The sequence below is a fragment of the Typopeltis vanoorti genome, chromosome 10, assembly GCF_054136105.1.
Source record: "Typopeltis vanoorti isolate ZY-2024b chromosome 10, IOZ_Tvanoo_1.0, whole genome shotgun sequence".
Lineage (NCBI taxonomy): Eukaryota > Metazoa > Arthropoda > Arachnida > Uropygi > Thelyphonidae > Typopeltis > Typopeltis vanoorti.
Window position 1 is genome coordinate 128,107,563 of NC_143558.1, and position 1,086,232 is coordinate 129,193,794.

A 1,086,232-nucleotide genomic window follows, 5' to 3' on the forward strand; every position below is an offset into this window, starting at 1 on the left:
TCCACACAGCATCCAATTCCACTCAAGCAAGGAATGTTAAAGCAAATGTCAGTTGACTTGCAAAGTTCTGCGGACATTGTGCACCGGTAGTAGCAATATCTGTGGGGGGGGGGGGGAGTAGTTCCGAATTCACCACAAGGGGCATTGTAATCACTAAATACATAGAATGTACATATCATACAACTTGGCAGGTGCTAGGATTTAAAAAGATGGATACATAATTTTTCCCTTCATTCTGGTTGTTAATATTGTCCACAGTGATTGTGGTAACCTTGCCCCAACATGGTTTGCTTATGAAACTGTACTACCTAAGCAATTGCAATGCTGTTGCTGCACTCCCCGAATTTCACTGCCTGAACAAATGTCAATAAGGTCCACTATCTCCATGTGCTCCACAAAGAATAATCAGTCGTTTTGAAAAAAAAACAGGATTGTTGGAGGTTAGACCTGATAGAAGTCGCATACCAATCAGTTTACACCAAATGAAAAGTTGCTACTGTTGTTGTGGGACAGGCCATGAATAACACTGCTGGTTCCTGCAGTGCACATACTGTATCCAGACACATGGATGTGCCTTACACCACTGTACAGAAAATTCAATGCAAGATTCTGCATTTCTACCCATTATCTTGAATGGGTGGAAAAGTTAATAAATACACTGTGATACTGTTGGACTTTGGAAAGGCATTTAACAGGATGCTGTATGGAATTTTGATCCATAAATCATAGCAGATGGGTATAAACATAAAGTTCTGTTGATGACGTTAAGAGAATGGTTGGAGTAGTAGTCAAGTCTAGCAATAGTTTATTCAGAAGCAGTGTACCTTAGAAGACCTGTGAATAGTGGCATGCCACAGAGCTCTGTACTTAGTCCATTACTTTTTAATTAATTTGTTCACTAATAATATAGGAAATGTTCTAAGGGGAAATATTCAATTGCTTGTAGATGATGCAAAATTAGGTACATCAGTCATCAAGAATTACCAGCTGTGTACCATATTGATGGACTGTACTCCAGGAAATTGATGAAGCCAGAGATTTGAGGAAGTTGGTAGATGAGAAATTGAAATTCAAGTGTCTAAAAAAGCACATAGGATTACCTGGTTATTGAAGAATACTCTGAGAAGCAGAGTTAAGCAGATTATTGTTCCCTTTTATAAGGATTTGATAAGGCCTCATCTGGATTATTGTGCACAAATCTGGTTGCCTGGGTTTCTTGGAGATATGAAAGAAGTGGAACAGATTCGGAGGTGAGTGACCAAAATGGTGGCAAGCCTGCAGGATTTTTCTATATGAGGAGAGATCAAAGATTTGTGATTTACAGAGGAAGAAATATTTCAATACATGAATAAATGTGGGGAAAACCAGGGATCATCCATGGAAATTAAATAAGAGTGTTGTTAACATTATGTACAGATTTTTGGCTTGGAGATTGGTGAATGTGTGGAATGAATTGCCTGAGTCTATTATGAGTGCTTTGTTGCTTTTGTCGGTGAATGAATTCAAAGTGAAATATGACAGGTATTGATGTTCAGTGTAAATATAGTGGGCCTCTACAGACTCCATGGAGGTGCCCATATGTGATAATAATAATTATTTATTTATATCAAAAGACTGCTATGAAAAATTCTAAATGGGCTTGTGTTATTTAGAATCAAGCTGCAGTTAGTAAAACTTTAGTTTGGAAAAGAAATTTATCCTTTGTTATCTGTATAATAAAGGGGAAAAAAAAAATCCTTAAATTTTTCAAAGTTATGCATTACTTTTAAATAAAAATGAAATGTAGTGATCTTGTATAACCTTCGTATTATACAGGAAAATTTAGTTTTTCCATCTTTTGTTATTTACTCGAATAAGTTTATTTTATTTTATTTTTTTGTTCATGTGGGGGATTCCCCCATTCCTCGATCCCCCCTTAGGACTAGTTGAGCCCTCCTAATGAGAGATTAAATATGTATTTAAGTAAGTATGAAAGACAATTATGAGAGTGTGAATGTAGAAAGTGTGAATGATAGTATTAATGGTTTCTCAGAGAATAAAAAAGATGAGATAGATGCATTGAGTGAGATCGCGTTGTTGAATGGTGCGATAGAAAGGGCAAAACAGCAGCTAGAGTGCATGAACAAAAGTCGACTGAATGAACCAACCAATAATAAAAGGTATGACAGGAAAAATAGGCGTATGAATGTGAACATGAACAAAATGAAGGATAGAGTGCTGTATGGAGACTCGTTAGTACGAGGTGTGTTAGTAGAGGATTTGACAAAATCGTACCAACCTGGTGCGACCATAAAGGATGTAACTGAGTCTATTAGAGAGCAAAAGGAAAGGGTGAAAGAAATGATTGTTGTGGCAGGTACGAATGATTTGAAAGGAGATAAAATGGAAATGATAGAAGACCTGAATGAATTGTTTGAGGTAGCAAAAGAAAAGAGTGAGAGAGTTAGAATGATTAGTCTTTTGCCACGGTATGACAGTGAAATGTTTAAAAGGAGGGCCATAATTGCGAATGACTTTATGCGTGGGTTATGTATGACGAGTGGTGTGGAATTTGTGGACGTGTGGAGTGAGTTTGATGGGCGAAAGGATCTATATAAGATGGATGGCTTGCGTTTGAATGGTTACAGTGTAAGAAGACTTGAGAAAGAGTGAGAGAGTTAGAATGATTAGTCTTTTGCCACGGTATGACAGTGAAATGTTTAAAAGGAGGGCCATAATTGCGAATGACTTTATGCGTGGGTTATGTATGACGAGTGGTGTGGAATTTGTGGACGTGTGGAGTGAGTTTGATGGGCGAAAGGATCTATATAAGATGGATGGCTTGCGTTTGAATGGTTACAGTGTAAGAAGACTTGAGAAAGTATTGCTGAATGTAGTGGATGTGCAAATTCAGGGAAACTAGATTTGTTAAGGGGGGGGGGAGTAGATATACAGTCCTTAGGGAGGCAGTTGAATGTATGAATGAATATAATATGCTAGAGCAAATAAGGACAACAAACTAGAGTGGGATAGTTAATATAAGGCATCAAGGTAGGGTTGGGGCTAATGGGAGTCTTAAATTCATGTACACTAATACTAGGAGTATTAGGAACAAGAAGGAAGAGTTTTGGGCCATGGTTGGCACTTCCAGACCACAGGTTATTGGTATTAGTGAAACATGGCTGACTGTAGATGATATAGCTAGTGGGATTGAATGTGATGGGTATAGTGTGTTCAGGAATGACAAAGAGAATAAAATGGGGGGAGGAGTATTGTTGATGATAGCTGATGAGCTACAGCCAAGGAGAATAGAAGTTGAATTGCAGGATAGAGAAAGGAGCACATTTGAGGCCATTTGGTGTGAGATTGTGGCTAGCAGAACTAAATATACAATTGGGTGCTGCTATAGACCAGGTGATGGAAAAGATGGTGGTGACAGTATGCACAAGCAACTAGAAGAAATGAGTGGAAGGAGGGTGATTATTATGGGAGATTTCAACTATGGTTGCATTGATTGGAGTGAGGAGAGGACACATGGGAGGAAGGAATTGGATTTTATGCTGTTATTAAGGGATAACTATCTGCGACAGCATGTAATGGAAAATACTAGGGGTCAGAGAGTGCTTGACCTAGTAATTACATCTGAGGATTTGGCTGTAACAAATATGACCACATTGCCACCAATTGGTGAGAGTGATCATAAGGTCTTGACTTGGGAGGTGGCTAAAGGTGTAGAATTTTCAATTAAGACAGGGTACATGTGGAATTATCTGGCTGGAAAGTATGACAAGCTTAGGAGTTTGATTGGTTCAGTTCCATGGCATGTACAACTGCAAGGACTAGAAGTTGATAGTGCATGGGAGGCAGTTAAGAAGTGTTTGCATGAAGCAATGGCTGACTGTATACCCAGAGTCCGAATAATAAATCAAGTAGGGGTTAAATGGATGAATAACACCATTAAGTTTGAGCTGCAAAAAAAGAAACAATTGTGGAGGAAATTTAAGGAGAAAGGTGACCGGTAGGCACACGAACGGTATAAAGCGCAGGCCAGAAGGGTAACGAGTGTAGTAAGAAAAGCAAAAAAAGGATTACGAAAGAACATTGGCCATGCAGGCTAAAGAGAATCCTAAACAATTTTTTAGATATGTAGCAAGTAAAAGGAAAAATGTACATGGCAGAATGATTTTAAAGAATGCCGATGGTAGGGAGGTAACTGAATCAGTTGAGATAGCTGAGTTACTGAGTGAGCACTTTGTAAGAATATATCATCCAGGTGGTGACATTGCAGAAACGAATAAACCAGTAGATTATATGGGAATTGTGGTGAATGAAGTGGAGGTGAGTAGTCTATTGCATAACCTCAATGTCAGTACATCTGTGGGATTGGATGGTATACCAGCTCGTGTAGTACGAGAAGCAGCTAAAGAATTGTCAGTACCCTTGACCATTTTGTTTAATTTGAGTCTCGGGTCTGGGTTAGTCCCGAGCGGGTGGAAGGAGGGGAAAATAGTTCCACTGCATAAAGGTGGTTCCAAGACTGCTGTTGTAAATTACCGACTGATTAGCATATCAGGAATCATTGTCAAGGTCTTAGAGAAATTAGTCAAGAAAAGAATACAGGATTGGATAGATGAAAATGGGATATTGTATGGGGGACAACATGGTTTTGTGAAGGGTAGATCATGCCTCAGTAACTTGCTCACGTATTATAACACAGTGACGGCTGAACTGGATAGGGGTAATGGGTTTACAGTGATACTACTGGACCTTGCCAAGGCCTTTGACAGGATGCCACATGGAACCCTAATCAGTAAACTGGAGCAGATGGGGATAGATATAGGGTTGGTAAGATGGATAGGAGGGTGGTTGAAGGAGAGATACCAGAGAGTGGTTTATTCAGGAGTGGAGTCAAAAAGACGTCTTGTGACTAGTGGAGTGCCGCAGGGCTCTCTTCTTGGACCACTGCTTTTCAATTTGTTCATCAATGATATAGGAAAGGATCTGAGAGGAAGTGTTCACTTGTTTGCTGATGATGCAAAGTTGGGTAGAGCAATTGTGAGGGCACAGGATGTCAAAATTTTACAGGATAATTTGGATAGTTTGGAGGACTGGGCTAGGAAAAATGGATGTCAATTTAATGTGGCAAAGTGTAAGGTTATGCACTTTGGGGTGAAAAGAATAGCAGCAGTATATCACATTGGTGGAACCATACTCCAGGAGATTGATGAGGCCAGGGATTTGGGAGTGTTGGTGGATAGGGAGTTGAAGTTTAGGGATCACATTGCAAAAGTGACTAAAACAGCTCACCAAATCACTTGGCTTATGAAAAATACTTTAACATGCAGAGACAAACAAGTTGTTGTTCCTCTGTATCGAGCCTTGATAAGACCCCATCTGGACTTCTGTGCCCAGTTATGGGCACCAGGGTTTCTTCGTGATGGGGAGGAAGTGGAGAGAGTCCAGAGACAAGTGACCAAGATGATAGCAGGTCTGTGGAATGAACCTTATGAGAATAGGTTGAAGATTTGTGGGTTGCAGAAATTGGACGATAGGCGAAGGAGGGGTGATATGATTGAGACATTCAAATTACTGAAGGGTTTTTATAAGATTGATCCAGAAGATATTTTTGAAAATATGACTGGTGGTGGGAGGACTAGGGGCCATGCATGGAAGCTGGGCAAGAGCGTGGTTGACAAGGGTGTTAGAGCTAGGTTTTTTACTTGGAGAGTGGTGAATGAGTGAAATAAGCTTCTAGAGTCTGTTGTGGGTGCTACGACCGTGAATGAGTTCAAGGTAAGATATGATAGATACTGTGTGAATGTTGAATAGTTGTTCCAGACATGATGTTAGGGCCTCCATTGATGAGTCTGTCGACTCCTTGGAGTTTCCCGGAACAATAATAATAATAATTTTGACTGTAGCAGCATGTGTTCACGGGCTGGGTTGCCTGTTCTAACAGATGAAAAACCTGCGTTTCTGGGAGAAAATCCCTGTACCTCCATATGAGACTGGCTGACTCACCTTTAATCGAAAGAGACCAGATAAAGGATCCTCATGTCTGACTGAATAACTGACATGCATTTTCACTTATTTTTTATTATACCCCATCCCAAAGTCTGTTATGATTCTTTCCCTCATCAGATTGTGTGGGACAAATGGGCCTCTCCTTTGTGCCCCTAATATCCCAACATCACTTGAGGACAATTGCATCCGTTTTCTTTCTTGGAGGATGTTTTACTTTCAACTGAGAAATGGCAACAAAAAAAAAGTTACTGCCTCAATGACTCCTCATAAATGGCATTGTAGGAATGGGGGAAAAAACTGTTTTAACAAATACATTCATGCCATCAAAGGACAGTTTGTCCCTTTCTGCATTCCTATTTTGCATTTTGGTCTGGAATTTGATATATAGTTATTTGCCATTGATGCAAAGTTAGGGTTATTAGGGCCTTTCTGATATAGATACAAGATGTAGGTATGCAGGAATGAATGGGCTTATAAGTTTCATTTATAAATTTCATTTCTTCTTGGAGTGTTAGAAAGTTATGGCTCATCACAAAATTTTTGACATAAATAATATGCTTCCAAATGGATCTATTATTTCATAGTATCCAGTTTGATCCACTTTGTATTGGTCTCAGGATAATTACATGAATAGTTTATTCATGTAATTATCCTGATGAAGTAAAACAAAAGAATTTTCATGATACTAGTCAAGAAAAAAAAAGTTTCTTATTCTGTGTAATATTTTTTGGCAAAAAAAAATACTGGAAAACATATTTTTAGCAATTTGTATTAACTATCAGTATACTGAAGTGGTGAAACTGAACCAGATGAAAGGATAGAAGTGGATGAGTTGGAGGTATTAAAGCTACTGCAAGCGTTTGATTCAAACACACTACTGGGATTGGGTAAGATGTCAATGAGAGTGCTGAAGGAATGTACAAAAGAATTAGCATTGCTTATAACTTTGTTCAACTTGAGCCTCAGTACGATAGCAGTTGTGTTGAGGCCAAAACCCGATGCGAACAAATAATTATAAATGGAGAAAGGTTGATTAATTTTGGCTGCATCTAGAAATTTAATAAGCAGCATAATGATTATGAAGACAAATATACACAAAGAAAAATTAAAACATCCTGATGGAGATATTATTTTCTTCAGCCCTCCATGATTCATCATGGAAGGTCCCTCTGTCACATACACACACACACACACAGCTCATCATGCTGTGCGTAAGATGCATCCACTTTCTTAGACAATGCATTCCAATCATTTCATCACTCTCCATGCAAAAAAAAAACCCCTGATTCTCATTCCTTTTCCTTATAACTTCCATGCCAACCATGTTATAATCAGTAAAAGACAGGAATTGCATCCAAAATATTCAGAGTTGCAGAAGGCTGGGTGTCATAGTGACCATTTTCTAATTGGTGCTATTCTTAGGGTCAAAATAAGCACTAAGTATATTTCAGCACATGTGAATTATCTGAGATATAATATTAACAAACTAGATAAAACAGTAGTGAGAAGAAAATATGTCACTGAATTAAAACAAATGGGAAAATAAGCAGTGGAAAGAAAATGAAAATATTGAAAATATCTTGGAATCATATCAAGAACACCATAAAAATAGCAGTAGAAAACTCAGTTGGAATTCTAAATAAAATACATCAGAAAAAAAAGAAAATTGAATGAAGAATATGAACTGTGGCAGTAAAGAAAATGAACTAATTGGTTTATATAAAGAACACCATAAAAGTAGCAGCAGAAAACTCAATCGGAATTCTAAATAAAATACATCAAGAAAAAAAAGAAAATTGAATGAAGAATATAACTTGTGGCAGTAAAGAAAAAAAGTAATTGGCTTATATGTTGCTCAGAGATACAAAGAGAGCAGCAAGGAAGCCAGTACAGGTATCCCTTGCTTAACACGGGATTTGATTAATGCTGCGAAACTAATTGCGGCAAGAGTTTTGATTTACACGCCTTTAACCCTGCAGAGCTTGCCGCTGATCTGACAGATACGTGCAAAATGTTTAATGTAAATATTCTTACACAATTCAGTGTATAGCTTGAAGGTCATGAATAGCTGTGCATTCATATGTTACGAGTGATATTCCACACTGTTTTGCTGTCAGTTTGGTTTAACACATGTTATGTAAAGGTTTGTGATATTTGACAGTAAATTGTATCTGAGAAATACCACGACCTCTGATATCAGTATAGTATGGTTTAGTTGTTGTTTTTTATTCTTTGTTCAATGATTTCTAGATTGTAATTGAAAATAAATAAACCATCATGTACTGAAATAGAGAGCCAAAGGCTTATTTATCATACATGTCCTCTAGGAGATGTGCTTTACATTATGGAAAATACTAAGGCAAGTGATCTGGAACTTGCTCCACCTTTACTACGAGTTGTCCATAAGGTTACTTATGCTTGCATCTGCTGAAACTTTTAATTTCTATATATTCGGCACAAAACTCTTGTAGTTTCTCTATTCGACTATGAAATAATGTTGGATTCAATATCCACTTAATTTGTACCATCATGTATTATATTTGCAGTGTTTTTTCTTTGTTTTATTGCTTGTTTGCCGAGGTCTGGAGAATCATTTTGCTTGTTATCGTAGAATTTATGCCGATAAGAAAAAACTAAACTGTTCAAACGACTCTTGATAACTTCTTTTGATAAAAAAAAAAACTGCAGTAAATAATGTAGGTACAAGTATTTATTAAACATTTACTTTGCATTCACTTTTTATCTTTCCTAAAAGAGTTCCACATAAAACGAATTATTAATACAGTAATCGATCATGGACGAATTGTAATTTTTACCATTGATTATTAGATTTAGTATACGCGGTAACATCGAGGGATTAATTAACCGCATTAACCGAGGGATACCTGTATATAAAATAATCAGACAAAAAAAAAAGAAAATTTTTACATGAACAGATTAAAGAAATCCAGAAATACTTTTCATTAAATAAATCAAGAAAATTTTTCTGTGAAATTAGAAACCAAAAAACAGGTCCACATATGAAAACAACAATAGGAATTGACAGATGCTAGCCACAAGAGGTGAAATAACAAACAGATGGAGAGAGAGAGTACTTTAATGAATCTGCTGAGGCTTTTGAACAGAAAACATCATACCTGTCACTCTGAAATATTTAAACCTTCACTAGCCGAAGTAGAAGAAAATATAACAAAACACCAGGTACTGACCGAATAGTAACTGAATTAGTGTGGTATGGTGGTGGTGGTGAATTAAATACAGAAAGTGGTAAATTTAATATTGGAAAATGAAGAGATACTGTTCAGATGGAAAGAATCAGTTAATCGTACCCGTGGGTGGGAGGTGCTTTTTTCAAAGTTATATTTTAGCATCCCCATAATTTAGAATTTGCAAATTAAAATAAAATGTCACCCCTCCTGATCAGGTGCCTTTGTGTGGATCACAACTGCACACCCACATGGGGCAGCCCTGATCATACCTATATAATAAATAACATGAATGGATGTAAAATTGCAGAAGGTTTTTGCTCCTGTCTGCAGACTACAAAATTTTATATAATATTGTACTAAAAAGATCTTACCTATGCTGAAGACAATAAAGACAAAAAACGAGTACTGAAGAAATAGGTACAAGTTTGATCAAATTTTTACACTGACATGTCCTAGAGAAAAAATGGAAATATACTCAGCTGGTCTTTATTTTATTTTACGATGGCATTCATGGAGAGGATCATGTGGGTGTATTAAATAAACTTGGAATACCTCATAAAATAATTGAAATTTGCACCACTGACAGCCAAAGCATGGTATTGGCTATGGACTTAGATCCAAACCTTTTGCTGTTAAGACAGGATTGAATCAAGGAGATTCCTTTATGCCCCTATTTAACTTTTGTTTTATAAAATATAATTTTAGAAAAATGTATTCAAGAAACTAAAAGATAGCACAAGCAGAACTTAGTATTAAGATGTGCAGATATTATGCCTCATTAGAGAAAATGCTGAAGACACATTCAAAACTTCTAATGAAAAACTAAGATTACAAATCAACCAGGATAAAACAATATTTAAAAGGATGTAGAAACAACAATTAAGGGGAAAATGACTAGTTCATCATTGATATCTAAAATTTAAAAATGTAGCATTCTTCAAATATCTTGGAACATTCTTGTTCTTAATCCTTCCTCTTCTACCTTTACAGTGTCGAGGTTTTTTATTCTTGCAACTGTAACTTGAGGATAAAGTGGTTAGCCCTATGGCTCCCAGTCTGTAGATATGTGTGTTCGTGGGGCTGGTTTGCCTCTTCTGGGGGACGAAAAACCATCCCTACCTCTGTTTGAAACCAGCTAACTCACCTTTCGTCGAAAGAGACCAAATAAAGGTTCCTCGCATTGCTGACAGGAATCGAACCCAGGTCTTTCCAACCAAAGGGCTTTGTCTATAACGACTGAGCTATTAAGGCTTATCTTGGAACATTGATTATTCAAAATAATAAAATTATCTTGAGTTTGTTTTTTTCCTATCTGTATGTTAATGATATTGGGATAGGTTTAACTGGTGATATACAATTGTTTGCAGGTGATGCAAAACAGGGTAGAGTGATAAGGAATCATGTTGTGGCCTTACAGGAGGACTTGAATAGATTGTATGAGTGGGCAACAGTATGGAACTATGAATTCGATTTTGCAAAGTGTAAGGTTCTCCACATCATTGCCATCAGATTATGGTAATGATGTGGAGGACCTTGTAGAAATAAATAGGTTCTGGTACCATTGTATATTGCCCTGATCAGGCTTCTATGGATTATTGTACATAGTTCCCCCCCCCCCGGATTTAATGGTGATAAGGATATGTTGGAAAGGGTTCAGAGAAGACTGACTAAGGTCATAACTGATCTTTTGGATGTGGGATATGAGGATAGATTGAAGGAATGCAGTTAGCAAAGCCTTGTGAATGGGGGGATGGGATTATTTAAGTTCCAAAGGGTTATTACCAGGTTAATGTGGAAGAAATTTTTCATAGAATTGGGGGATGGGTGGTAGAGTATGAGGAAGGGGGTGAATAGGGGCATAAGGAGTAGGGTCTTTGCATGGAGAGTGATTGGTCAGCGGAATTCTTTGTTTGACATTGTGGTGAAAGCAGATATATTGAATGAGTTTAAAAAGCACAGTTTGATGGGTTTTGTGTGTAAGAGTGTTTGCAATGAAACTTTAGACTCCATTGTTAATAATAATAATTTCCAATAGATCATATCATTCACCAGATCATTTATTATCTTCCAAAATTCTGTCATGTAGAATAAAAATATACAATACAAAACCTATAGCGTAATAGACCAAGATGCAAAAGCTTTGGAGATCTTTTAGAATAAAATCCTCAGAAAAATCTCTGTACTTAAGAGATAACCTATTCACTTGTTGTGTTATCACACAACATAATAGAAGATGACATAATCAAGAATGATATGAACTCGGTAGGTTCCTATTTCTATGATGAAATCAGAGATTGCAGATGGAGATGGCTTGACAAATAGAATAGGTGAGGAGAAAATGGCTAAACATGCATTCAAGATACTGTAATGCCTGATGGAAAGTTACCTAGAGGAAAACGACAACAATGTTGGAAGGATAACATCTAAAAAGACTTAGTTCAAATGGAAATCCTAGACTGGACGTATAAAAGAATGGAAGAAGTTGTGCTTTCAAAAAGAACTTTAGATTCGGCAAGCTGAAGAAGAAGATATATTATTATTATTTACAGCATCTTCATAGAGTCCAGAGACTGATCGTGGAGACCCAAATCAACCATCATACACACAAATCCTATAATACCTCTCCTTTAATCCATTACATCACTCTCCACGATGTAATTGTGTTCTTTGAACAGGTTTTCTCTTTGCATCTTACATTCCTTTTCCATATTTAAAAAAAAATAATTAATTCTCCCTTCCTCATTTATTCCCTTTTTTATTGTTTGTCTGAAATTATATATATGGTTCTCAAATCTCTGTTTGCCATGAACACAGCTTGTTATTTTCAAGTTCATAACAGAATTCATACCATGAGTTCTGTACTCCATTCATGTGGGATTTAGCCTTCTGACTAGTCCTTTTAAATTATGTAGTTAACCAATGTAAAACATACATATATTTCAGCATTCCTGATCAGATATCATCTGCTATAGTTGCCATATCATCATATTATTATTATTATCATCTGAGACCTCCAGGGAGGCTATAAATCACCCAAACCAGCTGTCATACCTTCATTTAAAATCATTCACACATGCGCTCACTACTCCTAAAGGCAAACTATTCCACTCACTCACTGTTCTCTGAGACAGAAAAAACCTAGCTGTTACTCCTTTCTTGACTGTGAAGAAACTTAACTTCCATGGATGCCACCCCCCCACCCTTGTGTTCTCTCCCCACCTACCATATAACGAAAAATTTCAGTAGCTGATATCCTATAGCACCCATTCAAAAGTTTATAGACCTCTATAATATAATATCATCCCTCTTTCTCCTGTTAACCAGAGTGCAACCCACACACTTGCAATCTGTCCTCATAATCTAAATCTCATAATCCGGATATAATCTTTGTAACTCTTCTTTGTACCCTTTTCACAGCTTCTTTATCTCCTTGGAATCCAGGAGACCAAATCTGTGCACAAAATTCCAGGTGTGGTCTTATCGAAGCCTTATATAAAGAGGCAAAATGACTTCCTTATCCTTGCATGTCAAGTTCTCTTCAACATCGCAATTATCCTCTGAGTTGTATTTGCAACTTTTGCTATGTGACTTTTGAACTTCAAATTCCTATCCACGAATACACCAAGATCCCTTGCCTTCTCAGTTTCTTGTAGCATAACCCGTTAGATCTCTAATCATGACAAAGTGCATAAATTTACACTTATACACTGATAGCCATTTTTGTTTGCCCAAATATCCAGCCTCACACAGCATTTACACTGATAGCCATTTTTGTTTTCCCAAATTTTCAGCCTATTCAAATCATTTTGTAAGTGCTGAATATCAGTAGTATCCCTGATTGCCCTGCCTATCTTCGCATCATCCACTTTTTTCTAACTCCAGTACTGAAGTGGACTTGTGACAACATGTCAACCTGAATATTTTGTAGCACTAGTTTGTCACTGCCTGTGTCATTTAATTTTTTGGATTAGTTATTTATACCTAACATCCAAAATATTTTTGTCTTCAGTTTTATGTCATCTTGATCATATCCGATTCTTTTTAGAATATTCTTTCCTCCATTTCTTTTTGTAGTCTCCAGAATATTTTGTTGCTCTTAATGATATTCTTCCCTTGACTTTTTTGTTTAATTATGCTTACATATAACTTTTTTTTTTTAATCTATTCATAGAGAAAAATTCTCTATATATATTATCTTTTGCTGATCTGATTGCAGAGTAATGGCATATTTACTCTCAAACCAATAGATCATGGGTTTGAATCTTACAAAATCAGCCATGACGTGTTTGTAAATATCTTTAGGTCAGAGATAAATTTCATTACACTGTGTGAGACAGCCACCCTGCTTATTGGAGGTGTAAACTGGTTTAAAAAAAAAAAAAAAACATGTTTGGTCTCTTTAGCATAGTTTGTCTTCACTTTCAGATTTGATTTGTAGATTAGATTCTACAGAGTCTGCACAGTTAGCCTAGTGGCTGTGCGCTTCGCAACCATATGCCTGGGGAAGGAGTGTCCTAGGTTCGATTCCCATTAGTGACGTGAGGAGCTGAAGGATCTTCCTCAGCCATAGCCAAGTTAGCCGGTCTTGGGCATGGACAGTAGGGTTTTTTCCCCAGTTTATCCTGGGGTTTTTCATCCTGCAAAGTAGGCAAACTGGCTTTGAGAACTCAACACTACGAGACATAGGATACACTGGGGCATAGGGCTTGACCACCTTATCGTGTGAACGGATTGAGGCCTGATGATTAATAAACCCTCGACACTGCAAGGTAAAAGGGGTTAAAAAGAAGATGAGATGACTCTACAGTTCATGTCTAAAAATGCAACCGACAAAATGATCATGGGCCAAGTAAGTGTGATTATTAAATATCCTACTTGGAAATCTGTCCACATCCTGCCACTTAAATAGTTTATCCGTTTGTTTAGTGTTAAGTGTAGTTGCTCCTTCATTTCTTTGATCACATTTCTAAATCTAACATTTTATAGTTGTTTAGAAGTATCTCGCCCATTTTTACTTCGACAGCAATTATGTTTACTTGGTATTCTGTAATTCCTCTTCTCCTTTTCCATTTATACTAATGATGTTTATCTGGAACTCTGTTGAAATTCGAGTGGTTACAGTAGCTGATGTTCACTGTTATTCTGATTCCCTGATGAAAACTTCTCATCTGATCTAACATTTGATTATGTGCTGTTACATTTTTGTGTAGTTCAAGTCAGTGTAGAAAACAGTTTGGTTAGCTTGGTTCCAAATTTCCATTTAATTTTCATTTGTTTAGTTTGCAGTTGAATGCTTAGTAATGGGACACACCACAGAAAGATCAGGACTGGATTGGGTCAGAAGCCCAGTCACTTCTCTTTATTCCTTACAAACTGTGTGGACTTCTTCTATTTATCTAGTGTGACTGCGTAATGTAAGTTATATATTGTATTATATATCATCAAATGTCTGATATATACCCTCTAGAGCATACAACAGAAATTTGAAATACAATGATGTGTACAGGTTATTTTTATAGTAATACATGAAAAATTTACATTATTAACTTCTTACTAACTCTTTTCATCCAAATTGTCACTTTCAGAACTTCACTATTGTCAAATCTTATATTTTGCTCTCCTAAGGCAATTCCAACTTCATCACCTAGATCTTGGTCTTCTGTTTTTGTTTTTTTTTTCTCCTGGCTTCAAATTTTGCTAACCTTTCCTCCCCATTTAAGTGACAATACCACTTGAGATCAGCTCTGCTCATGCATTTCCGAATGCTAACAATGTCGAGTTCCTTCCTAATATTTTCATTTTTCAACATGATTCCGCAATTGATGCCATCTATTTGCTCCTTTAATTTTTTCAGTATGATCATGTCCATGGTCTCTAATCTCTGTTCAGCTGCTGTACTAATAATAGTAATATAAGGCAAGTGGGAGGTATGAGTGACTGAGGATGAGAATAATTCGATTGTAACAAGAAGAGTGAGCCCTTGTTTGATAGCTTAGAGATAAAAAAGGTATTAAAAATATGTGTAATTTAACAAATTAATGGAAATTAGCAGATAATGTGAAGGAGCAACAAGTAGACAAAAATTTTACAAATAAATATTGAGATTTTCAATATAACCATCAACTGCTTCTTTTTATAAAAAGCAGGTGAAAGAAGATGGTTATGTTTAAAATTTCAATATTTAATTGTAAAATTTTTGCATATGTATATTTACTGGCATTTCCATTACAGACATGTAACAGCAATTATACAAGAAAAATTCTAAAAAAGTGCTGCCGTAGTGGCTATATAGTTAGGTTACAAAATGGGTCAACATTTTCCTAACTTAGAAAAAAAAAAGCTATTAAAAATATATATAATTTAACAAATTATGAGAGATTAACAGATTGAAAAAGTACTATCTTCCATAAAGGAGATAAATGTGGACCATTTTCACAAGTTTCCTTGTAAAAATTTGTTCCATAAGAAACTTGCTCTTACGAAGGACTTGTCTTATTCCAGAGAACTGTGATTAGTGGAGATGGCATGTTCAGTAAGCCTTGACTGTTGAGATTATGGTATTTGATATAAGACCTATTTCTTTGCAGTCTTTCATATTGTTCATAATAAGATAAGCCACAGGGGCAAGAAATCTGATAATATATTGCAAACCAAGCAGAGGAAGGTTGTCCTTGGGAGATGAGACATTGTTGGAGATTTTGAAATTTTTACAATATGATCAGAAATTCCTTGCACTTAAGGCAGTGGAATATGAGTGATTTCTTTAGCAGAAGAAGAGGCAGAGATTCTATAGCTGCTGAATGCTCTATTGATGAAGACTTCACTGAAATCATTTGGTAAGAAAGTTGACTTAATATGTTACACTGTAGAGAAGAACATGAAAATTAATTGGGCAATGGTAAATTAGTCTTTTTTTTTTTTGACTAGGATTATTCTGCATGGCATATTTCAGAAGACTCACAACACAGGCAGGCTACTGTGTTGTGATTCTTCTGAAAGGATTCTGAAATTCAGGTTCACAAAGAATTAGCTGATTCAAAAAGGTTATTTGATTGTCTTTTTCTAAAATGAACTGAATTCTGGGATTAACTGCATTTATATTAGTTAGAAATTGCTGTAAGTCAGAAGAAAAACCATTCCAAATTGCAAAAACATCATTGACATATCTATATCAATGTGTAAGTTATGGTGAAATATTGAAAAATTGATTTCTTTCAAATTGTTCCAGAGCAAGAAGACTTCCCATCACCATCCCTTCAATCTGTTGGTAAAATTAGTAATTAGGTGAATAACCAAGTCAAAAAATTTTGACAATATTGGATAGAAATTCTTGATGGGGTAATTCAATGGTATCTGATAAAGGAATGTTAGTGAACATCATAATCACTGATTATAACCTTAGAGGGGATTAGATAAAGATCACAAATCTTGTTTTTAAAGCCCAAAGTGGTTTTAAGATTTTCCTGTAGAAGTAGCCAGTAAAGTGGACAAGATTTGTAATATTCATGCCATCTCCACCAGACAGAGAATTCTCTGCCTCAAAAAATCCTTCATAAGAGCAAGTTTCTTGTGGAATGTATAAGGAAACTTGTGAAACATTACTCTATTGTTATTTCTTGTTTTAGTCGTTTCCTTATGTCTTCGTTTCTTAGTCTATCCAGCAGAGATACTGCAAGTAATCTTAGCCAACCCATTTCAGTAGTTAATAATTTTTTCTCTTCAACTTTTTTGAGATTCCAGCATTCACTTCCATAGAGAAGTATTGGGAGAGCCATTGTCTCATAGATTCTTACTTTCGTTACTTGTTTGTTATCGCTTGACTTCCATATTTTATTTAATTATCCAAAAGTTTGGGACACTTGACTGATTTGTCTGTTTATATCTTTTGTAATTTCACTATTGTACTCAATTACTCCTCCAAGGTAGGTGAAGTTTTCTACCTGCTCTAGATTCTCACTATTAATTTCAATTTTCTTTCTCAATTTTGCATAATTTTTGTTTTGTCTGTATTTAGGTCTAATCCAAATTTTATACATTCTTCCATGCATGCAAGTAATGCAATTATATATATATGAAAAAAGAGAGCCAAAAGGCTTCACTTTGGCAATGCAAAAATTATTCAAATTAAATGGATATTGAATCCAACATTATTTCAAAGCTGAATATAGAAACTATAAATGTTTCGGCAGATCCAAGCATAAGCAAACCTTTCATGACAGGGTAAGCTCTGATCACTATCCTTAGTATTTCCCATAATACTAAGGATAGCGATCAGAGCTTACTCCACCTTTACTATGAGTTGCCCCTGTCATGAAAGGTTTGCTTACGCTTGGATCTGCCGAAACTTTTATAGTTTCTATATTCGGCACGAAACTCTTGTAGTTTCTCTATTTGGCTTTGAAATAATGTTGGATTCAATATCCACTTAATTTGAATATATATATATATATACATTTTTTTTACGTTAAGAAAATGTTGACCATTTTTGTTAACCTACTATAACTATTATGATGGTGCTTTTCAAAATTTTTCTATTATTTCTATATTGCTGTTCCATTTCTATTTTATACCGAACATGCCTGTGAAACATAGGCAAAAATTTTACAAATAAATATCATGATTTCTAGTGAGAATTTCTGTCTTGTATTATTATTAGTAGTAGTATGGCTACTCCCAATATTTTATTTTTTAAAACAAATAAATGACTTTATTTCTAACCATCTCTCAGAGCCATGCATTAGAATTGGTTTGAACACAAACTTATGTACTGCTTTTTTTTTTCTTTTCTTTTTGTCATTTCTCTCGTATTTCATGAGTATTTATTAATTTGCTTTCCTGCCATACCAACATTGCTTATTCTATTGTTTATTTACATATTTAATTTACCATCTTCACTGAAAATTGTGCATGGATTTCCCATTCAGGATACAGCTGTTTTCAATGTTCCTGCCAATTTTCATAGTCTTGTCTTGTTATTGTTGATTTTCATTCCACACAATACAGCAGTTATTAAATTTATTAATATCATCATCATCTGAGATCTTCAGTCCTGATATCACCTTTGTGACTCTTGTATGCACAAGAGTCACAAAGGTGACTCTTGTGCATACCTTTACACAGCTTTATTCTGTCTTACCCCCAGGAGATCAAATCTGTATGTAGTGTGCACTCATATCAAAACCTTGTAAAGATGCAAAATGACTTCCTTATCATTACATGTCAGGGTTTCAACATCACAGTTACCTACTGAGTTGTATTTGCAATTTTCTCTGTGTGACATTTACAGATTCTTATCCACCATGACTCCAAGATTCCTATCATCATCATAAGTGCATAACTTTGAACATTAATATTGAATTAACAGGCATTATCATTTGCCCACAGTTCTATCCTTTTGAAAGAATTTTTTAAGTGTTGTATATCAGTAGCATCATTGATTGCCTGACTAGCATCAATAGCAAACATTTGAACATCTCCTGTAAAGTCCCTTCCCAGTTTGGTTTTGAGAAGCACATATGCATAAATTAAAGAGCTCAGTTGAATATCTCAAATTTTGATATCAGGTGTCGTTCTACTTTCCTTTATTTTATTTGTTTATTTCGTATTGATGATACAACAGCCATGAACCCCTTCTACGGGGAGGTACGGCACCATCTCAATCTCCCCATTTTTATCTGGGCTTGGGACTGGCACAGCTGACAAATCAGTCCTATGGCTGGAGGTACCATCTTAAGTCTTCGTGACTATAATCTATGTGTGTTCATGAGGCCAGTTTACCTGTTCTGGGGAATTTAAAACGTGAGTTACCAGGTGAAAAAAACTTCCTCCGTATGAGACTGGCTAACTCACCTTCTGTCAAAAGAGACGACCAAATAAAGGTTCCTCACTTCATAGACGGAAATTGAACTGTTCTTTCTCACCAGAGGGCTTTGTCTATAATGACTGAGCTATGGAGACTCACTTCCCTTCATAATTCATCTAGATCAGGGTTTCCCAAACTGTGTTGAGTAAGTGTTCCGCGTTCTTCTGGAATTTGTCATTTTAGTTTTCTAAGCATTTTTCATGAATAAATATTTTATAGTGGAAATATTCTGAGGAGAATAATATTCGTGAATATGTCGAAAAGCTCAGACCCAGGACGCCTAATAACATCTGTGTAGCAAATGTTAATGACCAAGCTGTGTATTTTTAAACATGGAAATATTCATGAATTATTGTTAATTTTCACACATCGAAACCTTTCAACATTTGGGAAAGGGAATACCGATGTTTATGACCGGTCATAAAAATTGCCTGTAAGTCGATTATGTAAGCCGATTATAACAATGGGTGGCATATCCTCTGTTCTCAAAACTGAAGGAAATGACATCTGTGTAGCAAATGTCAGTGACCAAGCGGCATATTTTTAAACATTGATATATTCATGAATTATCGTTAATTCTCACACATCGAAATCTTTCAACAATCGGGAAAGAGAATACCGCTGTTTATGACCGATCATAAAAATTGCCTGTAAGCCGATTACAACAATGGACAGTGTATCCTCTGTTCTAAAAACTGAAAGAAATAACATCTGTGTTGCAAATGTTAGTGACAAATCAGTAAGGAAGTATAAAGAAAATTTTTCCACTAAAATTGAAGCTCAATGTAGTCTGTGTTCCGTGAAAATTTCAGGATTTTTGAAGTGTTCCATCGTAGGAAAAGTTTGGGAAATGCTGATCTAGATGATGAACAGAAAATATAATGTACATGCTTATCTTAACCTGATTTTACATCAAACCATCTTGTTATACCTTCTTTAATTCTATTTGCTGACTTACAATTACACCAAGTAATTATAGCATTTTGAACAGTTTTTCTCTTTGCAGTTTTCCAGATATACAAAACTCAAAAATAGATCTTTGTTATGTTATACTACCAAGATTTCTGAGCTGTTTGCCTTAGAGGTGACAAATCCTATGTGCTGTTCTGGACACTTTTTTACAATGTGCTCTCTAAACTTCAGTTCCCCATCTACCAAGACCCTAAAATATCTGACTTTATCAATTTCCTGGAGTACAGTTCCATCAATGTGGTATACAGCTGGTATAACCTTACAACCTTAAACTTTGCTACATAAAACTGACATCCATTCTCCTTTGCCCAGACTGCTAGTCTATCCAAATCATCCTTCAAAATTTTAACATCATCTGTATTAACTATTGCTAACTAATTTGGACACAGGAAGTTAATTCCTCTCAAATAAGTCAGCTTGTGCTCTTAGAGAATACAGAGACAAATGCAAGAATGCTAAACACTGTGAAACTAGCTAAACAAAAGTCATGGGAGGACTTTGGCAAGAATATAGAAAATAAATATCAAGAAGGTGGCAAAATATTCTGGAGATTGAAGAAGCTTAGGAATGGAGGAAAGAGTGCTGTAAAAGGAGTTAGAGATGATAATGGTGACATGAAAACGGGAGAAAAAGATATCCTTTGAGTATGGAGTAATTACTTTGAAAAACTGCTAAATGAAACAAGCAGTGATGATGGCACAGTGGTAAAAAAACACTGACCAGGCATGCAGTCAGGAATACATATCCATACTTGAAGTAGAAAAAGCCATCAAAGGCTTGAAATGTGGAAAGGCAGCAGAAGTAGATGATATTCGACCAGAAATGCTGAAGTATGGTGGTATAAGAGTCTTACAGTGGCTGCACTGCATAGTTCAGAAAGCCTGAACAGAGGGACGAATTCCTGATGATTGGAGTAGGGCTCTCATAGTACCCATATATAAAAAGGGAAATAAAACTGAATGTGAGAATTACAGAGGTATTTCCCTACTGAGTGTTCCTGTCAAGATCTATGCAAGTGTACTTGAGAAACAGTTGAGAAGAATTGTGGAAGAAAAGCTTGGGGAAGAACAAGCTGGATTTGGGCCAAATAGAGGCTGTCAGGATCAGATCTTCACTTTGTGACAAATAGTCGAGAAAGCATGGGAATATAACAAAGATCTGTATTTAAGTTTTGTCGATCTGGAAAAGGCATATGACAAGGTGCCAAGAAAGAAGCTTTTCAATACGCTGCAGTTATATGGTGTCAATGGGGCATTATATCAAGCAATAATTAGTCTTTATTTGAGTTTTAAGTCAGAGTTAGAATTGAAGGAAGTACAGGAAGATGGTTTAATGTTAAATCTGGTGTGAGACAAGGATGTACATTATCCCCTCTGTTATTCATTATGTATATGGATCACATTATGAAGGAAAGTGGTATTAAACATGATATCAAAATTGGAGATGTTAATGTCAGCTCTTTGCTTTATGCGGACAATCTTATACTTCTAAATAAATCTGCTATAAGTCTGCAAGGCTCTCTGACTAAATTGAATAGCTGTTGTAATAGATATGGTATGAAGGTCAGCAATAAAAAGACAAAGACAATGAAAATAGGCAGAATCATTGAAAATGTCAAGTGTGTTATGAATGGAGAACCTGTGGAACAAGTAAAACATTTCAGCTACTTAGGCATGATTTTTAGTGAAGATGGTAAATTAAATATGGAAATACACAACAGAATCAGCAAAGCTGGTATGGTAGAAAGTCAATTGAATAAATTCATATGGAATAAGAGAGAAATTAGAACACTAAATTAGCTGTATACAAGACAGTGGTCAAACCAGTTTTAACTTATGGATCTGAGAGCTGGGTCAGAAGTAAAACACTTGACCAAAGACTAGAGGCTGCAGATATGAGAGTGCTGAGAAACATTATAGGGGTGAACAGATGGCATCAATGGCAATATCATTAAAAACGATATTAGGAAAGAACTTGACATTGTCAGCATCCAGGAATGCGTTAGCAGAGCTAATTTCAGGTGGTATGGTCACTTAAACAGAATGGGCAAAGAAAGATTAGCAAAACAAGTGTTCTCTGCCAGGTTGGCAGCAAAACGACCCAGAGGAAGACCAAGATATAGGTGGATTGATAATGTACAAAGTGCCTTATACCAGCCCTTCCCAAACTGGGATCCGTAGGTTTTGTTGAGGGGGCCCGTGAAATCATGAAAACAAATTTAAAATGTTTTAAGACTAAGTAGATAAGTAGATTTTTTTTATTTTAAAAGAAACATATTTTAACTTTTATTATTTATTATTTCTTTTTTTTTTTGTTATTTTTTATATTTTAATGGACATTTTTGCTGCGTATTTCGAATGAATATTAGTAAATATTTCTTATTCATATTCATATGTTTCATTTCAAAGCAGTGGTTAATTGTATTTACTTCGAAAGCTCTCCAGGGAAGCTCCAAATCTTCCTGTCCCTTTCATTAATCAGGGACTGTTGATATTGACTTTATATACATATCAAAACTCGTTTTATATTATCACTGTCATCCGAGCTAGTTTTCTGTTACAAATAAAAGTTTCGCATATACTTCACACATGAAAAAAAAGCTTAAACAAGTTCATTTGGGACATAGTTACTCGCTTGCAGTGGTAAACAACACCCCCTCCCTAAAAGCCACTATACTGCAGAGGCAATAAAAACAAGTACTTTTATTATGCCAGTGAATAAGGTATGAGCAGTCTGTGTAATATATTTCTCAACAAATAGTGCAATTATAGACAACTGGGATAAAAACACACTAATTAATGAATCACATGTCCCCTCATACAGAAACTATGCTATATAGACTGAAACAAAACCATATGTTGCATGGGCAAACGCAGTATCTTAACTAAAAACTATTGTTATTAATTAAATGTGTGTGAGTTCGATTTCCCAAGGCAGCAATAAAATTCAACCGAACGTGTTAAAATTCGTGAAAGTGTTAAAACTAAGTAATATATATATAATGAATGTTATAGCAGTTTCACATATGGAATTCGGTTGAAGAGAGTTAGCATTTCAACTCAATTGTCAGCTATGCTTTTATCTTTCGGCTGTGCGATCTTTTGTTAATACCGCACCAATCATATGCACATTTTAAAAACCTGCCTTTGCTGTCTGTTTCGCGTTAGGCTTAATTACCGTAAAGGGAGAAAAGTCACAATAGAGAAAAATGTTCCTGGTCCGAGGATTCCCTTATTCAGGTAATATTCACTAATTTCATGTTATCAGTCTGCGATGTGCCAGTATCGGTAAGTGGTGATATTATTTGATCTATTCTACGTTAAAAAATTTAACCCTGAGATGGATAAGTGGTTGATAAAAAATTTTTAAAAAATCCCGCGAACAATCAGAAGAAGCAGAAACAGACTCAAAAAAAAAAGGACAGTATTTCATATTTTACCAGAACAGCCCGCATCGTCTTCAGAACCAAACGGTAAGAGGCAAAAAATGTAATATATGCATTTGATTTTTGCAATATTCGCTGTGTATGTTTTGTATTGAATATAAATACAATAAATATTATAATAATATATCTCTCTATTATGATTTTTTTTTTCGAGGGGGGCTGTGAAATATTTTAATTTTTGCAAAGGGGACCCTGACAGCCAGAAGTTTGGGAAGCACTGCCTTAGACGATAGAAATATAAGATCTGGTAATGTTGGAGTCTTGACAGGTAACAGACTGATTTGGAGAAAAATTGTGGATAGGAAGTTCATATCATATCTTGTACACCCCCCTGAGGGTACATGGCAGGAATTTGATGATAATGAACTTCCTATCCACAATTGTTCTCCAAATCAGTCTGTTACCTGAGAGGAACCATTCTGTTGTTTGCATCATTGTCAAACAACAGAATGGTTCCTCTCAGATACTTTCCTGTATTGTTAATAGTAGCCCAAGAACAGATCCCTGTGACACATCATTAGATGCAGGCCTTCTGTTGAATACTACTGAATAAACTACTCTCTGATACATCCCATCAACCACGCTTTTATCCACTTCACCAACTTTATAGCCATCCCATGTATTGTAATTTACTGAGGCATGACTACCCATCACAAGCCCATGTTGCTCACTCTATAGTATCCCATTTTTGTCTATCCATTCCTGTATTTTACTGTTGACAAACATTTCCAGTACCTTGATTGACTGACTTCTGATATGCTAATTGGTTAGTAATTTGTTACATCAGGCTTGGATCCTCCTTTATGCAATGGAACTATTTTTCCCGCATCCTTCCCCCCCCCCCCCTCCTTGGACAAATCCATAGCTGAGACTTGTATTAAACAATTTGGTTAGTCAAAGGCATTGCCAATTCCTTAGCATCTTGCAAAACTCAGCCTGGGATATCATCTAAACCCATATTTGTATTCACATCAAGTTAAAGATACCAAGAAATTATATTCTTGGTTTCATTCTTTATCCAAGTGTAAGCAAACAAAGTTTGCACGTGAAATCACTGCACAACGGGCTATTTGTATGTAGAGGCTAATGACTTCACATGAATACATGAATTGCCTTAGCTCAATTGCCAGTTGTGAAGTTACTTCAGGTGCAAACTTTGTTTGCTTACACTTGGATAAAGGATGAAACCAAGAATATAGTTTTTTGCAACATACCTTGCCATCTTGAATTTATAGTGTAACCAAGTAAAAAAACTTTCAATATTCACATCAAGGTTCTGTAATATGCCATCCACCTTCATTTCATTTACCCCAGTTTCCATATAAGACTTTGCCTGATTCAGTTACTTCCCTACTATCTGCATTCATTAAAATTATTCTGCCATAAATATTCTTCCTTTTACTTGCAACATACTAAAGAACTCTGTTACTCTCTTTGGCCTGCACTGCAGATTTCCTTTCATACTCTGCTTTTGCCCTTTTTACCATACTGGTTAACCTTCTGGCCTGTGCTTTGCACTGCTCATGTGCATGCTGGTCACCTTTCTCCTTGAATTCCCTCCACATTTTTTTATTTTTATTTTTTTTATTTAGCTCCAGCTACAAAAAAGAATGATGGTATTCATCCATCATTATTTGCAGCACACAAATCTGTACTTGTGTGAATATGTTCTATGTTTAAGTTTTATTTGTGGCCAGATTTTTTTTTTTTTTTTTTTTTCAGGGGGAGATGAAGATAACTTGGATGTGTCAGAAGTTGAGTAACTCCAGAATCAACTGAATTAAGGCATGTTACTTTTGTAGATCTAGTATCACAGAACCACCAGGCCATTCAAGTGCCACTCGGTTACCCTTCTGCGTGCAATTTATTTATTTTAAATCCCAGAATGACTACATTAAACTTGGTTATTCCCAAACGGAAGATCTTCAATTCTAACAGCTCACTCATTTCTGGTCAAATTTAACAACCAAAATTCATAATTATTAAGTTCTCCATTAAAATAAGCGGGCGTTATGGACGCTTCCTTCCCAAATATGTCCATTGCATGAATATGATTGAAGATATTCTCTGCAGTGGCACCGACATACACTCTTCACTACTGAAGAAATAAACCAGGAATAGTCAGCACCTCATAAACATATGCATGTACCTTCCTGTAGTCAAGCGCCCCCAGCCCAGCAGTATTAAAACTTAAGCTTGTAGATCTTGATATATTTGCTCAGATAAATTATGCTACCTGAAATACCTTGAGTTGCTTAAACCTTTCCATTAATACCGTATTAAATCCCCATCGCATCAAATAATAACGTGACTTATCTGTATTGGGACATTAGAAAAGATAGGAAAATCAGTTGGGAAATTCACTTTATTTATAAACCGCAGTCACATTTCAACACGATACACTCATCCTGAAGTATGTAATGTGTTATGTATGTATGAAAGTTTGAACAGATCTTTAAAGCTACCTGTGGCATGACTATAAACAAATTACATTACACGATAACAACAGTAATTAACTTTAATGAAATGAAAGTACAGATACAGGTAACCCTCGTATAACGCAGGTGTTAGGTTCCATAGAAATGCCGCGTTATGCGAGACTCGGATCACAGAGAATATAGGGTTATGTTCCTAAATCGTTTTTTTTTTTTTTTTTTTTTTTTTTTTTTTTTAAATTATATAAACAACAATGACATATCCAACAAAAATATATTTTTATTTAATTCAGTAAGTTAAGAAAACATAAGCTATGAACTTATAAAAATTATAAATTGTGCGTAAACTTCATTGCACATAGTGCATAAATGTTTTAGGCAAAATAAAACAAAGCGCATATTTTAAAATCATCACTGTCTTCAAAAATGACATTTCGGAGATGTTCTTTATTTACGAGTGGCCGGACGTCTCATCTCTTGGACATCATTTGCATAATTCTATCAGTGGGCACCCAGAGGGGGTGAAGGGGGCCCTGTCCCTCCAAAGAAAAAAGGAAAAACTAGAAAATTTTTCCAAATCTTTTCGTAATTAAAATTCTTTTTTTTTTTTTTTAATTTATGTTGTGTCGTGTCTTCTATTTCTATACTAGTTATCAATCAGCGATCATTGCAGATGCCCAGTCATAGGTCGTCACACTGTCTTCAAAAATGACATTTCGGAGATGTTCTTTATTTACGAGTGGCCGGACGTCTCATCTCTTGGACATCATTTGCATAATTCTATCAGTGGGCACCCAGAGGGGGTGAAGGGGGCCCTGTCCCTCCAAAGAAAAAAGGAAAAACTAGAAAATTTTTCCAAATCTTTTCGTAATTAAAATTCTTTTTTTTTTTTTTTTTTAATTTATGTTGTGTCGTGTCTTCTATTTCTATACTAGTTATCAATCAGCGATCATTGCAGATGCCCAGTCATAGGTCGTATGCGATGAGTAGTATGTATTCTCAAATCGTCTCCCCCCCCACACACACAACAGATTGAATATTGAGTGCGTGATTCTCATTGCCTACTTCGGTTGGTTTAGTTATCAAGAAGTCAGAAATAAGACCTTGCTTACCACTATTTTGCAATTTTTTTTATTAGGTTCATAATATGGAGCTAAACAAATATCCAATTATCTCGTGTATTTTCCAGAGCGCTCCATTGAGAGATCATTATCTGTAAAATAACTTCCTAACTTTCTTGCCAAGTCTAATCCTTCTGCTAATTTCTTTTAACGGATTCATCACAATCAGAATCTTCGACAGAACTTTTCCCGCCATTTTGTTCGACGCCATCTATTAACTGTACCAGTTCCTCCTTATTTAAATCTATTTTCACATCAATTAATTCACTAGATTCATTATCGACCATCGCAAAAGTCCTCTAAATGGCCATTAACATTAATATAAAAATAAATTTTTTACATAAAAAAACCATTACATATTGTATGTAACTCACCAGAAAATAAAGTGCTCAGCTTGAATTAACACACTTATGATTTTTAATGCACTTTCCTGGCAGAAAACGAAGACAGTTTTCAACAAAAAAACACTACTGTAAACAATTGACGTACATGCTGCTAAAGGGTATTTCCCCTTATATAAATTCGTTACTTATAACTACATGCGCGATACGGGTAGATGCAAATTTAACGAAGCTAATAATAAATTTAGTTTAATCCTTTATCCAAGTGTAAGCCAACAAAGTTTATGCCCGAAAATATCTTCAGGACTGAAGTAGTGCAACTCTAAACAAAGGTGGACCAAGCTTTCATCACTCCTTGTTTGCTTACACTTGGATAAAGAATTACACTAAATTTATTATAGTCTAACCAAGTGAAAAATAAACTTTCAACATCTTTCTCTAAATCCAGAGTAATTCAATAATAACGTGGTACATCTGTTGGCAACTCCTAATAAATATGACCTTCAATTGCTTCTGCCTTAGTATCTCCACGTTTTGGTCTGCCTCCCACTGACGAGACCTCAATAAAGATTGAAACTGGTCTGGGTAGTGGCCCTTCCCTTAATGCATAGCCATATACATGTCCGCAAGGAGATGTGCTTTGCATTATGGGAAAAACTGAGACAGGGAGTGATGAGAGCTTGGTCCACCTTTGCTCGGAGTTTCTTAGTGTTGCACTACCTTACCTCAGTCCTGAAGATATTTTCAGGCGTAAACTTTGTTTGCTTACACTTGGATAAAGGATTAAACTAAATTATTATAGTCTAACCAAGTGAAAAATAAACTTTTAACGAAGATAAAATTTGATTTTTAAGTCGCACGGTGAAAAATATATGAAAAGATAAAGGGTTACTACAATTTGTAAACCGCGTTATACGATGGTTACCTGTACTTAGTACTGAAAATAACTACATCATCAGTGCTTAGAAACAAGCAAATCAAAGAAATGGGAATAGAAGGTACATACAACAATCGGTTTACCAATTAAAAACTGCTGCTGCGTGCTAGAAATTAATATATTAAAACTATTTTTAGTTGTTACATAAAATGAGAACCCCCTAAACTTTTGTGGGAGAGAGACAATCATTCTGATTCAGATTTAGGTGATGTAAAAAAGGTTTTGCAACTTTCTTTGAAAAGGGGTTCATATTTAAAACTGCTTCTATGGAGGCGGATGCTGTGTTTAGTGTCAATACTATGTTGTGCCAGTCTAGACGAGGTTTAACGTATTCAAGATAATATAATATTGATGTTATTATTAATAATTATTATATAGTTATTATTGATTAATTATTTTTCCCACAGAACTTCCTGTCTGTCCAAAGTATAGCAGGTTACATTCACAAGGTATCTGGTAAATGCCAACTGATGATAGAAGTGCCAGTTTCTCTTTTGTAGATGGCAAACAGATGAGAAATTGTGTTAATGGGAAAATATCTGGGAACAAGGTGATACTTCAAAATTCTACAAATAGGTTCAGGGATACCAGAAATATAAGGGATTGGAACCCTGTGGTCTGTTGAATTTGATGAGGATTGTAACCGTTAAATTTCATTAATGTTTTGATAGCTTGAGAGAGAGAGAGAGAGAAGCATACGTTATGTGCTCTATTAAGTAAACACTGACCAATTTTTTTACAGGTGTGATGAGCAGACTTTTGTTAAATCTTCCAGTAAAGGTAGATTTTCGATAAACACCGGTTGCTAAATTACTGGAGGCTGTGTGTGTAAGAAGGATGTCCAATAATGGCAAAGTGCCTGTCTGTTCTTTTTCCATGGTGAATTGAATGCGTGGATGAAGGCTATTGATCCATTGTAGAAAAGTGGTAAGTCCATTTTCTGAATGAGGCCAAACAGCAAGAACATCATCAAAATAACGAAACTAATGAGAGGGTTGGGAATGAATGGATGAGTACAAGGTATCTTCCAAATGGTTCAAAAATAATTTGCCAAAGATGGATATAGAGGGCTACCCATGGCAGTGCCTTCAACCTGTCTATATAGAACTTGTTTTTCCAGCTGAAATATCCTGATTCTATAACAAATTCAAATTGACGATCAAGATGGGCAGTTAATAAACGTGACAGAAATTTAACAATTCTGTAGTTGGGAGAGTCAACACTATTCACGATGGGTTTTACTGGATAACCTTTATGAAAAATTTTGGGGGACCATATCATTGAGTTTTTCCAAAATGGGTGCACAACTTGTCCAAAGTATTTTGATCCATCACTAACAACTTCATCAAGCAGTTTGTTTAATTTGTGTTTTTGTAGAGTATAACTAATTTCTTGATAGGTGGAGGTATCCTGTAAAAGGCAGTCTATCTTCCTCTCATAGTTGGCCTTATCCATTGCCACTACAGCTTTTCCTTTATCTGCTTGCGAAATAGCTATAGCTTGTTCTTTTGTCTTAATGAAAACAGCACGTGAGTTTCAGCACCATACAGGATGGCTCAAAATTCCACATAGAATCTTTGAGGGGAGGTAGAGAACATCAAAATCAACCATATTCACGTAGGAAACTCCACCGGAAGGTACTAACAGGGGCACAGAGATACAGAAAAATAACACAGAGCAGTAAGTAGTGTAAAAAAACTGTTATACGTAACTGAACAGTTCAATAGTAGTTGATAGTTGATAAATAATATCGTAAACGAGGTGCATGTCTGCCATCTCAGTGTTCGTAAAACGCATGTTCTTCATACGACATCCAAAGCTTGAATGAGGAAGCCCCAATTGCTCACCTGGAGCATTCGCGAACAGCGCCACCTATCACTTTCGGGTGGCGTTTCCGGTCATGCTTACATATGTGAATATGGTTGATTTTGATGTTCTCTGCCTCCCCTCAAAGTTTGTACGTGGAATTTTGAACCAACCTGTATAAATTACAAGGAGGTAATTTGCTTTCAAAGAGTAAAGCAGTGTCTTCAAAACGTAGTTTATTAACATCGCTTGAAGTTCCCGACAGATTGCGTTCGATGTGAAAAAAATAAAGATACGGGATGTATTTAGGTACCAAATCAAAAGCATGGCCTTTAGCCAGTACACTAGTTTCATCATCAGACAACATGGTACAGAAATATTCACAACCCATTTATTAGTAGGGTGTTGTCAGAAGTAATTTTTTGCCCACTGTATAATGATATAATGATTAATTTTGCATCAGTCTGCACGAATGTCTTCCATAAGAGCGGGCTAAAGATTGTTTAGAAACACGTAGAACGATAACCAGTAATTCGTCATCCTTTAAATATAGCTGAAATCCTTTATTCCTTGTAGAGAGTCTTATACGCTGGTTAAACATGATAACTAATAATTAAGGTATATATTAAAGTTTATTTAATTTATATTTCTAGTGTACGCTGTCAATTCCTTAATTATTAGTTATCATGAAATCCTTTAAAGATCTAAAATAGACTGAATATTAGTTTTTAGATCTTTTTTAGTTGCTTGAACTATCAAAATTTCTTTCTGCCTCGGTCTCGTCAGTGGGAGGCAGACCCAAATGTGGAGATACTAAGGCAGAAGCAATTGCAGGTCATATTTACCTATAGGAGTTGCCAACAGATGTACCACGTTATTATTGAATTACTCTGGATTTAGAGAAAGATGTTGAAAGTTTATTTTTCACTTGGTTAGACTATAATAAATTTAGTATAATCCTTTATCCAAGTGTAAGCAAACAAGAAAGCCATTCTGTAGAAAAAAAGAATTAATGAACATCAATATTATATTAAATACATGATACCTGAAAAGTTTGATCTGGCACAACATAGTATTGATACTGAAGCTGGTCTATTTCATAGCAGTTCTAAATATGAATGCCTCTTCTTAGAAATTTGCAAATCCCTTTTACATTGACCAAATCTGAATCGGAACGATTCTCTCTCTCCCCCCAAAAAAAAGTTTGGAGGGTTCTCATTTCATGTGACAACCAAAAATAGTTTTTAATTGGTAAACCAATTGTTGTATGTACCATCTATTCCTGTTTCTTTGATTTGTTTGTTTCTACACACCGATGATGTACTGTTATTTTCAATACAAAATATCTGTACTTTCATTTCATTAAAGTTAATTACTGTTGTTATCGTGTAATTTGTTGTTTAAGTTTGAACAAAGAATTTCACCTGTACGTTTCTGTGGTCAAATTGAAAACTAACCATGAACACGTTGTCTATAATAGCATGAGTTATGGAGTTAATCTTCTGAGATGCAAAGTTAAAAGATGAGATTTTTGGTTTTTAACCTTGTTTAACTCAGGATCTGATGAGTACTCATATTCATCTGTGAATTTGACATGATTATATTTAAAGTTTGTTTAAGATGTGACAAAAATAATTTAATAGAGTTTGGTATATTTGTCACAAAGTTATCACACTAGAAGAATTATTGAGAAACTGATTTGCTATAAGCCTGTCTCAAGAACAAATAATAAATGTGAACACATAGACACGGAAATTTACTACTGAAATATATATTACCAAAAATTTCAATCTGCAAATTTACAGATCGCCTTTGTAACTGACAATTAAAAAAATTTTTTAAAAATGTAGAAAAACTATGGATTTCAAGAAATACGAGCCATTTGCTGAATCGATATAGTAAATACAGGGTCAATACATATGTAATTTTATTTTTTTAATTGCTGAGGATTACATAGTCCCATTTTTTTTAAATAAACAGTCATTAGTTTAAGTAGCATCACTAAATGCTGTACTCCCACTCTTTAAATAAATGCTCAAATATAAATATAGATAGTGGGTCTTTGACCAGAAGATTCTGTGGTTTATGCCGACTGCTGCACTGATAGTTCTTCAGGATGTATAATGAATTTTTTTACAACTGACCAGGAATGGCGAGTATCATGAGAGAAATTTCACTAAGCAGTGTATAGGAGAGAAGCGTGTGATTGGGCTAGGGGAACAGTTTTATGAATTTTTGGTAGACCATTGAAACTAGGGTCCACTGAAATGAGTGTCCAATTTTTTATTAGTATCTTCATCGCAGCTAACAAATTCATGAAGGAAATAATTATTTTTTCTTGCTTTGGTTCATTGTTGTGCTGTGCTGAATTTCTTCATAAACAGCTCTGTCATGTATTATTTTTCAGTTACAGTCAATCGTTTCCCCTAACTGGTACTACAGCTCTTCTCGTGACTTCCATCTCAGAGATTTTAAGGCATTACATTTGAGCAGCGAGTTTGGAGGAGGAAGCTTGTCTCTGAATGCAAAAGAAACAAAGAATTCATTGATATCATCACTTGAGGTACAGTTACTAAAAATGGTGGGTTGTACCAAAATGTTTTATTTCACCATAATATCGTACTCCACAATCAGATGAAATAAATAAACCATTAAATTTGCTGCCACCACCAAATGTCTGTCGACACAAGCCATTCCCTCATACTCAACTTCAAATTGCCAAATATGGTATCTCTCTCTCTTTATATTCATTACTTTTCTGAGTTACTAGACTGTAACCTTATTTGACAATACTGACCTCACTGGAGTCTATGCCCTTAAGTACATGTGTACTTTGCATGTCTGATTACATTCTGCTAGCCGAAACCAGTACTTAACACCAAATGTCCAGCCATAAGAGAATAGTCAACAGCTCTGAATACTCGTTATAAGGTTTAATGGGATGAATACAGCACATGTAAATGATTAAACACAGAACTTTAATGGAAAACAAAAATTGTAAAATGCTATACAAAAATGCAAAAAATAAGTGGAAAAAATTAGCCTAAAAACCAACAGTCCTATGAAGGGTGTCCTCTATGGATGCTGTTAGCTAGCCTTATATCTTGGGCGGTAAGCCTAAGTATTAGTTTCCCAAATCTTGGGAAACGACGCCTTACACAGAATCAAATGGAAGAACACTACTATGCTACAACACATCAAATACAAACGTGATTTTTTTTTTTTTAATTAGCAACATAATTTTTAAAAAAAAATAAATATAGTTGTGTCAAACTTCCCAAGATTTGGGAAACTTTACTACTTAGGCCTCTCACCCAACAACACCCATAAAGAGCCCCCCTCATGGGACTTTAGGCGTTAGTCTAATTATTACCACTTATTGTTTTGTGTATATTTTTGTGTGCAATTTTAATATTGTGTCCCTGACAATGTTCCAGTGATAAGAAATATAGGATGATTAAACTTGTGTTTAATTTATAAGCACCCTGTTCATTCCGTTATACTTATGAGATTAAACCAGCACATAATTATAAATAGTTACAGTAATCTCCAAATGCTATTGTTCTAAAGAATATAATTTTTTTTTCCTGATTTCCTCAGAACATCTCATGTGACTTGTTTCTTCTCTCTTAAGTGATGGCAATTGCTCCAGTACTACTCCAAATTTGTTGCTCTGATCTTTTTCCTTTCCAGTAATAGGCCTAGTGGCTATTACTGAGAAGGAAGTGAAGCAAAACATCTATATACAATAGACTCGACTTCAAAAGAAATAAAGATTGATGTAGTCTAAGACAGGTATCACTAAATTCCTTCAAGATATCACGATTTCTTTTGAAGCAGAGTCTATTGCATCCAGCTGTTTTGTACATGAATCTCATCTCAGAGCTTTTCAGTGTTTTTCTGTCTATTTGAGTTGTGGTCCAGGCTTCTGAACCATATGTTAGGATAAGTGTCCTTATTGAGTTATGGATTCTTATTCTTGTTTTCTTGCTTATTAAATTTCGATTGAATATCTGATTAAGAATGTTTGGATTCCTATATAATTGGTTATTTTATATATAGCATATTTTTCTCTCTTTCATAAGATAAGTGATAGCCTAGATATTTTAATAGAAATCTGTTCTATAATATAACATAGTTGACGCTGAGCTTATAGCCTTAAATTCTCTGAAGCAGAAGAGCCATCTAAGTATTACAAAAACTGACAAGGGTGGAGCTAAAGTAATTATGGATAGTGCCAATCTTAACAGGAAAATAACCTCTTACATAAAACTACTTACCATGAGGTTAAGCAAAGCTCTACACAGAGCCAAATCAAGAAAATGAATTCATTATTTTGAGAAAGCTAAGCTTTACACAAGAAATTGAGAATCATGGTATAGTCCCTCGTTTCTCTGGTCTATCAGAATTTCTGAACGTGCCAATCGTAGGCTGAATTGACTCTTCTGTGTTTTGTCATGTCTTACTGATCATTATGGGTATGCTATGCAGATGATGGCTTTGCTATATGGCCACATCTTACCTCACTAAATAAAAATTTCAGCATACAAAATAAAATAAAAAAACGTGGAAAATATGTTCGTGGACAACCTCCTCTCTGCTCCCCATCTAGAAAACGAACTTCTTAAGCTTACCTTCTTAGGCAAATAGATAAAACAAGATCTCTCTCTGAAGAAATGACATTAAAAAGCTGAAGACAGTACCCGTCTGCTCCAACCCTAATAATGACCTTGAATTTCACAATATTCACACGTAACAATGACTTTATCCTAAAGAAGACTGAAGGTATCATAAATAAGCTTGATCCTAAGATCAATGCTGTAGATAATGTACCAGTTCTGTACATCATTGGAATCCCTAAACCAATTTCAAAGATCCTAATGCATATTTACCATGTGCCTATGTTCTTTCAACTTAATAAACTAACTACTATGAATATAGCCTTCTCTTTCCATCTCAGGTGATTTCCAGGGTCAAACTAGTAAACAGGATGTTTCGTTGAGAAGAGGCTACGTGCACATTAGTCGGATATCCACTATATAAAAATCATTACAAAAAGCGGTGTGATGCAGCATGAGGTTTGATAGTAGAAACGTCTGTTTAAGAACCAGTTCCTTTGCCTATGTTGTTTTAAATTTCGGTGCTTATACATCAAGTCCTATTATCCACTTCTTGCATAGAAGTCAGCGGACACCATGGTGTGAGGGAAAAAACAGCCATGGCTCCCACCTTAATATGATGTAGGACCTCTTTTAGCTGTGATGACTGCAACCATTCTACCGGGCATGCTTTCCACAAACGCACAATAGCGATCAATGGGTAGTTTGGACCATTCTCCCTGTAGGCATATATTGGTCCCAGACTGTTGTGAGGCGGATGCCCCCTCGATCTCACTAGACTCCAATTCATCCCACAGATGTTCAATAGGGTTGATATTGGGCTCTGTGGAGACTAGTCAAGTGTCGTGATGCTCATGTTCACAAACTGCGCAGTTACAGCAACAGTGTTATGACATGGTACAATAATGTCTTGGAAAGAGACAATGGTCAGTTTGGTAGAAACGCCTGATACCTCTTTGAGTTCAATCTTCATGACATCACAGAGGTTCGAGGCCAAAACAGGACCACACATCACACTGCCACCTCAGAATTTCAATGTTGGGACAAGTGCTCTTGTAAGGGCATTCACCAGGCATCTGCCTGTCCACTCAAAGTGTGTGACGTGATTCTTCACTCTATAGCATGGCTTTGCAAGCCTCCACGTCCCACTGTACATTCATTGCACCACTGAAGACGACGTTGCATATTGTTTCGGTTAATGGAAACCCAGGATATGAGCCACGTGTCTGCAGACAAATTGCAATTTTTACATATCCTTCTTAGCACTCTACAGTGACTCAGTGAATGTGCTGGGTCGTGCAATGCAGGTAGCACTAGCAGTTGACTCCCTGCGCTTCCATCTCAGTATCGTATCACTGATTGTTGACGTTGGATGCCCTAATTTCTCAGGTAGGCTTGAAACATGGCATTCTGGCACAATGCCTATTTCAAACTCTGTGAGTTCCCATCTCACAGCTCTTTCACCCGGACACACACACAGATTGACTTGTAAGCATCATATTCGTCCAATTTATACCGATTCAAACACGTGACTCGTTATTTAGTACGATGTACCCTGCCCGTGAAGACCATCAATATTAGCATCATTTGGTGCAAAATATTTCTAATTGTTTAGGTGAATTTGTAATGAGTAATTCTTGATACGCCTAAAATTCAAAGTACTCTGGTAACCTTTTCAATAATTATATATTTCTTGCACTGTCTTACATAAGATTTACAAGTTATCCCTATGATAACGAAAATTGATACAAGTGTGGAAATCATAAGCATTCTGCGAAATGATGTCTGATTAGTGTTATGAATAAGAAGTAATTAATCTTGACCAAACTTCATTTTAAAGAAAATGTTGTGCATTTATTTTTAGTGCTAATACATTATATGTAAGAAATAAATTATTTCTGTCATTTCCTTCTCAGCAAGCCATACAGTTTTGCATTCACATGTGTAACATGTAAACTCTTCTCATTTTGTTCTTGCAGTACTCATAAGATATATAACTAAATCAGTTCATTTTTTTGTGGGGAGTTTGCTTTTCAGGATAATCAAAGCACAACCTTAGTTCTTTTTGTTGATGACCTGTTGTTTCCCTAAAATAAAGTTTTTGGTTTGCAGAAGGAATTCTTCAGATGCTTGGCATATTTTGTGAAAGTCGACTTTATTTTACTGACATGCTGAGATAATAGATGCATTTGACTGTCCTGTGTGGGTTTGCACTCTTCTTGGAATATTTAAATTGCATGAAATATCCCGTTTTTGGTCAAGGTTACTGGATGTTGAAAGCCTCATTGTAGTTGATTAACAAAAAAAAAAAAAAAAAGTCCAATTAGCTTACTAAGAGACCATTCGATCTATTGCTCAGTCAAATGATTCTAATTCATTTTAAAGATTAACTGAAGGCTTCTAAAAAAAAACACTTTTTCAGACAGTGTTGGGCGATCATTTAGCAAAACATATTTCCAACGAAAAACAGCAAATGGTGAATTAGTGGATAGAACATGGCTTGTATATTCAACCAAATTAGATAGTGTTCTGTTTTCGCTGAAAATATTTAGTAGTGATGAATTTACCTTAGATGATTGGAGACACATGACGTCGATTTTAAAGAAACATGAACGAAGCACTCAGCATTTTGATTATTATGGAAAGTGGATTGAGTTAAAAAAAAAACGACTTTCTGGTGGTCAAACCGTTGATTCTTTGATGAACAAATTCCATTTGAGTGAAGTAAAACATTGGGATGAAGTGCTGAAGAGAATAATTTCAATTATTTTAACGATGGCCTCAGAAAATATGGTATTTAGATGGTCTTCAGAAAAATTATTCACCGAAAATAATGGTAAATTTTTAAAGTTGGTCGAGTTGTTCTCAAAATTTGATCCATTCTTAGAAAAACGTAAAACGAGCAAAAGAAAATCCACACAAGACTCATTACTTGGGAAAAGATATCCAGAAGGAAATTATTTTATTGATCGCCAAAACTACAAAGGATAAGATTTTGGACATGGGAAAAAATGCAATGTATTTCTCAATTATTGTGGATTGTACACCTGATCAAAGTTAAAGAACAGATGTTCATTGTTGTGCGTTACCACATCGAAAAAGCAGCTGAGGGTCACAATGCCAATGTGGAAATTAAAGAAAGTTTTTTTGGAATTTATTAACGTTGTAGAAACAACGAGTAAAGATGACCGAAGAAATTTTAAATTCTTTGAGACAAAGTGATTTATCTATTATGAATCTTCGTGGTCAAGGCTACGACAATGGAGCCAACATGCGAGGTAAAAGAAACGATGTGCAGTCTTAAATTGCAAATATCAACCCAAGAGCCTTTTTCATTCCATGTGTGTGCCATTCCTTAAATTTAGTCGTTGATGCAGTAAATGAAGCTATTGAAATTGTTAATTTTTTTTTCAACCATTCAAATAATTTACAAGTTTTTCTCAGGATCGACAAAGCGTTGGCATATTTTTCAGTCCATGTGTTGTAAATTGACAGTGAAATCGTTAAGCAATACTAGATGGGAAAGCTATGTTAATGCCGTTAGTGCTTTGAAGACCGGATTGAAAGGTATTTATTCGGCATTAAAAAAATTCGTTCAACTGGAAAAATATTCGCTTACACGTATAACAGCGGAATCAATCGCATCAAAATTAGATAGTTTTGAATTCATTTGTGGATTAATGATCTGGCACGACGTACTTACAGAAATCAAATGTACAAGCAAGTTGTTACAATCACAAAGCATGAATGTTAAATCAGCAGCAACTGCGTTGAAAAGGACAACTGAATTTCCCATTTCCTGTAATTCTGAAGATTCATTCGAGAATTATATTTCCCAAGCAAAATGCATCGCAATAGATGCTGATTTAACAAACGATTTTTGTTCTGAGTTAAATAATCGGATCTGAAAGAAAAAGAAATTCTTTGACGTGGAACCAGATATCCCGGAGCCCGTTTATGCAAAAAGGAAATTCAAACCCAAATTTTTCGACATTTTGTTCACAACAGCAATTACTTCAATGAAGGAGCGTTTTGGAGCCCTTTGAATTTTTGTACAACATTACAGAATGTGATAACATGGAAGACCAAAAATTGGAAGAAATATGTAGATCATTAGAAAAAGCATTAAGTGACAAAGAAAACAAGGACATTGAAGCAGAATAACTGCAAATAGAGCTGAAATTATTATCTAGAAAAATTGAAGAAAATAATACACAAATGGTTTTGAAGTGGATTTATAACAACAACCTTGAAGAACTCTTGGCAACTTCACTAATTGCATTGAGAATACTATTGACTTTGCCCGTTTGAGTTGCTAAGGGAGAGGGAGAGAGAACATTTTCTAAATTATAATTAATAAAGAACTACCTGCGATCAAGCATGAGTCAAGAAAAACTAAATGATTTGGCACTAATTTCAATTGAAAGTAATATTGCTCAGTCTGTCATCAACATTGATGTACTGCGACAGGATTTCGCTAAAATGAAAGCCAGACGAGTCCCTTTTAGCAAAATTAATGTAAAGAATATTTGAATAAATCTCTTAACTTTATATTACTATTTTATATTATTTGAAAATTTATATAACTTGAAAAAATTTTGTATGCAGGACTAATCCGTTGGTAACATTATACTGTAAAGTGGTTTTCGTTTGTTTTTCATTTCCTATTCGTTTTATTCACACTTTATTCAAAAAAACTTTTTGGAAAGGCGCCGAACATTAATCGCGCACACAAAAAAAAAATACTATGCACTGGTTCTGCCAATATATATATAGTTCTTCCACGTGCTGATCATAACCACCTACTTAATCCAACCTCCATGGCTCTGTCAGTATCAATGGTGTCCTGTGGTTGAAAAATATCTGGGTTTCAATCCTATCTAGGACATAAAATCCCTTTATCAGGTGAAAGTGGATTAGATAGTTTCAATATGGTGGTAGTAAAGTCTTTACACCTGAAATCTCAGATTTTTCAATCCTCGATACAGGCAAACTGGTCAGAAAACATAATACACATTGATAGTGACTATGGACTCTAGATAGATGTTAACCTATTATAAACAGTAATCAGTAAATTGAGTTACTTGAGCTCCAAAGACGATTAACTCGGGAACCTACAAAAGGCCACAAAAAGTTTTGTTAGTCGTAAGCTTGAATAGAACTTATAGGTTTGTCTTTCAATTTTAGTATCACATGCTAGCATTATGGTAGAGCAAAAGAAAGACTGTTCGATTCTAGTCGTTGTCTAGAGAAACTATATCTAGACCTTATTTCATTTGGTCCTCAGCACAGGTTTTGTGTCTCAGAAACTTGAGGTTTTAATCACCAAAGTCGCTACTTTTGTCTGAAATAGCGGGAATTCACGATATTTATAGTGATCGGGTCAGGGCCCATGACATGCTGGCAGTTATCTGCAGTATTCCCTGAAAACCGGATGCATATGAAAATCATAGTCTTTTGCCAGATGTTAGTGAAGGATAACAGTGGAGACTAGCTCCAACCATTTCATATGGTTCGATGGAGCTGAACGGCCTTTTATACTTCCTTTGCAGTATAAAAAGTATTACAGGATTTATTTTTTTTTTACGTTTTTACATAACATTCTCTGTAGATAAGTTGATGTCGACGGTGCTCATCTGTTTGAAGGACCAGGGTTTGAAACTCCGAGGACACGACGAATCTTATACAATTTTTCAGTTCAAAGTGAATTGCCAGTTTCATACCAAAATAGTGTAGCTAAACGACTAAAAACACACCACCTGATGTAATTTTAAAAAAATCAGCTAACGCTTTTTATTCCCTCATAGGGAGTAAGCTCTATATTATCCCTATCTAACTTTCAAAGACGGGGGAGATAGTTCAATCTCCACTGGTAGCCAATCAGAGATAGCTGGTCCAAGACTATCACTAATTTTAAGCAGCAACAGATGAAGAGACTGGCAAACAAATGCTGCCATCTCATAGCAGCATTTATTGCCAGAATATATTGTATGAAAAACTGTGCGATCTACAGTCGATTTTTTTGTGTTTATGGGATGAAAGGCCCAAGTTTCTGGAGAAAAATCCCGCTTGCCTGTGCCAGAGATTGACTAACTGGTCGAAGAAATGATCACGAAAAGATCTACTGTGTGACTAGACTTGAAACTTCAGTCTATCTTCGAGCAGTCTAGCGTGGAGGATGCAAATACCCCACTCCCACTGAGCTACAAAGGGTCACCTATCATATTACGTTCTGTATTTTGTATTTCTCAACCCGCTTTGCCTCTGTGTTCTTTATTTTAAATTTCGCGAATTGTAAATGGTCGACTGCCACCACTTGTTTATTTCTACTAGATTTTATTTCTCACGCCCTATAGTCTAACAAATTTAGCTGTTATACGTTTGCACCAGTTAGACTATGTATTGAGTGTGAGATTATAAGATTTTAAACTAAACACAATGCAGATATTATTAGAATTCCCCGCTTATGTTAATCTTCACTGTTAATTAGTCGTGGCTTGATTATTGATCACCTAAATTTTATCTTATACAGGTTCGAATTTTTCAAGATTGTGCAAGAATCAGTCCAACGTGTTGTTCACAAACCATATAATCAAATCAAAGAGGAATATTTACTGTTTGATTCACATTAACACATATATACAGTTTATTACAATTCTTTGTTATTTTCAATTCTTTCTTATTCAAACTTAGTTCTAATTTACTTCACTTAAGCTAAATCACAATTTAGAATATCCTGCCAATCATGCACCACATGATTTTAACAAAGGCTTGTAGTTAATTTTTTACAAATATAAGATTATTACAGAAAAAATTTAACATTTCTTTAAGTGCAACTCTTTAGAGATATATGTAAAAGAGAACGTGATCAGTTACAGTCATATCATGAGAGATTTTATACACCAACTCTTACAAAGAAGTTAATATTATGTAGTTAACATTGAACGGGTTTTTAAAAATATTTCCACTTGAAAAAGGTTCTAAATATATGGCATACTAGTACCATGTGGTAGTGAAACCTCTATCTACAACCCAAGGAAATTATTTTAAGAACCTGCAGGTCACATTGTTGCTATATTCTGAGAAATGAGATTATGTAAGGCTGAAGATTTTAACTTTACATTTGCGAGTTGGAAAGCAAATAACGCTACATAATCCTCCAAATAAAAAAAAAAGAAGAGACGCCTTTTATTCCTCTTGGCAAGGCCTTTAGATAGCACAGTTATTGTAATACATACAGTTATTGTAATACATATACATATTAGTATAGGTATTACAATAAGTAATGCGTGTGTAGCTTAGTAGAAGAGAGTTGCATCCTCTGCACTAAACCACCTGAAGTAAGTTCAAGTCTAGTCGTGGACTGGAGGAACTTTTTCTGAGCAGTTTTTCGACCGGTTTCTGAGTTAATCGATCTCATGCACAGGCAAGCGTGTTTTTTTCCCAGAAACTCGAGTATTTTCTTCCCGTAAACTCAAGAAAATCGACCGTTTAACTCACAGTTTCAGATAATAGTATATAATTTTAGGGGTTGAGCATGTGAAATTGCAGCACTTGTTCACCAGTCTTGTCATCAGTTGCCGGTTATACTTAGTGATAGTTTTGGGCCAGCTGTCTCTTATTGGCTACTGGTGGAGATTGTAACTGCCTACACAGCCTTCAAAAGTTAGACAGGGCTGAAATCGCCTCGCCTACTCCCTATAAGGAATGAAAGGAGTTAACTGATTTTTTTCAATAACTGCTATCTGAGCATGATACTCACATACCAGAATAGTAAGAGATGCATTCCCTAGTATTTTGAAATTATTCCCTTAGGTAAAAAAATCTTAAGTGCCATTTACTTCCAGCTGCTATTTAGAACTGTGATATGGAGGCTCATCCAATCAACACAGCAAGCTGTTAAACAATTTGAAGCTTGATGGTCGCATGTGAAGGTGGAACTTTGGAACTCTCATCCCTATACTATAGACACAGTATCAGGAAACAGGAACCATTAATTTACAAGAAGAGCTCAAGGTTCTAACAGCAAGACATCCCTAGGATGCCCTATCACCAATTGTTTCTTGAAGTTGCTATGGTCACAGATGAAAACATTTTCAACTGGACTGTGTTGATAAGGATTGATTCAAATCGGTTCTATGCAAGTAAATCAGTGGATTGTATCGTATTATCGGAAAACCACCGCCAAAGTTTATACAATCTAGTGCCATGCATATATCACATGGAGCTCAAAAAAGGGGTATATTTCTCTCTGAGTTCTGTTTTAGCTGAAAAACAGATTCTAGACGTCAATTAATCTGGAGAGAATGAGTAATGTAGAACTTTCCTCAACATCAGAGAAAGGGACACTTATATTGGAGACAGGGTTCTCTCTCTCTCTCTCATGGAGTGGAATAATTATGAAAGGCAGTACCCATCTTCATGCTTTTGATAAGGATACCATTATTGCAGAGGTACTGAAAAAGATACTCAAAAACCCTATTTACTTGTAGTGGCGCTGTTGGCTTAGATTTTTCTTTCCCTGCATGACAGTGATACTGCCTATATTCTCCTAAAGGAAGGAATTGAGTTTGAATCTACTTTCCAGATACTGAAACTTTTTCTAATGCTTTCTTTGCTTAATTCTCAACTTAATTGGTCTCAAGCATGTGCAATAAGGTTTTCCTCTCAGAAAACTGGGTTGTCAGTTACATAAATTGAAAATCGACTGCAGAATCTACACTGTTTCAGACAATAATATGTTATGTCAATATTCGGAACAACTGCATGGCGGTAATTGTTTGCCTCTCTTCATTGGATGCTGATTATATAATTAGTGAGAGTTTGGCATATGCTATCTGGGATTTCCTATCACTTGTTGCACTGCCTTTTAGTGTCCAAACAGTTAGATAGTGGTAAAATGGCATCACCTGTTCCCTATTCTACCAAACTATTTATCCTCCTATTTTACACTATGTTACCAAATTTTTTCCAACTTCAACGCAAACTACAGGAGTTGTACCCTATTTACTAATTGTTTAATTCATGAATTTATTTATTTTAATGCCATGCTTGTGTTGCTCAGTTCCAGCAGTGGTTGCACTTCACATTGCTTGGCTTCCCAAAGAGGATTATTTTCTAAGCATTTCTTCGACCGGTTCCTGAGTTAGTCGAACTGTGGCATGGTGAAGTGGGTTTTTTTTCCTCCCAGAAACTAGGGCTTTTCATTCCGTTAATTCAAAAAATCTAATGTAGAATCCACACTATCGCAGACGATAAATATATAGTGTTGCAAGTAGGGACAATGAGAATGCAGCACTTGTCAGCCATCTCTTCACTAGATGTGGTTTATAATTATTGATAATCTTGGGCCAGATATCTGTGATTGGCTACTATGGCTTGAAGTTGAACTTCGTTTTAGACTCCAAAAGTTAGAAAGGGCGAAACGTTCTTGCCTAATGCTGATAACGGAAATAAAGGTGTTAGTGGCATGATGTGCTACCCGGAAATGGCATTTGCTTTCATATTGCTAGAATCCAGAAAAAAAGATTGTTATAAGTGCGATTTTAGTCGCCTAATAGAGGAAGTTTTCTGGGTGTTTTTCAGCAGGTTCCTGAATTACTTCATCTTTGGAATGGGCAGTAGGGTTTTTCCAAATAACTTGAGTTTTTTTAATACCAACCATCTCAAATAAAAAAAAAACAGGTAATGCTATTTCAGAGAGAGAGAGCGAGAGCCTTATTATTATGGACCATGAAATGATGGCAGCTATCAGCTCTCTCCGAACTGGATACTATGATAATTGTTAATGCCCTCGGGGAAGCAATCACTGACAGCTAAGGGTGGAGCTGGCTGCTTACCAGTAACATAAAGTTAATTAGGGATAAACGCTGTTGTCTTCTCTTGTGGGTAAATAAAAGGAAGGAGATTTATTATTTATTATTTAAAATAGCAGAATCTCTGTAGCTAAGCATGTATCGTTGGTACCTTTCGGCTTGCAAGGCCAGTTTCATGAATTTAGTGCTAAACGGCCTTTTTACTTCCTTATGAAAATGAAAGAAGTCAAATTTTTAATTTCCCTTTTCTAATAGCAAAGCACCTGTGTAGCTCAATGGAAGTGACATGTGCCATTCACGACGCTAGATACAAAGAAAGAGTGTCGTAAGTTCTATTCGAGTCTTCGACTAGAGGACTTTTTTACTAAGCTTTTTTTTCGACCGGTTCCCGAGTTAGACGATCTCTGGCACAGGCAAACTGGTTTTTCATCCCGTAAACTCAAGAAAATAGACTGTAGAATACATATTATTTTCAGACAGTAAAAAGATAGTATTGGGATTAGGGATGAAGAGATGGCAGCACTTCTCAGCTGCCTCTCTTCACCAGAGAGCATTTATAATTAGTGATAGTCTTGGGCTAGCTATCTCTGACTGGCTACCGCTAGAGATCGAAAGTCCCCTTAGTCTCCAAAAGTTAGATAGAACTAAAATGGCCTCGCCTACTCCCTGTACGGGAATAAAAGACGTTAGCTAATTTTTTAAATAGCAAAGCCTTTGTACATAAGTCAGTAATGATAATGCAAAATACCTGGGTTCAAATTCCTTCTAGATCCCAAAATCATAAGGACATTTCAATTGAAGGTGAGTTAGCCGATCTGACACGGAGAAAGAGCGGTTTCTCTCAACGATACTGGGGTTTTTCATTCCACAAAACAGGCAAACTGTCTGAACACATGCAACGTTCGAACACAACAAAGAACGCCAATGCGATTCACTACCCTATTGTAAGCAGTAAGCAGGTTTAAGTAGCCAAGTTCCTGGACATGTCATATTGTGTGTAACATGAGAGAAAAGATCAGATCATATGAAATAAAAGATTTTGCTGTAACCAACATATGAGTAAAACGCTGGGTTGCACACGCTGTACACCGGTTTTACTCTTCTATTAATTTTTAAGTTCTTATATCCTGTTCTCTATTTAACTTATTAGTATTTATGTAATCATTTTATAGTAACTGTAGCCCAATATATCTGTATTATTATTTATACAGGTCTTAAATTATTAGTTGTATTACTGCTAATTATTATTACTATAATGCTTGTATTATATCACTTCTGTGTGTTATATACCTGGTGTTTCAAATTAAAGTGCTCCTATTCAGAGACGACCAATAGTAGGAAAAAAAACCAAGAAATTTGTTGAGTAACCTAACCAGATCAGGGAGAAGAGATTTTTACAATCAAAAAATTCGTTCCAAAATGATGGATAGCGGAAATATATCGCTGTGAGTGAGAAAGGATTGTGAAATTTGCATAAATCGTGAGCCGTAATGTGGTATGAACCAGATATGTAACCTGTACGGTCACGGCGGCGCTTCATCGGACATTGTGAATATTTTCGTCATCATGCAACTGCAACAAAGAGGGTGCCCGAACCAGTTACTGCGATAGAGCAATTGGCGAACCCCCCAGAGGTTAGAGTAATCAGTCGTCCAAAAGTTACAGCGATTACCTCAAAAGCATTGTGCATTAGGTCAAAGTTATTCACCTGGCTTATCTGAAAGACAAAATCGCACATTATTTGCGAAACCTTTCGACAGATCAGTTGCGTTCTGCGTTAGACTCTACTATGACGGTGTCAGCTATTGGTCCTGTGCAAAAGTCAACACATTGAACACCACCTCCACTGATATTATCTGGATCTTCTTGACAGTTATATCATGTCACCTATATGTGATATGGTTTTTATATCACTCTCTCTCTCTCTCTTTTTCTCTCTCTCTTTCTCCCTCCCTCTCTCTTTGTCTCTCCTTCCCTTCCCCCTCTCTCTAAAGATTCCTCTGAATATGAGTACTTTAATATGAAACATGTCGTGTATTCAGATTTCTAATGTCAAATCTGAATACACGTCACTGAATACACACTATTCCATTTACCGCCCACAATAGTATTTTCTATATTAAAGGCGTTCATATGTCGCTGTTTTTCAGTATTGATCTTTCTTAAGCAACAGCATCCGTTTTTTGAGATTCTGTTAAGTAATTTTGAATGAATTTTTATTATGGACGCAGTAGCTGAAATTGTTAGTAATTATTATTATTATTATTATTACGGGCAACTCCAGGGAGTCAGACTCATCGAGGGAGGCCCAAATCATATTCATCACAACTATTTGACATTCATACAGTATCTATCATACTTCGCCTTAAACTCATTCACTATCACAGCATCCACCACAGACTCTGGCAGCCCATTCCACTCATTCACCACTCTAAAAGTAAAGAACCCAGCTCTAACACCTTTACTAACCACACTTTTGCCCAGTTTCCATGGATGTCCCCTAGTCCTCCCACAACCAGCCCTGTTCTCAAAAATATCTTCTGAATTAATTTTATAGAAACCCTTCAGTAATTTGAATGTCTCAATCATATCTCCCCTCCTCTGCCTATCAACCAATTTTTGCAACCCACAAATCCTCAACCTGTTCTCATAAGGTTCATTCCACAGACCTGCTATCATCTTGGTCACTCGCCTCTGGATCCTCTCAACCTCCTCCCCATCAAGAAGAAACCTAGGTGACCAAATCTGGACACAGTAGTCGAGATGGGGTCTTATCAAGGCTCGATACAGAGGAACAATAACCTGCTTGTCAACATATTCTTCAGCAACCAAGTAATTTGATGAGCTGATTTGGCCACTTTTGCTATGTGCCCCCTAAACTTCAACTCATCCACCAACACTCCTAAATCTCGTGCCTCATCAATTTCCTGGAGTACAGTTCCACCAATGTAGTAAACTGCTGCTAATCTTTTCACCCCAAAATGTATAACCTCACATTTTGCCACATGAAATTGACATCCATTCTCCTTAGCCCAGACCTCCAATCTATCCAAATCATCTTGCAAAATTTTGACATCATCTGCATTCACTATTTCATCCGCATCATCTTTGCATCATCCGCAAACAAATGAACTGTTCCTCTCAGATCCTTTCCTATATCATTAATGAACAAATTAAACAGCAGTGGTCCAAGAACAGATCCTTGTGGCACACCACTAGTCAAAGGCCATCTTGTGGACTCTACTCCTGAATAAACCACTCTCTGATATCTCTCTGTCAACCACCCTCCTATCCATCTCACCAACCCTATATCCATCCCCATATGCTGCAAATTACTGATTAGAATTCCATGTGGTATCCTGTCAAAGGCCTTAGCAAGGTCCAGCAGAATCACTGTAAACCCATTACCCTTATACAGTTCAGCTGTCACTGTGTTATAATACGTGAGCAAGTTACTGAGGCATGACCTACCCTTCACAAAACCATGCTGTCCCCGATACAGTATCCCATTTTCTTCTATCCAATCTTGTATTTTCCTCTTGACTATTTTCTCCAAGACCTTGATATTTTCTCCAAGACCTTGATAATGATTCCTGTCATGCTGATTGGCCGGTAATTTTCAACAGCCGCCTTGGAACCACCTTTATGCAGCAGAACTATTTTCCCCTCTTTCCACCCCGTTGGGACTGACCCAGACCCTAGGCTCAAATTAAACAAAATGGTCACGGGCACTGAAAATTCTTTAGCTGCTTGACGTACGACACGAGCTGGTATACCATCCAATCCCACAGATGTATTGACATTGAGGTTCTGTAATAGACTAGTTACCTCTACTTCATTCATCACAATTCCAGTATAAGCTGTTGGTTCTTTCATTCCTGCAATGTCACCACGCGGATGATATACGCTTGCAAAGTGCTCGCTCGGTAATTCCACTATATCGACTGATTCGGTTACCTCCCTACCCTCAGCATTTTTTAAGATTATTCTGCCATGAACATATTTCCTTTTACTTGCAACATATTGAAAAAAAAACTGTTTGGGATTCTCTTTAGCCTACATGGCTAATTTTCTTTCGTAATCCGCTTTTGTTTTTCTTACCACCCTTGTTACCATCCTGGCCTGAGCTTTATACTGTTCCTGCGCCTGCTGGTCACCTTTCTCCTTAAATTCCCTCCACAATTGTTCTTTTTTTGCAGCCCAAGCTTAATAGTGTTATTCATCCATTTAACCCCTACTTAATTTATTATTCGGGCTCTTGGTATACAGTCAACCATTGCCTCCTGCAAACACTTCTTAACCACCTCCCATGCACTATCAACATCCAGCCCTTGCAGTTTTACATGCCATGGCACTGAGCCAAGCACACACCTAAGCTTGTCATACTTACCAGCCCGGTAATTCCACATGTACCCTGTCTTAATTGTAAATTCCACTCCTTTAGCCACCTCCCAAGTCAAGACCTTATGGTCACTCTCACCAATTGGTGGCAACATGGTCATGTTCGTTACAGCCACATTCTCAGTTGCAATTACTATGTCAAGCAATCTCTTCCCCTTGGTATTTTCCACTACATGCTGTCGCAGATAGTTATCCCTTAATAACCGCATAAAATCCAATTCCTTCCTCCCATGTGCCCTCTCCTCTTTCCAGTCAATGTTACCATAATTGAAATCACCCATAATAATTACCTTCCTTCCACTTTTTTCTTCTGTTTGCCTATGCTAATTGTCCTCTATTTTTTGTTCGAACTGCAGTCTTTCGAAAGAAATCTTGTGTGTATTATTTTATAATGCATCACATAGGAAATGTAATTCAAAATAAATTCTCTTTTGGTTCACTGGGAAATTTTATCGCATTGAATAATACTCATTATTTCATTATGTAAATAATGAAATGTTTTCTGTTTGAAACGCTTTTCAGTTATATTTCTGTTTGCTCTCTCTCTCTCTCTCTCCACACACACATACACACTATATATATATATATATATATATATATTTTTTTTTTTTTTTATTTATTTATTTATTTATTTATTTATTTATTTATTTATTATTTTTTTTTAAAGTGATAACGAAGGCTGGTCTTGTTTATTTGTACAATCATATGTAGCTCAATCCCGTTAGGAGTCGCTATTGTCGGTACAGTTACATGAATCAGAATATTGTTCTAACGATCGTCGTCTGTCGAGTAGTGTGGTTATGGAACAGTGTGGCCAGTAAAATGCAGGTCACTTTATAGATGCAGTGCAATACGTAGTGGAAATATTGGAATTTTGCATCGTGTGGATAAAGAGTGGAAGTGAAGGCATATTTTCTGCGGTCCTCCTAACCTTCTGTGGTAAGAAACGCCGTTCGATATTTATCTGCTATATGTGCCATGTTTAGTTCCGCAGTTAGGGCAGACGTGCTTTCGAGAATTATTGATCTAGCGAGGGACAACGGTATTTCGTTGAGATAGAATATCAGGGGAAGAATGCATGTTGTAACGGACTTACTTGAAGTAATAATTTATTATTAGCAGGTTTCAATTTCTTAGTCATGGTCAATCGAAAGCGCCATTTTATTCTCTGAAGACATGATTTGTCTATTGGAAAAGCTTGCGACCTAAAGAAGAGAGTAAGTTCATCAACTGGCACTGAGCCATTTTTGGTATCGATTCAGTGTTTTAAGGTGTTCTATGAAGTCATTGTTTCTTTCTGCATTTTTTTGAACACGGCGCTTGTAAAAAAATTCAGAACAAAATAATTAGGAAGACAATTGTTAAATATTACCCACGAGAATTCATGTGGGCCATATTCAATATCATTTAATATCGAGAAATTAAATAACCCCTTAACAGTTGATATTGACTAAATACAATCTTGTAGATTATGAAATAGTGCTTTAATTATTATTATTTGCATTCTGTGTAGTTTAAATGTCTTCAATCATTCATTTTAGATAGGAGACTGAAAAAATGTTACAGAATAATTTTTGCATATAAAAATACTAATTTCCGGGGAAATTGTACTGTGCGAATATAAAATATCTAGGTATCAGTGAGATCGCGTTTATTAAGAAAGCAAGTATATTGACATAGATGCTGAACTACTTTATTTTAGAGAAGAAAACTGGTTGTCCTTAGTTTCAGACATTAACGAATGGATTATCTGGTAGTGTAGCTAAGGAGGCGCGTAGAAAATATGGAGGGGGCTATTAGTAGCAATAAGTGCAGATAGGTATCGTTTGAACATAGAGGTTAGGAAACGGGGTGCCCTGATATTATTTTGAAACACGATTTTGTATTAGTCTGATGTGGCTTTAAGTTAAATGTGATCATTTATAAATATATCCGTCTCAAGTATACTCAAATTGTAAAATGATGCATGTGGAATTTTCTCGCTGCTGTATTCACCTGCCATTCATGGACTTGTGTGTTTGGGGACGTTCTGTCATCAGTTGCATAAATAAAGTCGAGATAAATTGGCGCACTTAAATGAGCACGGGCCGGTGATAATTCTCATTGATATTGAAACTTTTTTTATTATTGCTATTGTTTGTTATCGTATGAATTCTGTAATTTTTTTTTAATAAATGAAATGGATGGTTTCTAATATTCAAGTATTTCCGTTGATTGTATATTAACGGATTATAATAACTAAATGAGGTACGTGTTGTTTCGCTCTCGGGAATTTACTTCCAGGTATTAAAACATGTATATTTAATTTATCTGTTTATAAATATAGATTTGCTGCTTACGTTTTTTTAAGTAAAACATCTCATTAAGCACAAATAAAATTCTGTTTATTTTATATAATTAATTTTTTTATTTCTAATTTTACAAAAAAAAAAAAAAAAAAAAAAAAATCCGACTAAGTACCATGCTTTTAAAATTATCCTTACACGAAGCTCTCCTTGTACAAATTGTTGAATCCCATTCGTTCTAGTAATAAAGGAAACAAAGTCTTTTTTGTAAACTAACTGGTAATTTATAATTATAATTTATGATTAGTAGATTCCAGGATTTCAGTGCTAGGAAGATCACTGGTTTCTGCAAAGTTTCGGATTTTAAATTGTCGATGTATCATTTATTTCTCTTATCGAAATCGATGTGGGCATTAATGATGGATGTGTTTATTAAGACTGCTATATATTCAGCTTGTGTGGTTAACCTGATGGAGATCATCGCTGTACTCCAACCGACTATAGTATGCGTTCGAATTCCGCTGCTGGAATGGATGACTGTAAATGTCTTCTGGCTATTTTCCTTGGTCAGTGTGAGACCACCTTCATTATTCAAGGTGAGAAGTGAATAAAAAAAAAAAAATCCATCTTTCTCTAGAACAAGATTTCGATGATCGAATCCTTTAATTAATAGAATAAAGGATTACATAATGCTTCACTAAATATTAATGTGACAATGTTTAGAGTCATGTGAGGAGGTTTATTAAAAAAAAATCTGAGTATCTGATTTCTTATGAGCTAATTAATCTTTATTTCAAACAATATAATTTTTGCATAAAATTAAATTGTCTGAAACGAAGATTAACTTTGATACACAAACTACCACCACCACCAAAAATTTTCTTTCGTGAAATGCATAATAGCTATTAACAATGTCCTAATTGGTACTAAATCTACAAAAAAAAAAAAAAAAAGCCTTTTAAATCTTGAAATCGTTGCATTTGAACAAAATGAATATGCAGAGAGTGCTACTGAAATGAAGATAGTATGTCATGAAGAGAACTATTTTAAGTTATTTTGAGGTGTAGTAAATTATGCATATTGATATGGAACATATTTTCCTTAATTAGCAATGAGAGAAAAATCACTCTATATATATATAGATGACCGAGCTCTACTTTTGTATGTAGTATCCTACTTGTATGATTCTGAGGCAACTTCTCCACCTGACACATATGACAACTATAAGCACTTACAACGCTTGGTACATGCTGAGCTTTTTCATAGTCGGACCCAATAACAGCATACTTTCAATAGTGTAATCAAATCTACAGTTCCTTTAGTGGACTGTCTCACTAAAAGCGATCTTGTATGGAAAATTCACATGGTAGTCTCAGTTAATGAGATTTTTAGTACTGATGTTTACTACACCATACCAACAGTTAAGTATGATTTGATTTTTTTTTCCCCCTTTGATATCGTATTCCAATCAGCAACACAAAGGATTTTAATACATTTATTCGTAATAAACGATTATAAGTATCGTATCACCTGTAAACAAGTGAGGGGAAAACACACGCCTTCGAGTTTCATCCTATTAGCATACATGTATTATAGTGATACGGTAGCTTTTTCTGCATTCCATGACGGGAATGCAGAAAAATTGAATTTATTACAAGATGGTGTATACCACCTATTTTGTATAGTGTGTGTAATTGAGATCTTGGATTCTAAATATCTCTACTTTAAAAAGACTTCGCATAATCTTCTTCGGCATGTAGATTTTTAACCAGCTCTAGTTTGAATTTACCTGTTAACTACGGTTACCAGTCCTGCTACATATCGGGGACGACTCGGTAGCAATATCAGGTAGAGAAGGCTAACTCAGTGTGGCTACTTTCTGAAAGGGGTTAACCACGTGGGTGTAGTCATCCCTTGGTCCCAGTCTGAGCTTTTCTGGTTTGCTGTTTCAAAACAGTGAAAACGAGAATAAAAATCACCTTTCGCCGTAAGATAAAAACAAGATCCCATTTCTTTTCTATAATTTACACTATTTCATTCTTTTACTATATATCTTGCTTAAAGATTAATATTGGCTTTATATTCTGGTTTATGTACTTATCGTATGTAGCTGGAGACAAACAAATCAGGAATGTATATTTTCCCAAGAAATTTAATGTTCATGATAATACAATTCAGATTTTTGTTGATGCAGAATTTCGCACAGCCAAAGCGAACATTCACGTGCGATGACATCGGCGCATGCAACCGAACATTTCTGTTGCAGTCGTTTTAAAATGCCTTGATATGAAATTTGGTTTGTATCTTATGACACGAATCTTTGAGTTATCCCTTCATCATCAAGGGTTGGGGGCGGGGAGAAAGAAGCAAATTTTAGTTTGCGATCTCTCTTAATTTCAACCATTGGAAATGGGGGGAGGGAGACATTCACCGCACTCAATCACCGTTTCGTTTCGAAATCGTTGCTGTGAGTTATGTATTTGATTCACACCTGCCTCTTGATCTTCATAAGAAGAATTTGAAATAGATGTAACAATCTAAGTGACATTACTTCGACCTGTAACAGTTCTTTGTATTGCTCAACCCGGCACTAATCGCCACGTAAATAGCCTCAAGTAGTCGAGCCTCAACAATTTTCACTGAAACGGAAGAAAGTAACGACAGTACAGTATACAGCAGTGTTGATTGGTTTATCACAACTAACTCGTTTTCAAAATCAATTCCCTGGTTGATTTGCGTTCGGCGAGAAACGTAAAAATTAACTTATCTTCCCTGCTGATCAGAGAAGTTGTGAACAATTAATAAACAACACCAGAAAAAACTAAATACCAAGTATGCAGCTTCTATGCGAAAATTAACGTCTACATCTTCAAGAAGTGCACCTTATACAGAAAATACTTGCTTCAGGAACTGACGCCCTTTTTAGTTGAGAGTTCCAGAGATGGAAGGGGCTTTAAGAGTAATTGTCAAATGGCTTGTTAAATTGAATGACTTTATTGAAATGCAGTTGTAAGGTTATTTCTCACGAGTATAATTGAATTTTAGATTTAGATAACGTTTACTATCCATTTTAGATTTAGATAACGTTTATTTTTGCTGAAGTTTGCATTTAATCACCATATGTTGATACACTCTACTTTCCGCCATTACAAACTGTGATTTGAAACCCATTCTGGCATCCATGTCTGTGATATCTTCAGTCACGCGCGTTTTTCAGACAATCGCTGCTTATTGGAGGCCTGAAGTAGCATGAACATTTTTTTTTTTTTCGGTTCTAAACCTTAGCCATACCCACTGTAATATGGGTTCAAATTCTTTTATGTGCTTCTTCCCCTCTTTTTACATTATTTTCTGACCTTTCTTTAATACGTGTGTCAGTTTTCTCGCTCATCGAATTAGTTGATTTTGGACTGCTTTGTCACGGATACTGAATGGCTTAGAAAATGCTTTAGACGAAGTTTTTCTCTTGTCTGTATTACCTTGGCAGTCGGCGCTTGTTTATCAGTAGATAGTTCGATTAGATGAATAAGCCTAATACCCGAATCATAGAAACTCGGGTTAATTTTATTCGAAATGCAAAGGTTTGCTGCGTAGACTTTTTAAAAGGTATACTGGTACGATGTTACCACCGTTTTTAGTTCATTTTTTGTATATATTTTATGAAGTTCGTATAAAACTAATGATATATTAGTTTATAATTAAATATGATTTAATTATATCGACTAATAATATAAGATTTAGTAACATCTCTGAAAACGAGTAATTCATTTCTCTTTATGTAGTTTTGTTTATTTGTGATGAAGTGCAGAAGTCGCGAGGACAACGAGGCATTTGTTCCCCATCGGTTGTAAAGATTAGTCTAGAATTTTATTTAGAACGCGAAAAACTTTACAAGACTTTTCAGTTGGTAGAGATTAAGCTGATCTCATAACGTCATGGAATGTACGTATGAGATCTTCAAACAGGGAAACCGGCTAAATGCATATATATCTGTTTATATGCGTTTAGCCGGTTTCCATAGCCTCGCTTCGGCCATGTCAACTAAATCAAAGAGTTATTTACAGAATTCTTTTGATTTTTGTTCATTTGACCTAAAGATGCTTCAAGTTCGGAAATATACTGAAATGTAGTTAGATGGATGGAAGCCGGAATTCGGTGAAAAGGAGTAATCCATCGGTAAGGTAACTTCAAAGTTAGTTTTGGGGAAATGATGGAATTGTCACTAGAATTGAATAGTTGCTGTTTCCATCCTTTATCCTTTCTTCCTATCTCTCTAACGTGTCTTGAGAGAGAGAGAAAATGGAAACGATGTGTATGTGACAGTGACGCTGAAAGGAGTTTGAAAAGTCAACGACTGAAGAAAAGAACCTTAGTGAATTTACTATTGGAAATTAAAGTAGAGAAACTAAATGTCCAAATTTCCTTTTGAAATCTTCGTCACGAGTTGCCCTGCTGCTGAAAACCAAGTAAAAGATGCTACGACTAGAACCCGTAGATTTGCGTTCTATTAGTGTACTTTTCTTCAACTTCAGAATTTTCAGTGCCATATTATAGATATTAGGGGCGATTTTCACATTGATTACGATGTGCACACCAATCGTAGCTTCACTTACGAAAAATTAAATTCTTATGGATTACAGCATTTTGGCGTTCTCTGTGTTGAGAGCTGATAGTTCGAAACAACGACTAGTCCAGTCCTTAATCATGAAAACTAATAAAAGGCAAATATGCGAGCTTCTAGATCAATTGCGTGTAATTTCGTATTACATTGTATGCTAAATAATACAGCAAGTTTTCAAATGGTAGTTAAATTTCATCACTCGATGTACGACTGTGATATTGATGACTGTATAAATGAAAAGGCTTGAAAAAGTTAAGTTTGTGGGGAAGAGATTATCATAATCAATTTCCTGATATGTACCCAAAAGCGATGTCTGGATTAAGTTTACGGTAGACAAAGTTTTGTCTCCTGCTGTCTATATTCTCTTTGTAGTCGACTCTTGCTATCAGTAGATAGTCCGATTAGATGGTTACCTAACGTCATGGAATCATAGATATTCGCTCATTTATTAAAATAAATGAGCGAATATGCAGATCTTATATTGCCAGATGATATATTTGTCCTTTGGGGCACTTCTGACTGTATCAATCTGTGTAGATCTTGGTCTTCGTCTGGGTGTTTTCATTCCATCTGGGCATTGAACACCTGTTAACACGTTCATTGCCTATCGCGCGATGCGAGTTCTCACCAAACGGCCGATCACGCGTTATCGCGTTGACGTCGCTAACTAAATAAAATAAAAAAAAATTTGGCCACCACACGAAATTCCAATTTTCAGCTTGACAATGAACGATATCGGGCGATCACGCGATGCGAGTTCTCACCAAACGGCCGATCATGCGTTATCGCGTGGATGTCGCTAACTAAATAAAAAAAAAAATAAAAATTTGGCCACCACACGAAATTCCAATTTTCACCTTGGCAATTAAAGTGTTAAACTAACCTTTCCTATCACATTTTGTTTAAGTGAATACACCTTTAGTTTAGCCCATAATACTCATTCATGAATGCTAAGAATGTCAGATTCCTCCCTAATATCGTTTTATTTTTAATGATTCATATCCCTAATTTTTCTCAGAATTAATGTCCGTGGTCTCCAGTGTTCGGTGCTGGGATTTTTAACCCAACTCTCAGATCCATCAGGCTAACATACTACTAGTTTAGAGTTTTTTAGCCAATTTCTTTCTCATTCCATATACGAAAAATACTTAAAATATTTCAAATTAAATACTCCTAGATAGAGCAATCTGTATAGAGAGAAAACGAATAAAACCACATCATGGAAAAGAGATTTTTACAACAAAAAAAAAATAATAATAATAAATTAAAAAATGACTGATAAGGGAACATGGCGCTGTGACAAGGAAATTACATTCATGTGAACCGAATGGTATGTGATTGTGAAATGATTCAGAGTCGATGACAAAAAAAGTTATTCGATGTTTATTGCGCTCATTACATAAAATATTGTGGTACAAAAAAATCACATGCAGCTAACGTTATGCAAAGAACTCTCAAGGAAATCCGGCTGATATCAGTGGTGGTGATGATGTTCAGTGTTGACTTTTGTACAGGACCAATAGCTGATACCGTCATAGCAGTGTCTAACGTGGGACGCAATGATCTGTCGAAAGGTTTCGCACATAAAGTACGATTTTTGCCTTGTAAATTTGCCATGTGAAGAATATGCCTCGAAACGATACACCATACTTTGGAAGTAACCTCCCCCCCCTCCTAACCTTAACCACTGTGACTGGGCGACTGATTACTCCATTTCTTATGGCTCACAGTATGCAAAATTCACTGCCTTTTCTCGCTGACAGTACCATATTTCCCCTATGAGTCATTTTTGAACTAATCTTTTATTATCAAAATCTCTCCCCGATGATCTTTTTAGGGCACCTATCAAATATGAATGTTTTTTTCGCCTAATGTTTTTCGGTTTATTCTCTTTCTCTACAGATTACTCTGAATAAGAATAGGCACTTTACTCGGAAACACCCTGTAAATTTATTCAGCTGGTTCTCCACCATGTCATCCTCTGCTTTCTATTGCCTGTTTCCATATTTAATATGCTAACTTCACTAAAAATGTGCCTTTAAATGTAGCTGCAAGTTCACCATTGAGAATACAGTTGAAATTTCCCTTGTTTCTGCCTATTTTCATAGTTTTGCCTTTTTTATTATTAGCAATTTTCGTGCTAAATATGTTACGTATGCTATTCAATTCAGTTAAAGATCTTGAAACCTTGCTCTGGGTTTGTTTATGGTTCAAAAAAGGCTGTTTATCACCGGATATCAGGTAAAATGCCACTTTCTTTCATGATGTGATCCATATAGATTATGATTAAGCGTGGTGATGGTGTTCACCCTTTTCTCACACCTGACTTACTTCAATTCTAACTAGTAATTAAATATGGACTGTATATAGCTCTTTGTAATGTTCCATTTACCCCACATGTAGCCTTTGTTTTCCGTTCATGATGCAGCTGATGTTTTCGATGATCCTATTTTCAGTCTTTTTATTATTATCGATTTTCATGCCAAATTTATCAACGCAGTTACCTCAGTTCAGTTAAATTCTTCGGACGTATACTGGATTTATTCTGGAGTATAATATATGCATAAAGTAGAGCTGAGATGAATATCCAATTTTGATATCATGCCTAATTCCACTTCATTATTTCGCGTATTCAACAAACACTAAATATTATTCATGTTTCATTATTTATAGCTTTTTTAGTTGCTTTCTTTCGCTACAGTATTTTATAACCAATTATTTCCCCAATTATTTAATCCAATATTTTTGTTTCTGTTATGGCGACTGTTTTTATTGATATTGTTTTGCTTATTTTCTCCAATTATTCCTCCTCGTAAGCTGTTCCTCTAACATTACATGTGAAAAACGTAATGTTTTGATGATAATACTAGATGGTATGTTTCCCTTGGTATCTCCAAACCTAGTATAAGAAAGAGAATGTTTGTAGAACTGTATTTGACTACGGAGCCATACTAAGGGAGAAAAATTACCTCAAAAGTTTGTGAACATCGAAATCGGTCTTTCTTAGCAACACTAAAGGATCATCAGAAGTGAACGAAACCAATGTAACAATCAACCAGAATGTAACATGCAAAAGAAAGCGGATTAAAAGGGAAAATTAAAGATGAAAAGGGAACAATAGAAAATAATACCGTGCAAGATCATTCGAAAGAAAGGATGAACTAACAAAAGAAGATTAAAAAAACAGATAGGAGAGAAACATAGGAGGAGGAAAAGGGGGAAAATATAAGGATGAGAGAAGACAGAATTGCCAAATCAAATGAGAATCTCAGATGTGCAAATAATAACTAAGTCAGCTTCTAATTAAATATGGTAATGAAATTGACCTTGTTTAATGTACGGTGATTCTCAGTCAGATAAACAAGTGGCGTTTTGTAGGCCTCACCATCAAGTTACCAGAACGCTCATTTTTATAGTCATCAAAATCGCAACTGACTGGTATGTGCTCCTATCATTTTAGAGCTTTGGAAGACCCACCAATCTATAGTAAGCGGCTTTATGCAATCTCTCACTTCGCCCTCCCAGGAGCTTTCCGTAACATTTGGAACTCTTGGGAGGGCTTCCCAAATGAAAGTGGAAGATGAATTTTGACATTAGATCGGAAATTTCGAAGGTATACAAGACTTAACGCAATTTTATGTTCCAGCCAAGCGAACACCTCCCCCCTCCTTCCCGAAATGTAGTTCCCGCCTCTCCTATGCCTATTATATCACATCAGTTGTAGAACTACATCGAGAAAAGCTTACGTTCTTACATCAAAAAAACTAGATGAATGTAGAGGAGGGAAAGCGTTATGCACAATTAAAGAAAATATGCGTTGATAATCCTATCAAAAAGATGTATAGATGATCCATAATATTGACCCCATACCTATATTTCTATGACACGAGGTATTGGATCGCAGCTTGATATAATTTACTTCACATAAATAGTAATAATTATTACTATACAAACACTTCGTGAACACTCTCTCATTGAGAGAAGCGATAGTAAGATGATAAAATAGTTAACAGGGATAATGTCTATCATACTGCATCTTAAATTGATTCATGTTTGTGCACTAACACCTTATTCGGCAAAGCATTCCACTCACCAACCACTCTCCATTCAAAAAAATGTCATACGTTACTCTTATGCACCACACCTTTTTATACACTTTCCAGTAATTACTTCTTATCTCTATTCTATTCTCTCCTTCAACCGTATCTATGTGGTAAGTTACTCCCAACAATTTGTCTTAATCATATCGCCCCTTCTCCACCTATTTAACAGATTGCAAATTAGCCTTCGTTGTTAGTGTTCCCCAAATCCGCTACTGTTTTTGTTATCCGTCTCTGAACTTTTTTTTTTCCAGTTTGCTTCTCACCTAAAAACGCAGGCGACCAAATCTGTGTACAAACGTGGTCTAATCAAACATTTCTCCAGTGGATTTGACCACGTCCTTACATCTACTGGTCAATATTCTTAATACAATGACATTTCTTTGCGCTGTTTTTATAACTTTTGCAGTATGTCCTTTCAGCTTCAATTTTCTATCTATCAATATCCTAAGATCCCTCACTTCCTTCACGTCCATTAATTACAACACCTTCGATATTAATACACAGCAATACATTTCCAAGTTCCAAAGTATATCAATATTATTCCTAATAATTTTGTCCAACTTTGCATCATCGGCAAATATCTGATGCAAGCAGCTCCCAGTATCATTAACTAACAGATTAAACAGCAGTGGTCCTAGGATAGAACCCTGTTAGGCTCCATTGGTAACTTCTCCTCAGACACATACACTGCTGAGAAAGAAGTCAACGGACACCATAGTGTGAGGAAGAAACAGCCTTGGCGTCCACCTTATAAGATGTAGGATCTCCTTTCGCTGCGATGATTGCAGCAATCCTACGGCATAATTTCCACAAGCGTACGATAGCGATCAATGGGAATTTTGGACCATTCTTCCTGTAGGCATGTCTGAGGTCCTGGACTGTTGTGAGGCAGACTTCCCTTGACCTCACCGGTTCATCCCGCAGATATTTAATACGGTTAAGATCAGGGCTCTGGAGTCAAGTGCAGTGACATCGTACCCACAAACCACGCATTTGCAACAGCAGCCTTATGACATAGTGCATTGAAAGAAACAATGACAAGTTTCGTAGATACTCCGAAAAGTAAGAAGCATTGAACGTATCTGCTGACAAATGGCAGTTTTTACATATTATCCTTCGTAGCATACGGACACTTCGGTGAGTGATTGTCCACTGCGGGTAGCACTTGCAGTTAACCCTGCGGATGTCGCGGTCGAAAAAATTGCAGCTTAGGTCGCATGTATATGAGAGATACATTCATTGCTATTATGTGCTAAAATGCGAAAAACTTAAAAAAACACTGCAAATGATGGTTTATTAATTTTCAGTTACAACCTAGAAATTATTGAACGAAGACATATAAGGAATAAAAATTTAGCCGATTGTTGCGATGTAAACCAGCTTGATATAAGAGGCCTAAAATGCTTCCAATTCTGTTTTGTCTATCCGTTTACCATCTCTTTCTATTGAATACTGGTTCGAAATAGAATCGATATATTTATTTGTATATAATAAGATTAGATCTGAAATATCATCTGTAATAAAGCAGTTTCAAGTTCTGTCTTGGCATTTTTTGCGTTTGGCTGAGCTAACGGAAGTTGACAAAATATTCTGCGGCTGTCTTCTAATTTGTCTTCTTATTGGATTTTTCCTCCATTTTGATTATTTATCCTTTCCAAGAAAATACTCTTCATTCATGTCTAATTCATCTTCACTTTCTTCACTAGAAATATTTAGTTCGATATCCGGATCTTCTGAATGAACTTTCACATAAGCATCATCTTCTAAATCACTTTCATCTTAGTATTCGACTCTATCGTTCTCATCATCTGATGGATTATCCAATCGATATATTTTTCCAGCCATGGAAAAAAAAAAAGAAAAAAGCTAAACCAATACTAACTGACATCGGAGGTCGCTTTATCTCTCAGATACAATTTACTATCAAATATCATCCACCTTTACATAACACGTTAAACCAAAACTAACCGCATAAACAGTGTGGAATATCCCTCGTAATATATGCATGCGCAGCTAGTCATGACCTCCAAGCTATACACTGGATATGTGTAAGAATATTAATATTAAACAATTTGTATCTGTCAGATCAGCCGCGACCTCCGCAGGGTTAACTCATTGCGTCTCATCTTCTATGTCAAACAACCGTTTGATATATCTATTAGAAAGCCCGTTTCTGATCCAGTCAACCGACCAAGTGATTATCCAACCTCATTTTGTCATAACTTATACACCAATTTATTATGCGATAGTCTGTCAAATGTTTTTGCAAAAGCCAGAAATATCGCTGTATAATATAATTGCCGCAATCCTGAAATGTAGTCACCGTCTTATAAAATATAAGTAAATTTACCGAAACAAAACCTATGTTTTGTTTCGGTAAATTTTAATAAACCCATGTTGAGCTTTATACAGAATCTTTTCCTTATCTTCTCAATTCTGTACACTATTCCTAACCAGTCCTTCCAAAACCTCAACAGCACTCTAGAAATGCGCACAAGGAATTTGAAACATCTATTTTGCTTCCGCCTTTATGCAGCGGTGCACGCTTTCTGCTCATTAGGAAGCGTACCAGATCCTCATTAAACAACCAGGTGACTGGAAATGTCAATCCTTATCGTATTCTTTCACAGCACGTGCTGAAATGCCATTTAATCTAACAGCCTTCTTCACATCAAGATGACTTAGACGTCATACTCATATTCACCTTCGAGGAACTGAGTTGAGGTATTGATTCCTCAACCTCCTACTTCCTTAGGATAGTATCATTACCATCATTAAAAACTTTAACATAATGATCACTGATAAGGCCCATTTATTGGAACTAGTAAGAATCAATTCCTGCTTGTCATGACTTGATCCAGACTTTTCATCAATATTCATAGCCAATCCACACATTCCGTACCAAGTGGGATATTGTTTTTTGGCACTGAAATACATGATCAAGATCTTAAGCAACATTAAAAGTATGATCGAATGGGTGCCTTACTGAAAAGGGCTACATTTAAGAGGCTTATTTGTTAGCAGACACGCACGCCAGTGTAAAATTGCTTTTAATCCTTGATCCAAGTGTGAGCAACCAAACGCTTCACGTTTAGTATTTTCATTACTAGATAGCTTGTATATAGAAGTTGACTTCACATAAAATTTACACTATAACCATATAGTGTTGATTCCATGTGAAACTGACACTATATGGTTCTCCTTGAAATATATTCCCCCCCCCTCCTTTGTGTATATTTCAAGAAGCAATTTACTAAGTTCCGAAAGAACTGTTACATAAATTAGTGTAGACGGAGAAGGCATCTCTACAACGTAATCTCCATACCCTCGATTCATTTTTAAGTGCGTGAGGACAATGGAGCCTCAAAAATTGACTTTCATACTCCTTAGCAGGATTTGATAGACCCATTACAGCAACTCAAATCACCATAGCCTATAAAGAATGCTGGAAAAGAAAATCCCCAGAATGTCTAGAAACAGTGTTTCGTGGTGCTTGAGATTGCAATCAGTGCTGTTAACTCAGCAGCTCCTTTGTATCTGTAGATAATATTGCGACGGAGTTTGTCACTTCACTTCCGCTTTCCGAAACCAAATATGTACCTTATCAGTACTTTGGAAATAAAATAAATCATCTGATTTCATTTTTATTTCCAAAACGCAGCCGAAGCACTCTAATGGTTGGAAGTCGGTTAGGTAGCCGGTCTCCTCTCTTCCTTTGTCGTCACTAATGGTTGAGTTCGTGGCTACCGATGATTTTGAAGACTGCGGTGATGTCCAACAGACAGTTACCGTCTCCTGAAACCTTAACGGATATTTTCTGAAATAGTGGAATTTTTAAGTTTTTTCCCCCTCTAAGTTGCGTGATAAATCCGTGTTTCCGGAAAGGGAAAAAGACCTTACACACGCCGAAGATAGATAAAGCACAAGTGTACGGAGTTCCAAGTCTTCATATTTAAACACTGTTTGCCAATATCCAGCTCTTTTCTTTTTTGTTCCATATCCTCAGACAGATAGGGTCAGTGGAGGACGGTTCTCAATCATCAAAGGATCGGCCTCCTATACAGCTGTCCGCATAGTCGGTGGATTTCTATCGGATTCGATGAGAATTCAAAAACAAAACATTAAAAAAATCAAACAAGGTTGCATTCTAGGTTCCTTGCTATTTTCCGTTGGTACTACAACCCTTTTATCTGGACGATTTATATGCTGTGCTAGAAATAACCTCCTAAACAACGAAAGAGAAAGCAGATATAGTGGGTACCTTAAAGGCGATTCGTTTCTTTGGCATTTCTGAATAAATTTCGTGAAGTCAGCATAACTGACAACGTTGACATGACAGAGATAAGAATGTCAAGGTGGGATATAAGGCACTTCATTCTGATTGATCCCCAAGTGGAATTCCTTGTGTATTTATCCAACTCTACAGTTTCAGGAACTTACAAAAGCACCAGTAGAACACTTAAAAAGTAAGACTACTTTCGTTTTCCTTCCCAGCTACAGTACTAAAAACTAATCTTTCTACCCATCTGTATGTAAATTAATATTACTCGCATCATGGAAGAGAAATGAAAAGTTTATATTGAACCCTTAGAATTTTTCTAGAATAGCCGAAGTAGGCAAGTTAAGAAAGAATTTCTTAAATTTGGAAAGAGTTACCGCGATCTACACACCTGTGTAGGTCAGTAAATATCGCGCTTGCATCTTCCTCGCTAGGTCACCCGAAAATAGATTTAAGTTCAAGTCTAGTCTCCGACTGGAGGAACTTTTTCTAAACCTGTCTTCGATTGGTTCCCGAGTTAGTCGATCTCTGGCGCGGGCAAGCAGATTTTTTTTCTCCCTGATACTTCGAGTTTTTGTCAGTAAACTCGAGAAAATCGACCGTAGAACCCACTTCAGGTTTTTTAGAAAACTTGAAGTAGGTATTACAGTGAATATTTAATAATTCGATGTGATTTTATGGTCACCCATAGAAGTGACTTGGACGCAATCAGACAAGACAACTCACAGTAGTTAATTTAGAAAAGGCTGATTACTTAGATACTATTCATGACTGGATTTCAATTTGATATTTTAGTATTTGTTCTTTCCGGGCCCCCGATTACAGATGAAAAGATAGCTGTTGGCTTTGTAATGAATTAAAGGAGCTGAAACCTTTCCTTTACTTTTGCTATCGCTCAACATTTCTTTCTAGTATATTTTTGGGCATTTTGTCTCCCCTTATTACATCAAGCTTATGATTTTTTCGCTGTGGAGACATTATAAAATTAGTTATGATTGGATACTATATTAGTGGCCTATTTGTTATTATTATATATTTGTTATTAAATCGACTGCATTAATATTACCGAACAAATATTGAAAATCTAAGAAATGTGACGTAATGGAAGATTGCTACTAAAATCTTGGCAACTCTAACGTGGAAACGAGTTGAAAGGCTTTAGAGGGATTCAGGTTAGTAGGACACTGCGTTTATATCTGCACGTTTTTGGTTTTTACGGAAGGACAGCTTCACTTAAGGGAAACGTCAGTCGTCGCAATCCACTCCGCAAAGTATGAAGAACATTCTGAATTATTCAGACGCATTGGAAGTCCTCTGTGGATAGACGAATCAATGCTCATACCCTTATTCCGATTGGAAGTGTGAGTATGGCGGATGCCTGGGGACTGTCTCTTGTCTAGAGTGTATAAATCCAACTGCAAAGTAGGTCTGAGGAAATGTAATCGCCCAAAGCTGCTGCTTTGTGAACTCTGATTTGTAGTGCTTGGAATGACAGAATAACGTGACAGACTTTTCTTTGCCATGTCGAAAGACAAACGACAGCGTAACATGGTAGAGAAAAATCTGGAAGAACTTGACTGACTTGATGGGGTTGAGTCCAGAATTAAGCATCGATCACCTTTGGAACAAACTGGAACTTCACGTGAGGGCTAGAGATACATTTAGTAATGGTACATAGACTGGTGATCACGTGAAAAGAAGAAAGGTCCAAAATTCATGAAGTCTATCACAAACTATTGGAGAGTATGCTTAATAGTGAAATCTGCTCAGCTCCAAATTTAGATATCTCGGAAATCCAGTGTGCTGTCGAAATATTTGTTTTAACATGTATCTTGATATGGGGAACTCATCTGCAGTGTTATATGTATTTTTCCTAACTTGTTTTTCCTTTACGCAATGCTTTTAAATTATTCCGTTCCAGCAGTTGATTCTTCATTTCATTTTACAGCAAAACGTTGATTAACTTGTTTAAATCAATGTTTTGATAACTAGTTTCAATCTTAGTAATACTGTTCTATGTCCATTTTGAATTTTCCATCTTGATTTTTTCTTGTGAAGTATGCATAAATTCTGCTACTTTCCTTAGCATTCTTAACAAAAACTTAGTTTTTTTTTATTCTTCTAGTCTATAAAATTTATTGCTACGTGAACCCCACTTAGTCTTATGATTGTCCCGAGTCGCATTGTTATCAAATTTATCGATTCCCTTGTCATTCATTTTGGTTTGAGCGATAATGTTCCTTGAGCGATAATGTTTGACTGGTATATAGTGCTAGCGTATGACAATATAACTTCCTTAAGCACTTGCCATTATCATTAGCACTTACATAACCACTATATTATCTGGTTAATTTCCCCTAAGGTGTATTCTTAAACCTTTCGTAATTTATCATGAAGAAATTAAAGTTTCGATATTCTCCTCTTCATCCTTGTAGTTTCATAATTCGTATTCCATATTAACATGTTTATTACTTATTTACAAGCAGCTGCTTGACCTGAAAATTAGTCGCGTAGGGTAATTCCCTAGTTCAGGACTCCACGTTTTCATGTTAGCTGAGATTGCAGAATGGAAATTGTCTAATGGATTACTAAATGTTCTATTTAGTTACCTGTCGAGAAATGAACTGAATGAAAATTTAATCAAAATAAAGAATACTATAAGAAAAGATAAACAATAGGATAACTTTGATATAACATTTCCTCACCTGCAAAGCAAACCACGATGTTATAAACGAGTGATGACGCCATACCAGCAGAATTTGTCAGATTTGTCTTTAATATATTTAAACTCCATCAGTTTAAATACATAACATGCTGACTTCCATAAATAGATTAAGTATGTTTATATTGAAGGTCACCCACAAGGTATCGCATCTTGATCTCTCTTACTAGCCACAGACAGTTTTGCAATACACAGTATGTTATCCACCGGCGAGTGTTGTCTAGGTTAGCTTCCGGTGGTAAACTTCGAGGGCAGCGTGTATGTCGGTAGCTTAGCAGTTGAACTGTTAACTCTGAGAGACGATAATATCTTAAAGTGTAGCAAAATATATTACAGTTCTCCATTTTTTGCAGAATGAAAGTAAATAAAGTGGGCTCATAACATCAAAATGACTGCATTTTGTATGATGAGCAATTATTAGGGCATGGAATTGTCTCATGAAATCTAAAGGAATGTGCATTAGGTAAAAAAAAAAAAAAAAAAAAAAAAAAAACACCTATTTTCCAGACAAGTTGTTTAAATACTAATATTTGCAGTACTTTCCAGGTTTTATTCTACGACAGTAGCTATCAATGTATATTAAACTAGTTACGTTACGATTAATAAATCGCAACCTATGAAACTCACATATTCCAGATAATAATCTAAAATTCATGCCTAGATTACTATCTACTCCTGTGGTCTGGTCTTAGGCATTTTTAATTAAAACTAAGTCCACAAAGAACCATTTCAACGAATTAGGGTAAAAAGAATTAATCGAAAATTATCGGTAATTATTTTTACAAAAATTTCATTTAACGAATTGTTATTCGGTGATTTTTCTTTAGTAATTGCCATTCTATAAATTTTCGTGCAATAAACATAACACCGACGTTTCCAAGTCATGAGTAGCCTTTTTTTTTTTTTTTTAATGAAATTGCAATAAACTGTTGCAAGCGAGGTCGAAATTTCAGTGATGAGAACTCAATAAATTGTATGCATCTTATGTGGCTCTCGTTCACGAAAGATTTTTGCAAACCTATAGTACATTCATACCAAGGGTGGGCTAAGGGACTCTCTCTCTCTATCATTCTATCTATCTATATGTATTTTTGTTTAACTTTTTCAAGCTGCTTCAAGCCTCCAGTAAGGTGGTCTCAAGCGGTCCATCTTCCTAATGACAATCATAATTGCACACGCCCACGAGGGGATTCGAACCCGCTGCCTATTGATTGGAGAGAGGATACGTTAACCAGTCGGCCAAGCAGGACGGCTTAAAATAGCTTCTTATATAATGAAATTTCTAATGATAATTCAGTAAAAGTCTCGTTAATTGCATACTGTTAGTAAGGTTATTATGAGTAATTGCTTGCTCATAATAACCTTACTATATCTTGTTCATATCTGTGTGGTGTCTGAATAGCGTAGTATCAGCAGTATTACACAGTTTAATTTGCAGTACTGTGAAGTCTTGTGAACACATTTATCCTTTTCTACGAAATTTCGGCATATTAATGCATAGCACTCCAATCGTATAACACTGTATTTTACTTCGTGAATTACGTGTTTGTAAGCCGCTACATTTTTTTAAGGGAGAAGAGCAAGTAATTCATGTTGTCCACTGAGTGATCCTTTTAGTTATCGTGATAGTAGTCTGGCTCGGTGTAGCTGTTTCTTGATCGATTTACGGGAAGAAAATCGCGTGAGCCATCTGGACTGTAGTAGCCACGTGTCGCCATTCCTGGGGTGTGGTGATAGTCTTGTCAGAAAGTAGCGAATATAGCAACGGGCAGATAAAGTACACCATGTACTGCGATTCATAAAAGATCGAGATACGAATTGCTGTAAAAATCAAAAGCAGCAGACCCGAACTATTTTGGACTAGAGTGGGAAGGAGATAATTTCGATTATTTTGAATTTTGGAGAGAGTAAATGTTTCCTGAAGTATAAAAATCCCACACTAGAATAAGTTATCCAGCTACCTCTTTGTACTTCTTAACATAACAGTAAGGAAATGAACTCGAGGTCATTCGTTCGATAAACATTTCTGTAATTTCATCTGAAACATTTCTTTCATCGTCGGAACTTTAGCAGCGCGAGGACGCGCCACATTTCATTTGGAAAGAACTGGATTTGCAATGAGTTACTTCCCTCGAAACTAGCCCGAAAGTACACTCAATTAAGACATGCTGCAACTGCGTTTACAACGAAACCCAACACACCGAGATATATAGTCTAATCTCATTTAATAAAAACTAATGAAAAATAAATCATCTAATTAACTGTTAGATATTGCATGTTTCATATATGATGCAATATAAGACAAATCAGTAAACTGCCGAAATTAAAGCAGTCTGAGACAAATACGTAAGGTATTGGGCTCTGTTCTTGAATCTGACTCGAACTAAATCTGTAAATTACCAGCTTGTTGATAACACTTACAATAGATCGAAGAAACTAGTTTAATATATTCATACTGCTATCATATTAATTTACCAATGAAAACGTGATCACTGCTTTTTTTTTTTTTTTGGACTAAATTCATTAATGTTCAGTCATCTGTATTAAAATTTTTTTCCAATACCTTAGAATTTATGTAAATCGTACCAGTCAGTGCCTGTGTATTCATAAAATTTCAGAAGATTCTAACAAGTAAGCCCTTCTTATTTGGAGTTACTTACTCCAAATAAGGAGGGGGTAAGTAAGTACTTACTTGGAGTTACTCTATCCTTCATCGTGCTATGTGTTATAGCACGAACTTCTAGTTTACTCACCAAGTTTATTCCTAAAACCCGCTAAAAGTTTCGTAATAAATTTACGAGCTCGAGTATGACGTAACCTAATAATTTGATACATCAAATTGTCAAGGTAATAGAAAGAAAATTCAAGTCGAAAGAGAAAAATCAAGGCCTTAATGATATTATTAATCGGCGGGTGCTTAAGTTTCATTTCACACCTGTATGTAAACTGTTTATGAATTTAGAAATTTTACCGGTGTACTCGTCTGTTAATCATAATTGATAGTGAACTAATGAATTCTTATTCCTCCCCAAAAAGAGCATTCTTAGATTTTTTTTTTCCCATAATATATGCCCCACTAAAAGCGAATAGCAATGATATGGACACAAATGCTTGAGTAGTATTGCAACCCGGATTTTTTTTCGTGATTAATGCCAGTCTGATTAAGCAAAACTTATGTGATCACTGTTTTGCATATAGCATATTCTAAAGCTATAACAAACAGGATTTCAACAACAGAATACCATCTTACATTTTTTTTACTTTGAAAGTCATAGTTATCTCCTTACTAGTAATTAGAAACAGTGCGATTTGAAGGACAAAAAAGAGATGAGGTTACCAAAAACGAAATATCAGAAACTATCTTTATTGAAGGCAATTTTCTGATATTTCGTGGGGGGGGGGACAGGGATGAATATATATATATATTGAAAAAATTTGCCACCTACAAATGGTGGCCAACCAGGCCGGCACTGTAAAGATTACTTTATTTTTTAGTAGACAGTTACAATTATCTAGAATGTGATGGATTTTAATAATTAACAACTAAGCAGTCATCGTATAACAAAACGAAAAACATGGTAGAGGTTGCATGTGAAAGAAAAATACTCTTGTTAATTCAAACCGCGGATCACGTTACGCTGTTTGATTCCTTTCGCTGGAATCAGTTTATTACATTCAACTACGTAAATAGTTGGTTTAGTCCCCAGTTTTAGTTCCTTTTCGTCTGTCCACTTAGGAAATGCCATTTAGTTTCCATCGAACATTGACTCATTGAGAATTAGACATGATTCAAAATGGCGATTCTCCGCATTCTTAAAAGAAACGTGGAGATATTTAAAGTTTTATTTAAGTAGTTCAAGGTTAATGCTATAAGAAAAAGAACTTAAATCAATAAACATCGTATTCAAATGAAGAAAACGGCTGTCAGTGTGTGTGTGTGTGTGTGTATGTATCCTCCCCCCCGTCTTTTTGCGTACAGAGAGAGGATTCGCAAGAAGAGTAACTGTGCCATGGGTGGGTAAATGTTCAACGAGAAAGAAATAAACTATTAAGAAGTTTCTACAAGGTAGGTGCTGGGAAAACGTATGGGGGAAGATCATGCAAAAGGTGGATGAAATTATGGAAGATTAGTTCGTTCGGTATGTTTATAGTTAGACTCTGTGCATATGCGACCAGTGGCTGCTCTAATTCTTACATAAGGCAAGTGGAGGAATGATAGTGGCTGGTTCAGCGGAGCAACGCCCATGAAAGTACCTATAAAATTGCATAATGAAAAACAGTGCCTATAGGAAAGTGACTGCATGGAGTCTATGTGTAAGAGAGATCCCCCTATTGGGCATTACCCTCTTCTATATACAATCAAGAATTCTTAGGGACTGTTTGGGTGCATCACCCTAAATGTGAGAATAATATTGTATGGTAGGTCGAATTTGAGGTTCAGAGTGTTTTCGGAATTGAGCTGGAGAGAAGTTCCGCTGTGATAAATAGTACTAAGTTTTTTAGAGGCAATTCACATGATATGTTTATACCTGGATGTGAAAACTATCTCATGAAGGAAAACTGATCTCGAAATAATATCGAAATTTTAAAAAAAAAAGTAACGTTCAAGTTTCTGTAATTGTTATACATTTTATAACCTAGATGAGGTTATGCTCTTGGGTTATACATATTTGTCATTGTTAAATTATTTGTATTAAATAAATTTGGTCCATAAAAAAAATAAAGGGCAGAATGGTTGTCCGAATTAGGAGAGCGGTAAAGGCGGCAAATGAAGACTATGAAGAGAGTTAAGGAAGTTTTGAGATAGAGCAGATCGAAAAGCGGAGATTCCAGGCTTGATTACCTTCAGCAAGGAATGTCTGATCTGACTGAAGCGCACATTCCTCTCTTTTTGCGGATATCAAGATGTTGTTGAGATATCTGTGGGATGGTAGTTGGATTTCTGTTAAGGAATAGCAGATAGGGGTTTTGATGCCTTCAAGTGGTGGTAGTATATATATCACTAATGTTTATACTGATTAACGGTTGTTGAACTGAATGTGGAAGTGTTTTTATTGTAAATGCCCTTTAAAACGTATTTTTATAGTTGAAATGGAAGTCCAAAATATTGTGAATACTATTTATATCTGAACTTGGACATGCAGGCGCAATCATACAGCAAGACTGGAAATAAAGTTCGTGATGAATTCGTCATCGCGATATTTTATTTAATTTTAAAATGAGTAATGTATGAGTAAATTATTTTAGAATGATTTTTAGAACATTAGTTTGATCCTTTTAATATTTCTTATGCCTCCACGCTCACAAACAGCAAGCAACCTTATATTCGAGGTCACTCATTTCAAAGAGTGAAAATATTGCAATAAATTTATTTTTTAAATAGTAAAAATATGATGAAGTATGTTAAATTATATTTTAGTTAGTGATAACTTAAAACATCAAATCTTTAACACGAAGAGACAGGAGTGTTGAAATCGTTCCTGTCTGCCTACTTTAGAATACGAGTCAGCATTGTCACGCGTGGGCAAGTAATTTAGAAAGGAACCTTTGGATATATTTTCCAAATCCTGGAGGTTTTATTTCTTTTGCATCATTTAGAATATACATACTGCTAAAAGGAACCATTTTTTAGTACCACATTATTTTACGGTATTCGCATATTCATTGTTATAACATACTCTACATTAGCCAGCGCTATCAGCCCGGGGGGGGGGAGGAACTTTTGGCCTCAAGCACCACATGTCTCCTCTGGGCACGGTCCTCTGCGACTGTCCGCCACGTTCTGGTCTCCAGCCCGACAGTCTGCAGGTCTTCCTTCTCCTGATCCGCCCATCTCTCTCTCTCCCCGATCAGGGAGGCCGCCAGGTCTCCCTGGCGGCCTCCCTGATCGGGGTCGGGCCTTCCACACTTGTATCACAGTCCTTTCGGGACCCATACGGTACAGGTGTCCCAGCTACTGAAGACGCCGGGCTCGCAGCTCCATCAAGACGTCTGCCGAATTGTATAAAGCGTGTATGGCAGCATTGGATTGCCTCCTCCAGACTCCGTCTGCGATGACCCCTCCATTGATACGTCGTAGCATCTTGTTCTCGAATACTCTCAGGTGATCGGCTTGTCTCGCCGTGAGAGTCCACGCTTCAGCACCGTAGAGGAGAACAGGCCTGATCAAAGTCTTGTATAGTCCCACCTTTTGTAGTCCAAGACAGCAAGCGTGAGGCGAAAAGGGGACGCACCTGATAATAGGACACATTCGCAGCATTTACCCGACTCTGGACATCAGCCTCAACTTTGTTGTCTTCAGTCACGAAAGAACCCAAGCACCTAAATACCTTCAACTTCTCAAACTTTGCAGCTCCCTCTGGATCTTGAGCAGCATGGCGACTCATAAAAAGGTATTTTGTCTTCTCGGCGTTTATCTTCAGGCCAACTTCTTCTGCAGCTTCCTCAATGGCAGTAACCAATGCCACTGCGTCATCCCGTTGATGCGCCATGACGTTCAGGTCGTCCGCGTAGCCAAGAATCCTAACTTGCATCCCCATGTCGACTCCACCTGCCACTTGCTGTGTGTTTCTAGTTACTTTTTCCAACACTGGATTGAAGAGAATCGGAGAAAGCCCATCACCCTGCTTCACACCGGTCTGTACTTGAAACGGGTCCGACAGGTCACCTTCTGCTTTCTCTTGCTCTCGAACCATCTATGCACACTGCACCATTTTTCGGAGTTTTCGAGGATTTCCCAGCTCTTCTAACATCTGTCATATTTTTAGGCGTATTATTGAGTCATAGGCTTTAGAAAAGTCTATGAAAATATTATGAACTTCCCGGTTATATTCCCAGCACTTTTCAAAAACTTAGCGCAGCGTGAAGAGTTGGTCTATTGTAGAATGGTTCCTCCTGAAGCCCGTCTGGTAGTCACCAAGGCACTCTTCTGCATATGGTGTGAGGCGTATTAGTATGATGTTAGACAGCACCCTGTAGCCAGTTGACAGCAGTGAGATGCCCCATTGAGCCTTATCTCCTTTCTTATATACTGGGGTGATCAGCGACTCCATACATAACATAACATACTCTATATGAACGAATTCCTCCACGCTCAAACTTACTAAATGAACTGAGGGTATACAAAATCATTTCACTTGTCGAATATGTGGAGACAGACCGGTCAGAACATGTCGAGGACGTAGAGTAAAAAAAGAAGAAAAAAGACTAGCAACACATACAACAGAACATGGAGTACTGTGGCAACTTACTGCAAACAATTAACTACAATTTCTATGCTAGAGCATTCAGAGTCTTCCGAAATGCTAAATAAACCCCCACACCAGTGCAACAAGAAACAAGGTATGATCCCGCATGAGGTTTGGTCATCTTTCATTAAAAACCTGGCTCAGACCTGGGACGCTCTCATCATATCGCTAAAAATTGCTCTACCAACTATCTGCATGTGCACTTAATACTATATTTAAAACAAAATTAGTTTTCCACATGAAAATTAGGGTGAATTTTTGCCCTTATGTGCATCTCCTGGTTGTAAAAATTAAACTAATAATTATGAAGGAGATATAAATCTTTTGATGTTTAACTGCCAGTAAGCGAAACTCTAAGAACTCGGACTAAGATCAATGAGTTTCATACCGAAAAAACTCGGCAAATCCAAGTGTAAGTAACCATTTGGTAGTGCAACACCAAGGCAACTCGAATCAAAGGTGGAGCAAGCTCCCTCACTATCCTTGATATTTTCTCACAATGTAAAAACACAGCCCCTAGGGTATGTAATACTGTAATTACATTATGAGGAGAGGTCACTACCCAGACCGGTTTCAACCTTTTTTTGAGGTCTCATCAGTGAGTAGGTAGACCTGGAAGATAACATTTTAAACATCAAAAGATTTATCTTCTTCATTATTATTAAGGTTGCCAGAAAAATAGCCATTTGGCTTTCATTCTATGTTATAATATACAAGCACACACATCTTTATGGCATTCGTATAGTGAAGGTATGTAAGTGCTTTTCACTTAAACCTTGTTATCTTCCAGGTCTACCTACTCACTGATGAGACCTCAAAAAAAAGGTTGAAACCGGTCTGGGTAATGACATCTCCTCATAATGTAATTACATACCCTAGGGGCTGTGTTTTTACATTGTGAGAAAATATCAAGGATAGTGAGGGAGCTTGCTCCACCTTTGATTCGAGTTGCCTTGGTGTTGCACTACCAAGCGGTTACTTACACTTGGATTTGCCGATAGTTTTTTCGGTATGAAACTCATAGATCTTAGTCCGAGTTCTTAGAGTTTCGCTTACTAGCAGTTAAACATCAAAAGATTTATATCTCCTTCATTATGATTAAGGTTGTCAGAAAAATAGCCATTTGGCTTTCAATATATGTTATAAACTAATAATTATTCTATCCTCAGTTTCATGCTACTTTTGAAAAATTGAAGTTGCTGTTCTTTCTATACGACTCTGTTGTACTGACAGCCAATAAATGACAGATAAGCAGAATCCAGGATAACGACTTTAATTACATTATGGTACTTATCCTGAATCATGCTTATCTACCATTTAATGGTTGTCAGTTAATTCCAGAATCATCGAGTTTGAGTGTACGATTAATTTTCTTCTTTCCCTTTTTAATTGGGCGTTGGATGAACCTTTATTTGAATGCTGGAAACTTATTTGCATGCGAGTCTCATACGGAGTACAGTTTATCAAATTGCTGCTAATAATTGCAGTAAGTGTTGTGAAAAAAAATCCCGCCCCACACACACCCAAGAGTGTTTTATATTGAAGATGGGATGCATGATCGCAGTCGATTTGCATTCAGTAAAATAAAATGCAAAGAGAACTACACGAAAATCGAAAGGTTGAAATGTCTCTAGATTTTCGAAGAAAATTCTTTTACACTTCAGCATTACCCTCTCCATATTTCAAGACAAGATACAAATACGGCTGTCAGTTCAAAGCAGAACAGCGACTTGGTTATCAGAGAATGGCTAGCTGTAAGGAAATGCAAAATTTTAATTTAAATACAGCAACAAACAGCCGCATCCAAAATAATTAAAAAAATCGGTATTTCATTCGGTAGCAAAACTGACATTGTTTTTCTGATTATGGGTGGACCCTAATATATATAGAAATTAATTTGAAAACATGATAGAAAATAAATTTCTGTGAACAAATTTACTGCTTTACAAATTAAAACTGATAACTAAACTGCATCATTTCAAGCATGTGAGAACTTGGATTACAGACCCAATTGAAAACACGACTGAAAAACATTCTTGTAAAACTTCTCATATTTGTCGAAGTATTTTTTTCGCATATAATTTTTTCAGACCTCTTGACCTGTTTGTGTTTTTTTTTTAATCTCTTCACCTCGTTTTCAGCTGAAGAATATAAATAAAAGGAAGGACATGCGTTCACATGCGCATGTTTGGTCTAGTGGAAAGCGTCTCCTCTCCCTAATAGGCTGTAAACTCGATCCCGCTATAGTGTAAATATTTTTGAAAGTTTTTAGGGGGAGGGGGGATGGACGTTTTCCATTGCACAGTGTGAGACCACACCACTCGTTTCTTAATGGGATTGTTGAAGTGGTTGAAAAAGTTCTATGTTTGTCTCTAGCGTTAGATTTCTGGATTATTTAACCTTTAGTCTTCCACTGTACCAAATGTCCCATTGATTGACAGCTTTTTATTAGTGAGTTGAACATAAAAAGTAACGTTTTTAATTAGTTCACAATAAGATGCAACTGATGTTTGATGTCATTCTTTCTTTGAATGCATCGCATTAATGTAACTGCTTCCTATACTCGGCAAAGGTTGGTCGATTGGTAGAGCCTCTGCTACTAATGGCTCAGTTAAGTAAGTTTGAGCGCGGTTAGTAGTTGGAAGGGTTAATCGTTCGATGCTGTTGGCACTCTCCCTCGATGAGTCTTTGGACTCCCTGGAGGTGTCAAATAATAATATAATATGCGTGTTTTTAGTAAAGCAGTCCCGACAGTTTGATCGGAAAAACCCGGCTCCGAATTTCTGTTTTATGGATTCATGTACCATAATTCGTGAGTCATAATTTTTATATAGACTAGATACTTGATCTAAAACTCGAAGTCCTAAGTATTATATATATTAACGATGAAAAAAACAACGAATTTCGTGGATTTTATTACTTCTAGTTTACGTTTACTGATAATCCTCTGTTCATTGTCATAACTGCAATTCTAACGCTACACATCATTACTTAGATATATTTTTCTAAATATAAATTAACTTTGTTTCGCTTTTTATAATTTCACACGTTCATGATTTAACTACTGGATTAATAAAAGTTAATTTTCTGGACATTTAAAACCAAATTAACAAAATTAATCTACTGTATGACGGTAGTTTGTGGCGATAATGTTTCCAGCCTGCGCGCTGCAGAAACGAAATTCAAGCATATGTGCGCCGTGTGGTTGTGAACGAGTTAACTTTATTAAGTAGGTTTCCATCTTTATTTTAAGTTTGATAATTTTTACAATTTATGAATTTCAAAAGGGATAAGCAAATAAAAAGTTAAATATGCCATAGAAATCAAAAGATGGGAAAATTTTCAAGTCAAACTCCAACGGTGTATTCAGTGTTTCAATGATGATAAAACATTTAACAACTAAACATGACATTATTTTCACAGTGATACTGAAACAGAAGGCAGTTCTTGGAAACAATAAAACCATTCATAGCTATTTCGTAAAAAAAAAAAAAAAAAAAAAAAAAAAAAAAACTTTACATCAAATTGTTTCTGAAATGTATAATATAATGTTATTCGAGAAGTTATAACAGTTAGCTTACAAGCTTCTTAAGGGTTGAAAGAGATGTGGTGAGGTTGATTTAACGATTTTTATGCGAAGATGAAAACAGTGTAATTACGAGCAAAATGGGAAGGTCCGATATTGTCTCACCTTCGATAAATGGACTAGTACAAAGATGATGAGACGTTATTTAAAAGTTAATCTGCATGGAAATGATACCGAATTTAAAATCTCTGTTGGTTCGAATTTATAATTCCTGTTCAGCATTTTAACTGGTAGAAGTGTTCAGGAATCATTTCAGCACTTTCACTATTAATTTGAGAAGCATAATTGTTAGATCAACTAGTAAAGTTGCTTGCTCATGATCAGTTATGGTCGTGAATTGCCAGTTATGTAACATTCATTAATTAAAAAATACGTTCAGCTCTTGTGATATTCTGTATTGGGAAGACAGCTTTTGATAAAAATGGACTTTGAGCACAGCATTGATTTAGATTTCCCAATGACGAGAAAGAATTAGAAATTGGCAAATTCGAATTAGAAAAAGTCTCATGATTTAAATGAAATAGTTTGGTATTTTAAGACTTCAGGTGTGCAATAGTCTTTTACAAGAAAAGTGAATTGAAGTATAAGGCGGAATTAGTTACCAGTGTTAAAAGTTAGATGTTTTTAAACATATTTGTAGTGCACATTTAATCAAATACCTGAAACATTCAGTTGTCCCACGATTTGTATAATTTGCTAAAGCCGATTACATTAACGGGCGAACGGTATACAAGATGCAACTCTTTGTTAAGAAGATTTGGTAGTTAACTTCCTGTAAAAAGTTGAAGGAAACTGACTTACGACGAGAATGTTACGTAAAATGGAAACTTGGATTAAAGAGCGGAGAAAAATAGACTTAGAGTTTTCAGGATGTCTTATAAACGCAGAAAACAATGAGGATTTTTTTTTTTTTTTTTGCGGTGAAAGTACTGAACGGCAAAGTAACGAGTATATCGTAGTCGTTATTTTAGTATATTTAAGTTAAGGGATATTACATCCCATATTGTTTCATAGCCGAATAAGAAACTCAGAGTTTCATGCCGAATATAGTAAATATATAAAGTTCGGCGAGTCCAAGCTTAAGCAAATACCTGGATAGTGTTACAACTGACCCTTGAGGGAGTGCAACACTGAGGCAACTCATGGTAAGGGTGGAGCAAGCTCCGTGCTCTTGATATTTCCCCATAATGTGAAACCCAGCTCCTAGGAGCTGTATTACTGTTGTACATTATGAGTGAGAGAAGGTCATTACCCAGACCGGTTTCAACCTTTATTGAGGTCTCATCAGTGAGTAGGTAGACCTAGAAATACCGATATAAATACTAGAAATAGGTATTTCTAGGTCTACCTACTCACTGATGAGACCTCAATAAAGGTTGAAACCGGTCTGGGTAATGACCTTCTCTCACTCATAATGTACAACAGTAATACAGCTCCTAGAAGCTGGGTTTCACATTATGGGAAATATCAAGAGTAGTGACCGGAGCTTGCTCCACCCTTACCATGAGTTGCCTCAGTGTTGCACTCCCTCAAAGGTCAGTTGTAACGCTATCCAGGTATTTGCTTACGCTTGGACTCGCCGAACTTTATATATTTACTATATTCGGCATGAAACTCTGAGTTTCTTATTCGGCTATGAAGCAATATGGGATGTAATATCCCTTAACTTAAATAAGTTTATATGTCACCGAATTGAAGCCTTTGGCTCTATATATAATTAATAAGTTATTTAAGTATTTGTGATTTTATGCAACTAATAAAATAACAAGAGTACATTTTTTCATGATTCTACACCGTCTTTCTGCTATGAAACCATATGGCTTTTAATGAGAATTTCCTCCAATAAACGCTAGTTTCACTTTTGATATTACTTTGGCATTTGGTAAATACACCTAACCAGTTCTATTCATTTACATAGAGTAAATGGGATACATACATATCAGAACTTTCATTATAATTATATAATTACTTTATTTATTTATTTTGTGGCTGAGTAACCTGCCAGATAAATTTACATAATTTTATTGCTGCTTTCTCGTGCACACATAAAAGCGTGTTTTTGATGCTCTCCTATGTTAAAAACATTATTTTAACTGTTGCATAAAATATAACAAAATGCCCCTTTGATGTTGCCGTGAAGTAGTAGTAGTAGTATAATCGTCTCAGTATTTGCCAACTGAACCACGACATAAGAGCTGCAGTACCTACAGCTATTTTGAGGCGTCGTTTTCTTGAGCCTTGTGGTCAATCATCGATCGCTTTCTGGCCCTGCTGTCAGAAAAGTACTGCTTTCTTGTAATGATTCCCGACATTGTATCGAATATAACCGTGTGGATGGCACGACTCAGAAAAATTGACACCGCGACTGCCGAGATAGGTAGTCACTTTTTTGTAGTTGATGTATCCAAATTGATATAAAGAAACATCCTGATATAGAAATTATCAGATGATGATAAAAAAAGAGTGTATTTTTAAGAGCATTCTACTCTGTTGACGTCATTCTTTATCCCATAAACTAGCGTTTGGTTACGATACGATATGATCTTGTTTTGCCACCAAAATTGGTTTGACGCGATACATTTTAATGGAGTTTATAATTATAAATTCATTAAAATCCATCCAGCCAGCGTAGAATTATTACCATAATTTTAAATTAGTTTGTTCAGTGAAAAAGATTCGATCGAAACGACAATTTAAGATTGCTCTACAAAGGGAAAACGCAGAATTCTGTATCTAAATGGAAATCACTGCAGCCAAAGCAGAATATGATTATGGATGGACAGAACAAATCTAATATTTTGAGAAACGTACCTAAACTAGTAATTAAATGACTTTTTAATTATAGACAAGTTTGCTAAAATATATTAATTTGGTTTATTTCTATTTGAGTTTTATTTTGGTGTTTTGACCTGGAATTTAATTTTAATGACGCCATTTGAAGAATAAAAGAAAACTCAACAATCTAAATATGGTACGTGAAATCTGTTTCTCTCTTTAATATTGTTTTAAATTTAGGCAGTCTTCAATTTTCTGTTATTCATAGCGGTTTGTATTGCGATAAATAAAAAAAATAATAATAATAAACACGATTGTTAGTGAACGTCATATGCCCATTTCTGTTCTTGCGATCTTTCAAATCATGAACCATCTTATTTTGATTATTTTCTCAGAGAAATTCACTTCTGAAATGATATTGATCAGATATTCCCTGGAGGATACCCGGCCTTCAATGTCAGGCAATTGGCAATATCAGGGAACTAGTTCCATAAAAGTAGAACATACCCGACACCACCTCCAGCACCTTGTGTTTACAATCAAGCTGGGTTCATTACTTCGTGAGGCTGCCCCCCCGAACTCTCTACCTACGTACCGTGACTCGTCGGATCACATGATTTTTTTCCAGTCTTCGAGTGTCCAGTCACTGTGTTCCTGACTCCACTATAGAACTTTCCGGTTCTTCGCAGAAACCATTTGTTTCCGCATATGCATGCGACTGGCAACACCAATCCTCTTCAATTCCTTGTGCATAGTTCAGTTGGATATGGGTCCGGAACAGCCTTAATTAAATGCTTCGGTCAATTAATGCACGCAGGAAGTCTCCTAGACAAGCAATGTAGGTTATTTTATCACTGATTAAACACCGGATATCTCCCCTTTTAAGAAACAGTCGTCTTTGCTGTTTCAAAATCGTGGCTCCAGACAGAGCGGCATCCAAAATAAGCCCTTTCGAACTCCGAAAGATAATTTCTTTTTCCCATTGTACACTATTGACGACTACTGACTAGCTACATTCTTAAATAATTGCCTAGAACACGTGATGACGCACGTGACCAAGTATTTTGCATTTGCACTGCGTCAGTGACTTTTACGCATATCTACATAAAGGGTTCTAATTTAGTGGCCGGTATGTGTATAACTGCGATCCTCTTTGAGTGGCCTGCTTTTCAATTTAACTTCTTTTTTCTAATTTCTGGAATCCTTCAAGATTAGCAAAGAGAATATTGTTTTCTCTCGCTGAACAAGATTTAAAATCTGGTTTGCGAGGATACCAAACAAGATTAAAATTTTTGTTTGGTACGGTACCCTCGCAAACCTTTATATTCTTCACTTAAAACCGGAAATATACACACTCACTTCGTATGGAATTTACTATGTAGGACAGGTGGGATGGTCAGATATACGCATGTCAGAACACCAAGGACTTGAGGGGGAAAAAATCATGACGTATAGCACTTACAACAGAAAAAACTTCAAGTGCTATGGCAGCTTACAGAAACGGCCTGTTTTGACTACAGTGATTTTGTCAGAGCATCCATTCATCGGAAATGTTAACCCCGTATCAATTCACGAAGAAATTAGGTATGATCTTACATGAGGTTTGGTCATCTTTCATCAAATAACTGACGTTCTTCACACTACTAGGCTTTGTTAGCCATTTTCCTCTCCAAATATTATTATTTATTTTAATTTGTTTCCTAGCTTAGTCATTGACTTTTTTTTTTAATTTCACTCGCCTGATGAAGTGTACTGCACCGAGTTAGCTTTGCATTAAGAACATCCACCTAATAAAGCATTGCTTCACTTCTGTACAACCACAGCTCACAGAAGCCTAGGAACAGATTCCATAATGTGGCAAACATTCTCCAGGCGTAACTTGATCCATATTTGCTGTAGCAACTCCGTCAATTCACGCTTATTCCATGAACATTCAGTTGGCTAACAGGTCCCTGTAGCGTTCACCATCCAGTGTTTGTGGGATGATAACCAACTCACCTAGGGCGTGCCAGCAAAAAGCTCTTCAGACTATAACATCACCTCCACCTGCATGTCGAATCCCAACTGTGTAACCAGGGTATAGTTATAGTGCTTCATGCTGTTAACGCGAAATGCAATAAGCATGGTGCAGAGGAAACTGGACTTTTCACTCTAGGCAACTTTCTTCCATCTATCGAGGGTATATTGCCGACGTTCCTTGGCCCATGCGAGCGTTGTTTGCGATGTCCGGCCATCATCATCATCATGGGCGTGCATGTTGGTTTCTGGCTGTGGAACTCCAGACAAAGCAAACTATGATGCATGTGGCAATGGGTCGAACTTCTCCATTGTTGTACTGGTGGGTGAGCTGTGTGACTGTTGAAAGTCATTGCTGAGATATCAGTCGTGACACCCGACGCTCACCTCTAGGATCAACCACGTGTAGCTGACTAATGTGAGCCCTTCTGCTGGATGTCTGTTCATTGTTAATCCAGTCCTGATACTGTAGTACAGAAGCGACCAACACGTGCCGCTGTTTTCGAAATACTGGCATCTACCCTCCAGGCCAAGACAAATTGGCTTATATCGCCACGTTTCCCCATTACTGGCAACGTTTACTCATTACGTACACAGTATAGGTGTACGTAATCAGTAAACGTTGCTGATTACGTACACAGGATAGGTGTGCCCATTTATAGTAACTGCACGTGACGTTGGTATCACGTGTTACTTCGTTATTGCGCAGAATATGTAAATCTGGGGGGGGGGGTATCTAATGCAAAGGTAACTCGGTGTGTAATGCACGCGAAAGTAGAAGAGGTTTAAACTCAAAAATTATTTGTCAACAAAGTCTTCGTGTGAAATGTATACTAAACTTATGTTTATCATTTGGTTCCTATCCATAGAAGCCTCGTAAGTAGAAAGAGTTTTAGTTCAAATTAACGTTTATACAAACAAACGATTATACATGGTTCACTTGGTATGTTTAAAACGAAGTAAACTTGTAGTAGCTGGTTGTCCTTTCAAGTTTTTTCGCTTGTGTTGGTATTAGTTTCATCCTGTTCCTGTTGAAGAGTCACTTCTGTGTAAAATAATTAAACTATGTAAATGCATATTGTGCTTTTAAAATTTCAATACAAGGTTTTGTTGCTTATATCCTCCAGTCATTTTGGAATTAGAATCCAAAATTAAATCTCGATGAAATCTACATTGATGTAATTAACAGTTAAACTGCAAACAGACAACTGTGTGTGTGTGTTAATTTATGTTAGATTATCAGAATAACTGAAGTGTGTGTAAGCAATTATAATTTTCCCACCTACTTGGTCGAGTGGATAATGCTTGGGTTCTTCAACACGTAAGTTCTAATCCACTGCGTGTGGGCGCGCGCGAACACACACACACCAGTTGGTAGGAAACACCACCTTTTATTTAGTGCACTCGACGACAGCGACGATCACGATCTACTTAATATGGAGGAATGAAAAAGTCATTAAAGGATGTATTTTCTTTATTTTTTACATTACCCATCAACTGGGTACAAACTTATCTCTTACGTTTACACCTCATGAACTTGCAAAAAGATAGATTGGGGCTGCCTATTCTGTTTTCAGGAGAGGAGAACCTTCTTCATAATGATGAAGAAATAGATGATTTGAGCTGAAGCTGTTTTAATGTGTGTTGCTGTTGTCAATACTTCTAATTTGCTAAAAATATTTGTTGCTATTTCACCTCTTAAAACTGGCAATATAACTAGTTTTTTACTTTGCATATTGATATCTTTTCTCCTTGAAAAAAAGATAGTTAAGGGGTTGGAATTAGATTCCATTCTTGTGAATTAGTCTTCAGTTTTCATTTAAAAATTCTACCTTGACCTAGGTGTAATGATGTCGGATTATGTTTTGTTTGTTGCAGTACCTTGCTTAAGTCCTGAAATATGCTAAATTTCGAGATCCTTCCTCACATAAGTGGTCTGGAAGGTCACATAGGATAATAAAAGCATATTGGGGATAATATAAACTTCGCTGTGATCAAGTTCCTTCTTCTTGAAATGGTTAAATAATCATTATTCTTGTGAAGCGAGTCGAGTTGATTTACCTTTGTGGCACAGAAGTGCTACCCTAAGCTAAATGAACGATAGAATATTCATGCATTTTGTAACCGTATAAAAACCGACTTGTCGAAAGCTGTGAATCAATTATAGTATGATTTATTTTGAATTTTGCATATTTAACCACTTGTCCATCAAGAAAGCGTTTAGATAAAATACGAAACAGTTATACCAAGATGACAGTGATGTCATAACTGAAGAATAGTATCAATTAACAAAACTGTCAGTACTTGCATATGAGCTATGTATATGGCTATCTTATATAACAAACAGGTGCGTGTATGATGAGAGAGATTTTTCACGTAGATTTCGCTAAAGTTTGAAACTATAGAGCATTTTAGTACTAAGAGCTTGATAATGGAGAACCCTGCTCTAGCCTACTAAACAAGGGGTTTTTCTCAAGCCATTTGAGATTTCCAATAAGCGTGATGGTGATGTCATAAAAAAGTTTAATCTTTCAACGGAAGACTTTCACACACATCCATGCCGTGGGTATTTTAATAAGAACTAAACTTTTCTGCATTTCAAATATTACTGCATAATATCTGCCACTATTTCGTGATTGCTGGACTCACAAAACCAATGATTTTCATACGGTTATTTTTCACGTCGACATTAAAAATTTACTCTTTTCGTTACTTGCAATTCCCCTGAGTTTAAACATGGATTTCATATTTAAGTTTGCACTTATCGATCATCAAGCGTTAAAACTCAAATTGTAAAATACAACTAAGTTTTGGAAATTGCTCGTTTGCATTCTGTTAACAACGACCGAACATTTGCGTGATGCATTAGTTTGAAGGCTTCCCATTTATTCTTCTTCGCTGTGTCATGTTCTGCATTGTATTTCTTGTTATCGCTCTATGCACGCTATAAACAAAATTGTTTATTCAGTTGATATTATGCCCTGCTTTAAAACGCATTAGGGAGAGCTTTTTGCGCAATCTTTAGTGATTCTTGAGTTTTGAGTCGGTATAATACTAGTGGTATTTAGAACAAAACTTCCTCTTACCGAAACTTCTACTGCATGGATCATCCATTAACCTTAAAGCATTTGCCTGCATTCTTAATTCATGACTCGTGATATCGGATTGTAAATCCGATACACTATAACAAAGTTAATTTATTGGAACTTCAGTTGTTGAATGAGAGATTGTGCTAGTCTATAAGGTATTTAAACGTTGATTAGAAATTTTTAAAAAAAATCGTATTGAACCTTGTTAACATTTAAGAGCTTCTCACCAAATACATAAGTATTTGTTATATTCGTTTTGTCCGTCTGTATACAAGATATTCTGACTTGTCGGATTTTATCGATATTAGGTATTTAACATTCTCGAATATATCAAGCCCTATACTTTATTTTTAGTCTTCAATTTCGTAATAATTTCGTAATAAAGTTGCCCTGATCTTGGATTGAGTGAAATTTAGGATCTACAGAAGATTGTCTACAATTCAATTTTAATTTCATTGATAGTATGGAATTTCAGTTATATATATCAGCCATACACACGAGAATGTGCCTTATTAAGGAAAATGAATTGCTGATTTTTGAACCGTTAAGGTGTAGTAGGGAAAAACGGTGTGGTAGGCTGTTTTAAAGAAGAGCGAGATATTAGTTAAGTCTGAAGCTGAACTGTGTGTGGATGTTGACCAACTCGGTGTTTCACATGATTATACTATAACAGAGGAATGGTGGTGGAAGTTTGGGAACAGCGTCCATGAAGATACTTCTGGAAAAGATAATGTAGAGACAGCATCGATGAGAAGAAAGGGATTGGAGTGCGTATGTGTGTAGTGGAATTAATTTAATAAACGGAAGGCGTTTTCATAAACAGAAGGACCAGCCTAAAGCCAAAGGGTTTTAGACAATTATTTCGATGCATCATTCCAAATGTTAAGTATTCTAAGGCGGGCGAATTTGAATTTTTTTAGTCATAGAATTAGTAGAAGTGAAAAGACTTTACTTGAGTGGTAAAGGACAGTTTTCGGGAGGCTGAACATAGTGTGCTATTGATGCGCTTTTCTCAAAAAGGTAGAGGCATAAAGTCAGTTCAATAAGAAAGAAATTGGATCTTGACAGATCCGAGTAATATCAAAAGTAAAAGCGAAATATCTTTCTTACGAGAAATAAGACAGGTCTGTGTTTTCATAACATTTGAAGTTCACTGGGTTGTATCCACTTAATGGAGAATAAAAACGAGGTCACTGTCATACAGTGATCTCCTTTTCATTCTTTTGTGAAGCGAAAGATCTTGAAGATTGAATGAATTGAGCACCACAAGATTTGTGAAATTAGACGACGAATTGTGTTTTCCTTAGCAGAACTATGGATATGATGTTTTGGGTTCGGATTAAAATTAAGAGTAATATCAGTTTTTGTTTTATTCGGACCGTTTTTAATGACAAAAGTAAACAGCTACATGTTTAAAATATGTAAACCTTATAATGGGTCAAGTTTCTTTAGACGGGCTCTAAAGTTTGACGCACTTACTGATTTTTCACAAGTACCATAGTTCGATGGCCCCTTTACTGTGAAACAAAAATTGAGAAATCAATGGTATCTTAACAAATACCATAATGAAAGAATTAAAATGTAACGAAGGTGACATATCATGAAATGTTCTTGAATATTATTTTTTAAGAAAGAATAAGAAATAGTATATAAATGAGCAGTAAACTTCAAATATTGAAATACATTTATACGGATTTAAAATCAAAATAATGCTCACAAGGAATGATTTTTTTGTGTGTTCATTTAGTCAGAATTGCAATAATATCATGAAAATGATATGATTTTAAGTGCTCGACATATGTTTGCACAGCATTGCCTTAAATGAGAACGTTTTAATGTTATTACCTGAAATAGTTTGAATAACTTCTGGAGCACATTGGGAAATTGCATTAATATTAACTGTTACAAGGAAAATTTACGTAACGGGAAATAAATATAAAAAAAGTAAAAGATTAAATGAAAACATTTTATACTGAATAAAAATTTTATTGAAATGAATTTTCTTAAGATGTCTCAGCTGTGCATTCTAGCTTGGAAGATTTCATTCTAATAGGAAAATACATTTCAAAGGATTTATAATTGAACGTCATATCTTGCGAGGCGAGTATAGAACAAAATGGAAAAGATTTGTATTATCCGCATGAATTTCCAAGAGACGTTCCGAAGTTGTTTTTGAAATGTCCCTTCTGTTTTGGGATATGTCAGAATATCATTTCCAACATGATTTCCCAATGAGGCACTGGGAAATTCAGACATGAATTGACTTTTAAAGTGATGCCTGTTTCTTTTTGGAAGAAAAAGAAATACTGCAAATTCCTTTACTTCTTCGCTACTACCTGTACTGCGCACATGTTATGTATATCATAATTGAGGTCAGGATACCATTGAAATATTAAAAATATTAAATTTGATTCTTAGAGCATTTATTTCAAAACTGTCAATGAATAGTTCATTAGTTAAACCTCCTCATATTTTCAATCCGTCACCAAAATTTCAACGTAAAGATAAAAACTAATAGAATATTTTTAGAAACCAGCCTTTTTCAGTTAGGTTGTTTGAGTAGCGAGGAATTGCAATAGAGGACAAGTAAACTGCTGCAAAACGTATTTTTATTGCAGCGGTCATGCATTTTGTCTGTTCAGGCTTTAATGTAAAGTGAACATAAAGGTATGCATTTTAAGTGCGTAACGATATTTTTATTTATATTTAACGGTACAATTAAAATAATTTAATGACGCTACTAGTTAATTGTTGTTCACAGGTTTGTGAATTCAGGCTATGTGGAGCGTTTCGGTCTGAGGTCAGTACTCTCCTTTGATCACCTTGTTTGTTATATATAACACGATGCAAGGGCTGTTAAACCGTATCCTGTTTTAAAGTCAGTTTGACAGTATTTTTATTCCCCACCCTCATGTACACTCTTTCGTCTGAATTCCATGGTGATCTTCTCTTCTCTGGTATAGAGAAACGTGTTTTTTTTAAGTGCATCATGTTCATTTTTTTAAAAAAAATCGTAGTCCCCCAAATATTGCATGATTCTTCACCACACACGCGCGCGCGCGCACGAGAATTAACATCACCTACAACACAACTCGTGTTGTAGGTGATGTCGAAAAAACTCGTGTTTCTTTAACAGCTGTATTAATTAATCCTTGTGCAAAACACTGTAAGGAAGGTTGATACGAAGAAGAAACATAGATGGAGTATGAGGAACAGAATGAGATGATTTTGTAAATTTCTAGCTCAACTATTGATGAATGTTGACAAGCAGCTAGTTATGTTTTTTACAAATTGGAGCAGTGCCCATAAAATGCCTAAGGCAAACGGAAGACGGATCATCTATCAAGTAGACAATCCGCTTCTAGATAGCATTAAAAGTTTTAGGGAGGTTTTGTTTGCCACGAAGAAAAGTATTCTATTATTAGATGAATTTGAAATTTATACGGTATTAGAAATTTTTCAGGTGAAAAGTTGTTTTGAATGGAAAAGAGTTTTTCGGATGCCGATTCTTGGACTACGTTGTGTTTGTGGCAAGGAAGTTGAATGGCAAGCCGTTACGAGAAAGAGAAATTTGATCCTGGTGAGATCAGAGTAATATTGAAAGTAAGGAGACAGTAGTGATCCTTCTTTCTTAGAAGAAATAAAGTCGAACTGTTTTGAAAACAGTGAAGTTCACTTAGTTATTCTCACTCCGCTGGGGAATGGCAAAGTGGTCACTGTTTAGGACATAGGTTATCGAAGTACAGAAGAACAGATCATTAAAACACTGCGTGGTTTGTGAAATAAAGAAAGATCAAGTGTACTGTCAGCAAAATTAGAATGAATTTGAGATCACTGTAAAGTCATTGATGTTCAGGAGGAAGAATGTGGGCTAATGTAAAGAAGCGTGGGATATTCTGGCATTGGTGGAAAAATGAAAAGAGGACATCTTACACCATGACACGTAAGGAACAACGAAAGAAGAAAATGTCAATCCATTTGCAAAGAATGGACGATATATAATAATGACAGTTATGTAAATAGAGCCTGACGCCATCATATATTCTACATAAGGATGTCGAGCGCTACCATTCGAGTTTCACCAAACCTTTCATAGCTTGCATCCAAATAGGAGAAACGTTGGCTGGGCGATTTGCTGTGGAACCCATAATTAGGGTCGCTGATTAATCCGGGATTCCAGGTAGTGAAGAAATTAGCTGATGACTTGTACTGTTTTCGAGAGAGCGGATGATAGTTCGTTGGATCTTCCCATTTTTGATGACTAGCTATATGCGAAGATATTTCTATCCTCATGGGATTTACTGGAGGGTTGTTGAGAGCTTGTATAGATGATATAGGATGAATATTACGGAGTCCAAATCATGGACACAGTTTGTGAAATAGCATTTGGACTTGTTAATCTAAGACTCTTAAGATTTTTTTCTTTCCGGCTGTAGATTAGAGGAGTTATGCTGTGAAATATTCTTGATTATATCATGATGTTATTTGCTTTTGCTTTGATCGTCTATACCTGGGGCCGGGAGCTTAACTTTATTTTTCGCTGCTATTATTACATTGGTAAGATTATATTGTGAGAGAGAGAGTGAAGTAATAGGGCAAAAATTGTGCTGGGCGAGGAACCAGAAAGATTGACTGCTGTTTTAGCTAGAAGCACTTCATATAGGATAAATACGAAACTGGAAATTTTGATCGTAGTTGGTGAGGATGTTCGCTGTGGTTCTGTAAGAAATAGGCCATTAAAAACTTAAATCATTCAACAGAAATAGACGTATATTACAAAAATAGTATAATTGCAAGATTTCTAAAAAAAAAATTCAGAAGCCAAATTTAAACATGCATTTGCTGATCTTTAGGGAAATTTTTAAAAATTGGAAAGTCGGAACTCGCAACTAGAAACGTTGAAATCGTGCAGAGATATCATTGGTTATAACATGTTCAATGATATCTCTGCATGATTTCAACGTTTCTAGTCGCGCGTTCCGACTCCTTTTCGATTTATTTTTAAACAACTTAAGACAATGCACACCATGATGCTATTAAGTATTCGTTTCCATTATTCTAACAAAGACCTTTTTTCCCTGAAACCTAAGTACATTGAGTGACAAGCGTGATGAACCGTTCTATCAGGACATTATAGTAATAAACCAATTGCAGCTGGAGTATCGAATGTTAATATGATACTCTTAGTTTTTGACTTATAAGAACTTAAATTGGTATTTTTAAACAATTATTATCTTATGGTATAAATTGCGTAGTGTTCGAATTTTGGCAGTGTGTATTTGTCTATAATATAATTATTCACTCTTTCCAAAGCTTAATTTTAGGATGGGGGGTAGTCTTATTTTTAAATATATATTTTTGTGTGTAAATTTTCCTGTCCTGTTTGCCTGGTTGCCATCTCACTTCCGTATGATACGGTCTAATTCACTGTCACTTGAAGCCCTTAAGAAGGTTCTTTGCGCTAGGTTTGATAATTTGCAGAAAGACCCAGGTCGTTCTGTCCAAAGGGCGTCGTCGAAACCGACTAAGCTACGAAGGCTTTGTATGTTTAGAATTGGTATATTACTGATTAAAATTAGTATAAAAAATTGTATGAGATACACCGATGAGATAGTTCGAAACAATAATCATTATAAGCTGTTATACTCAAGCAATAATGACCTTGGAAGGTAAGGAGCAGCTAGAGTATTCAACATTGAACACGAACATAAACATGTTGAATGGCAGTCGGGTTAAGTAAAGTGCGCTGGGAAAATTTCAAAATGGAAAATTGAACATGTTTATACGTATAGTCCTACATAGGGTTCTAGCAGAGAAACAGAATAGAATACTTTGAGTCAGAGAGCCACTGACGAGAAAAAACAAAGTTCTTTTGGAGACCTTAACAACAGAGTAGGCAATAAATCCCACATGTGTCAAGCTTTCCGGATTATGTAAAGAAAAATGAAACTATTAAAACATACAAAATATGAAACAGCGAAAATCTTAGTCCAGCTAGGGTTCTAATTAATAATGAAAGCCTGCTGAATTTCTTCTCAGGATGTGGACTAATTACGAACATCATGTAGGATGAATTACATTGAAATGTGTCTAAATTCAAATAGATGATACACGAAATCATTTTATTGATTCAATTATTGTGGATTATAATCTGACACCTCTTAGAGGGTTCTAAATAAAAGAGCACCGGAAATTTGAAAGGAAGTAAACACCAGCACTAGGATAAAAATGACTGTCTCACTGAAAAGAAAAATGTGTGCTAAGTTTTAAAAAGAATTGGTCGAGCAATTTTCAGAGGTCAGAACTCTGGACTGAAATATGTGAATGTTATTGGAGAAAAAGTGAATGAGTAGAAAACAAACTCGTCCTGGTTGGCTGAGTGATTTAACAAACCCGCTTTCTAACCAACAGGCTGTTTGAATCGCACCACACAAGGATTTGAATTTGGCAACAGCTTTTGGCTTTAGGTAAGAGATGAATTTCATCGGCTGGTGTGAGAGCACCTGAACTGGCTTAAAAAGTTTTATGTTTGGTCTCTGGAACAAGGTTTATGGTAAACATTAAAAAAAAATCATCGTGGTCCACCAGCGGATTATAAAACATTAGACCAATAGATAATATGAAGAAAGCAGTGTTAACTGAGAAAGCTTGTAAAGTTGTCGGCAAGGGTGGTAAAATAGAACTTTTGTAGTATATTGAATAAATTAAAGGCGGTCTTAGAAAAAATTGAAATCATATGGAAAGTAAATCAGCACGTTCCCTAGAAAAATGTAAGAAAGCTATGTTACGTATACAAGTAACTAAATAAGGGCCATGAGAAGACTTAGGGAAGAATATAGATGCTAAACATCAGGTGCGAAATGTGCCTGATAATGTTTAAAAGACTGGTAAATTGCCGGAAATGGTGGTGTACAAGTAATGTGAAATAAAAGCGATATAAAAATTATATATTCTTGATTTTCTGAGAGCCTGTGTAGCTCAGTGGATGTGGCGTTTGCACACCACCGCGCTTGGCCGCACGAAGGAAGACTTGGCTTCGAGTCTAGTCGCCGACTAGAGGAAATTTTTCTAAGCCTTTTTTCGACCGGTTCCCGAGTTAGTCGATCTCTGGCGCTGGCAAGCAGGTTTTTCCTCCCGGAAACTCGGGTTTTTCGTCCTGTAAACTCAAGAAAATCGACCGTAGAACCCACATTATTTCAGACATTAAATATATTGTGTTAGGGTTAGGGACCACGAGATGGCGGCACATTTGGGCCGTCTCTCTTCACTGCGTACCGCTTAATTAGTGATAGCCTTGGGCCATCTGTCTCTGATTGGGTACCAGTGGAGATTGAACTGCCCACTCAGTCTCCAAAAGTTAGATAGGGCTAAATGGCCTCGCCTACTCCCCATATACGGGAATGAAAAAGCGTTAGCTGATTTTTTTTTTTTGATTTTCTGATTAATTATATTAAAAAATCCTTAAATTAGACACAGTAATAGAACATCATTGGTCATAACAGGCTCTTTAAAGTTGACGACTTACAAATTCTTGGATTTCTTAACCATAATTCTAGAATAAGATGGCTAACCCTATGCTTATGAATATATTTTGTATGCAAAATTGCATTTTTTTTCTCCTAGTCAGTTTGCCTGGTTTAGGGATGAAAAAACCAGTTTCAGGGAGAAAAACTCTCCACCGCCGTGTGAGTCTGGCTAACTCGACTTCATTTGAAAAGCCTTTAATAGGTTCTGCACATCGACTAGACGACATTCGAAAAAGACAGAATGCAATTAGAACTACATTCTAATTGCAGATAAGAATTATTCGAGTATACTTAAGAGGATGAGAACTTATGGAAGAGAAACTTGGAAATCATAAGATGAGTTCATACCCAATCGTCGTTCTGAGAACAAGATTTTTTACTTCGAGAAAAATAGTGCATAAGAGATTAAGAATATAACTGCAATCTGGATTTGTTTTATAAAGCCGGAAAAGGCATATGTTGAAGTGCGAAGAGAAAAGATGTTCAAAACACCCTTCAAGTAAATTATCTAAATAGGACATTATACTGAGTGACATGCAGTCTGCCTGTTAAATGTAAGTCAGTAGTTAGAACTAGATGTACACGAAAATGATGTAAAATTGGCGTTCACCCTTTTCTTTAACTAATACCACTGTTATTCGCCTACATGGATCACATTACGAAGGAAAGTGATGTTAAATCCGATATCAAAATTGAAGAGGAATTCCAAATAAATGCACAACGTTTTCCGGACGCTTTGCTGCGGTTATAAATTTGGTATAAAAATCAGCGCAAGATGAATTACCAAAGCAAAACATGAAAACATGGAAGATATGAACGGCGTTCTCTTTGTGACGTAATCATAAAAAAATTAAGATATTCTAAAGGAACATTACTCATTAACTTTGCTCACATATTTCAATGCTAATCAAAGGTGGAATGGCTGTCAGTTAAACAGAACGAAATAGAACGAGCTGGCCAATGTGGTTTCGATGCTACAATGGAAGGGAAAAAAACGGAGGAAGACGAACATCTAGGTGGATTGATGCGGTTGGTAGTGCTCCAGAAGACTGAGTTAAGATTTGGCAGTACTGGAGATTGTCAATTAACTGATTTTGTAAGAAAATTGTTGATAGGACGCTAATGCTTAAGTTTACATTAAGTACTCATCCTAAATGTACACATCAGAAACGAATGTTCATTTTATAATTTTTTTAAATTGATATTTTTTTTTATCATTGAACAACATTTAACCAATCTTATATATTTGTATTTTTAACAAAGAACTCCTATGCTGAGGGGATGAAGAAAAGTTCCGTCAACCATACACATTTTATTGTTATTCGATATTTCGTTCTTCTTACTGTACGTAATAATAAATTTGCCGTAGATCATATTTTTACTCAATATCCCTATACATCTTGAAACATTTCTCTCATAAGTCCATTTGAGTGTTTGCTTTGCTGTTCTTTTCAGTTTAACAAGATGTTAATTTTTTCCTTTACAGTACATATATATAAAATTCTGTTTTAGCTATTAGTTGGTTCGTTTTAGTGATTTTGTTTCTTCGTATGTACTTATGCGCCCTTTCCTTATCTAAAAATTAAAGGATGCTCGTTGCTTTCTGCATTCCAAAAAAAATATTAATGCCTTATTTAGTATTCCTTTCATTATGTTCTTCCTTCCGTGACGTTCAGATTACCTGCTTTTTGGGAGGCTCCTCCGTTACGCACTCGCAAGACGACGCAGCATTTTCCCTTCAGTGTAAAGACAGATTCGAAACTCGTCTGAAACACGAGGAACCTTTAGAAGAATTTAAATTTTGAAGGCGAGTTAGTTGGTCTCATTAGGAGGCTTCCCCCCCCCCCCCCCTCTTTCTCTCTGTTGTGGATAAGGTTTTCCTCTGTCAGTTAAAAATGAGAGAGAGAGAGAGAAATTCATTTGTTTCCATAAGTATGGCTTCTTATCTATTTTAGACATTGCTCTTTTACTGCTATTGGGTTTTTATTAACTAATCAGCTAATCTTTCAATTTTGCGTCTATCGCAGTTTGAAATCTGTATTCTCTATTTTTATTTCTTAAATCCTCTTGTATCCTTAGTTCTACGACGTATCTTTCTCTTTCTCTCTCTCTCTCTTGGTCCTAACTACGAATGAGAGGGGAAAAATTCTTATTCGCAACTAACACTTGATTTTATTTATTGTTATGTTGTGTGTATGGTGGCGGAGAAACTGAGAGATTCGTTATGTACAACTGTTTCATACTCCAAATTGTATTTTCATACATTTTCATATACGAGTATATCTAATTTTCTTAACCTAAGGTTATTCGTATAAATTAAATTTTAGTATTTGTTACTCGGTACTCGTGTTATCTTCTTGAGCCCCCATATTGCCATCTAGAGGACGACGCGACCGTTTGAAATTTCGAGTGAGAAGACTTGGATTTAATTCCGTCCAGAAGGCGACGAATATCTGTGATCTTTTCAAAATGAGTTAGCCGGTATCTTGTAGGAACGCAGAATCTTCAATTAGTTTATAAGAAATTTTAGTTTACTTAAAATTAATTTTAGTTTATAAGAAATGAAATTGCCTGACAATATCCATTGAACTTAATACATACGAGAGATGAAATGATCGATGCAGAATTCAGACTGCATCCCGATTACAATCCAAATTGTACAAAGATAACATCTCCTAAAGATAAGGCAGACCTGTTAGCATCAATTTTCCCCTTCAACTCTTGTATACATGACCTTGGCGAAATCTCCTCTCACTATTCCACGAACTATTCACAGTATGTCTTCTCTGAATCTTCGCCAGAAGGACATGATCCTTGATACCAATGTCTGCTTTCCCTGATGGGACTCCTTCATTTATAATTTCTGCTTCAGAACTTACACCAGTATTCTCTTCAAACCATTATATACATTTGGCACCTATCCTACAACTTGTAAGCAAGTTTTTATCCAGCCATCGAACTATCTTCCTATTCTTCAAGTGTCATCCCCTAGAAGGAGGTTGGCAACCATGTCATGGAACTTTTTTCTTTCTTTTGCTGCTCTGGAACATTTATGGTAGTTCAAGGCCAGTCCAGTCCTTAATGTCTTCAAACCACATTCTCCTGGGTCTACCTCTCCCTCTTTTTTCATCCAATTTCCCTTCTAATATTAATTTCTGAATGCCTTATTGTCTAGTTAGATGTCCAAAATATTTAAGTTTTCATTCTTTAATTATTTTCATTAATGTTCTTTTCATTTTTGCTTTGTTTAAAACATCTTCGTTTTTCATTTTCTCTGTCCATGGTATTTTCAACATTCTTCTGATGGTCCACATTTCGAAAGCTTTTAATTTTTTCTCTGCTTCTTTATTTAGAGTCCAAGTTTCACTGTTGTAGAGAAGGCTTGACCAGATATAGCATTTTATTAATATTTTTCTTGTGTCTATATTAATAATCTTCCTATCTTATATTATATTCCTATATTAATAATCTTCCTATTGCTCTAACTTTAATACTCTCAGAAATAATGGGAAAGGTCATCATCAGCCAATGGCTTCTCTATTTGGAGATTCGCAATTTCCATGGCCACTATGGATTGTCATTCTCGTGTCACTGCAAATCTCCTGGCCAACCTGACCTTCCTTTGAACACAAGCCATGGAAAAGTTTGGAGTAATCAAGTGCCCCCCTCCCTCTTGATATTTCTAAGGCATTAGATTCCTGATTGAGTCTCGCGTAAGAGTCTTCTTACCAAGCCACCATCTTATGATATTCTTGTTTTTTGTTAATTGCCAGCTTCCTGTCCGTCGTCCACTGTAGATCATAGAAGATATTTTCCTTTCATCACATTTTTCAATTATTGTGCACCTTAGGGCTCAATGCTATCACCTGCACTATTCTTCCTATATATTAATGATCTTTTCTTTCTGAAATCGAACCACATTCAGAGCTTAGCTGATAATGCCCTCCACTCCACTTTTTCAATCCTTGTAGTGCTCAGGTAATTCGCTCTTCAAGATCTCCTTTAACCACTGGTTTAAACACTAATCTCTTTGCCATTCTCAATTGAGGAGAGTATAACCTACTGAAACAATTGTCTCATTTCTTCGAAGAAAAACCATGTTTTCTGTCCCTCACTTTGCCAATAACCTGCTCAGCAACCTGGGCACGCTAGTTTTCTCTTCTTGGGATGATTTTAACGTCTAGCGTATCATAAGTATATCAGGTCCATGGTCCGTTCTCCTTCCAAAAAGGTTTCCTAACAGCACTTCTTTCCTAATATTTTGTAAAATTCAAATATGCTCGACCTTAGAATATTTCCCCACATTTGGGAATACATCTAAGATCTCCCTCAGAATGATCGATTGTATTAAGAGAGCAGTCTGCTTAATGGATGACCCCCTCTCCAGTCGCTTCCCATAGACGCTCTGTTTCCGCTTTTTTTTTATTTATTTTTTAATTTTTTAATAATATGCACTGCTTGACCGAACTGGCTATTTCCATTTCTCCACTTTCCACTAATCGTGCAAGAACACAAGAAGCTGCTTGTTCATACCCATATACAGTGTTAAGCTCCAAACTTATCGAACCAATTTCTCATTCTCCTTTTTTATTCCCTACAACGTCGGCTCTTTGAAACATCCCCCATACTGTTTTTCCCAATGATTACAAACCTGAGATTTTCAAGAAACACATTCAAAAAATTCCTTTCTTCTTTTAATTATTTATCTACACACACGCGCGCGTGCGCGACCCTTTAATGTCAGAGGTCTTGGGAATTCTTGTGTGTGTGTGTGGGGGGGGAAACTGATAAATAATTACCACGATTTTTGAATAATATTCACATAAAGCTACTAAAACTTATACAGAATAGTTGCGGTACGTAGAAGCTCAAAGCATATATTTTACTTACTTTTTACAAAAATGGTGTTTATGCGATGGTGAGAAGCAAATTGGACAGATCCTATTTCACTTAGCGTTTTAACTTTAAGCTAGGTTTGGAGTGTTCACAAATTCTCATTGATTAACTGGAACGTTTGTGTTTCGCTGCTATTGAGTTCATGTGGAGATTAAGCTTCTTATTAGTGCGATGATCGAGAATAAGCCACCTTTTATTCGTGTGTTTAAGCACACGAATAAAATTTGTGTGTTTAAAACTGGGGAAACATTTTTTTTTTTTTACTTATAATTAACCACGAAATTCGTACATGGTTTCGGTTTTGCTAAGCCAGTATTTTTAAATTGCAGGAACAGTTATAAGGAAACTTTTTGGACAAGCGCCACTCTCAGAATATACTAACCTTGCAACTGTTTAGAATGATTCAAATCTTCTATTCTTAATTCGTTTCCAGCTCCGTATATCTAATCGGAGTAATTTGGTTTATTTTTCCTTTGGAAATTGGTTTTCCTCCACAAAACGAACAACTGGCTAGACACGTCACTCATTCACTTCATGGTCTTGGCTCTAAGTAAATCAAGTAAACCCAATCTAAACATGTTCACTTACTTGCTTCTTGATTTTGGTCAGTTATGAAGACAGTCTAGTGGACTTCTTGATTTCTTATACCATCCTATGCCAATTCGAACAAGAAACTTTAAAGTCTCGATGGTTACTTTTTTCTAGTTTATAGTTTAGTTTCGGCCTTCTCCGCTATTTCACAACTTACAGTTAATAATTAATGTTTATATGTAAACACTAGTATTTGTTTACGGTTAAACAACTGGTCTCATAGCCCTTAGCTGCTTCTGTCACAATATACTTAGAATTCTGTAAAAACATTCCTTCTGAATTTCTGTACATTTATATCTTTCTTGCCTTGATACTCCAAAAGCTCCATCATAGTACACTGCGATTTTTCTTCTAATAATAAATACTGTATAACAGAAGAAATTTTTTTACGCAATGATAGCCTTATTTCCCCCCCACATTTTGATGTTATCCGAAATTGTAAAGAAAGCTTGCAAATTGCTTTATTATTAAATGCTCTCTGGTTCTTGAGAGAACTTAATATCATTGATAATATATAACGTGCTTCTGAGAGCGAGAAAATATTTTACCACAAAACATTTTAAACACAAATGCTGTATATACTCATTTGAATTCCACAGTTTTGAGTGTGTTGAACAGTGATAATGTCATTGGTTCGAAAGTTCCTGGAGCCATAGAAGTATTTATTTTGGCATTGACATTCTCTTTATTATCACGAATTTAGGACCTTTGGCTTAATTCATTGGGTCAGTAATATAAGGTTATCTACAAGTTTACAACTGGTGACTTAATTACGTGCGGGTTAAATTCTCTGTTCTACTTTATTAAAGGCTCGCGAAATTTGAATTCACATATTACAATAGTCTGCATCGGTGCTTAAGCGGAACCTTGATATACTCAACATGAAATGCAGGTATTGATTCGTAAGCGAGCCGCCATTTAGCGCAAGCAGATTATATAATGCTGACACCACACTTGACGCAACGTTTTAATTTGATCTGAATGGAGGAGGCATTTGCTCAAAGCATATTAAAAAGGTGTCACTTTGAAAGAGAAAGTTGTGAATATTTACTACCATGATATATTGCACCGTATATGAAAAGGTGCATGACAAATTTGAATAGCATGAAGTTATGCGTTTAGCTATAAAATTTGAACTGTTTATATATTTGTACATTGAACTGTTTGTAATTATGTATATGCAATTATATTAAAATATAATTCAAATTAAATTTTGATCCAGCTTAAAATTTAAGTTAAAAGTTAGGTTTTACAATGCTCTAAATTAAAACAATTTTAATTTTAACCTGCGTAATTGATTTCTAGTATTTATTACTTTCGAAATATATATTATTCGAAGATCGTGGTTTGGATGCAAACGATAGTTAAAAACATTTCAACGCTAGGTATACTCCATGGCCACGGTTTATACATACGTAGTGAACTAAGACGTTGAAACTCTGCCCGCAAATAAATATTCAGGTATTATTTCTAATGATTATTTGCATATTAGTTTCGTCTAATACAAGCACTTGGAATTTAATTAAACTGAAGACCAGCTAATGTAAATAATAACCTAAGTGTTTGAAAAACTAGCGGAACTGAATTAATGGTGTATCTCATTATGCTGTAATGCGTTGTGCTTTGCTCCCTTCAAAATGAAAACCAGCGTGTAAATGATTATGAAACCTAGTATGAATGGTAAGTATTGCGAACACCCCTCTGTCTCTCCAGGGAATTGAGAGTAGAGAAATGGTCACACGCAACTGTGTCCGTTGTAATCTATGTTCGTTACATTTCATCGTTGTACGAGACTCGGCTGTCGTTTAGGAAATCGTCCTTAAGTATCCTGGATAACGTCAGTAAATCATCTTGCCTTACACTGGACTTCCATTTGGCTGTTCAGGTAAGCCAGAGCATTTGTCAAAATTTGTCAGGCAGTCGGAAAACTGAAGGCTGATATTTATCTTCAGCTGTATATTTTCTTTTATATTAATTCTTTATTTCCTACTACGAAACATTGCTTGACATCTTTATAAAAACAGGGCGTGGTCTGCTTGATGACAACATTTGCCAGCTTCGATCAAGTGTAGTTACTTTTATCCACAAGGCATTTTAAAATAACTGAGCGGTGTTATTATATGTAGCATTGAATGTATTCATTACGTTAATCCTTTGCCATAATCGAACATGTTTACAGTAATAATTTTGATTGTAGATCTCGTGAAAGTGTCAAATTAACAACTTCAGATTTATTTTAACCCAAACAGTTTAAGAATGAATTGTTTGCTGAAGAATAAACAGAAGAGAATATAATGATTGTGTGGTTCACATTTATTGTGGGAAGTTGTTTGGGAGATGGGGAAAGAAGTTGATTATAAAATAATGCAATTTCATGATTTTTTTCGTACCACGTGTCCTAGCTAAAACCCAGGATTTCCCTTGGATTTCTGTGTAACCGTGAGTTATTGCACGATCCTAGAAATAAATAAAAAAAATCGCTAGCGATTCAACAGTGAATGAATTTAAGTATGGAGTGATATCCAGTTTCCGACAGATTGTACTAGATTGCTGTCGTAAACCACGTGCTGTCTTGTATTTATTTATTTAAAAAAACTAAGTAGAAGACAGTACTGAACAATAAATAATGTACTTAGTGGCTCCTTGAAAACCAGAAAATTAATTTCGGTAAAAATTCAGTTTATTAACAAAGCAAATAGTACGTTATTTTTTCCAGATGTGAACGCATGGTCTGTTTACGCTAGTAATGTAAAGCCATGTTAAGTACATGCACTGCGCCATAAGAGCTAATCAATAGGTCATAATTCTTAGTTATCTCTCAACATTAAACTTTTCACTAGCTTGTAAAGAATTAAATGTTAAGAAATATAGAACAGGTTTCATTTGCTGCCCATCGATGTGTATGGGCTGATTAATATGGATTTATCTGCATTGAACCGAACGATATTAACTTTAAGGATGACATTTATTCAATTAATTCATAACTGGATTTCGGTCGATAATACAATCAAGAAAACCTTAATTATATTTTTAAAATGCTCTCCCGTTGACTATACATCATACCAAAAATAATATGTAGCATCTTTCTTTTGGAAAAGCACCATAGGAGTTTTTATTACATGCTTTTTATGGTCCAAAATACCTTGGTGGATGAAGAAATTTTCTTCGTTCAGCTCTGTATCTGAATAAACATTGATTTTCTTTTCTTGATTTTCCTTTTGTTATATTTCAGTCAGATAAACTCTGGCCTTTTGTTATGCGTCATGATTTTAGCGCTAAAGTATCAGGCTTTTTTTTATTTACTTTATTGATCGAATCGTTTTATTGATTTCCTGTTTTTATCGCAGTATATAAATTATTCTTTCTTTTCGCCCCTCTAAGATCGATATACACAGAATGTGCTGACTACCAAATATTCTTGGCATTTATCTTCGCTAAGATATTGACTAAGGCGTTGATTTCTTGGCCATTTAACGCGCATGTTCCCTTCCACTGTAGAGAAATTCAAGAATGTTTATTGGGCAGAGAAGAAGTTAAATATGTCTCGAATTAAGATCACAAGAAAAGCTATTTAAGGTATCAGATACGGAGGTGAAAATTTATGAGTGGCGATGAAAGTTTTCTTGAACTAAAAATGAAAGATGTTGGAATTACGCATTTATAGTGATGAAAACAGTTTGCCTGATGGCATAATGCAGCCATTAATATTCCAACACTTGATAAAACTTTTAAAAGATAGCAGAGAATCAGTGCTGCTGTTTTTTCTATCCCTTTCTAGAAGTTTAAGAAATTTTGACTATTGATCTACATTCAAAAACAAAACAACGAAGGAAAAAAAACCTTCCGTTCTGTTAACAACAAAATGTGGAGCCTTTCTCTCCAGATTAAACTGTTGGTCTTTTATTTCTCTCAGTAGTCAATTTATACCACTCAATGTCCATTTCACAGGGAGAGAAGGACCAATCGGAGAGTCAATTATCCTCAGACTTACAAATTCTGTAGTAATGAAACTAAATAGTAATATAATTTCAAAAATTCGTTATAATTTCAAATATTGTTATCTATTAGTGAACTTGTAGATAACAATATTCATCTAATTTCGCATTTTTTGTACATTTTTCGCTGACACCTAGGAAAATGTCATAAAAACAGTGAATAGAACGATGGCACTGAAAGAAGCATTTTTCGAGAAACTTCTGTTAACATAACCGTATGTCAAAGCATGCTATTGAAGTCATTTCAATCATCTGTCTTGAAATATGATTTACAGTTTCCCAATCTTTGATTTTCAAGAAATTCGATGCGAGTCCACCAAGATCTGTTTATCTAGTCATATTCAAATTAATGTTTGATTCAAAAATGTTTATAAATGATAGTTTTTCTCAAGTATTTTTACTCTGAATTTCCCTATTTCCTTATATACGCGTGTGTCATTTAAATTTGAAGCCAAATATGCTCCTAGGTAATTAAAACCATTAACTTGTTCTGTGGTTTCCTGATTTTAAGTGTTATCTTCCGGATGTCTTCCAATTTTCGTTATCTATGTTTTACTTGAATTTATAATCATAATTTCTGCAGGTTTCTTGACATTTCGCAAGCTGGTATTTGAAAATTGATTTATCTGTCATAATTACATCATTGCGTATATGATATGTGCGAATAGTCTTCCAATTGACTTTTACTCCTTTTGTTGAGGACAGTGACTTTTAATGAGTTCTTGAACGAAAATATTAAAAGCATGAGGAGAAGGGGCATTCTTACAGAACTCCACGTTTGATTTCAAGATTTTTAATTGTGATATTTTTATATTGAACTACTGCACTTGTATTCTTATGGTAGTTTGAAACAAATTTTAGTATTTTTCTATGTTTTTCTTTGTTAATATTTGAATAAGTTTTCCTCTGTTGACAGAATCAAATGCTTGTTTAAAATCCCAAGAAATCCTTGGTCCCATGCGATTTCACCAGAATAAAAAGCAAAGATGTTTAAGTGTTGGCCTGTTTTTTTTTTCTAAAGCTACATTGTTCTTCTATTATCTCTTTTAAATGTTATTTAAAAGATTCTGTATTACCTTTACAAAGATTTGTAAGAGTGGTAAAGAGCAATTTTATTACATGTTTGAACATCACCCTTTTTAAAATAAAGTACGTATATTAGGTCCACATTGTCGTAAAGCTCCAAGGGTATTTCATCAATCACAGATGCTTTTGATGATTTCATTTGATTAAGTGGAAGAATTACTTCTTCCTCTATGATTATGGGTGCTGTATCTTTCTCACTGGTCTGTATATACGTGAGTGAAAGCTTTAGTCTTTAAAGATAATAGAGAAGTCATTTTACCAGATACGTTCCATATTTCTAATATTTCCTTTTACCTCGTCTTGAATCTTTCATGGCGAGAGGAAGGAATGTAGTCTTTGGTAATCCCTTAAACTGTCGAGTAGAGACATCTGGAGTCGTGACATAGCTAGGTGTCTGTATATTTGTCTGCTTTATCATTTATTCAATCTTTTTTTGCATTTCGGAACATCTTGTCTAGCTGGTTTTGCAGTCTAAAGTAATATATTCTATTTTGGTCATTATATAGTTAATTCAGATGTTCGTTAGCCTGTATTTTCTTCTCCCATAATCTTATTATCTCAGGTGTTATCCAGTGATTATTTGTTTTCATTACCCTTTTCTAAACATCTGTCAGCTGAACTGGTTATATTTTTCAGAAAGTTCCATTTATTCTCAACGTTATCTTCTTTGTTGGGTCCTCCTTTTATATGCCGACTTATCTCATTTTTTACCAGTATCCAAGTGGAATTTTTTCAGATTTCGTGTGGAATGCTTTACTTCTTTTTGCGAAATTTTAATCGGATCTTGACAAGATAAAAGTTTATGATATGTATCGAGTTCAGCACACTACGAAGAGTTTTGATATTCAAAACAATGGAGTTTACAGTTTCGCGAATTAAGAAGTGATATATGAAGATTTTTAATATTTGAGTCTGAAGTCTAGGTGTATTTGTGGTTGGGTCTATGATAAAACAGACAGCTATTCCATCTACCAGTAATATTGAATATTTCAGATTTTTATGGCCTTGTCCAGTCCAGTGTTTTTCCGAAAGACCCATGACACTCCATTTAATTCTCTCCAGGTCTTTCTCCGTCAAATACCTCTTCCCAGATTTGTAAAAGTCCGAATGTTTACAGTAAGTATGTAGTGAGATTTCACCGACCACTTAACCAATTTCTCACCGCATCTCTATGACATAAGATTCAGTCCGACGGCTTTCCCCTTAAGCAGAAGCATTATTGACACTTCTTTTAGCAATATAATCCATATGGGTTTGAGGCAATTTAATTAAATTTAGTGAAGAAGAAATTGCAGTAAGAAGATAGGAAAAATTCACCTCCAGCCTCCAATACTCTAATATCATTGGGAGGAAGGAGTGAGATAAAAAGGAAGTAGATAGAACGAAGAGGAGGGGCCAGTCTACAGATAATATATTAATACATATATTTCCTTCAATTATCGACGCAAATACTCAACTCATCCGTTATAAAAATTGGTCTTTGTTAGAATTTCACGTTGCTTATTTGGCGCACCATATGTTTTCCAAACATTTATAAGATACTTTTATAGCAACATTGTTCTTACAGAAAATTTTAACAACCGTTCTTAAATTGCAGTTGCAGCTGATTACTGCACAAGTCCTATGACCGAAAGAATATATATTAAAGAGAAAAACGCAAGTTCTCTAAAGTTTTCTAATTTCTGTAGGAAGTTTATAAGCTATTAAAAAGTAAGATGCCAACCCATTAGTGCTTTGCACGTAGGGAAATTCAAATACACTGCTTGGAAAAAGTCAACGGACATCCCCTGGGCAAAGTGCATCGTGCTGTAAAAAGCATGTTTGTAGTCGGTATAAAGTGGAGGAGTATGATGCACCCAAGTCAGTGCAACTGTGTCCGGGTGACATTGGCTGCGAGAACGGAACTGACGAATTGGGCCATTCCACGTACAATCAGTGATACCATACTGAGATGGAAGCGCAAGGAGTCAGCTGCAAGTGCTACCCGCTGTGGACAACTCACCAAACCTGACCGCGCAGTGCTACGAAGGATAACATTTAAAAACCACCATTTGGTAGTTTTTAAATTTTCCGGACATCGACTGGAACACGAATCTGCACAAAAACGTTTAGAACCGAGGACAACATGTATTCCCAAGGTAGGACCGGAATATGCAAGCCCGACATTACCCGAATCAACATGCAGCGTCGTCTTTTGTGTGTAAAGGAGCGACAAATCCCGCTATCTTCTACTGAGTAGATGGATGGTGTGGATGTGGCAGATGCTCGGTGAACGGCTCTTACCAGATTGCGTAACCGGAACTATGAAATTCGAAGATAGTATCGTCCTGGTTTGGCCTCGGACTTCTGTTTGTTGTGCCTTGAACATTGAATTCCGACTGAACATTGTGGACAATGCAATGCTTTCTAGAGTTGTTACGGAACTCCAGAAAGGGTTCCGTAACACTCTTTGTGGACGTGAACATCACGACACTTGACTGGCTTCCACAGAGTCCTGATCTCAACCCTATTGGACATCTATGGAATGAACTGTAGCATCGGGTGAAGTCAAGAGACGTCTGCCCCGTAACAGTACAGGACCTCGTTATATGCCTACAAAAAGAATGGTCCAAAATTCCAATTGATGGCTATCGCACGCTTGTGGAAAGTATGCCCCGTAGGTTTGCTGCAGTCATCGCAGCGAAAGGAGGTCCTACATCTTATTAAGGTGGGCGCCATGGCTGTACATTAAGTGTACATTAATATTATTTCATAAAGATCATATTAGGAACAATATCCCGGATGTAAATGCCTCTGTAAACTATCTGTCGTTCATTGCTTTAACAACTATTGCAATTTGTATTCCTCAGTTCATCTTGCAATAGTTTTCAAATGGCATTGTTGTATTTGGGTTTCTGGCTGTGACGACAATGATTTGGTTAAACTTTACTATGTAATAACTCAGTCAATGTATGAGTATGATCTTCTACAGAAAAAAAAAAAACAACTAAAAACTGACTACCAACAAAATATTAGGAAACAGAGAAACATAAAAATTAATCGGTGAGGACTGAAATGCACAAATTAGATTCTTTGCTACTCGCAACTGAAAATAATTTGATATCTTGATTATTCAAAAGTAATCATTTTGGCCGATCTAACAGCGTGCATGTAAAGTTCCGAGTTAATATTTAGTTAATATTTTAAAATATATAAAAATCCAAAAAATCTATAGGAAGCCATAATTAAGTAAAGGGAATTTTCCAGTCAAATTAAACGTCCCGTGAAAAGTAACAGTCGGTGTAAGACAAATTACTGACAGCACCAACATTTTACACAGAAGAAGGAACTGCTTGTAATCACAGTCGTAAGTACACATTACAGATCAGTCTAAAATTAGTATTATTCTAAAAACATTAAAATCGTCAATCACTACCTACTTTTGTTGTGCAGCTTAGGGAAAATCACATAATGTTAAAGAAAACGTTAAAGATGTTTTGGAGAAAAAGATTTCGAGGAAATTATGAAAAGGTGCATCGAAAATTAATGTAGAATTGTCTTTGAAAGAATGGCAATTCAATGAACTATTTCGATTAACTATTTTCATGATGTGAATTTTTGTATTGTATTTACGCATTGATCTCCGATTTAATTGGATATTAAAAATAAAATTGCTCAGTCAGTTGGTCAGTTTCCCAAAATAATTTGATTTTAAATTCTTTGTAAAATCGTAAATAGTTATTATAGTTATTACGATACTGTAGACGTAAAGCATTGTCGATATGTATGCCGATACACTGAATATTTCCTCATTTTATCCACTTTTTCATTTCAAAGGTTTTCCGAAATGTAGTCATCCTACAGCTGTTCACATTAACAGCTTTCTCTTTTTTTTTGACCTGTCGTATGTGAGGTTGATATAAAATATATAACAAAAGTTTGCTCACCGCTTTCAGTAGATGTAACTTCAACTACTATTGCCCAGAATGACGCAGTCGTATACTTCTTTCTGTTTCACCAATGAACACTCCCCAACCCCCCATGAGTAAGAAATTCTATATAGTCTTGGTTTCGTCAATGGCTCATTATTTGCTTTACTGATTTTAACTTTATTTCGACCCTTCCCACCAAATCATGTCTAAAGCAGATGGTTTTGTTCATTTGTATTTTTTTATCGCAATTCTGTAACCTTTGCTAACTTCAACCGTGGCTGTTCCATCTCATTCTGTTACCATCGCATGTCATTTCCCCTTTTCTACTGTCTTCAAATCCTGTTGGTGTATTTACAGATGTCTGCACGCTTCCTTTCGGATGCCCAACAACATTCAAATATATTTTAAGAATGTTTACAATTTCCGTGAATGACGATCTTCATATATTCTAAAAGGGAAAATGTACCCCAATAGGATATAATCCCTTCAAATTTAAAGCTGCCCGAAATCCACTTCTCGCTTTTAATATTACTTAATGTCCAATTGATAAAATTTATAACTGATTAAATCAAAATATACAGAATTGCATCTCTTGCCAGATTTTTTACGAGTAGCATTATCCGGAAAGTATAAATATGAAACAATATGGGATGTAATATCCCTTAACTCAAATAAGCTTGTCCTGTATACTCAAGAAAAATCAAATACTGTTTTTTTATCTTTCTCATATATCTCGAAATATTTTTTGTAGGTTTGTAGATAGTTATATTATAATGTTTTAAAATATTTGCATATTTTTCGTTTCCTTTTAAATGTAGTTCTGTTTTGTAACCCAAAGATGAGGAGGAAATAATTTCGGACAATTTCTGGCATCATGAACAGATGATAAATATATGTTCGTCATATACCATCCATAATTGGAGTTTTAATGTTTTGTCAAAGGAGTTTCTGAAGACATGCAATTAATGAAGCCCACTACGAGCAATGCAGCATTAATTTATTGCATATATCAAAATTCCGATCAGAATGACTTTCTTTAAGCAGCAGAGCTACTGAAATATCCAGTTAATAATGTGATGAAATTACAAAAATATAGCAGTTTGTGATGTGTACAAAAATGTGAATTTTTTTATTTTGAATAAATGACGTCTCCAAAGTGCATCGGATGCATTAGGATGTCGTGTTTAACTTCTGTACCTTTTGTGGTGTCATGCAATTGATAATGCTAGTTGTTTTATTAGTAGCAAAAGGTTTGGTTCTTTATATATATATATATATATATATACACACACACATTGATTAATCAATTATTCAATTCATTTTATATATTTGCCTTCTTGTTACGAAGGGGTTGAATTCTGGATATATGAATGTTTCTAGAAACCACAACAATCTTCTTCCGGTATAAATTTAATCATAACAGCTTATCCTCTATAAATTCATCCTAGTATAATATTGGTATATAATACGTCTTTTAGTAAAGCTGCCTTCAAAAGCTTAAGATTCCAGACTCTTCAGTAGAGTACTCGTATTGGTCAATGACAGTCCTTTTGCCAGTTCACCCAATTCGCTGGTACACATAGGTGCAAAGTTTGCCCTGTGCCGCTTTTATGACCTCTTCATCAGAACTTGCCTCTATATCACTCCACTCCTCTTAAAACATGTCCGAACTTGAGCAGAAACCAGTTCACACCATTCTACATTTCAAGTCTTGGACGCATCATCGTACTCACTAAGCATCCCGTTTATCTCCTCCTCTCACTCGTTTATTGCTCCTGTGGAGAAAGCTTCTAGTAGTATTCCCAAGCAACTACAGTTTTACAGGAACTCAAAGAACGCTATCCTTTTTACTTCACCTTGCCCCACTCATGGCTCTGCTGCGTTATTGAATTTGTATTATATTTGTATTAAACTGCATTGGTTTATTCGAGATCGAAAGAATTTAAATTTATCATCAGTCAATTTTAGAATGTTATTTCAGCACACATTGTACTTGAAAATTCTGTATATTTCTGTTACTGATACCGAGGTTTTATTTACCTGTCGTGTTTTGTTTGATATTCAAATACCATTTATCGCCTTTATTGATCTCACCCAAGGTTATGAGAGGGGCATCAAGAGCGTCCTGTGTGAGCAACTTTTAAAGAGTTAGACTGAACATGATGATATGTTTTTGGGACAAATGGAGATGCTCGGACAAGGAACACAGTGTAAAAGGGTTGTTTCACAGTACAGTGGTAGATGCACTGAAACAGATGTGAAGTTAGTTGTTAGATTTGAAACAGGGAATGTAAGAGTGCTGACCACCAGATGCATGTCTTTATGCGCTTAGAGGACAGTGGATAATTTGAGAAAAAACAATTCAGTTAAGTACAGCACGTAAGAAAGTTCTTAATGTTTGTGTTTTCTATAAGAAATTGTGTGGGTGAGAGAGAGAGAAGGATTTATTAATCAGTGGCCAAAGGATGGAATGGAATCACCGTTTTTAGGGAAGTTTTGGTCATATCACCCAATGTGAGATATTTCTAAATCCTTCTAACCTGAAGGATTTAGAAATAGCGTCTTGAGTGTCAAGTTAGTCGCTAAACCCTCAAAACTCCTCTCACCCAGACAGGTGTAAGAAGTGTCTGGGAGGCTATGCATATAATGTTCTTCTTCTTCTTCCAGGAAAGGATAAATTTATGTGAGCGCAAGAAGAGAAATCTAATCATATCTAATCTAAGTATCAAATGTAAGATGAAGCTAATTGAATCTTCAAGATAAACAGGCTCTTGTTATGTATTTCTTGACAAAATTGTTCTCGCTACTATTGGTCAGCATTAATGTTGACAGCGCTGTCTGGCATTGAGTTTCTACCCTCCATCCACATGTTTCTAACCAACCAGAACAACTTGATTGGAACTCTTGAATCGCACAATAAATCTTAAGATTGCTGCTCCAACATGTATGTCTGTACTGTTACTCTTTTGAATAGGACTGGTTGGTAGAAACTTAAATAATTGCGTCTAGTAATTTAAAAGCTAAGATGTGTTGGTATAATTTAGGTCTCGCATAGTATAACTAACTGTAGTTACCTTGAAGTGAGTGCCAAAGAAGGTTTGCTCATTTACATGTTTTCATGAATGCGAATGTAGAAACTAGCTGGGAGCGTGCTGTTAACAGTGGACAATACGAGCATGTACAATCGGGTAAACTCCGAGTTGTCCGTTAGGTATCGTATTTGAAATTTGTTTTGTTTTATAGGTTAATAATCCTTCACTTTTCTCCCAACACTAAAGATAAAGAAACTCTTTTAGAAAAAAACGTTAAAAAGGTATTGATGTTCTGAATTGTAATATTAACAAGGCAGTACGTCTGTGTTCATATCTCTCATACAGTGGCTGATAAACTGGATTAGGGTTTGGCTGGATGAGTTTTATTAATAATTTTCTAAATGAATAAAAATGTTTGATTAATAAATCAACTATTCGTGGATAAGATTGCCACAGAAAAGAACAAGGTTTCAGTTTTAAATGATTTTTTTATAGATGGCCCAAATCAAACCATTGCGGAGAAAAAGAGAGGTAGAAAAACATGCGAACCTCGCAAACTGATCATCTTTTTTTGTTGTTTTTCGCTATTTCAGCCTTTAAAATGACAAAGGGTCCTTTCTTTTTGTAACAAGCGGAACATAAATATGTTCACTTTAGTATGTTTGAAATTAAAAGCTGAAAGTGTTTCAGCCCTCAATTTCAAGCAAAGTAAAACACTAAATGTTTATAATTTCTCTTCAACTGCATTTGTTATTCTCGAAATTCATTAAATTAAGGTGGAAGTGGTTAATGTTATTGAGAATAATCTTCATATCCCATTTAATATGAGTGATGTCAAAAACAAAACATGGACTTGCTCCAGTTTTATACTTGAATGTTCTACCACTTGCCATACCTTATCTCGTCAAGAACTGAATGGAGAAATAATTACGTTCTTTCAGAAGTCAAGATGGTGTTCAAGAAAGCAGCACACTTATTGCAATTTATTATTCATATACTGATCTTTCCCTTGGTGGAGATATAATCTTCGTACAACTCTTGTATATTATCTCATTCAACCTTTATGCTTCACTGCAGGAGGCGCATGCTGTTCTGTCAATTTACTCTGAAGTCCACTTCAGTTTTCTTAATGTAAATTTGGTTTAGAAAGTTGGAATTCTCGCCTCCTTGATGCAGTTGCATCGTTCCTTTTCTTATTACAGAATAAGAAACAAAATGTGGGGAATTACATGACTTTAGTTTACTAAGGTAAATAATGGAAAAGGGAACCAAAAAAACAAATCACTGACAATTTTACAGCAGTTAAAAAAAAAAGCAGGCAGGAGCAAATTGTTCCGAACTAGAAACAGTCACTGCATTAACTCACGTCAGTAGTAATGGTATTATTGCTTTAGCTGTATTGTAGGTGATAACAGTATTTGAATTTCTCAATGAGGTTTATTTTACTTCAGATATATTTCACATTGAATAACAAACGTTTAAAAAAAGTTGGATGGAACCACATTTGGACTGTATGACCAAAATCAAGAAAACCCGGATGGTGAATGTCTGAAAAAGTCCATGCGCTTGTGAGTGCGGCTCTACATTCTCGGCAGAAAGCTGCTGCATTGCTAGATTAATTCCTCCAGTCCATGCTTTCAGTGTTGCATTGTTCCAACATAGCGAAACATAAGGGTTTTACAACCGGAGACCAGCTGGTCAATATCATCAGGCATTAACTGCAAAATAGACAAACGGTTTGACAGTACGTCTCTCTCTCTCTCTCACAATTAGTCTGTCATGTTTGTACATTGGTTTCTCGACCATAGAGATACACATGAAAAAATTGTCAAATAATACAATAAATAATCAAAATCGCAAATGCAGTTACATGTTCTACTTTAGGTAAGCAAAATAATAAAAACTATTTTCTGAATTTTTATAATCAGAAGTAGTGCGTGTACTCGTGAGAATAAAAATTGACCACAGCACAAATGTTTGTAAATATTTAATCAGAACGATAGCAGTTTATGGTGCTATGAAATGTCACTAAGTGCTGTATTTTTAAGATTACTTCATTCTAGTTAGTCACGTTCTGGGTAAAGAGTCTCAAAGTTAAGTTTAAATTCTTGAAACATATGAACCGAATATCTAGTCAGATTTATTTACACCTGGATGGTGCAGTGAGCTGGCACTCAGCCAATTAAATTACAAGAACAGTTACAACGTATGGTGAATAAACAGGACTTGTTGCTTCAACCATGAAATTTCTTAAATGATTTAACTTGCTTTCACGTTTACAAGTTTATATAATCCATGCTCCACTTATGATAATCGAGGCGCTGGAATAGATCAGGATCACTTATTAGTTGCTGACTCTTAATCCTGAGTTTTAGAAATATCGAACGGTTCTTGTTGCTTGAGAACAGTAGGCTAAGTTATTCAGAACTGAGAAATATTGTATCATGTTGAGGCTAAATATCGAAAAATATCTTAGTCCTAGAATAGAAATTTATTATTTTAATATTTAAAGTAACTTGTACATGCACAATAGATGAGTTCTTATTGAGCTGGTGCACATCGTAATTTTCTTTATTCCACTAGCAGCGTTATAAACTGAGTGCATTTGCTAAATCCGCTTTTTTTTTGTATGAAACTAGCTTTAAAATACGAAAGCTATCTTCGCCTGAAAACACATGTTGATAAAAACAGAATCACACCATCCATGCACAAACTTTACCTGCAGTTTACTTATTTATTTGGACACATGATTGCACTTCGTGTAAACATAAAAGAAAGAAACTTTCAATTATAAGAATTTCAATAACAAAGAAAAGTTAAATGAAAAAAAAAACATTATAGATAACTTTCTGACTACACGAGAAACATGCGCTGTTTGTCTTTAAGTTATCTATGAAAATATGGACGAAATTATGGGAACCGGATACTCTGGTGCACTACCAAATAGGTCAGATGTTGCACTATCCAGGTATTTGCTTACGCTTGGACTCGTCGAACTTTATATAGTTTGTATATGCGGCATAAAACTCTGAGTTTCTTATTTGGCTATGAAACAATATGGGATGTATACATATCTCTTAACTTAAATAAGTTCATGTCGCCGAATTGAAGCCTTTGGCTCTTCATATAATTAATAACCATTCGTACCTATTTACTGACTATTTTGTAGCTGATGTTGACTACTTTGATCAGTTGGTTACGCACGTTTACAAAATTTATCTTAGCTCCATATCATTCTCATACTAAGCCATGGATTTCTGACTCCTTTGTTATTCTGGAACTTTCAGAACTTTCGTAGGTACAATTGATACCCCTTAAAATACTCTGAAATCTTATTGCATTTTAATTACTTGCCAATTTTAATTAAGTTTTGAAGAGGAATATTAGACTGATTTCTCCTCTCGGGATTATTTAGTTTTAACTAAATACTAATTTTCGTAAATGACAAAGTTTAGCACATTGTTATGTATTCGTTGCCATTTATTATGATAGGAAGACCGATTTTTTTTTAAAATTAGATCCCCGCCGCCTAAGGATACCAAAGCCAGTAGACCCTCTCCTTAAGCATACACCACCTCTAGAGTAGACTTTGGTATGTTGCAGGTGATACGCCCAGGTGTGTGGCCATATATATCAGTGCACAAAATAGTCCTTGTGTTTAGACAGTCACTTTATCACTAAATTCATCGGGTTGCAGTAAATGTGTGATCAGTGCCATATTCTTAAAAAGCCACTACCGATGCCATTCAGATGACCCCCCTGTCTTTTAAGATCGGAATTCTGATTAATGCATAAAGAAGCGAAGCTTTGTAGAGGAAGCCATCGTGACTTCCAGTTTTACATGCGAAACTCCTTCCGGAAACCTTACAAGGTGCAATGAAGACTTTTGTTAAGTCTGTTTAATCTTGAATTCATGTAATTCAGATTCCGCATAGAACTCCGTTATAAGCTGCACAGGATTTTCTTTTCCACACGACGTATGTGAAACCTCCTCAGTGAGCATTTTGATATCACGGTCAAATTTAATACAGATTCTGCTACATTGTGAATTTTATTCACTCGTCTAATTGAAGAATATTTATATACATGTGCTGTGTGTTGGGAGGAGGTATTGATAGTCATTTTAATCATGCAACTGATTGAAATAGTATTGAGTTATTTGAATGAAAAGAGGCAAGTGGAAATTGTAATTATCAAGCAATTCAAAATATATTTCTGATTTCTTGATAAATCTCGCCAGCTTCATGCATTTATTCATGTGTATTAGTTTTGAAAGAGTAAAATCTGCAGATCTTTCTCAAATAAGTGTAAATAATAAATGCAGTTTATCTACAAAGAACAACTTTCCGATCAAACACAATTTTCATCTTCTAATGATAATTTGCCGCGCCAATAACGTTCGCAAGTGTAAATATTAAGTGACGGGATATCAACGCATGAGGCAATAAAGGAAATTCAGTAGCGCTCCCTATAAATCATTCATCCCCAGTAGGGCGTGTTACGTTTTATTCAGAAGCTATTGTACTTATGCAGACGTGTATTAAATACGATACAAATGAAACAGAGGATTCAAAAGAAGTTACTCAAGAGATTAGCAGTGACCTATTCAGTGTGATTGATGATGTCGCGAATCAATACAAGATGGGATATTGTTAATAGGATTAAGCACTGTGAGCGGTGAGAAGGGTTGCGATATGTACATCGACTTAGTATTATCATTCATAGTGCGGTGATTTTCATGTCTTGTTGTTATGATCTGTTTATTAATTGACTTTATGGGATTCAATTAATAAATAGCAACCAGAATTATCACCGGGAGATCTCTATTAATGCCAAAGAGTAAGTTTAAGAATCAGTCATACAGAACTGGGATGACGGAGCAGAAACGATACTAAAACAAGTGCTTCAGTAATAGATGCGCGGGATACAAAATTGTATCTCGTTCATCTATTAAGTGTAGTTTTTCGTTACTGTTATTTTTATTATTAATCTCATTTATCTGTGGTCAAAAAGCTTATAGTATGCGCTTGCTGGCAAGAAGAAAGAGGCGAATCTGTTCAGGTATTTCTTGACAGGCGGAGATCTTTGTCCTTCGAGGAAACAGTGTTAGAGATGGCTGTCTCAACGAACTGAGGTTGATGGAATGAAAAAGAACGATGAGAAGTTGCTTCCGAAGGGTTTAAAGTTGGATTTTTACCGACATTGAGCAAACATAGACAACTTAAGGTTGTCTCGAGACACATCGATCTTACCTGAAGATTTTTTTATTTCTAGAAATAAGGCAGTGTTTTGTTAGCATTGTACCACACTAGGTTAAAAGAAGGACTAAGAGGTCAGTGCTTAAATGCAGTAGTTAGGGAAATTCTTGAAGTTTGGAATGCCTAGGCACTACAAAGTTTATCAAACGAAAAGGGATAAAGTATGCTGCTTACCAATAAAACAATTACGAACCGAATTTGAGCTCACTGAGACAAGAGTATGGATGTATAAAAGGAAAACTGAGCTCAAGAGAGGTTAAGTTATAAGTGAGGAAGTCTGAAGGATCCACCATGTTTAGTGGATTCCTAGATGAAAGTGGCCACCTAGTGGAAAGAGTGAATGAGAAACCATAAGAAACTACTTATGACTTGTGCCTAAAGGTTTGTGGTGATGTTGGCTATGAGACCTGCTGTGGAACGAACTTCGCAGAACTCATATTGCTGAACGTTAATTAATTGGTGAGCCTCAAAGTGATGAAGCTAACTTGCTTTTTTCCATTCTTTTTTAAAGGATAAAAAATCAAGGTGATGGTGCATTAGTCTGATAGCCGGCTCTTATCTTGCTCCACTTTGGAAACCACTTTCTAGTTTCATTTGTTGAAGATAATTATCATAATATAGTTCAAGAAAACCCTGAGGTAACCATCAGTCTATACCCTTTATACTCGATCACATATTTCTTTGAATACTTGTTTGATGCACATCCTATAGAAATATCTTACGAAATAGCTTACAGTTGATAGGCTATGGATGTGCTGCAATGAAAGTATCGACGGAAAGCGAAATTTATTTACTGTTATGGCACGAACATGATAGGAAATAAAACAAAATGAAAATTGTAGCCACTGCTGGAACTGTGGTTCTTTCGAAAGTATATGGTGAAGTATGTCCGATCTTAACGTAGCAGTGATTCCGATAGTGTAGTCTGTGTGCGGAATTTTCACTTACAAATCTTTTAAGGTGTGGAATTAATGTAACTAATACACTTGTTCTGTGGACTTCAGTTTTAAAACACGAATATAAAATATTCCATGTTTTCTGTTTATTCCTACTTTGATTTAATGGAGTTAAATAATTCGAAGAAAGATCTTTAAACGATGTAATTTTTTTTTTCATTTTTAAGCAAAGTGCTGAAGTCTGATTTTATTTTATCACTTCGATTCTCAAATTCCATGTAACATCTAATCGAAATATATTTTTCCCATCTTAACAATTATCCCGATAAGCCCATCACAGTGTCTTAATTACTATGAAATGTTAATGTTTTTATTTATTTTAAAAACTACAAATCTCTCATACCGATGGATCGATAGTTAGCATATCAGCTCTCCAACTGGCTACGGATTTTAATCCTGCCTCAGACATGGATGTGAATATCTTTAATGTGAGAGATTTGAACTTGAAAAGTTAAAATTGTGGTCTTGCAGCAAGGTTTCCAATATCCTGAGTTTTTTAAATTTATTTCTGATTTCTTCAGTTAATCGAGCTATAATTGATGTGAAATAATCTATTTTGGCAAATACAGGATGGCCATAAAATAACTTCCCCTCTTTGGAGGCATCTGTAGCTAAAACCAATAAACGGAATGAGACCAAATTTTATATTGAGACCATTGAAGGCATGGGGAGATAATTTCCGCGAAAAAAAAAGATTTAGTATCAAAACTTGACGGTAGGGGAAATTTTGGCGATGGCGGAGCCGAAAACAAGCGGATAATTACATTAAAGGCAGATGAAATGGAATAATAACATATCGACGGTGTAAGCGACAGTCTCGTCACTCGTTCCAGCTGGATGTGGGGCGCGTTACAATGATGATGATAATAATAATTAAACCAAAACAACTTTTGAGAGACACAGAAATTCATGTAGTAATTGAACTCGCAGGAAATAATGTTTTATTCATCAGAATCAGGGTCCCCTGGACCACACGATTTTCAATGTGCTGACCTTTCTTGTGTACAACAAATTGCATGTGGTGTGCAACACGCTCTCCAGCTGAGCGTAAGGAGTCGTATTGGATGTTCATAACAGCCCGTTTTATGTTACTGTCTCTTCCTGCATTGCTTTCCATCCTCTGCTAGGTCTAACTCCTAGTGATCCAGTTTCTTCAAACTTCTTAATCATAGCTCTCAGTGCTACAACTGACATAGGACCTGTATGCAGGTTATGAAGCCTTCTAAATTCCCGAAGGGTCGCTACGGCATTGCACCGTTTAAGGTAAAACAACTTAAAGTAAAGCACGCTGAGGCAAGGTATGCATACTGAGCACAATTCATCAGTCATTCGAATAACTGCCTGAACGTTCCCAATCCCTTTTTAAGTGGAATTGGTGGCGCTGCTGTCACGTATGCACAGTACATTTGCATAATCCTTTTTACCAGCGTTTACTGCAAATATTTGCTTTCGGATACGCCAGCGCCAAAATTTCCCCTATCTGCGACTTTTGGTACTACATCTTTTTTTCGCGGAATTCATTTCCCCATGCCTTCGAAAGTCTCAATTAAAAATGTGATCCCGTGTATTAGTTTTAGCTACAGATACCTCCAAAGAGGGAAAGTTAATTTATGGCCACCCTGTATATTCTTCAGGACTTTTTGGTTCGCTTACCTCTTTCTTTAAATCGATGATCGCACCAGTGGACTCGGCGATAGATATAGTAGCAGTGGTATGAGGGTTGAATGATTTGTCTTCGAGCGCTGGTCAACACAGAAATGTCTTCCGTGGTGAGACAAAGGACTTGCATGCTGTATTTATGCTTTATTGGACTGAAGTAGTTGTTTGAATTGGCGTTAACGTAGGTCTGTGTGGTGAAAATAATAGTCTATTATAATTCAAGTTTACGCACTTAACAATATTAACGGTTATCTCCACGCATACCTTACAGCGATCCACCCTTTTTCAGATTAGCCCTATATAATTGTCACTTTGTTCTAGTTTACTCACGTTCTATGTCTCTCTGTAGGCGATGGCAGCTGTTAGTATTCCATGGGTGGACGTGAAGAGGGTTTTTTTACGTTGCATGTAGAATACTTTTATTAAGATATTTCAACAATAAATATAAGTTTAAAATGGCGCCGAAAACGCACAAGAAAAATAATGCTAAAAGGAGCATTGTAGGCGACAACAAGAGGGCTAGCCCCGCTAACGAGGTTATTGGAGTTGTGGAGATAACCGTTAATATTGTTATTAAGTGCGTAAACTTTAATGAAAATGAATTAACCTACAAAATATCAATATTAAAGCAGGTCATTAGAAAAACGACGCGGGAATTGCAAAAAGTCGAGAGGCGTTTAAATGAGCATTGGGAGAAAGTGAAAACTAAGCAGTAAGATAAGAAAGAACAAAGCACTGAGACAGGCAAGTGAGGAAGTAACGGAAATCAGGTAAGTGATGGTGTTAGTAAAAAGAAACAAGTTGTTTGGTAGGGTGACTATAATAAAACATGCTATTGATGAGCGAGTTAACTTCGACTTTTCCTGGAGCGAACATTAAGAATATAAACGAGAGTGAAGAGCGAGAAAGTGAAAATCGTCAGTATTTTACCTCGATATGATAAAAAAAAAATGAATTAAGAAGGAGGGCTATGATGACAAACGATTCGATGCATAGGCGATGTAGAAGGAATAGATGCTAGGAGTATCAGAAACAAAGGAGTAGAGTTTGTTGTCTTAGTCAATATGTTGGGACCTCAGACTGCAGGCATTAGTGAGACCTGGCTATCAGAATCAGACATACATACTAACTGGTATCGAGTGTCAAGGGTACAGTATTTTTAGGCAGAGTAGAGAGGAGAGGAGTGGATGCGGTATGTGCTGCTAATGATATTGGATGACTTGAATCCAGTTAGAGTTGAGACCTATGACTGTAGCACTTCTACTAACAGTATTTCATGTGGCAATAAGTTCGCAAGCCATCTGGTGTGAGGTGGAATCTAACAAGATCAATTACATAGTGGGGTGTTGTTAAAAATATGGTGGATCGGTAGCTGGTGATGAAGTAATGCATCACCAAATAGAAAAGATGAGCGCGAAAAAAGTAATCATAATGGGAGACTTCAGTTATCCAAATATTGATTGGGTAACAGTAGAATCTCATGAGAAGAATGAAAATGCATTTATTGAGCTGTTGCGGGACAACTTCCACAAGCAGCATGTGACAGAAGGAACTCGAGGTCAAAGAGTGTTAGATTTGATCATATGTTCAGAGAGCGTTTCAGTTAAAGATGTAACTATTCTGCCTCCGGTTGGTGACAGTGAATCATTACTTGGGAAGTGAGTAGGTTTATGAATGTCCCATTCAGAAAAGGTTGCATGTTGAACTACAAAGCAGGAAATTATGACCAACTGAGGAGTATACTGAGTTCAGTGGAATGGGATCGGTTGATGAATGGGAAGCATTTAAACAATATTTAAAAGATGCAATATCAGAGTGTGTCCCGAGAGTTCCAAGAGTAAATAGGGTAGGAGTCAAATGGACGTTTAATCTTATGTAAGAGATTCATTCCAAGTGCATAAGGAATGTGCATTATGAAAATTATAAACAGCAAGCTAGAATACTAACAACTGTACGGAAAGCAAGGTCTGAGTATGAAAAAAAAAACTGGCTCCACATGCTAAAGACAACTCAAGAATTCAAACGATATGCTGCAAGTAAAAGAAAGAATGAAGATGAAAGAATAACTTTTCTAAATGCAGGTGATGTGAGAGTTATAGATGCAGAAGATGTTGTTCAATTAATGAGTATTTTGTTAAAGCTATCAGCCTGGTGTATGCAACATTGAGCTTACTGCTACCTCTTCACGGGATGAAGAAATGCAGGTGTATGAGGACGAGGTATTAGAGTTGTTGCAAAAATTGAATAAGAATTCAGCGATAGGGACTGATGGGATATCTCTTTTAGCACACGTGCTGAAAGCACGTGTGCTAAAAGAGTGTTCAACTGAACTGGCTATTCCTTTGACCAGGCTGTTTAATATGAGTCTCAGAACAGGGAAGATTTCGCAGGAATGGAAAGTAAGTATGGTAATTCCATTACACAAGGGTGGTGCAAAGACCGATGTATCCAACTATCAACCAGTTATTATCTCAGGAGTGGTAGTGAAGATTTTGGAAAAATTGGTTAGGGATCGCATTCAGAAATGGATCGACAGTGAATTAATACTTTGCAATGAGCAACATGGTTTTACAAAGGGAAGGCCATGTTTAGCAACTTTTTCACATTCTATAACACTGTTACCATTGAACTAGACAAGGAATATGGATACATCACGATACTTTTGGATTTTGCTAAAGTTTTTGACAGAATACAGCATGGTAGACTGTTGCATAAATTGGAGAAAATAGGTTTGGGTTATAAAATATTAGCATGGATAAGAGGATGGTTGACTGACAGATCAAAAAGTGGTACACGGGGGATATGAGTCTGCAAGATTTAAGGTAACTAGTGGTGTACCACAAGGATCAGTGCTTGGTCCACTGTTATTCAATGTATACATTAATGATATTGGGAAGGATTTGACAAGCGACATACAACTATTTGCTGATGATGCAAAGATAGGTAGGGTAATCAGGAATTCTGCTGCTATGCAGTACTTGCAGAATGATTTGAATAGGATGGAACTGTGGCATGGGAAAATGGGTGTCAGTTCAGTGTTAGTAAATGTAAAGTCATTCACTTCGGCGTGATTAGATATCCAATGTCGTATTATATTGGTGGGATTAGGCTAGAAGAAATGAGATTATGGATCTTGTAGTTAGTAGATAGGAATTTGAAGTTTAGGGGCCATGTAGCAAAGATTGCAAATACAACTCAAAAGATAATTGTAATGCTCAATCGAAACTTCACGTGTAGAGATAAGGATGTCATTTTTCCTCTTTACAAGGCCTTGATAAGACCTCATGTGGACTATTGTGCGCAGGTCTGGTCTCCTGGTTTCCGTTGTGATTCTGATATATTGGAGAGAGTTAAAAATGGTCTCAGAAATTCTGAAAGGGTCATACAAGATTTTAGTTGAAAGTTTTCATTCTATGGAGAAAAGGACAAGAGGGCATCCTTGAAAGCTGAGAATGAATACCACTAAAAAAAGGGGAGGGATAGATTTTTCTCTCATAGGGTGATGCGTGATTGGAATGGATTGCCATTGGATGTTGTAAATGAAGTCACGAATATGTATGATAGCTGGTGTGTGTGTGTGTGTGTGTGTGTGTGTGTGTGTATAGTATGTGGCCTCCCTCGATGAGTCCCTGACTCCCTGGAGGTCTCTCTTAATAATAATAATACAAAGGGTACGCAATTGTGAGGCATATCGTTCTGTAGGAGAGTTGATGGGACACAGGAGACAGCTAAATAGGGAGACACAAAATTTGGAGGTGGCCCATCCAATAATTGTAACATAAGCCGAAAATCACATAAATTAGAAAGCAACTATCCCCCATGGAAATTTTATTAAATATTCTGATTAACTGCAATTGCCATCGGACTTTGGTATGTCTAACAGTTCTCGAGTATAAATTGGATCTGAAATAGTCTTTCATTCACGTGGGAAGTGTAGATATCAGTAGAAGTTCACTTTGAAAGTAGGCCTAGGAATTTTTGCGATATAAGCATGTAGAATAATATAACTGGAATACATAACTGAAAGGAAGGAAAGTAAGTTTTGAATCCCGATACGATCTGTGGTATGGACCGAGTCAAACGGGTAGGCTGAATAGTTTTAATTACAGGGAACCAACGAAGGTTATAATGTCAGTATATTGTCTTTTTATTGCGTGTGTTTTGCTTAACGAAAACCTGAAGGTCCGTGAAGAAATTTTCTCTAAGATGAATAACACAGTTCAGAGTGGGATTTCCATATCCTATCAATTGTATTAATATACTTCGTATTTAAAACCATTTATGGACACGGTTGACATTTAAAAAGAGAAAAAAAAATTCCATTGCAATTGAGCTTTTCATTTACATTAATCATAAAATGCCTTTTTAAACACCGATAATAGTACGTCATCACTTTCCTATTCAGTTGACTTTATAGTTTGTGCAAGTCCAGTCTCTTAATGAAACATTGGTTGTTTGGCCCGTATTAATACGGGTCTTACTTTGTAAGTATTCGGAAAAAATTGTATTTAATTGAACAAACGATAACACTGCCATTCTTAGTGTAAATGATCGAAACTGCTTTCACCTCCTCCAGAAATACATGAGTATCAATAAGAATGGATATTAATCTTCTCATTAATACTGTACAATGCATTTGTCAGCTATTGAGAACCTTTAAAAAGTATTTAAATCCGAATGACGTCTTTGCTTGAATAATCAACACAGTTATATTATTGTACCTACGCCGATACAAAGTACAACGAAATTCGTTTGTTATTGCTTCTTAGGTGTACAACGGCATTTCAAATGCGTGTATTTTATTTTTATTTTGAACGAGGATTTATCGAAAACATGCCAGAAGAAAACTATTTTATTAGTTTAAATTGTAAGCAGCTGATTCGTTTTCAACAGCTGTGGCAGAAACAATTTGCAATCGATGGAATTCATTTTTGGCGTGGTTATAAAACTTCTCAATTCAAGATATCGTTTTTGTATTGCGGTGTTTCCAAAGGATTATGGAACTATTTTAGCACATGCATTTGTTTTTAGTGTTGCTAATAATAGTGGAAATAATTTAACAGTTAATCATTGGAATGAATTAAAACTATTTTAAATATTAGAAATAGCAGTAGAACCGAGATGAAATTAATAAAAGGTAAAAAAAAGATGCAAATATGCACAGACTTACTATAGGTAGATGTAAATCGATGAGAGTAATGCAAGGACACTATCACTCCTCGACACATGCGGAGTGTAATTTTTTGAATCAGTGAGATATAATGTTCATCTCTCTCTCTCTCAGCTTTATTGATCTGTTTTCTTTTGCGATGCTGCTTTTACTACGCGACGCCTACACAAGAAAAGCTCACGTGCTGCCTCCTTCAGCGAGAGTAAATCAGAAGCTGAAGCTTAATAAAGGTCACCTTGTTTGTTTCCTGTATTCCTGCGTCTTTGAAGTTCTAGAGATTCCTTCAAGAACTGATGGAATGCGTATGGTTTACATTGGTTAATGGCACTTGGGATTGAAATTTGTTCATCGCAGTCTGGAAGCAATAGATTGCGGCTACTGTTGTATTTCCTAGATCCGTGAGATTCTTCACATTTATTAGAGAATCACACGAGAGATGAAGTTTGATTTTGTTAGGAAGTTTGCTTTACCCACTCCGTGTTAAGGAATTAAAGTTTAGAGCATCTGTTGCAAGCTGTTAATTTAGCACTAGAGCTATTCCATCGTTTATTTACGTCCCAATGGAACCTACACAAGAAACATGAACAGAGATGAGTTTGTAGAAATTTAAGGCAAAAATTCAGGTCTGCTTTATTAATAACATACCCGAGTGTAAACAACCCTGAAGCAAAATAGGATAAATCAGAACAGGTTTCTCATGCAAGTGAAGCAATATAAGTGGATTATCGCGAATGGAGTTCTTAATGTTATAATGGATGTTCTGGAAGCAGCAAAATGTAGTACGCAAAAGGAACATCCATTTTAACGGAGAAAGCTGTGAAGCATGTTGGTGGGTCACGGACGAAAACCGAGAATGAAGTTTTTTTTTTTTTTTTTTTTTTTTTGAAAACTAGGGAGTTGTTTATTCGCTTGCTTTTTTAGTATGCATCTTAATGTTGCCATACGAGTTTCAAGCTTCCCTTATTCTGTATATAATCTTTAATGTTTGAAATATGATTGAAAATCTTATTTCAAACATAAGCTGTTTCCAACTCGCATTGGAAACAGTTTATAATATTGAGTTATCGCTTTGTTTATTTTGTACTGATTACAGTATATAATATCTTTCAGAAATCAAAGAAAATGTAATATTGAAATTAATAAATAAACTTAAGTTTAGCAGGATTTCTGAAGTTAACAATCCTCAGCTAATTTATGCTTTTACTAATTGCTCCAAGGGCAACGAATTGCATACTGTCCCCTCTAAATAATATAGCATTTTTTGTGTATACTATATGCACAGTCCTCTCTCTTTAATGTAACTTTTATACTTTAATTACAGGGATCATTACCGAAACCTATTTCTGAGACGTAGTTTGCAACAAATATTAGCAGAAAAAATTTTTCAAAGGGGTAAGCTGCTTAATTTTAATTTCTTAAGTATGAGATGAGTGTAGTATCTTAGAATTTATAATAATTGTATGTTCGATTTTCAATTATGACTATTTTGCAATACCGATACATTTTAAGAAAATGTTCTTGTGAATTTGTTTATTATATAAAGAAATTAACGCTGCCGTTAGTTGGCAGTTCTTATATATAAGAAGAATTGCAAATTATTTTTCCCCTAACGAGTGATCAGTAACCTCCAACAACCACCCACCATATGCATGCTTAATATAAATAACATCGCTGGAAACTTGAACTAAACATTGCACTTAAAAATAATTAAAAAGGGTTTCAAAAAGATCGCGAGACAAACGATATAAGTGCATAATAATAAAAACAATGACAATAGCAGCTTCCCCCACCCCCATAAAAATGCTAGCGCAGATATTGCCAATAATATCACATCCATGTTTCAAAGAAAGCAACAAAAATTAATGGAGCAAAAATTAGTAACATTCAATTATAAATCTCCATCAGAGAGAAAACGGCAACGAAAAAATAACTTAAACAAGGTCACAAAATTACAAACGCCAGTACCAGAAATACCTGTTGACCTATTAAAGCATTAATACTTCAGACACGAAAATAGCCATGCCAGGGCTTCAAAGATTGATACCAAGAAGCAACACTATGCTACTACCAAAAACCCATGGCCTGCGGCCTCTCGAAAGCTTAAACAACCTCTTGAAGTCGGTGAAATCAAAGAGATCAACACATGGTCTCTTTGCCCACGAAAATGCGTATGAAGTACTAAAAGCACGGTACTAGAAACTACAGTAGAACACCAGAAATACAACCAATGAGGCCTTAATCATAATAGCAAGCAACCAAAACATCACCTTCTGTGACTCATTGCGTCACCGAATTATTATTGCAGTAGTTCCGTAAGATTTTGCAGCATGTTGCTGAAACTAATGCTGGCTAAAGACACTGAAAATGCAAATGGAGAACACCATCCCGTGTAAGCATTCTAGATAGTTATGTTCGGGAGTTAAACGAACGCTATAGGGGAGGGAAAAAACTTTTAGACGGATCTCTCCAAATTATACAGACAGAGTAATATTGATAAAACACAATCCCCTTCGTTTTTATACAGATTCGAACTACACTTTAAGAACGTTAATTGAAACTTACTGTTCATAATCAAATTGGAATGAAAATGACGTGATTGTTGAAACGAATGTATCTTGCAAGCCTTGCAGATAGATGAGGAACAAACACTGAATATGCGCTGTGGATGCATTATTCTGAACTGCTAGATTCAAGTTGCAATTTTCAGTTCTGTGCACTGATAGCTTATAGTGGAATCTTTTTTTTTTCTTATTTTGTTGTGTTACCTTGATAAACTATTATAGATTTAGAAAAATGAATGATTAGGTGTGTGATCTTACTCGTTGATTCAATAAACTATTTTATAAATCTCGATACGAGTCTTAACATTGGATCAATGAAAAGCACAACACACGTGAACCTTATTAATTCAACTCACGGCAGTAAACCATGCACAATAATGCAAGGTCAGGCAAAAAAAAAGCACAATTTGATCACGAGATTTTTTAGTAAAGCAGTTGGCCTTGATTTGGTTCGTCGTTTTTGTTGGCTTGAAAAATAATCGAAAACTGCGCATGCTCATTTGATTGCTAGACTACATCGTAAAAATCGACAGGCTTATTTTATTTTGCCGTATGGTTATCCATTACATTTGTTATCGATTATTGTTAGAAATCACAACTGATGTGTTTATTTTTCTCCTTCATACGAATAATATCCTTCTTTCTTGAATTATTCAAAACTTTCTTAGCATTTTGTCACAACGAGATAAAGCTTCATGTAATCGTTATTTTTTCATTAATACTGTCATTACTCTTCGCACCTGAAGCATTGGGAAAACTTAATGCCAAAGCGAATATATTCTTCACTTTGCGCTGGAGTTATTTCGACTTGCTGTTAATCAAGAATCCTGAATAACTCTGGAGATATCTGGAAGCAATTCAGAAACTTAAAGTGAAAAATACTTTTACGAGTATTTCATAGATGAATACAGGCTGGAGAATTTCATATGCGGATGCAGTTTACATCCGCCATAAACTACATCCGCCCAATGCGGATGTAGTTTTTAAACTACATCCGCATTGGGCGGATGTAGTTTAAACTGGTGAGATTTTTACAGGGTAGTTCACCATTGCTCCCCCCCCCCCCTCAATTTTATCCGTGCTCGGGACCGGCATATGGCTGAGACGCATTCATGACCATAATCCATGTGTGTTCACGGGGACCCGGTGTGCCCCTGGGTTTTTCTGGGGACGAAAAACCAGAGTTTCCGGGTGAAAACCCCACCTACCTCCGTATAAGACCGGCTAACTCACCTTTAATCGAAAGAGATCAGATTAAGGTTCCTCACGTCGTTGACGGGAATCGAACCCAGGACTTTCCGACCAAAGGGTTTTGTCTATACTGACAGAGCTAAGGAGGCACATTAGATGCAAAACAAGACTAAAGCGAAAATTTCTGCGCAATTTTCTGATCCGTTATGCAAAACTTTCCGCAAAAAAAAAAATATTCTAAAGCAATTACAATTGTATGACGCTCGTGATACCATTTTTGTCGGTCCCTCACGGGGAGATTGAAGCGTCTAGAAATCTTGCATGTTATAGAACTGTTGATCTCCATAAAAGAATGGAAACAGTGATGGAAATTAACAGTGGACTGAAAATAACAATCACTTTGATTTCGTTTTTCAAAGTTTTTCATTCCAAGTGTGAACAAAAATTACATTAAGATAGTGATGAAAAGTTAAAGTGACTACTTTGGCGTATGAGCGATCATTTAAATTACAACACTGGTTTGTATTTCACCTTAACTGAAAGGTTACGTGTTGAAGATAAGAAATATCGTTTCAAAACTCGAATCTATAGTCACTAGCAAACAGGGTCTTATATAAGACTAGTCAGTATCAGTGGATTTTATGAATTTTGGGAAGAATTTTTTTTACAGTTTGTACCTGGATGCTGCAATACGTGATGTATAAAATGTCACACTAGTTTAAAAAATCGCAGAATAACAAAATACCGCAACAGTTGCGCTGAGTTATTACAAAATTAGCAGCATTCTGTTGAAATTTATGTGTGTTACTTTAGTGTCTTTTATATCTTTATTATTTATGGCTTCATTAGTCCTTTAAAGATTTGAAAAAAAGATGTTAACCCGATTTTGTTTTTAAATTCCAGACAGTTAATGCACTCAGCGCTTATCACTCCACGATCTTATCTTGTTTTAATCAAAAATGATTCCTAGCGTTGAGATTGCTATTCTCCATAGCAATCGCAGTATAGAAATGCGATGTGCAGAAATTACCTCTTAAAGTACTAAGATAATTGCGAATCTGACAGATACAAATACTCGTTATTTCCCGTCTAGCAACAGGAACGTTTAGAAAAATAATTAAATCACTCCTTTACCTCTTAAATGAATAAGTAAATAGAGGAAATGTAGCGTATTACATGCTTCCATCTTGATGTCAAAATACAATGAAAAAGACGGCAAAATACGATTCATATTAATTACGAAACATTGACGAAAATGTATTTCAATATTAATGCACAGATGTTTGCATCAAAACATGAATAATAACCGTTAGGCAGAGAAAAATATTTCTGCCTTAATAGAATGCCAAAATAAATGCACCATCAAATAAGCTTGCACATCACGCAAAAATGAACTTCACATCATCTCAATATGTGTGAATAAAACATTGAGATGAGATCATACAACCTAACACTCTTAAAATGTACGCATTGATGAAGAATTCATAAGTTATGCAGCACAAATTAATTTTCCTAGTGAATTGTTAATATCACAATCTTTAATTTACAAAGTAAATTGCGTTAATTTGAATTTATAAAAATGATTCTCATTTATTGTTTATTACGAAACTAAACTCCTTTAATGGGAAGCTTGAATGATTATTAACTGAAACTCAAATGCAGCTCAAGATCCAGAGGGAGCTGCAAAGTTTGAGAGGTTGAAGGTATTTAGGTGCTTGGGTTCTTTCGTGACTGAAGACAACAAAGTTGAGGCTGATGTCCAGAGTCGGGTAAATGCTGCGAATGTGTCCTATTATCAGGTGCGTCCCCTTTTCGCCTCGCGCTTGCTGTCTTGGACTACAAAAGGTGGGACTATACAAGACTTTGATCAGGCCTGTTCTCCTCTACGGTGCTGAAGCGTGGACTCTCACGGCGAGACAAGCCGATCACCTGAGAGTATTCGAGAACAAGATGCTACGACGTATCTATGGAGGGGTCATCGCAGACGGAGTCTGGAGGAGGCAATCCAATGCTGCCATACACGCTTTATACAATTCGGCAGACGTCTTGATGGAGCTGCGAGCCCGCCGTCTTCAGTAGCTGGGACACCTGTACCGTATTGGTCCCGTAAGGACTGTGATACAAGTGTGGAAGGCCCGACCTCGATCAGGGAGATGGGCGGATCAGGAGAAGGAAGACCTGCAGACTGTCGGGCTGGAGACCAGAACGTGGCGGACAGTCGCAGAGGACCGTGCCCAGTGGCGACATGTGGTGCTTGAGGCCAAAAGTTCCTCCCCCCCCCGGGCTGATAGCGCTGGCTAATGTAGAGTATGTTATAACAATGAATATGCGAATACCGTAAAATAATGTGGTACTAAAAAATGGTTCCTGGTTCCTTTTAGCAGTATGTATATTCTAAATGATGCAAAAGAAATAAAACCTCCAGGATTTGGAAAATATATCCAAAGGTTCCTTTCTAAATTACTTGCCCACGCGTGACAATGCTGACTCGTATTCTAAAGTAGGCAGACAGGAACGATTTCAACACTCCTGTCTCTTCGTGTTAAAGATTTGATGTTTTAAGTTATCACTAACTAAAATATACAGGGTGTTCGGGATAAATTTGACAGTTTCGTAAGGAAAAAGAAAATCTTCTTTGTATCTATTAAATTTAATGAATTGACAAAAAAACATTACAGGCAGAGTTAATTACAATACTATCAACAAGATTTACTCAAAATAACCACCATTAGCATCGATCACAGCTTCAATTCTGCTTCGGAACCTCGAACAAGCTGATGCTACAGTCTCCCTGGGAAGGGCCGCAAAAACTGTTTTAATTTTATCCATTAACTGGGCTTTTGTATTACTGGAAGTGCGATTGGTGTCTTTTTCAACTGCGCCCCATACAAAATAATCCATGGGGTTAAGGTCTGGGGAGTTTGGAGGCCAAACATTTGGACTGGTGAAGTCGTAGAAATTTTCAGACAACCATTTTTGACTTTTCCCAGAGGTGTGGCAAGGGGCCGAATCCTGCTGCCATACATACGGCCTACCATTGGCTACCCTTGTTATCCAGGGCTTGACTACAGTTAGCAACTCCACGAACAAAGCCCGAATTCCAATGCCAGGGTTCTTCAACACCTGTTCCTGCAGATTTGCGAGGAATTCTGCTGTACGAACGCAATCAGATCGTCTGCTAGGGATCTTTCTTCTTGCTACATCCTCGTAGTCACCATTGCAAGTCTCTAGTTCATGCCTGATTGTTTTTACTGTATTCAGGGAGCATTGGGCAGCAGTCGTAATATCCTTATTTTGATGGCGGGCACGAATCATCATGATACAAGTTATTCTCTTCCATGATTCAGGTGGGTTCCAGCTATCCATCCTTTCTGACATCTTGTATGTGAATGAAGAAGGGTCCAAACTTTTAAATGAAGAGAAGTGTGTGTTAATACATGTAACTTACGGAAAAATATAATTAATTATAAATATGTCAAATTTATACCGAACACCCTGTATATTCATAGTTTAAAATATTAACTGAGTCTTGTTCTCATGTTATTAAGGTGCCCACATTGCTTGAAACGGCTCCATGAAAATTCATCGTGAACATTTTTCAGTGCAAGTTTCTCGAATGGTAATTCGTCAAATGTCAATTTGTGAATACTTTTCGATGAAATCTTTTTTTATAAGTCACTGAAACACTTTTCTTGCAAATTTAATGTTTCCATTAATATCTAAGAGATACAGAAACGCGATTAAGAAACTATCCATGATTTTCCTAACTGCTTTTTGCTCATTACCGAATAATATGTAGACTATAAACATGGCAGAATCATGTTCTTTTTCTAGTGTATGGCCTACTTTTAAAGCGAACTTGGTGATTCATTCTTTAATAGCGACAGTATCTTGACTTGTATTGATCTCTGTTGTCATGGCAATGAATGCGAAAAGCATCATGTATAAATAAGTATTTAATCAACTTGACTAGAAAATATTCTTCACCTATTACAGATTCTTATATATTTTGTTTTTCTTCCACAAATCTGTACATATATTAGGATTGAAAAACCAATAGTAAATCCAAGTAGCTCGCGGATTAAGCACCAAGCAAAAATGAAGCTCAAACTATTGTTTCTTCAATCAAATGTATCCCAAGAGTCACTTTGAGTTTTGGTGAAATAGTGTAGGTTTGAAGCAAATATCTAAATAACATGATTATGTATATTTTATGCAAAATAGAGCACTTCAGTTGCGAATAAATTTAAAATAACTGGATCTGTGCATGACGAAAAGATCTGGATTCCCAAAGATAGTACGAGAAAGCACTGAATCTCTTCCCAAGTCCTCGAAAAGCATCAGAAATGATCACTTAGGAATGTATCCTGCAGAGATTAAACATGCCCACCATAGCAGTTCAGGGAATCTTGAATTGGTTTGAGTATGTTCAGTTTGCAAGACGAATTGCTAACCGATCATTTCTAATCTTCGAACTCGACATACAGATTCAATGTATTCTCGTACTGTCCCTTGGCGGCCAGATCTCTCTTCGTCATGCTCATATCCGCTTTTTAAATTTACGTTATTTTATATAAAAATATATAATCATGCCATTAAGACATTGGTTTGATTGAAATTTGCTCTATTTCCCCCGAAATACGCAGTGACTTTTGGAAACCCTGAATTAAATGGTCATTCATGACATATTTATTGTGACTAATTACATATATTTAATCTGCAATTTTTTGTTGACGAAAATTTTATTCCTGAATAATCCAGTCCAACGAAGTTATATTCGTCTCAATTGCCAGCAACAAAAGAATATAATAATGCATTTTGACTATAATTTCAGTTTTCCTTTCTTTCCATACAGTCTCAAAGCCGACATATACTGAAATCGAATTGTTAATTATAACAAAGCAACAGAGCGCAAGACAATTTTTTTTAAAAAAATTCACAATTAAACAATATGAGTTGTAAAAGGCGTAACATCTTCATTGATTTAAATAGCACTGGAAAGCTTTTAGGTCTCATTCAGTCACTATTTGGAAACTCAATTTCTTTTTCCTTGAACCGTTTTAGATAATTTGATTTGACAACAGATTCTGGTGAATTGTTTTATCGATTATTTCTGATTCGATTCATTGTTTTTCGGTCAATTGTTGGTTGAATTGCTTTTTCGGTCAATTGTTGGTTGAATTGCTTTTTCGGCCAATTGTTGTCGACGAATTGTATGTGCTGGATTTTTCTGCATGCCATCGGTCACTAGAGCAAGTGACCAACTGAAATATAGCAGTTATTGTTTGCTTCAAAACTATTTGCGTTCATCATTCCATTACTAATAGACAAACTTGGATTTTATGTAAGATACATAGTGAAACAGTCGACAAAGAGAAGCTAAAGAGATTTTTAAAAACTATTCGTACACTATTCCTCGTCTGTTTGCTTACGGCACATTGCTCAGTTCCATAAGAACACACACGCAAATAACAGTATAACACACTGGCCTTCATAGCTTGGGTTGCTTCGGCTGTAAATTCAAAACAATAAAAAACCCAAAGAGTGGAAGCTATGGGTTATTGCAAATTAACAAGCGTATTTAGATCATGAAAGCTTACAGCTGTTTTGCTCAAATAACACAGTGATCTCTCTCATTCAGTCACTCTCTCTCTCTCTTTCTCATTCAGTCACTTTTGTTTTAATGTGATAAATGGGTAAAGTAAGACTTCTTTTTGTTGGCAGTGAGAATTGAAGGTCTTAAAAACTAACCTTCAGGCATAATTGGGTTTATCAGAAACGTAATTCCGAAATTGCCTTCGTTCATCATTTTTATAAGCCAAAAACGGAAATAATTATGACTTAAGTTTGTACAGAGTAAGACATTAGGTAATAGTTGTGGTTTCGACAAGATGTCATATATTAACCCCCTAATCAGTGCCTTCCTTGACTGGTAGAAAAATTTCCTAATCATCCTATCAGTTAGATAAATTAGCAGCTTAATTTTAGTCTCTGTAATTTCGGATCTTCTCGCTTATCTACGGGATTCATTATTTTGCTGTATTTAAAAGAAATTGTTTCACTTCGAACCACTCATTTACTGATCTGTAAGATAAGTGCTGAAATTATCTATAGCGTTCGAGAAGATTAGTTTTATCAATGGAATGATGCCTGTAAGAAATCTATAATATGGAGGTTTATTGTGTTCTAATTTTAATATTAAAAGTATTAAAATTTAGGACTCTAAATAAAGTACTTTTTGTCACTGATGTCGAATTCACGTGCCTTTTGAATTATTTAGGTTTTTCGAAACTCTAGCTCAGTGCATAACTCGATAGCGTCGTATTCCCTGTATACCAAACTACTTGATTTCAGAATTATTTATAATAGAAATAATGACCATTTTATAGTGTTACTGACAGCGAAAATTCTGCCACCTGGTGAGAACAGACAGATCCAGATTTATAGTTAATGCAAGTTCATTTGATGGTTTAGCTATTTTTAATTCCACAAGAGGATGATGTTATTTAGTTTAGGAAATTCCTTATACATTCCAAAAAAAACGCCATCAACAAATTTTAAATTCTTTCAGCTGCATCTGTAAACAGGCTCAGATGAAAGCGTCAGGGGGTTTTCTTTCAGAAAGCTTGGATTTTTTTCCTCCTCATTTTTTTCTGAGTAAACGGATTCGATGAAAAGTATACATGATTTTTCTGTGATAAAATGTGCATATTAACATATGTATGGGTAACTGTGGTAGAAAAGCACTTCCCATTTCTGTAAGAAATACATCAATATCGTATTCGGTTTAATGAATTAAAAAATAATAGATTCCATTTTAATTAGTATTATTCTCTGACCACCCCTCCTGTGATCTACAGTTTTCTACCTACCATGAAGTCAACCAAAAGAAATTGTCTTCCTGTTCACTCCCCTTCCCCCCACCTTTTCTTCACAATACCTAAAACAATGAGTTCATTGTTCCGGTACAATTCAAAGAAAACCATTTGCTTTCCAAAAGCAACCTATGATTATTAAACTACGTCATGTCTGACACCAGATATTAACAATTGACTAATTCTATGATTTCTATTGGTGTGTACTTAATTTACAGTTGACACTATAATATAAATAATCATTTGAAATAATCCGCACTCATAGGGCGTTGCAATATCACCCTATCATCTATAAACAATATACAAGTGTGTGCGTGTACCTACACACACTCGTATATCCTCTGCTGGAAGAAAAACGATCCATCGGTCTTACTAACGAACGAAATTATTTATGTTGTATATAGGGGAGGGGACGATATCGATTTAACCACCGAGTCCTACATATTAAAGTACAACATCTCGTGGCATTTATCTCATTTTTTTTCCTCTTATTTACTTGCAGTTTTAGCGGTGCATTCCAGAGATTTGAACATTGCTGAAACGTAACTGCTGATGAGAAGATAAAAGCGAACATAAGGGAAACGCAGAGCTATGGAGTGTATTCTGTTATCTTAGTCTCACAGCTCCGTTGAGTCTGCACAGGTAATTTTCTCACCTAATTCTCTAAATCACACTGAACTAAGTTTCCTTTGCGAAAGGTCATAATCTTCTCATAGCCGCGACCTCTTCTCGTGACTTTAGTAGTAGCGAGGAATTTGCATATTTAAAGAAGCGCACTGGTCGCACACTTCTTGTAAAACTAACCTCAGTGGAAAGTTAGTCAATTAACATAATTTTCTCGAGGTATCATAATTATCTTGGTCTTTGGGTCCTTAACTGTCTTCGCCTAATGCCTTGTCGACGAGACTCTAAATTCTGAACTGGGGAATTTCGTCAAAATTGTTCGCCGACCTTTTCCAGAATGTTTATGAAGATTACATTACGGATCTGATTGCTTCAAAATTGTTAAATTAATGTAGCGATATAAAAACGGCTTTGAGAAATAGAATTGCGCTTAAGTAGCTAGAAACTACGCATCTCTAAGGATGACCGTTCTAATTACATCTGTTTCATATTCATGAAATTCTACATATTCACATAGGGTAGAAATAAATTAAGATCTCTCTTTCTGTGAATAAATTATCACTACAATTGGATTTATATTATTCAGTTTATAACGCAGACTATCCTACTCGGTAACAATACTGATTAACAACAATGATTCTGCTTCTATTGTATATTACTGTATTATTGAGAAAAAAAACAACTAATTCAAATCGCTCGAATTTGACTCTTTTCCAAACTACAGCCGAAGCCCTAATTAAAGCAGCAAGACAAGACTGAGCGTGGTGGTCTATTTTGTAGATAATATTCCACCATGTCAAACTTCATGGCTGTTAAATGCACTTGAAAAACGCACATTATATTAGGTGTAGACCCAAACGGAATCATGGATCTAGTTTACGTCATCAATAGCCGTACAACCAACCAACTCAGAAGTAATATATTGGATTAAATCGGGAGAAAAATGAAAGGCGAAAGCTTTTCCTCGGAAAGAAGCAATAACTTCTTATCCTGAATCTTTGACGCTCAAACAGACAAGCTTGATTTCTCTTCGAATGGGCTAGAAACAACAATAAGTCATTAAGAAGGAATTGAAAATAGCACTCCTGTGTAAGTGCCGTACGACTTGACGTTATTCATTATGGAATGATAAAACAACCTTTCATGAATGCACTATTTTTACGTTGTAATAGAATTCGAACAGAGGAGAGCTTTTCAAACAAAAAAGGCAATTGTTATTGACTTCGGAAAATCTGGAAATGATCCAAAACTGGCAGACAATTATAGTTCTATTGCTTTGGTCTCTCTCTCTCTCTCTGTGCGTGTGTGAGATCCTAGAAGAAATGGCTATGCTTTTCTGTGGGACATCCTGAGGGACATCCTACTTTTTTTCCAGCACTCAATGTGGCTTTCCATAGACTTTTTATTTCGACATTCTACTATAGTTTATATAAACGAAAGAGAAGAAAACATTGCGTAGCTTCATGGAACGGCACATTGAAATGAGGAAAACCAATTTCTTGGTTTTCCTCATTTCCTCTTGTTACATAGTGACACGAGGAGGCTGTTCGCCAAGGATGAGTGTTAATTTCGATAGCAAAAACCGTGATTCATCTTCTTAGATGTTTCTAGCTGTCTACAATGTTCTTTATGTTAATGTGTAGCACTAGGATCTGAGACATATGGTTGCAAAAAATCAATTGATAATTGCAATTTTTTCGCTAATAGGCTGAAATTTTCAACAGAAAAGAAAACCAAAAGAAACAAAAGTCAAATTTAAATAACCATTGATTTTGCTCTGAATATGCTTAATTATGAAAATAATTAAAATTAGCTGATGTAATTAAAATGCATTCAATGTTTTGGATGTGCTAGCATTTTTATGTAAAGAATAAGAATTACTGAAATAGTTATGTAAACGTATTTCAGGTTCGGCGTCTAATTTATTTGTAGTTTGATCTTTTTCCGGTACTGAAACAATCTCAAAGATGTGACAAAAGGCGTAACAAAATTTCCAGCATGATCAGAAAATTCGGGATATTCTTTGTAAACAGTACACGGCCATCAAGGAGTTCTCGTTCATATTCCACTTTTAGAGTAGAATCGTTTGATGCATCAATCAAATATTCTCTCTCATTCTGCTGAAATTTGTCCATCGAAATATCTTCGATGAACAAAATACATTTTGAATTCCGTTATCATTTTTGGTGCTGGAAAATCTTCTGTGAAGGTTTCGCGCAGATTCGATGATTGTCGCCTAATGCATCTTAGAACAGTTGTATCAAAAGACGTCATGTCAGGATTAAAAAAAAAAAAAAAAAAAAAAAAAATTAACTTCCAAAAAACACATTTCGCTTCATTTTTGCGCATATATTTTCCAAAGATTAAGCGTTTTAAAATTATCGTATCTGTGTTTTGCTTAATTTTAAAAATGCGTTTTAATTACTTAGAGTGAAATATTAAGTTAATTTAAAAGTTTAAAAACCGCAAGTCTTTTTTAATGTCATAATTTGCATCTAAATATACTTTTTTTGAGGGACAGTACTCGTGTACTTGTTCAGACAAAAAAAAATCGTACCTCTTTCCTAAAATCATAAAATTGACTTTACTTCCTACGAAATCGGATATCCGTATCCGTATAAACCATCGGATATCCGTATGCAAGAGTAGTTCTATTCCTGCCCCCCCCCCCCCCCCGAAAAAAAAAACTAAATAATTCTTCGCAAACTAATGAAAATAATCTGGAATTTAATTCCCTTTATTAATAAAATTGACTGTTTTAACTAGATTATCGACAACCCCTTTCGATTCATTTTGCATTCTTTTCCCATCAAAGGCGTGGAGGTGAAGCAGCAGTGGAGGGTTGAATGTGAAGAACTTTGGCTTTTATTCGTGATTCTGCATCTTATTTGCGCTGAACAGAGATTTTGCTCCATTATTTCAAATAAGAAAATATAAATTTCAAGATAATTCGTTTTTCCTGGTAGGTATTCAGTATCAAAAATTGTTTCGTGATCCCACTGGGAGAGGCAAATTAAAATATTCTCTTACACAGTTGAGCCAAATGCATGGCGTTCATTTCTAAATCAGCAAAATCACTTTTAATTATAATGACAAGCGATCTAGAGAATTTTAAGCGCCTTATTCCTCACAAAAAATGCAATATATTTGTAATGCAGCGGTTTTATAAGAAAACAGAACGCTCTTGATTTTTTTTTAATATCACCGATCATACAAACAAACATTTAGTTCATCTTATGTACACGTTATCCTTTGGCCCGGCGTAATATGACCTCAGTTGCATATGATCCTATAAGTCCCAACCAACCATCTGAAACCAAAAAAAAAAAATCGCAGATTATTTCGTTGTTTATCTGCAATGGATACACGGCCAGAGAGACATTGAAGGAATCGAATGACAGTAACATCCAATGCAGTATCCATTGACTAAAGTAAACGAGAATAGAATCTCAGGGTTCATATCAGAAGTTCCCCCCCCCCCACCTTTTTTGGGTGAGGACCTACCAATTGAAAAAGCACATTTTTTTCTGGTGTTTAAGTCACGCGAAATAAGAATTTTCGCATAACTTAAAACGGTCTTGTATATTTGAGTTCAAGCAAGCGGTATATTTTAAATCCAACAATATATTTCTCTCAAATTAATTTGCTGACATTTGATACATTCGATTAAATTCTCTTTTTGCATTTTAACATCGTGGTTGATTTTCATGAATTGACGAAATGTAAACACTAATGAACAGTTCCCATTGTTCTTTGCATCTGATTCTGCTCTATAGGAACATTCTCGGCAAGTTTAATTAACTTGTGTACGTGCTGATCATTAAATCTACCTCATTTATTCTTTTTAAATGGCATCAAGTGTTTACTGATGCTTACTCTTCAACTTTTAAAAAGCTGAAAAACAAAACAACCCTTCCTCAGCGAGTTTTTTTTTTCTATTTTTTTTTTTTTGTTATCGATTCTTTCTTTTTTATACATACTGTTAAAAGTCGGTTTATCCATAATAACTTAATTGTTTTTTTTTGTTTGTTTTTGAATCAGTTATGTGCAAAATTTACAACATAATTAAAATTCTGAATTTCTACCCAGCAGCAGCGCATTTAATAAGATTTCGAGGGACAATAAAAAGGCAAAACAGCTCTTATTTCCCTAATCTCTTTAACAGAAAAAGTAATTAGATGTTGATTACAGTGCTGCCTTTCTTGTTCGCGACTATTTTTCCATTTGAATTAAGTCTTTATGGCATTCTTTACTTATTTGCTTTTAGTTAATTCTGTAATATTAAATGCGTTCAGTCCATTATGCATAAGAAATAAAGTTCGAATGAATGTAATGATGATCCGAATATCGAACTAGTAGTGTCAATAAGGAAACGCATACGTTTTTGATATTATGATTTCACCGTACAAATTTTCCGCCAAACTTCTGCAAAAGAAATGGAAAAAATTGAAATTTATGGCTTACTAAGGCGATTTGCTGCCACCTATCGTTCACACGTGGATTGTGCTGCCATCTGTCGTTGCAGTACTGGACCATACATTAGTAACAAAGTATGAAAAATATAAGTTGCAAACGTAAGTTTCTGTGGGTAATTTCTTGTATTGAGACCACATTATGATGTAAATAAAGAGTTTAATAAAAATAAGCAATTAAAATTCGACACGTTTCGTAAGGCATGAGACTTACATCATCAGGGGTACTGGTACAGAAAAGTTTTACATAACAAAAGCCTATTAACAATTAAATTACATATATTAGATGCTTTGTTAACTTAATAATTGTTAAATATAATTGATTAACCAGAATACAAACATTAAATAGGATATAGCACGCGTGATCCCACAGAACGTGATAGCAACAACTAGCAATGTTCCAACACGCATACAGTAACGAATTTTATCATTTGTATTCTGGTTTATCAATTATATGTAACAGGTATGAAGTTATTAATTTTTTGTTTCAGTTTTCTGAAGACTTCATAAATGAGGCGGTGTTAAAGAAACGAAGCAGGCACTCTTCTCGAGGGTCCTCCAAAATAGGCAAGTCAGCTTGTTTTGTTAATTTTTTTTTTTAAATCGTTTCAATAGTTTAAAACATTTGCAGCAGTTTTAATAAACTTAATTAGTTCACGCCCCGAAGGTTTGTCAAAATTTGAAAGGCTTAATTATTATCCAATTCCTGGTTTGTATTCTATAGTATTTAAAATATTTCAGTATACCGAAGCTTCACTAACCTATAACCTATGAAAGATAGGCGACACATCGTTTGCTTAAAATCGAAAAGCATTTTATGTTTTCAAGCTTGTTTGTAATGTGAAGACATCAGAAGACAAATAAGCCAACGCCCTCAAGTGTGCAACTTCCTTATAATTATTCGCGCGAGTACTCTCTCGTACTGAAACCAAATAAACGTATCTGATGATTACTGCATTCTGGTATACTTAGAAGAGTGATAATTTATTCAGAGTAGGGTAGGGTAGGTGCGCATTTAGTAATCAGAGTCAGCTTGAGATGTGTCAGAGATAAATCCATATAACGAGGAGGTGTTGGCAACTTATTTCGCATTTATAATAGATCCATCCACGACGTAGTTGTGTTCACCAATAATTATTTTGAAGTCAATACAGAAAAGTTTTTTTTTTTGGATTTTGAGTGATATTTGTTGAACATAGGTTACTTTATACACTTAATACAACCCATATTGGTACACGGTTTGTGTGTACCAATACGGGTTGTACCACAGTTAAAATAATCGTATGCTATGCTGAATAAACATCCTGATAACAAACGCATCACCTTAAAAGCAAAGTGACAGAAGTATCAGAATTTCCCATGGTTTTGGGATCGCTTACTAAAATATATACCTCGGTTTTTTTTTTCCAATTCAGACTGGCTTGTTCCTGTTTACATATACTAAAGTGTGTAGGTAATAGTGCATAATAATAAACTGTCTGTTGTTGATTTGTTATTGATGTCTCGGTTAGCATGCATGAGCCACTAGTAGCATATGGATCGTGCACTCGGGTGTCTGATAAATATTTGCGATTGCCTTTGCATTATGGATTAGCTTCCGAAATGAATGTAAGGATTGTATATTAAAATAAATCAATAGTTTTACTTTTTCAGCTCTTTCTTATTAATGCCGTAATCGGAATAAATTTTAAACTTTGGATTCGCTAATGTAAGATTCTTTATTATTAGTCAATTTCTTTAAGGTACATTCACAACACCAAAGAAAGCAAACAAATATAGACTTGTTTGTTTTGCTGTTGTCTGTTTTTGTATGTAATTGCACGCTACTGCTGTCAGCATGCATAATGTTTATGTTTCTTACTTGTTGAGTTTTTGTTATTATACACCATTTTATTATGCCCGAGTTGTTGATGGTTTATCTGTCACGTGGTTTATTTTGTAATATACTAAAACGTCCTAAATTTCAAGTACGTCCATATTTTTGGCATATACGTATTTCACACAGTATTTGGAAATATATTTTACGAAGAAAATATCAGTAATATCATCTAAAGTGTACAACTGGAGATACCTCAGAGCGAAGCGTGTATTGGACAGTACTCCTTCAGCGTGAACGTTAACAAGACTTCTTGAAATTGGGATCATTAAGCATTTAAAAGTAGTGTATAATTATTTCTAACATACTTATTAAATAGCATAGCAGTGAGGTATATTACTTTGAAAGTATTGCCATTTTTTTTACCTTCCTTTAAGCCACTAGGCTCAATGGGCTGTTACTTGGAAGTTTTCACGAATGTCAATTCAACTAGAAGAGTAACGAATCCTGTCGTACTTCACGGGATTAGAAACAAATTGATGAATTTTTATCCCATAAACCAACTGCACAACTGTAATTTATTGGCGAATTGTTTGCGTATCATCTGAGAATGAAGTGGACTTGTCGTGACTTGCATACTTATAAATTACTGCCATTAGAATAGTGCAATGCATTTTAAATGAAGTGATTAATGTTGGAAATCGGAGAATTAATCTACTTTGGTATGAACCGGTATGTCTGTTTTGCTATGGTTAGATGAAACGAAAGAAATGTTTCAGTGCTCTTACCTGAACGCAAGACCATGAAAGTAAGTGTTAGCCTGTCAGCAAATTGCTCACCTCAAACATAAATAGGAAAACGTTTTTGTAGATGTTATTCGTATATTTCAGAAAACTTGCTAAATCTAAAGTAAATAAACCATACTTTTAGAAGATGAGGTAAAAATCCTATAAATCGATATGGACACAAGTACTGAGATGAACTGAGGACTTCTAGGAACTTTTTCTGAGCATGCACTGTTTCTTTTCGCATTGAAGATTTTGTTGTTACATAGAATTTGCATTACATGAAAGGTCGGGCCTGTAGTGAGGTAGTTATTGGTATTTTAATGGCACTCTGAGTGGAAATATTGATTCGCAAGAAGGCGCAATATCTGCGAATAGCCCTAGATATGCGGACTTCTTCGAGTGAAACAGATGTTTTGACAGAAGTGTGTGCGCTGCTAGAAGTTCTAAGGTGTTTTCTTGGTGTTAATGATGCTAGTTTCTCTGTACTTCCATTGAATTTTCTTTCGTCTATTTAAAGAAGTTTTATCGTTATGATAATTGAATGCAGTTGGCCTATTCTGCTCCCATAGTTCTGGGAATAGATAACCGTCTCTTGCTGTTGCCAGCATTTTCGCGCTGATGTTAAAACAGCATATATTGAAGATGGAATGATGAATAATCTCGTCTTGCAGTTCATCTGGTGCTAAATTTATAAATATCGATTGTGTTTCTGCAGCTGACATGAATTGATAATTTTTGTGAGATTCACTGAAAGTAACTAAGGTTGTGTATAAACAAATTGACAATTAGCGAAGACAGCTGTTCACTTACTGATAATATTGAGAAACCACTGTATATGAGACACCTGAGAAATTCTCTGACGTTAATTACGGCTGACCAAATTCCTGGCCAGCTTGCAGTTGAGACCATCAGGGTATGTCTCCCCCCCCTCCCCCTAGGTTAATGTATACATATTAAAAGTAATTTTATTCCAAATAAATAAACTAAACATAATAAGAGTCGAATTACAAGTTTCGTGTGTAGTTAAGCTCTACGTGGTGCTCACACTAAATTTGTTCACCCTAAAATGAAAACCTTTTTAACTTCAAGTTGTCTTTAATGAAAATTACCGTATTATTCCTAACCATGAAAGTTATAGGAATAGCGAATAGTTGTACTTGAAAATCTCAGTTTATCAATTTGCTACTTGCATTAACTTCAGAGCGACTTTAGTTAACATAGCATCATATTAAGATGTTATAATTATTTAATGCTATTGTATAAGATTTCCTTGTCACATCCTAGTCTGGTCTAGGAAGTAAAACTGTAAATCAGGGCCGACAAGAGGGATTCAGAACCCAGTGGAAAAAAAATTGTGGGCTCCCTTCATAAAGGACAGACTGGTTAGTCCGATGAAGACAAAAACATGCAACGTAATTGGACCATGCCCCCCCCCCCCACACACACACCCTTCACAGTGATTTGTGAAGGGTGGGGGGGGGGGGGCATCACCAGCCGAGCACAGTGATTTGTCTCGGCATTTCTCCTCTCCAATCACAATGCAAGAATTCGTTCACCTTTTGTCCTGAGTGTTTTGAATATGTATTTTACTGTAAATGCATGTCAAAACACTCAGGGACAAATGCAAAAATCTCAACCAATCTTACCGCTTTCTTTTTAAAAAACTAGATAAAGCACTTGGAAAAGTAAATTTATGAAATTACATGCCTTTCTAACGTTCGAAATTAGGTTATATAATAAAAAGGCTGACTTAGATGCTTATTTATTTGAATTTTGGGGTAATTTCTTATTTACTATTGCGTGTGCCAAATTGTTTTCGTGGCTTGGGAGTTAGACAGTGCACGATGAATAAAGAAACAGAGCAAAGCATTTCGAGACATCGAAAACAAATTCCAAAAGGTAATAAGACCGCAAATTTTAAATTTTGGGACAAACCGAAAATAAATTAAAGAGCTATGTAGTTAAGGTCGCCGAGATTTATTGAAAAAGTAGGGAAGCTATTGAACGATGTGATTAAAGCACGCTAGGAGAATGGACTTTGATGTTCCAAAACTGGACAGGTAATATCACAGTTTCTACTATTTTTGTCTTGTAATAAAGGAAGTAATCTCCATTTTGACTGAGATTGGAGAGATAAACATACAGAAACTCATAAACTTTCTTGTTTTGGGTGCAGCAAGTAACTCATCTACTCACTTCAAAATTTAAAATGAGCATTGCAACTCAGAATTGTCCGATTCGCCAGTTACGCAAATTCATGTATACCTTTTGATGCACGCGAAGAAGACTGTTTTTAAATCATACGTTTTGCATTCTGTATTTTTCAAACACTAAGTCTCGAAGACTTTGATCCCTTTCTCATCAATAACATCGCGAGGAAACGAAATTAGTTTTCTGAAATTTAATTCATCTTGGTTTAAAAATAATAATCAAAAAGTGAATCTTTGCTGTGTATATTAAGTAATAAAATCCAACTCAATAGTGCGCGTATGGGCAAGTGGTTATGAAGAAGGAAGGAACTGTTAATGTTTTTTTTTTTAAGAGCTGAAGAAGGCTGTTTCAAAGAAGGGAGAAAGATGGCCTGAATGAAGAGGACGAGAAGTAGTTTCCATTAAGTTTGTAGGTGAGTGGAGAAGGTAGATATTTTGACCAGCGGCTGCACACGTTTCGTGAGAAGCAAACAGACGTGGTCATTTCAGTGAGGCAGCACCAATGGGGAAAAAAACTATAAAAATATACTGCAGAAACAAAAAAATCTATTTAAAAGCATAAGCCAAGCGATTGGGCGAGTCCGTGAACAAGAGATTATCCACTAAGTGAATTGCTTTCTTCTGGATACAATTTGACATTAGTGTGAAGTGATGTCAGTCAACCCTAGAGAAACTGGTCTGGTGACCGGGATATTATCAGAAGGGGGAGTGAAAAAAGTTTACTTCCAAGAAAGAAGACAATTTTTTTTTCAAATAGAATTTAAATTCACTTTTTTTTTAAAGTCATATAGTGAACTTTTCAAGACAATTTTGCCTTCCAATATGCGGGACTACAATTTCCCCATCAAGCTTAAGTTCATATACTACCTAAAGACTGATTTTTATAGCCGAACTGTACCATCTCTTTCTGTCTTCCCGATTTACAAGATGTCCCATCTCATTATTCTTTACATAGCACCATCTATTGATCTATCGGTCAAGCTAAGTAAACTGGAATTTTTAATTAATTTTGGTAATAAGGGGAGAGGTCGATGAATTCTGTTTGCATTGTCTATCAATAAACGTGTTCTCATCGCTTCAGTATTTCAGTCACGAAACGGTTGAAAGACCACCCGGGTTCGAACCTTATCTGGGTCAGGACGGGCTTTCAAGTGAAGGTAAGGTAGCCAGTTTCATAAAGACAAAAGGGAGGGAATTTTCCACATAAAAGCCGAAAGTCTCCCCACCCCATGAAAAACACACACTCCGGTAGGAGTTAATAGAATATGCTTGTACTCACTTGACGACTTTGGCTCTGCTGTAAATGCAGAGCCAAAGTCGTCAACACAGGCCCTCTTTCATGTTTTCTGGAGTTTTTCGGCGGATCAAGCCATCGCAACAGACGAAGGCTTTATCCATAAATATATAAAATGAGAAAATGATGCACTTGTTTCAGTATAATTAGCGACACATTCCTTAATTAAGACTTCATGCTGAACTCTTTAGTTCAACTGTTACAAGCAGGTAATGCCATTTAGTTTGTCTTATGATAATGGAATTCGATTTACTTGCGTTTGTGTCAAATGCAAATCTATCCCAGTGAAGAATACTCGGCATAAATTTACACTAACCGAATACAAATCTCAGCAGGGCGACAGTTCGGATTGCTCTGTTTCCGGAAAGCGTGATCAACAGAAATTAATACTGCCGACGAATGAAACTCAGTGTGTGTGTGTGTATATATATGCAGAAATGACTCCATAAATGTGACCTACATATCTGGCTGTTTGGTCCTGTCGCCGGAAGAGATCTACGAGCTGATTAAATACGCCTACATACAGTTGCTTTCACTATCGCAGTGAACAGCAACACTATCGCAAGCAACACATTTTGCTTACCAGGAGGTGTGTCAGCCAACACATGGGGAAACATCTCATTAAAGCCTTAATTAGATTATTTGAATGAGGTGCAATAAACACTTAGTGTTATTTTATTTAGAACATACCGACTTTTATAGTCGATACGAGCTGCATGACTTGAAGTCATAATGACATTCAGATATCTGCTTTTCTCTCATTTAAAATACGTTGATGAAGCATAAAGGCAAAGATAAGTTGCTGTTGGCACTACATGACTACTACTATTAAATCCTTGACTTTTCGAATGTACACTGGTATCCAAAAGCTAAGGACGAACTATATTTTTACCTGTATATGAAAAAATTTTCATGACTAGCGCAAAAAGGTGGACATAAATTTATTGCCAGCATACTAATAAATTACATTACACAAAAATGTGTTATAAATTTAGTGGAAATTAAGTTGCAGTACGTTTTAGGCAAAAAGTTACAAATTTCTTGAGGACGTAGTTAAGAAATTAATGTATAGTGCTTACAGGGAACTTTACGGAGAGATATTAAAATATGGAATATGTCCGCCACAAACTGCGTTGCAGCTCTCACAACGTCGTACCATGATTAGCACCAAGCGATTCAAGAGTTCTTGAAGCCAACTGGCCCACTCCTCCTTCAGAGCGAAGGAGGAATCCTTGTTTTTTCTGGAGGAGAATTTTAAGCAGCAGTGCATCTCCCTGTTGCGTCCCAAACACGTTCTTTGGAGTTGAGATCTGTGGAGCGTGCTGTCCACTCGATTCAATTAATATCTTTGGTTCCAGAAGTATCTCCACTGCTCGTGTACAAAGTGGTGTCGCATTGTCATCTGTAAAAAAATAAATAAATAAATAAATAAAAAATAATAATTCTACGCCTCCAGCACACCACGGAATAATTGAAAATGATTGAAGAACTTCGTTTTAATGTCCTTAACCAGTCATAGTCCCTTTTTCCAGCACTAGTAGCTCTGTGCGTCTATTAAGCATAATGCCTACCCCACACCATGACCTCAGCACCTCTGTATCTGCCTTTCAAGAACATTCTTGCGAGTAAGCAGTACCACTTTCAGCCAGCCAGAACAGTGTAGAACTGGAGGAAAGACTAAGACGACTCTCATCTCTGAAGAGTACATTAGTCCATTGGTGTGTTGTCCAATTTTTATGGATACAGCACCACTGAAAAAACGTGCTTTACGATGAGTGGATAAAGAGACGCAGACTGGAGATATTTGGGCGTATAGGCCTACTTGTCGCACGTCTTGCCACAGTTTGTCGAGATATCCGCTCACCTGTGCATAAATGGCGCCGTCTTGCAAGCTGACCTGCCGTGGTGCGTCGATTACGTTTTGCTGTTATAACCAGTACCCTGTCTTCACGCTCAGTGGTAGAGCGAGGGCGATCTTTGAGCAAACATCTAGAACACATTCTGTTGGTTTGAAACGCTGCCCAGAGCCTGGATATAACGCTATGTGCGATTCCAAACTCTCTGACAGTATCAGTAATGGTATTCTAAGGACTTAAAGTTTTCCAGTAATTCTTTCCAGTGTGAAATCATCCAGATGATGTGTTTGAGACATCCAAGTTTGTAACTTTATTCCTTCACAAGAAGAACTTCCTTCCTACATACTCTGCAGTGCGTTGATTGGTTGTTGAAGCAGTCGTCCCAAATTCAAGACTGCTAAATGAAAGTTTTTTCTTTTTTAGGATTCCAGTTGTGAATCAGTTTCATTTCTTCCTTCACTTTTATACTAATCAGACATTTCGTTATTTCTTCGATTTAAAACTTCGCTGGTTTTATGCGTTCATTTATAATCTCAACCAGTGATTGCCCCTTTATAGAATAGTTAAATAACAATACTTAACTGTACCTCACATCAAATGGTAAACTTTACCCACAGAATAAAAAAAAGCTGTTTACTTTGCTTATCTCGCCTTTCATATTTCTTCTTCATTACTGACAGACCGATTCTGAGAGTTCTAAAATTGTTCAAGCCGTTTTGAGAGAATAAACCGTAATTTATTCTCTCAAAACGGCTTTTGGGTTATTGAATCAGTTCCATTAGGAGTTGTGCAGGGAGATATCGTTTTAGCACTCGGCATTCATAGACAAGGCCTTTAACAAGGCCCATACTTCGCTTCTGACGCAATGTTTTTCGTAACAAATGACAATCAACTTTCGTCATAAAAAAAGCTTTGCACTCGATCTTGACAATTTCATTTTTTCTTTACTTTATCGAAAACATTGCAGTTGAAATTGGGTTTATTACTGGATTGTTTTCTCACAATATGATGGCTTAAAAATCTAAATAAACTCTTAACTGTCGCGAATGTCTTATATTACGTGCAAAAGATAGTTTTACAATTTGGGTTTTTATATTTTTGGACCCTAGTGTCGAATCATATCCACTTTATCCTCTGCTTGTCATTATGTGCATCTAGTTCTGCTGCTTATATCAACTCAGGTATGTTTCCTTCGGGTCTGTTTTCGCTCATAACTGCGCTTTTCATTCCACCTGTGACTTTTCAATCTGTAGATTTTATTACATACTTGTCAACAACTGTTTTATCACCCCCCCCCCCGTTTTCTCCATGTGTGTGCATAGTGTTTGATTGCTCAACGTGATATCTTTAAAGACACAACTAGCTTTGTTCAGATGAAAGATGCACGCTTATTTAATTATGGCCCACACAAGCCATAATTCGGTCCTCATTGGATGCTACTTCCGCCTCATTCTGTTAACGGTAGTGATTGTTCAGAGATCTTCAAAGATTTTTTTTTTTCTCATATTTTAAGATTTCGGTGCCTAATAGGTATTGAAAACTAGACTTCCTGGCTTGGATTTGAAATCCCTAATGTTTGCAGCGGGGATCTCGCATGAATGCTGATAAACTCGCTACTCTTGTTTCCATCCGGGAACACTGTCTCTTATATAATTGTCCATCGGGATGCTCTGCTTTCTTCAGACTTCGTCGAACTTAATGCAGCTTATCGCTTGTCATGACTGAAAATACAACTTCAAAAATCCCACATGGTAATAATTTGATTTGCATGCTCCATTCCGAGAAATTGGATTCGTTCAAGTTTACTGATAATTTACGGTACCTAACGTTCCAACTAATGAGCATGCAAACTGTGGCGATATCGATCGTGCGCTAACGTGCTTATTTCGCACACCTGTAATACAAAGTGGAACATTCATTGCGACATAACTTACACTTAGTACAATCAATTGTTTGTCAGTTTAGAAATGAACCATACCTAATAGAAAACTATCTGCAAGATTTCTCAAGTTTTCTTCATTTAAGATGCACCTAAATGAAGGGAATAAACATTGATTAAAGCCTTTGCATATTTAAGAGCTTTTAACCATTATAAGTATCTCTCTGATACAGGAATGAGATTCGAACCCAGGACTTTATACCAAGAGGATATTCTCACTATCGATCGAGCTATCAATACAATGTTTCTACACAGGTGGAATGTATTGTACTGCCTAAAACCCTTCCCTGAGTGTTTCTCCACTACCACAATGCGAGCTATTGTGAATACTTGTAGTCTGAGAACTAGACTTAGTTGGGCAGAAAGTGTCAGTGATGATAGATCAACAGTTACTGTCTATTGAACATCCAAATAAAACAGTTTATAATAGACTAGAAGAGTTTTTTGTCTCGTAAAACCGAAAATAAAAACAGCCAAAAGAACATAAATTAAGACTTAATATACACCTGCTGATAGCTTTAGTTCGTTCGGCCATAACCCCCCAGTGACCTCAAAATAGCCAGGAATGAAAGACCTAGACGAATGCTCAGACAGCAAGAAGGTTAAAGAGGGATCATACGTAAATTTCCATATTTATTCCGCTTATCTCTAATTTGCTTGTCCTCTTAAAAGTTCATTTTCTGATTGTTTTTCAAAATCTGAATTATATTTAAATATCCTATCGCAGAAAGTATTTCGTTTCCTCATCATTTTAAAGAAGCTACAAAATCTTCGCAAATCTGTTCCTATATCGACCTTATTTCTTTATTAATTGGAAAATGCAGTTTACCTCGGCAGAGAATTAATAAGTCATTCATTCAGGTTGTAATCATTCTATTATTCTTATTTCCCTTAAAGTTTTGTAATCACAAAAAAAAAGTAGTACTCTTAAGCACCGTCTCTGCGCATTATTATAACCGAAATAACTTTCCAAACGTCTACAAATGCCTCTGGCTGCAATTCTTAACTTGTTTTAATCACCGAAAGAATTCTACTTCGACTTACTCTGCTTGAGCTTTTATGATCAGCTAGGAAACCATATCCTCAGATCACAGGATACTGTTCACTGCTCAAGAAATACATAAACATATACTTCATCGATGTTTCGTCTAGCAAATGGTAGTTAAATCAGACATCTAAAAATTAAAAGTATAGAAGTTTAACAAATAACTAAAACCAGAATGTGTTCAGTTTTATGTTTTTGACTGGGAAACCGGTGCATCCAGAGGAGAACCAATCTTATAGTCTGAGCCCGACTAGCTCGATGATGGGGAGGGAAAAATGAGCGACTGGGAAACTCGATGGTGAAAAAAAAAAATGAAAGAACAACAACTCTTATACATCTGGAAATTACCAGATGAGGAGAGTGTTAAAAATTATATCAGGATTGTGGAATACTGATTGTGAAGACAGATTGAGAATTTGTAAACTGCAGACACTAGCAAACAGGAGAAAGAGGGGTGATATGATTGAGACTTACAAACTTCTGAAAGGGTCATACAGGATTTCAATTGATGGACTTTTTCAATTTATGGAGGGTGGGGAAAGGACGAGAGGGCATCCTTGGAAGCTGAGAATGAAGGCCGACAAGAAGGTTGTGAGGGCGTGATTTTTCTCTCAGGGTGGTGCGTGTTGGAATACTTTGCCGTTAGGGATAGTGAGTGCATCTAGTGTAAATGAATTTAAGGGAAGGTATGATAGCTGGTGTGTGCAGTATGTGGCCTCCCTCGATGAGTCTGACTCCCTGGAGGTCTCTCTTAATAATAATAATAATTGCGATAAAATTAGTCGGCCTTCTTTATTCCTTGAATAAGCCGCTAACTATTTTAATGCCAGGACAGCAAATATTAAGTAGTAAATTTAATTCCTCAGTTGAAGTGAAGAATGGATTCTAGTCATTGATTAGAGAAACACTTCCCCCCCCCCCACTTTTTGTGTGCCAATTCCCGGGATCGATGTGTTGCTTGGGTAATTAGTTTTCCTGTCAGAATAAATTTGTATTTTTTACTCCACAACTCATAGAAAACTACCGGTAGAAATCTTATTTGTATATGTCTACTAATTATAATTGGAAAACGATGTTGAAGATGTCTGTCGTGTTCCTGTCTCTTTTGATTTCACAGCAATCTACCCTTTTTCAGGAAAAGCAAGAGCTGAAAACATGACACCTACACCCTTTGGGAAAAGAAAATACCTTAAAATAATTGTTTAATAATTATTTTTACTAAAAATTAATTACAAATAAACAACACTGTTACGGTGTTGAACACCATGCTTGATTAGCTGAAGAAGTGTCCAAACTGGAGCGTGCTAATCTTCAGATATATCAGGTGGGCCCCGTGGGATACAACTGTGGTGGAACGAATTTTTGAATCGGTAAAAAAAAAAAAAAAAAAAAAAAACTTGTTCACACAGTTTGGAGTAAGTAGACGAGGTTTCCGTCAAATATTCTAATATGTCAGAGAAATTTGGGTTAAAGTTTGAACCACATTCATAAGACTTCTTTGTTCACAGCAGCTTAGTTGGCTGATTAGCCTTCATCTATGTGTGTGTGTGTGTGTGTGTGTTAAGAAAAAAGGAGAATGGAAAGGTAATATTTTTAATTTTGCCCTATTTCCCCTTCCGCACATTTTCAAAATTCACATAAACGCTGCTATATTTACTTTTGTTGGCCAATTTACTGACATGTTTGAGTTTCAACACTTATTCTGCTTCATATTCATTTATAATTATGAAGAAAAGCTATGTATGTTTTAGCAGATATGAAAAGAAAATCTACAAAACATATATTAACGAAACTTGCTTTTATTTGTTTCACTGTTTAACTGTTTGGTTTTCAAACAGTTAACGGCGCTTGCACATTAAGATAGCTTGTGGTACACGTAGAAAAATGGATAAGAAGAGAAGGGGAGCTAAACAAGCATCCTGATGGAAAGCGATCTAGAGCAAGGCTGGGAGAATAATATTCAAAAAGACTTAGCTGAGACGAGAATGCTGAATTGGGTGCTCAAGACAAAAGAGAGTGAAAGAAGTTGGTAGAAGTCTTCTTGTAACAAAGAAGGACCTTATTGGTTCAATCAGCGAAAGAAGAAAGAGTTCATCCCGAATTAAGTGATATCGAACGAATTCAACGTACTGCCGAAATGCGACTGAAGCAACTTAAACGTCACTTTATGCTAAATATTTCAAAATTAATTGAAATATTAAGCGAAAAATTTTTTGAATTATTTTACTTAAAGCAGATCTCATGATCTAAATCCTTAAATTTCATACCCCCCCCCAGAGTATCAGATTTCCCATGATGTAAATTTTAAATTAAGCATCTGTTGATTTCAAATCTTTAACAAGTTAGATAAGTAATATTCACAACTTGAGATTTTAATTTTTATTGCATTTCTATGAACACTTCATTAACAAACTAAATTGTACTTTATTTTTAGGTCATACACACGTGCAACTGTGGAAAAATCACAGATGTATTCATCTGGTTAAAGGGAGTGTGGAAAATTAGTGAAGATATGACATCAGAGTCCATGAGCAAGGTATTTCATCGCGGCTTTATTATTCCGATTTTGTTTAAATCGGACATTGGACTTGTTAGGAATTTAACTGCATTTAGGTGAAATTTCTCAAAAATCTCTTGAAAGAAATTATGGAATAAAATATATTTCGCTCGTTTATTTGAACTATTTATTAACTTTATATTAATACCAAAATATTTGTGAGACTATTTGGATAAAGTACTTTTACTTCATGTAAACATTCAGTTTTTTTATTGCACTGGAGGCAAAAAAAGCCTATTTTTTATTATGTCAAGTTCGAAATCTGAAAACATATTGAACTAATAACTTCAAGAGGCAGGCAGTAATTATATAAGCATACTCTTCGCAAACACCAAGAAAAAACACTAAAAAATTCCCGACATCGAAGACAAGATGTGCTGATATTTTCATTAAATATATATTAAAGTATCTTTTTTCTGTGTAAATCAGAATGCACGAAAAAAAAATCGGTGTTTAACCAAAGCTATGTATTTGAGTACCGTTTCTGGAGTTACAAGCAGGTAAAAAAGTTTCCAAGTTAAAAAAACAACACGGAAGCATTTCTGCTTAAGTATGTATGGCAATATCTTATCGACTCATGTTAATTTCCATGCATAGTTGAGAGATAATTTTGTTATCACAGTAGTATTTATGTTTGCCTTTGCGAGAGGGTCGATTTTTCTGTTGTTGCATTAATTAAGTGTGTCTTGTGAGTATAAATTAGGTCTATAAATGTCAGATTGGCTTTTTCGTGTCATTGCCGCATAAAATATGTCGACTGTATTTCTGCTTTAATTGAATTTTTAATTTCATGTGCCGAAAATTAAAAAGAAAAACAGCTTTACAGCTACTCTATCGATTAACTTGCAAATGCTTTTTACCTCGTGATGTACAGTGATTTTTAAAATGTCTGCTTTTTTGTTCGCTACTTCCTGTGCCATGTCAGTTGTTTCTAACACGGTTATTTTAGGCACGTAATTAGTGCTGTAACTGTTAGAGAACCTTTAGGTGCTTAGCAAGAAGAAATATCTACTACGTTGTGGAGCAGAGGCCTGTCTGATTACTAGTATATGAAATTTGACTTGGTTATGAGTAAAAATTATTGGTTTTTCGCTGACGATTAATAATCTACATGAACGTGGAATTTTTCGAAAGTATGTTTCGTAGCTTGGCATCAGTACTTTTATATTTTTTGACATCACGAAATAGTCGTTCATCCTTATTACTCACAATTGGTATGACTTGAAGTGAGCTGTTTTAAATTCACTTTTGGAAATCTTGTTTTTATCCAATACTGGTAAGTGTGCTAACTCAGACTTTTTGTATACTGTTTCTTATTTCTATTTTATATCTATTTTTATTTTATTTCTATATTAGTATTAATGCAGGATCCATATCAGTTTTATTTTATTTGCCCAAATGGTTTAAAAACAATTGGCGTAACAGGACATTTTATAATTTACAACTACGATTATAATATAATTTGAACGTCACATTTTTGGGGGGTGGAATGCAAATTAATTTTTGCAGTATTTAAGTCGAGCATTTTTTAAAAGAAAAATATATCGGCCCATGTTTCTGTCTGAGTACTGAATTTCTAATGCAACAGTCTTAATGTCTGACGTCCTTGTTTGGTGTCTTGGATTCTGGACTGTGAAAAATTAAATTTAAAAAATACAAAAGTATTAGGGGGGAAAAACCTTATCTGTTCATGGTACTAATGTACTATAAGTTTTCAAAGCCTTTCGTGGATGTTTTTTTTTTCCTTTTATTTTCACATTTGACGTCCGTAGACGCCTTCTGGTCACTGCCGTACCTCACATGGTTTAGGCAGTCATGTCTTCTGCTAGAATAAGTGGTAGGGTCGCAGATTCCTTTTCCACTCAAAGTTTGTAGGACAATCACAAACATCCATGCCCACGGCGGGATTCGAACCTGCCTGCAACTTCTTGGCTGGAGAGCGGACATGCCAACCACTCGGACAATTAGGCTGGCATGGGAGTGACATCAGTATAAATGACATTTATATTTTTATGTTTATACCCATTCCTGTATTGAGAATTTAAATGTTGTCACCAGTTCGTTTTGCCTTTTTCCCGAATGAAGCTCACGACATATTGAGCGAAATATATAGGAGTAACAAATTATATTTAGTTTTCTCTTACACGTCTGAAGCCGTTAATTTAAAAAAAAAAGTCTAACGCGCATGTCTATTAAACGTCTAGTGTACATAAAATTGTTGTCCTAAAATATTTATTTCTTCTTTCCTAACATCATTTTTGCTTTCTGACTGAAGCGAAGAAATCTGACACTGTAAGCTTCGACATGCATAGGATTAGGAAGCTAAGAAATTTTTCACGTGTTGATAACTGTTGAATTCTGGGAATCATGAAGAGGAGAAGGAAAATCATGCATTTTGACTCCAAGAACAACATGATTATTCATACTTGAATAGACTGTAGATGATGAAAAATACATTTGTTGTCATTATACTGATCTAACTTCGTCTCGTTAATTTTTCCCTTGAAAACTACAGTGAAAGTTGCTTTAAAACTAAACCGGAGAAGGTTTATCTTGGCTCGATTAAGTTTTCAGTTTCAGATTAACCAGTTCCGACCATCAACGAAAATCCATCGCATTCTTAGCGAATCCTGTCGGTGAAGTCCACCGTTCTAGCAGGTAGTATATAGGATTTCCACCTGTTCTGAAACTGACTAGGTGTTTCCCTTTTTAGCCACCGCATTAATTACACAGAGGCGTTATGGTTATGTGACTCGTCTGAGCATGGTACCGATTAGGGTAAAAGGATTAAGGAGATCCAGCAGTGAATTATAATTCAGAAATCGAATTCTGTTTTTGTCTGTTTTGTGCCTTAGCTCACGCAAAGCCACCTGCGTCCGTATTCGGAATATTCATTATATTTTTTTTTTTTCCTTACTTAATTTCCACATTCTGTTTTCGTCACTGGTCATATTAGCTTAATCTTGTCGGGCATCCTTTTACTTTGATTATTCTGTTATTATCCTGGTTGATATGTCCGATATTGATTCATTCACTTAGTTCATTTGCATTCATTGCGAAATGTCTTGTTTAGATAAATTGCCAACATTGTAATTAGCTTTTCGCACAAAGATTTCTATTCACTGCTAGTCATTCATGTTGTCCGGGGGGGGGGGGGAAGAAAAAAAAAAAGCTTTTTAGTGAGGGACGACTTCCAGTTTGTTTAACGTAGGTGTGCGTTCAAGTAAGATGATTTGAATGCACTTCGCCACAGAAATGGTGATCGATGATATTGGGAGCGGGGATTTAGCTCAAGGATTGAAGAATGTTAAGCACATTGTGTACGATAGCCATGCCGTGCAATTATGTCATCCTCTCGTAGAATTATGTCGGCGTCGTATGCAATTAGCCTTTTCCTGATTGTCACGACCGCTGCAATTTATGCATTGGTTTCACACAAAGAATATAATTATACAATACGCGAACAGCTGAGGTTCAGAATGCGGTATGAAATATGTTGGAACACTTTGTGGAATTAAGACAAGATTGTTTTTTGTTTATACATTTATTGACTTAAGTGCTGGAAAGAATGAAGAACCATTTTAACGTTCGACTTGAAAACCCAAAAGTTGTCTATTTTTTGGAGAAACAGACGAATCGCGATTGTGCCAACAAAGAGAATGGATGGTTAAAAAGGAAGAATAAAAGTTGTTTTAAGTTTTAGAGTTTGCAACTAGTTAAGACACACTCCCTGTATTAACTGATTCGAGGAGTATGGGAGAAACAACTAATGCTAGCTCTGACAAACAGTGGCCGTTAAAATATTTGTTTGAAATGCACGCAGAAGAAACCAAACATTTGTGATTGGCTGTTATTACTAAGCTTAATTGTTCCTTCTGTATTGAATACAGGATTTTGGCTATTAGGTGTACCGTTCCAAACGTGAAAGGCTGTAAGTGGGCGGAAGAATTTGCAATCTGTAAAGGGTTAAAGAGCTCTTTAGAAGTAAAGTAATGCCTTCAGCTAAAGAGAAAAATTTACCGGTAAGTTTTTGGTGCAATAATGTATTTATGCCAAGAAACATTGAAGGTTACTGTTATCCTATGAAGATAAATATGCTGCAATACTCAAAATATGAAATTTTTGAGTATTTATATTTTTGACCAAAGGGCTTCGTCTATACTGACTGAGCTACGGAAGCTCGCACTGAGTGACTTCAAACATTAAACATCATCCCGTAGGTGAGTTTGTCAGTCTCATATAGAGAAGTTGGTCTATTTTCGCAAAGCCAGTGTTTTTCATTCCACAAACAGACAAATCCTTTAAAAAGAAAACACGCACCACGATTAACAGAGATAAGACTGTGACTATTAGTCTTGATTAAAACTGCTGCCGAAACAACCACCTCGTATTTCTCATATCGCAGGGGGGGAAAAAAAAAAAAAAAAAAAAAAAACATTTTTTGCAAGATCGGCCTGAATAGATTTCGCCATGCCAAGGAGTTAAATGTGTATTTAGTTTTGGCGTGAATATCTCTACACCATAAATACGTAATAATTTGTAGGTGTTATAAGAGATTATGAAAGCTCATGGCTGACACAAAGGCAGAACGTGAAATTAGGCGATGACTAATTTAGGACCCAAGGGAGCCAACTATGCACATTCAGCCATCCCCAATGTTTACATTGTTACGTTATACGGTCCTTAACACTCGGACAGAGTCGGATGGATATGCCCATTTCCAGCATTTATCAGGAGGAGAACTTAATTTATGCTGTCTGGTCCATTAGAAGCGAACGGATTCTCATTCCCATCGAACTCATTTAGATTATAACTTGCAGCTAAATTAAGACTGTGGAAGTCACATAGAAAACTTTTTCCCGTCTTCTTCGTTTTTCTTGGTTCCCTAATGGATTCTTTCCACTATCACATAAACAATGTTTTATTAATATAAGTTATAATCTAACTCTCATTTTTTGGCATTTATTTCGACGGGAAAAAGTGCCTTTTCGTGTATAAAAAGGATAAACAGAGATGATGGTGAAGGTGATGCATTTGTTGAGTACACAGTTTGAAGCCGTCTGAATCATTTGTGGAGGTTACAAATAATCCTTGAGCATCGCGCGACTAGTTTAATTTAGCTACTTGCTTGGGCCGAAATAAACCGATTAAAGAAAATAGAGAACTGTGGCCTTCTTCAAATTCCTTTCGTATATTTTTCTCCATTTTGGAGAGAGAAAAAATAAGTTAAATTTCTGTTTTGATTACTAAAGTTATAAGAGGTAAAGAAAAAGGGAAAAAATAGTTTTTGTTTTGTACGTATACGGGAGTTAAATTGGTAAGGGTTTAGGCGATATTTACGACCGAAACCCCTAGTCATATGATAAATTTGTTAGCGATCAGTAGAAGCAAGTGACATTTATTAAAGCGCTTGTGCTCGATAGCTTATTCCTTGAAAGTGTTTCTGTTTTAGCGAACAAGTTTAGAACCAAATTATACGAGGAACAAGAAGCGAAGTTTAAAATAAATTGATAAATAAAGTCATAAAAAGTTAAGTGCAGCGCAGTATAATTGACAAACAGAGAATATTGTCAGTCAAGACAGGAAACTTACGCTATGTAAACAGTTCCCTAATTTTTTTTTATCACGTGCGCATGCGCACACAGATTTGAAACAATTTGTGAGCTCGAGGATAATCTCGCACAAGAACAGTTTTTATCACAGTTTCGGTGTATAAGATGGTAGTGCCTGTAATAAATCAGGATAGGCTTTTATCTGTGTTAATTTCACTCAGAGAAGATTGTAAACTTACCACGAGTGGGTTAAAGATCACACCATGCAGCTTGCTTATTCAAGAAACGTAGAACGTCTTCATGCCGTAATCTAGCAACCTCCAGATGAAAATCATGTCAAAACCAAATATCGAATCAGCCAATATCTAAATATGTACGAAGTATAAAACGCGACATGTAAGTGAGCAGAAAACGGGATATCATTTATTAAAGATAATCAGTTCCTGTTCTTTGGTCACAGGGCTCTTTTGTATAAGCTCTTGAATCTCTGTTTAATTATCTTCTACTTGCTTTATGCTTCAACCGCAGTACTTCGAAAGTCTAACGTTTCAGTTTTCTTTCTCTGTGGGATATGCCCTGTTTACAACAGAAACTCCTAGTCATATGCTAGTTGGTCCTTTCTACTTATGCTGTTAAATCAGTAACTGTTGTTGACCTTGGCCTTCCAACTTGATTGACGATCTAGTCTGCCGAGTGCTTAGTAGCAGTTCTCCACCAAACAAGCGATGGATTCAAATCCCACGGGGACACGAATCTTTGTGAATGTTTTTAGGCGATGAGTAAAGTTAATCTCCCGATGTAAGACCCACTGCCCGCTTATTGGAGGAGCAGAATGGTTTGCTCCTCCAATAAGCGGTCTTAGAGAGGTGTTTCCGGATTATGTAATACTTAACTCGCTCACTGCATGTTCATATATTTAAAGGTAACGTTTCTGTGCTGGATTCACATAAAATGCAGTTCTTGTTATGTGATGTTTCACATGTTTATAATTTTCGAAGTGCGCATTAAAACGGTAAGATGTACTCAACTATGATTGCTAAACATCATTGTTTTTGTAATTAGAATTTATTGTTTACTGTTTGTCCTTTTTCTAAATGTTAGTTTCGTGTTCTGCGATCGTAAACTTCGAGTGAAGTCGCTGAAATGGAAATTCCTTTATATTGCCGTTCATCCAATGTTTAGTGAAATCAAAATGTGAATATGTAAAGCAATTTCATTTCGAAAATGCAGACTTAAGCAGGACACGTTTTCATATTACCAAAAGAAAAATAAAAAACCAACCAGAAAGACATGCTCGTACAACACAGGTGCCATTTCAAAGACATCACTTTCCTGTCTCGACTTTAGCAAGGAAAGAAAGAAGCGGCAAAGAAATCAAAGGGTAATAAATCAATCTGTCAAATCGGTTCCATTTTTCTGATAACAGATTGCGAAAACTGTTGTTCGGAGTAAAGCTTACCAAACAAATAAGTGAGATCAATGACATATACTGTCCTACTCTATAAATAAACCATAGGCATATGCAAAATGATTGATTTATTTATAGATAATCTCGGAGAAAATAAGGAAACAAACATGACCTGCCGTGGCAGGCGATATTTTCGGATGCTTACGTGCACCCTGACACTTTGGTAAGGTTTTTGTTAATGGTGAACTCGAACAGAAAGGCGGATCTGTAGTTGGTATGTGCAGCAGTTGAGACTTCCGCTAATAAACAGTGGATTACGCTTAAGTGGAAGTTTATTTAAAATAGCGCAAGTGTAAAGATATCAGAGAATGTGAGAATGATTGCCATTCGGTTTGAATGTGTGGTTTTGTAGGGTTTGAAGTTTAAAATTACAAACTTGCTGATAAAATTCCTAGAAGGCAGTGATCACATAAAAGTGATTGGTTGAATAACAATGACTGAGCTAGAAGTTAATATTTTAAATGTAATATGCCACCACATGTAGAACGTGACTAGTTGAAAAAAAAAATGACCGAGAAAGAAATACCTGTAAATTAAACGATTTTGATTAGGGCTGGTTTGACTAGTACCATGGCTCACCCATGGTACTAATGTTACAGAATTTACAAGGTTTCGGAGGTGGGGTTTCACGTTAAAATAAGAGTTTTGTTATTTGAAAATGTTCTTAAATTTTTTCAGCGAATCGGAGATTTCAGACTACGAAACTAAAGATCGTATCAGTTTAACAGTGTTTGTGTTTTTATTATAAGAAGTACTGCCCTGAAATATAACTTAAAACGTTAAGCATTCTGTGATATTAAATTCATTTGTTCACTAAACACTCTGAAACATTGAAGCTCGTTCTAAGAATTTCCTAAAACAGTGGTAACTTGAAATTATAGAAAACATAATTCCAGCAAACGTAATACAAAATTAATTTATCCTCGGCGTCTTCATCCGGGAATTAAATTCCATATTGAAAATTCACCATGAAGCATTTTCAAGTTTACCGTTGATCTACTTCCCAAAAGGCTACGCTCCGCGCGCGCACGCATGCACCTAAAGGGAGTAATACGATAACATATGAAAAACAAAACAAAAAATGTACTTTTCATAGAGAAATTGTAATATTATAAACGTGCGTGGAAGTGATTATAATTTTGATCATAAGTTTTACCTAATTACCAGTACGAATGGTTAAAATCTCGGTCTGTTAGGGCAAATCACCTAATTTTACTACTAGGACAGGACAGTCAAGTCATTGTAATAGTGTCCAATAGCTTTCTGAAAAGAAAAAAAATTAAAAAAAAAGATAAGAAGGACTCGACAAGCAAGCGGGACAAGGTAGGACTTTACAGCTTTACATAACTAACTTCAGAAATTCATTAAATCTCGACCTTCAAAGCTCTGATGGGATAGGAAACCATCAGAAAATCAGGTGATATCTTATAATGCTTCTATCTTGTAAATTATCTTTGTTTGAGATGAATTTGTAACAGGTATGTACATAATTCATTTTATTCTTCAGGATATTTGAAGCCGGTAGACCTTTTCCGGTCAGTTTGAACCTCCTTGAATATGAATTCTCGTGGTCATCTCAGAGACATAAAAAATCTTTTGAGTTTTTTGTTGGAGATTTCTGCCATTTCTTTCTTAAAACGTAAGTATCCTTTTTCTGAAAGCGATTTTTGAAACTATTAGTAGGAAAAACAAACTTTAAAGCGCTTGCAACTTCATTGTAGTTTTTCTTTAAAAGTAATAACAGTTTGTACATTTAAATAGTGAAATAGCGCAATAACTAAATATAGTAAGACACTTTGTGAAGCAAACATTGTTCTTGTCCTTTTTAAGCATCTTCCTGTATTAATTAATTATATCGGAATAACGAAATTATAGCACTTTAACTGATACAATATGTATTATCAGTTTTCCATCGATTAGCCCTTAATGTTTAAGTTATTGTGCGGTAATAAAGCTATTTTACTTCATATAGTCGACGAAAAGCAAATTTCATGTTAAAATTACATTTAAAAATCATCTCTTTGTTCTCTGCTGTTACATGTTTATACCTGCAGAAATTAGCATAACAACCTCCAGCATGCAGTGAAGGCTGATGGAGAAAAAAGAAATCCAAAAGTTGAGAAAATTATGAAAATCTGAGGTGAAGGGAGAAGGGGTTATATTTGGTGCGAAAATTTGTAAAGGTGGTTTGTTTTTTCTTTGCTTTATATTCATACCGTGTGGCCAAACAATTGAGATGAAGATGGAAATACGGAATATAGACAGGGAAAAAAAGCTGATGGTGTAATATCAGAATTTCTTTGTAATTTTTGTGACTTCACACGCAAACGTTCATAAACCCATCATACATTAGTACCCTTGATCAGTTAGTTTTTTTTTCTTATAATTTTGTTATATATATAACCTTTGTGGTCTCAAAACAACCATCCCGTTGCACTCTACATGTGAGTGGAGTCCCGCTGAGGCAAGTGGAGAAGTTTAAATATCTTGGTTCCATATTCACGAGTGATGGAAAGTGGCACGAAGAGCTAGATACTCGGATTGGCTCAGCAAGCGCAATATTGCGGGAGCTTGGCCGTTCGGTAGTATTGAAGCGGGAGTTGAGCCAGAAGGCAAAGCTGGCTGTCTTCAATGCAATCTATGTCCCCATCCTCACCTATGATCATGAGAGTTGGGTAATGACCGAAAGAATGCGGACACGAATCCAAGCGGCTGAAATGAGGTTCCTTCGAGGGGTTGCGGGGCTGACAAGACTCGACAGAGTCAGAAGCTCTGCAATTCGGGAACCCCTCAATACTCAACCGTTGCTTCTCCGTGTTGAGAGATCACAGTTACGTTGGTACGGACACCTGGTCAAAATGCCACAAGATAGGCTCCCTCAGCAGGTTCCCCCCCCCCCTCTTTGCCAAGCTAAAGGGTTGGAGGCACACTCGCTAGAAAGATACCTTGGGTGGACACTTTTGGGAGTCCCACCAGAACACTTGAGCTTGGTGGCGGAAGATCGTGACCATTGGAAGTTTCTCTTGCAGTTGCTGCTCCCACAACCCAGTAAGGAAAGGTGGGCCTTGAAGATGAATGATTTTGGTTGTTTTTTTTCATAAACCGGAATCCTAAATACCAAACACTGAACTTTATCAAGCCACTTCAGGCTTCCAGTAAGTAGGATGGATGTTCTCACACCTGCTATCAAATTCATCTCTGCCAGTATTGATCAGTTCTCAATGGTCTGTGCAAATTTTAATTGTGGTAACTTTTTTTTCTTACTAACAATGTCTCAATATCAGGAGTCATTATAGACAAGCAGGAGCCTTTCTCCTATCTTTTCGTATAATTCTAATAAAAAAACCATTACGGAATCATAAAAATTGTGTTAGTTTTACTTGCAAATCAAGTAAAAAAATATTCCTGCAAAACCGCTCGCTGATGTCATCGCTTGTCTTAGTCAGTCTTGATTTAAGACTCATCCACAGTAACCTATTAATTTTGAAAAAAATATTGATAAGATGGGGTTTTATGTACATATAGTTAGAGCGTGTTGAAATGTTGAAAAAAACGTTGAAAATGTTGAAAGAAAAAAACGAAGAAACTGAAAATAACTTTTATAGTTAAAAAGTTGTGGATTACTTGCCACACACTCGAAAACACGGACCTCCGTTTTGTTTCCTGAGTTGGTTCAGAGATGTTTTCGTGTAGAATAATATTGAAATTTTATCAGTTCGATTGAACGAATGGGTCCTTACGTTGAGAATTGCTGCACTGAAATGTTCGCACGCGATTTGCCGAAAGAACACGAATAACTGCGGCTTTGCATGTTCTCTTTCGTCATTAGTTAAATGTCCGAAAATTTACCGTCTTTTAAAAGTCGTTTTCTCAAAATTATTTCTAAACATTAATCTTCAGAACATTCTTTTGAACAAGGAAAAAAAAAAACAACAACCCCGTCTTTTACACTTGTGAATGTATCCCATGTGTTACATCTTTTCAATTAGGAGACCAGAGAGAGTTTCTGTTTCTTAGAGAAGAATAAAAATGCTATTATATTTTCCTTCGAGTAGAAATAATTTCATTGATTACGCTTTTCCATTTCGACTCCAATAGCTTCATTTTCAGTTTGCGTTGCTGCAACCCGTTTTAATGCAGCGTTGCCGTGAACCTCCTCCCGGACCAACGTTTTGTGGGAATAAGTATATGCTCAACTTCAGTACGTTATGGTTTCTCATTAGTTTCCTGCTTAAAATTCTATCTCTGAAATAATTGAATCTCTTTCTACCTCCATTAAAATTTAATGGAGTGGAATAACTTTCCCGAAAATACAAATTAATATAAATACTTCTGTTGCAGACTTCTCTGTGTGTCCTTGCAGCCGATTTCGTTTTGTTTTCTTCTTTTGCACTTAATAGCCAGGCCCGCTTTTATAGTAACTTCGACCTGCATTAGTCTTCTTTTACGACTGCCAAGCTGTCCCCTTTTCAATTAATCTGCATTTTAATCTCGTTTCTCGTACATAATCATTGGGAGGTAATATCATGGAAGATACACACTTAGTAAAATTTTAGTTCTTTATAGACTGTTTTCATATTAACAGTGCTGTTTCCCGACCCCTCTACCGGTTTTAATACTTAGGAATTTCTATTTTTAAAAAGTTTAAAATTCGAAGTCCTTGTTCACGTTCTGTTGGTGAAAAGAATTGTTGTGTTTTGCATAGCTCGATTCTTGTTTACAAGCTTCATTACGCACACTATTAATAAGTTAGCAGAAGTAGAACTTTTAGTTTTGTAAGTTAGTGCGTCCTTTAAAAAAATGAGAATTGTCAACTGCGCTTGGCATTGCATTTATTCTTTCGATTTGTTTATTTTTTTGCTGCTTTAAATTGGATTACGGATTTGTTTAAAACTTTGAATACGGGCAACAATTGGCTTTTATTGAATAATACATGAAAAGAATGTTCTTGCAGTTCACTTAGCATACGCTGGAATATAGTTAAGTAAACAGAGGTAAGAAAAATAGATTAAAAACAAAAAATGACCAACTTTGTATTTGCATAGCGTAGTATTTGGATACCCTTACGTACTTCTCATTTGCAATTACTTTGTCCAAGTACGCAATTGATGGAGTACATGAATTTACTTATTCCCATTTATATGATGACGCTTGTGGAGAATTCGTTACAAATTGGATAAAAGTAATCGCCAAATCTGGTTTGTTAATGTTCATTATTCACAGTTGTTTGACTTGGGAAGGTGCATTAGTGACAGAAGTAATTAACACTAGAAGATCGCGACGCTCTAGCAGACTGCGTGGCACGAATCTTAACAAAGAGCATTAGAGAACTGGCGATTATAAGCAATAGAGGCCATAATATTGAAATTCATTGCAGCTACAAAATGACTGCATGGTGCATAGTCGTTCTTTCTAAAGCCTTTCTCTTTCAACACAAGCAATTTTAGATTGCTGTCTCTCAGAAGATGAACAAGCTGGTGTTAAGTCCTAACTGTTGCTACTGTTGGTAAGACATCTATACTATCGATTTTCTACATACCTTGTTTTCCAGATGACTTCTGCAGGCTCGACTATCATAATTGTCAAGTGCGAACAGGTCTAAACGTTTCAGTTTTAAATTCAGTCAAAATATTCGCACATTTATACATACGACTATTAAATATTTTTATCGTTTTTTATCAGTATATTTAGTATTGTGTCAACTTATTATCTTAAGACAGTTTTTGCAGCGATGTTCCTGTAAAGTATATGTAACGATGTTTAAAAAATTATTATTCATAATTGACAGTGGTAATTATTTTTTATAATACTCTATTTTCTTTATATATCGTGATTATTGTTGATGAAACAAGAGATTTTTTTGCTTTGTGCACATTAATTCTCATTTTCTATAGCTATTACAGTAACGTCAGGCCTTCGGCTTGTTATGCTAGACGTCCCATCACCAACTACCCTCGGGGAATCAGTGGAACTCGTGTGTAGTTATGATTTGGAAGATGACCACCTCTACTCCGTTAAGTGGTATAAAAACGATGTCGAATTCTATCGTTATGTCCCAAACGATTGGCCTTCTGGACAGTTTTTGCCTCTTCCAGGGATTCGTGTAGATGTAAGAACACTCCTCTTATTGTTATGTTGTGACATTAGCTGTTTGTTCGAATAATGTGTCAGGGTAAATGAGCAGATCATTGCATATCTTGGTAGCATGCGAATACGCATACTAGCAAGATATTCTGTTATTGATCTATTGAATAGCTGATCAGATTTTTGTTGATAAATTGGGTTTCCTCCTGGTCTCTAATAAGAACCAGCTATTCGGAAAAAAAAGGGGCAAAACCCTTAATAATAAATAAAATAAAATAAACAGATTGAGCATTGTTCGTATGATATAACATGAAACTATAAGGAATGTGCAACTTGTATATATTGTTATTTGCCTTCTAAAATTTTAGTTTGGTATTTGCTCACTTGGTATAAAACAATAATGCATATTTAATTACACTGGAAAATGCTTATAGAAGAATACCAAAGAATTGGACGAATACGGTCAATAAAACGAAAGTCTTCTAGCATTTCGTTTTTACCGGAGATACTGGCGAAACTATTGTTTTGAATAAATCCTGATATATATTTGAAGGGCCAAGGTAGAAAATAAGATGTGGGGATAATCTGAGCATCATTCCTCCATACTATCAGCAGGAATCGTTCGCATCTGGAAGAATCTTTATCATTGGCAACAGTTTTCTTATAGTGGGGTATCCCTATATCCTAATCCTATTATCGTTCACCTGTAATCTTTTTACACCTTTTTCAAAAACGATAACCTTTCTCTCAAATTCAATCTTATTTTCGAAAATCTCCACGGACTTAGTTTCAACGAGGGAAACTTATGTAGCTGAGAATTATCTCTTGGAAAAGGATAACGTGTAGAACGCAAGCTTAAAATATCCGAGTATTTCACATCAATGGCTAGCTATCACAAGATGTTATCTCTTATATAACTCGATCCCGACTTGATCTTTTCAAGTCTTTTTTTCAGGCTTTATTTCATAGTTGGAAAAACTCTTATATCGATACGCGAAACAGCCTTTATTCATTGAGTAAAAACATGCGTGTAGGTTTGTGTGAATGAATCATGTAAATATCCAGACATCCGTATTTTAACGGGTACTTCAGCGAACTGTACTGTTTCCTTTCTCATGATAAGCTTCAACACACACAAAAAAAAATTAAAAAAACATTCGAGAAAAATAAGAAGCAATACTTTAAAGAAAACTTTATTTTTTTTTAGTAGAGGCTGTTGTTTAATTTTGCGAAAAATATGAGGATGGATTCTCGCCTTGAATTCACATGGATTCGTACTCTCTCCTTTTCTCTAGCGAATCTGGAGTATTACCAGTGAAAGTATTCTCCAAAATCTTATAATTTTATTTGAAAGTAAAAAAAGATATATGCTTTATTTAATGAAAACTACCAGTTTCTTGAAAAAACAAATGGATATTTGTATTCCTCCTTTTTAATAGTGGTTCCTTACTAAGTTGGAAGCCATTTGATCAACAGGTAATTAATGAAAGGTCTATCAGAAATCTTCACTTTTAAATCAACTGAGGAACCTAATTTTTTCGTGTAGTTGTGAACATTGCCTTTTGACAGGAATTTGCATAGACTATAATATATTAAACAATGGCAGCTATTTGAAAATTCTTAATTGGTTTACAGCAATCGATATAAATGCAGTTTTCCTTTTGAAAGTTGACTTCAAGATATAATAATGTTATAGGTGAAACTTAAATCTTAAATTTTATGTATGCAATTGTCGAATTAAAATGCAGTTCATTTTGGGTTTGTAATCGGAAACTCGAGGGTTTTCTCTAGCCGATGTGCATGATTTGCGTATCGCTAAACATGCAGATCAGCCAGAGAAACATTTACAATTACCAGATATAATATGTCGATCTTATAGTTTTAATTGCATTGACTAATTCCAATCAAAAGTCAGTTCGAATTAAAAACGCATATATATATATTATGGTTAATTCCGTAATAAGTAGTAGTGCACGCTATATACATACGCAGAAAGTTACAAACAGAGATAACCAGCCAATATTTGATTAGAAGATCTGTAGAACAGTACGAAGAAAATAGGAATGGGTGACAGAACAGAGCTTTATGTCATTCCAAGCAAACTTGCTTCCAGAAAGAAAGATGACAACCCACTCCCAGAGGAGGGATCTCCTTTTTTGACTCCATGAAAGGTTGTAAGCTTACGATGCACTATTACTGTAGATAGGCTAACAATTATATTTTTATTTACTTTTTTACGTAATTGGAAACGACCCTGTAATATATTAGTACCGCGGGTGGGCTGATTTTATTTTTTATATATTTTTAAATATCTTGTATTTATTTTTAAGTTTTACGTAATCATAAAAACCTCACCCCCCTGCCAAACACGGAACTCAGGTTATTTAGGGCCTCTAAAAGCGAAAGGTGGTCTCACGTATATCATGGGAGCTTACTTAATATGCCCTTGTTCCGAACTCAGTCATATGCCGATGACATTTTTGGAATCTACACTTGAAACTTTATTAATCGTGTTGAAGTTTTCAGTTAGCGCAGAAGTTGAGAATTCATGGTTTTCTCCATTACTTCAGATCAAGTGAAAGAAATGAGGCGATAATTGTTACGAAAGATTTATTGTCCTTCTTGAGAATGGAATGAATATCGGCTAATTTCCAGGATGAAATGTAGATACCACGGAATAAGAGAATACAAAAAGTGACATAAATCAACAGTCAACTGTGAAGCGAAAATCTTCAGAAAAATCAGAAATGTCAGCGGTCCCAGGAGATTTTGGCAGCTCAGCTTAGACAAGATTTTTCTGATTTCTATTTGAAGAATCAAAGGAGAGAAATGTTATTGAATTTTGCCTGTAGGATATTTACCATGCTTATCAATGCATGGTGAATTAGAAGAAAAGTAAGAAGCTGGGCTTTTCTGTGCATAACGATGCACATAAAGCTAATCTCTTTCAGTGGTGGAAAAAAGAAATCTACGGCCGATAGTTTTGGCAAGAGAGGATGCCAGTTTCCTTATACCATGTGAAAAATGAGTACAGTCTTGGACATCTTGCAGGGTCAAGGCTTTACATAAGGGAACGAGAATTTAATGTGAAATGAATTTTTCATACTAATAAGATTTTTTTTTTTTTTCAGTAACGTGTTCAGTGCAAATCTTTAGATCAATAATGCAGCCAAAGTAAGAGCATAAAATTGTGAACATCTCACTTAGCACTTTTATAATGTCGGAAGAGAGGATGAACGGGACTAAGCGATTGTTGCTCACCTAGTCTCTCTCATTCACTCTTTCATAAGTTTATTTTTACTTATGAAATCAAAGATATATTTCAATTCAAATTAGCTGATTATTTTATTTTATATTCTCCAAGCTATCCAAATCTGACAGACATTCTGTCTACCTTCGCCATGTAGATCTTCACAGTGCCGGACGGTACAAGTGTGAAGTATCAGCAGAAGCGCCATCTTTTCGGACCGTAGAAGGAGAAAAAGAAATGAAGGTTTTTGGTATGTATGCTTGTTCTTTCACATTGATCGTGTAGCACTTCAGATTTATATTTCTCATTAACTTAACCGTCATTATCTTGCTCTAGACTAAGCTGTTCAGATTGTATTTTCTTATGTTCCCATGAGGTTATCTGTAAAGACGGCCTCTCCACATGATTTTTACCATTTGATGCACTGAACTACGAATTCGCAGTGCTCTAGAAAAACATCTGAAGCTTGACTGAATTCAAAATGTGGATATTAGGAGCGGACTGGTGTTTTTAGAGAACGTCTTTCCATAAAAGCATTGCCCGGCCTGAAAATAAATATTATGTACTGTTGTTTGTAGGACTATTTTTCTAATATTAATTTCCTAAAGGTATTTTCAAATTTCTGTGGAGCACCCTCCCAGCTCTTTTACCTTCTCCATTGATACAACGACATCGATGTTATTGTGTTCATTTTTGACGTTCAGGCACAAACCCAACATCCTTTCTGCCTCTAGAAGGGATATTTGAATTTTATCTGCAGATTCTGTTGTTTTTGATCAAACTAATGAACAAAAACATTTAGAAAATCTTGGTGTCAGCTAGAGGAATGTGTATCGAAAGGAGAAGGTCACGTGTGTTCATAAAGCGCATTGATATGTCAGTAATAGCTGTTTATTCTGTAATATGGAAGTATTCAAACCATTGCTTAAAAAACTTTGCGTTACAGTTATGACTAACTATGCAGCTCACTCTATAATTAATCTATGCATTTGTTAATCTATGTTTATCTATCCACTTGTTAATCTTTACGAAGACGCCAGCCGTCTCCGTGTAAAAATTCCCAAACTGTTAAGTATAACGATAATGCTTACTATTAAATATTTAATAAGTGACACGATCCCTTATTAGTCTGTCTTGTGGTTTTTGAATTAATCACCCCCTTCCCGACCATTAGACTTAATTAAGGGTATCAAAATTGGCTCTACGGGATCTGGCTTTAGAGCAGTTCAGGTATTAAACAACCAGAATCAGCTATTAAAAATGCTATCGAATTGTGGCAATGATCCGTTAGCTTAGCACCTGAATAACTACTGCAAACTACAATTAGATACCGTTCAAAGTATTTCAATTTTCCGTCGTAATGGAAATTGCATGAATGTGGCCCCTGCAATAGGCCATGCGTGAGCTGCTGTGGGCGTCGCCTAACTGCTGTCCTCACCAAGTAGTGTGTTAGTGCGCCCAGTTACCTGAAAGGTTGTGGTCACGTACGAGGGAGGCTTCGCGTTATTTTTCATCCAACGCATATTTAGCATACAAATAGGGGGGGGGGTATGTCATTATGGTTACAATCCCAGGTGAATACTGCTGGTGCGATAGTAAACAAGAGCCACTTCTATATAAAGCACTGCGGTACTTAAAATGAAGAAAACCTCAAACGTGTTGCCGTTAATTTATAGCGAATTAAATTTACAGACTGACTGAACAACTGTATTCTGAAAACAATAAAAACGACTCCATACACTATTAGAAAATTATAAATAAAATAACTCCTGAAAAAGCGCCATGGTTTGGAGCTGTGATTCAAAGTATAAATTAATTGAAAATGTGGGGTAGGGATAAAGAGATTTTAATAAGAAAGAATGAAAATGTTGCATATCAACACGTTTTTTTTTTTTTCAGAGAAATTTGAGTCAGTCAATACTGCTATAGAAAATTGCACTTAAAGAATCATGCAAAACAGCATGATAACATGGGACAACAGTTGAAAATTTCCAACAGACGGTTGAAAACTTCAACAGTTAGTTTTCAACAATGGCATTTCCAAAATGGCATTGTTGAAAAAAATTGAACAAGTCTAATTTTATGTTGGAAGCTTTTTAACACTTGGTTAGACTATAATAAATTTAGTTTAATCCTTTATTCAAGTGTAAGCAAACGAAGTATCTTCAGGACTGAGGCAACTCATGGTAAAGGTGGACCAGGCTGTCATCACTCCTTGAAATCGGTCTGGGTAGTGGCCATTCCCTTAATGCATAGCATTATACATGTCCGCAGGGAGATGTGCTTTGCATTATGGGAGATACTAAGACAAGGAGTGACGAGAGCTTGTTCCACCTTTAATACGAGTTGCCTCAGACCTGAAGATACCTCAGGTGCAAACTGTTTGCTTACACTTCGATAAAGGAGTACACTAAATTTATTAAAGTCTAATTTTAGTTTTAATCGGATCATTTGAGTGGAAGAACCTTGAAAAATTATTCCCAAGCATTAAAAACTATCATCGATTAAACCTAAGAGCAAAATTGAGCAACTCAATCGGCAACAATGCATAAGTGTTTCGCAATCATTTGTGTTGCAAATGCAGTCGTAGCAAATCCAACATTTTGTGAACTTTTCCATCATTTCTATACTTGTTTAATCTTGCATGCTTAAACTGCATCGTTAAAACACGAAAAATTCTAAACTGAAGTGTCTTGTTGTTGAAATGTTGACAAAAGCACTAAGTAAAAATCTAATAATAATAATAATAATAATGTGTTAGTAATTCTTGAGCTCTTTCGGTGTAGATTTTACCGCGTATTGACTTTTATTTTAATTCGTTAAGGCATTCCAGACACTTTATCTCTTCGACGTACACGTTCGTGTGTTAAGCTTACATCCAGCCTCGACCGTTGGCGAATGCTGCTGTTGATAAAATCGATGGAGTTCCGTGCTGTTTATAGTAGCCAAGATAAGTAACACAGAAGAGCAATTTTTTATCCTGGCTTATTTGCTGTTGTCTTTCTAAGATGTCTACGGAGTAGTCAGTTTGATATAAATACTGAGTAGCATTTGCTGTCGCAATCATTTTGCAAATACGTTCTCACGTGCTGCGTTGCATACGTTTGAAGAGCATGTGCGACGAGTATTGCGTTTTATTTTCTGTCACCGAAGAGTGACTTTTCCTGGAAAAAAAAAAAAAAAAAAACGAAAAGGTGAGACTTGCTCGGAGGTCGTTTTTCTGTGATAGATGATCGTCGTCAGACTTGAGTAGGGAATTTTCTTTAAGTATTAACCATCAAGGGAGAGTCGCACACTTTAATAAATGGGAAGATGGCGCAATCGTCTACAAAATGATTCTTCACACTATTTCACCAACTGTATAAAAGGTAATAACTGTAGAATTCGCTTTCTTTGGCGAACATACTACACAAAATAGGCGTGCAGGCCGCTCTCAAGATCCCCAGAATCTGTAATAATTTATATCAGATTTCCCTCTTAATGCGGTTCACAATATTGTGCAGCACATTTCGTGCTACGCGTAAAAGTGCACAAACTGCCAGTTTCTGAACACGAACCTATGGCGATATACATAATATATAGAACAGGTTTGTGTGTGTGCGCGATGCTATTTTTTAACTTGGTTATCAGTGGACACTTTTAAAAAAAGTCACGGTAAGTATTGTAAATTTTCCTCAGCTCTCCGATGTCTTAATATACCACTACCGAGTGTTTCGTTTTGAAAAATTAAGTATTTCAAATATTTAAAGACTGGCCTGAAAGCATTTAGAACAATCTGAAACTGGTAGAAAATAACCACCCATTTGACGAAGTGTTTTCTATACAAGTGCGCATTCCCTTAATCATTATTTTTTCGTGATAAACCTGACATTAGGTTTCGTGTTTTGTAATGTTTTGTAAAGTCTTTTGTTTGCATTTTTTAAATCCATACTGCTACTACCACCAGCTCTCCCAGCAGAGGTTTTTAATGTGTTATAAATTTCTTAAACATTTGCTGTTATTGTTTCGATATGGCAAAAAATTCGTAGAATAAAATATCAGTATTGTTAATGTGTCTACAAAATTCCTTTTCACCTTCGAGTAAAAAATACTCGCGATTACATCGCTGCTCCAGAAAGATGTTCTGGGTACATTCTTGTTTTTGACTGTAGCATGAAGCTGGGTAATATTTTAATAAAACTCAAAAGATTAACTTTATTCTGTGGTGTTTGATAATCAAACTATGATTTTATAGTACAAGGCTCATTTTAAAAGTTACGTACATTGGGTTAGTTTCGTTAAACTACATACTTCCTTCTTAAAATACATTTACAGGTTCCGCATCGCAATCTCCATCTGCCTCGCTGTTGCCGAATGTTTGGATGATGGAGAGGTCTTGTGTTCCTGTCAGCAAACTTTTTTTTTTTTTTTGATGTGTTTGATAATCAGTCGAAACACTTCGGCAGAGATTTTTAAAATGGTAGTGATGCGTTTCCCACGGAATTTTTCAAATAGGAGAACAGATCGAAGTTAAAGGGTTATGTTACGACTCTTGAGCGGGAGAGGGATGAGATATGTCTTATATGAAACATATCAGTATTATATGAATCATTATTAGAACTACTGTTCGCTTGAAAAATTAAGTAGTGAACGATTGTGCAACGGACAATCCTTAATAAAATTTTCCGTTATGAATTTAGTGACTACGATTGGACAGATTTTTCTCTTTGATGTTTATCAAAATGTTAAATATTTTATGTGTTTCTGTCTGGAATTATATTTTATTGCGTGCTGAATTCATATCTGTGCCTGCAGGAAATCCGCAGACTGCAAATACCGGAAGTGGCTTTAGTTTAAAGTGCAGCCTTCAAAGCAAAACGACTTCCCATCAACATACGCAGTGGAGAAAATGTATTGCAAGATATATTGACGTTTTCTGCCTCAATAATTATACACAAATGCCTTGTATAAAAATATGAAAACTATAGAATATAGACATGATGCGATATATACCCTTAGAGAACCAATTCCAACTATGGGTCTTGGCATTTGGATTGCTTAACCAGCCTTTTACGCTCGTAAAAATAAATAATTGAAATAAAATACGGATCTTTCATACAGGCTACATACTTCTTGCATTAAGAAGTAAAGCGCATACGCATTCAATAAAAATATCTTCTCTGGAACACTGAAACAGTATTTCACAACGCGCATATCCAGTGAAGTATCTACCATCTGTTTGTATTGTAGTTTCTGTTGTAAAGGTAATTTGAACGAATGTCTTCTTTTTGAGTCGGATTACTGCAGTGTTAGACTTGTACGTTGTATAAACGAATCTTCAATCCAGCGCAATTCTTTAATTTGAAAGAAATATTGTTTTGACATGTGAATTTTAAAACGCAATAGAATAGTTTTTGCAAACTATTCTATTGCGTTTGCTTCCGAATGTTTGTCTCTATTGAATTACAAATTAATAAATAAAATTCTTTTGGCAACGATTTCATAAAACCTATATAGTTATTTTCGAGTGTTGTGAACATGTGTGCAAAATTGCATGAAGTAATAAGACACTCGAATTTCTTCAAAAATCCAGGAACCTTTTTGCCAGAGATTTTCAGGCGAAGTTAAGTTCGTCTCATAACTGAGGTCGTAGGGTGTATCCCCCCCCCCCCTAAATACCCGGGAAGATAACTCGGCTTTAATTAGTTACTCCTCCGCCATACACGCACACATAGTACACCTCTTATCAAAGGATAACGCTCGGCAGTTATACCATATAAGTGACGTAACGAATACTGGAGTAGTGGTTGGAGAACCTCAGGGTCAAAATGCTAAAAGTTCAATGTCGATAGGGAAGCTTGTTGAAAAAGGTCTTAAACAATCGACATTGTAAGGCAATTTGCTGTGTTGTCTTGTGTTGCTCCCGCCTGGATGAGCGAAACTGTTGGCAATATAAAATGAAGTTATGTAGAATTGGATGGCCAGATAGTGACCCTGCTTCCCGACAAATAAATCATGGGTTCGATATTTGTGAATGCCTTTAGATGTTGGATGAATTTCACTCTTTCCCCAGCCCAGATAAGGCTACCTACTCGCTTATTGGAAGTCTGAAGTCCCATTGGTCTAGTCCAGTTTACCGACTATTTAACTGTATCACCAATTGTATTACTCCAAGAAATTTTTATAAGCTTTCTTGGAGTAATACACGCACATTTACACCTAATGTATAATCTACTTTTATTGCAAAGTCTATGAAAAAATAAAATAAAAAAGTTAATGTCACAAAATTGATTGTGTTCAATTTTTCCAGTGAGTTAAAGGGACGAAAGTTAGTTCCAATTTTGGCTTTCATTAAGTACTTTCTTTCTTCCTTATATTTAGACATTCTGCAGTATATTTGAATTTTGAGTGCATTGCTGCTTACTCGTGATTGACATTTGCATTTGAAAAGCATTTCGTTCATTTCCTTTCGCTATTTGTGCGTCACAATGGTGAGAACAGCGTTTTAAATCTTTTGGCGTTTAATTTGTTTCGTTAAGCGCAGCATAACAATTGTTGGCAACAATTACTACACTCTTGCGTATGCATTAGAATTTCCTGCTTTCATTTTTATTGAATACGGAGAAGATGCGTTAATTCTGACCTTACCTGCGAAGTGCTAGAAAGGCTTATAAATCATTCCCGGCCTTCAGGTCGATGGCCCCGAATTTACAACGTCACAGCGTAGTCAGGAGATGAACTTTTGCTAAAGATAATAACTTCGTTAATAATACAGACCGCTTCAGTGGGAGAACTTACATGCGGCTTGTAGTTTCCTGGAAACTGAAGGGGAGAATTGACGTCTTTCAGGAATTCTCCGTGTGTGTCGTGCGCTGGGGAAACACCAAATGTCTGCAGTTTCACTATAAAGGAAATGTTTCTCAACTGATCTGCTTCGCTTAACAAAAATGTACTTAAACAATTCGCAAAAAAAAAAAAAAACAGTTCGCGAGCATCATTCATTCAAACTTAACTTATTTTTTTTAACTGTGTGCTGCTGGAGATCATAATGGGAAAATATAAATATCTTTTTAACATTCGTTTTTGAAATTTGAAAAGTTGGCGGAGATAGAAACCCAATGTTTGGTGTTGAAAGGTGTAATGTGGGTGGGAAAAAAAGTGCTTTTCTTGGGGATCACAAAGCACTTGTGGTTTGATAATGTCAATGAGATCGATTAAAGCTTGGAGTTGTTTCACTGTCATGAATTATATTCACTATTTGAGAGTATGAACATCGCAGTCGAGAACGTACTTGAATGAGCGAAAAAGAAACGTTCATTGTGTCGACCCAATAAGTTTTTAAAATTACATGGCATTGCCATAGTTGCAGTGATTAGGAAACAAAAACATCGTTGTTTGTAGCGTACGATATGAATATAATAATCATAGCTGATACGGTGGATAGCGGTGCTTATCGTGTACTTACCGGCTGCTCACGTGCACCTCTACTCGCAAGAAAATACTCTTCACTAGCAGCGAAGGGGTGTAGGAAGCGAAAAATTCAAACAGTTCTGCGCATATATTATGCATATTTCTATAATAGGACAGACAATAAGAGCTTGGATTACGACTACTTTTGATGGTCATTTCCTAGATCCCATAAATTAATTCCTTTTTTTTTTGTATACAATAAAACGTTAATACGCTATAAAACATACATTTTGAAGAATAATAAGTATGGAAATTTTCTATACAATAAGTTACATCTTTCTTGTCCGAGTTGAATTAACGTTCATCCGACGTCTTAATTATGGCCACGTCTGACTGTGATTGGTCTTGAGTAGGAGTACATGGACTGGTCAAAATCAGAAATGGCAACGAGTTTCGCGTGTTTTTTTTTTTTTTTTTTTCCTTCAAAATATTTGAAACTGAATTTCGGTTTGTTAATTAAGAGCGCCTGCCGATTAACTCTTATCTCGGACGTGAATGTGACCTAATCTTCTAGAAGAATTGTTAGTCAAGTACAAATATCAAGTTATTGTGAGCTAATTCTACATTCAATACTCGTTATTATTCATTGTCATTCGTTGTAAATAACATTTTTTCTCTAAAAATCAATACCAGAATTAATTAATCGTCATGGGAATACGGTGGAAAAAATAAAGGCAGATAAAGTTGATTTTTCTCGTGCATTCAAATCGTTCTCCCCATTTCGAGAACACAATCATCGCTCTCTGTTTTAATTAAGTGTGTGTGTGTATATAGATAGATAGATAGATGTGTGTGATCAAATGCTGAATGAAGAAAGATGTTATAAAATAACTATCTTATATTTTAATCCTTAATAATTTAACTAATTTTAAATAATTTCAGAAATTACAGAACGCTCTCTTCATTCATAAATCCCGATTATGTCTTCTAGTTTTGCCATCCGAAGGCCCGAAAATAAGCGGGGGACGTTCCGAATATCTCGTGGGAGACACCGTCTCTGTTAATTGTACATCTGCCAAGTCAAAACCTGCAGCGACACTGAGATGGTATATTAACGAAGAAATGGTAAGTGTCTTTTTATTAAAGATAATACGCTTCAAAGAGCTTATTTATTGAGCTCCAACTGTACACTTTAACTTGCTTTATGATAGATAGCCTCCATTGTCATCACTGAATCTTTATAACGTTGAACTTCCGTTTTATCTGTTCTATTCAGTTATAGATATTACTGAAGTTATATATATCACAGTATTCTGTATATCACTTGTTGGATATTAACCTCTATTTAGAAATGTCACCTCTTTTTTCCTTGAAATTTCTTTTTTAGAGCAAGATCTCCGACCAGTCAGCGATCGTTCTGGGTTATTTGAAGTGTAGTTGTCCGTATTTCAAACAAAGGTACCACTTTAGAAAATAAAATGATAAGAGCCATGCTATTGCATGGAATTCACCCGGATCTTGGATTTCAAGCGATATCAAAGAATAACCAACACTCCAGAATACGACATTTTTCAGTCTACTCTTACAATTAGCAAGTGCGTCTCTTTGTGTGCCTTTTTAGATCGATATGTCCGTTTATGGAAGGAAACACACAGAGATGAGAAATGTCACATGGCCACACCCGAATAACTTGGGAACTGGGAGAAAAAAAAAAAAAAAAAAAGGGTAGTAAAAATAAAAGAATTTACGAGACAGTATTTTGCAAAAATACAACACAATACAGTTAAAGTAAAGAAAAAAAAATCTGAAGACAAGAAAAAACAACATTGTCTTTTTTTTACACTTAATACCCCGAGTTCTCTAGAGGACTCAACAGATTAAGCTTAATGTAATAATAAATGCAAGTGTGGCGATTTTCTTTTATTAGACGAAGGCATATCACTGCTTCGCGTGCGACTGGAACATGGCAAACGGGTAAGAACACTAAGACTTCAGATGGATATTAGTGTTTGGATAATTGGATTTTTTTTTTTTTTTTTTTTTTTTTTTTTCCAGATTTAGCCAACTTCAGACCCGAGCTAAATTTTTAAATATCAGGTATGCAGGGAGAAACAGATATTTGGAGTACGCTTTGAATTAATTGATGTGTTTTTAATGTTAACCAGGCTATTCGTTCTGCAAAGGATTTAATTAGTATACTGATAACAAAGCGTTTCGAATTCTGCATAAAGTCAGAGACGCATCTTGAATAAATGAAACTCATTTCTTAGCATAAAACCAGACAGAAATTTTTTGGCACCTTGCGTTTAATCTATCATAGATTATCCTCAAGGAAACAGTAGTTTTTGGCGCAAAGAGTGATTTTGAAGTACTTCTGCATAGCCAAGCATCATCGACTTGTCTTGAGATGATAAAGGAAAACAGGTTTAATGCTACCCAGCGATCTTCGGCTAGAATATAAAGAAAATAGCGTTTCACTTTTATAGCCTCCCAAAACTCGTTCAGAAATTTAAATAAGATGGTTCCTTTCAGACTCGCACTAATGAGTTTTTAGCTTAGAATATTTAATGGATTCCTTCTTCATGCTTCGACTGTTCATGAGCTTAGCTTCCGCTAGCAACATGACCGAAAATATAATCAGCCCACATTGCACGGTTTAAATATCGATGTGAAGCGTAATAAACTAAATAAAATTATTCTTAACAAGAAATTTGATTTCAAATGCAATTGGTTGTTATCATTCTTGCATCTACTACGGCTTTGTGACCTGCAAATGCTATTTGGATTACTCAGTAGAAGTTTCCACTTTTTCTAAAATTAAATCGAATATTATAGACTTCTCGTTAAAATAGTAGAAACCGGAAATTTCAACTCGAACGGATGGTGAAATCTGCGCAATATTAGGATTTCATATCTCGTGTCCCATTTGCTGTCTTAACGAAATGCGACCCTGCAGCAAGGTGTTCTTTTCATTTGTTTTATTCTAGTTTAGAGCGAGTTGTTATAAGAGCTGTACGTTTTTCGATTGCGTATTCGAAATAGTCAAAGCTCATGGTATTGATTTTTATGCCATTATTCTGATAACCTCTTACACTCCATAAAATGAGTTTTCTCCATACCATAACACGAACCTTTGAGCAGTGCCACGAAACTGTATTGCATTTTGTATCCACTTACATTCAATATTTCTTTATGTATGATATATAGAGATATTGGATATTATGTCATATCACAGACAACCAAATGCGGAATCACTTAAAAGTTAAGCAGCACTTTTGACATAGATACAGACTTGCAGGGACAAGAATCCGATATGAATCTTATGAATATGAATTATGAACATTAGGCCTGACGATCATCGTCAAGCCTAATGTTTCTATTTAATAGACAATATAATAATCTATTCTGGATAAGTTTTCCTAAGATATTTTTCTGTTATTTTACGTTTTATTGTTTAAAAAATGTTTTTTATTCTCAATTCACTCTGTAGAAAACGGTAATGATTCAATTCTTTAATTCCATCTTAGTTTGCACCAATTCGTTAAATCTCCAGCTATAACGACCATTTCTATTGGTTAATTTTACCTAACGTTTCTTGTAATTCTATTACGTAACAATACTACACGAGCATTATCAGTTAAATATGAAACAATACAACTACGTATCAGAAAGAATCAGTATCAGATAAATTCTATTATAATGCTTCTCTCGTTAATTTTTTTAATTATTTCATATTTTTGATTTAATATTTACATTTCAAGTTAATGGTTTCAAATAACGTTTCCAAGGCTTCGATTTCCTTGTCCAATCCGTCGGTTCCATATTGATGATCCAGTTCAGATGTAGTCTTCATTTTTTCCCTCGACGAAGACAATTTTAGATCTCTTGAGACAAGCTACCAAGTCTCGCGATGCTCCCTGCGTTATCATAGCATAGCGAATGAAGCCTGCCCTTCTGTTATCGTATACCTGAAGGCAGACATGCTTTGCACATTCACCTTCTTCCCACGCTGAGATGCAGAGAGGATTAACGAAGGGATTGAATGAATTTAAATAAAAATGTTTTCTAAATAACTTGGACGTTTTGTTTTCAGTATACTATTGCAGTTGACACACGTTTCTTATCGACCTAAGCAAAGAAGTCATCGCAGGGTATGGAAAACAGAATTCGTCAAATGAATTTCATTTGTGTTTTTATTTTTTAATTTTTTTATTTATGCAAGCAATATATATAACTTCTCAAAAGCAGTGGACTAATATTAGAGACAACACTGAATAAAGTAATTGAGATTATTTTTCTTATTTATGAATCAGTGCACCTTAATGCAAATATTTCTATTTATTATTCGAAACACCACAAATATTTTTTTTTAATCAGAAAGTTATTCTAAAAAGCCTAGATAAAAAAAACTTACTTAATATATTTCGTTTGCAGAGATAATTATGTAATATTCGTTGCTGAAATAAGGTTTAACAGTATATGGGAGTTAAATTTTTTTTTTTCCAGTTGTCACGTGTTCTTATGCATGGATATTTTAAAACAGGAATTGTCACGAGCCTTGTTCGCACGCGCAACTGATTCTTCCTCTGTGTTGTGTATTGCTTGGCGTGCATATGGCCCAAAAGAGAAATCCTTTGCTTGAATATTCGATGGTCATACTTGGCCACATCCTTTTCGATATCGTCCGTTCTTGTTGACGTAAGATAGAGCTGTTGCGTTCTAAATGTAGCGTTTTAATTTTAAAACTATGGTTAGGTCTCAGTGATATCATAAACAGAAACATGCATTCAATACATAATTCTGAAGTAAAATTTATCAAGGAAACCGGAAAAAAAGTAATCACATTGGGTAGATACCCATGGAAGAGTACATGAACTATGAAGTTATGTATTTAGCACAGCAGTTATGAATTCACTTAATGCTAAAGATGAAATATTTTCGGTAAAATAATAAGATTTTAATCCAACAGTGTTTTTGTTTTAAAATGTTATATTCTTGAAGAGGATTTAAGAAAAGGCACCATCCTATCGAACCCTGGAATGTTTCGAATGGCTGATTTTCCCCGAAAGAAAATACAACTTTTTTTTTTGAATACGCTGTATTGTTTTAGTTTCAGTGAACTGCGGTATATTATCGAACACCGACTTAAACGGTTTCAGAATATGTGGTTGGTTAAAAAGTTTGGTTTCAAGTCCATCCTATTCGATAGAACCTTATTTTTGATTCTACGCATCTACTAGTACGGATACTGTATCGGGGACGAATGCTTTGTTTTTCATCAAAGCCACTAGCATTACTTTCAGAAGACAAGTATATGCCTTGTCTTCTGCTTCAAGAATTACAAAGCTTGTCAAAAGCTTGACTTACTGAGCAAGCAACATACCTGAAACTTCTCTCGTCTTTCTTTTTCTCGTGAATTTTACCCACAAAAGTGTCTTACTTTTTAGCGTCGTGGGTAGGTTACTGGTAATAAATTTCCGAAATACTTCGAGACCAAACATACTTTTTCAAGCTCTTTCAGGATTAGCAATGATTGCCTCACAACTGAGGACGAAATTCGTCTATCACCTAATGATTTTACATCTTTCCACTGTAGGTTTGAACCAACACTGTAGTCTGTTGCTTAGAGAATAGAGATGCTATCCACAGGGCGAATTTGTTTTGCCGCTGTGGATAGCATGTAAGAAACCAGGTCGCTATCTTACACAACATAAACACAACACACTGACCAGTAGCTCACCGAACTGTATATTTGTGAAGCAACGCCTACACAGAACCGCCATATATGGATATGGTCGCAAGTTAATGAGCTATCTTGAAGGCCAATCTGCATGTAAAATTAAGCAGATATAAGCCAACAATTGAAAATAATGGAATGCAACATATAAACTTATAAACGTCGCTCTGAAATAGTAGATGTTGTCTATTGCGAACCAAATTCAATTTTTTAGTTGACGTAAAGCTCCTGTTCCATCATATTCACGATGTTTGTGGTTTTTGTCGTGTGTGGAGTGAATGGGCTCGTGTGTATTACATGTTCACTTCGAGTTATGCGTGGCTCGAGGGAATAATACCCGAGTTGTGTGTGTATGCTAATAGTGGGTTAGCTAATCACGTATATTAAGCACAACATAAGAACAGACTGTGGCTGAAACTCGCTTGCCATTACACGCCGGTCCTTTCACCGAAATAGCGTGCACACTTGTTTCGTGAGGCAATTGTGCACTAATATCCTTCTTTTAAAACACTTTCCACACTATATAATTTCAGAAAAGGTAGCACACCAATATGCTGTGGGCAGGTTGGAAATAAACTACCTCAAGAACATGTAATTCGACATGCTAACCGTAAAGCTGGAATAGATTTGTGTACCTTCAAATGGATAAACCACAATAAATAAAAAAAGCCTTTTATGTGTGAATCCCCCCCCCCCCGACGTTCTGCAGGCAGGCAGGCAGATAGATCAGCTATCTGCTCAGAAGTAGTTGATATTTTAACGTCATTGTTCCAGTTTCTATTTCGGCATTGACTGAATTTTAGAGGGAGACATTGTCAACGATTAAAATATAAACCGCTATTAAAGTGCGTCCGATCTCCCTCGTTGTCAGTGCCTGGCTATTTTAAGTATGAAATATTTCTTGAGATCCACTTTTTTTAGATAAAATCGGTTGAACGAATGGGCTGCAGAGATATTCCCCCCTAACTTAAGTCATTTATCTTTGTCCTATTAAGCCTAATTTCTCTCGCAATCATAGCAGCGTAACCTTTTCGATTACAAATGTGATTGAAATTGGTTGAATTATGCGATTTGTAGAGATATCAGTGAAGAAGTTAAAAAAAAAAAAAAAAAAAAAAAAATCCTGTTTTCAAGGTGCTCCAGTTTGATTAATAGGAGCAAACGCTTCAAATTTGCCATTATGTCTTATGGAACAATTTGTTCAATGATAGATGGATAATACTCAGAACTAGTAACACTAGTTCGAATTTTGGCACGTATAATTTTCATCAGAGCACTCATCGACTCTCTTAAGCAGTTTAAGGGTCACTGCCGTAACTCTTGATGTGCGAGAGAGCTGACATTTCTAAACATGCGGCATTATCACGTTATTAGCAAAGTGACATATCCGAACTATTGAAATGTACACTAAAGTATACTCCATTCGATCAACTGTATAACAGAACGACCATAACTATTATTGCCAGAGCTGTAATATTTGAGTGCATTTTTCATTTGCCCCTTAGCAGAGAACAGATTTACGAGAAAAAAAATATGACCAAAGTCGGGTTGTTTCCGAAGACAGAAAAAGACAGATATAATAATATATCAGAGCATACAAGGTTTCTTCAAAGTGTTGATTTCAAGGCTTGGTTATTGTACCAATACAGAACATGTCTGTGCATATTCAGTCACATGTTGAAGTTCGCTGTGCAGCATGGGACTGCAGCGGTGAGTCAGTAAAGCTAAATTACATTTTATTTCAGAGATTTTTACGATCCCCATTTTAAAAAGGTCAGACTAGTGATCAGCCCCCAACCAAGTGATCAGCATTCTGACCAGCGGTCAACGTTGACAAACTGTCAAAATGCCATCTATTATCAGTGACACATAATGAGGCTGGAATTTCCATAGGCTTCGTGACGCAATTCCAGTTTCGAAATTCTACACGAGCCTTAATTTTCCGTTTGGTTTGTTCTTTGTCGATTTTAACGTTTTTGGTTTTAAGCCGTTTTTATAGTAACTGTTATCATTGATTTTTATGAGAATAATTTGTTAGTTAATTTTTACCTTAACTGAGGATGTCGCTGACTTCTGCATGTGTGCGTGACAGAGAAGTAGGTTACTTTAATTAGATGTTTCGGAGGTTTTGGTTTAAAGGACCGGGAGGATTTTTCATTTGCCTTACGTTAACAAAGAGTTAATGCTTTGAAAGAAGAGAACATCGCATTAATTTATGTTTAAAGAAAAACTATGGTCATAAATAATTGACGAAATTTTACATTTGTATGCATTTATATATGCTTATCTTTATTGTCCATTGTATTGAATAGTTCAACCGAAATATAAACCACGGTTATATTTCTAGCAAGTATGTTTGCGCATGCCCATTTGAATTAATAGGCGCTGATAGTGTTTCCGACTATCGTGTGGAATTTTGAAAAGAAAATTTTCTTTTCACGCATCGCGAATGTGTAAAGAAACATTTCGAAGAAAACAACCATTCTTCATCTAGTTAACTGAGGTTCTTTACCATTTTCTTTCCTGTCTCAATTCTTCTTCTAGCTTACTTTGTTTCTTTGATACAAGAACCATTTTCCTTCCATCCTTTCTGTCCCAAATCTTCTTCTAGCTTACTCAGATTATTTGCAAGTGTCATCTTCCTCCACAGTTTTCTGCCCTAAGCTCTTCTGGTCTAGAATTTTCTTTCTGCCAAATTTTTTCTCCATGTTATCCACGACGTCACCGTGGTGTTGTGTCCCAATTTACGATTTCTACTCTAATCTTACAAATTCCTTTTATCTATATTCTTCTAGCTTCTATGCCCGAGATTTTACCAAAACGTATACCAATATCTAAGTTATTGCTCCCCGTAGTACCCCTGATATTTGTATTTATACTACGCCTTTTGGGATATTTCGTTTAGGATATTACATGCATAAACAAGGAGAAAGAACTCAAATATATCTGAAAGTGTAACTATTGCAGTCGTGACACTTAACTCGATTCTCAACTTAAAATTTTCCGCGTGACTAAGTACAATATTTTCAAGTGGTTATCAACTGCACCATTTATGTTGTCATAAATAGAGGGAAAGTCAATCTCGAATATATCTCTTAGTATTTAAATATTATTGCAGTCGTGACTCTTAATCTCTTTCCTCAACATTAAATTTCCCGCGTGATTAGGTACGATGATTTTAAGCGGTGCATTGGATTAGCAACATCAGACAACTCTTTTATCATTGAACAAAAGGTTTATTAAGTTTCTAAACATGGTACAATTCAAATACTAAACTAAAATACTTATAGACTAACATTAAATTATTACAAGCAATATGGCTATTTGTGATTATGCCGCCATACACATTAATTCATAAATTCACCTGATGTGAACAAATTAGATCAATTCATACTATCTGATTATTCATACTGAAGTAGATTAACAAATCATTCACTGCTAACACATACTTGTGACATTTCAATTATTTTATACATTACATTAGGCATTCAATTCTTAGGATACGTAATTACTTAATTCACACTATTCCGTTATATGCACTAACACACAATTATATCACTTAAATATCTTGTGCAATGTAATAGACATGCAAAATTACCTTAGGACTCTTAATCATTCACAAATCTTTAACACTAGTCAATCTACACACAACACATTCTATCATATTCTAATGTCCTAGTATAACTTCAACAGTTCTGTATTGGAATCACGATACTTTTCACAGACAAATTTTTAGCCAACATAGGTTATGATTTACAGTACGTTTCTAGAGCTCTTCGTATGGGCCTTTATTCTTTTCCAAACGAACCTCTGATATAACTTCTCGTAACTCTGGAATACTTTAACACACATATATATTTGCTCCTATTAGCAACGAGGACATCGATCTCTTTACGGCTTTCTGCTTTGCGTAGTTATCATTGGCGTCGAAACGAAGAAGATCCCTCCTTTTCTAGGACTCTATGGCAATTTTCTTTGCTTCCTACTCGGGAAAAACGGGAATCGAAATCCCGCTCACTTTCGTTTCCGTGTTGTGACGAGGAGATATTACCCCTGTCGCCACTCAGGAAAACCCCGTGAACTCCACCAGAACCAAAACCAAACTCCAAGGCCAAAAGCGACTATCCAAAAAAGATGCTCCCCAGGGGGTTACCAGCCCTTTTATAGCTGCTCCCCCACCTAACGGCACCTTTTCTTACTTCCTTTCTCCTCCTTCTACTTGTTTTTTAATCATCGACCAATTAGGGTGGCGTTTTCTCACCAACGTCATTTGATCGGTAAGCCTGTTCTCAATGTTTCAATCTGGGGATCGGCCCTAAGCGATAGCTTTGCTTTTCTTGTGTCAAACGTTTTCTATGAATTCTACTTAATAACTTAATCTCTCGCATAACGTATTTTATGACTCACCCCTTTCTACTTATTTACTTAACTCTCTCATTTTTAATCGTATTACAATATTAATCTATACTTTCCTTTGTTAGCTACGTATTTAGTTAGAATTCCTTATTTTAAGTCATATTACAATATTAATACATTCCTTCCTTTATCAGCTACTTTAACAACAACCCTTACGTTTTATACATTTTATTGGATGCAAGAAATTTTCCATTAAATAATTCATTTTTTTATGCAGGGGTTTTAATTTATGATATTTATTCTTCATGTTACACCATGATAGCTGAGAATACTATATTCCTAAGATTTCAGGTGTAACAGTGGTGTTCTTCTGGATCGCTTTCGACTAGTCCTTAATTTGACTTCTTGCCTAATCGTGCTCTTCTCGCTCATACTCTCGATATGTGTTCAACTAACTCACTCTGGAAGCTCTGATCTCATCAGTAATTGAGAATTTGTCGGGTTGGTATAGTTCGAAATTGTCTTATCCATTCTCCTGTTATCTCTTATAGACCCAAAGACTTTTTAAGAATTTTAACTTCAGAGATCTCTAAGGCAAATTCTTTATTATGTTCCAGGTTTCTGTTCCATATAAAACAATAGATTTAATTGATTGTTTCTTATATTTCTGTAGGTAATTTATGTTGAAGATGACAATCTTCATTCGATTCATGTATTCTAGCTCAGTACTAATTTTATAAATTTGAGTAATAATCAATGCTCCATATATTGGAAGGGAGTGGCATTTTTAAACTTTTGTTTACTAGTACGAACTTTGTCATTTTCATCTGTGCCTTCTTCCAAATGTTTCTGGTTGGTTTCTAATCCAATTTTTAGCAGCCGTTTTAATTTTCTGAATGTTATTCTTATGTCTTCGTGATTTTCTCCAAGTAAGTAAATATTAACCGTATATCCTAATGTTACTGTTCTCCTTGTGTTGTCTTTTACACAGTTGATATAATGCATTTTTCCCAAGCTAAATTAAATAGGATTTATGAAAGGGCGTCTCCTTGTTTATCCTGTCATATTAATAGTGACATGATCGCAACTTTTGCTATTAATAGCAAAAGGATCACCTAATTCCATTAGCCAGTGTCATACGGATTCTCTAAGCAGTTCAAATTTTGAATAAACTTATCTTATGAGGCATTAAAAGTTCATGTAATACTCTCAAAGGTCTTCTCTTTTAATGCTATCTTTTGTTCGTTTTTTTTTTATGAAAAAAAAACGAACAAAAATATGGACAGGCTGAATTATATTGCTATTTTTTCGTCTAAAAATAACCAACTAGGGACTGTTTTGTTCTGTCCAGTATCCTTCCGATATGCATCTAGTTTTATTCATCAAATTGATATTCTTTTTAGTATGCATGAGATAATATTTTGTACTTGGGAAAGAAGCGATATTCGTCTGTGATTTTCACATTCCTTTTTATATTTAGTGATTCTCAGTGTTCTGAAGCTCTCTTTGTTTTTCCAAATTAAATCTGAGTGTTTCTGTAGTGAATTCATTACCATCATATTTCAAGATTCGACTACCGTCCCATCAGTACCTGGTGCTCTGTTTCCGAGTTGCTTTATACTTTCTTCCATTTCTAGTGATGTAAGTTTTTTGTTTAAAGAAATATTAGATCAGGAGGTTTATTGCAGTTTAGTAATTGATTTCTGCCTGTTTATTTCATGTAAGGTTTGTCCGCTGCTGTTGTTGAACATCGTTTATTTCACGTGATCAGGTTTTTTGATGTAAATTGTTTCAGATTTTTCTGAAATTTTTCTATTTTGTCTGTTTGAACTATAAAAATGCGTGTTTTTCAGCTGAAAGTTTATACGAAGAGTCTAATGGGATATAATTAAGCATTTCCGCAAAATAGAAAGATGCGGTGAATAATAATAGTTCTCATTGTATGAGTTTACAAAATGCTTTTTTTTCAAAAATCTACCGCGAGATAACAAATTATATTGATTGAAATCTGTGCAGCACAGATTTTAAAAAAACAATCTGTGAAAGCAAAAGAGGGGGGGGGGGGCTGATTTGTTACGTTTTTCTAGTGCTGCTTAGGACCGTTCTTAAGCAGATTTACAAAAGACAGGGAATAGTAACTTTTTGAAAATGTGCGTTTTTCATAGAATGATTCCAATCTTTGAGGATGATGTCTGCATCATCCTCAAAAGAAGGAATAATTTATCTTCTGCTTCCCCTTGAAATCCATGTATTATAGGATGGTGAAATATTTGCGAAACTCCTTTATTTTCTAATTAATTTTTGTGATTGACTGTAGGAGAGATTATTTCTGTTACTTTTATATTACTCATTACAACATTTATTTCATTTCAACGTTTTTATCTTTTTCCCCCCGAAATATTATTCAGTTTCTTAATTGGAATTTAATTATCATCACTTTCCGATGTCCGAAACGTTAATTGCTAATTGCTTTATGTGAAAATTGTAGAATAAATGAATAAATTGGAAAAACTTCCGCTGCAAGTAGTAACGATATAGTTTGGAAATTACAAACTGATTGGCATGTTACGGTAGATTCTCAGTTTTCGTTTAGTAATACTTCGTCTCTTTAGTTTCAGATGAATTCGATCCATTTCCCTAATTGTTATCCTCTAGACATAGAGGATCGAGTTATTTCAACCTAATGATTATCTTTTTGCCTTCTCATGTTATAAAATCGGCAACATTATGTTATGCCTGAGAGTCCTATCGAGGTGAATGCGTGGAAAGATTCGATGCGAGCAAAGCGGTGAAAGAAAATCCGTTGTTTTATATATATATATATATATATATATATATATATATATATATGGTGGGGGGGGGGCACTTTAGGAAAAAACAGGAAATATGATAATGGGAAATATGTAGGAAAGAATGTTAGAAATATTTCACTCGGGGACAACGTATAAAATGTGAACGATCCTAAGTGCTGGCATCACGCACAGCTACTCTTGAAACTAGCACACGAAAGCAGTGAAATAACGTGCTGATTTCTCTCAGGTATTCTAGCTTAACAGTCATTTGCCGAAGGAAGGATACCAAGAATCTATAACAGCCGCATTTTATTACACAGATTTTTCCATTCTTATTGCAGAACCCCATACACAAATATCTGAAACAATGGAAAATTTCAATAATACGAGCAAATGCAGAAAATGATTGGTGTTGTACGTGCACTCTCGCACACAGGCGAGAAACTTGGCCGCAATTGTTAGGCAGCCAGTGACTCAATAATTGTAAAGCAACTGTGTTTGTTTCTTTTTTTTTGTTGTTGTTGTTTTTTATTTTCTTTGTTATGTTTATTTTATGTAAATTACAGATTTTTCTAGGAAAGCTTTGTTAATTTTTTTTTTTTTTAAATAAGTACTTACTCGAAAAAAAATTTTAGAAATGATGAGAAACTAAGGTGTATACATCCGGGTATTGCGATCATGTCCAACGTTTTATGTATACATCTGTAATTAACAAAGGAAGTGTTGCTTGTCTACTTCTTCTAGTTATTAGGTTCACTTGTCAGCGATGCTCTCTTATTTGAAATTTAAAAGAACTATGGGCAGTGTCTAATGATTTAAAATTTCTCTCATCGATGGCAATTAACATTTTGAATTCATATATAATAAGCAAACATAGGTATAATTAAATGTATAGTTTGCAACGTGATCAACAGACTGCAACATCTCTCGAGGTCTGTTATCCTTTATTTATTATTATCCAAGTCACGTACTTTATCATAGAGCAGACTTCAGTTTTGTTGTAACAGACATAAATTAACTCGTTAGTACTTCAGCCATGTATCAAATGAAAAGTGAACACCTGCATTACAGAACTGATTTAATTCATTTAACCAGCTGACACTAAGTGTTCAGGTTGGTCTACTAAGTGAATTAATTCTACGCTATTTGTTTACACTGTGTTGTGTTTCAATATAGCATGATAACTTCTTACTAGAAAAGATTTAAATGCTGACCAATGACTGAGAATGAGGAAAGAAAGATAGAAAAAGAAATGTTAAACAGAAAAATTTCAAAAATCTTTTAACTTCACCAGTAATACGGTGGAAGATGAACTTGGTGTCCGGTGTAAGACCAACATCCCGGTTATTGGAGACCTGAAAAGGATGGTCTCTAGATCAAGTAAAAATCCTCAATGCCTACGATAAAGGTTGGTCGATTGGTAGAGCCTCTGCTACTAATGGCTCACCCAATAAAAAAAAGTTAAGCAAGTTTGAGCGCGGTTATTAGTTGGAAGGGGACCAATCGTTCGATGCTATTGCCACACTCTCCCTCGATGAGTCTTTGGACTCCCTGGAGGTGTCACGTAATAATAATACTGAAAATCTATTGGTTTGCAACTTCAAGTACGTAGGGAATACACACTTAAAAATTCGCAATAACTAATAGTTGTTTTCAAGTATCTGAATTGAATCATTGTAATTATTTTCAATTTTCAGGCTCCAGAATACGAAACCGATTACTCAACCACTCTTCATGCAGATGGGCTTGAAACATCGAGCCTCGGTCTACGGTTCACTGTAAGCAACAAGCATTTTCACGAGGGAAATATGAAATTAAAGTGCACGGCCACCATTTCTCGCGTGTATACCATGAGTCATGAAGAACTAGGAGTGTATGGGGGCCGCCAGCAAAATTCCGGACTTCAAATCACAGAAAATATGAGTAGAGGTAAGACTGTTTTGACGAAACTTAGCTGTTTGGATGCAATTCTAAATTACAATAAAAGAATGTTTATTTTGTTAATAAAAAGCTACTTTTATTCCTATTGTTGTCTTTCATATTTATGATTTCGTCAGTGGTATTTAATAATTTCAACAATTAGAATATCAGCAATATTGCGTCAGTTATTTTATGTTATGATTTTTTTTTTTTTTTTTTTTTGCTCTCGTGGGCTAATTGTTAGTTTAAATAAAATTCTTTATGGCTGTATTTATTTATTTAAATATCCTGTACATTGTTGTAGACAGAGGAAGCGGTCCGTGTTTAAGTTTTTTTGGCTGAATCATTGGTTAAATTAGTGAAAACAAACAGGCTAGAAATGGATGTATAAATCAAACTTTTTTTTTGTTCCATGCTGCGTTCACCTGCTATGGAGTGTTTTCAGACCAAAAGTGAGAAAATATTTTAACAATGAAAAACTCTTGCAGTAAAAAATAAACATTTAGAAACAGGTTGGGCGCTTTACGAATAAAAGATTCTTGTGGATAGTAAATACTTAAGCAAGTAGATCTAAGTGAGCTACTTATCAAAAGTCCAAGAAACAGACATGTCGTACATCAACAGAGCTGGTGGGACGAACTTTTTTGACAGAGATTGATTGGTAGACCACAGCGGTCTTCAGATCTCGCCCCTCTTAATTGATTTTGGGGTGTACCTTCCACGATGAAGTTCCAGTAAGAACTGGTATCTGACAACTAGGGATATCATAGGAATACCCTCCGGAGAATCGCCACCAGCCGCAGTCTCAGAAGTTTTCCAAAGTTTGAAATATCTTAAATGAAAACAGAATATGGTAAGCTCGGTTTAGAATGCATCGATCGCTGTTTCAAGCGAATTGAACGGTGTTCAGTAACTCGGAATGTTATAAATGAAGTCATTGTCGACCGAAATATAAAACTTTAAAAGGTATGTTTTTTTTATGAAGATATGCAACAATATTTACTTATACCATTTATCTGGATAGTCTGAAGAAACCATATTCGGACATTTTAAAGACAGGGTGGATTTGAATCCGGAATTGTCTAGGAACATCAATGGAAATGTCAGCTTTCAGCGGATGTATCCATCTGTGCGGAACATGCTACCCCCATTTTTTTTCCCGGCAATTAACACAAACAGATCCTTCATCAACTAATCTGTCTGCGTTGATCCGTTTGTTTATCCAACAAAAGCTAATGTTTCCTAACGAAATTTGAAATGAGTAAAATTCGGACTTGTGATGAGTGGTAAAGCTGGTGAAAGTCTTGATCATTACGCAGAATGAATGCTCGCTTATACGTATACTTTTAGAACACATTCATACGCATTTCACTGATGTAACTCTAGTGATGTTATTTATTTCTGAAAAACTTGACACAAACTTGCTTTACAAGATTCTTGAAACTACAAAAACATTATAATTTGCCTTCAAACACTAATGTTGTACTTATTCTTTCACTTCGGGCACATTTAAAAAAAATGGATACCACACACAGCGGAAACTTTGCTAATCAAGTCCTAAGCGTCGTCTGCTTCTGTCACGACTGCAGCGCCTCCTCGCCAAAGTACACAGTTTTAAAGAGAATTCGCAAGTCTTTGTGACAAAAATCTTTACAGCTCCCTTTGGGGGAAGCACATCCGTCACAGGAGTGTCGATGTTGCATCTAAAAAAAAAAACTCAGGCGAGTAATTGACTCTAAAATACAAGAAATGAGGTGAGAGCTTTATGGTGCGATGCAGCTCCCACACACACAAAAAAAAACTATATAATTATCATTAACTAAACATCAAGAAAATATATAATCATTATTAAGAAACAAGCCAATAGCATTAATTAATTATATCAGTTTTTAATCTGGAAAGGGCATCAGCGTTACCGTGACGACTACCCTTTCTATATGTAACAGTCAGATTATAACGTTGTAGGGCTAAAGCCCATCGGGACAACTTGGCACCATGAGGGGCACTTTTAGTTAGATAGGTCAGAGGGTTATGATCTGAAATTACCTGTATTTCAGCACCAAATACCCATGTGTCAAACTTTTTCAACGCCTCCAAGACGCAAAAAGCTTCCCTTTCAATGGTTGACCATTTCATTTGACAGGAATTTAGTTTCTTACTGAAGAAAGCAATGGGCAATTCTTTTCCTTGTTCGTTGTTTTGAGCTAAACATGCGCCAATTGCTGTTGCTGATGCATCCGTATACAACTGGAACGGCTTGTCGAGATCTGGAGTATGCAAAGAAGGCATTTTTATAAGCTCTTCCTTGAGTTTCGTAAAAGCTTCATCAGCATCAGTAGTCCAAGGAATGTTGTTTGGGACACTTTTCTTAGTCAGATTTGTCAGTGGTAATACAATTTGGGAGAATCGTGGTATGTAGTCACGGTAGTAGCTAGCCAGTCCAAGTAGACTTCTTACTTCCTTCTTTGTTGCTGGTGTCGCTAAACCTTTTATAACCTCGACCTTCTCTGGGTCTGGAGAATGTTGACCGGATCCAATCAAATGACCTAGGAACTTCACTTGATTTTTCCCGAATTCGCATTTTTCTAGGTTTACTGTTAAACCCACCTCTCTTAATGTTTTGAAGACTTCATCTATGTTGGTGAGATGTTCAGACCATGTTTTAGAAAATATAGCCAAATCGTCGATATAAGATCGGCAGTATGCCTTATGAGGAGCTAGTGCTTTATCTAATGATTTCTGGAATGTGCTTCCAGCGTTCTTCATTCCAAACGGTAAGACATTCCATTGATAGTGACCAGAATGCGTCACGAATGCGGTGAAGGGCTTTGCTTCCTTTTCCATAGGGATTTGCCAATATCCCTTGGTGAGGTCAACTACAGTGATAAATCTTGCTTGTCCTACCTCAAATAATAAATCTCTAGCTATTTTCATTGGATAAGCATCTGGAATAGTAAAACTATTCAGCAATCTAAAGTCAATGCATAGTCTGACACTTCCATTTTTCTTAGCCACACAAACAACGGGATGAGCCCATTCACTGACACTTGGTTCAATGAGACCCATATCTAACAGTTCTTTGACTTGTTTGTAGAGTGATTGGCACCCTATAGGGTTTGAGTCTCTTAGGGGAACAGTTCTCTGTAACTTTGATGGAGTGTCCATCAACTTTGGCATGACCAGGTTTGGAACTAAAAACATCTGCATATTTCCGGAGGATGTCAAAAAGTTCTTGTTTTTGTTCTTCCGTCAAGAGAGCTTTCATATCCTCAAGGTGTTTCCTAATATCTTCAACTGATTTATTCATCTTGTCAGCAGGTGCATAGTGGAGTGTTCCGAAATCTTCATCTAGTTCGAAAACTAGACCGACATGATTAATTCTTTGAATATATGGTCGAAGCTTATTTATGTGGAGCTCCCTGATACTTCCATCCTTCATCTCAACCTTCGCAGAATGTGGTCTAGTAAGTTGGACGACTGTAGCAGGTCCTGTCCAAGTATTTAGAAGCTTATGAGAGGATGAAGGTAACAATACTAAAACCTTTTCACCAACCATGAAGGATTTTTCTTTAGAACGAAGATTATATCTGGAGGAGTATTGTTCTTGAGACCCTTTGGCATTCTCGGATGCAATTTCATGAGCTTTTCTTAGATTTTCAAGAAGCTCTTGTAAATAATTTTCAACCGAGCGAGAGGCAGCAGTTGGGATGACTCGTCCACCAGTCCAAATTTCTTTTAACAAAGATAAGGGGCCTGGAGGTAATCTTCCATATACCAACTGGAAAGGTGATAACCCAGTAGTGCTATGTGGTACTTCTCGGTATGCGAATAGAAGATAGGGAAGATGTAAATCCCAGTTTCTTCCATGTTCCTGTATATTCTTATTCATCATCTCTTTTAAAGTTCTGTTCCAACGTTCAACAGCGCCCATACTCTCAGGATGTCCTGGAGTGGAAAAACGTGGAGCTATGCCTAGCAGATCTTCAAAAGCTTGAGTGAGTTTAGATGTGAAATTCGTACCTTGGTCGGTACAGACCATTTTAGGAAATCCAGTCTGAGTAAATATCCTCATTAGAACGTTACATGTAGTTTTAGCACTTATTTCCTTGACAGGTATGGCTTCGGCCCATCTAGTGCATAAATCAACAGCACATATTATGAATCGATGTCCTCTTCCCGATGGGGGTTCTAACGGTCCGATACAATCCACGCTCCATACCTCAAACGGAGCTTCTGGTCTGACGATAGGTCGTATGGGGATTCTATCTCTATATGTAGCAGTCCTTCTCATTTGACATTCCTTGCAGCTTTCGCAATATTTTTTCACGTCTTGTTTAATGGTAGGCCAAAAGAATGAGTACTTGATTCGCTGACGGGTTTTCTTTTCGCCGAGATGGCCAGCAAGAGGGATTTCATGTGCCATCTTTAAGACATTCTCTCGTTTCACACGCGGTAGCACTACTTGTCTAATATTCTCGCCACAAATATGTTCATTATGAAGCAGAACCCCATTGTCAAACGCATAGGAATTTTTCTGTCTTTTTGCCCATTCAAAACACCGAAGCGTCTCATCATCCTTTTGAAGTTTGCCGAATTCGAATTTTGTTTTTTCTGGTATACACTCATTTTCTTCACCTGGTGGGGACTCTATCGTACTTACTGCCAATGCTGTACTGGTTATTTTCGAAGTCATGTCTTCATCTTCATCATCTTCTGACCGTTTATCGCTTAAATCTTTTGATTTCAGAACCGGTGTCTCCCAATGATGACTACTCTCATGTAGCTCGACGCTTTCGACCAGCATTTCATAGGCAGAGGAGCTCAGTAGCAGATCGGTAACCAGTTTTCTTGAGACAGCACATGTGACTGGAACATTACCATGTAAATTATCATCAATTTTCATTTCAAAAATCCTTAAGGGTGTTATTTCATTTTCTCCGAAAGCAGAAGATATTTCTATCTTACTTTCTCCATCATGGGGCGTATCTGCCACTAAATCTTTGCGCACTACCGATATTTGCGCTCCCGTATCTATTATTCCATTTAAAACCCTACTTCCACATTTGATTTTGACCACCTTCAAATCATCTACATTTCGATCAATGTCCACTGATTTGGATACTGGAATGGAAATTTTGGCAGTCAACACACCTGATTTATCGTCATTCCCAGTGGTAGACGTTTGAACTAGGTTACTGTGTGCTGTAGTAGGAGTACCTTTTGATTGACTATTTTTCATACAAAACTTGGCAATATGACCTTCCCTTCTACAAGTAAAACAAGTTGGTTTGTAGTGAGGCTTGTATGAATCATCATTTCGCCACGGCTGGTACCATCTCGGTGGACTTTGAGAGGGAGATAACTTATTTTTGAATGTTCGCTCAGCAGGTGGAGTATAAGGTCTAAACTTTTCAGTAACCTTGTCCTTCGGAATAGCTCCGATGGGCTTCCTTGATGTACTACGAACACTGTCGTATTCGTCCAATCTGTCAGCTAACTTGGTTGGAGAAACGAATTTTGTCCAGTTGTCTAAGAGATGTTCTCTCACTTCATGTGGTACTTTCTTCTTCAGTTGATCCGTAATAATTAGATCTTTTAACCCTTCAAAATCCTTGATATCAAGGCCACCAATCCACTCTTCGAAATAATTAGTTATTTCATAACTGAAATCCCTCCAAGATTTTTCTGCAACCTTTTGGTGCATCACAAACTTTTTTCTGAAACTTTCAGGATTCGGTCTAAATCTCTTTAGTAGAATTGTTTTAATATATTCATAATCTTCGCAATTTTCTTCTGACTCTCTACCAATTAATTGGACAATCTCAAATGGTAACAAAGTCAGGAGACATGATATCCAGTCTTTAACATCTATTTTTGTTCTCTTAGCTTGTCTTTCAAACAGGGATAGGTATATCACAATGTCATCCTCTTGTAATCTAAACCTAGGCATTAACTTAATTAGCTCAAGACAATATGGTTTATTGTCACTGGATACTGGAGTTGAGGTTGGTTGAACACGCGCTTCAATTTCCAGTTTCTTCAACTCGAACTCCATTTGTTCTCTTTTCTGTTGGGCCCCCAATTCATCTTTCCGGCATTGGGCTTCTAGTTCTTCCTTCCGCCGTTGAGCTTCTAATTCTTCTTTCTTCATCAGTTCTTCCTCGAGTCTGGTACTAATAATCGTCTCCAACATCCCTTTAACAAATTCTTCTTCATAAAATTTACTTCCAGTAATAATCATTTTAAGATCTATCACTTTCATTTCAACAGTTGGCTTCTCTCCCAATTCTTCAGCCAATTTACGTAAATCTTCCTTTCTACCTTTGGTTAAATAAGTCATGGTGCTAAACAATAACTCTCTTTACTGATAAAAAAAAAAATCACCCTAAAAAAAAAGAATCAATTGCACTTTTTTTTTTTTTTTTTTTTTAAAGCCCAAAAAGAGATGTATACATTTGGCGATTATGGGACTCATAATTAAATTCAACATATCATTTGTAAACATAGATAAATCTTACAATATTATCAGATAAAAACTTCAACTACACAATTTACTACACTTTCAAATACACAAATATATATATATATATATATATATATATATATATATATATATATATATATATATATATATATATATATATATATATATATGTGTGTGTGTGTGTGTGTGTGTGTGTGTGTGGATATATAAAAACAAAACAAAAACAAAAAAATAGTTCCGATTTTACACCGCTACTATATAATAACTGAAATCTCGAAACAGAACTATCAAAACAGTATGCAAAAATTAACTATGATAACACTGTAGTGTTCTTTCTCTGGCGAGAAATCACAAGTTCTGACTGTTCCAAGATGGAATTAACATGCAAAACAGGACAAATCGGTAACTGCAGAACAAAATAAATTTAAAATTAAAAAAAAAAAAAACTATTCTGAACTATCTGGGACGAAAATATAGCTTGAATACTGGCGTGTTTTTCATTTATCCAATTTTTTCATTTGTACTACTGTTCCAGGATGGAACAAAATTTGAATACTGACGTATTCTTTCTCTGGCGAGAAATCAAAACTACTACTGTTCCAGGATGGAACAAACTACGAACACTATTTTTTTTTTTGTTTTGTATTAAAACAGACTTTCGCCCAAATAATCAAAATAGAACTCTAAAACATGGGAGCATGTATTTACATAACGAATTGCTCTCACCTTGTAGGTCTTATCGACTGCGCCAGTAAAATTCGGACTTGTGATGAGTGGTAAAGCTGGTGAAAGTCTTGATCATTACGCAGAATGAATGCTCGCTTATACGTATACTTTTAGAACACATTCATACGCATTTCACTGATGTAACTCTAGTGATGTTATTTATTTCTGAAAAACTTGACACAAACTTGCTTTACAAGATTCTTGAAACCACAAAAACATTATAATTTGCCTTCAAACACTAATGTTGTACTTATTCTTTCACTTCGGGCACATTTAAAAAAAATGGATACCACACACAGCGGAAACTTTGCTAATCAAGTCCTAAGCGTCGTCTGCTTCTGTCACGACTGCAGCGCCTCCTCGCCAAAGTACACAATTTTAAAGAGAATTCGCAAGTCTTTGTGACAAAAATCTTTACAAAATGAAATCGTACTCTTTTGTTGATACTCCAGCCAAAAGGCTGCGGGTTCGACTCCCGCCGTGGGCATTTGTGATTGTCGATTAAAATACTAGTGGTGGTCGGCGGTAGATGGCGTTGGTGTAGACGATGAAGGTAGAGTGGTGGAGACGGAGAGTTGTGGAGTAATAATAGTAATTTTTTTATGCAAATTTCATTTTTTCAGTTTTTCTAAATTATATTGCGCATTTTGTAAGTTTAACTGTTTATTTTTTATAAGTTAGATTGTGAGTAAATTACTTGATTAAAAAGTAAGTACTTTTAAGAGTATGCTATAATGTTAGCATTGATATAAAATTTCATATTGTTGTATGCGAAGTGTTAACTCGTTTTGGTTCTTTTTTCCAGTTCGAAACACGGCAGCGATGGTGGTAAAACCAGTGCGGTGGATGGTGTGGACAGTTGCTTTCTTCGCTGTCTTTTATGGCAGAAGTCTCATTCCAGTAAGTCCTGTGTCTCAAGGAAATTGTTAAGTCTTCAGTAACAGTGCAGATTCCAAAATGCATTTCGAACTGTGATAATTAGAGTCGACAACTACTGGCACGTTCCAACTACATAGGGTGCAGCTCAGTTACAGTCACGGATCGGTTAATAGCACTGTTGGTACATAAAGAGAGAGAGAGCAGCTCGTGGAGTATCGTTTTTGACTAGATTCAACTGTCACTGTTCTAAGATAGCAGACCACATTTGTACCGAAACGAGGGGGTAGAAAAAAAACTGTTCAAAACTTACGAAGGGACATAAAAAAAAATCCTTCACGATAGAACCTCATTTGAAACTTTAAATGTTTTCGTTACAGAAAACAATTTTACGTTGATTATTGTTGTTATTGTTTTCTGTTTATAACAGTGTTGACTATCTGCGTTCGACTTATTTTTGTAGTCATCACTTGGCTTCAGTTCCAAGCATTTATTCAGATTTATACTTAACTACAGACAACCAAAGACATTCCTTTTGTCACAGCTTTTAAACTTTCGTAGCCGTGGATTATAATGTGAGTTCAAATCAAAAACAATCTTCAAGAAAGATTCGTGGGGAACGTCTTCTGCTGAAGTTTTGGTCAAAAATAGTTTTTATTAAAAAACCTATTAGTAAAATTAGATTAGAAATCACTTGACAGTTAAAACATTGCTGAAAACTAACCTCTTTTATATATATATATATATATATATATATATATATATATATATATATATATATATAAAACCCAAAAAACCAGAAGAGTTGGTCTTGTTCAGTGGTTTCTTTAGTTCTGTATAAGTTGAAAACTATGTCGAAATGGTAACTTAAATCAATAAACTTTGTTGTAGTTTTATCTACTTCTTTTTCTATGCGACGTGTGTGTGCGTGTGCACGCGCGCTTTCGTGAACAAGAATATTTCTCAATCGAATTCGCAATTTTTATCGACTGCCTGAAGTTAACGTGACTGACAATAGCGACGAAAATGCTTCAGATAAACACCAGTTGCGTTTCCTTTTTTTTTTTTTTTTTTTTTTTTTTTTTTTCACTTAGCTGCTTTGTCTATTTCTGTGACGTCATCAGAGCAACAAAACTGTTCACATTGTGGAGGGACACAAACTACAAGTCACGTCATTAATTTAGAAATGTATTATTGTCTAGACAGGAATTGCAGAACATTTTTCATTTTTATGTTTGTTTTATTATTATTATTGATATTGTAATTATGATCGCTACACTTAAAATCACCATTATGTTCATTATTATATCCTCAATGATCTTCAACAGAAGAACATCTAGTAATTGGTTAAACAATTAAAATTCTCTTCAACAAACATGCAGGATTATGCAATGTGGTCTAGACGACAGTATAGACGTCTAGCAACATAAGGATATTTGGCCAGCTCAATCTAAGACGATTCAAATTATGCAGACGATTCAAAACATTGTTTGTTTTGAATCGTCTGCATAATTATTAAAGGATGAGTTGAACCGTTTGTAATTGACAATATCTAAATGAACTTCTGCTATACACCAAACATGAAATTTCGATGTCATGTGATTTTCCGAGACACGTGACCCCCTTCCCCATCCCAGTTTGAGACGAGTGGAATTTGATTCCGCTATTAGGCATAAACAAGACTGTATTCAGGATAAAACACTGAACCCACAAGATTTCACACCATAAATATTACCAGAAATGTGCTCAATGTACTTTTTACAGCCCACTAAATGTTGATCCACCTTTTTACGTCTTTAAGTATTATTATTGAAGGAATAGCAAGAGGTGAATGTCTGGCTGTTTTGCACCACCATTTAGCTGTTTTTTTTTTTTTTCATTTAATATTTTAGTTTTAAAATATAAATGAGTGATTGAATATCGTGCTATTTTGTTTGTTGTACAGATTTTTAAAATATAATAAATTTACATTTTTTTTAATGGTGCTCCCTCTGTAACCGTATGGATCTCTCTCTCCAGATAGCTATGGAGTCATTCATAGCTTTGGGTTACTATCAACGATGACTTATGGTGAAATTTGGCTGCCCAGCAATCTTCAGAGAAAAATTTAATCATAGTTTAAACGGATTTTATTTCTTAAAGGTTTTTATTATTAAAGTAATTCACAGTTATGTTTATTTTAGCTTGAAAAAGGAAAGATCACATATTCCTTTTCAGATTCCTTATTTTTTTAAAAAAGAATTCATTTAAATTGAAGTTTTTTTAAGGTATCATCAGTGTATTAACACATAATAATAGCAAAATAAAGAGAATTCTTTATTTTGTGGAAAGAAAACTACTTCTCGTTATTCGTATAATTCGCTTATCGAAACTTGTCCAATTAATTAGAATAAGCGAGTATCAACTGCCATCGATAAATTTATTTTCTGATAGGTAATGTCTAATTAAAAACAATCATCGTTTGTATAAGAAAACCTCGTCTTTTCAAAGTGTATTTGGGTTTAAAAATGTTTTATTCGCTACTGAAGTAAATCCTGGCAGACTTAAATGCATGTCATTACTGCGCATGTGTATATGTCTATTCTTGCTGATGGTCGTTTTCCAAGGTAACCACACATTAAAGAAATATTAACTGATAAATGCACTTTTTTTTAAGTAATGGCCAAGCGAGATATAATAGTCCCTCGGCAAACATTCATTGGAATGTGTTAACCGTATATCTGTTTCGATATAGCGAATTAGAAGTGACTACCGTAAAATGCTTCACTGTTAATATTTTCCATTGAAATTAGGCAGTTGTTGGCGCTGCTCCGTTAGTGGAGCCATGAAATCAGCTGATGCTGCAGCAAAGTCTCAAAATTCGTGTGGTGAATCACGTCATCCACATTTAAATCGCAAACTCTTCTGCATAGCTGACTATGGAATGTCCAAAGAGACGGGAAACATCGTAAATATGAAGGCGAGTATATGTTAGCTACCTATGGTTTGAAGACTACCATTAATGAGTTATGTGGGTATTGGTTTGAGTATGTTGGTAATAATAAATAGACGTCATTCCGTACACGATCTCCTGAAATGCGAAGTACATTTCGTTGCAATTTAATTTTCAAATACGAAGTTTGTGTTTTCCATTTCGATTTCAAAATAAAAAAAAAAACGAAAAATTAAATAAATAAAAAAAACTATCGTGAAGGTAATTACAAAGAAAATTTCCCTCCACCGCCTGTTTTATGTTCTGCTCTCTTTCTGTCTTAGTGGGTTTAACAAACTGCAGCCAGGGTAATGCACGCGCTTCGATGGCGCACTTAATTATAAAATCTTTTTCATCGGCGATGCGTTTCTCAGCGGGAATTTCCTTTTGGCTGAGGTGATGTTTATCCCAAAATTATCCCTCTGGAAATCTGCCACCGAAATGAATAACGCGAACAATCTGGTCGAGTTAGAGAAGATATGAATTTTGTTTCTGCAAGATTGACGCAGAGATTTGCAGCGAAATAAATTATGCAGAGACTACGCTAACGTGTGTCTGAGTTCGCTAATGTATTCGTCAGAGCAAGCGAAACATCATCTGAGGTAAGTAATGGGAACACGAAGATATGCGACGAGCTATCCTTCCACAAATAAACGTGATAATGCGCATGTGCAAACTGGTTATTTACGAGTACAGTGCATCATGGCGATATCGACTAATATCAGAAAGGTTCTGTTTTTCTTAAATCGTGGGTTTTTACCAATTCTGCATTAAAATATCGCACTTCGTTTCCCAATGGTTGCGCGACAGCTTTAGGATAAGCACATAGTCGTCATTGAGTAATTGAAAACTCTGGCCAATTTTATTTCTGACAAACCTACGTGAAAATATCCATATTTGAACACAAAAGTGTACCCCTTTCCCAATCGAAGGTTAGATATAAATCTTCAACCTTGGGTAAAGGGCGTAACTCTAGTAATGCAAAGTCCTAGTACCGAATCAATATATAAGACGAGATTTCCAAAGAGGTAAAGTTGTCTTTTGTTTCTTTTGTGTCTCATTTGGACGAACCCTAATACAATAACAAAACCATCACATGAGCACTTTGGAGAATTTCCTCTGTTAGTTCCGTATTACAACTTTGCATCGCTAAAGTTATTCACGTCTCTGGACACGAAGGTTATAGCTAATGTATTTTTACTTACGCATTTCTGCAGTAAAAAAGCAACATATTTTCATACATATGCGGATTTCAAACTCGGTGATTCAGTCATTTGCTAATGACCGAGATTAAGATTTAGTAACGATGCCCTTTGATTCGAAATTTTAGGTTTCATCCCTCGAAGGGACTTTCAAGCGAAAATGAATTAAGTGGATTCGTATAAAGGTGAAAGAGGAACATGGAAAAACGAACACGTGTACAATTAACAGAACAAGATGAATTTTAAATGTGAACCCCTCGTTCTTTATTAAAGTTTACTATCACGGTGTGACCTTTCTGTTGCCGAAATCTTATCTCACGAGATGGAAAGACTTAGGATATGACCGAGACTCTAATATAGAAGAGGCTAACGAAAGAAATGGTAGAATTTTCAGGAAAAACATTACGCATATTGGAAGTATTAAAACTGAAAGCATATTCTACCACGGTTAGGAAGGAATGATGTTGGGTTGGTGCAGTGATTTATAAGAGATTTAAATTAGCAAGATATAAATCGTTTCTCTTGGAGATTACTCCATGCATCCACATGCTGACCATTCATTGAATCATACACATGTACAAAATAGTGATTGCATGGACTTTCTAGGATGAGTGTTTAAATCGGTTGTAACTGCTGTGATTGGGAGATGGATCGATGTTATGCAGCCAATCGCTGAATGGTGTATCAGCCTGTGGAATGAATTATCTGAGGTAACTTATGAGGACCAAGAGGCATTAGTTAATGCTTATTGCTCATACATAAATTATTGACGTAAGCGAAGACAAGTTCAGCGTATAAAATGGAACTGAATTATTTTTTGAGACGACAACAGAGGGAGGGGAGCGTTATTGCTGATAGCAGAAATCTATAAAAAAAAGTAACTGTTAATCTGGTTGACGTATGTATGAAATATGTTTACAGGACCAAGTGTTTCTTAGAGAGTGAAAAATAGAAAAAATAGTGATGTGAACTGTACAAACAACAGTCTAGGAAAGCTTCGGGTATATAAGAAGCTAACTGCATCATAGAAACTTAGCTGAATAGGCCTAAAAGAAATTTTAAGAAGTTGTTTCATGATGTTACTAAGAAAAGGGAAATGATTATAAAGGAATAGCTTGGGTTGATGCAGAGGGCATCAACCCAATAAAGGGTTGATGCCCTTTATTGGGTTGATAAATCTCGGAATTATTTAAAAGCTCTTTGCCAATGTATACCATTCGGGTGGAAATCGCGTATCGACAATGAGAATTGGATGAACTTGGAAGCATTAAAACTATTGCGAGGTTTTTCTTTATGTAAACAACACCAAGCTAGGACTGCATGGGATGAAACAGCGCGCTGTTTTTAATGGAATACGAAAGTAATGGTATTATCGGCCATGTAAACTTTGACAGTGCTGTTTATTTTGACTACACTCTAGGACAGGGATATCAAACACGTGGCCCGCCAAACTTTGTAACCAATATGGTTATTTAACTTTTGACGACACCGAATTAAATAAACATATTTAAAAATATCAACATTTCCACTTAAGATTATTTTATACGCCAAACTACTTTGCAATTTCTAAAGGAAATAATGTTCTGTTTGTCATCTTAAAAAATCTTGTTACACCACTGCATAAATATCGAATTTTAACGAGCAAGTCTACGTACGCGACTACATCCGCTGACCACAGCTAGCCGTTAGCAATTTTCAAGTCGTAAGAAAGTGTAGTGTTTTCTTTATAATTAATAAAGAATTTATAAAAATAATGTCGAAACCTTCAACCAGTATGAGTAGCAAACGATTAATTGAAGAAAAACCTGGTAGTTTTCAAGAAAAATGGGAGTTACAATATTTTTGTATTCAAGGAAAACAAAATGATGCCTGATATGTAGAAACTCTATTGCAGTTTGCAAAGAATATAATATGAAAAGGCATTACGATACAAATCATAAACTATGACAAATATGTTGGGAAACTTTGTGAAGATAAATTGTCAGAATTAAAGTTGACACGTCAAAATCAACAAAGTGTATTTACCAAACCTATTGAAGATGATAGAGATACGGTAAAAACCAGTTATTTTTTATCACATTTAATTGCAAGTAAGTCGAAACCATTCACTGAAGGGGAATTTATTCGAAAATGTATTGTTAAAGCAGTTAAAATGTGTCCTGATCAATTAAAGAAATAAGCTTATCTCGAAATGCCATTGCTGATGAATTGATGATAGAGCCGGGAACTTAAGCAATCAACTAAAGTCAATAATTCCAACATTTCAGACCTATTCCCTTGCAATTGACGAAAGTATAGATGTACAGGATATCGTTCAGCTGGCTGTTTTTATTCGTGGATGTGATACGAACTTAAAAGTAAGTGAAGAACTTCTAGAAATTATTCCTATGCACGATACAGCCACTGGTGTTGATATTTGTGACGTCCTTATGGAAGTTTTGAATGAATACAATTTGCCGTTAAAAAGCTAGTTTGTCTTGCAACTGATGGTACTCCTACCATGACTGGTGTTAAAGGAGTTTTTACACATTTAAAAGAAAAACGCGAAGAACAAGGTAATAATTTTCATTGCATTATTCATCAGCAAACACTATGCTCCAAAGTTTTAAATATTGGACATGTTCTAAAAAATGTCAGTAAAACTGTAAATCATATTCGTGCACGTGGGTTTAATCATCGTCAATTTAGTACTTTCTAGAAGATATAAAAAGTGAATACTGTATAGCGATTATTATACAGAAATTAGATGGCTTTCCAGTCATAAAATTTTAAAGCGATTCTTCGAATTGCTGGGCGAAATTATAATTTTTTTAGAATCGAAAAATTATGAATGTGAAATATTAAAAAATGATCAATGGATAAAGGTCCTCGCTTTTTTTTCAGTTGACATTACAAGTCACCTTGGTGAACTTAATTTTAAGTTACAAGGTAAACATCAAGTAGTTACCATGTTATTTGTCGAAATTAACATTTTCAAACAGAAATTATTACTTTGGCAAAAACAAATTCAAAAAGAAACTTTATCTCATTTTGAATGTTTTTAATCAATATTACAAAAATTACCGAAATTGAAATTTTCAGAATGTGCCAATCAAATGAAGTTATTAGTAAATGAATTCCAAACAAGATTTTTAGATTTTAAGAAATATGGAAATCAGTTTAACCTATTTGCTTCTCCTCTATTGATTGAGGTTGAAGCTCTTGATAATTTACAGCTGGAATTAATCGAAATTCAGAGTGATTCCGTAGTTCTATAATTATTTATCAGTCGATCGAAACCCCAAGTGCAATTAGGCGTATTTTACTATCTTCGGCAGCACATATTTATGCGAACAACTATTTTCAACTTTAAAGAATAATAAAACTGCGAAAGATCAAGATTAGCAGACCAGCACGTGCAAGCAATGTTGAAAACAACTCCAGCTGAACAAATTCAACCAAACTCGGAAGATTTCGTTAATGAAAAATGTCAAGTTTCTTCCAAAAATGATAGGTATAATTTTATTTAAATACGTAAACTTTATATTTTATATGTATTTTTGTAACATAGTTGTTACAATAATTTAAAGAGAAGACAGATTTTTTAATATTATTTCGAGATTTTTTTTTCTGTTGCGGCCCGCGGCTTGATGTATAATTCTTAATTTGGCCCTTGGAGGTAAACGAGTTGGACATGCCTGCTCTAGGACAATTACAAAGGAATGGGGAAATTATACATTAGGAGTGCCAAAACTGAATCAACAAAGTACAGGCCTTTTACTGTTTGCATGGCCGATAATATTTTGAAAAGTTGGCCAGCTTCTGAATTCGGAAAATATCTGGCAAGTTTGAAATATGGAACTTTATATTTCACAAACATTGGCTTGTTAAGAGAGAATCTCGTGTTAGTAATATCTTTTTATGTAAAATGACAATCGCGTTAAACAGGAGCGACTCTTTTATATTAACCGCATCTAAAATATTTGCGAAAGGCATGGTATATTTAGCTCTGTGCCAAAAATCAGTAAGAGAAAGTAGAGAGTTTTTTCCTTCTATTTTCAATATAAAAAGACAAATGACCAACTAGACACTTCGGGACAGTGATTGGATGGAATTGTATTCTAAATTTGGGAAGACCAGATTTTTATATGGTTGGGAACTATCTAGGCTTCAACGGAAAAGGATTCCTGTTTTGTTGGAGAAATATCAGTTGTAATAGTTTCAAGAACAAAGAAGTAAATGTCTGTAGAGAAAAACTATTTCTGAAAATCTGAGGATCATCAAAGATGAGGGGAAGTAAATTGATGGTTTTCTTAGTATGAATAAGAGGGGGTTGCTTTGATGGTTTTCAAGTTGACCAAATTATCCTCCCTATTAGAGAATGACGAGGAGATCGGTGTTTAACATATGGAATGTCAATCCTGCTTGAAATATTTCAGTACTACAGACTTTGATAGCAGTACACTGAATACCTCTTTGACGTTCTCCATACTATGCACAGGATTTGAGGCAGGGAAGAGACAGTCTGTATCTTCCCTGAAGATACACAGACTGTCCAATGAAGTGCTGAGACCCTTGAGCATTCGGAAAGTACGAAACAAATAAGACATCCACCCTGACAGTCATTGATTGGTCAGGGGGACAATAATTTTTCAGTTATAAGCCATTGAGTGGTTTCTCCAAATCTTCCAGCATCTTGTCTTGAGAGGAGGGTGACTTACGATAAGAGACCTGCTCTGAAGCGAGATGAGTGGATCCGTAATGGTGATCATTGATTAAGTGGTGGATCTCTCAGACGGCGAAAATGTCAGTGGCCTTCCATAATTTTCAAAGATCAGGAGGAAGGTGGTTTAATGGCCGAATTCATCTCCGTTTTTTGGAATGAGATAAACACAAGTTTGTTTCGATTCTAGGATAAATGTTGGATGAGTAGGGAGAATTGTAAAGACGATGTAGAGTGAGTGAAAAGGTTTGGAGCCTAAGAGGGGGAACAGCGGAACCAATTTTTTTTTCTTTCTCCAAACGATCCAAGTTCGTTTGATGTATTTCTGGCGGAAGCCCAGGGGCATCTATTAAGATGTTCATTGTATAGTTCCGTGATTTTCTTTAATAATAAATGTAATTTGTGGGGAAAGGTGATGCAAAGAGTCAGTGTTATCCTTGATTGGCGTCGCAATGGTGCCAATACTTCTCTGTCTCATATGGTGCCAACATATGAGACAGAGAAGTATGGAAGGGCAGAAGTTGCAATAAATAGATTTCGCGAGGAGATGGACAGGAAGTCACAGTTGCCGTCTAAGCTAATTGTGCAATTTTTCTGCATTTGGACCTTTAATAGGAGTTTTATTTTGTGGTTGTATACGAGCTGCATGGTAGACAGTGTAAATCTGAAGTTATATTAAGGCTCTTTAAAAATGCTGAGTGTTCTCTCCGGGCCTGCCTATGAATTTTTGAAAAACTTTGGATAATGGATGGAGATTTTGAGGATGAAGTTCGTTCTGTGAAGAATTACTTTACTTTGTTAAAAGCAGAGTTTTGATCAGTAAAATAGAAGCAGTAATCAAACGATGGGATGGAAGAGCAGAAATTGCGAAGATCATGTTGATCGCACAGGCTGATGCGCCAAAGATCATCCGATTGAAAGTAGGTGGGAAAAACAGTTTAATCAAGAGAAAACTTAGATTTGGTTATTGGCTGATTTACTAACTGGAGGGGGATAGTTACAGAATAGTAATAGTTGAAAGAACATAAGATAAAGATTGGGTTTAAGACAAGATAGATGCGTTGGAGATGGTGAAGATTTAAGACATGGTGAAAGGAAGATTAATGCCACCAAAGAAGACGATGTTATTCTTTGAGAAATTGGAGTGCTGAAAATCAGGCTCTGCAGTAAGGATTAAAAGATGGAGCGACCCTTCGAATTTGAAGAGAGAGAAAGATAGAAATAAAACAGAATAAGGAGAGGAAATTTCCAGTGAGAGAAATGAAAAATGAGGACTTTCGATTTGTTATTCACTGGTAGCGAAAGGAAGTGAAAATTAAGTCTTATTCAGGTTTCTTTTTCTTGTTAAATTTTTAATGTTTTTGTTGGTATTTTATAGCGCAAATTTAATTATATTATTATGCATTTATAGTCATAGGGAAGATATTATTGAAGAACACTTGAGTGATAGCGAAAGACTTGGGAACATGCTCGCACAGGGAGCATCCTTTCTTCTGTCCACTGCATGGCTTCCACAGGGCCCTCACATACCACATTATTTACTGGATAGCCAGGAATTTATATTGGGATATTGTTATGAACTGAGGTTAGGGATGATGAGTCAAGGACGCCCGATTGCCACCTTCATTTTTCCTCTAGTCTACTTCTCCCAGTGTGTTCTCACATCTCAGCAGACAGCTTCTTATCCTCGACTCATCGCAAATTAATTGTATATTCGCTATGACGTAATGGTTTGAAAGGGGATGCGTAGTTACTTGCTGATGTCGAGTTACGAAGAACGAATAGAAAATTCCATCGATATGGTAGTCGTTCATCACGAATTCAGACTAGGCGAGGATTGTGGGTGGAAGCGTATTAAGGCCAGTTTAATCTCAACGATACTCAAGTTTTTTTAGTGTTTGGTATTTTGACGTGAACATTGCAAGATTGGTGGAATGCGATGAGTCTACACTACGAATCTACAAGGTTTCCAATTAATATTATGTAATTAATAATTCTCACGTCTTTCTTGTTATTCGTTGAAATATTCCTTCTACTAAATGTCCACTCCCCCGCCGCCAAACGTTTATTGTAAACTGTGATTCACTCGTATTAGCTTCTTCTGATAAAGCCTGACTGCTGCGTTCTCGGTACCTGCTTTGTCGTGGGTATTCATAAGCCAGCGAACAGTACGACTGACATTCATTTGGAAACGGGATTATTTGGTGAGAATACCCTTAACTCGGAACTAAATATCACGGCGTGAAATTAATCCTGTTTACAGATTATGGTCATATCGATCGTCACTGTATAAAAGGAGACAGGACATTAAACGAGATACTATTAAGCCGTAGTTCCCCACTCACAAGGAGTACGCAACATTTGATCTTAGAATACAAAGACCTGGGTACCAACTAAGACGAGAACAATCTTTTTAAGGGTATTCTAATAATCGAGTTACTCTTGCGTTTATTCAGTAAAACAGAAACTGCCTTCGCCTCGAAGAACATACGAAATTAACTGACCTAATACAACGACCTCGTAGCTTGGGCTATAATTCCAACGAACTTTGAATTCTGTTTTCTTTCAATTCTCGTTGAATTAGAAAGAATTCTAAAGGAGAGACTGTAAGATAAGAAATGTTCTTAGTAGTGAAGCGTTTACCAGTTATGGAAACACCAGGGAGGGGGGGGGGAATCTGGAAAGTTCTGATAAACACGTAGAACAGAAATTATATTAAAACAACTGAAAGAACATACAAGGATACCAAATGCTGTACTTGTTATATCATGCAAACCGAATGGGGTAGCCAACCCCTTTGTTTCACGCAAGAAGTTAATGGGTGCGAATTCTCTGACAGCCTTCCTTTCTATTACCTCATCTAGTAATAATAATTAAGGAGAAGAACTTGGGTTTGTATACTTTCATTCTTAAGGAATTTGCAATGATGTTCTTTTCATTGCCGAACTACTTGACCCAGTGGACTGCACACTCGCTCTCCCGTTAGCATGTTGCGCTTTTGAATCTCCCCGGGGGTATAAACGTTGGTGAATGGCTGTAGGAGGGAGATGAATTTTACCGCTTTTTTTCTACAAATACGGTATATCTAACCCTTTGTTCAAAATGTACCGGAGATTTACCTCTTTTGATTGCGATTCATACAAAATAAAAATTGGTATTTGAAGCTTTCTCCTGATAACGAATGATCTTTAATTTCACTCATATTTCATTAGTTGATTTTTTTTAATTATTATTTCGTTTATCAAGTGTTTCATTCTAATTGTAACGCAACCGACATTGTCCACTCTACTGGAAGACCGGAAATGGCTTCCACTCGAGGACTCAATCACACGAGCGCTAATTCTTCAAGTTCCGTAGCCATCTAAAAAGTCTCTCTGAAGTACTACTTTAGGACTGCGATCATGAAGGCTTCGGAGCAACATTTATTGAAGGATACACTAAATTTCAACGCCTATTCTGAGAAAGGGTTGGGAAGAAATATAAAAGTAGAAACTACTGGCTCGAATTGGTGTTCATCGGTGATGGCGTATTTTCTGTGAAATGGTTGACAGCAATAATAACCGAAATGGATCATTTGATGGACGCTGAAAACAGCGATGTTTGAACACCGAAATTAAACTGTTGAATCAAATGTTTTACTTCACGGGCACTTACTTTCATATGTTAGTTTTTTAAGCGCGAAATGTTGAATTAAAGAAGCCAGTAAAAATGAATGTTTCTTGAGATTTTCTTAGAGGGATTAGAAAGTGAAATAAACATCTTTTTTTCAATGTCGATAACTGATTATCTTTGGTTCTTCCTTATGTTTCCAAACTACGCGTAAAGAAATTGAAAACCTGCTTATTTTATAAACCACTTTCTGCCCTCTCCGTTGGACGTTCATTTAAAACATCCCACTTGAGAAATAACACGTTAGAACATAAACTTCAGATACTCTTTACTGATAGTTGTATTCAAATCTCGCGCACTGAATATAGAGGGCGTTTCACACCATATGACGTAATAGTCAAGCTTTGTCGTGTGTTGGCTATCATCATTCACTGTGATTGTCTTTAAACGCGTAGCTTTAGAGGGGTGGCGGAAAAATGCAACAGGTAAGATTGCGGTTTGCTATATCTTATATTTTCTTAGAACCTTCTTTGTTGTCACATGTTAATAGTGTGACATAATAAATGCCAGCATAATTAGCCTCGCTTCTTATCACAAGAAAAACGTAAGCTGTTGGTTTGTCGCCAAATTATTTCGTGGAATCAATCAACACAAAAAAATTAATTTGAGAAAGCTAAAAAAAAAAAATCGCCGATCGGTATTGTTTCAAAAACTGAGCTATTGTCATTATTTTTTTGCCCTTTGCATGATATTGTACACATTATGAAAGCCCAGAATTACCCATCATGCAGTTCTTTCAAGCGTCTTCCTGGTGTACTTTCACTGATCGATGCAGCTGATGAATTCAAAATTCTTAATGTCAATTCAGTGTCCTTCTTTTTTTTAACTCCTAACCATAAATCCCTTTAACACATTCTCAGCATGTGCAGTGCTAATCCAGCATATTGTAATTAATCTTTCTTAATTAATTCTGCCTTATCCATATTGACAGGGACTTGAAGTCGGGAAGAATGCGCGATGGATAATTTAAATTCTGATGCACAATTTTCTTCATTATTTTAAACAAGATGAGAAGGGAGAGACTTCAAAAATGGTCGAAAGTTTTGTTCAGCTTATTTTATTTCCTAATCAAGGAGGAGAGATTTTCCTCCCCCCCTCTGCATTAAATAACTACGTAATATAAGCGCTGCAGTCATGAATGTCAGGCCATACCTGAAACGAAAACCAGACCTTTCATTGGTTCTGAGTAGATAACAATGCAGAAGACACTAACATTTTCCAACAATCATTCATCAAACAATATCTTCCGATGTTTAGCCTAATAAAAAAAAAAAAAAAAAAAAAAAAAAACACGACACCTGGTGGTTGGAGGATACTTTTTATTCCATAAATGAAATCATAACAATGGATGAAATCAGCTGCTGATTTTGCAACACCAGATTGTTGTTTATAGCGACAATACGTCATATATGACGTGCTGTGTCCAGATTTTTTTTTAAAGACAGTCTTTTAAAATGAATAAACTTAGGACGTTTAAAAGAGCGCTGTTACTTATCAAGAATTCCAAAATAAAGCTTAGGATGGTCACTAAAACTGAAAACACTAGATCAATAAACGTCAAGTCTTTTTACGATGTCTGAAAGACAAGAGTAGCCGCAAGCAATCGCTTCTCAGTCGGCATCAACAAGTGTCTCTCCCATCGGTCTATCTTATTAACCTAACCAGACACGATGAAGTTGATTGAAGTGGAGAGAGAGAGAGTCGTCCGACATACTTCATTGCCATTTCTCGTCACATAGTTGGGAATATGCTACATTCACCTTTATGACTAAATCCTTCCCAAAGATGGCATGTAAACAGCTGAGGGACTTCCCCCCGGAGGAACTCGCTATTTCATCATTTATACCCCCGTCATCCTTGTCAAATGTCGACGTACTCTCATCCGCACAGAACCCAGTAGTTCCAAAATAAAATAAGCGCTCGCTTAAGTCTCTCCGGAGTAAAAGAAGACCCCCCCCCCGGAGTTTTCTAAGAATACTTCAAATTAAGTTTGCTTGCGTGGATCTCACAGTAACTTTCTATAATGAGATTTTGCCATAGCGAGACCATCCCATTTCATTTCAATGCATGTGCGTCTTATTACACGTGCTCCTTCTCTATTCAATAACGTCTTACTTTACTTTTGATCATTACTGAAACCCTCAGCAAATGCTGTGTCGACTGCTCACTTCCTTTTAAGAATTTATTCATTATTTTCTTGTTACTGAGCAAAAGGCTTCTCTCTTTGCTTAATCTTTAAAGCTTTTGCCATTCGTAATTGAAGATTCTGTTTAATGGTACGCGATCCTTCTTATTATTTCAGTAGTTTCTTTGACGGTTATTCCAAGACGAAGCGAAGCAATTGGAGACTACTTTCTTCGCTTAATTTTTGAGAGTTTTCTCCTTCAGAAAAGGTTAACTGCAGAATATCAAATTTTTAACTCTTTTAAACAGTTAATGAGGTACACGTTCAGCCTGAACGTCTTGTTCAGCCACATCGACAATCAATCCCTTTGAAGTGTTATTTCCGTTGTAAATTATATGGAAATTTTCATGAATCTGGGCATACTGGAGGCAAATCTTTCACGATATATATAATGATAATTAATTTCCATTGATCCCACCAGATGGCGATAGTGTCTTGCTTTGCAAACTTGGCTTTCTTCACGTGTTAGGCTCAGTGGCATCTCTTCATGGCAAGCAGCTTGGATTCGTGTAAACCTATTTATTGATATGAAATGGTTTCGAGTCTCGGTGATACTCAAGATTTAACAATGGACTCTTCCGAGTCCAGTTGGTTGGACTGGGAAGTGGACTTGGGTTTGCTTACGCAGATTCGTTAGAAAATATTGAGTTTATCACACTAAGAAGGTTCCCAAAGTAAAGTGCAAAGGAAGATAACCTTCGTTAATCTTTGAATTGAATAAATATTGCGGTGTTGGAAGTTGTTTAAACAAACGCTATGCACAGTCTTTTTCACGCTTTTTTTAAAGGGAAAAACCTCAACCACAGTGTACTTTGGACTGGTCATCGTGAACATGAGATGACAAGCATAATACAGTGCGCAATGGACTTAGGCAGGATTACACTCCTGAGAATTTCGGACAACTTCTGAAAATAAAAATGAACAAATTGTGCACAAACTGACATTTCAATATGAAAATTAATAAAATCTTCCATTAAAGCAAGCGATACTTAGCAATATTTCTGAAGCATAAGTTCGTCTCCTGAAAACTTGCGACAGTTGGTTGACATTTAGAAGAAATTCCTTAATAACACAAGAGTTTGTGCTTTGTTTCCATTTGTTACTTTTGCCATCAAACAGGGCAAAAGTATTTTGAGAGGAAAAATAGGGAATTCTTCGAAGAGGAAAAACGTCCAGTTATCCAAATGAGAAAAGATTCTTAGACTCGAATTTAAAATGCATTCAAACGTTTCTTAATAGGGAATCTAGTCGCCATTTACCGTGACCTTTACGCATTCTTCGGCATCATCTAAAAATGAAACATTTTTAGTCTTCTATTCTACTCAGTGGTTGGCCAAGCACAAACGAGATTTGTTTTGTGGCGGACGAATATTTATTTATTAGAGATGATTTTCTTTAATAAGGGCATGTAAATTATCATACTAAGAAGCCTGTTTTTGCCAAAAAAAAAACTTTTTTTTTTTTTTTTTTTGCAGAGTTGCGTTTAGAATTATCTAAACGCAACTCTGCAAAAAAAAAAATTATTTTTGGTTTGACCTATCTTGTTGATGAAATTGATTCTTCAAGTCAAGAAAATTCTAGGCCTTGGAAACATTTTTTTTTTATTTATTCTTATTTTTTTTTTTAATGAAGAATGCATCATTATTCCTCTTAATTTTAAATGTCTTCATTGTTTCTTTCATAGATGGCGACACGTGTAGATACCTGCATTCATGTGTGAAAGTATTTTATTATTGTTATTGTTGCCATAAAAAAAAATTAAAAAAATCGATTAGGTATGACGTTCATCATACCTAATCGATATGTATATGTAATACGAGACGCTTTTTATTAGTAAAATAAAAATACACCTTTTTAAAAATGAGTTTTTTTTATTTTACTATTCCTTACTTATCTTTTATAAGAAAAAAAATAGCAAAAATTCAAAATTAAGTATTTCAAACTTTTTTTTTCATTTAAAACATCGATGAAATTTGGTTTTGTATTGTCCGTTCAACCAATAAAAAAATGTATTGTTATGTGATATGAATAAAGTTTCCATTTTTATCTTTTGAAATCGAAAACAAAATAAAAGAGGATTACGTCGTGAAAATTACAAACAACTCTGTTTTTTTTCCCCTTCGCAGTGATCTTTACACTTGCCAATTAGTTGCATCATTTGAATCGTTTCTGATCCTAATATTACCAATTATAATTAATTACATGAAATACCATGTTTTCTACGGTTCATTAACTCACACGAACGTCTTATTTTGAACTATATTCCATTAATTTTTTTTTTTTTTTTACCGTCAGCATATCAAATGACTTCTCGACTGTGCTTGCTCGTCCTGCTCCACAGGTATGTCTAATCTTAGAGCGTTCGCTCGTCTTAATAAGCTATCAATTCAGGCAGCCGACCGAACCCATCTTCCGCAGGTGTTTGTAAGTTTTAGCAGCCTTCTCGCATGTGTTATTTAATAATAGCAAACTATTTTAGCTACGCTAACTCTGCGTCAGATCTCGAGCTCACGTAATGATAACGTAATAAAGATATTCGTTGAAATATGTTCTCTTTATCGATTGGATAAGCTTAATTGTTGGGTAATAATAGACTCCAAGAATTCAATCATTGTTAAAAATCCGCTTATTATAATTGTTTGCTTTCAATTTTATCCACGTGTACAGGGGCTTCTGCGTTTAGCTTGTTTTATTCTTTGTTGCTGTCAGGTTACATCGAATTCAAACATGTCTCTTGTGTCAAAGGCGTTCACTGTTGGACTGCTTTGTGCTAATGAATATTTCATTGAATTTACCCTCACGTCCAGCTTATATTAAGCTGTTCCTTCACGGTTGGTGCTCAAGCCACAGCGCCATACTTTTTTTTTTCTCCCTTCTTATTCTGTCGTATTGCTACAACACACGTAGATGTATTGTTCTATAATGGATGTACTGTTTTTTTTTTTTAATAATCACGCATTAGGAAAAAATAACATTACCATTAACATGTAGATCTTTTGTTTTTATGTTTTATTTTCGTTTCAATGATTTCAGCTTTTTTTTTTTTTTTTCCATATAGTAAAAAGCTGGATATTTCCGATAGATTTCAGCTCCTTCCAGTTTTAGAGAGAAATTAATATTTTATAGTTTACTATTAGTTCACGAGCTTTTTACATGCCAAACACGAAAGCCGAATTGTGGTGCTCTGCCAGAAATATTAACAATTACGTTTAGCAACCTCTAGTGAAAGGTACTCTCGGACCAGAACTTCTGTAAGAATTTAACATGCACGGTTAGTAAAAATGCAATTACAAAGCATGAAATGAGTTTCCGTATTTTAATGCAGAGGGTTTGGACAGGCACACCACACATCTGCAATTAGCGAAAGTTAAATTTACCCAATTAATTGTAGGTTGCATTTAAAGTGTCATAAATCATCTGATCAATCCGTGTAAGAATCTTCTCCGGGCATGTTGATGATACCACTTTAATTAAATAACACATAAACAGATGAGCAAATATGCGCAACGAAAAATGACGTTTATGCAATCCGATTGAACAATATCTTTTTGGTTATGGCAGGGAGTACAGCAAACGTGAATTAGCGTTTCTGTTTTTTTTTTTTTTTTTCTTGATTTGTTTTTTTTTTAAACTCGCCTAAAATATGTTGTGTAGAAAATCAGCATTTTAATTATAAAGTCAAATTTTAGTATCAAAAAAAAAAAAAAAACGCCTTCTTTCATGTTCTTTTCTTTAACATTCACGTGATTTATTATAACTGATGCAAAGCAAGAACAGGCACGTATAAATGACACCATTAGTTTAAAAAAACTGTCATTTTATTCCATCCTAGAGCACCTCATTTCCTGAACTTCATAAAACCCCCTCGAGGAGAAATCTTTCGGCGAAGTGATAGTGTTGGATACATTCCTTCATCGCTATGAAACTACTCCCCCTCCGACCGTTGTCGGAATTGTAGTGATTTCTGCATTGCACAAATGATGCCTTCGTCAGTGAAACCCGAGATACTCTCAGGATAAATCTCTTTGTGGAATGAAAAGGAAATAACAAGGGGGAGTGTGCAAAAGTATTACCACGAACGTTCTAAAAATACCCGCCTCACGTTATTTTTGGATGTCTGGTTTATCGAAAATAATTTACATATAAAAGAGAATAAATGGAATTAAATTAAAAATAAATTTATTAAATAATATGTGCAGCGCGTACTGGGCATGCTTAAATCGCTAAATAAAAAGCCCATTTACTGACGATGTATTTTATGCCTGAGAAGCACATACTGACTACTCTAGCACCTGGTATACTCCATCAGTACCTATTGTTGCTGTGGAAGCATATTCGGAATGTCTCCTTCACACCCTGTATGTAGACAGGAGCAGTGGTGTAGTTAGAGCTTTTACCGCCCGGGGTGGTCCTTGAGTTTGCCGCCCTCTCAATACGCATCAAAATACTACAAAAAGTCAAAAAACGACGTGTAGGGAAATAAATTAAAAGACTATGTTTGTTTTAGAAGTAAATCTTTAATTTCAACATTCTAAAATGTTATTTTTCTTGATTTTCTGTTAGCAAAATCGTCGATGACATTGGCGAAGTCTATTTCATAGTAATTTAGGTAATTCTTAATCTATTTTATTTAGAAAAACTCTTCTCACAACTAGCAACACTTACAGCAATTCTGAGGAAAATTCGCAGTAGTATTACAATATTTGGAACTGAGTTCTCGAGACTGTATTTTAGAATTAACTGCGAAAGTTCAAAAAGGTTCAAAGTGCCGCCCGGGAAGGAACGCCTCCCCCCCCCCCTCTAGCTATGCCTCTGGACAGGAGTGTCATAACTGAGTGAATTGAGAATCCGCTTCCTAAATTACCTCTTGAAATGACATAGCAGTAATTAATACGAACCTTTTAGAGTCAATGAATTCAATATTTATATAAACATATGGCGTGGGATAATAAATAAATATTCTTAGACATGGAAAACTTAATTTAAAAAATTGTCAGATGCATAAAATACTTCTTGGAAGGATGCAGCAGAGAAGTGGCCTGTGGCCACTAATTAGGAGAATTCAATCCGAGTTGAATGGACAAGAATTGGATGGATGAATGAATTCCAAGCAACTTGTATTAAACGTAAAACAACCTCCAAAGGAAGTTATACGTGAATATCTTTTTTCCTATCCTATTTTTTATTATAAATATAAATTTATACTTAAAAACATATATATTATGAATGCTAAGGGGGAGGGGGTGAATGTATATTCTCATGGAAAACGTGCTGATTAAAATGAAAGTGAACGAACAAAGACAGTAGTCTTTGTTAGTTCACTGCTTATGAGCTGCAAATTATTTTTACAAGTCTTGATGCACTAAATTATATTTCGAGTTGTTGAGCTTCATTTTCTCCACAGTTCCTTCGATGGTGGTGCGTATGATGCTATTTTTCAGTCCAACTCACGGTGGACCAAGAGAACGCAGCACAAGTCACCATCCATAAATAAATAAAAATATTGTTTTATTTTTCCTTATTAACACAATGTTCGGCTAATTGCAGGTTGTTTGCTTTGGGATTAATGTTTAAAGGATAATCCGGTATCATCGAGTATTAGGTATTACCATGTTTATCGAGAATTGTGGTGATGAGAAAAACACGTTTGACAGTCTTGTAATAAGTAAATGAAAAATTAAAATTCCTAAAATATAACGAAAATCCTTTGGCTAAACATTAATAATTATAAAAAATAGTAAAGATAACGTTTGTGGCGGGTGTCTTATGTATACGGCGAAAACAATTAGCGTAAGGAACTCTTGACTATAACAACATAAATCTGGTGTTATTTATAAAAAATAAATATCTATCTCACTATACAATATCATAATCCAATTTGCTTTTCAACCGGCATTTAATATTTGCATTTCTAATTACAGGAGAATAAAAATAAATTATAATACCATTCCAATTTATTGCTTCTGTTTGTGGCGCCATCTTTCGACAAATATTGGAATTATTTCTAGTTGCTTGAGAGAAAATTCCCTCCGAATAAGATTTGTAAAGAAGATAATTGATTTCTTCTTTACAATATTAATTTGTAATTAATATTATACAAAATTAATTTACAATATTAATTAAATGTTAATGACAAATAACTTGCCGATTTCTTTTTTTCTTTCTTTTTTTTTTTTTAACTTATAAATCTTTGACATCTATAGTGCGCATGCGTAGGACGAGCTTCAGGAGAGAAAATGAAAAATGTTCTCTCCTGAAAATATTCAATCTACATGCAGGTAGATTGAATATTTTTTTGCTTCTCTGAGAAGACAAACTCGACATCCACCGTTCTTGCAAATTACTGAGTACTATCAAATCTCGTAAAAACAACCAGTTTATTAATCCATTCAAATAAGAATTTAAAAAAAAAATCGCGCAATATATGGTTGCTTAAAATATGATTTCTCCATACGATGCGTATAAAGAGAAAAATGAATGTGGGATTTCTGTCGACTTTATGCAATAGACGGTGAACATAGCAGTAGCACAGGAGAACTGTTTGTCATTATGGACAAGTTGGAAGCAATGCACGGTTAAGAAGCTCACGTGACTCTACCCAATTATGCCAACTGAATTTTCTCGTCAGCTGCTATTTATCTCGGTCAAGTCTTATTATTATTTTTTTTGTTGTTTGATTTAATATTAAGAGACCGTTAGGGATCTTCGGACATGGGGAAACAGTTTTAATTTAAACTTCGTAAATTACTTGAACCCTAAAAAAAACCTACGAAAATTTATCTTCCACGTGCCGTCCACTGCTGCTATCTATTGGCGAGCATTTAAATTACACATTAAATAAGAACATCGAGACGGGGGAAGTCTTGCATTTCGAACTGTTAGTGAAGTAGCCGCTTTGAAATTGCAGTCAACATCCAAACTTGAACTGATTAATATATATTCTCTCTCTCTCTCTCGAATGAATTTGGTGGAAGTTGTTGTAATCGGTATGCCGATGCACCCACTCTGCGGCTTTCTTCTTCCATTTCTTTTTTGCGACCTCGCCTTCGGTTTTGTCTGATGGTGCTGAAATTCTCGGAGGAACTTTAAGACACGATGAGATCGAAACAATAAACTACGTTTCAGATTGGGTCGGAGACAGCTGAAACGGCCAAACCCATGGAGATCTCTTGGGAGAAAGTGACTTCCTCCCACCCCCAATCACCTTTACAAGTCCACTTCATTTTATGTTGAATTTCTCAGGGGATCTTCGGCGACATGAGAAGCGAGTATTTTCCGAATTTTGTCTACCGCCTGTAGCAGTGTATAAAGAGGACCGGGGGGGGGGGAACACGAGAAAAAAGAAAGGCGACACTTTTTTTTGTCCCCCCCCCCTCTATATTCTCTATTCAAAGTTTATTTTGTAAATTAAAGGGATTTAACAATTGAAATTTAGCAAATTATATTCTCTTGAATAAAAGTGTCAGATATTCAACTTAGAACTGGATTCAGAATTTCGCCCCGAACGATTCCTCTAATACGTGACGTCAGATGTTGACTTCGTTGTTGGCCCTCTTGTTACAAGGTTGGATTGTAAAAAAAAAAAAAAAAAAAAACCTTAGAAGAAAATATTTAATTGTTAATGTTAAAGCTGCTCAATTAACGTAATTTATAAGGACAGACAGGCTGTCGCCTTCCCATTTTTGACGGACTTAAAATCGGAGTTCAAAGTAATTCCGTTGTACTCTACGTCCCCCCCCCACGCAAATGCAAACATCAATCCTCATTGTTGCATTTGCGTGACAGGACAGCAACGTCAGAACGGCGTCTGCCTGACTTTTCATGATAAGGTCAGGCAGACAGTTTAGTACGTTTTACTGCAGAAACAACTCAAGCTATGAAGTCATATTGTTAACGTTGGTTGACTGCGTGTGTTCTTCTGGCCGTTTGCTTGCGTTGCACGATGAAAAAAATCTGAGTGATGCAACATAAAACCCTGCCACCTCCGGATGAGACCAGTTAACGCTCCAATTTAATAGGGAAAATATAAATATTTAAGAGACGATTAAGTGGACGAAATTGTGCGATGTCATCAACTGAAGAAATACCCGTGTTAGATCTTTCTGTTAGCTATGTAATGACCTTTTTCTGACATCTGATTAGTCGTTCTCTGTTTAGTTGGTAAAAGAACCAACGCATACCCTAAACATGTGGAATCTTTACTGTTCCCAGGTTGGGCCATTAATGGAAAAGTGAGTTCAATACAATCCCTATCGATAAATTATCAATTATCATAGAAAACGTGCTTGAAATATTAGACGTTTTTCATTTTTATTAGCTTGAGATTCCCTCGATGTTTTTATCACTGAATAAATTATGAAAACCACCTTGTTCTCGTTTATTCTTATGCAAGGAGCTTCATTTTCTGTGTTCAGCTATCCAAATAGGGAAGTCTTCATTACAAGACTCAATAGCTCCCTCCTCAAATCGCTTCTCTTTACCAGCTCCTCTGAGCAAGTCAAAAGAGAAACTCAAGTATTGGCTGAAAGCAACGCAGACTACATCCAGAACATCAAGTAACCTTCTTCATGTTTCAACGATTTTCTTAATTCTTCTTCCAAAATATCCTGCAGGGATCATCTTTTCTCTTGGTAACTCAGGACATAATTTTATAGCATTTTCATCTCCTACGGAACACTAAAGCACGCAGAAAATAAAAATCAGCCATCAACGAAATCAAATTAGACTCTGAAAATGTAGAAATCGAGTCTCGTCCCTTGAACAGGAAACTGGGAGAAAATTCTTATCTGTACTTCCAGCTTCCATTTACCTGGTTAACGCCAATTTTATAACATTTAGGAAGCTAACATCTTCGTATTGTTCTTCTTCTCCAACTCTTGCATAGATGACCAAGCGAAATCATTTCTTATCGTATTAAAGCGCACTCATCCTCAATGTCTTCTTTACCCAGAAAGACAACAAAACATTATTAAGAAACCTACATACCAGAGCGTTTTCAGATCCTCTTGGCATCCCTTCCATCCTTCATCACCACTTACAATCTTCAATCATTAACTGGAATCTGTTTCACGCTACGTAAGTAATCCTTTATTCAGTCTGTTCCAAAAAAGGAGCACGGGTGTGCCGCTAAACTATCGGTGTATCACTTTCACCGATAGTTTAACGGTACACCCGTGCTCCCACTATAGAAGGTCAGGTTATTAAACTCAACTTCTTCACTGCCTGCGGGCATTCAGTTAATTATTGACCTCCAGTAAGCATTCCGCGATCCAAGATCTATTGCACTTCTCAGTCTATGTCATTGCCTCTGGTCATGTGTCATGAAACGGTTTATAGAAACTTGTTTGGCATTTCCTGAACATTTAATGGAGGGAGCGTGACGTAGAAGACTGCGATCCTCTGTTTTATATCCCACTTTCTCTATTTGATGACTGCATGTCCTGGTGGATAGCATCCTCTATTCACACACTTTGCTATCAATATAGGATTTTTGTTTGTCAATGAGAGAAGCGACCGTCTCTTGTTGATCAATAACACAGAGTTTCTCATCTCTCATCTGCTCTCATTTTGAGCATTTCGTTTCTGTGCCTTACAGCAAGAAAATTGGATTTTACAGCTTTATTACGATGTGATCCCGTTAATTCTTGCAGCATCGCATACTTCAACGTCCAGAACATCTCACAGGACTCGTACGACAGGAGCTAATTCGCTGCTAAATCATACATGCGTTTATGGCAGCAATCTCTGATTTGATTGTGATTTAAAAGATATTACGGAGAGCTTTCTTGCTGGGACTAATTAGTATTAATCACCCAACTGCCGGAGCCAATGAGTGGATTAAGAAAATAAGCTAGCGTTCATGCACGTGTATCTTCTATCACGTGAAACGGTTATTGATGTTGGCGGATACGAAGGGGGGATGGCTGATGTCTTAAACCATTTAATCCCTTTTCCCGTTGTATCAATGTGAATAATTGGGGGTGTAATTGGGGGGGGGGGTCGCTTTCGACCGCACGACTAATGATCGATATAAGTGACTAAGACATGTAATCCCTACAACGCGATTTTCGTTTCACAACAATAGCGCCTTGTTACTATGATTACCATCTGAGTTTGTTACCATGGCAACCCTCCAACTCGCTCATCATTATCACTGTCATGTTATTATTGTAGCACAATTGGTGTAGTGAAATTTACACTGCTTGACTCACTCTCTGAAATATCAGCATCCATACTCCCGCCCCCCAATGCTATTATGCTACACATGCAGTGTCTACAGTTTTATCTCATATAACTACTAATAAGTTTTAAAAGAGGATACCGTGAGTAGACATATCGATACAAAATTAATAACGGAAAACTCACCTACAAAGATTATTTAATAGTATAATTTTCGCCTGTGTGTCACAGGCATCTTCAGTACATTTTAGCTCAAATTAAACAATAACTGACAATTCCAAAAAGCGCCACCTAAGTAGCTGGTGTGAGATAACTGAAGAGGTCAATAAATTTCCTAAAAAAAAAAAATAATAATAAAAAAATATATACAATAATAAGTTAGGAAAGATTAGCTGATTTGTAAAGTACTATCTCCCATAAAGGGGATAGACGGAAGCCGTCGGATCTGTTTAAGTTAGGAGAATGAAGTAGAGTTTCACATGTTTCTTTATAAAGGCGTTCATGAGGAACTGACTTTTGTGAAGAACTCTTGTCTTTCTTTAATGAACTCTGTGTCTAGTGAAGATGGCATGTTCTGCAAGTCCAGACTTTTCAGGTTTAAAGTATTCAATATAAGATTGGTGTTCTTCTAGCCGAATAGAGGCAGATCTTCCCGTTTGTCCGAAATAAGATAATCCACAAGAGCACGGAATTTGGTAGACACCTGGATGATTAAGATGTGGAAAGAACTGCAATATATAACTTCTTCCTTTCTATCTAATGGATATAACCTTAATCAAAATAGCTCTGAGTAGTTTTAATATGTGTTCAAACACAGAAGAAATAACGCGCATTCCTATCCCTTATGTACAAGGCATCAGTGAACGCATAGCAAAAGTTTTAAAACCACTGAATATTTTTGTTGCCTTTCGACCGTTCAGAAAAATCTCCACCTTTCTCACTTCTCCTGAGGACAAGCTTCCACATCTTAATCATCCAGGTGTCTACCTGATTCCGTGCTCTTGTGGATTATCTTATTTCGGACAAACGGGAAGATCTGCCTCTATTCGGTTAGAAGAACACCAATCTTATATTGAATACTTTAAACCCGAAAAGTCTGGACTTGCAGAAAATGCCATCTTCACTAGACATAGAGTTCATTGGAGAAAGACAAGAGTTCTTCACAAAAGTTGGTTCCTCATGGAACGCCTTTATAAAGAAACATGTGAAACGCTACTTCCTTCTCCTAACTTAAACAGATCCGACGGCTTACGTCTATCCACTTTATGGGAGATATTATTGTATAATTTTTTTTTTTTTTTTTTTGTTAGGAAATTTATTAACCTTTTTAGTTATCTTACACCAGCTACTTAGGTGGCGCTTTTTGGAATTGTCAGTTATTGTTTAATTTGAGCTTAAAATGTACTGAAGATGCCTGTGACACGCAGGCATCTTCAGTCGAAAATTATACTATTAAATAATCTTTGTACGTGAGTTTTCCGTTATTAATTTTGTATCTATAACTACTAATATTAAAACGCACTTGACTTTTTTTTGTATGTTCAGAGGCAGATTGCATCCCAGAATGCACAACGCGATATTCATGAGCTCTTATTCATGTTTGAAGTGAATTTATTTTTGATGTTTCTAGAATCGTGCTTCGAAGTAGACATAATGATTTCTCTCTCTCTCTCTCTCAGTAACGTTTGTTCGCTGGTCTCACATTAATCTTTCTTGCCTGACCATTTATCACTAACTCTCCGAAACATGAGTCGCACGAGACAAACGTCGTCACATCCCTGTGCCCAATCTAATCCGGCATGCTTTGGATAACGATATGATTAAGTGTTGGGAAACTTTCTTCTTTGCGTTTTTATTTCTTCGAAGTCGCACAAGCCAACTTTTTCGTATGAGACTTCTTAGTGATTGCTGTTAACTGTCAGGCCAGAGAGATTGATTAATGGATGCGGTCGAAGATTCGCCACAATGTTTGGAAAGAAACCCTTGAAAACAAACAAAAATATGTACGATAACGCAACAGTAAGAAGAAGAACTGCAACTTCGGTGACGGAATTAATTTTTTTTTTATCTCTGCTGCGTATACATAATCAGACCCTTTCGTTTGAGGCCTTATACAACTATAGAAAAAAGAAAAGCTCCAAGTAAGGAAAGGATTGGAATCAGCCGCAAAAACAGGTGCATTTGGTTGTAGTATGTGCCACAATTCATTATTACAACACGGGAATCTAAAAGCCATCTTTAGGCCCATTTCACGAAATCAGTAATAAATTCTCGGAGTTTTTAAATAATGTTCTGTTGTGTTTAGTGATTTGACCCTCTTTAACGTCGCCTTTCACTAAAACCAACTGCACCCATCAGCAACTGTACGCCGACTATTGAGGAAAACTGGATTCTGAGTGAATATGCCGTTAATCTCCAAGTTCGGAGTAATGTACTTCGAACATTCTAACATTAAAGGCTCGGTGAATATCCGCACACCTTGGAACTTTTGAAACGATTGATTGGAGAGGGGTGTGTAAAGAGAGTTCAAGTGGGCGTTCAAACTCATCGCTCGATGGGAATTGAAGAAGTGAAGTAGCTTTTTAAAGTTCCCTGTTTAGTGTCTTCTTTGAAGCAGCTGTTCTGGTTCGTTTGACTCATCCACTATGCTAATGTGTGAAAGCAATTATTGGTGGTTCAAAATTCCCGTATAACAGGACGAAACGAATTTCCAAGAATCATCATGGAATGTCTGGTGCATTCTGGACCAAATAATTGGATTATGCGTGTTTAAGAGGATCACGTTGGGGTGGGGGTGGAGGAGAAGACATACTTGATTTTTTTTTTTTTTTTTTGTATAAAACATAAGCTTCCAGGCCTTATTGGAGGATTGATTCTTTATTGTCAAAACACCTCTGTTTTATTTTATTTATTTTGTTGAAAGATATCGATTATGCGAAAGTTCATGTTCAAACTGTTGGATTGGTCCTTTGAACTTAACCTTGTGAATAATTGCATCTAAACTACGAGTTACGTGTATACGATAAAGGGTAATGATAAGGATACAATGCATCGAGCTTTGTATGCAGCAGACTACATTTTTAATGATCAATAAAACACACACACAGAGAGAGAGAGAGAGAAAGAAAGAAAGAAAGAAAGAACGCAATAAACCAGCTCAAGTTCTTTTGCAGTTAGCTTCTTAGTCATAACATTTTCTTCTTGTTCGCACTCCTTATCTCCTTCATATGCACGCTGTTCGTCTAGTTGAAGGAGATCATTCTCGCTTAAATTTCTGAATGGGAATCGAGCACGTTTCTCTCACCTTCATTATCCAGTTCATTAAATCGAAGTTCTTTTCCAATTGTGCTGATTTCTTCAATAATGTTAGATCTTGGATTTTGCGCCCGATAAACTAGCATAGGCTTGAGTTCAAAGTCTCCTTCTGCATTGCCTTCAAATAAAAGCTTAAGACGATCTTCAGATACTTTGTATCCTGGTTGAGATCTTTAGTCTTGGCTAGGAAAGTTTTTGTGAACATACGCATCCAAAAGAGACCAATTTCGTCGACGTTGAATATTTGCCGATCATCATAATCATCCTCATGAATTATCCTTTGGAATTCTTCAGGAAACTTGGCCACAGAATCTTTATCTGCACTAACAGACTCCCCAGTTATTCTTACGTTAAGCAGTCCAGGTCGATTTTTAAAACCGCCAAACCATCCTAAACTCACAGTGAAGCTTTCACGTCCTTCTTGAAATTTGGTCTCTTCCAATGAGGTAGAAATATTGAGAGCTTTTGCCTGAATATTCCTTGTACTAAGAAGTATTGCTTTTTGGTTATAATCCTCAATCCAGAGTGACAGAAGACGCTCCATCTCGATCATTAAATGGCTTCCATTTTGGGTAACTTGCATGCTTAAAGAAGCAGTAGCACCTTTTTCTTGTTCTTTGTATTATTTGCTCCTATCTAATATAGTCCAAACTGTAGACTCGCTGTATCTCACAAACATTATATTACCAGCGTCACTTTCATGTTTCTTAATGACGTCCAGCTTTTCCGCTCGCTGCTGATTGGCGACAAAAAATTTCGTGCAATGTAAAATTTCGCAGAACGAAAAAAATCGCGCTAACTGATTAATCACTCGCGTAAAGCGAGAAAGAGTATCATTTCACTCAATCGCGCCAAATGATTATCGTGCATATCGAATTCACGTTAAGCGAGGTTTTCCTATACTGCAATAGAGTAATTCTATGTTATTCTCAAGAATGGTTGATGAAAATCATGACTCGTTACAAGGGAACCTTTTTGTAAAACTGTTCCAAATTATAATTTGCAATAGTTAGTTTTTGTTATATTTAATATAACAATAAGTCCTCTATTATATTATAATAGAGATAGTAGATCTAGTTGCATTGAATTTATATAAATTAAATCATTTTACTTGTTTCATTTGACACCATTCATTATCTATAATGACTGATATTAATATAAAAAATAATAACATTATTTGGCAGTCCAGGACATATGCGGATGTAACCCGCCCTAAACAGACATCTCTAGAACAGCCACCATCACGCCCAAATTTGACAGCTATCATTACCGCGTCCCTGGCAAATGTGCTATTAGATTTCAGCAGATCTAATCCTTCACAAAGTTCTACTAACAGATTTCTAAAAGATACTCAAGTCATCATTTCAGCGCTCACTAATGAACGGTAAAAAATTAAAACCAGAAGCCCTAGAGATAATAGCCTGGAATGCAAACGGCTTAAGAAATAAGATCCTAGAACTTCAAAATTTTGCCCACAGACATCGGCCAGATGTTCTATTAATAAATGAAACGCATCTAAGACCAGCAGACAACCCCAAAATTTATGGATATCAGTCGTATAGAACTGACAGATCAACCCACAGAGGTGGAGGCACGGCAATTTTCATCAAGAATTTTATCTCTCATCACTCCATAAACATTCCTTCTACCTCCAATCTCGAGGTCACTGGCATCGAGATTCTCACGTGCTCAGTAGGCAAATTAAAAATTTTTGCAGCATACCATCCACCTCAAAAATCATTACTACCTTCTGATTTGAACGCCATATTTGATACTGGAGAGCCTACCATTGTGGCAGGTGATTTAAATGCCAAGCATTCTACCTGGAATAGCCACTCTACTAACAAAAATGGACAAATACTACAGAACTATGCTGATTTCAACAACCTTCACGTAATAGGCCCTGCTGATCCCACCCATCACAACACCTATGGCAGGGCTGATGTATTGGACATAGCCATACTGCAGCACATCAGACTCCAATACAATTTAATGACAATCAATGATTTATCATCATATCATAATCCAATACGGTTAAAATTAGGAAATCTTGAAAAATTATCCCCACCCCTCACTCATTTGTTCCTTGGGAAAGGCTCTCCAAGGTGCTTCCAAAATATATTGGTCCTGTTCCCATCATTAAATCAAAAGAGGAAATTGACATAGCTGTCAAAAATCTAACAGAACAGATTACAGCAGCCTGTGCAACAGTTACCACCCCTGCAACCACCCACAAATCCAACCACCTGCCTGCAGATACTATGAATCTGATTAGGGAAAAAATAGGGCTAGAAAAAGATACCATAACACTAGGGCGCCACAAGATAAACGGATCTTAAATAGGTTAAACTCTGCAGTGAGAGATGCACTCGCAGCTCATAGAACTCAACTCTGGGAAGAAAAACTGACCTCCATCTCCACTGACAGCCACTCTGTATGGAATCTTATCCGAAAGATCAAGAACAAAAATAAACCTCTTCCCCCTTTGCAAACAGATTCAGGTCTCATCCACACTGATGCTGATAAAGCTGAGGCAATAGCTAATCACCTTGAAAATCAATGCAAACCCGCATACGATCACCTTGACATTAGTCATATCTACAAGATACACCGTAATGTCAGATATTCGCTCAAGTCTGCTCCCACACATTCTACTCAAATTACACCCACCTCACCTGCTGAAATATATGCTCTTATTCAGAAATTCAAAAATAAAAAGGCTCCTGGACCAGACGGTATCTCCAACAAAGTTATAAAACTTCTACCTCGCAAAGCTATTGTTCATTTGGCAAACATAATCAACTCCATACTTCACCACAAGTATTTCCCTTCCTGCTGGAAATTGGCATACATTGTTCCAATTCATAAACCTGGAAAGGATCCCACTCTGCCACGGAATTACAGACCAATCAGTCTCATCTCTAATCTCTGAAAAATAGCTGAGAAGGTAATTCTTACTAGGCTTCAAGATTCTGTACTCCGGTTAAACATCCTGCCTGAGGAGCAGTTTGGTTTCAGACAGTTGCATAGTACCACACAACAAATACACAGATTGGTGGAACATATCATTACAGGTTTGAACTGGCGTCAATGCACTGGGGCTGTTTTCCTAGACTTAGCCGGTGCATTTGACAAGGTTTGGCATTATGGCTTGCTATACAAGCTTATATCATCCGGTGTTCCAATCGGAATCATTCAACTCATCAAGAGGTACCTCTGCGATAGGCGCATGCAAGTGAGATTAAGTGGAGTAGTGTCCTCACAGAAACACATCTTGGCTGGAGTTCCACAAGGGTCCTTACTAGCACCAATCCTATTCTCCTTATACCTGCATGATATACCACACAACCCATTATCTTCAATTAAAGCTCTTTACGCTTATGACACAGCGATATTGGCCAGATCATTAAAGCCTCACTTAGCCATCAAGAAACTGCAAGAAAACCTACTGCAAATAGAACAATATTTTGCCAAATGGCGACTCCAGGTGAATCCTCAGAAGAGCGTAGCCGTCTTATTCTCTAGAAGATCAGTGCTTCCCAAAGAAGATATTCTCCTCTTTAACACAAAAATTCAGTGGAAAACAGAGATCAAGTATCTCGGTGTAGTAATGGACAGTAAACTGACTTTCAACTCCCATATCAAGACTCTCTGTGCAAACACATCAAAAACCATAGCCCAGCTCTGCCAGCTAATAAACAGAAACAGTAAACTGAGCACCAGAATCAAACTTCTCATATACAAACTGATGGTTCGTCCAATACTCACCTATGCCTCACCGGCCTGGAGCCATACTTCAAACTCAAATATCATTAAATTACAACGCATTCAGAACAAGTGTCTTAGAATGATCCTGGGCGCTCCATGGTTCATCCGAACTGTCCAACTGCACCGCGACACGGAGGTCCCCTATATCTACACCTTCATGCAGACTATAGCAACCAAATTCTTTTCAAAGGCAACTGTGCATCCTAACAGACTGATCCAACTGGCCGCTGACTATGATGCAATGGACTATTCTAAGCACAAAAGACCTAAAGCCATCCTCAACCCCCTCACTGAGGATTAATCTCCTAGCCCACTCAGGGCGAGCAATATAGCTCATAAACTCTTTCTACTCACAGTCTCTATTAAGATAGCCGGGAATACGAAAAGCTTTTGCTTCACCCGTTAGTAGTTACTATTTTTATTTTATTTTAAAACTGTTATTTGAAATTGGATCTTTTTTTTTAATGTTGATTACTTTTTTTTCTAACTTTTATATTTTTTCGCCGCATTGTCGTAGATAAAGTACAAGTCTATTTTATAATTAATTTTCAATAATTGTTTAATCTAAAGAAAGATTTAAGCAAAATGTGTCTCTCGGCTGATCATCGTTAGGGTAGCATCTGATTGACAACGATCTGTTTGCATTAAAAGTTTAAATTCAAAGAATTCGAAGCACCAGATCAAAACTCTTCGCTGAATTCCATTCCTGTCATAATTTTTTTTTAAATTTAAATTTTATAATTTTTGTTTCCACTGTATCTATATTGGATGCGTAGCACTAAAAAGTATTTAATAATAATAATAATAATAAAAGTTTTGCATCCTTGTAAATTATGATAAGGTTAAAAATAAAACATCTTTATAAAATTATTCGAGTTTGAACGAAATCTTTTTTAGCCAGACTTCAGAAATAGCTGCAAACCTGTAGAAACAGAAGAAAGGACAAATCATATATATCTTTAACGATTGCGCGCGCGTGTGTGTGTGTGTGTGTGTGTTCTTGATTTGGAGTAGTACAGAGAATACTTTTTAACTATAGCGTACCTTTCCTTCAAATTAAATTTTCGTATTCAACCTCCTGCCAAGGCTGTAGACGTTTGTGATGGCTTTAGGTAGGAGATGAATTCCATCGCCCTACTTATTAGAGGGTTGGGATGGCTTCAAAGAATTACATGTTTAGTCTGTACAGCAGGATTTCTGGATTGTGTAAAAGTAAATAAAAATACAAAAATTGTAAAAATAAATAAAAATAGTGAAACAGTTCCTCTATCTTCTCCCCATGGTACTATAGGGTTACAACCTTTCCTGGTGAAAGTCAGAAAAAACGCATGCCATGCTGTAGATCACAATCCTCACTAGACCAGGAGGCAGAACGAAAAAAATTCTGAGTCAAAAAACCGAGGTAAGTACTTGATATCCAGTTGATTTCTCTGAATGCAAATTACTCGGACCACACTTGAAAACCTCTGTATTCATCATTCATTTAAAATCTCAAATTTAGTTCAATTATCCTAATGGAATGCAGTGCACCCTGAAAAATGTTGCAGGATATATAAATTTAAATGTACCTTATATGAACTGGGATATGTGTTTTTTATTATTGTAAATGAAAGCGAAAGTAAATTTAAGGAATTCTGCTAATGAGATTTGATTGGTCACTGTCAAGGAAACGGAGTTATTTTTTAGGTAGCGCGTGATTGGAGCGTGGAGTACTGTATACAAAGGGAGAAGCGAGTTGTTATGAGCTGAACTGGTCAGAACCGGATTTTGGTGGGGAAGAGGAGAATAGAGTTAATTCGAAAACGAAAGTAAGATAAGGAGAAGCCTTAGAGACAGCATAGAGAGAAGTAGTGAATGGTAGAAGTGGAGTTGATATATGCCGAAAATAGACTAGGAAAGGACAGGAAATTAATAGGCATTTTGAATTACTTTTATAGGAGTTCTGATACTACAATAAATTCAAAATGATTAGTGGAAGAATAGTGCAGAACCGAAGTTAATACATTGACGAAAATAAGGATTTAGTAGATAACTTAAACCAAGTGCATCAAGACTTGTGTATTTCTGTGTCTATAATTCAGCTATTTAACTTTAACTGTAGGTGAAAGTTTAATTCCTTGATGTAAATTTTTACTCCATTTTATTATTATTTCATTTAAGTAGATATTAAAAAGAGTTGCTGAGAGGGGACATCCCTGTCGGACCCCATGGTTTATCTCTCTTGTATATGATAGCTCATGATTTAATCTTATTTGTATTTGATTATTTTCATATATTCTTGTGACAGCTTTTAGGATATTATTTGGTATTTGTCTTTCTTTTAATATGTTAAATAATATGTTTCTTTTAACTTTGTCAAATGCTTTTTCAAAGTCAATAAATGCAATATGTGTTTCTAAATTATATTCTCTTCTTTTCTCTATTATTAATTTTAGGCAGAAGGCTGAGTCTATACATGATCGTCCTTTTCTAAATCCATTCTGTACTTCTAGAATAAAGTTTTCGGAATATTTCATTAGTTTGTTATTTAAGATTCTGCTGTATATTTTGTAACATGAATTTAGTGTACTGATACCTCTATAGTTTTTAGGGTCATCTCTATTACCTTTCTTAAAGATAGGAATCACAATTGCTTTTTCCCATTCTATTGGGGGGATACCAGTTGAGTAAATTTTATTTAAAAATAATAAGAGTCTTCCTTTGAATCTTGTTCCTGTGTATTTATATAGTTCTGAACCTAGCTTATCTTCTCCAGGTGATTTTCCGTTTCTTGTTTCTTTCAGCCTGATTTCTAATTCTTCTTGAGTTATTTCCTTTTCATTTTCGTTAATTGTTTGCCAGTTGTCTTTTTTAAAATATTTGTCTGTCCACAGTTCTGTGTAGTAATTTAGAAATTCTTCTAATTTCAATTCAGTGTTTAATTTTATGTTTTCTTTGGTATCTGCATTTAGGTGTTTCAAAATATTATATACATTGGGTCTTATTTTATATAAATCATGTTCTAAATTAGAAACAAATTTATTCCATGATTCTCTGTCTTTTTCTGACTTCTCTTTTAGCTATGGCTCTTATTCTTTTATATTCTATTTCATCTTCTAATCTTTTACTGCTTAACCATTTGTGATAGGCTTCTTTTTTCTTTTTGATTATTTCTTTGATTGTATCATCCCAGATCTTCAGTTTTTTCTTTTATTGAATTTTTTGGTCTTTCCTAAGCTTTCATTTGCTGCTGCATTTAGTATCGTTTTTATATTAAGCCATTCTATTTCTATTTCTTCATTTTGTTTTATTTTATCTAGATACTGGTTAATTCTTTGTTCATATAGCCATTGTACAATTGTGTCATTCAATAGTCTAGTTTTATAAACAAATGTTTCAATTTTTCTTTCTGTTCTTGTTACTTGTAGCCATTTAGGTGGTAATCTTAATTTTATTTTAACAAGGAAGTGGTCACTGCTTATTTCATATCCCCTGTGAACTCTAACATCTAGTGAAATTTTTGATGTCTTTTCAATTAATATTAAATAATCTAATATTGATTTCCATCCTCTTGCTGCTCAAGTAAATTTATGTAACTTAAACACTCTCCTCTTTGCAGACGACCAAATAATAATTACAGATTCTGAAGATAACTTACAGAAAGCTATTTTAGATCTAAATGAGCTAGCCAAAGATTATGGTATGATAATATCAACGGAAAAATCAAAAACTATGGCCTTTAAAGGACAAGATCCAGCAAGAACTAAAATAGTATTAGATAACAAGATCTTAGAACAGGTGAATTCATTTAACTACCTAGGATGTATGATCAGTTATGGAAATGAAAAAGATATAAACATAACAATTACAAAATATTTAAAAATAACAGGAGTAATTAACTATATTTAAACCAAACCTAGTTCAAAAACAAACCAGGCTAAAAGTATACAATACATTAGCCTTACCGGTCTTAATGTATGGAAGCGAAATCTGGACAATAAAACAAAAGGACAAACAAAGATTAACAACAGCAGAAATGAAGTTTATGAGAAAAACTGCAAAGTATACCCTACTTGATCACAAAAGAAACGAAGAAATTATGAAAGAATAAAACCAAGAACCAGTAATTGAAAAAATTAAAAAATATAAACATAGATGGATGGAACACGTTCAAAGAATGAAAACAGAAAGATTACCAAAACAAGCCTTAAAGTACAAGCCGTTAGGAAAAAGAAAACCAGGACGTCCTCTTAAACGATTCAACGATGACTTCTAAGGTCGGAACAGGCCATGCTAGGCCTAAATCCTTGATACGTATGATGATGATAATTCAGCTATTATAGGGGAGGATTTCTTTGAATTGTGTTGTCATAAAGTAAAAGTCAACCAGAATTTCAAATGTGCGAACTCGATGTGTAGAAGCAGTAATCCGGTAAGAATTGTCCTTCTATAACCTGTGAAGCTATAACAGTTAACTCCGTCGGATATATTTTGACCTTAGCTCTGATGTTATGTCAATTAATGGTTAGATGTACTGAAGTACATTCCCCTCGAAATAATAAGTGTTATGTTGATCTATTAAGTGTTAGCTGACTGAGAAAGAATAAAGTGTAGCCTGCCATAAGATTACTTATTGTAACATTTGGAAGGCTAAACTTTTAAGAACTGTTTTCAACTTGATTGACTGAGCATAAAGAACTGAAAAATGAATGTTTGATAGTTAATGGATAGTAATTATTCTGAATACTTTAAACTGAGCTAATATATTTATGATTTAATTCATCTAATTGGGTAGAGAGAATTATGTGAAAGAAGTACTGATGCTTTAAGAATTAAGAAATGTCAACATTATCCATAATCCTCAAACCTAAATAAGAAGTTACTAATATCTGAATACGTATTCTTGTAAATTTTAATTGGATAACTTTTTGCAGATAGTAATACTTGAATGTATATGTTGTACTATTCCACATTAAATGTTTTCTTTTGTTGAGTTAAATATGGTGTTTTACTGATTTTCCTTCATTGCACCGCTCATAAAATTAATCAGACGGAAGCCTCAATGGATAATAATAATAACCTCGGCCTGAAGATAAAGTGATAATATAAGTATAGTTGATGGTTGATTCCCCTATATTATTTAGACTAATCTGAATATAGGGTGGTGCAGTATAATACAAATTTCTTTTTATTCAAATGAGTATCAATCCACAACTAACGAAGAAAAACTCAATATTAAGAGGTAAGAATAAGTTAAACAAACCAACATAATTGGAGTAGTCAGTTAGGTGGGACGTTCCAACAGAAACATTTTAATTTTGGGTAAAAGTAAACAAGTTAAGTGCATTATAGTAATGATATGAGCCGCAATGAATGTAAAAACAGGTTAACTAGCATAGTTTCATTCATATTACGTTAATTTAACGAAGATTGCTTATCGTAGAGTATCCAAAGGAATTGCAGACCCCCAGTTGGTACCAGGTGGAAAATAATGACCACATGGTCAGTCTTCTGGAGGAAAGTTGCTGCTCGATGTTGACGAGAGAAATATGGAAAATACCTTGGAGAAGACACCTTTTATCTCCATTAAAATGCAAACGTATGTGAGGCGTTTAATGAAGTAGGATAATACTCTGAACCAGATGCCAATTTAATGAGTACACTCTGATCAAGTCCACTTTCGAAAATTTATCGAAAGCGCAGATTTCATCCTCTGCGTTTAATATAAAACATACGCAACAGAATCAGAACCTTTTCTACTTGAAAGTCTTTAGATGAAGATTGGTTTTTGTAAGGTTGCGAAGAGATTAAAGTTGTTTATTAACGTTTCATTAATGTTCCCCATTGGAGCTGAAAACATACCGGGATTGATTTTTCAAGAAGGCAATTTGTTCAATCATTTATCACACCTGAAACTTCACGCATACTGAAGGGTTCGTCACTTATATTTTACTGCTTATGAAAGTCAAGTAAAACCAGAAAAAAGCCAAATGCATAATGTTTTAAATAATCATAATAGTGTTAGTTACATTCTTAATAGTTTCTTAGTCATGTTTTGAGGAGCCTTCATAACTAAGATGTTGGAAAGGCTCAAGTTCGAACCCAGTATTCCCCCTGATTTAATAGACATGCTGACCTCATTGTCTATAATTGCTTCGACCATGAATTCAAACAACTCAACCTTTCCAGAAGTAGCACTCTCGCGCACACACAGACACACACACACACACACACACACACACACACACACACACACACACACACACACACACACACACACACACACACACACACACACACACACACACACACACACACACACACACACACACACACACAAAAGATGCGTATGTAATAGCTCTGGTAGTCTTGGTGAGTTGAGGTTGTTCGTGGCCTGTTAGATATTTGTACAAATCTGTTATCATTTCAATATTGCCTTAAATAAAGGCTTGCTGCAGCATCAGTACAGTAAGTAAAAATATTAAAAATATATAAAAATTAAAAACTAGCCCTACAGTGCTCATCTATTTAGGTTTCCAATCTTTCGTGGGTAAGAGTCACATTGAAAGAGAGCGAGAGAGATAGAAAGAGAGAGAGAGAAGCAATGTTTTTGGTATGCAAATACAGTACATTTGTGTTTTTCCAGAATAAGCTTTGGTTATCAGGCATCCTGTTGCCTTTTGATAAGAAAATTAAACTAAATATTTCTTTCCACATTGGAGTTACAACTTATGCTCGTGTAACAGACAAGCCCAGGCACAATGTCAGACATTTTTTTTTATTATTTTATTACTTGAATCTCACAATCGAAAAGTTGTAAACCTATCATATCTTTACTACCGTAGGTGGGCTAAAGCCCAGCTTTACAGACTCCTTTTTTTATTGTAGTATTAAAGTGACCTCACGTCAGCAAAAATGGCAATTGGGGTAGTTTATCCTACCCAATGTCAGACCTTATTATGGCTGCTGTCTTTGTAGATTAGATCTCCTGGGAAAACTGATTTTGCATGCAGTGGGTGTGATAAATAATGATAATAATAAGATTTCGGTATGTGCTTCAAATCTTGGAAGTATAACGTCAACAAAAAATAAAGCAATAGACCCTAATGATGTAAAAATTCTGGAAGTCATAATTTCTTAGCAGTTGCACTGATAACTGGAGCGACACATCTGGAGGAGGAGTTATTATTGGGAGGATGTTGGCAATCTTAGAAAAGTCACCTCGTCGACTTTTTTCGGCGCCATGGAAGTTAAAACTGGATATTTTTTATACTACACGTGAATATATAGTTTTCCCCTTCACACATACACACACACATAGTAATCCTATAGACCATCATCCAAGTCGCACAAAGAGATGCATTTCCTTGATTTAATTTCTTCTTTGGGCTGATCTTTACAAATCTTTTTACTGCAGAATGTTTCCCAGTCTACTAATCGATTGCAAGCACGCGTTCCTAATGGACCTACTTGTGGATGGGGGAAGACGTTGCGATAAACAGTGTTAGTCATAAGTTCATCCACCAGGAAGAAAAGCTCCTTAATTATAAAGGTCTTTTATACGACTGTAAGTAAACTCCGCGTCGTCAAAGCCTTTCATTCGTAGGAGGTCATGTGGAATGCTGTACATAAGACAGTGCATCCCCGATCTCAGCAGTGCGATGAGACAGAATGAGGTCAACGATACGGTTGCCCTTTGTCGCAAATCCTGATCATGGTGTTGCAGCATTCTTCCCCGTCTAAGCTTCCTTAGTAACCTTTGCTTCCATCGCACCGTAAAACGAGCTTCCTTATTCTATTCCCTGTAGAATACGATCACAAATCCGGTTCATTACGATCACTGATTCGGACTGCGTTTGAAAGCCTCCCTCCTCGTATTAGTAGCTGATTACAGTAACGTGTAAGGGTCGTTGCATCTCACGAGGTTTGTTCCCTTCCCAAATGTTAGCTCAGCCTGAGCATTTAAGAGCGGTGTTCTACTCCGCCTTCCGTGTTCGCCCAGCTCTGCCTTCTCCCATCCTTCTACGTAATATTCCGGGCCATAAATATTGCTTTCCGGTTCTCTTTGGAAGCATCGCATCGAAACGAATGGTTCTCACTTCCTTTGGCCGCGTATGCGCGCGCGCGCTGGTGTTAAATCCCTCCGACTCGAACACGAAAGCAGCTTGTCGGATTGTTTTCGGTTTATCGAAGCCGAAGGTTCGCTGGGATTTACGTGAGGGAAAAGCACATGCAGTCCGACCGAAAGTGTGTGTGTGTGTGTGCGTGCGTGTGTGTTTGGCGTGGTGCGGACATCGGCAGGCAAGGCAAAGCGAACGAAGTTGTTTTAATGGAAGTCTCGCAGAAAAGCACCGGACTGGGAAAACCCATTGATCCGAGAAGAAAGGAAAGGGCTTACGGAGAGAAGGTTGGCTTTATCAGGCCAAAGTGGGAACACCTGCTTCACGTGTGCACCTATTAGCGTGATAGATGTGCGTCGGGACACTCAACACGACTTTTGCAGATGTCTTCTCGCGAGCCTCGTGCTCCGTACAAACTCGGCTATAAATTCGCGAGTGGAATCACCTATCGAACCGTTCGCCAAGTCAACGTAGCTGAAAAACACATTGGTAAAGGTCATTTGGCCCAGTGGAGAGCGTTTGGCTGAAACGGTTGGGGGGAGAGGGGCAAGGAGGGCTTTAGATAAGTAAAGTGTAAAATTATGAGACGATGTGTGGTTAAAAAAATACCCTCCAAAAATACCATCCTTTGATCAAATCATTATTCAGTGTTATTAAATACCTGCATATTGAAAAAAGAAACACAATCATCGCGTAAAACACAATCAATCCATAAAGTTGAATAATTAAAGTAGTTCATTATGCTCATGCAGTTTTCTTCAACTGTTTGTGCAGCTTTATGCAGCTGGAAGTAGTTTTTGTTGATCTTCCCCATCAAGGATTTCTGCGCATGCTCAGTTTGTTGTGTCTGCCTTACCGCAACATTTTAAATCGAAGAATTATCGCCGAACTGTGTAATCCAAATATTGAATATTAAATATCGAACTTTAGATTATCTAAAAGAAAAAAGAAAAATCGTGTGCCGTAAAAGTGATTATTTTACTTCAACCTTTTCTTCTACTTGACTTTAACTTTAATGCAGTTTTAACGTTTATTTTGAAAGCAGTAAATGATGGGTTTCGTACGCCCAAGAAGGTCATAAATCATTCTTGTGCTCTGTGGCGATAGGAGTCGATAAAGAATTTAATAGCTACCAAATAATATAATAATGTGTATCCCATACGCCCGAGACTACATCACATGGAAGTAACCGGGCCTGCTGTTTTTACGGAAAAACAAATACTGACTTTCCTGAACAGGTCAAGCGAGATATTGCTCTTAATCCAAGAAATAAAAAAAAAAAAAAAAAGAAAGAAAAATCTCGCATCTCATTGCTTTTCTTATTCACAATCCCCAACGTCTTATAAGAACTCATAATATGTTCATTACATTATTATTCATTTGAATTTAATCTTCATTTATGATAGCACGTATTATTTAAATGATGACGAACTTATTTACCTTTTTTTTTTCTTTGGTTGAATTTAGATTCTATAGGAAGAGGCGATTTGCTTAGTGTAATTTTTATGCTGTCCCTAAGTGAATAAACCTTTAAAACTACCACAAATAAAAATATATATTACTTAGATCGCCACTTATTGTTTTTATTTCCATGTACTTTTCTTCATGAGTTTTCTTAGAAGTCGAAATAGTATTACGAAATACAACGCACCCCTCTAGTCGTATGACATTCGTACAAATAGCTTGAAGATCAATTAAAAATTTAAATCGACTTTTGCTGTAAAGAGCTTGAATTAGATTGACGTATTTAGCGACTACTTCGGTAGAGCGTCTAAAAGAGCAATAAAAATACTTTCTTAAAGTCGATATTTAAAGAGGATTTTTTTGTTTATGTCCGTTACACTTTTTTAAAAATAATTTGATTTCTTCTCTGCCGGCAATCAATTCTAGAAAAGATTTCTTAAATCCTACTTGCTCATTCAAGCATCGTTGCTGCTTCACTAGAGTAGGCAATTATTAGGAGGCTGGTTTGAAAAGTTCTCGGCCTCGACCACAGACGGCAAAACTATCGGCACGATTTTTTTTTCCTAAGTTTTTACATCTGTCATAAGCATCCATGTGAAGTCATTCTATCAAGTTGTTTGTTTTAAACAGCTGTCCGAAGCAAAATTGTTGTTTGTATCCCTTGAAATGGATAAAATTGAGTATCGTGCGGTTATAAAATTCTTTGTGAAAGAAGGTTTAACGCCAAAAGAAATTCATTCGAAGTTCATAAAAGTTTATGGGCGCGAGTCAAAGTGCATGAAATTGCTGAGACTATAGGCATTTCATTTCAAAGGAATTTCAAAATAACGTGTAGGATATATTCTGCATGAAGAATTGCAAATGAAAAAACTTTGCGCAAGATGGCTGCCGCGCTTGCTCACAGCAGATCAAAAACGCACTCGCATGAAAACCTCTAAACAGTGCTTGGAGCGTTTTAACATGAATAAAACTGATTTTGTGCATCGATTTATTACTATGGATGAGACTTGGATTCACCATTACACACCAGAATCCAAACAGGGGACAGCAGTTGGTTATTCAGCGCCAAAGAAGACAAAGTCGGTTCCATCAGCAAGAAAGGTTATGGCATCGGTGTTTTGGGATTCTAAAGGCATTTTGTTTATTAATTATCTTGAAAAAGGGTAAAACAATAAGCGGGGATTATTATTCCGATCTTTTAACCAGACTAGGCGAAAAACTTTGTGAGAAAAGACCCCGTTTGCAGAAGAAAAAAAATCATCTTTCATCAGGACAATGCACCTGCCCACAAAGGTGTTTTGGCAATGGGAAAATTAAGGGATCTGCACTATGAATTGTTGGAACATCCACCCTATTTCCCCAGATTTGACTCCATCTGACTTCTATCTCTTCCCAAAACTAGAACTCTTCCTCGCTGGTCAGCGTTTTTCTTCGAATCAAGAGGTAATTGCAGCTGTCAAGGGGTATTTTGCAGATCTTACTGAGAACCACTACAGGGACGGGATAATGGCGCTGGCGCATCGCTGGAATAAATGTATTAGTCTTAAGGGAGATTATGTTGAAAAATAAAAATCATTTTGAAATTATAAATTCGTTTTTTCGTTGTTAGGCCCAGAACTTTTCAGACCATCTTCGTATTGTCGTCCATATCTTAACCGATCGACATTTATCTCACACCCAAAAGTTTTTTCCTCATTTTTTATCTGTTGAGTGATATTAATTTCTGTGCTGCTGGTAATCTCCGGGATAGTTTATGTATTATCCATTCACAGTTATGTGGTGATGCAAGGTTGATATTTCTTATAGATACATGTTAATATGCTGTTATTTAAAATTTTTATTCTTTAAATCTTTAATAATCCAGTTTGATTTAACCCCACAAAAATAAAATCCATAACGATCTGTTTGTTTTGAAATAATCAAGCGAGGTCAGAGGAGCAGATGCCGTCCTTCAATATAACATAAAGTAGATTTCCCCCTTCTCCTTAAAATAACGAGATTAGCTATCGACCAATCGTTGTGGTTACATTGTGGCGCTAGTTTGGCTTAAAATTTGCTTTATTTAACGAAGATTCACATCAGGTAGAAAGTGCTTTGTAACAATGGATTTTCCAGGTGACGTGATGGAGATCACATGACTTGTGACGTCAGCTGATGCAGCTGGTTGCAAACAAAGTTTTGTGTTAAGAAATATGCAAGAACATCCTTGGCATATGAAGCATTTTTATTTCTTGATTTATAAATTCGCTGATTTTATTTTATTCCAATTACTTTTATTTACAATATACAGAACGCTTATCATTAGCGTGTTTTTTTTAACCGCATTTAAAATATATCTACTCTACGGTCTTTTCGCATTGATAGCACTATCAATTCACTACTTTTTTAAACATAATAAATGCATGATTTTATCATGAAAATTTCCCCAAGAAGAAAAGAAAATTTTACAAACGGTTGTATTAATGAAATCCTGTACTTAAATATCACGTATGAACGAGAGCATGGACAAGCATACGATACACACACACGCGCGGTGTATGACAACAATGAGATCTGAAATGACTAGTGATCAGGTGTCAGGTAGAAAGTGCTATGTAACAATGGATTTTCCAGGTGACGTGATGGAGATCACATGGCTTGTGACGTCAGCTGATGCAGCTGGTGGCATTAGATGTATCACAGCGGTTTAGGGAAAAATTAAATATTTATATTCGTCCTATTCACATGCTAACTTACTATCGAAGCTAGACAGTGCAATAGCAAATGCCTGCAAGGCACACATTGGATAGCTGTAATCCATTGTGAATACGTCTGTTGACACTCGACCAAACTGCATGATGATGTAGTCCACTGCAAGGAAACAAGAAGGTAGAATTACACAAAAACATCATATAACGCTAATAAATAAAATAGTCTTGAACACTGAGTACTTATATAAGTGGAAAGCAAGTATAGTTATTAATATGAATACATAATTCTCTTGAATGTGATTAAAATAAAGTCGAAACTTACCATCATTGTCATGTACTATTTGAAAATTCTTTACTGACGCTTGGGTAACCCTGCCATTGAAGTTTAATACGTAAGATTGACTTTCTGTAATAAAAATTTAAATACTTTATATATATATATATACAGAGCTCGCAATATTTCTGCAATCATATATATATATATTGTTAAGGTTAAGCACCACGAGATGGCGGCAGTTGTCTGCAGTACTCTATTCCTAGGATGCCTATCTAAAACCGTAGATAGCCTTAGGCCAGCTAAGAATAGAGGTTAATTACTTATACAAGGAAGATGTCCCAAGAAGAGTTTATCAGTCATGATGTGGAAATCTTATTTTTGGGAGAATAGGATTTCCACATTTTTCAGTATTCCAGTTTTATCGCATAACATCTCTGCTGTGTGTGTGTGGGGGTAAATAATATACTTTTACACCCAACGAATTGGAAGGATTATAACCCTAATTGTTCACTCCACTGAGTAGGCTATACTCCCACTAGTATTTTAACAGTTCTTTTAAGTAGTTTTTTAGCCTAATGTATCCATTCCTTTGGAGGGGGGGGGATATCTTGCCCCTTTCCTCCACCAACAGACAAAAGAAATTGTGTTAAAACTAATAAGAAGGTGTGATGTAAGCACTTTCTAGAAAATGCTAACTCACGGGTAGACAATAAATCGCTTTTTGACAAAACACGTGACTTTTTATTATAAATACCAGTAATTACGGCATATGTAAACAGTGATTTTTTAAGAAAAAAGATCTTTAAGGAAACTATAAAGCAAGTTAATAATAATTCAAATTTAACTATTCGAACACCCATAATGCCGGGAAGATGTGATCAGTTTTAATTACATATTTTAGTACTGTAAATAATCGCAAGGAAATATGATATTGAAATAATATAGTTATCTCAAAGACTACTTTAGAAAAAAACTTTTCTGTTCAACAACCGGCTTGTCCAACCCGCGGGCCGCATGCGGCCCAGAACGGCTATGAATGCTGCCCAACAAAAAATGGTAAACTTACAAACTTTATGAGATTGCGACTAAAAATACCATTAATAATACTACAAATACAATTTTAACATGCTATTAATTTATAAGCGATGCATTTTTTATTTTAACACGTTCTTTAGCTATGAGAGATTCATAAAATCATTCTCAAATAATTGTATTTCTTCAAAATTGCCGCCCATGCGAGTAGTTACTTCTCGACATAATAAATGGTGCGCTAGCGCTCTTGCTTCCTACTTTTACCACGCAATAGATGTCTCTCTATGTGCGCCGCTGGTACGGCTTTCAATGTGCACTTGTAAACAGTCGAGTTGACACCGAAGAAAGGTGCAGACGTTACGTGTGTTTGTGGCGATTTGGCGAGTAATTTTTCTTAGTAGTAAAAATTTGCCGATTTGGTGATTATTAAACCTAGCTTTCTAATTTCCAATCTTTTTTTTTTTTTTTAAATTCCAGCATGGCTTCCACAGCGTCTCCAAAGAAAACCGAACCAAAAAAGAAAAAGAAAAATTATAGAAGAAGGAAAATTGTTTAACGAAAAGTGGACAGATGACTACTTTTTTATCGAGGCAAATACTAAGGCAGTCTGCTTAATTTGTAGGGAATTTGTGCCAATTTTCAAAGACTACAATTTGAAAAGGCATTACACGCAAAAACATACTGAGAAATTTAGTGCGTATCAAGAAATGTGTCGTAAAGACAAAATAGCGGAACTGAAAAAAGGTCTATCATCTCAACAAAGTTTTTTTTAAAAAAATAACAACTGAAGCGGATTCTATTGTAAAAGCTAGTTATGTGGTTGCGAACCTGATAGCAAAAAAAATCAAAACCGTATGCCGATGGTGAGTTTATTAAACAATGTATGGAAAGCGTGGCAGATATAATTTGCCCTGATAAAAAAAAAAAGGGGATTTTTCTAAAATCAGTTTGTCTCAACCAGACTATAGCCAGGCGAATTGATGAAATAGGAAAATCTGTCGGAAAAGGTTTGGAGAGTAGAGCTGCTCATTTTAAATTTTATGCTTTGGCGATAGACGAAAGTACTGATGCTACTAATGCAGCTCAATTGGCAATTTTTATTAGAGGTATTGATGACGAATATAATATCACTGAAGAAATGGCTTCTTTAGTGCCATTAAAATACACAACTAAATCAAGAGATTTATACGAAGCAGTGAAAAATATCAAAGCGAGTTTCTTTGTCCATTGTGAACATATCTGGTATAGCTACTGATGGTGCCCCGGCGATGATAGGTAAAAGAGATGGACTTGTAAAATTAACAGAAGACGAAGTAATTGCCTCCCAAAATTTACGTATGATGAAATATCACTGCATAGTACACCAAGAAAATTTATGCGCAAAAGCTTTAAAGATGGATAACGTCATGCAGATTGTCATCAAGTCGGTAAATTTCATAAGGGCCAACGGATTGAATGATCGCCAATTCCAGGAATTCCTTAAATTTATGGATGCTGACTATGGGGACATCTTTTACTTTTCGGAAGTAAGATAGTTAAGTCGAGGTAAAATGTTGAAAAGATTTTATGATTTGCGAAATGAAATCGTGTCGTTTATGGAATCAAAAACAAAATTTGTGCCAGAACTTAACGATGAAAACTGGCTCACAGATTTGGCATTTTTAGTAGACTTTACCGCTCATTTAAATGAGTTAAACATGCGTCTTCGAGGTGAAAACCAACTCATCAATACAATGCTTCAAACAGCGTTCGAAATGAAACTGAAACTATGGCAATCTCAAATTAAGACAAACAATTTTATGCATTTCGACACGTTGGCTAAACACGGTCCCGTGAACAACGAAAAATATGCAGCCTTGCTTTTCGATTTGATACAGGAATTTGAGAACAGGTGTCAAGATTTCCAGAAAAATCATCAATCTTTTGGTATATTTGCGACTCCATTTTCAGTCGACATAAACATATTACCTGCCAATTTTCAAATCGAATGCATAGAGTTGTAATCTGACATTGAACTTAAAGAAAAATTTGATCATGTCTCTTTACTGGACTTCTACAAGATATATCTTCCCAGAGAAAAATATCCCCCGCTTCACAATCATGCCTTATTCATGTCATCGCTATTTGGAAGCACCTACATTTGTGAGCAGCTATTTTCAAGGATGAAGCACACGAAGAATAAAACTAGAACCAAAATATCTGATGAGCACGTTGAGAACTCACTGAGAATTGTAACTACTTCCATCGAACCAAAGATATTTGGTTCGATGGAAGCATTGGTGTCTCGAACACAACATGAAATTAGTGAGATGTTTTTCAAACATCTCACTAATTTCATGTTGCTGTCTTGTCTTTTACTTTTATAATAAAGAATTCATGAATTAATGAAGTTTAAATTACTTAAAAATGTTAACTATACATTCTACGTTTTTTTGCTCATCAGCTATCGTTAGTGTATTTTATGTGTGGCCCAAAACAACTCGTCTTCTTCCAATGTGGCCCAGGGAAGCTAAAAGGTTGGACACCCCTGGTCTACAACGTGAACGATATAAACAGATGAAACGTCTATCTTTCAGAGTGTACATAAGAGAGAATACATTTTACAAGGTTGTTGATTTCTAAATTTTTATTACGAAATCAAGCATTCAGAAAGAACAGTAAACCCTAAGTAAAATTTTAAGTTGCGACAGCTTCTGTTGGCCTATCAGAATACCGATAGTTTAAACAGAATTACTTAGCAGAACAAGAAGCCTTGTCAAAACTAACGAATCACTTCATTAGTTTGCGTTTTGAGAAGGAGAAAGATTAAAATTGAAAATACACAAAGGAGACTTCGAAACAGTCAATTTCGACGATGAACTATAGTTTGAAAAACCTAAGTTCGAATCTATTCTGATATAGCCTTTATCAGGGCTTTTCGGTTGAATTTGAGTTAAGTGGGGAGGTATTTTCGTCCGGAAATTTTGATCAAGGTAAACAGGCCAACACACCAGCACACACGAGACCTCCTATAACACGCTATACAGATAGAATTGATCACCCAATTGGAACTTTAGTTAGGTTTCTAAGCGACTAAGCTACCTGGCCGTAACACGCCGTTGACTTCAACATGCACGTCGAAAAGGGGAACAGTTTTTTTACAAACCTTCATTCCAAACAGGAGTCTTGTTATGGAACTCGAGGATGTTCTTCATGTTCTTATTCCTCCACCTCTCCAAAAGAGTGTCCTGGTCCTACAATCGACAAGAAAAGAGAAAATTAGTTCAAGAAAGTTAGTGTAAACCAATCTTAAATATAAAAAAAAAAAAAAGTTTATTAAGAGTTCAAACTGCAAGTGCATAGAACAATGTTGAGAATGATTGACAGAGAATTTTAAAATCGAAGTATAAATGGCTGCATTAAGAAGTGTGGGTGGGCCAAGGCCACGATTCTCTAGAGATTGAAGATGGTAATATTTAAAGCCTCTTCATGAGTACAGTTTCTTTACTGGAGTTGTCCTACTCTTGATTATGAAATTGGTTTGTTATTGGTGTTCGATTGGGGATTCTACCGGTTAGCGTTTCGAAAATTCTTCAACTTTTGAAGATCATTTTTACAGACAAAAATCTTTTAAAAATCCTTTAAAAAAACCCATCTTTCTTGACCTCTCATATTTTTTCCTAATGTCAGCTACTACTTTGCACTAAATTCAGTTCTTTTCCTCAGTTTTTAATTTTTTAAACTCTCTTTTGTATTGAAAAGACCACGCGCTTACCGAGATCCTATTACAATACAATAGACATTTTATTTTTCAATGTACAATTCTCCTCATTCACACAAAAGGTGAAGGAGGAGAATCCGCACGTCCCTTTTTCATTTAGATCAAGTCCGCGCATGCCCACTTCTAGTAATAATAATAATACTTTAAGTTATCCAAGAAATGCAAGATAAAAATACTCTATAATTCGCCTTTACAATGCGTAAAACTTGCCTTGCTTTGAACAGGAAATTCTAGAAGGGAGGGGACGACAGAATTAGTCTTAATTTTATCCTCTTAGTTCCGCTAAAAGAATTAAAGAACACTCAGGATAGTTGCGTGTGCCACCGCAAAGCACAGGAAATGAGCAATATAATACCCCCCCCCTCCTCCATCAGAGTCCCATAGCTTTCCTCAGATATATCAGAAGAATGAAAAATGTAAGAATAGAAAATTCTAATTCAGAAATGACACTAAATCCCGAAGTGTTGTAACACATTTATACTGATCAAGTCAGTGTCGCAGGTAGTAAGGCAGGTGTGTCACCCCACCAGTACTGCTGGTTCTGATTACTCAGGACATTGGCATGGGTGGCTGTACAACTTCCTGTCAGTATTGCCAAATTATGTAAGTGTGTATGCGTGTACATTGCAATCTTAATCGTAGTGAGCGCGCGCTATACTTTGTTTGTTCCTTGCAACTATAGAACTAAAAAGGCTAACTTATGGATGATATTTAGGGAGAGATGAAGTTTTAGACTATTCTGAAACATGAAGTGATTTGAAAAGTTCATTTTTTTATAATAAATAACTTTTATTATTAAAAGACCAGAAGATAAATGATAAAATATATATACAAAAAGCCAACAAGTTTCACTAGCCACTGTCTAGCATTTTCAAGGCTGAACTGGTGTGAAAACAAATGCATTGAGTTACATTTCAAAAAACATACACTTTAGTAACTGTTAGGCCGTTACATTTGATTATTCTGTTGGAAGGCGTGCATGTGTTCGAAAGCTTTAGTCAGAATCCGGTACATGACCACGTGTTTTATAGTTGTTTGCATATTGTAATTCTGTTGAACTGAGAGAGATGATGAGATTTTTCCATATGTCTTTAAGAACAATGCCCTGATTTCTATTTAAATTATTGCCTGTGCGTAATACCACAGCTGCTTCTTTTAAAGTTCTGTATCTGTAGTCATTCTCGATGTAAGGCATAGAACTGTTTTTCCAATCTGTAACGTGATTTGATGTTGAGAAATGATGAGCTAAACCAGATGTGATGATTCTATTATGATTGACATCTCCCACATGTTCCTTCCGTCTTATTTCAAAACTTCTCGAAGTCTGACCAATGTAAGAAAGGCCACACGTGCATGGAATTTCATATACTCCAGGACATTTGAAGAAAGGTACCTCATCTTTAGGTGATCCTAAGATTTGTCTGATCATGGTAGTTGGTTTAAAAACCACTCTGATGTTATGAGCTTTTAACATTCTTGCCAATTTTGTGGACACTGAATTAATATATGGAATGACAGCTGTGGACACATATTGGGGCACCGTAACACGTTGTTGGTGGTTGTCTTTAAATAGCCATGTTTAAAATGTTAGAAGGGTATCCATTAAGAGATAGAGTGTTAGCTATTAGTGACAGTTCTCTCTGCACATCTGTTTCTTTCGAAATAGACCTTAAGGCTCTATTACGGAGCATGTGAATGATGCTGTGTTTTTGTGATCTATGATGGTTGGACGAATAATGTAGATATCTACCAGTATCTGTGGGTTTCCTGTAAATGGACAGTTGGAAATTGTTATCTTCTTTCTTCACTAGGATGTCAAGAAAAGGAAGTTCTTTGTTCTTCTCTAGTTCTATAGTGAATTTGATCTTATTGTGTAGTGAGTTGATTTTGTTCAGAAATACGAGAAGGTTTTCCATGGTGTCTTTCCAGATGATGAACACGTCATCGACATATCTCCACCAAATTGATGGTTTTGGTACAATGGTGGAAAGAATATCATTTTCAAGTTTTTCCATAAAAAGGTCTGCGCATGGTGGTGACAGAGGGCTACCCATGGCTAGTCCTTCCAATTGTTTGTATACAGTGTGGTTGAATTTCAAGAAATTTGAATTCAGGCAATGATGAAACAGTTGTGTGATGTCTTGAGGGAAAAGATCTTGAAAAGATCAACAAAATGTTGAGAGTTTTTAATGTAGGTCTCTGTGTGTCTAATTGTGTGTCTAATAGTTGTCTCTGTGTGTCTAATAGTTGATCTTCCATCAACTATTGGACGAAGAGGAACGTTTTCTTTATGAATCTTGGGAGCTCCATAAAGGCGTGGAGTGATAGGATGTAATGATTTAAGTTGTTTTTTAAGTTCATCCGACCAGCCGGTCATATTGCGGATAAGAGCGTTAGTCTCCAGATGATTACTCATGATGGGATTTTTATCTAAGACTTGGTAAGTGGAAAAGTCTGCTAGTAATAAATTAATCTTGTCGAAGTAATCTTTCGAGTTGAGAATGACCGTTGAATTTCCTTTAACGGCTTTTGTTATTATAATGTCTTTGTTGTTACGTAAGCTGCGGAGAGCTTTCTTATCATAAGGAATGATATTAGGTATTGGTGGTTTTGCTGAAGCAAGAATAATCGTACTCTTGAACCTGATCGCATTTGCTGTAGCCTCCGGAAGAGGAAAAAGACTTTTTTCTATCCACCATATGAAATCCATTTTAGGGATAAAATTAGGGGAGATGGCAAAGTTGAAACCCTTTTTTAGGATTTCTGATTCGTGATTAGAAAGCTTGTGATCTGAAAAGTTAAAAATCATTTTGTTGTTAGGCAGACTGTGATGCGACTGGAATTTTTTCTTATATAGAAATTCGAATTTTTTAATTTGTCTAATTTTACTCGTTGTGAAAGTTTTTTTGTAGCTACGATGTAATACGTGGTCTATATCATTCCACGTCGTGTAGTCTAAACTGTTCGATATGTCATCAAATTGATCTCTACACTTCGCGTCAATAATGTTAAGCTCATACCTGGTATGTTGTATCCTTTCTCTTATTAGCGCTAACGAAGTCTTTTGGTATATTCTTTTTGCTGTTGCAGATTGGATATGTCCTTTTACTACTAAGAACTTCGGGATGATAGCGAAATCTCTACATCTCTTCAGAAAAATAAGGTGGTTTAGTAACTTAGGTTTTTTGCATTTGTTCTTCTCAAAGCACCGAACTTTATGTTTCATTTGTGAACTTAACTTGTACATATTTGGTCTGATGTATTACAATCAATAACTTTTATTATTAAAAGACCAGAAGATAAATGATAAAATATATATACAAAGAGCCAACAAGTTTCACTAGCCACTGTCTAGCATTTTCAAGGCTGAACTGGTGTGAAAACAAATGCATTGAGTTACATTTCAAAAAAAAACCCTTTCTTACAATGGTCAGACTTCGAGAAGTTTTGAAATAAGACAGAAGGAACATGTGGGGGATGTCAATCATAATAGAATCATCGCATCTGGTTTAGCACATCATTTCTCAACATCAAATCACGTTATAGATTGGAAAAACAGTTCTATGCCTTACATCGAGAATGACTACAGATACAGAACTTTAAAAGAAGCAGCTGTGGTATTACGCACAGGCAATAATTTAAATAGAAATCAGGGCATTGTTCTTAAAGACATATGGAAAAATCTCATCATCTCTCTCAGTTCAACAGAATTACAATATGCAAACAACTATAAAACACGTGGTCATGTACCGGTATCTGACTGAAGCTTTCGAACACATGCACGCCATCAAACACGAGTGATCAAATGTAACGGCCTAACAGTTACTAAAGTGTATGTTTTTTTTTGAAATGTAACTCAATGCATTTGTTTTCACACCAGTTCAGCCTTGAAAATGCTAGACAGTGGCTAGTGAAACTTGTTGGCTTTTTGTATATTTTATCATTTATCTTCTGGTCTTTTAACAATAAAAGTTATTTATTATAATACATCAGACCAAATATGTACAAGTTAAATTCATTTTTTTATTATTAAAAGCAAATAAACATGAAAATGTCCGCATACACGACCAGATAAAATAATTTATAATTCCTTAATTAATTTGAATATTGTTTAACCTACGGGAGAATCTAAGTAACTTTGCTCTTACGTCGATTTCTTTATTGTTCATCATTACGTGATATCTTAAAAGGTCAAAGGGCTACGAAAAACTGCGAACGTCATGTTGTTTTTTCCATATTTCCCCCTGATCTTAATTGGGCGAATCCACTAACGATGTTTTGAATCATTGCATTGTTTTTACGTGACATTAAAGTCTGCGTGATTCTAATAAATAAAAATGGGAAAGAAAAAAAAAATAAACTTCAGAATAATTAGTGTACAACCAGGCACTAATTATAGAAACCAACCTCAAGAACGAACAAAAGAGTCCCCCCCCCCCCTGCATACTTGTAGTGATACGCAAGTCCTGATTCTTTTAATGCCCAGGAAAAAGATAAATTAACCCTGATATTGTTAAGTCAAGAACGCGAATGAAATAAATAATTGGATAGACAAAAAACATCTCATTCTATAAGAAAATAATGACATCAAAAGCTCCCACCCCGACTTTTTTTTTCCCCATTCAGTATAGAGCTCTAAGTTTGTTTACTGGGAAGCCCTCATGGGGGAATATCAAGTGTCTATACAACGCTTTTGCTACTAACTTTTAGAAAGTGGTGTCAGAACTGAGGTCCTCAGTATGTGTACATTTATTTTGAAAGAATTTTGCACCGAAATTCCAATGTTGGACTGGAATGCAGTCCCCAATGTGTTGAGGGAAACAAACCGGGATGACGGTAGAAAGGAGGAAGGTGAAAAATTCTCTTTTCCATCAGTCTTGTTAAGTCAACCTTCCTTATTCAACCCATTAAGTTTTAATTAGTTCTTCATTAGCAATTAATTAAACCAAAACTAATTAAACCGGGGAAGAAAAACACAGGACATGTTTTGCGAGAGTAAAAAAGAAGCGATCCAGTCAGGTGATTATTCACTGGAGGAGCGTCATGTAAAAGGATATGCAAAGAATGGAGCTTAACACGGCTTTTCTTGAAATGCCAGTGGGGTTGAGTGGAATACTCTGGATTTGTTAGCTAGAAGTTTATTTCCAACTTCTTCAACTGGCTGTCATTTTCAGGAATCTCTGGAAATTTGTGTAAAATCTAACTTAATGCAAGGTGACATCCCTGTTCATAGCACACGGAGATACTTACAGAAGTTGGCTTGATGTCCACACGTTTGTGATCTTCTGCCATGGCTGGGACTATTACGGTCATTTTCCTTGGCCCCTTAAAACCTAAGACGTTTGTTTCCTACGGAAAAGAAAATATATCTCATTATGGCTTAATTTATAAAAGGTGAGAAAGAGTTTTCTTGGTTCTAAGTGAGAGGAAATGAAATATCACGTCATACAAATAATCGTAGCTTTATGGTTGGTCGCAATCTTAAACAGGAAAAAAAAATCTTGAAAGTTTCTGGGAGTGTTAAGTTTAGTGGTCAACTATACATCGTATAAGTGTAAAAGGTTTGGACTCGAATGTCCTTCATGAAAGAGGAAGCACTTGTGGGTTTATACTTATTAATCAAGCGAAAAGTTCTTCACGTAAAAGTCACTCATGACAACAAACACCAAACTGTGATACATTTTGTCTGCCATTTTGTCCATTTGTTTATAATGGACAAAATAAGATCAATAATTGGATAGACAAAAAAGTAAAAACAATGGACTTTTTACATAAAAACGAGCTTTTTTTTTCTTAACCTAAGTTTGAACTAGAGTTGGCCTCATCTTAAATAATCGTTTTATCGGAATTCAGTAATCTATGCAAAAGTGAAGGGGGGACAACGGGGGTAGGAATTGCTTTCTGAGAATATATCGATTTAGCATCTCTGCTGGCAAAACTTGACTTAATCTATTTCAACAAAACTGAGATATGATTTTAATGAAACGCGAAGGTTTATTTAAAGTGTATTAAATGCGAATTGAAGGTGAAAAAAATTTTTTTTAATTCTCTTTCTCTCCACATTGTGTGTGCGCGCGCACATACACACACATTTTACTTGATGTTTTGAATTGAATGTCAAGTTGGAGACAGATAGTTGTAGATAAAGTGATTTATTGATGTTTAATACTTTAGTATTAAGCTCAAACGAAATACCGCAAACAGTATCTTCTTCTCTCTTCTACGTATTAGGCCAACTGGCCCGCAACAGAGCTATCTTAAGCCCTTCTAAGTCACACCCGTTCCGAGGATAAGGTGACTAGCCCTGTCTCCCGGTATATATTCTATGGTTGTAGTTGCGTGTGTTCACGGGGCCGGTTTGCTTGCTTGAGGGACGAAAAACCTTGCTGTCCACACCCAGAGACGGGAATCGAATCCAGGACACTCCTTTCCCAGGTGGAGAAGCGCACAGCCTAACCGCGGTTTGCATACAGTATCACTTGCTACAATTCCTATCTCCCAGCAAAGAAGAAAATATAAAAACTGCTACTAACAAAAAATGGGTATGCAAATATTTCACGCTATACAATAAAATGTATCTTCCAACTATAAATCGTATTGAGTATGAAGTAACTGCTCGGAAAGAGGAGGACATGAAGATAAAAGTTTGGAGGGTGATCTATTTATGAAAAGTTTATCTAGTGAATGAGTAGAATAGGTTGACAGAATCTGTTATGGGTGCCATGACTGTGAATGAGTTCAAAGCAAAGCATGATAGATGCTGCGCAAATGTTGGATAGTTCTTGATATGATGTTTAGGGCGCCTCCCTCGATGAGGCTAAGGACTCCTTGGAGTTGCCCGTAATAATAATAAGATAAAATGGACTGAAGTTAGTTTATCTCAGCCATACTTGAATCCACCTTTGCTCGCAGCTGCCATGGAACAGGTTCTGAGAGTCGAATTCAGGATACGTACAAACGTCCACGAAGTTGTCTTCTTTTTCCCTCTCCCTATTGTTTTCACTTTGACGCATATGGCTGATTAGGGTAGCTAATTTCACTAATTCGCTATTCCTATACAGTTAGTGATATTACCTTGATGGACCTGTGATTTCAGTCAGGATTTCACCATGACTGCAGGTCGTAAAGAGTCCAGCTATTCCTGTCTTGGGCGTTTCTTCTCCATTTTCTTCCGACTTTCTTAATCATTGGGTCTTCCAGGTTTATTTTTGGTATCTCTCGGATACCAGTTTGTAACTCTGACTGTCCATCTGTTGTCTCTCATTCTGGGGAGATGTCCTGTCCATCTTCTTTTGCTATTGTAGATTGCTTTTATTATGTCCGTGAGTCCAGAATTCTTCCTGATTTCTGTGTGCTTACGTGGTCTATTTTGTTTATATTGCACATTCTTTCTATTGCACGTTGAGTTGTTATTAAGCTCTATTCTTCTTTTAAAGTTGTGTTCCATGTTTCACTGCCATAAATTAATTCTGGTAAGATGTGACTATTGAAAAGATGGGCTTTTATTTCTATGTCTGTGTTTTGGTTGGAAATTTTTGATTTTATTTTGTTGAAGGCAATCCAAGCAGCTCTTTTCCCCCTTGGTATTTCATTTGATATATCATTATTTATTTTTATGGACTGGCCGAGGTAGATGTATACTTCAACGTTTTCGATGGTGTGAGATTCTAGAGTGATTGTATGATCTTTACATATTAGTTTTTCATCCATCTTGTTTTTTCCGGGTGTATTTCCAATCCACTTTTTTGGCAGTTTTGGCTTATGTGATTCAGCATTAATTCTAAGAGTGTGGGTGAGTGAGATATTAATACCACATCATCGGCGAATAATAGGATATTTAATATTTCACCATCAATGTTTATTCCATCTTTCATGTCAATTTTTCGAATGATGCTGTCCAGAGTAGATGTAACGAGATTAGGTGATAAGACATCACCCTGACGTACTCCTCTACTTAAGTTAATTTTAATCGGGTGATTGAAAAGGGTGATATTTGTTGTGCTTTCTTTGTAGATATCTTTTATGAGTTGGATGTATGATTTTTCTACGCCTTGTTCTATTAAAGCTTGGAATATTGCGTTATGCTCAACAGTGTCAGATGCCTTTTAAAAATCTATAAAAAGAAGACAAAGAGATCTGGTATTCTCTGCATCTTCTGTTAACTGAGTAATAGTGTGAATGTGATCTATTGTTGAAAAGCCTTTTTTGAAACCAGCCTGTTCTTTGCAGCTATTTTCGTTGATGGAGGTTTGTATTCGGTTTAGGATGACTCTAGCGAATATTTTATGTGTGTGCTAATAGACAGATGGGTCGGTAGTTACTGATGTCTTCTTTATTACCTTTTTTATGCAGAATTATGGTCTTTGATGTTTTCCATTCAGTAAGAACTTTCCTTAATTGTATATATCTGGTTAACCTTTCTGCTAGAGATTTAAAGAGTCCACCCATTTTCAATTCATCAGATTTTATACCATCAATTCCCGGTGATCGATCATTTTTCATATGGTGGATAGCTATTTTCACTTCTTCAGGTAGGACAGATGGTATTTCCAAATTTTTCGTCTGGTACGGAGCTGTGATTACTTGTTTAGATGAGTAAAGGTTCTCATAAAACGATTTTACTATTTTTTCCATTTCACCTCTGTTTGTGTGTCTGTTTTCTTGATTGTCTATGAAAGCTGACGGTAGTGATTGCTTTAGATTTATTTCGTTTTCTGCGAAGCCTAGTTGCTTCTGCCAATTTTGTTGTTCTATACTGAACCATAATAGTGCACTGTTATACTGTAGTTTTACTCATCCCACTGCGCGGCATTCTTTATTACTGTTCCAGGCCATTCTCTTAGGAGAATTAATGTTTTTATTTGAACATTTAAAATACACAGCGAATCGTTTCTTGCAATTTTTTACGTAATGACTTCTTTTCTGATAATATCTCTCTGAGACTTGTTTGAGGAACCAGCAGATCGAGTTTGGTGAGTTTAGCGTGGAAAAGGGAACGCGCTCGTATTCCTTAGGAAAATAAGAATTAACCATCACGTGACTGTATGTCTACAAAGAATACTACAAGTTAAAAGCTTTGTATTCTTATTAATAAGTTAAAATGATTTATAGGGCCGTGAAAGTATGCTTGAAACGGCACTTAGTCTTTCAATTTCCCATTTTAAGGTTTATTTCTAGGTGTTAAGTTGCTCGAGTTCAAATCACGAAAATAGGGTCAGATATCAACTTACGAAGCATCGTAGGTTACTTTAGCTTCGTTTAAAAATACAGAAATGTTTGCAAGGATAGCCCGAATACTAGATTTACTGAATCAAGTTGTTAGGAAACTACTTCGAAGGGACCATCAGATTAATACCATTATCTTACACAAACAAACAGTTTAAAACTTTTAAATAATGCATTGCACGTTACGCTGATTTCGTGTATAACTATTATTCAATCACCAGATGCACAGGAGTTGTGATTGAGAATGATTACTAAGACTTACATAAACAACAGCCGATATCTCGCACCTCGTGAATGACGTTTCAGAAAGAATGTTCACTTTCTTCGGATTCCCGCCAGAATCATACAAAGTGAAGGTTGTACCCAATAAATTTGACCTGCAAAGAGAGAGAGAGAAAGATTTGGTATTAAATAAAACAGCAGCGACATGGCACGGTATGTAATAGAAGTAATCAGCACCATCATGCACTCGAGAAAATTTAGATTTAGTCTTAAAAATGTAATTTAACGAATAAAGTTCGTACACGAATCCTTTAGCTAGGAAATAAATTGATGAGTCAAGCAACTTAGAGGATGGAATAAACGCTTGCGAAGAGAATCAAAGATTCAAACTTACCTCAATTTCCCTACAAAAGAATCTCCGTTCCTTGAGAGGTCGGTCGGGTCCACGGATATCAGGTAATTGGAAGTAGCGCTGCGTTTTCGTTTTCGGGCAGCAAGTAAAAATATCTGCAATAAAAAAAAAAAAATTACCTTCGATTCATAAGCTGTGGTTGCAGTTCAAATATTTTGCAAAGTTTCAATAGTGAGTTATAATTACAGAAAATAGTAATGACTCATCGGCTTTCTGTTGTTTGGAATGTAAAGAAAAAGAACAAAATACATTACTTTGCTGCAGTAAAATACTCCCAATAAATAATTCTTACAAACAGACACTACAAACAGGGTGTGCAGTTCTTGTTCAACCATTCCATAGATTTTTCTTGCTTTAAAATATTTAAACACTGGTTCTAACACAGAAAGTGTAAGGAAACTTCTTCTTACCTTCTTCTTGTCTCCTCTTTCAAGATGGAGGAAGTAGGTAGGATAGAGGCCTCTGTCTACGCCTTTTTTGTCTCGTGTGATTCTGCAATGCACTGTTAGTCCCTGCGGACACGTCTCCATGACGAATGTGGTCAAACTGTCTAACAGTGGTTCCAGTTTTCCAAGCTCGTAGCAATGGCCATCTTCCTTCTTATGAGTCACGTGGTCTGTATGAGTCTGTTAAGTGATAAATTCCTTAGAAATTGTACACTGCACGTCGGTAGATGATATAACTAAAGATTAATTTAATCAGATGAAAGTTATATTAACTCAATTTTCCAGTTTAAATTTCATTTTTATCGATAGTAAGCAAAGTTATTAAAAAGATAAATTTAAGTTTATAATTTATTAATTTTGTAATTCATTCTGCGTTTCTATTGTTTGTCAGTTTGAGTCGTACAGTGACCACGATCTCCTGACAAGACACTGGTCATCTTAGAAGTATTTACACTCTTCAAACCTGTTTAAAACAAGACTTTTTAAGTTGGCATGTGGCCCAATAATTCCAGCCAGTTTTATTTACATACTTTTTAAATACGAAATATAAATAAACTGGGAGAGCAAAATGAATAAATGAGAAAGCGCGTGATGCTTGGGATTCGTGTGCTTTCCCAGGCATCAGATCTCAAGCCAGATTAGGCCACATTTCAAATCTCCAGTATAGGAGTGATTCGCTGTGTGCTAGGAACAATTCCACTAATTATCTGCTGATGTTTTGGCCCATAGGGAGTCCGAAGGCATTTTTTTTGCTATAAAACAGAAGTGATGTTTATTTTAATTGTTATTTGATTCGTCTGCTTTCATTCTAATTTGAATTTGATTGCTTGTTGTGTTTCATGACCTGTTAAATGAGTTCCAGTTATGATTTCTATTTAAAATAAAAATTATTAAGTTGGTTGTAGATCAAAGGGGAAAAAGCCTTGCTATAAGAAAACTTATAAAAAATCACCAATAGGAGATTAAGGGGGGGGGATTAAACTGTCTGATTTAAATTGTTTTATCAGCCATGACTTGAAACAAAATAAAGAATTTGCTACTAAAATATTACACGAAGCTTTCAGAACGAGTTACGTGTTTTATGAGATTCCTCATTCTAACCTCTCCAAGCGGTAGTCTACATTACAGGGATGCTTACCTCGAGAGAATTACCGCTTTCTGGTGATTTCTTTGTCGTTTTCCTCTCGGTGGTGTCTGTGGGCTGGCTTCCTGAAGCATTGACTGTGATCGTACTGGTCCCTGCAGTGGTGACAACAATCGGAGAACTTTCGTGGTCCTCTTGCCCATACTTCACGTGTGCTGGCAGATTCAGTTTGTGTAGTTTATGTTCCAATTCTGAAAAAAAATAAAAAATAAAAAAATAACTATGCAACAAGTGAGTGCTTCGGGATATTCTTAAAATGTCACGTCTTAATTAGATCACAGTCGAATTTCAAGATAGGAATATAAATAACAATACCAGAGGGCACTATAGTCGCTAACTTCTTTTACGATAATCATATAAAGGATTCTTAGAAGTCATTTGAGTTAGAGGAGAAACCGGAGATGGTTATCATGAATTTGTTTTTTCCAGATGTACACCTACTTTATTTTTTGATTAGAAATATAAAATTCATATATTTTGAAAGAAAATTACCACAAATGTGTTCCAATTGTCCAGCTTGGTTACCGTATTCGCTCTGTAAACTACTGGTTGTGGGTTCGAATCCCACTATAGCCATGGATTATGGGATACTGAGGCAAATGACATTAAGTTCCCCCCCCCCCTGTATATACACTGCCTGGAAACCCCATGGGCAAGGTGTATCATGAGTTACGTGTTTGTAGCCGGTATAAACTGGAGCAACATGCTGCTTCCAAATCAGTACAAATGTCGGGTGAAAAGGCTGCTAGAAGAGAACCGACGAAGTTTGAAAGAAGTGTTCTGATAGGACGTAATGTTACAAGTTCGACAAATTGTTGGTTGACAAATTGGACCATCCCAGTCAACAGTTAGTGTCGCCATACTGAGTTGGAAGCGCAGGGAGTCCACTGGAAGTGCTACCTGCAGTGGATGAATCACCACACTCACCAAACATTGACCTTATGGTGTTACGAAGGATAATATGTAAAAATCACCATTCGCCGGCCAACAAGTAAGAATGCGGAGTTCCGGGCATCGACTGGAACACGAATCTGCACAAAAACATTCAGAAGTGAGGCTCACAGCATGGTTTTCTATGGTAGAATCGCAATATACAAGTCCCACATTACTCGAACCAACATCCAGCGTCGTCTTCAGCGGTGAAAACAGCGTGTACTGGGTAAACTGGGATGTGAAAACTTGGAAAGCTGTGTTATGGAGTTAGACGAATCATGCTACCTAGCAGATGGACGAGTGTGTACGTGGGAATGTCCGGCGAACGTCTCTTACGAGGGTGCGTAACTCCAACTATGAGTAGCGGAGTGATGGTATATTCCTGTTTTTCCTGGTTTGGACTCGGACCGCTGTTTGTGGTGCCACAAACATTGAACTTCGAGAAGTATCTGAACATTATGGGCCATGTAGTGCTTTCTACTTTGTGACATTTCTACGGAACTGACCATTGTCTCTTTCATCAAGACAATGCACCGTCTCATAAGGCTGCTGCAACTGCTTGGTTTGTAGAAACGAACGTCACCACACTTAACTGGCCTCCACAGAGTCCTGATCTCAACCCAACTAAACATCTGTAGGGTTTTCAATAGGGTTGAGAGGTCAATGGGCGTTTGTCCCACAACAGTCTAGTACCTCATTACATGCCTACAAGAAGAATTGTCCACATTTCCCATTGATTGCCATCGTACATCTGTGGAAAGAATGTCCCGTTGGACTGTTGCAGTCATCGGTCCGAAAGGTGGTCCTACATCTTATTAAGGTGGACGTAATGCTGTTCCTTCCTCATATGCTCTCCGTTGCCTTCAATCCAAGAAGTATATGCAAGTAGCCTAGTTGTGAAAGACATTTCACGCACACAACTTCGCTTATGTAAAAGATTAAAATAGAATATAGTTTCCTGTTTATTATAGTATGTTAGTACTCCATAACTATCTGCCAATTACCAAAGAAAAAATAAACACACAAAATAAATTTATGTGGTAACGTATACCTAAACGCTTTGAAGGGCGATTTAACAATCAGCTGTAATTTTTATAAATAAAATTTTCGATGCGAATCATCTTTTTGATGTTCTTGTAGTATTTTTTCAGAAAATGTAAAACTGTCTTACAATCATATAATTGTAAATTAATCATATAACAATGCCATGACACCCTCAACTTTATAAGTGCTTGAAAAATATTTAATTCCCGAAAGCTTTGTTTACTTATAAGCGGCATAACTGCTCCTAGTTTCTTCTTCGTCTTCTCTCTCTCTCTCTCTCTCTCCCTTATTTGTCTTTTATGAAAAACATTCTGGGGATTACTGATGATATTACACAATCCACTCCATAAAAATAATATTTGGTTAAAGTGTGGCATATGAGAGAGGAGCTGGCGTTAAATTAATTAGCCTTCTTCAAAATGGTTCCCCAAGGATGAGCGTATTTGTATTGTGATAATGAACTCTTCGCCCCATTTTATTTAATGGTGAATAAAAGTTTCAGCGTGATAATTTCACGCTAAATATATTTCCGCGGTGTGTGTCCATGACAACTTTAGTGCTGTGTCGAATTATGGTTTTAAATATTCACTTTTATAAACTCTCGTTAACAAGTTATAAATCCACATTCGCTGTTATGATTTTCATATTTGGGCAGAATAACTGAAGATTTTAATATTTTTACCATTAAATTATAAGCACTTGTTCATTTAACTTTATCATTGAAAACTGTCCTAAATTGAGAAATCGCTAACTTTTTTTTAAAATTTTATTTCTTCTTGAAAAAAAATTCATATATTTATATAATAAAAACAGGAAGTCGTTGTTAATTTTTACTTCCTCTGATGAAGTGCTATCTTCGCGAAACAACGTAGAGATTCCGAAAAAAAAATATTGAACAAGGTATGAAAGAATTGTTCTTATTTGCACGTGAAAAATAGTAGCACGTTTTCATCATTCCAGACTTTATTGAAACATCAAAAGGTATGAATGTAAATCACGTTTGAAAGACATTGCTAGCAGAGGAGTGTCGAAATGCATCAAACAACGCAGGCAACATCCCAGGTGGAATGAAATATTCCGCCAGTCAGTATGGACGAATAATTTATGTCAACATCGAGCCCAAATGCCTTCCCATCCGAAGCAGAGGCAGTTCATAGTTTACAGAGCAAAAGAAACCGAATACAAAACACAGCGAAAGATTTATTCCTTTCTGCTGCAGTGATTCTTCTAGGAATTCAGGCTCGGTGGTAAGTAGTGGAGAAAGAGCGATAGGTTTTCTTTCTTTCTATCGTCGAGTGCCTGCCCAAGGAAAAGATAACACACTTTATGCTTACGTAAGCATAAAGCTTTCCTTCAGTGATAATTCTGACATCTTTAGAAGTTTGTTTGGAAACTCTTGAAGACCACTCATTGTGTAGTCTGCTCTTAGGGGGTGTCGGGAAAGTAGGGGGGGGGTAGCGGAGGAGATGCACATGAAAAACGGGAAAAAAAAGTAAGAAATTTTTCTGAGATAAGCCGACGTTTGTCTTTTAATGTTTTATTGGCCCGGAGCCATAATCTTTCTTCGAAATGCGGGGGGGGGGCATTCGAATACTGATCTCCGTGTGTAAATAGATGGCCTCACTCTTTTCAATGGCGTTCGTTGTTTCGCACGACTTTCTTTCTATTTTTAGTCTGCTGAATAAGAAAATGTGTAGATTTATATTCTCTTCAGCTGTTTGCTGGCTTGAATCTATTTGTCGTTCATTGCCATGGAAACGCACAGGTATGAATACTATCCCACCTTGGCAATGAATCTCTAAGACCAGGATGTTTTATTTATTTATTTTTTCTAATTGGAAGTTTGCGAGGGTTATTGTTATTAATGAGTGGTCCATAGCCTGAAGTAGAGAATTACGGAATAATAAGACGCTTTAGTATTAAAAAGTGATGGAAATGTTAATTAGAAAGTATAAAGATATTCTTGACAGAGTCTCTTGTTGAGTACGCAAGAGCATGGTTTAGTTAACGATGAGATGAGTTATTGTCAAATCTTCTTTGTATTTTATGATGAAATGACGATGGAAATAGACCAAGGTGTTTGGATTTCACAAACCCTTTGATAGCATCTTACATAAGAGCATACTGATTACAATATACCAAATAAAGCATTGATGATAATCTAGTGAGATAAATAGGAAATTGGTTGACTGACAGATGATGAGAAGCGGTGTTCAAAGAGCTACGTTGTTAGCAGCAGAGAACCACCGGATTCGGTTTATTGTTTAACATATTCATAGGCAACTAATGTCTGGTCAGTGATTGCAACTTAAACCCGGCATTTCCTCGAAAACATTACGTTTATGGCCTGTTCCGTTTGGTAGCATAAAAAGAATAAAAAAAAACTAACCAAAAATCGATAAGAACCAATCTTTCTCATTGTCTCAGAGCCACTGATGCTATAATGGATGACAGTAAACTAGATTCAAGTTTTTACTGGTCTGCTGTTTAAGCTATTTTGGTTTTAAAAGTTTGCTCGACTAGTTGTAAATGCAATCCAAACAACTGCGACTGTACGACCAATATACTATGTTAATTGCACGTGTTTTGCTGTAGGGTTGCCTGTTTTATAGGGTCAAAAACTCGAGTTTCCAGGAGGTTGAAATCTTATTGCTTCTCTATGAGACGGGCTTGAACTCTGGTTTTTCCAAATGAACAGCAAATATATGCTTTTAAGAAATTTGCATTCAAAAGCGAGGGGATGAAGTTGCTGCTAATTCCATAAAGGCGGTTATTTATAAGCACTTTTGACACTTATGTTCGGATTCACTGAATGCAAATACAATGTTAAATGCTTTTTTGTCAACCAGATGTTTTGAAAAATGTGTGTAACCACGAAGAATAATTAGATATTAATGCACTTTGATTCATATTCCTACAAATTGTTAAATTCTTATTCATTGTCTTTATTTCATAGGTGCTTAATATCGCTTTCATCACCATCCCGAAGTACTTTTCATCCAAGCGGTTCTATTTTCTTTGACAACGCTTTTCATGCTACAGAAATCTTGGCGAAGCCTTGATTCCTCCTCGTCACTTACATCTTCAAACAACTTGCGAAGAAATCCAGGTGAGAACGAAGGAAATGCGCATTTTAGGTGACATGTTACCGCAGAAGTGCTGTCCCGATCAATTTTGTATCGAGCATCCTTCTTGTTGCTGTTAGAAACGTCTATGGAACATTTCCGAGAATTGAAATCCAGCGCTGAAAGCATTTTGTGGAATTCACATTTTAGCACTGTTTTTTTTTTGTTTTTTTTTGTTGTTTTTGTTTTTATAAAAATATCCTCTTCGATTTACTGCATTGCTTGAAAAACTTTAATAATACTATTCATCAGTGAAGCTTAATTTAACGAAAAGGGGGTAAAATAATAATGTGTCCGTCATTAATTTTCCCCTTCAAGAGACTATTTTAGCGGTTTATGTTTTCACTCTATCCATATCAATTTATCAATAAAGAAATTCTTTCACATAATAAAAAAATAAAATAAAAACATTTGCAAAGGCATTGGTAACATAACTATTTAATTAACTTCAAATAGTTATGTTAACTTCAAATAGTTCAAATAGTCTATAACTCCCCTTCTGTGCCTGCTACAGAACGCGCCACTGCCATCATTATCTACACACAACGTCAATCTACTGTCCACCACCACTAGTATTTTTTGTCTACAAATTGCGTGTGTATTTATGGCCGATTTGTCTGTATTACATCATACTACTTACAATAAGTATGCGAACATCCGGTATTTCAAGAACCACACTGGTATTCCAACGTTGACAAATGCCGTTGACTTTCCATTTAATATGAATAAATGCACGCTGATATTGTAGACAATTGCTATCCAAAATTGGAACTCAGTTCCTGTTGGATATTGATCTCGTCCTCACCTGACACTAAATAATCTCAAAGGTGTTCTATAACGTTTAAATCTGGACAGCGCGGATCCATCTATCCTTTACATCCCCACTTCCACATACCATCTTGTACTATCATTTACAGTACAAGATTATTTTTATTAGGACAGCACAAAGGAGGATCCTACACCAAATCATTCTCATCAACTGTTGGTCGATATGACGCTATCTTCTTGCATATTGGAAACAAGGTGAATAAAATGTATCTTTGGTCTTCAGAGCAGCGTGACTTGCTTAATCCTTAGCCCGTGCTAATGCACTATACTTTCTCTAGGTATAGTATTTGTTGTTAAATGAATGTATTCTAGAAAATAAGAATTAACATCTCCTGACGAAATCTTTTCCACATCGCCAATATCGCTGTAGCATGGATATTTTAAACATATTCATGCCCCAATGGGATTTCATCGCACAGTATGTATTTATATATATATATTGCTGCTAACTTGCTTAATTTATATTAAAAAAAACCTCCATGATAACATTTTGATCCGTAGTGCAGAATATATTGATCTGATTTATCGGAACCTTCTCCTCCTACTCAAGTGCTGTGGTTTTACGAGAATTTGTAATTATCATAAATTCTCTATAATATGATGCATTCTCAGAGCGAATACTGAATAGTGACTATTTTAAATATTTTTAGATTTTAGGCTCTTTTAGATAAAGAGTATGTTTGAGCAAAAATAACTCAGTGATGTTATTCCGAATAGGCTTCAGTACATTTTCTTAATTTGCATAAAAAGAACAAAGGAAACGAATCCAATTCACACCAGTGTGTTATGAAGCGAATTAAATGTAAGAAAAAACTATCAAGTAATATTTGAAACGAATAGATCAATCCTAATCTACCGATTCGCAATAAGAGGATGGTAAGAATCTTGTTATTATATAAGATGTTGCTAAGGCATACACTGACTGGTCAACTGGTTAGGCGCTCCCAATCATCCATGGAATCCATTACTTTGTCGGTGGTACATGTCGGTTCTAGGTCATATAAAGGAAGTGGATAAATATCACGTCCGTGCATTTGTGTTTGTATAGGTCTATGACAAGCAGTGAACTATGAACGATATCTGGTGCCAACCAACATAATTGCCAATACCAGAAACTTCCGCTCCAGTGGGCGAATTCTTCATGCTTGCTGCGCAAGCTCATTAATTGAGAAAGAAGTAAATATTTATTTGTTAATAAATGCATGCATTTATAAGCATTCCATTTAGGCTTTTATTTTTGTAGACAGAAGATGTCTTAAGCTTGCGCGGCAATAATTGAACTTTGCATTGTGTATCGAAGGCCGATGCTTGCTCGTCTAGTCAAAGCTACCTTGGCTTGCTCGGTTGTGGGAGCTTCCAGGAACTGGCAACAGCACTGTGATTTCATGCGCGCGCATAGCCATTTCACGTCGTCTCACACTGTTGCTTAAACACGGGCCATACGCAGTCAAAGTAGCTCTAGCCAGTGAGCTTCAGCCAGCCTTTGCAGCCAGCAAGTGTGCGTGTTGCTTGGGAAAATTAAGTTACAACTAACTTTTTATGACGATGTTATTCACCAGTTCATAAAGAAGAACCGTAGGGTAGAATTTGTATTCAAGTAGCTAAATTGAAAAAGATAGAATATCATTTGTAAAATAAATGTTGTATTTGTATGATTAAATGTACATAAATTTCTAAATATATAGTTTTCAATGGTCAGTAATTCATTATTCCGCTAATCAGACTTGAATCGCACCTCTCACTCCTTGAATCATAACAAGAGCAAGCGTGAATTTCAAGACCAGCATTCGCCTCTGTTCCGCTCTGTGTTTATGTAGCAGTTAGATTTAAGGATTGCAACATAAGGAGGGAAATAGCTTGTTGATGTGAGTGGTCAATACAGTCGCAAGAATTGTGCAGGCTTACAATGTAACAGTGGTTTGCAAAGGAGCATATCGGAAGCAAGAGCATCGAGCTCTCTCTCACGTATGGATATGATAACAGAAGGCTTCAGAATTCAAGTTCGTTTAGTGAAAGTAAATAACTGTGAGTAGTAGAACACTGATTAACACGGGAGGAATGAAAAAGAAAAGTTCTAGCTCGATGAATCCTGGTTTCACTTGTTTCGAGCTGATATCAGAGTGTGTCGATCTCATGGAACGTGGAAACAGTGCAGATTGATGATATAGAAGTGATTTCTTTACACTATTTTGGTTTTATGATAGCGATAGTGCGGTATCAAAACACACGTGTGTTTTGGAGAACTTTTATGTCGACAGATTCTCTGTTAGCGGTTATTGTATGCTTCGCTTCTGGACAGATATCAAAAAATGGTATATGAAGGAGTAGAACTAAGGCGAAAACAGGTGGCTAGTGGTGTGCCACAAGGTTCACTGCTGGGGCCATCGCTGTTTAATTTGTACGTAAATGAAAAAGGAAATAACCTGAAAGAAAATATTCAGTTGTTTGCTGATGATGCGAAATTTGGTAGAGAGATTTAAATAGGCTGTAAGTATGGGCAAAAGTTAACGGGTGTCAGTTTAATGTCGAGAAATGTAAAGTTATGCATTTTGAGATAAATAGATCACATGCTGTGTATCACATTGATGGCACTGTACTCCAAGAAACAGATGAAGCTAGAGATTTAGGGGTGGTGGTGGACAGAGAGTTAAAGTTTAAAGGACATATTGCTAAGGTTGCACATAAGGTTACTTGGCTATTGAAGAACACATTAACAAGTAGAAATAAGGAAGTTGTAATTCCTCCTTGATACGCCCACATCTGGATTAGTGTGCTCAAGTCTGGTCTCCTGGGGATGAGGAAGCGGTGGAGAAGATTCAGAGGCGAGTGACCAAGATGGTGAAATGTTCCTTATGAAGATAAATTGAAGGTGTGTGGATTGCAGAAGTTGGTTGATAGGAGAAAATAGAGGGGATGTGATAGAAACATTTAAGTTGCTTAAAGGATTTTATATGATTGATGCTGGTGAAATTTCAGAACTTGGCTTGAGAGGCCAGAATAACCCTGGAAGTTGAATAAAGGTGTGGTTAGTTAGAGTGTGATCATTAGATGTTTTGCTTCGAGAATGGAATGGGTGGCCAGAGTCGGTTGTGAGTGCTTTATCTGTTAATGGCTTCAAGGAGAGGTATGATAGATTGTTTGAATCTCCTGAGACAGGTCTTCAGACTCCATGGAGGTTGCCGTATAATAATAATCTATCAAAAATGAGTCTTTGTACTCTTATTAGCAATTAGGTAAAAGGAAATTTTTACGTAACTCAATATTAGGTTAGCAATTATCGCATTTGCTTGCTTTTAGATTAGGTAAAAAATTTCGTACTGATAAACTGCTTAATCTTCAAGCTGTAATTTTGAGTTCTAAACTATTTGCTGCTATCATGATAATATCGATACAAGTTTAGGTAATGCAATTATAGCCGCTAGAGGGCTAAGCCATTGTTGGAATTAATCGAGACAGTATTCTCGTTGTATGCTTCGTAAGTGGTTGTGGAAAATGTGAAGTCTTGAAACCGGTTAAGTTCAAATGTATGTACTATTTAAAACAATATTTGATGAAGTAACAAGTTTATTTAATGACTTACTTAAAGAATATGTAACTTACAATTAAGAATTTCTACGGTGGAAGAAAAAAATTAAAGGAAACTAACGTAAGTGCTGAATATTTGCAAATAATTTTAAACGTTATATTTTTGCAAGAAAAGGCCACTTTTCAAAATTAAAACCGGGTTACAAATGTTCTACTTGATATTATAGCTTATATTTGCATTTTAAGTCTTTATAAACAACACAAAACGACACGCTGAAAGAGCACCAGTTAACAGCGATCTTGAGTGATTTTTATTTTTCAAGAAAATTTGGTAAGGCCAATGTTTCTCCTCAATTTTAGGGCGTATGTCATCCCTTATCGTCAAGTTCTTGTGTATTCGAAAGCGCGGGTAGTAGATAAGTAACGAACTTTATTTTTCTGTCATGAAAACAAATATCGAGTTCCTGTTTGTTTTCCAAAGTTGACGCTGTTTTCCCGGACGTGTTAGGTAACGAAGGAAAATCATGGTTGTGAGAAAAGACATATGCCCCCACCCCCGTACCTTGTATGTCTCACTACCCTAATCCAATATACCTGTCACCTCCAGATATCCTTCATTACGGTGAAAACATTCACCTGATGACAACAGGAAGGCGACAGCCACTTTGAAGTCGTGACGTCAATTATTCTTGCGTCCGCCATACCTTTGACAGCTCGATTCATTTTGAAGTTAGGGAAAGGCGCAGCCTTGTCATCAATTTGTGTATTTGCATTTGGGCACGACTAGTTTCTTCAGGTTTCAGTGAAAATGAGCGTGACAAGGCGCCCCCATTTTGATCATTACCCCCGGATTCCCAAGGCACAAAGCAATTTACCTTTAACGTGCACGAGCAGTAGAAGAAAACTGCTTTTAGGAACATTGAATATAAATCTTGGAGGACTTGTTTGACCCTCTCCAGCGAAGGTAGTTCATTTCTTTAAAATAGATTTCTAGAATATGTACGAAGCGTCATATCAACACTGCTTAAATGATCCACGCTGAATTTCGGCCAAAGAAAGAAGCAAGAATTTCTTACATTAAAAGGAGGTGAATTTTGACAGAAGTAAAGTAGAAAAATTACCCTTCCCTAATATTCTTCAGCTTATGAGTGCTATGGGACTTTAAGAAATATTTAATGGCCTCCATTTCAAAATTCCAAATATTGCAACACACATCATCATGTACTTACCCTACACTATGAACACGTTACAAATAATAAATGTAAATGTTTGCAAAAATTTCACGGGGAGGATACGATATTTATTTTCATGCCTTAAGTTTTTAATGGGGTAGGTACGATTTTACGGGTGGCCCATAAGTCATGGAACATTCCCGAGGAAGGCGTTTACGTGATGTGGGTTTCATAACTAATGAAAAAAAAAATCTGGTGATGCAGTTGCTTAACAAAGAGGCCATTTTTAGGACATGTTGCATGACTTATAGGCCACCTTGTGTATTAAATAACGTGCATTGGTAAGATGTAATAATTCCCCCCCCCCAACACTGACATTTATAGACAACCAGAAATTTGTGCCAATTTCTAAATATTGAAAACGTTTCGACATTCGAATTTTTATTACATGCAGTTCCCGCTTTAAGATTTCTTTTTTTTTTTTAAAAACTATCTAGTATCAATCAATAAATAAAAATATGAATATTAATTGAAATAAATGAATGTTAAATTACAGCAATTTTTCAAACCACGCGGAGTTTTCTTTAATTTTTTTTTTTAATATTAATGTTGGGCCCATACACGAGATGTTTATCGGTCAACGTATTGTACATTAGCCCAGTGTATGGGGAGAGATTTGGGAAAGGATATGTCTCCAAATTCAATGTGAAAAGTTCACATTGAATTTGGAGGCATGTTTATTCATAGATGAATGCAGTGGATGCTAAAAGTCTGTGCGAGAGTACGCTGAGTTAATTAGCCTGATTCCTCTTTCGTGTATTGCGTCGAGTATGGACCTTTCATCAAACAGTTACCATGCCGACATTACAAATGTTTTGTTCTTCATTTTCGCGGGCTTATTGATACTGTAACAGTAAGCCAAAAGAAATTAATACTACTGAGGGACGTTAAAAGGAGAAAAACCATCTGTACGAGGAATTTTCTTCATTTTAAAGTCTATTTTCATTTCTTTGGATAAATCATTTTATAAGAAACAAATTCCCGCTTTCAGCGGCAGAATTTATTTTCCCGAGGCGTTAGTGATCCGTTGCCCCCTCAGTGTTTGGGGCAATTAAATTTCCCCCATGTTTTCTGGGCCCCCCACAGATTTAGCCTCGTCCGCCTATGCATAAGTACATCTACGAGTTTGCAGAAGTAACGATTTAAGTCCGGAACTTACTCGTATTTATTTAATTCGGCGAAAGTTAGAATTTGCTTAACGATGTTTTTAAACTGAACACACAAAATGTAATTTTCATAAGTTCGTAGAGCCTGCGTAATGTGTCAGTTTCTTTGGGATAAAATAGCTAATTCCTCTTGATAAAACAAGCAACAATCAATTTTGTCACTTTCTGCTTGAGGACTTAAAATACTTAGCTGTCCTGAGGGAAGTTTCGTGGCCCCTCATAAATGCTGGTAATCGAGATTTTTCAATGGAACCGGCAATTAATGGAGTCTGCTTTTGGTTGCTCTGATATCAATCGCTGTGATTTTGCTTTGAGCTATTCGCTGCAATGAGCAGGTGACGTCAGCACAAAACAGAACAACCGAGTCTTTGCAGGTAATTTAAACTGCAAAGAATTCTATCAGAAAAGTTAGCACGATTTAGAAGGTATATAAATAAAAACGGGGACTTTTTCACAGAAGTGAAGGAATACATCTTTAGTTACACGTAGCGTACTTCCATGATTCAACGCATCTCTCGTAATGATTTTTGGAATGGTGTCCGGTTGCTATTGTCTTCAGGTGGTCTGCAAAGTCTTGAAATCGCTTTTTATCTTGGATTGGACTCATCCCATAGAGGTCTCAGTCTCAACAAAACCCGTTACTAAGCAAATGCTGGTTCTTGGCTACAAATAGCGCAGAAAGTGGGTACCAGAAGACTATTTGAGTCTCACTCGCGAAATGAATTGTGATAAGAACGTTTTCTAAATAGCTCAATTCATGAGCTGTAGACGTTGCTTCGATGTTTGAATCCATCGAGAATCGAAAAGCCACCAACGATCAGATTTTTCTCTAGTCATTAGTATTATCCAGGATAGCAAAAGAATAAAGTGTATAAGTGGATTTCTTGGGGGAGAGGACAAAGGTATTAATTTTTATGTTTTACAACCAAGAAAGCTTAAGTATATAAGCCGGTGAGTGCATTATTATTAATACTGTGGCCAGGCTAAAAGTTAGATAATGAACTTTGGTCTCGAGACCTTTTTGAAGTCATTCGAGATTTCCAATAAGATGGATGGCGAACTCGCACGGGTAACGAATTTCATCTGTCATCTAAAGACATCCTTAAAGCATCCAAGCCTACACCTTTATGTTGGAGAGTGGATATGCTAACTACTAGGACAAACAGAGTGACATTTTGGGGAGAATCATATTATTTCAAGAAGAACGAAAAATGTCCACTATTTGTGTACATCTGCTTCCGATATTTCCCAACTTATCCCTGCGAGATTGGATACAACATTCAAACATCAAAAGCAATGAAACCTGTTGACGCCGATAGCATCTTTCGTTTGGAATTACTAAAACGATTTGGCACCAACACATCATTTGCATTCATTAGGAAACACGCGGCGACCATTTTATTACATGTGCTCCCATCATAGAATCCATAAGTAGTGTCGCATGTCTTCTTTAGGCTGCATGAAGAAGTAGGCTCACTACCAATTGGTATCAGCGATAACATGTTGAGCCGAGCATCCCTCAGTTATGTATATTATTCAGGGACAGATGCTGGTGCAATGCCGCGGAGCTGCCCCACAACTTAATTTGTTTATGCATTCTATACAGCATCGAGAATGGCACAACAACATGAAACTTTCCATGTTGTTGTGCCAGTTAATGAATTACATGTCAGTTAATGAATTTCTAGAAGGAGGCGGTTTTTTATGTGAGGTCATCAATGTTACGAATTGTTCAGTTCTAACACACGAGTCACCAACGGTCAATGGCAGTGAAAAAACATATAGAAGGTCATCGGACCCTGTCGTGGATGAAATACAGGAACAGATAACAACCAGTTCCATAATGAAAACTACGTAACTAATATAATAAGCTCCTGTAATATGAATATTCAAAAATGATAATTTAAACCACTTATATGGCGACAATGATTACAATGCATCCTATCTACTAAGAAATATGCGCTGTTATAAGATGGTGAAAAAATTTAACCAAAATTGAAAATCATTTAAAACTATCAGTAAAAAAACAACAATTTCTCTTTTAGTATTTCTACTGATGAAGAAACTAACTCAGCCCGCATATAAAAATAACGAGAAGAAAGATACTTTGTTAAAATAGCAGGATTTGAATGGGGATACATTAGCAGCATCGGGAGCAAGTAGTCGGTATTTTAACCACATAAGTACTTCACACGCATCGCTTCACAAAACAGTCATGTCCGGTGCGGTAGAGCGTGGAAAATGAGCCTCGATTTTCGCTAAGGAGTTTTTAAGCAATTTAGGACAAACTTATTCCGTTCTCATTTAACTAACGCTGGCGTAAATAGGACAAGGTTGCCAGCTTGCGATACATTGTATACAAGTACGAACAAAATGAAACCTCGCGCGAGCGCGTATGATGCAAGAGCGTTCTAGTAAGACGAACGCCATACTTACTACGTTTCCCTGGTGCCATATGGAAGATGTCGGGATTTTGGCTTCGAAATCACGCAATAGGAAGTTTCTTCAAGTAGTCTTCACCGACTTGACGTTAACTAAAATTTCTACAGACAGGATGGAACCAAATTTATAACCGGAAATCTGTTTCTGGGGGTTGGAGGGGCGTCAACCGCTGTCAAGTTAGTTTCCTTGCACTCTGCTCATCGCACCCAGAGGCCGCGGAGAGCGGCTAAAAATAGACTTCTAACAACACATGGAACCACCTGCGTGCACTGGTTGTTATGGTAACCACCTCGTTGTTGGAACCGGCACGTGACGCGGTATCCGTCTGAGTGGTGGTGGTCGTCGGGTAAAGTGCGTTTAGGAGACCTTGGATTTGGATACGTTACGATTAGTCTGAAATGCGGCCGTTTGTAAGAGATGAACATCCTTTACGATTAGGTCTCTTCGCTAACACTGAATTACCATCAATCCTGGCGGTCTGATTTTAAAATGAAATGTTTGTGCAAACCCGCATGGGAAAAGAAAAAATCAACGACGATTTCCTTTTCTCTGATCTGCTATTGGAAGATTTGTTTGTAAAGAATCTTTACAAAAATTTTATTATATGAGACAAAATTTTTCTAATATATTTTATCTTAGTGTGAACAACCATTTTACGTGTGAAAAAAAAACTTAAGCTACCTAAATGAGGAAATGTGGTGACTTCGCAAGTGCCTTAACACGTCCGCATCCCAGGACGAGTGATCTGCTTTAAAGCAGCTTGCAGAGAAGCCATTTGCTTTCATTATGCAATCACGAAGATAGTTTTTTGCTTATTTTTAAAACTTTAATAAACCGATAATATAACTTATCGATACGTGATATATTCTACTCTCAAAATAACTGTCAGGTTACTTGTCAGGTCTCCAGCATTGACAAATTTTACATTTTCAACTAAGGCACCGCCACATGCATCACTGTACCTAGTTCTTGATCATCTTTCTTATCATCATCCCATCACACCTGTCTGGTTAACCCTTTCTCTCCCATTCTGACCTTAGATTAGCTCTACTTTCACATCCCTAAATGCCAACATTATATTTCATCTTCATTTTTAATATGATATTTTCCGTGACGCCAATGTTTACAGCTATTTTTAAGACAGTATTGAAACTATTTTCAATTGCCGATCTAAAAGTGGGATTAGAAATTGAACAACTGTCATCAGGATATAAATAGCTGAAATATTTTCTTTCTTCTATAGAGCCTTCATCAAGAATGTTGTTTTCCATCTTCCGGCTAATTTTCATTGGTATTGTCTTTTTATTACTGATTTTTCAGAAGTTTGTTACGGCTGTTATTTAGTTTGGTCCCAAAGAGCGTATTTAAGATAAGTGTATTCATTTATCTTATCTGCATAAGGTAAACATCTGAGTTTAATATTCCAGTTTTCATAGGAGGTTTAGTGTTACGCTCCTCTATAATGTTATCCATGTAGATGATGAATGACGGTATAATGTGGTGTGCAAGTTTCTCTAAGTTCCTTCTCAGGTTTGCTTGCATAAATCTTACCTGGAAAACTCATTAAGGAAATTTCTCTGAAATACTCAGTTTTATTATAATTTTTCTAGATGAGTTGACGCTTAATTTTAATCAAACCATCTTGAAGTAACTTAGCACAGGACAATTGCATTTAAAAGATATTTACCGAAATGCATTAACGTATGAAAAATATAAAACTATACGGAATGCGAAAAGTGAAATATGAATACTAAAATAATTAGAAGAATAAAGACGATTTTTATGGTATTCAAATTAAAAAAATGAGAATAGCTCAGATGAAATATATTATAAACCAACATTGGATTAGATAAATGCTAAAACTATGTTCTGATTTATAAAAGAAATTAATAAGGATAATTTAACCACAGTAAAAAGTAAGGATATATGTTACATATGACAGGTCTATAGTAAAACACGAAGACAAACCGAAGGTAATAAAAAAACAGAAGGAATTAGACACAACAACTTATTAATTTTCACCTTTAGTGAATGAGATAAAAGAATTAAAAAAACCTGTAGATTACAAACTAAGAACTGGATCTCCTCGTATTACTTCATGAACAGCAAAAAGTAACCTAAAGTTACTTTTTGTTGTTAGTGACAGCAAAAAGTATAAAAAAAAATGACGATGTAAGTTAACAGAAAAAAATCATGTTATCACAGCTTCTAGAGAAACTGCGAAGTGTAAATTAGAAATCAAAGGAGAAACAATTAGCTAAGTATATAAAACATTTAATAATATAAGTAAATAACCGATGGCATGCGCAAAACGATGCACTTAGAACAAGCAGGAGAAGTTAGAATACCTCATGTCGTAGGAATCTTATACGGAAGAATGAAGATCGTAAGTAAAAAAATAAAAATCTACGAAGACTTGTACTAACATGTGCACGAGCTACAAAAATTAGAAAAATACTTGAAACTGTTGGTTTGAAAATATTGAGCCAAACTGACAACGTACCAATATTAAAAAAGAAAAGTTTGACTTTAACTGTTCTTTAATTTTGCGCAATAATGAACAAGAACTGTTCTTGCTTAATACCGTAGAAAGTTAAACAAGAACAGCTAAACAGGTGAAACTTTTTTTTTGTTTAACTTTCCAGAATATTAGGAAAGATACAAATATAATAAAATAATAAATACAACTCGTAAATGATTGGATCAGTGAACGTAAAAAGGGAACATTGAAAGAATGCAGCAGAATAGATGGGGATAAATACCTAGAGAGAAAGACTGAAAAGAAGATGGAGTGAACGTCTTCAAAATAACACTACAAGCAAGGCCAAATAGAAAATCTAAGTACATCCTTGAATCCCAACTGTTAACCTTAAGTCACGTACTGCTCTGTTTCAATGTCGACAAAGAAAAATGCTTTGTTCTCACTCAACCAGTTTTTGCTATATAATTGGAAAAACGAACGATAAATATTTTTTTTCTTCATAATTAAGGAGACTTTGGATTTTCACTAAACTATAGTCTTTCCCTCGCCTTTTGCAAATGCGATTTGCCTATAACGCTGCCGAAGTAACTATAATCTATCGTTGTGTTATGTAAATTAACTGTCTTGGAGCTGGACTTTTGATTCATCATTAAAATTTAGAAACTCAGTAGTACGTTCGAGACAATCATGGCACTATCCCTCATCCCGAAAGGAATTGTCCACCCTATTAGTTATCATAAAACTCGTCCTCATCCAACCAAAACGCAGTTTATAACAGCAGCAATTGCATCTTGAAGTGTATTTTAAATTCTGACTATAAATTCGAGCGCGCACTTCTCCCATGTACGACTTGAAAAAAATAGCATTAAGTGTGTAGTTATAACGACAGCCATCAATTGCTCACCACATAAACTAAAAATAGACTTCCACCAACACTAGCAACCACCTACACGTTGTGGTTGTTATGGTAACCACCTCTTCACAGTGCTAGACTAGCACGTAAGAGGGTTCTCGTTGGGCATTGAATTCTATTACCGTTTTTGATTTCTTGAAAATGAACGAGGTGACTATTTATCGTTTTTATTGAGGTTTTGCGCAGTTTAAGAAGCGATGAGAAACAAAATATCAAATCGTAGCTCTTTTAACTGTGAATGGGGATATTCATTTATTGAGTCAATAGGTGGTTTCGAATCTAGTGACTTTAAAATATTGAGCAGTAAAGTCATTTGGAGCATTACACGTTTAGTTACCTGCTTCTCATACTTCGGTTTGAAAAGTTCAATGCGCATTTGGCACCTTGATTGATAGTCTGTTTCTCCCTTGTCTATTACACTACACGTAATAGACAAAGGAGAAACAGGATACACAAGAGTCTGAAGAAAACATTAGGGGATTATATGCACTCGCACGTGCATGTAGTTCGTTTTCAAAAGGGCCCCCCCCCCCCCCAGTGATCACTTAACCCCCCAAATAAAAATGTAGCAGAACATCTCTTTATCTTCTCTCTGAAGATGACACTCGAAGAAAACAAATTGCTTCTGAGATGTTGAAGGAAATCCTTTTTTCTTTTTTTTTTTCTTTTTACAAACTTCTCCCTTCTTACCTCTTCACATCACTACTTTTTCTTTATAGTACCTTGCATTCAGTTCACGACTCTGCTTCCTGTTATTTTTTTCAATCCATCCCCTTCAATTCCATCAAACGTATGTGTCGCATATCTTGATAAAACTGTTGGTACTTCCCTATAATAAAAGGAAAACAAAACACTTTCTCTTTATTTGCTTCCAATGAACATGACTGGTGCTTGTTCATTTGCAATTGCTACATGGAACAGCACGAATTCGAATATTGTATCATCCAGCTCGAAATAAAGTGAAAATTTGCACTCGTAATGAAACATTTTCTGTTCGTAATTTCTGCTGGTTGCCAAATGAATAAATTTGCATCCATTAAGCGCCAATGCGCATTCGACTTCATTCATAGGCAATCTGCCTATTCAGGCTTCTCAATTGATCAACTCCCTAATTAGCACACGTGCATCTGATTTCACCCAGTTCTCTTGATAACCAGAGAGTCGCTTTCCCCTTATGACTTTAGAGCTGCGTACACGTACACTTTTAACAGACAGCGTTGTCAAGGAGAAATAATTTAAACTCGGTACCGAGAAGCGTCACCAGCGTAACAACAACAACACCTGCTGATAGGTGGTGTTACACACGACTCAGCGCCGAGTACAAACAGATGAGCAATATGCATCCGGGATACATTCGTTCAGCCAGTAGCTCATCAAGCAAAGGGTTACGATGCCAATCTAGCAACATACTTGACTTTTCCAAGAATTAAACATTGAGTTGTCAGGTTAGTAGCACATCGCATAGCTGTAAAAGATGAACAACTTTGTCTGAATATAAATCGAGACGTTTAATGTTAATAAAACCAAATTTAATAAGAAAATAAACTATAAAATACGTAAATCTTCCATAACTAATGATTTTAATGCAGACCTACCTAGAGGAGACTGCAACTGACTGGTAGAGGGCGACACTTGTACTGCTGGCATGGCATCAGGATTACCAGAGGACATTGTGTACTGCAAAGGACCGTCATAACCTGTAAGAAAAGAGAAATTCTAATATAAGTACATCAATGCTTCGGTCAGTTATTATGTAATTTCTTTAAAAAAATGGAGTAATTACTCGATAATCAATCATACTCCAGTGGGTTTCGATTTTGTCTTTATTACAACTTACATAGAACCACCCCTTGATTGTTGTTTTCCACACCATAACCAGTCATGAGAGGTTTGGATTCTTCTTTACCAGCTGACCACCATCCTTTACCGGACACTGGTCTACTGTCTGACGTTTGAACCATGCCGGTAGTTTGTCGCTTTTGTTTCTGCTTTTGTTCCACCAGCTGGCGCTGCAATAAGAAAATATATAAATGCATTCAGAAATCATTTTATTCGTTATCCAGAAACTGATTTATTTAGAATTAGCAGATGAAAGCGATCTTAACGAATCTGTGTGATTATAATTAAATATTACACGTTATTTTGAATTGGGACATTGGAAAGAACTCATCCTTTTAATAACATACGAATACAAAACTTAGAAAATAATTAATTTTTTTTTAAAAAAAAAGTGAAAACCGAAAGAAAAAATAACTCCGTCCATTTTGTAAGTTAGTTTGCAAGTAATGCATGAAGAAGGAAAAAATGAACTAAAGAAAATGCAGCGTCTAAATATAATTACTTACGAACAGACGCCAAGATGGTGATGACGCCAAACTCACCCTTTATTCGTTTTTCTTTAACAATTAACGTAAAGAAAAATCAATTTTTTAAGAAGTTACTTAAGGCTGATAATTAAGTACCTGCCATTTTCTTGTAGGAAAACCAAAAAAAAAAAAAAATTTCAAATGCAGTACATTACTGATGTGCAAGATGAAAATAAAAACCTTGAAAGGTTTCATTATTCTAAAGCATTCTCGAAGAATACGCTTCCCTTATTGATGAGGAATTCGCCATGAGAGAAAATCAATCGAGCCTTTTCTAGACGAGATAATTTTGACTAAGAGTTGATCATTCGTTTTCTTACCAAGAGAAACACTCGAGTTATTTTACGTTTACTATTCTTTTGTTTTCATCGTAATTCGTACACGAGCTTCGTTTGACAAAAACTGCAACAAAATATTTTCAGCGAAATTAAACGTTCAAGTAGTCGAGAGTGGAAAACGCCATGTGCGCGTGCTTTTTACCGAAACTTAAGGTTGGTATGCACTTCGCCAAATTCTTTGTTGATTGGATTTCAGTTTCGCATACCTTTACTCTCTACGATACTGCTGATTCCACTTGCAAACACGTGATACGGAACAAAAATTCCAACCCGTTTGAAAGAGATTTTATAAATAGACTAAGTTCATCCATCCAAACCCTTTGATTAAACACACGCTTACCATAATCCCTTGTTATATATTTGTAGGCATTCAGTACATATTTATGTCTTGGATGCTGCTTGAATCCTACTAATATAAGCATTCCGAATGGAGATCGCCATCTGCATTGGTAATTAAGAAGTACAGGATACAATATCATTGCATTTCATAGAAACTTCTTAGATCTGTTATTTTGAATTTACACACAATTAATATACTCAGATCAATTCATAGGAAAGAACCGGTACTCACGAATTCTACTTGCTAGTTATGTATATCTTAGATTTTAGAAGCCTAATGGAGTGGGGGAGACAAAACTTACACTAAATTACCTTAAGATGGCTGACGAACAGGAAAAAAATGATTCCAACTACTCTTTAACGTTGAATATATCCAATCTTTATCCAGTTCGGTTGTTAACTGCAGTCTCAAAGCAGCTGTTCGCGCTCATGTTAAACCATAAAAGAATTGAACTGGTTTAGGACTGTCATAACGACAATTTTGACATAGAAAACTGCGACATCATGCACCGTTGGTTATGAATCACCGCCATGACGAATAGTAAACCCTCAAGCCAAATGTTCAGCTTTCTTAGCACGGTATTTTGAAGGCGTCTCTAAGTGCACCGGGGTTTGTAATGTGCATGCATGTTGAAAGAAAAGCATGTTCAAAACTTTATCCATCCAATGACGTATTTTAATGTTCATTCTTTCCTTGTACTTCTGCTTTTTTTTTTTTTTTTGTGATATACCAAAATCCCTCCATCAAGATTCAAATGATTCCCCAAGTTTCTGTAACGAGATTGGCTGCACCATAGTTTAATGTAAAAACTTTAAAATTAATGTTAACCATTACTCGGTAGTGGTGAGGCTGACGTACGTAATGGTACCGAGAGTCAGCTGGCATTAAACATTCTTCCATTCTTGGAAACTTGGCGTACGCAGAATGTTACACGAGTGTGAGAGTACCTCGTTATACAGGCAGTTTTACCTGTCATGGCCGCATATAAGAACACATTTGCAGGATGTGCGGGTAGGGACAGATGAGGTGGCATAATAGCCAGCTACCGCTAAGAGAAGGAGGGGATAAAAGACTCGTTTAGCTTCCGAGGATCTAATACCGCTGGCTGAAGACAAATGATACGTGGAAAATGTGTGGGGAAGGCAGCAAAAGACGTTCGTTTCCACTGTTGAAATAGCGGTTCTATCTTAAACAACAAGTGCGGACTGGATGACTCTCAGACTCGAATTAGCGCTACTCTGAAAGCACCCATCTGTCTGGATATTAAGAAAAGGATCTGGGACGAAATAAAAGAAAAATATTTCTTAGCAAAGTAAAGACGATGCTTGGGAAACTGTTTGATGGACTTTATAAATAAAAAGCCATTTAAAAGTTACATCGGTGTGCATTTGCGCTAGTTTCAGTTTCTTGGAGTGTAGTTCGTATATTAATTACGATTTTTCTGTCAAAATAGCTGCTTTCAAACACGCTGCTTATTTTGTGTACTCGGAAATACCGAAGCAGTGCATGCTAATGCTATCCTTTTAAATCGTCAATGTTTGCCATACACAAAACAAAGAGCAGTTATGAAAACTTTGTCCCATCCGTCTTTTTCAAACGAACCAAACTATTTTATTATGTACTTTAAAATTTAGTCGTAATTCTAAAAAGAAATTGCAAAAACAAAATGGCAGTTTCGTTTATTCTCAAATTATCAAAATGCACTACGCGTGACATTTGTAGCACGCGTAGTGCGTGCTACAAATGTCACGTGCTACAAATCGTGCTGATTGTTAGATTTCTAATACTTCTGAATGTTAATTGTTGCTTAGTTACTAAAGTCCTTGCTACTAGATATTTTTCACTGGTAGTTTGTTGATATCAGCCGATACGTTAGAGGAATTTGGATTAATCCGCAGAATAAAAATTATAAATATTTGAAGAAGTGTAAGAGATCTGAAAAGACAAACTTTGACGTGCATCTCTTATAGGAGAAAGCGGGCAACCATGAAGTTTTGTCAAATTTGGTTTTAATAAAATTTGTGAAATTCTATCACTTCCTTAGAAGATTATAAGGTTTTTGTTATTGCTTAATTGATAGTCTTTTCGTGTTCTATGTACCAAACGCTTGTCTATTTCATTCTTAATGCACAATTTATGTTTGTATAATTTTCTGAGCAAGTTGGACAGTACTTTCAAATAACTATTAAAAAAAGAACGTTGCTTTTAGTTTGTAAATTTAGACTACAAGTGCAAAACTTGTATTCTGCGTGTGTGCATACATTGGAGCACTGCGTTTTCTTATCCATCAAAACAAATCGATGTGAAGGATCGATTTGGCCTGTTTCTGAAGAATGCACGCAATTTACAGATAAGGCACAAAAAAAAAAAAAAAAAAAACACGCATTCGAACACGAGCTGTCTTTAGCCCAAACTAATCAATCAACTATGTTTGCATGTTAGGCGAAGATGTAATTTGCAGACTCCAAACACAACATAATGTACTGAAAATAAAAAAAAATATATATACCGAAGAATTATACGAACAGTTATATCGCCTCGTGTATTTGTCTAAAACAAAGTTCCGTATAATTTAATATTTTTTCTATAGAATATTAGTGGTGTCTGTGTCGATCGCTAACGAAAGAGAATGTTGTGGCTGCTTTACTGACAAGAAGTAGCATTGTTGCTGGTGCTCCTGTGATTGCTACTCGACTTTAAAAAGGGATTTACATTCTCAACAATTCAAACAATATCAGCCAAGTAACAGATTTATAAATACAGTTTATCTCCTTTGCTGCTCATTTTTTTCACACTTCAGATTTTTTAATGGAAAAAATCAATTTTTTTTATTTTTTATAGAAGAGGAATAAATTATCGAAATCGATTCAACTGTAAGACTCATAGCGGTACTTGCAGCACTTTACTTCCCCATCATTTTATAACTTTTTTTTTACTGAGGGCTGTAACTCATTTTATAGCCTTCAATTTACTTTAATTGGGCGGATATTCTCAAAGGACCTTAACGCATCTAAGCATAAACTAGATTCCAAATTTAGTCGAAAATGGTTGAACGCTGTTACCTTCTGAAGTGTCTACGGGGTAAAGGCCATCCATAATGACGAGGCTAAGGATCTTGAAGTGTTAATAGGTAGCAAAGATTTCAAATACAATTCAAAAGATAATTGCAATACTAAAAACGAACTTTCACATGCAAAGATAAAGTTATTTTGCCTCTTTACAACACCTTGATAAGACCTCACTTGGACTGTTGTGCGCAGGTCTGGGCTCCGTTGTGATTCTGATACAGTGGAGAGAGTAGAGTACAAAGGAGAGTGTTAAAAATGGTATCAGGATTGTGGAATACTGATTATGAAGGCAGATTGAGAATTTGTAGACTGCAAACAGAAGAAAGAGGGGTGATATGATTGAGATTTACTTCTGAAAGTGTCATACAGGATTTCAATTGATGAAATTTTTAAGTTTATGGAGGGTAGCGAAAGGTCGAGAGGGAATCCTTGGAAGCTGAGAATGAAAGGTGTGTGGGCTAGAATTTTCCATCAGAGGGTGGTGCGTGATTGGAATGGATTGCCATTGGATGTTGCGATTGCAAGCAGTGCGAATGAATTCAAGAGTAAGTATGACAGATGGTGTGTGTAGTATGTGGCCTTCCTGGATGTAGCTCTTAATAATAATAATAATTATTATTATTTCGAGCGACTCCAGCGAGTCCTTAGACTCATCGAGGGAAGCCCTAAACATCATGTCCACACAACTATACGACATTCTCACAGTATCTATCATACCTTGCCTTGAACTCACTCACTATCATAGCACCCACAACAGACTCTGGCAGCTGATTCCACTCATTTACCACACTAAAAGTAAAGAACCCAGCTCTAACACCCCTGCTAACCACACTCTTGCCCAGCTTCCATAGGTGTCCCCTAGTTCTCCCACCACCAATCCTGATTTCAAAAATATCCTCTGAATTAATCCTATAGAATCCTTTTAGCAATTTGAATGTCTCAATTATATCACGCCTTTTTGGCCTATCAACCAATTTCTGCAGCCCACAAATCTTCAACCTGTTCTCATATGGTTCATTCCATAGACCTGCTGTCATCTTAGTCACTGGCCTCTGGATCCTCTCCACCTCCTCCCCATCAAGAAGGAACCGAGGTGACCAAATCTGGGCACAGTAGTCGAGATGAGGTTTTATCAAGGCTCGGTACAGAGGTACAATAACTTGCTTGTCTCTGCTCGTCAAGGTATTTTTCAACAACCAAGTGAGTTGATGATCTGATGTCTCTACTTTTGCAATGTGCCCCCTAAACTTCATCTCCCTATCCACCAACACTCCCAAGTCCCTGTCTTCATCAATCTCTTGGAGTACAGTTCCACCAATGTGGTATTCTGCTGCTAATCTTTTCACCCCAAAATGCATAACCTTACATTTTGCCACATTAAATTGACATCCATTCTCCTTATCCCAGAACTCCGATCTATTCAAGTCATCCTCTGCATTCACTATCGCCCTACCCAACTATCAGCAAACAAGTGAACATTTCCTCTCAAATCCTTTCCAATATGAACAAATTGAAAAGCAGTGGTCCAAGAACAGAACCCTGCGGCACACCACTAGTCACAGGCCGTCTTTTGGACTCTACTCCTGAATAAACTACTCTTTGATATCTCCATCAACCACCCACCTATCCATCTCACCACCCCTATATCCATTCCCACATGTTGTAGTTTACGGATTAGTATTCCATGTGGTATCCTGTCAAACGCCTTTGCCAGGTCCAGCAGTATCACTGTAAACCCATTACCCTTATCCAGTTCAGCTGTCACCTTGTTATAAAACTTGAGCAAGTTTCTGAGGCATGATCTACCCTTCACAAAGCCATGCTGTCCCCTGTACAGTATCTCATTTTCATCAATCCATTCCTGTGTTTTTCCCTTGATTACCTTCTCCAAGACCTTGACAACGACTGCTGATATGCTGATCGGTCGGTAATTTGCAACCGTAGTCTTGGATCCTCCTTTATGCAGTGAAACTATTTTCCCCTCTTTCCACACCTTCGGGACTAAACCAGACCAGAGACTCAGATCAAACAACATGGTCAAGGGCACTGATAATTCCTTAGCCGCTTCACGCAAGACCCGTGCCGGTATACCATCCAATCCCACAGATGTATTCACATTAAGGTTCTGTAGTAGACTATTCACCTCCACTTCATTCATCACAATTCCCGTATAAACTAATGGTTCCTTCATTTCTTCAATGTCACCACCTGGATGATATACTTTTGTAAAGTGCGCGCTCAGTAACTCCACTATATCAACTGATTCAGTGACCTCTTTACCATCGTCATTCCCTAAAATCATTTTGCTGTGTACAGTTTTTTTCTTGCTTGCAGCATATTGAAAGAACTGTTTGGGATTCTCTTTTGCTTGCATAGCTAGTTTCATTTCATAATTCGCTTTTGCTTTTTTTACCACACTCGTTACCGTTCGTGTGCCTGCAGGTCACCCCTTTCTTTAAATTCCCTCCACAGTTGTTTCTTTTTTTGCAGCTCAAATTAATGGTGGTATTCATCCATTTAACTCCTACTTGTTTTACTGTTCGGATCCTAGGTATACGATCAGCCATAACCTCCTGTAAATGCTCTTTGACCACTTCCCATGCTCTATCGACGTCCAGCCCTTGCAGTGGTACATGCCATGGCACTGATCCAAGCAATCTCCTAAGCTTGTCATACTTGCCAGCATGGCAATTCCACATATACCCTGTCTTAATCGAAAATTCCACACCTTTAGCCACCTCCCAGGTCAAGACCTTATGATCACTCTCACCAATAGGTGGCAACATGGTCATATTCATTACAGTCAAATTCTCAGATGCTATTACCAGGTCAAGCACTCTCACACCCCTATTTTCAATTGCATGCTGTCTCAGATAGTTATCCCTTAATAATTGAATTAAATCCATTTCCTTCCTCACACGTGTCCTCTCCTCCTTCCAATCAATGTTACCATAGTTGAAATCCTCCATAATAATTACCCTCCTTCCACTCATTTCATCAATTTGTTTATGCATACTATCTCATCATCATGTGTATCAAGGATTTAGGCCTAGCATGGCCTGTTCCGACCTTAGAAGTCATCGTTGAATCGTTTAAGAGGACGTCCTGGTTTTCTTTTCCCTAATGGCTTGTATTTTAAGACTTGTTTTGGTAATCTTTCTGTTTTCATTCTTTGAACGTGTTCCATTAATTTATGTTTATATTTTCTAATTTTTTCTATTACTGGTTCTTGGTTTAATTCTTTCATAATATCTTCGTTTCTTTTGTGATCAAATAGGGTATACTTTGCAGTTTTTCTCATAAACTTCATTTCTGCTGTTGTTAATCTTTGTTTGTCCTTTTGTTTTATTGTCCAGATTTCGCTTCCATACATTAAGACTGGTAGGGCTAATGTATTGTATACTTTTAGCCTGGTTTGTTTTTGAACTAATAGAGTTAATTACACCTGTTATTTTAAAATATTTTATATCATTTTTAAACGTTTATATCATTTTCATTTGTGATCATAATCCTAGGTAGTTCAATGAATTCGCCTGTTCTAAGATCTTGTTATTATTACTATTTTAGTTCTTGCTGGATCTTGTCCTTTAAAGGACATAGTTTTTGATTATTCAGTTGATATTATCATACCATAATCTTTGGCTATCTCATTTAGATCTAAAATAGCTTTCTGTAAGTTATCTTCAGAATTTGTAATTATTATTTGGTCGTCGGCAAAGAGGAGAGTGTTTAAGTTAACTGTAGGAGAAAGTTTAATTCCTTTATGTAAATTTTTATTCCATTTTATTATTATTTCATTTAAGTAGATATTAAAAAGAGTTGCTGAGAGGGGACATCCCTGTCGGACCCCTTGGTTTATCTCTCTTGTATATGATAGCTCGTGATTTAATCTTATTTGTATTTGATTATTTTCATATATACTTGTGATAGCTTTTAGGATATTATTTGGTATTTGTCTTTCTTTTAATATGTTAAATAATATGTTTCTTTTAACTTTGTCAAATGCTTTTTCAAAGTCAATAAATGCAATATGTGTTGATAAATTATATTCTCTTCTTTTCTCTATTATTAATTTTAGGGCAGAAGGCTGGGTCTATACATGATCGTCCTTTTCTAAATCCATTCTGTACCTCTAAAATAAAGTTTTCGGAATATTTCATTAGTTTGCTATTTAAGATTCTGCTATATATTTTGTAACAGGAATTTAGTATACTGATACCTCTATAGTTTTTAGCGTCATCTATTACTTTTCTTAAAGATAGGAATCACAATTGCTTTTTTCCATTCTATTGGGGGGGATACCAGTTGTAGAAATTTTATTTAAAAATAATAAGAGTCTTCCTTTGAATCTTGTTCCTGCGTATTTATATAGTTCTGAACCTAGCTTATCTTCTCCAGGTGATTTTCCGTTTCTTGTTTCTTTCAGGCTGATTTCTAATTCTTCTTCAGTTATTTCCGTTTAATTTTCGTTAATTGTTTGCCATTTGTCTTTTTTAAAATATTTGTCTGTCCACAGTTCTATGTAGTAATTTAGAAATTCTTCTAATTTCAGTTCAGTGTTTAATTTTATGTTTTCTTTGGTATCTGCATTTAGGTGTTTCAAAATCTTATATACATTGGGTCTTATTTTATATAAATCATGTTCTAAATTAGAAACAAATTTATTCCATGATTCTTTGCCTTTTTCTGACTTCTCTTTTAGCTATGGCTCTTATTCTTTTATATTCTATTTCATCTTCTAATCTTTTACTGCTTAACTATTTATTGATAGGCTTCTTTTTTCTTTTTGATTATTTCTTTGATTGTATCATCCCAGATCTTCAGGTTTTTTTTCTTTTATTGAATTTTTTGGTCTTTCCTAAGCTTTCATTTGCTGCTGCATTTAGTATCGTTTTTATATTAAGCCATTCTATTTCTATTTCTTCATTTTGTTTTATTTTATCTAGATACTGGTTAATTCTTTGTTCATATAGCCATTGTACAATTGTGTCATTCAATAGTCTAGTTTTATAAACAAATGTTTCAATTTTTCTTTCTGTTCTTGTTACTTGTAGCCATTTAGGTGGTAATCTTAATTTTATTTTAACAAGGAAGTGGTCACTGTTTATTTCATATCCTTTGTGAACTCTAACATCTAGTGAAAATTTTGATGTCTTTTCATTTAATATGAAGTAATCTAATATTGATTTCCATCCTCTTGCTGCCCAAGTATATTTATGTATATCTTTATGTTTATAGAAGGAATTCATTATTTTTAGGTTATTATAAACTACAAAGTCAATCAATTTTTTACCATTCCTGTTTAGATTATGTTCTCCATGTATTCCTTTATTATTATTAATTTTCGTGTTTACAATTCTTGCATTTAAGTTTCCTGCTAAAATTACGTAATCATTTTTATTTATTTTATTATATATGTTTTGTAGCTGATTATAAAAATCAATATTATCTTGTTCTCTTCCCCCTTCTGGGACATATAAACCAATTATTGTTAAATAGCCTCTATCTATTTTTATTCTAGCTTCTATTATTCTTTCATTCCATAATTTATAATGTTTTAACTGTTTTGAAAGGGAGTTATGAATCCAAATCATGACTCCTGCTTGTGTTCTTTGGTCTCTGTCGACTGCACTGTATATCACATTAAAATTTTCGGTTCTCATAGTTCCTTTTAATTTCTTTTTTGTTTCAGTGATTACTGCTATTTTAAAGTTTCTTTCATTTAATAATTGGTCTAATTCTATTTCTTTATATGCTATTCCTCTTACATTCCAGTTTGCTATGTGTATTATATTTTGTCGTTTCCGTTTTTGTTTTACCTTTTCCATTCCAGGGTCGTTTCCCATAGATTCAATCCGATTATCTTTTCCTGTCAGCTTTCTATCATACTATCTCCACCATATATTCCATCACCTGGTCTATAGCAGCACCCAACTGTATATTTTATTCTGCCAGTCTCAATCTCACACCAAATCGCCTCAATGAGCTCCTTTCACTATCCTGCGATACAACTTCAATTCTCTTTGGCTGCAGTTCATCAGCTATCATCAATAACGCCCCCCCATTTTATTCTCTCTGTCCCTCCTAAACACACCATAACCTACACATTCTATCCCACTAACTATATTTTCTTCCGTCAGCCATGTTTCACTAATACCAATAACCTGTGACCAGGAAGAGCCAATCAAGGCCAAAAATTCTTCCTTCTTGTTCCTAATACTCCTGTCATTAGTATACATGAAATGCAGTGATCCCTTTGTCCCACCCTTATCTTGATGCGTTATTCTAAATGTCCCATTCCCATTTTTTGTCCTTAGTGCTGGCTCGGGTAAATTATATACATTCTTACTCAACTGTCTTACTGATGTCTGCTTATCCATCCCCCCCCCCTCCTAGGTAGTTCTAGTTTCTCTGGTTCTGCACATCCATTTTCACTTCATTCAGCAACAATTTTTCCAGTCTCCGCACACCAAATCCATTCAAATTCAGGCCATCCATCTTGTATAAATCCTTTCGCCCATCAAACTCATTCCACACGTCCACGAATTCCACACCACACCGTCTGCATAACCTGCGCATAATGTCATTTGCGATATTATGCGCATTATCGCGACAATAATAATGGTCCTTCATTTTAGTTTGAATATAACGAATTTTTAAGCCTCTCAGCAATGTCAACAGTAATGCAAATTTGATCAAAATAAATTGAACGATACAACCCGCGTGTGTGTGTGTGTGCGCGCGCGCACACACACAGAGGATATAGTTCCCTTCCTTTTCAGACTCCTATGAAGGAATAAAGTTTTTAAGATACCTTAAGCAAAGGAAAAAACCAAATTTCTTTTAGATCTTAATTTGAGGAACAGCTGTTAATAGTGAATGTATTAGCCGAAGAGTCTTTTTCTATGTGACCAACTGTCAACGTTGTGTGTTAAATTTTATCAACAATATCATCTTGTTTAACCCAGGACGCACAATAGCTATTTAGTATCCGCTATTAATGGTATTTGCTTTAACGTTGGAAATATTTTTGATGTCGAGGGTATCACGTTTCACAAGCAGGTTCTGTAATATAAACAGTAGTCGATTCTTTGACTGCAAAGTCGCAAGTCTTATATTTGACTTCTTATTGAACATTGAAGTAAATCTGATTCACATTTTAGAATAGAATAAATCTCTTTTGGAGTATTTTCTTGTGGATGAAATTCTTCCTGATGCCATTTTATGCGTGCCGATAACAGCAGCCATTGAAATGCATATCTTTCGGTGGTTATTAGCTGGCATCCTCGGAAGATTTTTAAATTGGAATCACGCCTTCCTTACGGACGCTGTTCGTCGCTGACCGCCCTTGATATTGCGTGATTGAATGTGTGCTTTCTACTCCAGGAACCAGTATTAAGTATTTTTTTTAAGTCCGTTATTTAAAGTAGATTAACGGCCTCGTTTAAACCAACAGATTTTCTTTCATGAAGGTAAACAGAAAAGAAAATTGATTACTCATCTGCTGTGCTTGCGTTTAAAATTTCCTTGTGCTATCCCCAAAGGACAAATGCTGTGATTTACCTTTCCTTGTCACGTGCGAGTATAATTCTTTAAGAAGCAGAATTATCTTCGTCTGGGTTCAGTGTGACCGCTGCCACACTGAACTCGGAATAGAAGATGAATTTTGAACCTAGAACGAACTTGGTTTTTGTTTCAGTGGCTGCCTTCCTTATGGTCAGGGTTCCAATTAATGATGCCGAAACCTGAATATTCACGAGTCTGGTTTTGACGACATCCATCAGATTTCTAGAGCCGTAAAAGAACTGTTTGAAATGCCATTCATTTTGTAAGTGCATCGCATTGCATCTCAGGGCTTTTGAGAGTTAAAATTAAAACGTTGTTTATAACCAAATGCACTATCGAGTAATCTTTTTCTTCATCTTGCTGATTAAATGCTCTTGAAATTGCTGTCAGAATTTTCTTTCACGACGCTTCTTAAAATGACAACTTAATCATCGACAAAAGAACTCATTGCCAGGCTATTGACCGAAAAGGACGAGACGCTAGACCTCCCTCGACATCAATACCTGCCATTAGAGATGTTTAATGCATTTTTTCTTATAAAGCAGTTACACGAACTTTCCCTCGGCACTTATTAAGGATGATGGTTATCGGGGCTCTGTTGTACAACTTAAGTGCACCTCTTCTCAGCACGGCTCTAACTTTAAAACAGACTGGAGCCATTTAGAAGAGCGGCCTCATCATGTGAATAATTGAAAGGAGAACTAAACTACTCTGTAGTTAGAAAGCCATTAAAATTTTATGGTTTAAATAACTAAAAAAGCAGAAATTTTGGTTTTGAATTTTCGCCTCTACATACTCCATCAAATACTTTGATGTGCTGATAAGAGATGCACTCGTCATCTTCAGCTGATCCTCCGAAGTGATTCGTCTTTCAGCTAACTACATACTTCACTCGATCACACAACTGTGATCGAGATTTTGAAATGCATCGTTACTGTTAACTACCGATTTTAAAAAAAAACAGTAGTTAACAGTTAAAATAATTTTAACTTATGCTATACTCAATCTAAAAATGAAACCTGAATTATATTCTCTAAAAATTTACTGCCAATATAAGCTTACAAATATTATCGATTGAAACGTCATTCGTGTCCTCCCCATTTCGGCAACATTAAATGAGGAGAACCTCGTGATGTGTTTTGCCTAATAAGTGTCTCCTTCCTCTGAATTGCGTCTGCTTCACTTTACAGAGATATTTGTCAAATCCCGTATCTTGTAATAACTCCATCGAACACTCCATTACATTCGTATGTGGGATTATAATGCCTTAACGTCATCCACGTGTGAGGAGGGGGGGGAGGGGGAGTTTCACTGGCACGCGCGTAACAACAGCCAGGAGGGTAATTAACTTGCATCTATCGGCAATGTTAGGAGCAAAGTTTCGTCGCTAACTTCCGATTTTTTTTTTCTTACGTGCATTTTTAAAAGGGTACTCGGCAAAACCATGCTTGGATAATGAATAGGGTTGGTGTAACGAGCTCACAAATTGTGCCCTTTCTCGGTTATCCTTAATGGGCAACGTCGATGATGGGAGTGCTTGTTAAGGACTGAAATATCTTGCAGTTTAAATGGCTGCTTTGTGATTCTTTATATTGTCGTTTCCCACTAACGGAGTGAAAGAAACATTCTACGTATATATTAACTTACCGTCATGCACCACTCCTTAATTTGGTCATTTGCATATTATTTACATAGCAATGAAGGGAGTATTTGCGTTGAGATTGTGTCTGCAAACTCAGATTATGCCATTAAAAAGAAAGCTTTTACGTAATTTTATACCATCTTTTAATGCTGTAAAAATATTGGTTTTTAGCTTTTTGTATTGTTTTTGACTAAGCCATTTACTAGACCTTAACCAACTATTTTTCATAAGACAAAAATGATTTGTAATTGACTCCTGAATTTTGTTCCGAAGAATAAAAAGGCTTATAAAGTTCATGCACTTTCCACATTACACAATGAAGATTGGTGGCGCCCTGATGTTTGTTGTGCAATATGGAAACTGCATGAATTTCTTAAGCTTTAGATATTTTGGAGGGTGTGAATAATTCATTTCTCATTCAACACGGCTGATTATTCAATTTTCCTTGTATATTTTCATTAAGAATAACCGGAAAATGTAACTCAGTTAATAGATTATATATTTTGTATTACTTGAAAGTGAGCCACATCAATTTCATATTTGCGTGTGTTTCGTCAATAGTCTATGACCATGGGGTGGAAGCGCAATGTATAGCCTCTCCCACTCAAACCAAACTCACCTTCTCGTGGTCCATCCTGTTCTAAAAGTACAAACGAAGCACAGGCGACCTAGTATGGGCGGTATAATCCTAACAGAATAAATGCGGTTAGATCTGCCTGTCCAGAAGAGGTAGGTAGAAGCCCCACCACTGGACTTACCCAGAGACAGGCTAGTAAACTGCCCTGGGGAAATTCGATATAGTTTCATGTCTCATCAAAAGAAAAGCCGGATGGATTATTTGGGAAAAGACTACAATTCAGGAAAAGGTAAATGAAATTGGAAAAAAAAGGAACACATAATGAAGATTGCACCATGGAATGTGAGAAGCATCGCATACAACGAAGATATGTATATTAACAGAAACAAAGAAAAAAACAAAAAGGTACAAAAGAAACAAACAACTATATACAAATCTACAGTGGTGTAAAAAAAAAAAAGAAGAGCAAAATCAGGTATAATGATTATGGTACAATATTGTATATTATAACCATTTGAACGAAAGACTAATAGAAATTAGACTCAAGACATTATGAGGCCACATAACAATAATTGGTGCATATGCGCAAGAAGAGGGAAACGAAGAAGACAGTAATATATTTTATAAAGAATTACAGAATGCCATAGATAAAACAAACAAAATTGACTACTTACTACTAGCAGGAGATTTAAATGCCAGAATAGGGGAAAAATACAAAATAGACATAAGTTTGGCGAAGATACATGTAATCAAAATGGTCACAGATTGTGAGATTTTGTCGTTTATAAAATAATATGAGAATAATGAATTCGGTGTTTAAAAACAAGAAAATACATAAATATACTTGTCAGCCAGAGGATGCAAATCAGTAATTGACTACTACGTTATCACAAATTTTAAATTAGCGGAGTTAGTTTTAGACTTAAGAGCATATCGAGGCTTTGAGTTAAGCCCTGATCATTATATGGTATCAGCAAAAATTCGATTTAAACCCAAGTGGCTAAAAATACATAAAATTGAAAATTCTTATCAGTCGAGTTACAATATTTCTTGATTACAGGATCCCCATGTTAGACAACAATATCAAAAATGCACAAACTTAAAAACAGAAACCACACATGAATCAAGTGACATAGAAGATGAATGGCAAAATTTGAAACAAAATCTCACAAAAGCAGCAACAGAAACCTTAGGAATAAAGCACAAATGGATTAGAAAAAGAGGACTACGAGACTGGAACAAAGAAATAGAAAATATAATAAAAACCAAAAAGGACAGTTACCAGAAATGGCTAAATTCCAAACAATAGAAGCAGAAATAGAGTATAAAAGAAATAGTGCAATTGCAAAACGAGAAGTAAGGAAAAAACAGAGAGAAAGATGGAACAATTTCGTAACAGAACGAGAAAAGGATTTATTTAAGCCACAACCCAAAACCTATAAAGTAATAAAATACATGAATAAAGAAATAAAAGAAAGGATAAAAATACAAACAATAGATTTAGAAAAATGGGTGACCTATTTCCAAAATCTCTGGACAGATGAGAACAATGAATTAAAATTTTATAAGACAAAGAATGACCTAATAGAAAAGATCACAATGTTAGAACTGAAAAATATAATAAAGAAGATGAAAAATAGGAAAACGCCAGGAGAAGACAATATAAAAATACCATATAAATATAGAAAGTCTATTCTTGGAAAAAAAACATTAGTTATCTCAATCTAAAAAAAAAAGAAAGACGATTGCAATAACTATAGGGGAATTAGTCTGCTGAATACAGCATATAAAATATATGCAGGAATATTAAAAGAGAAACTAAGCAGCATTGTAGAAAACAAATTACTAGAAGAACAAAACGGTTTCCGAAAAGGCCGATCCTGCATTGATCCAAATTTTACTTTAAAATTATTAATAGAAAAGAGAAGAGAATTTCAGAAAGAAATACACATGGTCTTTATTGATCATGAAAAAGCCTCTGACAAAATTAGTAGAAAAAAATTGTTTAAAATATTAACCAGTTTAAACATACCAAAACAACTTTTACAATCCATTCAAAATATATATACAGGAAATAAAATAGCAGTTAAATTAGAACACACCTCAGAATGGAAAGATATATCAAGAGGAGTACGACAAGGATGTACCTTCTCACCTCTGCTTTTCAATGTATATCTACCCTATACAATATATGAAATGATAAGCCTTTTTGTGTAACGTTTTTCTGTCACGTTTTGTTCAAGTTATTTGAAACGTTTCGAAACTCAGGGGAGAACCGGCCTACCAGTCCGGAACACGGGGGGGGGGGGGGGTTGAGTGCCGGAATTCCCCTTTCGAGTTTTCAAAATTCGAATCATCAGAATTCAAGGAGAAGTGGCAAAACCAACTCTACTATACGGAAGTGGAACTTGGACCATAAAAAGGAAAAACGAATTCAAATAGCAGAAATGAAATTTCTCAGAAAAACAGCTGGATATACCAAGTGGAACCACAAAACAAATGAAGAAATCTTACAATCCCTGAAAATAACACCAGTTGATTACTACATAAGACAGTATAAACAAAAATGGCTAGAACATTTAAATCGAATGGACAACAGAAGACTACCGAAAATATTATACAGATACAAAATAAGTGGAAAAAGAAGAATCGGAAGACCAAGAAAGAGATGGAATGAGACCGGAACAGGCCACATGGCCTATATTCCATGATAGGAAGAAGTTTGACCAATGCGTGTGGTGATATTACAGTGGTGTCCTTTCTCTGTAATTTACCGGATCCTACCACACCAGGGACACCCCAAGCAATGACTATGGAAGGGAAGGACGATCCAACCCTCCTAATAGTCATTGTCATTTTCAAGGCGGTTCTTTTTGGTTATGTACACTTACTTGAAGCAATTCGCAAAGTCTTAAGACTTTTTAGATCAGTTTTCTTTTGAATTTCTTAAATCATTAACATCACACTTCTTTGTACAGTACAGTTTTCTTTAAGATATGTCTAGACAATAATGTAAATCAAATTAAAGCCGCTTTTTGCCTTTCTACATACCAGCGGATGGTAACAGACAGTTCGTTTTAAACAAAATGAATAGACGCCTTCAGAACCATTGTGCGCATGCGTGAGAGATGATCAAACGTATCTTGTTTCACCAGCGCCTTGACTGATTTCCAGTACTGGCAAACACTTTCGTTTCCAGTGAGATGCTTTATTTGGAAGGCGGGAACAATTCCGAGCCCTATTGTAGTCTATCAGCCACCGCACAAACCACTTAGCGTAAAACTGGCTTAATAACAGAAATCCGTAGCGATGCCCGTAATGGCATTGTCACCTTGCATTTGATCGCATCACGTGTTCCAACATACCTCTGTAGTAAATGGCTTTTCGAGAGTTGCTTAACTTCGCTGTCATATCCAGCTGTACACTTCCGTTGTTCGGAGAAGTGGAACAAACACATGCAGTGTGTTAGGTTCTCTATAAAAGCCCGAAGGTGCCGATGCTGGGCTCCGTTTTGTGTGTTCAAAGAGGAGAAAAGCCCGCCGTGGTATAATCCCATCAGTTGCCACTGGAAGTCACCAGGGAACGAGGATTTATCGGAGGCATTTCGGGACTGGTTATTGTGAGCAAGCTTTCTGACACAATCAGTTTGGCTCAGATGGGAGGGAATGACAATGCGGGCAGGTAGAAAGGCAACCAAGAAAATCGGATGCATCCCTCGCCTTTCAGCGCTTTGTTTTGTTGTACCCTGTTAGTCTATGACAATGGGAGAACTCGCATAGCGGAGAAGTTTATTAAAATTTCAGGTCTTTTGTGTCAGCCATGGTTAAGTATACGCACAAACTAGCGTACTTCTTATCTTGCTCGAAACTCGTGGAAGTAGAATTCCTACAGATCACTTCTTAACAAGCAACTTTCTTTAATATACAGTCTGCATGTTTGCTGTAGTTTATCTGGAACAAATTACACTGCGTTAACAAAATTATGGGAACGCTAGCAAAATACAAAGATTAAAATCTTATATTTTACTAAGATAGGTACACTGTGGCCTATATTACTTCGTTTAGTATACTCGGTATCCTTAATTTTACGCATGAGATGGGACATTATCTTTCTGCAACAGGTATGCCACCCCCCCCCCCCATAGATTTCTTTAGTCATTATTCAGAATGTAGAAATACCTTTCTTGTTAGCAATGAAACTAGTGAACCAGTTCTACAGGATAAGACTTTCCCTCTTCCTTTGCCATTCTCTTCAGCCGAACTAGTGTAGCCGTACTCATACTTTATCGGGATGATGCTGGATTTATTACTCCAAAGCAGCGCTGTTACTATCGTCCAGCGTTAAGTCCTATTATCACATTAGAAGTTGTTCAACTCTGTTCCGCGTGCCGGTTTAGGTTCGTGTCGAAGTGCTTAGTGTTCTCCCTTACACCTGCATTTTCCTAGCAAGCAATCTTTGCACACTCTCTGTTTGCTTGCGTTTCTGCTGAAAGTCCTAATACTTCTGTAAACATAGTATAGATGGAGCTACCAGTAACAAGCAAGGAAAAAACAATAAAGCCTATCTTATACAAAACATGTGCCTTGGTTTTAACCAGGAAAAGGTATTCCAGAATGCTTCGTTAACGTAATATAAATAATTATAACTATAATAATAATTATAACGGGTTTGCATCTCAAACTGAGTTAGCCAGTCTCGCATAGAAACGGTGGGTTTTTCTTCTTGGGAATCTGGAGCTTTCTCCCCCCCAAAAGCAAGCAACCCCGATGAAGAGCACATGCATTTAATAAACGTTATACACGTACCTCATGAGTTCAGTGTTTCTTTTGTAATTCCAGCTAATCCTAATCTGGCAATCGGAAACCGCAAACATTTTACCTCAAACATAAACCCAAATGATTGTGATATTATTCAAATTTCTCTTTTATTGTGATTTTGCACATATTACGAAATACTAAGTAACATTTACCTTTATCCAATTTATCGATTATATAAGATCTATTTGAAATACACACCTGATTTTATTATTTTAATTAATTGTAAGTTTTATGACTTTTTAAAAAGTGCCTCACCTGAAATCTGTGTTAATGGTTTATATTTGTAACCTTCAGATGGTGCGCATTATTCTTTAAAATATCAGATGCACATTCTATGGTTCATTTGGGTCTCGAAGAACATCAAAAAGAAATTCGCTTTCAGTTTGAATAATTTTACATCATCAGCAAACAGACTCCATCTTTAATTATTCAAGTTTTAAATGCATACGTAATGATGGAATCTGTTGGCTAATAATTAAACGGACAATTATCGCGTACACTGTCACGAGATATTAGTGATACGATAGTACATTTTCATTATATTCTCATATGTATTCTGCTTAAATGTATTGCCCAATATTAATTTCCCCATTGAGTTTTGTTTATATTAGCAATCTTGTAATATCTTGAAAACATTCCGTACTTAAGCATTTTAATCATCCCATAATATTAACGTTAGTTCTTATGTAATATATTTATTATATAGGATATATTATTATACACTAATATATTTAATATAATATATTAATGTCAGTTCTTTAAGGAAAAAAATGAAATATTGCAAATAACAGAAAACAATCAACATTCATATGGGATCGGTGTAGCAAGAGATCTTTGCTTCTCTTTGGCTTTTTCTCTGAATTGTACCCCTAAAGAGAGTGATAACGTCTATCCTTTTACGCTTTAACAGTGTTTATTGAAAGATGGGGCTGCACATTTATTGCAGTTGTAAGTTAATTGTATTAATAAATCGTTATTAATTGTAAGTGGTTAATTTGAAAGCAACGATTCGTATAATAAAGTTAAGCCGCACTGAACCTAAATGTGTTGCGTTAAAGATTAGCATGGACACACTTAAACGCACTTCTTGTTAGGTTGTATAATACCATCCTGGGCTGGTGAAAATCAAAATCCTTTTGTTCAATAGCCCTTTTAGTAGGATACAGAAGCTTCACACTTTCACATCAGTGAAAAACTAACTCAAACACCGACAGTATCACATTTTTAACAGATTACTTTTTAAAACGATGATATAATTATAAGCAAATATTTCTCATATAGAATAAGTAAATACGTAACTGTTTGCATAATTATACTCACAATTAGTTTAGAACATGTCATGGACGATTTAATTGTGTCTGCATTTTTATGCAGAATTTTTCTACAAGATGGCGCCTCTATATAAACAGTCCTTGAAACAAATGAAAAACAAGATAAAAAAAAGGTGGGTGAGTCTTAACGTTAACTTTTAGTATACACTGTACAGTAAACCGCTGAATATATAAATATTCATTTTTTACTGGCAATTATAGCCACCTGCAAAATATCACGAACTGTTCAAAGCATTACCCTTTACCAGAAATTTCGTGTTTAAAATCGTGACGCACGAGCGTAGAGCAATGCACGGTTACATGACTTAAATCAACTTGAAGCTCTTCTTTCAACCACACCCAGCATGGTGTGAACGTCCTTTGCATTGGGGTTTCACAGACGAGCAGCTAGTGGAACAGTAAATAATGGCTGCATTGAATAGCTTGGTTCAGAATAATTCATTACTCGGTTTTTCAACAGCTTATCGACTGTGTTAGCAAAGAGGATTAGGTTAATCCTGAAAAATAGATATTGCATTTATCATCAAAACAGATAGCTCTGAAATAGATCTAAGTATTCTGTTTGGAATTAGGACTTAACCTGTACCGGCCATTATGAATCAAATACGCATCCTCATACGCTTCGTATCCATCATATATTTCAATGCAATATCAATGGTATTGCAATTTTAATATGCACTTCGCATCCATGATAACCTTGACGTCTATTGACGTCTTAGCCGGTAGCGTGGTTAAACGATACATACGTGAGATTTCTCATTTAATAAATATAAGGCTGACAAAAATCAGACTTCGTACACAAAGACAGAACGCCTTTGTGTACGAAGATGTCCCGTAAACATCTGCATAATAACACACTGTCTTGCATTCGTTATGATGGTGGAGCCCTTCATCACATGTGGCACTATATCAAACAAAACGGAACTGACATCAGCATTGATATAAATGGCTGTTACCATGGAAACCACAAACTTGGAGATAGTTTTAAACAGGTTCCAATTAAGGTAAAGGAAAATGACGTATAGAGTACCTACGCTAAGGACGTCTGTTGGTGCATACATAATTTATTGCCGTATACGGAAGAGACAAATTTTATGGATTCGTTTGGTGTCTTTAATTATTAAGCGAAATTGGACGTTCTCTGATAGATCGATGCATTCATTTAGGGGCAGTCAGACGTAGGAAAATTAATGGCAGAAGATCCCTGAAAGATAGAAGTTAGCATAGTTTTGCATTGTCTTCCTATTCACCGAGTTTTCATTAAGTGCCTTCAAATAAGTTTCGTTTATTTGGTGTAAAATGCTTCGAATGTTGTGTGCGGTTTAAATGGGATAGTTTGCTACATTGAACAAGAACTTATGTTTAAGAAAGTCCCATCGTTTGTGAAGCAACACGGAAGCACGTCTTCGTCTGTTGGGAATGCCCATCAAAACACTTCGTGTTTGACGATATTTGTTGTAGAATATCTTAAAGAATTTAAGTTGCAGTCAATTTTGATTTAATTTGTTGGAATAAACTTGACTAACAAGCCGAAGTAACAGCAGTGGGAAGTCCTCTTTTCCTTGCATGTTTGCCAACTGCTTCGTAGAAAATTTTGATTGATTTCTTTCACACCACATTCACTATGACAAGATGCGGGAACTGACCTAGCAAGAATTAATGCCCTTCGGCTAAGGATGCAGTTCCTGCCATAAATGGAACCCAACATTGTGACTTTCTCATTCGTCGCTAACCAGCAGGCCTTCATTCTTAATTTTTCGGAAGACACGCTACAGTATAATACCTCCATGCTCGGTCTTTTCGCCATCCTTGTCAATCCTTTACATCACAGGTGGCCAACAGCGGGGTCATATGTGGCCCGTAACGTGATTTTGTGCGGCCCGCGGTAGAATAAAACTATATTAAATTATATGTATTATCAATTTAGCTAACGATTTCGACCGCAGATTTTCTGATTGATATACTACTATCCCCTTCCTGTTGGTATTCCCTGATATTTATCATATCCTTTTACTTGTTGGCTGTCAGAATAGTCTCCGGAAGAATAAAATATTAAAAAAACAACTTAAACAGTTTTATGCTAGTTTTTAATACTTATATTTCGCAGTATTTCGTTAGTGCATCAATTCTATTAAACGAATTAACTCATCTTTAACTGAAAATGTGAGGTAGCTGGTTTCATCCGAAGCGCGAGGATTTTTCCCTTCGTAAAGTGTACTCCTTCAGCCAGCAAAACAGGCAAATTTGTTTCGAAGAACATTCGCAGTTCATACACGTAGATTGGCCTCATAGCATTATTTGCTTCATTCAGAATAACACCTAGCCCTCATTACGTCACGTTTTTATTGTTATTACTTTTGCTATCCTATAATGGCACTTTTGCTTCAGTTTCATACTGAAGATGCCTGCAATTATTCCAGGTGAACAATTGATGATTTGTAACGTAAGGTGTAAGTTGTGTTAAAGAATAACATTTCAGAAACCAGTATAATTTAAACGGACTTTATTATAGGTAGGAATAAATGCGAGTGTTCTTGTTCGCAAGAATAGATATTTACATGTCTTAAGCAATCCTGACTTGTGACACTTCTATAATTGGAGCCATTGGGTGATTGGTGTGTGGACGTATTAGCGATTTGATTACCAGAGGGGTAAAAAACGACGGTTGAATCCATAAAGATAATTAGCATTACTTTAGCGACTACACCGGTAGAAGAATGATGAGGTTTCTGCAGGGGATCGATTCGATGCTCGTTATGAACTGAAGACACTAATGACCCCCCCTCCCCCTATAGGCATTGCAGAAGTTTGTCTAGTTATTGCAGTAATTTGTACCTTTCGGACTAAAGACATAAAGGCTGTGACGTCACTTCGCATTCCCCACAATCTCTGTAGAAAAGGTATTATTACAGATCATTAAAAAAAGGGCTCGTAGAACTTCAAACCGTTCAGTCTGGCGAATTTCTTGGCGTTATTTCTATCGACATTATAGGAAAGAAACTCATTTTCCAGGGACAGTTCCCATAATTCCTAGCATCGTACAAATATCTGGGTAGTAAAGACTTTGTAGCTTGGATAAGGATTAACTTTAGCAAAAAAAAAAGCTAAAATTTCATCATGAAAAGACTCAGTCAAGTTTAAAAAAAAAAAGGGATAAAAAATTTTATGAACACATTCTTATTCGAGATGTGTAATTGTTGGTATTAGCTACAAAACGAGCGAAATGCTTTGAAGTAGGCTGTTTAGTCAGAGTAATCATTAAGACTAATTAGGCATCCAAACCCAGCAGATGCGTAACAGTGAGAATGTCCAGAGTTTGTTTTTGATGTAAAACAGAGGTGGTTACACTTGCTTCTCCATTGTTATAGATGTCGTCAAATAATTAATACAGTATAATGATTTGGAAAATAGTATATACATATAAACGATCAAGAATGTGTGTCATTATGAAGTGAATTTTAAAAAACTGATTTCTAAATTGCAACTGATGGTGGGCTTGAGCGTGTTAAGAAGCGGTGGTCAGGTTAGCACTGTCCAGTAGAGACGGGTGTTTTAAAAATTATTAAAAATAATTTAAAGTGTCCACATATACTTCTGTATAACGATTCATCAAATAATGCACGTAACGCCAGAGTTTTGTACCTCACCTCGTCAGAATCTGTTAAACACTCTCTAGAAAATGCAATCCCACACCACAAATTTCAATAAAAGCTACGAGTGCTATTGTAATACATTGGTTCAATAATATACTATTAAAATACTTTATTCATATAATTATTACGAAGCGTTTATATCAATATCAGTTGTAAGGCCGAGCCCAGTATAGTGCATGAAAGACGCGTAATGTTGAGCATGTTAGAAGTGGTTAGGTTAACAAGTAATAAGTTTTAATACGTAAATATTTCATCCCAAGTATCTTGGGACATCATCAGTACATTAATTCAAACAATACTAGGAATAACATACAGTTAGGGCACATGATTACAATGGAATCTCAATATGCGTGCAGTAGCGTGTATAGAATTAAATTAAAATATATCTGGAGAGAGGAAAAAATAGATTACATTAAAATAAGATAACATATATAAAAATTATTTTACACAATTTTGTATGACAATTTTCCATACTTGAGGAATAGCAAGAACGTCATCACGGTTTAGATTTGGTCCGTGAAGTAGGGCTTCACCACTTTCTTTATATAAACGTTCGTGTTTATATAAAGATCTATGCAGAAGTTTTGTCTTTTCCCAATGGATCCTATGGTTTGGGGTTTCAACTCCGTTTTGTGCGAGGCCAGATTCTGCGGTTTGATAAGACGGTCTTGATGTTCCGAAATGCGTTTATGAACAGATCTGCCTGTTTGTCCAAAGTAAGACAATTTACAGGAGCATGGAACTTCGTACACGCCAGGTAGCATCAAAGGTGAGAGTTTGTCTTTAGGAGAAGGTAACAAGTTATAGATCTGGTTGATGGGTTTGTATTTTTGATTATTTTCAATTCTTGGTTTAGAGATTCTTCAGAGGAGCAGGATCTGTGCGCTCTTACTAATGATGCCAAATTTTTGAGATGAATGACGAGCAGATGAATTGTGAATGTAACGGCCTGAAGAAGGTGGTTTCCGATAGACAGAGGTGGAGATGGAACCATCTTGTTTCCGTTGGATGTGTATATCAAGAAAGCAGATATCCTATGGAGATTCTTTTTCTGGCGTGAATTTGATGCGAGGATGAAGATGGTTTATTTTATCTAGTTCTTGTTCGGAATGATCCCAGACAACAAAGACAGTTTAAACCCAAACCAAATTTTTGGTTTGGGTTTAAACGTGAAATTTTTTGCTTCGAGGTATTCTAAAAAGAGGTTGGCTAAGTTTGGTGATAAGGGAGACCCCCATTGCTGTTCCTTCCTCTTCCTTGTAAATTTTCTCTTTCCAGGTGAAGTAATAACAAATTTGAATAATTCAACAATATCAGATGGAAATTTTTGAGTGAAGTCTGTCGTTTCCTTATGGGGAACATTAGTGAAGAGGGAGACAATGTCAAAATTATGAAGAAATACAAACTTTCTGCTACCTACAAACCAATCGACCAGATCTATAACTTGTTACCTTCTCTTAAAGACAAACGGTCACCTCTGATGCTACCTGGCGTGTGCGAGGTTCCATGCTCCTGTAAATTGTCTTACTATGCCAATTGTCTTACTATGGATAGAATAGACAGGTAGATCTGTTCAGAAACGCATTTCGGAACATCAAGACCACATTCGTCTTTTTAAACCACAAAAATCTGGCCTCGCACAACACAGAATTGAAACCCCAAACCATAGGATCCATTGGGAAAAGACCAAACTTCTGCATAGATCTTTATATAAACATGAACGTTTATATAAAGAAAGTGCTGAAGCCCTACTTCACGGACCAAATCTAAACGGTGATGACGTTCTTGCTATTCCTAAAGTATGGGAAATTGTCATACAGAATTGTGTAAAATAATTTTTATATATGTTATCTTATTTTAATGTAATCTTTTTTCCCCCTCCAGGTATATTTTAATTTAATTCTATACACGCTACTGCACGCATATTCAGATATCATTGTATTCATGTGCCCTAACTGTATGTTATTCCTAGTATTGTTTGAATTACTGTACTGACGATGTCCTAAGATACTTAGGATGAAATATTTACTTATTAAAAATCTTTTTACTGTGGTTACACGCATTTGTTTATCGCCCATTGAAATACAACTTAAATGATATTTTTTTTGTGGCGCAGACTTTCATGTTTCATATTTCGTTTTGTGTATGTGAGATCTGTGATGCGTCTAAATAGTTCCAATCAGTGAAATCATCATTTAGAGCAGTTAAAATTCACTTTGACTAGTATAAATATTCGAATAATTTCACTTTCAAGTGATCTATACATAAATGCACTAAGCATATTATTCACTATTAGGTTTGTTTTATTTTATCAATGCATTTCATGTTCAGCAAATATTTTTTGCAAGAACAAACGTGAACGAGTTCCACAAAAACCTTGTTACTAAGTCTTCAGTCTAAAGATCAGACGCTAAAAAAGTCGAGAGGTTGCTTAAAAATCGTTAAATTGAACGCCATAAAATCGCCGAACGCAGACGATAGACAGAAAAATGGGACAAAGGAGCATAAAATAGATTAAATCCAGTAACTGGTTCTTCGATCCATGTTCAGCATGCACTAATGGGAGGTAGGCCATTGATTGAGTACTAAAATTAAACCTAGTAACGGGAAAAGAAGCCTTGACCCTAAAAAAAGTAATATCGCGTGTTACTTCCACTGATGCTTATTGAGAGCGCACCAATCGTCTGATGAGTCAGATTAATTTTCAGAGAAGTTAGTTGGATAGCAACAATAATATCTGTGTAAACATCGTGTGTCGAATATCGTAATGTACATCTCGGTGATGAAGTCGACTGCTATTCCTTTGTGACCTGGAACTAATTATCAATTCAAAACAGCTCATCCGTTCACGACATCCTGCATTTCTGATATTATCTAAGTATTTTTCGCTTCCGTATCGCGACATCATAAATACAATTAATGATTTATAAAATAAATAGGACGGCATTCCTAAGATAAACTTCGGTCAGTATTTAAATATTGACCTTCACTGAAATGTTTGAAGTTCAATATTCTACAGGAAAACAGAGAATTGCGTTTCGGTTATTGATCGAAGGTTTCCATTAAACTCAATTTACACACAAACTCGGCTTTCCTGGAGATGTTTTAGAAATTTAAAGAAATATATTTGGAGAAACTATTTGTAGTTGCATACAAAATGTACAAATTTCTTTTTTTGTACACGACAGATTGTAATCTGTAGAAAACTCTAGAAAATAAAGGTTAAAATAATCGGGAACACAATCGACATCAACTAGAATTTTTAAAGCCAATTTCGTTCATTGTATATGTTCGTGCAGTTTTCTGTTTACCGCGCGATAAATATCGAACGCGGTGAATAGCATGGAGAATAGATGTAGGAGCTTAGGACGATTACCAAAATCAATCATGACGTTGAGCAGACAATCACATTCATCTTAGTGATATCTGTGATCAGACAGATATCTCAGTTTGCGTGCACTGTTTATATTGCAGGCTGGTGGTGATGATGATCGTCCATGAGAAAGCAAATGAAAAATCCTCACTAATCATTTACAAGAGATGGGCAGAATTGTAAGATGCAATTCGTGGGCGTTACAGAAATTACGAGACATATCCCTTTAGAATAAGGGGTGAAATTTTTTTTTTAATCTGAATATACTTTTGAAATAGTAATTCTGAAAAATAGATCTGTGATGAACAACAAAATGCTAAAAAAAAATAATGCGTGGTCATTATGGCATGTATTTGTGTGTGCAACGGTGGGGTCGATTTCTCCGTAGTTTATCGCGTCAAATTGCACATAAAACCGAATGCATCGAAGTATGGAGACTTCGCTGATCTTCTGACTAAAACTAATATTTTAATTTTATATTTCCTGCTAAAATTATTAACAAGAGTATCAACCGTAAAATTATTGTATACACATTAAAATATTTTTTTCTTGTACATTTATATAAAACGTATAATCAGTTATGCATGAAAATGTTAACCTGACGTTGAGATAAAAAAAAAAACATTGAGTAGAGTTGGGTGGAGGAGGTCTTCTATTTGAAAAGAACTATGAAACACTTACCATCATTATTAGCATGAGGGGCATCATGGTAATGCAATGCGGCACGTGTGTGTGTGTGGGGGGGGAAGATAAAGATAAGTATGTAGCCAATTACTTTATAGGCGCGAGACTCTTTCTCTTGGGCACGATTCTCCTGCCTCCCTCTTTAGAGTGCCGCAACACATTTGATTGCGCTTCCTGGTACGACATTAAAACACAAGGAAAGTCTATGGCTCCACGACACTCGATGAACGAAAGCGACACCTTATCTCGGCGGCCTTAGTCTTCTTACTGGCTGAACGGAGCGTCGGTAACATCTTGTGTTGCGCCGCTATGAAACTTTTTTTGTTTTCTCCTCCTCGCTCGTGAGAATCTGTAATTAAAGAAATCTTGGAGGCCAATAGCTACAGTATAAGCCAGTGGGGGGGGGGAAGAATCACTCGAACAAGTGAATATATTCTAAGTGGAGTCAGTAAGAGGATAAGCCAGACTCTCAAGATCCGAGCCATCATTTAAAATATTGCTTTGTAAGCAGTAAAAGCAAACAGCTAGAAAAGTTATTTTGTGAACGGCGCCAGAGCATCAAAGGATGTTCGCTGATGGAAACTGATGCACACGAGCGGAGGTCCTTCAGGTCTGATGGAGCATCTGAAGCTTGAACGGGCTGATCGATGCTGATGAATTGTCGGATGATTGCGGGTGCGAATTATTCGTGAATGGGCATCTGATTGCCAATTTCTGACAATGCGACTCGGATAATATTAACCATATCTTCACCCGTATCCCCAGAATGTTCAGGAGTTTGAATAGCCACTGTGACATTTCATATGATTTACTTTGGCGGCAGTACCCACAGCACTAACATAGTCAAAGTAAAGAAAAACACGGAAAAGAAATAGGAAATAAAAATGTTCAAAGCCTGTTATAAACAATATTTCATACGTGGATTTCTGCCGTCCCACAACTTAGAATTCTATACAAGGCAAACAGACACTTCTGTATGTATCCGTATGCTGTGAGGCATTATTTATATCACAGCTTCAAAAGTCCGTGATATGGAGTCTTGAATCGCAGTGCTTATTTTTTGTGTCGAACAGACAAATGAGGATCTGGATTTGTTGACTTAGTGCACCTCATTCTGAGTTGCTTAGTGGAGAAGGCATTGCGTTGTTAGTTGAAATTAGAGCTGAAGTCACTAAAAAGGATGTGATCATATTGAAAGAAGAATTGTCCAAAATAACCGATTTATATTAAAAGTTGTCGAAGGTGAGATGTGATTAAGGCCAAAAAAGGACTCAAACTATCCAACCAACCAACAAACAAAACTATATACAGAACGAGATTACAGGCAATTGCTTTGGATTAAAACAAAAATCAAAATACATCTTGAGACCTTAATAATATCAAACGCAAATATGAAGTGTTGCAACCTTGCAGTGGTAAAGCAGTGTGTATGGCGCATGCGCTGGAGTACAAAAACAACAAACTTCCGTCTAATAATGAAATAGCACGGATAGCATCGGACTGCAAATAGCGTGCACGATTTTGACAAGTGGAATTGACCAAACGTACGAGCTAGTTTAGGCAGACTACCGTATGCGAAAAAAGTACTGCGTGTCGCCTAACTAAATGCGTACTTTGTTATTCCTTGGAGCGCTTAATGTTTCTTTTTGTTTGTCTTTCGTTCTGAGTCAAGCTTATTTTAATCCTGATTCATTATTTTCGAGTCTGGCGAAATATTTCCTGCTTTCCCCGCAAAATACACAAATAGAGAGGGTAGTAAAAGGACATTTGGAAGAATTATAAACTGATTTTGTTTTTTATTAATAAGGTTAATCTTCCTTAAATGATAATGAAAAGATCGCTGATGTTTATTCAACTTCCTAAGAAACAGGTCTTAAGAGATTTTTCTTCCTTAATTCTTGAATAATTTATGTGACTTTACCAGAGCACAGCAAAGGAATCCTACGTGGGGGGGGGGTTATCTCCTTGTATAGAAAACTGAGAAAAAGTGATAAGAAGCAAGAGGGGAATTAATACAGCGAGATGCTTTAATCAATCAGCGTCTTGCTTGGAGGATGAAGGCGAATCAATCAATCACCAACCGCTAATCCCTCATGCATATGAAAGGCCACACACGAAACTTTATAAATTTGTTTGGAGCTTCAGGTTTTTGGGGTAAACAAATTCAGTATGAGTGAAGATACCACGCGCAGATAAACCGATTTCCTATTGTTTGTTGGAATTCTCTTTCGGCTGGACGGGCATCTGTCTTCAAGTATTGACGAAGCTTCAAGTAGAACTCAGTGTATTTTTGCTTCTTCCTCCTCAGCGAGTTGCTTTGTTTGCGTTTCGAAAATGGATCACTTAGCTAAAGACATCCGAGATGAACGAGGCTCGGATCGCTTCACAAAATAAAAGATTTTTTAAAAACCTTTTACAGAATTCCAATTCGACATGCTTTGCGTCGATATTAAAATTTTTATAGCTCACCCTTAAATTAACTGATGACAGAAGATGTCTTATTATTTCACCCGAAAGTATATTAATTTAGTATGTAGAGTAATTAATGACATTTTCCTGGTTCTCTTCGGTCATGCTAATTAGCTTGCGTACATGATATTGAGGTTCTCATCTCATTAGTTTCTTCTCTCAATAGTCCACGAATAATCAAACACCTTTCTTTAATACAGCTGCTGTAGAGGATCACCTTCAGTTAATGCCAGTTAAGTTCAGCGTTTGCTTAATCAAAGCCACATCTTTGAATAACTGCTATTATTTGGGACTGGTTTAGATATTTGATTAAGCATTCGATGTTGCTTTTTTTGTGATTTCCAAAACCATTCTATTTGTTCAAAATCTTTATTATTGTATGTACATTCATTGTATTGCAGCTTCCTTTACATTTCCAAACACCTACAGAGAAGCTATTGTTGCAGGGGAAACTGAACCATTACAGCAATTGATAACTGCTCCATCTCTCTTCTTAAGGTATCATGACACCCAGTTTGTATTAAGAAAACATTAATAAAGGACTCCTAAAGGATATTCTATAGGGAATAAAAATTTACATTTAATCAATAAAAGTATAAAACAACTCATTATTTACTGACGTAAATAAACTCACATTAAAACATGCTCATATCAACATCGGCGTGTTTGATGATTCATTTTAATTGAAAATATTACTGGAAATTAAATGGTATTTTATGCACGCACGCGCCGTTCGAATACACATTAAGGTTAGTAACACTGCCTGCCTGCATGGTTAACAGATACCACTTCGACATCTGCATACCCGATCAGTCCCGTCTACTCGCTGCGACGTGAATTGAATGAATTCTTTTTAAAAGCACTTTGTTTTATTTGGAATCACAGCCGCAGAAATCAAAATAAAACTAACTCAACCCCGAATTCCTGACGGGCATCGCTTTACCCAAAGTCCGGTGTTGCAATCCAAACATTTCCCATTTGCATTCTCCACAAAATACTTTATAAAATAGTCTCTGCGCCACTTTCACACCAGATAACTCCTTAAACGTCTATTCCATTTTTATGGATACTGCAGTAATGGATGGCTGCAACACTTCACGCATTCGCCATGTGCTACTCTGTAGTAAAGTAGGCCGAGCTGCAAGCGACGAGATTTAATGGAAAAAACGAACACGATAAGAATAAATATATGGACACATCTCTCACCATTACAGAACTGCTAGAGATTAATGTAAATATGCTAAATAGAGATGCGCAAAGCTTGAAATATTGAAAACCAAGAAGTGAATGTTTAAAATATCCTCTTGGCTGTCACTTCAGTAGCGTTTTGAAATATTTTAAGACTCGGACTGCCTTTTACCAGAATATTTCATTCGATTGAAAAATTACTTTAATCAGATACACATGATAAAAAGAACAACCAATGGAGTCCACTGTTCGGAAATTCAAGACATTTATCGAGAGAAATATGGTACGAAATGATGGCGAAGGCTGTTTTTAAATAATGCTGCTTGTTCTTCTGCAGGGGCTGCTCGGTCCTCATTATACATTTGGAGGCTCTTCTGCGTAGATTACAAACGATTACTTGCCAGTCCTCAAAGCTACTGGACCCATTACGGTATCTGTAGAAGCTGCTCAAGATCGTTTGTCGGAGATCCGATCAGCCCACACGAAAATCATTTATCTATCTTGTCTGTTCGCTACGTTTTCTTTATTGGATAGCGAATTTTCTCTGTCGACGCTATACGGGAAACAACCCGTGATAAATACTCGTTCAACATTTGTCATTGGGGTCCTCTGTCGCAGCAAAAGAACAACACTAAGAGCGAATGTTCGGTCTTCAAAACACAGCCGGGAGAGAGTAAAGAATTTCTTCAATTCTAATTGCTTCTCTTTGAAACAAAAACGATCGTATCTAAGCTTAACATGCAAGAATGAGTTTATCAAATTCTTCAGATATTTTAGTTCAATTTAGTCTCTTTTGTCAACGTTTAAAAATGTGAAATGTTCTGAAAGATGGGAGAATGTTTAGTTCAATTTTTTATGTTTTTTCACAGTTAAGAAGTGTACTTGGATGTTAAACAACTAATATAATGTAGGAGAAAAATAACGTTATTTTCTTCCACTAATTTTCATATTTAAATTATCATGATTACAGAAATAAATGTGACTTCGATTTAAGACGAATCCGAGCTTGGTGTCACTTTACGAATGCTGCATCGCAGGCATGTTTCTAATCTAACGATCTGACTTTGAGCCACGATTCTTATATTCATGAACCGTGTTTTGATACGCGATATTCAACTTGAATATGATGCAACCTTGGGAAGCCATAAATGAGTGGAACTGGGTATGTATGCACGACAGCATAAGATCGAGTCTCACACTTTACTAATGAGAACAGATCACTATCACGTGATGATCGAAACTGTATTAAAGAACATTCTAAAAGGGCACGATCATGGGGTAACAAAAGATATTTAGGCATTTTAAATAGGAAATTAAATATCTTAGCGAAAGAGGATTAAGAAACTACTCTAATGATCACGAGACAGTAAAGGACCTTCCTTACTTTTCTCAGGTTTGGAGAAAAGTAAGGAAGGTTCATAGCAGTTATTTTTCTCATTATTTTCAACACCTACCAAAAGATCTTTATTACGCCGATTTATTTCATATGAAAGACGCTTTATGGAATCGAATTACTTCATCGTTTGTACCATTCAATAGTAATGCGCTGAAGCCCATATCTACGTAGATACTGACTTGTTTGAAGAAAGCAAACATCACGATCTACTTAAGAAAATATTTTCATTGAAAATATTATAACATCTTCTCCCCATTCTGTGATATTGTGGATATAATTAACGAGAGAGAAAAACTTACACATTATTTGTGCATGAAAAGAGAAAAAATAGGAATTGACTTGTGGGAAGGGCTAATTTATCACCACAGTATAGCAAGTTTTTTTAATTATTTAAATTACTGTCGCTTGTCTCTTATGAAGTATAATTGATTACATTGCTTCTTATTAGGTACACTATTTAGCAATGCTGTGAAAAAGCGATTGCAGCGACACCTTAAGTGAAATGGACGAAATAAAAAGGTCTTGTATGATATTGCGTCGCTGTAATTTCTGTTGAATGATCACAGCGTTTCTTGTATGCAGTACTTGGCTAATCATCCTTAATCCTCCCTCCGTACATTCTTGTTTCACCCCAGACCGACAATATTGCTTTAACATTTCACACTTGCTGAGCGCGTTTCGTTAATTTTTTTAAGAAACACTTGGCTCTTGATAACTAATTGAACGCACTGAATAATCTTCTTGAAAACGAACTACTGGCCAGCTGAACCATCCCAAAATTAATCAGACATTTCGTTCTAATGATTTTCCCAATTGATCCTAACCTAAGCCATCACCCAGTTAACCCTCTAGTAGTCAGTTACCGAAAGATACCGTCTGTATGATAAAATATACTTATTATTGCATAATGCTGTTACATATTGTATTATATTTGCTGTTCCTCTAAATCTTTTAATAATGCGCATGAGCACCAGTGCCTTGCAGTTAGTCAAAACTCAATGGATGCTTTCTTCGTAGCATCAGTCTCATCAGTACTTCTTTGTGTAGTTTTGTTCAAACAAATAATGTAAATAAATCCTCTACGCTTATTTTATGTTCCTGAAAGAAGCCGATGCACTTTGGGCCAATTTTTAGAAAATCCGATTAACCACCATCGACAAAGGTTTAGTTGCGATCTCTAATTGGCTTGAATAGACGAAATCGATACAAGAAAATAACTGCCTGCTGCTGACTCTTTTTATCGGCGCAGATAAAAATGTTTTCTAAAGATACATCCCCCATCTTTTGTGGACTGTACCAAACAAAATGCAAATACTTAATATATATGTATTTGTAATATTACTGATACCCGTGCAGACTTTTCTTTAAAAAATCGTGCATATATTGAGAAATTCTTCAGTAGTACTAAAGTGCGCCGCTTAGTGTCAAAAGTCAACGCCAGCTTTAATATTTACCCTCAGTGGAATTCCGAATATGAAAACTCGTACCGTATTGGATTCAGTGAAAGGAATAGGTCCTTAGCGAGGAACGCAAACGGAAATTACTATTTCAATATTGAAAATCAATCTCCAATATTCCTACGGCATCTCAGACCGAAGTTTTCAAAGACAAGTCGCAGGTATTTCTATTCGTGAAGTTTAAGACGGGGATACAGACTATGCTCTGAGAATTTTCACAAGAAGATGAAAAGATTCTTAATAGAGATCGCTTTTCTGTTTAAATTTCACAAGAAAACTAAAAAGAAATACTTTTTTATTGCCGCTATAAACTTGTTTTGGGAAGGTTGGGAACAGAGATTTATTACAATGATATATATTGTAAGTGCACTTCTAAGTACGGAAGGAAATTCCTAGCGAGACAAATTTTATGCATATATTCTGGAAGAAGTCAATGAAAAAGATAAAAATGTAAAACATTCTTCTTTAAAATTCTTGATATGAAGTCCTGTAATATACGGTGATACTTGTACTTTGATTAGTATTTCTTTTTAAAAATTTCATCAAAGGATACATCAAGCAACGAAGGAACGTGCCATGCGAAATTTAACGTGTAACAAATTGTTCTCGATGTGTGAACTGATAATGCATCAGTTGCCAGCTGATGCATTATCATGATGCATAAAATATATATGCAGAAAAAGTAGTTTTTGTCATTCTTTCATGCAGTTATTCTAATCTGCCGTTTAAATATATTTTTCTTGATAGATCGTAGTTAATCAAAAGTGGAAAAAAATCTGAATTAGTTTGATGTCAAGTTCTTATCGACTTTGGATAGCTTGTCTTCTTTGTAAGTCACACCAGTGATCTGAACTGGTCTTAAAAGTACATCATCCTTTCATACTAACTGCAGCACATCAGTTGGCCTTCCCTAAGTCATAAACCAACACTCGATTCATTAATACCACTTTTATACAACTCTTTCTTTGTATTTTGTGTTAGGAAAATGGATATCCCTTTCGTTCTGAGATAAATGCGAATCGTACAAAAGCATAAGAGAAGTGACAGCGCCGAAGACAAGCACAAAGCAAGTGTTGAATAGACAAAGAGAAAAGTGCACGTCCTTATTCCACATGCCATCGAGAACATATTTCTGCCAGAGCTCTCTCATTGAGCACTGAAAGCCTATTGGTGGACGCTCTCTTTACAAAAGGTCATCCCAGAGATCGTCTGTCCGATAGTGATGACCGGTATTGTGCAGCCGAAACTGATCCAACCGTAAGAAGATGGCGAAAAACCTACATAATGGTGGCATCTCCGAGGAAAGTCTAGAGGGGGGGAGAAAGTCAATGAAGCCAACAGACATAATGATTGCATTGAATTTATATGGATTCCCGACACTGTAAAGTAAATGGCCATCAACTCACCACATGACAGCAAATGTACATCTTCTATCAGTTTTGTGTTTCTTTTGTCTTATCACAGCCTGAAATTACTTTTCTTAGCCAATAAAAGTACAAATGGACCTTCTTTGTATACTGAAGTGCCGACAATGAGCATAAAACTCAGCAAAATAAAATTAGATGTTCTCCTTTGAAGCGAACAGTGGACGCTGCAGAGAAAGATTGTAATCGAAGCCAACTTTATGATAAAATGACAATTTGTATTGCAAATTAGCTCAAGGAAGATTTAAAAGGGAAAAAGACTAGATAACTTCGGAACATTGCTATAAATTTCCATGTAGAGTGCAGGTTATAAATGTGCAAAGAGATTCACTTAACGTATATTGTGAATTAAAGTGTCACAAGAGAAATTCCCTGGATGGAATTAAAATTTTATGAATAATGTAAAATTCAGGGAAACGAAGAGGTGATAGCGAGTGGTACTTGAGCACACAATATTTATTTTTCAGAGAGAAACACCATTTGATCAGTACCATTACATTTTCCATGCTTATAAACATAATGAACTCACAAGTTCCATACCTATAGTACTTTATTTAAATAAAGACAGATGTTAATATAAATTATTTCGTTTTATAGCACCTTCGTTATTTTTATTGTTAAAATGAATATTAGTATGAATTTGACAATTTAAGAAGGTAACTCCACACATCTTTACCAACATTTTTCTATTGAGATATTTCAATATGAATATTTCAGAATATGCAAATGAAGATGAATTTTAATGCGATTTTCATATATTTTTTTCTAGACGGTGAGGGAATGATGGACAACTCTGACCATCCCAGATGAACAAAGATGTGTTGATAGACGCCTGTTCTTCCAGAATTCATACCAACTGAAATTCATTAGCAGTGGCTCCTCTATTGTATAAGGGAAGACTTGGACGTGCTTGACAAGACAGTTGATTCGATAAGTTTGAAAATGGACTGATGTCGATGTGGAAAGGTGAATTCGGTAAAGAGCTTCAGTTACTATTACACCAATTTTATTATCTTCACGGGCGATTGATGGCTGTTATTCCAGTAGGGACCTCAATCATGTTTGCTTGGGATCTGGAGAGAATCATATTTCTGCCCATCTTGAAGTTTAGTTCCTGTCTTACTCTTGGCATACATTTGACTCGAATGTACTTCGATTGACATTAATTAGTGGTGTGCGTAAGATTTTTTTTTCTATAGAGGGAGGTCCACAGGATTTAATTTTCCCAGGACTAACTTATATTATTGTTTATTAATATTTAATTATCATATGGTAAAATGGCATCGATAAATAAGTGTGTCGTTATCTTTCGGAAGAGAAGGCGCGCGAGGTAGCGTATGCACTGATCCATGGATTCTGTCTTACCTCATGGATGCCACCATGTAATCTATTTAACTACTGTGAAATACTTTATTTACGAGAGAATTCTCTGGATTTCATCGCAGTCTCCAAAGATGAAATGTACAATGAAGTTCGCTTGTAAGTTTTAAGCATCAGATTTTCTCCAGAATGCTTCTGGAGAAAATTCATTGCTCTCGCTGCTTAGGTGTATGGTATTTCGGTGAGTGAATACGACTTCAAAAGTTTACACATCGCCTGCAATATAATTCATTAGCTGCAGCGAATCTAATGTATATTTAACCATACATTAGATCCGTTGCACCTTATGAGTGTGGATGAATAAATTTTCATTATTCATTCTTGAAATAATTGTTTCAATTTTTCGGAGAGACATTTATGGCTAGGTAAACAGCTCGCCGAGGGAGAGAGAAAAAAAAACGGAGTCACTCAAGATCGCTTTTGATTGACAACTTTGCTGATGGTGGAGTGTCATGAACGACACCTTGATCATAGAATGCTTTCTCTTCTTACAAATCATTTATCTTTTCCACGTCTGTTTGCAAACCACTTCAGCAGTTTCATTTCAAAGAGAATATTATTTTCCCCAATGCTTTTACCCACTTACTCCGTTGGTCCTTACAAACGATGTCATTGGCAGATGACTACATGACGTCTTTATCATACTCTAAAGGCAACCTTCATTGAGAGTATCACGCACAACAGGTAACCATAAAATCGCATTGGTGCTACCCATAAGATGATATTCAACCAGTACTACTGGGTGAACGCCTCTCCCATATAGGGATATTTTGGTTTACTCCTATGTATGAATGAGACGATCACAAACACCCATGCTCGTGGCTGGAATCGAATTTGCAGCCTATTGGCTGGAGAACGGACACGACAACCAGACTGATTCCATACGATACATCACGAGAGCAGAATAAGAAGTGAAAATTTTTTCTCTGATTGATTGGAAACAAAGTAATTCATAGATTTACAAACGTAGCTAACATTTGGTTAAAAAAAAAGTATGATGGTTTGCTCTGAAGGCATATTTGTTGGTGGCATGAAACTGTTTATTTCAGCTGAAAACAAAAATGTCCATTCATCAAAAAATCATAGCGATTTGACCGTGATTATGTTTGGACTTTAAAAGAAAAATCACCCGAAGTGGGACATTCCCTGTATGTGACACATCTTAGGTTTCACGATCCTTATATTGTTTCTTCAATTAATCTTCATGCAGCTAGAGAACATCGAAGAAAGAGTAGCAGAATATTTTTGAATAAAATATTGATGGCCTTGTTCTCGATATAAGCTTTCAGGAGATACTCCATCCAAGACACGTTTTAACGGCCATGTACATAACCGACAACACTAGAAATTGCGCGAGCTGGAGGCCAAAGATTCAGAACATTAAACAAGCGCGTTCAACGGGCGGTTTGATGTCTTCATCATCCCTTTCAGACGAGCAGTTCTACACCGCTGTGGGATTAAATTACTCGCACTTCCAAGAGCCAGTAACATTCTCTTAATGGGTCGTACTGGAGATCGCAAATTACTTTTCTGGGCTGTGCTTGAATTGTAATGGCGCATTTGACTTTCGCTTCGTGTCTTCCTGTTAGAGTTCGGTGAAATGGTAGGCGACGAGGAAGTGAGTATTTTTAGATTGAAGTTTATCAACCCCTTTTTTTGTGTGTGTTGTTGAACAAGAAAGGACTGAAATGTGGAATGTTCGAGGCAGAGAAAGCAATGAATTTTTAAAGCTTTTGTGGTTCAGAACTCATTTTAAATGCTGCAGCAGTTGAGAAGATAATAAACACGGTTGCTTTAAACAAATTGGAAGATAAATTATGACAGTTATTATGAAAAAAGTATAAGATTTTAAAATAATAATGTAAGTGACATAAAGTCGTAAGTTGCATCCATCCTAAAAAGATTTGCACTTTTTAAGATGGATGCCTAAAGAGGAAAATGTTTATTAATTCTGAATTTATTCGGAGAAAACACAATTTCATAATTCGTAGCACTTAACTAGATTGCATTTCTTTTAAACATTTGTTTACTTGCATACTTGAAGGTGCAATCAGTTTTCCAGATACAACCGAAAAATTAATTTTACTTACGTGGTAGTCAAGTTTTTGTTGGCGAATAAAATCCTCCGCGAAGCCACCAGGGGACAGTAAATTTCTTCCTGCGCTGTAAGTAAACAAATATAAAATGAGCAGATCGGAGTGTAAATTTAAAGAAATGATATAGATTGGATTCTGATGTTGTGTTCGTATAATATAAAACTCCGAAAGAAAAAATGTCAATGCGTTACTACGCATACTCCTTAAGATTAGCTTTTTTTGTTGATTTTCCGGCCAATTTTTTTCCACATTACACCGCTAGTTTGAATAACAAAAGCTGCTTCGGTTTTGAAGTCTGTCATCGAACATCCGTATAAAAACATTTCCATTTAAATTATCCAAGAGGAAAAACAAATAGACCACATTGTAACCGTAAGCAGCTTTCTATAAACACAAAAATCTCAAGTGAAAAAAAAAGAGATTGAAAGGAAGCTATCGGCAACATCCATTCATCTTTGATCTTTACACCTTCTCTGAACTTCGCAATAACAGAACCTACAGATAGAGGAATAAACATGTTTGCTCGCGATGTTTCTTAGAACGTAGCTTATATTTTCTGGAATGCAGGGTTGTTTATCTCAGAGATAGCTGAAAAAAAAACCTAGATTTATATTCTATTCACCAAGGTTATGTTTTTGGAGCGCAAAGTTTGGACCCATGTTTGGTGCTTCTTTTACTCAATTAAACGCATAACATTGATCTTGTTGATTTCGAACATACATATTTAACCCAGTTTGTTTCATTATTTATTGATATTTACAATACAATTATTCATAATGTATTTTTAATGTAAATTTAAGCAATTCATTATATATGGAAATTCACATTGTGAACGTCTAGCTCAATACGTTACCAATGTACGTTAAAACAGTTCCAACTTTAAGGAAAATGAATGAAAATATATAAAAGAACGATAACCAAATATTGAATACCAATCAATCTTCACTTGCTATGAGCGAATATCTCAGAAAAGATTCGTATCTTAAAGTTGTTAAACAACTTGAGATTGAGCATCCTGTTTGTCGCCATATTTAGTCAATTTAAAATGAAAATTTATTTATCAGACGGGAAGTGTAAAACAAGTTAATATCTTCAGCTAAGTAAAATCCTTACAAATTAAGCAAATTCGACTGATTCCCAATGTAAACACGAAAATCCAACATCAGCAGGTAGCGATTTGAGTACACATCGCTCGACAATACAAATAAGTCTTCGGTGGTGAGTTTGCTGCTCAAGTGAGCACTTCGCTTCCACTTTACAGAATTAGCAGTGTAGTTACTTAATTAAAAATATAAGATGTTATTTTCTGTGATGATATTAGAATATACTGCATAAAAAAAGTTAATGATGCCTGAGGGGGAATGGATGATCACGAATAATTAAAAACTAGAATGAAAAAAATACTTCAAATGCATTTACAGTATCCCGGTCATGATCACATACAACTACTTTCACCTTCGAGACATTGAGCGATGACGTCATGGCGTTTTAGTTCAATCAATAATTCCAGAAAACTCTGAAGCTCTTACTTGACTGATAAAGAAATTCACGAATTTCTGTATGATCGGAAGATTTTTAAGAGCACGTAAATTACCTTTAAAATATCTTTCGGAAAAATAAAAATCAGTACGTCCTAATTTGTATTTTACAGAAAAATCGTGTTAGCGAAAAACCAGTCAACATGGAACCAAAAGTTCTTTGGTACTTACAGAAAATAGCCTTTAAGAAGGAGTTGATTTTTCTGGACATTAAGGTCATCTTTATGCAATTGTTTCCCGTATATCGCTCACTAAAATGATGGGAAACAACTGATATTTATTCTTATGAAATAGTATCAAAGATAAAGACGGATTACCTCATTCCAACCCGTTTCGCGACTCTTCTGTATTAAGTTGTATTAAATATCCGAGCGGAATGTTTGAAATTGAGCCATGGAAACCTAGAAGATTAATTAAATTCATTCTTCCAACAAAATTGCTGTTTTTCTAAATCACAATTATTAAAATTTTAGTTGAATATTTCAAGTTGCTTGTATAATTAGCGAAACATCTGCACATGAGCAACGCATAATGTATCACTGTCGCTCCACTAATTGAGTTAATTGCTCGTTGCATTGGCTAACAATAGGATTGAAACTAATTAATGTTAATACGTTGCCATGGTATATGGAATCATTTAAATGCGAGTCACGTCTGGAATTAAAGCCATACCTGCTGGAAGGCCGAGACCACTGCTGGCTATCGTCTGGAGTTTCCATTGGACCATAAGGTATCCTTTTAAGTCGCTAAATCCGCGGCATTTCACTTAAAATCGCCACAATTATTACTCTGTGGGGAACGCACACGACCAACTTGCCGTCTACCTGTACCACACATACACACGGTTGACCCACATGGGCACGTAGTGGTGACGTGGTAGCACGCCACGTGCGTATAGAACACCACCTGGCGTAACCATGACAACCATTGTGTGTGTGTGTGTGCGTGTGTAAGAGACAGTAAATAGAGCTTAGTCCTCTAGTATCAACTGCTCTCGTTCGTATGAGGGCAATCAGAAAGGCAATTAATTAGAATTATTAAAACTGAAATCGAAACTGCCGACACTGTAACGGGTAAAACTCGGCATTGAACTCCACTAGGTCACGTTGACCTCTCTCTACATATTAAGAACTATAAGAAATCATCATTCACTGTATAAACTGCGTGTATATAAACATAATCTTATATACCATAATCTTAGTAAGTAGTCGAATGGTTATCTTACACTAATATCGAACTCCAGTTGTCTTTTTTTCATTGTTAGTGTTTGTGTTCGCGCGTGCGCAAACACCACTTCTAGGATAAAAGACCATGCTAACAGGAATGGCAGGTGTCGAGCAGTATTCTGCGAAGTCAGGAAGGCAGACCCACTCGAACTTCTCACGAAGTTTTTCAAGAAGTGAGTGGCAGCTGGTTCTGGAAGCCAAATAGAACGCCGACTGCTCGTGATACGGACGAAAGGGCATGAAACTTTCGATAGGTATGAGAATCTCCGAGGTTTCAAATGTTCTTTTAAATGAATTTTAGAAATAGAGCATGATACTTGGGAGAGTAACTTAGATTATATAACGAACAGAATCGAATTATACTTGAAATCCATACCAACTGGCTTGCACCTAACTCATACATTACGTTACGAAAAATGGGAAAACTTCCAGATATGGACATTGACAGAATACAGCTGTTTGTTTATATTGTTGCTAAGCAACTGATTTCGATCTTTTAGAGTTACGTATCCTCTCACTGATATTGAACTTAATGGGAAATGATGCTCTGAAGGATTTGTAGATTTTCAGTTAATTATTAGACGAAGTGGTAGTTAGAGTGATTAAATAAATTGCAGTTCGTGTTCATCTTATGGACGCAACAGTTAAAGACGAGGTTTTCATAGTACTGAATAGGCCATCGTGTAATCCAGCGCTTGCTGAGACTATCGGCGTTATCCCTCTCATGCCGTTCTACTCGCGTGCACTACTTACTCTCTAACCTTTATGAAATCCTGATCTTCGCATTGGTATATATAATTAACATAAAGCTACAAAGAGTACAATTATTACGTCATACAGTTTACCTCTGCAGATATTTTAATTATTGAGAACGCATCATTGTCGACTATTCGTTAAGTTTATAATTTCATTGAATATATATGAAAACGAAGTGCATACAGAGATTAAAGATGACACGCCAATGTCGAATGTATGTTAAATATATCCTTTCATTAAATAACATCACGTGATCATGGAAAGATAATGACAACAAAAATATTGATGTTTGTCATTGTTAGATAATTATAATGATATAAACGCTTCATTAGTTGACGTCAGCTGATTGTTCAGGATTTTTAAATTGTTTGTTGAATTACTCCAAAATCCTTTTTAATAAATCAAGTAATGATTGATAGGAACCATCCCAAAAATAGGAATAACAAAAGAAAAGATATTCTTGTAACTGGCTTACCTCATAAGTTAGAATGTGGGTTGTCACACTTTCGGAAACTGTGCCAATAAGAGCATCTACGAATTAAATGAACGTAAAAATATTTATGCGTAAAAACCTAAACTTATATTTAATGAGTATGTTTTCGTTTTATGTTACATTATGAATGAATCACTTCATTAAACAGGCTTTTAAGGCGAAAGCGTGGATGATATTTTTGGAACACCACACACGATTGGTTCTCGAGAAAAATATTAGTTTGGATTTTTGTAATATACTTTCGAAACCTACACCGATCAAGAGAAAGAGCACGTACCGAGAAGGAATGCAAACATTCTAATATAACGCTGGTAGTATCTTTTACTCTACATTAATAAAAAATAAACAATTTGTATATCAATAATTCTCCTGATCCAGATGTATGTACCCAACTGTGCTCCAGAATTAAGTCATTTTCTATTGCTTCTTCAAGCCTATCACACTCGTAAGAAACTTGTACCCATATCACTATTATGTTACAGGTTTTGCGACTTCTTCTCTGTGGTTGATAATTTTTTTATAAAAATGATAACGAAACAATTGGTTAAAATAGAGAAGCTCGCAGGCAGTTGATTCTAGAGAGCCAATGAAAAGAGAGTATTTTTGCAACAATGAAAATGGATGTTACAGTCATTAAGAGAAACATAAGTTTTAATAAATGTGAATACAGTTGAAATCTACATGATTGCGCGTTAATGTATTACGATAATTTATATAAATATTAATAACATCTAATATTTTAATCCGCAATCATGTAGATTTCAACTGTATTCACATTTATTAGCACTTATGTTTCTCTTAATGACAGTAACATCCATTTTCATTGTTGCAAAAATACTCTATTGTTGATAAAAATATTCTATCATGCTTTGGGAGTATCGACTATTTCGTATGCAAACAAACCACATCATGTACGTCTGCAAGAGCTTATCGAGTGAACGAAAAAAGTACTTGGAAAGAAGTCAAACCTATCGAAGCTCGTTTCACGAAATCCTGTAATACGCCGAACCGCTTCTTACAATTTAATCTTGTCAATGGAGCGATGAGTTGTCAAGCGATAGAGAAAACACATAAAGAGGATGTCGGTTGAGCCGTCTTTGACGCAATGATGAGCCCTTAATAGTTCGAGTCCGTCCTACAAACGTGAGTCAACAATTCACCAATTGTTTTAAGCTAAACGAAGTCCTAGAAAGAGACTTTTTCCATCTAAGAAAATCGCCTGTCTGATGCTTTTCTGATAACATTAAGCATCCACTCGGCTCACCACTCCAAATCCGTGAGGATGGAACGAAAACGATTTTCGGAGAGTGAAAAATCTTCACGTAAAATCCTGCATTCTTATAAATGCTTCCAAGCGAGCTAAAAGGCGATAAAAAGTCTTAAATAATCCTCTTTGTGCTTTTCTTTAGAGACAGGACTCGTGTTTTGTTTCATCCTTACAAAAAATGTGATGATTTTTATTATTAAAATTTTCTCATTAAAAAAAAAAATCCTCTTCTTTCTTTTCTTCCAGTTTTACGCTTACGCGTAGACCCACTCTGCCATACAAGCTTTCGAAACCAGAATAGGATGGTTAATCCTTATTCCCGTAATCTTCTATGTCCGTAAATTGCGTGTGTTCTTATGGCCGATTGTCCTGTTTGGCGGTATATGCCACCATCTTGTAAATCCTTCAGTTCGAAGTACTGAATTACATCCTACATATACCGATATGGAATGTCCTATTTACATCATATAGTTGTAATGTTTGATGCTTTTGGTTCGAGCCTTCCATAAGCCTTTTCAGTAAATAATTTATTTAATGAAACATTTATTTTTAGAAAGAGTATTTTGACTCAATGTATAATATTTAGATATATAACTAAAATATTTGAGTCAGAGAATATATAGTCAGAGAATCTGCAAGATTCTCTGACTAAATTGAATAGCTGTTGTAATAGATATGGTATGAAGGTCAGCAATAAAAAGACAAAGATAACGAAAATAGGCAGAATCATTGAAAATGTCAACTGTGTTGTGAATGGAGAACCTGTGGAACAAGTAAAACATTTCAGCTACTTAGGCACGATTTTTACTGAAGATGGTTAATTAAATATAGAAATAGACAACAGAATCAACAAATCTGGTATGGTGGGAAGTCAATTGAATAAATTCATGTGGAATAAGAGAGAAATTAGTCGGAACACTAAATTAGCTGTATACAAGACAGTGTTCAAACCAGTTTTAACTTATGGATCTGAGAGCTGGGTCAGAAGTAAAACACTTGACCAAAGACTAGAGACCGCAGATATGAGAGTCCTGAGAAAGATTAGGGGCACTAACAGATAAGGCATGAATGGCAATATCATATTAAAAATGAGGATATTAGAAAAGAATTTGACATTGTCAGCATCCAGGAATGCGTTAGCAGAGCTAATCTCAGGTGGTATGGTCACTTAGACAGAATGGGCAAAGAAAGATTAGCAAAACAAGTGTTCTCTGCCAGGTTGGCAGCAAAACGACCCAGAGGAAGACCAAGATATAGGTGGATTGATACGGTACAAAGTGCCTTAGACGATAGAAATATAACATCTGATAATGTTGGAGTCTTGACAAGTAACAAACTGATTTGGAGGAAAATTGTAGATAGGAAGTTAGTAATGATGTAAATTTTTCATGTAGTACTATCATATCCTGTACACCCCTTGAGGGTACATGGCAGGAATTTGATGATAATGATGAAATATTTAAAGGTATATTTGATTTTTGTCCAATTTTAACAGCATATTTCAATTAACCATGTTTAATTATGTTGGGAGTTTTTCCCCACTTGGTTAGACTATAATAAATTTAGTTTAATCCTTTATCTAAGTGTAAGCAAACAAACTTTGTGCCTGAAGTATCTTCAGGACTGAGGCTCCCACTGACGAGACCTCAATAAAGGTCGAAACCGATCTGGGTAGTGACTCTTCCCTTAATGCATAGTATTATACATGTCTGCAAGGAGATGTGCTTTGCATTATGGGAGATACTGAGTGATGAGAGCTTGGTCCACCTTTACCACGAGTTGCCTCAGTCCTGAAGATACTTCAGGTGCAAACGTTGTTTGCTTACACTTGGATAAAGGATTAAACTAAATTTATCATGATTAATTATTTTTAATACCATAATTTAAGTTGAAAACATAATTTAAATACGCTGTGGCTATATTGTCCCTTTTTTTTGCCATTTATGATCTGAAGGAATTTTATAAGGAATTTTCAGCCAAACGTCAGTTTGGCGATCTGTTACTACAGAGGTAGCCATGTTTTTATTACGTCAACTAACAAACAATAACCCTGGTTAGTTGACTTATTTGCTTCTGTCGTAATAACCGAAAAAAAGAAAACAACCCAATTCAGTCTGTTTTTAATACAGTTCAGTAACAATTATACTTTTTTTTTAATATAGAAAACTCATCCACGGAAGTAATAGATTCCCATTGTAGAAGAATAAATGCTCCTGTAGAATGTATACTGTCTTCCTCGTGTGGCTGATTTCAGTGCACCTGATTTCAATTCTAGTCTTCAAGCTCAGATTCTCTGATCATGTAAAGAGGTATGTTCAGTTGCATATTCAGCAGCAGCCAGCTTCCCTTGTTCTTATATTAAACATTATCTGAATAAATTACAACGGATTTGGTGTACATAAAGACTGATTCGTTTTTAAAGTGATTTTTTCCCCACCTACAATTTAGATGAGGTCTTCGTCCTATTTTAATACATCAAAATGGTCAAAAAATTTTAAAATCGTAACTCATTTAAGTGATTTTTTGTTGTTGTTTACTGCTAAATGAGATCGAGTTTTATGTTTTTGCTTCAAAACCGAGTTTCTTTGGGATTTGCTCCGTGTTATGGAGATTAAAAAAAATAAGTCTGCTGATCTGTTTAAAAATATTTAAAGATATTATAATGCCTTTAAATAATTTAACATTAAATGTATACTCTTGTTAATATTACAGGTAAGCGTGTTGAGTTTCTTTCTTACTTTTTTTTTGCAGTTGCAGTTTAATTTTCGTGCATATCGCTTTTAATAACTTACCTAGATAAAAACCATGCTTTTTCACTTTTATTCTAAGAAATAATTATTCTCTGAAAGAAACTTTAATTTCTCCACGATTTCTCTTGCTGTTGGAAAGCCGCCAACAGCAAGAGAGAATGTTAAAAAAATAAAATAAAAATAAATAAAAAGACACGTACTGCCATCTGGTAGACAGAAGAAATACTACCACTCTGAAAGAAAGAATTATCACCATCTACATGCTTGTTGATGGCACATACGTTAATGTGAAACCCAGTTGGAAAATGTGAAGATTATTTCATTGATTTGCATCACTGAAACTACATCGATATAAGAATTTAGCCTGTAGTCCACTAGGGTGCAGTATTATCGTAGTTAAAATGAAATTTGATTCTTCCACTCCGTTATAAGAAAGTGCAGTTTGGATTGTTGAATGCAAACTGAGTAAAATACAGTAAACGAGTGGGAAATTATTTCATTCATTGTTGAATATCTTCTGCATCCAACAATGAAAACAGTCGGTTTATTTTTCATTGAAAAAAAATTTACATGAAGTGTTTTGTACTTCTTTAACAACACTTTAATAAGAATAAAAAGTCCGTTCCCATTTTGTAGCGGTTTTTGAGAGTTGGCACAGCGTAACTTGTTGCAATGAGGAGATCAGCGGCACTTCGCACATAAGTTTTTGCTCCGACACCCCCAATTCGGCTGCAATGACCGTTCTACGGTTGGATTTATTAAACTTTAAGTGTTGTAGAACTCTCATCACTTCCGATCTCTCCAGAGACTTCTCCCTCTAACACCCCCCCCCCTCCCGTGTTTTCGCATCAAAACGGCACGAGCGTAGGACTGCCACTGTTGTTATAAAGGCCTTCCGCTCGTCTCCAAAGAGACGTGCGGTCTTCCCTTCTCACGCTGATCTAATGAGCTGAGGGAAGACGGAAAACCACATCGGCAAGTAAAGTGTTGAGCACGTGACGATTGACGTTCCCTGGTTCCAGCGGTATTAAATCTCCTCGTGTGCAGGCTACGAATAACGAAGGTATGTTTACGATTTCAGAGAAGAGTTTTTGAAAATAAGAAATTTTATCCAAGCTGAAATTCTTAGGGTGTGCAGGAATTTCACGAGGTTTGATGAACTTCACAGTCAGAAGGGAGACTGCGAATATACGATGCGCCTTCATCATCCCAGTTTTGTGTTGTTTATCTGTCGAATTTCAGGGTATTCCGTATTTATGATTCTTCAAATGGAGAACAAGCAAACCTCGCTGTAATAACCACGATTAGAATATCTAATCCCTTTCATTTCCAACTCGAACATAGTCTCTTTCTTTTCTCATTGCAATTTAATTGGAATAAACACATCACTGCTATCCTCATCCTTTGGTAACAATTAAAAATCCCAAGGATTTTCAATTGTTACCAAAGGCTACATCAGGAACTGTTGCTGTTATGCTTAACCTACTGGCTCAATAGATGGCGCCTCCAATCTCCGATAAATAACCCGTGGGTTCGAATTCTGTTTTAGCGTGGATGTTTGTGACTGTCTTTGTGTGGAAGATGGTTTATTTATCTTTTGCTGTGAAACCATCGCCTTGTTCTTCCTAGGACCCTGAAGTAGCTTGTAAAAGTTCCGTGTTTTAGTTTATACAAGTGGATCTTCGTTTATCTAATCCTTCGCTGTTGATTTTGAATAGGCTTCAACCATTCCTTGGATGCAAATGTCATAAAAGATGCACTTCAAATATGCCACAGTACATGTAATAAAAAAATAAAAATCAGCTTATGGCTTTTATTCCCTTATAGGGAGTAGGCTAGGCCTTTATACCCTATCTAGCTTTTGGAGACTGAGTGAGAAGTTCAATCTCCACCGGTAGCCAATCAGATAACCCTTGTCTATCAGTAATTATAGGCGGCTACTGATGAAGAGACGACCAAACAAGTGCTACCATCTCTTGGTATCTAACCTTAACAGGATATGTTACTGTCTGAAATAATGTGGGTACTATGGTCGATTTTCTTAAGCTTACGGGATGAAAAACCCGAGTTTAAGGGAGAAAAAACCTGCTTGCCCGTGCTAGAGATCGACCAACTCGGGAACCGGTCGAAGAAAGGCTCCAGGCGGAGTCGAACTTATAAATCTATCTTCGTGCGGCCAAGCGCAGAAGATGCAAGCGCCACTTCCACTGAGCTACACAGGCCTGGTATTTCTATAATACCGAATTATAGAACGAAATCTTAGAACATAATCTTAGTTAACGTCCGGAAGAAAACAATTAGCTTAAGGTGACCCCTTTTAACAGCCTTAATATCTTGTGTGAACACCGATCGCCCATGAGGGAGGGGGCGAAGTAATCTGCGTATCACATAAACGTTGCTTCGACTACGTGCCATGTCTACGCATATAAAACCGAGAAATATTGACAATTACCTTTTTTTTTTCCTTCTGCATATTGCATCGAATGAACGATAGTAATGAGAATATCGATATAAGTTGAATTAATAAATGCTGCATACTCGGGACACTTTTAGCTCAGTACTGAGTTCGTCGATTTATTTGCGGCAGTCGCTCAGAATCACAACGCACAATTAGGTTTGGGTATCGAAAACAACCATTCAAACGAAGTAAGGGAGTTAAGTGGAGGTCGAGCTGGTAGTACGGACCTACTGGTCTTTGACAGCCCCATCGATTAAGGAATTGTAGGTCATCAAAATGTACACACTTTTCCTTAAGCAAAGTATGGATATCTTCACGTGCACTTATAAGCACCGTTGTACATCGTCACTCTACAATTGTTCGTGCGATTTGAATGCTGCCTCACTCCAGACTATCTTCTTAATGCTCTTCCTAAGGTTTATGATCCGACCGCAGCAGTTCGCTCGCTCAAAGACCGATCCAATTAATTTATTTTCATTACGGAGCTCCAACTCCTAAATGAACTCGTATAATTAACTTTACACCTAATTAGCATAATTAGCTACCCCATTAAAATGTCATTAAGGCTTTTAGCTTCATTCCAGTGGCTTACCTGATGTTGAAAATTCCTTTTCTTAAAGGACGACTAATGGATCTTCTCGTACGTCAATTTAGTGTTGCATGCTGTGAGCACGAAGTAACACCTCGCGCACTGAATCAGCTCCCCTTTTCCTGCCCAGTTAAGTAAACAAACGTCTTTCAAATGGTTTCTGTTAGTAGCAACGCCGAAATGTTGTAAACGGATGTCTTTAGATGTTAAATACCAATTGTAAGATTAATTCACCGTTAGGCGTAGTATTTAATTGCATTTCATACAGAGAATAGTGAGACATGCGCAGTAGCGTTACTTGTGTGATCTGCAGTACAGAACATTGTTGCGTAATCTCGATGAATGAAAAATTGTGACTGTAAAATTTGATGGACGACAGCCTGAACGTAGGCCAAATTCTCGCAAGTGAAACATTTTACGGTGTCCTCTGAACTAAAACATAATTCTCCTTAAGAAGAAAAAAATAAGTTGGATTCAAGTATGAATCCAACTTATGCTTAGAACTGAAGTTAGCATCTACCACTAAACTACTAGCCTATTTCGTTCTTGGAGTCGTAACGGCGTAGATTCAAGCAAAAGCCGCCGTTTTTAGAATTTAAAACCATTCAGATTATTTTTATATTCTTATGTAGTTTCTGTAGCATGAACGTTACGTTGAGAAACTATTTCTTCCTTTTTTTTTTTTTTTCAAACCAGACTTTGTATTTTTGTTTGATTACTATCCATATATAAATGATTGGAAAGGCAATAAAAAATTTACTATTTATGATTCAGTTAACATTTTACTGCTAGTTTTATTTTACGGTAGTTTTAGGTTATTTTTATCCAGTAATTTAGGTTTAAAAATCTTTTGCTCTATTTAAGGTATTGTTTACTTAACTATGGTTATAACAATAATCATTGTCTGATTTCTTTTTTGCCTAAATGTTATTTTAACAGGAATTTTATTGCTATTTTCAATGATGGCATCTTTTCGCTTGACGTCACTTCCGGCTTCACCCTTGTATCATGGGTCGCATTCAACTTAGTACAGAAGCAAAGAAATAAACTACGTCATCAAGAACTGCATTTTTCGACCATGCTGCGCTAAGTCAAAGTACCACACGTTGTAAAGAACCATAAACAAACTGCTCGATGGAAATATTTTTGCATCAGCCTGTTGCCAGATCATCGCCCATTAAATTCCATCAATGGAAACTCTCATAGCTTAATTACATCGAATACATAAAACATCCTCTGAAACTTACTGAGCATGCTTTTTGAGTCAGGAATATATTGGTGAATTATTTACGTCACTGAGTTCTTGCAATGTCGGTTGGTGTCTGGCAGCTTCATTCATTCCTATATATAAGGCCGTTTATTATTCATCTAAATATTACTACAACAATACAATAAGATTTTTTTAACGTAGCATTTCTTGGTATCCGTATTTGGAATATTATTTTCAATGAAATATCACCTTTTTTCCTTGCACAATAACGCCCAACATTTTCGCCAGATTCCCATTTATTTTCCACTCAGTAGCAGATGGGATTTGACTTGTTTTTTCGTACGCAAGACAGCGAGAAAAAGATGGGCGAAGGTTAGATTCATTCACACTTTTCATGTCAGATATTTGTCTCTTTCTTCTTGCCATTCTTTTCGGAGAACGAAAAACAAATTACAGTACACAAAAGTAAAAAGATCGCATCTGGAAAATATCTCAAAAATAAAATGCACACTCCCGTTTTAACAAAGGAATGTCTTATTTCTTTTCTTCTAAATCCATTTCTTCTATCATTGTATTCTTCGTGTATTAGGTTACAATTTTACGAGTATATGCGACAGACCACCAATGAATACGTGAAAGCGAAATAAACATAGCAACCATATCACGTGCAGGTCTTGAGATGCGCGTGTCGGACACGTAATAGATGATGCATGTGTTTCTGCTGGGTGATACTTCTCTAATTACCTGTCACGTGTAGATAATATAATTCTCATCAACCTGTCTTCTGCCAGATATTGCTTGCTTCATAAGAGAAGTTTGACGTCACATAACGTTGTAATTGCGCATGTCAACTTGTGGCTTGATCGGCTGATATTAAATCCAGAAGAAAATGGATGCCACAGGTCGGATATCAGGGATAATATGTACAGCGGTTGCTCTAAAGAGAATACTTAATATTTTACTCATCTTAGGAGAGAATAATTGCCAGTTTTAAATACTTGAGAGAATGTAACTCTTTGCATTAAGAAAAATTACTTCAAAAATGTTTTCTTTCGCGTGTTTTTGTTTCTAAAATTAACGTAAACATTTATTCTGGGTTTTAATATCTTCGCCGAACCCATAAGAAAAGTGACGTCAAAGCAGAAGTTAGTAGGTCTGTTTTTCTTTCGTATTTGATTAGAACTGTTTTAGTCCGCTCGTTCTTGATCCACTAATTGGATAAAAATGAAAATTGATGTTAGAAGTCCTGCTTCTTTGAAACGCCAGTTTCCTTCACGCTTCGCTGAATAGACTACGAGTGGTAAGGCTTGATTAAGTTACAAACTCTTCCACCAAGGCTCTCAACCTACTTATGTATCTAATGGATTGTAATGCACGGCTTCTGTTTTACCAGAACTTTTTCTTTGTTAACTCTTAAATTTAAATTTTGCTTTTCAAATAACTGTCATCATCTATAAAACTTTTTTCCTCAAAGCTGATTGTCAGCATCATCTACAAAATCGTCTGGAAAGTTTCTTTTGATAATCGTTTGCATGGCCTGTTTCGTATAAATTTCTTCGTTTTTTCATTTATAGAAATATTTACGTTTAAAACAACAATTTAAATAAGAAATGAATCTCTCTGTAGCCAGCTAAGTGCATCGAAATGATAGTCACAAACACCCCATTAAATAAATGAATAATTCCAATAGCTAGCCTAACAGTTATGAAAACTGATATAACAATGCAGAAGACCCGATTATGCCTGTTGGCATGGAAACGATAAAAGTTTTCGCTTTTCTGTGTTGGATGTATACATATATTGTTGAAATCGTTTGTTTTCAACAATATGCTGAAGTCATATTTATTCTGAGAAATCTCAATACAGAAGACCAGGTTATGCTTGTTGGCATGGAAACGATAAAAAGATTCGCTTTTCTGTGTTGGATGTATATATTGTTGAAATCGTTTGTTTTCAGCAATATGCTGAAGTCACGTGTATTCTTTTGTTTGTTGTAATTTTTTTTCTCGTAAAATGTTTTAAATCACCAGCTGTCTTTCTGGTTGTTGCAAAGATCGTTTTCGGTTAATTATGCTTATCTCCTTGCTTGAGATGGAAAGAAAAGGTGTTATTAAATTGAATGATAGACAGATGATCAAAGAATTGGTTATAGTTAGGAAACGATTATGACTTAAGAAGAAATAATTGCACTGTTTGTCCCAAAACATTTCCATTGGCTTAATTTCAAGATGATAGTTCTAGAACTTGAATATCATAAAGACTTAACTTTTCTGAATTGCGAGAAAAAGGACAAATTCTGTTTGTAATTGAACACAGCAAAAACAGACAGCGAGACGCTGCCATTTAAAAAAGGGGAGAAAATTTAGAAACATGCAAATATCGTAACTTTCGTTGTAATTCCAATTAATAAAAGCCACCTTTTGACAATGTTATTAAATTTTGCTTCTGCTTGGCTACATTTAAACTCGCTGTCGCTACAGTGTTTTCTAATTAGACAACGGTTTTAACTCTCACACTTCGACCACTAGTGAAAACTCGCCACATCCCTTCTAAATGGAACTAATTTATTTTGTTTTGTTTCTTTTGTCTCCTCATGCGCACTTCCTGCAGTTTATCCTTTCGTGGTTCATCTCCCTCTTGCGTTCTATTCACCAGGGAAAGAGGTCGATTTTCTGCTTGGCTTCCATATGCGACAATGCCAGGGAATCATAAACGACACACAGAGCGATTGTTCTTGTATTCTTGATTATTGCAATAGGTTTTGGAAATGCATATTCGAGAATTATCTTTAATAATAAACTATTGCAAGATAATATCTATAATTATTGTTTTTCATTCCTTAAATTTTACAAAATATCTATTGGAGAGATAATGTAATAACAGTAAATATAACTGATGCTGCCATCTATCGGATAATGTGTAAAACAATGTCATAACATTAATTGGTCTCTTCTTTTCTTGACAGATATTCTGAAAGCAAGAAGTCCGTGATGTGCCCAACTGAAATTAGGATTGATTATGAACGAATACTAAAATGGTAAGACATCTTTTACTGGAAGCAGATATTCAGATTTTGCTCATACAGAAATTCCAGAATTGGAGTAGCAGTACAGAGAAGACAGTATGCAAGAAAATGAGAGAGAAAAGAATACAAGGTAACAATGAAAGGTGAATTAACAGTAAAATATCCAACAATGAAAGATGAATTAACAGTAAAATATCCAACAATGAAAGATGAATTAACAGTAAAATATCCAACAATGAAAGATGAATTAGCAGTAAAATATACAACAATGAAATTAATTCTTCGATATAATACAATGAATGAAATAAGGGAGTACCATATATACATTGCAATGTAATATCTTATATTTCAAACCATATCAAGATAACAATGCGAAATTGTACAGTGCAGAACAACAATTCATTTCTGAAGTAGACAATTCAATAATGAAGATGATGATAAAATTTGCAATATCCCAACAATGAACAAAAGAATGAAATTTAAACGACAGAAATAATCGAAATGTTAATCCTAGTTCTGTCTTCCCCGATTCAGTATTATTTCCGAAATATCTCACGAATTTAAAAGTTCCTTGTGGTAGAAATAGTAATTTGGCGATGTCCTTAAATTTTTGCTTAGCGTGCTGTTAAAGGGTCATTTATAATATTTTTAAATATTCCCAAACCAGAGACTGGAAATCGTCCACAAATGTCCTTCAAGGCTTTTCTTCCTCCATAAATCAAGAAAAATATACTTTGCGATAATAGCGATCGTTATCTGGCTTGGTTAAGGCAAGTTTTTCATTTCTTTAGCTGCACGTTCGCGATTTGTATTCCGATAACTTCATTTGGTAAAGTAGTTCGCCTATAATAAGAAGATAGAAGGAAGCCATCGGGAGAATCTTCTATAAAGTGCAACAGTGAGTTTGCTTCATTCTCATCTTGAAGTGTTCTTTGAATGGTTGGATGGTTATGTAATGCAGCAAACAAATGATTATTTAGGCTCTCAGTAAAGGATTTGTGCTCCACATGGCTTTACGATTTCCATTAGAAAATTAAATTCATCCAAGAAGTTACGAATGCGATGCCCACGAGCGCATACTATTTTGTTAGCTGCATCTGTTCAATTCTACTCAATGAATACGAATTCGGGTTATTATTTCTCAATTTGGTAACGCAAGAATAACCTCTAATATTTACGAAATATACCGTCTTTTCAATAATGAAAGATTAGTTGTTTTTCTACAATGTGACGTCACAATATAGCTATCAATTGTTATGACGTATTCAAGTATCTACGGAATCCTTCAAGTGCTGTTTTGCATTTGGAGAATAAATTCTCCACTAATGGATATATTATCCATTGTCGACCACCAATGAACTCATTAATAACTGAAAGAGGCAGCCAAGTTAGGTGAATCCTATTTGTCTTTGTTGCGAGTTGGGGGAAGGGCGTATATTTTTAAAATGCAACTTACTTTACTTTACGAAGAATAATTGAATATGTTATTTTATTAAAGTCATGTTACTCAGAATTTTGTGTTCAGCGTAATGTTACAACCAAAGCCTTAAAAGAGGGCAGGACGACCTTCGTCTGTTTAAAGTCAGTTTATTAAAGATGTGAAGGTCCATTCAGGGGAGATCGTTATATACTTACGAATGAACGAAAATAACTCCTTGTACAGTTTGTAAACGAATTTAAAATGAAATGTAAAAAAAAAATTATAAATATAAAAAAAAATTGGATTCCACCCAATTTTTTCTGTGTGCGATGAAGCTAAATAAGTTACCTCCAATAAAGGCACAATTTATAAGGTGAAATTAATTAAGTATAATCTCAATAAGTGTACTATTAAAAAAGTACGTGACTGAATTTATAATTATTCTTTCTCATCAGAATCCAGTGGCGAGCAGTTATATTTCATAATAATTGATCAGCAGAACTGTTCTGCTGATCAATTATTTGAAAACTGAGTTAGTACATCTGAAGCCCAGGAGTCGGTTTACCTCGCTGTTCTTTTTTTTTCCCTCATAAATCTAAAGCTAGTCGTCAATACTTCTTTCATAAAGATAAATATATGCGTAGAATAGGAGGTAATTCACAGAGATAATACTGCTTCTCACTCACGGAAAGCACTTTTCTGACATGGTTTATGAGAATTTAACAGGCGTTAATAATAAAAAAATAAACTAACCTAGACTAAATTAACCCTTAGAGAGCAAGATCTTAGAATATATGCGTTGTGAAATTTTATAAATGAAGAGGCAGGAAACTACACTTGGAGGCCATAATACCAAACGGAAAAAATTTCACGAGGACCTTCAAAACATTACGTTTGTTTGTGTGCTGTCCCATTTATTCCTCTTTGAATCAATTTAAACAGGAATTTAAATTATCCAAAACAATTATTAAAGCATAAAAAATGCACCTTGGTCGATATGATTTCACCTTCATCCAGCTGAAATAGAGCTATGGATCATGCGCAGTTCCTTACTTAGCGGTGATTCTTGTGATGATGATGTATAATCCCACTCTGGGATTATACATCATCGCTCGTAAGCTCAATCCCACTCTCGAGAGCAAAGGATTAAGCATCGCGGGAGAAGGCTTTAAAACGAAGCCAAACACTTTATTATTTGCAGACCTCGTAAATAACGCTGTGAAAGCGAAGAAAAAAATTAAGTAAAAGTGCAGGAAAACAAGAAATTAAAGCGTCGATGACTGACGATGTTTGTTCTTCGTTTTAGAATCTTGTCAAAACCAGTTTACAAAACTAACTGAAACTTCAAGCGAAGTAAATAAGTGTAGACACATTTTTAAGAAGGAAAATAGTCTTAGAATCCAGGCGTCTGAAAAACAGAAGAGACAAAACATTCATGTTTTGAACCTTCTTAAAGACAACTTTGTTCTTAAGCAGTGGCTGCCCGTACATAAGCACTGCGCCACTGCAATTGTTTCATTTTTTTTTCCCAACGGAAACATGAAAAATTTAAATTTTGTTTATGTTTATAAACAATACCAATGCTTACAACATTATATAAATGCAATACAACATGTTAAAGGTTATGTTTCGACAGTGATTGAATAGTTAATAATTGGAATTGTTCGATTAACGCTTTAGATTACGAAACCAATGCACTGCGATCTAACGCAGTGTCGATATTGTCACCAATCGCAGCCAGTCTCGCCGATATTCGTTTGCGTTTGTGATTGCACGTTACAAGTCAATCCGACACTGCTCAAACGAGCAATGTATCGTATGCATGCGCGCGTTATTTCTGTGAGATACGAAACTTTTATTATTGGTGTTTGTTTGTGGTGAGGATGAAATATTTTTAATAAAGCAATTTTTAATATTTAAATTTATTTATTAATAAATTCGTTACTGATTAGGAAAAAAGAATTTATTTTTATTTATTTTTTTATTTTGTATATGCAGCACCCCCACTTAAAATGTTCACCGGCCGCCACTATTCTTAAACCTAACAATCATTCACTGAAAACTCTTTGCATAAAAATGAAATTAATAAATTTCAGAAGACATGCTGTTTCCTAAATGGACATTTTAATAATAAGCTGCACTATGAGGTGGTAAACATTCTTCCTCATGGGAAGAATATAGTTATATAATCTATATAATATTTGATGGATATTATATATTTGTTAGAGAGCGAGTATAGCGAGAGAAATATGAATGAAAAAATGAGAGTGTGGAGTGTGGAAAGGTTGAATGATTGTGATGTTTTCGGAGATGGTTTCCATTTGGAGGATGAATGGAAACAAGAGAGGCTGACTTGCAGAGAGAGAGAGATGAGCTGATAAAGCAGGTGGAATGTCTAGGGAATGAGATGAGAAGTGTGAAAGATGAGAATGGTAGAGATGAATGCAAGGCGAATCACGGTAGGGGTCAGAGAGGGTTATGGGAATGGTAGATGAGAAAAGAATAGGAACAGTAAAAGAGAGGGAATGCGAAGGAGCGTTGGAACCAGGGATAGAGTGATGTCAGGAAGGCAGGTAAGGTGGGGAACACAGAGAGAAAGTGTTACAGGAGATAGTGCATAAGAGGTGTGATGTATGGGGGGACTCAATGATCCGTGGTGTGCAAGATAGAATGCATTAGGGGTGTTTGCTGGAGGAACGATAGAAACAGTGGCTATGGCAATTAAGAAGGGTGAGAGGTTGAATGAGATGAGATTCTTGCTTGAGGTTGTACAAAAGAAAATGAAGAGTTCAAAGACTGTGTGTGTTCCCCAGGTATGATAGCGACGAGTTGAGCAGCAATATTGAATAACATAATAGCTAAAATGTGTCAGAAGAGAGGATTAAAGTATGTGGTTGCTTGGAGGGCATTTGAGGACAGAAAGGAATTGTTATTGAGAGACTCTGCTTGCATTTGAAGGAGGAAGGCATCTGGAGAAATTGCTGTTCTGAATGAGTCGGTGCATCAATGCAGGGAAACTAGAATTCCCAGGGTGGATGGTCGCAGGGGGTAGCCTCTTGGGAGAAGGTGGGAACATCAGGTGATGCTAAGTCTAGAGGGGAATAAAGCTAGGTATTGAATCAGTGGCATTTTTATGCTTTATATTGATGCCAGGAGTATCCGGAATAAAGAAGAATTGGTGGCACTGATAGCATCAGCCTGGCCAAAGGTTATTGTTGTGATCACTGAGACGTGTTTGACAGAAGCGGATATAATAACAGGAATAGAAGTAGCAGAGCACAGCATTTTTCAGCAGGATAGGAAGGGAAAGTGCGGTGTTGGAGTACTGATTATGATAAGTGGTGACTTATGTCCTGTAAGAGTGGAGGCTTTGGAAGGCTGTGACAATAATGATTTCGAAAGCATATGGTGTGAGGTAGAGATAGGCAAGGCGGGATATTTAGTGGGACGTTGCTACAAACTAAGGAGCACGTAGGGTGGGGACCAGGAGATGTTTAGACAGTTGAGCTTGACAAGTGCAAAAAGAATGATTGTTATGGGAGATTTTTATTGGAGCTGTATAAGTTGGGAAGAGGAAAATGCATGTAGCAATAAGAGAATGGTATTTCTACAATTCTTGAGGACAAAAGTCTTATGCAACATGTAATAGAAGAAACAAGAGGGTCAAGGGTTTTGGATTTGGTCATAGCATCAGAAGAGTTGATAATAACTGAGATGACATCTCTCCCACCAGATGGAGAGAGAGAGTGACCATGTGGTTTTGACTTGGAAGATGAATAGACATGCAGCAGTATCAAAGAGACGTGAACGTATGTGGAATTATAAGGCAGGTGATTATAATCAACTTGGGGAAGTTTCATGGAGGGAGGAATTGGAGGGACAGAAATATCATTAGTGCTTGGGAAATTGTGAAGGAATATTTGTTAGCAGCAACAGTAAGCTGTATTTTACAAATGAAGAAGAGGACAAACAATAATAAACAGGAACATGTGAAAACGAGGTTATGGAGGAGAGGGAAGGAGAGCAGATGCAAGAAGTATATAAGACACAGGCCAGAAGAGTGACTAGTATGGTAAAGAAGGCAAAACTGGGATAAGAGATCAAATTGGCCCAAATATCCGAACGAAATCCTAAGGAATTTTTTAGCTATGTCGCCAGTAGGAGGAGAAATGATTGTGGAAGAATGATATTGTTGGATTAAAACGGGAATAGAGTAAGTGTTGCAGAGGACAGAGTGGAATTGTTCAATGAATATTTTATGGGAGCATTTCTTCCTGAAGATGTAGGTTTTAATACTAGAGGGGATAGGGCAGGTTCGAGGTTTTGAGGTGCAGGAGGAGAGTGTGTTCCAAATACTGAGTAATCTGGATGTCACTAAAGCTGTGGGACTGGATAGCATTTCACCACGAGTTTTGAGAGAATGTCCTAAAGAACTAAAAGCTCCTTTGATCTGCCTTTTCATTGAAATTTTGGCCAACGATATTGCCATTGCAAAAGGGCAGAGGCAGAATGGAAGTGTCTAATTAATGGCCAGTTTGTGTCATCGGTAGTTAAGATCTTGGAGAAAGTAGTGTGGGACCGTATACAGCATTGGGCAGATGAGGGTAATGTTATCTGCGAGCGTCAATATGAATTTGTGAAGGGGCACTCATGTTTGAATCAACTACACAGGTAGGCAAATGAAGATATTAGTTTAATGCAGTAAAATGTAATGTCTTGAAGTTTGGGACACTTCATACTCTATTGGAAGAGTTTTACTGGAAGGAAGTAGGGGGAGACAAGAGATCTATGTATTAACAGAAGATTGCGTGAGTCAAAGATAAAAGCCAGCCGATTTTTGAATTGGAATTCTAATTCTCTTCAACCGAGTTCAATATCTGAAACTGCCATAATAACATTCACTATATATTTCTTAGTTTTAATACGGTTCGGATTTTAACAATATTGAATTTTATTGCAGCTTTGGTTTTAGCTGGGAGAACAGACTCCCAAACATCTAGCTTTTAGTTTGATATCGTGTTTGCTGGTGCAACATATGGTTTTGCTTGAGTCAAAATAGCATAGTTTTTCTGTGGGAAGCAGACATGAGATTCAATAGTCAGTGCCATTTTTATCCCAGTTATCTCTAATAGCACCGTTTGTTGAGAAATATATTACAGAGACTGCAAATGTCTCTAAACCTTATTCAGTGATACAATAAAATGATTGTTTTTACTTTCGTCCACAGTCACTATTGGCTACTAGGGAGGGCGTGTGGTTTACCATGGGAAGGGAGTTACTATCGCCCTGAAGTGAATGTTTAAATTTTTTTCCCTGTGCGAGGTATACGCGAAACGGTTCAATTTCTTTTTTTGCAAAGCAAAATCGGTGGTGTGAGTTATACCGCGAGGGCCAGTTATATTCCAGTAAATACGGCAAGTTATTTTTAAAGCTATGTGAAATGTGTTATAATATTCAGGATTATTCAGTGTTATCTTCACTTGATTAGATTGCACGCGTACCCTTTCATTTCATTTGTGTAGGTTGCATTATAATTGTACTAATTTTTGGTTTGCTTAAAATTGGTATATGCAGAGAGTGATTATGATGAGATTGTCCGGGTCAAAATAAGTTTTTTCACTGTCTAAATGTCACTGTCCACATTTTTACGCCATAATCTGCTTTTCATTAAAGTTAAAAAAAACTGTATGAAGAAATCAGTTATTTAATAGCCTTTATATTTATTTTCTTCCTGTTCCTTAGGGATTGAGCAGAATGTCACACTCACCGGAAAACAAACATAGACATTCAAATGAAACGGATATTAGAGAATTTAAAGAACACCGGAATGTGCTCCTTTCGTTTTTGACAATCTTTCCGAAGATTAAAAATGATTCAGCCCATTAAAGAATAGTGTGCGAATAGAAAAACAATTAAGGAGAGAATACTGAAGTTGGAAAGGAATACAGCAGAACAATTAACAAAAGATTTGGCCTCATGTAACTTGTTTTCAAGAGAGCACAGACATTACATCATCAGCTAGGCTGGCTCGATTTTGTAGGGATGACGATTATGCGAAGAGATGAATCACCTTGTAACACTACCTGAGCGTGTCAGTGGGGATGAAATATGTAAAAAATATGTGAACGAATTATCGGCAAATTGATATTTCATTAGTGGTGTCCGTCACCACAGATGGTGTGCCCAGCATGATTGGTAAGGAACAAATCAGGAATTGCAAAACATGTTGGTCATCCACTGATAGGTTTTGATTGCATCCTACATGAGAATTTATGTGCAAAAGGAACTTCAAGAAGCGACGTAAAGAGTAACCAAGGTTGTCAGTTACATTTCTGCACGTGCTTCGAATAAAAGACAATTTCAGAAATAAGAATTAATAAAATTATATTTTTAATTTTATTTTCTTTTATTGTGCTTTAGTCAAGTAAAGATAATGAGATTGTGCACTGCAATATATTGGAAAAACTTGAAAAAGATCTCTGATTGATCTTTATTAAAAAAAAAATCATCAGAATTGTTTACTTTTTTTGCTGATGTTAAAAATTGCATCTTTAAATTGTGCGGCTTCATATGGCACTAGAATTACACTTAAATGCAAATAAAAAATATCCTTACATCACTTACGATAATCATTCTTACAATATTCTTTGATTTTACCATTCTAGTGTGATTTCTGATTATTTATAAAAGTCTTCCCAATACTTACGCGACACCAAATAACATGTTCCCGAAAATTTCGGTTGGCACTTGAGAAAATTTTGCATCAAAGATTTGGAGATTTTGAACGCGCACTTAAAATTGTTGCCCACCTCTTAACAAATGTATCGTACTGCTGCGCGTTTGGGAGTTTACGACGATCAGGGAGCTGCAGCGAAACCCTCCAGTCTGACCAGTGGTGACGGTCACTAAGCCTCAGATTGTTATAATTTGATCTCGTTAAGTGCGGATAATTTCTTTGAGATTTTACTTCGTTCCTTTTGTTTTTCTGAAGTGAGTTAGAGTATCACAGCGTTTTGGGCGTGCAGACAACACAAATTAACATTTCAAAAGGGATTTATTTATCCCTGTTATTCATTATTTATTTAGTTATTATGAATATCTTTCTTTTTCTTATTATTCTTTCAGTCTTACTTAAATGAAGCGAATAAAAGAAAGTGGTGCAGCCTTTAGAAAAAGGCTAGGGAGGAAGAATTATAAAAAAAGAATGAAGGTGCGCTACTGAGATACCTCGGTCGCGAAACTACTACTACTGTTGCTGAAGCAATTTCCGAATTTAAACCATCGGCAAAGTCAAGTGATTCTTCAACAAGCGATAAAGCGTGTAACGAACAAAAAAAAAATTCCAGCTGTTGATTTAAAAGATGTTGGTCTTTGGCCAAGTAAGATTAACGATGACACACGGAACTTACTGGTACGTCAAGGTGCGTCTGTGGTTCAACATCTAGATTCTGATTTTGGTGAAGTGATTCGTGAGTGCGTCAATCAAAGGAAGAAACAGAAAACTTAATCGCCAGTGTTTTCTTCGAACTCTGCCAAATAATGAAAAAATGTTGAGTCCGGGTGTTGTACGCTCCTTCCAAGAAAGCTCTTTGCTGCTTTTGTTGCAGATTATTAGCGGACAAAAGTCGTTAAAATGTTGATTCTGCAGATGGATTCAACAAGTGTTGGAAATTTAATGCCAAAATATTCGACCCTAAATCTATTGTGTTCGGTCTTTCACACAATGGAAGATGTTGGAAATTAGAATCCGACGAAGTGCAACAATTGATTAAAAATAAATAAAAAAAAAGTTGAAAACGAAGTGAAGAAGTTGAGGGAGATACTTTCAAGATTGTTGGATATCATTAGATTCCTAGATAAACAAAATTTGGTTTTACGGAGTTACCGAGAAGGAATTCATTACGACCCTGATGATTAACCTGAATCAAGAGGAAACATTTTTAGAATTAGTTCATTTGTTGGCGAAATACGATTCAGTGCTATGAGTATATTATAAGAATCAAGCTAGGAAAACGTTTGGTAAATGCTTCGCACAGTCTTAAGAACGAGTTTATAGAAATTTTGGGAGAAAAATTAAGAAGAAAATTATCGAGCAAGTAAAACAAGCAAAGTATTTTGCAATGATATTCGACAGCGCCCCTGATATTTCTCATAAGGATCAAACGAGCCAAGTTTTACGCTATATTAGGATCTTTGGAAACAAGGTGAAGGTTGTGGAATCATTTGTTGATTTCATCAAAACAAATGGTAAAACCGCCAAATATATTTCAGTTATGATTTTGCAAAAATTAGAAAACGATGGAATTGATATTCAAAATTGTAGAGGATATGATGATAATGCTGCTGTGATGGCTGTTCAACACACTGACGTTCAAAAATACATCAAGGAAATTAATGGAAAAAGCAGAATTGGTTGCATGTAGAAATCACTTGCTGAATCTGTACATACATCTGTTGCTGTGAATTATGTTACCTTTTTTGGATCTTTGGAGCGGTTGTTCACGTTTTATTTTTCCTCCACCCATCGCTGGGATATTCTGACTTCAGTCACTGGTCAAAATATCAAGCGAATACTAGAAACTCGGTGGAGTGTTGTAAAAAATACTCGAAAATCTTAAGTGCTGTCGAACATTTAACAGGGGAAGAAGAAAATTGAGTTAACAGGCCAGACCCGGGAGTGCTGCTTGTTGCGTTATAATCCTTTTCCTGCCTGTAGGAATCCGTCCTTCTAGAAATTAACGAAACTCAGTCCTACCTCCAAACCAAAGGAATGAATATACAACAATGTGACATAAAACCTGAGGCTTTAAAGGCATTGTTAACTGAAAATAGGGACGAAATAGTTAATAATTGAGTAACTTACCCAAAGGAATTTGTGATGATCTGGGAAGAGCCATGGATCTTCGGTGTGGAAAGAAGAAACTGATGGAAGGTGAAGAATCATGAGATGCTGAGTTGAGAATAGAAATGTTTTATTCACTGGACAGAGTGATAAAAGAAATTGCCACCAGATTTCAAGAGCTTCATGTTCTTGCTGAAAAATATGCCTTCCTTACTCGATCGAATCTTTTGAACGATAAATACGAATGTCCACTAAATCATGATCACGATGACATATTTTGAACTTTTGCAATTTATTCTAAAATACAGTCTCGAGAACTCAGTTCCAAATATTGTAATACTTCTGCCAATTTTCCTCACAATTGCTGTAAGTGTTGCTAATTGTGAGAGGAGTTTTTCTAAATTAAAATTGATTATGAATTACCTAAGATCTACAAAGAGTACTTTGCGTTTAAGAAATCTTGTCATACTGTCACTACAACAGCAACTGAATGATGAAATAGATGTCAACAATGTCATAGAGGAATTTGATATCAAAAAGGCAAGAAAAATAACATTTTACAATGTTGAAATTAAAGTTTTACTTCCAAAATAAACATGGTTGTTTAATTTATTTCCCTAAACGTCTTTTTGCTTTTTATTGTATTTTTGATGTGTTTTGAGAAGAGCTGCAAAAGCTCTCGCTACTGATTTAAACATATCCCCTGTGGATAATTGGGGAATACGTATAATAATATTTAATCTAGGGGTTTCTAAATTAAAACTATACTTAAGAGAGATACTTTGTCTTTATATGACAAAATTTATTCTCACACTGACTCATTCTATCATTGATTTGTTTAACGTGCAGTACTGATTCAGTCTACAAGACTGAATATTTTGTTTTCATACGAAATTGGGGTATGAGAGAAAGAGTGAATGGGAAAAGCAATAAACGTGCAGACTGGAAGAAAAGAGATTATTGTACGGGGATTCGATGATAAGAGGTGTACTTAATCAGATAGTCACCAAAACATGTTTTTCAACTGCAAAGATAAAAGATTTTATCTTTGGAATTCGGAAGATGCAAAATCTTTGCATCTTCCGAATTCCAGTATCAGGAATACGGGAGAGGAATGTTTGGCATTGGTAAATTCAACATGGCCATTAATATATGGTATAGGAATCATGTAGGCTTCTTGTCTGGGTGGATTTATAGGAGAGTGGTTGATTATCCTTTCGGTTATTATTGGATTACATCCATTTAATAAGATTGTTTCTTTGAGAATTTCCAATTCCTGTTTAGAGATTCTTCTGAAGAATAAATCTTGTGTGCTCAGGGATACTAAAGATTTTATGATTATATTTTTGAGATGGATGGTGAACTGATGATGATGATTGAAGCTGATTGGCCAGTAAGGGGACCGAGAAGGTTAGACAGTCTTGATATTTTTATGTAGGACTGACTATAGAATCCATAATGGGTCCAAGTGGACAGTTACATTTATGTGATTTTGGTGGTGAACCGTATATTCTGTCAGATCTTTTGAAGGTTTCTTAATCTATTGATGTTGTTTCATCCAATAACTTGAGTGTTTTTATTGACGTTTGGTAGGTTCGTTATTAATCAGAGTATGTACAGGAAAACCTCGCTTAACGCGATTAATTAATCCATCAATTCATGTGCAAAGCGAAATCGCATTAAGCGAATACAACAATAATAGGAATAATTCTGATTCATCCATCAGTTAGCGTAAATTAAAAAAAAGCTGTGTTAGAGGATATAATCATCAAAGTTAATAAAATTCGATTGCTTAAATTTTTATTTAATGTCTAAATATTTGTTGATCTACTTTTACAAAAAAAATTAAGTAAAGATGTTTGAATCTTGCTCGACGTTTTCATCTTGTCATACAATTTTAGAGAGCTGGCGATTGCTTTAACAAGATATCGCCGGACTGCGTAGCTTCGTTCCATATCAGGATCAGCATCAAACAAAATTTTCTTAGCATGCTCAATGTGACTGAAAAGTAGCTCAAGTTCTTTTGCAGTTAACTTCTTAGTCGCAACATTCTCTTCTAGTTCGCATTCCTTATCTTCTTCATATGCAAGTTGTTCATCTAGTTAAAGGAGAGATCATTCTCATTTAACTGTTCTGAATGGGAAGCAAGCGAGTTTCTCACATCTTCATCATCCAGTTCATTAAATCCAAGTTCTTTTCCAATTGTGCTGATTTCTCCAATAATGGTAGATTTTGCGCACGATAAACTAACGTAGGCTTAAGTTTAAAGCAAATGCATTGCTTCCTAATAAAAGTGTAAAGATTAACGATGATCTTTAGATACTTTGTATCCTTGTTGAAATGCTTCAGTTTTAGCTAGAAAAATTTTGTTGGCATGCTCTTAGGTAAAGAATTAAAAGAGTACAATAGCTTGTCACGTAATTCACAGAGAGAAATATACTGTAGAGACAGAGGACGTCTTTCGATAAAGGAGCAATATTAACTCGTTATATATTTCGGTGAAATTCTTGCCAAAGTGTAACACAAATACATTATATGCGAATGGAAAGAGCATCAAGCCAAAATACACAACTTGCCAGGTACTAGCACTGAGCTGATAGCGGTTATCATTTGCACAAATTTCTAGACTGTTCAAATGATTCTAGAACAGATGAAAATTAAAACGTTTTGCATACCTATTGTTAACCAATACAAGTCAAAGGTTAATATTCCAAGGTCTTAATCTTCAATTATGTAACAGCCATTCATGAAGTATTCTATTTGCCTTAGTCCCCATCCAACACTAACCTAGTATATTCCTTTTATCCCACTCAGTCGTAACAGTATTAAAACATGAGGAAATTGCTAAAATATGGGATTCCTTTAATAAACCTGTTCTCTTACGTGCAGAGTGCAGCTTGTCTGTCAACCCATTTCTGTATGCAAGTTCTTACCAAGTTCTCTAAAACTATAAGAAAACTCTGGGAAACTTATAGGTCAGTCGTCACGCATTGTTTATAAACCACTCATCTACAACTGAACTATGATAAATTATTTTAATTCCTGTAGTACATTACCTGAGCTGAATCCCGACTTATAAGATATCGCAGGCACAGCCCATTACAGTAGTTAAATTCAGCCTGGGTCCGACTCTAGAAGTTTTTTATGCACCGGGCTGGGATCCCGGAACATTTTTCTGATTTGTGACTTTTCTCCCTTTACGGTAATTAAGTCTAACGTGAAACAGACAGCAATGGCAGGTTATTAAGACGTGCATATGATTGGTGCGGTATTAACAAAAGATCGCGCAACCGAAAGATAAAAGCAAGCCGACAATTGAGTTGAAATGCTAACTCTCTTCAACAGAATTCCATATGTGAAACTGCCATAACAACATTCACTATATATATATATATATATATATATATTTTTTTTTTTTTTCTTAGTTTAAACGCGTTTAAGAATTTTAACACGTTCGGTTGAATTTTATTGCTGTCAGGCGAATTCACACACATTTAATTAATAACAATAGTTTTTAGTTAGATACTGTGTTTGTCGGTGCAGCATAAGGCTTTGTTTGAGCCTATACAGCATAGTTTCTGTATAAGGGGACATGTGATTCATTCATTAGCAGGGCTGCCGAGGGAAATTTTCGGGCCCGTGACATGTCTGTGGTCCGGGCTCCACTTAAAAAAGTGCATCACTTTTGTTTAATAAAAAAAAAAGTCATATTAAACATTTATTTTAAAAAAAATGTTCCCTGCGTTCTGGCAGGGAACATTACTGTGAATGCAATTACTAGCTAGCACAGCCGATTGCTACAACCTTGCACAAACGCCTATTGACGTCATCACCCGCTATAACTACAGCGATCCGCGTCGGGAGAATGAGTGTCTTCCGGACACTCACGGCGAGCTAAAGAGCGTAGCCGACTGTCTAAAACAAAACACAGTATCATTCTCGAAATGCCATTAACCTTTATCATTGTTGTATTATTAGGAGAATTAAAACCATGCATTATAAACCCAGTTATGTGGCACGTCGTGGGCCGACGGTCGGGCCCTTTTTGATGCTGAGCCCGTGACAAAAGTCTCAGATATCACCCCCTCTCGACGGCCCTGTTCATTAGTGTCGTTTTTTATCCCAGTTCTCTCTAATTGCACTATTTGTTGAGAAATATATTACACAGACTGCTTGTCCTTTATTCACGGACATAATAAAAGTCCTTGTTTTTCTTGCCTCTGCAATATAGCAGGGAGGCGTGTTGTTTACCAAGTTACTATAGGCCCGACGTGAACGTATTTAAGCTTCTTTTTAATGTATTTTTTCTAAAAGTGAAATCAAGGGTGCGCGTTGTATGCGATGATGAGTTATATTCGAGTAAATACGTTATTTCAACTATGGATAAATACAATGGCACAGTCTTTAAAAGGAAAGATTTGCTGCTGGACACTTGACCAGTGGATCGCATTCAAAGGTAAATACAAGTACGAACACATTTGTTTTGTGACATTTCTCCTTTTACGGTAATTATGCCTACATCTTTGTATTATTACTCAACAATTGTTTACAGTTTTGAATGTGTACATAAAGCCAATATCAACAGTCGCCTGAATACACACGCGTGATGAAAGGAAGTGGAGGTTTGGAGCTTCCCTGGATAGCATACAAAGGAAAATAGAATTGGCTATTTTGTATAGGGTCCCCGGAAACTTATTCGTTTAGAATTAATCAGTGAATTAGACTGAACATTCCTTTATCATACGAACTGATAAACCCTCTAACCTTATTGCCGAGTTCTTATTCATGTTATTCAACAGCTCTTCAACCTCATCCTCTTCCATTTCTGCATCCAAAGTATTAGCACTGTGCATCATGTTACATGCATTTGATTGATATATCTTGGCAAAGCAAGAACTGTTTTATTGAATAATCTAATATTCATCTAACAAAAAGTACCACCATGCATTCAGAAAAGTCAATCTAAAACATTCGTTGAAGATTGAATGCATGGCGGTTGAATATTGTCTTAGAAAAAGTTCCTTCAAGTGGCGTATAAATTTGAACCTCAGTCTACCTTCGGGCAGCCTAGCGCAGAGGATGTCACTTCTACTTGGCTATACAGGTCTTGTTCCTTACATATACTTTCAGATTAGCCTTGAGTGCATTATTTACGCCTGCTTGATACGCTCTATGGCATCGTTTCTCAACCTTTCTAAGCCCAAGGACAGGTAAAATACCTAAAACAATTCTGCGGACTAAGTTACAGAGGCGTAGCTGGAGGGGTGTGGGTCTGGCACCTTTTTTGGCGTTTATGAAATCTTGGCTTACTGTATAAAACAGCAACTTGAGTGATGAAATAGACTTCGACAATGTCATCGACGATTTTGAGAACAGAAAAGAAAAAAAATAACACTTTAGAATGTTGGAATTACAGTCTTACTTCAAAAATAAGCATAGTGTTTTTAATTTATTTCCCTATACGTCGTTTTGACTTTTTGTAATTTTTTAAAGACCTATGTAGGAATTACGAACTTTTCAGAAAAAAACTGTGCCATTTATAACATAATAAATAAATCTAAAAGCTCTTTGAATATATATGGAAACATAATTAATTAAATTGGAAGTAAACGATTAAAAGTGTATCATCATTGAACAAAGTTTTAATTTTTATTAAACAAATAAATAAAATGATATAATTATGTTACTACTTACTTTTAACGAGATGGTTGATCTTCTTGGCCCTTACAGAGTTGCTAGATATCTAGCTCAGTATTGGTGAACTTCAACACACACTAAGATGATTTCTGCATTTTCTTTTTTTTTTCACTAAGACGATTTCTGCAATTTCAAAAAAATGTCTGAAAGATAGTATAATGTTGATAACCATGCTTCGCCAACATGGAGTGATGTAAAATCAGAATTACATTCATTTACAAACAATAAAACTTCATGCCTTAATTGAAATAAGCTTGTTGGTACTTTTCCCCTGAGTAGTAGGGTAGCCACTAATAACCAGATCAAGATCAGGATAAGATAAGGAATCGTGACGTGATTGGTTGTTCTTCTGATGACATCATGGGTTTGGAATTTCCTTGTGGGTATGTGTGTCAATGGCTTCAGTTCTTGTGTTTTGGTTTGCATAAGGAATTATGGGTGATGGTAGAGATAAGGAATCGTGTCGTGATTGGTGGGACACTTCTGACCAGATCAAGATAAGGAATAGTGACGTGAATGTTGGTTGTTATCAGATGAAGATAAGTGACGTAATTTGTTAGTTGTAAATAAGTGACGTTATTGTTTTGAATGGAAAGGAAGATATATTAGTGGATAAGGAATCGTGTTGTGATTGGTGGGACACTTTTAACCAGATCCAGATAAGATAAGGAATCGTGACGTCGATGTGTGATATTATAGAGTTTGGAATTTCGCTGGGGCCTCCTTCTGTCAGGGACATCACGTGATGTGTTTGGTTCGCTTAATGCATTGTGTGTGATGTTTAGAGGTAAGAATCGTGACGCTATATGTTTGGAAATTTCTGAGGAACATATGTCTCTCTGTGATATCACATGGTGTTTTGGTTTGCCTATGGAATTGTGGGCAATGTTTTTGAGATAAGATATCTTGGAATTTTCCCAGAGTGACAAACATCTGTCATTGTCATCATGTTTTGTCTTTGGTTGTCTATAGATGGCTGTACTAATTTTGCAATACATTTGGGGTATATCTTTCCTGTTAAAGGGTGGGAATTCTTAGAGTAGATTCGTGATTGCAGTAGTGTTTAGGCTTTTCTGAATAATTTAATTATATGCTGGTGTCCCTCAAACATACTCTTTTTTTGCTCCGAAGTTATCAATATCAGTTGGAGGTGACCTCCCTAAAAGATTATTGGCAAATGACAACCTCTTTTCGAATTAATGTTATTTTGTTTACTAATGTTTGGGTAATGGTGTTTTTTTTAGTTTACATAAAGAGAAAAAACCAAACGGTATTTTAAAAATTAAATTAAAAATAAATGGAGACTTAAAAGCTTACAATAACTTTTTTGTATGTAGTCTAGAAATTCTAATGATAATTTAAATTTACTTAGTCTTTCCAGAATGATTCTTCTTAATGCAAATAGATATTCCAAAATAGTTGAATTTTATCCACACCACAACACACAAAAACACAATCTTGAAAGAACGAAATTTCTCTAATAACCTGAAAAACTATTTGAAATTTGTTCCTTAGATTTTCTGTCCGTTTGGTACAACGTTAATTCCTTAGCATTGGGTGATACTATGTTTTTATTCCCAAGGTGTGAGTGTAACCTCAACTGTCTTTTCCTGACTAATATATCAGCCAGCGATCAGTAAACGCTCACGCAGAACAATATTTCTGTAAATAACCAGAAAATATAGTTGACTACATCGTTTAGATTTCCACCCGTTTGGTTCCGTTCATTTTCTTGGAGATGACTCATTAATTTCCGGTCTTAGTTTTTGACTTCTATCACACTATGGAACTGATTGCATAAATCACATCCTGTAATATGAGTTGCGGTATTGTTCAAAAGGTATCATTTTCCCACAGTTGGATGTTTTTCAAATACTTACATATGACTAAGTGATTACATGATTGAGGTGACACATATCCTCAACTTATTCATTCCTGATAAAGGATTTTATACACTTGTTTTCAAGTAGATGGCTAGTTTGTTCGTTTACATTTTGTGTAGCTAGGAAACTGGAATTTATTTCAAATAAATATTAGCTCTGTAATATATACTTTGTTAAGTTCTATGTTACGTTTTATTTGACTAATATTATTAACAAATTGTATTTACTGAATCTTACATACAGAGATGAAATAAAGTGAAAAAGACAGTATTTTTTTCCCTTATTCTTCTGATTTAACATTTGCACTGATGTTCATAGTGTATGATTTGCTACTGGTGCTTACATGTAATTCACGTGATTGTTCTCCATGTGACATTTCAAAACAAGTTGAACTATGGTTTTTACGTAGTTCAACAATGTAAAACTCATTTCTGTTAGTCCGAATTGACTGTTGTCCTCTCAGCCTGACATTTAATTCACCGTAGGGATATTTATATATATTTTTAACACAATTATTATATTAGATATTCTTTCCAATACAAATAATTATTTATTCTTATTTCAAATGAAAATTAGCTCAGAAAGAAAGAAAGAAAAAATGTTTACCCTCAAATATTTATGACCACAGCAAACAAAAAATTCATCAGATTTTTCAAAGTTTTGAAATTCATGCACATATTGTTTTCATCATTTAAATGAAGAACGGGTCTGGCTATTAAGTTCGTTAATGTTTTTTGATTTTTCTCTTCCAACAGCGAGTATTTTTTTTATATATGCATGTTGATTCACTTGCTATCTGCATGCTATGATACCTTTTTTTTGTCATTTTTCAGGTGAAATATTCTAAACTAAAATTCTGCTTATTAATTTAGTACCCATTTCGTTTTGCTTCCAAGAGTTGAGACAGTTTCACTGAGTGGATTTTCAAAAAAAAAAAGTCTGGTTAGTTTGTGGCATGAAATTTCACAACAGAAAAAAATTTTGGTCTTACTTAAATTTGTATAACACATCAACGACACCCAATTTGTTCATTTAAATTTACACATTTTATTTGAATGAAATATTATTTACAAATTCTATTTACTGAATCTAACATACAGAAAATAAATAGTGAAAATTACAATCTATTTTTTTATTCCATAATCTTCGTATTGTTAAATTTCCACTGTTATTCAAAGGTTCTTCCCACGCTCGTGGAATTGCAATCATGTGGTTTTTGACAATGTGACTCTCATCTGAAAGATCATTTTCATTTGGTGATTGTTGGGTATTTATTACTGTAGTAAAATTAAGGGTTACATATTTTTTCTTTGAAACCAATACATATACTTCTGAGAATTATTAAAAGCACAGAATCTTTCATTATGTTTCCAAAGCATTTAAAAGTATACATTATGTTTTCACGTTTTGGGCATCCAATTTCATTTAAATCAAGAACAGGCCTCCCTATTAACTTCGTTAATGTTTTTGATTTTTCTCTTCCTTTGGCAAGTAATATATGATATTTGCATGTTGATTCTATCATCCAAACTTTTAGTTTGTCCAAAGCTAGTGAACCAATTTCCCACTTCAGCTGATGGTTATATTTTATTAACCAAGAATTCTGTTTTTTAACTCTTGCAGGTAATTCTTTCCAACTATAAGGTGATTTTGTCAATGCATATCTTACAGTAATTCCATCAGAAATACAAATTTCTTTAGGAAATAAATTTGAACTCTTATTCAAAAGAAACTGCCAAGCAATTATCCCAATGATAACTAAAAATTCGTATTTTTCACCCACTCTCGATTTTTCATAATCATTTTCCTTCATTCTTCTTAGATTACTTCATATGGCACCACAAATAAACAGTTATTTATTATTATTATTATTATTTCACTGATTATTAGCTCTGATCGGATATTTTATGTTAACTTTAAGTTACAAAATTCTAAACAATTAAAAATTTTCACAAAGAAACTTTCAAAGAATTTGTGGCTCACCCATTATTTTTACATTACCAAACACACAATGCAAAACAGCAGATGCAGTGGATGAATGATTACCTTAAGTCCAAAATCACTCGGCTCTATGGTATTTTCTTATAGTACTGTTTATACTTACTGTGCCCTGCCCTGACCATTCCTTCAAAAATGAACCTTTTGCACAGATGACTCAACGACATGTTTTCACATGCTGTTGGATATACTGTTGGTGTGTTTTTATCTTAATTTGTGTAGGGAAAGGTAAAATTTGTATATGTGTTATCTGGAGAGTACAAACATTTTTTCTATACCAAACTTTAAGAGTTTAATTATCTACTGTCTCTCTGTAAAACAACCAAATTCTAACAGTTCAGATTTTTGATTAGGTGAACGATTTGTTTTCAGATAACTCAAACGATGTCAGTAGGTAGCATTAGACAATTTCTAAAATAATTACATGGATATCAGTTTTCGATACTTTTCCCCCCGTTCCTTGCATTAATTTCACATTTGTGATTTTTTTGAATAATTAAACAGAATTGCATTAAAGTATAAAGTTATGGATTTAAATATCAATTTCTAATCAGAATAACTGAGTAAAAAATTCACTGTGGGAAAACACAACAACAAAAGCACACATCTTTGTTCATTTAAGTTTACAAATGCACATTTTATTTTGCTGAAATACTATTTTCAAGTATATTCACAGAGAAAAATTCGAAAATGTAATTACCTAAAAATATTTTGCAATATTTAATTTACACTCTTAACATTTTCCAAAGAGTTCAATGAATAAAATTTTTGTTACTCACTGTTTCTTGGTTACATTGCATCAAAATAGCTGGTCACGCAAAAGAATTTTTAAATCAGATACCATGGTAACCACACTTCCATACATTTGATATTGTGTCAGTCTGGAAATGACACCATGCCTCCCTAAACATTCTGTGTATTCTTTTGTCACCAAATATACACAAACAGTTTTTGTAAAATGTTCGTAAATGTCCCAAAATAAAGGATCTTTATCCAATTGGATAAAATCTTGAAAGTCCAATTTTACCATTGATGAATTTAAAGGATTAGCGATAATTTTCCCAATGATATGAATAGCTGTTAATCAGTTTCCAAAAATATTAAATGATTATCAATGTTGTATTTTGGTGAAAATCTCTCAGCTCCTTCACAACTAATAGAAAATACTTTACTTCCATCAGCTCCTGTATCATCAAGTATTAGTTCCCCATCTTGGCATTTCAGAATATAACACTCACTGAGGTCCATTTCATAGTCAACTCATCTTTGCAAGTAGCCAAGGATATCAGACCACTTCCTGCATAACTTTTCCTAAGTGGTCCTAGATAAATACATCACAATGTACGTGTCTTCTAAAATAATTGGTTTCCATCCTTTTAGAGCTAGGTGAAGAGTTTTGTCTCATGCTATTTTCTGAAGAAAGAAAATTTCAATGACTTTTGTGGCTCACCCATTATTTTACTTGACTTTCCTGGATACAAAAAACACCACAATACAATACGATAGCTGCACTGGATGAACGAATTGCCATAACTGCAAAGACACTTGACTCGTTTGTTTTTCCTTATAGTACTGTTTACCTGACCCTTAACCCTGACCATTCCTTACAAAAGGAAAATTTCATGCAGATGATTCACGGACATGTTTCTACATGTTGTTGGATATGATGTTGATGTCAGATTATCTTACTTTAAGACATCATAGGGCAAATCTTATCTCTGTGGCTCAAAGGGTATTCTATATTATTTTTCCTTATTATGTTAAGTATTTTATCCTTGAAAAGTGTTTTTGATGTTGGACCATGTGACTAGGTCTGTCACTCATATATCCGAAATTGTTGGGATGGGAAAAAAATAGCATTAGGTGGTGGAAGTGAAAAGGTTGTCTTCCCCGTAATGCTCCCCACCTCACCCCTACCCCATCATCCCCCTATTCTCCCCTGTCCTCCAGAAGATGTCTGCTCAGGCTAGTGGAGATGAGTCAGCTCATCATTTGCGGATATCTTTTAGTTATATCACCTCCAACTGATACTGATAACTTTGGAGGGGAAACCTTCCAACTGATACTGATAAATGCAGAGTGAAAAAGAAAGAAATGCTTCCCTGCAATGCTCCCCACTCCACACTCTAACCCCTCATCCCTCTCTCCTCCAGAAAATGTCTACTCAGCCTTGTGGAGATGAGCGAGCTCCTCATTTGCAGATATCTTTTAGTGATGTCACTTCCAACTGATTCTGATAACTTTGGAGGAAAAAAAGGGTTGAAACTGATATTCATGTAATTGATTATTTTAGAAATTGTCTAATGCTACCTATTGACATTGTTTGAGTTATCTGAAAACAATTCGTTTACCTAATCGAAAATCCGAAATGTTAGAATTTTCGTTGTTTTACAGAGAGACAGCAGATAATTAACCCAAAAACAAATTACGTCACTTATCTACATCTGAAAACAACACCCACCCACCACACGATTCCTGATCTTGATCTGGTCATTAGTGCCCCACCAATTACAACACGAATCCTTATTTTAACAGAATAATTCCATATGCGAACCAAAACACAAGAACTGACGTCACTGACACATATTCCCCAAGGAAATTCCAAACACTCCAAACACATGACGTCATCAAATGAACAACCAATCACGTCACGATTCCTTATCTTGATCTGGTTCAGAGTGCCACCCCTATTACTATCACACAATGATGTCAATGATCTTATCAGCCAAACACGTCACAATTCTTTATCTTATCATGATCTTATTCAGAATAACCTCCATACTATTTGCGATGCCCAGGAGTGCATACTAATTTTGTTTGCTGCATCTGTTCAATTCTACTCAGTGAATACGAATTCGGGTTATTATTTCTCAATTTGGCTATGCAAGAATAACCTCAAATATTTACGAAATATACCGTCTTTTCAATAATGAAAAGATTAGTTGTTCATCTACAATGTGACGTCACAATATAGCTATCAATTGTTATGACGTATTCACGTATCTACGAAATCCTTCATGGGCTATTTTGCATTTGGAGAATAAATTCTATACTATTTTATATATTGTCCACCACCAATGAACTCATTAGGATAACTGAAAAAGGTAGTCAAGTTAGGTGATTCCTATTCGTCTTTGTTTCGAGTTGGGGGGGTGCGTATTTTTTTTTTTATGCAACTTTACTTTACGAAGAATAAACAAATCTGTTGTTTTATTAAAGTCATGTTGTTCAGCATTTTGTGTTCAGTGTAAGATTTTTATGAATTAATTCTAACCAGAGGCTTAAAGAGGCTGGATGACCTTCGTTCAGGGGAGATCGTTATATACTTAAGAATGGACTAAAACAGCTCCTTGCACAGTTTGTAAACGAATTTAAAATGAAATGTAAAAAAAAAATCTACCCTATATATAAAAAGATAAGCTAAAACGTGATGTTTTCATATCACTTTATTTGAAACGTTTTGAAGCTCAGTGGTCCCCCTGAGTGTTGAGTCTTAAAAATTCAAATCATCAGAATTCAAGGAGAACCGGCTTCCGGTCAGGAACTCGGGGGAGGGGGGGGGGTTAGGCGCCCAGGGGACGGAACCCCCATTTTGAAGACTCGACACTCGGGCTATCCTGAGTGTTGAGTCTTCAAAATTTAAGGAGAACCGGCCTACCAGTCCTGAACTCGGCGGGGGGGGGTAGGCGCTATGGGGACGTATCTCCCTAGTATAAATATAAAAAAAAGAAGAAAAATTTGGATTCTACCGAATTTTTTCTGTGTGTGATGAAGTTAATAAGTTACATTCAATAAAGGCGCAATTTGTAATGTGAAATTAAGTATAATCTCAATAAGTGTGATATTATTAAAATCTTTATCGATATGATTCCACCTTCATCCTCTGTACCAGCTGAAATAGAGCTATGGATTATGTGCATCATCACAAGAATCACCTTACTTAGGTGATTCTTGTGATGATGTATAATCCCACTCTGCACTTGAGAGCAAAGGATTAGGCATCGCGGAAGAAGGCAAACACATCTTTATTATTTGCAGACCTCGAAAATAACGCTCTGAAAGCGAAGAAAAAAAAAGTAAGCAGAAGTGCAGGAAAACAAAGAATTAAAGCGTAGATGAATGACGATGTTTATTCTTCGTTTTAGAATCTTGTCAAAACCAGTTTACAGAACGAACTGAAACTTTTAGCGAAGTAAATAAGTGTACATTTTTAAGAAGGAAAATAGTCTTAGAATCCAAGCGTCTGAAAAACAGAAGAGACAAAACATTCATGTTTTGAACCTTCTTAAAGACAACTTTGTTCTTAAGCCTAACAATCACTCACTGAAAACACTTCGCATAAAAAACGAAATTAACAAATTTCAGATTCCATGCTGTTTTCTAAATGGACATTTTAATAAGTTGCATTAGAAGGTGGTAAACATTCTTCCTGATGGGAAGAATATAGCTAATATAGTTATACAATCTCTTATATAGCCAATATAATCTCCCAAACATTAAAACAATTAAATGTGCCCATCGAAACATACGTTTAGTACAAATATAAACGTCTGTTTCCATTTCAGAACGGCTTACATCTGGTATTATGACGTTCTACTGAACATTATTGTTGTACGTGGCTCGAGCAATGTTTAGAATCATCGTGCTATTATGGCATTCAGCAGCTGTAGTATTGTTAACAAGCTTTATCAAACAAAGGCGTCATGCATGTATGCGCGTAATTGCATTGTTTGATTACACGTGCTAAATTCTGGCAAAGAATATCATGACGTTGCATTACAAGTTAATTGTAGAATATTTTAATCAACTTTACTAACGTATTGTTTAAATCATTCTTTGAAAAGTAGGTAGAGTTGCTCACGCGACATGTTTAGAAATATCTGCATTGTGGGTGCAGCAAGTATACTCATTAATTATTGTGCTACACTTCCAAGAGAACATTTCTTGATTATTTTAAACAGTTATTTTGTTTGTTTCAGTGATTGCCTGTAGAAATAAACAGCTGCTATTAATTATAAGATACTCAACTGGAACGTTTTTATTGCTTTGAATTTATTCTAATTAAACATGATGGAAAAATTCCGGTGGTTTCGAAAACTTGGATTGGCGTCAGCAGAAATAGCTTGGTGATTATATCCCAGGAAACAGCTACAACTGAAGTATGATCCAAGAGTTTTCTATTAGTAACAAATACATTTTAAGTAACAGCAGATAAAATAATCCCATTTATTCGGGAATAGAGGAAAACTGATAGCTCTTTGCTCCTTCAATTGAACAAAACTTTGGCACAGCTTGCATTAAGTTTTCTTCTTTCTTTGTTTCCATAACTCATTACCTTCCAGGCTTTAAAATAAACGTTAAATACTGCAGAGCCGAGGTCACGCGCCCATAAAAGTGGGCCCACCAATGGCAATTCTTATCCAATTAGTTTTCCCATCGCACATACGAGGGAGGTAAAAAAAAAAACCAACAACCAAAACCCGGTATTCTAGTAGTGATAATCTAATGCGATCTTTATTGGCAGAAGGCGGTAAAGAGGATTGCTTGAAGGAAATGAGGGATTTCCTAGTATAGTGAAACAGATCCTGATTTACGGGTTTTTTGTTGAGCTTACAATGCGTTCGAGGACACAAAGTTAGTTGCTTTTTGGCAGGGCACTCACTACAATATTGATGGATTCGTTTAGGCAGTACAAGTAAGATTTAGCTTTTCCCCCCTTGATCATGTGTTGGGAGTGTTTACGGAGAATGCGCGTGCGTTGCTGGCAAACTGTGAGATGCATTCTGCTTGGGCGGTGTAGTCATTCTTTATGATGTACACAAAATGGTGATGGAGTTTTAGGAATGGGGGAATGCTACGAGGCCAGCATATGCTATTGGAGTTCATTCCTCGGCCGATTTGCCAGTTTTGCGGAGGAAAATTCCATTTCCACTGATACCACTTGATATTATAGGCTTTATAATTTCGCTTCCAGTATGATTTAAAACCTTAGAATATTGAGTGGTGACGTAGCAGCGAAGTACGAACGAAAATGTAACCACAAACCTGATGCGGATGGACGTTGCCAAGTTTATGTGCAGAAAGAGATAATTGAAGAGTACATAATAATGAGTTTAATCCCCTGGGAAAAAGAAGAATAACCTAAAATTCTTTAAGAAAATCATTTTTATACATTTAAATCCTATCCTAACCTCTCCCGTCTATAACCCTTTTAATAGTTTGTATGTTTGACTATTCAGAACTTACGATTTGTGGTTCATTAATTTCTAAAGGCACGTGTTATGAATTAATCACCGCCACATTTAATTAATCATCACTTGTTTTGTTGTTCGCTGACCTTTATCTTTCAAGTTTTGCTGAATTTTGTGTTTACGTTTGTGGTAATTTCACTTCGCTTTCAGAATTGGTTTTGACAATAACTGCTGTTACTTCCTGAGTCGAAGTCTATTGTCTGTTTCCATCGGTGCATGCCGTTTTCAAGAGTTTTCCATTTACTAATTTCTTTCTCGACTCCCCAGAGAGCTAAATGTAATTTCCAAGATGGGCTTTACTCTTCTTTCTCTTCTCTGCCTTTTGTCAAATTTGCGTGCAGCCCCAAATGTTCATCATTATTGCATAACGTTGTTAGAAACGGATATTGTAGTTTACATTGTGGCAACATGGGGTTAATTTACTTTATTCAACTGGAATTAAAGCTTTTTTTTAATATTAAATGCACTTTTCGTATTAGAAAATTTGTTAGTGTTTCAAACATTGCTTTTATTTTCACGTTTCCATTACAGTTTGTTACTACTCGGTTTGGTCAAGGTTGTCATTAAATAAAGTGTGCTAAGAGCGCATCGTTTGAATGAAATAATAGAACACCTCTGAAAGAACTAATCGCAGATTTAACAATGCATTGCAGGCAAACAATAAGACAATAAAACAGCGCAAACTCATTTCAGTCAATTTTCTTTTTTGAATTGATTTTCGCTCAACATCACGTTCTCCTCCGAGCGCTCCGGATTTTGTTTACAAATGACCAAGATCGTATTACAATTGATACATACACGACTGCTATAAAACACAGGCGTTAGTCTTCTCGTTATAAATATAACTAAACTGCATTTTGAGAATATTTTCATTAGAAATTGTTTGAATAATTTCCCTCGGTGTTGAGTGGAATGTTGCTTTGATTTAAAGGATAGTCTTATGCTTTAATTGCATTGCAACATTCCGTTTTCTTTGCTACTTACCGCCATAGGTGAGATTTGCGTACTAATCCAATCAGTGGCTGTGGAATAATCTTAGTGACGCAGGAAGATGTTTGTCTATTAAGCACTTGGCATTCCGCTGAACCGTAAGTCTTCCGTAGCGCTATAGCCAGTATTCTTTGGCGTAGGCCCAACTAATTAAGCATACCTCTGCCTGGAATCACAGCATGAGTTTCAGAATGACATAACCCATCTATTGACTCCAAATGATAAAGATGATGGACGATATTTTTTTCTTTTAATTTATATTTTATCTGATACATTAATGAACACCGAACACAATGTTCGTCTGTGTGTCGTACTTGTTACGTAACAGCTGTTTTATATTTTTGAAAGATGAATTCCTAAAAAAAAAAAAAAAAAAAAAGCTTCCTTTGACAATAAAAGAATTAACTCCCATCCTGATGTTTGCTCTTTTGAATTTGCCAACTCTTTGGTTAAGCTTATTGCTTATATAGAGACGACACCATTTGCTTGCAAAAATATCTGGCTTCGTATCTTTCTGATATAAATGGAACATTTGATTAGTTGTTACCCGTGTGTATGCAGAAGAGGAAGCAAAACATCTCTCAAACCATCCAGAGATTACACCCAGTTGGTAGACATAATGGGCCTTGTAGATGCATGGCAAAAAAAAAAATAATAATAATAAATCTGGCTGTATCGTATTAATTGGCGCTTTATATTTCCGTAGAGCTGGAGCTTAGAAAAAAGCAACTAAACCTTACACTAATTTTTGGTTTTCATTTTCCAAGTTTTTACATTCTAGTGGAGACTACTGTTCCATTGTACGTGCTACAAATAGATAACCTACGGTGTTTGTTGGCAACAAATGTTATGCTCTGATGTTTCTTTTTCACGTCTTTGATTATGACGTATTTCCTGTCTCCATTGTTGTCTTCCATTTAATCTTCTGCTGGGAAGTATTACGGTAAACTGATGTTTAGTAGTACACAATCATACTGGTTTTCTGTTGTAATTGTGTTTCATGGATGGTGGTGATCAGGGGTCTTAAACGCAGCAAAGGGCCAGTCAATTAGATGTATATCAGACGCGGGCCGTATTCAATATTATTCTGTGAACCAAAACATAAACTAAAAAAAGAAAGGCTCTAACAAAGGCCCTTTTGTTTCCGGGCCTTTACGACTTACCTAAACAGTTACACCGCCATTTAAATTTATAACCATTTTTATTTTAAAATTTTTAAAATATAAGTTTAATTACATTTTATTCATACTTCATATCATTTCCCAAGAAAGTTATTTAAATACATAATTTTGACTTACAAAAATAAAGATTTTTATCCACGAGTCCATTTTTTAATTTGATTTTGAGCCTGACACCTTTTCCTCTGTACTAACATGTAAATATCTGCATTTTCGTTTCGTGTTGCAATATGAAATATTGCATTTAATCGAGAATCTTTTATCCGTGAGCGGAACTTTGACTTTTAAGTTTCATAATTGAAAATAATTGCTCCCATTTTTTCTTTAAAAGTTCCGCCTTCTTGATCTATTTTTCGTTTTTTAACTTTAAATTCAGACATCGTTATGGGCAAAAAAATATATAAATTATTGAGGCAACTTTTTATTAACATATTATCATATTACAATAGTAACCTGTAACTTATTGACATTGTATCACGTGGCTTAAAATGGCTGCCTCACAAGTAACTTCCATTCAGTGTTACCAACATTTGATGATAGAAACATGGTACAAAGAATTATAGTATAGTAAGTTTTACTTTTGTTTAAAGCTGTCATAAACGTGCCAGATACGAAGCCAACGAGGGCCGCCAGTTTGCGCCCCCTGGTGTAGATGAGCAGAAAATTTGTTGCCATGGTAACGAGACCAAATCACTTTTCCCGTATTTTACAAAGAAGCATTGGAGTTGTTTTTAGTTGATAGTTCTTTGGATTTTTTTTTTTTTTTTCATTTATCCGTTATGGTATTTGAATTTTCCCAGTACACTTTTTGGAGATTATAAGGACCCAAGTGTACGCTAATCATTTCCCAAATGCAAAGTTAGAATACTTGTAATAGTTGCACAGTTCAGTGAACTATGCAACTATTACGTGAGTGGTCATTGTTAGCCCACGTTGACTACAAATGTTTTCGTATGTGTGTCAGCACATTTCTGAATAGTAAATCGGCATCACCATTGTTAAACGAATCACGAACATTGGTGACGTGTTAGTTACAAATTTGCCTTGTGACATTCATAGACGTGAAGTACTAAAAGGTTAAAGTTTATAGACCTGGGTGCAGACATTGTTATAATTTCATTCCGGGATTTTTATAGATGCTATTATCAAGTATTTGTAGTGAAGAGATATTTAATGGTATGCAGTTAAATATCAGATATTTGTACTGTGAAGATATTTTGTAACTTCGGTAATTTAATTAAAATATGTAATTAAATGGCAATGTTGTTGCATCCAGAAAATCTCGAAGAATTTTAAACTCCAGTTGATACTTTTCTATATGTTTAATATTATTTGTCGGCCTGATTATCCAAGGGCAAAAATCCTTCATAGCGTTGACGGTTTTAATGAATTATATCCGCAGAGGAGAAATATTGTGTTAGATAGCGGGGGGGAACTATTCCGTAAAAACCAAGAATTAAGAACCACGCGCTAATGTCTTGGGCTCGTATTAAAGACGGGGGAAGGCCATGAATCCTGATTACAGGGCATATAAATTACCGCTTCACTTCCGTACTTGTTTTTCAAAGAACCGCTGAGAAAATACGGGATTGTAAGAATGGCAAACTCTGACGGCAGTTTCATCCAAGGCCATTGCTATCTTAACCTTTCAGTCATTACTGATAAACGTGTCAAGTTATGTGCCGTCAAACAAAGACCATCGCCGTTTGGCCGATAAACGAGCCGGCACTGCTGTCTCGGAGTAAATAATGCTCCCATAAAGAGTAAATTCTCTAAAACCAATCCCCATTTTTCTCTCTGGCATTATCTGGCAAACGTATGACCTTCGTAAACAAACAAAACGCGCAATTTACAATGGAAGTGCGGCCCTCACTCTTTTGGGCAGTTCCGAGATGGTTTCGGTGTGAGATTTCTGATTTGCTGGAATGCAGCAATCATGAGAACAACTACTGTTGCGAGCATTTCTTCTTAAGACGACGCATGTTTCTTCTGTGTGTGTGTGGGGGGGGGGGGATCTCTAAAGTCGAGATAGCACCATTCTTAAATTTTACGGGGTCATTTGGTTCGTCGCAACCTACAGCATATATCTCGAGAAGCCAACATCATGTCTTCATTAGCACGAGCATTAAAGCACTGAAAGAACACACGCAGGGAATCTTAAGTGCACGAGTTAGCATTCACAGAGCATTCCCTAATCGGTTTTCTTTAACATAAGACACAGCACTTAATTCAAAGCAGACAAAAGCAATTCCACTTAATTCACTGACATCATTTGCAACTCTACGCCAGAAAAATGCAGAAAGAAATTGAACGAAGAGCCTTATAGTAAGCTGGTATAGTATAGTCAGTCGGCTAAGGATTTATTTCTATTAACAAAAATGCATTTTTTTGTATTTTTATTCATTTTTTCCTTGTCAAGCAATCCTACTCAGGCGTCAATAAGTTGGATAGGATTTTAACCCGCAACATTTGGTTGGAGAGCGGATACGCTAATCTTCTTTGCATGGTTTCTTTAGAGCCATAGCGTAACTTATTCCAATTTTTATTTTTTTTTGTTAAATTCCCAACCTAGAACAGGTATTTGGGTGTTTTAAACACCCGATTTTCAAAACTAAATCCGATTATATTCATTTTATCATCAAAATGAAACTAGAAAAATATAATACAAAGAAGTAATATAAAAACTGTTACTCAAAGAAATCGTGACCTAAGATCTCTAGCGTGAATGTCTTTTAATATCTTAAGTAAGTTCCAAGCTTGATATTAGCATAAGTTATTAATTAACGTTTTTAATATTATTAGAGTTAATTTATCTATATTAATTCAAATGACAGTTGGTACTTTGCACATTACATCGTATCGGAATTGCTTGATACAACTTCGGCTCCATCAATTGAGAAGATTTGATGGAGCCGAAGAAAAAATACTGCGCATAAGAGAAAGACAACACTGGCATAAGAAAATACAAACGGAATTCTTAGACAAAGTCTTGAATAGAGGCAAGAAAAAGACTTTAAAAGACAGTGCATATGCTACTACCTAAAATTATGCTTTCTTTCTCTCCACTTTTTTTTTTATTCTGAGTGCTTGCCGGGAAGCGTATTTGAAGTTTCCGTCAAACTACTCCATCTTTTGAAGTTTTTGGATTTCTTTATAAGAAATGTTTATTTCTTTCGTTCACTCTTAAAGGAAAATAATTGCGTCTCATGATTGGTATCTTGACCGCACGGTTCTGCTTTTTGTTTCTTACTCCAGAGCAAAAAAAAAAGGTTCAAATCCAATAAACTGTTCGAATGATTTAATTTGTGACCTTTCTTCAAACTCGCTCCGAACTTTATCGCGACAGTCTCTCTCGAGTTTTCTGAATTTTTTCTTCTTCTGTTTCTTTGATAAGATTACCAAGAAATATAAAGAAGAGAATCCAATGATGATAACACTTGTGAAGTATCTGATCAACAGCTCCTTTGTAAGAATTGAAAAGAATATCCGTTTTTGAAGGTTAATCTTCTCTTGCTGTTTCTGCAGGAGGGAATGTGTTCCTCCTGTTTGGGCATTTTCACTTATTTTGTCCGTTAATAGTTTTGAAGCCGAGACAAATTTAACCACTTTTTCTATAACATCTGAAAAAAGACATCCTTTGCAAATAAAATCGTAATACTGTAAATACACGACTTTTTTGAGGGGTTTAAAACTTGAATTTCTCCCGGATCTTAGCAATACCTTTTTAGTGCGTACATAATGTTTATTTAAATCCATGTTGACAACACCTTTCAGTGAATGCATTCACCCAAAAATGTGGAAAATTTTCCACATTTTTTCCCCTTTGTTTGGCAATTAAAACGACAGTTATTTTCTGCATTTATTCACGTAATTAGACGTCCTCTGGAGCAATCACTGCTAACAAACCGGACTTACCTTTGACGTCTCTAAACATAATATACACCTCATCTAAGAAACTAAATACCCGGTTGACAAGAAATTAGACGAATAAGTCAAAGTTACGTTTCTACACGTACGTAACGAACAAGAAAGTGTTATATAAGGCAGGAATATATTGAATTAACTCTTAAACAAAAACTAATTCGTAGACCGCCTGATCTTCCAGTTATTGATGTTACAATCTTGGCTGGTTATTAAGTGACATCGTCCTCAAAAAGTTCAACTGCTTGCAAAACTTATTCTACGTTCTTTCTCTCCACTTATTTGCATATGTAAAGTAGCCTGCACTTTACTCGAGCAGTTTCTTAGAGACCATGAATTAATGATCCAACGTGTGTTTGAACGTAATAAATCTTTCATTCCATCTTCAACATTTTCGGTGAAGATGCTGAAAGATTAGAAAGATTTTAAGAAATGATGAATGTCAAAATTGCACACAAAAAGATTTTGAATGCGGACAAGAGATGTCATATTGATGGTGAATAATGTGAATGTGGGTGCCTAGGATAATATGCTGGATTACAAATAAATATCTTGCGTGCATACGATATTATTTTTACAGCCTAATTTATATGATTTCGAAGGGAAATAATCTCTGTTATGAACTCCAGAATAAATTACTTTTAAGTGAAATCGACCCTGAATTAAACACTGAGTGCAGTGAATCTTGGAGCGGGCTATTAACTTTGGCAGTATTTGATGTTGGTGCCACTGAACTTGTTGGAACTAAAGTTAAACTTGGTAAGAATAAAATTGTTCATCTGTAGTTCAGGGTAATTTGTTCAAACATAGGCTAACTTCGGAGCAGGGGTGGATCGTGCATAGGCACTGCGGAATTGCAGCCCCAATTTTTCTCGATATATGAATATATTTATTTATTTTTGCTTGTAATATTTAATTTTATCATCAACAATCCTATACAATTCTCGTATTTTGTATAAAAAATAATAAAAAATCCATCAACACTAGCAGCACTGTGTTTACCACAGTGTCATATTGCTACGCGCGCAAGCATATGTACGTCATAGTGAGATGCGAGCTATTAGCGTAATGCGGCACTGTCCGTCGCGCAGTTCCACTGTTGTTTATACGCAGTTTGCACCAGTAGTAGAGTGTTTACCCCGTCTCTTTAAATATTTGGACATTAAAGACATAACATTTGTTATAGTTTTTATTTTAGAACATTATTGGGGTTATTATAATGGATTTTATTTTTACGTAATTTTGAATTACACCAAGCTGTATAATTTTGTCGATAATAAACTATTGTTTCATGTTTAATTTTTTTTTTATAATGTTTACCATAATTTTGATATTTTATCCAAACACGTATACACTGTACTTACAGTGTGTATGTATATTTCGAAAGTTGCAGCATCCCCACGATTTCAAGCCACGAGCCTCCACTGCTTCGGAGTTTAATGTTGTTATGGAAAAGTTTCCCAATGAATCGATACTAATTCACTTGTTGCACATTCTAACACATTAATATAATTCTGCCAATATTCAGTAATTTATCAAGTTGAAATATTAATGGTATGAAATATGTTTCACAACTAAAATTTCACAATTATGTTCATGTCGGTCAACGATCGCTAGGTGGCAGCACTGGATAGAAAATTTGATATTTCAATTGACTCTCTGATTACCATTCTTTCAATAATGACATATCTTTAACAAAACTTGTTTAAGAAGTAGTTTGCTACTTCTTATGTCGGCTGAACTCTTAATATTTATATTACGAAGTTGAACATAAACTTGACAGCGGTGTTTATTTAAACTTTGCATTATAATACTGAGATTCTCTTGCGTAACTAGTTACGATGTCACAAATCATTCTTTTATTTTCTAACCACAATCTTCTAACAGCGCAGATAATCGTCATTATAACGTTTAGAAGCAAGTAATGTCAGAAACTTCTTAACAACAATCCATGCTGTGGTTCTCCTTGGATGGAAAACATCGACATTTTTTCTTCTTTACCACTGCAAGTAGCGGTAGAAGTTGCATCCTAAATATGCAGTAATGGCTCACCGTGCTTCCTATCGTATTCTCTAACCTGAAATTACGGTTGCGTGGAGCACATTTTATGGCTCCGAAATTAACCTAGATTAGCTTCTTGCCTGTTAAGCGAACCCTAAAACTGGAGGAGATCGTCCAACCGTATCGCATAAATTAGAGTTATTAATTCACTTAATTTTCACGTACTTGTAAACGACGTCTGATAATGAATAATAAAAAAAAACGCATTTACTTCCCACTGCAAAAGTTTTGATACTGTTAGTCCACGTTTCCGAAGATAAGATAAAACCTGTGCTGTATTTAATAAGCAGACATTAACTACTTCACCGAGGAAGAAACTAAAGAACACGTAGACAGGATATGAAAATCATTCCATGAAATATTTGGTACAAGTCATACGCCCCTATTGTAAGTGGAAGCAAATGCTGTATTGATGCTTATCTGAACCAATTGTTCGATGGTCATTTCAACAATGCTGACAATTTATATTTACTAAAATGTGTTAAAATATTTCCATTGTTCGATTTGTATTCGCTTCAGAATCGATCAAGAATGGAAGGCATTGTTGAAATTATATTTCAACAATTGATGCTTATTCTTCGATGCCCATTTCAACAATGCTGACAATTTATATTTACTAAAAGCTATTAAACTATTCCCATTGTTTTATTTGTATTCGCTTCAGAATCAATCAAGAATGGAAAGCATTGTTGAAATTATATTTGATACGTTACCTAGCAACCAATTTTAGGTACGATGCTCTTTGGGCTTTATTTTTTTTTGTTAGAAAGTGTAGACCAATGACTGATTGAAAGTGGCAGTTGTAATCACCAGAATTCTTTCGGGGTACAAAAACATCTCTGAAACACGAGCGGACGTAGAACATACTTTGTGGATTACATGGGGATAGTGAAGTTCATTATGCGTTCGAAACAACAGACTTTATCTCCCACTCCTTGATACAACTCGTTCTAGTCAACGAACGTGACAAGAATATTGCCCTAACGCTTCCTGCATTTCAAGAAAATAAATGAAGTTTGTGGGGTTAAGGACTTGGAGATTTTTTTTCTTTCTTTTTTTTTCTATTCTTCTATTCTCCCATTCGTCACGGTTTTGACTTTCCTTCTTTTTTTAATTTTTTTTTTTTTTTTTTTTTTGCTTTGGGGTTTTAAATACAAAGCAAGCAGCCGAGTTTAATTACAACTGCCTTAAATGAGGCTCCTTACAAAAAAAAACAAAAAAAAAAAACAGACCGATTACGAAGAAGAGACGAAATATATATTTTTTTTACTTTTTCTAAAGACTACTGCTTCTCTTAATGGTTTAGAGACACAGCTAAATGTACTTAACTTTTTCTTAACCAAAATTACTTATTTGGCGATGATTTCGATTCCCAAGATTTAAAAAAAAAAAAGTTCCCTCTGCAAATATATCTGTAGTACTAAAAAGATGGTTTCATAGAATTTCTATCAGTTTAACATAATAACAAGCTCAAATACAGCTTATTTATACACTTAAACTAATCTAGAATTTCGAAAACTTCATACTTGCAAACACCATTGTACTGTTAAAATTGCCACACCTTTTCCTTGAGTTCCTGTCAAGATGAGTTGCAAAGATGTAGCAGTCCATAAGTGTATACGCTGAATTGAAAGGCAATATTTGTGAGTGTGAATGAGAATTTGCCATTTGTTATAATTAAATCCTATGTTTATCTTTCTTCGGTGTACATTTTATCAACATCATTAAGGCTTTTTTTAAGTGTAGTCTTAAAGTCTTGAATCTAAAGTCGCCTTTCCACTAAATTTATTCATTTTATGAGGTTCTTTAGCATATACGTCATGAGCATTTGATATGGAGTTTTTTTTTTTTTTTTTCTCATTTTGTTCTTTATTGTCGACTTCCAACGATCGACAAAGGATAGTTGGATGTCAACAAACAAAACAAATCGATTACTTGATAGCAATATTGTTTTCGTAGACCTTTGGAATTTGTAGAAATATTTTCTTGAATTTACAAATATTAGATTTAAGTACATGGGATTGACATTTAATATATATTACAAGTTTTTTTTTCTCTATATACTGGGTGGGATTTAAGAAACGAAGAGAAAATTAATTCTTCAAAGACCATGAAACTTGGAGAAAAGTATTTTTTAAAATCATTTTTGAGTTAAAAACAGAGCAACTACGAAAACATTGTAATTAATAAAATAAACTTTAATAAAAGAAGAAATACGTAACCAATCCGGAGTAAAAAAATATATTTTTATTAGGAAAACAAAACACGGTTTTGCAGAGGACTTACTCTGAACAACTGAAGTAAGAGTTCTTTTTATTATTGTTTTCCCATTAAAGGAGTGACAATTGACATTTATGTCTTTAGGGGTGTGAAGCAAGATGCTTTTCATATTCCCCGCTATCTATTGTGGTGTTACAGTGAGGGTAAAATTTATGAGCAGTTTGCTCGCCTTGAATGGGCATATTAAAGCATTAAGCTTGTTTTACTTTATTTAAATGAAGATTATTTACACAAAAATTTGGTGTCTTTCCTGTTCTTAGCCTAACATTTCTAAAAAAATTTCTTTATTCAATCCGAAATATCAGGATATTGACATCAATTCTATACCCTACCAACTTTTATATAAATATAACAAAAAAGAAAAAAAAAACCTAGAGAATGAAAAATATTGATTTGGTCAAATGGTTAAGAAATTTAGACTGGGTGGGGAAGAGTTGACATAATCTCATCACTTTTCTATTTTTGTTGATTATTTTGGTTTGAAATATTTAGGATCCTAGATAGGATCAACATTCAGAGTGCGTCACCCAAGTGTTTTTTTTTTTAACCACGGAGGCAACTTCCGTTGACCAACGTTTCCTTTTTTGTAACAGCCTACTTAAGCGTTTCTGGAAACCAAATAATATTCCAAAGGGATATGAGGAGATTATTTCTTTAAGTCTTCACGTGCCGTTAGACGAACCATCTTCTTTTCTGTTTAGTTTCCCTGAACGCACTCAGTGATCCCATTTCAAGAAATTGATTGGCCGTCATCCGATAAAGCTTCGAGTTTTCAGTGTGTCCACTGGAGATTAGATTTTGTCAGAAGAGGTAGCTGCTCTTACGTTACACCAAAAAGAGGTCGCTGATATTACTAGTCCGTGCTTTAGCTGTGGGAAGAATGCATTTTGGTTTTGAAAAACGTACGTTTTCTATCCCAAAATGTTTATTTTACCATTGAAAACCAGATGCATTTTTGAGTGCAGCTTTCAACAATTAACTTTAAGTTTCTCTTCTGTATTGTTGAAAGGGATAACAATGGAGGTTGTTATTCAACTGAATCAGTTGTTATTAAGAGCGCTGATTCTTCAACAATTAAATGCTTCAAACAATAAAATTAATTAGCATTATTTTACTGTGATCGCTTGTTAATGACATCTATCACAACCGTAGAGTTTTAACTTGAAGTTATCTCGATCGATAAACCAAATAACTGTAGTTCTGCGAAGAGTTTCTGTCTAGATTCTGCTTTATTGTGATTAAATATTTTCTTTTTGTATGAAAACTCAGGAAGAGCATGTTTTTTTTTTTTTTTTTTTTTTTTTTTTTAATCCACTCCAGGCAATCAATATAAAAGACAACTGAGTGACATAAGGTAATTGTCCTTAAGATAAACATAACGTTGGCTGCCATTACAAAGAAGAGCCTATTTACGAAATGTCAGTAGGAAGATTAATGTCGTTAATATCTGGCTGCATTACACAATTATGTGTTGCAATCACAGGATAATCGAGACCTTTAAAACATGCACTAAGCAGATGGATTTCAGAAAGAAGGCTTGTTACTCCACGCTATAATTAATGAAGTGATTTTTAAGATTGTTTAACCTAAAAAAAATTAATTTTAAATTTAAACTATTTAGCCTAACGGTTTTTAACCTAAAAAACGTTAGGCTAAATAGTAATATTTAAAATAAAAAGTTAATGGCCGTTTGTTTTTCATTAATAAATCTATGTAAACGACATTAGATCACTGCTACTCTCTTTATATTAACACACAATCTGCTCATTGTTGATGGCATTATTTAAAAAGTTGAAACTCCACTGGAAGCGTGGATATGTGAAGTGATCTATCCATTTGAAGCCCCCCCCCCTCTCAACACAAACATGACATCGGCTCTCCAATAAGCCCATTAGATAATTACCTTTGTGACTAGAGGGTCTAATTTCGTGAGCAAAATTGATTATGCAAATATGCAAACAACTCTCGTACATTGCTAGCCTGTCCAGTTCAAAATCAACAAGCCATTCATCTACCGTATCCGATAATGGGCTGGCCATATTCGTCACGTTCTCAAATTGATAACTGAATTACTTCATGCAACCACACTAATTACAATAGCGCCAATGCCGTACAGGAAAGCGTCATGCTGTGTGTGTGTACCGGAGGGAAAATCATGCCGTGTTCCTGAACAACGTTATTGTAAAAGTTAATGATGTTATGGAAATGCTATGAGACGAGAATGGTCTTAACAAGCTAGTACAAGTTATTGTTAGTTTCTCTATTAGTCAATAGAGAGAGATGAATTGATATTTATGATAGTTTGTTATTATAACGGCAATGATGGACGTTGTGTTTATGAACATGGATGAAACTAGAAAGCTCTCTTAGTAGTTTCTTTTAATTTTCCCAGGAGAATTTCATTTTCTTTAATGAGAAATGCGAGCCATTCTTTTCTGTTTTACTGCGTTGGCTTTTAATGTCAATATCGTACAAGAACAACGGGGAAACGAAATAAATGATATGACGTTTATTCCTGCGAATATCAGGTTACGATGCTATGCTGTTTGTGGCAAACACAATGCATCTGTCTTTGGCACAAAGCCCAGAGAGCTCTGCAGGAACGGTAATTCAGACCCACTGCCTGAGCATTGTGTGTGTGTGAAAGAGAAGCAATAAGTGAAAAAACTAGTGTTTTTTCCCTTATTGTTTTTTCACCTTTTTTTCCTTGAACTAAATTTTACGGAAATTTAATTAACGGAAAATTTTGTTAATTAGCTGGCAAATTGCTTAAATATAAACTGAGTAGATTTTCAGTTAAGGGTATAGTTCGAATTTTAATTTCTGTAGAAAGTGTTCCAATGACCATAAAATAATACCGTCGACAGGGTGTAGCTCAGAGGAAGCCTGTCTCACGGCGCAGCTTAATAAGGGCGCTCGTTCAGCCATATTGCTGTAGGCGCCGTCGCTACGCTAACAGGAATTGCTAACGCAGCAAGTGGGAAAGAAGTTTGTCCAAGCTTAAACTGATTAAAAATTATTTGCGAACAGCAACGACCCAAGAAAGATTGGTTGGTGTAGCCACTATATCGATAGAGGCGGATAATTTAGATTTAGAAGAGCTTATAAACAGTTTTATTGTGGATATCCCCGTAGAGCAAACATTTAATTAATATTATTATGTAATCGTTTTGCATTAGTGTTTCTCTTGTAATAAAAACAAAATAGCAATTGGAGATTTTCTTATATTTTTGTCTTATAATCCATCAGAGGCGATATTTCATTGTTTGTCTGAGGGCGCGATCTAATCTGGCAACAACGTTGACCATAAATGAGTTATGTGGGGCTTAAATGCATTCATGTTAGAGTAAGATAATGATGGTTGCCTAAGAAACGTGCTTCCACTGCTTACTTCAAGTATCATGCACATTCGCCCGATGATAAGTCTCTCCTCCACTAGAGTAGTCTCAACATTGACTTTTAAAACTTACTTTGTTTTTTGTAACCCAGTCGACTGGCTTCCCTCCATTTCCACTATCAGATAGAATCACTTATCTAAAGCTGTGTGTGTGTCGATGCTTTCAATAACTAATAAAAAGAACAAATTCACATTGTTAGGTTGGTTGCCTCTCCTTCCAATATTCGTTTTCGGGTGGATTCTGGGAAGGGGGTGGGGTGGGGAAGGCGAACACTCATGCTCATTCCATCGGTTGTTTCAGTGACCTGGATGGTTAGATGACGTGTGATATCGCGGCACGTGATGGATGTAAGAAAAATATGGTGCGTAAACTTGAGCCGAACGAAGGATGTTGTGTAGCCTCATCCATCACTGGTAGGTTAGTGTTCTACTTTCTACCAAGGAAGGAGGAAGAGTACGTGAAGGGGGGAGAGGATGAACGGCACTTGGAGTGGCGCACGTGTCGATCAGGTACGGTAGATAAGTGTTATCCGAAGGGCTTCTACATTTGCCATCCTACAAATGTATTTCTTATTGCCAGTCTTAGAAGAAAACGTTCTCAGAAGTTTCTGGTAAAGTATTGGACGTAGTCTGCACGAGAAGATGCGGACGTTATCGGTCAGAGTGCGCATGCCGTGCAGGAAAATTGCACTTTCGGTCTGCGATCATCGCAAGCCACAGTTTCCGTGCACCCTGTTATAAGAATGGCTTTTTTTTTTTTTTTTTTTTTTTTTCCAGCGCCGTTTTAAAGGAATATTGCCAGTTCAGAAAACTTGGACATTTTTACGTGGTTAGACCGAGTAAAATATCCCTGGAAATAACTTTTATTTTTTCAGTGTTCTTATACTTCCCACGTGACTACCAAAACAATGACTTAAAATCACTAAACCAGAATCTCCACCAAACTGCTACGTAAATTTGATCCATTTTATTTTTTCCCACGTCATAAACGCCTTTTTGGTTAGATTATACCGAATGGGCGTGGACTTATATTAATTTTAAATTCAGTGGGACTAATTTAATGGGGGGAAAATGAGGAAAAACAATTGTATAAACGCAGGGAGGGAAATAAATTTTCTAGTCTGTTTCTTGACTGCTTATGTCGACAAGAATTTTATCTACTTCAATTTATTAAATTACACTATTTTAAAATATAAGAAGTCTTCTTATCTTTATATATAAACCGACTTTACGATTTGTAATATTAAAGTTTATTTTTACAGTTTTAACTTAAAAAGCAAACAATGACGCTAAAATCTTCCATATGGATTTCAACAATCGAATAGTCAAACGCGTATTCTAATTATCAGAAATGTATTGTTTCACTGGCAACAATAAATCCAAATTTGTGAGTTGACTCCTACAGAATATTTTTCTTGTAAAACTGTCTTTAAATGAAACTGATAAGTCTACAGTTACCATCGTGTATTGTTGCGTAAAAAAAAACAACTTTCATTGAAGGTATTGTTTCAAATATAATGGATTTGACGTTATGGTTTCTTGTTCCCATGACAACAGCAAGTTCTACTTCTGTCTGCTAGATGGCAGATGTTTCCACTGTTTGATGAATAATGATAGGTTATCAAGAACGAAATATGCATGCCATTTCAGTAACCTACGCGCACCCAAGCTCGAGTTTATAAATAGTTTAAGATGCTCGTGTATGTAAAAGATAGTTTTGGGCAATTGAACTCTCGATGGTTGAAAGAAATAAAATACGAGTATGTTATATAGCGTATGCAGAATTCTAAACGTCGTGTTTAAGTCGGCATCTTCACAAATAGATCGGTATACATTTCTATAGGTATGAAAAAAAAAAAAAAAACATGGATTATTTGCCATTTTCTTAAATTCTGCTTGTCGAGCGAATACGTAAAGAGTCGGTCTTTGAGGTATTTGTTCAGATTTCTCGTGCATCGTTTTAAAGAACGAGATATTCAGGATAAGAAATGCTCGTCGCCTTTAACAATATTGAATGTTGACGGCAGACATGTACCGAAAGGCAAAAAAAAATAGAAAAACGGAAAATTTTTCCATTTCGTCTCGGTTTTCATTGTGCACCCGTCATTGAACTTGTCTCGCAACGATTTCATTATGTCAGTCAAGGTCTAACTCGACCGTCGCAGTTGTTCTATGGAAGATGAAGAGTTTGCTGAGAAATGTCAGACGACAAAATTCATACGAAGCAGTAGATGTTATTAATTTATCTTTTATAAAAAAAAAATTGAGATAAATATTTCATGAAACTGCTGCTTGGATGTGCAATATTCAATTTTTTTTTATTTATTTATTATTTTTTTTTTATACACCATAGCGCAAATAAACTGCACTACTCTAACACCCTGGTCTCGAAGGGATACCAAGACGCACACGCCGAGCTTTAATTCACTTAACGTTGGTGGTCATTTCGGAAACTTCCAAGAAGAAAAAGTCTTTCCGACATTTTAAATTTCCGGTAGTGTTAAGAAGGGTACAAACCTCGAGGGAAAAATACGTTTCATCTCCCTCTTCAACCGAGAACTGACGAATCAATTGTTCTGCCCAACCTCACTATTCCTACGGATTTTGAGTTTCCACGCACGTTTTGCTGCTTGACGTAGTTAGTGGCAATGAAGGTGACATTCTTAGGGCACTTGAGAAAAGTGAATTAACATCAGCTTTATTTGCTGTAATAAATAGACGTGTAAGGAAAAGTAAAACATACTGAAGAAGAAAACTTCGCTTAATTTTTCACAAATTCTACGAACTTAAATGGGTGAGCCCAAGTGACCTCCGAATTACAACTCAAAATTGTTTTCGACCGAAATTTAACTTGGCTAATCTCGCATGGAAGCAACATTAGCCAAGTTATTGTCCAAGAATGCAGTAGCATTCTTGGTTAAACAATAGAAAAAACAGGTCTTCTTTTGCAAATAGTGGAAAGCATTGGAGAAAATAAGGAAGCCGAAAGAGGACATGCACATTGGAAATCACTAAAAAAATAAAACATTCTATAGCATAATCTTGGGTGAACGATGAAGTTTTCAGTGAGATGTAGAGATTGCAGGAGACTATTCCCAGGCTTTATGGATTTTTTTTTTTTTTTAATGTTCATTACCGAACTTTGAAATATTTTCTGTGCATAGCAAATACCTTCAACTGCTGGCAAGACACCAAGATTAGGATAAGGAGGGCTAAATTAAACGAAGTGAAATTCCCTGCTTGTTATTCACCTAGAAAAAACGCCTTGCATCAGACATGATAAAGAGATAAACACCGTTCAAGAGAAAACGCCAGGAAAATGATAAAATCGATGTACACACAAGTTTCAAAACTTGGCAAGTATTCCGGGTTTTTACGGTGGGGGGGGGGCAGATATTTATCTGCGCAACGTTGATGTAGATCTCTAAGAACCTGATGGGATGAACTCCCTTTAGTAGCCTTCACCCTTCCTTAGATCCATTACATCCTTCCTTCAGGTAATTCGTTTTAAAAAACAGACTCGGACTTCAGAAACAAAATCCCCGTTTGTAATTCACTGCTCACAAGTGCAAGACGCTTTCTTTGCGAATACATCCGTAAAGGAAAAAGAAAAGCAGCACACATTTCGATGACACATCTCAGATTCCACTTATAATAATAAATCCTCTGACACAACCAGCTCTCGCGAATGGCTCTGTGCTGGAATGGAACCGTAAACAGATTGCAATAGAAAACCAGGCGATAAGGGAACCGGATCAGATAAATAACATGGAAAGTGAGTCAGCAGGGGATTTCCATTTACTCCCTCCAAATGGAATATTTGCTGTTGCAATTCACGTATTGCAATAAAAAGTAATTGAGAAGGAAAAGTGTATGTGTACGTGCGCGTGTTATAGGATCCTATCTTAGCTATGACTGTGTATATAAATCGAAACATGGGATAAACCTTATAGTTTGGGATCAAAACAGAGAATAATTCTGCTGTTGTAGAAGGGTAAAAAGTCACTTAAAGTCGAGGTATTATATGTTTATAGGATTCGCTGTGTAACTCGCGTCACGTTCAAAAAAATTCAATTGCAGTATCACCTATTTTGTTCTTAACAATAGCAAATAACTAAAAAGAAAACAAAATGGCTCTGTTTACAATGGAAACATACGCTGACTAGCCTGCCACCTGGAGGACGCAAGCAGAATTTTTTTATAGTGATGAAAACCTAAATTTTAATATATTTGCAGATACACTTTATATTTCATAAAACGAATTTTGCAGTAAAATAATTTAAAAATGTAAAATAACATTTTTAAATATTTTGACAGTAACATATATTTCTGAAAGGTGGCATCTTTTCTAAGTTAGTGTGAAGATTTAATTTAATGTGTTTGGGGTTTTGTTAATGTTTTTACGTAGTGTCGTGTAATAGTGTTGATGTCATTCGTTAAAATCTGTTTAACTGTGTTTTAAGTGTTGTTTGTAAGGGCTTCAAGAGGTTTCAAAAAAATTACCTAACAAAGAGGATACACCAAATACCCGTGCTTTTTTTGCGAAGTCAAGAGCAACATTGGATCAAGAAGGAATGGACAGAAAGAGTCGCATTAGAATCTGGAAGTAAAAATGTGTTAGACGAAACTTTGGTTGCTCGGGAAAAAATCCTTTTATCCCCGCTTCACATATAGCTGGGATTGATGAAGCAATTTGTCAAGGCTTTGGCGAAAGAAGGAGAGTGTTTTTAAATACATCTGCGCAAACTTTCCGGGATCATCTACAGTAAAATTGAAAGAAGGTATTTTTATCGGTCCGGACATCAGGAAACTTATGAAGGATAAACCGATTTTTTAGGAAATCACCAGGACCCCAACTATAAAATGATGATGGAAAACATGCTACACAGAAATTCAAGGATTTGGGATGCTCCATGAGCTTAAAAGTGCACTTTCTCAATTCTCATTTAGACTACTTTCCTGAGAATCTGGGAATTGTCAGCGAAGAGCAAGGAGAGCGATTCCGCCAAGACATAAAAGCGATGGACAGAAGGTATCAGGGCAGCTGGAATATCAACATGATGGCGGGCTATTGCTGGATGTTGCATAAAGACGACCCGGGAAAAGAATTGAAGATTCTTTTCCCGGGTCGCACTTCTTTTGAACTTTTTCTGCGAAAAAGTTTAAAAAAATTTTAAAAGAATACCTACATATAAAGTATGTACTAAAGATTAATCTTTAATTGAAATTTTTTTCCCAATACTTTTATTCCAAAATGTTTAGGGAAAATTTTAAATACTGTTATTTTACTTAATATAATGCGCTTCAAAGCTATTTTACTGTAATACTGAGATCATTTTATGAAAATTTCTTACGTGATAGAGAAAACTGGAAGAGATATTTAAAATCAACGGTCAAAAATAAATCAGAAACAGTTAATAGTTTCCAGACAACATTTCATGACTCGAATTTCGAAGGCCTGTGTAATATACGCGTTGAAAATTAGCTTTGTACGGTCGGCATTTGTAGAATTCGCGATTAAGCAAAGAGGATGTCTGAGCTCACGTTGCTACGTTAGCGAGATGCTACGGAAGTCTTCTATTATTCGGGGAAACCAAGCCAGAATCCTTAAGCGCGCGCGCGCGCTCTGTTTCCATGGTGTAGGCAGACGGACCGCATTTCTAAGGGTCGCTTACGAGGACTACAAATGTGAAATCCGTAAGTTTAGTGAAACAGAGTCGTATTCTGTATTGCCTCTAGTAAAAGGCACAAAAACACGAGCCTGCAGGATAACCCAATATTGAAGACGCAAAGGAAACATATCGTAGATCTTGTGTTTCTTTTATTCTCTCATGCGGAGCACATTTATTGCAGAAAGATCACCCACACAGGCATTAAAAGCCATAACAATAAATTGTACGTTCGGTTAAAACCTTGTATTGGAGATTTCATCTGAGGCAGGTTGCGGTGACGTCTGGCTACTGAGCGATGCCCGAGTATACATGAGCATGGTCTATTATTTATTTTGGTCGGGGTTTCTGTTCTCTGGAGTCTTCTTTGTTTAAAGTGCTCTGAAATGGCTCGGGGTGTAGTAGATATTCTTTCAGAAGTCTAAAGTAGTTCTGTTATTTTAGAATGTAACTAGTTTTATTAACATGCGAATTCTCTATAGTACAAAAATGTGGGATTGAAATCTGAAAGGTAACCAATATATATATTAGAGAAATAAATTGTGGGCAATATAGTTAAATGGTAACCGTTTCGTTTGATAAAGACGTTTTCTGTGTTCGTAGCCTAGTATTTTAGAGGTGAGGGGGGTGTATTCAGAAGGATTAGTAAAGTTTGACGCCCCTTTCTGTGTGTCGGTGTCGACCTCAAAGAATACATTTGCACTCAGCACTTAATTACAGTTTCCTGAACACAATGGGACGCGTTGGCACTTCAGCCTGTCACATTAACACGTTCAGCTAATGGATCTGTATTCTTAAGACGATAAATATTTAATGAGCACAACAGCTCGGTGTCATAGTGAACTAGTTACAGAATTGCCTTCAAAGCTTACTCCTGTCGATTATTTATATGCCTGGAGCACAATGAGATACATCGGATATCCTAGCGATCGAAAGTTGAGGGCTTTACTCAGAGACAAATTGGTAGACTGACGATTTAGCAGTCATCTGTTGAAATTAGACAAGCTGCAACTGTTTGAATCCCTTAAGAGTCTTTACAAATAAGAATTATTTTCCGATTCTTAAATTCAGGCTTTTCGATTTTGCTTCTTAGACGCAAATCTCGGTGATGATTACGATCAAGTACTTTTAAACCGCTTTTATATTTTGCTATCGAAGCTCGATCCTAAATTATCATCAACCCTTTGCCAGAAAAATATTTCTGTCGACGGCAAACCCAAGAACGTTTTCACGATGAATACACGAAAGGATCTTTTACTAGCTCGTGAGAACGTATGCCATAAATGTTACTTGTTGGATACAACTAAATTCAAATACTTTGCCGACCAAGTTATTTTGTCTTAATATTTTTCTTACAAGAGTATCATTATGTTAGTTTTTATTTCCAATTTCTCAGGTTTGAATCCCATTTCGTTCCTTCAGGCGGAGTAAGCGGAGTTTTGAAGTCACCTCTTTATTTGGTGACAGACGAACTCTGGAAGAATCATCTGAAAAAATAGTAGGAATATAATTGCGAAGTAGTAGTAATCTGTTATACATCTAACGCAGTGTTTCTCAACCTGTGGTCCGCAGGCAGATTTAAATTAATTAAATAAATATATATTTTTTCAATTATCCGAACAAATTAAAATTGAATAAGTAAAAATTATTGAAATCAAATGGAGACTTAAAAAACAACAACAAATATCGTCAGAATGTGCAAAGGCGGAAGCAATAAAACTATATTGTTGTTCACTTCACCCCTCTTTTATTACTCGTCATTCTGGCACTGCAATAATCTGTCGCAGTAGAATAGAATGATGAATTATAAAAGAGGGGTGAAGTGAACAACAATATAGTTTTATTGCTTCCCTTGCTGTTTTGTCAGATTTGAAGTGAACATGTGTTATCCACATTTCAACCAGTTGCTTGTTGTGTATTGATTTTTTATTATTGAAGGTTTCCCTCCTTCAACCAAGGCTCAGTATATCTTCACAAGTGGTAAGTGATACTTGGACAAGGTGTGTCGTGAGTTGACGCCAGTATTTATATATTTTTCGGAAACGTTTTTTAATAATGGAAAAGTGGCTTAGACCTAGGACTTTGAAAAGAAGGGCAAATGAAACAGGTGATTTTAACCCTAATTGTGATACAAGTGTTGTAACGCTGAGTAAATCTGATACTATTAAAGTAGAAGAAACGAGCAGTTCAAAGAAAAAATATAGCAGGAAATATAACAGTTCATATTTGGAATTCGGGTTTACTTGGTGTGGAGATGAAAGTGAACAGAAACCTCAATGTGTTTTGTGTTACGAAGTGTTGTCAACGAGTTCCATGCATGAAACTCCGACGACATTTAGAAACCAAACATTGGGATTGAAAAATAGGCAAATTGGGGAAAAAAATTTCAGTGACGCTTAGCGACATTAAATCATGGGGAAGATGTAGTTTCGGCCATGGGTTAGATTAATAGCAAAGCACTGGAAGCATCCTATCTCTTAAGTTTGCGCATAGCGAAAATAAGGAAAGCTCATTCTATCAAGGAAAATTTACTACTTCCAGCTACAAAACATGTGGTAAAAACGATGTTTGCACAAGTTACTAAAAGATGTTGATCTGATTCCTCTCTCAAATGACACTGTCGGTCGCAGAATTAATGATATGGCAGGTGATGTAGAATCTCAGTTAATCGAAAGAGTTAAGAAGAGCCCTTATTAGGCATTACAAATAGACGAGACTACTGATGTTACTGATGATGTGCAGTTAATATGCTACGTAAGATATGCGCATGATAACAACATTCATAACGATATTCTGTTTTGTAGAACTTTGCCATCCCGAACAACTGGAGAAGAAATATTTCACACTCTCAATAATTACATAATACATAAAGGGATCCAGTGGAGAAATGTATGGGCTTCTGTTCGGATGGAGCTCGCTCTCTTACAGGCAGGCATAGTGGGGTTGTTTCTTAAAATCAAAGAAGTATCTCCGGATATGAATTGGGTGCATTCTTTCATACATAGGAATGCCACCAGAATTTAAAACTTGCTATACAACGCTGTAAATCTAGTCAATTTTATTAAGGTTAGACAGCTAAATAGCAGGTTATTTTTGGTACTCGGCGATGAAATGGGCAGTGAATATGTACAACTTTTGCTTCATATCTGAAATTCGCTGGATTTCCAGGGGCAAAGTACTCACAAGGTTATTTCAATTAAGGCAGGAAATTTTATTGTTTGTAAATGAACGTAATTCTGATTTTGCATCACTCCTTGTTGACGAAGCATGGTTATCAACACTGTTCTGTCTTTCAGACATTTTTTCGAAATTAAATGAACAAAATCTCTCCCTTCAGGGAAATTCCTCAACTGTTCTTGACGCCTACGAAAAAATAAAGGCATTCGAGAAAAAACTGGTTTTTTAGATTAATTATGTAAAAGACGGACAACTTGCACACCTTTTCCAACATTGGAAACCTTTTTAGTGGTAAATGATATTTTTGTTGATTCTGAGTTTCTGGAAAAAGTTTGTGACCACCTCAAAACCCTGAATCAGAATTTGGAAATATTTTCCGAATAACTTTTGTAAGAAATTTCTGTGGGTTCGCGATCTATTTCAGGCTTGCAGTCACGAGAATGACCTTTCGTTATCGAAAAAAGAATAGTTAATTGAGCTTTCAAGTGGACTTAAAATGCAATTCCGTGATCGTGGTTTGGCTCGATTATGGATCTCGGCTTCAGTGAATTTCCCGAATTATCTGAAGAAGCATCGAAAATCGTCATGCAGTTTTCTACAACCTATCTTTGTGAGAGAAAGGATTTTCATCGCTCCTTCAAATAAAAACAAAATACAGAAATCGTCTTAGTGTGTGTGCGTGCCGATCTTCTACTGAAATTGACCAATATTCAGCCAGATATCCAGCGACTCTGCAAGGTCGAGAAGCTCAACCATCTCATTAAAAGTAAGCAGTAACATAATTAATTATATCATATTATTTATTTGGACTACAGTTTCCGATTATTCTCGTTACTGGTTTTGGAATCGATCCATTTCCAAAATCGGGTGTGAAACGAAAGTTACGCAAAGTGACGTCACGGTGAGGCTCAGCTCTGCTGGCGAGGAGGATAGCTGCCCGCGTCCCGTTCAGCGAAATTCCGCATCTCGTACATTCCCTAGCGGGAATATCAGGCCGTCGCATGCAGACAACGACATCCGTACGGTCATGGATTGTACAGAAACACACATCACACACGTGACGGATATAAATAAAACCACCACACGATTAATGAATCTGATGAACCTGTTGACCACTGCTGTGCCTCAAGATAAAACAGGACGGGTATAATGAAAACCGTCATCATAATACGATTAGTACAAATCACGTGCTAGCGGGAGAATGTGCTCGACCACGAGAATGGCACTTTGCGACTGACATCGTTGGTTGGACTGTTTATAGATATGGGGAAGGACCTCACGCAACAGGATGTCTTAAATTTTTTTTTTGCTGGTCAGGGAAATATGGCGTTTCGTATCGGCCCGAAGTGTGTGGATGCAGCGTGGGGGGGGAGGATTAATGGCTTTGGGATGTTCTGAGTGGAATTTTTGGGTATGGATAGGACAACGGATGTCATCCAAGTTGGAATCCATAGATGTCAAGTTCTTATTCAGTATTATGATGAATGGAGTAAGGTAAGAACAACAGTTGACATGTTCGCAGGTCGAATCAGAGAGTGCGTGAAGACAAACGTTGTTGTGGGAATGGGGACAACATATAAAATATAAAAGTTGTTGTGGGTGGATGAACGGGATTAAAGATAAACGTCATTGTGGGCTGATGAATGAAGGTATCAGTAGGACGGCGCTGACAATCCCCATTCATTTGCTCACAGCAAATCGGAAACTGATACCTTAATTTGATTAATAGAATTTAAAACTTTGTTCAGTGATATACACTTTTAATTGTTTACTTCCAACTTAATTATGTTTTCATATGTAATATATGTAAATGTATGTTGCACATGTATAAGTAAAGTTGGTAATCCCCACATACATTTAAAAAAAATTACATAACTTAGCGGTCCGTAGAATTGTTTTAGGCATTCTACTGGTCCTTGGGATTAGGAAGGTTGAGAAACACTGATCGAATGAATTAACAATGTTAAATGTACACGGCATGCTATTCATTAGTCACTTACAATGTGAATTCATACTTGGATGCAAGTTTCGAGTTGTACAATTCCAGCATCATTCTTATTAGACATTTTGTACACAATTACAATTTAGCTTCCTTTTCAAACAATCAGAAATATTATTTTGTTGGGAAACGTAACAAAGGCGCTTTTGTATTGTTTGAAAATTTTCTTTCTGCGTCAAAATCGTCTGCTATCAAAAGGGCACAACTGCTTTGCTTAAGCGAATTTATTGTTATAACGTACTGTTGAACTTGAAACGTTCTAAGCAGACCATTCATAATTGTCAGCTGGTGTTGACTCATTTAGTACGTTTTGCCGATTATCGGTGTATCAGTTGATCTACACTTTTTTTTTTGGTACTTCTACGATAGCTGTTTACTGCCTTCATCTACTCCGACCACGTGACCTCCCTCCCCCACGTCATATACTTTATTTCAAGTAGTGACATCATACGATAGCAGATTTCAGATTTAACAACGTATGCAAACTTGGTGTCATTTCTCAGTTTAATTATATTACCGAAAAAAGATATAAAGGGAAGATTGCGTGCCAAGTGTCACGCATTCGGATACCGCACTAGCAGCCGGCAAACCGTGAAATGAAGCACACGAGTAAATACCCCAATTCCGACAGTATTCCGCTCTTCCAGTCTCTCTCTTATTCCTGTTTTTTGTTCCTCTTTTTAGATGGGTGCAGTCCGGCAAAATGTTCCGCTACAGTGAACCACTTAATGAGATCAAGGTATCACTTGCTGGCGTCATATTCAAGAGGAGCTGGAGTATAGTTTCCAAATAAAATGGCAAAAGTATTTTAAAAGACAAGAAATACCTCAACTTAATTAAAAGAAGGCAATTTGGAAGCTTGATTTCGATCTATACATTACAGGAAAGTAAACTGTTACCAAAAAAAAAAAAACATTTCCATTAAATAGTATCGAAAGTAAAAGAAAACTTCACTTGCACGAGTTAGTTACAGGGAAATATTGATCTCCATCGCGAAAAAAAAATATAATTTATTTCAAGAAGCGGGAGGAGATCCCTCGACTCGACTTCTCTCCAGATCAGCTTAGGACTCCTCCATGTAAACCAACAGCAACTGGTAATCTAAACGAAACAGACCGGTAAACGTTCAAGGAAAAACAGCGGGTTTTTTATTTTATTTTTTTAAATAAAGTACGGTAATTTATTTACCACGAAAATTTTTGTACAAATTATACTTGCCCTGATGTTGCACCTCTTTCATAATAAAATAGTTTTGTTAAAGGCCACTAGGATGTTATGCTTTTGTAACAATAGTAAGCTCTTGTATTGTTACGTCAATAAACTGTTGGTAGCTTTGTAGTAAGATGCTCTACACTATTCTAGATTTTCTGGGTTTCAATCCGCCCTACGTTGCAAATGTATGAACTCATCTCCACCTAACGACAACCATAAACATCTATGCCCATCGGGGTTTCGAATCCACAGCCTGTTGGATAATAATAGATTAGTTCAATATAATATAAAACTGTGTACCTGAATTCTACTGCGGTATAAAACAATGTAGGTACAAAGCTCGATCAACAGTGCAAAACTGTATTGTTGATTTTAAGTTAAAAGCAGGTTTTGCATCGCGTATCTTTTGCTTTAATTTTGACCAATCAAAATTAAGATTTATAGTTTCGTGTATGAACAGTGACTGCATCCCTATTTTAGGATAAGGGACGTTAAACCATTTGTCACTGCTTAATTAGCCAACATCGAAGTTTTTATCGGTAAACTAATGAGAAGCCCATTAGTTTACCGGAAGCTGCAATTCTACGTCTTCTCCGTGCTCAGACAAGCGTGTCGCATTTCTTATATTCCTGCGCGCAATTACAGCGTTGTCTAGGCCCAAAGGCAGAACCACGAATTGGCGGAATACAGAAAATTGCGTGGAACCATCCATTAGTTGAAACTCAGGTGTGTAATTCCACACGTTTTAACACTTCACGGGAGGGTCCTTCAAGCGCGTGATTTTTAACGGTGAAAAGCAAAGGTGTAGTGCTTCGTTTCTACAATGTGTGGAAATGGATTATTAGAGGAACTTATAAAATTTTGCAAGTCATTAATGTTTGCAGATTCCCCCCCCCCCCCCCCCCCAACCATTAAATTCTCCATTAGTGTCTTCCCGCGGCAGCCTTCAGCCTTCGCTATAAAGCCATCTCCCTACCCATTCTTATAGATCCGTTCATTGGAATTAAAGCAGTTTTCCTCATTCTTCGCCGTTGCTGTGTTCATTAGGAGGCTTAGTGTAGCGTAGATAGAAATTAGCGAAGCGAGGTTCGGAGAGGGAGTTTGATGGAAAAAAATGATATAATTCGGTGTTTTGGAGAACTAATTATGTAGCCATTACCTTCTTAAAATTGCTTGATTTTGCTGCAGGAGAAGAGCGGCGAATGCATGACATTGATGAAAGCCATATCGAGAGGAATCGCAAGTCGTAAAAGGAAAGTTACTGCTTGGAATGGAAGCAGGTTGCATTCAAGAGATGTTAACCGTTCAATATTTTTTTCATAAAAGTTAATTTATCATGAGAGGGAGATTTTTCCCATCTTTGTAGGTAGATGTTTCGAAACATCTCTCCTAGCAGACATGAACAATACTTATTCAGGGAAAAAGTCATTTCCGGTCACTGAGCAACGACCGGAAATGAGTTTTTTTCTCTTAAATAAACATTGTTCATAAGTATCGTCTAACACAAACTAGTTTTATTAAGAGTGAGTTTTTTCCCGTGAGGTTATTTATTGACAAATATAAATGGATTTACTTGATAAAAATTGGAGATTTAAATTTGGCCTAATAAGAGAGTAACTTTATTATTTTATCTTAGCATAACCATTTCGCCGTATTTATTCTTGCGATACCACGTAATACCCACTCACTCTCTCCCTCGCGCGCGCACACACACACACTCTTTATTCTTGTAAACAGCGGCTTGTCGCAGACATCGGATCCTTGATTTTCTTCGTAAAGGATTTTTTTTTTTTTTTTTTTTTTGCGTCTAGTCTTAAATCTTGTTTTCCTAGTGCTTTGTTACAGCCTGTACTCAGCTGACTGCAACTTCTTCTTGTGACGTCACATTCCAAAGCTTTTCGTCTACTTTATCTATCACTGGGCACTATTTCGCTATCTTACATGTTTTTATATCTTTAGAATTCTTTCTCTTCGCAAAGATTCCAATTTCTTATATTAGTTTCCATTGTTCTTTGAGTACGTAGCTTTGGTTTTTATTTTAGAAAGACAGTCTTCACATAGAAAGTCTTTGAAGACAATTTGAAACACGGAACCATAAAAAAAAAAAAAATTAAAAAAAAAAACTTTCTTGTTGATGTCGTGGGGAAATGAGAAGAGGGGATGGATATAAGTTCTGGTAATTAACTAACGCCAAAGTTTTAATTGCTTTTCTTAGCAGGCCCTGGTAAAGTATCAGTCGTTTTACATTGTGCATCGGATTATGCACGTTCCGACTCGGTGCACTCACAAGCAAGATAATCCTGAGAGAGATGTTCGCGTGTCAAACTTGTGGCGGGAACACAAAGCGGAAGAGAAAACCCCGACCGTTTACAAGCGGCACCGCCTTACTCGAGGAACTTTGAGAATGCCCCTAATTTATTGGATGAGGAAAACGGAATAGCGTATAAGCTCGTGCTGATTAATTATAAAAAAAAAAAAAAAAAAATCCGGATAGGAATAGAGAAAAAAAAAAATTGATTCATCAGTGCACGAGTGTTCGCTACATTCCGTGTAGGCTGCTACTTTTTTTTGGATCGGATAAGGGACAGATATGTGAATGGGGGAGGGGGGGGGAAGGTCTAGGCTTCGTTGGATTTGCCAATGGGTTTACTTTATTGATGAAATTGTTTGTAATTGAATTGCTGAAGATTGGCAATCAACGTATACTTCTTAATTGTTAAAAACTTCCCCTTTATAACCAAAAGTTAAGCCTTTGGTTATAAATGTTACAAATAAAGGTATGGAACAGTATTTTATCACACTAGAAAAGGAAAACAATTTTCACCAATCCATTATGATCGCAAATAAAAGCAAGGTGTCTTTAATTTGATCGCATACGGAGAAAGACGTGACAAGGTGCCTTTCGGCTTAGAAGATCTGAATTCGATTAACGCTGTGAGGAATTTTTTAAAAAATTATTTTAAATTTAGTTATCCAGTTCCACACAGAATTGACAAGGTGCTAATCTCCCCCCCCAGGGAAAAAACACATACTGCCTCGTCACAATTTCATCCAAATCATCGGGCTATGACCTCACTTTAAAAGGATGCTGATCAAGAAGATTTCTGGTTTACACTCCTTTTAAATTAACGAACATGATTGATGTATACCCGAATTAATTTCTGTCTCTTCAGTTCTGATATAAATTCTTCTGCAGTCATTTATAAATTTGTATAACTGTCGATCTATTTTATCCCCAAAATGATCGTATGTGCGTGTATTCGCGGACGTAATTGTAGATAAAACATATACGGCCCAAGAATTCTTCCCAGGAGATGGAATGTGTCGGCAATTTTTGTTCGCAGGCAAAATGCAATGTCAGCAATGCTTACACTACCAGGAGGCTGTTATCGACTCAAAGGTGATGAAAAAAAATAAAACGTAATAGAAAACACAGCCTCAAAATATTAGATATAGGCAACAGTGTTCGTCTCGAGAATAGTAACCGTAGTGGTAAACTAGCTTTTAATCACGTGTGTATTTTAATATTTTCCATTCGTTATATGTGAATTTAAACATCTTTATTTGGGTTGTAGGATGAAACTTTCTCGTATAATAAATCCCTATCACAGTTACGGATCAGCCACGTATTTTGTTAGTGTTTTTAATCTATAAGGGAGTGCTGTAATAAAGTGAAAGAAATGTAACCCTTATGTCAGAACAGTCGACAAGCATTATTATCCAGCATGACAAATGAGTTAACCCTCTCGGAGATCGTCATTATTTCCTGGATTGGCGCCTTTGGTGGTGTGTTAAATGTTGGAGTAGTTTAGCTATGATTATACGTTTTCTAGCAAGATTCATTTTCATTTTTTTTTTATTAATTTCTCACCTTATATTCGTACAGCGTTTGGGTCATTTATCTATCCATTCGTTATCTCCAGATTAGAATATCACTCGAACAATCCAACTACTAATACTAGTAGTTGGATTGTTCGGAATCGGTAAACTTAGCTACACAGCCTACAAAAGAGCAAAATGCTCAGTTGGTTGGCCTCAGACATTGGAAAAGTATTTTCTTTCATAAACTTGTTAAAAGCAGACAAAAACTGTAGAGAAAACGCCACTGACAAACACAACCCATTCTTAGAAAACTTTAAATCGATACAAGATGCTTCAAATCTTCACTTTTAAACACCTGCTCTGAGCAAGTCACGGCGATTATCCTCCCCAGCGCGAAGGCCTTCATTCCCTCCTTCACACAAAATTCCCACCCACTTTCGAAGCCATGGTTTAGTAAAAGGTGTACCAACGCAGCATCCGAAGGGGAGAAAATCGTCACACCAACAAGAACATCCTGTTTCGTACTCGTGCTATGACGAAACACAATAAAAACCCAACACCAGTCAGCAAATCCAAGGCTTTGAGTTCCTAAAGAAAATTTACCTCGTGTGTAAATGGAAATCGTGTTTTCTGGTCCCTTGTTAAAGACATCGGACTGAACTCTTCATTCCTGCACTTCCATCTCTCTCTTATCCAGATGTCACCACTGTTTCAGCACCTAAAGATAAAGCTTGACTGCTGGCATCACTCTTCTTATGCATAGAATTCCAAAGCAAATCATCCCCTGCTACAAAAGATATAAGCACCACATGCATCCTTTAGTTTTTCGGCAAAAGAACACAGAACTAAGGGCGGATGTGACGTCATTTTTCCACTGCGCTGTGGGTTCTGATTACGTATACCAGGAAACAGAATATATGAAGTATGTCGTCATTAAAGGACATAACTAGTGCACATTACTGAAATATCAAATTAGCCTTAAGTGATATTTCAAATGTTCTTAAACTGCAGCAGCGGAAATCTAGAAAAGGACTGAAAGAAAATTTTAAGGGTGTTTTTCATTCGAAGGTGATTTTAGACGACCTCATACGCAGATGGCAAAGTATTTTCGGAACTGCAGCACCCCCAATTTTTCTCGATATACAAATATATTTATTAATTTATTTATTTGCTTGTAATATTTAATTTTATCAACAACAATCTTATACAATTCTCATATTTTGCATAAAAAATAATAAAAATCCATCTTGTAGCACTTAGGAGGGCGAAGGACGCTAGCAGCACTGTGTTTACCACAGTGCCATATTGCTACGTGCGCAAGCATATGCACGTCATAGTGAGATGCGAGCTATTAGCGTAATGCGGCACTGTCCGTCGCGCAGTTGCACTGTTATTTATATGCAGTTTGCGCCAGTAGTAGAGTGTTTGTAGTGCTTATCGTGTTTACTCCGTCTCTTTAAATATTTGGACATTATAATTAAAGACATAACATTTGTTATAGTTTATATTTTAGAACATTATTGGGGTTATAATAATGGATTTCATTTTTAAGTAATTTTGAATTATACCAAACTGTATAATTTTATCGATAATAAACCAAATTGTTTAATGTTTAATGTTTTTAAAATTTTTTCTATAATTTTGATATTTTATCCAAACTCGTATACACTGTACTTACAGTGTGCATGTATATTTCGAAAGTGGCAGCACGAGGAGTATCCACTGGTTAAGAGATGTAATATGCTAGTGTCATGGCGTTTGTTGTTTCCACCACAATTTTAAACAAATCTACGAGCCCCAATTTATAAGTCTTATATAATAAAATTTTTTTTTGTCATAAGGTGGCCATAAAATGGGTTGTAAAGTGGTTTATTTTAGTTTCAAAATTATCTGAATAAAGGGGATGTTTATTAATGAATTCAATTCAGTTGATTAGTGAATCACGTGCACAGAAAATCGCTTTAGTTGAAAGAATGATCGTTTACTGTGACTTGTATATTCTGCTCTTTCCATAGTTGTTGCGCTTCATGTGAACATGCCAGAGAATTAATGATAAACTAATTATCGGCTCATAAGATAAACAAACATTAGTTGAAATTGTGATAAACGAATGTTTAACTAATGTTTATGCTGAATTTATTTTAATACAAGTCATCTTACTTGACAGGGCCGCATTTACCATCAGGCGCAAGATGGGGGCCTCATTTTAAAACCTTACTCCTCACAAAGAACAATAAAAAACAGTTATAGTTGCAAAATAAAATACTTATTTTTAAATATTAAATTCATAATATAAAAACTAGAGGCCGCTGAAAAATTTGTGAGGCCTCCCGCTTCCATTTGAAATCCATTGTTCTTTCCTTAGAATATAAAACGAACATGAACTCTGTATTCGATAAAATTCATGTATGTAAGCGTACCATTTCTTTGCTGGACGTATATACACGTCCAGCAAACCTGGATAATATTCTATCCACGTGTTGAAAGAACATGATTAAGAAGTGTAGTTTGACCATTAGAAGGGGAAATAATCCTTCACACTGAAAAGAACACTTAGCTACATTACCTGGCGTACGTAGTAGCTACGTTCTGTGGCCTAAAAGAAACACAGTTGCTTGCCGTTTGCTCGGTAACCGGAATCTAAGTTATATCAGACTAAATACCTATGAGTTATATTCATTTTGCTGCTTGTTTTTATCGCATAATTATAATTTTTAATGCCAGCGCAAAATAAGAAATCCTTTCATATTTTCTTCACTTCATATTGTATCACTTTGGAAGATCAAAGTCACCATCAGTTTTTTTGCTAATTATTTTAATCGCGAATTCATTTTGAAATTCTCCAAGAACTTGATTGAAGATAATTATTTTTGTCAAACAATTATTTTATAAATTCAGGAAAATCCGAGTCTAAAAATGAATACAGCCTCCATCTGTTCCTAATTAAGTTTTTTTTTATTCATAATCTTAGTTCGAAGGTTAGTTATCATACGTAAATCTTGAATTATATCATGTAATGCATAATTTTTATAAAGTAATCTGTTCGTTTTTGCATTTCAACTTTCTTCGTTTCCCCCCTAATCACTCACTACAAATCGAAATAAACGGCAGTCATGAAGTCAATTGTTATGTACATATTTTCGGCTAATTTCGATATTATGCGGCAGTTTTGAAGTAGCGATATTTTCCCTACAGTTTATCTTTTGAAGCATGTGTAGGTGCATGCGTCAAAATGAAATTTTATTTCCAAAATTTTCATAACAGAATTAATTCGTCTTTAATGGCTAACTCCCCCTCCCAAAATTATCACCACACACAAATACTGCTAGTTAACATCTGTGCACCTTTTTTTTTTGTTTGAATTCGTTATTTTTCCAAAGTAATTGTACTGTTGCAGTTTTAAGCAAAAGACAAAGGCGTAGAATCTCTGATAAAATACCACTGGATATAAATTAAAGACTCACGATCGGAAACCCCGAGTAATGCAGTTTAACATTATTTGTTGTTCATAAAAAATAAAAAATAAAAAAATCGTTCCTAAAATTGAAATGTGCCACCCATATAATCTTATTTTGCAAGGAAAGGAAGCAAAATATATTTATTTCAATAAATGTTATTTAAAAAATATAAATATTTGACATAATATTTCCAATGCAAACAAACAATTTGATTATTTATTTTAGCACATGTGAAATTCGTTTTTATTTGGGAAGAGAGAGACAATAAGTAAATTGTGCAGCAAAAAAGGGTCAATCCAAGAAATACAGTGCACATAACTACAATAATCCGTTAACGGGGGGGGGGGGGGGAGGGTAATTGCATTTTAACAGATAGAATGCTGATGAAGTTTCATCAGCATTCTGCCTTTTTATTAGGTCAAAGGGATTTCGAGTATATTTGCGAACAGATATATTCAACATAACTTAGCCAGTTTTGTTGTAAAAAGTGCCGCATTTGAAGAAATATTAGCGGCATAATAATAAAATAGCAAAATTTTATTGTTATAATAATATATAATAAGCATAAAATAAAATTTTATTTTATTTTATGCTTCAGAATAACTTGATCATTTTGATAATGCCAAAACAAGATGAGACATATCTGTAGAAATCTATTATTATTATTATTAGAATCCTTTTAATTATGAAGTCTTTAAAGATATACTTAATAAATTTCTATTTTTGTGTTTTTAAATAAATAAACTAGTTTCATTTTGTCACAGATGGTTTTCGGTGGACTACCTGGACTTTTAGACTATTGCTCTTATCAATATTGTAAAAACTCGATTGTAGCTTAAATATTCCAAAGCACGTTACATCGTTTTTTACTTAGGTCAAGTCCCATAAGAATGTTGTAAAAAAATAACCTTGTTTGTCACTGTATATTTTGTATTAGATATTTTTGTAAATAGCCCTTTGGAAATTAACTGTATATACTTATTTAATAAAAATATGTTAGAGTGTTAAAAACAGAGGCAATGTTTTTCGCTGGAGCTGTATGTAATAGATCTACATGGCGGCATTAGAAAGGTTGTTTATTAAATTTTGTGTGCATGAGAAAGGCTTACAAGTTCTGCACGTAAACACCTCCGAAGTCAGTCAGAAAGGTTCAAACAACTTTCCGATGGTCGGCAATTTACAATCAAAAGAAGGCACAGAAGAGAACAAAGAGCGCGCCGAAGTTGAAACTTAAGATGAAAGAATCTTGCCGAATTCTTCGGGGGTTACAAACTTCGTGCGAGGTCTCAGAGAAGGCATAATAAAAGGGGACAGAGTCAAGCATATAGGGCTTCCCTGATCCAGAAGTCGCTAGAGAGAGAGAGAGGAGGGCTTCCGGTTTCCAGACGTTGCCAGAGAGGAGCTTCCCGGTTCCAGTCTTAAGAGAAGGCTTCGAGTTGCCAAAAGGAGATGTTCTAATCGCCGGAGAAAAGCTTCCAGGCCAGAGAGGAATCCCAGTTGACAGTTGGTGACAATTCGAGTTAGTGGAGGTGGAAGAAAAAGGAGGCAGTTGTCAGGCATTTTTGGCGAGCCCAAGCAGAGGAGAAAAGGCATGACAAATTACCCGAAGTACCTTCGCTCTAAAGTGTTTCTTTCGCCGTGGGAGAATAACTTTTTGCCGGAGCTGTATGTGAGTACCGCAGGGCACAGTTTACAGTCCGCTATTTTCCTGATGATATTTCTGAAGCCAGATTTCCTGAAGGAAGCTCAAGATCTGAGATGAGAGAATTGCCTTTGAACTTTTTATGCAAGACCTTTGACTGAATGTGCGATACAGAGCTTTTGTAAGTTATATACTTTTGTACAATTCCTCTTATAATGTGTTTTAGTTGGACAATTAAGATTTAGATTAACAGTAACAAGAAGTGTCATTAAGATATACTATTGGCATATTTGAAGTTGATATACAGTTTGTAAAAGTATCTTAGAGAGTTAGCTAACCTCTTTGCAAGTATACTAGAAGTTTAATAAGTGGAAATTGTAAACAGAGTCAATAAGTTTTTGAGTTAAAGTTTTTGCGATCATTTTGAAACAAGTTCCAGAGACAACAGAGGTTTTTTTTGTGCGCTGCTGCTATTTGTATTAATTAGTTGGGTAAAAGCAGTTTCTATATCACATAAATAGAGCATTTGAATTTCTAGTTTATTATTATTAATAAATTAAATTGATTTTTCAGTTCATTTTTTTGTGCATCAAGATTCTAGTCATTTTAGGGTAAAATGTCGAGTAAAAAAGTGGATGTTAGTGAGCATAGCAAGTTATCGCAACTATTTATTGCTTCTACGTTTTAACTAAAGCTGGAATTATTATGCTTATTACTGCAACTTAAAATAATCAAAGTTGAATAAATCTTGTAATAAATAAATTTGTAATTCCATAAATATGATGATTTTTGCTAATTTTTATTACCGTAAATTCAAAATTTTTATTTTTAGTGAGAATATCTGAACTTTGCAGTTCATGAAGTTCCAAGTTTTACCTTGATTAGCAAGCTTAAATTGATTGCATTTAAATTCTTTTTGTAAAAAATAAACTTTTATCCTTATACTAAATTATTACCATACCTTTTAATACTTTTTTTTCGGTATTCAGAATTTTTGTAGCAACTATGATGCTTGTCAACGAAGCTTGTCAAACAAAATCAACGTTCTCAAAATCAATAATCAACACTGCAACTGAAATCTTTCACAGAAAGATTTTAATTACATCTTTCTTTATTTTAATTATGATTCAATTACATGGAATATTTAAAAGTGTAAATAATATACATATTTAGAATTACATTAAAAGATTTTAAACTATTTAGAAAATTTAATATTAAATATGAAGTATCGTAGAAGTTGCATAATTATTTATAATCCATCGAGATAAGTTAGTCATTTATTTCTATAAAATGACTTACAAGGTTGCTAGTTTAATATTACCAAGATTTTTTTAATATTAATATTTATTGTATACATGTGAAATTCGTTTATATTTTTGGGAAGAGATAATAAATAAATTGTGCACCAAAAAGGGCCAAATATCGTAGAACAATAAAGGTAATTAAACTGTAATTTAGTTACCGTTATTTGGCTAGTACTTGTAAAGAAGTATACTGTATACGCTTGTATACAGTATATGCCTAATTATATGGTTAAAGTAGTTGTCGTCGCAATCTGTAAGAATATATAATTCAATTAATTATTATTCTTATTTTACTGTTACTCGTTTATTTTAACAAAACCAAGATGCTACTGTTTCTATTTTTGTATTTTTTAAGTTTTTAACGTAGTTGTTTATTTTATTTATATGTTTATTTTGGATTTAATAAATATTTATTTCGCTTTTGATAGATTAATACACATAATGATGCCAAGAAAATTTTAATCCGGAGCTAGTAAAAGAAAACGACTTAGAGAAAATGAAAAACAGCTACATAGTCAAAAGGGGGCAATTTTGTCTTTCTTGTTCTGAAAATGAAGAATTTCGTAGAACTGAAGTTTTACTTCACAGTTCTCGGAATGAAAACGAAACATTGGTATCATTATCAGGAGGAGATGAAAGTGAAAATGAAGAACATCAAAATGATGTGGAAAACATAGAAGGAGAGAAAGAAGTAAATGAAACAAAGCAAGATAATTCTGAAGAAAATTTTCAATCGGAGTCTGTATTTACCAGCAAGCAAGCTATCTCTTATCCTACCGATATAGCATATAGTAGCCACTTACTATTAATGAACAGTTTATCGAACATATTTTAATAAATATACCCCAGAATGTTGGTAAAATCGAAAATTTGAAAAGAGAATACACAGAATGCTATAGAATATATATATGTCAGAAATGTAAATATATCACATTTGTACTGTAAAAAGGCGAATGGAACAAAGGAGAAGCGAGAGTGGCTATTTTTTTCATAAACCAGCAAAACAATGTACTGCTTTGTTCGTAAATTAATAGCTAAGTAAAATAATAGCTTAATGAAGGGTTTAATGACTGGGGAAATATAACACGAACCTTATGTGATCACGAGCATATACGAGCGATGTGCACATATCGCAAAAGGAAATCAAGTTCTGTAAATAGTCGAATTGATTCTGAATTGATCAAACAAATACAATCTGAAGAAAATTATTGGAGAGAGGTTTTAAAAAGAATATTAGCTACCATTAAGTTACTGAGTAAACTAAGGCTAGCATTTAGTGGAAATACAAATGATTGTTTTCTGATTCTTGCGGAAATTATTTATCGTGTTTACATCATTTAAGTGAATTTGATGATTTTTTAAAACATCACATGAAAATGTACGCCAATTGTGGTTCTGGCAGATCAAATTAACTTTCTTACCATACTTGTGATGAATTCATAGTTAAAAAAAACAAGAGAAATATTAATATCAGAAATTAAGGAAGCTGCTTATTTTGCAATGATATTCGATCCATTGCCCATAACGACCAACTAGCTATGGTATTTAGGTATGTTGCCGCAAATTTTGACATCAGAGAAACATTTATCGGGTTCATCAGAATTACACAACATAATTCTTTATATTTAGAAGAGATAGTATTAAAAAAATTAGAAGAATTATCTTTGGATATAAAAATGTGCAGAGGGCAAAGCTATGATAACGCTGCCAATATGAAAGGTGTATATATATATATACAGGTTTACAAGCTAGGCTGAAAAAACGTAGTCCCTCTGCACATTATATAACGTGCTCTAGTCATTCCTTAAATTTAATTGGTAACTATGCCGCGGAATCTTGTCCGGAAGCCGAGCAATATTTTTGTTTTATTCAAAATGTATATAATTACGTTTCATCTTCAACAAAAAGATGGGGTCTACTCCTTAAACATTAGAAAAAAAAATCTTTTAACACTTAAAAGACTAAGTGAAACGAGGTGGTGCTATATTGGCTTTGAAACGTGGATATAAACAAATTAAAGACCCATTACTTGAACTATCCATTTCTCCTCATGAAAAACCTATTTCTAAATTAGAGAGCTCATCATTGGCTGAACATTTTGACAAACCAGAAACAGCAATTTTAACAGTTATGTGGGACAAAATTTTACAACGAATAAATGCTACTAGTAAATCTCTACAAGATCCCGGTATGGATTTGTTTTTAGCTAATAATTTGTTACACTCTTTAGTTTGTTTTATTTTAGATATAAGAAATAGTTTTGCTGCTGTAAATGAAGAAGCGAATTTATTAACAGATGAGACAAAATTTAAAGATGAAAAAGGAAAGAGTTAAAAAACGAAAAAAAAATGAGTGACGAAGTTTCACAATCTAACAATGAGATTATATTACATGGGAAAGAAAATTTCGCTGTGAACACTTTTAATGTCATTTGCGATAAGCTAATTTTGGAAATTAACTAGACTAGTACAAGACTAGTATAGTTAATTTCCAAATTACTGATGAAGTTAAGCAATTTTTAATAATGATAAAGGAAGAAAATTCTTCAATTAAAATTATGTACAAATTTATAAATGATGTGTTAAGGTCTACTTTTCCGAACGTAGAAACAATTTAAAAAATATTTTTGACGATGCCTATTTCAAATGCAAGTGCTTAACGCTCATTTTCAGTGTTGAAACGAATAAAAAATTATTTAAGAAGCAATTTGCACCAAAATAAAACAAGTGACCTGTCGTTATTATGCATTGAATCAGATGTAATGGACTCGATCAATTATGATGACATTATAGTTATGTGCTAAAACCAAAGCCAGAAAAAAAATCTTTTAGTTACTTAAATATAAAGAGCCAACAGGCTTCATAGTTTTTTATACTATATTCGGCATGAAACTCTCTGATTCCAATCTTTGAGTTTCTTATTCGGTTTTAAAACAATGTGGGATTTAATATCCCCTTAATTAAATTAACCTTTTAGTTATTAATTTTTTTATTTAAATTTGAACTGATTTATTTTTATACTTTTTTTTTAAATGCAAATATATGTATACCAATGTTGTATTGTGTTATTAAAACGAGTTATTATGGAAATGTTGACTTTTATTTTCAATAAACTAAAAAAATGCTTATTTTTGAGGGCCTCATAATGATGTTGCGCCTCGGGCCTCCAAAAGTATAAATGCGGCCCTGTTACTTGACTACATGCAATTAAGCATTTCCCGGTTCTGTCCATTGTCATTTACGAAGTCTAATAATATGTCTTTTGGGTAAAAGTTTTTTGTGTCCTATACATAGATTGTGTATTTGCTATTTTTTTTTTTTATCGGAACAAGGGATACAAATCCCCCCCCCCCCCAATCCTTTTGTGAAGCCATTGCATCGATGGTATATAAGTTGCGTATGATTCTCGAAGATACCTATAATAGTGTATTATCTCTTATCGCTACACCTTAAAATAGTTATTTAAAAAGACGTTGCTATCAAACTTGTAAATCCTGATTAGTAAGGTGTTGGATCTCATTACTACCGACTGTCAAACGGCTATCGAATCAATTTTTATACATTCTGCGATCGTTTACGTTACAACTAATGGACAGAAATCCTACTTATAAATTTCTGATATTTATTTTCGAAATAGAAAAGAGAACAAAAAACAATAAATAAATGAATCAGATAACGCGTGTTATTCTCCAACAGGGATAAGCAAAGCTGTTTAGTCCTAACTTTTCTGAAGATCAGAGAGAGCTAATCAGTGCTCTTAATTGTCATTGACAACTGACTCAAGGCTATCAGTGATTTTCTGAGCCGTTCGAGGAGAAGAGCACATCGGACAATGGCTGCCACCTCATAGTCCGTAACATTATATATTAATGACCGAAACAGTGAGAGTTGTATGGTCCAAGGTAGGCCAGCTCAAGTCTCAGCTGAAAAACGCTTAGAAAAAGTTTTTTTGCTAGTCGGAAACTAGAATCGAACTTACGAAGTCTTTCTTCCGGCTGTTTATTGCTATGGAGACAGACGACATTTTAACAGGGTGGAACAGGCATCTAGAAAAAAAAAAACATTTGATTATTATTCTCTGTTTTCATTATTCCCATTAAATGGCGTTTCAAAAGAATAATTAGAACCATAATAACTGAAGCTCGTAATAGAAATGAGCTAGTAAATACGATTAAAGGTTTTTAAAATAATGAACATGCTCGCTGATGAACGTAGAAAATGAATTTCGATGTATTATAAATTTTCCCTAAATTTCAACAAAAAAAAGCAATTAGACCTATCCCCCCTCTTTTGTGTGACCTTCTTGGCATTGTGTCCTGATTATTTTCCAGATAAAAGCAGAGAGAATAATAGTGACATGATCCAGACACATAGAGCGAGAAATCAGACCATCTAAATCGTGTCCTATTACTACTGGCAGCTGCAGATAACGCCGGGCCGTGTCAATATATTTTCTCGCTGCTTCACCGCTTTCCAACATGACGTTGACAACCAATACTTTACAATATAGCGGGTGTCAGTGTTTTATTGAAAAAAAAAAAAGAGAAAAAAACAACTGAAACATCTTTGCAATCGCGTATATCCAAGGACTTTCTCTTTAACTCTTTGATATTCAGCATAAAAATTACCGACAAATAAGTTCTTGTCAGGGAAAACTCTTTCGTTTCTGGTCGAATAAATAGTAAGTGCTGAAGGAAAGCACCAAGCAAATAAGGGATAAAAACATGAAAGAAAAGTTAAAAGAAAAACACTAATAAAAAAAAATTTGCCGTCTTTGTTTCAAGTATTACTTTATGAACGAACGATTCTCTTCATTTCAGAGGTCAAACAAAGCGACCTTCATAATATAACCAACTCGCCAAACCCCTTCAAATAAACCTAATAAACGTTAGGAAAAAATTTAGTTATCGCCTCGATTTGGTTCATTCCAGAATTAGCATCGAGTAGTTACTGCAGCATACAAAAGTGCTGGAGTAGTTGTATGATAGTTACTCCAGCTTGGAGTAATCACTACTCTGTCTGTTTTCCTGCATTTTGTTTAAACAAAGTGCTGAAACACAAATTACAAGGCAAACATTTAAATATGACGTGTATCTAAGCAGAGATAGGGTTGATGCAGCTGTAGAATTTGCGTTTATTTAGCTGCTGCTTCTCTCTGTAATATCCAATCAACGAACTCTGTATGTAGAACGGGAAGTTAAGTTTAAGTACTAAATATTAATATCCGAAGTGCAATTTTTGATATTGCCGTATTATTAATTTGCTCAACGCAAAAAAATTCCAATATTCACTTTTAATTTATAAATTCTGACGACGCATTTAATTGATATTTGAACTACTACTGAAGAGTACATTGAGATAAGAAAATTTATGGGTATACCATAACGATTATTTGAACTTGGGTCATCTTGAGTAACCTTGCAGTAAATCATGACCGATCTCCGTTGCACAATTAAGTTGATGGAATTGTGGATACAACTGGAACTCTGCTGTCTGACGACATTGATAAATATTTGGCTTCTCGTAACCCTTCTCTGTTTCTACCCTCCGTACATCAGTTGTCAACTAACAGGAGCAACCAAGCATTAAACTTTTTTTCTTTTAGTGCCCCAAACCGAGAAATCGATCCCCCCGAACATTCGTCGGTGCTGTATATCAAGCGAGGTTGCAGACAACGAAACACACAATATTGATGTCATGACTCTACTTCGTATCCGATATGAAATGGTGTGAATTCCACGTGGAAAAAAGTTTTAAAATTCCTGTGTGCAGTCGGTGAACAATTTTGGTTTTATTGTTTCTTTCGGGCAGAGAGAGCCGTGCTTTTGAGTGAACATCATTATTTTATGGAATGTTCCGCGGTTAGCTACAAATACTTGAAATAGTTCGAGGTTGGTAAGCAAAATTGTGGTCTGCTGTTTTTTTTTCTGAAAACCAAAGGATATTTTTTATTAATGCAAAATATTTTTAAAAAATATTCAATTTATAGTCATACATTTGCTTTGCACTTTTTTCTTCCGCTGAGTGTCGCTTCTGTCGGAACTGATTTCTTTTATTAGTTAATAAAAATTCTTACATTTGTTAATAACGTCTGCTTTTGATAAACATTTTTGCATTTGTTAACAATGCCTGTCTTTCATAAACATTTTTGCATTTGTTAACAATGCCTGTCTTTCATAAACATTTTTGCATTTGTTAACAGTGCCTGTCTTTCATAAACATTTTTGCATTTGTTAACAGTGCCTGTCTTTCATAAACATTTTTGCATTTGTTAGCAATGCCTATCTTTCATAAAAATTTTTGCATTTGTTAACAATGCCTGTCTTTCATAAACAGTTTTGCATTTGTTAGCAATGCCTGTCTGAAATAATTTTTGCATTTGTTAGCAATGCCTGTCTGAAATAATTTTTGCATTTGTAAACAATGTCTGTCTGAAATCATTTTTGCATTTGTTAACAATGCCTGAAATCATTTTTGCATTTGTTAACAAATGCTTGACTTTGACCAAATGTTTGTACATTTATTATATGCGTACATTTGATAACAATGACCACATAGAAACATTACAATTTTTGTTGGAGTAAACTAAGTTACGCCATCATGTGAATGAAACAAAAGAAAAACGTATAAAGGAAAAATGTGACTTTGGAATGCTTCTTGGTGGTTGATTATATAAATATATCTTTTGTACATTCCTTAATAAGTTGAGGAGAGACATGTTGAAATGTTACTATGTGCGCTGATTAATAGTTTTAACCTTAGTGAATTATTTTGCATTAACAGGCAAACTATATCTATTTTGCAATAATATCTATTTTTGTAATTCAAAAATAGATATTATTGCAAACTATTATTTTATTAGATAAAAATAGCTTTCTACATAATCGACGTATATACAAAAATTGCTACTTATCAAAAACTAAATTATTTGGAATTCAAACTTTGATATATATATAAGGATAGGTCCAAACACTGATACATTTCAATAACATTTTTTCTTTGTTACCTTAGTTGTTTTCTGGAACAGCATTACTGTTATTAGGTTTTATAGCATTATGGAAGCACAGGTTTTTATAGAAAAAGTAATCGAAGTAAACGTTATTTTTTTAATAATGCTTTCCAATTCTAAAAACAAAAATTGTCTCAGCTAATGTCCTGAGTAAGTATAATTGCGTACAATAAAATATTTATTTCATCCACTCTTAAATTTTTGATTTATAAAAGAGCTATGAAGAATTCCTCTTAAGATAACAAAACCACTGTTAGCACTAGGGGGCGGTAGCCTCCTAATGCAATTCTTTGATGGGATTTAGGCTTGACAAAACGAGTATGAAGTGGACATTAATTTAATGTTGGATTTTCTTTCTTAATGAGTCAGTTAAATAAATGATCTTTTGTTCAAGTAAATAGAGCTTTTGGAAGGAACTCATTTCACGAGGTAAAATCTGCAGACGCTGCTGTACAAACATGTCCTACGACACGACAAAACAAGGTATTTAGATGGTATGTCGGGGAGTTTAATAATTAAGTTTCAGACGCACGCAATGCGCGTGAATAATACGGTCTTTGGTGTGCACAAGACCCTTTTAAAGCTCGTGGAATGAGAGGTGTCTCTCTCTTTCGCTTTCTGCGTTGTTCAGCGAGGCATGACAAAACTAGGACAGGTTGTAGTAAAACTATGAAAACAAATGTTAAGAGTGGGGGAGGGGGTTGTGCACGGGTATATTTTATATTAAACAAGATTAATTGTGAAATAAACCTGGCTTAATTTTCTCTATGTGCACATTCCAGAAATGCATGTTAAATTCCGATGGCTATTCGGGGTGAATTGGAATGCAGTCCGAGCTTATTGCGGGGGGTCTTTCCCGCAATGCGTGATTTATAACTTCAGGCGGTTTTAGCTCCGGCAGCAACGCTGCCGGGTCTATGATACAAAGGTTTGCTATATTTGTATAAAAAGGGAACTGAATAATTTGGGACTAGCAATGCAGATTAAGAGAGAAATAACCAGGAAGTTAATGCATGTAATTACTCGGTGTTTATGCAAATTTTTGTCTCACTGCATGCGTTCATTATCCTGCAGAGGTCGTTTGCGTGATCTTTGCATTGAAGAGAAAGAAACGAGTCCGATGGATTAAGAACAGTGTGGATGTAACGCATCCAACAAATAAAAAGAACTTCAAACTCACAAAAGGATGTCGAATTAAATGCTCGCAATACATTGTGTTGTTTTAAACGCAACCAGCGGTACAAACCTGAAAGTTTAGGCTCTCTTCACACCTCGTTGCCGAGTAGAAATGTCCATTCTAAAATAGGAAGTTGAATTGGGGTATATTAAATAAAAAAAAAAAAAAAACTTCAACCTTTTGGATATTTCCATTATTTTCATTATTACTGAGGTTTTAACATCCATTTTGAGACTAAAGAGTTATCATTCACCAAATTTCCACAGAATCATCCACAAGAATTTTTGATATTGGCCGTGAGACCCAACGGGATTCTGTATAGCTTCTAACCGTTTTCCGACCCCCATTATCACTACTCATCTAAATAAATTAATAATTAATATTTCCGACTGTCCGCTTACCCAAGAAATCTTAGCATTTACGTGAAGGTCATAATTACGCCGTTTCTGCTGTAAAAATTATCCCTGATACTCCTTTGTTTTCATTCTACAGAAGGCTTATTACCATTATCTGAAGTAATAGGATTCGTTTTTGTAACTGCTGCGAAAATTCTTTTCAAAGCAAAACTCCCTTCCCCTAACTTAACGTTTTCCAATTTAAATGCATTTAGATCTTAAAGAACCTTATCACAGAAGCTCGACTAAGTGAAGAGAATATTACATTAATGATCCGTAACAACTTTATATCGCTTAAGTCTCCTGTAGTCTGATCCGCCAAAGGACTATTAGAACGTACTGCTAAAATTCTCAAGACCTTCAAAATATAATATTCCAATCCGGAAAATTTCTACAGTTCTTTCTTCATCAAAAAATAAGCTTTCTCCATTAAACTGTCCAGGACTCACCGATATTTTTTGTCCTCGTGGCCTCGCATCTTTTGTACAATCTCGAATGTCTAACTCTGTTCATCACGAGAAGCATAAAACATACGTAAAGTTTCATAAACCCGAGGAGTCAGGCTTTACGGACGTTTGTTACTTAAGCTCCCCATGCACATTGTTGACTTTCTCCGTTTTTATGATTCTGTTTTTTATTTTTTTATACTGTTGATGCGTGGACAAAAATATTACTCTTTAATTTCGTTTAAGTCATCCACTTTATTATTTAAGTATATTTGAAAAAGTGCCACACTTAAGTTGCACGTGTTGGTCCCTTAGCCATTAATGTCAACTGTTAGAAAGCCGCTGTCAGATTTATTTTTCCGTGAAATCCACTCGGTGTTCTATTAAACCCCCATTTGACACATCTTGTTGGACTGGCATCACCATAATTTATTAATTAATATAGAATAAAACCGTTGGAATATCTCGGTGAAACGTTAATGACTGATGGCAATGGATTAATATGAAATCACATTTGGGACTTCAGTTTTGAAGTTTGTTTTGAATGTTTCTCTGAATCGGTGGGAGATGTCTCATCACCGGTCCCTGTATGTTATGCTCTCTTTATATTGTGGCTTCCTAACCATTGTTATGTTCTCATTATATTGTTGTTTCCTAACAATTGTTATGCTGTCATTGTATAGTGGCTTCCTAACCATTGTTATGCTGTCATTGTATCGTTGTTTCCTAACAATTGTTATGCTGTCATTGTATTGTGGCTTCCTAACCATTGTTTTGCTCTCATTATATTGTTGTTTCCTAACAATTGTTATGCTGTCATTGTATTGTGGCTTCCTAACCATTGTTATGCTCTCATTGTATTGTTGCTTCCTAACCATTGTTATGCTCTCATTGTATTGTGGCTTCCTAACCATTGTTATGCTCTCATTGTATTGTTGCTTCCTAACCATTGTTATGCTCTCATTGTATTGTTGCTTCCTAACCATTGTTATGCTCTCATTGTATTGTTGTTTCCTAACCATTGTTATGCTGTCATTGTATTGTTATTTCCTAACAATTGTTATGCTGTCATTGTATTGTGGCTTCCTAACCACCATGCTCATTAATTATCCAGACTGATTCCATAGAAAGCACTTATTTTCAGATGTTTCAGTTTAATATCTACATGTGCACGTCTTGTGCCGTTTATTTTCAGAAGCTTCATCACAAAATACTTTTCGTGCGAAATAGTTTGATAAGAGGACTTCAATGGAAAGAACACCGCGTATCCCACACGACCACTTTTAAAATTCAAACGGTTTCATAGGAGCACAAGTTTTATTCGCATCCTGCGTATTTATTTGATCGACAAAAGGAGATGTTTTTTTAGCTGGATTCACTAGTATTGGACGGAGATGGAAGATTGTGTCGCCAAAAAATTCTGTTTTGCAGAAGATAAAATCAAGTTGGCTGATGAAGTCGTGTATGACTGATATAATAGATTTTCCCCCATAGTCGTAGCTTACGTTTAATAATAGTAAGCAATTTGATTTTGGATCAGAGTATGATTGTTGTCAACCTTTCATAACAGGAAGTCTCATGTGACTTACAACCGATGTGGGATTTCGTCATCGACTTGTTTCACTCTTGGGTAGTTGACTATCGAGCATGAGGTTTTGACGGGAAGAGAAAGCGTTGTTTATTCATGACAGTATGATCGCCCATTCGTAATCATTCTCTTCAGTAGTTTAGTGTGTGTGTGCGCGCGCGCACACACATTTCAAATTAGAGTTCGTTTGTTGTTGTTTTTTTTTCACTGCAGAAAAGGACAAAACTGGATTCCGAAAGTTGCGACAGGGCGAATGATGACAGAATAAATTTTCTTTGACGCTGCACCGCAGTATCACGCTTAGTCGATTTACCGGACGAACACACAGATGAGTTAGAGAAGAGGCGAATAAAAGCGCAATATTAACGGAGATATTCCGTACGCTTCGTTAATTTGGACCTGGAGACAGTTGGTCACATGAGACCCGGAGTAAGCACGTGATGATTGATGATCGCTAGAAGTTCATCAAGTACAACGGGTGACATCGTAAAGATTCAAGATTAAAGGGCGCTCTCGTTGCCGTTAAACAGCTGCTACTTGCAGAGACTTTGTGTCTCTGTTTACGTTATGCCATTGGGAAAGATAATAACTGGGCACCGCAGGGACACAGCCAAGGGAGAGGACGTTAAACTCGACTTTCCACGGGTGACATATAATTTCCTGTTATGTCAACTTGTCCGATCGGGCTATAACGATGACGACTTCAAAAAACGGTGAATAGTGATAGATATTGCGATCCAAATATTACACTTTACGTACGTTATAGGTACTGTATTTATTAATAAATATTAGTTAGGAAATTATGCGCGTATAAACGGCTTGCAAGACTGCACAAGCGAAGTGAAACATGATGCTGCACCACAGTGGCAATATTGGCTTTAATTGGCCTCTTAACAAATGCAATCACGCGTGTTATTTGCAACAGCATGAGACTGTTCATAGTCCATTAGGAGAACGAGTTGATATTAATATCCGCCATAATTTAACAATGAACTCGACATACTTATATTAAAGACTAAATTTATTCAATATTTATAATAAGTGGAATGCTTAAAGGTGACGTTATCATGGCGTGGACAGCAGGATTTTTCTTTTCTGTTTATCTGGAGTTTTTTCCTCCCGTAAGCTGGCAAACCAGCCCCGTAAACAAACGAGATACAGCCATAAGATGTACCGGGTGGCAAAGGGCTAGTCACTTTATCCTCGGGACGGGTACGACTTAGAAGGGCTTAAGATAGCTCTGAAACAGGCCAGTAGGCCTAACACGTAGAAGGGAGAAGTAGTATGTATATTTATATATAACTTGGTAATGAATTATATACTTAGGAGGATTACTAAATGAAGCAAGAGGTGTGAGACCTTCAAGAGAATTGCAATCAGGAGCGTACACACAGAAAAGCAGCAGGAATAGATGATATTCGACCAGAAATGCTCAAGTATGGAGGTAATGAAGTCTTACAGTGGGAAGATTTATGCAAGCATAGCTGAGAAGAAGCCAAGAAAAAATTAAAGGGATGTGTGGAGAAGAACACGCTGGTTAAGGTGAAACAGAGATCGTCAACATCAGATTTTCACTTTAAGACAAATAGTTGAGAAATCTTGGGAATATAAGGATTTGTATTTAAGTTTTGTAGATCTGGAAAATTATACGAAAAGGTGGCCAGAGAAAAGCTTTTCAAAACGGCACAGTTATATGACGTCAATAGGAATTTTATTTCGAGCAATACGTAGTATCTAAAACATTAGATCTGTGATGTTAATGGCAGCTCTTCATTTATGCACACTATAATTTCAACGAATCTTCGCACTTGTACTGGAATTATATAACTGACCTTGAATGACCTATAAGAAATCCAGTATGAAAAATCTGCAGTAAAAAGACAGCTTTATGAAATAGGTAAGAATTGAAAACATTAGCTGCATCCTGAATGGATAACATATAGAAAGCAACATTTCAGCTAATTGAGCACAACCTTTAGTGAATGTCAAATTACACATGGAAATAACCAACAGAATTAGCAATCCTTGGTAGGCTCGGAAATCGCTTGAATAATTTTATATGGAATAACATTAATGACAGAAAAATTGGTCTAAACACTAAATTAGTTTTTTACAGGACAATGTTCAAACTAATTTTAACTTTGTGGATCTTAAACACAATGGGAGAGGAAAGGTTAGCAAAACACGTTCTCAGCAGGATGGTAGGAAAAACAACCAGAGTAAGACCAAGATCTCAGTGGACTGATGCAGTAAGAAGTGTTTTGAAGACAGAAATATAAGATTAGACAATATTGGAGTCCTGATAGATAACAGTTAGGATGACATTGATTGGATGTTAGTAATAATGTGAGATTACGTACTATTGTTATGGTATCCTGTACATCCATTGCAAATATATACCTTTATGATCCAATTATTTGAAATATTCATCGCCATTTTAAGAAATATATAATTTAAACTGGTTAAAGTAACTGAGTGTATTATTGCGACTATGATAATTGCATAAATTTTGAAAAAAAAATAAACTGCATCGGTAAAAAAAAAAAAAAAAAACCTATGACGTCATCGTTGTATAGACATTGCCTTCGACTTAAAGCTGTAATGCAGAATAAATAAGTTATAAATGGAACAGGAGGAGGAGGATTGGTGGACGACTTGAATTATTTTAATGTCTGGTCGCTGCCGTAGAAGAGTCAAGTGGATTTGATAATACAAAACCGGTACGACTATCACCGTTGAGACGTGTGATTCTAAAATATTCAAGTAGTTTCAGTGAAGAACCAGAATTGAAACCGTTTTTTTCCGCTGTAGAATGTCAACGCGGATTATCATTTCTTCGGAATACGAAATAAGTTTATTGCTGCGTTTTATGAGCGAGTGGAGAAATGGCGTTATCTCGTGAGGTGTTGTTACTGATTCTACAGCACGTTTTATGTCTTTTAATCTCTGCCTGAATTGCTTTGAAAAGTCTTTCGTGTAGCAACAACAAACAAGTTTCGACTTACCATTAAAGAACTTCCAGCCGATAGCAATTCTGTTTTCCTTTCTATCTATTTGGAAGCTGCAAGAAAATCTTATTTCATGAAGCCGCAATAAGCTTTGTTCCTCGTATAATCTTTGTTTGTATTGACGTGAAATGAAACAAGAATGAAAATATTGCAGCAGGCTGTAACTGTTTCGAAATGCAAATGAATCTTTGTTGATTACTGGTGCATTTGATTAGTTTGCCCAACAATGGGATAGCGTGCATTTCCATTCTTGTAGAATTACTCATTTATTATTCAGACAATTAAACTCAGACTTGTTAGCTTAGTATATATATTACAGTTTTCAACGTATAATTTTACACCATGCTGCTTAATTTTGGGAAGTCTAATTGGCACGTTATAATAATAAACCTCATAAACTACACTGTCAGTCATCCGGGTTATCATTACCGCCTAGATATTTGCAGGTTTTGCTTTAATTTTTTATTTCATACAAGATTTTTTGGCCTCATCTTCCATAACCCATCAAGTACCGTAATCATTCCCCTTACATCTTTTAAATTGCTCACAAGCTGCTTCATCAAATTCGCGTATTCTTTTATAAGCTAAAAGTAAACACTCAGCCCATAAAATATGCGTTGTCTCCGAGAATGTCATTAAGATAGGCCTACTAGCGTTACATGTAACCTCCCTTTACAACAAAACGTCATCCGCTCTCTGTTCCTGCGTAAGAGATTTTTCATGGTTGTCATGACAAATATGACGTTAGCCAAGTATAATGAGATGGGGGGGAAGAGAGTTATTCACCGCTTGAATTAGTCGATGTTCGCGCAACCTGTTTTAAATTTACACAGACAGGAGTGAATAAATTACTGAGTGGTAGAGGCATTGCTCATGGCATGTGTGTAATGCCGAAGGTTTGTTTCTGCGAAGTTGTAAATCAAGCAAAGAACTGCAGGGGACTGGATCACAAACAACTTCTAATTTTTAGCATAGGCTGAATAAGCTAAACTTGTCATTGTTGAGCTTCCAAATCAGAAACATTAATTTAATCTATTACGATCGACAAAATAATTATTATTTATAGTCTGCTGTTAATGTACTCTTTATTTTATATATTGTTTTATAATACATCCTTCTGCACAATTACTTTGACAGTATATTTCAGGCTTTGTCATTATATAATTTGTAATATTTTGATAAGAAACTTTGAAAGGTGTCAGCTATATTTTTAATAGCAATTTTTTAAAAAAAATGCTATTAAACAATTTAAAATTTTAATAATTCAAAAGACAAATTATAAATATTATATACATCATATTATTATTCTCAAGTAACATATAAATTCTTTTGGTAGTAGAAGTACTATGCGTGACGTCAGTAGCGCACTCAGGATTTAATCTTGAGGGTGGGGGGGGGGGCGAGTTGAGTTGACAATTTGAGAATACAAACTACGCATCACATACGACCTATGAGTGAGCTTCTGCAATGATCGCAAACTCATAAGTAGTATAAAAATAGAAGACACGACACAACATAAATTTAAAAAAAATGAATTTTAATTAGGAAAAGATTTTTGGGAAATTTTATAGTTTTTTTTTTTTTTTTTTTCCTTTTTCTTTTTGGGTGAAGGGCCCTAGCCCCCCCCCCTCCCACTGGCGCGCCACTGTTTCAAGACTTGTCATTATATAATTTGTAATATTTTGATAAGAAACTTTGAAAGGTGTCAGCTATATTTTTAATAGCAATTTTTTAATGTAATTTAAAAGATAAATTATAAATATTATATACATCATATTATTATTCTCGAGCAAACTATAAATTATATTGGTGGTTAAAATTTAGATTCAGACGGTCGCAGTGAAGTTGATAGATACAAGAAATGCAGTTATCAGAATGAGCTATTTTAAAGCATTCGCTTAAAGGTATCGAATAGAATAACAGCGAAATATACAAATACAGTATCATAGAACAGTGGCGCACCGAGATGGGCCCCTGTCCCCTCCCAAAGAAAAAGGGAAAAAAAAAAAACACTAGAAAAATTTCCAAAAATCGTTTCCTAATTAAAATTAATTTTTTTTTATTTATGTTGTTTCGTGTCTTCTATTTCTATATTACTCATGAATTAGCGATCATTGCAGATGCTCAGTCACAGGTCGTGTGCAATGCGTAGTGCGTATTCTCAAATCGTCTACCGAAATCCCCCCCCCCCCCCCCAAGATTAAATCTTGAGTGCGCTACTGACATAAAATGCTGGGCTTGTCTCTCTTTAACACTTGCTTTAGGCATCTTACAGATTCCGCGCAATGTGTTTTATGAAATGAACGTGTAGACTTTGCTAGATTGGATTAATGGTTCTGAAGAGTCCCATATAAACACGGGCCGATGACGTCAACAGGGTAAATGTCACTGCTAATAATTGCCTAGTATTCTATAGGTCGGTTTGGTCTTTTCCTTTGTCTAAATCAGGTCAAGAATAGAAAAGAATTTTCAGGATTATCAAGGCAGGTTTAGTTACAAGTTCACAAATATATATATATATATATTTTTCCCCCCCAGGGAAATAACCCTCTTTCCTCTCGAAAAAATAGAAAAACTACTCTGAGAATATACACAGCTCAAGACATAAACTGTCCCTACTCTAATTCAAGCTTGAAAAGACGTTAATTTGTCTTTCACTCGGTACAACAATATTTTAGAACAATTAAAATGCCTTTAGAGTATTTCAGTCTTCCTCCGAATGTTCTTGCCTACCTATCAAATTAAATATATATATATATATATATATATATATATATATATATATATTAGTTTAACATGATCACGTTTTCTATAAACAAGTGTTTCAAATGCCTCTAAGTACAGAAACTGGTATTACAATTTTGTCTGTAGCGATAGATTGTATAACGAGATCCCCCTTCTGGCGTTAATGTTTATTAGTTGGCGGATAATCATGGTGCGAAGGATAACATGATTAACCCGATTATAATGTACAGTTAAGTCAGTTTTGAAAGCCCTGAAACCATTTCCCGCTTATTCTGTTATTGAACACCTCGTTGATGATCGCCGTATCGTGTCATTATTGGCATCCACGTAACAATCAATGCAGATTTGCAGTTGTAAGCAAGAGGTGAACACACACGTCATATCCGGGACGTTGCATGAATTCAGCTGGTGCTGCACATATAATAAAGCATCCGAGCTGTGAGCCAGCTTTTCAATGCTAATAACGCGACTAACTTGATTTAGTATATTTGTAAGCGATTGCGCTGTGGACTCTTCCCCTGTGTTACGCCATAGTAAATTTAGCAAGTGGTTCCGGATAATGAAACATTTCTTCTATCAGGAGGCTTTTTATTTATGAAACAAGAATGCAAGCCCAACTACCTATCATGTGTATTAGAATATAGTACATAATCGGAGCCTCCTTAGCTGAGTTAGTGTGGAGGTTTTTTCCACTTCCGGTAAGTTGGGTTTTTATACCCTCAAAAATAAATAAAGGAAACCATCCCGTTGAGTACACATCTGCATAGATAAAAAGTAATTAATGGACAGCAGAAGATGAGAACGCGCTGACAACAATGAAAACTTTGGGATGAGTTGATCACAGCTTACGTATGATTCAATTGTTGTATTTTGGAGATTTTCATTAACTTTTATTTATCTTACCGTTGTGATAAGTTACTTGTAGCGTCTACTAATAAGATTTTCTCAATTAGCTTAATGACTTTTCTGTTAAAATAATTGTGCCTTCACAGTTCTGACGGAAATAAAAAATTGCTGTTCCAGTAATTATAAAAATAAATAAATCATTCGTATTTGTCGGTACACCTGACGTGTGATTCCTTCAAAAAATAAAACCTCTTTAGTGTAACGTATAAACGCAATATTATCTGCTTGTTATGTGTGATGAATTCTTAAGAATTTTCGTCCAAAGAAGGGATTTCAATCTGGACTTTGAATATATTAATTTTTCTTTTAAATACCTTTTGGTAATGCTATTTATTTGCTCCGATCCAATGAACATATATTCATCGCCATTATACTTTTCTTTCTATTCTAAACCAAGTAAGTTACATCCACAGTGTTTGATTTTCCAGCCAGAAAGAAATTAAAAAAAAAAAAAAGTCTTAGAAACAACACAGCGACCTCGATAATATCGTAATTGTGGTTTGCGGTTCTTGAACCGTCTGACAGACCAGTAACTTAATTTCCGTTTATTTAACCGGAAGTTGGGAGGTACAGAGACGAGTAAATTAAATAGAGTGAACGGAAGATAAAAAAACAAAGCTTGAGAGGTCCATTTTCAGTAGGCAAACATCTTCCTTGTCAATACTTCGAAACAAACAGAATTATTTGAAGAACCCAAAATGTAAAGAAAGGGTGATTAACGTTACTTGAGGTTATTTTTGCTTTAAGAGGAACGCAAGATTTAAGTTTCAATTCGTGATCTTTGTTAGGAGAAATTTCAATTCCACGATTTAGTGATAAACGAGTTTTGGGAATAATAAAGCGATTTAAATTGGATTATTAAAGAAAAAGTTTTTTTATTTTTATTTATTTTTTATTTTTTAAATTTACACAAATTTCTACGTCATTGCTTGTATTTGGTTTCTAACTTTATCCTTGAATTAAAGAAAATCTTAAAGATTTACAGAAGTCGGTGCCTTGACAATAATACAAATCTTTACCCGTTTTTTTTTTTTTTTTCTTCGTGTGTTTCCGCTGATTCTCCAGGGAAATTTTGCGTTTCTTATCAAAATAAATTTCTCTAGTTGCTCAGAGAAAACTTTCTGACTTAGTGGGGGGGGGGGGGGAGAAAAACTCAGAGTCTCGAGGTTTACGAAACTATCATAGGGGAATCTTTCTTTTTCTTTCATTTCCATGTTCTTTCTTTTCAGTGCGACGTAATGTTGACTTTCTCGCACGATAGTTGAACTTATGCAGTACAAATTGTTCTTGGAGGGATCTGGAAATATACGAAAAACAAACAAACAAAAAAAGTATATAAGAATAAAAGGTGAGGATATATAAGAATCCAAAACACTCAGGCATAGTCGAGAAGACCAAATTGGTGAATTATATTGTTGGTCGGTTGTTTTGGTGGATCAATATTTCCTGTTGTACGTTTTAAGCAAAAAAATTATTTAAAAAACATTTACTGCGTAAAATCAATCAACTTCTGAAGTGGAAAACACTGTAGTCCAATTAAAACACAATAAATTATTTGCAATTTAGTTTAATCATCGTATTCTGGCAAAGTCAATTCCAAACACTTTCTCTTGAAGAAAAAGCATCTTTTAAGTGGTTTAATACCAGAATTTTTGTGTTAAATCCCCCAAAATTAAGTTTTTGATCGAAATGTTTACCTGTATGGGATAAAAATGGATATTTTCTTCTTCCAGTTAACTCAAAATATAAAATTTGTATTATTAACCAATGAGATCTGTTATACAAAATTACACACTAATTAGCCATTATTCTTGGTCATTGTTTCGTTTATCTAAGACGATCTTTCTCGACTGTTTCTGTCAACCGCGTGAATGTATCTTGTATAAGTACGAAAGAAATCGTTTTCTAGATACTCAGCATTAACAAAAATCAAGCGTTAAAACTGATTGCAGATTTTGTTTACAACAGTAACAAACGATGGCCGTGTGTACTTGATCTCATCTATGTTGAATAATTAGAATAACTTTTAAAGAGGAGTGCGATATGTGGAATAATATCAAATTTCTTTCGATATTATTCCACCCAGACAAATAATGATAGCATTATCCAGTAAATGTATATCGCATTACCGCAACAAAAGTCACAAACCACCATCCCACCTGTTCCAAATGAAATTTTGATCTAATTCAAGTGCGAAATTGTTGGAATACAGTAGTTAATTGAAAGGATGCAAGCTTCCCCATAGAATGAATATCAAAAATAACAATATTGCTTTTCATGGAGGTTAACTGCAGTTGCCATATTCCATTGTTCTTAGTATTTATCGTTAATCATCATCACAATAAAAACCAAACTATTATCTAGTCGCAATCCGTCCCCCCCCCACACGTATTATTTAGAATCTTTAGCCCCTAATGGTCATTTCCTAACACTGCATCCCAAGATGCGTCTTCAGTATCACTGAAATGATTACCCAGTAAAGGAAATCCGCCATCTTTTTGTCAATAGAGAAGCGAGAGAATTTTCTTTGATTCGGGATTTCTATCTTGAACGCAGCATAACGCTTATTTAAGTGTTTTCCTGTTTTCCTTTATAGCGCTTCCATATTTTTGGTAAATGAGAAATTAAATCTGATTACTTTTTGATTTCTTGGTTCTCCAAAGTATACTTAAAACTGTTTTCCCCAAACTTCTCGGAGATTGAATGAATGCGCGAGTTTGAGATTTTTTCTGCAACATTCTTAGCTGCTAAGAACGAAGTTTCTGTAGTCAGTGAAAAGAAATTAGGATAGTAAAAGCGAAGAAATTCGTAAGGCGATGTATTCTGTGCTTTTAGATGTACAGTTTTTCCAAGATATTTGCGAACAAGAAATTTGCACCTTTGATATAATACTTGGATACCTGTAGGTTTCAGTTGAAAAAGAAAGAAATATTTGCACTAATTATGATCCGATAAAGATGATAATATTTATTTATTCCCTCAATATTTCCATCGTCTTCAGATACTCTTCAGTTCTTGACTGATCGCCCAAGAACTGAATAACCGCTCGAGCAGTGTTTCCCAACTTTATTGGATCGTGCCCCACCTCATCGCCACAAAGATTTTGATGCCCCCCCCCTAGTATAATAGTCAGCCAAGTTCTGAAAAAATATAATATAAATATGTACTTTAAATAAAAAAGGCAAATAGGTAAAAACTGTTTTTAATTTGACTTTCTTCAATGAATATAAATTTTATATTACACTTTGTGTATTGTAAAACATAAATCGAACTGAACTCGGGAAAATAAAATCTAAGTTAATGCGATCCTTGAGCTTGATGTCTGCTGCAAAGAGTTTTTATTTGAGGTACTAATTTAGTCATTTTCAATCTCAAATCCGCACGGTTTGTGATATCCAGAGGATTTCTTTTTTTCAGTAGCAAGTCATTTACAGCACTAAAGCCACTTTCAACTAAATATGACGACGGGAAGGGCAACAGTTTTTTTTTTTTTTTTTTTTTTTTTTTTTTTTTTTTTTTTTTTTTTTCAAATCTAGTTGAATTTGGATATTTCATTTCCGTCTCGTCAGAAAGCCATGCCATTGTTTCTTTTACGTTGAATAAAGTTTTAATAGACTCATCATTTTGCTTTTTTGAGAGTTCTTGATTCTGTATTTATGTGACTGCTGTACTAGTGGTGTCAGCTTTTTTTCTCGGAAAGTCAGGATTGCGACATCGACAATTTCACGCCGACAACGGTGAGTTTTTTGAGTATATTGGTGATAAGGTGTCGAATGCAACGTCATTTACTAATTGTCCTGCAAAATATTAAAATTCCCCCCCCCCCCCCCCACACACCTGTGGGGCGTACGTCCCACGTTGGGAAACACTGCACTAGAGGGACTACTTATATTATGTATCGCGTCAACTGTAGGATGTTTCAGTTGATCATTCTTCTCTGAAGAAATCTTCTCTGATAGAAGATTCAAAGAAGTTCGAGAAGAAAATTCGCTTAAGGTGGTTAACAAATGAGTGTTCTGCTAAACTGATCACGGAGATGAAAAATAACGCGGATTTCTCCACAATGACAATTTATACATCTATAAATTATTATTAATTTATTTATTTAAAAAAATATTCTCTTCAGCGGTTCCTTATTGTCCAATCCAGCGCCTTCTATTTTTTAAACCTGAAAATGAAAAATGGCTTCGTTCCTATTACAGATTCAAAATCCGTGGACCGATGCTTCTATCGGAGATTTTCAGTTATGTTTACAGGAAAGAAAGAAAGATCCGGTGACTTATATGTGAACTCTTTGAAATGACCATTTCACACTTAATATATGTGCAAATAAGATAGTTTATAAACCGCTTTATTTTACATAAACCTCACGTAAATAAATACTGGAGCCGCAGAATTATCAACATGATAGCTAATTTGAAAGAACAAACCATAGAAAAAGCATGCGATAAAAGCTGAGTATCGCAGTCTTGTTTATGAGAGAACACTAAATCAAATGAGAAGGATCTAGTAATCAAAGTGTTCTTTTTTAATTCATAGCTCAGTTTATATTGACGCTTTTAGTTTGGAAATACAGTGGTTCGAATTCCATTCTAGAACAAATGAAGGGAATTAGTAGGGCTCATATGGATGTCATAGGACTTTTACCCTCTGGAAAATCAGAACTTCATCCCACAAACCAGTCAAATAAATAAACATACAATTATCAGACATAACACACTGGCCCGTCACGTTTGGTTTCTTCTATTTTAAGCCCAAAATCAATTGCAATCGAACTTTTCTGAACCCCACTGTGGGTCGATTTGTTAACTGTCTGAGGTGCATGGGCACGAGAATTGGATTCACATCCTATCAGGGCGGCATAATTATATAGTAGATGGTACACAATCCTCTATGAACTTAGTCGTATCGGGGAAAAAAAATTAGGAACAAATTTATTAAACATTTTGAAAACTGTGAATAGTTCAAATGAAACTCGGGTCAAGGTTGCACAAATCTTCCACGTTTCACCAAGTGCGAGACCAGCGTCCTGCTTATTGGAAGCCGCTTTCGACTTCCAATAAGGATTCAAGCTCATCTAGGATTCAATAGTGGGGGGAATGAATACTACCAAGAGCAACTAAGATTATGCGATGAATGTGTTATGTTTGTTATTGTATTTATTCTATGACCGATTTGACCATTTTGTAAGAGGAAAATTTATTTAACAAATTTAAATAAATATTTTTACCTTAATAAAGAATAGTTTTATTCAGTTTATCAGTAGTAATGGATTCGTTTAATCAATTGTGGTTGGTGAATGACAAAATCAACAAGCAAGTGTTAGATACGTTTGAGATACGCATGGTGATTTCATTACTACCAAGAAAGTCAATTACTTTCCCAAGCATCTCACGCCTGGTTCTCAGTATGCATCCTTTTCGGAAGAACCTTATGGAAACGTATTCCTTAATGTTTACTAGGTGGAGTCCTCGCATATAGAAACTTAGTATTGTTTCTTCTGAGTTAGCATGTATCAAAAAACGATTTATTATCTGAAATGAGATGAATAATTACCGATATTTATGTACGTCACCAGTGGCGGCCGGTGAAAATTTTAAGTGGGGGGTGCTGCATATACAAAAAAAAAAAAAAAAAAAAAAAATTTCCTAATCAGTAACGAATTTATTAATAAATAAATTTGCATATTAAAAATATTTGATCCTCACCACGAACAAACACCAATAATAAAAGTTTCGTATCAATAGCAATGACAAGAGCAAACGAATATCGGCGTTAGATCGCAGTGCATTTGTTTCGTAATCTAAAGCGTTAATCGAACAATTCCAATTATTAACTATTCAATCAATGTCGAAACATAAGCTGTAACCTTTAACATGTATTGCATTTATATAATGTTGTAAGCATTGGTATTATTCATAAACACAAACAAAATTTAAATTTTAAATTTTTTCCTTGGGGGTGCTGCAGTGTCGCAGTGTTTATGTACGGGCGGCCACTGTCCGTCACTTTTATATGGTCACTAGGGGGGGGGGGGGGCTCTGATGTCTACGGCGCCCAACTCCTCGAGTTCCGGATTGGCAGGCCGCTTCTTCTTGAATTCTGATGACTCGAATTTTGAAGACTCGACACGCAGGGTAGCCGCTGAGTTTCAAAACGTTTCAAATAACTTGACAAAAAACGTGACATAAAAACGTTTCGTAAAAAGGCTTATCATTTTATATTATAGGGTAGATTATAAACAATTTGATAAAGGGATAATCAGGCAAACGTCTAATCTTTAGGCAAATGACGACCAAGTTCTATTAATTTAATTTTGTCTGTTGATGCTCTACATTTATATTATTCATTTGAATATGCTGAAGAGTTTTCATCCTTCATTTGGATATTCTGCATGCACTGTTAATTGTTTGGTTATTCTGTATAAGTTGAATCGATTTGTCTTAAGCAGCTGAAGGTACATGGATATATTTCTAGTTATTTCTCTTGACACTGCCTTCTGAAAACATCCCTCGTCATTTATTTGCGAAGATTGTTTTCGTTTCATTTAATCAATGACTTGCAAAAAGAAAAGAACTAATTTTTCAATATGTCTTGTAAGTGGGACAAAGAAATTCCGATCCTACACGTAATTCCCAACACCAAACAGCATGTGGAACGGACAACCAGTTACCATTAATCAACCGAACAAGCGTCTTCACCTCCTCTTATCCTTTCTCCTTCTCTCCACCCGGGGGTTGCTGGAATCGAACGCTCATTAGAAGGTGTAAGTGGCGATGTTCCTATTCAGCGGACATACAAATGAAGGAAGTGACACAGATTTATTGCGGTGCCAGTGGACAATACAGGATGTCTTTGAAGGATTGTATTATGTGACATTTCTCAAGACAGGGAAAAAAAAAGACAGTCATTATGTTGTAAGCTTTTCACTAAAAAGAATGTCTTTTCTTATTTGTTAGGCCTAACCGGATGGCACTGTCGTCTTTAAGATGTACTGTTTTGAATCACAAACAGATATATTATGCGTCTTATTATGTCCTTCTGCGCAGCTCTTTGCCCATTTATCTTGTCTGTAGCGTAAGCATTTTCTCCCCCTTAGATGGTATTTTTATTTCTTTCTTCGATAGATTGACGCAGAGTTCACCCACCCCCCCCACCAACTTTTACTCTATTTGTAAGGATGGCTTGATGAACTGCACGAGAGGATATGGCGTAATCTTTGTTGTATTAAATTGTGATATTCTTAGAAAGAAAAACGACATCTTAAGTCAGAGTGTCTGTTAATAGCAGAAGATGGATTGACGGACAAAGAAATGTGACTCAAAGAGGATTTTCCCGTCAAACGTCCGAAGCTGCTAACTTTTGCAACAGTAACTTGACTAACAGGTCAGAGCGTAAGGATTTATCCAGATGAAGATTCAGAAAAGGTCAGCTTCCCCGTGGAAGAGATGAAGAGCTTCATCTTTAAGGTGTGTGTATTATTTATGAAATTACTCTTCGTCGCTTCTATCAACCAATGGAACGTGAACAGCAGAAGGAAACTTAATAAAGCAGTCTTATCTCCCTAGAGAGTTAACGAAACATTTTATTATAATCATTCTTTAAGGTATGAATATCAGTTATGTGATAGTTTTCCACTAAAAGAAATGTGAAGATAGCTTTGTTAGTACTATCAGGGAAGTTTTGATATTGACTTCCATTTTTACCGAAAAGGTTAGAGTTGATTATGCTCTTTTTATATTGTTTATTGTGTAGCAATCCCGATACACCCAATAACGTCTGCATTCCCTGAAAGCAAAGTAATTGGAAATCGATGAAGCATGTCTAGAATTGAATTTTAAATAGACTGGATGCCTCATTGCACGTCTGTTAAGTGTTGACTGTGAATATTGGACGCTGGCTTTTAAAGTACGGCACTTGAAAGTCGTATCGAAACGCGTACATTTCAGTCAAGGTGATCGTAGTTACTGGATTATCACTTTCGTGTATTTTATTCAAATAATTTGAAATTCAAATAATATAAGTGTTGGAATAAAACTCAGATTTTACGTAAGAATGCTGGGCTTAGAAAGAAACGCGATAGATTTTGACGAGTTGCTCGGATAACTTTCTGCATCACACCATTAGAAAATTGTGAATCACAAACTCTTTCGAAATCCGATCTGAATTACGTATTTCCATGACTTCTTGCCTATGAGCTGCTAAAGTGAATTTGACACGAGCATCTGTCAGGAATTAAAAAAAAAAATAATAAAATAAGAGCTTACTGTTTAGTAATTATGATATTCTGGTGTTTTTCATGGTAAAAAATCATTTTGGACAAAAGTTAATTCTATTGCTAAAACAGAGACTTAACCGTGAATTTAGTTTTTTTACAAGAATAAATAAAATCTCCCGAATTAAAAAAAAAATAGTATAAAATATATCTTCAGTATCATTCAGGGCAGCCAAGCCATAATACGCTTTTCTTTAGGAGTGAAGGTGGGCTAGTAATGTTCGCTAAAAGGGAAGAATTATGACCAATGAGTTCCGAAAACCAGGAGGCACGTCAGTTTTAACCCCCAAATAGAAAGCATTTCGAGAGAACAAAGTATATTTCGTTTTTAAACAATTGCATAATTTATTTAAATATTTTGTTTTTATATAAAAATGTCGTTAAACTAAAATTAACAATATTCTCGGATTTATAAGTATCGAGATTATTAAACGGTGACGTAACAATACATGCAACCTGTTTGGAAGCAGCAAACTATTGAAAGACACCAATAACATGTCACTAGTGGCGCCATCTGCGTATTTTCATTGTTAATGTAATGAATCTAAACATTAATGATTATTAATAGAAATTGAATGTGTACGAAGTGAAAATTAGATTCTCAGGAATTAAAACTTCTTAAAGCAATCGAACTCAAGAAAGCCTCGAAGCCGCTGACGACATTTAAACTTCAATATGGATTACGTTGGGGCCAAGAGGTGTTTCCTTCGATACGGAGATGGATGTTGCCAACTTTGACCTAAGCGAAGCATTTCTCTTCGACTTTTTATTTTAAGTGAAAGAGAGCTTCCAGATTTTTTTCTCTTTAAAGAATCTTATCTCAGAAATATGTATCAGCCAATATTTCATCCGTTGACAGATTGGAAGCAATGAAAAATGGCTTTCATTGCTACTTTCTGAAGTGTAAAGGGATGTTGCATTTCTTTTCTTGCTTATCGGACATCTTGATGGCGATTCATAAGAAAGCATGACTTCCGATTTTCCGATGTGCGTTTTGACCTTTGAAATAGACGATAAAATACTCAAGAAAATCAGGTTAAAAAAAAAAAAATGAAAATCGTCATCTGATGTTCCCGCTTATATGTCGGGCCCAGTTTCGTCATCAATTCCAAAAGTGGCTTTCCATATTTTCCACTTTGTTTCAAATGATAGGTCACGTGGTGTGTATTCCGTGAAAAATCTTAAAAATTGCCCGAACGAGTTGGTTTTCAAATCGCAAAGAAACTTTCCCTCAGTACACTGTATTGAAATACCCAGTGTGTGTGCTATCGCGAGTGTAGGTCCTTGGAATGTCCCTGCGGCAACATCCGAACTGTGAGGTTGTTGGCGGATGTGTAATTATGTGGAGCTCTTTCGCCTGGTATGGACTTAGACCATTGGTAGTAGTAAGTCCTGGAAGGATGAACAGTTCTAGATTTCCATGTTAGAAGAGACCCTCACTTTGAACATTAAAATGCACAATGTCCTGCGGCAGATACTGTTCTGAGGAAAATTACGCGAACAATGCAGGTCGTGAACCCCGATCGCAACCGAAAAGAACAAGTGTGAGAACAAATAGCATTTCATATGAGCCTTGTAGTTAGACCAGTCCAGTAACAGCCAATGGTCATGATGAAGTGATCCGAAATATCACATTCATCATCACCAACCAGTGAAAAGCGTCATTAAGGCTAAAGGGGTTTCAAGTAAAACTCAAGACGTCTACCATTTATTCTCTTAAATATGTTGCTCTCTCTCTGTGCATATACTCGGTGTCTAATAAGTTCCTAGATATTTCAATAATTCATAAAAATTAGAAAAATTGGTATATTAGAGTGCGCTTTGCACGAAAATGAATCGCAAGGTGTTTTCTTTTTCTTTTTGGCGGGAATAAAAAATTTACTTCAAATTTTCACCGATAGAGGGCGCTGCACCAATTGCATCATTGGCAAATACGTGCAAATGAGAGTTCTATGAAACGCAGAGTGTACTGCTAACAGCTCATAATGAAACGTGCGAATTCCCAGTCATTGGGGGCTAACAGAAGTGATTTTGTGAAAAGAAACACTTGTTGCTCACTTTGGTGTGATGATTACACGCCATGGAGGATGCGAGATAGTGGCATTTTCGATATGCCTGTGATTCTTGCAGCTTCCTGTGTACTGCTTCACAGCAACAAATTTTTCTTTTCGCGAAAACAATTCTGTCCCCCTCCCCTCAATGACTGGGAATTTGAACGCAGTTCATTACGAGCTGTCCTTCAGCATATCCTGCGTTTTATAGAACATTCATTTGCACGTATTTGCAAATGAATGCACGTGGTACAGCGCCCTCTATTGGTGAAAATTTAAAGTAATTTTTTTCTCTCCTCCAAAAAAAAAAAAAACCTCCTTGCGATTCACTTCTGTGCAAACCCCACTTTAATATACACATTTTTTATAATTTTTATGAATTATTGAAATATCTCGGAACTTATGGAGCACCCTGTATGATGATGCTATTCAGCCTATAAATCTCCACTGCGGGATAAAGGCCTCTGCCATATGCAGAAGGGTTGGATCTACTTCTCACATACCGACATATTCCTAATTGGGAGAGTATCTATTTGTATGTATGCTAATCCGATATATACATACATAAAAAAACACACTTGATTTTTCTTTATCTTTCTTCTTGTTCGAGGTGTCATAGAAAGCTCTCATGTTCATATTTATTACAGTATCATACTTAGGGCACTTATCGAATCCTTTCATAACGCAAACAGGCCACAAGAACACACACAATTAACTGACTTCGTAGCATTGGGTGCCCCGGCTTTAATTCGAATTGAAAACACAATGGAATAAAATGCATGTTGCATAATGTGCACATTGTCGGAACAACATCGATATAGGCTGACAAAGAGCAATAAACTAGTTAGTTCCCTTTTCAATTGCTTTGGCCATTCGATGAGAAAAATGCTTGTATTTAGATTCTCTGCCGTCTTTGCTGCAGTAAGTTAGATTACCGACCTGTCGGATTTCTCAACCACCCGTCCTCTTTATACATTTAGCTTTTCAGTGTACTTTTAAATAGTTTGACCCAAACTTCCAAATCAATGTCGACCGGGGAGTAGTGAATGAATAGAATTTGTCGTGGTATTTTTGTGAGCGCTAGTGACAGCGAACAGCTACTCACTCCTGTAGCTGAAAGTTTTCCTGCCTCGACGTACAAGCGCTGAAGTAACTCGATTGAAGTCTCAACTAATTACAGTTAAGTAGGAAGTCAGGTAGCTCATGGACCTGTGCTAGGAGCTTGCTGTCAGGAGGTAATGAGCTACAAGGACCTGAGGATTGATGGAGAAACTAAAGGTTGCATCAGTAAAATGACTCATTCATTCCACAGGCACTGCATAGAAGGCAGTTAGTGCCATAGAAAGTGAAAGAAAGCCATGAAAATATATCTATGGAGCTTCAAAAACTGTTTAAAATTATGGATTACTAATTCATTTATGGATTACTAACCTAATTCAATTTATACTAACAATTAGTAACAATGATAACAAAGAAACATTAGAGCCCATTGTTGAATTTAATTAAATTGCAGACGATTAGAATATAAAGAACTCAATAAATTAGGAGCCTTTGTATCGAGGATGTATCGAAATTCAAAATGAAATTAGGGTTCGTTTCAACAGAGAATTTTATCGAGCATATGATTCTAAAATTTGACCTAAGTTGAATATTATCGATTTGCCACTTTTGTTCAACAGATCACAGCCTACCAAGTTTTGAAGTGTCACGTGACCTTAAATAAATATTGAAGATTGCGTGTTTGAATCTATTCCGCTGCAAAACAGGAAAGTACGTGCAATTGAACTTGATATGCCGACCTCTGAGTCGCCAGTAATTCCGAACCCAACTTCGGATCTCATATTTCCAATGAAGAAGAAAGAATATTATGAGCAAACTGTTAAAAAATAACTTTGAAACCCTTCCACGTACAACGCTTTTAATACCTTTCACTCACAAATATTACAGTACACATCCGACATGGACAATGAAACAATATACAAACATTTCTACAATTCATCGTTTAACGGATTATTTCGAACAAACTCGAATTGTAGTCGTTTAAGATCTCTGTCAGTTTTCGCAGACCAGACCTAACCAAAATGCAAGCCAAGCTTTAGACATCGCCAGAAAAAAAACCACGCTGAGAAAGATGAAGAAAAGGCAATAAATGTTATACTGACAAAGAATCGAGCAGTATAATATACAGGAAAAATAATCATGGATAAAGAAGGCTCGATTGGCTAATGTAGTTGGAGTACTGGTACTGGAACCATCTTGGATGGGGATCCTGATCGGTTTCTTAACCGAATACCTTATTTACAGTCTTGAACCAAGTTTCCTGACTTTGAGTGTGCCCGTGGATCAAGTTGCTGATACTAATTCTATTTACGTATCCTCCAACGTAAATCTGTCTTATATTCTTTAGGCTGTCCCTTCCCCAGTAATTCAAGACACCTTATGACATGCCGATTATTATATGCCCGGATGTTTTCGTTTGACCACTGTTAGGCTCTCAGGTTGGTTGAACTATTGGCAGGATTAAACACCCGTCGTTCAAAGAAGCAATTTTATTTAGATGAAATTCCTCACGTCGGCGACAAGATTTTAATGCACCCGGCTGTGGATCGCCAGAGCAATAAAAGTAATGTGTGCGGGCAAGTAAATATACACTTAAAAAAAAAACAGGAATGACCAAAAGTAAGAAGATGGGCATGCCTATAAATGGTCTTCAAAGTAATATTAGAGAAATAAATTCGTTACTAAAGAAAAAAGATATACCAAAAGGAGATTTGAGAATGAATATATAGAGAAGCATTTGGTAAGTTCATCCCGAGTTTAGAAAATTATCCTCGATCAAAATTTTCTCAGATAATGACGCACTTGGGTAAAGAAGTAAAACAAATATAAATCATACGATAGAAAAGAAATATAATGAAAATATCACATTGAGCTAGGGAGACATAAATCTAATAATGAAAAAAAGAAGGAAAAAACCGAACCCAACACGGGTTTCATAGATTATGATAGAGAAACCGCGATATTATATTCCGTCTCTTTTGAATTATCTCAACAGCCCCCCCCCCCCTCTCACACCCCAAAAATTGAATACCAATAAGTAGAAGATATACAGATCCCGGAAGCAATGAAAGATTGTTAATAATTTGTTTGGAGTGTTCTGATATTTTATAATTTAGGACAACAGACCCTAAATTTCCGAATAAGGCAGCTTCAAAATCTCCAATCTTCGGCAAAAATGTTTATTTTTAAAAGGCTTATGTAAAATTTGAAATCAAATCCATACGGCGAACTCCACTTCGATTTGTGGCATTACAGTCCAAAGCCGTAAACATAAATTCGACGCGTTTACTTAAATGGATAATGCTATCCCACGTGGTGTAAAGAGATGCTTTGTTTTGTGTGTAAGGCATTTGCTTCAGCGATGCATGCCTTGCCTCCTCTTACATGTTCAAAGAAAGGAGGCTTTGAACGCTTAACAGCTTAAAGGCTACAATAGGATATACATACGTAAGTAGTTTTGGATGGAATAAATCCTTTGCTATTGTACTTGACTAGGGTCCCCCCCTCCCTCACCTTTAAACAAGCCTTTCGTTTGCTAATACAATTATGAGTGTCGTTAAATCTGCGTGTGGCAATTTATGTGCGAAACCGCCACAGCTCGATTGTGTACATGACTTGTCTTTCAACGTTCTGTTTATTATTTTTATGATCCCCAGGAAAAAAAAAAACGAGCAACAGCGTTATTCTTCCTATTGACACCTTTTCTCTGTCCGAAATTCCTAACCGAATCCATTGATAATGTCATATACATGTTTTACAATCACGTATGAAATTGTGGTCTTTCCTATTCACAGTTCTGCAAACGCATCAATTCAAGTTGCATTATTAGATCAAGAACGAAACCAATTGTTGACAACTGCTTTAGCGATATTGTTACACGAATGATTTGCAGATAAAGAATGAAGGCTACAATAGGATATACTTGAACTCCATTCTTTTATAGCAACATGATTTAATGACTCAAATGCCATTAAGGCAGTTGTTTTTACCCTAAGTTTTAAATTTTCAAAGTGGTTTATCTCTTACCATGTTCGGTTTGTTTACCGAACATGGTAAGAGGTATAATTCTGTACAGAGGCTCTGAGGATGAAGTAAATGAGCGTGACAACAATTCTTTTGAGCCAGCTATTATGCAGTGGCGTGGAACGAACATCCTTCAAGAACCAGTGCACGTATAATCATGTAACCCACTTCTCCATCTAATTGGATATAACTTTTGCTAAGAATAATAGTCCGTTCTCTGACAAGGAACTGCAAACATTAATTACAGCTAATTTACTGAAAATGTAAACGTGTTTAATGCTTTCTCTTCTTACCAATTACTCCCAGATTTCCACTGAAAGGAGCCGAGTTCGTGCCCGGTGTACGTTTAATTTGACCAAACCTAACCAAGTCCATTTCTTAGCGACGCAAGACACTGAATTTGTGTTCGTATCACGTCAGAATTCCTCTGAAGCGTACAAAAATTAAACAATTAAAATATTTCTTAAGTTAGTAAACGCATGTTCTTTGAGTTAACTTTATAAACCGTACAAACGCTTGTTTGGATCGCCTATTTTGTACAATTCGTGTCCTTGAGAGATGTGCTCTATCTATTTATATCCTGTTGTGGTGTCCTTATGTGAGATATGGGTGGCATCTAATCTTGAATCACTAAATATTTCAGCTTTTTTTTAAGTGACCTTTGTAGGTCACTTGGGCTTAGTTTACTCAATCAGCTTGTATGCTTCCTAAAATATTAGAAACCATTTGCTATTGGTCACATCTCCGTATGATGTTGGGTCTGTAAAATCCATGCCTGGGAACCAACGAAACTTTGCAACTTTTGAAAAATATTTCACTGAATATTTCCCACGTAGATTTTTTACTTTGATTTATTCAGGCTTCACACAAAAGTACAGGGCATTTATTATTAAGAGAAAGTGACGTATCTCTTGGAGTAAGTCTTTTTACGAAGAAAATCTTCAAAAGTTAAGAAAATGAATAAGCAATGATTTAGGACAGATGTCGAACATAGCGAGTTTCCGTCTTACAGTTCTGACAGTCTACCTTGAAATTACGATGCCGTTACCATAACAACTGGCTTGCTTGAACTGGACTGAGTGAGTGATTTGCAGCACAAATAATCTTCGATGTGCTGTTCCCAAGAAGGAATAACAAAAGAATATTTGCTTCAGGAAAAGAACGACACATTTGATCAGTGCTGATTTATCAGTCCCTATTAGGATTGTGTCATAAGTTTGTAACATTTTCAAGCTTTTAATTCACTAATTAAATTGTAAACAATAGTTATGACAACAATGGCTTATCAGCAAGAACGATAAAATAATCCAACAATGACATTTATTGTGATTCACTGCACGTAGATATTGTTCGAACTGTAAACATCAGTTCTGGAAGGAGCAGAGGTTTTTTTTAACATATTAATTTTATTTTTAACTAAGAATTAGTTGATTGATTTTCCTTAGTAATCTACGCGATATGTCAGTTTCCTGGCATCATTGTGTTTAATATTAGCTAATTATTTAATTGAAAAATTATTAAATAAGCGTAGAAACTCCGCTAGGTATAAGTGCCACTTCCCAGCTGTAGAAATGGTGTTACTACTATTTCACGATCATTTTTAATAATGGCTTTTTTAACGGCCCCACTTATCTGAGAGTTATCTGGATTGCCACATATGTTTAACAGACGTTATCGGAAAAGACTTGAATCCATTAATTTCTCCAAGCACGCGTTTTTAACTGCGCAATAAAACTTCTTTCAGATGCACTTCCACTCTCAAGGAAGAGTATTGATGAAACCACTTGATGTACATTAAAAAATTGCAACCAGAAAAGAAAAAAGAAAGATGAATCTAACATGGTAAAAATGATGGCACTTACCTCTTCCGAATTTACCATGTAAGGCTCCGTTGGCTGCTAATAGAAAAGTAAGCGTAATAACAACTTGACTTGTAACGTTCAGAGAGGGACTATTTTCTCCCCCCTAGGAGAAGATGTCATATACGTTCTGCTTGAGGACACACGCTTCTTGACTGTAAAACGAAGATGCTCCAAGAGCGTATCTTTAATTCATCGTGTGGGGATGACGACATAATTGAATTCAACAGACAAACAAAAACTCCAAAATTTCAGCATCTGAAAGAATCTTTAACTTCCGGTTAAAACCGGAAGTCAAAGATTAAAACCAGAAGTCATTTCACTGACCGAAGTATTCTTCAGATTTCTTTTAAAGATAATTTATCGAGTTAACCTCCGATAAATTCATACCCTTCTTTTGCTAGTAATGCTTTATTCACTGTCATTTAATATTAACAAGTATGATGATGTAAACCGTCGAGGTTACTGCATGTTTTATTTCAGAATTTTGTAGAAGCAAAAAAAAATGTAATTGGCTGTGCAAATTTTGAATTATTCAACAGAAGGAATGACCTTTTGAGAAAGTTATTTCGCCTTCGTTCAATATTTAGGTTCCTAAGCCATTCTGTTTGAAAGAAAAAACTAACATTCAAATGTAGACACCCAGCATTGCTAGTACGGTTTCCTGATAGGCTTGGTCGCTCTCTCTATCTGTACAACTCTCTCTCTCTGTAATTAAGCAAAAAAGTTGATCATTAATATTTAAAACCGGTTGACTTCACTGAAATGAAAACGAAGATTGAAATGAAAGCGTACTATTAAGGGATATCCAAGCAAATACTTTACCATCGTTAATTATTAGCATGGTTTTATTATTAATGTGGTGAGATAAACAGGCATTACGATAGTGTTTGCTATTATCATTCAATGGGGACACTAAAATTATTCTCGCAATGGGATGGGGACAGGTAATGAAATGGTCCTAAACTTTGGGAGGAGCTGCCACCTAATCTTCAGAATAAAATTAGGATTATAATGTATATGGAAACACGTACTTTAGCACAAGAATATGTTGTTGATTTAACCACAACAAAGACGAAAAGTTAATTATTTCAGCAAGTCGTGATGCTATTTTTCTAGGTGTGCTAATTTGCATTTGTTAATCAAAACGTAAATTGTTGTCAAATCCATTATTTCTGATTAAGTGTCAATAATGGAAAATACTCAGAGAAACGTACTTGCTTAAGTCGTCTTTTTGGCAGGATTTTATTTTAACAAGAACGAATTAATCCAAATAAATAGCCCTGAAAGTCATCTTAACATATTATCCATTAAATGAGTGAACTTAGTTCTAACTGACATTTTTAATCAATGCGTGAAATTTCTTCGTATAATTTTTTTAAATAAAAATATTATTAAAACAGAAAAAAACAACAATGCTACAGAAGGCTATTCAATTGTTAAATGTTCCAACGATAACCATTGTTGCATCAAACAGTATTTAATTATAGCAATTGTTACGTGAATGCTGTTAATTCAATAATTGTAGTAAATACTCTTATAGTAAGACGGTATTTAATACAGCAGTTGTTGCTGTCAATTAGTGTTGAAACAACATCTGTATTAAATACTACTTGATCACTAACTGCAATAAAGACTGTAGGATTAACAATTTAAATGCTCTAACAATAAATATTAATGACGTAGGTAAAATATCCAATGCTCAAAGGAGATAGATCCCGTTCAATACTTGCAGCTCCGTGAATTGTTTGTCGATTGCATTTTGACGGTCACGAAACAAATTCGTATTTCTAGGACTTTCACCTCTTAAGCCATTCATGAAATATTCTAAATGCCATATTTAAATTATTTTACATAGTCGCTACCTTCGCAAATCCTTTAGCACGAGTTAGCTATTTCCGAATTATATTAGGAAGGCATGTGTGGGCTGTTCGTTGCATTTCCTTTATTGGAACGGACAGGGTTGATTGATTTCCACCGCAGATAGCAGCTAAGGGCCGTTGAAACAGCGAGAATTCTGTAAATAAATAAGGCTGAGGAAACATCCAGGGACGGTTGAGTTGGTTGTTTTCTAGCGAGACATCTGTGATATATATTAGCGGGTATTGCAAAATCCGGTTGCAGTGTACGTCTGCAAATCAATTTACGCGAAGGATGTGCACCTTGACGTTATTCGCACGCAACTGCGGACCAAGGTAATTCCATTTGCACTAAGCAGTGGTGTCACCGCCTGGCCTATTGTTCGTCAAAAAGAGAGTTAAATTCACATCTTCTGTGCGTACTGCGATGTGTCAGTTTTCGTATTTCCTTAAGAGAAAATTGAATTTTATTTTTCTTTACTACTTTAATGTATTTGGTTCGTGTGTAATGACAGAAATGTCACTATACGCGTAGATAAAACAGAGTATAACGAAATGGAAAATGATGGAGAAAGCCTACACTTAAATAATATAAATACTGCAAACGATGCGCGAAAACTGGAATATTTAAAACGAAAATGATGTGCGTGCTGCATTTTTGAGTACTTTTTTCAACAATAAAATGATTTGTATTGTTCGAAAATAAATGAAAATTTGCCATTGTTGAAGACTTCACATGTATTTATATGAAAGAAATATTTCATTGTTGCTAGTTACACATTTCATTTGCAGCTATTAACACCATTTTATGAATTAGTCGATTGATAATTCTGTTTGATACACAATAAATATTTGTGTATCAAACAATATATAATGTATCAAACCTATAATATATAATAATACCGTTTCATATAGCTTACGAAATATATAAATTGAATTATTTTTCTCTCTCAAATAGGAAGTATTACGAAGTCCACTTATTCATAATATCATTCTTTTGATCCAGCAGAACGAGCAAAGGTGTTTCTTCGTCTATGATCTCTTATGCTTTTAAGCGTCGAGATTTTTCCAAAGAGATTTCCATGCCGTCCTTCCCAAGACTTGTTCTTTTGCTTCTTTCCAGTTAATTCCCTGCTTTTCCAATTTTTCTTTAATTTCCTTTGTCAACCTTTCCTGGTTCTGCCTATGTTTCTTTTCCCTATTTTCTGGCTTTCATATACAATTTTTGCTATTCTTCTTCCATTCGATTGAGATGTCCAAACCATCTCATTTGGGCTTGTGTCATGAATTGATTCAGAGGTGCAACTTGAATCTCTTATAGTTTGATTTCTTATTCGTCTAGTCTTGTTTTTTTACGCCACTTTCCTAAGATATTTCATTTCAATTGTTTGTAGTTTATTTCCTTTGTTAAACACCAAGGCTAGCAACTGTATGTTAATGTTGGTGCACTGCCATTTTGGTATTCTGGGTAACTTCTTTCTTATCTAGAAGTGGGCCTTTCATTGCATAGAATAGTTTTATTCTCCCAGGTATCCTGTTATTAATTTCTGTGTGTCTAGTCTACCATCTTCTTGTATATATGATCCCAAGTATTTAAAGGAGTGGACTTGTTCCAGTTTGATGGTTCTCTATTTTTATTGTGTGTTTTGGTTGGTTTCTAGATATGAACATTGTTTTAGTTTTATTTATATTTATGGTCATATTCCTTTTCTTTGTTTCTTCATACCAAATGTTGATATTGTACTGCAGATCTTCAGCTGTATTTGCTAGAATCACTACATCATCTGCAAAAGCCATGTGTGAAATCCTAGTTTCTTTCAGTTTCCTGTATCCTAGGTGGAATTTTTTTGTTTTTTGTTTGGCATGCCTTTAAAATTTCATCCATTACTATAACGAAGAGAAGAGGGCTGAGGATACAGCCTTGCCTCACTTCTACATTTGTTTAAAATTCTTTTGAACTATTATTACAGGTTCGTACATAATTTCTATTACTTTTGTAGAGGCTTTGTATGGCTGCTTTTAAGTTATCTTGTTTTTCTTTAATGTTTGCCATATTAAGCGTCTGGGAACTCGGTCAAAAGCCTTTTCCAAATCTATAAAACATCCTGCAGTTCTTTTTCATATTCCAGTGTTTTCTCTGATATTTGTCTAAGACTGAAGATAAGATCCTGTGTGCTTCAATTTTTTGGAAAGCCATATTGCATTTCGTCCAGTGTATCCTCTATTTGGTTCCTAAGCCTCTCTTCTAAAATACGGGCATACAATTTTCCGCTTAAAAGTGAAATCCCTCTATGGTTTTCACATTTACGGTTATCTTCTTTCTTAAATATGGGGATTATTATTGCTACTTCCCAGTCTTTGGGAATAATTTTCTTTTTCCATACGACATTGAATAGATGTCAAAGAAATTTTATGGCTTTCGTTCCTAAATTCTTTACCATTTCTGGTGTTATTTGGTCATGGCCTGCTGATCTTCCCAGTTTTATTTATGTATTTATTGCTGCAAATAGTTAATTTGCATTAATTTCCTCACTTTGATCTTCTATTTTACTCGCTTGTTTTGCTCTCAGGGTTCTATTTTTTCCATGTCCTGCATCTTCCAATAATTCTGTTTCCATCTTTCCATGATATCTTCGGAATTTGTGAGTAGCTTTCCATCCTTATTTTTGACAAACTTTATGGGGGAAGTCATTCTCTGACCTCATTCTTCTTAAAACATTATGGAAGAGTTTTTGGTTTCTTTTAAAATTTTGTTCTCAAGTATGTCCGAAATCTTCCCAGCATTTTCTTTTCTCTTCTCTCACTAAGGTTTTAACTTTATTTCTTTGGTTGTTGTATAGTTATCTATCAACCTGTAGCTTTGATGTTATATATCTCTTCCACAACTGTTTTTTTTTTCTTTTTAATTTCTTCTTTTATTTCTTCATTCCACCAGGGTGTTTTGTGTTTCTTCTGTTTATTATTTAATGATACACCACAAATTTCTTTGCTTGTTTCTAGAAGTGTTTTGAACTGAGTACCATAGGCTTTCTACATCTTAGTTTTCATATCTCTCTCTTTCTACTTCTTCCATCTTCTCTTCTATTTTACTTTTATACTCAATGGCTGTTTCTTCTTTCTTTCGTTTGTAGTTCTTTATCTTAACATTCATTTCTTGCTACTTTTTCTACTTTTATTTTATGGATTGTTTCCAATACTAATGAATATTGGTCACTGCCTATTTCAGGACCTGTATAGACTCTTGCGTTTTTTGAATACTTACAGTACGATCTGCTTATGATGGCGTAGTCGATTATAGATTTTTCGTTTCTATTGGGCTCTTCCCTGGTAAACTTATGGATTTCTTTATGCTTGAACATAGTATTCGCTATAACTAAATTATTTATAAGGGCAAAGATTTATTATTCTTTCTCCATTATTATTATTCCGGGTTATTTCTCCTTGTGATCCCAACACTTGTTTGGTTTCCTCGTGTACTTGATTCCCTACTCAGCTATTAATGTCTCCTAGCAGTATAATATACTTTTGAACTTTTTCAATTTTTTTTGTAAGAGTTCGAAGAATTCATCTTAAATTTCTTTTTTAGCATCATTATCATTTGGGCCATATGTCACAATTACAGTGAATACTTGGTTATCTGATTGAAAATCTATAGTGATTGTCAACAACCTTTCATTTATTACTTGCCATTTGGTAATCTATTCTTTGAGATCTGGTTTAATTATGCAAGCTACCTCTTGTTTTCCCCATTCTCTTGGGTTTACCACTGAATAGAAAAGTATATATCTATCTTTCATTTTCTGGCAACCTTTCTTTTTTTGTTTCTGTGACTGCTAGCAGATCCAATCTCGATTTTATTAAATTCATCTATTAATTCGTCATCTTTTCCATGTAGACTTTTAATGTTCCGTATCTCGTGTACCTTTTTCCTCGCTTTGTCGTTAACCATTTAGGCAGTTCGGCTATCTCTTTGTTATTTCTTTTATTGAGTGAAATTTTAAGGTTTGTAGGGGATTAGCCTTCAGTACTCGAGTCTGGTGATGGTGGGGCTGCCACCTTCGAGGACCCCAGACCGGCCTATGAGAGAAGTGCTATCCTGTTGGTCTTCGGGAGGTATTTTATTTACCTCCTACCATCCATAGTAAACTGACGAACATTACCAGATCCACCACCAGAGGACGCTTCCGATGGGGTTTATAAGTGTCCTCGCACGGGTTTACATTTTTTGTTTTATTTGGTGTAAAATTATGGAGCCATTCTCATACGGAAATCACATTTAAAAAATTGAACCCTCCCCAAGTTCAAAGAAAGTGAAACCTTACAAATCCGATGCTTCCATAAGGAGCTTCCAGGTGGATGCTCCTTATGGAAGCATCGGAGCAACCGATGCTTCCATAAGGAGCATCCATAATCACTATGGCTGCTTGATGATGATGGTTACGATTATTTTACGATTAATTGGGTACAAAAAAGCAAATATCATTTAAATATGAATAGTTATGAAAGAGGAAAACAAAAAACGGAAATTTGGAAGAAGATTTTAAAGGATCATTAATGGAAGTAATAATACTTTACTGGAGACATCATTCCAAGAATTGAAAACAACATATTATTAACATACGAAAGAATCAGGAAATTGAAATCCAATTGAAATCAAATACGCTGTACCCTTAAGTTATATTTGTAGTCGGTGTGGCTTTTATTTACAAAACAAACTGCTCGGGGATGACCACACTGCAGTTAACATGATGCACTAGCATTATTGCTTTAGTTGCTTCAGCAATAATTGTAAGCAACTAATCCAAGTCGACTTCTTTTTTCCCTTTCCTACAACTCCTCCTTTTACTTGTGTCTATTTATACAGAATTGCTCAGAACTAAAACAGCTAAGAAACAATATATTTCGCATTTGGTCAAATTACATTGAACGAGGCGCTTCGTAGCGATGTCCCCAACAGAAAAACAAATGAGGAAAACATAAATTTTCTATTGGATCTTCTGTAGAAATTTAAACAATCTGCTATTGATGTCATCAACAATGGTATTGTTGTGTAAACAATGGTCAGCAATTAAACGTAAATCTGAATTTGAAGCACAAAACTGTACTTGACTTTAAGGATACCTATGTATATACTATATATCCACTCTACGTGTCATTTTACCTGTTTTCTCATTTCTAAACGATTCTAACAACATGACGTTCATTTAAACCCAATTCTCCATAAATTCAAGATACCATAAGCGTCCAATAGAATATTTAATGAAATATCAAGTCCTCAGGTGATTTTCTCTAAATGGCTTTTCTCTACAGTGGTATTGATTTCCGCCGTGTAGACATTGATGAGTACTTCTTATGTCTTGAATAGGGAAGAAGTACTGTGGCGGTAGTTATTCTAGTTAAGATTATACCGTCAGACATGCTCATAAAATGGATAAAATTACGCTGCCTCTTCCGACCCTTTAGAAATAGCATTTATGAATTGAGCGCGGGGTAAAAGCGGTCGCATCCTCTTACAGAAAGAAAGTAATAAAATTGTGAAATTAATTTTCAGATTTATTGCTGGCTATTGTGAAGACGAGCTCTTAAAATGGCAAAAGCTCCGCTATGTGTCGGAAGCCAAAGATTCATCAAGTTTATGGCCACTTTCTAAATACATAATAAAGCCACTTAGCTTACGTATCATTATTAGAAAGGTGTCGGCCATTAGCATACAGTGAGAAAGCTAAAACTGCTTCACAGTATGTAAATGATTGATATCGATCCTTCTACGATGTGCCTGCAGCTTCTACCCATTGGAAAAATTAATGGATGATTAGGTATCGGATTTCTGACGAACATATTTCAATTGATTTGGTCTTGTTCGCGTTACAAATACAACAAATTCAGGGAACTATTTGTAAAATGACGATGGCCGAGATGGGCCTAAGGATCGATGGTGCATTCTAAAGCTGCCTGGTTTCAATTCGGGATCATATTTGCACTTTGCGCCATCTACAGTGCCACTCATCAACTAAAGTGTCAATAATCAATATTAACATCTGCACTGACAACATTACCGTCATTTTTACAAGGTCCTATACGGCAACAGATATCGTTGTCCATAATGACCAACAGCGCACTCGTATGTTATCAATGTTCAGTTGTCAATTTGATCGATGGACAGTTACTGTGCGCAGACTCAAACTGTCATCATAACCTATGTAGTGTTTTTTTTTTATATATACAAAGCGGTTTCCACTCAGTTATTAATTTATGTGAAAGATCATCAACTTTAACATAGCAGCGGGACCATATTCGTGTACTAACGTAAGAATGAAATAAAACTGTCACGAATCAACAAATGTAAACCGGAGTGAATTCTATTGAGTTCTGATATATTGCAGGTAATAAATGTTCTAAGATTAAGGTTATGTGCCGAAAGGAAGCAATTATCCATAAAGATGTTTTATGGGATCCAAAGGAATAAGAGACTTTGATGATAGCTTAAGACAAAGTGAAAACTAAGATACAAAAATAAAATTTATTAATGATGCCATCCGTAGATAGCGTGCTATTGCAAAGGGGAAAAATGCAATGGAACGAAAGAGAGTTGGTGATAATGACCTACTTGAGTTATAATAGGGCTGATCATTCAAGGGAGAAAAACTTTTTTTTTATCGTGGGAGCCAATGAATATTTCTCACTTAACCCTTACCACTGCCAGTATTTCTTTTAATAGATAACTTTGCAAAACGTGTATGTTCCTTTGTACAAAGGTTCGGCATAGCTTCTAATAATCTCAATATTCGTTTCTTAAATATTTAAGATGAACGAAAGTTAATTTGAAAGTTTTTTCGGCTCAGTACACATTTCTTTGCATTTTAAATGAAAATATATTTTCAAATAATTTCAAACATTCTTAGTTGCATTCATTTCGAGCTAGGAAGACCATCAATACCTTTTATTTATGCTAGACGTATGAAATCAACAAGAGTTCGATATTTAAAAAAATTAATAGCATTACAATTCCGTGTTTTGACCTTTATGTTCAGAAACGTATGCATCTCTCTTTCTATTCTCAGGTGTTAAAGTTAGCACCGAGCTAGTCACATGACCTCTGGCCCATTGTAATATTACCTTCGACAGGCCATATGATCTCGATATCTTATTAATTGAATAACCATGTGGAACCAGAAATTCATCGTGGCCTATTCATTTCACAATATACTTAAATCCCTCATCTCCCTCGCCTGCATATCTCCGAAACGCCCGAACTGTTACTACCTCAGGTATTCCATTTATTCCCATCCTCGTAGCACAAAATCTCAACCTTACATCCCTGATAACACTTTTACTCGGCTTCTAGCGTTGACCTTTTGCTCCTGCCATATACTGAAAAATTCCCCTACATTCGTTCTACAGAACCCTTTTAGCAGAATGTTTGTCAAGTGTCTCCTTCATCATTCGATCAAAATTTTGCAATCCACAAATCTTCGTTCTCTGTTCATACGAAGCAGCATTCCACAGACTTGAAACTATGTTGGTCACCTGTTTCTGAACAGCCTCAACTTCCACATTCCCTTCAAGAAACGCAAATAAGTATCCAAATGATCTGCCGTACTGTTTCGCCAGTTTTTGCAATATGACCTTTAAACTTAAGCTCCCTGAAAACCAGGACCCACAAATTCAGAATCATCAATTTCTAGAAATAAAACATCATCAACACTCGTGACATATTTTGCACTCGAAGATCATAATTCTATATTTTGCCAGACCAAACAAACACAATTATCTTTTATTCATAAGGTCAGCTTATTCAAATCTTCCTGGAGGATTTCTCTGCCTCTTCTTTACTATTGTCCTTCCGAAAATTAGTCTCATCAACAAACAACTGAATATCACTCATTAAACTACTTGTGTCATTAATATCGAAATTAAACAGCAGTGGACAAAACACAAAGCCTTCCAGAGCACCACTAGTTACTACTTAACCTTGGATTGCACTCCACCATACAAAAGTCTTCTGATAGCCATTCTGCTATTCATCTCATCAACCCCAAATCCATTCACTCCATTTTACTTAACAGATTATCATGCGGTATCCTCTCAAACACTTTAGCAAAGTCCCAGAATATCACATTGGAGGTATTTTATCTTTTATCAAACTCTCGCTATTATAGAAGCCGAGTAAATTGTTAAGAAGCGATCTTCCCTTAACAGTCATGCTGCCCTCTGTTAAGTATCATGTTCTTATCCACCCATTCTTAAATTCTGACTGTACCCAACCCTTCTGAAACCATAACCACCCCTCCTGAGATAGGATTACGTCCGATTTCGATTCATCTTCAAGTAGTGACGTCAAAATTGAATTATAGTGCAAAATATATGTAAATGAATAATAAAAAATAGGAAAAAATCCATAAGATCACCCATGGTATATGAAGCCTTCTTAGGTGGGGCTGCATAAAAAAAAAACCTATCTTATCCTTATTTCATTCTTTCGGGACTCTTCCAGAGCTGAAACCCTTATTTCACGCCAAGTAGATTCGAATATACTGCCTCTCATCAGTGGTTAAATTCAGCCAGAGCTCTCCGGGACCAGGCCCAGGAACATTTTTTTTTTTTGTGACTTTTCTCCGTTTACGGTAATTAAGCCTAACGCGAAACAGACAGCAAAGGCAGGTTTTTAAAATGTGCATATGATTGGTGCGGTATTAACAAAAGATCGCGCAGCCGAAAGATAAAAGCATAGCTGACAGTTGAGTTGAAATGCTAACTCTCTCTCCAACCGAATTCCATATGTGAAACTGCCATAACAACATTCACTATATACTGTATATATTTCTTAGTTTTAACATGATCGGTTGAATTTTATTGCTGTTTTGAGGCGAGCGAACTTGCACATCTAATTAATAACAGTAGATTTTAGTTAGATACTGTGTTTGCCGGTTCAACATATGGTTTTGCTTGAATATATAGAGCACAGCTTCTGTATGAGGGGACATGTGATTCATTCGTTAGTGTCGTTTTTATCCCAGTTGTCTCTAATTGCACTATTTGTTGAGAAATATATTACACAGACTGCTCATACCTTATTCACTGGCATAATAAAAGAAGTATTTGTTTTTATTGCTTTGTGCGGTATAGTGGCTATTGGGGGAGGGCGTGTTGTTTACCGCTGCAAGCGAGTTACTATCCCAAGACGTGAACGTGTTTAAGACTTTTTTCGTGTGCGAGGAATATGCGAAACTTTTAAATTTCTTTTTTCGAAAGCAAAATCAGTGATGCTAGTTATAAGCGAGGACGAGTTATATTTGAGTAAATACGGTATTTCAATTATGGATAAGTACATTGGTACCTTCTTTAAACGGAAAAATATCTCGGATGACAATGATAATACAAAACGAGTTTGTAATGACAGTTTTTGTGTAGTTTCTGAAGAGCAAGAGGTCTGTAACGAATCCACAGAAACACAGAATTCCCATCAGTTGCAATGCAATAATACCCTTAACGAAAGGAAAGATTTGCTGACTTGCTGGACACTCGACCAGTGGATCTCATTCAAAGGTAAATACAATTGGTTATTTTGTATAGGGACCCCGGAACTATTCGTTTAGAATTTAACCACCGGTAGTCATTGACAAGACTAACTTTGCTGGTTGCAACTCGTCTGCCATCATCGATAATATCCCGCTTCCCATTTTGTTCTCTCTGTCCTCTGAAAAACAAAAACAAAAGAAACTTTACACGCATTTCTTCTAACCGTGTCATTCTTTATTAACCACGTCTCGCTGATAATTCCTGGCCAAGATATACTAATCAAAAATAAGAATTCCTCACGCACATTCCTAACACTTCTAGTTTTAGTACATTTGATAGCCAGTTGAGTCTACAGAACTATTTGCTCAAATGCTCTCTGCGTGGACACCAACCTCTTCCAGCTTCTCTGCTTCTACTTGTCGGATCCCTCCTTGACCAGCACTTCCTTCAAACAACGAATTCCAACAAGTCACATATGAGTAAATGTTTCGATCTTAAAATACTACTGATTGTATTTCTCTCAACACATGTGTATAAATACAGCGGAAGTCTTTTGTCAGCCATATTGACCTAGTGGATAGCTACTCTACTCAATAGGTCATTTATGCTTGCGAATATCTTTGGGTGCGAGACCAATATTTTGATTGCTGGAGCCCTGAAGATGTACCATGTTTGGTCTCTGGAGCATTTTTCCAAATTCTGTAAAATAAAGAAAAAATAACTATAGCCCCCCCCCCCCCTCATGCCACAACGTTTCATGTGTGGAAGTTACACAAAAATATAAAAAAACGGAATTCTGTTAAGCTGAATTCGTAGGTGTAGTGTATATTTCTTTTCCACCACAGAGTCTGTTCAATTGTGTTGACTCAGTTTCTTCCATTCAACCACTATCCACATACTCTTTTTCTTTCGTTCTTTTTTATCTTCTTGTTCCTCCCCTTTCCGGTAGGTTAACCCCATTAATCACCTCTTTCATTTCCCCTCGCGTTTGTCCCCAGAGTAAGTTGCCCATTAAGATGACTGAACTTTGTGTTAATTACTTTAGCACTAGCAGAAAAACGGATGTCTCCAACTACTGCCGGTCTTTAGTTAAACCTTCTCTTATTAGATGCCCTCAACTCTTTTCATTTCGAAGTTTGTGGTCTGCTTAGAAACTGAGTACACGCGTGCAGATCGGTTTCCTGTGTTTGTTTACTCTGAGGGCGCAGAGTCAGACTTGTCTGGCAATAATATCTGCATGTAAAGTGCCCGCAGAATAGTTGGATTAATTACACTCTGTTATCCTTTATTTGCAGTGAAGGAAACTAATTTGTGGATTAGGTCGTAACTTTACGCTTTTTTTTCCTTTGTTAGCTCCCTTTTTGTATTGAGCAAGCATTCTTTAATGTAAACTTATTTCCAAGTTGGAATATTACAGTTTTTATTATTTCTGAATTGAGTTCATTGTTACGTACATGATTCAATTTCAACAACAATCAAATGATATTTTAAATATCACCGACTTGCTAATTGTTTAGAGTTGCAAAACAATTTTAAATAATGCGAGAAAAAAAATAAGGATTTGTTTACGTGATTCTTTATATGATTTTGATTCATTTTCGGATAGTTAGGAACGAATTTGAAATGTAAATTTTCAAATGAGTCTTAATAGTTTTAGATGGATTAGATGAAAATAGCGTTGAACTCTACTGAAGTATGCGAGTTATGTTTAGTGCAGTAATTGGAATATAATGGCTTGACTGAAACGATGCTGACGTTACATTTGCTCCACAAGAGATCAGCATAAATGCAAGGATGCGTAAAATAACTTTTGTCACCAAGTTTATTGCATATGATTCCACTGTTGTGGATTAGTTAAAGTGGAATTGCCTTAAGTGCTCTTCAAGTGTCTTTGGACCTGTCTACATGAAACTACCCACATGGATAAGCGCATAAATGGGAATAACTTAAGGAAAAGATTAAAAAAAAATATATTTTATCAAGGTTTTCTTAATGGTATATTAAAAGTTAATGAGCTTGACTATACTTTTGGGCTCCTACCAAATAGTTCTTCCTACATTCGCGCGAGTTACTATTCGCTTCCTGACGTCGCAATCGTATTCATTCGTGCGTGATAATGTACGCAAATATTTCCGGATTTCGTGCTGTTCCAGAGATGACGCGTGGATTGTCTCGTGCAGACTAAACCATACCTTTTGTCTTCGTGTCAGATGAGATTTAGCGTCATCATGCAGAACTAGGTTTAGTCTACATACAACGATTGGAATACGAAGGCGCAATCCTGTAATTGTTGTAATTCTCTCCTCTCTAATACTCCACGTGCAGAATGCGTTTTGAACGAGAAGCCACGTTGACAGGCGAACGGAGTGGTTTAAATTTCATTCCTAGACAAACATTGAAGTTTGTTTTCCCCCAATAACTGCGCACCGAATGAATCTCAATGGACATTAACTAACTCTTCATTTCTCTGGGTGTGCTATCAACCGTAATACTGACTTGCAGAGTGTACTCGGAGATTTAGAGAAGTTACAACTATTTCTTCTATATTTGAATAGTGTCCTCGTGTTTAATTGGATAATCTCTATGTGGTATATTGTTGTGTAACAATGCGCACCTGCCTCACTAAAGCGGATCTTCAACCTCGGAAGATAACGCACGTGAAGGACTAATTTGCATTCCGGTTTGGAACTAACTACAATTTTGCCAGCACGAGAATCCTCTGCAACGCATTATTAGGTTGCCTGTTGAAATTTCCACAATGAACATCGGTAATATTCGTGCATAAGAAGTTAACTATAACTAAATACTAATTAAAGTGTCCTGCTCAGGTTAGGAAACCTCAATGAGGTCGCCCTTCGATGGAATGACTGGAGTTGGAATCCAGTCTGACACATGGAACGTTTATTATTATTTCTTTACGTGGCACCTCCAGGGATGGAGGAAGCCTACTCTACAGCTCTGTCACCACCACCCAATCCACCAACTACAACAAACCGCAACTACACCAACACCCACCACTGCTATTTTCACATACACTCACAAACATCCATGTCCACGGCAGGATTCGAACCCGCAGCCGTTTGGCTGGAGAACGGATACGCTAACCACTCGGCAAACCCAACCGGCATATTTAGCCTATTAAATAGGGGATCGATCACTGAAGTCGGTCCGTCTTTTTAGAGAGATAAGTTTCGTGCGACTAAATGCTGCTTATCTCTCTAAAAAGCGCATGTCCGGGACGCATGCGCTCTACACTGAAGGAATGGCATGCTCATCTGTGGTTACCCGGCTTAAACAATTATAAGGACTTATCTGCTGATAGCGAGGTAGTTTTTTTCCTTATGTAATTCTCTTCCACGAAATACTGTAGCCCTGTATACATTAGTTCCCTGTGTAAGGATTTTTTTTAAATTCATTTATATATTTATTTTATATTATCCGGAAACCTGCTCTTAGAGACCTATTATGGAACTTTTTCCAGGAATTTTTATCCTCCAGTTAGCTGGAGGCTTACTCAACAAATCTCGCCACCCGTTAGTTGGAGAACTGATAGGCTAAGTTCCGATGAACCAGGCTGGCAGGTTGGTTTCATGAACGAAGATGGTTTTGCTTTTCCAAATTAACAGACGTCATACATTGGCCTTGTATTCGTTAGTTGTTTCAGACGTAATTCTAAACAACCCATCCTTAGAGTTGAGCATTTATAAACAAGAGTACTGTGCCGATTTTAGAAATAGTTTCCTTGCACTGCATGCAGATATCTTCTTACATTCACTATATAGCTTTTTTCAAAGAATGCTGTTGACCCATAGCTAATTACAACAAACTTCCGACGTGGCACTCGAGTCAAAGGGGATTTTTACCCACCGAAGAGGTTTAGAGAAGAATCCGATGCGATGCACTGTACATCCTGCTCAGGTCGTTTTCACAGGGAAAACAGCATTGAATACCCATCCTCTACTGAATTTCCTCTTGTTCTTTTATCGAACTGTATTTTATTTCTTTTGATTATTTACTTTTACCGGCTGCTTAAAAAAATACGATCTTCTTCGTAGCAGATGCATTGCAAACTTCATTCAATTAATCTCTGCGTGTTCCACATTTGTTACAATTTGTAAGGACGGAGCAGTTAGCAGGTCATTCATCTGCTCACTGTGAAGACGCTGAAAAGAGCTGACAGCCAATTTTCTTCCGGACTGCCAACAAACGAAGCAGATACACGTCTGACAGTGAAACATTATCTTTCTGCACGTACGTCTCATGTTTTTTTTTTTATTATTATTCTTTACCCGAGTTACCACTTGCCTGTCTATACAACTTAAGATGAATATTTTATATTTTAGCCACAGCTTACATGTTTCATAAAACTATGACACTTCACACAAGGTAATTTGATGTCCTTATTACACGACAGGTGATGCTAATAGTTGTCACGTTTTTGCTATAGATAGATACCAAATTATATTTTCTATAGATAGATACCAAATTATATTTTCTATAGATAGATACCAAAATTATTTGCTATAAATATAAATAGATAGCATATATATTTATGAATTATGACAATATCCATCTAGAAAAAAAAATTCAGATAATGACAATATCTAGAAAAAAATGTCCAGATAACATATGTTGCATCGCATGCATTATGTATACAATTAATGAAAAAAATTAAATGGTGTATAATGTTTTTTCATTAAAAGTATCTAATTCTAAAGATTTTTCTATAAACAAAATTAAATAAATTGACATATTTTAGTTTTCAATATAATATTAGAAAGAAAATAGAAATAAATACGATACAGGTGTAAGTTGTTGCCTTAACGCTTTTAATTTATAACGATCAAGTATTTTTTATTGATCGCTGGTTGGTTAAGAGAATCCGTTGAGTTTTAATCATACGTTTATAAACAGTCTCCACTAGCACTTCGCTTTCTTTAATGTTGCTACTTCTTTACGAGGATAACAGATAAATAATTTCGAATTTCAACAGTTTTCTTAAGTAGTTGTAAGGAAGCAAATGAAAAATGCATCTTGCACGTCCTAGTTACTCTACCTCGCTTTGATTCGGCACTTTAGTTTCCTGCTCTGATAATTGGAGTGTTAATTTTTGCTTCCAACAAGAAAAGGAAGAGATAACAAATGGCCTGGGGACGCGAATATCGAATGCCGATAGCGCCATTCCCCCGCTTCACTTACTGCAACCTTTATCTAGCCTGATATCACTTAACGAGGTTTTATTGCAATAAAAGCCATTTGATAAATTCCGCTAATTAGCCAAGTTAATGGGTTCATATCTGAATAATGTTCGCGCGTTAATACGTCTACGCCGGGAAATTCATTGTGTGTGCTTTTGTTAATTCCCTGGAATTCTTGTAATTAAACATTTTGCAGTAAAAAACATAAGTTTTCCGAGCATGCTATGTAATTAAGGTAATTTCTTACGTCCAACAAGGAAGCGTTGTTAACAGGACCCTAACTGATGAGGGCACATTTAAATTATTGTACAGATACTGCATGCGTGCGCGCGCTCACGGGTACAGTCAGTTGCCGCCGGACTTACTCAACAACAATTGTCCACAGAAGCATTAAAATGCTTCTGTGGACAATTAAAAAAAAAAAAAAAAATTCTTTGACCAAATGGCTTTTACACGTGGTTAAGGAATCTATTTTTGTAGGTTTAAATTATGGCTCTTCAAATTTAATTCCATTGCCACCGTTCGTGCATTAAAATTGAGTTTTTTTTTTTTTGTGTGTGTGTGTGTGTGTTAATCTGCGAATGACACACACCCAAAATAATATTTCTATTATAATTTATATTCGAGCCATTACGTCACAATATATCGTAACTGAATTACATGAACAGCATTTTCTGCACGCAATTAAATATGCTGTTATTAGCATCTGGAAATTGTGATGCGCGGATCACGATATTAACAAACAGTAATTGATTCCAGAGAGACTAAAACGAAATTACAGAGAAAAAAAAAAATTAAGAAATTGCATATAGTCGGATAGTTTCGGTGCCTTATCAATAGCCTTTATATGATTGGGAAAAAAATCTGAAATGTTTTATGAATATTGCAATGATCTTTTTTTTTTTTTTTTTTTCATTTTCAGGAAAGAAAGTAATTGAAAACAATTCCATCTTCGATTTACAAGCTTTCAAGCAGATTCGGATGCTATTACGATATCATACGGTAAGCAGTGATTCGCAGTAATTTATGAAATTTTCATTTAAAGAAGTAATTTCAGTTACGATTGAACCAAGCAAACCGAAGCTCAAGTTATTTCTTAACTTTACGCGCTAAAATATGATTTTTTTAATTCATTTATTGAAGATATACTGTTGCCACCTGGTATGAGTAAGGAGAACCTGCTGTTGCTATGGAAGCATAATGTTACGTTGATCTCAACAATCAAACACAGGAAACGCAGCTTAACTGGATTCTTCAGCATTGTAGCACACGAATACGCAGATTGTCAGCTCATTTTAAATATATGTATCTCAGTATAAATATTGTTTAATTTACATGTTTATTTTATTCACTTAATTATTGCTATTTTGCATTTTTATTTTATCACAAACAAGCAAGCAAAATATTTTATATACTGTATGGTTTAGGACTCCTGTATTATTAAAACCTCTGACTAATTTTTAACTTTAATTTTTTATTTTGCTTTGTGTGAAACCCATTTTATTAAGAATCACTTTCTGTTCTCAAAGGCATTAATGTGAAGAATGTTTGCATTGAGAGAATACGCACTGCATCAGGCTCCACCATAATGATTATAGTCCTTCCATATCTGGTTTATGTACAGCTAAGTAACTCGTATGAAATTGAATATAATTTATAGTTTGTCATAAAACTTGACTGATAATTAAATTAAATGCAGTGATTTAATTGTTGCATGTTTATTGCGTTTTCTCGCGTGCGCATTCTAATAGGACCGTTGTTTGAGCTGGATTCAAAATGACATGGCCTCGTTGCATGCATCACTTCATTCTTATCAGTTTAATGTGCGCGCTTGTTAATAATAAAAGCACAGGAGGAGAAGTCAGTGAATAATTACCGGTGTTTGTTTTATGAACTAGCTTATTTCATATAAAAAAGACCACAGTATTCGTGATAAAGTAGCAGTATATATGGATTATAAACCGCACGCATGCGGAATTTTTTATTTATTTTTTTATTTTTCAGAATGCAATATAACAGTTATTTGATTTTGAAAAAAAAAAATTAAAAGTAAAATTTAGAATATATATATATATATATATATATATATATATATCGTGGGATCTCTGCCAAAATAAGAACACCTAAACGAATATTTTACGCAGTTTGGGGATGTAGTTGCTCTCAAACTATTACTTAATTCTTCAACAATACACACACACACACACACACACACACACACTAGGGGGCTTTGCCCCCCTACGGCGCCCCCCCACCCCCCCGAGTTCCGGGTTGGTAAATAGAAGACAAAAAACGTGACATAAAAAAGTTTAAAATTTCGGCTTATCTTTATATATATATATAGAGAGAGAGAGAGTAGATATATAGAGAAGACCCAGTGTGAAATAAAATGCTGCTAGATAATAAAATATCAGACTGATGAATACTTTCGATTATTAAGATTTGTGCTCCGTCATATGGGAATTAAAAAATAATAGGCATTCAAATATCAAATTTTGCTCAACTGATTGGCAAAGGAACATCCTTAGTATTAAAACCGAATCAAACTAATCCTCTATAAACTGACTGTCATACGGAAGCGAAACATGAACCATATGAAGATAAAAAACGACTTCAAAATACAGAAATTCTTTAAAAAATGCGAAAACAAATGAAGAAATGTGTTCTCTGAATTTAAACCAATCATTTACTACAAAGGGAAATACAAACAAAAATGTAGAGAACATGCAAATCGAATGGACAATAATCGATTACCGAAATTGTTATGTAGATAGGAAGGGAAAAGTACAGACTATAGAAGATCAATATTGTAGAAAACAGGCGTGGGGGGGGGGGGGGGATAGAGTTGAGTCACCTAAACATTTTCGTTTGACTTTTGTATATACTGATAAAGGAAAGTCAAGGAATGAAGTAGCACACGCACATACATAGGAATCATTTCTTCGTATATTTATCTCGTCTTCTTAGGTGTTCACAAATGTCTCGTGGTCTTGCGTTTCTTTCCAGAGCCAGTGCTGTGTTCATTTATAACTCACGCAGATATTTCGATCCGAAAGAAAATGTTTTGAGAAAACTAACATTTACTTCGGATGGTGGAACGTAAGAAAAGCAGAAAAGGTCGTTTTTCCGAAGTTATTCGAGGAAACTTGGAGTGACAGAAAGAAAGTGAAGTGTGGTGTTGTACAGATGAGGTAACACACGGAAATCTGCAGGTCATTTCGCGGTTGCTGCTCCATCTCACTTGTGAAAGTCTGTTCGTCGGAAATACCGACTGTCAAAAAAAAGGGATTCTCAGAGGCAGGAAGATGATAGAAGAGAAGTTCGCGGTGCATCGAGGCCATAATTGGAAGTAATATCCATACGCTGCGTCAATATTCAACCAAGGAGTCTCTCTCAGCGCGCCTGATAAGGATGCGAAGGCAGCACGTGGTGCGGTTTTGATATTTCAGCCGCATACTTCAAGTCCGAGATATGCGAACTCCTCTACTTTATTACAAATGGATGCTATTTCGAAAGTGGTGGCTATTCTCAACCCTCGTTGCTGTTTTAGAGTATGTTTTAAACCTACTGATGTATTGATTAATGAATATTTGATGAGAAAGTGAATCGATTTTAATATTAATTCTTCGTTAGTGAAACTGCTATTATTCCTACGATTGTGAAAAAGGTTATTTCTTCATAAAAAATAATCGAAAATTGTCTTTGGCGTATGAACCATATCATTATTTTGGTATTTGACATTGTTCAGTTAATATTTCAATGAAACGTTTGTGCATTTTGGTGTGAGGGATCTAGCTATGATACCTGTGTCATCGGCGTAGAGTGCAGTGATGGGTGGTGAGAGCTTGGGGAGGTCTGCCATGTAAATGGAAAAGAGGAGGGGAGATAGTAGGGAGCCTTGGGGGACGCCAGACGTTATCTTTCTTTCAGTAGATCTGATTCCTTCTGTTTTAATTTTCAATTTTCTATGATATAAGTAAGATTTGATGAGTTGGATGAGCGGTATTGGGATGCCTGCCTTGTGTAATTTGTACAGTAGCCCGTAGTGCCGGAGCTTGTCAAATGCCCTGGGCAATGTCTAAGAAGATAGCTCCTGAGTGCATTCGTAACCTTGAGTGCTATGTTCTATGACTCTGTAGATTTGATGGGTTGTTGAGTGTCCTTTTCTGAAGCCGAATTGTTCACCAGGTATTATTGTTGTTTTCTGTTGCTTCTTGGATTCTTACAAGGATTACATGTTCTGCTATTTTGCCTATGTAAGATAGTAAGCTGATGGGCCTGAAGTTTTGTGGGAATTGTTTGTCCTTTCCTGGTTTGGGGATTAGAAAAACGTCTGCTAGTTTCTAGCGTTCTGGGTAATGTTTTAGTCGTAACATAGCGTTGTTACGACTAAAATTGTTGATGGCTACTAGGTGCCTGATGCCCTTGCGGGGAAGTAGCTTAAGTGCTCTATTCGGGATCCCGTCAGGGATTTCTTGGTTTTTAGTTTTTTGATGATATGGTATATTTCTTTCGATGATGGGTTCTGGATTCTGGACAGGATTGTGTTCCGAGTTATCTTGCGTACTTGCTTAAAGATTTTCTGGATGACATTTAGGTCTGCGGTTGTCATAGTTAAAGCTGCATTGTCTTTCCAAGCAGTCTGCAAAGGTTTCTGCTTTTTCTTCTTCCGCGTATACCATTTTGTTTTCCCCTTGGATTGGGGGATATGTGCTATGCTTGGAGCGAAGTGTCTTCGTAATTTTCCATACGTGTTGCTCTTCTGTATTTAGTGTTCTGTTTTGTTGTTCCATTGTTGGTTGCGATGGTCTTTATGTGAGTATCTGACTTGGTTTGTTGCTTTGTTCATTGCTTGTTCATCTATGGGGTCCATGGTTTTTGGTATCGTCTTCTTAGTCTGTTCTTTTCTTTGATGAGTTGTTTGATCTCTCCCAGGAGTTTATTTGGGAATGTTTTTGTGGTTGTGATTGCTGCAGAGGATATTGCTGTCGCTATCTGTTTTTCAAATGTTATAACTGCTCTTTCCATCTCTTCTGTGTGGTACTGAGCCGAGATTTTTCTTGAAGGGCTGTAGGCAGTTGGTTCCAGCGTACTGTGTTGGTGCTGTCATTTGTTGGGTTCTGTATAGTGCCCAGCTGTAGAATGATGGGGTTATGGTCTGAGCTTAGCTCGTTTACTGACTGTATTTGGTAGTCGTATGGTATATTCTGTAGTTTAGCTGTGTCGAGGACATCTGGATGGCCAGTAGCTCCATAGTGAGTGAGTTCTGTTGGTCCTATTATTGCCATATTTCTTGAGGTGGCGTATGTGTTGAGTATTTTTCCATTGTTATTGGTGTTTCTACTGTCACAGGTCGGATATTTGGCGTTGAGATCTCCAACTATGATTATTGCCTTTCCTGTGTAGTATTTCATCTAGGGTTGTTTCTAGGAGTTTTTTATTTGGACGGTTATAGGCTGCAAATATCATGATACTACTTGTGTTCTTCGTGTGATTTTCAATTCCTATTGTTTCCATGTGTTCTGTTTGAGGTCTGGCTATTGCGTTGTGTTGTATGCTCCTTTTAATGAAGATGGCTGTACCTCCTCCTCTTGCGTAGTTTCTGTCTGTGCGGTACGTGGTGTAGTTGTTGATTCTTGACTTGTTACATGGGCGCTGGTGGGTTTCATTTACTAGGATGATGTCTGCTTTTGTCTCTGCTGCGAATTCTTGTAGTTCTATTGCTTTGTTGGGTAGTGCGTTAGCATTCCAGCTGATAATCTGTAGAGATTTGGGTTTTCTTTTATCCATTAAGGATTGCAGAGAGTAAAATCTGTGTGAATTTTAGAATGATGTCCTTGGCCTCCTGGGTTGATTTGTCGGAGTTCTGCAAGCATATCTCTATGCAGCTTGTTATGTTGACGAGATTGGTTTGCTGTTGGTGGTTTGTTTTGGATTTGGAGTCTTGTTGTTGGGTTGGTCTTGCAACTTCTGCATACATTCTTCCGTTTGTTGTGGAGGCTGTGATTTGTTGGGTGCGTCTGTTTTCTTGTATCTGCTTGCTGCTTTGGGGTTGTATCTTCTAGCTTTGGGGATGTGCTGTACACCCTCTGTAGTTTGATGGGTGTGGACTCCGCAATTAGCACATTTCGCTGACTGAGTGCGTGGTTTCTTACATTCCAGTATGGCGTGTTTTCCTCCGCATTTCACGCATCGGAATTCCGCTTTGCGGCATCGCTGTGCATGACCGAACTTCTGACATCTGTTACATTGTGGATTTGCGTCTCAATACCTCTACTTTTATAATTAGGTCGCAGATGGTCTGGAGGGCGTATATATCTTTCTGGTCTTTAGAGATTTCTACTAGTATCAAGGGGTAGGGAGGCTTGTCTGCGCTGTGCATTCGGCTTACTTCAACGGGTTTAAATCATTTGTTATGTAGGTCTGTGGTGACTTCTTCTGTTGATATTGTTTCTGTGATTCCTCATAGTACTACTTTCAGATGTTTGTCGCTGTTGAGTTGGAAGAATATATGGTATGGCAGGTCGCTGTTATCCAAGATAAATAAGGAATAAACAAGAAATACTCAAGACAAATAAGGCATTTATTTGTCTTGGGTATTTCTGTCGTGTTAGATATTTTCCTTTTCTTTTGTACTTAATGGAAATTTGTACGCGATGCTGTTTGGTGGGCGTTGCTTTGTATTGCTTGTTCTGAGAATTCTTGTGGTTATGTCTCGTCTTCGTTGTATTCGTCGTCTGTGACTGTTGCAGGGGGGGGGGGGTCGTACAGTTTTACCTTCCCTGGCCAGTTATCGTTTAAGAGTTTTCCTAACCTTAGGAACTGTCTATAAACCTCTTCGAATGTTAGGGGCTTTTCCATGGTCTGGTAGTGCTAATTTATTTACACAGAGAATTGGCTGCTACTTACCTTAGTAGGATTTCTTAGCACCATTCACGGTCCTTTGCTGTAGTTCTGACACTCAGAATCATTTCTGTAGTTCGTTTGCGGTCAGGTGTTCCGATACTTTTAAATTAATCAGTAATCCTGGGATACACGAGTATGCACAGTCTATCATCAGTAAATCATTACTGCACTATCCTCAATCTCGTCCACTCACTGAGTCATTTCCTTTATGCTAATTACCACTCAATCAAGTGTACTACTGACAATTGACATTTATGTCTTTAAGGGTGAAGCAAGATGCTTTTCATATTCCCCGCTATCTGTTGTGGTTACAGTGAGGGTAAAATTTAATGGCAGTTTCCTTGCCCTGAATGGGCATGGAGATTATGCATCACTAAAGGAGGCTAATATAGCTTTTGGTCTTCTATATTTGAATATGTCCGTTGCCTCGTATGCTGCAGCTTGCTGAACCAAATCGTTGGGGTGTGTGGACGTCTTTAGGAAAAACTTAGAAGCTAAGGATTGTAGAAAAGAGAGAATATAGGGAAGATTTGTATCTCTATGAAGCTAATTTTTCTAACATACCACGGGGCGTTCAGAATCATTCTCAAGCACTTATTCTGCACTCGTTGTATCTTGATAATGTTAGTATTAGAGGTGTGGCTCCAGGTTGGAGAGCCATAGGTGATTATAGGACGAATCGTCATCTGGTATAGCTGCAATTTGATTCTGTTGCTGAGCTTGCTATTTCTATTAATTAGCGGATAGATCTGAGCTATGGCTTTAGATGCTTTTGCTCATGCAGACTTGATGTGTTGGTTGAAAGATAGCTTTTTTGTCGAGAATTACACCCAGGTAATTTGTTTCTGTCTACCAGGGAATTTTAGTATTGAATAGTAACACATCTCCTGCAGGAGACATTGGCCTTTTTGAGAAAAGAACGGCTGAGCTTTTCTGGGGGTTGACTTCCAATCTCCACTTGGAGAACCAACCCACCAGCTTTAGAAGTTTTTCTTGAAGCTTTCTGGTAATGAAATGGGGTCTGAGAGATCTGGTTAGTATTGCCGTATCGTCCGCATACAGGGCCAAAATGGAAGTCAACGGATTGTGCGGGATGTCTGACATGTAAACAGAAAACAAGAATGGAGCCTGTAGAGATCCCTGCGGGACTCCAGCAAAGATATGGCGCTGGGACGATGTAGAACCGTTGATTTTTACTTGCGTTGATCTATTCTGAAGATATGAATGGATTAGATGAACCAGTTTTAGTGAAGTACCGGCTGAGATAAGTTTGTGCAGGAGTCCAAAATGCCAGATTTTGTCAAATGCTTTGGATAGGTCTAGGAAAACAGCTCCTGTGCACTGGCGCCAGTTGTAGCTGGTGGTGATGTATTCGACAATTCTTTGGATTTGCTGGGTAGTACTATGGTGTTGCCGAAAACCAAACTGTTCTTTAGGGAGGATGTTTAGGTTATTTACTGAGGTGTGGAGTCGTGAGAGGGTGACCTTCTCCGCAACCTTACCCAGATTGGAGATGAGACAGATTGGACGATAATTTTGCGGTAGGTGTGAGTCTTTGCCTGGCTTATGTATAGGAATTACATCAGCCAGTATCCAGGTGGAAGGAAAATAGTGAAATCTTAAAATTGCATTTATTATACTGGTCAAGTGCACTCCAGCTTTTCGAGGCAGTAGCTTGAACACCCTGTTTGAGATGCCGTCTTGTCCAGGAGCTTTATTGTTCTTAAGTTTTTTTTAATAATATCATATAATTCAACAGGTGATGCGGGTGCAATGTGGTCAGCACTGGTATCTGGGAGATTTAGTGCATGCCTGACCTGTCTGTGGATTTTGTACAAGTGATTGAAATCTAAGTTGTTATAAAAAGGTTTGCACTGCTCCTCTAGATTCTTTAGTATGGTTTCTGCTTTATCTGCATCTGTGTGGACTAGGTCCTGGTTTGAGATTATGGGGGGATCTGTTTTTACTTTTGATGTTTCTCAGTAACCCCCAGATAGCTTCTATCTCACCTATTAGTCACTCTAACTTTTTATCCCAAACTTGGTTTCTATGAATTTTAAGTGCATCTCTCACTGCCCGTTCAATCTATTAAGAACTGTTTTGTCCTGAGGAGCGCAAGTGTTATGAAATCTCTTCCTAGCTCTGCTCTTCTCTCTGATCAGGTCCATTATATCCTCAGGCAAACGACCAGGCTTGGGAACAGGTTTGTGAAAGGTTGCAACCGTTATAGCGGACTTAATCTGTTGGGTGGAGGTAGTCACTGCAGATTCCACATCTTCTGGCGTGCATATGTGAGGGACAGGTCCAATTTGATCACTAAGTGCTTTAGACAATCTCTCCCACGATATGCCTGAATGAGAAGGAAGAGAGACAGGCATTCTTGTTCTCCCAGTTGCAGTAGAATTGGGTTGTGATCCGACGACAGCTCGTTTAGTGATTTAAGGCTCTACTGTAGTTTAATGTCTTGCAGGATAGCTATATCCAGGATGTCAGCAGTGCCAGACGTACTGAGATGAGTTGGTTCGGTAGGTCCAGCCACAAGAGCATAATTTGATCCTGTGTAGCTGGAAAGGATGCGACCATTTTTATTGGTAGATTTACTGTTCCAAGCAGGATGTTTTGCAGTGAAGTCTCCAGCGATGACGACCGGTCCTTTTACTTCAAAGATGGCATCCGGATCTGAAGTCAATAATGTCTTTAATGGAGGGTTGTAAGCAGAAAAAATTTTAAGGTTTCCAATTGAGTTTGTGAGGACATTAGTGCCTGTGATTTCGAGGTTGATGGTTGATATAGTTTTTGATAAGGGTGGCTATACCTCCACCTCTATACCCAAGTCTGTCGTTTCTGTAAATCTGATAGCCCCTGATTTTTAGGGTGTCAGCAGGCCTCAGGTGAGTTTCATTGATTAGAAATATATCTGGGTTGTATTAATTATTGGATTTCTAACAGTTTATGTTTGATACCGTTGGCATGCCAAGCAATAATCCTAAGCGAATTTGGGGGGATTTTTTTCCTATGCATCAGAGAGTGCAGATAATATGGATTGGGTTTGCTGTAAAAATCTTTTTGTAACACTTAGTGATGGATTTGAGTTGCTGAAATCCTGCAGCATGTTTGCAAGAGAAGAGGTGATAATAGTTGATAGATTTGAATGCGGATTAGTCAGGTTCTGGGTTTGTACTATCTGTTTGGAACGGACCACATCAGCACATGTTCTCGCTTGATGTTGAAGATTCATTTTCTTAAGGGGTTAATGACGCTCAGTTAATGATGGGCAAGCACCTGTTGTCATGTTCTCACTCTTGCAGAACTGAGGAGCCTGAGCTACAGGAACTCTCGCACTAGATGACGAGGTAGATTGATTATTTGGATCATTCCATCTGTTTTTGGGGTGATGTATACACCCTCTATAATTAGCTGGGTGAGGATCACCACAATTAGCGCACTTAGCCGGGGTGGATTTTGGTGAAGGTGTTTTTGGGGGTGATTCTCACCGCATTTTAGGCATCTGAATTAAGCTTTGCATAGCTTCTGGGCATGGCCACATTTTTGGCATCTGTGGCGCTGCCCAGAAGAGGCTTTTTTCCTTCATGGTTCTGAGGCGATTTTGAGTCCACAGATTGATTTTAGATTGCATATGTCTTTGTAAATATTATGGATTTCTACTGAGACGAAAGGCATAGATGTCTTATTTGATCTAAACATTCTAGTGACCTTTATGGGAGGTAGATACTGTAAGTTAAGGTCAGTAACTATTACATCCGTGTCAATATCCTCGGAGACTCCTCGTAGGACCACTTTAAATTTTTTTTTCGGAGGCAAGTGAAAAAGTGTGATATTGTGTTCCTCTTGCGTCCAGCTCCTTTGTAAGATTTCTATAATCCGTCACATTTTTAGCAGATCTATAATTTATTTGTAAGTTAGCCATGATGGTTCTTAGTGTTGTCCATCTCTGCTTTTCCCTTAGGATAATCGGCGGCACCTTTTCATTGGGGGAGGCAGAGGGATCTGAAATGGGAACATCCTGGTCCATACCAACATCATATTTTGGCTCAGCAGCGAGAGTTTTTCTCTTCTTAGCAGCGTGGATTTCCCCTTGATCAGAAGGATTAGAGGTAGAGACAACTAGATTGAGTTTTTCCTCCATTTGAGGAGAGTCTTCATTTTCCTCAATGTCGACTTCGGGTGAAGAATATCAGTTTAAATAGCCGGGCCAATCCCGTTCAAACTTTTTGAGAAGCTTTTTTAATAAAAGTGAGTGCTAGTCTTTTATCGAGTGACTCGATCATGCTAGCAGACCATGTCAGCTTGAATTTCTTTTGGAGTTTATCAATAAGTACAAGAGCCGGCTCTTTATCGAGCAAATCAGTGAATACGTCAAGGTCGGGTACGCTCATATCGTTTTAACTGCGTATGAGTGCTAATAAAAATCCCGCAGGTCTAAAGACCTGCCAGCAGATATTTTATAGAATATCCCGCAGCCATAGAGGACTGCCATCAAAAAAAGTGTAGGCTAAATGAAGCAACAGCAATTAAATTGCATCTAAATCAAAGTCTTACCTTGATATTTCACAAAATGAAGAACCAAACAACACACTGACTAAAAAACGTTTAAGTCCATCTCCAAAAAGGTTTCTAAACTGTCCAAATATCTACATTAATACATTATTTACAAGAATACGAGTAGCATGATCCACAAGTCAATCAAATTTGGCCGACTACCAAAAAATAAAATGTATTATTAGTCCTTATAAGGACTGGCTTAAAGGGGCGAAGCAAGAATGCTTTTCATCTTCCCCGTTATCTGTAGAGGTCAGTGTATGGATAAGGTGTTAATGAGCAATTAAAGCTCTGATCGTGGCAGGAGGGTAACAGCAATAGTCAAGCCTCAGTTAGAACTTCATCGGCTACAGCATTGCCATCCATTACCCTCCAAGGATATTGGATTGAATATGTATTATATTATTTTATTTTGGATTGAATATGTATTATATTATTTTATTGGATTGAATGAATCAATCACCGCATCTCACGGTCGACTGATTCCCCATTTTCCCTATCTATCTGTCTATATATCTATATCTATATGTCTATATATCTATATCTATATGTCTATATCTATATATCTATATCTATATATATCTATATATCTATATCTATATATTATTTTATTAGGTTCTTAATATTCCTTAAGTGTACTATTATGATGTAAACTAAAAGGTGCATAGCAATAATTTTAAAATGTTTAATAAATTGCAAATATATATTAAAATATTAACTAAAAATTGCATATAAAATAAATTTACATTATTATTTCTGGGAGAAATATAGTAGATCAATAGAATTATTTTATTTTAATATTTCTAGAAGAAATAATGTAGATTACTATGACTATTTTATTTTAATAAGGCATTAAAGTACATGTATTTTATTATTATACAGCAAATTCATATTCAACTGACAAGAAGAAATGGAAAGTAATAAATTTAGGCGATATATATATATATATATTTTTTTTTTTTTCCTCGGTATATCTGAAAAAAGAAAGAAACTTTGCCAGATTCACTTATATTGATATTATCTCGAATTTAATTACGTGCGTATTTGCAAAATACGTAAGCCCATTAGACTTACTTTACTTTATCTGTAGGTTAATAATACTCGGATTATTTGCAAGGGACACAAAGGGGATCGGGAAAAACGGGAAAAGAGTTTTCACTAATTTCATTTTTCATGGCAGAAAAGGACTCAAAATATTGAAATTAATCCCTCCTTTTGCTTGATATAATGTAATGAAATATGATATTTGCAGTCAGTATTGTTATTATTAAAATTCATTTGAATAATTTTAATGCCAAATTCAAGCAAAATAAAATTATGATACAGCATCTATATCAAAAATGACTCCAGATTTTTAATTGTAGTAATAATCATCCGGCGGAAGTACGTCACACTCTTCCTTTCAAGTTTACTGTGACCGGCAGAATTTTTCAGAAGGAAATGTCAACAATAACTTGGTGGAAATTGGTTGAATAATGTAATTATGTCTGAGGAACAAAAGGAGAATTTTTTTCACATTTTTAAAGTGCTCTAATTTTTTTTCCACGAATTAGATTTAACGCTGAAAATTTACAGCTGTGTCATTCGTGCAAACATCTATCGAATAAAAATAAAGCTCCTACGAGAATATTTCGATTTGAACAGAAGTGACAGTAGGTAAATTGTGGCCACAATACTTCTTGCAATCAGAGTAGTCACGGACTCGCTGTGAAAGTCCAATTTTTTAAACCATGGGCGCATTATTGATTTTCATCTAATGTTACAAAACCAAAACGAAATCACTTTTGATATACCGCATACGTCACCGTATAAGACGACACTCAAATACTACAGAAAAACCCTCGAAATCATGGGTCGTCTTATATGGTGAGAATGAAAAGGAAAGCGTAATTTCTTGGATGAACATTTAGGTAGTTACAATACATCGTTATATAAGAAAGTAGGCAGCGTCTATAAACAAGTCAGATTAATTTTTTGTTACATAAATTTAGTTAAAATATTACAATAGATGTAAGTCTTAAAAAAAAACACATGAAAATTGAGGTTACTAATAAGTTTCTTCATCTGTTGAGAATAGTTCTTCTGATTCACTGTTTAAATGATCGTCATATGGATCCCAGTTCGAATCCGGTGAACTGAATTTGTTTTCATCGTCATCAGTGTCCCACAACAGATCATCTTCCGTACGATCCATAAAATTAGAGATACCACACTTTTTAAACGATTTTATTACAGTCTCCACTCTTACTTCATTCCATGCTTTGATCACAAAATTGCACAACATATCAAGTGATGCAGCATGAATAGATCCTCCGTTTGTAAATGATTTTTCACGAGACAACATCCAGTTATTCCACTCTTCTCGCATGTGATCTTTAAATGGTTTGTTCAAGCAGACGTCTAGTGGTTGCAATATAGAAATCAAACCACCTGGTACAACAGCAATTTTTGTGTTATTTTTTTCTAGAAGACTTTTAGTATTCTCAGTTAAATGACTACGAAACATATCTCATGCTAAAATATCTATCTTAACTAACATATCCTATGCATACGGCCTGGTCGCGTGTTTCACATGTTCTTCTTCTTATGGTGCTATCTTCTATCGAAGGTCAGCGACCATCATGGCGAACAAACTGCGTTCTTGTGTTAACCGAAGCAGTTGTGCGCTGCTTTTTCCCGTCCACATCTTGATATTATCAAACCATCATATTCCTTTTCTTCCTCTAGTTCTTTTGCCATCAATTCTTCTTATCAAAATAGTTTGGAGAAGTTGGTATTTGCTGTTTCTCATGATGTGGCCAAGATAGGATGTTTTTCGTTTCTTGATTATTTGTACAAGATATTCTTTAGCTTTGCCAATGGATTTTAAGACATCTTCAGTGGTAATTTTTTCTGTCCATGATATCTTTTAGAATTCTTCTGTATAGCCACATCTCAAAGGCTCATAATATATATATATATATATATATATATATGTTATGGATTCCACATATTATGTTCCATATATTATTTATCCATAATTTCATACCATTTTCGTCTATCCATCCTTTTTCATGAAAATGTAAAAAAACACCTGAAGGAAATTTTATCTTGGGTTTAGTTTTACGTTTGAAGATGATCATTGGTTTTAACTTGGTTCCATCAGCCAAACATGGCAACGCAACCATAAACCTTGTAACTTGTTTTTTCATGACCTGTACTTCCAACTAGCACACTCTTACTACCTTTAGACTCCACTGTTTTATTGCTTATCATATCAAAGCTCATAGGCGTTTCATCTATATTTCCAATATTTGACAATAGAAATTTATGTTCTTGTCTCAACTGAATAATAATTTATGGAAACTGGTAAGTTTGTGGTCAAGATCTGCTGGTAGTTTTTGAGCAATTTTCGTATTACCAGATTTTGTCTGTTCATAAAACGATTACACCATCCTGAAGTAGCTTGAAATTCTATTCTTTCATCCGGATTCAATCTTGACCATTTTAGTGCATATGCCCTAATCATGTTTCTTGTAACAAGATAACCATTCTGCCTTTGTTCGAATACCCATTCTGCAACGTGATTTTCCAGTTGCGGCCATCGGGTGATCCCCGTTCTCATCGCGCTTTTTTTTTATTTTCTTTGGCCATTTTTTAAAAAATCTTCTTTTCTTCCTCCATTCTCTTACCGTCATCTCGGTTATGTCAAACTTACTTGCAGCAGCAAATTTATTAGTTTCCTTTGCTATTTCAATCACCCTTATTTTAAATCGAGCTTCATACTTTCTTCGTTTTATTGCTGGTTCCATGATTTTAAATGATAACAATTTTAATAATCCTACAATTTAAAAAAATGCAAAATTAATAATTAATTAATATTGGGGCTAATCACTTTTAATTAGGGTAATTCGCGTAAATACTAAATCTATGCGCTGTAAAAAAAATAACGGATATAACAACAATACGTAACACTGCTTTAATAAGAAAGAAGAAATTGGGGGGGGGGGGTCGTTTTATACAACCGACATAAGCTTAAAACCTAAAAATAGCCTAAACTTTATGCCTCGTCCTATACGCCGACATATACTTTAGCTAATAGATGATAGTTTTGATAGTTTAATTGAAGAGAAAATGGGAACACCACATGCAAAAGATAGCAGATAGAAAATTACGAAGAAAAGTTTTACATCCTACAGTAAAGCGAGATTGTGGGTGCATCCACGGATCAGTTCTTTAGCCACAGCAGCACATCATCATCCATGAAAGAAATTTCTTTGTTTACTCATATACCTAAGCACATATTCTGTAAGGATTAATTACACAGTCTTTCTAAAGAGCATCCTTTTCTTATTCTGTGACCTTTTTCGTCGGCTTTAATGTTCTGTAATTCTATACGTTATTCCAAAGAAGGATAAAAATATTTTGTCGTGAAACGTTTATAGCCCTTTAAAGGGATGGATAATTTACCGAGGTATCCTGACTTTTAATTGACCTAATATTGCACTTTTTAGTAGACTCGATCTTCGCTGAATCCTCATATTTGCATTTTATTTGTTCTTTTAATTTAGAAATCCCCTGAACTAATTCTCAAGTTTCGTAATCCATAGATGCCAAGCAGAAATCCAGAATACCCCAACATTTCCCGCTTTTGAAAACTGTGTTGATGCATAAGTGAAATACAAGTCAACATGCCCTGTAGTAAGTAATTTGTCATAACTCTCGTGATCAGCCAGCAGGTTTCTTATGTGATTCCTGGTAGTGGTGTGTGTGTGGGGGGGGGGGGGTCTTACTATATTCTTCTGACTGTAATATATATATATATTACAGTCAGAAAAATTTATGTGCTCCTCAGGTAGAAAGATGTGGGTTCGATTTCTTGTCACAGTAGGAGGGGAACATATACTAGCTTTTTAACCAGGGTTGGGTTAGCCAGTCCAGTGGCACGGTATTCGCCAAACATTAGAAACCATCTGAAGAACATACAGTTGATAGACAGATATGCACACACAGCTTATGGCCTTAAATGCTTCATCATAATATTAAAAACTAACAAACACGTTCACCGTCATTTATTAGTTCGTAAATCAGGTGATCAATAGGAGAACACAACAGATTTTGTGTCTTTTATCTTTTGGCACTTGTGATCCCTTAACCCCCCCCCCCCAAAAAAAAAAATTCCGATTGTTCATCATGCCACACATATTTCAGTCTTCCACATTCATCAGGACTGCCTTTTTGAAAACAAGTATCTTTGTTCACACATTTTTCCCATCTATTTCATCTTTAATTTCGGTTAACTGTGTATTCTGCCTTACTTTTGAGTTCTTTCTTAAACTGTCGAATCTGAACTCCAGTCAGATGGATGTTAGCGAACATGGAGTCATTTACACCCCCTCTTCAAGCTGACAGCTAAATTTTGTTTCGCTTTAAGACCCTCCCAGGTAACCTTTCGAAAACTTTGTGTGGACGTGTATCGAACGATCCACCTTTGTACTAACCCTAATTAAGTCCAAGACCTTTATTTTAATAATTACCTTAAAGGCAAATGCCGATACTTTAACCCGACTAGAAAAATGACAAAAGCGGGTAATTTTTCAAGGTTTCCCCCGAAGCGAGTATGAAATAATTGCTTCAAAACACCAAGCAAATTTAAGCTACTCGACGATTTTCAAAAATTCCCCGCTAACGAAAGAACCATGAAGTACCTTATCTGTCCCTGGAAGGTGAGCGTACTCCTAATGGTAAAGTGATCAATAAGCGTTAAATCTTTCGTTCAATGTCTTCCTAATCAAGACAGGGTACGTTGGTTAAAATATTTCTTTAATGATTTTAAGGAAACCTGCACGTTTCAACCCTAAGTGGGCCTTGATTGCACTCGAGTATTATTATCAACGGTAAAAATATCCCCAAGCGCATGTTTGATTGGATTAACTGAGAAAAGATTCTTGTGACCTTCAATTTGACACACGAAACTAAAAGTCTCTCTTGGTTTACGGGAGTGTTTACATTGGGATTGTAAGCAGCATTTACGCCTTTCGATTTCAGACTTCAGATAGAGCGAAGAGATCTAACATTTTCAAAGCTTGTCATATCGAATACAGGCTAACATTAACGAATCCCCGGTAAGGAGAACAGATGTTGTTCGTGAACACCGTTCACATTCAGCTGTAACCATGATTAATTACTTTACATCTTAAATGTTTGCAATCATTTTCGATGGTCAGTTTCATCCCAAACTTGTCAAAACTCGTAACATTTCTAAAATACCTTAAATGTGCTGAATCAACTGTGGTAAAGCAGTGAAATCTCGATATAATGGACCTTTGTTATAACATGCAATTTTTCTACTTAATAGTGCATACAATTTTTACTAAGAAACGTCTAATGTACTCCACGTGTGGAATAGATGAACTCGTAAATGCACTTTTTTATTATCCATTTAATGCCTTATCTTAATTGCCTTGCCAAAAAAAAATCATTTTGTTTTCTTAACCACCCTCCATTTTTTAAATTTATTCTTAAGTATAAATATGCAGATAGAGGTCATCTTCTTTAGGACAGTGTAGTCTTGATTGCCCATTGTTCTTTGTATTTATACCTCTTTATTTCGACGGTATCTCCTCATGTATTCAAAATTCATCATTGGCACGTCGTGACAATCCCCCACCGTGTTCAAAATGCTTCGTAATCATTCAACATCTGTCTTACACATGAAAATAGGACAATCATTTGTCCCACTTCATTTTTCCCAAAATTCACGAAGGTCAACTTGTCCTTCACTAGTAGCTGACCAATTAATTTTAGATCATCACCGCAGGTTTCTTCACTCAATGTACAGCCGATCTCCTAGGAAAGTGTGGACACAATCCATTGAAAGTTTTAGAGAGATTCGTTAGAACAATGTCTTGGAAATGTCAAAATCAGTTGCTCTTCATACGTCCAAGACATATAATAAATAGATCAGCATGGAAACACAGTTAAACTACTGCTTGCAGATTCATCGCCAGTTTAATAAATCAGTAGTCCATTGTACGTGGATCACCAATTTCTCTTTTGGTCATTCATTATGTATTATGTAGGAGGACTTCATCTCTTCAGAATTTCCCACCCACGTATGAATTCCTTACTCTAATTATCAGTATTTTAAGTCACGCTGTTTCTCCTTTACATAAATAACCATTCAAATCTTAAGCATAATTTTGCCGATGACTATCCTTCTTCACTGTACAAACATTGTGATGTTGAAATAGCGAAATCAATAAGATCTTCCCTAAGAAAGACTTAAATATTTTTCTCCTTGCCACTGTTCAGTAGAATTGAGGACAATCTTTTCAACTCACTGAAGTGGGTCTTGAACTTCGATGCTCTCAAAATATGTCTTATTTCTTTGAAGAGAAATGTCTTTATTTTTTCGATTAACTTGCACTCCTGGCCTAACTTTTTTAATACAACCTCATTACATCCATATCCTTTAAAATATTTTTTTTTTTTTTGCTTCTTACTTCTCACGTATGCAACAGCGAACACTGTATGAATACTCAATATTCGAATATTATTTCCACATTTGAAAAGATGCCCCCAACCCCCCCCCCCTGAAAATTTCTAGATGCTATCAATGGTACTATATGATTAATAAATAATCTATCTCATGTGACGTATTGTTATTAATTTTTTTAACCTTTTTATTCATTTTCATTTTGCTGTTCTGTGTTTTTTTTTTTTTTTTTAACTGCCTTTTTTCTTCCGCCGCTTTCGTTTACGCTTCTGAACACAAAAACATAACAGATTAACATTCAATCAATATCTATTCACAGCTTACTTTCATATTTCGGGAACCAACTTTTTTCTATCCCCCACTGCCGAAAATTCGGGTTTTTCCACCCGTAAATGGATTGGAGAACACACAATTCACACGCGTTTCGTTGCCTTAGTTGCTTCGACCATAATTCCAACCATCCTTCTTACCCGTTTTCTACCTCTGATTCATACACCGTCTTTACAAAGGACTACAGTTGTTCAAGGAAAACATAAATAAGGTTCCTTAGCTCTTCGTAAATGCCACTGGCTTGCAATAGTTTTCCAACTATTATATGTAGGGTTTAATTGTATCTTAGGGGGGGGGGGAATACCTTGACTTGAAAACATCAGAAATCACAAGTGTCAACGCAGTAATCAACTTTTAACTGTGTCATCAGAAAAACGAAAAAGCTGGAAATTGTCAAGATCGTCCTGAAAATCTGACTGAAATCGATCTCATACGGATGCATTACCCCTCCTCCCAACCAGGTCAGATGCGCGATTGGGTTAACGGAGGAGGAGTAACGCTTCATCCAACAGGTTGTGGATTCGATCCACAGAGTGACATGGATATTTGTAAAAATCTTTTGGTGGTAGACTCACCTAAAAGTGCAGTACTCAGAATGGTAAGGAACCATTTTGGTTTTTCTGTACGCGTGCTTTAGTATGATTGGAATATACTGCATAACTGTAAGCCCACCACCGGACTAAGTGGTTGACACTGCAGATGAGCAGTGTCGCAATGAATGTACTGTCTCAATAAATGTACTTATTGAGTAGTTCATTGACATTTGTAATTTTTTTTTTGATATCCCCTTAATAATGATCAGCTCAGTGACCACTGTTCCGATCCATGTTAAGAATTTCTCTGGAGGAATGTGTTGTCAATATGGCTGCGTTTCTTGTACAAGAGTTTTTTGTGATCGTCCGTGATCAAAGATGTATGATTTTATATGATCATTAAATAGTATATAAGCAAAAAAGTCATTCATAAACAGATGCTTATTGATCAAAGAGAAGAGCGAAACTACAGGACCGATTTGTGACTCGCATGTGGTGTTCCTGAAGCACTATCGAAATGTATGTCAAAACGTATTCTTGTGTATGCAAGAGATGCAGCCACACTTTTGTAGGGGCTTAAAAGCCTAAGGAAATTTACGTATAATATATTATGTTTTTGATGTATTAAGCAGCGGTTTATAAAAATGAATGCTGATTTGTATTTTTCTTTATTTACATGCAAGTAATCTGGAGACGGTTCATTGTACGTAAATAATGACCCGCGTGTTTCACCTTTCTGATACTTAGTGATAAAGTTGGGGTAACATGATGTCTACAAAAGATAATTTGCTTTCTTTTATCCAGTCCTATTGTGAATTCACAAAACAACTGGAGCTAAAACTGGCTAGTTAAAACATCCAAGTAGCCATTTTAACAAATATTATTGCCGTGGCAAATATATTATTTCCTCTCCAACATTTTCACGGTTGGTTCGTTATTAATGTAGCGAATTTCAGATAAAAACATTTCGCAAACAGATAATTGTGTTGCCCTTTCCAACTCGATATTTTAAATGACTGATTTGACGCTAGATTCTTATCAGCAAGTTTAATTTAACATGTATAATTATACATGTAATACAAAGCGCTTAAATAAGAATCCAAATGGTCTATTGTTACTAATAACTTTACCAAAATTTCTGTTACTTTATTAACTCAAAAATTAGTTTTTTGATTTGTGGCTATTAAAAGCTGTTTTACTGATAAATAAAAATAGCCTGAGAAGTCTCTTGTATTTAAATGCTAAAAGGAAATTGGTTGGCCAAAAAAAAAAAAAACTATTACAAAATAAGTATAGATCAATGAATTATCAATAAATAAAAGTGGAAAAATATGAAGGAGTAATGCGATACGTTTTTTTTTTTTAACTTAATGCTGAGCTATGTTCGCTTAAATGTCCTTGGAAAAATGAGCGGGGCGTTACAGTTTAAATCCTTCTTCGTTTTTTCCGTAACCTTTGCCAAGAAACTCATTAGAATTCCGCAAACTACTCCTAGGAGTACGGCGTTTTTGAAGACGAGGGTGGTGTGTCATCATTACTGTTATCACCTGAATGAGCGACGTGGTTGGCCTGGTGCTTCGTCCCATCGCTTCACGAAGGGTAGTATCAGTTTAAAATGACAGCTGTAAAGTCTTATAATTCTTCGATCAGACCGGGAAGAAGGAGTTCTCTTAGCAGTCATCTACGGCACAACGGGGAGGAGAAGACAAAGCCAATAAAAAACATTCCCATTATCGTCTGCCAAAAATATTGTAGTAGTGAAAGTAGAAAGTCATTCTCTTGTGTGTGTGTGTGTGTGTAAAACCAGCGGCTGTAGAAATAGTTATTTAGTGCAGTCTGGCTTCCTTGGAAGGCGATACTTCTTAGATGGTTAATAATGAATAATATAACTTGAAAATAAGCCAGGATTGAACTAAGTGAAACTTCAGATAGGGAAGGACTTTTTTATGGAAAATTATATTCTTCTGTGAAAATGTCGTGCAATGGCTTAAAATATTTTTAGAATATTTTGAGTTATTAGAAAACTTAACGAAATATTATGACATGAAAATTTTAATCCTTTATTAGTTAATAATTCTAAAACTATAGTTCACTAGTGTTCGTTGCTGGAAGATATTTTTGCAATTTGAACTCCCCAAAACGATACACCACAAATAAATACGCATCACGAGATATTTTATTTTAATTATTTCACATTCCTTAAAAAATTTTACGGAGGGTTTAATGTTTTTAATTCTTGTGTCACGGTCCGAGTGGTTTTGCGCTTCGCAACTATATGCCTGTGGAAGGAGTGACCTAGGTTCGATTCCCTTCGACTGTGAGGAGTTAGGATCTTTCTCAGATATAGCCAAGTTAGCCGGTCTTGGGCGTGGACTGCAGGGTTTTCCTCCCCAGTTTATCTGGGGGTTTTTCATCCCTCAAATAGGCAAACCGGCCTTGAGAACTCAACGCTTCTACTGACATAAGATACACCTGGAGGTATATGGCTAACCACCTTATTCTTATGAATGGTTTCGGTTATATGCATAGAAAACCCTGGACACCGCAAGGTAAAAGAGGGAAGAAGAAGAATTTCCTTTTTCACTTTTTTACGTAAAATGTAGTTTATTAATCTACTGCAAGGAATTTAATTTTATACAAACGTTCTTCCCATCTCCTTGGTTTTAAGAAACACAGATCTCTGCAATGTATTTCCTTATTATTTAAGAGAAAATAAGCATTTATATTATTAAACCGTGTCCAACTACAGCTTAGTGTATTATATCTGTTAACTGTGTGTTGTTAGCAGAATTAAAAAAAAAAAACGCGTTTCTGTGAGGGGGGGAAGCATTATGACCTCCGTAAAAGACAGGCAAAAGCCACAATTAGATGTGAAGCCCCGATAGATAGCCACTAAGAATTTGAAGACTTATTTTCTATTACGCCTTCAAATTCCCATGTAAGGAATACTGTTCCCTGTACACATTCCATTATGAGATCACAGGTCACGATGACGTCATCAAATTCGTGCGTTGAGTTATTTTGGGAAACAGGTACATTTGTTGACTTATCTCCTGTTCGTAATGGGGTTTTGTTTATTAGGGTTTCGTTATTTCTCTCCTCACCTTTCGCCGAGGTTACGCGACTCAACACTATCTCTACGCCGTAGAGCCGGCCACTCTCTAGGGTCATTAAAGTTTCATTATCAGCAAAACTGTCGCACGCATTAAACAATCCGTAACTGTTGCACGCGGTGAGTTTATAACCGTTAACATTAAATGGACTGCGAATTAGCTCGTGGCCTACAGTTGGATCCGTTATCAATGTGTGTTTACCCGAATGAAAGTGCTTAATGACGAGTCGCAAGGAGAACACAAAGGAATTCGTAAAAGAAACTGAGATAACGGAACTAATCTGCGTGCCTACGGAAGGATAAAACGCGGTGATGCTCGGACAGCATCAAAGTGCTCTTGCGCCGTACTCTGGTGACGATAATGAATTTATCTATTTGATCGAGTACTTAATAAAGGTACAATGATTTACTCATCGTTACCATAGCATTCGGATGTTATACTGTAGTAAGTGTAATCTCCCCCACATAAATGGAGCTCAGGTTTCTGTTGTGACCAATAGCTATAATAGGTTGCCTAGAAACTCCAAGCGCCTTTATATCAAAGAATGAATCCTGATTATAATCATTTAATACGATCGCTTGTATTTGATGTCTTGACAATGTAGCTTCAACAAACAACATACAACAATGTTCAATATCGGATATATTCTATTCACATCGTTATCGATAAACAATGCTTTAACAATATAATGTCATGTTCGTATGCAACTTATCTAAAATTAGATCGGAAATTGTTCTATGTTTTAATTCTCTAAATTCCACTGGAATTTATTTTTTATTCAACTCTTTTTCTATTGGAGATGCCCCAGATGCCTTAAAAAACACAATGATCTCAAAGGTCACTTATCAAAAGTTGTAAATACAACTCGGAGGATAATTGCGATGTTGAAGCGAACCTTGACATGTAAGTCACTGAAGAGTTACAAAGATTATATACGGATTATGGGATTAGATTATGAGGACGGATAGCAAGTACGTGGATTGCAGACTCGGGTTAACAGGAGAAAGAGGGGTGATATGATACAGGTCTATAAACGTTTGAATGGGTGTTGTAGCATTTCAAATAATGAAATTTTTTTGTTATATGGAGGGTGGAGAAAGAACACGGGGGTATCCATGGAAGTTAAGGTTGTTCTCAGTCAAGAAATCAGTAAGAGCTAGGTTTTTCTCCCAAGAGATCAGTGAGTAAGTGGAATAATTTACCCTTACGGGTAGTGAGTACATCTAGTGTAAATGAATTTAAGGGAAGGTATGATAGCTGGTTTGGGTGACTTTTAGCCTAACTCGATGAGTCCTTGACTCCCTGGAGGTCTCGGATAATAATAAAAGTAAGCTTCTTGGATTATATACCCCTCGACCTACCAGTAGTACCTTATTGTATCATAAAAACGAAAACGTGTCTAGTACACTAATAAGTATTTGTATTTGATGTCTTAACAAAGCAACATGCAACAATGTTCATATCGTGAACGTGTTAATATGAATGGAATTCGAGCATTGTTCGAATTCCATCACATTCTTTCAAATTGTTATCGATAAACAATGCTTTAACAATATAATGTCATATTGTTAACAATATAATATACAATTTATCTAAAATTAGATGAAGTTTGATGTGAGTTTTTAATATTCTCTAAATTTCAATGGAAAATGATTTCTTCTTCTTTTTTTTTTTTTTTTTATTTGATTGATTCAAGTTTCGGCTGCAGTTACGAAATGAAATACACATTTCTCTTTATTTAAATTACAATTTGTTCAAAACAGGTATTTGAGAAAAAAAATCTTTCCAAAAGCAAACCTTTAAGTGACATTTCTCTCTTTAGGTGATGTGTCCGAAAGACTCATCACAGAGAAAAAAAGTCACATTTTTTGTTTTCCTTCCGCCGTTGTTGGACTAAGTTCAAGAATGTTCAACATAGATGTGTGGGGTAGTTGCCAATTTTTCCTCTAACAGAAACCCCATCTCCTTAATCGCAATATAATGCGGCCGCTTACAAGGATACAAACTGCAGTGGATTTTAGCCCAACAGAGTGGTGGATGTGAATGCGTTTATTCCGGAATAAAAATTGTATTTTGGCAAACGAACCAAACGATCAAATAAGTGATTTCGTTATCCACTTCTAGCACATTCATCATGCAAATAAACGAAGAAATAAACTCGTAAAACCGCAAGTTATTCCAACACAGTTCTGCGCATCTTGAGACCCGCAGTTAATTAAGACTTTTGCGCGTTTCATTCCGGAGATGTTCCCCCCCCTAATCATTTTTGTTATCTTAATGGCCATCAAGGGATGAAGGGTGAGTGGTAAACAATTAGCTTGTCTTAAATTAGAAAGCGTAAGAGGTGAAGGGAAGGTTTCTAACGCACGTGAAGTCTTTTCTGCTGTTAAGGGAAACTGAACGTCACTTCTTATCGCTAGAAGTGAACATTTGCGGAGAATTGAACTTAGCTCGTGTTCGTTAAGTGAAACAGCACGTTCGTCGGGTAATCTAGAGGGTGTGCAGCTACTTGAATTCGAGTATACTGGAAACTGTTTCGAGGCTCATAAAAGTCAAGGAATCTCCCAAGTGCCAATAGAGACGTTGGGAGATTGTAAAGATTAAGTCGAGCGTCGATCGAAATGCAGGTGTTGTTTACTTTATTAAGAGACGACAAAGTTAGCGCGTTGAACGTGATTCCGGAGAAAAGGTCGAAGAGCGAATGTTATTAATTTAAAGTCTTAATTTAAACGGGAACCTTTCAAGTTATTCGCCTCATTTTGACTCGGTCCCCGCAGGATTCTCGAGTTCTCCAATAAACCCCTTTTTATGCATCATCGGGAAGTAAACTCTAGAACTCTGAGATTTGGAAAAGATGCTGCGATGCAGTTAATTAGAGATGGTGGTGGTGCGAGATATTTTCACGCTTTGTACCCAACATTAAAATCTAACTGGGATTCACTTTTGCACCTTTCGTTATTTCGAAAAATTGCCATTTAATTCCTATTACTTTGTCAGTAATCATGATATATAAATTTTCTTGTTTTCTGAATGAAACTTGAGTATTTTTAGATAAAATCAAACTAGAAATTATTAAATTCTAGTAATCTAAGTTATAAAAAAAAGAGAAAAATCCTCTTCCGTTCTAGAACACCAAAATCAATATTTTAAAATATTTTTATATTAATACGCATCGGTTCTGTAATATTTTCGATATTACATAATAATTACTGAAATATATACGGTCTATATAGAAATGTGAGTTCAAATCCCACCTTGGGAACGAATAAGTTTGCTTTAGACGAGCATGATAGCACTTTTGGTTTTATAGGGCTTGCCTTGTAGGGGAGAAAACATTCCTAACACCAAAATAAAATTTCATTTCTGATAAATGATTTTTATTACTGTGCTTGGCAGTACTACTTTGTTTTATAGAAATTAAATTCATATGAAATATTTGGTTTCAAAACTGATTGTTTCTGACTTATCTTTGGCCGAATAATGTTACTTGAGCCACATAACTCAATAATTATAGGTTAGATTTGAATATGAAAGTGTCGTGCTTGGCACTGTTTATCAGGCTCTGCATTGCATCACACAGTAAAGTGATGCTTCAAAAAATATAAAAAATAAAAATTAAAAAATAATTTTTTTAACACTTACGAATATAATGGTCCAAATATTCGGACTTTTAAGCTAAACCGTAACTATCTCATACAGTTATAAATTCCATTTATAAGCTTATGAGCTAATAATACGAATCGCATTCACTTAACAGACAGAAAAAATAAATAAAAAATACCGACAGTTTTATCCTGTACGTTGTAAATTTCTTTTTTAAATATTCACTTGTAGGGACCAAACCAAGTTTTTAAACCAGTATTGAAAACGACATTTATTTGGAAACTTTCGATAGAGCGGTCCAAAAAATCAAACATATTATTTGTTCCGAGTATCTCCTTGGCTCCTAAGATTACTCATCCTGCAAGACTCGTACTAACCATTATCCACATGCTTCTTGAACTGACCAAGCTCTCACAACCGACTCTGGTAATACCATTCGTCACTCAGAGAAATATCTGATTCTCATCCGGCCCTTACTAATCCCCTCTTACACAGTTTCTAGGATCCCTTGTTCTTCCCTTCCTGTTATGCGTTGAAAAATATTCTTCTTTGCTAATTATTTACGCTCCTTTATTAACTTATGTTTCCATCATATCCTCTCTTTTCCATCTATCATCCAAATTTTCTAATCGGCAAACCTTCAATCTGTACTCATAGGGAGTATTCTATGGGCTCTCATAGAATCCAGGCAACCACATCGGTTTATATTAGTCCACGTGTATCAAAGTCTTATAAAGAGAGAAAGAACATAAATTGTCTGCTTATCAGCGTCCGTTACCTGGGAATTCTTCAATATTTAGATAATTTTGAGATATTTTGGACATTTCTGTACTATACCCTCTAAATTATAATTCAGTCCACCCCCCACCCCCATATCCTTAGCCTCACTAATTTCCTGAAATCTAGTTCGGTGAGTGTCAAGTTCGTGGGTTCTAAAAAGATGTTTCTTGCTTTAAAAAAATGTTTGCCTTCTGCCATAAATCCAAAATAATTATTATGTGTGCTGAATAATATTTTGATAAATATAAAATACAGCCAACAATTAACGTATTCAATAGCACTTGATATGAAATCGAAAGATATTACTATCAGACGAAATAGACCGCGAGCCTACATTGTTGAAAACTAGTGTAACGTTGTTGCCCCTCTTCTATAGAAAATTGTTATATACGAGTCCTGCACAGCACAGTTGTTAGTGGCAACATGCCGATATTTTAAGTTTTATTATTACTTTTTAACTGCTTTGTGAAAATTCTTTCGCTTTTAAGGGAGCCTGAACTATTTCTATCTCTGATTTACTTCATTTATAAATTTTGCGTCTCTTCGATTTTCCCTTCGCTATGATTACACCGAAGCGAGGATTTGACTGAAATGGATTACCTGAGTTCCTAGCAGAGAGAGAGAGAGACAGACAGAGAGCGACATCATCAATCTCCATACGCAGGAAACAGGCGTGCCAGTAAAGAGACTGGGGTTATCTTGACTACCACAAATTCCACATATAAAATATGGAGATTACTTCCCCTGTACTGTGATAAATAACTCCATTTCTCCACCGTATTTCGAAATCATTTCCGTATAAGGAATCTTTTGTGTGTGCAGATGATTTTCGCAGGACAACGCAGAAGTCCGTTACCTGCGAATATCACGTGGGACAAAACACATTTTCGTTGGAAGTAGATCGGAAATTGAAATATGCCTTAAAAGTTGATTATTTTTGGAAATGGAAAAAGTTTATAAACACTATTTTATTTTAAAGAGCTGCAATAGTATTAAAATTTAATAATTGAATTTGTGTTTCATAGTATACAGGAATATTAATACGAATAGCTCCGTGCTTCTCACTTAGGTCATGCGTCGTCAACAGATCTTCGATTATGCAAAAGCCTTTACATCAGTTTGACCTTCATTAGCATGACCAATTAAAAATAATATAAATTAAATCGCAAGACGCTAATGTCTTTAAGGGTGAAGCGAAAGTGCTTTTATAATCCCTGTTATCTGATAAAGGTTACTGTGTAGGAGAAAGTTTGAGTTTAGGTGCTCTGCCCCGGTGGGTGCGAGTTAAAGATCTTCGCTAGGGATTAGGTCTCCTATATTTGGAGAAATCTGATTCATCGTAATTTGCTGCTTGTTGTACTAGTTCATATGGATGTGAAGATGATGTTAAGAAGAACTTTACTGCTAAAGATTGCAGGAAAGAGTAGATGTAGAGGATATTTGTATTCTGGTGAAGTTCCAAACATCTGATCTGATCAATTTCCAATTGTTCAATATACCCACATTTAAGATCATGCGTAGGCTAAATTATATTTAAATTAAATCGTTATTTGGGTAATGAATGAACAATCGACCGTGAGATGCGGTGATTGATTCATTCAATCCAATACCCTTGGAGGGTAATGGATGGCAGTGCTGTAGCCAATGAAGTTCTAACTGAGGCTCGGCTATTGCTGTTATCCTCCTGCCATGATCAGAGCTTTAATTGCTCAATAACACCTTATCCATACACTGTCCTCTACAGATAACGGGGAAGATGAAAAGCATTCTTGCTTCGCCCCTTTAAGCCAGTCCTTATAATAAGGAAATTAAATCAAATATAATGCGGACATTATTATAATTTTCTACTTTTAAAAATGAAATGGTGTATTAACAAATTTTAATTAAATTCTGAAATTTAAAAAAAAAATATATCAAAATTCCTTTTTTGAATAACATTTAATAATTACATTATTATATTTTAGAATTAATCTAATATGTAGAAAAATTTTGTCTAGGCAATAAAAATGGTGATTGTTAAGTTCACAGGGTGATTTATGTATAAATATTTATTACAACGATTCAGCGATGTGTCTATATTAAATTGCCTACATTTTAAATAAAATGACAGTTTGAAATTAATTATAAAAGCTCTTAAATTGCAGGATAAAATCAATTTGTGTGTGTAGTATTGCTCGAGGGCTATAACTATTCCAACCTACATTGAACGAAACCAATGATGGCAATAAGTAATTAGATTCTCATAACATTTTCCGTAAGATGTGTTTACTCACGTTCGAGGAAAATAATAATAATAATAAAAGGCATTTCAATTAATGTTACGAAGGGGGGAGTGCGCTGATTGCCTTTAAGATATTTCCTGTCTAAAAAGAAGAATGATTCTGCATATTGCTGGAAATAGAAATGCCTTTTTCCATTTCTACTCGTAAACATATTAGTGAAACTGGCACTAATTAGAGATTATAACTTGCTTTCTGCTTCGCATACAAAAAATCTTATGCTAAATTAAAGCATATCTGCACCAAGTAATTAGGCATTTTAATATGCATAGACGTCCCTCTAATTAACTACGAGGTTTTCCTGACTGAATAACAAAGTATTTTCCTTTCGGCGCTATTTTGTCGATGTTTTATTCGACTGTTCGTTAGCAAACGTTGCTTATGCTCGAAGGTATTTCTCATCCTTTGGTAGTTCACTCTTATGTACCCATTAAAATGAGAAGAAAAAAAAATAAGCATTTCGTGATTCAGTTCATTAGAGCTAAATCGCTTGGTGCTCCAGTTAATCAGTAGTTTTTGGCAAAGCGTATGCTTTTCGATCAGTTTTATCATGAGTGCATTCGCTCCCTTTTAAAGCAGCAGCATTATCGCTGCTGAATACAGAAAGATCACTACCTCGAGGGGCCGTCTATAAATTATGTAATGCTTTGCGAAAAGATGTGGGATTAATACTAATGTAATGATTTGTGACGGCTGGGAAGGCGACATGTTTAATTTGATAACTCCTAACAACTTCAGCCTTTATTAGTTTTATTTCTTTTCAAGTTTAGGCTTACGAAGATAATTTTGTAACTAATAGTTTAAAATTAAGTATCAGGAGGTCGACATTCTTACACCTAAATCAATTATAATGAAATATAAGTGTAATAATGAAAAACAAATGATCCATCCAGTTTTTCTTTTGAAGTAGGCTCGATGGGCTGCATGACCCAGTAACGTGCTTGTTATAAATCTATTATTGCTTATGATTGAGCAAGTAATCCTATTTGCATTAATAACATACGCAGTGTATATCACTCTATACACTGCGTGTGTTCTTATAGTCGGTTTTGCGGGATAAAAAAACTTCACCTCCGTATGAGGCAGGCTAACTCATCATACGAATTTAGACCAGTTCTTACGTCAATTCAAAAGCTGCGATATCTTCTTCGCGTCCCAGGCAGTTTCGAACCCAGGTCTTTCCATGCGGAGGGCGCGTTTAAAACCAACTGAGTTACCGAGGCTCCTGTGCTTATTGAATGGAATTATAATAAACCGTATACAATCCAAGGCCAAATACCGAAGTCATAGCGACTTCAATGATATAATGTACGCTCGTTTATCAGGAAAGTAAAGATGCCAAAATGGCGTTGCTATCATCATCATCATCGGCCATTATCAATCCACTGCTGGATGAAGGCCTTTCGAAGATTACTGCAACACTCTCTGTCCATAGCTCTCCTTTTCCATGTCACTCCTGCAAATCTGATGATATCATCAATCCACCGTGATTTAGGTCGGCGTCGTGGTCGTTTTTCCTCTCGTGGAATCCAGTCCAGTACTTCTTTTGTCCATCGCCGATCTTGTCTTCGAGAAATATGCCTAGCCCATTGCCACTTCAGATGTTTCACTCTTCTTATGATGCCAGAGACTTTGGTTTGATTTCTTATCCATGTATTCCTTTTGTGATCCAATCTTGTGATACCAAGCATACTTTTTTCCATACTAAATTGTGTTGTTCTTAATTTTTGAATTTCCTTTGCGTTCTGTGTCCATGTTTCACAGCCATATGTCAGTATAGGAAGGATACACTGGCTAAAAACCTTTCTCTTCAGGCATAATCGTAGTTGGCTTGTGAATATTGAATGTTATTTTCCAAATGCTTTCCACCCAAGCATCGCATGCCTTTTAATTTCATCCATGATATTTTGTTCCATTGATATCTAAGTATTGTCCTAAGTATATGTGATGATCTACTTATTAAATTTCCTCATTATTGATTTTTATTATTTCTGGTTGGACATAACTTGGGTCTTCTTTAGGCCTGCTGTTCTGCTAGCAATTTGGAGCTCATGGATACGAGTCTGTAATTCATGTACAGTTGAAGTAAAGATAACTATATCATCAGCAAAGCGTAAATGGCTTAAATATCTTCCATTTACCTTCAGACCTTTCCCTTCCCAGTCAAGAAGTTTGAATATTTCTTTTAGGCACGCTGTGAATAATTTTGGAGATATTGTGTCACCCTGTCTTATACCTTTTTGTATTCCCGCAGTAGAGATGTTTCCATTGAATTGAATTGCTGCTGTGGCATTGGTGTATGCTGATTTGATGGTTCTGATGTAAGGCTCCTCCACTTGTTGGTTTCGTAATGCTTTAAGTATTACACAAGTTTTAAGTGAATCAAAGGCTTTCTCATAGTCAATAAAACCAAGTGATATGGATGTTCACAGCGATAATTGATATTCATTACACCGTTCAATAATCTGCTGTACAACTTGAATATGGTCCATTGTACCAAAGTCCCTTCGAAAGCCTGCCTGTTCTTTTGGTTGTGCTAGGTCCAGAGTCGCACAAAGTCTATTAGCTAAGACTTTTGTAAACACTTTGTAGACCGCTGATAGTAGACTGATAGGTTGGTAGTTTGTCAAGTCTTCTATCTCACCTTTTTTTATGCATCAGAATTAAGGTAGCCTTCCATGTTGTTCGTACATTATTTTTCTTCAGGCATAAAGTAAATAGTTTTGCTAAGAGTTCGTAGATTATTTCTCCACCTGTTTTTAGAAGTTCAGCTATAATTCTATCCTCACCTGCAGCTTTCCCATTTTGGAAGCTTTGGATGCTCCGCATAACTTCTTCTGGTAGAATCTGTGGCACTTCAGCTATGTTGTAGTTGTCTTCTTCTTGATTTAATTCATCATCTTGGTATAATATTGAGTAGAATTATTCAATTCTTTTTTGCTATTGCATATCTATCCCTGGTGATGGGCCCGTCTTATAGTTTGACCCATCTGTTTGGCTTTTTTGAGACTACATTTGTTTTCAATTATCTGTTATGTGAATTTACAACTGAATTTTATTATTTCTTCTGTGATACGTTTTATGATTGTTTTGCACAAGTCCGTGTATTCAATTTCATTCTGTATGTTAATTGATTGTTTCATTTCTCTTCGTTTCTTCATAAGCTGTTTTGTTTCTTCAGAGATTTTGTCTTGTTTCTCTTCTGTGGTACCAGCTATTTCAAGTGAGCATTGTAAAAGGTTTTGGATAATAATATCATTACTTTCTGATAGATCAGCATTATCATCTATAATAAGATGTTTAAATCTATTGTTTAGTTCATGTTGGAATATATCTTTTTTAATGTTGAGTTTGTGTACATCTGTGTTTTGCTTTGATCTCTGAAACATTTTTCTTCTTTCTTTTTGGCAGTTTATTAGAATCTTACTGCTTACCATACGATGGTCACTTCCAAGTTGAAGGTGTTTATAACAGAGCATTCTTGAAAGATGTTTTTCTTATTGCTGAGGATAAAGTCAATTTCACTAGTTTTTCCATGTCCGCTTTCTATGTGTTTTTTCTTGAAGAAGGAATTCATGATGTACAGGTTTTCTTTTTCTGCAAATTCTATTAACCTTGCCCGTCTGTCATCTCTTATGCCATATCCAAAATTTCCCATTGAGCTTTCATCGGAATGTTGAATACCAATTCGAGCATTAAAGTCTCCCATTACAATTCTGAAATTATGTTTTCCTTTATTGTAGACGTGGGATACATCACAATAGAAGGCTTCAATTTCTTCGTCAGTATGACTTATTGTTGGTGCATAGACTTGGACGATCTTAAGAGTGTATCTTTTCGAGATTTGAACAACAATACTTGCTATTCGATCGGATACACTGTCAAATTCTATTATGTTGTTCTTCATTTTTTTGTTGATCAAGAATCCAACTCCACTGATTCATTCTTTATCTTGACCTCTATAATATTATGTCTCCATTTTTTAATTTAAGAATTTCTTCACCATTACGTCTGACTTTGCACAGTCCAAGAATGTCCAATTTAGTCGCTTTAGCTGTTCAGTTAGTTCAGTTAACCGTGCTTCACTGCTCAGAGTCCTACAGTTTAATGTTTCAAGCTCTAGTTTCCAATGGCAGCATGATCTAGTTACCCGGGAATTCTAAGCACGCTCTGCCTGCTGCCATAGGTAGTAACAATCCGGCCTCCGGGGAATGAGGGCAATTTTATTTCTGTCGGATTCATCTTAGAAGATTAGGCGATTAATTCACCACGCTGGCCAAGTGCGGGTTGGTGAATGGCAATATTTTCACATGGGATCGCCAGTCCCAAAACCACTGGTCCACGGCTCTTTATTCAATATATTCAGAGCTGCCCTGATATCCAACGGATAGTAGTCAGGGTTTTCCCCCATCCGCCACCTAGGGGACGCGCACGGTATCCCGTGGAAATCCCGAGGTGTCACTATGATGAACTTTAAATATAGCTTTGACACGCTAGATGATGAAATCCTGATATTGCCTTTCTAGTATATTATAAGAAAAAAAAATCCTATAATTAGAAAAACAGATAATTTCTGAGAAAGCAGGAACACACACACGAGAATTAAAACTGTCAGTGGAATAGCCGTTTCTAAATTTCAGGCCACCTCCCGCTTCCTCAATCAATGTAAAATATCAATGTAATTAATTATTACGTTAAATCCAAGAAAAAGAAAATAAATTCCATTGATAACACGTGAATATTGTTGTATGACGTCACACAGCCTCATACGAACCAAGTTTCAACAATCATAACACATTTTAGCTCAGATTTAATATACGTATGATAGTTTTAATTTAGGTAAATAAAATTTAAGCTGTTGAAAATGATTTAACTCGTCAAATATTTAATGTAGAGTTATTTAAAGTGCGAACATTTTTCTAAAAATCCCATTTCCTTTAATGTACTTCAAATGAATCCGTGGATGTACACGAATTCTACAGAAAGGATATTAATTATAGCTCGTGCAAAAATAGTTCGCTCTCCCCAGAGCTATCGAACAGGCATCGGTGTGGCAATTACGGAGCCCATGTCTCTTCTTTGACTACTAGATCCGGCTAACCGTTTTACAATAACGTTTTACAAATGTTCGAGCTTGTTCCACGCGCAAATAAATAGTCGATGGCATTGGCAGTCGTTAACGCGCGTGGGTAATTAGCGCTATCTATCAGACGCCTCTTCATTACAAATAAAACTGTGAGATGATACGGGACCCAGATAAGGTATGCCGTGGTTGGAATACCTAAGGCCGCTATTGATATCCGATAATATGTAGCGATACATTTGTTATCCCTTTCTTCTCGTGACTGCCAGAGAGCAGTGAACGTCTCGTTACAAGAAGGGTTCATCGATTCTTATTAGCCACCCCGCGGATGACTGCCATCCATACCTTCGCAGGTTTTGAACCTACTGATTCCTACGTGCTCATTACTTATTCATGACGGTACAAAGATTCCACTTAACGTCATTTAGTGACTACCGGAGTTTTGACTTTGACCCCGAAAGGTGGCGATTTACAAAACTGTAAATCGTCACGAGTTGTTTGGTATTTTTGTGACATATATTAGTGTGTTTGATATCTAAAGACAAGATGAGAATCATTATATAAATAGCATTATAAATATTAAAGTATCAATTCGCATTGATGTTACTGAAGTTCTTTCCCACCCCCTGAAAACTTACGTGTGCGGTCTTCCTGTTCTAGGGCACAAAAAACCAAGTTTCCGGCTATAAAACCCACTACTCCCGCATCATACCGGTTAACTCATCTTTAGTCGAAAGTGACCACATAAAAGTTCCTCGCGTCACTGACTGGAATTGAGCTGGTCTTTCCTACCAAAGGGTTTCGTCTATACTAACTGAGCTATGGAAGCTCTGTTGTTTTATTGGCGTGCATGTTATTCTAGTCCTCTTTCCAATCACGCAAGATTATTATTTAAGTTCCTGATTTTGTTCATTCACTTAGATGGTCATAAATATGTTATCCTATTAAAGATAGTTGCTCTGTGCTGATTTTTAAAATATTAAAAAGGATGCTAAGCATTACGATGCATTGATTTATGGATAGTGTTTCGCGATATCAGAGTGTGTTCAATTTTCAGAACATATGACCGAATATTTCTCAAAACACGGACGGTCTTCATGTTATTTTTTAACTGGATTTATCAAGCCGTAACTAGAAGAATACTGTTTTTAATAAGCGATATGTGTGTGTGTGGGGGGGGTAGCTTCATAACCCAGTTTTTTTTTTTTTTTTAACCATTTGACTGACTCAGAGAAAGGCAACATGCTATGAAAGCTCGCGCCAGCTTATTATTATTACATAACATCTCCAGGGAGTTCAAAGACTCATCGAGGGAAGACACCTACTCCACAACTGTCCCCACCAACTACATCATCTACACCAACGCCATCTATCGCCCACCACCACTAGTATTTTCATAGACAATTGCAAACATCCATGCCACGGCGGGATTCGAATCCGTCATGAAATATTTTAAATTTCATATTTGCTACACTTCATCATTCTCCACTCCTGGCTATTTCATTCTTAGTGTCATCTCTGATGTTCACGCTATTTTGTTTTATATTCTCATCCTCTCCATTCATATTGAAATATTCTTTCCCACGAATTAGACCGATAGTACGATATTGTTGGCAAATCTAACTGGTAGATCCTCCTCGCATGCAGTCCTATTTATCACCATAATCCTAAGCCTCGGTATGTTTTATGTAGGAGGACGCGTGCTGTAATTTTCAAACCTCTATATTATCCAACAGGTTTTAAACGTGAAATAAATTTGCCTACATTTAAACAGCCCTTCATTGCATATATTGCGACCTTTTCAATAATCTTCATGCTATAAATTTCATTTTCTAATCAAAGGCGAATTTATTTTTTATCTTCTGTGAACTCTAAGACGAACTCGAGAACAATGGAAACGGAGGCTAATATTTCCATTGATGCACTTGAGTGCCTTTGCTAGCTCAGTCTGCGTAGCCGCCGTCTGTTAGTTAGCAGACGTTGCGATATCCACGGAGACTAATGTCCATGCTTCTATCATTTGTCATCTGTATGTTGTTCCTAACCCGAAACAGTCATCTAGAAGAGACGTTCTCCGAAGCGATCGAATACGGATGACTTACAAGCTTTAACAAGTGTTCTGTCGTGTGTTTATGTGATGCAAGCTTTGAGGATAATTAATTGTCTGTTTCGTGTAGCAACGGACTGTTGCTTCATAAGTTTTCTCCCATTTTCATTGTCTACACTCTCTTGTACTTGCTTTCGTAAATTAAAAGGGTGTAATTTTCATCCTGAATATTTATAATTTGCTGTAGATCACGTGCCTATGGGTAAATTACAAACACCGCTTTTCAACAATGAGAAAGATGACGTGATTAAAATGTGATAAGTAATTCGAGTTGTATTGTTAAAGTTGTCTTTCATTGTTAAAATAAATGAAGACTGATTGGTTGGCTTTGCACAGGCGCGATGAGGTTTGAGTATTGTTATCCGGGCAATATGCTCATCAGTAAAAAAAGATGCCATAATAAAACTGTGAAAGTTTTGTGACCAAATAGGAGTGAGAAAAAGTTAAATCAGCTGACCTACATCACTTTCTTTAGGAGCGCTTCGAAGAAATACGAAAGCGGATCTATTCGTATATCTAGAACTAAAAATCTCTCTCAGCTTCGTCAGTTTACAGTTGGTTAACTACGAAACTTCAACTCCCAGCATGACAGCAGTACTTTCCAGCTGCTGCTTTGTATGCCAACAAAGCTCTGTCTGGAATTTTTATTTTTCCAGACCTAGTAAAAGACGAACGACTACGTTTAGAACAAATTTACAATGCGGATGAGACTTGCCTCTTCCAGTGAATACACTTACGGCCAGTGACAAGCACTCAGTATGTGTTTTTTTATTTATTTAACTGTTTTTGTGCTACGTGAGAAACACACACTAATATAAGCTGTCAATGTCCAGAAACAGGAGTGGAGTTATCCCTTGAAAGAAGACGATATCGCTGGATAACAGTAAAGAAATCTCCTGGAGACCCTTTCAAGCAACAACTGACTAATTTTATCAGAAGTTGTTGCCACTAGGTCCACACAAATATATAATACAAAAGAAAAACTTGGAATGCAAATCGAACGCCATCTTTTAGCAGAAAAGCAATTATATTTTTAAGACTATTTTATTTCCATTATTTCGATCCTTCATATTCCAGCTCATAGTTTCGTTATGATGTGACAACTCTGAGATTCGGTTTTTGCTCATTATATTTAGAGGCCATCAGGTCGTTTAATTTCTCCCCCCCCTTTTTATTTGCCATTTGGCGCTGATAGGATATTAGACGTCATGTTTACAAACTGTTTGTGCATATTTAAGCTTTAGTTCCTCTCCCATGGTTGTATTAGTCCATTGTTACAGTTTATTTGCTAAACTCAACTGTATATTTCATTATTGTTGCGTAAGTATTACAACAATTAACGCCATTGTTTTTCAGTTTAGACAATGTTTTGTTTATACAGATGGCTATTCAGATTTCGCGAAAATTTGGGTGGTATCTTGTGTATTACATTTAACATGCTTTCAAAAGAAAAGGAATAAAAATATAGAGTGGCCAAAAATTAACTTCCCCTCTTTGGAGGCATCTGTAGCTAAAACCAATACACGGAATGAGACTAATGTTATATTAAGACTTTTGAAGGCATGGGGAGGTGATTTCCGCGAAAAAAAGATTTAATCCAAAAGTCGCTGATAGAGGAAATTTTGGCGCTGGCAGAGCCGAAAACAAGCGGATAATTACATTAAAGGCAGATAAAATGGAATAATAGCATTTTCGACGGTGTAAGAGACAGCCTCGTCACTCATTCCAGCTGGATATGTGGGGCGTTACAATAATAATAATAATAATTAAACTAAAACAACAACTTACGAGAGACGCAGTGATTGAACTCACAGGAAATGTTTTATTCATCAGCATCAGGGTCCCCTGGACCACATACACGATTTTCAATGTGCTGACCTTTCTTGTGTACAACAAATTGCATCCGGTGTGCGACATGCTCTACAGATGAGCCTAAGGAGTCGGATTGGATGTTCAAGACGGTTTAAACTGTCGCTTACACCGTGGAAATGTTAGTATTCCATTTCACCTGCCTTTAATGTAATTATCCACTTGTTTTCGGCTCCGCCAGCGCCAAAATTTCCCCTATCGGCGACTTCTGGTATACTAAATCTTTTTTTCCCGCGGAAATCACCTCCCCAAGCCTTCAAAAGTCTCAATATAAAATTTGGTCTCATTCCGTTTATTGGTTTTAGATACAGATGCCTCCAAAGAGGGAAAGTTATTTTATGGCCACCCCGTATTTCGTTATACCATGACCTATCAAGGGTGCATCTTAGTCATTGCGATCATCATAATAATCATAGTTAATCAGGGACAGATAGCTCTGCATATCAAAGTAAGTTTCTAAAAGTAAATATTAATTTTTATTCACAATCTTACCTAATTTAAAACATTAATCATCTTCATCTCTCGCAAATGAACAAAGAGAGTAAACTTTTGCAATTCTTTAGTATTTTAAATTATCTTGAGGCTAAAAGAAGTAAATGACGTTAGTAGCGAAGACATTGCCATACATGATCTCATTCTACAAGATTATAATCCATCCATACCGCTGTAGTTATTATAGAAAAGAATAAGATTTTCAAAGAATATTCTACACAAGCTGTTTACCTTGACAAAGTTGAGAAAAATCTCTTTCCTCGCTGTAATTTGGTAGTTGCCGAAGGAATCTGTCATAAAGCTTGTATCTTGCCCGGTAATTGCGCTGAAAACATTTTCATGTTAATGCAAGATTCTCATTTTTCATATTCCTTTGAACACAGCGATCTTCATTTTGTTGTTGCCGAAGCTCAGTAAGTAAATGGTCTTCAAAAATGTACGGCATGCATTTCGCAAAACATCTCCCAAATTACTAGCTCTCCTGAATGCACGACGTCATTTGGAGCATAATAAATATTAAATAAGCTCCATACAGTTTTGTATTAAACGTTCCGAGTCCATAAAACAAACGAAAATTTAATGCCTGGAAAGAACAAAAAAAATTCAAAATTTCAATTTTGCAGTCTTAAATGAAGCATTTTCTTTTAGGTTACGAAGGAGTGTAGTAACTTATGTTCTGGTATAGACAAAAAAAAAAAAAAAAAGTTTGAAATAAAATTATATATTAAATGGAAGTCTATGGTGGAATGATTGCATTTGCTTTTGTACGCGTTGGTGAAATATTAAAATGCACCTCTAACTTTGAATAGAATTAGGAATGGAGTAGCATTCTATGCGACTCTAACTTACAAATAAAATATTATAGTTCAGTTATTTTATAGAAGATTTGCTACCTGTGCATAGAAAAATCGTGTCCAGTTTTTCAAAAAAAACGGAAATATAACTTCCAGTAATTTTAATTTCGTCATTGTCAGTCTCAGGCTGTTTAATATAATTATAGTAAACTCGATAATATAAGGTGTCAAATATAAATTTTAAAAGATACGATAAATAAAGGCAATTAGCTTATTAATTTAGTTTACAATTTTTCAGTGAATCGAATTTCATATTTTACTGTAAACAAAATGGAATCGCTTTAAAAAAACAGTAATAATTAACAATTTTTTGTTCAAATATCTTCCATCTGTAAGACGAAACCTTATTAATCACCGAGACATCATTATTGTAAGAGGTCTTACCGAAAGACAAAACCTTATACTAAACCTCAGTCTCTTTAATATAATTTTAGTAAACTCGATGATATAAGGTGTCAAATATAATTTTTAAAAAATACGATAAATAAAGGCAATACGCTTATTAATTTAGTTTATAATTTTTCAGGGAATCGAATTTCATATTTTACTATAAACAAAATGGAATTGCTTTAAAAAAAACAATAATAATTAACGATTTTTTGTTCAAATAAATGTTCAAATATCTTCCATCTGTAAGACGAAACCGTGTGATACATAATTCATGAAAAAATAAAATGAAAGGAAAAAAAAAGTTGCATGTGACTTAGTCTATACGAATCGGAAGAGTAGTTTCAAGCTTAACCACTTTGAGTCCCATTAATAGGGACGACTATTGAGATTTGAGTAGCTATCGCGGCACTGGACATATTAAACCCTTCTTGCTCCGTCATACTCTAAACTAGCAGCAGTGAATGAGAGTCAAAACCGTAAGAAATCATTAGGATAATGTTCTTTAATGATGTTGCGATACATTAAACAAACATAAAAGGAAAATTTAGGGCTGTGGTCGATGCGGTTATCTCTTGCAGAATATTAAGCAGCTGGAATTTCTTCATTAACTTGAGATTTCTCCGAGTATTATAACTTTCACGTAGAAAAAGTTTAAAAAAAAACGAAGTTCGATCTAATTTCATAGCGGCATTCAACTGAAAGTGCAGGGTTTTATTTTCGTATGTGTTTTTACGATCCAAAGAGAGTTGCTTTGATTTTTCTACTTCATTTAATTTAGTATCAGTTTGACAGTAAGATCAATTTTAAAATCAACACTGAAGTTTATCAGCAACTCGCAACTATCAGGCACTTGAAATTGACCAATAGTTAGAGAAAAATAAGTGAGGGTTTTGAAAGCAGGAAACGAGATATTCGTCCAGTCTATTTCAGGAATATGCCATCAAGGTATCATTCAAACGAGAGAAAGAGGAAGCGTGTTGCTATTAGCCAGAACTTAAGCTTACAATTAGGGCCCTAATAAGCAATTATGTCAAGGGGAAAGAAAAAAGGAACAGCTGTTGCAAGAATGCCATCGTCAGTCTCCTGTTTCAATCTTGATTTTAGTATCTATTTCTTCGAAGCATTGCGTTAACAAAGTAATTAATTACTTTGCTACTTATGTACATAATTACTTGCAATTAGCTATTTCTACCAAACAACCAAAAGTTTGACCGTGTCTTTCAGTATTCAGTGCATGTTTGTTGCCATGGGAATCATGAACGTGTTTCACGTCAACTTCGATCTGTATAACAGGTAAAGTGGCCAGAAGTAAACACTCAGTTAAGATACACAATATATCTTAACTGATTACTTAAGTATAAAGAGCTAATAAGCTTCATTTCGGCAATGAAAACATTACTTAAATTAAGGGGGATATTAAATCCCACATAGTTTTAAAACCGAATAAGAAACTCAAAGATAGGAATCAGAGAGTTTCTTGCCGAATATAGTAAACTATAAAGTATCGGCGAACACTGGCGTTAGCCAATGCAAGTGATCCTAGTACGTAGTACAATACCGGGAAACTCGTTGCAAAGGTGGAGGAAGAAGTTCAGATCGCTATTCTTATTTTCCATAATGTAAAAACACATTTCCTAGGAAATGTATGCTGTTATTACATTATGGAGGGAGGTCACTACCCAGACCGGTTTCAGCCTTTTTTGAGGCTTCATCAGTGAGTAGCTAGACCTAATACCAAAGTGTATAGCGAAAAGAACTTATGTACTCTGCGAACGAGTTTTCCAAACAGGTGCAACCATTAAGTTACTTAAGTATAAAGAGCTAATAAGCTTCATTTCGGCAATGAAAACATTACTTAAATTAGTGTTCGCCGATACTTTATAGTTTACTATATTCGGCAAGAAACTCTCTGATTCCTATCTTTGAGTTTCTTATTCGGTTTTAAAACTATGTGGGATTTAATATCCCCTTAATTTTAGTAATATCTTAACTGAGTTATATTTTAACTGCCTTATTAGTTGCCTGAGACTGTAATTCTAAATAACATCTTAGGCATACACACAAATGAAAGTGGTGTATTGTGTTGAGAAATTTCTTGTACTAATTGCAATCGGCATCCATTAGAGTGCCCTAACGAGATTTTTCATCAGTAGTGGATGCAACAGCAAGGATATTCTCATAATAATAAAAACGAAATTCGAGTTAAAAAAGGAGAACGCATTTATTCCCTTTTTTTTTTTTTTTAACTTATAGTGAAAACTGAATCATACGCAATATCTGCGTATTGCTTTAGTTTTAAACAACTGGAAACGATTTTTTAAATAGTTTCTCAATAAAATTTACTTCGGATTTAATAGAAAATATATTGTTGGAGCATATTCATATGCATAACTGCGTGGTGATTAGGAATGGGGAACGAACAGCTACTCGCCCGTGTGTAGAGAAATCACTGGGCTCAAACGGATCGCGAATTTTTCGAATAATTTCTAAATACAGGTAACCCTCGTATTACGCGGACGCTAGGTTCCACAGAAATGCTGCGTTATATAAATCACGTTATGCGAGACTCAGATCATATAGATTATATAAACAATGACATATCCAACAAAACATTTTTTTATTTATTTCAGGTAATTCATGTAAGTTAAGAAAACATAACCTATGAAACAAATACATAGTATAAAATTATAAAAATACAAAAATTGTACGTAAACTTCATTGCCCATAATGCATAAATATTTTAGGCAAAATAAAATAAAGTGCATATTTTAATCGTCATCAGTCTTCAAAACGAACATTTCGTAGACATTCTTTATTTACGAGTGGCGGACGTCGTCATCACTTGAAATCTCTTGGACATCATTGGTATAATTTTCATTGCATACTTCGGCTGGTTTATTTATCAAGAAGTCAGTAATAAGACCTTGCTTACCACTACGCTGCAATTTTTTTTTATTAAATTCATAATACGGAGCTAAACAAATATCCACTTGTCTCGTGAATTTTCCGGAGCGCCCCATTGAGGGATTATTATCCATATAATAACTTCCTAACTTTCTTCCCACAAGTCCAATCCTTCTGCTAATTTCTTTAAACTGAATTCTTTAACGGATTCATCACAATCAGAATCTTCGGCAGAACTTTCCCCGCCATTTGGTTCGACGTCATCTATGAACTGTACCAGTTCCTTCTCATTTACATCTTTTTTCTTTCTTTATTTTATTTAATTCTAATTTCGTTTTCAACCATAACGCAAACTCCCGCTAAGCGGCTATTACAATAAAAATAATTTTTTTACATAAAAATTTATTACATGTTGTATGTAACTCACCCGAAACTAAAGTGCTCAGCTCGAGATTAACACACTTATGATTTTTAATGCGCTTTCCTGGCAGAAAACGAAGACAATTTTCAACAATAAACACTTTATACGGCAAACAATTGACGTGCTGCGTGCTAAAGGGTATTTCCCCTAATATAAAGTCGCTACTTATAACTACATGCGCGATACCGTCAGATTTAACGAAAATAAAATTTGATTTTTAAGTCGCGTGGTGAAAAATATATGAAAAGATAAAGGGTTACTACAATCGGAAGACCGCATTGTATAAGTACCGTTTTATACGAGGGTTACCTGTAAAGGAAAAGCCAATCTTTAAGTTTTACTTTAAATTTTAATTCAGTTATTTAATTAGAAGTTCAATTTAGTTGATACAATAATAAAAATGCAATAGTTATTGAATATTTTCAAACAATATTTGTACACAACATCCTACTTCAGCACAGCACCCCGAGGAACATGCACATTGCTGCTGTCTCTTTCTCTCTCTCTCCCCCTCTGTGTGTGTGTGTGTGTGTGCGTGTGTAGAGCCGGAAGCGTCCTTAACGGTCAAAAATATCATTTTTCTCCCGTGCGTAATTCGAATATTTAAGAGCATTTACCCCGAAAATGAAAAGTTGTTTGCTTTTCTCTTGCTTAAAATTAAAAGCGATCTCTTCCAATACGCGCGAATCATCGGGCATCTTGGGATTCGACATTTAAAACACAAAAAGAACTTTTGGAGCCACCTGTGCAAAATGGAATGCAAAGACCGATGGGAAATCCCACGTCTCTTCTCCTCCTCCCCACTCCGACGTCTTAGAGCCACGATCAGTTTCCTTTCCTTAACCACTTAGATATTTCTACTTTATTACTTCACTGGTGGAAAGAGTTTTCCATTAAAAATTAATGAGGTTCGCAGCATCTCGTAGTGAAATAATTAATCAGATTTTTTAAAAATCACAAACTGTTCTTCGCGTATAGAATTTAATCTCCTTTCACTTCTTCTTAGGAATATTTCCCTCTGGTGAAGTCCGAAGGTTAGATTTATCAGCACGAAACACTCGGGAACAAATTCGTAACTCCATTCTGCTGCCAAACAACAAGAGGAAATAAGAAAGGCTTTCAATTTAAAGTGCGCTACTTAGACCTGTTTATTCGAAACTGCTGACTAGAAGTTTTCCACGCGAGATTTAAAACCATTGTTTGGACAAACAATGGTTTTAAATTTAGCATTTAATCCATCTAAGACGTTCAGAGATGTCTTAATGGATTATTTCGAACGAAATGGAAACATCCATTAAGTTTTGAAGTGTTGCAAATGCGTAGATGGATTTGCTACATAATCACAAGAAGAAAACCAATGCTGGCTTCTCCTTTGATTGCAGAATTCTGCCGAAAAAGGGAGAAAAATAGCCCTTCCCGAATGCTGCTGAAAAAAGGGGGGAAAATAACCCTTTGATTTCAGAATGCTGATGGAAAATAGGAAAAATAGCCCTTTGATTTCCGAATGCTGCTGAAAAAAGGGATAAAAAATAGCCCTTTGATTTCCGAATACTGCTGAAAAAAGGGGAAAAAATAACCCTTTGATTTCAGCATGCTACTAGAAAATAGGAAAAATTGCCCTTTGAATTCAGAATATATTCGTGGAAAATCAGCACAGGTTTTACAACACTGTTTTCATTTACCGGAGGAAAATTATCAGTGGACTTTCTTTGCAAAAAATACAGGAAGAAAGTATGCGCTGGTCTACTATTCAATTTTTTTTAAATAAAAAACACACAAAAGAGAAAATCAAGTTGGAAATTTGTATCACTCATTATGTTTGATTACTATAATAAAAAAAATCATGAACTTGCGGAACTTTACAAGTAATGTTTATTTATAACGCCGGTTAATCTTGAAACGAAATCTTAATTGCTTTTGTTAATTAAATTTATGAGAACTTCGGACAGAATTACATACGTAGATTATAATTTCATCAGTCATTCTTCATTAAAATTACTTCTTTCTTCATGTTTGCGAAGGTGAATCCAATTAAGAACTTCAAACGAAAGAAGAAAAATCACCAAGATACACTTTAACTACTCAAATTTCTAATGATGTAGATGGATCTGTTTCTACTAAAGAAATGAAAGAATAATTTTTAATTCTTTTCACGTATCTAGAAAGAAATGTTTGTTTTTAGTCGGCATATGCATTTATAATTTTTTCTACCCAATTTTAAATGCATTTTGTTACGACTTAACTGCCACATTGTGTGCACTAACACTTTTACTATCGCTTGAATACTATTCAAATACGTCGTCGTTTACAAACAATTTTTATTAGTACTGAATGTTTTTTCTTGAAACTATTCACCGTGTTGTTTGTAAAAAGTCCCTGTAAAGGCTTTCCTTTATCCTGAAATACGGCTAAACTAATAGTCATACCACATTGGGTTTTTTGGTTGCCCAGCTAACTTTGTAAATGTATTAAATATAAAATGAAATTTATTCTTAATGTAAAGTAACTGTTGCCTTCAAATGCAATCTCAAAGTTTGACTTACAATGACAAAAGCACCGATCTCGATGTATAAATCGCACAGGACTTTGTACAGAACAAATAGAACAACAATCTATAAGATACTTATCCCTGGGTAACCGACGGTTTGTTTTCTCCTAGTCCGAAATTTTTAGGTCGCATCCGTATACCCATACCGATGAAACACACTACACTATAATTATGCGTCAAGATTTTATGGCCCTATGGCCAAGCAACTTAAAAAAAAAATACCACAAAAAAGTAAGAATTCAACTATGGTTATTTTTCATAGTTAAAAATTTATGGAGACACAACACACGTGTTAAAATAATTACTTAATATTAGAAAATTAATACATACGACGTTTCGGCTTCTATATTGATGTCATCATCAGGAAAATACATATGTGTAAGATATAAGCTACATGCCACTGCACTTTACAATGGTAAAATGAATCCAAGCTGCTTATTAATCTTTTATCTAGCCTGACCTCTAGTGGGAAAAAAATTAAATATTAAAAAAAAATAAAAACCGACCTACAATAAACATTTCTAAAGGCCTCTCTTATTGAGATTTTCTTCTGGGCTTGTTCCGGTTACTATAAGGGTTGTAGATGGGTCCTCCACATTCTTGGAATGATTATTCCGTCATTTTTTTGTTCAGGTTTGGATTGGGCTTTAGCATTTCACAAGCTTCTTTGAAATTTTCTCTCAAACCAGGTTTTGGTGCAGTGTAGGGACTTGCTGTCTTTTCAGTCAATTTTCAGTCTGATAGGCCTGTTTTTCCATAATGGAGATATTTAATGTGTCGTTTGTGTTGGTCTTTTCTGATTAGTGCAGTGGCATGTGGCTTATATCTTATACATACGTATATATTCCTGATCATGACCTCCATACAGACGTCGAATGATTATTTTAACACGTGCATTGTGTCTCCATAAATTCTTAACTATGAATGCAAGCCACCGCGTAAACATTAAAGAAAGTATAGTTGTTTTTTTTTAAAAGACAGCTCTGCCCTACTCGCTCCTGTAAGTATCCCTGGCCTTTATTTATATTTTATTTTCTTCATTTTCCGTAGGCAAATACGTGAGCACGTGATGGTTCAGCAATAGACTCACAGAGGATGATACAGCTAATGTTAGTATTTTTGTATTCACATATTAGTGGGTTACAATACTTGGAGTAACTGTTTGCTGGTGAGCTGTCGACAGCACTCTATCTGCATCTATGTTCCGATGTCTAACGCAGTGGCCCTAGCACACTTTATTTCGGTATATATCAATAAAACGTGGAAGCATTATATATATGAGCTGAATATAGAGAGATTTATTTTTAACCTTTTGACGTCTCACCTCATATTCTTCACACTAGCCTTCTATCGATCTCGCTATAGAGGCGGGGGGAAGATGTTGGTGAAATATCGAGTTAGGTCTTCACTTTTTTTTTCTCTTGCGAGATTCATCTAAGGGATTTACTAATTCCCCAGTGGTCTAAAATTATGGTGACGTCACAAGCTGTTGTTCCAGTGTATCTCGTTACCAATTAAGAAGGAATATTTATCACCACGATCACGTGATATTAAATTTCTAAAATAACCATAGCACGTGCCCAAGATGACAACACCTCACTCGGCTGTAATAACGAGGTGGTACGGAAACTTGAGAAGTAAGACTTGCAAGAACTTTGATTCTTTGCGTGTTAAATATTTTTTATTCACACTGGTGGGATTAATGGGGTGTGAGGAGTACTTGTGGTTCGAGAGAAGAAGCTTAATAAACTGCTACTCATGTTCATGCATTCCGAAACTCCTATTTCTAACCGCCCCCCCCAAGCATCTCACTGCTTTTATGACAACATTACATTTCCAATGCATAAGAAAGTTGTTAGTACCGATGATTACAAGCAGTGGGACTCCGTTTCCCCATCCTGATGGACCATAACTTGGAGTTCTATAGGGAAAGTGAGGGGGGGTTAATGGGACGGCGACATCTGCAGAAATCGTGAAGTGATTTAGCAGTGACAAACAGCTGCTCGGGGCTCATATTCAGGATGTAATAACAGCCCTTGCGACGTCGGGATGAGAACACATTTCGTGACGCCAGAGTTCAACGCTTCTTATGACAGCTGACGCTACACGCTCGTCGTGAAAACATCCTTTAGGTGGATGAAAGGAAAATGACATTCGTCAGGCCAAGAAAACCATCACTGCTTTCAGGTAAGGAAAGAAATGCAAGGGGAAAAAATGTTTACACTAAGAGCGAAAACTCTCTTCATCGACTGCACGGAAACGTGGATCAGTTTTCTACATGCTCACTCGGACAGATTCTTTGACAGCTTTTCTTGGTAGTCATCAAAGCATCTCTGATCTATGAGGTGAATGAAGATCCAGCTGGATCCTGTGCATCAGCGGAATGGAAACAATTTCCTGTGCACAGAATACTCGCGCATTCTGTGCATAGCATTCACAGCGAACGATTGAGCAAATGTGATGTCATTATGTCTCTGAACTCCCATCACGTGTGTTTTTAAATGGTCTGGAGAATTATGGTGTGAATTAGATTTTGTGGATATACTGAACACTAGGAGGCGCTTCATCTTCGTAGGAGTGTGGAAAAGGGCAGCAAAAAATATGTAAAAATCACAATTTTGTTTAGGCGTGATTTACCAGTGAAATGTTATATGCTGAAAAATTCGAATGTATACACAATGGATAGAACGTATGCGCAGATATACTGGCGATGTTTGTTTCTCTTCACAGCAATTGGCCTATTACATCAAAAATAAAACACTGCTTGAACAAAAATAAAGTACTTACTAATATTCCTGTCTTAGTAATGCCGGTTTCCTTGGTTAAAACTCATTAGGCGTGATTTCCAACCACTCTCCATATGAAAATTTAATAAAGTGACCTAAAATTAATAAACAGTTGAGAAAAGCGATGCGAATTTCACCATATGATGTGACACCAGGTGTTTTTTTTTATTGTTGGATGATGGCTGTTGGAGTAACACACGGTAAGTATAAGTGGGTATTTTAGGATTAAAGCAAAAAATAAATATGGCGCTAAAATTGCGCCATCTCATAAAGATGTCATTTAACTTCAAATTATATTAATAAATTATTGTAATGCATACCTTTCCTCACATCGGCATCAATAAAACCAACGGTCAGCTTTGTTGGTGCACATTCTAGAAATGTAACTAGCTCACGAAAGAGCGCATGCGTGTGTGTATCCGATGCTTAGATTAAAAAAGCGGCGTACCTGAATTGTTTAAGCTTTATCGCCTAGGGTACCAATGTACCCTCGGTTTATCTTTTAAAGGCGGATGCAGTTTAAAAAATTACCCTAACAACCCTTCTAATACAGATTTAGTAATCATCTTGCAGCTGTATTAATAACGTGATTTAAAAATTCAGCACTAAAATAACTTATCTGTCCTCAAATGAATTCGAAGTTTTTCCCCATGACGAGCTTTGAGTCACATGGAACCTCTGGGTAGTAAGAATAACCTTTGTATCTTTTATGGTGGATGGATTATCATTTGATCGTCAAACCATCGAACATCTTGGCCTGTCTTTCACATATATAAGGTGATGTATCATCACAACGGCTGTTTTCGTTATTAGTTAGTGCCGCAAAGCTATTTTCTCGTGAAAAATGTTCCTGTTTCAAAGTATTAAATGGGAAGAAAGAGATGTTTACAGCTTGCGCTTTATACTGATGAATGAAGAGGAGATTGCAGTGGAGAAGATTTTCTTTTGAATTTTCTTTCGAAGATTGCACTGGAGAAGATTTTCTTTTGTCGCCGGTTTGAAAATTGTGCTGACTTTGCTGTTTTCCGAGGAAAGATAAATAAAGAGGAGGGGATAATGAATCAAGACAAATGACGGAAGGAATGAGAAGAGGTGTGTTCTTTTTTGCAGTAACTGCCGGAGTTGTAAAATTGTTTAGAAATGCGTCGCAATTCATGCGCTCGAAACGGATTCATAATGACATCCTCTGACATCCTTGTAGTTGCTTCTTTCGTCATCTGTTCTACGATTGTACTTATTTATAGCGGACCTTTACATAATTTGACAAGTTCGTGCATAGCAAAAAGCTTCCCAAATCAGAGAAGCTTTTCAATACACAGAGTCGTTTTAATTCTTGGCCAAAAACTAAGTGGAAAAAAATTGAAGGAAAAAATAAATAAATATCAAATAATCATTATTGACCACAGTGTATTTAGACCGTAAGACGAAGCATCTGGATTCGAATATCGAAGTCAAAATTAGTGTCAAGTCGTTTTCATTTCATCGCCAAATACAAATCATACGATGAGTCGAACACAAATAGGATTCAAACTTTTTCTAAAGGACAATGCGAAGTACTTCAACATTGATTTCATGCATTCTGCATATAAACGACTAATTGAATGCATTGGCCTCGAGCCAATTACACAGAAGTTGATGAAAAAGAAACCGATTGAAAATTTCGAAGATTACGAGGTAGGAATAGAGAAAATGGCACTTCCTTAATAACTATAATTTTGTAATAAGCTACTTACGAATAGTTCAAAGGCAACAGAGAAGATGGTGCGAAAGTATGAATGCAAATCGAAATGAAGAATAAAATCACATAAGGCGGTAAAAATTTCGAATTTCTTAAAAAAATCTTTGAAGTTAACCACGAAGGAAATTTCAATAGAAATGCCCTCGGAATGTAAAACGAAGTTCTTTCTGTTTCCTTTCAAAATTCCACCCAACTGTCACGGTTGGATTAGAATTTAATCAACTACTCCGTTTACCCTAAACTCTGACGTACGGAATCGTAAGAGGTTAGTTTTCCCCGCTTCCGCTATCTGCTGTTTGCATAAGAGTATTTTCGGTCGGTTTACACAAGGAATAAGATCAGGCCAATCGGAAAACAATCTCAAACCACTGCAAGGGAAGGGGAAAAAAAATCTCGAAATCCTAAAATAGATTAACCCGATTTTTCGTGATTTGGGTTGCTTTAAAGCGAGGTCAACTTCAAAGGAAAAATTTATTTTTCTTGGGCAATTCATTCGTATTTTCAATTCAGAACTGAATATTTTGGATTCGATTCTTACTGTTCAACTCTGTCTTCAGTTATCTGATACGCAAAAGTTACAGAGAAATGAATTCAAAATAAATTAAAATTCTGTTCTTACTGTTAAGTTGTCTTCAACCATCAGAGATTCAAATGTATTCGAAATCAATTAAAAATAATAGTGAAAATTAAAACCGAAATTTCCGCCAAATCCTCAGGGACTGATAAATAGTTTGTTGAATATTAACGATCGAAAGGTAGAAAACGAATGCAGTACTAAAAGATATTTGATATATTTGTTTTAAAATTATTTGCACATTTTTTAAAATTGCAGATTAACCTTATTAACTGCCTATTAATAAAGTATTAGGAAGGATACGTTAATTAAAAATAACTTAATATTAGTTCGAAATTCCGGCACAACAGTTCAAATGTCCCGTCTCCAATACAAGCCTCCCCAATGTATTCCGTACTCTTGAACGTAACGAAAGAATTCAAAATGTTAACTTAATATTATGAGACACTTGACTAACAACTGTCTTTTTACACTGTTTGTAAAACGACCAACCGAGGCGACCTTTTTTGGGTCAGAATCAATAACGCTTCATCTTTTCAAACAGTAAGTCGTAGGTTCCTATCCCTCCAAGCTTAGTGGAAACCTGAAGTGGCTTGAAGTTCCATGATTTCTTCTCGTGATTAGGACTTCCAGGATCGTGTAACATTTAGGTAACCCACAACACTAATGTACGATAGGTTTATATCCTTTAGTGTGTTCAATTCACATCAACTCCTTATTAGTTGCGAGGAATTATTAGTTTCCAGCCTTGGATGTCATTGAAAGCCCTCATATCCCGCTGATTCTCAAAACACGAGCAATGTTTGAGACATATGACCACTTAATACCGTTGTTGCCCCCGTTATATCCAAAATACCAATGTGTCTCATGATCTGAAATTAAGGAACACGAGTCATCAAGGTAGTGTAAAAGAAGTCAACTTTTCTATAAAATCTCAGGAAATGTGGAAGTTTGTTAAGGTTATGAACCCATTGCATACTAGATTCATTCCGATTACTTTTCTTTGTTGGCTTAAAAGTAGATTAATATTCTCCATATCAGGTGACTAGCCTGACGATGGATAGTTCAGTGGTAGGGCTGCTACCTTAAGGCTTCTGAACTAGACTTCTTCCAAATTTAAACCCACAGAAAGAATAGGGTATATTGAAGGGGAAAGAGTATATTATAGTAGAATAGATTAGAATTATTGTAAAGTTTTATAGAGGGGACATGGTTATAAGAAATGAAAAGACCCCATGGCCCTCGAGTACTCTAATAGAATAAGGGTGGTCATAAAATAAGAAGAGTCGGATGATAAGGCTTTATAGGAAAGATTAAAGTGAGTGGATCTTCCTTAAAGTAGAAGAAGAAGAGGGTAGATCCAGCTAGGGGAACCATGGGAGTGATACTTCCCTTACAATCAAGATGATTTCCCATTATGTCCCTGTTGGTCCACGAGTCCTTATTCAGTATATTCGGACCACCCCACCATATATACACACACACACACACACACACACAGATGTATATACACATATACATACAAAGTGGGCTCCCCTATCCACCACCCACGGGACTCGCTCTCTAGGAGTTACAGGGTCCCCCGAAAGCCTTAAAGTACACAAAGTAAATAAGCCTTAATATACAAGCCATTAGGAAAAAGAAAACCAGGACGTCCTCTTAAATGATTAAACGATGACTTCTAAGCCCGGAACATGCCACGCTAAGCCTAAATCCTTGATATGCATGACGATGACTCATTGCATACTCGGTGTCATATTGAAGAATTTTTCTCTTTACCACTTGACAAATCCAGACAGCTTAAGATTCTTTGTTGTTATCCGTCATTGTAATATAAAAATATACTGAACTAGAATTCAGTTTTCATGCAACCAATCAGAGAAAAAGTTGCGCTTCGAGTGTTCCACTCAAAAACGAAGTTGTTAGTGAATCGGAAGCTCTGACAGCAGAAGCATGACGAACAGTTCCCGTTATTGCGGTAAAGAAACATGGACTGAGCTTCCTATTAAGGACAAGTCTACATCTGCGTGGCAGTAGACACAGAAATTGTACAACTTGATGTTTTCTTCAACTGAAATTTTGAATTCCCCGAACGTGATTCCAGCTACATTCCGACAACCCTCATCCCAGAACAGAAATAGAGCATAAAAGAAAAATCATTTATTTATCCGCATTGTGTTGTGTTTCAGTGAAACTACAAGGGATGCGAGTGCAGCACGCGCCTTATAGTCGTTCCTTGAACCGGTGATGACGGGTAGTAATGTTAGCAAACGCAAATGTAGTGCGATGCTCTTCCCTGTGATCCCTTTGACAATACATTAATCAGACAATTATTGCCGCATTGGTTTATTTCCTTATCGTCCCAGTTATCTGGAAACTGCTGTTGAAAGAAAACCGTTTTCCTGTCTCTTTTGGTCAACCACCAGTTCCTAATGAGTTTTCGATTTTCTAAGAACGAGTCTTGTTCTTGTTTGATTAATGATCAACAGCCATCTCGTGCACATGCGGCACCCTGCTGCCAGCTCTTTGCTTGTTAATAGTGAATGTCTCTGGTTCATTTCTACAAGAGGCTCATATTGTTTTTTTATTTATTTATTTTATTTTATTTTTTTTAAATTCGCTGGACACATTTTAAATAACTACTTCAGAGAAAATGGGCATTCGGATTTGGTGAAAAATATAAACGAGGTTAAAATCTAACTTTTTTGTTCACTTCTGCATCTTGATTAAATGAAGAACCAAATAGTGTTAAGTTCCTGCCTTACTGATGCTCGCGGTGCCTCTTTTGTCCAAAAGAGAATTTAAAAAGAGGTGAAGCAAACGGCCTGTTCTAGTTTTATACCGCTATGTGGCATGTCACATAGTGGTATAAAGTTCACACAATCCCACATAGTGGTATTATGTGAATTTTATTTTTAAAGCTGCGTGAAAGAAGACAGGCTAAACTCTAGCTTCACCGGTAAGAGGTTCGCTGACCTTAGTATACAGCAGATATACGAGTACATACCAAAAAGTGATGTTTGAAAATTAGCACTTTACGTGATTTTAAATACCACTAACACCATAAGGCGTGCATTGCATATTTATTTTACATGTAACTATATTTAATAACTAATAGTACATCTGAATGATCGAAAAGTCCTAAAAAGAACTGGTTAGATGGGCGAAGAAAAAATGCTTTTCATATTCCCCGTTATCTGTAGAGGACAATGTAAGGGTAGGGTGTTATTGAGCTATATAAAGCTCTGATCATGGCAGGAATAGCCGAGCCTCAGAACTTCATTGACTACAGCATCGCCATCCATTACCCTCCCTGGATACCCATTTTAGTCGCCTTATACGACATGCATGAGCTACTGTATTAGGGTTATTCTTATCCCAGTCACCAGACGGGAGTCTCAATAATCTGTGTCATATTTTTTACTTACAGCATTATGATATGAAATATTTAAAGGGGTGTGTGTATACTTGAAGTATTTCATATTATTTATCATCCTTAAAATTGAAGCATTTCAAGAATTTGCATACTTATTTTTCATACTTTTGGAAATTATTTCATATTATAAAATTTTCGAATAAATTAAAGTGTGTGTTTTGCAGTACTTTTATAAAGATACTTTGGCGAATAATCAAAAGTAGAAAATATGGTCATACTCCTGAAACTTAGAACATTTACACACACACGCACACTTAAAGTATACATAATAGAGAGAGAAAGAGATTAATATTATAATCCCGTTTGTATGAATTAACTTTCTAATCCTTTTAAATCAAGATCTGTTTCCTGTACTCCAACTAAACTTAAATTTGAATCCTAGCATTTGAATTTGCATACTTGATACAAATGAAAGAGCGCCACTACATTATAGACTGTCGAAATCATTGTAGAATTATTTTTTCAAGTTTATTTTCCCAACTGTTTCTTCATAGTATAAGCTTAAAAGCCCTCCCCAATACGTATGCACCCCTTCGTAGACTACAAGGATTTTACAAATGCGTAATCGGTGGAAGGATGATCATTTAAGCGATTCATCTGATATACTAGCAAAAATTCCAGTACTAAAGAAATTTGTCTGAAAAATTGGGGACTTCTTCTCCTTGTTGGCCTGTTTCTTGGGGATGAAAAAAAAAAAAAAAAACAAGTTTCATGGAGGAAAAAATCCTGCCTGTTTCTGGGAAGGCACAGAAAAGAAACTTTGCCTTCATAATACTAATGATAACCTACTCTGAATGCAGTTAAAGTGTAGGAAAATGAATATTTTTAAGTGCTTTAAAAAGTCGCATTTGAGGAAAGCAGGCAGGCTAATAAGTAAGGTAATTGAAGGCCAAATATTGAAGTAGAAGTATAAATGGTTACGGTGCAGTTTTTTTATAAGAAGCATGCGCACAGAAAACTCTTATTCTAAACAATGTCCTTTTATATATGAAAGGAAAGCATGATCATAAACCACAAACATTCAAATAGTAATACATTCCTTTATATTTTCTTGAGTTATCTCCTTTTTTCCTCTCACATTTTCGGCAGAAGATATCTGTAATTTTCCATCTCAGATTGCAAATTACATCAATTCGTCTCTCTGTTCATTTCTAAAAATTCATGACCTACTTCCGTTACCTGTTTTGCATATTTTTCTCCTTTATTAAAAATTCACCCAACAGACTCTTATCCTGGAATATTCGACTTTCTCGCATCCATTTTGGGCTATTTAAATAACCAAACGACTCGCAGTCTGTTTCCCTGTTGGGAAAGGTCTCTAAGAGATTGGCAATTTCACTGAACATCTAAGTTAATTGGACACGTGAAAACAGAACAAATTTTGCTTGTCGTACATTTCGTTCTAGCGACACAGGTGTTGGTTCCTGCAAAAATTAGCGAATGATAATAGAAAAAAAAATTCTTACTTGGGAACCAGTTAAATGATTGTATACACGTGTAACCCAAGCACTTCAAGCTAAAAAAAGAAACGCGGTATTATGGTAAGGCGTCTTTCTTGGATTAAATTTTCTTTCCCTGTTTTTCCCGCTAATAGTGATACTATTTTTGCTAACTTCACTGCATCATAGTTTTTGTTATCTTTGAATTATTCACTCCAATTTCATTATACGCTAAACGGCATAGTACTAATATTAAGTGATTTAACGCTCATCGATATTATGAGAGGATAAGTAAAAAGTCATAACATAAGCATATCGAAATGACGATAAGCACATAAAAAAAATTAAAAAAAAAAACGATTTCGTTCTTTTGTTCTCCCACGAGTAACGAATATTCTAAGCATCGAAGAAAATAATAATTAAAAAAACACTTAAATTTCGCATAGAAATTATGAAAAAGATAACAAATATCCATTTTTATTTTATAATTGTATATGCAAACAAGGCTTGACCTATAGGAAGCGATGGGTCTTGCTAAGACATACAAATTTAATTAATTGCCGCATATGAAGAATTTCCACCGGCAAAATGCACAGACAGACCGGAAAACACACACACACAGTCGAAAGACATAAAAGAGAATGAATAACAGTTTGGTTGTAAGGAAAGCTTTGTGTGTGTGTGTGTGCGCGCGCGAAATATCGTAAAACAGATACCCAAAGGAATGGCAGCCTGATCCTATTAGATGAATTTTCCGCGTTCTTGATCCGACCTAGATACCGAAAGGGCGACAAATTTTTGTGATGGATGAGCGCCTGTACTTTATATCATTACAAGGATCCCCCCATCCCTCTTTCCAAGTCCCAAGATCAACTGGCTCCGTTAAGGATGCCATCTTTATTCTAGGTCAGGAAATCGGAGTCACAACACGCGTCTTTCGCACGTTCATTTATCTTTATCAGAAGACAGTCGCTTGCACTGGTAGATCATCGAGATGTGGCACAGATAGAAGGATGAGATTTATGGTTGTTTTGAATAATTTCATTCCGAAAAAGTCTTCTAAGATTTCGAAGAAAACAATACATTAGATTGATGTGCGCGTACAACCCGAGCATGCCTCAGATCGCTACTTAATATGATAAACAAAACGGCAAGATCCCATTCATACGTATGTATGAACTGTTTAGAGACCCGCCTTTGGCTTCGCAATGCTATCATTTAGCTTTTTTTTCTTAAAAATAAAAAAAAAGGCTTTAAAATCAAACATAATCATGATATATGTATGAGGAAGAGTGTGACGAAATGAAGAGAAAATGCGATGAAAACATTTTTAACATTTAACTAACGTTAGTTGAATATATGACTGTTGTAAGTGGAAAAAAAGGTGCATAGAAAGCAAGTCCAACTGAAATAATTAACTTTCCATAAAGTTTCATATCTCATAGTTTCTGCTTTGTTTATTATTGTTGTTCCATTGTTATTGTTTCATTTATCTTGTTAAATGTTCATTGTTGAGGCTCACGTTTCTCAGCTCGTGTTTTCAGTAGTACTAACATGCTGCAGTTGCGTGATGAATATATTGTCGCCTGCAATCACACTCCTTGTAATTTATTAGGCCTGAATAAATAACTATTAATATTTATAAATTAACTATTAATATTTATAAATTCATATAAATGAAAACAGAGACAAAGTACACGGCACTCAGCTCCATAGAATCGACCCAATCGAAGACAATGAAATTTCGTCTAAACATTTGACCCTAGTTGAGGACTACCCAAAGGAAATAGAAAGATCATTGACGATATTTTCATTTAAGATAGAATACGCAATACGTGGGTCACTGAAATCAGATTAGGTGAGGGACCTAGAAGCCATTAAATTCAGATGGTAATAAGAAGGTCATAATGCAAGAAACACTCCAAGATGACAGTTGATATTTGAGTGATATCCAAGATTATCCCGGATGATTCGGGATAATCTCATCCTCCCGGATGAGATTAAAGATATGACTGAAACTCAGCGACATAGAAAAGCTCGAGATAGGAGTGAATAGAGGATTTTGGGTGAGGGGAGCTTCATCCAACAGTGGACAGAAAATAGCTGATGACGATTAAGCACCATTTGGATTGATTTTGACCATCAGAGTATATGGCTGCTGTGGAAATGGGATTTTGATGAAATACAGTACTTACAATATTATTCTTATTATCAAAGCCCACTAGGAGTCAAGGATTCATCGCGGAAGGCTATAAATCACCCAAGCAACTATCATACCTTCCCTTGAATTCATTCACGCTAGATGCACTCACTACCCTTAAGGACAAATTATTCCACTCACTCACTGCTCTCTGGGAGAACACCTAGCTCTTGTCCCTTTCTTGACCGTGAACAAACTTAACTTCCATGGACCCCCCCTGTGTTCTCTCCCCACCTTCCATATAACGAAAAATTTCGTCATTTGAAATGCTATAACACCCATTCAAAAGTTTATAGACCTCCATCATATTACCCCTCTTTTTCCTGTTAACCAGTCTGTAATCCGCATACTCGCAATCTGACCTCATAATCTAAATCCCATAGCCCTGATATAATCTTTGTAGCACCCTTTTCACAGCTTCTTTATCCTCTTGGAACCCGGGAGACAATAATCCAGGGTGGTCTTATTAAAGCCTTATAAAGAGGCAAAATGACTTCCTTATCCTTACATGTCAAGGTTCACTTAACCTCGCAATTATCCTCTGAGTTCTATTTGAAACTTCTGCTATGTGACCTTTGAACTTCAAATTAGTATCAACTATTATGCCAAGATCCCTAGCTTCATCAATTTCTTGTAGAATAACCCCAACCAATACAAATATGCCGCTAGAAATTTCATCACGCCAAAATTGCATAACTTTACCCTTACTAACATTAACTTGATAGCCATTTTCGTTTACCCAAATTTCCAGTCTATTCAAATCATTTTTGTAATTAATGAATATCAGTAGCATCCCTGATTATCTGCCTATCTTCACATTATCGGCAAACAATTGCAAATCTGATGATAGGCCGTGCTTGAAGTCGTTAATGTATAGATTGAACAATTATGGCCCAAGGACTGAACCCTGAGGTACACCACTGGTCACTTAAATCTGGCAGATTCACACCCACCGGATACCACTTTTTGATATCTGTCTGTCAAATATCCACTTATCCAAGTGTCAAGAGTTTATATTCCAGTCCTATATTCTCCAGTTAATGCAACAGCCTTTCGTGTGGTATCCTATCAAATGCCTTAGAAAAATCCAACATTCTCGTGGTGTATCCATTCCCTTTATCCTAATTGGCCATAACATTGTATTAAACATGAGCAAATTGCTAAAAAAAATTTATGATGTTGGAAGTTTTTCTACTTGGTTATACTACAAATTAAAGATATCAAGAAATTATATATCTTGGTTTAATCCTTTATCCAAGTGTAAGCAAACAAAGTTTGCGCGTGAAACCTAATCAGGACAGAGCAACGCGTATGTAGAATCTAATGACTTCACATCGCTTGCCTTAGTAGTATCCCATAATGCAAAGCACATATCCTCATGGACATGTATAATGCTATGCATTATGAGGAAGGGTCACTAGTCAGACCGGTTTCGAACTTTATTCAGGTCTCATCAGTAGAAGCCAGACCAGAGGTAATACCAAGAATATAATTTCTTGTCCTCTTTAATTTATAATATAACCAATTGGAAAAACTTCTAACAACTCTCTCTAATCCAGAATATTTTAATAATACGGTGTAACACCTTTTGGCTACTTGTATATGAAAATATGAGTTCTGCATTACTTCAATTTTTTTCTCCGATTTCGTTAAAAAAAACCCTGGGAGGGTAATGGATTGCAATGCTGTAGCCAATGAAGTTCTAACTGAAGCTTAGCTATTGCTATTACCCTCCTGCCATGATCAGAGCTTTATTTATATAGCTAAACAACACTCTATCCTTACATTGTCCTCTACAGATAACGGGGAATATGAAAAGCATTCTTGCATCGCCCATCTAGTCAGTCCTTTTAAGGATTAGTATCACCTCTGGGCCTGGCTCCCACTGACATGATCACGGTAAATATATGCATTATTCATTTTTTTGTTCGATATTATAGTCTTCTTTGGAAACAAAAGCTATGTGATTTTTATGGCCATCGCACCCACGAGAGTTTTGTAACCCATAGCACTCTTCCTCCCAAATAGTACCTTAGAAGGATGGAGGATTATGATCCAGGAATCTTCCTTATGCCACTTTAGATATGACATGACACCACTACTGCCCTACTTATTGGGTATCTGAAGTAGCATAAGGAAGGCCATGTGTGATCTTCCTTATGCTACTGAGAGAGAGAGAGAGAGAGAGAGAGAGAGAGAGAGAGAGAGAGAGAGAGAGAGAGAGAGATTCCTGGATCTAATCCCCCTTCCTTCCAAAGTACTATTTGGGAGGAAGAGTGCGTTCGGTTTTCCAAACTCGCGTTGTATCTATCCGTAATCGGTGCAGCCAATAAACGGGGGTTTTTGATCCCACTATGGCTGAAAACAAAGTGATATGCGATTGAACACCCAACCAACAAAATGACAATTCCAAGCGTAATATAAAATAGCACACATCAGTTTATCTTAATCCACTTTCATAAGATATGAAGATTAACGATAAATTTCGCTAAATTCAACTGTTTCTCTTTCTCTTCCCCCCTGTTCCCTCTCCCTCTTCCATGGCAATACATGCAGACAGATAAGGAGCTGTGTTAGCGTTTTAGGGTCAGAAAAGAACCATCAGTCAGAGAGTGATGGCCTTATCAAGACGTCAGTGCCCTCCGCGAATAGCGTACACAGTTAAATCGCCTGCCGCTACAGTTGTGACGGAAACATTCATATCAGTGACCCATCGATCTTTATAATACACGTCATTTCTTCTAGGCGTGCACACTACGGCGATCGGGAATGGGTCAGGTCAGCTGACAAACCAATCAATCAACTTATCTTTGTATTTTCTTTCTTGACTGGTTCGTTGAGTGCATTTCACTTTCTCCCCATAGGGGGCATTAATTTCTCACTGATTTCGTAACGAATGTAAGCTGTTGATGATTTGCTGTTTACTGTAGCCATCTTTTAGAGGTAGATTGATGGTGGGTTTCATCATTCTTTTAACAGTCATATATTTCTGTTTTTTCTCTGTAATAAAAATATCAATTACAAAGTCATTTTAACGAACAAATTATGGTAAAGTGACGATGATATTATCAGTGGAAAACTTAGTCTTACTTATCGTCAGTGTTTTTCCCTTGAACGTGAATTTATTTATATTTTTACAATTAACAGAGCTTTTATATTCAAGATTTTAACTTTTGTAACAGCTTGTAATGTTTTGCAATACAAACATCTTCAAAATATGAATGATTAAAAATACTAAGGAAATGCTTCGAAATAGAAGACACAACATAAATAAAAAATGAATTTTAATTAGGAAAAGATTTTTGGAAAAATTTCTAGTGTTTTGGGGTGATCAAAGGCTTAACAAGTTGCGAATGGCGTATAGAATCACACTGTATGAGCAAGCAAAGTATTAGTCTTAGAAAAGTATTCTTTTTTTTTTTTTTCATATAAGCGTGTTCTTTATGCGGTGCATGTTTTTCTTACACATTCTTCACGTCAAACTTTTAAACTTATCTGTTTTTCGGAAATAGAACATTTATTATCTTTTTGCGATCTTAATGAGGTGTGAGATTTTTATTGGAGTTTCATAGAGCAAGAAGAAAAGAAAAATTCATTTGGTTCTGCTTTAAACAACAGTACAGTGTAACCTCTGGGAAATACTGAAGGAGAATGATTTTCTAATGGTTGTAATTGGCGTGGATGAATGATCAGGAAAAGCATTTAGTTTAGCGTTAAAATTCGCTGAACTAAATGCTCTTCCTCATCAAATGGACAAAATGGTGCTTTGGAAAGAGTCGGGAGTGAAAATGATGCCAGCAGTAGAATATCTCCCCATCTATTAGATAGAAAGATCGCGCATAGAGCACAGAACATTTCTAGACCATAGATCACTACTGACTATGGTTTTAAAAAAGCAAGCGTCGTTAAAAACAGTAAATGTGTAAAGAATGCAATAATAATACATAAAGAGTCTAAAATGCATAAATTAGAATAAATAAAATAAAGTGTCAATTAGAACTATAAAGACGGTTTCATTCTCATTGGTGAGTCAACCAGGGGAGTCTCGTGCATAAGCTCTGCGGAACTGCAACCCCCCCAATTTTTCTCGATATATATATATATATATATATATATATATATATAAATATATTTATTTATTTATATTTGCTTGTAATATTTAATTTTATCATCAACAATCCTATACAATTATCTTATTTTGTATAAAAATAATAAAAATCCATCTTGTAGCACTGAGGAGGGCGAAGGACGCTAGCAGCACTGTGTTTACCACAGTGTCATATTGCTAGTATTTGCTACGCGCGCAAGCATATGCACGTCATAGTGATATGGTAGCTATTAGCGTAATGCGGCACTGTCCGTCGCGCAGTTCCACTGTTGTTTATATCCAGTTTGCGCCAGTAGTAGAGTGTTCGTAGTGCTTATCGTGTTTACTCCGTCTCTATCTATAAATATTTGGACGTTACAATTAAAGACATAACATATGTTGTAGTTTTTATTTTAGAACATTATTGGGGTTATGATAACGGATTTTATTTTTAAGTAATTTTGAATTATACCAAACTGTATAATTTTATCGATAATAAACAATATTTTTTCATGTTTAATTTTTACCATAATTTTGATATTTTATCCAAACACGTATACACTGTACTTACAGTGTGTATGCATATTTCGAAAGTTGCAGACCCCCCACGATCCATAGAGATACTTAACCAAAAGAATTACATTAAATACCTCTAATAGAAATGCAACTTTTAAATAAGGTTCACAAACAGCATGCAAAAAACAATTCTATTACAACTCTATTCAAATTCGAAATATATTTGCGCATGCGTTCTACTTATTGCTTCGTGTCCTAATACAACCATGTACTAGGTAATTCTCAGTATCAAGCAGAGCGCTGAACTAATATAAATGGGTACTGTGTAAAACTCTTTAAAACAAAGTTCTTCAGATGAATCGCATTTTCTAACCGGCACAGTAATGATTTTATCCCCTCAGAGAGAATTAAAATGCAATATTTTATCCTCTTTCGTAGGTTTCTCCCATTGAGCATTAAAATGGTTGCACTTTATGAACAAAGTTATTCTTCGGGGGAAACTGCGGACCATAAAACCAGCGTGTTTTAAGGCACACATTCTGCTGCCAGCGATCATTTATTTCAGAAAAGCTTCACGATATTCGCTGCCAGTTGGAGTTCGGTATCTTTCTCAGTAGAATTTTATTGCCGGATTTCACTGAATGTTCTTTTAATATCCACACAATCTTCTGGATAATCTTTCTCCGCTTCGTTACGAAAACCTTCAAAATATCTACAAAGAGAATGTAGAAATAGCTTTTAGTTCCATCGAAAAGTTTATATATCCGACAAGAGAATTGTTTATGAAGTTAAATTGCCTTTTTATAAACTTCCTCATTCATTTTCTCGTGAGCCAAATGCGAATTGAAATGGAGACGCGTGCGCTTGTCTGCAGGTGCTCAACAATTAATTTCGCTGCGTGCTTCCTTTTGGAAGAAATACTTTCATACATTTGTATTTTTAATTTGCTGTATGATCTGCTTTAAATGCGTGCGTTATTTTTTGACAGGCAAAGTGAACTTCGTTTTGCGCATAACCGGAAACAGCTTGTCTTGGCAGATATGAAAAATATTTAATCAAACGTTTAATCTGGCCTTAGCAGTTGCCAGCTGCTCAAATAATAAATTAGAAAAACTTAGTTTTGACTATTATCAAGTGAGAATAAGAACAGCTAAGCACCAAAGGTGTCTCCCCGCCCAATTTGAGCATCCCTTCATGGGTTGATTTGCTTTCAAAATTACACTTTTATTTTCAATATATGGTTTATATAATTATATTTAGTTAATTGTATCGACTATTTTAAAAATAATTTGTGAACATAAAATATTTTTACATTAGTCTGATCTTTGTCGAAGGACCTGCTGGTTATCCTTAAAAGGCAACAACAGCGATTCGCCCTGCTTCTCAACGAATGGCTGGTAGGAAACTTCCATCAGTCATCACTCCCCCAGCATCCCAATTACAAGCATGTGATGTGGGACGGAAGTGAAACTAACAAATTGTTCCTGTCATCGGCAAAGGATTAATGTATCCGACCTGAATATGGTGGTAACTAATTTGTTAGCATAATGTCGGCTCTGGTGGCAGATAATTCTTACTAAGGGACGTACCCCCTGGTTTAAATTAGACTGCGAAAAGGACCACAGAGTCGCTCTCTCGCAAAGGACTGCAAGACGCTAATAAATTAGCGAACCTCTCTTTTACAGTCATAAGACGCGTGATATAAATTCAACCTCCACACGTTAAACATCGTGAGCAAGATGAATTCATTTTAACTTATCTGTGCGCTTTCATTAATTTCAATAACGGGTTTGCATCTCTCGTTACCAGGCTTATTTATAACCAAAAGATGAAAAAAAAAATCCATTAAACTTTCGTAAAATGCAAATAGTTCACGTACCTAGAAGCAATCCATATACACGTGTACAGTAAATGAAGTGTTCGTAGCAATATCTCAACGATGATAAATGACTCGTAGTTTCTTTACAAATTTTTGTGCATACAACAAAAAGGGATTTTATCAAATAGTCGCTGTTGGTATTAATTTTTCTTGTAGCGATACTATTTTTACCGTCTAATTAGTGAATGTAAATTTCTTCATTGTAGTTCATTAGTAAAGGTTTGTTATTCCATAAATTACAACTGTTAATGAAGAAATTTGTAATTATATTCGCCAACTGTTTTAATAGTTACTTAGATGAACAGTGCAATTGTTAAGAGATGTCAACAATTCTAATTGTTAGCTCAAATAAATAACCATTCATTTCAACAATGCATGCATTGGAGTCAGTGTGTATAGTCGTCTGCTAATCAGAGACAGTATTAATCGTCTGTAAAATAAATAAAAAAAAAAGCATTAGTCTATAACACTGTACTGTTCATCATGCTAATGAATAGTATAGTTCATGCATTGAATGACATGAATAATAACAGTTCCCGAATAGTTCTTTGAGAATAGTGAAGATCTATTCTCAAAGAACTTTACGTTATAAAACTACATCATAATCCGTATGAGTATTTCCACTTAAGTTATGGAATATTCATAGATCTCACATGTAGCTTATTTCCCAATTATTTATTGATTAATATAACCGGTACAAACTCCTCTGAGAAATGTTGGAAATTTCTGTAGGAGAAAATAGAAGAGCTGGATGATTAAAGCTACTTCGTACAGACATTTTGCTTCTAAAAGGAGCAAATGTATATGATGTCAGCGGTGCATCTCGGAAGTCATCTTAACATCGACAAAAGCTGTTATACAAATTGAATTTAGCCATATGACTAAAATGAGCCGCAGTCATCTGCAGTGCGGTGTACAAGAAGTACCTGTGGAGAAAGTACCAAGGTGCTTGGTACTTTCTTCACACAAAGAACTCCGTCCGTTAGCAGAGCTTACCCTAATGGAAAACGCACATCATCGTCCCAGTGGTTGCTCCATCACAGGGGGAAATATTAAAACTAATCTGCTTTATCGATGGTGAGATAAGATGGAAAGTGGAAAATCCAGTTGTATCGGATGAGATAATCATTAAATATTCCTAAGACTTGGACTCCAATTCTTTTTTTCCAATCCTCGATGTCTGGTTGAGTACTGGAAGAATCCCGAGGGTGCCATAAAAATGCAGATATAATTAACTAAGAAAAACATACTCGGGAAGCAAGTCTCCCTTCCTGAGCATGTTTTTCTTAGTTCAATGAAGAACTCCCTTTTAATTTGTCTAAAGTCAGGCTCAACACCGCCGATCAAAAAAAAAAAAAAAAAAAAACTTCAGTTTATTATAAAATACCGATTTATGCTTTACCTGAAGACACTACTAGTAACTTATAAGTATTAATATCATAACTAATGGGTTCCTCAGAAAATGATGGCATGCAGTAGAAGCAAATCGTAAGCCTTTGATGTATGAAACGGAAGCGATCTGTAGAAAGGGTGAAGAATAATTTGGCATTAATTTAGAATAATGGGACCTGTCTGTGTTTATCTGAGGAATAGCTTAAAAGCACTACTTCGAAAACTTCAGTATAACTAATGGAAGGTGGAGATGGAGATTTTGAAAGGGAAATCGAAGTCATTTGTCAGCAAAAAATAATGAGCTTTCAGAAGCGTACCAAATGAAACGCAAACACCGACCATAGATGTTTAAACAGATGTGCAATCTTTCTCTTTGAGAGAGAGATAATTTAACTCAACAAAAACGAGGCGCATCAGGACGTAAACAATATATTGTGCAGATTAAAGTGTATGCTCTTAAATATTCCCAAGATTATTAGTGGAAAATGCGAACAAAGACGATTGATTGGGCAAATAAACTATTTTTGCGTAGGTTGGCTTTCGATTGGTCGATGAAAATGCTTTTGTTTCCGAAGACAGCGAAAAATTATTGGCAACAACATGAGATTTTTATATTATTCTTCCCAGAATGATTGACGTACTTGCTTTTTCAGATTATCCAACGATACTTTAGATAATCTGAAAACTACGTTCTAAAGAACAACACAGAAGTTTTCAAACTGCTTCCGGCCTCAAGAAGTAGAGGGGGGGCTATAAAGACATTCAAAAAGAACCTACCCGTTCTTTGTTGTAGAACAGAAAATTATTCAGTAAATTAAAATTAAGTTAATTCACATAATTAACATGCTTGAAGATTTTCGTAATTATAACCAATTCTAAATTCAAACTTTAATATTTCCAAAATGCACGTTTGAAAACTTATTCCATTCTAAGTGAATGTTCTGAATATCCGAGTTAATTTGGAAATTATTACTTTTAGGAACAAAAAGTGCTATAATTTATCGGAGGCGAATCCTCTTCTGTTCCAAGAAATACATTTCGAAAAATGTAACCTTGTGCCACCCAGCGATATCAAATGCACGATAGGAAACAAAGTCGGTAAGTGCTCTTTAGAATGTTGCTTTATGTATTTATTCATTTTAAATTGGACAAAAGTATTTTTAATTGTGATATAACAATAGATGCTGGAATACTGATTCAACAATTAGTGAACACTACATTGTTGCTCATTCACTATATTGTTACACCGATTCACTACATTCATACATTTCTTTGTCAGTTAATGTATTAAGTGTATTCCCTTATGCGAATTGCATTCATGAATGATTTGAATCCATTTTCTTCGACGAATAATTAATTCAGTAACCATTCTATTGTAATTTTTAATAGTGCATTAATGAGTTATGCTTTTGTTCCCTTGAATTCAACTGGTACTCAAATTTTAGCGTAATAAAAGAAATAACCTTCTTTTAATGCACGTCGCTCCATTTTAAGCAAATATTCAACCAAAAATGATGTTTCGGGTTTTTTTTTTTTTTTTTTTTTTTTTTTTTTTTTTAACTTGCAAATAAAATTGCACGTGATATTAAAAATTGGCAAATATGTGTATGTAGTTGAGCCAGGAGAATCTTCATACTTCTGAGCCAAGATGTGTCAAACGAAATTTATCACTAGGAACTTTCAGCTGTCTTTCTAGCGAGTTGCCTTAGTATTGTACTGTTTAAAACATTGTATTCAACACAAAACTTTGAAAGAAAATTATCTTTCCATACGTATGATAAAGAAACAATAAAATTCAATAAAAGATTTCTCCTTAAGAAAATTAAAGTATTTCAGTGAAACAAAGAATGAGAGACCGCATCTTGAAGAATAAACCCATTTAGAAGATAAATATAATATAAATCCTCTCTCTCTTCCGCTTGGCATCTGAGGCCAGTCAGGAGATTTGAAATAAGTATAAGCATCTCGTTGTAATCTTAATAATAATAATAATAAATCGCTGAAATTCCCTCCTTTAGAATTAGGTTTGTAAGTAGTTCCACATCCGGGTAACTCAGCAAAGGTGGAGTAAGACTTTTTACTGCGAAATATGTTGTATTTGGCCTGAATAGCATACATATGTATTTTTAATGAATTTTCGATTTTTTATTTATATATATATTTTTCGCAACATATAAAAGATTCGGTAAAATGTAAAAACCGAACAAAAGCCGTTTTAAAAAAAATCTCGAAGAGTGTAAACACGTTTTTCCTTTTCAAAAAAGAAAATTACACGTAAGAGTTTATGCGCGATATACAGAAGCAGTGTAAACATTTTTATCCTTTCTTTGTTCACAAATACGAATTTAATTCAACGTTGAATTTAAATTCAACGTTGAATTTAAATTCAACGAATTTAATTCAATATTGAATTTAATTCAAAAATTGAATTAAATTCAATATTGAATTTAATTCAATTTTTGCAAGCGAAAAATTATGTGTCAACGTGTTTTTAAGAATAAGCATTATTACAGAAATCAATTTTTTTTTTTTTCAATCGAAAATTTTATTAAAGTAAATTAGTTGTAAATAATCATAAGGGGGGGGGGAACTATCGCTGCGAGATCGTAACATATTAAAATTCCCGAGTGTTTTTAACAATAATCATCTACCGTAATGAGAAAACCATCACTGCCATATAAGATTAGGAAAGCAGGGATTAATACATGGAAACCACCAAACTGCGCAAACATCATCAGACACTTGTGAAACAAAGTAATCCGGTGGGACTAAGAAAAACAAAACCGAATTACAAATATAACGTGGTGCGAAAACAAACCGTGGAAAGAGCGACCGCTAAGCTTAATTGTCGATAAAAATGAAGAAGCTCCATATAATTATAAAATTACGATGTATTAGTTTTCTTTCATCTCCGATTAAATCCGTGCAGTTAGGGAACTGTTTCGCTTCCAGAAATACTTTGAAGGAAATTATCTCGTACGAAAAGTAATTACGTTCAAGCTTTTAAAAGCAAGGATAAAATCGATATTTTAAAGTCTTGCATGTCATATTGGAAAAATTAAAGTGCTCAAGATGAGAAGGGAGCATAAAGGAAGTGAAACAGCGAATCTTCTTTTTCTTGAGTGATTTAAACTCGGTTTAGACGGCATTCTTTGAAGGGAAAGATCTGTAGAAAGGCTTATGGGTTCATGTTGTTTAATTTTGACTGTATATATCAGAACACAGAATCTGTTCCAATGAGAATGCTCGTGCTGCTGAACTGGCTCACTTACGCCACACCTTCTTGGACAATGGCTATAATCCCCATAAGATAAACAAAATACTAAATGCTCCTAAGAAACCTCTCCCACTATCTATCACGGAGAACTACAACGAAACAGTCACCATCCCACACGTTAAAGGCACATCTGAAAGATATCTAGAATTCTCAATAAACATCGCTGTATTCAGACCGTGTGTCCAATTATCAACTCTCGTTGATAATTGGGCAACTTCACCCAAGGACAGCACCCCTCCTTTATCACATCCAGGAGTCTACGAAGTACCCTGCTCGTGTGATCAAGCCTACTACGGTCAAACAGGAAGAACTGTGGACATCCGCATCAGTGAGCATAAAAGATACATCTAGCACTATCGCTATGGCAAGTCAGGCCTAGCAGACCATGTTTTGGATACCCCTGCACACAGGATCAACTGGAAGCAAACAAAAGTACTGCACAAAAGCTTTTACAAGTCAGAGAGATTGTTCTTAGAAGCAATAGAAGCCTTGAAACATACTCCGAATCTAAACAAATATGGCTGTATAAATTGGCTTAAGCTTTGGGAGACAGTCATCTTGAAACATAACTAGTACCTGCTTTCTCTCTCGTTTTTTTAGGACTTTAGGCTTTGTGTTATTGCTACAATTTTTTTAGACAGAGGGCGCTTAATTAGGACCTTAGTATTTGTGTTGTTAACACAAGTGTTTAAACTAGTCCGTTTGTTACACCACGTTGTATCTCGCGTATTGTGACAAACTGTGTTTTTGTGCTCTAAAGATGCCGGTTATAACACCAGCGAAATATCAGCAATAAGTCAATTAATTCTGCTCTATTTTTAATGATAATACAAGTGAAAGATTGTGGTTGCAAAGTTATTGCATAGATTTGGAAAAAAATTGAGAAACTGCCCATACAAATTACCGTCAAAAGCATTACTTTGAACTAAATAGATTATTATTGAGTTAATGTTATTTCTAGAAAGAAATAGCGTTTTGGGACTTAATGAACATTGAAACATTTAAAATTAATGTCGGAGATCAGCAATGCTTGGTGATTCACAAGGAATAGTAATTTTACAGTCTCTATTGACAAACGGCGATTTTGCAATTGCAATTTGTCTGGAATGTGCCCTAACAAGAAAACTAATTTAGTGGGCATAATTGGATATCCATCAATTAAAAAAAAATCCATTTCGCTACTTTTAATGAAGCATTAATTAAATTTTTATTTATTTAACTACTGAAATTCATCTAAAATTTTTGGATCAATATATTTTAAAGCATTTTCCTTTATACCATGAAATTGTATTATATTCTTCATGAAGCCTGCAGTCCAATCCCGAAAAACAGGGCCGAAGAACTTCAATTACCAGACATACGCTAGTCTCACAGCATTCCAAGCAACAATCATTTTTGGATTCGGCCATTGTTGTTCAATACAACAATGGCCGAATCCAAACGTTCTTACGTAAGTCTAATATATGACATTTTCCATAAAGAAAACACTAATAACAAAAACTCTTTGCTCTATTTTGAGTCAATATCGATAAGAAATATTCAATATCAACTACAAGACCTTTTAAATGCATCGTAAAGTATTCGCTAAAAGTAAAAATGCTTCATCATTAGAATCAATTAAGACGCGGAACCATCGTTAACACTCAGCAGTAATCTTTCTTGACAAGTCGTCCGACAACGCATTAGGACCCAATTTTAAAGTTCTGACGGAGTGTGAAATTGCAACTGTCACTGGTAACAGTTAAGGAAATCAAGACAGATGTGCACTCATTAATGCCATTCAAAACTTTTCAATTCATAAAAGTTTTAAGACTGATAATCGCACCCTTAAGAATGTTTCCGAAAACCGTACGAGAGAACTCGCTCGCACGCTCGTTCGTTTTAATATCGAGTCGATCGGTTAACATCAGTCTTGCGTGTCAACTTCGGGCAATTTATAGTCACGCGCTGTCGCTCTTACCCCTGCACATAACAGTGCCCTTAACAGTGTTCTTACCCCTGGCACATAACAGTGGGCATTCGCCCTTCACGTCCTTCTACTTTTCTTGTGCCGAAACTTGGACTTTTGCGGAGAACCACCTTTCTCCCCCCCCCCAATCTCTCTTCATTCGGTATTCTTAGCCCATTACGTGAGCATCCCTCTGTCAACCTGATAAATGCTTTGTCATTTGACTTCAAAGTCTTCTCGCCCATCTCTTATACGAAACGTTTATTCGAATTCTAATTTTAGGAGCTCCTCCTCATTACGAGGAGGCCACGTGCCACTTACACCTGAAAATTTTCGCGCTGAAGATGACTAACGATGGGAGGAATGGTCCGCGGTTATAGAATAAGCCAGCGTCGAGTGACAGCTAATGCATCCCCACATATAATTGACTTTTAATTACGCGAATTGTAGTCATTTTCCATTAGCATCATTCTTAATTGATATAAGCACAGTTAGTTTTTTTTTTTTCCCGAGTGAAAAAAATCTAACTTTTTTCACTTGGATATAATGCAATTTATTTTTATTTTATTTTCTTTTCTTTTCTTTTCTTTTCTTTTATTTTATTTTCAAGTCAAGGATTACATAGTCTGATCTTGTTGCTATTTCATATACGCCAATTTTGATTGTCTGGAGGACCACATGATTATTTAATATGGGAAATGTTTAGCGACAAATATAAACAATACATACAACCACTGCAACTGACCCGAGTTATTACCTTAACGATCACGTGACAATTCATAAATATTACTTTAGTACAAGAGCATCCATAACACAGTTGGACAGAAGGACGTGTGCACAAATCTAATATGTAGAAAAATAATATGTAGAAAAATCAATAAAAAGAGAAAAAAAAATCCTTAGCTCACTCACGGTACTAATGTGCTGTTGTAGGCGTATAACCTTTCATGAGTAGGAGTGAAATAAAAAAAAATTTAAAAAAAAACGAGAAACCTTTAAATGGTTCTCCCCTTCCAACTAAAGGTGAGTTAGCTGGTCTCAGGCTAAGGAAAGAGGTTAATTATCCGGGTAGCACATGGAATAAGACTGATACGCAATTGTAGTTCACATTTTGTATTAGAACTGCTGCGCCTAATCATATTCGATTTGTTGGATTCATATCATTGATGTCATTGTCGAGTATTTGCATTGTTGAAGAAACCATTGTTGACACTATCAGAGGTATTTTAATTCTGATTATTTGAAGGCCGCATGAAATTGTTTTGTTATGAAAAGGAAATCAGTATTTTTGTGGCAAAACTATATTGATTTTTAAGTTAAAAAATTGTTTGACTCAAGATGAAGGTAGAAAGAGCTTGGATTGCTAATTCGTAATAAACATTTCATGGAGATTCTAAATCTCCGTTGAGTGCAGTTTTGTATGTTGTGAAAGTAACTAGAAAGAATGCGAATGGCAGCTAGTTAAGGTGATTTTTTTTTTCACACGCATATTTGAAACCAGAATTACAGCAGAAAAGGGAAAAATATATGAAACAAAAGCAAAAAAAAAGGAAGTCAGAACTCGACCACTTTTATATAAAGTTCTAACTGCAGATTTGTCATAAATCATCCACTCACATTCCACGAAGCTCGCGATATGGATTTATATTTCCTAACATTTAAGTGAGGCTCGCCTTTGATGGCTTCTACCAACAAAACTCCATTACTGGAGCTCGAGAATTTTTTGTAATGCTCGGTGGATGATTCTGACAAATGAAATGCGAATGAATATTAAGGAGCCGCGGGTTTGCTCCAAATCCCAGTACAGCTGTAACTACGGCATAGCCGAGCGATGCGCGTGACTGCAGCATTTTTTAGAACAATTCGTCCTTTTTTTACTGATAGAAATGGATTTAAACTAAAAGGCAGATTTTCCCCTAGTCAGAAGTCCTTTAGGCTGTCGGCTAATATTTTATTGGCCGAATCTTTGTGTCCGTCTCGCATACGTTGAATTGCATCTATTCGAATAATGTCTTAATAACGAAAAATCCAAAATTCTTTCTCAACAATGTCTTTCCACTAACAGTTGAAATGTTTATTTTGTCACAATGCGTATTACAACTGTAGGTAAATGAAAGTTCAGCCATGTTTGCAACCACGTTTATAATAATGTTTCACTACGTAGTGTATTATACCAGAAATGTCACCGTGACATGACAATAAATGGCTTTCTATTGATCCGTTCCACATGATATTACTGAATTAACACGGAAAGGGAGTCGTCTAGTTTCACATCTAAAAGCAGAATTGGATAAATCTCTTATTAAAACTAATCTATTAGCTAATGCCATTAGTGTGTGTATCCTTTGTGACGTAAAGCAACAATGGAAATGAGCAACATTGTTGTTTTAAATATCAACAATCGCAGATCTACGTATCGGAAACCAGTCACCATTGTTATAGTAACAATTGAATTATGTGATAAAATTAATGCAAAACGTACTTCTAATGCTTAACTTGTTCTAGTGAAAATACTGTGTAAAATTTGATTTTTAGAGAAGAAATATTTTCTTGGGTAGTGAGTCATTAAAACTCACCAAAATATTAACCATATTTAATATTTTTAAATAAATTAAAAGAGCGGAGATTGCACGAATAACCCAAGTTGGATATTTCCGAAAAGGAAATTAAGTGGGTTCCCGAAATTTTTATTATAATTCATTAAATTTAATGGAAGCTATATCTAAATGGTCATTTCTACTTATAATGTGTAAAATTACACGCGTCTTCTTAACTAAGAAAATTACCGATGGAGCTGTGTCGTTACATGCAAAAACATGGATTAGCAGTTTTTACTTTTATTGCTCGTGCCATTAAAACAGCTTCGAAATTCAGAGCATGCTTCACGAGCTGTTTCCTAATTAAAGATAGTTTTTGGCGATAATTTTAGCCAATATTTACGTGCTTGTTGATACCACCTGGTGGCATATTGTGCTCAGAATAAATTACCTTTTAGTTCCGTTCTGGTAAAAAAAAGTTTTACATTTATCATTCTAATAAGGCATTAAAATGTAAATTGGGGAGGACGTTTCAAAACGATCCGGCCTTTTCTATTTTGCGTGCACACTATAAATATTTATGTTCAGTATCTTGAAGAAAATCAATACAATTATGAATCTACTAATAATCTCAATTGCTAATCCGTGTTGTGTATATATTTCGGCTCGTATATCTAATATGCAGGATATAATGCATTTAGAAAAGTTTTCATCGAAAAAAAATATCCAATATTGAAATAACTGTTTTCATTTAAGAATTGATCCGCTTTTGAAACGCCACGTGTTCCGGTAGCTAAAGTTTGACACAGTATACCTTTCTGAAAATGCTGAATTGAATTAACATCGAATAGCTGGAAAATATCGATATTCACTTTCTACACGACGTCATCGTTTTTCAACAATAAAGAACAACAATCGAGTTCAACAATTAGATTAAATGGTTGCATTCCATAGTGTTGAGTAAATTAACTCTCATTGTTTCTGTTTAGAATTAGCATGTAGCTTGACGTTCGCATACAATAAATCTTAGTTGTGCCATTTCTGGTTTTCTATTGTTTGTATAGCGAACTATTGTTTATATCTTCTGTTTGCAGTAGAACTGAAAACTCTTTAAAAATTACTGCCAAATGCAGTAGTAATCTTTTAAAAATGCAGAATCGATCTGTCTTCGTATATTTTGAAAAAGATAGTATTAAATTCATTTAAAATATGCTACAGTATTTAGTAAGTAATAGTTTTTTTAAAAGGTATTACTTATTACTTAATTGAGCTACTATTAAAGTTAATAAATTGAGCAGCAATATCTTTAAAAATACATTGAGCTTTTGGTTACAGGCAAATTCATCGAAAAAACAATTTACTGAATAAACAATTCGCCGAATGACAATTCATCGAACGACAATTCGTCGAAAAGGCAATTCGTCGAAAATGCAATTCATCGAAAATTATTCGATGAATTCTTTCATAATTCATCGAAAAGTCATTTTTCTTGCAAACTATTGTTTAGAAAATGTTCAGTAACAATGCGGTACGTTACCCATGATACAGACAACATATGGAAGTGGGCATTAAAACGTAATAATTATTTTCTTGCATTTTATAACATTTAATGTAAGTGTACATCCTGCTTCATTGTACAGTTAGCGATTTATCTGTAGGGAAGACAGGAGTACCACATGCACTTATCTCCCAAATAACCTCGAAAACATGTAATTGCAGTTAATAAGGGGAGGAATAGGCTAAGAAATTCGTTCTACCAAATTTTGTCACAATAAGTCTAGTCGATTGAAATTAAAAATTTCATTAAATTTCATCCATCCAGAGCGAAATTGCTAATATCATTTAGGAACTTCCTTACGGAAATGTCATGATAAAAGTGATCCATTACGAACTAAAACTGAACCGTGCAGACTACTTCTTGTACTGAAAACTAATGCGAATTCTGCTGAGTCTGCGAGTTATTGTAATACATAATTTCGACACTTTTCTTTGTAGCCCCGAATATAGCTGAACTGAAAACTGGAACGGTTCAACTTTTTTTTGTAAAAATTTCAAATACGGAATCCAAATAAAATTTTTCCATTAATAAATGTAATAAATAAATTTACTGAACGTAAGTTAGTAGGCCTAATACTGAGATGACTAGGCTTTTCCTCCTGGAAATAGGCAAATCGGACAAGAAAGACAATACGAATCGATATTGTTCTGTAATTATTCCTTAGTAAAGCTGCATTGCTATACCAACAATCATTATATTGAGGAGGATGAGGGAAAATAGCATTAATCATTAATATCACTACTACTACTAATAATAATAAATTGATTCGTTCATGTAAATATTTTTCACAATATAATAATAAAATATACAGGAATTTAAAGTAAAAATATTGGAAAACTTGAAAAAAATTCATTCCTGAAGATTTTTCAATCACGTATTTTATTTACTTATTTATTCCTGTTTCTGTTATTCCTCGACGACAGGAGTGACACGTGCACTTATCTCCCGAATAACCTCGAAAGCAAGTAATTGCAGTTAATAAGGGAAGGAATAGGCTAAGAATACTAATGAGTATATGCATGGGTATATTTCTGGGTTTTGAGGAGGTGATCGGTGCAGTTTGTTAAAAAAAAAAATTAAAAGGTTAAAATATTCTCTAGGAAAGGAAAATAATAAAATAAGGAATGATGAATAAAGAGTCTTAAAAAACAAACCTGTAAACCTTTTAGAAGCATACTCATTTGGTGTTATATTTAGATGTGCAGCGGTTGGAAGTCTTATTCGACTTTTGAAGGATGCCAGTGGTCGGCAGATCACAGTTAGAAAACACAGTGCTAAAGGAAATTGGAATTGGGTTGAGTTGTTTTGAATTAAGGAAGAAGCAACTGGCCTTAAATCCCTGCGTGTTTTTCCAATTCGGTTCGCTTGTTTTTCGGCAAGAAAAAAACCAAGTTTCAGAGAGGAAAAACCTTTCACCCTCGTATGAGACAGGCTAACTCGCCTTCAGGTTAAACGCCCTGATAAAGGCGCTTGACATCCTTGATAAACGTAGGATGCTATAAATTCTAAATGCTGCTATTTAGAATTTATGATCAGATATGTTGAAGCCTAGATTAATATCATGGCTTTTAAGACGTCATTAAAAGAGTTTTTTTTAAGGGGAAGGGGCAGAAAAATATGCTACTGCACGTGGCTACAAAATTTCTAAGGCCGGCCCTGGTGCCAGTCCTGGTGAATATGTGTTTGAGGTAGATATTGAAATCCCAAGTCGTATATTGTCTGTTGGATTTCATAAGCAGGTGCATTGTCCTGCAAAAGCAACACGCCTCTGCTTACTTTCTCGAACAATTTTCCTTCAGTACCTCCTTCAATTTCTTCAGAGCTGCTGTAACAGTTTCACCTTTCTTGAGGTGAGGTAAGGATTACACCATCCATATCCTAAAAGACAATGGCAAGAACTTTCGCTGCTGACTGTTTGGTCAGCAGCGAAACTGTTTTGACTATTCTAACCAGAGATATTAAATGCGCGAAGTAAAAATATAAAGCACAGGTTTTGAGCGACATTTTTGGTATTGAGATTCAAAATGGAAATAATAAACTTTATTAATTCGCGTTTAATTGCAAGTATGAAATATTTAACTTAGATGCCGCTAATTATTTTAACAATCCCAGCAAATGGAAGGAAAGCACTTTATAAGAAACTTGTAACTAATCCCCGTCGTAATATTCAATGTCAGTGACAACTTTGCTTCGGTAACACGATTTGAAAAGAGCTTATGTTGAACTGTAAGCACTTTTGTTGGAAAGTTGCTTCAGAAATTTAATTACTTGCGCACAATAACCGAAAATGCCAGAAATCCGTCGACACTTTCTATAACAAGATCTTTCGATTCAAGAGGAGTTGAACTAATTCTTTCGCAAGACAAGCAATGTTAGTTCCTCCATTAGGGATTTCATTTGACAGAATGTGAAAGAGCATCTATAATGAACGCAGACTGCTTCATATTGCAAACGGGGCTAACAGACTCGAGTATAACGCAATAATATGAAGATTTCACGAATTTCAAGGTGAAATAGCACTTATTTTTCGAGTACGTTTGTTACTTGAAAAATAAGTTTTCAGATCAACATTTTCAGTAAAAAGTTACAAAACACTAAAATTATTGAAATTAATTAAGTCTCAAATATTTTTCAATGATCTGTAGATTTTTAAGCTACTTTGTCAAAAAATAATTGACGAACATATATTGTTCAGCTAGATATTCTTTACTATGAGAAGTATGGTGTTACAAACAGCCTTCATTTCGTATTCGATTAAAAGAAAATGATTAAAGCTTTGCTTTCATCGGAGCTGTCTAAAAATAGGTTAGTCAGCGGGTTCCTTAGCCATGCAGTCTACAACTCGCGAACGCAAATAATTTTCCTAAACGCAGAGATTTTATTAGTTAAAATTTTGAGGATGTGCGTAAGCTTTCGACAACGGTCAACATGCACAATCGATTTCCACAAAAAAACGAACGAAAATATTGAAACGCAGCTGTCATTAACCGCCATCAAAGTAATTATCAATTACTTCCTTTATACGATATACAAATATGAACAAATTTAATATTGGCTTTTAAGTAAACCTGTTAGATGCAAATATTCTGTCTCATTTTCGCCCGAAATGTCGAAATTTTAGGACGGGATGTTTACCGACAGCCGCTGCTGAAGTGTTGACTCAAGAAAAGACTGCATACAGAGAAATAATTCCCTCGGTTAGCAAACAGCGACGATGACAATGAACCGAAGCTCTTCATTAAAGAGCTAAGAAAGGTTATATGTAAGAAAAGATGAAAGTCGCCCCAGAACTTTTAATCGGCGATATAATGGACAGGAGACGAAGCACGAGAATTCAGGTGACGCGAAATTGTGTAGGATGGCAAGAAGATAAAAGAGGCAGCGCACGCGTTATAAAGCTAATTATTTAAAGTATCGCGAGCAGTTTTCTACGAGTTAATTCAGCTCTTTTGAGTCGCCTATCAATACTTGAAGTCATTAGCCAGGGCACCGAAGTGCTTCTTGGAGTAAAATCTTGAAAATTACCGACCTAAGAGAAAGTTCTGGGGGTTAATGAACTGACTTAAGATAATTAACTATTTCTGAAGCCAGCACTGTCGATAAGTCAAAAGGAGGATGGCAAAAAATTCGAATGATGCAGTTTCTTTCTTTTTACTTTTTTAAAATAAAGTGGCTAGTAGTAGCACGTGAAGATTTATGGGATTCCTACTTTGTCCGCGTTTTTAAATAACGATAACTTGCAGTGATTTATATTGAACTGAAATCTGTTTAATAAAATTAAATACACCGACTCAATCCATTTATTAATAACCAATTGTAGCCAGCTCAGTTGGAACATTATTGTGTGCTTGTTGTTAACAACAGCTGTGGCTACACGTTCAATCCATTGCAGTTGGCTTTCACGTCTGAAATGATAAGCATTTTAATCAGTCAACCATTTCGCAAGCTATTTACAGCACGCGGTTATATTATTTTCTAAACAAATGGCAAATTTTAGGATACAGATTTCCAAGTGTCTGCAGGGAAAGTAGCAAGATATTTCTTATCGATTACATTGATATTTCCTTTTTGTATGTCTTATCGTATCCGGCATTATTCGTTGTCTGCCCGAAGCTCTGTTCTTGGTAAAATAATATCAATATTGCTCACAAGGTACCCGCACGTTTACATTAATCTTCTGCATGACAGTTTCCTGATGTATGCTCCCAGGCACCTAATCGGAAAGGAGTTTCTGTTATTTGAAAGGCTATTTACCTTATTTTGGACTCAATCGATTATTCCATCCTCCTTGCTTCATCCTTCTCGCGTATTCGGTGTTCCAATGCATTCTTTGAGACATATACGAAGATCATTATCGAGAATGTGCTTTTTTGGCCGGATAGGTATTTCCATCTTCAATGCTCTTAAACTTTAAAGTGGACTTGAATATTTCTGATGAGCAATTGATAGTCGGATAAACAAATAAAATCATTACGGATACATAAACAGTTAAAACGACAGTTTAAACTAAAGAATTCAATGCGGGACAAGATTCTGCACTTTCAACAATAAAACTAAAACAAGAATCGAAAATGAAACAATGAAAAATTAAGCAACAAAGCTAATAATAAAAAAAAATATTCAAGACAACAATGAAAAATTAAAACACGTATAATAGAAACAAGAATAAATCCGACTTATTTCTTTTAATGTACATGATGATGATGACAGCCGCGTATTAAAGTTACTTATCAACTTCTTTTAGTGCCTCTCTTATTTTTATGAGAACGAGCAGACACATTTTAATGTGCATGCTGCCATACAGTGAGAAGTTTTCTTTAGGGGTGGGTAGGGGGTAGAAACTGCTTTATTTCTATAGATAGAAATCGGAAGTTCCGAATGAAGTGGGCGAATCTTGTTTCAGCGCATCCATTACTGTACAGACAGCTGATATCTGTGACTCCCATAACGATCTTCTCGAAGCACCGACTAACAAAAAAAAAGGCTTTGGAGGTGAGATAGGAAGTCTCCTTTCTATCAAGTGAATGAGTACATTGCATTGCATTATCGACCCTACGATGTCTCACCCTGTCAGCGAGATGACATAACTACGGAGATGGGAAACGGCAGGTCACAGCTGCGACAGCGCTCAATAAAACATATCCGTCTTTTTCGTGTGTCGGTGCATTAAACTTGCAAATGTGCACTTCGAGAAGTACAAGAGTTTCTCTGAGCGCGGGGGGGGTGGAGTGCTCTCAAACAGTGAGAAGAAAGGGATTTAACGCAGCATCGTAGGGTTGCTCCCATGAGGTGAGTGCGTACATAAGGAACTAAAGATCTACGAAAGTCTGGAGAAGTCCTTCGCCAACCATACAAGCAAGCCGTGGTCGCTGCATATGTGCGTTTATGATGCTTGGGACAAATGTCCCTAGCTCAAGTTTTGACGGTGAAAGATCTGTTTTTCATGCCGGCAAACTTGTACATTTTTGCCGGCATGAAAAACAGTGGTGGCCCATCAGACATTTTCACGTTCATCGCTTGGCATCTTCAGCAGTGGCATGTATTTTTTTTTCATAACAACGCCTGTAGCGTTATTGGCTACAAAAGTCAAGGTAGTTACTAGCAAGTTTCATTTTTTCCCCCTTAGGTAGATCTCACCCACGAAAGATCGAAAATCTGTGTGGGGGTGGCCCAATAGTGACATAATGACACCTGCTCTAGTGACTCCATCAGATCTTCAATAAGCAGGGTGGGACCTCACACTGAAGATTAATAAATATCCATGCCTCATCGGGATTTGAGCCATCAGCTTGTTAGGTTGTACAAAGGAAATCTCATTACTTTATTATGAGCTTCCAAGGGACCCTACATAATATATGAAATGCAACAAATAATTCAAGAACTTGAATACTACGACTATTCGCACGTCTGAGCAATTCTCGTAATCTCTTTCCATAAAGTCAAAGAGCTTGAAGTATTTTTTTCTATAATTTCGGTTGTCTTCTATTTGATATCGATTAAGTTTGAGCTGCTTCAGAGTGCTATTAATAAAAAAAAATATTTAAGTTCTTTGAAGTGAAAGAATCAAAAGAACTAGCGCTCCCAGATATACTGTATATAGTGTTGCTGCAAGAAAAGATTTGGATCTTAATACCCTTACAATTCACAGTAAAATAAAAGGTTTGCAATATATCACACAGCCAAATGTTAAACAGCCTTTTCAAACATTTGGATATTTTTCTGTATGAAGTAGACGAAAATACAGATGTTTTTGAAGTCCATGCTGCGATTTTCATTTACTATCTGTGTTTGCATTTAGTCGATGACATCATTACCTCCATAGCACGATTGGAGAAGGAGGGTACACTGTGACCTTCGAATGAAACTCGGGTTTTTCATCCCGTGTACAGACAAATCGGTCATGAGAACACACGCAATTTACAGACCAAAAAATACTGTTGTGATGGGCGGTAGATGATATTGGTGGTAGTTGTGTGTAGTGGAAGAATTAAGCAGTAGGGAGAGACAGGTGGGATGTTTGTGGGGGGGGGGAGTGGAGTACCCTCCCGCGATGAGTACTTGGACTCCTTAGCGGTGTCACATAACAATAATCATCCATGTTCAGTACACGGACTCGTTAATTAATTTACCTGACAGTTTGTCCAATATATGTTGCGAATGATTTTTGCAGCTGAATGCATCAGCCGGTATTGACGATGAATTATTCCAGTCTTATATGGAGATTGAATGGATTTCCTCTGCATATACACCCGTGAAACGAAAGTTTCGCATTCGAAAAACATAAAACGGTCTGCTAAATACACGCCATTGGCAGATATCATACATTGGCCTCATACCATTAGATTCTTTGGCCGTGATTTAAAACAACTCAATATCCAGCAGCGCGATACTAAGGAGCACTGTAATGAATAGAATGTAAATGTCCGCGTGGTTAGCCTAGTGGCGGTGCACTTCGCAACTATATGCGTGGGGAAGGAGTGTCCTAGGTTCGATTCCCGTCGGAGACTGTGGAGCTTAAGGATTTTCCTCAGCCATAGCCAAGTTAGCTGGTCTTGGGCGTGGACAGCAGGGTTTTTTCCCCAGTTTATCCTGGGGTTTTTCATCCCGCAAACCGGCCCCGTGAACCCACGGATTACAGTCAGGAACATCGTCCTTAGGGAATGCAGCAGAGGAGCGGCGAACCGGTTGCATTAATACGCCAGTAACCCTTCATTAGGGTGGGACTCAACCCGTCCTAGGACGGACGAGAAGGATAGGGTATATCTAAGAGATTAATTCGAATATTTCTAGACTAAGAAGAATGTACGGATCAGAATGGTAACCGCCAATAACTTTTTAGGACTAGTTCCCCTAAGAACGAAGTCCTCAAATCACTGTTCCGTAGGCTCTCTTTTTACACCCTAGCAGAGAAATTGACTTAAGCATAAACGTAATAACAGATGCACCACCCTTGGCTTCTGATACCAACTGCCTCTTGCAGTCAAAGCCGAAGCGATTTCCTCCTACCCTTCGCAATTGAAGACGGCAGCTAGAAGAGAAACAACTTCCATTTTGCCCGCAGCGCCCTTTTGCTAAGCAGCAGGTCACCTAATTCTCCGACTGCGCTCTCGCGATGTATTTATTGCACAGTTCAAGCTTCAGGTCTTCGAACAAGAGGTAGATAGGTAGTGCTGACTGATGCACAATTTAGTCGGAGGGGGGAGGGGTTGTACTTTTACTACACAAAAACACTACAAACGGATTATTTTGGATTTACCAGAAAACTTTGTGTGTTTGTGTCTGGTAGTTTGTTTTTCTTGTGTCGTATTGATAGCCAGCACAGGTTGACATTTGCAGGATTTCTGGTTGTCGACTTGTGAATTTGTAAAACATGAGCTGATACTTATCTTTCTTCTTTGGGGAGCTAAAAATATTCATTTGATTTCTGTAGACATTTCTATAGATCGATAAGTATACAGATTCTGTTACTAACTCATTTTGCAAAGAATCGCATTTTTTGTGTTAGATGTTGCTTGTTTTTATGACAGATCTCGTGATTGATGACGGGCGGCAGGAAAGCGTTTTTTATAAAAGAAAAAAAAAAGGATGCATTTGGTTGTAGCCAAAAAAAGAGTTCATGAAATTTCGACACCCAATTCTTTAATAGCTAAGCGAAATGGTAACGAGAGATAAAAAGGCATTTTGGTGTAACCGATCAAGCTTCTTCGGCACTTTCCTGTTTCCACATCCTTCTTTTACTGTTGACATCTACCCTGACCTCCGAAGACATTCGCAAACAAATTCAAATTTGTTTTCGAATGTAGGGATGCTAACCATTTGGCTATCAGGCGGGCAAAATATTGGTGTGTTTCAAATGTAACTGCAATATGATCAACACCACAAAAATAGCTTTTAACTTTGATGAAGGAGGAGAAATCAAACAGCAAGCATTTTACAATCAAAGGAACTGTAGTTCCATCATACACACAAACCTACCTCATAACACACATGCTTGGCAGACATACTCGCGGTCATTTAGTAAATCACATAAAATGTACCTATTGAATTATGATTAAAGATGTAAGTAATCCAGCGGATTTCTGAGGAGCCTTGTGTGCACGTATACTTTTTCTGCCACTTGATAAAAAATTACCAGTATTTCGGTGAGAAATTATTGCAAAGCATCGATTCGTTTTTTTTTTTTTTTTTAAATTGAAATTACGAGAAAAAAATCGGAAAGTCTTCGTCGACATTTCCTGACATGACGGTAGTGTTACGAGCATCTGTGATAGGCAAATATAAAAATTCAGGGAATAAATTCGTTTGGATGGAATAACCGATGTCAATGATGCGGGGATTATCCACTGAACAACATCCACTTGTTATCATCTGGAACAACAAATATCACAAAACACTGCATGACCTTAGACAAAACACGCACATTACGATTTGAATACCGTCATCGCATGCGCAGTGGCTCGGGGGGGGGGATGTATTGATCTTCTTTCGTCTGTAATATTCCGAGTTGTTCACAAAAATACTTTATATCAAATAAAAGGTTGTTAAAGACATATTTAAACTTATATTTGCACATAAAAAAACAACACATCAGATGCACGTTTTCGAAGTCTTGCATCGTCAAAAGTCTTTTGAAATTTAAGTTGCTTTAGCTATCGTTATAGAAACTATGGCGTTAGTGCACATAAAACATTTTGCGTTGTACACGCCTTGGCATTAAAAAGATCTCATATTCCAAGAAATAATTTTATTACGTTCCCCCTTCGTATCTCTTCAAGTCAATAAAAAGAATAATTTTCTGTCTAATATTTGTAATACAAAATCCCACATTTATGGTCTTCACTCATATTTTTATTTGGTTGGTTATTCGTTCTTATTGTCATAGAATTATTGCCTTACTGAATCCAAAAAAGACTTGAGAGCCATTTTGAACTCCCCCCCCCCCTAGTTAAAGAAGTTTCTGTGATTATGATGAAGAGTTTAAACCGAAACCATTTGAGGTCAGAGTACTTTGAAAAAGATGAATGTGATGTTCAGTACCACGCGCGAGAAAAGAAAAGTGCCGTCCTCACATTTCGTGAATTATAAGCCTTTAATTTATTAAATCTCTCTCCTAATCTTTCCCAATATATTTTCAGAATTCATTCTGTTTGGAAAATATTTATTCCTTTCGTGAAAAGCCCGTCTCACGCTCGCATCCAATGGGAGTATGCATTTCACAGTGCAGAACAGTACACGCGTTGACAGTTATACCAACTGGTATCCACCTTCGGCAAAATGCACAAGTGTGTTAGATTCGTTTTACCCTTCCGGACAATCTTACTCGGCTCTTGAATGGATTTTATTTAAATTCCGTTATTGTAATGCTAATAAAATCCATTTAAGTTTACATTTCGAAATATTCGTTGTTTTCGAGACGAAATTTCTTAAAAAAAAAAAAAAAGGTTTCGAAAGTATACTTAGCATTAATTTCCTCCTTTCTGCTGAATAAACTTGAAGGACATATTAAGATACTCCCTTGTTTCAAGTTTAGTTTCGACTGAATCAATTGATTAGCAATAATCCAGAAAACAACGTCTTCGATCCATAAGAACAGTTCACTTGCTGTAATAACGAATAATGTCATTTGTACAAGAATGCAATTCGAAATGCACCCACGATTGTTAGCAATCCCTTCCTTGAATGATTCTATTTAAAATATTATATTTTTTTATAAACAAAGGAAGCTAAGGCTGTTTAGCTCCCGAATACAGAATATCTCTTTTCACTCACTGTTTACGAGTTGCACTATTGTAATTCTGAATCTGCAATGGAAAGAAGAGTCCATCAATCAATCGAGAATGCTGTTGTGCAAGACTCTTTAAGTGTCATTCAGTTAAATGTGAAGCCCATGTTGCTCTAAACAGGAACTTCATTTGGTTTACCCATGCTGAAAATGTCTGTTGGGTGGGTGGGGGGGGGGAGGTATTGCTTTTTATTATTTTTTTATTTAAAAAATTACAAAGTTACAAATTAATTGATTTAAATATGAATACCTATTCTCATGTAAGATAAGTGTTTTTGGCTTCAGTTTCTTTCAAATAGTTCTCAATACCCAGAATTCGGAGTGATATAAATTTGGTATCTACTGTATATATATGGGGTGCTTCGTGTTAGCAGTCACTTGTCGGCCAGTTTGCGATTCTACGTCCCGACCATTGGGTCTACGATGTGCTCGAAGCACGTGCCAAACAGAAAGAGATTTACTACGTGCAATATAGCACACGAAGGCAGCTGGCAAGGCCATTACCTCGCTACCTAAGGTGGCATTATTGCTCAATAAAGTGAAGGTCATTTCCTGAGCCTCAGATGTTCCGAAATTGCCATCTCGGACAAGCATTTGTTAGCCTGTTCGCAGAATGAAGGAAACAAAATGGCCTAACTGGTAAGAAATAACTATTTTTGTTTTTCGTTAAAAATAAAAGAGCCGTATGGCTTTTTTTTTTTTTTTATCTTTCGCTCTCTCCTAAGTGCTTTAACAAATTATAGTCTCGCGGACAGTGTTACGTACACCAGGGAGGATCTCGAACAAGATTTACGGTAAGATATGCGAAGTGGATTTCACAAAAGAAAGGGAGTCGGTATACGACTCTGCATTTCACTTATCGTCCATGTTCTCCTCTCGAGGGATGTTATCGTGCTGAGGGAATGCGGCAACGATTCCGATCAATCATTCAAACGACGTTTTCAAATCTTGATCCGAATGTTCTTAGCGCGCGCTGCACGTCTTCCTACAGCGGGAGACCAAAAGAGGTGGAAGGAAGCTCCAAGTTTTTGAGAGGAACGTGACTGGTGAACTGATATTTTCGCTATATTTGGAGGACCATCGAGACGAGAACGCTGAAGCAACAAACTGCCGAACATACACCAAGGTTCCATAACTGTGCCCGAGTAGCCAAACATCGCGTGTAACAGTTATGCAAGTTCGCCCGGAATGTCAACTAGACGCGTATCAGCGAGGGAATGGTTTTCATTTTCTAAGTGGGAAATGCCATCAGTTCAAGACATTCAACGGCATTTCATGGTTAGGCATTAACTGAATAAAAGAGAAAGAAGAAATAATTATCTTTGTTCGTGCCCAGTCACAGAAAATGGATAATTATTATTTTTTTATTATTTGTCACCCCCCAAAGACTCATCGAGGGAGGGCGTCTACTCTACAACTCTGTCTCCACCACTCGCAATCCACCAACTTACCGCAACTACACCAACGCCATCTATCGACCACCACCACCACTATGACTTGTTATTCATTCGCATAACTATCTTCGTCCGTAGGCTGTAACTCCACTTCTTTCAATTCTGTTGTTTTTTGCTTCCGCGTAGACTAACACGTTACAATGCCGGCTTTGAAACCATATCCGAGGGAGTAAGGTTGTTAATCATTATTTATGTAGTCTCCTATTTCTGTAAATTGCATGTATACTTCTGGCCACTTTCCATGAGGAAAAACTCGTTTATCTCCATACGAGACTGGCTACCTCACCTTCAGGTGAAAAGCCCTGATAAAGTGGGTCTTCGAGTCCCAAACAGGATTCGAACTCAGGCCTTTCCGACCAAAAAGCATCGACGAAACCAAATGAGATAAGGAAGCTTTTTTTTTTCCAAATTTAAAACATTTACCTAATTGACGATATTAAAGATCTATCACATTATTACAGCCAGTATTAAAAGTGTTTGGAAAAAATGAACTAATCAATAATAGTGGAACAAAAGGAAATTAACCACTCACAGATGCACTTACAAAGATCGGTGGACTTCATACGCATTCACCGGCTTCTGATTTGCAAAATTCAGAAATAACTCCTCAAGTTAATTTTTAACATCCGGCTAAACAGCAGCATTAGTGATGGCCGCGACCACTTCGAGGCGCTGTAATCTGTGTTGTCTTCATTTTATTTCGTGGAACACCGTGGTAAGCCTGTCGTGTTGCGTTCCTACGCACACTTCACACAAATGTCGGTTAATGGCGCTGCCAGATAAGACTGCAAACCACACTGAAGGGAACGTTCAAATTAAACGATGATCGATCCGGATCGCTAGCCCTTTAATGAAGGTGTGTTGAACGTAGAGATTAGCGGGGTGCACTTTCGGTGATAGAACAGACGGACACGCACCGCGCTCGCCCATTAAGACAAGCATCGCACCAACTATATGTGCGGCAGAATCAGCACGCGACTAGGTTAAAGAGAAATGAACTTCTATCCTTGTGCAAGGAATGATTATTTTCTGTTGATAGTATTAGTAGGCAATCCCATTCTTTCTTTGTGTGTTTAGTTAAGGATAAGTCTGGGGGAAGAATTCTGATCGTGCAGTCTCCATCTCCCAATGGTGTCCGACTTCCATGAGAAATCTTTTTTTCCCCGCGTGTTCTGCTTAGAACGCGTTGTGTGTTTAATATTCACATGCATCAACACTCCAAGGCCTCTCCTTCCTCTTTTGATGTTTCTATTCTTTAAAACTAGCCGAGTCATGAACTTATTAACCTTTCACAAATTAAAACGTGGAGTTTTTTTTTCACTTGATGGTTGTAGTACTTTTAAAAATCAGAAAAGTACTTGCTACTCAAAATACTTCATGCTCTGTATATTACGTCAAAAATACTTGAAGTGAACAGAAGTATTTGAAGAACCAGAAGAGCATTTAAAGCCACCCTCTTCAATTCTTCAAGTGCTTATTAGCATTTTGAAGTAAATTACTTGCGGTTGGAATAAAAAAAAAAAAAAAAAACGAAGTAAAAACACTCCGATGATGAAAAGATTGAGAATCGGTAGATTAAACAAAGTTGAATTCAATGAGGTTGTATGAGATTGTATTTGGATTTTCTAGCCAAAGATGTCTCACGCGTTTTTTTTTCCCCTTCTGAATATAAAAACTCCTCTAAGAATAGACAGATGACCTTTGATGGTACTCGTTCAGTTCCCTTTTCTTGTCTTTTTTTTTCTTTACCCAAATGTAAAAGAAAGAAGGCTAAAGTTTTACGAGTTTGCTTCATCCATTTGAAGTTAATAAATCTTAGTCACATGAAATTCTAATGTAGACCTACTGCGATTCCTACATGCAGAAAAAAAAAAAAAAAAACTGTAAAATTCACAATTTTGTCAATATAATTCCTGTCATGAATGTCGACAACGGACATTGCTTGTGGTTTCTCTTCTGGCTACGTTTTTTCTTGGTGTAAAATTTTTCTGATCGTTGACAGATGACCGAATTACCATTTGACATCTCTTTGCGTCTTCCTTGCATTGCAACAACATACATGTGTCTCTTTATGCAGCTGTAAGAAAGAAATGCTATAAAAGTCTGTCAAACTGGCTTTACGTTCTGGTAGTAATATGTACCAGCCGCAGCATAGTTTGGAAGTATTGACTTTCCGCTTTTATCCGCGAAATGGAATACAATGTATGCTGATGTGTCCCAGGGGATGATGGAACTCTGAGTTGAATTTCATGTGGTTGCTCGTGTTAAAATGTAAAACGTGCCGGAGACGGAATCAAAGACAGATTTGATCTTTAAAAAAATATATATATAGTAGTGTTTGTGCAGTTATTTCTTCCATTTTCACTCTTAGGCAAAATATTAATATCTGCAAAGAAGTAATATTATATTCTTCCTTGAGTTCTGTCGCTAGGACTTCTGGATATTTAACTTTTCGATGGGGGAGGGGGGTTAGAATCCAGAATTCGATGCAAAAAGGCAGAGTTATCGCAAGTTTTCTCTCCCAGAAACTTCTGTTTTTACCAGTGGCGGCTTGCACATAAGCATTGCAGCACCCCCCAAGGAAAAAACGAAAGAATTAAATTTTGTTTGTGTTTATAAATAAAAGCAATGCTTACAACATTATATAAATGCAAAACAACATGTTAAAGGTTACAGCTTATGTTTCGACATTGAATAGTTAATAATTGGAATTGTTCCGTTAACGCTTTAGAATACGAAACAAATGCACTGCGATCTAACGCAGGGGCGGAATTATCACGTTAGGCCAATAGCAGCTGGTCTCGCCGATATTCGTTTGCGCTTGTCATAGCGCGTAACAAGTGAATCCGACACTGCTCAACGAGCAGTGTCGCTACAGATAAATTGTATGATTGCGCGCGTTATTTCTGTGAGATACGAAACTTTTATTAGTGGGTGCGTATTCGTGGTGAACTATTTTTTTGTAAATCTTGTTTTATTCTGTTAAAATAACATATAATTATTTATTTATTATAGAAACAAGGCTGAATTATGACGAGTGTCACTGTTGAAAATATGAAAAGAATTATATTTTCCCAATTATCGTTACACGAAACAAATGCACTGCGAACTAACACAGTGTTGCAATGTCGAAACTGACACTGCTCAATGCGCAGTGTCGCTACAGATAAATTGTATGATTGCGCGCGTTATTTCTGTGAGATACGAAACTTTTATTAGTGGGTGCGTATTCGTGGTGAACTATTTTTTTGTAAATCTTGTTTTATTCTGTTAAAATAACATATAATTATTTATTTATTATAGAAACAAGGCTGAATTATGACGAGTGTCACTGTTGAAAATATGAAAAGAATTATATTTTCCCAATTATCGTTACACGAAACAAATGCACTGCGAACTAACACAGTGTTGCAATGTCGAAACTGACACTGCTCAATGCGCAGTGTCGCTACAGATAAATTGTATGTTTGCGCGCGTTATTTCGGTGTACAAAACTTTTATTGTTGGTGTGTGTTCGTGGTGAGGGTGAAATATTTAAAAAAAAAAGCAATTTTTTAATATGTAAATTTTATTAATAAATTGGTTACTGATTAGGAAAAAAATAATTTTTTTTATTATTTTGTGTATGCAACACCTCCCACTTAAAATTTTCACCGTTTTCACAAAACAGGGAAGCTGGCTAGAAAACAACCCAATTAAGTGACATACTGACGGCATAGCATTAGTGCTATCGGCGGAAATACAAAACCAAACTAACCCTTGTTTAAGGGCCAGTAAAGTAACCCTCCCTCGCATATAAAATAATTGTGGGTTAAATAATTTCTCCTATAAGAATACAACGTTTAATGTAAGGTCAGAATCTTATATTTCAGACTGTCAAGTGACGCTTAATACACGTGCTGATTGACACTTCTGTTGTAATTCTTTCATAAATGAAAACAAGGCTTGGAATTCTTTAAGTGCACTCATCATACACTTGTCAGAAATCTGTAAATGGTGACAATTACGAAATTAAATCAGTTTTTCCCCCATTAAAAATTGAGTGTCGCTGCATCTCCGGGTAAGTAGTAATAAAAGCTCGCGCTTAACAATAGTATTTTCAGCTGAAATTACAAATCTGAGCGACTAATAACTGAACCTAAGGCGTTACTTGCAGGTAAATGCAACACAACAAGAGTCTAGCAAAAAAAGAAAAAAAAATTAAAATGCGATGCTATTAAAACGTAATTAGGGAATGGTTGGGTATGAATTGACTGCTATTTCTGATTTCTTTTACGACGGATAGTATGAAAATAATTCTTCCGTTTTTTTTCTTTCAATTCGAGCGCGAGGCATTTCGCGTGTGTAAAGCTTTCTGTCACGTTATTGGACAGTAGTAGCCTCTAGTTCCACCCACCATCGTGAGTGGCGCTGCGATCGGTAACATGAGAGCAGCACGCAAGTAGCTCAAAATGGCGGCCTACTGTAGATATGCGTAAGAAACGGAGAGTTTTAAATGAATTCCTTACTGCTAAAAATGCGAATCTGATTGGAATTCATATCCGCATTAAAAATGGGCCCAAGAAAGATGATATTGTCGACATGAACACAGTGGCGCTGGAGTGATGAAACCGTGTTATGGAGCAACTACGAGGTTGCGTCTGGGGACGTTTTTGATAGAATCAAGGTCAATTCACAGCGATATGCGAAAACGTTGCAGAAACTTAAGAAATATCGAGTTTGGTACACAAGAAACCTGAATATTTGAGGTCTTTCATCTGCATGAGAACGCCAGACTTCAAAATCAGTTTGTACGCAATTGCAACATTTGACCACAGTGATCTTCCTCATCCTGTCTATATCCCGGATCTGACATTCATTGACTACTAGTTGTTCGATCCTGTAAAGGACGCCATTTTAAAGAGGACAACAAGAAGTTGAAACTGTTCTTGAAGAGCTCTAAACATAAAGACTTACGAAATGGTAATGCAAAGTCGCAACCAACGATGGCAGAAGCATATCTATGGAGATTTTGTCGAAAAATAACAATGCTATAACGTACATTATATTTTCTGAGATCGGAAGAAAAAAAAAAGACATTCACTTTCGTACTTTTCGAAACCTCTTTGTAGATTTAGATATCCATGAACTGCCATTTTTGAAGAGATTCAGCTTCTAATATGTAGCACTAAACATAATTAGATGTATCTGGATACTGCAGGTAACTTTATAAGGAATTTAGAGAGACGAAAGAAGCGATTTCTATTCAGTAATTTTAATCAGTTTCGCCCATGGCATTGTTGCAATGATTGGGAACATGGAATTGATTTTAGTTGCACTCAGTTCTTCAAAAGCAGCGAACTTGTTTCCACGTTATTCTCTTAGATAAATGCAGCCTTTCTCAATTTTTTTTTTACCTGCTAGTCTTTGATTAACTTAATGTCTTCATGACATATTCTTGGTTTAAAGAAAGAGGGCAAGGTAAAACACCCTTCCGCATGCAATGGGCTTCATGTAAAGCAGATCGATCGTTAAGGCAGTTTTTATTAGATGAAGTCTGCAAAGGTAAATATATATATATAAAAAAAAATAAGGTTTCGAAAAGAAAGGAGAGAAAATGGATTTCTTCTATTAAGAAGTGAGTGTCAATACGACACACCTTTTTGCAACAATCAAAGTGGAAAAACGGTTTTCTGAGGGCGAAAACTATAAATTAACTAAAAATAGAGGTCGCTCAGTGTTCCCTGGGATACACGTAGGCGTAGCACATAACAGTCTGTACAATGCAGCTGTCATAGAGGGCGATTAAACCAATTTGGATAATTGAACGCTTTTCTATTTTGGGAGGAATAAAATGCCACTGGAACACTACGGCATGTAAGGACCCCACGAAGCGTGGGATTAGAGGTGTATGTCTGCAGACGGATTTAAAACTCTCCTAAGAAAAATATTTTATAATCTGTTCGAAGCATATGAAAGCACCAGTTGTACACATAATTATTTTAAAATAAAACCTTAGAATCTTGTACTTGAGCAGTGAAACCGTCCACAGTATTAACCACGATTGCAAGTGCAGCAATAACAAGCGTTGCACTTCATATCTTTAATAAGAAACAACGCCGAACTTAGTTACTGTTTATCAGTTTGTTTGTGTGTGTCCAAAGTGCGTGATTAGTCATCGTGTAGTGTCAAATGTGGAGAACTTTCTTATCTGACCGATACATTCACCTGTGTTTGATGGGACAGTAATCGTCACCATTAGCAGAGACCGTTAGAGACATGACAATTGGGTAATCATAGTGTGCCGTGAGCTTATACATCCTATAATTAGCTCGCGATCGTTTTCTGCATCGCCTCATTTATCATGCTTAGAAAATAGGTAGGTACAAATTGTTAAGTGTTTAATTTTAATATTTATTCAAAATCCGATCCATTTGTGTATAATGTAACAAAGAATTACAAGACGTGGTTTAAGAAGAATACCATTGTACTCTATTTATATTAGTCCCATTTTTGTACGCTTGTTTCTGGTGTTCCTGGCCAAATTTTGAAAATTTAGTTTATTTTCTTCATCAGTATAATTCAAAATTCATTCAAGACGGCTAACCTTAAACGCATAACAATTTTTGCTGTTTATAGATTCGAAGATTTAAAGTTTTGGATATCTTAAAAGATTCTCACAAATGCATTGGAAGACAGCGCGTGCAAAAAAAAAAAAAAAATACACGGCGTCCAACTTTTAAATAATTTTATGCTAAATTCGTTGCTTTGCCTACCTGAAGTATATGATTTTCATTCGAAAGTTTGAATGTTTCCTTTCTCCCCTCCTTCTTTAAAGTACAATATTTCAACTGTACTGCCATAGCAGTGACGATATGTCACACAAATCAGTCTTCTGATAAGTGGAAGATTGTGAAATCTCAGCTTACCATTAAATGTAATGTTTTCCATGTAAGTGAGCGATATCGAATGATAGTGATACTTGGGTAGCAATCTAGACATTTCGTTAGAGGGTGGGGGGAGTCACTTACAAATAGGGTTGGTGGTCATTTGTATACACGAATAAAAATTATAATTATTGTACGGTTTTATATGAATAGTATAGTGTTAGCAGTATTGTGATTGATCAGTTGTTGTTCGTTACTGACAATTAATGATGTAGTTTTAAGCTTAGTTAGGATACATGATATGTTATGTTTGGATTCGCGTATCGATTTTGTCAGAACATCTGGTGATAGTCTGTATAAGACTTGCCTAATGCTGACTGTCTTCCTTCTAGCGATGAATTACTCAGTTTCGGCCTGTTTAAGATGAATTTTTCTGATAATGCCCCTGTTTTCTGCTCAATCGACGGAGCCGCTGCAGCTCTGTTAGTATTGAACATGCCCTTCTGGAAAGGCCTAAATTCGAGTGTGGTTTAACTGGTCTCATGTACAGTTGGCAGGGTTTTTCCTCCCCGAAATTCGAATTTTTTTTTTATTCATCAAAATATGCAGACAGCCCAGAAGAACACAATAAGTACGTTGATCTCATAGCCTTAGTTGCTTGTTCCGAAATTGTTAACCACTAGCATTATCAGCCAATAACCAGGTTCGAATCCATTTTTCATTACTAGAACGATTCATTAGAACACCCTCCGAGTTATTCTGAGAATTACTTTGTATTAAATTTCCCTAAATTCATGTCAAAATTCAGTAGCAATGATTCCGTTAAAAAAAAATTGACGTCCTCTCGTATAAGTCATTAATAAAAATTTAGAAATCGTGTTTTTTTTTTTTTTTTTTTTTTTTTTTTGTCTAAGATGATAACACTTATCCGCTTATTGCATGTTCTTCTCTTGCGACTTAAACATACATCTGAATGGAGCCGGTAACGAGTTCTAAATGAACAGTTGTATGATTTTAAGTACGATACACGTTTATAAATTAGTCATCAGCCATTAATTTTAAGAATGAAATATGTTTCACGTTATCGGCATTTCAACAATGCTTATTTGCTGTAGTTTAAACAGCGCCCTCTTTAGTGGTAGAACAGACTTCCGACGTTCCAATCAAAATCATTTTAATTGACATTTATGTCTTTAAGGGTGAAGCAAAATGCTTTTCATATTCCCCGCTATCTGTTGTGGTTACAGTGAGGGTAAAATTTACAAAATCATTTTAAGTTCTTAAAAGAACTGGGCGATGGACTGAGTCCTTGACTCTTTATCCCGTCATCTGAATGAAGAAAATCTGTGTGGATGGAGTGTTATTGAGCTAAAAAGCTCTAGTCATGGCTGGGTAACGGCAATAGCCGAGCCTCAGTTAAAACTTCATTGACTACAGCATTACCATTTGTTACCCTGGAAGTCCTAAAAAGGACTAATTATATTTATTAGCCACCAACCAAAATCATTTTAAAATCACAGTAATAATTACTTCTAGTATATTGATATGAAATACTTAAAGGTTTGTTTGATGTGGTTTTAAAATTATAAAAAATCACTTAAATATTTAAAAAAGTCAGTTAAGTTTTATAAGATAGATATAATTTATTTGGAGATTATAATAAAATAATTAAATTAGTTCGAACTGTAACAATATGCAAGACATTTCATGCATTGCAAACTAAAACTTATACAATATATGAAGAAAGTTGTAAAAGCTTTTTTTCTTGTGTCCAAGAAAAGTTATCTTGAGCATACGTGAACTATTTCTTCTTAGTTCTGATGCAAAATTGAAAAATTCGCAGGTCCGTTTCAATTGGATTTGTCAATATGTGGTTACCTTTCGGCAAGTTGTTTTGTTTGGAACCTCGTCACAACTTAAATGGATAGACTCTTGGTTTGAATACCGACAAGGCAATGCAGAGCTATTTTAAACATGTTCGACTAATGCTGCCGTATATCTCGTTCTAGTAAAGCTATTTTCCTTGCTCCGTGCAGGAAGGAAACAAACATCGATCGATGTCTTGCGTCCTAGTACTCACACTACTTCAGACTTTTCTTTCAACTTCATTGCTTGATTAGAAAGAGGTTCAAGTTTCGAAAACAACAAGACTTGTGCAGAATCATATGCTGGCAAAAGATTGTAATTTGTATAATGTATTTTAACACCAAAACAAAACTGACTAAAGATAATTATGTATAATGGTTATGAAGAGACTACAAAAAGGTGATAATTTGAAACAAGAACGTAACAAAGGCTGCCATAACAGGAACATCAATGGTTAGGTTTATGCTAATTGCATTTGAATTCTCCCACTTTTCCTGAAAAGTGTGACGTTTGGTTGACATAACAAATAAAATAGCAATTAATTAGACAAATTTTAATAAAGATAACAAATATGGAAATAGATAACAGAATACGTACGACTGGTGTTGGTGAGAAACCGGTTTATAATTATATTTTAACAGAAAATTGGCAACGTGGATCTACAGAAACCAAGGAAGTTGCAAAACAACAGATTTTAAACTTTGAAAATTTAAGGATTGAACAGATTACATCGCTGGGGTATCTATACTAAGAACAAAGATAAGCATTTACTAAAATAAAGAGCCAAAAATTTAATTTCGCCGATGCGAAATTATGTAAACCAAGTGGATATTAAATCCAACATTATTTCAAAGAGGAATACAAAAACTTTAAAAGTTTCGTAAGAAATTTGACCAGAGAGCTTATGGGAATACACTCGGCAGCATTTACGAGTAGCCCTAGCAGGACCTTATAGGAGACATGATCGCTGTTCAAATTGTGTCAAATTTCGGACGAAACTTTTATAGTTTCTGTATTCCGCTTTGAAATAATGTTGGATTTAATATCCACTTGGTTTATATATAAGAGATAAGCATTTTCAAAAGATCCAAAGGAAATCAAAGAGAGATAAAACTTGGATTTATCTCTCTAAATTTGTTGAAAATTGGGATTCAAATTATTTGTTTTTAATCGTCGTAGAGTGGCGCAGAGAAATTACCTGATATTTAAAATTATTTGTGTATATCAGAGCAAAAATTTGCTCTTCTTGTATGAAAAATAATTCTCAAGCTGTTGAGTTCAGGGCATTCCAGACAAACTACACACGAAAAACTCCGCTAGCAATAATCATTTTAAATTCAGTTATATATGAAATATATATATCTGTTTTATATATACAGGGTGGTTCAAAATTCCACGTACAAACTTTGAGGGGAGGTAGAGAACATCAAAATCAACCATTTTCACATGGGAAAACATGACCGCTGTTCGCGAGCATTCCAGGCGATCAATTGGGGCTTCCTCATTCAAGCTTTCGACGAAGAACATGCGTCGTTTTACGAACGCTGAGATGGCAGACATGCACCTCGTTTACCATATTATGTATCCAACTACTATTCAACTGTTCATTTACGCCTAACAAAGTTCTTTACACTACTTACTGCCTTGTGTTATTTCCGTATCTTTGTGTCCCAGTTAGTGCCTTACGGTAGCGTTTCCGGTCATGCTTTCCTATGTGAATATAGTTGATTTTGATGTTCTCTACCTCCCCTCAAAGTTTGTACGTGGAATTTTGAACCACCCTGTGTGTGTGTGTGATTAGGGATAAAAGCGCACGAAGCAGTAAATTGTGAATTGCGAAGTATTCTCCTACTTTTTTATTTGTTTTGTGGTGGTAGAAGCCTGACTGGCTTAGCGACTTGCTTCAATAAGCAAATAAGTAAACAAAGTTCGAATTCTACTCCGAAAATGGTTGATTGTGAACGTTTTCATGTGCTATAGATAAGTCCCCAGGAATGTTTATTGATCTTGTTGGAACACAGATCAAAATCCTTAATTCCTAATATTAGAAAGAAAACGAAAGAATGAATCAATGCAAATTCATCACCAGAACCAGCGATTTATTGAGTGTTAAATGCCATTTTACCTTTACGTGGATGTCATCTGAATATCCGAAGCAGTGCGTCTTCCAATGGACACAAACTGTACGCTGTTATTACAGATAACAGTGACGACAGATTAGTCACTTTACACAAATTAATTGCTGGTTCCGGTGAGAATGGATAGACGACATAAATGACTGGTGTGGAATGGGTACAGAAACTGTGCAATGGACAAAGAAAGGTGGAAGAAGATAATGAAGGAAGCATCACAAGCCAACCGGTAGTGAGCCCATGGTTAGTGATGATGATGCCCGTAAACAGTAAAGCACTTGAAAGTGCTTAACCATTGCTGAATTGAGAATATAATCACTTTGTAGAATATCACTAGATCGCACTTTTTCTGGTACTTAAAAACGAATTTTTTACTACATATGAAGCATATGAGTATTCTGTTATGCAGGTCCTTAAGTTGGAGTATGGAGATTCTAAGAGTTTTTTTTTTTTTAATACTTAAAGTCCCATTGTGCTAGTAGCCGTAGTGTCACTATACTCCATTCATCAGTATGGTGTACTGGTCCTTCATTCTAAAATCTTGAGAGATGACCCCTCAAGCTTTGTATGTCAGAAACACTGAATTAGTATTGAAGGTAAAGAAGTCTCCCTCTGTTAAGCAATTAGACTGGTTGTTTTAAAACATGCGAAGGACAACCTACAGAACTTAGTTTTGAATTGCCTAACTCAATGTTACCCCTGGGGTCCAGCCGTATGCACACTTCTGCCATGGCAGCAACATGCAGGTGGCTGTATGTAGGCCGAACAACATGTATAAGTAAGCACTTCAAATATAAGTGTCTACCTGACGAAGGTATCTCATTGAAATTAACATTTCTCTAATCATACTATTTATACATGATATCTGTTAAACATCTGGGGGAGGGTCAAAATGATGCTTTATTGAAAGTGTTCCTCACCCTCTACAGACGTTTAGTTTAGCTTTCATAATATTAAAATAAGGTTATTTGCCGTTCGTGTTTGTTGCTATTCAAAGCAGTCCCATCTTATTGATTTTGGACATCATTCTTGTACAGTGATAGTTATCTTGGTTTTAAGTTATTAAACGCAAGGCCAATCGTATTCTATCTTCCTCGGCGACTTATCCATTTTCTCAATGCGTATCACGTCAGCTGTTAACTGTATCGAGTACCTTCGTTACTACAGCAATAGAGTAGTTACCATGGCTACCCGCAGGTAGTCGTTTGTTTACACGTGGGTCCTGATAGACACACGCGTGCGTCATTCGCTGTGGTGTCCATGTGCCTCTCCCCCATGGTACTCATTTTAACGTACGTATTATACGATTTCTTGATTTGGATAACCTTAAGGACACGAAAAGTATTCTAAGAAATTTTTTTTCCTTCCTTCCCACCAGGATTTTAATCGCTTTCCATGGAAGGGCCGGATAATGTTCAGAAATGGTCTCGAGCTTTACGCAGGTATGTTTGTGGGTCATATTGAAGCGATAGATGTGTTTTATTATGGGGGAGGGGAACTGTCGATCATCTCAGTAACTTATTGTACTACACCACGACCTTGTAATGAACCTCGACGCCATCCTAGTTCAGTTGACAATCTTTGAGTTTCCATAATCGGATGTTGTTTGTGGAAAATTTTAATGGTTTTTACAAATAAAATTCTCCACAAAGTTATTGCATCACTATCACTTATTAGTGAAACGAATGGCCTTATAATTGAATAAGTTACCGTCTTTCTATTGTAATATAATCTAGACATTATTATCCAAGTTATCCCCTTTTTAATTATTTCCTTTTATTTTATTTTTTCGTCTTATAATGAGTTATGGAAGTGTCGGTCAAAGTCTTAAATATTACGACATTTACTTATCATTATCTTACTTCTTGCGATCCAGTTTCTCGCAATTAGAATTTTAAGCACAATTATCTTTTTATTTTAACGGGTTCCTTCTTTTTGTTTAGCGTTAAAACTCTGACAATAAGATGCTTTTTTTTTTTTACTCCTCAAATGCTACCCAACACTTCCCACAATGATTGTCGTTCACATTAAAAGGTGAACACACCAAGTAGTATTGCCATTACAGAAGAGAAATGCAGAGTTAAATTTTGTACTCCTCAAGGGCCTCCTCAGCACTTTAAAAAAAGGCTTTAGTAAGACAAATAATCTTACCTTAGGGAAATGGCCGAGTAGAAGAATAAAACCCGAGTGTTTCATTTGAGTAGTGTCCCTCGAGTGTTATTCTGAGCTAGCAGCAATTGCAGTTAAATGCCCAAATAACTCGCACTCCTACTTTATTAACAGGCTGAGTTTTTTTATGAAATCTTGATGTCTCAGCTTGAAATATTGTTCTAGTTTTGAATATCATTGGAATTTATAACCCTTTCTATAATAAAAATAAATACAATGTTCGCTTGTACAAAGGATAATGCATTTCATATTAATATTTAAAACTGGGTTAATTTATTAAATAATACTTAGGGACTCTTGTGTATATAGTGAAGAAGTGAGTTATGTGCATTTTGTAAGCTTTTAAATTATAATAATTAGAATTTAACTTAGTTAAACAAATGGAAAGAGAATACTAACTTCGTTGTAATTTTTTTCAATAAATATATATACATTTCATTTTAATTATATATAGTTTCTTAATCTGAGTGTGCATGTATGATTTTTTTTTCTTATAAAACCCATAAAATATGAGAGATACATAACTTCAAATTAATCGTATAAATTCCCTGTCATTTTCATCCTCGCATAACTTCTGTTTTTGTATTTCTGAAAAAGTGAATTATATAGATACTTGGAAAAATTTCTCCATCCCAATATCTAGATCACCTATTGAACTGGTATATTATAATGTTTTCTTCTCTTCATTTTTAGTTTATTTCTACGTTCATTTAACCCTTGCATTTGTAGAAATATAAGGATTAAGTGAATGTAGGTATAGATCACTCTTGCAGAGTAAATTTGAGTTATTTCACTGAATCACAGTATCTTTTGCCGTAGCTCATTTTGGAGAGGATTTTATTACAGCTCATGATCACAGCTGTCATAAAACTTGGCGATAAAGAATTGACTCTCCTCTGCTCATTCTTTTGAGACTCCTCCCAAGGTTCGTCATAAAAAAAAGTAATAATATAGTCTTTTATAACCACAATCTTAGATATATTGATGATACCATTCTAATAGCAGGAAACAGAAATAAATTAATCAAATTACTGCAGTTACTAATTGAAGAAGATAATTTGGATTAGATATAAATGCAAAAAAGACCAAATTTATGAAAATCTCACAAGTAAACGGATGCGAGCTAGATATATTCATAAACAATATGAAAATTGACCATACATCAGAATACAAATATTTAGGCACCTACTTTAATGCAGATGGAAAGCAAGATAAAGGAATAAAAATAAAAATAGCCATAGCTAAAGATGCATTCTGGAAAAATAAAGATCTACTCAGAAGTTCGGTGAGTATCGAGACAAAGAAAAGAATGATAAGAACATTAGTGTGGCCAGTTTTCACATATGGAAGTTAGACCTGGGTATTCAAGAATAGAGTAAGGCAACAGATAAGCCTTTGAAACGTGATGCTATAAGAGAGCTCTGAAAATCTCATGGATGGACAGAACATGTGACAAATACAGATGTCCTACAGAGAATGAGAACACAGAGATCTTTATTACAGGAAATGATCCAAAGAAAGATGAGATTGGCAGGACATGTACTGAGAGGTTCAGCAGGGCAGAGGATATTAACAGTTTTAGAAGGAAAAATTATGGAAAGGATCAAGAGGCAAAAAACGAAGGACATGGCTTGAAGATATGAGATCCTGGACAAGATCACGTGGCTATGCAGAAACAAAGGAAAGCCAACAACAGAGAGAACTGGAAGGACATGGTGCTGCGCCCTCTCGCTGAGGAAGCACAATCAGCAACACTGTAAGATGATCCCAACAAAAATAATAAAAAATATATTCATTGAGGCCTTTCAATGTTAGAGTATTAAGCTAACATTTCGAAGTATTAAAACGCCTGTAAGGTTGATGGGAGTATTTTAGGCTGAATGAAGAGGGAAGAGATGGAATTACTGTTTAAGATAAAAAAAAAATCGTTTGAAGTTCGAAAAGCATTTTAAAGTATTAATTTTGAAATAAATCTTTAAATATTTCAATAAATCTTTAATCTTAAAATATTAAGGAACGGATAATCAAATTTCCATTGCTTCTAGTTTTGTATCCCAAAATCGGCAAAAGATATATTTTAATTGTTCTTTCTCTCTGCTGTAGAAGCCAAACCGACCTAACACATTAACCCAAAACCACCTTACCCACATACTACAAAGAATGCCTCATCGTTCCGATTGAGGCAGATGCAAAACAATTGGTGATCTAATTCTTCGTTCCATTTCATAGAATAGACCAGTAACCTGAATAATATTCAACTATTTCAGTATTTTTTTTTTTTTTTGAAATTTCTGATCTACTTTATATCTTGACTTATTTGTCGGTTTCGCTATTTAACAAATCCCCTGAAAATTCTTTTACTTTCTGCACATCTTAATTTACATACTTCATTCCATTGGCTGCATCTCTTTCAAAAAAGGTTATTTTTAATGCCGTTACAGTCTGAGTAGCTGTTCTGTATATGATGGAACTTGTCTTTCAAGTCAGTTATTTAATTAAATTCCCTCTCCAAGTAATTATAGGGATCATCTATCTTCTAATGTGCTACCGCACTGCATTAATTTTTCCTTTCTTCATCTCGTGCTTAATCCCTTCCAGTTTCCTTTCTTGCTTACGCGTAACTCCCCGCCAAGTATATTTCTCTATCAATAATCCATTTAAAGATTTTAATCAGCGGAGTTATCGCGATGGTGAGTATCTAAGTAAATGATTTGGAGACGGTTCAAAATTTGAGGTCAGTCTGTGTTCAGCAACTTAAATTATACATTTCTTCCATATCCTTTATCTTAATCTGATTTCGCCACCATGACATAATCCTTATTTTTATATATATCCGTCATTTAAAAGGATTAATGTTACTGGGAATAATTTACTGTACTAAACACAAACGTTTCGTTTAAAAAAAAAATCTGAATTTTAATAGTTGAATTTTTAGACAGTTTGAAGATAAGTGACGTCATAGTTACTAAGGAGTTTCACTTTTTTGATGATTAGAAGCGATCACTGAAATGCTATACGACATGACTAACTACCCGTACTTCAAGAATGTGTCATGCTTCGCAGTAAGTACATTTCAATAACTTTCCGATGCATACTTTGTCCTCCTGCACATTATGAGGTGTCTATAGATCCTGAACCAATTTCGGACTAATAGCTTAAGCTCAGGTGCTCCAAAAATAAAGTACTTTTGACCTTCTGCAAGTTATTTTATGGTTGGCTACTCCCACAAAAGGGCATTTTCTTAATCCTCAGACCTGTCGTGTTATCATTATAATGCAACGCCAGCTGCATTATAATGATAACATTAACGGTCCCGATATGCTATCAATGTTCCTGTCACACTACACTTACACTGCTGGCGTTTTTCAAAGCTCTCATATCGATGCGTTTATTCCAGGCGTTGGGTAACCTCGCTGGTTTCATTTTAATAACTATTTTGGCTTCTCAGGACGAAGATTCCATACATTGGCAGAATATTCTTTGGGTTTTCGTCTATTGTAGCGTGTTATTTTTATTTCTTTTGTTCAACACCCGTCAAACTTCCTTGCCATTTCTACTATCGATAAACGTTTCTAATTCTGTCTGATAAAAAAAGGGTCTGTTGTTGCCTAGATATAACAAGGACATGGATCTGAAGTCCTGTAGAAACAGCATAAAAGAAACCCCAAAAATAAGGCGTGCATTCCCAAGAGAAAGCGAAAAAAAAAACGTGATCCCATTGAGGAGTTGCTAGGCAGGGAGATGATGCCGAAAAGTCAACAGAGGAAACAGTTCTGAAGCAGACTTTTTACCTGTTAGTAGAACTTCGATTGATTTTAGTTCTTTTGCGCCGACCACGTTCCAAGAATAGCAGCAAACAGATGCGAACTGCATTGTTGGGAAAACTGCATGGTAGCGAACATACAGGAATCTCTTAACAAGCAGAAAATCACAGTCTTATTTATTCAGATCTCGTTACACGAATAAATAACTTCTTACAGGAAAAAATTGTATTTTCGTTTCTTCAGTGTAAATAACATTACAGTGAATATTAAAAGAATATTCTTAAATCAAATACTCAACAAAGCGTATACCGCATCCAAATCCTTCACCGCACAGAAGTGCTAATAGTTGAGTCAATTCTAACAGTTTTTTTTTGTAATTTAACTGTGTATTATAATAATGAACGTTTCAATATATTGAATATTATAATAATAATGGGAAGTTTCATAAGGAAGATATTTACACAAAGAAGTACAACATTCATTGCTAACAAACAATATGGTTATCGTAGGGAAGAAGGTATCACTGAGCTCTTAAAATATTTTCTGACCAAGCAGTAAACTCTTCTAAGAGGTTGATAGCACCGTTATCCTATGCATATTAGAAAGTGTACTACTCGTAAAAAGAAATTCTAAATCTTATTTTCATCCTTATTTTGACCAAGCATAAGCAAACAAAGTTTGAGCGTGAAGTATCATAACGAATAAGGCGATATGGCTGTCCTGATCAATCAATCTCTGGATAAAAATCATAATCAAAATTAAAACAGGACTTATCCTATTGCGCTAGATATCCGAAGGGCATTAACAGAAACCTCCTTAAGAAAAACTAGTCTCTAGGTTAGTTTTTCTTAAGGCATAGAGGAGGAATATTATATGCATCTGGCTTTCACACTGTATAGAAGTGAGGCAGCTGGATTAGGAGAATATACCAGTTTCGCTGTAAAATGCGAATACTGAGTGATAAAGTGATCCATTCTTCCACTTGTTCAACATATATTAACGACAGCAGCCATTCCATCAAAGGTTCACTATTTCAGTGCCAATGCTCTGTATCTCCATCTACAGAGGTTAACGACTGCAGCCAAAATGGGAATTAAAATTTAACTTGAAAGCAAAATGGCCTTAAAACACCTTTATCTTCAAGTGCATAGATAATGCAAATGATAACAATACAGCAAATCTTCTACGCAAGATCCCTCTATTATGTTACGGAAAACTACCCCATAAATATAACTCATGACAATAAATACTCATAGAAAAAAATCAGCTGTAAAATACTTGGGTAAAGATAAAGACAAAATAGAGATACGTCATTACCCATTCACTAACAACGAATTCTGGCATCAAAATTCTACCAAATCATAGGTATTGTTTAAATTTATGTTTAAATCTGCACCTGAAAAAAAAAGTGTGCGAACACTTATTATTGATTCATTGTTTATGACTCTTACTAACGCCATAAAATGGAATCAGCGAACCAGAAAACATAAAAATAGTGACGCATACAATAAACCAAAGTGGCTTCCATTTTGGTTTGTGATGGGAAAATCTACTCTGCATCACTCAACCAAGCACTTCAGGAAATACGTCAAACACGAATAAAAGTAGATGACACTATGAGGCCATTGATATGCTTTGATTTCTTTGATTACATTTCATAATAAGAAACGGGTCTGATACAGTAAATGTTTCTCCCATTTTCAAAGCCTACAGATGGTTGTCAAGACAACTGCTATTATGACAAGGGAACTAAGCGCATGCTCAAATTAGTCATTCCATTTGGAATGAAATTAACAGGAAAACTATTTCTTCTTTTGGACGTATAAGTAAGCCGAAAATGGTATTCTCTACACTTTTCCAGTATACAGGTACTTGTTAAAATCGAAAGATGTTTGTAAGATTATAATCCACAATTAAAAGCACGTGACGTTCTCTTTGAGATTTGAATACATTCGACACTGCCAAGCAGACATTTTAAAATATATCAATCATTGCATTTATCATTAAAATGAGAGTTACCAGGGAATATAAAATATATTATTTTTTAGTCTCAGCATGTTTTTGTATTTTGTATAATTGTTCCGAAACTTTCTTGTACCTTGTTTCCCCGTATCCTGCAAACTTGCGAGTTACTTTAGACATGTCTCAATGTTGTTTTGAAGATATGTGGAAGAAATTATCTTCTTGGTGAAGCATCGCCAGATAGTTATTATTATTGTATCGTTAGCCACTGAGAAATATTGTGCGAAATGATTTAGTATTTTTTATTAACACTCAGTTAATAAAACCTTTACATTGTTTTTAATATTCTATTTTAACCAAGAACTATTTCTTACAGTTCTGAGTGGAGCGCCACCCCACCAGGAACTATGGGAGAGGATCCTATTCGGCAACAAAAGCTGGAATATCAGGTAAGATTTTTGTGCTTCTTCGTTTTTGTTAAGATAGTCCAAGACATGCTTGCAGTGAAATACAGTCGGAAGTTTAAAAAAAAGCCATTTTAGATAGCAACTTATTTTTATATGCATTTCAATCCATGGATGAGACCATTTTATGGTTTCATCCATAGATTGAAACCCCTTCCAACTACTAACCGCGCTCAAACTTGCTTAACTTTTTGCGAGCCATTAGTAGCAGAGGCTCTACCAATCGACCAATCTTTGCTGGCTGAAACGTTTATTCATGTTCTCAAACTTTCTCTTCTTCCAAAGCACTACTGTTGTTAAAAGCTGATCAAACTGCAATGGTTTGTTCAAACTTTCAGAACAGAAAATTTGACAATAATTAAATAAATACTCCCCCCACACACATACACCCTTTAAATGACGAGCATGTATAAAGCTATGGGAAGGGACAAAAATGACATACAGTATATGTTGGATGAGATAAAAATATAGTGACCATCTAAGCCGCTGGTTGCAGAAAGAGAGATAGAAAGAGAGAGCGTCACTGACTGGCATTACAAAAATCATTAGGGTTTATGTTAGACGTGCTGTGATTCAAGTTCTAAGCCGAATATTACAGATCAACCTCATTTATTCGACAGATGCATCCCACAACCTGCCAAATTTAAAAATTGGAATCCAGTTGATCCAAGAACTGGAGCATTCAACAATCATCAAAGAACGTTTTATTTTGTCCATTATTCTCTTTGGTCACCGCACGTTACATCATTCGCTTAATTTAGTATGCAAGTGTTGTTTTTGAGTTGCCAAAAGGTACGTGAGAATTTCGACATAAACTGTCCACAGCAGAAGGGATGTTTGTAAGGGAAAATGTAAAAATGTCTCGCTCATCTCTTTCAGTTTCATCGTCTAACTGACGTCAATCAGTTCTGGCCAACTGTTTCACTTGATAACTCTATAAAGTAACTTGTTTTTGTGAGATCCATTTCATGCGTAAAGAAAAAGGAAAGCAAGCTAGTACTGAGGAAGTTTAAAGGTAGCTACATTTAAGAATCTACTGGACTTAGATTATTGATGAATTTAAACCCTTATTAGAATAAACTTAACAGATAAAGTTACTTTGAGGAAAACCTAAAATTTGTTATTACTTAACGGTTTTAATTAAATGCCTTCTAATGAAAACTTGTAGCACTTTTTGCTCTGACAATGACACTGTTGCACTAGAGGAATGAAAGCTGAATGGGTTGTAATAATTTTTTAAATGGAGCATTTAAATTATCCCCTCACAAAATTTCATCACCCAGTGCAAGCAGCGAAAATAATTCTCCTATTAAAAAAAAAAAAAAAAAAAAAAAGCCTGCCAAGTATGTCAGTAATTTCAACCTTTCTCAGAATTCGACTCAGCGTACTACACGTCAGACATTTAGGAACTCGTGTTCTATAAATTTCACTTAAATGTTAAATTTACTTAGTACTTGACAGTCAAAAAAACCTCAGTCACTATTAATTAACAACTAATAAACATGGTCGTGAAGGACCAACGACAATAATTGTATAAAATTGAGGTCTTTTGATGTCAGAAAACTTTGAGAGTTAACTGATACCGAAAACTAATAAAAAATATTATTAGATTAAGGTTATTACCCCTTTCTTCCCTCAATGAATGTAAACAGTACATTCATCGAGGGATTATACACTTAATCCTTCCAACACGCGCGCGCGCACACACACACAAAAAAAAAAACTCACCCAAGTAATTTGCCCTCTCAGCAATCATTATTCGTAAAATAAATGTTTTAATGTCTTGAGGATGTTGACAAGGTTTAAAGTTTGTCCTGAATAATCAGGACAAATTTAAATCTCCTGAGTTATTCAGAAAGTAATCAAGCCTTTTACGAAGTGTGTGTGATTCTCCCCAAGTGCAGATTCTCGAACAGTAGGCCTTGTTCATCCTAAGTTGCAAATGCTACTTCTCATTAATACTTGTTGCTGGACATTTTTTAATCACAAAAAACATTGCACGATAACATTTGGGAAAGTAATCCGAGCTCATTAAAAAAATAAATTACATTATTCGCATTTCGTGTCCAGAATCATTTTCAAAGCATCATTTAGATGGTGCAACGCATACAGGAACCAGCTTTGTGACGTGCTTCCGCCATTTAGATGTCATTATAGGCACTTTGCATGCTCTTTTCATCTCCGACAGTACATAAGGCACAAACGACAGGAACAAGAAAATCTAATCGTACTTTAATAAATGTATGCGCGCGCACAGAAAGACACTTTTAAGATTCATTCTTAGTTTGCCATACAGTCATATCTGGTAACTTCTAAGAATATCGTTCACACTAACTTATACACCAGTACTTAAATGGTTGCGTGTAATGGACCATAACAAAATATTTTGATTAAAGCAGCTGCCACGTGCGCGCACACAGACAAATACGGAATCACCATACCAAATTATTCACAGCAATAGAAAAACTTAGAGAATGTTTAAAGAGCTGGTGATAGATATACTCTGGTTTCGTTATAGAAATGTATATAAGATGGAAACTACTAAGACAGCAAGCAGTAACCATGGCGATCCATGCTTCAAACTGTTGAAGTTCCCAAATTAAGCGAAACTGTGCATGACGATCGAAAAACTAAATTGCTACGAGATTGTGGATATTACTGAGTAAACACATTCCGAGGATAAGCCCTAGAGCTTATCCTCCGAAGTCTAAAACGCTGATACTCTAGCCAACACATTGCGATGACGTCGAATTTCTGTGTACTCCAGTTGGTTTGCAGCAACCAAAAATGCTTTAAATTACTAATTGGTTGCCGCAGACCAATAAGTTGGGAAGCCAATTAGTAGATCTTGATACATCTCAGAACTAAGAAGCATTCGACTATCAAAACGAAAAACTGAGTGAGCTTACGTAAACAGGGGTCAAGGTGTGGTGTCCACACTCTTCGGAGGGGAGGGTAGACGTCTGATACTTGGCATCACTGTGTAGTGGATGAAGGTTTCATCGCCCTGTGTAATACAACCACTTTGCTCATCGGAACCGTGATATGACCAAAAACCCATGTTTGAATTCCAAAAGTCTTGGTCACTTTTCTTCCATTTCTTCCAGCATATAGTAGTGTTAACGATGTCTTTAGAATTATGTCAGACATCATGGAGAGACCCAACTATTCGTGTAGCCTAGGGTACAACTTTAAGTTGATTATGTTACAAACCACCCGCAAGATAGTGTACTGGACCAATTCTAATATTATTGCTTTAAGAAACTTCCAGATGAGCTCACGAATAATCTTGCTGCCGCTGTTCTATGTATACCTGGAAGGGGTGGGGAAACACTACCGATGTCACGATTTTCAGAGGAGTTGAAATTCTCCCTACGCACAGCTTAGTATTGAATCTATTGTTGTAATTTCCGTGTCCCTCCTAATTTGTCACCACTACCATGAAAAGCCAAGGTAAGAGAAAGATTATGCGGACAAAGGAGGTCTTCTATAGTCTTCCAGATTTACTTCACAAATAAACATTATCTTAGCCTCCACCCTCGATAATATTTATTTCCACCTTTACTCTTTGAAACCACATGTACCTTTCTTACCAGAAATTCAAATTTCCGCTTCTTCAAGCACTGAATATTTCCACCTTCTCTCTCTTTAGGGGGGGGGGAATATGCCTAATTCAGCCCCATTCTACTAGATCAATAGGTTATCTTTATGGCTCTCCTTCTGCCACTTAATCATTCAGAACTATTTTGATTGCCATTCTTCAACTGAATGTTTGATTTTCTACAATCCAAATTTCCTAATAGTGAGGTCATCTTCCTTGAAGATTTGAATGTTCAAAACTGTCTTCCCTTTTCGATTTACACAGCACCAAGCAGATAGAGATGTCGAACCATTTGCTATACCATTTGCTATAGATTGTTCACATGCCTACCAGAATGTCAGATAATCCCAACCACCGTGCAAACACTCTACATCTCTTCCTGACTAGTAACCCCTTCTAAGTATACCGTGGATGTTGTTTTTCCAATAGACAATTGAGAGACCACAATCTAGGTATTGAATTACTTCTTCCATGGAGCAATACTCACAGTTACTCAAACCACGTATTTTTGTGGCATTATAACAAACCGGATGATCTTCATGAATTCTTTGTCTTATTCCTTTGTTGGATTGATGTTTAATCTCAAAATTTAATTCTTAGATAACTCAGGAAAAATAATTGGGTTCCATTTTGGAAAGATCATAATATCAATGCTGTGATCCCCGAAAGAGAGATAATATAGAAAAAAAACCAGAAGGAAGTTAATAGAATTAACTAAAAAAATTGAAGAAGAAATTTCAAACTGCAAACATATAAAACTAGATCAAAGAAAAGACTCACAGCACTGGAATATCATCAGATTAATAAATAACGCAACGCTAGCCAAACATTACTATAAAGGAAGCAAACTGCAATACAACAAAGAAGACAAAAGATGCATAAAAATTGCAAAACATCTGCTAATACAACCCAGAACTTATCCTTCTGAAGGCACATTTTCTCAGGACCTCACAATGACAAAATCAGAAACTGCAATTAGTCAAATTGACCCCTGACAAATCACCCGGAATTGATCTTATCTTTGGACATATGATTAAAATATGGAGGAAATAGCCAAAAACTGCCTTCTGAAGATATTTAACACTTCCTGTAATACAGATAAACAGCCAAAAATCTGGAAAAGATCAGTCATTACATCTACTAAAACCTGACAAAAACTCAAGTGACTGTAAAAGCTACAGACCAATAGCTTTGACCAGTACTCTCTGTAAACTAAACGAAAGAATAATACATGCTAGACTTATGAATTGGCTCTTTGAAAATAACAAGATTAACCTACCAAACTGCATACATGTCTCCTCACAGCACAGAAGATCAATTATTTTATCCATGCCAATCAATCATAGATGGTTTTCAAGAAAAACTACCAAAAAAAGACAACAGCAATCTTCTTGAATCTTACAGCTGCCTTCAATTGCGTTTGGAGACAAAAGTTAATAAAATTGCATACGATATTGGAATAAGGGAAAACGCATTAATTTGTATTTCAGACTTCGTGAAAGGAAGAAAAGAAAAAGTCAGTAGAATTTATTCCAACACGTACCGAACTTGAGCTGAAGTCCCACAAGGTTCTGTTTTAAGCCCACTCCTATTTCTCAACTATATGAACCATATTGATCTTCACATAATAAATGACACACAAATGTATGATATAGCAATCCGGCACACAAACAGGAATCCTCAACAATCTCAAAAAGTCCTAAATAAATCAATACAAGGTTTGAAAAGATGGACAAAGGAACTTAAATTACAGATAAACCGAGAAAAAACAAAACTGAGTATATCTTCTCCACTGATAGGAAAAATAGAAATAATTACAATCCCAAATCAAAATATGTAGCACCAAAATAGGAAAAAACACTCTCCAAAATACTTAGGCCTGACTCTAGATACTGAACTGAGATTTACAACTCAATATCACAAATATATCTAGTAAAGCTCTTAAAAAAAGCTTGATATCATCAAAAGGCTTTGTGGAACAAAGTGGGGTACAAAATCAAAACTACGTATACGACACTCTTACAACCCACCATGGAATATGCCTCATCAATCTGGGCTCCAGCTTCTACTAGCACAAAAGAAAAACTTGACAGAGTACAATCAACAGCAGCAAAAATTACCATAGGTACAGTCTCATCCACAAATAATTTAAAAGCTCAATAAGAATGTGGACTTCACATACTAGAAGACAGAAGAAAACTCCCCACATTTAATTCACTAACAGAATTAGGAGCCAACAACAGGATCATATCTCACTCAGGGCTTTCGATGCCTGGACAGAAAATCTAGACTATCTATATTACAATATGATCATGAAATTAGAAAACAGATCGACTTAGAGCACTTGTTTATCGAAATAAGCAAAGAGCCATTCTTTTCCACTGTACCACCAAAAGAACACAACGATTAACTTAAATCTCCTAGAAACTTGTTCAAAAAAAGGATTCACAACATAAAAATAAAAGAAAAGGACTTGACACCATGCATCACTTAAGTAATCTAAACCATGCTATTTCCTACACTGATGGATCATTTAATGAAGCATTCAACCAAGGAGGATGAGGGAGTTTTCTAACTCTACCTGTAGGTGAGGAAACGCAAATCAAGACCACAGTTGGAAAAATAGCTTCAAACTTCATTGGTCAATTAACAGCTATACAAGCAGCTATCAAGTTCTCTCTCTCAAATCCTGTAATAAATTACAGAAGGAATAACCATCTACAGCGACTCGAAATCTGCACTTGAGGCATTAAAGATGGAAAACAAATCTTACGCAGGAAATTCATGAACAACTTTAAATTTGAAAAATAAGAACTGCACATTGCAATGGATACCAGCCCATGTAAAGATTGAAGGCAATGAGAGAGCAGACAGACGCAAAGAAGCAAATAACCAGCCTGACAAATTACACCCACTATCACTAACTGGTGCTAATTCTGTAGCAAAAGTAAGATTGTTAAAATAAACTATCAAGAAGTAGCATGAAATCAGCGAGATTAATGGGAAATAGAGAAATAACCACAATCACCACCAGACTAAGAACAGAACATTTTAAGGCATGAAAATTCAATCGGACAGTACTAGATGCTATGAAATATGCAAGAACTCTCCAGGAGTTGAACCTACCCATATCTATTCTTGTCCAGAAATTGTTGCTGCTCTACAGAAAATTAACAACCCTAGAGATAAGCTCTGGTCCATAAAAGTTCAACAGATTGCCAAAGCAGTTCTACAAGCAAACGTCCAGAAGCTCTTCAACGGGCTCGATAACAACAACATGTGTATTTATATCCCATTCCAATTATGAAACTTCACCACTTATTTAAGCCTAGAAGACTTATTTCCAAGAAGTGTGCTATGGCTGCACAAGAGAAAAACCAGACATGTCGCAATTGGCTTTCATAGATATCCTTGTCTACTTTTCTGTCTAAATGGAACCCCAGAATAGCTCTAAAGAAACGATTAACTTGTCCAGATGGCAGTCATGATTTCTGGTCTCATGTCAAAACTATTGGTCCCGTAACTTTCGTCCAAGCTACTGTCTTATTATTTTATCTCTAATCAGAAGAATTATTCTAATATTGATGGTAGGAGATTATAGTATAATTAGATATTCTCCTTTGATCCCTGGTAGACAATATTCAAATGACCCTCCCCTTCGATTTTTCGCTAGAAAGAAGACGGAAATTTTTTCCAAACTGGATACCAAAAAGTATCCTGGGTCTAACGACATTTCTCCCATTGTACTTTAGGTTTTGTGCTCCAGAATTGAATCCTGCTGTGTTCCAGTTGTACTGAAACTTCGTATTCCAGAGTTGATTGCTGTCAGGCGTTTTTTATTCTCTTATAATCCACTGATCCAGCCCTTCAGTCTAGAAATGGTCCATATTCAACCCATGCCTAAGAAAGGGTACAGATTTTGTCACCTAATTACCGGGAAATATCATTCACTTGAGTTCTTTCTAAAATCATGGATAATACCATTACATTCAACTTGTACTCCATCCTGAAGCTTCTCTCAACTAATTCTTCCGTTATGTTAACTCACCTTTGGACAAATTCCATAGATAAGTTTGGAGAATCTCAAGCGGTTACCTTTGATGCCTCTATGGCACCTGACCGGTTTGGCACAAAGGCCTATTAAGTAATTTTGTCATCATCTTCTCTGTTTACTGATTTCTACCACCTAGTTTAGAGTTTTCTCTCTGGACGCACGTTACTTGTGGTGGTGGACGGATCTCTTTATTCTGTTCTTTCACCAACTCTGTTTCTTATGTAGCAAAACGTGTATTGGATTTGAAGTCGGATTCTTCGTTTGACTGTAAATTCAATGAACTTTTTACTGATGGAAGTACATTATACTCCTCTGCCTCGTTTTATAATTCATTGCTCACACAATTCGTCAAACTTCCAAGGTATCAACTTCTACAAGCTGCTGCTTCTTGGCTTCACGTGTTAGGCAAATATTTGCCTGTAACATTTCCAAGGGTTTAAAAAGTCTTCTGCCCGTCTCCTCCTGGGTCTTCCTCTTTACCGGCGTTTGATTTATATTTCCAGGCAATATTTGGCCATCTGTCTTCATTCATTCTTTCTACGTGTTTATTCCAGTTATTTTTATAGTTTGCGATGACTTCTGTTATGTTAATTATGGATAATAGTTTTCTTATTTCTTAATTTCTTACCTTGTCTATTCTTTTATAGCCTGCTTGCGGTCTTAGCAACTTCATTTCCGCAGCATCCACTTGTCTTTTATCTCGTTCTGCCCAAATCCATGTTTCACTGCCATGTTTCAGAATTGGTTTGGCTATTATTTTTAATAGTTTTATTTGGGTTGTTTTAAACATCTGTTCATTGAAGTATCTATTCAAATTTCCAATGCCTGCTAGGAATTTTTGTTTTTTATATGCAATGTCGATTTCTCCATTGGGACTTAAGTAATTTCCTAAATATTTAAATTTGTTCACTTGTTCTATTACTTCGTTGTGGATGACTAGTTTGCATCTACTTCTATGTACTTCTACGATCACAAATTCTAATCCTAATCAGAACTATTATTTATTGAGTTTTTTAAAGCCATGTTAATTTTAATTCTAGTAAAATATAATACCGTCTAATTTCTCTTACTTTCATTAACATTCTTAATTTTGACAGCCCCTAAGTCTATGACTAAGGGGCTGACAAACTTGAGTCTTTCTTGGCATAAACCTATTAGAGATGTCGTCTCAACATCCGAAAAAAAAATGGTTTTACACTTTTGCACATATAGCGCCTTGACCGGAAGAGCCCGGAATAGCCTTGAACTTTATACAAATCAATCCGTCCAATCGAATGCTGTTGTCTCATTCGTCCCAGCCTGGTTAGGCAAGTATTTAATGCATCCTTTCTCCAACCATCAGGCTGCGAGTTCAAATATGCCGTGAATATGGATATTTGTGATTGTTCTTAGGTGGGAGATGAATTTCATTGACCGGTGTGAGACTACCTTTCTGCTTACTGGAGGCCTGAAGTGGCTTGAGAAAGTTCGAGTGGTCTCTAGAGCAGGATTTCTACACTATGTAAAATATATAAAAATGAAAATTATATACATAGAAATAGGGGGAAGTCCTTTATCCACAACGCTAACCTACCACAGGTTTATTAACGTGTCATGTACGTCATATAAAACATCTGCAGTAGTGCCCCTATGAGCCCCCTTAAAAAATATTTGACGTAACACAGAGGAGAGCGATTAGGGTGACAAATGAACGGCCTTTTTCTCACTAAAAACCTATATGCCCAATCAAAGAGCTGTGACAATGATAATTTAGGAGATGGCGCCTTGATACATGTCGGGTTTATTCATCATTGTGTGTATAATGTTATGGACATATCGAGTACCCGGATGTCCCTCATGATTGCTGGAAAATGCATCGGTTTTCTTAGTGTGGCTTTATCCTTCCGTTTATTTGTCGTATGTCCGTACGCATTTCCTTTGGGTTGACATAGTACGATGAAATCAAATGAATTCTTAGGAGCCTGACTAATATTGACCGAAACATTTCAGTTTAAATTAAAGGGAATCATTTTAACTAGTTAAGTTCCTACTGATCTTTAGGAAGGAGTTTATTATGCAAAACAATTTTTTCATTCAGAAAACAATAACTTGGGATATTCCTTAAGTTATTTGCAACCTGCATCCAAACACTGCTCTGCGATAATCACGTTAATAAAATAAAATTTTACTTTGTAAATGTTCAAGCTTAAATTAAAGACTTACTCTAATTTAATTATGCGATTTTATTTGTTTTTAAGAGGATATAAGAGCAATCGCCCTTTAATAAAATCCCTTGATCGTCATAAAATGTTTAAAAATAATTCTTAAAAATATTAAAGAATGCGTAAAAAATATCTTATTTTTCTTATCGGTTACTCGAATAATAAATTAGTGAAACGGATATTCAGTTTCAGGAAATACACCATTTTCTGTCTGACATAATCATCTCTAATAGATGATTCGATAGCAAAGTGGGATTGTTGCAGTGGGGAAATATAATGCGCTAAATTCCTTGGCAGTAGCAGTTGTAATTCTAGTTTGTAACAGTTGATGCAGGAGTGCCGCACACATCAGGTAGATCACAGTGGATGTAATGGGATCTGACTGCTTCCGAGTGACCTCCAGCGGGGATGTAAAGATACTAAAGGAAGTAGACTTGGTACCGGAAATCGCATAAAACGCTTGGCAAGACGTGAGCGGAATCCAGGCTACCAGTATGTTTTAGTACATCAGTTTACAAGTTGGTGTCGCTGCAGAGTTTTTATTTATTTAGCCTAACAGGAAGATTAAACTGCACGTGAAAAAAAAAAAAAAAAAGCGATCAAACCACGGAATATTCTTTAGGCATTTTTGAACTGAAGAATCTGTAGCTTTACAAAGTAGGGACTTTGAGTAGAACCCAAACTTCTCCGCCCGGCAAAATGTACTTTATTACTGCTGACTCAGTAACCTAACTTGAAAGAGCCATTTAAACTAATCTCCTTTGCAGTTTCTTTATCACATAATACAATTTAAGAATTATCAACATGTTCTAGAGACTCTTTAAAATACCTTATTCCATAATTATTAAAAAGATTAAAAATTGCAATAAAATCGCTTTCCTTAAAATTTGATGTTTGCGTTTAATAAAGGAGTAATAAAAGCAGATTTTAAAATAATTATTTAAATTAATAATGCAAATAAAAACAAAAGATGGATTTTAATTAAATAGATTGATAAATCTGAAAATTGCTAAAATTTTATCGATTATCTCTATACACCTTTTCTTTACTTTAAATAAATAATATAAAAGTGAAACGTGAAAATTTGTATTATTGTGTGTTTTGTCAATCATAAATAAAAATCACATCGAAATTAAAATTATAGAAATTCAGTTTAATGGGAACGATGTAGTAGCCTACAGGTAATAATCAACTTGCTTTCGCATAAGGAATGTAAATTATTTAACTGCATATGCTACTAAATGGAGGTCTTATTTGTGAGCATTCTACTATTGTATTGATCGAAGCAATTCTGTGAAATTCATTCTATTTTATGGTATGGAAATTTACTTTACTGCAACCATACATGGAAACCAAACTGCAATGATTGATGTGGAAGGTTTCTTGAAGAACAATTAAAAAGAAAGAGATAGGAATGAAAGAAATTTGTTGAACACTGTTAACAGCATGGCTTCGCTAGTAAAACGATCGATAAGATTTTAATGGCGAAGATTAGCGCTCCCCAGCGGGGACTTCACGCATCATTTGACGGTTGTAAAGCCGTTTTTAATGGAAAGTATCTTTGTGTGGCTAAGAACAGCTGGACCAAATCACTCCAACATTGATGCCAAAAGAGATACTGTTAAATTCTTCTCCCACTTTTATTGACTCTAACAGTAGTTTATGGGCTGCGAGGCGAGACTTGGACACAACTAAAGGCTACCACAGCAGGTTCATTAGTGCCTACTAAAAGGTTTAATGATGGTTCGTCTCTAGGAAGAGGAAACTGCTGAATGGACGCAACGGAGAAAACTATTGAATGTTCTGTGGGTTCTCTTGAAAAGACGCAGGAACATAATTGAAACAAAGTTTAAAATTATCTCACTTTGCACCGTACTGCACTTCAGATGTGGTTTGAATGCCAAACTTCATTTATGCTAAATAAATTAAGTTTAAAATTACCTTCTATTTATTACTTGTACAAAAGCATCTGGACTGCAAAAGCTGTAAGGAGAATTCGAGGCTAGAAATTTCCGCATTTAAGTTGTATATGAGAAATCATGGATATAAAATCATCTCTGATAGAACTAAGTAGAGACATTGGGTTACCTGATATTTATTATATTATTTTTAAACTAAAGCTGAACTGCACGTACCGTATATTGCTAATTTCACGATATTGTTTATGATTTTGACGTAACACCAATTATGAACAACAATGTACGCCGACTGCTCGGTCACCTGTCAGAAGTTAACGTAATCTATTGTTGTGAAAAAGTAGCTATATTACGTCATATCCGCCTAAAAGATTTTACCGTATACAAAAATAAATTATACTTTTGATTTTCAGCGATTTATCGTTTTAAATCAATGTTTTCTTGAATTAAAGAAATAAACGAGTATAAGATTCCTAATACGTTATACACGCCTTATTAGAAGACCCGTATATTAATAAACACTTATTGCCTGCTACGTGTACAATTTGTGAGGATAATTACATTTCCATTTAGAGTAGTGTACACTTAGCGCAACTTTCATTTTAGTTAAGATAAAACACCAAGAAATAAATAATAAATAGCAAAACAAAAAAAAAGGGATAACATCTCTCTATATAATAAGTCTTGCTGAGAACAGAATATAATATCTGTCAATATAATATCTATCACACAGTAGATATATTACCTTCTATACACTGGCAATTGTTGGATATTCAAAATATTGTTACTTCAGTAATCTTATTGTTATAATCACGTGGTAGCAGTCCGTCTCGTTCAGCACGTATTAAAAGACGCCTTTCTGGTGGAACTGTTTCCTATACAAACACAACGCGTAATGAAAATCTAAGGAATTAATTTATGCGCGGTTGAGTTGATGGCCGTGTCTACTTTAGTCAGCGGTAGATATTCTTTAAATAGACACATTGAATGATGCTACATTAGCAGAATTAACGTGATGTGTGAAGTTAAAATCCAATCAGAATTCAGTAGAGCGAGTTCTACTGTAATACGAAATAAAGTAATATACTCTGCAATGTTTATGCTGTTTCTCGCCAGTCTTCCGGTCATGAATAATACATTTCCAGTTGATAATCAACTTGATTTAAAGTTTCAGAATCTACCCGAACATCGGTCGATATATATTTTTTGAAATTCTGAAAGAAATTCGCAACAATTTTCGCTGTTGCTCTTCTCAACCCGTCGTAGCTTGAATACGTGGCAGTGACTTTGAAATGCCGCAGCTACTCCGATCTTTCTATCGCTTTCACTAGTGAAGTAAAAAAAAAAATCGCTTCAGACATCGACCACACCTTCGCTATACGTCCGTTTGAATCATACCTTTATTCTGGATTTCAAAGATCTCCCACTTTCTCTGATATTTTTCTCTTTCCGAAGACTTTTTGAAGTGTCAGAAATCAAAACTTAAACTCCTTGTTCTTAAGCAGTTTCTTCGTAAGCTGAATTGCATTCACTTCATCCTTAGTGGCCTTTCAACTGTCACAACAAACTGGATCTTTTATTATTATTTTCACGTACTTCGAAATGCGTGGTGCCTGGATTTACACTAGCTGAACGTTAGGTAACTATTATTGGAATTGAGACGAATACTTTTTATCGTATCTTTCTAATAACTAAACCTGTTATTAAACAAACAAACTAGAAAATATAATGTGGGCTGTGCTTGGCATTAGGGGAAAATATTAAGGAAAGTGATCGGAGTTTACTCCAACTTTACCACGAGTTGCATCAGACTTGCATTACGTGCAGGCGCAAACTCTCTTGACTGACTTGTCTGTTTGCTTACTTGGGAAATAGGATTAAAAACCAAGTTTATATAAAATTACTTGGTATCTTTAATGTGGGTTATCAGTTACAGCTTCTTATAATTAAGAATTGTTTGACGTAATTTGTTTCACTATTTGCTCGTGTTGCATGTTTGATAACTGAAAATCTACGGCGTATGAGATCTGTTCGTTCGCATGATCACGTGATTATGAATTTTAATACGAACAGTGTCATTTAACATGTCAATCTTACTTGATGACATCAAAGTGAATTTTCATCAAGAACCCAGTTTGTTAAAATGAATATTACACATAACTTTGGGCGAGTTATTTCCGTATGTTATTTAAAAGACGCTCTCCAACTGAGTCATATTTTTGCCTTCACCTTCAACGTTTCACTTTTACCCTGAAACCATGAACTATCTGAAGGAGCTAGTTGCTGAAATTTTGATTTTTAGTGCAACATTCCTTTCCTGGTTATTGAGAAATGAATACTCTAACCTTCTTATCTTCCCTCTTATTAATGTGAATGAAAATTTGTCATTGCCATCAACTGTTTAAGATCATGGTTACGTCCACGAAAGCGAGCCCAGTACGCAATGAAACATTGTGCGCTTCTATTCCATTACAACAATGATAAATTCCGATTTGACATTTAATTCCTGTTAAGGAATCGCATTGTTAAATTACAACAATGATAAATTCCGATTTCACATTTAATTCTTGTTTAAGGGATCGCATTGTTAAATTGCACGTAACTTGTTGCTCAAACTATAGAAGATTTTGGTTTAAGAATGCATTTAAATATTAACAGAGAGCTTCACACCCAATGATGATAAAATATCCAAGTTTTGATGACCTTAACAAATAAATTCCGATCGATCGCGGTATTCACATCGAAGATTTAATAAAAGAACAAGCCATCTATTAAACAGTGATTTTCTTATCTGCTTGAAAGACGAAAGATTAATTTTTAAGTCCGGAGATTACAAAAACAACAAAACAGTCGAGTAGAAAGAGATTAAAAGGATTGAAAGATCTACCCGCTTTAATTATAGTTGTCTTAGGCGTGCAAGATTCCTTTCGAGGTCGAGTGAAAAGAAAACTGCCACTTTTCTTGACAAAAGAATTCGATCTCCATCGCCTTTAAAGAAAGCCCGAAGGATAAAAACTATCACGTGGTCTCTGAAATATTGCAGGAGATAAAACCGGGAGAAAAGCTGACTTTCCACTTCGAAAAAAAAAAAAAAAAATACAATAAAAAGCAAATGAAACTTGTCACTTTTTTTCCTTAGTATTTTTAGAAACTTATATTCAGAATGCGCATGTGCGAACTTTGGTCTCGTATTCGTTGCTCAAATGACATTTCCAATAGAAGTTACAATATAAAAAAAAACTGTACATTTTTGACATAACTGATACATTTCTTAGTATCAGTTATGTTAACAGCAACTATAAATGATCACAATCCCGCATGCCCTTATCATCTGTGGTTGGTAGATTACTTACTGATATTGGTAACGATAGGGTCACCAGCAAAGTGTAAGGCACCGATTTTATCTCTTACATTTCATTGTTTCTTCAGTTAATTCCGATAGTAATAGTAGAGCTAACTCGCTTCTTAAGTTGGGATATTACGTATTTTAACGTGATTCTCAATTTATAAAATTTACTTGGAAGCAGTGGCGGATCGTGGGGGTGCTGCACCTTTCGCAATACACATACATTAATTATCAGAAGTACAGTGTATACGTGGTTGGATAAATTATCAAAATTGTGGTAAAAATTCGACATCAAAACATTGTGTATTATCGATAAAATTATTCAGTTTGGTATAATTCAAAATTACTTAAAAATAAAATCCATTATCATAACCCCAATAATGTTCTAAAATAAAAACTATAACAAATTTTAGGTCTTTAATTGTAATGTTCAAATATTTAAAAAGACGAAGTAAACACGATAAGCACTACGAACGCTATACTACTGGCGCAAACTGCATATAAATAACAGTGGAACTGCGCGACGGACAGTGCCGCATTACGCTAATAGCTCGCATCTCACTATGACGTGCATATGCTTGAGTACGTAGCAATATGACACTGTGGTAAACACAGTGCTGCTAGCGTCCTGAGTGCTACAAGATGGATTTTTACTATTTTTTATACAAAATAAGAGAATTGTATAGGACTGTTGATGATAATATTACATATTACAAGCAAATATAAATAAATTAATAAATATATTTATATATCGAGAAAAAATGGGGGTGCTGCAGTTCCTCAGTGCCTATGCACGAGTAGCCTCTACTTGGAAGTATATGCAATAAATTTTAAAACCGAATTATCCCCCCCCCAAAAAAAAAAGCAAAAACAATACAACACACAGCTACTCTCCTTCTTGAGAAAAAAAGCTTCTGATAATTAATATCAATGGAAGCGCTTAAAATTATTAGATAATATCGACAAATTTTAAAGCTTTATCAATATCTGTAGCCGAAAAAAATTCAATCACCCTATACTTTTACGATAGAGATTCCTGCTATTAAGTTTAAACTTGAAATAAATATAACAATAGCCGACATTAGCGCCATCTATCTTAAATTCTGTTGTCAACGATAAATATATTCATTGTTAAAAGCGTACTTCTGCATGAAAGATTTGCGTTAGCATTTTCAACCAAACTCTCTTGGAAGGAGGAAGAGAAATCGTCAGAGAACTCTGTTTAGACACCCTTCGTGCCAAAGATATACGACAATGACTGTCATTCAACCTTTGAACACACTAGCTCAGAGAAGTAAGCAGAAAGTCATCACTTCTTTTTAACTTATTGCCACTCTTGTTGTGGTGGTTTGAAAACAATTTAGGTGGCCAGAGAACTTAACATTTATATCTGGGGAAACGGTCTGTAGTTTACTGAAACCACCCACGAAGAAAGCATCGAAACGATCGTTTTATAAAGTCCGGATAATGTCTTCGTAAGTCTGCAATTTTTCTTGGAGAGTTCGTCTTCCATTTGCTGTAAACAAGCAAGAAGTTCTTTTGATTTTATCTTTACGTTTGACTAAATAAAAATAAAATGGAAGCACTAACTTGAAAAAAAAAAAAAGCTTTTAAAATAGTAGTTCTGACGTATAAAAGAGAGGAACCCAAACCAGATATTCAAAATGTAAAAAAAAAAAAAAAAAAAAAACTGTTTGTATTGTAAATTTTTAATATTAATTTGCCATTTCAATAAATGCGAAACTATTTCAAGTTTACTTTTTTTTTTCTTTTTAGAGGAGAACGAATATGCACGCGCTTGCGTACTATTGTGTGGTGTAACAACCCACGATGACCCTTTTCCGTGTCCAGACCGTCTCTTTCGCTTGTGAATGGCGGAGATGTGTAATTTCAACCTTCCTTTGTGACTGTACCGTTTGCATTGGGTGTATGGGAAAGTCAACAGATGGCGGTCTAAGAAGAGACGGGGACTCTTTCGACGGTAAGGACGCTGTTCGGAAAATAGAACCACACACACACACACACACACTGAAGGGTCAACGCAAATTGAATGTGGCGTTCAATTTCTGCCGTACTGAATATTTCCCTAGCAAAACCCATTTTCTTTTCAAACCCCAAACATTCGCATGTGCTGAGACTGCACTTCTAAATTCGCGCACTACTTTTCCCTTGGAGCATCCGTCCTGCGGAGGGGGGGGGAGGTAATTCAGGTAGGAAGTTTTCCGTCGTTTTTTTTTTGTGTTCATTTTTTATGAATAGAAAACTTTAAAAATTTTCCCATAGAGTTTCTTTAAACTGGTAATAAATTTCGAAGTTGCTATTACATACCACATTCGGAGTAACCAAATATATTTGAATCCATCTTAAGATTTATGGAAAATCTTTAAATCATATTTATTGCAACTAGACCGACAGACTTTTTGAATTATGAATGTCTGGAATGGATTTAATATTAATGCAGCAATGAATATATTTCTAAGTGATTTTTTCTGTATTTTTCATCTTATTTTAACGATTCAACAATATTTACCGAAATGGTTTTTGTTACCGTAAGTAGTTTATTGAATAAGAGATGTTGTGGCATTAGATCGAAGAGTGCAGCTACGTAGACTGAAAAACTAGGAAAAAGTTTAATTGAAGCATAATAAAATTATGCTTCATTGTAAAATAATGCTCCAATAACACTTTAAAAAATTATATCCTGTAAGAAATCTCTCTTAGATTTTAACTAACTTCACTTTTCTTTATTCGAAGATTTAAGTAATCCGTGGCAAGGCAGGTCTAATGAGCATTACATAAAAAAAAGCCTTTGTTTTAATTTCCATAGCTACTTCATCAACTAATCCGGAGTTAATCGGTCTCGAGAGATGCCCATTTAAAATTAATCCTGCAAAGCAGGCAGATTAATCATGGAGTAGATTTCTAGACAATTCACAAAATATATCCAAATTCCCCTGGCTTAGCCAGTTAATACAACTCAAACAGGTTTTATTTTTATTAACTGAACTTTTTATTGTTACGTCATTCACTTGTTGGGAAAGCAAGCTACTGACGCAACAAAGCTTGCAGTTTTATATGCCTATGAAGATTGACTGTCGGGTCAAAAATGGGTTATCAGTAACTTATTTACCTAAGTTATCGGAATAAGAACTAGCAGGGTATTTATTTTAATATATATTGACGTAATTAGCTTAAGTTGGCTATTTTCTGTTTAATCTCCATACTTTGAAAATGAACGTAAAAACAACAATCATTTTGATCCACTTCCTTCTTCTTCATAACACTTTTCTCGGATGCGAATGATTTCGCAAATCTAAGTGTTTCGTTCCGAACTTGGCGGATGATGCAATGAACTCTTTCGTTAACAGTCTTCCGACAGCCAATTCAGTACACAACACTCGTACGTGATGTCATCTGTCTGCTAGCAGAGAAGAGGTTGCCTGAGGACACAGGTAATTAGTGAACAACGTCTACGGTGGCTGTCGCCGTATTTCCGCAGTTTGAAGCGTAATCACGGCATCTCGGGGCCCCTGTTTTAGCAGGATTAAAGAAAGTGACAACAACACGAGAGTTGATGGCGGATACAAGACGCGTGAGAGTGTCTTGAAACACGAGCCTTGGGGCGAGGCAGCTAGCAGACGGAGAGAAGGAAAGACAGAGTGTAAAATTAGTGAGGGCGGGGGGGGGGGGTAATATAGTCGGCAGCCAGGTTTAGCCAAGCTGCACTTAACCACGTTTCGCTGCCTCCATGAAGATGATTGATGATCGCTGCAACGCCACAGATTTTGAATATCACTGCAAAAGCCAGCAAAGACTCGGGCACGTGCAGAGCAGCCTCCTGTGATAAATGAAAACATCGAAACACTGAAGCTGACGATAATACGGAGGATTCAGTGAAGATTTCGCGTATCTCTCTCTCCGCTTGAAGATTGCGTTCATCAGTGGGCGGCATCTCGACACCCAGTGTTCGTTTCTTGTTTACATTTTTGGGGTGTGTCAGGGGCCTCCTTGAAGAAGTACCAAAATAGTACGATGAAGCATCGGTACAAGTATCATATTAAAATTCTAAGATAGTTATCATTAAAAAATATTTTTTATTTACAATATTATAAAATATTATTAATATATTATTAAAAGGTCACTAGGGTTCCTGGAATTAAACATCGACAACCACTGAGTTAAAGAATTAGCCTGAAAATCGACTTTATTTTCAATCTGTGACATTCATAAAAAATTAGGCCTTTTTTAACCCCAAAACCTAAATTATGCATCTCCGAGCCTCCTACAACACTTCTATTCATTTATTTTAATCAGTGTTTACTGTAAAAGAAATCAGGATTAGTTCACGATTAGTTCACACTAATAATTTTTTCTCTTTTAAAATGCTTATGCTATATTTATGTGGCCTTTTATAGTTTACATGATTTAAATATACATGGAATTGGCATCATCAAACAACTTCAGCTCTTAACAGCCGAAGAACTTGCTCTGTTAACGAAGCAAATTCTCTGCTCGCTGTTTTTAATATTGGACTTCGGTTTTGGATTTCTTTATTTTATGCACGTAATCACAGAAGCCCTGAGAATATTTTATCCGCAGTGCTTTAACTTTTTAACAACAACAAATGCAAAAACAAATCCAGATCCCACCTTAAGTACCCAGAGTAGACCAGACATAATAAAATCAGAACAATTTCGTTATTATAATTTATTATTGCTATGTTGATTATTAATGTTTGCTCGATGTTATTAACTGAACAATTTATAACAACTAAAATGTTAATAACTGGATAAATCATTTCCCACAGTGGATTAATTGCTATGGTCAATCACCCTACCTAATCACCGATTTACTTCACCAGATTTTGTCCTCTTGGGGGGGGGGTACTCTAAAGAATTCAGTTTACACTCACAAACACGAGGCATTTGAGCAAGTTAAATGGACATCTGTTTATAGTTGCGCACAAATACTGCTGAAAAGTTGATAAATAATATTTATAAAATTTATAATATTTAAAGTTGAAACTAGTCTGGAGCTCTCGTACACAAGGTCATAAAGCCGGTGGAAAATCTTTCACCAGTTGCATGAGTATCACTTGAAGGACGTTTCAAAGTCATCTCACTTGACGCACGATCCTTCTCTCTTGAGCTCTCTATACGTAATCAGCGGAGCTCACCGAACACGTGCACTTTGGAGACACAGCAAACCTTCGCGTACGCTTCTGTTCCGTGTTTGGTCAATTGCCTTGAAGTATAAAAATTCGTTTTGTGTGTTGCACTAACAGTTTCCTCCTGCTGTCGTGGGGAGCCGCTACAGAATCGATGCTTCCGCGTCTCGTATGACACTTCCCCTTTCTGTAGATAGAAAAAAAAAAAACCTTCGTTCGCATTACTTGACTTTTCGCTTACAGAAATTTAAAATTTTCTTCGCAGAACACAACGCCAGATTTTTTTAAAACTTACACAAAATGTAGGCAAATTATTTGCAAGAGTTTGAAGGATGAATCAGATTGCCAATGAACTTGGCATCACGTGATCTCGTTTGTCATTACGGTGACCTTCAGAGGAGGAAAGTACGCTGTATAATATCCGCTTTTTTTAAGGAACTTGCTGTCATGCAGATCTCCAAGTTACTAGAAAGACAATGGATAAATGAATAATAAATTGACATACAACCAGCGCATTTTTATTACCTCGTATTTAAGAAAACTCCATCGTATGTTAAAACTGACTAGCTTGGCTTCTGTGGCATCAATGGATACAGCAACTGACTCGCGTAAATGTTATTTTTTCACAGATGGAGACGGTGACTTCCAGAAATCGACGTGTTCACATCACGATCGAAGTTATAATTGCCTATGCTGCTATGGTCTGAACCACACTATACTATTTTTCAGGTTATCTTGGAAGTAGCGGAATAAGCTACATTTTCAGATTTTCTTACCATTCGTACTATAGGCTTACGCTGCATAAAATAGTTCCTTAAATTTTTTACGTTATCACATCGTGTGATACTTTGTATATAATTATTTTACTGCATCATGTTAGAATTTTTTTTAATATTTTTTGTATGAGCTCGGTTTTTCTCAATATTAACCCATATAAAAAATAAAAAGCGTGAAAGACTTACTAATATAGACAGAGATGAGGGTAGCTATATCACATATTAGACCTGATATCGCTGAAACCTGCAAAAGCCGACAAGCCCAAGTATCGTATTAAAATAAGTTCTATTTTTTATAAAAGGCGAGTCCATGCATATGTTTGTTAGTTTTATGACCCGAATGCTTTTGGTGTTCCCAAAATTTTTCTTATAATGAAAAGTGTTCCTTGACTTTGAAAAGGTTAAGAACCACTGTTCTACACCATAATTATTTTCTACACGAATTTTATATATTAATATTATAACCTAAACTTCGCTAACAAAAGGTTCAATACTCATATTTTCCTTGTATCTTCATGTCTGTTCAATTTAGACTAAATTGGCTACGTTTATTGGCATCCGATGATCCCATCTGATAAAAGATGTCAAAACACAGTTTAAGAGGCTGTGAACAGTTAAATATTACAAGATGAGGCCCATTTGACTCCAAGTATATGACATACGTAACTGATTTATGAAACGAGGGTTGAAGGTGAAATTGCTCCCAAAGCATCACACAATGCAAGGTGCGTATCGCGCGTGGAACATAACTGGGCTCCCTTATTGATCACTTTAGCACAGCTTACGTAGAAGGGAGGCTTCAGTTAACAGAATAAAAGAAATCCTGGATATCCTTTTGCTTCACAACTCTCAGAGATAAGGTTAGGCTGTCACAAGGCCTCGAGCCATTCGTCGCATGGGATAAAAAAAAAAAAAGCAAAAAAAATTTGCTAAAACACTAAAATCCTTTTTAGTCTGAATTTAAAAAAGTTTTAATTACGAACCTCGGTGGAGTTTATCGCGAAGTATAAGATATGAAAAACTCCCTTACCGGAACTATCGTGGTAGTTGACATTGATTTTCCATAAATCAATCTTCTTTGCTAGTGAGCTAATGTTTCTCATATAATTAACATCGCCATTATGTCTGCCAACTGAATATTCCCCCAACATCACTAAGAACAGGCATTTAAAAAAAAAAAAAAAAACGGATTTTTTTTTTTTTATTACGGAGTTATCTTTATAACAATAATTTACAAAGGCCACCAAAGTTTTAAAATTGCGTACTAATTATAATCCCTAATTTGCTATAAGTCGATTCTAATTACTGTTTTTATGATTAGGTAAAAATGTTTTACATTGCGGGCATTGATAAAGGCATTTGACTGATCAGAAAAGGCGTATTCTGATTAACACGGATAAACAAAATCTTCACCAGATAAAACAACTTCCGTGATCTTCATGTAGGAAATATAGGAACCTGTTAACTAAAATGGTAGCACTCAGTCTTCCAGTGTGAATATTTCTTGTATCGCCATCTGATTTATGGAATTTCTTATATAAAACCTAGAATGCTTTTCGCTTCCGGCAAATAAAATTCTACCAAACTAACCCCGTGTATATTTTCGTCAATTTTCTTATCTTCCGACTTATATTATCGTTTTAAAGAACAACATAATGTGTATTACAATCAACAAAATTTCGTCAACTTTGTTGCCTTCTGAACAGCCTTAAATTCATCCCACTTAAGAAATTGAATGTTTTTAATATGAGCACAGAACGGCTAAAGGTCACGATAGCCAAAGTGCCATCTAGTACATCATAAGTGGATTTCTGTAACATATTCCCATATCACGTGCCACAGAGTAGTACGTGTTACCGGAGTACCGAACTACGTCAGATAAATCTTTTACATCATCGTAACAGGCATGTGTTCGATTGTCCCCTGACAGTTTCATGCAACTAGAGAAGCAAATTTAAATATTTTAGATTACGCTCGGCCTCTTCATCCTTCGCCTGCTATGCAGCATTGACTCGAACCTTCGGCTTATGATGAAGAAGCCACAGAATGCATTTTCCGTGAGTTAATCGTCCTTAATCTCATTGGTGTTGCATCATTGAACTTACATCGGTTAAGTGATCTTCAGCAAAACAAAAACAGCACACTTTACATTCCCACTCCACGCGACTTCAGTTGAACTATTCCAATGCAAACCACCCACACGTTATATTGCTTGGAGCTTCGAGAACCACAAACTTCGGAAGAACCACCTGAAAGTGTTCATTCATAATAATGAACTCGCTCTACAGATTCCCACACCGAGACAAGAACTTCGTTTCTTAAACTGAGGCTGTCTCAAGTTTTTTTTTTTTTTTCCTCGCTCTTCCTTATCTCGCTCCATTGTTGGTGTGGCGTAGTCTCGACGCACGTGATGTTTCTATTTCCCTTTCTCTGCGTGTATTTCAATAGATTTTGTTCGCTGCTTTTCCAACACTTTTATCATTTTCATAACACCCTCTTTTTTCCCGTCCCCTTCTTCTAGCAGTGTCCACAGGCATTTCTTTCAGAAACCAGCAAATCTTAAAAGTTGGCCTTAGGCGCTGGCATTCATCCTCTTTCAGTTCCGACGGTTGACAGACTCGGCTTTGTATCATGTAACGGCATCAAGTAAACATTTTCGCCTTTAATCCAATAACGGAAGAAACCATGACAAAACATATCGAGCTATTTTCTCACCTTACTTCCATTGCTCCATTCTTAACCACTTTCCAATATCACGTGGCTAACTAATTTTGTCAAGTTATGCGCAGTCTCCTGAAAAATAACTCGACTGCTGTGTTTCTACGACATACACTGAAGCTATCATCTGAAACTGGTAACTGTAGTTAAATATTTGGATACACACACACACGAGAAAAACATTTTAAAATTTTGGCTATTTGCAAATCGCTAAAAATACAACAGCTTTTGACGCAGTTAAATTTTAAGATAAGGAAGTTACAATTCTGTAGTGGTAGTCAAACTCTACGGCTTTTAACATGAAAAGCATTGAGATGCTTTTTAAGTCCAGTTATTATATTCAATAGTTAAAGAATCAATAGGCAGTTATATATGAATCAGCCTAAAATCCAACCAATTAGATTATGCGTGGTGACGCAACAATATATACAGTTAGCACTGGATATGTAATGATGATTTTTTGTTTGCTCTTTGGCAAACAACTAACCAGGGAAAACCATTGTTGTCTTTCCAGGGAGCAAAACAAAAAATCAACATTACATATCCAGTGCTAACTGTATGCATTGTTGCGTCACCACGCATAATCTAATTGGTTGGATTTTAAGCTGATTCATATATTAATGGTTTTATCTTTTCCTACGTGTTATTTTTCAACCAAGCGCTGTATTTAAGCAAATATATAATATTAATAAAGGAACTAATGAATCATATACAGTACGTTAGTTGATTTTAGGAAAGAACTTTAAGTTTTAGAAATTTTATGGCAGTTAAGGAGGTTAACTATGTCACAAGATTTAAATTATGTTTGGAAATATTTAGAAAAAAATGAAAAAAAAAATTTTTTTTCTTTGTTCTTTCTTTGTTCTATAAAAACAAAGAACAAAAGTGAATACAAAATTAAATTTGCTTTTCTCGATAAATGGTCGATAAATTAATTTTAACGTACTGTTTACAGCTCCTTACATAATAAATGAAAAGAAAAATAATAAATCTCTACTTTATTAGGATATCTGGTATGCACACACTGGTACTGTGCATGTAAACAGGTTTATTTTTGAAGTACGGATAAGAAGTTTACGGTAGACACGAGCCTTCAGCAAGCATCGCATTTCTTAGTTCTCTATTTCTTCTCAAACTTCTTAGCGATCGATGTTCAAAGATGGCCATACTGAGAGTGTTAACACGCGCTCTGAAAGGCTATACCGGGTGCACCACAACCATTCCTCCTTGAAATCGGATAGCGTGCCTAGTTTTTCAGGTACTTCCGAACGCGTAGTAGAAAGAAATGGAATGGATGCAAGAAAACATCTTAAGACTGCAGGAAAGAAATGCGAATTTAAAATTAGATTAGGTGGGTAGTATTTACTTGAAGATTGCTTTCTTATTCGAATAAGAAAGGAATTCAATACTTTATGAATATACGTAATGAATTGAAATTTGGTTTGGAGAAAAAAGATTTGATTCATTTATTCCCAGGGGATTTTCTTTAAAATATACGGCTAATATTTTTTTCTTGAAATATCAGTGGCGCGTTTTTTGTTTTTTTTTCCGTAAACGATGCAAAGTTATTAAAGACGGTGAGAGGATGCCACAGACGTCCAATTACTCATTCTCCACGTGACACTGAAATCAGAGAATTCAGCAGCGCTTCCAGTTGTCCAACGGAAATAGGCCGGTCTTGCAGAAGGCTTTATGTGTGTTGTCGGCCGCATGCCACGATTTATGGGCAGTTATTTGCTAGCCAACAGGTGGCAGTGATGTTTGGTGTCAAGCGTAATGTGGTTTTATGTTATTTTAGTAAACAGACGAAGGTAAACCAAGTAATAGTTAGTTATTAATCATCTAGTAGCAAATTCTAGACATACTTTTAGATACAGTTTTCTTGATATTGCAACGATCTTAGCTTCGTAGTTAGTTAAAGAAATGGCATTCTTTGAAGTAGAACAAAAGGAGTAGTGAGGTAGTTTAATTCATGACTATTAAAATGACTATCAGCTTCTTTTATTATCGATTCGGGGGTAGCTTGTATATAAAAATAGCTTAAAGGACTATTGATCTGAAGAAGTTACATCTTAGATATCGAGCTCTAAGTAAGTAAACAAAGCCATTTCCCCTAAACCTAACGAGATGGGCTTGCTATCTTCCGAATATCAAATACGGCAGTAAATTAGATTCTACGTTCAGCTTACCAAAAATTGTAAATAAATAATAAGGATCTGGGAGAATCGCTTCCAATTTTACCAGCGAACTCTACGCAATAATTAAAGCACTAGAAGCCTACTTAAATCTATCATCATCTCAACAATCTGAAGGAATTATAATTTACAGTGACTCAAGATCAGCTATGGAGGCAATCAAAAATGGCAATACCTACTTACACTACACTAATAAGGCCAATAATGGAATATGCAGCACCTATCTGGTCACCTTCGGCTTCATCGGTAAAGAAAAACCTAGACAAAATACAAGCAAAAGCATCCAAGATTATCATTGGTGCAGTCTCATCCACTAACAACATCAGAGCCCAACAGGAATGTGGGCTTGACCTGCTGGAGGACAGACGAAAATTTGCCACCATAAAATTCATAAATAATATCAGAAGCTACCAAAGTGATCATGTCTCCCTAAAAACCTATGAACATTGGAACCAAATTTGCAGACTTCACAGATCATCGACTTTACAATATGATGACACTATCAGGAAAGAAATAGGTCTTGATCAGCTAAATGTCCACATAAACAAAGAACCTCTATTTTCCAGTCCTTTACCTTCAAATACCTTCATAAATCTAAACCTTACCAAACTCTGTACAAAAAAAGAACCAAAAGAAATGCTTAAAGAAAAAGGCCTAAATACCATCAACCTTCTTTCATCCTCCAAACAGGTTATTTGTTATACCGATGGATCATCAGACACCAATATGATTAATGGAGGCGCTGGTGTTCTCCTTCTACTCCCGAAAGGTGAAAAACTTTCAATAAAAGTTGGATCTGGGAGAATCGCTTCCAATTTTACCAGCGAACTCTACGCAATAATTAAAGCACTAGAAGCCTACTTAAATCTATCATCATCTCAACAATCTGAAGGAATTATAATTTACAGTGACTCAAGATCAGCTATGGAGGCAATCAAAAATGGCAATACCAAGCTCACACAAGACATCCATAAACTCTTAAATCATCTAAAGTGTTTAGGTAAAAGTTGCATTCTACAATGGATTCCTGCTCATGTAGGCATTGATCACAACGAAGCAGCTGATAAATTAGCAAAAGAGGCCAGAGAACTCAACCAAGAAACTCATATGATAACTCTTGCTGATGCCAATGCACTAGCAAAAGCTAAACTAATTCCATTGAAATCAGTGATACAACATCAAATTCCCGAGATCAATGCTGACAGAAGGACCTCCACTACGATAGCAAGACTACGAACAGGACATTATAGAGGAATGAAGATCAATACAGATGATACGAGAACATATAGAAACTGCAACAACTGCCCCAATACGGAATTGACACCCACTCACATCTTTACCTGTCCAGCAATTACAGCAGCCTTGCAAGAAATAGATCCTAATCCTGAACAACAGCTCTATACAAACAAAATCACAGACATAGCCAAAGCAGTACGAGGAGCGCACGGAAACATCTAAGACTCTTCAAAGGACAAGACAACAACAACAACAAATAATAAGGATGTTATTTCGTTGTACGTATCCCTCAACCTCTGCTCTGATACAAGGTAATATTCTGCAATCCGTTTACTTTTGGGATGGATGTCTTGCTGGGCTTGTTGCTAATAGTTATGTTCACTGTCATTGAACATAATTATTAGTAGTAATCACATGACATATTTTGTGTGTTTCCTTATCACACAACAATCACTTAGTACTAAGTGATTGTTGCGTGATACCATTGTTATTCGTAGACTCACAAAACGTATAATTTCTCAGAAACAACAATGCTTATTATTGTATCCATTAATTCAATTGCTTTTTTCGGTGTGATCCTTCACATTACCAGATTTTGGGTTTGTAATTGCGCAACTAATCTATAATATTTAATTTTTGTTCCGATTTACTAGAGGCTCATCTGACGATTATGGATTAAATGCTCCATTTAATTCATCATATATTAATGTTATTTTGAGGGCTTTTCGTGCCATTGGTTGCGATTTCAGATAATCATTTGATCTATCTGGAATATTTAATGTATTTTTCTTACGCATTTTATCTTAAATTGACACATCTTTTTCATCTCCGCTGCTAGCTTTTGCCGCAAATGGCACCGAAATCTCATATTACAAGTGTTACTGACAATCCAGTAAGAGTGGGTTTTTACTCAAATTATTTCTTATATATCGTAAATATCTTATTTTTTTAACTTTTAAAAAATGGGACCGCCTTGTGCTTGGGACTTTTATCTGCAGTGACACTACTCTGAGCATAAAATCTTTTGTTTCTTGAAAAATCTCTTGGGTTTAACACAAAACAACTGAACCTATTTTTTCTCTCATCTTATCCATCACTCGGAGAGAAGCCTAATATCCTCCGTGGATGCTCTCTTATATCTAGAAGATTAGCTTCCAATATCTCAGTGCCGTGTGCAGCAGTCATCGTTATCGGAGGGGGGGAAGCAACCATTTCCTTCGGAGAATGGATTCCTTTGGGAGGATGAAAGAAACAAAGTAACGCGAATGACAGGAAGACACTTGGGATAAGCAACAGAAAAATGTTCTAACAAGCTTATACAGATGGAAGTTGGGGGGGGGGATGAAGAGATTCTTAACACAGAACGAACTAAATAATACATCAAAGATAGCTTCAGGAGCTATAAAGTATGAGTGGGTTTTGTTTCTTTTGTATAACATACAACGGTGGTTCAATAAAATAATTTCCCAATGGAATTTTTCCCACACGCTCCCTACAGACCGTTAATTTCTTCCTTAATTGACTAGCTTCAGTTATAAATAAAATATTTAATTATATATGCCTTTCTAATAAATAACTGAACGTGCTCATTTTTGCATTCATTGTTGTAAATCTATTGTTAAAAGAGGATGTTGCCATGGTAACTTCACAATGAACAAAATCTGAAACACACGACTTATTGAAAACGAACCACATTCCTTTGTCATGGGAATAATAAATTTAACATATAAATACCATTATAATGTTATATTTTTATGAACTATTGCATCTGAATGAATAAGTGGCACTTTTTTATGTAAAGTGGATATTAGATTGGCTTCTATATCAAAGTCCCTTTAAAATTCTGTCATAATTTCTATTAATACTGACACATAAGATTAGAAATGTAGGATTAATTAAAACTATTTAATAATTTGGGGTATGTCATAAAAAAGCGCAACGGTTTAATAGGTTTAGAAGTAGCAGAATTAAAATACAAATGAAAATTTTCAGAACCAAGACTTGCGGAAGGAAAAAAAAACGTACCACAGGGAAATGGGTAAATTGGAAAGTTAGTAACCTAAGAATTCAAGTCTTTATTTGCATTCTAGTTATTGTTAATATTGTATTCTTTCCCACAGAATGTTTATATTTAAGTGCATTAATATTAATAAGAATACTAAGTTCATTTGGTGCGACGATCTTTGTATAAAGAGAATTGAGGCATTTAGAGAAGTTCTTAGTGTAGCTCCTAAAACCGCGATTTCAATATTCTACAGAGTGAAGGCGATTTGTATAGAAAAATATAAAAAAATTAAAGTCATCTGTGAAGAATAAAACGAGAGTTAGAAGTGATACTCCTATATCGATTGGTTTGGGAATAAAAAACAGAATACAGTTTTTATCTTTGACGTTGATCTGAATATAATCTACAATTTTAAGACTGTTTGATTTCCTCATGGAAAGAATGATTACATTTGTTTTGCTTTATTCCATTATAAAGAAACTGTCGACTTATTTGATATTAAGAAAGTTGCAGCTATGATATATCTCGTATTTATGTGACAAGAAAAGATGTCGGTCGGAAAGCGATATATATATCCAAAAAGGTTTAGTACAATTAAGGCAAACACGGACGACAATTTTTTCTAAAAAACATGCATTAATATTAATGGGATTTTATTAATGAGCATCAGTCATAGTGAACAAAAAAATTGTGCACTCCGATTTGTGAGAAAGAAATTACAATTAAAGTAATTACAAATGTACAGTCAATGACTTATTTCACATTTAAAGGAAACTAATTTATATCAAATTAATTTTAAGAACTTAAAACGTGTTTCGACGCGGAGAGCGAATTTTGTAATCTTACGTGAATGGAATGGACATTCAAAAAAAAAAAAAAAAAAAAAAATTATAAAATCCGAACGGAGTAGCTGATCATCGTCAATTGTCGTGATTTTTTTTTTGTAATCCGTCTTTGTATAATAGGACAATAATTGTCGCCATCCGAAATTGAATCTCTCACCAGGATTTCACTGCAAAATCCACACACTCTCTCAATGTGGAATTTATTTGCACGAAATACGACATACTTCTCTTTCAAGAGCGTAATTTATGACCAGGCACGCGCTCCATCCGTCCTTAAAGGGTGCTGTTTCTCTCAAGGCACGAAGCACTTCTCGTAAGCAAGTAAAAAAAAAAAAAAAAAAAAACGGCGTGCGCCAGAAACGTTACGAGATCTGTTTATGATACAAGAAACATTTGCGTTTGGTCCTTTAGCACCATATCCGACACCACACGATATTCTGTTTTGTTTTCTTTTTTTTTTTTCCCGACACTTCGAAATAGAATCACGGCCGACGAAAACACCCTCCCCGAATTTGCCGTATCGGTTATCAGCACGTTGGAATGGCACGCACGTGTACCTTGCTCTAGGTGTGTGTGTGCGTGCGTGCGCTGTTTACGAAACAAGACAACGAGCTACACAAGAGTTCCCCTCACTGGAACGTGCATTGTGACATCTGAGGTGCGTATTTGGACGATGAAAAACTTTATGAAAATGATTCTCCTCCAAATGGCAAACCGAATAATATAATATAAAAAAAAATTGTCTTGAATTTCCTTCATGACGAAGGATATTCATGTCTTGCTATTGATTGAAAGGAATAGTTACCGTAATAGCCCGAAGCAGAAAGCCGTCTCTCTTTCTAATTACTGTAAGATACATTCCTAAGCGTGTTAACCGTCTTGAGAATGAAGCGCCACCTAACTGTGAAAGACGACTGCAATCAGGGAGCGATTCTTGCCATTGTTCCCAGTGCCTTGATTAGTTTTCTAACTAGCTGCTATTTGGGCCGCATTCTGCCCATGTTTCTGGGACGCGCATCTCCCGTAATAAATGAATTGGACGCTGTATTGTGTCGCTCCTCCATTTCTAGTCATCTTCTTTGAATTGGAAACCGGCGTTCACTTACCAGACTGGAACGCTATTTTAGGAAATCGCTTTTAGAAGCTGGGTATTGTGTCGAGCGTAAAAGCATTCTCATCCCCGGTCGTTTTTTGAAGTCTTTCATTAAAACTAACAAAGAAAAATAAGCATCTAGAAAATTGTCTCGAAACATCCAAGTGTATTCCAGTAAATGTTTTTTTGTGGGAATTTAGATTGACCCTTTTACGTGTCTAACGTGTGCTTGCTTGCTTACTTGGAACTATTGTTAACGTAAGGTTTGCATTTTAAGACAGTACGCGAAATCACTGAGATCAAGAATTATCGGATACGGTGCGAAAGATGCATCCCCACATTAATCGCTAACTGTAGTCACGCAAGCAAAAAAAAAAAAAAAAAAAAAAAAAAAAAAAAAAAACGACCTGCTTTTATGATAATTACTCCTTCCGGTATTTATTTTTTTATCGTGCGCATAGGAATTTTGTATCGATCACAACTGCCACCTAATTTTTTTCTTAACACATTTTGAAAAGATCACGTTGTTTTAAAAAAATTACTTTACTGCAAAAAGGCTGAAGAAATAGAAAAGTATAAATACTTTATTTATCTGAAAAGTGCACTAAATTAGGCCTAGTGGAGTAAATCTTGCAACGTAGGATTGTCAGAGTTTGACAACAATATTAATGACCTTGAACCTATAAATATTGATATCTGGTGAAGAGTGAAAAATGTGACGTCAGAAGGTACTGCTTTTCAAAATCGTTAAGACATTTTCTAAGATGAGTTGAATTTTACAAGAAATTATATTAGGGATGGGATTACATTCGTATTTTATCTTGATGTAAGCAAAAAATAAGTTCTGGAGTGAAATATGATGAAGGATACATTTCTGTATAATGAAAAATGGCAATATACATCGTGTACTAATTCAAAGGGTTTCGTTACATCCAGAAATTTTTCAGAATATGATTTAGGAGGAAGGCAGCTGTAAAGATAAATAGTATGGAAGCATTTGGTTGCGGATGAAGATCATTTGTCATGTTTAATATGGAATTTTACTGTTATTTCTGTTGTAAATTGGAAAATGTTTTGTTTAATTATATAAATGATCAAAAGACCGATTATATAAGAGGGTGGTCTGAAAAGTTCTCGGGCTAACTATGAAAAAACGAATTCATAATTTCAAAATAATTTTTATTTTTCAACACAATCTCCCTTATGACTAATACATTTATTCCAGCGCCATTATCCCGTCCCTGTACTGGTTCTCAGTAAGATCTGCAATCACCTCTTGATTCGAAGAAAAATGCTGACCAGCAAGGAAGAGTTTTAGTTTCGGGAAGAGATAGAAGTTAGAGGAAGCCAAATCTAGGATAGGGTGGATGTTCCAACAATTCATAGTGCAGATCCCTTAATTTTCCTATTGCCAAAACACCTTTGTGGGCAGGCGCATTGTCCTGATGAAAGATGATTTTTTTCTTCTGCAAACCGGGTCTTTTCTCACAAATTTTTTCGTCTAGTCTGGTTAAAATATCGCAATAATATTCCCCGTTATTGTTTACCCTTTTCAAGATAATTAATAAACAAAATGCCTTTACCATCTCAAAACATCGATGCCATGACCTTTCCTGCTGATGGAATCGACTTTGTTTTGTTTGACGATGAACAACCGGCTTCTGTCCACTGTTTTGACTGCTGTTTGGATTCTGGTGTGTAATGGTGAATGCAAATCTCATCCATTGTAATAAATCGACGCAGAAAATCAGTTTTATTCTTGTTGAAACGCTCCAAGCACTGTTCAGAGATTTTCATGCAAGTGTGTTTTTGATCTGCTGTGAGCAAGCGCGGCACCCATCTTGCGCAAAGTTTTCTCGTTTGCAATTCTTCATGCAAAATATATCCTACACGTTCTTTTGAAATGCTTATAGCCTCAGCACTTTCACGCACTTTGACTCGTCGATCATCTAATACCATACCGTGCACTTGGTCAATGATTTCTGGTGTTGTTACACTTTTTGGACGTCCTTTACGTGGATCATCTTCAAGGCTGGTACGGCCACGTTTAAACTCGGCAGTCCATTTCTTAATTGTCGAAAGCAAAGGAGAAGAGTGCCCATAAACGTTTATGAACATCAAATGAATTTCTTTTGGCGTTAAACCTTCTTTTACAAAGATTTTTTTAACCGCTCGATACTCAATTTTATCTATTCTAAGGGATGCAAACAACATGTTTGGTTCAGACAGCTGTATAAAACAAACCACTTGATAGAATGACTTGCAATTTCACATAGATGCTTACGACACATAGTCCAACATAGAAAAAAATCTTGCCGATAGTGTCTCCATCTATGGTCAAAGCCGAGAAGTTTTCATACCATCCTCGTATTATATCGCACCATGTATTTCATTTTCCAATTTAAAAGAGAACAATTCCGATAATAAGACACTGAAACCAGCACTAAACTTTATTTATCCCGATTATTCGAAACGTTTTTTTTTTCTTCAGGAGTAATGGACACTGGAATTTTTGGTCTTTCTAAATGTACTCTTCTTCAATTCCCCTTCTCACAATATTCTAGCTTTTTCCTTTTGCAATTGTTTTAACTGAGTTTGAAATAGCTCAAGTATTAATGAAAAACTTCTAGAATTAGAGAATTCTGGCAATCATTAATATCGCTTAAAAATTACACGTTATGTACCCAATATTTTGCTTCCGAGAAAACTGTTTAATTTTGTAACAAATAAGAATTATTGTGACAACACCCAGGTACAAGTTATTCGCGAGCGAGATTGGAACGAGATCTGTTTATGAAACAGAACCCATGTGCGTTTGCTCATTTAGTGTCCTCTCCGGCCCCGATATTTTCTCTCCTTGCACTTAGGATCAGAATCACGGACGCCAAAATATCATCCCGAGCTGCCGTATCTGTTATTAGCCACATTGGAATGGCACTCGAGTTTACCTTGCTTACGATGTGTGTCCTGCTTACGAAATCTCCGAATTTTCGGTGAAACCTGAGAATTCAGACTATCCATGGTGTCTGTAAACTCTTTAGAATTGCTTCAGGTACATTTCTAGATTGTATAGGTAACCTCCGCATTTGTTAACGTTTTTTTTTATTCTGGTTGTTAAACTATAAAGCTTCCTCCAGTATTTGTGTGTTGTGAGCTGAACAGAAATTGCGAAGCACAACTAATACTGCTAACCTTCTAGAACGAGAAAGGAACTAAAACCAGAGCCTCTAGAGACTTATTATTTTCAAATTCCGAAGAATATTTATGGATAGTTTGAATCAAATGCAAAGCATTTCGAAAATGTGTGAGAGTGGGCATCCGATACCTCATTCGTTGTCAAGAGAAATGCACATTGCCACATAATTAGGCAACCTGTCCAGAGTAGGTTCTGCCTAATTAGTTGTCGGATTGTGTTTCAATAGCTAATTAAATAATGAAAGTATTGCCGCAAATGAGATTAATGAAAACAATGAGCACGCATATTTTAAATAATATCCGCACAACTAAATTTTTTGGAAGTATAATATTTCTATTAAAGTATATTGATCCTGTATTATACGTTGCTTGGTATCGAACTAAGACGTGCTATCCGAGGCCGAATTTTAAAACGATTTCGAATCCAAAGATTTTTTTTTTTGGAGCAATCCAATACTAAGTGCAATTCATGCGAAGGGTTGAAGACGCGGAGAAACCATCTCTGCTAAGATCTTCTTAATTAAATTTTTTCTGTCACGCTGACGACGCATATAAGGCTCCTTCTTGACATTTTGTTGCGTAGAATTCAATGGATTTCATCAAGTGTCGAGTGGTGATAATGAGTGCTGTTAAAACCAGCACATGACGAAGTAAGCGACCTTTTTTTTAGCGAAGAATAATAAGTAAGACAACCAAGGCTTTCTGTCACTTAAATTTCGTTCTTGATTAATAAAGATGTTCTTCCTGACATCACTTCGCAGAGTTCATGATTAACAGTACATTACGAAGGTCATAACTTTATTATAACACGGCATTCTCTTGGAACGACGCACAAAAGTGCATACGACATGTTTCCACGTCTTCAAATCTTGTTTGGTCCTTGTTTACATGTTCGTTGGCATAGTTATAACAATCCATGGTATACGATGAACATGCACGACACTTCATGCCCCATATTCTCAATGTTGCGGGGTTAGCAGGGGTCTTGATCGCGTGTTTTTCTGCGGTTTTTATGGTTAACTTAATTATGTTAAGATAACATCAATTTGGTTTTTCGATGGAGGGAGTAAATAAAACAATTTTACTCTAGAAATCCAAAGTTTATTTTTGTTCTGTGTAAATTCATCCATTTCGTGATGATTAACGTAATCAAAAATAGTGCACTGACGTTTCACGCCATTAGTTTCCTCCGCAGTAAGAAATAGTTCTTACTGAATATTACGGCAATCCTGCATGTAATGTCGTAGTGAAACGAATTCTTAATTAAGCTGGACTCGCTGAAATGATCAGGTCGCTGGGTTACGAATGCGGTGTTCGGTCTATGCAGATGGTACTAACGTACTACAAAATTTTATTCCACGGGCGATTTTTATAAATCATAAATTTAAGCCTAATGAATCGCCTACCGCTAGGTTTCTCTGATAAAACTCATCGATTTCTTCAGGGCAACAATTAATATAAGAAACTGCAATTAGACATCAGGTAGCTCATCAAGTCAAATACATAAACGTACAGAAACCGAAAACATAATTGAAGATTTACAAAAACACGAAGCTTTAAATGATGATCCGATCGTATAAAATTCTACAAGATGCATCGGTAAATATAAGCAAATACGTTAAAGGCGTCAATTCCGAATTTATTTATTATTTTTATTTATTAAAGATGGCTTGTAGTAGTCTTTCGCTTTGTTGTTAACCACGTGGTCGTTTCTTGCGAGAGGGAAAAATGCAAGAGAAGTTTCACCCGAATCGGTCCTTTGAAACGATCGATCATGAACGCTATCGCAGGCATAGCGGACGGGAAAGAACGATACGAAGCCAGCGTTTCATATTAACGTGTAAAACATAATTTGTAGGTACAGTAAACTCCTCGGGGAAATTTTAATAGCAAAGACGTTTTCTCTACGCAGCATCATTATTATTCTTGCATAAAATTAAATTCCATCCCCAAAAGTGCAATTAGTGAGTCACCGATGGATTTTGTTTGTGCGAGGACCACGCTTGCCTCGTAGGCTCATGAAATCGAGTATGGAATTAAGGCGATGTGCGGAGGATGTGCATCACTCTACCCGGAAAATATCTCGATTGTAGTACGGAATAAATAAACCGCGCGCGCTTTATTTTTTGTGGATGCCTGGAAACGAAAGATAACATATTTCGCTATTTTTGTTGCAACGAAACCCCTACAGAAACTTTTCCGCCAATTTCCTACGAGTGAGTCTCCGCTAGCGGAGAGGTCAAAACTCGCTCCTCGCAATACAAGAGATCGCTCGTTAAATTCTTCGGGCAGCTGTTTCTCGAGTATTATGCGGGATTATTCCCACGTGAACCCCCCCACACACACACACTCTATTTGCTGCTATGGTGATTATAGTAAAAGCAAGAAAAACCCGGAGTGAGTTCACCTTATTCCGTATGCGCGTGGATAACAATACACAGATCCACAAGTTTTTCCTTGATCGACTGGCGATGTAACTCGATAGCAGCAAAACAGAGTTCTCCATCTCTAGGCAAGTGCCTTGAAAATAATTCCTGCATAGGAAGGGGTGATCTGCTTAAATCGCAAAGTTTTCGTGCGTGGAGTGCAATATTATTTAAAAATTAATTTTCGCCCCTTTACCAATCGACACTTTCTCACTCTCACAGCAAATGAGCATCTTCCGGGGTGAAAATGCTTCTGCGCGGGAACTTGAGCGTGCATGGCGAGGCTATATAAGTTTGGGGTAAACAAATCAACCTTCACTTGGGCGTGGTAGCTTCACTGCCAAACACCAAAGCGCTGCGCGAACCGTTTCACAGCTGCCGACCAGCCATTCAGATCGTAGTGGCTCGTGTCAATAGTACCTCTTCTGCTTTCGTCTGATCGCTGCAGGCTGGCACCGCGTGGTTCAGTGTCACACCGGCAGCTGTAGTGTCGTGCTGCTGCTGTTGGGGTTTTGGCTGGTTTTCAAACCCTCGGGGAGGTAGCGGGGTTGAATCATTCATCCCACCCTTGTGACAGAAACGTTGACTGGTGTCATTCAAGAACCTGATTTGTCGCCCGCATCTATTTCGCACCACAATGATGCCCCTGATGCTGATAATGATGGTAAGTAACGTGTCGATCGTGTTCTAGGTTAATGAAACACTCGAAGTCATGTAGCGCACTTTGAAGCGTCAAACTTTTAAGTTCGTATTTCATCAGTAAAATCATCAGTGATTTTTCCCTACTAGTGGATAAATGTTTTCCATGAACATATTTCTATGTTCAGGAGAAATGTATTTTTCTCTGAACATGGGAATTATTCATACCGTATGCTAAGGAGTATGAGAATGTCTGTGTTAAGATCTGCCCATTAATTAACGTAACTGATTAAATAAATAACATAAAATTAATTAAATTATATTGCCTTGTCCTAATAATTAATTTGCAGCTGCGCAGATAAAATTACACCAATGATATTTAAATAAAAATGCTAATTGTTGAGTGATTCCAACAATGTGTCACGTGCTTAACATTGTTAAACCGATTTAGCAACAAAAAAAAATGAAATCTAATATCGTTCTCTTGTGAAAAATTAATATTTTCTAAATGTCTGTTGAATGTTTTGAAATTTCAAATCACATTTTTTGCCATTCCTGAACGCTTATAAACGATATGCATGCTCACACACACATACGTTTGCAGTGATATAACTATCATAGGACATTTTAACTTAAATATTTCAAAATAAACGATTGCAGTGTTAACTACGGTGTGAATAAATTATAATTCGTGTAAAGTAACTGCTGCAATGAAAAGTAAAATTAGGTTCGTCGAAAAATTATTCGTTTTAATTACCAAATTGGACAAAGCAAAGAATGTTTTAAGTGGAAGTAACAGGTGGTGTTTAGTGGTTTATGCATAAGTGTAACGATACCTCTTTGAACATTAAAATAGGCAATCTTGTTGTGTACATTCTCATCAATTAAAGCGAAAATAGAATTATTTTAAGTGGTGTGCTTTCTTATAATTATCCCCCACAAAAAAAAGGGCAGCTCTTGTGAATAAAGAACTAAGTAAAGCAAGCGATCGATTAAAAATAACCATAATTATCAGGTTTTATTCTTGACATATCAATTAAACAACCTTCCCCTCTCTCTCTCTCTCTCTCTATTGTATCAATGGTTCACCTGCATCAAGAGCGAAAGTGAAAAGTCACTTATTTTTGTGTATTTAAAAGTTTATTTTCTTTTGATCGAGTATATTACAAAATCGTATATCTGTAAATGACCTGTAGTGCTTCTCGTGTAAATCAGAATATGTGGAATTATTAAAAATGATTCTGAATGTTCTTTTCTTTCGTACACCCTTACTATCTGTGCTGTAGCCGACATTTGATATCTTTTATACGCTGATAAGAGTTCAATACCCTCTGGAAGCGATCGCTATGTAGACTACTCTTTCATGTCCTCACAAAACCCTGCATAAATATTACGCAGCTATTTATTCACTTAACTGTTTATAATTTCCCATAGTTTTAATGCACGATGCTGCATACCAGTAACAAGTTTAAGAGGCAGTTAATCTTCCGGAAGACAGTATCGTCAGCGTTCAGGTGCACGTAATAACGACCAAGGCTATGGTTTCAAATCAGAGGAGGAGAATGAAGAGGGAGACTGGTTGAGCATTTCAGAAACCATTACCTGACTGGGATCGCCACGTCAAACAGTCTGCATGCTATAGTAAGATAAATAGAAAACAATCAGTTTCCATCGATCGACATGCGACCAGAGCGAGCTGATCGGTGCGAAAGGTAAGCAATGGATTAACAAGATAGCCACATTGAACTTGACGTGCTTTAATTGGTCAAATTACTAAGCCGAACAACTGGGGAATGTGACCATCCGATGGACACTGCCCCAAACGAGGATATAACAACAGATTCCCATTGAACGAACAACTGTGACAAAAGCAGCAACACTGGACACTAGTGGACTGTAGAAAGATAAGACGTGATGAATTCTCGTCTTTTAAATGGGCTTAAGGATAATCTAATACGATAACACTATACAAAGCCATGGGCTGATCGCGCTTTGGTTCAAAACTATAGGTTGAGAGCAATAAAGTGGTGATCTCGGACTTATCATCCTGGCATTTCTTAGGTCCACGTGATTTCAGTATAGCAGGTAGGGAGGGGAAATGGTGTAGCCTTCGTGGACATCATTCCCATTCTAGACAAAAAGAATACAAGATCATTTTATAGCGGTTATGAAAAAAACACGAAAATTCTAGTGATTTTTAACAGTTATTTTCTCTTGATCCTCAGTTACTTACGTCTATTAGAAAGGTTTAATTGGCAATATAATGCGTCTTCGCAGTAAGCGAACACTCACTACTTCATAAACTCGCGGACAAAATATAAAAACGCCCTCTTTAAGTCAGCCAATGAACTACTAAATATAAACAGAGCAGTGAAACTTTTATTTCGTTTTTAAAGAAATGTTAACTGCAGCGAATGGGTGCCCTAGTTTTGCATAAGACCAATGAGTTATCAGTGCTTTATAATTCTTTTTTTTTTCTGTTTATATTCCTTAAAAGAATAAATTTTAAATTGAGAATTTCATGATCTTAGTGAGTTTTCTAATATCTTTGAAATCGTAGGCAGATTAGTTGAGCATAAAAGCCTTAAAGTTTTGTTTTTGCTTACATAAGAAAATGTTTTTAAGCTTACCATTGGTAATGAGCAATAATCCTTTAAAGGACTGAATACAGCGGGAGAATGAACATTACAATGCAACCAAACAGTTCTCTTTAATGATGAAACATGATAGGATTTTATTTGCTTTATTTTTACTGAAAATATTTAAAGTGTTTAGTGAACCATAAGCGTTAAGGTACAATCGGAAACAAAAAAAATACCTCAAAGATATTAGAAAACTCACTAAGATCATGAAATTCTCAATTTAAAATTTATTCTTTTAAGGAATATAAACAGGAAAAAAAAGAATTATAAAGCACTGATAACTCATTGGTCTTATGCAAAACTAGGGCACCCATTCGCTGCAGTTAACATTTCTTTAAAAACGAAATAAAATTTTCACTGCTCTGTTTATATTTAGTAGTTCATTGGCTGATTTAAAGAGGGCGTTTTTATATTTTGTCCGCGAGTTCATCAAGTAGTGAGTGTTCGCTTACTGTGGTGATAGCTTATTGAATGGGAGGCTAATTTATAGCAAAGACTTATTTGTGTATCATAATCCAACTCGTTTTTGTATTCCCGCATATCACGTGATCTGTTTTAGAGTATGTCGCATCAAGTCTCAATCCTGAACCGAAATGCTAGCATGTATATAAAGGGTAATAAGAAATCCTTTGCTTATTTCCTTCCAATAGCTTCCTTGATGATTTTCTAATAAATTCAGATGCACATTATTCCTATGAGAGTTTTATTATAGATCGTGTCCTAACAATGGGAAGCAAATCAATATTCTATTTCGTTTTTATCACCTGCATTTCTCATTACTCGGGCTTGCTCCTGTTGCAGTGATAGAGGATAATCATAACTAGATGATTCTTTGTTCGTTGGTGTTTCTTTGAACATTAAGTTTTTCATCTTGCCCACTTAAAGAGGCCATTTTTATATTGCTAACTTTTTTTCAGTCTGACGACCAACTGCATTAAAAACATCGAATTTCCATTTAGAAAGCTTGTTTTTCTTCGCATGCAATTCTAAATAGCTGTTTTATGACCTACACTAACATTAACAAAGGTTTTTATGTGTTTTTTTTTCTTAATATAAACAGGAAGTCACTTGATAAATCTTCAACGTCAATGATAAACACTTATAAAAGAAACAGCAGAGTCGACTGTTGACACTGTATTAAGATGACTTTCAAGCTTTCGCCCAAACTTTTCGATCAGAGACTAACCAAAGTTGAAAAACTTTCAAACTTACGAAAATATTTTCCCAAAAGTTCTCGGCGGTATTTATTCACTTGTATCGATATACGGAAGTTTAAAGAGGAAAAAAAAAAATCTCTGTAGCGGCCTGACTTAAGATTTTCGCGTTGGTTCTGACACGCGCGATAAGACTTTGTGAAAAAGTCTAATAACGACTATGGCCAGAGGGCGAAATTCAGGAAACACACACTAGTTTGGATTCCTCGCCTTCACGCATGCGTAGTTGTAACGTTGCAACAAAATCCAATGTGTACTGAGGTTCTTTGTCAGCTATCTCCGATAGGGCCAAAGTACTGTATTATCACTGGAACTTAAGAATGTCAGAGAAGGTTCTTGAACTTTAAGATGGGGGGGGGGGGGTAGGTGCTGTAGTAATGTCCTCACTTTTTAAATACAATTTTCTTAGCTCTTAAGATGCTTTTTGTCCACACTGTGTTTTTTTTTTCCCTTTCACCGTTGCTAATGGGATTCGAGGTATTTTGTCGCTACTACAGTCGTGTATTTAAAAGCACAGTAGGAACAATGCAATAGGGGAATGGCCTTCCATGCTAAGCTCCTTTATCAACACGTACGCTTAAGGTAATAGAGAATGAAGCATCTAGTGCATAGCCGTGTGCGAAGTGCGGCTATTTGGGAGAGAAAAGTCGAAATTGATTTTTTTTTTTTTTTTTAAGACACGAGTACGTAATATCTGATTATGTCCGACTTCATCTTACACAGAATGGGTATACGACGCTCACGTGATATTTCTTTTCTTCCTAACCCGAAATTCGTTTTTGGTATTTTCAGAAACGTTACTTTATCAAATCATTCAACCAATAATGATCAATGAAAAAGCTTCAGAAGTTTCACTTTGCTTCTCATTTTTATCCTTTCGTTAAAGAAAAGCAAAGTAAAACTTTTGAAGAATAGGAAAAAAAGTCACCCAATTGCTTATAACCCTGAGACGATGAAAACTTCAAATTTCACATTTTTTATTTCCTAATAATTTTGAGTTCAATTTTGTGCATCAAGTCTCGAGAAGGATGGGTGTATTTCGGTAGTAAAATAGCAGATTGGTTGTTAGAGTATGGAAAAGATAAATTCTTCACTTGCACGCAAATCATTCACGTTTTATCGTATAGGGTATACCTTTAAATAGCTTTCTTTACGTTGCCATTAAAAGAAATTGAAATAGGTTTAAAGCAGTCTGTTCAGCATGAGTACCCATTCGACACCGTACAAAATAGCTGGAGGGAAAAGAGAATCCCCTGCGAAGTCGGATGTTATTATAAAAGTGGGAATGCGCTTCTACGACAGCTGTGTTTGATATTTGTATGCTGTTGAATACGTGTAATGGGCTCATAGAAAGAGCGTTATGATCTCTTAGCTGATAAAAAATTTATAACCTTTTTCATTGGACTCACAAAAATATCCTGGAAGTGTAGGGAGGATTGATTGAGGAAGCAGCGAAGAATGCACCATATTGTCGCCACATGAACTAAAAAGAAAACAGATATGTTTGTTCTTTGGGGTAAATGACCTAATAAACCGATTTCTAGGGTAATTTAAATACTATTTTAAGACAGCACATTTGGAGGAATGTTTTTTTAAGTAAGCGTAAAAGGTCAGTGCTGAAGAATTCAGGTTTGGAACACTTTTTTGAAATGTGCTTTATTGAAAAAGAAAGTGCCTATTTTTTGTTTTCGATACACTTAAACTTTTTGGCACCACACTGTCGAATATGTAATACAGATAGACTACAGAAATTCACGCGATAATAGTATCGAGAATATTGGGAGCATGACAGATGACTCATTGTTGGAATTTCTATTATTGCGATCTTTGGCTTTAAACCAAAGGACCATTGTTGACTTTTCTCCAAATGCTGCTATTACAATAATAAATCGGTTTGCGCGGAATTACTGTGTTCTCTTAAAATTCTGGAATTCAGTAGTTGGAACTATTTACTTACAAATAGGCATTATACTTTGAAGCATTGTCTTTTTGTTTACTTTAGGCATAAAGAAGGGGAAACTTCTGCCATCAACAACAAAAAGTAATATACTAGTGTTTGGTGGGGAGATACAATTGGTCGATTTGCGAATTTTGCCACAGCGATTTCGTCCAGCATATTTAGGTAGCATTTGTACGTCAGGTGCGTTTGTAGACAGAGTTTGTTATTTCTTCTACATTAGCTAGAATTGGTGAGACAATCACTATCATCACTCATCCACACGCACACAGAATAAAAGAAATCTGATGGAATAAGGGAATATGGAGTTACTACATAGGTCCATCATCACCAATTCATCGACCAATTAGCTTTCCATTGAAAGTCATGTGAATAACTTGTGAGTAACGCGCTTTTTTTGTTGTAGAAGAAATGTGCTAGCCATCAAGTCTGGACGGTGGTTCTACGTTTTGTTTTTAAAATTACAAAGCATAATTTCATTTCTGTCGCTCACGAGACAACGTGCTTACCTAGTGGCCAAAATTGCAGTTAATGTGATCATTCTTACAACCGTAAGAAAGATCACATAAGTAAACTGGAATACCATTTACAAATGCGATCTTTGGTATCCCAATTTTGAAACGAAGTAATTGCATCTTCCACCAGGGGTCGGTATAATAAGATTCCGACATGATCGATTGTTTCTATAAGAAATAAACAAAATAGTAGTTGTTTCTAGTCCTATTAGTTATCTAGAATTATAACCGAAAATGTTTAAGAACGGGTTGGATAGAGCGCCCCCTATAAAACTCTTTTTTTACAGTGCTTTAAAATACGTAGTTGCATAACATCTGAACATATTTCCATATAACGTTTAAATGAAGATTAATTTGATCATTAAGAGTATCAGAAAAATATGATTAATCGCTAAAAATGAATTTAATTCCGATAGAAGAAATTTTAAAATTATATCTGGAGGTCATATCGCGAGGATCAAATATTATTTGCCTTCCTAAGGTTCTCTTCTGATCCGATATGAATATTTGCGCATAAAACAGTCCGTACGATAAAAGTTCGAACCCTCGACTGGAGAGTTTTACCAGCTTCGCTACATGACTGCGAGGAAATCCTAAGTTGGTAGATAAAGTACCTCGGTCATCGATCGCTACGGTATCCCTACGCGTTCTTTGTGAAGGAAGGATTATCTGTGATCACGCTGTCACTCGATCCTCTATGGAAAAGAACAGGGACCTTGGAGGAAGGGGGGAGATTCGGTGTCAGCGACCAACGCTTGCTTCTGCCATCACCTAAGTCGGTTTTAGCAAGATAGGGATGGTAGAAAATGTAGTATTGGTTGATAGAGGGGACGGAGAAATTCTCCTCACGGGATACATACTTTTACATCCTGACAACCGTGTTAGAAAGAACAGAGAGTGGAAATGTGGGTGGCAAGTAATAGGATGAAGTATTGGCGATCTTAATAATACTCATACTTTATCACAATTAACTGACTTAATCAGAAAATATTAGTAATTATGTGGTTTATAACTAATTCAAATGATGAAAATATTTGCTATTTGAGAAGATTAATTTGTATATATTTATTTTTGTCAGAAAAATAAAGAATAATGGTAATCTTTAGTTCATATTTTCATCCGAAGATTAAAATGATTCTTTTTATGTCACTCCCATCCTACCTCTCGAAAGGTTATAAACCTGTTAGCACCTTGGATGAATAAGTGCTTAAACTGTTCAACAATATTGAAAACAAGCATATTGACTATTAGAAAATGCCATAAAATGGTTATGGTAGTTACGTTGTTATTACTGTTATGGAGATGAGCAGGATTTTCGTATTAAATGGTTGTTTGTTTTGTCTATAATAAGTGTGCTGAACAAATTTTACTTTGTTCACACTGTAGTAGTTCGAATCGCTGTCATCTCAAGATAGTAAGTTCACAAAAATTACTCACCTTCAATGCATTTGATGCATCTGAAGGTGAATTAAGCTAATCTTAGACTGACTTAGTAGGAATTTTCCTCCCGAAAAATGGGAGACCCTCCGGAAGAATATACGCAACTTACACACGTATAATTCATTGGTCATAACCTTAGTTGATCCGGCCCTAATTCAGAACAACTGTATCCTAGTCCGTTATATAGACCTTCATATGCATCACAGTCGTCTTTGGACAGTTGCTGTGACACAATTAATCCAACTGAATCCAACAGAGTTTTTAGTCGAACGCTGGATTTTAGTTAGTACGTCCAGTAGTGTTGCATGCAGTGTGTGTGTGTGTGGGGGGGGGATCATGACGAAAGAAAAATGGTCCAAAATACCGCACCAATATTATTTACAAATCTTGTTAGTTGACTTCTAGGATGATGTGTATACAAAGGAGACATCGTTAAGCACAAAGTTTAGTTGCAGCTAAAGTAGAAACAGAGCCTTCACTTCAGGCCGATGCTCAATGACAATTGTTGTGATATTTAAACCGCAAAACTGTCGATGACCTCAGCGTAGTACGTAGTTTGCAGTGTTTTCTTCGATGAAAAATTCTGCAAGATTCCAACTGTAAAGAATGGTGTGAAAATGTGATGTTAGCGGTATGACTAATGATTGTACTAATTATAATGACCAATTATAAATGAGTACATTTTATTCCACCCACCCCCATCAGCAAAACAATCTCCTCTGACGCACAACACCATGTGTCTAATGAACTATCCCCCGATCCAACATAAAACCTCATTGAGTACTCATCAAATGGAATATTACATTAGAGAATTAATCCTTGACAGCTAACATCAATTGTGGAATATAAGACAGCCTTGTATAAATGGAGGTTCATTTACTATCAGATCTATTGGAAGTACATCGACAGGTTTTCCCGTAGACTAAACGACTGATAGCCTAAAAGTGGGTATACACCCCTTATTGAAGACGATATGTTTATATTTTGATCTAAATGTTGATATTTCTCGGATACTTCAATACTTTTAGCAGTATAGAACGATGGAGACCTCGTTATATTGCTCTCATTTTGATGTACGTGGACAGTGTGTTCGCCGCGATAAATCGACAACTTTAATCTGCACATTAAAGTTCACAAGTAGACCGGTAGTAGTTTCCCGATTACGGTGCGACATGATCTGTAAATAGCAACTCACACGTGAGTCGTATGACTACCAGCTGTTCTGTTTCTATGCCGATAACCAATGGACAGAAACAGGAAGGTGTACTCGTTAAACGTCTATCACGTCTCCGGTAGTGTGATAAAGTACCTCCTATCCATGGTTTGCGATAATCAATGTTCGACTTAAGATGGCTATTGAAGAGTAACTTTAAATCGGAATTGAGATTAAGTACTGCCGTTTTTGTTGTGAATTTTCTCACTACCAAGTTAAAATACTGTTCTTATATATTAACAGCAGTGTTTGAATATATATATTGAAATGAAATATTGGACACCATTATATTTTCCATAAAGTGCACATGTGACAATACCACCCATCCATCCACACGCACCACTTTGTTCTGTGTGTGTGTGTGATAAATATCTAAACGCAGCTGCAGTTCAATATCTGCTCCCTCATTTCAAAAGCAGTAAACTAGTGCAGTGGAGAGGATGCAATCAGAAGACACTGTCATTTCGTTTTCCTATAGAATAAAAGGCGTGGCTTTGCTTCCAGTCTTGAAGGTTGTTTACCAAGAAAGCGGGAGACAATGAGGGAGGAGTTGAAGACTTCTAGCGGAGATGTATGGAGACGTGAAATGTCCAAGGTGGTTTCCGAATAAACTGTGCATCTTTCTCTCACTCACTGAGAGAGAGAGAGAGAGAGAGAGAGAGAGAGAGTGCGCGCGCCTTGCAATTTTCCTGTCCTGTTCAATATAAACGCTGTGGGTCGCTAGCTGTGTCTGCGGCACTGTTGCTACACAGGCACATAATGGACTCCGAGCTATTTTTCCTTCTTTATTTCTTTCGAGAACGTATTATTAGGCCGAGGAAGCTCGGAACGTCACCATCTAATTTATCTCATCGAGACGTCTTACAAATCAACCTTCAAAAGAGAAGGTATTGAAGTTTCCGAAGGGCTCTACTGAAAACAATTAGTTTATTGATTTAGCTGACATCACAGTTGAATTTATCCAGTAAAAGCAGCTCTCAGAGAAATTGTTTCCAGGAATTTGAAAGAACTCTGACAAAAAATTATTGGGAAGACAATTCGTCTTTCCAATCATTTTTTGCGAGAGTGTGGCATCGTTTGACTTAAGATTAAAATGAAAATTTTCACATACATAAGCTGACTGTATTTCTACAGCTCATACCTTATGTGGCAACGAATTTGTAGCGAGCCTTTAAATATAAAGTCCTGCCAAGTCGAATTTTCACTTTTTTGGATTTAGTTAAGTACATGATGTGTTGCCATGGTGATGGCCAGTTGGATTATTTCCATAGAACTGTTGCGGTGCAAGCACCCACACAGTTTATAAGAATTTAAATTCATTTAAGTAGATATTGGCTCATTGAAATGCAGCTGAGATATTAGTAGAAAGGTAACCACACCTTAAGTTGTTACTCTACTTTCTTGCACGTTTTATCTTAAAATGATCTAAGTTAACAGCATCATTCTTGCTTATCTTCGATTTCCATGTTCAGTGATTTGCATTCACATTATTTAACATGCAAAACATCTTCGTTGGTTGTCATTTATCATAATGATAATTCAGTTAATTATATTCAATAATTAATTATTATTATTAACTATTAGCTAGTGAACATTGTTTTTATTAAGTTACAAAAATTAGGCTAACCCCGCGAATTTCATGATTGTCCAATTTATTATCGTAAAGAAATATTTTTGTTAGAAAAAGGAAATAGGCCACACCACCAGGTGGTGGCACTTGTATCATGACGGAAATCAGTATATATGATACTGTATAGTCTTTGAAGTTATTTAAAGTTGCTGATCGACATGGACAAGCGACGTGATCTGATGAATATTTTCAATCCTGTAGGCTGTTCGCGAAGTTAAGGGGAGCTGTAGTTGAGCTATTAAGAGTGGAAGGATACTAGACTGTTTACATCAAATATTAATGACATAAATGTGATCTTCAAAGTGATCCAATTTACCTAAAAAAAAAAAAAAAAAAAAAAAAAAATCCATCAAAAAATTTCGACGAACTATTCATATGTATGCAACAAATATAAAACAATATGTTAAGACCCCAATTTTGGACGTTATAGTGAATTATGTAATTAATCCTTATATGAGCCCAATTACAGTGCAACTCCCATCACAGATGCATTCAATCCATAGCAAGAATTGTTCGGTAATAACGCTATTGATTTTAAAACCGTCAAAATCTTACTCAAGCAAGACAGCCAACGACAAAACTACGTTCGAAATTTCGTCTCAGAGCGACTGAAATGGAATTGTAAATCAAGAATATTTTGCAATAAATTTCGCATCAAATCATCCCCCCCTTTTTTTCCATATAGGACTGTTGTGTACCTCGCTTTAATGTTTTGTAGCACGCAACATAATGAAAGTTATTTTATTAAGGAATGCAAGAATGTGGAGTTACAATGATAAATACGTACGAGTGGAACCATCAATTTGGTTGTGAGGTTGCTTCGATTTTTTTTTTTTTCTTTTGCTAGTATGAAAATTCGATTGAAGAATGTCAGTAGAAGACTCAGATTTTTCTTTGCGTTTTTCCCCTTTTTTGATATAAAATAAATGAATCTAAAAATGAAAATAAAACTTTTTAAGGAGATATGAAACAGAGGACACTGTTTGGCATGCTTCTCACCCATTGTGAGTACGTAATAGAATATTTATTATTGTGGTAAGAAATATTCTATTGTGGTATTTATTACTGTCGTATTTGTGGTAAAAATAAAGTTTATTTTTCTAGTACACTGGAATTTTGTCCTATCATCCTGCTTCTGTAACAGAGCCTAAAGAACCAAATTATCCTTCCTTTGGAGAGACCTGATTTCTAGTCTAAATAGGAGGCTACGATTTTTTTTTAATTTACAAATTTAATTGAGCTAGCCAGCATAAATGGTACGTTTTCTTTCATGAGGCTCAAATTTTATCACCAAATAAAATTTGATATTTGGTGATAAAATAGAAAAAAAAGAACCAGTGAAACTACGTGCAGAATTACTCCACATGATGGATTCTGTCTAGCATTGCTTTCTTAATCCTGCTTCCAAGTATTCTTATCCATTTTTGCCTTTAGTTTCATAGTCCTTATTGGTTGGTTCTAGCATATAAAATGTCTTTCCATTATTCTCAGAACTACGCTGCACTCTGATCCCATCTTTAATATACGCTTAGGTCACAGGCTAAAATATTTCATCTCTTGCCTAATGGTTTCTTTTCTTTAGTCCCCCCCCCCTTCTTTTCTATTCGGTACTGACGTGTACTTTGTAGAGAGTTGCAGGTACGTTTGAATAATCACCGTGTATTGATGCTTCCATTTCTGTGCAATAACTAGAGAAGGTTTCTATTAAGAATGCAGTCTTCGTATCGCTTAGGCATGCATATTGCGATGAATTCAAGTTTCATATTCAAAAGAAGAAAAAAAAAAAAGACAATTTTTCATGGAATCTAACAGCAATAATGGTATCCTATATGGGGCTGCTGGAAATTGTGTATCGGCTGAATATTTAAATGACTGTTTATTTTAGAAATCTTTCATGTAAACGTAAAAAGTCGCAGACTTCGAAATTACAATATAACTAGCAGACTTGGCGGTTTGCTTTTAACTCTTCTTTTACGTAAACCTTTGGGAAATATCAACATTTTATTTCTGATTCTGGCCTACGAAACACTCATCATTCTTACTCATCGCATATTTCATAACATTAATGCGATAGTTCACCGACAGCCCATTTTTTTTTTAATTTTTTTTCTCTTTTATACTGATTTTATTTCATTTTTCCCTCTTTCTTTGTGTTTCTTGTTCTCATAAATTTTATGCGTTCTTCTTGTCACAGTTCCTCGCAACCTCTTCTTTACAATGACGCAGATTGCGTGAAATATTTCTCTTTGTCCATTTATGACACGTTGATAAATTGTGTGTATTCTGAATTGTTAGCCTCATCGATCGTCATGGCAACCGTTTTGTTAGCAATCAGTTACAATGCACGTGGCATCAAAAAAAAGAATAAAAGAAAAATAGGAATAAGAAGAACTCTCATTTGTAAACGATTTTTCTGAATCCTTTTTTCTTATGTGTGTTCTTTCCTTTTGCTTAATTCTTATCTGCAACACGCCTGCTTTCCTTAATACCGAGAACGTCAAAGGTTACGTTTGCCTTTTTGTGCCAGATGAAATAGAAAAGCCGGAATCCAATATTGGCGTTTGAAATATTCCTGTGCAGGTGTTGATTAAGAATCTTTTAAAGCACGAGACGTACAAATTCTTGAGGCTTCTGTAGAATTACAAAGGAACGAAGTAATAAGAAAAACAGCGAGAGATGAAACTTTGCTTCATACGAACATCCTTGGGAAAACAACTTCGTTCTTTTAAAACTTTCATGTGTATATTTTATTCTGTGGATAAATAAAGCAAATTTTGACTTTCGATAGATGGCGCTACTTCACTCGTAGAGATATTAATATCTGTCAGAAGTAAGTCGGATGGATTCACTAAGGTATATAAGAGAGTGGTTGTCGGATGTAATCTTCCAGTCAGATATCCAGAATTACTCAAGAGGGCACTTAAACGTTATGCGCAGTTTTGTCAGAAAAAAAAAGGGCGGATGGAACTTCAGAATTTCCCAGTGGAGAAATCATCGAACTTCAGCCAACTTCCAGTTGACCCAAAGTGCATGAACCACAATACATGCACTATTTTAATGGCGAAACTGTAGATTTACATAATTAGTTTTATTTCTTTTTTTTCAGTTATGTGTTTCGGTTATTCAAAATAAAGTTCTTTCATTTGCAGTTCAATTTCAGGTATAAAGCCATTAAGTAACTTTTGTATATGTCTATCCAGGTGTTGCAATAGTTTCTTGTATTATTAACAGTGCAGTGGCACGTGTATGAAAACAGACTGTCAGTAGTTGTTGTGGAGAGACGAATAGGGAACTACCTTCTTTTGATACATAAAATCAGCGTAGTATCTGGCAGTCTCAAAGTGATTTGCGGTAAAAAAATCTTTCTTTTTGCAGCAACAATTACAATGTAAATCCTAACAATTAAAAAAAAAAAAGATGAATCATCTTGCATCCAATATCATTTGTTAGACTTCAACAATTAGATTATGAAACAATGTGATTGGTTAATTTTCAAACCTTAAACAATGGACAAAGAGAAAACTGAATTACAGCAAAACGTAGGTTGCTTTTGGATTTACGGTGTAAGCAATTCAGGCTATGAGGCCGCTTTAAAACCAGTTTCCATTGCGATTGGCGTTTGACTGACTGTTGACATTGATTTACTATCAGTGTTCCGATGTCTTTGATCGCATTAACAAACGGGTAAACGTTAAGTTCCAAGATTTCTAAATTAACAGAACAGCCTTCGTTGTCTGGGACGATTAAGAGTGTTCCTTTAGCGTTAATCTTACTTTATGGCTGCTGTCTTACTACCATACCTTAATGGGCTGTTAAAGAAAAGAAATCGTAGCACTTACTAGTTAAGAGCGTTGGCTAAGATAGGAAAATAGAACTAAATACGAACTGTCAGCGCGATATTGCACTCTTACGTTACCTGAATTACTTGGCACCAATCCACCATTGAAAAGAGAAAAAAAAAAACAATTTAGATAAAGGGAAATGGTGGCTGTCCAACAGTAAATTAAATTTAGTGATCGTGATCGAGAATAACACGACTGGTTGATAAAACAACTTCCATCGACAGCTAACAGGATATTGAAACAGTCTTTCTTCATTGACCAAAGAATTCTCGCTATTCAAGAGGAATAGCTACGTTCACAAAAAAGACAGCAAGCATTTTTAACTGTCTATATGATGGAGAAAAGAAAGCAAGTATCTTTATATCCAGAAAGTAAGACGTAGGTGCTTTTCTTTACCGAAATCTGTAAGTAGAGAAACATTTTAGCTAAAGTGTCAGCAGTGTGCAAGGAATTTATAACACCTGATGAAGCTCTAATTAATAAAAAAAAATGAGCGGTATTGAGTTTCCAATTGTTGCGTAGCTAATTCTTTTTCTCCCACTCAACATTATTGCAAAATTGGACTAAATTGAAGTGCATCTGCAGACCATTGAAAATGTTCTGCAGATTCTAAAAAAATTATCTTAAAATATTAATACAGCGTAGAGTAGGAAACTAATAACTCAGTTCGCTGCACGTCGGCGTACGCTCATTCTCCGTAGGACAATCTTCTATGATTGTGATAATAAATTCTTAATACTTACTGTTTACATTAATCATCCAATTCCCGTCCGTCCAAGACGAGTCCCCTAATAAAGGAGTTTAGGCAATTAATGCAGCCGACTTGCATTCCCTTAGGGAAAGTATTTCTGCTTGTACATCTGTGTGTTAAAGGAGCCGGTTGTGAGGAACGAAACTGTCCTCGTCCGTATGAGATTAGCAAGCTCATTGTTTGATTAAAAACACATTATGGTTCCTCGCATCACGGACGGGAATCGGACCCAGGTCTTTCCAGGTGAATCTAGAGCAATTGAGTTGTAGATGCTTGTTTACTTGGATATGAAATAGCCGGGAAAAACACTAACTGAATCATCCTACTTGGTCGGATTAATGAGTAAACGATAGTGTAAATATTATGAAAATTATGCAGTAAATAATGTTTTTTTTTTGTTCAGTTTGAGACTACCGGTTAAAGGAGAAAGGTGAATATCCTAAACATTACCCTTCACCATTTTCTATTTAGACCGTCTTTCTAGAATGGCAGGAGCGAAATTGCGTCAATCTGTCGTTTCGGTTTTTAATACTTTAGTGTCAGAGTCAATAAAGAGTTACTTTGACAGCAACGTACGGACTTCAGCAGTATTTCATGGCAGATATTTCTCTCACGTCCTTGGTGTAGGGAGGGGGGGGGATTGCAGACTCTACTTAAAATAGCATCGATAAAATATTGACTTTACATCAGTCTGGTGAAACGTTGAGACACTCCGAACATCCTTGAAACAAAATGATAAACGGAAACTGAAAATTGCATCAAGGACTCTCTCAAAAGTCGATTTCCTGAAAATAGGAAAATTGACTTTAAGAATAAATCCTCACCTCTGTCTGATTATATCACATCACTTTGAAACGACGAACAAAACATTTTCAGAGCTTATTAGCTTTATTATTAGAGTAGAAATAAATACCCTAATTTTACTTAATTTTCATGCGATATCAACAATATAAATGTTTATATTTAAATAAAACAATCTGTTTTAAACAATGTATATTCTGGTTGCGTCATTTTGTATTAATCAATTAAGCGTTCAAGTTTTGCATTGTTGCGTAGCTAATTCTTTTTCTCCCACTCAACATTATTGCAAAATTGGACTAAATTGAAGCATCTGCAGAACATTTTCAATGGTCTGCAGATTCTAAAAAAATTATTGAAAAATTATCTTAAAATAATAATACAGCATAGAGTACGAAACTAATAATTATTAGCTAAAAAAGTGAAATTAGCTAATTAAAATTTTATTATGATAAAAATAATGACAAAAATGTGCATCATCACCATTCTTTTGACATTTTTCTATCTGAACCGTGTCGATCGAAGGTAAAAGCTACGTTATTATTATTTTTTTTTTCACGAGCTATATTTTTCCACCTCCTTGAAGAAGATAAATAAATATCTTCCCGCCGTCCATATTTTACATTAGACTTCTTCGTGTTGTGAACCGGAACACGTTCATCGAAGGACGCGGTGCTTTTTTTCTTTCAGTGATAGCTGGAAAACCATTATCTCCCACAGCAATGCCTCTTCCTGAAGGTATTACGACTCTCCAAGGAAAAAGACACGCAGATAAATTCTATCAAGAAGAAGGATGGCAGATAAGAAACAATACCGAGACATATCGCGCACACTGAGTATGTAAAAATATTCTTATATCCCTCTTTCTCCGTCCCATCCAGTCGGTAGAACAAAAATTTAGTCCTCTCTCTTACACACACACAAACACTCACGAAGTTTTTAATAGCCAATATTTTTTTACTTCACTTTCCATTTCGGTGAGCACATATCATGTACGTCAATAGTTAAATATCAGTGAGACCTTAAAAAATATATTTTAGTAGAAATGTTATTTTTACGTTTTCCAGTTAAAACTAGCATGCTTTTATTTAATATGGTAGGCAAAGAATTCCTTTGTTTCCACACAGACTCAACCAATAATGGTCCGCGCAAGCGTGATGACTAATTCACGTGATTAAACAATATAGCAACAGTTAATTGTTGCTGTGTGTTGAATTCTCGTGTAATGAGACTGGTTCATTTTTTTGAATGTGTATGTTAATATAAATAGCTTGTTCGATTTTTCCTTAGAATTTTTTTCAGTTGCTTTTAACACGATACTTTGAGCTCTTTTGTATTAAATTCATGTTTAGTTTAATTCCTCTTTCATCATGCACCTTAATCCTCCTTCTATATTTGTTGTGTATTCCTAAAAGGGTTTTCTTCAACACAAAGCTGACATAAATTCATCACACCATGCTTACGTACGTTCTTGTAACAAACTGTGAACTCTCTTTTACCGGCTTAAGATGTGCTGGCATGCGCTTGCTATGTATATTCGTATTAATAAATCTCCTGTTTGAAATTCCAACTTATAAATTTTTAGGAAATCTTGGCGTGCATGAAGTTTCTTCGAAAACGGCAGGATTTAAGCCCAAATCGACATGGCACTTCAATTTTATTAATTTAAAACTCAAAAATACAATAAACTCATCTATAAATAACCGGAGGTGTTGATTAACGCTTTATTGGTACAATTGTAATATGACGTAAGAATAATTATGGAATAAAAGATAGATTTAATCCCTTAAGATCAAGTGTTTTCCGTAATACAAATACCTATATTGAATATAGGTATTTGGCAATTTTGAATATATAATATTGAATCCAAAGAAAGCTTTGGATTCAATTACACTTGTACCGATAAGTGTCAATCAATACCTCCGGTTATTTATAGATGAGTTTATTTAATTTTGCGTTTTGAATTAATTAAATGGGAGCGCCATATAAACTGACAAACGGATTTTTTTTTCTCTTCAAAAAACGAAAATAATTTTCAGCGCGTTTTCGAAAACTGCTTTAAAACCAACATGAAGATGGCTCCAGATGGACCAAATTAGTTCACAAAAATAAGCGAAACCAAATTATAAGCACAAAACACAAGCCAAAAATATCAAAATGAGTCATTTAATTTTTTATTTTATGTTTTATTTTTCATTTTCTGTTATTGTTGCAGCATTGATTTTTATTTTTACGTGCAGTGATAGAATCTCTTCCATTGTTGTAATGAGAGGCGTACTGTGTTGACTGGAACAGTTGGAACAATGTGGCCAAAGTTTATCCAAAGATAAATTAACTTCGTACTATGTAAACGTCAAGCTACAACAATGTCTATAAATTTCGTTTGTTTTATGGAGTTTGTTTTATGGAGTTTGTTTTATTGAACGAACTTTGTTGGTTCGCGGTGTTTAAATAAAAAGGAATGAATTGCTCTTCAGGATGCAAAAACTACTTGTTTCTTCTAGTTCCTTACTCTTATGCGCTTTTTGAAAACAAATATTGAAATGTCAACTTGACTGTATTTCCTTTCAATCGCTGAAGTAAGCATTGCTTGTCTACTGGCGGGATGGACTCTTTAAATGCGGTGCGCGTGCAGTTGAGGTACATACGGAACATTCCCACGAGGTAGATAAAGAGAGATACGGTCGTGAAATGACACCCCGGAGATTTGGGGTAAATATTGGACCCCGGGTGCACAGTGAGTAATGAAAACACGAAGACACGTGGAGGAAATCATTTTCGTGATGACCATCGGGAGAGTCGGTCTCGAATGTTCGCTCCGTGGTGTGTTGGCTTTCATCAGAAGACGTCTATTGGACTCATAAGAAAGTGGGAAGAACTGAGTCATGAAGTGTGATTAGGCGGAGTCGTTTCTTTCTCCCCCACAATGGGTTATTAACTGACAGTGGTGGCAACACATCTCGTCGAGAGGTAACCTTGGAAACGGATCTTTTGGATCGATTGTGGAAACACGTGAAGCAGCTGTCACGTGATTATGCATCATTGAAGACACAACAGTTTGGTTTATGAACACAAACCAATTCGCTTCTTTTTTTTTTTTTTTTCTTTTTTCATTGTTGTAAAGATGCTCGCGCTGTAGCTTGGCAACTCATTTTACGTCAAGTGCCACACAGTAGATAGAACTGCTGCTGTGAAAGATCTACTTTAGGATGATTCTGTACGTCTCCCAATAAGGGCACTCTTACCCCCAGTTTTCCGGGTGTATTTTTAGGATAAACGGTTTTACTATCTTTACTCATCAATTTAGTTTGAAATGTTCACGTGATGCTAGTTTTATTTAATACTTTGATTGAATATTGCAAACTCTTTGAAGCGCTTTGTTTCTTATGTTGATCTTTGAATTGCGAAACGAAGTTCGTGTTTGAAGATTAGCAATCCTTGTACGAGTGGTCGCACTTCGCCAATTTTTTTTTTTAATCCTGACCAGTAAAATGTTGAAAAATCATCGTGAACTAAGAGCAAAGAAAAAAAAAAAGCATACAGTGAGAGACATAAACATGTTTTTCGTAACCTCAGACCCCCGTAATCAAAATGACGGTTCACACCAGGTGGAAAAATCATCAATTCTAATTTATTTATTTTCTGAAAATTCGAAAAGAAAATTTGCGTGGAAGAATATCACAAACAATCCCTTTAAAAAATGACCACATGAAAGCTTAAAGTTGGTAGCTCCTCTTAGCTTATAAGAAAATCTGTCGTCCATTTCGTACACTCCTAGTTAAGTTAATATTGCAAGCATACAAATTGCTAAACTATAAACTTAAGTACTGTGTTTTGAGCATTAAAAATGTGTATGAATACCACGTGATACCTCTCGGGCATGATTCAGGTTGAAGGCTAATTAACAGATTGCATGCAAAATTGCACGTTATACCTGCAGTGAATGTTTATTCCATTTATATTATAAATGTCATAATTATTTTCGTATCTATTTTGTGCTTTATTTTTATTATATCCGTACCAGATTATAAATACTAGCCTTTCTAACAATGCAGCAGTTTTAATTGTACTGCACATGCGCATAACAGCACTGTGATACGTCAATATAAGGTCGATTGTTGTGGGAATTGGTGGTATTTAAATATGTTGTTTTATCAACATAGCTCCATTCACTGTCACGTGACGGTATTCTAATGTGATTAAGAAGTCCCGGTCCATTAATTTCGACTTACTAAACTTCGAAAGTAAATTAATATATGCATGATTACTACTCACGAATTGTGTTTTCCAGCATCCACTTGGAGATTAAGTTTCCTATTATAGGTATTATGGGATGATATTCCCAGAAATTTGCGGACATTTTTCCCTAATGGGGTTCTTGCAGGTTTCATGGAAGAAATGTACATAACCATACATTTTCCTGTTTAATTTTATAGTTCCGTCTGGGGTGTCGTTTCGCATATGAATGTTAGCTGTTTATCTTTTATCCCTGCATATATGATCAGGAATTTCCTCAACAGCAACCCTTTTTCAATAACCGAGATAACATAAAGATTTTCAAGCAGAAGATTTAATTATCTTGAAGATGTTAATTGTAGTTAGTTAGTTTTAACTACGTTAATCACGTGTAATTGCAATGATTTAGGAATACTTTTACGCACTATTAATTCGCTTTTTGACTTCATTTTTCTTCTCTCTCTGCTACAACACTAAAGCACACACAAAATTGGCTGCCATTACAGTTTCTTTTATTGAAATGGCACGATCGAGCTCGTTCCGACCATTTCCAAGAACCTCGTTTAGTTAAGAAATTTTTCTTAACTAAACGAGGTTCTTGGAGATTTTCTTGTTTAATGAAGCTATGAAACTCTTTGAACCCCGCACGTCTCCCATTTCCTAATTGTGGTAATGTTCCCGGAGTAATTTCACTCATCCATTGGCTTACTTTGGAGTTCTGTGTCAACTAAATAAGACCGTTTAAAAGAATACTTTCTCAAGAGAGAGTTGCACTTCTTATGCAGTTCGCTAAGAAACGAGAAACAGACAGTTGCATAAACAGTGTTTAAAGACGCTAAAATATGCAATGGAAAACAAACTGAAATATTTCGAAACATTTATCATAATTGTGGGACTATGAAGCTAAATAAATTGTAAATAGGGCCTAATAAGTGAGTTGGACGTGGCTTTTGAAACAATATTTCAGGATAAAGCACGCTGAGGTGTTCACATTGCTCCCAATTCCATCCCTAATTTTAATATACTGAAATTACCCAGAGCTGCACTCCATCCGCTTGCTGAAGATCTGAATAATTAAGGATAATGCCCAGCACAACAGCCACGTGGAAATTAGTAATTCCTCATGGCTTCATAATATAGAATAAGCAGATTTTCCGTAAAAGTTAATAAACGTCTGTCGACCACCACTTGGACTAATACCTAAATGCTGCCATCTCGTACACAATCCATGAAGTAAAGGTCATCGCAATGCGAAGCGGCAATATCCGGTTACTTAGACCGGAAGTTCACCACAGCGCATAATATCTGCATTTAATGCAGATAAAAGCAAATGCACGTTTACTTGTCCTAAACGAGGTAAATAGAACTTTATTCATCATAGGAAACCCCAGATTTGTTTCTTGAGAATTTGCGGGTTTTCCGTACCAAAAGATTTGAAAGGTGTGCACGTCAATTTGAAAGGTGTGTACCAAACCTCGGTTGAAAGGCGTTACTGCTAAATTGTACAACTATGTTAGCAGTATTACTCGTATCATTGTAATGAATAATATAAACAAAACGTGTTTACAACATTGAATTTTCACGGTTGGCCATATTGGAAGAAAGAGTTTAATGTTAAAGTCGCTTTTTTAGCTTATAAATGAATCAGCTGATGACTTTTAAATTCTAATTAAAATAAACAACTACATGAAGAAACTAACCAAAAAAAAAAATGAACCAGACAAAAGAACTCATAAAGCAGAAATATCGGGCAGTAAACAACTAAAATATGACCTTTACCGATCTCGGATACGAGTATGAAGAATTGATCCGAAATCTATAAAAATTCATTTGTATGAATATTATTTGAAAGCGAAGGAGAAATAATGTTGGAAATGTTACAGCTAAAATAAAACACACATAAAATTGAAATAAGCAGCAATTTAATGTAATCAGTCAAAAACTATCGAGGAATGAACTTATTCTTCGGTCCTCAAGGACATGTACAAAATGATCTAAGAAGAAGAATGAAAATCAAGACTAACGATAAACAAGAATTCCGTAAGAGGAGATGATGCTGTGTTTGTTGTAAAGAAATAAGAGTAAAAGAAAGTGGAATACAACAAATCAATATTTCTGTTTGATGGAATCAGAGAAGGCTTTCGATAGATTCAGGTTGCAGATGTCTTTCAAGTACTTTCATCAAGAAAAACACCACTGCAAATTTCGAAACGATCGTACGTACACACACGCACAAACGTGTAATCAACTATCATTGTACGAAATATGCGGAAAATCCATAATAAGGAAAGAAATTGAACAAGGCGATTCTTCATGTCCCTTTTTAGACATCATCATGGATGATATAATAACAGAATTTAAGAAACAAACGGGGGAAAATATTTGAACAAATAATGCGTTTATATGCTAGAAAGTAATGTTAAAAGTGCAAGAATAACACACGAATGAACCACAAAAACAATATTTTATTATATAAATAATAATATTTTATTAGCCGTGAAGGCTATTAAGATATCAGGACGTATAAATTCAACTATATCGAAAATGAAGATCCACTTAGGTTATTATTTCGGTCTGTGATGATATTAAATACTCTGACCAATGAAATTCTGATGTATATGCAGTCGATTTTATTCTCTGTGACCATATATGGTGAGAACTCGCATTTTATTCTCTGTGACCATATATGGTGAGAACTCGCATTTTATTCTCTGTGACCATATATGGTGAGAACTTGCATTTTATTCGAATTCTAAATTGAAAACCTAATTCACTGTTATACGCAAATAAAACCCCATTTAGCAATTTTTCTAATTTGTTTGTTTGCCACGTAAGATGTAATTAAATATCTTCAAATCAATACTTCATTTATGCTAGATTTCAGATATAAAACACATCCTTGTGTTCGTTATTAACCCCGTAGTAGTTGAGCTCTTTTTAACCTTTCGTGAACAAACAATGCGAACTACTCGTTCACGCAGGTCTTCCAGTATCCTTTCATAATCCTTCATCTCGCTCAAGCAATTTGAATTTACTCCGCGATACCATTAAGGATTAAGATGTGTGGTGGACGCTGACCATCATCAATTAGCAGTCGTTTTTAAAAAGTTCATGCTTTATTAAATCATTTCCGCAGTTCTCCCGACCCTCCTGAATTAGTTTTGGTGATTCTAAATGCCACTTTTAACAGCAACATCTAAACCATTCATTTTCTGCTGGTATTTTTACGATGTATCGTAAAGGCAATTTGGCTCCATGCCGGTCAGTTCTTGTGCGATTCGAGTAGCTAAACCTTTATTGCATTCCAAAGAAGTATTTCTTTAGCAAACTATTTCTTTCTTTTTTTTATGTACTTCGGACGCCATTTTATAGTTCCCATTAACCTACAAAGAACGCGTACATTTCTGAAGTGTTGTTTGATGCTGATTGCTCGCACCTTTTAGCTCCAACAAATGCAACTTCTGCACGTGTCCATTTTCACTTTCATTGTTAGGTGATTTACTACGTGCTGAAATAATTCAACTGGAATTAGAAATGTGCTAAAAGAATTTTACTTAGTGAATACGTAGTGTGTTAAAATAATTGAACGAAAAAAAAAAAAAAACTGGCACGATACCAAAAAAAGTTTTCCCTTCTGTCTTCAACGCTTTAATAAGATTAATTTTGCTCTAAAGACAAAACTACTAGAGAGTTAAACTGCCCAAGAAAGACAGATAACAATGTAGAATGGCTAAGCCAACTATTTCGATCGTTATGTCTAATTGGAGACCAGTCCCTTTTACAAACTCCCCTCAGTATTTGTTTAGGCATCATTAAAGTTCCTGCAAGAAACAATTACCCTACAGATATACTCCAAGTATTCTTTTTTGATGCTCACTAATACCGTCTTATATTTCAAGAAGAAATTACAAATTCTGTCGTTTTTATTCTGAAAACAAAAATTAAAGGACCCTGCATAGTGCTTGCGATGACGTCATATTTGCCTTTACGGTGAAAAGACCCAGATTCCAATTTCGTCTAGAACACGAAAAATGTTGAAAAAACCTTTGACTCGAAGGCGAGTCAAACTTGTCTCATATATGAATGTGGGTTTTTCATGCTGTAGAACTGAATGTAAAACCCAGTGTTTGAAGATATACGAGGGTGGTCTGAACAGTTCTCGGCCTAACAATGAAAAAGAAAACCGAATTTATAATTTCAAAATTATATTTATTTATTTCAACGTAATCTCCCTCAAGACTAATGCATTTATTCCAGCCATGCTCCAGCTCCATTATCCGTCCCTGTAGTGGTTCTCAGTAAGATCTGCAAAATACCCTCTACAGCTGCAATCACCTCTTGATTCGAAGAAAAACCAGCGAAGAAAAGTTTTAGCTTTGGGAAGAAATAGAAGTCACAGTGAGCCAAATCTGGGGAATAGGGTGGATGTTCCAACAATTCATAGTGCAGATCCCTTAATTTTCCCATTACCAAAACACCTTTGTGGGCAGGTGCATTGTCCTGATGAAAGATGATTTTTTTCTTCTGCAAACCGGGTCTTTTCTCACGACGTTTTTCGTCTAGTCTGGTTAAAATATCGCAATAATATTCCCCGGTTATTGTTTTACCCTTTTCAAGATAATTAATAAACAAAATGCCTTTAGCATACCAAAACACCGATGCCATGACCTTTCCTGCTGATGGAACCGACTTTGTCTTCTTTGGCGCTGAACAACCAGCTTCTGTCCACTGTTTTGATGCTGTTTGGATTCTGGTGTGTAATGGTGAATCCAAGTCTCATCCATAGTAATAAATCGACGCACAAAATCAGTTTTATTCTTGTTGAAACGCTCCAAGCACTGTTCAGAGATTTTCATACGAATGTGTTTTTGATCTGCTGTGAGCAAGCGCGGCACCCATCTTGCTCCAAGCTTTTTCATTTGCAATTCTCATGCAAAATATATCCTACACGTTCTTTTGAAATGCCTGTGGTCTCAGCAATTTCACGCACTTTGACTCTACCGTCATCCAATATCATATCGGGCCCTTGATCAATGATTTCTGGTGATACACTTTTTGGATGTCCTTCACGTGGATCATCTTCAAGGCTGGTACGGTCACGTTTAAACTGGGCGGCCCATTTCTAAATTGTCGAAAACGAATTAGAAGAGTGCCCATCAACTTTTATTAACTGCGAATGAATTTCTTTTGGCTTCAAACCTTCTTTTACAAAGAATTTTATAACCGCACGATACTCAATTTATCCATTTCAAGACAACACCTTGGCTTCCGACAGCTGTATAAAACAAACTACTTGATAGAATGACTTGCATTTTCATATGGATACTTATGACAAATGTACCAACTTAGGAAAAAAAAATTTGCCGATAGTGTAGCCATCTACGGTCGAGGCCGAGAACTTCTCAGACCACCCTCGTATAACGTCTTATGCATTGCTTTCATTGTTTTGATTCCAACAAGTCAAAGATTATTGAATCAAGTGTTTGCGATGCATTCCTTGCGCGTAGATGAAAATGTCATAAATTATAATCACCCATGTCTACAGCACTGGGGTGTGTACACACCAGAAATGGTGTATGATTATCTTGAAGATTGATAATAATTGTAGTTGGCTAATGAGATCACACAGAGTCGCCAACTCCTATTTCCTGCCATTACAGATCGAACAGTGGGATTATTAACTTCATTCACTTAGACGCTCGCGTGATATTTCTCTTCAAGTTTAACCATAAGACTTGAGCACGTGCATGGCATAACGTTCATTAATTTTATGCACGGTGTTTGCGAATTATTTCTCTAATGCGTCAGTGAAAACCACACCCACATACGCCAACTGGCATGTGGATTTGATTGAGGGGTGTAGTCTAGAAACATTTCCCTCGTAGAATGGTTCCGAGATTTCAAACAAATAGCAGACGATTAGAATAAAGATGGATATTTAGAGGGAAGAAAGTGCTCATTCCTGCACGATGTTTGAGTTTTCTTAAAGTAAAAATTAATATTTATGTAGCATAAAAAATCCACATTTATATGAGGATTTGTATATTTTTTTTTCAATATTTCTCGTGTTCTAGACGAAACTCGAATCTGAGACTTTTCACCATTAGGGTAAATATGATGTGCTGAGTAATTCTTGTTTTCAGAAGAAATCTTAAGCCTACAGAATATTTTAACATCACCCTACGTTCACTTGTATTTAAAAAATGAGAGCCTGCGTAGCTCAGGTTCGATTTCCATCCATGACAGGAGGAACCTTTGGTCTCTTTCGACTAAAGGTGAGTTCGCCGGTCTCATACAAAAGTAGAGGGTTTTTTCCCCATCCGGAAACTCGGGATTTTCCTCCCTCAGAACAGGCAAACCGGATCTACAGTCATAAAATACATACTTAATCCCTCATTAGGGCGGCGCAACCCATCCTATGGGACGGGAGAGGAAACGTGGAACCCTCATACGAAATAAATTTTAAAAATTAAAATAAAAAACAATTAAACATTCAACGGGGGACACGTTGAATTTTTACCAAGTTTTTTTTTCGACTTTAGCCCGTAGGGCTTTTTTTTATCTGCAAAACACTCACTCAATAGACAACACAGCGCCCTCATAGTCTTAGTTGCTTCGTCATAATTCCTATCAAAACTACTAAATATTATTCCGAATACCAAAACTCATTTCCATAGCTTACATACCCTATAAATGCGAATGTTGTCTTCTCTACCCCAGAGGGTGCATCCGCAGCCCATTACACGACTGATACTCTATCTTCGCTTGTTCAATCACGTGTATATTTTACGACAGTATAAGAAAGAAACAGCTCTATAAAGAATATCTTGCGGAGTATTTGAAGTAATGGAGCGCATCTTACTAGTGGGCTACTAAAAGCAAAACTTATAGTTAACATCGAATTACGTTACATCCACTTCAGCCTTTAAATGAAAGATTTAATTATGTTAGTTTAGCTAAATAAACAAAAAACTGAACGTATTTGCTCCACAGTCAGGTTAGAGGTTCGATGGGTGGTTAAGATTTTTGATCAAATATCCCTGATAAGTTTCGAGGATTTGTAAGCACCGGTTTGGAAATATAAGAGAGCCTCTGGAAGAGAAGATTGTAATCATCTTGGAAATAATGTGGGTATCTCACTGATTTAAATGGGTATTGAATGGTAAATCTGTATAAATATTATGAGTATGAAAAAAAATTATAAAACTGTGCGATGATTAAGATAGGTTTATATACGTCACATGATCTACTGATGTTGCTCATGATTAGTTGGTTTTGTTTGATTCGTCTAGCAGAGTTCTTATATAATTTCAGAATCATCGTTACTTTTAGTGATGGCAGGATCATAGTTTATTATCAAGACTCTTTTACGACATTATGGCCTACTTTGTAAAAAAGAAAGAAACAGCTCTATAAAGAGATCATTGACAACTGAAGATGAAGTTGCTTCAACACGTCGCTTATTTCCGATCGCGAATCCTCAAAGCCGTGTTTTTAGTGATCAGGTTACTTCTAAAGTGATTGAAGTATCCGGAAAAGCCCACCATTACAGTCTTAGGTAGCTTAATCAAAAACGTAGGAAGGAAACACTTTAATCCAGCTGAAATGTTTGCGAAAAATATCAGAGACTTAAGCCAGATTAAAGTATCGATTGATCTTTTCAGTAACCAAGTATGTCGCTTAATGACGTCATCTGATCAAAAACAGATATTTGGAAAGAGAAAAAAAAAGTCTTTTACGCCTCGGTGGAACACCTTCGGATTCGATGAACTTAAAATGATTTTATTGTGCAGTTACCTTCATTTCTTTCATCTTTCTTGCCTAAAAATCCGTTACTATTTTTTTTAAAACTGGTATTTGTGAAACGAAAATTGGATAAAATCACTTGAGACTCTTCTACATTCACTTTACATACGTGAAAGTGACAATAAGGAGAGAGAGAAAACGAAATTATCCCACGAGCAACACGACTCTACCAAAACCTGCAGTGAACGAGATGGGGGTTATTACGAAAATGAATCGCAGGTCTGCAGATGGGTATCGGGATATCGGCACAGTTAAGAACGGTATCAGAATGTAGCTCTCTGCCGGTGACAGTTCCAGATAAGAGCACGTGCCGATGACATGTAGGGTTTCCTAATAAATCCCCCGGCGTGGTGACAGCGCCATCCGGATGCTGTCAGATAGTAATTGAAAGGAAACCCAGATGGGACTCTCTTGCAGAACAGAAACTCCGTTTGTGTTCGTACTAAGTCGAACGTAATTAAGATTGCAAATTGTGAAATCGCAGGTAAGGAGGTCGTTAATAAATAATTGTGTGAAGTGCTGACTGTTGTTTTATCGGTTAAATGTTCCACTAAACCACGGCAAGTTCGGTTTGTGCGCATGTGCGTACTCGAATCAAAATGGACACTTGATGAAGACTTGAAATTAGTTTCACGCGCTTCTTGAAGGATGGATTAATACGAAAGAGGAAATATTTGTCTTTTTTTTTTTTTTAATTTTATACAAATGAAAGTGATTCAATATTAATAAGTTGGACACTCCTTCCCCATATGCCTGGGGAAGGAGTGTCCTAGGTTCGATTCCCGTCGACGACGTGAGGAGCTTAAGGATTTTCCTCAGCCATAGCCGGTCTTGAGCGTGGTTTTTAATCCCCACTTTATCTGAGAGGGGGTTAATCCCGTGAACACACACGGATTACAGTCAGGAATACTGACCCAGCCATAGGCCTGATTCATCAGCTATACTGGTTCCGAGCCCGGATAAAATTTTGGGGGGGGGGAATAAGATGGTGCCATACCTCCCGTAAAAAAGGGATTCACCGCCACTGTATCATCATACGAAAATTAAGTTGGAATTTAAAAATATTTACACAGTATTTTAAGTGTATACATAAAGTATAGCTTGGTTAGATAAAAGACTGCTTTTTGTGATTTTTTTTAAGCTCAAGACCAACAGAAATTTGACCGTGACTGAATCACGTGATGTCTGTTATGGGATTAACTTGCACAACCGCTTAAAATATGAAAATAAGTTCTGAGTAACAAACCCAAAGAGAATTTTGTCTAACTGTCTCGGCATTTGTTTTCACAAGTTTTTTTTTAAAATTTTTTTTTAAATATATTGGCGATACAATTCGGCATATATAAATAAATACCAGTTCTTTGGGTATTCATAAAAAATGTAACTCATGGAATATCCTAGAAATAACAGAAAAATCAGTAAATAAAACAAAACAAAAAAAAAAACAGGTTAAATATATGGAGCGAACTCACGGTAAAGAGTTGCTCTTTGGAGCGAATTCAACCAATAAAATGAACTTTGTGTAAGAAATTTCAGTGTTTATAACTTAAAATTTACATATTTTTTTTTTCTTTTCATTAACATCACATTCGATAAACACTCGCGTGTGTGAATCAAACGTTAGAAATGTTGACTTTTAATTTCCCTTACAAATATAACTCCGATCCCATCATCCTCCACTGCATATTAAAACGCTTACCGTTATCCATTTAGAATAAATAACCTTCTTTATCCTACCATTTATGATCCCTGACTTTTATGCCGAAACTGGTTGGATGTTACATTTCTGATTTGCATTAATGCCCGAGAGGTTTTTCCTTGGATGAATAAAAATATTAAAAGAGGCGAGAAGCCAATCTCTTGTGTCATTTCCGAACAACTTCACCCATAAAAAGCTTCGAGTTCTTAAATGAAAGTATACATTTAACCCTCGAGTAATATCCCGATGATGACAGCGGGGCCGACTATCGGACTCTTTGGCTGGATCATTACCTCCTGTTTCCTCCCACTGACGCTCGGTATTGGCACTGTTATTGGCTTCTTCTCTACCGCTCCACTTACTTCACACGTCGCAGACTCTTTTATCTCTTCTCGGTTACCACTGCAGTTCGGCCCTTCACATTCTTACCGGCCAGAAAGCAGGCAACTCGTAGTTCTCATGTTTTCAGACTATAGAATTCTTTATGTGGCCGATTTAGGATGAAAAGGAAAAAAGAGATCTTCGAAGCGAAACATTAAAACATTTTTGAGTTTCATTTTAGATCAAAGCTGTTTTCGCTAGTGAGTTAGTGTATAGCAACAAATTACTTCCCCCCCCCACCCTTGTTTCGTTGTGCCCGAGGTGGTACAAGTGTGTTTGTGCCCTTTTGTGTCAAACGAACAGCGATCAGTATGTATTCGATATTTCTAACCATGTTAATTATTCTCTTCACTACAAGGTGGCGCTAACTACAGTTAAGTCATGGCACTGTTATGTAATCATTCTTTTAATATAATTATTTATTCGATCCTCTTAATATAAATCTTTAAAATAAAGGACCCTCGATACAAAATTGCCTTCACAGAATATAAGGAAAAAAAAACACCTAAGATTTTGAGTATAATCGGAAAAGTAAATTTAATTTGTGGGATCCATTAGAACAAATGTTGTAAGCAGTCTCCGATACAATGCAAACATAACCTATTGAAACCGGAAGTGAATAAGTTCCAGGCCAAATTAATACAGACGGCAATTAGAACCATTGAATCGATCGATGAAAGGAATAAAAGCTAAGGTTGCAATGTGTGTATGAAGAGGCAAAGCAGATATGAATGCATAACCACCAGAATTTATTTCTCATTACACGCACAATTCTTTATCACGTAATGATAATCATGTTCATCATACGATATTTATATTAACGCATGGAAGCTGTTAAGTTACGTGCATGAAAATTTTCCAATATATTTAATGAGCAGTTTTCTCTAATCGCAACACAGTTGCTCGCCTTCCTTCATCTTGTTTATAAATTAATCACTTTGGAAGCGTTTACGAAAATCCAGTATGGGTTAACCGCTTCACTGTTATGCCGAGTTTGTAACTATAGGAAATGGCTAATTTTATTTTGCCGATGGTCACCCAGAGATGATTGTATTATGACGCATTGAGTAGTAAGTACTTTGTATTATCTTATAAACATCAGAAAGACAAACCGACGACCTTATCTTGTATCGGAGAATCACAACATAGTGATTCTTTACAAAAGAGTGCAGATAATCGCTGTTGCATCTTTCACTATTATTTCACTATTTATATTCACATAGTAAAGCATGGCCGGAAACACTCCCGGAAGGTACTAACAAGGACACAAAGATATAGAAATAACAGAAGGCAGTAAGTAGTGTACTGTAAAAGTAGTGTAAAAAAACTTTATTAGGCGTAACTGAACAGTTCAATAGTACGTGGATACATAATATGGTCTCACATCAGGTGATCAAAGTTACGACCATTAGCAGTGATGCATGCTTGACACCGACGACGCATTGATTGCCGTACAGTTTTGAAAATACCTGGAGTTTCCCGGATATTAGCAGCGGCGATGGCGATTCTTGCAACGAGGTCTCCATGTCAGAGGCAACAGGTGTTTCGTACACCATGACTTTAAGGGTTCTTAAAGCCATGAGACAGGTCCACCACGCCCAATTCGAGTCCCAAAGGACATGTCCAGATACTGACGCGCAGAAATGCCAAAATGGGCTGGAGCCTCGTCGTGTTGGAACTCCATTTGTCGACGCACAGTCATTGGAACATGGTTCAGTAAATTCGGCAGAACTTCTTCCAGAAAGGTCCGATACTTCTGGAAGTCCAGTCGGAGTAGTAACAAGTATGAGTCGACTAAACAGTAAGCGACGATACCTGCCCATACATTAATGGCGAAACGTTGTTGTGCAGCATGTGATCGCACATTCTCATGGGCCCACACATGAGCATTGTGGTGATTGAAGACTCCTTCGCGGGTAAATGAAGCTTCATCCGTGAAGTTTGAAAATCCGGGACTATGGTACGTTTCTGCAGAAACCACTGCGCGAATTCCACACGCCGAGGATAATCTTCGGCCATCAGTAACTAGACCAGATACTGATGGCTGAAGGACTCAGAGTGCAAAACGCGCAATACACTGGATCGAGATACTCCTATAGTAGAGGCAGGACCAGCCTTCTCTATAAAGGGGCCCAGGTGCAAGAAACCTTTTGGGACCCTAAAATATTTTTCAAAGGTAAAAATTAAAGGATTCGAAAAAAACGTATTGTAAAACCTCTTGCCTGCAAATGATTTTGGCACAGGAAAAAAAACAAAAAAACATTCGAAATATAATACCTTTCCGCAAATATGTACCGACTGTGCCCACTCGATCGTGGGGCCCGGAAGCCTTGCACCCACTGCACCCCCGAGATGGTCGGTCCTGAGTAGAGGCAACGGCACGTGTGCTTGTCTCTGGATTATTGTCCATCGCATGTAACACCTCCTCTTCGATGGTGGGATTTCGCTTCGATCGTGGCCGCCCGCTATCATGCCTGCGATCCCCGAATGATCCTTACTCACACATATTCTGATGCAAATGCGCAAACATTTGGTGATGCGGTACACATCTGTTTGGGTACCTTTCGCGATGCATTCGTACAGCGGCTCGTCCATGACCGTCAGCTAACCCATAAACGAGGTGCATGTCTGCCATCTCAGCGTTCGTAAAACGACGCATGTTCTTCGTACGACGTCGAAAGTTTGAAAGCAATTGGGGCTCCAGGTGAGCCCCAATTGCTTCCTTATTCCCAATTGTCATACGTATTTAGTGCCGTGATAAATGATCGGGTTGTTGCGAAAGAAACCCGATATTACTGGATATAGATTATAGAAATATTGGCGATAATTCATATAATTATAACCTAACGCGAGGTTTAAAGTAAATTGTTTAATACTTAAAAGAGAAACACACTAAAATGCTTGAAGGTAAAGTTTAGCGAGTTGTTTAGTTTAAAGACATCTATTAAATTTATAAAAAAAAAAATTAAAAAAACCCTTCATCCATAATTTTGTGTTTGACAAAGGTAATCCATCATTCTAACTCGCTTTTACCCCATCATACACTTTTATACTGAATGCGAACAATAACGTAAAGTATTTGCAAACTGCTGTTATAGAACGAATTTCAAAGTGACTTCATCATCCGGGCTTCTGGAAGTGTAAACAAGGTAATAATGAAAAGCTATCAGTAAAGGCCAGTTACTGTATAAAGTACGCTTGCTCGCTAAAAGCTTCTTTAATACATTTTAGAGCCTTGGACTCGTTAATATTCGTTCTTTCAAATTGATGGTGCGGTCCATTAACCCCCAAGATAAGGTGTTAAGAAAGTCGACGGAATTTTAAACGAGAAAAGTCGCACGCGCCTTGTTTTCATTTGCGCGTGTTGTAAGGAGATAAGTCCCGCTAATTACCGATCTGGGAATGCTTTCGTTAAGATAGTGGAAGCCTAATAGAGATGTGTGCGGAGCGCTTTGTTATATTTTTCTCGAAACCAAGGACGCGTGTAAAATGGAACATCCTCTGGTTTTAATGAAAATCTCGCCGAAGAAGAAGTTGAAGAAATCATCAGCGTCACAAGCAATTTAGCAAAATGTCCATTAAGACCGCAAAAGGAAATGCAAAGGAATCGAACTCGCAAGTTACAACTTCCATTAAAATCTCATTATATAGAAGGTGGTCAATCGATCGCGAGCTCTTTATCCCTCCCTCGGCTGTATAATGTGTCTTTTATTAATCTCGGCCACTAAAAACATCGCTCCTTTGCACTCGGCACTTAAAAGGACATTTCCAGAGGTGTCGATTGAAACTAATTGCCATCGCGGTGTTATATTGTTTAACGCATTTGGCCGTTGTTGACGGCCTTGCCGAAGTTAAAACGAGATCATTTGGTAGCATTACGACAAGCTGATGGCAATCTCGTGTGCCTTCTACGAGGTTTCAATTTGTCCACTAAAGCTAATAACCACTCTGAGAAAATAGATTGCGAACGACTGAATAGTTCCATTGCAAAATATGTTGAAGTAGAAATATTTTAATGATCGCTGTGCATTTTCATGTTAGTTTAAATTTACATATCCCCCCCTCTTTTTTAATACTTGCCATACCAGCATAATACGATATTTTAGCGCATACCACGCTAAAACGCCACGTATACTTGACAATGTGAAAAGAATTATTGTTATTGTTCACACGCAGAACCATATACGGATGAAGTCACGAGTCAATAACAATACTTCGTTATAGAGATCGAGAGTATAAAATAAAAGTAATTTGGTAGATAACTCCCTCACCACCACAAAAAAAAAAAAAAAAAATTGTAAATACGATAGATTTACATTTCCGACACTAGATGGCAGCACGACTTCTGATACAAAACTTGTATCAGAATGGTCGGTGATGGGTACCCATCCCCGGCATTCCTTGAAAACCCAACACGCCGAAAAACGGCGTGTTGAATTTTCAAGCAACGCGTGTAGTTGTCTGTCTCCATGTGGGTTCTATGGTCGGTTTGCCTGTTTGCGAGGGGGAAACCGGAGTACCCGGAGAAAACCTCACTCCACGGCCCGAGACCGACTAACTCGGCAACTGAGCGGAACAAGCCAAGAAATAAATTCCTAAATGCTTTCACCGGGCTAGAACCCAGTCCATCCGAACAGCGAGCAACTGTGCTACGCACACGGCTACCGTGGACCTGTTTAGAAGCGCTCACTTAGATGCTTTCATATCAGCTGCACACTTGAGGAGAACACGTAGGCCTAGGACTATAAAGCTCCGGGTTTTTTTTAATGATTCACATGAGAAAATAATCATTTTTATTCGCGTTATAAATGCATTTATTTTACTGAGCACTTTAAAATCGATTTACGAAATTTTTCTTCATTAATATTCAATCAACTATTTGTTTTCTTTTTAAGTGGCATTAAGCAAATAGCGATTTTTGGGTTGTGCAACACTTACCAGTATGACATTCACGATGCAATTAATGATATGAATATCAAGATTTACCTGAAACAACTGAAATCAGTTTGATTTTTTAACCACAAAATTTTCCGGTAAACAGAGAATATCTTTGTAATTAATTACTGTGTTTATTAGAAACTGTATTTCATTATTATCGCTTACAGAGGAACACATTAATGTTTCTCTTGTAAATTATTATTTCCCTTTCTGATTTATAAGTGAAATTTAACAAATAAAAAAATTTCTTACCGTGTTAATACCTATGGGAACAATATCGACATGTTGCTTTACGCCTGACCTTACGGAATCTTGTCCTTTGACCTGATTCGAAGCGAAGTCGTTGGCGACACTTTTTTTCGTTTTTGTTTCTGCTGTGCACAGAAAAAAATTCATCTCCGGCGGGCAACTGTGGAAAAACAATATCTGCAGATGGACTTTCACAGCCATAAATTACGTTCGCCGCAATTGGATTTAGTGCAAACGTTCTTCACTGGAAGCAGCATTGATTGGAAGAAGGATGAATGAGGATAAAAATATTTCTGAGGAATAGAAGAAGCAAAGCGAAAAAAGAAAACTTTAATCATACTCTTCGAGTTTTTAAAAACACTTCTTTCTTTCCTCAGTCACCTCATCTCTGTTTTAGGATTCTGTCCAAAGAAACAAAAAAGCGTAAGTAAGTTGCCTCTGTTGGAAATATCAAATGAATAATCATCGTATGACTATTCTAAGTTTATTGTAAAAGAGAAAACAATCAAGTCACCGAATCTAGTTTTGTTGGTTTGTATTCAGTTCAATTCTCTCACGGGATTAAACACATTAGTAAGATACTGCTGGAATAAACAATTCGAATTCTTGATTTTCATTTTACGATGTATGAACGAAAATTTTCTGATTAAATCCCCCCCCCAGGAAACGGGGGGGGGGTTTACAGCATTCATACATGCTGTCTACTTCAAAGTAGTTTCTGAAGTGGAACTTTAAAATCACACGCGAACAGAGGCGTAGCTAGAGGGGGGGGGGGCGGTTCGCCGCTGGCGGCACTTTTAACCTATTTGAACTTTTGCAGTTAATTCTAAAATACAGTCTCGAGAACTCATTCCCAAATATTGTAATACTTCTGCGAATTTTCCTCACAATTGCTGTAAGTGTCGCTAGTTTTTTCTAAATAAAATTGATTAAGAATTACCTATATTATTATGAAAGAGACTTCGTCAATGTCATCGTTTGGGGTGTACTGAGAGGGGCGGCAAAAGCCCCTCTCACGTGAATCATCTTTGAAGAAGCCACAACTTCGAAATAAACGGCGAATTTTGCCTCTATCCACCCTTGCGCAGAAAAATTGTACTAAGTGCAATAGTGTCATCTGATATGCCGTTTAGTTAAAACCTCACCTAAGATGAAGAAGCAAATATATTTTTAATTCATCACATACGTAGCAGGATTGTGAAGTTCTCTCGTTAAATGAGGAGAAACGATTAAAAAAAAAAACATTGTAATTTAATTTATTATTAAAAATATTGTCATGCTTTTAATGCATGACCTTATTTGCACAAGGTGCTCCGAAATGTTGAAGATTGTTTTAATCCCAGAGGAATCATGCACAGCGACCGGATGTGAATCTTGTATTATTATTAATCTGCATAAATCTTCTCTTCTGTCCTTTGAACTGAATAAGATGGAATAATAGTTTTGTAAGAAGTCAAATAAATCATAAGCATTTTGTTTTTTTTAAATGCGCAGACAAAGTTATATGGCAGCAGTTCAGATCTGAAACATTTGTAACCGGGGAAGGAATTTAATTCAATCACTCAGTGCAGCTGTTGTTTGTGTTAGACGCGGACTCTTTAGTAAGAAATGCCAAAAAGGAAATCGTTAGGCTTCTACAGGACCACACTGGATTTGTATTCATGTCTTCTGACTTCCTTCTACATACAATTGAACAAATCGATAGCGTTTCAGAACACTGATGTATCTCGGGGGGAAAAAAAGCGAAAGAACATGCCCCATCATCCATGGAAATAAAACAAACTAAGAACAGGTATTGCAGGGGGGGGGGGGAATAATTAAGGAATTATTGCTAATCTTCCCCCCCCCCTCTACATCTGCGACAATGAGTGATCTCATACGTCATACTCCCTGCTCCTAATGATTAGCGGTAGCATCTGTCAGCCTCCGATATGTTGTTAGGATGGAGTACACCATTTGGCTACTTATATAATTAACCTTTAAATAACGACAGATTAACTGAACTTTGGCTTCACTACGGCCAATTATCTGTTGTCCCAATAGTGCAACGACATTATCTACAGGATCAATCACATCGAGGAGAAGTTCGCAATTGATTTGAAGCGTCATTTCTCAACCCGCCACAAGAATTAAAATTAGTTGGATGGAAGACCATAAATCGTCATAATATTTAAAATGCTGTGTCATCTGTTCCTTCATTTAACACGGAAATTGCAAATTATGAGTCCTAGTTGTGTTTTATGGTTTCTGTTAGATAAGCCTCTTGAAAACAAAGGGATTCAGTCCATGTACAGGTTTCGAATGGTCCGAGGAATAGCCGACAATGTTCGCATAGTATAAGATCACAGGTTTACTATTAATACATCAAATTTCCTGTATTTCAAGACTCTGGGCTTTAGTACTTCATACCAGGTCACATAAAAATCAAGAATATTTTAGTAGCCCATCTTTAAAAGATTCTGGTTTTCTCTTTAAGTGAATAAAGTTTGGGGCTCAGTGTGAAACCGTTAATCAAGTGTACTAATAAAAGAAACCATATAAGTTCTTGGGCAGCGGTCGTTTCTCATATAAAGTGACTAACCTTCGTGGCGATGGTTTGTTACGAATTCATCGAAGGCTTATGAAGCTATAAACTTGAAAAGCGAACATTTGTCGCCTTCTTACCAATTGATTTATTATCCTTCAATGTTCCAATTGTAAGTTCAGTCCTTTCAAGTTCTTTTCTTTATTATTTATTTTTTCCTGAACAGGGCCTGACATAAACTTAGTCCCATGGGAACAAAGATTAACATTTGATATATCGATTCTGAAATGCTTCGCTGTCCTTTACATACAGACGATTCATCTTTCAAGCAGGGAGTCCATTATTGTAAAGCACGAGCGAGGAAGGACGCGATTAAAAATAGAGATTATGGTAATCATTTACTACATCATAATCTCTGACATTATCTGACGGGAGATCTTGAATTGTTGGTTGATGATGCAAAGATAGGTAGGGCAATTTGTGATGCTGCTGAAGAATAGGTTGGAAGTGTGGGCAAACGATCAAGACTGTCAATTCAATGTTAACAAGTGTAAAGTTATGCACTTTAACGTGATGCAATAACCATCCACATAATTTATTAGTGGAATTATGCTTAAAGTAACTGATGACGAGGCTAAGGAAGGATCTTGGAGTTATGGTGGATAAAAAGTTCAAAGGTTGCAGATACAACTCAGAGGATAATGGCGATGCTGAAACGAACATTGATATGGAAGTCATTTCAGCTTTACAAGGTCCTTGATAACTGGATTGTTGTGCGCACATTTGGTCTTCCGGGTTCCAAAGGAATAATAATAATAATAAAAAAGCTCTGAAAAAGCTGCAAACATGATATCGGGATTGTGGAATGTAGATTATGTATGAACTGCCGACATTGATAGACAGGAGAAATAGGGCATTATAGGGATATCGGGTGATATAATTTTTCATTATACGGAACGTAGGGAGATGACAAGATTGCATTCTTAGACGTTAAGCGTGTGTATCTTTAAGAAAAGAGTAACAGCTAGATTTTTCCTCTGGTAGAACTGAGTGAGTGGAACAGTTTGTCCGTTGATGTGGTGAATGAGTTTAAGAGAAGGTATGACAGCCGGTGCATGGTGTCTTCAATGAGTCCTTGATCCCTTTGAAGTCTAATAATAATATTTACTAGGGATTCTGAAAAAAAAAAACAATTCTTCTATCAGATAATTATTAAAATGATTCTCAAAGAATATTTTCGCGAAAAATGAATTTAATTGGCCTAGATGAGACTATCATCCTCATTACTGAAGACTTGAACTTCCATGTTTGACATTTAGAATAAACATGGAAGTTATATACTTCAAGTATTTAACTGCTTATCCCACCCATGTTACTAATGTGGAGCCAACGTGCAAAAACTGCTTCGAAAATTAAGCTGGCTACTGTAAAATATTCAAACTCCATCTTCAACCCCAGGTTGAATTTCTTTGGTCTTTTGTTCAACATAAAACGTCTTTCTCGGTTTGAATGCAATTAAATTGCCGGCCTGATGGGCCGAGTGGTTAGCGTATCTGCACTCCACCCAAAAGGCTGCGGGTTCGAATCCCGCCGTGGGAATGGATGTTTGTGAAAGTGGTGGTGGGTGGTAGATGGCGTTGGTGGAGACAGAGTGTTGTAGAGTAGGTTCCCTCCCTCGATGAGTCCTTGGACTCCCTGGAGGTGTCACGAATAATAATGAATGTGAGAACGAAAGCACTTTGAAAATTGATGGCTAAAAAAAAAAAAGGAGCGTGACCTTTCTTGATACTTGTACATTCACAAAAAAAAAAATAATAATAGTTGCTTAGATCTGTGGTGCTCGAAACGATTAAAGTCAATAAAATAACTTTGAAATAGTAACCAACCTCGCGTTCTCTCTCAACACGTTGTATATGCTGTTCTGGTTATCCACGTCTTTGCATCCAATGGTTCGTCAGTAATAAAGTTTCCTTGATCTCCGATCTTCCACCTCCCTGTCCCTAAATGAAACCTTCCTACTATGCACGCACAATAGACAAGGAATTGCACTAATTTTCCACGCTCCTCCTCCTCTTCCCATAACCGCATTGATAGACAGGAGAAACTTTTGTCCTTGAGACTGGTGAATAGTGCAAGCAAACATACAACGGATATTAGTGTATTAATCTTGAGATCTGAAGAAAGGTTTTGCTATAGATTTTTGAAAACGATGACGCAACTCCGATTGAACCAATAAGAGTTGAGCGACTTTGTTTGCTCTTTCTTTTAGTTCTGTGAGAATTTCTGAGTAGCCATTTGGTAAGTTTTCCAATAATTGTGTGTACTGAACGTGCTCCTTCACACGTGACCATTATTTGCTGGGCGTCTGTTTGGTTATACGTTATTGCATTGACGTGACAACCTATTTGCACACAAACAACTTTCCCCTGTTGTTTCTACGAGGCCAACTCGTAGCTTTGAGACAAAAACCGTTTCGACTGTAGCTTCGATGCGAATATCTGTCCGTTTATATTAGCAGAACGAAACAAGTGTTCGGAGATTCGTTTGATAGAAAAAACTTTAGGCTGACGGTTAAAGCTTAAGAAGCATTCTCCTCCGAACATATGAGGTATTAGAATCGAGTGAGGAGAGTAATGAACGTCCTGAACGGTGAAAGAAAAACGAATTTGCGAATCCAATTTAGGGTGAGCGAATTGTCTGAAATTGCTTTTCTCTCATCAGGCTGAATGATAGACATTCTCACTACGTTTTCAAACAAAGTCTCCATTTACGGCATTGCTTAAAAAAATGGATACAAAAGTACATGTTCGGACTTTGTTTGCTATTGAAAAAAGTGAAAATAACGTTGCGTTGTGTCCCATCTTAAGTGGAGACGAGAAGATAGAATATTACAAATGGGTTGTTCGGTCACTTCGCTTAGTTGCCAAACATGCAGAACACTTTTATTGGCAGCTTTTGAGTCATTGTACTACCATCACTGAATTCTTCTGGCCATTACTATGAACGAAAGTAAAAAATACACTTCATAGGTAACAATTATAGATAGCCTAATCTTTTACCAGTTCAATTAATGTAAGAGTTTTGATATTTCTTTTACATCCTCTGTCCAAGAAGAAACTAGTGGCGCCACCTGTTGTATCATTTTGTTGTCGAAAGCGGCAACCTTCGTTAGTGTTGTGTCAACTGTTTATGATATTTGTTTCATTAGAAGCCGAGTTATAGTGCCAAGAGGGACAGTGTGTTTTGACGAACTGTCGGTCGTCACGATATTCATGCCGTACGAGACGAATTCTCGCTATCAATCACTTAAAAACTTCGAGATAAAACTCACCATTGATGGCCACGCGGGACGAATTCTTTGTGGATAATTCCCTTGGAATCGTAGAAACAAATCAGCATTGTCTTTACTTTTGACTTCTCCAAGCAACTTTTTTTTCGGATGGTTCTCTTCTGGTGGTCTCCACTCAGCATTCTGGCGCTTTATTTCTGGCTCATACTCAAAACACCACGTTTCGTCGCAGTAGCGATCGTTTCAAGGAAGTTTGAGTCCTTACGAGCGGTTTTAATGAGATCCTTGCAGTGTTCAATTCGATACATTTTTTGGTCGTGGGTCAACTTGTGGGGAACAAATCGCGAATTCAATTTACGAAGGCCCAAACTCTCGGTCAAAATGTTGTGCGCAGTTGATTTTGGAATCCCCAATTCATCTTCAATCAATCTCACGGACGATTTTGGGTTTTCTTTGATGAAATCACCACTTTTTGGATGTTAACTTCGCTTAGTCCAGTTTTTGGACGGCTTTTCGTCGTCCTCAAGCGTCCCATGACCACTTTGAAATCGCTTAAACCACGCGTAAACGTGAGTACGGGATAAGCATTCATCACCGTAAGCTTTTAAAAACATTTGATGTGTTTCGGTAAGACGTTTACCAAGTCTAACACAAAAAGTCAATCGCAGCTCTCTGTTTGAAACTCATTTTCCGACCGTTCGACGAAACACACTGTCACTCTTGACATTATAACTCCGCTTCTAATGAAACAAATGTCATAAACAGTTGACACAACACTAATGAATGTTGCCGCATTCTATAACAAAAAGATACAACAGGTGGCGCCACTAGTTTCTTCTATTTTCGTAAAGTTCGGTTTCTTTTTGGACAGAGGATGTACACTAGGCTAGAAATCATCTCGACCAGAGGTTATTTCCGAGCTGTTAATTTTCAGATACTTAATTATTTTTAAGAAGGTTTCAAACTATATAACTAGATTTCAACATTTGTTATGTTATTTCGGTCCCACGACAATGTCCTGCTTTGAAGAAATCAATCAGTATCCTTCACATTTGAGAACAGATGCATTGCTTCTTCTACTCTGTTTTTTTCTGCACTATGGAATCAAACTTGTGAGTGAGCTGATCCAAAGTAGACCAAACTGGATACCTCTTTTACTAAGTGATATCAGGAGCAGAATACCCGATATGTTTGAAGTTCCCTTACAAAATAATGAATTCCATTTGTAACCAGCTCGTATATTAACACTTAGCTAACATTACACGATTTTTCCTCGGTTTTCAGATGTGTATTTAATATTCAAAGAACAGTAAATTAAAGATCTTACCCTAAAACTCAAAATTTAAATTTCCTTTATACCGAATTACGTATATTGAAAATGAACCTAATACTTATTTTCAGAATAACAAATATCAGACAATGGAAGACATTAACAAAAAAATGCGTTCTACCGCTCTCTGTCAGCGCAGCCATTCTCAAAGACGATGACCCTTGTTTGGAAAGACCTATGTTCGAATACAGTCCGGGATGCGAGAAACACAGAGATAACAGGATTCTTTCACCCGCGAAGCAGATATGATTATACTTCCTGATTGGCCAGCTTTGTCGGCTTATTCTGACCTAGCGGGTAGTTTTTTTCGTCGTCTATTTTGTCAAATTTTTAGTCTAACGTGGACCTGTCTTTCTAACTTCCAGACATCGTTCTGTAGTAGAAATAGCATTATTTTTTATGAGTATGAATACGAACTGCCGTAAAGCACGCGACATTACATACACATAGCGGCAAAAATATGTTACATACATGAATATACATCGGAGGAAGGTATGGTAGAATTTTTCGTTAGTCAGCAATATATGATCTAAAGCTCTTTATTACTAAAACACAAATCAATCATAAAAAAAGGGTGTTTGTTGACTTATCGAACTGATAGACTTCATTTTAGTATAAGCATTTTCTTCGTGTTATTTAAAAATATTTTTTACGGCAAATATAATTTGATAAGGTAAAAGTTTTTTTGTTCAAACACGCATCAATAATTCTTACGGAGGTAATGTTTGCCAAAGAATCGTTTGTTAATGACTTAAGTAATATAGTTTGTACCAAATAGAATACATCCTACGCAAATAAGGAATTTACAATTGAACCAAACAACGTTCTGTCTTGTAATGCGCAGTTTAAAGTTAATATTGACATTACAATATCCCTTATTGAGCAATCAAAGCACGTTTTCAATTGGAATGACAACAATGGCGTATGCTAATAGCTATATTTAAAAAAAAGCAGTGTAATGCTTCTAACGAGTTCGTCCATTTACAAAGACAAACAGCGGCAATGGCGTGTTTGTTCTGAGAGATCAGCGAGTCGATTGAATGACATAACAATTCCGAACTGGAGTCGCTATTCCTTATTTCCTTAGTACGTACATCTTGCTCATCCATCTTACTGTCCAATCTTTATCTGAGTAGATTTCCCATTTAGCCTGCATGGCTCATTAAATATAATACCACGTGCGTGTCTGTGTGTTGCCAAGCAGTCTTCTCCTAGTGCACATAATCTTCTGTTGTTCGATTCATCCTTGGGGATTTACTTGCAAGTCATCTTTAATAAGTTCCTTTGTTTTTATTGCAGATAAAAACTTAGGGATTTTCTGCCCTTAATATGCTAGCTGGCTACATAATATTATCACTTCGCTTTGTTCCTTCAAATAAAAGATTAAATCTTCTAGGATAGGTGGATGAACCCTCGATGTCTTCATTAAAGATAAAAGGAAAACTGTCTCCTTTGAACTCGGTATGAGAAGTGTTTTCTCCCTAAGTGCAGGGAAGCGAAATGCTGTGTTAAGTCAGAGTACAGCGAAGTGAAGCCTAAAGAACGAATTTGATTTATGAATACGATGGAGACTTAATTCAGAAAACACTGGACAAAATAGCAACGATGGTTAAGTCTCGGTGTTTTAAGTGGTAATTTACTTTATTAAGGCTTTCTAAATTTATGGATTTTCTTTTGTAGGAGATAATCCTCAATTAAAGCAGTCGACATTGGCAGTAAATTATCCTAATTAAAATTTTAAAGTATAAACTATTATTAAATGAAGGCACAGAAAAATATTGCGAGAGACAAAAACCGAGAAAAACAAATTTAATAGATGCAAAACTTAAAGATCCTAATATTTATCCAAACGAAGAAAAATTACAAACTCAGTTAGACCAAAGCATTCAACGGCTGCCACCTGATTAATAATTCTGGGATAGAATGGCACCGCTTACGACTGGGTTATTTATGTTCGAAGAGATTGAACTGGTGTAATAACAGTTGCTCAACCTATTTTATTTGTTAGACAAATTAACGATTATCATTAAAGATTTTGTTTTTGAAAGAGCACATTCTTATATTAGTGTGAAAGGTATCCAAGTACGAACTTCTGTGTTATTAAATAAACGTCTTGATAACATACTGCGTTGTTACTTTTCTGATAACCAATTGAGAATCTCTTCAAGTCCCTTCACACACCCACTCAAGGGATTGCAGTAATTGATAGCTTTATCCTTCTTAATTCTCAGCTTTTTCCCTGTCATGGTCTTGAAGAAACAGTCCGTTGGAATAAAGTTAGGACTTCTCAAACACTAAAATCTGTTAAACTGTGAAGTGGAATGCGTTGTGTAAAAAAGTTATAAGCACGACATTTTACACAATCATGAAATGTATTCTTCGGAATTTGTATATTTGCGGAAATACTTAGGTTAATGTGTTCAATGTAACTTGAAGGGCCCTGGTTCGCTTGATGAATTTCATCACGATATACTATCACATTTCTAGTTTAAGCCAACAGAGAATACAATTTGATCGGCCAAGTTCCAAATTGCCAGCCCATCTTTGTTCGTGCAGTACCTGCTAACACGGGAATGTATTGGACATTAGGTCAGAAACCCCCCATCGATTGTCCACATTCTTTATAAGATATGTTGAAAGTTTCCTACCAGTAATTTGACCTGTTTGGTGAATATCCATTGACATTTTTATGCATTTCTTGGGAACGTTGGTACCGATCGTCGTAAACTTAACAGTTGAAGTGCATTCGGAGATGATTCAAAGAAATTGTCAGTCGACTTGAATTCTGTACCAAAAAGTCCACTGTACTCTTTCTAGCAGCAAGTTTTCAAACTGCTATAATTTTTTGTGGTTCCCATTTACAAATGGTATTCCTGTAGTACATTGGTACCGTGGTGGTCTAGAATCCAAACAAGGAACACTTTAAAGCAACTTTAGATCTCCAATAAGCTGGGCAATGAAACTCACCCCTCACCAACATCCATACCCACGGCAGGATTCGACCTGTTGATTAGAGTGGATAAGTTAACTGCTCACCCTCTCGACAAACTATTTTCTATCGTTTTGTGAATATCATCGCAGTTCCGTAGTTTGTTTAGTTGGTCCTCATCCCCTCCACCCAAAAATTTTGCGTACGTCACTGGAATGAAGTTTTATCGTTTTCAAGAATTTTTCATCTTAAGTTTTAAGGCTCCATTTTCAAAACAGTCAAACGATCATCTGAATAACGAAATGGGTTATATAAATAATAATTATTATTATTGGGAAGCTGAAATTCGAGACAATCGCTAATAAATACAGATACTGTAAATTCTACCATTCGGTACGAGTAATAAATGCAGTGTGAAACTCCCACAAGCAGTTGCGACGCACTTTATTACGTCACAAAGGTTTGTCTTTGGCAACGCCTCCAGCAATTTTCCACACAAACAGAGCATTTTTCTTCTGGAAGTCACTTCTTTTAAATGATAATACACTCGTGCAAATAGCACGTCACAGAAAATGATTTAATACCATGTACATGACTGTAAGCCATTAATGACTTGCCATTTCCATAAATGTTACGTTCGCTCTCATTAAGTGCGCGGTAACTGCTATCTGGAAGTCACTCCCTTTGACAAGTTTGGTAAAGCGATCAATCCCACTGCTCTTCAGCCGTAGAAATAGCTCTTTAGTTTGACGGACTTTTTTTTTTTTCTCTCTTATTTCTTGTCCAACGTATAATCTTTGTCTGTTGGGGAGGTCTTTCATTAGACACTCTCGAAGATGGAGCTCAGTATGAAATTTCTCAAATTTTTAGAAATTCGTAATACTTCTGATCAGTGGGGGTTCGTGACTTGAAATCGTGTGTATGTATATACGAAATATGCATACACACTGTAAGTACAGTGTATACGTGTTTGGATAAAATATCAAAATTATGATAAAAATTAAACATGAAAAAATATTGTTTATTATCGATAAAATTATACAGTTTAGTATAATTCAAAATTACTTAAAAATAAAATCCATTATCGTAACCCCAATAATGTTCTAAAATATAAACTATAACAAATGTTATGTCTTTAATTGTAATGTCCAAATATTTAAAGCGACGGAGTAAACACGATAAGCACTACGAACACTCTACTACTGGCGAAAACTGCATATAAACAACAGTGGAACTGCGCGACGGACAGTGCCGCATTACGCTAATAGCTCGCATCTCACTATGTCGTGTATATGCTTGCGCACGTAGCAATATGACACTGTGGCAAACGCAGTGCTACTAACTTCCTTCGCCCTCCTAAGTGCTACAAGATGGATTTTTATTGTTTTTTATACAAAATAAGAGAAATGTATAGAATTGTTGATGATAAAATTAAATATTACAAGTAAATATATTTATATATCGAGAAAAATTGGGGGTGCTGCAGTTCCTATGCACGAGCCTTATAATCGTTTATTACTTAAGTGGGGAATTTTCTTTTCTCGAAGATCACATAAATAAAGTTACTTATTCATTTGATTATTTTGCCTCTTTTTTAAGGTTTAGGTAATACAATGCATCCAGTTGCTATATGCAAAATATGGATTTTTTTTTTGTATAATTAAATACTTTCACAACCGAAATTCATCCCTTATTACCAGGAAAAGGGTTTTTCTGCCATAGCATAAGCTTTAGATTAAGAATTAATCTAAAGGATGAGATGACGTAGTATTTCTCGACCAACATCTTCCCTTTGCAGTTACAGATGTTTTAACAAACATATTGGAAACAGAACACCATTAAGTAAGCAGCTATCACATCAATGTCCATTGATTTATTGTTCCCAATAAATCAGCGGACACATAAAAGCTACCGAGAAAACCTATTTTCCAAAACTTTATGCAATATTTTACTTTCTGTAGCGAAAAAATATCGCCTATATCTTAACATCTGCCACCATATGTAAACTTTTGTTGCCATGGAAACTTAGATGTATCACGTCGTGTCCACGGACAGGAAAAAAGTAGACTAATAAATTTGCCACTCACTGTATGCTAGCAGATGCTATTGTTTGCTGCGGAAACTCAAAATATCTCGACGGAACAACAGTCAACATGTTTACACCAAATAATCATAACCAAACGAACAACTAACATCTTTTCTGAGGTCTGTTGCTCGAGTCTGTGTAGAAGATATTATAAAAATAAAGATGTCCGCGCGGTTAGCCTAGTGGCTGTACGCTTCGCAACCATATACCTGGGGAAGGAGTGTCCTAGGTTCGACTCCCGTCTACGACGTGAGGAACTTAAGGATCTTTCTCAGCCATAGCCAAGTTAGCCGGTCTTGGGAGTGGACAGCAGGGTTCCCCCCCAGTTTATCTGGAAGTTTATATCCAGCAAACAGGCAAACCGACTTCGTGGACACACGCGGATTACAGTCATAAATATTTAACCTTGGTCCAGTGAACACACACGGATTATAGTCAGGAATACTGACCCAGCCAGAGGCCTGATTCGTCAGCTATGCCGGTTCCGAGTCCGGATAAAATTTGGGGGGAGGGGGGGAAGAGAATAAGATGGTACCGTACCTCTCGTAAAAGGGACTCATAGCCGCTGTATCATCATACGAAATTGATTACAGAAGATGAGCATCTTTGTTGATCCTTATTTAAAATGTCGTAATGACATTTCGATATTCTGTAGTATTCTTTTAATATAATACATTAAAATTCCAAATTAATATACGGTATCCGATTTTGATCAATAACTCCTGATATCAATAGATAATTATTTCGTAAAAGTATGTTGTTTGTAGTTTAAATATTTAGCGTTTTATAATTTGAAACTCTTCAGCACTCATAATATATTTTATTTCTCAGCGCCAGCTGGTGGAGCAGAAGCAAAAGCAGAAAAGGCAGACTCCTGGGATGGTTCACTCCTCAGACAGCAGGCCCGTTTCAGGGAAAGCGTGGTGGGCGGGTGGAAAAGAAGAATCGAAGCCGTTAATGACAGGGTACAGCGTGCAAAAAAATAACCAGGGCGTAATGTTGTGTGAGTATTTAGATATGCAATACATCCAAAGATTTTCTATTTTGTGCCATAATTAAGATTTGTGTCTGGTATTCTAAACCATTAAAAGATAACCGAATTAGTGATTCATTGTCTTCATCAATAAAGATTGTCTTTGCTTGTCAGTAATTGGCTCATTTCCTTCCTCGCAGGTTATGACGGTCCCATGCAATACACTATGGTATCCAACAATCCCGATGCGATGCCAGCTGTAGAGGTGACTTCTTCCCCCTGCCAGTTAGAAAGTTCAAAGGATGACAGCAGTAGTAGCTCTTTGAGTTCTTCTAGTCATTCAAGTGAGTTTCCTACCATACCTTCTTGTCACACACGTTTACGAGGTTGACATAACTGTGAAGATACCATGAATTAAAAGAATAATATTTTTCTTCTAGGATGCGATATTCCAAGAAGAAGAATTTGGAATGAAATGTCTATCCTATCAACAGTTAATCTTTGCAGGTTAGGTTCGAATCCTGTTTAGCACTTGAGGAAACGTTATAGGATTTGTCAACTGAAGGTGACTTCCGGTTTCCGAGATATCACTTTCGCAACCCCTCTTTGTACCATTGTTCCTAATTGTTTTTCTGTTTACCTTCAAGTGGCAGTGGTAAATGTGGATTATCTTCAACCCTACTTAGCACTCTCACCCTTTTTACCTCACATTTAGTTTAAATCCTTGAAATAAATGTGGATTTGCTTGCTCGCTCCATAAATCTTCTTTCTAGGTCTTATTTAATTCTAATGTGTTAATGAAAGAAATCATCTATATTATCCCAAAGTGTCTCTAGAATTATAATAAACAAGAAACGGTTCAGAGCTGATTCTGATGTAATCTCAGAATACTCTATTATCATGAGATGTCTTCATTGGCATTTTAACGCCCTCATACATTAATTATATATAATATTCTTTAATTCTTTATTTTTAGGACATTACGTAATGCATTAATCATGCCTTTTAAATCCAAATTGTATTTTACTGACATTTAAACCGTTTGAGTCTTGATCCCTTTCAATGTTTTAGCAAATGCTTCGTTGACTTTAAATCTCTCCATAGCTGTCATATTCTATGTACCTTTTCGCTTATAACTTGACACACAAAAATCATCCTTCCTTCCGGTATCTGTGGATCAAAGAACATTAAAAAAACTTTCTTTGTCTATCCTTCCCGAGACTTTTATTAACCTGATTGTAACTCAGAATGGCACATATTGGGGTGTATTTTCCCCTTTTACTACTGTTTCTCTTTCGTTGCTTCATTTGTAATTTCACGCTACAAGAAGAAACTTAAGTATGCCAAAAGTGTATTATCTAAGTTCGGTAGCAAATTACTCCTTTCCTACATATCAGGACGTTGTCGCGATCTCGTCCAGACATTATTTTGTATCTTTGTATCAAAATCTTCGTTGGCCTGTTAAGAGATGTACAGTTTGTACTGTACATCTCTTGAGAATTTTGCAATCATCTAGAGGGTCTATAGATGTGCAATGTTTTCGAGCTTCAGCCATGAAAATCTTTTTAAACTATTTTAATATAATATCAGTGGTAATCTTACATCAGGTAAATTTTAATTAATTTTACCCCCCCCCCCCCCTCCCATATCTAATTTTTCTTGTCACCAGTGACTTACCTTAAGCCAATAACTCTGTCTAAATTCTGTGAGCCCCTTTACATCCTCTGCTCTTAATGCCTTTCTGGGAGTGCATCGCCAATACAATGTAGTTTCATCAGCATCACATGTTACTCGGGACTGATGTGCTCGTTTTTAAAGCCGTCCTCACACTCAAGTTCCAATTTAAGTTCTTTATGGAATTGCAGCCTGTTCCATTAACATGGTATCCGAACAAGTCTACCCCATCACTCCAACGTTGTCGAAACCATTCTATCATCACTCAGTCATGCTTTCAGGTAAGAAAAATAAGTAAGAAGCAACCCAATGTTTTCTAACACTCATTTGAATCAATACATATGTATCACACTCTAACACCACGTTCGAGTTAAGGCAGAAGTGTTGCAACATTGTAGTTTATGCTTGACATTACCACTGAACTCTGTCTTGCTTAGAAGCAGTAGTTGGGTTAAATGTAAGCAAAATAATCGAAGAGTCACTCCAAGGGATTGCTACCAATTGCAGATGTAAACGAGTGAGAGTTTTAGGTTTTAATGTAACACCATCTGTGAAGATCTAGTGAAGTAGTCGAGCGGTTCCTAGAATTTCGAGTTTCTCCTACTTGTCTCCAGTTAGGGACGAGCCTTATAGCTTGGAAATGCTGCTGTATATAAATAATCTAAAATAAATTAATTGGTAGTAACTAAGTTGCAATACGCAATTTGTAGAAATATGACTTTGTTTTAACTAACTCGCTGTAGCTACCATTTTCCTATATAATTACATTTGCACTGTCCAAACAGAATTTTAAATAAAGGAATTAATTTCGTTAATGTAGTTTTCGATTAATCTAAAACTATGTTAGATGCATTTCCTGTTATCCACCCAAACAACACTAACTGATTTAAATCTTAATCATATTTTTAGCGTGGCTGAAATATTTCTCGACCGTATCTTTAATTATTTGGTTTCCTACGCGAAACGAAATACGGTTAAGTTGGAAACATTATCAAGCAATCTGTACTAACTGAAATGAAACTAATTTATTTGAAGCAAAAGCTCGTTCAAAACACAAAATTATAAAATTAGTTGGTAGTTATTCTATTACCATCTGCCTTATTTCTACTCAGCATTCATCTGGTTACATTGTATTCGTTTAATTTATTTTCCCTGCTGGTTCTCGAGCTAATAATGAGTTAACGAAATTATTCGAAGAAACAAATCCATGGTGGAAAATTGAATTCATTTGATTTTTCTATATTTAGATAAGAGAAGCAGATTGTTTGTATTCCAAAAGATATTGGTTTTTCGAAATTTCTTCATTTGTCAAATAAAAGCGGATGCATTTAATCAACGACGAGCAAAGAGGAATATAATTGAAATTATCATTCATGAGTAAAGCACCACAAAAAATTATTTGCTCTTAAAAAAAAAAGCATTTATTTTTGCTCGAAATTTCGTTACAACAAAAAAGAGATTTTGCAGTCAAGCTATAATATAGATTCACGGTACTGGGGTGGGGGATGAGTAAGGAAACGCGTAACTAGACTAAAAAATTACTTTGCACAGTCTGGAATAAACTGGACTGTAATGCAGTAATCGAAGCGATTAAAGAAATGAGACCAGTCTAGTATGTTTCTTTAGTGCTATGTTGTTCTGGCTGGTTTCCAGTTTTGAGATTAAAAAAAAAAAAAAAAAAGAGGGGGGGGCTACATACGTTTCGAGACTCTATAACGGAAATGAATGATACAGAAGAGATGAGCTATTATGAGTGCAAATAATTCACGGGTCTGCCTGTGGCAGACCATGCCTGTCAGGTTAGTTTTCCATACTTAACAAACACAGCCGACCTTGAACCCATTTGGTGATTGTATTTTACTGTGAAGATATGAATGTGGATAGTTCGCTGGCCATGTGGCTGGCGTACCTGTTCTCCAACCAGCAATTTAGGGGTTTGAATCCTGTCGTGGGCTGGGATGTTTGCGAACGTGAGACCACAGCAGAGTGCCCAGATTATGTAAATCAATAAATAAGATAATAATAAGCCACGGAGTTTAGGCCGTTGCCATCCGAAATGGAATTTATCCTCTGATAGAAAGGCGAATAATGTTTTTCCCCTTTAAGACGTCAACTAGTCTACTGCACAAACACAACTTCAAAACCTTTCATCAAATGAAATTGTTTTATTGCATAGAAAACGTAACAAATATAGATTTTGAATGTATATCAGCGCTCTGTTTATATTCCCTGCGGCGTCGAGTTTTTCTGAGTGTGCGTTTATTAATGAAAACATAGCAATCGAAATTCATCTTCCACTTATTTAATTGTGCTGAAACTAAGTCACTTTTTATAACACTCCACGAAACTAGAAGGGAATTTTTGAAAAGAGAATTCCGTCCATTTTTTTTTCTGGAAAAAAATAGTAAAATTGGAGTCACTAACATTATATTATTTATATATAAATTGTAAATCAAAATTAATGGCCATTTAAACGTGTTTGTTTTAAAACATAATCACACCATACTGCAAATATAACGGATACCAAAACAGTCATATTTGGTCGAAGATGACTGCATCTAAGTTTTATTTAAACTAGACGCCAAATTAATTACTTTATTGAATATTATATCGAAAACACTTACGAACTCCAATAAGGCTTATAGAAAAATGCTTCTATTTCCAGTGTTCACTCTCGTGATTGTGGCCTGTTGAAAAGTTATTTCATGTGTCCACTTTACAGTAATTTATTTCGTATAAAGGAGTTGTCTTTCCATTTGAATCAGATACTTTTGCGATAAACTTCGTGGTTAAGTCCGAGAAAGTTTCTACACTTCATTAATCATAAATTAAAAGCAGCTCTTGGGCAGTGTCGGAGAGCCTGTTGAGGTACTAAGTCCTCGGCATTAATAAAGTCGTGAATAATGACACAGACGCCTTCGTTATAAAATATTCTGGTTTCGGTTGCATAACAGATGCTGCCCGGAGCTGGATATTGATGTAAGTCGCCTGTGTAATTATGGAAAAGTTAAGCAGGCCGAGTTAGGAGAAATTTGTGCATATAAATTACAAGCACGCTCAGGTAAGGAGTACCCAACCGAATGGATGGGGACCAAACTGTTAATTAATTAACTGCTTAATTATGCATTGATTACTGTCATGGCATTGCAGGTAGTTACTGTACGAGGTTAAAGCTGTCGAGTTTCTAATACTAATAGCAATGCGGCTACGTGATTATAATTGACAGGCACTAAAATAATTACACCTGTGGACGTCTTGGCTCATATTTTGGTTTACAAGTAGCCTTCAGAAAATGTTCCTCATTACCCGCAGGTTTAATTACAAACCAGGAGAAAGGAAACCAATCAGAGACCCGATCAATTTGCAAAGCTTGAAAAGAGTATATTTCAACGCATCCTCTACCGATAATAGCTGGGCTCATGATGCAAAATATCCATTCAAAGAGACAACTGGATTAGGACGAAATTGTGAGCATTACATTCCTAACTATAACACTTAAGCAAAGTTCTCGACAATGTCTGGTTAAAATCACCCGTACAAAGATTAAAACACAGTAAGGTTCTGTAAACCCGCTAGCTTACAGAAACCTCAAATGATGTGCTTAGTGTTATTTTTATTGTAATGTTAATATTTTTGTGCATGTTTTTAACAATGATCATTTCCAAATGATATTTGAATTCTGTAATGGATCATCCTAATGATTAATTATAATCAAACGAGAATCTGGAACTATTTATTTTTAATCAAAAATAATGCAATGTATATAGTTAATCGATCTTCTGATATTGATATCAGAATGACGAAAATCCAAAAAGTGGATTTTTTGTAAGAATTTTAAATTATTAATTTTTTACTAGAATACAGCGACATGTTTATTATTGTGGAATCAATAGTCATCCTCTATATGAATTACGTGATATAAATATAGAAAAATTAATTTTGCTGGTAGTATAAGTCGACTAGAATTAATCGTATTACACTTCCAGTGAAGAAAAAAAAAAACTTGCTTTTTGGCCTTTAGAGATGTCATCCATCTACGCAACCTCATACCTACAATTTGTGCAGTGCTTTTCGATACACACAAAAGAAAGAAAGATTTCTGAGAGGAGACAGTTTGCTGGCGAAACTTCCATCTTCTTATAGTTATATTCTTGCTTTCCCGCCCCTCCATCGCCTGCTGGACAATTGCTGATTTATGACGGTGATTGATGACGTGTCAGAGCTTAACCTTTTGAATAATACTGTAAAGTGAGAAGAATCTTTACAAAACGGGCCAGACCTAACGATGTACTTGACGCTGACATTGCTCGTTGTACATGTTTTTCTTTCCGGGATGAGTAGAGAACTTAAGCTTACGAGGTCGGTTGAAATGTAGAATCATCTGGTTCAAGTAGAATCCACTCTTACTTAGCGTTCAGGACATGTGTGCAAAGTATGAAGGTTCACTTCGTCATGTCGTTGGCAGAAATTGTTTTGCTAACGATAAAATATTGGGTGATCTGTACAGATGACAGTCAGTCGGAATTTACAGGGAAAATGCTGAACTGTTATTATTTTTTCCTGAAAAATCTTTTTACTCAAATGAAATTCTTATTTATTGTTTCAATGAGATTCTCATTACTTTAATTTATACGGATTTATAAATAGAAGTTGGATAAATATATATCTGATATAAATTCCTTTTAAGAATGTTATGAAATTAATAGTGCCTGTGAGGTGTTCTGGCTATAACTAGACTGAAATTTGGCATATTTTGTTGATAAATTGATCGGTTTTGGTTTTAATCACGCTATTTAAAATAATGTATAAATGCCAAACGATTTGTTACTTGAGTGAAAATGGCTCAGGATTCGACTGTTGCGATGATGAATGACGTCACTACTCATTGTTTCGAAATACCTCTTTATCTAATTGTCTTGCATTATTTTCATACTAGCTGTTATAATCAAACGTATTTGTTAAACTAGGAGTGCATTCATCAACATAACATTTGCATTCGTGTTTTCTCGTGAATTTTAACCATAGAAATGCCTGATTTAATTTTCTTTCTAAAAGGTGATGTGAAAATTTTACATAAAACCAGACTAATGGCATTGGCGATAAAGCCAACACAAAAATGAATTTTTCTTTTATCTCACTATTTCATTCAACGCAGACAATTTACTTACTTCGATTCTTACAATTCCTTTTTTTTTTACATTCGAATTGTAAATGAGAATATCTTTCTGAAATAGATACATCATACGTTTTTCTGCGATTAGCATTTTAACAAATGTTACAATTCGATTAGAATTGATTTCAAACTCCTTATGCGGGGCAAAACTGCTCCGAATACAAAAGCGTTGTTTTCTTTTTAGTGTGGTGTACCGAACATTATTTTCCTTTCTAAAATTTTAGTTTCAAGGCAGTGTAATTTTAACTTTGGTTCTAAGAAATCAGAATTATTATTATTTTGTGTATGTGGGCTTATTTTAGAGAATAATACAATAGAGATGAGGGGGAGGAGTATATTTTAGTACGTTATGCTTCACAAAAAAGGAATTGCATTTACATTTTTAAATTTAAAATATGTGATCTTTTAGGAATATAGAAAATCTGATTCTTCAGCTTATAATGCCTCGTAAAATCTTATCTTCCTTCATTGACTAGTTTTCTCAACAGAACCGAACAAAACTCTAACTAAAGTTCTGTGAACGTATCTCGTCGCTCACAGAGTAATTTGCGAAAGCTGATAGTATTGGAAATCGTAGGTCCAATCAGGATTCTTAGTCTTCCCGGCAGTTCTTTTGTAGCAAGAGAATTTTTAACAAACGAACCAAGCTTTTGGTTCAATACCAAATACAGAGAGAACTGTTAAAGCCCATATTTTAAAAATTTAATTATCGCTACCGCAGTCAGATGGCTTTGGGATTTGAAACACATCACCATAGTGATCACAATATTAAACTACGCGTGATTTGATTTGGGAAAATAGGGAGGGAAGGAACATTTTGATCAATGCAGTCATTTAGACGCGTATTACATAATGCGAATCAGTTTCCATGGTATTTTTAGATACGTAATTGCAGTCTATGTTAACCTCCACAAATTACCTTCATTTATTTTTAATTGCTAATCGAACTTTCTATTTCGATAATACTAAGCTTTGTTGAAGCAAAGAAAATAGGAATCATTCCATTATATCGAGATAAATAATGCATATCTGCTACTTAAAATGTCCTAAATCCAATACAGTATTAGTAAAATCATGTAAAAATTATCTGATAGTTAATAGTAAAATGCGCAATCCTGTGCTTCATTCTTTACCTGAGCTTGACTAACAAACGTACAAATCAACAATGGACAGCTTTATAATATATTTGCACGAAATATATCACTATAAAAGGGGAATTATCTCAGAATTGTTATTATTAAATCTGTTTATTAAAATGATAACATATTTACAGGAGGGGGTCAGATGCTTATAAGCTTGGATGTTTGGAATTATTGTTAGAGAAAAAAATACATGTCAGCTACAGGACTCCATTTTGTTCAACGTAGCGAGCCATTCGTTTAACTTGAAAAATGAAAGAATTATCAAACCTCTTTAGAATTTCCGAAGTTAAAATTAACGACTGTAATAAACCAAGAATCGCTTCTGCCGAAATGAAGAATGATGAAAACAGTTAATCATCGGGGGATATTTGTTGAAAAGGGAATCGATTTTTGTACAATCTGAAATCTAGTGACGTCATACAATCTTTCAAGCCGAAAGGAGCTTAATTTAGAAATCCATTTGGTGGAGATTTCTTCATCAGATCTCTGTGTGTTGTTTAATGTCACGATAAACTTTTGGGGCAGTTTTTATTTTTATTTTTTTCCCTCTCAACCTTCCTCTTTTCTGAAAAAGCGGGTAGGAAATTAGAACGTGCTTTTATGTTGCAATAAACAACACGGGAATATTTTTCTTTATTCATCTATCTTCTGTAAATATTATTTATTTACAGACGATAGATGCTTTTACACATTTCAGTTTTTGTTGGAAATATCTGTTAGCATTCGTTACGATAAGTTAAATTTCATCCTAACAAACGCTTGAAAGATATCTCCAGATCATACACAGCGCTTCTAAGTACAATAATCAAGCAACAGATGTGAAAAGTAACATAGCCTTCGCAAGCCTAGCAGTCGTTTTCGAAGCTTGTGAACTTTGTGCGCTCATAAGAGAATTTTCATTCTCGTATTGTGACGTCATTATCACAATGAACTTGTGGTAAATTTATTTAATGTTAAAAATAACAGTTTTGTGACTGCAGTAGTCTGAATTGAAACCAAAATGGAGCAACTTCAGAAATCTTAGTAACAATACCAATCTGATTCGATGAAATTCAGTATCCTGAGAAATAATATCACTAGAAACGTTTTTGTCTGATTTCTACCCAGAAAATAGTAAAATTTAATCCCACAACAGATTTTTGTAGCAATCTCAAATGCTACATTTAACTGACATTCAATGTCAGAGCATAGTTTGTCTGCGGGAGGTAAAATGAATCTCACAGATCATCTCTGCTTGTTAGGTATTATACCATACAAAAGCAATGAAAAGATATTTATTAACTCGAGGGAAAATCTACAATGCGTTTCCCCTTCTATCCTACTAATTTTTTGGAAAACAAAGCACTAGCACAACTACTCTCAAACCTTTGGTCTGGCTGCGCTATGTGGATGACTTGTTTGCCATTTGGTTCCATGGACAAGATACTTTAGTTGAGTTAAAAAAAGAATCTCAACAGTCAACGAACTATTTGTTCTAGTGATGCAGCTCGTTACAGAACTCCACTATCTTCACAGCACTAATCTGGACAATGTCTAAGGCCTTACAATATACTATAAAGCCTCCCTATTCCATATATACTGAGTATAACTAAAGAAATATACCATTCTTACCATGTGCAAACTAGCAACCCTGATCCGCTCATCAATGAACAACTCCATTCTGGAATATATATAGATGATATGGACACAGTCCATAGTCCTATGTGACTATGGACACAGACCATGCATTGAACAATTCGTCACACAGGAAAATCTGTGTGCTGTGTAGATGTAGTCTCAGAGAGGCTACTTCAATGTTGACAACGTCTATAAAGCACTCGCCTAACGTTCAACAAGTATGTCTCCATTAATCAGCAAAAAAAAAAAAACTTCTATCTGAAAAGATCTCTATTCGTTCAGATTAGCGGGCGCCACATTAAGACTTAGTGATCGAAATATTCATTTTTTGGGGGTAATCACATTAGATTCATTAGTACTAACTTCCGGGACAGAAAAACTAAAATAGGCTGAGATGTAACGATTACTAATTAAAAAAAAAAGCAGGCAGCATTATACTGAATCTCGATTTTGATATCTTCTGTAGAACTCGATTTGCGACAAGATAAAATATCCATTCTTCCTGATTTTATGTCTGAGGCAATACGTTCATCTTCTGTTTGCTTTGCGAGAATATCAACATTTCATTACGACGAACGGGAACACAAAGAGAGAGAACAGACATATCAAACAGTAGCTCAAAGTATGAGATTAGGTAAATTTATGACTTTATTTCCCTGTGAATTTCAAATTCATGAAAAGCAAGTGTTAGATGGCAGGAGAGGACAACAAATATTCAAATGAATTTATACACGCCTGACATACTTCTCCAGTATGCTAAATCAGGCCTGAAATGAGGGTTCACTTCGGATCTAAGGCATAAGCAAAAGGAAGAAAAAAAAATCAACCAAGGAACCATTCTGTATTATATTAGTGCCAACTTTAGGGAGAATGTGTGCGTGTATATATAGATTGATTTTTTTTTCATAGAAATCTGTACTTCTGTCATCCAGAACTTGTTTTTAAACTCCGTTTATCATCACTAGTTTAGACAACTGTTAAACACTAACTAGTACAACAGCGGTAATCACCCATGAAGTTCACAAGTCGTTAGTGTGGGGAGTACATACCAATTAATGTTCCAGTATATGCCTATACAACAAATACGAAGAGCCGTCTTCTAGAATTACGAAATTTCTTAATAGCACCAAAATGAACGTGGTTCGAAATCACGCATTTCTTAATGATTTTTTATGCAATCACAAAAAATAAGGTCACCTTGGTCGAGATGAACTTAAAAGCTTACTTCCTGCACTACTTTTCGACTATGTACATTTTAGCTTCTCCCGTTATCAGCTTATGTAGCGTGAAAGGGATGGAACAAGAAACTACACACACACACAATTTAAGAGCCGAAGTTTGACAGAGATTTTCATTTTGCACTCGACGAATGTAAAAGGAGCTCTTCTTCAAAAAACTTAGGCGCCCTCCAAGCCCTGAACATAGATAAGCCGAACGCAATTAATAGATGTTTGAAACCAAATAAAGGTTCGTTATTTTTTTATGAAGTGGCCTTTTTTGCGTCTGGTACACAAGCTGTGTTTTTACTTAAGAGGATGTGTGCCAAGATAAAAGCTGAATCTCCGTAGTGGATGTTCGATGCCAAATTCGATTTTTTTTTTTAAACTGAAGTATTAGCATGCGGTTCCTCTCCAATAAGTTCTCAGACCGTGCATGTGGGAAATGCAAACACTTTAAGCCAATGCGAATGTGTTCACGTGTCGTATATGATTACAAAACGATGCGAACATAAAACTTTCCTAAACATGATAAACAACGTGCAGCATTCCACTCCCAATATCACGAAGACGTCATGGTGATAGGGGGAGGGGAAGAGTGATGTTTGGCATCGATTTCTGCCCATATGACATTGATATACGAGCTTGAAAGTGTTACAGCAGACCATTCGACTTTCGTGATAGTTCTGGACAATGCTAACACTCATTGTCCTGAACAGCAAAGCTTCGTGCTTTCACAACTTAATGCAGCGATTCACTGACATTCACAACTTCTTTTTCTGGAACCGGAACAAATCTTACTTTCAATACTTATGAAATTGCCAATCCCAAGTTCATAGCATTTTTTTTTTCTGGAGTAGTCCAACGAACTTACTCTTCTCCTAAAAGCCGCAGTAAGTATTACACGATAAATAATTTGCATTCCTCAATCTAAAAATAAAATACCTATAGAATGATATGTGGCTGATTTCAAGTTAACATACTTATGTTAACGAAGTTTTCCACTTCGTTATAAGTCTGGTTAACAAAGTGGGAAAACTCTTCCTCCTCAAAATATACTATGCAGAATGGATGAGTTAGGTTTATGAAAAGCCAAGTATCATGGCAGCAATAAACTATTGGAACCTATTTAAATGAAAGAGGGGATGGGGCATTTTCTATAATTAATGTCTTTTGCATAAAGTTCCCAGCTTTTCATTGCAAGTTCGCATCGAACATTAATTTTCGTCATCAGCCTTTGCGAGCTCAGTTATTATGAAGCAAATTTTCTATAGCAATACAAAATCTTTTAGAGGCTGATCACAAAGGAGGAAGTGAATTATAATGCAAATTTGCCATTAACATTACAAGCTGAAGTATTTCTCAATCTTTCAACGTCTTAATCCTCTCCCACGCCAATATCTATTTTTTGTTTATTCTGAAATATAAATAGATGTTAAAACATAATTAATTTTAGATGAATATTATAAACACACTTTTCTTGTTTAGATCTTGAACAAAAGCTTCAACAATTAAACATGTCGTCTCAGATCCGGTTTGACCAAGAGGATGAAGAAAGTTTGCCTTTTAGTGCGACATCGATCGTGACGGGGCCCAACACGACCACCACAACAGTTTCGTCAATTAGTTCAGCTGCCACAGTTACTGCAAAGAATGACCGCCCGACAAAAAATCAACGAAAAGGTACCAGTGCACTAGAAGAAAGCGAATTAAAAAGTTCTCCAACAACTCATACTTTAATAGTAAGTTTTTTTTTTAAATAATCCCATAAATTTCTGCACTAGAAAGCAATCCTTCAGTTTGGTAACAAACACGTTATTGATAAAATAAAATCTTAGGAAAATAGGATATAATTTGTAAATAATAACTAGATGAATGCTGGAATATATTTATTTAAAAGCATACATTTACAAGGAGAAAATGCTACTGAAGAGTCATTCACCTATATTAAAAATTATAACTGAATTATGTTTCAAAGATATTTAGACGTAGACTAAAAGGATATTGTGTATTAGAGTTTGTTTTTAAAAGCAAACATTTTAGAACGGCTAATTCAAAATAAATATAACATACTCGTAGCAGGATTGGCATTTGAAAATGTTTTCACCACGTCAGAATCAATCGATAGATTATTTTGAGCACCACATGCATCAGCAGAATGTCAGAATAAAAAAAAAATCTTATGCATAATTAAATTCTAATCCAATTTGTCTCGAATATTGACCTAGTAAAGTAATAGGAGGGTGGTAAAGAAGGTTGTGCATTGTCTCCCGCTGTGCAAATGTGGATCCTCGCAACCAGGAGTGTCAGGCTTCAACAACAGCTGTGGAGGTTTCTGCCAGAATATTATCCAATGAGTTTCACAGCCTCTGTTTATGTGGAAGAAATGTCACGTTCAAGTTAAGCATCGTTGCAAACAATGTCGGACTGAACACGCGACTATTTAACAGCAAACCGATGGAATGGCTAATCAAGCTACTTGGATGAGAGTATGAGCCAGGAGAACGTTGCATAGTGCATTAGCTCGCCTGGTGCAATCGGTGGTATTTTAGTGGTGGGAAGGCTTATCCTGATTTGGACTAGAAACAGCCTCCCGCACCAGTAAATGGAATAGGCATTACATTTCTGTGTTTGCCGTGGGTAGTTAAACAGAAACCTCTGATTACTGCAGGGTTTCTCAAACTTTTTCTACGATGGAACACTTCACAAAATAACCAATGTATTAATTAATAGGTAATTAAACTGATTTTTATTATTAATTAATAAAACCACCATTAAATTAATTTGTGCTGATTTTCATTGACATATCCCATTCTGATCAACAATATATTTATAATAATATTATAAGTACTTACGAGTGAATGCAGACTTTTTCTCCTGTGTGCTGGTAGTTTTTCCCTCCCTCCTTTTGTACATCCTGGAGATCGCTTTGTAGGCTGGTGGTGGATGAATCGCTATCTGTTCCGTCACAAACACCTTCAATAAGAGATTTCTTAATACCAAAATTAAACAAACTTTAAAAAAAATCACGGCACTCCCGTTTCAGAACAAGCACGCACTGCAATACGAATCAGCGAAGAAAGTATTCAGTATTAATCAATTTGAGAACCGGATACAGACTACCTTGATCTTCAATTTCAGTGGAAAATTTTTCTTTTTATACTTCCTTGTTGATTGGTCACTGACATTTGCAACACAGATGTTATTTCGTTCCGTTTTGAGAACAGAGGATACGCCGCCCATTGTTGTAATCGGCTTGCAGGCAATTTTTATGATCAGTCATAAACAACGGTATTTCCTTTCCCAAATATTGAAAAGTTTCGTTGTGTGAAAATTAACGGGTCTGAGCTTTTCGACATATTCACGAATATTATTCTCCTCAGAATATTTCCACTATAAAATATTTATTCATGAAAAATGCTTAGAAAACTAAAATGACAAATTCCAGAACTTCTCGCGGAACACAGTTTGAGAAACCCTGGATTAGAGTATCATTTTGATAATACATCGTGTTGCGTTGGTGACATAGCTTGAGGAAATGCATTAGTTAAGCTTAAGATTCTGTTGATCAGTTTATCTTTATAAAGTACTTGGGCGAAATTAGAACATCGGCGAAGAGTTAGATCAACACATCTGACATCGTTGTATACGAACTGGCTACCATTTCAAGAAAGGACCAAAAGACGTGTTTATTTTCTGCATTCAGCTGAAAGTACCCAGGAGAACGTTATCTGTTATGGTGCAGAGTTGTCAATATTGTATTGAGGATTTGTGAAAAGCCCGATTGTCCTAATATTTTGTGCAACCTAGTACGCTCACATATCTACTTGAAGTATATTTGATCATTTTTGGCAAACTTTTTTTAATCAATATTGTTGACAGCTGTCAAGTCAGTATGGTGGTACTTCCTTCAGGAAGAGTTTAAAAAAAAATAAAAGAAATAAATATATTATACAGAGGAACTGCTTTCTTTATTGCTATCGCTGACGTGACTGAAATAAAGAAAAAAAAAAGACTGGTTTAAAAGGGACTAGCATATTTAAAAATTAGGGGACCGCATATTCCATTTATTCACAAAGGCTCACTACCCCTCGCTGCGTTCTTGAATGTGGCGTTCAATGTGCAGATGGTGGCTACTTTCAGTTCCTGCATTCACTTGATTGTTTTGTTTGCACATCAAATACACAAAAGGGTTACAAAAATGACACGCCCATTCTTTTACAGAGTGAAAGAACTAGCGCCAATGCATGAAAGTTGCCTTGCTTATGTATTCATCTCGTATTATCTTCCTAGAAATTTTTTATACTTAAAATAGAATGTACTAATACAATCTTTACGTTGGCGTTAACAGAATCTCTGGTGAAAGGCAATTCCAGTAACCGCAACGATCATAACAAAGACCTACATCACAGGTGACCTAATGCCTGATATTCCATTTTACATTACACATATACTGAGCGAATTTTTCAAATGGCTTATATTTTTCAATAACTTAAATGCGAAATGCCTGAAGGGAAGTTTTATGATACGTCGAAAATCAATAAATTTAATTAAATGGAAAATGCTATTTTTCAAATAATTAATGAACAGGAAAGAAAATTTCCTTTTGAAGACGCCCAGAAAGCAATTTTAATATAGATTGTTTTAAAAGAATACATTCTACTAATACTATTTTGCTATAATGGTTTCCAGTAGACTGGAAATATAGACCATAAACACTGATTTATGTACATTCTCCCGAAATCATCAGTCTGGTGATATAACTATTCAAAGAAAAATTTTCCACTTACACACACACGTACTATAATGTCATAGCACTCCAAATATCAGTCTTTGTTTTTAAATATAAAGGATTTCCTTAATAATATTACGCAATAAACGGCCCAAGTCAACTTCATACTGAAAGGACATTGCTGTCACATACAAGGATATAATAAAAAATATTGGACGATACTTAAGCGGCAGTGGAAATGCATTGATTATTTTTGTCACGGAGGCATCCGCCTTAGGAGACACATGCAGCATAGTATAGTATCACGCGGACCGATACTTTCAATGCTTTTAACTTCATAAATAAACTATAACTTTTTTAGAAAAAAAAAAATTGAATGAAATATTTATTGTACTTCGTAGATTTAACTTAACCCTTATTAGTAATAAACTATAAAAATTATATTAAATATTAATAGACAGGCGAAAAGCCGTAGATAAAGGTAATGTTTTTTTTTTCTTTATTAAATCAAACACATACGGAGAGACACCATTAAACAAAACATTTATGATTATTACTCACGAGATTAAGCATGACGTGCCCATTAAAGCTAGATTTAAATATTTAGCAACGTCCTTTCATGGCATATTGGCATGCATTTTTTTGTACCCATTTCATCAAACAAACCAATCATTCGTAAAGATTGTAATCTGATTATTTTTTTTTTTTTATCTTAAGCAACCCTCATGAAACATTCAGGCGATGTACAATAATTCAAATATAAGATCCTTTCTTAATACAGTTCAGAAACGGATTTTAAACATCTTTCCGTGCTGTTTTTGACAAGCGATTTATTGCTGCACAACGATACATTTTAAACGGCCTCTAATTTACAATTTTAATGCGAATATTCACATAAATTTTCCCGAATTTATTTCTTAAAACAATGTTGGAATCAACTTACATAATTTAATTTCAGAGGGCGCATATATAAATATATAGCAGACGACAAATAAATGTACCGTATGGAGGTTTTATTTAAGGCTCTAAATAGCTATTTAGAGACTTAATTTTATTTATTGTAATAACAGAAAATGCGTCTCCTTTCTTGAATCTTTTATTAATAAATGGGTTCTTAATATATTTCGAATAACTTTATCAAAGTTATAATTATTTCTAGCATTAATAGGACGGTAGATAAAATTCCTCTTCTCCAACTTACAGATTATGTGCATGAACGCAAATAAAATTTTTTCTTCGGTAATTTTTATGAAATGTTTTGTTAAATAACAATAACGGAGTAGAGTAATCGATGTCCTGATTATTTTATGTAATAATTATTTATCGGACTTATTAGCTTCTTTAACTAACCGTCGTTCTCAGTACTAAAGCTTTTCGTGAAGGAGAAGAAATAATGGAATTATGAGCGATTATAATTCTGAAGATGATCACTAGAATTACGACTTTCATGAAAAGCAGATCTTCGAATGTTTTATTGTTGATTGCACGGAAATTTATGCCACAAATATAATATAAAATAGTAAAGGCAGACAATTTGAGATTAATTGCGAGTTTGTTATTTGACTGCTCTTAAACGAATGGATATCATGATAGTCAGATATCATTTAGAATAAGAATTACCTCTATCTGGTTCTCAGACCCAATATTAGTAACCAAACACATAAAGAGGCATGCTATGGGATTTTCAATGAAATGCAGCTCCACAAGCCTTTCTTAACAATGGTAAACATCGTTGATTGCTATGGACAAAGGGTCGATAAACTTGAAAATAGAGCTATGGATCTAGATCTTGTTTAACAATGAGTCGAAGCACAGAGTTACAGTTTGATGGATGCTTTTTGTCTGAATGTTTGTCCCACACATGAAGTTTGGAGGCGGTACTGTGATATATAGAGTGCTTCTCGGCGTAGTATAATGAATCACGACTGCTAGGTTGTTGATGGTGGCGCTAATATCATAAATTTGCAATGATCCCCCCCCCCCAAAGAATACTACAGTGACTAGCACAGTTCCCCTAAATCCCCAAAGAGAATCCACTGGGATGCAAAAGCGACAAAGATTAGCAAACGGTCAGATGGTTCTGTTCATTAATTGCAAAATCTCCTATAGTGAAATAAAGGTGGAGCTGTATGCGATTCTAATTTCACATTTCTTGTGAATATCAACAACATATGGACTTGGATTTTTCGCTTTGCATATCTCTAATATTTGTAATAATATACATCTAAAACATAATTACAAATTCTATACCTCTTGATAAAGCATAGTTATATCATTCTTAATATAATATATCTGAACTGGATTGCATTTCAACAGAAATATATCATCAAGTATTTAATTCACATGACCATCAATTCTTCCGCCGACCCTAGTGTCTTCATTTGGCCTTGCGTGGAAATACTGGCATTGACTCTCGCCCCAAACAAGAGGATATTTTCAAGTGAAAGTGAGTTAGCCGGTCTCATAGGACGTTGGTAGTGTTTCCCCTCAGAATATACACTGTCCTCGCGAAATTTGTTTACAGTAGTCCCCCCCCCACCCCTTATCCGCGGATAGTTCCAAACCTTATATATGCTATGTTTTTTCCTATACAAACATAAAGTTTAATTTGTAAATCTCGTACTGTGCTTAATTTATAACAGTAACTGATAATAAAATAGAACAAGTATAACAAGAGTTCTTTGAATGTGAATGGAATCTTAGCAAGTTGTGAAGTCAAGAACTTTCACCTTTTTCACTTAAAAGGAAGCACTTTACGGCTTCCCTTTGGAATGTCAGAATCACTACTCTTGGGACCATTATTAAGTAAAATAAGGGTTAAGTAACCCTTATTATTAACACAAGCACTGGGATACTGCGACAGTCGATCTGATAACCGAGAACTACCCAGAACGGCACACTCAATTTAATACTTATGAATTGTCTATTGCTAAAAGAAAGGGCCATAAGGCTTAATTTCGGCGATGTAAAATTACATTGCCAAAGTGGACATTAGGTCAAAAGAATGTTTGTTGAAAGTTTGGTAAGCTGGCATGAGGTTTACGAGAACATAATCCGCAGCATCCCTGAGTTGCCTTAGCTTGTACTACTTAAGTAGCTAAGACAACTCTGGGATGCTGTAGATTGTGTTCTCGTAAACCCTCATGCCAACTTACCAAACTTTCAGCTTTGAAATAATGTTGGATCTAATATGCACTTTACCTATGTAATTATAAGTTGTTTATTTCTGGAATTTAATATTTTCGGACCAAGGGGTGGGGGGATTACAGTATTACGATGCTCTAGCCACGAATGGAGGTAAACCCAGAGTCAATTAATACAGTGAGTGGAATAAGGATTTTTTTTTACACATTCCAGAAACTTCACTCGAGAGACAAAACACGATTTTCTTTTTGTTTACTTAAGGCCTTCAGTAAAAGGGGGGGGGGGAATGCGCCGGCCACCTAAGGACAATCGCAAACATCCATGTCCATGGTGTGATTGATCCTTCCTCCCTTTTTTGGCGTTTACAGAGGGCAATCCACCATTGAAGAAACCGATTTACTTTGGAATTAATTACAAACAAAACAAAATTGTTAACTCACCACGACTTCAAAAGTTGAGTGAAGGGTATTATTATGTGGGTATAAGACTCATCGTGGGGGATCCAAACAATCAAATCGATATCTATCATACCTCTTCTTGAATTCATTTACAGACGAAGGCAATACATTCCACTCTCCAAGCAAAAAACTTTAGTTCTCACACCCTTGTTAACCATACTGTTACTTAATTTCCAGGGATGACCTGTTGTTATTCCACCACTATCACACAGCTGAAATAGTTCCCTGCATCAATCTTACAAAAACCTTTTAGTAATTTAAATGTTTCTATCATATACCCTCCTCCGTCTATCAACCAACATTGCATTCTTTGTGATACCTGTCAAAACTCACCCAGTTTCCGTACATCTCGAATATCATCCTTTTTACTAGTTAGTCTGTCTCATACTACTACATATGAGACAGACTAACTCACCTTAAATTGAAAATGCCCATATATTCGACGGGAGTAATCTTTATATTTGATTTTTAATTAATTCTATATTTTTATACACCTCTGATTATTAACACCTCTAATACACCGGCCTGGTAGCCTGTGTTTCTTCTGCCATAAATCAAACCAACACTATTCCTTTTTACACTCCCTACAAAATTTAGTAAAACATTTCTTGCGCCTTTCTCTTCTGCATGAATTAATCTATCTCTCCCTTCCATCCGATTCAGATGGATTGGGTCTCCTTCTATTGAGGAGTCGCGGCGAATAATGCAGCCGGCAAGCCACTCCTTTGCTGCATCCCTAATAGAGGTATTCAAGACTGTAGTCCGTGTGCTGCGCCGGTTTGCCTGCTTGTGGGATGAAAAAACCCTACTGCGCGCGCCCAAGACCGGATGAGGAAGATCCTTAAACTCCTCACCTCTTCGACAGGAATCGAACTTAGGACACACCTTCCCCAGGCATAAGGTTACAAAGCAACCAGACCAGCGTTTCTCAACTTTCTAAGCGCAAGGACCAGTAAAATGCTTAAAACAATTCTACGGACCGCGAAGTATGTAATTTTTTAAAAAACTATGTAGGGATTACTAACATTCGGGAAAATCTAAAAGCATGTTTTGAATACCTAAGGAAACATAATTAAGCTGGAAGTAAACGATTAAAAGTGTATCATCATTGAACAAAGTTTTAAACTAATATATAATTATATTACAACCTACTTTTAATAAGATGGTTGAATTTTTTGGCCCTTGCAGAGTTTCTGGATATCTGGTCAACTTCAATCGAAGATCGGCACACACACAATAAGACAATTTCTGAATTTTGTTTTTATTTGAAGGAGCGATGAAAATCCTTTCTCACAAAGATAGGTTGTAGAAAACTGCATGACTATTTTCAATGCTAATTTACGTAGGCTGTTCAATAAGTAATAAGACTATATTTATACAGAAAACAGACTATCTTTAATCGTCATCATTTACATGGTCATTTTCGAAGTAACTACCGTGAGACCCGATGCATTTGTCCCAACGTTGCGTCCACTTCTTAAACACATGTGAAAGTCCGTTTTTTGAGAGTTCTTTCAAAACCGCCTCCGCAGCTTTTACACATGCTTTGTTGCTTTCGAAATGGCGGCCTCTTAGTGGTTTCTTGAGCTGAGGAAACAGCCAGAAATCGCACGGTGCGAGATCAGGACTGTATGAAGGGTGTGGTAGGATATCTGTGTTGTTCTTCTGCAAAACGTCCACTACACAACCAGCAATATGTGGCCTTGCATTATTGTGGTGCAATAAGAAGCCATTCTTCAGCAATGGACGCTTCCTTTTGACGTGCTTGATGATTGTCTCTGTGATGGACGTTGAAGGTCTTCTTTCACGTTCAAGATCGTCCACATTTTGCCTTCCTTCCTTAAAAGTTTTATGCCAGCGAAAAACACTCTCCCTCGACATTGCTTCATCGTGGAAAGCTTCGCGTATCATGTTAAAAGTGTCCGATGCCGATTTTTGCAAACACACAAAATTTAATCGCATAACGCTGTTCCAAGGACGCTTCCATTTCGATGACTGGTCGAGGTTCGTAGGCACACCGAAACAAGCTTGTGTTTAGTCACGTGACACTCTGGCACATGAGCCCGTATACGCCATCTATCCACCTCTTTTGTTAATACAGACAGCAACATTTCTTTATTCCACAGAAATTAATATTGTGATGAGTGGTTTTGCCACAGTAAAATTAGTCTTATTACTTATTGAACAGCCCACGAACATAATTCGGGAAATTCACTGAAGGCGAGAACCAAGATCACGGAATTGCATTTTAAGCCTACTGTCACTTGAAAACTCAATTAACTGTTCTTTTTTCGATAAGGAAAGATTGCTCTTGTGACTGTAAGCCTGAAATGGATCGCGACCTCACAGAAATTTCTTATAAAAGTTTTACAATGTTGGAAAAGGTACAAATTGTCTGTCTTTTACATAACTAATCCATAACACCAGTTTTTTCTCGAATGCCTTTATTTTGTCGTAGGCATCAAGAACAGTTAAAGAATTTCCCTGAAGGGGAGAGATCTAGTTAATTTAATTTGGAAGAAACGTCTGAAAGATAGAATAGTGTTGGTAACCATGTTTCGTCAACAAGGAGTGATGCAAAATCAGAATTACGTTCATTTACAAACAATAAAACTTCGTGTCTTAATTGAAATAACCTAACAAGGTTATTTCAATTAAGACCTTCCCATTTCATCGCAGTACTGAAAATAACCTGTTATTTAAGGGTGGAGCCTTAATACAATTGACTAGCATTACAGCGTTGTATTGCACATTTTTAAATGCTGGTGGTATTCCTTTGGAGGCTAACGCTTCCCTATGTATGAAACAATGTACCAAATTCATTTCCGGAGCTACTTCCTTGACCTTAGAAACAGTCCCACTATGTCTGCCTGTGCTCCATCCGAACAGAAACCCATACACATTTTCCCCGCTGAATTCCTTTGTGTATTATGTAATTATTGAGAGTGCGAAATATTTCTTCTCCAGTTGCTGGGGATGACAAAGTTCTACAAAACAGAATATCTTCATGAATGTTGTTATCATGTGCATAATAAGGGTTCTTCTTAACCTTTTTCGATTAACTGAGATTCTACATCACCTACTATATCATTAATTCTGCGACCGACAGTGTCATTTGAAAGAAGAATCAAATCAACATCTTTTAGTAACTTGTTGCCAAATATAGTTTTTACTACATCCTTTATAGCTGGAAGTAGTAAATTTTCCCTAAGCACAAACTTAAGAGATAGGATGCTACCAGTGCCTTGTTATTAATGAACCCATGGCCGAAACTATATCTTTCCCATGATTTAATGTCCCTAAGCGTCGCTAAAAAAAAATTCAACTGGCTTATTTTCCACATCACAATGTTTAGTTTCTAAATGTCGTCAGGGTTTCTGTTCACTTTCATCTCCACACCAAGTAAACTCGCATTCCAAATATGAACTGTTATATTTCCAACTGTAATTTTTCTTTGAATTGCTTGTTTCTTCTACTTTAATAGAATCAGAAAAATATATAAATACTGGAGTTAATTCACGACACGCTTTTCTCAAGTATCACTTAGCACTTCTGAAGATATACTGAGCCTTGGTTGTAGGGTGAAAACCTTGAATAATAAAAATCAATAAACAAGCAATTGGTTGAAATGTGGATGACAAATATTTATTTCATATTGTTGTTCATTTGACTCCTCTTTTATTACATGTCACAATGTTCATTCCATGAACAATCTGCCGCTATTTGTAGTTTTTTTAAAATATCCATTTTATTTCATTAATTTTTACTTATTCAATTTTAATTTTTTTTGTTTGGATAATTAAAATCATTTTTAAGTCTGCCTGCGGGCCACAGGTTGAGAAACACTTAACTAGGCTAACTGCGTGGATCATAAATTAATAGTGTAAGTGAATTAGCAGAGTTCATTCATTTCTTTGACGTTCGTGGCGCCGATAACATATTACAATTAAGTTTAAGCATGTGTTGTTATAATTGTATTTGTGGAAATAATTATTAGATAATATTTTAGTAATCAATCGTCTGGCATGCGGCAACAATTTATTTGGTGGTCCACCGACTGTTCTGTACTTTGTATTCCATTCCTTTAACTGTTTGTTCCACACTGAGGATGTACTGTTACTTTCAGTACGAAATATTTGTACCTTTAAAGTTATTACTGTGGTCTTTCCGTTATTAATTTATTATGCCACAGTGTTGGATCCTACGTTCTACTCCGATGTATATTCTAGCTGTTGACTGACCCCACATTCGAACACAGAGAAAATTTATTTTTAACTACGCCACTCTATGTTCTAATGTGCATAAGCAACGTTGTGAAATCAACCATCAGCTAGCTCAATATTATTATTATTATTCCTGACACCTCCAAGGAGTCCGAAGACTCATCGCGGGAGGACATCTTCAACTGTCTCTACACCTTACCTCTACTACGAATCAACGCCATCTACCGCCCACCTCCAACACAACTAGTAATTTTTGTCTGTAAATTGCGTGTGTTCTGAAGGGCCGATTTGTATGTATGCGGGATAAAAAAAACCCGAGTTTCTGGGAGAAAAAACCCTGCTACCTCCGTATGAGATCGGCTAACTCACCATCGATTGAAATCGACTAGATAAAGATTCCTCCCGTCGCGACGAGAATCGAACTTAGGCCTATTCCAATCGAAGGGCGCTATTATCAACTTAATTCAGGCCGAAATTCTCTTTATTATATATAGGGTTCCCGTTAAGATTCGAACTAATGAGCGGTGCTATGAAAGAAATCAGGCAAACACAGGATTCACCCCAAAAGAAATTATTTAATGCTTTAATACATAAATTTACATTAAAACAAGAATTTCTAGTAGGGATGATACAATTTAAAAATGAATAATCGGCCCTTCAGAACACATGCAATTTACAGACATAGAATACCAGTTGTGGTGGAGGTGGGCGGTAGATGGCGTTGATTCGTAGTATAGGTTCGGTGTAGTGGTTGAGATAGTTGTAGGTGTCCTCCCGCGATGAGTCTTCGGACGTGTCAGGAATAATAATAAGTTCTCAATAAGACATTAGTAATTTACTCAGCTGAGTATATCATTTACGCATGTAACGTCTACTTTATCCAAGATTCCAAACACAATTTCACTCTAAACAAAGCTATCGTTCAATGTACTTCAAATATTGATTCAGTTTAACCATTTAGAACTTCAAGGTTTTATTAATCTAATACAATAGTTCTCATGTAACAGGCTTCACTATATCACACATTCAAATATGAACCATTAATCCAGAGATACTTTATATATTACGTTTACGAGGAAATGTTTCACTATATCACACATTCAATCTCGACTGTTGATATAGTTCATATTGCTGAAATTATGTTTTCCAGAAACAAGCTTTGCTACTTCACACGAGGCATTGAAAAGATATCCTTACCGGTATGGACAGTTTAGCTTCCTCATTTATCGAGAATAATAAGTTCTCCTTGGTTCTTGAATACTTTCACTTTGAGAACACACAAATATTATAGAATCCTGGGTTTCAGTAACTGGTTAGTTAACTCGGCAGAATTTATCTTGCTTGTAATTGCCTAACTTTCAATATTTCTTACTATCCTTTCGTCCAACGCTGTCATTCTGCGAGGCGATAGGAATTTATATAAGTCAAAATACAGAGTGGTTCCCAGTCCTTCCTACTCTGTTCAGGCCAAGGTTACTGCACAGTAACTCATGATAAGGCACGCGCTGGCTAAAAATAACATAATTTCTCACAACCAAGTCTTATTTTGAAGAATTACTTGGATACATTACATTTCACTAATAACATATTTTACAGTTTTTATCTCTGTTTCAGTAATATTAATAAGTGATATTTAATACAGTTTTCACAACGGCACTCATCTCTGAACAAAACTTGAAAGAAATCATATGAATAGCATCAGGGGTGTAGTCCTAAAAGAAATAGTGCCAGGGCTCTACCTTGGAAACAAAAATCTAGAGCACAAAGTGCGGCATTATTATTGTGACGGCCATATGGCAGAGAGATTGCATTGTTTTCTGAAAAAAATGACAAGCTGGAAATGCATTAATGTCTCATTCTTATAATGAATTTAAAAAAGTACCAGGGCATTGCCTAGATGCACCTGCACTCCTGAATAGCATACTATTAATAAGAGATAATTAGTCTGAGCAAATTTGGCTTAGGGAATGGCTGATTATGTTGGACTCTGAATGAAGTATTAATAATTTCCAATTCTCCTCATTCAGAATCCAACAACAGGTACCTCTAAAGATAAAATAAGTTTCATTTTCCCTCCATTCCTTTAGGCTCACCTATTCATGTAAGTGGGTCTAAAGATGCCAGCAGGGCCGGCCATCTCGGGGGGTGCAATGCACCTGGGCCCCACAATCAAGTGGGCACAGTCGGTACACATTTGCGGAAACATTTTTTGTTTCTTCTTCTAATTTTGCTTATAACTAAAGGGATTTCATCGACAGGATTTTAGGGGCCCGGTAATTAATATCTCTGTCTTTCTCTATTATATTAGTGTTTTGTGTTCAGTAAACGTTATATTTCGAATACTTTAATTTTTACCTTTGAAAAATATTTTATGGCTCCAAAAGGTTTCTTGCACCCGGGCCCTGGATGCCAGTTTGACTTGTAAATTATTATGTCATCTGTAACATCATCTCCTTTTTACAAATACCAGTAATATTATAATCTTGCAGTATCGTTTAGTTGGGGTGATGAGATTTAGATAAATATGATTAATGTTGCTTTGTTTCATAGGATAATGATGAAATACCAGAAATGTTATGTACAGATGCTGATCAAAAAAATGATACTAATAATACTACAGATAAAGGACTTGGAGACTTAGAAGAAATGCTTGAAAATTTACCTTTATTTGTTGCTGAGCCATGTCCTCAAGGTTTAACAGTACACTGCAGAATTACAAGAGATAAAAAAGGAGTTGATAGAGGATTGTATCCAACATACTTCTTACATTTGGAGAGAGATGATGGAAAAAAAGTGAGTTGTTTTCTTTCTTTGATTTGCTGTATATATAAAGTAAAACCTATTTATTGAATTAATGATGTCTCAGATGAGAAATATACCTGATATAATAGTCTTATTTTTTTTCACATGATGAAATTTATCCATGCAAATAATGAACCTGAATACATTTTAGCTACTTGACTAGATTATTTTATTTCCACACATAAGGCTTATTGGCAAAGAGCTAGTTGATTCGATTTTTATGGTGCAAAGACATCAAAGGTCATAGCAGTACGTTTGGTAATTGGTTAGTAGGAATATCACAAACATCCATGTCCTTAGAGAGATTCGAACCCGCAGCCTTTTCGCCAACCAGAGCTAGTTGAACAAATGTATATGGAACAAGAGACAAAAGCCAAACTAACAGCATTCAAGGTAGTATTTAGGTTTGAAATAAAATGGTTGATTGAAGCACTGGATACATCAGAATTGGAATGTCAGGAGAGTGAACAAATAGTATAATCATGTTTAGAAAGAGACTTAACATTCTTAAATAATGCGCAAGCAGATTCAATCAAAGTTCATCCTGTTTAAATAAATCTATCAAGGTTTGCAGTGCTATGTGGACTGATGGGTGCTCTAACACATTTTTGGAAGATTGTTGATGAAAAGACTAATACCAAAATCTCATGCTGGATTACCATGTTATTCCATATCTCCCCCCCCCCCACACACACACACAACTGAAAATGCAGGGTGGGTTAAAAATTTAATAACTTTTTCTCATAGACAAGCTTATACGTTGGTTATGCATTACTAAATCACTTAAGGAATTGACAACATACATAAGAATATAGATTAAATTACACTTTAGTAAATATTTCTGTTATTTCTGCAACGTGATGTTGCCATCTTCAAAAGGAACTTGCACATAAGCACTACAACACAGTAACTGAGAATGAAGTGAGGAAACTATTATTCTCCTAAAAGTCCTGATCGTCCCCCCCCCCCCTAGCAGGCTATGTAGGTGTTCTTGGCCGTTGGGCTGAAGGTCTGCTGATGTAAGCCTCCCAAATTTGTTGAGGTTTGGAGAGTTTCTTAGGGCTGAGGCTGATTCCACGAATACTCTTTCGAATTTGAACTTGCTACGGTGTATTATTGTAGCTTTCTTCCACCATATTTTGTGGTGTGTATCCAGAGCATAGTCTACAAGACCCGAGTGGCTGTAGTTCTTGTGTTCCGAAATTCTGATATTCGCTGTCCTGCCTGTTTGGCCGAAGTAAGACAGTTTACAGCTGCAAGGGACATGGTATACGCCAGGTAGGTCTTTAGTGGAGCGGATAAGGGATGCCAATTTTCTGTAACTGGAGGTCATGTTTTTTTAAGATTTTGGTAATATTTTCTGAGGTGCCTCGGATGTAGAGTAATCCTTGTTGTGAAGAGAGTTGTGGTTTGTTGGTTTTTATGGGGGAAGCGGGTAATCATTGGCTGAGAAAGTGTTGAGGATGTGATTTAGTTCAGTGTTTTCACCACTCTGTATTGTTTGTGAGGGAGGGATTGTTGGTGAATGTACCTGCCTGTGTGGGTGGGTTTTCTATAAACTGAGAAAACCAAGGTTCCATCAGGCTGGTGGGTGACTAGTGTGTCTAGGAAAGGGAGGCTGTTGTTTTCCTCTTTTTCCCTAGTGAACTTGATTCTGGGGTGTTGGTTGTTTAAGCATGTTAAGAAGGAGAGGAGTGTATCAGAAATAAAGTGTAATTTAATCTATATTCTTATATACATTGTCAATTCCTTAAGTGATTTAGTAATAAAAAGTTGTTAATTATTATTTGACACCTCCAGAGAGTCCAAAGACTCATTAAGGGAAAGTGTACCAACAGCATCGAACAATTGTCCCCTACTAACTGCACTCAAACTTACTTAACTGATCCATTAGTAGCAGAGGCTCTACCAATTGGCCAACCTTTGCCGGCTATTAATTATTATTTTTTGTTATGAGTTATTCACACTTTAAATACTTTAGTGGGCTATCCTGTATATTCCAGGAAATGATGAAATCAATGCAAAATTTGTTCATACCTATTTGTCACTGTCTGATATACTATGCCTGTCTTTAACCTCCCTACCGGCCAAGGTGAATGAAATAGTGAGACCAAATTGCACTTCTTATCCATGTTATTCAACAGAGGGCACAGCAGTAAATTTAGTAATTGGTTAGTAGGAATATTACAAACATCCATGCCCTTAGAGGGTGTTACAGAATCATATCCAGATTTAGCTGGATGTCTATAGATGTCATGGCCAGTTGCGGGTGTTAAGGTCATTTATATCCAGAAAGCAGGTTTCATACTGGGCAATGAAATCCATCGTCATCAAAAAAAAAAGCTGTTTGACTTAAACTAATCTTATTCTTCAGCAACTTTTCTTAGGCTACCATTATTTATGCTTTAATGAATCTTTTCATTAAATATGTGGTAGAAAAATTCTTCCCTATAATTCTCACATCCACTTTATTACTCTCTTTATAAATTGGTTCAACATGGCTACTGTTCCATTCAGTTGAGATATGACTATAAAAGTTTTATAATAGCTATCTGTGTTTCAGATTGAATATTTTCTGGTCTAGCTACTTTTTGACATTTTAGATTTACCTCATACAAATATGTAGTCCTGATTGCATTCCTTTTAAATATATTTTGTATCACTGTTCATTACATCATTTAATAATTTTTCAGAGTAGTTATTCTCCATTCATTCAGATTTTAGATCACCTCTGTGACCTGTGTTTCTTTTATGATACTCTTTGTCCATTTCTAAGCTTTATTAATAACCGTCCAAATATTTAGCTAATTGTCTTGAAAATTGTTTCTTCACATAACATTCTTACTTTTTTCTTCTAAGAGCACATGTTAATTTGCTAGTCAGGAATGATAATATCGTGATATACTAATCTCTCTTGCTGATATTTTTAAAAAGGGATTATATCATAGATGATAATTTAAATTTGTATAATACAAACTGTCGGTTACATTATGCAAATGATGTTTGCTGCACTGCTTGACAAAACACTTTGCACAAGTTATGCCACATATGCAGTTGGTAATGAAACTGGACAAAATTTGGAATGGTGATGTAATAGAATAACAGTGAGAAACATCAGACAGGTATATTCCATAGGACTATGTAGGAATTACTAAAATAATCATATTACAAAAGTTAACATAACATGCTTGAAAATATGCTAACATAACATCAGTAGGATTCCCTCTAACAGCTAAACAAGCCTGATGCAAGGATGTCTATAAGATTCTATGACAACAAATTCCATTCTTTCACCAGAGTAGACACCAAATGACTGTCAACATGCAGCACAGTGTCCAACAATGTTTGATTGGATTTAAGTCTGGTGACGGTACTAGCCACCAGATTCTTCAGTTTTGAGATACTCCTCCACCATTTGAATGCTATGGGCATGACAGTGCTGAAAACAAAATTTCAGCCAATCAAACCTCTACATAGAGTTGAAGGATCTGTTCTTGGTACTGCTGCACATTTATGGTATCCCTATTAAAAACTTAGAGAAGGATATGGCCAGTAATCATTATTCTGTTACACATGAGACCACTTGTCTTCATCATAAGCATTGCTTTTTCTGATGCTGGAGGGATAGTTCTGCATTCCTTGTGCTCTCCAGATCAAACAATGTCTAGAATATGTTTGTAGGCTAACAGAGGATTCATTAGAGAACAGAACTCTGTCTCGGCGTCACATGTTCATTCCACCAGGTTTGTAGCTAATGGAGATAAGGGTGTCTATAAGATAGAAATGGCTTCATCGTTTAGATTCCACATAAACTAAGCCTTTTTACCACTGTCTGGTTGGAAATGTTTTCACTTGTGGCTGCAGTAACGTCAAGACATGGTGCACGACATCATAAGATTGTCTTGCTGTTAGAACCAGATAGCAGTCTTTTCAAACAGAACAGACTCCATCTGGCTACACCTAGCCCTCAGCTAGGAACAACTTGTGACTCACATTAAGCCAGCATATTACCTTCACCTATGACTGCCTGGCTTTAAGTTGTCCAGCAGCAACCACCTCAAAGTATCATTTAAACTAGCTATCCTGAAGGTACTGGGTATGCAGTTGCAATACATTGTTTATAAAAAATGTTTGGATTGAGTAATTTGCATTTTGTGTAGAGCAGTTTCTATTGAATACTTGGAATTCGCAAGGCAGAATTCTTGATGCATACATACCTCGGGGTGTACAGGATGTTATGATAGCATTAAATGACAAAGTTACATCATTACTAACTTCGTATTGACTCCAATATTACATTTCTCCCTTTTAAGGCACTTTTAACTATATCAAGCCATTCATCTGGGTCATTTTCCTGCTGGCCTGAGTAGTTAGCGTATCCACTCTCCAGCCATGGATGTTTGTGAAAATACTAGTGGTGGTGGACACAGAGTTGTAGAGGCCCTCCCTCGATGAGTCTTTGAACTCCCTGGAGGTGTCACGTAATAATAACACTTGTTTTGCTAACCTTTCTTCTCCCATTCAGCTTAAGTGAACATACCATCTGAGGTTAGCTCTGCTAACAATGTCAAGATCTTTCCTAATATCCTTAATATGCCATCTGTTGTCTCTACTCTCTGATGAAGTGTTTTATTTCTAGCCCAGCTCTAAGATCTGTAAGTTAAAATTGGTTTGAATACTGTCAAATTAATATGTATTCCTGTTGAGTGTTTTCTACCATCATGCTGTTACTGCTTACATTTAGCAGTCCTTCAAAGTAATTACAGACATCCAGAATACCTTTATCTTCAGTTTTCATGTTACCTTTATTATGTCTGATTCCTTCTATACAACTAGTTTAGTGTTTTGACTAATTGTCTTTTATTCCATATAAATTTATTTAACGGACTTCCTATGGATGGTCCTGGTTGCCTAAGTGGTTAGTGTATCTGCTTTCCAGCCAAAAGGCTGCGGGTTTGAATCCTGCCATGAGCAGGAATGTTTGTGAAAATACTAGTGGTGGTGGGCAGTAGATGAAGAGTTGCAGAGCAGGTGCCCTACGTCGATGAGTCTTTGAACTTCTTGGAGGTGTCGCATAATAATTTTAATTTGCGATCTTCACTAAAAATAATGCCTGCCAAAATATCTGAAATGTTTTACTTACTTTATGGGTTCTCCATTCAGGATGTTTATCTCTATTTTTATAACAAATTTATTACAGCAGTTATTCAATTTAGTCAGGGTATCCTGCAGGATACCCTGACTAGGTACTGGGTTTATTTAGAATTATAATGTCTTCTGCATAAAGAGTTAAGATTCACATCTATATGGATCACATTAAATGATGAAGGGTCAAAGCTGTATAAATGTTACCTCCACATAGCCTTTAAAGGAATGCGGAGAACCGACCAGGGCTTCTGACCTAATGTCCAATCCTCACCTTCTCGTGGTGCACCCTGTTGGGTATCTACTTTGATACTGAACGAACGAGGACGGGCTGGCAATTTGGGATTTAGCCGACCAAATCTTATTCTTATTGGTTAAACCAAAATAAAAAATGATTGTAAAACATGACAAAATTTCATGCCGGCTGGGGCGTCACCCAGTTAAACAAGGCCCCCGTTGTTTTCGCCAGAGAACCAGGGCGAACAGCGAAAAGTCAGCTACTGGAACAAATCTGAAAACAAACCCCAACTCAACATCACCAGAGTTAAAGATTGGTACTATCAACGTAAGAAGCCTGAATGGCAAAGAAATGGAGCTAGCTGAGGAATTAGATAAGTACCAGATCAATATAATAGGGGTGACTGAAACAAAAAAGACCAAAACTGGTGAGATCTTTCTGAGCAATAAATACAAAATGTTATATTCAGGCAATGACAATCAAGGAAAAGAAGGAGTAGCCATAGTATTCAACACAAAATACGAGGCTAATCTTTTTGAATGGCAGTCAGTCAGTCTCAAGTAGAGTAATGTGGGCAAATATGAGAATGGGGAACTGGACAATGAGACTTATTTGTGCCTATGGTCCCACTAAGGTAGAAGTGGAGCAATTTTTTGAGGCTTTAGAAAAAGCAACTGACACAATGAAAAAGGAAAAGTTGGTCCTTGTTGGGGATCTAAATAGCAGAGTAGGAAGTAATTGTCAGATATACAAAAATATTTTGGGAAAATTTGGAGAAAAAAGCAAAGCTAATAATAATGGCAAATATCTGTTGGATTTGTGCTCAGGACATAGTAATAACCAGTCCAACATAAAAATGTGCACAAATTCACATGGAGAGAAGAGGCTAGGAATAAGAAAAGTCTCATCGACTATGTTATTGTTGATAGTGATGTTTTCTCCCTGGTGCAGGACACCAGAGTGTACAGAGGATTTGAAATTGGAAGTGATCACTATTTAGTCTTGAGCAGGATAAAATTGAATTTCATATTGAAAAGAATAACATGTAAGAAAGTTTTAAAGTGAATAAAAGTTGAGCAGCTCTCAGATGTGAACTGTAGACTAAAATACAGAAAGATTATTGAAAAGAAAATGAAAGAGTTTGAGAACAGGAATCAAGCCTTGGAGATTCAGTGGCAAACTCTGAAGAAAACATTGATTGATTCTGCCAGAGAGGCATGTGGTGAGGTTGTGTGCAAGGATAAAAAAATCAGAACTCCCTGGTGGACACAGGAAGTTAAAGAGGCAGTGAAGGAAAAGAAGAAAGCATATCAAAAGTTCCTGTCAAATAAGTCAGCTTTTACTCTTATAGAATACAGAGACAAATGTAAGAAAGCTAAACAAAAGTCATGGGAGGATTTTGGCAAGAATATAGAAAATAAATATCAAGAAGGTGGCAAAATATTCTGGAGGTTGTTGAAGAAGCTTAGGAATGGAGGAAAGAGTGGTGTAAAAGGAGTTAGAGATGATAAAGGTGACATGAAAACAGGAGAAAAAGATATCCTTGAAGTATGGAGTAATTACTTTGAAAAACTGCTAAATGAAACAAGCAGTGATAAAAAAACACTGACCAGGCATGCAGTCAGGAATACATATCCATACTTGAAGTAGAAAAAGCCATCAAAGGCTTGAAATGTGGAAAGGCAGCAGGAGTAGATGATAATTGACCAGAAATGCTGAAGTATGGTGGTATAAAAGTCTTACAGTGGCTGCACTGCATAGTTCAGAAAGCCTGGACAGAGGGACGAATTCACGATGATTGGAGTAGAGCTCTCATAGTACCCATATATAAAAAGGGAAATAAAACTGAATGTGAGAATTACAGAGGTATTTCCCTACTGAGTGTTCCTGGCAAGATCTATGCAAGTATACTTGAGAAATGGTTGAGAAGAATTGTGGAAGAAAAGCTTGGTGAAGAACAAGCTGGATTCAGGCCAAATAGAGGCTGTCAGGATCAGATCTTCACTTTACGACAAATAGTCGAGAAAGCCTGGGAATATAACAAAGATCTGTATTTAAGTTTTGTCGATTTGGAAAAGGCATATGACAAGGTGCGAAGAGAGAAGCTATTCAATACGCTGCAGGTATATGGTGTCAATGGGGCATTATATCAAGCAATACTTAGTCTTTATTTGAGTTGTAAGTCAGCAGTTAGAATTGAAGGAAGTACAGGAGATGGTTTAATGTTAAATCTGGTGTGAGAGACAAGGATGTACATTATCCCCTCTATTATTCATTATCTATATGGATCACATTATGAAGGAAAGTGGTATTAAACCTGATATCAAAATTGGAGATGTTAATGTCAGCTCTTTGCTTTATGCAGATGATGTTATACTTCTAAATAAATCCGCTACAAGATTCTCTGACTAAATTGAATAGCTGTTGTAATAGATATGGTATGAAGGTCAGCAATAAAAATAGGCAGAATCATTGAAAATGTCAACTGTGTTGTGAATGGAGAACCTGTGGAACAAGTAAAACATTTCAGCTACTTAGGCACGATTTTTACTGAAGATGGTAAATTAAATATAGAAATAGACAACAGAATCAGCAAAGCTGGTATGGTGGGAAGTCAATTGAATAAATTCATATGGAGTAAGAGAGAAATTAGTCGGAACACTAAATTAGCTGTATACAAGACAGTGTTCAAACCAGTTTTAACTTATGGATCTGAGAGCTGGGTCAGAAGTAAAACACTTGACCAAAGACTAGAGACCTGACAAAGATTCGAGGCGTGAACAGATGGCATCAATGGCAATATCATATTAAAACTGAGGATATTAGTAAAGAACTTGACATTGTCAGCATCCAGGAATGCGTTAGCAGAGCTAATCTCAGGTGGAATGGTCATTTAAATAGAATGGGAGAGGAAAGAAAGTGTTCTCTGACAGGTTGGCAGAAAAACGACCCAGAGGAAGACCAAGATATAGGTGGATTGATACGGTACAAAGTGCCTTAGAGGATAGAAATATAAGATCTGATAATGTTGGAGTCTTGACAAGTAACAGATTGATTTGGAGGAAAATTGTAGATAGGAAGTTAGTAATGATGTAATTTTTTCATGTAGTACTGTCATATCCTGTACACCCCTTGAGGGTAAATGGCAGGAATTTGATGATGATGTTGCACCCTTGTCTCACACCTGATTAACATCAAACCATCTTCCTGTAACTCCTTCAATTCTGACTAATGACTTGCAGTTCAAATATATTCCAATCCACAAATCAGACTAAGTGTTGCTTGATGTAATGACCCATGTTCACCATATAACTATAGCGTTTTGAACAGCTTTTCTGTTGGCACATTATCATATGCCTTTTCCAGATCTGTGAAACTTAAATACAGATCTTTGGAATTATAACAATCATTTTGCCTTAATGTGAAAATCTAATAACCTCTATTTGGCCTGAATCCAGCTTGTTCATCACCAAGCTTCCCTTGCATTATTTTTCTTAGCCGTTTCTCGAGTAGACTTACATAAATCCTATCGCGAACACTCAATATCGAAATTCCTCTGTAGTTCTCATATTCATACAATGAGTGCTCTACTCGAATCATCTAAAATTCAATCCTCTGCCCAGGCTTTTTGAATTCTGAAGTATAGTGATTGTAAGACTTACATGTCCACATTTCAGGTTTTGGATGGCTTTTTCTGCTTAAAATATTAATATGTATTCCTACCATCATGCTGTTACTGCTTGCTCAAAGTAATTACAGACATCCAGAATACCTTTATCTTCAGTTTTCATGTTACTTTTATTATGTCTGATTCCTTCTGCAACACTCTTTTCTCCATTTCTAAACTTTTTCAATAGCCTTCAGAATATTTTCAATTATTTGCTTTCAGAGATGCTGTTAAAGATAACACATTTTTATTCTGTTAATTGAGCAGTGTATAATCTATAACACATTAAATTCAGTGAAAATGTATCTAAATAGACAATATCTCAAGGAAAATGACACTTTTCAATAAGTTTCTCACCTTCCTAAATACATTATTCACATGTGCCTTTTAATTGGTTCATCATCTTTTTCTATTTATAGAAAGCCAATATTCAGGAAGATATTTACACAAACAAACACACCATCATCCTGCCAAACAGTACAATATCCTATAAATACAGAGCTAGGACTGGACTGTCCATGTCAGGGATCTAAAACTGACCTTGCCTATCTTTGCCACACATTTATAGACAGTGGCCATAACCTCTATAAAATTTGGCATTTTATCAGTGTTCCCATTTCTCTCCCTTCCCAGATGCATAAGACCATCTCAGTATATTATTAATTTCCTGACCACAGTAGATCAGCACAAGTAAACACAAAGTCTATCATTCCAATCCTTAAAATCATCCACAGTCTGCACACTCACTGCATTTCATGTTCCTACTACTCTCTATCCAAAAAAACCTACTTCTTACCCTTTTACAACTTCCAGGGGGATGGAATCTTGTCCTTGTTCTGCCATATGAAAAATCTGCTCAGTGTTAATATGATAATGACCCTTCAAAAGCTTAAATGTCTCAATCATATTCCCCCCTTTTCTCCATAGATGCTGTTAAAGATAAAATATTCTGTTAATTTTGTTGAGCAGCGTATAATCCAGGCACATTAAATGCAGTAGAAATGTCTATTTAGATACAATTCTAAGGAAAGTGAGACACTTTTAAATAAATGAGCAGTGTATAAGAAGTAGCATCTATCTCCACCCTCTTCAAGTGTGAAGAGATGGATAATTCATTCCATTCAAATTCCAGTGACCAGATATGAGCACAGAAATCCAGATGCTTCTGATCAAAGCTTTAACAATGGGACCAGCACATTTTTATCTCTCATGGCCAATGTTCTCCTTAACATTGCTGCAATTCTCTGAGATGTCTTCACAAGCTTTGCAATATGTGTCTGTAACTTTAAATCTCTATCCACAATCACTTCAAGATCTCTTGCTTCCATTATAACTCCAAATGTGTATGAAGTATCATTTCTGCAGATCCCAAATTTTAAAATCTTATATTTAGTTGCATTAAACTGACATCTCCATACATTTGTCTACCCTCCTAGCTTATTCAGATCCTCAGCATTATGATTAATAATCCTGCCAAGCTTTACATCATCTGCAAATAACTGACTATCTCCCTATAGCCCTGTGAACAATATAATTGAAATAAAAACTGAACATGCAATGGTCTCAGGACTGAATCCTGTGGGAATCCACTTGTAACCTTCCTACATAAATAATAATACAACTCTCTGATAGATATCAGAGAGTTGTATATGGGGAATCCAATCCACTAATCAGATGTCCAAACCCATATTATGCAGCTTAAAAATGAACTTGCCATGTGGCACCCTGTGAAATATCTTCGAAAAATCCAAAACAATGAATGCCTTACCTTCATTCACTGCTGTTGTTACTCTGGTTACCTTGTACAATAGACTACTGAAACAAGAGTGCCCTTTAACAAATCCATGCTAGCCTGCATAAATAATATTACCCTCATCTGCCCAATTCTGTATATGAGTTCTTACCAACTACAGAAGAAATACAAACAGACCTATGGTTTGATACCTCCATTCTAACACCACTTTTATTCAAGTGCTCTCTGAACTTCTTTTCACTCTCTAGGACTTGCCCCATTATAACACTTTCATTAAGCATCCAAGTTAACAGAACAATCAGTTCCATAGCACATTCCCTGAAAACACATGGAAAACAGACTGTTTTGTTAACTTGGATGTTTAATGTAAGTCTTGTAATGAAATTACAAGACTTTCATTAAACCTGCCCTTTGCAATTTCATTGCTAGTTATCTTTAGATGGCTTCTCACCTATACATCAGTAGCCCTCTCTATCTTCAAATACTATTTATATTTTTGCTGATGATAATATTTTCCATTCGAGAAACCTTGTAGTACTGTTGAAGCTTCATTGTCTTAAGCTGTGATTTCCTTGCTGTTCTCAAATAGAGTAAATATAGCTTAGTGAATTTTAATAACATTGAAATACACGATGGTATTTCAGTCCTGTCTTCCCTCTCATCTTTTGATGTTTAATTCCCCTTGACTTGCATAAACATATTACATCCATAGCCTCAGAATTTTGTAGGCTCTGTAAAGGTATTTTGATTAATCAAAGCTTCTCTGTACTATTTTCCCAAAACTTGTTAATAGATTCTTTCTTCTTAAATGTCTTTAAGAAGACATTACTTACTCACATTTGACACTTTGTATTATATGTCTTGCAACCTCTCTGTGGTGTGGTCATCATAAACCAAAAAATAATGATGTTCTTCATGCTCAACCATTGTTACTCTCCCAATATCAGTTTATAGTGTTATTCTTCAACATATGATTGTAGAACTAAATTCTGTGCTGCAACGAGTGTATTTGAACCGTTTGGAGTTATTTTATGGAACAGATGTTAGTAAAATATTTTTCTTATTTGAATTCAATCTCAATGTTTTTTTTTTATTGCACTTTCCAACCCCCCAAAAAAACATGTTTGTGTGATTTTTATTTATCAAAGAATATTGTGCTGTACTGATGAATGGATACCTATATATATGATAGGCAGGTGACCAGTGGTGTGCCTCAGGGCTCTGTGCTTGGGCCAATGTTGTTTAATTTGTATATAAATGATATAGGAAACGGCTTAAAGGGAGATATTCAGTTGTTTGCTGATGATGCAAAGTTGTGTAGTGCAATAAAAAATCAAGCTAATGTTGAAAGTTTGCAGGAGGATTTAAATAAGCTGGTAAAATGGGCAAAAGAAAATGGATGTCAGTTCAATGTGGAAAAGTGTAAAGTCTTGCATTTTGGGATTAAAAGATTACCAGCTGTGTACTACATAGATGGAAAGGTACTCCAAGAGATTGATGAGGCTAGGGACTTAGGGGTATTGGTAGATAAGGAGATGAAGTTCAGAGGACACATTGCTAAGGTGTCCAAGATTGCACATAGGATTACTTGGTTGTTGAGGAACACACTGACATCCAGAGATAAAGAGGTTATTATTCCCCTTTATAAAGCATTGATACTTCCACATTTGGATTACTGTGCTCAGGTCTGGTCACCTGGATTCCTTGGAGATGAGGAGGCTGTGGAGAGGGTTCAGAGAAGAGTGACCAAGTTGGTGAGTGATATAAAAAATGCTCCCTACATTGATAGATTGAGAGCTTGTGGATTGCAGAGATTGGCTGATAGGCGAAGAAGAGGGGATATGATAGAAACATTCAAATTACTAAAAGGTTTTTATAGGATTGATGCAGGGGAAATGTTTCAGCTGTGTGATAGTGATGGAAGAACAAGAGGTCATCTCTGGAAATTAAAGAAGAGTGTGGTTAACAAAGGTGTCAGAACAAGGTTTTTTGCCTGGAGGGTGGTGAATGAGTGGAATTCATTGCCTGACTTTGTTGTGAGCTCTTCATCTGTAAATGAATTCAAGAAGAGATATGACAGATATTGTTTTGCTAGTTTGGGTCTCCCGCGATGAGTCTACTGACTCCATGGAGATACCCGTAATAATAATAATATTAAAGTAGTCAGTAAAACAAAGAAATCTATTCTACATATATAGTATATTTTATATATTAAAGCAGTCAGTAAAACAAAGAAATCTATTCTACATATATAGTATATTTTATATGAAAAAGACTGCTGACAATGTATAATTACTTCTAAATTGCGTTGGATTCCTTTGTATATAAATAGTCTAGGCTTGCAGCCATTATTCTTTTTTTTTTTTTTTTTGACACAGTGAGATTTAAATACGTGTAACAGATGTTAAATTTTATCAAACTGATACAATCAATGCTTAAATGTATTTCATAAGTGAAAGATATAACTGATACATAAAGTAATTAATAAAAAAAACCTGTAAAATGTCAGTGCAATGTATGGGCTTGATATAAACAAAGTTATATAGTAGAATTAGTTCTGATTTATTGTTTACAATTCAGACTTTCCTGTTAGCTGCAAGAAAAAGAAAGAAGAGTGCAACATCAAATTATCTTATTACTATAGATCCCACAGACCTTTCAAGAAATGGAGATTCTTTTGTGGGTAAGCTGAGGTAAGTTAATGTTTCAGTAAATTCTTATGTAGAGTATCTGAAATTTTTATTTAAAAAAAAATACTGTTCAAATTGCATATGTGAATAATGATGCACAGTATGCAGTAACATCGAGGCAGCCTGCCTCACTGCACTCGTTCAGCCATATTGTGGTAGGCGGCGTAGCTACACTAACAATTGTGTGAAATAAGTTTTTCCAAGATTAAACTGATTTGCAAACAGCAATGACCCAAGAAATATTGATTGGTCTAGCAACTATATCGATAGAGACAGACATAGCTTATGATTTAAATTTAGAAGAGTTAATTTATAAACAGTTTTATTGTGTGATATCCCCGTAGAGCAAACATTTAATTAATATTTCTCTTTTAATAAAAACAAAATAGCAATTGGAGATTTTCTTATAATCTATCAGGGGCTATATTTAATTGTTTGCCTCAGGGTGCAATCTAATCTGGTGATGGTCCTGACTTCTCTTCTCCCATGGATTAATTTACAGGCATTTTTTTGAATGTAGTTGACTTACCATTCCTTTACTTCAATTCTTAAATGCTGGTGCAGTTAAAAAAAGGGGTGTAAACCTATAGTACGTTAAGTAAGCTATGAATTCGATACTATTCACTTGGCCAGCCAGACTTGTTTATATCAAACAGTGGGCATTATTTATTCTGAATACGCAAGGAAATATCTACTGATTAAAAACAATCAAAGAAACATTGGGCAGAGGAGACCTTTGATATTGCTGATGAAGCAAAACCAATTGTGAATTAACCAAAGATGTTGGAGAAGAAACTTTGAAAGTGGTATTTGAGGGGGTGATCAGAATATCTCATCAAAGTCAAGTGATCATGAAGAGATAGATGAACACATGTAGAAAGAAAAATTCTGATTTAAGAGGACTCATCACTTTATGCTTTTCAAGTTGAAGAGAGACATTGAGTCCCACAGGAAAGTGAACAAAAGTAAAATCATATCAATTAATTAGGTATACTTCAGTGCATGTTAACTCTATATTGCAGTCGACTCAACTAGCATTCTGCCATATGGGGATTTGATAGGGACTTTTTCAGTACTTGATTTAAAATGAACTGTAGATAGAGTTACTTTCCATTGTGTAGAGATTTGTTAGTGAAAGTTAATGATTTATATTAAAAACTATTGAATTCCATCTCATGAAAAATGTTTAGCCCTATACCATTTTGAAATAAATGGGTTCATTAATAAACTTTAAGCTCAGAAATAGTTATAAAGAAATTGTCTATACCATAATACTGCTAGATTTTATAAAGGCATTTGATCAAATACTAAATGAAAAACTTTTGTAATAAGTTGATGGCTGACAGACACCAGGGTGTAGTACTTGATTCCACTCTGCCAAGGAGAATGAGAGTGACTAATAGAGTACATCAGAGTTCTGTGCTAGGGCCACTATTATTTAATTTGTATATCAGTGATATAGGGAGGGATATTTAGTTTGTGTTTGCTGATGACACAAAACTGGGGAAGGCAATAGTAGTTGATAAAGGTGATGTAGATATCCTGCAGGATGATTTAAATAAATTGGCATTGTAGGCAAAGGATAATGATTGTCAATTAAATGTAAGGTAATGCACTTTGGGTTGAAAAGGTTGCATGCTGTGTATCACATTGAGGCTGGGGACTTTGGGGTAACAGGCAGACAGAGAGCATATTGCGAAAGTTGGCAAAGTAACTCAAAGGATTACTTGGATGTTGCATTATTACTAGCTTCCAATCAGCAGTTCAGATTACCGGTAATCTGTTATTTGTCAGGTTTACCATGTCTTCCAAACTCTTTAACAGCATCAGTCTACCTAGATTGAAAGACAAATTAACAGGAGATATGAAGGTTATTTCTCTTTTATAAGGCAGTGATTCTGCTGCACAAAGATTTTGTCATCTCAGTTTCTTGGGAGGTGATAGAGAAGGTTCAAAGACATGAAATGCTTCCTATGAGGATAGGTTGAAGTTGTGTGGGTCCCAAAGAAATTTTTCAACCCCTAGAAGTTGAGTGAGAATGTGCAGATTAGATTTTTTGCTTGGAATAGATTGCCAGAATTATTATTATGTGGCACCTCCAGGGAGAGTGTGCCAATGGCATCGAATGATGTACCTCTTCCAACTACTAACCATGCTCAATCTTGCTTAACTTTTTGCGTGAGCCATTAGTAGCAGAGGCTGTACCAATCGACCAATGAATGAGAGTTTATTTTGCACTTGATTACACTATAATAAATTTAGTTTAATCCTTTATCCAAGTGTGAGCAAACAAAGTTTGCACCTGAAAATATCTTCATTATTGGTGTTGTACTACCTTACCTCAGTCCTGAAGATATTTTCAGGTGCAAACTTTCTTTGCTCACACTTGGATAAAGGATTAAACTAAATTTATTATAGTCTAACCAAGTGAAAAATAAACTTCAACATCTTTCTCTAAATCCAGAGTAATTTAAAAATAAGGTGGCACACCTTATGGCAACTCCTATAGGTAAAGATGACCTCTCCGTTGCTTCTGCCTGTTATCTCCACTTCAGGGCCTGGTTCTCACTGACGAGACCTCAATAAAGGTCGAAACCGGTATGGGTAGTGGCCCTTCCCTTAATGCATAACATTATACATATCCGCAAGGAGATACCGAGATAGGAGTGATGGTAGCTTGGCCATCTTTGCTGCGAGTTGTCTGGTGTTGTACTACCTTACCTCAGTCCTGAAGATATTTTTAGGTGCAAACTTTGTTTGCTCACACTTGGATAAAGGATTAAACTAAATTTATTACAATGAATGAAAGGTATTGTGGGTCTCCTGACTCCATGGAGTCAAAAGACTCATAATGTGAGGTCCTTCCTAGGAAACACAAAGTCTATCATACCATTACTTGAACTCATTGACTGTTCATGCCCTCAACCACTCCTCACCCTCTTGCAACATCCAGAGATGGGCTCCTTCCCTAGAAGTTGCAAGGTTATTCTTCCACCAAGTGAAAGAACTCCCCAGTGTCAACCCTGTAACTACCTCTCAATCAAATCACCTCTCCTATCTACCAAACTCTGCAGTCCACATTCCCTCAGCCAATCCTCATAACTAACATTGCACAGCCCTGAAACCATCTTTGTTATCTGCTTCTGTACCCTTTCAAATCCTGGGGACCAAATTTGAGAACAATAGTTTAAGTGTGTTCTGATCAGGGTCTTATAAAATGGAATGATATCTCTATAGGTTAGCGTCCTTCTCAGTTTTCTATCAATCATCACCCCCAGATCTCTTGTCTCCCCTACTTCCTCCAATTGATGTATCCAAAACCTCAAGATTACATTTTGCTGCATTAAACTGAAACCCCCATTCATTTATCCATCTGTCTAGTTTATTCAAATCCTCTTGCAGGGCTGCCACATCTGCACACAACTGAATACCCCCCCCTGTAATCCATTGATATAAAGGTTAAAGAATCCAGGTCCCAGTACTTAGCCCTGTGGGACCCCACTTGTATCCTTCTGCCTCCTTGATTCTGTCCCACCATACACAACTCTCTGATAGGTATCAGACAGCCAATCTTGAATCCAGTTGACTAACCTGACATCTAAACCCATGTGCTGCAGCTTATTATGTGGCATCCTGTCAAATGCCTTTGCAAATTCCAAAAAAAATGGCAGTATATGCCTTTCCTCTCATCACTTTGCCTTTTATAATAATCATATTACCCCTTAATAAATCCATACTGACTCTCACAGATAAACGCTGCATATGGTCACTTACTAATTTCTCCAAGATCTTAACTACTGATAAAACACAAACTGGCCTATAGTTAGACACATCCAGTCTCCTACTACCCTTATGAATTGGCACTATCTTATCTTCCTTCCATTCCTGTAGCCAGACTTGCATTGAAAAATCAGGTTATAACAGAGCTGTCAGTTCTTTAGCACATTCTCTCAAACCCATGGTGAAATACCATCCAGTCTGACAGCCAGGGTACTCAGTATTTGGAACACACTCTCCTCTAAACCTCTCATATCTCTCTAGTATTAAAACTTACTTTTCCAGGATGAAATACTCCACTATGTCCACTGCATCAGTCACTCTGTTCCCATTTTTATCCCAGAATGTCATTCTTTCACAATCATTTCTCCTCCTACTGGCCACATAGCTAAGAAATTCCCTAGGATTATCTTTGGATTTTAGTGCCAGTCTTTTCTCATATTCCAGTTTCTCTTTCCTTACCATATTAGTCACTCTCCTGGCCTGAGTCTTATATATCTCTTCCATAGCCTCTTTTTCGCATGCAATTCCTGTTTAATATTGTTTGTCATCCACTTTACACCAAATTGTATCCTCTTCTTCACTCATGGAATACAGCTTGTATTCCTTCACAGTTTCCCATGCACTAATGATAACCCAGCCTTCCAATTCTGCCCCAAGTTGATATCTAAGACTATTATAATCACCTGCCTTATAATTCCACATACTTTCCCTTGATATTCCTGCATCTCTGTTCATCTTCCAAGTCAAAACCACGTGGTCACTCTTTCCAACAGGGGAGGGTTGGAGATGTCATCTCAGTTATTATCAGCTCTTCTGATGCTATAACCAAATCTAAAACTCTTGTTCCCTATTCCCTAAGCCATCTGTCCCTCAAGAATTCGAATTCCATTCCCTTATTACTACATGCATTTTCCTCTTTCCAGGTTATACTGCTGTAGTTAAAATCTCCCATAACAATCATTCTTCTTGCACTTGCCAAGCTCAACTGCCTAAACATCTCCTGCTCCCCACCCTCTGTGCTCCTTGGCTTGTAGCAACATCCAACTAAATATCCTGTCTTGCCCACCATATGCTTTCCAAACCTCCACTCTTAGAGGACATAAGTCATCACTTCTCATAAGCAATACTCCTCCTGCATTTTCCCTTCCTATCCTGCCACTTCTATCCCTGTTATTATATCATCTTCTGCCAATCATATCTCAGAGATCCCAATAATCTTTGGCCAAGCTAATGCTATCAATGCCACCTCCTTTATTCCAGATAGTCTTGGCATTAGTATAAAGCATAAAAATGTCACTGCTTCTATACCTATCATTATCCCCTCCAGACTCCATTGGACTGTGTTACCTGATGTTGTCCCTATTCCCAAGATGCCACACCTCCTACCATCAGGGCTGATCCTAGGAATTTTGTCGCCCTCATTGTTACTGATATCAACATTACTGGGATTGCAATTAGAAGTACTTGCCATGAGCTCAGAAGTTTTGGTCCTTTTTGCTTATTTTCTCTTGTACTACATTAGCTGTTTCAGCTTTTAGATATTTATGAATATTGTTCTTTTTCCGATATTCTGCACCTGATAGTTTTTTTTTTCTTTTATCAGACATATTGGAAAGGTAAAATTATTTTAAAAGTCAAATCTTAATAACTGTATCAAAAAAGTATTATTAACACTCACTACACAACTGTACTCATATTTATGTATTTTGATTCTGTTTCTTTAATTGGTTTACTCTTAACCAATCATCTTATAATGATTGTTTGGTCTCATTGATTAAATGAGATTTCACCTCAATCAAGGTCAACAATGGAATTGGAAATAAATGCAAGATAGAAGGTGTTCTGAAATTAACACTGACATTGCGATATTAAATCCAACATAATGCTATACTATTTTAAATGATTATGTAAAAATTAATTAACGACATCCTGAAGGCTGGTTTCAACAGAGAAGGAATAAATGACTTTTTATTATTACTTATTCGACCCTGTGAAAATGCACCGTCATTAGAGGCAGCCTTGATGCACTGAATCATTCAAATGCAAGCGGTCTCTAGCATACATCTCCTTTCTGCCTTCAAATGCCATCCAAGCATCCACATATTCCAGTCCTCTCTTCTGACACATTTTTATTATGCTATTCATAACCAGTGTATTTGATTTGTAATCCAGCTTTGTTTTGCAGAGTGAAATATGCAAATTATAGTAATGAAAACAAATGATATTTTGTGCATGGGATACTGATTGATCGATCTCATTATTACATCACACCTCCAGGGAGTCCATCTACTTTACAACTCTTCATCTCACGACTCCACCAACCTTCATCATCTAACACCACTAGTACTTTCACAGACAAACATCCATGCCCACGGCGGGATTCGAACCTGCAGCCTTTTGGCTGGAGAGTGGATACGCTAACCAGATCTCATCCATCCCTTTAGGACGGGTAGAATCCCCTAATGAGGGGTTCACAACAAAGTTAATGCGGCCAGTTTCTTACTCTTTGCTGCATCCCCCTAAGGATAGTATTCATGAATGTAATCCGTGTGTGTTCATGGGGCCAGTTTGCAGGAGGAAAAACCCTATTGTCCACTCCCAAGACCGGCTAACTTGGCTATGGCAGATCCTTAAACTCCTCACGTCATCGGCGGGAATCAAATAGGACACTCCTTCCCCAGGCATATAGTTGTGAAGCACAACGCCACTGGGCTAACCATATGGACACTACTACATGATTAAGTGTACATTATTACTTGTTTCCAATCAATTTCTTTTATTTAAACTTTTTCCTTCTCTAAAGCAGACAAACTGGTCTTTTGCTTTCCTGTGACAACAAATAGCTTGGCTATTTGTTGTCACAGCCAGTGATCTTCCACAGATTGTCATCTATCCATCAGATGATCCTTTTTGTCTTCCCAAGGTATTTTATCTCTTCTTAATTGGCTCTCTTTCCAAATATACTGTGGATATTCAAGTTTCCTTTACTATGAAACATTCACCCAGTCATTCTCTTGTGGCATTATAGCTATGCCAATGGAACGACTACTACTCTTGCTTTCCTTGATGTTTGCTTTCTCCTGGATCAGCTAAACAATTCAAAACAGAATAAAAGCTCTCGTTACACTCCTGAAGCCTGAGTGTTTCAAAAAAAAAAAAAAAATAGTAAAGCATATCATAAATGGTTGAAAACCAAAACTCAAGCTTTAAAAAAGCCAAGTGCATTTGGGAAAGCTCCATCAAAGGAGTATTAGCGTTTACCCAACGCACTTATTCTTCAGAATTAGCACCATATATCAGTGTTTTCTAAACTTTACATTGATGATAAAGATAAACAGCTAGTTTTCTACCCACTGCAGGGTGAAGGCCTCTCCCATTGAGGGAGATTTGGGTCTACTACTCCCATGGTGACCCAGTCCATATTGGGAGAGTGTATCTATAGTTGGGTGAATGAATGCATGAAGGTGGAAGACAATCAAAAACATATATGCTCTTAAGGATTTGAACCCGCAGCCTCTTGGCTGGAGAGCAGACTTTACATTAGGGGAATTTTTTTTTTTTGCAGCTGAACATCTGATATGAATTAGGTAGTGCCACAGACTAAGTGTTTAATCCCCTAGGCACACACGCATTCCTGTAGTCTTAATTTTGACATTATTCAAAAAATGAAATTTAGAGACTGATATATGCAAGAAATGCTTCAAAGTGGGCTAGTGTGATTTCAGTCATTATGCCACATCATGATGTCCAGCTGAATATTATAAATGAAAGAAACGAAATAATAAACAAGAAGGAGAACAAGCTTCAACCTCTGCATAAACTGCCACACAATGCATAAAAGAATTATGAGCAATAAAAAAATACATTATCACTCATTTTGTAGTCATACTATTTATTAACATCTGACCTTCATGGAGTCAGAGTCTCATTGTGGGAGATACACATAATGCTCATCCAATTGTGTTTTAAACTAACTCAATGTGTCTACATTAACAACACACTCGGGCAATGCATTCCATTCACCAACCACTCTCCATGCAAAGAAACTGTTCCTCACACCCTCCTTATACAGTTTCCAGTGATGGCCTCTTGTTACCCCCCCCCCCCATTCAGGTTGACATGAAAAAGATTTCTTTTCATGTTAACCTGATAACAACCCCTGACTAGTAGTAAGACTTATACGTTGGTTAGACATAACTGGTAATTAGTTTACGGAATTAACAACGCATATAAAGTATATTAATTAAAGGTAACTTTAATGAATAACTTCTATATTTTGGCAATGTCACATTGCCATCTTCGGGAACATAAAGATATGGTATGTGCACTCAGGAACTAACACAAAGCAAATGAGGAAGAAAGCAAGAAACTAATATTGTTCCTAAAGTCCTAATGGTGCCCTCTTGCGGGCTAATTTGGTAGTCTTGGCAGTTGGGCTGAAGTTCTCATAATGAAAGTCTCCCAAATTTGGGGCAGTTTCATGCACCCAAATTTGTTGAGGTTAGGAACGTTTTTTAGAGCTGCTGAAGATTCTTTGAATAATCTTTCGTATTTAAACTTGCTGCGATGGATTATTTTTGTTTTCTTCCAACAAATTTTATGGTGGGTATCTAAGGCATGGTCTGCCAGCCCAGAGTGGCTGTACTGGTGAAACCGGATGAAAACAAAACCTTACGGGCGCTAGAGGAAGAGCTTTCTAATACACTCGGCCTTGATCTATGGTCTATACTTCATGACATCTCATGCACATCGGCAAGAAAGGAATTCGAAAAAATACGAAAACCTGACAAAGACTTCTACTTCTGTACCCCAGCCACCACTCAACACTGTAGTCAACCTCTCGTCGGCAGTTTTAAAGCCTGAAGCACTCACCGCACTTTCACGTGGTCACAATTTCGCCCTAGCTCCTAAAAGGATACTTGCTGAAGAAATCATGATCCAAATAGAGCGTGGAATTCGCAACCTGCCTAACCATATTGCCAACAACGTGAGACTGGATGTAGTCGGTGTTCTCACTAAAGCCAAACCTCCAAAATCCAACTTATCCAAAAACGAATATACAGCCCTACAAGAATTGAAAAACAACAAAAAAAAGTAATCACCAAAGCTGATAAGGGAAGCGCCACTGTGGTACTCAATCAAAAAGACTACAAAGGTAAGCTAAATTCTTTAGTACGAGACAGTACTACTTACCTCCCCATTGAATATAATCCAACCAGCTCTCAGATTAGAACTATCCACAGACTCCTTAAGAAAGTCACTTCTTGGCCTGTGGAAGTCACCAACAAACTTAAACCTTATAACTCTAGACCCCCCCGATTATATGGACTCCCAAAAATACATAAAAAAAAATGTGCCATTGCGTCCCATAGTGGATGGCATTGATTCCCCCACATATAAATTAGCCAAACACTTAGCCAAAATGCTCACACACTACACTGGCAACACACCATCACACATAAAAAACTCGTCCCACTTTAAAGCCAGTATAGAAAACCTCACACACTGACATAATGGTCAGTTTTGACGTCTCCTCCCTATTCACTAATGTCCCACTCAAAGAACCCCTTGAGCTCATCCAAGCCAAGTTTGCTCCCGATATCTCAGCCCTATTTCAGTTCACAATGAACGCAGGCTATTTCGTTTGGCAAGGAAAGATCTATAAACAGATAGAGGGGACAGCCATGGGTTCACCACTTTCCCCACCCTTGGCCAATTTCTTTATGGAGACATTTGAAGAGAAAGCCTTAAACTCCGCCCCACAAAAACCCACTATTTGGCTTCGTTATGTGGATGATGTGTTTGCTATTTGGCCACATGGCTCAGACACACTCCACTCCACTCCTTCCTAACACACTTAAACAACCAACATCCCAGAGTCCAGTTCACCTTAGAAAAAGAGGAAAACAACACCCTCTCCTTCCTAGACACTTTAATCACCCGCCAGCTTGATGGATCTTTGGTTTTCTCTGTTTACAGAAAACCCACCCACACTGGCAGATACATTCACCAGCAATCCCCCCCCCCCCCCTCACAACAATATGGGGTGATAAAAACACTATATAACAGGGCAAAATTAATCTGCTCAGATGACAAGGCCCTGACTATTGAACTAAACCACATCCTCAACACTTTCTTAGCCAATGGCTATAACCCCAAAAAATACTAAAACCTGTAAACCACAACCCCCTCCACAATAAAGATTACATCAAGTCTATCACCATCCCCTACATCCAGGGCACCACTGAAAAAATAACCAATATCCTCAAAAAATATGACCTTACTTCCTGTTACAGACCATATAAAAAGTTGGCATCCCTTATCTGCTCTACCAAAGACCAACCACTTCCCCTAGACCTACCTGGTGTATACCAGGTCCCTTGCAGCTGCAAATTGTCCTACTTTGGCCAAACAGGCAGAACAACAAATATCAGGATTTCAGAACACCAAGACTACATCCGGTTTCACCAGTACAGCCGCTCTGGGCTGGCAGACCATGCCTTAGATACCCACCATAAAATTTGTTGGACGAAAACAAAAATAATCCATCACAGCAAGTTTAAATACGAAAGATTATTCAAAGAATCTTCAGCAGCTCTAAAAAACGTTCCTAACCTCAACAAATTTGGGTGCATGAAACTGCCCCAAATTTGGGAGACTTTCATTATGAGAACTTCAGCCCAACTGCCAAGACTACCAAATTAGCCCACAAGAGGGCACCATTAGGACTTTAGGAACAATATTAGTTTCTTGCTTTCTTCCTCATTTGCTTTGTGTTAGTTCCTGAGTGCACATACCATATCTTTATGTTCCCGAAGATGGCAATGTGACATTGCCGAAATATAGAAGTTATTCATTAAAGTTACCTTTAATTAATATACTTTATATGCGTTGTTAATTCCGTAAACTAATTACCAGTTAACCCCCTGACTAGTTTGTATGTCTCAATCATATCAATCTCCCCCCCCCCATTCACGAGGCTCTGCAGCTTACATTTTGTCCTTGTACTCTTCATTCCAAAGACACTGACCACCTTTGTGAATCTTCTCTGGATTCTTTCCAAAATATCCTTGTCACCAGTGGCACACCCAGGGAAGGGGCCCTCCCCCCCCAAAAAAAAAACACCAGAAAATTTTTTCCTAACTACAATTAATTTTTTTATTTATGTTGTGTCATGTATTCTATTTTTACTTATGAATTGGTGGTCACATAAGGTGGGAATACCCTACAGTGCTCGGGAATCACTGCCACTGTTGTGAACACAAAGCGAATGAAGCAGTGCTCAGGCAGACCGAGCGCTACTTCATTTGTCTGAACTGGGCCAGAGGAGATCACGGTTATCATGTATTGGAGATCGCTGCAGATGCACAACATAGGTTGTATGCAATGCATAGTGTGTATTCTCAATTCGGCCTCCCCCCCACACACACACAAGATTAAATCCTGAGTGCGCCACTACTTGTCACTGCGAAAATCCGGCAACCAAATTTGTGCACAATAATCCATATGAGACCTGATCAAGGCCTTATACAATTGCATCATAACCTCTTTATTTCTGTATGTCAGGGTCCTCCATATTATTGCCATTATCTGATGTGATGTCTTCACAACTTGTGCAATATGACTACTGAATTTCAGGTCCTGCTCCACCATCACGCCCAGATTTCTCATCTCCTCTTCTTCCTTTAAAGTTTACACCACCAAGTGCATACTCTGCATCCCATCGTTGTTTACTAAATCTCAAAACATTGAACTGACAGTTCCATTTACCTGCCTATTCAAGTCCTCTTGTAAGGGCATAACATCCACTTGACTCTGCATTGTTCTCACCAGTTTTGCATCATCTGCATATATTCCTAATAAAAGTTTTCTTTCTCAATCTCCTAAGTGATCTCACATCCCCTATGTCTGAAGCACTTCAGAAAAAATAGCCAGAATAAATGCAATCTCTGTGTGGCTTGCAAGAATTTCCTACCTTTATCTGTTCTACTAAAGCTTGGCTCCCTTCTCCATCAGTGCTTGGAGTATATAAAGTGCCCTGCTCCTTGTAGACCATGCTTTGGATTGTATAATCAGTTGGAAAAAGATCATCATGCTCCATCACAGTAAATTTAGAATAGAGAAAGACTGTTTTTGGAATCATAGCTGCTCTCAGAAATCAGCCTATTTTGAATAGATATGGTTGCATTAAACAATATATATATGGGAAACACTAATACTTTAAAGTCCTAACTAGGTGAGGTGGCCTAGGATATAAACTAGGATTTCAATGCTTTTCACTTAATTTTGTGCTGTAAGTGTCATATTGTACTCTGACGATGTCTCCATGAGTGAGATGAAATATTGGAAGAATTAAATGTTATTTTTAATCCTTTCTCAGTACTGTTTCACTCCCTTAAGCCTCTAGCATGAGTTTCTCTCAGCACTTTAGTCTTAACACATGGCCTAAGAGATGATGGGTAGAAAACCAGTGACATGCTTATCAGTTTCAATAAATTCTTCTGTTGGTAGAATTAGCATTGCAAAGTACTAGAATGAATAAATGGGGTTGTTTTAGTAAAATGGCATAGGAAAGCTTTCTAACTTCTTCTCTCCCCATGTATTAATTTTGAATCTGGAGAGTAAGTGCATATTCATCAGTTTTTTGGTAATGTACAGATATTAATAAAAAAAAAAGTTTATTTAAATTGCATGGTACAGTTGTTTAATGAAGAAGCAAATATTGATTACTTTAATTAAAACATCATGAGTAGAAGGCATGATTTACCTAAATTTATTCTAGATGTCATTTCTTATTGTTTAGGTCTAATTTACTTGGTACTGCTTTCACTCTCTATGACTCTGGAGAAAACCCAAAGAGGTCTAGTATTCTTTCAGAACAGTCTGGTACCAGATGTGAAGTAGCTGCAATAGCTTATGTAAGTGTAATCAGTATATTTACTAATCAAGAATAGTAATGAAATAATCTTTCACCAACATTCATATATAACTGTTCATTTAAAAAAAAAAAACAAATTTGCTCATGTAAGTATGAAGCTGAGGTATGTTGAATCCAGACTGGCTTTATTAAGGAGAAATTATAATCTCTTTCTCAAGAGGTTGTGAACTTTGTATTCAAGTTGCGGCACACTCAATTCAAGCATGATTCATCAAAAAATTCCACAAGAAACAAAGTGGCTTACACAACTTTACCAAATGATTCATTCTGCTCTGAAAACCAAAACAAGTGTCAGACTTAGTTGATAAGAGTTAATATGGCTAAAAAAACTTACACTAATACAGTATAATTTTTTTAAGGAATGGCTCTGTAAAGGTACATAATTTCTAATTATACTTGTAGCTTTCATTGAATGAAGAGGAATAAAATTAGTCCTCATTTAATAATTCATTTGTCTATGGACAAACAACTGAAAGGAAATAGCAAACTTCTCTTAGATACCACTATAGTTAGATTGGGACTTTATTATCATCATCCTAAGACCCCATGGAGTCAAAGACTCATCTAGGAGGTCCCTTTGTCATAAACACAGCTCATCATATCTACCTTAAACATATTCAAATTCTCTGCATGCAAAAAAAAAAATGCTCTCACTCCCTCCTAGGGATGACCTCTTGTTCTCCCACCATTTTATGAAAAACCTCTTCAAAATATCCTGCAACAATTCCTTACCAACATATATGTCTCTATCATATCACCCCTCTTTCTCCTATATGCTAGACTCTTTAAATTGCATTTTTTAAACCTTTCCTCATATTCAACATTCAAGAGATTAGAAACTACATTAGTCATTCACCTCTATACCCTTTCCAACATTTCTTCATCCTTTTGAAAACCAGGTGACCAAATCTATGCACAGTAGTCCATATGTGGCTTAATCAAGGCCTTATAGAATGGAACCAGAATCTCCATCTGCCCAGAATTTGTTGTGTTGTCCTCAAAATTTTAGATCTTTATTCATCATCACCCCCAAGATCTCTTATTTCCTCCATCTCCAAGCATAAATTCTACATCCCATCTTTGTTTCCCAAATTTTAAAACCTTACATTTGCAACATTGAACTGGCATATCCACACATCTTGTTAGGCCAGATCATCTGCAAACAGTTAAATATCTCCTTCTAAATTTTCCCCAATACCATTAACCTGTATGCTAAACAGGTTAATGGTCTTAAAACAGACCCCTGAGGCACACCACTATAGACTTTCCTGTTGCTCCCCCATACACAACTTGTTGATAGCTATCAGACAACCAATCTCCAACCCCCATCTGCTATAGTTTGACTATCCAGTTATCATGTGGTAATTTATCAAAAGCCTTTCCAAAATCTAAGTGTAGTACTGTGTATCCATCTTCCACATCCAATGCTGCTGCTATCACCTTATTACAATATGTAAGAGTTTACTAAAACAAACATGATCTCCCTTTAGCAAATCCATGCTGTCCATCTTTGATGATTCATAAAATCATTGTTGTCAACCAATTCTGGATCCTGATTCTCACCAGCACCTTCAACACAACTGACACACAGATAGGCTTATAATTTGGTGCTTAAATTCTTCCTTTATGAAGCAGAACAATCTTGCCTTCCTTCCACTAGTTTGAAACTTGACCCAATTTAAAATAAATATGCCAACTCCAACAGCCTTATTAAGTGGCACCTATTTTACAGCTCTCTGTTTCGATCAACTACCATCATCATCTACACCAACGCTATTTACTTCCCACCACCACTAGTATTTTCTTTTTTTGTAAATTGCATGTTTTCATGCACACGTTGCCCTTATATCATTTTCTTTGCTGGCTACATATCGAAAGAACTCCCTTGGATTTTTTTTTGCTTCATTAGCTAACTGCCACTCACATTGAACTTTTGCTACCCTTACCAACTGAGTCACCCTCCTGCCTGTATTCCTCATGGAATTGATTATTACCTCCATAATTAATGCCTTTCTTTTTTTTTGATCTTTTCATTCATCCAACATTATTTAACTTTCTCACCCTTGGAATACATTTTGACATTGCTTCTACTAGGTAGTTCTTGAATATCACCCAACTTCTCATAATCACCAGCCTTGTAGTTCCACATACCCTTTCCTCGCATGGTTGCTCTCACCAACTGGAGGGAGATTTGACATCTCCTTTTTAATAACATTCTCTGACAAGATGATCAATTCTAAGACCCTCAATCCTTGTGTGCCCTGTTACATACTGCCTGAGGTAGTTGTCTCCAGTTGTTTGTCATAATTAAAATTACCCATTTCCCATTTGCTTATACATTTCATGGCAGTGGTGCACTCATGATTTAATTTTGGTGTGGGGAGCCGAGTTGAGAATACACGCTATGCATTGCATATGACCGAGTATCTGCAGTGATCTCCTCTGACCCAGCTCAGACAAACGAAGTAGTGCTTGGTCTGCCTGAGCACTGCTTTGTTCGCAGCAGCAGTGATTCCCACCTTATACGACTGCTAATTCATAAGTAGAAATAGAAGACACAACATAAATAAAAAAATGAATTTTAGTTAGGAAAAGATTTTTTAAAAATGTTTCTGGTGTTTTATTCATTTTTCCTTTTTTTGGGGGGGGGGGCGGCCCCCTCCCTGGGTGCGGCACTGTTTCATGGTCACCACCCTCCACATCCCAGGTCTATAGCAACAAAGCATTTTATTCTGTTCACCTTTATCTCATACCGTACTGTCTCAAAACCATTAGCACTATTTCCCCCTTGCATGGACACAACTGTTTGTCTATCATTAAAGCACTCCACCTCCCTTTTTACTCTTTCTATCTTCAAGAAATACATCATACCCTTCTGTCTCTATTCCTGTCTGGATGTCATCCTCATCTAACAATTTCTTGCTTATTCCCACAATTTCTAGGTGAACAACTCAATCAATGGAACCATTTCTCTTGTTTCTGATACTTCTAGCATTTACATACAAATATAACAGTTCATTCTTGGATCTGTAACAAGTTTCACTGACATCACTTATTAGATATAACCTCTCCATGCTTTCCTCAAGCCATTTCTTTTTCTCCTTGGTTGCATTTGAAGAAGGTTCTGGGATGATTGCCTACATCTCCTTCCCTTTTTGTACACAACCTCTCTCATGTTGAGTTCTCCTGTCCACTTTCATTCATAAGCCCCACTGCAATCTCTCCTTCCTTATTCCCAAAGATTACTTCTTGCTTGTTCAGATTCATTTTCTGCACTCATTACTTTCCCTTCAAGCAGCATTCTCTCCAAATGACTCACACCAAAACCATTCAGATACAGTCCAATTCTTCCTTCAAACTCATTCCACTCTCTTCACACTATTATCTTTTGTCCTTCTCAACAGCCTGCTGATATCCAGTCTTACATTCTTCTTGTTCCTACTCATACCCAACATCTCATTCACTCTATTCATTTTACCTCCTGTAAAACAAACCTTGTGCATCTTCTCATTTACGAAACCTCTAATAATTGAATTGTCATACAATGTCACTTGCGGATCTTTCATTACTTTTTTATACTGACATCATTTGTATTGTTCACAAATTCAGCTTTCAAATCGTGCATTTCTTTTTTCATCATCATTCACTATTGCTTATCGCCAATCACATACTTGTTTGTTATCAACCCCACTCGCTCACTACCTTACTGTTAATTTCACTCTGTTTTTCAATGCCATTATTGCCCATCAAGCTTTTCTCACATAATCTTCAACTGCCACGTTCCATCAGAATATTGCATTTCCTATATATCCACACTCATTCTTTTCTCTTATTCAGCCTCTCTACATAAATATCCATGAAATTTTCCCACATGCATACTACATTCACAATATTAACTGAATTTTGTTCAAGTGCCTTTTAAATTTGTTATTTAGGATGTATCAATGAACATTTGTAGTTGCTCACTGCAGGCTAGAAAAAAAATATCATGTTTGAGATATATAGCCAGTTTCATTTCCTTCCCCCCCCCCCAAAAAAAGGTATTAAATGAATGAGGCTATCAATTCACTGTAGCAAAGTGTGTAAGGTTTTAAAATGTTTGGGAAGCAAAGATGAGATGAGAGTATAAGATTGGTGGGACTGATGCTGGTTCTCAAATTTTAGGGCCATTTTGCAAAAATTGTGAATGCTGCACAGTAGAAGTAAGGATATTCTGATTCCATTGTATTAGACCACATGTGGATTACTGTGCACAGATTAGGTTGTCAGGTTTTAAAAAGAATGAAGATGAGATTTTTTATGGAACTGCTGGAAACTCAGGACTTTCAGAACTAATTTGAGTTGGGAAAGTGATTTTTAATCGGTGAATAGTCTGCTTTTTTCTACGTTTTTGAGTGCTAAATTGTTTCTCTGAATACGAGTGTACTTCAGTGGTTGTTTTTTGGAAGTTAGTTGCTGTCGCGATATAATATATTTTGGTACCGTCAGAATCGAACGCGTAATGGTGGAAGACAAAACGAAGCTAGGTTACTGTATTTAGTACTAAATGTTCTGATGTTTGTACTTTTTTTTCCTCTTATTTATTAATGGAATAATTATTAAAGATTACGCTACTCGGCAGTAAGGAATGATGGTGGATTCAGCAGCAGTCGCAAGTGGCGTAATGCCAAGTCCTCCGCCATTTAAGAACTCAATTATTAGCAATATTATAAGGGACTTTGTGGCATGTATGCATCTCGGGAATTACATATGTGGCTTGTTAAAGAGAGTGGAGAGCGTATGTGCGCAAAATGCAGGCAGTTGGAGGAAATAAGTACATTAGATATATCCGACTTTGTTGCTCCAGGAACGGGGAATGAATGTAGGAAGACAGGTAGTATGATAGGAGAGAATGAGAAAATAATAGTTGATAGTGTGGAAGGTGTGAGTGACTGTGGAAGTTTAGGAGATGGTTTTGTTTGGGAGAGTGAATTTAGATTAAGAGTAACTGACCTGCAGAGGGAGATAGATGAGTTGAAAGAGGAGGTGGAATGTCTTGTGAATGAGAGCAGAAGTATGAAAGATAAGATTAGGAGAATGGAAGAGATAAATGCAAGGAGAATCAGAGTAGGAGAGAGAGAGAATTTAGGGAGTATGAGTGAGAGGTATGGGGGTACTAGAAGAGGAGAGAATGGAAACAGTAGAAGAGAGGGAATGAGAATGCTAGAAGAGGAGAGAATGGAAACAATAGGAGCGAGGGAATGGTAAGAGGTATAATGTATGGTGACTCAATGATCCGTGGTGTTCAAGATAGGATGCGTGAGGAGTGTTTGCCAGGAGGAACAATAGAAAGGGTGGATGAGATGATTGTGATGGTAGGAACGAATGACTTGAGTGGTAATGTAAGTCGGGCAGCGAGAGATATGAGATTTTTGCTTGAGACTGTACGGAAGAAGACAGAGAGAGGAAAAATAGTGTGCGTGTTGCCTAGGTATGATAATGATGAGCTGAGCAGAAGAGCAGTGATATTGAATGGCATAATAGCGAGAATGTGTGACAAGAGAGGACTGGTATATGTGGATGCTTGGAGTGCATTTGAGGAAAGAAAGGAGTTGTATGCTAGAGACCGTTTACATTTGAATGAGGAAGGACGTAGGCATCTGGAGAGATTGCTGTTCTGAACGAGTCAGTGTGTCCCAGGGAGGATGATAGCAGGGGTGGCCTCTTGTGGGAATGGATACTTGGGAGAAGGGAGACAATGTCAGGTAACACTGAGCCCAGAAGGGATAATGCTGGGTATAGAAACAATGGCATTTATATGTTTTATACTAATGCCAGGAGTATCCAGAATAAAGGAGAGGAATTGGTGGCGCAGATAGCATCAGCCTGGCCAAAAATTATTGCGATCACTGAGACGTGGTTGACAGAAGGGGATATAACAACAGGAATAGAAGTCGCTGGGTATAGCATTTTTCGTCAGGATAGGAGGGGAAAGCGTGGTGGTGGGGTGCTGCTTATGATAAGTGATGACCTATGTCCTCTAAGAGTGGAGAATTTGGAAGGAAGTGAGACAAATGATTTTGAGAGCGTATGGTGTGAGGTAGAGGTAGGCAAGACAGGATATTTAGTGGGGTGTTGCTACAGACCCAGGAGCACAGAGGATGGGGACCAGGAGATGTTTAGACAGCTAAGTTTGGCAAGTGCAAGAAGAATGATTGTTATGGGAGATTTTAACTTCAGTAGTATAAATTGGAGAGAGGAAGATGCATGTAGCAATAGAGGAATGGAATTTCTAGAATTCTTGAGGGACAAATGTCTTAGGCAACAAGAGGTTCAAAAGTTTTGGATTTGGTTATAGCATCAGAAGAGTTGATAATAACTGAGTTGACGTCTCTCCCACCAGTTGGAGAGAGTGACCATATGGTGTTGACTTGGAAAATGAATAGACATGCAGGAGTATCAAAGAGACGGGAACTTATAATTCCACATAAGGCAGGCGATTATAATAGTCTTAGACGTCAACTTCGGGAAGTTTCATGGAGGGAGGAATTGGAAGGCCGGGATATCACTAGTGCGTGGGAAATTGTGAAAGAATATTTGTTATCAGCAATGGTAAGTTGTATACCACGAGTGAAGAAGAGGATGCAATTTGGAGTAAAGTGGATGACAAACAATATTAAACAGGAATTGCATGCGAAAAAGAGGCTATGGAAGAGATGCATGAGGAATATAAGACACAGGCCAGAATATGAGAGGAGATTGGCCCTAAGATCCAAAGAAAATCCTAGGGAATTTTTTAGCTATGTGGCCAGTAGGAGGAGAAATGATATTGTGGGATAAAAATGGGAATAGAGTGACTGATGCAGAGGACATAGTGGAATTGTTCAATGAACACTTTATTGGAGTATTTCATCCTAGAGGAGTCAGTTTTAATGCTAGAGGGATAGGACTGGTTTGAGATCTGGAGGTACAGAAGGAGAGTGTGTTTCAGATACTGAGTACTCTGGATGTCAGTAAAGCTGTGGGACTGGATGGTATTTCGCCACGAGTTTTGAGAGAATGTGCTAGGGAATTGACAGTACCTTTAACCTGGCTTTGGCAAAGGCGCCCAGGGAATGGAAGGAAGGGAAGATAGTGCCATTGCATAAGGGTGGTAACAGACTGGAAGTGTCTAATTATAGACCAGTCTGTGTGTCATCAGTAGTTGTTAAGATCTTGGAGAAAGTAGTGAGGGACCATATACAGCATTGGGCAGATGAGGGTAATGTTATCTGTGAGAATCAACATGGATTTGTGAAAGGACGCTCTCGTTTTAGCAATATGCTAGCCTTTTATAATAAAGTTACAAGAACATTAGATGAGGGAAAGGCATATACTGCAATTTTCTTAGACTTGGCGAAGGCATTTGACAGGGTGCCACATGATAAGCTGATATTTAAGTTGCAGCACATGGGTCTGGATGTCAGATTAGACAACTGGATTCAGGATTGGCTGTCTGATAGGTATCAGAGAGTTGTGTATGGTGGAGCAGTTTCCAGGAGGCAGAGGGTTACAAGTGGGGTCCCACAGGGCTCAGTACTAGGACCTATATTGTTTAACCTTTATATCAATGACATAGCCAGTGGATTGCAGGGGGATATTCAGTTGTTTGCGGATGATGCGAAGCTGGGAAGGATTATTAGTAATAGTGCAGATGTGGTAGCCCTGCAAGAGGATTTAAATAAGCTAGATAGATGGGCAAATGAATGGGGGTATCAGTTTAATGCAGCAAAATGTAAGGTCTTGAGGTTAGGGAAACATCGATGGGATGAGTTATACTGGAGTTGATGATTGATAGAAACCTGAAGTTTAGGGGACATATTGCAAAGGTGGTGAAGGTAACACAGAGGATTGCTGCTATTATGAGAAGGACACTGACCTGCAGAGATAAGAGGGTTATCATTCCGTTGTATAAGTCTCTGATCAGACCACACTTGGACTATTGTTCTCAGATTTGAAGGGGATAAATTAACTGTGGAAAGGATACAAAGATGGTTTCAGGACTGTACAAGGATAGTTATGAGGATCGGCTGAGAGAATGTGGACTGCAGAGTTTGGTGGATAGAAGAAGGAGAGGTGGTTACAGGGTTGACACTGGGGAGTTCTTTCGCTTGGTTGAACAGCGGGAAGGAGTGATGACAAGAGGCCATCCCTGGAAGTTACGAAAGGAAACTGTGAGCAAGAGGGTAAGGAGTGGTGGGAGCGAGAACGGTCAGTGAGTTTAAAGAGTGGTATGATAGACTTTGTGTTTCTCAGGGGGGGGACCTCGCCTCGAGGAGTCTTTTGACTCCTTGGAGGCCTGAATAATAATAATTTTCTGTCATTAAAAAAAAAGACAATGGTAATTCAATCAGAACTGTTGCTGAATACTTTTGCACTAAAAAAAAATTGTACCTATATATATGAGTATTAGTACCATGGATGGATGAAGAGTTAGCTAGAAACCAAACATGGAAAACCTTTTCAAGCCTCCAGGAAGTAGTGAACTTCATCTCCTACCAAAAGACAATCATTGACATCTGAACTTGCAGCCTTTTGGAGAGTTTCATGCTGTCCACTCTGAAAACTAAGATATATATAAGTTGTTTTCAGTCAGTGACTAGAATAACTTTCTTCAGCATTAATGGAATTTTGGCATAATCATGTAGATCAATTTTAAAAAAATCTACCAGAAGAAAATTAAACTTCATATTGGAAAAAATCCACTATATAACATTAAAGAGTATCATGTAATCATGCATTTTCCAAACTACACTTTGATGGATGTTGTTCTCTTGGCACCAAGTGGCCTAGTATCTGTGTAAAACATTTGAGGCATTCTATCTGGTTTAATGTCTTATCTTCTTCTTCAGAGTGTCATATTTATTAATTCTCTTCCTATATGAAATTCAATTATGTTTTTTTTTTTTTATTCCATATGAATATGTTGGACATTTTAGAAGTTCTTAAGATGTATAAAGAGGAAATTATTTAGGCACCTTTTGTGGTTTCTCAACACCTTGATAAGTTCAATTTTCTTTTCGAGGTTTCAACTTTATGCTGTCAATAATGGCAGTAATATTTAAGCTTAGTCTGTTTAAAAGTGTTTGACTTATTTAGAAAATTAACCTGGCAAGTGTTCATTCAATTTTATGACTTGGGAATGATTGAGATAAGTAAAAAGTTGAGTATTTTCCACAGTGCACCGATGTATTTCAGAAAGTTATACATAGCTGAAATGTTGATAATAAACATCACACATTATGAAAAACTATTATTATTGTCCTGACCATCATGGGAGATGAACGATAGTATCATACCACTCTCCATGCAAAAAAAAAAAAAACTTACCTGTTATCCTTTTACAACTTCCAGAGATGGCCTGTTCCACCATATGAAAAATCTCCTTCAACTTGAAGTCTTGATCATATCCCTCCCCTTTGCCTTCTATCCACCTAACTCTGCAGTTCACATGGCCTCAGTCTATCAACATTATACAGGCCTGACATAATTTTTGTTATCTATCTCTCGAATCTCTTCAAGGGGAAGAGATGGATACTTCATCCCTTCAAATCCAGATGTCTGATCGAAGCTTTATATAATGGGAACAACACACTTTTATCTCTTGTGGTCGATGTTCTCCTCAACATGGAACTTTAAAACTCTATCTACAATACCCCAAGATATTTTGCTTCTTTCAATTTAACTCCACCAAGTGAGTATGAAGCATCCTTTTCTCAGATAAAAAATTTTAATACCTTATATCCTCATACAAATTTGCCCAACCTCCTAGCTTATTCAAATCCTCTTGAAGAACCAAAATATCAGCATAATACTAATAACCCTCCCAAGCTTCACATCATATGCCAAAAACAACTGATAATGTCCCTGTAGTCCTGTGACAATATCATTGACGGAGAGAGATTTGAGCATCTGTGGTGCCGTAATTGAATCCTGTGGAACTCTGCTTGTAACCTACCTAGACTCTTACATCTATCAGGGAGCGAGTCACCAATTCACTCCCTAACCTGATACTCAAACCATACGATGCAACTTACAAATGAGCTTGTCATGTAGCACCCTGTCAAATGCCTTACCCTCATCCACTGCTTTTGTTACACTATTGTAAAAGATAACCAGATTACTAAAACAAGAGTGCCCTTTAACAAATCCATATAGGTCTGCATAAATAGTATTACCTTCATCTTCCCAAAAAGTTTAACAACTGCAGAAGAAATACAAACAGGCCTATAGTTTGATACCTCTATTCTACCACCATCCTTACACTTTTGGATTGCATTGCCAATCTCTGAATATTGATTACACTAAATGTCAATAAGGCAGGAGGAGACTAGATGGTGAAATTCTGTTATGGAACTGGGTGTTTAATGAGGCAGTCAATCAGAAATATTCAGTATCTCCTATTTATTATAAATATTTTATCGTGTAGATTTCTTCAACTTCACAAATATATCATTTATCTTCATGATTTTTTTCTAGGAAACAAATGTTTTAGGATTTAAAGGTCCCAGAAAAATGACTGTTATTTTACCAGCTATGACAGAAGATCAGAAGAGAGTGGATATTAGGCCTGTTTTAGTATGTATATCTACTTATACAAAGCTTGTTCATGTTGATCTATAGACATTTTTTAATGTAGTATTTGCTGAACATTAAATCTCATTGCGTTTGTAGCTATGAATATAAATCATTTTCTGAGTGGATACCATATCAAACTTTGTGCAATATTTACAAAAAAAAAGTTTATATTTTTATGACCTACCCACAATAAGTTATCAACTAATAGCAGATTTGTTGATGATGGTTAGATAATCGGTAAATCCTGTTCTATAGTCTACATGTGGTCTCTTTTCGCATTAGGTTTCCATAAAGCAACAGAAATCATTTACTACCTGAAGACTTGCAAACCAAGTAGAGTCATTACGAATTTGACTCTTCAGGGTGACTTTAAACTGGAGCCTTCTCAGTAAAAGCAGGTTCTACTGTATTATGTAAGTCCCATCAAAGTGGAGAATACATCAGGTTTAATGTCATTTTTCTTTATAATGTAATCCAACAGCTGATGAATAAAAGTGGATATAACAAATAATTATAAGCCCTTGTTATATTCATATGATTTTTCAGCTGTTCATATTAAAGTAAAACCAACACTTGTTTGTCCTTTTTGATGAATAAATCTTACCTGGAAGAACACAGTTATTATTATTCAGGCCTCCATGGAGTAAAAGACTCATCACAGGAGGTCCTTCCTAGAAAACACAAAGTCTATCAAACCACTCCTTAAACACACTGACTGTTCTCGCACTCACCACTCTATCAGGCAATGCATTCCATGATTCAACCACCCTCCATGCAAAGAAACGACTCCTCACCCTCTTTCTCACAGTTTCCTTTCGTAACTTCCAGGGATGGCTCCTTGTCATCACTCCTTCCTGCTGTTCAACCAAGTGAAAGAACTCCCCAGTGTCAACCCTGTAACTACCTCTCCTTCTTCTATCCACTAAACTCTGCAGTCCACGTTCCCTCAGCCAATCGTCATAACCAACATTGTACCTTTTCCACAGTTAATTTATCCCCTTCAAATCCTGGGGACCAGATCTGAGAACAATAGTCTAAGTGTGGTCTGATCAGAGTCTTATACAATGGAATGATAACCCTTTTATCTCTGCAGGTCAGTGTCCTTTTCATTATTGCAGCAATCCTCATTGTGAAGGTAAAACAATGTCCCTTGAATTTCAAGTTTCTATCAATCAACAACCCCAGATCTCGTCTCGCCTACTTCTTCCAGTTTAACTCCTCCTATAGAGTATGCACTGTCTGAAACCTCAATACCTTACATTTTTCTGCATTAAACTGACCTCCCCCATTCATTTGCCCATCTATTTAGCTTATTCAAATACTCCTGCGGGGCTACCACATCTGCACTATTACTAATAACCCTTCCCAGCTTCATGTCATCTGCAAAACTGAATATTCCCCCTGCAATCCACTGACATTGTCATCGCTATATAGGTCCCAGTAGCCCTGTGGGAACCCACTTGTTATCATATTGAATTTTATGGATCATCACTATGAGAGCTTTATTTCAACCAACAGGCTGTGAACTATTGATATTTAAGTGGCACTTTTATTTTTATCACTTGGTGAGACCACCACTCTGCTAATTGGATGTCTGAAATTACTTCAAAAAGTTCCCAGATTAGCTTACTTAGAATATATATTCTAGGAATACTGTGACTAGGCATAATAATGGAAGAAAACTCACATTGGCAAAAATTCCCTATCTAAAGGAGACAGATCACTGAATCTATTTAAGTTAGGACAATAGAGTAATGTTTTGTAAAGATGTGCTTGTAAGGAATCTTGTCATGTTCCAGTGAACTCTATATTTAGTGGTGATAGCATTCTGAGTAATCCCAACTGTTCAGGCTCATGATATAATAATAATATTTCATAACCTTCATGAAGTCAGCAGACTCATTGTGGGAGGCCCACTCAACCAGCTTTGAAATTATTTACACTACCTGTACTCCACTCTCCATGTAAAAAATCTGCTCCTCACTCCTATCTACTCTTTTTTATAATTTTTCTATATTAATCTGATAGAATCCCTTAACTAACTTGAAGGTCTCTTTTTCTCCTATCCACATTCTCTCAAAATCTTTTCATAACCAAAAGGCCTGATATCACTTTGGACCCTCTCTAGTGTGTCCGCATCATAATGAAAACTAGGTGACTAAATCTGAGTGCAATAGTCCATATGTGGTCTGACCAGTGCCTTATATAGAGGGACCACCATCTCCTTATCCCTACATGTTAATGTACTTTTTATAGCAACTATACAATACGATGTGTCCTGCACCAATACAGTATGTAGCCTTATATCTCTGAATCCAAAAGTGTACGTAAAATTGCAACCCCACTCATTTGTCTGAGCTAAAAGTCTATTCAGATCTTCTTGTAGAGAATTAACATCAGCACTACTCCTGATAATTCTACCTAACTTTGCATCATTGGTAAACATTTGAAGATCCCAATAAATAAGTTAAACAGTAGGACCCAAGAACAGAACCCTGAGGTATGCCACTGGTCACCTTCCTTTTCTGAGACATGGTTCCATCATACACAACTTGCTGCTATTGTTGAGAAAAGCCAATCCACCTAACTGATATACTATCTATTCTGATTGTCTGCAGCTTATACACCAACTTATCATGTGGTAATGTATCAAATGCTTTTGTAAATTCTAAGAATATCACTGTATATATGATCCTCCCTTATCCAACACATTCATCACCTTATCATAAAACATAAGGAGATTGCTAAAAACGAGACCTGACCTTCACAGAGAATCTTATGTTCATCAACCCAATCCTGTATTCTATTTCTAACCAATATTTTGATCACAACTGTAGATATACAGAATGGTCTATAATTGGAAACTTCTGTTTTTGGAAGAGAGGTATTATTTTGCCTTCTTTCCGCACCTCATACTGCAGGACATGGCTAACTCGTTTGCACATTCTTTAAAAATATGTGGTGATATGCCATCCACTCTCATAGCAACACTTGATATACCTCTGATTCTCACCTCCCTTCTACATGTTGCACAGCATCATTCAAACCACTGTGATATATACACTGATGAAGTGCTTGTTAAAAATAATTCGCTATGGTTACTCTGCTACCATAGCTGAAAAATTCCCTTAGATGAGTTTTGACCTGACTGGTCCTCTTATATATTTTACTTTTTCTGGCCTGTACTTTATATTCTTCATACATCTGTTCACTGCCTGCTTGATTTCCTGTTTATTCATACTAAAGTTATGCACTTCCTTATCATTTCCCATGTCCTATCAACATCTTTTCTATTGTACACAATTCATCAATGATAGTTGGCTATGGAGCTTCTAATAATCACCCACCTTATGGTTTCATATATAGACCTTCTTGATGACAACTTTTTTTTTACTATCTTCATGATCACTTTCCACAACAGGTGGCAGAGTAGATACCTCATTCACAACCAACATTGATAAATCCACATTTCTATAATTGAAATCTCCCATTAGGATCATATTCCTTTTAATTGACCAGCTAATCTGTCTAAACATTTAGCAATCAATACTCTCCACATTCCCTGGCCTATGACAGCATCCTATTAGATATACTACTCTGTTGATCTCAACTTCGCATGTACTACTATTTTCCACTTAAACTCTTGAAGGACACAATTCCTCTGCTGCCATTAACAATGCTCCCCTCCTATCCTACCATTTCGAGTACTGACAGTATACCATCCTCAGTCAGTCAATCAATGCTACAAACTCAGAATCTTTATTTCTGATACTCCATACATACAATTTCTCCACTCTTTGAGGCCATCCCATCATACTGCACTTTTCTCTTTGTTCTGACTATCCCTGCTTCCTGATTTTCATTTATATTCTTATGATCCCCACCATTTTTCACTGCTATAATCACTTCCTCACCTTTTGTATCCATCCTTCCACAACGTGTCTCTCTTACTCTTAGCAGTACTAATTTCATATGGACCCTGTAAACTCTTATTAAACAACAATCACTCCAAATGACCAACACCAAACTCATTCAATCAGCTTTGAATCATTCACAAATTGAATGCTCTCTAGCCATTTTGTCATTCAGTATCATTGCTTTCCTTCTCAGTTCACTACTGTAATATCTGGACAACCAACTAACCACTTTCTCAATGTCACTATTATTCTTCAAATCCTTTTCCACGTTCTTTGTTTTACTATTCAAGTCATTTGTGCTCACCACTAATTCCGACACCCTTTCCTTCCTTTTATGCAAAGCATCTGATATTCGTTTCATTGTACCACCTGTCTTTTACACCTTTAATGATGGAGTCATCATAAAAAGCAACCCTATCATCCTTAGATATTTTCTTAACTTCCTTGTAATTTACACCAGTCAGTGGCGTAGCCGGGCGGTCCGCCCCAGGCAGCACTTTTTTCGGTGGGGGTTTCATGTGAGACACAATTTTATTTGTCGACAATTCTTTTATGTTAAATTAGCAATTGTTATTACTTAATAATTAGTTTTTAACAAATATACTTGCAACTAAAATAAACAAAAAAATATAACAAACACATTACATTTCCCTATCATACTATAATTCAAATTCTTAAAAATAAAATGCATGGTAATGCGATTGCTTTATTGGATTTTTATTATTATTATGGGCAACTCCAAGGAGTCGATAGACTTATCGAAGGAGGCCCTAACATCATGTCAAGAACAACTATATATCATACTTCGCCTTGAACTTATTCATAGTCATGACACCCACAACACACTCTGGCAGCTTATTTCACTCATTCACCACTCTCCAAGTAAAAAACCTAGCTCTAACACACTTGACGAGCTTCCATGTATGGCCCCTAGTCCTTCCACCACTAGTCCTATTCTCAAAAATATCTTCTGAATTAATCTTATAGAATCCTTTCATCATATCTCCCCTTTTCCGCAACCCACAAATCTTCAACCTGTTATCATCTTGGTCACTCGTCTATGGATTCTCTCCACCTCCTCCCCATCAAGAAGAAACTCTGGCCACAGTAGTCTAGATGGGGTCTTATCAAGGCTTGATACAGAGGAACAATAGCCTGCTTGTTAAAGTGATTTGATGAGCCCCTTAAACTACAACTCCCTATCCACCAACACTCCCAAATCCCTTGCCTCGTCAATCTCCTGATGCTAATCTTTTCACCCCAAAATGCATAACCTTACACTTTGCCACATTTAATTGACATCTATTTTCCTTAGCCCAGTCCTCCAAACTATCCTGCAAAATTTTGACATCCTGTGCACTCACTATTGCTCTACCTAACTTTTCATCATCAGCAAACAAATGAACACTTCCTCTCAGATCCTTTCCTATATCGTTAATGAACAGTAGTAGTCCAAGAACAGAACCATGCAGCACACCATTAGTCACAGGCCATCTTTTGGACTCTATTCCTGAATAAACCACTCTCTGATATCTCTCCATCTCATCAACCCTATATCCATCCCCATATGCTGCAGTTTACTAATTAGAATTCCATGTGGTATCCTGTTAAGGGCCTTAGCAAGGTCCAATAGAATCACTGTAAACCCATTACCCTTATCCAGTTCAGCCGTCACTGTGTTATAAAATGTGAGCAAGTTACTGAGGCATGATCTACCCTTCACAAAGCCATGCTGTCCTCCATACAGTATCCCATTTTCATCTATCCAATCCTGTATTTTCTCCAAGACCTTGACAATGATTCCTGATATGCTGATGATTGGTCGGTAATTTACAACAGCAGTCTCGGAACCTCCTTTATGCAGGGGAACTATTTTCCCCTCTTTCCACCCTCTCGGGACTAACCCAGACCCGAGACTCAAATTAAACAAAATGGTCAAGGACACTGACAATTCTTTAGCCGCTTCATACGACAAGAGCTGGTATACCATCCAATCCCACAGATGTATTGACATTGAAGTTTTGTACTAGACTATTCACCACAATTCCCGTATAAGCTATTGGTTCATTCATTCCTGCAATGTCACCACCTGGATGATATACTCTTGCAAAGTGTTCGCTCAGTAATTCCACTATATCAACTGATTCAGTTACCTCCCTGCCATTGGCATTCTTTAAAATCATTCTGCCATATATATTTTTTCTTTAACTTGCAACATATCAAAAAAACTGTTTGGGATTCTCTTTAGCCTGCATGGCTAATGTTCTTTCATAATCCCTTTGCTTTTATTACCACGCTCGATACTCTTCTGGCCTGCACTTTACACCATTCATGTGCCTGCCTGTCGCCTTTCTCCTTAAATTCCCTCCATGGTTGTTTCTTTTTTTGCAGCTCAAGCTTAATGGTGTTATTCATACATTTAACCCCTACTTGATTTATTATTCAAACTCTAGGTATACAATCAGCCATTGCCTCCTGCAAACACTTCTTAACCGCTTCCCATGTATTATCAATCCAGTCCGATAATTCCAAATGTACCCTGTCTTAATTGTAAATTCCACACCTTTAGTCACCATCCATGTCAAGACCCTATGATCACTCTCACCAATTGGTGGCAATGTGGTCATATTCGTTACAGCCAAATTCTCAGATGCAATTACTAGGTCAAGCACTCTCTGACCCCTAGTATTTCCATTACATGCTGTCTCAGATAGTTATCCCTTAATAATTGAATAAAATCCAGTTCCTTCCTCACATGTGTCCTCTCCTCCTTCCAATCAATGTTATCATAGTTGAAATCTCCCATAATAATTACCCTCCTTCCACTCATTTCTTCTATTTGCTTATGCATACTATCTATTCCATCACCTGGTCTATAGCAGCACCCAACTGTATATTTTGTTCTGCTAGTCTCAATCTCACACCAAATAGCCTCAAATAAGCTCTTTTCTCTATCCTGCAGTTCCACTTCTATTCTCCTTGGCTGCAGCTCATCAATAACACTCCTTCCCCCTGTTACTCCTGAACACACCATATCCCTCACATTAGCTATATCATCTTCTGTCAGCCATGTTTCACTAATGCCAAAATGTCTTCCTTCTTGTTCCTGCTACTTCTGGCATTAGTATACATGAATTTCAGAAGCCCATTTCTCCCATCCCTATTTTGATGCCTTATACTAACTATTCCATTCTGATTTGTTGTCCTTCCTACTCGCTCGGGCCTATTACAGACATTCAACTGTCTTCTTATCTACTCCCCCCCCCCCAATAACTCTAGTTTACCTGATTCTGCACATCCACTTCATTCAACAACACCTTTTCAAGTCTCCATACACCAAATCCATTCAAATGTAAACCATCCATCTTATATAAATCCTTTCACACATCGAACTCACTCCACACCACTCCTCCTGCATAAAGTCATTAGCGATTTTGGCCCTCCTTCTCTTCACTGTCATACCGCGGCAACAGACTCACCATCCTAACTCTTCTCTTTTGCTACCTCAAGTAATTCCTTCAAATCCTCTCTCACAGCCATTTTGTCTCATTTCTAATCATTCGTTCCTGCTGCTACTATCAGTTCTTTCATGCATTCTAATTGACTCGCTTACATCCTTAACATTCACACCAGGTTGGTATGATTTTGTCAAACTCTCATCTATCACACCTCTTACTAAAGAATCTCCATACAACACTTACTCTTTCGTTTTATTTACACTCATTTTCATACTCTTGCCATTTATTAGTTGGTATTCTTGGTAAACATTTTTGCCAATGCTCAAGCTGCCGATTTGCCCTATGTATCGCTCTGCTTAACCATGCGATCTCATTCATCATTTTTATTATCCCTTAATTCATTCATTTGTTCTGTATTTTCACAGCTATCTGGTACTACCTTGCAAATCACTATTTTCTACATTCTCACATGGAAATAACTAGTTATTTCCATATAATTGAATAAAAAAAAAAACTAAAAATGATCCAGACTTAATCTAACCCACATGAATTTGCCTCCAATGTTCTACTTTTCGATAGATCTAAAAAATAAAATTTATTTTTTCGAAGAATTATACCATATATCAACATTTGTAGGATCAGTTAAGAAAACGATGTTTAAAAAGAATGGTCCAAAAATGAAAAGGTATAATTGCACAATATTAAAATAAATATAGTTTTTTAATTAACAAAAATTATTTTAAATTTATCATTTCATATCATAGTTATATGCAATACCACGTAAACATTCTAAACTTTTTTTCAAAATTCTTTGGGCAGCTTAATTGTTACTAACATTAGTGCTGATGTTGAAAACCTGCTACTGCTCTTTCATAATTATTATTGTTCCAGGCAACTCCAAGGAGTCGACAGACTCATCGAGAGAGGCCCTAACATCATGTCAAGAACAACTATTCGACATTGACACAGTATCTATCATACCTTGCCTTGAACTCATTCACGGTCGTAGCACCCACAACAGACTCTGGAAGCTTATTCCACTCATTCACCACTCTAACACCCTTGTCAACCATGCTCTTGCCCAGCTTCCATGCATGGCCCTTAGTCCTCCCACCACCAGTCATACTTTCAAAAATATCTTCTGGATCAATCTTATAGAAACCCTTCAGTAATTTGAATGTGTCAATCATATCACCCCTCCTTTGCCTATCATCCAATCTCTGCAACCCACAAATCTTCAACCTATTCTCATAAGGTTCATTCCACAGACCTATCATCTTGGTCACTCGTCTCTGGACCCTCTCCACTTCCTCCCCATCACGAAGAAACCCTGGTGCCCATAACTGGGCACAGTAGTCCAGATGGGGTCTTATCAAGGCTCGATACAGAGGAACAACAACTTGTTTGTCTCTTCATGTTAAAGTATTTTTCAGAAGCCAAGTGATTTGATGAGCTGATTTAGTCACTTTTGCAATGTGCCCCCTAAACTTCAATTCCCTATCCACCAACACTCCAATCCCTGGCCTCATCAATCTCCTGGAGTACGGTTCCACCAATGCGATATACTGCTGCTATTCTTTTCACCCCAGAGTGCATAACCTCACTTTGCCACATTAAATTGACATCCATTTTTCCTAGCCCAGTCCTCCAAACTATCCTGTGCACTCACAATTGCTCTACCCAATTTTGCATCATCAGCAAACAAGTGAACACTTCCTCTCAAATCCTTTCCTATATCATTGATGAACAAATTGAAAAGCAGTGGTCCAAGAACAGAGCACTGCAGTACACCACTAGTCACAAGCAGTCTTTTAGACTCCACTACTGAATAAACCACCCTCTGGTATCTCTCCTTCAACCACCCTCCTATCCATCTCACCAACCCTATATCTATCCCCATCTGTTCCAGTTTACTGATTAGGGTTCCGTGTGGTATCCTGTCAAAGGCCTTGGCAAGGTCTAGTAGTATCACTGTAAACCCATTACCCCTATCTAGTTCAGTTGTCACTGTATTATAAAACGTGAGCAAGTTATTGAGGCATGATCTACCCTTCATATAACCATGTTGTCCCCCCATATAATATCCCATTTTCATCTATCCAATCCTGTATTCTTTCCTTGACTAATTTCTCTAAGACCTTGACAATGATTCCTGATATGCTAATCGGTTAGTAATTTACAACAGCAGTCTTGGAACCACCTTTATGCAGTGGAACTATTTTCCCCTCTTTCCACCCCCTCGGGACTAACCCAGACCCGAGATTCAAATTAAACAAAATGGTGAAGGGTACTGACAATTCTTTAGCTGCTTCTCGTACGACACGAGCTGGTATACCATCCAATCCCACGGATGTATTGACATTGAGGTTATGCAATAGACTACTCACCTCCACTTCATTCACCACAATTCTCGTATAATCTACTGGTTTATTCGTTTCTGCAATGTCACCACCTGGATGATAAATTCTTGCAAAGTGCTCACTCAGTAACTCAACTATATCAACTGATTCAGTTACCTCCCTACCATCGGCATTCTTTAAAATCATTCTGCCATGTACATTTTTCCTTTTACTTGCTACATATCTAAAAAACTGTTTAGGATTCTCTTTAGCCTGCATGGCCAATGTTCTTTCATAGTCCATTTATAAAAATCCATAAATTTGGGTGACTTGTGCTGCTACAAAAGCTCAATTGCAGTTTTCAATAACAGGCTTCCTTAAAATTATTTGTCCTATTGCTCTTTGGTACACAGACCAAATGTTTGAGGGAAAAATCAGTGGAGCCCTGGTTCTATTATTCCTTAGGTGACCTATGTATGTATTTGTAAACCATTCTAAAATTGGTTAAATGATTCTCAAGTTCAGAAATAGCATAAATAATATCTTGTTCTGGAACGATAGCAAGTGAAGTGATCATTTTTGAATTTAAAACGAATTGCATGAAGCTAATTGCTTATGAAGATTTTATTTGGAAAAGGCATATGATAAATTCTGTGTGGCCTGAACCCAGCTTGTTCTTCTCAAGAATACGTACATAAATCTTACTACGAATATTGATTCAGCTTTATTTATGGATGGGTACTGAGTACTCTGGTCCATTCATCTGGAATTTGACCTTCTGAATTAAACAGTGTAGCCATTGTAAAACTTTTATACCTCCATATTTTATTTTAGCATTTCTGAATTAATATTATTCTTGTTGAGAGTTTCCTGCCACCATGCTGTCACTCACCAATCTTTCAAAAATAATTACTCCATATATCAAGAATATCTTTATCATCTCTAATTCCTTATTATAGTATTCTTTCAATAGCTTCCACAATATTTTGCTTTCTTACATTTTTCTCTGTTTTTCCTGAAAGCACAAGGGAACTTGCTTGCCAGAAAATTTTGATATACGTGCTTCTTTAACTTCCTGAGTCCACTATGGACTTCTGATTTTAATATCCAAGCCTCCATGGAGTCAAAAGACTCATCGTGGGAGGTCTCTCCTAGGAAACACAAAGTCTATCATACCACTCCTTAAACTCATTGACCGTTCTCACTTCATCAGGCAAAGCATTCCACGGTTCAACCACTCCTCACCCTCTTGCTCACAGTTTCCTCTCGTAACTTCCAGGGATGGCCTCTTGTCATCACTCCTTCCTGCTGTTCAACCAAGAGAAAGAACTTCCCAGTGTCAACCCTGTAACCATCTCTCAATAGTTTAAAAGTCTCAATCATATCACCTCTCCTTCTATGCACCAAACTCTGCAGTCAATCCTCATAACTAACATTGTACCCTTTCCACAGTTAATTTATCTCCTTCAAATCCTGAGAACAGTAGTCTAAGTGTGGTCTGATACAACAGAATGATAACTATTTTATCTCTGCAGGGCAGTGTCCTTCACCACGTGTCCCCTAAATTTCAGGTTTCTATCAATCATCAACCCCAGATCTCGTCTCTCCTAATGTAGCTCCTCCAATAGAGTACGCAGCGTCCTAAACCTCAAGACCTTACATTTTGCTGCATTAAATCGATATTCCCCCATTCATTTGCCCATCTGTCTATTCAAATCCTCTTGCATTACTACCACATCTGCACTATTACTAATAACCCTTCCCAGCTTCACATCATCTGCAATCCACTGATAATGTCATTGATATAAAGGTTAACAATATAGGTCCCAGTACTGAGCTCTGTGGGACCCCACTCTTCCCCACCATGCACAACTCTCTGATACCTATTGGACAGTCAATTCTGACATCCAAACCCATGTGGTACTCTGTCAAATGCCTTTCCCTCATCTACTGCTCTTGTAACTTTATTATAAAAGGTTAGCATATTACTAAAACAAGAGTGCCCCTTCACAAATCCATGTTGAGTCTCAGATAACATTATCCTCATCTACCCAATTCTGTGTACAGTCCCTCACTAATTTCTCCAAGATCTTAACAACTGCTGGCCAATAATTAGACACTATCTTACCTTCCTTCCATTCCTTGGGCATCTTTCCCATAGCTAGGTCAAAGGAGCTGTCAGTTCTTTAGCACATTCTCTCAAAACTTGTGGTGAAATACCATCCAGTTCCACTGACACCTAGAATACTCAGTATTTGGAACACACTCTCCTCATGTATAGTGTTCATTGAACAATTCCCCTATGTCCTCTGCATCAGTCATTCCTCCTCCTACTGGTCACAAAGCTAAAAAATTCCCTAGGATTTTCTTTGGATCTCTGCTCATATTTCAGTTTTGCCTATCTTACCATACTAGTCAGTCTCCTGGCCTGTGTCTTCACCTGCCTCCTTATATTTCTTCCATAGCCTCTTTTTTTTTGCATGCAGTTCCTGTTTAATATTGTTTGTCATCCACTTTACTCCAAATTGTGTCCTCTTCTTCACTTGTGGAATACAGCTTATTATTGCTGCTAACAAATATTCCTTCACAATTTCCCCAAGTTGACGTCTAAAACGATTATATTCACCTGCCTTATAAAATAATTAGGTTTTATGTATTTGAGTCTACTGTTGAACAGTTATCAACTTATTTTGAAATGAATCATTTTTACACTGCTCAACAATGGTCTGAAAACTGATCCATTCCAGGGTTCCGTGTTTGTAAATTAATCTTGTTTTAACCTTTTTGGTGACTTGTAAGTTTTTTCACTTGGCATCTTTAATTTATACTATTCTAAAGAACAAAGGTTTAGATAGAGAAGTGTTAACTGCTCTCTTTTTTTCCTTTACAGTTTTAGAATTAAAATCAGCAGAGCATTCATCATAATACTAATTAGTGGTCTGTTCAATTCTCTTTATCCAATTTTGCTTTTCGTCTCATTTCACTGCCAAAGTATTGTATATTTTCAAGTGTCTTTCTTTCTGTATTCTCTTTATCAGGCATATAGTCAGTCTGAAGTTTGTCCACAAAATTCCATTGTTTTATTTATGAATATTTTCATTCCAAACTATTCTAATTATATATATATATTGCCTTCCTTAACTACAAATAATAGTGTATTTATTTTGTTATTCCAGGAAGTTTTTATACCTTGGTTATCTAAGGTGTTCCACTGTATTAATATAAAAAGTGGTGAATACAGAGGGCATCTGTCCTACGGATTGTATATAGATTCCTTAATTAATGTACTATATATTTTGTAGCATTTAAATTATTAAATAAACAGGATAAAAGAAAACTTTAATACCTATCTTCTTTCTGTTGATGTATTGCTTTTTTTTTTTATTATTACTAAATAATAGTTAATCCTGTCTTGATAAGTTTCTTATGTGTAAATTGTTTAGTAGCTTGTAGATTTTGTTTCTCTAGTTTAAGATTTCCCTCAAATTGGTTACAAAAATATAATTTTGCCTGCACTAAGTGATCAGTAGCTAGTCTTCTCCTGACTTGAACATATAAGAAAAGATTTGCAATAAAGTATATTATTGATTTTTGTCCTCTTGCATACTTTTATGTTTGTAGAATATTGTTTTCATTCCTGTTCTGGCATTAAGATCTCTAGCTTTAATTATATTGCCTGTTTTATGTGATAAATTAAATATTCCTTGTTACTATAAAAGTCATCATTTTCTTTTCCTTCTTTTGGGAAGTATACTCTACAAATGCAATATATGTATAATGAGTTATTTTACTTTAATTGATTTATGGATTCAAATCATTATACCAGCTTTTATGCTGGTATAATTAGATTATGTGCTATGCTTTTAATGTTCCGTGTAGCACATTTCAGGGGCTCACATTGGTGAGTACAGGCATGGCAAATCTCAGATATCCAATCTTACCTCCTACAAAATGTACACTGGTCTTCTATTTTTCTACTCCCCCCCCCCCCAAGTACTATTAGAGGACAGCTCTTTCCTCTATTTATCATCATGCTAAGTCTCAAAGAAATATTGTGAGTAGCATTAAACAATAATAATGAGCTTTTGGGTGCACTATCTTAAATGTGTGATTTAAAATTGCCCCAGTATCCCATAATGCACAAACTTTAAGTTAAGACAAGAATATCATTTCCTCTCCAACCAAGTTTATCTCTGTATCCCCATACTGTTAAAATATGGGAGATCACTCAGTTGCTTATATATATATATATATATTCCCAACTATTTTCACTTTATGACAGTAGTCATGTCATACAAAGTGAAAATAGATGGATACTCTTATCTTCACTGTAGAGCATTTCTTCCTATCATATATGGTTGATATGTATTCCTAATTGCATTTCTGTATCTTCTCATCCAGTACTAATCATTTGCCTGTTCTGGTAAACTGGTTTTCCCTTTAAGCATCTTTTGGTAGCCAGTATCTTTCCGTTTCAACTATTATAAATAAAAACATCAGGTGGTCCTATTAAGTGTGCATCCTTTAAATGTTTTTAAAAAAATAAATAAAAATTCATTTCTGCTGCCAGTATATGATATGTACCCTCACATTATGCTCTCCCATTCTGTTTAAGTGAACATACCACCTTACACATATTCTTGAATGATTCTGTTATTAATGCCATCTGTTCATGTTCACTGTCCTAATCTTTCTCAGAACTCTCCTCAAAAGTGAACACTGCTAGTTTTTGTTTACATTTAAACACTGTTCAGCAGGCATACCAGTTGTACTTTTTCTATTTCCAATCTTTGCTAAAAACTGAAATATTTTATTTATTCTCCAATGAGAAAGAAAACTTCAGCTGCAATGTTTCTGGTCTTTTTATTGCTGATTTTTACACAGAATCCTGAAGTCTTGCAACATCAGGTTTAATGCCACTTTCTTTTGTAATGAAATCCATATAGATGATGAATAAGAGTGGAGATAATGTGTCGTACTCCTGATTTAATATCAAACCGTTTTCCTGTATTTGGCATAAACTCAGCCTGTTCTTCTCCAACCTCTTTTCAAGTATGCTTACATAAATCTTACCTGGAACACTTGCGAGAATTTCTCTATATTTAGCTTTAATCCAATCATATAGAATTCAACCTGCATCCATCTGATTGAATTATGTAGGTTAGCCACTGCAAAACTTAAGCATTTTTGATGTGTACTCTTGAAAATTTTCTGTTACTGTTCTACCACAGTATCATAAACTTATAAGGATTCACTTTACTGGATGGTTTGAAACTAAAGCTATGAGGCCAAATAGAATAATCTGTTATATTGAATTTCATTTAGCATAAGCAGAGGTACTTTTTTGGGAGGGGATATATACAAATATGAGTTTAAATCTCATCCAAGTCGCAAAAATTAATCAAAATTTTCACTTGAAGCTGAGTTAACTGGCCACAAATCGTTCCCAAATGATGCAATGAGAAGTTTATATGTGGCAGTGTAAAACAAAACAGATGGAATAATTTAACTGTCATATTATGCAGATATCATTAGTATTAATAGGTATAAGGCAGGTATATTTGCAGGCAAAGGTTGGTTGATTGGTAGAGCCTCTGCTATTAATGGCTCAGTTAAGTGAGTTTGGGCACGGTTAGTAGTTGGAAGGGGACCAATCGTTCGATGCTGTCGGCACACTCTCCCTCGATGAGTCTTTGGACTCCCTGGAGGTATCAAAATAATAATAATAAGAAGAAGAATTTAGCATCATCTATAACTCTTGTTTTAAACATGATGAGGGTCAAGCTCATTAGTTTTACCCATTCCTTCATGATAGGTGGGCTCTCCACACTATCATCATCTAATATGACATTTTAATTCGAGAATTAAGAGTTATTACCAATGATATGATGTATTCAAGGAGAAAATACCCTCTTTGTGATGAGAAATCTCAGGATGGTCATAGTAGTATAAGCATTGAGGAGATGGAATCATCTGAGTCATAAAATAGTATATGGTGTAATTTTTGAAAATTAAAGTTTCAGTAGTTCTTAAGTGGGAGACCACTACCCTGTTTGTTTATTGGCTTGGAAAAGTTCCATATTTGGTCTCCAGATTATGTAAAAATAATTTTTTAATTTCAAATATATATATATGCACAAGGTGTGACAAGCAAATAGATACATAGGCAGTGCTACAGTCTTTCGACATGGTTGCCTCACAGTAATAATATGCAAATTAGCTTACTGAGTGTTCTAACAAAAATAGCATTTTACACATTAAAGGTATATATTTTATTCTGTTATACAGGAACATGAAACACTGCTTGAAAGGTGGAGAAATAAAAATATGGAAAATATACTGGAACTTCACAATAAAACGCCTGTCTGGAATGAAGGTATGTATGTGAAAATATAATCAAGTTTCAATAATGTGATTTTGTAGGAAATAATTTATATTATTTAAAGCATGTTGCAATACATATACAAGACAGAAAAAAAATAAATACTCAGTGTGTTGCTCTTTTGAAAGAGACTTGGAATTGAATCTATAATAATTATGACAAAATGGCTATTTCCGTAATTAAATAATACTGAGAAAAATGACACATTTCTGTTCATTTTTACACAGCATTCAGATTGTAAAAATTCCTTCATTCCTTGCAAAAAATATGCTCCTTTACTATACTTCCAGGGAATGTGCACTTCTCTACTTCAATCAAGGATTAACATATTGCACAATAGTATGTAATAGACATTCTAAAAATAGCTCTTTTTGTGAAGAATTGTGGTTAGCAAGAGAGTTTCAGAAAAAATCACGTCCTGGTCTCTTTGCAGCTGCTGACATTCCAGATTTTTACAGATGGCCTGTTTGAACAACCACCCCCTAGGGGAAGAAAATTATACACTAAATGACAAGGTACCCTGTCTTTCACCACCATTTAAGAATTCAAAAAATACTTTCTGATGTGCTACCAACTTTTGGAAGCACATCAGAAAAACAGAAGTTCTTTTTCTGAATGCCACTTTATAGAAAGAAAAAAAAATATTCAGTGTGATTAACTACATGACCATTATACAGGAAAATTAAATAGTCTGAATTAAAATGCAGTCAGTATACTCCAATATCCACTTAGGCTATAGAAACTCATCACTGATTCTGAAGTTCTACTTCAATGGATATCTAAAAGTTGCTGGTTGACAGTCACTTTGGATTGATTACATAAGCCAGGTCAATGGAACTGTCAGTTCTTGAGCACATTCCTTCAAAACCTTTTAGTTTAATCCCATTGCTTTATTGACATCCAGAGTATGCAGTAGTTGAAACACATACTCTTCTAAACTTACTACTCCAGAATGAAATAAAGTATTCATTGAACAACTTCACTATATCCCCACTTTTATCCAACAGAGTCATTCTTCTACAATCATTTCTCCTCCTACTGGCCACATAGCAAAAGAAATCCTTAGTATTCATATTCCAGTTTTGCCTTCCTAGTCACGCATGAAGAATATATACCATAACCTTTTTTTTACCTGCAGTTCCCATCCACGGAATTGTCCCAAGCTCTTATCACCTGCATGTCTATTCAACTGCGGATAGAGATGCCATTTTTCTCAGTTATAATTAGATCTTCTGATGCTATAACTAATTTAAAACTCTTGAACCTTGTGTTCCTTCTACTACATGCAGTTAAAATTTCCCATAAGCCATTCTTTTGTTAGGCCAAGCTCAACTACCTAAACATCTGCTCTTCGTCATCTATGCTTCCTAGCTTATAGCAACCCCCCCCCCATTAAATATTCTGTCTGCCTCCACTGTGAGAGGAGATAAGATATCATAAGCAGTACTTCACCACCATGTTTGTGCTTCCTATCCTGCTAGTATATCATCTTCTGTCAACCATGTCTCAGAGATCCCAAATCTTTGCACAGGCTGATGCTATCAGCATCACCAACTCCTTTATTCTGGTTATTCTTGCATTGTTTCTATACTTATCCCCTCCAGACTCCACTGTATTCAGCATTATCTCAGGTTTCCCACAAGAGGCTACCCCTGCTACCATCCACTCTGATAATTGTAGTTTACCTGTATTGACTTGTTCAGAGAACATTCTCTCCAGATTTGCTTTTTTACTTTTTGTCCTCAGAGCATCCCTCTTTCGACACATTCTAGCTATTATACATTGGTAACACGCTATCTTCCCTCTCTGTCTTCTTCCGTACAACTTGAAATATTGTTACCAACATTACAATGCCAAAGGAGTATTTGACTATCTTCTACACCATGGATTATCAAGTCTCCTATATCACATCTCTTCCTTACTCACCTGCATCCTTCACTCTCAACCCTTACATTCATTGTTTTTATAGAGAATTTAATTGACAGATTCTGATCATAACTGTTATCGAGTTATGCTGCAACCTTCATAAATAAAAGCATATCTGTTATTTTTCTACCAAGCCAAGTAAACACATTACCACATGTAGCTTGTCATAACGTTTTCATTTACTTTCTTCCAATAATAATAAACTGCATTATTTTTATTTACAGAAAGTCAGTCCTATGTGTTGAATTTCCATGGAAGGGTAACTCAAGCTTCAGTCAAGAACTTCCAAATAGTGCATGATAATGATGGTAAGTGATATACGAAAATTTCCATTATATATAAAAAAAAACTAAGTGTCAGTCTGCCTGATTCACTTATATACAGTTCTATCTTTCCTCTTTACCTTCAGAGAAATTTTAACTAGGATCATGTAGTCACATACTTCACAGTACGACTTATTGAATTCTCCAACCATGACCAATTATAGCTAGATTGTGCAGTGTTCAGATTAAGAGTTTTTCATAATGAGTCATGCTGCATTCCCATGCAGCATGACTCATTATGAAATATTCCGAAGGCCAAATACTGATTAAAGGATTTAAGCATGAAATTTGTAAAAAGAGAATACTGTGAAGGCAGCACAAGGAGTAGGGCAGGAAGGTGACTCGCTAAGAACTGCAAAACTATAGTACAAGCAGAAATCAGGCCAATAAAATCCCTGGACAGTTTCTCAGATATATGGCAAGTAGCAGAAAGAATGATATTAATGGAAACTGATGCAGAACACATCATTTAGGTATTCCATCCTTGTCAAGGTGGAATCATGAGAAACTGAAGTGTAGAGGATGGCTTAATTGTGAGATATTAAATAAACTGAACGAAATGGGATTGGATAACAGACTGCCTATCAGAAAGTTGAAAGACACCAGTGATGCAGTGCTGTTCAATTTGTATATTAATGATATTAGGATGGGTTTAACTGGGGAGAGCAAAGTAGATGTTATGACCATACAGAAAGACTTTTATAAATTGTATGAATGGATAACAGTATTGAACTGTTAGTTCAATGATGCAAAGTATATGCTTGTTGGGGAGACTAAAGGAGATGAGAGATCTCAGAGTGGTGGTAGACAAGGACCTGAAATTCAGTGGTTTTATGTGGATTATGGTGCACAGATTTGGTCATGAGATTTTGATGGTGACAAGGAAAGTTCCCAGAGAAGATTCACTAAGGTGTAATTTGTCATTGGAATGCGCAGATTGAAAGAATCTAAATTCCAAAGCCTCATCGTGGAAAACCCACTCAACATGTCTATCATAATGAGCTTTGAAGCAGTGGCGAATTCTCCATGCTTGAGAAAGAAGTAATATTTATTTGTTAATAAATGCTTGCATTTATAAGCATTCCATTTAGGCTTTTATTTTTGTAGACAGAAGATGTCTTAATGCAAAACTTATGTATCGAAGGCCAAAGCTTGCTCGGTTGTAGGAGCTTCCAACTCCTCGCTGCAGCACTGTGATTTCATGCGTGCGCATAGCCATATCTGCTCCCTTCACGTCGTCTTAAACATAAGGCCATATGCAGTCAAAGTAGTTCTAGCCAGCCTTTACAAGTGTGCATGTTGCTTGGGAAAATTAAGTTACAACCAACTTTTTATGATGATGTTATTGACCAGTTCATAAAGAAGAACCATAGCGTAGAATTTGTATTCAAGTAGCTAAATTGAAAAATAAATGTTCATAAATTTCTAAATATATAGTTTTAAATGGTCGGTAATTCATTATTCCACTAATCAGACTTCAATCACACCTCTCACTCCATGAATGATAACAAGAGCAAGCATGAATTTCAAGACCAGCAGTCGCCCCTGCATTCCACTAGCTAACACCCTTCTTAGCACAACTTCTAGAGATGGTCTCCCATTCTTCCCATCCACTATTTTTATAATTTCTTCTTTATTAATCTGATAGAATCCCATCTCCTCTTCATAACCAACACTCAAGAGTCCTGATTCTACTTAACTTTGCAAATCCCCAGTCAATCCACATGAAATATCATTAACAAACAAGTTAAACAGTAGGGGGCCCAAGAACAGAACCCTGAGGCACACCACTGGCCACTTTTCTAAGAAACAGCTCCATCATACACAACTTGCTGGTATCATTCAGGAAGCCAATCTCAAATCCATTCCTATTCTCTGTAGCTTGTATGACAATTATTCTATCAACTACTTTTGCAAAGTTCCAGAATATGACCCCCCCCCCTTTATCCAATACAAGCTCACTATCATAGAGAATCTTATATTCATCAACCAATTTTTCCAACGCTTTGACCACAACTGCAGATATACAGACAGTCTATAATTAAAAACTGCAAGACTCTCATTAAATAACCAGGACATGGCTAACTCTTTTGCACATTCTTTAAAAATACGTGTTGATACGTCATCCATTCCCACAGTCTTATGTTTCTCAGGTTAGACATTAATCTCCGATTCTTTCACCAGTATAATGTACACCAATGAAGTTTTCATTAAATAATTCCACTATATCGTTAGTTATGGTAGCAGACAAATTAACTTTGACCAGAAATCTCTCATATTCTATTTTTTAACCAAGTTAGTCAGATGTTGTGAGCACAGACACATTGAATCAGTTTAAGGAACTGTGTGTGTGATAGCATGTGCCTTCTAGAGGTCAGATGTTGTTAATAATGTAGAAGATTGGAGTAGCACTCATTTATCATCAAATTCCTGCCATGTACCCTCAAGGGGGTGTACAGGATATGATAGTACTACATGAAAAAATTACATCATTACTAACTTCCTATCTGCAATTTTCCTCCAAATCAGTCTGTTACTTGTCAAGACTCCAACATTATCAGATCTTATATTTCTATTGTCTAAGCAACTTTGTACCGTATCAATCCACCTATATCTTGGTCTTCCTCTGGGTCGTTTTGCTGCCAACCTGGCAGAGAACACTTGTTTTGCTAATCTTTCTTTGCCCATTCTGTTTAAGTAACCATACCATCTGAGATTAGCTCTGCTAACGCATTCCTGGATGCTGACAATGTCAAGTTCTTTCCTAATATCCTTGTTTTTAATATGATACTGGCATTGATGCCATCGGTTCACGCTATAATCTTTCTCAGGACTCTCATATCTGCGGTCTCTGGTTAAGTGTTTTACTTCTGATCCATAAGTTAAAACTGGTTTGAACACTGTCTTGTATACATCTAATTTCTCTCTTATTCCATATGAATTTATTCAATTGACTTCCCACCATACCAGCTTTGCTAATTCTGTTGTCTATTTCTATATTTAATTTACCATCCTCACTAAAAATCGTGCCTAAGTAGCTGAAATGTTTTACTTGTTCCACAGGTTCTCCATTTTCAATGATTCTGCCTATTTTCGTACCATATCTATTAAAAGAGTTATTCAATTTAGTCAGAGAAACTTGCAGACTTATTTAGAAGTACAACATCATCCGCATAAAGCAAAGAGCTGACATTAACATCTCCACTTTTGATATCAGGTTTAATACCACTTTCTTTCATAATGAATAACAGAGGGGATAATGTACATCCTTGTCTCACACCAGATTTAACATTAAACCATCTTCCTGTACTTCCTTCAATTCTAACTGCTGACTTACAACTCAAATAAAGACTAAGTATTGCTTGATATAATGCCCCATTGACACCATATAACTGCAGCGTATTGAATAGCTTCTCTCTCTCTTCGCACCTTGTCATATGCCTTTTCCAAATCGACAAAACTTAAATACAGATCTTTGTTATATTCCCATGATTTCTCGACTATTTGTCGTAAAGTGAAGATCTGATCCTGACAGCCTCTATTTGGCCTGAATCCAGCTTTTCTTCCATTTCTCAAGTATACTTGCATAGATCTTGCCAGGAACACTCAGTAGGGAAATACCTCTGTAATTCTCACATTCAGTTTTATTTCCCTTTTTATACATGGGTACTATGAGAGCTCTACTCCAATCATCGGGAATTCGTCCCTCTGTCCAGGCTTTCTGAACTATGCAGTGCAGCCACTGTAAGACTTTTATACCACCATACTTCAGCATTTCTGGTCGAATATCATCTACTCCTGCTGCCTTTCCACATTTCAAGCATGGATATGTATTCCTGACTGCATGCCTGGTCAGTGTTTTTTACCACTGCATTGTCATCACTGCTTGTTTCATTTAGCAGTTTTTCAAAGTAATTACTCCATACTTCAAGGATATCTTTTTCTCCTGTTTTCATGTCACCTTTATCATCTCTAACTCCTTTTACAGCACTGTTTCCTCCATTCCTAAGCTTCTTCAACAACCTCCAAAATATTTTGCCACCTTCTTGATATTTATTTTCTATATTCTTGCCAAAGTCCTCCCATGACTTTTGTTTAGCTAGTTTTACACAGTGTTTTGCATTTGTCTCTATATTCTCTAAGAGCACAAGCTGACTTATTTGACAGGAACTTTTGATATGCTTTTTTCTTTTCCTTCACTGCCTCTTTAACTTCCTGTGTCCACCAGGGAGTTCTGATTTTTTTATCCTTGCAGACAACCTCACCACATGCCTCTCTGGCAGAATCAATCAATGTCTTCTTCAGAGTTTGCCACTGAATCTCCAAGGTTTGATTCCTGTTCTCAAACTCTTTATTGAAAAAAAAATGAATCTTTCTGTATTTTAGTCTACAGTTCACATCTGAGAGCTGTTCAACTTTTATTCGCTTTAAAACTTTCTTACATGTTATTCTTTTCAATATGAAATTCAATTTTATAGTGATCACTTCCAATTTCAAATCCTCTGTACACTCTGGTGTCCTGCACCAGAGAGAAAACATCACTATTGACAATAACATAGTCAATGAGACTTTTCTTATTCCTAGCCTCTTCTCTCCGTGTGAATTTGTGCACATTTTTATGTTGGAACATGGTGTTAGTAATAACCAGTCAATGTCCTGAGCAGAAATCCAACATATATTTGCCATTACTATTGCTTTGCTCTTTTCTCCAAATTTTCCCAAAATATTTTTGTATGTCTCACAATCATTTCCTACTCTGCTATTTAGATCCCCAACAAGGACCAACTTTTCCTTTTTCTTTGTGTCAGTTGCTTTTTCTAAAAATTTATTTATCACTAGGTTAGACTATAATAGATTTAGTTTAATCCTTTATCCCAGTGAGAGCAAACAAAGTTTGCGCCTGAAAATATCTTCAGGACTAAATATAGTGTTGTACTATCTTATCCAGTAAGTAGTGCAACACCACGAGTTGCCTTGGTGTTGCACTACTTACTGGATAAGATAGTACAACACTATATTTAGTCCTGAAGATATTTTCAGGCGCAAACTTTGTTTGCTCTCACTGGGATAAAGGATTAAACTAAATCTATTATATGCTTTTTCTAAAGCCTCAAAATATTCCTCCACTTCTACCTTAATAGAACCTTCTGTGGGACCATAATTACAAATAAGTCTCATTATCCAGGTCCCCATTCTCATATTTGCCCACATTACTCTATTTGAGACTGACTGCCATTCAAGAAGATTAGCCTCATATTTTGTGTTGAATACTATGGCTACTCCTTCTTTTCCTTGATTGTCATTGCCTGAATATAACATTTTGTATTTATTGCTCAGAAAGATCTCACCAGTTTTGGTCTTTTTTGTTTCAGTCACCCTTATTATGTCGATCTAGTACTTATCTAATTCCTCAAGCTAGCTCCATTTCTTTGCCATTCAGGCTTCTTACGTTGATAGTACCGATCTTTAACTCTGGTGATGTTGAGTTGGGGTTTGTTTTCAGATTTGTTCCAGTAGCTGACTTTTCGCTGTTCACCCTGGTGACGCCCCAGCTGGCATGAAATTTTGTCATGTTGTACTATCATTTTTTTATTTTGGTTTAACCAATAAGAATACAATTTGGTCGGCTAAATCCCAAATTGCCAGCCCATCCTCATTCATTCAGTATCAAAGTAGATACCCAACAGGGTGCACCATGAGAAGGTGAGGATTGGACATTAGGTCAGAAGCCCTGGTCGGTTCTCCGCATTCCTTTAAAGGCTATGTGGAGGTCTCCTCTCAGTTATACAGCTTTGACCCTTAAGCACCCCGCACTCATTTATATATAAAAAGTGAAATAAAACTGAATAACAATTATAGAGGAATTTCTCTTGTGAGTATTCCTGGTAAGATTTATGCAAGCATACTTGGAGAAGAACAAACTGAGTTCATTCCATATAACAGGATTCTTGATTTAAGTTTCATAGATCTGGGAAAGGCACCAAAAGAATAAACTACAAGTATATGGTGTGAGACAAGAGGATGGACATACTGTTATTTCCATCTATATATAGAAATCAATAAGCCATCAAAATTGAAAGATGCAAATCTCAGCACAATTTTTAATGAAGATGGCAAATTAAATATATGGAAATAGACAAAAGAATTAGCAAACACTAATATAATAGGAAATCAACTTAGTATAATTTAATGGAATAATAGAGAAACAGTTAAAACACTAGACTAGCTGTGTACAGGACAGTTGTTTAAATCAATTTTACCTTATGGATATCTGAGCTGGATTAGAAATAAAACACTTGATAAGAAGGTGTGTACAGATGGCAGAATCATATTAGGAAGGAGCTTGACTTTGTTAGTGAACAGAGATAATATGTCACTTATCAGGAGCAAAATATAAGATCTAACAGATTAATTTGGAGGGAAACTGCAATAGAAACTTAGTAAACTTTTCATATCTTAATATTCTGTACATAGCATGATCCCCCTATAATTATGAAGTCTTAAGCATTTCCTTCTCTAATCCCAATGCATGTCTTATCTTACTTGTACTTACTACCACCAACTTTTCCTACAGTTCCTTTGATGTATTTTTTCATATAACCTATGTTTTTTTTATATCATTTCTTCATTACAACCATCCAGAAATAATTGTTTTCTTCTTTTTTTTTCCAGTGGATTATATTGTCATGCAATTTGGTAGAGTCGCTGATGATATTTTTACAATGGACTACAGCTATCCAATGTGTGCCCTTCAAGCCTTTTCAGTTGCACTTTCTAGTTTTGATAGTAAACTTGCCTGTGAATAGACCTCACATTTTTTATGTTGCCTACTGTGATATTGTTTGATACCAGCTGCATCAGCTGGGATTGCTGATGTTGTAAAAGGATAAATTGACATTCAAGATATTGCTGTTTCTTTGTAATTCAACTGGACAAAGAAAAATTGTTTATATTCCTAATTTTTACCCTTGTATTATAATCCAACTTGTTATTCTAATAGTTAAGGAAATCTAGAACTTGTTATGACCAAGCCAGAGCGTAATGTATTTAAGTTTCCTGAGTAAAATGTGAATTGTTTTATAAATTGAGTATATGTGATATACTTGTGTTTTAGAAACCTTAACATTTATTTTGTTTTTTGAGGAATTAAATAACACAGGAGCAAAATTATTCAGACAAATCAAATTCTAAACCTCTATGGAATAAAAGAACGTGAACAATGAATTGGATTATTTCAAGCAGCCACCAGAAAAAGGGCAGGATGAATATATTTGACACAGATCTGAGGAGGTTTAGACATTTCACTTCCTGATGTCAGTTAATTTTATCAACTAACTAATCTGAACAGGTAAAAAAAAAAGTATATATATGCTCTCAAATTTATGTCATTCAGCAAAGCTCTTAAGTCCTTTAGATGCAATGAGAAGTATTAGTGTGCAGAGCGGATTCCAATAAAGATATTGTTTTCCCTTCTGTGGGAAAAGTAATAACATGAATAGTCAGAGAGAGAGAGAGAAAAAAAAAACTGCTCCAGTTGCCAAAACAGGAAATTTCTGGTAGATCGTGTTATGAAAGAAAATTCCCTGATTTATTCCAAAATAGGTTTGTAAGTATATAACCTAGAGATATCTCTATTTCCATGCTGAAACTGCATACATTTCATTCGCAACTCCCCATTACAATTTCTTAGGTGGGAATTTTTCTTTTTATTGTATGTCTGTAGAAGGTGCGAGATAATCAGTGGCAATCAAGTACTAGCCAATGTTTTTAAACTATATGTATATTAGATAGATACAGAAAACTGCATATTTTAATGAAATCTGAAATTTCAAGATTTATGTTTGTATACCAGTCCCACAGGTGTGTTTTTGAAGTATATGGAATTTTTCCTGATATTCCATTTAGTCTGCTTTATGGATTCCTATAAAATGGAACACATACTTTTCCAGTAGATGAAAATTTGTTAGACGCCCTTGTATTATAAGATACATAAACATTTTGTAGACTTGCTTTCATCACGTTATGTGTCATTGAATTGCAAAACATTTTATTGTTGTATCTACAACATCCTAAGTATATATATATATTTAATACCATGCTGCAGAAATATCAAGATGAGAATATTATCACCTATCCATAAATACTGTTATATAAACTATCTGAGCTTGTAGTGCAAAAAAAAAACAGTTCAAAATGTTAACTTGTAGGGATCACATTATCTAGTTTAAAATTAGCTTTCTGATGTTATAAGCTTACATCAGAAAGCTTATTTTAGGTAATTTCTTTCAAAATAACATTTGAGTTAGACTACTACACTTTTGCATAAGCACAGTAGAATCCAGTTAATTGGGGACAAGAGATACAGTACTCAAGATTATCTCTCTCTCTGAGGTAAATATTTAAGCATTCCTTGTGCCAACAAACTTTAATCCAATAAGCTTTAGTTGGGTTAAAGGAATTGCACCAAACCACAGCTCATAACTGACTCACTCCTGAGGTGATATAGCACATTACCTTCTAAGAAAGACAGTTTCTAATTAGCATTAGTGGAGGATACTTATGTCATCTTTCACGTTGAGCCAAAGCCTAATCAAAAAAGTTTTGACATTTTTTAGTGCTCTGTTTTTTTGACAATTTTCTTTTTAATTTTGGCCAGAGATAACTCGCATACTGAAATCTACAACTGCAAGATAAACTGTGAGAAGGATGGACATCCCAAAAACAGAAGCATGACGGTTGTGGACACCCTAAAACAGTGGTTCTCCATTATAATTGGATGAGGAGAGTGTGTGTGTGTCAGTGGTCCAATGTTAAAAGAGAATTGGGACATGATGATATTAAAGCACACCTATAGGTCTCTGTTGATAATGAGGAAAATTTAAATAAGTGAAATGTTAGTTAAAAAGAAACTATTAACATAATTGGGTCAAAATGTTCTAGTCCTGATGTGTCCGAATTAATGGAAATCTAGTGTATATACTTTTTAGGTGATGCATATAATATGCTGATTTTAAATGAAACAAATATTCCCCATCGAGCGTGTATCTAAGACAAGTAAGGCTCTAAAATGAGTTGGTATAATTACCAGTAAGACATTTGGATATGAAATTTTAAATTGATGTATATTATAGGCCTGAAAATGTGGAGCGATGACAGATGTTCAACATTTTTAGCATATCATTTCCTGATCCAGGAAGGAAGATATGATCTCGGTAGGGCAAGAAAATTGAATTTGTTTCTGAAAGAGCTTGTTACAGGAAAACATGCAGAGTAATTACAGCATTAGAGGTATCATATTCTACTTCCTGGCCATAGAAGTGACTATGCTTTACTCAACTGAGTGACAGCCACAATATAAAAGGTAAATGTGTGGAACATGATGGAAAAAAAAGACCTGTACTGTTTTGAGGGTAATTTCCAGAAATATTTGACAGTAGCAATATCTGAGTGATCAAATTATTGACTCCCACTCCAAATTAATTGGTTACCTGAGTTATAGTGAATCAACTACAAAACTGACACATTTCTTAAAGAAATATGAACAGTAGTTTAGGAATGGCAGTCAAAGTATTTCCTACTGATGAGAATGAGTCAGATGCTCATGTTTTTGCAGTTACCTATTACAGCAGGGTTAATTTAATGACATGTTGATATCAGACAACCCAAGTTATGTGCCACTTTCTGATAATGATACTGGAGAACACATCGCCTATTTGAATAAGGTCGTCAGTTCATTGTTACTAAGTATGAGTGGGACACTGGCAGATAGCAATAATAGGCCCACTGACATCTAAGGTAGAGTTTCAGTTTCTAAATTATCATCTGCAGAAGAGCCTGCTAGGAGGAGGGATGACATGATAAAGTTGATGGGGGAAACGGTTTATAACAAATTGATATAAAAGAGGCCATTAAACTTTTAAACTCCTGTCAGAAGGGTAGGTACAGTATACCTCTATTTTAGAGAAGATCCCCACTCTTAGAAACACAGGAAACTGCCTGCCCACACAGAGAAATGGCTCTCTAGTGATGACATCATGACAGCCTCGAGGAGTCAGTAAACTCCAGAAAAACCACATCCACCAATGACAAGTTGCCAGAGTGGTCTCCTTTAGGCTATAGAGCATGCTCAACAGTTGTTAGGTTACAGTAGCTAGTTAATTTACCTATATATGTTACAGCAGAGATTCATGTGCTTGGCCAAAAAAAAAATCAGATAAAGGTGAGCGTTTCAGTGGCCAAATCCTTGGCAGCCCTAACATGGCATTAGTGAGGTACCAGACTCCATTGCTACAACATATGGCTGATGATATTGAGGCCAAGTCACGCTTCATGGCATATTGAGAACTGAATGCCTCCTAGTCAGAATCTTGTCTAGCCACTGAAATGATACTGTTCATGCCTCACACATTAAAAGATAGCACTAGCCAAAGTTGCTTTTGTATTGTTACAGTGCGATCGCTGTGTCGGCAAGGCCAATATAACGGGAGCATTAAGTGGCCATCGAGACTATGCAGCTGCTGCTTCTTACACTGCACTATTCAGATTTTATGTGTAAATGCCAAATCATCTACTGATGACCTAAGTACTGGACTGGGTGCCATGTTATGATTTATTGAGACTCATCCTCTGATTGATTTTGCAAGTACAAATAGTAAATTAAATCAGTTCAAGATGCAATTTAATGAGGGCCATCACTATCAAAATCATGTAACTCCCTGAATGATTATTTAAAATGATTTTAACATATACAAAAAAAGGCAGTGTTCCATATACACTCGGGTCTCTTTTTATGCAGTGCATGCCCACAGATACGAGACATTTCTCGACACTTCTGCGCATGTCAACAGAAGGAGAATCCAGCGTTTTGCAAACTTTTCCTAACGAAACACTTCACAAATTCCAAAATTTTCATGGAACACTTGGTTATTTTGTAATGTATTAATTAATTGTTAATTTAGCTGATTTTTTATTATTAATGAATAATTGATCATTAATTAAATTTGGCCAATGGAAGGGGGGGAGAAAGAAGTAATTTTTACTATAAGACCAATTAAAAAGAATGAGGTCGCAATAAGAAAATCTGTTATTTCTGGCACAAAACTAAGTGCCAAATTATCATCGTACTCAAGAGATGCTTTATTAGAAAACACGGAATGAGCCCTCGTAATTTGGATTAAAGAATTCCTATAAGTGGTTATTTAATTAAGCAAAAAGCTCTTCGGTTTTATTAACAGATAAAGTAATCGGAGCCGTCTACTTCCGCTTCCCAGGCTGATAAAGAATTTTTGGCTATCAAAGGATGGTAAACCAGGTTTTTAAAAAGGAATGCACTTCATAAAGTGAAGATTACAGGTGAGGTTGCAGCAGCCAAAAAAATTTAAGAGAAGTTAGTGGATATTCTCCCGATCAAGTGTTTAACGCTGATGAAACAGGATTGCTTTGGAAGAAAATGCCTAGTCTAACTTACATCGCAAAGTCTGAGAAAAAAAAGCAAACAAAGATCGAGTAACGTTGTTATTTTGTAGCAATGCATCAGGAGATCGAATGTTGAAACCCCTCCTAAGACGTGCTTTAAAAGGCAAAGATCTAAAACAGCTACCAGTACATTGGATGGCTAATACAAAGGCCTGGGTGACAATTGCTGTATTTACTGAATGGTTCAATAGTTGCTTTGTACCAGAAGTGGAAACATACATGAAGCAAAAAAGCTCTCGATTTTAAAGTTTTATTAATTTTTGACAATGCACCAAGTCTTCTGCATTTAGAACATCCAAATGTGCAGGTAGTGCTTTTTCGACCCAATACAACAAGCATTATTCAGCCATTAGATCAAGGCATAATTACTACTTTTAAAAAATATTACGTTGAGCACACTTTTCAATTTATATTGGATAAACTAGAAAATGAATCATTAACAGTAACTGACGTTTGGAAAAAATTTTCTATTTTGGACTGCTTAAATCATGTTGCATCTGCTATCGCTGAAATAAGACCACAAACTTTAAATGCTTGCTGGAAAGCAGCTTGGCCTGGGTGTATTGCAAACATCTTACATTATCAGCTGAAATCATTACATTGGCACATGAAATTGGTGGAGAAGGTTTTGATACATTTAGCCAGAACAATATAGACGAATTGCTTGTGGCGATGTTATTATTGGATATCGATTAACTTGAGATATCGTCGAAGATCCAGAAAACGATTGTGAAGTGGAAGAAAAACCTTTCCTCCTCACTGCAAATATAATTTGAGAAGGTCTTGAACTGTGCAATAAATTGGAAAATCATTTTCTTGTTAATTACACAAATTCTGAATGAGCCTTTAAATTCCAACGTGAACTGAATGTCTGGATATCGCGAGCTGTATAAAAAATTAGTGAAATCACCATCGCAAAGTTTAATCACTGATTATTTCAGAAAAAAAAAATCAGCACAGAACGAGGGTGAAGCTAATTCTGCTTGTGAAGAACCATTGCCGTTACCATACAGATCTGATGCGCTGACTATCTCTTCTGGTGATGAAAGTGATTTTGCACCAGTTCGCAAATGTTGCTGGATATTGTCTAATAGCAATGAATTCTGATGACAAAATGTCACTTTTCAATAAACTTAAATGAATAAAGCTTTAAAACAAACTTAGGCATTCTTATTTTCCTGAATTTTCATAAACTTTTTTATGCGATTTTAGAAAATTATGGAACTTATCCCTGATTTTTCAACGTAAGTTAGGCCTTTTTTCTGCGGAACGTACCTACCGCATAAAAAGAGACCCAATTGTATCATGTATTTTATTAAATACTTTTAATGGAGAAAAAAATTATGCAATGAGGTAGGGCAATCCAATACGCTATTCTTTGAGATAAAGTAAAGGACTCTTAAAGAAAATTACCCTATTCCAGATTTTTATTGGTATTATATATTTGGCAAACTTTCCAAATTATTGAATAATTATACAGTGATCTGTTGACTACAAATGAACTTTTCCTCTCTCAAAGTGAAATATAGAGGATTTAGTTGACATATATCTACAATATGTTTGTAAATATATGTCAACTATGTTCTTTATTTTGAAAAATAACACACATCGGCTGCTTACATTATACTAAACAACAACTGACTAATGAATTCAGCCCTATACCCCCCCTCCAAAAAAAAATCATTATAACCAAAGTAGATAACAGAAATGGTACTGTCACTATGAATCAAACAAAAGTAAAAAAACAGTCTTAAAGACTCCTGCCACATACCACATTAGAGATCAGGATTTGACATCTGAAAAAAAAAAAGAAAAGTTACATCTTGGCTTAAAGAATCCAGTTTTTTGGCATAACCAAAAAACTTACATCTGAAGTTAGTTTGACACGAGGTTTAAGGAATCCGAAGAATTCATAAAACAAATGTCCCCATCCAAAAGCATAGACAAACTGCCAGCATAATCATCCTGAAAGATTCAGACATTATGTTATAGTCAGCTTCGATATTTCTTCTTTGTTCATATTCAAATTCATTATTTTTTATGGAAAGGAATATATATAAGTAACTAGATGGGACTGCAATGGGTTCCCTTCCTAAATACTATATATGGAATATGTAGAAAATTAGTACTCATCACAATTACACATAAACCTTCAATTTGGCTGTGCACATGATGTGCTTGCTATTTCGGATGTAGCCTAGAAAGAATCTTGAGGATCATTCTATGTACAGGAAGAAAATCATGGGAACAAAAATACAAAACTCTGTGGCTGTTCGACATTGGCGGAGAAATTTGAAAAACGGAAACTGCCAACTTAACTAAGGTTCTGAAGGTAGACCATAAAATCGTAGCGTAGTTGGGAACATCGTTAGTCAGATCGTCCACAAGAGTTTTTCCATTTTCGTAGCTTGTGACATGAGGAGGAATCCACACTGGTGGGTGTCCAGGTAATGGAAAATTGGTGTGCGAATGGCTTCATTATTTTCGAGAGAACCGAGGGCATTGGAAGGATAATTTGATGGCCGAGTTTTTCTCGTTTTTTTTGGGGGGGGGGGGAAGTGATGAGAGTGGGTATAGATTTTTGTTTCCATGCTGTCGGATAGACAGTAGCATGTAACTCACTCAGTTAAAGTTGAAAAGCCTAATAAAATGCTTCACGCGATTTTATGGAGTTCAAGCATGTATTTCCAGCTAAAGTCAGGCGCTATTTTTATTTTAAATGGCATTTGTAATAAGAGATGTTGTTCTTGAACCACTGCTGTTTAATCTGTTCATTAACGATATAGGAAAGGATTTGAGAGGAAGTGTTCACTTGTTTGCTGATGATGCAAAGTTGGGTAGAGCAATTGTGAGTGCACAGGATGTCAAAATTTTACAGGATAGTTTGGAGGACTGGGCTAGGAAAAATGGATGTCAATTTAATGTGACAAAATGTAAGGCTATGCATTTTGGGGTGAAAAGATTAGCAGCGGTATACCACATTGGTGGAACTGTACTCCAAGAGATTGATGAGGCCAGGGACTTGGGAGTGTTGGTGGATAGCAAGATGAAGTTTAGGGGGCACATTGCAAAAGTAGCTAAATCAGCTCATCAACTCACTTGGTTGTTGTAAAATACCTTGACGAGCAGAAACAAGCAAGTTATTGTACCTCTGTACCGAGCCTTGATAAGACCTCATCTCGACCACTGTGCCCAGATTTGGTCACCTCGGTTCCTTCTTGATGGGGAGGAGGTGGAGAGGATCCAGAGGTGAGTGACTAAGATGATAACAGGTTGAAGATTTGTGGGTTGCAGAAACTAGTTGATAGGCGGAGGAGTGTAGATATGATTGAGACATTCAAATTGCTAAAGGGATTCTATAGGATTAATTCAGAGGATATTTTTGAGATCAGGACTGGTGGTGGGAGAACTAGGGGACACCTATGGAAGCTGGGCAAGAGTGTGGTTAGCAGGGGTGTTAGAGCTGGGTTCTTTACTTTTAGAGAGGTAAAGGAGTGGAATAAGCTGCCAGAGTCTGTTGTGGGTGCTATGACGGTGAACGAGTTCAAGGCAAGGTATGATAGATACTGTGAGAATGTAATCGCATAGTTGTGTGAACATGATGTTTAGGACCTCCCTCGATGAGTCTAAGGACTCCTGGAGTCGCCCGAAATAATAACAATAATGAAATAGTACACTAGCCCGAAATCCATAAGCACGTCGCCAGATCAGATGACGCTCTGAGGCAGACAATTAAATATCGCCCCTGATGGATTATCAGACAAAAATATAAGAAAATCTTCAATTGCTATTTTCTTTTTATTACAAAAGAAACATTAATGCAAAACGATTACATAATAACATTAATTAAATGTTTGCTCTACGGGAATATCGCACAATTAAACTGTATGTAACCTCTTCTAAATTTAAATTATAAGCTCTGTCTGCCTCTATCAATATAGTTGCTACACTAACCAATCTTTCTTGGGTCATTGCTGTTCGCAATTAATTTTTAATTAGTTTAAGCTTGGAAAAACTTCTTTCCGCATTTGATACGCTAACAGCAATTGTTAGCGTAGCGACGACGCCTGTCGCAATATGCTGAACGAGCGCCCTTATTAAGCCACATCGCCTCTATGCTACACCATTTTTCTAAACTGGAAAAGAGCACGCTTTATTCCGTAGTTCACGCGAACCGTTATAATAATTAGAATTACACAAGAAACCAGAGCTATAAAAATAATTATGTTGTGTGCTAACATAATTCTTAATACTCAGATCCAAATTAGCCTGCACGTTTCACAGTATTTATTACTTAAGCTGGTTCAGGCTGGCAATCAAACATTTTTGACTTCTGCTAAATATAATGTGGCGGAAATTACTCTGTAAAAATAATAAAACTTCCGCTTTATCCCATAGGATATATAAAGAAACTTCTTTTTTTGTATTAATCCCGCATGAAAATTTTAAGTAATACATTTACAAAAATTGTGATATTTCGAAGCAATCCGACATTTCTGCTTAGAATTATTAGTTTTACAGGGTCCAACCATGTTCTGAAATTGAAGAACACACTGCACATAGACAGGGCACTCCTTTCAAGCCTAAGTTCCAGCCGTCTGTGACAGTATCAGATATGATTCTAACCGAATTTCGACAGTTAGTGGATGTTTCAAAGATTACAAACAACGTTTTCTTCCTCTTTTTAAACACTTCTTAAATATATAAGATATTTTAAAGAAGCAAACAGCATGGTAATAATTCAATTGCCTAGAAAGTGATGCCAAATATTTTTCCATCCTCACATTTAGTTCTGCTTACGAAAGGCAGTGTCAGTGGCGCACTCAGGATTTAACCTTTGGGGGGGGGGGAGGCGAGTTGAGTAGACGTTTTGCGAATACACACTACACATCGCATACGACCTATAATTGAGCATCTGCAGTGATCGCTAATTCATAAGTAGCATACAACATAAATAAAAAAAATGAATTTTAATTAGGAAAAGATTTTTGGAAATTTTTCTAGTGTTTTTTCCTTTTCTTTGGGGGGTGCCCGGGCCCCTTGCCCCCCCCCCCCCTCTGGGTGCGCCACTGGGCAGTGTACATTATAATTCTATATATTTCAGACAGTCTGATAGCCATCATTAAATTAACTTCTGTAACAATCATTTCGCACTACATAAAAAAAAAATGCACCTAACGTTATCCCCAAAGTGGATATTTTCTCTAGTTCCTTCCCACACCTCTTTCATGCCTCGACAAATGAATAAATTCCGTTTTCTTTCTATTATCGTTTAGAAACTTGAGTTTGTAGACGCGATGCAGGCATGGTTCTTTGAGTATATTTGCCATTTATACACTGCTCAAGTGGAGCGTACTTCATATAAGTCAGGTGACGGTTGCTGCAGCTCATATATCTCAAGCTGCACATCTGTAGATAATTTGAATTTGTTTAACAACCGGCTAGTTTATTTGCTGAATTTTCAGCATAAAAAATTCGAATAATTATGATAAATATCCAGTTTCTTTGTCTACCCACGGTTATCATTATTGTGCTTATGCTGCGTCTATCAAAAGGTACGTTAAGAATTAACTACATTGGAAACAGAAGGATATTTAATAATTACCTGATTTCACATGCGCAACAGGGCAAACAAGATCTTATTTGGCGAATGTTTTGGTCAATATTTCCCTTACATGAAAAATACGTAAAGATGAATCGATACTAGTTGAGGTTAATTTGTATTAAAATGTTTCTTTTCAGTTTTATTTGTTAACTGTGACGAACATGTATCGTACATTCTACGTCATCCTTAAATATCAACCCCACCCCCTCCCTCTGTTTTCACTCTCTCTCGTTTCAATCGATGCTAATTCCACCAGTAAAATCAATTTTATATGCATCGCATTCTAGGCTTAGTTGTTAAGCGAAGATGAAGGATTAATCTCCTAACATATTTTGCAGCGGATAAGCAAAAACTAAACTTGTATTTCTTTCACACAACACTGAGAAGAAACGCTTTAATTATCGAACTGACAATCGAATCATCATCAATATAAATCTCTCTCTCATATTTGTGAAAACAAATATCAAAATTAATGTGAGAATTATCCAAGCCCACAATCGTTTTGATCTGCTTCATGATCATAGTTCAAACGTTCTTCCTCGAATTTCAGCTATACGTGTGAAAGATTTAAAGCATTTTTAAATGTTTCTCGTATCAGTGAATGCATTTCGACATTTTTGATTCATCCGTCAGCGCGAGAATTTCTAGATCATCGCTTAGTGAAGCTCATGGGCAGTGATGGTTTTCGAACACTGTACTTTTCAAAAATGGATTTGCGCCACATACCAATATTCCGATCTATACAACAGAATTTATGCACGAGCTCAAGAGAAAAATAGTGTTACTACCTCACTTTTTAATATGAGAAGCTGCAACACACGAATGGCCATTTAACGACTTCATCAAGAAAGAGTTTTTGCCGGAAGGGTTTCAAATAGCAGACATTTTATTCTTTTTTTTTTTTCCCCTATGTTAAACTGGGAGCACCACCCCTACAAAGTGAAACTCGTGAAGAGAGGTTTGAGTTCCCAGCGTTATTTTATAAATGTTAAAAAAAAAAAAAACTAGTATGCTATTTTTTGCATTTGAAGGTTTAATAGAATTAAATTAAGCACCTTTATTTCTGTTCAGAAATAAACCAAAGAAAGGTTCTTTGGTTTATTTCTGAACAGAAGTGAGGTATCAATACCTCACCTGTTTCCTAGAATTATTATTATTTTTTTTTTAATATGGCTCTCGCCAAAGATCTGTGAACCTAAAGCACATTCATAATAATAATGGTTTACTAGTATTTTTCTAGAAACACGATGAAAGCTAGATGTGAGTTTTTTTTTTTAATAACTTGGTTACTTCGGTCGAATATTCAAAACAAACACTTTTGTTCTGGATATATATTTTTATTCTCATCTTGGAAAGAATAAATACTTTACAGAACCATTCTCCAATACAGTATATGCTTTCTGCAATTTGACAAATACACTCCTCGTAAATTCTTAGCTAACTAGAGATTCTCCGTGCCATGAAGGCGTGTCTCGCATTTACAACGGAAAATGCGAAGTGCATGCTCTTTCTTGGCAAAAATCAAAACGAGTTTTTTTTTTTAAATATATATTAACAGCGATTTGCTAGTTTTACAATTATTCTTGTTTGGAGTTAAGTGTTTGGGCAATTTTCAGTTTTTAATTGATAATAGCCTTTCAGACTTCCTCGAAATGCAATGAACTTAAGAAGGATCGAAGTTTGAGGGAGATAACTCCAAGTAGAACTCCATTCGCTTTAATTTCCTTAAAAAAAAATTCCGCCCTTGATATTGGGCGCTGAAGGAGATTGCACATGTGCACAGCATTTGCCATTACAGTTTATCATGTATCTTTGCTTGATCAGATGTCTCCTTACAAGCTGTGGATTTATGTTGGGGACAGTTTTAACTTCATATAAAGTGCACCACAATGATCACTTATGGTTCGGTTTTAATGCTATTCTCACTCACTTCTTAACATACCGCACACCTAGAGATTTCTTTCTTCAAATCTCACAGAAAATGCATATTTTTCGCCATGCTCTGCTATATTGTTCTAGCATTTTTTCTATTAAATAATATATAGATGTATAAGAAGAAAACCCCTTAGGTTAATAGGGTATCTGACTAACTAACGTCTTTAGATAATCTACATTGGCGGTATTACTCTCTTAAATTTCTGTGGTTCAACAAAAAAGGTCGTAAAATATATAGTGCTTCAGCACCATGGATGTTTCAACATGAATTTATCTATTTTCTGTATGTTTATTTTTACACAATCAAGCCTCTTCAGGGCTTCAAGTGGCGCAGCGGCCTCACATTGGCAATGAAATTCATCTCCCACCTAAAGATAATAAATTTCCATGCCCTCGCCGGGATTCCAACCCGCAGCCTATGGTTACATAGCGGATATACAAACGGCAATGCTTCCTTCATAATCATAGAAAGAAAACATAAATCAGTATATTTCGAGATGTGCTATGGTGCTCCTGCAGCCAGGGTGATAGTTATGACTGAAGCAACTAAGACTAAAAGGTACGTGTTTTATGTCTATTAATTGCTGTGTGCAAAATGAAAAACTTTTCCACTTCCGCAGGACTGGCTAATTCAGCTGAAAAAGACCTTAAAGAAGGTTTCTTGAGTCCTAGGAACAGGATTTGAAGAGAGGTATTCACAACCAAAGGACAAATGTCGCTACTACGCAGCACTCTGGCAGTTGATAATAAAATTGCATTTCCGACTGATTTCTTAACCTTGTTCTCAGGATCTCACAACCAGTGGACTCCCTTCATTTGAGAAGTTCATCCATGATGAAAGTTGCCATTACCAACAAATGTTTAAAGGAAAGGATCATTGCTCCATTAGCATGTCCGCCAGTCTTATAAAGCTTTTATCATATCATAGTAATATTGTTTCCAGCAATTAGCTAGGAATGCAAAGTCATGGTTGATCCGGTGCCTTGCTCGCCGAGGCTGTCTACTATTAAGAGAACACTATTTGTTAGTAATACAATTCTTGATTACCAATCCATTAGGTAGGAAAGCTGGAGGAGAATTGCTGGATTCTTCATAGTACGAAGCGGGTTAAAACGCTATCTTATATTCATATCATTGCTTTATTAAACATCTGGACAAAGATGTCCGAATATTTTGTCCAAAAAGGGGTTGCACAATTCTGTCTAAGAAGTGAGGAACTTACACAAGGCTTTCAACTGAAGGTAGGTAACTATAAAAGTTTCTATTCATCCCCCCCCCCAAAAAAAATAGCAAACCAAGAAAATAAAGAGAGAGAATACTCATAGCCTACAACCTTAATATTTGTATTTGAGAAATACAACACAAACAGAATTGAAATGAAGCTTAGCACATTTTAAATTTATATTTTCTTTTTTTAGCATCAATATCACCGCCCACTGAATTTCAGTACGAACACCTGGAGGAGCCATATTTTAAAAATGGAGTGATGGAATTAATCATTACAGGTAAGGTTTGTTGGATACGCATTTAGTATCCAACAAATGTTAATATCTTTGCAAAATGTCATTTAGTCAAGACAGAATAATTAATACATTACAATATCCTTATATGAAACTTTACTATCATGGAAGCCTGTATTTGTTTCATATGAAATGGAGAAAGAATTAAATGAAAACATCCACCATTGGTGATAAAATCTTAAATCAAACAGGCCTGTGATCGCCACAGTGCAACTTACGCTCTTTACCAGGTGGATGTCACCAGTAAATAACAATTTGCCGCCAGCGATGCCTTGGATTTTTTGGTTACTTCAAGTATGGTCATTATGATGAATGATGTGGAAGTGGATGTACAGAGTCAGGGAAACTAGATTTATTAAGGGGGAGAGAGTAGATATGCAGACTTTAGGGAGGCAGTTGAGTGTATGAATGAGTATAATATGCTCGAGCGAGTACGAAGGACAACAAATCAGAATGGGATAGATAGTATAATGCATCGAAGTAGGGATGGGACTAACGGGCTTCTGCAATTCATGTATACTAACGAATACCAGGAGTATTAGGAACAAGAAGGAAGAATTTTTGGCCTTGGTTGGCACTTCCAGACCACAGGTTGTTGGTATTAGTGAAACATGGCTGACAGAAGATGATATAGTTAGTGGGACAGAATGTGTAGGGTATAGTGTGTTCAGGAGGGACAGAGAGAATAAAAAGGGTGGAGGAGTGTTATTAGTGATAGCTGATGAGTTGCAGCCAAGGAGTATAGAAGTTGCAGCCAAGGAGTATAGAAGTTGAACTGCAGGATAGAGAAAAGAGCACATTTGAGGCTGTTTGGTGTGAGATAGAATCTAGCAGAACAAAATATACAATTGGGTGCTGCTATAGACCAGGTGATGGAATAGATGGTGGGAATAGACCAGGTGATGGAATAGATGGGACTAACGGGCTTCAGTCGATATAGTATGCATAGGCAAATAGAAGAAATGAGTGGAAGAAGGGTAAATATTATGGGTGATTTCAATTATGGTAACATTGACTGGAAAGAGGAGAGGGCACATCGGAGGAAGGAATTGGATTTTATGCGGTTATTAAGGGACAACTATCTGCGACAGCATGTAGTGGAAAATACCAGGGGGGGGCAGAGAGTGCTTGACCTAGTAATTGCAACTGAGAATGTGGCTGTAACGAACATGACCATGTTGCCACCAAATGGTGAGAGTGACCATAAGGTCATGACTTGGGAGGTGGCTAAAGGAGTGGAATTTACAATTAAGACGTGGCACATGTGGAATTACCGGGCTGGTAAGTATGACAAGCTTAGGAGTGTGCTTGGCTCAGTGCCATGGGAGGTGGTTAAGAAGTGTTTGCAGGAGGCAATGGCTGACTATATACCAAGAGCCCGAATAATAAATCAAGTAGGGGTTAAATGTATGAATAACACTATTAAGCTTGAGCTGCAAAAAAGAAACAATTGTGGAGGGAATTTAAGGAGAAATGTGACCAACAGGCGCAGGAACAGTATAAAGTTCAGGCCAGGATGGTAAGAAAAGCAAAAGCGGATTACGAAAGAAAATTGGCCATGCAGACTGAAGAGAATCCCAAACAGTTTTTTTAATATGTTGCAAGTAAAAGGAAAAATGTTCATGGCAGAATGATTTTAAAAAATGCTGAGGGTAGGGATGTAACTGAATCAGTCGATATAGTGGAATTACTGAGCGAGCACTTTGCAAGAGTATATCATCCAGGTGGTGACATTGCAGGAATGGAAGAACCAACAGCTTATACTGGAACTGTGATGAATGAAGTAGAAGTAACTAGTCTATTACAGAACCTCAATGTCAATACATCTGTGGGATTGGATGGTATACCAGCTCGTGTCGTACGTGAAGCGGATAAAGAATTGTCAGTGCCCTTGACCATTTTGTTTAATTTGAGCCTCGGGTCTGAGTCACGTATTATAACACAGTGACGGCTGAACTGGATAAGGGTAAAGGGTTTACAGTGATTCTACTGGACCTCGCTAAGGCCTTTGACAGGATACCACATGGAATTCTAATTAGTAAACTGCAGCATATGGGGATGGATATAGGGTTGGTGAGATTATCAGAGAGTGGTTTATTCAGGAGTAGAGTCCACAAGATGGCCTGTGACTAGTGGTGTGCCACAAGGATCTGTTCTTGGACCACTCTGTTTAATTTGTTCATTAATGATATAGGAAAGGATCTGAGAGGAACAGTTCATTTGTTTGCGAATGATGCAAAGTTGAGTAGGGCAATAGTGAATGCAGATGATGTCAAAATTTTGCAAGATGATTTGGATAGATTGGAGGTCTGGGCTAAGGAGAATGGATGTCAATTTAATGTGGCAAAATGTAAGGTTATACATTTTGGGGTGAAAAGATTAGCAGCAGTTTACTACATTGGTGGAACTGTACTCCAGGAAATTGATGAGGCGCGAGATTTAGGAGTTAAAGTTTAGGGGGAACATTGCAAAAGTGGCCAAATCAGCTCATCAAATCACTTGGTTGCTGAAGAATACGTTGACAAGCAGGTTATTGTTCCTCTGTATCGAGCCTTGATAAGATCCCATCTCGACTACTGTCCCCAGATTTGGTCACCTAGATTTCTTCTTGATGGGGAGGAAGTTGAGAGGATCCAGAGGCGAGTGACCAAGATGATAGCAGGTCTGTGGAATGAACCTTATGAGAACAGGTTGAGGATTTGTGGGTTGCAAAAATTGGTTGATAGGTGGAGGAGGGGAGATATGATTGAGACATTCAAATTACTGAAGGGTTTCTATAAAATTAATTCAGAAGATATTTTTGAGAACAGGGCTGGTTGTGGGAGGACTAGGGGACACCCATGGAAACTGGGCAAAAGTGTGGTTAGTAAAGGTGTTAGAGCTGGGTTCTTTACTTTTAGAGTAGTGAATGAGTGGAATGGGCTGCCAGAGTCTGTGATAGTGAATGAGTTTAAGACGAGGTATGATAGATACTGTATGAATGTTGAATAGTTGTGATGAATATGATTTGGGGCCTCCCTCGATGAGTCTAATGACTCCCTGGAGTTGCCCGTAATAATAATTATATATTTTGAACTTTTGGTTTGCAAATACGAGGCATAATTTATTTAAAATATACACTAAAGCTTATGAGCTATATATTCCCCTTAGAATCATTTTTCTTCTTCTTCAGTAGTGTTCAGAGCGTTTTTCCCACTTTTTTGAAGCATCTCTTGAACTGTTCTAAAGGAATGGTTTTGAGTTGTTCTATCGCATTCTATTCAATTTTATTTACGTCCTGAAAACTTCCTCCTTTAAGTACAGATTTTATCTTAGAAATAAAGAGAAATCACAGTGAGCGAAATCTACTGAATACAGTGGATGAAGTGCGATGATTGTGATGTTCTTCTGAGCCAGAAACTTTTCAGTGATAGGTTAATTAGCCTTCGTGTTAGGGTCACAGCCGTAAATGCACGTGTCGTCACCTGTGATGATGCTCCTAATAAAACTTGGATCCGGAGCAACATACCTTTGAGTCAACAAGTCATTGATCTTTGTGGTTTAGCAAGACTCCGCAACAATTCTCATTTCCAGTTTTCCCATCAGAATATGATGGCAGATCCAACTGAGATTCCTATTACACGAGTTATTTCTCGTAATTTACCAATTGTTGATAAACATTAAGGAATATCAGTCACCAGATCGTGAAAGTTTGATGTCGATGATCATTCAGAGAGAATATCATCTTCAATCGAAGTTCGGCCATCTTCCAACTTTTTGAACCAATCGAATATCTTTGAGCGACTTAAGGCGCTATTTTCCCATAATCTGAATATAATCTTTGTAACTCTTCTTTGCACCCTTTCCAGCTTCTTTTGGGAATGTGAACCACACATTCCCTTGGAACCAGGAAGACCAAATCTGCGCACAATAATCCAGGTATGGTCATATCAAAGCCTTCTAAAGAGGCAAAATGACTTCCTTATCCTTACATGTTAAGGTTCGCTTCAACATCGCAATTATCCTCTGAGTTGTATTTGCAACTTTTGCTATGTGACCTTTGAACTTTAAATTCCTATCCGCCAATACGCCTTGCCTCTTCAGTTTCTTTTATCATAACCCCATTAATTGCCGCTGGAACGCTAATCACGCCAAAATGCAAAACTTTACACCGTTTTGGTTTGCCCACATTTCCAGTCTATTCAAATTATTTTGTAATTGCTGAATATCAGTAACATTCCTGATTGTCCTGCCTATCTTCGCATCATCGGCAAACAATTGCACATCTGATGTAGGTTCCTGCCTGGTGTCATTATTGTATAGATTGAACAATTATGGCTCAAGAACTGAACCTTCAGGTACACCACTGATCACCTTAAATCAGGCAGATTCACACCCACTGTATACCACTTTTTGATATCTGTCTCTCAATCATCCCCTGATCCATATTCTCTAGTTTATGCAACAACCTTTCATGTGGTATCCTATCAAATGCCTTAGAAAAATCCAACATTATCGTAGTGTATCCATTCCCTTTATCCAACTCGGCCCTATTGTTATAAAATATGAACAAATTGCTTTAGTAAACCCATGCTGTTCCTTGCAAAGTAAACCATGTTTGTCTACCCATTTATGTATGCAAGTTCTTACCAACTTCTCTAAAATCTTCACTACCACATCAGGGATACTGATACGTCGGTAGCTGGACACATCAGTTTTTGCACCACCCTTGTACAATGGAACTATCATACATTTCTGAGCTGACACTCAAGTTATACAATCATGTGAAAGGCGTAGCCAATTCGACTGAACATTCCTTTAGCAAACGGGTTGATATTCCGTCTGTCCCTATAGACAAATTCTTATCCAGGTTATGCAACAGATCTTCAACCAGTGTAGCAGCAGCACCGTGCACATGTTACATACACCTGGTTGATATATCTTAGCAAAGTGAGGACTCATTAACTGAACAATCTCATTAGATTCTGACGCTCGAGTACCATCTGCATGCAATAAAGGTATTCTTCTACATTCATTCTTTCTTTTACTTGTGGCATAACGATAAAATTCTCTTGGATTGCCTTTAGCTTGCACGGCCAATTTCTTTTCATACTCCTTTTTTGGCTTTTCTCACAATACTCGTTACTTTTCTGGCCCGAGCTTTATATATTTCATAACTCCTCTCACTCTTATTCTTTCCACATCATCATCTTCTTGTGGATCTCTTGCTTAATAATGTTGCACACCCATTTCACTCCCAACCTCTCTATTCTTCGAACACTAGGGATACATTCAGATACCGCCTCATTTAAGCACTTTTTCAAATATTCCCATTCAGCAACTGAAACTATGAGACCAAAGATAGTATTGATCATAATTTCCAGCTTTTTTGTTCAGCATGTAACCTGATTTAATCGGAGCAACAATACCATTACCTACTTCTCAAGAAAGCACAGCATGATCACTGTCAACAAATTGTGGTAAAATAGCCATATTCTTGACAGAGTCCCCCCCCCCTCCCTCTGACGCTATGAGCAAATCCTATACTCCTTGACATCGAGTTCCTTCTTTCACATACTGCTTGAGAAAGTTGTCTCGCAACAATTCCATAAATTCCTCTTCTTTCTTATCATATGATTTCCCTTCTATCCATTAAATGTTTGGAAAATTAAAGCATTAAGGCTAAATTGGAGATGCATTTCTTCGTCCCCTGCAACTGAGCCGTTAAGGTATGAGGACATTTCATTTAGTGTAACTGGCGTTTCTTGTAGTTTATACTTAGGTGCAAGTATTATCATCATCGGTATTTTTGAACGATTATAAACTAGTAATATAATGTACTGCAATGCGTCATAAATAATAATTCATCTTATTATTTTAGCATACATTGATGATATGGCTAGAGAGATGAAAAGAATTTCAGATTTACAGTTCACAGAAGAGCAAGCAGAATGGTTTAAAGAAAAAATGAATCATCTTTATGGTCACATACGCAATCATCCGGCACTCTATCAGCGTAATCTGTGGGTTGGAGATACAATACCAACAACAGATCCAGATTTATTTAATGAAAGAGACCTGCAATCGGTAGGTATAATACTTTTTCCATTATTATTAAAATTTTAATCAGCATTGCAAGGACAGGAAAAATATTCTGCATAAAAATAACGAGCCTTTAGTTGCATTTCAAAAATACAATTTATTCTGGTTATGATGGGGTCTAAACTCGTGCTAAGTACATATTAGTAACAACAAAGTTATACCATGAAGAAAAATGTGCAATAGATTTCTAAGGTTAGAATTAAAGCTGAATGCACAAACATCTAAAACTTTAAAAATGAGAACCGACCTTTGAAGCAAAGGAAGCATAAAATTCAACTGTCAAAGAAAAAAAAAATTCCAGGTAGCAATGAACGTCTGCACGTGTTCACGAAAACACGTACATGAATAAATCCAGAAGGTATGTGAGCTGTCCTTGCATCACAAAAGCACAAATCAATCAATAATTCCGGAATGATTGACTGATTTGTGCTTTTGTGATGCAAGGACAGCAATAGTCATCTGTTCCATGACAGAGGTTACTGCAGTACACAGATCCAGAATGATAAAGCATAATCAGGTAATATTTCTTTACTGGCGGAAACGCTAGGAAGAATGTAAGGTGTGGAAATCTGGCCAGAATTATAAAATCGAGATATAAAAATTTTAGTGCCAATTCGTGAATCTCCGTTTAAATTACTGATCATTAAGAATATAAAACTGAATATGATAACTACAGAGGAATTTCCTTACTAAATGTTGCTTGGGAAAGATGTATTAGTAATACTTCAAAAAAAGTCACGAAAATTCATGCATATAGTGTAAATTAGATCTTGAGTACGCTTCCTCTGTATCTTAAATTCAGGTGTTTTCGACCTGGAAAAAAGAATGTGAAAAGCTTCATATATATCTCTGTACCTAGCATATGTTTAAGTATGAAATGGTGAAGATAAGGAGGTAATTTGGTGATACAGAAATAAATCAGATCATCTCCATGATCAGGAGTAGGTCAGGGTTGTACCAGGGGCGGCTCGTGCATTGGTACTGAGGAACTGCAACATCCCCAATTTTTCTCGATATATAAATACATTTATATTTGCTTGTAATATTTAATTTCATCATCAACAATCCTATACATTTCTCTTACTTTGTATAAAAAATAATAAAAATCCATCTTGTAGCACTTAGGAGGGAGAAGGACGCTAGCAGCACTGTGTTTACCACAATGTCATATTGCTACGCGCGCGCAAGCATATGCACGTCATAGTGAGATGCGAGCTATTAGTAATGCGGCACTGTCCGTCGCGGAGTTCCACTGTTGTTTCTAAGCAGTTTACGCCAGTAGTAGAGTGTTCGTAGTGCTTATCGTGTTTACTCCGTCTCTTTAAATATTTGGACATTACAATTAAAGACATAACATTTGTTATAGTTTTTATTTTAGAACATTATTGGGGTTACGATAATGGATTTCATTTTTAAGTAATTTTGAATTATACGAAACTGTATAATTTTATCGATAATAAACAATATTTTTTCATGTTAAATTTTGGCCATAATTTTGAAATTTTATCCCAAAACGTATACACTGTACTTACAGTGTGTATGTATATTTCGAAAGTTGCAGCACCCCCACGATTTCAAGCAACGAGCCACCACTGGTTGTTACGTTATTGCAGAATTAAAAACACAAGTTTCAGTAAAAAAAAAAAAAAAAAATTCTGCTTCCTCTGTATAAGGACAAACAGAGGATATAAAACTGAGTTCCTTCCACTACACAAATGATGCAGAGTATTTATTAAAAATATGCTAAGACTTTTTCACTTTCAAATCACAGCAAAAAATTTCACCTCCGGGCAATCCCTAACGTGTTCAAATTTCATAATGTCACGAGGGTTTTCGATAAAAAAAAAAATCGATACTCAAATCTTGCCTCCGCTCAGTGTCCTTCTGAAGTGAAAACGTTACCACTAAATTTAGGAAATTTTCAGCAAGCAAGAATCATTTGCATCGAATATTCTGTAACAGAATTTTATGGAGCTTCCTCTGAAGCTCCATAAAATTCTCGGAATTCAACTCAAGGAAACGAGGCTTTATACTTAAGTCGCTATTCTATTGGCATGTATAGTCTTCCGTAACAGCACTCCTAGTAGTCATTATTAGAATTATAACAATTCCACATATTAGAGAAAATAAATTCTTCCGATGATGCAAATTTCATTTCGATACAAAGTTTTACTTTTTTTCTTTTTTTTTTTTTTGCTACTATGGTAGAATTTAACAGTCATAATAAATTATCGCACTGTGCAATACAATTACCTTGCTTATTGGAGACTTCAAGTGGCTTGAAAAAAGTTTCAAGTTTGGACTTTCAGCGTTTCCGGGCTACGTAACCCTTTCCTACCGTGTGCTCAAGGTTTCTAAGAACCTAATTTACATCAAATTGCCATCAAAAAAATAAAGAAGAATGATGGACTTTAAGATGCTTTTAACATTGCAAAGATAACTGAAAATTAAATATGGTAAAGGATCCTTACATTATTTTCCTAATGAACGCTATGAGACTGGTAAATGTCTTTTCTTCTGATCTATTTACGGGAGGAGATCGGTTAACTCATCATCAAATGACAAACCGTTATCATGGTCCTTCGCGTTCAAAACAAATCAGACTCTGCCTGGTTTGTTTTGTAAGATCAGAATGCGTTCGTGCTTGGTCACATTCGCCAAACAACTTAAAATTCGACTTCCTTCGTTTGGTGATTTGGCTCAACAAATCTTGGATAAGTTACCTGAGCAAGTGCGAAATATTTCACTTGATTTGATGTGGGTGCATTTTGTCAAACCGAAAATCATTTCTACTGATGAAGAATCACTTTTTAAATATTCAATGCGAAATTAACCCTTCTGAGTTTTAATTGTTTTGTAGTCAAAATAAATTCGTCTTGATCTTAAACACAAACGTTATTTTGACTATAAAATGGTTCTAAAAACTTTGAATGAACATCACGTATGTCTTCATTATATGTTTAAGCATCTCCTGTTGGACTTGCTAATAAGTTCCCTAAAATGTCATTGTTTCGATGATATCGAGAAAATCTAGAATATATTACTGAAAGCCCGAAATGTTTGCAACGATAGCCACATTCTCGAACTGCCATAATAATGATATAGTAAAACTTTATCAATACCGAGGAAGCTAAAAGTATCGACTGAAGAAATCTGAAAAGAAGGTTTATTGTAAAACAGAGCTTTACGCACCACGTACACACCATTTCTTTTCGCATAGCGGCGCATACTTAAAAGCTCCCTTGTTAAGTAAACAAAATAAGTATACGAATTGAAGATTTAGTTTCCTTTCGGCACTTAAATATTTTTAGTGTAAGCGGCAATTAAACAACATATTTCTGTTTATATTTGTTTTAAACACAGACAATCTGAAAGAATTGTTCTGCGGTTATTGAATGCCTTGTTTGTTTATTACTCATTTCAGGATAACCAAAGATTTAAGCGCCAGTTATCCGATGATTCAATTGATCGAACAGACATGGAATCCAAAATTCCGGGTAAATTCCGTGATCCGCCATTATTTCCAGCAATAAATAACTGCAACATCAAGAGAGGTTGGGAAAAACTAAATTCCTCTAGGGATCTTCTTGGTAATGAACTTCAAATTATCCAAGATGAAAGCTTCCGTCAATTTCTTTTTATCTACCGGTGTGCTGCAGAAGGGGGATCTTGTGTTGGTATAGCTCCTTGGTAAGTAGTTACAGATCGTTTGATGTTTCCTCTTACTGTTCTTCCGTGGATGCAGTATGTTAAAAAAATGAATAAGTATAAGAGGCATTCACTACAAGTTAATATAACATTCTGAATGTTTCTTCTCAATGGCGTCTAACTTGTAAGTAGAAATCTCAGGTTCTTGTTACAATTTTTGCCAGCAGTAACAGAGTACGAAGGTGGTTTGAAAAGTTCTCGTTTTATCTAAGTTGGTACATCTGTCCTAAGCATCCATGTGGAATTGCAAGTCATTCCATCAAGTAGTTTGTTTTATACAGCTGTCAGAAACAAAAGTGTTGTCTGCATCCCTTGTAATGGATAAAATTAAGTATCGTGCGGTTATAAAAATTCTTTGTAACGCCAAAAGAAATTCATTCGAAGTTCGTAAAAGTTTATGAGCGCTCTTCACCTTCGTTTTCGACAATTAAGAAATGGGCTGCCGACTTTAAACGCGGCCGTACCAACTTTGAAGATAAGTCAAAGTGCGTGAAATTGCTGAGACTACAGACATTTCAAAAAAAAGGGGAGGTTATATTTTGCATGAAGAATTCCAAATGAAAACGTTTTTTGCGCAAGATGGGTGTCGCGCTTGCTCACAGCAGATCAAAAACGCATTCGCATGAAAATCTCTGAACAGTACTTGGGGCGTTTTACCAAGAATAAAACTGATTTTGTGCGTCGATTTATTACAATAGATGAGGCTTTGATTCACCATTACACACCAGAATTCAAACAGCAGTCAAAACAATGGACAGAAGCCGGTTGTTCAGCGCCAAAGAAGACAAAGTCGGTTCCATCAGCAAGAAAGGTTATGGCATTGGTGTTTTGGGATTCTAAAGGCATTTTGTTTAATAATTATCTTGAAAAAGGGTAAAACAATAAACGGGGATTATTATTCCAATATTTTATTCAGACTAGACGAAAAAATTCGTGAGAAAATACCTGGTTTGCAGAAGAAAAAAAGTCATCTTTCATCAGGACAATGCACCTGCTCACAAAAGTGTTTTGGCAATGGGAAAATTAAGGGATCTGCACTATGAATTGTTGGAACATCATCCTACTCCCCAGATTTGGTTCCCTCTGACTTTTATCCCTTCCTCGCTGGCCAGCGTTTTTTTCGAATCAAGAAGTGATTTGTAGATCTTACTGAGGACCACTACAGGGATGGGATAATGGAGCTGGAGCATCGCTGGAATAAATGTATTAGTCTTACGGAAGATTATAAAGAAAAATCGAATTTATAATTTTGAAATTATAAATTCGATTTTTCATTGTTAGGCCGAGAACTTGTCTGATGCCGATATCTAGTCGGAGTTTTTTTTTTTCCTACTTATATGCCGAAAACGAGTCGCAACTTTAATTTCTGTTTATAAAATATTCTTTTTTTATTATCACGTGTGCAGGTAAAGGCATGCCCGGAAATTGCAACAGATAACTGTTCTTTATAAAAGGCATATAGTTATTATGCCATATGCGCCTATTAATGCATTTGTTTGCAGAGCCTCCACCGCTCGGTTAGTACAGATGAACACTTTGATTCATGTAAACAATTTAATCTTTACATAAATTATCTTATTGCATATTTGTTAGTTTTATTACATATTCCGTACTCTTCATCATTGCTCTCTTGGGATCATAAAGATAATGCAGATATTCGAACTTTTAATCAAACTAGCAAATCGAAGATGATCGTGGAGTTAGTGATCGTATTTGTAATGCAACAGGAACAGAAAATTTAACTTAAGCAACTAGCGATTCCGAAGTTGTTGCATCTTCAGATTCAATTCCTTAGAAATACCGATATTTATCACACATTTTTTATCCAATTATACATAATTGAAAAAAGCTATTAAACTGCAAACCACAAACACGTTATAACCAGATTAATTAACTTGGGTGATATTTTAAACATTTAATGTGCTATATGCTTAAAAATATCTGATGTTTTATATAACGCAAATATATTTTTTTAAATTATTACTGTAATATTTGTGTTATTAACCTTAATATTAAACTTGCATTCTACTTTGGTGTATTACCTCTTCAATCCAATAACTTTGCAATTCCCAATGTTTTTTTTTTTTTTCTATTTTTCAGGTACGATAGCAAATGCTTGGAAAGACAGGGGTGGGCGTATCTGTACTTTATTCGCTTAAATGACCCAGAGAAAAAGCGCATGTGGGGTTATGTAGAGATTCCTCATCATTGTGCATGTGCTCTAACACCAAGAGAGGAAGTTTATAAATAAGAGTCATGGTCTTTTCCTATCAAAAGAATGTATAACAGGACTACGAGATGGCGCCACAGTCCAGACCGTGCATCAAACTGTTTAAGTGCATTAAATAAACATTATTAATATGACTGAATTATACCGGTAATAGCTTCAACCACCTATCATACTTGCTTCTACCCGAAATATAACATTTCACAAGGCATTAAGACATAATGCGAGCAATACGGATATCAGGAAGTGGAAGAAAGTTGATACAAAATGCATGTGTGGAGAATATTTGTTTTAAAGAAGTAAATATGTATGATTAATCGAAAGCCCAGTTTTAACGTTATACTGGACACCAGTATACATTTATTTTTTTTTATACATAAATATATCGTACAATAGTAATGTGGTCAACTCTTTGTCTTTGTATCAAGTTTATGCAGTAAATGTTGAATTTGTCCTTTGTATTATGCAAGGTATAGTCGGCAATTAATCAGTTCCGAGCATGATATTTTCATTCCTCGGTTCATTCTCTAGTCCACATCAAGACGGCGACAGATGGAAAGATGCAAAGAGACAAAAAGTGGTAGAAGTGGAGAACCAGAAGATCGCCGGATAAGATTAAACTGTCAGAAAGAAAGTGGAGAAACTGAACAATCAGCCTAATAAATAAAATGATGTAGCCTGAAAAAGTTCACTGTTTTGTCTCTAGAATAGTTTTCTGGAGCATGTAAAAATAAATAAAAATTAATCATAATAGATCCTGTGGCCACGCACAGTACAAATACTATAAGTTCGCAGCCTTTCGGGGATGGCAGGTACAAAAACTGGATGCCAGTTTTTGTAACTGCCATCCATCTCAAAAAAGCAGAATAGGTCACATACGAAATTCTTCTCAAGTTTTTTTATTCTCCTCTCATTTAATTTACCAATGGAAAAAAACTTAAATAATAAAAAAGGGCCCAAACATCCTCTCTTCATTGAATCGCTACTTTTACCATCATTTTTTCCGCCTATCTCTCACTGCTTTTTGTAGCGAGCATCGTGAAATTAGTTATATATCATTGTAAAATGAAAAATCCAAATGAGTTGTTGAACAAATTCAAGGATTCCCACGACAATATAAAATCTCACGGTGTATACTTAAATGCATCCACATTTTGTAGTTCAGCGTTTATTTATATCTTCTTAGCCATCTTCGTACTGTCGACAGCGCACACAAAACGAAGCTGTTTAATATTTTGTTGCGATCATTTTCTTTCCGAATTAAAACTGGTGTTTACACATAATCCAGATAAATAAAGTTACCTATAATTGGTTTGCAGTTGAAATCAAATGTATTGCTGGTACCAAGAAAAAAAAAAAACGAAACTATTTTGCTGAATTTATAGTACCGATTCAAACTATTTGAAAACACAAAGTCAGAATAGAGATTTCTTTGAAACAAAAAAGAAATGTTAGTTTTCACAAATGAAACAGGCTGTCGGAAATATTCCCAAAAACTAATCAGGTTCTTACTTCTAACACTCAGCTGAAATATCAATAAATTCAAAATCTCAATCGCACTAGTAACGAAAAAAAAATCCTTCTTCTAAGACACAATGTCTGTAATGGTCTCATTTACATATTTCGATCCACTTGCATGCTGGATAAACTGGCTTAAAATTCAAAGCATAATATATAGTCAATAAATATATGATTTATATGGTGTAAAATATAGTCATTCGAATCTAGTATTACCAGCATTCTCCAAACTGTGCTCAAAATCTGTATTCCAGAATTAATGCAAACAATGCAGAAGTTCATCCACAATGGCGAAGCATCAAAATTACTAGTAATCACAATATTCTACATCCAATCTCCTAAGCTAGCCTTACTGACAAACATGGAACGATTTGGAGAAACGCATGAAAATATTATGTAATAGTATTCAGATCTCTAACAACCCAGTTTATCATCTGTTCGACTTAGAATATTTTCTCATATTTGGACTGATGCACTAAAATCCACTACGAATGTTTGTCGCTCTGCAGAAGAGGACAAACCACTTCGTTTATGACATCTTGTTCATGAACTTCCTCCATTCATTTTCTTACAGAAGCTCTACTTCAACGTTATGCCTTAAGATAATTTCATGGCAGGTGTTTCACTGAACTGGTCATCATCATTCCAAATATGTAAAACCACGAGCACCTAATATCGTATAAAGTTAAGCATCGAACTAACTTCTATCATTCCGTCTAATTCTGTTCTTTGAAACAACCTTCTTCATACAGATTTCCAGCTCTCAGAGAACCACATCAATAGATCCACTTGAAGAGATCTACTTACCTACACATTACTCTTGTGATCCCTTATGTTGGCATGATATTAAGAATAACTTCGTTCGTGACGTCTATCTGGTTTAATGACATTATCAGCAACGAAAGAACAAAACAAAAATGTATGAATTGTCATCCAATAAAATCGCAAAAAGCCCTATAATTAGAAGTTTTTTTCCCCACTTGATTAGACTATAATAAATTTAGTTTAATCCTTTATCCAAGTGTAAGCAAACAAAGTTTGCGCCTGAAGTATCTTCAGGACTGAAAAAACTTCCCTTACTTCCACCTTAGTATCACCACCTCTGGGTCTGGCTCCCACTGACGAGACCTCAATAAAGGTCGAAATCGGTCTGGGTAGTGGCCCTTCCCTTAATGCATAGAATTATACATGTCCGCAAGGAGATGTGCTTTGCATTATGGGAGATACTAAGACAAGTGATGAGCTTAGTCCACCTGTACCACGAGTTACCTCAGTCCTGAAGATGCTTCAGGCGCAAACTTTGTTTGCTTACACTTGGATAAAGGATTAAACTAAATTTATTATAGCCCTTTAATTTGGAAACATTTTCATACATTTGTATAAAACTTAACATATCTCCCATAATGCAAAGCACATCTCCTTGCGGACATGTATAATGATATGCATAATGGGAAGGAAGTACTAATAAGTATCTTAGTACTGCATATTGTAACTGTTTTGAGGTCAAATCGTGATGAGCAAGTCTTAATGTCCATTGGTTCGTCATCGTGATATATAAAGTGGAATAGTCCAATTCCGGACGTTTATTACTATTCATAATACCGATCTAACTGAATTTAATGCTCCACTCTCCTGTAGATAGGAAATATTATACGGATAGCAAGGATCATAAACTCTTAGCCTTGTTTTCTTCATATGAGTCTAGCAAGTCCATAGGTCTTGCCACATATAAACCGCATTTTGACCTCCTGGCTCGGGAGATAACACAAAATACTTTAAGCTACCATCAAGCAGTTCGTGATTTTACACCGGATAATAAATTCATTCATCTATGCAACCCCAGATGCGTGTAGAGTGTACTCAGGAGGGGCATCTGATTACTGAGAACGGAGAAGAATTTCTCCTCCACACTAGCAATCAACAAATAGTGTTTCGTCGCTCATGAGCGACGTTTTGCTGCATTTTTGGTCAATAACTGGTACAAGATGCACGCAAATATTGCTTAGTGCTTTCTTTTAGTTGATGTAAAACGTTAATTACCTTCAGAAGAAATTGCTGGAACAAACGAAGCACTGTCATGAGTACATGAAATGCTCTTGATCATGTGGGAGGAATATATAGCAACTCTTTAAAATTATTTAAATTTTGCTGCGCTCAAACTATTCGTATATCACATTTTTGTAATAGTCGTAAGTTTCCTACAACTGAATGGTAGCAGAAAATTTAAATATTATGATTATAATCGTATCTGATTATTATAACACGTTAAAATAAGCTACTTCTATAAAGTTCGTTTTATTGTAAAAAATAATCACACACACATTAATTTTTTGCGTAATAAAGGAGCCTAGAGCTTGGAAAATCGGATGGTTGTAAACCTTCCTTGGCCTTAACATGCAGATTATAATATTAACCTTTGAGTTAAAGACAGACATCAGAAATGCTCTCAACAACTGAGAAAAAAAAACATGTTCCATAGATAGCAAAGCAACATACTATGCCTTAACTCATTTCTTCTGATCGCAGTTTAAATGTAGAATATAATAGGGGACATAGTAATAATAATACGGATAGAACCATCAGACTTCTATTCTGCAGCATTCGATTCCAAATAAAAATGAGCACTTAGTATAGCACCTCATTCACTTTCACTCATGTCGTTAATACTGCACCTGAAACTGCCTCAATGTGTTTATGGTCTTTCATTTATACGTAACTGAAATGTTAACAAATAGCAGTAAGGTACTTACTTTTTATACGTAATAAATCATGAACAGTGGCTCCATTAATTCTTTCATAAAATGAGATTGCTGCTTTTCTAGAAAATATATAAGGATCGGCATAAGTTAGCATATATTACCTTGTAGCAAACATTGTTTTATGAATTATAATAATTTATTTCGTTGATAATTATTACAGAAAAAGCTTCAATGTAATCAAAGTATGAATAAGAACAAACTTTATAAATCATAATAAAATATGAAGAGTTCCACCCACCGTAGAAACAAATTCATTACAAATCTCGAATTTGTATTTCGATGTGCGCGCACAGTCTACCAGGCATCAACTGCTACGAACACTGAATTACTTTTCTATTCCTTATTGTACAATTTTAATACGCGAACTATGAGCTGATCAGAAAGTAGACATAAAATCCTTCAAAGTTGTGTCGGACTTAGACTATCTTAATTCAATTACATGCGGTTTCAACTAATATATTGAGTATTTGAAAAAATATCAAACGATATTCCCGAAATCTGAACACGATGATTAGGACGTGATTGCGAACGTAGAAATCGCCTTCATAATAATAATAAAAAAATACATTACAGAATGCATGTAATCCAAAGTGTTATTAAAACATGTATCATTTTTGTCTTCTGAGAAAGAGTAGTAAGCATCATAATACATGGAGCATAAAACCGATTTATGTATTGTATTATGATGCTTCCAGCTACTATTACAGAAAAACAACAGTTTTTCTGTAATAGTTCCTGAAATTTATACTTCACGTGCTCACAGTACATGAAAGACACATTGTCGGCGGGACTCTTTGTGATATCAACGTTCTCAATGCTATAATTGGTATCGTTTCGTCTACATTTTGCACTAAAATGATTTGTCTCAGGGGCTCACTTCAGTGAGTACGGGCGTGACAAACCCGAGGTACCTGATGATGGACCATGCCTTATTTCATGTAATGTTATATTATCTGTAGACTGGTCCCTCCTCTTCCTCCTTTCTTTCTTCTCGTTCCTTCCTCCGAATGCTATTAGAGTATTCGAGGGAAATCTTTCATATTTTGCTGTGTCATTTCGTCTTGTGCTAACAGGACATTATCAAACACTGTAAAATGATCAGGCCATCAAAAAATGTTCATACCGCATCGTCCGTCGCGCGGGTTACCAAGGGATGCGTTCGAAAAATATGTTACAGTCTCCCTTAGATACCACTCCTCAGCACTCTTCTAGAGGAAACTCTTCAATGGGCCCGCTACCCGTTTGTGGAGGTGTTTAGGGGAAGCGCAAAGAAATGGTTCTGCAAAAGGATGGAAATGGCAACGACAACGGCACCAGACTATGGCTTTAGGCAACTGGAACATCTTCTCTCTGACAAGGAAGGAGTTGGAACTGGTCGAGGAAGCCAAGCGCTACTGGCTAGACTTAGTCGGGCTTTCTTCGACCAAGAGGAGAGGCTCTGGTACTGTCGACCTGGATAATGGGTGGAAGCTCTACTACTCTGGTGTGAGCCCGACAATGTCTGCTCAGGCGGGTGTGGGGATACTCACAAGCCCCCAGCTATCAGACTGTGTTGCTGAGTGGATCCCATTGGGGGGACGGGTATGTGTGTTAAGGCTTCAGATGAAAAACCATGATTTCGCTGTGGTGCAAGCCTATGCACCTAATCTGAAGTCAGAATACTCTGCCTTCCTAGAGGAAGTGGATGCTGCTTTTGACAGGGTAGCAGACATGGAATCGGTCCTGCTAATGGGTGACTTTCAATGCACATGTTGGAACAGATGACCAGACATGGAGGGATGTAGTTGGGAGGAACGGCGCTCCTGACCTTTACGCGAATGGGTTGAAATTATTGGATTTCTGCTGTACTAACAGCTTGTCCATAATGAATACCTTCTTCCAGCACCGAGAAGGCCATAAATATACTTGGTAGAGGGAGACACTAAAACAAAGGTCACTGATTGACTTCTTTATAGTCTCAGCAGACCTATTTTCCTCAGTGTTGGACATTCGTGTGACAAAAGGGGCAGAACTGTCAACTGACCACCACCTTGTTGTGTGCACTCTACGGCTTCAGAAACCAGATGCTACCATCAACGCTGGTAGGCCTAAGCAGCTATACCGCGTGAAATTGGAGGCATTGGAAAATAAGGCTGTAAGGAATAATTTTGCAGATGACATTTTTTCCAGGTTCAAAGAGATTCCCAAGCATACTGCAGATGTTGAGGAGTGGAAGCTGTTCAGGACAGCTGTCACTGCCTCTGCACTCTCATGCTGCGGCAGAAAGCGTGGCAACGGGCAGTGAGAAAAGGAACCAAGAAGTCCAAAAAATCCGGGCAAAAAAGGAGTCCTACCTAACATGTCTTAGGGTCAGGTCACCTGAGATGCGTTTGCGGTATGCTGAGGCATTAAAGACAGCAAAACAGAAGGCTTGGGAATCCTTTGGAGAAAGATTAGACTCATCCTATGCAAATGCAAACAAAGTATTCCTGCAGACCATCCGTCGCCGCCTTCGAGGGAGGAAATCGTGCACAGCAATGGCAATCAAGGCCTCTGATGGTGCACTTTTAACAACCGAGAAGGATATCCTCTACAGATGGAGGGAATGCTTTGAGAGCCTCCTTAACCCGGGTGGCCCAGCAGTTGTGGACATCCAAGAGGTGCAGATCGCGGCAATGACTAATCTCACAGCAGAAGAGGTCCATTTAGCAATAAAATCGCTAAAATCAGGCAAGGCTGCTGGCGATGATGAAATTCGGCCCGAAATGCTAAAAACCTTAAATCGAGACGGTGTTCTCTGGCTGACTCGAGTGTGTCAGGCTGCTTGGATATCTGGGCGAGCACCAAAGCAATGGCAGACAGGCATAATAATACTAGTCTTTAAGAAGGGAGACCAGAAGAATTGCAGTAACTATCGTGGCATCTCTCTGCTCAGCCTGCCTGGGAAAGTGTATGCTAGGTGCTTGGAAGAACAATGTGGCTTTCGTCCTGGTAGAAACACAACTGACCAAATCTTCACTTTAACTTTAAGGCAAGTCTTTGAGAAATCTTGGGAATATGCCAAGAATGTCTACACATGTTTTGTGGACTTGGAGAAGGCATATGACCGGGTTCCTCGGGATAAGATTTGGCAAGTAGTACAGGAGTATGGAGTGGATGGCCAACTATTAGCTGCCATCAAGTCCCTGTATGAATGCCCATAGTTTTGTGTCAGGGTAAACAGCACAATATCTGAACCTTTCGCAGTCTCCATTGGCCTCCGCCAAGGGTGTGTTCTGTCACCCCTCCTTTTCATAATATTTATGGACTGGATTGATAGGCACAACCGAGGCATTGAGTGTGTCAGAATTGGAAGATGTAGCAACTGACCTAGTTCTGCTTAGCTCTTCTACAAATGACTCCAGTGGACCCTGAATAGGTTTGTAGAAGATTCCGGCGTCTGAATGAAGATCAGTGTGACCAAAACTGAAACATTTGTGGTCTCAAGACAACCATCCCAGTGCACTCTACATGTAAGTGGAGTCCCAATGAGGCAGGTGGAGAAGTTCAAATACATTGGGTCCATATTCACGAATGATGGAAAATGAGACGTAGAGCTAGATACTCGAATTGGCTTAGCAAGCTCAATATTGCGGGAGTTAAGCCAGAAGGCAAAGCTGGCTGTCTTCAATACAGCCTATGTCTGCATCCTCACGTATGGTCATGAGAGTTGGGTAATGACCGAAAAAATGCGGACACGAATCCAATCGGCTGAAATGAGGTTCCTTCGAGGGGCTGCGGGGTTGACAAGACTCGACAGAGTCAGAAGCTCTGCAATTCGGGAAACTCTCAATACTCAACCGCTGCTTCTTCGTGTTGAGAGATCACAGTTACGTTGGTACAGGCACCTGGTCAGAATGCCACAAGAGACTCCCTCAGCTGGCCCTCTTTGCCAAGCCAGAGGGTGGGAGGCCACGTGGAAGGCCAAGAAATCGCTGGATAGATTATATCCAAAACCTTGGGTGGACACGTTTGGGAATCCCACCAGAACACCTGAGCTTGGTGGCAGAGGATCGTGACCATTAGAAGTTCCTCTTGCAGCTGTTTCCCCCACAACCCAATTAGGAAAGGTGGGCCCTGAAGATGTATGTATGATTTATCAAGATAAGAACCCAAATATTACATTTCAACAGAAATCTGTCCATCCAGAACGGAGTTATAATATATGCATAAAACTGGACAGACAAAATGAATTTAATTGTTTTAATCCAATTTAAGACTCACCAAATAAAACCAATTTGCAAACTGCACGCTTTCCTCTAAAGCGCTGGCCAGTATCAAACTCCCCTCTGTTTAGTAAAAAAAAAATCTAATTAATACTGTACAGGACGGATTAGTCACCTCTTACTTATTGTAATGAGCTATTACAATACTCCGCTATTAATCAGACACCAAAATATAACGACGCCTGCTATGGTTGGTTATCTGCTTTATAACCAGAACGCTGTAAGTTCGAATCCCACTGTGGGCATGGATGTTTCTGAAGATGTACTGAAATGAATTTCATCGTCTGATGTGACACCACCTCCATCATGCTTGCTAGAATGGCCTGAAAAAGTTCCATGTTTGGACTCTAGAGCTGAGCTCCTGGATTATGTAAAAAAGTAAACAAAACATCCATTAGTCCATCCACTCTACTAAAGGTTTACAACTTTCCTGAGCAGCAAATACATGATATCACTGCTCACCATGCACGTTAACGTTTAGAGTTGAGGTGCTGCAATGAAATATTATTCTATTTATTAAGAACAAATCAACTTCGAGTACAAAATATAGAAATACATTTCGTTTACAGGAATGTTTTTTAATGCAAAGTCAATAGAATAATGTTAAACATGGTAATATTTAGTTGCAACAAGAGCGCCATTTCATTATATTCGTATAACGAATCGCTTTTGATGTTCTCTGCAATTGCGTAAATGCAATTTTTTATACTAATCCCATACAAGAAGGGTCGAAAGAGCTATAAACACATCAGTGTAGTAAGCAGGTGAGGACTGAAGAACTCATGGACTTTTTTTTTTTTTTTGAATAGTTGCAGGTTTAGTTATTCGGGAATACTTCATGAGGAAGGTTTTTTTAGAGGACAATAGTAGACGGGATAAAAAAGGAAGAGGAGAAGCAGGCTTCAGTGTGTTTGCAGTCGTAAGTCTGCAGTAGCTGGGCGGCTGTTCTTGAATTAGCAGGTGCATCAAAAAGTAAAAGAATGATGATTGCCAATTCTCCCACTTGAGGAAATGGCAATTGATGGTTGCCAGTAAATAAGAAAGTACCTGGGGAATACACACAATGCTGAAACACTGTGCATATGAGGTTGAGGTGAGACTGTAAGAGAGGGATCATCTGTGAGCTAAACTTATCTCCTCTGGACTGCGTTAAGAATTTTTTGAGAAGTTTTAGGTGCACCAACCGAAACATTACGAACTGTTGTTCGAAGTAAAATAGCATCATGAACGAAAGAGGATGCCTAATTTTTTTTTTTTTTTTGATACTGAGGAAGCTATGGATGTGAGAGTGGAGGTAAGTCGAAGCAGAGAAGTCTGATCGTGTCTGGTGATTTGTGTATTACTGAGGATAAGCTGCGAGAGATGAGACAAGACGGTGTTTTGTTGACGTTTAAGGTAATCAAATTATCTTTTGAATTGTCCTCGCTCCATTGAAGGATAGTGAGTAGATCGATGTTTAAGGCATTTGCACTTGTTGTAGATGATCTTGATGCCTAGGATCTCTTTGTAGCGCATGATTCGTCAGATGAGAAGCATAATGGAAAGTACTATAGTCTGCAAAGCTATGAATGGGATTAGTGGTGATTGAGTGTAGGTCATTTATGTTCAAAAGTAGAAAGTGAGAAAGCAGAGCCCTGAGGTACTCCTGCTTTGCTGGCTACACCAGCAAAGCAGGCTGCATTTCTTGAAGTGATGCTGCCAGCCATTAACACACGTTGATGATTGAACGACCTGAGAGAGCTGGCAAATCAAAGGATGACAATTTATTTAGCAAATAAACTGCAAATGAATTGTCATCACAGAAAAATTATAGATGCGTATAGAACAAGCAAGCTTTTGTGTGTGTGTGTGTGTGTATATATATATATATATACACACACACACACACACACACTAGGGGGACTCCTCCCCCCGACGCCCCCCTCCCCCGAGTTCTGGACTGGTAGGCCAGTTCTCCTTGAATTTTCCAGCATTCGTCGATAAATATTTCCAGTAATGGAGCAGGTTACAGGACCTGTAGGGGTAATACGCTCAAAAAAGTATGGTCCTATTATGAAATCGGCTGTGAAGCTACACCACATGGTTACTTTTGGCGAATGCAGCGGTACTTACTGGATCGCTTGGGGATGTTCATATGCCCAAATTCTGCAGTTGTGAGTGTTGATCGACCCATTCAGATAAAAATGAGCCTCATCACCACACAATATTCTCCAGCACCAGTCATTATCGACCTCCATTCGAGCAAGAAACGTTAGCGCGAAGGTCATGCGCTTATCATAATCTGGGTTAGTTAGTGCTTGCACACGACTGAACTTATACGGATAGAAGTGAAGCATTTTCCGTAAGATTTTACAGACTGTACCATAAGCCATATCAAGTTTGCGAGCTATGGCACGAGCGCTTGGACCAGTACTGGTCCCTGTGTCGTCGAACACCGCAGTAGCAACGTCTGCTACTGTCTCTTCTTGCACTGCTTTCCGTCCTCTGGCAGGTCTAACTCCTAGTGATCCACTTCAAACTTCTTAATCATAGCTCTCGTGCCACAGCTGACATAGGACCTGTAACGCAGGTTATGAAGGCTTCTAAATTCCTGAAGGGCCGCTACGGCATTGCACTGTTTAAGGTAAAAATTGCTGAGGCAAGGTAGGACGCATATTGAGCACAATTCGTGAGTCATTTGAATAACCGCTTGAACGTTCCCAATCCCTTTTTAAGTGGAATTGGTGGCGCTTCTGTCACGTACGCACAGAAAAATTTGTATAATCCTTTTTACCAGCATTTACTGCAAATATTTGACTGTTTTCTGCTCCGCCAGCGCCAAAATTTCCCCTATCGGCGACTTTTGGTACTAAACAGTTTTTTCGAGGAATTCATCTCCCCCATGCATTCGAAAGTCTATATAAAATGTGGTCTCATTCAGTTATTAGTTTTAGCTACAGATACCTCCAAAGAGGCAAAGTTCATTTATCACCACCCTGTATTATCTTTCTTTCTAATTCATCCTGGCAACGGAAAATGTTATTAGACTTGTCCCATAGGATATATATATATAGAGAGAGAGAGATTTTTTTTAAAAATATTATTGTTCCTAATCTCAATTTTATGGCAGTATAAAACTGGGATCATACTTCATTGACACTTTTGCTGTTTAGAAAGCTTCAAATAAACAATGTAATTTAGTAAAACCTGTCAAGTTAAACTATTCATTAAGTATATATTCAAATTTGAAGTAGATCTCGAAAAATTTAACTAATAAAAAAGAAAAGTCCCACTTCTGCTGATGAATCAGCAGAAATGAGCCTTTTTTTAATTAAAAAAATCCTAAGTCTATGATATGGTACTTTTTTTTTCCTGTCATTTTCAAGTATGAAACCTTCCATAGTTCAGATTCTGAACTGTGACTGGGTGAAGTCTTGCCGTGCTTATTGTCTTTGTGAACGATCGAACTTTATTTAATGTTTTAACCGTTTCGACAGATTTCGACTAAGTATCTGAAAGTTAACGATCAGAATTAATCAGAAAACTTGAAATAAAAACATGAACTGTGTTAACTGCCTCTAATTTTAATATGGTCTAACAGTTAACGAAATAGAAAGACTCTTTTCCGTGTTTTTGGTATTTTGAAGTGAACTTCTGTTCGACTTTTGAATTCCCTTTAACGTATAGTGCCATCCGTATAAAGTATACGCAAAATAATATTCGAAGCTCAAGTGACAGTAGCATCTCATGTGTCCCAAAGTTCTCAAACACATTGCAAGCAAGCATTTCGAATTTCAGCTGCCGGGCATCGTTTAGTTGAAACCTTAAACTGGTTTAGTCACTAAAATTCAAAATCATTCTGAAATCTAACTAACAAAACCGAACGGATCATCATGGCTATCATTCTTCTTTATATTACAATAGTTACTGTAATTATACTCTGTCCATCAAAAGGTAAGACAGTCTTAAATTATATCCCAAAATTCAAGGATAAGCTTCTAAAACTTACCTAAGACTTTGGCAAAAAAAAAAGAGTAAATATGAAATGTGTCGAACAGAAAATTTTGAGTTTTATAATATTATTTAATTAAAACAGATAAACAAATCTGAAATTTGCAGAATAAATGTCATTTATCCGAAGAAGCGCCTTACTTCAATCTTACTACCAGAACAGTTTGTATCATATAATACTAAAGAGAAGTAAGAGGGAGGAGGAACTGAATAATTATTTCGTATTTATCTATTCAACAAAAACAGCAAACTAAGATGGTTAATAAACGGCAAATAGACGAAAATCTGGAGACTGAATCTTATAAGTTGCACAACACAAAGTTAACTAATTATGTAGGTTATGAAACTCCGTGAGCTTTCCACACGTTTTATATTTCAGAGCACAAATATGATTCGAATTCACACATGTAATGATGGAAGCTTATTCGTCCTCCTTAAAAGAGGGGATTCTTAATGCCGAGCTGAAACACTCTTGGCTCTTTTCCTAGCTTCAATATCATGGCCCTCAGTATCAAGATTTTATAGCTATAAGAGCAGAAAATTTATTTATTTATTCATTTTGATTAATTCAACTGAGTGATAGCTCACTCATCAACAGAAATCCATTGTTGAACGCTGAATATTATAACTGCAGAGTGATGTATCCTTTTTACATGACCTCCTCTTGAAGGGTTTAACTGAGTGCAAAACTTTGCCTCTGGGGATGATTTTTTTTTTCCTCGAAAATCAGAAAAGAAAGGCAACCTAAGCCTAGGACGGATGGACAAGTAGTCAAAGGACTGATGTTATTTGGGCAACATTTAGGACTACTATCGTACCTAAGCAACAGTTTATCACAAGCTTTCCAGTCAACTGTTGCTTTGGTACGACGGTAGTCGTAAATGTTGCCCAAATGACATCAGTTCAACCGTTCCGTGGTGAAACTCAACTACTTCTCCGACTATATCCGTCAAAATGATGAAATCCTTTTCATCATTTTGACCGATATAGTCTGAGAAGTAGTTGAGTTTGACCACGGAACGGTTGAAAACCACTGAAAATAACTCCATTCACTTTAAAAAAATTGCTGACGTCATATCTCTTGAAATAGAAAATGGAATGCTTCGAGTCCATGAATTCACTCTCGGAACACCGTCTCATCGGGTGACGAGCTGACCTAAAAATCCTTCGGGCACTTTTTTTGCGCGAAAGGAAATTTTTTCCCATTTTCGAACACATGATGCTAACTTTCTAAGGTTGTGTGGTATTTATATGGCGACAGTTGATTTCCACAAACAACTTATGGTTCTTTCGTACTTACATATGGTATACAGTTGCCGCTTACCAACTCAGTATTATATCAAGACAAAGAGGGCTTATTGCGTGATAAAATGTGCTATCTACTAGAAGGTTCACCTACATGCACACCACATTTATAGTTCAACAGACTTGAATGAAATAAGAGATTCTGCTTTTTGACTTTCCTCTCTATCTAAAGGATGCAGCGATTTTCAATAAAAAATAATATTACACATTTCGTTGTGGGGAGCCCATCACTAGGAATTTGCGATACACTATCCCATGATGTAATGCACATATATAATAAACTGAATTGTTTGGCCAACTACCTAAAACGACAGCATTTTTGTGCGTCACTATTTTTATTGCTGGTGATAATGGTAAGTAGTCCATAATAACTGGCAGCTGATTCCTCTGTTGAAACTACAACAAAAACAACAGCGAAACGCCTTCCATAACTTAATACGACAACTAAGCAGGTTTATATATTTCAAATTTCTATTTTATTTTTCAGTCTTTACGTTAACATCAGTTGATCTTTACCCTCAAGATATGGAAGAGCAGTATTTCAAAAATGGAGTGATGGAATTAATCATAAAAGGTAAGAGCTTACTGACCTAATATTATAAATTAAACTCAAATTAGTATTTCATATGAAATACTAATTTGAGTTTAACAAAAGAAAACAAAGCATACTGTACAGCAATGAATCCTAACTGACACCTGAGAAAAGTTCACTAGTTTTTAGAAATCTATTTGGAGGCCATTTACTCCTCTCCCATAACATCATTCTTAGTTACAGAAATATCTTCAGGTTCTCTATTTATGTAAGTTAGATTACCAGATTCACTTACCACCATCATTTATCATTGCGTGAATGTAAAATGCAAAAAATAAATAAACAAATAATGACCTTTGTGAACTCTTTCTCTTACTTTTGTTCAGAAATATATCCTTCTCTGATATCTAAAGGACCAATTAGGAAATGTGACATTTTTTGCAGAAGAAAAACGTTATGAAAGCAAATATTGGCAATTCCAATGTACAAAAATATCCAGGGCGATAAAAGCCTCCCGTCCACTGGACTGGGATAATTTATAATTAAATAAAAACTGCATCAGCGACAAAGAAAAAAAATCAGTCTATAGCACATACTAATAAGGAAAATTATTACCAATATACATAAAGTGCAGTTACTTATATAAAATTAAGATGAGACTGCATGTCGTACAGGTTACGTGGAATTACCACCCAAATTAATTGCTTGTGTTGTTGCTAGCCTGCCTGTTCATTTTGTGGGATTAAGAAAAAAAAAAACAACAACACGCCATCCTCAAATAAAAAAGCGATTCGTGTAGATAACTTAAATAGGCCCTGCGGTTGGCTGATAGTTTCTTGGAGCTGGATACCTAACCAGCTCCAACCAAAGGCTAAGAGTTTGAATCCATAGACGTGGATGGTTATGAGTGCCATTAACTGGGAGATGAATTTCTCGTGTGGCATAACAGCGTATCTCCTTTGACTGAAGGATTAATATGGATTGAAAAAGTTTGATGTTTGATCTCTTTGAGCACGCTGTATGTACAAAAATAAAATCGCAAAATATTCTGCATAATGTTTATTTAAAAATAAATAAAAATGCATAAAATAATTTAATAAACCCCTTAGTCTACTAACATACAATCCTTCCGTGAGTGGGAATCGCATCTAAAACAACAAAAGATCAATTGTGACCTTTGGTATGCTGAGGACCATGAAAGAGGGTATAATTTCTTTCGTTCCCTCAGAATACTGGCTTTTTCATTATGTTCCGAGATTTTTATTCAACACGCGTTTAAAATTAGAAAATATTACAAACCGTACGATAGTACTTACTCGAAATACTTATTTTTTGAGCACTTCCCGTAGTAAAATTATGAAGAGATAGCAGCAATTTTCTTTCGGTTGTGAAAACCTATTTTAGAAAGGGAAGAAACTTCATAGGAGTTTTTCGACTGAAGGTGGGTTAGCTTGTCTCATTGAGAGCAAGCATAATTCTTTAGGGCTTTTCATTCAGCAAGAATAGTAGACAATTAAGAGACATTACAAAATACTGGCTTCATAGCATCACATAATTCGGCCATAAATTCAATCAAGTCAACTTCCATTCAGCTGAAGCGCGCGTACTACTCTTTCCCCCCGCCCCCCATTCTGCTGAACATATTGTATGCGGAAGATGCTACAGATTATTCCGCACTAGCTGAGTTTAATAAGATGGATACCGTCCCACCAAGAAATACGATAGTTTGTTACCAAAAACCCTTAAGAACATATCCATGAAGTGGTTAACATTGAATGTAGCAGGTGTTATGAGTTTAAATACCGGCTGGATCGTTATATGTTACTAGATTTATGTGTGTGTGGGTGGCATATAACAAAAACCTAAAATCTGTTGATGTGATTTGTTTTATTGCTCAAGGAAGCTTTAGAGATGTGTGTATTGTAATCTTTCAGGTCTGCACGAAACAATTTGAATAATAAAATTGCTTCTTAATAACAATAATTTTATGTAATGTACTTGTATATATTGTTAAAATATTTGGTATCACCTTAGCATTCACTGATGATGTCATTCGTGAGATGAAGACAAATCCTCAAGTCCAGGTTTCAGAAATGCAAGTAGCTTGGCTCAAAGACAGAATGAGTCAGCTTCACAGCCACATACGTCATCACCCTGCTCTCTATCAGCGCTATTTGTGGTATGGAAGAGAAATACCAACAGTAGACCCAGACGTGTTATATGAAAACAGCTTGAGATCGGTAGGTTTTAGTTAGCAGCTTTCTATGAAAATTATTGGGGAAAAGATGGGAAACTCAGTGGTTCCAAACATCTCGAGAGTGAGATTGATATAAAATATTACATTTAGCTTGAAGGTTTTGGGAAATATGCAATGCTTAACTAGCATCCTGCTAAGTCGTTAAAAATCTGTTCTCCAAGGATACTTTGTGTTATTTTAAAACATTCAGAACTTTCGGGTGGGTCTTTAATTTTTACGGGGAAAAGACTAGGCCACTACATGGGAAATCAAAGTGGCTGATTAATATTAGAAAGATAACTTGTTTACAGACGGTTTAGAATGATAACTGTTTACTGATTGATTTTGAATAGATTTTAATTTAATTAAAATTCAATTTAGCTGTGGTTTTAATGATTAGCTTCAAGATATTAGACCGTCCTCCATATGCACTTAGTTCTGCTGGGCCGAATTAGACGTATTTGAAGAAAGTGAATTAGTTCGCATAGAAGCTGGGCCAGAGTTCGAGTAAGAGAGAATAATAAGTTCAATCCCAAACATAAAACGGTGAAAGTTGGCTCCGAGTTCAAATTTCAGTGTTGTATAATATTATGAATGTGTTCAGGTGGATGAACATTTTCACTTCCCTGTATGAAATCATTCCCTTGCATATCGGAAGCTACGTTTAAGTACTTTGAAAAGAGGAATATCTGGTTTCTAAACCTGGATGTCACTAATTAACCTTTACCCATCCGACAATATTAAAATTTGCTAAGAACAAGATGTATTTATCAATGTATTATTCAAACACAGGGTACTGTTTGACTTGTCCGATAATACACGTTCAGCTGAGGGAGAAAGTTTCAGCTTCTAACACTAAAACATTTCCTCATACGCATCCACAAAGGAGATGTATACAAGTCACTGTGATAGCGTTGAGTCATTAGGCTTTATATTATTACTGATAAAACTTCCATCATCTAAGCTGCACCAAGAAAGACCATTGAAAGTTCGATTCAGTCGCCGACTAGGGGAAACATTTTCTCGGCCTTTGTTCAGCCGGTTTTACGTTACACGTTCAGATAGGCTTAATCAGTTTTATATTATTTCAAATGATATTAACACAGTTTCGGCATCCACAGATTTACAAGTCTCTCAAGAGAAGATACATCCACTAAACAGATTACAATAAGATCTATCATATTGTACTTTGACATGCATCACCAGTGTGGAAAAAAAATTCCACTCACTCATCTGCGCAAAAAAAAAACTGATTCATACAAAACCCTTATACAACATTATGGAATGACCTCCAGATCTCCCATTGCCGATGTGCAATATCCAATTGATAGAACTGAAGTAGAGTGGAAAGTGAATTCTATCACATCTCCGTACTTCCTGTCCCTAGAGCCTTTCAAATCGCGTTTCTTCAATCTATCTTCGTATCCAAAGTTTCGCACACTTGCTATTCTATTGTATTTTAACATCTTGCCTTTGAACCTGCTCTAGAGTTTCCTTAACATCTCAAATATCCAGCTGACCAGGTCTGTAGACATTATTTCCGATGTGTCCCGATCAATACCATACCAATGTATTTTAATTTCTTCATTTCTGACTTGTCACAATTTGACTTGCCACCATTGGCAATTTCAGTGACTCCTACAGCTTTTGTAATGTTTCAGCAAACTTCAGTTATCTGCCCATGATGATTCCTCGTCTCTTTAAGCAGTTTCATTAAAATAGAAGGGAGAGTCTGGAAAGTTCTGATAACACCTAGAACAAAAATGACATTAAAACAACTGATATAACCACAAAAAGAACATATTAGTAGTAGAGTTATGAAGGTAACTATGTTCTTATATCCACGAATGTTTTTCTTTTGGTCATATCAGTTGCTTTAATATTATTTTGGTTCCAGATGTTTATCAGAACTTTCCAGACCCATTGAAATTTCATCTCTACTTATCCAAATTCAATCAAGAGAACAATTTCACACAAGGAAACAACATTCAAGAGGACTAAAGGTGCATTTTGTTAAGAAAATACATACATACTAGGGGGTCCGTCCCCCTGGCGCCTACAGCGCCCAACCCCCCGTGTTCCGGATTGGTAGGCCGGTTCTCCTTGAATTCTGAAGACTCGATATTCAGGGTAGCCTCTGAGCGTCAAAAAACGTGATATAAAAAGGCTTATCATTATATATATATATATATATAGGGTAGATGTATATTTAATCACAGTCATCGACAATGACTGTATATGCGTATGCCTGTATGCTGTCTAACAACACGTGAGAAGAATAGCTGTATTAAGTGGATACCGGCATCCATATAAAACTCTACTGTATAATTCCTCTATATAATATATCAGGGGTGGCCAACCTTTTATAGTTCATGCGTCAATTTTTTCATTTTTTAGTTAAGATGCGCCATACAAACTTATACCACTTTCAGCCCTTTTAAAATATGGTAATGTGGATATATTTAACAGTTATGCATAAATGATTTATTATATATATGGTAATAAAGACACCTTTAGCAGTTTTAAACAAAAGGAATTCATATAAAGACAAGATAAACATTAATTATTTTATTGAGACTTTTGAAATTGTTTTGCTAAGCTTGTAATGTTTGGCGTTAAATCAGTTACAGAAAGCATCAAACTGTTTTTCAAATTTGAATCAATCAGTCGCGATCGTAGTTTGTTCTTATTCATTTTCATTGATGAAAATGCTTGTTCGCATCTGTATGTAGTTCCAAAACGACAGATATAACTCGGAGCAAATTTTCTCAGTTCTGGAAAATGTTCACAAGGCAACGATCGCCAGAAATTAATTATATCAGAAGCATCTGGAAGTGATGGAAGGTCATTAAATTTCATTTTCAATAAAGAATTGGTTTTGAGATCAGTAAGTTCCATTTATATGTTACTATGCATCGTCAAGATTTTTTGTTCAGTTACTGAAAAGGGATTTATAAATGCAAGTATGCAGTCTTCTTCTTCGGCAAAATCGCTAAAATGACTGTTAAAGGACTCTTGCAATAACCTGGGTTTCTCGGTATATTCTGTAAAGTTGCCATTATCTTCAACAGATTCACTATGTTCTTTTAAATGTAGAAATTGACTTAAATCTCCGTTTTCCAACTGGGAGGTGAACAGTTTTAATTTCATTATGAATGCACTGATGTCATTTAATAAGCTAGGAAACAGTTTGTTCTCCCTGCAGTTTCAAATTTAGATCATTGAGGCGGCTGGTAACATCAACTAAAAATGCTAAATCAAATAACCATTTCTCATCACACAACAGGGCTTTTTCCTCATGCAGCACATCCTTCTCTTCCAGAAAATTACGAAGACTTTCTTTCAGCTTCCAAAATTTACTGAGAACTTGTCCTTTAGAAAGCCAGCGCACCTCACAATGAAGGATGAGATCACCATATTCCATATCTAGCAGTTCACAATATTCTCTGAATTCTCTTCTGTTTAACCCTCTTGCTCTAATTTTATTCACACACTTTACAACTGGTATCATAACATGCTTCAAGTTTAGAGTTTTTCCACACAGAGATTCTTCATGTATAATACAGTGATACCTTAGTAGAGAACGGCCTAAAAACCTTTCAAGTAAAGTTACAGTCCCAGAAACTCTACCTACAATTGACGGTGCTCCGGTAGTGCAAACACTGATGAGCTTACTAGAATCTAGTTGTTGATTATCTAGACATGACTTTACTTTGTCAAATATGTCTGACCCTCTGGTTTTTCCATGAAGTGACTCAAGACCGATAAGTTCTTCAAAGATGTTAAAATTACCATCAATTCCTCTTACAAAATGCTTAATTAGACTACATCACATATGTCAGCGGATTCGTCCAAGGCTAAAGAAAAGAAAGCACAAGCATGAACATGGTCTTTCAATTACTCAGTAACATCATGGGAAAGTTCTTCGATGCGTCTAGTAATTGTTTGCTTGGACAGAGCAATTTGGTTTACTTTTCTTTGAATATTCTTATCACCAAGACATTTTGCAAATTTTTCGAGACAGGGCTTAACAACTTCCTCTCCTTCAGAGAAAGGCTTGTGTTTTTTTATCCTGCACAAAAGCAATTTCATAAGATGCCTCCAGCATTGCCACACTTTCACAACTTCGTTTCACAAATATATTTTGTCTCTTTTTTATTTCTTCCTTTTTCTTAACCACCTATTCTTTCCGCAACTCAGACCCAGGAACTAACTTTAGTTTTCCTTCTAATTCAACTTGATGTTTTCTATAGTATCTGTTAAGATCATGTCTTCTATTATCTGAGAGAATGCTTTCACAAACAATGCACAACGGTTTTCCTGAAGGACCCGCAATAAATAAGAACTCATTTTCCCAGAGTTCATTAAACTGGCGTTTGCTATCACCTTCTGCTTTTCTTCTGCTCATTTTCTTTTGAAAAGTAATGGGTAACTGATTGCAAAAAAAGTATTTCAAAAAGTACAGCTTATTATTAAATAATTTATTTAAATAATGTTATTGTTTTAAACATTATGAACATTCAAAAACACTTCTACAAGTTTTAGATAAGATGCCTGTTTTCATGAAGGCCTAATACAGTTCTATAAGTTTAAAAATCACATATATATATTTTTTTTTTTCATATAGATTTTTGTCTCTCTCTCGTAATATATTGTGTCCAATGAAATACGAGATCGCTTCCTGCCATAAAAAGTCGATCAGCTGGCAATCACACACACACAACCCAAACATCCTCATCACGAAGGCTTTGCTGATGATCAGCTAAATTTTAGGAATAAACCTACTATAAGTAAACAAAAAGGAAAGATATTGTATAAAAAAAAAACATAAAAACACACACATACAAATAAACCGAATAATTGCAGGTTTCAGTAATCAGCAAATTAGGGGAGAGGGCAAGAACTTGACATACGCGTTCAAAATGAAAACATTTATTTTTAAATTTACAGAACTATATTAAGCCTTCATGAAAACAGAAATCTTATCTTAAACTTAATGAACTGTTAATAAAAACATAAAGTTCGGAAACACAGAATTGTTCACTGTCACATCTAATCAGAAGTTCATCAAACGCTATGACACGAGAGTCAGCAGTAACTGGTGACGCATGTCAGCATTTGTCGGTGCCTGTTGCTTCAAGATCAAGCAAGTATAATAAGTGCCACTCTAGAATTCAGTGGTAGGTTAATTGTGTGTTTATATAAATCGAATACAAAATTTTTAAAAATTTTTCTCTGGGGTTCAGCGCCACTTCAAATCATGCAATGCGCCATAGGCTGGCCACCCCTGTAATATAGCATTCAGCTCTAGAATTCTACAATCTCTATAATTCCTTAAGTTTATTATTAATTTTGATAAGTTATTAACTTAAAATAATGTAAACATCAAGAATTATCTGAATGCACTTAAATGAAATGCTTTACTGGTTTATATCGCTAATTTTAGGCAAGACAGAGAAAGAAACGGCAGCTAAATGACGATTCAATGGACAGACTGCACAATCCTTTCGAGGTACCCTCAGCAGGTCAGAGAAAACACCGGCAGACTGCGTATCCTGCCAACGATACATGCAGAACGCTTCCAAAATGGAACCGACCGACGTCTGCCACTGATTTTTTTGACAATGAAGTAGAAATAATCCAGGGTGACATGACACAATCTGCTTATATTTACTGGTGTCTAATGGAGGGATATCCTTGTCTTGGAATAATAAAATTGTAAGTATTCAATGACGTTTTAGCGGCATCGCGCCAGCTACTTAATGGATTTTGTTCTTATGTAGATATGTGAAATATTCATTTTCTGTGAAATGATATTTTAGTTTTTCTCCTCTCCAATTCATCGCTTGCTCCGGAACGAAGCTACTTTATGATTATTGACAAAAGATCTTATTAAAGTTTATACATTTCACTTATTGGTTAAACTGCAGTGCCATAAAATGTTCCAGACCAACTAGCACAATTATTATAAAGTTGAAAATCGATAAACTCAAGCTTAGTGTGATTTACAACGCTATAAGTATGGAAGACAAAAAAAAAAGGATATCTGAAAGAATGAGTTTTGAAAATTTTGATCTAAAAGATTAAAAATAGAGGACCAAAGTTTTGGCAAATATATGTATCATCTCTAGGGCGAAACAAATTCTATAAAGAGTAGTTTGATCTCCTAACAAGTACTTCATCTCATAGTTCATAATAACCGTCTATAATTCCTAGGCAACTCAAAATTTGGTGGAAGACTCTTCTATTATGAAATAATAGTGCCAAATGGAATGATTTGTGATTTATATTATTATACTTTACAAGATACTCTTGTTGAATCCTTTACCCAAACGTAAGCAACAAGAATTATAATTTCTAGTATAATATACTTCGTAACGCAGCGGAAAACCTTCTTATATATTTGTATATACTTTCTTTTTTTTTATAGTTTCTTTTATTCAGATCCGAGCCGGCATTGTTATTAAGGGAATTTTAAATAATTCTTGTTGGATAGAAATCCATCTCTTATTCCTTGCCTTCCTCTTCCTGAAAGCCGATGTACTCAGCCCAGCTTTCCTAGCAGTTATCTTCATGGGTGACTTTAACGTACACAGTATCAGCTGACTTTCCCTTTCCAATTGCACAGGCTAAGCAGGCGGGGATGCTGAAATATTTGTCATCACAAATGACCTTACTCAAACTGTTCACATGCCCACCAAAGAGTACCGATAACCCTAACCACTCTGGACCTCATCTCCACCATGATACAAATGTACTGTGACTGATGTATCTCTATTAGGTAATTCAGACCAAACCTTGTGATTATCTCTTCTCCGACCGAGCAACATCCACACAGCAACGGATTTAATAAATCAAAGTATTCGTGTGTAAACACGAATACTCCACAAGAATAGTTCTTTCTTTTAGTGCTCTTTTGCAAAAAAATACACGAAGGCTTATGTATTTATTTTTCAGCCAGTTCAAAACACTGCACTAATTCCCTCCTGAAGTACTCGTATCCTTTGGTTTGAAAGATTTGTGTTGCAAACCCTCAATGACACAAGCAACATTTTTCACTTTTTCAAAGAAGACTTATCTGGTCTCCTATGAAGTTTTATTTTCTCTTCTGGAAACTGTCAGCGAGCACATGTAACCGATAGACATATGATCGTCTCATAGCTGCGAAGAATACCGGCACGTTTCAATAAAAATGGGATTATAGAAGGAACCTCCGCGATTTTTCATGTTCTTACAAGGTTAATGTTTAATTTAAGAATTTTAAATAATAGTTCCATAACCTTTCATGCTTTTAATGTTACAGAAAAGAAATCAACCTGTTAAAAATGCTTCTCAAATTATTTAGAATTACTAGTCGTTTTAGAGAAACATGTGTGGTATACATAGCAAAAACGGTTAACCCACGAAAACGAAATTCGAATTTAATATAAACTCCTACATTTTTCTTCATTGTAATATGAGCATCATTCATCGAAAATGTAAACGCCAGGTTACAACATTCGTAAACATATTACTATTCAGAATTACTTATAACTCGACCATAAGGGTTCAAAATTAGGGTCAAATGAGCATGAAAATAGCTACTTATTTAGATACATTTGGAACTATTATCTTATCTGAGATGCTTATCCCGCCTGAATCGCCTTTAACTTTCTACGTTTTCAATGTGATTTGGGATTATTACTTCCTATCATTTCCATCAGTACCATAAAAATGGAACCTTTGAAAAATTAGCATTCAGTCACTGAAAATATTAATGAAGGCAATTTAAAGATAGGCGCCTCTGAATTCGACTTATAGACTGTAATGAATGCAACAATCACCTTAGAAAATTCTTTCAAATCCATTACATCGTATTTATTCGTCGGGTGAACAATTTAAATAGGAACGGCTTCCAGATAACAGCAGAGGCATTGAAAACTCAATAAGAACCATGAAAGGCGATGTAAATGCGAAAACAAGTGCAGGAGCATCGGACTTCCAGTGGAGTGGCTGGACAAAATCTGCTAGAAAATATAAAACATTAATCAACCCTACAAGAAACAGAGGAAGAGGGAACATTAACAGATAGTTATCTCCTTTAAAAGATATATATGGGAACGTTATCACACAATAATGAGTGAAAATTCAATACTTGAATTAGAAAAATGGTTGATTGAAATCGGACGTTTGAAGTCAAAATCATTACCAACATTTTTTTTATAGTACAGCGATTTTAAAAATATCTGCAGTATTATTTTTTTACATTAGTAAAAGCTAACGAATACATGAACTAAAACTCTTATCATAACAATAGTCAAACTAATATCAACCTCCCAATATAATTGTTACACAGCTACTTACAATCATTCATAGATTTACTGGAAACAAAATTCGGGTATATTTCATAATATAAATGAAGATATACCATACAGAAAAATCCAATTATTCTGGGTACATTTAATGCTATCACAAGCCTAAGAAAATTTGGATTCATGTCATAGTGAAATTGAGAAAAAACTGAACTTTAAAATTTGTTAAAGTTTTGGAAATTATTAAAGATATAATTCAGAGAAGAAAAAAATGAAGAAATACGCACGATAACCCAAAGAATATACAGAGTGAAAAGAAAACTTTCAGAAAATTGAAGTAATTAAAAGAATCTTTCAGTACATGATGGTCCAAGGTGTTGACGAAGAAGTTGGATAACGGGTAGCGAATACGAAGTTCATATCTGAAACATCTGACAAATCACCAGCATTCTTCAAGAGCATATAATAACAGCGTAGAACAAACAAAAGGCAGATGAAGAGGCAAAGGACATACCAAAAATGCTCTCTTCAGGATCAATGAGAAAAGAGCACAACCGCTTCAATTTGGTATTAAAAAGTATTAAAGAAAATATAATAAATATAAATTGTTGTTCATGTAAAGAAAGAATGTCTACTTTTAAAAGTTTACTTTTTGAAAGTGATCGAGAGTATAAGAAATAAACTTTCCTCAATTGTGGCCTGGGTGCACGAACTCGGTATATTCCCTTCTTATTGGTGCTTTTGATATCAGGAATTTGCACTGAACAGGAATGCTTTGGTTTTCATTAGAGACCGGAAATTAACTCAAAGGGGAAAACAAAACTTAAAAATAACGCAGGAACTAGTTTATGTCAGAATACGAATGAAACCTTTAAAGTTTCAAACGCAAACCTGGTTTCAATAATTATTATTTTTGCTCCAATCGAGGATTTACTTACGAAAAATACCTAAATTTAAACATGAGTTTACCATAGTTCTCTAAGGATATTTACTCTCCTTGGATTTATGTGAGTTCTGAAGAATACAAACAATTCGAAAGAGCTGTCAAAAGGAATAATAAAAGGCCAATACACAGGTGGAACTCTTGGTTTAAGACAATCCAAAGAACTCATTCCACATTTATTATAAAAGAAGATAATAGACATAAGTTTCATATGCAACTGTTAACACTTTATTTCACACAAAAGGGGACTAATCAAATATCCCTTGTTGCAGGTCGGTGGAATGTTTCCTATGAGGAAAGATTGGTCTGTGGGCTCCAAAAACTAGCTGATAATTTAGAATAATATAATATTATTAAAGGGATTTTATAAGATTGATACTGATGACTTTTCTGTACAGTGCTGGAAGGGAGAGAACGAGGGAGCATCCCTGGAAATTGTGTAAGAGTGTGGTTAACGAGGGTGTCAGGATAAATTTTTTTCTTGAAGGGTGGTTAGTGTGTGGAATGCGTTGCCAGGTGGTTGTGAATGTTTCGTCTGTCAATTAATTTAATGAGAAGTATGATAGATATTGTGTGAATAATGATTAGTGTGTTAATGTAGGTTCACCCGCGATGAGTCTTCTGACTCCATGAAGACACCGTTATAATAATAATTATATATTTAATAATTAGAAAGTTTTATTAAAATACCATAAAGAAAAATCATTTTAAGCAACCATAGAACCATTAGGTTTACCAACCAACCTTTTATACGAATCAGTTAGTCGAAAATCTCAGAAATAAAGCGCTTTAATTCATTATCTTCGAAAGGATTTACACGGGCTTCGTTGTTAACCATATTGTAAATACACATATATGTGACACAAAAACCGAAAATCCGCGCCTCACTTCTTAAATGAATCATCCCATAGTCCCCAAAATAAAGGCATTTCATATAGAATATTGTTTCATGAAACTTCGAGCTAGTGAAACTAAAGACGTAAAACTATACACAAATCACTGAAGGTAGATAAAAATTCGAACAAATTTAAAATATAATCAGTATAAGACACCAAAGATATTAAAGCAAAAAGACACTGAAGACGTAAGTTTAAGGATGGCAACAGAGTTACTGAACACCATGACTATCTATAATAGAACTCTCTACATATAAATCTGAAAATCGAGACGTAAGTAGACGGCAATTAGAATAGTAATAAATAAATACGGGTGCCATTTACGTTAATTTATTATTGGCGATGTTTCACAGCCATTTTAATACTAGTGGGAAGAGATAAACAAAAAACTATTAAACTGAAAGCGCGTGATGTCGCATATAATATCATTCGCTTTTATTTTAATTATTATTCGTTTTTATGTTTATCTCTTCTTACTGTATTGAAAATGGCTATGGGCTATGAAATATAGCGGGAAATTCTACAAAAAGAAATTAATTATTGTAAGTGTCATCTGTGTTTATTTACTTATTTATTGTTATTCTAATAAGCTCTGCAAAGAGATAATGGTTCAAGCGATACTGCTGTTTTTTAAACAAATTCTATAAATTCAGGACAAATGCATCCACTGACGACGACTATTCCTAATTGTCAACTTAGGCAGAGAAAAAAAGATGGATTAAAATTAAAAATATTTATTATATGATTTGTGTTAATGACATATAGACATGAGTTAATTCTTTTTCTCGATTAACTCGATGATGAAAATATTTCATTCATCTTTTTATAACATTCGTTTTTCCACAGATCTCAGCAGATCCTGACAACGCAATCCTGAGGTAATAACAAAATTAGTTTAAATCACATCAATCTCCTTTAATGCAGCTTATTTATTGCCTTCTTCTTCTTTGAGTGCCATCTCCTATCGGAGGTCGGCGACCACCTTGGCAAATTTTGAGCGATTCTCAGCTATTCTGAGCAGTCTCTCAGAGTTCATACCAGTCCACTGTCTGATATCTGCCAGCCAAGATTTTCTTCGTCTTCCTTGTCCTCTTCTTCCATTTATCTTCCCTTTTATAATCAATTGAAGTATCTTATATTTTTCATTACGAAGTAGGTGACCAAGATATGCAGTTTTCCTTCTTTTTATGGTATCTAAAAGTTCACGTGATTTTCCCATTTGTTTCAGTACTTCCTGATTGGACGTTTTTGCTGTCCATGGGATTTTTAACATTCGTCTGTATAACCACATCTCAAAGGCTTCAAGTCTTTTTATTGATGTTGTCTTCAAGGTTCACGTTTCTGCACCGTACAGTAGTACAGACCATACATAGCATTTAACCATGCGTACTCTAAGCTTAAACTGCGGTTACACAGTGTTGATTTCATCAAGAGAAAATTTTTTCTTGCCATTTCAATTCTAACTTTTATTTCCATTTCTGGATTGCAATCTTCATTTAACCAGCATCCGAGATATTTAAACTTTGCCACTCTTTCTATTTGTTTCCTATTTAAAGAAAGTGCTAAATTAAGAATCGGTTTCTTACTTATGACCATGAATTTAGTTTTGGTGATATTTAGTTTTAATCCCATTTTTTTCACTCTCTGCATTTATTAGCTCCAAAAGATTTTGAAGATCCTGAATATTGTCAGCCAGAAGAGTTGTATCATCGGCATATCGGATGTTACTGATGATTTCACCATTTACACTAATCCCTTCCTTTCTTCCTTTCAAGACTTTTTGAAATATGGCTTCTGAGTAGATGTTAAAAAGAAGAGGTGACAGCACACATCCTTGCCTTACTCCTCGTTTGATGTTAATGGAGTCTATAATAATGTCATCAACTTGAACAGATGCCTTTTGGTTCCAATATAAGTTTTCAATGATCCTGATGTCTTTACCATCTAATACAATTCTTTTTAATAGTACAATCATTTTAGCATGTTGGACTTTGTCAAATGCTTTCTCGAAGTCGATGAAGCAAATGAATATTACCTTGTTTTGGTCAATACATTTTTGAAATAAGATCTGAGAACAGAAAAGGGCCTCTCTTGTTCCCAAGCCGTTTCTAAAGCCGAATTGGGTATCACTGATGGTGTCTTCACATTTTCTGTATATTCTTTTTTGAATTATTTTCAGAAACATTTTGAGAACGTGACTCATTAGGCTGATCATTCTATAGTCATTACAAGTTTTCGCATTTACTTTTTTAGGTAGCATGATGAAGGTCGACTGTAACCAGTCTTGAGGGATTATGCCTGTATCGTAGATCTTATTAAATAGCTTTACTAATATGTTAATGTTGTCACCTTCTAATAACTTTACTATTTCTGCCGGTATTCTATCTGGTCCTAGGGCTTTACCATTTTTAGCTGAGTTCAATGCACATTCTACCTCTGATTTTAGAATGCATGGACCTTCCATATGTTCATAAGTATTTTCTGGGTTCTGTTTGTCATCAGTAAAGAGTTCTTCTATATATTTCACCCATTCTTGTATTTTGTCATCCTTTTTGGATATAATTTCTCCCTTTTTGTTTCGAAGGATGCAGAATTGTTTTTTCTTATATATACCTGAGGTCTCTTTCATCTTTTTGTGTAGATTAAAATTGTCATGTTTTTCCTGTAGAATTTCTATTTCTTTACATTTTTCATTCATCCAGATTTCTTTTGCTTTTTTGATCTTGTGTTTAATAATTTTCTGAACCTCTGTATATTTTGTTGGATTATGATTTTTATATGATCTGCGTTGATCCATGAGAGAAAGAATTTCATCAGTCATCCAATCTTTCTTTTTTACTGCTCCATTAGGACATAAGGTATTGGTACATTTCTCTATGAAGACAGATTTCAATTTGTCCCACGATTCATCAACCCTCATGATGTCATCATTCTTGATAAGTGCTAGCTCTTGATTCAGATCTTGACTCAATTTGCTTCTTATCTCTGTGTTTTAATTTTCCCAAATCAAACTTTTTTTGTTGATGTTTCTTAAGCATAGCTTTCAGTCTAAGTTGTAACTCTGCCACCAGTAGGTTATGATCAGAAGCAATATCTGCACTAGGATAGGTTTTTGTACTCTTTATAGAACTTCGAAATCGTTGATTAATTAGTAAGTAATCAATTTGGTTTCTGACTATATTCCCATTATTATCCTGTGGTGATCGCCAAGTATACAATCTTCGAGGTGGTAGCTTAAACCATGTGTTTGTGATTATTAGCTCCTCTTCCTGGCAGAATTTAAAAAGACGGTCACCTCTCTCATTTCTTGTGCCCAGTCCATGTTCGCCAACTACATCTCCACTTCTACCTTTCCCAATTTTAGCAGTGAAATCACCCATGACTATGTTAATATCATGCTTTTTTGTATTTTTCATTAGTTCTTTTAATTGATCATAAAATTCTTCAATCTCGGTATCACTCTTGTCAGCAGTAGGGGCATAGACTTGTATAAGATTAACATCTAGTGGTTGTCCTTTCAGTTTTAATAACATCATCCTATCTGAGTAAGGGATGAAGCTCAACAGTGACTTATTGATCTCTTTGTTTATTATTATTCCAACTCCGTTTTGATGGTTGTTTTCACAACCATCAAAACCTTATGACGCCAATATTTATGAATCTATAGGTTAGTGGGAAGTGAAGAAGAAATATTTTCATAGTTATTTGCTAAGATGGAACCAAAACAAAGGGGGGGGGGGGATCATCAAGCAACTTGCATGCGAATAACGAGAGAATTGAACAAATAAACAAGATTTCGAATAAAGCGTAGACAAATTAGATATTCAACGAACTAATCCGATCTTTTAAAATAAACAAAAATTAACATCTAAAATGTATTAATAAATTAGAAGATTTTATGACTATAGTACATCGCAACTACGGTAAGTGGTTGCGATGCACTTAGGCCTACGTTCAGCCAATCTTTCTTTGAAGCACAAACACACTTTAAGCATAAATTTTTGATAGACGCTTGCACAGAGCGGGGACACTGAATAATACGCCACAAGCATGTATTATTGATATTATTTGAGGGATTCGCCAAGGAATTTCGAATTAGAAAATCTAAGAAAACACCTATATTTTAGCTTGCTTATTGTAGATCGTCAATAAAATTTGGTTAATTTGGCTTACAGAAAATAGCATGCTTACTCCTAATATTCTTTTACTTATTTCGTTAGTTGCTTTAACAGGCACATGAAAAAAAAAAAAAAAAAAAAAAACAGAATCTTAATCCTTTCGTTGTCAGGATATCCAGGGTTTTATGTGTGTAAAAAAGCCATTGGGAGGTTTCTGCTTCGGGAAACTCGGCTTTTTCGTCTTCTCAAAAAACAGGCAAACCTACACGCATGAATACTTGCCCTTAAGGAGATGCAGAAGACGAATGATAAGCCGGCTGAATTAATTGCCTTAAATCCTTAATTACGAACTACGAGAGCCCCTAATTGGAAGAGAATGGTGGTAAACAAGAAACTATTATAAACTGATTTCGATATTCTCATATCAAAAAGAACATCAGTTTTCTTTAAACAACTTTTTTCGATATCGCAATGGTATTGTTTATTTTAGTGAAAAACATGTCATATGGCAGCCAACTGGAACTATGAATGAAATCATAGAATCCGTCTAACCGCTCTGATGATGAAAATAGACATGATTAATTTTCGAGTGGTGAGTGAACTGAATGCCGCTAATCCACTCTCAGTGGAAGCCTATAGTGTTAATCGAAACCACAAAGTCCATTCTTGATTATTTCACAATTTCAAGCCGAATGTAGATTATAAAACAATTTGCAATAGTTTCATAATGAAGGCAATTTCTGTAGTGTCTCCTTCAAGTTGGATTTCGTTTCGATTTCACTATAGTACTGTGTACTCTTTCTTATTGCGGTTTTGTTTATTATACCATCTTCGTCAAGTGTATGTAAAAATTAATTCATTTTGTTATGTGTGTGTGTGTGCATGTCAAGTAATTCCGTACATAGACGAACTCATGGATTAACTGATGAAAAAAAAAGAAAAGTACAGTATGCATATTTTAACTTTAGCAATAAAGTTGTGGATACTCTATACAAAGTTTGCTGTTCGTGGGTTAAAGCAATACGATTATGGAGTAAAGAAAAGAAGTTGTGCATTTTGATATTACTATGGCATATTATCAATCATACTGACGACTGCTACTTCTTCAAGCATGCTAAGAGGATGTAGCATGAAAACAAGCATATTTCTTACCCACAAAAACATGTTTACCTGCAGTGCCACTGATAACGCTCTGGTCTGAAAATCCTGTACTTTCAACTGTATGAATAGTCGACATGGCGATGTCTGATTCCAAAGACAAAAATACTTCAGAAGATGCAGATGACATGTCACTAATCACCTCAACGTTGTGAATCAACGCTTTTTATACGAACTAACCGATTATATTAGAATTTTAAAATTAAGCTGTTAATTCTAGACTAAAGAAACATAACTGACTTTGTCGAGAAACATCTCTAAGAACAGAAATCACGAAAGTAAAACTTTTGCCATACTTTGCGGAAGGTTTGTTGGTGTACTACAACAGTATATCAAGTACTATACGCGAATAGGAACCACGAACAATTCGAGTAACTGAGAGACTTCGTCCAAAATAAGTTTCACGGGAATTCTCTTTCATAATGGAAATAAATATGGATAGATTTACAGCTCATAAAGTTCCTCTTAAGAAAGCATACATTAATACCTACATTGTGGGTATTAGTGAGACCTGGCTATCAGAATCAGGTGGCCTACTAACTAGTATCGAGTGTCATGGGTACAGTATTTTTAGGAAGGATATAGAGGATAGGAGAGGAGGGGCGTGCTGCTAATGATATCAGATGACTTCAGTCCAATTACAGTTGAGACCTAACTGTAGCACTTCTACTAACAGTATTTCATGTGGCAGTGAGTTTGAAGCCATCTGGTGTGAGGTGGAATCTTCTTTTCCCTAACATAAAATTTAGGCCATGTGACCTGTTCCGGTCTCATGCTATCTCTTTCTTGGTCTTCCGATTCTTCTCTTTCCACTTATTTTGTATCTGTATAATATTTTTGGTAGTCTGCTGTTGTCCATTCTATTTAAATGTTCTAGCCATTTCTGTTTATACTGTCTTATGTAGTAATCAACTGGTGTTATTTTCAGGGATTGTAAGATTTCTTCATTTGTTTTGTGGTCCCACTTGGTATATCCAGCTGTTTTTCTGAGGAACTTCATTTCTTCTGTTTGAATTCGCTTTTCATCTTTCCTTTTCATGGTCCATGTTTCGCTTCCGTATAGTAGAGTTGGTTTTGACAAGACATTATATAGTCTGATTCTAGTGTGTTTTTGTACCAGGGATGGCTTAAATATATTATTTATTATGCTATTTACTTTGACACAAAGTTTGATATCTTAGTGTCTATGTTTTTTCTTCTTCGTATGATAGATCACATCCCAAGTATCTGAAAGTGTTTACTTGTTCTAGTATTTTATTATCTATCACTATTTTACTTCTTATTGGGTTTTCTCCTTTGAATGCCATTATTTTTGTTTTTTCTTTGGATGTTGTCATATTATATTGCTTTGAGATATCATTTAATGATTTTAATGATCTTTGTAAGTCATCTTATGATGTAGCTAATACTATTTGATCATCTGCAAATAGTAGTGTATCTATCTTCATTTGCGGGGTCATTTGTATACCAAATGGGTTATACTGTTTCCAGATTGTTAATATTTCATTTATATATATATTGAAAAGCAGAGGTGAGAGGGTACATCCTTGTCGTACTCCTCTTGATATATCTTTCCATTCTGAGGTGTGTTCTAATTTAACTGCTATTTTATTTCCTGTATATATTTCTTGAATAGATTGTAAAAGTTGGTTTGGTATGTTTAAATCGGTTAATATTTTAAACAATTTTTGTCTACTAATTTTGTCAAAGGCTTTTTCATAATCAATAAACGCCACGTGTTTCTTTTTGAAATTCTCTTCTCTTTTCTATTAATAATTTTAAAGTAAAAATTGGATCCATGCAGGATCGGCCTTTTCGGAAACCGTTTTGTTCTTCTAGTAATTTGTTTTCTACAATGCTGCTTAGTTTCTCTTTTAATATTCCTGCATATATATTATATCCTGTATTCAGCAGGCTAATTCCCCTATAATTATTGCAATTGTCTTTATTTCCGTTTTTATAGATTGGGATGACCAGGGATTTTTTCCAAGAGTTAGGGGTTTTTCCGGACATCCAAACCATATTAAAAAATTTCATAAGTCTTTCATTAAATTTTTCACCTGCATGTTTGTATAGTTCTATATTTATACTGTCTTTTCCTGGCGTTTTCCTATTTTTCATCTTCTTTATTCTATTTTTCAGTTCTAACATTGTGATATTTTCTATTAGGTCATTCTTTGTCTTATAAAATTTTAATTCATTGTTCTCATCTGTCCAGAGATTTTGGAAATAGGTCACCCATTTTTCTAAATCTGTTGTTTGTATTTTTATCTTTTCTTTTATTTCTTTATTCATGTATTTTATTACTTTATAGGTTTTGGGTTGTGGCTTAAATAAATCCTTTTCTAGTTCTGTACGAAATTGTTCCATTTTCTCTATGTTTTTCCCTTACTTCTCGTTTTGCAATTGCACTATTTCTTTTATACTCTATTTCTGCTTCTATTGTTTTGAAATTTAGCCATTTCCGGCAACTGTCCTTTTTGGTTTTTATTATATTTTCTATTTCTTTGTTCCAGTCTCGTAGTCCTCTTTTTCTAATCCATTTGTGCTTTATTCCTAAGGTTTCTGTTGCTGCTTTTGTGAGAATTTGTTTCACATTTTCCCATTCATCTTCTATGTCGCTTGATTTATGTGTGGTTTCTGTTTTTAAGTTTGTGCATTGAGGATCCTGTAATGAAGACATTTTGTAGCTTGGCTGGTAAGAATTTTCAATTCTGTGTGTTTTTAGCCACCTTGGTTTAAAACGAATTTTTGCTGATACCATATAATGATCAGAGTTTAATTCAAAGCCTCGATATGCCTTACGTCTAAAATTAACTCCGCTAATTTAAAATTTGTGATAACGTAGTCAATTACTGATTTGTATCCTCTGGCTGACCAAGTATATTTATGTATTTCCTTGTGTTTAAACATTGAATTCATTATTCTCATATTATTATAAATGACAAAATCGCGCAATCTGCGACCATTTTGATTACATGTGTCTTCGCCAAATTTACCTATGTTTGTTTTGTATTTTTTGTTTCCTATTCTGGCATTTAAGTCTCCTGCTAGCAGTAAATAGTCAGTTTTGTTTGTTTTATCTATGGCATTCTGTAATTCTTTATAAAATATATTACTGTCTTCTTCTTTTCCCTCTTCTGGTGCATATGCACCAATTATTGTTATGTGGCCTCTTAATGTCTTGAGTTTAATTTCTATTAATCTTTCATTCAAATAGTTGTAATATACAATATTGTTCTTTAGGGATTTGTGTACCATAATCATTATACCTGCTTTTGCTCTTTCTTCTTTTTTTACCCCACTGTAGATTTGTATATAGTTGTTTGTTTCTTTTGTACCTTTTTGTTTTTTCTTTGTTTCTGTTACTATACATATCTTTATGTTGGCTTGTTTTAGTTGTTTATCAAGTTCTTCTTCTTTGTGTACAATGCTTCTCACATTCCATGTTGCAATCTTCATTATGCGTTCCTTTTTCCAATTTCGTTTACCGTTTCCTGGGTTGTGGTGTTTTCCCTGACAGTCGGTCCGGCTTTTCTTTGCATGAAACTTGAAAGTATTTTGAATTTCCCCAGAGCAGGTTACTAACCTGTCGCTGGGTAAGTCCAGTGATAAGGCTGCTACCTAACGCCTCTGGACAGGCAGATCTAACAGCATTTACTCTGTTAGGGTGTTAAAGTTATACCGCCCATACTAACAAGATCAATTACATAGTGGGGTGTTGTTAAAGACCTGGTGGACCGGTAGCTGGTGATGAAGTAATGCATCACCAAATAGAAAAGGTGAGCGCGAAAAGAGTAATCATAATGGGAGACTTTAATTATCCAAATATTGATTGGGTAGCAGTAGAATCTCAATAGAAGAATGGCAATGCATTTATTGAGTTGTTGCGGGACAATTTCCTCAAGCAGCATGTCACAGAAGGAACTCAAGGGAAAAGAGTGTTAGATTTGATTATAGTGTCAGAGGGCGTTTCGGATAAAGAGGTAACTATTCTGCCTCCGGTTGATGACAGTGATCATGCGGTACTCACTTGGTAAGTGTCCAAGTTTATGAATGTTCCATTCAGAAAAGGTTACATGCTGAACTACAATGCAGGAAATTATGACCAACTGAGTAGTATACGGAGTTCAGTGGAATAGGATCGGTTGCTGGATGGAAAGAATATAGACAGTGCATGGAAAGCATTTCAACAATACTTACATGATGCGATATCAGAATGTGTCCCGAGTGTTCGAAGAAGAAATAGAGTAGGAGTCAAATGGTTGTGTAATCTTATCAAGCAAGAGATTAGTAATAAAAGGACGATGTGGAAGGAATACCATTTGCATAAGGATGACGTCCGTTATGAACATTATAAGCAGCAGGCTAGACTAGAATAGTCAACTGTTGTACGCAAAGCAAAGTCTGAGTACGAAAAACAAAAACTGTCTCTGCGTGATACAGACAAGCCACAAGAATGCTATCGATGTGCTGCAAGTAAAAGAAAGAATGAATATGAAAGAATAACTCTTCTAAATCCAGATAGCGTGAGGGTTACAGATGCAGACGAGGTTGTTCAGTTAATGAGTGCCCATTTCGTTAAAAGCAATTAACCTGGTGAACGCAACATTGAGCTCACTGTTACCTCTTCACTAGATGAAGAAATGCAGGTGTATGAGGACGAGGTATTAGAGCTGTTGCACAAATTGAATAAGAATTCAGCAATAAGGCATGATGGGTTATCGGCACGTGCTAAAACACTGTTCAGCTGAGCTAGCTATTCCTTTGAGCAGGATATATGAGTCTCAGAACAGGGAAGATTCCGCAGGAATGGAAAGAATGTACGGTAATTCCATTGCACAAGGGTGGTGTAGGACCAATGTATTCAACTATCGACCAATTAGTATCTCAGAAGTGGTGATTAAGATTTTGGAAAATTTGGAAAGGGCTGGTATTCAGAAATGGATTGACAGTGAATCTCTACTTTGCAGTGAACAGCATCGGTTTTCTAAGGGAAGGTCATGTTTTAGAAACTTGCTCACATTCTATGAAAATGTTACCATTGAACTAGACAAGGGGAATGGATATATGATAATACTTTTGGATTTTGCTAAGGCTTTTGATAGAATACAGCATGGTAGATTACATAAATTGAATAAAATGGGTTTGGGTTATACAACATTAGCATGGATAAGAGGATGACTGACTGAGATATCAAAATGTGGTACACGGGGGATGTGAGTCTGCAACATTTAAGGTAACAAGTGGTGTACCACAAGGATCGGTGCTTGCTCCAATGTTATTCAATCTGTACATTAATGATATTGGGAAGGATTTGACAAGCGACATACAGCTATTTGCTGATGATGCAAAGATAGGTACTGCAATCAGGAATACTGCTGATATGCAGTACTTGCAGAATGATTTGAATATACTGAATATTGTGAGCATGGGAAAATGGGTGTCAAGATAGATATCCAATGTCGTATTATATTGGTGGGATTATGCTAGAAGAAACTAATGAGACTAGGGATCTTGGAGAGTTAATAGATAGGAAGGTGAAGTTCAGGGGTCATGTGGCAAAAATTGCAATACAACTCAAAAGATAATTGTAATGCTGAAGCGAATGTTCACATGTAAAGATAAGGAATGTCATTTTGCCTCTTTACAAGGCCTTGATAACACGTCACTTGGACAATTGTGCGCAGTTCTGGTCTCCCTTGTGATTCTTATATCCTGGAGAGAGGAGTAGAAAGGAGAGTGTTAAAATGATACCGGAATTGTGGAATACTGATTATGAGGACAGATTGAGAATTTGTAGACAGCAGACACTAGGAAACAGGAAAAAGAGGGTGATATGATTGAGACTTATTTCTGAAAGTGAGATACAGGATTTAATTTGATGGAATTTGACATCGAATCGCCAAGGTTTGGTTCTTGATTTGAAATTCTTTCATTTCCTCTTCAATGATGTTTGTGTATTTGAGTCTACAGTTCACCTTTGAAAGCTGCTCAACTTTAATTCATTTTAAAACTTTCTTACACAATCTTCTTTTCAATATGAAATTCAATATTATCCTGCTCAAAAATAAATAGTGGTCACTTCCTATTTTAAATCCTCTGTATACTTGTGTCCTGAACTAGTGGGAAAACATCGCTATCAACTATAACGCATAATCATTGAGACATTTATTTCTTGAATCTTCTCTCGAATGTGACAATCAAGTGGAAAAAAGGAAATTGAATTCATACACCTTCTAAGAGATAATTACTTGAAACAGCACATAACTGAAGGGACTTGTGGTGTTAGACCTGGTCATTGGTTCAGGGGACATATGAGAAGACCCTAGCCAAGGAGATCAAGGGTGGAGAAAGGACAAAAGGGCATCCTTGGAAGCTGAGAATGAAGGCCGCTAAGAAAGGTGTGAGGGCTAAATTTTTCTCTCAGAGGGTGGTGCGTTATTAGAATGGCTTGCCTTTGGATGTTGTGTGTGCAAGCAGTGTGAATGAATTCAAGAATAAGTATGATAGCTGGTGCGTGAAGTATGTGGCCTCCTTCGACGAGTCTCTGACTCCCTGGAGGTCTCTCTTAATAATAATAAACTCAAGATATCATTGGGAAAAAGGATCGATATGAAACCTACAAACTGGTACGGAAAATTGAAAATATGATGCATTTTACTCGACTACAAATTTGTTTTCATTCCTGCTTAGTGAATAAACAGTAAAGAAAAATTAGAAATGGCAGAAAAAATGATAAGGAAAAAACATCGGAATAAAGTTGATAAATCCGGGAAAATTTTGTTTCATTACTACTATTTACATTCGAATTAAGTAAGTAGTTCACGATAACTTCGAACAACAGAACTGAGAACAACTTCAAATTAAAATTTGCATTAAATTCTTCACATCATTTGGTGAACAAAGGAATTCTCTTTGATTCCCAAATAAGAAAATTAATGCAACGTTTGACGCGGGTTGAAAAGAGACAAATGAATTACAGCTTCAAAGGTAACGGATGAGAATAATAAGCATCCCAATTATCTCAAGTTTCAGTAACTTGAGTGCAATTATAAGCTTCAAGATTTATTTTCTACATTCGAATGTCGAAAATAAATCTTTAAAGGAGGACATTAAAGGCAGAAAGAAGATAATTACTGTCGGATGTTACATTGTACCAAGAGTTTACTTACATTTATTAATTAATCGTAATAGAAGATGCTATAGTGTATTTTTATGCCAATTGTTGAACAATTGGCATAAAAAAAAAGGTCTCATATTTTCGAAGTCTACTAGACAATGAAATTTTACTTTGGATATCAACTCTAAACTAAGGTAAAACATTCCTTTTAAATTAGTAATTTTATTAAAACTGTAGGTTTCCCATTTAGAAATCCACCTAACATATACTATATGTTACTGTAAAAGACCAAAAATTGGTAAAACCTAGCATTTACCATGGTGGGGTGGTAAAAGTCCGAGAATGGCTTGTAAAGGCTTCCATTTCGGCCTTTTACCAAATCATTTCGGTAAATGCCAGCATTTACCAACACTAATTGGTAAAAGCCCGAGTATAGAGCGGCTACGATCTAGAATTCGTTTGTTTTTGTGCTAATATATATTTTACTTTTTTTTTTCCTTCATAAAAATTAGTGATATTGTGCTAATATATTTTACGTGTTTTTTTTATATATACCTTTTTTTTTTATTTCCTTCATGAAAATGAGTGATATTGTGCGGAAAACGTTCTACGATCGTTTGAGAGAATCCGTGAATAATAAGAAGGATAACAACTTTTATTTACCAAGTGAGAGAGAGATACAATTCTCTGTTGAATGAAGTGAAAGAAACTAAAAGTGTTTAAAGTAAAACAATGTCGGCAACATGGATGGAAACAAACAACACAACAAAGTGGTCGAAAGGATAGGTTTAGGTTAGGTTATGGGTCCTCGGCCCCCTTTTTCCATAAACGCGGTTTACGGAAAAAAGAGGGCCTCTTCCTCAAAAAAAATTTCTATTTCAGCCCCTCTTTCATCTCTCCTCCCCTTCAAAAAAGCGCCCTTAAAATAATAATATATGTATATATTATATAACAAAACCCCGGTTTTTTCAAATTAATACTCCCACATTGCCTCAACCCGTCCTACGTTTTTCCAAAATCCCCTTCCCTTTTAACACCTTAACAGCAGAAGTATGCACATCGCAGAAAGAAGACAGCCAACACATCCAAAAAAAGGTATGTGCGAATTTTCTTCCTCTATTATTCTGCATATACAGTCATCCGTCGACTTACTTCCGTGATCCCATAAGGGAATAAATAGCATTTTTGGCTATACTTTCGAACAAGACGCAAGCGAGCAAGCATGCATAGTGGCAAACAGCGCTTTCAGCGACAACCTCCGTCGGCAGTCGGCACGTGTCTTCAAAAGTTCCTATGTTGATTTTGTGTTTGAGAAATGGGTTATTTGTGTATTTAACGTTAGTTATTTCGCGATGTTTTGTGCAATATGGTCCCTACACGCACGATCCAAAAACCTAGTGAAGAATCACAGAAAAAGAGGCGAGCAATTGATCTTGAAACTAAGTTGCAAGTTATAAAGCAACATGAAGCCGATAAGCTCGTCAGTGTGATCGCACATGACTTCGGATGGTCTCATTTTACAGTGACGACCATTTTGAAAAATAAGGATAAAATCGTAGAGGCTGTGAAAGGATCAGCTTCCTCTAAATCGACGATAGTGACGAAGCAATGACAAGGTCCTATCGGTAATATGGAAAAGGTATTGTACTTGCATCATGGATAGAGGACCTGAACCAAAAGAGCATACCTCTTAGCACTGTGACCATAACTGCTAAGATACTGTCTCTTCAACACGTTGAAGGAGAAAGCAGAACCCGATTATGACTACGAATTCAACGCTTCTTCCGGTTGGTTCATGAGATTCAAGCGGCGTTTTTCGCTGCATAATGTGAAAATGTATGGGAATCTGCAAGTGCTGAGAAGGCTGCCAGGGAGTTTGCGGAAAAATTGGATAAAACTATTACGGAGGAGAATTATTTGCCACAGCAAATATTTAATATGAATGAGACCTCCTTGTGTCGGAAAAAATGACCGAACGGACATTCATCCACAAAAAAGCTAAAATCTATACCTAGTTTCAAACGTTTCAAAGCTCTTAATGCCCTTAATATGGCTGGATATAAACTCAAACCATTTGTTATTGTAATATGGCATAGTGAGAATCCACGAATCTTCAAAAACATTAGGAAGCATACTCCCAATTCATTTTCGGAGCAATAAGAAGTCGTGGATGACTCAAAAATTGAGGATGCCTTAATCAACTGTTATGCGAGTGAAATAAAAAGCTATTGTGTGAACGAAAATCTAGAATTTAAAATTTTATTCTAGATAATGCTCCAGGTCATCCGTCCTACACTTCTTATAGCGGTGATCTTCACCAAGTTCAAGGTCATGTTTCTTCCTCCAAATACTACTTCGACGATCCAACCGATGGATCAGAGAGTTCTTGCAATGTTTTAGGCTTAATCTACGGAGAACTTTTTCACAAGCCATTTCTGCTGCTGAAGGAAATGACCAGACTCATGCAATTTTGGAAAACATTCAATATTTATCATGCTATTAAAAATATTGCTGTGGCTTGGGACGAAGTGACCTCTCAATGTATGGGCATATGGAAAAAGACATCAGAAAGGTTTGTGCATGATTTTGGAAGTTTGTAATAGTGGGCCTAGCAAACGATCTGAATCTCGAAGTGAATGATAACGACATAATTCAACTCATAGAAAGTTCCCCTGAAGAGTTTCCCAACGAAGAATTGGTCAAACTGGAGGAACAACTGTTTCAGAAGAGGGAAAACGAGAAAAGGAAGAAGGAAAACGAGAAAAGGAAGAGGTAGTTAAATAATTTGCCGTGAAGGGTCTTGTAGAAGTGTTCTCTACAGTTAGCGATGTCCTTAAAATGGCTGAAGACATGGACTACAATGTTGAACACTACTTAATGATGGAAACAAAAGTACGTGATGCGTTTGCTTGCTATGAACAAATTTATGGTGAAAAGAAGAAGAGAAAAAAGCAAAGCACATTGGACATTTTCATAAAAAAAATAAATGAAAAAAAAGGTTAGACCAGAAGAGTCACAGCCTGATTGTTCACACAGTGAAGGAAAGGAAGATGTGATTGTGGAGGAAGATTTGGGTAATTGTTCTCCTGTTTTATAGTGGCAACAACACACAGTAGTTTTATAATAAGGTTTAAAAATGAAAATGACAGTATACTTATTACGGTTAAGTCCCTAACCCCTATAATTGTGTATTTAATGTATCAACTTACGTCCTGCCTGATGGAACGGGACCCAGACGTAAGTCGATGGATGACTGGATTTGTTTCTAAAATACATCTGTAATGTCCTAAGAATTCTTGAGTAAAAAGCCAATGATATGAAAAAAGGGACACTCCTAAACGAAAGCAGGAAAAACAGCCGTAAAAATAATAAAAGTAACTTATTTACCTAACCTAAACCTATCCTTCCGACCACTTTGTTGTGTTATTTGTTTCCATCCATGTTGTCAACATTGTTTTACTTTAACAATTTTAACTTCTTTCACTTCATTCAACAGAGAATTGCATCTCTCTCTCACTTGGTAAATAAAAGTTATCCTTCTTATTATTCACTGATTCACTCAAAAGATCGTAAAACGTTTTCTGCACAATATCACTCATTTTCATGAAGGAAATAAAAATAATAACGTAAAATATATTAGCACAAAAACAAACTAATTCTAGATCGTAGCCGCTCACGACCGTCTATACTCGCACTGTACTCGGGCTTTTACCAATTGGTGTTGGTAAATGCTGGCATTTACCGAAATGGAAGCGTTTACAAGCATTTTTCGGACTTTTACCATTTCACTATGGTAAATGCTACGATTAACCACTTTTCGGCCTTTTGCAGTAACACACACACACACTCACACGAGGGTGTACTGAAGACTTGTGAAAATCACCATGAAGGAAATAAGGTAGAACCATGTAACTTACACATTATTCTACACAGGGAATTTTCATATATGTTTTTTTTTTCTTGTGGTTATATCACTTGCTTTAATATCATTTCTGTTCTAAGTACTTATCAGAACTTTTCACCCACTTAATTAGTCTGAATTACAGACGATATACTGTAACTAAAAGATATGAAGAAAATTAATGTATAAAACAGATTTATTATTAATGAAAATAACATGTACCTGAATAAACCTGTAATTGTAAAATATATTAATATCTGCGGTTTCAGCCCAGTTTCTAAAATCATAATCCTACAGAAATACGGGTTAATAAAACTACCTTTAAAATAGCTACTTTCACAGCTTTATTTTATTAATACCTAAAACTTAGTATCCTCCTGGGTGTATTTAAATGTATAAACAGTGAAATACATTAATTTCGTTGTATTAAAATATAGCAACAACTTAAGTGTAGGTAGGTTCCTTTATACTGGAACCTACCTACACTTGTTGATAAACAGCAATCATTACTAGAAGTTATCATGGAATGTCAACTGAAATGGGAACGACCAATTAAAATTAGATTGATCAGATAAGAGAGACAACAGACTTAAAAGCCTACAGATTGAAGTAGAACTATTACTTTTATGTGGTAAACCTACAGTACATTAGTACCATGGATGGGCTAAGGATTTGTTTTCTTTTTTATTAATTTAATTTTTACATAAGCGGCAACCCTGCTCTAGAAATCATAAACGAAACTTTTTTCAAGCCACTTCATGCCAAAAACAACTGGAGTCTCCAATATCCATCAAGATTTTAAGTTTCATATTCCGGCTTACATATTCTCTGAAATATGAAAATTTCAACCTTAATATCTGTTGCATTTACATAATATTAATGAATAAATATTAGACAAGAGCTGCAGTTAAAGTACCCTTCACTGAACTGCGTTGAAGAATGTGCATACTACCGCACTTAAGAGTAAGTAATCCAGGTTAATAAAGTGAACATTGTCCATCTTTATCACATACCGTTCACACGTATCCTCTTGGTAAATTCCGCAATGCTGGAGCACAATATATTCCTAGAAAAGACCCTCTTGTCACTGACAAGGGAGACTTTTTCCAAATTCGCTTCCTCCAGGGTAAGTAACTCAGAATTTAGACAATACTGCACAGTCTGAACACGTAGACCAAATTTTTTACACCATTCTTTATCAAGAATCTGAAAAATTTTAATAATTTTTTAAAGTTTTGTAATAATATTTTTTCAGCTTAACACACTGAAAGTTTTTTTTTTTAATTACTTCGCTACGGCTCTCCGAGTCTCCCAATTAGTGAACGCTGCTTTTAATGTTTGAAACATAGGTCAGTGTAATATGAGTGGCATCGATTCATTACAATCTGATCTCCGTTTTCATTTGATAACTCGGCACTATTTAGTGATCTTTACAGATTACTTACACTCCTACCATACAACAAAAAACATGCATTTTTTTGTTATTAAATGAACCATTGTAAGATTTTTGTTCTCTTGATGATACTTGATGAAATATAAACTCGAAACATTCGAGTTGAGTAGTTCTGTATTTATTACTCCATTTAATACATCTATATTATGTTACGTGTTTCATAAAGTTTTTTTTCCCACTTAAACATGCACAAGATCACAGATTTCATCGTATTTAATACGACAGTTCTTCTTTCAGACCATCGTTCAATCATCTCGTTCTCAAAAGGAATGCGAAAGAAAGCACGCTCACTCAATAAACAGCAAATATTCCCGTTTTCTTCTGCCGTGTCAAGTGAATCATCGTTAAGCTTCTTTTCCTGATGACGCATATTAAATTATAACGTGAAAGCTGATACTTAATAATCAATGTTTTATTATTTCCACCTTTAGTTTTTTATAAATTCACATAAAATTCTGAACTAGACAGCAGAAGACATCAGTTATTGAAATATTACAAACACCGAGAAGAATCTCATGTACTAAAAGCATTACAGCATTCACTTTCAAATCTAATATGCAACCAAAACGAAATATCCGTTACCTTTTTCTTTTAACACCGCAAACGACAGGCTACAAAACCGAGAGCATATCAGTGCCAAGTGTGAGCAAAGTTAGTAAGTGTTTGCCCTTCTCAAATCAGGTAAGTGTTTAAGGTTTCTTTTCCTACCCACCATAAGCCATCTTAAAAGTAAAGAAAAGTAGATAAAATAAATTCCAATGTAAAAACGCCACATAGAGAGAATGTAGATATTTTTAATTTTATCACGAGATTAATTACTTAATATTAAGTTTAAATCATTCGGGCATACTTATATTGTTTAGAAACGATCTGTAATTTAAATATCATATTTAAAGTATAGTGTTATCTATACGAAAGATGCGTAAGTGTAGCACACTAGGGGGAGGGAGAGAATCTTGGATGGCAGTTGCTTCTCGTGTGTCTCGCACTATTGAGATTCAAATAGCATTCAGAATTTCAGTGGCACACCTGTTGAGTGTTATTTAATTGATACGTTATCTAGTTTACCCACAGATACCTGATAATTCTGAAATCCAAACAAAATCAAATGACCATCATGGTTATTACTCACTTTGTTTCTGTCATCATGGTTGCTACAGTTACAGTGTGTCCATCAAAAGGTAAGACGCTCTTATTATTATACTGGAAAATTCTAATTAGAATTTTGGATTAGAAAACGCGTGTTATGTGCTTTTGAAAAGAAACCATCATTTACAATGCAAAAGCAGAGAATTACGAAATATGCTGAATAGTAATCCTAATATTTTATAAAATTTAAAAAAAAAAACATTTTAAAAATAGTTTTAAATTATTTTCACACGAGCAGTTTTATTTACATAATAGGTCAGTCCTATTCGAAGTTTGCTCGTAATATCCAAATATTATTCCAACTTTACTGACCAATTATATACAAAAATTCTAATCAACTTTACATTTAATGAAGAGATTCATCATCACCACAGGTTCTAAAAGGAACTTAAGAGCCCACGACCTTCCAAGTATCCTTGGATTTCGCAACCGTAATTCGCGAATAAAGCGGTCAAGCCCTATGCCTACAAGTATTTCTTTCGTCTGTAAAATTGTCTGTGTATTCTACTGACCAGTTTGCCTGAGGAAAACCCTGATATCTACGTATGAGACCAGGCTAACTGACCTCTAGTTGAAAAGTCCTGATAAAGATTCTGCTGTCATATGCTTGTTGACGGCAGAATCTTGGATGAATATTTATGTTAAATTCCAAAACAAATTCTCATTCTCTAATAATTGTTTAATAGTATGTATCTGATTAATTGTAGATTTGCCTTTTCTGAAACCTGCTTGGTAGATACCAATTATCTTCTCCATAAATTGTTTTTATTTGTTCTTGACAACAGAAGTAAATACTTTGTGTGTTGTACATACAGAAATACTTCTATAAATTTCACAAACCATTTATCATTATTTTTATATATCGGGCAGACCAGACTCTTTCTCCATTCTTCTGGAATTTGCTTTTTCTTCCATATAGTTAAAATAAATTCGTATATATAATCTGGTTTCTTTGCTGACGCTTTCAAGAACTCGGCAGAAATTTTATCTATTTCTGGAGATTTGCTATTCCCTTTACAGATTCGTCTTCTACAGTAGGAGATGGTATATTATTTTCAGTTGGAGAAGTGATGTTCTTATTCAGAAAAATATCCTCTCCGTTTGTTTTTTTTGCCCTTTGCTAGCATCTTTTCATGTACATCTCTAACATGTATATAGCCCAGGCTTATTATATCCCTTTAATTTGCTTAATTATGCTTTATGCTTGTCTTTCATTTTTTATTCTATTATGCATATTATTTCATAAAAAATTGATCTTTTTTCCGCTTCCACATATTTTATCTGCCTCTTCTATCTTCATATGCTTTTTAATCCTGGTTATCCTTGTACGTTTTATTTCTAGTACTATGGGGTGAGCACATTCTTTTTCATCAAACTTTTTTTTTTGCGATGAAAATTTTTCATCACATTCATCAAACCAATCTTTTTTCTTTTCCTTATTTTCATATCTTAGTTTGTTCTGCAGCATTCAAGATCCGCTTTTAAAATGTCTAGTTATATACTGTTATATTTTTTCTTTAATTTTGTGTTGGAAACTGTGTTTACTTTCTTCTTCTTTAAGTTTCTGCAAGTTTCAGTACCCTTTTATTTCTTTCTTGTTTTTTCATTGAAGATCTGCACCTATACCTCGTTTTGACCAGATATTGATCTGTATACCAACAAGCTCCTCTATATGATCTTATATTCACAATGCAGATCTTTAACTATAAGCACATGATCTAATTAAATGTTATGCAAATGGAGATATTTATATTCTTTTATAAGGAAAAGATGCGAAAATATAAACATTTTTTACTTACAGCAAAATCTATTAGTTTTTATTCACTATCAGAGTAGATATGCAGACTATGTTTTTTTCTAGTTGTTTCTTTATATCTTTCTGTCCAACCTTGGAAGTACAATCTGCGACAACCCTCATTTTTATGTCATTTGATGGTGCTGATTCATACAACCTATCCGCTTTACAGAAAAAAAAATCCAATTTTTCCACATCATCGTTTTCATCAGATGGCGCATGAGCATTCGTAATACATAAATAGTTTGTTCTGATTCATAACCTTTCATTCATGACGCATTCGTGAATTTCGAGTAGTCCATAGCATTCTATGAACGCAACTCAAAATTTACGTTTCTCCGATTCTTTCCTCACTCGAAAACAATGTGAATTTCCAAAATTTTGGATTTCTGTTCAAATCCATCTTGTTATTCTTACTGCTACTAATTTAATTTATATAAATGAATTTCTGATTTAAGTGCTCCTTTCTTATATAATATTCTTGTATTCCCTGTGCCAAAATCATAATCCAATAGATGTTTTATGAGACGTCCCCATTTTGGTCTGGACAGTTCGAGTTTTTTCCTTCTTTCTTTCTTCCTGGATTCCTTTAACAACCAGTAGGTTTCGGGGAAATGGGTGGTTGTCATCCCATTGACCCATCCATTTCCTCGATCTGGAGTATCAAATTTCGGTATTTATATTTCCCAGAATTGGAATGGTCCAGTTATACCCCAGGCATTAGGTCCATGGTTGATTATAATATTCGAAATAAGTCGGGGATTCCCTTCAGCCACCCGGTGGGATGTGACAGGTAGGCTGTAGCATCCAAGATTGTCAAGCATTAAAGTGACTTAATTTATTTGGTGATATGGAAGTGGATATTGTCCTACAGCCATCATACTTATTGCAACAAAATAAACGAACTACTGCGGCGAAAAGTTCATATTTTGGTCAATATGGCCTTAAAAGCAATTTTATTCACCGAGATTGAAATCCATCAAAACGACTTTATTCAAATCTCAAACACATAGTTGGTATCACTTGTAGCTCAGTGACGTCGTATCACTTTTTTTTCTGTCCTGAATAGAGACTGGGATGCTTCTGTCTCAAAGATTTACTTTTAACTTAGGGATGGTAATGGAAAATTTACATTTCACACAGGTGGTGATTTCACTCAAAGAGAATTCGTATATATCCTTCGTCTTTTACTACCCGTTTTGAAACTTAGAACGCTTCAGCGAGCTGACGTAAAACAGCCACGATTTCCGGTAGATTTCAGTTAGCGATGGAGGATGATAGAGATAATCACAGAAAAATGCGTTACCTTTCGTGCAATCGTTATTTGCCTATGGAAACATATCCGGTAGACAGAAAAATCTCAACTGCTTCTGGCCTAGCGATGAAAGACTATTCTGCTTACTGGTATTTCGTTCGAAAGAAATAAAACAGCTAATAAACAGATAACACTACTTTACGAATGTGAGAAGAATGTCTATTATTATTCATTTATTATTAACGACTTAAACGCTAGTAACTGCACATTCGCTTAGAAAAATCACTTTTCTAGGAATTGAGCGAAATTTGTCGGCCTGGTTCGCTTCGTTGAGTAGCGTGTTGGTTTCTCCAACCAACATGGTCACGGATATTTGGTAACTGCTTTACTGTGGATGCAGACTTACATCCTTTTGTGTGTGTGATGCACGTAAAATTGCATTTTAATAGGTCTATCACTTTAAGTCATGGATAACGTAACGATAGGTATAACAAACCAGCGTATGTGCTATTTCACAACTGCTTTTGGGGCCTTCACATACCAAGATATAGATTTCGCAACACATAAGAAGCATTTAATAATCGTAGCAGCAAACTGTATCTGCAGAAATAACGATCAAAACCGAAGCTTGAATTCCTAATAATTTCATTAAGTGGTTTCCGTTGTGCTATTTATGAAATGTGCAATTAAAATGTATAAGTTTTATATTTTTGTTTTTCAGTATTTCTGTCACCATCAGTTGAAACTTATCAAGATCTAGACGAACCATATTTTGAAAATGGGCTGATGAAATTAATTATTGAAAGGTATGGCTTTATTGAAATCAGCATTTTAAATTAAACACATGATGAATTTATATGAGAAAAACATAATGAAAGCAAAATTAGCGATTAAAAATAAAGCAAAATGAAGAGAGCAGCTAGTCGATGGAATTTTGTATAATGTGTTTTTGAAGGTTTATTATCTTTTAAAGAGATTGCTTGTTTATGCTAGAAAAGATTTAAACCACGTGACATTTTATTACAGGTTAAAAATGGAAAAAAATGGAATATTATCAAATGAAAACAAAACTATATGAGGAAAGCTATTCCGTAAGAATTAAATATAAGTTTACGTTTTTTAAAAAAACATTATAAAACGAAAATGGTAAATAGGAAAATTTATTGAACACTTACAGATTTTTTCAGTAATGCTATTCTTTGAAGATGGAAACAATATTATATTTAAAATATACATAATTACTGACAGTCTCAAAAAAAAAAGGAATCAGTTTTTTGTTTTGTTTTTTTTCGAACGGACATAAATGAGGATAAGTACTGTTAGACTTCATGGAATCAATGCACTGTGGACAAATAATGGGAGGTATACAGCATCTATGCCACGTTTTTAAAGCATTTGATTGTGTCCCATCACTATTTGCTCTTAAGAAAATGTAATGACATATATTGGAGGTGTCGCGAATAATTCGTTTAAAATCATATCCTGCTAACATAGATCACCAACTTCGCAAATATAACAGTCAAATACAACATTCTAATGCACCGTAAGGGTTCGTACTAGGATACATTTTTTTGCCATGTATACATTAATAAGTGGTTTGGTGTAACGTTTTGGCAAACATCGTCCTTCATATTGCAAATTGATTTATGAGATTAAAATTAATTCATTACAAATTAATCAACGAGTCAGTAAGATTATGACAAACCTGAACGAAAGCTTTCATATAATGGCCACTAAATAATTTTAACCAAAACATATGTACACTTCACAACGTAACAAATAAGTCAGGCAATAATCCATCAATAAAATGATATGACAAAATGCGATTACAAGAACGTATGTCACTGCGGATTAACCTTTCTGTTATAGTTCTAAAACAAACAGGCAATAGACTATTTTCGCTCCAGCCCATCAACTTTTATTTTATTTTATTTTTTTGAATAAGCAATATTAGCTCATTTAAAATAGTTCATTATATAATATATACATATATATTGATAATTCATACTCACAGTACTAACGTACTATTGGTTTACAACTCTTCGTGAGTAGGAGTCGCATAAAAATAAGTTTATATATAATAATTGTTATAGTTATTATTACCAGCGTACGTTGATGATATCATCAGGGTGATGAAACGGAATCTTCAAGTTTCTGAAAAGCAAGCGACATGGCTTGAAGACCGAATGAGCCAGCTTCACAGCCACATACGTCATCATCCTGCTCTCTATCAGCGATATTTATGGTATGGAAGAGAAAGCCCCACAGAAGATCCTGATGTCTTATACGAGAGAAACAGTTTGAGATCGGTACATTTTATGCAATATTTTGCTATTAAAGTTGTTTTATGTTTTTACTGGTTTGATGCATTTAAACTTTAGTTATCGGTGTCTTCTATCCTAGAAATATTCACATCATGCTCCTATTCTTTCCCTTAAATGATTTTCACAAATAAGAGAAATAAGAATTTTTCTCTAAATTCAATAAATCATACTTCATTTTGGACTAAGGCTTTAATTTTATTTTAATAAATATTAAATTATTTTAATATTTTAATAACGTGCATAAAATTAAGGCTAGCAGGAAGGCATTATGTCTCAATTCGTTGTGCTTTTCAAGCCAGTTTGCTGTCTTGCTGGATTAAGCTCACAGTTTTCCTAGAGAAAAAAAAATATTTAGTGTAATATATTTGTGTAAGTGCTGCATTTGTTTCGACACCAATTACCATCTTTGGTATTGCTACTGTGACAAGTCTTCAGTTGAGCTGTACAAAGCTTCACTTCAATAAGTTAATCAAATATTAATGCACATGCTTTGAGTAATTTCAATTTGGTGCACTACTATTGTAACCTCGAAACTACTACTACGAGCTTAAACAATTGCCTCAATAACTCTTCTGGATATTTTGTGTTTATATTCTTGGATAGTAGTTTTTATGACCGAAGCAACTAATGAGAGGTCAGTCTACCGTTTGCAAATGGAAAAAAACTGAAACAAGAAGCTAAAATCCAAATAACTAGAGACAGATAAAAATGAAACAATGGAAACAGAACTACTGTTTCCGATGAATTTCTTAATAGAAGATACTATGATTTTTTAAAACATTTTTATCTTCCTCACAGTTCGACATCTACTAAATGTATAAGGCAGCAATATTACTTCTTATTACTGGGTGCGTTGTGAAGGTAAATGTTTGTAACATCCCAAGTTGTTTTTGTTCCTAATAATTCACCTGAGGTTCTAGGGTATCACATAATAATCATAGGTGGTTAACCTCCGCACAACCTGAATGAACGAAGAGAACCGATCAAGACTTCTGATCGGATGTTCAAATCGCATTAGATCGGAACGCGCCTCTTCCCCTTATTATTTCGCTTAAATAATAAAACGAAAATAAGTTGGCAGTTCACGACTTAACCAAAGAAATACAGTAATACATTTTTATGATGTTCCCACCTACTCAAACATATAATACATTTTGTATCGTATTTTTTTTCTATTTTTTATCAACTTTATATATTTTTTGTATTTTAAGTTATGTTTTACATGGTTCGGAAACCATGCTCTAGACCAGACATACTTTTTAAAGCCACTTTAGCAGATGAAATTCATGTCATCTGCTTAAAGACCTAAACACAATCACTAACATCCACGCACAGTGCGGAATTCGAACCTGCAGCCTGTTGGTTGCAGAGTGGACACGCTGAACACTCGGCCAACCAGCCCAGCTAAAATGATGACATCATATTATCATTTCACCTGGTACAAGTACTCTGCTGTGTTTGTCAATAAGAAGGGTAAACACTGTAGAGTCACTATTGGAAACAACTTCAAACTCAGCAGAACTAAAGATAGACAAAGTAGCATAAACGGAAAAAAAAGTCCAGAATTACAGGAATACTATAATGACAGAACTAGTATTAGTGAGTAGAAGAAAATATGTGAGAGTCTTCTAAACAAAAACCACATTATGTTAAATTGTGGGGAAATTAGCTACTCTAGATAATATATAAAGAACGTGCATAAATTCACGTGAAGAGAACACACAAGAAACAAGTATAACTTTGAGTATTCGAAACATAAGTTTCGTATAACTCTTTAGATGTAAAATAATAAACAGAAACAGGAAATAAACTTCCTGAATGGCAAACTGTTTCAAGTAGAGTAATACGAAAATTTTCCAAATGCGAAACCACAGAAAATTACTGGTTTTCTATCTATTCGCCTGAGCAGTTGACAAATAATAAAATAAACCTGGTTCTTGCTGAAGACAAACATAGAGTAGGAAATGAATCATAAACATAGAAATGTTTTGAGAAAATGTGAATAAGCATGGCGATTTATTTTACAACGCAAAGTAAAAATGAAATCTCAAATAGTTGTGTGTGTAAACCTGATGTGTAAATTAATTCACTACAAAATGTACAGTAAACGACAGATGTGCACTGATTTTCAATAAGAAATTTAATATTCTTGGAAACAAAAAGATCCACGCGTTAAGAGATTTCGGATAGCAAGCAAGTGGTACCTGAGTGGATAGTCCAACACGAAGGTGTATAATCTAAATGCAAAACATGATGTATAATGGTTCTTCGAAATGGTCAAAATTTCAAATAGAAACAACTATTTTCCTGTTTCTTTCTGAGTCCTCACTGTTTCACAAATACATGTGAAGCATGTAATATCTTCAACTAAAGTAATTTATACTTTTTTTTTAGGTTTAACTTTGACATTTTATTAACGTGTTAAAATAATTCTATTTAATTATCTCTACCAGAATGTAGTGTCTTACTTGTTCAAGTTATCTTTCAGGCTGAACACAGAAAGAAACGAGAATTAAAGAGTGAGTCAATAAGCAGAATGGCCGATCCTTCCGTAATGCTGTCTACAAAAAACCGTCGACAAGCAGTGTACCCTTCGGAAGATTCTTGTGCACAGTACAAAGACTGGCATATCTTTAATTCCACCGTTGATTTTTACAATCGTCCTGTGAAAATCCAAGAAGAGAATAGAAAGCAATATGTTTTTATATTCCAGTGTGTGAAGGAGAAAGGTCCTTGTAGAGGTATATCGAAATCGTAAGTACTGTCACTTATGTCTTAGATACCTCACATTTTTACTACTCCTACATGAAAACACAAAACTAGTTAGCAAACTCGAAACAAAATTATTTCATAATTCATTTATTACGCTTGTGATGTTATTTTAGCCATTTCTCCTTTGAAATTCTGCCCGCATCTATTAGTACTTGGTTTCCTTCTTATCAGTGAGCAAGATTGGGCTAGATACTCCTATAACATTTTAAAATGTCAAGAAAATAATGTGTATGTGACTTACTATATATGCGTCTAAAAGGAATGGAATATGACAGATGGTGTTCAGGATGTTTGGGTGTATGAGAAAGTATCAAGATTTTAAAGATGGAGTTGTAACATTTCTATATACTAATGAACAAAGTTTAAAAATAAGAAACCGTGGTTCACAGAAACTGTGGAAATTAAGTATACTTGATGTTTCGGAAAATTGGCGTAATGATTAAGGTCTCGATGAATAAGCACATTAGAAGTATTATAAAGTTCTCAGAAGGGACCGAAAGAAAGAGCATTATTTTCTTAATGCCCTTTCTTTCGGTATTAACATTAAAACTGTGAATCTAATACCGCCGTAAAGACGCTGATAATACCAGTGTGTAATTTATTGAGATGAGAAAATGCAAAGCATTATTTAATTCAATATCCAACGCCAATAAAAAGGATTCTTTAAAGCATTTAATGCATTATTAAATGAGCGAATTTAATATCGGTAATACAGATCAAATATGCAGAATGAAAGGCTGTAAGCAGAATAGGAAACAATTTTAATTCGTGAAAGATTTTTAAAACAATGTTTGTACGCAGCAATTCACCGAGAAAAGTACGGTCTCCGAATGATTATCATCATCAAAGGAATTTTGGAAGAGAAAACTAAGAAGACTGAAATTAAGTTGGTGTCATGGAATCAACATGGCTAGAATTTTATGAAAGCTAATTCCGACAGTACGGCTTGATATAGCTGAAATTACAGCCAAATCAACTAGAGCTGCGAGACCAGTATAACTGCAGGGAACGAAGAAATGCATCGCCAATTTAGCCTTATGAGTACCAAACGAATGATCATTATGGGTGACTTTAATTTTCCAAACATTGATTGGGCAGAAGAGAATTCTCATGACAAGAAAGAAGAGGATTTTATTGAATTTTTGCAAGACAACTTTCTCAAGCAGCATGTGAAAGAAGGAACTTGAGGTCAAAGAGTGTTGAATTTGCTCATAGCGTCAGAAGGGGGTCTCTGGCAAGAATATGGCTAATTTACCACCAACTGGTGACAGTGATCATGCAATACTTTCTTGGGAAGTAATGAATTGTGTTGATGCTCCGATTAAAACAGGTAACATTCTGAACTACAAAGCTGGAAATTATGATCAACTTAGGCGAATACTATTTTTGATATCAGACTGAATGGGGAAAATGGCAGCAATGCATGGGAATCTTGGAAAAAGTGCTTAAATGAGGCGGTATCCCTGGCGTTCGAAGAATAAATAGGTTGGGAGGGAAATGGATGTCCAACCTTATTAAGCAAGAAATCCACAAGATGTTGATGATGTGGAAAAAATATCATGAGAATAAGAGTGGGAGGAGTTATGAAATATATAAAGATCAGGCCAGAAAAGTAACGAGTATTGTGAGGAAAGCTAAAACAGAGTATGAAAAAAAATTTGCAATGTAAGCTAAAGGTAATCCAAAAGAATTTTATCATTATGCCGCAAGTAAAAGAAAGAATGAATGTAGAAGAATAAATTTATTGAATGCAGATGGTACTTGAGTATTGGAAGCTAATGCGATTGTTCAAACAATGAGTGCTCACTTTGCTGAAATATATCAACTAAGTGTATGTAACAGGTGCACGTGCTACATTGGATGAAGGGCCAGAGGTTCATCAAAATGAGGTTAAAGAGCTGTTGCATAACCTGGATAAGAATTTGTCCATAGGGAAAGATGGAATATCAGCCCGTTTACTAAGGAAATGTTCAGCTGATTAATCAGTCTTTCACATGTTTGTACAACTTTTGTCTCCGCTCAGGAATGATACCACAGGAATTGAAGGAATGTATGATAATTCCATTGTGCAAGTGCAGTGCAAAAACTGATGTGTCTAACTACCGACCTCTGGTGTGGTAGTGAAGATTTTAGAGAAATTGGTAAGAACTCGCATACAGAAAATGGTAGACAAACATGTTATACTCTGCGATGAAGGTCATGTTTTACTAAAGTAAAACATGGCTTTACTAAAGGAAGGTCACGTTTTAGCAATTTGCTCATATTTTATAACAGTGTTACGGTAGAGTTGAATAAAGGGAATGGATACACTCTGATAATGTTGGATTTTTCTAAGGCATTTGATAGGATACCACATGAAAGGCTGTTGCATAAACTGGAGAATATGGGATTGGAATATAAACTCTTGACTTGGATCAGGGGATGGTTGACAGACATATCAAAATGTGGTATACAGTGGGTGTGAATCTGCCAGATTTAAGTGACAGTGGGGTACCTCAGGGTTCAGTCCTTGGCCCATTATTCTTTAATTTATACATTAGTGACATCAGGAAGGATCTAACATCAGGCGTGCAATTGTTTGCCGAAGATGTGAAGACAGACACGGCAATAAGGGATGCTACTGATATTCAGCAATTACAAAATGATTTGAATAGGCTGGAAATTTAGGCAAACGAAAACGGCTGTCAATTTAATGTTAGTAAGTTTAAAGTTATGAATTCTGGCGAGATTAGAGTTCCAGCGGCATATTATATTAGTGGGGTTATGCTACAAGAAACGGAAGAGGCAGGAGATTTTAGGCGTATTGGTGGATAGGAATTTAAAGTTCAAAGGGCAGAAGAGCAGAAATTATCCTCTGAGTTGCAAATACAACTCAGAGGATAATTGCGATGTTGAAGCGAACCTTAACATGTAAGGATAAGGAAGTCATTTTGCCTCTTTAGAAGGCTATGATATGACCATACCTGGATTATTCTGCGCAGATTTGGTCTTCCTGGTTCCAAGGGGATAAAGCTGTGGAAAGGGTACAAACAAGAGTTACAAAGATTATATATGGATTATGGGATTTAGGTAATGAGGACAGATTGCTAGTATGTGGATTGCAGACTCTGGTTAACAGAAGAAAGAGGGGTCATATGATAGAGGTCTATAAACGTTTGACTTATGCGTTATAGGATATCAACTGATGAAAATTTTCGTTATAGGGAAGGTGGGAAAAGAACACAGGGGGTATCCATGGAAGTTAAATTTATTTGCAGACAAGAAAGGGACAAGAGCTAGGTTTTTCTTCCAGAGAGCAATTAGTGGAATAATTTCCTTAGGGATAGTGAATGCATCTAGTATGAATAAATTTAAGGGAAGGTATGACTGCTGGTTTCGGAGATTTATAGCCTCCCTCGATGAGTCCTTGACTCCGTGGAAGACTCGGATAATAATAATAGTAATAATAATAAAAACAGGCGCATTCAGCTCTGTCTCTTTTACAGGTGCTTCCATGATCACCAGGGAAATTTCTCCATGTGTAAAGATCTCAGTAAAAATCCCAGGAGAAACATAGAATTCTTCTGGGAAATGTCAGATATCATTCATCCACTTTTCGGTGGTCCGGTTAAAACAAGAAACAGCTGCTGTGAAATATCGCTTTACAGGTCAACACCTAACACATCGGATCTGTTTCTCTCATCCATATTTATTTCGTCTATCTCTTTTTTTTCTGGAACAGTCTTTCTCATGAAGTGATTGCCAACAATTTCAACCTGCAACTCTTCAAGAAAAATGTCAAGAGAAATTTTTTAAATCATCACCTGCACCCCACACACGACACTGATGTGCCATAAGTTGTTGCAACTTTTTGTATCAGATAATTAAGAAAAAATCATTGTTTAGTTTCATGTCATCGTGGGTCTAATGTGTATGCATATGAAAGAAGAACCATAAAATTTCCATGGAAACTATAAGATGAAGCTATAAATTAACGGACATTTCAATAGTATGAAAACTGAACTGAGGTGATATTTTGATAGCATAAATTAATGTCCTTAATCCAGCAATAGTGGAAAGAATGTTCGTAAGCAGTAACAGTTAATATGGAATGCACAGGTAATACTTTGGGTTAAGGAGCAGAATTTTATCACAATGTTTAAGGCACTGGCCTGATGATCATCAATATTTTCCACCGTGAAGTATAAAACAGCCAATTGCTGCCCTCAAAATGCAAAATATAGTACTACTTTTGGGGAGTAGAGTGAGAATTAAATGATTTTGTTTCACTCTTGGAAAAGAGAAGGATAAAAAAACATTCTCAAAAAATTTGTAGGAATGGTTGTCAGTAAGAGGACGAACTTTTAAAGTATTCTACAAGTGAGCAGATTCTTCTGTTAGTGGCAAAAACTTCCCTTCAACTCTTTTCTGTTCTCTTTCAAGGTTGTGTACCTGTCTCCATTCAGCATGTCTTCTAGCCTTGTTTTCCTCTAGGTCTTTTTCCTTCGATGGTATATCTCTGATGATTCCATTTCTTCTCAGAATATGTCCGATTCAGTTTCCCTTTCTTCTTTTCACCATCTTTAACAGACTTCTTTCTTCTTCTGCTCTTTTTAAGACTTCTTCATTAGTTCTTTTATCTGTCCATTTGATTTTTTCCATCCTTCTCCAAATTCACATCTCAAAGCTTTCCAAAATCTTAATTTCTTCTTCCTTCAATGTACAAGTTTCAGCTGCATAGAGGACAACATAACGTTTTATTAGTCTTTTCTTTAGGTTTCTATCCATTTTACTTCTGAATAAATTCCATTTTCTATTAAATGCATCTCTTCCCATCGCTATTCTTGCTTTTATGTCAGGTTTACATCTTCCATCACTGCTAATAACACTTCCTAGATATTTAAATGTCTTTACTTGATTCAATTTTCCCCCATTTATTCCGATATCCATATTTGCCCCTTCCCTTGCTATTTTCATTACCTTTCTTTTTCTACTAATATATGCATGCTTCTTATGTTAATTTTCATTCCATAATTGATACAGGATTCCAGTAACCTGTTCAACAGATGTTGTAGGAATGTTTCAACAGGTGTTTCGACGACGAACTTTTATTAACCTTTAAAACTGCTTTTGAAATGTGCAAGAGAATTGAATTATTCTAAGTTAATCAGGGGAATTCTGGAACAAGCTTCCAAAAGCATAATTCATATTTATCAGTTCGAAAATATCCAACATGTGCTGCTTGGCAGGCTCAGGGAATTAGGTGGGCCAGGAATCTTGAATTCAATAGATGGTGAAAACTGAAAACGGTACATTTTTGACAAAAAGGTCAGTATTCATGTGGTTAGCATTCTACGCTAAAGCAACAATAAAAATGAGCGAAAAACCAATGAAGACTTGGATGAGCCTGCAATGTCTTTCTATTAGGTTTGCAGACAGATCAATGTATTTTGTTTAACCGTTACCATACTCAACCAAAATTTATTTTTGTCCAATAAAATGTGTTATTGGAAGAAAAAAGAGGAATGAATAGTTCCTTTAGAAAAAACTAACTTGTGTTGTGCTAAAACAGAATTTCATCCTTTTCCCAACATCAGACTTCTTTCACTCTGAAACGTATCTAGTTCGGAGCTATTTGATGATAGAAAATTGGTGCTTGCGTATTCACAAATTAGCCACTGCTGCAGTAGATAAGATTTTCGATGTGATCGATGACGTCATTATCGGAGCTAAAGAATAGAAGAAACAAAAAGGATGTAAAAATGGAAGAAAAAAAACCTTCCGGTTTTATGTGTACGGTGAAAAAAGAACATTTTAGTTCTCTATTAATTTATCCGATTCTTTCAGTTAGTACAATTATTATTTCTGGTTGCAGTAAATGGAAGTTTTAATATATCAAAAATTCATATCAATATGCACGATCATTATATATACTATACTGCATTATATACATACATTAAACTACAAAACGAGAAACTGAAAACACACAGCACATGAGTGCCGTATGCTTGGGCCTAAGGTGATCCTAAAGAAATAAACTTTTTTTTGAACAACTGAAGTAAATTGCAGTAAATTTTGTGCATTTAGAGAAATTTAGAGTGAAATGAAAGGGGAAGATCAAGAAAAGTTAGTACCGTATCTTGATTGGGAAGAGATGTTGATCAGCAGTTACTCAAACAAACGGGCTTGAGAAAAAGTGGAAGGATGGTGACTGCCAGCTAGGTGGAACAGCGCCCATGAAAATGTCTAGAGAAGACGCAAAGTGCCTGTGAGTGAGTATGTCAGAGAAGAGTCACTAAGTAACTGCAAAGCCCTCTTCTCTATAGAGTGACGCATTTTTAGAAAGATCATTGGTCACAATAATCTAAGGTATGGCTCATTTAATATTTATACATTGTTAGAAGGTTACGGGTGGGAAGAAATGTTTTGAGCAGAAAGGAATACATGGAACATTTGTTGAGAAACCTTTTTTTTCAATAAATGTGCATGGAAACGTATGAAATGCAGTGGAAGATGAAGTATGGATTATGCGTGAAATAACGCAGGATTGTGTAGGATTGTGAAATAGGAACATTAAATTAAAGAGTGGGTAAAAACCCACTCTTTGTCCTATTCATAAATTTTGAATTCCGCAGTTTTATTGCAGTTCTGATATTTCAGTAGGGCGAGGAAAATTTTGTCGAATTTAATGTTCCTAAAACACAATCCTGCCTTATTTCACGCATAATCCATACTACTCCAGCATTGGTGGGGAAATCTGAGAAAAGGTGCAATTCACCATTCCAGTGAGCGAATAGAGAGCAGACTGGCAATTCAATAGAAAATAGCGAGCGGTTAACCGTACGATGGTAATTTTGTAAGTTGGCCTTTGTGACAAATTCTATCAAAATGCCCTGGAAATATAAAATGCATAGCACGACCACATGAGGTTTCAACATAAAATTTCATACTTTGCATTTTCCATAGATGGATGATGTTGGCGAGAAGATCCGAAGTGGACCGAGAATGACGAAAACCATATCATTGGTGACTGATTGGAAATATGGTGGCCGCCTTCTAGCTGATGAAACAGTTGTCGACCATTATTTTCGATCGAACTGAAGTGAGTTGATGGGACGATCAACTGATGGCTGGCTTTTTTCTTTCAAATGGGTTGTATATTCATGTTTACGTGCTACATGATGGATGACAAATGAGTATGTAGGATTGCAAAGAACACTGGATGGCAGTTACCTGGTAGAAAAGCTTTGAGCACAGGTTGGAAGAATATCATTAGGATTTGAATTAGACTTGTTATTGTCCAACCTATTCAGGATTCTTCGGATATGTTTCCGAATAAACAGACTCAGGAGGTTAAATTGGATGTGCAGAAGTTGCACCCAATGGCTTTTGCAGTAGATAAGAAAGGACAGACGAACTGCCATTTGGATAGAAGCAAGTTTTCTGCATTTGATGATTTGGATTTTTTTTTCTTGTTGAGTGGGGCGCTGCAGTTTCAGTTTCGATCCAATAGTGATTCTTTTCTTGGACTATATACTTTGCAGTTGTTTCAAAAGAAACATTTTTAACAGTGGTCTAGGAATTCTAGGTGGAACAGAAATAAATGCCTTGATTACAGTTATGATTATGTAGCAGATATTTGGATTAGAAGACCGAAACCAATAGCATGCCGAAGGAAACAATCATGTAATTCATCCCACTGGCACTAGGTGAAGGCTAGATGACACAAGGATGGTTAAGGGAGCTCCGAGAAAAGGCGACTTCGCTTATGTTATGGTCGAAATTACTAGGAGGAGAGCTGATACCTTTACTATATCGCGAGAATTAAGATGAGATCAACGTATTTGGGAAAGGAAGAGGATTATGAGTTATTCTAGTGGGAAGATATATAATTTGAGAATGTTTGTTGTTGACAACAAATAGCTCTGTATCTCCTCATATTTATCACAAGAAAGGGAGAAGGGAAGACAATCTGAGTTGAAAACTTAAATTTCCAAAGAAGATGACCTCAGTGTTTGAAAGGTAGATAACCAAGCTGCAAAGATAATATTGAAAAAAGACCTTTGAGGTTACCGAAATTTGGAGAGCGAAATAGACAGCAATTGCATCCAATTGAAAGGAATTTTTGAGTATAACAAATCGTACACATTCAATGTTTCCTTTTTCTGACTTGGGATGTCAGATTTACAATGCACATGTTACACCTGCAGAAGGAGGAACCGAATTATGTTTGAATATTTGAAAGAGGGTGGAAATAAATCCACTGCTGAACTCGTGCGCATGCTAGGAGTTCAGCAGTGAGCCGTCAGTTGAAGTTCTGTTAAGAATAACATGTCGAATTTGGGTATTTGAAGATAGTGCCCATTGTGTATAACGATTTTTTTTTATTTTAAATGTTGACAATGAATTACACTTCAGCGTGCAGAATAAGTTTTGCTTACATGAAATCTTACAGTTCAGTGTAGCAAGAAATAAAATATACTGTAACGTTAAACTGCGTAACTTATTTGTATAAAAATACTTGTGTGTCGTTAATTCCGTATCGCTGATTCGCATATAATACTTATCGGCATACCGAAGGCGAGTCGATATTTTTTTCTAATACTTTAAGAACATTTAATTAAATTTTTCCAAAAAATATCTTCCCTCAAGTAATAATTATATTCAACACAACGTGCTACGTTTTCTCGAATACCCAAGCTATATTAGTCAATCATTTTTCAGTTCGCTTGTAGATATTTTCTACATAGATACAACTATGTACATACAACGAAATACAGTACAATCATGTTCGTTCCATTGCATTTTTGTGCGTTTTTTCCCTTTGAACAAGCATATATAAAAAAATGTATTTATGCTATAAATTTATTAACATATCATTACATAAACAAATCACTATGCACATGCTTGTGGAAGGTATTAATACCACAAACACGTGTATGTTTAGGTCCATGTCGACTGGAAGCCTGTGATCGTGTAAGGTCTGTTCCGATAATCGCATATTTTAATTTGAAAAAATCGCCATAAAATTACGCTAACGTTACAGTTTGTATAAGTAAATTCTTCTTGCAACAAAGATGCAGTCATCTCGAATAAAGAAGAGAAATCAAATTAACAGTAAGCAGGCAAACACGACAGTAGAGATAAAATCACTTGAGAGGGGATCTATGCCAATAACCTTAATCAATTTTCAGATCAGTAAAAAATTTTACAATAATCCATAGTTGTACGGAAGATCGCATTAAGCAGTTCCGGTGGACAGAAGACTCTTCTATGCACAGAATAGAAAAGAAGATCAATCATCAATTCACCGGACAGAAAATATACAATACCCTCCATCGGCTGTTCTTTTGACAAAGACGGGTATGCATGTATGAACATCAATGCATTTAGAAACAGTTGGCCCAAAATTTCTTATAATTTATTGGTCTAGTGATAAATATGAAAATAAAAGAAACATTTAATTTTTATCTCAATTGATTAACTTTGTATCTAATTATTTTCTCAAGCAAACTGAATATGTAATAGATATTCCGCTTGAATAAAAAGCAATTCGTATGACAGGATCACAGAAGGATGTGATATTATAATCCTAACATGATCATCATCATTCATATAATTTCCAAACACGATATTTTAATATTCTATTCTAATTATAGTGCACATTATTAAATTGCATTTATGGCCTATCAAATTATATCAACTGCAAGTCTTTATCCATGAAATTAGGCATTACTCTCATGATCATTACTTAACTCAAATACTTTGAATTCCAAATTATACTTCTGCTCTGAAACATGAGTAGTGTGAAAAGTGAGAAAAATCTGTAATCCGCTTAAATTGAACTAACTTTATTCTTTTTACAATATCCTTATCTTCGTTTTCTCATCATTCATCATTCTATATGTTGAAGATACGACCACAAATGCGTACAAAGATTCGGTTGGGCGTATATGCAATATGTCCGCGAAGATATTGGCCATCCGCCTATATGGGGATACTTATCTATTCCACATCACTGTGCCTGTGCTCTAATGCCAAAGCTGGACGAATTTCCATAAGTCATGGCCTGTTTTACCTAACGAGAAGCATAAAGGAAGACTAAAAGTTGGCGTTGAAATCCAGAGGAAATGACTTCTTTCATCAGAACCTAGAAAGAGGCATCATTTGATTACGTACTTTTCCTATCTCTCTAAAATGTAACGATTTACAACATATTACTGAATAATGAAACTAATGTGCATGCCTTGACATTTCAAAGAAAGATAAAAAAAGTACTTCTCACTCATATGAACATAATGAGCCAAATGCTATTCGTAAGAATATCTTTTGCTTCACTGTTTTCAAAAACACACAGAGGTCTGTGTTTACATGGTTGTTTTGTGGTATAATTAACACCTAACCCTCTTGGGACTGAGTCAGAAGAATGACTTGTATCCTTTGATTTAAAATACTTTTTTTAATAGTATCAAGAATTACCGCAACATTTAAGATGAAGGTGAATATTCTGTCTCATCTGAAGGCAAGCAATTTTTTTTTGCCACAAAGTGTTTTCTAGAGGAAGATGAATTCTACAGACAAACTCAATCGGCACCGTTTCGATCGAACCCGTTATAAGAACATGTCTTTCAGATATATAGAAATCACTTTACACCTAGATCTGATATTAAGCTGCTATAATGGCATACATTGTAATAGTGAAAAGGTAACTTTTGACTATTATTCAGCAATCCCCTTCACTAATAGGTAAAGAGAATTCCCTATTGGTTTTTAGAAAGGCAATTAAGTATTTAAATTCTGCTATAATTTTAAACTGCAAATTAGATTTTTCGGAGGCGAAACGACTGCTAACAATTTCACATGACAGTACCCGAATATATATGCATGCAAAAGAAATATAGATGAAATATCAAATAGCATTCCTACTTCTTATAATCGCTAAACATTCACCCGAAATGATAGAAACAATAAAGCCACTTCATTAAACTTATATATCGCTGATCCATCGCACCTTTTTGAGGGTATTATTATCGATGGTAAAATGGGAGAAAATGTATGTTAATCCACGCAGCAGCATTATGTATTCTGAAGAGAAGTAACACATACGATATCATTTCTTCTAACATGTTAAATCCTTATATTTGTTCACTCTAGTCACAAAAAGTAGCCTTGGTAAGTAAACTCTGTTCTTGTTACTCATATACCGAGTTTCAATCTGGAGTAAGGCATGGATGCTTGTAAAAGGCTACTCTGGATGAGCTTGTAGAGCTCGGTCAGTGTATACGTTTTTTTTTTTATTATTATTGTTGTATTATTTCTCTTTTGTAGGGATTTTTGCCACTTCTTAATGATACCGGCTAACTGTTTAATTGGAAAAGACATTATAAACGTTTTTTCCGCTTCCTAGATAGGACCGGAACCCCAGGTCTTTCAAATCCAAATGGAATCGTTGTAGTGGATTGAATTTACAAGCTACGCCTCTGCGTAACATTATACCACTGTCCCCAAAATCAGGGCAAGCAATGAATCGCAATGAGGTCGCTGTGTAAAGTATATCCCAGCGGCATAAGTTCAGCTCGTTTGCTGACGAAATCCAAGTTACTATTAAAATAGTTGTGCTGTTAGTTGAAATCCTCTCTCTTTTATAAGATTTTTTCAAGCAAAGGTGATTTAATCAGTCTCATACAGAGATGCACAGTTTTTATTTCCGAGAACTGAATTTTCCATCCCGCTAAACAGGACAGAAAAACATACAAAATTAACGGAATTTTCGAAATTTCAATCGAAAAAAACAACAGACATGCTAACACTATGTTTCACTGGGGACACCTCTAAGTAATGTCAGGAAAAAAATGCTATTAATTAAAAGTCATTACCTTCAGCAATTACTGTTCCCACAACCTCAAATTAAAGTATTGGCTTCTAATAGCCGAGAAATCAGTCATTACCCAGCACAGATAAATTATTACGGAAAGAGAATTGCCAAAAGTGACAAAAATTTTCCTTTTAAAGTTTATACACGCCATTTATTTATTTATTTATTTGTAACATGACTTTTCTATTCATTGGTAAGCGATTTTTGTTGTTGTAGGCAATATTTAACTCTGTCTTCTTTCACGTATAATTAGTAGTGCCTCAATGTCGAATGCTCTGATATCATCTCTACTATGCGCTTATTCGCGTAAGAGTTTGTATTAATTTCATTAACTAAGAATGATGTTCGTTTTTTGAGAATTATATAGAATTCAAAGCATGCAAACATGTTCTCCATAAAGCATATAAATGTTTTGTATTCTTGCGCTGAAGAGAGACTTAGGTGTGTGTCAGTACATTTTTTATTTCTGAATTCGTTAAATTCAAAATAATACGAATAAGACATTTTCGCAAGGTGATAACTCCGTTAAAGTAATGATCAGGAGTTTAACTTGAAAAGGCATTATAAACGGTTTTTATCCACCTAAACAAGACCAAAGCCCAGGTCTTTCAAACCCAATATATAAATAATAACATGATCTCCATAATCAAGGGAATGAATTCCCAATGGGGTCCCTATATTTATTCCTAACGTAGTTCATAGATTTAAATATAGTGATAAATGTCAGAAAACAGGAGTTAACTTAAAATAAGTTCAAGTTTGTGTGAGGTACGAGTTATATGTAGCTGACTAATATTTTTCTCTAGTAGTAGTTTTCTTGCATGCAGTTAGATACTTTTACTTATTATTGATTTACTCATAGCATTTCGGGTCAGTTCTAAGCCCCTACCTCTTTGACCTGGTCATAGATGTACTGGTGGAGGATGTCAAGAAGGAGGTACCATGGAGCATGCTGTTTGCCGACGACATTGTTCTATGCGAATCATCCCGAGAGAAGCTTGAAAATACCCTGGAAGAGTGGAGAAATGTATTGGAGGAGAGAGGCATGAAAATTAACCGAGAGAAGACTGAATATATATCAACGGGGAGTGACGAGGATATGATCATACGACTTCAGGGTGAAAGGCTAATTTCAGGGAAGAAATTCAAGTACCGGTCGGTCGTCGAGAGGAATGGTGACCTGGATGAGGAAATACAGCACCGAATAACATGCGGCTGGATGAACTGGAGGAAGATGAGCGGGGTCCTGTGCGACAAGAGAGTGAGTTGTAAGAGGAAAGCTGTATAAGATGGTGGTGAGACCGGCGATGCTTCACGGCGCGGAGACGTGGGCTATAACAAAGGCACAGGAGAGGAAGATGGAGGTAGCGGAGATGCGGATGTTGAGATGGATGAGTGGTGTGACAAAGAAGGCCAGGATAAGGAATGACTACATCAGAGGGACGGTTAAGGTAATTGGCAAGAAGATACAAGAAAGTAGGCTGAGGTGGTTCGGACATGTAGAGAGAAAGGGTGAGGAGTATGTTGGTAAACGAGTGGAGTATATGGAGTTCGAGGGAAGGAGGAAAAGAGGAAGGCCCAAGCTCAGGTGGAAGGATAAGGTGACCGAGGATCTTAGGGAGAAAGAATGGAGTCCGAAGGACGCCCTGGACCGGTGAACTTGGAAGAAGAAGGTTAAAGATCGGTGAGCCGACCCCGTTTAACATGGGATAAGGCAGTGAAAGAGATACTCATAGCATTTCGGGTCAGTCCGAGTGTCACCGTTTGTTGAGTTAATGACATCGCTGCATTGTAACCTACAAGTTATTTTTTTGAATTCTACTGTGACACTGATGTTTGCTAAATTGTTTAGGCAGTGTATGATTTTGATTACCTTATGTGTGTGATACCACTATCCTACTTATTAGTGGCAACTATACCATGTTTGGTTTTGGTCTCTGGAACAAAGGAGTCCTTGTGTTGCTTAACTGATGGCCCAGCCTCGGTTCCAAATGCATTCTAGGTTTGTAACCATTGGTGAGTGAGAATGACATAAAAACATCTCAGGAATCGTACTCGTCTCTTCTTTCATAGGATATAAATGAATTTTACTTTTACTAACTAATGTAAGTCGGGACAATAAAATTGCACATTGAGTGTTGAAAGAAATACTGGGATATAATTATAAACATTAATGTATTCTTATAATAAAAGAGCGAAATGATTATATTAAGTCTAAGGCAGCTTAAAATGATGCTCATATGCAGAGAAACCTCCAGCTATTGAAAAGTCATACATGTGGGGCAGGGATTGGAAAACGGCTGTCTCTCAACTAAACAAAATCGAAGTTTATTAAATTATTATGGATTAGATACGAACTTATTAAAATCTTTAAAATAATTACGAAAGATTCAAAAATATGCTGAACACAAATTATTGATTGTTCTTAATAAATAAATCCCCAAGAGATGCGGCACAGTTTGAGTTACCTTATGATGCTAAAATTTAAATCTTTGGGATACTAGAAAGCAAGCAAAAATGTTTATATATTTCTCAGCACTTAAATTAATTTTTTTTTAAAAATCACTTCACTGTTAATTTTCCTGTAGTTGTCGCTACATTAAAAAAACCGTCATGAAATGCTTGCTTAGCAACATGATTTCAGATAAATATTAATAGTCAAGCATTCCTTAGAGAGAACCCGATACATTAACATGAGTGAAGATTTCACACTCAGCCTAACAAACCTGGCTTCTTTCTTAAATAATCTATTTGTTCTATTTTTAAATCTCCTCTCGAAGAGTTGTTGATGTAGTCTAAGTCGCTTCGTGTTTCTTGAGTAATATCTTCATATCATTAATTTACTACAAAGATTTTAAACAGAATCACAAAAGTGAACCACAGCGTTTAAGAGGTAACGAATATTTTAATTATATAATACTTATTATATCCGAATTTCGTTCACTTTCCAATAACGTGTGGATCTTTAAATATTATCCTTAATACAAAATATAGGTAAAATACCTCAAAAATTTCGAGAAACCATTTTCAGAATTCCATATGTGGGCCTTTCAAATTGCCTAGATGCAGTTTGTCCTCGGATGGAATTTTTAAGGAACCTGATGAAACAATTTTTGATTCTGCGCCAAATGGAGCTGTTTGCCGTTCAGCAGCAGTTTCGATCCAACGTCCTTGCGATACACATGCATGCATATAAAGACGCATTATTTAAACCCTAAGTACATAGGAATGTTAATCAGAAAGAGATATGAAACTAAAGCGGAATACAAAAGTTGACCTAAAACATAAAACATTAAGATTTTATAGAAACAAATGAAAAGAAAGCACCAAGTCGAATTATCAAGTACTTTTAGTTCTTTATTAATGCCCAATACTTCTACACATAAAAAAACGATGTTGAGTAAATACTAAATTTGCTTATTAATATATCACCGAAATGGCAATACTTGATCTATCAAAACAAGTAAGATGAGCTACTTCGCTTCTACGTCCCAAGAATAAGAATATTTCATAAGCACTTAAGTTGATCTTTTACCAATCAGACACACTCATGAGTCAAATCACTTACCCCAAAAGACATCAAACTGCTGCAATGTTCGGCCAGAAGCAGGTCGGTGGTAGCGGTAGCTTGGTATGGAGATTGTTCCTATGAATATCACTGGATCCTCTCATCCCCCACTGAAACATATATTGACCACTCATTCTGAATTGGCAAGGCATTGTCCTATATAGTGCAAATATGACCCGGTGTGGACTCTTCCAATAGGACAACGCTCTTCCGCAAGGATCGCATTGTGCAATCATGGTTCTAAGCACACAGTGCGCTCCACTGGTCGCTTAATTTTCCTGATTTGAATCCCATCGAATCCCGCTGACCTTCGGTCCAGAGTACCTAAGAAAACCTTCCTTAGTCTAGTGTAATCAATGGGTGCCGAGATAATGTTCTGGTTCATGAATGTATTTCATTATAACTTAAAATATAAACCTTTCATCTCTTGAAGAACAGTAAAAGTGAGAAGAAGGAAGTCAAGTATACTGTGGGAAAGAAGCCACTGATGTTTAAACCTGCAGTATACAATCCAGCTTAAAAATTGCCTATCAACGATCTCACAGCTAGTAGTAAGTCATATCAGGAAGGTCTATCTCTCTCAAGACTCATTCTGATGGAACTGGGCTTGCTGTGCCAGTTATACAACCAGAGCTGGAGACATTCTTTTTTTTTCTTACCCCTAACTCTAAAATTAATATTACGAGGGGATATCCAAACCCTAAGTACACAATAATATGAAATAATACCCCGTTGTGGTGGCCTTCGCGTCCAAAAGAGATGTCGTTGATATAAAAAAAAAAGATGGACTTCAACCTACTTCATTTTTATATACTTCTCAACATGATCTTTGCTTTTATTAATTTTTGCAACCGCGTAAAAATTTTCTTTGAAAGCCGCCGCAGTAAAAACTATTTCGGTTTATCTCTTTAATGTATAAAATAGCCAGTTGTCTGGTAGAATAAGATTTTCGCGATGGATTCAGGAAGGAAGTTCCACAATTTCCAATCTTATATCTCCATTAAGATTAGAAATTATGGTGTCACGTAATCAAGTTCTGGATGTACGATGGATGTTTCACAACTTCGACCACTTCAAAAAGTCTTATTCCATAATTTCTAATCTTATTGAAGATATAAGATTGGAAATTGTGGAACTTCCTTCCTGAATCCATCGCGAAAATCTTATTCTACCAGACAACTGGCTATATTATAAATTAAAGAGATAAACCCAAATAGTTTTTATTTAACGGCTAACAGGTTAAAGCACAGGTGAGAGAATAGTTCGGCAAACAACTCCTATATTTTCACTACAAAGGATATGAAAAGCATTTTACCCATTGCAAAAATGTAGGGGGGGGGAACCATGTTGAGAAATAATGCATGAAAATAAAATGAAGTCTTCAAACTATTTTTTCTCTCTTTTTTTTCTTTTTGTCACTGAGATTTTTCTTCTGGGGAAGCAATCACAATGGAGACGTTACTTTGGAACGAGTCTCGTATTCTTTAAATCCTTTAAAGAATACGAGTGAACTTTAGTGAACTTTTCTCCTGAATCGAAGAAAAGTTCATTAGTAACTACACAAGGAAAAATTTAAAAATCGATACTTTTTTGTGTGTGGACTGCCATTCTTGAAATTCCATGTATGTAAAATATTTTTAAATAGGATTCTTTATAAAGGAATGTAAAATGTAAAATACAAATTTTTAAAGAAGTAAATCTGATCTTTTACACTAATCAAAATTTAACTGACCAGAATTACACGTAAGAATTAAAAGAAAAGTTCCATGAGTGTGATGTAGCTTAGATAATCTAGAAACCCTGCTCTTCAGACATGTGATTTATACGTAGTGTAACACGTACTAAAGTGAGCAGAAGAAGATACTTTTTGAAGGCAGTTATCACTGTTTTACTAAACCTCAATGAAAATGTATTTAGTATAGTAATACATGCTGCTATATCTAAAACATCACACGCTGAAACCAAAAAAAAAATGAATAAAATAAAAAAATAAACGGAAAAGACAGGAAGGAAAGGAGACCAACACTGAGTCAGCTATCCATGAAGACACAAAACACACTGGAAGCAAGAAACAATTGGGTTTCTTATATCTATATATATAACAAACAAACAAATGGACTGAAAAGTTTTGACCGAGAAATTAAACTAATGCTTGAAGTGAAGCAAAGAATTTTCGGTATTCTCAAAGCGTACTCCATAAGCAAATTAAATTTTAGCCCCGTTAACTTTTAGGTTTTCAAACACCGTACCAGAGGGAACGAGGAAACTTTAAATTAAATTTATCAAAAAACAGAAATAGCTACTCCAAAGAAGACAAACAAAAAGTCGTAAAGAGTCCGTTTTCTCAGAATATACGGAAAATAACTGGTGGTCTTGTAGATACCAGAAGAAACCACTATACATAATACTCTAAATAACGCTTAAGTTTAGTTTATGATATTTAGAAACTTTCTATACAGCGAACTACGAGAGGAAAACAAGCGTCTTCTTATGTATACCATACAACTGAAGTAAGAAGACAAACCACTTCTCTTTGTTTTTAAGCATTTTTTAAAGATAATTACTTAAATTGGATAATTTCTTTTCATAAGTGCTTTAAACAAGTTTAACACAAACTTATTTCTGCCATGTTTTGAATATCATAATCAGAGGCCTTCTCTCGTTTTCTAGGCTGCCATTTCATATCATGCTCCGCTAGTCTATTTTCACTGGGAACTCATACCATGATTAAGCACTTATCATTTGTTATCCGTATAACTCTGGGTTGTCGCTAGCAAACATTAACTTGACGCAAACAACAAAAGAGAAAAAAATTATAGCGCTACTATACTATTTTGAAAGTTCTCATGCAAAATAGACTACATACATTGACCATATTTTATCTTTTCTCGACCCAGCATAATCATACACACGTTACGATGAACATAGTATGACAGTATCCAATTGTAAAAACCTGATCAACTAGAGATCTTCGATTCCTCTTCGTTATCAATTAAAAATTGGAGGTTTCGTTCATAACAGCAGAATAAAAATAATCGAATTAAGTTAGTTCATTTCTTAGAACAATTATTTTTTTTCTCAGTATTTAATGATGGTGTCACAAAAACCAAACCACCTAATGCATCTTATATATGTCAAACAAAAGATTTTTTTAAAAAAAGTATGGAAACTAACGTACGTAATCCCAGAGTATTTGGTAAACAGAGTTACATTATTCTCGCTAAATCGAGAAATCAAATACATTTATAACAAAAAAGTAAAAACAAACAAATTACGACTATCTTACTTAAAGGTCAAATTTAAACATAGCTAACTTCTATACTGATCGAGGTCATAAAATTGATGGAATTTTTCAATTTATGGAGGGTGGGGAAAGGACAGGAAGGCATCCTTGGAAGCTAAGAATGAATACCGCTAAGAAGGGCGTGAGGGCTAAATTTTTCTCTCAGAGGGTGGTGCGCGATTGGAATGGATTGCCATTGGAAGATGCGAGTGCAATCTGTGTGAATGAATTCAAGAATAAGTATGATAAGCTGGCGTGTATGTAGTATGCAGGCTCTTTCGATGAGTCTCTGACTGCCTGTTTGTCTCTCTTAATAATAATAAAACTGGGGTTCCGATGAATCGTAAATTTACCTTGTTCATGGAGAAGTAAAGAAAACCATTCACGAAATGGTTTTCTTTACGCGAAAAAATCCTCTAAATGAGAATAAAATATAGTTTAATTTTTGTTTCGGGTATCAGAAAAAGATTAGAACCGCGAAATGGATTTCTGTTTCTTATTTTTATTTCCTTGAAGCCTCAGTTTTTGTTTTTCTTTTGCAGTTCTATTCTACAAGCATTAATACAATTAAACTGAAATCAACAGGAAAAACACTGCATTTTTCCATTCCGGCGTTCTTCTCTTTCTACTGCTGGCCAAGGAGATATTGATTTATATATAGCAACTCTTTGTTGCTGGAAAATAACCTTTATTTTATTTAGATTATCAAATGCTAGTCACGTTATTGATTAACATCAAATATGAGTGCAGATTCTAAGTCTGCAATAAAGAGATTAGTTCATAGGATCAAGGTAATGCGATATATATATATATATATATATATATATATATATATATATATATATATTATTATCGTCACACAGCTTACATTCGAGTGACATATGGAGAACTTAAGGACTTCTAAATGGACTCGATATCGACCTATCTCTAGTCAGATGTTTTCTAGTTGTTGGACTATTCTCGGTATATTCTGGACACTATTGTGTGTGAACACCACAGGATGGTAACAGTTGTAGCGGAGATTAAAATACTGGGTTTGCACTGATCTCGCGATGCTGATCCATTAACGCCTTGCCACATACAGACATATATTAAGTAGTGAACACGTGACAGACACTTTGATGTAGTATCACGCGTACATCTAGAATTTAATCATGTCAAATTCCATGGACAACGGAGGAAACATAATAAGATAACTTCTCAATTTATAATCCTGTAGAAACCTCAAGTGCCAATTTTCCAGTGAATGAGGCAACGTAACGAATTCAAATAAAAGGCAGCAAAATTTCCAAGCATTATAAAAATGAAATAGCAGTCAAGTTAATTTGTATTACAGTAGGTTTTTCTTTTTCAAGTCCACATGACGAGAAACCGAATTGTACAATATTAGCAGCATCGAATGTAATGACATATTTTTGTGCGCAGGTCTGGTCTCCGTTGTGATTCTGATACAGTGGAAAGAGTGCAATTAAAATGATTTCAGGATTGTGGAATACTGATTATGAAGACAGATTGGGAATTAGTGGACTGCATACACTAGGAGAAAGAGGGGTGATATGATTGAGACTTACAAACTTCTGAAAGGGTCAAGAGGATTTCAGTTGATGAAATTTCTTTATTTTATGGAGCGTGGGGAAAGGATAAGAAGGGAGTCCTTGGATGCTGAGGATGAATGCCGCTAAGAACGGGGTGAGGGCTAGATTTTTCTCTCATAGGATGGTGCGTGATTGGATGTTGTGAGTGCAAGCGGTGTGAATGAATTCAAAAATAAGTATGATAGCTGGTGCTTGTAGCCTTCCTCGATGAGTCCCTGAAGTCTCTCTTAATAATAATAGAGGTAAAAATCAAACTTTCTCCCCTCTACGAAGACACATATACTCGTATTAGCTTTCTCGATCAACGCGATCATTTCACACTTTAGAACGTAGACAGTTACTTGCCGGTCTTTTTTTTTATTTTGTATGGGAAAAATGCACAATTTTTTCTGTTCATAATATAATTAAATGCATGAAATGTTTATTCAGATATTAATATGAAATGTTAATGTAATACTGGTTAGTATTATATTATACTAAAGCTACAAAGCCTATGCAGTAATGTTTCTATACGTCTGTCAACTGTGTGTCCTCCAGGATTTTAATTACCAGCCATTTTCTATTCACTGCTGAACGAAGACCTTTCCCCAAAGTCCTTCATTCAGTCCTATCCTGAGCTTTTCTATGACACTGAGTTCCAGTCATCTCTTTAGTCTCATCCCCCCACAATATCTTTTGGCCTTCCTGTAGATTTCTTTCCGTCTCTAGGATACCATTCAGATAACAACCTTGTCCATTTTTGAATGTTACGTCTTGCACTATGACCTGCCAATTGCCATTTGGATCTTTTCATCTGGAATGGTAATTACGCTTTTTTTTAATAGGGTTAAGAAATTTAGTTTCCACCGTATAGACCTACATTCACTCGAAAAGTCTCTCAAAGGTTATTTGTGTTTTAGATGGCATAAGATTCACACACAGGAATTTTCCACCAAAGAGAAATATTACTTTTATGTGCTTATTTCGTTGGGAAACCTTACGTATACTTTTTTAAATGTTTACTTCATTTTTCCCATATTGGAAGTACCTATATTTCTTTGTATATCAAAGTTTCTCAGTGAGTTCCATCAGATCCCTACGATACAGAAATCGCAGTACGTGTTAATAACCTTCGCCTCTTTCAGATGTAAGACGATTATATAGTTGAATCATTTATCACTTATTTATAGCTCAACACCTACTTGTGAATATTGCATAAAGTAACAGAGAAACTGCTTTTGATAATGAGCTGTTTCTGCTTCTGCATATTAGAGTGATCAGGTTTAACCATAATTAAGCGCGCTGCTTTGTTTCATGTTAAAGCTGATTCTTCCGCAACTCATTTATTAAATTCGCTAATTAGGCCGTAAGGAACACGCTCATGTTAAAAATACTAAAATTCTTCTAAACATAGATTCAACCTCCTTAATAGATGTAATCCTCTCTCTCCTAAATTATTCATGCAAATTATGATTGCATAATTAGTATCTCGCAGAAGAACAGAAGTGTAATATCCCACTAAGGAATTGCGATTTTTCAATTTCTGCAGAGCATTCTTTCTCTGCAGAAATTCAAATAATGTTAATTTAAAACTGAACACTAGAAGGAAAACACAGAGGATTGTTTTTACAGAACATTTAATTCTTTACTAAATACAGAATTTCGAAACAATTTTATTAAAAAAAGGGAACAGTTTCGAAGAAAATTTCTACTAATCATGGAAATAATCATTGTTGTAAGAACTGTGAAACAAATTATGTACCAGGAAAGAGTAATCTAGTTAGTTTCTTTTACAAATAGGTTTCATCCCCATAAAACTGATTGTCTAATAATAGTTCATTGGCACTTTTCGAACGGGATCTTTTAATTTTGGATGCAGAATAGTAAAGGAAAGTCCGTATTGCTAAATATACACTGATGATAGATGAGTCACTTATATGGTCTCTCATTTGTAATGAATACAGCTGCTAACCATAAATTATTCATAGGAAAATTCCATTGGAATGAATATAATAGCTGAACGAATGCCTTCTAGTAACACACAATTTATTTCTTCAGCGTAGTTAAGGAAATAAAATAATTTCATTTTTCTTAAAAATAAATTTTTAGATTTCTAAACATAATGTTTTATTTAAATCATTTTCTTATTTAAAATAATATGAAACATCATCCTAAGCATAAAATAATAATTTAATTTAGTTGGCATCGCTTAGTAACTGCAGTAGCACACTGGTACGCTGGATTGAGTAAATATAGAAAAAAAAAAGCATTGACAGATGCAGCAAACTATGAAGATACGTTTAAGTTTATTAGAGTCAAGTTTACTTTTCTAATAAAACGTCGAGCCTAATAAGTAAAGATAGGAAGGAATGTTGAAGTGAATTAATACTTTTTTTTTTTAAATTTCTACTACTCTGAAGAGAAAATTATTTATATCGATTATATTTAAATCAACAAACAGCCGCTAAATATATTAGCCATTCCATACCACACGAAATCCAGGAGACAATAACTCCGTGCAGGCGTGCTTGTGATAAGTAAATAGTGGAGGGGGGGTAGGAATGAGGTGGTGGTAGGGGGTATATATGACTGGTAAGACTATATCGTACAGGTTTATCCTGCGTGTCGGAAATTGTTGTTAGATCAGACTAACTGCACTAGGAATCGACATGATTGTTAAGTCCAACGATTAGTTAAATGACTGCACTGTACAAGCATTGGGCAATGTTCTTCCGAATGAGGTATAAGAGCAAACCAGTGAGGATACCACTGTCCATAAAAAAAAAAAAAAAACATCTATATCTAAGGTAGAAGAACATCGGAGGACTGTAGAAAGGGCCGATTGACAAGGGACGAATTTGGTCCCTTGTCATTTCTTGAGAACGAAAAGGTTAAGTTTACAGAATGTGATGGAATGATGAAATTTTCTTCTTCACTAATTATCCCTCTTCATACAAATCTTATTAAGAGAGTGGAGAGAGTCATCGCTGTCCAAGCTTATGGGTTCAAATCCTACCGAGGGGACAGCTGTTTGTCAGTCTTCAGGTGGCAGATGATTTTCGTGGCTCAGTGTAGAACAATCACTATGATAAACGGTACTTTCAAAATGTGCTATGTTTGGTCCCTTGAACAGTGATCGAGGATCATTGAACCCTTAAATCCACTGATAGGGATTAACTATAAACAGTCAAGAAAGAGACAGCCTTGGTAGTCTTCAATCTGTCTCAATGGACAGAAACTTTGTCTCCTCGCTTATAAGAGGTTCTAATCTTGTGGTTCACAAAAGCTTATTTTTTTATTTTGGATCCAACTCACGAAAGGCTACTACACTGTAAACGTGTAGTACATTTTGTACTGTGAGCAGCCTAAGGAGTTTTTGTTTTTTTCATTTTATTCAAATTTATATATTTTTTTTGTAATTTATTTTTATTTTATTTTATCTTTTACATAGTCTGGAAAAGAAAAAATACTTAACAATATCGACTATAAAATGAATAATTTATATATACATATAAAAAACCTCATATAGTCGATAAAGTATATTTTATAGTCAATACTGTTAAGTTTTATTTGAAGTCGAAAGTGTACAAGTAAATTGCTAATCTACCAAAGCATTTCATGTGTAAGTTAGGCATAGGGACTAAAAGCATCATTTTTTAATTTAACGAAATTTTTAATTTACTTTTTTTTTTATTCCATTACTCATTATACTCCGTTTATTATCCATAGCATCGACAGAAATACTATTAACAGCTACTGAAAATTTAAGGAAATAATAAAAAATATGCTGCTTCCAAATTTCACTTGGATTCTTCCAGTTAATCTTCAACAACATAATATAAAGAGTAATAATAAAAGGCAAGTCAAATTAATTGCTAGGGTGGTCTGAGTTCTCGGCCTCGACAATAGATGGCAACACTATCGGCAAGAATTTTTTTGTAAGTTGGTACATCTGTCATAAGCATTCCTGTGAAATTGCAAGTCATTCTATCACGTTGTTTGCTTTATACAGCTGTCTGAAGCAAAAGAATTGTCTGCATCCCTTGAAATGGATAAAATTCAATATCGTGCGGTATAAAATTCTTTGTAAAAGAAGGTTTAACGCCAAAAGAAATTCATTCTAAATTCATAAAAGTTTATGGGCACTCTGCTCCTTCGTTCTCGACAATTAAGAAATGGGCTGCCAAGTTTAAACGTGGACGTACCAGCCTTGAAGATGATCCAAATGAAGGACGTCCCAAATGTGTAACAACACCAGATATCATTGATCAAGTGCACGATATGGTATTGGATGACCAGCGAGTCAAAGTGCGTGGAATTGATGAGACTATAGGCATTTCAAAAGAACGTGTAGGATATATTCTGCATGAAGAATTGCAAATGAAAAAACTTTGCGCAAGATGGGTGCCGCGCTTGCTCACAGCAGATCAAAAACGCACTCGCATGAAAATCTCTGAACAGTGCTTGGAGCGTTTTAACATGAATAAAACTGATTTAGTGCATCGAGCTTTTACTATGGATGAGACTTGGATTCACCATTATACATCAGAATCCAAACAGCAGTCAAAACAGTGGACAGAAGCCGGTTATTCAGCGCCAAAGGTTATCAGCCGGTTCTATCAGCAGGAAAGGTTATTGCGTCGGTGTTTTGGAATGCTAAAGGCATTTTGGTTATTAATTATCTTGAAAAGGGTAAAACAATAACGGAGAATATTATTCCGATCTAAGTTAAGGGGTTAATAAATCCCTCATTATTTTATTTTCGAGCTGGATACGAAACTCGGAGATCGAAATCTAAGAGTTTCATGCCGAAGAACTATCGGCGAGTCCAAGCGCAAGTCATCACTCGGGTAGTACAACACTATCCAAGTGATGACTTACGCTCGAACTCGCTGATAGTTCTTCGGAATGAAACTCTTAGGTTTCGATAGATTTCGATCTCCGAGTTTCGTATCCGGCTCAAAAATAAAATAAGGAGGGATTTATTATCCCCTTGATTTACTCAGCCTTGATTAACTTAATTTACTCCGCCGGAAAAAAAAATAGCCTCTTGGCTCTTTATCGTAATTATTCCGATCTTTTAACCAGACTAGACGAAAAACTTTGTGAGAAAAGACCCGGTTTGAAGAAGAAAAAAATCATCTTTCATCAGGACAATGCACCTACCCACAAAGGTGTTTTGGCAATGGGAAAATTAAGGGATCTGCACAATGAATTGTTGGAACATCCACCCTATTCCCCAGATTTGGCTCCCTCTGACTTCTATCTCTTCCCAAAACTAAAACTCTTCCTCGCTGGTCAGCGTTTTTCTTCGAATCAAGAGGTGATTGCAGCTGTAGAGGGGTAATTTGCAGATCTTACTGAGAACCACTACAGGGACAGAATAATGGCACTGGAATCAATGTATTAGTCTTAAGGGAGATTATGTTGAAAAATAAAAATAATTTTGAAATTATAAATTACTTTTTCATTTTTAGGACGAGAACATTTCAGACCATCCTTAGTTGCTAAAAATTCATCTGTGGTTTTTCACAGTATTGGAAGTTATGTGGCCTCTTAGTGTTACAGGTTCGTTTGGATGTTTTGAAAATTTAGATCTCCGTTCCTTTGCGGAAAAAAAGGTTCAAACAAACGTCATTTTCTTGACTGAACAGAATAAATTTTCATGGAATGAAATAGGTAAATGAGCGACGTGGTAATTTTGAGCTGCAATAAAAACAGGGATGGATTGGCAATGGTTAAGACGTCCTCTAGTTCTGGTCCTTATTGTTTATTTTATTTTATCATCATTTCATTACCGTAATAACAGTTACCAGCTCTCACGTTAAATAATTAGTATACAGTGGGATTAATAATTAGCCACTTACTATATATATATATGTTCAGTTATGTATATATATATATGTTATATATAATACTATATATATATGTTAAGCGCACACGTCATCTTCTGACATCAAGTAGTTGAACAAAACTTAGTTCTCTACAGAGAAGCATTTTTTACGCAATTATATAGATATATACGTACAAAATTACATTGCGTGTATTTATAAATATTCCGCATAAAGAAAACTCACGCACTTAACTGAATGGATTAAGAATCTGTTCGGAGAACCCTGGAAAGTTTAGGAACTGCTACAATCAGTGGGTGGTTGAAAGTACAGCCGAAGCAGGTAATTCAGAGGCCAGAGTATTACGTTTGTAAATTGCGTGTGTTCTTCAGGCAAGTTTGATTGTCGTACATAATGAAAACCATCCCCGCCTGCGTAAAAGACTGGTTAACTGTATAAAAGGTTCTTCACGTCCTAGAATGGATTTGAACTCAGGGAACCGGTGCGATGTGGCTGAATCCTACTGGGTGAAAATGTGTAAAACATTTTATTACAACTGCACCACAAATAAACTAATAGAATTTTTGGCTTAGCTCTAAAACTTGGAATACTGTTAATCTAAACCCACTTCATTATTTAGGAGTAGTGATATTATATGTGACAGTTTTAAAAAGTGCATTTTATTCTTTTAGTTTGGCTTAATTTTGGAGAATTATTAATGCAATATACTAAAGGAGTATAAAAAATACTACTATGTGAATTATTCTATCCATATTTATTTTTAACCTGAAAGTGATTCAGGTTAAGCATAATTCGATTAATAGGAACACCTGCTTCAGTAAACACCCACACCGATTTACATTGTCTGCCTCTCTGTGCTACGAGTCTTTTTTTTTTTTTTTTTTTTTTTGAAGCCAGCGCACAATCTTTTAGCTATCGAAATTCAGCCTAAACTCTGCCACGTTTCTCGCGAATCTGCTCCTATTTAACTATTGTCCCTTGATCCCGGTGAATGTTTTTCTTAACCAACCACACTGCGCCAAGCGAAGTTATACACTCAAGACAGTGTTTAATGTCTTTTATATCCTATAGAAGCACTTTTCTTACTTTTACATGTATTATCGAACGTTTATAGTGACGCGTGAGTAAATACGCTGTGATGTTTCTTCTATAAACTAAAAGTATTTTATCATGACGGTATAGAATACATAAATATTTGATGCATGAAGTTTTTGGAATTTCATACGGATAGAAAACAGAAGCGATTTTTCGGAATCGTCCTATGTTTACCAAGTAAAGATACTTTATAAATGTTATTTTTGCTTGCTCTAACTGTCATGTTTAAAACGTTGCATATTTAACAAAATAAGACGAAACATTCTCTAAAGATCATTTTACTTTTTCGTCGTCACTTTCATTCTTAGCTAATTTATTTTTGCGTAAAATTTATCTCTGAGTATCTATTATAATCTTGGTTGTGAACCACCATGATTTTTTCATGTTCAGATAGAAATAATGTTTTCATCGCGATTCTGAAGTGAAATATTGATCAGCGTTTAATGCGTATGAACTTAACAATAAATTCAAGTTGCCTTTCGATTCCCATTAATAAACAATAAGAGATTAAAAAAATTTAAAGAATGTACCAGATAATTTTCCGGAGGGAAAAAGACTGGAAAAACACAAACGAAGAGATATAAAGAGAAAAATAATTTATAATAAAAGAAGAAATTTTGAATACAATAAACCGAATGAACTTATCTACGTCACCTAGTTATGACCAACTTCCTACTGAACTGGGGAAATGTGGTGGCATAGCAGCCATCAATTTTTGCTTGAACTTTTCAACCAAATACTATATACTGGTGAAAATCTAGATGACTGGAAGACAGGCACCATAATACAACTTTTCAAAAAGGAAGATAAACTAAGGCGTGAAAATTTTAGACCTATGACAACGTTAAGCCACAAAATCTTCATACGCATTATTCAAAACAGAATCCAGGCATTAATGAATGAGACAACAGAAGTCAAGCGGCTTCAGACCTGGAAAGTCTACTACAGACCTTACTTTAACAGTTAATAGCCTGCCTGAAAAGTACTGGGAATACAACTTATCTACATAATGCAGTTTTATTGATTACAAAACAAGCATTTCATTCCATTTACAATAACAAAACGTTAAACATCCTAAAATCTATGACGTTAGATTCAGAACTACAAACCTTTATTATGAATTATTATAAAGACATCAAAAGCAACTATCAAATTTAATAAAAATAAAAACAGACAAATTCAAAGTCATGCAGGGTTTCCACTCTCACCAAATTTATTTACTATCTTGATGAAATATGGAAGAACTAGGACTAACTCTTGACAAAGTTAACAAGATCAGTAATAACAGAGGACTTCAACTCAATTCTAGCAAGACAAAGATCATGGTTCTCAAAGGAAAAACAAACAGAGAAGCTCCTGAGAAACAAATGTATCTTAATGGGGAAAGAATTGAGGAAATCAGCAAGTTTAAGTACCTGGGATCCATTATTAATGTGAAGAATTGCTGTTCAGAAGATGTCAGAAAAAGGTTAGGAATGGCTAAAACAACAGTCAGAGACGTGTCTAAAATCTGGAAGGATGGATCTATCTCCATGGGAACAAAGTTGAGGATTTTGGATGCAGTTGTTTTTCCAACAGCGACTTATGGATGCGAGACTTGGAACCTAAAGAAGTCAGATAAGAAACGGATATCTGCTTTTGAGATGTGGTGTTACAGAAGGCTGTTGAGGATATCATACACTGAAAGGCGTACAAATGAATGGGTGTTAAAAAAGATTAGTAAAACTTTAAGGCTCCTTAAGGATATTGACAGAAGAAAATTAAAATATTTTGGACATATAGAAAGGATGGAAGGAGGACTTCTCAGAACAGTAATAGAAGGTAAAGTTCCTGGAAAAAGAGGCAGGGGTAGACCATCAATGAGATGGATGGATGGCGTGTGTGGAGTGACTGATCTTCAGAGAGTTGAGGCTGCCAGAAGGGCAAACAACAGGACTACATGGCGAGGCCTAGTGTGGAACATCATCGAGCATTGGAGTGACCATACGGCATCTGTAGATGCCCAGTGAACACAGACAAACATGAAATATGGAAATCTATAGCTGAAGAACCAGGTCTACAAATAAATGACACAAATATCAACCGCATTACATCAATCTAAACAAAACTAAAACAATAAAAATAGGAATAGATGAGGAAAATCGGTCTCAATACTCACAACCTCGACAACACAGAAACAGTAAAATACAGAATAAAAAAGATGATGGTCCAAAATGAATAAATTAAACAAAATATTGAAAAATATAACGGCGTTCTAAAAAGCTTCAAATTAACACTCTATAAAGCCATTATTATACCTACAGCAACGTATGGACCCGAGGCATGGACATTCAATTGGAAAGAAATGCAGAAAATCAGAACATTCGAAATGAAATGCTTAAGAAAAATAAGACTCGCTGGTCAAAACACAAATTTAACTACAGAGCAGATATCATAGCTATAATTCTTAATAAGCAATTAAGATGGTTTGGATATCTCCAAAGAATACCCTTTCAAAGATTACCAAATACAGTCTTCAATGGAATTGTTGGAAGAAGACGATCAAGAAGCAGACCAAAAAGAACTTGGCTACAGTCTCTGAAGGAAAGGTGACAAATATAAGAAAGAATAGCAAGCAAAGATTTGTTCATAGTTGACTCAACCCGTCATCTGCCGGATGAGATGGGGACAAAATAATAACGTTCGTTCGTTCACCTATTGAACGAACAACAGAAAACGAATAGCCTGAATTAATTTCGCTATACAGCAGCACACCCAAGATAACATGTATTAATGTTTAAGCATATCAATAAATTGTTTTAATCCTAACCTAATTTATAGAAAGACTGACTGACGCGTGTATTTTCCAAAACATTTACAATATTCTTAAGCTTCATTGCGATCTATTTCATTCGTTAGTACTTTTATAATTACTTTTTAGAAAGAAATATGATTTTTTTTCTGATATCAAGACTCCAAAATAAGACTTAAGAAAAGAAAAACGATAACCGAATTAATGCACACACTAACAGAGATCCTGCATTAAATTTCGTTGAACAACAAAAACAAGAAAACGATCACCAGTTTACTTTTTTTTAAATGAATCTATCAATGAAAGGCTGCTTGAGCAACATTCAGCAAGCATCTACCGAGATTTATTTTGCTGTCCATATGTTAAATTATTTTGAACGAAAGGATTTCATTGAAAGTTGATATTTGGAATCATGGTAGAGAACTTATTCGTATATTGCACAAATACCTTTGCTCTGGGTATATTGAATATTGGTTTTATTTTATTGGCAAAATGATTAGAATTGATGTTAATAAACACAAACAATGGCGAGACGGAATTAATAAAAACGTGTCAAAGTAGTTTCACAGTTTGATTTCAACTCGACCACTTTTAAGCCAAAAATAGTCCAGTTTAGGTTAAACAAGGATCTACAGAACCTATGCTGAAAACGGCTACAGGTACTTGGATAACGAAATAATGCGATTACGAAATACATAAAAACCTCGCTTAACGCGATTAACTAATCCATCAATTAATGAGCGCTAAGCGAAATCGCGTTAAGTGAATACAAAAAATCCATCACGTAGCGCAAATTTAAAAAAATGTATAATCTATATTAGAGGATAAGATCATCAGTTAATAAAAATCAATTGCTTAAATTTTTATTTAATGTCTAAGCATTTGACTGAGCTACTCTATTTGCAAAAAAATAAAAAATAAATAAGTAAAGATGTTTGAATCATGCTCGACTTTTTCATTTTGTCATGCAAATTGCGATCGCTTCATCAAGATTTCGGCGGACTTCGAAACTTTGTTCCATATCAGGATCAGCATCAAACAAAATTTCCTTAGCATGCTCAATGTGATTGAAAACTAACTCAAGTTCTTTTGTAGTTAGCTTCTTAGTCGTAACATTCTCTTCTTGTTCGCACTCCTTATCGTCGTCTTCTTACGTTCTTCTTGTTGAAGGAGATCATTCTCATTTAACTGTTCTGAATAGGAATCGAGCAAGTTTCTCACGTCTTCATTATCGAGTTCATTAAATCCAAGTGCTTGTTCAATTGTGCTGATTTCTTTAATAATGTTATCAGCTGGGTTATTAAAACCAATGAAATCATTTGCAGAGTGAGGTAAGACCTTCTTCCACACGGCTCCTTTATTACTGAATCTTTCTTTATCAGTCTTTCTCTTTTCCATATCAGGGTTTGAATGTAATAAAGCCTTATAGTTATCTAAATTGAAACAAAATGAATGGAAAAGTGATTGAGCAAAAGAACAGAGATTGCACATGCGCTTGCAATGATAGCTTTGCGTCAACTGCCGAGTGTAGCCGGTCACCGCCTACTAGCTGCTACATTGAAAAGTGCTGCCACTCGCTGTAGATGGGCAACAAAAAATTTTGCATAACGTAAAAAATTGCGTTAACTGATTAAAACGGGAAATAGTATCATTTCACTCATTGGCGCTAACTGATTATTGCGCATATCGATTTCGCGTTAAGCGAGGTTTTCCTGTACACCTTTCTTGCGATTGCCACCATTTGCTTAACTTTTATTAGTCTTTTCTTTTGTACTTTTGATTATATAATTTGTCAGTTCAGTTACACGAACAAAAATTTCAATAGTTGGTTTTATTTTTAAAGATCTAATTTTTGGTTTCTAATTTTTGTGCGAGTATTTTTTGAAAACTATGCCGCCTCGCAACGAAAAATGGAAGAAAGTAGACTCGCAGTCTGCATTCTAATAATCATAAGATTTCCTCATCCACAGTCACAATCGTCTCCGAAGCAAGCCCATTTACTTTACCTTTTTCGGAAGATCGGCGAGCTTCGAAAATCTTAACTCTCGTACTCTTTTTCTAGCTGTTTACAAAAATGTAAATGTGTGGGAAATATTACTCTACGTTCTTGATTCAACAACTTGCCGCCGAACACTGGCGTAATGGTATCATCTTTACTCGTGAAAAACAGGATTTATATTATCTATATGGCGTATGTATTTCTTTTCACGACATGAGGATGTTTCTCTCAATGATGTAATAATTTCTTACTGTAAACACCACGTCACTACCGGTCAATAGTTGATCCATGACCAAACTTCTTATCGCTTACACAGAACGCTGACCATAAGTGCTCATATAGACACTGCGAACGACCTTACGAATAGCTACTTATGAAAGTTAATGCGTCATTATTTGAGATTATGTATAAAGAGCCTAACTCCTTATACACAGCAGTTACTCTGACTATATAGGTTCGTGTAAAACATTAACTGACCCTTATTCTAATCATTATTATATATAAAACTTCCATATGTACTTCTTTTCTAGGGTACTGCTGATTTTTTATCCTTCTCAGAACTAGATGGCGACATTCTCAGTTTCAGATGTCTGCACTCAACTTGGACCATCTTCAAGTTATCAAGCATGTCTTGCTATAGAATAAGGATTTACTAACAGCTAGTCATGAACAAAAATCCATCAGCGTTTGATTCATGTCCTTACCTCCTAATTTATCAATATTTTCATACATCTGATACAATTCCCTTCTTAGGTCGATAGTAACGATCAGTTTTTGCACTCACTTTATTTCAATTTCCGTATATGCCGGCGTATAATACGATATTTAAGAAAAATATTGCTGAAATACGGGAGTGAAGTGGCGTCTTATATTCCGGGTATGAATTCTTTGAATCTGTCAAGCGATCGTCTAAGCTCCAATGTATACTATGTATTAGTGTTATGCTAGTCTCATGTACTGCGTTCTAATAGGCTTTTGCTTTTATATTATGTTAATCAGAATATTAATATACTTCTACATTAATATATTCTGTATATAAATATTTGTATTTACTGATTGGATTCATTAGCATAAGCATGTACAGTATATTATATATATATTTTTTTTTCCGTTTAAATCCTGATGAAATTACTGGCGTGATGATCACATGAATTGTAATATACGATATGAAAGACTAGTAAGAACATGAATAATTTTACTGATCGTCTCGCACTAGAGAACATCGTTTAAAATTAGGCAAATACCTACATTAAAGTAAACGTAATGTGTCACAAAGCAGTCAGCGGTAAGTACAAAATTAATTTGTGGCCGTCTTATATAAGTATTGCATAAAATAAATATTTTTAAAAGTCGCTTTCTTACGTTAGTATAAATGGCAAAAGAAATTTCCCTACCTCTTTTTCTTAGACCTGCTGTAACAATAAGTTATGAAACATGTATTATATGCACTAATCCGCGCCAGCTTAGTTGTGTGTGTGGGGGGGAAATAAGGTTTGTTCTAATAAGTGAAGAAATTTAGAAATAATTCTATACAAATCCACCGTGTGGAATCGTAAAACACAAAGCATAGGCGACAAAGTAAGCATGTACTACCACAGGTCGATGCATAATACCATTATTTATGGTATTATATATGTAATCGCTTGGGGGATACCACACTCCTACCAGACGCGTCCCCCGGGTGGCGGATGGGGGAAACCCAAATGGGTTGCTCTGAATAAAGAATAAAGAGCCGTGGACCAAAGGATGTAGCAGAGGCATGGCAAGCTGGCTACATTATTATGCCAGTAACTTTCATGAGCAGGAGAAACTCTACAAACCGACATAGTGCTACTGCGTACGGGACAACCGATGCACCTACTCGAAGACCACATAGAGTAGGTGAGAAATCAGCAATGTGGTCCGCCAAGGATGTGAAACATGTTATCACCCTCAACATAAGATCACTATACCGACCTGGAAAATTGCAATTAGTCCAGGAAAATTTAAAACGACTGAAATGGAGTATTTTGGGTTTATCAGAGACACATTGGATTGGTGCGGAGATGGATTCATGGATTTACCAGAAGGAAGACTGTACTTCTCAGGAAGAAAAGATAACATACACAGAGAAGGAATTACATTATTAATTGAAAAGAAACTTACACACCCAGTAATTGAAATAAACTCAGTGTCTCCTAGAATAATCCCAGCCAAACTTCAAGCAAAAGAAAAAAGGTCAAGCAATTAAAATAATCCAAATATATGCACCAGACAGTAATCATTCAGAGGAAGAAATAGAAAATTTCTATGAAGAACTACAACAGGAAATAGATAATCCCAAAAATAGAGAACTCATGATAGTGATGGGAGATTTTAATGCTAAAATAAGGCAGTTCACAGCAGACAAAAAAGATGATGGGGAAATTTGGATACGGAGCTTAACGACAGATGAGAACAATTACTCCACTTCTGTAAAGCAAACGATCTAATGATTATAAACACATTGTTCTATCAACGCCCTAATAATAAATATACATGGACATCCCCCCAGATGGTAATATAAAGAACTGCATAGACTATATCATCATAAACAAACGATGAAAAAGATCAGTAAATAATGTACGATCATTAAGAAGTTTTGATTTTGATACTGACCACGAAATGTTAACTGCTAAAGTGAAGATAGAATTGAACAGGAAAAACAATATCAGAAAAGAGGAAAAACATCAACCTATCAAAACTAAAAGATAGCTCAAGCAGAAGTCGATTTTTAGAATAGATGTGCTTGAAATTAAAACCCTCCATCTTCCAGAATAGCGGAAAATAGAAGGAAAAGAAACAGTTATCGATTGCAAAAGACACTCTAGGTTCCAAACCCCAAATAAACAAACAGTGGATAACCCAAGAAATCATAGCTACCATAGAAGAGAAAAGAGAGGCCAAGATAAACCAACAAAACAATGAAGAGAATAGAGAAAAATACAGAGCACTAAAAAATAAAGTTGATAACCTATGCAAAAAAAAGCCAAAGAAAAATGGTTAGAAGAAAAAGTTAAGAAATGCCAAGAACCATACCAACAAAACAACCTAAAAGTCTTCCATGACACTGTAAGAGAAATTACAAAGGAATTCTCAGTAAAAGCAGTAACAATGATAAACAACAAGATGACTGAAACTGGGAATATTGAATATATAAGAAAAATCTGGTCAAACCATTTTAAGACTATCTTCCACCAAGGAAACAAAACTATAATGCCAACAACAGAAGAAAATAATGATCACTCAAAAAGTTTACAAGAAGTAGTTAGATACGCAATAAACGTATCTAATGAAAAACAATAAACCACCAGGCATTGATACTATCCCTACTGAACTGTGGTCATATGGAGGCTGCATATCAATAGAATATTTAACAACCCTATTCAATAAAATACTACAAACAGGAGATATCCCAGATGACTGGAGAACTGGAAAGATCATCCCAATATACAAGAAAGGAGACAAAAGAGACTGCAGAAATTACAGACCAATCAATTTACTTCCTCACACCTATAAATATTCATATGAATTATAGAAAATAGATTAAAAAACACCTATGAAGAAATGATATGCATAGAACAAGCTGGTTTCCGAGGAAACTATTCAACAATAGACCAAATTTGCACACTGCACCAACTAGCAGAGCTCATCTGGGAAGACCATAAAGAACTATATTGTTGTTTTGTGGACTTGAAACAAGCTTTCAATAACATCGACAGAGAAATCCTTCTTAAAATTCTACTAGAAAAAGCAATAGACAAATATATAATACAGTTTCTTATAAAATATTACTCTACGACAAATGCAATAATTAAAAAGGACACACTCACAACAGAACCCATAGAGATCCAAAAAGGAGTAATGCAAGGATGCCCATTATCCCCATACCTATTCAACATATATCTAGAAGTTGTAAAGAAGGCAATAGACAATGAGCCTGGAATCAATGTCAGTGGTTTAAACCTAAATAATATCAAATATGCAGACAGATGATCTCGTCCTTCTTGCAAGAACCCCAAATGAACTACAAAAGTTGATCAACAAGCTAAAACCTGTAAAACATATGCCATGACAAGAAATATACAAAAGACAAAAGTGATGAAAATAGGGAGGAATGGAACTACCATCTCAGCCACCCTAAACGGAGAACAAATAGAACATGTAGACAACTTCATATACCTTGGATCAAAACTAACAGAAACAATAGATGAACCCAAAACAATCAAACGTAGAATGGCGATAGAATGGATCACCATGAGAAAATTACAGAAAATCTGGAAAACAAACAAGATATCTAAGAAAGCCAAAATCAAATTATATGAAGCAATAATTATACCAGTAGTCATCTATGGAGCAGAAGCGTGGACAGTTAAAAAAAGAGAGGAGAAAAAACTGCTGGCATTTGAAATGAAATGCTTAAGAAAAATAAATAGAACAAGTTGGATAGAAAAGAAAATAAACATCACAGTCAGACAAGAACTATTGTATAAAAAGACAATAATAGGAAAAATTAGAAAACAACAACTGAGATGGTTCGGACACACTGTACGCATGGACGCAGACAGACTTCCTAACGTCCTAATCAATACTTTTCCAACTGAAAAAAGAAGACCCGAAAGACCAAGAATTACCTGGCTGAAATTAATAAAGAACATATCGGGATGCAGCACATATAAGGAACTTTTTCGAACAGCAAGGAATAGAGAAGACTGGAAGATCCTCCTCAAGAGAAGACTCAACCAGTCTTAGACGGAAGAGAAGAAGATATGTAATCGTACTTGTATGTTATAAAATAAATTACAAACACCAAAGATACCCAGAAAAAAGTTAGCAAAACATGAGTTTTTGATCTCAAGATAATGGCAAAACACCTAGAGGAAGACCAAACTCTAGACAGTTTGATGCAGTTAAAAGTGCGTTGGAAGACCGAAATATAAGAGCTGACACAATCTTGGAGTCGTATCAAATATAGCATATCGATTTGGAGGAAAATTGTTAATAGAAGATTAATAATTATGTGTAATGTCAAAGTTTGATGATGATATTCAAAAGAGTTTTTAATATGGGCGGTGGGAATGAGATAACATCTGAATTGTATAGAATGGGAAAGAGAAAAAGAGAGATTATTAGGCAAAAAAAGATAAAAGAAATGAGTGACTAAATTGAAAACTCTAGCATTATCAGAGATGATGTAGAAATGATACATTTGAGATGAAACGAATTCATGAGTCTGATTGCAAAAACTGAGATTAGTAGCGCATAAGGAAGAGGAAATTTCTTAGGAAAAATCGGTGCAGTTTTGCCGCTTGGAGATGAGACGGCAATCAGCATCATTGAGGAGAGGACTCATACCACAATCTGTGAAGTGAATGTGGAATGTAAATTGCCTTTTTCTGCTAATCTTTTCGTGGGTGTTGTTAAATGAACTGTACAGCGATGGATTATTTATTACGACATGTGCATGAAGAATGCCATCCCACTTCCCTGCAAATCGTGGACCCAGCAGTATCTCCCATATACTCCATCTCGGTTCCCCCTTCTGATCGACCTGGCAAAATGGTGACCGTAAGATGATTCATTAGCTAACCTGCGATCCTCCTGAAGCGATATCATTAGGTTCGGTCCTGTATACTATCAAGAGTTCGCTCATACAATATTCTAGAATCACTATTTTAATCGATGTTTTAGGTCTGAATGAATCTGACGACCATGATGACTCATACGCTTACTGCAAGAAATGGGGGAAAACCTAAACCGGTTCTCTTTGCTCTGGGATTCAAACATGTTTTTGCAGGCTTCAAACGTTCAATAACCAAATTGGCAGTATTACTCTGGACAATGACCTCCCCTCCCATTAGTGGTACCCAGGAGAGAAGCTTGACCTTTCTCCTCTGGGGTTAGTTTAACCGATGTCATATGGAAGAGTTGGGGGGGGGGGTCATTCCTTAAGGAATAAACTGGCCTGAAGAACAAACGCAGCTAGCATACAAAATACACTGCCCTCATAATCTTAGCTGCTTCTGCCGAAATTTAAATAAAATAACTTATCAAATGCACACTTACAGGCCTCTACCGAATTTTTCCTTACTCCGTATTTTGGAAACGACAACATCAGCTCTATCGTCGTTTAGACTTTTTCATTCAGCCTAGACACTGCAATCAGTCTTGGCTATTTCTAGATGGTTCAAATCATTTTAAGTCCAGGAATGATGAGCGATTGTTAATCGATATTCGCAGATTTTGAGAGGAATGGCGAAAAAGAGAAATAGTTTCTTAATTGAGACCCTTAACAGGACACAAAGTGATAATTTTTATACGTAAAAAATATTTTTCGTTAGTAGAGAGAGAAATTGATCAGACATTTCCCGCAGATAGGAAGTGAATATGAAGATCAATATCAATATTAAACGACTATGGTTATCGTTGTAATCGTATATCTTCTTACACTGATAGGTTTCTGAAACTAAAAGACAAGAAAACTTGTCTGTTCTGTTCGGGGAGCAGACAAGTTTGAAATATTCCAGAATTTTTAGAAAGAGGTAGAGAAGTCATCCTCTTCAATACAGTGAAGATTCTGGAAGGAAAAACTAGATAGTCATCTGCAAAAGGCATGAAGAAGCCATAAGGGTTTTAGATTCCTGTTTGTTTAGGCTTGAATCAGATCCCATCATGTGCATGGAAATGTCAAAATCAAAGCACATCCAATAAATACTATGTATAAAAAACACCTCTTTCTATCCGTAGTATTTATTGGATGGTTCGGATCTACTATGGTATCACTAATGTCAGCAATTTTTGGAAATTCAAGTCTACAATGACTGGATATCGGAGGGGGGGGTGACTTCGGGTTGTTACTTCATGTTCCCTGGAAAATGCCAAGAATCAGTAATTCCTATTAAAAGTAGATAAAAAGCACTACATTTATGCGCTCATACTTTAGATTTAAAATACTAATTTTTATGACGCCTTAGTGGGTAACTTCATTGCTTGCTGAATCCATTCCATTCCAAAACAATCTATTAAATTGCATCGAATATAGATGGAGGGGAAACAAATTATAGTGCTTATAAGTATGAGCAAACATTTTATTATGACACTTATGAGAAAATATCCACGTAAATGATATATTATTATTATAGTTGATGATTAATCGCTAAACCGCACCTCAGATAGAGCTGAATAAATCTCAGTGTGTGAGAGAGCGTAGGCGTCACAAATTAAAGTATCAACGATGCATTTTCGACCAATTTTGATGCGATAAATCTTCAGAAGCTAACTTTTAAACCTTTACAATTTTCATCTAAATGTTTTCATACTATGAACACAGAATAAACAACCAAAAATGAAAACGAGTAGAGCAGATGCATGGAACCACTTTATCCAAACCGGAACCTTATATCGAGCCATCTATATCATTTATCACCCCAACAATCCAACCGGATAAACCCTCTAGAGTAACTGTGGGCGTCGTTTGGAAGAATGCTTACGTCGTTTCTCATACGCGCGATGTTGTCATGAGACATAATGCAAGAAAAATCTATTTCGCGTTGGGAATGATATCAGTAGAATTCCAGAGGCAATTAATGGTTTACCATCATCATTAGCATACAAGAAGGCAGCAACAGTATAACAGGCAGAAAACGATTATTATTCATTCGCGAACCTAAATTCCAACATGCAAAAATATATCCGTACTATCAGAAAAACGCTCACAGTGCTTCCTTTTTTGAGTAGTTGAACTGGAGGGATATTAGATAATCCAGTTTAGAAATTAAAGGCATATCTATGGAAGAAAATATTTCTACCGCGATTGACGGAACTGATGATTTTGAAAATTCGTCGTTCCTGTGATGCACGTAACTGCATCTCATTCACAAACATGACAGAATTGCTTTTCCAATAATTCTCTAAAAATAACTCATCTGGCTTGTTTAATTATGCTTAATAAAAAAAAGTGAATGAAAATAAATTTTTGAATATTTTATGTGAATGGAAATTATCAACACAAAAAAAACAACAAATGTTGATTCATTTACGGATTTCAAATGATTAATTTTTAATAAATTCGTATACTGAAAGTTTTTAAACTTCGAATAGCAGCACAGCTCCGTTTAGAGCCATTTCGTTATAGAGTTCATGCTCGGTAATTCCGGATAATAACAGCTTCTGTAACTACGAACATCACTTCATTAATACAATCAATGGCCAAGGAAATAACATCGGAAGATCCAGAGCATAATTAGTGATTCATTAAAAAATCTTAATAAAAGCTCATTGTTGTACTGTATTTGTATCTTCACCTATCTAATTAAAATATAATATTACAATAATTCTGTTTAGCTTGTTTCGGTTAGGTGCTCCATGTTATAGGAATATATATTTTGCACTCCACGTTTTATGCAAGTCCCACATCACGCAGGTGGATTAATGTTCATGAATTACAATAGCATATTCCTATTTCTGAAAACGAAGACTTTCAAGAAGTGATTCCTTCTTTCCTCGCCATGAAAATAAACAAAACACTGCTGTCAGTTTGAATATGGGCTTATGTAACTCTTTCTGAAAATGAGCCACACATGTGTTTTAATATCTCTAATATTAATAGAATATTAATAGTCTACGAAGGGAATAGGACTTGATACAGTAAAAATGAACTTCTAAGAGGGAAGGAAGTGATCGGCTTATTATTATTAGGAATTTGGTATCATCATACACGCGCTTCAGGTGAGTGATGGCTTTTCAGAATCGGGCAGTATACTTTGGGTGGATCAATCATTTTTGTTTTAAAACAAAATGGCTTTTATATTCGAAAGAAGTGGAAGTGATCACCCCAAAAGCGATTATTACTTATTATTACGTAATAATATGAATCAGGGAAAAAACAAAAACGATTACACTAATACATGATTCTCAGATATAATGTATGATATCGAGGGAGAAAACCGAAGTTTAGCAATACAATAACGAGACTTACAAACTGTAGGCGCATGTGTGCGTTTTCGGAGATTTTGGCTATCCTCTTCCCATTGCTAGTGCACTTGTAAAATTTTTTGAAATAATTTTTGCATATTACTTATTAATTACAGAATACGTGAACAAAGAAAAAACATGTCAGAAGAGCTAGGAAGAAAAAAAAGTTTCGCTTATAAAACTGTTGGACCTATTTTATTTCAGCTCATAAATATAAACTTGACGGTCTGTGGTGATGAGATTTCGGGCCCAAATGTCTAAAATTTTCTGCAAATTCTGCAATTTTCTACAACAACGGTTAAGATCATACCAAACGTGGTCATGAAGTCGATGATTTTCATTACCTGTACTGAATAACTAATAAAAACAACTCTAAGGGATACTTAAAATGTCACTTAAGTACTCAACAAATTCTTAAACTTTTTTTCTTGTAAGTAGAATTGTGTTTGTATTACTTTTACAATTAAGTATTATTGGAATTTTTAAATATCACTATTGTATCTTATTCAACTGGAGCAATGTCTTTAGATATTCCACTAGACAGCTCCCTTCAGAGAACCATTGTCTGAAATACAGAATAAAAATATGAACAACGGGGTATATAATGTGTACCTACCTGAGGAAATCTTTTGCAACACTCGGCATCTTTCAAACTTTGCGTGTACCGAGTGTGAGAGCAATGTTTGTTCATATTATCGCATTATAACAATAAGCGTATAAGTGCACACGTGCGACTATGTCTGTGTTTTAGCTACGAATGCGCCGCTTATCCTTTAAGCTAAAAGAGCGGTCGAAAACCTCTCTCTTTCTCCGATAAGCTCTCCAAGTGGTGCAATAAACCAATATCCATAGAATTCATTGCAAAATTCCATTTAAGTGGAGGCACAACTAATACACAAAAGATGTTATACAAGTCCGCTTGGTTCGTTTTTAATCGTCCATTCTGATATAAAATACTCTTCGTATCTGTTGAAAAACAACGATTATGCGGATCCAACAGCAAAATCTGGATATTCTGCTGTTGAAGAGAATTTTTTAAACTTTCAGTGACTAATACCTTAGATCATTTCGGATTATCACGGAAATAGAAATCAGATAGGTGTAGTTCTTATTCTGAATTTCAAATTTAATATTCTCTCCTGTCGAATACTCCTGTTTTATTAATTAGAAATAATTTATTACAAAAGTATAATGTTTGAAATGCAGCCTAATGCAATTAGGCACATTCTGCGCATTTTCGCACGAAGGTTCTCCTTTTCTTTTCTTCTAAATCACCTCGCAGTGAAAAATGTTTATTCGCCTATTTACTATTAAATACCTGAAAAGTTGGTATCCGATAGATTATAAACGGGTATAATGTATCTTTTAGATATACCAGATAACGTAATAGGAAAAAAAAATTCTGCATTCTAAAGGCAGTTATTGTAATTTTAGTAAAGATAAGCTAAATAGCTTTACTAAAATTCAGTCAAGATGCAGTGTATCCAGAGCGCGAGCTCATTTAATCTGAAATGAGAGCAGGAGTGGCTTTTTGGGCTATAGTAAGTAATCTGATATCGTCCCGTCTTGGACTCGTGTTAGCAGGTGGTGGAAAGACTTCAGATCAGTGAACATAGTTGAAGAGAAATTTTTGCCGACAGGATGTGACTCATTTATAATTAGTCATCGCCACCAAAGCTGATTTCGCATTAAGACAAGAGACTCATTAAATGATAACCAACATGTGGTGGTCACTAAGATAACTCGTGTTGTAACTTCGCGTTTACTCAGAATTCGATCACCTTCGAAGAAAAACGCTTGGCGTCAAATACGCTTAATAGGCCTTGTGCCCACAAGTTTTGCTGCGTCACACTTAAATATCTTTGTCGATCTACATTTAACTCATACGTCATTCTCGATGGAGAGAAGAAAGCTATGCGGTTTACAAGTACACCCGCAATGACCCCAACTACATGAACACAACATCGTCTTAGTATTTCTCCCGTCGTACTCCTTAATGTTACCATCATAAAGGAGTAAGAACCTGATTCAGAGTTTGGGAAAATAGCCAAAAAAAAGTAATTCTCTGATCGCAGAAGAAAATTTTTAAAATCAGTGTTCAAATGCCTATTTTTTTTTATCAACGTAAGAACTCAAATCAATAGCATGCATTACAGTACTGGGATTATGAAATTAAACGAAGCAAAATATTCTTTTCTAATCATATATATATATTTTTTATTTTTCATAAATAACAGAAGCGTGTGATGCTCTTAGACTACTACAGGAGGCAGGCAAGTTATTTCTGTGAAATGGCTTGCCTGCTTTTGTCAAGAGAGCCGCTGAATCACATATCGATAATATGAGGTGATAATATGCTGAATTGTTTTTATATGCTTTGGTGAAATGGTACGAATTATGGATACCAGTTCATCACCTGAGCACCATTATGGAGGTACATACAGAAAAATGCACCAGGGGGAGACAAAGCTGTTTTGTAACAGAGAGTAAGCAAAGGATTGAGAGAATTCATCAGTCAGTCAAATTACACACCTGTCACTGAAAATAGAGGATGGGATATTTGATGCAATGGTTCAAATATGGAATCGGTATTGTTAGAGAACAATAAAGAAATCGGGATGTGCATAGAGTATATTTTTGTTAGGAGTGAACGTACCTAATGGAGCATAAAAGAAAGACTATCGGAAAACGGAAGCAATTATGAATGCGATTTGCTTACGCAGAAAATTTTGATGGTTAAATGTCAGTGAACATTACACACACATGTATAAGATTTTTAATGTGAATTTCAACCACAGAAGGTTGTAAACGTATTGGAAAGGTAGAATAAGGGTTAGGTAATCCGGAAACTATGTTTTACAGACTCCAATATGCTGTTTTTCAAGCCACTTCAGGCTCTTAAAAAGCAGGGCGAAGGTTTCACACCAAGCGATAAAATGCATCGCTCACCTAAAGACATCCACAAACATCAATGCTACGGTGGGATACGAAGAAGCATCTGTTGGTTGGAGGACGGAGACACCATCCATTGGCCAATCAAGCATTTACCTGGCAATCAAAGTATTTTCAGAAATCAGAAGACGTTTTTTTTTTTTGTTGTTTGTTTGAGAAAAATATGACAAATGAATTTTGGTAGCAACGAAGATGACTAAATTGCCGTCCCCGATGGAGGGTGACATAAGGATAAGCTTTTAACGCACTGGTTGCAAAGCCTCTCGAAGCTTTGTCTAATTCATTATTGAGAGGTGTGTGTCAAAAGAGGAAGGAAGAATTTGTGTTCTCATGAGGTAAAGCATTGATGAACAAGTAAGAGAACACAGGCGTTGAGGAGAAAATGGACTGATATAAAACAGAACCCTAGCTGTAGGCCACCATTCTTGCATTAAGTAAGAATTTCGAAGGTAGAAAATTGTCCACAATGAGACGTACTGATCCAGGAGAAGGGAAAAAAACACTTCTAATTGCTAATCTTATAAGGGAGAGAGACCACAGGATATTAATTTTCTTAACGGGCATTTTACTTCACATCCGATGCCCGGAAATGTCAAGGATAATGACCCGAGTTCCTTTGAATTTTTCTACGGAAAACCTTCCCCAATCCCAGTGAACTGAATGATACGAAAACCACATGGGGATCGGTGATACAGCAGGTCTCTAGAAGTTGATTGTTGATGGTGTCTCTCTATTGGATGATAATTAAACTGAAAAGGGTTTTTTTTTTTTTCCCTTTTTGGAACACAATACCTGGCAGAGGAGTTTTCTAAAAATTTGTTCAAGAGAAAAAATGAAAATATAAAAACGCAACACCACACAGAATTTGGTTCCAGGACAGCTCACAGGGAAGAATACATCCTTCTGGTAGTCATTTATGGCATTAATACCTGTTCAAGGTATTAATGCCATAAATGTAAAACTGTTCAGATAGAAGTAGTTTTTTATAGACACAGTCGATTTATCTAGCATACCAGATAAACAATATAGGACCATGGGAGTAATGATGCGGAAGTGGAACTTTCAATTTGTCTTTTCGGTAATGCTTGTATAGAAGTAGTATAAATTGGACAAGAAAGAAATGAAACCGTAGTTATAAAACAGTCGCTAATATCTGATTTAACAAGTAACCAGAAGTTATATCTTCATGGCGTTGAGAACTTCCATGGCCAAGAAGGGATATTTGACTTTAATTAATTAATTTTGTTTTCTCATGATCTAACCTTTGGCCGACATTTATGTGAGCCAATGATTGGGATAACGCCAATATTTACGGTTAGTTGGGGACCAAGTATTTTGAGATGGAGAACAAAGGCAGTAGTCCTGCCAGTTAAAAGGTAGAACAGACATGAAATACATTATTCATTCCACACAGAACTATGAGTGGGGGAATTGCGTACTTTGTTGATCGTTGCTTAACTATGTAAACACAGATTGCAATGCGAGTTGCTTAACTTATGATTTAGGATATAAACAATTAATAATATTCCAGGGAAGCACAACATTTATGTAAATTTATAAAATATCACACCGTTTATTTTTTAGTAAATATACATTTCCATCACCTAATTTAGTTTATAAATAAATTTTGATTTCTGGTTTATATTCTATGACATTTTTGTTTGCAATCTACAGATAACTTTCTTTAATTTGGAAGGTGACTACTTCAAACCAACACATCATTTTACACTAGTCAGATAAGAATATCATTTAACCTTCTGAAGTGTGCAATGTCACTCAGTGTTAAAAATATACGTTGTATTTAATAAACTTTCAGCATGAATTTACTCACCAAATTCTTCAGTAAACAAACAGGATAATAAATCTTGGATAAAAGTCCCTTCGTAGAGCTTTAAGTTTCTGAGGATTTTTTCTGTTCTTGATTTTCAAATCCTATCCTCAAAACCATCGTTTTCGTTATGTTGTGTTTAACGTTGGAAGAAAGATCCTAAATTCTTTCGACCTTCTGTATTTCGTCTCTTGTATACAAAGTGTTACCATTAGCACAGTGATCATCACTTACGAGGTAAAAATGATAGGTTAGATTAAACTAAAAATACATTTTACAATTTCCTAATAATGTTAAACAAGTTCTGATTTGTTCATTAGATAACATATCCTCAATGGCGACAAGAGCTTAACTTCTTCTCTCTGATATACAAGCCGAAGTACAATCATCCCATAGTCAAGAAACTCAGCTTTAGTTAAGCTGTTTCCGACAAAGGAAGGGGATTTCTTATCAATATTTAATACAAAGAAGGAGGATAACTTGGCTTTTGTGGAAGCCATTCTGTGTTCCTCGAAATAGCCTCTTATTGCAGGAAAATCGAATAACTGGCGTAGTGTTGTTTTCTGAAATACCATCGGATATCATATCCTCCCTGGTTGTTTCTGCTCACCTATGGATCGTCTACGGTATTTTTTTCGAGCATCATAATCAGCTCATGTACAGTTCTATCACGTCTATTTTAAATAATTAACATTTGCAGTTCAGACAGATGAATTTGTTAAATGTAAATAATTATAAACAAATCACCGTACACTAGTAATTTTCGTGTACTTAACAATCCTCCCGCTCTACACTGAAATCTGTAGTTTTTGCTGAATTGAGGTTGACAAAATTTTATTTCCATTCCAAACACTCGAATTTTCAATGGTGACAGTGGGAAATATATTAATTGCTAACTCAGTAGTTTCTTTTATTCACAGGAAAACACAAGGAAATAAAAAATGATATTTATTTCAGATTGAATATTACAGGCTATCATCAGTGGCAAACATCAGTTAATGACAAGATAGAACACAAACAATGGATTCATTTGAAATAGTGACAGCCACGTGATGTTATTCATAACACAACGCGGAGGTATGTGATGAAACATTGTACGAGGGTGGACTGAAAGGTTCTCAGCCTAACAATGAACAATATATATATAATTTAAAAATTATTTTTATTTTTCAACGCAATCTCCCTTAAGAAAAATACATTTATTTCAGCGATGCTCCAGCTCTATTATCCCGTCCCTGTAGTGGTTCTCAGTAAGATCTGCAAAATACCCGTCTACGGCTGCAATCATCTCTTGATTCGAAGAAAAACGCTGACCAGCGAGGAAAAGTTTTAGCTTTGGGAAGAAACAGAAGTCACAGTGAGCCAAATCTGGGGAATAGGGTGGATGTTCCAACAATTCATTGTGCAGATCCCTTAATTTTTCTATTGCGAAAACACCTTTGTGGGCAAGTGCATTGTCCAGATGAAAGATGATTTTTTTCTTCTGCAAACGGGGTCTTTTCTCACAAATTTTTTCGTCTAGTCTGGTTAAAAGATCGGAATAATATTCCCCGGTTATTGTTTTATCCTTTTCAAGATAATTAATAAACAAAATTCATTTAGCATCCCAAAACACCGATGCAATGACCATTCCTGCTGAAGGAACCAACTTTGCTTTGGCGCTGAACAACCGGCTTCTGTCCACTGTTTTGACTGCTGTTTGGATTTTGGTGTGTTATGGTGAATCCAAGTCTCATCTATTGTAATAAATCGACGCACAGAATCAGTTTTATTCTTGTTAAAATGCTTAAAACACTGTTCAGAGATTTTCATGTGAGTGCGTTTTTGATCTGCTGCGAGCAGGGCACCCATCTTGTGCAAAGCTTTTTCATTTGGAATTTTTCATGCAAAATATATCCTACACGTTCGTTTGAAATGCTTATAGTCTCAGCAATTTCACGCACTTTGACTCGCCGGTCATCCAATACCATATCGTGCACTTGATCAATGATTTCTAGTGTTGTTACACTTTTTGGACGTCCTTCATGTGAATCATCTTCAAGGTAAGTAAGGCCACGTTTAAACTCGGCAGTCCATTTCTTAATTGTCGAAAACGAAGGAGAAGAGTGCCCATAAACTTTTATGAACTTCGAATAAATTTCTTTTGGCGTTAAACATTCTTTTACAAAGAATTTTTATAACCGCACGATACTTAATTTTATCCATTACAAGGGATACAGGCAACACTTTTGCTTCAGACAGCTGTATAAGACAAACTTCTAGATAGAATGCCTTGCAGTTTCACATCGATGCTTATGACAGATGTATTAACTTAGAAAAAAAATCGTGCCGATAGTGTTGCCATCTATGGTCGATGCCGAGAACTTTTCAGACCACACTCGTATTATTACTTATCAGTTAACTATATTAAAAAAATTTAATGATGTGTGATTACAATAATACCTTAAATATATTAGATAGTGAAAACCAGTAGTTTCGATTTAAGTTCGGACGGGGAAGTGAGGCTTCAGCGCATTCCAAATGTAATAAACGTTCAAATTTAACTAAATTTAATTTTAATATAGTTCCTCAGTTTTATTACTGCTTTGTTTTATGTATAACATCACTCAGCTGTTTCAAAGTAATCCATTGCTTGCATTTTACCTTTTAATTAACTAACGCTGCCACTGATGATGGCCTGTTTATGTAGTTATTTCCTTGTGTGTTCATGTGAATTGAAGAAACCTTATTGCACAAGTATCTCTCAAAGAACAATAACATCAGTAGTGCACCGTCTCGAATAATTTAAGCTGGTCGTTTGGGAAAAACACAAAGTTATGATGCAAGAAATACCCTCCTGTTGATTAAGAGTGCATTAACTGCCGTGATTTTATTTTGGAAAAGTAAAAACATTTTGCAACTCCCCTTTAACTAAAATGCTTTCCCACATTCAGTTTCTTCTCGAGCAGAGGCGCAGCTAGGAGGGGGCGGCACTTTGAACCTTTTTGAACTTTCGCAGTTAATTCTAAAATACAGTCTCGAGAACTCAGTTCCAAATATTGTAATACTACTGCGAATTTTCCTCACAATTGCTGTAAGTGTTGCTAGTTGTGAGAGGAGTTTTTCTAAATAAAATTGATTTAGAATTACCTACGTTACTATGAAATAGACTGCGCAAATGTCATCGACGATTTTGCTAACAGAAAAGCAAAAAAAAAATAACATTTTTAACGTTGAAATTAAAGTTTTACTTCAAAAATAAACATAGTGTTTTAATGTATTTCCCTATACGTCGTTTTGACTTTTTGTAGTATTTTGGTGTGTATTGAGAGGGGCGGCAAAAGCTCTAGCTACACCACTGTTCTAGAGTTATACAAGGGATTCGAATCCCAGAGTTCCGGTTAAAAAATGAATAACTGGTGGTGGGGAGCTGCCAATTAATTTCTGTTCTGGCTGGCCGAGTGGTTAACATACTTGCACTCAATTCAAGAGGATGTTGGCTCTTGTCGCTGTAGCCATGAATGTAATTTTCCTTAGGTGGGAGATAATATCATCGCTTGTTGTGAAACTGCTCCACTTATTGGAAGTCCAAAGAAAAAGGTTCCATGTTTGGTCTCTGGCGCAGAGTTTCTGCACTATGTAAAATAAATAAAAATACAAATAAATAAATAAAATAAAAAAGTATAAAGTCCGCCACTGGATTCTCTGGTCGCTCAACTGAAAATGTGTGGGTATGAGTTCAATATTTTTTGATCTGGTGGGCTATAGCTACTGGTAAAGGCGACATTATGATGTCGCTAGGTTCAGTCACTAGTGAGGACATTATTATCAGAGAAAATCAATTTTGCTCTGTTAAAATATTTTTATAATGCCATACAGTTGGGCGGGTAGTATGACTGATGCTGGAAGTAACTGCCTATGTCTATGTACAGTGTGCGTGTGTTGGTTTCAGTATACGGTATAATGAGTGCCACCCACTATGTCGCCAGACTACCTGTCCAATGATACTGATGTACTAGAAATCTATAACCTTACGGGACTAGAGACAAATAAAAATGCTTAAGATATTTTTTTCACATCAAAAAACTGATGTGGAAAAAGTATCTTAAACCGAAATCCCTAATTGCCTAAACTGCTTAATGTGCATATAATAGTTTGAATTTAGTGAAAAACACTGTGTCTCAAATTTCACAAATTCCGCTGATAAAAAATGCACAAACATTACATGCACTACGCTGTAGTGGAACGGTACGTAGTTTTCCATCACAGACAAGTTTTCGGGATGAAAATACAAATAAATATTCTCTTTTATTTAAAAATTAACATTTCTGAGAAATAAATAGTCTCCTGGCTTATTCTGACATTAATTCTACTGTTATTTTTTGTTTGGATTCGTATACATCAATAAAGTATTTGACTAATCTTCTATTAAACATAGTTATAATTTTTCAACATTGCCATTTAAACATCTTTGTAAAATCATTTTTCATTTTAATTATAATTATAGCCTCCAGCGAAGAGTCCCTGACTCTCTGGAAGTCTTAGATAATAGTAAATATGTATAATGAGTTCAATTAATTGCAGAAACACTATACAGAAAAAAAAATATATGCGACAGGCTCAAATTTTCAGAGGGAAACCAGATCATTATCTTTATCCCCTGTAAGGCAAAACGAAATCCAAGTTTACTAAGAAATCCCAGCTAACAACATCCTAATTAATCCCTTATAATTAATTCTCTTTCTGCTCTGCCAAACATTCGGATTAATTAGAAATGGTAGACGCAAGAAGATCTTGCTATCAGAGAGCTCTTTTTTTACATTAAACTGTCATCTGATGGCATAAAGTAAGTAAAATTCTGGTATTTCCCTAGCTACATTAGGAAAATTATAATCCAAAATGACAACAAGAATTGCTCAACACTTCATTTACTTTTTACTAGTAATGCAACCTATTAAAAACTATTAATCTGCAGCACGTTTTGTACATTGGATGAGCTGGAGAATACGATAATCCAGGATCTGGTGCAGGCTCTTGGGACTAAATGCGTTTTTCTTTCGAACTACTTCAGGTGTTCCCTCCAATATGCAGGCCAACGGTTTTGTATAACACGTGAGACGAATTTCTTCAAAAATCAGCTGACACTTGATTCATTCACGATGCAGTGGACGCCTTTAAACATTCGACCTTCATCCTGTGAATTGGAGTAGGATTCCACCTTTCGAGTTTTTAACTACTCAGAAAACTAACTAAGGAACTCTCATCGTTTTTACATAATAATACTAGTTAGAGGTATTAACCGATAAAGGTAGTATACGGGTACTACCTTTATCGTTATTAGAGCGCAAAAATCAATGAGCCCTACAGGGAGGGGAGGGGCGTTGTCTAACATGCTGTACACATCGGAAAGACAGGAATGAATGAATTGTGCCAAAAAATGTTTCATGAAATACTAAAATGCGTTGAAAGCAAAGTTAGTATCACGGTAGATTGTTTTTGATGGAACAGTCCAGCTGTGAAACCCAGAATATGTCAGACTGCTGCCCCATTTCAAACAATTCGTTTTACATGATAAAAGTTGCTTCAGAATTGACCCACTACACTGTACTTGTAACGCAATTCTTTCGAAACCGATTAATAATTGGGCAGTACTACCTGAAAACTCTGCAAAGCTTTGTCAATCAAAAGTACTGATTTTAATCTCACAGTCACCTAAGTTGTTTTGAATCGGCAAATCAAAGCCAGGTCAAGTAAGTCTTTCATTTTTGTCACAAGCATAACTGCTTTACATAATAATACTGCAATGGGACTAGCGCAACAACATCATGAAGACCCAACGGAATGTTTATCGTAAATGAGAAAATTCCTACTCGATGAGTAATTTACTCTCGGTTAAAGTTAAAAACAAAGAAAGTGGGTAAATTACGTTTTCCATGATTCTGTATTATCCCAACATTTATATTTTCAGTCCACTTACATTATTACAACCACTAAACTGTACCAAATGTAAATTAAGAGAATTTTAATATATTAGCACGTTCTTTTTGTACATTAAATGTATAAATGAATTCACACCAGATTTCATATAAGCGATATGAGAAACTATTTATAATCATCATTTCTAACAGACCTTAAAGCATTTAAATTTATGACATACCTGATAAGTAATAATCTTTCTAACACTTGAAAGTGACAGAAGCCACTTATCAATGAATACAATGCCACTTGAACTTAGCACAGAAAATCGATATAATGATCTACAGCCTATAAGCATTTCACAGCATTCACACACATCAGAATAAAGTGCTGAATCCACCTCACTTGAAAGGTTTATCTTCAAATAGACACAAGTAAGTCATTTATGAATAATTTTGAGACACCGTTCCAACCCCTAATTCTACCCCTGTCTACTACCTTGTCCTTGATCGTTACAACATTGATAATGGGTCAACGATTTATAATGTTTAAAGTCCTCTTCGAGATTAGTTCACGCATATTTAACACATTTTCTTTCGCAAGCGTTATGATTTGCGAAACCTCATCATTATCAACGTATAACGAATTCATTTAAGAATAACCATAAGAATCATTATCATTTAAATTAGTTGACTATTTTTATCTATGAATTGCTCATATCATCGAGAAAAAATTAGAGAAGTTTACTTTCTTGAAGCAAAATAACTCGCATCGAATGTTAGTATCTCACTAATTCCTCCTGATTTGTTTTAATATCGAAGTCTGTTTTAAATTATGCATTTAAGCAGGGATCGTAAATGAATTAAACTTGGTCCAACTCATTCTCAATCAGGGGGAGTTTTCCACGAATAGGATTGATATGAAAGCGATGGAATTAAAAACAAATTGGAAAAATTCGTAATGCCTGTGATATTTCATTTCGAGAAAGAAGCACCTCGCAATTCTCAGATTATGGTTTTGCAGAAATATTTTCAACTAAAAGTGCGTTTTTATAGACTTGTTGTATGCCTTAGCAGAATCATTAGATTTCATTTGCTTCTATTTTGAAAATATGCAATTTTTCTTCGACTGCAACTCATTTAATTTTACTTTGAAAAGTTGGAATACACTATTTCTGTGGTAACTGCAGCTTATCCTCGAAATAGTTATTTTTGTCATATTCCATCGAAGGATTCTACACATCAGGGCCAGTGAGTTCGATGACCTGAATAAGTCGGGATGGGTCAGGAGACGTATGAAGTTATACTCAAATACCACTAGGCTGTTGTTTATTTTCGTTGTTGTTTTTGAACAGTCTTGTTTGGGTTCAAGAAAAGAACTAAACAGAATAGAAGACCTCTTAAATTCCTAATTCATTTTGATTGATAGTGCTTAATGATTAAATGTTCTTAATATCTGAGTGTACGAGCTTCTTATATGATATTGTTTCAATGTCATAATACTGCTGCTAAGAGTCTCTTGCATTCCACTCCTGACAAAGGATTATTCCCATTTCTCCACTCGTCGCTCTCCTCCTCCAATTGTTTTTCTACTATTTTTATGGTCTTATCTCTCTGCCTCTTCCTTCGCACTCTCTCTGAATCCAAACTGTCTTAAGAATTTTATCATTCATCTCTGTGGATAAGACAATTCCACTTTAACTGTTTTAACTTGTGTATAACTAACAACCTTTGTGATGTTTAATATCTGCATTTTTTTACCTTCTCTGGTCTTTTCAATTTCCCAAATACTCTTCGTCATAGACAAATCTTCAGCGCGTATGTGAAAGTTGGGAAAAATCCATCTATCTCAATTTCCAGTAATTATTACACGTTTTGGTTATTGTGGGCAGATTACAGAGAAATTTTGATTATTATTAAAATTTGTCAATTTATTTAAATTTGATTTTTTTTAGAAGAAAATTTGAAAAATGATGTAAATTACTCCACAGGACGGCAATAAAATTGTCTACAGTACGAAAGGCAATAGCAACACTAAATTCACGATCACCACAGTAGCGAATGGGGTCAAATAATACTTCGAGCGCAAAATATTTCTATGATTATGCATTGTCTCGGTTCATTTCCATACCGGTTTGGTGATTGTGCTTAAATAATGGGTGGATCATGAAAACGTGGCGCTATTATGAAAGTATGAATGAATGAATATAAAAGAAAAATAACTTTCTTAAAATTCTTCCACTTTTATACTTCTAAAATTCAATTCTTGACGATTTATTGCATTTTACGAAAAATCAACAACGGATTAAAACTTCTGAATCGAAAGAAAACAGTTTCCATTTTACCTTTTTACCTTATCGTTAAAATATACAGTAACACAAATGTTATTAACTGCAATTATTGACGTTACAAAAGAAACAGTTTTTTTTGAAGGAAAAACTGTTTAACATATTTAAAATGTCGTAGAATCGGGCGGGGAATAAAATGTAAAAAAATAGTGGGAAATTGCCCTGAAGAACCAACAATTTCTCATTAACGTAGCTTCCATTATAATGTTTAAAAATATTTAAAAAATCCTCACTACCAAATAGATTTATGATTTTTATTTTAGATCATGAAACAAAATGTATTATCCAGAGAAAGTATTTACACACACATATTTACACTGCATGTCTCAATGCGAGGCAATAATCAGCGAAACACACCAAGCTTGTCTCGATTTTCACGCTGCAATGAAGTTGGAGAATAAATAAATAAATCTAATATTACAGTATTTTAATGATAAGTTTACTCGTAGTTTTTCTCTAAGAATGGCAGTGGTTAAGGTTAGTTTTAAGAAAGAAAGTAAAGTTGCGAGCATTACTTTCTTCGATTCGTGATAAGTAGAAGAATTACAAAAAATGGCTAAAAGAATTTTATGTGGCCATATGCTGACGTTATTATCCAATTATTGTCACCAATCAACCCCTTGCTATAATATCCACTACAGATATCCTCTTATCAAAGATTAGCCATTTGCCTTTTGGTAAATATTGTTACCAAAAGGAGATTTGCCCCATCAGGCAAATCTCTTTTTGGTAACAATATTTTACATAAATGCTCTTTCCATGTCTCTCTCTATATACATTCCTTGATCTTTTCATTTACGTTGTAAACACCAGATCTATTGTATTTCATGTCTTCAGTTTTCATATAGCGTAATTTATTTTATTTATGCAACTTTATTTATTTATTTTTTACGAATCTCATTCTTCTTGCCAATATTTTACTTTGATCTTTCTTTTTAGCAGTCCATATTTCTGAATCATATAATAGAGTGGGATTGGTCATTACTTTGCAAAGATTCGCTTGAGTTTCTCGTCATTTTTTTATTCAGTTAACTGTTCCACAGATCTGAAATTTCTTCATTTTTTCATCTCTCTCTCTTTGTCTTTTAGATAGGTTATTAAGCAACCTAAACCATGCAACTGTTTCACCTGTTCTGTTATTTTATGTTCCATGACTAGTTTTGATCTAACATGCTCTCGACCTTTAAATGCCATGAGTTTAGCTTATTTTGTGAAAATTTCAAATTATACTTTTGGCTCAGTTTGTTTAATTCAAACTTTTAATCTGATCTTCCATCTTCATACAGCATTGTAATGCCAACAGTTCTTCTGTTTAACGGGATGCCTCGTTTTATTGTTGGTTTCGATATTTTAATAATTTGATCAATATATACATATTGAATAATGTTAGAGATAAACTACATTCCTTTCATCTTTTCATTTACGTGGTAAATATCCTGGTCTATTGTAATTGTTGTATTATAATTTTTTACGCCTTGAATAATTTCGACCTCTTTTGTAATTTATTACCGAACTAAAACATTTGTTTTGCGTCTTTATATAAACTTTGAAAAACTTGCACTAAATGTAATGGATAGCATTGACATACAATGGATATACAGTTTTTTTCTCTGTGTGTTTTTATCAAAGCTTTCTCAGCATCAATAAAAGCGAAATGAATCTCCAAATTAAATTCTTTTTTTTTTCAATAATTTATTTTCATTTGTTTTTCTATATCAAATATAGATATATTCCAAATTAAAAACACAAATTCAGTAACCCATAAAACTGATATGAATGCATTTGGATTAATCCAATTATTTAAGACAAAGCAACGCTGTTCGCTTATAATCACATACAAACATAAGGGGATGAATCCAGTAAATCATCCGAATAAAAACCGATCATCAAACTCACACTGAGTGGTATCACGAAATTTGTGTTAATTAGTCGACTGGAATCATTTTAGGTTTGTACATTTCTGAAGATAACAGCTTAAAGACTTACCATGTTAATAAATTTAGTTTAGGGACGACACAGTAAACGAGCAGCAAGATACTTTAGTAGACCAGATTTTACAATACGGCGCATAAAGTAACCGATGTTAGGCAGTATTCAAAACTAAACCCGTATCCTGAGTGATAGGCAAAACATCGAACACGCGTTAAACTGTGGGAACATGTTTAATGAAAATGTCAAAATCTGCTCTTACTTTAATGTCATTTTATATATATACGTACACACGCAACATGTCTTTAATTATTTTTATAGTGCAATACATGGCTTCCATTCACAAAAATCATTATTTACGCAGGGGAGATAAGCTAACTGTGAAGCGGCTTTTTTGTTTATGAGAAATCGTAAACAAAACAATTAAGTAACAATAAACATGCCATTTATGCTCGATAACCCAACTTGGAAACAACGCGGTTAGTGTTCTATTGCTTTACGAAATGCCTCTGTGATTTCATATGGGAAATCTTAATGGTCAGAAAGGAAGTTAAGCATAGTTTCATACTGAGGAAATTCATGAATGGGTTGTATCACTAGACAGTAATGACGTCATCAATTCTCCCTTTTAGCTTTCACCTACCCATAATGAAATTGTCTGATAAAAAAAAGAAAGATTCGAAAATAGTTTCACGCGAATTGCGCATTTTAGTGAAAGTATTTTAACATAGCGAAAGAAAGATGTATCGAATAAAATGTTTTGCATACGTATAAAAAACGCATTTACTATCATTCAAAATTGTAACTTCAGCTTGAAAATTCAGTCAGCACTTAATAGACCTTTTTATTTCGGCAGAAAAATGTTTTCCTTAAGTGTGTCATAAGAAAAAAAAAAAACTGAAATGCAGTCCTTATTTTCGCTATTTAACGAGAAAAGCAAATTCATGCAAAGGCAATGAATTAATTTAAGTTTCATTATTATTACTTTTAGGAGTAAAAAAAGGAAAAAAAATCGTGCGTATCCGTGACACAGAGAAGTGGTCCTTAATTTGAAAAGACCCGAGGTAGATTGTAATCTAGGGCATGAGGAACATATTGAATCACTTTTTCAACTGAAGGGTGCGTTAGCTAGATTAAATTATTTACGAGGCTGAAATTAAATTATATGTGAGAAACAGGATTAACTTAAATACACGAGACACTAAATGAATTAGCAGTAACAGGCTACAGAGCCTAATCGTGAAGCACAATGGAATGAATATATAATAAAAGATAAAAACAAAGACACAAACTGCGTAATTTCCTCTACACAGCCACTCCGTAACTGAACGAATAGATACCTGTATCGTTTTCAACTCGTCTTGAAAAAGAAAGGCAAATATGGAAATAACACTACAAATAAATGAGTTCTCTCTCTCTCATCTTCCCATTTATAAGTAATATATTTCAAGAATAAAAAGTACTATAGAGTATAGTGGCGGCCGGTTTTTAAGTAGGGGAGCTGCATATACCAAAAAAAAATAAAAAAATTCTAATCAGTAACGAATTTATTAATAAATAAATTTAAATATTAAAAATTGCTTTATTAAAAATATTTCATCCTCATCACGAACAAACACCAGTTCGTATCAATAGCAATTACAAGCGCAAACGAATATCCGCGTTAGATCGCAGTGCATTTGTTTCGTGTAACGATAATTGAAAAAATATTATTCTTTCCATATTTTCAACAGTGACACTCTTCATAATTCAGCCTTGTATCTAAAATAAATAAATATAAAAGTGTATCTAAAAAAAATAAAATGATATTGACAAAAAATAGTTTACCACGTACACGCACCAATAATAAACGTTTCATATCTCGCAGAAATAACGTGCGTAAGGATATTAAAATACACTGCCGTTTGGGCAGTGTCTGAATGACATAACGTGCAATGACAAGCGCAAACGATTATCGGCGTCAGATCGCAGTGGATTTGTTTCGTAATCTTAAGTGTTAATCGAACAATTCCAATTATTACCTATTCAATCAATGTCAAAACATACGCTGTAACCTTTAACATGTTGTACTGCATTTATATAATGTTGTAAGCATTGTTATTATTTATAAACACAAACAAAATTTAAATTTTTCATTTTTTCCTTGGGGGTGCTGCAGTGTCGCAGTGCTTATATACGGGCAGCCACTGGTTTTTTTTTTTTTTTTTTTTTGGATATAATGGCTTAAGGATTTCTTCAAGCATTCAGGCTGATTTGCATGGCTTCCCCCCCTCCCCCCTTATGTTTGAAAGATATGGCTTTGAATCATGTCAAGCACGCAAAGAACTTTCATAAGGGCTTTTTAGATGAAGCTAAATTAGTCGTCTCCCGTTTTATAATCAGGAAACTCGGGTTTTTCATCCCAAATAATAGGCAAAACAACTAGGAGAACACGCATGCCGTTTACAAACATAATACACTGAACCCTAGTCGTAGTTGGTTATTTCGGTCATGATTCAAAAGCAATAACCACTCTTCCTTTTATAAATATGAATTAACTAAATAATGTAATTGATCAATTAAATCGCAAGGAAAAAGAAAGTGCTTCCTTTAACAGAAGACAGACAACAAAATCCTTTAATTTAATAAATGTTATTCATCAGCATAATTTAGCAAAAAATTATGATAACTGTTCAACGTGTTAGTATTAAATTATTATGATGTGACACCTCCAGGGAGTCCAAAGACTCATCGAGGGAGAGTGTACCAACAGCACCGAACGATTGATCCCCTTCCAACTATTAACCGCGCTCAAAGTTTCACATAATTTTATCTATTGAAAATAAATCATCCCGGATGTTTGTTTGTTTTAAGCTCATAGCATCACTTAATTCGCTACTGTACTAGGACATTTCAAAACAGAGGGTAACAGAACGTCGTATGTGACAATGTATCGTAAAGCCAAACCGAAAATTAATGGAAACATCGTCGTATGCAGAGATGCCTAGTGTGATCGGATTGCTGCATGCGCATCGCTGATTTCAGAAATTCATCCCATACTAAGCGACTCAGAAATAGGGAAGGTGTAATGCTTTCGTAAATGAGACTATGGAAGTTCTTTTTAGTGGTAAGTGGAAAGGGAGTTTCTGAACATCCCACTGCACAGTTCTGAATCTTATAGCCAGTGACTTCCATTTCTTTGGACCACTGAAGAAGAATTTCGCTGGCAACGTGCTGTCGTTTCTTTTAAATGCACTTGAACAGATTTCTTGTACGTCCGTAGAGATGCATTGGTATCTTTGGTGACTGGGTGAATAAATAATGTGTATCAAGTCGACTTATGAGACATATCCACCCATGTCTGAATAAAGTCCTTCACCTAAGTGTTTGTTGCCTTATTATTACTCCTAAATATCCTCATACTTCAATTAAGTATTTATATATTAACACACTCTCCGATTTATAAGCACTAAGAAAGGGGTAGAAAATCCATCTTGTATGTTTTAACTGCTTTCATGAGGAAAAAAAGTAAGATTGTGAAGATTCCTATTCAGTATGACATACTAACATCCTATAAATAAGTTTTATCAACTGTCCAGCCAATAGTATGCTTCTTTAGCCAAGGTACCCTAATACATCACTGGCTATTCGGTATTACATAAATCATTAGAGAAAGTTTTGACCTACTGTTAACTCCAGTTCCAAATAGAATATTATTGATCCATGAGGTATTCAACAGAACACAGTGCACCAAATTTTAAGCATCAAATCCAATCAAAGAAAGAAGTAGAGCACTTGCGAAAACAGCAAAAACACTTCCTCCTCTTCATATCTTCTTCTTCCAGTCATCTTTGCAGGTTGCACTGTTCAATCGATTTCTCCCAACTATGGGATATACTCGTTCCTTAGAGTGCTCAGAGTTTGGAATCAATCTAGCGAAAACAATGGAGGGAGGGAGGGATGTAAGAAAAGGACATCTGACCACTGGGTATACAATTTATTTTTTACATTACTGTCCACAGGCAGACACTGTTTAATCCAGAGCCCGCACTTATTTGAAGTATGAATTCCCACAGTTATTTAAATTGCATAATGTGTTTTATTATGTGAAATGAGCGGAAACCGAAAGATAAGTAAGCTTTTTTATGGCGCCATTTTATTTATTTATTTATTTTTACAATATTGATCAGTTGTAAAACTTTTGTGATAAAGGCATTTTCAAGCTTGTTGTGAAGTTTCGTTACTACACCATCGCACCCAATGAAAAGTTGGTTCAAGTAAAAAGCATGGAAAACGAGGGTTCCCAAACTTTCTGGGTTCAGGCGCCCTTAGTATCTCAAGTAATCCTTTTTTCGCAGCGCCGAAATGCCAAAAGAAAGACCAGTTCCGTTTATTAATTTGTTAGATCCAAACTACTTAAACATTTGTGCCCTAAAAACTTAGTAGTCGTTTGAAAAAAAAAAAAATACACAAAACTTGAGTTCGCCGCGGCGTCTCAGTGGTTTCCAAACTGCAAACCACTGATATGAACAGAGATGAAAATTAAATTTATTAAATATATGTTACTAAAATGCATTACATTTTTAAAACAATCGCCCATTTAATATCCTGTTTTACATTAAATATCGAAATAGAAAGATTAAATATTATGAAATTAAAGGACCAAATATTTTCCTTCATAACATCTAAGACAGCATCTTTTTGTGAGTTTAAAGTTAAAAATCTTAGTAACGGAACCAATTTAAAAATATCATTCGTCCAGGATTAAATATTATATTATTGTTTTAACATGAGACACTTCCAGGGAGTCAAGGACTCATCGAGGGTGGTCACATATCACTCACACCACCTCCATACCTTCTCTTGAATTCATTCATACTATCTGCACTCACCACCTCCAAATGAAAGCCATTTCAATAACGCACGTTCTATGAAAGAAAAATCTGGCTCACGCCCTTTTCTTGACTGCATTCATTTTCATCTTCCACGGATGGACTCTTGACACCTTAATAAAATTACAAATTACATATACTGGTATCCTGTATGTCAGAAGTTTGTGGGCCTCTATCATTTGTAGTTAAATGATTTTAATTTCGTCGAATTAAAATACATTTATTCGGTTAATTGCATTAATTTAAACAATTATATGTACTCGATGTGAAAGCATATTCAAAAATATTGTTCATATTTTCCAAATACTAAACATTTCTATTACATTAGTTAAACGTAAAGAATCATTTATTTTCATCAACTATATGTTTACATCTAGAGAGAGAGAGAGAGAAGATATCACTTGGGGGCTCGATCTTTCCAACAAATCAAGGATTGAAAAATCTAGTCAAATGACATCTTCAGTTAGCAGATAAAGAAATCAATAAGAAAGCAGACATTATTACTGGAGAAATCGGTTCAGCCAACTAACTGATATGAAAACAAAATTCGTGTATGGTGATTTAAATCTCTAATGATGAGCAGATGTGGGTTAGATTTAACGTGTCAGTAACATCTTAACCTGCGAGTGGATATTTAAAAAAATGACTCATTTGTTGCGGCGTGTTAATCTCAGTGGGGACCTGACATATCTTGGAATTCGGATAGATACCGTAATCACCTAAAATGCATGCCTAATATACTTGCTGTAGGATGCACACGCTATTTCCATTGCATCCCAGTGTAAGCGAAGGTTTTGTATACCTTACGTGGTCTAAAACGAACGAGTGTGTGTGTGGGGGGGGGGGGGGGGAATAAACATGTTGCTTTCTACTTGGTCCTCCTGCAGTAAGTATCTTCAATTTCTTAAAATTCAAGGTTTCTGATGTAAATTAAAATAAACAATGACGGAATCGTATACAATTTTCGCAATCGCCGATCCTCTTTTTCATTGACTAATATCATTACAGAATATTTCTAAAGTTTAAATATTAATTCAATCTGATTATATTACGAAATTTCATGATAAGCAGGAAGTACACTGGGGCATCGAATCTGTTACCTAAAGATGACATTTGTACCTGAACTACGTAAAGGTTATAAGAAAATTATTTTTCTGTCGCGTTTTCCTGTTTACTGTAATGTAAATATCTGTGTTGTGAATTTCGTGTGGGAAAGTGGATAAAAAAAATGACTTGCATATGAGAACGGATATCGGCACACCACCGAGTTTTGAAGTCATTAAAAAAAGAAAAAGATAAGGAAAAAGGGGCAAGCGACGAAATCTGAGGAAGAGCGGAATTTCCTAACTCTACCAAGATCTCTTTCTGTTGGAGTTAATGAGCTTAACTCTTCTCATGATTCCAGAGAACGTTTTTCTCGCTTTTCCTCAGTTACGGTTCTGGCTTAATCTATACGCCTACTGTCGGCGAAGGAAAGACCAATAAGGACACACATTACTGTCTGCGTGAGTTAACTAGAAAGATTACACGTATATCAAATCAGTTTATTTTCTCACTAAAAATCGAATTCTCTCCCATCAAAACCTTAAAATATAGTTCTGAATGTAAAAAATAACAAAAGGGATAGAGTATCAGTTCAAGTAAACACCAAAGGGCAGTTCTTTTATGATTGTCACGTGAAGTTTGGATTAATAAAGAATAGTTATTCTTTATTAAATTCCAAATTTCCTGCTGATCGGCAAACTTAAACTTTCCTGCAAATAATTATTTTTAATACTAGAGAAAGACTACAAAATCTGAATTTTTTTTTTTTTATTTCCACATCGTATGGGTATATGTAAGACATGCTACTTTGCATTGTAAAAGAAGCTATGCTTCTAACGACACAAACAAAATTGGGATCAATCACTTCACTATCAAGACTAAATTTGTTAAAATAGAAAGGATAATCACATATACCATACGATTTACAAAAATATGTTTAAAAAAAAAAGAATTATAAAATGACGAGCAGTAAGGCTTTTAATATAATACGTTTTCATTTTCAATTCTAAAACACATGAATTAATACACATGAGGCGCATTAGTGTTATTAATAAAAGGATGACAAAGGATTAAAATATTACAATGGATATTACAAATAATTATTTTTAATTATTTGTAATCCAATTACACAACCTGGGAACACCCGGTTGTGTAATTGGATTCAATAAATAATATAAATCATAATTTAGCCTCGTTTACAATTAGCATGTCCTCCAAATGGATTCACAATTAATAATCTTTCTGCAGGTTAATTCATACAAATGATTAAGGAAAACCATGCGGTAGAAACATAATTTGTTTGTGTGTGTGTGTGTGTGCGCGAGAGAGAGAGAGATCAGTAGTACTTGGTTTGTGAATCTAATTGCTCTTATGGATGAGAAGATATTTCGGAGGCATTATTCCATATTTCAATTTATGAGATTCGTAAAGAGCTAGCAATTGTTCGGATCAAGATAACTTATACTAAGCAGTTATATAGAATCATATTTCTACCAAGCATATGCGAAGGTAACTGAAGAAAACATTTAAAATCTCAACAAGGAATTTCTTCAGATTTGCATAAGAAAGCGAATATAAAATTTCAATTGTCTCCCCCATTTCAAAATTCATATATTTAACTCATGTTAAACATCACTTAAATTGTTTTATCATGTGTCAACGAATTAAAATATTGTGAATAATAAATTCACATCTAACATTTGTTGTTGTTGCATCTTCTCGTATTTCTCTAACAGTGACTGCACAGTGAGAGCTGAGTTCCGAAAGATCCTAAGGAATTCAACAGCAGCATTTTTATGAAAGCATAGAGAAGAAACAGTAAATCAAACTGAAGTTATTTTTATTACTTTGATTAATAGTATAAAAAGAAGTATTACCACCCTAAAGAAATATCAGTATTTCAAAATTTTACATTTTTAATTTCATCGGGTATGATCTGTGCATATCCGAAATGTTAATCTTCATTTTCGCCCTAGTGGAATTCGTACATGTCTGATTTGGCAAGTAGGATTTGAGTAAATAAATATGCACGTAGTATTTCACTGATAAATCGTAAATAGATCTGTCGGGATCAAAGGAAAGTCAGATAACTGAATATTGAATTACTAGAGACATTTTTAGCTTTCGGTTTTTGATGGAATGCGAAAGACTGATAGCCTAAAAAGGATATAAATAGTCAGTAAGTGGTGTGCGTAGTAAGCAGGGCTCTACTAGAAGGAATATATCTAGAACATACAGAGTTTCCTTTTTCAACTATACTACTGGTTAATATAAAAGCGTCTCGATTAGCCGACCTACACGGGACCAAACGACTGGATAACCAAACAAAGTTTGGTTATTTTCGATTATTCGAAATGTGAAGGTTATACATATGTATACAAATGCAGTATTGTATTACAAACCACATTACATCAATATACATACATATCAAATATAAGTCACTGTGAATCCAAGAGTTACATGTAAAAATGTATTATGGACCCTAATTAAACTCTTCATTCTGTTCAGAACCGAATGTAAATTACGAGAAATGAAAAAAAAAATGAAAATTACAACGGTCTCAGGAGCATAAGATTTGAAAACGTGTTGAATGATAGCAGCATGCATGGTTTGCGAATTCATGGAGATTCGCAGTGATCTGTGATCACTGCGAGTATTTCTTAATTTTTTGAGACTGCGGAATCCTATATAATAATATTTAGCTTTTGCGAAAACCTTATAAAAATGTTCATGAAATATTATTGTAAAGAATCATAAGAATCATAAACCAAAATATTACACGTAAAATATTTTAATCAAGAAAACATCGGATACATAATGTTTACAATACTATGTATCCTATGACAATTCTAGTAACATAACTGTTCCATAATTGTCGTAATAAAAATTAGTATTCCCCTCCCATTCACTGAAAGTGTGCTCTGGAAAACCCTGGGGTTATGCGGAATACAGTTTAAGAACACTGCCCTAAGGAACACACATTTTTTGCAGATGCATTACCATCGAAGCTATATATTTGGTGGTATTAATGCCGTTTGTAAATCAGACAAGTTACTTGAATAAAAAAACTGCCACAGGCATTCAAAGTGCAAGGTATTTTTTTACAAATGCCTTCATTTTTTTTTCGGGAATGACTACTTCTACCATAATGTATAAAGCATCACCTTCACTTACACCTTTGGGGATACACATGAGCTATCTACCCATGCATCTGAAAAATTTTCTTAACTTACCACTCTTGTTAGGGTCTACTAACTTGGATAACGAATGCACATTATACAAGTCATTCTGTAAAAGAATATTTTTAACAAAGGATTGTTTAAATTATATATATAAACAGACGACGTCAGTTTCATAGAATTATAGCATTTTAACCAGGTGAGCATAGTATGGTGGCTTGGTTGGCCGAGTAGATGGCGTATCCATGCCAACCACGTAGGCTCCAATCCCACCATAGGCATGGACATGTGTGATTCCTTCAAATTCTATGTGCATAAGGAAATGCGACTCGACTACTTCCGAAATGCTATGAAGTACGGACTGACCATGCTGCGTTCACTAGAGATGATAATGTGACCAAAAAAGAAACCGAGCTATATATGTATAAAGAACATATACTTTGTCTCATTGAGATCCACTTTATTGCTCACACACACACACACACACACACACACACACACACACACACACACACAGTATATTTAGAGTTATTTTTAAAGCACTTTGTCTAACTATCAGTTCCTATTTAAATTATACCTTCGACTAATTAGAAGGTATCATAATTTTACGATAACTGAATAACGAAGAAATATATCATTCGTAATTGTAACATGACCTGCTCTGTTAACTGAACAACTCATGTAATGTTTCGCTGTCTTTTCTCCTCCCCTCCCACATCGAAGAGAGCATTGTTAGGAATAATTAAAGCATTAACTTCTGATTTTAATTTTTTTTAACAAGTTGTATGTCGTCGTCATGCCTTATTTCTTCCTTTACGTAAAGCGCCATTCATAGGCGTTTCATTACACGCAACGCAAGCGCAAACGGAGCACACTATATAAAGGCCAGGTGGCACCTCACGTCTCTCAAGGTACTGAGCTACAGGCAGAACACACTCTGCTGGCACTTCGAGCTCGTGGGTACCACCTGTTGAGCATCTGTTAGTCGGGATCGCTCACATAGTTAGCCACAAATTCTTGCTGTTAAATACTGAAACATTTTGAAAAAAAAAAAAAAAAAAAAGTCATGGCTATTATTCAACTTCTTTCTGTCACCATGGTCACCGCTGTTACTGTTATGCTGTCTTCATCTAAAGGTAAGGGCAGTTTGAAATTATATTAAAATGATCAAACATGCAGTTTTAAAATATAGGAATGTTATCTTAAATTTAAGGATTGTTTTTTTTTAACCCGAAAGCAAACAGGGAAATGAATTCATACAGATATATGCCTATTTATAATGAATTTGTATTAATTTATAGAATTGATGATATATTTTAATATAGTTTACATAACACTGCCCACGCTAAATATTTTCATCTACTCGTGTATATAACAAGCATGAACTTTTAATTTATTGGCAAATATTAAATTCGTACGGATTAAGTTATAATGGGGTGAAGTGCAGAGACAAGATAGAAAAATAACCATATGTAAAAATTATAGTTAAATATTTTTTTAAGTTAAATTAGTAATGATTTGGAATAGAAAATAACTGTACCAACACAGAGAGGAAATGAAATTTTAATCGATCGAAAAATTCTGTTAAATACTTTTCAAAGTTACGATGCAAGTGATGACGACATCAATTAGTTTTACAATGCATAAATTCAAGAAGCTAAGTGCATTTTTGAGACTATTTAGCAAGTAAAGTTATTTTTTGTTTATATAATTACTGGTCCTAAACAATCTTTCTTATAATACTTATAATATAATCGCCCTACTCCATCCAAAAAAGAACCTCGAAGTTTAAATATTTAATTTTTGAGGAGGGGGGAATAAATCGCCCCACCTAATGTTCTCGAATACTACTTTAATTTAAGGCATAAATTAAACGTAATGAACAAAGTAGTGGGTTAGAAAGCTGAAAAATCTATAAAATACTTTATGAAAAGGTGAAGCAATTACTCTGCCGATGTACTTATATTCTTGCAAAAATAAATTAGTTCTTCAGCTACAAACACTGATATCCATCATTTTTTCTCGAATAGTACGTAGCTGTGAGTGACAAAAAAGACATGTAGTTCAGGAAATTTTAGTATGCATGAAACTTTTAATATATTCCCAGAAAGGTGTTTGGTCTGCTATTTTTAGTTCGTCCGACTGAGGCACAGGCAGAAGAAACAGAGATCAATGGCTGAAGTGCTTTAAAGATGGAAACACGATGGTAGGAAAAAAAAAAGAAAAAAAAAGATGGAAACACGATGGTAGAAACAACCATTAAAGTGTCAAGGCATCAACTGACGGTAAGCGTTGCGAGAGAGCACTGAAAACATCTGTGCTCTATCTCCATAGTACATTGCAAAGCTGAGGTTGGTCCTGGACAGGTATCCATAAAGGTGGCAGAATACGCAGTTGAGTTCCATTGCTTTTGTTTTCCATTAGAAGGCTGCTGCATACAAGCCAAACAATGCTCAAGTTCAACTTAAATACAGAGCTTATAGTGATTGGGACGTAGACCACTGGAAAGTTTGGTATGGTGTGATGAATAGTAATACACAATTCAAATTAGATGGACCCGGCTGGTTTGGATAAGTAATGTGGCTGCTGCCAGTGTTCTGGTGGATGTACTTCGGCTGGTTTGGTCCGGAATACGTCTTGTTTAGGTGGTTGGAAAAATGAACGCTAACATTATATTGACATTTCATACAATTCTGTTGTGTGCTGTGAATATTCTATGGAAATGTTATAGTTCAGGATCGACTTTAGTTAAGGAAACTTTTAAGTTCTTGAAATATATGTTTCGTTAAGCTCTTCGTTATAAAACTATAGTTTAATAAACTACTAAATAATAAATTATAGAAACCGTTTGGTAATTACGAAATCTTTACTGATGAGGCATAAATAACACAAATAATTTACGAAACCTGTATACATTAGTCACAGCTGAGTTAAAAAAGGAATTCGCGATGTGCATATGCTTAAACTGACAAATACGAAATTTGTTCTTTAGTGGGGGGATGCATCCAAAAAAACAGAAATAAGAATTTACATAGTGGATTTAAGAAAGAGGATACAGATTCCATTTAAATAGAAATGTTATTTCAAACATAAGATGCTTACAAAATAAATGTAACATTCGCATTTAATTCGTACAGTGCTTGAATCTCGTCTTATGCTGTACGTAAAGAAAATTCCAAGGTTGCCACTGAAGTGAACATTAGTGTGGAATATTGTGCATCGACTCTGCTTTCCAGTACAGTTCTAGCACTAAATAAAATATACAAGAATACAAACAGCGAGAGACAGTCATGTTTACAACATGTTTATTCTAAACTGCGTGTCTATTTATTTTTCTGTATATATATACTAAGGTACTGAAAGTATTATATTGTATTTTTCGAAGACTTTGCACAATTTTATTCGTCCTCTCTTGCAAAACTCAATATTCCAGCAAACTAAGAAACCAGAGTAAGCTGGAGATGAGTACGTGAAAACAAATCTTCTAAGCTACTAACGGCAACATGAGTACTAATGTAGCACGACACGCTGATTATGTGGAAGAGTCTTTTTCTCTTCATTCGATATGTAACTTCTGCTTAACATTAAGATAAATCAGGATTGTCTTCTCTTTCACTTCCCATAATTAAAAATCAACAAACACTGGTGAAAATAACCGAATAAACATATCTAATACACATTTAGCTCAATTTTTTTAATAAAAATATTTTCGAACTGTTTAAATGAGTAAACTACTATTTAATAAAATCACAGACTAGACAATTGGAGGAAATATTCAGAAAAGGGTTATCTTGACTAGGGTTAATATTTTTCCACCTCTTAAACTGAAAGCCTCAAGTGACAAGCCAGAATTATTTACCAATATCATGGTAGTAGCAAAGAATACGGGACCAATACGAGCTCTTAAACGATTTATAATTACTGAATCATAAACCCTATCATGATCATTGGATTACGATCAAATGAATTCATTTTTTTTACTCTTGTGGATGTGTTGTTAAAGAAAATGAGATCATGAGCTGAATGTATTAGACATATCATTTACGTGACCAATTAAACTCCTAAAGTTGACTTTGCAAGTGCTATTTTGTGTTCTGAAATATTAGAATGCCAAAAAGCTGGAGTAATCGGCATTATCAAAGATCAGGTGAAGGGATTTGGATTCAGTAGACTTGACTGGAATAAATACGGGGATTTATGGAACATTAAGGAAATATGGAAAGTGTGTATTACACTATATGTAGGAGTTATTACATAGCGATGACCGAGAATGATTTTATATTAACAAGTTAAGCAATTTTCACTAAATCAAAACTAGGATAGATAATACTTACTAATTAGTGGTGCTGCCGAATTATTGAGTAACGTAGGTCTTTTCGTCAATTTTAGTCAGCTGTCGAGGATCAATGAAGAAACTAAAAGCGACAGATGTTGGAAGCTGAAATGGATATGTATGGTCACATCACGGATCAGTTTCTGCTTTAAGTTGCTATTTTAATCTGACCTCGGAGAGATCAGATTATCACTGCGATGATGACATTCGTATTCTGAAAGGATGAACTGTAATGGGGCGATTATTGATTTAAAACTATAGGGAAAAAATTTATATGGATTCTAATTTTGAAAGAGATCAAACAGTTTAAAAGGTACTATTTCCAAATTTGCTCTAAATATGCTGAACCAATGTTCCGGTAAAACAGTTTTAAGTCTTAAGAATATCAATAATACAATCAAATTGGGATCGATCATAGTGGGGAAGAAAATTTCTAGTTCATCATTGAAGCATCGCAATCTTTGCAGATTCTGCATGTGGAAAACGTGCACTTTAAATGGATTTCTTGTGAAAAATAAGTATCAGACTATGTAGAGTGGAATAAATAATTTCATGTGTTTATTTAATGTTATAATATTCTCACTGTATTCAAATATTCGGATACACTTGTAACTTTTATGATGAATTCTAGTTTGCTATTTATATTATTCCGAGATACAGCCAGTGAAATGGGTATCCGGAGAGTTCATCGAAAAGGCAAAATTTTAACTTTTCGAAATTATAATAAAAGTGATCCATTTAGAACAAATACTGAACCATGCCGAGTGAGATAGCAATGCTACTTTAATAGGGAATAATTATAGAACAATATGGTTTCTTATTGTCTTTCTTGTCCGATGTTTCATGTCTGTTCATGGGACTGATTTGCCTGTTTCCAGGAGGAAAAGCCATTATTATTATTATTATTACTAGTAGTAATATGCGACTTCAATACAGCAATTATTATGGGATGAATAAAATTCATCCCATAATAATTCAATTTGAATTGTTATGGGATGAATAAAAGTTTCAAATAGAGAATTTGATTCAGACTCGCTATTTGAAACTTTTACAAGAAAATGTCTAAACGTTCCAGTTTTCAGTTCAGCTATATTCGGGGTAACAAAGAAACAACGTCTCCAAATTATGTATTACAATTACTCTCTGATTTAGCGGAATTAGTAGAAGCTGTCTGCACGGTTCAGTTTTTGTTCTAAATGGATTATTTTCATAACATTTTCGAAAAAAAGTTTCGAAATGATATTAGGAATTCCGCTTTAGTTGGATCAATTTAATGAAATTTTAGTTAAAATTTTCGCGGAATTGTTTTTTCGATGAATTTTCATGGAACCAGGGAAATGTTTGGGGTAAAAGTAAATTTAATATTCTCCATAATATTCAAGGAGGTTTACTATAACAGCATTTGATAATGATATTCTTCATAGCTGTCTCACTAATTATAGCAAAACATCTGTCTTGATAAGTACAAGTCATATAACCTGAAAAAGAATAATTCAAACATATTATATTATTTTAAACATAGGGAAACTATCATTTCTACTAAAATGTATAAAACGTATTTTCTTAACCATAACCGTTTTTCTTTACTAGGGGACTGATGCGTTCTTTAACTATTAGAAATATTTTTTTCAACTTCATTTTTTTATGTTAGAATTTTTCTCGTTTTTTGCCTTATAATGCAAATTAATGTGACAATTTGAATACAAATATGATTGTATCCAGCCATCAGCGCGCGCGCACCCTTGTTTTTTCAACACATACAACTGCAGGGGATAATCATTAAGAATGAAAAAAAAAAAAAACCACATAATTTTATGCAACATTCAATTGTACTTTAGACACGGGTTGTTTAGATTAAGGACAAAAAAAAAAAAAAACCGAGGCTATGACACCAGTGTATTATATCTGACAATTGCGTGTTTTTATAGCCAGTTTCGCTAAATGGAAAAACTAGTTCCGAGGAGGAAAACCTTGCTGGTATACGTGTGACTTTGCCAGTATATCTAAAAGTACTACACAAATGAATGATGTGTTTCATATTAAATTCTGCGTAAAAATCTGCTAATATTTTTTATGCATTTAAAATCCAGGTAAATTATAATTAAACGGATTAAACGTTTATTGATCAGGTGAGAATCATTACCCTGCTTATTGTAAGTTGGAAGGTGCTTAAAAAAACAAGTTCTCTGTTTGGTCTCTCGAAAGGGATTTCTGGTAATACTAACCTTTAGCACACCCATGGCTCTACTGAAATTCGGCTTATAACTGTTCTCGTGTAGGATTGGCATTCAAATTATACTCTAATTTATGTAATTTAAATGATTAATTTAATTCAATTACGTTATATAAAGTCCGTGTAGTTTTTGGTGATTAAATTGGATATTCATTACCGTACACTGTAAAAAAGATTGCCATGAATAAATCAGATTATGCCATTTCACAATAACATACATAATGTATACTCGACTATACCCCATGATATTCGATGTTATTTAGAAATGAAATACAAACGTTTCTCCACCAAGAAGAGTAATATATATTAGGAGCGCTGAGAGAGTATCTTTATATGTTAATTCTTCTGATACTGAATGTAGAAGAAATCTGTTTTACTCATAATAAGCAGATTTATGAATTCAAATAAGAGGATTTCGAAACACACCGTGCGTAGTTCAACGCTTTGCGTTCAGTTTATACATTAGCGTCTCATCATCATCAGTTGTAAACTAAAAAAAAAGTTTTAAGAAATGTAAAAAATAATAATTCTTCCTTTTTGTTACGCTCCTTGTGAATGTGCTCCTTCCATACAACTCACTCCTGTATTGTTGAACAGTAGGTACCTCCGCAATGCATTTCCTAAGGAACATCTTCAAATCAAATGCAAACAAGTTTCTCCTTTCCCACCTCGCTACCCATGCACAATATTAATGTCTTACAGGTTGATCAAACAACTTTTGTTTGATCAACCTGTAAGACAACGTGTTGGGCTCAACGATGAATAAATGTATACATATTCATCGTGCAAGTTATTATTCATTAAGTGAATATTTTATTCTCAAAATTCTTCTTTATCTAAAAGATGTATGCGAGTTTCAAAATAATTTCTACGTAGTTTTCTGTTTGTCAGTCTGCTGTACGCAAGCTGCAAAATAAATTTTTGCTACCAGTTTGCAGTATTTCGCTTATGTGTTTGTTACATTTAAATAAGTATATTTTCTTGAATCAGTTTGTGTTCTGACGAAGGATAATCCTACTTCTAGTACTGCAACACCTGGAAAATAGTTTATATAACTTCTTTTAACTTGAAACTTTCTGAGAAATTGACATTGAAATTGAGAAATCGCTAGTTTTCCTTTTCTCGGTCTTATTCCTAAATTATATGTATCGTGACAACCTCATTCCATAGCAAAGATACAAGTGCGCAAAATGTATATAATATTTATTTATGGAATCTGGACACAATCAGCTATTTCGAAAATTAAGTCGAGTAACGGCATGAAACAAAAAAGCCTATATTCATCCTGAGAGGGATTATGCATGAAAACGTTCTGGTATAAGTCGATTCGCCGGGTTGCAATACAATCCAAATACCCAGTATCACTGCAATGACAAATGATAATTGAATCTTTTCTCTACCTGGCAAGACTATTATTAACGATAAATGGCGCCTGGTGTGAGTTGTAACATGTGGCAAGTTTGCTTAGCACATGCCAATTTGTGCATAGAAGGAATCTGTTTAGAATAACTTTCATATGATATCACACGGAAGATTATCAGAAGAATGAAGATTATGTGCCTAATATAGACATATTAGGAAAAAAAGCTTCACAAGACAAGATGGCGTAATACTCACCTAACTCATACCAAATCCATAAACAGTGGACGGCGTAAAGAGCAATATATATAACCAAAGAACATTTCCAAGAAGTCTGCAGTGGATCTCCAAACAAGTTTAGTGGACGGAATATTTCTTTTTCACATAACTTGACCTAATCAGATTAGTTGTGGCGCATAAAACTCGGAACTCATCCTATTCTGGAAAAATTACTTTAAATTCTTCGCGTCTCTGCCTACATCTGCACGACAAATACACTTTCTTTCTACATAATCCATTACAACGTGTTTGAGGAAAATAAAGATGCGTCTAATGAGGAATGCTTGACTTCAATCCGGATAAAATGAGTTTAATTCTCATTTTATCTGGATTGAGAATTGGTTATCTGTGTAGCAGGAAGAAACTTCGTAAGACTTTCGTATAAAAGAAAGATCTACACGGGTTCCTTGCATCCTAAACAGAATCTCAACCTAGTCTTTCTAACCAAAAGGCTAATACCGCAAAGTCCTCCAAATACTTTTGGTGAGGAAAATGCGTCTTTAAAAAACTGCAGAGGTGTTCAAAAGAGGTGTTCAAAATTTAATGATTCAGATGGCGACAAAAAGTCTGTTCATTGCCGCAACATAACCTTGTTTTCCTTGGTTGGTTTGAAAACGAAATCTTCAGATTATATTTTATTTTCTTTCACCTAAGCTACTGGTGAATAAAAAAAATTCATTTCGTTATTCTTTCCCTACCTTAATTTGTTCTTATAATTAGTTACATTACTGAGGCCATTTTTTATAATTCACATTATGAAAGTGATTTTTAAATGTTTTCTCTTACAAACATTTCGTGTATTATATGTGGTGTGGGGAGAGAGAGAAAGATCTCACATTTTTAATTATTTGGTTAATTTTTATGCGTTATTTCGAGGCTTTCCTAATAAGCATGCATAATCCCATTTTTAATTTCTATTTGAGGTTTCCATATACTACCACATAATCCATTTCATTCGGTTACCTGGGATGAAAATGAATTTCTTCCATAATGTGAACAGATTCTTTACTTCACGTAAATCTCATCGCCTAGCTTATGATCATAAAATCACAGGCTCTTGGGAAAAACTGTATTTTGCTGGATAAAGTGCTTAAGTATAATTAGCTGTTCATTTTTAAGATATGAAATGATCTCCAAAAAAGCGTAATAAATCCGTTAAATATGAAACTCACCACTAATTGCTGAAATGTTATAAACAAATAATGCATATTATGTTAAGGGAAATTCAAATGCACTAAAATGCATTGTTTGTTCATACACATATTAATATCAAAATCAATAATATGAATCTAACGTCAGATAAATAATTTTATCAAAAATAATAAATCAGTTTACTTGATTAATCTGAACAGGTTCAAGTCTCGGAAAAGCAGGCAAGACTCGATGGTCGAGTACAAAGTGTCATCTTCAAATCAAGAGCCTGTAGGTTCGAATCCCACTGTAGCACGGATATTTATGAATGCCTTTAAAACGATATATGATTTTCGTCGCTTATTAGTGTGTGAATCTTGAAGGGGCAAATGAAAATAGATCCAAGTGCGGTATTTGCGCAGGGGTAGGAATTATGAATTATTTAATCCTTGGTCTACCAATCAACGATGCTAAATGGGCGGGAAACAAGTCACATTTATTACTATTAACGTTCAAATATATTGCGTTGTATGTATGTGTGTATATATATATATATATCAAATCAGCTAACACCTTTTTTATTCCCGTATACAGGGAGTAGGCGAGGCCGTTTAGCCCTATATATATATATATATATATATATATATATATATATATATAGTACGGTTACGAAATCGTTTTAATTTCTAATTTTAGTAGGGATGAATTCGCACCGGCACCTATTGTTTTACAAAACCTCTCTCTCTCACACACAGACGCATATATATTGTAATTAGCAGTTTTGCCTTTTCAAAATAGCGTAGACGTAAATTACCACAGGATAAAATGTATATTTCTTATTTATTGATTCACATTAAGAATACATGCATGATTTTTATCTTTTGTAATTTACTTCTACATGCGAATGTGAAAAAAAAAAGGGGGGGAGCAACAACTAAAGAACATTTCGACAGAACGATGATTGAATAGGCTATTTTTCTAACTGAAAGTAATTTATGTAGTTGTGTGTGTGTGTGTATGTATATATATATATATATATGTTGATTTCTGCTCAAATCACTCTTCTTCTTTCCAAAGGAAGAACAATTGAGGGTAAATTTACAAGGGCGATGGAACGACACCCATAAAATTAATTATAATTCTTTAACTGGTGCAATAGGTGCATCTTCTTATCTTCAAGAACAAATCTTAATGGATATATTTCAATTCGATATCTTACTATGAATGTTCAAAAATAAATGCAATAGTCAAACAAAAAGGGAATTATGCTGTGAGAAGAATAGTAATGGATCACAATGTGGCACTTATTTCAAACAGTTCTTTCAAATATTTAATGTTATATCGATTTTTGCATCAATATTCATTTAAATTAATATAATTAATGCTATAAAAGAAGAATGAAAGAAAACTGCTACTGTTATTGCAGGCGAAACTATTACAAAGTTATCGGTTCTTTCAGCTTCACTATAGCCCGCATACAACCAATCTGAAGATTATCCTCCACAACGTGTTCGTGTGTATGTATACACACGGTTTTAGAGAATATTCTTCTTATTTTCAGCTTTACTGACCATTAGTATGTGGTGGGCACGCACACTGACATAACATGGAGTCAAGTTTGAACATTGAAAGATCGCAAAAACATTTATTTATACACTAAAATCTATCATAAAGAATATGAAAAGAAGTGATATATTAGACAATGCATCTTCAAATCAATTTAAAAATCATGCATCAAGGTTTGAAAATATTTTTTTTTAATGGCATTCGCAAACACGGAAAATGTTGGTTTATGGTCACACTGCCATATTAAAGAATACAGTAATACACAAGATACATGTGCGGTTGGAAATTTAGAGCACATATTACTGCTGTGGGCTAGGTATTAACAATATAGGAATCCTGCTTTAGAATAAACCTGGAACAGAACATTGTCAAATCATTTCGAGCTTCCAATGAGTTTTGTTGTTATTCGTATGGTTTGATTTTTAGATGCGATCGGGAAAAAATATTACTTATGATGTCTTTCAACGTTAATGAGGAGAAAGTTTAAAGTATTGAAGCATGCTGTGGAAAGCGCAAGACTTGCGCAAATCAGAATGCACGAACGTATTTTGCACACAGAACAACTCGGACTCCTGTACACGCGTAGTCTAGCATAGCACTAGACCCGGTCTCACTCCAGGAAAGATCTGGCTACGAAGAACTGGATTTTGTTACGCTCCTTGTGAATGTGCTCCTTCCAGTGGCGTCATATTCTCTGTAGATATTCTTGAAAATACCTTACGTAGAAGAGTTTTGCACATCGTCTTTCATTAGTTTTTGTCATTATATGTATCTTCTATTTCAGTTTTATTTATGTAGTAAACAACCTATTTACTATGCAAGTCTCAAGATTAGCTTAAAGCACCAAATAGAATACGTATATATTGCATGATAACGAAATTCTCCACTAGTTTGTAAAATAGCTTTGTCCGTCAAAAAACAGAGACGATCTTTACAGCTTTACTGGCCATTGTGATTTCAACTACTTTAGCGGATAATATATAAAAGCGATCTTTTCGTGATAACGCATGAGATCTACACACACACATATTTAACAGTATGGTATGATTTTTCGTTTTCAGTGATTTAACAGTTTATTATATGGTTGTTATCAGAATTATGCATTTAGTATGGAACACGAGTTCTTCCAGTGCCGAAATTATAAGAGCTGTAAATGGCAAACATATCTAAGCAATGCAGCGTACTTCCAGGTATGGTACATATTTCCTATTCATATTTCGCTGATAACATTTTTATAATCCTCTTATTCACAAGTACAGGTGATATTCTTTAGATCTGTCATATTCCTTTTTGTATCTACAAAATCAAGAAATAAATCATCGACCCATTCATAATAAAATAGACAATAATAAAACCGTCTGTTTTCTTTTCTCACGGATCTGAATATTTTGATACTCGCTTTCATCATAGTGTTCCCCGTTGGTAATAGCTCAACTATGTTTTTCTTATAGAGTAGATGATGATATCCTTATTACTGTGATTTTTCTTTCGAAACGCATTAAAAATCATGGTGAAATCCGTTTGTCTGTTCCGAATCACACGACTTTTTTTTCTCAGTTTTACTGAGTGAAATTTGATACCACTTTAATATTAGCAATTAGTATATACACTTGGTAAGGTAAAGCATTGAAATCATAAAATTTTACAGCATAAAATATTTAAGAGAAATAAACGAGCACTTGAAATACTTTTTTAAACGTCCACCAAATATTGATCCAGTTAGTTACAGAGAAACAACCATTCTTCAACTTTGGCTCATAATAGAGACAGATAGTTCATGCAGATGACACCAAAGTGAAAAAGGCATGCAAGAAAACATTACATTGGTTAAACACTGAGCATGTGTGTGTGTGTGCGCGCGCGCGCATGTGTCAACATACTCATACGTGCATGCTTTTCCTGTAGTGGAATTTCGGATATTTTGAACAATTTTTATTATTAAAACAAACTTTTAATGATTCAGTATATTTTTCTTTGAAATAGTGAGCTGTTTACCTGGTTAGCACGCAGCATCTGCAATTATAAAAGATGGAAAGTTAATCTGCTTCAAATAAAATCAAACCTCGTGAATCGATGTAAAGTCTACAGATATTAATGCATAACGTAATATCAATTAGTCTGGAAACCTATATCAGGAAACCACGTTTCCATCAGGTTCGATCCCATGTATTATCTAGTGGATGGCTAGGTAATACATTTTTTTTTTTTAATTTATATTTTTGTTCGATATTTATAATTTTTCGCCGTTTACCATCCATAAATGCATTACATAATCCGCCATCCATCCACAAATTGCGCAATCCCACTAACAGTATTTTTGTCAGTTAACTCTTGAGTTCACTGGCCAATTTGCATTTAATAGCAGGATGGACAACCCTGAATACAAAGATCGTCAAACACCTTCGATTAAAAACGCTAATATACAGACTGCACGCGTCATGATGAGAATCCGACTTTTTCAGTTGAAGGGCGAATTGTCCCTTTGTTCTTCCGAAATGCGCCAAGAGACGCTTATATGTTGTGTTTATTTGGGAGGTGACTTCGGAAAATGCATTCTTTTCGATTTAATATTTTGTTAAATTTTACAGTTTATTAGTTTAACTAATAATTATTTTTACATACTTTTTTTCTTAAAAAAAGGTTATCATGAAAGGCCTTTTTCACATCATATTAAAACACCGTAATAACGATATGTTATTACGGTGTTTTAATTGAAACCATAAAAGAGTTCGGTAGAATACTTGGTCCCAATTGCTCCATAATGAAAGTAGTCTCAGCTAAATATTACCAACGCATTTCCCGATAATTCCACTTTCATGTAGTAAGTGCTCTTATTTTGATTTGGCATTTTTTCCCGACACCTGGTAGTACCTAGAAATGTTTATCTAGGACACATAATCAGCACCACCAACGCGAAAACAGTCTTGCAGCTGCAGAAACGTGTTTGAGAAACACTGCCATAAAGTATTCCATTTTCAACTGCTACATGATAAACTTTGAACTTTATTTTTGCAGCAGCCTTGCAACACATACTGTTCTTGCGATCACTCGTCACCTTCTCTTTTACACATAAAGAAAAAAAAGATATCGCTTCAAACTTCTATTTCTCACTTTCTCATTCCATTCTCTCGTTTCTTCCTATGCTATCGCCAATTTTTCTCTTGTTTTACACTTACCAGGTAGCCTTCTGAAACAAGCAACGAACTGCTGGAGAGTAAAAAATGAATGGAGATTCCAGGAGAGAGTGAATGTGATACGACACAAATGTAAATACGCATTAACATATTCCTGCATTATTTTAAAATAACACTAAATAGGATACTGATGCGAATTCCACCAATGGAAAGTTGCAAGCCAGTAAAAACTTGCTGACTTTACGAGAATAGCCGTGGAACGTTTTCAAGCTACTTCAGGCCTTCAATAGGCCTCCAGGTAGTGTGAATTTTATTACCCATAAGCGGGTAATAAAATTCATGTGCTACATAAATATATTCACAAATATTCCCATTGCGATATAAGAACTCACAACCTGTTAGTTGAACAGCAGGTGACCGCTCGTACAACCAAGGGAATAAATAAGGATATAACCTGAATGAATGAATCTAAATGTTAAATGTTTGTCACTAATTCAATTTTTGGAACCGTATTATCTTAAATCTCTTCTCTTTCTCGATTTCTCTATATTAATTTTCTTATTTCTTTATTCTAGATAATGATCGACATTAAGATTTTTTTTTAATTATTGAGTAATTCAGGTAGTGGTATTACGATCGAAGTTAATTACAGGGCTATTAAGTCGGCATGTTCGTCTGTTAACTGCATGGGTTCTCCGACTGGACTGTGTTTTAAAGCAAGAAATAAGATACCTCCGGCATGGGTCTGGCTAACTCGATGAAAATTAATTAAAAGTAAAAACTCAGATCAGGTACCAAGAGAGATTATAACATATCATGTGATTCTTTACCGCCTCAGTTGTTTCCTGTTTATATTAATGTTTTACACAATGCATATGCATGGTCGTTACTTTTGTTTGAGTACCGGGCCGTAGTCATCTTTACGTTAATCCAGCCAGGAAAAAGAGTTCGGTACAATACTTGTTTCATCACCAATTTCACAAAAAACTTCCGCAAGGTTCAAAGATTTTGTGTAAAATGCGAAGGTTCTTTGTAAAAAAAAAAATTACTAAGAACATTCGCATTTCCTCCGAAGCATGTGTGTGTGCCCAGCTTTCTTTCTGCATAAGTGACCCATGACCTAGCACAAAAAATATTAGATGTTGATATGCTAACGAATATTTTTTGTGCTAGGTCATGGGTCACTTATGCAGAAAGATGGGCACGAGGTTGTATTGGTAGGTTTGTTAATGTGCAGCAAGTTCCTTCAACTTAAGGGCAAGATAGACGTCAAAGACTTTGTTAGGACTGAATGGGGGGGGGGAGTGGGCAATCTTACCATCCATAGTTTTCTATATACATACACCTCGCACATCATAAAAAAATGAAATTCCAGCGGTGAACATGACAGATCACTGGTTACGAATTTTCGAGCAAGAAATGTCCTGCAAAAACTCAAAGCAATATGCTGCTGTCATGATCCTGCAGGCACTGTCTATGCATCATTTTATTCTGTAAGAAAACAGAGAAAATGACAGCATTATTAACTTAACCATCGATTGTTGGAAGTGACATTTCCTTCTAAAAAACTGTTCATCTCATGATGAGGCTATTTTTCTGAAATCCTCTTACAAGATAATTACTGTTCTTCTTTCAGCTGGTATGGGACTCTATTTGCAGTATCTATTCTCATTTTCAAAATTCCTTCAGAATTCTAAAAACACATATGGTTGACATGATTACTCTATTAGTCATTTCATCGTGTTTTGTGCCGATTACCTTCCAGTATCGTTTTCGCCAAGATCATTAATGTGTCATCATTCGTAGTTATCGGTGGTCTACTGCTCTTGAATTATCATATAATCATTTCAGGGAAATGAGATGTCTACCATGACAGCGTCACTCTGTATTGCACCACATACCCCCATATAAAGCACTGTAAATTTCAGTTTTGATACACTGTTAGTCATTGCACGATATCCCGAATTAGATTCTTCCTCTATTTTGAAGTCATATTTCCAGAACAGGAAACATAAAACGAGACCTATAACATCATCCCACGCATAGGAGGCATGCAAAGTTCTGAAATAACCCAATTCTCATATTCTCTAACTATTTGTAATACGTTTATATGCGTTTCCCAAAATACGATCACTTGTGAGAGTGATTTTGTTTGCTTATACTCGTATGTACTCGAGTTATTCCGGGGATTGGTAGAAATTTATTGAAATTTGATATTCAGAATTTTTCAAAAATTTATTAAGCCATCCCAATTCCAAGCATTGAATTTGCAAGTTTGGATTTATGATGCACACGATACAGATGATTTTCACTCTTGATTTAAATCAGCGTACGCATTTATTGACAGATTACACAAAATAATTTTAAGTAATATTAACTCTGGTTGGGTGGAATTGAACGAAACTTGGTAGACGGATTACGTGATTAATAAGATTCTATATTAAAATTTCTCGTAATGTTTCAATCTGAACTTCTGTAGTGCCAAATTAGTCCAAACAAAATTATATTTCCAGAATATATAAATCGAAAAGAGATCGAGTTTAATAAAACGCATCGTGAGTTTTGAGACACTTGTCGAATTCTTTTAATTCTCTTTAATTTCGCCAAACTATTTTAAATAATATTTTCCTCCTATTTTGCTCTAATTGGACTATTTTAATTATCAAAATTATGAAATACAACATGTCTACAGTACATATGTCAAAAACGCTTGTAGGTTCAATTGTGATCATAATAATGCCATTACTGAAGAACGTCATTACGAAATGCATTTTTGCAAAAACCTTGGATTTTTCTGAATAATTTCATGAAGCTCCCAATATTAATATTTTTAAAATAACAGAAAAAAACATTAAGGAGAAATTTATTACAGTAAGCAAAGTCGGAATTTAACATTTTTAAAAAATAAAAATAAAAAGCTTGTTTTAAACACACACAGCAAATGAGCAACGTTACGACCTGCTGGCTGTTTCGTTTAAATCATCAGATTTAGATCGAGTTGGCTTCGAGGCTACATTGCGAGCGAATTTAGAGCTCGTGTAAAATTGGTGATTTTTATCTGTTTTATACTATATTAGTGTAAATTTTAGTGTTTTTAATGCACTTAGTGGTTTATAACATTTTTGTTAAGATATTTCGATAGCGGCGCATAGTAAAATAAGCATACTAAAATGGCGCCAAAAACGCACAAAAAACCTAACGCTAAGAAGAGCAGTGAAGTCGAGAACGAGAAGGCTTGCCGCACTAAGGACAATATTCAAGATACTGAGGAGGATGCTGAAATGAATTAATCTCCAAAATTGCGAAGTTAAAGCAAATTATCAGACAACGCAGGAATTAAGGAAAGTCGAGAGGCGTTTAAATGAACATTGGGAGGAAAAGAAAATTAAGCAGCAAAATAAGAAACAACAAAGCACGGATTCAGGTAAGTCAGTAAGTAACGAAAATCAGCTAAGTAACGTTTGTTAAAAGAACGATGTTATTTGGTAAGGTGACTATCACAAAACATGCTGTTGATGAGCGGGTTATAACTTCAAGTTTTACCAATTAAAAATATAATGCAAGCAGTTCAAAAACAGAAAAGAAAAGTAAACGAGATTGCAATTGTAGTAGGTACCAACGACTCAATTAGCGATAAGTTCAGAATGAGAGAGGGCATGAAAGGGTTGTTGAAAGGGGCGAGACTGAATAGTCAGAAAGTGAAAATAGTAAGTATATTACCTCGACATGGTAAACATGAATTAAGAAGGGCTATGATGGCAAACGATTCGATGCGCAGGCTGGGTAGAAGGAATGGATGGGAGTTTTTGATGTGTGGAGTGAGTTTGAGGGAATACTGGATTTGTATAAGAGGCCTACACCTGATTACGCTTGGTATCAGGAGTCTCGAAAACTAATAACTGGCGTAAGAAAAGATGGGCGCGAAAAGAGTGGGAGACTTTCATTATCCAAATATTGATTGGGTTGCTGTAGAACCACAACAGAAGAATGAAAATGCATTTATTGAGCTGCTGCGTGACAACTTCCTCAAGCAGCATGTGACAAAAGGAACTCGAGGTCAAAGAGTGGTAGATTTGATTATAGTGTCAGAAGGCGTTTCGGTTAAAGACCTAACTATTCTGCCTCCGGTTGGTGACAGTGATCATCATGCGGTACTCACTTGGGAAGTGACTAAGTTTATAAATGTTCCATTCAAAAACGTTACATGAGTTCAGCGGAATGGGATCGGTTGATGGATGAGAAGAATATCGACAGTGCATGGGAAGCATTTATAAAATACATACATAATACAATATCAGAATGTGTCCCGAGAGTTTGAAGAACGAATAGGGTAGGAGTTAAATGGGTGTGTAATCTTATTAAGCAAGGGATTCGTAAGAAAATGATGCTGTGAAAGGAACCTTGTGCATAAAGATCAGTTCCGTTATGAAAATTAAAATTATAAGCAGCTGGCTAGAAGAGTCAACTGTTGTACGGAAAGCTAAGTCTGAGAATGAAAGGGAATCGGCTCTACAAGCTAACGACAACCCACAAGAATTCTATCGATATGCTGCAAGTAAAAGAAAGAATGAATATGAAAGAATAACTCTTCTAAATACAAACGGTTTAAGAGTGACAGATGCAGAAGAGGTTGTTCCATTAATGAGTGTCTATTTTATTAAAATGCTATCAACTTGGTGTATGCAACATTGAGCTCACTGCTACATCTTCATTGGATGAAGAAACCCCAGTGTATGAGGACGAGGTATTAGAGCTATTGCACAAACTGAATAAGAATTCAGCAATATGGACTGATGGAATATCAGTACGGGTGCTAAAAGAGTGTTCAACTGAACTGGCTATTCCTTTAAACAGGGAAGATTCCGCAGGAATGGAAAGAATATATGGTAATTCCATTGCACAAGGGGGGGGGGGCTGCAAAGACCGATGTATCCAACTATCGACCAATCAATTAGTATCTCAGGAGTGGTAGTGAAGATTTTGGAAAAATTGATTAGGGCGACATTCAGAAATGGGTTGACAGTAAACTTCTGCTTTGCATTCAATAACAATGCTACCATTGAACTAGACAAGGGGAATGGATATACCATGATACTTTTGGATTTTGCTAAGGCTTTTCACAGAATACAACATGGTAGACTGTTGTATAAATTGGAGAGTATGGGTTTGGATTATAAAATTTTAACCCATACGGGGAATGCGAGTCTGTAAGATTTAAGGTAACCAGTGGTGTACTACAAGGATCAGTGCTCGATCCAGTGTTATTCAATCTGTATATTAATGATATTGGAAAGGATTTGATAAGTCACATGCAGCTATTTGCTGATGATGCAAAGATAGGTAGGGTAATCAGGAATGCCGCTGAATATGCAATACTTGCAGAATGCGTTGAATAGGTTGGAATTGTGGGCATATGAAAATGGATATCAGTTCAATATCAGTAAATATAAAGTCATTCACTTTGGCGTAATTTGATATCCAATGTCGTATTATACTGGTGGGAATTAGAAGAAACTGATCAGGCTAGGGATCTTAGAGTGTTAGTAGGTAGAAAATTGAAGTTCAGGGGCCACGTAACAAAGCCTGCAAATACAATTCAAAAGATAATTGCAATTCTGAAACGAACTTTAACAAGTAAAGATAAGGATGTCATTTTGCCTCTTTACAGGCCTTGATAAGACTTCACTTGGATTATTGCGCGCAGTTCGGGTCTCCTGGTTTCTGTAGTGATTCTGATACAGTACAGAGAGTGCAAAGGGGTGTAAAAATGATATTGGGATTGCGGAATACTGATTATGAAGACAGATTGAGAATTTGTAGACTGCAGATACTAGCAAACAGGAGAAAGAGGGGTGATATGATTAAGACTTACAAACTGAAAAGGTCATACAGGATTTCAGTTGATGGAATTTTTCATTTTATGGAGGGTGGGGAAACAAGAATTTTCAGCTTCCTTGGAAGCTGAAAATGAATGCCGCTTTCAAGAGAGCGAGGGCTAAATTTCTCTTTCACAGAGTGGTGCCTGATTGGAATGGATTATATTGTCATTGGATATTGTGTGTGCAAGCAGTGTGAATGAATTCAGGAATAAGTATGTGGCCCCCCTCGATGAGTCCCAGACTCCCTGGAGATCTCTCTTTATAACAATAATTATTACAAATCTCATTTAGATTAATTTTACCTAACTTTGGATACAAGGACAACTCAATTCACTAACTAGCCTTGCTTTTTCCAGTTTACACATTTTTACTAGGCATCTAAAATGTTCACTTCGTTGGATTTCCATTATGCAGTAACGAATTATTACCGCCGATTTTTGATTGTCCCTATCTAAGGGAGAGCTAAAGTTATGAGACGAGTGTACCATGGCTGTTAGTTGAGGTTAATAGGGGTGTTTGTCCAATGGAAGGTAGCACTTTGCTGATGCACAATACAGAAACAACTTTAAAGTGTTGACGTTTTTGTCAATATTCGGACACATTCTTAGCAATCACAGAGCACTTGCCATTCCTCGGACCACCACACAATCAATTTCTCCATCATTTCCATAAACATAATTTTTTAGAATTCAGAATATGCTTAAAATCCATTGCAAGTTATTAACACGGATCAATTGATATCATTATGAGCTTCCGTAGCTCAGCAGTATGTATCGACGATACTCTTCGATTGGAAAGCTCTTGGTTCGAGTCCCTCTATGACGCAAAGAACCTTTATCTGGGTTTACAGAAAAAGTGTGTTAGCTGGGTTCATAGTGAGGTGGTAGGGTTTAGAGTTTTCCCTCCCGGAAACTCTGGGTTTTTCATCTCTGGAAACAGGCCATCAAAATATATACGCACAGGATAAAAGATAAGATTATTCGCACTACCATGAACATTAATCAGGTCCTAAGAAGTGGAGTTACTTGGACGTGACAAGTCATCGAGCATATCAAGCACAGAGAAGATCGCATAATTATCTGATATCGTGCTTTGAAATATTCAGTTAGCATGTCTAAAGAATATTCTTTCAGTTAAAGGATTTCCTTTGCAGATTTCTTTCGGAAAACCAGTAATCGTCTCTGATTTTTTGTATAAAATAACGGTAATCATTTAACTGATTTACTACCCTGTTGAAGACACCTATTAATCAGGAGCTTATTCGCAATATCTTTCCGTTCCATACATAATTTGACGACTACGACAATCTGATTAATGAACATGGTTAATGATTCGCAACACCAACCAAGCATCATCAAATAACCATTTCAAACACCAAGATCTTGCAGGTATATCATTTGGAAAGAAGGGAACGTACAGCATCTGTATAAAACCTTTGCACCATTTTAGTTGACTCCATCTTATTTTTAGATAACGGTGTTATTCACTGACTACCTAAAGATTCATCGAAAACAACCAAAATAAAATTTATCCTTAATAATGATAGATAATACAAATTTCATCTATTCCTATTTCTTCACAATATTTGCAAATAATTTATTTCAATATCAGTGAGAAAGGCTGTAATTTATGAATAATTTTATTCTGAGCGAGAGAAAAAAAGTTTTCACATTTTTTCATTATTTCAAAACACGGTTTCTTGACACAGGTATACTCTCGTAAATATGTCTAATCCTTGGATAAGCGTCTAATGGTACGCGACAGTGCGTTTTAAATAAAACGTATCGTCATGTACCATTATCCCGAAAAATTCAAGGTAATAGCAGATCAAAACCATTTACCTCGACTAAAAACAATTATTTTACTAGTTTTTGTTGGAAACAAATATCGTCAAGACTGAACGAAAATTATTCCACTAATTTTTTCACCTGCAGTTATTTCTGTATCATAGCATAATATATTGCATGTCTCTATAAAGCACACAAAGTAACCCAATTGGATTTCAGAGAAATTTAGTTATGAATTTTGTATCTCGCGCTCCGGATTCCCTAATGCACTTAATTTGTCGTTTCCAAAGTACCAGAAGTGCATAACTCCCCCACGTTTAAATTGTGATAGCATTAATTAATTTAGGCGTGATGAGAAAGTTTCACTTATTCGAAGAGTTTAAAATAAATCCATTTGCTATAATTCACCGCAAGCCTCATAATTAAAACAGGTGGCATGTTACTACATAAATTACCAGTTAACTCATCCAGGAAACCGGCAACATGATTTTCATTTGTATTCTATATTTCACGTATATTTAATTTACATGTTCCGAGTGAACAAAACGCACTGAGCTCTAAGACTGCAGTATGCTATTGGGTAAGAACTGAGGTTGAGTATTTGAGAATTCGCTGTGGTAAGGTTCATGCCTTTTCCTCTGCTAAGCAAACCATGCTCAGACACTAAAATAATTCTCCTGTGTGAGATAAAGGAAGTGGGAACAGAAAACACTTATTTTGAACAGCTGTGGATTCTACTTCTTGATGTCAACTAGGTAAGGGAATAAACAGTTCGAAAAAAATTCTGTAATTAGATTGCTCCAAAAGAGGAAGATAAACCGGTTTATGTGGGTTTGGAAGTTCGTGTAAATTGGAATATTGACCAAGCTGTAGTATGTATTTTGAGGGGTAAAGGAATGTGAAAAATTCTAGAGACTCGGTAGCAAAATCTGAAGAAAACACTGACTCAGCTAAGTACGCATGCGTTGAAGTCTGCACATATAGAAAAATCAAAACTTTATCGACCCAAAGAAGTATTATTATATATGCTCCTCCTGGGAGTCAAAGACTCAAAGCAAGGATCCCTTTCACATCGCCCAGTGGCTAAATATCTTATCTCTCTCTTTCAGAAAACATTAATTGAAGATGCACTTACAAAATACATGCTTCATAACTTCACCCTTATTCAGTTTCCAGGGGTGACCATGAGTTTTTCCCTCACCTGTCATGAGCTGAAAAATCTCACTTGTGTCTATCTTACCAAGTTATGTGTTTTAGCGCATCTTTCTTATTTCGTATGCTAATCAAACTTTGAGGTCTGATTAATTTATTCAAACTCAATCAGTTTCATAAGCATAATGTTCGTCGGGTAACCAAGAATATTATCTGGTTAGATAAGGCTAGATGTGATCTTATCTTGGTAATCCCCCGCTGAATCTTTCAACTGTATATCTTCTCTCAATACAGTGAATCTGGGTATGTGATCATAGTCAAGAACAGGTCCAAAGCCTTATACAGTGGAAGGATAACTTCCTTACTCCTACAAGTAAGCGTCCCTTACAACAGTGAAATTATTAAACGTGAAGACTTAACTGCCTCAGCAATGTGGCCATAAACTTTAACTCTGTCCACTAGCACTCTAACGTCTCTAGCTTCATTGATTAATTGAAGCAAATTATCATTAACAACATCCTCTGCATTAAACGAAAATGCATTACTTTACCAACGCTGAAATGATATTTGTCATTTGCTCACAGAACTAATTTGTTCAGATCAAATAGGCCTGTTAAGATACTATCATATAACGAAAAATGTTGTCATCAACCTTCCAATTTTGTACTATCTTCGTTAATAATTGTATATTACTATTCACATCGACAATAATATCATATATAAGATGCATAACAACAGTCTGAATATAGAATCCTGTTATACCTCACTGGCTATTCTCACTTGGTACCTCCATACACTACTATGATAACTGTCGGCCACCAAGTTTTCTATGTTACAATAGCAAGCCTTTTTTACATACCCATCTCTCTGAGCTTGTATAACAAACTCCTATGTTGAATCCAATACAAGAACACTGCCATATATCTATTCCCCTTATCCAACTTGCCTTTTAACAAAGTAATGCTATCCTCTGTAGATTATCAAGGTACTTTTTATCCAGTGACGGATGCAGATCCTAATTGGCATCTTAATGACCACTAGAGATACTAAATAGTCTATAATCTCTGCGACTTCCATACTTTTATAATAATATAATCTTGGTTTTGTTCCACTCATTACGAAATGTGATAGAGTTGGGATCTAGTTGAATAACCAAGTTCTAATTCTATTGCACATTTCTTGAATATCCTCGGATATCCCATCAAATTCCACTGTCATGTTCGAATTCACATCTTGCGATACCTCCAAATAATCCAGCGCTATCATTTCATTCAGTTCTTCTTCAGAATTCTGAATGCTAATGAATCTGCCTGGAATTTACTCGTAATTTACTAAAGTAATCACTTAACACTGCTATTTCTAAAGTGCCAGACACTTTCGTATATTAATTATTTTTACAGTCCGATTTTTGCTTTTTCTCATCGAGAGTCTCAGTCGACTAGTTAGCTTTTTTTACACTGCTTCTCAGCCTGTTTATTATCTTTCTCTCAGTTTGATGCATAACATTTTCTTTTTTATGCACCTCTTACTTCGATGATTTATTCATTCATTTAATGTCCCATGCGACTGATTCTGCTAAATTTGCCTAGAAAGCTTCCTTCTCAGACAACCTTTAACCACTTCCAAGCACTGCTGATTATTACGTATCGTTTTTCATGCCACGATACTGCTTCAAGCTGCTTTCTCATTTCATCATAATCACCTGCCTTGTAGCTCCGCATATATAATTTTTTTTATTCAAGGCGTTCACCTGATTGCCACATCTCAAGTTAAAAGGTATTACCCTCTTCCCCACTGGAGAGAACAGCTACTTCATTGATATACAGATTCTCAGATCCTATTACTGCCCAACTTTTTGCACAACGAGTACTTTTCATCACGTGCAACGTAAGTGGGAATACTCTCTCTCCTGTCTCTATTCTCATAGTTAAAATCACCGATATTTAATACCCTACTTGGGTATTTCCTAAAGTGTGGTACGCATACGGTTCATTGGGGAGGGGAGTACGACGCACTTTATTAATTTTAATTTTTTTTCTTTTTTTTTTTACTTTGATATTTTGCCTTATTGTTACGGATATGGGAAGTCCCATTTTATAATTAATATTTTAATAAATAAAAAAATGTAAAATAAGTTTTAAACGAATGTGCCACTTGGCGTGTATCGAAGACTACCGTTTCAACCCCGTGGTTCAAAATGTTTATATTAGAAGTTTAAATTCAAATAGTTGAACCACTCGAATGAGTCTCGTAGCTAAATTTCGCATCTTAACCTGTAAGGGTTCTCAGCGATTGTTTCACCATCCCATCCCATCCGTGCATGCATGTAGATATGTTTGGGTCACCACTTGTCTTATTAAAGCGAAACCCTACGGCCAAAAATAATAAAAGTAGAACTGGATTTCACTGAATATACCTTCTTCCCAACAGAAATATCCATCTCAGTAAACATTTATTTAACCCAAATTTCATAAATTCTGTTTCTACTGTATGTATATTGAATTCGTATAACTGCAATGTATTTAATAATTCAAAAACCTTTCACATATCCGTACTTATATTATAACACAAATGTTAAAAATTAAATCCATTGTAATTATTCGTGTTCGAATAAACTGTAACTTCCTTTGCGTGAGAGGGAATATGCCAATGTTAAGGAAATTTGGGAAAAGTTATATTTTCCCAAAAGTTAAAGTTTAAAACCTTATACGCGAGTACTGAAACGTTGGTGAATATTTCCCTATGGTTTGTCTTATGCAGTTCTCTTCACACTGAGTTCTAACAGTGCGCAACTGTGTAGTTTTTTCCATGTTAACCACTACCTCACAAACGCATCGAATTCACTGTCTATCTACCTTATACTACCCCCATTTCTGATCTCTACCCTAGTTGATTTCAAGTCTTCTACAATCATTAGCATTACTCACGAACCTTTCTATCCTGCTTCGCATCCCTGAATACACTTCACCTTTCACTTTCTATTCCTTAGAGGATGTCTTCTGTTAGCTAGGTGTAACTGATGCCGGTAATTTTTATTGCGATTTCATTTATAAATGCATCATCTTTATTTCTCACGCTCTTCGTGTATAATATGCATGCATGATAACCAACGACCATACCAATGCATGTTTAAGTAAATATGCATCCTGGGTTGATTCCTCTATAATCACTTCTGTTCGTATTCTCATCAATCTCTCAGGGTCATTCCTTCTATACTGTCCTCTAACAATCTCGATCTTTCACCTCAATGCATCTTCAAACTCTCGTGTCATACCTAGCTTCCTTGAATACCTGCACTCACTCTTTCACTACGAACTATTTCTTCAAGAAGATAACACTAAATCCATCCTGCAAGTACAAATTAAATCATTAGAAATCAGAGCTCTCCGTCCCAACTCATTCATGTCATTCCGTAGCAAGTGGCTCCCAATCTCGATTCTTATTCTTTTTGTCTCATTCAACATAACTTCAATCATACTATACTTATCTTTCAGGTCATTTGTTTGAATATAATCTTCTGCTTGTATATGGGATGTTACGTCACAATCTTTGCTTCAGGTTCCGATCACATTTACTATTCTCTTGTCTAGTACACAACTAATCACAGAATAACGACACAGCACCACATCCTTTTTTTTAAAATAATTTATTGTTCTTTCGGCCCTTTCCTTTCTTAGCTATCCCGATATTTAATAGTATTTGGAGAGCGGTTTTCTACTCTCCCCAATTCCTATGTTGTATTATGAAGCAATCGTGCGTTACGCACTAATCTCGCGCTAATCAGAACATTTTTGTCATTCACCATATCCATTTTATCACTCCTATACTAGTCAGTTTTACAGACTACCAATTCCAGCCTAACTAAGCTCTCACTTAAACTCATATTTCGATGTTCTTATTTCTAAAGTCGAACCAGTTCGCTTTCTACTTTAAGCAATTCGCTTTCGAAACATCTTTTACACACATTTCATACCAAGTGCATTTCATATCTAGGAAAGTTAAAGGGAAAGTCCAGGAAAATAAGAAGTCATACCGAAAGTTATTGGTAAATACGTACGCAGATGCCCTTCGAGAATACAGAGAAAAATGTCAGATAGCCAAGCTATATAAAAATAGCTTAACAAATATCATGGAAAGTTTTTTCTACTAAGATAAACATCATACAGGCGACAACATGTTCTGAAAACTGATAAAGCTTAGAAATGTGCGTACTATAAAAAGAATCATATCTGATTCCTTTTACAGTATATGTTTAAGTGTGACATGATAAATGCATTCTGAATTTCTGGAGTAATTACTTTAAAAGATTGGTGCAAAAAGCGGCGCGGTTGAATGTTAGTAGAAAATGTCCATGAGGAATGATAAGTGTATAAGGAGTGTATAACAATACTTGAGACATGAATAGCTATCAGAAACCTGAAATACGGAAAGACAGCTGGAGTAGATAATATTCGATCAAAATTCTCAAATATAGAATTATTTTATATTGAATGTTTTGCACCATTCCGATGAGCTAGTTAGAAGATAAAATTATAGATGAAAGCGGTGTAACTCTCATAGTATTATCTATGAAAAGGGGAATTTCTTTACTAGAGTATTCCAGGTAAGATTTATGCAAGCGTACTTAAGAGGCAATTGTAGAAGAGAAACTGCGGAAAGAACAAGCTGGGTCAATCAAAATAGGAGTTGTCAGGATCAAAGGGAGAAATTGAGAATATAATAAGAATATGTATTTAATTTTGTAGATCTGTAAAAGGCATGTAAGATGCCCAGAGAAAAGCTGTTCAAAGCACCACACTCATATGGTGTAAATGAGAGGTTATATCGAGCAATACATAGTCTAAGTTGTAAGTCAACAGTGAGAACTGAAGAAGGTAGGTACAAAACGAAGATAATTTGATAGAAAATCAGGTGTGTGAATGCACGCTGTCTCCACTGTTATTCATAATCTATATGGATCACATATTCAGGAGAGTAGCATTAAACCCTGATATCAAAATTGGAGATATTAATCTCATCTCATTTCTTTATGCAGGTGACTTTATACTCCTAAATACATCCAGTACACGTCTTCTTCGGGATTCTTTAACTAAAGTAAATAACTGTTGTAATAAAAATTCTGCATAAAAATCAGCAATGAAAAGATAAAACTATGAAAACAAACAAACATAGAAAACATGAACTGCTTGCTCTATGCTCAACATAAAGAAAATGTTAAGCAGTGGAATTGGCGAATTTAGTTTGAAAATAGATAATAAAGAAAATGGGTGTACCAGGGTAGCCAGTTGAATAAATTTATATGGAATAAAACAAAAGTTAACCAAACAATACAAGATGGTGTTCTTAACAATTCTGATTTACTGATCTCAGGGTTGAGTTAGAAATAAAACAAAAGTAAGTTAGAAATAAATAAAAAAGTAAGAACTGTTATGAATACTGTCTTGCATACTGTTTCGTTAACTTCAATTTCATTAATTCAGAAAAAAAATTAATAGAAAGTTAATAAAAATCAAACTCAACCATACAAAAAAAATCCATAACCTTAATTGGTGCTATGTTTTGTCCAACATTGTGTATGGACGTACAGAAAAAATATGAGAGAGAAAAGACTATAAAATAATATGAGAACTCATAAGAGAGGATGGTTGTAATCGGCAGTTGGTTGTATTGAATGGAAGAAATGACTTTTTTTTGTAAGAAACAAAATTGGACTGTTTTTGTTGAGTTGTAACTGACTGGTCTCTGCTCTTTCTCCGCCTTCCTCCTACTAGAGAAAACTTTCTAAACTGCAATTAAAATCATTGCGCAACATGTAGATATTTCTGATGCTTTAATTTTGAAAACTGCGAAGTCTGGTAAATATATGTCGTACTGTCAGAAAAAAAAATAATAGGAAGAGTGCAAAGATAAGAATATAACTACGTACTTGTGCAACATAGGAAATCTCTGGGAAAAGAATACTATTCCATATGACAAAATAGACCGGATGTATGCTTCTTGGGAAACTTACGAGACGTTGCAATATTAAAGACTCATAAGAATACTAGTTAATCTGAGAAGCCGTGACTGGGTACAATCCATCAGCGTAAAATAACATAACCTTTAACTTTTGTAATACAAAATATACGTCAACTCAATATTCACGAACTGCTGGTGTCGGAGAGAAAAGTAACATGATATAATATAGTATCTCTTTTTAAATCCATAAATAATAGGCGAAACAATCGTCAAAGCAACAAATCTCTGCAATCAGTTTATAGGGGAAATGTGTTTTTACAACCTTTCCGAAATTGAAAATTTAATTAGAAAGTTTTATTAACTTTTGGAGCACATATAAATTAACTCCCACATTTGTACATGTGGAAGTTAATTTATATGCGATGCATTTATAACTGTGGAATACAGCGCATGTAAATAAAAAACTGATTGCCGGCTATCGCGAAAGTTCTTTATGAATTTCTTTTGCAGTCCGTCGACCAGATTTGGAAAACAAAATAGAAGTATGAAAAAATTACTTCTAAATAACACGGTATAGACCCTAAAAGGCCTCAATTTAGCTTATTTAAGATACTAATATAGAGGATATCGTAAATACATCCATAATTTATAGCCAAATATAATTGAAATTTATAGTTTAATAATATCTTAAATAAGTCAAATTGAAGTCTTTTCTCTATACCTTGTTGTATGACTACGCACCTACCTAGAGTTTCTCTTATGATGAATTTAACTTTCTCACATAGGACTGCTATGGTACTGAAAAGTTTTTGGTCTATTAGGATTTCTGCTTAGTCTATGATGAGAAATGACAGATCGAAAGAGGTTTCAGGCCCTAATGAAACAATCTAAGCACTCATAAATGACACACACTCTGCCAATGTCTAAGGTGATATAGTCAAACACTAGAAAATTTCGAAATTATTATTATTATTACCGAGGACTCATCGAGGGAGGGCACCTACTCTACAACTCTCCGTCCCACCAACTACAGCGAACCGTATCATTTACACCAACGCCATCTACTATCCACCAGGACCCCTAAATATGTTCGCAAACTATCACAAACATCCACGGTGTTTTGGCTGGAGAGCTAACCACTCGGCCAACCAGGCCGGCAAATTATGTTTCATTTACATTTGGCTGTGTAGAAGTATTTATAATACCCTCCATATTAATCTAATTTGCCCATTATTTCAGTACTACTGTAACAGAAAATTATTAATGCAACATATGAAATTTAAAATGGATCCAATATAACGTGTCTTGTTAATTACTTTTCCTATGCTCGTATTCAAATTAAACATCGAAATTCCTTCCGTTCTCTCATAACAAATGAACTGGAAAAATATACGCCGTCGTTTCACACAAACCAGCAAAATGAACATTTATTTCCCGAACATTGTTTTCGAGGTATCATTTTTATGATCCGTGGAGAAAAAACACGCCTTAAAATCGTATATACGAGTAGGAGAAATAACGTTAATACTTAAACGATATAAAAATAGTGTTCATTTACGATTCCTACAACCTAAAACAAAAAAAAACATGACTTTGTGAACCCTTGAGAAAAATGCTGTAGCCACTGCTTTATGATAATGATTAGTAATGATGATTTCACCGGAATCGTTCTATATTAGACATTAATTACCTTGCAATCACACGATACTGGGTCCCATGAACAGCGGACTCTTACCACGAACCTATCAATGCCAGGTCACTCGATGTTACGGATATGGAATAGCAAGCACGGTACTGATTTGTAGTGCGAGCCACCTATTTCACACAGTCAGATACTATGTTAGTGACGGTACTGAATTTAAATATAATAATCACTTCTCAAGTGAAACTAGTTAGACTGCTCAACAGCAATGCAAAATGTCTTATTGCTGCATTTAATGTGCAGTGTTATTGTAATAATTCAGTATGAAATCTGCATCATTCATTCAAAAGTACTGATGAACAATTTCTATCCCCCCCCCCTTCTGCGCGTAAATCTACATGCGTAACAAAAACAAGAAATAAAATAAAATACATACAGTACAAATAAAATAATCGTCATTATACTCTCCACTAAACTGGCGAGTCTACTTGTTGATGGGTGACCTCGAGAACTTTAGTTTTTATTTCCTTCGGTTGGCTTTTCAATCTAGATTCTAATCTAGATTCGATTCCCTCCAGGACGCTTACAGAAGCTTTTCAACAGACCGTTAATTAGTCAGTTTCATATAGAGTGGGACTGATTTGTGAGACGAACAGTCCAGAGAATATACACGATAGATAAAGCAAACTATGGGCAGACTTCTAACCCATACTATTCTGTTGAATGTGGTTTTGAACCCCCGCAAGCGTTAAACAGATAATTATGGGCTGATTAACGTTGTCAAGTGGCATGTTTTGGTATTGTGTTCCTATCCACTTCGCCTGATTGAGAGAGAAACAATAGTTCCGTGATACTTCCGCCTAAAACTGCATAATTTAGGAATGCTTGAAAAATAATTAATAAAATTCCTCCCATCGTAGAATTTGAAATGACGTCACCTTACTAGACGAATGATAGGAGGCTTTTCGGTCTGGGATTAGCTGGAAGTAACTCGGGCCATGAAGGAGGTATATTATTTTTTTAGTGAATATTCTTCGGTAAATTTCCCTATTTTGTAGGAGTAAAAATACTGTTTTATGGAGAATAAAATTCTACTTCAAGGTAAAAGTTTTATAAACGTTTTTCGCGTTCTAAAAAAGACACGAACCCAGATCTGAATGAAAACGGAGACTCAAAGCTGGTCGTATACAGCACATATTTCTGTACATTTCGACTGCATAGAGGGCAGAAAGACGCGTGAACATTTTATATACGCATATCACAAACGTCATTAACGTTAAAATTAGAATGAAGACCTCCATATATGCAAATCAGTGATAAAAATAAGTTACTCATAAAAATAGACGTAAAATGTTTTTCTTTTTTGTTACTAAATTGATGACAAAATTATTAAGCATAGAATAACAAAAATGAGGATTTAATTTTAATTTTTTTTCTATTATTTCTCCTTCCGAGAAAACATCGCTCGTCTGCTTCTTTTATCACTTTCTTTTTCATATAAGACGGAACCCGAGTCCTTTGTTTTCTCATTATTTCATCAAGAATAAAAAATGCTAATACTGCCCATTAGTGAGCTCATTATCCACTGGCTTACGCACTTAATCACTGCTTTCGAGGTAATGGCTTCATGTTTATTTAAATGCATGGGAGGAGGGGGGGGGGATTTTCATTTGGGAAAAAAAAAAGTTAAACAAGTGCTTCGTTATAAACTAGCGAGGAAGTGTTTCTAGGAGAAAAAAATGCAATAAATTAATGCTTAAGCGTGCAAAAAACTGAAGAATTATTTTAAGGTATACTGGTAACAAACCATGCAAAAAATATCCTTTAAGTCATTTGATATTTATAGATATCTAAACTCAGTTTATAATATAAAAATTCAACAGACACTTTTGTAAGGAAACGCCACCATTTTTCATTCAGAAAAAGTGTCACATAATAATATTCAAAATGAACATGGAGCAGATGGCACTCGCTATGTTAATAAGCAACGAAGAAGAATAAAAAAATCGTGCGTGGATTGCAATGTATGTACTAGATATAGAGAGATTATAAGTGATTTAATTTTCGTAATAGCGGAGAAATTAATGTTTCAATAAATATTCAAGTAATGAGAGTTTAGCTTGAACTGGTTCCCCTCAACACAGTAACATTTAAAAGCTTTTGTGCTCCTTAAGCTTCGCTGCAAAACTTGTCAGAAAAGTTGCATTTAAAGAATCAAGTAGGTAATTTTACACAGAATGAACTTCTGTGTAATTATATGCAATCCTTCGCCATTTAACTTTATCGAGAGTCCCCCGCCCCCCAAACAAAACATGCCACTGACGTCTTGGAAATCACGAAAACGGATGTAACACCGGTTATGTCTGATTAATACGGAATATTACAACTCTTAATCGACGAGTTAACATTTATTCAATATTTTCTATTCTACTGAGATTTCCACACTTAATTCCTGAGAGGGTGGAATACATCCTGTTGGGGGAATCTCTCTTTACAGGCGTGTCGCTAATCAAGGCGGAGAAAGTGACTTTCGTGCTAAATACAGGTATGAACTAGAAGAAACATGAAAATCTCTTCCATTAATTACTGTCAAAATTTTAATGAATATCTCAAATGGCTTAGAAATGTGACCAAAATAGAAGATTATCAATCTTATTCCTCGCACAAAAGCTCATGTGAATGATCTGCCCATATACTGAAGCTATTTAGGAAGTTGGGCATGAACGTCATTATTAAGGTTAAATCCGTTTTGTTGGCCAATTTCAACCAATACACGGGCAAGAAATTTTTCTGGAAAAGCAATATTAACTTAGTAATGTAGAATTTCATGAGAGGTTGCATACAATCACGTGTCTAAAATGGCCTGATTTTCTATTAATCGTTATTAGAAACAATATTAACGAACCTGAAAGGTATTTAAATATAATACCGAATCGGAATAAGATTTAAAGAATTATATAATAAAACTGAATGAAAATCACCGGATACGTCTTTTTATTCATTATCAGAGTACTTCCCATTGAGAATGGGTGGGGTGTGGTCATCCATCTTTAATCTCGTAATCCATCAACTTTATAAAAAGAACGGTGTGTAGGGCAGCAAGTACTCCTCGTAAGAACCAAACAAATAAAAAATAAGTCAGGGATTCTCAATCTTCTTTTTACTTATCGACTTCTGAAAAGCATTTCTTCCTTATTAACATACCCCATCCAAAATACATACGTTTTATCTTTAATGAATTGTCAAGAAAGATTTGTTAATATATATACACATATAAATTAACACCTGTTTTTCTACCCACTGTAGGGTGAAGGCCTCTCCCATTATATATGACTTCACACCAATTGCATTAGTAATACAACGTACACTTCCTTTTGGACGTGCATAATGCTAAATATTACGAGATGGCCACATTATTCAGACTGGTTTCGACCTTTATTAAGGTCTCATCACTGTAATTTACTTCAATGAAAATTACGAAATGGAAAATCTTTCCTTTCCGAGTATTTTAACAATAAGGTGATATGATACATCTTTTTACTATTTGTATATGGAAAATATAGGGCGTTTGCATTACTTCAAGTTTTCTTATCTAACTGGGTTTGCCCTCCATTGAAGCGACATCAATAAAGGTCGAAATGGGTCTGGCTAGTTGCCGTATTACAACTAGAATTAAGCAAACCCGAAAGGAAGTGTGCTTCTATTATGGGATACTAAGGCAAGTGTTTTGAAGTTATCAGTTTTTGTTTGCGTAAACTTGGATAAAGGATTAAACAAGAATATAATTTATTGTCAAGTATAATAATAACTTTTGTCTAATAATTATTATTTGGTTTATAAATAACTCTTATGCTAGTTTCGTACAAATCGCAACACGTTAATGTCGATGTAATCGCAATAAGGGCGATTAAAATTATCCAATTTGATCCTTAAGTTCCTACATTATGATATGTTCAGCCTGTTTTTTGTTTTCCTCAGTGAATAACAATAAGTCAATTATTATTAATTTGCCATTAATCCCCCAAGCGACCCCTTAGAATATATCGTTCCTTCTTTTAAATCGATCGACTCCGTTGGGAATCTATGGTTTACATATTCGGGATATGCATGCAATAACCCAGCATGGGGGTAGTCATTCGACAGTAATTACGCTAATTAACAAATCTGAAGGTCACAATCATATGGCAGCTAGATCTTGCGGTGGCTATCAAAAGAAGACAACATATACTAGGTGCACGTTTCTCATTGTCTCGGAATGGTGCACAGAAGCGTAATTTCCATAGTGGTTTCTCTAGTCGACATCCGATATTTTAACAATAAGGTGATTAGGGGGAAGGAGGGTTTCAGATAAGTGATCGTTCTTGAACTAAGTGCTATTCCAAGAACGATCAGTAGCACATTAATTGAATATGTTCAACGGGATACAAAACTGTCAGCTTTTTAATAGGCCAAGCAAAATCACACTAGGAATGGGCCAAGAACTCGAAATGGGTTTCATTCTGCACAGGGAGCTAATATATTGCATGATGTTTTGCATTACTAGGAACCACTGTATATTGTATTATATACCGTTTTATACATAAAACATGTCCTAGCGTCAAAATTTATCTCTTAAAACATCAAACATTAGTCTAAGCTAATGAAGTCGTACGATTTCTTTCAAAAAAAGATACTCCGTTTCAGGGGGGGGGGCTGCATATACAAAAAAAAATCACTTTTTTTTCCTAATCAGTAAAGAATTTATTAATAAATAAATTTACATATTAAAAATATTTTATCCTCACCACGAACAAACACCAATAATAAAAGTTTCGTATCAATAGCAATGACAAGTGCAAACGAATATCGGCATTAGATCGCAGTGCATTTGTTTCGCGTAATGATAATTGAAAAAATATAATTCTTTTTATATTTTCAACAGTGACACTCGTCATAATTCAGCCTTGTATCTATAATAAATAAATAATTATATGTTATTTTAACAAAATAAAATAAGATTTACAAAAAAATAGTTCACCACGAACACGCGCCAATAATAAACGTTTCGTATCTCACAGAAATAACGAGCGCAGGCATAAGATACACTGCCCCAAGTGGCAGTGTATCTAATGATAACAAGCAACGACAGCAAACGAATATCGGTGTTAGATCGCAGTGCATTTGTTTCGCGTAATGATAATTGAAAAAATATAATTCTTTTTATATTTTCAACAGTGACACTCGTCATAATTCAGCTTTGTATCTATAATAAATAAATAATTATATGTTATTTTAACCAAATAAAATAAAATTTACAAAAAATAGTTCACCAAGCACACCCACCAATAATAACGTTTCATATCTCACAAAAATAAGGCGCATAAGCTTACTAAAAATACACTGCCGTTTGAGCAGTTACAGCTGGGAATGACGTAACGTGCAATGACAAGAGCAAACGAATGTCAACGTTAGATCGCAGTGCATTTGTTTCGTAATCTAAAGCGTTAATCGAACAATTCAATTATTAACTATTCAATCAATGTCGAAACATAAGCTGTAACCTTTAACATGTTGTACTGCATTTATATAATGTTGTAAGCATTGCTATTATTTATAAACACAAACAAAATTTAATTTTTTCATTTTTTCCTTGGGGGTGCTGCAGTGCTTATGTACGGGCCGCCACTGCTCCGTTTCTAGCTAATGCTACCATTTTCTGGTAAGATGTTCTACATTCTCAAGACTATGATACTATCACTGATATCGCTAGGAATATAATAGTACAATTCTATAGATAACACAATTACTATATTTAAATTTAGTGAAATCTGTATTCAAAAGCAACATTTATGAGCAACAGCCAACAAAGTGGAAACTGAAACAGTCTCTGATAAGACAACGAAAAATATTTTTCAAGATGTTAGAGAAATAGTTTCATTCTCTTCAGGATATGCTTTATTAATACTTTAAAAGGATCTGAAAGGTAGTATTGAACTATCTTCGAAATTTTGAAATGCAATTTTGTTCCAGAATTTCAACTACTTGTCGATATACAGACGGCATCAGTTATAACCATGAATTCATATTTTCGATGTCAAATTCAATCATGAAATCCTATTTTCTGCATCAAACCCAAATCTAAGTTGAAAAATCTATAGCTAGTTCAGTTATGGTCATGACGAAAATAAGAGGAACTTGTTAATGTGCAGCTAGAGGCTGTAGTTCTTGAGAAGAGTGAGGAAGGCCGTTCCCACAGGTCATAGATGACACGAAAGAATGAAGACAGAAATATGAGAGGTCTATAAGAAGGCGATTGAAATGAGGATGTGAGAGGTCATCTATTATGCAGAAGGTCATTTTTTTCAGATAGAATCAAGCATTTAAGGAGGAATATCTGTGCATTATCTTAAATGTGAGAACATGATTCTAAAGTAAGAGAATTTCGGAGTTATATTCATAAAAGATTTCAGTTCAAATATTAAGAACCAAATTTCTCTCTCTGCTGATGATGGAAAGATAAATTGAGTAGTCAACTGGTGTGATGCCCTAAGGATTTTACGAGATAACGGTTACCAGAGTCGATAATGGAAGAAGGATTAAAATTTTAATGCTTTAATTTCAAATTAAATCGTATTAGATGGATGGATGTTTAAGGAAAGACTAAAAAAATTTCATGAATACAAAGGTTTGATTTGGTTGATATGGAAGTTAAATACAAGAATTTTATTGGCAAGACAACTAATAAAGCTAAGCAGATTTCAGGTATAAATGAAACAAATCAATTTAATTAAGCCTATATATGGATTATAAGAGAAAGGAAGTTCACATACATTTAAAAGACCCTTATGAGGCCATTACTGAATTATGATGCACAACTTACTCGCCAAGGTTTTTAATTAACGTCAAGAAAATCAAGGGTATTCAGGGGACTATAGTATCGCGACAGCTGTGAAAATTGGTTGGTTAGCAGTAATTGGCTGAAAAGGTCTCAAGAAATGGAAAGAAGATTCAGTTAGAGCTTATGTTATTTCAGGACATACACACCAGGAAATTAGAGAAATCTGAGAAACCAGGAATTGGTTTCTCAGATTTCTCTAATTTCTCAGATTGCTCTACTGGAAGAATTGAGATAGTCAAGAAAAGAGTGAACAATATCACGAACGTCATCTTTAGTTAGTGTTAAAAATATGTGAAATGACCTTTCCTAACAGGTTATCAAAAGTTATGTAACTTCAGATAGTTTTCATGAACAGAGGGCAGGTTAACTAAAATTTATATAGAATGATTTTAAAAAATGATACACGAATGTTAAAAAGTATTAAAAACAAAGAGTTATTTGTTGCCTTAGTCAATATGTCGGGACCTCGGATTGTAGGCATTAGTGAGAGTTGGCAACAAAAAGCTGACGTATCAGCTGATATCGCGTGTAAAGGGTACAGTTTTGTTTAGGAAGATTAGACAGGGTAGGAGAGGAGAAGGGGTGCTAGTAATGATATCAGATTACTTAATACAGTTAGAGTTGATTGATACCTATGACTGCAATGCTAGTAACCGTTTTTCATGTGGCAATGAGTTCGAAGCCATCTGGTATGAGGTGGAGACTAACAGGATCAAAAACATAGTGAGGTGTTGTTACAGATCTAGTGGATCGGTTGCTAGTGACGAGGAAATGCGTTACCAAATAAACGTGATGTGTGAGAAACCAGTAATCACAATGGTAAACTTTAATTATCTAACATTCATTGGGTAGCAGCAGAATCTCATGGGAAGAATGAAAATTAATTTGTTGAGCTGTTGCAGGACAACTTCCTCAAGCAGAATGTGACAGATGGACCTCTAGATCGAAGTGTTATATCAGATTCTAGTGTTTGGTTCATTAAAGATGTAACTATTCTGCCTCTGGTTGGGGACAGTGATCATGCAGTACGCATTTGGAATGTGGCTAACTTTATGAATGTTCCATTCAGAAAAGGTTACATGCTGAACTACAAAGCAAGACATTATGACCACCCGAGTATTTTTCTGTGCTCTGCACCATGGTAGCAGTTGTTGGATGGGAAGGTAGTGCATCATAAGAGCGTTTAAAAATACTTAAATGACGCAATACCAGAGTGGGTCCTTAGAGATCGAAGAATAAACAGGGAAGGGGTGAAATAGATATGGATTCTAAATAAACAAGAGATTCGTAAGAAGAAATACCGTATGCATAACGATGATATCAGTTAAAAATTATAAGCAGTAGGCTAGAAGTCTCGCAACTGTTGTGTGGAAACAAGGTCTGAGCATGAAATGAAACTGGCTCTCTGTAAGCTAAACATAACCCAAATGAATTCTATTGTTATGCTACAAGTAAAAGAAAGAATGAATATGAAAAAATAACTCTACTGAAAGCAGATGGTGTGCGGGTGACTGAAGCAGAAAATATTCTTCTACTAATGAGTTGCCATTTTCCTAAAAGCTAATCAACCTGGTATATTGAGCTCACTGCTGCTCTTCACTGTATGAACAAACTCAGGTCTATGAGGAAGAGGAGGTACCAGAGCAGTTGCACAAAACTGAATACGAATTTTGCAATACGGACTAAGGTATCAGCACGGTTGCTAAAAGAGCGTACAGCTGAAATGGCTATTCCTTTGACCAGTCTATATAATTTGAGTCTCGGAATAGAGAAGATTTGGCAGGAGTGGAAAGAATGTATACTAATCCCATTGCACAAGGGTGGTGAAAAGACCGATGTTTGAAACTATCGACCAATCGGTATCTCAGCAGTGATGATAGTGAAGATTTTGGAAATGTTGATTAGAGTTCTCATTCAGAAATGGGTTGACGGAGAAACTATACTTTGTAATGAACAGCATAGGTTTACTCAAGGAAGGTCATGTTTGAGCATGAGCAACTTGCTCACATTCTATAATAATGTTATCGTTGAGTTAGACAAGGAGAATGGATACACCATGACACTTTTGGAATTTGCTAAGGCTTTTGACAGAATATAGCATGGAAGATGGTTACATAAACTGGAGAACATGAGATTGGATTATGAAATATTGGCATGACTAAAAGGATAGCTGACTAACACACATCAAAATGTGGTATATGGGGATGTGAGTCTGCCAGAGTTCAATAACCACTGGTATGCCACAAGGATAAGTTTCTTTGGTCCACTGTTATTCAAACTGTACATTGGGAAGAATTGACATACGACATACAGCTATTTGCTGCTGCTGCTGCTGATGATGCAAAGATAGGTAGGATAATCAGAAGTGCAAATCATTCTGCAACTGATACGCAGTACATGCAGAATGATTTGAATAGGGCTGGAATTGTAGACTTGTGACAACAGATATCAGTTCAATGTTAATAGATATAAAGTCATGCACTTTGGTGATATCTGATGTCGTATTATATTGGTGGGAATATGCTAGAAGAAACTGATCAGTCTAGTAATGGAGATTTAGTACACATGAAGTTGAAGTTCAAGGGCCATATAAGAAACGCCAATACAAATTAGAGAATGTTTGCAACGCTGAAACGAACCTTGACATGTTAAGGTAAGTAAGTCATTTTGCCTCTTTATCAGGCCTTGGTAAGACAGAACTTGGACTACTGTGCGCAGGTCTTGCTTCCGCGCTGATTCTGATACAGGGAAGAGAGTGCAAAGGAGAGTTTTAATAATGATGTCAGGATTGTGGAATATTGATTATGAAGACAGGCTGAGCATTTGTAGATTGCAAATAGATTGATAGTAGTAAATAGGAGTGATATGATCGAGACTTAAAAACTTCCGAAAGAGTCATACAGGATTTCAGCAGACAGCATTTTTTATTTTTATTTTATGAAGGCCGCAAGGGCATCCTTGGAAGTTGAGAATGAATGCTTACAAGGGGAGGTGAAATCTGGATTTTTCTCTCACAGAGTGGTGCGGGATTGGAATGGATTACCATTGGATGTGGTGTGTGCAAGTAGTGTGAATGAATTCAAGAACAGGTATGACAGCTGGTACAGATAGTATGGCCTCCCTGGAGGTCTCTCTTAATAATATTAATTACTTTCAAATTTACCACTAACGAAACAAGGAAGAATTTAAGCATTGAGAGTTAGTATGCCAACTTAAACATGGGATATTGGATTTCGCTTAGACATGAACATTTCTAGGCAGTTTGGTAAAGATTGTGATGGCATCCCTTTCACAGAATGTTAAAATACAAACTAACAGGTTAGAAACACCTCTTGGAACTCGGGGTCTATTTCAATTTTCATATTCATAGTCTAGCATCCCGAAGTCACAACACATTTTCCTATGCAGATATTTAGCATTAAATCAACTTAATGCTGTTACTGAACTGACAGCATCCGACTTGACATCGTACAGCTCTTTAAAATTTGTTACAAATGCGTTTCTGGAATTTATAAAACAGTGTCACCCATATGAATGATGCAAATTACTTACGAAATAAAACAGCTGAAATTTGTATTAAATTGCTGAAAGCAAAACAAACCGTGTTAACATATTATCATTATTCAAAATATTCAATTCATCTTTCTAAATGCTCTAGGAAAAAGGATATTTAGCTTATCTGCCCCTTCTTAAAGAAAAGAGAGCGAGGGAAGTAACCTTTTTATGAGGAAAACAGAGCTTATGGTAGAAGAAAGGCATGGTGTACAGCTTCATATTTTTTTCAGCGGACTAATAGGAGACGACATTCTCAGAAACAGTATTATTAAGAGCAAAATCCAGTTAATGAAAAATTCTTCATTAAATTTTAAGAAACTATAAATACCCTTGCATATATATCTTTATAAAACACATTTTGCAAAACGGATTTAACACCTATTAGATTTGTTTTTCCCCACGTACGTAAAAATATCACTAATCCCTCACCTTTAAGCCGGACGGATTTTTATTGCAATTCAGTTTAGGATTCCTTAAAAGTTTGTCAAGCTTTAGGTCTTGTTTTAATCAGGCGATTTGTAAATACAAAAAATATTAACCCTCCTGAAATTATAAACAGCCTATTGTGATTTTGATAATACAAGCACTAATAAAATCAATTGTGATTTTATTAGTACTTGTATTAGCAAAACGATGATAATTCCTCACTAACTGGATGAAATTGAATGAAATTTGGTTTTTTATTCAATTTATAACCACCTGTAGTGAAAATGAGGTAGAAATTACGACCAAAGCAAATGAGAATATGAAACCAATATACGGAATGTTAACTGCCTATATTCTGTCTGGTATTGCATAGCGAGATAAATGCACCTCACATTCTAGAGGGATTCTGGGCAGTGATTTATCCCGAATGAAGGCCACATCGCATCATTCTCACGAATACAGACATTCTACAACGATAATTCCAGTTGCGCTTCTTGACTTGTATCCATCTAAGTGCAATTCATTTACAGACCACCAGAATTTTTATTAACGGGAGAAACATAATTAAAAGCACTAAAGAAAAATTTTTTTAAAAACGAAATATAGGCATTTTTGAAGATTATGTGCTTCTGGTGTTTCAAATCTGGCCTAGTCCGACATAAAGCTTTTAAAGGATTTTTACTCAACTGAATGCAAGGCGAATTTGCTAGCTTTATGCACCGGAAACGCATAACAGTTATACTGTTATGACTTTCAGGTGCGTTATCAAATTTTAAAGCACGTTGAATCTTAGGAGTTTAAGGTGTAGTGAATACCTGAAAGAAGTGTGGTTATCACTTTCGGGTTTGTTCATGATTATGTTTCGACCATATATAAAGATAGCGAGTACAAACCGGATTATTTGCATAGATAGCGGAGTCATGTCTAAATTCTCATTTCTCTGAGTCCGCTGTCCTATCCCATATCTCGCAAGAAAGATTTCACATCACTTCACCTTACTTTTGGTAATACCTAAAAGCGATCATTTTTTTTTCTTGGGCTGTGCTCTTCTGCTCACGACACTTTTCACCTGTATATACAACTCTTAACAATGTATAAACTTAAAATCCGTCAAACCATGGAAAATACTGGCCACACATTCTGGGAGGGGGGGGGGGCATAAAATTCAAAACCTCTCTAAAATTTCTCGATGCTATAGAAAAAAAGGCTGTCTGATTAATTGATGACACGATCTCAAATATTAGCTTTGAGGCGCTTGGTTTCTTCCTACTAATTCTTCTAGAGATACTTTCCTGGACAATATTATTCTGCAGAGCTACTCATTTCAATTATAACAATCATTTCGATTATAACAACATGCATAACAGTTCCGAACAACGCACCAACTGCTCTTTCATTCCATCTATCTCTGTGTTTTGGAACAAACTCCCATATTTTTCTTCCTCGGGGACTACACAACCTTCAGCGGTTAAAGACACATGTCAACAAGTTCCTTTTTACCTAACGGCAAGACTAGCCAAAAAAATATATTTTTTTTTTCTTTACTCATTTCTTTTCTGCCTATAGTATTGAAATGTCCATAAAAGTGGATACAGAATAATTATGACCGGTGTAGGTTATCTATAACCATCGATGCCATTATCAGTCTATTGTATTGCCAAACACTGGCATCGGTTCAGCTGTAGTCTTGTGAAACCAAAATGATCACTTCTTTTTTGGCCATGTTGATAAATTTAGAAATAATTGCAACCCAGCATAATAAAGATAATGCGTAATTAGATAATGAAGAAAACGTGATCAGTGCAGCGATAGCAAACTGGTTATAAATTAGTGTACTTGGCACGAATGTAAACTCCTCAATATATGACGTCATTTTATGTTGGTTAAAGGAGTTAGCCTTTAAAGATACGATACAGTGCCGATAGCTCCAATGAACTGGCTATGGCCATAATTGCAATTATTTAAGAAATCAGAGAAATCAAAGGACAGTCGCTAAAGCTGACGGAAAGAGAGGATGCGAGCGGCAAAGGCTGGCCAGGATGTAAGGGAAAACAACAAAGAAACTGTAAGGCATAAAGATATGGTGGGTTTAACACCACTTATTTACAACAACTCACGAAGTTGAACAAATAATGCATTGTGGTTTGAATTAGTAGCTTAGGACGATAAATCGTATATAATGGTAATTACTGAAACTTGGTTTAATGGAAAAATCTTTGATGAACGGGCTGAAGCTTTTAATAAAGCTAATTTTGAAGGCGTGATAAGCGAATCAAACTGAATAAAGTGCAAGTGTGAATTTAATGGAATGACTATTGTGTTAAACCCATCATATTAAGGACCTCTCTGTCAAAATTCATCCACAGAACTAATTTGTGTATGTGTATATATACAGTACGTACACAAATCAAAGGATTGGTCGGATGAATAAGTAGATTCTTATGGAAATCCGCCATAATAAAAATATATATGAAAAAGTTATCAATTAAATCATTAATTACTTTAAAGCTAAATGTGAGATGCAGTTATAGGAACATCATGAGTAAGTTTTTATACCTATTGTACACAAAAAGAGTAAATCATATTAAACAGAAGTTAATGTAATCCGCGACATTAGGTGACGAGCAACTTTGTGAAGTGGCAGCGTTTAAATTACTTCGTGAGTTTTACGTAGATGTAACCGAAGACGGAATTATGCAAATTGAGAAAGTAAATGCATATGTAGATATAATCATTAGGGAACTTCATCGTATAAAATAGAAAACAAAGCCAGTTAGTGTCATGGGAGTCATTAACCAACTAATGGAAAAATTAATTACGAGCTGCATCCAGCAAGTTCTTGACAGCGATCACTCACTCAATAGCGAACACCTAGTTTTGTTGAGTCAATTAATCTTGACAAACATGTAAAATGAAAAGATTATGAGATAGATTGATATGACGAGATAAATAGCTATTTAAACACTATTCAAAACTTGAACAACGTTTTGATAGTGTACTACATATTAATCTTAATAAAGGTGTGTCAATTAGGTATCGATGATAATTGAGTTCAATGAATAAGTAATTTGTTGATAGGCAGGCGATTAGTGTTCAAGGGGAAGAGGGTACTATAAACAGTCAAGTACGGACATCAAATTGAATAGTGAAAATGTAATTAAATTCAGATGCTTCATGATGTAAACTTTTATTTTTGGTTAAATTTTGATTTACTAAGTGTCTCTTTTATAGTAGAACTGTTAATTTCTCTTTTTTGTGGTACATGCCACAAATCAATAGTTTCCACTTTTTTCTATTTTTCCCTCTTCAGATCTAAACAACAGCAAATGATTTTCAGTTTCGAAATGCATATATCGATAGAAGAATGGAATAAACAACGTTAACTGTTTGGCAGCAATTAATGCTCTATATGAAGTATTTTGCTCTGTTTAACCTCGACACAATTTCACCAACAGTTTGTCTTTCGTAGAACAATGCAAATCCATTCGATCCCCGGCAAAGTAAAACGTTCGTTTTACATGAGCCTGTGGCCAGCACTCTACTGAAATTCATTTGTAGTGATATTCCAAGTTCATGGATCAATAAATTTTAAAGATATCGAATTTTATTTAAAAAATCTGTGCATGTTTGGGATTGTCTTTAGGTAACACACAAATTTTATCTTCCGATGTGAGGCCACAACCCTGCTTACTGAAGATATGGGGGCGATCAAACTTTAGAACAACTAGAACTATATTCGATCTGTTCTACCTCAAGAACATTTTAAGAAATAGCAAACGTAATAAAATACTAAAGTTGCACCCGTTGCGTGGAAGCCTGCGGCTTATAAAGTGACTCTGATCTGTAGAGGTGGTGATGCAAGTCAAGCCCTTCTAATCAGAAGCCATTCGTTCAGGAACAATATCTATAGCAAATCCCAACTTGGCGGACACCAACTCAACCGTCATGACAATTTTCCCCTCTTCACCCGATTCGTTTTCACGTCCAGTAGAGGAATCTGGTCCTACATCTCCTCATGCGTTTTTCACTTAAAATGCTCTCTGATCAGTAGAGTAAACGGGCTCGACCGACAGCAGTGGTGCAATGGAGGTCCTTCTTATTAGACATATAATACACAAAAAAAAAAAAAAAAGACATGGGAGGGGTGTTGCTGCGTCCAATTTCAAATGTACAGTATATGAATGTTGTAAATGAAATTTAGCAAAGAAAGATAAAAATTCTCTTCAATTCAAAAATTCTCGTCAACGACACAAATCGTTTCTCTGAAACGACAGGGAAGTATCGTGCATACCATATAATTTTTGCACCCATCTAAGTTTACTATGATATAATTATTACTAGTATCATAGAGACTTCGAGCATGTTCGGAACAATATGCTGGGCTAGGTGACTGAGCACTTAGCGTACTCGCTCTCCGACAGGCTGCGGGTTCGTATCCTTCTGTGGGCACAGATGTTTGCGATTGTCTTTAGTTGACAGATAGATATGATCTCCGGGTGTAAGACTACTATCCCTGTGAACTGAAGTCCCGAAATGATTTGAAGTTCCATGTATGATCTCTAAAAGCACGGTTTCTAGACTACATAAAAATTAAAATTAATAAAAATAGAAAACAAATCTTAGCCCACCCAGATGAATGAATGAATTATATGAACACAAAGAAACCTTTCGTGGGTGGGAATCACATAAAAAAAAAAAAAGAGGAAGACTAAATAATTAAGAAACACATACAGAGTGCTCAACAATCTCCTGAGGCTAACTTAACAATCATGAAGTTATTTGTGAAGGTATTATGACAGTTCGGCTCACTCTTTCAGTATCATTTTCTTGGAATAAACGCTTTAGCATGAAAGACCAATCCTTGCTTTTCACCAGAAACATTTTCTATCGCAGTCACAGTAGGCGGGTAGTACCATTCATTTCATCTCACTCCAATATACACATTTACAGACTAAGGGCATTCAAATCGGAAAGAAAAATAATGTACTTTGCTTAGATAAGAATTTTACTGAACAATAAAGGAGAGATACCTCGTGTTTTGCCAAAGGCAACAGCAGACATCCTTTGGTCTTAAAAGATTCGTAAATAAATTAAAATAAAAAAAAATCTTGGGATTTCGAGCGCTTTTATAAGCATTTTGTTCTAAATGTCTTCGAGTTCGTCTCATTAAGCGAAAGACTTAAACCAAGATATGTAAATGTCACGCCTATTTAGCCTGTCAACAAAGAATATGCCCCACGACTAAATAAATATTCACTGAGAAATAAATTTTAAAGAACTCGAAAATAAATAACTTTCAGCGACATGAAACAAGCATATTCTTCATTGTGCGTCAAGTGACAGCGTTCCTGCAATTTTAGATTAAGCATTCAAAAACATAAAATTAAGTCTTCCTGCAAAGGCCCTAAGATTTAAGAAGTTGTTTTATCATTGCGAATGGATAAACAAAAATAGTATAAGAGTGTGGCATATTAAACTCAATGCAATGAATCAAATACCAATTCAGTTTCAATCACAAAAGCAAACTGTTTCACGGAGAAAAGGTAAAAGGTCAGGAATAAAGATAAATTTCGCAGTAGATATCATTGCTGCTAGATTGTAAAGGAGTGGCTATTTATTCAAGATGCCTTGGGAGAGAGAACATAAAAATTTAAGATTTTTCTGTCCTTAATGAGAAGCAGAATACATGAATAACTCATATAAGCTGCTCATCGACTGAATGTAAGGACACCACGTATATATAGCATTATGTCAGTATTCCTTTTCTCGAGCCCAGAGTTCCCTGCGACACGTAGATTCTTCATGTCTAAGTGTAGCTACTGAATAATTGTTCCCAATACAGCAAAACTGGATAACGAAAGTATAATAAATTAGGTCAGCGACTTTTGAGTTCACACGAATGTATAACTTGTTCAGAATATAATTGAAGGATATGATATGACATGTGAATGTAACGGTGTCCTTAAACTTTTTAAAACTTCAGGATTCAGCGAGAACAGGCCATTAATATTAGCTTCTCTCTCTCTCCAAAATGTAATGACTTAAGCCTTTGTAAGAAACATTATTCTTATGCTGAGTGAATTTCTGATTCATACATAAGTCGTTAATATTCCTCAGGCTTGGGGAATTTGCCCAAGAAAAAAAAAACAAAGAGAGAAAAAAGAGGCTTACGACGACCTTGCGACGATTCTTGGCTTTCCAAATCATAATTTTGGTTCGGTCTGTATCGTGTGCAAATCACGAGTTTCCGTCTGTGGGATGGAAAACCCTTCAACCGATATTCCGAAAAGGGCATCGTCGATATGCGAACAGTTTTAAAATGTCATCCGACGGGAAATGTGTCTACCTGATCATTTCGCTTTATCACATACTGAGTGCGATTAATCGGATACTACTTCGCTAAACTACGGTTATTATTAACAATAACTCTCCTTGAGGCTGGATAACTTTGGGAGAGAGTTCATGACATTTCATAACTGATTGCACCTCCTATTTAATTGGTGTAAATAAAACGAATGCTCCGGTTATTTTTGGTCTGACAACACAGTGATTACGGCAAAATAAATCATTGTTTAATTAGTTTTGTCATTTCGTGTGAATTCGTTTTTATTTTTTCACTCGTATCTTCAGGCTGTTTATTAATTGTAAGTAGTGTAGTGTATATCTCCAATTGTTTTTAGTTATTTTAATGAAAAAAATACTCATTACTCTTATTCTAGATTATTAGATTCTAACAGCGCTAAGAATCTAGCTTCCCTATTACACGCTTTGAATAAAGTCAACAAAAAGATTAAAATTAATAACTTGCTTAATCCTAAACACGTTTCGTTGTTAAAATTCATGCAACTTCAACACGGAATTAAAAAGTCGTTGTTATACCAAAGGAAATATTCTTTTGGCGAAAGGCAGTTGATCACTGAAATAAAATGAATAACTACTCGGTATTATATTAGAATCCTATGCCTTAATCATGAGGAGCTGTACACGTGTCTAGAGCATTAATTTAGTTTGAAAAGCATATTTTGTGGATTTACTTTAATTTATGTTTACATTTTATGGAATTTTGTGTATAAAAACGTCGAAAGCAATGTATCTTGGGCTTCTCTGCTCATATAAGATTTTTTTCCCCTTTCGGATTTATTGCCGATAAACAAGAAGAATAATTTGTTAATATGTGCACATTCATATAGTTCTCATAAGAACTATATGAATGTGCACATATTAACAAATTATTCTTCTTGTTTATCGGTAATGTTACATATAACATTACCGTATGTAATGTTACATACACATGTAATGTTGCATATAACATTAGTATCTACTAGATGGCACTGCTGCAGTTATGCTCACAATATTAACATTGAACATATCGTTAATACATACTTCCGATTTCAGAAAAGTCTATTAACAATTTAATTACTAATTGAATTACATTAAATTAGTTCGAGTGGTAATGCCCCTAAGTCTAGGGTTCCCATAATGTTTTACTAAAATCTTGGTTCTGGAATTTTTTCTTAAAAAAACCGGGACATTTTGTAAAAAAAATGGGACACGTTAAATATTAAGAAAACCAATAATAAAAGTATTATACTGTATATGTTGCACTTTAAATTAAATACTGCTATAAACATACATTGACATCAAATAAACTTTAAAAAAGGATTATTAATCACAAACATATTTAATTAGAAAAATGTTTATCAGATTTATGGACCTGTTCAAGATTTTTTTTCTTTTGATATTTGATCATAGAACTCAGCACAAAAGTAATTCTTAAAATATGTCTTTGCAATGATTAAAGCTTTTACTTTCTCAATTTTAAGTCTGTTTTTTTTTTCATCTGTACAGAGCGCATTTATTAATGAAAAAACACGTTCAACAGCTGCATTATTCCTGGCAGTGCTAAACAAAAACTAACTAGGCATTTAATACTCCCAGAATTTATACCCTGCTTTGTAAAAATGAGCAAACATTTCACACCATTTATCACTGACACTTTGATCCTTCTGTTCACTCCACACTTCGAATTTGCTTTCACAATATTTTTTCACACATACAAACTCATCAAATAAGTCCTCTTCATTCACAATAAAACTTGGCGACACTGTCTGCATGAATATGTAGCTTTCTTCTATGTTCTTCCAAGTCACAGGATCCTTTCCCTTCAAATTAATCCAATCCATAGACTGAAGAGGGATGAGAAATGGTGTGTCACCACTCCTGAATATATTCAATACAGGTGCAGGAGAAATCTACTGCATAGATTTCAAACTTTTCAACTGCTATGTGTCCTCCTTTTTCTAATTCTTGCAACTGTTTTCTCACACTAGTTGTAAGAAACTTTTCTGCCTTCTTACAATTTAACCTTTCCACCAGTTTGTTTGTTTCATCCCTCACTTCATTTACTGTTATATCTTGCTTTTCAATACATTTAATGGTATCATAGGAGGTTTTAACTGGCTGGCAAGGAAATGCAGGAGTGTAATTGAAAGTGGATTTTCAAAGAAATTTTCGAGACTGATAGGACATATAGTCATATTTTCTTTCTATTGACTTTCCGAAAGAAAGTCAATAGAAAGAAAATATGACTTCAATGAAGGTAACATGTCAATAACCCTCTGGCTTGCAGGCAAAAGAGAGAGCCATCTTGTCTTGCTGCTACCCAAAATAGTTTTACACTCTGTGTTTGTGAATTCACGAAATGATTTAAGTTCCTAAACTCGTACACAATATATGTGGAAATGTTAGTAAATCTTGTTAATTATTAGCTGAAAATCGATAGGTAGGCAATCTGAAGCAGCATTATGTATCACATGTGGAGGGCAACCAATTCCAATTAAACTGTTCACAGTGTTTGTTTGCATTTTGAAGTGCAGATTATCCTTTCCCTTCTTTCCACCAAAGTTTGTATTTGTATTATCTGTTAATATAGCAAAAAACTTTTTCAGGAGATCTAACTTCTGTAACACTTCCAACACATAAGAAAATAAACGTTCTGAAGTTTCACCACCTAAATTAACGAACTCCAACACATTCAACCTTCACACCTTTTTCTGGATGATAGTATCTAATAACCAGAGGCACTAATTTCATGTCAAAGTGATTTGATGAATCGATTAGTACTGATATAAAACGAACTCATTTTAGCTCTTCCTCAATCTGCTTTGTCGCAATAACATTGGTTATTATTGCCTTGCACTTTGTTTGCGAACACCTGAATTTATCGTTGAAAATTTTTTTCACGATGGTTGTTGTGCAGTCCATGCAGCTGTGGTTAATGCACCGCTGTGTGATACGCGAAGGTTGCCCAGTGATAACTCTTTTCCCCTTTCACTCTTGGTTTTCACAATTAAAAAATTACTTATACTGCAGTTGGAAGCCTTACTTAAAACAGCAGTTTTATGTTTTTTAGTTTTCACGTGGTTGACTACGTCTGACCGACCACCATGCGAAATGCAAAATTTACAGTTACATAAAGTACATTCCACATTTTCATCTACACCTTTAATGAAAGGAAATTCTCTTCTAATATTATCATTAATAGTGCACTTACGTTTCGGCATTAGAGGATAGAAAACGATAAAAATTATAACACGCAAAGTATTGATCAAGTAAGATACTGCTATAACAGAAGCATGGGGAAAAAAGAACATCGTCATTATTTTCTATTAGTTATTATTAGTTAGTTGTATTATTTATAATACTAATGATTATTATTATAAATAATAAATAAAATTTATTATTATCAACATTGTAATAGAAATTGGTACTAAAAACGAGATACATACATAGCTCATGGCAAAAACATGATGTTAAAAAAGAGAATCATGTGTCATTATATATTAACAGAATTGAAGAATTTAAAATATTTTAAGTTAAAACTTTGAAGGAAAACACAGATCTAATCCAAGAAGTTGGAAAATTAAAATAAGGGTTAAAAGTAAGTCTTAATATGTTATAATAGGGAAAAGAAACATATATATCATTATAAATTCAGATCTAAGTTCGTAATCCAGGTCACAGCTTCAGGAGCTGCTTGTAAAAAGTCATTCCAGTTATTTTGATAAGCACGGAAGATGCATTCTGTTACAATATGTTGCATAGTCTGTCGTGGAGCACCACAATCACATTCCGGAGATGTTTGTCTGTTCCAGTTATAGAGAGTATCTACACATAGGCCATGATTTGTCCGAATTCTATTTAGTACCGTCCGTGTTTTGCGAGGTAGATCTGATCCTATGATGATTTGATCACCTTTAAAGATGTTATGCAAATGTTCTTTCGTATTTTCCTTTCATGTTTCTTACCACTTTGATAAAGGATTAAAATTATTTAGCACTAGTTCTTCTGCTGCTCGTATTGATGGATGACGAGATTTCAATCTATTGACGTTAAGAGTTGGGAGATCCTGATGAATAGGTAGGTTCGGATTACCAGCAATTTTTTGGAATTCACGGACTAAAGAATTCAATCTACGTAGTTCTGTAGGAATAATGCCTGTTAAAAGAGGTAACCAATATGTTGGGGTCGATTTAATAGAGCCTGTAATTAATTTTTAGGTATTGTTCAATTGAGAATTGATAATTCTTATGTGAGGGCTATTTAGCCACACAAGAGCACAATATTCAGCACTTAAAAATACCATCCGAAGAGTGGAGGCTCTAGAACCCCAAGTAGTGCCACAGAGTCTCTGTAGGATATTATTACGTGTCCTTAGTTTATATGCCAAGTTTGAAAGATGTTGCCGGAAAGTGAGAGAACGGTCAAGTGCGACTCCCAAGTACTTAGGGAATGTATTATATGGAAGTATAGTGTTGTTCAATTCAATTTTTAGTTTCACATTTGCCAAGTTATTATTTAGATGAAAACAAGATATTACCGTTTTGCTTCTATTTAAACAGAGTCTCCATCTTTTAAAATATTCATCCAGAATAGTTAAGTCAGCTTTTAGAATTTCTTCTGTACGACTTATGCTGTGTAGTTATTGCTATATCGTCAGCATAACAAAATTTCCTTGACGTGGTGACGGGAAGATCAGATATATACAGATTGAATAATAACGGAGATAAAACAGATCTCTGTGGCAGTCCATTATTTAACTTCCTTTCGCTGCTAGTTTTATTACCTATAGTCACTATAAATCTTCTATCTCTTAGCATATTGTTAATAATATGGACTATTGTTTTACATGGAATAATTTTATATAATTTATATAGAAGGACTTGTCTCCAAACGGTGTAGAAGGCTGTTGACAAATCAATAAATGCTGCTGATGTTTTGAAACCTTTTTGAAAACCAGCTTCTATGTGAGTTACAAAAGAGAGAACCTGGTCACAACATCCACGATTTTGTCTGAAGCCAGCTTGTTCTATTGGGACATTTTTAAAAATTGTGGAGCTTATTCTATTATAAATAAGTCTTTCAAAGAGTTTATAATAACATCTGAGGAGAGTAATGGGTCGGTAACTTTCCGGTTTATGATTAGGCTTACCAGGCTTCAAAATTGAAAGTACTTTGCTTTTTAAAAAATAGTGGGAAGTTTTCCAGTTGTATGAATGTCAGTATAGAAATCTTGCATTTCTTCCCAGATTAATCAAAAATTCTGGATGAATGTTATCAAAACCAGGAGCCTTACCAGGCTTTAATTCCTTTAAGGCTGCTTCAACTTCTTGCTGCGTAAAAGGGTGTGCAAAATTTGAAGTTATAGGTGAAGACTTGCTAAATTCTTTTAATTTTCTCTTTATATATCTTGTATGCTTTTTATTGACTGGGATACGTGATATATTAACAATATGTATAGCTAGTTGATCTGAGATGATTCTTGGTTGTTCTTTAATCAAAGGAGCACTACCACCGAGTTTCCTAAGAAGGCTCCAAGCTTTACGGCTGGAATGAGTAAAGTCTATACCTTCAACTGTATTTACCCATTTTTTACTTCGGGATATATCCAAGTTTTCTAGGAGTTCGTCTGCTGTTTTGGGGTCATTGTTTATGTGATATTCATTATAAATTAATTCACAATTAAAATAAAAACGAGATAAAATCCGTTTATCCATTTTTTCCTGAAGGTACTTAAAAAAGCGGGATTTTTCGAACATTTTTATAAAAAACAGGACTGTCCCGGGAAAAACGGGACGAATTGGAACCCTACCTAAGTCACTTCCAAGACTATTCTATTATCACGTGAAAAGGAATCAAACTACTAACGTTCTTGTTTTTGTATTAAATATTTCATAATATTAATGGAAGTCTTCTTTCAATAGTTATTACACACAGTAAAATGAATTAATCAATCTGATTTAAAATTTGAGTAAACAAGGAAAAATATTCCTGAGGCATTACTTTTAAAACGCTCATCTTAATAATTAATCTACAGTAATGTACTAATGAAACATTATAATAAATCGATCGACTGATAAGAAAACATTTCCTAGAGTACTGCATTAATTTATATACAATGTCTCGCACAGTTGGGAGGAAATAAAGGTTAGAAAGCTCTATTTAACCTAATATTTGCATCGTATAATTTAAAAGAACTCTTATTAACAGGCACGAAAGTATAATTAACTGGGCACTTGTTTACTATTAATAGCACATCTTTATATGGCGATTAACATCTCAGTTGATTAATATGCAACAAACACTATTGAATACATTTAATTATAGGATTTATTAATTAGATTAGTTAATCAGATCGGATTTGAAGTTATCAACTGATTAATAATATATTTAATTAGAGAAATATTTTCACTTCTCTCTTTCCATGAACTTATGTTTCCAGGTGAGAGGAAAAAATATTTTTAAATAGAAATAATTAATGAAAAGTTAATTAAACACTGTTCGAAATGAAATCTACCTTTTCAAAGTATTAAAATAACAGATTACGCTTTATCTAGTAAGTATTGATGTTTTAATTAAATTTAGTTTCAATGAACAAATGAAATTATTGCACGCATAAAGCATGGATTATATACAGTTTTCTATTAAGTAATTTTAGAGTCGGATAATATCACTTCAAACTTCATCTTACAAAGTCTTATTACTAAGGCACGGAGAATTCCAGAAATCACTTTAAAAAAATAATAATACAAATACGGAGCAGAACTCCAACCAGGAGTTCGAATACAGTCTGTGATGAGAAGAATCTCTATAAGGGTCATTCAAATGAAGGCGAGTTAGTTGATCTCAAATGGTGGTAGTAGGTTCTCCTCCTGAAAATTCGGTTTTCCAGTAGCAGAAATAAGCAGTTAACAGTCACTAGCTTTGTAGTCTGGAATTATTTGCCGAAGCAATCACTGTTTCGACCGTAAACTCAATTAATCAAACCCGATGTATTTGCATTTAGACAAATCGCATACATAAGAATTTGTGTACCTGTACATTCGCGACTAGAAAGTTATTATTGCATGAACAACTAAAAATGTTGTGTATAAGAAAGTGCCACATACGGACTCCCAGTTGTGCTCTAAATGCTCTCGGAAGCTTGCAGAAACAATATTATATCATCATCATATGTCCAGTTAAAATATAAAATATGTCTTTAATCAAAAACTTACTGTGATTTAGAGAAACATTAGTCATTAAATTCACAAAACGGCAAAGCATTGTATCTTCTTTACCAACAAATTCATGATTAACCTACTGTCGTAAAAAATGCGCCCTTACCTTTCGTCTTGACTATTAGATCTGACCTACAAATGGCAGCACGACTATCTCTGTACACCTTTTCAAGAGACAAATAAAGCGGCTTGCATCTTGTTGTGTAATTTGTAACTGCTGCTAAAAATTCAATATGAAACTTTGACATACTCCTCAATGACCACTTGCTTTAACCTGAATATTTTCTTATAAAAATATTATGTCCAACTCCAACGTTGTCAATTCCGCAGAAAGCATCGTTTGTCGGGTATTTTCTCTATGGAAAGGAAGAATAAGAAATAAGTAAAGAAATCGTACGACATTGTTATTTATTCTAAACGATCTAGGTAGTTTATTACTGAAATATTATCTGGATAACACATACATACAGAGAGAGAATGACCCAAAAGTAATGGAGTTTGTCGGGAACAACAGTCACAACAATTTCATTATTATATAATTCATCATAATTATTTTCTTTATTTACTGGTTAAAAGGATATCGCAGAAGTAATAGGCCAGTCGCGGACTGTCCTATTACTTCTGGGATACCCTTTTAACATTTTTTTAACACTCAAGTTCACAGGGTTGTCCCATCCCAATGAAGAATGGCAAGGAAATCGGTGTTTTAAACATTGGTTATGGAATTAAAGCTTAAATGAATTTTGCCAAACCAGGGTCACCACAAGTGTTGTCAAATAAAGAAATAATGAATAACAATTCTGTGTAACTCAATCAGCAAACACCGATAAGACTTTTGGTCAAAAGAAATACGGGATAGTAAATATTCTGCACTGGCTGAAAAATATGAAGAAAGAAAGCCGTCTACTATGCCGACTTGGTATGCCAAATGGATAGCTCTCCAACTGCTGTCTGTTGGAATCCTGCCTTGGGCTTGGATCTTTGTGTATATCTTTACATGGAGATGAATTTTATCGTCCGGTATTCGGCAAACCATCTTGCTTAATAGAAGCCTGAAGTAGCTTCGAAAAGTTTCATAACTGGTCTCTAAAGCAAGGTTGCCGGATTATGTAAAAATGAAATACATTAAAAAGTAATAATATAGGTTTTCAAGAACCTTTCGTGTGTGGAAGTCACAAAAATGTAGTGACAATGACCGATCAGCTCCAAAGCTTACTATCAAATGAAAAGGATGAAAAGAGATGGTAAATTTGCTAAGTGGTTCATTATGTCAAACTTGATCAAATCTCCAAGATCAAAGACGATTGAGCAAACTTAGGAGTTTTCCCGCTGCAATTATTTATATGGCTTCTGTGTATAGACCAGTAATGTTGACTAGAAGATTGCAGTGGGCTGAAAGTGACGGAATCCGTAGTGATAATCATTAACTGATGGATGTTACATGGTCAAGGAGCGCCTACTGTGACTTTTATGTTATTTTCCAAAGAAATATAGCGAGAACTAGACAGCAGTTTGGTGGCAGACACCTTTTTTCTTGTTTTATACAAAGGAGAAAATGTAGACTTGTTTCAATGTTGCAAGACAGATATCAGATGAATATGAAAGACTCCGAAACAACATACGATTTTTGAGGAATTTTTCTGTAGAAATCTCATAGTTCAGAAAGTGAATTTAGGCGATCCAAATTCGAAAATTCCATTACGCTATGGATAATGAATAGCAGATGAGATCAATTAATCACAAGCATATACTATTTTTGAAGATATAAAGTGATATTCTTATACAGGAAAAGGAAAGCACAAGTTCGACGTTGTACCTTCTTTATTTTCTTGTTTCTGATGAAGTCCATCTTTTCTGCTGTTGGGAAACCATTTTTATGAAATACTGACATCAAAATTATTATCCTGAAATTAGATTAAATCACAAGTTATATAATTGGTTACTTGGAGATTTTACCAGTCTCTTTGAATGGCGAAATCTCAGCGTGTATCAGATTATGAATCTGATACATCAACTTTGCAAATGATCTTTTAAAGTTAAAATGAATTTCAATTAAATTCAAAACAAGCAAATAGGACTTCACTGCAAGAAAATGAAAATATCATTTTACTGAATGAACACTAATCGAATTCTGAAGTATGTGAAAGTATACATTTTTTGATAGACGCTGTGTCTGTCCCAAGGATTTCAGAATTTTCGTTGGTGTTAGGAATATACTGTATATTATTTCTCTCTGAATTAAAAATTGCATGATCTGAACCTACTCTAAGTTTATAAAAATGATAGAATGAGCAGAAAAGTGCATTTATCTCGTCTTTTTTTTATCCTGCTACGACTCAAGAAATGTTATTTTCTTAAACGACTAGTATATCTGAAACGTTTCTGTCATCCCTGTGGATTATGCTATCAAAAGGGTAAAGAACATGTTACATGATATTAGGAGGGCTTACGAAATAGTGTCCAAACGCAATAAAATTTTAAAAAGCCTTAAGACACGTTCATCATATCATTTGGTCACTTATATTATTTTCATGGCCTAATTATTAGAAGTACAAGTTCGAAACACGCGTTGCAAGTTATTCATATTATTAACCACACAAATATCAAGTGGAGCAGATACGAAAACTATGTTTAATATTTACATTCGCCTAAATATTTTACCAGCCTACTTACAGAAGCTTTTTATAGTGGTTATATAGCCATTTCCTTATAACAAAGTTTCTCTACAGACTGGAGATACTTAGAAAAACATATGAAGATAATAATTCTATGATTATGAGAAAGCCTTGCCAGTTACCCAACATTAGGTTCCTTTAAAATTAATTAATTTTTGGATGTGAATTCCACTCACTAAAGTTGCAAACCTCTAGTACATTCCTACAGTGGGTGGTCTAAGAGTTAAATAATCCAGGAACTCTGCAATAGAGACCGACCACATGCGAAACTTTTTTTCAAACGCTAAGCCTTCAATTTGCAGGGTAGAAGTCTCAAAGAGAGCGATGAAATCACCTTTTACTTGAAGACATGTTATAGACATCCATACAACGGTAGGATTCCAACTCATAACCTGTGGGATGAAGAACGGAGGCATTATTCTCCCGATAAACCACCCTGCAATAAAAGCGAAACGGCAACGTTATGCAAAAATTTCTAGCATATAACTGTTCAACAAAATGTAATTCGTTTTGTACTTTTTTTTAATATTGACAATGCCCTTTAAGATAAATTAATTCGTTCTTATGCGGGTAACAGAAATGTCTTTATATCTATTAATTTTTATAATTGCCAGCTTGTGGAATCCAATCCGCATTAATTCTATTAATTCTTCATTAATCACTTCAACTGCTTTCTTAACTGAATCCATTATTAAGAGAACTGATCGATCAATCGCAAAAGCTGTCATATTAGAACACGATATACTCGATGAGGAAATACGGAGCAGTTTATTTTTAAATTTCACTGCTTTACAATATCGCCTAACACGACAAGATTCACAAATGGATCACATAAAGCAAACTAATAATGAATATTAACTGACTGAAATGACTCACTAAATTAATGGTTACTCTTATATCTTTCCCTAGACTTCGACAAAGAGTTCAGTAGACAAAGAAGTATACCTCAGATACACAGAACTCAAAATTACATACGTGTATCTGATTACAAGTTAATTATAATTTTTGCAGGACAGCTGTCTGTGTTCTAAATCATTTATCAGTGTAAAGAGTTAAACTGTTAAGACTTCGTTCCTTAGAAAAACTTGTAGCATGATTAACTCTTTAGAGGGATAAAAGTATGTAATAAATATAAAAAAATCCTGTAGGGTTTTTTCATCACCGAATGGAGCAGGCGGATTTCCTTTATCCCTGACTATTTTTTTTAATTAGTAGCCATCCGATTTCCCTCCTTAGTTGTCATGGTTAGTCAAGATCAACAGGTACCGATTATTGTGAAAAAACACAGGAAAGAGGAAGAGAAAGTACAGTAGATGTCTTCCGACATTTCGTGATGCTAAACCATAATTAGTATGTACTGTCTGAAGTAGTGTAAGCTGTACGTAAATTTTAAGATTTGTATAACTAAAAACTAGTTTCCGGTTGTAAAAAAAAATACTACCTGAAACTCAGAGCAAATAACTCTGAACTAGCTGAAAAAAAAAAAGGGGGGGGGATGACAAATATTGTTTAGTCGGCGATTAAAATAGAATTTACAATTGTCTTTCTTCTGGCATTCTGGAACCAGAAACCACATGGCTACACAAAGCAGTTTAACTCAGTATTATATCTCTAAATTAAACAAAGGTTTTCTAGTCCACGGGTTTCATCAAATGAATATGAATTGTTTCAAACATTAATGCTATTTTAAAGATAAATCCTTGAGTAACTCAGTAAAACTGTGCTTTGTGGAAAAAAAAATCATTTCAACTCTTGTGATAAGAGAAAAAGATGGCTAGTAACACAAACATATTAGACTTATTTATATGTGGGATTATAATATATAAATAACATATCCGATATAACATCCGACAGAACTTAATTATTACGTAAGCTTTTTTTTCAATGATAACGTAATTTATATTAAAAAAAAGAAAATATACCTTTCGAAAGTATTGCTTTCTGAACTTGTCTGATTCAGAATTTGGTTGGATAAAATTAGCCGAAAAAATTATCGCTATGAATTTAAACACGTTCACCGGCTGAATTTCTGTTTGAGGGATGAAAAACCTGAATTTTCGGTGACACGTTTTCGGTGAGTAATTTTCGGTCTCTGTTTAAGACCAGCTAACTAGCTTCCAGTCCAGAATTAATACGATAGGAGCCAGAGAAACAACTGGAAATTTCTTCACATGCTTCTCAACCAACAAACTGCTGGTTCAAATAGTGCTGTGACATGACTGTTTATAAAAGTCTTCAGGAGGTAGATGAATTTCCTCGCTCGGCGAATTTCCAGTACTCCGTTATTGGACATCCTAAGTGATTTGAGACAAATTACAGTAATATTGTAAGTTGAATACGTTTGACTTTAGCGATTTCGCATTAAATAGGATTTATATATTCCAGTTTTGGCGCGTTCCAGTTCTCTGCACAGGGAGGTTTATGTGAAAATCCTTCCATGTTAGTTTAACTTCAGCCTTGATCAGAACTGTTTCGAAGTTGCTTACTGCAAATAATTTGCCAGCGGCAAATTATTTGCAGTAAGCAACTTCGAAATTTGCAGTAAGAAACTTCAAAGAATCAAGGTTTTCCCTGAGTCTTCAAGATGTGATGATCTGATGCTAAAACATTTAACGCTAGTGCCGAATGGTTCCAGAAATTAAAAGACCGTCACGGCTTCGATAATTGAAACTGAGGAGAAGGATCCGAAATTATAAAAGCATATTGAGGCCCGTGACTGATGACCGAAATTATGAACCGGAGAAAGCGCTGAACTTATATGAAATTGATTTCTTTGGAAACGTATGCCCAGAAAATTTGTGTGCATTGATGAAAGGAGTGTGGAGGTTTCAAGGTTCATAAATGACGCCAACTCAGGTTATGAAGAGATTTATAGACAATAGCAGCCTTCTTTAATAAGGATGCTCCGAAATCTTCATGTCAAATATGCGATGAAGATGAATCAGTGGGTGCCTAATATTTAGTTTCTTTTTTTGTTTACTATTTTACTATAAATATTCGTAATTTCACATCATGATAAACTACGATATACGTTTAGTTTTATTATTCGGAAGATTGTGGTAAATCTTTCCTAAAACTTTTTTTCTTTGTTCCTATTTTACTCATTTCATCTCTCCTGTTACGTGAATTACGAGTTGCGCGACATTATTTTCGGAAGGCATTTATTCGCGCAACTTGAGACAATCTGTACTTTGGTGATATTTGTATTAAAAGAACAAACTACTTTTTACAATCGATTGCATAAAATTATGCCTAGTCATTTCTTAGCTTTTGACCCAAGATACTGGTAAAAATGTTGAAATATATTGAAAACAGCAGATAGTGTCATGCATTTTATTATCATAACTAACTAAATGGGGTGGGAATGTACATTTTGTTGCAGTGGCAAGTAATGGTGCATATTTGTATCTCACTAAGATCACTGATAGAGAAACTTAAATGCTTACTATATCAATATATAGAAATATCAGTGCAATTGAATTTTTTTTCAGCCTCACGTTTGGTCATGTTAATAAACTAATTCAGATGGATTCTATGAATTTCTCCCATTTGCAGAAAGAAGCCAGCTGGATGCTTCATACCAGCTGAGTAAGCAAACTCACAGATGTTTAAGAGAAAAAAAAAAGAAATTAGATTATAAGAGATCAGTATCACATAATGCTAATTAAAGAATGAATGAAAGATCGCCACTATTCGCTTCTGTGGAAATTGGTTTATAACCCCGTCTTGTTAAGCATAGCTATGTAATTTGTTCCTTTTATATCAGATTGTCATAAATCCTCAAGCTGTCTAAAGCAACACGTGCGATCAACAGGTCCAGCTGCTAGTTAACATACAGCGAAGCGCAATTGATACTGTCATCACGTCATCCAATAAATCACTCCTACGAACTTACGCACTTTGTCTCTTTTTTTATTTTATTTTAGAGATTACCAGAGCAAAGATGATATGTTTACTGCATACGGCGAAACGTTATGTTTGCCATGAGTATTTGTGTTAGAAGCCTATTAGAATACCAAATGCGCTAAATTACTTTTATCGTTAATGATTAAATACTAACAGAATTTTACTTGACTTAGTCCGTGCAATCACCGATAAGGAAAGGACGCTATGAAACAGAAAGAAATAAACTAAACAAGCTGGTATGGAAATGAATGACAGTGTCCTGGAGTTCGCATTATTAATTGCTTCATAATGTACAGTTTTTCTTCTCTTAAAAAATTCAGAAGAATTATAAGGAAAAACATCTTTCGATTATTTCTTCAGATAACTTCACAGTTCAGTCAATGGGTTCTCAATTTGTTTTGATAGAACTACTACACACAGAATAAACTTGGAGAATGATGGGATTGCTGTTGAAGCGAATGATTAGAAAATGAGGATTTGGAAAGAATTTATTCACATGCGATTTAAACATACCGGTGAGATATAAAATAAAGGAAAAATAACTTGCAGTACAAAACATCTTATTCAGAGTACTCGGATGGGGAATCTCGTGTATCGATTTTGTAGAACACTAGTGATAGTATGTGGATCGCCTAGTTCTGATTGTTTTATCTACGGCACATTAGTCGTCCTTTGTTATACTTTGAATCTAATATTAACCGGGTGTTCTGGTTTTCTCTTCAAAAAAGATTAAGATTTCACGATTTTTAGTAGTATTACATTTATTTCAGAATACGAATGAAATATATAATGTAAATTTTGTATACCGTTGCTACCCTAGGTGTTGTAAGGGAGTGCGCGTTGTATATCATAGGAAAAAAATGAATCAGTACAATATAATGATGACTGTATTTCCCGAACAAAATTCATAGTTTTAATTAAGTTTTAGGTGCAAGTCTACCTCGAAAGGTGGAAATTTATCTCGTGAGAAAAATAACTTCTAAAGTGGATTAGTCAACGTGTTTGATGGATTGGAAAGAAGTTGATGCCACATGTTAATGTCCGGAAAAAGCTAGAGGCAACTCAAAAAAGGGAGAGGTGATTCTTGTTTGAACAACTAGTAAAATGACTGCTTATTTACAGAAAAGGTAGCTTTTTTGCTTTTTAGTAGTCACGTTTTAGTTGTAGGAGATCAGAATGTTCTTGGAAGAATCATCAAATAATACAATTCTTTAGATATGAGATTTATTTAGTACTCGAAGAAGTAAACACCTACTGCTGTAAACAGTGTTCTGCGACACTCCATGAACAACCACCATGTCATCGAACAGTGGAAACAGTTCAAGGAGGTTCCAGAATAAAATACCCCATTATATTATAAGCCAGTTGAAGAGGTTTTCAAACACCTGATCCATTTCGGGAAAAGCATGGAGGCTGCAAATACTTAACTTCAAAATCAATATATTTTCCCGAAGAATTAATAATTAAATAAAAATACACGATTTAGCCTTTTTTTTTGCAACGAGATATCTGGAATATAAAACTTGAAGATAGACTACTAACACGTTCTGATTTTACTAGATTTTTTCTTTAGTATAACATTTAGACATTTGAAGTAAAATTATTCAATTTGTAGATCTCTGTTTTCAAGCGATTTGTAAATTCTTTCCTGTCAGGGAGCAGTCGAAATGATTCGTTAACTAATTGAGAACAAAGAGAAAAGAAATGCTATATGATCAGGGATCACGGTTATGATCTTAGCATTCTTCTGAAGATAATAAATTATCTGTTTTATTTAATACAGTTCTCCAGGATATCTTTAATTGCAAGAAAAATTTTAATTAGAAGAAAACTAATTATAGATCCTACGAAAAATCAGTTAAAATGAAGATTCTTAACATGATAACATTATCCAATTGCAAAATTTAAGTATAAACGTACATTTTAAAAATTGACCTATAAATCGTTATCTAATTCAGAGTAATATGATAAGCTGCTTTGAGAATATGCTAAAGAAACAAGGACATGAAGTCAGCATATCGCATTTAATATATTTGATCTCCCGCAGTTTCAATATTATTATTATTACACGACACCTCCAGGGAATCCAAAGACTCATCGAGGGAGGGCACCTGCTCTACAACTCTGTCTCCACCACTCATCCACCAACTCCCGAAACTATAATTAAGCCAACATACCTAAACCATGTTGTTGGTTTAGGGGTAATTTGGGATAAAATTTGAGTTTCCAAATTTTCTAAGAATAGGTCGGCACAAGAAGGAGAGAGAGGGGCTACCCATGGCTAATCCAGTAAGTTGTTCGTAGTAGGTTTTTTGCCATGTAAAATAATTCGAAGTTAAACAATGCTTGAACAACTTGGTGATGTTTCGTGGGAACAAGTTTTCTAAGATGTCGATGACTTCTGAAACTGGAATATTCGTGAATAGAGATGTGACATCTAGGCTAGCCATAATATTATCTTCAGAGATACGGGTGTTTTTTAATTTCTCCAAAAAATGTTGGGAGTTCTTGATATAAGAATCCGTGTTGTGAATGTGTTCTTGTAACATTTTGGCTAGATATTTTGATAGTTTGTAAGTAGGGGAATGGATACCATCTACTATTGGACGTAGTGGTGTACCTTCTTTATGGATTTTGGGAACACCATATAGTCTTGGAGTTACCGGATGCATAGATTTTAGTTTTGGGATTAAGTCTGCAGGCCAGATGGTCACATCACGTAATAGTTCATTGGTATCAAGATGGTTTTTGTGATTAGGATCTGTGTTAAGAACATCATAGACAGATGTGTCTGATAATAGATTATTGATCTTTTCTTCATATTCCTTAGTATTTAAGATGACAGTGTTGTTGCCCTCGTCTTACTGTGTGCTCTCAGTATGAGGATTTCTTTGTTGTTCTTTAATTTGAGTAGTACTTTTTCCCCATAGTGCTAGAGTTGGTGTGAGAATATCTAGAGGGAGCGGATAAGATTAAGCTGCTTTTCGACATCTTAGAAAACTTGTTCCCACCAAACATCACCAGGTTTTTCAAGCATTGTTTAACTTCTAATTATTTTACATGGCAAAAAACCCACTACGAACAACTTACTGGATTAGCCATGGGTAGCCCTCTCTCTCCTTCTTGTGCAGACCTATTCTTAGAAAATTTGGAAACCTCAAATTTTATCCCAAATTACCCCTAAACGAACAACATGGTTTAGGTATGTTGACGACATCATCATTGGAATCACAAAAAAGAAGAATTAATGGATTATCTAAACAAAATTAATTGCTTCCACAACACTACACTAAAGCCTATTCAAATTAAGTGGATATTGAATCTAACATTATTTCATAGCCAAATATAGAAACTACCAGAGTTTCATGTCGAATATAGAGATTATAAAAGTTTCGGCGGATACACACGTACGCCAACCTTTCATGACAGGGTAACTCATACTAAAGGTGGCGCAAGCTCCGATAACTGTCCAAGTATTTTCCCAAAAAATAAAACACATCACCTAGGAGATGTATGATGTTATACATTATAGGGGAGGTCACTACCCAGACCAGTTTCGACCTTTTTTTTGAGGTCTCGTCAGTGAGAGCTAGACCAAAACGCTACACTAAAGCCATCTACCGCCGACCACCACTAATATTTCCACAGACAATCACAAACATCCATGCCCACTGCGGGATTCGAACCAGCAGCCTTTTGGCTGAAGAGTGGATACGCTAACCACACGGTTAGCGTAGAGTGCTATATGTTGTAGAGTGGTACCACTTTGAGTCCTGATCTTCAGTTTAAACGTCCAGATAAGAATGATAATGTGCGATACTGTTCAACTATATTTCTGCAATTCTCGAAATATTCAGACACCTCTACAGAAGGACCAGAAGAAGAAAGAATACAAAGAAGGAACGGGTATGGAAGTGGTGCAGGAGTGTGGAAGAGATTAGGTGCAGTGAGATTAAGTAGTTTCCAAGAAGATTGTTTGAGAGATGTGTCACCTGAGATTTATCATTGCGTGATACAGAACACTGTTTGAACATTCCAAAGGTGCTGGTGGTGAATTGACGCCAAAAGGATACAGCATGATTGATAACTATTATGTATGGTTCCTTCATCGTCGGTAACAATACGGTCACCCAAATGACAGTGATACAATAATGACAGTTATGCAATTCTAAAACAGTTTAACGTTCTTCGTTCCTTTCGGGTTTTCAATCAGAATTTACAATTGGTTAATAATAACTTATCTTTATCATTCAAATAAACAAATATTTAAAAATAAATGTGGCTGAAACATAGATTTTAAATTGTGGATGTTTCTCAGCTCGGGACTCCACATTCATTATTTGGTTATTTAACTCGATGTGATGATTATATTGCAATTGACTCAATACTTTGAATGTGGAGTCCCGGGCATCGACTGGAACACGAATCTGCACAAAAACATTCAGAACCTATGCTCACAACATGGGTTTATATGATAGGACAACAAATACATAAGCCCCTCATTACCAGAACCAACATGCAGCGCCGTCTTCAGTGGTGCAAAGAATCCCGTTATACCCTCTACCGAACAGATGGACGGGTGTGGTGGATGCCCGTTGAACGTCTCTTACCAGAGCGCGTAACACCAACTATGAAATTCGCAGGTGGCGGTGTGATGGTATGTTCCTCTTTTTCCTGGTTTGGTTTCGGACCTCTGTGGCGCCACTAACACTAAACATTCTAGACAATGCAATGCTTCCTACTTGGTGGCGTTTCTACGGAACTGACCATCGTCTCTTTCAGCAAGACAATGCATTGTGTCATAAGACTGCTCCTCTAAATGCATGGTTTGTGGACATGAACATCACCGCACTTGAGGAGCCTCCACAGAGCCCTGGATCTCAATCCTATTGAACATCTGTGGAATGAACTGCAGAGTCGGGAGAGGTCAAGGGACGTACGCCCCACAAGAGTCCAGTTTCTCATTATATGCCTACAGGAAAAATGGTTCAAACTTTCCATTGATCGCTGTCGTACGCTTGTGGAAAGTGTTGCCCCATAGGACTGCTGCAGTTATCGCAGCGAAAGGATGTTCTGCATCTCATTATGGTGAGCACCATGGCTGTTTGTTTCTGACACTATGGTGTCCGTTGACTTCTTTTCAAGCAGTGTATCCTCCTTCCTTTTTACCAGCTGATATCGCTTTCAAAATACTTGTTTGTGACATTACGGAAAAAAAAAGGCAGTTGCTTAAATGAACCATCTATCAAACGTGCATTTAAGGGTTCTTTATTTTTTCTATATATTGTCGCTAATACATGTACAGCCAAATACGGCCACAAACGTGTTTTCATATTGTGTTCGAGCTTAGTTTATTATTTATGCAGTCCTTACTATTTTGAATTATGAGTCAGATTAATTAAAAGTAGTACGCTGCGGAAAATACTAAATCTAAGGAGGATCTTCTTCTAATCAGTAAACAAACAGTTCTTCGTCTAGCAGATCTAATTGTGCTAATACTTCTTATATTTTTTGAAAACGTTCAGAAGTTGTGAACACGATGAGTAGATCAAAACAAAGATGAGTAGTAGAGTGGCCAAGATTCAGAAAGTCACAAACGGGGTCATCATTTTCCTACGTTTTCTAGTATGTAGCTGTTTGAAAATGAAGGCGCACTCGGCTGCATGGCCGAGTGGGGCTTCAGTTTTTCAGCCTGATCTGATCGGAAGTGTCATTTAATAATAATAACAAAAATTATACCCACAATTATTTCCTTTGTCGTAAAATACGTGTTATTTAACTTAATAAATATGTACAATTATACATACATAGATTACATATTTTGAATACTTTATTCGCATTTTTACTACAGATTCTAGTTTATAAAATTAATTTCTTTTTTTTTTTTTTTTTACATTCGAATGTCTCATTCATGAAATCATTTTAGATATGTGTGAACTGAACTTTAAGTCAGCGCATTTTCTGCCGAATAACTAAGAATTTTGTTTTTTTAACTGGCTATTTTCTTCTTTTTTTTTTTTAAAGATTTCAGTAATATTAAAGGACCAATTATCAAATATTTAGCTTTTGCGATAACTCCACATTAACAGATTGATCGCCATGATACAAACACTAGGGATGACACAGATAATTTTCATTTAGACTATCTATAGTTTTCTTTTTTGAGCAGCCACGCTGTGTGAATATGAGCGTTTCTCAAGCAATTAAAAAAAAAAAAAGGAAGAGGGATGAGTGGTTGATTCCTGGCTAATGTTTCCGAAAATTTTCTGAAAATACGTACTCTTGAATAATGTATAAGGACTTCACTGCAAGAAAAGACACATTTTATTCTTTCGACTGTTTTAAAAGGATAGGTCTGGTTGATCGAGTACATAGTGTATACTTTCTCTAAATCCCGCTGCATCATGTGAGTTTAAAAATGTGGACACTCCATTCTACTTACTGCACACAAAGCGGCATGAAAATGTTTCGTTTCTAAGGATAATCTAATGCACGGTAGGTTTGCTACCTTTAGTCATAAAAAATAAATAAAATTGAACCCGGGTATTAATAAAGAAAATCTAGAGGCACAATCCCATTAGGATTGAAAGACGCAATACCGACTGAATAATCAGGCATCTGGAGAGTTGAAAGTAATTACACTACTTAATATATACTGTATATATATAAGAAAAGACAAAAGAAAAAAAAATACTGTTTTGTTTCGTCCTCAAAACTAGAATCATTCACACACAATCTATTTCATTAATTAGTCTTGAACGTGTAATTCTTCACGCAGCACATCCAATTGCGTTAATAGTTCTTATAATTATTTTTTGAAAACGTTCAGAGTTGAAATTTTCGTGTGTTTGTCTTCGTCCCTCGAGAACTGTTTTGATGTAACAAAATTACGTTATTCGAAGAACACTATTGAGTGAGTGGTAACTTACTTGTATATTTGAAGAGGGCTACAAAATTCGTGGAACAATCGGACGCATAGAAATCAGACAAACACAACATTTCTCAGTAGATGCCGAGGAATTCAGACAATAGCAGTTAAGCTAAATGTAAAACTGCCAGCCAGAATTATATCTAATCCAGAGTAAGAGCCATTACGAACCTTCCTTCGTAATATATTGTTGTGGGAGCAGACAAAGCAGTTCCACAGTTATGGAATTCATTCTCATTCAAAATGGAAAACGTACTCATTGACGTGGACACACGCACCTTAACAGACGTCAATACAACATGCCACGTCCACATCAGAACTAATCATCTGATAAAAGGCCTCGACGACGTCTGACCTCCAAGCACTCAAAAGTATTCGAAGAATTTATTGTGCTCGAAAAAACACTAGGAACTGACGTTCCTTTACCCCACACTGAGGACTTACCCACCTGCATTTTTTCTATGTATCAACGTTAATATCTCCAACAAACATGAAAAACACAGTCCTTTATAAAAATCCATTCCATTCTTGCACTTTACTGAGAAGACAAACGATGCAATATTAGACCTTCTGACTCAGTAAGCCGTGAAGTGGGATTTAGTTACCAAAGATCCCAGGAATGGCACACTGTCTTCTTCGAGAACTCTTCTCTCCTAGTACGAATAAACTGTTCAAGCACTGTTTGTTTTCGTGATAAATATTTATTGTAAACAAAAATAATTTAGCCGTGTGATCGTCGCTTTCTCCACTTAGATCTTATTCATACAGACCTTCAAATAACAAGTTCTAGAGAATTGCTATATAAATGGCAGATATAAAAATATCGATTTTTTTTTATCCATATAGCTTCGATCTAACAAATAACTAGAATAATTTACAAACTAATTAAATAACCAAAATAGTCGCATGCGCTTCAACTAACATCAGAAATAGAAAATAAATCCTTTCCATATGCTACAATAGCCACACAAAGAAATATCAAGTAAATCAAACAAGTGAGGATATAAAGGGACGGAAACAATACAGTATATCCAACCCCCGTGACAGATAAAATATCAAAGATATTAATAAAGCATGAAATGAAAGTAGTCATTATCTTTCTAAACAAGGTCTCCCATTCTCCTCTCAAAACTGATAATCTAAAATTGACTACGCTGAAGTATATGCTATGTGGGTAGGACGAACAAACTTTGGAGAAATCCACATAGTGGAATACATCAGAGATGCCGAAAAGTACTATAAAATACATGTATGTATGTACTATAAAAGTACATACACGCAAAAGCTATCGCGTAAAATTAATAAAAAATTTAGTTCTATAATTTCCATGTGGTTAAAATGACAATAATTAAAACGAATCTAAACCTTTTATAGAAGCCTTCAGATATTTTGTGATTTCCAACCGAAGTGGATCAAAATGATTCAAACTGATTATTAATAATAGTGCGCCGGCAATAAATATAATGAAATTTGAATTATTGATTTCGGTGAGTATTGATTTCAATCAGACCACTTGTGGTAGTAAAACAAACACAACCGAATGAAAACGCGTTATAAATTCTGACACAAGAATACAATTTATATAAAATGGTACTACTACTAGACGGAATTCTTCGACTAACGTAATTCAATTGCCAACAACGAAATAGTTCTGCATAAAGGAATCAGTGATAAATGAAAATTGCAGTTCTGAATAATTTCATCCAGTGATTTTATGTAAAACATTATAATAGCAAGTTATGTTGAACACAGTGCCTAGTGAGAACGCTTCAGCGTGTTAATTTTCGTGTAAGTATATCGTCTTAATCTCCCTACTAGACAAAGTGGATCAAATACATGAATCAGCTTAAGAATTTTCAAGGATGAGATCATGAGAAACTTTCTGTCGTTCATCTTGTAATTACCCTTCTTTGATGTTAATCCCTTTCTGTTAGAGCCATTAACGGATTAACTCTAACAGGGTTGCGACCTTTGAGACCACTTGACTTAAAGTGAATTGCTTTACTTAGAATTTCCTGTACTGGATACTCAATATTTTCTTTACATTTTCATTTTGGTTGTTCGCAAGAAATATTGCATAAAAATGAATTTCCTTCCTTCCTTATCCGTCCCTTAGGACGGATAGAGTCCCCTGATGAGGAGTTTACTACGAATTAATATAGCCGGCTCGTCGCCCCTCTGCTGCATCCACTAGCAGCAAAGGTGCGACTGAAGATTCTTTCTGGAAATACACCATCAAATGAATCTTTGCAATTAACATATTTACACTGTAAATATTTGAAAAAATCCGCTAACGCCTTTTGATTCCTTAAAGGAAGATAGTTAAGGCGAGGTCATTTAGCCGTAACTAACTTTTTAAAACTTGGAGTGGGGACCCAAACTTCATCCCTTGCCAATCACACACGGCCGGCCCAAGATTATCAATGGTTTTAATCAACATTCGGGGAAAATATTACGCAGAAAACTGCCGCCATTCAGTGGCTATATATTATTGCCGGGAAATCATCCTAGTTCTACACTCCATTTTCTTGAGCTTCGGAATTAAAAACCAGAGTTTCCGAAAAAAAAAAAAAAAAAACTACACGCCTCTGCAAGAGATTCACTAATTCTGGGAATCGAACTCTTAGAACAGGGTTGCTTTAGGCAGCCTAAAGCTTGAAACGCAAACATCTTTCGCAGGCCTATCTAGAAATATTTGAAGAAATCTTTTTTTATTCAAGTCAATTTCATGAAACATGACTGTCTATTCAGAATTAATAAACGATGTTTTCAAGTAACATTTACAAGATTTATTGAAGTAAATGGGATTTGAACAGTTTTTTTTTTTTTAATTCCTTGCAAAGTTCTAAATGTGGCTATATGGTTGTTATAGTGCTTAGAGTTTTAGATGCATTGTTCTTCCGCTTTTATGAACAAAAATTATGCTGAATAGGTTTTTTTTTTTTTTTAAACCTATTTAAGACATGGACTACAGGCAACATATCAGAAGTGTATTGCATGAAGGAAGGCCAAGTCATGCATTAGGTACCTCGGGTTCACCACAACCGTACTCACTGTAGTCAGCTCCTGAACTGAAAAAGGTTAAAAATTCAATTGATTAGGCACATTGATCACTGACAGGTTAAATTCTGAAGAAACTATTAAACACAGAATAAATCTAGGTTTACTTGTCTACTATGACCAAACTTACAAATAGGAAAAATACACACTTCTCCAAAGAAGGTAAAATCAAAGTATATAGTTCCATGGTGCTCCCCGTATTTCATTATGGTGGAGAGACGTGGGTTATCAAACAGAAGGAAGAAAAGACTGATGGTTCAGAAAACAAGTGTTTTGGGAAAATAAAACATGGACTGAAAAGAAAATCAATTAGGAGTTCAAAGAATTACATTGCAATATTTCAATAATAACAAGAATAAGAGAAAAACTGTTACAGTGGTATGAACAAGTGTACAGAATGCCTACTAACAGGTTTCCTCAAATCCTCCAAAATGGAAGAATAGAATGGAAAAGGCAGCATGGAAATGTTTTCTACCCATTTCCTTCTAGGAAATGGGTAGAAAACATGAAGATTATAAGTGGTTTGAACGCTTACAGAAATTTAAATAACTTGGCTGCCAATAGATTGGAACGGAAAGTTATTGTTCATGGTAGCCTCAACCTGCCCTAGGCGGACGAGGAAAAAAGTTTTTTACAAAACGTAGTTTGTAACAACAACTTTTTCAGCAAGGCAACTTTGTCAAGCACCATGTGACAGAAGGAACTTTAGGACAAAGACTAGTAGACCTTATTATAGCGTCTGAGGGTTTCAGTTAAAGAGATGAATATCCTGCCTTCAGTTAGTAACAGTGATCATGCAGTACCAACCTCGGATAGATATATGAAAGTTCTATTCAGAAAAGGTTACTTGCTAAAGAGAACCCAAAACAAGTCTAACGTTATATAGTAAGCAAAAGTGAGAATGAAGTGCTGAATGCGAATAGTATGCAGGCGGTATATTTAGTAAAAATCATTGCAATAATGCGTGCTCCCGCTCATTGCTGTGGGCTATCAAACTGGTGTATGTATGCACCATGGAACTCATTATTACTTCTACAGTAAATGAAAAGACTCAAGTATACGATGGGAAGGTGCTAGAGCTGTTGCATAAACTGACTAGAGTATCGGTGTATTCAGCCGAATTACTTATGCCTCTGACGTAGTTTATAATTTGAGTCTTACGAGTAGTACAGGGAAGATTCCACAGAAGCTGAAGGAACGTATCATAATTCCATTGCACAAGGATGGTGCAAAGACCGATGTGTGTAACTATAGACCTACCAGTACCTCTGGAGTGATGAAAATTTTGGAAACGTTGATCAAAGTTTCTAATGGAAGGTCATTTTTGAGTAACTTTCTTACATTCTAAAGTAATGTTAAGTTTGAGGTAGATAAAATCAATGTACTCTACTTTTGTACTTTGCTAAGGATTTTGACAGGAAATACAGAATAGAAGGCTGTTGTGTAAGTTGCAGGTAGGATATCGGACTGAATGATAAACTATTAGGTTGGATAAAAAGGATGGCTGACTGGTTGACAGAATCAAAAAGTCGTGAACTGCGAGAAAGGGTGCATGTGCAAGATTTAAGGTGACCAGACATATGCTATTCTTTGAGAACAATAAATGCGCTGTCACTTAAGCATATTTAGGCACAATTAATAAGGGAGCCTGATCATGACATTGCTGTTTCCCTCATCAGATCATCATATATTTATGTGCAATAAATAATTATAAAAATTTCTAGTACCCATCGACGGCTACTTTTTTTTTTCCCCGATGATAAAAACACGGATTGCAGTATGAAAGTTTACTTATTTTGTCCTGTCATTTATAAGAAACTATAATTATTTGATAAAAACATTAGAAATGTAAAATATGTTATGTACTAATATATCTGTTTGATATTAGAGCTATCGTGTACATTGTGAAGAACTACACGTTTCGGGCTTTCAGTAGCGCTGGGTCTGAGACGTTGCTATTAGACAAGTTAATCTAGTTAAGTGGTCCGAGTGAAGAATTATCACCTCTCTTAATGAATAATTGGTGGCTTGCGCTCCACGTTTCATCAACTATTTAGTATGGTTCAGATCCATATTTGGCGGACGTGAAAACATGTCATGGCAAGTTAATAGCTGTGGCTATTTGGAATTATTGTCGAAGCAGCTGTAGCTTTGAATCCAGTATACTGTCTAAATCGTGTGGATTATTATTATCGGCAAACAATTCAGAATTATAATAAGTCAGTATGCCTCAGTGCAGTAATTTCCGTTCTTAAGCTAGTTCTAGGTTAAAGAATGATTACTTAATTTTCATCTTATTATAATTATATTTTTATTAGCAACACACAGTGTGAAATAGTAATATTATTTTTTCGTTATAATTACATAGTCATTGAAAAACGATTCGAAAACTTTTTTCAGATGTTTTCGGCTCAGTTACAGCCGAAGGCACCCGTGGCTGTGAGGCCAACTTACGGTTTGGGTCTGTTAATTTTTTTCTTTTCCCCTTCTTTGGCCTGTCTTGCGGGATTTAAATTTCAGGAAGTAAATGAATGTTACCTCCGTTCGATATAAAGAAAATTACCATGCGAAAGTAGGTGTTTTTCCTCTTTCTCTCCATCTTTGCGAATATATCGCATCAAATTCCATTCGAATATTGCATTGCACAGTGTAATCTTTGAAAAAAAAAAAAAAAACTTAGTCTAGACAGTATAAAAATAAATAAATAAACTTTACTACTTAAGTCGATCGATCGTGTTCAGAGTTTAGAAATCTTTTCCAGAAGCATTTCTTTTTTAACTTGTTTAAGTTAGGGGATATTACATCCCATATAGTTTCTTAGCCGAATAAGAAACTCAAAGAGTTTCATGCCGAATATAGTAAAAACTATATAAAGTTCGGCGATTCCAAGCGTAAGCAAATACCTGGATACTGCAGCACTGATCCCAAGGGTAGTGCAAGCTGGGGCAACACGTGGTAGAAGTGGAGCGAGCTCCGATCACTATTCTTGGTATTTGCCCATAATGTGAACTTAGCTCCTAGGAACTGTATTTTTGTTCACATTATGAGAGAAGGTCACTACCCAGACCGGTTTCGACCTTTATTGAGGTCTCATCAGTGAGTAGCCAGACCTAGTTAATATCAAGTTTGTAGCGAATAGAACTTGTACCCCTTCTACGAGTATTGCCGTGAGGTGCTCTAATAAATTATTAGATATGTGGAGAGCCAAAGGCTTCAATTCGGCGACATATATAACTTGTTTAAGTTAAGGGATATTACATCCCATATAGTTTCTTAGCCGAATAAGAAACTCAATCCCAACTGAAGCACTGATCCCAAGGGTAGTGCAAGCTGGGGCAACCCAGCTTGCACTACCCTTGGGATCAGTGCTTCAGTTGGGATTGAGTTTCTTATTCGGCTAAGAAACTATATGGGATGTAATATCCCTTAACTTAAACAAGTTATATATGTCGCCGAATTGAAGCCTTTGGCTCTCCACATATCTAATAATTTATTAGAGCACCTCACGGCAATACTCGTAGAAGGGGTACAAGTTCTATTCGCTACAAACTTGATATTAACTAGGTCTGGCTACTCACTGATGAGACCTCAATAAAGGTCGAAACCGGTCTGGGTAGTGACCTTCTCTCATAATGTGAACAAAAATACAGTTCCTAGGAGCTAAGTTCACATTATGGGCAAATACCAAGAAGAGTGATCGGAGCTCGCTCCACTTCTACCACGTGTTGCCCCAGCTTGCACTACCCTTGGGATCAGTGCTGCAGTATCCAGGTATTTGCTTACGCTTGGAATCGCCGAACTTTATATAGTTTCTACTATATTCGGCATGAAACTCTTTGAGTTTCTTATTCGGCTAAGAAACTATATGGGATGTAATATCCCTTAACTTAAACAAGTTATATATGTCGCCGAATTGAAGCCTTTGGCTCTCCACATATCTAATAATTTCTTTTTTAATTTGTAATAATTCAATGGAGTATATTTAATTTTTAAACAAATGTTTTAAATTAAGTTTGGAGGTGTTCATGGTTGTGCACCGCACAGCAATATGCCTGTTATTTTAGGGAGATAAAACGAATTCAACTAAAAATCGGGGAAGCCTCCATAGTTCAATGGTAAGTCTTGAGTTCCAATCCCGACTAAGTCGCGAAAAACCTTTAAGGATCTTTCATTCTTAAAATCGTCAGCAGTCTCATACGGCGATAGAACTTGATAGTAGTGGAAACCTCTACCCCAACGGAAACCCTCTCGTAAATTCGAATTTTTCATCAAGCAAAACATATAAGTCACATACATACAGATAGGATCACTCTGCACTCGGAGATTTATTATTTTTATTGTTCCGGGCAACTGCAAGGAGTCGACAGACTCATCGAGGGAGGCCCTAACATCATGTCAAGAACAACTATTCGACATTGACACAGTATCTATCATACCTTGCCTTGAACTCATTCACGGTCGTAGCACCCACAACAGACTCTGGAAGCTTATTCCACTCATTCACCACTCTACAAGTAAAAAACCTAGCTCTAACACCCTTGTCAACCACGCTCTTGACCAGCTTCCATGCATGGCCCCTAGTCCTCCCACCACCAATCATATTTTCAAAAATATCTTCTGGATTAATATTATAGAAACACTTCAGTAATTTGAATGTCTCAATCATATCACCCCTCTTCCACCTAACGACCAATTTCTGTAACCCACAAATCTTCAACCTATTCTCATAACGTTCATTCCACAGACCTGCTATCAACTTGGTCACTCGTCTCTGGATCCTCTCCACTTCCTCCCCATCACGAAGAAACCCTGGTGCCCATAACTGGGCACAGTAGTCCAGATGGGGTCTTATCAAGGCTCGATACAGAGGAACAACAACTTGCTTGTCTCTGCATGTTAAAGTATTTTTCAGAAGCCAAGTGATTTGATGAGCTGATTTAGTCACTTTTGCAATGTGCCCCCTAAACTTCAATTCCCTATCCACCAACACTCCCAAATCCCTGGCCTCATCAATCTCCTGGAGTACGGTTCCACCAATGCGATATACTGCTGCTATTCTTTTCACCCCAAAGTGCATAACCTTACACTTTGCCACATTAAATTGACATCCATTTTTCCTAGCCCAGTCCTCCAAACTATCCAAATCATCCTGTAAAATTTTGACATCCTGTGCACTCACAATTGCTCTACCCAACTTTGCATCATCAGCAAACAAGTGAACACTTCCTCTCAAATCCTTTCCTATATCACTGATGAACAAATTGAAAAGCAGTGGTCCAAGAACAGAGCCCTGCGGCACACCACTAGTCACAAGCCGTCTTTTAGACTCCACTTCCGAATAAACCACTCTCTGGTATCTCTCCTTCAACCACCCTCCTATCCATCTCACCAACCCTATATCTATCCTCATCTGCTCCAGTTTACTGATTAGGGTTCCATGTAGTATCCTGTCAAAGGCAATGGCAAGGTCCAGTAATATCACTATAAACCCATTATCCCTATCCAGTTCAGCCGTCACTGTGTTATAAAACGTGAGCAAGTTACTGAGGCATGATCTACCCTTCACAAAACCATGTTGTCCCCCATACAATATCCCATTTTCATCTATCAAATCCTGTATTATTTTCTTGACTAATTTCTCTAAGACCTTGACAATGATTCCTGATATGCTAATCGGTCGGTAATTTACAACAGCAGTCTTGGAACCACCTTTATGCAGTGGAACTATTTTCCCCTCTTTCCACCCCCTCGGGACTAACCCAGACCCGAGATTCGAATTAAACAAAATGGTCAAGGGTACTGACAATTCTTTAGCTGCTTCTCGTATGACACGAGCTTTTATACCATCCAATCCCACGGATGTATTGACATTGAGGTTATGCAGTAGACTACTTACCTCCACTTCATTCACCACAATTCTCGTATAATCTACTGGTTTATTCGTTTCTGCAATGTCACCACCTGGATGATATATTCTTGCAAAGTGCTCACTCAGTAACTCAACTATATCAACTGATTCAGTTACCTCCCTACCATCGGCATCCTTTAAAATCATTCTGCCATGTACATTTTTCCTTTTACTTGCTACATATCTAAAAAACTGTTTAGGATTCTCTTTAGCCTGTATGGCCAATATTCTTTCGTAATCCTTTTTTGCTTTTCTTACCACACTCGTTACCCCTCTGGCCTGCGCTTTATACCGTTCGTGTGCCTGGCGGTCACCTTTCTCCTTAAATTCCCTCCGTAGTTGTTTCTTTTTTTTTTTTTGCAGCTCAAGCTTAATGGTGTTATTCATCCATTTAACCCCTACTTGATTTATTATTCGGACTCTAGGTATACAGTCAGCCATTGCTTCATGCAAACACTTCTTAACTGCCTCCCATGCACTATCAACTTCTAGTCCTTGCAGTTGTACATGCCATGGTACTGAACCAATCAAACTCCTAAGCTTGTCATATTTTCCAGCCCGACAATTCCACATGTACCCTGTCTTAATTGAAAGTTCCACACCTTTAGCCACCTCCCAAGTCAAGACTCTATGATCACTCTCACCAATTGGTGGCAATGTGGTCATATTTGTTACAGCCAAATCCTCAGATGTAATTACTAGGTCAAGCACTCTCTGACCCCTAGTATTTTCCATTACATGCTGTCGCAGATAGTTATCCCTTAATAACCGCATAAAATCCAATTCCTTCCTCCCGTGTGTCCTCTCCTCACTCCAATCAATGCGACCATAAGTTGAAATCTCCCATAATAATTACCCTCCTTCCACTCATTTCTTCTATTTGCTTGTGCATACTATCTCCACCATCTTTTCCATCACCTGGAAAACAAAACTACGCAATATTAAAGTAAATTTATCAATGATAACTGAAAATAACGCTTATCTTGTCAGGAGCTTTCACGAACACTACACACTACGAATCCCTCTAGCGGCGACGTCGAGTTACTTGGTCCTCAAAGATTCAGCACAATACTTAAAAGGAAGATGAGATATGGGATTTAAGATCATGGGTGGAAAGTGCTTGAGACCCTATCGTCTTCGTACAAAATTGGCTATCTCACGTGGAGAGAAAGGCCCTTAGAAATTCCTCCATCCTAGTCGGGATGTAACGGAGGTCCTTAAAGCCAAAGACAGATTTAAATGGCGACTGCATTATGGCTGTTTTTTGGCGGGGGGGATATAATGATTTGTGCTAGACAAATTACTTGGAAAATGTATATATAGGACGAGTGAAAAGTGTTTTTCACCAGTGAGTACAGGTGTCTGTACTCACACTGATGGGGAATATAAACGAAATGTTTTCATAATCTTACAATCAGAGATTTTTTTGTAGACTGAGAAGTCCTTGTTAAACTTCACCAGTTCAAGAATGCCAAGACTTCGTTAAAATATTCACTCCTGGTTTTTCAACCAGGAACGAATATTTTATTTGGGCAGAAAAATGAACGAACAAAAAGGTTGCCACTTCGGGAGAGCGAATCCGAAGCTTTTGGGATAATGGGAATGTGTTTTCCTACGATAAATTTACAACACCACTCTCTCTTTTACAGAGCTTCCGTACTTCAGTCGATATCAACGACGTCTTTTTGAGTAGAAACATCTAGGTTCGAAACCCGTCTAGAACTCGATGAATATTGACAAGGATTTTTCAACTGGAGATGAGTTAGTCAGTCTCGTAAGGAGGTGTTGGGCTTTTTTTTTTTCTTCTTTTCACGAAACTGTGGTTGTTCATCTCGCAAAACCTATGCAATTAACGAACATCATCCAATGCATCCATAACCTTAGTAGCTTCAGCTATAATTTTAAACAGTCTCTGTTACAACAGAAACGCTTTGACTAATTTTATACATGGCTAAAAATCTGTATTCTATTTTCAGTTAACGTTTACCTCAGACGGGACTCGAACACAAGTCTTTCCAAGATGGGCTGGTTGGTTGTTTTCGAGTTATGGTCGAAATAGCTAACGCTATGAGGTCTGTAAACTGCGTCTGTTCTGGCCGTTTTGCCTGTTCCGCGGGTGAAAAATCCTTCTACCCCATATGAGACCGCTAACTTACTTTCGATTGAAAAGATCACACAAACGTTATTCGCATCCTAAGGGAGATTTAGGTTGCCAGGTGTTTCAAACGGACTGGAAGGAAATTCGATTGGTTAAGCCTTCTTGCCCAGACCTCATCTTTGAAATTTTAAGCGTAATGATCGATTACAAATGAATAAATCAACATGCCAATCCGTAACCACCAAATATAAATGAATACTTGTGGAATACCGCATCATGTTATGAAGTATAGTAATAATGTTTATACGAGTCGAGTTTATCAGAACTTTCCGAGTCTGGAAAGTTCTGATAAACATCTGGAACAAAAATGATATTAGAGCAACTGATATAACCACAAGAAAGAACATACGGGGATATAAGAATATGATAAGTCACCTTGATAACTCTGCAAATAGTGTGTTCTTTCTTTGGATTATATTAGATGCTTTAATATCATTGTTCTAGGTGTTTATCATAACTTTCCAGACCCCTCCCCGTAGTAAGTCTTTCAAATATATGACGTGAAGCTACTTTTTGAGTAACCCAATTATAGGATCAGTTGCATCAAGATAACAACAATCACTAAAATACATAATTATTACTGCTAATTTGAAATAATAATCATTTTTATTTAACTGTATAACCATGTTGAAAGTAAGTGTTTATAGAAGTATTATATTTCTATTCTATTTTTCAGTTTTTATGTCACAGTCTGTTGGATTTTATCCCGAAAGTGCAGAAGAACAATTATTCCAAAACGGAGTAATACAATTAATCATTCAAGGTAAGATTTTAGTAAAGGAGCTTTATATATATACAGGGTGTTCGGGATAAATTTGACATATTTATAATTAATTATATTTTTCCGTAAGTTACATGTATTAACACACACTTCTCTTCATTTAAAAGTTTGGACCCTTCTTCATTCATATACAAGATGTCAGAAAGGATGGATAGCTGGAACCCACCTGAATCATGGAAGAGAATAACTTGTATCATGATGATTCGTGCCCGCCATCAAAATAAGGATATTACGACTGCTGCCCAATGCTCCCTGAATACAGTAAAAACAATCAGGCATGAACTAGAGACTTGCAATGGTGACTACGAGGATGTAGCAAGAAGAAAGATCCCTAGCAGACGATCTGATTGCGTTCGTACAGCAGAATTCCTCGCAAATCTGCAGGAACAGGTGCTGAAGAACCCTGGCATTGGAATTCGGGCTTTGTTCGTGGAGTTGCTAACTGTAGTCAAGCCCTGGATAACAAGGGTAGCCAATGGTAGGCCGTATGTATGGCAGCAGGATTCGGCCCCTTGCCACACCTCTGGGAAAAGTCAAAAATAGTTGTCTGAAAATTTCTACGACTTCACCAGTCCAAATGTTTGGCCTCCAAACTCCCCAGACCTTAACCCCATGGATTATTTTGTATGGGGCGCAGTTGAAAAAGACACGAATCGCACTTCCAGTAATACAAAAGCCCAGTTAATGGATAAAATTAAAACAGTTTTTGCGGCCCTTCCCAGGGAGACTGTAGCATCAGCTTGTTCGAGGTTCCGAAGCAGAATTGAAGCTGTGATCGATGCTAATGGTGGTTATTTTGAGTAAATCTTGTTGATAGTATTGTAATTAACTCTGCCTGTAATGTTTTTTTGTCAATTCATTAAATTTAATAGATACAAAGAAGATTTTCTTTTTCCTTACGAAACTGTCAAATTTATCCCGAACACCCTGTATAACCTTGACGATCAATAACAAATGAATGTTTTGTTTCCTATCACATACATCCATGTCCACTGCTAAATTCGAACTCACAGCCTATTGTTTGGAAGGCGGATACGCTAACCATTCGGCCAACCAGGTCCGAAAGCTTTCCGATGGATAAACAGAGAATAAGAGATCAGATTCTGCTTTTTTTTTTATTGCCGTAGTTTCTTAAGGTGCATAATAATCTGTTCATTAGAATATACAAGTTTTACCTGGACAGTGCAGATGTTCTGTGCCGACATTTTGCAAACTCCTGCCGATAGTCACGAGAGTTGAGCTAGGCGGTTTGAGATTAACAAGCAATTAAGTCTATGTCACGTAAATATCGGCTCTTAATTGTGTGTGTTCTTCTAATGGTTTTCTCGAGTCCTGTTACAGAGACGCATGGTTTCTGAAACCAAAGCGATAACGAGCCTAATTATTTGAATCATGCTGCTATGAAATAATATGCAAACGTGTTGATGGAACTTGTTTTCTGGAAAAATTTAATACTGCTTAAATTTATATGAACAACACAGAACACACATCACCTTTTAGCAGTTCGGCTCGGAAAGCATCACAAGGAAAATTTACATATTAGTGGACTGCAAGGAAGTGGAATGATCCTGTGGGTCCCTGGAAATCCACGTCTCAAACCATTCATTTTTCGGGAGGATACATAGAAACGCTGAGTTATGTAAAAAAATTTGCAATTTATAATTTTGAACTTATTAATGCTCCTGCTGAAATGATTACGGCTGGACATGCTGAGAAGAGTTTGGACGAAGACTGAATGTTTCTTGCCATTTCGAGACATTGCCCATTCGAGTTTATTCAATAAGTGCTTTCCAAATGTCAAGCAAGAACACTGAATAAGACAAAGTATATAATAATAATATTATTATTAAGAGAGAACTTCACGGACTCTTCGAGGGAGGCTACATACTAAACACACCAGCTATCATACTTATTCTTGAATTCATTCACGCTGCTTGCACTCGCAACATCCAATGGCAATCCATTCCAATCACGCACCACCCTATGAGAGAAAAATCTATCCCTCACCCCCATCTTGGCGGCCTTCATTCTGAGCTTCCAAGGATGCCCTCTTGTCCTTTCCCCACTCTCCATAAATTGAAAAATTCCATCAATTGAAATCCTGTATGACCCTTTGAGAAGTTTGTAAGTCTCTATCATATCATCTCTCTTTCTCCTGTTTGCTAGTGTCTGCGGTCTACAAATTCTCAATTTTCTTCATACTCATATGACAGAGTATATGTCATATGTTTTTTTTTTTTATAAATGACTTTAATACATTATTATGATGTATGATATAATAAAATATAATAAAGTTGTATAACGTAACAAAGCATGATGTAATACTAACCTAGGCACAAAGGCTTAGAGTTATGTTTGATATATGTTTTAATAAATTATTATTATTACATAGCACCTCTATATATTCTATATATATATTCTTTTTTCATATTTGGTAAACTGAAGTGCCATACGGCATTATAATTATTATTCCTTCTTTCCAAATTATATCTGTATCATATTTCTCAGCTACTTAATTTCAAACTCATAGTATTTTATGACACCATTCTTTTAATTTCGACTCTTATGAACTAGGTGCACTTTTGTTTTGTTGAAGTAATCGTTACTAAAATAATTCCTTATAATTCCTAGAAAAGAATTATGATATATGAAAGAAAATACTGTATCTCTAAAAGAATCTGTTTCGTAAAAAAGTGACCCAACTACTGAAGACAAAGAAGTTGGTTGCAATTTAGAAGTGGCTACTTGATCGCTATTCTGATAAGCGGCTGTTATAATACGGCTAGAATTTCTTGCGTCAATAAACCAGTAATCAACCAAATTCAGAAAGAATTCGGAGCCAACTTTCTGCTAACTTCAGTATATTGATTTCTCCTTTTTTAAAATTTTTTTTGAGCTATCACTTAATTTTAAGATCACGTAAGGGAAACCGTCTACAAATAACTGGTCGAAATGGTTAAAAATGGGTAAACATATCATAAGGGGACCCGAAACAACAATATTCGAAAAATGTGTTCGAAAGTATTGAATGACCTGAATTCTGCGGAAGAAGTTGCTTTTTTTTTTGTAATTTAATTATTTTTTGATAGAATTTAACTCTTCTAATTTGGCAGGCTGTGCTTCTGGAATAGAGGTTGATGACAAAAAATATACAGCTCAGAACCACAGTCAACAACAGGCCGAATTTTGTCTCATGATTCTCATAAAAGCAGTCAGTCAGTGAATCTACAGTACGCTGCAGTTATTGCAATCATTCCTGACGGCCACTATGGAAAAGTTATGACTAAAACACCTATGACCAGTTATCACATATTATGGCGTTACCCATTGCGGCACCTTCTGTGTTATGTTCCAAGTTAACTTTACTAAAGTTATTTTTATTAAATTAAAAATATATTCTAAGCACGGGCAATTAAATAAAAGTTTGTGAAGTATATAAATAAATATGAGCAGCCGTCATTTCAAACAGCATGTGCGATTTTCGACGGTTTTTATAAGTAGATATCACACTCCGTTACAGTTCAATAATACAGTAGATCCCGTTTAAATACTAATTGATATACAAACCGTCGAAAATCAAACCCAATTTCCTGTTGACTCAGTGTCATGGACTGGGATTAAGTTCCTAGAAATACAGAGTGAACTCAATATAATATATAAACCGTCATGTGTATTTAAGGGTTAATGTTATTACTATCCGTTACTATCATTAATAGTACTCACATTTGGATTATTTCACTGAAATCTCGAAGCTAAAGAAGAAGAGAAAAGCATAATCAAGAACTTGAGGATCTCGAGAAATCGTACCAGGGAAGATACGCCAAGATGGTTCGTTACTGCTGAATGCTACAATGGGATGCTCCACGAGTAATATTTAAGGCAGGTAAACGCAGCTCTAAAGTTAAAAAGACACAGATTTAACAAAAAGCAGACTAAACTTAATCATATAAAAGTCTTTTGTGAATCATACGCAGGTCTCGACAAATTATGCAAAATACCACTCACCAAGCAAAAATATATACTTGCTCAACACCTTAATTTTTTTTGTCCAAGAAAGTGAATGAGTTCCATAAACTAGGCAGTGATATGTATCTTTGTAAAGTTACAAAACGATAAAATTTTAATAATATTTTAATAATTTTACTAAAGTTATTTTTATTAAATTTAAATATATATATATATACACACACTAGGGGGCTCCGCCTACGGCGCCCAACCCCCCGTGTTCCGGAATGGTAGGCCAGTTCTCCTTGAATTCTGATGATTCGAATTTTGAAGACTAGACGCTCAGGGTAGCCCCTAAGTTTCAAAACGTTTCAAATAACTTGACAAAAAATATGACACAAAAACGTTACAAAAAAAGGATTATCATTTTATATTATAGAGGAGGTATATTTTATTTTGTCCAGTCTGCAGTTGCAAGCTGGCAAATTCTACTCTCCACGGGCGAGTGTATTCGTCGAGCTCTGATCATACTAATTTCATATGTTTACCATGTTGAAATAGATAACGTTGGGATGAGAAAACATTTTCCCCTTCTGTGAAAAATGTTTTTGATATTAAGATTCGCAAAATCATATAGTTGAAGCTCGGAATGTGGATCTTATTATAAAGATAAATGTTAAGTTAAAACTCTCAAGCTTGTGTTATTATTAATAAAAAAAATTATCATTATTTAGCATACACTGATAATATCATCAGAGAGATGAGAGAAAGCCCACGGATTCAGCTATCGGAGGAACAAGAAGCGTGGCTTCAAGGCAGAATGAGTCAGCTTCACAACCATATACGTCATCATCCTGCCCTCTATCAACGCTATCTATGGGTTGGAATAGGAACGCCTACAGGAGATCCAGATTTCTCTTTTGAGAGAGATGGCTTAAGAACGGTACGTTTACCCAATTACTTTTATGCCCTTTTTTCTAACCACTGCTGTATCATTAATATTTTTAACTGTTTTTCTTTCCAGAATTAATCATAAGCGCTTCTGCTGCATGCACGATTTCTCAAAAAATATCTGTATTCTCTCTCACACCCATACGCATATTCTACACAGAAAAGGCTACAAAACCAATAACATGCCTTACTGTTGGCTTTTTATGTGAATGGGACAAGAAGTTAGAAGAGAAAAGGAACCTATTAATGCGTTTCTGATAAATGGAGATGGTAGAGCTCAAAGAAAACTCTGTGGGAAATACTGTTCCAAAGCAGAGGTAGATGAAATGAGACATTGTGGTAGTAGGTGGTTTGGACTTAACGCCTAAGCAGCTAAGATAATGATGCTAGTGTATTATGTTCATTAAATGGGTGTATTATTCTGGACAGTTTTCCTGTTTCTCGGGGTGAAAATCCTTCCGTCACCTTATGAGACCGGCTCACTCACCTTGAGATGTAAAAATCATTACAGTTTCTTTCAGTTCTAGACAAAGAATCCTTACTTCTGTCGGTATCACATGTAGGTGGAAAGACTGAGTTCGACTCCTGTCTAAGATGCCAAGAACCTTCATAAATCTTTGCATCTCACGGTAAGTTAGCTGAATACGGCTGAATAATAGCTCACTAGGAAACTAGAGTTTTTCATTCTGCAAAATAGGCAAACCCGCCAGAAGAAGCCTTGCAATTTACAGACATAATACACACGCCTCGTAGCCCAAGATTTCTCAGCAGTAATTCCAAACAATCACAACTTCACTTTAATTCGAACCAGATATTTTCAACCAAAGGACATCGACATAATCGACTAACCTATTTAGGCTCGAGTGAAAGAGGTCGAGAAGTTGTTCGGTATGTTTGATGTTGGCCAGCAACTGCTCATGTGCTTACAGACTTAAGGAAAAGTAGAATGGTGGCAGTCAGTTCGGCTGAACAGTGCCAATAGAAGAGACTTTTGATGAAAACAGAGCATTTCTTGGGAAGACTGGACCGAGTTTGAGAGATGATCATCAATGAATCAATATCCTCTTCTGGTTACGTTAAGCATTTTAGGAAATACATTGCTGAACGAATCTAAATGCGAGACCTTTATTTTAAGGTAGGGCGGATTTGAGGTTTACAGTGTTAAAAATTGTACAATAAAGCTATCTATAGAGAAAAGGGGAATGTCTATTTGGGGGGGGGGGGATTTATTATACTAAAATCAGGCCTGACTGACATCTTTTGACAAAGAAGTCTATGATTTGTCAAAAGAATTTGTCTTTTGACAAATCATAGAATATAACAAGACATTTGGTTAGTTTTATCATTTCTAATATTCTGATAGATTTTCATTGATTGGTATGATTTGCTACCTTGTAATATTTTAATATTTAATAAATAAATTGAGAAAACAGTCACATCAAAATCGGCTGTAAAAATGTATTTTACTTAATTTTGCTGCTTAAAATCTAAACAGGTTAAATCATTGTTGGTATAGAAAATATTCTTAATTTAATTGAGTAATTCCTCGCCCAGCGTGAGATTACCACTTCGCTCTTTTGATGCCTTGAGAAACAAAAAAGTACCATATTTAGTCTATGGAGGATACTATGTTATCGATTTACAACCTTTAGTGTGTGTTTGCCATATAAAGAAAAGCGTCATTCTAAGTGTTTGCTAATTTAATATTGAGTTGAATAAGGATTGTGATCACGTGAGAGCCATGGAGTTAAGGAAACAAGAATTTTCGGATGATGAACTTTCATAAAAAGTGAATATTGTTCCCACCTTACAGAAGACTTCATGGCATTTCTATATCCTGTTTGAAATATAATAAGATATTATCCGGTTCATCCAACATCATAAATCTCACTATGATATTTTAAGAATTTAGTATCTAATAATTTTAGTACATTTATCTTGAAACGACGGTTTGGAATTAAGAAAAGCAGACTAAGCTATATAAATAAACTAAGAACCCAGTTAGTGTATTTTACTTGTTTTAATCGTCTGTTTTTCTGGCCAGTTTTATTATTTTACATTATACAATAGGCAACCTTATGAGACTGATCAACTCATCTTCAGTTGAATCAAAACATCTTTCAGAGTAAAAAAGAACTGAAAAACAGTAACCATTTCCGATTTTAAGAAATATAAATAATTTCAAGTAAATGTTTACTTGTGAATGATGAATTACTGTGTAAGTAATAAATTTAGAACTGTACTTATTCTTGCATTTTTTATCGTCTAGTACTACTTAGTTCTGACTCCATTATGAAGCTAAATATGAATGTAGCACAGCTCTTTATGTATACGAGTAGTTTGCAGTTTCCATTCTTCAAAACTGCAAACTTATTTTCAGCATCGTTTTTCGTAAGCTCAGTTAGTTTTGACGGAGCCGTTTGAACACACACATCTACAGACATAAAAAAACAGGTCCTTAAGGAATGCAGCAGAGGAATTGCAGTTGGCTGCATTAACTGCCTATAATCCCTAATCAGGGGGATGCAACCTGTCTTGGACGAGAACCCTCACGCGATTACTCCTCGAACAATTTCTGATTTCTTTAATTTCCGGGACATTAATTATCTTAAATATTATAATTCACTGTAATCCACCCAATATTAAAAGTAGCATATCCTCCTAATCGTAAGATACAAGAAACGTGACCATTTCGTGTATCTTACGAAACTAACACAGCACCATCAATTATTAATAATCATATGAAGTACCAAAACCAAAGTAATCACAAAAATATAGAGTTTAAGATGAAATTATATTAAAATGTATCCGTTATACAATATACTCTTTAGCGGATATACTTTTAATCAACCACCATGACTTTGATTATTATTAATAGCCATTTAGTACTGCCAAAGTTTGTTTCCAGAATTAATTTGAGCAAGCGGCGTAGTCTATTAATGATGCATAAAAATTAACGTGGCAGCAACATTTATCCTTCATGTATCCTATACTACACTATATAATAAATTTCACCATCCAAATCATCTATAAAATAATCTGCTGATGTAATATTGTTTGCAACAAAAAAAGTGGTAAAACAAACTTCATATCCCAAATGTCATATGTGAAAGGATACTGCTGTAAACGTTCACCGTTATTATTATTTATTATGAATAATACTACAAACCAGCAGTCATCAGTACGCAGGACCAGTCTGGTCGCTTTTAAACGTACCCTCCAAGAGTAGAAGCAAGTATGTTTTTTTATGCTAAATAGGAGGATGACAATAAAAGTATAATGATCCCCGAAATATAAATGCTATTTTTAAGAATCTTAGCGGTAGTGACATATCTCAGTATAAGCTGATCAAAGTAGTTTTTGGAACAGCTGAATACTCATACCTCCACATTTTCAACAGTGGAATATAACAAACAATCAAAACCAACTAACTAATGACGAACTTTGGGTCGTTTACCACTTTTGATTACAGACTTTCTGAATCAAACGTATTTTAAAAACTTCCAGGAAAAATATTCTGGAAGTCATTAAATTCATTATTTTTGTTATGATTATTTTGTATGTCTAAAATTTTGTCACGTTAAGTGAATGATGCAGAAAGTAGTAATTATTATTACTGGACACCTCCATGGACTCATTGGGGAAGGGACACCACGCAACTCATGGTTTATACGAGTTGATCTTCCATTACTATGCATCATATATACTACGCCATCTACCGCCCATTAATAGTAGTTTTGTCTATTATCAGCGCGTATCACCTAAGTTTCTGGGAGAAAAAAAATCCAAAACTATGTTAGAAGGAATTTTTTTTTTAAATTTCCAGTGACATAATTCAGTGCTAATTAAGAGAAATTCTACAACTGTTTGTACGTTTGAAGGTGCAGTTAATTTTATTTACACACACAAACAATTATACTATGAATTAATAGCTATGAACCTTTGCATATGACTGGCACGTCTGAGGAAAAGAATAATTTACTCTGGGACACAGGTTAAATATCACACGTGAGAATTTATGAAGAGCTTCGTTTGGAAAAGAAAAGTGAGGCGTAGTTTGATTTGAGAAAAATTACTAATTAATAATACACAGTTTATTATTATTATGTTATTCAGTTGGTGGAGACAGAGTTGTAGAGCAGGTGCCCTCCCTCGATGAGTCTATGGACTCCCTGGAGGTGTGAGATAATAATAACTACTACTAAAAGAGCAGGCAAATCCATCAAATTATAGTTTTATGATTGTGTAAGTGGTCTGGGCATGGAGTCATGTAATTACTCTTTTGTTGATTCACCTCTTAGACAGCAAACCAATATGTGTGTGTAAAGAATTGTTCGAGATTTGTTTCATTGCATTTTTTCACAATGCAATGAAACTATATTATTACCACATGACACCTCCAGGGAGTCCAAAGACTCATCGAGGGAGGGCACCTACTACCACTCAATCCATCGACTACCACGAACTGCAACTACCATCATCATCGACACCAATGCCATCACTACTACTAATATTTTCACAGACAATTACAAACATCCATGCCTTGGCGGGATTCGAACCAGCAGCCTTTTGGCTGGAGAGAGCGGATGCTTTAACCGCTCGGCCAACCAAGCCGGCGAATAAATCTCTTTCTCTCTCTCTCTCTATATATATCTCTCTCTCTCTCTCTCTCTCTCTCTCTATATATATATATATATATATATATATATATATATGCGGTGAATAAATCTCTTCCCAACAAACACACACTATTACTGCACTCCACAGACGAAAGCGAAACAATGTTTTACTTAGCTTGAACATTTCAAAATAATCGGTAAGGGAATGTTTTGATATTTTTCAATGATCTCTCATCTATTCCTTCTATTTTTTAACCCTCAGAAAGAAAACATTTTAGTTTTCGGGATTCTTTTCAGAAATCCGTTTATGTTCTAATGATTTATTACCGAAACTGAAGCCACTCTTAATTATCGAAAATTTAATCGTATTCAGATCGTGGTGAAAGTTAAAGAAAATTTTTATCAGTGAAATGCTGGAACAGGAGATTTATAACATTTGCATAAGATATGTTTAGTGTATCTTTAAGGTACTTTGACAGCCGTCTCAATTTAAAAGTATCGCCAGCTGATTGATTATTGACCATTTTGCATAAAACAGAATAAAAATAAATAAAAAATATTATTAGAAAATATCAAAATTAAAAAAGTATGTTAATATTAACAAAAGAAGCAAGAGAAAATAATCAAAATACTAACTATGCCTTATATATGCAGACGTTACGAGTCACAATCTTGTAACAGAAATTTAGAGGAACTTGCACATAAAGAATTTAATTTCAGTTAACAATTCCAAATTTAGTTCTAGTAACCACTTCAGTTATGACTGAAGTTGCTACTAGATTTAGCACATGACAAAAAAAATATATATATTATTTTTCATGCTACTCCTTTAAGTAGATATCCATACTTATATAGCCCGTCTGCTTATTTTCTAAAGGAGCACCCTATTAAACCATTGGATTTTTACTGCGGTTAAATTAAGATCGAATTAAATGAATGATATGCCTTTCAAGATATACTGAAAAAGGAATTTTATGAAAAGAGTAATTTTTGACATACCTTCGAGGGATCCTCAATGTTTGCTCTAAAAGTTTTGATGAAACATCAGAAAATAAAAATCGGTAAAAATAAAAGCGGAACTCTTAAAGAAATAATGAGCTATAAAAGGAGTTTAAAGACTATCAGTTAGATTAAAAATGCATGCAGCTTTTTTTTCAGAAGGGAACAGAGTAGAGATGAAAATATAGAAATTAAAAAATTTCAAAACAGAGGAATACCTACAATGGCGTCATAGTGGGCTCAAACGAAGAATGAAAGACTGAAAATACGAAGAATGAAACGACTAATAAAGATAAAAATATAGCTTTACGGTGTGTGAGCCGCTTCGACATATTAGTCGTTCTCAAGGAAATAAAAATTCAATCAGCTCATTCTTCGTTTAAGTCCATCATGGAACCACTGTAGGTATTCCTCTGTTTTGAATTTTTTTTTTTTTACTTTCGATTTTTTTAATCTCTACTCTATTCTCTTCTGAAAAAAGCTCCATGAATTTTTAATCTAACCGATAATCTTTAAACTCCTTTTATAGCTCATTATTGCTTTAAGAGTTGCGTTTATATTTTTACCGATTTTTATTTTCTGATGTTATTTCATCAAAATCTTTAAAGTAAATATGAGGATCCTTCAAAAGTATGTTAAAATTTACACATTTGATATAATTTCTTTATTAATGTACGTTTAAATGCATATTACTCATGTCTAATTTAACCGCAGTAAAAGTTAATGGGTACTCCTTTAGAAAATAAGTAAATGGGCTAAAAGTATTGATCATGACATTATTTGACAATAATAAGGAAAAGTATTGTAGAGGTTTTTAAAGAAATTAAACTTGAGAATCTTGAAATATTTAAAAATAGTAAAAAATTAGAACTGAGCAGAGAATTTGCAAAACAAAATAAAATAGGAAAAACTTTAAAAAATGTATAATAATAGAAAACCTAAGTAACAAAACTGTGAAATATTTCACACAGAATCAGACAAGATATATATATATATATCCATACAAACGTGAATAATTTTGAAATATTATGAATGAATGAAACATCAATCCGTTACTTAGTGCAATATGAACAAACTAAAATCAAATGAATCAAAAATCAACATACGTTATATAAGTTTTGTATTACATATAAATCTTGTTATAGTATTGTACCATTCATTATTTAGAAATGCTGCCAAAATAGTTAACGAGTTTGAAGTTAAAATTTTGACTGTCTTACAAGCTATTTTTGCAACTTACAGGGACACCAAAAGAAGAAACGTTACTTGAATGATCCTTCGACGACTAGAAGGAATTGGCACCCTCGAATGTCCTCTGGAATTCAGAAAAGAAACCATGCATCAATGTTTCCTTCGGAAGAAATCTGCAAGACGAACCGAAAATGGGAGCAAGTGAATATTACACAAGATTTTTATGCTAATGAAGTAGAAATAGTACAGGATGATGTCCAACAGTTTGTATTTTCTTACCGGTGTGTTGCAGAAAAAGGACCTTGCATTGGCATATCACCGCTGTAAGTGATCTCATGGAATGTCCCATTTCTAGTAAAGTTAAATATCAAAAACTGCTTTTTACGGAATTTTTTTTAAATATTCATATTGCATTTGAAGTGTTCGGATAATGGGCTATTTACAGAGAAGTGTTTTTGCTCAGTAACGCAGTATATCATATTTGACAAGATATTTATTCCTGCCTTAATCCTTTATTCAAACGTAATCAAACAAATTTGCACATTAAGTATCTTCACGCACTACTCCGTTTGCATGCATATCAATTACTTCAGCTGGTTTTGGGAGGCATACCCACACCAAAACCAGCTCTACCTTTCTTTGACTAAACAAGTAGACTACTTAGGAAGTTACTTCGTGCACAAATTTTGTTAAGCTTAAGCTTGGGTAAAGAATGCGATTTGTCAGGTATAATATACTTTGTAACTAAGGGAAAAACTTTCTACAACTCTCTCTGATGCAGAGGATTTTAATATGGAAAATATATAATTTCTACATTTAACTTCAGTATCTTCCTGGATCTATCTCCTGCTGATGATACCCAATTGGGTTGAAATTGGTTGGGTAGTGATCCTTTCCACAATGCTTTTGCATTATAGAATACAGTGGCAATGTGAAGTCAACTCCCTGTATATACAAATAGACCAGTTGTAAAGATACTTACGAGGAAAATTTGTCTGTTTACTCATGGGGGGGGGGATAAATTATAATTCAACACGCATTAACTTCCATGGCATTGATCAATAGCTGGTGCAGGTTAGCTGTCTTCCCCCACAAGAAGAAAATCGGATTCCGTAAAATTTGCACAATTCTGGTTATGATTGGGAAAACGAGATTGTGGCAGTTGTCTCTCATATCCTATTCATTCCCTTTGTTTACTTTTTACACAAAACCGTTGTAAAAAAAAAAAAAAAAAAAAAAAAAAAAAACGTAATTACAGGCTATGGTGGAAGTGGATGTCTACCGGTTTTCGGAAGTTAGGTCTGAAAAAGTTGTTTCCACATACTTTCTTTGGAGAATATATAATATTACAGGATTTTTTTATTCAATTTAAAACATTATATCGATGTTCTTGGAGATAACCCCATCGGCAGACAGATTGAATTATTGGTAACTTTAAGTTAAAGAATTCCAATTCATCGCAATATACAAGCATTATTTTCTTGTATATTGCAAATATACCTTTTTATTATGTGAATCCCTCTGTGAAAGGATACGATGCAGTATATTAATATTAGTTCTGCAAGAGGCATTATGGGGTAGATAATCAGGAAACTCTTGTCCTAGAGACTATAAATCCAACGTTTTCAAGCCACTTAAAATTTTTAATAAGCAGTACAGTACTCTCAGAAAAGACGATTAAATTCATCTACCACTTAATGACATGCCACAGTGGGAATCTAAACCTAAAATAAGCCTGTTGTTTGGGCATTGGGTATACGCTATACACTAGACCATCGTATGTCTTTCAATACACATGTACAATGCAAGAATAAAAAGTAGAAAAGAGTAATTATCGTAGAAAAACATCACTGATAAAGAAAATAAAAAAAGTAAGGAAATAAGATAAGCTCGTTAAAGTCCCAAGATACTGTTACTGGCTGAATATCGCTGATACACATGACAAAACAGTAATGAGCAAAACGAGAATGCTAACTTCACAGACTGAATCATGACAGCAAGAGAAACGATTAGCTTAGAGAAACACGTGAAGAAATGATGGAAAACAATCATGCCAAAGTCAGTTTTGGAAAGACATTCATGCATTAATTTCACAACAAATGGCTTTACTTTTAAAGCTTAATGTAATCTCGACTCACACTTTTGTTTGGTTTGTTTGAATGTTTTCCATAAAATAACTGGATTAATAAATTCCTTCAGAACACAAGTTTTTTTTTATTATAAATGATGTGAGGGAAATTTAAAACACATGAATCGACAAAATTTTTATAAGAGTCCCAAATACTACATCTCAAAATCTGCAAAACCAGAGATAAGAAATGGTGTGAGTACACGTTGGTCGGATGAACAAAATAAATTCAATATGTTCTTACACATTTTGTTGAAAGCAGACTATAGAACGAGTCTGAGTCCGGAAATATTCACTTACTCCCGGGAGTAATTGTAAATAACGCTAATAATTATCATTATTTCGTATTTATAGAGAACGTGGAATGCCGTTCTCTCTGAATTATTATTATTTTTGTTTTTCCAAAAAATAAACCAATCATGGTAGAATGACTAACACAGGGTCGGCAATGTGCCTCTAAGTATCATAGTAACTCTCAAATGGCTTAAAATATTTGTTTTCTATTTCCAAAAGAAATAGAAAACAGTTCCGCTTGGCCGATTCGACAGCGTTCATATATACTGTAGTATTCATTCTTACTTCTGAAACAACCAGCTCACTTATCCAAAGAGAATTTCCACAACGGAAATGCACCATCGAAAGCAACTGATGTCCCGATTTCGGAATGAAGGAAGCATTAGCTGTCGAAAACGAACCGGAAAACTAATTTCCAAGTGCAAATACGAGAATATTGGAAGCACACAGGCCAATGTTCCAGAACACACAGAAACGTCATCAACAAGAACGGATACAATTCGCTTGGATATAGCCAGATTACCACTACAGAGAGTTCAAAGAAGATTTGACAGCTCCATATTTTTGAGGTGATAACTGGAACAGTATATAGTAACAAGCTGCAAGCACGAGTTTACCTAAAGAATAACATCAGAGAAGAAATCAAAACATTAGGCAGCGGTTATAACGGCAGTGACAGAAATTTTCCGAAGATAAGAGCTCTTCATGAAATAGCCAACAGCGGGTGGATTTAGATGATTATTTACTATAAATTGGGTGTGGCCAACTTCATTCTATACGAGGGCAATATATGATGAGTGGTAGCGTCACGGGCCGCACACTTTTAGACAGAACTTAAATAGAAATAAACTCTGCATTTTTTCAAGGCAATAATTATATGTATTGAATTACTATATTTGTTAAATCATTTTACTACTGGGAGAACAATATAAAATACTTGACTGATTTAAATATAAGTTGTTAAATTAAATTTAATTACATATTTCTGGTCGTTTTTACATTAACACAACATTTACATTAACACAACTTAATGAAAACACTGTGGGCGTTCATGTGCGGCAACAAGTTCATCAAAGTTTATTTTCAACGATGATGACGATATTCGTAACAAATCCTGAAGGTGGTCATCAGTCAGTCGGCTTCTTTGAGAAAGTGCATTCACATATGTATGTGCTTCCAAACATAGATGCAATTCTTAAGCTGAAATCACTCAATGCAGGATATTTTTCCCTTGCTACCAGTTTCCAAAAGTCAATGCTTATCTCCACCCTCGACTGGAAAAAGGGGTCACTTTGAAAGTCACACAACTCCAATTGAATAGTGCCTTGCTGCTCTGAAATGTCGCATTTCATTAGGTTGTTAAATAATGCCACCGCATGCCACTGAAGTCAGAAAATCGCTTACTTAATTGCTCCAAAAGTTGGTCTAACATTGGCACATAAAACTTGAAGTCAATGTCACGGATCTCCTCCATCAACTCCCTGCAGGAAGGGAAATGTACCAAGTTTCCTCTGACAAGGGTGAATTTAAAAACCTTCAGTTTTTAACCCATCTAGGTGTCCAACTAAATCTGAGATTGTTTGGTTACGTCCCTGCAACTTCACGTTGAGTTCATTCATGTGTGTGTGTGTGTGATGTCTGTTAGAACGGCGAGTAAATGAGAATCACGTAGTTTTGTGATTAGTTCTTTGTTTGTCTTCTCGTGTTCCTCTAAAAACCTTTCTCAAAGCAAAAAACCGTTTCAAACAGTTCGCTCTGCTTAGCCAACGTACTTTCTGTACAACACTAAATCGTCATATTCTGCCTCCATTTTAGACTGGAAAAGAAAAAAAAACTTGCAGTGCATCAAGGCCCGATTTCCGCTTTAATTAGATTCACACACTTCATTACAGTTTTCATAATATCCTCTCTCTATCTCCAGAATTTTACCACACAGAGCCTCCTGATGCATAATGCAGTGCAATATAGGACAATTGATTCCAGCCTTCCTCAGTAAGCCAACTAAGCCTGTTTGAGTTACAATAGCTGTGAGATTGTTGATGTCACCAGTACCATTTACAACCTTCATAACTGCATCCGAAATGTCTTGACCTTTGTCTGTGTTATGCAATGACTCTAATGCTAGTAGCTCTTCATTAATAACAAAGTCTTTGGAAATAGTTCGAATGAAAATTAGAAGTTGAGCTGTATCTGTTATGTCAGTTGATTCATACAGAGCCAATGGGAAGTAAGCTGAATCTGTAATAACACTTTTTAATTTATTTAATAAGTGCGAACCTATTTCCTCGACTCTTTTTTGTTATATTCTGTTTTGATAGTGGGACGCTTTCAAACTCACTGGCAATTTTATCTTCCACAAATGCACGTGCCATTTTCACAGAACAGTGTTTTACAACTTCACCATCAGATAATGATTTTGCTATCTCTGCGCTTACAACAAACGATGCCAAGAGTGAGCTTTTTTTTGTATTGATGTTGGTTTAGTAAAAATAGATTTCTGAGCACTAACCTTTCTCTGCAAATTACTGTTCTTGTCCGAACGTATTCTTGGTATTAAGCGGCATGGCTGTATGTAGTGGCGTTTGAGGTTATATTCCTTGTGTACAGACAATACTTGCAATCACACAAGGCATGTGGTTTGTTGTCATTATTGTTTATAAATAGAAATTTATTCTCCGATTTCTCCTGAAATGACCTGTTTTCTTCACAGATCTTACGTTTCTTTCTCATAGTACAAAGGCTAAAGTAACTGACCAGGGGATACAAACTGCAACAATAACACTGTTAACTGTGAAACTGAATCTCTGAAAATCACTGTAACCAGAGCAGAGCAAGTGACTTTCAATGATGTGTTACTCTGGAGTGCATAGAAATCTACCACTCCCACTACTACAACTCGCACAGAGAAGCAGTAGATTTTATAAACTGAGTAATCTTTTTAAAGCAATTTTGATTCTGTGTTGAGAATATAAATTGTTTCCCTCATCAGAAATAATGAATATAACTAGTATATCAATCAGAAAATCTGCGGTCGAAACTAATAGTTGAATTGATAATACATATAATTTAATATAGATTTTATCCTGGCGCGGGCCGCACAAAATCACGTTACGGGCCGCATGCAGCCCTGCTGTTGGCCACCTATGCTTTAAATAATGCAAGAGCATTCTATTAGAATGAAATAAATTTTATTTCTTGATTTTGTACTTTCATTCTTCCATTTTAATGTACTATAGTAGTATATTAAAAATGATTCATGTTTAGTTATTACATCGGGTTTGATTCGAATAAATTTTTTTTTTAAAATTAAATAAATCAAACACGTAAAACAGCGAATTTTTGCTCTCCATCATAACGGTAAACAGCAGTAACAAAGTAACGTTGCAAACAAATTGACGTCTCTGGATGAAGAGGTTATTGAAGCTTTACAGAACATATAAGAGCTAAGCTGCAATTTCTACGTTCTTTATGAAAAATGAATGAAATTTCTCAAATCAGCAATATACAAATTACACTAACTGTAAGTGAGAGAGAGCGTCAAAATTCAACAGCTGAAAGTTCAAAGCAGTAATAATTCGGTTTCATGATTCATTAAGTCCGATTCGCAACAGCTCAGTAGCTTAAGTGATACAACCAGCGAATGCCTTCCATTGAACAAATTACAGTAAGAGCACCGTTTTTTTTTTAAGATTTCGAATTACTACTAACAGCTAAATAACAAGACTATCCAATCGTATAATACATGCTGTTTTTTCAGTAACTCCTTTCTTGCAAAGTCCATTCTTTGCAAGATAACTGTTTTCTTGGATTCCAACAGCAATCATTTCAGTAATTTCACATCCAATTTGGCAGGCTTCTATTCAAGTTTTCAATGTTTCTAAGCTGTCGAAGGAAAGATATTACAGATTTCTGACCTTGTCTACAAATCTTTACCGCTTGTTCGAGATATCTTATGAATATTTAATAACGTTTGTGTCAAGTAACATATGGAATGATTTTTCATTGTCGATAGCAGGTAAATGTGGTTATATTGATCCTAATTTCTATATATTTCTGAACTCGCTCTTAATTCTAATCATAACTCGGTATCACCAAGTAGCCGGCATGTTTACCGTTTCGTTTTGATATTCTCCCAACATAGCAAGTGTCCTTTGAACAAATTACTGCAATAGTTTATATTCGTAAACAATTTTCGAAAGAGTTCTTCAAAAAGAAGTCGGATAAAAGTGAGACGTATAGAATGGGATGGCCATATGCACAACACTGTGCTCACCAAAGCACTCTTGCAGAAAAGCAGTTGTGGTAGCTTGGAATTACTACTGAGGACTCTGAGGTCAGGAGTATTAAGCCAGTAAACTGTGTGTAGTCTTCTGATTGGTTTGCCTTTTTCTTGGTATGAAAAATAATTTCACCGCCCTACAAGACTGGCAACCACCTTCAGAGAGAGAGAAAAACTTGCATGGTTCTTCGCGTCCTAGGTGGAATTTTAACTATCTTTTCAAACAAAGGGTATCGTCGTATCTAGCTGAGCTTCGTAGCTCAGCTAGATACGACGTATATATGATAGTTGCAGTGCTCGCTGCGTGGCAAGCCTGCCATCATATTAAAAGAGCATTTTGTTTCACTAAAAAGTAAATCAGATCGGAAGATTCTGCTAATATGTCGTTAAATTCCCTTAAAAATTCTCAGAATACTGCATTATTAATGAATATAGAGAATTTTCTTATACTTGTATAATACTGAAGTACACGTTCGGATATTTTGATTGTTTACACCAATTATTCAAACAGAAAACCACGCTTTCCCATAATCCCATACACACACATTCCAATAATTAGGGATGGTCTTCTACTTGAATAAAGGAAACATTTTGACTACAGATTCGTATTTATATGATAACATTTTTTCAAGGTACATATGAACTTGAAAAAATAATTGAGTTAATTCACATATTTATCTGAATTTCCGACAACAAGCAATATTCACTACAAGGGAGTAATGCTAATCAGGGGACGATGGAAAAATCCACTCCTAATCATTATGCCATTGAGGAGATGTGGGATTTAACAATTTCATCAACTTTTTTTGGGGGGGAGGGGCGAGAAAGTGTTATGTACTGAACCCCTATGAGATATTAACAATAATTATTGCCTGAGGATTCCAAAATAGCACGAATTCACTTTTAATAACTGAAGGTGAGTTTGCCAGTATCATAATAGGAGGGTGGCAGTTTTATCTCTCGGAAACTATCTTCGTTCCTCAAAAACAGGCAAAGCAGGAAAGAAGAACACGCGTAATTACAGCACATAATGTACTGGATTTATAGCCTTAAACGCTTCAGATAAATTCGCCCAATAAAGAATCCCAGGCGATTATTTATGGTGGTTGAAATTAGTGTTCCAAACTAAAGATGAGGAATTTCATTATTCTTCGGTTCAAAATTTATAGGAACTGACGTCAGTAATATCTCACCATAAGAAATCAGTATTTTGTTTTCTATTCCGCTAAAACTGATTTAGCTTAATTCTTGTTTCAAAATACATTTATCTTTTCACTGATATTTTCCCTTTGTTTCAGGTACGAAAGCGAGTGCACAGAAAGATATGGTTGGATGTATATGTACTACCGTCGAGCAGACGACCCAACTCGGAAAAAGCAATGGGGTTACGTAGCTGCTCCACATCACTGCGCGTGTAAGATAACACCAAAATTTATTCCAGAATCGTGACTGATCCGGATTGTCGTGACCAAAGCCTTCTTCCTAACGAAAAGTGTAAAGGAGGACTAAAAGATGGCGCCACAATCGGTATGCAGGAACTGACTAAGATGCATTTAACCCACCTCTATACATCAGGAACTATTAACGATGTGCACGAGACTGCACTGATATCATACGCGATGCCTTTCAAATGCCTGTAATTACCTAGTCCTCTCCAGAATATGGCATTTCGCAATGCGTTAGTGAATATTGTGAGTAATAATGTATATTTTGAAAGGCTGCGGTTTCAAAGAAGAAAATATACGATCGTGAGACGTACTATTAGTGTATATGCACACTTCTTTCCTCTGGTGTTTACGCGTAGGTATATTTTACGTTAATTTATATCTAAAAGGACGAGAGTGATTTCTGTATATGAACATAATCTGAGACATTCCCAAGATGTTAAAGTATAAAAGATTTTAACTCAAATATTGTGATAAGTATCACAGTCTTTAGTGATGCGCCATACCATTTTTTTTTTTTTTATAAATTCTTATTCTAAGCAGTTCATTTCTACTTTTCGCCACTATTCATCCATTTACATGCCACTATTCATCCATGTATACCTGCCCCTCAGTAGTATCTAGAAATTTAAAGTAAAAACCGATAATGAAAGTGCACCAAAATATATTTTAACCAATAGGACATAATAGAATATTCTATATCAAATTGCTATTCAGAAATTCTTCGTTTATTATAAGACTTCAAATATTTACGAATTATAGACACTTTAACACAAGAATATTTTAATATTTGCCAAATATTTCAATCTGAAACTAACAGACCATCTTCAGTGGCTACATAGGAACAGTTTTTACCAAGGTGGAATTCCAACAATTGATCATTCAAAAGTAGAACGAGCCGCGTGATGTTACATCATTGCTAAGCATTAAAGAGAGGAAAAATTTCATCGGTGATGATTAAATTATAGGTATTAATTCACAATTTCATATAATAATTTTAATTTATAAATAACAGACTAATGTAGGAACTGAAAGTCTCAATTAAAAAAATAATAATAATGTGTTATCCTGATTAAACTTTCCCATATTTTTGATAAGGATATACAGTCATTTCGATTCAGGTTAAGGCACTGAAGAAAGGCCTCAGCACTCTCTTTGAATAGGCGTTCAAATTTATAGATATCTGTGTAGAAGGCGAATGATCAATTGTTGGTATTCCACCTTGTTAAAAACTGTTCCTATGTAGCCACTGAAGATAGTCTGTTAGTTTCAGACTAAAATATTTGGGAAACATTAAAATATTCTTGTGTTAACGTGTCTATAATTTCTAATCATAATGTCACAAGTGTCTGTAAAGAGTAAAATCCAAATATTTTCATTTCGATAGAAAGGTATCCTCGTTCTAAAGTAAAAGCTGCTTTTAACTTCTTTATTCAACAAAATTATTTACGGTGACACAAAATGACTTCGTAGACGCCGTTCTTAAGGAATTAATTACAACCAACGATCGAATTATCCAAGGGAAGGGAAGAAAACAGACTTGAATTCGAAATTCTAAAACATATCCTCTTTACAGAGCTCTGTTATTTGGATTATTCATGGAAGGCAAACATGTGGAAATAATCTCTTGGAAGTGACAGCACCGAACAGTTTGTAATAATAGGCAGTGAAAATTAAAAAAAAAGTATAATGCGTAATTAAAGAATATGAAAAAAAAATACAAACGAAGATCACAAGCCAAACAGCATTGTCTTGGTGGTTTATGTTCCTTCTAAAAATTTTCATATTCATCTTGAAGCCCTTCGAATGTCAGCCACAGCTACTGACCCTTGAAAAAGTGCAAAACGAGCTAACTATATAACCATTTACATTTAAAATGATTAAAGGTTCTAGTACTTGTTTTTCGATATTACATGTAAAAATTATCGTATCCAGATTAATTTTCACTGATCTCTCAAAAAACACATACGGAACACAATCAGTAAAACATAATCGTTTATGCATTCTTCGTATACCGCAAATTAAGTTTTCATATGTTTATAAAGTCAAAGCACTTTCCTAACAGGGATAATGAAACACTACGGCAGTTCACTGTTAAGTTAATTTTAATTAACGTTCTTAGACTTTTCCCTTTTCAAAGCTTGAAACTTAGCAGATGGTTTTATGGCATTCATTATGATAAACATTTAGGACATTACTTGTTTATGAAGCATAACATTAATGAACCTTTATAAAAATTATAGAGAATCCGGGCTCAATCAAGTCCTGTGGGAGTACTATGTCATCCTTATTTTCACAAAATACACATTTAGGTATGTCAAATTAATCTTTTAAAATCTCATTTAGTTCAATTTAATTTTAGCCTAGGTTGATTAGCAGGCGCAGCTCTATTACCATAACGTCTTTTTTTTTCTTAAGATAATAAATTTAAATTACAGAACCTGCTAAACAGAACGCATTTTAACAATTCGACAGTTCTAGCATTCTATGGAATAAATTAAATGTTTCAAAAAAATATTCCCTGCACAAGTCTCAGTGAAAACTAATGCCTTCCATAGTTACTCGATGTTTATGTTATACAGAAGCGATATCAGATGAATATTGAGAAACAAAATTGACTAATACAGTGAATCTTCATTAACCAATCAACCAAAGAGGGGGGAACAGCAGAGAAACAAAACTGCACACACACACAATAAGTTAAAGTAACTAAATTCATAAAGTGAGTATATTACGTCTGTAAACTGCATGTTCTCTTTGATTGGTTTGCCAAATTGTTGGATAAAAATAAATCGAGATTCCAAGAGGTTTCGAGATGTAAAATAAGTTGGAATAATTGAGAGATGGATTTGATTTCCAGCTTCGTTTTTGCGTAAATTGGAATTTATTATTAAGTCATGTGAGAATCCGTATACTGCACAACCCTTGAACGCGATTTGAACTTATCCCCCTAATGATTACCAACGAAAAAAAAAATGCTGTTTCATTCTTAATGTCAGCAGAATGAAGTGTGAAGTTAATTGTGAGTCTATTGTATTAAGAAAATTTAACATGAGACACGAGTGCACTGCACTTTAGAATATAGTATTTCAAGAAGAGTCGTTCACTTTCTTCTGGAAATTAAGGCGTATTTTATGTTCTGTTTCAGTCACTGAATATCAGTATAAAATCACACAATAATGTTATCAAGTGCATTAGTGAAGTCAACTGTTAAAGTAAATTCTCGCTAGTTTGGATATCGCATAATTCGGACTCTGCCACCATTTACTTTACCAACAAGAATTGGTAATAACCAAATGAATGTCAGTCCATTTACACATCACGATATTTGTCAACAAAGTCAACTTTCTCACTATAAAAATTTCCCTCAACAGAAATGAAAAGTAACCGTGTTACTTTAACTAATTCTGGATGAAATAAAGACGAACATATCAAATGAAGATCAGGATAAGATTAAGCAATTTTCATATTCTCTCTCTCCCTCAAAAGCACGGCGCAATTTATAAGAAAATCTTTAAAGCAGGATCAAAACTGGATAATGCCATTCACAGCTTCAACAAGTTTATTTTTTACTAACTTACTACAGTATTACTTTCTATTAACTATAATTTCGATTATTACCAGGCCTGGAAATAACGCTGATATGGTCCAAACTAGCAAGGATTAACTGCATTTCTCTTCGACCAACTTGTATTGGATATTAGTAGAAGGGGAACAAGATTTCTTAATGCTTATAAGTTAATGAAATTTGGGACATATTGCTGAATTTATTAAGTGTTTTTAGCAGGAAAATGAAAACAAAAAAGAAGTCAATTTAATTGATTAGTAATTTTAGTCAAGTATGATACAATTTTCTAAATTCGTACTCGAAAGAACCCTCAGAAATGTAGCTTATTCATTTATGTATAAGTTATGATAAAAATCAATTTTTCATTTGTAATATGTTTGATTTATTATTAAATATTCCAACACTATTCATTTATTTAAAAGACAAGTCCTTCATGTACAGACACGCTCTGCTCAATAAATGTCTGATTTCAAGCATATTATTTTGCTTTATTAACTATGAAACATTGCTGCCATAATTACAGAGGGACAAACAAAAAGGACAGACGTGATATTTACCACTTCGTCATAAGGTTTTCCAAACTGTCAGTTCAATAACCACATGCTGCGTATCATATCTTTTAAAAATAGCACAATCTTCTTTCTTCCTTTTAAAATGCATATAGTACAAATTTAAGAATTACCGAAGTGAAAAAAAATTACATGACAAGTTAATTAGAGAGACCATTCTCATACTGAATGTTCTATTTTTTTTTTTTTGAAATATACTGCTTTAAGCAGTATATTTCAAAATTTTAAGGGTCAACAATACACTCAAATACACAAAATACCCTTAGTAGTGAGGAACAGGGCTGTTTAGGAAATAACGCTGAGACAAAGAAGGCCATGGTGCGAACAACTCTCAGAATGTGTGTTCAGACAATTTCGCAAAAAAACTGACTGAGCTTTGTTCATAGTTTTCCTCAGAAAATTGTGTAAGGATTGAGAGGGGTTTAGTATTGAATAAATGAATTAGATCAGTTTAGGATCATTTGCGCCTTTTGTGAACCATATTGATATTTTATACATAGTAGGATATAATTTTAATAATTTATATTTTATGATTTTAAATCATAAAAAATATTTAGTAAATAAATTTATTAAATATCACATCCTTTCAAAACATTTTTATAAAATATTCAACAAATCATACGTGAGGCTCTCTCTCTTTAAATAGATAAAATTTTGGTAAATGCCAAAATAGTAAATCATTGAAGTCAAAGAATGTTAATTCTTAAAGAAAGGAAGATTAATCACCTCTGGTGCAAGCTTCCATTTTTTATATAACAGCGTTAATAATTATAATATGATTGTTATTATAATAGATTATTGCATTAAATGCAATCATAGATGTTGTAATATATTGTAACAGATGTTTGAAAATATATATGTTAAGAACAAAATATATTAGTCATATATGTTTAAAATCCCACCCAGATAAGCTTGTAAACCTATAGAATATATATCAGCACCGTGTGGGTGGACCGCCGAGAGATTTACTCTAGGGGAAGAATTTCCAATGATGAAAAGTGATCATTTGCACAGAGAACGAACAGAATGATGTTGCAAATAAAACTATTTCAGCATCTGCTGAAGCAGAGTAAATAAATGCGTGCACTAACTGGTACGCCATATGTTCGAATTCCACCATGAATATTTATAAAACTCATTCCAGTTTTGATAATTTATTAGGACTGTCCTTGAATTAAAATAAATACTAAATATTAGATGAAGTTCATGTTATTGTGACACCATCGCTTTCTTTGCTACAAGTCTCACATGCTACAACAATAACAGTGAAATTCTCAAGCAGGGTTTTTGTTTTTTGCAATCACAAACATTTGTGCTGTTAAACGACAACTAAAACAGTTGATACGGTGCTTCAAAAACAAGTTTTAAGCATTCCAATTATGAGCTCAACTTATGATATCCCTTGCTTATTTGTATGCATGCTATTCAACCAAAGCGTAGTCATTGTTATGCACATATTCTTGCCCAATTTCTCCGTTTATTTATACTGCTGGAAAGTTTCTGTCGGTCATTCGGACAAACAGAAACTGAGAAGGCTCGATTTTATTTTTCAAATAACCAATTTTAGCAAAATCTGTCAATCAGAGTCAGAATAAACTGAGTAGAGGGCAAAACGAATCATGTACGTGCTTATATATTTTATGAAACTCGCTTGAGAACTGTGTGTGCATATGTTTAGATATACATATGGTGTTTCTCACTGTAGCTACCATTCTGTTGACATCATGAATTTGTTTATTCAGCACATTCAGTATAATTAACGCACAGAGGGATGGACGAATGAAACGAATATAATTTTAACAATTTTGTCTACAAAATAAAGATACAGAAAAGAAACTACGGGATCGGAAAACTTGACAGCTTGATTAAATACGAATCCAATATATCGGCAGTTCTTTAAATTCTACTACAACGGTAAGTTGTAGTGATACTTCGGTTTTTTTTTTTTGTCAAAATGAATGCATGAAATCATTCAAACTTAAGTCATTTAAAAGTTACACTGCGTAGTTTATCAACCAATACAATAATGAACTTCCTAAATTAAGTAGCAAGCAATCCACAAAAAAAAAAAAAAAAAAACTGTGTGGCCTACCGGTTAGCATATGTGCTCTTCGACAATGGGTTCAAATTCCACCGGGATCATGGATGATTCTAAATATTTGTCTTTACCCACGTAAAGACAAATATGGGAGATGAATTTCAACTCTTGGAGCGAGACCACTACAGTGTTTAATGGAAACCTGAGTCGCTTGCTTGCCGCATCCTGCGATATATTTTTTTCAAATGTAGAGGGGAATGACTATGAATAGCCAGGACAAGAATTAACACTTTTTTAAAAAAAAATACCGCTATTATTGTAAAAATACTCCTGACAATCTTAAAATCGGATGTTACAGATATGAGTGAGTGGGGAAACACATGCAGAAATTAGTGTTTTGCAAATGAATAATGTTAAGTTTTGACTGATTTTTTTTTTTCATTTGCCAAGAAGATTCTTCCTCGACAATCATCAAATCATCAAAAATCTTCCTCGACAATCATCAAATGATTAGGAGAGTAAATTATTTTTTCTTTATTTTTTCTCATTGCCAGAATAGCTTTTCGAATAGTTGAATAAAGATCCTAAAACCTTCCGTTGCTACTGCAAAGTATAGAAGCAGGTTATAAAAAATAGTTCAGAAAGTTTCGAAACTGAATAGAGAGAGAATATGCCAGCACAACGTTTTTCATCAGACACCATTAAAAGCCTACTATAAGACGAACACAAGGGATATTTTGCAATCTTGAATAGTGCAAGCCAATGCAATTCCAATGGCATTCTCATAAGCAATCTGGGTCAATTTCGAAACCAAGTTTTAATTTAATTTATTTACCTACAAAATGGTGGATTTATAGCTATTTTGTCTAATTTCCGACAATTACCCAATTTAAATCACAATCGAATGGTCGACATATTTTTCTTAATATTCTTAAATATCAAATTTTATTTAACTCTTCACAGCTAGAGCAAGTATGCATATAGATGAACTAACAAAATCAGTAGGCGTTTAGGCATATTGGAACGTTAAAACACTGAATTTTACATCATGATCCCCCTACCCAGTAGCATCTTGCTGTGTTCCACATGATCCACAAATATTCGATGGGATTGAAATCAGAATTGGGTAGTGAGGGACGCTTGGATATGCTCTTCGAACCATGAACACGCAATGCGAGTCTCGCAACACGGGGTGTTATGTTGATTGACGAGCCCAGATCCATCGGACTACAATGACATTGCCACCATGTTGGGCAATGCCTGGTCCGAAACAATCCCCAGGTAAAATTTAGTGTCCTTAATAAGGAATTGCCCATGAGAACGACCCATGTTAAGATACCGCTACCAGCCTGTTCCCGGCTAACTGAGCAGTCTAGTTGACTGGAAACAGACTGGGTGATCCCCCTACCCAGTAGCATCTTGCTGTGTTCCACATGATCCACAAATATTCGATGGGATTGATATCAGAATTGGGTAGTGAGGGACGCTTGGATATGCTCTTCGAACCATGAACACGCAATGCGAGTCTCGCAACACGGGGTGTTATGTTGATTGACGAGCCCAGATCCATCGGACTACAATGACATTGCCACCATGTTGGGCAATGCCTGGTCCGAAACAATCCCCAGGTAAAATTTAGTGTCCTTAATAAGGAATTGCCCATGAGAACGACCCATGTTAAGATACCGCTACCAGCCTGTTCCCGGCTAACTGAGCAGTCTAGTTGACTGGAAACAGACTGGGTGAACATAATGTTCTCCCTTCTGAATGCACGTATCCTGATAATTTTTTTTTTTTGCTATCACTGAAACGATTCATACATCATTTTTTTTGTTAAAATTATAGAAACTACTGCAAGGTTGAGAATAACAGCTTTCATTTCCCAACGTTTCAATTTTAAACCTACATATTAAGGTCCTAATCTGAAGTACATACATACAGACACACACAGCGAGAAACAAATTACATTAAAATTCAAAACAGTAACAGTATACCAAATTATTACTAATGTGGTTTGGTCTGACCCCGATTTAAAAAGATTTTTCAAAGCCACAGATCAAATTCTTATTAACCTTTAATGATAGCCTAATCGGTATTTCAAATAACGACTGAGGTTTATTATTAAGATATCAATGACTAAGGTCCTGGAGTACCACAGCTGATTATTATCTGTTACAGCATAAAGTTAGGTCGATTAAATATGTGCCATCCGTATTACAGAGATTTTTAGGCCATCAGTACTGTTGAGATCAACGTGGTTGATTAAAATTGCACAGGCTTAAATTTTGTACTCATACCAGGTTTTGGTGGGATGTAAGGAATAAGCGCCTTTACAATCACTTCTGTGTAGAGTATCCAGGGCATGATTAGAAAGGCCAGACATCATAATTATTAAATTTAATGTGTTTTGTGCTCCGTTTTTCAGATAGGAATCATGAACCCAATTTCTCGTATATAAGGCGTTACAGGTGTATTGAATACGATTCATACATCATTTTTTTTTCCTCCAAGGATCTCCTTCCAGGAGAGGAAGGAGATCTTTGGAGGAAATGACCAAGTCCTTTAATTTTGCAGGAAGTTTAAACATGGAATTAAAAGTTGTATTTCTGTAATATTCGATTTTTTCTTATATCCCCTTTAATGCACAGAAAGGCTACTGTTATATCGCATTTTTATTTTCAGATGCAGTCTTGTGAAGAATTTACTTGATAGCATTTCTCCTGTAGCCATTTTTAAGTATTGCTGATAATTTTCAATTTAAGCTCTTATTCACGGGAGAAAATCTTTATAGCTGTTTTTATTGTTAATTTTATTGTAATAAATAACAACTAGAATTTGTATTGGGTGATAAAAGTTAACGTTAAGTTCACTGGTGTGTGTAGGATTACGGTAAACAGTGGAGAATTGAGAGGGGACACGTGTGACGTATCCAGAAATGGAGGTGTGTATTGACTTTATTTCAATATATTTGTTGCTTATTCAGGTGACTGAGGAAAGTGTCTTGCGGCAAGATAACAAATATACCGTCAACATAACCGAATCAAACGTTGAGTTTTAAAGTAACGGAATCTAGAGCTAAAGGAATCTTATATGGAAGCGTTGCTCAAACACTTCTGTATAAAAGTTGGCAATATGAGAGGATAGTAGCGAGTCAATGGCTGTAACCTCTTTTTACAGGTAAAAAATATTTTGCCACACAAAATAACCAGAATGTAGTACATGCACAAAGAAACCATGATATCGTTTGATACCAATCTCTGTGTTGAAATATATACACAAATAATAAAATGCAAGTAATAAGGACGCTTAGAAGCAAGTTTTTACAATCCATCCTGAAACAATATATCTTGCTTACTTCTCAATATATTAAGTTACCTCCGAGATAAATACAGTGTATGTTTTCAGGGGAGCATATTCTACTTGTATGAAAAATTAGTCACTGAATAGTTATTAAAAGAGGTGTCATAACACAATAAATGTTATGATAAGAGCTATTACTTTTGAACGTTCTCCGTTCGAATTCAACTCGCTCACTCACAAATATTTCCTGGAAATCAGCGATATTTTAGCGCTAAGTAAAAGGCTGCATAGCTCTTTTTGCAGTCAATATGGAAGTAATACACAAAATTAATATGAACGTAATAAATAAACTTACTTAGTCAAATCAAGTTTCCAACTTCCTTGTTCATTTTTCGAAATAAAAAACGTTCTTCGCCTAATCTAAGTTTTCACCTGGCCGCTGATGGATTCTTACGTAAGAAAGCGGCTGATAAAGCAATGTGAAGCGCGTTTATTTCGGATGCGATAAATAAAATAAAATTCAAAAATAAATGTGCCTATATCACTTTAATGCATTTTTGAATTGTGAGTCATTTCGTGGATATTACTTGTAAATCGGCGAATTCATTCAATTAGAAAATGTTTCTTTCATACGTTACCGAAATTTACGCTTAACAATGCGGAGATACTCCCCGCCAAGCATCTCTGATTAACAATGCAGAGATGCTACATTCCTTGGCGGGGGACGAAACGAGAAATAACCACTGTAGTACGAATAAAAGAAAACATACTGAAATAGAGTAATTCAAGGAAGTGATGAAAGTTCTGACCACGTTCAAGTCAAACCGCGTCTGAGACTTTCAGCATGTACCTAGCAACTACTCCATTCAAATTCTGGTTATGTGTAATCCAGGTGATTTATCCTTATTCTGGCAAAATGGAACAATCGCACAACGCGTCAGTTGTGGAATATTCCTTAAAAATGGAAAATCCGTATAATCTGGTTAATAAGTATATTTAACTAATACCAGGAATTTGACATGTACAGGAATTTGATGTGCAAAATATCCTATCACTCCCCCCCCCCCCCAGTTTCATGGAAACTTTATGCTTATAAAGTAGAATTGTTTGAAGCCATGATGACACTGCATACTGCATCTTTATGGTGCTAAACCACAAACACATATCTACCTTAATTTATGGTATGTGAAAGAGTACCGCTGATGCTTAATGTACCTGTGTGCATGAGATATATCTGTATTCGTTTCGTTCGTAAATGTATAAAGCTTGTTTGTTTGCACTTATGTGTGAACTACAAAATATGCGGGGTGCAATCGTACATTAGTTTTATGTACTTTATGGGGGGGGGGGGAATGCCAATTCCATCCATTTCCCTGGGGAAAGTTTCATCCTACTGAAGGAAACATACAAAAAATGGATGTTTTCTTCAACTTGAACTAGCATCTGATCTCGATCTACGCACGGGGGAGTGCGAAACATTAGGATCTGTGTAGTCTTGCTCTTTTCAAAGATCACTTTTCTTAAGATACATGAAACAGTCATTAATGTACAGTTTTTACAAAGGAAACAGGAGCGAGAGTGTTGAAACAGCCATACTTCAAAGAATTCTTGTCTCAGATGGGAGCTGAAATAATATGTGGAAATGTTCACACATCATGACTACTGAATTGAGTCCTTCGAAAGTCGGAAAGGGTTAAGGATCAAGCGCCATCATTTCCATAGGATTCAATCACCCGCGATACTTTTCAGCTAATTAGTAAAATACATGCATTTTTCATGTCATTCCCACTGGAAAAGGTGAAAATCTATAGAAAATCTATAGTACATTAATAGTAAAATTCATCTCCAGCAAATAAGCTGGAGATGGATTTTATGGAATGATAACGAAACAATTTCACAATACTTCATAGGTCATTGCAACTCATAAACAATGTTTTCGATAAGAATGTGATGATGATTCTTTGATGCACGTACCATCTTCTTCCACGCTTTCTGTCCTGAGTCCTTCGAATCCAGTATTCTCAGCTAACATTTTGGATGTTATTCTCCAGCACTGCTGTGGTCTTCCTCTTCTAGGTGGCTTTTCCATCATACTTAATCTTGAAACTGGTTAGTTCTTATGTCTTGATCATCTGTTATCTCTCACAGGTATAAAGTCTTCTCTACGCATTTTATTTTCAAAGATTTGCAATACTTTTACATCTTAGGTTAAACTCCAGGTTTCTGCTCCATATAAAATAATAGGTGTAATGATAATCTTGTATATTTGCATTTTAACTCTGCTTGAGAGAATTTTGTAAGATAACGACGTAATGAAATGACAGGATTATATATTCTGGCTTATATTTCCGAACTAAGTTCATTTTCTCTAGTAATTACTGTTTTCAGATAATTAACGGAAGTGACATCTTTAAAATTCTGAAATCAATAGTAAAGTGATATTCATTTCCCCTTTCGTTTTTCTACACACTACTAAATATTCGGTTTTATACTAGTTGATTTGTAATTGCATATCCTAATATCGCTGTTCTACTTGAGTTAACTTTTAGTTTCTCTTATACATTTTTCTAAAGCTAAATTAAAAGCAATGGGTGGAAGAGCATTCCTTCTTTGCCGATCCTGTATTAACAGCAAAAGTTTAAGATCCAATTATATTTGGCTGACAATGGTGAAAATTCAAAACTTTACACCCTATCATTGCGGAAGCAATATCATGCTTCAGCTACCAATGGTGCAATTTGGGTTTATTTTCTTATATTTCAAATTCATTTAATTCTTCCCAAAAGACATTCTCTCTATGAACGCAATCTTATGAGTTTTTAAAATCTCTGAATAGAATATGTTCAGGCTGATTATATTCTCATTTTTTATCTAATATTTGTCAATGTAAAAGTCGGATCAACTATGGACCCATTTTCCTCAGAGTTCTGCTTACCTACTTTTTCTTCAACATATGGTAAGACTGTTTTCAGTATAACATTAGGTGAAATTTTGTATCCCGTGAATCGAAGCAATATGTAATTTTCAATTATTTTTTCTCCACACACATACACACACTGGTATGATTAATGATGTTTTGCCTTCTGAGTTATCTTTCGTTTTCCAATATCATCAAAACTAGCTATTCATGTATTGATGTAGTTAAATTCACTACCACCATATTTTATGACTTATGCTACAATTCCGCCATTATCTGATGGTCGGTTATTTGGGTTGCTTTATACTTTCTTCTGCTTCTATTAGTGAAAGCTAAAAATATCTTCGTGACATGTATGATACGTTTTCTGTTCATAAGTCTCAGTTAAGTCCTCTTCCAGTTTGCTATTTCAAATCTACTAGCTAACTTTGGAGCATTGATTATTTTAGCTGTTTTCATATGCAGACCTGTTTTTCGGTTTCTAATTTCATAGAATTCATTTCTTTGGTTATTTAACCTAAAATGTTAATGGATTTCTTATTTGGTGTCTGATTATTCTGAATTCCCCCTATTCTCTCTCCTTTTGTATCTGAGTAGTACGAATACCAGATTGATTATCAAGCCAATTACTATTTCTTTTTTCTTCAATGCAAATTCACAAGCTGTATTCTACCATTCATTCCAAATGAGTTTTCTGATTCTACTTTTATATTATCCTTGATATGATTCTAGATATTTTCATTATCTTTCAGCTTCTTATTCATTTTTGTTTTATCCAGTCTCATTTTCTTCTTGTTTTTTCTCCTTTGTTTTATCCAATTCACTAATTCGGTTGATTCCTATGTATATGGAAAAAGATTTACTTATTTGACCCTAAGAATGGTATGGTTCCATTTAGAATATCCCACACAGCTCTGTAACTCCAAAACATTCTGGATGCAATTTCAATGCATTTTATTGATTACGGTATCGTTTGTTTTGGTTAAATATATATCTATCAGATCTTCAGTTTGTGTATATTCTTCCTCAAACATAGCATCACTTATTAAATTTTTAGAAGCAGCCAAATTAACAAGTTAAGCTTGGAATTTAAGTAGCGGTGATCATAAGTTTGTTTCTTCCTGATGATAGTCCTGTTCAGAGTTAATATTTATGTTAGTTGTTTCTACCGTAAAGTAGCGCAAGGTTGTCTTGCTTCAAATTACTTTTACCTTCCTCTATTTCCTGAAATACTCCGGGTCTATACAAATTTCTCGCATTTCGCGATGCTATTCGAAGTCCATTATTCCATGGTTTGAGTCGATATCATTTTATTTCCGTCCAGTGAAGACTACATGACACTTCTTTGGTGATCAGCAAACATTTTAGGAGTGAGGCTGGGAGCTCCATTCTCAACCACTAACCTGGAAGATCATGATTATTTTCATCGTCTTACCCATTCCTTTGACCTATCCGGCTTGGTAGGCCCTACTGGTACAACCCTCCCCCCCCCAAAAAAAAAACCCGTCAAGGTGAAGGTACTATCGGGATGGGGATTTCCACTTTACGAAGCATAAATTAAGGTTAAATATTAAATGGAATTGGTCAAAAATCGTATCAACAGGTGAGATATTTATGCCAGATCCACGATAGTTTGGAAACTTGTAGTACTTCAATTATGGGGGGGGGGGGGGCATCAGATATTCGAGAACGCGCCAAATAACTCGTTTCGACTCACTTCAAGGCCTCCAAATAGGCACATAATTACCTCAAACCAGACGCTGAAACAATTTACCACCTAACAACTTCCACAATTATCCAGGTCAGTAGGATTCGACTTGTTTGATCAGCCAGCGAATACGCTACCCATTCGACAAAAGTAGGCCACGAACCTGGTAAGTCGATTGGGTATAATTAACTACTATATATATATATCAAATTACCTGCTATAATTATCAAAATGTTACCGTAATCAGGTGTGTATTTATCATTTGTGCACGTCTGCATGGCCGCTGTAATTAGCTGGGAAGAAAATGCTAAGAGAATAAATTATAGCAACATAGCTGTTACAAATATCAATAATGCAAAACTTTGCACGCCAACGTCTGTAATCAAAAGTATGGTTACTTCCAAACCAAAGAACTATAGAACGCAGTATAATATCGAGACTGTGCATATTCTCGATGATTATATGATGAACGTCATTTCTGAAGTTCTGCACGCCAGAGAGAACTTCAAACGCCACGCTGAGTAAAAACTTCGTGTGCACGTTTTGTTTTCTAGTTACTCCAAACAGGACTTCAAAACAGAGGAGGAATGACTCACGCCAGATGGATATCGCACATTTTGCATGACAGCTGTGAGGCTGCATATTTCACATGAAGTATATGATCTCATGGATGAAAAGAAACCCCTCCCCCTCTCCCCAACAAGATGCAGTTCTGGTATCAAAGACTTCTATTTGTTCCCTAAATTTAAAGAACCCAGCCTTGGAAAACACTTCCTACCACTGACAGGATTCTTACTGAAATGATCCGACTTAAATTGAACAAAAAAGGCTTACAGGAATACAAACTCCCAACAACCGGGCAGAATGGAAATTATATTCGAGCGCGGTAAACGTATTACGTTGAATAATCTTTGGTTTAATATCAGGAGTACACTGTTCAGAACTTTTCCAATGACCTCGTAAGCATTCCGTCAAGAGTGTCATTATTCCCACCATTTCTGCACCCAGAACAGGGCACAAATCTACGAATGGAGGGGTGAAATGACGCTGGTTAAACCTCCACACTGACCAGATAAGTTAAGAACTATTTGCATAATTTTGCAAATGATATGTTTTCTGGTTTTGTAATATATTACACCGATTGATGAGGAACTGGTATTCATAATTAGCGCTTCATCCATGATGTTCACTGACTTTTGTTTTTAGTGCGTACTAAAGTACGTGGCTTCAGGTGATGTGAAGAGTTGGCGATAGAATTATTATGGAATTAATCATTAATGTAAAAATATTAATGGAATCATTCTAAAAACGCTAAACAGACTCGCAGAGAACCAAAATAAGGTTGTTATAACAACCTTATTTATATATATCTCATATATACCTCAATAAGGTAATATATAGTTAGACCTCATTGCCGAGGTTTCTTTAAGAATATGACATTATTCTTATAGAAGCATAGTGATCCAACGATGACCTCAATACGCCTAGATATGTAACTGATAATAAGACAAAAAGTGATTAAGGTGAAATCATATCGATAACTACGAACTGCATTCATGATATGACGAATGAAAAAAAATTTGTATATTTCTAATAATGAGTTAAAATATTTTATATTGCAATGATAATTTACTCCTCACATCATTTACAATCATGCAGGGAAAAGCAATAAAGACAAATGGATAACATTTTGATCTTTTAGGTTTCTTCTGCGTTATAATGATATAATCGCAATCAACAGAGTGAAAAAGATTCAAAGGGTACAAAACAATCGCATTAATTTTTGGATTTTCTCGTCTCTTAAACGACAGCGAAGGTTCAAAATTCTTTAACAACAAAGTTTTATTCCTTGAGAAGAAAATAAAGAAAACAGTAAAACATCTGGGAATATTAAATTCTTTTCTCCGGGGAAGAAGAAAATTGATTATAAGGCAGCAGACGAAGGATACTTGAAGATGATTAGCCTTCTTTGAGACTGACTTTTTCTCGAACTCGTTCGTGGTCCATGATGCTGTTTTCTTCTCAGCATGCGTTAATCGCCCTTCACCTTTTCTTTAATATACAAGCACAACCATTCTGAAGGTAATATATTCTGAAGTATCTATTAACACTTCCTGAATCTTGTAATGCATGTTAAGCATTCATTACAAGATTCAGGAATTTTCTTTGCCAAACCTACAGGAGCAATTTTAATGTCTTCGTGTTTCGCCTGTCAATAAGAATATTCGAATTTCCTAACGTACTAGACATCACAAATAAGAATTCATAAGAAAGATTTCAGGAAGATATGCCTGTTTGAAAATATTCGCGAAAGCATTAATTTCAGAGACACACTAAGTGCAAAACGTTTTATTCATTTTTTTTACTCGCTTCTCTACGTGGGTAAAGTAGAGTGATATCCCAACTACCACTTCCGTTAAAAGAAACGATCAGAAGGTGTTATTATCTAGATCAATCAGATCAGATAATGAGCTCCAGAGCAAGCCAACCTTCAAACTGGTTTTGTAGACCTGGATAACTTCAATAAGCAACCAACCATTTTTTCCAAATATCAACACATAGCACCACATTAATTCCGAAGATATTACCCATGAAATTGTTTTCGCTAGGAGAAACGACATTTCTAAAATACGGCCCGTAAAAAAGACACGATCCTCTTTCTAGATGCCCAGACATATATCAAATTGATTATAATTTGGGAAGGCTATTGAGAATATTGAATAATATATCGAAATTCTCCAAATACCTTAAAACCAAACGAAAAATCTTCAATAGCAATGTAAAGGTTTCGTTACTGTATGAATCAGGAAAATCGAAAATGACAAACTGGAGGCATGGCTAGTGTCTGTGTAAAATATTAAAAATAGTTTGGCCAAGCGTGTAACGAATAATAAGTTATATAAACAAAGGGGGGGGGGGAATATTGCCATTGAAAAAATATAGACATGGAAGTGGATGGCATAGAAAGAATTTAAAGAACAGCTTTGAGGATTCTGGAAGGAAAAGTGGAAGGCATGAAAGAAATATGACTGGTGGAGGGGAGAAAGGAAAATTAGTTGAAGACAGCGATTTAAACATGTAAAATAGTTCTCGACGTTATGTGCTGGGGAAAGAGGGAGGGAAGAAGAGGATACGTATAGATATGCTGAAATAATGGAAAAAATGAGTTAGATAACATGTTTCAAATTAACAAACTCAAAACAGCTTGCACGTGTGATGTCATTCAATTATAAAGGCAATTCCAAGTGCACAAGATTATTTTAAAGTCAAATCGAGGTCATCTCATTGGAAAACTCTGGTAATGAACACTCCAAAAATCAATCCGGAAAGGAAGTATCAACGAAAACATTTTGCTTCTACGTTTAATATCTTACATATCGACCAAGTCAGCCATCAAATCTATAGCCGCACATATGAATTGCACTAATATTTTAAAGAATCGCTTATTTCAGCATCATTTTAAAATCAAATTACACTGTAGTATTTGGGCTGTTCCAGAAGAGGGGTCAACGTTAATACATGGTTATATATATCCGTTTATCTTTGAAACAAGCAAATTCAAAAACGTTTCTGAGGAGTTGACCACGAAATAAAAATAGCCAAAAATGCAACACTTTAACTGCATTTGAAATGATTACTCTAAATGAAAAACGTACTGCTGCATATATATAAGATGATAAATAGTTTGATCGTGATTTGATGTGACTTATGATACTGAAATAAAAGCATCACATATATATTATCAATATATGATTTATTCGGTTATTTTCAATGATAACATTTATCTTAAGAGGGCTCATGAATATAGACATTTAGAAATTATATGAATATAATTTAGAAATGAATAGAATAGAAATGCATCATGAAGGGTACTTTCGGTGGACATAACGGTTACATAATCCAGAAGCCTTAATCTAATGATTGAATATGGAACTAACTTTCTCAAGCTACTTTATTATTGCGTGACACCTCCATGCATCGATGGAGAACACCTATTCTACAACTCTCCGTTTCCACCACTCAAATCCACCAACTACAGCGAACCTCTCATCTACACCAACGCCAGCTACTGCCACTAGTATTTTCCACCACCACTTTAAGTCCTTATGAGGAAAATCATCTCCCACACAAACATTAAACACCCGTGACTATGGCGGGGGGAGATAGTATCTAAAGATTCATTGAAGAGCAGTTACGCTCTCCACTCGGCAATCTAGGCCGGAAGAGCATTGCATTGTTGAGCTACCCTTTCTGACATTGCAGTTTGGTTTGTGTAATGATGTTGGGATTAAATGAACAATGATATTCAGTTGCCGATGGTGAGAGGAGCACAAGGATTGTTTCTGTTATCTAATATTACAAGTTTTTAAACAGATCTATGCTATAGGCAACTAATAATAGTCATTACTAGCTCAATATTGCTAATTTATGCATTTAACTGAGGTGTTTGAATATGTAATATATTGCTGAGACTAGTCGTAGAGTCGGTAACCGTGATTGGTTATGACGGCAGAATGTCAGTATGAAAATAATTTGAGATAATGAGGACTAAAAAGTTGGATAAACAGGCGAAATAAGGAAATATGGCAGACAGAACTGGTAGAGAGATTTAATAGAAGAAAAACAGGCGAGATTTTTCTTAAAGAAAAGGCATAAACAATGATGGATCATTTTTGATGATGGGTATAATTACATTTAGGAGTTTCGGCAATTGATTTAATCAATGACATGGGGCGGGTGACTAGAATGAACTATTAGAATAGATAGCAAGTAAACCGGAATAAAATTAGCATAAAAAAGATAAGATAAATATGTTCATCAAGCGCTACGGATTCAAATCTCATTGTGCGTGGATGTTAGTGTTAGAAGGGTCTTTAATTGATAAGTGATTTTTATAGCCCGGTATGAAACCAACACTAAGTGAGGGCTTGAAAAAGTATCACCTCTAATGATGATATTTTTTCAAAGCTATCCTTAGTCTATCCAGATTACTTAACATTTATCTCATTTACTGTACTATACTTTACAACCTTTCGTGATGGTGGTTTGCATGCAACGCTTTGGGAAAAAAATCACGCTATCAGCAGAAGCCATTTTGTTTTTATCACACTATTCATGCAGTCGTTATGAGGCTCCATCACAATAGCAGTTACTGGAACGTCTGTTCTGATGGGTTTTTTTTATTATCATGATGATTCATTCTTCTTCCATGTGCACCAATAAAATTGTCACACCATAGCGAATCATGAAAGATGATTGTCCATGGTGTGATCAGCCATGCGATTTTAGTTTTAAAGCAAGCGGAAAGCATATCTTGTCCGATGGTGGACCACGTTTTTCTGATTTTAAAGACTTAGTCCAACAAGTTACCTCAAGCAGATACAAATGTTAGATACAATGCCACGTGGAAATGAAATTTATAATTTTATAAATAATTATATTTTAGAATTACTAATGAAGTTCTATTCGATGGAAAACAACAACGCTAGATTACGTCAAGTAACTTACTATTGATGGGCTTCAATAGTGTAACATATGCCTTTGTTTGGAAGATATATGGGTTCGATTCTTATCGATAGCTGGTTTGAAGAACATTTCTCTGAAGTAACAAGGCATTTTTTATCTGAAGGTGATAGGTTCTGTGTGGAGGCTGCAAGGTTTTCAAGCACGCAGACGAATCAGCTGAAGTATACAGTAAAATTCAGAAAAATCAGGGTCGCAACAATGTAACAGCATGAGTGCAGGTTAAGAGTATAAGAAGATCCTATGTAGGAGTTATTTAATTTAGGACAGGGATTTTGAGGTTAAGAAAAATAAGAGCTTGATCTAGGGGTTAATATTAAAAACTCAAAAACTTAAAAGTCGTAAAAATGTGGGATCCTTAACAGTAAGGTAAATTAAACTATCCAAGAAATTATATTCTTGTTTAATCCTTTGTCCAAGTAGCAAACGAAGTTTGCGAGTGAAGTGAATTTACGATTAGACTAATTGTGTATAGAGACTAATGATTTCACGTTAATTGCCTTAGTATCCTATAATACAAGCCACGCATCCTTCCGGACATGTATAAGACTATGCATTATGGGAAAGGCCCCGACCAACACCGGTTTCGACCTTTATTCAAGTCTCAATGTTGAGAACAGACCCATAAAAGATACCCAAGTTGAAGTAATGATGTCACATATTTCTCATATATAAATATTGAAAAGATGTATCACCTGATCATTAAAATACTATGGATTAGAGATAGCTGTATAAAGTTTATTTTTTAACTTGGTTATCAAATTATATTTAATTAATAAAATTTTAATTAAAATTGATTTTAATTAAAATTTAATTAAAATCAAATCAAAAACTTCCTACAATTTAATAGAAACGTGCCTGGAAGCTGCAACAATAGTACTAGCATTCCTCTATGGCCTAGATCAGGGATGTCCGACGTTAGGTGATCCGAGGCCGCATCACAATGCGTATCTAGTAATTTGGTGAACAGCAGTGACACAACCTCGATAGCTGAACAAACGAACAAATTGCATACTAAATCGCACGCTCACGTTCCCCGTGAGCGCCCGGAGCATGCGCGTTGGAACAAAACAGTGTAAGAACGCTTTTTTGACACATCTAATATTTGAAAAACACGTGGGAATATAGTGATGTAAAAACACCAAATAAAATTACCAACATAGAAATTATCGATTAGTGATAGAATTAAAATATCTAATACGCATTCGATTCAATTGTTATTTTATTTTTTCGCTTGTGAAAATCAAAAACCCACAGGCGGGCGACACAAAATCGCACCACTGGCCGCATGCGGCCCCGCGGGCAGTGCTTTGGACAGCCCTGGCCTAGATAACGAACCAGCTGGTTCGTTAAAAGACTTTTCCCCAAAATCAGCTCACCTCAATATGGTTGAAGAGCTTCGATTGAAGAGTTAGAAGCAGCGACAATGGTAACATTCCCTCCCTCTAAAATTTCTCGATCTCCCTGATAGTGAAGTATTTCGTAGCGGACAATGTGCTCGTCAAACTTGTTCTCAGTGCAAAGCAAAATCAGTTTGCGGCCCGAAATCGACAGGCTTTAGAGATGAATTCATATGTAAAATATTATTTAAAGAAACCAATATCGGGTTTGCAAAACCGATACTGCTGATGTTCATGCGTAGCAATTTATCTTGAAGCTTTATTGTGAAAGGAACGATTAGATAACAGTTTGTACCAACTGGAGTAGCACTGCTCCATTTTAAAGGATTGTCTGTCTCGAACGCTCCAGCTCCACGAACTGAAATTTGTATGCGCCATGACATACTTATGTTAAAACGAACCGTACATATATCATTTCCGTATGATAAATACAGCTTCTTGTTTCTTCAAGGTAATTCTGCAAACTGTGTTCATCCAAAATCCATATTTAAGAGCAGAATCGTGTCTTCATAAAATAATACTGAAAAAAATCGATTTTTTTTTTTTTTATCAGACAGCAAACACAACATTGTTGAAATCTCTAAGAAATTTGTTATGCAGGCTAGCATGCATTTGCCTTCAGAATATTAAAGCAAATGGCTCTTATCAACAATAATCTTTTCAAATCATCGTCTCTCGTGAATATGAAGCGCATCAAAATTGCTACTATTGCCATGTTAAACAGCATGCGTGTTCTCTTTAACAAACTTGGCTTAGAACGGGTGTTTGTTCCAGCCACTTCAGAAACAGTTACTCCGTCAGCTGACTACTGGATAGCACGAAGTGTATATAGGCTGCTACCATAAAGAACTATCTCAATGCACGTGACTGCTGTTAGATGCTCCGCCTCCCAACCGAATAATGTCGTTAGAAAGAATAGTATATCAACAGAGTTGGGAACTGCCCAGGTGATGTTTTAGCAGCAGTTAAAGCTGAAACACGCGCTGTAGCATTATGTACAATTAACTAGCTTAATGTAGCTTAATGAAGTCGCTGTTTGTTTCGCAGTGAAATGAACATTGTGAATATTATCCAGAAGCTGCTCTGGGTGGTTGCTTTGCTCTTATGCTCTAAAAAATCCAGTGACAGTTTAATAGAGAAGACTTCTAATAACACACGGAGTAAGTAAATGCATTTGTATAGTATACGAATATTTGGAAAGAACAATTCATTTTATAATCTGTAATATTAAAAGGGTTGCTATAACTTTCATTCCATTTCATCAATGAAACCTAGAAATAACTTCGCACTATGAAAAAATGAATTACTGTACGATATCTTGTATGAATAAAATTAAATTACTTCAAAAAATAGAAAACTATTAAAAGTTAAAGAAAAGGTCAAAGACAAAATCCAGTTCTATAAATAATTGATTAATCTGTAGATTTAAATTTAAAATGTTTATTTATCGTAACAATATTTACAGAAACTTAATCTGAAACTGGATTCTCAAAGACACTGCTGGAAATTACAATTAAATTAGAGATTATGTAAACATCTTAGGTTCAGTTATGTAATCTAAATTTATGAACTTCAGGATAATTGCAGATAACTACACTTTAAATCGCAGAATGTTATCTATTTGGGTGTTTTATAACATGTTTTGTCTCTAAAACAAAGCGATAAGTTAAATTTTTTTTTACAGACTTGAAAAATAAATCCTGGGGTTTGCAATTTGTTTAATAATTAAACTCATTATATCAAAATCACAAAATACATTGCATATATGGATTTTCATTATCTAACTATCATTTAATATTATACAATCAGGAAAATACTTTAAAAAAATAAAACTTACTCAAAATCGAGCCAACGAAGCAAAAGCTTGGCTTAATTATTAGTCTCATAAAAACCAGCTACTGTTAAGAGCATTTTATATAATTTGTATTATATAGATGGCAATTAAACATTTTCGGCTTTAAACACTTAATAAATAAATTGTGTTTTGGTGTAAAAATGATTTTATCTAAAATAGGATGTTACAATAACATTTCGTACAAGAGGAAATTGGCACGTGTTAGCTATTGAGACAAGAATTAGATTTGTTCAGTTAACGGAAAGAATTAAATATGACTGCCATTCTGCACACTAAGTCATGGTCTTGAAAATTGTTTTTCCCCCAATGCGACGCATTTATTCTTAGAGAATTATGACAATTTTAAGAATTAATTCTAAAATAAATATTATTTTAAATATCTTATTTCGTATATTTTTATACGACTCCTATTCATCATAGGTTTTAAACGTATAATACAATAGCGCCATAGGTGGGTGAAGTTTATATGTTCTTTTAAAAAGTAAAAGAAAATTCATCTACCACTTAAATGTATTAACAAACATCCACAGTCATGAAAGAATTCAAACACGCGGCTTGTTAGAGAGCAGGTGATCATCTAAGATATGATTATTACAATTGTATAGCCTGGTTGTAAGGAGGTTATACAGTACTACTTTTAGAAATACTGCGATTAAGGCTAAACATGTCTTTGTGAGCTTCCCTTTTATATGACTACAAAACACCAAGATCAATACCTTTGACAAAAGCAATCATATGTGCTGTGTGACATACTAAACTTGGCCCGTAGGCAACAAAAGTAGGATCAATGGACGAGACCAGTGGGACGCCCTTCACAGCATTCAGACAAGGAACAGACTGGTCAAAAAAGAAACAGATAACTCCAAGAATAAAACGAATTTAATATCAAAAGAAAAAATATTCAATGTGCAAAACTGTATTAATACAATGCTAATCACTTATTCCACACGACACAGCTGTTATAGGTGGTGACATCTAGCGAATGAGGTGAATAAATAAAATTTCTGAAATGCTAGTTTTTAAGCTAAGTGCTGCTAAATAACATCGCAGTCTATACTGTCACAGATACTCACATAAGCACCAAACATTAAAATAATACAATCATTTAATTTACTTCATGTTTTCCTTCATTAATCATTTATTGAAGTTTTAGATACTAAGCGGCAAAAAAATACATAAACTTATGAATTTAATGTTTCATGCAGAGGGGTATGTTACGTTTAGGGGTAAGGTCCTAAACATCTATATTATTATTTACAGAAGAGAACGGTTTTTTCTTTTTTATGCGACTCCCACCCAGTACCGCGGACGGGATGTTGATTTTTTTCCTTTTAATTATATATATTATTTTTTTATAATAATCTGGAAATCCTACTTCAAGTGATCTCACACATCGGGCGATGAAATTCATATCCCAGGCATTTATTGAGTCACAAAATTAGCAAAGCACAGTTATGTCTAACTATCAAAACTTTTGCAAGCTGAAAGAAGACTTGGTAAGTGCTAGCAGTGAGGTAGGTACATATAATAATGCACTCATTTTTATAAACTGATTATTAAGGAGTAATATGTCACTAAAGAAGATCAAATACTCATTTTGGCATATTACCAATGGGCAACTTTTATGTGAATATCGCCGACGAAAATGTGTGAACCGAATTAATGTAACAAAACTTTGCAGTTAACCAGCACATTATCTAATTTTTAATGTCCTTATCATTTCACTTATATGAAAGAAGTCCTGTTTTCATGCGCTTACTTCCTGTACATTTAAAAAAAATCAATTTTTTAATCTACAATTAGTAAAAATCAGCATAACTCCATAAATAACACTGAAAATTCTGTCTGATCAAGAATCAGTGACACAGTGCGTGATCAATTCTGATTTCCCAGACAGTCCTCAATTATTAGCAATTTACGTATTCATGCACCACCTCCAATTGATATTCAGTATTATTTCTACGATGAATATCCGTGATTGAAATAAGAAAATGCGAAAGAAATATACGTGTCAGGATATAAAGTATTAACACATATTACACTTGATTATAATACGTTTAAGATTATAGCGATTGGTTGGAATTGAAGTCTAGGTAATTAAGCACTGAAACCAATGTAAATCGAGTGTTTTTTTGTTTGTTTTTTTGTTGTTGTTTGCTAGCCAGATCGCTTGTTTTTAGGGATAATCCCCGTTCCCTAGTTTTAGAGAGAAAAAACTCCTAGGCCTCCAAAAGGGACTGAGTAACTTATTTTTAGTTTAAAAGTAAGTTATTCTTAGTTCTTCGTCCAGAAAGATTCGAATCCATGACTTATCACAAACAGAAGTGCAAAATGTCGCGAACTTATTACAAATGAGCGAAGAGTTAACATTTTGCAAATGAAAGAATTACGGAGATACTACTGTGTTAACTCATTCTCTGAACTTTGTTTTGAAGTAATTTAAATGAAGTAATTTTCACTTTTCTCTAAAGAATAAACTACTCAAATATATTCAAAGCAAGGCTGAAGAATTGCGTTTCGGAAATAAACTCGCGTCTCTTTATCTTATTTCCGAAAAGCCAAAAGAGAGGAAGAAAACAATAGCATCATGTTATCGCAAACATTCTTGTTATTCCAAACAAAGGTCTTCCGCAGATATATTTATCGAGGAAAGTTCTAAACTCTGAATGACCAGAATTAAATCAAATCGTCAGATAATTTTTAATGTTCGCCAATAAAATTACTTAGAATTAAAATTACTTAACATTACTTAAGTATAGTGCTAGTAAAATTATAACTGTACTGGAATTATTTTACTGAGCTTATATTAAACGAATTATCCATAAATTGCATATATCAACAAAATATTTAACATTTTCGAACTTAAAAGTGAAACATTCCATTTACAATATTATTTCCTTTTCATTCTGAATATTTCAAATAGTAAATAGTTTTTAAGTTCTCAATCCAACTTAATTCATTCTATTTTAGGAAAAATGCATGATTTCAGATTGATGTATTATTACTGTTACAGCATGATGCCTGCTTCAGTGGGTGTAGAAGTGCTTACACCAACCAATACATGCAACCTAGCATTCGATGCTTGTCGACCAAAAGGCATAATCACCATTTAAGCAATACATGTGAAACCGCTTCGGATCTCCCTCCTGATTGACCTCTTACTGTCACAATCCGTAACAAAAGATGCGCCAGTGTGATGATTTTACATTTCAGTATCTTGTATATCCTACAACCAAATCATTTCTAAGTCTCAATTCTAAGAGTAATCCAGTAGCAGGGAACTGCACGACACCGATGTGTTTTTTTAACAAGTAAATATTATGATCCTAATCATAAAATGGGAACAAATCGCTACCATGTATAGTGAAATCGCTACTTCCTTCTCCATACTGGTAAGCGTTCTCCGAATGATTTGTTTTGCCATCACAGCCGCAGTAACAAGACTATGAGGCGACGATATTATGTCAGTTAAATGTGGTTGTTCTCCTCGAGGACTGTTTAGCCGGATGAAAACCCAGTTACCGAGAAGAAAAAAATAGCCACATCTGTAGAGACCAATTAAGTCTCCTTCATTTGAGATGTCCTTATTCTTCGCGTTCACCTCGGAGTCTACAACTGACTACTGTTTACGAGTAATACTAATTTTATATTTATTTAGTTTTTCTGTGTCTCTCACCCAATAAAGAGAGTAAACCTATAATGCACCACCACTGCGGCGGACTAATGAATTTCATTTATTATTTTGTGCAGTATGGAAAAAAAAACAGTACTGAATAACTACAACCATATATGTTGTGGATGGAGTAAACAGGTTTATTAACAAAGAAATAAGTTTAGACATACTATAAATATACATCCACAACTATCGGTGCAATCTTGATCGAATAAAACATTGCGTGCTCAAAATGGATTTCGTAGGGCATGCGAAGATTCTCTGTCATCTTGAAAAACAAGGTTGGAACATTTGCTGGACATATCGTGTAACTTTATCCCTTAATTCATCAAGGTTTGAAGACGAGTCATGGTGGAATACCCATTCCTTCAACATACCCCAAATGAAAGGCATCAAGTGATGTTACATCAAAAGAACGCGAAGGGTACAGGAATGCTGTGAACCTCCAGGAAAAGTGTTCTGATAAATAGGCTCTAGAAGCACATGATGTGTGACAGGTTGTTCCGTCATTTTGGCATACCTGTGCATGAAATGGAATGTTTTGCACGACACATCCTATGCAAATCCTGGGCGAACGGAACCAACACATTCTCGATGTAGCGATCGCTATTCAAGGTCAGAGTTATACCACTCTCTTCAATGAAGTAGGGCCCAATAATGCTATGGCCGGAAACCGCATACCATGAGGTAACCTTCTGTGAAGAGGTTTCTCTTGGAGAAATTCAGCACGCGTGAATCTAATCCGTTGCTGTTAAACACTGATCCACCTGAATGCCGTACGAAAAGCAGCAATCCCTTTAAGGATTCTCTGTGGTGACCACCTCGCTAGTCCAAGTTTTATCACTGTTCGGCGTTGACTGCGTTTCGGGGACCGTAACACTTACTTCAGCCACACCAATGATTCTCGTTTGTATTAACAGTTCGTAGTCTCCCTAAATGCCCTTTGCATTGCGGCAGAACACTCCCAGTGCGTGGGAAGCTCTCGATTAAGGCAATGATGACACTATTGCATGAAGCACGCTTACCAAAAAGACGAACAAACTGTTCACAAAAATGTCGTAGGCTTGGACCATTTGCTCTAACAACTCTGTATGAACGAAAACTATGCTCTAAAATAAACGTCTTTTCTTCCAATGTCAACATCATTACTACAGCTAAATGTAATGGCGAAAACTCTACACGTGCTCTTCTATTAACGTGCATGCAGTCGAACGACATATCACATAGCGGGTGTACTGAAGGGAGTGTCGAAGTTAAGTAGTGTTTCTGCGCCATACCGTATGGGTTTTATTATATTATTTATTTCATAGTCCATAATCTTGTGATCCTAGTCATGAAATGGGAATCAACATCTAAATTTTTCAAGCAATCTCACGCCTTCAGTATGCGAAGCAGTGACCTCATGCAGTACAATGAAATTCATCTTCCGCCTGGAGACAAGCAAATATATTTACGCTCACGAGTTCGAACCTGCAACCTGTAAGTTGGAGAGCGGGAACGTTAAACACCGCGCCCATTAGGCTGGAAAGACCTCCGTTATTTTTGTAAAAACAACGAGACTTATAACAAAAGTTGTATGTTTTGTTCGAAATTTGTTAAGAGCCTAGCTTTCTAGGTGCTGTCTTGAGAAAGAAATCCGTTCCACCCTAGAAATAAATTATGTGCTCCAGACGCACACACTGTTGCCTAATTTTTCTTCAAAAACTGGTCTGGCTGAAACCAAAATTTAAATGACTCGAGAAATTTGAATCCATAATCGAATTGTGTGAAATTCCATCTCGTGGTGCGAATTATTTCTATCCCACATCGAATCGTTTTGCCAAATACTGACAAAAGAAAAACTTCGATTGTATCCGAAAGTGAATTCTTGTTTCGATTTTATCAAACATGATCACAAAGTGAAATAGAAGCAAAATCATTGAAATATATAATTAGAAATTATAATTAGGAAACAAAATCATTGAAGTATATAATTAGGAATTGTTTCAATACATTTCTGATACATGTTGACCTCTGAGCCCTCTAAATGAAAACTGATACGGCTCAAAAACGTTTGTAATGATTTCCATAAATCTATAAAATCCATATAAACAGAGAAAAATTTTGCGTACGTACAGATCTGAATATATAAAATGCATTAAAAAAACCCGAAGTGAGATCAAGGGCCATGAGAACTAAACGTTTCAGTAATGGATGTATTATTAATCTTTACGATGACAGTTTCAATACGGTGCGCAGATGATAGTATGAAGCACAAGAATAAATGAATGAATGCACGCATGATCTAAATTGGAAAATAAATTCCCACGCAGTGTCACGTTTTAGAATGGCACCAGCATATGAATGAACAACGACAGCTGCTCCGTACATTCGTGTCTTTAGAGATTTATTTTTAACTGATAATACATATCGCGAATAAGGATCTTATCTATTAAGTTGTTTAACTCCTCATCGTCGGCTCATACTCAACAGAAATGATTGAGAGATCTTCTAATTGTGATATTAACACGGTTAGATAATTCGCTGATTTATAAATGCTACCGTGTTAATTAAACGTCATCGCTAGAAACTTGTAGCGAAAACAGGATTAATTAAGAGATTATTGATGACTGGTGCCATGAATTTTCACAAGATCAGTTTGCAAAGGACGATGCATAAAACGTTAGCTAGAAAAACATTCAGTATCATAAGTTTGTACAGTTAGTGCACCAATATCGGTTCGATAAAGAACTCTGAAACAAACAAGTAACCCAAAAGACCAAGACTGGTGTGTATAATACGTGGTTTTAGTAGGAGAAGAATACGTTCACCAAGAATGCTCACGGCTGCATAGTGAATATCAAAGAAGTAACCATGAGAAAAACGCAATGGAATAGTAAAATTTGAAAAAAATAAAATATTATCACAAACGTTTGACCATTTAAATTAATACTGATTTAACCATTTAGTCGTGTCCGATCCTTTGTAACTTTGTAGGCAAGTATTTCTTGCCCCAAAGTGTTCTGGTGATATTTTTTTTACAGGTAGTTCACCATTGTTTTCCCCAACCCTCCCTATTTTATATGGGCTTGGGACCGACATATAGCTGACAATTCAGGCATATGGCTGGGCTTGAAGTATTCATGGCTGTGTGTGTTCACGGGCCGGTTTGCCTGCTCTGAGGGGAGAAAAATCCGAGTTTCCGTGTGAAAAATCCCCTCTACCTCCGTATGAGACCGGCTAACTCACCTTTAGTCGAAAGCGACCAGATAAAGATTCCTCACGTCATGGACAGGAATCCAACCTAGGTCTTTCCGACGAAAGGCTTCGTCTATGCCGACTGAACTGCGGAGGTTCTTAAGTTAATATTATTCCGGTGTAAAAATTTGGTAAATTTAATTACAAAAGATCAAACCTTGTTGCTTTTAATACGATATGACATAATATTATTTTTATGAGAATACCATCAAACAAAAAATTATAAACCTATACCACTTTAATACTGTGGATGGGATGAAAGTTATTTAATCCGGAAACCGGTTTTTAAAGCCTAATATGGAGCCTTGTCAATCAACTTCAAGCCTCCAGTAATCAGTATATAGTGGTCTCACAAGGGAAATGAAAACGATTACAATCTAATGATGTTCAAGTCACAGTCCTATAGAAACATCGCTGTTACAACAGAATTCAAACTGAACTTGTTGGCTGAATAGTGACGACATTATACGATCGACTAACCAGATAACTATGTTTCCCTAAGTCTAAATCCAGCTCTATATTAAGGCACAGCATGAAATATTGTAAGAAAAATTATTCGATTGCTGTAAGCTATTCATGGAGGATACTAAAACGGGAAATGATTTGAAAAATGCAAAAGTTACAACTTTTAGAATATCAATATCGTGAACTGACCTCCTCCGCCTTTAAGTACATAAAACAGAGCCTACAGAGACGCCGAAAGTTTCTCAACTTTTATCAGACGTCGACTTGTCATCTTGTAGTTAGCACGCATCTCGTCCAAGCCATTTACATTTTAATTAATATGCTCCGCAATTTAGTCATACGAAAGGAAGACAGCGAGACGCCTTCGGTCCTAGTGAAAATCAGGAAGAATGAGTAACTTGGTTCTTTGCAATTAATTACGATGGAAGAATCTTAGGTTATGAGTCCAGTGCATTAGGTCTGTAAATTTCATGTGTTCTTCTGGCTGGTTTGTCTGTTTCGCGGGATGACAAAACCTTGCCACCTCCGTTATGAACATAAACGACAAAGTAATAGGAATGTGTATTTAAATAAGTTTCCTGAAACTTGTATTACTTTACACACACTTTGCTGAAATATGTTTTATGTTTAGAATTACGGAGACTGAATGAATACTTCCTATATTAAGAAATGAGGTGCATAACCTTATATTACACTTGTTGCCGAAAGAGGCAGTGTTGCTAAGCCAGTTATGTCGCTTCGAAAGAGCACAAACAAGAAATCCTATTGTCGATGGTTAGTGTCTACTACAGAATAAAAGGTTCAGGGAAGGGGGGACCAAAAGGTATGATGAAAAGTACAAAGAAGCAATAGTTTATCACAGCAAAACTGAGTTAAAAATTGAGGTAAAACATTTTCTTTTTTACTTTATATATTTATTTTTCTGGATCATGAAAAAACTCCACGTTCTGATAGCGAAACTATTTTCAGCAGGAGGTAACCACATGATGAAACCCAATTTCTCATTTCAGTTTTTAATAAATTACAATTTTTCTCTCTCATGATGTGTAATTCTTTGTGTAATAATTTAATTTACAGTCGTTTGAAAATCTCTCACTGACATTTTCGTAATCGAGAATTTGAACTTTTCTTCTAGTTAATACGGACAACCAAATTGGTAAAGATATCCACAGCTCTACCCACGACAACTTCAATCTTCAAGGGAGAACATTACGGATTGCCAGCCTAACTGTAAGAATTAACTTGTTTAAATATTTCTTTTGTTGTTGCTGCTGTAACAAACGTGTACGTTGAGACGTAACAGCTAAATTCACTTAGAAACGTTAAGTGAACTCAGCATAACGGGATATGCTGAGAACTCGTGTATATCTAGAAAGATTTTATTGCATTCGTTTTAAAACCGTGCAGTTAGATACAGACTCAGGAGCTCAACTAATGGTTCGATATAAGTCCCACCCCCAAGAAAAGAAACGGTACTTTTAAAAATGATTCGTATTACAAACCTGTTAATGAAAGATGGTGTCACTCTTATTGTAAACGTGAAAGATATAAGGTAAAATTCTCAATAATTTTGATTTTCGATGCACAGCATAGTACCAATACGCTGCGATCATGAATGCGCTATAATCTCGATCTGCGACCAATTATTCAGATGAAAATGTTTGTAAGATAAGAAAAATCCTTAAAAGAACAAAATGTTCATGTGATTCTCATTCACAAAAGGTTGTATATTATAATACAGTAGTACCGGAGGTGAGCTAATTAGTTGTCTATATTATTTGCATACTCCTGAAAGGCTGATCTAGAGACGGAACATGGAACTTTTTCAAGCCTCCATTAAGAGGGATGGAAGTCGCACATCTCTGAATTGAAATGAACATTCTCTGAATACGACGTCTTCCGGATTCCTTCAAAAACATACTTTTGTGGCAAAATCCTTCATTTCTCTGTCATCTCTACATCACAACACAAATACATAAGCCCTAATCTGTTAAACCTAAGCATTAAAACAGCAACCATTTTCTAATAGAATTAACGTCACTCGGTAAAATATACATAACCATTTATGTAAAAACAGTTAAGTATACAGAGACCATTATACAAACCATAATAAGCATACAAACAGCATACTACAAGACTTTAGTACGCTGTTTTGCATCATTTATGAATATATATATAAACATGATTTGATTTTTCATCTAAATCTCACAGCATCAGTGATATATAACAACATCTGATCATGGTTACCTGAAGTCTTCTTCTGCCTTCGATTAGAGAATGGACCAAACTCGGAAATAAATAATATTAAACGTTCACATATTGCTAACATATAATATTTCATAGATTAATAGTAATTATCATATACACTACTAAACTATTTCGTAGATTTGCAGATTCAGGAGAGGAGAAAAGACTTCTTCCGTAATCACATGCCAGTACAGAAATAGAGGTCAAACATAAAGTAGTTTAAGAATGATGTCCAAAATCTTTAAATGTAATCACGGTGAAGTTGTATACCTCATTAGAGCATTACAATTTCTTACTGTTAAAGTGACTTCTGCAAATCAAACTGTTTTCATTTCCTAATCTACAATTGGAGTTCAAGATGTGTGATCTTGAACGTATCAGTAATTAGCTTGTTTCTTTTCGTGTCGGAAGAGCCCGCTTCATCGCATTTTATATCATTTCTCTCGCACGTCGTATATATTTATAGTCCTAATTCCTGTTCGAAACTGAAACATGTTTTAATCACTTTTTTTTTGAACTTCTGAGAGCTCTCTTGAACCTGACTTCGAAATAATATGGCATTGCGACTTTCATCAGGTTAATGGTACGGGCTAACATGATTAGCCATTTTTATGAAAAAAAACAAACAAACAAGCACGAGTGATGGCAAAACTTATAACACAAAAGACGTGTGTGGGAGGGCGGTTACAGAGAAAAAATAACCCTACCTGGATCTTTAACAGGTGAAATTTGTGATTCTTGAAAAAAACAGTGAGAAGAATGTTGTTCCAAAGAAGAGAAATAAATAGGAAATGAGAGCGAGAAGCTGGTTCAGTAAGTTGGGAGCAATTGTGATGGTGACTCCCAACTGCTGGTGTTTTTAAATGTTTAGCGGTCAGTTGAAGAATGATGACAGGCAGAAACAAAGTCTGTGAGTATGAAACAGACGTCATCTGTTAAATGGGCTGCCTCTAGACTAGAGGGCAGTCCATTTAATGTTTTGATGCAAAATCGGAAATGTGAGAACGGTATTCTAAGGTTCACTGAACTAACTTTACTTTTCATGTTCCATACAGCCCTGCTCTCCTTTCTTTACTTTAAATGATTTTCTTGGCTGATTGTCTCGTTTACTCCCATAAGCACCACGTATGTGGACACCTGAATGTTTTTCGCATATGGTGCAAGCAACTTTTATGCTTGATTCTTTTAAAATGCGTGTGCTATTATTATGTAGAGTCTAGCACCGCTAAAAGTATCTATTGGCTTCTGACTACGTATGTCCGGGCTAAAGATTCGATTTACCGGTTCTGTTGTGTTGTCATTTGAATTTCTCGAGGGAGTTTGAAAAACATTCTGTAGGCTATGCTCTACTCTTTTGAAATATTCATACAACTCCCATTATCTGAGCTGTATAAAAGGAACAAACTGCCAAATAGGTATTGGATAGTTTGCTATTATTTTCCAACTTCATGGCGAACTTTACATTCTTATAAATTTAGACGGCTGAAAGTCTATACTCACTATGGTCAATGAGGTGCAACATACATTTAATTCGTGGGGAAAACGTGAAACTCATTGTCTGTGGACATTTTATGGCTGTGTAATAAAACAAAACGAGTATATCGCTTAAGTAGTAAAAGAGGCATCTATTATAACAGCTATACTGCAGCGTCATGATGGATCTCTCTTAATTTTCTTTTGAGAGCCTCACATTTTGTCTTATTCGAATGACCTTTTAAAGACCTGACAGAATTTTTCTCATGCAAAACAGACAACGCGGGCAGAAAATAGGTTAACAGATAACAAATCATGACTACAGAATTAACTACTATGTTTTAGGAAAAAATTAGGTTAATGAAAACTAAAGTTAATTAGTCGTGATGTGTGTTAATGGAATGGGATATAAAATTTAAATGACATGCATCATTGAAAAGCAGAATACCGAGAAACTACAAGCGCAGCTGTTATAAACAAGCACCCAGAAAGTAAGGCATAATATGAAAAGGTAATGTTGATGACTGTTAATCAACATGTGGTTTCATTTCTGTGAAATTTTAAACCCTGACAGGTATACATTACACACAGTTGTATGCAGATCAATGTTGAAGCGCCAATCATTTTTGTTGGATGTTATATGAAACAGAACTTAAGTTCGATTGAAAAATCGATTTAGGCATGGCCTTGTTAACAAACTTTCGTTAAATTTTGCAGATTATTTTTGCAAAATTCATATGCTACACATAAATTTTAGCGGAGAGCTAATTATTGATTCTGTGATTGGGAGAAGTATCCAACTGTACGACAGTTTGATACTGACGGATGGCGTCATCACACACAGTGAAAACAGTATTGCGACTTTGTCTTCGGTTATTGTTGAAAACATTAATCACGAAGAATAACAGAGAGGTATCAACAAAAGCATATAGATGCTGAAAAGCACAAAGAAGTTGGTGCAAATCGAAATTCTGTAGATAAACATTAACGCTAAACGGAAAAGAATAAAGGAAAACAGATTTTTTTTCTGACAAAATGGCAACATATTCAGACTGATATTGAAGTCAACTGAATGCAAAACGCTTCGAGTACGTTTTAGAGAAGTATGGATAACTGGCAAGGTGTCAAAACTGACAACAGTTTGAATAAAAGATTGTTTTTTCTGACCTGAAATCTAAGACAACCATAAACCATTGTTATGTTCGTTTTGACGACGGTGAAGTAAAAATAATAGAGAATAGAATGGGAATTAACAGAATTACTGAATACCTGAGAGATCAGATAATGGTTAATACTATTAACTCTATAATATTCAAGAACAATACATTTTATCGAAACTAGAGGGTCCTCAGCAGCTAAGGGGTTTCGCTGTCACATCTTGAGAAGAGACCATTCAGATTCCAATTGTGATTTGGAACTTCCTCCAAATTTTTCAGGCAAGTTTAAGGCAAGCTAAACTCAGGCGGTCAAGACTTTTCTCACATAATTATCTGGAAAGCAAGTTCTAAAAACATAATTCTAAATCATTCATCAAACGTTCAGCATAAGGTTTAGTCTTAACCACAAACCGAAAATTAATCTGTTAACAGACATCCTTCCTCTATCCAAGTGCACACTCCACAATATAACTCTTGTATAAAATTATCTGTCAGCTGAAGGTATTAAGCAATTATCAGTGAATTTTCATAATACACTGGTGTCCAAACGCTAAAGCCGAACTACATTTTTACCTGTATAGAAAAAAATTTCATTACTAGCAAAAGGTGAACATAAATTTATTACCAGCGCACTCATAAATTATATTACACAAAAATATGTTGTAAATTTCGTACAAATTAAATTGCAATACGTTTTTGGCAAAAGTTACAAATTTCCTAAGAGCGCTGTTAAGGAACTAATGTACAATGCTTACAGAAAACTATGCGGAGACACATTTCAGTATGGAATATGTCCACCCTGAACATATTCGACAGCTCTTACAATATCGTACCATGCTTAGCACCAAGTGATTCAGGAGTGATCCACTCCTCCTTCAGAGCAAGGATAGGGCCTTGTTTTCTTGAGGGGAATTTCGGTCTTCAAGCTTAATTCATTTCCAATAATTCTTCCCCGCGTGAAATCATCTAGATGATGTCTTTGAGACATTACAAGGCGCCCAAGTTTGCAGCTTTATTCCTTCACGGAAAGACCCTCCTAGCCTTTTAACCATGTTGGGTACTACCACGTGATCCCGCGCGCGATTCTAAAATCTGAATGTGTACCCGCTTTCTACTCGAAACTGTCAGTTGTAAATATTGCCACAAGCAATTGCCATCTGAATTTGCGGTTGTAATCTTCAGAAATAGTTTTTGTCCTTAGGTTTTGGACACCAGAGTGTATACACGAGCAAAATTACATAACCATTTCTGGGATGTTTGTGTGTCGACCTTTGATCTTGCTTAATTATAGTTACACATAATAAAGTGACGAACTGTTACCTCGAATATTAACTTTCAATACTTCCTTCTTTTATTTCCCATTACTTTACGTTCTCTTCTGTGAACAGTGCTTTCTTGAGAAGTTTTTTTTTTCTCACATTCTTTGTTTCTTATAGCTTTATTTTTATTTATTTGTCTTTAGTTTCATTGATTTAAATAAAGCTTCCTAATTTATGATGAAATTGTTTTGGATTTTCCTTTAATTATTGCTATTTTATTAGAAGGGTTAGATTTTATTTAACACAAGATTTGCCTTTCCTACTAATAACGTACTTACTATTCTCTCTTTCCGCGTATGTTCTAAGTCACTGTTGAAATGTTTCTTAAATATGTCGTAATACTTTCTAGGATTTCCATTAGCGGTATAACCGAGTGTAAAAAAAAAAAAAAATTCCTTTCAATAAGAAAGTTGAATCATTCATTACTTTTTATGCGCAAATTAAGATAAAGAGAATAAAATCTAGTTTTCTAGTTTACGTTTTCTTAATTTTACGACGCTTTAATGTATTAAGCCGCCTGAAGACTAATATAAAAACGTTCAATATGTTTTTAAGAAAATGCTTTGATTCCTTTTTGGCGTACATCACTTCGCAGATATCTTGCTCGTGGTCACATAATTGCCACTTTTCCCAGACTCCCCAGGTACTGCCTGAATTCATTTAAGTGTTACTCAGTTTATCCTATCAAAAATGCTGATTTAGAAATTCCCCAATAACTTGACCGAAAGAGATTACTAAGCTAGTAATCTAAAGAAGGAAAATAATCTTAAAAATAAGTCACTGCTAAGTATACTTTGTTTATATTTCAAGTGATACAAATTACTCCGATAATACAAGAAAAATCACAAGAGCTGCTATCTAGCTAGCTCTTGTGATTTTGACCATCAGTTTAAACTTCGAAGCATTTCGGATGACAAGGACGATATTAAAAATGGTTCCATAGAACAATAAATGATGCTTGAATATCAGATTGTTGCTTTGGATTTATAACCGAAGCAATTCAGGCTATGCGGACAATGTAAATCGGGTCTGCTGAGTGTGTTCTTATGGCCAGTTCGTATGTTTTGCTGCAGGGGGAAACCCTACCACTTTAGTAGGAGACCAGCTAAATCACCTTCAATTCAAAAGCGAAGGTAATAGACATCCAGGAAATAATTTCTATTACATTTAAAAAATGTAACTGCTAATGATTAGAAACACTTTATTCACAATTTGTCTCTTATTATTATCGTCTCTTGTTCTCTGAAGTGGTATTGTGTTTCCTGTTACTTTCTCTTTTTTTGGTGCGTTTCACAATGCATAAGCACAATTAGATTTGTTTTTGTCCTTCTATGACACTTGATTGTTCGATTTTATTAAAATTCTGTATTTTGAATCCTTTGTCCAATCGTCTAAGTTTTCATTTTTCTACTTTCTTTGGTCTTTCAATCGGACCCATATGCACGTGCAAAAGTTACAAATGTTATCTTTGGAAAAGATGTAGATCAATATTCCCACCCTGCCCCATTGGAATAATTTAATAAAATTTGCTATTAAATTACGCTGAAATACTTTTACTAAATTTCGGTTAAATCGGATCATTTTAACCGAAAATGGTCAGTCAGTTTATCGACGAAATCGATACAAAATTATGGTAATAATTCAGATTTGATTAGAGAGAATTTCATAAAATTGGATATTTTAGAATTTAAACAAAAAATTATAGATCCAACTCAATTTTAATCAATCCGAAGCAAAATAATTTGTTTACAATACAAAAGCCAGAAACGACTATAGATTCAATTATTGTGATAATGAATAATCGCATAATGAATAAATCTGTACAAAAGAATTCCATTAAAGCACCTTTATATGATTATCTCTCATAATTTTCATATTTACTTCAGTTCGATCCGATTAAGTTCATTACTAACAAATTACAGAAATTGTACACGTGCGATGAGACTTCCTTAAAGTAAATGCATGATGGTAAACTCGGTTCACCAGAAGGAGTGTTACCCAGGTAACGCACGACTTAGTCGATATATCCTTAGGTTGCGTGTGCAACATCATAATTACTTTAATATCGTCCACGTAGTTCAGTAAAATTGACATGGTCAAAACAGACATGCTATTGCTAATTCTGAGTTTTATTGCTTAGGGTTTTACTATTTCCAATAAAAATAAGTAGAAGTCATGTTATATTTAGCTTTAATTAGTACAGTCCTGATCGCATACATAACGTGTGTGTGTGTATATATATATATATATATATATATATATATATATATATATATATATATGGCAGATGCCGAATATATTGCTCAATTAATGAATGCCCATTCGGCTACAAGCTATCATCCTGGGGTATGCAACATAGAGCTCAATGCTACCTCTATAATGTAGGAAGAAACTCAGAAGTATGAGGAGGTACTAGAACTGTTGTATAAACTGAATATGAATTCTGTAATAGGGACTGACTGATGGGATATCAGCACGGATGCTAAAAGTGTTCAGCTGAATTAGCGCTCAGAGCATGGAAGATTCCACAGTGGAAAAAATGTATGATAATCCCATTGTACAACGGCAGTGCAGTCATGTGTCTAACTATCGATCTATCAGCATCTCTGAGTGGTGGTGAAGATTTTGAAAAAGTTGGTAAGGGCTAGCATGCCGGAATGGGTTGACAGAAAATCTATACTTTGTAATGGCCGGCATCGGTTTACTAAGGGACGGTCATATTTGAGTAACTTTCTCACGTTTTATAATAATGTGACAACTGAATTAGATCAGGGGAATGGATATATGATTCTTTTGGACTTTGCTGAAAGCTGTGACAGGATTCAGCATGACAGGCTGTTCGATAAGTTGAAGGATACAGAACTGGATTATAAACTACTATAATATATGTATATGGTAGGCTGTCATATCAAAAATTGGTATTCAGAAACTGAGAATTAATACAGTCAAGAAAGGGGTGAGAGCTAGATTTTTTTCCCTTCATAGGGCAATGAATGACTGGAATGACTTGCCTTTTTCAGGTTGTGAGTGCCGTAATGTAAATGAATTCAAGAGAAGGTATGACATGTATGAGTGAGATGCGGCCTATCCTCGATAAGTACCTTACTCCCTAACGGTCTCTTATAATAATATTGTGGACAAGAACATAAACATGTAAAAGATTATTCATCATTAATATAAAATACTGCAAAAATAAACAACAGTACACGAAGTTGGTGACTTGATTCTCGCAAACAACGATCAATATGCACGTAATGGTTAATAATTTAAATATTAATCATGCAAGAAAAGTAGCGCACACTTTTACCCACACCTCCTAACAAAATCTTCAATACCTGCCAAATAATAACATATTTTCATACAGTAAGAGTATTACAGTGATATGCGTATCAACAATAGGACAAGAATAATGCCTGTAAGCAAATGAGTAGAAAAACGAAGTCGGTGCCAAAGCTTAAATTAAATCGTAACTTATACAAGTAATAAAGACCTTAGTATCAAATTTCAACATAATCAATTAAACTTATAAAACATAAAACATGACGAGAAACAGAATACCCCCCCCCCCCACACACACACACCTAACACAGAGAAATAAGTGTATAAAGGTTATGAATGATAAAATCATCTGCTCCTATACGCGAAAGTGTCTAATAACATGGATAGGGTTGAAACATGGACACACCTCAGCATATATCTGTTGGGCATTAGTTTTTTTTATCATATTAAGCAAATTTTTCTAGTGAGGCTTTAATACAGATTAGACACAGAAAACAATAAAATGAGGCTAGCTCACTCTTATCGACGCGGTGAGTTTTCAGCACCACCACGCGAGTTATCTTGTGCAAATCACAACCAAATAAGGTTGAGATTCTCTATTACTAACCTTTCGATAGTATCTTAATACTATGGATTGCCTGCATCTTAAAGTGTGTGAGTGGACTAAGTGTTAACTGTTAGAAATCATTCCTAACTCCCTCCTCTAGGAAGCAAACGTGGCATATTTTTTTAAACCAATTCATTCCTCCAGCCAGCAGTGTCGCTACTAGCACGCTGGTTGCTGGAGATTAAAATTACCTTTGAGGCATTTACAAACGTCCGTATCGGCTGTTGGTCCGAGTACGAAACAACAGCCGATATCCGCTTAATTGTAGAATTTTACTTAATCCTCCTCTTCTACCTTTTACGGTGTCGAGGTAATTGTAGAATTACGAATATTTATATCACAAAAAATCATTTCCTGAAGTTGACATTCTAAACATAACGAATAAATGTAAGAAAAGAGAGTAAAATAAATTTAAGTTATTCTTGATAGGAATATTTCCTTTTGAGGCCCATTAAATAATACGAATTTTTGAAGTGACAAGTGAGAAGATGGTTGCGACAGAACTAAGTGGTTTTCAAACTGGCAGTTATTAATTAAAAGTATTACATTAGGTAAATTTACCTTAAATAATGTTCTGAACGCATCACTGGCGCAAATAACTAAATTTGATATGATGAATTAAGTGTCATGTGCATACAGCCATAGATTCGTAATTAAACCCGATAACATGTGAAATGACTTACATGGATAATACCCAGGGCATTAAAATAGCCTCTTCCCAAACGGAGAGCTGTTTTACATCGAAATACCCCTTTTGTTTTAATAATGTTTTCAATACCTCATTTTGTCTTTCTCCTTAATGATGATTTAATTTCTCACGATGCTTTACCTTATATTCTATTATAAATATATATTATAATAGAATATAAGGTATATTCTATTATAATATATATTATATTATACAATGGATGCAATCGCTGAACTTTGAAGCTGCTAGCTACAGATGCTCAAATTCTGACATTAGCACAATAATGATTAAACAAAATGTCTTTTTAGGGAGTGCTGAAGTGTTAATAAAATGTCCACAATCCTAAAAAAATCTCGGCAAAGTCTGCTTTTTTTTCTTTAGCGTCGCTTTCATTTTAGGCGAATTTCGCAAAATGCATAGAGTACCTATCGCATTAATTTCGGTGGTCCACTTATGCCCATGCTATCCATCCGCTTTTGATGAAGATTTTTTTTTTACTGAAATCTGTTATTTGAAATTCTGATAAACATATCACAACCTTTCAATTTTGGGGTGCTTAATGCTCAAAGCTAGATAAATAGGAGGAGACTTCCTTAAGGAATGGGGAGAACCGACCAGGACTACCGATTTAATGTCCATGGAATACCAAAACAGATGTTTGCCAAATAAGAAACATGATATGCTATATTCAAGCAATTAGAGAAACGAAGGTGTAGCCAAAGCATTCACTAAACATGAAAACAAACTTCTTGAATATTAGAAAATTAAGACAGCGATGTAAGCAAATTTTAAAATAGAATGCTGGACAGTGACTCATTGGGCCTGTGGTCCAACGGATCATTTTACTGCTGAAGAATGGGAAAGATTCTTTCGAGTCATTTGAGAGAAGGCAGAAAACAAAGAAATCCTCTTACATTTTTGGAGATCTAAACAGCAGAGTAGGAGATGAATACCAGACACAGAAATGTTGTGGGAAACTTTGCAGAAAATAGCAAATTCGTAATAACGGTAAGTAGTTGCTGGATTTATGTTCAGGACGTGCAATAATCATTATGTTGGAACATTGTGTTAATAAAGCTGTGCCAGAAATCACATGGTGAGAAGACGTAAGGAACAAGAAATATCTTATTAACTGTTATTGGCAGCGACACCGCTGATTTAGGAAACAGTGCAAGGGGAAACTTGAATGAGGAAGCGGTTCCAGTTTAGTGGGATAAATATGAACATTATACTGAAAAGAAGGTTATGTAAGAAAGTTCAGAAAACAATCAAAGTCAAACAGCTTTCAAAGGCGAAAAACAGACTTAAATATATAAACACTATTTAACAAAAAGGAAAGAACATGAAAACAAAAATCAAACCTTGAGATCAGTGACAAACTGGAAAAAAAATAAAAAGATAATTATCTTTTCAACCAAGAAGGCAATTAATAATTGCAAGGATAAAAAAAGATCTGAACTACACGGTTGATATTCAACAAAAGTTTACGAAATATGAAGATCTAAAAATTTTATATTGGCTACACCACATAATTCAGGACTGGTAAGACAGTCGAATTCAATATGATGGGAGTAGAACTATGATAGTAACTATCTATTAAAAAGATGGAAATTAAACAATTTGAGAATTACAGAGGAATTTCTCTATTGAATGTTCCAGATATCTATGCAAGCGTGCTTGAAAAGAGGCTAAGAAAATTTGTTTAAGAGAACATTGGGGAAAAACAAGCTAGCTTCGTGCCAAATACAAGTTATCAAGTCAGATTTTCAGTTTAAGATAAACAGTGAATGAAGATAAATACTGTATAACAAAGATATTAGGTCTGGAAATGTGTAACAAGTGCCAAGAGAAAATATATTGAAAGCGTTACAGTTGTAAGAGACGGACGGATCATTAAACAGGGTGTATGTTATGTCAGCAATTAGAACTTAAGGAGATCCAAGAAGATTTATATACGTAGGCTGTTCAATAAGTAATAAGACTAATTTTACTGTCGCGAAACCACTCATCACAATATTAATTTCTTTGGAATAAAGAAATGTTGCTGTCTGTATTAACAAAAGAGGTTGATAGATGGCGTATACAGGCTGATGTGCCAGAGTGTCACGTGACTAAACGCAAGCTTGTTTCGCCTAACAGCTATTAAATTTTGTGTGCGTCTGCAAAAATCGGCATCGGACAAGCTTAAGAAGTTGTCGCCTTCTTGTTCCAGTCTTTCTTTCCATTCTGTGCACACATCCACTCGATGCTGCATTTGCTCCGGTGTCAAGAGTTTGGGAATCCATCGGGCTCAAACACGTTTCAGTCCCAAATAAGTGAACACTTCCCACAGAAATATTCAGGACAACATGCAGCTGGCGTACTATAATTCTGCGATCCTCTTTGATGATCATCGTTGCTGTGTTGATCATCGTCTCTGTGATGGACGTTGAAGGTCTTCCCTCACGTTCAAGATCTTCCACATTTTGCCTTCCTTCCTTAAAAGTTTTATGCCAGCGAAAAACACTTTCCCTCAACATTGCTTCATCGTGGAAAGCTTCGCGTATCATGTTAAAAGTGTCCGATGCCGATTTTTGCAAACACACAAAATTTAATCGCATAACGCTGTTCCAAGGACGCTTCCATTTCGACGACTGGTCGAGGTTCGTAGGCACACCGAAACAAGCTTGTGTTTAGTCACGTGACTCTCTGGCACATCAGCCCGTATACGCCATCTATCAACCTCTTTTGTTAATACAGACAGCAACATTTCTTTATTCCAAAGAAATTAATATTGTGATGAGTGGTTTCGCGACTGTAAAATTAGTCTTATTACTTACTGAACAGCCCTCGTATATCAAACTTAGATCTATTAAACTCGGCAATTTAAGCGGGAATTCATCTCTAATAGATGAATAGATCAGTAAAATAGTTTAAAGTTTAAACTAGCGTTAATAGTTCAAATAAATAGTCCCATTTCAGGGTAAAATAGTAATAGTTTAGATGTGTACACATTTGAGGTGCTTAGGAAATATTTCGCATAAAGATCTTCAGTTATTTCAAGCTAATGTTTGCATCTGATCGAAATTTATTTTGCAATGTTAATTCCTCGTTGTTGTTTCTCTTTTATTAACACCATTTTTCGTAGTATTACTTCATTTTAGCACACTGCTAATAAGGGAATCAATGCGAAATAAAAGAGAAAATGGCAACACAAACACTTTTATAGAAAACGTTAGTGCGGTAATAACTATTTTTTTTTATTCGAGTCAGTGAGATGAACTTATCTGCCTGGGCAAACGCATATATCTATGAACATTAATTGCCACATCTGTGCATTGCAATTAATTATTATGTGACACCTCCAGGGAGTCCAAAGATTCATCGAGGGAGAGTATGCCAACAGCATCGAACGATTATCCCTTCCAACTACTAACCGCGCTCAAAGTTGCTTAACTTTTTGCAAGCCATCAGTAGAAGAGGCTCTACCAATCGACCAACCTTTGCTGGCATAACGTTCGCATTTTAGATTTTTTATAGAAAATAGCAGTCGTAGAATTTGTAGAACTCATAAAGCAAGAAATATCTATAAACTCTTGAGGATATATATATATATATATATATATATATAGAACTCATAAAGCAAGAAATATCTATGAACTCTTGAGGATATATATATATATATATATATATATATATATATATATAAAGAGGAATTCGATGCTACATTTGCTTTTAGATTACTGGATTTTACTGAAATTTGTTCCTTGAGATACATAATAAAGGTAACTCGTCATCTCAGTTTTAGTTGCGATCGATTCATTTTTAGTGGCAAAATGTTTCAAAATTGTTTCTGGAAGATAGAATTAACAACATTAGCGGGGTACAATTTAATCCCGCATTTGCAATTTAGTACTAAAAATTGGAAGATACCCCTAATCTTCGTTTAAATCGGCGATTTTTGGTGTTAACTGACTACAGTACATAAGCCAGAAACGACTAGGTTCAGCTGGGTGTGCAATTAATTGCATCAGTATACAAAAATACATAATGAATAGCAATTTATTTTCCTGGATAGCAATCCAGACCAGCAGGAAGTTTTTCGTTTGTATTAAATATTAAATGTCTATATTTTTGTTTAATTCTTTGTTTACGCGTGAAGTATCTTCCCGACTAGGCTACTTGTATGCGGAAGCTGTTGACTTCACATCAATTGCCTCAGTATAAAGTACTCTTCCTTTCGGAGGCATATATTGTGTGCATTATGGGAAGGGTCACTACCCAGACTGGTTTAGACCTTTATTCAGGTCTCCTCAGAGGGAGCTAGACCCAGGAAGATACAAAGGTTTAATCAATGCAGAAGATATTTCATACACAAAGTTGGCTCGTATCTTACTCCGTACAGAAATATGGATTAAAGAGACAGCAGCTAAACTATACTTCTTAGGTTACAAAAACTCCCTACAAGGATTCTAACAGATATGCGGGATTAATGGTCTTTGTAAGAAACTTTAATAGTGTTAATCAAATTACGAGAATATTAGTTCACTTAAAGAATTACAATTATTATATCATGTCTATTTAAAGATCTCTTACTTTCCTTGACTTCACATAAAAAGTGAATTACCGCGACTCATTAGCGATGTACAGGCTTGAGCAATATACATATTCCAACGAGAGAATTAAATAGCTGGGCATCGTATCTGGATCATGCAACAGTTACAAAGAGTACAAATAAAATCCAGGCAGCAATGTTAAATTAGCCGGTTACATATCACTTTCCAATAGCTATCAAAATCGATTTGCAATCAATACTGCCGCACACTAAAGATCACATCGCCCAACACCATTAAACTGTCTACAGATAAAATGTGAAACAAATGCTGATAAGGCCTATTACAAATTCATCAATACATGAAATGACGTAGTAAAAACCTCAGCTGTACATCTTCAAGGAGGCAGAATCCAACGACAAAGAAGCCATGGATAACTCAGGACAAAGATGACAGATAAGATAAAAAAAATGCCCAAAAATATCCCCAAAAATTAATACTATGAACATTGCAACACATCATAAGAAGCATGTAAACTATAAACTGAAAGAAGGAAAAAAAAAATTTATTACCGTAATGAATTTTTAAAATGCGAACGTCTACCAAAAACCCAGGAACCAATGCTTCTAAAGACTGAGTAATGATAATTGCAGTGGTTAGATTTAAACATCAAAAGAACTTTGGCAGATAAAATTAATAACTACTTCATAGAAGTCAATGAAATTATTGTAAATAACATTGTGAATAACCCGATAGATACAAAAATTCCATATACTTCTTCCCTACTTGTAAGAATGAAGTTAAATGTATTGAGGCGTAAAAACCCACCAGTCCGAACCACAACGGTTATAAATGTCAAGCAATGAGCGAGTTTCAAATATATTTGTTAGATCGTTTGGTAACTATCTTTAATTTATCGCTTATGACCTGTCTGTTTCTAACAGAATTTAAGAAAACTGTGGTAATATCAGTAGATTAAAAAGGACGCAAAAATTATCTAAAAAAGCATAGACCGATAAGAACTTAATCTAGGTTTTTCCTAAAATACAGAAATTTGCAATAAATAATAATAATGATTTTTAATAATAATAAAAAAACAGCTTCTCCAAAAACCACTATGGAGTTAGAGAGAAATGAAATACCGAATATGGACTGCTGAACTTCAGAAAGTTAATTTATTCATCACAAGATCAACAAACTAACTTTTTAGACCTGCAGAAAGTTTCTGACACTGTATCCCATGATATTTTAATTAAAACATTGGAGTATAAGAATTACGGGTAATGCAATTGACCGGCTTTAACGGCCAGATCACGCACTGTGAAAATGAACAAATGCTCCAGCAATTCATTTCAGTTAAATTACAGAGCGTCACCAAGGCTATGTGTGTGGACCACTTTTGTTTATAATCTACATTAACGATTTCTGTGACATAATTATATTGCAAATTAAACTTCTGCAGACACTTCATTGCTGCAGATTCTGTAAATGAAATGTTAGCATTGAAAATACAGATATAAAAGCAAAGATGACGGGGAGGTTACATTTTAATAAACTTACTCTCGATGCTGAAAAAAAATATCATAGAAAGAGCATACGGCTTCATTTCGGGGATGTAAATTATATAAAAAATAGGAGATATTCAATATTCAACTTTATTTCAAAGCCGAATATATGTAGAAACTTTGAAAGTTTGAAAGAAAATACAATCCTCGGTACCGGAATTGTCTTAGCTTGAATTACTTAAAAGAACATGACCGCTGCCAAAGAGTCCGTATATTCGCCTTTTATTAGCGCATTAGATAAAGGTTTCATTGGCCTGACAGCTGTTTCGAACTGGTTGGTTCTCTTCGGAAACCTGAAAGAAACTTGAAAAGAGAGCAAAAACTTTCATTCAGAGTTAAAGCAATCCCATGAGGGTTGTATATTTCATAAGTGAACTGTCGATCACTGCTTAATACGAGCTTATCAAAGAATGAACTGTACAACTTCATTACGGCGATGTAAATTATATAAAAATAGGGGTATCAAAGTTTCTACATATATATTCTGCTTTAAAATAAGGTTGGAACTTTTAATATCCCCTATTTTTCAATGAAATAATTTATAAAACTGAAAAATACAGCCATTAGTAAAACCGATTTCTTCAATCACATATTCCAACACACAACTTGAAACTGTGAAAGTAAATTAAATTTTAACCGCGTGGAAATGAAAAGCGTTAACATATTTGGGATTAAACATTGGCAGTGACATGAGCTGGAAATCGCATGTTGGAGAAAGAGATGCAACAATTCTAGAGAGCAGAGATCTTACCCGAGATAGCATAGATTTTTTTTTCTTAACGTGAACAATGTTGTGAACGTTGCATTTCGCGTGGATACAAACTGCTGTAAGGTATGGTATTCTAAACTGTTGCGGAACTTATCAATACCATACTGATACCTCTAATTTATTTACAAAATACAACAACACGACACTAACCAACAGCACATATAGAGCCATCCATTATATTAGCACTTATACAATTATATATCTATGGGATACTCGGTTCTTAAAATCTGATAATATGTAAACATCAGATAAAAAGCTTGATTCTGCAAAAGGCGCATCAGGAATTACACAATCCCCCCCCCACCAAAAAATAATAAATAAATAAAATAGAACATTACATTTATTTGGCCTAAAAATTCTTTGAGAACCTACCCTTTTTAATAAAAAATGAAGACAACAAATACAGAAATCAGATTATAGACTGCTTGGCTTTCTCTAAGAATATTGATATACATCACTACACTTAGCACTAGTGTGCTAAGTGTATTGACGTGTAATGATTATAAATTTTGTAGTCGGGATAAAGTTACGCTTATGGAGGTTATACATGTTTTAGTATAATTCTGAATATTCTCATGAAAATATGAACTGAAGTGAAATAAAAAAAGTAAATAAAAATATTTACTTTTTTATGAAAATTGGCAAACAAAAAATATTTAACACAATTATCAAGAAAGCAAAAATATTTTCATGATGGCTGAATATAATTCCATACTAGTTATTCGTAAATACTCTAAATATTAAGAGTATGAATATATTTAAAATGTGGTCACTGAAATTCTTAATTAGGAATATGAGGAAAATGAACTGTTATGCATTCCATCTCATTTCGGTGTTAAACTCTTACCATCGCTATACAATGTGCAGAAAGCAGGAAGCAATTGAAAAATAATAAAACACAAGATATTGAGTGTAGTTCAGCTCATCAAATATGATAATGATGAATTAACTACAGGAACACATACTAAACTTTAATCTGAAAAGGAAGAGATATGCTCAGATAATAATCGCTAATCATACCAATATATTTTACATTCGTGTAATTTTGACAATCTGGTCCACGGGTTATAAATTTTATCTAATATTATACTTCAGAAAAATGGTAAAATAAATCTTACCATTTTTCTGAAGAACACATAGGTGAATATCAAGCAGTATTTGAGAACCTATACTTTTTAATAAGAAATGAAGACAAGTGCAGAAAATAAAGACAAGAAATGCAGGATTTAAAAGAAATAATCCCATAGACTACCAGCTTTTTACATTAAGACAAATTATAGGGAAACAAATTGAATATAATCAGTCTATCCATATTACATTTGTAGATTTCAAGCGCTCTATTCTATCCAGAAAAGGGAAATCCAGCTAATTAATAATTCCCTATTTCACATACTTCATTTCTCTCTCAAACGTTTAGTTCGCCTCTTCTACAGATACTTTTATAATAATCTGCTGAATTGCGCAATATTATTCTTCCACTTTCCTCTAAAATCATTAGAACAAGAGCCACTACTAATCAACACCCTTGTTTTTACTGCCTCCTCTTTTATTCCATCTACTTCCGTTCTTTGGAACAATCTCCACACTTTGCCTTCCTCAGAGAATACAATCTTCAGATGTTCAAACAAAATGTGTCATGATTCCTCTTTTCTTTTCATCCTCTTGCCCACACAAGGTACTCATCTGCTTATAGGTCGTATGGCCTTTTGTGTGTGGTATAACATATATTTAAAAAAAAAACATCCAACAGATCTATTTAGCAGTGTAGGCCTGCAATAACACCATCACACTTTCCTGTCCTTGGATAGCAGTGACATAGTCGATAATATATTTATATAACCAGGTCACTATATAGTCCTGGCATTTTTGTTAGAAAGCAATCCGGACTTGATGGGTAACGTTCCTTTGATGATGTACCACATATTACACTAAGAATACCTCATAGTACTCATGATGCTATCGGAAAAACCGTGCGTAAGAGAAAGCAGCTTTCTAAGTGATGTTTTTCCAATTATATTCTCAAATATGAAAACACATTTAAATTAAAGACTGCTTAAATTTTTCTGTTTTTGCTGGTTGGCAATGAGAATGTTGAAACATAGAACAATACTCGCAATAATCTCGCTTACATCTTTATGTAAAAACTATTGTTTTTCGAATACCATCTTCCCTCCTTTGGGTATTCTATGACAGTTAACGCATTATTAAACTAATCTTAATCCGCCTACTACGTATTAAAATTACCAGCAGGCAGTGTTTCATAAATACAAGAAAAGAAAATTAATATACTGTAGGAACAGAGATACAGAAAACTAATAAAATGATTGCTTGTAGGTATACATATTTCTGTTTCTCCTCATAGGACTACAAAACCTATCGTGTTTCACAATATGCAATCTCTGGCTTTACTAGAATCAACTAAAATAAAGTAATAAACATAACTAAAGTTTTCGCGAAGTCCTGAGTATGAAGGTCTAACTTCTTTCCCAATTCTATGCGCGATGTCTTTAATAGTAGCCTACATAGCATATGCCGTACTATTGTAGTATTAATGATTATTGACTATACGTTTTCCATGATCATCAAATTCATGTGAATCTTAACAACTAAAGATTATAAACGTATAGTACATTTTAAGCACTATAAGTGGTGGTTTCACGCGAAATTCTTTCTCGAACCTCCAAACCATACTGAAATAAGAATTCACTAATTGTTGGACGGAAAGCGGAAAAGCCATGTACTCGCCCAATCGAGGTCGGTTGAATCACCTGAAGAGATGTCTTAAATTCTTCGATGTTATTTAAGGATATATATCTAAGGATATATATATATATATTTAAGGATATATATATCAAATCAGTGCATACGAATGTGGGCATATGGAGGAAGGCGGAGGCTAATAAGTTGTAAGAGGTCATATATAAGATGCAACTTTCTACAGAATAGCGCAAATGTAATGAAAATAAATTACTAGTGACTGCTCTATTTGTCGTTTTCTACGAGGGTATGCTGAGATGGTGTGATAATCACCATGAATGATGAGGGTAGAACAATGTAACTTATACGTTATTCTACATATTCCCCACGAAGTGTTATTTGAAATTCTCTGAGAAAAAAGTCCTTCCCTTGTTGCAGAAACCAGTCATTTTTGTTCTGGGTATTTATCAGAACTTTTCAGCTCCTCTTGTGCACATTACGGAAAAGGCAGAGGTAGTTTCTGTACATTAAAACTATCTTTTCGTTCTTTGTTAATGTTCTAGCCAACACGTACGTAAAGAAGAAAATACTACTAAAGTTATATGTTACTACAATGTACCACTTTTGCACCACCCTGTCTCCTAGGATTATTTGATTAAAGGATAGCTACGTATATACGGATGATTAACATAAATTATTTATCTGGCGCACCCATTTCGTTATGCATAGTACATAAATATATTAGACAAAAATATATAAATAATCCTTATAATGGATACATATAATTTTTGTAATGCATTTCCAGACAGTCAATATCAGCAAACAACTGAGTAGCACAGACAGTTTTCAAATTATGTTTGAATACTGAATTGCACGTTTACATGTACGTACAAACGTGACAGTTCGACTACCTCGTTTCTCTGCCTTGGATATTTATCTTCAACATATGTTCATTCACTCTATGCAACCTAATGTCTTATGTAACATAATACTTACTAATAAAACGGGCAATCAGTTATTTTTTACCAAAGACAACACAATATTGTAGCGAATGACTGATGGGCATAAAAACAAGCATAACTTGATAAATTCTCAGGAACTGTGTTTTGTTCACCGGTCATACTGAAGATAGTGTCCATGCCTACATGGAATCGTGAAAAAATATTTTTTTCAGACGAGATTTTGCTCCTCTCTGAGATGTCTATCTTTAGGAAATATGGTCCCATATTCAATGCTTCGCTGATATCGACTGTTCCTGATTAATATTCAGCAATGTGTAGTAAGATTTTCCATGGCTATCTCTCAATGTGATTTAGGCTCATTATTTTATTTCTGTCAATTATATTTTTCCTGTTCGCCTTTTAAAGCTTCTGGGGAAGAAACGTGAACATTCAATGCCAACCATTTCCCATGAGGTGTGGTGGTTGCGTTAACATACATGCGATATGTCATTTTCTTGATGAACATACTGGCTTTTCGGGTACCTCTATGTATTCACTGATTTGTGTTTCCCGACCTTTATAAATAAATGTTTCGTGGGTAAAACAGTTGTTCACAAAAAGTATTGCTGTATAACAGCAAGTGCTAGAATTATCGGATTACAGAATACATACCTGTCAAAGTATCAGCTCAACCTGTTTTATATTTATTTTTTTTTTAATTTTTTTTTGTTAGAGATGTTTATATTGACAGAATGCACTGTCCACAATGCACTGGGGATCACAGAAAAAGTGGTGGCGAAATATCGAACTTGGGGATCGATTAACCATTAGGTTACATATTACAAAGGAGAGAAAGGTATTGTTACTTTAAAAAAAATATCAATAACTTTTCTCTTGTATTAAATAATCAAAAGCTAACTTTATCAGAGAGTAAATGCATTATTATCTGTCTATATAAAATATATTTGTCGTAGATAAGACGTGTTATTTCGAGCACGACAAATAAATTGCGTTGCCAACATCAAAATAAGTAATTAAACGATTTTCGTATTAACAATTTACTTTTTTTTATGATGGAAATTATATTTGGTCTTTTTTTTAAAGATTAACACATACTATTTGGATTATAAGACCATAGGTTTTAATACACATATATACAAAAACGTCTACTAGTTTCGCTAGATGTAACTGGCTATCTTTGTCAAGACGAGAAGGTAAAAAAATTATGTTAGGAAAATAAATACTTTACTATCTGATCAGGCCACACAAAATTTTAGATAAATAAGGATCCAACCATGAAGAACCACAACGAGACCAATCTTCTGATTCGCAATATGGACGGATGACCTCAGGAGTTAAAAAGAAAACTAAAAGCTTTACATCCTATAACACCTCGCCTTTACGGTGCACCCAAAGTACACAAAGATGAAGTTCCACTCCGCCCGATCGTAGATGGCAGATTCTCTCCAACATATCAACTAGCCAAACATCTCGCAAATATATTAAAAGAACAAATCAGAAAATCAGATTCTTATATAAAAAATTCTCAACACTTTGTTGAGAAACTTAAAAATGTCAATTTATCCAACACAGACATTTTGGCAAGTCTTGATGTTAGCTCTTTGTTTACTAACGTACCAGTTGAAGAAGTCATGGAGATTATAAAAGATCTTTTTCCAAGTGATATCTCACAACTATTCCATCACTGTCTCGAGTCAAATTTCTTCCAAGTTAACAATATAGTTTATCAACAGTTAGAAGGTTAAGCCATAGGCAGCCCCCTGTCACCACCATGTGCGGACTTGTTCATGGGGAAATTGTAAAATGACATTCTAGATAAAATAAACCCAAAACCATCAGTTTGGTGGAGATATGTCGACGATGTGTTCAATATCTAGAAGGACAGAGTAGACAGCTTACATGAGTTCCTCCAAAAAATTAACTCTTTCCATCATAAAATCAAATTTACATTAGAATTGGAAAACAATCGTCAACTACCCTTTTTAGATGTACTAGTTAAAAGAAAAGAGAATGAACATATCAAACTTACGATATAGAGAAAACCCACAGATACTGGACGGTATCTCCATTATTCTTCTAATCATCACCATACACAGAAATGCAGCATTATACATATGCTAAGAAACAGAGCCCGAAATATTGTCACAGAAGAAGAAGAAGACGCACGTACAGAACTTTCCCTTATATCTAAATCTCTATCAGAGAAGGGTTATCCGTAAAACATAATCAATAAAATTCTCTACAGTAACAACCTCCAACAACAACAACGTATAGCAACTCAGTACGTTTCATCCATCGTCTTACCCTATATTGGCTCAGTCTCCACAAAAATAGCTAGAATTATGAAGCCTTATAACATCAGAGTTGTTTTTAAACCGACGAGTACCATTAGGCAGTTTTTACGATCCCCTAAAGACAACGTATCTTTCTTCAAATATGCGGGTGTTTATAGCATACCATGCACGTGTGGACCATCCTACATAGGCTAAACTTCGAAAAGCCTAGAAATTAGAAAGAAAGAAAGAACATGTAGGAGATGTCAATCACAACAGAACAGACACCTCAGGTTTGGCACATCATTTCTCAATTTCAAACCACGCAAAAGATTGGGATAACAGCTCCATGCCATATATAGAAGAGGATTACAGTTGTCGAACTTTTAAAGAAGCTGCAGTAGTCCTACGAACAAGATGTAACCTTAATCGTAACCAATGGGTTATATTAAAGAACATGTGGAAAAATCTGATTAACTCATTAAGTTTAGCGGAGCTAAATTACGCCAAAAATTACGTAACGCGAATTTGTAAAAATGACTCGACTCTTCACGCGTATCATGTCACGCGAACCTTTCCAATTTTGTCTAACTGTTGTTAACCGTTTCTGCGTTCCTTTGTTTTCTTGCATTTACTAGTAGTTTTTTTGCCTTCTCGTCTTGACAAAGCTAGTCAGTTACAGCTAACGAAACTAGTAGACGTTTTTGTATATGTGTAATAAAACCTATGGTCTTGTAATCCAAATAGTATGTGTTAATTTGCATTTTTGTTTCTCTTGGGAATGTAATGCGCATTAGCACATTAAACGGTCCAATTTTAATAATAAACTTCAAAAACAAAGAAATTGAATATAGCTTTTATAAATATTTACTATAACTATAGTCACTCAAGATACTCATTTTAAATTACTGGATGTAAAATTTCAGTTGTCAGAGACTTCGCTTTTATGAAAAAAAAAAAAAAAAAGCGACTGTGTGGAATTTAACCAGCCCATCGACAGCTCAAAATGGTGCATACCCACAAGGATGGGCATGCCCCATTTTATCACAGATTACACTACTTTCAATTCTAAATGACTTCTAATTCAAAAAATTATTGCAATTATTCCCGCTCGCATCACGTTTCCTTGTTTAAGTCATTTTATCGAAAACTCCAAATAAAACCGAAAGAAAATAAGCAAACCAATCGGAGTATAGATATAAAAATGATATCTGGGTTAACATAACTACTTAGAAGGTTGCATCTTCGAAATTTCCTCTGGGTCTCATTGGCGGAGAGCAACCAGTCGGAGGGGGAAGACAATGTTAAGTTAATCAAAAATTATCTGGGACATATTTTTATAGGGAAGATTGGCAATAATCTTACCTTTTTCAATGCTTCTTCAAAAAATTTGTATGAGAATGACCTGCAGCTAACGTAATTTTATTCAATTATACATGCATGATTTGCAGTCGTTTTAGAATGCTATTTTCTGGGGAAGAGGAAGAATTAGCTGGCGGGATCAAAGCTGATGGGAATGACAAGCGAGGAACCAGGCGAATGCGATGGTTGACTAATAGTTCGAACACAGTTACTGTGTGCCATTACCCGTTATCATGCTGTGCTGGTTTTCCAACACCAGATAAACTTGGTGTTGGGAAACCATTTGGGAGGTAATTTCAGAAAAAAAAAATAATAAGTTTTAATGGTCCTTAGAAAAAAAAAATTCTAATGTACCATTAGAGTCGAAGAATGTGATCAGCAATGCCTCGACATACAGCATCACATCTTACATCCAAACATCTTGAGTTTTGGACTGATTCAATAGAGTCGCTTAATCATTCGCTTAATAATTTATTCTGGAAAATCAACTCTTTAGTTCCCCGAATAATTGTTCTAACTTTTTATACGTTGTAGGCATGCCTAGTTTGCAGCAAAATTTCATTCCAAAGTGGAAGGAAGTCAAAATGACTTCTTTCCAGTCGGATTACATCACTGTAATGCTGTACTTTATTTTACACTTTTATTCTGTAAGATTTTTAAAATTTCTGTTACCAAACGCTCTGTTCCTGATATTTTTAAATCAGCATATGTGTAACGATCAGTCAAATCCGAAGATTCGACAAACTGCTGAAATGTTTGGGTTCTACTGTATTTATACTCATATTACACGTGGCTGACTTCATACAACGATCTATTACTTAGCTATAATAAAAAACATTTCATGTCTAGAATGATCATGCAGCCGTTCAAATACTACATGTGAGAGTTAACAGCAGCTTGTGTTTCTTGGACCAACTTATATCTTTTCCAATTACGAACTACTGTATAAAATTCAACCTCTGAATGAAAATTATCTAATAAGGATTAAAAACTTTACATTTCGTAGTTTGAATTGTTAATGTTAACCAGAATTAGGCCAAAATAAATACGTTTTGGCAAAAAGAGGTTGAAACTGAAAACGTTCTAGCTTGATTTGGTACCACATTTAAATGCCAAAAATTTCTTATGTCAGGGAGGCTGTTATTTATTATATGCTGACATAAGGAGAGACAAAGCAAAGCTAGGTCATGCTAATTTAACTGGTTTCGAAAGGGATTCGTTCACGAGAACCATATATAGTTTTAAGACCGGCTTAAACTTTATTCTAGTAAGTCGTTCCCAGAAAAAGATGGATTTTGATGCCTTCTAACAACTAAATATTATGAAAAGTCAAGTTTCTGAAGCGATGACATAAAATGTTACAAAATCACCAACTGAAGCAAGTTGATTAATTTATTTAAGTACGTTCGACACCCATATCCATTAAACACTACAATAAACTAAATAAACTGGGTAAGTATAAAAACGATCCGAAAATTATAAAAATATATATTCAGCACTCAAGCTGTGGTATTGAAACCAAAAGCGAATTGGATTAACCAATTATGTACATTATAACACCAAGCTCAAACAAATTTATCCAGCGAGAGCAGTTTTGTTATACGCACAGACAGATAGGATGCATCAATTTTTCGGTTTCTAACAGACGCTTACACATCCGTAGAATCACGCAATAAAAATTTCGTATTCATCATGGTGTGCCTAAATCCTTTGTGTGTGTGTGTGTGTGTGTATTACAAGTATATACATTAACTAATTATGAGTACCAGAGAATATTTTATTTGTAGATGAATGGTTCATTTGCATCTTCAAATCCATACAGCGCTCTTATAAGTTTCCTAAGTTCTATTTTCACTACTGCCTAACGTATGTGAAGGCTGCCACGTTCAAATATTTATTTGAATTCAGTAAGCCTGCCTACCTTGTCATTTTTCATCCTTCAGCGAATAAACATCACTGTACAACTAACAGCATGCGTGTATCAAGGTCACGATATTTATCTTTACATGTCATCATTCGTCTGTTATCGATCTCGACATCATTAAACAGACAGGGGCTTCCTGCTTAAACACGGCATCCTCTAAAACTAACTGATGTTTTCGCATGTCAACATTATTCATGACCAGTGGTCTTTTATGACTTCGATAATGTTAAAGAGAATATGGCTTTATGCACATTATCTTCCAATTTTCTGCAAAGACAGCAATAAACTATAATGGTTTCTTAGAAACCTAATTATGTAGTATTTTCTGAACCAGCTCACTGGTGTCCACACGATGTTTTTTATTTATTTATTTTAACAATATTTGTAAATATGCCTGTGTAAATTACAGATAAAGCATTATGAAAGTAGCAGCATCGCCCTCTTTGAATCATATATATATCGAAGTGATGTGCACATCTCTAGCATCTCCAAGATAATGCCGAGCTAGAACAGCGCGGCTCTCTGGACTTGACTCATCTTTCCTGTGCAACTCAGTTCAGATATAGCCTCTCTAGAAAGAAACATTTAACATGATCTGAATGAAACAAACGCGAGAAATTTTGTCACATTCATTTTGTTCATCTGTGCAAAAGTAATATATCTAAAAGATGTTTGGGCATTTCTAAATCCTCCACAAATAACATTTTTGTATGCCAATCCTATCCGTGAAAGGATGCAAAGCAATATTGCTTGGAATTATGGGTATACGGTGAATAACCCAGAAAATTCTTCTCTTGAGACCAACTTTTGTAAGCTACCGGGACTCAAAAAAATTCAGGACAATGGTCTCATACAATGCGATGAAATTCGCCTAAATAAAATTGTTTTTACTAAAAAGATGCTGTTTTCAACTGCATTTTTTGAAAATCTTGTGTTGACAGATCAACGGCAGTTATATGTTTTAAGGAATTTTATATTTTTATAGTGACAAAATTTCATATAAAAACGCTAGAGAGCAAAATTAGAATTCTGGGATTCCTGCGCAGAGCAATTTTATTAAATGCTCCGATTATGGAAATAAATATATTTAATAATAACTTTTGAAGGATCGATTTATTTGCTTAAATATATTTACAATCGCAGAAGAGGTTAATGAATTTCATGGTTCAAGGACATTACACAACACAGATAGAAACAGTTCATACAGTCTACTTATTTGTGTTCTTTTTAAAACGATTATACATTTTAAGACAACAAAACACTAGTGAGATAGATTATATTAGTTAATGCAAGCAAGCGTAATATAACTACATTAAGTTTCTTTTTCATTTTGCTTTAGAACAATCCATTTCAAAACATTATAAAAAATGCTAACGATCAATACGTATGTACTGGGTTCAGCTGTGAGGTGATTCACCAATTAGCAATTCATTTTAACTTCAGGTAAGTGAAACTATGCCTCCTTTATATTGAATCATCTCCCTCAGTCCATAGGGATAAGAGGAATAATAAAAAGTCCTCGATTTATTTTCTAGTTATGACATTGTGGTTCCAGAAGATAAACAGTTTGGAAAGTCCCAAGAAACTTATGGGTACACTAACTGGACAGGACTGATTGGAATGCTTGTTAGAGAGGTACGTATATTAAATACTAGATCAAAACACTAATCTAATTGTTTCAAATCAAATTTCATGTAGTTAATACGGAACGAAAAGTAACTGAACCACAACCAACATCATAACAGGAAACTAAAAGAATCGCATTACTTTCAAACACGCAATTATAAAATCATAGCACAATGTACATTTGGGTAAAAATAGATGAATATGTGAGTGATGATAATTATGATTAATACAGATAATTGGTACTATCAAAGATTAATATTATCGTTTCTTTTCAATGTATACTACTGTTTTTACAAGCCGTTTTTTCATGTTCCCTAAACCTTAGTGTTCGCACTGAACACTAAGGTGCTGGTATAGTGATTATATTTATACAAAACAATGTATTAAAAAGGCAGAAAGTTAATAAGGAAACCTTTTCCGAATGCGAAAGAAGTTTGGTGTTGTAATTACGGACGATGAGATAAAGTTATGTTTATTAAGTGCCTGTATTGTACGTTCAGGAAGACGTATGCAACTTCCGCATGAAAAGAGTCCTGTCACCAATGCGTAGAATTTAGAGTACTCAGGAACAGCAAGTTCTGCATATTAAATATTCTTATCTATACGTTCAGCATGAAGTCAAGGGAATCAAGATATGATGTGTTAAAGATCAAATTTGTGTTTTCGGGGTACAATATGTTATCAATCGACTACTCGTTTCTATCCTAATCAGCATCCAGAGGAGAACTGTGAAACATGATATACGTGACAGAATTAAAGAAATCTCATTCGAATCACTTGTCAAAGAGGTTCAGACATTTCTGATATATGCAGAAATTATTTTCTATCAGTTACTAATCACTCATTAAGTTCTTATTTCTTATAATCACTTTTATTTCATCTCGCTTATTCTCCTTGAAATGGCGAACAGAGATACAATTTCATCAGTTACGCTGCTTATAATTAATTCTGTCTTTCTGGATCTGGGTTTCCACCACCATTTCAAAATCATTTATTTTTCACTGATAAATGTTGTGTTGTTTTTTTCTAAATTACCATTGGAATTAACCGAGGAATGATGTAGCGCTATCTTATTAACTTCCTGTCTTATTTTAGTATGCATTTTAAAATGTCTTTTTCATTAATTACTTTTCAGGAAGCTGACCTCATAGGTGCTCCACTTACAATTACCGAAAACCGCAAGAGAGCTGTAATGTTCAGCAACGCCCTCTTTACAGACGGTATTGGAGTTCTACTGAAAAGACCTCAATTTAAAGATAATAAGGGAGCTCTGCTAGCACCTTTCAGCAAACAGGTAATATAAAATGGAAGTATCTTATCGATTTATTGCCTACAATATAAATTAATGGGCACTGTCGATCAATGAAAGTTTATTTTAATAGACGTTTGGTATTTTTTATTGACAGTTTTGTTTATCAACTAATTTCAGTTTATCATGAATACCTGTGTTGGTACACAAAGAACAATATGTCGATAAAATAGTAATGAGTATCATTAATGGAGTTTAGGGAATCTTTGTTATCTCTTGCTTCTAGAAAATTAGTCTATTCATTAAACATTTACAGTACTATGCATATATTTAAATTTTTTTTCGAACCAAGATAAGCTTTTTAAATGTGCTAGTCTGGTTTCCCTTTAAACCTTGGACTGCGGATTTTTCTTTTAAAAAAATTCCTGTTCCGTATCCTTTCGCGAACAAACAAAAACATTACATCCCTCAAACTTCCATAATATGCTAGAACTGTGAGCATAAAAGCATGATTGAGTGAGATTGAATGCTATTGATTGCAATAGGTGATAAACATGATAATGGACTATTGCTAAATTATGTACGAGTTTACGAACATTGTTAAAGTTGATCATATAGCGATTCACAACGTTAAGCACATTTGATAAAAATAGTTTACAAGAAAGTGAGGGTAAAAGTGCGGTGTGTTCGTGAAGTTTGTAACTTTTTATTCCAGTTTTACGGGTGCAAAACTTATTGCATATCAGTGATTTGTATGTAAAAATGCAGGTTATTGGTGACAGTTGAGATAAAATTAATTCGGCTTTAAATATATTTACATATTTTAAAAATGTGGTATTTATGTCTACTTCCCTCCCCCCCAACAGACACACACACCAGTATCAAAGTGAGTTTCAAGAAAGGAAGTAAAATTTTTATTTAGCTCTTCTAACTAAACACAAAAAGTTGTTGGTGGTTGAAAGAGGCAAAAAAAGTTGATTCCACAATTATTAAAAACTCAGCTACACGTTGCAGTCACTGCGTTGTATAGGTAGTGATGGGGAATCTGTGAAACGTGACAATTGGCACACCAAAATTTACGTATTACAGATAAATCTTTCTCAGGCATAAGACGTATAGGTTTTGGTTTTAAAAGAGAAACGATGTCCGTATTTTGTAAACAAAGAAAGGTTCGCAACCTAATAGTCAAATCCAGTTTAGTATTTATTTCTATAAACTGAGACAAACAGTAAAAGGGAGAGATGATGATGATTTATGCTTTTAAGGGCGCAGGGACAGCACAGCACACGTTATAGCAGTACACAAGGTAAGACAATCACAAACATCCATGCTTGCAGCGGGATTCGAACCCACGACCTGTTGGTTAGAGAGGGAGGTCTCCACTCGGCCACCTTCACGACAAGGGGGAGGTGATGTTCCTTTGTCCTTCGAGAACCAGTTATCAAATACATGTAAAAAATTACAATTTCACAGTTAATTATACTGTATTAACAACGATAATACAATTTACTGAAAAATAACAGCAAAGTGTCCAATAAGATTTGTCTTCTTGGTGGTTGAATATTAAATCAGTTATTTCCTACCCCTTTTTTTCCACTTCTAATATCGAATGCAAAATTACCCATCTAATCTTTTTAAACTAGTGTGTGACACCTCCAAGGAGGGCAATCTGCACACTACATAATCCATCACCCACATCCTATGCCATCTATCGCCCATCACAGTATTCTGTTAATTGGGTGTGTTTTCTGGTTGATTTGCATGTATGCGGGATGAAAAACCAGTTTCTGGAGGAGAACCCTGCTGCTTCCGTATCAGATAGACTAACTCACCTTCACCCAAAAAGTCGGTATAAAGATTTCTATTATCATGAGAACTGAACTCGGATCTTTACCATAAGCGCGCGTTGTCCCATCGTTCTTCCAAGTGCGCGACAGAGGAAAAAAAAAGTTAAAATTTAATAATAAAACCAAATTTAAAATGAAAATGATAAAAACCGGATTATTTTTAATATAGTATAATGATTATTTTCTTAACCAACTATACCCTTAATCGCGCAAATACGCAGTTACGACTTTAACATCATTACAAGATATCTAGGTCAGTTATCGCAAATGTGGTCGATGCTCTTCGCAAAATTTACTCGCTTATTATATAAGTGCGTTTTTAATATAGGATTCCCATTCTTCAAAACAGTAGTCTTGAAGTAGTCTAAGCATCAGGCTAAACAGGATCTGACGTTAAACCAAATGTACATCCATTTCGAATAAGTAAACCTCTTTTTATATTGACAAAAATAATGGACTTTATTCCCAATTTTATATAATGGAGAAAAATCCATTATTGTCGTCGATCTGGCACATTAAGCTTCAACAAGGATATATGTAATAACATATCAATAATTCGCTCTCCTACTTCAGTCAAAATTAATAAAAAAACTTAGTTTTATTACTTTTGCTACTGAAGAATGTATCCTGGTTCATAACAGTAAGTCCAAAAATAATCGCACACAACTGGTGGCACAGTTGTAGATGCTTTAGTAAGTTCTTTCTTGAATCAAATCCCTCTAAGAGTCTTTGCATAATAAAAAAGGGTCAACAAAGTGTTCTCTACCTGGAGTGCATAAGATGCAATTAGGCAGCCTTAAAGGGCGACGTGAGATTTTAATTGAAATGTTCTTAAATACAAATATATTTAAAAGTAGCCGCTCAGACAACAGTGTCGACAAAATTAGCACGTATGTGGACTATACATGCGGGGTCATGCATATCTACTGCTATTTTATTGCTTATTTTACAGATTAAAATAAAATATTCAAAATTAAATTGAATACGAAATTGGGACTAACAAATTTAGCAACATAAATGAAACAAGAAATCGCAAATAAATGAAAGGAATATAATGGTAAAGGTTCACCATGATTGCATCATAACCCTGTAGCATTAAGGATACTCCTGTGGTTACATTTCTCCTTGCGAATTATCTCATTTCTTTTTTTTACAGATCTAATGGAAAGTGTTTTGCACATATGCCGTATTTCTCTCGGTAACTTACATCACAATCTTATGCACATCAATTAACCACTTTTTGCCCATCCAACTACTAACAATATATAAATTGCAAATTCTTTATGCTATCTCTAGGGGAGAGCGATTCAGCTTATTGATGATCCCTCATTGACGTACTGTTTCAGTTTGCATTTTCTAGAGTACTTCCGTGTGTACCGCTAACCTGAACTGACAACTATTATTTCTTTCACTTTTCTGGTGGGTCTGTTAAATAAAAGCCAATAGCTGCACAACATTAATCTGTTGGTCCAACTGCAAATGCCGAACATGCTTCTCCTCTTCTTTTAATCTGCCTCTCGCCTAGAATAGCCATTGTCATGAAGTGTTCTCCAACTGCCACAAACTCCATCTCTTCAAGAAATATGTTAAGTTACTCAACCCTAACCTGCAGTCTATACAGGACACTAATGTGCTAAAGGTTCTATTACTTCTCTTGTATGTATATGGGTTCGGTCTATTTAATTGCTACTGACAACGTTTTACTATGAAAAATTGAATCGTTTAGGATAGCTAACAAATAAAATAACAAATAAAAGTTGGAAAATAAAATAAAAAAGAACTAACAAATAAAATTTTTGCATCTAAATATTTGCTTTTAAAAAAAAATTTAAAAAGAAATATCAGTTTTCTAAAATAACAAAATTTGTGTGAGTGTGTGCACACACACACACACACACACACACACACACACACACACACACACATTTCTTCATAAATATCAATGTATCGATTCAGTCTAACATTTATGGGTCCATATCGGACTATCTAAATTATGCTTAAATATGTTAAGCACATTTCTAATTGTTTTATCAAAATGCACAAATCACCGATTTATATGATTTATGGAAAACTAGTCGTATCTCAGAAATTTGCTAAATACCGTCCTGGTTAAAAACAAGCAATTAAATCAGGAATGATGCATCTGAAGTAAAATCACTCAATTCTACTTGTGATATCAAATACGTTGCTTACTTCAACAGTAATGTATTTCACACTTTTAAAATTTGCTTGATTTATCTTGGCTATGTAGCGGGGATTATTATTAAATAGCACAACCGTAGAGTCCTAAGTCTCATCGCGAAGGGCTGCCCATACTAGAAAAATCTACCTCACAAATATATTTTTTTTTTTTTTTGTTAAATGTTCTCTAGCCAGTTTGTCTGTTTTGCCAGTTATTTTTTTCTCCTGCCAGAAACAAAAGTTAAATAAGAAAATCACGTACTTTCATTGTGAACATGTTTCTTGAAAGTAATTTTATTATTGAATATTAACAGTTCATTAATTCCATTAGAGAAAAACTCAAAATTTTACAAATTTTGGTGTACTATAATCACACCCCAAAAAGTTGTAAATGAACACTATATTAGTAATGCGAATAAGCTGATCACGGATAGAAGTACAGAAAAATTAGTTCGGAGAAAGATTTTAATTTAATGCAATTTTTTTCTGGTATCCTGTTATATTATAATAAAGTTTATTAAAGTGTTATTATAAGTAGTTTATAAATAATTTGTTTTTATACTACCTAAGTTAGTTTTCCGTACTGACGGGAAAAAAAAAAAGAAATGTAGCTAGCAGCCTACATTTTTTTTAAAAAAATTGCCACGCTTCTGCCGTTTTGATTATCTATACGATTACGAACTGTCTGATGTAATAGGTAACAAAATTAAAAATGGAAACTTCACAAATAAATAAATAGAAACAAATAACATACCTTCAGTTAAAGATATCAGCTGTAAGTTCAGAATCGTAGGATAGACCCTAATAAACACCGATTTCAAGCCAGTAGGAAATTTTTTTTTCATCTTTCAGTCCGGAGTTTCGACAGCATAAATAAAAATCGAGGGATTTGTTAAAAATGTATTCATATATAAGATAAGCCCTGATAGTACAGAAGATCCTATAGAGTATAAATTCTTCTCTATGCAAATTTCTACATAATTCACAGTCGAAATTCATGTATTGAAGCGCAAGAAAAAGTTTATATATGAGAAGGTTAGCAAGTTTCGGGTTACGGAAAGACAAGATATGACAAGAAATTAAACTGATTGAAATCATTTTTGTCACTTCTGTACAGTACATTGATATACTAAGGATTTTTTTTTTTATTTAACCCAGAAACCTCGATTTAGAAATGAAACAAACTTTTTTTCAGGTCACTAAACGGGAAAGTAGTTTCATGCCAAGATGAAATTCATCTTCCGCCTAAGGATAAACAGCATCCATGTCTGGATGCAAATCGGCAGCCTATTGGTTGCAGAGCGGATAGGTTAACCACTCGGCCAAACATTTTTACCTGTGTAAAATACAGTACTAAATTTTACACTGCTGTTGGAAAGTGTAAACGTTGCTCGAAAGAGAGAAAAAAATCGGATTTTCAGCAGATATGCTTTATATACTCAATTCTGTTAATCTGGAATCACATACGAGAAAATAATTGCAAGAACTCCCTTATACAATGCAGCTTAAACGAAAAAGTTTTTTTCGTATACCCTAAATTAAAAAAAAAAACTTAATGATATGCCAAAAAAAATAAAAATAAGTCAAATTTTACACATTTAATGTGCATTTAATGAAACTCTGGTATGTATGTATGCGCATATACTGCATGCACATACAATCCAGAAGTGCATATTAAACACTTCGATTTGCATAAAAAAAGTAGCTGCAATGATTAGCATTTAGGATTTTCAAAACCATTAAAATTACAGTCTTGTGCCTTAAAATTAAGTTTTTAATTTTTATTTATTTTTATTAAGTTGTAATTAATATTTTATTTTATGTAAATAGTTTACTCCCTAAGCATTAAATATATAAAATAACACGAGCCTTCCACACAAACACTCAAATTATTTCTGCTGTATAAATTGATATTCCCTTCAATACCTTGGTTACCTGATCAAAAATATGACGTCACTGTGTCCGATTAAGTTTGAAACAGCACGACTATTTCGCTTCAGAGTCATCTCAAAAGATGCAAAACATTTTTCTCTCTCTCTCTTCATTCATTCAATTTTAGTTATAACAGTAATCCATTAGTTTTATCTGCAGATTTCTTACCTTTTAAATCCATTTCTTTCAGGTCTGGATAATTATAATTGTTGCCACTGTTTTAATGGGCCCGATTATTTACTTAGTAGTATACTGGCAGCGTTATGCAGTTATAACCGAAACAGTTACCAGGACTAGGATCACTTTTTTTGACTGCATCTGGTTTGTTTATGCTGGCCTGATGAAACAAGGTAATGAATATTAGCGCATTGTTTAATAAAAACAATTTATAATGAGATTCAACCATAAGTCTGAATTTACAATAAACTAAAATAAGACTCAGAGGTGCGTGTATTTTGTGGACTAACCCTTGAAAGAAAAATGTAAGACAGTGTAAATTTAATCTGTATTTGTCATCACACACTTTACAAAATGTTTGTTACAGGATAGTATTCAAGATGGAAAACATTCTGTACTATTCTATCTACCACATTCTGATAGATCACGTTTTTTTAGAGATTAGTGTTATTCTCAGTCGAAACTAATGCGATGATTTTATTTGGAAATTGCCTTATTATTTTCGAGAATAAAATCGGCAGTAATCTTCGTTACAAAGATATGATACAAACAATGGAGAAAAACATTTTCTATCTTTATTTTTGGGCATCAGTACATCCGTAACTTTTGTATTTCAATAAATATAACACCGAATGTAGTGTTGCATTATAAGTCTTGACTCCATATCCATGGATTGAAGACTTATCGCTGGAAGTCTACATTAATTATTCACACAATGTCCACAGTACCACCTCTTAATCCTCTTCCCTAACAGAACAATCATCACCACCACCACCGGCATTTTATTCCATTCGTTCATTACTTTTCATCCCAAACCATCTTGTCTCACATTCCTACCAATTACACTTTACGTAATTCGGGATTACTTTTCATCCAAAACTATCTTGTCTCACATCCCTACTTCTTTTTCCTTCCTGTATTGAAAACTTTTCTATGCATATATATTCAATCGATCCCTCTTTTTTTTTTTTGGTTTCTAATTTTTGAAATCCACAAATCCTCGAATCGGTCTTATTACAAAACATTTCATAGGCCTCACACAATCTTGGTCACACGCATAATGTTAATATACCGGTATATACCTTGGCTACTATTTCATATTTGTAGAAGCGGAACTGTATTTATTTGTACAGCATCGTACAACACAATTGTTTTAAATACATCAAATCGCGAGACTTCTGGCTGGTTTGCAATTTTGCAGAATGAAAAAAAAAGAGTTTCCGGGAGGGAAACCTGTCATCTTTATAGGATTAGCTAATACAAGTTTAGCTGAAAAAACTTGATAAAAGGTATTGAAAAGTAGATCCTTCTAACAATAGCTCATCTAAGCTTTCAGTCATCCATAAATAACACCTTCAATATCTTCGTTTTGTTTCTGATCAACAATATACTACTCTCTCATGTCTGTCACAGTCATCATCTCATCCGTATTACCAGACAGGAATATGATACCTAAATTGACCTTCATATATCCATTCCCATTTATTATATAAGATTACTAAATGCGGTATATCTTGTGAAATGCTTTTGCAACATCCAACGGAATCATAATCCAGCTGTTTCATTACTTTGAATTCACTACCACTAAGAAATAAGGCCCATAAATTATTATTAGGTGAAACCTCCATCGAGTTGTACGACTCCTTGGAAGTTTCACATGATAATAATTTACTGCCTTATATGATTAATTTAATAATAATCGCGAGGGACGCTATACACCACATAACTCTTCATCTCACTACGCTCTTAGCCCTCAACCGTTCGCTAATAGTATTATTGTTAATTTCGTATGGTGACCTGTTTGTCTGTTTACGATACGAAACACCTTGATCTCTCACCTTAAATTGGAAAAACACTAACAAACATTCCTGAGATATTAACAGGCTGTGAGCAAGTTGCTAGTGTCTTGAATCCACCCTTATGCAACTATCTTATAGTCCTTTAATCTCTTGGGACCCTGCTGGTGCTGACAAATCACACAAGTAAACGGCACTGAATTTTTGCACGTGCTCGTTAACACACAAAACGATTTAACCCCATAGTCGTATTCGCTTTAAAAGTTTGCAATATTCCAAGCACTTCCAGTTCATCAATCTAAATTCCCACATCTGTTCCTGATTGGTCATCTCTTCCTTTCTACCTAAATGATAAATCCTAGTGTTACTCATTAATTCCACAATTTATTCTCATTCTGTTATCTTCATGCCATTTGCATTTATTAAAAATATCGTTCCATTATCACTCTTACTTTTATTCTCCACAAAACGAGAAATTTTGTTATTCCCATTTGGACTACTCCCCTAATTTACTCTTATAACCTTATTTTGCCCTCCATGATGATTTGCGATTCTTTGTTACATTTTGCCTTCCAAACCTTTTTTTAAATTTTTTGCTTCATGATGTTACTCATCCATTTAAGTCTCATCTAATTTATCCTCTAACCACTAGATGTGCAAGTTTAATTATGCTTCTCCCAAACACCCAATAGTCATTTCCCATGCACTGCTAACATCCAACTAACTAACATGTATATCAAATTAAGGGATTAAAAATCCCTTATTATTTTACAGCCAGTATGAAACTCTGAGATCAAAAACTACTATCTAAGAGTTTCATGCCTTAGAACTATCGGTGAATCCAAGCGTAAGTGAACACCTAGTAGTACAACACCAAGGCAACTCGAAGCAAGGGCGGAACAAGCTCCCTCACTATCCTTGATATTTTCTCATAATGTAAAACACAGCTCCTAGGAGATGTAATACTGCCTTACATTATGAGGAGAGGTCACTACCCAGACCGGTTTCAACCTTTTTTGAGGTCTCAGCAGTGAGTAGCTAAACCTGGATGATATCAAAGTTTAAGTGAAAAGAACACCTTTCTGGCATTCGTATAGTGAAGGTATGTAAGTTCTTTTCACTTAAATTTTGTTACCATCCAGGTCTACCTACTCACTGATGAGACCTCAAAAAAGGTTGAAACCGGTCTGGGTAGTGACCTCTCCTCATAATGTAAGGCAATATTACATCTCCTAGGAGCTGTGTTTTACAAAATATCAAGGATAGTGAGGGAGCTTGTTCCACCTTTGCTTCGAGTTGCCTTGGTGTTGTATTACCAGGTGTTCACTTACGCTTGGATTCGTTGATAGTTCTTCGGCATGAAACTCTTAGATCGTAGTTTTCGATTTCAGAGTTTCGCATACTGGCTGTAAAGTAATAAGGGATTTTTATCCCCTTAATTTAATTAACTTCGCCAAATAGCCGTTTGGCATTTTAACATGTATATCATTGCCCTTATGTCGTAGCACTGTTCTGAGCAGCTTTCTGAACGTCATAATATACTAATTTTGGTTCGATTTCACACCAGATTAAGCTTGCAAAATGTCAACCAACCACCGCTTGAAAAAAATGTAACCATGCAGGTACCTCTTCAGATATTCCAACCACATATTTATGGAAGTGAGTTAGATAATATGTCGATTCGATTCTTCATATTGCCTTCTCCAAGCAATGCTAGTCTATGCGATTCACACATTTCTCTCAGCAGAATCTCTTTCTAGGGTTACTTCTTAACGGTTTTTCTTGCGGGGCTTTAAATAACTTGAGATGGCTAATTTGTGATATATAAACTTCATGGGATCGCAGAATAATGGGAGTCACGACAAGTGCATAGGAATGTTCAACTGGTGAAGTAGTTATGGTTTCACCTTATGTTTTTTTTAATTAAAAAAAAAGAATGTTTTGTATGTTAAAGATACCAAGTAATTTTATAACCTTGGTTTTAATCCTTTTTCCCAAGTAAGCAAACAGACAAGTAAGTCAATTTTGCGCCTGAACCTGGTTCAAGTCTTATGGTGTTGGTGCAACACCAAGGCAACTCGTAGTAAAGATGGATTAAGCTCTGATCACTTTCCTTAGTATTTCCCATAAATGTAAAACACATCTCCTAGGAGATGTATGATGTTATACATTATGGGTGGGGGTCACTACCCAGACCAGTTTCAACCTTTATACTAAAGGTAAAAACCTTTTCACATCTTTTTCTCATCCGGAAATTCTTAATTAATAAGGTCAAAACACCTTTACCAACTTACATAGGTAAAATTGATAAGCTCTGTATTACTTAAACCTTGGCATTTCAGGGTCTGCCTACTCACTGATGATACCTCAATAAAGGTTGAAACCGGTCTGGGTAGTGACCCCCACTCATAATGTATAACATCATATATCTCCTAGGAGATGTATGATGTTATACATTATGTAAAATGTAAAACACATCTCCTAGGAGATGTGTTTTACATTTATGGGAAATACTAAGGAAAGTGATCAGAACTTAATCCATCTTTACCACGAGTTGCCTTGGTGTTGCATCACCACCATAAGACTTGAACCACGTTCAGGTGCAGAGTTGACTTACTTGTCTGTTTGCTTACTTGGGAAAAAGTATTAAAACCAAGGTTATAAAATTACTTGGTATCTTTAATATATATTATAACCAAGGTAAAAAACTTTTCATAAAAAAAATAATGGGAAATCTAGTTCATACTATTTTTTAATGGTAAGGTTGTTTCAAAAGGTCTGAAATGCTTAATAAGAATATCAAAAGTATTCAAACTACAACCCAAATAAAAAGTTGAGAAGAAATAAGAAATATTATTACATCTTATTACTTATAAGAAATATTACATGTCTATGCTAAGGCTGAACAATAACTGAAATTTCCACAACAGACAGACGACATTTAAATATTTAAATGAAAGTAGCAAAATATTGATTTAGTTGGCTGATATTAATAATTCAAGAAACTATGACATTTAATAAATGTGTATCATTAACGATGGCCTCACGGGTAACATTTGGCCAGCGAGATGCTACTCATTGGTCGCTTGGGCTAGCTGATGTAAAAGTCTTGTTGTCACAGGCACGGCTAACTGCTCGATTTAATTTTGTCAGAAATACACTATCGTTGCATCAATGTAAAATGTTTAACCTAAACTTAAAATGCGAAAGGAAAACTCACTGAGACCCTGTCAAACACACTGGTGTTTTCTGATACCTGTAAAGGGAGGAGGGGAGAAGAATTAAATGTTATCACCATTCGAATTTCTTTTAATCCATTTCCTATATAATAACGCCCTATGGCTACTGTCATTTAAGAATACTCCGCCAAAACGCTTTCTTATTTTTTTTTAAATTAAATCTCACTCGTGAAAGTGCAAACGTACGCACATTAGTACTGAGGTTGGGGATAAGGATTAAATAATCCGTAAACCCTATTCTAGAAACTAAACACCGAATTATTTCAAGGCATTCGGGTCTCCGAAGCAATGTAGTCATCTCACAACGAGTGATGAAAATCATTACTATCTAAAGATATTCATAAACATTCCTCCGCTGTAGAGATGTTTGTGAATGCATCCCCCCCAGCTAAATCGCCTGCAAGTTGAAAAGTCCCGATAAGTGATTCTCATTCCATCCTGACGGAATATGAACATCTGTCTTTCAAATCAGTGGCACGTAGTTTCTATCGGCTCATATACGCAAAATAGACATAACGCAAGAGAACATAACCACATTATGTTCTCTTCCAATGTTCATTTGAGCGGTAAACAATAGTCAAATTGAATGAATGGGCAACTTTGTAGCAGAAACAAGATCCAAAAACTCAGCCATATTCTTATGGTCAAAAACAATCCTGCCTCGCAACGACATATCTAAAGCGCAAGTTTAGATATAGAAAACAATAAGGAAATTGGAGAAAATGTGAACTCGGGTTACCTTAGTTGTAGAAGTGATAAATATTTGGTAAACATATTCAAGTAAAGCTTTATTTTCAAACTTTTATCTGTTTATCTTTTTTTTTCTTTCTTTTTTTTTTGACATATTAGGTACAGAACTAACTCCCGTATTCAGTTCCATTCGAATTTTGTTTGCAACGTGGTGGATATTTACAACCCTTGTTACTGCATTTTATTCTGCCAATTTAACAGCCTTCTTGACTCTGGAAACTTATTCTGAAGATCTGAGTATTGAAAACGTTATACAGAACAAGTACAAATGGCTGATAATAGATGGTACTGCTTTAGACGATGCCGTACAGGTAAATACAACTCCACTTCTAGAAATATGATTGACTAGCACAGCTATATCTTTATAATTACATTATGTTAGAAACGCTAAAGCCAATAGCTGTAACCAACTTATGTATTTCCATTAGTGAATAATATCAATCACTCGAATTCCCAATATATACTCTTTTTTTAATCACTGATTGGAAATTAACCTTGCTTCGGTAAGCAAGCTTCCAAAGCTCACTCGGTCAGTATGGTTAGAAAGATCAGAGTTCGAATTCTGTCTAGGACACGAAGAACCTTTATAAGGCTTTTCAACTAATGCTGAGTTTGATGGCCTTGTGCGGTAGAAGGATTACTCCGCTCAAAACTCTTTTCACCCTGCAAAACAAAGCAAAGAATTAAAGAATTAAACTCAGTCAGAGAATACACTGACTCCTAGTCTCATAATTCTGCATTGCTATAATTTGAGATCTGTTTCTGAGTTTGTTATAGAATGCTTATAGGAGATCGCAATGTAATCTTCACTTTACCAGGCTCTCCAACCAACAGGCTGCGGATTCGAATTCCTCAGTGAACATTGATGTTTATGAGTATCTGAAAGATAACTCCACTGCCTATTGTGTGACCACCGCTCACTTTGTGGAGACGTGAAGTAGTACTGTTTTATTTACATACTTGGGTTTATGTGAAAAAAAAATAAATTAAATAAAATAAACCTTAGCCCATCCATGGTACTAAAGTATAGCATAGTATAGGTTTATAACCTTTGGTGAGTGGAAGTCAAAAAGTAATTTCTCTGAGCTCTTCGCCAGACATCATAGAACTGCTATTAATGAAGTCAAGCATATTAATTCTTGCTCGTTGCTAAAAGGCAAGCATACCAGTCTGTGGTATCTTCTATGTAGCTAGTAATATTCAGCAATACATCCATTTTTGTCTACTTATTTTTAGTCACCTCGTTTTCACATAGGAAACATTTCTAAACAAATTTTAAAATTTGTCTAAAATTAGAATATAAATAGAAACGAGCTTACGTGAAATAGTGTCAGTATAAGCTGTACACACTGCTTAGTTTCTGCACACAACCCCCGACAGATAGCGAAGTCTAACTGCATACGAACAAACTTACAGATTAGCGTTAAAGAATGCCTAAGCAAAAAACCAAAGACGCAGCAATTCATCAAAATGAAAATCCCCAGATCGATAATGGACAAGGTAAGAAGGAAACTTATCTACAGCAGTTATTTTTACTGCAGACAGACTGCGAAGCTGTAGAATCGAGACAAGAATACAAGAGAAGTAATGACTATCGACTGAGTAGTGGTTAAAAGATGAAGAACAAAATTGCATAGAAATAACTTATTTAATAGACGAAAATCATTCATTATAGATGAAAAGCAAAATATTGTATTTGTAACACTGCATGACTGGCATGTTATCAAGTTATAAACATTATGCACCATACGTAAAGTATGTTTAATGCATAATAAATTAAAGTGTTCATGACATAGTTTCTACGAATGTTGCCAGTTTTTAACTACTAACTCATTTAGCATTTAAGCATCATGGACTAGACATAATGAAATTACCGTTGATATAGAATACTCTCTTATATGCCAAATGAAGGTAAGCAGTAGAAGTCATTTGTTTACATATGAGAAGATATACTGTAAACTGAATCGTGAATTTCATTATTTCATTGTTGGAAAATAATCAGATTTCAAAAAAGGGGGGGAGATCATCTAACATATTTTAAGGAATAGGAATTATGACACATTATATTAAAATGTTATTTCCGTACTAGTAATGCCCATATACTGAAAACTAAGGTTGCCATGTTTTAGAAAGTTGAAAACCGATAATTAAATAACAAAGATCAAAAGGATGATTAATAATTCTGGTATTCTATATTCAAGTGTGACTCCTACCCATGAGAGGTTGTCAATGTATAGTACATTAGTACAATTGATGGTTTAAATAATTTTTTTTGTAATTTTTACACGATCTAAAACTCTATAGAGATCAAACAAGGACCTTTATTCAAGCTACTTCAGAACTCAATGAAATTCATCTCTCACCTAAAGACAGCCTCAAACCTCCATGCCGGCGAGGAATTCTACCTTTCAGCCTTTTAATTGGAGAGGAGATGCGATAACTAGTCGTGTTTAAAGAGCGGGATCACTTATTCGTTTTCATGTGATCTTCGCACGGCGCTAACTTCATAGGACGAAAAAGATAATTATATTATTGTTGTCCAGAACTTTCACCGGAGTCGGATGTTTCATTGGGGAGATCCTACACCCAGGTTATATATTTATTCCGCTACTCAAATACATTCACCATTACGTACTTTATCAGGTAATGCACTATACCTATGAAAAATCTACACTTCACTATCGCTTACCTATTTTGCAGCATGAAAAACCAGAGAGGAAAAACTTGGGTAACCCAGTATGACACTTACTAACTAACCTCTAAGCATATCTGACTTCTGTGCTGCAGCACAGTTTTTAAGGAATAATAACGACTATTAAGTGCCCACATACTGGCAGACTATTCTTAATGATAATTGAAGTTTGTTGATTTTTTTTATAGGACTCATTACTATTCTAGTGCATAGAGGAGATGACAATGCCTACGTCTTTCTGCTGGAAGGACCTAGTTTTGAAACTTGTCTCAGACGTGAAGAACATTTAGTAAACAACTATATTACTTCTGCCTGAGAGCACACGCACAACTAGTGGCATATCAGTCTCGTAGCCCTTGTTGCTTAAGTTGTAATTCCAACCAAATGTACCAGTGGACACAGAAAAACGCTTTCTGAAGAATAATAAACTGCCAAGAGAACAGAACTATTTATTAGAACAACAAGTAGCATCTATATTTCATGTGTTGCGGATTAACTTAGCCTTAAGGTTTCTCAGTACATTAGACATGTTTCTACTAACTTATTGTATCAAGTGTTACGGTGCAAAGAGCAATGCGGAGTAATGATTCCCACCATGTAGTCTGATAGAAGTCCATGGAAATAGTATATTCTCAAAGAACTGCTCAGAAGTATTTTCCTTGTAATATTTCATGTGACAAGAAAAATGAAGAAACCTGCAAACATCGTGATACCAAATCCTGTTCACTACTGAGTTATTTGGGGAAGACAAATCAAAGGTCAACCAAGAAAACCATTGTACTGTGAATGGAACAGCTAAGGCTTTGAGAAAAGAGGTATAGCATACAGCTTTTCACATATATTTACACACAAAAAAGCCAACCAGAGACTAGCGGCGTACCTCAGGGCTCTGCACTTTGGCCACGACCAGACGATTTAAAAATACTGGCAATATGGGCAAAGGAGAATGGATATCAGTATAATACAGCAAAGTGTAAGGTTATTGTGGGGTGAAAACATTATCAGCTGTGAGAAATATTTACACATACTATAATGGTGGAACTGAACTCCAGGAAACTGATTAAAACCAGAAAGTGTTAAATGGGCAGGCAGTTGAAGTTTAAAGTGCATAATGCGAAACAGCACATCACATCGGATTACTCGGTTAGTGAAGAACATTTTGATAAGCACAAATAAGCAGGTTATCATAACCTCTTTATAGAGCATTGAAAAGACCTCCATCGTGACTACTATGCACAGAAACCCAAGTGACCAGATTTCTTGGGAATGAGGTGGTGGATAGGATCCAGGGACAAGTGACCAAGATGGTAGGAAGTCTATGAAATGCACCTCAGGAGGAGAGGTTAAAGATTTATGGGTTACAAAAATTGGTTGATAGGCGGTAAAGGAATGATATAATCGAAATTACTGAAATGTTTTTACAGGATTCATACAGAGGAAATTTTTCAGAACACGTCGGGTGGTGGGAGAACTAGGGCCATTCTTGGAAACTGAGCATGAGTGTGATTAGCAAGAATGCGAGGACTATATTTTTTTGTCTATAGAGTGGTAAATGAGTGGAATAGGTTGCCAGAGTCTGTTGTTGGTACTATGACTGTAAATAAGTTGTATGATAGATGCTGCACGAATATTAGACAGCGCTTGGCATAATGTTTCGGACCTTTCTCAACATGTTTACGTCTTCGTGGAGATTCCTGTGTAATAACAATGATATAATTTTTAGTGTGCAGAACTGCAACCGACATAGCGGCTACATCCAAGTATTAGATGTTGCTCTAGTCAGACAATGGTCTCCTTTTTCGTTGTAACAACTTGAAGAGGAGGACGCTATATCTCGAAGAAAAATATGTACAACTTAAATATAAGACTAAGAAGTATTCATTTGAGATTGCTGTTTTTTTAACAAAATTATTTACTTGTATTTGTCAGTTTACTGCATAATCCAGTAGCAGATTTTATGAGAGCCTATCTACTGTAAATCCATTCCTCGATGAACCCATAGTACCTAATTCCTCCCGTCCCTGGAATCTTTAAGTTGGCTGTCGATTAATTTTGCATCGCGGACCTGTTTGGTTTATTTGATTTAATGCATTGAACGGAAGACAAGACGCAGATTTTTTCCAAGAAAGTTTTTAGGAAAGGTAAGGGCACCAGAGATCAGACCCTTTCCCCTTACACAGATCACAGAAAAGTATAAAGAATTTACACTTCCTATGGTAATATGTTTCATAGACTACTCTAAAGCTTTTGTCTATGTTCAGCATGTGAAACCGTGGGAAGTAACGAAAAGAATGGGTTTTCCTCAACACACTATCAGATTGATAGATAACTTGTATAGGGAGCAAGAAACCACGGTAACAACAAGTGTTGAATTAACTGATTGGCTTCAGGATGGAAAGGGACTTCGGAAAGGATGTTTATTTCTTTACATTTGTTTAGTATCTACGCTAGTATATCATGCGCGAAGCGTTGGATAAGCTCAGTAGAGGAATTAGGGGGGGGGGGGGACTAGACTGATCAGTAATTTGAGGTATGCTGATGATACAGTGCTCTCTAATGACAAGGAAGAACTAGGACAAATTCTTGATAAAGTTATCAAGAATTTGTCCTGGGATCTATTATTAATGTGAGGAATTGCTGTCCAGAAGACGTCAGAAGTAGAAGATTAGGAACGGCTAAAAAGAACAGCCAGAGACTTGTCTAAAAATCTGGAAGGATGAATCTATCTCCATGGGAAAAAAGTTGAGGATTTTGAATGCAGCTGTTTTTCCAACAGCAACTCATGGATGTGAGACTTTGAACCTTAAGGTTCAAAGTCTCACATTCAAAGGAAAGGATATCTGCTTTTAAGATATCTTTAAATTGATATTACAGAAGGCTATTGAGGATATCATATACTTGAAAGGCGTACAAATGAATCGGTTTTAGAAACGATCAGTAGAAATTTAAGACTCCTTAAAGATATTGACAGAAGAAAGTTAAAATATTTTGGACATGCTGAAAGGATGCCTTGTCAGAACAGTAATAGAAGACAAATGTTCATCTATGTAGAGTGCATGACCTTCAGAGAGTTGAAACCTCCAGAAAAGCATGCAACAGTACTACATAGCGAGGACTGGTGTGGCACATAACCGAGCATTGGATGATAATACCACATCTGTGGATGTCCAATGAATAGAAGAAGAAGGTGAGTGATCATGCCGTGCTTTTGTGGGAAGTATCTAATTATATTGATGTTCTAATTTCAACAAGCTAGAAATTATGATCAACTTAGGAGAATGCTATCTTTGGTCCCATAATATCAGTTGCTGAATGGGGGAAATGTCAAAATGCATGGGAATCTTTTGAAAAAGTGCTTAAATGAGCCGGTATCTGAATGTATCTAGACGTCTAGGAATAAATTGGGTGGGAGTGAAATGGATGTGCAAACCTGTTAAGCAAGAAGAGATCCAAAAGAAGGTAATGTGGGAAGAATATCATGAGAATAAGAGTGAGAGGAATTATGAAATAAATAAAGAGCAGGCCAGAAAATTAACGAGTGTTGTGCAGGAAGCTAAATCGGAGTAGGAAAAGAAATCTTTGCAGGCTAAAGGCAATTTAAAAGGATTTTATCGCTATACCTCAAGCAAAAGAAAGAAAGAATGAATGAATGATTGTGGAAGAATAACTGTACTGAATACAGATGGTACTCTAGTGTCAGAAGTGATGAAATTGTTGAATTGAGTGCTCACTTTGCTAAGGTATATAACATGGTGCACAGTGCAATTGCTGAATTATACGAAGAGTTAGAGGTGCATGAAAATGAGGCTGAAGAGATGTTGTATAACCTGGATAAGAAGATGTCAATAGGGACAGATGGAATATCAGCACGTTTGGAAAACGAGTGTGTTCAGTCGAATTGGCTAGGTCTTTCACAAGTTTGTATAAGTTGAGTCTCAGCTCAGGAATGATACCATTGATATGGAAGAAATGAAAGACAGCTCCACTGTATAAGGGTGGTGCAAAACACTGCTGCATAAACTGGAGAATATGGGATTGAAATATAAACTATTGACTTAGATAAGTGAATAGTTGACAGACAGATATCAAAATGTGGTATACGGTAGGTGTGAATCTGCCAGATTTAAGGTGACCAATGGTATACCTCGGGGTTCAGTCTTTGGGCTACTGTTGTTCAATATATACATTAATGACATTAGAAAGGGTCTAATTGCAACTGTTTGCCGATGATGCGAAGATACGCAGGCAATTACGGATACTACTGATATCCAGTGCATACAAATTGATTTGAATAGACTGGAAATTTGGGAAAACGAAAATGGCTTCAGTTTAAATTTTGGAAATGTAAAGTTATGCACTCTGTTGTGATAAAATTTCTAGCGGCATATTAGAATATATTAGCGGGTTTATGCTACAAGAATCTAATGAGGCTTAGGATCTTGGCGAAATGGCGGATAGGAATTTGAAATTCAAAGCTCACAAAGCAAAAGTTGCAGATACAACTCAGGGGCTAACTGCGATGTTGAAGCGACCTTCACATGTAAGGAATTCACTGTCATTTTGCCTCTTTATAAGGCCTTATAAGACCGACCACACCTGGACTGATGTGCTCAGATTTGGTCACCCAGCTTTTAACGGGATAAAGAAGCTGTGTGAAAGGGTGCAAAGAAGAGTTAAGTTGCAAAGATTATATCGGGATTATGGGAATTAGATTATGAGGACAAATTGGATGTATATGGATTACTCTGGTTAACAAGAGAAATGGTAGTGATATGACAGAGGATACTAAACTTCTGATTGGGTCTTACTGGATATTAAATGATGAAATTTTTCGTTATATGGAAGGTGGGGAGAGAACACTCGGCATCCATGGAAGTTAAGTTGGTTCGCAATCAAAAGGGATGAGAGCTACGTTTTTATCTCACAGAACAGTGAGTGAGTGGAATAGTTTGCCTTTAGAGGTAGAATGCATTTGGTGTGAATTAATTTAAGGGAAGGCACGACAGCTGGTTTGAGTGATGTATAGCCTCCCTTGATGAGTCCTTGACTCGCTGTTAAACCAAATATTAGGTAAATGCCTTCGCATTCTAACTTTCTTGCAATGTAGTATATCAAGATATTATATATATATATATATATATATATATATATAATTTCACAAAAGTTATTCTAAAAATGTACTACTGATATCAGAAATAAATATGAAGATACAATGAAGTTCATTTCACTCAAAAATATGTTATTAGAATCTAAACTAAAGATTTCATTCGTTAATCGAGTTTATATCTCAAGTGTTTATCATTCTGGTAGACAGGTGATGGAAATTTCGCTAAACTTCGCAAATCTATGGCAGAAGGAAGAGGAAAAGAACTACAACATGAAGAAGAAGTCATAGGATACGTGATGGGAAAAGGTAGGAAGCATATAGTAATGAAACTTTAATCATAATCTAAATCGAAAAAGCAAATTTACTACTACGTTTACATTGATCACAGCAGGAAAACACTAATTCAAAAACATGTGCATAATCTTCAATGCAGCAATTAATACTAGGATGTTTCAACTCACAAACAACCACCTTTATCCACGACCAAACAGAGGAACAAAGTAATCAATTACTTTCTTAAGCACGATCTGCTTTCCTAATGAAATTCGTTTCTCTCATTAGGAAAGTAGATGTTTCTGGCATTTTCACGGTAGACGGAAATCCGCTTTGTAATTCACGAGCCCACCAACAGCTATCGTTTGCTATCAGTGATTCTTAGCTTTCGTATTGATCGGTCACTTTCTCATGTAACCACCTAATTAGCGAAACAGGAATGTAGTAAGAAGTTTAACGTCATTCCCGAATCTTGCAGCAACTTGATTACTTTGCCTCACACAAAATACGTCTAAGTTGTCGTTTCCACTAGTCGCCTCCTCCTCCACTTTCTTCGTCAACAAACTAACACACATACTTAGAATACAATAGCATTAGAACAGCAATTAGAAATAAAGTGGTCTCGCTTTATATTCCTTTAGGCATAAACAATTGCCGTGGCTATACGTGCATAAAACAAACCCATAATATATTTGGAGCTTAGAAAACTGTGTAAAATTAGTACACTGTCCTCGACAATTTGCACAAAACTCTGGCTTTTTTCGTGTGGTTAATTTGTTGGAACTTTTGGACCAATCCTTCGATGTGGCAGAGATTCAAATTCGTCAAAACTTTCTGGCAAATCTGTGTTTGTAGATTCAGCTATTACACATACCTACACTACCATCCTTTGAAATCCCAATATTCAAAGCAATGTTTTAATGGCATTTCCATTACTGTTTTTAGAACATGTTAAAATGTGCTTTCAGTTGGAAAACTGACTCAAAAATATGCTTTCAGAGATTTCTTTATGACATATCCAGATGAAAGCATATGTTTGTCCACTATGAAAATTTCCATCACTGGACCATTACCACCAAATTGTGCATATTCTGTTGACAAATGGGAAGAGAATGTAGAATGTTTGAAGGTTTTTTTTTTTTATTCTCTAGGTAGTGCTCTTTGCAGCACCCCCAACATAATGGTAAAGGGTGCTCACAACAGCTTTTTTAAACTGGATGGAAAAGGGAGTTATTTAGATCTGAATCACTACCTTATATTATATATAGCTCGGTAAATAGATAAACAGAAAAAAAAACGAATTACAGTTAACAAAACAGTACAGATTTGTGAAACTTAACTTCAGACAAAAGTATTAAATTCAGATATTAACTGCGAACAATCTAAGTGTACAATAATCAGTTCCTTTTGTTTATGTTTCTGGTTGAAATATCACAAGTAGTGTTGCCAAATGAAAATGACTAAACACAGTTAAATCTTTAAAAAAAAAAAAGAGCTGAAAAGAGCTAAAAAGGAGTTAAAAATAAAAATTTGAAGCTAAAATTTTTAAAAGTAGTAGCTGATACTGTTAAGTCACTTACTGTATTCAAGTTGAAGTGATACTTGCGTCTAAATACATCTTCCGTGTTGTCTTCTGCGCTTAATTCACCCACGTTTTCCCTTAGATTTTCAGCTTTATTATATGTGGGCATCGTTCCAATATTACTCAGTGTTGATGCTGGTAAATGATAGTCTGTACAGCACTTGTTGTTACGCCTGAGGCCATACTTGACTGACAAAATGGCTGTCAGCATTGGCACTTTCATCTTGTTTCTTAATTTAGTTTTAACTACATTAATGGAACTAAATATTCGTTCAATTTCCGCATTACAATTTGGCAGTATTAATAAATTTATTGCACACCGAGCAATTTCTTTAAATGGATTCATTCCAGATGCATCTTTATATTCTTGTACTTCGGTCCAGAATAGCTCATTGTTTTCTATATTTGTCCATTTATTTAAGTGGATAGTACTGTACTGGTATTCAGCAGCAGCAACATCTTTTTCTGTTTTCAGCATTATTTCTAAGATGGGAGTAGCAGGTTGTTTTATATATTTTAGGATATTGTCAACAGAAAAAGAAGACATCATTCTTAAAATATTCAAGTTTTCAGGCAACCTTTGATTAAGCTGTTTGAAGAAACCAAGAAGAAACTGTCTTCCTCTACTTCTAAGATTTCGCTCATCATTTTGGCATTGTTTTCTTTTGTATCATCAACTCTGAAATTTTTATTTCAAATCTGTAACCAAGATTTGGACCGAGATCCAAATAGCCATCAATCTCTGACTCTAGAGGGTCGACTGTAGATGATGGTAGCAGTAACATATTAGCAATAGAGCGAATCAAACGAGAATGGTCTTCAAACAATCTCATCTTATCCGCAGGTACAACAGATTCCTTTCATCTTTGTACATATCCCACAAAATTTGAGCTTTATAACATTTCTCAGTCATACTCACGACTTCGAAGTGGGTTTTAAATTCCAATCACTGGCTGAGAATTCTGTCTACTGCAGATTCAATGGAGGGCCACCTTGTTGCGCAATTGCTTACAATTTTCAGAGGAGCATCATTTTCGTTGATAGTTTGATACAGCTCTTTGTATGCTGCTTGTCGTCAAGAAGAATGTGAAAATTACATTCTTCTTCAAGAATTCGGCAACTAAAAATTCTAATTTTCTTGGGAGAGATTCTGCACAAGTGTGAGAAATTGCCAGTTGTAGTGAATGGCATACACATCTAATTAAAATTAAGGAGGGAATATATGCCTTCAGTTGTTCATAAACGCCATTATTGACACCAACCGTAACACTGGCATTGTCTTTACCGATTGCAATGAGATTTTTAATGTCCAGTTTCTTGGTCAAGAACTCTTTTTTCATGCAGCCACAATACCACTAGCGTCACACTTTTCTAGAACTATCATGCTCAGAAATGTATGCATAATTTTGTTGAATTTCCTGCTATAATAAATGATGGCCATTCCTAAAATTTTATTCACTGTGATATTCACTTGTAAATATCACAGTGAATTTACAAGTAATGTAAATTTTATTCACTGTGATATTCACTTGCTAATAGACGAATCATTCGATTCGTCTATTAGCAAGCTGAAATTTTCATCTCTAATGTCCGCAATTAGATCTTCTTCAAAATGTCCACTTAGAATATTCTTTACAATTGCTGAGCACTTAGTTCGGTGCATTTTTACCTTTGGCATAATTTGACTATCTGGGATGATATTTTTGCAAAGATCTACTAGATGATCACAACTGTTGAATGATGAGTGACAACGAAGAAATAATGCTAACCTACCTTCAAAGTTCGCGGTCTCATCACTTTTTCACAAGCATATTTGTAATAGGAACAGTCTTATATGGAACTACAGCAAGATGTTTCTTAGTTTCGCTGTGCTTTATAAGCTGACCATATTTAGCAGCTATATTACATCTGCAAAAACTTACAGTGGCCTTTTGTAGCGTCACCGGGAACTTCACACAACCATTTACTAAACATTCCCATTTGCAACCACTCCCTCCTAAATTTTTGCTTGCAAGCTTTAGTTTTCTCTTTGCTCATTTTTGAAGAAGGGTATACAACTCTTTACTGCAGCGAATTACGATCAGTCTTTGAAAACTTCCCACTCGTAATCATAACTACCAACCTGAACACTGTGCAAAGACTAACTTGTAGCGGTGCTATCAACTTTAAAACGACAAAATGGTATTCTACTTTTCTACTTTGCTACTGTTTCTCTTAATATTCCTATTTTTTTTTTCTTCATCCCCTTGAAGCAAGCATTCAGTTATACATAAAACAAAATAAAAATTTCCCGATCAATTTCAGGGGTATAAAAATGATGATTACTAGATGAATGTACGGTGTGCTGGGGGGGGGAATAATTTACCTATAGGCCATGAAAACTGTTCCGATACCACCTCCGTTCTTTTAAGCTTGAGTGCTAATTATCGCTTAGATTTTCACATGAAAATGTGTGATGCTAGATTTCTAATAATCTTACAAAATTATCTTAACGGTGACAATTCTACCCAATTAGAAACGCCTGAGCACTCAAAATGTATTTCTTTATACTGTATCTGATTGCAGTTTTATGCTGAAGCGAAGATCGGAGAATTCATGTTCTGTTTCTTGATGTTTAATAGCTGAAGCTCCCTGCTAAATATATAAATATCATATATGCAAATTCTACGAAATCTTCCACTTTTAACAACTCGATGACTTTTAGCATTGACGGAAGCACATACTGAGATATATCTTCACCATGATACATGAACTAACCTATCGACTTCAAGTCGGTAAACTACGCATTTAAAAGGGTTCTCTAAAAATAAGCTATGGAGAAAAGGTCTCTCTGTAGACAGAAGGGTCATTAGTTCATATACTAATGTCAAATCAACTAGGCATTCACTAGTAAGTAATGGGTCAAAAGCAGTCAACATATTAGATTTATAATTACACCCCCATACAAATTTGTTGCGACCCTAGTATCATGTTTTGTTTCATTAATGATTCAAAATTAATAACACTGCTATGCAATGCATTGAACGAGAAAAAAGCTCCTCAGTACATCCAAAATATTTCTTAAGCTATTACACCTTCAATGAGGCCTCTCAACAGCATATAGCGGAAGCAAAACGTTAGCCGACAGTTCTAGCTGCAACTACAATTTTTTAAAGTAGAGTACTTACCGAAACTCATAAAACTTTTACACATATAGTCAAATGCTTCATCTCGCATATCCCAACATAAAAATATTCATTAAATCTTCTGCACTAAGTCTTATAAGAGTGTTCGGTTTTTGTTGTTGTTTTTTTTCATAACAAAACAACTCATTCTGCCATCCAATACGAAAACATTAGTCGTAAACACACCTATAATCACGTAAACTGTGAGATAAGGAAGAGAAAAGGAAAAATAGACACGTATTAACTATTCAGGCTAGTGCTAAAATTTAAAGAAAAATCACGGCTTTTTTTGCTGAGTTCAAAGGAACAAGACATAAATAAAGATATACGACATAAGCATTGTAAATTCATATTTGAACTTACCAAAGCTGTTTAATGGCACATACTGAGACTATAGGTTACAGAGTTTTGGTAGGCGCAGTGGGAAAATGTGATATGAAGTGAAATGTAGATGAGCTTAGTTTGCATTTTTTGTTGGGACGAGCGTTGCTGGTATTGGTTTTTCTTTTATGAACGTTTGTGTATATTGGCTTCACTGACTAAGTGATCAGATTAGCTTTCAAAAGCATCAGGCCAGATATATTTGCTTCTTGGCGCGCACGTTGATATTATTGGCTTTTCTGAATGTGATGGTGTGGAATTGAAAAATCAGCGATATGATATCTCTCAAACTCTGTTTATTGTTTTTTTTTTTAAGAATGCTTTTTGACAGTTCATAATAAAGCTGAGCAATGCAGCTCAAAATTTAAATTTCTCGATGATCATAAATCCGCAGATATGAAAAGTAGTTGCCTCATATTGAGACAAAAACAAGACCTCATTTCAGCCCTTGGTGTAAGTGACATTATGCAAAAATAAGGATCTCTTACGAAGGTAGAGAGATTTTTATTCCGGAAATGTGGTTTTTCATCCAACGTGCTGGCAAATCGACCATGAGAACAAAATTAAGACCAAAAAAAAAAACTATTTGTGGTGGTGTAGTAACGTCGTGGTACCACCACAAATAGTATTTGTGCTGGTATATACAATATTTGATACTGTAAGAATCTGGTCCCAGAGTAAGAAAACTGAAGTCTCGCTTCAATCATTGATGTTGGTGCCATTATACAGCTTTATGTAGCTTAAAATATGATTATTAAGAGAGACCTCCGGGGAGTCAGGAACTCATCGAAGGTGACCGTGCTATTCGCATCACTACTCTATGAGAGAAAAATCTAGCCTTCGCCCCTTCTTCACAGCATCCATTCTCAACTTCCATGGATGCAGTCGCGTCCTTTCCTCACCCTCCATAAAATGAAAAATTCCATCTACTGAAATTCTGTATAACCCTTTCCAAGGTTTGTAAGTCTCAATCATATCACTCCTCTTTCTCCGGTTAGCTACTGTTTGCAGCCGAAAAATTCTTAATCTGTCTTCATAATCAGTATTCCACAATCCTGATATGATTACACTCTCCCCACTGTATCAGAATTATCACGGAAACCAGACTCGCGCGTAATAGTCCACGTGAGGTCTTATCAAGGCCTTGTAAAGAGGCAAAATGACTTCTTTATCTTTACATGTCAGGATTCGTTTCAGCGTGGAAATTATTCTCTGAGTTGTATTTACAATTTTTGCTATATGACCCTAGAACTTCAACTTCCTATCTACTAAAACTCCAAAATCCCTAGCCTCATCGGTTTCTTCTAGCATAATCCCACCAATATAATACGACATTAGATATCTAGTCAAACCAAACTGCATAACCTTGCATTCATTAACATTGAAATGACACATTTTCACATGACGACAAATCCAGCTTACTTAAATCATTCTGCAAGTTGTGCATATCACCAGCACTCCTGCTTACCCTATCTTTACATCATCAGCAAATAGCTGAATGTCGCATGTCAACTTCCCAATGTCATTAATATACAAAATAAATAACAATGGACCAAGGACTGATCCTTGAAGCACACCACTTATCCATGCCAATAGTTTATAATCCAATCCCATATTCTCCAATTTATGCAACAAGCTTCCATGCTGTATTCTGTCAAAAGCCTTAGCAAAATCCAAAAATATCATGGTGTATTCAGTCTCCTGATCTAACTCAGTGGTAACATTATTAATGATGTGAGCAAATTTCTAATACCTTCCCTTACTAAATACATACTGTTCATTGCAAAGTACAAATTCTCAGTCAACTCATTTCTGAATGCAAGCCCTAACAACTTTTCCAAAATCTTCACCACCACTCCTGAGATACTGATGGGTTGATAACTGGATACATCGGTCTTGCACCACCCTAAATACATTTTACTAAATACATACTGTTCATTCTTCTTCTTCTACGCGTTATTCCCACTTCCTGTGCAGGGTCCGCGTGTTATTTAGATGCGACTTCTTGTTAGTAATACTCCCAACCGACCCGTCGCCTGGTCTGCCGCTGGGGAGGATATTTTTGACTGTAGAGGCGTATGTTCACGGGGCCGGTTTGCCTGCTTGCGGGATGAAAAACGCCAGATAAACTGGCGGAAAAAACCCTACTAACCGCGCCCAAGACCGGCTAACTTGGCTATGCCTGAGGAAGATCCTCAAATTCCTCGTCTAGAGCGGGAATCGAACCTGGGACACTCCTTCCCCAGGCATATGGTTGCGAAGCGCAAAGCCACTAGGCTAACCGCGCGGTAAATACATACTGTTCATTGCAAAGTACAAATTCTCAGTCAACTCATTTCTGAATGCAAGCCCTAACAACTTTTCCAAAATCTTCACCACCACTCCTGAGATACTGATGGGTTGATAACCGGATACATCTGTCTTTGCACCACCCTTGTGCAATGGAATTACCATACATTCTTTCCACTCCTGCGGAATCTTTGAGACTCAAATTATATAGCCTGGTCAAGGTTATAGCCAGTTTAGCTGAACAGTCTTTTAGCATCTGTGCTGATATTCATCAGTTCTTATTGCAGAATTCTTAATCAGTTTGTGCAACAGCTCTAATACTTCCTCCTCGTCCACATGAGTTTTCTCATATGCTGAAGAGGTAGCGGCGAGTTCAATGTTGCATATATCAGATTGATAGCTTTTAGCAAAATGGCTGCTCATTAGCTGCATCCGTCCCCCGCATACTATCCGTATTCTGTAGAGTTATTCTTTCAAATTCATACTTTCTTTTATTTGCAGCATAATAACAGAATTATTTTGGGTTCTCTTTAACTTGCAGAGCCAGTTTCTTTTCACACTCGAACTTAGCTTTCCGTACAACACTTGTAACTCTTCTGGCTTGCTGCTTATAATTATCATAACTAACATCATCCTTATGCACACGATATTCATATCATCTTTTTCTTACAAATATATTGCTTAATTAGATTACACATACATTTCACACCTACTTTATTTATTCTTCGAACTCTAGGGACGCATTCTGATATCTGATCATTTAAGCATTTTTTAAACACTTCCCACGCACTGTCGATATCCTTTCCATCCAATAACTGATACCATGGCACAGAACCCTTAGGTAGTCATCAAATGGCTTAAGGTAAATCAGATGATACACGCTGTATGTGTGGGGAAAGGAGAGTGGGAGAGGAGCATGAGATCATGACCTCTCTTCTCATATTTGATTTTCTCTGAACAGCTTTATTTCTCTTAAGTGCTGACGAATATTCGATTAATGGCCTTCGCACACTGGATTTTATTAATAAAACTTTAATCCAGATCACTACTGCTATAATAAGCAAGCAAGTATACAGTATAAATTTTTCTTCGGGTAACTGATAGCATGTTGTATGGACATTGAAAATAATTGACATACTGAGTTTTTTTTTTTTTTTTGTTAAGTGATTCAAGCAGATTTCTTTGAATTATTCAACGTTCCATATAGTGAATGAGATAAAATTCATTGATTACATGTGAACTTAACGAATAATTTAGACACCAAAAAGACTCATGTACCACCGTGGAAGAAATTTTGAATTTTTACTTCAAGCACTGAATAAATGAGCATCGCAGCTTCCTTTTCTTAAATTGATAGAATTCTCGTTTATCTTTTATATGCTCTTCTTGACTGTTGAAAAGAAGCTAATCGCATTTTAGTGGCACATGCACTGTACTAAGTACTTAAAAAGGTAATTATGACATGATTTCAATACAAGAACTAAAATGCAAAAAAAACGATATATGCTACCTTATATATATATATTCATGAATGTTTTCATTCACTGACTGACTGCTGCCAATCCGTTAACATTTCATATATTATTTAATCGATGCTACATTTTCTTCCCAATTTAAACTTCATTCCTACCTTCTATGGTGTAACTCGCGCTCGTTTATCAGCTGGAAATCAGAATATCAAACATCGAGAGTTATACATAAACAAACGGTCAAATCTATATAAATCGTGATCAAAAATACATCACTTGCACACCCTCTAAAATTTTACAGAAACTGCATTTCTTCTTAAGTTATCACGATATAATTTCAGGAAACTATGCTATTAAAAATTAACATGAATTTTATTAACTGCTTAGCGATCTCCTTTTCTTACACACCATCTTTAAAAGTATTTCTGTTCCCGAAAAACAAGATTTCCTTTGTAATCTGTAAGCAATACAGTTGTCATATATTTGATGACACATAACACTTCGTATTAAAGTATCTCGATCATATAAAAATAATTCTATAGCGCATGGGAGTTGATTATTCAAATTGATTGATCTTTACAAAATAAACCAAAACAATAAAAACCGGAAAAATCAGCTCGTTATTAAGTTTTTCCAGAAAAAATAAATAAATAAAATAATAGTAATAATTCGAGTTTCATTGTTCTAGCACTTAAAAATCTCGATTTCTCATTAGCACTATTGAAGGCATAAAATGCGTTATCCACAAACAAAATTTCGGAAATCCTAAGATAGATATGGGAAAATGTCTTCGTAAGCGCTCCTTAGTTATGTTTGAAGGCACTTCCAAGCGTAATGCCGAAAAATCACGACATATATCCCTTGGGTGGAAACATGTAGGTGTTCCATTCCTGTTTACGATGCGAGGAATCTTTATAGAGTAGGTTGCTTAGATTATGCAAAATAAACTAAATCTATAATTCTAGTGTATTATTTTTGCAGATTGTAAACTTTTTTTTTTTTGATAACGTAACTCCTTATCTACGTCAAGTTTGTAAACTTATAGAACATTAATACCATGGGGTGAACTAAGGGTTTTTTTCTATTTTATATATATATAAAATCGGAAACTCTGCTCTAGACACCAAACACGGAACTTTTTCAGGCCGCTTTAGATGTTCAAAAAGTAGGGCAATGGTCTCACACCGTGTGATGAAATTCGGCTCCCACTTAAAGACAATCACGTAGATATTTACATATTCTGTAGTTACATTTTGTTAGAAATGAAATGACTATCACCTCCGTATGTCAGAACAAGCTTATAGTTTACTGAAAAGCCGTTATAAATGTTGCTCTTTTACTATGATGGAAATGAACCATAAAGTGGAGTGTTACAACTAAGTCATCATCACTCAATGATAGTCTACCTACAAACTTTATGATTGTTTTACAACTAAAGGTGAATTAGCTGATCTCATGCAAATTCCTCCCCCCACCACACACCAAATGACCCAAAAAGACATTACAATTAACAGACATAATACACTCACCTGAGTGGTGCGGGCCGTTACTTACTTTATATTATTCACTAAAATTCAGAAAATACTTCTATTGGATATCTGATTCCCTGACACATGAATAGTGATCCTTTTCTGTAATGATAATTTGACCTGTTCAGTTCACTATATTACTCAGAACGTTCTTCTTCTTAAGTATTCTGCAATGAGCAGATTCTTCTCTTTGTAGCAAAAACTTTCCTCACACTTTCATCTGTACTGAGCCTTCTCTTTCAAGGTTGTGTACCTGTCTCCATTCAGCATGTCATCTAGCATTGTTTTCCTTATTCTCCATCTGGGTCTTTTTCTGTCCATTTTTCCTCCGATGGCATCTCTGATTATTCCATTTCCTATCAGAATATGTCCGATCCAGTTTCCCTTTCTTCTTTTTATCCTCTTTAACAGACTTCTTTCTTCTTCTACTCTTTTTAAGACCTCTTCATTAGTTATTTTATCTGTCCATTGGAGGATTTTTTCCATGCTTCTCAAATTCCACATCCCAAAGCTTTCCAAAATCTTAATTTCTTCTTTCTTCAAAGTCCAAGCTTCAGCTGCATAGAGGGCAACACTCCACACATAACATTTTGTTAGTCTTTTCTTCAGGTTTCTGTTCATTTTACTTCTGAATAAATTCCATTTTCTATTAAAGGCATCTCTTCCCATCACTATTCTTGCTTTTATGTCGCTTTTACATCTTCCATCACTGCTAATCACACTTCCTAGATATTTAAATGTCTTTACTTGATTCAATTTTTCTCCATTTATTGTGATATCCATATTTGCCTCTTTCCTTGCTATTTTCATTACCTTTGTTTTTCTTATGTTAATTTTCATTCCATAATTGATACAGGATTCCAGTAGTCTGTTCAACATATTACTGGAATCCTGAATATGTTCCGAATACATGTTAAACAAAATTGGTGACAGAATACAGCCTTGTTTTATTCCTCGTCCAATGATACCTGGTTCTGTTGTACCATATATGTCTTTCATCATGGCAGTTTGTCCCATATATAGTGAAATAATTTGCCTTTTGTCTTTCCAATTTATACCAATCTTTTCCATTACTTCCACCACCTTATCCCATTTTAAAAAATCAAAAGCGGTTTCAAAATCTATATAACAGATATTAACCTCTTCATTCATTTCCAGACTTCTTTCGCTTATTATTCTTAACAGTCCAATCGCATCTCTTGTTCCCCTACCCTTCCTGAAACCAAACTGATCTTCTCCAAGAAATTCTTCCACCTTAGATGCAATTCGCCGTGATAGTATTCTCGTAAGTATTTTTGAAGTATGGGAAATGAGGCTTATTGTTCTAAAATCCTTGCAGTTCACTGCATTACTTTTCTTTAGTATAGGTATAAATATTAAGGTCATAAAATATTTTGGTAATTCTCCTTTGTTATAAATTAAATTTATTATTTTGGTTATTTCTTCAGTTCCTTTCTTCTGGAGCTGTTTCGGGAATTCTGCAAGTATTTCATCTATTCCTTTCTACTTCTATCTTCAAAATCTCTGGGCCTAGTTCATCTTCATTTACCTTCTATCTTCTAATGGCAACTCACATTTGGTCTATTTTCCTTGTCATATAGATCTTCAATGTATTCTTTCCATCTCAGCAGGATTTTATCTTCTTCAGTTATGATTTTCTCATTCTTATTTTCTATGCCTCTAGCTCGAATTCCATTTCTCTTGTGATTCGTGCTTCTTGCTTTTTCGTACAAAAGATCATACTTAGAATGTTACAGGATGAATAATTCTAGTTTATGAAATATGGAATGGGATAGTATGTGAATGAAGATTCCCCTCCTCTCAAAGATATGTTTTAATAAAGAAGGTGACTTTTCAAAGTGACGGGTGATTCGGTGCCAACCAGCAGTTTAATACAGCAGTATCATAAGTTAAGTGAATAAATTTAAAAAAAAAAAAAATTGCACAGCAGAAAGTTTGAGTATTTAGTATCATTAAAACCTTAAAATCACAAATTCCTAGTAAAAAAGACCAGTGCACGAATCGACAGTTCCAGTAACTTTAAGTTGGTTATCTTGGAGTTAAATGCCGAAATAACTAATGCTATGAGACCAGTGTATTTTGTACGCTAATTAAGTCCTCGCCAGTTCTGCAGGATGGTGAACGGGAATTTCTGGAAGAAAAATACCATTTATCTCCACAGAAAATTGACTAATTCATCTTCAATTCAAATTATCATCTTTTCTATTAAAGGGCATCATCATTACTGGACTACGAGAACGGATCCAAGTCAATTTGTGGTTGTGGAACAACTTCAATAAGTCCATGAGTTCACGAACCTCCTATCACTGGTGAAACCCATTACCAATACGAAATGAATTCATTAGTCGTTTCCCAAAAAAAAAAAAAAAAAAGCAATAATACTGAGAAGAAAAGTTGAATTGGGTTATTTTGGCTGGTAGTACGACTGACGTAACTAAGGCCATCAGTACAGTATATTGTCTGTTACTGGCGTTTCTTCTGGCAGTTTTGCATGTTTCGAGGAACGTTTTATTAGATCAGCTAACTGACAGTGAACTAAAGTCTTATATTAGAGGGGAGAGGAGTGGAGGGGCAGTATCAGTAATATTGCCACATTCCAGCAAATGAATACAACACTGTCTTCGATCCTGTGGAGTCAATAATTCACTCACTCTAGATCATGATAAAAAAAAAAAAAAAAAAACAAGAATATCTCGCGGCATTCTGAGACAAAAGAAAGATCTGCGAATATTCAACATAGCGTAAATTTTCTTTGGACTAGAAGAATATTTCGCGACCAGCTACTGCGATATATAAACTACTTCGTCACTAAGAAACACTTTACCAAGGGATCTGTATAGTTAAAATTTATGAAATTCTCTTTGTACAAAGAAATGTACATTTATACTCAGGAAGTTCAATGCATCCCCAACTCGTGTAATGACATTGATATTCATCCTGTTCACATAGCAGATTGAAAAAAAGAAAAGATAAAGGCCAATAATCGCACTGTATTGGATCATTCTTTTTTTTAGTAAATTAGCACATATCTGTATGCTAATTTGCCAGATATAAGTTGTTAACAAAGTAGTTGGAACCCCAGTTAATCAACAATGTGTAGCAGCAACAAGATAAAGCTCCAGATACTGTCCTAACTGTGTACGAGTTTAGCAACGAGGCATGATCACTGAGAACCAGGATCTTAGTCCATTAGACAATTTCTTGCGGGGATTATATTTACATGTATATATCTGGACAGTACTTTTCACCCATGACGCATTAAAGAATGCTATGCTCTCTACCTAACAGTGACTCATGGGAAGAATATCACAGGACATGGACACGAATTATACTCTATCGCGATAATGAAAGACAGCATATAGATATGGCAGATTAACTCCTATGTACTATGCTCAAATTATTCAAATCGCAGAGGAATTCGTAGTCCACTCTGTAGACTGGAGAAAGAGAAATGCAATTAATTCTTGTCGTGGTCTTAATACACACGGAAATGAAAATCTGCTATGTGAACAGGATGAAAGACAACTGTCCCATCCCCCACTGCAAAAAATGACAAGATGTAAAACTAAAGAAGTTATAAAAGTTGGTCTTGGAGTAAGCAAACATTGGCTTTTGCCAAATAAGCTACAGAAGTAAGAAAAACTTGTATCCAGTTAACTCTTGTAGAATCTACGCAACGCAGATAGAGGAAGTACTGTATGTGTGTGTGTATATATATATATCTACCCTATAATATAAAATGATAAGCTTTTTTCGTAACGTTTTTGTGTCACGCTTTTTGTCAAGTTATTTGAAACGAGTGTCGTTCCGCCCCCTCGGTAGGCGCCAGGGAGCGGAACCCTCCTTTCGAGTTTTCAAAATTCGAGTCATCAGAATTCAGGGAGAACCGGCCTACCAGTCCGGAACTCAATGGGTTGGGCGCCGTAGGTGCCAGAGCCCCCAGTATACACACACACACACACACACACACAAAAAAAAAAACTATCCAGTAACAAATGTGGAAAACTATACAGCAAAGTAATAAGAACACTTACAGAAGATGAAAAAGATCATTACTATCAGGATAAGATTATAAAAATTAACAATAAGACAAGTTTATCAAATTTGTGAAAGCCACATCGATATCAATAGTAATGTTATCAGACTTCAAGTCAGTCATATGTTGTTTATTATCTCAACTACACTTCATTTGCCATATAGCTAGAATTTCCATCCACATTTTAAGGCACACAAGGGAACAACTGCAAGTAAATTCCATACTATCTGATTGTAAATTTCCAATGGAATTTTTTAAACGATAATTCCATCTCATAAAATCATGTTAAAATGTTAATATATTTCACATTTCCTATTGTGACTGAGTTAAGGATTAGATAATCCTGAAATACTAATCTAGAAATCGCACATTCACTTTTTTCCAAAGAACCAATATGCTTTCTCACTGCAGGCGGTGGAATCATATACCAGCTAATGATCATCACATAATATACCGCAGTGATTCAAGCTCAGGGAGTACAGGCTGGAGATCCCATCTACTTGACCACCCAAGAATAATGGCTTTCTAAATGAAAAATCATTACAAAGCCATTATTCCTTGTGAAATGGTAGACGCATATTGATGACCGAATAATCATGATTCTATATGGATTTGAGTATTCGAATTTATGAATGAACTGATTCAAGGTCTCGACTTAGGGGAACTAAATGCAAACAGGTATCCGTCATTCGTTTATATTCTGCTTTTGGTGTGTGCGTGGTAGTAACCTTCCGGTATTGGCTGCAATTTCTTGAGAAAAACAAGCTATATTTATTTACAAAGTAGTAATAAGCATTATATCACAAATGATCCAACTCATCTTTTCGATTGTTTGTGGCACAGTCAGTTCTTCCTGTCCCTCTTCGGTATCATTTAGAATGTTTAATATGCTGATATACAAACCAAATTAAGTTCAGGAATCTTGTTTACAATGCAAAATAGTATTCTCTGATCGTTGATTTTCTTGTTATAGGTTATGTGTATCTGGAGGACAGTTTAGTGCTGGAATATCTAGTAGCTAAAAACTTTATGGATACAAATGGTACATGTCAGCTAACAGTATCGAAAAAAATTTCATATGAAACTTCTTTCGGGTTTGCTTTCCCTAAAGACAGCCCTTATGGAAAAGATTTTAACAAATAGTAAGTATATTGTATAGCTTTATCCTCCACATACTGATATAAATTGTGCAATATCAAAATTATAAAATTAAACTTTTTTTAAAAAATTAAGTCCCCTTCTATAGGAAAGCTAGGACAAACAACATAATTAAACAGTCACAATTTTAAATGGAAATTTCACATTCATTTTAATATACCACATCAATGAAAAATTGTTCCTCTCTTCCTTAAGACATCGTGTGAATTTCCCTACTCAACAACATTTATTAGATCGTATCATAAAACTAACTGCAATAAAAATACCTGCGACAACATGAACAATTTATTAAAATTGATATTTGAAAATTATCGAACAGCTTGTTTCCTATTTTCATTATTAAGCAACATATTTCCAATGCCGGTCAGCGGCCAGATCGGTTTGAAAGCACCAGTTCTCGTTTGATCACTGAAGTTAAGCATACCTCAGCCCAGTCAGTACTTGGAAGGGTGAACCTGGGAACCCTGGGTGCTGCTGGCATTAATTAAGAGCCTATGTAGCTCAGTGGATGTGGCGTTTGAATACCACAGCGCTTGACCGCACGAAGGAAGACTTGGTTTCGAGTCTAGTCGGCGAATACAGGAAAATTTTCAAAGCCTTTTTTCGACTGGTTCCCGAGTTAGTCGATCTCTGGCACGGGCAAGCGGGTTTTTTCACCTGGAAACTCGGATTTTTCGTCCCGTAAATGCAAGGAAATCGACCGTAGAACCAACATTATTTCAGACATTAAATATATTGTGTTAGGGACCACGAGATGGCGGCACATGTTGAGCCGTCTCTCTTCACTGTGTGCCGCTTAATTAGTGATAGCCTTGGGCCATCTATCTCTGACTGGGTACCAGTGGAGATTGAACTGCCAACTCAGTCTCCAAAAGTTAGATAGGGCTAAAACGGCCTCGCCTACTATACGGGAATAAAAAGCGTTAGCTGATTTTTATTTTATTTTTTTATTTCCAATGCCACTGTACTATAACGACTAATACGCCAATTATCCAAGCTAGGAATAAGCCTTATCCACCAGATAAACCTACGAAGTGCTCTCACCATCGTCAATTTTCGATCCAGACAAGAACTATTCCTTATTTTCTCACCGTAAAAAACAAAATTCTCAATACCAATTTCATTTCAGTGATAACTTCTTAGAGAATCAGCCAGCAAACTATCAATATCTGCAGTTCTTCCCATGCAAATGAGAATTAAGAATACCTAGAAAGCAGTTTAATCATTGCTGTCTAAATTATATTTTCAGTTTCATATCTTCGTGTTTACACAACTCGCCAATTGCGAGACAGTCCAGTCGTGCTTAACGAATGACACAAGATGCGTTATGGTCAGAAAAAATGTCAAGCAGCGAAGACTTTTCGAGTCATCAGAGAAGGAAGTTGACAACTGAAAAGGAAAGCTAACTTAACATGGCTTTGATAATAGAACATTTAGTCCACTGTATATTAATAAGATAATCAGGAGAGAGTCGAAAAGATCCAGCTGAGGATAATCAAGTTGATATCTAGACTACGAAATCGTGCACATGAAGACAGATTGAGGGAATGTGGTTTTTCGAAGTATTAGAAATAGGTGAAAGGGAAAAGATATGATAAAACGTAAAGACTTGGTAAAGAATTCTTGCAATATACAGAAAAATTAGATTTTGCTCTTTAACGTGTGGGGAAAGAATTCAGTTCATTCCTGGAAGCAGTGCAAGGATGTGGTTAGGAAAGCCTATGAAGTCCAGGTTTTCATGGAATAGACTAATGTGAAATGATGAGTGCAGCTTCAGTGATGTACTCGCATCAAGGAGAAATGCCTATCAAATCTAGGCAGTTATGCGACTAGAATGAGCTGTCTCTCAATGAGCCTTTCGACATCCCATAATACAGAAATGTTTTGGGAAACTTTAGGCAAAGCAGCACAACTAATACTAATGTCAAGCGCCTGTTTGTTTTACAATCCGACCATAGTCTTGTAATCCCTGTTCCAACATAAAAAAGAATATAAATTCACACGGAGAGAACACAAAGTAAATAAGTTTTACAAACTATAGCGATTATGGTAATATCTCAGATTCGTGTAGGATACATTCGTATACAGAGGATTTGAAACAAGAGGCGAATCCATTCATTCTTTGAGCTGGATAAAAATTATATAAAAAAGAAAAACATGTACACAGGTTATAAAAGAGGTCCCAAAGGCAAACCCTGATTGGATTTTGTAACCATAATTTTAGGATAAGGCGGTAAATGTTATGGTAAATATATGTCTGTGTTTAAATTGCGTGTGCTCTCCTAGTAGGTTTGCAGGATGAAAAAACTCTTCCACCTCAACAAGTATACAACCGGCTAACTCACCTTAAAATAGAAAATTCCTGATAAAAGTTATTCGCGTCCTAGATGAGGTTCTAACCCAAGTCTTTGCAAGGAGAGGCTTCGACGGAATCGAGTGAGCTGCGGAGGTTCTGTCCTAAGTCTTTTCTTTGATTAAATGAGTTAAACAGCGAACGGAACAGTGGCAGAACTATATTACTCGTACCGAGTGTGTGTGTGTGTATAGTCGCTCCTACCCACGAAAGGTTATTTGTAAACCTATAGTACATTTTGTACCATGATCAGGATAGTGATTTATTTTTTTTATCAATTTTATATATATATATATATATTTGTATTTTTCATAATCCGGAAACCCTGCTCTAGAGACCAAACATGGAAACTTTTCAAGCCACTTCAGGCCTCCACTAAGTGGGCCGGTGGTCACACACACACATATATATATATATACTGAAGTTGTAAGTCATTATTAGTTTGAATTGAAGGATGTACAAGAAGATAATTTTGAAGCAAAATCAGGTTTAAGATAAGAGTACTTCCTTCTCTATTAATTGTCATGTAACTAGGCACATTATGCAACGAAAGTGACATTAAACCTGACCTCAAATTCAGGTGATATTCAGTTTATCCTTTTTGTTTTATATGTAAATGATATTACACTAATAAATAAACCTACTACATGTCTCTGAGACTAACTATTATGAAATGAATAACAAATGTGGTAAGAAAAACAGAAAAGGTAAGAAAAGACGAAAACCGTGAAAATAAGCAGGGACCAGGAAAACTAACCGCATCCTCAATAAATCCTGTGGAATAAGGAAAGCACTTCAGCTAAATTGCTGAATTTAGACGCAGTTTTTTTTTTTTTCTTTTTAGTAAAGATGGCGAATTAAGTTTAGAAAGGGAATAAATAAGGTTGGTAGTATAGAGGTGAGCCAGTTGAATAAGTGCGATTAGTACACTAAACGATGCTTTCCGATAATCTAAAAAAGCAACAAAGCCACGTAATTATCCCACTGGACGTGACCGCAATTCACATCACCCTGTACTATGGAGATTAGAAAACATGACGCAGATAAGAAAACAATACGCTTTAAATATGATAACAGAAATGCCACTAATAATGTTCAGAAGAGGGGTTAACTAATTTTTCGTGAAGGCCGTTTATGGTGGTTCTTGGAAATGGATTTGTTGTACTCTTTTGTGCATGCTATTACTTTTCAGTGGGGAAAAGTGAATTAAAATAAGCCTAAGAAAAATGTTTTTAACATTTAATATATTTTTTAATTATCTTTTGTTTTGCAACAGGTGATATGCTATATTTTCGTGTTTATTTTTCTTAATATGTTGGTTTCACTGACTAAATTAAAGTCAGGTTAGCTTGGTGGTGGTAGGCCAGAGGCCCTTAGTACCTGAGTTTGTTTCTGATAATGTTGTGTGTCAAAAAGGGGGGGGGGGGGTTAATAGGTCTATTTCGAAGGACGTATACCAGAGGGGTTTGATTTTTCTTCTTTTTGCTGCTGTTAGGATTTTTGTTGATGGTATTTCTTCAGATTAACATTTTCCTTTTTCTTTCTCTGCTTTTTATATTTCCGTTTTTAGATTCGCTTGACATTTTACTTGCCTTAGAGCAAAATAAGTATCTTTAATTGTTTGCTGTGTGCATTATTATTTCTTAATTTTATGAGTGGGTGATATTTTATACTTTTTGTGATATTTGCTCCTGTGCGCGCGCGCGCACACTTTGTGCTCATTATCGTCTAGGTTGCTTTTATTATTGTTGTATGTTTTGGATTGTATGTCGTGTGCATAAACTTAAAAAAATAAAAACTTCACGGTACTTATCATTGTTTCCTCATCCCCGTATTCAAGGTCAAGTGACGTTGCTGCTTTCTCGGTTATCGGAAGGCAGCGCGTTTCGTATACCTGTATCCTTTCAATTTACTAGAATTATACCAAATTCTAGTAAATTTTGTAAAACAATTTAAACTTATATTTATTATAAGTTTAAATTGTTTCGCTGACTTTAAAGAGGTTGGATTGGCTCATCTCTCTTGAGCAGAAAAATTGTGAAAATGTAAGGTTCTAAATCCAAAGGAGTTTTTATATTATTATAAGTATTAATTATTGTGTGTATTAAACACTATATTTAAGAAATTAAACACTATATTTAGGAGCAGAAGTTAAAGCTTTTCAACCATAATATTAATTGGTTAGGAAATACCAATGAGCCGTAAATGGGAATTTATTAAATTCCTCCTTCCCTATTCCTCCACACACACACACTGTGGCTGAGCTTGCGCTGGCATACATTTGCATGCCTACATTCTGCAACTGAACTACTCCCTACCTCTATGCATTGCGAAGTTTCGCTGTAACAACTAAGCCGCTGGTGGCACACCCCATTAATTATAGTGCAAAACCAACTGGAGGCTTTTTTATTTTTTATTTTTTAAGCAGACGACTAAATTTCACTGATATGGCACTCATATCTACCTAATGCGTAATCCTTGATTAATTTGTGTAATTTCGTAAATAAAAAAAATAAGAAAAGTTGGTCAAGTTATTTTGGTAGCTGAGTCCTATCGAATACCTATCTATCTATCTATATATATATATATATATATATATATATATATATATATATATATATATATATATATATATATATATAAGTACTTTCCAGTATTGCTAACCTCCAGCATTTCCTATCAAACTGAAAGATATAATGACGATAGCCTTTCTTACATCTAAAACGATTGCTAAAGAAAGCAAAAGTGAACCTAATGTTAAGTAAAGAAATAAATTAAACAAGATAAAACTTACCTGCATATGTCTTCAACAGCCACGTTATACCATAAAAAATTATATTTACTTAAACAGAAACAAACAAACTCACAACGTCGTGCAAACGATTTATTATTCTAAAACAGTTTTAACTAAGTTCCTCTAGAGGGCGTTTTCTGGTATCAAAATCAAAGTAGCAAAATTCAAATATATTACAGAATTAAACTAAAAATATGAAGATAATTTATGTCGAGGATGGTAAGTGTCCTGCAATAACCCATCAAGAAAAGTAAATTCGGGTTTCTAAAAAATCTTACTTGAACGTAATGTAAAGTATTAAAAAAAATGCAACTGACTAGAATTGCAGTGTATATTTTTGTGAAGGGAAAAGGCAAATCGGTGTGATACTTAAAAAGAGAATCTTTGACGTACAAAAAAATATATAGTTGGTACACCAACACTGTCATCAAAATATCAAATTATTTTGCATTCTGAGCATTTTCAGATCAACCGCTATCTGCGTAATTACAATTTTTGAATCCCGTATGCCTTTCCTGGATCTCTTAAGTTTTCAACTTACTTGGTATAAAGTTTCGAGGGATACAGATAAAGCTTTAAATCACAATACATGAAGACTCATTATCTGGACTTTTCAACAAAATATGAGTCAGCCAGGGTTATCCCTAATAAATCTCAGGTTATTTATCATGCGAACTACACAAACCAGCCAGAGAATAAACACAATTTTCAGAATCAGACCAGTGAATATTTGTTTTCATAGACGTTTACACTTTTCTTATAAACAGCGCTGAATGTCATAGAGAGTGGGGTTGTAACTCCTGCAGTAAAACATTTTATCTAGCCTGCAACTGCAAATTCTGCTATTGCTCAGGCTATCAATCTGTCACTTCGTAAAGTGTGAAGCGACTTTTGTGTTGGAATAAATTTCATTATTTGACAACTGCTATTTAAGCAAGCGTTGAAAACACATAAGTTATTTAAGAAGTAATTCGAATAAATGTTTATACAACATAGTTGGCCAATGTTGTAAATGACGTCGACAATACCGGATTCCCATTTACATTAGCTACTTTTCTTTCTCAAGATGAGAAAATCGCTCTGAGAATAATGTGTTGTTATTTAGAATCACGAAGAGCAACTAGAGCATTGCTCCTGTGCCGATTTACCCTTGCCTGAACTCCAGGGAAGACCTGCTATCTCTATAATACATGTACAGTAGTGACATATATATATATATATATATATATATATATATATATATATATATATATGTATATATATATATATATATATATATATATATATATATATATATATGTATATATATATATATATATATATATATATGTATATATATATATATATATATATATATATATATATATATATATATATATATATATATATATATATATATATATATATATAAATAACAGATTAAACTTACAGTGTACGATCACCTAAGGGCGATTCTGTTGTTCTTTTTCTTTTTAATTGTTCAAATTCATAACTGTGTTGCTCTTCACTTGCACTGATGATGTCTTTGAATATCTAAGAAGAAATGTTTGTGCAATAAATAACTTTTGCTGTTTTATACGTGTGATTTTATAACTACCTAAGGGTGATTGCTGGAGCAAATTTCCCAGAGTGAATTTTGAGACCGTGGTCTCAAAATTATTGTAAACAGTACCAGTGATACTCTTTGCAATAGCAAAATAACACCTTGGTAGCGCTTTTAAATGAGGCAGAATAAATAAAATGCCATTTCATCATTATCTGCCAGACCCACACATTAATGACTAATTTATCTCAGTAGTGAAACAGGTTTGTTTTTTCCAGGCGTATAGCTCCAGTTCCTGTGACCATCCTTGTTTTTGTTCACACTTACAAAACGCTGAGCATTGATAATAATAATAATTATTATTTTTATGTGACACCTCCAGGGAGTCCAAAGACTCATCGAGGATCAACACCATCGAACGATTTTCACCCTTCTAACTACTAACCGCGCTCAAACGTGCTTAACTTTTTGCGAGCCAATAGTAGCAGCGGCTCTACCAATCGACCAACCTTTGCTGGCTAAGTCAAACATTTCGTCATAATCAATGCATTCAGTGTGAATGGGTTTAAAGTGTACATCAAGCTGATCATATGAACTTCAGTTGATATAAATATTAAACAGTTCTCTGTCTTATACATGTCATGCACAGTTTATGAAGAAACTTATGAATTAAATTGCTAATGATTTAATTTATTTCTTGTTAAGCGAAATAATATTTTTTAACTTCTGTTTTAGATATTACTATGACATTAAAATAAACTTTCGTTGAATGATTTTTAACAGCATTGACTGGCTCCTTAACGTTGGGCTGATCCGCAAGTGGATGAAGCAGTACATACCGAGCATGGATATGTGCAGTACTGGGAGAAAATCACGTTTCACCAGTGTCCAGAAGCCACTCGAACTTCATGAGCTGAAGATGGCATTCATTGCTTATCTTCTTGGTTTATTAGGGGGAACAGTGTCAATGATAGCAGAACGCATTATTAAAATAAGGTTTGCAGAAAGAAAGGTATCTCAGGATTTATATATTGCGCGAACCCCAAGCGATATTATGTGAATACTACAGTGCACCCGTTAATTCACAAAATACATCTGATTAATTGACACAAACACACCAGACATTGTTATATTTAAAAAAATTACGAAAAACGTGATATTAAATTTACTCTTCATTCATATTCAGCTTTGAAATATGCAAGAAGAGAATTCTGAAGTGTGTATTAAGAACATGCAGTTAAAATGAAATTAGACTGGTTTACAACAAATTGAATTATAAAGAATTGTCACTGACCAGGAGAGTACACTTTACAAGCAGAAGCCACGAATTTCAAATAACCACATCACATTAACCACAATTTTTTGGTCTTCCCAAGGCGATAACAATGAACTTAAAACTTGTATAAAATCACAAATTTGTTTTTTGATTATATGGATGAAGTATTTCTAATTACGTTTTACTAATAACTGCGATGACTTATAGCTTTAAAGAATTCCATTAATGGTATTTACGGATTTTGTATCGTAAATTTTATTTCAGTTGTTATCTTCTGTAAATAGCTATTTAAGCGCAGACGTCTATCCAAGTGGATAGACGTCTCCGCAATACTACCAATAGGCTGTGTTTTCGAATCCAACTGACATATTCTTTGTAGATCCTTAAATGAGAGTCCCGCAAGAAAATCGCGCAGTATGAAACAACAGCCACTTTGCTTTATTGGAGTCCTGACATTTCTGGAAAAGCAATGTTTGGTCTTGAGAGCAAAGTTTTTTTGATTATATATCTACCGACACCAAGAAGTAATGTACTAACCACAAACAGTTTCCAACTGTTAATAGAATGAATCAACATTAAACTAAATATTCGTAAATAATAAAAACATATGAATAAATTCATCTGAGTTTTGCTTTTGATATGATTATGTCTTAATATGAACACATACAAATGTATCGAATTAAGATTTTGAAATTATGTTCGGATAATACGATTTCATATAGCAGATCAGTTGACAACCCTAACATGTCAGATAATTTGAAGCCATGTATAAGAATTTATTAATCTCGACAGAGATAGAGATGAATATGTATCCGAATCATCTTGGAAACATTTTATAATAATAATTTTTTTTTCAAACTTCAAACTTTATTATTATTCACACATAATATTTACAATATATACTTGCAGACTAATCTGCATACAGATATTTACACTTAGAGATAACATATTTTTTTAAATTTTTTTTTTTTTTGCATACAAGTACTTTCTGTATATATTCATATACATTTTCATTATATACACATATGCATTACATATTAATTTTTAACACTATTATTTCTCAGGTAAAGTAAATAATTTTGTAACCATGAATTTCATACAAATTTTTATTTTTTTTCTTTAATGTATTAATAATAGTTATTACTGTTGATGGTAACTGATAGTTGCAGTTGAATAAGATTACATTTTTTTAAACAGTATTGATACGATAACAATAAATTATACATTTTACAATTTTGCTTTTTAATGTATTTAAGTGCTGTAACTACAGCACTTAAATGTAATATTTCACAATTTTGCTTTTTAATGTATTTAAGTGCTGTAACTACAGCACTTCAATGTAATAAATGGGTTTTTTTTTTCATCGTGTGTTCATCTCGATTGAGATGTAATGTCTTAGCTTCCAACTTCGAAGCTTTTTAGTAAGCTTATCTGAGGATGACACCAGTTAGTTATTATCATATTATCATTAGTTTGATTGCTGTGTTGGAAGTAGGCTGATGTTTGAGAGGTCTGATCAAGGTGAAATTGCTGATATATTCTGGTGTGTTACATGTCTGATGGTTCGCATTCATTTTTTGTTGTGGTCTTCCTTTTGATCTAATTCGGAGTCTTTTTTTTTCACTGTGGCAGCCTATCTATGTCTTCTGAGCTTATGATTTGTATCGAACTTTGAAGATTGTGACTTCCTCAAGAATATCTTAGCATCTCTGATCTACAAAAAGTGGCAATTTTTTTTGTTGTTTTTGCTTTTCTTGCTTGGTACAACAACAGATTCTGGTTGAATGGTGATAAATATTCAGATATGAAGATTGGTGTATTGTCTTGCAGTGTGTTAAAGTCCTTGGCAACTTGTTTTTTCACTCTGCTGGCTTTTATGAGATTGTCTATTGTGGACTTTCTTGTAAGATGAACTATGACTGGTGCGGGTCATGGCAAGTCTTGTTTTTTGTTCTTCATGGGAATCTGATTTACAGTCTGAATATCGTTATGCTGTAGGGGGATGTCAATTGCATGGCTAATTTTAATACTATGTCCCTGAGGTTTTCTGTTGGGGAAATTTCAGGAAGACCATTTATGACAAGATCTTTATATTGTTGCTGATTTAAAAGTGTGTATTGTAGTTTTTAGGGAATTAAGTTAGTTCTTGATGGAGCTCGGATGTCTGATTCATCAAATTATGTTGCCTGTCAGTTAGTACGTTCACACTAATTTTGATGTCTTTTACAGCTTGCAAGACTTCTTCCACTGCTAAATTATTGTTTAACAAAATGCTCATATTCGCTAGATTTTTTATTTGTTCATTCTGTTTATCAATGAGTTCTCGACAAGATCTACTAAGCTGGCTTTTATAGTCTATAAACCGTTTTTCATTAGTAAATTTAAAGAATTCAAATTATAGGGTTCACCTGTATTTTTGTCTGTTCAGTTCATCATCCAATTCTGCCTCCAGTATATTCAGCTGCACCATGTGTGGCAGCATTTCTTTGTTCTCCCTGGAAGTGTATACTTCCAAGGAATGGAAGTGAACACTTCCATTCCTTGCAGTTTGCATAGGATTTGCTTGTTTCTGAGAGGGGCTGGAACATGTAAAATAAAGATTCCTATGGCAAGTTATATGATTTCCATTGGATGATATCTCCTGCAGGCATTTGATGCACTTCATGATTCACCTTTCTTCCCTTGAAGAAAAGTGAATTTGTTCACCTTTCTTCAAGGTGAACAAATTCACCTTGAAGAAAGGTTCATGACCATGGTCCACTCCAATTTTTTGCAATCACAATTTTGATTCTTCTTAGCCGATTTCAATGAATAATAATATGCTAACATATTTCCTTATAGGAAGACTGAGTAGGAAGTTCAGTTGCCACTAGTAGCCAATCAGAGATCTGGGCCATGACTATCACTAATTATATATATATGGCCACTGATGGAGAGACCAGCAAACAAGTGCTGCCACCTTTTGGTATCTAGCAGGATGTATTGCTGTCTGAAATAATGTAGGTTCTATGGGCGATTTTCTTCAGTTTACAGAACAAAAAAAAAAACAAGTTTCCAGGAGGATAAAAATGCCAGAAATCGACTAACTCAGGAGTCAGTCAAAGAAAGGCTTTGGAAAAAGTTCCTCTGTAATTGTCTACTGGAACATTTCGGTTAACATTAGTACTTATAGCAGGAAAAGCAAATACTTCAAAAAATAACTTACATGATTATTTTGGTGGAAATAAGTTATCTAATGTACAGAGCAATGGGTCATCATTATCCACTAAGGGGTGGCAAGTCTGGAGGGAGACGAAAACCAGCAAAAATACCTCTCGACCATAAAAAGCTGATTTTCTTTTTTTCAATGCTTATTTTCTCCAATATAGAAGCAACAAAATACCGTTAGCATATGGGCAGCACATACCCTAACAAAGGAATCCTGACTGAATGACTGATCACAAGATCAGTTTAGATTTTATTCATTATTGTGGCCTTGTGGTAAAATCTTTCTATTCATACCAGACTGCCAGAATAAAGAACATTATCAGTAAGATTTTAGCCACAGACTAGAGAAACTTTTCATAGGCCTAGTTCACCCAGTTACCAAATTAGAATTTTTTTTTGGAAAGACAATAGGGTTTTTCCTCACAGAAATTTAGTTATCATGGGAAACAAAAAGATAGCAAGGAATTGTCTGCAATAATTTCTCCCCAGTGGCTTAATAATTATTGGGAGCCATGAGCTCAGCTATCAGTGACTACCATTAGATGATGCTAGCTGCTCACTGGGCAGCTCTCTGACCTTAACCCTTGCAAACAACTGTCCCAGGCTACCAATGATTTTCTTAGGCATCTGGGAAGGAGTATGGCAGATAAACCTGCAACCCACTTGTGGTCTCTAATGCAAATACTACATATTATCTGAAATGGTACAAGTTCCACAGTCGATATTCTTCAGTTGTGGGGTTAAAAACTGGAAAATCTGTACTTTATTTGTCAAAGTTTGATTGACTTAAAAACTAGCTGGGAAAAAAGGTTCCTCTAATCAATAACTAGAATTGAATTTGGTAATGATCCTTCTTCAGGCATTCTATCAATGAAGCAAATTACATTCCCATAGGGCTACACGAGCATCCATATAGCTCTATGGAAATGATTTCAGCCTTCACTGATAGCTCAAACTATCAATGGATCGATGTTTTTCAGAGAGAGAGGGCAGACAACTGTCATTATGTCATAGTCCCATAGTTTTAGGCTGATTGAAAAAAAGATTGTTACATGATTGACCTAGTTGCTGACTAGATTCTAAGTCTTTGTTCAGCAGTTCTAGTTAGTCGATCTTTAGCACAAACAAGTAGGGTTTTTACTCCTTAACTCAAAAGCAAAGCTGGACCCTAGAACTTACTGTCTGATGTAACAAGTGCATGCCAGGCTACAAACTAAGCTGCTGCCTGCCATATGCTCTCTCTTCCAGAAGCCTGAACAATGGTAGCAAATGTCTGCTCATCCTTTTGGGAATAAAACTTAGCACGTATTTTTTAATATTTTTAAAATGGACTCCTTCTACTGGGTGTTAATGCTCGCTCACTTTCATTTTGCAACTTGCACTAGCATAACCGTAAATATTATTGATGGAACTGTATGGAGTACATATATGAATTAGAAGATTACATTGTTACAAAATTTCAACGAATATTAACGTATACACACGCAGTGCCAGATTACCAAAAAGGCAGGGTAGGCAGGGGCCTATGGGCCAACATGACAACAGAATGATAATATTGCTTTGATCTTGAAAGAAAATTAAAATCAAGCTTTCTTAAATTGTTTCCAAAAGATAAAAAAAAAGAATCAACTCAAAGAAACGAAAACTTTACATTAAAGGATATAGAGAAGATACTGTATTAATGTAACGTACCTGCATAATAAAATATGCAGGAACAAGATTCAAAGAAAGACTTCTATAATTTTTAAATAAAATTTATACAACTGGTAACCCCTCAATAGAACAGAAAAAGCAATTGTGATTCCTATCTTTTCTTTTAAAAATGTAATAAAGATTCCTGTTACAAAATATACATACATGGTGGAATTTTAAATAGCAAACTAATGAAATATTCTGAAAGCTTTATTTTAGAACTACAGAATGGGTTTAGAAAAGGACGATCATGTATAGATCCAGCCTTTTGCCTAAAATTTCAGTAGTGATGTGCACACTACTTAGATGTTATCCCATTAAAATTCCTTACTTTTGTTTAAAATATTTAAGTTATTGTTTAATAACAATAATTGTTAGTGTTTTTGTGTGATAAAATTGGTTTATTAAAATTAAAAACGTATTAGATCATTTGCAAGGGAGACCCTGAGATTTCGACTACCTGGGGGGGATGGGGACTGCAAACTGTTTAATCTGGCATAATAATAGCTTATCTAATGTTTTACCACCATGGCAGTAATGAATAAAATCAGTCTTTAAATTTCAAATCTCATCACGTCTTCTACTGATGCAACCTTTTTGCAGGTTTAATTAATATCTAAGCATATTTGACCTCTTTTATGTTAATCTTCTTGTGTCAATCCCGCATCATAAATGTATATACAGTATTCAAGATCACATACCAACTATAAACACCATAACAGCCATATAGTACTATAAATATTATTGGGATTTGGTGAATTCTCGAATTCAATTTTGTTACCTCGGTACTTTCACAACCAACTCAGACTCAAGAGTATGATGAAATATTTTATTTTGAGATTGGTTTTCCATAGTTCATAGCTGTGAAGGCCCAAAATCAATGACAAGAGCTAGATCAAAAAGCAGTTTTGGTCAGTAGCACCAATGCGAAAATAATACAAAACAGTTATGTCTTATTTTGTTTGTGAATCCCACTCATATTACTTTGGGTAGGATAAAAATGAGAAAATCTGGAAACTATTCTAGAGACCAAGAATCAGAACATTACATCATTTCTATTTGGTTGCAAAGACCTGGGATTGATTTCTTAGGGTGAGGAACTTAATAAGGGTTTCTTAATGAAGATCAGTAAATCAGAAGTGGAAGCATTTTTACTCCTGGAAACTTGGGTCTTTCATCTTGAATAATAGGCAAATAGCAAACTGGCCAAAGAACACACAAAATAACTTGCATGTTGTGTGCAAATAAATAGAGAACAGTGGTTTCATAGGCTGTTGCCTCAGACTTTCAATAAGCAGAGTGGTGATCTCACACGAGGAATAAAATTCATCTACCACCCAAATACATTAACATCCTTACCATAGTGTGATTCGAGTGAACAGCCAAATGATCGGAGAACAGAGACACTATACACTAGTGTCTCAACAGATGTCTAATAATGGTTTCTGTTGAGGCCATTATTAGCCATATATTAGATATTAGAAGATACATAGAAGGATGATCTAGCTCTCGTAACATTGATTTTGGGCCTTCATAGCTATGAACTATGGAAAACCAATCTCAAAATAAAATATTTCATCATAATCTTGTCTGAGTTGGTTGTGAAAGCCGAGGTAACAAAACTGAATTCGAGAATTCACCGAATCCCAATAACAGTGGTTTCATAGGCTTAGTCGCCTCAGACCTCCAATAAGCAGAGTGGTGATCTCACACGAGAAATAAAATTCATCTACCACCCAAATATATTGACATCCTTGCCATAGTGTGATTCGAGCAAACAGCCAAATGATTGGAGAACAGACACTATACACCATGCTGAGGCCATTATTAGACATATATATACAAGTAACAAGAAAAGGTATGACATTAATATGCTAGTACTTGCTGACTTAAACAGCGAGCAGTTTCTTTAAAGTAAATGGAAAGTTATTTCTAATCTAATTTATGATAGCACAATGTGTTTAACATTAAAACTGTGTTTATAGAAATGAATAAATGTTTTTGTTATTCTGAAAAAATTTTGATACAATTGATAGTTGAATGATAGTTTAGGAATATGACAAAGGAACAATGTCTATGATTCAGATGGAAAAATCCTGCCACCTGCTTGCAGAATCTCCTACAGCTCCTTTAAATTTAGATTTAGTTTACCTTCAGATAGATGCATTCCTTGAATCATGATGTTCGAAGTCTAACAAAATACACTACCCATATCTTTTTGGATTTACTGATACATTTAGACAGTTGTACTATATTGAGAGGATTATCTCGGAGATCATTAGCGATACTATTCCCTTTATTTTTTCTGAATAAGCAGAAACATTGAGAACTTTTACAATGGATACACAGATTCTGGGCAACGTATGCAGCTGCATACTGCAAGAGAAGAATTAATACTTGTTTGAGGAGAGTGAAGAGGACATTTCCAAATAGTGGTATAACCATGCATATATAACTTCTCTCCTCCTCCTCTTACAAGTTTCATTGGGCATCCTCTTCCTGATTTGGGGATTTTGTGAATGTAGTACCTATGCCATTTTAACAATATATTCTGTGTACAGTATCTAACAGTCCTAAAAGAAGCAATGACACATCATATTAGCTGTAACATTTGGCTATATGGACTTCACTATGAATGGATAGCTTATATAACTCGCAGTATGATTTTGGAAGAGAGGAAAGAATGGAGATAGAGTGTACCAAGGACCGAAATAAAAGCAATGTACATCTACTTTATCATAAGATTTACATTTGAATATTTATGCTAACTAAAAATAAAATCTATGAGATTAACAGTCAGTTGTATTTTAAGTGATCTGGCCTTACTTTTCATCAAATATCTAACTGGAAATACTATTAATGTACAAAATAAAAATGTAAAAGTACCAAATAAATAATATTTTGACCTGAAAAATATCAGTTATTTTTATTCATACAAATTCATTCTGAACAAAACTGTTCAACTGTAGAAACATAAAGAAAGAATAACAAATCTTTAATGCCTTTTATTCCCCAGAGAAGTATAAAATAATATAAGACCTCTTTCTCTTAATATGTATTACGTTCAATATTTTGCTTGAATTTATATACATATAAAAAAAGTACTATTTGGATTAAGTATTCTACATAAAGGAACGCATGAACTATAATAATCTGCAATGGCGGATAAGTGTGCTTGTCTAGATTATAAACCAAAGTAATGAGGCAATTGTATTATCACTGTAAACTGTGTAGTTTCTGACTGCTTTACATGTTACAATGTATGAAAACAAGAATTTTCAGGGTGAAGAAAAAAAAAAATTGTTTTTTATTTTTGTTCCACCCTTACTACCTGGAATCGAATGCTGCATTTTTGACCACAGGATCCCATCTGTGTGTTAAGGAAGTATTCTGATAAGTCAATGAATATGTACTAGTGTAAGGTTTGATTGTTCACAAATATGCTAAAGAAATTCAGATTATGAGTGAGTATATTACCTGTTAATTGTGCATGTTCTCATATTTTCTAGTCTGTACTGAATGCAGGATTATCCAAGTTTCTAAAATGAAAAACCTGTGTTACATTCATAGGGGTGGCTAACTCAGCTTTGGATCGTTGGAACTGTGGCCACTGCAACTAAGGCTATGAAGATATTCACCGTTGACCATCAAGTACTTTAACTGTGGAGCAAACTTATTCCATCTGCGTCTGTTAAATGTTTGTGCCTCTTGTATGTGAGACAGACTAACTGAATCATTGGGGTGATAATAACCTACTGAACTTCAGTGCTACAAAACACAGCCCTATCATATTTCTAGTAAAAATTTTTCCACTTCACTTCCCCTTACCTTTAATAATATTGTTCTTCTGTCAAGATCAGATTTTTCTTCTACTAATTTACATCTTTGACTTTCTTCCCTCACACAAACACATCATTCAGGACATTCTTAACATCAAAAATTTAGGTCTTCTTCTGCTCAACCTGTAAGAATAATACTGTATAAATCCAACACCATATTGTTCTCGCATTTGGGATTGTGCATCAAGAACCACACCACCCAAAAAATGCTTAATCTCTACAAAAAAAAAAAAAATCCTTAATACATGCCACATCTTTCAAAAACACCGTAGAAACACATTCTATTACTACATTTCCTCAGAATCTGTAAAAATGCAGCAAAAACATCACATCAACTACACAATTAACAGGAAAAAATTCCTTCAGTGTCTTGAGCATCAAAAACAAGCAGTTTCTACAATACAATACAATTTGGCTCCTGACTTACAGAACTGACTCCTCATTGTATTCTTTCATCACATTATTTTCACCAAGAAAAGAATTAATGGGTTTCTTCCTTGTCCTTTTGTCACTTGTGTGGCTCACACTTAGAATGATTTTGTCCTTTTGCATATTCAATTTACATCAACAACAACGAACACTTTAGTTACATACATTAGCCTTTGTCAGGGTCTGAAAGGCACCAACTCCTTTTTGTACATCCAGCATTTCAAAGTTGTGGATTTGTTGATGGTTATTTTGTATTTGTTGGGTACATCAATATAAATTGATAACTGATTTTGGATCGAGGATACAGTGGTTGGTCAACGAATTTAGTGCTCCTGTAAAGTTGATTTTTGTCTGTTTTTATTGTGTTTCCCCTCAGAAAATTAGTGTGTTGTAGTATACTAGTATAGATTTTAGTGTTTTATAGTGTATTTAGTATTTATCATATATTTTTATTAAGATATTTTAATATTTAATATATGTTTAAAATGGCGCCAAAAAAGGGCAAGAAAGGTAATGCTACAAAAAGCACTGCAGGTGAGAACAAGGTTAGCCCTGCCAACGAGGTTATTGTGCACATGGAGGAGGTTAAAGAAAATAAATTAACTGCCAAAATAGCAAAGTTGAAGCAAATCATCAGAGAGACAATGCGGGAATTGCAAAAAGTTGATAGATGTTTAAATGAGCATAGGAAGAAAAAGTAAAATGAACAGGAAAATAAGACACAACAAAGCAAGGAAACGGGTAAGTCAGGAAATAACAAAAATCAGGAAAGTGACGTTGTTAGTAAAAAGAAAGAAGTTATTTGGTATGTTGACTCTGAGAGAATTATAACATCGAATTTTCCTGGAGCAAAAACTAAAAATATAATGCAATTAATTCAAAAACAGAAAAGAAAACTAAACCAAATCGTAGTGGTAATAGGTATGAATGATTTAACGGCGATAAGTTCAGTATGAGAGAGAACATGAAAAGGTTGCTGGAAGAGGCAAGAGTGAAGTGTGAGAAAGTGAAAATTGTTAGTATTTTACATCGCTATGATAAAAATGAATTAAAAAGAAGGGCTATAATGGCAAATGATTCGATGTGTAGGCTAAGTAGAAGGAATGGATGTGTGGAGTGAGTTTGAGGGAAGACTGGATTTGTATAAGAGGGATGGCCTACACCTGAATGCGTTTGGTATCAGGAGTCTGGAAAAACTAATAACTGGTATGAGACCTAACACAGAGTGTCAGGGAAACTAAATTATAAAGGGAGGAATGGTGTGAATGTGAATGTAAGAGCAACAATGGTATATAACTGTGTTAATGATGGGAATGGGCTTTGTCATGAAAATGCTGACGAGGTTAGAAC

At 35.6% G+C, this 1,086,232-nt stretch overlaps 5 protein-coding genes and 1 pseudogene across 15 annotated transcripts; 5 read left to right on the plus strand and 1 right to left on the minus strand.

The window, feature by feature from the left end:
- The first annotated feature begins 49,735 nt into the window (after window positions 1-49,735).
- LOC150102782 (cell adhesion molecule 2-like) lies at window positions 49,736-200,527 on the plus strand. Of its 5 annotated transcripts, XM_090399778.1 has the most exons (11): window positions 49,736-49,905; window positions 125,091-125,161; window positions 134,899-135,038; window positions 139,984-140,059; window positions 152,875-152,976; window positions 161,525-161,656; window positions 165,912-166,126; window positions 169,466-169,601; window positions 177,732-177,865; window positions 191,323-191,554; window positions 199,561-200,527. In XM_090399778.1, the coding sequence occupies exons 6-11, from the start codon at window positions 161,575-161,577 to the stop codon at window positions 199,683-199,685; spliced, it is 924 nt and encodes a 307-aa protein (XP_090255904.1). In that variant the 5' UTR covers window positions 49,736-49,905; window positions 125,091-125,161; window positions 134,899-135,038; window positions 139,984-140,059; window positions 152,875-152,976; window positions 161,525-161,574; the 3' UTR covers window positions 199,686-200,527. The 5 variants fall into 5 exon arrangements, with proteins under 5 accessions (XP_090255904.1, XP_090255907.1, XP_090255905.1 ...); XM_090399781.1 differs by lacking the exon at window positions 134,899-135,038; XM_090399779.1 differs by lacking the exon at window positions 125,091-125,161.
- Window positions 200,528-243,391: 42,864 nt separating this feature from the next.
- LOC150102783 (tubby-related protein 3-like) lies at window positions 243,392-757,531 on the minus strand. Of its 4 annotated transcripts, XM_090398899.1 has the most exons (14): window positions 757,462-757,531; window positions 700,136-700,285; window positions 350,517-350,642; window positions 319,243-319,315; window positions 279,921-280,092; window positions 279,679-279,780; window positions 260,388-260,584; window positions 259,214-259,429; window positions 258,786-258,898; window positions 258,432-258,546; window positions 254,195-254,293; window positions 248,330-248,417; window positions 244,198-244,281; window positions 243,392-244,035 (listed from the first exon to the last, which is right to left on the minus strand). In XM_090398899.1, exons 5-14 carry the CDS (start codon window positions 280,042-280,044, stop codon window positions 243,902-243,904), a joined length of 1,272 nt encoding a protein of 423 aa, XP_090255025.1. In that variant the 5' UTR covers window positions 280,045-280,092; window positions 319,243-319,315; window positions 350,517-350,642; window positions 700,136-700,285; window positions 757,462-757,531; the 3' UTR covers window positions 243,392-243,901. The 4 variants fall into 4 exon arrangements, with proteins under 4 accessions (XP_090255025.1, XP_090255027.1, XP_090255026.1 ...); XM_090398901.1 differs by lacking the exon at window positions 700,136-700,285; XM_090398900.1 differs by lacking the exons at window positions 700,136-700,285; window positions 757,462-757,531 and adding an exon at window positions 486,011-486,063.
- Window positions 334,549-727,730, plus strand: LOC150102784 (protein king tubby 1-like). Of its 4 annotated transcripts, XM_090398894.1 has the most exons (14): window positions 334,558-334,572; window positions 447,801-447,880; window positions 514,154-514,272; window positions 553,366-553,438; window positions 639,167-639,338; window positions 639,509-639,652; window positions 651,620-651,873; window positions 665,239-665,481; window positions 678,874-678,986; window positions 691,567-691,681; window positions 702,199-702,297; window positions 718,300-718,387; window positions 720,544-720,627; window positions 727,315-727,730. In XM_090398894.1, the coding sequence occupies exons 3-14, from the start codon at window positions 514,250-514,252 to the stop codon at window positions 727,446-727,448; spliced, it is 1,542 nt and encodes a 513-aa protein (XP_090255020.1). In that variant the 5' UTR covers window positions 334,558-334,572; window positions 447,801-447,880; window positions 514,154-514,249; the 3' UTR covers window positions 727,449-727,730. The 4 variants fall into 4 exon arrangements, with proteins under 4 accessions (XP_090255024.1, XP_090255020.1, XP_090255021.1 ...); XM_090398898.1 differs by lacking the exon at window positions 702,199-702,297 and having other exon boundaries at window positions 334,549-334,572; XM_090398895.1 differs by lacking the exons at window positions 334,558-334,572; window positions 447,801-447,880; window positions 514,154-514,272 and adding an exon at window positions 540,460-540,588.
- A 115,428-nt stretch (window positions 757,532-872,959) lies between the features above and the next one.
- LOC150102785 (uncharacterized) lies at window positions 872,960-972,846 on the plus strand. Its single transcript, XM_090399108.1, has 5 exons — window positions 872,960-873,143; window positions 952,189-952,275; window positions 956,973-957,181; window positions 964,050-964,321; window positions 971,998-972,846. Exons 1-5 carry the CDS (start codon window positions 873,074-873,076, stop codon window positions 972,146-972,148), a joined length of 789 nt encoding a protein of 262 aa, XP_090255234.1. The 5' UTR covers window positions 872,960-873,073; the 3' UTR covers window positions 972,149-972,846.
- Window positions 972,847-1,024,437: 51,591 nt separating this feature from the next.
- LOC150102786 (ionotropic receptor coreceptor Ir76b-like) lies at window positions 1,024,438-1,075,599 on the plus strand. Its single transcript, XM_090398741.1, has 9 exons — window positions 1,024,438-1,024,527; window positions 1,030,591-1,030,694; window positions 1,030,787-1,030,886; window positions 1,032,013-1,032,171; window positions 1,038,277-1,038,436; window positions 1,044,148-1,044,359; window positions 1,052,051-1,052,153; window positions 1,067,565-1,067,733; window positions 1,075,223-1,075,599. The coding sequence occupies exons 1-9, from the start codon at window positions 1,024,438-1,024,440 to the stop codon at window positions 1,075,497-1,075,499; spliced, it is 1,374 nt and encodes a 457-aa protein (XP_090254867.1). The 3' UTR covers window positions 1,075,500-1,075,599.
- LOC150102787 (5S ribosomal RNA) lies at window positions 1,068,113-1,068,229 on the plus strand (annotated as a pseudogene).
- Window positions 1,075,600-1,086,232: the final 10,633 nt, after the last annotated feature.

Bases quoted from the DNA above. Each gene is read 5' to 3' on its own strand.
- LOC150102782 (XM_090399778.1), top strand. From the start codon at position 161,575: ATGAATTCTCGTGGTCATCTCAGAGACATAAAAAATCTTTTGAGTTTT. The intron at 169,602-177,731 runs GTATGTATGCTT...TATGTCTTCTAG, and splicing joins AAAAGAAATGAAGGTTTTTG to TTTTGCCATCCGAAGGCCCG. The intron at 191,555-199,560 runs GTAAGACTGTTT...TCTTTTTTCCAG, and splicing joins CACAGAAAATATGAGTAGAG to TTCGAAACACGGCAGCGATG.
- LOC150102783 (XM_090398901.1), bottom strand. From the start codon at position 280,044: ATGGTTCAAACGTCAGACAGTAGACCAGTGTCCGGTAAAGGATGGTGG. The intron at 260,585-279,678 runs GTAGGTCTGCAT...ATTTTTTTTCAG, and splicing joins TCAGTTGCAGTCTCCTCTAG to AATTGGAACATAAACTACAC. The intron at 259,430-260,387 runs GTAAGCATCCCT...ATCACTTAACAG, and splicing joins AAAGCGGTAATTCTCTCGAG to ACTCATACAGACCACGTGAC.
- LOC150102784 (XM_090398894.1), top strand. From the start codon at position 514,250: ATGCACGATAGGAAACAAAGTCG. The intron at 665,482-678,873 runs GTGAGTTGTTTT...TTTACAATTCAG, and splicing joins AGAGAGATGATGGAAAAAAA to ACTTTCCTGTTAGCTGCAAG. The intron at 691,682-702,198 runs GTAAGTGTAATC...ATTTTTTTCTAG, and splicing joins AAGTAGCTGCAATAGCTTAT to GAAACAAATGTTTTAGGATT.
- LOC150102785 (XM_090399108.1), top strand. From the start codon at position 873,074: ATGGCTATTATTCAACTTCTTTCTGTCACCATGGTCACCGCTGTTACT. The intron at 957,182-964,049 runs GTACGTTTACCC...TGCAACTTACAG, and splicing joins AGAGAGATGGCTTAAGAACG to GGACACCAAAAGAAGAAACG. The intron at 964,322-971,997 runs GTAAGTGATCTC...CCTTTGTTTCAG, and splicing joins TGCATTGGCATATCACCGCT to GTACGAAAGCGAGTGCACAG.
- LOC150102786 (XM_090398741.1), top strand. From the start codon at position 1,024,438: ATGCACTGGGGATCACAGAAAAAGTGGTGGCGAAATATCGAACTTGGG. The intron at 1,038,437-1,044,147 runs GTAATGAATATT...TTGACATATTAG, and splicing joins TGCTGGCCTGATGAAACAAG to GTACAGAACTAACTCCCGTA. The intron at 1,052,154-1,067,564 runs GTAGGAAGCATA...TTCTTGTTATAG, and splicing joins AGGATACGTGATGGGAAAAG to GTTATGTGTATCTGGAGGAC.